This window comes from Eurosta solidaginis, chromosome 1, assembly GCF_040869045.1.
Source record: "Eurosta solidaginis isolate ZX-2024a chromosome 1, ASM4086904v1, whole genome shotgun sequence".
Taxonomy (NCBI): Eukaryota; Metazoa; Arthropoda; class Insecta; order Diptera; family Tephritidae; genus Eurosta; species Eurosta solidaginis.
The window spans coordinates 117,238,650-118,392,082 of NC_090319.1; the positions used below are offsets into that span (position 1 = coordinate 117,238,650).

At 37.9% G+C, this 1,153,433-nt stretch overlaps 3 protein-coding genes, 1 non-coding gene and 5 pseudogenes across 9 annotated transcripts; 5 read left to right on the top strand and 4 right to left on the bottom strand.

The window, feature by feature from the left end:
- Window positions 1-357,161: 357,161 nt before the first annotated feature.
- Window positions 357,162-376,927, top strand: LOC137237682 (uncharacterized; annotated as a pseudogene).
- Window positions 376,928-402,562: 25,635 nt separating this feature from the next.
- opa (odd paired) lies at window positions 402,563-559,554 on the bottom strand. The gene is made up of 3 exons (XM_067761597.1): window positions 557,671-559,554; window positions 407,693-407,862; window positions 402,563-404,446 (listed from the first exon to the last, which is right to left on the bottom strand). The coding sequence occupies exons 1-3, from the start codon at window positions 558,740-558,742 to the stop codon at window positions 403,763-403,765; spliced, it is 1,926 nt and encodes a 641-aa protein (XP_067617698.1). The 5' UTR covers window positions 558,743-559,554; the 3' UTR covers window positions 402,563-403,762.
- Window positions 559,555-567,870: 8,316 nt separating this feature from the next.
- Window positions 567,871-880,811, top strand: LOC137237670 (RRP12-like protein). 4 transcript variants are annotated; one of them, XM_067761634.1, is made up of 4 exons: window positions 567,871-568,046; window positions 735,679-735,722; window positions 880,260-880,522; window positions 880,584-880,811. In XM_067761634.1, exons 2-4 carry the CDS (start codon window positions 735,720-735,722, stop codon window positions 880,708-880,710), a joined length of 393 nt encoding a protein of 130 aa, XP_067617735.1. In that variant the 5' UTR covers window positions 567,871-568,046; window positions 735,679-735,719; the 3' UTR covers window positions 880,711-880,811. The 4 variants fall into 4 exon arrangements, with proteins under 4 accessions (XP_067617735.1, XP_067617757.1, XP_067617746.1 ...); XM_067761656.1 differs by lacking the exon at window positions 735,679-735,722 and having other exon boundaries at window positions 567,871-568,067; XM_067761645.1 differs by lacking the exon at window positions 735,679-735,722.
- LOC137237688 (putative nuclease HARBI1) lies at window positions 608,487-609,460 on the top strand (annotated as a pseudogene).
- LOC137237663 (uncharacterized) lies at window positions 629,257-634,055 on the bottom strand. 3 transcript variants are annotated; one of them, XR_010949005.1, is made up of 5 exons: window positions 633,994-634,055; window positions 631,656-631,753; window positions 630,817-630,882; window positions 629,923-630,073; window positions 629,257-629,860 (listed from the first exon to the last, which is right to left on the bottom strand). XR_010949005.1 is itself a non-coding variant. In XM_067761613.1 (3 exons), exons 1-3 carry the CDS (start codon window positions 630,510-630,512, stop codon window positions 629,730-629,732), a joined length of 366 nt encoding a protein of 121 aa, XP_067617714.1. In that variant the 5' UTR covers window positions 630,513-630,541; the 3' UTR covers window positions 629,261-629,729. The 3 variants fall into 3 exon arrangements, 1 of the variants encoding a protein (XP_067617714.1); XR_010949006.1 differs by lacking the exons at window positions 630,817-630,882; window positions 631,656-631,753; window positions 633,994-634,055 and adding an exon at window positions 630,399-630,477 and having other exon boundaries at window positions 629,261-629,860; XM_067761613.1 differs by lacking the exons at window positions 630,817-630,882; window positions 631,656-631,753; window positions 633,994-634,055 and adding an exon at window positions 630,429-630,541 and having other exon boundaries at window positions 629,261-629,860.
- On the top strand, window positions 651,483-651,590 carry LOC137238965 (U6 spliceosomal RNA). Its single transcript, XR_010949267.1, has one exon. It is a non-coding gene; the product is annotated as a U6 spliceosomal RNA (small nuclear RNA).
- Window positions 880,812-884,611: 3,800 nt separating the features above from the next.
- LOC137237692 (erythroid differentiation-related factor 1-like) lies at window positions 884,612-889,794 on the bottom strand (annotated as a pseudogene).
- Window positions 889,795-988,916: 99,122 nt separating this feature from the next.
- Window positions 988,917-989,899, top strand: LOC137237693 (protein RCC2 homolog pseudogene; annotated as a pseudogene).
- Window positions 989,900-994,150: 4,251 nt separating this feature from the next.
- LOC137237698 (protein RCC2 homolog pseudogene) lies at window positions 994,151-995,108 on the bottom strand (annotated as a pseudogene).
- Between the last annotated feature and the right edge of the window lie 158,325 nt (window positions 995,109-1,153,433).

A 1,153,433-nucleotide genomic window follows, 5' to 3' on the forward strand; every position in this document is an offset into this window, starting at 1 on the left:
CGCAAGCTTGCGAACTAAGACGGTAGCGATCGGAGGAAAATATAGGGTTGTATGAACAAATTCATCTCGCATTTGCGAAAATAATTTCGAGGCTCGAGGAGGTTAGATGTAAAAACTTAGAAAAATCTAACAAAAAAAAATAGCTCTGGAAGAGAGAAGATAATTAATGTGGAAAAGCATTAATCTTGGGCAATTGTACACAAATAAATGGCTAAAACCGTTTTGTGAACAGATATGTTTTCTTTTAAGCAAAATACGCTGTAATATTATGTAAGATAGACAACTGTCACTTATGGGTTAAATTTTATTGAAATAAGTATGATAGACTTTTGAAGTTCTCATATTCTTTTCGATGTAGTCACAGACAATGCAAAAACAAAAAAACATAACTGATAAAATGCTACATGTACATTAGACTGGGTTGGTCCCCAGACAAAAAAAAAAAAGTTGCTAATGTCCGCCCCTAAATTTGATGATTATGTTGAGAGGGTTTCGGAAATTTTTTTTGATCCTTCGAAATACAGCCAAAAAGGTATTTTTCGTTGTAACTTGGTTATTTGACGTCCAATTTTTAAAACTGGTATGTCATTATTTTGGCCTTGAGAAGCTTCACATTTTCGTTTAATGTCCTTTTAAGCTATGAAGTCGTTTCACATGATTAGGTCAGCTAACAAAATTTTACCCCCTACTTATGTTTTTTTCCTTACCAAACAAAAGTACTTGAAAATTGAAGAAAATATTGCTTAGAAACCATATTACTAAAATAATAAACAAAGAAGTTATAACACTTTCAATATTTATTGCAACTGTTATTTTACCTGATTCTTAATATACTTAGACCTGAAACTCATGATATTTTTGGAGGCAAAATTGCAGGGTTTGCATTGAAAAGTTAATATAGATATGACAAATATCATGAATAGGGGAAGTCAAAGTAAATAAGTGAGTCAAACCTGCTGTTTCGTATTTATAATAATAACACTATGTTACAAAATCAACTTTTTTTCTGGATATTGGACAAACCCACTTTTTTGTAGAGATTGAGGCTTAAGTAAACAAAGTACTATCTCCGTTTTTCGAACTTAGCCTCCAAAAAATATATATCGGCTTACGAAGTTTAAAGTTCGAAATTCTACATTTCGAAATTTTATTTTATTTTCTTGTTAACGCGTTCAGCAAATTGAACAAGTAAAAATGTGGGCGTGGTCCGCCCTTTTCCCTAATTAGAAGGGCTGGATTATTTTTTTGAGAAATTTAGTATAACAGCTATTATACGAGGTGAAAAGTCAGTAGTCAGAGTCTGACTGTACTTTGTTTACTTAAGCCTCAATCTCTACGAAAAAGTGGGTTTGTCCAACACCCAGAAAAAGAGTGATTTTGTCGCATATTGTTATTATTAAAAATACGAAACAACAGGTTTGACTCACTTATTTACTTTGACTTCCCCTATTCATGATATTTTGTATATCTATATTAACTTTTCAATGCAAACCCTGCAATTTTGCCTCCAAAAATATCATGAGTTTCAGGTCTAAGTATATTAAGAATCAGGTAAAATAACAGTTGCGATAAATATTGAAAGTGCTATAACTTCTTTGTTTATTATTTTAGTAATATGGTTTCAAAGGAACATTTTCTTGAATTTTCAAGTACTTTCGTTTGGTAAGGAAAAAACATACTTTAGGGGGGTGGGGTAAAATTTTGTTAGCTGACCTAATCATATGAAAACGACTTCATAGCTTAAAAGGACATTAAACGGAAATGTGAAGCTTCTCAAGGCCAAAATAATGGCATATCAATTTTAAAAATCGGACGTCAAATAACCAAGTTACAACGAAAAAACCTTTTCGGCTGTGTTTCGAAGGATCAAAAAAAAATTTGCATGTCTAATGTACATGCACCACATTAGGTTAATTCAGTTGTTTACATTTGTTTGACATAATGAGAGCTGCTCAGTCCCTATACACTTATAGTACTTTTGTTTTTTTTTTTTGCCCAGAAGAATAGACACAGATAAAAATTCACACTTTGAATAAAAAAAACTGTCATACCACTCCCATATGCCCTCACATATAAATTCGATTTATATGAAAGTGCCTGAATTTCATATGAAAGTGCAAAGAAAGAGCACTTCCGTATGAAGCCAAGGAACTACGGTATGATATTCAAATTTATCACATTTAAAATATTTTTTTTTTTCAATTAAAAAAAAATTTCTATGTACATATAATTTTGTATATGTATTGTGATTTGCACTTCAATATAAACATTTTTGAATAGCCCTGGACATAATAGTCTTTTACAAGAGAATCATATTCAACCGTCAATCACGCTTTGGTAAATTCACTTTGAGTGTATCTGTATTTGTGGGCGGCATGAGAGAGAAATATTCATTAAATCACAACAGGGATGTCCATTTTCAATTTCATCTAAACAATTTTCAAACACTTAGTTTTTTACGGAGGATTTCACTTAAACTGATTTTAAAATACAGAAAATACAATGCATGCAGCAGAGAAGGGATAAGTTCGAACACGACTTCGTTCGCTTGCATTTTGCAACATGATCAAACAACATAAATTAAACAAGAGAGCAAGAGAGGTTAGTTAAGATGTTTGAATCGAGCCAAAACTCTTCGGTGGTTTCTATTGTAGTTTTTTGTGCTTGTTCATAAAATCTCGGATTATTTTGTGCATTTCGTGTATTCTCATTTCCGACTGACGTCAAAGGGGATAAATTAAACAACAGAAATGGTCATTTCTAACTCTATTTGGTCCGCTTTTTTTCAATCTTGGTCCTTTTTAAGATATAACCAAGATTTTGGTACTTTGGTAATGTACAACACTGTCCACGAAATTTTCCACACTTTCATTAACCCTTATATAATTTTCAATTTACCTCAATGGATTTATTACGAAACAAGGAAGGAAGGCTAAGTTCGGGTGTAACCGAACATTACATACTCAACTGCCAAATTACAGCTTGCAAAACTTTTAAATTACGTTGTTTTGAAAGTGAGCGGTGCCACGCCCATTGTCCAAAATTTTACTAATTTTCTATTCTGCGTCATAAGGTCAACCCACCTACCAAGTTTCATCGCTTTATCCGTCTTTGGTAATGAATTATCGCACTTTTTCTGTTTTTCGAAATTTTGATTAAGGTACCTCAAAATTTACTCAAGTTATCGTGTTTACGAACAGACGGACGGTCGGACGGGATGGCTAAATGAATTTGTATTTTCGCATAACTGTAATCCGTAACGGCATAAACTAATAGAGATAGATATAGACTTCTATATATCAAAATGATCTGGGTGAAAAAAGAAATTCATTTAGCCATGTCCGTCCGTCTCTCTGCAAACACGATAACTTGAGTAAATTTTGAGGTATCCTGATGAAATTTGGTATGTAGGTTCCTGGGCGCTCATCTCAGATCGCTATTTGAAATGAACGAAATCGGACTACAACCACGCGCACTTTTTCGATATCGAAAGACAGATAAAGCGATGAAACTTGGTAGGTGCATTGACCTTATGACGCAAAATAGAAAATTAGAAAAATTTTGGACAATGGGCGCGGCACCGCCCACTTTTAAAGGAAGGTAATTTGAAAGTTTTGCAAGCTGTAATTTGGCAGTCGTTGAAGATATCTTGATGAAATTTGGTAGGCACGTTATTCCTATTACTATATGTGTGCTAAATAAAAATTAGTGCAATCGGATGACGAACAAGCCCACTTAAAAAAAATTTTTTTTTAAAGTCAAATTTTAACAAAAAAATTAATATCTTTACAGTATAAAAGTAAATTATGTGCAACAAAATACAAAGATAAAAGAAAATTCAAAATCGGCGTAACTCCGCCCTTTTTCATTTAATTCGTCTAGAATAATTTTAATGCCATAGGTCGAACTAAAACTAGCTCTAAAATGAAAATTTGTATATAGTTAGGAACTAGTGAAAAGGTAATGCAGCGGCGACAATTTCCACCGCCTAGGGCATCGCCATGTTAAATTCGCAAGTTAAAGCATTTAAAAGAGGAAGATGGCGAGCTATTAGTGGTTCAGAATGTAGTAAAAGGACACTAGTTTTGAACTAGAGATTCTCCTTACTTGGTAGTTTCTGAGATTTTGTATTTAAATTCGGTATATTATTTTTCATTGTTATGAGATATTTTTTTACTGAAAGTGGGTGGAACCGTTTAGCAACAATGCCTATCATTTACTTGTTAAATATTTTATTAACTTCAGGTGGTATTTTAGCACCTCAGTAATCTCTGTTGCTAATATACACAGGTAAATTGGAACACAAATTTAAAACAAACAGCGCGGAGCCCTCTAATTAAGCATATGCAGAGTTTTCAAACTCAATTTCCAATGCAACATTCGCGGAAATCTCCAAATTCACTTTTAATATGATTATTGATAACCAAATTCCGACGATTTATATAAAATAAGTTCTACAAAAACTGAGGGTATAGGTGAATGTAATTTTTCGCAACTTTCAGAATTAAATTTATTGTCTCATGTATGTTAATAATATACCTGTTTACGTAATATTTTAAACAAATATATGGTAACTTGAAACCAAATCTTCAACTTTTCCCAACCTCAAGCGGTAAACATTTTTTAAACTTTTTTTTTTTATAATAATAATATTTGATATAAAGGTTGGAGTGACTGCCCAGAAGAAGTAGTATGTTGAATTTCATTATAATGTATTTTTTCGAAGGAAAGTACATAATAGCAAAAAATCATTTGGGGATGACGGACGGATAGGCTGACGGACGGATAGGCTGACGCACGGACCGATAAATGGATAAGCAAAACCAATTTTTTTGGTTGATTTTAATCGGCTGTAGAAAAAAAAAATCACTAGTCGCTACCCGATCAAGTTCAAAGAGGCTACGGAAAAAATCAGATATTTTTTCTTGAAGTTCCCCTCTCCCCCCAAAACGTATCTCTGGATCCACCCCTGGTTCCCAACAACACATCTCTTGGATGGCGATGATGGCAGATTTTGTTTTCACGAGGACATAGGTCCAGCTTTAAATCATAAGCCTTTAAACGTTCGCACGGATCGTCATCAAAAAAGGGGTTTCTTATTATTCGGGGCTGTTTGTTCGTTTAGATCGTAGTGGCGGGTCCTAAGCCCAGCGCACAATCCGCTCAACAGGAGAAGAATGTATTATGATCCAAGTTTGTATAGCGATCCGATTGATCCAGCACAGACACCCTCTTGCAGCCGCTACATATGTCCAGACGCTGCTGATAAAGTTCCCGCAGCTAGACCTTTTAGCGTTTATGTCTGAGTGGCCTTGCGAGGTTATTGCCTTCCTATATTAGCCATCATTAAATGAATGTTCAGTTGCTTCACATAGGATACTTGCCGTGAGCGACCGGAAGTAGTGACCTGCTTGAACCTCATGCCCTGGCCATTCGCTGGCGTAAAGCGATTTTCACTTGCGTGGACTTCTACACACGAGTCCAGCCTCCTCTAAAACGAATTGATTAACACTTTAAAATCAACAAGTAACTACTAGGAAAATATTATTTTTTGTTCAAGTAGAGAAAAAATGTCAATGGATTATATCAAGGAATATACGATTTAGCATTCTATTGTTTAAAGTTCATGCATTCACATGATTATATATGTAAGCTTCTGTGAGCACCCCCCACCCACGTTAGCATGCGTAGAAGGAAAAAGTCAATTAAGATGGTTAAATAAATCATAAACTTGTCTTGCGGCCGAATGAAGTTGTGATTGCAGCGACGTGTGTGGCGGTCTAAGAACTACGGCAGAGACAAAGGAAGTTGCATACATTTGTTTACTTAGCAAAATAAGAAGAATTCAGAAGCGATTTTTTCGGAACAATATTGACCCTCTTCGAATCAGTTATTTATATTGCGCATTGCGGTTTGTCGCTTCGTTGATTTTATGAGACACAGGACTCTACAATATGAATTCTACCATACGATTTTCCTTTCATTTCATACACCGCCACTTGCTCACATTGTTCATCCCTCTTGACTTTTTATTCCACCGTACAATAAAAGCAACAATGAATTTGAAATTCGCATTGTGAATCCTTCCGCAGCATTGCGGATCTGCGTCCGCCTTTGGCAACTGTTGATGATGGGTTTAGCTTCCGCCGAAGTTTGGGAAAACTTCAGAACGTAAAGCAATAAATGCTTCTGGTAAACAATAATAATATTTCTGCAGCAACAACAACAAGCGGCAACAAAAGGCGTTTAAAGTGAAAGCAAATAATGTACTGTGGAAATCCGAGCGCAACACCACCAAGAAGCACACACACACAAACGCAACACTTGCTGCAAGCAATTTTGAACGGGGGCGTCGGAAACGGATGTGAAGAACTTTTCGACTTGGCTTTGCTACATTACTGCACTACAATAATAACTAACTGTAATAATAACTGTTTCTGTTACAGTTCCGTTATACCCGCTCGAAATTTATGAAGTGTGCACCGCGAGCCAAAGCGACATTGGAACACGTGCTTCAGTCGTTTTAGCGTCCGCCCAGGCATCATCATCTATCAGACGTTGAAACAACCACCAACCACACACACATGTACATATGTACATATGCATATATAAATTACAGTAGATAGTAAAATGCAAAAGTAAACGTGTTGACACACACCACGTAATTCCTAAGCGGAATTTGATCTGAATTCAACCTTGACAGACGGCAGTATTGAAAGTGAACAGGAGGTCCCTTGCTCTATAATACTGCCAAAGCCGCGTTCGATATAGAAAAAATATAATCAAATATATTAAAAATTTCCTTAAAACGAGTGATGTTATATAGTTAATTAAAAAAGCTAAGGAGATTTTAAGGATAGTTAGAATACCCTAGACCTAGCATCTTTTCCTTTGAACGGTGGCTACATTTGCATATCGATGACAAAAGGGGCCTCTGCATTCAGCAACGTCTTTTACCAAATATATGAATAACGTTGATTTTCAGATCTGCTGCTGTCCAAAACCTCCCTTATTCCTTGAAATTTTAGAACTTATGTTAATTCCGAATATACCAGTTAATTTCAGATTTATATATTGTCTGTCAAGCGTATAAATTGTGCACACTTTCTATGTTTACCGTCACTTGGCAGCTATTGCTGTAATTGTTGACGATGGAATTACAGTAGCATTACGTGTGTAAAGTTTTCTTATCTGGTAAGGAGGCGGTTGACGCTCACTGGCATAGGTCACTGGGGTCGTGGAACGTCGGCTGCCGAGATTTCAATTTCATTATTAAATTGTAGGCAAAGTGCTTAAATTTTGTAGGTTGAGTTGTGTGTTGCAAGTGCTGCAAGTGATTTGAGGCGTACGCACCGCAAATTTATCATTCGTAAATGAAATCAGTAATGAATGTAAATGAGCACTGATTTGTCCATTACCAAATAAACTTCATACACACATATATTTACATATCTACTAAAAAACACATGGATTTATATATTTATTCAGAATAAATCCTTGGGTTATTTAACATATTCTATTAGATAAAAAAATTTCTTCATTTATAATCACTAGCCTCAAAGTATACCCACAAAACATTTTTTAACATCAACTTGAGACGCATTTGATAACAAATCTGCAGCGCTATCCCCTTTCTAGGTAGGCTATTATGGTAGCTATCAACCTTTACATATATGCCTCTAAGGCCGGGTTTTTCAGTGCAAGTTCAAACTCCAGTTAAATTTGATTAGAGTTTAAGCTTGCCACTGTTCGATAACATAAAATTTTGCTGCTCATCTAAGCTTAAGCGGCCGAAGTGGCAGTGTTAAGCTCTAGTCAACTTTAACTGGAGTATATACTCGCACTGAAAAACCGGACCTAAACCAAACAATGTAGAAAACTGTTTAAAATAACTTAGGGGTCATTATGGCCATATTCGGTTAACGCTAACATACACCTTAAGTATTTGACAAAAATGGTTCGGAGATGGAAGCTACTTTAGAGCAAGTTATTTGTAAATTATAATTTATTCAGTTTCGTTTTATTTTTTTCCGCGTTTTATGTTTTTCAGTATAATATTTGGGAATCTTGTAATCCATTTTTGATTAAAGTCTTGAAACTTGGGAAAACATCAGAATATGAAGGGAAAAATTTGCTAGGTGGTCCAGGGAACGTGAAAATTCAAAAACTCGTTCGGACTTGGATATTTTGCTTTCGGTTTTGAAATTTTAAACTAAGCTTTGGGCTCTATTAGGTTGTAATATTTGGGATAAAAAATTTTCTAGGTGAGCAATAGCTACTGTTAAAATTTCAAAATCAAAATTTATGTCCGTATTTAAGGAACATTATATATATTAAGGAACATTTACCACGGCGTTTGAAACATTTATATTTTTTTTCTCGTTTGAACCCTAATTCGATAGATACGAGAGTACTTACTAACTTCAGGGAGTGACAGTAAACTTTGTGAAAATTTTGGTATTATATAGTAGTGAATAAGAATGTGAGGACTGTGACGCAAAGTGGCCCAAAGGTTTAATACTATAAACAGAGGAGTATTTGTTAAGAATCTGGAATAAAATCTGTGTAAAAAAGTCTACCGCTATAACAGATCCATTAAACTTCGTCTAAGGTATTATATTTTGACACCGTCTACCCCAAATTATGTACGGAAACTAACGAAGTCAACGTCCCATAAAATAAAAAAGACACAGTTAAGGATGGGACTGTCTGCACCTGTTCTGAAGACCTCATACACGGTTAGAAATCGGAGCCTTAATAATAAAAAAGTCGGTGGTTTAAGCTCTTTTTGAAACATTTTCCTAATAAATTGGGGACCACGTAATTTACTACTTTGTTTTCTTAAATTCATTCAGTTTCAACTCAAACCAAATTTGAACAATAAGTTTAAAACCTCAAAATCGGTTTTAAACGAAACAAAAATTTTTTGAAAATTTAAAAATAGAAACTTGTGTCACTTCTGGTTTTAAACTAAATTAAAATCGAAAAGATTATAATATCTAAAAATAGAAACTAGTTTACGCGTGTTGTTTTATACCAAAGCCCAAGAGCTAAAACGTGGTTTTGGAAATTAGAACAATAATTTCTATAGGCTATTAACTTCACGAAAAAAATCCGATTAGCCCCTACCGACTTAATCGGTGGTAGCGCCCAGCGATTTTTTTATATCCCACTCAAGGCAACCAAAAAAGTCGGTAGTCTCATCCGAAAAAATAGTTCATGTTAGCATTGCTCATCCATTTATCGGCCTATTCCCTCTTTGTCCGAGGGGTCATCACCACTAGTTTATTTTGCAATAACTTTCATTTAAAGGAATATATTGTAATGAAACTCATCCAACTTCTTCTGATCTCGACTTAGGAGTCAAATATTATTTCAAAATGGAATAGAATCTTGTGATAATTCAATACTTTGCGGGATATTTCCGTCATTTATAATGCTACACTCCTAAAATTTGATATGAACAACTTGATAAGGTTCATTTAAAAACTGTATAATAATATCTTGAAAAATCAAGCGCGCGACGACGTCTACTACGGATCCTTTGAAAATCTTTGCATCGAAGGGTTGAAGATATTGCGATATTTTTTATAACCATCAGTCCTTTTCAGAATTGAATTGCACTAGACAAGAATCAAAAAATCGGTTGATTACCACGCCCACTTTCTATGTAAAAATGAAAAATACACATATAGAACACACATACAAATTCGAGATGTGTAGCATCTACCGCTTTTTCCCATGTATTTGGCGATGAAAATATGTACACATATTATTCATAAAAATATATTTACACAGCAATTTCAGATATTAGGGGGACTCATGTAACCGTATAAATGCCTTATAAAGTGTGTAAACGTATAAATTTATCTAGTTTACGCACGAGCTGTCAAATTTTGTATGAAAAATCATTTACACAATTTGTATAAATTTACGCGCACATTTCATTGTGTAAACGCGGTAAACTCAAAGGAATGCAACCTTGCAGACATTACAGCAGGCATTTTCATCAAAAATCTCCAACATCAGCAAGAAAAGGCGTTTTAGTTTTGATTTTTCACTTAGTCTTGGCATTTTCTAATTTGTATAACAATCAAAAAATGTTGTTCTGCAATAATACAGCTGATAAACAATCAAGTTTATCAAGAGTATTACTAGGTGCGTTCATATAACAGCGTGTGTAAATGGATATAATTTTACACCTTATAAGTTTATATGCTATCATGAGTCCCCCTATTAATTGATGGAGTAACGACGATCGACTTCGTTGTTTCACGAAATGTTTTCATATCCAGCTCAAAGTTTAAACAGTAAAAGATCCATGAAGCTACATGGCTGTCATTCGATCGAAAAATACGGCACAGAGTATAGGAAAAATTAAAAAATGTAACTAAAAAAGATGGAAGGTTTTAAACCCGGGTCAAATTTCTGTCAGAACGAAAAGGGCGACCTGGTAACCGATGCTCAGGGAGTGATTCGATTCTAAAGGGAAATCTTCTGTGTGCTCTGAAACGAAGGCAGCGTTCAAGAGCCCAGCCAAGGTGATAATGTTCCACCCGCTGTTCACAATAATTGCTATTGAAGCATTCCACGCTTGGTACGAAACAAATCGTTTATATTATATTTTTAAACCTTGACGAAAGAAAAACTTTAACTTTTTCATTCAAGGTTTTTAGTGCATTGGTATTGTGTGGTACATGTCAAAATAAAAATAGAAACTTGCTCTTGAAATATTTCTCTATCGCCTGTTTTATTGTAAACAGATGTAACTCAAACCCAATTACCCCCCAGTGGATCCGCCACTGGTTTTATGGGATATATATTATATATATGACAGATCTTAATAATGTTGACCCACTGATCCGAAAAATCAGTTCTATGAGAGATATACATATGTACGCTCTAATGACCCGATGTGTCTGCCTGTTTGAATGCAAACTAGCCCATAGATTTTGAGATATCTCTGATGTTCGATTACACATTTGTCGAAGCCAACCGAATCGAACCACTATAGCGTACATATATCCCACACTCAGCCAATTTTTCAGATATGAGGGTTTTTTGCCATACCTTTTGTTAGCCAGAAGCTTAAAATTTCACCAGATGCTTACGTATACGGCACATGTCTGAAAAAATCATCAAGATCGGGAGCATATCGCTCGTTTAATTGTAAACAGAAATAATCCAGAATTTTTATTTTTGGGAAAAACGCAAATGAAGTGTCATTTTTTCATAGAGTTTATTGTAAAAATTCAATTCCAAGATAGCTATCGCTGTCAATTTTATAGCATTATATTTATATGATCATAGTCTTACTATACCCTAAAATAGATATCATAAAATCTCGAAATAGGAAATTTTTGATTTGCATTTGTTTACAATAAAACGTGCGATATACATATAGTATATGCTCCATACTAGAGTAATACTATCGACTCGTTCAGTCTATGTGAGGTCCTCACGGACCGACCATTTCCACCTAATATAACCCCACGGACCGGTCAGTTCAACCTAACTATACTAGAGTATTTGAATTTATTATTATTATTAGAAAGTTATATTAGAGCAATGGGGATGTCAACAAATACCACATAAATTACACATGTACTTACATAAAAAAATAATTTAAAAAGAAACAGAGATATACATATATAAAAAATATTGCCAGTATACAGTTTGAAACAATAACTTTACTTCAAATCTACCCAGTAAACTTAGTTCCGAATCCATTCCCCACTCTGATAAAATTAGCCTTTTGTGAAGAAATTGTAAGAGTTGAAATTTGTACTGATAAGTTTTGAGTAAACCGCTGTTAAATAGCGTAAGTCTTTAGTGAAAGAAATTAGAAGGTATGTCGTCCTGTTTCTTGTATGTCTAGTATTATTTTGAGAAACATTTTAGTATATGTACATCATTTTAATTCCTCCTTCATTCAGAGCCATCTTAATTTAAATCAAAAATGTCAGTACCACATTCATCAGTACCACGTCACAAAGGAACAATAATTTGAAAAAATATTTTTTTAATTGATACATTTTCAAAATAGAGTATTTTTGTGAAGTTATTATGCCAGAAAAACTGAAAAGAATTTAACATACCGGTTAACATTATACCTATTTTCATTCTGCAAAAGGTTTCATCAGCATATATCTCCCAATTTAACGGGTTGAAGCTTCAAATTTCACCTTATTCCTTCGTAGATAGTACATATAGTTGTTTGAAAACAACGAAGAAATCGGTCGTATATTGTGACGAATATGAGTGACACTAAGTGATACTCACATCCCTAGTCTGATGCTAAGTAGATGAAGTCACAACAACAATAAAGCAGACAGTCACTTGTATCTACATAAACGAATCAATCATTATGTCTACACATATGTACGTACACGCAGCTGAGAAGCAACGCACAAACACATGCAGATATCTTATCTGAAATGCTCCTAAAGGTATGCAATTATAATTGTGGAAGTGTCGCTCACACATACAAGCGCATGGGGTATGAGAGAATTTATAAAATTTGTACAAATGTAGTTGTAGCTGAGAAATTTATAACCAACTAGTATGTTCTGGAATTAGAAAAGCCTAGAAATATGCAACGAGGAAATCAGACAGTATAAAAAGGCGACAACAGTAGAGGGAGAGTTCAGTTTCATTTGAGCTATCAATCAGTTTTGATTAAGCACGCAATCTGTCGGGCAATAGTAGAGTTATTTATTGTGAAGTACTTTAATAAAGGCCATTTTGCATTATTAAATATTGGAGTTATTTATTCAACAGTTTAGTGATTCGAACTTAGCAGAAGATTGCAATTAAGAGGATTTGCAGTAAATTCGTTACAATTGGTGTCAGAAGAGGAATTGTTGAATAAATTCCGAAAATTGGGAATAAAACTTGGACATGGCAAAGTTGAGTGAATTGGCGATGCAGCAACCGAAGGAGGAGTTTGAATTCCGTGGATTGGCTACTTTTGGCGATAAAACCCAGCTACAAAAACGACTAAGTGTAGCTATGGTATTTGAAGGAATCATCAATGCTGAGGAGTATGTCTTTCATTATGATAGCGACAAAACAACAACAGAAATGGAAGAAAAAAACAAACACCGCAGACAGTGACGAACAAACATCGACATTGGCATCTCAGCTGGAGTCACAGGAGGCACGCATTTCAGAAATGGCGTCTCAAATGTCATCTCAATTGGAAGAACAGAAGACATATATGTCATCTCAACTGGAAGCGCAAGAGGCACGTATGTATATCTAGAATGTCGTCAAAAATTTCGGAACAGGTATAATCGCAGCTCTTTGCGAAACTGGAAGAGCAGGATGCAAAAATTTTACAACTCGAGGACAAAATTGATGCCGAGATAGAAGCGTTGCAAGGAGAGCGGGACAACTATGAAGCATTGATAGCCGCTGTCGAGAGACGTTATGGAAGCGAGCATAGAAAACAGATATATCAAATTGAGTTGCAAAACCGTTACCAAAAAGCAAATGAGACATTACAGGAGTTTGCTTCGGATGTTGAAAGATTGGCTCATTTGGCAAATGCGGACGCACCCGTGGAGTACACCGAGAGGGTAAAAATCCAGAGTTTCATAAATGGCATACGGGACGTAGAAACGAAGCGAGCGACATATGCAAACCCAAAACCCACATTTGCAGAAACGGTATCCCTTGCACTGACTCAGGAAACAGCGTCACTTTTGAGTAAGCCCGCATACAAAGCTCATCGCGTGGAAGTGGAAAGGCCAGATTGGGTAGACACAATTTTGGAAGCACTGAAGGGTTACAACAGAAAAATGCCGGAGTTATGAAGTGTTTCAAGTGCGGTAACCCAAGTCACATTGCACGTCATTGCAGCACCGGTCCTGCTACTTCCAACTTGGATGGTCGTAAACGCAAAACGGGAGGAGATGAGCAACAGCGTGCCAGATGTAAAAATCGAGAGCTAGCTCCAGCTTTTGAATGTCCTGTGATATCTGTCTTACAAATTGGAAGAAAATCGGGTAGTCTTAACGTCAGAGGAAATGTGGATGGCAAAGAACGTGTACTGACTGTCGATATGGGCGCATTTCATTCCTTGATCCGATCTGATTTGGTTAACAGGAGAGTAAAGCCATTACCTGGAGCAAGATTGCGTAGGATTACTGGCGAGTATAACCAAGTCCAGGGAGAAGTGGTATGTGAAGCCTTAATTGGGGAGGTCATGATTCTACACAAATTCGTTGTGGCAGAGATCGTTGATGAAGTCATATTGGGAGTGGATTTCTTAGTTGACTATGACATCAGGATCGATATGCAGAGAAGGATTATGCAGTATAAGAACCAGGATATGTCACTTAACTTCAGTTTGGAAAAAGGGTTCAGCAGTAAGCGAGTGCTGGTGGAGGAAATTCGACAGAGACCACGAAAGTCAAGGAAAGTATATCGAGCAAAGGTTGATAGAACAAATGGACCAAACAAATAAAAACCGAAGGTACCTGTGAGAGAAACACTGGCATTGAAAAGCCCTAACGGACGCACTAAAACGAAGGAAAGAATGCAAGGGTGGTTTCAAGCCAGCGCACACTACTGTTGTGAAGCGTCGGGACGATAGTGATGATCCAAAGTCAATCCTTCAAGATCAAGCTTTGCGAATTAGTTCTCCATTGATCAAACAACAGAGTGCGAGGGAACGATCCAGGATAATGAGAAGTAAGATGAAACGCAGGTGCGATGAGAACAATAATTCGGAAGGTTTCTTGGATAGAGATTTGGTATTGTTATACAACCCTCACCGGCGGAAAGGTGTTCCCTCCAAGATTCGGTGCAGTTGGGAAGGCCCGTACAAAGTTGTGAAGAAGATCAGTGATACCATCTACCGCATACAAATCACTGGGAAACCACGGAGTAGAAGAGTGGTACATTTGGAGATGCTAGCGGCGTTTAGATCGGGAGATTTGTCTGATCGGGATGACTTAGGTGGAGGGCAGTGTGACGATTATGAGTGACACTAAGTGATACTCACATCCCTAGTCTGATGCTAAGTAAATGAAGTCACAACAACAATAAAGCAGACAGTCACTTGTATCTACATAAACGAATCAATCATTATGTCTACACATATGTACGTGCACGCAGCTGAGAAGCAACGCACAAACACATGCAGATATCTTATCTGAAATGCTCCTAAAGGTATGCAATTATAACTGTGGAAGTGTCGCTCACATCTGTAGTTGTAGCTGAGAAATTTATAACTAACAAGAATTAGAAAAGCCTAGAAATATGCAACGAGGAAATCAGACAATATAAAAAGGCGACAACAGTAGAGGGAGAGTCCAGTTTCATTTGAGCTATCAATCAGTTTTGATTAAGCACGCAATCTGCCAGGCAATAGTAGAGTTATTTATTGTGAAGTAGTTTAATAAAGGCCATTTTGCATTATTAAATATTGGAGTTATTTATTCAACAGTTTAGTGATTCGAACTTACCAGAAGATTGCAAATAAGAGGATTTGCAGTATATTCGTTACAATATATATTTTCCTTCGTTTATTTGGGAACCAGCATCAACACTAGCAACAACATCAGCACTGAAATCCAGCGAAGAATCAATCTTGCCAATAAATGCTACTCTGGACTAGGTAGGCAATTGAAAAGTAAAGTCCTCTCTCGGCGAATGAAAATCATACTCTAGAAGTCACTTATCGTACCCGGCCTGCTATATGGGGCAGAAGCATGGACCATGACATCAGCAGATGAAGCGGCTTTGGGAGTGTTCGAGAGAAAAGTTCTTCGAAAGATTTATGGACCACTACGCATTAGCGATGGCGAGTACCGAAGAAGATTTAATGATGAGCTGTACGAGCTATACGCAGACATCAACATAGTCCAGCGAATTAAAACGCAGCGGCTGCGCTGGCTAGGCCATGTTATGCCAATGAAAGATGATGCTCCGACCAAGACAGTGTTCCTATCGGAACCCGCCTATGGAAGCAAAGGTAGAGGGCGGCCCCCACTCCGTTGGAAGGACCAGGTGGAAAACGATTTAAACTCCCTTGGTGTGACCAATTGGCGCCGGTTGGCGGAGCGAAGGAGCGACTGGCGCGCCTTGTTGGACGGCCATAACCTTTTAGACGGTTAAGCGCAAATTAAGTAAGTAAGTATATATTTTCCGCGTATGGCTGATTCTCCGGAGTGAGTGCAAAATTGAAAAAAATAAACGTGCGAGTTTTGAATATTTTTTGATATTTTAAAGTTCATTTATACTTGTGAAATGGACTGTCAAAGTACCAAGCTTAAAGTATAAACTTAAAGATTTGACAGGTAAATCTCTGAAATTCGTTTCCACGGTTATGACCGGATTGCCACGGTTGTGACATTAGTAACAATCGATATAAAAAAATACATTACAGGACATAGTTAACATTCTTCGCTTTTTTTTATATAAAAGTGTAATAATATTTAACCAAAATGAAGTAATTTTTCTATGTTATTTGGTGTATTTCGCGCCAGGAGAAATACGGGGTAAAATTGGCGTCACTTCATTCTCGAGCTTATATGAAAATTGGACATCGGAAAAGCATCAAGCTCTAAAAATTATTTAGAAACTTATAAATAAAATTATTTAATTCAATAAACTTATAAAATGAAACTTTTTCCGCCTTTTAATGCCGTTAGTAGAAATTATCAGTCATTGTTGCATTTTTGAGCACTGAAATAGACAAAAAAAAGTTTCAGTTAGTTATTTATTCACTGGCCTTAGATATAAATTACCTACCGCAAACTCTTCCTATGTGGCATGTTTTTCGAAATCGAAATGTCTTTATTATGAATTTTTGACACTTATGTTTTACTTTTTTTCGTAGAAGGCTGGTGGTTTCTCCTTTGCATCTTACTTGAGGAGTGTATAATATTATATTCATGTGCGGATTTTGTCTTCCGTGTAGTTATTTTTCTACTTTTCTGTTCGGCTGAGTTGAATAATAAATTTCCCATGAAATAGTGCTCGCACTCTGTGCCAATTGCGCACTCAGAACAGCTGAGAGAGTTGAAAAAAACGATTATGGGTTTTTGTTTCGACCAAGTATATTGGTGCACTTTCATGGTACCTACGAAAGTAGGTATTTCTTGAGGGAGTTTCGAAACGACAATTTCGATATCATCTTTTGTCTCGACGTCAAGGTATATATTTTTGACTCGAGAGGGGAGAGTTTGGACAAACGTTTGAAAATCGGGGATATCATGTCCATATTTAACTTGTTGATCAGCTTGTTTTTTCAATCCATCACTGATAAAATGTATAGTTTTCACCGTGTACATTTTTGGAAAATAAATATCCAAAATTTTACCCACGTGAGCTATGATGGCTCCTGGATCGTGTCTAAGCGACTCTGACAAAGTAGCAAATCCTTGGGAATGAGCAGATGTATAAAACATTCCTGTATGAAGTGTACACTGAGCTCTGCTTGCCCCAAAATGCACTGAATGAACTTCGGTTCCATATTTACCAGTATAATTTTCACTGAAGTCGATGAGTACGATTAATTCTTCACATGAAACATTCGCAATCAGTTTTTCCAGGTAAGATTTTTGATGTACACGTCGATATTCGTGACCCATGAACTTTTCCATTTCTTCCTTGAAAAATTTTAATTGCTCATTCTATAGTACAAGTAATATTCTTTTTAGCTGTTAACTTTACGGAAATAGGATTTTTGGTCTTCTCATTGACTCGAACTTCTGTGGACGTTTTCCACTGTTCATAGCTAATTTCCTGTTCATGCTGGCCGATCTCACAACTGAACTGAACTTCCCTTTTTTGGCATGAACAACAGGTTCTTCGTAGACAATCTTCAGACCTATTATCGCACCAATACTGCCTAACACTTTCTCCAGTGAATTTTCTCGCATGACATTTGCATTAAATAAAGCAACAATCAAAAGTGAAAAATTTTCATGAATCAAACAAGCACAAGTGTCACGATTTGAAACTTTAGGTGCAACGCAATATGCTGGTCGAAGTGTAGCGAGTGTTGAATAGCTCGAACGAAGAGAATTTTCCTTAGAAAATATATATAAAATATATTTCTGTCTTTATCATAAGAAATACTATAATTTCAATTGATATTAACACTGAGTTATACATCAAAACCTCACGAAATTGTGACACTTTCTTCAAAAGTAGACAACCTGCCACGGTTGTGACATTTGACGCGTGCCACGGTTGTGACATTTCAATGAATAACTGTACATTACAAAAATGCAATTCAAGCTAAAAGATTTTCCGACCGTTTCGAAGGTTGTGTTAGCGAACGTGTTGAAAAACACGTAAATTGCAGTACACACAATGTACCCTTTCCGAGTGGCAAGTGCCACGGTTGTGACGTGCATTTTCGAAACATACCGTTTTTGGTTTTCGATTATATATAAAAAAAAGACCGGTGTGATTAAGAACGCTATATTAACAAAAAAAAAAAAAAAACCTTCAGTGACGCCTGCTGATTGAAACTGACCCCTGCATGGTGCAGGAAAGCTCGCACTGTAGTAATACTCGCATAAACAATTGGACGACATTATTTTTTTCAAACCTAATCGACACTTTTCAAAGCAGAGTTAGGAATCGAGAAATGAATAACAGCAACTCAGAAATGTGAAATATTTATTAATGAATAACGTATTTAATATAAATAAAAACTATTATTCCCATTATTAGCGATTTCAGTCTGAACCAAATTAAATCATTCAAGAATTGAAGTTGGCGACATGCCACGGTTGTGACATTCGTATGGTATTGCCAATGAAAACTTGATAAAATTTTAATATGATGCAACAATTTATCCTAAACTATTTGAAGAAAGTCACTTTTCAACATTTAGCGTTCATTGATAATGCTTAATGAGTATTAGAAATCGCCAAGCGACACAAAACTGAGAGTTTGCGGAGAGTCGCCCATATAGCTTTTCGTTATTTTTGCCTCACTTTAACTGCTAGATTTATCTCACATTCCTAAAAAATTGGCCTTTGAAGCATTTTTTGTTCGATAAGTCCAGCTCATGATACAATAACCAGGTAAAAGCATCAGAGTTGTAGAGTTGTATTTTACATGTGTTTTCATTCGAAGCCAGTTATAAAATGTCAAACTTTGTTTATGTTTACATTTTTTGTTTATTTTCTTTTGATGTGAAAATTTATTACTACGCAGTGTTTTCTAAATGTTTTGCAAATTATTATAAAAAAATTTAATTTACTTATGTTTGTGTGTATTTAAAAATTGGAGTGTTGTTTGTGCAACGTTAGAAGGGAGAAAGCGGGTGTGCAGCTTTTCACAGTCCGGCAAGAGGTAATTCTTTACTTTAGCTCACAACTACTAAAACTCGTCCAAAAATATCGGGAGAGGTGTCAAAAGACGCACTTTGGACCCAGAACCACGAACCCCAAAACGGAAATTGAAAATGTTATTTCTTTCCAAATATATTTACAAACAAAATTGAAAATTGTTATGTGGTTGTTGTAATTTGTATGGTTTTGTGTACCCAAAAAAAAAACTGTACTTAAAAGTGTTTTGCGCTGATACAGATTTGGTCTCCCAGGGTTATTTTTTATAAGCGCGGCCGAAGGCCACCAATGCAGAAAGGTGTTCTGCGCAAAAATACTATGGATTCCACCCCCGGTTTCGGAGAGCTCCGGGGCCATTTTTCAGTTTTTTGGGAATATTTTTTGACAGAAATAAAATTTTTAATTTTCGCTTTCGGATTCGTCGCCCTGAGTCCAAAACGCATCGTTTGACACCTTCTGATATTTTTGGCCGAGTTTTTGCAGTTGTGAGCTAAAGTAAAGAATTACCCCGCAATATCAAAGAAGAAGAAAAATTGGGAAAAGCTTGTTGCGTTCAGCTTCCCCAAAATGGGTTAATTTGCTCGCTCCATTTTCAGGCCTGCGACCTTATTGTGGGAGCGCAGAGTAAATTGTATGCCCAACTCCACTCCATCGCTATATTTACCGTCTTTGATGTAAATATTCAGTTTCACGAATGTTGTAAGATAAACAATTAAATATAATTGTATGTATCACTTATCAGTGCTAATCAAGAGTTTGTAAAAAACGAAAGTTATCTACATGTTTGCTTTTTTTTGTTTAAGTGACACCGTTGGAGCGAAAGGCCAATACTTGGCACGGAACAGCTGCAGCACAGAAACGGATATGCATGATGTACCACGAATAAGCTGTGACACCCAGACGCAGTAAGTTCTCCTAGTTTCAGGACCACCATTAGTTTACAAAGAGCGAAAATATGCTATACAAGTAACGGTCCTAATCAGGACCACCACTAGTCAACAAAGAGAAAAAATTTGCTAAACAATTATACCTGCGAATAAATAGTAGTTTAAAAAAACTAAAAAAAAACACGCTTTTATAGCAAACCGAACTAAAAAATAGAAAATAATTTTCAATTAAAAAGACTTTATATAACAGTATTAGAAGGTCAAACAATCGTTTATAATTAATCACCTCAAAATAAAATTATAATAAAATTTAAGTTAACGGAATAATTTAATTCACAGTAAAAAGCGTGGGTGCATTTGAACATTTCATATCTTTCCTCTCAGATAGTTGTAAATAGAATGATTGTAACATTTAATATCAAGCACCCCACGCTTTTTACTGTGAATTAAATTATTCTGTTAATAACTTAAATTTTATTATAATTTTATTTTGAGGTGATTAACTATAAATGATTGTTTGACCTTCTACTACTGTTATATAAACTCTTTTTAATTGAAAATTATTTTTAATTTTTTAGTTCGGTTAGCTATAAAAGCGCGTTTTTTAGTTTTTTAAACTATTATTTATTTTTAATTTTTTAGTTCAAGTAATTTTAAAAGTTTTAGTCAAGAGTGATGAAACCTCGAAACGCCAGCGGTCCATGGATGAATCTAACCCCACGGCACCGAAAAGGGCGAAGACGCAGGAAGGCTGGACGCGGTCATTCGCCGAAATTGCCAAGGGCGGCAGATCATTGCATTATATACGAGAGCAGCGAAGATGGCATGATCCCGAAAAAACAGAGGAAGTGGATCGAGGCCGCGCTCGCTACGGTGGCCGTTAAGGTTAAGAAAGACAACCCTGGTCCACCGCCATCTTACACCGATGCAGGGTGGTTCCAGGGCAATGTCAAGCTAATTGCCTGTGACGACGCCAGGTCGGTAAACCACTATAGGGCCACCGTCACGCTGATAGGGGTGGTATATCCGGGCGCGCGCCTCAAGGAAGTGGAGGCGCGTGATAGCTCCTCACGACCAAGGGCTAGAGCCTGAGTTCCAGTGACGCCAACGGACCCAGCTGACATCCTGGAGCTGCTCCAGGAATACAACCCGCCACAGGTTTGGAAGTCAACCCGGCTAAAACCGAGCTTGTTCTCTTCACGAGGAGGTACAAAGTACCAAATCTTACACCGCCAAGATTTGGGGAAATTTTTTTCGCTACATTTCATTAACGTTTGTTCGTCTATCTGAGAGTCAGAGCGCTAATTATGAGTACAAATTTTCCCTCTTGATATTATAGTGAACTCTGCAAAATAATTTAAGAAGTCCGTTTCCTTAAAGTTTAAGGATAATTATTTCATTTGGCCGTTGGCTCAACTCGCCGTTCAGAGAAGTAATATTTTATCACTCAACTGACCGAGACATGTTTGCAACGTATCAACAAAAATAGCTTTCGCTGAAAACGCCCAATGCGAGTAACTGAAAAATTGTCAAAGTGTTAGTGGTTGAATTCCTTCGACGCAGCTCAACCTATTCTCATGAATTTTTGTGAGCATATTGAGTAGGTCTGAGAATCGGATCTTATCTATATTCCATACCCCAAAATGGTAAGGGTGGTCCATTCTTTATTTTTTTTTCCTAGACGCAAATTTTTGTTTGAAACAGCTTTTTGATACGCTTTTTGGCTGTGGCTACACTAGTTACAGTATTAAACTGAAATTTATTCTTAATGCTCTTACAAAATGAGTATTATAAAAACGAACATTGGACAATAAAGCAATGAAAACAAAGCGGAAAACCCAAAGTTTAAGTTAAGTGGATGAATGCAGTTGAATGGAGTGGATTCAAGAACAGCAGGAAGAAGAGAGCTACATTACACCAAGTAGCCTTCAATATTTGAATCAATTTGTGTACAAAATTTTCATTTGTCAGACAAAATAAAGAGAGGAAACAACCGAATGTCAAAAAGCTTTACGAAGCACAAATATACTCGTTTGTTTTACGAACTAGATTTTAGAGTTGGATTCGATTCGATTTTTTGAACAATTTTTTTTAGGATTTTCCATTTTGTACGCAGAAATTTCTTCAGTAAATTCTGCCTTCTCTGCAATGCTAGCTTAGAAATCAAACAGAGATAAACTCTTGTCATTAACGCTCTATAAATCTTTCATCGTACCTCTTCTAATGTATGCTGATGCCAACCGCCACGTCATGTTGTGGGAATGCACGAAGACGCAGATCACAGATAGTATACCTATCGGCACCCGTATTTGGAAGCAGACGAAGGGGGAGACCTCCAGTAAGAAGACTTGATCTCCCTTAGAGTCAGTTATGTTGAAACAGGGATGCTGGCGTGATTTGTTATTCAACGCCAAAACCGTCTAGGCGGTTGAGCGCTAATCGAAGTCACCATCACTATGGCGCATAGTCATGGTGTATGGTTCTAAATAAAGTCGAAACTATTTTATTTTGATTATGAATATGAGCCAGTGAAGTAAAATTTTATAAAAAATTACAATAAATATATTTTCTGCCAATTTTGATTAAACAACATTAAATTGTACCTACTATAACTGTAAGATTATCAAAACTTCGAAGGCTAAAAAAATCCCGAAAGTATGCAATGGTTGTGCAAGTGTCGCTCACACATACAAGCGCATGGGGTTTGAGAGAAGCTATAAAATCATGCATCTGTAGTTACAGCTGAGTAATTTTATAGCTGATAACTAACTAGTAAGTTCTGGAAATAGAAAAGCCTAGAAATATGCAACGAGGAAACCAGACAGTATAAAAGGCAGCAACAGTAGAGGCACGACAATCAGTTTGATTTAAGACGCTATCTGGCGAGCAATACTAGTGTTATTCTGAAGTACTTTAATAAAGACCATTTTGCATTATTGAATAGTGGAGTTATTTATTCAACAGTTTAGTGATTCGAACGTTAGCAGAAGGTTGAAAATAAGGGGAATTGCACTAAATTCGTTACAATTGGTGTCAGAAGAGTAATTGTTGAATAAATTCCGAAGACTGCGAAAATAACTTGGACATGGCAAAGTTGAGTGAATTGAGGATCCAGCAACTGAAGAAGGAGTTGGAGAGCCGTGGTTTGAATACAACCGGCAATAAGATCGAATACCAAGCACGGCTACGAGACGCTATGGAGTCGGAAAGAATTAATGTGGACGATATGCCTTTCATCCTGATGGGGAGAGACAACAACAAAAATTTAAGAGAAAAATGAAACATCGCAGACAGTTACGAGCACTGACTTGAACTTGATTTTGGCTGCAATATCTGCTCAAACATCGACAGTGTCATCTCAACTGGCAGAATAGAAGACACATATTGCAGAAATGTCTTCAGAAATAGTATCGAAGATTGAAGCACAAGAAGCTCGTATTTCAGAAATGTCGACACAGATTATATCCAAGATGGAAACCCAATTGAAAGAACAAGAGGCACGCATAACAGTACAATTCGAAGCGCAAGAGGCGCGTATATCATCAAAACCCGAAGCGCGTATGGACGAGAAAATAACGCAGTTTGAGGAAAAAATCGAAGTCGAGGACATAGAAGTTGCAATTAAATCACCCAGCTGTTTCAGCAAGCAATCCAAAGGTAAAAACACCATTCTTTGACGGTTCTGTTCCAGTTCTATAACTGCAGTTTGAGAAGACCGCAGCAGTGAACAACTGGAATGCTGAAGATAAAGTTGCAGCTCTATTCGTAGCATTGAAGGGCCAGCAGCCGAAATCCTACAGACGATTCCCGAAGGAGAGCGGAACAACTATGAAGCATTGCCGGCCGCTGTCTAGAGACGTTATGGAAGCGACCATAGAAAACAGATATATCAAATTGAGTTGCAAAACCGCCACCAAAGAGCGATTGAGACTTTGAAAGATTGGCTTATCTCGCAAATGCGGACGCGCCCGTGGAATACACCGAGAGGGTAAAAATCCAGAGTTTCATAAATGGCATACGGGACGTGGAAACGAAGCGAGCTACATACGCAAACCCAAAGCTGACATTTGCTGAAACGGTATCACATGCATTGACTCAGGAAACTGCCTCCCTATTGAGTAAATCAGCATATAAGGATCATCTTGTGGAAGTAGAAAGACCAGAGTGGGTAGACACAATTTTTGAAGCATTGAAGGGTACGCAGCAGAAGAATAATGATGCAGTCAAATGCTTTAATTGTGGAAAGCCAGGGCACATTGCGCGTTATTGCAACACCAACCCTAACAGTTCCAACAATGCGGGTGGTCGTAAACGCAGAGCTGAAGAAGATGAGCAGATCTCCAAGCCCAATCAATCGTTAAACTAAAGCGAGTCAGCCGCAAGAGGCGACAGCTGGCTCCCTCAATTTAATGCCCCATAATTCCTATCTCACAAATTGAAGAAGGTCAAACAATCTTACTGTCGGAGGACATGTGGATGGAAAGGAACGTTTACTGACTGTATATACGGGTGCATCTCATTCCATTATAAGAGCGGATTTAGTCAACAAGAAAATAAGACCATTGCATGGAGCAAGATTGCGTACAGCCATTGGAGAAGCACCACGGTACTAGGAGAAGTATCGTGTGAAGTCGCAATTCGGAACATCACGGTAGTACACAATTTTATAGTGGCAGAGATTGTTGATGAAATCATAATTGGAGTGGACTTCTTAATCGACCAAGGCATCAAGATCGAGATGCAAAGCAAGGCGATGCGATATGAGAACATGGATGTGCCACTTAATTTCGGCTACGACAGAGACTACAGCAGTAAGCGAGTGCTGGTGGAAGAGAGTCAGCAAATACCACCAAAATCAGAAGCAGTCATCTGGGCAAAGATTGATGGAGATTGTGGAACAAACAAATTGTGGGTTGTTGAGCAGCAAACCAAGCAATACCGAACGTACTTGTAGGAAAAACCCTGGCTATAACAAAACAAGATGGACGTATTCCGGTAAGAGTACTCAATGAGTTCAAGTCACCACTCAAACTGACCAGGGGAGCTATTTTGGGAAGATGCCAAGAGGCTGAAGTAATAATAAATTGTGAACAGCTCCAGGAAGAGGTTTCAACTAGCAACATTGCTCTTTCAGATGACATCATGGCATGAACGGAGGGACTAGAGGAAGACTATCAGAGTGAGGCAAAACAACTGCTGCTAAAGTACGCAAACATATTTGACCAGGATGGTTCCAAAACAGGCCGCACCAATGTTGTGAAACATCAAATTGACACTGGAGACGCGAGGCCGATACGTCAAGCTCCTCGTAATGTTCCATTGGCGAAGCGGGAAGTTGTGAGTCAAATCGTGCAAGAAATGAGCGACAGCGGCGTCATCGAACCATCAGGTAGTCCATGGAGCTCACCGGTAGTACTTGTAAAGAAGCAGGTTGGAAAAATTAGGTTTTGAGTGGACTACCGGAAGTTGAATGACATAAGGAAAAAGGATAGCTACCCATTGCCAAGAATTGACGACACTCTGGACTCGCTATCTAGTACGAAATGGATTTCCACACTGGACTTGAAAAGCCGCTACTGGTAAGTGGAGGTGAAGGAGGAAGGCAAAGAGAAACAGCCTTCATTGTCGGTGATGGTCTTTCGCAATTTACAGTGATGCCTTTTGGACTTTGTAATGCACCAGCTACTTTCGAGAGACTCATGGATCAGGTTTTGAAAGGACTACATTGGAAAACATGCTTGGTGTACCTGGACGACATCATCGTATTGGGCAAGAACTTTGATGAACATCTTTAAAACTTGGAGGAAGTTTTCCAGAGAAAAGCTGGCGCTGGTCTGAAACTAAGTCCTAAAAAGTGTGCGCTGTTTAAAAAGGAAGTAAATTATTTGGGTCACAAGGTAACGACAGAGGGCATCTGCACTGCGAACGAAAAGATAGAGGCTGTAAAGGATTGGCCAAGACCACACAACCTGCATGAACTGAGAAGTTTCCTTGGGCTGTGCACATATTACCGCCGATTTGTACCAAACTCTTCCAGCGTAGCCCATAGCCTCCGTGAGCTTACAAGAAAAAATAAAGCTTTTGAATGGAAGAAGGAGCAAGAAGTAGCTTTCCAAACATTGAAGGAGCGTTTGTGCACTGCCACAATGTTGGCATATCCGATTCCAGGAGCAACATTTATTCTAGATACAGATGCGAGTGGATATGCTATACGAGGCGTTTTATCACAACTGGTCGATGGACAGGAGAAGATAGTTACATATTACAGCCGTTCAAGTGGGAACCAGAGAGGAACTACTGCGTTACACGGAGAGAGCTGTTGGCATTGGTAGAGTGCGTTAAACATTTTCACAAATACCTCTATGGCCAGCGATTCCGCAACAAGACAGATCACGCAGCGTTGAAATGGCTTCTGCAGTTTCGTAATCCAGAAGGACAATTGGCACGGTGGATCGAGCAGCCTTTCCATTGAGCATTGGGAAGTTAGTACCCATGGGAATGCCGATGCAATGTCACGAAGACCATGTAGTTTGGAATGCAAGCACTGTTCAAAGGCCGAGGCTAAAGAAGACATTATAGATGTCCGGCTAATGGCTATAACGTGTACGGATGAATAGGACAAGGAACAACTAAGAAAGTGTCAGCTGGAGGATACAGATCTGTCACATGTTATGCAAGGGCTCCAACGAAACGAAAGACCAAACAGAGAAGAGATGTCAGCAGAGAGTCCCATTGCGAAGTCATATTGGGCACAGTGGAACAGTTTAGAATTGATATCTGGTTGTTTGCATCGAGTATGGGAGAGTGAGGATGGTCAATGCAAGAAGAAACTGATAGTTGTTCCCAGAAAGAGGATTCCTGACGTGCTCAGCGAGCTGCACAACGGTCCAAGCGGAATTCATCTTGGAATCACGAAGAAGCTCGAGAAGATTAAATAGAGATTCTACTGGGTTGTTTGCCGTAAGTCGGTCACTGAGTGGATTGCGAACTGCGAGGTTCGCAGCAGAGCGAAAGGGCCCAAAACCCAAAGTCACGGCCAGATGAAGCAATATAACTCAGGTGCGCCATTTGAAAGAATCGATATGGATGTCGCAGGGCCATTTCCTACTAGCAACTGCGGAAACAAATATGCACTGGTGGTTTTGGATTATTTCAGCAAATGGCCAGAGGTATACCCAATCCCAAATCAAGAAGCGGAAACGGTAGAAGAAGTGTTTATAAACAATTGGGTTGCAAGGTATGGCGTACCAATGGAGTTACATTCTGACCAAGGCAGGAGTTTCGAATCATCTGTGTTCCAGGAAATGTGTAAATCATTGGGCATTCGAAAAACACGGACAACTTCATTGCATCCTCAGTCCGATGGTATAGTGGAACGTTTCAATAGAACATTGGAGGAGCATTTAAGGAAAGTAGTAGACAAGTACCATAAGGACTGGGATACACACATATCATTATTCTTGATGGCTTACCGATCGGCAGTGCATGAGACAACGGGTCAAACTCCCGCAAAGGTAATTTTTGGCAATGATCTTCGACTGCCAGCTGATTTGAATTTTGGGTATATGCCGATGCGGAGAGAAACGTCAAGAAATCATCTGGTGTCTTGGAAGAAGAGCTGAGAGAGATACACGATCTGGTGAGGCAACGAGCAAAGATTATGAGTGACAAGATGAAAACCAGATACGATAAAGCAATTAATTCGGAAGGGTTTCAGGAAGGAGATTTGGTGCTGTTTATACGACCCAGAACGAAAAAAAGGTTTGTCCCCGAAATTGTAGTGTAATTGGGAACGCCCATACAAAGTTGTAAAACGGATCAACGATGTAGTTTACCGCATATAAACCATTGGCAAACCACGAACCAAAATGAAAGTGGTTCAACTGGAAACGCTGGCAGCGTTTAGATCGAGAGATTTGTCTGATCGGGACGACCAGACTTAGGTGGAGGGCAGTGTGACGAATACTAGCAACACTAAGGGGTAGTATCACCTCTAAGCCGATGCTAAGCAGTGACTTGTATGCACATCAATAATCAAATAATTATGTCTACACATATGTACGTACACGCAGCGGAGAAGCAACGCACAACCACATGCATATATCTGAGATACTCCCGAAAGTATGCAGTGGTTGTGGAAGTGTCGCTCACACATACAAGCGCATGGGGTTTGAGAGAAGCTATAAAATCATGCATCTGTAGTTACAGCTGAGTAATTTTATAGCTGATAACTAACTAGTAAGTTTTGGAAATAGAAAAGCCTTGAAATATGCAACGAGGAAACCAGACAGTATAAAAGGCAGCAACAGTAGAGGCACGACAATCAGTTTGATTTATGACGCTATCTGGCGAGCAATAGTAGTGTTATTCTGAAGTACTTTGATAAAGACCATTTGCATTATTGAATAGTGGAGTTATTTATTCAACAGTTTAATGATTCGAACGTTAGCAGAAGGTTGTATGTAAGGGGAATTGCACTAAATTCGTTACAATATGTAAAACTGAGGCCGAGCTTACAAAGCTTCTCATTCGCAACGAAATAGGAACTTTACAAAAATAAATCTGCCTAACACACAAATTAATAGAGACAGAATGTCTGAGTTGTGTTGTTAGTGTAGAAATGAGGTAAACTGAATTAAGCAAGGAAACAAATACAAGAAGGATAGCCTAGTGTTTAAGGCAACTGAAGTTCACCGTGTGATTCGCGGTTCGAATCTCGGTGAAACCTTTGATAACATTACGAAATTGTCTGATGATGATTACGTGGCGGTATTCGAAATGGTACCATCGCAATATGCCAGTAAATATTTCTTTCTTTCTTTTCAGTTTCTCTTAGAAAACATAGTAATTGAATATTCAATTATTATTAGCCGGTGTTAAGCTTATGAATTCTTAATAATAAGTATAAATTGAACACACCATTAAAACAAATACACTTAAATGGATTTGTTAATCTCTACATATAATAAAATTGTAACAGGGCAGTGACTGTATATTGAAGATATTAAAGAAAAATTGATGCAAGGGTCATACTTAGAGCAACTGAGTCCAAATCAACAATTTTTAAAATTTTTGTCTGTCTGTTTGTCTGTATATTTGACCGGGCATCACGCAAAAACCACTGCATAGAATTTAATGTGATTTCGCCATTGTGAAACCAGAGCTCTAACTTAAATATGAGGAGACCTTTTCAATCCGGTAGGTTGGTAGGGTCTAGACCCCAAAATATGGACCCGGGTAACCCTAGAATGTGTTTACACAATATAGATATCAAATTATAGCTCCGGACGAAGGCTTAAAAACAGAGTAGATCTGATTTCGATATCTCAACACCCTTCTGAGATATATACGAAAAAGTAGATCAGGGGTACCCCTGGACGTATTTTCATCAAATACGTATCAAAAAAGGTACTGACGGGGTTTTTTTAACCTTGATATCTTATATTTCAATATCTTTCTTTCTTCAAAAAATATTCACATGAGATCCCACATACATTGCAACCCGTGTGCAAGAATTTTCGGAAGTTCTGTTAAAAATCGGGCAAGGTTTAATTCTTAAAGCTGGCTGGTAACTCTTCCAGAAAATCGTTGGACGATTGTTTCATCGGTAGAAAAACTAATTTATTTTGTTTATGGAGACGTTACACAAATAACGCGTCAGGAAAAATTCTTGGCTTTGTGAGCGAGCCATATTTACACCAAAAAATGATCGAGCAGCCATCAGTCACAGTACATTGGAAAAAGCTCATGGAGAAGAGGTGGTATACCAGTCAATAAACATAGTTATGGATAGAAATGATGCTACCACTTATCCAGTAGAGTTTCCTAACTCTCTTTCTGCACCCGGATTTCCAACGCATATCATCGTTCTGAATGTGAGTATTCAGAAAATGCTGCTTCGAAACTTCACTCCTCCAAAGTTATGCAATGGAACTCGCCTTAAAGTGACCTCACTTTAAAATAATATTATAGAAGCAGAAATTCTTACGGGCTGTGGAGCGGGTGAAATAGTTTTCATACCCCGCATACCCATTATTCCAAACAATTTTCCTTTTCAATTCAAACGCGTGCAATTTACCGTGAGCGCGGGTTTATACCCAGTTGAGCAGAGCTCACAGAGTATATTAACTTTGATTAGATAACGGTTGGTTTTACAGGTATAAAGGAAACGAGATAGATATAGACTTCCATATATCAAAATCATCAGTATCGAAAAAAATTTGATTGAGCCATGTCCGCCCGTCCGTCCGTCCGCCCGTTAACACGATAACTTGAGTAAATTTTGAGGTATCTTGATAAAATGTTGTATGTAGGTTCCTGGGCCCTCACCTCAGATCGCTATTTAAAATGAACGATATCGGACTATAACCACGCCCACTTTTCGATATCGAAAATTTCGAAAACGGAAAAAGTACGATAATTCATGACCCAAGACAGATAAAGCGCTGAAACTTGGTAGGTGAGTTGAACTTATGACGCAGAATAGAAAACTAGTAAAATTTTGGACAATGGGCGTGGCCCACCCACTTTTAAAAGAAGGTAATTTAAAAGTTTTGCAAGCTGTAATTTGGCAGTCGTTGAAGATATCATGATGAAATTTGGCAGGAACGTTACTCCTATTACTATATGTATGCTTAATACAAATTAGCAAAATCGGAGAACGACCACGCCCACTTTAAAAAAATTTTTTTAAGTTAAATTTTAACAAAAAATTTAATATTTTTACAGTATATAAGTAAATTATGCCAACATTCAACTCCAGTAATGATATGGTGCAACAAAATACAAAAATTAAAGAAAATTTCAAAATGGCGTGGCTCCGCCCTTCTTCATTTAATTTGTCTAGGTTACTTTTAATGCTATAAGTCGAACAAAAATTTACCAATCCCTGTGAAATTTGGTAGGGGCTTAGGTTCTAGGACGATAGCTGTTTTCTGTGAAAAAAGGGCGAAATCGGTTGCGACAACTTGAGCAAAAGTCGATATATCTTTACTAAATTCAGTTCACCTACTTATCTCACTTTGTATTGATATAAAAAATGGCCGAAATCCAACTATGACCACGCCCACTTTTTCGATATCGAAAATTACGAAAAATTTAAAAAAAAAAATGCCATAATTTTATACCAAATACAAAAAAGGGGATGAAACATGGTAATTGGATTGGTTTATTGACGCAAAATATAACTTTAGAAAAAAACTTTGTAAAATGGGTGTGACACGTACCATATTAAGTAGAAGAAAATGAAAATTTTCTGCAGGGCGAAATCAACAGCCCTTGGAATCTTGGTAGGAATACTGTTCGTCGTATTACATATATAAATAAATTAGTGGTACCCGACAAATGGTGTTCTGGGTCACACTGGTCCACATTTTGGTCGATATCTCGAAAACGCCTTCAAATATACAAATACCACCACTCCCTTTTAAAACTCTCATTAATACCTTTTATTTAATACCCATATCGTACAAACACATTATAGAGTCACCTCTGGTCCACCTTTATGGCGATATCTCGAAAAGGTGTCCACCTATAGAACTAAAGCCCACTCCCTTTTAAAATACTCATCATCACCTTTTATTTGATACCCATATTGTACAAACGCATTCTAGAGTCAACCCTGGTCCATCTTTATAACGTTATCTCGAAAAGGCGTCCACCTGTAGAACTAAGGCCCACTCCCTTTTAAAATACTCATTAACACCTTTCGTTTGATACTCATATGGTACAAACGCATTCTAGAGTCAACCCTGGTCCATCTTTATTTCGAAAAGGCGTCCACCTATAGAACTAAGGCCCACTCCCTTTTAAAATACTCATTAACACCTTTCATTTGATGCCCATATCGTACAAACAAATTCTAGAGTCACCCCTGGTCCACTTTTATGGCGATATCTCGAAAAGGCGTCCACCTATAGAACTAAGGTCCACTCCATGGGATAACGTTTCTGCGAATGTGGGTTTGCATATGTCGCTCGCTTTGTTTCTACGTCCCGTACGCCATTTATAAAGCTCTGGATTTTTACCCTCTCGGTGTACTCCACGGGTACGTCCGCATTTGCCAAATGAGCCAACCTTTCAATATCCGAAGCAAACTCTTGCAAAGTCTCATTAGCTTTTTGGTAACGGGTTTGCAATTCTATTTGATATATCTGTTTCCTGTGTTCGCTTCCGTAACGTCGCTTGACAGCGGCCATCAATGCTTCATAACTGTTCCGTTCGTACTCTGGAATATTCTGTAAGATTTCCGCTGCAGGCCCTTTCAATGCCACGAACAGTGCAGCAATTTTATCTTCCGAATTCCAGTTGTTCTTCTCAAATACCTTAAATACCTGGAAAGGAACAGAGCCGTCAAAAGATGGTATTTTTACCTTTGGATTACTCGCTGAATCTGCTGGGCGATTTAGTTGTAACTGCTCGATACGTCCTCTCAAAGCATCCACCTCAGCCTTGATTTTTGCCTCAAACTGTAAAGTTTTTGTATCCTGGGCCTCCAGCTTCGATGATACCGTTATCTCCGTGCCTCCTGTGCTTTCAACTGCTCAGCCAACTGAGATGTCATATGTGTCTTCTGTTCTTCCAGTTGGGATGCCATATAAGTCTTCTGTTCTTCCAGTTGAGATGTTATATTTGTCTTTTGTTCTTCCAGTTGAGATGACACTGTCGACCTTTGAGCAGATATTGCAGCCAAAATCATGGTCAAGTCTGTGCTCGTAACTATCTGCGATGATTCGTTTTTTTTCTTAAATTTTTGTTGTCTCCTCGCCATCAAGATGAAAGACATACTCTTCCACGTTAATTCCTTCTAGTTCCTTTGCCTCTCGTAGTCGTTCCTGAAGTTCGAGTTTATTGCCGGTTGTATTCAATCCACGGCTCTCCAACTCCTTCTTCAGTTGCTGGATCTTCAATTCACTCAACTTTGCCATGTCCAAGTTGTATTCCCAGTCTTCGTAATTTATTCAACGATTCCTCTTCTGACACCAATTGTAACGAATTTAGTAAAATTCCGCTTATTTGCAACCTTATACTAATGTCCGTATCGCTAAACTGTTGAATAAATAACTCCAATATTCAATAATGCAAAATGGTCTTTAATAGACTACTTTGAAAATACTTCACAATAACACTTATACTTCGCAACTGATAGCGTGCTTAAATCAAACTGATTGATGCTTACTCAGCTTTCGCTCTTTTATTACTTTCTGCTGTCTCGTTCGCATACTTCTTGGAGTTTCTAGAATTTTCTACTTGGTTACCAGCTAATAAAATTACCAGCTATAAACTACAGATGCACGTTTATAGCCTGTCGCATAGCCATATGCGCGTGTATATGTGAGTAATACTTCCACCGATGATTGCATACTTTTGTGAGTATCTCAGATATATGCATGTGAATTTGTAGTTTATAGTCTCTCGCATAGCCATATGCGTGTGTATATGTGAGAACTACTTCGCGCCCAACGCTTTTTTTTAATTGTCTGATGAACGCCATATATTGATGAGGAGTGTGATGACTAATTATTTTCTAACTTTTAGTATTATTAGTACTTAATGTAAGTATTGTTTTCAATAAAACGGTTTAACTAAACTTTTTTGTAATTATATTATTTTCAAGTTTTTAGTCTTTATTTAATTGCCTATTATTTCTCATTCTATTGAGTTCATTTAGTGACTTATTATTACAAGGACTCTTTCCTGACAATCTATTTCAATCTAAGTCCTCAATACATAATCCTTCCAAAGGCCTTACTCGACTCTGCGCCACGTATGCTTGTCCCTTCTCGAACTCCAAAATATTTTGATGTCATTTCTACCGGACTGTATGTAATATTTGTTCCAAATCGGACATAATAGGTCGATTTCTATTCATGTAGGTATTATGTGTTCCAAATATGGACCAAATCGGACCACACATACGATTTTTTTGAATGTCTCGATCTTTGCGCCACCTACCGGCGATTTTTTGTCACAGGTCGCTTTCTATTCCTGTATGTATTATGTGTTCCAAATATGAGCCAAATCGGACTACAAATACGATTTTTGGGAATATCGCGATCCCTGCCCCACCTAGTGGCGTTTTTTTCATAGGTCTCTTTCTATTCTTGTATGTGTTATGTGTTCCAAATATGAGCCAAATCGGACCACAAATACAATTTTTTTGAATATTTCGATCCTTGCGCCACCTAGCGAAGATTTTTTTCTTAGGTCGCTTTCTATTCATGTGTGTATTATGTGTTCCAAATATGAACCAAATCGGACCACAAAAACGACTTTTTTGAAATATTTCGATTCATGCGCCACCTATCGGAGTTTTTTTCTTATTATTGCATTTTCATCGGGTTCTGAACTATATTCCAAGTTTCAAGCTTGTATCATATCGGGAAGTTACTTAAATTTCAATAACAAAATTCGTGCCAGCCAGTCAAGCCAAATAAAACCGTTTAATAAATAAATAAATGCACGGCGCCATAAACTCCGAAGAGACTTTAGGCCGAGCTTCTTTTCCAATTTGTGCCGTGCTCCTTTTTAATTTTTCCTAAAAATTGGCGGGGCGGCATATGACTTTTCACTGAGAAGCTTTTGACGACAGAAATACTTTCGTAGTGCTTGCCAAATCACTGCCGAGGGGAGACCCCGCTATGAAAAGCTTTCTTCTTATTGAAAAAACTTGTTTATAAATTTTTTATATTGCTTTTCCAGGTACGTAAACCCATGATCTTCGGTGTGGGAGGCGGAGCCCACTATCACCACACCACGGCGGCCGCCGTCTCTTTTAGGGTTATAAGGAATATTAGCAATGTCTACTCATTCCTAACAACAGTTTCTGCATACTTGTCACGGGTGGGACAAACTTGATTGTTAAATAATTTGTTAAAAACTGCTAGGAAATAAAGCTTGATTGTTGGATACATTTAAACTGAGTTTCAAACATTGTGTAACAAACATAAAAAAAGAATGACTTGAAAAATTTAGAACGAAAACTTTTGACTTTTTGTTACGGGTGGGACAAAGCTAACACTATTCGAAAGACCTAATAATAAAAATGTAGGACTTATATATATAATTTGGGACTTATATAATTTGGTACTTTAATCATCTCCATTAAATAATGATGAGTTAATGCAGTTATTTTTTTTATTAATCACGCGAGTGTTAAATCACAAACTTTTTTACGGCTTTTTCAAAACAAGTTTTATCTACCTAACTGAAATACTTCAATCAGCCCTTTACTTTAAAAGGAAAAAAGTTGAAAATGCATTTAAAGAATAAATTTAATATTTTTCGGTTGATTGAAGGTTTTTACAAAATTTGTATCCACACGGTCTCCAGTTTTGTAAGAAAAATTATCTCCGCACCAAGGTTCACTTTCTCATGGAACCTCCCATATGTTTTGAAAAATATTGGCAATTTTTCTTCGCTACATCCAATATTTTATATGCTATGATAACTAAATTTATGTATTGATCTCAAAAGAACACGTTCATAGCTTTCTTGAAGCATTGGCAAGCAAACTGTCAAGTTTTAAACTTACATACATTGATAAAACTACAGTCAAATTTGATTGACACGCATCGGCAAATTTCAATCAAAACTTTATTGGCCAACCAGAAGAGGAGTTGTCAATACTAAAGTTTGTAAAAACTAATAACATACATCTGTATGTATGTATATACTAAGGGTGCCAGATTTATTTTACTGGAGTACGGGACAAAAAAAATTTAACTATAATAACTCGCCGTGATATCACTCCGAAGAGATGGAGGCCGAGCTTCTCTTCCAATTTGTATCACTTTACTTAAATTTTCCAAAAAATGTATGTAGCCCACATAATTTATCCCGACTCATACATTTTGCAACATTAAATACAAACATTGAATGTTGACTCAACTACGTATGTTTGTACGTGCTAATCTTTTTTATACTGATCGTGCTAAATGCAAGCCCTTTTTTCAGTACCAAAAATTAAAAAAAAATTATTATTAATTTATTTGGAAGTGCACTTTTTGACGTAAAAACACTAGGCGGCAAAGGAAAATTGGCATTCTGCGCTTTGGTCGCTCGTATTTCGTTCCGTTCCGCAAAGTTGCCAAATGAATAAAACATTTATGTAAACGGAGGGCCTTAATGTTTGTTTAACGGCCACACATGCTTATTAGGGTGGTCAACATTTTAGCAAATGGGTTTAATTTAAGTGGGGCTTATTGCAAAACCAAAAGGCTTTAACTGATTTTAAAAAACTATATTTTCACAAGTAAAATTTATTTTTTCGAACTTCATAGAGAAAAACTAAACCGTTGCTTGTCAAAAAAAAAAAAAAAATTCATATAGGTTGCACTGGTCGTCCAATAAAGACCTCACATAGACTGAATGTGTCCATAGTGTTACAAGAATTTGTTTGATGACCAAACGAAAGAACCCCAATCAGGTACGACGACTTATGTTATAGAATAACTCCGTCCTCTTGGCAAATACTAGAAGTTTTCTAGGACCTATCTTAATTGCCGCCATGAGATATGACAACTCTGCTGCCCCTAATAACTGGAGCCCGTTTCTTCCTGCAGCTCGCACTTCCTACAACTGCTGGTACTAACGAGACCTAACTTATAAACATGTGACACCAGAAGACAGCGTTCAGTTAGTGTGTCCATCGGGACCCTTAAGTCTTCACTCTTCAGAGATATACATAAGCCACTTTGTGAGTCTAATATCGTAGGATTTGCACATGATCTAAGAAATTTTGCAGTCCCGCGCTTTAGTCCATGCCTTTCATGTTTGGTGGATTATATGCAGCTCCTGTCTTCTCTTAATTTCTCTCAAATGGATTGGAACGTCAACTCATCGACCTTTTCGTTACCTTCTATCCACTTATGCTAGAACTCAGTATAGATGTATGATCCGGCCCGAGCGAAGTTTTTTCACTGCTTCTTTGCTTTCCAGAACACTTGTTGATGAAGTACTGTGTGTCCCCCAGCGGGCTAGGGGGTCAGAATATACCCGCGGTAGATATGTCTGTCGTAAGAGGCGACTAAAATACCAGACAGGTTGCCAGCGCAATATATAGCTTCTCTAAACCCAATTGTCAACCTCGCTACCCATGGCGAATCCTGTTTCACTAACAGACACGGCTCTGGCAACCCCAAGCTCCTCATGGAACTTGGGGGTGGGGAGGGAGGGATCGCCTGAAGGTTTAATGTGCCCATATAAATCGTTCCCGAGATGGTCGGGCTAGCACCTTAATGGTGCTATATGTATCCGGCAAAGGACCATCACATCGATAACACTCCTCAAAGCCTTCGAGGAGTAACCTTATCGCTACAACAACAACAAGTACTGTGTGAGATTACTGCCTTAGTCGCCGCCTGACTTTCAATATATGTATATATTGACGCAACGGCAGCTTAAGCACACTTTTTGTCCATTAGGTCTGCAGGCGGGGTATGTAGAATGGCCTGCAATGCTGCTGTCGGAGTAGTTTTTAGGGCTCCCGTTATGATAATCATTGATACTCTGCATACTCCCTCAAGTTTTCTAGTATACGTACATTTTGTGTGGTTGTCCTACCAAGCAAGAACTCCATAGAAGAGGCAACAAAAATTAAAAATAAAAATTTTCTTAGGGACAGAAAACTTTGGAAAAATAGTTTTATTCATAATAATTATATTAAGTAGTAAATTAAAAGTTCTTTCATTCCAGCATATGTACATACATCTTAGATCATCCGTGCGGTAGCGTACATATATAGCAGAACTTGTTCGGAGATTGGGGTTGCGTCTATTTGTATAATATGGATATGAAGTATAATACAAAAAATGTGTTTATCAAATTTTATATTGGAAACAACTAAATTCTTAAAATTTAACATGAATACGAGCACTCGTGAATTTTTCATATATCTGCAGGGTTTAGACAGTGGAAGCTTAGATCGCAATCTACGTCCCGACAATAACGCCGAAAGTATGGTTTGAATTTCGTTATGGTTTACGGCACTGAAATCTTAGCGTATCCGAAATACATATGTGTAACAATCCATCTAAACTTACTTACTTAATTGGCGCTTAACCATCTAAACGGTTATGGCCGTCCAACAAGGCGCGCCAGTCGCTCCTTCGCTCCGCCAACCGGCGCCAATTGGTCATACCAAGGGAGTTTAAATCGTTTTCTACCTGGTCCTTCCAACGGAGTGGGGGCCGCCGTCTACCTCTGCTTAGGCGGGTTCCGATAGAAACACTTTCTTGGCCGGAGCATCATCTTTCATTCGCATAACATGGCCTAGCCAGCGCAGCCGCTGAGTTTTAATTCGCTGGACTATGTTGATGTCTGCGTATAGCTCGTACAGCTCATCATTAAATCTTCTTCGGTACTCGCCATCGCCAACGCGTAGAGGTCCATAAATCTTTCGAAGAACTTTTCTCTCGAACACTCCCAAAGTCGCTTCATCTGCTGTTGTTATGGTCCATGCTTCTGCCCCATATAGCAGGACGGGTACGATAAGTGACTTGTAGAGTATGATTTTCGTTCGCCGAGAGAGGACTTTACTTTTTAATTGCCTACCTAGTCCAAAGTAGCATTTATTGGCAAGATTGATTATTCGCTGGATTTCAGTGCTGATGTTGTTGCTAGTGTTGATGCTGGTTCCCAAATAAACGAAGTCTTTTACTATTTCGAAATTAGGGCTGCCAACAGTAGCGTGGTTGCCAAGGCGCATATGCGCTGACTCTTTGCTCGATGACAGCAGGTACTTCGTTTTGTCCTCATTCACCATCAAACCCATCTTTACCGCTTCTTTTTCCAGTTTGGAGTAAGCAGAACTAACAGCGCGGGTGTTTAGGCCGATGATATCAATGTCATCAACATATGCCAGTAATTGCACGCTTTTATAGTATATTGTTCCAGTGCGGTTAAGTTCTGTATCTAGTATAAGTTTCTCCAGCATAAAATTAAAGAAATCTCACGATAGGGGGTCACCCTATCTGAAACCTCGTTTAGTTTCGAACGGCTCGGAGAGGTCCTTCCCAATTCTGACTGAGCTGATGGTGTTGCTCAACGTCATTTTGCACAGCCGTATAAGTTTTGCGGGGAAACCAAATTCAGACATAGCGGCTTATAGGCAGCTCCTTTTCGTGCTGTCGAAGGCGGCTTTAAAGTCGACGAAGAGGTGATGTGTGTCGATTCTCTTTTCACGGGTTTTTTTCCAAGATTTGGCGCATTGTGAAAATCTGGTCGATGGTAGATTTACCAGGTCTGAAGCCACACTGATAAGGTCCAATCAGCCGGTTTACGGTGGGCTTCAATCTTTCGCACAATACACTTGAAAGGACCTTATATGCGATATTAAGAAGGCTGATTCCACGATAGTTTGTGCATTTTGCAGTATCCCCTTCTTGTGGACTGGGCAAAGAACACTTAGATTCCAACCGTCGGGCATGCTTTCGTCCGCCCATATTTTGCTAAGAAGCTGTTGCATGCGCCTTACCAACTCCTCGCCGCCGAACTTGAATAGCTCCGCAGGCAATCCATCAGCGCCCACGGCCTTGTTGTTTTTCAATCTGGTTATTGCTATTCTAACTTCGTCATAATCGTCATCTAAACTATATAATTATAATATACACAAGGCCGTTTTCTTAATGTCCTGTTAATGCTGACAGTTAGTATATTTGACAGAGCACGTCCAGACAGTGAGACAATTGCACTTAGTTCTACAGTATATGTATGTATCTTTATTGGAGCTATTTGAAAATGTAAGAATGTATATGCCCATAAAAATAAATATGAAGAAAGGTATGACAGCTGAGATAGTATGAGAGAAACCGGTAATACGATGGCAACTGGGTTTCAATAAATCAGGTTTTGACTATAAACCTTTTCGCTTTCAAAGTAAGAAAATATCTTGGGTTGCATTTGAAACCATAGTCTTTAAAACTCAAACCGATTCCTTAAGTGTCATTTTCATTAGTATTTTAAAAGTTTTGTTTTATATCAAATTTGGTTTGGCCATAAATCTATGTACTATGTACGAGTACAAAAAACTAATATATTTAGACTCAAACTTTTAACAGTGAATCAATGGATTGCTCATAATATCTAAAATTGAGACTGGGTGTCATGGTTGCCACATCATGTCTTCATTTGGGGCAAAAACTCATCAAAAAAAGCGACCAAATCTCAAAGAAGTGGAGCAAATTTTTGTTATCTTTAATTGGTTTACAATCAATTTGACAGTTCACAAATGTGTCGAATTTGTTGTAAAATCTTAAATTTTAGGTTGTTTCCATGATTTCCTAGAAAAACGAATAGAAGACTGTGTGAATTGCCTAAATATGTATATGTTAAAAATAAAAACAGGCTGCATAAACAAAAATAAAGTGTATTTAGGTATTACGGCTCTACATTTCTAGGATTAGTCTGCTTTGGTAAAGTACAATGTCACACACACTTGCGTGTTAGCAAAAAGCTTTAGAGAAAAACAAGTGTCGCAATCCACACTAGTTTAGTTCAGTTTAATTTACATAAAAATCGTACTTTTGAACTAAACTTTTCCAGAGTTCGGTTGAATCAATTTTATCATAAAATCAGTCTTAAAAGTGAAAACAAAAGTTTCCAATAGCTCGGTGTTCCAATTTTTTGCTTAACGATGCGCAAATTTCACTCTTTACTCCTTCGTTTACCAAAACACTCTCACGCTTCACTTTTTTCATATATGGCTTAGATTCAGTAAAAGCGAGTTTTGAAATGTACACATTGTTTCCATATAATTTGTTTTAGAGAAAAATGTAGATTTCAAAACTGGCATTTATTGAATCTAAGCACAGTCCTAAGATTAACCATTGAAAAGTCTTAAAAGTATCAATTGTGTAGTAATGGAATTTTAATCACATTTTTCCAGGTACGATAAATTAGTTAACAATGTTATTTTTAAAGTTTCTGAGGTTCTGCTCTCCAACGAGAATAATTTGACCATAAACGCTTTAGTTTTACGTTGAGCATTTGTAAAGTTATCGCTTTCAAAAAATATTTCCCTCTTACTCCCAATAAGAATATTTTTTGATTAAATATACTTTGTATTCTAATTTATGTACACAAAATATTCAATATTTTGATATAATCATTGTACCTAAAATAACTCAAAATGTGCTTCATATTGATGCTATAATATCTGTTTTCTTATTGAACTCTTTTGTGTAGGTCGGAATTATATAAACTTTTAGTTCCGTAACTGATATTGAATTTGACAGTTGTATAAAAGAAACACCATTAACTTCCAGACACAAATTTAGAAAATAAAGCTGCATTGGAGTGTGAGGCGTACCCAAAAAGGCACTTTCCAGAGTGATCAAACGAGTATTATCTTGCGTGGCTTAACGATACAATAGTCTTGGAATTCCTTAAACTCATTAATTTGCTTTGAGCTGTGTGAGAAAAATTTAAATATCGAAATCCCAATCGAAAATAACACTTTCAAAATCTTTACGTAGGATTTCTTTTTAAACATTTTTAAATTGTCACTTTTTGTTTGACATGCCAATTTATTGCTTCACAAACTCTCAATATCTATAGACATGCTTGCACGCATAACATGAACATACATTGATGGAACGGCAAGGGCACTTAATACACAATAAATTAAAATAAATAAAAATAAATGTAAGGCGCGAATGGATTTAAGCCCTAGCTTCTATTCCAGGTTGCGTTGTGCTCCTTATAATTTTTCCTACAAATTGGCTGGACGGGATCTACATTTTTTATGCCGACTCCGAACTACATCTGCAAAGCAGATGAGTTTTCACTGAGGCTTTTCATGGCACAAATACACTCGGAGTGCTTGCCAAACACTGCCGAGTGGCGACCCCACTTAGAAAAATTTTCTTTTAATTGGAAAAAGTTGTTTCCAAAATTTTGATGTTACTTTGCCCGGGTCGTGAACCCGGGATCTTCGGTATGGGAGGCGGAGCAGGCCACCGCTGCGGCCGATACAACAAATTAGGTGCATACTTTAATTTAGTTTCCAATTCAATAATGGCTTCAGCAGTGGTGCGCTCCGTCAAGTTTCTTTGAGGTGTCGTGCATTTGCAACAACATATTTTAAGCTCAAATAGTGACAAAAGTCTATCACGAAGAGTGCTTGATAACCCATCCAAATATCTAGCGACCAAAACAAGATTTTCTGATCAGCCGCTTGTTTTATCATCAATTAAGGAAAACTGAAAAATTGAAAATCGAGTCTTCAATAGTTGCCGCTAGATGGGTCCCCTAAACATCTAACTCTCCTTTGCGCGCCTAGCCTAGAGAGTTACAAACATACCAGTGAAGCTAATATATGTAAGCGTGTTAAAAAAGGTACCATCGGACCAAATGAGGTTCTAAAGGACCATTTTTGGCCCAAATGGGCCAAAGTGGCAACCGGCACAATCATATTGCATTTCTATTTATATAAAGTTCAAGGCAAATTCTTAAACATCTTTTTTGGAAGCACCGTTTGATCGATTTAGATTAAATATGTAACCAATTTCCTATATATACTTCAATATACAATCACAACTTTCGATATAAGTACAGGGGCGTTGCCTCTGATATAAAGACCAACATATGAAAAATCAAATAAAATAATAAGTAAGGAATTCTGAGGTAGGGTGGGACCGAATGTTATATTCTGAGATGTGAGCTTTCATTATACGAAGTTTTTCATACGAATCTTTGAGGGACAATATATAAAACATCTTAAAGCCGAATTAGAGTAACCTTCTATGCAATATACATTGATGATATTATATACATTATGCCCTCACTAGGATAGGCACCGTATCGATGGTGTTAGTGCTCAGCCCCATAGCGCCTGACTATATTGCTGAGCGGATTAGGGGCTTCCAACTACGCCGTTCCGCCCCATAGAAGCCTTTTCGGAAATTAGCGATTGCCTTACCACAGAAAGGACCGCTGCTTTGGCAGACAGTTTTCTTCTTCATATTTAGATTGCTAAGCCTGCCTTGTTAGGCTAAGATAAAAAGCTCAAGATATTTTGTTAAAAAGGAGAATGAGTGAGGGAGAACGGAGTTGCAAGCCCAAGAAGACAAAAGCGCTCTAGACGATGCGTCGGACTCAGGGAGCGAAAGTAGGAGAGGGTCAACGAGATCCGTGATGGAACGGCAGGTGAATACAAATCGAGAAGGGTACGGAGTAAAATAGCTCTCTCGCAGTACCGTGCAGCACTATTGATTGTCCAACGCTTAGGACCAGTGGTCAACCCAACATACCTGTAGAAAGAGTGACTGGAATGTGTCCGTGTACGAGTAGGTCGAAGGCTGCTAAAGAGCTTTGCTGCCAGAAACCCTCGGTACTGCAACGAGGAGCAAAAAGTTTCGAGCGGCAGTACGAAGAGACAACGTTCGGCTGAAGGCGACAAACCTGCTTACAAAAGGAAGAAAGGACCCAGTCCCAGTTCCGCATGACAGGTCAGCCGATAGCCAGGAAAAGTGGGCCTAAAGCTTAGGACAGATGGATAGCGAGAAAGTAACTACCTCGACAGTAGTAAGTCAGGGAGAGGACGTAAAAAGTGGGATTTACCTACCACCGGGCTTGAAGGAGGAGATAAGCGAAAGGGAAACCCAAATAAGCTTAACAATAAGATTCCGGCTGTTCACCCAGAGGTGTGATGTGGCAAAACAGACACTGACTGTGGCGCTAGTTTATCCTAGATATTCTTTCGACCAGATGCTTACTGAAAGGCGGAGATCTGTATAAAAGGGAGCTCATTGGCTTAATTCTCGAGAAGATGCGGGAACAACCAAGTAAGCCCTTGCCAACCTTTGATTCGTTGGGGGTACAGCGGTGTGAAGATTATACCGTGTTCTTAACTTAAATAATGCTCCAATTATTCTTAAGCCAGATAGTTATCAAGTTGATATCCAGCTTCATCCTCCAATCACTATCCATCCTTTGAGAAATTTTGTAAATTTTTAAGTTCTTGAGTTGATCTCCATCGTCATAATCACATTATTCTCCAACATATGAGAGATTTTGAGAAATTTATAGTTCTCAAATGGATATCCAATACATTTTTCCAGTTGATATCCTACATTGGATATCGAGTTGAGATGGAGTTGAAAAAAAATCTCCAAGGTGGTACCACAAAAACCAGCAGCTTTTTATTTTGAGAAATAAACACCTGGTTGATAGCAGTAATGAAGCGTAATTAATTAAAAATAAATTATACATATTTTATATTTTATTTTCGCGAAAATACTGTAGTATTGGAATCGTGCACTGGAGTCCAGTCAAAGAACCACAAGTTGGGAACTTGGGGAACATCTTTTCAACTTAAGTAATAGCATTCTCCGCTTTATGTAAAATTCTCTCTTTTGCTGATTCTCAAGTTGAACCACTGTTTCGTAACAACTCTTGAGGTTTTAGATGTATGCTAGTTATCAACATGAGCTATACATATATTCGACGCCATTTCGAACGAACGGAAATCACCGATAGCTTAATTAGAGTTTAACCCTGCCCGATCGGCCGCTCAGCTTAAACTTCAGTTATAGTAGACTGAAAAACTGCAGATTAAGTTAAAGCGTAGTTTTACTGACAAATTGAGTTGAACTTGTACTGAAAAACCGGGCCTTAATGTAAGTATTGTTTACAATAATACCGTTTAACAAAAAATTTTTTTTATTTTTTTTTTTTGTATGTTTTTGTTTTCTTATTATTCGGAACCATGTTGGCTCCTTGAATTTCACTTACAAAAAGGTGTTACTTCTACCGGGACTTGAGTTTTTATTTTAATTTCACTTCCAACATTGTAGCTTATGTGCCCCAAAGTATTTTGACGTCACTTCTACCGGGAAATGAATTTTTTACTGAAATTTCACTAACAAAATTTGAACTTATGTATTCGAAAGGATTTTCTTCTAACGGGACTTGAATTTTTTACTTAAATTTCGCTTACAAAATCTGAACTTATGTGCTCCAAAGTATTTTGACGTCACTTCTACCGGAACTTGAATTTTTACTTAAATTTCTCTTACAAAATTTTAACTTATGTGCTTCAAAGTATTTTGATGTCACTTCTACCAGCCTGTATTTAATATTTGTTCAATGAGCCAAATCGGACAGACAAGTACGAGTTTTCTGAATATCTCAATTCCTGCGGCACCTAGCATGAATTTTTTTTACTAAAGCGGTTTCTATTTCTGTAAGTCATATATGTTTTCCAAATATGAGCCATATCGGACCCCAAATAGAATGTATTACTATCTCGGTCCTTGCGCCATCTAGCGTCGCTTTTTTTCATAGGTCGCTTTCTATTCTTGTATGTATTATGTGTTCCAAATATGAGCCTAATCGGATCACAAATACGATTTTTTTAAATATTTCGATCCATTCTTCTTATTGCATTGTCATCGGGTTCTGAACTATATTCCAAGCTTCAAGCTTGTAGCTTATCGGGAAGTTACTTAAATTTCAATTACAAAATTCGTAACGCTCGCTACACAGAGTCAAGCTAAATAAAACCGTTGACAGAAGACAGAAGATGTACGCTATCTGAAACGGTCAGAAGAAGGTAACATTTTTAACCGCTTTAAAAAAATAAGAGTAGAAAAATAAATGCCTTTCTGCGAAAGCCATTACAAAAACTGTTTTTTTTTTAGTTTATCAGTGCAACCTACCGCCAATGAAAATGGGATGCACAGAACCAGTGCAAGTTTACATTAAGTAAAATTCAATTAATGCGGCCAAAGTAAACTGACCTTAACTTCAACTGCATCGGACGTAAAAGGGAGAGGTGTTATCCATTTTCTAAATATTTCATTCTGTACGCCACCTGGGGGGTTTTTGTGATCCTCCTGTTACTTTGTCTCATTGCTCTGAACCATGTTAGAGGTGTCAAGTACATAGCCAGTCTCCTAAAAAGGGATTATACAAAGATTATTCCGTTTAGTAATGGTTAAAAGTCGATGGCCAGATTCCAAATCTCGTAGAAATTTTCTAATTATGTCTCCTTTTTTTTGCACTCTCTCGGAGCCCTGAACCAATTATAAGATTGAAAGTTTCCAGCTCAATGTTCTGTATGGATTTTTTGTAAATCTTTGAATATATCAATCCCTCCCGCATCTTGTAGATGTTTTTATTCAATTTCTTTTCACAAGGCTCGAAGAATTTTTTATTTTTGTACACATATCGCCAAATAAGTCGCAGAGAAACTCCGATAGAAATAACAAGTAAGGAAGGCTAAGTTCGGGTGTAACCGAACATTACATACTCAGCTGAGAGCTTTGGAGATAAGGGAAAATAACCATTTAGGAAAATGAACCTAGGGTAACCCTAGAATGTGTTTGTATGGCATGGGCATCAAATGGAAGGTATTAAAGAGGAATTTAAAAGGGAGTGGGCCATAGTTCTATAGGTGGATGCCTCTTAAAGATATCGCCATAAAGGTAGACCGGGGGTGACTCTAGAATGTGTTTGTAAGATATGGGTATCAAATGAAAGGTGGTAATGAGTATCTTAAAAGGGAGTGGGCCTTAGCTCTGTAGGTGGACGCCTTTTCGAGATATCGCCATATAGGTAGACCAGGGGTGACTCTAGAATGTGTTTGTACGATATGGGTATCAAATGAAAGGTGTTAATGAGTATTTTAAAAGGGAGTAGGCCTTAGCTCTGTAGGTGGACGCCTTTTCGAGATATCGCCATAAAGGTGGACCGGGGGTATTAATGAGGGTTTCAAAAGGGAGTGGCCCTCAGTTGTATATGTGAAGGCTTTCGAGATATCGACCAAAATGTGGACCAGGGTGACCCAGAACATAATCTGTCGGGTATCGCTAATTTAATTATTATATGTAATACCACGAAAAGTATTCCTGCCATGATTCCAAGTGCTTTTGATTTCGCCCTGCAGAACTTTTTCATTTTCTTCTACTTAATATGGTAGGTGTCACACCCATTTTACAAAGTTTTTCCTAAAATTATATTTTGCATCAATAAACCAATCCAATTACAATGTTTGTTCCCTTTTTTCACATTTGGTATAGAATTATGGCATTTTTTTTCATTTTTCGTAATTTTCGATATGGAAAAAGTGGGCGTGGTCATAGTCGGATTTCAGCCATTTTTTTTATACCAAAATAAAGTGAGTTCAGATAAGTACGTGAACTAATTTTAGTAAAGATATATCGATTTTTGCTCAAGTTATCGTGTTAACGGCCGAGCGGAACGACTGGCGGTCGACTGTGTATAAAATCTGGGCGTGGCTTCAACCGATGTCGCCCATTTTCACAGAAAACAGTTATCGTCATAGAAGCTATACCCTTACCAAATTTCACAGGGAGTTGTAATTTTTTGTTCGACTTATGGCATTAAAAGTATTCTAGACAAATTAAAAGAAAAAGGGCGGAGTCACTCTCAGTTTGAAATTTAATTTTATTTTTGTATTTTGTTGCACCACATCATTACTGGCGTTGAATGTTGACATAATTTACTTATATATATACTGTAAAGATATTAAATTTTTGTTAAAATTTGACTTTAATAATTTTTTTTTAAAGAGTGGACGTGTTCGTCATCCGATTTTGCTAATTCTTATTTACAACAAATTTAGTAATAGGAGTAACGTTCCTGCCAAATTTCATCATGATATCTTCAACGATTGCCAAATTACAGCTTGCAAAACTTTTAAAAACCTTCTTTTAAAAGTGGGCGTTGCCATGCCCATTGTCCAAAATTTTGCCAATTTTCTATTCTGCGTCATAAGGTCAACCCACCTACCAAGTTTCATCGTTTTATCCGTCTTTGGTAATGAATTATCGCACTTTTTCGGTTTTTCCAAATTTACGATATCGAAAAAGTGGGCGTGGTTATAATCCGATTTCGTTCATTTTAAATATCGATCTGAGATGAGTGCCCAGGAACTTACATACCAAATTTCATCAAGATACCTCAAAATTTATTCAAGTTATCGTGTTTACGGACGGACGGACGGACATGGCTAAATGAATATATTTTTTCACCCAAATAATTTTGATATATAGGAGTTTATATCTATCTCGATTAGTTTATGCCTTTACAGGGTACCGTTATGCGAACAAAATTAATATACTCTGTGAGTTTCACATAGTAATGGACCTCAACAAGTGGTTGGTAAAAATTAAAAATGACATATTATTTCGGGAAGAGCTTATTCTTAAAAAGTGCTACCTACATTTCATACTTGTATAAATTGCATAACCAATTACTACAAATTGGTCGCCTTGGTTTGTAAAATATCGTCAAATATGCCACAAGCCGCTAGTATTGGCAACGCTGCCCTCAGCCAAACCCCTTAACATTACATTGTAGTTTTTCTTTCAGATTTTAAACGTCATCGCAAGTGATATATTGTAGAGTAGCAGTTTAGAAAACGTGATCAATTTTTAATTGCTACTTCACGGCCTTAAACGGGTGCCCTATTAAAAAATGATTCCAACAAAATACGCCAACACTGCGCTTTTGGTCTCTGTAACTGTCCATTGCATTTATTTTTTTATATGTATCTACTTTACTGGGTTGCTCTAATGTGACAGTTGAGACATTTGCCACTTTTTAGCGATGCCAACTGAGTGCGTCTGCCGCTTGTCACACGCCGTTGGGTTCTTTGTCTGTGTAGTTGCTGCCAATGCAGAAAGCACATGAAAGATTTATGTTCCTGCAGATAGGTTGAATCTCTTAATGAATGTGTTTTATGGCATTTTATTTGCTGAAAATAATGTCGCCCTGCATGAGTTTCTCAGCTCTCTTGTTCGTGTGCTCCTTTAACAATATATTTACCTCTGAATAAAAAAGAGGGCACCATTGCCTACGAATTCAGCCATTTTCAGAAAACTAGGCTACCTAATTCAAGAGCTACAATTTTAAAGAGCTACATGAACGCATGATTTTTCCAGAAAAGAAAACACCATTGGTCATTTCGTCATGCTGCACTTGATTCATGCCTACATATCTCGTTGGTTCGTGATATAATTGCAAGGCACTAATTAGCTAGTTAATTATCACTTTGTCACAGGAGTATGATGATGAAGTGTGCCAACATGGAGATCAAAGGCTTCGCCTTTACCGTGGAACTTGCTTTTTATTGTCTCGTTGTAGAGGAAACAGTGACCAAGCAAAAGGAAGAATTGAAAGCTTAATGAAAGTTATTTTGCCATTTTTAAAAGTTAAAGTTTGGCGTGAAAGCGCAGTTGCGGGCTTTTGGTCGCCATACTCAAATCTTTATCTTGTTTACGGCTTGGTTCGTAGTTCGGACTTTATTTAAATTGTCGTTGATCTACTGCGTTATTGACATGAAAAAAAGTCTTGTTTACCTACTGCACTCCCTTCAAGGTTAGGCTGAAGTTGTCTGTCAAAAAAGCGCATATTGATACCAGAATTTCAAGGGTTATCGCGAATGTAAAACTCCTCCCTTGTAAGCCAAAGTTAAAGTTGTTTTATTTGAAAATATGTTTTCTTCCTTATTATTATTCATTTTCTTTGCAAAATTTCACTGTAAGTTTCAGCGAGTTTTCCGTAGTTCAACTGTCGCTGAAACCTTTAGGAAAACATTGCGGAATTGCGCGACGAAGATGACGTGGCAGTTTTGAAAGGGTGCACCTAATAATGCCGATTTTCAGAGATACCGACAAGACGAAATTTCAGCAAGACCATATCCTGACAACATAATATTCCGACTAAGTTAAATCTCATTAACTCCAAATCCCGGCAACACACAACCCACACAAATTTACTAAAATTTCTTTATAACACAAGGATAAAAAGAAACACTGTGGATCGCCTAGCCGGTGTTGGATGGGCTAAGAGTAATTTTTCTTAACAGGCTGCCGTGGTATTGTGGTAGCGTGCTGTGCCTACCACACCAAAGATCATGGGTTCACGCCCCGCGCAAAGCAAAATCAAAATTTTAGAAACAAGTAAATGTTTCTTTTAACTTTTTCCCCAATAATCAAAAATATGATGGGAATAACAAATATTATTCATTCTTAAAAATTAAGAAAACGTTAGATAAAGAAATTGTAGAAATAGAATTGGGAGGGAGAGCATACGTATGTCCAAAATCCATGGCATATGAAAATGTATAATTTATATACAAAGTATGTACTTCAGTCAAAGAATCACAATACTAGGCGACAGACAAACTTCACTCAGGTCACCATCTTTATGTGATAAATACCCTATGGTCTGCGCAGTTTTCTCGCAGGCTCCTTGAAAGTGTTCCGAGAAGGTTAGCTTACTATCTAGCCACACCCAAGGTATCTCGTGGACCTGCGTGCTTGTTGTTTCCCCCAAACATCATATTGATTATGGTGGGAATTTGTCTCTTCGTGAGGATCACGATTTTAGATTTGTCTGTCGCATGCTGAAGTCCATGGTCACTCATCCATCTATTTATACTGCGCACTACTTGGTTTAATTTAAGCTGCGTCAGCTTCCAGTTCCGTGCTGTAATTACGACAGCTACGTCGTCTGCGAAAGCGATAAGAAAGGCGATTCCTGGCATGTGCAAGCGAATGAGACTGTCATGCGAAGCATTCTAGAGGTCGGGACCTAACACCGATACCTGGACTGATCAGCATGTTATCCTCACTTTTCTCTGACCTTGATTTGTTTCGTACGTGAGCCAGCGATTAGGTTGTCTAGTAGATAAGGAGGTACCTTGAAAGAGGGTTACAGCGCATCGAGCATGTCTTCCAATCTGACATAGTTGAAGGCATTTTTCACGTCCAGCGTGACCAGTAAGACAGCCGACCTAGCTTGGTGGCACGCCTTTTCGGCTTACCTTACCGCATTTGTAACCTCGGCTATGCTATCTATAGTGGAGTGACCTTTCCATGGCGCCGATGGGACAGACCTCCTCCATCTTCAATGGCTGCTATCAGCCGTTGTTTAAGGAAGCCTTTCATCATTTCCCTGCCATGTCGACTAATACATAATGGTCGAAAAGACCACGTCGAGTCCTAGTCTCCCTTGCCTTTCGGTATTAGCACGAGGTGCGGTGTTTTCCACCTTGTTGGAAAGATCTTGGCTTCAAGAAATTTGTTATGCATATGCAGCCGCTTTTCCGGGCGGCTTTTAGCTCACCTTCACTGAACGGCTGAACTCCGTGGTCTTCGTGGGCGACGTGGTCCCCTCTGTTTGTGCGAGTGAGGAACAGAGCATCTACTATACTTCGCATCTTGTCATCATCCATCGTTTGGTTCGGTGGGCGGAATTTCCCCATCACTATTTTATACCCTTGTCCCCAAGGATCACGATCAACTTCTTTGCAAAGCTTTTTCCAGCTTTTAAGTTTGCTTAGCTTTATTCTTTATTCTGTGGCATACCCAACGTAGTTTGGCAATTTCGCTACTCCACCAGTGCACTTGTTTTTTGCCTCTAATAGGTCCTTTTCGTGGCATTGAGGTGTTGCATGCGTGGTTCAGGCAGTGCATGGTTGCTTCTACCGTATCGTTCGCTGCTTCGGCACTGTCGGCTATCTGTTGTCCTCTCGATTGTACAACAGCGAAGACCTTTGTAGCGTCGACCTAAGAGGCGTCACATCTTGCTTCCAACTTTGCCTTGAGTCATTAAGATTGAAACTGATGTAGTTATGGTCACTACCTGTAAGATCCTCCATCACCCTCCATCCAGCCGCGTTTGACAGCAGGGTTTCCGATACTAATGTTATATCAGTGATTGAGTGTCCGAAGCTTGGTCACCGATATGTTGTGGTCGTGTCGGTGTTCAGAATGGCCAATCCAATTCGGGCAGTCATTTCTAGCACTAACCTTCCTCTGGAGTTAGTCTAGGGCATTCCCCACTCAACAGACCTTGCATTTAAATCTCCAGCGACGACCACGTTACCAGTTTCATCTAGCAGATCATCTTCAAGTAGTTCTAGCTTATCTTTAAACCCTTGAATTGGATCATTTGGGGACAGGTAGAGGCTCACTAGTGTGGTGTGCGCAAATGTTACGCGTATGCAGCCGTTTCCGGCAACACGGCTTCTTACGTGGGTGCCAGTGTCCACGATCCAGATCGCAGCAGCACTTGTTAAGTCTACGCGCCAGTCACTCCTGACCCTACAAGGTTCGCTGATAATCGCACGGCTGCTTCTGCTATCGAGGATCAGTTCTTACAGCAGTCTATCGGCTAACCCGATTCAGTTGCCTTGAATGAAGCTGGTCACTGTTTGGCCTTTGTGGCAGTGGGTGCCTCCCTGAAGGTGCTGCATGCTCCAGTTTCGGGAACGTGGTCGACCTTCTGTGACTGGCATAAGATGCACTTTGGGGTTTCCGTACAGGCTGAGGCCTGATGGTCATTCTGTCTGCACTTTCAGCAAGCACTGCTTCTCTCAGATCCTTTAAAGTCTGCTTTTCGTGCCCGTAGCCTAGACACCTGAAGCATCGCTGCATGTATATCCTCTGTCTAATCCTGCATTGTAGACAGCCGATACCGATCTTGCCTTTGGCTAATAAGAGGAAGCCAACAATTTCGTCCACTTCAATGGCTGCCATCTTCTGTCCGCGCTGGTTTTCCTAGAAAATAGACACACTGACCTGTCCCTTCATTTCCCCGCCAGCAGCTTCCCGAACAGCCTCGGAAACTTCCTCAGGGGTTACAGGCAGTCCCTGCCCAGCACATCTATCTGCATTCGCCGTGTAAGCTGCTTGGTTTCGCCCTCTTCTCCAACAGCGCTTCCTTTAGGTCAGTGCGTGGTTTGGCTTTCCGGCTCCGTACAGTCGTCCAGATCTCACCCGAGAGTGTCTGCGCAGAACCCTCATCGCACTTTCTCTTGGCCTCCGAAGCCCCCGATTGTGAGCCACAGTTCGTTCATGCTTTTTTGTTTCCACGAGCCGCTTTCGGTTCGGTGCACTCTGCGTTTCTACCCTCTAATAAAGAGCGCATTGTTTCATAGTGGTCTTTATGTCCATCGACACATTTTTCTGTTTGGCCGCAGCAGCCTGTATGCTGCGCAGCACCGTTCTTGCATACTCGAGGAGGTCAACTTGACTTGTCCTCCCAGGTGTTGCACCGCATACGGAGGTTTCCCGCCCGTCGTTGCCATCACCTTGCTGTCCAGGGGTAGATGGGGTAGCATTTTTCCTGTTGTTTTCTCTAACTTTCGTCTGGGTTGTCCCCCTTGCCTTCGCCGTGTAGTGTCCTTGGCCGTTGCTGACCCACCACCTTGGTCCGCTGCTGGTGCTATTGTCGCATTGCAGGGGCTTTTAACATCGGCGATCGGAGCACCTTGTTGCTCCTTTGAAAAGCGGTTTCGCCGCTATCCTTACCATCGTTGTATTTACGTATTTCATTAATTTGGATCATTTATATTCAGTTTGGTCTCCGCCCCAAGCCGCTATCTCGCCTGATGTGCAGTCGCAGTTTTAGATTTCCGTGGTTATCTTTGCATGTGTAGGGAGTCCACGCTAGGATTGACATAGGTTCTTAAGAGAGTCTATCTTCAGAGCCAGAGTCCGGCGTAATCAGGAGTCATCTCAACTGAGCCTGCACCGCCAACTTAATGGTAACGTGACTTCGAACGTACTTGGAGACCTGCCAAGGTTTTAACGAGACGGAGACGACGGTGGGCTAATACCAGCCGTTTCGACGAGTTGTCACCCTCGGCTACTAAGATGGGAGAATACTAATAATAATAATTATTATTATTATCATTATTATTATATGAAGGAAAATTCCGCTATCTTGACGAGGTTCGCAATAATGGATTGATTAATTGCTTCACTCAACACTTATTTAAAGAGCTATTCAGTGAATTAGAAACGTGAATGATCTTTTAACAAACAATACATCATCATTTTAATTCTCATACGTACATATTTATGCATGTTTAGAAACAGGAATTTTGTGCTAAATTTCGTACCTACACTCATACAAACATTTTCGTCTTAGCTTTTTACTAAGTACGTACTCCACCGGCTGACCGTCTCGCTTTTCATCATTTAGTTGCATTGCCTCACGTTTAACGTTGCCAAAGAATATTGATATCGTGCATATTGATCTTGTTCGCCGATAAGAAAATGGCATGAACCACTTCCATGGAAAGCGGCCAACTCGTCCGTGGATCAGCTGCAATGCTCATTGCGAATTTCATATTGACTTATCTACACACATTAATATAAAAATGGTGACGCAAAATGCTTTAGCTATTTGAATCAGCCTGGAAAACAATTTCAGGCTGTAAACTAAGGTCCACTTGCAGAATGGTATGTTATATTTTTTACTCAGAGTTACCAGGGCATGAGGGGCTAAAAATGTCTTGCTTAAAGTTAAAAAATAAATATTTAACCAATCATTTTTGGGGGGTTAAATCGGTAATTGCACGTTATTTTGACAATGTGAACTTGAAATTATTGTACATATATAAAATCATTTTTATTGCTCAATATTGAACTTAATTTGTTTGCGAATCGATATCGGATGCATTGTAAAGGTTTACAAGTAGGATATGTAGCAGCACGCACATACACAGCCACGCTCACCTAATCAAAATGCTTGTTCTTGTTCGTTTTTTTTTTTGTGGATGCTATTTGACACTGTTGTACTTCTTAGGTCAAACAAAAGTGTAGTAGCTGCTAACGAAAACTGCGTTAAAATTTAATTGTAAAATTACAAAGAAATACCCTTATTTACTTTCAAACAAGCACTTAGTTACATCTCTCTTTAAAATCCATATGTTTTGAACAATTTTAGTTATCAAATTGTGAGACTTTATTACCGGGGACGATTGCTAAGACACGACCAAAACCGCCAAGGGAGGCATTAATAGACGCGTTTTGGCCACAGTTTCCATAATCTGAACATGTTTTTGCCTTTGGATTATTGATATCAGGACAAAACGCGTCTTTTCATACCTCTTTCCACATTTTTGGACGGGTTATTGCAATCGACCACGGTTTCAAACTGTTTTTCGCGAAGAACTTTTGAACGGGTAGAAAAACTTAGCACCCGTGTTTGTATTTTTAATGCTGGCATAACTAAGCGTCCTCAGATACCCCAATCGAAGACTGTATTATTTTCTGTAGGACCCATATAGGTGCACTTTACATTTTGATACTAAATTCGTTCAAATAATTTTACTATCACAGCAACCCATTTCTAATATTTCGCCCCTTTTTTGTTTCCCTGCATCGCTTTTACGACAGCAACGCCTATAATTTTGACAATTCGTTCAGTGTCAAACTCATGTTCCACGCAGGTTCCACTGGGCTCCACGCTAGTTTGACACTGACCGAAGTGTCAAAAGGCAGTGTGTTAGAAAGAGAAAGGAATTATTTTCTTCTCACACATATCCTACTTGTAAACCTGTACAATGGTCAGATTTTGCAGTGGCCAGCCTTGAAAAATGCCCAAAGGATTTATGCATTCCACACCAAGCGATCGAATTTAGCAGTGGCTCATTAAATAAGGCGCTGACACAATGTGAATGGAAATTTGCATTAAAAAACAAACCTTGTAAAAGGTGGCCAGGGCTGATGTTCCGCAAGTATTTCAGATGAATTTCGAAACCCGTGCCTTCCTGACAAAGCGTACACAGCGTTCTAATATTAAATATGAAGAATAGCGGTTCATCAGAGGCTTGGTATATTAAATATGGCGAAGAACGATTCATCAGGGCAGTGCTCAGTGTCGCGAACAAGCCAAATGGATAGTTTTTGTTATGCAATCACTTCACACAATAGTTTTTATAAAAGATGGGGCGCTTTTATCAGGACTTCCTCAAACCTTGTTTGTTGAGAATTGATATTTTTACCAACATTTTTCATCAGAAAAGGTAACTTAAATAACTAAGATAATTAGTATATGTCAATAGCTATTTTTTATTACTTTTGGAAGTTTTTTATATACTTATGGCAACCCCATCTTATTTTTACCCATCGATGAGGTGCATTTTAATCCTAAGTTGAAACTATAGAAGAGAATAAAAAAACTCCACCATACTCCACCGCAATCTTTTGATATTTTGTCATAAGGTATGTTAACTCAAAATTAAGACCAGTAAATACTCGATGATGTGCGTTAATTATACGTTATGTATTTTATTGTGACATCATCTATTATGGTTTGAGCCATGGATCAATTATAAGGTTGGCTCATCTCATCAGCTGATTTTATTATTTTAAACATTTTTTTATTCCCTTGAATTTCAGCGCTTCATCTTGAGTGTTTTTGAATGTCGATCGATTTTCTTGCATCTGTGACAAAAATTTTAAATTCCTTTGAACTTGAGGGCATGTACAATTTTCTGTGTAATTTTAACGAAATCGATTTGGTTGTTGTTGGGAGCCAAAATAGCTATTGGACGAGCAAGGTTTGCAGCGCCTCTTGCTGTGATCATACCATTCCGAGGCGGCCCTGGAGCTACTTATATTATCATACAAACAGACGTGCTTGAGTTGATGATCATGAGCGAATCCCCATACTTGTATTTTCCACCAGTTGTTTCATGTTCCTGCGTCTGGCATAGATGTTTGTACCATGCGATGATTCAATTTGTGTACATAGCTTTCGATGTCCGAGATTGCTACACTGAAAGAAAAAGACTGGTAAAATCAACCGAAATACGGGTCAATTCAACCGAAATTTCTGTTAATTTGTATACATCGCAACAAGACGTTGAATCAACTACGCAATTGGGCTTACATCAAATATGCTTGCACACATTAAACATTATACACTTTATTATTTTGTTTTATTAAACGCACTTTCACCAAATTTTATATTTTATAATTTATTTAATTTATAGTTTTGAACTTCTTTTTGCAAATAGAAATGAAAATAGTAGTCACAAAACTGATTCTCAATTCTTTCAGTTGCAGCTCAGCTCATTGTCAATTTTTCTCTCGCATGTAGTTGCCACACTTGGTTGTTTCGAACAAAACTTGTATAAATGTTTGACATAACATTTTAAATAGAGAACTTTGTAAGTTATAGAAAAGTAAAGAACCAAATCGCTAGTAATTCACCCCTGGAGTAACTTTACATGCAAGTTTAATTTTCGTAACACTTTAAGATGAAACGATTCCAAAACAACTCAAACTTTTATGTTGTCGGAAACATCAACATTAAAAAAGGATGTTTTTTATTATCTTATTAAATTCGTTCGCGTGAGTGAAAATTCGTAAAAACTTGAACAAAATGGTACTAACTTTGGAAATTTCCTGTTCGTTCAAACAAAACTTTTGCAACAAGAGGGCGCAATTTTGCATTTCGCTTGGAGGAGAAGTTGCAAAATTGTACCCGATAAATTCAAAAAAGGGTTTTTCGTTTTGTATTGATAACTGAAAAACTAGTTTTTATTGTTTTCCCATTTTGTGTGTTTTTTCGATTTGGTGGTTTTCTTATTTTGGTATTTTTTTTAAACAAGTGGCACCATCGTCACAAGTACAAAGTAGAGAGCGCAGTGAGCGTAAAATTCTCTTTGAAATTTGACTTGATCGCTGTTGAAATGACCAGTGAAATCAGTTGTGTTAACAGAAAAATCAGTTAGATTGAGCAGGAATCTGTCAATTTTACAGAATTTTGTTAACCTAAGAGCGGTAATTTCTCTTCTGTTGAAATCACTAACCAAATTTTTTCGTTTGACAAAGAACTCGGTCGAATTAACAGTAATTCGATCAATTTCACCGAATCTCCGTTAAGTCAAGAACAACAGAACCTATTTGTTGATTTTACCAGCACCATTTCTTTCAGTGTAAGATCTAATTTCTCCTCGTCGAATCAAATTTCACAAATCACAAAATGGAGTTCCACGAACCAAAATTCTTCCCCCCCAGATGTCCTAACTTAATATTAATAGAGGCCAGTGTTTGAAGATGACAGCAGAACCCGAGGACATTAAATTTCCCTTCTCTTAAATACTTCAAAATTTTTCCAGTAGGATTTTCAAACTTTATATTGTCAATTAAAACTTTATTATTAAAAGTAACTACATATATTCCACCTATTGTGGGATTGGCTATATATGATATATACAGTATTGTATTTTCCGCTTATATGCACCCCGTTATAAGCATTTTCCGGTTATAAGCACTAGAAAAATTGTAAAAAAAGTTCCCCTATTTCAATGTACACAAAAAATAACGATATAAGTATCCCGCTTATAAGCATTTTCCGCTTAAAAGTACCGATTTGTGTCTAAAGTTTTGTAATTTTCCCGCAAGTTTTGTAATTTTCATACAAGAACTTATTTGGCTTCTAACTAAATTTACTGTGTTAACCATATTACTATTCATTTATCGATTCTATGCATCCTTGCCTGATACGGAGAAGCTACTGACGAACATATAATCGCAGAAGCCTTCCCAGGAGAAAATTCAATAATAGAAGAAACGTCTCATGATGAACCTCCTAATAGCGTTGCAAATAGTATTCCAACACTGAAAGAAATGTTGCTAGTAAAATCAACAAATCGGTTCTGTCGTTCTTGACTTAACGGAAGTTCGGTGAAATTAATCGAATTATGGTTAGTTCGCGGCCACCGTGGTGTGATGGTAGCGTGCTCCGCCTACCACACCGTATGCCCTGGATTCACACCACGGGCAAAGCAACATCAAAATTTTAGAAAAAAGGTTTTTCAATTAGAAGAAAAGTTTTCTAAGCGGGGCCGCCCCTCGGCAGTGCTTGGCAAGCGCTCCGAGTGTATTTCTGCCATGAAAAACTCTCAGTGAAAACTCATCTGTCTGCAGATGCCGTTCGGAGTCGGCATAAAACATGTAGGTCCCGTCCGGCCAATTTGTAGGGAAAAACAAGTGGAGCACGACGCAAATTGGAAGATAAGCTCGGCCTTAGATCTCTTCGGAGGTTATCGCGCCTTAAATTTTTTATTTTATGGTTAGTTCGACCGAGTTCTTTGTCAAGAGAACAAATTAGTTCAGTAATTTCAACAGAAGAGAAACTGTCGCTCTAAAGTTAACAAAATCCTCTAAAATTGACAGATTCATAATCAATCTAACTGATTTTTCTGTTAGAAAACTGATCTCACTGGTAATTTCAACAGCGATCAAGTCACATTTCAAAGAGAATTTTACGCTCACTGCGCTCTCTACTTTGTACTTATGACGATGGTGCCACTTGTTTAAAAAAATACCAAAATAAGAAAACCACCAAATCGAAAAAGCACGGAAATTGCGAAAAAAACAAAAAACTAGTTTGTCAGTTATCAGTACAAAACGAAAAACCCCTTTTTGGAATTTACTGTGCATAACACTGAAAAATTATGCGATACCGAGACCCCTATTTATCGAGTACAATTTTGCAACTTCCCCTCCAAGCGAAATGCAAAATTGCGTCCTCTTGTTGCAAAAGTTTTGTTTGAAGGAACAGGATTTCCCCAAAGTTAGTAATATTTTGTTCAAGTTTTTACGAATTTTCACTCACGCGAACGAATGTAATAACATAATAAAAAACATCCTTTTTAATTATGATGTTTCCGCATAAAAGTTTGAGTTGTTTTGGAAGCGTTTCAAAATAAAGTGTTACGAGAATTAAACTTGCCGAATTACATATAAAGTTACCCCAGTGGTGAATTACCTTCCCGCGATTTGATTCTTTACTTTTCTATAACTTACAAGTTCTCTATTTAAAATGTTATCTCAAATATTTATACTACAATTTTGTTCGAAACAATCAAGTGTGGTAACTCTACATGCGAGTGAAGAAGTTGAGAAAGAGCTGCAACAGAAAGAATTGAGAATCAGTTTCGTGACTACTACGAAGTTCAAAACTAAATTAAATAAATTATAAATAACAAAATTTGGTGAAAGTGCATTTAATAAAACAAAGTAGGTAATAAAGTGTATAATGTTTAATGTGTGCCAGCATATTTGATGACCGCCCAATTATTTGTCCAATTTTTGTTTTAAATTCAAAGAAAATTTAAATATTTTATATAAAATGTGCGTACATAAATATAAATATAATATAACAATATGGTGAACATTTTTTAAGAAAAAGTTGAAATAAAGTTCTTGAAACCGACGCTAATGTGGTTTAACAAAAGAGGATAAAACAATAAGAGCCGTCACTCGTTATTTTTTTGGCATTTACTCGATGTATACTGAGAGGTAGTCGCTACTTTTTTTTTGGGCGAGATGTTTATAAATGTCTTCTATACATTTTCGTGGGGTATTTGTGTTTATTTTTCGACTGTATTTAATTAATTAATTTAATTCTCTTTCCAAAAATCACAATTGCACAAGGGGCCTACACGGCATGGATAAATGCGAGACAATTAAAAATGTCCCTCTCAGAAAACATTCGGCATCAATTTTTTCAATTTCCAGCGAGATACTCGCCACAAAATAACGAGTGACGGCTCTTATTGTATTTATCCTCTTTGGTTTAAAGCTGGAGTCATTGGTGCCGTATGTCGTATCGCTGTATCCGTATCCCTAACGTAATCAGCTGTTTATCGTTACGACGGTAAACCAAAACCCAATTGGTTGGCTACGATACGGTTACGACTTTAGCGGCACCAATAATCGATTGCATTGATTCTCATAAGGTTGGTCGAATCAGCTGTTATAAGGTTATCGATACGGTTACCGATAAAGCACCAATGTCTCCAGCTTAACAAACTGTGCAGTGCTGTTATTTTTGCTCGAGCATGTACTAACGCGTGTGTGAATATTTATGCAGCAAATATATACATATGTATGCAGCAAGCATGCGTATTTATGACTTCACATATGTAGGTACATATATATATGGCAACATACTTTCGTACAAAGCTGTCGATGGTAATTCGGAAGAAGTTTTACTTATTTGTATTCAGATTTAAGTTGTTATTATTTTAATTAATATTACTAAATATAGCAATAAAATCAATAGGAATGAAATCTACTTATGTGTAATCTATACAAATAAAAAAAAAACTACGTAAGTTTAAATATATATTTATGTGGCTTTAATTTTTTCCACAGGTATTAATGTCATATGAACAGAAAGCTCTGTTGTATCTGTTATTTCAATAGATTTCACTGGTAGTGTAATTTCGACAATAAACTCTGTTAATTTAACGGTTTAAATCTCTGTAATTTCTACGGCGTTCGTGTTAGTATCATCTTAACATTAAATCTGTCAATTTAACAGTTTGCACTGGTAATTTCAAAAGAACAGAAATCCCTTTCATGTTAATATTTTTGATTGGTATTTTTAGAGCAAAAATACAAATTTTTAATTTAACAAAAATCTGGGTAAAGTATTATGAAACAACTTGTTTTGTTTATTTGACTACTAAAACGGTCAATTACGAATCAGCGATTTGTGCGCGGTTGATTCAACATCTTGATGCGATTGATAAAAATTGAGAGAAATTGCGGTTGATTTTAACAGTCTTTCTTTCAGTGAAGCCATAAGGAAGTCATTGATTTCATTGATACTATCCGTAGGGCACTTATGCCTTTAAATAAATGTATGCTCGAGATCGATAAAATTCAGCAATACTATTTCGAACTCGCTAAATTGAACATTCAGTCAAAAATTACAGACTTCTTTAAAAATAATTAAGGAATTCGTACATGCATCATATGCAGTACTTATATGTAAATACATATATAGAACCCAATGAATGATGCAAAATCTGTGTACACTTGAAATTATTTGTTTTAAATAAATGAATTCTCAGTTGTTCATTTTTAAATTGCTTGTGTTAGAGGCACTGGTAATTGGGGATTTCAATATAAGAACAGTCAGTGCTTACAAGCGGGATTTCTATATAAGCACTCCCCACTTATAAACAAGGATTTTAGTGCTGTTTCTACGGTGCTTATATTCGGAAAGTACTGTATATATATGTTTCATATTTTCATTATCCAAAATTATACTCTTGATACCAGGAAATATTTGTAGAATCTCAAGAATTTTCCATCCATATCTAATTTATTCTCTATATAATTGTGAATTTTGAGTACGCATCTATTCAAGTAATAAACTTTAATTTTTGCGCGAAAAATATATATTTAATTATTTTTTTTAGGAACCACCCAAACAGGTGAATATGGGCTTTTACTATGCCTTATTATATTTTTTTCTAGTAAATCCTTGATTTCCTCATTAACGAAACTATTTTCAGATATAGAGCATGGATACTGTTTTAGCCATACTGGCTTTTCATAGTCCGTTCTTATTTCTGCTTCAATATCAGTTCTGAAGGGTATCAGTTTTCTATTATTTTAATAACATCCTGTCTCAACAACTGAATATTGATTGCTTTTGCTTCTTTATATATATATATATATATCAGCAAATTCGTCACTGTTAATGTTTTTTTCAAATTCTAAATTATTTATTCCCAATACATTATCGGTAAAGACTTCAGGGATTTCCTTCTCCAAAAAACTCTTTTTAGCATTGTAGAACTTTTTTTTGCCGGAATTACCGGCGTTGTAGAACCTTATATTTTTTATTTGGGCTTCCCGGAATTACCGTCGGCTGGCGCCTTAAGATTATTTGTCCCAAGGGGTTCACTTTATATATTTCACCACAGTTAGTTTCTTCCATGTTCACAAAACATGTTCTCTTTATTATTATCTCCATATATAAATTCTGCTTTCCCCATATCTAATTTTACCTTAGTCTTCTTTAAAAAGTTGACTCCTTCTAGAAAGTTACTTTCTAAGCTATCTATTTTATGAAATCTTTCCTTGAATCCAAACAGGTGTACGTCATGGTACAAAGTAATGATGGTCGAACCATGAATTGCTAATTCCTTACCGTTGTTATATATACCTTTCCTGATGTAACGACTCATTGCACCGGTATCTATTAACATCCTCATTACTATTCAGCTATGTCTTATCTGTTCGGAAAATGTAGGGCAAGTGGAGGCATGGTCTAGAAAAGAATGATTTAGTCCCTTTATAAAGGTTCTTAGGAAGGGATCGCGATACTTAATTTATAGTTGCTTTCTAATTTCGGAATTTGTACCGCGTGTCATAATAGTTTTATTTATTAGTAGTGTTAATTTCTGATTAACTTCGTTATAATAATCGATCAAGGATTTCGATCCTTGCCTTAATATGCTCATTTCCTGATAAATTTTGTGGATTGGTCGTTTGTCTGCATTAGCAAAGTCTAGCCTAGCAAATATAGCTTCTAAATTTAATACTGTGGTATTATTAGTAAGAATATCATTGGTATTCCCTGCTATTTTATTTCGAAGTATGGTTATTGCTCCGAAACACTTCCTGCTTCCTTCGATATACAAACTCATCGAATTTTTTTCAGCTTCTCTTCATCTTCGTATGATCTACCTGAAAATTCTGGCAGTGACTTAATAATATCTAAACTTTCAGTCATTAGTAGTTTGTGTACGATGTTTCGTCATTTGTGTAGCGCTAGTTAATGTCTAGTTAATTTCGTCTCTAAGGTTAGTAGTTTGTGTCGCTACTATCCTAGCGAATCTTCGGCGGAAATACTGCTAACTGCTATTTTGGAAAACTGGTTAGTAAGTTCGTCCACTTTGCTTTTATTTGGTTTTAAATTTCCTTTTTTTCTATTACATTTGAGGTTGTCGTGTCTAATACTCTGACAATAGTCGCAATATCCCACGTTGGTAACGTTCCGGCGTGACGTGCAATACCGATATTTCATTTGGTTTTACGTTTACTTATATATATCAAATAGACTTCTTGCCATTTTATTCGCTCTGAAGCGGTCAAAGGGTTGTAAATCCTCCTTTGCCAATTTCTCTACTTTTTGTTTCCCTTAACATTCCACAAAATTTGCGAAGCGAGATATACCTATGCAGGTGCGGCCATGAGGGCCTGGAAAACTTGTCATATCCATATAAACAGCTTATCAAACAACTTTATGGAAATAAAACTGGTTAATGGTGCATACATACCATAGCCAACTAATAAGTTTTTGGGTTTCCGCCATATCCATAACCTATAAATATTTCACTTTGGTGAATGTAATAACTTTTCGCATATTTTATTTTATGTTTTGGATACGGTTTACTAAATGACTTGTTGTTTGTGCGGCTTGTTTTTAACTTTTTGCGTTTTCTACTTTCTTATGAAATTGTCAGATATTTTCAAGGCACCAATGTCAACTTTGCCAGGCCCTATAAATTGATATCATTTGTTTGGCAAAGCTTCACAACAAAAGGCGGTTTTACATATGTAAATGCCGTGGTTGCGTGCCTACGTTTTTACAGCGTTAAAGCCCTGGTAAAGTTGACATATCCATATCCGTATAAAACAGCTGATCCACCCAACCATATGGAAATCAATGTTCTTAGCCAATGGTGCCATACAATAACTCCCTAACCATAACCATACCATACCAATCAATTGGTTTTTGGTTTTCCGCCATATTCTTAACCTATAAATATTTCATTTGGTCAATGCATTCACGTCATGGATGTTTTATTTTTTGTTTTGGCTACGTTTTGACTAAGATACTTATTATTTGTGGAGTCACTATTTTTCCTTTCATAAAATTTGTAAAAATATTAAATTCAATTATGTACTCTTCACTTTTAAAACTAAAACGAGTAAAAGAAAGGATTTGCTAGCCACATCAACAACTGTAAGTTATATATATATGGGGAACGTTAGTGTTCAGAATATAATACTTAGTTCACAGAGCTGGCATAAATAGAAGTTGTCCTGGCAGACGTGTACAAGTTTATAGTAAAATACGGAATGTCCCCTCAAATAAAGGGAGGAAAATTTTCTTTAAACTATTCGCTGTTCATCGGCTTTTCTGGTTGAATTTTGGAGCACCTTGTATCGGTATGCATAAAATGTACACACGCAGATATGCAAAAGGTAGTCGCGTCTGTCGTTGAGTTGGAATTACTTTGAATTGAATTGGGCTTACGCTGCTTTGTTCGGTTTATTGTTTATAGTTTGTTATACATATTTTTTTTACAAAATTTTTTATCTCTCTTGCAGTTATCATCTGAACACAGGCTAACCCAAGTGCTCTTCATGTGTGCATGTACAAAGCTTTGTTTTTATTATATAAAATACTTTACTTTTATTGTTGTTTTCCAAACTTATTTTTATGTATTTGCTCTGTCTACCTATTGGCATATTATGGCCGCACTCTTGGCAAATATTATTTGACAAAGTGCATGTGAACGTGGCTCACCATATGGTGATAGGCGAACACACAACGCGATACTTATGTAAATGAACTAGGAATTCTAATCCTAAGATCCCGAGAATTTCGGGGTTTTAATTCAATCAAATACTTGTTAGGTTGGCCAACAAAAAAATTTTTCTTTTGGTATAGTGACATCCAAGAAGATAGTTATAAGAAAAGTGGATATAATTTGTGTCCGTTAAAAAGTTTGCATATTTTTGTTTCGGCAGCAACTCATTACGAAACAAGTAAAACTATAAAAATATTAAAATGTCATAAACTCATGGAGCATGGCGGAATCACCAGGTGAAGAAGAAAAGGACAAGATTTAATCAATCTGAACCGGTACGCGTGTATTTTCAGCGGTCAGAAAATTGTAAAACTTTTACCCGCTTTGAAAAAGTAGAAGTAGAAAAATAAATAGCTTTTACCCAAGCCATTGCAGAAACTGTATGTTTTCAGCATAACAGTACCGTCTAACCCCAGCGCAAAGGGGTATAGTAAAAACCAGTGCAAGTTAACATTACTGTTAACGTTAAATAAAAAATTAAGTTTGGCCATTTAAACTCTGATGAGCAGTAAAATTCAATGGATAGATGCAAATTGTTTCTAAATGTTTGATAATACTTTGCCCGGGAGTTGAACTCAGGAATTCATGATCTATGTTATCTATGTTACCAATTTATTACTTACCAAGATATGTATGTTAGAGGATAGGAGACAAGGCCCCTGCGGAAGTCGGCATAGTACCAGAAGATGCTGATCAAAAGCGAGTCGGATTCATATATTGCAAATGTCAATCCATAACTGTAACATTCCTCTAAATCTTATGGGGCTGATTGTTTAGGGCACAACACCAACAGTGAGTCACATTTTTTATACTCAGTTGAGCAGAGCTCACAGAGTATATTAACTTTGATTGCATAACGGTTGGTTGTACAGGTATAAAGGAATCGAGATAGATATAGACTTCCATATATCAAAATCATCAGTATCGAAAAAAAATTCGATTGAGCCATGTCCGTCCGTCCGTCTGTCCGTTAACACGATAACTTGAGTAAAATTAGAGGTATCTTGATGAAATTTGGTATGTAGGTTCCTGGGTACTCATCTCAGATCGCTATTTAAAATGAAAGATATCGGACAATAACCACGCCCTCTTTTTCGATATCGAAAATTTCGAAAAATCGAAAAAGTGCGATAATTCATTACCAAATACGCATTAAGCGATGAAACTTGGTAGGTGAGTTGAGCTTATGACGCAGAATAGAAAACTAGTAAAATTTTGGACAATGGGCGTGGCACCGCCCACTTTTAAATGAAGGTAATTTAGAAGTTTTGCAAGCTGTAATTTGGCAGTCGTTGAAGATATCATGATGAAATTTGGCAGGAACGTTACTCTTATTACTTTATGTCTGCTTAATAAAAATTAGCAAAATCGAATAACGACCACGCCCACTTTTAAAAAATTTTTTTTTTTAATTCAAATTTTAAAAGAAAAGTTAATATCTTTACAGCATATAAGTAAATTATGCCAACATTCAACTCCAGTAATGATATGGTGCAACAAAATACAAAAATAAAAGAAAATTTCAAAATGGGCGTGGCTGCGCCCTTTTTCATTTAATTTGTCTAGGATGCCTTTAATGCCATAAGTCGAACAAAAATTAACCAATCCTTGTGAAATTTGGTAGAGACCTAGCTCCGAGGACGATAACTGTTTTCTGTGAAAAAGGGCGAAATCGGTTGAAGCCACGCCCAGTTTTTATACACGATAGACCGTCTGTCCTTCCGCTCGGCCGTTAACACGATAACTTGAGCAAAAATCGATATATCTTTACTAAACTCAGTTCACGCACTTATCTGAACTCACTTTGTATTGGTGTAAAAAATGGCCGAAATCCCACCATTACCACGCCCACTTTTTCGATATCGAAAATTACGAAAAATGAAAAAAATGCCATAATTATATACCAAATACAAAAAAAGGAATGAAACATGCTAATTTTATTGGTCTATTGACGCAAAATATAACTTTAGAAAAAAACTTGGTAAAATGGGTATGACACCTACCATATTAAGTAGAAGAAAATGAAAAAGTTGTGCAGCGCGAAATCAAAAGCCCTTGGAATCTTGGAAGGAATACTGTACGTGGTATTACATATATAAATAAAATATCGGTAACCGAAAGATGATGTTCTGGATCACCCTGGTCCACATTTTGGTAGATATCTCTAAATCGCTTTCACATATACAACTAAGGGCCACTCCCTTTTAAAACCCTCATTAATACCTTTAATTTGATACCCATATCGTACAAACACATTCTAGAGTCACCCCTGGTCCACGTTTATGGCGATATCTCGAAAAGGCATCCACATATAGAACTAAGGCCCACTCCTTTTTAAAATACTCATTAACACCTTTCATTTGATACCCATATCGTATAAACAAATTCTAGAGTCACCCCTGGTCCACCTTAATGTCGATATCTCGAAAAGGCGTCCACCTATAGAACTAAGGCCCACGCCTTTTTAAAATACTCATTAACACCTTTCATTTGATACCCATATCGTACAAACAAATTCTAGAGTCACCCCTGGTCCACCTTAATGTCGATATCTCGAAAAGGCGTCCACCTATAGAACTAAGGCCCACGCCTTTTTAAAATACTCATTAACACCTTTCATTTGATACCCATATCGTATAAACAAATTCTAGAGTCACCCCTGGTCCACCTTTATGTCGATATCTCGAAAAGGCATCCACCTATAGAACTAAGGCCCACTCCCTTTTAAAATACTCATTAACACCTTTCATTTGATACCCATATCGTACAAACAAATTCTAGAGTCACCCCTGGTCCACCTTTATGTCGATATCTCGAAAAGGCGTCCACCTATTGAACTAAGACCCACGCCCTTTTAAAATACTCATTAACACCTTTCATTTGATACCCATATCGTACAAACAAATTCTAGAGTCACCCCTGATCCACCTTTATGGCGATATCTCGAAAAGGCGTCCACCTATAGAACTAAGGCCCACACCCTTTTAAAATACTCATTAACACCTTTCATTTGATACCCATATCGTACAAACAAATTCTAGAGTCACCCCTGGCCCACCTTTATGGCGATATCTCGAAAGGGCATCCACCTATAGATATAAGGCCCACTCCCGTTTAAAATACTCATTAACACCTTTCATTTGATACCCATATCGTACAAACAAATTCTAAAGTCACCCTGGTCTACCTTTATGGAGATATCTCGAAAAGGCGTCCACCTATAGAACTAAGACCCACGCCCTTTTAAAATACACATTAACACCTTTCATTTGATACGCATATCGTACAAACAAATTCTAGAGTAAGCCCTGGTCCACCTTTATGGCGATATCTCGAAAAGACGTCAACCTATAGAACTAAGGCCCACACCCTTTTAAAATACTCATTAGCACCTTTCATTTGATACACATGTCATACAAACACATTCCAGGGTTACCCTAGGTTCCTTTTACAACATGGTGATTTCCCTTACTTTGTCTCCACAGCTCTCAACTGAGTATGTAATGTTCGATTACACCCGAACTTAGCCTTCCTTACTTGTTTTATTTTAAAAATACTTTGCTTAAGCGGAGTTTTTACATAAATAAGGTATGATAACATAATTTTGGTGTTCTTCTTGTAGGAATGACAAAACCAATCCTCGGAAGTCTGGGATAGCGCGAACAGGGGAAAATCCTGTGTTGAATACTACGTGAGTACAAACGTTTTGTTTTTAAAAAGACCTGTTTCGATAATTTTGGGAACAAAATAAAGTTGTATAATGGAAACGTCACATATATGAATGTTTGGCAAGGCCTTACTAACACGAAGGTGCCTGATTGATGATTCTTTGTAGTTAAATCCAGTAAGGGCCCACAGATATTCACCTAATAGTTTATGTGTAAAAATGCAAAAAACAACAATAGTTCGGGGACAACATTTATAAAAATGTTTCAGATAGCCGAATAACAGAACAAATAAGAATTTAGAGCAATTCTTGACGGCTATTTCACCTGGTTATTCCACCATGGTCATGGAGAAGTTATAAAGATGATTATCTGTACCATAATAATTTTCTAATAGCTTTGGCAAAATAAATATTTTGTAATTTTTAAAAATATAAACAGAAAGTGAACAAACAAGGGTGCCCAAAGAACGTTATCACGAGTTATAAAGGAAATTTTCAAATATGGAATTTTTTATGTCGAGCAAAAAACTACAAAAAAAAATCAAAAAGTCGACTTCCGAAAAATTTTGATACATTTCAGAAAATTTCACTCAATTATGTAAATGTGTAATTTAAAAGCAGTTTACGTCGATAAATTTTCCCTGTCAATATGTGAAAGAATTTTTATACTCAGTTGAGCAGAGCTCACAGAGTATATTAACTTTGATTGGATAACGGTTGGTTGTACAGGTATAAAGGAATCGAGGTAGATATAGACTTCCATATATCAAAATCATCAGTATCGAAAAAAAATTTGATTGAGCCATGTCCGTCCGTCCGTCTGTCCGTTAACACGATAACTTGAGTAAATTTTGAGGTACTTTATGAAATTTGGTATGTAGGTTCCTGGGCACTCATCTCAGATCGCTATTTAAAATGAACGATATCGGACTATAACCACGCCCACTTTTTCGATGTAGAAAATTTCGAAAAACCGAAAAAGTGCGATAATTCATTACCAAAGACGGATAAAGCGATGAAACTTAGTTGAACTTATGACGCAGAATAGAAAAATTTTGGACAATGGGCGTGGCACCGCCCACTTTTAAAAGAAGGTAATTTAAAAGTTTTGCAAGCTGTAATTTGGCAGTCGTTGAAGATATCATGATGAAATTCGGCAGGAACGTTACTCCTATTACTATATATATGCTTAGTAAAAATTAGCAAAATCGGAGAAAAACCACGCCCACTTTAAAAAAAAAATTTTTTAAGTAAAATTTTAGCAAAAAATTCAATATCTTTACAGTATATAAGTAAATTATGTCAACATTCAACTCAAGTAATGATATGGTGCAACAAAATACAAAAATAAAAGAAAATTTCAAAATGGGCGTGGCTCCGCCCTTTTTCATTTAATTTGTCTAGGATACTTTTAATGCCATAAGTCGAACAAAAATTTACCAATCCTTGTGAAATTTGGTAGGGGCTTAGATTCTAGGACGATAACTATTTTCTGTGAAAAACGGGGAAATCGGTTGAAGCCACGCCCAGTTTTTATACACGGTCGACCGTCTGTCCTTCCGCTCGGCCGTTAACACGATAACTTGAGCAAAAATCGATATATCTTTACTAAACTCAGTTCACGCACTTATCTGAACTCACTTTGTATTGGTATAAAAAATGGTCGAAATCCGACTATGAAAATTACGAAAAATGAAAAAAATGCCATAATTCTATACCAAATACGAAAAAAGGGATCAAACATGGTAATTGGATTGGTTTATTGACGCAAATATAACTTTAGAAAAAAACTTTGTAAAATGGGCGTGACACCTACCATATTAAGAAGAAGAAAATGAAAAAGTTCTGCAGGGCGAAATCAAAAGCCCTTGGAATCTTGGCAGGAATACTGTTCGTGGTATTACATATGTATATAAATTAGCGGTACCCGACAGATGATGTTCTGGGTAACCCTGGTCCACATTTTGGCAAAATATCTCGAAAACGCCTTCACATATACAACTAAGGCCTACTCCATTTTAAAATCCTCATTAATACCTTTAATTTGATATCCATATCGTACAAACAAATTATAGAGTCACCCCTCGTCCACCTCTATGGCGATATCTAGAAAAGGCGTCCACCTATAGAACTAAGGCCCACTCCATTTTAAATAATCATTAACACCTTTAATTTGATACCCATATCGTACAAACGCATTCTAGAGTCACCCCTGGTCCACCTTTATGGTGATATCTCGAAAAGGCGTCCACCTATAGAACTCGGGCCCACTCCCTTTTAAATAATCATTAGCACCTTTCATTTGATACCCGTATCGTACAAACGCATTCTAGAGTCACCCCTGGTCGACCTTTATGGCGATATCTCGAAAAGGCGTCCACCCATAGAACTAAGGCCCACTCATTTTTAAAATACTCATTAACACCTTTCATTTGATACCCATATCGTACAAACAAATTCTAGAATCACCCATGGTCCACCTTTTTGGCGATATCTCGAAAAGGCTCCCACATATAGAACTAAGGCCCACTCCCTTTTAAAATACTCATTAACACCTTTCATTGATACCCATATCGTACAAACACATTGGAGAGTCACCCCTGGTCCACCTTTATGGCGATATCCCGAAATGACGTCCACCTATAGAACTAAGGATCACTCCCTTTTAAAATACTCTTTCAAGCCTTCCATTTGATACCCATGTCACACAAACACATTCCAGGGTTACCCTAGGTTCATTTTCCTACATGGTGATTTTGCCTTATTTTTTCTCCAAAGCTCTCAGCTGAGTATGTAATGTTTGGTTACACCCTAACTTAGCCTTCCTTACTTGTTTTTTATAAAATTAAATTTGATACGATTATTACACAATACCGTCTATCTTGTGCAAGAAACTTTTATAAAATTAATAAAATAAAAATCGATAAATGGAAACGGGTCTCAACTTCTTTATATAAATTCTTGTCGGGCAACAGAAATGTAAAACTGAACAATGTCAACATCCATTTAGAAACACTAAAATACCCAAGTCTCGGGACTAAGCCGGAGACTGCCATAATAAGTCCCGAAAATCCAGGAATCGAAGAAATCTTTAACATAAATGTATTATTATAAATATATCAATACAAATGTATATCCCTGCAAAAGCTGCGAACATTTTTGAACATATAAAGATGAAAACACGGAGTTTTTATCACCCTTCTTCGATTTCAATGGGTAACATATTGCGGCAAAGGTACCGAAAAAAATCACGTTTCGTCTGTAGATGTCATCTCGGTATCTGGGCGGACTCAGTTTTATTTAAAAGAGGCAAATAAAATAGATAAGATATCATTCGTGGGTCAATACCAAAGTCAATAAAATGCAAGTTTTTGTTATTGGTGGCAGCGCCAAAGCCTAGTCAGAGAAAATTGAGAAATCATTGAGAAAAACCCAAATTCGCTGTTTTTACAGGGTGCCCAATATTTTGTTTAGAAGTTAGTGATTGCTTAATGTTTATCAGCCACTGTAGACGGTAAAAGATTACTGCAAGTGCCAAATATGAATTAAAGAGCCAAATTCAAAAAACAATTTCTGTTACAGCCGATGTAATATATTTTAAAATAAAATTTTGCCGCTCGTAGACGTAGAGTGTCAACCGAAGTAGGAATGGTGGTGGTATGCCATGAAGCTTGAGTCCTAGTGGCTTTGCAGATATCATACAAAAAATTTTGCTAAAAATAGTATTTCTACTTTACCTTACTTATGTGCCTTTTTTAAGTTTTTTTAAAGAATTTCCGTTTGAGTCTCATTAAAAAATTGCTCTAATGTTGTTTCAAGTTTGGAAGGAATGGAAGTGTCCGGCTAAGGGTGACCACTATAGAAAGTGTAGCCTGTCATTTTGATATGGATATTTTCAATGTAAGAAAATTACAGGCGAACAAGTTTTTTTTCGCTTCTACTTCGGTTGGAAAAATTTTTATGAAATTTCAGCTTATATAAAATCACGAAGGTTTTGTAGTTACGCGCTCATAGAATTTAAGGCTACTGAGGCAAATGATGCCGAGTAATTGAAAACCGTTGACATTTTACCTCGACCAAATTAATACTGAGGCGAATGATGCCGAGTAATTGAAGATCGTTGACATCTTACCTTGACCAAAGTCTGAAACAGTTCAATCGGTTGCAATATAAGAATATGACAATAAAATCCGTAAATAGGGGCACTCCGCAGGGCGTGATGTTATCACATCTTTTGACGCTGGTCATAAATCAGCTGCTTAGGAGGTTCGAAGAGGCTTTCATCAAACTCAGTGGATGCCAAAAATCCGTTATGCGATGGACCAGCCGATTCTGGATAAACATGCAGTATATGTAAGTTAGGCCGAAGCTAAGGGGGTAAGCACATTACAAATTACCGATAAATATGTACTAGACATTTAACCTTTTGCTGAACTTCATGTGAAGAAAAGTGCGAGGAAAGCCACCCAAAATAATGCTGTCACGCAAGTATACCCCAACTGTCATTGGGTGATTTTCAAGCCCATCCTTTTTATTGTGGGCAGCCACACTATCAAGTACATATGTTAAACATTTGGAGTGGGTATGCTGACTGTCAACGACAAGTATAATGATCCTGTACATCCTCCCACTCCCCCAGACCTTGTGGCAAATAACAAGGCGTTAACAGCTGCAACAACATGAAAAACCCGGCACACCACTCTGATAGCGTAAATAGGTTTAAAGAACATGACACTAAAACTGTAAATAAAGTATGGTCCAAAGTAACAAAATTTGTTTCAAATAAAATCGGGACCGCTCGGTTTCGCGAAATATCTTGATGCAACCCCTTTGGTACTCGTTGAAAAGATAAACTTTAACAAAAAATCTTTTCAACAAAACTTTTTGATTTCATTGGTATTGTAACGAAATTAGGGAAATCCTGGTTATTATGCACCTTCTGCTAACGTTCGTATCGCTGAACTGTCGAATAAATAACTCCTATATTCAGTATTGCAATATGGTCTTTATTTAGTCTACTTTAGGAGTAGTGCAATTATACTTCAGTATCACGTACTTCAGAAAAGCGTGTTCAAATCGATCTGATTAGTCATTCCTCAGCTTGTGCTGCTTTCATACTCTCTGTTGCCTCGTCCGCATATTTCTCGTAAGGTCTAGACGTTTCACCTTGTAGAACTGGTGAATCTCCTGCTTGGTAATTTAGTTATATACGTGTGTTTGTTTGAGTAAGAACTTCGGCTGATGACTACATGTGTGTGTGTGAGATATCTCTTCGTTGCCTTGTACATAAGTGTCCTGCTTGCTGTGTTTTGTTGTTGCGATTATTTACTAACAGCATAGTGATTCTAATATTCGCCGCAGGATGTTATGTATGTATATACTGCTTCTATTGCTTACATATGTTTATTGCTTAGAACTAAGTATATTTAAAGAAAAATACAAAGCTATGGGGAGCGTGTCATTATTCTGTATTACAAAATTCTGGGTGACAAAATTCTGTAAATTGCAAAAAATTTCTGCTTGAACAAAATTCTGCTTTATAAAATTCTGCTTTCTAAAATTCTGCTTTTTCAAAATTCTGCATGTTTAATTCTGGAAGTCAAAATTCCGGAATCATGGCATGGCGTAGCCGGTGTTGGATCGGCTAAGGGTTATTTTTTAAAAGTGCGCCCGAAGGCAGCCTACACAGAAGGGTATACTACGCAGAAGTTATACGCCACGGTTATACAACACATCCGGACTTGGCATGGCGTAGCCCAGGGTTATTTTTTATAAGCGCGGCCGAAGGCCGCCTATGCAGAAAGGTGTTCTACGCAGAATTACTGTGCATGGCGGACTTTTTCAAAATAATTACATGACCTCTTTAACATTGTAAACATTATATTTTAATACAGAATTTTGTTATACAGAATTTTGTAATACAGAATCTTGAAAGCAGAAGTTTAGAAAGCAGAATTTTAAAAAAGCAGAATTTTAAAAAGCAAAATTTTGTTTTTAGAATTTTGTACATACAGAACTTCGACACCAACCCAAAGCTATGACCAAATTAAATTTGTTAGTTCATATTTCAGACCCTAAATACCCTACCAAAGGTTTTCCTATGAGTTTTTCACATTGAACACGATTCGGTGGTTAAAATAAGTCCATGATTATTCTGTTGTCAGAATTTGAGGTCAAAGACAACAAAATCAGTATAATTTGAAAATGCTTTCTGTGTTTAAGACATATGTATTTTTCAGCCCTTTTAAAGAGCAAGGTCAATTTGAATAAAAAATCCATTATTTCAATTGCAAAATTGCTTTAGTGGTTGCATGGGTGCAAGAAAAGCATTCAGTTTTATTGCGAATGCTTCGAGAGCATTCCCAATCAGTAGTGATTGCAAAATTCGTTGACTGCAATCATTTTACCATTGAGTAATATTAAAATTTATGTTTTGAGGTTTTCGGATACTTTCGTTCTTCCGATGGTTAGCATGTCCAGTGCACGGACTTTACCACTTTATTGGTAGATCTACCAACATTTTAGCACATTTGCATTTTCTACCACTTCTACCACCAAAGCCCAAAAATCTACCAACATTTTAATATATATTTGAATTGAAACCAAATACTGCGATCATCAGGTAAACGTATTTAATTGCCGAGCACACCCAAATAACATTAAGCGGTGACACTAACAAACTAACAAATTTTGAAAAATTTGTGCAAAAATTCAAACTAGAAATAACTTTGTTTATGAAACAAATGTAGTAAATGAGCATGATTTTCCTGCCCTGTTTTCATCAGTTTTTTGTGAATAATTTTGAACGAAAATAAAAAAGTTTTAAGTAAACGATAACATGCCGAAGTCGGTTAATTTGTGGCAATATTTTTAGTATATTGGAAAATTGTTGTTGTAGTTAGACGTTTCGGTAAATGTTCGTCAGTATTTCAAGCTCGAAATACAGGAAAAAAGCAAGTATCATATAGGCATAAGCTATGTATATAAAAATTTATATGTATTTTCTTGTTTTGTTTACTTGTTTTTTTTTACGTGTTATTTCCATGAAATGTGCTTTATTTGTGTTTACAATTGTTTTGTACAAATACAAACTGCAGCTATTGTTTTCTTGGAAAACATATCTACCAACTTCTACCACTATTTTAATTTTTCGTCTACCAACATTCTCTTTTTAAAAGTCCGTGCACCGAGCATGTCAGTGATTCATATGAAACGGTCAAAACAGTAATAAGGGTACGCTTACACAGCCACCTATAAACCGAAAAATTGCAATCAGCTGATGAAATCGGCCGGGCTGGTGTTAAAATTGCAACCGATTATCGGCCGGTAGTTTTTTTTTCTTACATTTTACTTTTTGGCAAAAATACGCTTGCGTTTATGCTTTTATGCGCTTATCCCATAAAGGGCGCCTGTTTCGCACACAATTAATTAATTTTTCACTCCATCGCACAAATAATTAATTTTTCACCGTAAATGCACGCAATTTATCGGACGATAAAATTGAACACGCGCGGATTTATCGGCAGTGAGAAACGACAATGGCCGACAACAATTCGGTGATCGGTTGAAATGTACACACGCTCATCTAAATACATGTATTTATTTTTATCGAACGATTACGACGACCATTGCGCGATCAAAATCGGTAGCTGTGTAACCGTACTCTAAGGCATCGGACTGCCAAATTTCATTTAAAAATTTGTTTGTGGTTCAAAAACTGTTTGTTCTGTGTTTGTTTGTTTTTAAATAGATGAAACTTAATTTTATAGTTTACTGTGATTCTGTTAGAATGAGTCAGAAATATAAATTTATTTGTTAATACCAAATTTTCACATGATATCTTCACCGGATTTTGGTTTACGGCTTGCAAAACTTTTAACGCTTCTTCTTCTAAATCTAGGCCAAATTTATAGTTTTTGTCGTAAAGTCAACCCACATATCAAGTTTCATTACTATATCACTCTTTGGCAAGGAATTATCGCATTTTTCCATTTTTTCGAGTTTTGGAAATGGATTTTTTTTTGGCGGGAGTAGTCGGTAACCGGTTTTGTTATTTTCCATCAAGTTTATGTCTTATCGCAAGGACAGCCCCCATACCAAATTTCAACAATATATCTTCAACGGCGGCGCCACGCCCATCTCCATAAATTCTCGAAAATTTCTATGTAATGTAATTTTCGAGCCTGCGAAAAAAATGGCGAAAGGGTCAATTTTTCGACCAAAACACTCCCAAAAACCCAAAAAATATTTGTTTTTTTTTTTTCAAAAAACTGTTATCGCAAACGTTTTTACAACAGTTTTTTGAAAAAAAAAAAAATAACTTTTGGGTTTTTGGGGAAGTGTTTTACCCTTTCGCAATTTTTTTTTCGCAGGCTCGAAAATTATTTGTTTGGGTATGCGTAGTGGAACTTTTTTTCTTGAGCCCAAATCCTATCGAAAAATCGATGGCACGATATCAGTTAAGTTTCGTCCATGCATACCTCAAAGGAGTCAAGTAAACAAAGTAGGTATATATCACCTTTGTCGTAATAAGATTTTTGGAATATACTACAGTTAAAATTTGTTCAGCCATTAATCACGCAAAAACTTTTGACATAGCGGGAAGAATACTGATTGAGCAAAGATCTCCAGGAGAACAGCCGAGCCTTTTTTTCGCAACAGGGCACACAGATGCTATTTTCCACGAATTAGAGAAAAATGTGGTAACACAGTGATTAATAATTGTGTAAGAGGACTAATGATGTAGGGCATAACCAATTTTATAAAGGGAAGCGTCAAAACCATAACTTCCAATGGCGTTCGACCTTACATTATTACCGTAGAGATTCCAAAGATACATCCGAACATTTAACTGAAGAATATGGAAAATTTATGGAACTATGAGTGGTACGACTCAACATCGGTTAAACTATCAAATTTTAACATGCATTCAATTTTATCCTTACAACTTGTTCTTATACTCCTAATATTTCGCCACAGGGCACCCGAGGGAAAGATATAGCCTGCTCTCAAAATACCGCTGCTTTTCCTTTTTTAATAAAGACAGTGAACCGGTTTCATGCGGCTCGAAGTAAAATACAGTTATATTCTGAACGGTATATGTATTAGTGGTTATAAACCTTCATACGAAGCCTTATTATTGCTTCCTTGACATTGAAGTTGATCCTTGGACACATATTTTTCTGCTGCGTATTGGGACGTGTGTATTTATTTATTTATTTAGTTAGTCTATGAACAAAAGATTCTTACAGACTAATAACAATTAACAATGAAAAATAAAAAATAAGACTAACAACCTAGAATATAGTATTTAGAACCTTAGAAAAATCACTTTTCGAAAATGAAAAATCAAATTGGATAGAACTCGAGATTAAATTAAATTCAATCAGGGCTCGCACAAGAGGAGAATTACGCGAATAATCAGTTCTACAATTAACGCCATAAAAAGGTAGAAAGCTACGAAGATTACGCTGAGGTATGTTAAAATTAATTTTCTCCAAAAAAAGAGCAGTCAATGTCGCTACTGATAATATTATGAACAAAAGAAAGCGAGAGAACCGTTCGTCTGGCTTCCAAAGTTTTCAAATTTATCAAAAGCAGACGAGATTCATAAGATGGAATTGGTTCATCAAAATTCAAAGAGTGTAAAGTATATTTGAGAAAAACTTTTTGGACCCGTTCAATCCTGTTAACGTAGTTTTTGTGACTTGGCCTCCATATAAAAGCAGCGTATTCCAATTTAGAACGAACAAACGCCGTGTACAACAACATGAGAGTATAAGGGTCACAAAAATTTTAACTGTTGCGCCTAACAAATCCAAATACCGAATAAGCTTTCGAAATAATGTGACTAATATGTCTATTGAAAGAGAAGTTACTAGAAACAATTGCACCAAGATCTTTAATTTCATCCAAATTTTGTAATAGTGAATGGGAAATGTGATAAGATGTCAGCAAGATATTAAGAGTTTTCGCATAAGTGACTTTAAAACACTTTTTGATATTTAAAGAAAGCCGAGAATTAAAGTACCATACCTCTAAGCTATCAATATCTTTCTGAAGCTAACAGCATCATCCGGTTTTGCAATTTTCGAAAATACCTCTAAATCATCGGCCTAGAGTAAGAACTCAGCAAAATTGAAGCAGCTGCTTATATCATTAATAAACAAAACAAACAGTAATGGGCCTAGTATACTTCCTTGAGGTACCCCAGAACAGGCGAAGAATGGTTCAGAAGAAATGCCGTCAACTGTTACCATACAATTTCTGTTACATAAATAATTTCAAAAAAACCGAATGAAATCCTAAACGAGAAAGCTTATAGATCAATAAGGAATGTGAAACTTTATCGAAAGCTTTTGAGAAATCAGTGTAAACGCAGTCCACTTGAAGTTCCGAAGAGAAAGATGCAATACAATACTCACTGAATACTGCAAGATTCGAAACCGTAGATCGGTTTGAGACAAAGCCATGCTGGTTTGGCGAAATCAGACTCTTACATACAAAGTACATTTTATCCTATTAAACGGTTAAGCGTCAATTAAATAAGTTAGGTAAGTATGTAATACCAACAGCTCTGCCAGTCAATACTGTCCAATTCTGAACACAGAGCGTTCATAAAAATGGAATGAAAGTATCGATAGGGGTGGAATCTGCTATATACTATGCTGATCGGAAATAAGGAAATCATACAGCCTTTTAGATCACGGTAATATCTGGAAATAGCAGCCGTTAAGAAAGCAGAAGAAATACCGGAGAAAGCGTGCAAGTTGCAGTAGCGTTAATAATATCCATGCGGTAAAAAGTCAAAGTAATCAGCAAGCGCTCTAATTCATTGACTAAAATTTTCTGGGGCTATTTAAACTAGTAAGTGTGTCAATATTTAATTGACCAGAATTTTGTGGGATTATTCATGCTGATTAGTTTTTAAATGGCTCATTGATTACAATTTTGTCTTGCGGACTCGACAAAATGTGCGAGCGCTTTCTAAGGGGATTCGAATGCATACGAGGCATAGGAAACCATTCAGCTTCCCTCATTACATTCAGGATGGCTTCCGTAAAATGCATATCACTACCACCGCTCTATAAGCCATTAACACTGAAATAAGTTATACTAGGAGAAAGCTTATCGTAGGACGGTCGTCGTGGCACTTGACTTGTTAGAGCTTTTAACACAGCCAGCCATGACACGCTACTCCAAGGCATATAAGGCTCTCCCCTTGTCTAAATAAATGGACCGTAAGCTATCTGAGTGGCCGGCAGGAGTAAGTACAATTTAGAAACGAAACTTCAAAATATAGGAGAATTTAACAGGGTGTGCCACCAGGAAGAGTTGCTATTATTTCTTATTCCGATGGCTGTACAGGAAAGTCAACAAGCCCTGTCCTCCCAAAAGATTAATTAATTTCCAAAATGAATGGTTATCTCCCCCGTCTTTGGTTTTTTTTCGCCCCGCACAATCTGTCAATATCACCGACCAGGAACAAAACCACTCTGTTCACAACATGAAATGGTCAGATGACGCAAATATTGGACGTTACCGTCGAAGGCTTTACATTGTGGATTGTGAGTCACCCAAGGATATTAAGTGTAATGTTCGACAGCAGTTCTACCTTGAAGGCGCGTGTCTTCCACATTGTATCTAAACTACAAATCCGCAACAAAATTGTCAGGTAGCTTGCCGGCAACATCTGGGGAAAGGATAAATAAACACTGCTAACAATTTACAAAGCAATTGGCGGGCTTCTCATGTGCTACAACAGCTTGGTCACCTTACTTAAAAAAACACACATTGGAAAAGGCTAAATGCATTCCAAAACACTGCACTCTGAACTGCTATGGCAGCCCAATATAAAGGAGAATAACGAAATGGTGAACAGACAGTTTCAGCTGAATTATCACAAGCTTCTTGATGAGATCCGGCACTTACCGACTCAGCCATTTGAACGATCCAGATAAGTACAAGGAGCCTAAAATGTACTGAGTGGCTATATTATCTTTTTCGGGTCGTGGCTCGTGAACCCGGCGCACTATGGAAAATCGTAGAACAACTGCTGATTAAAAATGGTTTTTTTAATGTCGCTACTGGCATGGTTTTTTATTTTAATCAATAGTATTTTGTAATTTTTCACTGATATTAGGACGTTTATCTTTTTTGCATTCACGTTGCGTGTGAAAATATTAATAAACAAGTTGACACCAGAGAACAGCGCTGAATGATTCTTCTTTCTCCTCAATAAAAATCCCAGTTTTATCGAGTGACCTTGAGGTTGAATACAGTAGTATCGGCTTTCATATTAGTATATAAGCAGAACAAAATATTGGTGAATTAACAGAAGTAATTGTTACGAATACAAATAACAAATAACTACGTGTTTTGTTGTCCCTTCAATATGTCTAACTTCAAGTGTTTTAAGCGTGAAATAATACTTTCGTATATCGAAGGAGGAAAATCATTGGAGGCATTATCAACAGTTTTAAAAGAAAGTTATCTTGTATCTGAAGACAACTTATGTTTCATCCTCGATGATTTCAAAAGACATATAAGTATATGAAAAACAGTAATTGGTTAGAATCAGAATATTCAATAAATGTTCCGAACTCTGAAGCCGTTACAGCCGACTCCACACCATCTACTTCTTCTGTAAAACGTGGGAGACCGTGCGTATCTTATCCAGATTTGTCAGAATCCAGTAAAAGAAGAAAAAATGCAAGTCTACTTAATGAATATCGATTTGAATACATCTATAATGCATATCTTCAATGGTTACGTTCGCTAGGAGAAGGAACAGAAGCTAAACTAGAATCAGAATATTCAATAACTGTACCGAACTCTGAAGCCGTTACAACCGACTCCAACCCATCTACTTCTTCTTTAAAACGTGGGAGACCGTGCGTATCTTATCCAGATTTGTCAGAATCCAGTAAAAGAAGAAAAAATGCAAGTGTACTTAATGAATATGGATTTGAAAACATCTATAATGCATATCTTCATGGGTTACGTTCGCTAGGAGAAGGAACAAAAGCTAAACTTGGTTTGCTGACAGTGAAAATAAGACATTATTCTCGATTCTCATAGAAGACGCAAGGCACACAAAAATGTTAACGGATGAAGAAGCATTGAGCGTATTTATTGACTTGGATTTAACGAAAGCACAATATTTGTACTTGAGAAATTTAGTGAACGAACGAAAATGTTTTGTGTTACTTGCTATCCACCATCTTCAGCTATAGAAATTGCAGACGCAAGTGCAAAAATAGTAAGACTTCAAGATTTATTAGATCACTGCTGCTAGAATATTGACAATAGATTCAGTGTATAGGAATGGATTGAAAAACTTACTTCTATACAGTAAATGGGGCTGTGATGGCTCATCCGGTCAAAGCCAGTACAAAGAAAAACTGCCAGAGGAGTCTGAATTAATTTCTGATGCAAAATTGTTTATCACTTCTTTAGTGCCTATTACGTTAATTAACGAGCTAACGGGTGCTGTTGTTTGGCAAAATCCGGTACCTTCATCTGTTCATTTCTGTCGGCCTATATTAATAGAATTTAGCAAAGAATCTCCCGAGAAAACTAAAGTTGTTGTGGATGAAATAAAAGGTCAAATAATTTCTTTGGGGCCATCATTAATTAGCGAAGAAGGTGAGGGAGTGCAAATGAAGCACGATCTCTTTCTTACAATGATAGATGGCAAAGTAGCTCAGGTATTAACAGATACGCCTTCGGGTTCCACATGTACAATATGTGGAGCTACTCCAATCACCATTTTTTATGTTTTTATTAATTAAATTAATTTGTGTGTTTGATGTACTATTTGATATTTGTTTTTGGTAGGCATTAAAATAATAGTATTCATTGTTAAAAAATAAATATTGGATATTTTTGATAATTTTGAATTTCTTCTATTTTTTAAGGTATGGTTTTATGGCGGCCACCGTGGTGTGATGGTAGCGTGCTCCGCCTACCCCACCGAACGCCCTGGGTTCAAACCTCAACATCAAAAATTTTAGAAATAAGGTTTTTCAATTAAAAGCAAATTTTTCTAAGCGTGGTCGCCCGTCGGAAGTGTTTGGCAAGCGCTCCGGGTGTATTTCTGCCATGAAAAGCTCTCAGTGAAAACTCATCCGCCTTGCAGATGCCGTTTGGAGTCGGCATAAAATCATGTAGGTCCCGTCCGGCCAATTTGTAGGGAAAATCAAGAGGAGCACGACGCAAATTGGAAGAGAAGCTCGGCCTTAGATCTCTTCGGAGGTTATCGTGCCTTACATTTTTTTATTTTTATTTATTTTTAAACTAAATCATAATACATTAAATTCAATTTCAAAGCATATACTCTATTCTATATTTGTTGAAAATTTTAGAACATAATATTCCGAAATAAAAAAGTTATTGATTTTTATTCAGAAACAGGCCTTTATTTTCCATAGTGCGGCGCAGAGGCTGATTACGACCTTCATGCATATTGTAACGAATTTAGTGAAATTCCGCTTATTTGAAACCTTCTGCTAACGTTCGAATCGCTAAACTGTTGAATAAATAACTCCAATATTCAATAACGCAAAATGGTCTTTATTAGACTACTTTGAAGGTACACACAATAACACTTATACTTCACAAGCAATAGCGTGCTTAAATTAAAACTGTTTACTGACTCCTCAGCTTGCTCTGCTTTTATGCTCTATGTTGCCTTGCCCGCATATTTCTCCAAATGTCTAGACGTTTCTCCTTCTAGAATCTTCTACTTGGTTACCAGCTATATGCGTGTGTATTTGTAGTTTATAGCCTCTCGCATAGCCATATGCGTGTGTATATGTGAGTACTACTTCGGCTGATGGTTACACGTGTTTATGAGTATCTCTCCGTTGACTTGTATGTGTGTGTGTGTATGATGATTGATTTGTTTACGTACATACGAGTGGCTGCTTAGTATCGGCTTAGTCATGTCAGCATCGCTTAGTTATACTATTATTCGTCACAATATAATGACTAGTTTGTCTAGTGGTACGATGCTGTTGCAGAGACTGGCAATTGATTTTGCGTAGGAAGGAGCAGTATTAAAAATACCAGTTCCTAATACACTGCTAGAAATTTGAACTTTAAACTTTTTTGTACTACACATATTACCAATGATTTAAAATCTAAGCTAAAGAATTTTCTGAATTTTAACCGCATGGGTTGAAAAGCTTATACTCCTTTTTGAAATAATAGTACAATATTGAAATCATATACTGTTGGGATCCAGTGCTTTATTTTTAATACATTTATATGTATAATTTAAACAATAGGAAGCACACTAACAAGAGAAGGGCAATACAATACAATTTAAAAACTTGTTTCTAAAGGTTTTGACGTTGCTCTTTCCAGACCTCGAGCCCAGGATTTTCCGTGTGGTAGACGTAGAACGTTATCATCTACCACGGTTAGAGGTAGAATGATTCGAGTACTGAGTGAGTTTCGATACTTTTCCAAAAAATACTCTGGTACTCGATGCCTTATACCAAGTACCGAGTATAGTATCGATATTTCACCGCGATACTTTTCCCCGATACTTTACCAAGTTCCAGTGGTCTACAGGTTCTTAAGCGCTTAATGATATATGCGAACTAGCGACAAATAGTACTTTTAAAATCCATAACGGGTTATAATTTTTATAAAAAGTTTGACAGTTGCTTAGTTATTTTTTAAGTAAAAATGGGTTTCGGTCACTGATCGTAAAAATTTATACGGGCCCAGAAATATAAGACTGACCATTTCGTGAACACTTCAAGAAAAGTTCAAGTAATGCCCAATAAATCATTACAGGCTTCAATTGATGCATACAGAACGCGTCTCGAAAGAAGTTTCATAAAGAAAATTAGTAATAAAAAGGAAAATAGATATTGTGAAATAAAAGAACTTCAAGTTTGCTTACAAGGATGAAATACAAAAAATTATTGAGCGTTTTCATACGATCTGAATACCGCGCTCCAATATCAACAAAGTACAATTCATTAACACCATAAACTGAGCAAATACTTGTATATATTCAGCAGTTCTGGTACGCGATCTTGTCTGAACTCAAGATATCGTCGACGATGTGGTAAAGGCTCCAATTTTCACTTAAAACGACTTTTAGATAGTGGTGGAATGGGAGACGATTTCTGCACATGGTAGCACACAAAAGTATGTGTTTATCATTCACAAACTCCAACAAAATTATGAAAAGCTGAAAACACTACAAAATTTGAATACATTTTAAATTGTAGAATGTTGAGTGAAGTTTTCATGCAGTTGAGTTTGTTCGTTCTACTGCGATACTTTCTTGGACGGAGTTGGCAGCTTTTACAGCATCGTCTATATTTGAAACCGAATTTCGTTTGGTCACACCGAACTGAAGGCAAATCTTCAACCAGAAGCTTTTCGTGGCAGAAATACACTCGGAGTGCTTGCAAATCACTAGCGAGGGGCGACCCCTCTTAGAAAAACTTTCTTCTAATTGAAAAAAAAAAAAACTTTTTTTAACGCCATAGGGCGATCAAAATCCGACCAATCTTGCTGATACTCAAGCTGATAATGTGCTGCAACAGCGAAGCGAAAAGTTTTATTTTATTATACTCAGCTGAGGAGAGCTCACAGAGTATATTAATTTTGTTCGCATAACGGTACCCCGGCTGGCGGCCACCGTGGTGTGATGGTAGCGTGCTCCGCCTACCACACTGTATGCCCTGGGTTCGAACCCCGGGCAAAGAAACATCAAAATTTTAGAAATAAGGTTTTTCAATTAGAAGAAAATTTTTCTAAGCGGGGTCGCCCCTCGGCAGTGTTTTGCAAGCGCTCCGAGTGTATTTGTGCCATGAAAAGCTCTCAGTGAAAACTCATCTGCCTTGCAGATGCCGTTCGGAGTCGGCATAAAACATGTAGGTCCCGTCCGGCCAATTTGTAGGGAAAATCAAGAGGTGCACGACGCAAATTGGAAGAGAAGCTCGGCCTTAGATCTCTTCGGAGGTTATCGCGCCTTACATTTATTTTTTTTAAGTGCAATAATTCATTACACAAGACGGATAAAGCGACGAAACTTGGTAGGTGGGTTGACCTTATGACGCAGAATAGAAAATTAGTAAAATTTTGGACAATGGGCGAGGCAACGCCCACTTTTAAAAGTAGCTAATTTAAAAGTTTTGGCGGCCACCGTGGTGGGATGGTAGCGTGCTCCGCCTACCACACCGTATTCCATGGGTTCAAACTCCGGGCAAAGCAAGATCAAAATTTTAGAAATAAGATTTTTCAATTAGAAGAAAATTTTCCTAAGCGGGGTCGTTCCCCGGCAGTGTTTGGCAAGCGCTCCGGGTGTATTTCTGCCATGAAAACCTCTCTGTGAAAACTCGTCTGCCTGGCAGATGCCGTTCGGAGTCGGCATAAAACATGTAGGTCCCGTCCGGCCAATTTGTAGGGAAAATCAAGAGGAGCACGACGCAAATTGGAAGAGAAGCTCTGCCTTAGATCTCTTCGGAGGTTATCGCGCCTTATATTTATTTTATTTTTAAACGGTTTTATTTAGCTTGAGTTGACAGGCTGCACGGCCGCATGCACGGCCGCACGGCCGTTGTGAACGAATCTTGTAATTGAAATTTAAGTAACTTCCCGATAAGCTACAAGCTTGTAACTTGGAATATAGTTCGAAACCCGATGACAATGCAATAATAAGAAAAAAATCGCCGCTAGGTGGCGCAAGGATCGAGATATTCGCAAAATTCGCATTTGTGGTCCGATTTGGCTCATATTTGGAACACATAATACATGCAAGAATAGAAATCGACCTGTGAAAAAAATCGCCGCTAGGTGGCGCATGGATCGAGATATTCGCAAAATTCGTATTTGTGGTCCGATTTGGCTCATATTTGGCACACATAATACATGCAAGAATAGAAATCGACCTGTGGAAAAAATCGCCGCTAGGTGGCACATGGATCGAGATATTCACAAAAATCGTATTTGTGGTCCGATTTGATTTGGTCCATATTTGGAACACATAATACATACAAGAATAGAAAGCGACCTATCACAAAAAATCGACGCTAGGTGGCGCAAGGATCGAGATATTCACAAAAATCGTATTTGTGGTCCGATTTGATTTGGTCCATATTTGGAACACATAACACACACATGAACAGAAAGCGACCTATGATGCCCGATTTGGCTCATATTTGGAACAAATATTGCATACAGTCCAGTAGAAGTGACATCAAAATATTTTGGAGTTGGAGGAGGGACAAGCATACGTGGCGCAGAGTCGAGTAAAGTCTTTGGAAGGATTATGTATTGAGGACTTAGGTTGTTACAAATTGTCAGGAAAGAGTCCTTGTAATAATGAGTCACTAAATAAACTAAATAGAATGAGAAATAATAGGCAATTAAATAAAGACAAAAACTTGAAAATAAAATAATTAAAAAAAAAATTTTAAGTTAAACGGTTTTATTGAAAACAATACTTACATGAAATAATAAAAATACGAAAAGCTAGAAAATAATTAGGTAGGTTCTAGGTACTAGTCATCACACTCTTTATCAATCTAGGGCGTTGATCAGACAATTAAATAAAAGCGTTGGACGCGTCATATTTCTATTGATAGTCATAAGTAAAACCAACTGAACCTTAATCAGGTTATGCTACGCCTCACCTTTTTAGAAATTTTAAGCGCCCAACGCTTTTATTTAATTGTCTGATCAACGCCCTAGATTGATAAGGAGTGTGACGACTAGTACCTACGACCTACCTAATTATTTTCTAGCTTTTCGTATTTTTATTATTTCATGTAAGTATTGTTTTCAATAAAACCGTTTAACTTAAACATTTTTTTTAAATTATTTTATTATTTATTTAATTTAAAAGTTTTGCAAGATGTAATTTGGCAGTGGTTGAAGATATCATAATGAAATTTGGATGGCACGTTACTCCTATTTCTGTATGTGCTTTAAATAAAAATTAGCGAAATGGGATGACGAACACGTCCACATAAAAAAAAATTTTTAAAGTCAACTTTTAACAAAAAATTGAATATCTTTACAGTATATAAGTAAATTGTGTCAGCAATCGACTCCAGTAATGATATGGTGCAACAAGATACAAAAACAAAAGAAATTTTCAAAATGGCGTGACTCCGCCCTTTTTCATTTAATTTGTCTAGAATACTTTTAATGCCATAAGTCGAACAAAAATTTACCAATCCTTGTGAAATTTGATAAGGGCATAGCTTCTATGACGATAACTGTTTTCTCTGCAAACGTGCGAAATCGGTTGAAGCCACGCCCAGTTTTTATACACAGTCGACCGTCTGTCCTTCCGCTCGGCCGTTAACACGATAACTTGAGCAAAAATCGATATATCTATACAAAACTTAGTTCATGTACTTATCCGAAATCACTTTATCTTGGTATTAAAAATGAGCGGAATCCGACTATGACCACGCCCACTTTTTCGATATCGAAAATTTCAAAAAATGAAAAAATGCCATAATTCTATACCAAATACGAAAAAAGGGATGATACATGGTGATTCGATTGGTTTTTTGACGCAAAATATAACTATAGAAAAGAATTTGTAAAATGGGTGTGATACCTACCATAATATTAGCATCACTAATTGATTCACACCACTAATCTGATACAAATAAAAAAAAAAAAAAAAATTCAGTGCTTTATCAATGGAATACGAGATGTTGAAACGAAGCTGGCGACATATAAAAAACCCAAAACTCACATTCGCAGAAACGGTATCACATGCCTTGACTCAGGAAACTGCCTCCTTATTGAGTAAATCAGCATACAAGGCTCATCGAGTGGAAGTAGAAAGACGAGAGTGGGTAGACACAATTTTGGAAGCATTGAAGGGTACGCAGCAGAAGAATAATAATGCAGTCAAATGCTTTAAGTGTGGAAAGCCAGGGCGCATTACTCGTTATTGCAACAGCAACCCTAATAGCTCCAACAATATGGTAAACGCAGAGCTGAAGGAGATGAGCAAATCTCCAAGACCACTCAATCGTTAAACTAAAGCGAGTCAGCCGCAAGGGGTGACAGCTGTTTCCCGCAATTGAATGCCCCATAATCTCTATCTCGCAGATTGGAAGAAGGTCGAGGAATATTACTGTCGGAGGACACGTGGATGGAAAAGAACGTTTACGGACTGTACATACATGTCATTCCATTATTCGATCGGTTTTAGTCGACAAAAATATAAGACCATTGCATGGAGCAAGATTGCGTACAGCCACTGGAGAGGACACCCAAGTAATTGGAGAATTAGCTTGTGAAGTCGTAATTGAGTACGTCACGGTACTACACAGTTTTATAGTGGCAGAGATTGTAGATGAAATCATAATTGGAGTGGACTTCTTAATCGACCAAAACATCAAGGTCGATATGGAAAGCAAGACGTTGCGATATAAGAACATGGATGTGCCACTTAATTTCGGCTACGAGAGAGGCTACAGCAGTAAACGAGTGCTGGTGGAAGAGAGTCAGCAAATACCACCATAATCAGAAGCAGTCATCTGGGCAAAGATTGATGGAGATTGTGGGACAAACAAATTGTGGGTTGTTGAAGCAGCAAACAAATCAACACCGAATGTACTTGTAGGATAAACCCTGGCTTTGACAAAACAATATGGACGTATTCCGTTAAGAGTACTCAATAAGTTCAAGTCACGACTCAAACTGACCAAAGGAGCTATATTGGGAAGATGCCAAGAAGCTGAAATATTTATTAACTGTGAACAACTCCAGGAAAACGTTTCAACTAGCAAGATTGATCTTTCAAATGACATAACGGCATGGACGGAGGGGCTAGATCAAGATTATCAGAGTAAGGCAAAGCAACTGTTCCTAAAGTACGCAAACATATTTGACCAGGATGGTTCCAAACCAGGCCGCACCAAGGTTGTGAAACATCAAATTGACACTGGAGACGCGAGGCCGAGTGTTCCACTGGCGGAGCGGGAAGTGATGAGTCAAATCATATCAGAAATGAGCGACAGCGGCGTAATCGAACCATCAGCTAGTCCATGGAGCTCACCGGTCGTACTTGTGTAGAAGAAGGATGGAAAAATGAGATTTTGCGTAGACTACCGGAAGTTGAATGACGTTACGAAAAAGGATAGCTACCCTTTGCCAAGAATTGACGACACTCTGGACTCGTTATCTGGTACAAAATGGTTTTCCACACTGGAAACAGCCTTCAGTGTCGAAGATGGTCTTTGGTAGTTTACAGTAATGCCCTTTGGACTATGTAATGCACCAGCTACTTTTGAGAGACTCGTGGATCAGGTACTGAAAGGACTATATTGGAAAACATGCTTAGTGTACCTAGACGGCATCGTCGTATTGGGGAAGAACTTCGAAGAACATCTGAAGAACTTGGAGGAGGTTTTCCAAAGAATAAGCTGGTGCTGGTCTGAAACTTAGTCCCAAAAAGTGTTCTCTATTCAAGAAGCAAGTTAGTTACTTGGGTCATAAAGTAAAAACGGAGGGCATCTACATCGCGAATGAAAAAATAAAAGCACTAAAGGATTGGCCAAGCCCACAGAATCTGCATGAGTTAAGAAGTTTCCTTGGGCTGTGAACCAAATTTTGCCAGCGTAGCCCATAGCCTCCACGAGCTTACAAAAAAAAATATACCTTTTGAATGGAAGAAGGAGCAAGAAGTGGCTTTCCAAATATTGAAAGAGCGTTTGTGTACCGCCCCAATGTTGGCATATCCGATTCCAGGAGCAACATTTATTCTAGATACCGATGCGAGTGGATATGCTATAGGAAGCGTTTTATCACAACTGGTCGATGGACAGGAGAAGGTAGTTGCATATTACAGCCGATCAATTGGAAAACCAGAGAGGAAATATCGCGTTACACGGAGGGAGCTGTTGGCATTGGTAGAGTGCTTTAAACATTTTCACAAGTACCTCTGCGGCCAGCGATTCCGCGTCAGGACAGATCACGCAGCGTTGAAATGGCTTCTGCAGTTCCGTAATCCAGAAGGACAATTGGCACGGTGGATCGAGCGACTACAAAGTTATGACTTTTCCATTGAGCATCGGAGAGGTGGTATCCATGGGAATGGCGATTCAATGTCACGAAGACCATGTAATTTGGAACGCAAACACTGTTCGAAAGCTGAGGCTAAGGAAGACATCATAGATGTCCGGCTTATGACTATAATGTGTTCGGATGAATGGGACATGGAACAACTAAGGAAGTGTCAGCTAGCAGATACAGATCTGTTACATGTTATACGAAGGCTCAAGCGAAACTAAAAACCAAATAAAGAAGAGATGTTAGCAGAGAGTCCTATTGCGAAGTCATATTGGGCACAGTGGAACAGTTTAGAATTGGTATCCGGTTGCCTGTATCGAGTATGGGAGAGTGAGGATGGTCAAAGTAAGAGGAAACTGATAGTAGTTCCAAGGAAAAACATTCCGAACCTTCTCAGTGAGCTACATAACGGTCCAGGTGGAGGTGATCTTAGAATTACGAAGATTGGGCTTCCGAAATACACGGACAACTGCATTGCATCCTCAGTCCGATGGTATGGTGGAACGATTCAATAGAACATTGGAGGAGCACTTAAGGAAAGTAGTGGACATGTTCCATAAAGAGTGGGATACACGCACATCATTATTCTTGATGGCTTACCGATCGGCAGTGCATGAGACAACGGGCCAAATCCCCGCAAAAGTAGTTTTTGGCAATGACCTTCGACTGCCAGTTGATTTGGAGTTTGGGATAGATGCCGATGTGGAGAGAAATGCCAAGGAATCCACTGTTGTCTTGGAAGAAGAGATGAGAGAAATACACGATGTTGTAATGCAACGAACAAAAAATATGAGTGACAAGATGAAAGCCAGGTACGATAAAGCAATTAATTCGGAAGGTTTTCAGGAAGCAGATTTTGTGCTGTTATACAATCCACAACGAAAAAAGGTTTGTCCCCGAAATTGCAGTGCAATTGGGAAGGCCCATACAAAGTTATAAAACGGATCAACGATGTAGTTTACCGCATACAAACCATTGGCAAACCACGAACCAAAATGAAAGTGGTTCATTTGGAAAGGCTGGCAGCGCTTAGATCAGGAAATTTGTCTGTTCGGGATGATCCGACTTAGGTGGAAGGCAGTGTGACGAATATTAGCATCACTAATTGATTCAAGTCACTAATCTGGTACTAAGTAAATAAAGGCACAACAACAATAAAGTAAGCTGTCACTTTTGTGTACATCAAGTCAATTATCATTTACTCACATACATATGTACATGTAATGTAGCAGAGAGATACTCACAAATGCATGTCATCATCAGCGAAGTAGTACTCACATATACACACGCATATGGATACAAACTACAAATATACATGTACATATATGGATGGTACCCAAGCATGAATTTCGAGAAGTTACTAGCCCTTAGGAGAAATGGTTGGACGAGACAACAGAGATTATAAAAGCAGCGAAAGCTGAGTAGTTCAGTAATCAGTTTGATTTAAGCACGCTATCAGTTGGGAAGTGAAGTTAAATTGCGAAGTATTTTCAAAGTAGTCTAATTAAAACCATTTTGTTATAAATAATATTGGAGTGTTTAATTCAACAGTTTAGCGATACGAACGTAAGCAGAAGGTTGCAAATAAGCGGAATTTCTCTAAATTCCTTACAATATCCCCTTTTGAAAGAAATCTTGAATTTGTGAAAAATATTCTCAGAAAATTTGTTGTCAACACGGCAGCGAAGATATGGTCATATTAAACTCATCCGTCGCTTTATGCTAAAAAGTCGAATAAAAGTGGTACATTTCAGGCATACCAAAGTACAAAGTCCAACAAAATCTTCAAGTCCCTTGCTGTCAGCTCTTGGGATAAATACAAAGAAACAATAGCACCGCATAAGACTACTCGTAGCTGAAAAGTACTATGATCATTCTTGCATAGTTCTTAAAAGATGTTTGGGTGTGATACAGGCTTGCAACTTTTTCCGAATGTGCACGGAACCACAAAGCCGACGTATAGCTTAGGACAGGCTGATCGTTGGTGTTTTGTAGTGGTAGGTAGGTAGGTTGAACTGGCCGGTCCATGGGGACCTCACATAGACTGAGTGAATCCGTAGTGTTACCAGAAGTTTGTTTTAACGACCAAACTGAAAAACCCTATCAAAAACCAGGACCTATGTTATAAAATAACTCCGTCCTCTTGGCAAATACTGGAAGCTTCCTAGGACTTAAGCCACTTGCTGCTTCTAGATCTGACAACTGTATCACTCCTAATAGCTGGAGTCTTAGCCTGGCAAGTGCAGGGCACGAGCAAAGAACGTGCTCGATCGTTTCTTCCTCCAACCCGCACTTCCTACATCTGCTATCACTGACCAAGCCTAATTTAAAGGCATGTGACGCCAGAAGGCATTGCCCAGTCAGAATACCCGTCATGAGTCTACAGTCCTCTCTTTTTAATGATAGAAGCAACTGTGTTAGTCTAAGGTTGTAAGACCTACACATAATCTACAACACTTTACAGCCCCGCGCTTGAACCCACTCCTTTCCCGCTTGGTCCCGCATTCGCTTAATCTCGCCCAATCTAATTGGGACATCTACGGAGCAAGCTTCAAGGGATGCGCCCTTTTTAGCTAGTTCGTCCGCTTTTTCATTCCCATCTATTCCCATATGCCCTGGGATCCAATATAGATGTATGCTTCTCCCTGTCCCGATTCTCTCCAGAGACGGTTTACACTCTATCACGCATTTAGATGCTGTGCTATGTGAGATTATTGCCTTAATTGCTGCTTGACTGTCAATATAAAAGTTAACACGGTTGCAGCTTAAGCTATTATCTTTCAGGGTTTCTACTGCTTTGGTTACGGCTAATATTTCCGCTTGGAAAACGCTACAGTAATCTGGCAGCCTGTAGGATCTGCTTATTTCCGGATCAGCGCAGTATACCGCAGACCCTAATCCTTCCACTACTTTGGAACCATCGGTGTACACATGTATCGCCTAGTCCGCCATTTGCGCACCCTTGCGCCAACCGTCTACCTCTATTGTGGCCTTAAGATCTCCCTCGAAGCGCAGATAGGGAATCATGTAGTCTGTTCATCTTGTGATTGATGACGCTATACTACTATGGCCATATGGTCGGCGCTCAAGCTGCCCCGAAGCACCTAGCCTGTTTGCGGTCGTTAACGCTTTGTTCTTTGGTACCAGGTCTACAGGTGGGATGTGCAGAATGGCATACAGTGCAGCCGTCGGGGTTGTTTTCAGGGCTCCCGTAATGCTAAGCATCGATAGTCTGCATACCCCCTCTAATTTTTTGAGGTATGTTGTTTTTTGTGTGGCTTTCCACCAAACAAGAACTCCATAGTATAGAATAGGGCTTACAATCGCTGTAAAAACCTAATGAGAAAGAGAGGACGATAGGCCCCACATACACCCCAGCATTCTTTTACATGCATAGAGTGCCGTTGAGGCCTTCTTGACCCTCTCCTCCACGTTGAGCTTCCATGACAGCTTACTGTCTAGGATGATTCCTAGATATTTTGTGCAAGGTTTCTCCTGTAAGGTCACCCCTCCTAACTTAGACTTGGTCCAATTTGGGACCTTGTACCTCTTTGTAAACAAGACCATATCCGTCTTCTCCGCATTGACTTTCAACCCGACATTAGATGCTCAGGTATGAATATCCCGAAGCGCCCGATCCATCAAAGAACTAATCGTTGGAAGGCACTTTCCACTTATGACAAGCAACGTCATCTGCGTAAGCCGTAAGTTTTACGGGCCCCTCATCGAATTGACTGAGCAGTTGGTTGATGACCTCCCTGCGCAGTGCCCCTGTCCACTGATTTTGTGGCCTCGTACAATCCCCATTGTGATGTAATCTTTCTGCAATTCAACATGCAGCCGATCCATCTGATTAAGGCAGGATGTAATTTAATGTAATTAAGACCATCCATAATCGCCCATTTTGCAACATTATTGAAAGCCCTGGTAATGTCCAAGAAGACTCCTAGAGCATACTCCTTATATTCCAAGGATTTCTCTATGCTTATTACCACCCTATGCAATGCGGTGTCTACCGACTTGCCTTTGGTGTACGCATGCTGTGTTGTGGAGAGCAGCTTTTCATCCACGTTGGACTTTATGTACACATCTATCAGCCTCTCAAAGGTTTTGAGCAGAAATGATGTTAAGCTTATGGGTCTATAGTCTTTGGGATACACCTGACCGATCTTCCCCGCCCTTGGTAGAAAAGCTATACGAGCAGTTCTCCAAGAGTGCGGTACATGATTCAGTCTTATGCACCCATCGAATATTATTTTAAGCCATTCCACGACCGCCCTACTTGAGACTTCTAGCATGGCCGGGAATATACCATCTGGGCCCGTCGATTTAAACTTAGCAAACGTCTTCGCTGCCCACTCGATCTTGGAATCGGTCACCAAGCCCGGCACTACTAGCTCCGTGATCGAAGTGTGAGTGATGTCTGCTGGCTCTTCTAAACCGTCTCCCGGTGGGAAATGTGTATCAAGAAGCACCTCAAAGGATTCCTCACTATTACGTGACCATTCCCCGTTCTTTTTCTTTATTAGTCCCTGGACTATATTTCCCTTTGCTAGGACTTCTTTCAACCGTGCTGTTTCGCTGGAGCACTCTATGTCCGTACAGAAACTTTTCCATGAGTTTCTCTTCGCCCTGGAATTTCACGCTTGTAGATCCTCAGTAGATCCCTGTACTCGTCCCGACACGCTTCGCTTTCCGTGGTCTTTGCGAGCTTAAACATTCCTTTTACCTGTCTTCTTAGAAGACTCAGCTCATTGCTTCACCATGGCGGCTTTGCTTTTCCTCTGAATCTTCTTAGAGGGCAAGCTTTGTTATACGCAGTCATAAGCGTCCTTGTTAGGAATTCATTCGACTCCTCCAGTTCCTCTACATTAGCAACCTCTTTGGGTTGTCCCAGTTTTGTTTCTACATGTTTCTGGAATTTAATCCAGTTCGTCGACCTAGGGTTTCTAAAGGTTCCTCCCTTCTCTACCCTCTTTAGGGGGCTGCTGAAGCTAATATACGCATGGGCGGAGAAGGATGGTCTATCAAGAACTATCCAATCATATCTTGATATATCACGCTCGGAGCTGAATATAATATCCAGAACATTGCTGGATGTTGGACCAATGTATGTAGGGACATTTCCCCTGTTGGCTATCTGCAAATTTGTTTGCAGGATGTAACAAAACAGAGATTCGCCTCTCTCGTTCGTATCTGCTCCTCCCCACGCATTGTGGTGCGCATTTGCATCTCCGCCTATAACCAACCGCCCTTTGCGCCCTTCCTCCTGTACTAGCCTTTGGCACTCCATCGGTGGAACCTCCGCAGCATGGGCCATGTAGCAGGACGCCAGAATAAATGCCTGCTTATTCTTTTGCTCAACGGCCACCGCTACGAGATCCTCAGTGGTGTAATTAGGCAGCATATATGAATGCAGCTGTTTCCTTGCCATTACTACAGCTCGCACCCGTCCTTCTGTTTGCGCGTAGTAAACGCCAAACCCGCGCGCGCTAAGTCCAGAAACCTTTTCTCCCGATGAGAGCCGCGGCTCCTGGATCAGCGCCACGTCAAACGAACTCTCCTCAAAGGTTAGGAGGAGTTCGCTCGACGCCAATTTACTGTGTTGGAGGTTTATCTGTAGGACTCGCAGCACCATTGGGCTGTTTGTCCCGCTCCAGCACCTTCGTCTTGACGTCATCGTCCTCCCCTTGCCCTTTTGGTTTAGAGTATTCGAGGCCCCCTTTTTGAGGTCCTTTTCGACTTCGCCCACCTCTAGCGTGTTAGGGTTTTTATCCTCGGGACTTCTCTTCCTGAGTCGCATGTAAATTTTCCCAGTGCCAAAGGACATTTTGCCAAGCTGCGTGTACAAAATATCCTTCGACTGCTTGTTTATTTGGAAGATGTAGAACTGACCATCCTCGGTAGGCCGAGATACAGTAATTACCTTCCAATCCTGTGTCGGTATGTTCGGATTCTGATTCTGCAGAAGTCGCAGTGTATACTCCGACTTCATCACGCATGGTATCCATACCTTAACTTTTGGTACCGTGGGGATTTGCGCTTTATCCACCACCTCAAGCCGCGCGTTCGTGCCTTGCCTTTGGAGGTTTGGAACCACTTCCTCCAGCCACTGCAAGCTCGCGATGTTGTCGCACGCTATCATCTTCACACCATTATACCATCCCCCCGAATCAAAGGTTGGAAGGGGCTTACTTGGTTGTTCCCGCATCATCTTAAGCATTAAGCTAATAAGCTCCCTTTCCACAGATCTCCACTTTTCAGTAGTCATTTGTCCGAAAGGACTGCTACGATCAACCAGCGCCACAGTCAGTGACAGCTTTGCCACATCACTCATCTTCTCGGGAAAAGCAGGAGTCTTATTGTTATCTCCCTTTGGCACCTCCGAGAAAGCCGGAGTCTTAGCGTTAACTCCATTTAGCGCCTCCGAGAAAGCCGGAGTCTTAGCGTTATCTCCCTTTGGCTTATCTCCTACTTCCGTAATTGGAGCTTCCCTCTGACTCGCAGCTTTCGGGGCAGTTGCTACCTCGCTATTGGAGCCCATCTGTCTTACAGCTTTGGGCCTACTTGTCTTGTCTATGCGACTGCCCTGCCTCGCAGCTCTAGAACTGGGTCCTTTCTGCCTCTTGGAAGCAGCCTTGTCGCCTTCCGCCGAACGTTGCCTCTTCATTCTGCCATTCGACGCTTCTTCTTCCTCATACCGGTTGCAGAACCGGGGGTTTCTCGCAGCAAACCTTTTGAACTGCCTTCGACCTGCTTCTACCGCTTCATGGGCCCATTCCAAGCGCTCGGTCTCCACTTCTGTTGGGTCGACCACTGCTCCCAAGCGTTTTACAATTTTTAGTGCTGCACGGTACTGCGAGCGAGCTCTTTTACTTCCTCCGCTACGTACACTTCTCCACTCTTCTACTCCGTTTTCATTTGTGTGCTTCTCCAACACGGAGTTCCTTGAATCAGCACTACTCTCGCTCTCCGAGTCCGACGCATCGCTTAATTCGTATTTGTCGTCCTTGGATTGCGACTCAGTCCTCCTCTTTACATTGTCCTTATTACAATCAGGTAATGCGTCGTACATCTTGGTCGTACGACCACCTGCCCGACAAGGCGGGTTCAGCGGTCCAGTATTATATACGGGGAAAGATTCGTCCGCCACAGCGGCGCCCCTTAAGGCCATTGATACTTCACGAGGTGGCCCGGTATTGGGAAGGCTCCGTTCGAATACAGCCGAATTTAACCCCTGGCTGCAAATCGTCCAATAGGCACGGTCCGCATAACACCCTGGATTAGGGGGTTGGCAGTTCTTGGTCACCGACATCCCGCCGCCCTCCTATGATGCGAAACGGCGTAGATGTCAGTCGTAAACAGCTCCGCCTCATAGTCGGGCGCTATGGAGTTCGACTAAGCCCTCACACCAACGACAAGGTGCCTACCCTAGTGAGGGACCTTTGTAGTGGTAACAGAAAGAGACTTAGCAATTTTGTTGCTACCCTCTGAATTGATGCCGATTGCAGTTACATTGGAGTTGATTGTGAGTGCAAGTGAGATATGTTAGTAAAAAGCAATTACGTTAATCAACATGAAGAAATCATTATGAACTAATGTTCTTATTTATATACTTTCTCTTTTGTTCATAAGCAATATAAAAGAAAGTAAACAAAGCTTTTAAATGAAAATTGTAAATGTCATTTTAAAAAGCTTTATAAAACTTTCATGTTTTTTATGAATAGGGAGGTTAGACTGTTCTTTTTGGATTAAGTCTAGTTTCAAACTTACTATTATAAATAGCAGGGCCGTAGAGAGAAAATCCGGGACCGGGACTAAACAATTTACGGGCCCCTATAAAGAATCTACTAATACATTTGATTAACTTGAATTAATGACGTCTCATTCATGAATCATTATTGATGGATTACATCAAAACAAATTTTGGCACATCAACTAAATGATTTTTGGACCAAGAGCTGACAATTAAATTAACACAGAATATTTACTATTTATACTATATTATTGTAACGTAGAAATATAATTCTCTTTTAACAGTCACATATTGTTTCAAATAATCTTTTCTAGTTATCTGGTAACATTTTAATACATTTCTGATAAATTTAATGATGATTATAAATTTTAATTATTCAATATAGAAGCTTCGGATATCAAAGAGTGGCTTTTCTTGCTTTTTTTTTTATAATAATATCAAAATTTAACTGTCTTGCCAAAACGGATTCAACACAAAGCGTGGCAAGTCCTGAAACTCGCTCTTGAGATGATAGGCGCGACCACAAAAGGTCGAGAAATTAAATTTTTCAAATACTTTACAGAACAAAAATGAAATATCCAAAGAAAAAAAATTTAAATGTTCAATACTTAAAGTATTTAAAAATTAAATTTTGTATGGAAAATCTTCAAGTCCAAGGTGTGGAAATGAAAATATCTAGCATAAATACTGCGGGCCATTTTTTTCTCAACGGAATATCATAGAGAGAAAAATTTTGCGTATGTGCTTTTCCTTGCGTGCGAAAATGTGCTCCAGAACAAATTTTTTTGCACGGTTTTTGCAACAATTTTAAAAATAGAAATTTATTTCACAGAAATAAAAAATGTGCTCTTAAAGAGTTTTTAATTACAAGCAAATTGGTGTTTGAGTTGTCGGTAAAAGTCTAGTCGACTGCTAATACGCTTCCGCCTTCGGATTACTAATACTGAGGTCAATACGCGTCGTTTGACACCTCTCTCGATATTTTTGGTAGCGTATTAATAATCGACCCCTCAACTAGACTTTTACCGAATTGTCAAAATCGGTGGAGCCTATCGGCTGCTATTCAACTTTAAAAGGATAAGGACAAAGAAAATTCAAATGGCGATAATTAAGGATAAAATATTTTTTGGATAAATCGAAGACGAGCATTTGTTTGTATTATCGATAGCTATCAAATAATAACTTTGTTGCTCAAAAATCACTTTCAGGAATTTTCACTCTGCGTCTTTAAACATAAAATTTATTTACATTGTTATTATTAAGTACATTGTTTTATTAAAATTATATAAGTATGAAATGTACACACCCAGTGATAATAAAAGTACCAAATAAAAAATACAAAAAGTATTCAGGGCAGCAGAGAGCTGAGACGGGCCCCTGGGACAGTTCGGGTTTACGGGCCCTCCTGAAAAATATACTCAATCCAGTAAAAAAAAATAACGTAACATACATAAATTTTTCAGTTCACATTGTCAGTTTTATTTCATATAAAATAAGATTTACTGGAGCACTTATATAAATAAAATGTTAGATTTCATTGTTTGATTTGCTTACATTAACTTTTTCGAAATATGTACATTTTAAGAGCTTGAATCAGCCAAGGAAAACCTTCCGTGCTTTTTGGTCTGCGAATATGAATATTACCGATTCAAAAATAATGCTGCGAGCACGGCTGGACTCCAACGCCATTGTTCCAAGGCTTGTCAAGCGATTTTGCCTCATAGTAGAACGTAAAAAATTTTTCACGCGAGACAATAGACTAAAAGAACGCTCCCCTTCAGCCACACTGACTGGAAGTGTGCAAAATATTCTTAATGCTATGCAGATGTTCGGAAATAATACTTCCATCCTCAAGTCATGAAATTTGTTCAGAAGTTGAAATGGTGGCAGCGAATCATATCCCAAATTTGCTAAGTGGATGGCTTTGAGATGAATGATTTCATCTATTAGATCCGTAGAAATATCGATACCATAAATCGTGCAGAATGCCGCTGCCTTTTCTCTGAGCTCTTCTTACGTCAGATCCTGATACTTCCACAAAAAACTAAATTTAATCGCAATGTCATTTACGGCTTCGAAACGTCTTGTCATGATACCAATCAAGCAGTCCAAAATAACGTATAAAACTTGCTGTTTGAATTGAGTTTCGGAATCACACTCAGGTGATTCGCCAGGTAATTCATCGAACTGGCGCTTTCTTATCTTCCTTCTTTTCTCTGCGAAGGTATTCAAAACTCCTATACTCCCTGCCAGAACCTTACTTTCTTGAAGTATGATCGACCATTGATCCCTGAATTTCTTCAGCTCATCAATCAGGCTACGTATATTTTCTGTGGCATTTCTAGGTTGCAGTACCAGATTTCGATGGTTGATTACCGTCAACACTTTGAGGCAATACCTTTCAAATCCGTTACTGTTTCTGAACTCAGATTCAAAAGCTTGATTTCATCAATAGTTTTCAATATTTGGGGAATGTGAGTTACGAAAGGTTTCATACTATCCACATGAGCAGACCATCGTGTTTGTGACATCCTGTGCAAGGAGCAATTAATTTTTTCCCTGAGAATTTCCCATCTCCGAGGGCTTGCGCTAAAGATATTATGCAATTTCTGCATAATACAGAAAAATGTGATGACCTCTGCACAACATTCAGCAGCTTGCACTCCACATAAATTTAAACTATGACAAGCACAAGCTCCAAATATTGCCAGGGAGTTATCTCTCAGGATATGACTGGGCTCCTTTGTAATGACCGCTCATATTACTGCCAATTTCATACCCTTGCTCACGGCAGTCATCCAGTGGAATATTGTGCTTTTTTAGAGTGCTGCGAATCAGCTCAGCGATAGCTTCTCCTGTTTTTGCGTTACAATCGACAAACTCTAAGAAGCGTTCTTGGATTTTCCATTTTCCGGAGTCCCTGTCTAATAAAATATAACGCAATATAAAAATAGTCTGCTCAATATGCGCCAAATCATAGGTTGCATCCACTATTACTGTGTAATACTTGACGGACTTTCTCTCGCATTCCATCTTTCTAATTACTTGACTTGCACAGATTTCTATGAACTCATTTTGTATTCCATCAGACAAATAATGTGCTTGGAGACGATTCTTTTTCGTTTGAGATTCCCTCACCTTCTCCAAATGTTCAAGCAATAGGGGGTCATAATTGATGATCAGATCCAAAATAACAAGAAAGTTTCCATTTTTTGGATTTCCGATCAATGAATTAAAAATTAAAATGCCAATCCTTTTTCTCCAAGAAATAAAACAACATCAAGAATTCTGCGAAGTATCTCTCTCCAGCGAGCTGCTTCATTTTTAAGGGTTCCCGCTAAGAGAAAATCCACTGAACTTGCATTTCGAATTCTCATTTCATATTGGCGCCACTCTATATAGCAAGTTTTATGATTTTGACTATTTTCATGTTCAGGAATTTTGTCGTGTGACCTCTTCCAACCTTTTTCTTTAGAATAACCTGAAGATTTTGTCAAAGCTGATCGGTATTTTCGGTAATTTTGCTGAAAAGCCGGCATGGAAAACAAAAAAGCGCTTGATTTGTTGCACTCCAAACGAGCCAATCACGCTTTACCTTTTCTCTGTTTTTTTTAGAGTAGTATGGAGTATGATTTGAAGGAAATGGCGACCACTTAAGTCGTTGGGAAGTCGAAATAAAATGTGATTTTAAGTTAGTTGAAGCATTTTTAACAAATAGCGCTTATAAAAATGTGTCAAAAACGTTTATCTAACTTAAAATCACATTTTATTTCGACAATGACTATGCCCCATAGTATTTGATCGGATGCTTATGATTTAAGTTAAGTGATTTTCAATTTTAAAACAATTTTTTGTAGCAAGAAAATATGTATGTATCTATGAAATCCTAGTTAGAGTACTGTCAATACTGCTTTGCCTTGCCGGGCCCCCAAAAACCTTCCGGGCCCCATGGCAATTACCTGAGCAAATTAGCAGGAAATTAGCAGTAGGCACAAAATTTTGGCATTTCACGATGCATGGCAATTTATACATGAATACCGCTTTTATAAAAATAAAGCAAAATTTATGAAACTTTTTTATACCATGCAAATTTTTGCTGCGCTCGCCCGAATCGTAGTTTCATCCATGTCTTCAAATTGCCACAAAAAGAAAACGTCTCGCTCAAATTTCTCATAGCTGCAAATCATTCAGTAATGCCAGTGATTACCGAATCAACGATCACCAGGAATGTATTGTTTTTCAAATCAGACCCTGAATCATCCGTAATCATCTCATTTAAATTATCTTTAGAACGTATTTTCGGTTTTCTCTTTCGAATGTCCGGAAACTTTGGCGAGATGTTCAATTGAATAGCAACTATTTTGCATTCGTTTAAAAATGTTTCCCATTGGTTCCTGATGAACTTCAAACCAGCTAATAGGGCATCTAGATGTCGGACCTCAACGTCTATAGTGGCGTCTATAGCTTGGATGACCACGTTTCTTTCATTAATGGTAGTCAGTATTTTGAACCAAATTTAGGACAGAAAGATACATTCGAACTTGTTGATGTACTTGAGAATGCCGGTAACATCTCCGTATGCTTGCGCAGTCAAATTTGGCTTTTGTCTGAAAGACTATGAAAAGAGTTCGGTACATTTTTTTGAGGATGTCCCATCGTTGTGGAGTGCTGCTGAGAATAGTAAAACATTTTTGTACAACTCCGAAGAAAGTAAAATGCAGCCCTAAAACATCAGCATGCACCATCAACACCACATCAATTGAGACTGTGGGTGGCACAAGGCGAGTAATCAGCATTCGAGTTTTTGTCGAGAATGTGACGTAGTGCTCTGTTGTAAGCTCCTTTCATATTGGCGCCATTATCGTACCCTTGTGCACGGCAATCTTTTAATGGGATTTCATGTTTACCTAGAGTATGGCAAATTAGATCAGCGATTTTCTGGCCAGTTTTTTGGTTACAATTCACGAAACCCAAAAACCGTTTTTGAATTGTAAAATTTGTTGCTTTCGAATTGAAATGGAGTTAGCGCAAAATGAACGTAGTCAACGTGTCTAGCATGAGGCATAGCATCAACGATAATAGCAAAATATTTGGCTTTCTTGCCTTGATCTAATATAGTTTCCCTCACGTGCTTTGCACAAATTTCTATAAACTCGTTCTGAATGTCCGGGGAAAGATAGTGAACTTGTAAATGTTTGTGCTGCTGTTGTGAAATCGTAACTTTCTCTAAATGATCTCTATGTATCGGATCACAATTGCTTATGAGATCTTAAATGCCCAAAAAATGTCCATTGTTTCGTTCACCAAGATATATACCTTCGCTTTTGAAAGCTAGGGCTCTTTCACCCAAAAATAAAATAGCGTTCAAAATTCTATATAAAATTTCTTTCCACTTTTGAGTTTCAGTGATTAGCTGTTCATTGATAAGTGTATCAATTGTAGCCTCCTTTTGAATGAGATTTTGTAGAGATCGCCATTGAATATAACATTTAATGTGATCTTGAGTATTTTCGTGTGATGGCAGTTTATCGTGTAGCTACTTCCATATTTGAAATTTCAAATATCCGCCAGGACAACAAATTTTAGGTCGATTTAAAGTATTGGTGCTTAACAGGCGACATGGTAGGCAACAAAAAGCATTGCTACTGGCACTCCACACTAACCATTCACGCTCCACTTTCTCTCCATTTGGCAAGATTCTGTTTAACAATGAGGTAGGAAATGCCTCGTCATGACAATCACGTGGAAAAATAAAAGGACACTTTTGATGACCTCGACGAATTATTTCGTTGACTTCTTCAGATCGCAAAAACTCATTATTCACGGTACCGATATCGAAGTCGTTTAAATAATCTGGACTTTGATACAGAGTTGGTGGTATTGTTGGAAGACTTTTTGAAGATGAACCTTCATCAGTGTCACCACGAAAACTAATAAACTAGAATGTTTAATAACTAGTTTAACTTTTGACTGCAGGGTATGTACATATGTCTTCTGCACCGCAAAACTTTATGACGTGTAATCCTAATTTGACAGCTGCATGACGCCAGCAAAAAGTGACAAAACGGTGCAAAAAATAAAATAACATGTAACAAGAACAATGCGGGTCATATATCAATAATCAACCAGATTGAATTCACTCTCAATTTCAAGAGCAGTCAGTTAGTCAACAATAATGCACATGTATGAATATACAAAAACTTTAAGGATCAACCAACCAATTATAAAAAATTCAAAAGACAATGGATGATACCGAGAAAATAAGAACCACTAATATAAAAGAAAAAAGTTGAACAAACAAAATATAAATTTCAAAAATAATTTATTAGCTTCAAAAAGGAGTTAAAGATCAAATGTATAAATAACAAGTAAGTGTATCTGCGTTCGGGTGTAACCGAACATTATATACTTAGCGTGAGTTTCAATTGCACAGTTCATTTCAGATATATTACTTTTCCAATCGTACTGAGACCCATTTTTGACAAAAAGTATTTCAAAAGTGTGTGTGGTTATTAACTAATGTTTTTCATTATAAGGGAGATATGTGTACCAAGTTATGTATATGTCAACTCTTCTTTGAGTTATGGCTCCAAAAACGTGAGAATTTGCTTGGACAAAAAAGGGGGCGTTGCCACGCTCATTAAATTTTTTTTTTTTAATTTCCTTTTTCTTGTCATAGTGACACTTTGAAAGTAAAATATCGCTGATATAAAACAAATTTTGGTATAAATCAAAAATTGCATATAACATTCATCTACGTACTTTTCCAAAATATATTAAATAAAAGTGGGCGTGGTCTTTAACCAATCTTGGCCATTTTTGCCAGAAATATTTTATTTTGTCATAAGCCTAACATGTGTATTGAATTTTGTTACGAGGGATTTACTTTTTTTAGGCTCTAAAATTGTTGTGTAATGCTTGATCGAATTAGGGGAGTGGCACCACCCATTTAAAAAAAATGTCTCCCGATTCCCTCTTACAATAAAACTTGGTAAGTGAAATATCATTGATACAAAACTATATCCGCTAAGATAAAGCTTATTATTCTAGCCTACGACCCTTTTAAATATCTTGTATACAAAAGTAGGTATGATCCTTAACCGATCCCTTCCATTTTTACTAGAAATATTTTCTGCTATAAGGAGAATCAGTGTACCCAATCTTATTATGATCTGTTGATTTTTCTTCGAGTAATGGCTCCGAAATATAGAAACTCGTTTAGTCATAGAAAAGGCAGTACCACGCCCATTATTTTATATAAAAGTGGGCGTGATCCTTAACCGATTTCGGAAATTCGAAGCATTTTTTATAGTAAAGGCAACCTTTCTGCCAAAGTTTGTTGTAATTGGTTAAACGGTTTTTGATTTATAATTAAAATTTTTTGTAAAACTGATTTTATCACAAGTTGGCGGTGCCACGCCCATTTTCAAATTTTTTTTTTTAATTTTTATCAATATCAGACCACACATCAAATGTCAACTTTCTAGGTCTATTATTTACTAAATGATCAGGTTTTTTGTGTTTTCCAAAATATTACATATATAAAAAGTGGGCGTGGCTATCATCCGATTTCGCTCATTTTAAACAACGATGAGAGATGAGCACCAAGGAAATCATGTACTAAATTTCAATAATAACAGACAGATGGACATGGCTAAACCAATTTCTTTTTTCATCCTGATATATGGAAATCTATATTTTTCTCGATTCGTTTATGCCGTTACGATCAACCTTTATGTTACCCAAGTTAAGTGTGTGCAAAGCACGCTGAGTATAAAATTCTGGGGACCAGCCTGCGATGAAAAACAAAACAAAACGATTAATATAGAAGTTGAATTTTCAAAACGTTCGTTCTATAGAAAGAAGAAAAAAGTAATAATACCCTTATGCAGATGGCTAAGGGTGATCACGGTAGCCGCAATGGTTTTGAACGAACGAGCTTATTCCATGTGTATAGTGAAGGTGGACGTATTTTGATGGACACCTTACAAATATACCAAGATCAGATGAACATTCAGACATAAATACAAGGAAACGTATATGAAATTGTTAGCATGTTTGCCTATAGACGTGTATACATATGTATATTCATACGATATCAATAAAAACAAGTAAGGAAGGCTAAGTTCGGGTGTAACCGAACATTACATACTCAGTTGAGAGCTGTGGAGACAAAGTAAGGGAAAATCACCATGTTGTAAAAAGAACCTAGGGTAACCCTGGAATGTGTTTGTATGACATGTGTATCAAATGGAAGGTATTAAAGAGTATTTTAAGAGGAAGTGGGCTATAGTTTTATAGATTGACACCATTTAGGGATATCGCCATAAAGTTGGACCAGGCCTGACTCTAGAATTTGTTTGTACGTTGTGGGTATCAAATGAAAGGTGTTAATGAGTATTTTAAAAGGGAGTGGGCCTTAGTTCTATAGGTGGACGCCTTTTCGAGATATCGCCATAAAGGTGGACCAGGGGTGACTCTAGAATTTATTTTGTACGATATGGGTATCAAACGAAAGGTATTAATGAGTATTTTAAAAGGGCGTGGGCCTAAGTTCTATAGATGGACGCCTTTTTGAGATATCGCCATAAAGATGGACCAGGGGTGACTCTAGAATTTATTTTGCACGATATGGGTATCAAAAGAAAGGTATTAATGAGCATTTTAAAAGGGCGTGGGCCTAAGTTCTATAGATGGACGCCTTTTCGAGATATCGCCATAAAGATGGACCAGGGGTGACCCTAGAATTTGTTTGTACGATATGAGTATCAAATGAAAGGTGTTAATGAGTATTTTAAGAGGGCGTGGGCCTTAGTTCTATATGTGGACGCCTTTTCGAGATATCGCCATAAAGGTGGACCAAGGGTGACTCTAGAATTTGTTTGTACGATATGAGTATCAAATGAAATGTGTTAATGATAATTTTAAAAGGGAGTGGGCCTAAGTTCTATAGGTGGACGCCTTTTCGAGATATCGCGTTAATGGTGGACCAGGGGTGACCCTAGAATTTATTTTGTACGATATGGGTATCAAATGAAAGGTATTAATGAGTATTTTAAAGGGCGTGGGCCCAAGTTCTATAGATGGACGCCTTTTCGAGATATCGCCATAAAGATGGACCAGGGGTGACTCTAGAATTTGTTTGTACGATATGAGTATCAAATGAAAGGTGTTAATGAGTATTTTAAGAAGGCGTTGGCCTTAGTTCTATATGTGGACGCCTTTTCGAGATATCGCCATAAAGGTGGACCAGGGTTGACTCTAGAATGCGTTTGTACTATATGGGTATCAAATGAAAGGTGTTAATGAGTATTTTAAAAGGGAGTGGGCCTTAGTTCTATAGGTGGACGCCTTTTCGGAATATCGTTATAAAAGTGGACCAGGGTTGAGTCTAGAATGCGTTTCTATAATATGGGTATCAAATGAAAGGTATTAATGAGCATTTTAAAAGGGCGTGGGCCTAAGTTCTATAGATGGACGCCTTTTCGAGATATCGCCATAAAGATGGACCAGAGGTGACCCTAGAATTTGTTTGTACGATATGAGTATCAAATGAAAGGTGTTAATGAGTATTTTAAGAGGGCGTGGGCCTTAGTTCTATATGTGGACGCCTTTTCGAGATATCGCCATAAAGGTGGACCAAGGGTGACTCTAGAATTTGTTTGTACGATATGAGTATCAAATGAAATGTGTTAATGATAATTTTAAAAGGGAGTGGGCCTAAGTTCTATAGGTGGACGCCTTTTCGAGATATCGCGTTAATGGTGGACCAGGGGTGACCCTAGAATTTATTTTGTACGATATGGGTATCAAATGAAAGGTATTAATGAGTATTTTAAAGGGCGTGGGCCCAAGTTCTATAGGTGGACGCCTTTTCGAGATATCGCCATAAAGGTGGACCAGGGGTGACTCTAGAATTTTTTTGTACGATATGGGTATCAAATAAAAGGTGTTAATGAGTATTTTAAAAGGGCGTGGGCCTTAGTTCTATAGGTGGACGCCTTTTCAAGATATCGCCATAAAGGTGGACCAGGGGTGACTCTAGAATTTGTTTGTACGATATGGGTATCAAATTAAAGGTGTTAATGAGTATTTTAAAAGGTAGTGGGCCTTAGTTCTATAGGTGGATGCCTTTTCGAGATATCGCCATAAAGGTGGGCCAGGGGTGACTCTAGAATTTTTTTGTACGATATGGGTATCAAATGAAAGGTGTTAATGAGTATTTTAAAAAGGAGTGGGCCTTAGTTCTATTTGTGGACGCCTTTTCGAGATATCGCCGTAAGCGTGGACCAGGGGTGACTCTAGAATGTGTTTGTACGATATGGGTATCAAATTAAAGGTATTAATGAGGTTTTTAAAAGGGAGTGGCCCTTAGTTGTATATGTGAAAGCGTTTTCGAGATATCGACCAAAATGTGGACCAGGGTGATCCGGAACATCATCTGTCGGTTACCGATAATTTATTTATATATGTAATACCACGAACAGTATTCCTTCCAAGATTCCAAGGGCTTTTGATTTCGCCCTGCAAAACTTTTTCATTTTCTTCTACTTAATATGGTAGGTGTAACACCCATTTTACCAAGTTTTTTTCTAAAGTTATATTTTGCGTCAATAGACCAATACAATTACCATGTTTCATGCCTTTTTTCGTATTTGGTATATAATAATGGCATTTTTTTCATTTTTCGTAATTTTCGATATCGAAAAAGTGGGCGTGGTCATAGTCGAATTTCGGCAATTTTTTACACCAATATAAAGTGAGTTCAGGTAAGTACGTGAACTGAGTTTAGTAAGGATATATCGGTTTTTGCTCAAGTTATCGAGTTAGCGGCCGAGCGGAAGGACAGACGGCCGACTGTGTATAAAAACTGGGCGTGGCTTCAACCGATTTCGCCCTTTTTCACAGAAAACAGTTACCGTCCTAGAATGTAAGCCTCTACCAAATTTCACAAGGATTGGTAAATGTTTGTTCGACTTATGGCATTAAAAGTATCCTAGACAAATTAAATGGAAAAGGGCGGAACCACGCCCATTTTGAAATTTTCTTTTATTTTTATATTTTGTTGCAACATACCATTACTGGAGTTGAATGTTGACATAATTTACTTATATACTGTAAAGATATTAACTTTTCTTTTAAAATTTGAATTAAAAAAAAATTTTTTTAATAAGTGGGCGTGGTCGTTCTCCGATTTTACTAATTTTTATTAAGCAGACATATAGTAATAAAAGTAACGTTCCTGCCAAATTTCATCATGATATCTTCAACGACTTCCAAATTACAGCGTGCAAAACTTCTAAATTACCTTCTTTTAAAAGTGGGCGGTGCCACGCCCATTGTCCAAAATTTTACTAGTTTTCTATTCAGCGTCATAAGTTCAACTCACCTACCAAGTTTCATCGCTTAATCCGTATTTGGTAATGAATTATCGCACTTTTTCGATTTTTCGAAATTTTCGATATCGAAAAAGTGGGCGCGGTTATTGTCCGATATCGTTCATTTTAAATAGCGATCTGAGATGAGTGCCCAGGAACCTACGTACCATATTTCATCAAGATACCTCAAAATTTACTCAAGTTATCGTGTTAACGGGCAGACGGACGGACGGACATGGCTCAATCGAATTTTTTTTCGATACTGATGATTTTGATATATGGAAGTCTATATCTATCTCGATTCCTTTATACTTGTACAACCAACCGTTATCCAATCAAAGTTAATATACTCTGTGAGCTCTGCTCAACTGAGTATAAGAATAGGCGACATACATATGAGAAACTCCAGACATATGTATGAGAGATGTTATGATCTTGTGGCTTTTATTTGTTTTTTATATTTTATAACCGAATAATATATTCTGTATAAATCAAAACTAAATCGTTGACGGCATTCGCACGTATGTATGTATTGTATGTACCACGAGTATCATCTTTTGTCAGTAATCAATAGGCAGCAGCAGCAGATGCACCAACAACTGAACACCAGCATTGAAGTTCCCACATGTTCAAAATTTTGTTCAATGCAAATATAAATGGTTTTGTTGCCTCATAAAATTGAAAACTGAACCTACGAGTATCTTGTGTCACTTCACATAACGAGCCAGACGTTTTGTTTGCCTCATTCCTTAGCGGCACACTTTCATTCATACAAATTTTCTTATAGTGTGGAAGTTAATTCGAATGATTTTGTTAACCTGCAACTGTGGTTATGAACTATTTTTTGCAGCTTTTTCGTTTTTATACCCAGCATGTACTTGTACACAAAGGCATTATAACTTTGATTGGATAACGGTTGTACGCAGTGGCGTAAAGGAATCAGCATAGAAAGATATTTTGATTTCCTTCCGTCCGTTAACACGATAAACTGAGTAAAAATCGAGATATCCTGACAAAATTGATAAAGGGGTTTATTTAGACCCAGAATAGATTGATATTGAAAATAGTCGAAATCGAACAACAACGAAGTCCACGTTTTCGATATGAAAAAAAAAAATAATAAATAAATGTAAGGCGTGATAACCTCCGAAGAGATCTACGGCCGAGCTTCTCTTCCAATTTGCGTCGTGCTCCTCTTGATTTTCCCTACAAATTGGCCGGACGGGACCTACATGTTTTGTGCCGACTCCGAACGGCATCTGCAAGGCAGATGACTTTTCACTGAGAGCTTTTCATGGCAGAAATACACCCGGAGCGCTTGCCAAACACTGCCGAGGGGCGACCCCGCTTAGAAAAAATTTTTTTTCTAATTGAAAAAACTTATTTCTAAAATTTTAATGTTGCTTTGCCCGGGGTGCGAACCCAGGGCATACGGTGTGGCAGGCGGAGCACGCTACCATCACACCACGGTGGCCGCCATTTCGATATGGTGATAAGATAATTTGATGAAACTTGCTAAGTCGGTTGACTCTACGACGTAAACTGGAAATTTGGTAAGAATTACCAAAATTCCAAAATGGGCGTGGTACTGCCTACGTTTAAAAAAGGAAATGTGACGTGCATTTGCAAACCGTAAATCAAAATCCTTTAAAATTATCGTGTTGAAATTTGGAACACACCAACGGTTGAAATTCTGCAATGGGATTTCCCTGCTACTTAGTATATAAACATACATATATACACAAGTTAAGTGAAAATTTAAATTCGGTTAGCGGTCACATCCAATTAAAACAGTTTTTTACACCTTTGAAGAAAATGAAATGGTATATTAATTTCGTCATAAATCCCTAAATTGTAAGTCCTTAAAGGAAAATAGATAGACCCACCATTAAGTATATCGAAATGATCAGGATGAAGAGCTGAGTTGATTTTGCCATGTCCGTCTGTTCGTCTGTCTGTTTGCATGCAAACTAGTCCCTCAATTTTTGAGATATCGTGATACAATTTTGTGAGTGGGTGTACTTAGGTGTCCGATTAGACATTTGTCGGAACCGGCCGAATCGGACCACTATAGCATATATCCTCCATACAACCGATTTTTCAGAAAAAGAGGATTTTTGTCATATCTTCCTCCATTTATCAGATTGAAGCTTCAAACTTCACCATATGCTTTCGTATGTTGCACATATTGTTGTCTGAAAAAATGGATGAGATCGGTCGTATATATAGCACATATCCCCCACAACCGATTGTTCAGATAATTCAAATTTCAACGAATGCTTACGTATATAGCATATACTGTTGTCTGAAAAAATTATAGAGATTGGTGGTATATATAATATATATATGGTGGTATATAGTATTTATATATAGTATATATATAGTATACATATTTTCGCAATTTCAGTCCCATTTTAACAACTAGAAGCTTCAAATTTCACCAAATGCTTACGTATATAGCGTGTATTGTTGTTTGAAAAAATCAAAGAGATCGGTGGTATATATAGCATATATCTCATACAACCGATTATTCAGATAAGAAACTTTTCGCAATTTCTGTCCCATTTTAACAGCTAGAAGCTTCAAATTTCACCAAATGCTTACGTATATAGCATATATTGTTTTATAAAAAAATCATAGAGATCGGTGGTATATATAGTATATATCTCATACAACCGGTTGTTCAGATTAGAAACTTTTCGCAATTTCTGCCCCATTTTAACAACTAGAAGCTTCAAATTTCACCAAATGCTTACGCATATAGCGTGTATTGTTTTATAAAAAAATCATAGAGATCGGTGGTACATATAGTATATATCTCATACAACCGATTGTTCAGATAAGAAACTTTTCGCAATTTCTGCCCCATTTTAACAACTAGAAGCTTCAAATTTCACCAGATGCTTACGTATATAGCGTGTATTGTTGTTTGAAAAAATCAAAGAGATCGGTGGTATATATAGCATATATCTCATACAACCGTTTATTCAGATAAGAAACTTTTCGCAATTTCTGCCCCATTTTAACAGCTAGAAGCTTCAAATTTCGCCAAATGCTTACGTATATAGCATATGTTGTTGTATATACCCCATATAAACTGTCATTTTTGCCCCTTTTTTACGGCTAGAAGCTTAAAATTTCATCACATTTCATCAAATACTTACGTTTACGTCATATATTGCTGAAACTCGTGATTCTTAGTTTTTAAATGCAGACCACAAAAAACGTGAAACTTTCTATCCTCACATAAAGTACCTACCTATTTTTTATTTTATATTTATCTTAAAAATCGTTTATATATGTACATCTGTTCACTATATATTTTTTATCTTATACAGCCGATTATTGGGAGGTTGCGAATGGGATAAGATTATTGTTCAGCGCCATTCATTCAAGACAGTCCCGTCCTTACTTGTTTAATTCTAATGTTAACAAAAAACTTCATATCAATACTATTAATGCCATAAATCGAACAAAAATCGGTCCATCTTAACGAAATTTGGCGAGATCATTTCTTTTATGACAATAGATATTCTTTGTAAAAAAGATATCGCCACAACATTTAGTACACGAACCGAACTCAAAGTGTATATGGTATTAAAAATTATCGAAATCTGCTTATAATAAATCCCACTTTTCCTATATCGAAAACTTCGAAGGGTTACACCCAGAGAAAAGCGCCGTTCTAAAATCCAGCACCATCGGACTCAATTCAAGCTTTTCATGTTCTTACTTTTTTTTCTTGAAAAACGAACGACCTGTTCTTGAAACAACAACCTTGTTCTTGAACTGACACCATTTTCTTGAAAAGACAACGGCTGGTCTTAAAATATGAACAAATGTTCCATTAATGAGAACGATGTTCTTAAATTAAGTCCAAGAAAAAATAACAACAACATTTGGCACACGCTATCAAGCAGTTGTAGTGGCCCAGCGGCTATGATTTGCGGTTGCGATCGTGTGGCACGAGTTCGATCACCGTCAAGCTCTGAAGTTTTTTAAAGCAATTTTTTATCTTCTATTTTTTTAGGTCTTATTTTTCGTTCATTTCCACTCACATATGCACAAGTAATTCTCAAACTTGTTATTAAATGTTTGAATTTCTCAATAAGAGATTTTTTTGGATTTTAATAATAGTTTTTTTGTTATAAATATTTTTTTATTAATGCCAAAAAATATATTATTAATAAATAAAAAACAAAAAAAAAAAATAAATGCTAATTGAAAAAATTACCTCCCCACTCCCACCAATGATAAAGTACGAACCGTTCTTGAATTGAGACCGAAAACTGTTAAATCAACCACAAACCGTTCCCGAAAGTAGTGCTTGAATGAGCACAGAAGGTTCTCACATCAATACAAAACTGGTCATAAAAACGGTAGGGCAGGTTACGAACATCAGAAACCAAAATTATAAATATGTGTGGCCCCGGTCATTTTTTTACTTAAACTCTCCACAGCACTTCTAATGGCAGAAGTCGAACAAAAATATACCAATTCTAACGAAACTTGGTGCCAACATAATTTTTAGGACAATAAGTGTTTCATAGCCACCGTGGTGTGATGGTGGCGTGCTCCGCCTACCACACCGAAGATCCTGGGTCCACGCCCCTGGCAAAGCCACATCAAACTTTTAGAAATAAGGTTTTTTAATTAGAAGAACATTTTTCTAAGCGGGGTGACGCGGAAGTGTATTTCTGCCATGAAAAGCTCTCAGTGAAAACTCATCTGCCTTGCAGATGCCGTTCGGAGTCGTCATAAAACAAATAGATCCCGTCCCGCCAATTTGAAGGTAAAATTAAAAAGAGCACGACGCAAATTGGAAAAGAAACTGGGCCTACAATCTTTTTGGAGGTTATGGCCCCTAACATAACTGTTGCACAGCCTTTTAACCTGGCTTTAATGAGGTGAATGAAACTTGCTTGAGTATGGTGTACATTTCTTGAAAAATAAAAAGTTTTTTTTGTTTATAAATTTCAAAGGTGTGTCAAAATTAAAATTATACTTATTTAGAGCAAATTAACTCCACTTTGATGTATCAATTATCAAAAAAGTTATGGCGACCCGAAATCGGCACATTTTTTGCATGTCATCATCGCGTGCTCGAGGCAACGTGGTTGACTGCAGACTGGACTGGGTTGGTACCCATACAAAAAAAAAAAATATAAAAAAAGTTGCTAATGTCCGCCTCCAAAGTGACAGATCGCAGAACCCAAATATTCCAAGAGCACTGCGAGCAGCCTCCTCCCAAGCGTCGTCGATATAGCGAGAAATGTTAGGAATGTCCCAGAAATAAAGATCGGAAAACTTTTTATGGATGCATGGTGTGCAGTACACTGGGTCAGAAAAAAAGTTGATAATGTTCGCCCCTAAATTTAAAGATTATGTTGAGAAGGTTTCGGAAAAATTTTTTTCATTTTGTTTATCCTTCGAAATACAGCTGAAAAGGTTTTTTCGTTGTAACTTAGTTATTTGACGTCCGATTTTTATAATTGATATGTCATTATTTCGGCCTTGAGAAGCTTTAAGGGCGGACATTAGCAACTTTTTTTCGGCCCAGTCTACTGCACACCATGCATCCAAAAAAAGTTTTCCGATCTTTATTTCTGGGACACTCCTAACATTTCCCGCTATATTGACGACGCTTGGGAGGAGGTGCTCTTGGAATTGAGTTCTGCGATCTGTCACTTCGGAACTCTGATAAGGGTTGCAAACTAAGCTCCTTTAAAAATATTGTCCTTATCAAATTCCTCTGCATGGTGTTGTGTTTGAAAATTACTTGATTAGCGCATTTTTTAAGATGCTTGGAAGAGAAGTAATGATTGTTTGCTGCTGCACCCAAATTCCAGCTTTCGCTACGCTAAAACTCCATCGCCAAAGTATTATTGCTGTTATTGCTTATGACCACAGGGTATTAAATGTTGCATGCTTTTTTGGGCACTTGATATTTTTTTAGAAATTTTTGGCGATGGAGTTTTAACGTAGCAAAAGTTGGAGCTTGGGAGCAGGTACACTTAAATGTATTGGTTTTGAGCGTCCATAGATTAAAGAGTCTGAGATTAAAGATCTTGGTATTATCTTTGATAATAAGTTCTCGTTTAACAATCACGTAAACTATATAACTGCTAAATCATATTCTATGCTTGTTTTCGTTAGGCGTAATACTATAAAGTTCTCAGATCCGTATACGATCAAGTTATTATTCACGGCCTTTTTTAGGTCGCGTTTGGAATATGCAGTTTTTATTTGGAGGCCAAGCCAGCAGACAGCTGTAAATAGAATAGAGCGTATACAGAAGATCTTTCTTAAATATGCTCTTCGACCTTTAAACTTCTCTGAACCTTTGCCTCCTTATTCTTCTCGTCTCTTGCTATTAAACCTTAAGACCTTGTTGGATCGTAGATCTATTATCTGCTTAAGTTTCGCTTATAACATTATTAATGGGTTTATTGACTGCCCGTACTTGCTGGAGCGGTTTCGATTGAATGTCCCTCAACGTTCTCTCCGAAATTTCTATCCCTTTTATGGTGATAATCTTAGAACTAATTATGCCTGTAATGCTCCTATTGCCCATGCTATACGTGAGTTTAACTCACTGAGCGTTACGGTTTCATTGGATTTTTCACTACCAAGGTTTAAATTTTTAATTATTTTAAACTCTGCATTTTAAGTTCTCCGGTCCATATATGTATATAAGTTTCATACTTTTAGCTCTACATTGAATTTAAGAACTATCTAATATATTTAGTCTGTACGGATTTATTCCATTGACTGCAAATAAATGAAATGAAATGAAATAATGATAATAATAATATTATAGACGGTTTTTCTTTAAAGGCTCTCGTAAATCCTACGTTATTATAAGAAAATTATTATTGTAAACAAAAAAATTCAATAAAAAAATTACGTAAAAGAGTTTGCTCAGTAGTGGGGTATTTGATACCCCAGCCACCTTTGAAAAGTTATTCCATGGAACAGGAGTACCTTTGGTAGATAGAATGTGGCAGATCCTCTGTTCTCTAATGTTAATGAAAGCTGCAGATTACTCGTTTTGATAATAAAATAAATATTTAAGAGAATACATATGCCCATCACACCAAAGGGGTCTAAGGAATACGATATTTGCATATGTGTGCATTTCAGCTTTCATATACATAGTAAATCAAATGCTCGTGAAATTTGTCATAAAATGTATTCTTAATATATATGTAAGGGCACACAGCTGGGTATATAACGTCGGTTTCGCTCGTACTCAGACCTTCTCACTCGTTTTTTTTTTAATTTGTGCATATTAAATTTTCGGGATATGGGTTCAGAGCTGTGATGAGGTATTTCTGCGTCACGCGCTCCATTAGTTTTTTTTTGTTGCAAAAAAATTGAATACTCACTTTGACAGTGAAGCATTTTAAGCCCAATATAGTATCAAACATGTTGTGCTATAAATTGAATGCCAATGTGGACGGAGTGGTTGGACCTTATCAGTGCGCCTCATCACTATTAATTGCGGTTAACTGCCTGGCGATTTTTGCCGCTGCGTAGCAAGTTAGTACATTCATGCTTGTTTCTCGATAATTGACTCCAATCGGAACCACCATACGATATCAAATCTTTCTCCACCTCCTTTTCTTCCAATAAGAGTGACAATAGGCTAGATATGGCCTATCGGGCGAAGCCTTTGACCTTTTTTCTCTATACCGAGTTCACATCTGCCTAACGCCCATCCTTAAACTTCCTATGATACACGCCCTTGGCATAAGAGCGTGATGACTTTACTTTTAAAATACCTGTTAAGTTTAATGTAGCAATTGTTTGCAAAAGTGGTATTCCGTTAAGTTTCTCGGCTGACATTGTTGCTACCGTTAACACTAGTTTTACAACAAACGACATCCTTCGCAGTTTCGTATTTAGATTTGTTAATTCTGACATGGCCGCCAAGGCTACTTCAGTGGGTATCAGATGCAAACAAAAATATTGGCAGAAATTAATATTACAAGCTTACAGTAGAGGTGAGATATTGGCAGATCAAATTGACGACAAGGTGTTCTGCACAATAAACGAGGACGCCCCACACGAATGGTAGGAAATTGTCATAGCTCGCAAGGCGCTTCCATCGTAAGCGTCAACTGTCAGGCGACGGTAGCATTGGCATCCGACTACCTGACGATACTCCTATCGCTTGAACGATCAGCCGAATTCATGAGATCTGAAAAGCGCACTTTCATCAACTTTAAAAAGGAAAGTGGAAAACATATAAAGAATACACGGATAATCGTATCATTTCCTTCCCAGTCTCGACTGATGTCTGTCACGGGGAACTTGTTTTCCGCAAGGTCACAGAGTCCGCATCGGCTCGTTTCATTCCTGTTAGAAAAATTTCGGAAATCTGTCCACATTATCCAACAGAGGCGCAACTTTAGCGAGAGAACGAGACCTTATAAGACAGCAAGCAACATAAACCACATCAGACGTCATGTAGACAGACAAAAGCGGGAGAAATGGAAGTAAAACCTAAATATTTGCAACCTCTCTGCCGGGGTAGGTAAACTTTGGTCCAACGTAAAGTCCCTCTCAAACCCGACTAAGCTAAGTGCTATCGGATGCGAAGAAACGCACTAGCGCTTTTTGCCTAATTATGAAATGCATTTCATGGTAGACAAATCTAGACCGCGGGGTAAGAGACGCGCACACAACACAGCACGTCCCATATTGCCATCACCTCCAAAGAGATTAAAGAAGCCATCGAACATCCTAAACCATCCAAAGCAGTACACCCGGACGGGATTACCATACCGATGCTTAAAAATCTTGGTCATTAAGGATTAAAATATCTAGCTCTCGTCTCTAATTTGTCTCTGTCCACTTGCGTCATCCCTGAAAAATGGCGAGGGTGGCACCACTACTAAAGCCTGGGAAACCAGCTGAAGCAGTTGAAGCCATCCTGTTTCTTTATTTCACCGTAAACTTGTATCTCGCCAATCATAAGCATGGCTTCCAAATATTACAAAGCACCACCACCGCGCTGAACGCCACCAACCCACAGATAAATTGTGGATTGAATCAAGAGACCCACCACAGAACATTACTCGTAGCGCTAAACTTATCAAACGCCTTTGATACAGTCAACCACGGTGCGTTACTCCAAGACTTGGAAAGATCGACCCTTCCTTCCTGTCTCAAAAGGTGGACTATAAATAATCTGTGTGGTCGGCAGGCATCGGTGCAATTCAGGAACGGAACATCAAAACCCAGAATAATTAAACAAGGGGTGCCTCAGGGTGGTGTCCTATTCTCACTTTTGGATAACGATTTTATCCTACGCCGATGAATGCACGATAATGGCAACAGTTCATAGCCAATCCATCGATGAACTATACTATAAGATTAACAACTATCTGCATAGTTTTCCAGTTTTTTCACCTCTGATATTGTCAACAGCCTTATTTTTGGCGACCTTATTTAAAACATACACAAAGAAAATGTTGACCTTATTGAACATCCGGCAGTCCGACCTCAGCTTTATGAAAAAAGTAGCATGATAAGGCTCTCAGAAAAATCCATAAAATGGCTCACAGTTAAAAAACGCAAACTCTCTAGAGAGTCGGCAGTCGCTTTGGCCTCTATTCAACTTTTTATTTTTATAAACAAATTACAAAATATTAGCTTCGTTACCATTTTGGAAAGGTGCTTTGCTAAAAAAAAATAATAAAATCATTCGTATTGTATGGGAATTTTCAGAATGAGCTGACACTCAATAGAATACCTGGCATTATTACATTGTGGGTATTCATATTTTGCGAACCTTTCGAAAAGTATTTACTCATTTCCAAGTCTGAAGTTTTTTTCAAATTTGTTCGTGTAATTTTCAATTAAAGAACACAGGCACACAGAAAGTAAGGTCTGTGAATGGGATTAAACCTTTTGACCCATATGTATTTTAGGGCGCTGATTCCGAATTTTTAGCCAAATTGCGAATACACTATCAAAACTCGAAATATTTGCAAAAAATTGGTAAGTACAATAATTGCTGTGATGAAAATAAAACTAAACATTTTGTTTATGTAAATATTTTGAATAGGTTATATACACAAACATAGACTGAATGTGTCTGTAATGTTAGCAGAAGTCTATTTAACGGCCTAGCTGAAAACCCCTTTTAAAAACTAGGACCTATGTTATACAATATTTCCGTCCTCTCGGCAAATACTAGAACCTATGCTACTTGGTGTTTCTAGATCTGACAGCTGCATCACTCCCAATAGTTGGAGTTTTAGCCTGGCAAGGGCAGGGGATGAGCACAAAACGTGCTCTATTGTTTCCTCCTCCAACCCGCATTTCCTACATCTGGTATCACTGACCAAGCCTAATTTAAAGATAAATGACGCCAGACTCTATATGATGAGTCTACAATCCTCTCATTTCAATGCTAGAGCCAACTTTGTTAGTCTAAGGTTGTAAGACCCACACATAATCTTCAACACTTTACAGCCCCGAGCTTGGACCCACGCTTTTTCCGCTTGGTCGCTCATGTGCACCTCCCGCCTTCTCTTAATCTCGCTCAATCTAATTGGCGCGTCTACGAAGCAAGCTTCAATGCGCCTTTTTAGCTAGTCCATCCGCTTTTTCTTTTTCATTCCCATATATGCCCAGGGACCCAATATGGATGTATGCTTTCCCCGTTCCGATTCTTTCCAGGGATTGCTTACACAATAACACACTATAAGATGCTGTGCTATGAGAATTCAATACAAAACAAACAATATTTCTTATTATTATTATTATTTATACTTATAAAGAAAACTTTACACAAGGAAGTCATATTTTTGGGCATAAACAGGTAGTTAGTTCAAATTATTTATGGCGCAAATTGTAAAAGCAGTCCTTTTGCTGAGAAAAGCATAGATTCAGATTACAATTTTGGCATTTAATTTGAGTTTCGGAGCTGCAGGCAGGAAATTTACAAGTTTTTTTACCCGTACGTGATAAAAACGATGGAAAATGTTCGACTCCGTCGTAGCGAACGTCTGCAGGAGGTAAGTAAGTTCTTTTCCTGTACACTTCTTTTGAACAGTTTGACGTGGACGCCCAGGAGCCCTTGGTATGAAAGACCTCTGCTGTGTGCAGAGTACGAATGCAACCTCTGCTCGGAAGTTTGGCAGTTGGTACTGCCTAGTATGAATGTCAATATTGTTGAATCTTCTGAACAAAATGTAGGCGTTTATCATGGTCATATCAAGCAAGTGTACAAAAACATGGTTTGTATACTTATTGCTCTTTACTGGAATCTTATAGCGACCAATAAGCCCATCCATTAGGTCGACACCACCAAAGTTACTTTTGTCTATGATCCATTTCTATTTCACCAAAACTTTAGGGTTTTTCAAACTTACCGAAAGGTTTAATTTGTTCCGAGTTATCCCAAGACAGCCTCTAGACGGGTTATCTTCAAATATGTACCAAAGCTGCGAAAAACCTACTTGTTTTAATTTTAAATAATTTTTGTATTCCGAATACCACCCGAAACACTAAAATAAATTTTATTGTCAGTTGAAACCACTTTTAATATTTTTATTTAATTTCGAAATATACACTTTTTGCGAAATAATTATTTTGTCCGAACTTCAAATGATGGTGACCGCTGATTAAAAAGCAAGAAGATGCTGCAAACACAATAGCATTATTTTTCGCACTTCCCCGAATCGTCCAGATCAGACAAATCTCTCGATCCAACCGCTGCTAGCCTCTCCAAATGAACAACCCTTCTATTTCGTGGTTCCCCAATTGTTTGTGTTAGTAGATGACATCGCTGATCCGCTTCACAACTTTTTACGGTCCTTCCCAGCTACATTGAAATTTTGATGGAACACCTTTCCACCGGTGAGGGTTAATGATTTTCTACCACAACTCTTGAATTTACATTTATTTAGGTTGAGACTGATATCATTAATATTGCACCACTTGACTAAACTATCGAAATCTTCTTGAAGGAGCAATCTGTCTTCCGGAGTGAGTATAGGTTTAAAAAGCTTTACGTCGTCAGCATACATCAAAATCTTGGAATCAGTTAACGCGCTTGGAAGATCATTAATAAATAGCAAAAATAGCAAAGGACCAAGGTGACTACCTTGTGGTACGCCAGAAGTAACTCTAATGAATTGAGATTCACTGTTTTTAAATAACACCTTTTGTTTCCTTCCTTTCAAGTAAGAGGAAATCCAACACAGAAGTTGAGGTGGAAACCTTAAACCATTAAGTTTATTGGTGAGAATAGTGTGGGAAACCTTATCAAAAGCTTTGCTGAAATCCGTGTAAATTACATCGGTATGCAGATTATTTCTAAAGTTTCTGGAGACATGAGTAGTAAATTCCAACAGGTTCGACTCAGTTGACTTGCCTTTGCAGAAGCCATGCTGAGCTGGGTTAATGATAGGAGAAACTGAATGAGCTAGTTGTTTAGTTATAATGGATTCGAAAAGTTTAGGTATTTCGCTAAGTTTTGCAATGCCTCTGTAGTTTGCAACACATGATTTACTGCCACTTTTGTACAGTGGTATAATAAAAGACTCTTTCCAGAAACAGTGAAATACACCTTGCTTTAGAGAAGCATTAAAAATATTCGTTAAGGGCCGATACAAATATTCCGCGCAACTTTTTAGAACAACAGAAGGAGTGCCGTCGGAACCACTAGGATAAGAAGTTTTTAGGTTTTCTAGGTGAAAAAACACGTCGTTACAGGATATCGAAGCGGCTCGTACACCGCAAAGCAGTGGCGAGCTGAAAAGAACATTCGGTTGGACGGGCACGCAATTTTCAGCGTAGTTTGATTTAAAGAAATTAGCAAACATATCGGCAACTGTGGCATCGTCACTTGAAACCAAGTCTTTAAATTTCATGACGGATGGGAATCCAGTAGTCTTGCATTTAGTGTTAACAAAATTGAAGAACGACTTGGACTTAGAGGAAAGTTACAGCTTGGTCTTATTAATGTAGTTTTTTTAACACTCTATGTTCAAAGAATTATATTTAAGACGTAGAATAGAATATCTGCTATAGTCATTTGGAAGTCCAGATTTTTTATATCTCTTAAACCAACGCGTTTTCTGATATTTCAAGCAGTTTAGTTCCTTGGTGCACCAACAAGTATTTACTGAAACTCTAACGCTATTAGTTGGGGGGATACAAGCACGGAATATGAGGTGTAAAATGATGAACGCTCTCGTCAACATCTCCACTATAATCGGGACATTTCTTAACTTCCTGAAGTCAGTTTTCCTAAATAAAAAACTAGCAGCAGACGAATTATTATGGGTGTTACGTTGTTTTGGAAGGCTAAAGGTTTCAACAATTAACTCCAATGTAGGGTGATATACATCTTCAGGCAGTACCAACGGGTCAGTTCGGACTAAAGAGAATCTAGAATTATCATTGACATATATTAGGTCCAAGCATTTACCAAACTTATTCAGAATGCCGTTAACCTGAAAAGGCCTACTATCTGCAAGGTTTTTTAAGAACTCGTTAAATATTTCTCGAGAAGAACAGGGAACCAAGCAACCATCAATCATATTCCACGTTACACACGGTAAAGCTGGCTTACACAGAGGCGATGCTGTTTCCCGAGTCAGTGCATGGGATACAGTTTCAGCAAATGTTGGCTTTGGGTTTGCGTATGTAGCTCGCTTCGTTTCCACGTCCCGTATGCCATTTATAAAGCTCTGAATTTTTACCCTCCCGGTGTATTCTACAGGTGCGCCCGCATTTGCTAGATGAGCCAATCTTTCAAACTCCAAGGCAAACTCCTGCAAAGTCTCGTTAGCTCTTTGGTAGCGGATTTGCAATTCTATTTGGTAGTGATAGATTGGCTTTTTATCGCCAACCACTTTGGTTAATTTATATTCTTAGTTTATATTCTTAATTTATATACTTAGCTCAGTTTTCTATACACGGTTTATTTAATTAATTTGCTTATATATATATATATATATATAACTGAACACCTTTAGTCTTACTTGAGTTATTTTAAACCTCTATTTATAGTTTAAGTTCTACACTGTTCTTAGTCTTTTAATTATTTTTTATGTTCACAACTTGTCTTTAGTTTTATTTAAACAATAAATAAAATTACTTTTGGGTTCAACTTTACTTTTGGTTTCAACTTTTAGCCACGACCGGTCACTTCAAATGTCCAAAACGAATTCGGTCGCGCTCGTTTTAAACCCACGCTGTGCGTAAAGGCTGGGTAACGCAGTGCGGTTATACCACCCTTTCTTAGAAAAAGAAGAATCTGAAAAGTTGATCAGATTTGTCATATTCTTCTTGTTCCTATGACTTAAATTGTTTTGATTGAAGGAATATATGATATTAGGGTGTTCCTCCTTTTTCTTCATTCGTTCAATCAGAACAATTTTTTTTACATATGAAACTTTGTTAATATTATAATATTAATTCAGTTTCTTACATGTAAATTGTTTTCCAATTTCTATTGATTTAAATTAATGTATTATACATTTATGACGAATAATGCATGCATATTAATATTTGGTTTTATTTGCATGCCAATTGTAATGTAACTTAAAATTCCTAACTGTAAGAATTTTTTTTTCGTATACTAATAAAGGTTTTAGTTTGAGATGAAATGAATGTAATGAAAATTTAAAATTAGTTAAAAGTTATTTTGTAAATTTGTATAAAAATTTTTGGTTTACCTTATTGACTCGGTTTTTGTGAACGGTTTTTTCCTTTTTATTCATTTCATGTAAAACCGTGACATTAACTCCATCAATTTTTGTGACTATATATGATCCTTGGTAAATATTTTCGTATATATTTCTAGGTTCGTTTTGTACTACAACTTTGTCGTTTATATTAATAGTTAACGGACGCGCCCTCTTATCATATATTACTTTTAATTTTATGTTTATTAATTAGATATTTTGCTATTTTATGTGTTTTTCGTAGTCTGTATTAAAAGGGAGTGGTGGTAGTTGTATAGGTGGTCGCCTTTTCGAGATATCGCCATAAAGGTGGACCAGGTGTGACCCTAGAATGCGTTTGTACAATATGGGTATCAAACGAAAGATGTTAATGAGTATTTTAAAAGGGAGTAATCCTTAGTTCCATAGGTGGACGCCGTTTCGAGATATCGCCATAAAGGTGGACCAGGGGTGACCCTAGAATTTGTTTGTACAATATGGGTATCAAAAGAAAGGTGTTAATGAGTATTTTAAAAGGGAGTGATGCTTAGTTCCACAGGTGGACGCCGTTTCGAGATATCGCCATAAAGGTGGACCAGGTGTGTCCCTAGAATTTGTTTATACGATATGGGTATCAAATTAAAGGTATTAATGAGGGTTTTAAAAGGGAGTGGTTGTAGTTGTATAGGTGGTCGCCTTTTCGAGATATCGCCATAAAGGTGGACCAGGGGTGACTCTAGGATGCGTTTGTACGATATGGGTATCAAATGAAAGGTGTTAATGAGTATTTTAAAAGGGAGTAATCCTTAGTACCATAGGTGGACGCCGTTTCGAGATATCGCCATAAAGGTGGACCAGGGGTGACCCTAGAATTTGTTTGTACAATATGGGTATCAAAAGAAAGGTGTTAATGAGTATTTTAAAAGGGAGTGATGCTTAATTCCACGTGTGGACGCCGTTTCGAAATATCGCCATAAAGGTGGACCAGGGGTGACTCTAGAATGTGTTTGTACGATATGGGTATCAAATTAAAGGTATTAATGAGAGTTTTAAAAGGGAGTGGTGGTAGTTGTGTATGTGAAGGCGTTTTCCAGATATCGACCAAAATGTAGACCAGGGTGACCCAGAACATCATCTGTTGGATACCGCTAATTTATTTATATATGTAATACCTGCCAAGATTTTAAGGGTTTTTTATTTCGCCCTGCAGAACTTTTTCATTTTCTTCTACTTAATATGGTAGGTCTCACAACCATTTTATAAAGTTTTTTCTAAAGTTATATTTCGCGTCAATAAACCAATCCAATTACCTCACCATGTTTCATCCCTTTTTTCGTATTTGGTATAGAATTATGGCATTTTTTTCATTTTTCGTAATTTTCGATATCGAAAAATTGGGCGTGGTCATTGTCGGACTTCGTTCATTTTTCATACCAAGATAAAGTTAGTTCAAGTAAGTACGTGAACAAAGTTCATTAAAGATATGTCGATTTTTGCTCAAGTTATCGTGTTAACGGCCATGCGGAAGGACAGACAAACGGCTGTGTATAAAAACTGGGCTGGCATCAACCGATTTCGCCCGTTTTCACAGAAAACAGTTATCATCATGAAATCTATGCCCCTACCAAATTTCAAGAGGATTGGTTAATTTTTGTTCGACTTATGGCGTTAAAAGTATCCTAGACAAATTAAATGAAAAAGGGCGGAGCCACGCCCATTTTGAAATTTTCTTTTATTTTTGTATTTTGTTGCACCATATCATTACTGGAGTTGAATGTTGACATAATTTACTTATATACTGTAAAGATATTAAATTTTTTGTTAAAATTTTAATTAAAAAAAAAATTTTTTTTAAAAGTGGGCGTGGTCCTTCTACGATTTCGCTAATTTTTATTAAGGGTACATATAGTAATAGGAGTAACGTTCCTGCCAAATTTCATCATGATATCTTCAACGACTGTCAAATTACAGCTTGCAAAATTTTAAATTACCTTCTTTTAAAAATGGGCGGTGTCACGCCCATTGTCCAAAATTTTACTAGTTTTCTATTCTGTGTCATAAGGTCAACCCATCTGCCAAGTTTCATCATTTTAGCTTTCTTTGGTAATGAATTATCGCACTTTACTGTTTTTCGAAATTTTCGATATCGAAAAAGTGGGCGTGGTTATGATCCGATTTCATTCATTTTAAATAGCGATCTGAGATGAGTGCTCAGGAACCTACATACCAAATTTCATCAATTTACCTCAAAATTTACTCAAGTTATCGTGTTAACGGACGGACGTACGGACATGGCTCAATCAAATTTTTTTTCGATCCTGATTATTTTGATATATGGAAGTCTATATCTATCTCGATTCCTTTATACCTGTACAACCAACCGTTATCCAATCAAACTTAATATACTCTGTGAGCTCTGCTCAACTGAGTATAAAAACCGTACTAGCAGTTGTATTAAGCAAAAATGTAAAATATTTCAAATAAACGCCCCATTCGGGGAAGTTATCGTTTAGAAAAGCTCGTAAATATTCATTAAACACCTGTTGATTTCTTTGAATTGTACCTAGGGTTTCATGATGGTAAGCTGTAGAAAAATTATGTTCGATTTTTACGAGTTTAGTTAATTCAGAGAAAATTTCATTTCTATATTCGGTTCCTAAATCGGTTTTAATTGATTTCATGATGCCATAAATGAGCATGAAGCCTTCAAAAATGGCAGTTGCAATTGTTTTTGCTGTCTTATCAGGGATTGATATTATAACTAGGTATTTGCTTAAAGGGCGAATTAATGGTGACTTATAACCATAAAGCCATAACCAGATAAATCAGCTGATCGAACCTACCTTATAGAAAAGAATGTAATCGATTAATGGTGCCATACCATAACGCTAACGCCATAGACAATCAATTGGTTTTTGGTTTCTCGCCATATCCATAACCTAAAAATATTTGAGTTGGTGAATTTAATAACTTTTTTTAGATTTTCTTCATTGTTTTGGATACGTTATGACTAAGATACTTATTTTTTGTGGAATATGTTTGTAATTTTTTGCGTTTTCATCATTTTTATGAAATTTTCACGATTTTTAGGTTAACGCACCATTAATCGATCACATTGAGATGGTTATGGATATGGGTATGGTTACGACTATGGCGTTAGGGTTAAGGAAGTTTAATTTGGCTTTAAGTCGCACATAATGGTAACCGCGAACCTATTCCCATTATTCGACTCAGGCAATGGTCCTATTGTATCTATGACTACGACATCGAAAGATTTGCAGGGTGTTGGTGTAAGCACCAGATTTTCTTTTGTTTTTGGCTTTGCTTATTTAATAAGCAATTTTCGCAATTTTTAAACAATTTTATGTCATGTTCTTCCAATAGTATTTTGTACGTATTTTTGCGTAGAACTTTTTATTTCCGCAGTGACCACCTGATATCGGGTCATTGTGGTAAATTTCCATTAGTTTAAGTTTTTTGTCGTTGTCCGCAACTGTTTCAACAGGCTCTATTAATAGTATTTGTAAATTTTCTAAAATAGAATTCCCTGCACTTTTAAAATTTGAAATAGAAAAATATTTAAATAACTGATCATCCTTTTGCTATTCTGCTTGCTTAATATTGTTACGAATATTAGCAACACTAAGGTGTACTCTCATGTCTAAGCGATACTAACCAGTGACTTGTATGCACATCAACAAATGAATCATTATGTCTACCCATATGTCCATACAAGCAGAGGAGAGAAAACGCACAAACACATGCATATATCTGAGATGCTCCCAAAAGTAGGTAATGGTTCGGGCAAGTATTACTCACAAATACACGCGCATATGAGAAGCTATAAACGTAGTAATTTTATAGCAGATAACTTACTAGTAAATTCTAGAATAGAAAAGCCTAGAACTATGCAACGAGGAAACCAGACAGTATAAAAGGCAGCACCAGTAGAGGCACGACAATCAGTTTCATTTAAGCAAGCTATTGGTTGTGAAGTATCAGCGTTATTGTGAAGTACTTTAATAAAGGCCGTTTTGCATTATTAAATATGGGAGTTATTTATTCAGCAGCTTAGTGATTCGAACGTTAGCAGAAGGTTGCAAATAAGAGGAATTGCAGTAAATTCGTTACAACTGGTGTCAGAAGAGGATATTTTGAAAAAATTCTGGATACCTCGAATACAACTTGGACATGGCAAAGTGGAGTGAAACACGCAGACAGTTACCAGCACAGACTTGAACATGATATTGGCTGCAATATCTGCACAAGCATCGACAGTATTATTATTATTAATTGGTCTGGAAGCACTGCGACCTTTGTGCAGATCTAATGTACAAGACCTTTCAGCCTAATTTTGTATCTGGAGGCTCTTTATGTATCTAAGTACCTCTTCAGGCTTTATACTCCATATCACATAGGGATTAAGAGTCCCACCACCTAGATTGGATAGTCTTTGCCTAGGTAGAGCGACGCATTCGCAGAGAATGTGAACAGGCGTTTCATCATCCAGCTCACAGAAACGACAAATTTGGGTATCAGAGAGATTTAATTTACTTAGGTGATATCGTAGACCGCAGTGTCCCGGGTAGTACCCAGTAAGAGTTCTTAGGTCCTCCCTGCTTAGGTTAATGAGTTTGGCTGATATTTTCGTTGCCGGAAGTATAAACAATTTGGCCTGCCTTTGCCCTGGGCAATCAATCCAGTGACGTCTGAATTGTTTAGTTTCCCAGTTATTTATAGTTTCCCTGGTGTGTGCATTTGTGAGTCCACAAAAGGGCTCTGGACCATAGAATGCTGATGTAGCACCCTGCTTTGCTAGGTAATCTGCATATTCATTACCTTCATGTCCCTGATGTCCGGGAACCCATCCCAACAAAACCTTGTTTTTGGCTCCCAGGGTATTAAGGATTTCAGTGCATTCATCCACCAGCTTAGATGTAACTATGTAGGATTGCAAGGCACGCAGTGCCGCCTGGCTGTCCGACATAATGTAGATGCTCTTCTATGTTGAGCCTCTCCGCAGGCATTCTCTACCACAGACTTCTATTGCATGAATTTCTGCCTGAAATATGGTGGGGTAACATCCCATTGGTATCGATTTTTTGAAGTTTGACCCATAGATGCCAGCTCCCGTTTTTCCGTCATCGAATTTCGATCCATGCGTTCACCAGACCTCTGAGCCAGGGTCGTTATAAGGATTCCCTATTTCCCAGTGGGTCCTGTCCACAATGGACACTTGAAAGTTCCGTGATATTCTGAGCTTAGGGGACATTACGTCACGCAGTTGTAATGAGGGATTTCCTATGATTTTCTTATTACTTTCATATGCCCTATTATATTTCCTTCCTTCAACTCAGAAATATTTGGAAGTCTTAGTGCACCTAGTGTTGCCTCTTTCTCTATCAGAATAGTGAAGCGAGGTATTCCCACTAAAGCACTAAGTGCGTCAGCAGGGGCGGTTCTCATCGCACCCGTTATGCCAACGCAAACTAATCGATGCAGTTTGCTTAGTTTAGCCGTTGCCTTTCTTTGCGTGGCCTTCTGCCACCAAACTAGATAAGCATAGGTGACTATTGGCCTTACGACAGTATTAAATGTCCAGTATACCATTTTTGGACAAATCCCCCATGTTTTGCCGTAGAGACGAGTACAGGCGAAGAAAGCTCTTGTTGCCTTGTTTAGGATAGCATCCAAATGAGCATTCCACGTGAGGGCTCTATCCAGTGTGACCCCTAGATATTTAGCCTCCATTGAGAATTGTATTTTTGTGCCATCCAGGGATGGTTCTGGGATAGATACTTTCCTTCTCCGAGTGAAAGGCACTATAACAGTTTTGTTAGGATTTATAGACAATCCTTTGGTATCGCACCACGTCTCTATGATGAAAGGGCTTGTTGCATGCGATCTGATATTGTATTTTCGTGCATCCCTGTGATGCAAATAACTATGTCATCTGCATATCCTTGTGTGTCAAATGCCTTGGTTTTCATTAACTGAAGGAGGTCATCAATGACCAGGGTCCACAGGAGAGGGGAGAGCACACCTCCTTGGGGGCAGCCTCTTGTGGCCGCAATTGATTCAGTTGTCCCTCCCAGTTCCAAATGGATTTTTCTACTCTTTAACATAGACAGCACCCATCGTATTATTATAGGGCTTATGTCCTTGTCAATCATAGCTTATTCGATAGCTTGATGTGTTGTGTTATCGAAAGCCCCTGATATATCAATAAAAGCGCAGAGGGCTATATTTTTTTGGCTCTAGAGCCTTTTCGACTTTTACCGTGAGACTATGAATAGCCGTCTCCGTGGATTTCCCCGACTGGTAGGGAGCTGATTCCTACACAGAGGGAGTTTATTTAGATTAACCTCCCTAATATGCTGATCTAAGATTTTCTCCATACCTTTTAGGAGAAACGAGCTCAGGCTTATTGGTCGATACGACGAGGGCAGTTGCTCGGGTTTCCCTGGCTTTGGTAAGAATACTACCTTAACCTCTGCCCATCTGCTCGGAATATGGCCGAGCAGTAGTGATGCCTTATACAAAGTGGAAAGGACTGGATCTATATGCTTTATCCCTTGCTGTAACAGACAAGGGTAGACCCCATCCGGTCCTGGTGACTTGAATGGGATGAAATTAGACAGAGCCCATTGCACTCATTTCACAGTGGTGAGCTTTGTTGCTAGGCTTTTTTCATTACCACTGATCGTTGGCAAATCTGCCATTATAGGTGGTGATTGATAGCCTGCTGCGCAGTCAGGAAAGTGTGTTTCGATTAATAGTTTGCTCGTCTCTTCCGGCCGCGTGGTGTAGCTCCCATCTGTTTTTTTCAACGTGCCAATTACAATTCTGTGATCTCTAGAAAGGGCTTTTTGTAATCGAACCACTGCTGGAAGATCATTAATCTTTTCACAGTGTTCTCTCCAGGTAGCCCTTTTAGATTTCCTAAGTTCTTTATTGTAAGATGTTAGAGCGACTTTGTATGAATCCCAGTCGCGACTTTGTATGAATCGCTCTCGCTTTATTGAACAGCTTCCCAGCCTGGCATCTTAGCTGCCCAAGCTTTTTGTTCCACCAAGGCACATCACGTTGTGGACGTATCTTTCCTTGGGGGCAACTCTCATTGAAAGCTGTTTTAATGTCTGAGTGGAGCTGTTCAGCTTCCTTCTCAAGCTCCTGCACGGTGGTTATAGGTCGCTGTAAGCTGTTACCAGCTTCCTCAATAATAAAACGGAAAAGCTCCCAGTTCGTTTTCCTGGGATTTCTAAAAGCTGGCATGTGTTCCGGAAAGTGACCGATGTCGAATACAATGTGTTTGTGGTCCGACATTGATTCCTCTCCTGAAACATGCCAGTTAGTGACGGTTCTGGCCATATTATGGCTGCACAGAGTAAGATCTAAAACTTCCCTTCTAATAGCATTTAGAAAGGTGGGTTCATTGCCCCGATTGATAATGCTTATATTATTACTACTGATAAACTCAAGGAGGTACTCACCCATGTTGTTGATGTTCGTACTACCCCATGTTGTATGATGGGAATTTGCGTCACAGCAGAGGATCCATGGCTTGCCCACTCTGCTGATAGTATTTGATGAGGGCTATTGTTTCGGTTGTTGGGGCCGTTTCTTCCTCCCCGGGAAAGTAGGCAGATGCCAAGATTGCCTCTTGTTCGCCACTTGTTCGCCTCTTGGGGTGGAATTTTAGCCCAAACTGCTACGAGATCAGCCGTCATAAACTGTAAAAGCGGAAGAAACATTAGTTTATTGCTTTAAAGCATCGCGGCTCTTGGGCGAGAGCTGGTGGCATAAATTAACTTACCATCAGTACTGTTCAGTCCTTTTACGGCACCGTGTTGAATCCAGAGCTCCTGGATGAAGGCTATTCCCAGACCTTCTTCTGCCTTGGCATGGTGAAGATTCACTTGAAGGTATTTCAGACGTCTTTGCTTTTGGGCTTTGATAGGGAGGCAGACACTATTTATGGTTCTTGCGGCTACACTTCCTTGCCCTATTGTTAAGCGACATTACGGCTTCTTCAGGCGTTCGTCCTCGTCCATTTTTGTTCCCTTTCCTGACATTGGGGTTCCCACGAGGTGGTTGCCTTGTTGCCGGGTTTTGGGGGACAGGCTGGCGGACTGTCGCTGCCTCATTTGGCCTCTGTGGGCCAACACTAGACCCAGAAGGCCTGGGCTCTTCTTGAGAAGGTTTATGGAGGGTGTCCGATTGACTCGGAAAATCCTGCTGTTCAGTAGGTAAATGCCTACTAGATACCTGCTGGTTCTTCGAACAGCACGGTTTGTCATCGTCAACCGTATCATCCCCCTCACCCTTATTGTCACTGCCGCTAGTATTTTTATTTACCAGGGGCAGGGATGGCTTGGTTTTGGGCCTTAACTTGACTCTGTCAAACCCACAGAACATCAAGTAGTTGCGTTGCTTTAATAGCTCCGCAGACAACGGATCGACGGCTATAGCAACTTCCGCCACCGTGGACTTTCGATTTCGGTTGAGGATTCTCCAGTTCCTGGTATTCCTCTTCCTTATAGTAACCCACGAGAATGATGCGACGTGGTATATCCGCATCAGATACCTCCTTCAGCTTGGCACCTTGCCATGGAGTGAGCTTTGGGGCGATAGTCCTTAGCCACTCCGCGGTGGTTGCATCCCTGCAGGTGATAGAAAGCCAGCCTGGGCGAGCTGTGCAACCGCTAAAGGTGGGCTTTATAGCACCATCTTTTTGGCTCATCACTTCTCCCAGGATGGCCTTCTGTATGGCCTTCAATTCCCCTGACGACCAGACCGTGGCTGGATAGTCGGGAGGTATAATGCCCACCTTTACCCCACTCAGGACATCCCTGAAAGTTGCCGACTGCTTGGCTGTTGTATCACGATGGGGAGGCATGGTTGCCTCGACATTTGATGCACAGCTTTCCACAGGTTTTGACAATGTTTTTGTATTGCCAGCTGTGGACAGCGACATCTTTTTGGGCTCTCTCTCTGGAGGAGTCGAGCTATCTGAGCGGCCTCTCTTGGCTGACCCCTCACCACGGACCGATCCCAAGGGTTCTTTGGCAACTCCCCTGGCTTCATTGTAGCTAATCCCCCTTGAGACATTTTCGAGCGGCACCATTTAGCCGATCTCGCTCTGCATTCCGGCCAGGCTGATCGCTTTTCGCGGGAGAGGCGAGGAGCCTCTCTTCATCCTCTGGCGAGACTTTGGATTGTGACTCTGCCCGATTTGCATCCTGCTGAGTAACCACATCTGGCATCTCCACGTCATGCAGGGGACTATTTGGCCCCGGCAGGTCTGTGGCGACAGTTGATCCGGCATGCACCGAAAGGTCGCAATCGACCTGATCTATTGTGAGCTGTTCAGCTCCATTTTGGTTGTTTTTTGTATTATTTTTATCAATTAAAATACCCACGAGTATGGGGGAAGGTAGGTCAGCTGGGACGTAGCCCCCAGTATCCCAGCAAGACTAATTACAACCAGAGGGCGTCAGGTATCTGGAGGCCACCGTTATAAGACACACCAACGTAGTGCCATTCATCCCATGAGCACGGTTCGGATGTCACTCGGAATTACGGGTTTTATCGAGTTGTCCCTTCTAGATCCGCCATATTTCTTAGCAAAGCTTGGGCACCTTATTCAGGATGTGACTCTTCGCCACGTATGGCCGGTCTTGAACTAAAAATAGCACCTGTTTATAGGAAAACTTGGCCCAGGGGAAACGGAGTGCGGCTGGGAGATGGGAGAAGAAGAGAAATCTGGTTGAAGGGAGGAGAAACGGGTCGCCGCTCGCATTCGCCGCCGAAGCGTTACCAGGTGTCACCGCGAGGAGGCTCCACCCCAATGTGGGGGGAGGGTGCAAGCACCTACGAGTCGACGTTTTGGGGTGACGCCGGTGTGTGCAAGGCGAGACATCCCCATCGACAGTAACATCAATGTCGTTGCAAATATCATCCCAACTGGAAGCACAGGAGGCACTCATTTCAGAAATGTCGTCGCAAATGTCATCCCAACTGGAATCGCAAAAGACAGATATAACATCTCGACTGGCATCTGAACTAGAATCAGAGGAGACACGCATAACAGCCAAGATTGAAGCACAGGAAACACAAATTTCATCACAGCTGGAAGAACAAAAGACATATATGGCAACTCGACTGAAAGAACAAGAAACACGCATAACAGTACAACCAGAAGCACAAGAGGGGCGTATATCATCAAAACTCGAAGCGCGCATGGACGAAAAAATAATGTTTGAAGGAAAATTCGAGGCAGAGGTGGACGCTTTGAGAGGTCGTATACAGGAATTGCAACTTAATCGCCCGGCTGCAAATGCGGACGCACCCGTGGAATACACTGAAAGGGTAAAAATCCAGAGCTTATTAATGGAATACGGGATATCGAATCGAAGCGAGCAACATACGCAAACCCAAAACCTACATTCACAGAAACGGTATCACATGCTCTGATTCAGGAAACAGCATCGCTTCTGTGTAAGCCAGCGTTCAAAGCACGCCGTCTGGAGGTGGAAAGGCCAGAATGGGTGAACACAATATTGGAGGCGCTGAAAGGATCGCAAAAGCGGAAAGAAAGAGTTATCAAATGCTTCAATTGCGGGATGCCCGGTCACATTGCACGTCATTGCGATCTTGATCCTAGTGGTTTCAACAGCATGGGTGGTCTTAATAACAAAGCTGGAGGGGATGAGCAAGAGCGAGTAAGATGTAGAGATCGAGAGCTAGCTCCAGCTATTGAATATCCTGTGATATCTGTGTCGCAAATTGGTAGACAATTGAGCAGTCTTACCGTCAGAGGGGATGTGGATAGCAAAGAACGTGTAGTGACTATAGATACGGGCGCATCTCATTCCTTAATCCGATCCGACTTGGTCAACAGGAGAGTAGAACCGTTACCTGGAGCAAGGTAACGTACGGTCACTGGCGAGTATAACCAAGTCCAGGGAGAAGTGACATGTGAAGTCTTAATTGGAAAGGTCACAGTTCTACACTAAGTCGTTGTGGCGGAGATCGTTGATGAAGTCATATTGGGAGTAGACTACTTAGTGGACCATGACATCAAGATCGATAGGCAGAGAAGGGTGCTGCGTTATGAGAACCAGGATATGCCACTTAACTTCAGTTTGGAGAAAGGGTTCAGTAATAACCGAGTAATGATGGAGAAGACTCGACAAAGACCACGAAAGTCAAAGGAAAAGGTTGATGGATCGAACGAGCCAAATAAAGCGAAATCAAAAGTACCTGCGAGAAAAACACCGACATTGACAAACCCTAATGGACGCACCAAAATGAAAGTGTGCAAGAATGCAAGGGTGGTTTCAAGCCAGCGCGCACTACTGTTGTGAAACATCAAGACGATACTGATGATGCAAAGTCAATCCGTCAAGCGCAAGCTCTGCGAAATAGTTCATTGGCCAAACAACAGAGTGGGAGGGAACAACAATTCGGAAGGCTTCTTGAAGGGAGATTTTGTACTGTTATACAACCCTCACCGGCGGAAAGGTGTTCCGGCCAAATTTCGGTGCAGTTGGGAAGGCCCGTACAAAGTTGTGAAGAAGATCAGTGATACCATCTACCGCATACATACCATTGGGAACCACGAAATAGAAGAGTGGTACATTTGGAGATGCTTGATTGGGGGAAATACCCGAAAAGTCAATAGACATCATCCTGGAAAATGAGTTTGGAGCAACATTTAGTCCGAATGGTAAAACTTTCCAACGAAAAGCACCACGATCGGTACTGAAGGAGGTGATGTGTCTAGATTTCTTGTGTAACGGAATTTGATGAAAGCCGGAATATAAATCTTATGTTGAGAAGTATTTTACTCTTCCGAGATTATCTAAAATGAGTCAACACGCGCTAGTGGAAATTTATCAGCTATTAATTTTTTATTTACAGCTCTAAAGTCAATGCACATTCTATATGATTATTGGCCAGTTGGGTTCTTTTTAGGAACCAGAATCAATGGACTATTGTAATTTGAGTAACTTTCTTCGATCAAATCATTTTTTAGCAAATTATCAACTTGTTTATTTATTTCAGTACGTTGTGAGTTGGTAGTCTGTAATTTTTAATGTATACCGGTGTCTTATCTGTCAATCTAAGTTTTTGTTCGTAAAAATTATTTAAAGTCATTACGTCCGTCTTTAGGGCAAATATATAGAAGTATTTTAAGCATAAATCAAGAAGTTCGTCCTTTGCGTACGTGGGCATTTGTTTTATTAAAATTGATTTATGTTCTTCTAAAAGTTCTGGATCACCTGAAGCTTTAACAATTTTGTATATATGAAAAAGGCTAATATCTTCTGTTTTAATATTTAAATCTTTTATGTATTTTACTTCGTCTGTTGTATTAATTACTTTTAAAATCGGATTTTTCGTGTCTACTATGCATTTGGCTGTGAAAACGCAATCGGAAATCTCATGAGAATCAACAAAAACTGGATTTTTGGAATTACCTAAGTTGAAAATACGGAAAAATTCGCAGCTAGGTGGAATTGTTAAACTATTGCTAGATGTGCTATGTAAAATTGAAGCTTTAACTCTTTCTGTCCCGTGAAAAATTTGTATTGTGTCGTTTGAGTAGTTGATTATGCATTTATTTGTTTTTAGAAAGTCCTTTCCGAGTATGCCGTTTGATGGTATATTGAAACTGTCATCAACCACATGAAGAGTATGTGGTATTAAAATGTTCGTTACTATTAAGTTCGTCTCTATTGCGCCTAATGTAGTAATTGTCTCGGATGTTACGCCTGTTATATTAATAATATTACTGTTACCTATTGCTGAATTTGTGGACGAACTGGAAATTTTAATTACAGAAATATCTGCCTACGAGTCTACTAGAAACGTACATGTTTTGTCGAAATCGGTAACTATTACTTCGACGAAGTCGGAATAATTTAAATTTAAACAGTACATTGATTGGAAATTACTTAGTTGCTTAGCTCCGGTTACCTCAGTGTTCGCGACTGAGGAGCTTCGGCGTTTAACCCCCTAACGTTGGCAGAATATCTAGTATTTGAGTTTTGATGGTTGGTATTTCTTCTATTTGCGGACTGACTATTATTATTAACAAAAAAAAAAATAAAATAAATGTAAGGCGCGATAACCTCCGAAGTGATCTAAGGCCGAGCTTCTCTTCCAATTTGCGTCGTGCTCCTCTTGATTTTCCCTAGAAATTGGCCGGACTGGACCCACATGATTTTATGCCGACTCCGAACGGCATCTGCAAGGCAGATGAGTTTTCACTGAGAGTTTTCATGGCAGAAATACACCCGGAGCGCTTGCCAAACACTGCCGAGGGGCGATCCCGCTAAGACAAATTTTCTTCTAATTGAAAAACCTTATTTCTAAAATTTTCGATGTTGCTTTGCCCGGGGTTTGAACCTAGGGCATACGGTGTGGTAGGCGGAGCACGCTACCATCACACCACGGTGGCCGACTATTATTATTATTGTTGTAATTATTTGGCCTATTGGTGCCTCTATTGCAATTGCTATTTCGAAAATTTGAAATATGCTACCTATTTGAGTTACCGTTAAATCTAAAATTATTTTTGTTTTGCCTGTAATTATTGTTATTTCTAAAATTCCCTCTAAAACTTGATCTAATAGGACGTGACCGGAAAGCTAACACTTGCCGCTACTTCACCTCCTGTTCGCGCTCTATTATTATCTTCGCTACAACGTCTTTTGAACCTTTGAATGTGGTTGACGCCAGGATTGATTTTACCATATCCGAACGGCTGTTGAGTCTGCAAACGCTTATGGTTTGTTCAACCGCCATCTCATGAGCCTTTGCCTGCGTCATACCCTCTATGATTAAGGAACGTTCCAGCGAATCCGAAAGCTCTTCTACTTGTTTTGAAAGTTCTGAAAAATTGTTGTTATTTACCCTCAAAGCTGCGATTTTACCAGCGACAACTTTCGAGTTGTCTGGTTTTATTTTACCGCGTAACGCTTCTATAACTTGGCTGACTGAATTTATTTCCGCTGGTAAGGCTTCACGAGCTTTGCCTTCGAGTTTGGATTTTTAAAATGCAATGAAAGTAGGAGTTAAAGTTGCGTCAGAAAATACTTCCATTAATTCAACTTTATTTATAAATGAGCCAAGTGCTAACGGGTCTCCACTGTAGTTTTCTCGCATAATCGAGGCACACGTACTAATAAACGATTTTTTCTCCTCGATTGTGGCCATGGTTGTAACGTTAAGAATCGGAGTTAGAATAGAAAATCTAGAATTTGGAGTTACGGGTTGATCAGCAAAACCTAAAAAGTCTGCACTCAGGGATAATTTATTATGTTCACTTGTTAAGTTGATGCACAGTTGACGATGCACTTGAAGCTGAATCAGAATCTGAATTATTGGAATCTAAATCTTGTTCTGCGTTTTTGAAATCTAAATCTTGCTCTGATTTTTTGGAATTTGAATCTGGATGTGAATTTTTAGAAACTACCTTCTCGTTTCTTAGGTCCATACGTATTGACACGAAAAAACGAAGTATTAAAGTTTTATTGGAGCAAGATATATGGAATTTGTTTATGAAGATTGCATAGCAATTGAGTTTAAATGAAATTGAATTTTAATGAGAGAATTATTCGAGAATGGATTTTGCTTGATTTGAAAAGTTATGCAGAATTGAAAGACAAGTGGGATTTGAGAGTAAAACTGAAAGAATTATCCGGTAATTTAATGAAAATCTGAATTTTGATTATAGAACTGATTTAAGTTGAGCTCAAAAGAAAATTATGAAAGTATTTTTGAAGGAATTTTATGAAAACATTTTTTTAAAAGAAATTTGTGAAAGTATATATTTTAAAAGGAAGCCAAAGTATTATCAAACTATGTTTTTTCACGGACGCACTTTTCAAACTTGTAATATAAATGTCCTCGGACGCACCGGGATAAAAAAAATTTATGTCATATTTATACACGGAGCACCACTTTAAAGTCAAAAAAATTTCATTGGTTTTTCACGGAACCACCGTTTACGCAAAAAAATCCCTTTGGTTATTTACGGAACCACCGCTTTAAAGAAAAATTGTAATCATGTTATTTTTTTAACGTGGAACGCACCGCTTACGAAAAGTAAAAAAAAAAATTTATTATATATTTGTTTGTATTTTTTTTGATGGAGCCCACTGTATGGCAGAGTGGGACTAAAACTAGAAAACTTTTAAACATTTATTTAATTTCACCAACTGTTATAAAAACCAAAAACCAATAAAGCAATTAATGATAATTAAAAAAAGTTTCTGTTTTTGTCCGATCCTGTCCCACAGTGCCAACCTTTACACATTTTGCACATATATCTATGTATGTATATTTCAAGAAATTGTATGTTTTGTATTCAAAATTTTTGTTTAATGTAATTGAATAAGTATGGTAATAAGTACGGTAATTTTTGAAAATTGGAGATATAATATATATGAAATGTATTATTATGTAGATGTCGAAAATTCAGAAAAAGGTTAATATGATATACATTTTTTTAATTTTTTTTTTATTTTATATATCAGAAAATATGATGAATATTCAATAGAAATTGACAAAAAGGTAAGTTTAATTGATTTTAATATAATGTATATAATGCAAAAATTATTTCATGCCAACTGCTGCTGCGCTTCGTTACCGCTTGATCGCTTGCTGTTATCAAATATTATCGAAAATGAAGATGTTGCAGGGACGAAAAATTGTGTGAAGCAAGCTTCACAAAATTCTAGTAGGTCACATTAACCACTTACCACAGCAGAATTTGTTAAACTACCACTGTCTGTATTTGTTATTTAATACTTATTTGTACACTTTTTATTCAGCTAATGTGTTGAGAATTCACATTTTTACTCTCTAAAACTCCAATCAATGTATTTCTGTGCTTAAATTATGTTAGAAATTGTGTTAAAGTTTTTGGTGTGGTGAAAGTGACCTACTAGAATTTTGTTACGCTCCGCTGCTATCCACCGAAGTTTGCTCCTGCAACATCTTTATTTTCGATAATATTTGCTGCTGCGGTTGCTGTATTGCTGCTGCTGCTGCGCTTGCTGTTCTGCTGCTGCTTTATGGTGTCATTCGTTTTCCGCTATTCGTTATGTTTTTGGTGTACGGTGGTTTGTCGTTACGATGGCGTGGCTAGTGCCGTTATAAGTGGCCTGGCTAGTGCCGTTTTTAGAAAAAAAAATTTTGGTTCAGTCTTCAAAAGTATTTTTTTGAATTTTTTGTGTTTTTGTTGTTTTTCCACAATTATATTATTTCTGCTGCCGTTTAGTTCGTTGTTTTATTTTATTCAGTTTACATGATCTTATTATTTCTGCATTCTATTAAGCCTTTTTATTATATTTTTCTGTTAAATGCTTTTATTTCTACTGATTTTCCTGCACTAGCCACTGGCACAAAACACCGCCGTGAACTGCTACCAAGTCGTATATTGGTATTTTAATTATTCAAAATGTTTCAAGTGCAGTTTTCAAATTTTAAAATTTTTGTAGATTTGTATTAATTTTGATATTTTTTTTTAGAGATTTTTAAATTTTTTTATTTTTTTGTGTAGTTTTTAGTTTTTTTTTTTTAAGATGTTTGCATTTTTATATTGTTTTTTGGATTTTTATTTGATTTTATGGTTTTTTTTTGTAGATTAAAAAAAAATTTTTTTTAGTAAATTAAATTTTAATTCTTCAGAAAAAATTTTTATTTGTTTAATTCATTTTTAACTAATTTTTTGATTTTAAATTTTTAAGATTTTAGGTTTTTCTTTTAATATTTTCAGTTTTTAAGAGGCCTGCCTCTTCGCCACTATGGCCGCCATTGCAAGGCCTGGTGTCACGGTCGCCATGAATGATTGGCTTTTTATCGCCAACCATTTTGGGTAATTTATACTCACGCTTGTGGGTATGCAGCCCACTTGCACACCTGCACACATAACTCTTTAATTTCCTTTTAGTTCAATTGAGTATACTTAATTCAGTTTTTTATACACGGTTTATTTAATTAATTTGCTTATATATACATATATATATAACTGAACACCTTTATCGTCCTAGAATCTAAGACCCTACCAAATTTCACAAGGATTGGTACATTTTTGTTCGACTTATGGCATTAAAAGTATCCTAGACAAATTAAATGAAAAAGGGCGGAGCCACGCCCATTTTGAAATTTTCTTTTATTTTTGTATTTTGTTGCACCATATCATTACTGGAGTTGAATTTTGATATAATTTACTTCAATACTGTAAAGATATTAAATTTTTTCTTAAAATTTGACTAAAAAAAAATTTTTTTTTAAAGTGGGCGTGGTCGTTCTCCGATTTTGTAAATTTTTATTAAGCATACATATAGTAATAGAAGTAACGTTCCTGCCAAATTTCATCATGATATCTTCAACGACTGCCAAATTACAGCTTGCAAAACTTTTAAATTACCTTCTTTTAAAAGTGGGTGGTGCCACTCCCATTGTCCAAAATTGTACTAGTTTTCTATTCTGCGTCATAAGTTCAACTCACGTACCAAGTTTCATCGCTTAATCCGTATTTGGTAATGAATTATCGCACTTTTTCGATTTTTCGAAATTTTCGATATCGAAAAAGTGGGCGTGGTTATGTTCCGATTTCGTTCATTTTAAATAGCGATCTGAAATGGGTGTCCAGGAACCTGCATAACAAATTTCATCAAGATACCTCAAAAGTTACTCAAGTTATTGTGTTAATGGACGGACGGATGGACGGACATGGCTCAATCAAATTTTTTTTCGATGCTGATGATTTTGATATATGGAAGTCTATATCTATCTCGATTCCTTTGTACCTGTACAACCAACCATTACCAATCAAAGTTAATATACTCTGTGAGCTCTGCTCAACTGAGTATAAAAATTGGAACCAAATGCCGAGCAAAGCTGAAAGCATTAATTGATGAAAAACGAACTTATCTCAAATTGAATCGTATGCATCAGCTGATTTCTGGTCGCTGAACTCGCTTTGTTTATTTCATTTTGGTGCAATGTTACCTTATTGTAGTTATTACTCAAATTTTTTTTATTAGGGTTGGCCTTCAAAAATAAATACGATATATAATTTTTTTTGCAAAATATGCTCATAAATAAGCATTTTTTGCAAAATATGCAAAAATATACACCTACTGCTAAATATGCAAAAATGTGCTCTTTGAAATATAGCTCAAACTTAATGTTTCGTCGAAAAATATAATATATTTGATTGGTTTGTTACTTACTTGCCTGATAAAAAAACATGCGTTTGGGTTGCCCTGATTATAATTATTGTTATTCATTGAATAATCTGCTGTCAAGCTGTGATTTGTTGATGACGCGCTAAGTAGTACATTTACAGAAGTGAAATAACGCGTGATTTAAAATTAAATACAACTTTTTGGTGAAAAAAAAGTTAAAATATTTTTTGGTTATTTAAAATCTACACGTAATTGTATTATTTCGCAAGTATTCAAAAGTTTTTGGTTGAGTATTTTTTACGAAATTATGAGTTTTTTAATGTGTATTATTTTTGTGCTTAAAATATATAAAACCGTGAAAAGAAAAGCCTGCCAAAAGTTTGAACTACGCTGTACTACAATAATTTTTGAATTTCTACAATAATTCAATATTATTGCATATAACCCAATGATCATTCATCCCCGTAGGTTCTCCTTTCCATATAATGACGATCACAAAGAGGAAGTTGTATGAGGTGTGGGTTGCAGAACGTGGACAAAAGCAAAAGGATAAAGTCGTTTTAGACCACGTGTGTACTGTTTTAGGAAGGGAGTAAATGGAGACGAGGGATTGTATGATGAATGCTGCAGTAAGGTTCGAATTTTTTTATCAAACTTTGTATGAGATGGATTCAAGTGAATTACACCAAAGTTAATTTTCTTGGAAAGTTAGCTTCATGGTTTGAAGAAGGTAAGAAATTTAAATATAGGTATGTTGAATTGTGAACAAAAGAACAAGATGAGGCTATAAGAAAGTTTTTGTTTGGGGTAAATTCTAAACTTTTGGAGGGGGTCCAAAATATGCATCTAACGCGCCCACATTACAACTCAGCTTCTTTACAAAATCTGACATATATCGTCTCATCAACGAAAGGAGGCACTCTAAACTGGCCATTGATTGGATTTCTTATAATCACCATTATGCTATAGTCAACTCAGCAAGGATCAAACCAGTATATCCTTCAACAATACCAGCTAACTTTCTCACTCCATACATACATCTCCGGATAGGACACACAATAGCTACGCATGCTCACCTCCTTGGTAGCATAAGAACCAATTACTTTCCATTTTGCAACGACACAGCAACTGTCCTCCACCTATTAGAATTTTGTCCTATGCTTAGAGATAAAAGATAAAAACCATATGTAATTTTCTAAAAGATTGCGATCTATTGAGAAGAATTTAACACAACGGACAGCTGATAGCCTCTGATGCTAGCGCTGCATGTTGTAGGTTGTACATATGTTAATTAACATTGTATGAGCTTTTATAAATAAATAAATAAAAAATCATCCATGCTTTGAAATTTTGACTTCTAGTTTCAAAGAGCTTCCCGGTAACCTAGAGACCTGAAATTTGGAACATGTTTAATATCTTCTTCACAGAAAAGTTTCTGATCTTGATGGACTTTAAGTTACTGTTCACCTACGTCCGGCGATTCCACGCATTTTCCGCTGTGTTTCTTACCATTTATATAAAGGAAGTATTTAAAAAATTAGCAACTTATTAATTTTAAGTAATTACTGTATTTCCGCGTTTGAAAATAGGCTTAAAAAAATAGATAAATTAAAGGCCCAACAGCTCCGAAGAGATTTTAGGCCCAGCTTCCCTCCCAATTTGCGTCATCACCATTTTTTAATTTTTCCTACAAATTGTCTGGGCGGGACCTACTTGTTTCATGCCGACTCCGAATGGCATCTGCAAGGCAGATGAGTTTTCACTGAAAAATTTTCATGGCAGTAATACACTTGAAGAGCTTGCCAAATACTGTCGGGGAGCGACCCCCGCTTAGAAAAATTGTCTTCTAATTGAAAAACTTGTTTCTAATGTCACTTTGCCCGGGGCGTGAAACACAGGATATTCGGTGTGGTAGGCGGAGCACGATACCATCACACCACGGCGGCCGCGAAAATAGGCTGTAAGTAGACACAATTTATACAGACTTCTCGACAAGGACCGAATAATTTTGCTGAAGCTAGTTGCTATGGAGTTTCACTCTACATACATATTTGGAGTGGATCAAATCTTATGTCTGTAGATTACTTCGTAACCGTTTGGTAATGTTATTGGACCACGTTTCTCGTTCGTGGAATATATATTTACTGTATGCTGATGATCTAAAAATGTTTGCTGTTATCAAGTACAGGTGAATCTGAACGGCTGCAATCAGACCTCAGAAAACTGGTCTATCGCTAAACATTAAAAAATGTTTTTATGTAACTTATTAAAAATCAAGAGCCAGATCGTAATCGAATGCCCGTTATTCAAATAACAATAGGTCCAAAATTTTAAATCGGATTAATATAACTAGGACAAACGGGTACTCACTATATCCATAATAAATTATTTTATTAAAATAGTTCAATAACATAATTTTTATCGCTTGAGTGAAAATAGTTTTCGATCCGTGATCGTATGTTACGATTCCATAGCAGTAAATATCCTCCTTAGTTCCTATAGTAGTACCAGCAGCATCTTGCAGCCTGTAGATAAAATTATGGATTTTGGGGTATTTTTTTGATTACGTTACCGTCGTAGAAAATCTCGGTACACTTTCTTTTATAATTACCAATATTTTTAATACAAACGGGCAAAATTGTTTAATAAGTACGCCCACTTTTGATAATGCTTAGTGCCAAAAAAACTAAATGAACTGTACGATAATAATTTTAACTGAGTATATGATATTCGGTTACACCCGAACTAAGGCACTCTTACCTGTTCAATTTGGTATACTGCTTTTTTTTTAACTAACAAACGTAGATAAGTAAAAAGGAGATTCGTACGCACGCTTGCGCGCTCTCCTCTTATCAAGATAAAAATGATCAGAATCTTAAGTATATCGCGGCCTAACAACATATCTCTGCCAAAATATGCCAGCTACTACTGCCACATTCGCGTTTTCTGTCTGTTCTGCCACGCACAGTCAGTGGCGTAGTGAACTTTTCCGAATATCTTTTTAACGCACCCAAACATAATTAAATTTTCAGTATTGTCAAAGAGTTTTTATTTATTAATGGCCGAGACACAATGAAGTTTTTCATATTCATCGTTCAACGAAATCTTGGGCATTTCAGTGACATCGCCACAATCAACCATGATTTTGTGTTTTAAATATAAAGGAACTTCAGACTTCTCAACTGAAGTTTATTTCAGGCATCGGCAAATTGGAAATGCAGATGTGTTAGTGAGAGCGCGATAATCGCGCACATCACTTCCTATATCGGTTTGCTTAATGCGCACAATGGGAAGCAAAAGCTTTGTACAATTAAATACATTGGCGCATAATCATAGTAAAAATAAAATAGGTTTTAAATTTAGTTGCAGCTTTTTGACATAATTTTCTATGAGCTATCTGTCAAGAAAGCTGAAACTAAATTTAAAACCTATTTTATTTCGACTATGAATATGCGCCATTGTATTTGCGCAAAAGGGTTGGTCAAGATTAAATATTTTTCGCTTGTGCGCATTGAAAAAATTAACAAACGATCTTTGCTTCCCTGCAAAAATCTTTGGATTATGTGGTCCACTGGAGCACTTACCGTTATACTCCACTGTAATGCAGCAATGGACCAACTCATGTTTCTACACGAACATATTGTAAGCCGTTCATTGCTCGTTTTTAACGATTGTAATCACTACCCTGCAAAAATTGTTGGATTACGTGTTCCATTTTCTTCACCACCATCACCCGATCATTGCTCGCTTTTTAACGACCGTGATCACAACACGATGACGATGGAACAGAGTTGCCAAAAGTAAAATATTGCATACAAATAACTGATAATAAAATTTTGCTTTGGCAACTCTGATAAAATGCAACCGCGCACTGGTTTTATGTATACATACTATAGTATAGAGAAATATAGTTTCTATATTCACGCAAATGCTAAATAACATAAGAATATTCGTAGTATAAAATATAAAAGTTGTATTGCCCCTCTTTATTTACTTTCATTTTAAATTAAATTCCCTCCGATAATTCTTTCCGACACAATTCCTCTTTAGTACTTTGGCATATGATCCTCTGTGGGTGCTCCATGGAGTACTACAGTGAAAGTACTTTGGAAAGTACTCTTACGTATGTACTCTATGGAATACTCACAAACAAGGCGAGAGTGGGATCAACTACTCCTCTCCTAGGACATCGCAATGTTAATTGGAGCACATTTTTTGTATGAATACAGATTAGTTTTGGAGCACTCCTATACTCCTAAAGGAGTATTCCTTAAACTATTTATGGAGTACTCGCGTTTTTTGAAGGGTACACGATGTTTATTGGACTGTGGGTACTCCATGGATTACTCTGATGTAATGCTGAGCTGGAGTATATGGTCAAGCCCTAGGATATCGCAATTTTAATTGGACCATATTTTTTGTATGAATTAAGGTTAATTTTGGAGAACTCGCTTGGTCCATAGCGAGTACTCCATACATGCATGCATGGAGTACTCGCGATTTTTGCAGGGTTGTTGCTTGCTAATAACATTTGTTAACATTGCGAGCGACGCACACAATCGATCCTTGCAAAAAACGCGAGTATTCCATGCATGCAGGTATGGAGTACTCGCTATGGACCATGCGAGTGCTCCAAAATTAACCACAATTCATACAAAAAATATGGTCCAATTAACATTGCAATGTCCTAGGACTGGACCATATACTGTTTTCACACAGACGGCTTATTGAATAATAAAGGCAGTTTTCTACATTTAGATGCTTATTGAGCTCAATCTTCCCTACAAAATTCGAATCGATAATTATTTCATTAGTAGCTAATCGAATGCCTAATGAAGTCAAAAGCACAATGCAACTCTGTTGGGAGCGTTCAGTTTCTTAGTTTTTGGTGTGTTCAGTGCTTAAAAATGTCATTTGTCAAAGTAAATGTCATTGGCTGCATGGCGGAACGATACAAGGTGGCCGCATCGAACAGCTGATTATAACCTTTTTTTATTTGATTTGATACATCAACTTCCGGCGCAGTACGATTTTGACATTAGTCCATCGAATTTACAAAAACAAAGTACATGGAATTCTTATTTATGTATGTAGGTATGTCACCATGCTGCCACCTTGTATCGTTTCGGCATGATTGTCTGTCATATAGCATTGTCATTTTATTCGCTTGACATTTCATCCTTCATACTAATCGAGTAGTTACTTCTGTGTGAAAGCAAAAAATTTACGATTTCATTAGAAGGTGAAATGAGATCATTAAGTTTCTGTGTGAAAACAGTAATATACTCAAGCTCCGCATTAAATCAGATTAATACATGGAGTACCCACAGTCCAATAAACATCGTGTAGTGATTGCAATCGTTAAAAACGAGCAATGATCGGCTTACAATATGTTCGTGTAGAAACAAGAGTTGGTCCGTTCCTGCATTACAGTGGAGTATAAAGGTAAGTACTCCAGTGGACCACATGATCCAACGATTTTTGCAGGGTATGCTATGCATGCGCGAAGTTTCGTAATCTTGCGCATAAATAAACAAAATTCTTCCATACGATGTTGCTTCGTTGCTTGCTAATAGGCGAATGAATCGTGCATTAAGTGATTCGTCCGATCATCGCGCTCTCTTTAATACAGCCAAAAGAAGCAAAAAGGATACAGAGGCTAACACCAATGACCTTGAGCTGGTAATAATGCAGTTTTCCTTCAGATATGGGGATTTCCCTACTGTTTATTTTAAAATAAAGATATAACAGAACAATAAACATAAACACACAAGTGCCATTGTATTAAAAAGCGTTATTATAAAAAAAAAGGGCAGGGTTATTAACGAAATTTTCCAACTTTTACTAGAAATATCTTATTACCTGCATCTACGCACTTTTACAAAATCTTTTACATAAAAGAAGGCGATTTAACCGATTTAGTCAATTTTTACTGAAAATATTTCCTGTTAAAGGGCATACATGTGCACCAAATTTTTCGCCGAGTTATGCCCCCAGAAACGTTGGGAAATGCATTGTAAGAAAGGGTCAGTGCCAGGCCCATTTTTCATGTTTTGAATTTTTTCCCATTTCTTGTTATAATGGCACAAAATACGATTGGTACAAAATTATTTTTCGCTAAGATTTAACTTGTTATTTTTGCCTAGTTTTTAAAGTGATTTATATAAAAGTGGGCGTGGTCTTTAACCGATGTCGTCCATTTTTTCTGGAAATATTTCCTGCTATAGGGAAAATTTGTGTACCAAATTTAATTACGATCCGTTAATTTTTCTTGGAGTTATGGCTCCCGAAACATAGAAAATTGCTTAATCATAAAGGGGCGGTGCCACGCCCATTTTTCAAAATTTGAAGTTTTTCCTATTGATTGTTATAATAAATCCACTTGGGAAATGAAATACTTGGGAATATGAAAGCTCTTTTTTGTAAATATATAGCTTATTTTATTCGTCCACGACCCTTTTAAAAATCTTTTGAATAAAAGTGGGCGTGGTCCTTAACCGATTTCGTTAATTTTTCTTCAAAGCATTCCTTATAGCAAAGGCAACCTCTGCCGAAGTTTGTTACGATAGGTTTAACGATTTTTGATTTATGATTAATAATATTTGTAAAATTGATTTTATCACAAGTGGGCGGTGCCACGCCCATTTTAAAAATTGTTTTTCAAGAGTCTCAATATCAATCCACTCGTCAAATTTCAATATTCTAGGTGTATTATTTACTAGGTTTTTGGTGTTTTCCAAAATGTTATACATATATATAAAAAATGGACGTGGGTCCAGATAAGGTCGTGTACCAAATTTGGTGAAGATATCTCAATATTTACTGAAGAGATCGTGTTAACGGACAGACGGATAGACGGACGGACATGGCTCAACAAATTTTTTTTTCTATACTGATGATTTTGATATATAGAAGTCTATATCTATCTCGATTCCTTTATACCTGTACAACCAACCGTTATCCAATCAAAGTTATAATAACCTGTGTACAAGTACAGCTGGGTATACAAAGAGGAATATATGACTGAACACAGAATTCACAAGTTATTTGAACAGTGTTTTTTTCGAAGATACTGAAATGTTAAGTTTGTTTTGTGGTGGCTGTGGGAGTCAAAACAAAAACCCGCATGTTTTTCACAGCTTAATGTTTTGGCTGGTTCAAGAAGCACCTTCGTCAGTAAATTCACTTGAAATATATTTCCGTGAGCACAGTTTTTTGCCAGGTGATCGCGTATTCGCAAGGATTGAAAAAGACTGAAGAAAAGGGGCTACTATTGTTAAAACAACGCAGTATTACGAAATAATTATTATTTATTCCAAACATGCAACTGTAAGAACATTAGGCGAAGATTGGCATCTGCACGACGTTAAATCTCCTATAAAGCGAGTACAAAATGTTAAGTACATACGTATATCTTAAATGAGCTATCAACAAGCGTAATCAACTGCGGGATATATCCAATTTATTGGAGAAATTGGGTAAACTTGAGTTTTTATCAAAAATTATTGGATGAAGTGAAATGTTTATTTCCTTGTGTCCCCCGTAATTTTCATGTGGAAATGAAAAGGACCTCAGACGTGCTGGACTACAATTATGTTCAGAAAAAATGGTCAGTGTTATGTCTCCTCTCTTAAATATATCATTTTTATAAAAAAAAAGTTGTAATTTTGTGTTATGTGCTGTGTTTTTTTATGACAAAAAATAATATTTATATCGATTTGAATAATCATCGTTTTAATATCAAAACGTAACATTTTTATAATGATTGCACCCAAAAGTAACATTTACATATTTGAATAGCCTCTAATGGTTACAGGGGCATATTAATTTAAAACACAAGTAACCCCTTTGTTGTATGCCTAATAATGTAAACTTAGTCAAGATGCACACGAGGCGTAGCTTCATAGGCGCGTTCAAGATATGAAATATCCTCTCCGCCTTAAGATCTGCACATGAAACTACTTTCAAATGTCGCTACAAAAAGCAAACAGTTATTGAAAAAATAATAAATTGAATTATTGAAGGCATATTCGTTCCCGAAACAAAAGGAAAATAGATATTAAAAGTTGTGTTCAACCTCGTATAGTTGTAAACTATGAAAATCAACGTTACACCACCGCGGATTAGAGTAAAACTGTTTTGTAATTAAACGCTTCAACAATGTCTAACCAAGCTTTTTTGGTGTTAAATGCTCTTTCTCACTTTGGCAAAATACACTTCACGCACTTTTATTAACTAAAATAGCATTTTTGTACTAATTACTCAAATTTGCATAAATAAATGCTAACAAACATCATTGCTGTACGCTTAGCTAAATGAAGCTTTCGTGCTTTGAAGCTTGCATGCAGCCGACGCCTCGTGTACAGGTCCCATTCAAGTACATGTGTTCGTCATCAATGCGTACAGATTTCGTATGCAGCGTCTACTACGCCTCTAAGATGCTACGCCTCGTGTGCATCTTCGCCCGTCACATAAGCAGTTGTTCATATAGATGTTCGCATTTTTAAGGAGAACGGCAGATTGAGCGACACTGGCGCCTTAGAAAAGCATAAGATAAGAAGAATTTTACATTTGCTTTGGTTACGGGTGCTTTCACAGTTTGCAAGGAAAATTATTTTTCCCACTCGTTAGTAACTTCTAACTTTTTCACAGTTAAAAACTGAAATTTAACAAAAGAATAGGACACAAAAGATGTTAGCAAGTATTTTTCTTGTATAGGGCGAATGTTCATAGCAGTGATTCGCAAAATTTTGTATGTGAATGAGCAAGGCGAAATAAACTTCAATTGCCAAGTCTGAATTTCCTTCATATTTACAAATGTAACATCTTGCGTGATTGTGGCGATGTTACTGGCATGCATAAGATTGCGTTGAACGCATCTATATGAAAAACTTCATAGTGTCTCGTCCATTACTCCATACATAAAAATATTGCTTTGAGTACAATCCTTCTTAAGATTTTATAACAGAAATAAACTAAAGATATCAATCTTCTTATTCCCTATCCTCACTAGGGTAGGCACATTCTGGATTGTCAGAGGGCTTAACCGAGCTCCATAGCACCCGACTATGCGGATGAGCGGTTTAGGGACTTGCCTCTACGCCGTTCCGCTGATAGGAAAGCGGCGGGAAGTCGGTGACCAACTCCCCATTATAAAGGGTGTTATGCAGCCCATGCCTATTGTCCGATTTGCGCCTAGTGGTTGTATTCTACCGGAGCCTTAACAAAGACGTGCCATTCCGGGAAGTAACGATGGTATACCAAATGGGCGCTGCTGCGGCGGACGGTGTTCTTTCTTTGTCGGTCAGGTGGTCGTATGACCAAGATGAATAACTGCAGAACTTATGTTAATCAGAATAATGAGGAAGAGAGAACGGAGTCGCTAGACAAGGCAACTCAGTGAGGGAACGGCATGTAAATCCAAATGGAGAAGTAGGATGGAGAAGGGTACGGTTTAGAAGGAGTAGGAAAGCTCTCTCGCCGTACATTTTAGCACTAAGAATTGTCCAACGCTTGAGACCAGTGTTCGACTTAACAGGTGGTAGAAGTAGGTCGAAATCAATTCAAGAGTATCAAAAGTCAAATTTCGCAGCGAATTCTGCCGAGTCAGAAGCCGACACAGAATTGGACGGTACTTTATGCATCTCAACCCAAGGAGAAGTGCCAGTACTCTTCCAAATAAATAAGGAGGAGGATGTTTTGTACATGCAGCTTGGGAAAATGGCCTGGGACAAGGGCATATTTATCTGTGACTCAGGAAAATAGTCCCAAGGTCAACAATCCTAACACTATAAGCAGACGAAGTTGAAAAAAGCCTCCAAAACTTGAAGATAAGGAGGAGGACGCGAATTCCGATGTTTTGGAGAAAACGGCAAATGGTGCTGAGAGTCTTACAAAGGAGCCTTAAAGAAGAGCATTCACAATCCTAGATTTCACAATCGTTGCAGGCAATAAGCGGGCGAGGTTGAAAGGGCCTCGAAAGCATTAACCAAAAGGGCAAGAGGAGGGCTTCGACGTAACGACGAAGTTGTTGGAAGGGGACAAACAGCCCAATAGTGCTGCGATCCCTACAGCTAAACCTTCCACATACTGAAGTGGCGTCGAGCGAAATCTTCCCTACCCTGGCGCTGGCCCAGGGGCCGTGACAGTCATCGGTAGGATCTGGGATCTGCTCGCGCGGATTGGACCTTTACCAGAGAAACCGGATTGAAGGGTGTGAGCTGTAATCACGGTAAGAAGAATATATGACTTATTACACCAATGAGGACTGCGCAGGTGTGCCCGTCAATTGAAAAAGTAAAAGACCAGGCATTTATCCCGGCATCCTTCTTTGTGGTCCGTAAGGCGCAGGCACCGTCAATGGAGTGAAAGATAAAGGGCAGTTGGTCATAGAAGCGGATGCAAGGTTGAACATCCCGCAATATTCTCGATATCACATTGAGGCCTGAACATAATATATCAAGGTATTATTGGAATATCCTTGATCTGCCGTAAAGAGGGTAGGAGCCTTAAGAGACCATACGCCACGATCTGCACCAAATTACAAAAACACTCCTATAGAGGAACTGGAGAAATCCAAAATATTCTTATCAGAGACGCCTGTGACAGTATATACCAGAGCTTGCCCACAAAGAAGATTCCGAGGAGAGGCAAAGCCGTCATGGTCGCGAAAAGCAAAAACTTCAAAAAAAAAGTCATGGCCGACCACAAGATAGAATGGTTATACATCGTTAGTATTTTTATCATGGAGCCAACTGCCAAATTAAGTAATTATCCTTTAATTGTAAGGAAAGGGACTTGTTAGATTAGTTCACCACAATATTAAAAGGAAAAATTGTATTCATAACCAACACTTTAAAATATCAAAGAACTGCTAGACTGCTGAATAAAGACGTTGGGCGAGTGCGCCGAAAAAAATGTATGCTGAGTAAAACTAAAAAAATACACAACGGCGCGTTCAGAAAGTTATCTCACAACGACTGTATTTGCTGAAAGCGCCCACAACATCTCAAAGAGTGTCAAAGTGTTAGCAATCTTTGAAAGGAATCGGTATAGGGAGAGGTATCTTAATTGGGTCCCTGTGCATATGGGAATAGGTGTTTATGAAATAGCGGATGAAGTGTCATCATTAAATATACTACTAAGTGGAATATCCTTCTATCTCGTCAGCCAGTTCAAAAACCCCTTACCTCAGAAAACTTAAAAAAACCTAACCTCAGGATTTAAAAAAAAAAAAACGCTCCAACTAAACATAAAATAAATCCATTTGAAAGTGAGATAAGGTGTTATTGACAAGCCGAACTTTGAGATAGGGCTTTTATGAAACAAATCCTGTGATACGGCATTTTTGAGATGGCAGTTGAGAGGGGGTTAGTCCACTCAGCAGTCGATTCATGATATTACACTGGTACAGAATTTGAAATATTTTCAGGAAATCAATTGTAATAAAAATTTAAATTATCCAACAATTTTTTGTTTTGTTGACCATTTTGCGCTTCCTCCACCCTCGCTACGGCACTGCGCACAATACTCCGCGCGCCTTGAGATATGTTATTTTAGTGCACAACCGTTTTACCTTGCGCACAAGAGGTTCGTGTTGTCATAATGAATGGCTCAGGTTAGGTCATTTAATTTTTGTCATAAGACTTTTTATGGTTCTGGTGGCGCCACGAAATATGAAATTACTATGCAATATGGTCTTCTGCCGCGAAAATATATGTAGGTATTTCCATATTTCTTATTATTCTTGTATATATTTTTGCTAATATGTTGCTCAATTGAACTATGAAATTATTAATTTGAGTCTGATGCGAACTGCAATTGCCACAGAATATAAAATTAGCACAAATGTCGGCCTACATGCGATATAAACTATGGAACGGTTATAAAGAATATGGTTTTATTTTATTTTTTATTTTACACTTTTGGTTTAAGTCTTTTACATATTCAAACCTAAATAACTGTAAAATGTATTGATAAGAATTATTGTACACATATTCTCATTGGTGGCTTCTTAAAAGATTTTCGCAAGTATGGACTCAAAGCATACAGTAGCAAAGCACCTCCGAATGAAAACTTATCACAGACATAAAATTAATATTATTAGCAAAATCTTCCTCATGACTTACGCCGCTTTTGATTAACAACACGTACACAACGTAAAGAGACAGACAATTCTGTATCAAATAAAAGCATTTCTAAAAGTAATATAAATATAGGTAAACAAAAAACTAAAAAACTTGCTTTTAAATATTTAGTTTTAGTAATTATAGTGTTTTTGGCGACCTTTTTTTTTAATTTATTTTGTTTTTCCGGCTTTAGGTCCCGGGTGAATATAACCACAAATTTTGTTTTTCAACCGATATATTTCGGTCACTCAACGATAACCGTCTTCAGGGCGAATTTTTAACACGTCTGCACCGTGTGACGTGGAGCTGTATGTATACAGCCGGAATAAACAAAAGCCGGAAAAACAAAATAAATATATTGTTTTTAGTATCTACAATTAACTTACATATTTTATGTTGATAGCACCGTAGCACAGAGTTTCGTGTATCCTTCTCCGCTATTAAGCACAACCAGTTTTGTAGCGAGTTTTCAATAATTGCCGCTAGATGGATCTAACTCTTCTTTGCGCGCTTAGCCTAGAGATTTACATACAAGTGAAGCTAATATAACCGTGTTAAAAATTCGGTGTTTTGGCACGCGACGGCCTTGCTAAGAAAATTTGTTCAAGTTTTTATTAGCACAGTTGACGATCACGCTAAATCACTTCCCATTCGATTTTGGTATCAGTCACCAAGCCCGGCACTACCCGCTCCGTTATCGAAATGTAAGGGCAGGCTCTCCTGTATCATCTTCCGATGGGTAATGTGTGTCGAGAAGCGCCTCAAGGGACTATTCACTTTCACGTGACCATTGTTCCTTCTGTTTCTTTATTAGTCCCCGGGGACTACATTTCCCTTACCTAGGGCTCTCTTCGACAGCGCTGTTTTTTGGAGAACTTTTGGAGAACAATTTACTTTGCGCGATCTCTTACACTTCTTCTAAGAAGACTCAGGTCCTTGTTTCACCGTAGCGGCTTTGCTTTTCCATTGAATCTTCTTAGAGGACAATCTCTGTTATATGCGGTAATAAGCGTTATCGATAAGAAGGTATTGGATACCTCCAGTTCCCCTAGAGTGGCAATCACTTTTGGTTGTTTCAGTTTTATTTCTGAATGTTTCTGGAATTTGGTCCAGTTTGTGAATTAGGCTTTCTCCCCTCTCTAACCACTTGAGGGGGATGCTGAAACAAATTTTCCGAGAGGGATGGCCCATCAAGCACCCTTCAATAATACCTTGATATCTCCAGAAACAATGTGATGTTGCTAGATGCAATGATAAGGCCGCTGTTGGCTATCTGCAAATTGCCTTGCAATATCTAATAAAAAAGAGACTCGCCTCATAGGACCAATCGTTTTTCGTTTTCCACTTCTTTGTCGGTGGCTCCACATAATGGAAAATTAAGAGGGATGCCAGTAGTAATGGCTATATATTTTATGCTCGACTACCATTGCGAAGTCCGCAGTAGTGTAATTAGAGAGCTCACATGAATATAGCTGTTTCCTTACCATGATAGCAGATTTTTTCCCCTCCAACACCTTCGCCGTGATGTTCAAGGCTTTCGAGGTGCCTGTAAACATCGCTGGTGCTTCTTTTCCTGAGCTGCAGATAACTTCTGCCTATGCCCCAGGACTTTTAATGAGATACATTAACTATCTTCGAATCCTGTCACTGTCCTGACTGCATCATTCATGGTATCCATATTTTGACTTACGGCTTACTTGGTTCTTCCCGCATCTTCTGGAGCATTAAGTTATTACGGTCCCTTTCTCTAGAGCTTCACCTCTCGTAAGAAATCAGTCCGAAAGGATTGCCACGAGTAGCCAGCGCCGCAGTCAGTATCTGTTTAGCCTCTTCGTTCATACTCTCGAGAACAGCCGAAGTCTTAATGTTGCCTCCTTTGGCCGCTCGTAGGAGGCCGAACTTACATTTGCGTACTTGAAAAACTACCACACATCGTCACATCTTTTCTCTGACTTGCAGCTTTCTAGGTAACTGCTAATTGGGCTATTTGTCCTACAGCTTTGTACCTACTTGTCTTGTCTAAGTTCTGACCTGCGCGGCGACTCTGTGACTGGGTACACTTTCTCCTGAGACCAGGCTTTTCGGCTTCAGTCAAACATTGAATGATAATTTGCGTGAGCTTCACTCAAATATAAACTTGTTGCTTCGAATTAAAGAACAAAGGCGCAAGCCCCTGAGAGTATGCCTTTTCACACCGGTATGTAGTAGCAGAGGAAAGGAAGAACTCCACTAACTTGAAAGGGACAGGACGAACAAGATTTGACCTCCTTTCCATTTCGCAAATGGCGCTAGTATCGCGAGCTGGCATAGTATTAGATGCTGACTAAATCATAAAAACTGTTAAAAACCTGAACTCGCTCAGAGTGGGAAAGTAAAACTTTACAGTGCGGGATTAATTTCCAGTAATTTCAATTGGCTAACACATTGTAACGATTTTGCTGCAAATCCTCTTATTTGCAACCCTCTGCTAAATTCGTATCGCTAAACTGTTGAATAAATAACTCCAATATGTAATAATGCAAAATGGCCTTTATTCAAGTACTTCACAATAACACTTGTACTTTGCAACGAATAGCTTACTTAATAACCAAACTGATTGACAGCTCAAATGAAACTCTAATATTCAAAATAATACTGCTATAGCTCGCTAGATAGCGCTTAATCCAAATCTCAAATCAAACTGAATTACTTCTTACTCGCTTGCGCCACTTTTATAGTTTCCGCTGCATACATCTAGGCTCTTCTATTTGCAGAAGTTACTAGTTAGTTTCGGCTACAAAATCGCCAGCCACAACTACGTGCACAAATTATTGCCCTCTCTTGTGATAACTCAGATAAGATATATGCATGTGTTTGTGCATTGCCGCTCCGATGCTCGTATACGTACATATGTGTAGACGCAATTATTTATTCGTTTATATAGATACATACTGATTGAATTATTGATGTGAATGTTTGTAGTTTACAGTCTCTCGAGTACACATAGGCGTATAAGTAAATGCATCTGTGTGTTACATCTCTTTCGGCTGCCTTATATATGTGTATACATAATTTGATTATTGACGTAAATACTGTTTGGCATGGCCTTAGCATCGCCTTAGTGATGGTATAGCTTAGTGATGCTAATATACGTGACACTGCCCTCCACCTAAGTCTGATCGTCCCGATCAGACAAATCTCCCGATCTAACTGCCGCTAGCATCTCTAAATGTACCACTCTTCTAATCCGTGGTTTCCCAGTGTTTTGTATGAGGTAGATGGTATCACTGATCTTCTTCACAACTTTGTACGGGCCTTCCCAACTGCACCGAAATTTGGCTGGAACACCTTTCCGCCGGTGAGGGTTGTTTAACAGTACCAAATCTCCCGCCAAGAAACCTTCCGAATTAAAGTTCTTGTCATGCCAGTGTTTCATCTTACTACTCATTACCCTGGGCCGTTCCTTCACACTCTGTTGTTTGGTCAATGAACCAATTCGTAGAGCTTGCGCTGGACGGATTTGCTTTGCATAATCGGTATCGTTCCCACATTTCACAATAGTAGTGCGCTCCGGCTTGAAACTACCCTCGCATTCTTTCTTGGAAATTCGTTGCTTCGTTTTCCTGCGTCTTTTCGGTTTTGTCAATGCCAGTGTTTCTCTCGCAGGTACTTTTGATTTTGATTTATTTGGCCCATTCGATCTATCAACCTTTGCCTTTGACTTTCGTGATCTTTGTCGAGTCTTTTCCACCAGTACCCGATTACTGCTGAACCCTTTTTCCAAACTAAAGTTAAGTGGTATGTCCTGGTTCTTATAGCGCATAATTTTTCCTCGCATATCGATCCTGACGTCATGGTCAACCAAGAAGTCCACTCCCAATATGACTCCATCAACGATCTCCGCCACAACGAATTTGTGTAGAACCATGACTTTTCCAATTAATACCTCACATACCACTTCGCCTTGGACTTGATTATATTCGCCTGTGACCGTACGCAACCTTGCTCCAGGTAATGACTTTACTCTCCTGTAGACCAAATCAGATCGAATCAAGGAATGAGATGCCCCCGTATCTACAGTCACTACACGCTCTTTACCATCGACATTCCCTCTGACGGTAAGACTGCTTGATTTCCTTCCAATTTGCGACACAGATATCACAGGACATTCAACAGCAGGGGCAAGTTTTCGTTCTTTACATTCGACACGCTCTTGCTCATTTCCGTCAGCTTTGCGTTTACGGCCACCCACATTGTTGGAACTATTAGGACCAAGATCGCAATGACGTGCAATGTGACCTGGGTTGCCGCACTTGAAACATTTAATAACTCCGGCATTCTTCTGTTGAGATCCCTTTAGTGCTTCCAAAATTGTGTCTACCCACTCTGGCTTTTCTACTTCCACACGGCGTGCTTTGAAAACTGGCTTACACAGAAGCGACGCTGTTTCCTGAATCAGAGCTTGTGACACCGTTTCTGCAAATGTTGGATTTGGGTTTGCGTATGTAGCTCGCTTTGTTTCGGCGTCCCGTATGCCATTTATAAAGCTCTGAATTTTTACCCTTTCAGTGTATTCCACGGGTGCGTCTGCATTTGCAAGATGAGCCAATCTTTCAATATCTGAAGCAAACTCCTGCAATGTCTCATTTGATTTTTGGTAGCGGTTTTGCAACTCAATTTGGAATATCTGTTTCCTATGCTCGCTTCCGTAACGTCTCTCTAAAGCGCTCATCAATGTTTCGTAGTGGTTCCGCTCATACTCTGGGATGGTCTGTAAGATTTCCGCGGCAGGCCCTTTCAGTGGCACGAACAGAGCTGCAACTTTATCTTCAGCATTCCATTGGTTCACTGCTGCGGTCTTCTCAAACTGTAGCTTAAAGACCTGAAAAGGAACAGAACCGTCAAAGGATGGTGTTTTTACTTTTGGATTACTCGTTGAAACTGCTGGGCGATTTAGTTGCAACTGCTCGATACGTCCTCTCAAAGCATCCACCTCGGCCTCGATTTTTTCTTCAAACTGTAAAATTTTTGTATCTTGCGCCTCCAACTTCGAGGAAATACGTCCTTCTTGCTCTTCCAGTTGAGCAGAGATCTGCGCTGATATTTGTGCCGACATTTCGGATATTCGTGCCTCTTGTGCTTCAATCTTCGATGTTATACGGTTCTCCTGCGATTCCAGTTGAGATGACATATACGTTTTCTGTTCTCCCAGTTGAGATGACATATACGTTTTCTGTTCTTCCAGTTGAGTTTCCATCTTGGATGCCATATATGTCTTCTGTTCTTCCAGTTGTGATGCCATATATGTCTTCTGCTCTTCCAGTTGTGTTGACATTTGTGACGACATTGATGCTACTGTCGATGTTTGTGCAGATATTGCAGCCAATATAATGTTCAAGCCTGTGCTGGTAACCGTCTGCGATGTTTCGTTTTTCTCTTCAATTTTTGTTGTCTCCTCGCCATCAAGATGAAAGACATACTCTTCCACATTAATTCCTTCTGCTTCCATTGCCTCTCTTAGCCGTGCCTGAAGTTCGTGTTTAACGCCGCTTGTATTCAATGCACGGTTCTCCAACTCCTTCTTTAGTTGCTGGATCTTCGTATCGCTAAACTGTTGAATAAATAACTCCAATATGTAATAATGCAAAATGGCCTTTATTCAAGTACTTCACAATAACACTTGTACTTTGCAACGAATAGCTTACTTAATAACCAAACTGATTGACAGCTCAAATGAAACTCTACTATTCAAAATAATACTGCTATAGCTCGCTATATAGCGCTTAATCCAAATCTCAAATCAAACTGAATTACGTCTTACTCGCTTGCGCCACTTTTATAGTTTCCGCTGCATACATCTAGGCTCTTCTATTTGCAGAAGTTAGTAGTTAGTTTCGGCTACAAAATCGCCAGCCATAACTACGTGCACAAATTATTGCCCTCTCTTGTGATAACTCAGATAAGATATATGCATGTGTTTGTGCATTGCCGCTCCGATGCTCGTATACGTACATATGTGTAGACGCAATTATTTATTCGTTTATGTAGATACATAATGATTGAATTATTGATGTGAATGTTTGTAGTTTACAGTCTCTCGAGTACACATAGGCGTATAAGTAAATACATCTGTGTGTGACATCTCTTTCGGCTGCCTTATATACATATGTGTATACATGATTTGATTATTGACGTAAATACTGTTTGGCATGGCCTTAGCATCGCCTTAGTGATGGTATAGCTTAGTGATGCTAATATCCGTGACAATATGCATGCATGAGATCATTCTATTTACACACATTTAAATATGCAAACTCACTTACTAACTCACATAATTATTTACCAGTAAACATTTATAAAGTATTTTATTGTTTCTAAATGTCTGAATTCGTCATTAAGTTTTGTCAAATGTATAAGAGCTGGCCCTTTGACAGTTTGCCAGAGCCTTCCATTGGAAAATTTGGCTAGTTCTGACTGACTTGAAAGCCTTATTGGATCTATTTTGGTCCTCTTAATAGTCAGATAACCGAGTACGGGATAGAATTCCTGTTGTTTCTGACTTTTGGGCAACGGACCTATTGTTGTTTTGCTCCATTCTCTTAATTTTTGTTGGGTATGCCTATAATAGTGCGTCAAATGCAGATAAAGTTTCGTATTTTCATTTTAATAAATTCATCGTCTACTGATAAAACTTAATCATAATCTAAATATTGCTTTCTGGTTTTGACAGGTGCGTATCGTCCAATCCAATACTTACAAAACAAAATACGACGACAATCATCATCGACCACTTTTGGGGGTAGTAACGGTGGTAGTAACGGTGGTGTGACAAAGTCAATACGAAGAAGAGGCTGAAAACGAAATTATAACATCAAACAGACGCTGGCATTTTGACATAGAAATTAGGGGTCTATAAGCCATCAACGAAGGGTGGGAACGCCCACACAGTTATCGGTTGCAGTTGCAATGGTTGAGTTTGAATCTGGTGCAAATTTCTATTACTATACATATACATACATACATTTGTACACACGTCAATTAGGGCGGGTCGATTTAAAAATCGCTCATTGCTCTGTGAAAATCGTATTCTAGGGATCAAAATAAGAAACTTTGCCGAAGGAACCATACCTCTAAAACGAATTCTGATGTCCCCCCCCCTTTGGGTCGAACTTTTGGGTAGGGGCAATTTCAATTCTACCTGCTGTGTCTTGTGGTGGCTTAAAAAAAACAACACAAGCAATTTTACGATCTGCAATTGTGTCACAGTGATACCTTCATTTTTTAAAACGGTTGAATAAAAAACCCACACAACTATGTTTACGACATGCGAATGCATCACAGTGATGCCTTGGTTTTAGAAGGGGTTGTAAAAACGCTAATTTCTAATAATTTTTTTAATTTCTTTTCTATTACTAAGTTAAATTCATTTTTTAATTTACATATGTATGTTCTGACTAAATAAATTTCTAAAGAGAAAAATAAACTCCAAAAAGAAAAAACATAGGCATTTCAAAGTGGGATTTTTCAAAATTTGCCCCTACGACCCAAAGAGGGGGACATCAGAATTCGTTTTAGAGGTATGGTTCCTTCGGCAAACCGCCCCACCAATCGACCCGGCCTAATGTACATATATACATACTTATATTTGTGTAAATTAGGGTGGTTACTTAAAAAGAAACTGTGCGGTGGCCGAATTGTGAAGGATACGTGCCCGCCTACCAAACCGAAGGTGCTGGATTCAAGTCCCCAACAACAAAATTCTTTTGAAAAACCTTTTTTAGACGGGTCGCTCTCAGTAGTGGTTTGAAAAACAATTCGTGTGTATTTCTACCATGAGAAGCTTGTTATTGAAAATTGGCAGATGCAGTTCGGACTCGGCATATAACATATGTGGATCCTAAACTTTAGAATTTGAGATATCGAAACTTGTGATCTTTTGTATTATTTTCTTAAGAATTGGTCCTTCCTGGACTCTAAAGCCTCTGTGTGCAAGTTGTAGGAAAATGGATAAAGTAGTTTAAGCTTAAAAGCCTTTCAAACGCACTCACGCATTCATACAATGAGTATCCATTCAACGGTTGGGATTTTACGTACAGTTACTGAGCATAATTTTTGTTCGCTAAATTTGCTCAAAGTGTTTATTCGGCTGTCTGCCAGTTTTTTGACATTTTGAAGTGATGGTTATGAATACAATTTTTCCTCTTAATATTAAAGTGAAGTGTTTTTCACACTCACATAGTATAAGAAGTCCTTTTCTTTAAAATTTAAGGATCATTACTTCATTTGGTTCAACTCGCCGGTCAGAGAACACACGTTCAACGGACACATTTTTGCAACATAACAAAAAAAAATTGTGTTCGCTGAAAGCGCCCAAGGAATCTTGAGGAATTTGTTCAAGTTCGAAACTGCCGTTAGACCTTCTTTTTTAGAATTATTTATACGTTGAGTGCGAGTTTGTTAGAAATGATCTTTTAAAATGTTTCTCTACCCTAGTAAAGAAGTAGATTTTGAGACAGACAACGGTGGGCTGATCAGTAAACTTGTTTGTAGAATAAATCTTTAAGAACGATGAGGGGTAGTGGTAAAGAGGGCGTGTTTGCCTCTTTTCAAACTGTTACACAAATTCACGCACGATAAATTTTTGTCGTCATTAAATCATTTGTATTATGAAGTAATAATAATTGCTAACATATTCGACATTGATAATGTCAGCTAAACTATATACATAAAAGCGGAAAGACGGTTTAAGAAGAAGATTGCTTTGACAGGAAGAGGAAGTACAAAGAAATGTGCATTGAAAAGCTAATACCTTTTAGCTGTCACAAAGGCTTCTTTATGGGTTTTGCCTTTGCCAAATAGAGTCAAAAGTAGGAAAACAAATTTTTTTGTAATATTTGTCCTCCTCATTTTTTCTTACACAAATCTTTAACTCTGGTAATTCTTATGAGTATTTGACTCATTCTCTGTTGATGACAAAAAGCTGCCATGACCGTTAAGGAAGCGGATGTGGTGGGTGAAAGTAAAAAATGTTATTAAAATGAAACTTTTATTTCCATACGCTCTTTTCGTTGCATTACAAAAGAAAAGAACTGAACTGTTTTTGACTTTTTTCCATTATACCGAGAGTTTTAACTTTTTACTGAATGCAGGCGATGAATGTGGTGAAAAAAAGTTTTACATTAAATGTTTTCTTCAGATATTTAGATTCCTAACGATAATAATATATTATACATACGTATCTTAATATGTACTTCTGTTCCATATAATTATACAAATACACAGTATATATGCATATATATGTACCACTGAAAAATTTGCATCTTAAATAAGTCTTATTTAATTTGGTCAGATAAGCTTATAACACAAAATCTTGGGAGGGTTTCCCTTATTCGATAACGATTTTCGTTGCAGGTACAGGGATAGTTCTTCTATAGCTCTGAGCAAGTGTGATTCGCTGCATAAGTGTGGCTAACAACTGTCCCGCTCCGCATCCGATTAGCAGCAGTACGGAGGTTGTTGATAAACATCTAGTTCGAAACTATCGCTTTGCGTGACTGTCTGCCAGATTTGCTGCAGGATAGTTTTCGAATTGCCTATCCGTAAGCTAAACATAATTGTGCTTATGTGATTATTTAAGGAATAACTTTTCTTTAATAAAGTTATTATGTTCACAATTGGAAATGTTTTGATAGCTCCAAATTCATCTCTGAAATTTTAAACCTAAATAGGTCATATCAAGAAACGAAAAAAAACCATCCTGTCGAGCAAAATCTCTTAAGTAGATCATATTTGTATTTAAAGTACATTAGCTTTACCATGATTTCTCTATACAAAATTTCTTCACAAATTTTATGTCTTACTTATATAAGGCTCGTTACACGGTTGAAATTTTTGGCTTAAGTCTTAAAATTTTTGATCCACGTATATGACTAGTTCTGTTTTGGTTTTAAATGCAGACCTTGCAAAATTTAAAAAAATGAGAAAATTTGAGTTTTTCAAACCACGTAACACTAATATGAAAACATCGGTATAGATTCATACCTTAACTTTTTAAATCTGAAACCAAAAAATACTAAAAAAACAGTTCTGTTTGCTTTTTGAAACCTTCAAAAAATAGAACGTAAACATTACAGTAAAAAATTTTGACCGGAAATGGTTCATATGGATCTGCAGTTAAAAACTTTTCGGTTTATGTTATTTGAAACATCAATATATTTACCAATGTCTTCTTGGTGAAAGTATTTTAATTTAAATTAGTAGTTATAACCTCGAGTTTAATTTTTCCATCCGCTAAATTTCAAAATAAAATTTGCAGTGCTTGCTTTTGGTAACTTCATTCTCAATTTCAAAAGCATATGCCACTAAAATGTAATGCATTCAAATGTTATTGGAAGTTTATTTATGAATAAAAAATTACTTTACTTACCAGTTTGTTCAATATCCTATTTTTGATTTAATTTGCCTGCCGCAAAACAAATAACCTGGGAATTTCCAGAATTTAGTTTCAACAAATAAAACGTCTTTTTGCGCTTCATTCTTCACGAAATTAATATGTATACTAGGCCAGGTCGATTTATGGGGAGGCAAAAAAATCGCCCATTGCTCTGTGAAAATCGTATTCTAGGGATCAAAATAAGAAACTTTGCCGAAGGAACCATACCTCTAAAACGAATTCTAATGCCAATGATGCAAAAATGGAAGTAGTTCCATTTAGTGTGACGTTAGCCACTTGACTTTTGCGGGGACAATGACAATTTCACCAAAAACAAGCTACCGTATTGAAAAATGTTACGAATTTTTCTAATTTTGATGGATTTCATATTAACGAATACGGCTAAATTACTTTCATAGTTATTTTAAATAAAAAAGAGAAAAAATGAGCCCCATGCCTTGGAAATATTTTAATATGAAATATTAGCCTAGAAAAGAAGGTTTTTGAAAGTTTTTCGAGCTCCCGAAAATTCTTTTGATGGTAGAAACATGGATTGAAGTATGCAAGCAAGGGAATATAGCCTTCTTTAGTGTCCGTACGCTTGCTCAGAATATTTTGACAAAACATACACGTTTGTCAATTGCTTGCTCAAAGGAGGTTCTTATAAACCGACACCGCAAGTCCTTGATAAATTGGCTACAAGTCCACATTTTTTATATTTTTATTTATTGTATAATTCAAGCGTTGGGCTTTAGGAGGGAATTGTTAAACCATTTTTTAGGGAGAACATTACCCTGTAGCTCTGCAGGTTAGCCACTAGTTATGAGAGTGTTTTTGCCCGTTGTACCAGCGGTCACCTGGTGCAGCCCCGCCTATACACATTCTGAGCCCTTTTAGCATTGACATAGATATGCAAACTTTGGAGGTACACTTTTTCTCAACATGCCTTGAGATATATCCACTACAGGGGCATGATAATAGGGCCATGCTAGAACAACAGGATTTTTCGTGTATTTTTTTCTGTCTAGGGGCCAAGCTGCCATAAAGATACGAGGCATTAACCAATGTATGAGTCATTATTCAATATTTTTCAATAAAATTGCATGGTTTACTGTATTCTAAATCGATATGTATGCACATAAATCGTGATAAAGCATATTATTGTCTCAGATTACCATTGCGTTTTTATCCTAAAGGTAATTTCCATCCCGAAAAACCACAATTTCGCCTTAAACAGAAACGGTATGGCAACGCTTCTGGTAAAACAACAAACATTATGAAGCTTCAAAAATCCCCAAATACGTCAAAAAATTTTGAGTGGAACTACCTTCTCTTTTGTAACATGGAAAAGCCTGCCTGAAAGTGGACTACTGACACATATTGTTTTTAATCGCAGCGATAAAGTACGTAGACTAGAAAACGTAAGTATATATCAATTTAACAAGTAGATATCGGGAAAAGTTAAAAATCGCTTATGAATTTTCGAAACAAAATTACGTACTGAATAATTTTGCGTATCTTCCTGTAAGAATATCCCGAAAACAAGAACCAAAATGATATATCTGATTCGATATTCGGACTAAGTGACCTTTCGAAAAGTACGAGGTCATTTTTTAGGGCAATTTCAATAGTTTATGGTAATTGCTGGCGGGAGTTGAGGAATGAAATGGACGTATTCTTGCCGATGTCATTGGCGCTACAGTGATTCAAAATCGGAAAAAAGGTTAAAAAAAAAAAAATAAATAAATGTAAGGCGCGATAACCTCCGAAGAGATCTAAGGCCGAGCTACTCTTCCAATTTGCGTCGTGCTCCTCTTGATTTTGCCTACAAATTGACCGGACGGGACCTACATGATTTTATGCCGACTCCGAACGGCATCTGCAAGGCAGATGAGTTTTCACTGAGAGCTTTTCATGGCAGAAATACACCCGGAGCGCTTGCTAAACACTGCCGAGGGGCGACCCCGCTTAGAAAAATTTTCTTCTGATTGAAAAACCTTATTTCTAAAATTTTTTTGATTTTGCTTTTGCCCGGGGTTTGAACCCAGGGCATCCGGTGTGGTAGGCGGAGCACGCTACCATCACACCACGGTGGCCGCCACGGTGGAAAAAAGGTTAGTTGTAAGAATTGTTTCCATTATTATTGATTATTAGCTTGACGGCCACCGTGGTCGTGAGTTTACGGCCCAGGAAAAGCAACATCAAAATCATTAGAAAAAACTTTCTCAATTGGAAAAAAAATTTGCTCAGCAGTGGTTTCGCAAATATTCCGACTGTATTTCTGCTATGAAAAGCTTCACTGCGAAAATTTTCTGCTCTCAGATGTCTTTTGGAATTTGCATAAAACACGTGTCCCTTCAATTTGTAAGAAAAATTAAAAATTAGCATAATGCAAATTGGAAGAGAAAAATTTAATCCAATTTCACTATTTGATATATGTATACATATTTAGTCTGCAGGGAAATGAAGAGGGAATGTGTATATATAGCTGATATTAGGTATTCCTTAATAATTTGAATTAAAGTTGGTTTATTTAGACTGCCATTGAGCGAAACACTTTTAGCAATATTCTATGATTTCTATGTTGCATATAATTAGGACCTTCAAGAGTATACAAAATATTGACTTATACTTCTACACAAGAAAGCGAACTAATTGGATTTTTGGGGCAGTTCAGAAAAAGATACATATTGCTAAAATCCAAACAGAATGTATCATTATTATACTTATATCTTATACTTTTTGCAAAAAGATGAACTGCGGGTAGCAGCAATTTTAAAAATTAAGTTTACACATTCTTCAACGAAACGATTGGGAAGGTTTTTTGGTACTCATATTAAAGACTTACTAAGATGGTACTTAATCGTTTAAACGGGTTTGTCCCTCCAACAAGTCGCGCTAGTCGCTTCTTCGCTGGGATAAATCGTTTTCCATCTGATCATTCCAGTGCAGTAGGGGTCGCCAGTCGAACTTTTCATTCGAACACTTCACAACCACTAATGAGATGTTGTCAGTGTCCATGCTTCTGCACCATGTATCAAATCGGGTACTATAAGTAACTTGTAGAGAATGATTTTCATTTGCCGAGATAGGCTTTATTTCCAATTGCATACTTAGCCCAAAGCAGCACTTATTGGTAAGAGTGATTCATCGCTGGATTTCAAGGCTGAAATTGTTGCTAGTTCCCAAAATGCGCTGATTCTGCTTGATGACAGCAGTTATTACGTTTTGCAATCGTTCACCATCAAACCCATCTCTTCCGTTTCTTTCTGCAGTTGGGAGTAGTCAGAACTTATTGCACGGGTCTTCAAGCCCGTGACACCATGTTATGGTCCGCTTGGGATAGTCACCTTGGGAATGCACCTAGTGGCTAGTGATGGCAAATAAAAGGTGCCATGGCAATGTTGATCGAAATGGACACTAGAGGTCGCCACGCATGCGTGAAGAATGATCTCTAGGAGGAAACACGCTGTTTCCGGAAAAACAGGAGGGATAAAAAGAAGGTTACGGGATAGTCAGGAGAGATTTCACGAGATGGTGGAGCATAATTTTATACGTGCTTGAAAAATCAAAAAATTACATAAAATATTTAATTAAGTTTCACCAAAAGTATCGCAAACAATCTAAGCAATAGTAAAGTGTGAAAATTTCATAAATTTATGGAAGTATAAGGGGATATAAGTAGTATAAATTGCGTCAAAAATTTGGAGTACCACCCAAGAATTGCTACATAATTTGTCTGTCGTGTGAAGGACGAGAAAAACCCGAGACAAAGCAACCATCTGCACACTTGAGGGGGAAAAAAAATTAAAATATTTTAAAGCACATTTCAACGTAATCGTATTTCCCAATATGTCCGGCAGTGAAGACGGACAATAGCAGAGTCCTGGATTTGACAATTATGGATTAAGCGAACAAAATTGGGAAATATCATAAAGCGAATTCTTGTATGTATGTAGGTGCACCACCACCAACTTTGCGCGCCCGAGACAGTGCACAACCGCAAACAGTGCCCACCAAAACCGTGCACCACCTCCAACTTTGCATGCCCAAGACAGTGCACAACCGCCAACAGTGCCCACCAAAACCGTGCACCACCACCAACTTTGCATGCCAACACCACCCGCACATACCTCCTAATACGACCACCACCATACCGGCAACAACCCTCTATACTGACAATGACAAATGCCCGGGTACATCCGACACCAGCTACAACAGCAGCAGCAGGGCCGCAACCATAGGCCTGCTACAATAACATCAACTTTATAACAACACCGGCAGGGCCGACAAGCATAGGCCTGCTGCAACAGTACCGGTTGTTGTTGTTGTTGTTGTAGCAATGCTCGCCCCACCTAATAGCCGCGACCGATCACAAATTGTCATCAATATCCTCTAACGAGAGTCCAAGGAAACTTGCCGTTTCAACAGGGGTGGACCATAAGGAAAGGGGTGTTAGAGGCGTTGGTTCCACATTACAATTAAAGAGATGGTTGGTGTCATGTGGGGACACATTGCAAGCGGGGCATACATTTTGTATGTCGGAGTTGATTCTGGATAGGTAAGAGTTTAACCTGTTACAGTATCCAGAACGAAGTTGAGCAAGAGTGACACGCGTTTCCCTGGGGAGTATGCGTTCCTCTTCCGCGAGTTCTGGATATTTTTCTTCAAGTACTGGATTCACCGGGCAATTCCGGACATAAAGGTCCGACGCCTGTCTATGGAGTTCACCAAGGACCTGATTGTGTTTTTTCGCTTCATACGGCTGGGTTCTCAGGTGCCGTATTTCCTCAAAATGCTTACGGAGATGACTCCTTAGGCCCCTAGGCGGTGCTGGTTCGTCAATCAGATTTCTGTTGGGATGCCCAGGTTTCTGGGTATTCAACAGAAACTGTTTGGTCAGCATCTCATTTCTCTCCCTGATGGGGAGTATTCTCGCCTCATTATGCAGATGGTGTTCTGGGGACATAAGAAGACAGCCCGTGGCGATTCTGAGAGCAGTATTTTGCAGGCCTGTAGTTTCTTCCAGTAGGTGATTTTTAGGCTTGGCGACCATATGGGTGACGCGTAGCACGTAATCGGCTGGCTAATTGCTTTGTATGTGGTCATGAGCGTTTCTTTATCTTTTCCCCAGGTACTGCCAGCAAGGGATTTGAGGATTTTATTACGGCTCTGAATTCTCGAAACAATTGCGGTTGCGTGCGCACCAAAATGTAGATCCTGATCAAACGTCACACCCAAGATTTTGGGGTGTAGGACAGTCGGTAGCGTAGTACCATCGACGTGGATGTTCAATATGGTCGACATTTGGCGCGTCCATGTTGTAAATAAGGTCGCGGAAGATTTAGTCGGTGACAATGCCAGGTTTCGCGAGGCGAAAAAACTGGAGAGATCAGGGAGATAGCCGTTTATTTTATTGCATAGCTCATCGATCTCTGGGCCTGGGCCTGTGGCCATTATTGTGCAGTCATCGGCGTAGGAAACGATTGTGACTCCTTCCGGTGGTGAAGGTAGCTTAGATATGTAGAAATTAAACAAAAGTGGGGATAGGACACCACCCTGTGGCACCCCCTGTTTAATTCTCCTTGGTTTTGATGTTTCGTTTCTGAATTGCACCGATGCCTGCCGACCACCCAGATAATTTGCGGTCCACCTTTTAAGACATGGGGGAAGGGTAGACCCTTCCAGGTCTTGCAGTAACGAGCCATGGTTGACCGTATCAAAGGCTTTTGATAGGTCTAGCGCTACGAGTACTGTTCTATGGTGGGGGTATTGATTCAAACCGCAATTTATCTGGGTGCTAATGACATTTAGCGCGGATGTAGTGCTATGGAGTTTTCTGAAGCCATGCTGATGAGGGGATAGCTGCAAATGTGCTTGGAAATAAGGGAGCAAAATGGCTTCAAGCGTCTTTGCCACTGGCGATAGGAGAGATATCGGACGATATGACTCACCTATGTTAGCTGGTTTCCCAGGCTTTAGTAGCGGGACCACCTTGGCCATTTTCCTTTTCACGGGTATGGCAAAGGTGGAAAAGACAGGTTGAAGACAAGCGCTAAATATTTGAAACCCTCTTTCCCTAGGTTTTTAAGCATCGGCATGGCTATGCCGTCTGGGCCCACTTATTTGGATGGTTTAGCGCGACCAATGGCGTGGTGATGGTGACTGTTGACGCGCTGAATTTGTGTTTATGTGCGTGTCTATTGGCTCTCCGTCTATCTTTTTCAACCGTAGGATGCATTATATATTGTCGGCAGAAAGCGCTCGCGCATTTTTTCGCATCCGACAGCACCTTATCGCCAAAGGCGATGGAAACTTTGTCTTTGTGCTTAGTCGGATTCGATAGGGACTTTACGGTGGACCAAAGTTTACCTACAGCGGTAGAGAGGTTACAACCTCTTAGGTGCTCTTCCCATTTCGCCCGCTTGTGTTCGTCCACAAGCAATCTGATGCGTTGGTTTATATCCCTTATTTGGGGGTCGCCTGGAACAGGACCGGCAACGACCGTTACTAGCAACGACAGCAAACACCAAATTTTGGAACAACCGGGTGAGTCCGTACATCCAGGCACATATACTTGCATCGAGTACATATATATATATATATATATATATATATGTATAAGCATTTAACTACCTAGAATTAACCGGTCATATACAAGGAAATAATTTTAAATAATGAGTTATAAATAAAATTGTAATTAAAATGGGAATGCTGAAGTGTCTATTTATTTAGAAGGCACTAGGTACGACAGGTAAGGGGCCACCGAAAAATTAGGTGCGTCGGTGGCCATGGATTTGAGGGTGGGATAAGCACCGGGCGACGCAACAACACCCGCGGCGCCCCCATGTATATTTGGCCTATTTTCCTTTTCTTTTTCAGCTTTTTTTTATTTTAATTTTCAGCTTTTTTTCATTTTGGTTTTCAGTAATAGTAACCGGTCATTTCCGGCTCGGCTAAGTTTTTTTGAATTTCTGTCTTATTTTTTTTCGAATTTTAAATTTTCTAATGTTTAACGGTCTGTCCGTGGCATCCGGTTCGATCGGATGTTGTTTTATCCTGAATTTCAAGCGTTTTGAGTCGTCTCTGTGCTTTTTTGTTAGTTTTTTTTAAAGGCATGATAGGATTTTTTTTTTGTTATGGCGCAGGAACAGTAAGGTTGGCAAGGACCCCGCCCAGCCGACATGACTAGCCACAGAGCACCCCCAGATCATGCCGGCTGCCTTCCTTACTGCTCCATAGTAGATGCGAAACCATAACAACCATTCGTCAGCTTACGGCAGTAATTGCATGCTTTTATAGCATTCCAGTACTTATAATTCTAGTATGATGAAGTAAAAGCCTTTTAGCTAAGCATGGGCATTGACATTGGCTTAACCATAGGGTGGCAGGGCTGGCAAAATGCCACGGGCCCCCGACTCAAGAGCTCAACAATATTTTTTTATATTGTGCCTGAGTTTTTTATTTTGCTTGAAAAGTATATTTTTATAAATAAAATAAATGTAAGGCGCGGTAACCTCCGAAGAGATCTAAGGCCGAGCTTCTCTTCCAATTTGCGTCGTGCTCCTCTTGATTTTCCCTACAAATTGGCCGGACGGGTCCTACATGTTTTATGCCGACTCCGAACGGCATATGCAAGGCAGATGAGTTTTCACTGAGAGCTTTTCATGGCAGAAATACACCCGGAGCGCTTGCCAAACACTGCCGAGGGGCGAACCCGCTTAGAAAAATTTTCTTCTAATTGAAAAACCTTATTTCTAAAATTTTGATGTTGCTTTGTCCGGGGTGTGAACCCAGGGCATACGGTGTGGTAGGCGGAGCACACTACCATCACACCACGGTGGCCGCCACTTATAAGCTCTGATTAAAATCCAAAGTGACACATACCATAATACAATTTCAAGTTAATCAAAGGCCTTAAAACGTTTGAAAATTTGTTTAGAAGAATTGGAAAGGTATCGACCATGGTGGAATAACCAGGTGAAGTAAGCCGTCAATTGTCTCGTTCTAAATTTTTCTTTGTTCTGTCATTCGGCTATCTGAAATTTCATCAATGTTGTCCCCGAAAAAATGCTGTTTTTTTTTGCATTTTTCAGGAGTAAAATAGGGTAGTTTTAGTACTTTTTTCATCTAAACCAATAGATGAATATCGGTGGACCTTAACTATTGCGTTCATATTATTGATGTTTCCATTTTATAAGTATTTTTAATTTGTTCCAAAAAAACTGAAATAGGTCTTTGTTAAAACAAACTATTTGAATTCGCATCATATCTAACAAGGGTTTTCGCCTGTGCAGCACTACTGAAGACTTTCGAGAAATATGCAAGAACACCAAAACTGTCGTATTACACCTTATTTATGTAAACACTTCGCTAAAAAAAATGGATTTCTAAATACAGTTACAAAAAATTGTTACTCACTATTGTTGTTTTGGCCTAAAAATTAGACCACTATGATAAGAGGAATGTTACAGTTATAAATTTTAATTTAGAATATATGAATCCGGCTCGATCGGATTAGCACCTTCTGGTTCTAGGCCGACTTCTATTATATACTCTGACATATTTTAGTAAATAATAACTTGGGAACATTCGTAACACATCATGAATTAACTGTTAAGAGCTTATGGGAGATCTTCTGATCAAGTTTGTATGATATATTAGAAGGTCATATGTTTTACTTCCGACTCTCAATGTCAAATCAATAGATCAGATGGAAAGAACAATGGATTTTTAGAGATCGAAACACATTTAAAAGTATTACAATCACTTCCAAGTGTAACTGTAAAACTTTTAATCAAACCCGAAACCCATTTAATTGCGCAAAGTTCCTACAGTTCAACTATATAATGGATAACACCTCTCCCACTTATGTCCGGTTTTTCGATAAAGGCTTCAACTGCAGTTGAAGTTGAGGTCAATTTACCTTAGACAGTCTGTAATGGCCTTCGTAGAAAGGCATTTATTTTTCTACTCCTACTTTTCCAAAGCGGGTAAACATTTTACCCTCTTCTGACCGTTGAAAATACATCCCTACCGTTTCAGATAGCGTACATCTTCTATCTCTTTTTATATACTTCACCTGGTGATTCCACCATGGGTATCGACATTAATTTGAAAATTTAAAAATGGAAGTAAAAAGTGCAGCAGAAAAATGATCCATCACCCCCCTAAAACTCGTCAGAGGAAGGTAAAACACCATTTTGATGAGCTTTGCGAAGATGAGCGTCTCCAAGATCTGGAAAGTTTGTTCAAAGTGAATATATTTTATCGAGTATTGTCCATCATTATAAACCAACTGTAATCGCATTTCATTGCAAGTAATGAAATTGTTTCAAATTTCAGTGTTTTGCAGCCTTCCAATTTAAAAATTTTAAATGACACTTATCTATTAAAAAAAAGCTCTAGAATTTGTTGAGATATGTAAAAAAGAAGGATCTGAATCGTCGTGTATTAGAGGTCTTTATTTATTAATGATAAAAAATCATTTTATGTTTTGCAGTTTTTCTGAAGTATGCACTGCATTAATGTTATTTCTTACAATTCCTGTGACTGCAGCTAATGCTGGACGATCATTTTCAAAGCTAAAATTTAAGAAACTCTATGAGACAAGACAGGTTATGTAACTTGGCTATTCTGTCTATTGAAAATTCTATAACCCGATCTTTAAACTTTGATGATGTTATAGACACTTTTGCGGAACAGAAATCTCGAAAAAAGATTTTTCTTAATAAATATTGTATTGAAGTTAAATTGCTATTTTTACTTCATTGTAAATGCATGCAGGTTTCCTCACGATGTTGTTTTTTGAACGAAAACTAGCAAATATATGATTAATGCATTGAGATATTATGTTCTATGGATGAATGTAAAGTCTTCAATACGCATTGGGCTAGCATGGACTAAAGACCAATTACTCTTGCCTAAGAGTGGAGGCCTATGGTCATTAGTGGGGCATATAATTGAATACGCTGAAAATCTCGAAGTTTATTGAAATTAAACTTAGTACAACGTGACGATTTTTATTGATAGGGTCCCATCAAAAAATTTGCCACGGGCCACAGATGGAAGTTACGCCACCGGGCATTGATTTGAACAGCAAAAATTTAAAATTTGTCCATGACGCGTTTATCTTGAATTAATCCGGTCAATCTAGACATTAGGTGATGCAAAAAGTTAAAACAAGCTAAAACTAGTAAAATTGTTTAACATATAATTATAAATAAAATTCAGAGACTCCTCACCATTTCATTGTGTGCAAAAATTTGTATGCAAGGTCCAATGTCAAAGAAATGAGTTTTTCGCGATTTTATATGTAAAAATTTAATAACATTTTTTCTACACGCTGTAATGGTGAGGAGCTTCTAAATTTCATTTATAATTATATTTTAAACAATTTTACTGATTTTCAGCTTGTTGTACCTTTCTGTACCACCTTTCTTATCTTTTCGGCTAATTTGACCGGGCTATATGCAAAAATAAATTTATCCATCCGAACTTTTCGGAAGATGTTTTTTCATTCGTGATGAGCGATTTCTAAATCACCCACATACTAAATTTCAATGATATGGGATAATCTTTTTAAATTTTGTACAAATATATTACAGTTTGGAGTAGAAGTTGATTTGTTACCGCCTGTCAGTGCAGATTAAAATTCCGCACCGTTTAATCAAATGGATAATTGCGATCTCATCATTAAACTAGTGAATTAATATAAGTACTCACTGTAATGCTCATATTGACTTGAAATTATCGATTATACTCGCAGTTTAAAATTTTTGATAAGTCATCCATGCTTATAAAAACTTGTCAAAATATTTATTAAAACAGTACTATTTTCCGTATGTTATTGCTAAACAAATTAAAACAATTTTCTTCTGATATTGAGCTGCAAACCTAGTTTTAAAAAGATCTAACTTAGAAAGCTCGATTGTGCAGAAGAAGAGTTTGACGGACTCGTATTTATGGTCTGAGTTAAAGTATTTTTCGATACGATATTCTTTCAATAAAAACTTGCTTCACGTACTCAGTCCCTCAAAAGCACCGATAACGAAATATAGATTTAATATCTCACAATAGCTAAAAGGGATTTTGCGGGGGGTATTTATACACTTGTGGTCACGAAAACAGCACCACCTTTTTTTAATTTTTTTCCCCACAAATTTACTTGGCCGAGAACATTTACAAGTTAATTTATACGAAGTGGTTATTAATAATAAAATAAATCATGTAAAAATTTTTATGTTTTATTACCAAGGTCAAAAATATCACATATGGGAGTTTCCACCAAAACAGACCTGTCTGTGCTAATAAACAAATTTAATCTTGCACTATCTAAAAACGTGTACGTGCCTTCATGTAAGGCTACTCCAATATAATTTAAAAATTTCGTAAGACGTAAGCTCAACTCAAACTTAATTGCAAGATATTTTGAAATTTGACACATTTTTCCCATAATTCGAAATAAGTCTTAAGGTCTTTGGAAGAATGTACGGCTCACAGTAAAATTTAAGAGAAATTGTGTCGGGACCGTAGCGGGAAAAGCGGTGAATATTTAGTAACATGAGAACTGGAATTTTTAGTTTTTTGCGTACATGTCAAACAACATCTAAATATTACAATACCAAAATTTCATTAGGAAAGGTTTAACCGTTTAATTTCTTAATAATTTTGTATACATGTCGCGATCGTAGTATTTGGTACATTTTCTTTGAGACTAAAGGCAGAAAATTTTTACTTTTTTTAATCAACAGGGAAATAGGACAGATTCAAGTATTCCAATTATACTGATTTAAGTGATACTAATAATTTTTTTTATGTAATATATCGATGTCGATTTGTTGACTAAAATTTGGTCCTGGATGACCTTAAAATATTTTACTTCAAAATGGGTACACGGCCAGAAATTCGAACTTAAGTTTTAAACCCATCCTTGGTTTAAGCAATTTTATAAAAAAAAATTTATAACATTTTAAAAACTTGGAATTACTTCAATGCTTTAACCGCTTTGAATTCGTATTGTTTAAACTTAACTGAAAAAATTATGAGAAAACAGTATTTAAGTTCAAACATGTTTTAATCTAAAACCAAAACCTGCTTATAAAAACTCTACGATTATCAAAAGAAGTTGTAAGCTCAAATAGTTTAACAAACAAGAGACAAAATTTCCAAATAAAGTCGAAGGAATATTATTATTTGAATTTTAGAATTTCAAGAACCAATGTAAATATAAAAAATAATTATTTTAAAGATATGTATGTATGAATCACTGTGGATAAGACAAGTGTGATATTTTCGACATAGACGTCAAATTTACAAATAGAATCGATCACCTGATATTTAAAGTGTTTATAGTGGTCTCATCCTGCATTTCTTTCTGTGACCCGCTGAAGATATCCGCCCGTATGCGCCGCTATATTGAACATCCTTTCAGGCAGGTGTCGCACTTGTTTTGTCCACAATGATATGTATTTTCTCAACCCCATGCCAACTTTCTTGAAGGGTTTGTTCTAGATGTGCCGCAAGAACGTTACCCTAGTCTGGAAAAAAGCGCTGGCTGAAAAATTTAATACCATGAGCTATCAAGTGGCTACATTAAATTCTTTTCACCTTGAATTGAAAGGAGGTAGTGGTGGAACTCGCCGACCGTTCGAATCAACTACTTACGATTTGAAACCATTTTTTCGGTTGACTAGATTTGGGGATCTCAAAGATCGTGGCTGCAAAGTGTCACAAGAAGAACTTGGAAAACTATTAGCTGCATTACCGAAAGACTAGTCAAGTGCTTCGGCTCAATATGATCCGTTTTTGGAAATGGCTGTTAGTGTGATTTGAATTTGTTGTTGTTTGCTCGATTTCGACTTGGTGCGTTTAGTGGAAAAATTTTACAGTGTACGGTATGGAAATGAGTTCCCCATAATTAATCCATTTTATAAAGGTGCGACCGAAGAGTTTATGGCTCTTTTTGGCCACTACTAAATAATTTTTTAAATTGTCATTTATCTCACTAAATTTCTAACTTCTTGAAGTCCTTTTTACACATACTAATTAAATCATTACTTTGGTAGTTTTATTTAAAATTATGAAAGTTTCTCGCCCGTAACAATGGAAACCCCCATATGTGTTGTTGAATGTGAACATAAAATCATGTACTCGAGCGCTCTGTATATCTGAACAGTTGAAAATTTCTAGAAAACTGTTGTGTTTAATAAGAAAAGAGAATGTTACTTCTGTCTGTGAAAAAGTTTTAATCATCTTATTTTTGCCAGTAACTCATTAGATAGAGGTAAAAGTACAAAATTACTAAATGTTGTAAAGACATGGTCATATTTAAATTTATTCAAAACTTTCACAAATTATTTATAGAAAAACATTTAAAAATGGGAGGAGAAAAAGCGCAAGTATACTAAGAATGAGCAAAATCGGCCGACACCATCACAAGCAATGAAGAAAAGTTAAACTTCTTAAATTCAAATTATAGCATCGGAGAAATTCGTATTTGAAAAAAAAGATCAACACAGTTTTTTTTTTATTTATGTGGGAATATGGAAACCCTACAATACTTTCAAATGTCTGGCAACATATTGACACTGTTGGAGAAGAAGAACAAGGAGACAAGCAGGCCCGATTGAGCAACAAAAGACGATTTCTTAAGTAACGACGACATTTTGAGATAAAACATTTTGATACTTAAATTAAAACATTTTGATACTTAAAATTTAACTTAAAATAACTTTATCCTTTAAAATCCTTTTATTATACTAAATAAAATCCACACTCTTTTTTAAATACTGTGTTGATGTGATTTAGTGGAAAAGTAATAGGAACCCTACATGTATTTATGCCAAATCAAAACAATGTAAAACCAAAAATCAAAATAAATGCCAGCCACGATTCAATCACAGCAGAGCTTTGACACTCCCAAAACAAAAATCTGGACGGGTTGCTTTTGCGAAGCTGGGAAAGGGAGGAATAATTCAATCCCCTTCAGCGAAAATTGTAGTAAAAGTTCCTTAGGTAGTATATTAATATTGATCGTAATTTTGTAAATGCCAACAGATTTTGGGGAAATTATTCATTTTTTACTAATTATTTCGTGAAGTGGACGATTCCGTAGTTTTCATAAAATGTCCTTTCTAGGGAAACATAGAAAATATTTCACATATTCTAGACCAAATCTACAACACTCGTAGAACGCACCACTTACACAAGAATATATACTTTCGATGTGATCTTGCATTTAACGCCAAATGTTGAATACAAATTGTATATTTTAAGTATTCAAAATTTTTACTGCCACGCATATAACATACATATTTCTCTTATTTTAATTGAAAATTCAGTTCCAACATTCTTGTCATATTTATATATTTTCTTTCCAAATATAAATACATAAGGGGTATTCGCTCTGTCACTGTCAAAGTATGCGGCTAGCAACAACCGGTATTTATTTCTTAAGCCATGCTTAATACTTGGGTTTAAAAATTTAAAAAACAATTTTTGTTGTTATATCGGCCTACTGATTTTAAGATCGCGGGTTCGAATCGAGCTCAAGGCCTAACAATAATTTTTTTTTTTTTATCATTATTATTGTTATGATAAATTTTTTCTTAATTGAAAAAATTTTTAAATTAGAATAGAAGAAAGAAAAAATTTTAGACAACTGCCAAAGCTCGTTGTATAGATCCATTTCGGGAACTGCTAAATTCCTTCATCGGCAACGTTTAGGCGCCGCTGCTATAACCATTCAGCCATCACAGCGGTTTTTTGTTTGTCTTCATTAATCCTACTTCTATTCTGGTTCATGCCAATTGATATTCACAACACTGCGACATCTGTTGCAGAATGGCTGTGAAAATTGGACTTGTTTGTTGGCAATGCTGCCATAGTGTCATATTTTATTGACACTTTTTCCCCGTGCTCTGGGATGTATTAACAATTTTTGTTGTTATATCGGCCTACTGATTTTAAGATCGCGGGTTCGAATCGAGCTCAAGGCCTAACAATAATTTTTTTTTTTTATCATTATTATTGTTATGATAAATTTTTTCTTAATTGAAAAAATTTTTAAATTAGAATAGAAGAAAGAAAAAATTTTAGACAACTGCCAAAGCTCGTTGTATAGATCCATTTCGGGAACTGCTAAATTCCTTCATCGGCAACGTTTAGGCGCCGCTGCTATAACCATTCAGCCATCACAGCGGTTTTTTGTTTGTCTTCATTAATCCTACTTCTATTCTGGTTCATGCCAATTGATATTCACAACACTGCGACATCTGTTGCAGAATGGCTGTGAAAATTGGACTTGTTTGTTGGCAATGCTGCCATAGTGTCATATTTTATTGACACTTTTTCCCCGTGCTCTGGGATGTATTAACAATTTTTGTTGTTATATCGGCCTACTGATTTTAAGATCGCGGGTTCGAATCGAGCTCAAGGCCTAACAATAATTTTTTTTTTTATCATTATTATTGTTATGATAAATTTTTTCTTAATTGAAAAAATTTTTAAATTAGAATAGAAGAAAGAAAAAATTTTAGACAACTGCCAAAGCTCGTTGTATAGATCCATTTCGGGAACTGCTAAATTCCTTCATCGGCAACGTTTAGGCGCCGCTGCTATAACCATTCAGCCATCACAGCGGTTTTTTGTTTGTCTTCATTAATCCTACTTCTATTCTGGTTCATGCCAATTGATATTCACAACACTGCGACATCTGTTGCAGAATGGCTGTGAAAATTGGACTTGTTTGTTGGCAATGCTGCCATAGTGTCATATTTTATTGACACTTTTTCCCCGTGCTCTGGGATGTATTAACAATTTTTGTTGTTATATCGGCCTACTGATTTTAAGATCGCGGGTTCGAATCGAGCTCAAGGCCTAACAATAATTTTTTTTTTTATCATTATTATTGTTATGATAAATTTTTTCTTAATTGAAAAAATTTTTAAATTAGAATAGAAGAAAGAAAAAATTTTAGACAACTGCCAAAGCTCGTTGTATAGATCCATTTCGGGAACTGCTAAATTCCTTCATCGGCAACGTTTAGGCGCCGCTGCTATAACCATTCAGCCATCACAGCGGTTTTTTGTTTGTCTTCATTAATCCTACTTCTATTCTGGTTCATGCCAATTGATATTCACAACACTGCGACATCTGTTGCAGAATGGCTGTGAAAATTGGACTTGTTTGTTGGCAATGCTGCCATAGTGTCATATTTTATTGACACTTTTTCCCCGTGCTCTGGGATGTATTAACAATTTTTGTTGTTATATCGGCCTACTGATTTTAAGATCGCGGGTTCGAATCGAGCTCAAGGCCTAACAATAATTTTTTTTTTTTTTATCATTATTATTGTTATGATAAATTTTTTCTTAATTGAAAAAATTTTTAAATTAGAATAGAAGAAAGAAAAAATTTTAGACAACTGCCAAAGCTCGTTGTATAGATCCATTTCGGGAACTGCTAAATTCCTTCATCGGCAACGTTTAGGCGCCGCTGCTATAACCATTCAGCCATCACAGCGGTTTTTTGTTTGTCTTCATTAATCCTACTTCTATTCTGGTTCATGCCAATTGATATTCACAACACTGCGACATCTGTTGCAGAATGGCTGTGAAAATTGGACTTGTTTGTTGGCAATGCTGCCATAGTGTCATATTTTATTGACACTTTTTCCCCGTGCTCTGGGATGTATTAACAATTTTTGTTGTTATATCGGCCTACTGATTTTAAGATCGCGGGTTCGAATCGAGCTCAAGGCCTAACAATAATTTTTTTTTTTTATCATTATTATTGTTATGATAAATTTTTTCTTAATTGAAAAAATTTTTAAATTAGAATAGAAGAAAGAAAAAATTTTAGACAACTGCCAAAGCTCGTTGTATAGATCCATTTCGGGAACTGCTAAATTCCTTCATCGGCAACGTTTAGGCGCCGCTGCTATAACCATTCAGCCATCACAGCGGTTTTTTGTTTGTCTTCATTAATCCTACTTCTATTCTGGTTCATGCCAATTGATATTCACAACACTGCGACATCTGTTGCAGAATGGCTGTGAAAATTGGACTTGTTTGTTGGCAATGCTGCCATAGTGTCATATTTTATTGACACTTTTTCCCCGTGCTCTGGGATGTATTAACAATTTTTGTTGTTATATCGGCCTACTGATTTTAAGATCGCGGGTTCGAAACAAGTCCAATTTTCACAGCCATTCTGCAACAGATGTCGCAGTGTTGTGAATATCAATTGGCATGAACCAGAATAGAAGTAGGATTAATGAAGACAAACAAAAAACCGCTGTGATGGCTGAATGGTTATAGCAGCGGCGCCTAAACGTTGCCGATGAAGGAATTTAGCAGTTCCCGAAATGGATCTATACAACGAGCTTTGGCAGTTGTCTAAAATTTTTTCTTTCTTCTATTCTAATTTAAAAATTTTTTCAATTAAGAAAAAATTTATCATAACAATAATAATGATAAAAAAAAAAAATTATTGTTAGGCCTTGAGCTCGATTCGAACCCGCGATCTTAAAATCAGTAGGCCGATATAACAACAAAAATTGTTAATACATCCCAGAGCACGGGGAAAAAGTGTCAATAAAATATGACACTATGGCAGCATTGCCAACAAACAAGTCCAATTTTCACAGCCATTCTGCAACAGATGTCGCAGTGTTGTGAATATCAATTGGCATGAACCAGAATAGAAGTAGGATTAATGAAGACAAACAAAAAACCGCTGTGATGGCTGAATGGTTATAGCAGCGGCGCCTAAACGTTGCCGATGAAGGAATTTAGCAGTTCCCGAAATGGATCTATACAACGAGCTTTGGCAGTTGTCTAAAATTTTTTCTTTCTTCTATTCTAATTTAAAAATTTTTTCAATTAAGAAAAAATTTATCATAACAATAATAATGATAAAAAAAAAATTATTGTTAGGCCTTGAGCTCGATTCGAACCCGCGATCTTAAAATCAGTAGGCCGATATAACAACAAAAATTGTTAATACATCCCAGAGCACGGGGAAAAAGTGTCAATAAAATATGACACTATGGCAGCATTGCCAACAAACAAGTCCAATTTTCACAGCCATTCTGCAACAGATGTCGCAGTGTTGTGAATATCAATTGGCATGAACCAGAATAGAAGTAGGATTAATGAAGACAAACAAAAAACCGCTGTGATGGCTGAATGGTTATAGCAGCGGCGCCTAAACGTTGCCGATGAAGGAATTTAGCAGTTCCCGAAATGGATCTATACAACGAGCTTTGGCAGTTGTCTAAAATTTTTTCTTTCTTCTATTCTAATTTAAAAATTTTTTCAATTAAGAAAAAATTTATCATAACAATAATAATGATAAAAAAAAAAAATTATTGTTAGGCCTTGAGCTCGATTCGAACCCGCGATCTTAAAATCAGTAGGCCGATATAACAACAAAAATTGTTAATACATCCCAGAGCACGGGGAAAAAGTGTCAATAAAATATGACACTATGGCAGCATTGCCAACAAACAAGTCCAATTTTCACAGCCATTCTGCAACAGATGTCGCAGTGTTGTGAATATCAATTGGCATGAACCAGAATAGAAGTAGGATTAATGAAGACAAACAAAAAACCGCTGTGATGGCTGAATGGTTATAGCAGCGGCGCCTAAACGTTGCCGATGAAGGAATTTAGCAGTTCCCGAAATGGATCTATACAACGAGCTTTGGCAGTTGTCTAAAATTTTTTCTTTCTTCTATTCTAATTTAAAAATTTTTTCAATTAAGAAAAAATTTATCATAACAATAATAATGATAAAAAAAAAAAATTATTGTTAGGCCTTGAGCTCGATTCGAACCCGCGATCTTAAAATCAGTAGGCCGATATAACAACAAAAATTGTTAATACATCCCAGAGCACGGGGAAAAAGTGTCAATAAAATATGACACTATGGCAGCATTGCCAACAAACAAGTCCAATTTTCACAGCCATTCTGCAACAGATGTCGCAGTGTTGTGAATATCAATTGGCATGAACCAGAATAGAAGTAGGATTAATGAAGACAAACAAAAAACCGCTGTGATGGCTGAATGGTTATAGCAGCGGCGCCTAAACGTTGCCGATGAAGGAATTTAGCAGTTCCCGAAATGGATCTATACAACGAGCTTTGGCAGTTGTCTAAAATTTTTTCTTTCTTCTATTCTAATTTAAAAATTTTTTCAATTAAGAAAAAATTTATCATAACAATAATAATGATAAAAAAAAAAATTATTGTTAGGCCTTGAGCTCGATTCGAACCCGCGATCTTAAATTTAAAAAACTTTAAGCCGCTGTTTACGCTCAAATACTTTTGTTGCTAGAAATTGTTACTTGATAAAGAGTGGGTGACAAGGAAAGCAGACGGGCACCGAGTAGCTTGTGCTCGGCAATTCGCTTTGCGTTGTCTTTCTTCTTTCCACACATTCTTTTCTGTTTCTTTAAAACTTATGGATTTCAATAGTTTTTATTCGATTTTTGTGTGAAATAATGAATATTTGGTTCTTCATTTTGAATTTTTGAAAAAATTGGAGGGAAATAACAAAAAAAGTTTTATGAAGGGAGTTGCCGTGTGCGAATGGAATGACTAACACCAAAAGAAAAATTGCCAATAATAATCAACACAAATATTCGTTTGTAAAGTCGGTCTGATATACTCAAATGAGAAAACTAGGTACCTTGAAACAAGAAATATTTTTATTTCAAGTAAGGCTGAAATATTTCTTAAAAGATATAACTTTCCAAATGTACAACGAATTGCCATAAACGAAATTTAGATTTCTTCATTCAACTTTTGGATCAAATGCAAAATATGAACATTCGATTTCGGAAGAGTTAATACTTATTTATATATATATATATATGCATTGGACTTGCAAAATATATCCATATGGGATAAAATTTACTTCACACAGTTAGAAAATAGAGCCTAAATTTTAAAGCATTCATCAGTTTAAGCCATGTTTGAGACTGTTTTGTACTAAATTGGAAACCTCTTAATTTACTACTATATTTATAATTATATTCATATTCAATTTAAAAATTATTTAAACAATAAGTTTAAAATCTTAAAATTTTTTTAAAACTAAGAGAAGAATGTTTCAAAAATCTAAAAATAGAAACTTGTTGTCACTTCTGGGTTTAAAACAAAACCTAAAAGTTTCAAAATTCTAAAAATAGAAACTTGTATACAAGTCTGTTTTTAAAAAAACCCCAAGAGCTTAAACTTGGTGCTGAAAATTCAAAAAATGGAAAAGTGCTGCAAGTCATAATGCTTTGCAATAGGTAGAGCAAGCTCCTAAAATCTGTGGCACATCGGTTCGAAACCAGGCCACCGCCCACAACATATTTCTTTTTTTTTTTATAACTGCAAGTGTAGACCTTTTCAGTTTCAAGTTCAAACCCAATATTTATATTTGAAACAAAATTTGGTTAAAGGTGCTTGGAACGTAACGGATCGATATCCGGCAAGGGGCCCAAAACCTTGGAGGAGTGTATTTATCGCAAAGAGAAATAATTGGAGAAAACATTTTTTAATTTTTTTGCAAATTCGGTATGCTTTTTCGTTGAATTTGGTCCCAAAACCTGGTTTGGCAATAGTGGATTCAATAACCATTTACTTTTTTAATTTTGTTTGGCATCAGCAAAAGTAATAGCATTCTTAGGTGGTGGTGAGAGAAATAACCAAGTGATAGGAGAGAAGGGCATTTTCAAAGATTGTCCTTAAAACAGCGTTAACTCAACACAAAGCACACACAACAGCACATGCCCACTATTTTACGGACAAAAATCATCATAGCAAAAGATTTTCCCGAAAATAGTCAAAAAAGATGATCTAATAAATGCTCATACCGAAAAACTTAAGTAAATTTTCATGTCATGAAAATATACAAGAATGAATCGTTTTTATAAAATATCAATGTATTATTTACATCTTTTACTTATACATATGTTCTAACTTTCCAAAAAGATTGACTAAAAAATTTGCGGCGATTGAAAGAAAACATCAAAAAGCGGAATTGCTGACTGACGTGTCTACAAGTTTATATGAATACTAAAGAGGGAAAGGATGTTAAAATTTCAGATATGAATAAATTAAAATCTGGTGATGACACTTTATTTTCTTTAAGTCATCTTACGGATACAATAAATGAGAAAAAATAATAAAAATATATGTACATGCATATATTTAGGGCATTGATATATATAGGCCTCTTATAGGAACGAACTTTGGAAAAAGTCAGTTAGATAAAAACAGAAACATGACACAAGTAAATTGCAAAGAAGTGCATATCGTCGACGTGGCGGTAAAAACTGCTAACTCCGATCAACCAAATTTAGAGTAGAGCGAAACAATTAATACGAAAACCTCACTTATAACTTCACTTATAATTTAATTACAAAATTTAGGGATCAAACATTTATGAAGTTAGCAGCATTTCATAACTTTGTAAGTTAGTTTTCTTTTCATTAATTTTTAGGGATCCTCCCATTACATACTCAGTTGAGAGCTTTGGAGACAAAATAAGGGAAAATCACCATGTAGGAAAATGTACCTACCTAATGTAACCCCGGAATGTGTTTGTATGACATGTGTATCAAATGGAAGGTATTAAAGAGTATTAAAGAGTATTTTAAAAGGGACTGGGCCATAGTTCTATAGGTGGGCATCTATTAGAGATATCGCCATAAAAGTGAACCAGGGGTGACTCTAGAATGTGTTTGTACGATATGGGTATCAAATGAAAGGTGTTATAAGTATTTTAAAAGGGAGTGGGCCCTAGTTCTATAGGTGGACGGGGTGACTATAATGCGTTTGTACGATATGGGTAACAAATTAAAGATATTAATGAGGGTTTTAAAAGGGAGTGGCCCTTAGTTGTATATGTGCAGGCGCTTTCGAGATGTCGACCAAAATGTGGACCAGGATGACGCAGAACATTATCTGTCGGGTACCGATACTTTATTTATAAATATAATACCACGAACAGTATTCCTGCCATGATTCCAAGGGCTTTTGATTTTTCACTGCAGAACTTTTTCATTTTCTTCTACTTATAGTCCAGGAGCACGTGTTGTATTCAAATAGGACCAGTATAACTCATTTACTGGTATTTGGGGCAACTTCAAACCGTGGACTTGCCAGATAGCTTGGCAGGATCGTGGTAATTCGTCGATGAAAAGTAAATTTTCAGCGAAAATATGTTGCATAGTGTATTCAAAAAAAAAATGTTCAAATTATGAGAGTTGGCAACGCCCCGACCCCAAGAGTACCGACTTGTCCGACCTATCCTGGAAGAACGTGGCAAGTCGGTTCAAAGGTGGTGCACTATATGTTACATCTTTTGCCGATCTGAAATTTTGCATGGAGGGTAATCTTATTTTCTCATACACGTGGCAGGAAGAAAAATTTGCAGGTTTTAAGTTCACAGTTGTTTGCACTATTTCTAAAAGACTTAATACTAAGGATTAAATTCCCATACGGTTTAGAGATTATTTATAAATGCATATTTCAAACATGATGAAATAACCAACATGGCTGTATTCATAAATTAAAGAAAAAATGTTTACATAAGTCTGCGCCTTTGTTGTATAGTTATATGCATATGAAAACAAGTAAGGAAGGCTAAGTTCGGGTGTAACCGAACATTACATACTCAGTTGAGAGCTGTGGAGACAAAGTAAGGGAAAATCACCATGTTGTAAAAAGAACCTAGGGTAACCCTGGAATGTGTTTGTATGACATGTGTATCAAATGGAAGGTATTGAAGAGTATTTTAAGAGGAAGTGGGCCATAGTTCTATAGATGGACGCCATTTAGGGATATCGCCATAAAGGTGGACCAGGCCTGACTCTAGAATTTGTTTGTATGATATGAAATGAAATGTGTTAATGATAATTTTAAAAGGGAGTGGGCCTAAGTTCTATAGGTGAACGCCTTTTCGAGATATCGCCATAAAGGTGGACCAGGGGTGACTCTAGAATTTATTTTGTACGATATGGGTATCAAATGAAAGGTATTAATGGGTATTTTAAAAGGTCGTGGGCCTAAGTTCTATAGAAGGACGCTTTTTCGAGATATCGCCATAAGGATGGACCAGGAGTGACTCTAGAATTTGTTTGTACGATATGAGTATCAAACGAAAGGTGTTAATGAGTATTTTAAGAGGGCGTAGGCCTTAGTTCTATATGTGGACGCCTTTTCGAGATATCGCCATAAAGGTGGACCAGGGGTGACTCTAGAATTTATTTTGTACGATATGTGTATCAAATGAAAGGTATTAATGAGTATTTTAAAAGGTCGTGGGCCTAAGTTCTATAGGTGGACGCCTTTTCGAGATATCGCCATAAAGGTGGGCCAAGGATGACTCTAGAATGTGTTTGTACGATATGGGTATCAAATTAAAGGTATTAATGAGGGTTTTAAAAGCGAGTGGCCCTTAGATGTATATGTGCAGGCGTTTTCGTGATATCGACCAAAATGTGGACCAGGGTGATCCAGAAAATCATCTGTCGGGTACTGCTAATTTATTTATATATGCAATACCACCAACAGTATTCCTGCCAAGATTCCAAGGGCTGTTGATTTCGCCCTGTAGAACTTTTTAATTTTCTTCTACTTAATATGGTAGGCGTCACACCCATTTTACAAAGTTTTTTCTAAAGTTATATTTTGCGTCAATAAACCAATCAAATTACCATGTTTCATCCCTTTTTTCGTATTTGGAATAGAATTATGGCATTTTTTTCATTTTTCGTAATTTTCGATATCGAAAAAGTGGGCGTGGTTATAGTCGGATTTCGGCCATTTTTTATACCAAGATAAAGTGAGTTCAGATAAGTACGTGGACTAAGTTTAGTAAAGATATGTCGGTTTTTGCTCAAGTTATCGTGTTAACGGCCGAGCGGAAGGACAGACGGTGGACTGTGTATAAAAACTGGGCGTGGCTTCAACCGATTTCGCTCATTTTCACAGAAAACAGTTACCATCATAGAATCTATGCTCCTACCAAATTTAAGAAGGATTGGTAAATTTTTGTTCGACTTATGGCATTAAAAGTATTCTAGACAAACTAAATGAAAATGGGCGGAGCTACGCCCATTTTGAAATTTTCTTTTATTTTTGTATTTTGTTGCATCATATCATTACTGGAGTTGAATGTTGACTTAATTTACTTATGTACAGTAAAAATATTAAATTTTTTGTTAAAATTTGACTTTTAAAAATTTTTTTTTTAAAAAGTGGGCGTGTTCTTAATCCGATTTTCCTAATTTTTGTTAGGTTTACATGTAGTAATAAGGGTAATGTTCCTGCCAAATTTCATCATGATATCTTCAACGACTGCCAAATTACAGCTTGCAAAACTTTTAAATTACCTTCTTTTAAAATTGGGCGGTGCCACGCCCATTGTCCAAAATCTTACTAATTTTCTATTCTGCGTCATAAGTTCAACCCATCTACCAAGTTTGATAGCTTTATCCGTCTTTGGAAATGAATTATCGCATTTTTTCGGTTTTTCGAAGTTTTCGATATCGAAAAAGTGGGCGTGGTTATAGTCCGATATCGTTCATTTTAAATAGCGATCTGAGATGAGTGCCCAGGAATCTACATACCAAACTTCATCAAGATACCTCAAAATTTACTCAATTTATCGTGTTAACGGACAGACGGACGGAAGGACGGACGGACGGACATGGCTCAATCAAATTTTTTTTCGATACTGATGATTTTGATATATGGAAGTCTATATCTATCTCGATTCCTTTATACCTGTACAACCAACCGTTATCCAATCAAAGTTAATATACTCTGTGAACTCTGCTCAACTGAGTATAAAAAGAAACCGTCGATTATATCCACATTAACAGAAGGAGGACACACTGGATTGGGGCGAGATGTCAAAAGTTTTGCCAACGCTGATTTTTCGGTACGATTCATTTCTCCCGAACACTGAAATAATGCTGGAGGTACTGGAGCTAGTGGAAAAGGAGACAAAATTCAATATTTTATTTTTTTTCGCAGCTATACCCAAAAGCCTTCCAAAAACATCTCTTTCCATCTTAAGCAAAGCCGTTTTGCTTCCATCTTTACTGCAAATTTTCTTTTTTTTCACACTGAGAGGAAAAATTTAAAATTATATTCTGCTTATTCGGGTTCTCAAACCTACCAGGTGCTGCAGAAACATTTTCCATAAAAGCTACCTTCTGTTTTTCCCCAGTAATACGACGTTTAGAAGGAAGTCTGCAACTTCAGACGAAGCTGCTCTACCAGTGGATATATCGAAGAGAACGGCCCTTGTGATTATTTGAAGGAAATGGATTTATTGACTTTTTCACAACCGAAATCATGCTTTCGAGATTATTTCGGTCTTTTTAGATTCGACTCTTTTGCAATGCATATGAATAGCACCACTGTTTGTAAGTACGGACTGTTGGAATACGTGAGATAATACTTTAGTTCGCATACTGTGACTAAGAGCCCATCGTTTCCTGGCTGAAATCGAATTTGTGAAGTGGGTTATCCCTGTTCAAGTGTTTGCTGCATTAGCATCGATGGTTTATTCAAGGGTAAGGTCCACCGGTGATTTAGGTAATTTATTGTTTGTGCACTTTACGCTCCACGTTTGAATTCTTGAATAAGAGTTGAAATTTCTATTTTTAAAGCAGCCTAGCGTAATTGGGCTGATTCAGTTCAAAGAATAAGTTGCACATTTCATCGATGCTAATTATGTACAAGTCATATATATGACATTTTACAAATTAACAGTTTGTACACTGTTGTTGTGTTTGTAGAATATTATATGAGTCAACCTATGAAAAATGAGTTTTTGATCACTAACTCCAAAATTTGAGGGTCTATTAGAAACCCTAAGTATGCAAATTTTATGTGCTCGACTAGACCAACGAATTGAGGCATATCTCGGCAAGAGAATATTTTCAATGCCAAACAGTGTAATTCATATTACATATGATGCACTAAAATGCAATTTTCTCAAAAAGCGCTCGGGAAATTTTCGTTACTTTTATTGCTGAGCTAAATTTAACTCACAAAGAAGGAATCCGCAAAAAAACCGAGATAGTATGACTTCGGAATAAAACATAGTTCAAGCATACCGTGTCCTTTGAACCGACTTGCCAAGGGCTTCTTCCAGGATAGGAGGTGGCAATTCGGTACTTTTGGGGTCGGGGCGTTGCCAACTCTCATAATTTGAACACTTTATTTGAATACACTATGCAACATATTTTCACCGAAAATTTACTTTTCATCGACGAATTACCACGATCCTGCCTAGCTAGGATCTGGCAAGTCCACGGTTTGAGGTTGCCCCAGATACCAGTAAATGAGTTACACTGGTCCCATTTGAATACAACATGCAACATGTTTTTGCAGTCGGCTCCCCTACTATTACACCCATTTTACAAAGTTTTTTCTAAAGCTATATTTTGCGTCAATAAACCAATCCAATTACCATGTTTCATTACTTTTTTCACATTTGGTATAGAATTATAGCATTTTTTTCATTTTTCGTAATTTTCGATGTCCAAAAAGTGGTCATAATCGGATTTCGGCCATTTTTATACCAATATAAAGTGAGTTCAGATAAGTACGTGAACTAAGTTTAGTAAAGATATATCGACTTTTGCTCGTTATCGTGTTAATGGCCGAGCGGAACATTGGTACATTTTTGTTCGACTTATGGCATTAAAATTATGCTAGACAAATTAAATGAAAAAAGGCGGAGCCACGCCCATTTTGAAATATTCTTTTATTTTTGTATTTTGTTGCACCATGTCAATACTGGAGTTGAATGTTGACATAATTTACTTATATACTGTAAAGATAAACAATTTTTTTTCAAAGTGGGCGTGTTCGTCATCCCATTTTGCTAATTTTTATTTAGCACACATATAGGAATAGGAGTAACGTTCCCGCCAAATTTCATCATGATATCTTCAACGACTGCCAAATTACAGCTTGCAAAAATTTTAAATTACCTTCTTTTAGAAGTGGCCGGTGCCACGCCCATTGTCCAAAATGTAACTAATTTTTTATTCTGCGTCATAATGTCAACTCACCTACCAAGTTTCATCGCTTTATCCGTCTTTGGTAAGGAATTCTCACACCTCGTTTTTCGAAATTTTCAATATCGAAAAAGTGGGCGTGGTTATAGTCCAATTTCGTTCACTTTAAACAGCAATCTGAGATGAGTGCCCAGGAACCTACATGCCAAATTTCATCAAGATACCTCAAAATTTACTCAAGTTATCGTGTTTACGGACGGACGGATGGAAGGACATGACTAAATAAATTTATGTTTTCGCCCAGATCATTTTGATATATAGAAGTCTATATCTATTTCGATTAGTTTATGCCGTTACGGATTTCCGTTATGCGAACAAAGTTAATATACTCTGTGGGCTCTGCTCAGCTGAGTATAATGAAATATAATTCTGTGATAATTCAATACTTAACGGGATATTTCCGTCATTTATAAAGCTACAATGCTAACATTTTATATGACCAACTTCGTAAAGTTGACTTAAAAACTGTATTTAAAATAAAACAAAATGTAAGGCGCGATAACCTATGAAGAGATATAAGGCCGAGCTTTTCTTCCTCTTGATTTTCCCTACAAATTGGCCGGACGGGACCTACATGTTTTATGCCGGCTCCGAACGGCATCTGTAAGGCAGATGAGTTTTCACTGAGAGGTTTTCATGGCAGAAATACACTCGGAGTACTTGCCAAACACTGCCGAGGGGCGACCCCGCTTAGAAAAATGTTCTTCTAATTGAAAAACCTTATTTGTAAAATTTTGATGTTGCTTTGTCCGGGGTGCGAACCCAGGGCATACGGTGTGTTAGGCGGAGCACGCTACCATCACACCACGGTGGCCGCCGTACTGTGATGTATTTAGCTATCTTTAAAAAGCGTGAGGCGGTCGCCGAGGTGTGAGGGTAGCGTGCTACGCCTACCACAGCGAAGATCCTGGGTTCACACGCCGGGCAAAGAAACATGTATATTTTAGAAACAAGTTTTTCAATTAGAAGAAAATTTGTCTAAGCGGGGTCGCCCCTCGGCGGTTTTTCGCAAGTATTAGGTCCTGTCCCGCCAATTTTTTTGAAAAATTAAAAGGAGCACGATGCAAATTGAAAGAGAAGCTCGGCCTAAAATCTCTTCGGAGGTTATCGCGCCTTACATTTATTTATTTTTATAATATTTGTATGTATACGTTATTACATGGTTTTTTGGACTATTACTAAGAAGTAAAACATATAGTTCGCCTAATCAAATTTTTTTATTTCCGACCCGGTGAACTGTACCTACCACACGATTCAGAGCCAAAAAATGTAGGTTATGTTAGGTTACGTGGTAGCTGCCCTGATAAAGGAAGCTCATTTGGACAACATGAAGGTCCGTTTTGATACCACATACAATAAAATAACGGTGAACTGTACCTAAAACACGATTCAAAGAACCAAAAAATTTAGGTTAGGTTAGGTGGTAGCTGCCCTGATAAGGGAAGCTTACTTGGACAACATAAGGTCCGTTGTGATACCACCATACAATAAAATAACGGTGACGTAGGGGGACGGGAGATCCAAGTGAGTTGCGACCGAAGTACTTTCGCCTAGTTCTGGTAAAAGCTTGGCACTCAAGCAAAAAGTTATGTGGTGATTCCATCCCACCATCCTCCATACAGCTGCAGCAGGATGGAGTTTCCAGTATATTGAGACGTACCGCATGGATACCCATAGGACAGTGCCCTGTTAAACCCCAATGACTATTGATAGGTGAGCCTTAGGGAACCCAATTATTTCGGCAGGCCTCCTGCCATCCACTTTCGGCCAGAAAGATCTTGCTACCCTACAGGAGGTGGTGTCCGCCCAACGTTTTGTGAGCTGACTTGAGGCCCAGCTATGGAGTAGCTAACCACAAGTAACCAGCGGAATCCCAAAATCCCTACAGCCAACTTCATACGGTTCAGTTGCACCGATGTGGGCTAAGGGATCCGCTTGACAGTTACCCGGGATATCACTATTGCCCGGGACCCAGATAATCTTAATTGTAAAATAATTCGCGGCAATCGCAAGCGAGGTCAGGCACTCCCAGACCACCCTCCATCGGACTGTAGTTGAGCTCAAGGCCTTGATAGCCGCTTGGCTTTTAGAGTAGATGTCAAATTTCCTAACCGTAGTAGCACTGGATAGCATTTCATCCACCGCGTCCTTAATCGCAGCAACTTCCGCTTAGAAAACACTGTAGTGATCAGCCAACTTAAACTTGCGGCTTACATTTAGCTCTTGACAAAAGTGAGAGTTCTTTCGATATCCCCCGGTAAGACAATGTTAAAAGCCTCCTCGATGTCGAAGAAGGCACCCAGAGAAAACTCCTTGTGTTCTAGGAACCCCTCTACTTGCTTTACAATTGGAGAGCCGTTTCCGTCGATCTGCCTTTACAATAGGCATGCTGCGAAGCCGACAGTAACCCCCGAGGAATCCTTTCCCGAAGGTACAGATCAATCAACAGCTCAAACGTCTTAAGAAGAAACGACGAGATTCTGATTGGCCTGAAATCCTTAGGTGATACATAAGAACTGCCGGCCTTCGGAATAAAGATAACCGTGTGCCAAGACTTCGGGATAAAGGCCAAAAAATTTATTTGATGAACCAATTCAAAAAAGCGAAAAACGGTTCGAGTCGCTGAACCGATCCGATCACATTTTTCATCCCATGGACACCTCTCTTCTAAATTTACCACATCAATTTACCAATAGGAATGAAGTAATACTACTAAGTACAAGTAGGTATCGATACTTTTGTTCCGATACCAAAAAGATTTTTAAGCAATACTTTTGAGCCGAATTTCCAAAATTACTGCCGAGAGGCGACCCTGCTTATAAAAACTTTTTGACAATAGCTATATTTTACTACTTTATTTTGTCTTGGATTCCAAGCTAGAAATGCTGAAGAAACTTTATTGAGGCATAAAACACCAAAACAATTCCCAATGAGACAAAGCGAGACCAATATTCCCGCAAAATAAATCTTGCTGTAACAACAAGAGGGCGACCTATTATTTTAAAATGCCAATAAAGCAAAAACCGCTGAGAAATGTTCTTTCTTTGATCGCAGTATTAATAGATGTAATTAAAAAAATTTATATATTGTAAGGAGGCTTTATTGAGTGTAGCGGGATAATTTTACAATGTATGGTTCTCAAATGAGCTCCCCAGAATTTATCAATTTTATAATATCGCGGCCATAACGTTCTTTTTCAACCTTTCCTGGGCTCTTTTAATTAATTTTTTTATTTGTGACTGTACTTCTTGCAGCATTTTTTTGCGTATACTGATCAAATCATATCTCTGACAGTTTTCTTTAAAATTATAAAAGTTTTGCACAAAAGTGTTGGGATCGTTACAATGGAAACTCCCATATATGTAGCTATAATTGAAAACCTTTTTTCTAAATGTTTGATGTTACTTTGCCCGGGACTTGAACTCCGAACTTTCAATGTGGTAGGCGGAGCAATCTCTTCAAAACCTTTTATACTGGGAGTGGGATTTGAACCCACACTCCTCCGTTGATCGATTTGCTGACAAACACTCTTGACCAAAGCCACGTCATACCGAAATGCATCTTCATACCAATTGCCCTCTTTTGGTATACGGCGGCAGCCGTGGTGTGATGATAGCGTGCTCCGCTTACCACACCGAAGATCCTGGGTTCACGCCGCGGAGAAAGAAATATCAAAATTTTATAAACAAGGTTTTTCAATTAGAAGACCATTTTTCTACGCGGGGTCGCCCCTCCTCAGTGTTTGGCAAGCACTCCGGATGTATTTCTGTCATGAAAAGCTCTCATTGAAAACTTATCTACCTTGTAGATGCCTTTCGGAGCCGGCATCAAACAAGTAGGTCCTGTCCCGCCAATTTGTAGGAAAAATTAAAACGAGTACGACGCAAATTGGCTTGGAGAAGCTCAGCCTAAAATCTCTTCTGAGGTTATCGGTCCTTATATTTATTTATTTTATTGTTTTATAAACATACTTTGTATATTTGTATTTAGCAAAAATTGTGCTTTTTTATGGCTTTTTGTACTTTGTGAACCTAGCCCATTTTACGTTTTACGATCCATAATAGAAACTCATTTTTTAAATAACTCTTTAACTTTTTAAATAACTCTGAAATAGTGGATCGGATTAATATGAACTAGCGATAAGTTTTTCCCATTAGATCCATAACTTATTAGGGGGAGTCATTAAAGCATATAAATTTATAAGGTGTAAGATTATATCCATTTACACACGCTGTTATATGAACGCACCTAGTAATATTGTTGATAAACTTAATTGTCGGTCAGCTGTATTATTGCCAAAAAAAAGTTTTTGATTGTTATACAAATTAAAAAAAGGCAAGATTAAGTCAAAAATCAAAACTAAAATGTCTTTACTAAGATATCCTTGTAAATGACTTGCTGATGTAGGACATTTCTGATGAAAATGATGGCTGTTATGCTTGCAAGGTGGCATTCCTTTGAGTTTATCGCGTTTACACCATGAAATGTGTGCGTAAATTTATATAAATTGTGTAAATGTTTTTCATACAAAATTTGACAGTTCGTTTACGCACTAGATACATTTATACGTTTACGCACTTTATAAGGCATTTATAAGGTTTTTCGTGTACGTGTGGTTTCCCATCCTTATCACACTTATTCAAAAGCAACATATGGGAAAACGTATAGCTTCAGTCCTCTAATAATAAAATTGCATACTCTCAGGGGAGTGACAGCAAGGCAGGCTGCCACCCGAAAGAATAATATATTCAAAACACATTATCAATAAACCGAAATAATTTTAGTACCTTTTTTTAAATTTTTATTTTTAATCAAATATTTCAAAATACAACAAATAAAACATTTGAAAAACTTTACATATATCTGTCAATATATATCTAGACAAAGGAAATTATAATTAAAAATAAATTTATTATAATAATAAATCCATGGCAAATACAAAAAGTAATCAATTTATTTTATTAAAAATAAAATAGTTACGGTATAAGGAAATTGAACAAATGAAAATCAAAATAAAATAAAATAAAATAATGTAAATTGAAATAAAATAAAATTAAATTAAATTAAAAGTAAAATAAAATAAAATACATAAAAATAAAATTTAAAAAATTAGCAAAATTAAAATAAATGAAAATAAAATAAAATAAAATAAAATACAAAATCACATAAAATGAAATAAGTAAATTAAAATATAATAAAAAAAAATAAAATAATGCAAATTAAAATAAAATAAAAGTAAAATATGGGAATTGAAATAAAATAAAATTAAATCAAATAACTCAACATAAAATAAAATAAATTAAAATAAAACAAAACATAAAATATAATAAAATAAATTTATTTAATAATTTGGGAAAAATTTAAACAACGTGACATCAGGACGGAAAAGGCGATAGCTGTTTGACTATACCTTGTAAATCTCTTCAAAACCTTTTCTCCCGGGAGTGGGATTTGAACCCGCACTGCTACGATGGTTGAAGTGTTACAAACGCATTCAGCCACGTCATGCCTTAGTTGTTGTAAACCTTATCCCAATTGCCTTCTTTGCATATTTTCTTTATTCACAGTGCATACTTCGTATGGCATCATGTCCTTGTCCGCCCTGATTTCACGTTGTTTAAATTTTTCCCAAATTATTAAATAAATTATAAATTAAAAATTACTCACTTACTTACTTACTTAATTGGCGCTTAACCGTCTAAACGGTTATGTCCGTCCAACAAGGCGCGCCAGTAGCTCCTTCGCTCCGCCAACCGGCGCCAATTGGTCACACAAAGGGAGTTTAAATCGTTTTCCACCTGGTCCTTCCAACGGAGTGGGGGCCGCCCTCTACCTCTGCTTCCATGGGCGGGTTCCGATAGAAACACTTTCTTGGCCGGAGCATCATCTTTCATTCGCATAACATGGCCTAACCAGCTCAACCGCTGCGTTTTAATTCGCTAGACTATGTTGATGTCTGCGTATAGCTCGTACAGCTCATCCACCTTGTCTGAAATCTCGTTTAGTTTCGAACGGCTCGGAGAGGTCCTTCCCAATTCTGACTGAGTTGATGGTGTTGCTCAACGTCATTTTGCACAGCCGTATAAGTTTTGCGGGGAAACCAAATTCAGACATAGCGGCATATAGGCAGCTCCTTTTCGTGCTGTCGAAGGCGGCTTTAAAGTCGACGAAGAGGGGATGTGTGTCGATTCTCTTTTCATGGGTTTTTTCCAAGATTTGGCGCATTGTGAAATTCTGGTCGATGGTAGATTTACCAGGTCTGAAGCCGCAATGATAAGGTCCAATCAGCCGGTTTACGGTGCGCTTCAATCTTTCGCACAATACACTTGAAAGGACTTTATATGCGATATTAAGAAGTCCGATTCCACGATAGTTGGTGCATTTTGCAGTATCCCCCTTCTTGTGGACTGGGCAAAGAACACTTAGATTCCAACCGTCGGGCATGCACTCGTCCGCCCATATTTTGCTAAGAAGCTGCTGCTGCATGCGCCTTACTACCTCCTCGCCGCCGTACTTGAATAGCTCCGCAGGCAATCCATCAGCGCCCACGGCCTTGTTGTTTTTCAATCTGGTTGTTGCTATTCTAATTTCGTCATAATCGGACGGGGGGACATATATTCCATCATCATCGATTGCGGGATCGGTTTCTTCATCTCTGCGCGGTGAATTGCTGCCTCTATTTAGGAGAGCAGATAAGTAGTCCCTCCATAATCTAAGCACTCTCTGGACATCAGTTACAAGGTCGCCGTTTTCGTACCTACAGGAGTTTGCACCGGTCTTAAAACCTTCCGTCTGTCGCCGTATTTTTTGGTAGAATTTTCGGGCGTTATTCCTGGTGGCTAGCAGCTCAAGCTCCTCGCACTCACGCCTTTCTGCTTCTGCTTTTTTCTTCCTGAAAAGGCGTCTCGCTTCCCTTTTCAACTCACGATAGCGTTCACACACTCCTCTTGTCGCGCTCGCTTTTAACGTAGCCCTGTAGGCAGCGTCTTTTCTTTCGGTTGCAACGCGGCATTCTTCATCGTACCAGTTGTTTTTTCGTGGCCGCCGGTAACCAATTTTTTCTTCGGCGGCAGTACGAAGTGCTTTGGAGATATGCTCCCACTGCTTCTGTATTCATTCAGGATGAGTTGTGCTCTCAGAGAGCAAGTGTGAGAGGCGAGTTGCGAAATCATTGGCAGTCTGTTGTAATTGAAGCTTTTTGACGTCTAGCTTTCCTTGTGTTTTTTGTTCCTTGGTTTTAGCCGCGTTGAGGCTGGTGCGTATTTTGGCTGCAACGAGATAATGGTCCGAGTCGATGTTAGGCCCTTGGATCGTGCGCACATCTAAAACACTGGAGGCATGCCGTCCGTCTATCACAACGTGATCGATCTGATTGCGAGTATTTCGATCAGCAGACAGACATGTAGCTTGATGTATCTTTATATGCATGAACCTCGTGCTGGATATGACCATGTTGCGAGCACAGGCAAAGCAATCAGCCCCAGCCGTTAGGAGAAGTTTCATTGTGTAGGCTGAACTTTCCGACTGTAGGGCCAAAAACACCTTCTTTGCCCACCCTGGCGTTAAAGTCGCCAAGCACCACTTTTATATCATGACGGGGGCCGCGCTCGTATGTGCGTTCTAATTGTTCATAAAAAGTGTCTTTCACATCATCGTCTTTCACCTCTGCCGACGCATGGGCGCAGATGAATGATATATTAAAAAATTTTGCTTTTATTCGGATAGCGGCGAGACGCTCGTCCACAGGCGTGAACGCCAGCACTTGGCGACAAAGTCTCTCTCCCACCACGAATCCGACGCCGAAACCGCGCTTATTGGTATGGCCACTGCAATAGATGTCACAATTTTTGATCTTCTTTCTTCCTTGCTTCGTCCAACGCATTTCTTGGATGGCGGTGATGTCAGATTTTGCTTTGACGAGGACATCAACCAGCCGGGCATGTGCACCAATCCTATTCAGGGATCGGACGTTCCAGGTGCATGTCCTCAATTCATTGTCCTTCAAACGTTTGCCGTGGTCGTCATCAACAGAGAGCGTATATATCCGAGGCTTGTTGTTATATTTCACTGGAGTATGGTTTTACGTTGCGGGTCCCAAGCCCACAGCACAACCCGCTCAACGGGGGTGAAAATATTACTTGCACGTTTATATAGCGAGCCGCTTGCTCCAAGACAGACGCCCGCTTGCAGCCGCACCTAGAGTTGTACAGATGCTGCCGATGAGATCTCCCCCGGCTAGCCCTTAAACCGATTATGTCAGAGTGGCCCAGCCAGGTTGTAGCTCTTCTCACTTTGGCCGCAAGCGACCGGCAGTAGTGAGCTGCTTGAACCGCATGCAAAAGAATCGCTCTGGCCATTCCCAGGTGAATGGCGGTCAGAAGCTTTCCCCACTTTCGTGGACTTCTACACGCGGCTCCACCCTCCTAAATTAAAATTGCTTCAAATAAATGTTTTCATACATTTAAGGCAATAAGTGTAATCCCCGCTTAAAAACTCTTACAAATAGACAACATTGGATAATTCGTTGCAGTTCTATAAATAGGACAAAAGCAACAACACCAAGTTTCTTTGAAACCGCCTTACCAACGCATAACTTTAACACATGATGCCATACGAAGTATGGACTGTGAATAAAGAAAGTATGCAAAGAAGGCTGTAAAATAAACGAAATCAGTTCCCAAAAAACCTAATACAAGCTAGCAGAGAACTTCAGCGTGCCGATTTTACTATTAAAATTAACTACCAAGCACCAATAACGATTTATAATACTCGCCAGTATTGGATGAAATTAATCTAATGGATAAAATGCATCTAATGGGTAGAGTTCCAATTCGTCGTTAATCTAATGGAAAAAGTGCATCTAATGGGTAGAGTTCGAATTCGTCAGCACCATTGGGACACGGCTTTGTTTTTACACGTTCTGGCTATGCAGCTCACTTCACTCATCAGCTTATTTTCATCGGATACATACCGGCAAATTTTCACCAATTACATCCTAAAACCTTTGACAATCAAATTGTGTCAGATTCAACTTAAAACAACAAGTTAATTGTAAAATTAATTTATTCAATATTAATTAAATTATCACAAGACCAAAGCTAAGTCTCCTCTGAGTTTTCTTTAGAGGAAGAAAAATGCATGACATTCTGTCGATTTTGAACTACGCCATATTGCTTCGGTGAGTTAACTTACTTAAAATTTAATTACAACCACAAAGGTAGAAGTGCCCCTACCCTTCCACTTGCTGCATACTACCATATCTCCCACAAAAGGGACCCCAGTTACAATGGTATTTCCACAATACCACACACTGGCAAATCAGACAACATATTTACTTTAATATAGTTACAAGACAATATATAAAATCACCCTTTATAAAATTATGAAAGTATAGCTTTAATTGTTAAGATTTATTAAATCTCATATTTTACCTTAAAATATTTTCCTATCAAAAAATTACATTAATTACCAGAATTAATTACATTTAATACCAGAAATATTGTAATGATTGAGCAAATGATTGAAGATTTAATGAAAATTTAACTTAAATCTTCTGCGTTTCGAGATTTTATTTTGTATGATAAAACGTTCAAGATTTAGCACTAAATCCTTTCAGATGCCTAAATCTCGAATAAAGCTCTAAGTGTAGATATGCTATAAGGCCTATTCCTTTGCACATTTTTGAACGATATCTGTTAAATTCACTATGACCCAAGCTTCATAGTATACCAATAACACTACTCAACAAATTTTGATCAACTTTAGTCTCCAAGAATAAAATAGGCCTTTCCTAAAGTGAAATTTTCTCCTGATTTCGAATATGACTTCCCTTTTCCAGTGGCAGATCTAGTTTCCGAGATATCGGCGAAAATATGAAAATTCCCATTTTTGCAGAACACTACTTCATATAGGTAAGGCAAAAATTTGTATTTTTAATTTTTTCGTTTTAAACTGTTGAATTATATATTATACTAATTCCCATAAAAATTTCTTGCCTTCACCTCCCTTAAGTATCTTCAGTAGTTTAGCCACTATGCTAAAAACGTTCAACAAATTTTGAAAAAAAAAACGAAATTTTTTACAAAATTTCAGATTTAACCACTTTCAAATCGGAAAAATTCTATTGACGAATAAAAGTTAGCCATCTTATGTTGTAGGTAATTTAATTACAAAAATTTTAAGCATACCATAACAACAATCAGACGTGCCGTTGATACTATAGCCCCGTTAATTTGCAAGCGTCTATCCTACAATTTTTTATAGAGACAATTTTTATTCAAACTACGTTTTTATTTTTTTATAACGTTTTATTGTAGACATATGTTTGCACGTTAATTTGCGGACCAACAAATATACCTTCTTTTAATTTGGCTTGAGTTATTTTAGGGAAAAAATTCGTTAGGTACTGGAAGGATGGCGTGTCCTTATTTAAAGCCTTTACAAAATTTTTCATTAATCCTAATTTGATGTGAAGTGCTGGCAAAATAACTCGTTCGGGATTTACTAAAGGTGGGTTTGCGATATTGAAGGTTCTGGTTCATACTCAGCTCTTGGTGGCCAGTTTTCCTGAATATAATGGGTTTCCTAGCACGGCTGTCCCAAAGACAGAGAAAATAGCAATATTTAGTGAAACCTCCTTGACGTCCGAGAATTATAGCTACAACCTGGGATGTATTTCATATTGTTACGAATATTAGCAAAACTAAGGGGTGCTGCTATCTCTAAGCCGATGCTAAGCAGTGACGTAAATTCACATCAATAATTCAATCATTATGTATCTACATAAACGAAACAATAATTGCGTCTACACATATGTACCATGTACGTATACGAGCAGCGGAGAATCAATGCACAAACACATGCATACATCTGAGATACTCCTGAAAGTATGCAATGAGAGAAGCTATAAAATCGTGCAATTGTAGTTACAGCTGAGAAGTTTGAGAGCTGATGGCAACTAGTAGATTCTGGAAGCGCCTAGAAGATCCGAACGTTGAAATCAGAGAGCAAGCAGCAAATTTAGAGGCGCTGGAATTCAGTTTGATTTGAGCTATCAAGCAGTTTCGATTCAGACGCTATCTAGCGAGCCATAGCAGTATTATTTTGAAAGTCAGTTTCATTTGAGCTATCAATCAGTTTGGTTGTTAAGCAAGCTAGTTGCAAAGTATAAGTGTTATTGTGAAGTACTTTAATAAAGGCCATTTTTTTCAGTATTCAATATTGGAGTTATTTATTCAACAGTTTAGTGATCAAACTTAGCAAAAGGGCAAATAAGATGATTTGCAAGTAAATTCGATACAATTGGTGTCAGAAGAGGAATTATTGAATAAATTCCAAAGAACAACAAGGACATGGCAAAGTTCAGTGAATTGAAGATCCAGCAACTGAAGAAGGCGTTGGAGAGCCGTGGATTGAATACAAGCGGCGTTAAACTCGAACTTCAGGCACGGCTGCGAGAAGCAATGGAAGCAGAAGGAATTAACGTGGAAGAGTATGTTGAAGAGAAAAACGAAACATCACAGACAGTTACCAGCACAGACTTGAACACGATTTTGGCTGCAATATCTGCTCAAACATCGACAGTGCCATCCCAACTGGAATCGCAAAAGACAGATATAACATCTCAACTGGCAGAACAGAAGACATATATGGCATCACAATTGGAAGTACAAGAGGCACGCATTTCAGAAATGTCGTCACAAATGTCATCCCAACTGGAATCGCAGGAGACACGCATCACATCGAAGATTGAAGCACAATTGGATGAACAGAAAACATACATGGCGTCACAAATTACAGAACAATTAAAAGAGCAAGAGGCACGCATAACATTACAACTCGAAGCACAGGAAGAGCGTATCTCAACGAAGCTGGAGGCACAGGAAACAAAAGTATCATCGCAGCTGGAGGCTTTTAGTGAACGACAAGATAAAATGGAGGACGAGATGGATGCTTTGAAAGATCGTATACAGGAGTTACAACCAAATCGCCCAGCTGTTTCAGCAAGCAATCCAAAGGTAAAAACACCATCCTTTGACGGTTCTGTTCCTTTCCAGGTCTTTAAGCTACAGTTTGAGAAGACCGCGGCAGTGAACAACTGGAAATCTGAAGATAAAGTTGCTGCACTCTTCGTAGCATTGAAAGGATCTGCTGCTGAAATCCTACAGACTATTCCCGAGGTAGAGCGGAAAAACTATGAAACATTGATGAGCGCTCTAGAGAGGCGATACGGAAGCGAAGACAGGAAGCAGATACACCAAATAGAGTTGCAAAACCGCTACCAAAAAGCTAAAGAGACCTTGCAGGAGTTTGCGTCAGATGTCGAAAGGCTTGCACATTTGCCGAATGCCGACGCACCCGTGGAATACACCGAAAGAGTAAAAATTCAGAGCTTTATAAATGGCATACGGGACGTCGAAACGAAGCGAGCCACATACGCAAACCCAAAGCCAACATTTTCAGAGACGGTATCACATGCATTGACTCAGAAAACTGCCTCACTATTGAGTAAACCAGCATATAATGGAAGTGGAAAGACCAGATTGGGTAGACACAATTTTGGAAGAACTGAAGGGATCACAACAGAAAAATGCCGGAGTTATTAAATGCTTTAAGCGTGGAAAACCGGGCACATTGCGCGTTTTTGCAACACCAACCCTAACAGTTCCAACAATGTGGGTAGCCGTAAACGCAAAGCTGGAGGAAATGAGCAAGAGCGTATCGGATGTAAAGAACGAAAACTTGCCCCGGCTATTGAATGTTCTGTGATATCTGTGTTGCAAATTGGTAGAAAATCGAGCAGTCTTACCCTCAGAGGGAATGTGGATGGTAAAGAACGTGTACTGACTGTAGATACGGGCGCATCTCATTCCCTGATCCGATCTGACTTGGTCAACAGGAGAATAAAACCGTTACCTGGAGCAAGGTTGCGTACTGTCACTGGCGAGTATAACCAAGTCCAGGGAGAAGTGATATGTGAAGTCTTGATTGGAAAGGTCACGGTTCTACACAAATTCGTTGTGGCGAAGATCGTTGAAGAAGTCATATTGGGAGTGGACTTCTTGGTTGACCATGACATCAGAATCGATATGCAGAGAAGGGTGATGCGTTATGAGAAATAGGATATACCACTTAACTTCAAGTTGGAGAAAGGGTTCAGTAGTAATCCAGTAATGGTGGAGAAGACTTGACAAAGGCCACGAAAGTCAAAAGAAAAGGTTGATGGATCAAATGGGCTAAATAAAGCGAAATTAAAAGTACCTGCAAGAAAAAGACCGGCATCGACAAACACTAATGGAAGCACTAAAACGACTGAAAGAATTTTTCAGGAAGAATGCAAGGGTGGTTTCAAGCCAGCGCGCACTACTGTTGTCAAATGTCCAGACGATGATGATGATGCAAAGTCAATCCGTCAAGTGCAAGCTCTGCGAAGAAATTCATTGGCCAAACAACAGAGTGCGAGGGAACGATCAAGAATAATGAGTAGTAAGATGAAACGCAGGTACGATGAGAACAAAAATTCGGAAGGTTTCTTGGAGGGAGATTTGGTACTGTTAAACAACCCTCACCCGCGGAAAGATGTTCCAGCTAAATTTCGGTGCAGTTAGGAAGGCCCGTACAGAGTTGTGAAGACGATCAGTGATGTTATCTACCGCATACAAGCAATTGGGAAATCACGAAATATTAGAGTGGTACATTTGGCGATGCTAGCGGCGTTTAGATCGGGCAATCCCGATCAGACTTAGGTGGAGGGAAGTGTTACGAATTTTAGCAAAACTAAGGGGTGCTGCTATCTCTAAGCCGATGCTAAGCAGTGACGCAAATTCACATCAATAATTCAATCATTATGTATCTACATAAACGAAACAATAATTGCGTCTACACATATGTACCATGTACGTATATGAGCAGCGCAGAATCAATGCACAAACACATGCATACATCTGAGATCCTCCTGAAAGTATGCAATGAGAGCTATAAAATCGTGAAATTGTAGTTACAGCTGCGAAGTTTGAGAGCTGATGGCAACTAGTAGATTCTGGAAGTGCCTAGAAGATGCGAACGTTGAAATCAGAGAGTATAAAAGGCAGCAAATGTAGAGGCGCTGGAATTCAGTTTGATTTGAGCTATCAAGCAGTTTCGATTAAGACGCTATCTAGCGAGCCATAGCAGTATTATTTTGAAAGTCAGTTTCATTTGAGCTATCAATCAGTTTGGTTGTTAAGCAAGCTAGTTGCAAAGTATAAGTGTTATTGTGAAGTACTTTAATAAAGGCCATTTTTTATTATTCAATATTGGAGTTATGTATTCAACAGTTTAGTGATCGAACTTAGCAAAAGGGCAAATGAGATGATTTGCAAGTAAATTCGTTACAATATATTATTTATTTTAAATTGTACTACCGAAACTGCTTACCTTTAAGTCCGCACAAATTTTCCAATTAAATTGTTTATATTGAATGAGTTCAAGTAAATTGGATATGCTTAAATAAGTTTCTTTAGTATTCTCAGAATGTGCCACTGGTATTGACGGAATTTCCTTTATAGAGTAATGCTGCTTTTAAACTATGCTTTGAACTGTCTATAAACGAGCGCCAATCATCCACTTTATTTTCTAATTTTAGTGCTTCAAATAAACCTTGAACATCATTGCAGTAGCAAATATTTTCACTTTTAGTAAAAAAGGAAGAGAAAGTCTTGTGTCTATTTCGAAATTTGGAAGTACTTGTCGAAGGGCCCAGGCTGCCCATTGCTGCAAACGAGGTCATAGAACTTCGCTATCAAATTTCGATAATTTCAAATCTCTGGCCAAGTCATTAAGTTCGGCTTGTGGGACTCGATATGGGACCTGTCCTTCTTGTTCACTGTCTGAATTATCTGCTTCGGAGTCACTTTCGCTTGAGGCTTCAAAACTTATAGGCGGCCTAGATATGGGTAAGGTATGGTCATGTAGTTTTGGTTTTTTAGCTGATGCCGCATTTGGATAACTTATTAATTTCCTCTTTTTCTCGTTTTACCTTTAAGGTCTATAACGCAAAAATAGCACTGGTCGTGGTTAAAGGGTTCAGTCCACATCATTGGAAATCCAAACTTCATGTTATAACCTTTACCCGATACCCACCTCATTAAAGTTAATCTACAGGAGGCACAAATAAAATGAGGTGTCAAAGGTTTATCGAGATTTTTTACACGGAAACCGAAATAATGAAAGTATGCATCTTTGACAGAATTAGTTATTTTCCGAGCTGAGTTTCCGAAAATATAATGTCCACAAATAAAGCAAAAATCATTCGGATTATTTTTACATTTAAAATCTCTTTTGCAACAAGACATTTCGTAAACACATCTACCGATATAGTATGTATAAATTTGCATTACAATTTGCAAAACAAAATTTACAACAAACAGTAGTGACAAGTAAATACTTGATGTCTTTTTAAATTTATTACACCCTAAGGTAGAGTGACCAAATGAAATGTCTCACCAATTTTATCAAAGTAATACTAAAATTTTAGGATAGACGCTTGCAAATTAACGGGGCTATAGTCTCACGGCACGTCCGATTGTTGTACTGGTCCGCTTAAAATATTCGTAGTTAAATTACCTACAACATAGGAGGGCTAACTTTTTTCCGTCCATAGAATTTTTCCGATTTTAAAGGGGTTAAATCTGAAATTTTGTAAAAAAATTCTTTTTTTTCTCAAAATTGTTTCGCCTCATAGAAGGGCGGCGGGGTGTCCGTGACCAAGAACTGCCAACCCCCTAATCCACGGTGTAATGTTGACCGTGCCTATTGGACGATTTGTAGCCAGGGGATAAATTCGGCTGTATTCGAACGGAACCTTCCCGATACCGGGCCACCTCGGGAAGTACTTATGGCCTTACCACAGTAAGGGGCGCTGCTGTGGCGGACGGTCCTTTCCCCGTATATAATACTGGACCGCTGAGCCCGCCTTGTCGGCAAGGTGGTTGTACGACCAAGATGAACGACTCATTACCTGATTGTAATAAGGACGATGTAAAGATGAGGACTGAGTCGCAATCCAAGGACGACAAATACGAATTAGGCGATGCGTCGGACTCGGGGAGCGAGAATAGTGCTGATTCAATGAACTCCGTGTTGGAGAAGCACAGAAATGAAAACGGAGTAGAAGAGTGGAGAATGGTACGTAGCAGAGGAAGTAAAAGAGCTCTCTCGCAGTACCGTGCAGCACTAAGAATTGTACAACGCTTGGGAGCAGTGGTCGACCCAACAGAATTGGAGATTTGGCGTTTGGAATGGGCCCATGAAGCGGTAGAAGTAGGTCGAAGGCAGTTCAAAAGGTTTTCTGCGAGAAACCCTTGGTTCTGCAACCGGTACGAGGAGGAAGAAGCGTCTAATGGCAGAATGAATAGGCAACGTTCGGCGAAAGGCGACAAGCCTGCCTTCAAGAGGCAGAAAGGACCCAGTCCAAGAGCCTCGAGGCAGAGCAGTCGCATAGACAAAAGAAGTAGGCCCAAAGCTGCAAGACAGAGGGGCTGTAATAGCGAGGTAACAACTACCTCAAAAGCTGCGAGTCAAAGGGAAGTTCCAACTACGGAAGTAGGAGATAAGCCAAAGGGAGATAACGCTAAGACTGCGGCTTTCTCGGAGGTGCTAAAGGGAGTTAACGCTAAGACTCCGGATTTCTCGGAGGTGATAAAGGGAGGTAACACTAAGACTCCGGCTTTTCCTGAGAAGATGAGTGATGTGGCAAAGCAGTCACTGACTGTGGCGCTGGTTGATCGTACCAGTCCTTTCGGACAAATATCTACTGAAAGGTGGAGATCTGTGGAAAGGGAGCTTATTAGCTTAATGCTTAAGATGATGCGGGAACAACCAAGTAAGCCCCTTCCAACTTTTGATTCGGTGGAATGGTATAATGGTGTGAAGATGATAGTGTGCGACAACATCGCGAGCTTGCGGTGGCTGGAGGAAGTGGTTCCAAACCTCTAAAGGCAAGGCACGAACACGCGGTTTGAGGTGGTGGATAAAGCACAAATCCCCACGGTACCAAAATTTAAGGTATGGATACCATGCGTAATGAAGTCGGAGGACACACTGCGCCTTCTGCAGAATCAGAATCCGAACATACCGACACAGGATTGGAAGGTACTTACTGTATCTCGGCCTACCGAGGATGGTCAGTTCTACATCTTCCAAATAAACAAGCAGGCGGAGGATATCTTGTACACGCAGCTTGGCAAAATGTCCTTTGGCACTGGCAAAATTTACATGCGACTCAGGAAAAGAAGTCACGAGGATAAAGCCCCTAACACGCTAGAGGTGGGCGAAGTCGAAAAGGACCTCAAAAGCCTGAGGGAAAAAAGACATATGGCGTCACCACGAAGGTGTTAGAAGAGGACCAACCGCCAAAGGGTGCTGTGACTGGCGCAGGGGAACACCCGGCACAACAGTCACGAGAGGCCGAAGGGGGCGTCGAATACTCTAAATCAAAAGGGCAAGGGAGGACGTCGACGCCAAGACGAAGGTGCTGCAGGGGGAAAAACAGCCCAATGGTGCTGCGAGTCCTATAGATAAATCTCCAACACAGTAAAGTGGCGTCGCGCGAACTCCTCCTAACCCTTGAGGAGGGTTCGTTTGACGTGGCGCTGATCCAGGAGCCGTGGATTTCATAGGGAGAAAAGGTTTCTGGACTTAGCACGCGCGGGTTTGGTGTTTACTACGCGCCGGAAGGACGGGCGCGAGCTGTAGTAATGGTAAGGAAACAGCTGCATTCATATATGCTACCTAATTACACCACTGAGGACCTCGTAGCGGTGGCCGTTGAGCAAAAGAATATGCAGGCATTATCCTGGCGTCCTGCTACATGGCCCATGCTGCGGAGGTTCCACCGATGGAGTGCAAAAGGCTAGTACAGAAGGAAAGGCGCAAAGGGCGGTTGGTCATAGGCGCAGATGCAAATGCGCACCAGAATACTTGGGGAGGAGCAGATACGAACGAGAGAGGCGAGTTTCTATTTTGTTACATCCTGCAAACCAATTTGCAGACAGCCAACAGGGGAAATGTCCCTACATACATTGGTACAACATCCAGCAATGTTCTGGATATTACATTGAGCTCCGAGCGTGATATATCAAGGTATGATTGGATGGTTCTTGATAGACCATCCTTCTCCGACCATGCGTATATCAGCTTCAGCATCCCCCTAAAGAGGGTAGAGAAGGGAGGAACCTTTAGAAACCCTAGGTCAACGAACTGGACTAAATTCCATAAATATGTATAAGCAAAACTGGGACAACCCAAAGAGGTTGCCAATGTAGAGGAACTAGAGGAGTCGAATGAATTCCTAACAAGGACGCTTATGACTGCGTATAACAAAGCTTGCCCTCTAAGAAGATTCAGAGGAAAAGCAAAGCCGCCATGGTGGAGCAATGAGCTGAGTCTTCTAAGAAGATAGGTAAAAGAAATGTTTAAGCTCGCAAAGACCGCGGAAATCGAAGCGTGTCGGGACGAGTACAGGGATCTACTGAGGATCTACAAGCGTGAAATTACCAGGGCGAAGAGAAACTCATGGAAAAGCTTTTGTACGGACATAGAGTGCTCCAGCGAAACAGCATGGTTGAAAAAAGTCCTAACAAAGGGAAACATTGTCCAGGGACTAATAAAGAAAGAGAACGGGGAATGGCCACGTAATAGTGAGGAATCCCTTGAGGTGCTTCGACACACATTTCCCATCGGGAGATGGTTTAGAAGAGCTAGCCGACATCACTCACACTTCGATCACGGAGCTAGTAGTGCCGGGCTTGGTGACCGATACCAAGATAGAAAGGGCAGTGAAAACGTTTTCTTAGTTTAAATCGCCGGGCCCAGGCGGTATATTCCCGGCCTTGCTACAAGTTTCAAGTATGGCGGTCGCGGAATGGCTTAAAATAATATTCGATGGGTGCATAAGGCTGAATCATGTACCCCACTCTTGGAGAACTGCTCGTGTAGCTTTCCTACTAAAGGCGGGGAAGATCGGTCACGTGTATCCCAAAGACTATAGACCCATTAGCTTAACATCATTTCTGCTCAAAACCTTTGAGAGGCTGATAGATGTGTAGATAAAGTCCAACATGGATGAAAAGCTGCTCTCCACAACACAGCATGCGTACACCAAAGGCAAGTCGGTAGACACCGCATTGCATAGGGTGGTAATAAGCATAGAGAAATCCCTAGAATATAAGGAGTATGCTCTAGGAGTATTCTTGGACATTGCCGGGGCTTTCAATAATGTTGCAAAATGGGCGATTATGGATGGTCTTAATTACATAAAAGTACATCCTGCATTAATCAGATGGATCGGCTGCATGTTAAATTGCAGAAAGATTACATCACAATGGGGATTGTGCGAGGCTCCGAAATCAGTGGAGAGGGGAACGCCGCAGGGAGGGGTGCTATCACCTCTGCTGTGGACGCTGGTCATCAACCAACTGCTTAGGCGAGTGACTCGTAAATCTTACGGCTTCCGCAGATAACGTTGCAATTGTCATAAGTGGAAAGTGCCTTCCAACGATTAGCTCTTTGATGGATCGGGCGCTTCGGGATATTCATACCTGGGCATCTAATATCGAGTTGAAAGTCAATGCGGAGAAGACGGATATGGTCTTGTTTACAAATAGGTACAAGGTCCCAAATTGGACCAGGCCTAATTTAGGAGGGGTGACCTTACAGGAGAAACCTTGCACAAAATATCTAGGAATCATCCTAGACAGTAAGCTGTCATGGAAGCTCAACGTGGAGGAGAGGGTCAAGAAGGCATCAAAGGCACTCCATGCATGTAAAATAATGCTGGGGTGTACGTGGGGCTTATCGCCCTCTCCTTCTCATTGGGTTTTTACGGCGATTGTAAGCCCTATTCTGTACTATGGAGTTCTTGTTTGGTGGAAAGCCACACAAAAAACAACATACCTCAAAAAATTAGAGGTGGTATGCAGACTATCGATGCTTAGCATTACGGGAGCCCTGAAAACAACCCCGACGGCTGCACTGTATGCCATTCTGCACATTCCACCTGTAGATCTGGTAGCAAAGATCAAAGCATTAACAATCGCAACCAGGCTCGGTGCCTCAGGGCAGCTTGAGCGCCGACCATATGGCCATAGTAGTATAGCGTCATCAATCACAAGACGAACAGACTACCTGATTTTCTATCTGCGCTTCGAGGGAGATCTAAGGCCACAAGAGAGGTGGACGGTTGGCGCAAGGGTGTGCAAATGGCGGACGAGGCGATACATGTGTACACAGATGGTTCCAAAGTAGTGGAAGGAGTAGGGTCTGCGTTATACTGTGCTGGTCCGGAAATAAGCAGATCCTACAGGCTGCCGGATTACTGTAGCGTTTTCCAAGCGGAAATATTAGCCGTAACCAAAGCAGTAGAAACACTGGAAGAGAATAGCTTAAGCTGCAACCGTGTTAACTTTTATATTGACAGTCAAGCAGCAATTAAGGTAATAATTTCGCATAGCATCTAAATGCGTGTTAGAGTGTAAGCAGTCTCTGGAGAGAATCGGGACAGGGAGAAGCATAAATCTATATTGGGTCCCACGGCATATGGGAATAGATAGGAATGAAAAAGCGGATGAACTGGCTAAAAAGGGCGCATCCCTTGAAGTTTGCTCCGTAGACGTCCAAATTAGACTGGGCGAGATTAAGCGAAGGCGAGAGGTGCACATGATCGACCAAGTGGGAAAGGCGTGGGTTCAAGCGCGGGGCTGTAAAGTGTCGAAGATTATGTGTAGGTCTTACAACCTTAGACTAACAAAGTTGCTTCTATCATTGAAAAGGGAGGACTGTAGACTCATGACGGGTATTCTGACTGGACACTGTCTTCTGGCGTCACATGCCTTTAAATTAGGCTTGGTCAGTGATAGCAGATGTAGGAAGTGCGGATTGGAGGAGGAAACGATCGAGCATGTTCTGTGCTCGTGCCCTGTACTTGCCAGGCTAAGACTCCAGCTATTAGGAGTGATACAGCTTTCAGATCTAGAAGCAGCAAGTGGTTTAAGTCCTAGGAAGCTTCTAGTATTTACCAAGAGGACGCAGTTATTTTATAACATAGGTCCTGGTTTTTGATAGGGGTTTTCAGTTTGGTCGTTAAAACAAACTTCTGGTAACACTACGGACTCAATCAGTCTATGTGAGGTCCTCATGGACCGGCCAGTTCAACCTAACCTAGTATATTTTATAATTCAACAGTTTAAAACTAAAAAATTAAAACTACAAATTTTTGCCTTACCTATATGAAATAGTGTTCTGCAAAAATTGGAATTTTCATATTTTCGCCGACATCTCGGAAACTGGATCTGCCACAGCAAAATGGAAGTCATATTCGGAATCAGGAGAAAATTTTACTTTAGGAAAGGCCTATTTTATTTTTGAAGATTTTTTTTGTCGAGTAGTGTAATCCTAATTTAGTCAAAGGTACGCGCTGACAAAATGACAAAGGTCTGGCAGATAAATTGAAAATCATGGTTACGCAGAAGGAAATAATATGTAAAAATTATAGCGCGCTCGAATGAGTTACATAATATGACCCCAGACCTAGACCATTTTAGTAAGACACGAGTTGAAGGAAAAATATGGAAAAATAGAGGAATAAGCACATTGTTTTATTAAAAACAAACTAATAACCAATCCTCTCTATACCATTCTCGTCTACTTCGTCCTAAATTTTTATACCCAGCGTGTTATAACTATAATTGGATAAAGAGAGTTAGTAATTGCATAAAGAAATCCTTATATTAAACTTATTAGGATCGAAAAAGATTTTAATTGAGCCATGTTTATCTGTCCGTCCGTAAACAGGATAAGTTGAGCATAAGTCGAGATATCTTTACGAAATGATGGCTTATCTGAACTACTGAAAATAGACGAAATCGAACAGTAACCACGCCGCTTTATTCGATTTATTACCAAAGACCCATAAAGTAGCCAAACTTGGTAGACGGTTTAACCTTATGACCTAAACTAGAAATTTTGTTAAATTTTAGAAAATGCGCATGGCCCCGGCTACATTTAAAAAAAAATTTCAAAGGTTTTCAAGCCGTAAATCAAAAAGCTTTCAAGATATACATATGTTGAAATTGTGACCACGCCCACTTTAAAAAAGGGTCTTGAAATTTCGAAAAATGGGAAAAATTTGATAATTCTTTTCCAAAGATAGATAACTTAATGAAACATGATAAGTGGGTTGATTTTATGATGAAAAATGGGAGATGGGAGTGGCATCGCCTACATTTAAGACAAGATTTAACTGTTTTGCAAGCCGTAATTCAAAAGGCCTTCAATATATTATGTGGTGGTTTTCCTTGGTTTTAAATATTAATATATGAAAATTAACAAAATCGGTTGACAACCACGCCTACTTATGGTAAGAAAAAATACCCTTGCTGTATATAACTAATATACTGATATTTCGCCTCAGTTGTGGTATACTATAGCAAAGTACGGCAATTTAAAAATTTCTGAAAAGGGGCGTGGACACGCTCCCACTCCCACTCTCTCCCCTTCCCTCTCCCACTCCAACTCTCGCTCCCACAACTTTTTTCAGATAATTGCGGAGGGGAAGCGATTACAATTTTTTCTTAATAGGAGGCAAGGCACCGTCCGCTTTTTCAAACAAATTTTTTCTAAGCCATCCTTGAAGCATAACGAACGGAACAAAAAAGGTATCGAAATAGGTCAAGGAGTTTTTGAGTTTCCGCGAGACTAAGACACAGGAATTCCTTTTTGTATATGTATATATGTATGTATACGGATAGACAATTCAGATTACATAAACACAAATAAAATACAGACTATTTTATCTTTTATAATTACATATTTATTGTAAAGCAATTCACAATTTATGTAAAACTTATTTTACAAATTTCACAAATTTTAAAGTACGACTTTCTTGTTTGAGAATTTGTTCTACAACCACAAACTTTGACTAAACATCAAATAAAAAAAATTATCTTTTTCCCATTTCCAAAAATCAACTACAAATAATTCAGCTGTTCGTCAATGCTCATACAGGAATCAGAATTATTTGCTTGATATTTTGTTTTGTTAATTTTATCCATTGTGAACTCATACAAGTGAAAAATCTTTCTATTCCTCCATTGCCATACCTACCTGTCAAATAAAAGCTGGCAGGGAGAATGGCTGTCGTGAATGGCTAGAGAATGGAAGATAGGTTTGTTTCTTGCTCGCGGTTATTAAATTGAACTGCCATGAATTGCCCATTTGTGTATCAAATCAGCTTCTCTTTTAAATGTGTATACTGAAAATCAGACTACATATTTCTATTCATTTCTAAAATCTAGTTAACAGATAAAATCTGAGCAGCCAGTTAAGCAAACATTCTAAAATATGTATAAGCCAGTTGTCTACAAAATTTATTTAAAAATACTATTGAGCAAAAAATTTAAGTAATCGAACAGCGATTGAACAGGTGGTCGAGGCTGTTTACTTTTGTGAACGTTTTTGTCAAATATTCGTCACTTGTATGAATTTACAATGGTTTTATCTATGCAGATTGTTTGTATAGGTTCTCAAGGATCTTTTGCACAGTAGGATCTGTATGCCCCAGTTAAATACATATTTATGTTTTATAATTATTTACTGTAATACAATTCACAATTTATAAAAAACTTATTTTAAAAATTTCACAAATGTTTTTGTTTTTATCGGCCTATTAAATGATTCAAGGTTCGACTCGAGCTCAAGGCCAGAACAATAATTTTTTTCTAATGATAATTATTGTCATTTTTTAATTTTTCTAAATTTGAAAATTTGTATTTTGTTTTTGGAATAGTAAGTAGAAAATTTTTCAGACAACCAGCCATAGCTGCGCAGATAGATCCATTTCGAAGGGTGCTAACAACAACATCAGCACTGAAATCCAGCGAAGATCAATCTTGCCAATAAATGCTACTTTGGACTAGGTAGGCAATTGAAAAGTAAAGTCCTCTCTCGGCGAACGAAAATCATACTCTACAAGTCACTTTTCGTACCCGTCCTGCTATATAGGGCAGAAGCATGGACCATAACAACAGCAGATGAAGCGGCTTTGGGAGTGTTCGAGAGAAAAGTTCTTCGAAAGATTTATGGACCTCTACGCGTTGGCGATTGCGAGTACCGAAGAAGATTTAATGATGAGCTGTACGAGCTATAGGCAGACATCAACATATTTCAGCGAATTAAAACGCAGCGGCTGCGCTGGCTAGGCCATGTTATGCGAATGAAAGATGATGCTCCGGCCAAGAAAGTGTTTCTATCGGAACCCGCCTATGGAAGCAGAGGTAGAGGGCGGCCCCCACTCCGTTGGAAGGACCAGGTGGAAAACGATTTAAACTACCTTGGTGTGACCAATTGGCGCCGGTTGGAGGACCGAAGGAGCTACTTGCGCGCCTTGTTGGACGGCCATAACCGTTTAGACGGTTAAGCGCCAATTAAGTAAGTAAGTAAGTTTTGTTTTTATCGGCCTATTGATAAATGACTCAAGGTTCGATTCGAGCTCAAGGCCAGAACAATAAATATAGTTGGTAAAAAAGGAATAGCAGCAGCAAATTTGCCAATCAAACAAACCACCGCTGTATAGCTAAATGGTTAGCGCAGCATGCCTAAAGCGTACTGATGATGAAGGCTTAGCACCCTTCGAAATGGATCTATATGCGCAGCTATGGCAGGTTGTCTGAAAAATTTTCTACTTGCTATTCCAAAAACAAAATACAATTTTTCAAATTTAGAAAAATTAAAAAATAACAATAATTATCATTAAAAAAAACTTATTGCTCTGGCCTTGAGCTCGAAGCGAACCTTGAATCATTTATCAATTGGGCGATAAAAACAAAAACAATTGTTAATACACCATGAGCGCTTGGGAATGTCAAACAAAGTAATTGACAATAAACAAAAAATCCAGCATTATCAGTGATTTGCACCAGATGGCGCAACACTGAATAAATATAGTTGGTAAAAAAAGGAATAGAAGTAGCAAATTTGCCAGTCAAACAATCCACCGCTGTATGAAGGCTTAGCTCCCTTCGAAATGGATCTATCTGGGCAGCTATGGCAGGTTGTCTGAAAAATTGTCTACTTACTATTCCAAAAACAAAATACAATTTTTCAAATTTAGAAAAATTAAAAAATAACAATAAATATCATTAGAAAAAATTATTGCTCTGGCCTTGAGCTCGAATCGAACCTTGAATCAAATTTCACAAATTTTAAAATACTACTTTCTTGTTTGAGAACTTTTTCAGGAATAAATTGCAGACAAAATGAAATTTAAAACTTGCTGAAAAAAACGAAAGCCATTCTGATCGTAAAACAAATTTAATTAACAAACAAAGTAGAAATACGAGACAAGATATTACTTACATACAAAGATACAAGTGAAGCGTATCAAAAAAATATAATCCGAAATTTTAGTATAAGTAGTCCGAAGGCTCCACAGCAAAAGTGTGCAAAATACAACAAGACCATAACAACTTGCAACAGTTTATCAAAAATATTTCTTGACAGAAGTGAATATTTTTTGACAAAATTCGGTTCACGTCTTCTCTTATAACAAAAACTGTTTCTGATAAAAATTGACAAAATGGGTTAAGGACCACGCCCACTTTAATATAAACTCTTTTTAAAAGGATCATAGGCGAATATTATAGACCATATACATTTTTGCGGCCACCGTGGTGTGATGGTAGCGTGCTCCGCCTATCACACCGTATGCCCTGGGTTCAACTCCCGGGCAGAGCAACATCAAAATTTTAGAAATAAGATTTTTCAATTAGAAGAAAATTTTTCTAAGCGGGGTCGCCCCTCGGCAGTGTTTGGCAAGCACTCCGGGTGTATTTCTGCCATGAAAAGCTCTCAGTGAAAACTCATCTGCTTTGCAGATGCCGTTCGGAGTCGGCATAAAACATGTAGGTCCCGTCCGGCCAATTTGTAGGGAAAATCAAGAGGAGCACGACGCAAATTGGAAGAGAAGCTCGGCCTTAGATCTCTTCGGAGGTTATCGCGCCTTTCATTTATTTTTTTTTTTATTTTTATACATTTTTGCGAAATATAACTGTATAATAATATTATTTTACTTCCAAAATAACATTTTAACCAGAAATGGAAAAAGCTAAAAATATTGGAAAATAGACGTGGCTTCGTGGAAGAATAAATAACCTAACATAAAGAAACTCGGTATACACCCTTGTTTATTCGTTTTATATTATTTGAATAAAATATTTGTAAAACGGTATATGCATAAACTGAGAATATAATCTGTTACATAATCAAATATAATTTTAAGAATTGAGCTGTATTTAAATTTATTTTACATAAATGCCGTTTACGCGGTTTTTCACTTTCACCGACGTTATGAGAAGGCCGTTGCTTATACCTTTCGTTTAAGCCTATTTGTATTATAAAAACACATTCTATGTCTTATCCACATTTTGGTCAGTACCTCCTAAAGAAAATAAGGTACAATTAAATAAGCACAACGCTCGATGTACGAACTTTTATTCAAATTTCCGACGTTCTATTTTTTAATTTTTATTGCAAATTGCCGTGACGGAATACTAGCATAATTATGCTGACTCCGTATGGCATTTTAGCTGAGCAGCTTTTCATGGCAGAAGTAGATTCGGAGCGTTACTCAAACCACTACCGTTAAGCAACCCCGCTTTTTTTAATTGAAAAACCTTTGTCAAAGGGGTTTAGATGTTGCTTTCCCTGGCCTTTTATTAAGGATCTTTGGTGTGGTAGGCGAACTCGCTAAGATATCGAAGAGTTCAACGCATATATAGAGATCAAAACTGGCATTAGCCGCATACTCCTTTGCGACTCATCGCGGATTCATCCTATACTAATCGCATTTTTTTCAATCTATTTATTAAAAATTGTGTTGCTTCTCAAACAGTAACTGAAATAAAATGTTGGAAAACTCCTTTCAATGCAACTTCTTGAAACTTTCAACAGGAGCCTATATGTCTGGCATTTTCCCGTACAGATCATAAATCACAATGAGTGGCCTAAATGTGGCGTTGAACGCTATGCTTGCGACCGATAGTACTCTACGCTACCACAACTATACCAATTTAGTGGGGCACACATTGCTGCAGCTCGGATCTTCGTGCACATAAACATAAATTGTTATGCACACGAACATATGTACAAGTTGTTTGTTGACTTTGCTGCTGATGCATTTGCTAATGGTGTTGTTTTTATTTTTTTCTGGTACTATGCCACTTTACATTGTCTGTATGAAAGCGGGAACAGAGTTATCTTCACACCTACTAAATATGCCACATGTTTACAAACAAATTCGACAACAATAATTAAGTGGCTGAGCTAAAAAAGTACTCACTCGGTGAGTAGGCATGTACAAATATACTTCTTACTTCAATATTATACCTATATAGCTAGAATTCATAGCAATGCAATGGCTCAATACTCAAAATCTCACTGTGGACAGAGTTCCCTGAAGAACAGTACATTGATTCACGAATTAAATTGGAGCTGGGATCTGTGGGCCAAACTTTAAAAAAGTATTGATGAAGTCGATATATTGTAATCGGTTTTTATTTTTATTCATTACCGATTTCACACATAGAGTTAATGAAGTGATATATGAAATTTTCTACTTTAAACCGTATTGAAATCAATTTCTCATACACAAAATAAAAAAAATTTAAGTATTTAGTTATTGCTTTTAGTTAGAAACTTGAGTTAACAATCTAAAAACTAATTTTTGTATTCTAAAAGAGGCATTCAAAGTGATAATAAATCGCTCATGAGGGTCCTAAGACATTCGAAGTTAAAGGTCGCAAAATTAATAAAAAAAAATACCTCGTTTCATATAGCTTACTACCGTTTTGCAATCAGTATGAAGTTAAACATCAAGAAATTCTTCACATGTTTAACCTGAAGTATATTTGCGTCGGGGTCCGAGTAACAGCGCGAAAATCGCAACCAGTCGCTGAAATTTGGAATCGTTCTAGATTTGCGATAAATAAGGAGATTTCGCTCAAGTTTGGTATTTGGACTAACACTTGGGTCGCCAACAAAAAAGGCTAAAAATTATTTAAAAGTGGCGTATCTCCGCCTTTTTGTGGACTCAATCTTTCACCACAATCTGGAAGCTGCAACTCCGGTAGTAATTAACAAATCGGAATAAAAATTTTGTCGAAATATCTTTAACACAATAATACCTACGTCTCATAATAATCCCCACCATCTTTTTCTGAAATAAAAAGGGCAATTATCATTTGTTTTACCTGCTATGGCCATAGTATAAAGAAGCGCGCAAAATGAAAAATAAAATTTTGGTTCACTGGTCCATAATTTTTGGCAGGCATCATTATTGTTGCATGCTGATTATCTCCAATAAATGTTTTTGTGATGCGCTAATTATTGCTGGAGTTACATGCTCCCAATCGTAAAGAAATTCCGAACTTATAACGGGACGCTGACATGGCTATTTTTCCAAATTTTCAATCCCTCTTTTTGTTGACTCCAATATTAGTTCAAATACAAAATTGAGCCAATGCCACCCACCCGATGTTGACCAACTCAAAAATACTTCAAGCTTGACTTGAGGAGAATGTCATAATGTTCAACTTTGTACTGTGCACAAAATACGGGCAAGCCAAACGATGCGAGACATTTGCGAAAAACTAAGTGTTTTTATTGCCACCTTTAGGTGGCGCACGGATCGAAATAATTAGATGAGAACTTAAAGGTAGGTAATTCTCGATGAGCTAGAGATTTGTAATTTCAAACTTGATTCAGAGGCCGATGATGAGATATTTAGAAAAATCGTTAGGAGCGGATAGAATTTTGCGATCGATTTTTAAGTAACCTCTCATTGAGCTACAAACGTGAAACCTCACAGATAGGTTTAGACACCGAAAAAAAGGAACAAAAGGGAAAAAATTCCGTTAGGTGGCGCACGGATCGAAATAATTGGATAAGAGTTTGCAATTTGTGAAATTTGAGTTCGATTTTTCAGTAACTTCTCATTGGGCTACAAACGTGAAACTACACATATAGGTTAAGACACCGTAAGAAAGGAACAAAAGGGAAAATAATTCCGACAGGTGGCGCACGGGTAGAAATAATTAGATGATGATTTTGAAATTTCAAACCGGCTTTTAAGTAACTTCTACAAACGTTAAACTTCACATATAGGTTAAGACACCGAGACAATGCAAAAAAAAGAGGGGAGGGGATCCGTTAGGTGCCGCACGGATCGACTACCGACCGGCTTTGAAGTAACTTCTCGATGAGCTAGAGACTTGAAATTTCAAACTTAATTCAGAGGCCGATGAGAGTATATAACATAATACAAAAAGTTTCGATAGGTCGCACACGAATTGGGATATTAAGAAAAATCCTACGGAACGGGGGGATCGTTCGATCAATTTTCAAGAGAGTTCCCATTAAGCTACAATCTTGGAACTTCATCCCCATACTCACTTGTAGCAATTCAAGCTTGGCATATATGAACAATTTTGAAGTAGCTTAAAAACTAATGTAGCTTGACGTATTTTTCTGATATGTACTATATTGTATACATACAAATATGTATGCGTTATGAATTAACAAAAGTAAGTTTTACACCTTGTAATAAATAAGGCACTATTCTTTTCCACCAAGTAGGTAAAAAGTAAAAAATAAAAAGAATTTAAAAAAAATTTTAAGCATTTCCCTTATATAAATGGACAAAATCTGCGAAAAATTTATCCTTATATAAAGATATGTTTTTGCTGAACTTTGATTTAAAATTGGGGCATAGAAATTGTAAAAATATTTATGAGAAATAAAACTATAAAGGAGCAATTAATTGACTATATATTGATAAGTTGACTTCTTCTCTGCCAACTTTCCAATCCAAGTAATCTGCGCTTCACTTTAATATTTTTATTTCTCATAAATATTTTGACAATTTCTGAGCCAAAATTTTAAAATCAAAGTTAAGGAGTTATACCGTTTTCACACAGAAACTTAATCGAATTACAATTCTATTTAATGAAATAATTAAGTTTCCCTTTTCATACAGGGCCTTTTGCTTCATTAAGCGAACATCTGTCAGCAGCTCCAAAAAAATATTCCGATTTTACAAAAAATAGTTAAAATGGAAAACAGCCGTTTCCTTCTTAACTATCAATACAATCAAAATAAAATAAATGCGCAACTACCCATAGATAGACCAAATATGTGCGGATTTTCGAAAAAGCCATATTATCTTTTGCAGCAAATGCAGTGAAAATTTAATTTTGATTTTCTTCGTGTTTTTCTATTTTTCGTAAATTATTGAAAATAATTTATTTTTGATTGTCATTTGTTACATTGACAATAAAATTCGAAGCACCAAGCAAAACCGACTGGATTTTTCACTCGATTAGGCATTCAATAAAGCAATAATGAGATAATTAAGAATTTGTATTTTGTATGTAAGATTGAGGTCAATTAGGGCTTTAATGTAGAAAACTCGACTAATTATTTCATTAAGCCTCCGGATAAGGATACATTTTTCGCTGATTTTGTCCATTTATATACAAATAGTAAATGTATAGAATTTTTTATTTTCTTTTTATTAACTTTTTAGTTCGATATTAATTAAAAGCTTGGTTTTTTGTTTTTTTATTAAACAGTTTTATTTAGCTTGAGTTGACAACCCGGCCGTTGTGAACGAATTTTGTAATTGAAATTCAAGTAACTTCCCGATAAGCTACAAGCTTGAAACTTGGAATATAGTTCAGAACCCGATGACAATGCAATAATAAGAAAAAAATCGCCGCTAGGTGGCGCATGGATCGAGATATTCGCAAAATTCGCATTTGTGATCCGATTTGGCTCATATTTGGAACACATAATACATGCAAGAATAGAAATCGACCTGTGAAAAAAATCGCCGCTAGGTGGCGCATGGATCGAGATATTCACAAAAATCGCATTTGTGGTCCGATTTGGCTCATATTTGGAACACATAATACACGCAAGAATAGAAATCGACCTGTGAAAAAAATCGCCGCTAGGTGGCGCATGGATGCAGATATTCACAAAAATCATATTTGTGGTCCGATTTGGCTCATATTTGGAACACATAATACATGCAAGAATAGAAATCGACCTGTGAAAAAAATCGCCGCTAGGTGGCGCATGGATCGAGATATTCACAAAAATCGTATTTGTGGTCCGATTTGATTTGGCCAATATTTGGAACACATAATACATACATGAATAGAAAGCGACCCAGTCCAGTAGAAGTGACATCAAAATATTTTGGTGTTGGAGGAGGGACAAGCATACGTGGCGCAGTCGAGTAAAGTCTTTGGAAGGATTATGTATTGAGGACTTTGGTTGTAACAAAATGTCAGGAAAGAGTCCTTGTAATAATGAGTCACTAAATGAACTAAATAGAATGAGAAATAACAGGCAATTAAATAAAGACTAAAAACTTGAAAATAAAATAATTAAAAAAAAATTGTTAAGTTAAACGGTTTTATTGAAAACAATACTTACATGAAATAATAATAATACGAAAAGCTAGAAAATAATTAGGTAGGTCCTAGGTACTAGTCATCACACTCCTTATCAATTTAGGTCGTTGATCAGAGAATTAAATAAAAGCGTTAGGCGCGTGAAATTTCTAAAAATGTGAGGCGTAGCATAACCTGATTAAGGTTCAGTTGGTTTTACTTATGACTATCAATAGAAGTATGACGCGTCCAACGCTTTTATTTAATTGTCTGATCAACGCCCTAGATTGATAAGGAGTGTGATGACTAGTACCTAGGAACTACCTAATTATTTTCTAGCTTTTCGTATTATTATTATTTCATGTAAGTATTATTTTCAATAAAACCGTTTGACTTAAAATTTTTTTTTTAATTATTTTATTTTTAACTGTTTATTTGTTTGTAACTCCCCTTTGCGCGCATAGCCTAGAGAGTTACAAACAAACATGTATACATACATACAAGTGAACCTATTTTTAAACGTTCTTCTCATAGCACTCGCGGGTCTGTCTGTCTCGCGGTAATTTTTTGATTAAAAAAATAACATAAATATAGTTTGAAACAAGTAAGAACGGGACTGTCTTCGGCTATGCCGAAGACTTCATACCTTTCATGAATGGGGCTGAACAATAATCTTATCCCGTTCGTAATCTCCGAATAAACGGATGTATAAGATAAGAAATATCTAGTGAACAGATCTACATACCTAAACGATTTTTAAGATAAATATAAAATAAACAAGTAAGAACGGGACTGTCTTCGGCTATGCCGAAGACTTCATACCTTTCATAAATGGGGCTGAACAATAATCTTATCCCGTTCGTAATCTCCGAATAATCGGATGTATAAGATAAGAAATATCTAGTGAACAGATCTACATACCTAAACGATTTTTAAGATAAATATAAAATAAAAAATAGGTAGGTACTTTGTGTGAGGATGCAAAGCTTCAGGTTTTTTGTGGTCTGCATGTAAAAACTACGACTACGAATAACGTATTTCAAAAATATATGAAGTAAACGTAACTATTTTATGAAACTTAATGAATTTTGAAGCTTCTATCCGTAAAAAAGGGGCAAAAATGACAGTTTGTATGAAGTATATAATATATATACCACCGATCTCTATGATTTTTTCAGATACCAATATATGCTATATACGTAAGCATTTGGTGAAATTTGAAGCTTATAGCTGTTAAAACGTGGCAGAAATTGCGCAAAGTTTCTTATCTGAGCAATCGGTTGTATGAGATATATACTATATATACCACCGATCTCAATGATTTTTTCAGACAACAATATATACTATACACGTAAGCATTTGGTGAAATTTGAAGCTTCTAGCTGTTAAAATGGGGAAGAAATTGCGCAAAGTTTCTTATCTGAACAATCGGTTGTATGAGATATATACTATATATTCCACCGATTTCAATGATTTTTTCAGACAACAATATATACTATACACGTAAGCACTTGGTGAAATTTGAAGCTTCTATCTGTAAAAATGGGGCAAAAATGACAGTTTGTATGAAGTATATAATATATATACCACCGATCTCTAAGATTTTTTCAGACAACAATATGTGCTATACACGTAAGCATTCGTTGAAATTTGAAGCCTCTAGCTCTTAAAAAAGGGCAGTAATTACGAAAAGTTTCGTATCTGAACAATCGGTTGTGGGGGATATATACTATATATACGACCGATCTCATAAATTTTTTCAGGCAACAATATGTGCAATATACGAAAGTATATGGTGAAGTTTGAAGCTTCAATCTGTTAAATTCAGTAAGATATTAGAAAAATCCTCTTTTTTCTGAAAAATCGGTTGTATGGAGGATATATGCTATAGTGGTCCGATCCGGCCGGTTCCGACAAATGTCTAATCGGACACCCAAATACACCTGCTCACCAAATTTTATCAAGATATCTCAAAAATTGAGGGACTAGTTTGCATACAAACAGACAGACGGACAGACAGACAGACGGACATGTCTAAATCAACTCAGCTCTTCATTCTAATTATTTCGGTATACTTAATGGTGGGTCTATCTATTTTCCTTTAAGGACTTACAATTTTAGGTTTCGTGATGAAATTAATATACCATTTCATTTTCATGAAAGGTATAAAAATAGGTAGGTACTTTGTGTGAGGATGCAAAGCTTCACGTTTTTTGTGGTCTGCATGTAAAAACTACGACTACGAATCACGTATTTCAAAAATATATGAAGTAAACGTAACTATTTTATGAAACTTGATGAATTTTGAAGCTTCTATCTGTAAAAAAGGGGCAAAAATGACAGTTTGTATGAAGTATATAATATATATACCACCGATCTCTATGATTTTTTGACACAACATTATATACTATATACGTAAGCAATCGGTGAAATTTGAAGCTTATAGCTGTTAAAATGGGGTAGAAATTGCGAAAAGTTTCTTATCTGAACAATCGGTTGTATGAGATATATACTATATATACAACCGATCTCTATGATTTTTTCAGACAACAGTATATGCCATATACGTAAGCGTTCGGTGAAATTTGAAGCTTCTAGCTGTTAAAATGGGGCTAAAATTGCGAAAATATATATATATACTATATATATATACTATATATACCACCATATGTATACTATATATACCACCGATCTGTATGATTTTTTCAGACAACAATACATGCTATATACGTAAGCATTCGTTGAAATTTGAAGCCTCTAGCTCTTAAAATAGGGCAGTAATTACGAAAAGTTTCTTATCTGAACAATCGGTTGTGGGGGATATATACTATATATACGACCGATCTCATCAATTTTTTCAGGCAACAATATGTGCAATATACGAAAGTATATGGTGAATTTTGAAGCTTCAATCTGTTAAATTGAGTAAGATATTGGAAAAATCCTCTTTTTTCTGAAAAATCGGTTGTATGGAGGATATATGCTATAGTGGTCCGATCCGGCCGGTTCCGACAAATGTCTAATCGGACACCCAAATACACCTGCTCACCAAATTTTATCAAGATATCTCAAAAATTGAGGGACTAGTTTGCATACAAACAGACAGACGGACAGACGGACAGACAGACAGACGGACATGGCTAAATCAACTCAGCTCTTCATTCTGATTATTTCGGTATACTTAATGGTGGGTCTATCTATTTTCCTTTAAGGACTTACAATTTTCGGTTTCGTGACGAAATTAATATACCATTTCATATTCATGAAAGGTATAAAAATAGGTAGGTACTTTGTGTGAGGATGCAAAGCTTCACGTTTTTTGTGGTCTGCATGTAAAAACTACGACTACGAATCACGTATTTCAAAAATATATGAAGTAAGCGTAACTATTTTATGAAACTTGATGAATTTTGAAGCTTCTATCTGTAAAAAAGGGGCAAAAATGACAGTTTGTATGAAGTATATAATATATATACCACCGATCTCTATGATTTTTTCAGACAACAATATATGCTATACACGTAAGCATTTGGTGAAATTAGAAGCTTCTAGCTGTTAAAATGGGGCCGAAATCGTACAAAAAAATATATATATACTATATATACCATCATATATATATTATATATATCACCGATCTCTATGATTTTTTGACACAACAATATATACTATATACGTAAGCAATCGGTGAAATTTGAAGCTTATAGCTGTTAAAATGGGGTAGAAATTGCGAAAAGTTTCTTATCTGAACAATCGGTTGTATGAGATATATACTATATATACAATCGCCGCTAGGTGGCGCATGGATCGAGATATTCACAAAAATCGTATTTGTGGTCCGATTTGGCTCATATTTGGAACACATAATACACGCAAGAATAGAAATCGACCTGTGAAAAAAAATCGCCGCTAGGTGGCGCATGGATCGAGATATTCACAAAAATCGCATTTGTGGTCCGATTTGGCTCATATTTGGAACACATAATATATGCAAGAATAGAAATCGACCTGTGAAAAAAAATAGCCGCTAGGTGGTGCATGGATTCAGATATTCACAAAAATCGCATTTGTGGTCCGATTTGGCTCATATTTGGAACACATAATATATGCAAGAATAGAAATCGACCTGTGAAAAAAAATCGCCGCTAGGTGGCGCATGGATCGAGATATTCACAAAAATCGTATTTGTGGTCCGATTTGATTTGGCCAATATTTGGAACACATAATACATACATGAATAGAAAGCGACCCAGTCCAGTAGAAGTTACATCAAAATATTTTGGAGTTGGAGGAGGGAGAAGCATACGTGTCGCAGTCGAGTAAAGTCTTTGGAAGGATTATGTATTGAGGACTTTGGTTGTAACAAAATGTCAGGAAAGAGTCCTTGTAATAATGAGTCACTAAATGAACTAAATAGAATGAGAAATAACAGGCAATTAAATAAAGACTAAAAACTTGAAAATAAAATAATTAAAAAAAAATTGTTAAGTTAAACGGTTTTATTGAAAACAATACTTACATGAAATAATAATAATACGAAAAGCTAGAAAATAATTAGGTAGGTCCTAGATACTAGTCATCACACTCCTTATCAATTTAGGTCGTTGATCAGAGAATTAAATAAAAGCGTTAGGCGCGTGAAATTTCTAAAAATGTGAGGCGTAACATAACCTGATTAAGGTTCAGTTGGTTTTACATATGACTATCAATAGAAGTATGACGCGTCCAACGCTTTTATTTAATTGTCTGATCAGCGCCCTAGATTGATAAGGAGTGTGATGACTAGTACCTAGGACCTACCTAATTATTTTCTAGCTTTTCGTATTATTATTATTTCATGTAAGTATTATTTTCAATAAAACCGTTTAACTTAAAATTTTTTTTTTTATTATTTTATTTTTAACTATATTTATTTGTTTGTAACTTCCCTTTGGCCGGCATAGCCTAGAGAGTTACAAACAAACATGTATACATACATACAAGTGAAGCTATTTTTAAACGTTCTTCTCATAGCACTCGCGGGTCTGTCTGTCTCGCGGTCATTTTTTGATTAAAAAAATAACATAAATATAGTTTGAAACAAGTAAGAACGGGACTGTCTTCGGCTATGCCGAAGACTTCATACCTTTCTTGAATGGGGCTGAACAATAATCTTATCCCGTTCGTAATCTCCGAATAATCGGATGTATAAGATAAGAAATATCTAGTGAACAGATCTACATACCTAAACGATTTTTAAGATAAATATAAAATAAAAAATAGGTAGGTACTTTGTGTGAGGATGCAAAGCTTCACGTTTTTTGTGGTCTGCATGTAAAAACTACGACTACGAATAACGTATTTCAAAAATATATGAAGTAAACGTAACTATTTTATGAAACTTGATGAATTTTGAAGCTTCTATCCGTAAAAAAGGGGCAAAAATGAAAGTTTGTATGAAGTATATAATATATATACCACCGATCTCTATGATCTTTTCAGATAACAATATATGCTATATACGTAAGCATTTGGTGAAATTTGAAGCTTCTAGCTGTTAAAACGGGGCAGAAATTGCGCAAAGTTTCTTATCTGAACAATCGGTTGTATGAGATATATACTATATATACCACCGATCTCAATGATTTTTTCAGACAACAATATATACTATACACGTAAGCATTTGATGAAATTTGAAGCTTCTAGCTGTTAAAATGGGGAAGAAATTGCGCAAAGTTTCTTATCTGAACAATCGGTTGTATGAGATATATACTATATATACCACCGATCTCAATGATTTTTTCAGACAACAATATATACTATACACGTAAGCATTTGGTGAAATTTGAAGCTTCTAGCTGTTAAAATGGGGAAGAAATTGCACAAAGTTTCTTATCTGAACAATCGGTTGTATGAGATTATATATACCACCGGTCTCTATGATTTTTTCAGACAACAATATATGCTATACACGTAAGCATTTGGTGAAATTTGAACTTATATAAACGATTTTTAAGATAAATATAAAATAAAAAATAGGTAGGTACTTTGTGTGAGGATACAAAGCTTCACGTTTTTTGTGGTCTGCATGTAAAAACTACGACTAAGAATCACGTATTTCAAAAATGTATGAAGTAAACGTAACTAGTTTATGAAACTTGATGAATTTTGAAGCTTCTATCTGTAAAAAAGGAGCAAAAATTACAGTTTGTATGAAGTATATAATATATATACCACCGATCTCTATGATTTTTTCAGACAACAATATATGCTATACACGTAAGCGTTTGGTGAAATTTGAAGCTTCTAGCTGTTAAAATGGGGCAGAAATCGCAAAAAAAAATATATATATACTATATATATACTATATATACCATCATATATATATTATATATATCACCGATCTCTATGATTTTTTGACACAAAAATATATACTATATACGTAAGCAATCGGTGAAATTTGAAGCTTATAGCTGTTAAAATGGGGTAGAAATTGCGAAAAGTTTCTTATCTGAACAATCGGTTGTATGAGATATATACTATATATACAACCGATCTCTATGATTTTTTCAGACAACAGTATATGCCATATACGTAAGCGTTCGGTGAAATTTGAAGCTTCTAGCTGTTAAAATGGGGCTAAAATTGCGAAAATATATATATATACTATATATATATACTATATATACCACCATATGTATACTCTATATACCACCGATCTGTATGATTTTTTCAGACAACAATACATGCTATATACGTAAGCATTCGTTGAAATTTGAAGCCTCTAGCTCTTAAAATAGGGCAGTAACTACGAAAAGTTTCTTATCTGAACAATCGGTTGTGGGGGATATATACTATATATACGACCGATCTCATAAATTTTTTCAGGCAACAATTTGTGCAATATAAGAAAGTATATGGTGAAGTTTGAAGCTTCAATCTGTTAAATTGAGTAAGATATTAGAAAAATCCTCTTTTTTCTGAAAAATCGGTTGTATGGAGGATATATGCTATAGTGGTCCGATCCGGCTGGTTCCGAAAAATGTCTAATCGGACACCCAAATACACCTGCTCACCAAATTTTATCAAGATATCTCAAAAATTGAGGGACTAGTTTGCATACAAACAGACAGACGGACAGACGGACAGACGGACAGACAGACAGAGAGACATGGCTAAATCAACTCAGCTCTTCATTCTGATTATTTCGGTATACTTAATTGTGGGTCTATCTATTTTCCTTTAAGGACTTACAATTTTGGGTTTCGTGATGAAATTAATATACCATTTCATTTTCATGAAAGGTATAAAAATAGGTGGGTACTTTGTGTCAGGATGCAAAGCTTCACGTTTTTTGTGGTCTCCATGTAAAAACTACGACTACGAATCACGTATTTCAAAAATATATGAAGTAAACGTAACTATTTTATGAAACTTGATGAATTTTGAAGCTTCTATCCGTAAAAAAGGGGCAAAAATGACAGTTTGTATGAAGTATATAATATATATACCACCGATCTCTATGATTTTTTCAGACAACTTATATGCTATACACGTAAGCATTTGGTGAAATTTGAAGCTTCTAGCTATTAAAATGGGGCGAAATCGCAAAAAAAAAAATATATATACTATATATATACTATATATACCATCATATATATATTATACATATCACCGATCTCTATGATTTTTTGACACAACAATATATACTTTATACGTAAGCAATCGGTGAAATTTGAAGCTTATAGCTGTTAAAATGGGGTAGAAATTGCGAAAAGTTTCTTATTTGAACAATCGGTTGTATGAGATATATACTACATATGCAACCGATCTCTATGATTTTTTTAGACAACAATATATGCCATATTCGTAAGCGTTCGGTGAAATTTGAAGCTTCTAGCTGTTAAAATGGGGCTAAAATTGCGAAAATATATATATATGCTATATATATATACTATATATACCACCATATATATACTATATATACCACCGATCTGTATGATTTTTTCAGACAACAATATATGCTATATACGTAAGCATTCGTTGAAATTTGAAGCCTCTAACTCTTAAAATAGGGCAGTAATTACGAAAAGTTTCTTATCTGAACAATCGGTTGTGGGGGATATATACTATATATACGACCGATCTCATCAATTTTTTCAGGCAACAATATGTGCAATATACGAAAGTATATGGTGAATGTTGAAGCTTCAATCTGTTAAATTGAGTAAGATATTAGAAAAATCCTCTTTTTTATGAAAAATCGGTTGTATAGAGGATATATGTATGCTATAGTGGTCCGATCCGGCCGGTTCCGACAAATGTCTAATCGGACACCCAAGTACACCTGCTCACCAAATTGTATCAAGATATCTCAAAATTGAGGGACTAGTTTGCATACAAACAGACAGACGGACAGACGGACAGACAGACAGACGGACATGGCTAAATCAACTCAGCTCTTCATTCTGATTATTTCGGTATGCTTAATGGTGGGTCTATCTATTTTCCTTTAAGGACTTACAATTTTCGGTTTCGTGACGAAATTAATATACCATTTCATTTTCATGAAAGTTATAAAAATAGGTAGGTACTTTGTGTGAGGATGCAAAGCTTCACGTTTTTTGTGGTCTGCATGTAAAAACTACGACTACGAATCACGTATTTCAAAAATATATGAAGTAAACGTAACTATTTTATGAAACTTGATGAATTTTGAAGCTTCTATCCGTAAAAAAGGGGCAAAAATGACAGTTTGTATGAAGTATATAATATATATACCACCGATCTCTATGATCTTTTCAGATAACAATATATGCTATATACGTAAGCATTTGGTGAAATTTGAAGCTTCTAGCTGTTAAAACGGGGCAGAAATTGCGCAAAGTTTCTTATCTGAACAATCGGTTGTATGAGATATATACTATATATACCACCGATCTCAATGATTTTTTCAGACAACAATATATACTATACACGTAAGCATTTGATGAAATTTGAAGCTTCTAGCTGTTAAAATGGGGAAGAAATTGCGCAAAGTTTCTTATCTGAACAATCGGTTGTATGAGATATATACTATATATACCACCGATCTCAATGATTTTTTCAGACAACAATATATACTATACACGTAAGCATTTGGTGAAATTTGAAGCTTCTAGCTGTTAAAATGGGGAAGAAATTGCACAAAGTTTCTTATCTGAACAATCGGTTGTATGAGATTATATATACCACCGGTCTCTATGATTTTTTCAGACAACAATATATGCTATACACGTAAGCATTTGGTGAAATTTGAACTTATATAAACGATTTTTAAGATAAATATAAAATAAAAAATAGGTAGGTACTTTGTGTGAGGATACAAAGCTTCACGTTTTTTGTGGTCTGCATGTAAAAACTACGACTAAGAATCACGTATTTCAAAAATGTATGAAGTAAACGTAACTATTTTATGAAACTTGATGAATTTTGAAGCTTCTATCCGTAAAAAAGGGGCAAAAATGACAGTTTGTATGAAGTATATAATATATATACCACCGATCTCTATGATCTTTTCAGATAACAATATATGCTATATACGTAAGCATTTGGTGAAATTTGAAGCTTCTAGCTGTTAAAACGGGGCCGAAATCGCACAAAAAAATATATATATACTATATATATACTATATATACCATCATATATATATTATATATATCACCGATCTCTATGATTTTTTGACAAAACAATATATACTATATACGTAAGCAATCGGTGAAAGTTGAAACTTATAGCTGTTAAAATGGGGTAGAAATTGCGAACAGTTTCTTATCTGAACAATCGGTTGTATGAGATATATACTATATATACAACCGATCTCTATGATTTTTTCAGACAACAGTATATGCCATATACGTAAGCGTTTGGTGAAATTTGAAGCGTCTAGCTCTTAAAATAGGGCAGTAATTACGAAAAGTTTCTTATCTGAACAATCGGTTGTGGGGGATATATACTATATATACGACCGATCTCATCAATTTTTTCAGGCAACAATATGTGCAATATACGAAAGTATATGGTGAAGTTTGAAGCTTCAATCTGTAAATTGAGTAAGATATTAGAAAAATCCTCTTTTTTCTGAAAAATCGGTTGTATGGAGGATATATGCTATAGTGGTCTGATCCGGCCGGTTCCGACAAATGTCTAATCGGACACCCAAATACACTTGCTCACCAAATTTTATCAAGATATCTCAAAAATTGAGGGACTAGTTTGCATACAAACAGACAGACGGACAGACAGACAAACGGACATGGCTAAATCAACTCAGCTCTTCATTCTGATTATTTCGGTATACTTAATGGTGGGTCTATCTATTTTCCTTTAAGGACTTACAATTTTGGGTTTCGTGACGAAATTAATATACCATTTCATTTTCATGAAAGGTATAAAAATAGGTAGGTACTTTGTGTGAGGATGCAAAGCTTCACGTTTTTTGTGGTCTGCATATAAAAACTACGACTACGAATCACGTATTTCAAAAATATATGAAGTAAACGTAACTATTTTATGAAACTTGATGAATTTTGAAGCTTCTATCTGTAAAAAAAGGGGCAAAAATGACAGTTTGTATGAAGTATATAATATATACACCACCGATCTCTATGATTTTTTCAGACAACAATATAAGCTATACACGTAAGCATTTGGTGAAATTTGAAGCTTCTAGCTGTTAAAATGGGGCCGAGATCGCAAAAAAAAATATATATATACTATATATATACTATGTATACCATCATATATATATTATATATATCACCGATCTCTATGATTTTTTGACACAACAATATATATTATATACGTAAGCAATCGGTGAATTTTGAAGCTTATAGCTGTTAAAATGGGGTAGAAATTGCGAAAAGTTTCTTATCTGAACAATCGGTTGTATGAGATATATACTATATATACAACCGATCTCTATGATTTTTTCAGACAACAATGTATGCCACATACGTAAGCGTTCGGCGAAATTTGAAGCCTCTAGCTCTTAACATGGGGCAGTAATTACGAAAAGTTTCTTATCTGAACAATCGGTTGTGGGGGATATATACTATATATACGACCGATTTCATCATTATTTTCAGGCAACAATATGTGCAATATACGAAAGTATATGGTGAAGTTTGAAGCTTCAATCTGTTAAATTGAGTAAGATATTAGAAAAATCCTCTTTTTTCTGAAAAATCGGTTGTATGGAGGATATATGCTATAGTGGTCCGATCCGGCCGGTTCCGACAAATATCTTATCGGACACCCAAATGCACCTGCTCACCAAATTTTATCAAGATATCTCAAAAATTGAGGGACTAGTTTGCATACAAACAGACAGACGGACAGACAGACAGACGGACATGGCTAAATCAACTCAGCTCTTCATTCTGATTATTTCGGTATACTTAATGGTGGGTCTATCTATTTTCCTTTAAGGACTTACAATTTTGGGTTTCGTGACGAAATTAATATACCATTTCATTTTCATGAAAGGTATACAAATAGGTACGTACTTTGTGTGAGGATGCAAAACTTCACGCTTTTTGTGGTCTGCATGTAAAAACTACGACTACGAATCACGTATTTCAAAAATACATGAAGTAAACGTAACTATTTTATGAAACTTGATGAATTTTGAAGCTTCTTTCCGTAAAAAAGGGGCAAAAATGACAGTTTGTATGAAGTATATAATATATATACCACCGATCTCTATGATTTTTTCAGACAACAATATATGCTGTATACGTAAGCATTTGGTGAAATTTAAAGCTTCTAGCTGTTAAAACGGGGCAGAAATTGCGCAAAGTTTCTTATCTGAACAATCGGTTGTATGAGATATATACTATATATACCACCGATCTCAATGATTTTTTCAGACAACAATATATACTATACACGTAAGCATTTGGTGAAATTTGAAGCTTCTAGCTGTTAAAATGGGGAAGAAATTGCACAAAGTTTCTTATCTGAACAATCGGTTGTATGAGATTATATATACCACCGGTCTCTATGATTTTTTCAGACAACAATATATGCTATACACGTAAGCATTTGGTGAAATCTGAACATATATAAACGATTTTTAAGATAAATATAAAATAAAAAATAGGTAGGTACTTTGTGTGAGGATGCAAAGCTTCACGTTTTTTGTGGTCTGAATGTAAAAACTACGACTACGAATCACGTATTTCAAAAATATATGAAGTAAACGTAACTATTTTATGAAACTTGATGAATTTTGAAGCTTATGTCTGTAAAAAAGGGGCAAAATGACAGCTTGTATGAAGTATATAATATATATACCACCGATCTCTATGATTTTTTCAGACAACAATATATGCTATACACGTAAGCATTTGGTGAAATTTGAAGCTTCTAGCTGTTAAAATGGGGCCGAAATCGCAAAAAAAAATATATATATACTATATATACCATCATATATATATTATATATATCACCGCTCTCTATGATTTTTTGACACAACAATATATACTACATACGTAAGCAATCGGTGAAATTTGAAACTTATAGCTGTTAAAATGGGGTAGAAATTGCGAAAAGTTTCTTATCTGAACAATCGGTTATATGAGATATATACTATATATATACAACCGATCTCTATGATTTTTTCAGACAACAATATATGCCATATACGTAAGAGTTCGGTGAAATTTGAAGCTTCTAGCTGTTAAAATGGGGCTAAAATTGCGAAAATATATATATATACTATATATATACTATATATACCACCATATATATACTATATATACCACCGATCTGTATGATTTATTCAGACAACAATATATGCTATATACGTAAGCATTCGTTGAAATTTCAAGCCTCTAGCTCGTAAAATAGGGCAGTAATTACGAAAGTTTCTTATCTGAACAATTGGTTGTGGGGGATATATACTATATATATGACCGATCTCATCAATTTTTTCAGGCAACAATATGTGCAATATACGAAAGTATATGGTGAAGTTTGAAGCTTCAATCAGTTAAATTGAGTAAGATATTAGAAAAATCCTCTTTTTTCTGAAAAATCGATTGTATGGAGGATATACATATGCTATAGTGGTCCGATCCGGCCGGTTCCGACAAATGTCTAATCGGACACCCAAGTACACCTGCTCACCAAATTTTATCAAGATATCTCAAAAATTGAGGGACTAGTTTGCATACAAACAGACAGACGGACAGACGGACAGACAGACAGACGGACATGGCTAAATCAACTCAGCTCTTCATTCTGATTATTTCGGTATACTTAATGGTGGGTCTATCTATTTTCCTTTAAGGACTTACAATTTTGGGTTTCGTGACGAAATTAATATACCATTTCATTTTCATGAAAGGTATAAAAACTAAACAACAAGTAGTGTCTCCGCTATTAAGCACAACTTGTTTTGTAGCGATTTATTTAACCACTGCCTTCTTCAATAATTGCCACTTTGCGCGCCTAACCTAGAGAGTTAGAAACATACAAGTGAAGCTATTATAAGCGTGCTAAAAAACAGGGCTTTGGAAACGAATTTTTTCGATGAGAATTATATTTGTGATTCATTTGAAAATACGTGTCAGTGTCCAAGGCTATCCCAGCCAGATTCCTTACTTTGCACATGTTGTTTTTAGAAAGCTTCAGCTAGGAGCACACGGTTTCATTTAACTCACATAATTATTATCTACAGAATATCCGAATATATCTATTTATAATATTATTAACAACCTAAGGTATTATCGAACACCTTATAAAGAAAAGACCACATTGAGTTTGAGTGTTCGTTTTCGTCATCCACAAGACGAAAATGTTAGTTTTCGTCAGCAATTAAACAAAATTGCTACTTTTCGTCATCAAGAAGTGAAATTTCTAGTTTTCTTCAGCCACAAAGTAAAACTTCTTCTTTTCTTCAGCCACAGAACGAAATTGCTACTTTTCGCCAGACATAAATTGAAATAGCTTTATTTGGTCGGACACTAAAATTCCAGTGCTAGTTTTCGTATGGCATGTCGATATAAATTTTACCAGATGCTTTCGTATATGCCACGTATTGTTATCTGAAAAAAAAAAAAACAAAAAAAAACAAGTAAAAACGGGACTGTCTTCGGCTGTGCCGAAGACTTCATACCTTTCATGAATGGGGCTGAACAATAATCTTATCCCGCTCGTAATCTCCGAATAATCGGATGTATAAGATAAGAAATATATAGTGAACAGATCTACATACCTTAGCGATTTTTAAGATAAATATAAAATAAAAAACAGGTAGGTACTTTGTGTGAGGATGCAAAGTTTCAGGTTTTTTGTGGTCTGCGTGTAAAAACTATGACTACGAATCACGTATTTCAACAATATATGACGTAAACGTAACTATTTGATGAAATTTGATGAATTTTGAAGCTTCTAGCCGTAAAAAGGGGGCAAAAATAAGAGTTTATATGGGGTATATAATATATATACCACCGATCTCTATGATTTTTTCAGACAACAATATATGCTATATACGTAAGCATATGGTGAAATTTGAAGCGTCTAGCTGTTAAAAAGGGGCAGAAATTGCGCACAGTTTCTTATCTGAACAATCGGTTGTATGAGATATATACTATATATACCACCGGTATCTGTGATTTTCTCAGACAACAATATATGCTATACACGTACGCATTTGGTGAAATTTGAACATATCTAAACGATTTTTAAGATAAATATAAAATAAAAAATAGGTAGGTAATCTGTGTGAGGATGCAAAGCTTCGCATTTTTTGTGGTCTGCATGTAAAAACTATGACTACGAATCACGTCTTTCAAAAATATATGACGTAAACGTAACTATTTGATGAAATTTGATGAATTTTGAAGCTTCTAGCCGTAAAAAAGGGGCAAAAATGACAGTTTATATGAAGTATATAATATATATGCCACCGATCTCTATGATTTTTTCAGACAACAATATATGCTATATACGTAAGCATTTTGTGAAATTTGAAGCTTCTAGCTGTTAAAACGGGGCAGAAATTGCGCAAAGTTTCTTATCTGAACAATCGGTTGTATGAGATATATACTATGTATACCACCGATCTCAGTGATTTTTTCAGACATCAATATATGCTATACACGTAAGCATTTGGTGAAATTTGAAGCTTATAGCTGTTAAAATGAGGCCGAAATCGCAAAAAAAAAATATATATACTATATATATACTATATATACCATAATATATATATTATATATATCACCGATCTCTATGATTTTTTGACACAACAATATATGCTATATACGTAAGCATTCGGTGAAATTTGAAGCTTATAGCTGTTAAAATGGGGTAGAAATTGCGAAAAGTTTCTTATCTGAACAATCGGTTGTATGAGATATATACTATATACTATGATTTTTTCAGACAACAATATATGCTATATACGTAAGCATTCGTTGAAATTTGAAGCCTCTAGCTCTTAAAATAGGGCAGTAATTACGAAAAGTTCCTTATCTGAGCAATCGGTTGTGGGGGATATATACTATATATACGACCGATCTCATCAATTTTTTCAGGCAACAATACGTGCAATATACGAAAGTATATGGTGAAGTTTGAAGCTTCAATCTGTAAAATTGGGTAAGATATTACAAAAATCCTCTTTTTTGAAAAATCGGTTGTATGGACGATATATGCTATAGTGGTCCAATCCGGTCGGTTCCGACAAATGTCTAATCGGACACCCAAATACACCCGCTCACCAAATTTTATCAAGATATCTCAAAAATTGAGGGACTAGTTTGCATACAAATAGACAGACGGACAGACGGACATGGCTAAATCAACTCAGCTCTTCAACCTGATTATTTCGGTATACTTAATGGTGGGTCGATCTATTTTCCTTTAAGGACTTACAATTTTCGGTTTCGTGACGAAATTAATATACCATTTCATTTTCATGAAAGGTATAACAAGTAAGGAAGGCTAAGTTCGGGTGTAACCGAACATTACATACTCAGTTGAGAGCTATGGAGACAAAATAAGGGAAAATCACCATGTACGAAAATGAACCTCGGGTAACCCTGGAATGTGTTTGTATGACATGCGTATCAAATGAAAGGTATTAAAGAGTATTTTAAGAGGGAGTGGGCCATAGTTTTATAGGTGGACACCTTTTCGAGATATCGCCATAAAGGTGGACCAGGGCTGATTCTAGAATTTGTTTGTACGATATCGGTATCAAATGAAAGGTGTTAATGAGTATTTTAAAAGGGAGTGGGGCTTAGTTCTATAGGTGGACGCCTTTTCGAAATATCGCCATAAGGTGGACCAGGGGTGACTCTGGAATTTATTTGTACAATATGGGTATCAAACGAAAGATATTAATGAGTATTTTAAAAGGGAGTGGGCCTTAGTTCTATAGGTGAACGCCTTTTCGGGATATCGTTATAAAGGTGGACCAGGGGTGACTCTAGAATTAGTTTGTACGATATGGGTAGCAAATAAAAGGTGTTAATGAGTATTTTAAAAGGGAGTGGGCCTTAGTTCTATGGGTGGGCGCCTTTTCGAGATATTGCCATAAAGGTGGACCAGGGGTGACTCTAGAATTAATTTGTACGATATGGGTATCAAATGAAAGGTGTTAATGAGTATTTTAAAAGGGAGTGGGCCTTAGTTCTATAGGTGAACGCCTTTTCGGGATATCGTTATAAAGGTGGACCAGGGATGACTCTAGAATGCGCTTGTACAATATGGGTATCAAAAGAAAGATGTTAATGAGTATTTTAAAAGGGAGTGGGCCTTAGTTCTATGGGTGGACGCCTTTTCGAGATATTGCCATAAAGGTGGATCAGGGGTGACTCTAGAATTTGTTTGTACGATATGGGTATCAAATGAAAGGTGTTAATGAGTATTTTAAAAGGGAGTGGGCCTTAGTTCTATAGGTGAACGCCTTTTCGGGATATCGTTATAAAGGTGGACCAGGGGTGACTCTAGAATTAGTTTGTACGATATGGGTATCAAATGAAAGGTGTTAATGAGTATTTTAAAAGGGAGTGGGCCTTAGTTCTATAGGTGAACGCCTTTTCGGGATATCGTTATAAAGGTGGACCAGGGGTGACTCTAGAATTAGTTTGTACGATATGGGTACTAAATAAAAGGTGTTAATGAGTATTTTAAAAGTGGGTGCGCCTTAGTTCTATGGGTGGACGCCATTTCGAGATATCGCCATAAAGGTGGACCAGGGATGACTCTAGAATGCGTTTGTACAATATGGGTATCAAACGAAAGATATTAATGAGTATTTTAAAATGGAGTGGCCCTTAGTTCTATGGGTGGACGCCTTTTCGAGATATTGCCATAAAGGTGGACCAGAGGTGACTCTAGAATTAATTTGTACGATATGGGTATCAAATGAAAGGTGTTAATGATTATTTTAAAAGGGAGTGGGCCTTAGTTCTATAGGTGAACGCCTTTTCGGGATATCGTTATAAAGGTGGACCTGGGATGACTCTAGAATGCGTTTGTTCAATATGGGTATCAAACGAAAGATGTTAATGAGTATTTTAAAAGGGAGTGGGCCTTAGTTATATGGGTGGACGCCTTTTCGAGATATTGCCATAAAGGTGGACCAGGGATGAATCTAGAATTTGTTTGTACGATATGGGTATCAAATGAAATGTGTTAATGAGTATTTTAAAAGTGGGTGGGCCTTAGTTCTATGGGTGGACGCCTTTTCGAGATATCGCCATAAAGGTGGACCAGGGATGACTCTAGAATTTGTTTGTACGATATGGGTATCAAATGAAAGGTTTTAATTAGTATTTTAAAAGGGGTGGACCTTAGTTCTATAGGTGGACGCCTTTTCGAGATATCGCCATAAAGGCGGACCAGGGGTGACTCTAGCATTAATTTGTACGATATGGGTATCAAATGAAAGGTGTTAATGAGTATTTTAAAAGTGGGTGGGCCTTAGTTCTATGGGTGGACGCCTTTTCGAGATATCGCCATAAAGGTGGACCAGGGGTGACTTTAGAATTTTTTTACGATATGGGTATCAAATGAAAGGTGTTAACGAGTATTTTAAAAGGGAGTGGGCCTTAGTTCTATGGGTGGACGCCTTTTCGAGATTTTGCCATAAAGGTGGACCAGGGGTAACTCTAGAATTAATTTGTACATAATGGGTATCAAACGAAAGGTGATAATAAGTATTTTAAAAGGGAGGGGGCCTTAGTTCTATAGGTGGACGCCTTTTCGATATATCCCCATAAAGGTGGACCAGGGGTGGCGCTATAATGTGTTTGTACAATATGGGTGTAAAATTAAAGGTATTAATAAGAATTTTAAAAGGGAGTGGTGGTAGTTGTATATGTGAAGGCGTTTTCGAGATATCGACCAAAATGTGGACCAGGATGACCCAGAACATCATCTGTCGGGTACCGCTAATTTATTTATATATGTAATACCACGAACAGTATTCCTGCCATGATTCCAAGGGCTTTTATTTCGCCCTGCAGAACTTTTCAATTTTCTTTTACTTAATATGTTAGGTGTCACACCTATTTTACAAAGTTTTTTTCTAAAGTTATATTTTGCGCCAACAAACCAATCCAGTTACCATGTTTCAACCCTTTTTTCGTATTTGGTATAGAATTATGGCACTTTTTCCATTTTTCGTAATTTTCGATATCGAAAAAGTGGGCGTGGTCATAGTCAGATTTCGGCCATTTTTTATGCCAATAGAAAGTGAGTTCAGATAATTATGTGAACTGATTTTACTAAAGATATATCGATTTTTGCTCAAGTTATCGTGTTAATGGCCGAGCGGAAGGACAGACGGTCGACTGTGTATAAAAACTGGGCGTGGCTTCAACCGATTTCGTCCTTTTTCACAGAAAACAGTTATCGTTCTAGAATCTAAGCCGCTACCAAATTTTACAAGGATTGGTAAATTTTTGTTCGACTTATGGCATTAAATGTATCCTAGACAAATCAAATTAAAAAGGGCGGAGCCACGCCCATTTTGAAATTTTCTTTTATTTTTGTATTTTGTTGCACCATATCATTACTGGAGTTGAATGTTGACATAATTTACTTATATACTGTAAAGATATTAAATTTTTTGTAAAAATTTCACTTTAAACAAAAATTTTTTTAAAATTGGGCGTGGTCGTTCTCCGATTTTGCTAATTTTTGTTAAGCATACATATAGTAATAGGAGTAACGTTCCTGCGAAATATCATCATGATATCTTCAACGACTGCCAAATTACAGCTTGCAAAACTTCTAAATTACTTTCTTTTAAAAGTGGGCGGTGCCACGCCCATTGTCCAAAATTTTACTTATTTTCTATTCTGCGTCATAAGTTCAACGCACCTACCAAGTTTCATCGCTTTATCCCTCTTTAGTAATGAATTATCGCAATTTTTCGATTTTTCGAAATTTTCGATATCGAAAAAGTGAGCGTGGATATACTGCGATATCGTTCATTTTAAACAGCGATCTGAGATGAGCGCGCAGGAATCTACATACCAAATTTCGTCAAGATATCTCAAAATTTACTCAAGTTATCGTGTTAACGGACAGACGGACGGACGGACGGACATGGCTTAATCAAATTTTTTTTCGATACTGATGATTTTGATATATGGAAGTCTATATCTATCTCGATTCCTTTATACCTGTACAACCAACCGTTATCCAATCAAACCAAACAAGTAAGGAAGGTTAAGTTCGTGTGTAACCGAACATTACATACTCAGTTGAGAGCTATGGTGACAACATAAGGGAAAATAACCATGTAGGAAAATGAACCGAGGGAAACCCTGGAATGTGTATCAAATGAAAGGCATTAAAGAGTATTTTATGAGGGAGTAAGCCATAGTTCTATAGGTGGACGCCATTTAGGGATATAGCCATAAAGGTGGATCAGGGTTGACTCTAGAATGCGTTTGTACGATATGGGTATCAAATGAAAGGTGTTAACGAGTATTTTAAAAGGGAGTAATCCTTAGTTCCATAGGTGGACGCCGTTTCAAGATATCGCCACAAAGGTGGACCAGGGGTGACCCTAAAATTTGTTTGTACAATATGGGCATCAAACGAATGGTGTTAATGAGTATTTTAAAAGGGAGTGGGCCTTAGTTCTATAGGTGGATGCCGTTTCGAAATATCGCCATAAAGGTGGACCAGGGGTGACTCTAGAATGTGTTTGTACGATATGGGTATCAAATTAAAGGTATTAATGAGGGTTTTAAAAGGGAGTGGTGGTTGTTGTATAGGTCGCCTTTTCGAGATATCGCCATAAAGGTGGACCAGGGGTGGCTCTAGAATGCGTTTGTACAATATGGGTATCAAATGAAATGTGTTAATGAGTATTTAAAAGGGAGTAATCCTTAGTTCCATAAGTGGACGCCGTTTCGAGATAGCGCCATAAAGGTGGACCAGGGGTGACCCTAGAATTTGTTTGTACAATATGGGTATCAAAAGAAAGGTGTTAATGAGTATTTTAAAATGGAGTAATCCTTAGTTCCATAGGTGGACGCCGTTTCGAGATATCGCCATAAAGGTGGACCAGGGGTGACCCTAGAATTGGTTTGTACAATATGGGCATCAAACGAAAGGTGTTAATGCGTATTTTAAAAGGGAGTGGGCCTTAGTTCTATAGGTGGACGCCGTTTCGAAATATCGCCATAAAGGTGGACCAAGGGTGACTCTAGAAAATGTTTGTACGATATGGGTATCAAATTAAAGGTGTTAATGAGGGTTTTAAAAGGGAGTGGTGGTTGTTGTATAGGTGGTCGCATTTTCGAGATATCGCCATAAAGGTGGACCAGGGGTGACCCTAAAATTTGTTTGTACAATATGGGTATCAAAAGAAACGTGTAAATGAGTATTTTAAAAGGGAGTAATCCTTAGTTCCATAGGTGGTCGCCATAAAGGTGGACCAGGGGTGACACTTGAATTTGTTTGTACAATATGGGTATCAAAAGAAAGGTGTTAATGAGTGTTCTAAAAGGGAGTAATCCTTAGTTCCATAGGTGGACGCCGTTTCGAGATATCGCCATAAAGGTTGAGCAGGGGTAACCCTAGAATTTGTTTGCACGATATGGGTATCAAAAGAAAGGGATTAATGAGCATTTTAAAAGGGAGTGGGGCTTAGTTCTATAGGTGGACTTTCGAGATATCGCCATAAAGGTGGACCAAGGGTGACTCTAGAATGAGTTTGTACGATATGGGTATCAAATTAAAGGTATTAATGAGAGTTTTAAAGTTAATTAAAGATATGTCGATTTTTGCTCAAGTTATCTGTGTATAAAAACTGGGCGTGGCATCAACCGATTTCGCCCATTTTCACAGAAAACAGTTAGTGTCATAAAATCTATGCCCCTACCAAATTTCAAAAGGATTGGTTAATTTTTGTTCGACTTATGGCGATAAAAGTATCCTAGACAAATTAAATGAAAAAGGGCGGAGCCACGCCCATTTTGAAATTTTCTTTTATTTTTGTATTTTGTTGCACCATATTATTGCTGGAGTTGAATTTTGACATAATTTACTTATATACTGTAAAGATATTAAATTTTTTGTTAAAATTTTACTTTAAAAAAATTTTTTTTAAAGTGGGCCTGGTCCTTCTCCGATTTTGCTAATTTTTATTAGGCGTACATAAAGTAATAGGAGTAACGTTCCTGCCAAATTTCATCATGATATCTTCAACGACTGCCAAATTACAGCTTGCAAAATTTTAAATTACCTTCTTTTAAAAGTGGGCGGTGCCACGCCCATTGTCCAAAATTTTACTAATTTTCTATTCAGCGTCATAAGTTCAACTCACCTACCAAGTTTCGTCGCTTTAGCTGTCTTTTGTAATGAATTATCGCACTTTTTCGGTTTTTCGAAATTTTCGATATCGAAAAGGTGGGCGTGGTTATAGTCCGATATCGTTCATTTTAAATAGCGATCTGAGATGAGTGCTCAGGAACCTACATACCAAATTTCATCAAGATACCTCAAAATTTACTCAAGTTATCGTGTTAACGGACGGACGGACGGACGGGCATGGCTCAATCAAATTTTTTTTCGATCCTGATTATTTTGATATATGGAAGTCTATATCTATCTCGATTCCTTTATATATGTACAACCAACCGTTATCCAATCAAACTAATATACTCTGTGAGCTCTGCTCAACTGAGTATAAAAACAGTACAGATCGGTAGTGTGTATACCCACTTAGCATTTAGATGATAATATTTTGAATTTCCCTACATATAAATACAATCTGATTACTCTTTCTGACTAAATAATGAGGTATCATACAATTGAACAAAAGAGATCATCAAATTTGAATACTTTTGATCATCAAAAACTGGAAAGCATTTTTCGATCACTTTTTTGAATCTTTTTTGAAGTCCTTTGATGATTAAATTTTAATATTTCATAAAAACCAACAAAGAGAACCTTTGATGATCAAAAACTGAATATAGTTTTTCAATCACATTTTGGAATCATATTTGAATCAAATGTGTTTACTTTATACCTATATGACACTACTTTATTTTCGTGTATTTTTTCTTGTATTTTATCTTAAATTTTTTGTCGCACTCCGTCCTAATGCGGCTTCAGTACTGGTGTAAGTGTGTAAACTATATTCCAAAAAACTAACGAAATACAAGAAAAATACAACCTAGTTCATTAAAAACAAACTATCCAGTTTGTTTTTCGGTAGGTTTTTTTGACATTCGACCGTTTTTTCTTTATTTTTTCTGACAAACGAAAATTTTGTTTTTAGTTTGAAAATTTTGTGCATAAAAACACAACTAAAATCAACTTTCTTGTGAAAAAAGTGAAGCATTAGAGACCGAAATAATTTTCGCGTGTTATTTACATTTTTTATTGCTAAAAACGTTAATGTAAAAATAAAATGTAAAACATGAACAAAAACATGCCAAACTCACTAATTATGGGGGAATAGTGGGCTCGCTTTTTCATGATAGAAATTGTTTTTGTGTTTTAAAGTTTCGATAAAGTTTCGTCATTTTTTTAGCTAGGAATCCAAGCAAAAATGAAGTAGTGTCATATATGCTTTAGGTGATCAAAAATTTATAATAATTTTTAATTCAGCTTTCTGAATCTTTTCTGACTATATTTGTTGACTAAATAATGAATTTTATTCTTGTTAAAATTTTACTTTTCATTGAAAATCTTATTTTTTCACATACACACATTTTTTCAATCGTGAAGTTCAGAAAAAATATGTATATAAAATGTTTATTATTAAGACATCCTTCAAGACAAAGTAATGCAAATGCTGCTCATGCCAGAATATTTCCCCAACCATTTCTCCACCTTCGGCTTCCCAGAAAATACATAATAGTGGGACAATACAAAATTTGTGAGCTATTTGACCAGGTAAGTGAAACTCTCTTGACATATGTACCTGGGTATGTCTTCAACATCCCGTACCGTGTCGTATTTTAAGATATTGACGATCATAGCTGATGTTGGATGTTGTAGTCGCAGGTGTATATCGGTCAAGTTTTTTTGCGAGTGACCTGTGGTTCAAATAGCTCAATACCGCATGCTTTCTTCCACTGATGAAATAAGATTCTTATGTAGTATCTTATATTTAATTAGATATGAAGAATAAATGCATCATAATCGCATTGAAAAATGATTAAAAAATCTCAACCAAAACGATTCAAATATGTTCACGAATATGATCAGAAAATGACTGTGAAAAGCAGTCAAATATTACTCTAAAACAATTAAAGTTCATTTTACAATGATATCAGTTATGAATAAAAAGCGTTTCCAAACATGAGTCAAAAATGATTATTCAAGATAATCACATTTATGGTACATTTTTCTCCCGACGATACATTAATTTTCGAACAGAAAATGCTTTTAAATTTGAACGTTTTTAATCATCTTGGGGTATGATATTTAAATATTTGTTGATCAAAATTTTCAAAAAATCTGGCTGGGTAGTATATACCCTATACAACCGATTGTTCAGATCAGAAGCTTTTCGTGATTTATACCCCATTTTAACAGCTATACGCTTTCAAATGTCACCAAATGATTAATGGTACAGCAATTATGTATAATGGTGAATGGAAAAATCATAGAGGTCGGTCAACAAGAAACGTGATAGTTTCTGTGACGATTATCGGTCCATTATTTATTTGATATACATATTGTGACGAATACTAGCAACACTAAGGGGTACTATCATATTTAAGCCGATACTAAGCAATGACTCGTATGCACATCAACAAATCAATCATTATGTCTTCCCATATGTCCATACGAGTAGCGGAGAAGAGACGCACAAACACATGCATATATCTTATCTGAGACGCTCAAAAAAGAAGACAATAATTTATGCAAGTATCACTCACATATACACGCGCATATGAAAATCTATAAACGTAGTTATAGTGGTAATTTTATAGCTGATAACTAACTAGTAAATTCTAGAATAGAAAAGCCTAGAAATATGCAACGAGGAAACCAGACAGTATAAAAGGCAGCTACAGTAGAGGCTGTCGATCAATAGAAGTGTTATTTTGAAAGTAGTCTAATAAAGACCATTTTGCATTATCGAATATTGGAGTTATTTATTCAACAGTTTAGTGATTCGAACGTTGGCAGAAGGTTGCAAAAAAGCGGAATTGCACTAAATTCGTTACATTATGTATATCGAAAACGTCGCTTATGTACATCTATTCTCGATATATGTATTACCTATCTTCATGAAAGGTATAAAGTCTTCGGCATAGCTGTCCTTAATGGTTTTATTTTGAACCAAATCATACCTGCCAATGTCGATTAAAATTATCTACCTCTTTAACAAAATTAAGTGCTTTTGTTGCAATTATTTGTATTTAAAACTCTTCAAAACCAACTTGTCGTAATGGTCCGGCTTCTTTATGGGAGATGAAATACGACTCCGGAATTCCTTTCTTATTCCATAGTGTTTTACCCATAAACCCCGAATAATATTCAATATGACTTCGATCGCATAGACAGTATTGAAGTCAATCTGCCCAGCCTCACCTCTTTTCGTGGTTATCGTTAAATATTGATATTCAAACAATTAAATTCTGTTGGATGTAGACAGAATACTAAAATAATTGTACGTTCTTAAAAGTACTTATCCTTGCCCAGTGGGCACATCCACTAATCAAATTCTAAGGAAACCAGCAGATTCAACAAGTTGGAAACGCAAACAGGTTGCTGTTATAGGCATTAGATCTATTGATAAGGTATGCGTCATATGGTGGAAGTTTACCCAGACTGATACTAATTTTTCTAGGTAGTATGCGTTCTCTGGACATAACTTGACAAAAGACGTTACCGATTCTATACGGATGAATGATGCAGATCCATTCTTGTGATCAAACGGCTGAGTGTTGCGGTCACATAACATCATAGTGCTTCAAAAAATTTCTTCTTTCGAGCATTCGTTTTAGGAGCGGTTCTGTATCAAACAGTTGACTGCTATCAGTGCTATCAATATAATGCGCATCATATGTGTATGAGGAAATTTCATATAAAAATTCGTTTCGGTGTAGACCTTTGCATATTACCACATTTGAATTACACTTAGATATGTATAAATATAATACAACTTAAAGTTTGGGTTAACTTAGGTTCTTCTTCGAATCTTGGTATACGTCATTCAGTTTTTCCTACTGTGGAGGGACGCCTCGAGCCTTACTTTCATGTTTCATATTTTTCCTTTCGATATGGTTGCGAAAGGGCTTTATGTTTGAGTTCTCTCAGTTCAATTGGAATGGGATCAGCTCCTGGATACAACCGAGCACGTTTGCAAACACTCAGGACAGACGGACTGCTGATAAAATCAGTTTCCTTTAAATTATTTTCGGAAAGGCAAGATTAATTTGATACCACAACCCCATAGCTTTCTTCCCATCGCTTCCGTCGTCGATCGCATTTTGAAAAAAGGAAGTCCTGTTACAAATATGAATCTATCATACCAAAAATAATTACCAGTCGAGGTTCTGGTGACCCCAAAATCCTCATCGAACTAGAGGTGGGAGGTGGTTCCGGATTGTCGAGGTTGCACCTCAATGATGCTTATTACCGGAACGCACTGGACCTATGCCCATAAAGACCATAAAAATCAATAACACTCCCGACTACAACTACAACTACAAGCTGCGAAATGTTATAAGTGTACATTAGGGCGGGTTGATTTAAAATCACTCATTGCTCTGTGAAAATCGTATTCTAGGGATCAAAATAAGAAACTTTGCCGAAGGAACCATACGTCTAAAACGAATTCTGATGTCCCCCAATTTGGGTCGAACTTTTGGGTGGGGGCAAATTTTGAAAAATCCCACTTTGACCCATTTAGAGTGCTCCAATCGAGTCCAAATGTATGACCGAACCCCACTAACTTTAGAGGCCCGACCCACCGATGCCAGTGGCACACACACTGGAACCCCCTGGGGGTTCACCATACAAACATTTCAAAAAATCGCCGGTTTTGCACTTTACATGAAAAAATCAGCTAAATGGCTATGTTTTTTCTTTATTTTTATATATTTATTTATAATAATATTTATAATTTATTTATAATAATATCTATTTTTTCTCTTAAGAAATTTATTTAGTCAGAACATATGTAAATGAAAAAATTAATTTAAGTGATTTATAGAAAAGAAACTAAAAAAAATTATTGTTTGAAGTCTTTTTTACTTTCAAGTCTGGGCAATTTCGCACGGCTCTCTAATGTCGTCGCCATAACAGCCTCTACATTTTCCGGTATAACCCGTGTGGAAACGCTAGCTAGCAATTGAACATGTCGTTCCATTCCTTGTATGTGTGATGGAATTTTTGGATCATTAAACGGTGGATCATCTTGATTTAAATATTCTTTCAATGTATCGTACGGAATGCTTCGCGTGAATGGTGGTTCAAATACGATATTTATATCATTCAAATTGATCATTTCCGTATAACTTGTGCAATTAAAGTTTATATCTGGTTTTTTATAAACTCTAAGTTCCATTGGCTCGTCAACATTGGTTCGATAGCGTAGAATTTTCTTGATGGCACAGTCGCGCTTTTCTTTGCTATCATCAAACAATATTGATAACAAGAGATTTTCCGAATGCGCATAATATGAATTATCTTTAATTACTTGATTGACAATTTTGCGAAAACGAGGCTCCAGAAATCGTGACCAACCAACGAACTTGAAAAATAATGCACTGCCGTACACGACAGAGCTGCAGTACTTGATATTGAAGTACATTGGCACATAACATTTAATTATAAATTCAACCAGAATTCTTAAAGTTGCATCTCGATTTTCCGTTGTCACATATAATCGCAATAATTTAGCGGCCTTGGTGAGCCACCGAGAATGTACAATTTTCCCTGGTTTGATGTTAGTCAGATCCACCGGAACCACGCCGCTAGAAATTGCATGGGCCATGTGTATAAGTACTTCGAATCGGTGGAAAATTCAATTTTTTCTGGAGCAGGGGGCACATTTTGCAACTCAATTTTCTGGAAGCCGTCCACCGCCTGAAAATATATAAGAGATTTTACATACTCTGTAAATTGTTGGGTGTTGTTTCTTCTCTTGATTTGCTCTTGATACTTATCAAGCAATTTATTCAATTTATTAAATACACTTTTTTTCAGCATTATTTCCATACCAAGTTTTTCCCAAATTCCAATCAACTTATCTTGTACTTGAATAGTGAATGATTTATGGCAAAACTTTTTTTGTTCTGTTTTAGCACGTTCGCTTAAGTAAAAATAATATCTCAAGATATCCAGATGGGTTGGTAAATTAAGATCAGTTAAATCAGTAGACACACCAAAAACAGTAACATCATGCTTGGGTATATGACTCATTGAGTTTTCGATAGTTGTTGATGTAGTTGCTTCATCTTGCGGTGTAGAGGATGGTGGATTCATTGTAAACTTTTTGATTTGGAATGGTCACTTCACTTATTATTTTTTTTGAAATATTTTTTTATCTGAAATTAGCACTTCACACTTTGAGTTCTTCACAACGACTTAATGCATTCACAAAAACTATGGCGTTATATATGGTCTACGAGACGAGGTAATAAGAATGAAATGGTAATTTCAATTCTACCTGCTGTGTCTTGTGGTGGCTTAAAAAAAACAACACAAGCAATTTTAAGATCTGCAATTGTGTCACAGTGATACCTTCATTTTTTAAAACGGTTGAATAAAAAACCCACAAAACTATGTTTACGATATGCAAATGCATCACAGTGATGCCTTGGTTTTAAAAGGGTTGTAAAAACGCTAATTTCTAATAATTTTTTTTAATTTCTTTTCTATTACTAAGTTAAATTCATTTTTTCATTTATATATGAGGCAAGTTCATATATGAGCCGTTTATTTTGAAAGTAGTATACATCATTTCCAACTCATGTAGTAGTATAAATCACTCAACTTCCCACGCATCGCAGCCTTACTCATTGTGTGTGTACATCAGCTGCTCGAAATCACGTCCATTCTGACAGCACTAATAATCAATAGTTACGTTGGGCGGGTGGTTTGGAATCACGTCCTTTCCAACCTCCCGCACATCGCTGCCCTACGCATTGTGTGTTAAATGTACATCGGCTGCTAGAAATCGCGTCCATTCCAACAGCACTAATAATCAATAGTTACGTTGGGCGGGTTGCTTGGAATCACGTCCTTTCCAACCTCCCACACATCGCAGTCCTACACATTGTGTGTTAAATATACATCAGCTGCTCGAAATCACGTCCATTCCGACAGCACTAATAATCAATTCCGTTGCTCGGCATCACAGTCCATCCCGACAACTGATTTAATAATGTTATACATATTTGCTCACTATGTATGCTTCTGTAATTTATTCTGTAATCCGTTATTATATTTAGTCTGATTAATTGTAAAATTTGTAGACTAATAAATAAATAAAAAATAATAATAAATAAATGGTCTTAAATGCATTGTCATTTGTGAAAGAACGCACATATAGATCGTTCTACTATTATAAACTAATAATAACAATTGCATCTTTTGACTATTGAACTCTAACAAACAGGAAGCGAGCAGAGAATCAATTACCCCTGAACTTAAACGACATGAAATGAATTATGCCACTTTCAAAATAAACGGCTCGTATGACTGTGACATCATATCTAAGGTCAAAATAACACGAGATTTCTAATAAAGGACAAAGCAATGCTATCGTAGTATATAAAAATGGTATCATACCCTGATGGTGTGCTGATAGAAGTATTATATTTCCGCTTAACATTCCATGAGATCCCATTTGTTGCATAGCATGTAGTTGTCTTCTTTTGCCTTGAAATAATAATGCAAAGGTTAAAATATGTGTATGTATATAATTGAAACTGATCAAAGACTTACCCTTCCATAAATTCAATATACTCATCTAAATATTCTTCCTGTTCGAAAACTTCGCCACAGTCTTGACTGGAAAAGAATGTACACATTATTTAGCACTTAAGATTTCAAACCATAAAGGAATGTTTTCCTTACCATTCATTTCGCGGTTCTGCACTTTTTGAAAGAACAATTTTACTCCCACTATTATTTATGTCCGTTGGAGCAAAATGTTCGGAGCAAAATGTTCGGAGCAAACGTAAGGACATTTGGGAAGGGTTTCTTCCCTTACTTCTCATGCTTCGAGCCATTGTTGTTTTATAAACAGAATTTTTTGGAACTTGAAAAACGAAATACCTTTTTTTTTGCATTGGTATTTTGCATTTGCTCATATCTTTCGCGTTTATTTAAAAACAAGTAAGGAAGGTTAAGTTCGGGTGTAACCGAACATTACATACTCAGTTGAGAGCTATGGTGACAACATAAGGGAAAATAACCATGTAGGAAAATGAACCGAGGGAAACCCTGGAATGTGTTTGTATGACATGTGTATCAAATGAAAGGCATTAAAGAGTATTTTATGAGGGAGTGGGCCATAGTTCTATAGGTGGACGCCATTTAGGGATATAGCCATAAAGGTGGATCAGGTTGACTCTAGAATGCGTTTGTACGATATGGGTATCAAATGAAAGGTGTTAATGAGTATTTTAAAAGGGAGTAATCCTTAGTTCCATAGGTGGACGCCGTTTCGAGATACCGCCATAAAGGTGGACCAGGGGTGACCCTAGAATTTGTTTGTACAATATAGGTATCAAAAGAAAGGTGTTAATGAGTGTTTTAAAAGGGAGTGATGCTTAGTTCCACAGGTGGACGCCGTTTCGAGATATCGCCATAAAGGTGGACCAGGTGTGACCCTAGAATGCGTTTGTAAAATATGGGTATCAAACGAAAGATGTTAATGAGTATTTTAAAAGGGAGTAATCCTTAGTTCCATAGGTGGACGCCGTTTCGAGATATCGCCATAAAGGTGGACCAGGGGTGACCCTAGAATTTGTTTGTACAATATGGGTATCAAAAGAAAGGTGTTAATGAGTATTTTAAAAGGGAGTAATCCTTAGTTCCATAGGTGGACGCCGTTTCGAGATACCGCCATAAAGGTGGACCAGGGGTGACCCTAGAATTTGTTTGTACAATATAGGTATCAAAAGAAAGGTGTTAATGAGTGTTTTAAAAGGGAGTGATGCTTAGTTCCACAGGTGGACGCCGTTTCGAGATATCGCCATAAAGGTGGACCAGGTGTGACCCTAGAATGCGTTTGTAAAATATGGGTATCAAACGAAAGATGTTAATGAGTATTTTAAAAGGGAGTAATCCTTAGTTCCATAGGTGGACGCCGTTTCGAGATATCGCCATAAAGGTGGACCAGGGGTGACCCTAGAATTTGTTTGTACAATATGGGTATCAAAAGAAAGGTGTTAATGAGTATTTGAAAAGGGAGTGATGCTTAGTTCCAGAGGTGGACACCGTTTCGAGATATCGCCATAAAGGTGGACCAGGTGTGACCCTAGAATTTGTTTGTACGATATGGGTATCAAACTAAAGGTATTAATGAGGGTTTTAAAAGGGAGAGGTGGTAGTTGTATAGGTGGTCGCCTTTTCGAGATATCGCCATAAAGGTGGACCAGGGGTGACTCTAGAATGCGTTTGTACGATATGGGTATCAAATGAAAGGTGTTAATGAGTATTTTAAAAGGGAGTTATCCTTAGTTCCATAGGTGGACGCAGTTTCGAGATATCGCCATAAAGGTGGACCAGGGGTGACCCTAGAATTTGTTTGTACAATATGGGTATCAAAAGAAAGGTGTTAATGAGTATTTTAAAAGGGAGTAATCCTTAGTTCCATAGGTGGATGCCGTTTCGAGATATCGCCACAAAGGTGGACCAGGGGTGACCCTAGAATTTGTTTGTACAATATGGGCATCAAACGAATGGTGTTAATGAGTATTTTAAAAGGGAGTGGGCCTCTTAGTTCTATAGGTGGACGCCGTTTCGAAATATCACCATAAATGTGGACCATGGGTGACTCTAGAGTGTGTTTGTACGATATGGGTATCAAATTAAAGGTATTAATGAGGGTTTTAAAAGGGAGTGGTGGTTGTTGTATAGGTAGTCGCCTTTTCGAGATATCGCCATAAAGGTGGACCAGGGTGACTCTAGAATGCGTTTGTACGATATGGGTATCAAATGAAAGGTGTTAAAGAGTATTTTATGAGGGAGTGGGCCATAGTTCTATAGGTGGACGCCATTTAGGGATATAGCCATAAAGGTGGATCAGGGTTGACTCTAGAATGCGTTTGTACGATATGGGTATCAAATGAAAGGTGTTAATGAGTATTTTAAAAGGGAGTAATCCTTAGTTCCATAGGTGGACGCCGTTTCGAGATACCGCCATAAAGGTGGACCAGGGGTGACCCTAGAATTTGTTTGTACAATATGGGTATCAAAAGAAAGGTGTTAATGAGTATTTTAAAAGGGAGTAATCCTTAGTTCCATAGGTGGACGCCGTTTCGAGATATCGCCATAAAGGTGGACCAGGGGTGACCCTAGAATTTGTTTGTACAATATGGGTATCAAAAGAAAGGTGTTAATGAGTATTTTAAAAGGGAGTGGGCCTTAGTTCTATAGGTGGACGCCGTTTCGAAATATCGCCATAAAGGTGGACCAGGGTGACTCTAGAATGTGTTTGTACGATATGGGTATCAAATTAAAGGTATTAATGAGAGTTTTAAAAGGGAGTGGTGGTAGTTGTATATGTGAAGGCGTTTTCCAGATCGCGACCAAAATGTGGACCAGGGTGACACAGAACATCATCTGTTGGATACCGCTAATTTATTTATATATGTAATACCTGCCAAGATTTTAAGGGTTTTTTATTTCGCCCTGCGGAACTTTTTCATTTTCTTCTACTTAATATGGTAGGTGTCACAACCATTTTATAAATTTTTTCTAAAGTTATATTTCGTGTCAATAAACCAATCCAATTTTTTTTTTAAATTATCTTCTTTTAAAAGTGGGCGGTGCCACGCCCATTGTCCAAAATTTTACTAATTTTCTATTCTGCGTCATAAATTCAACTCATCTACCAAGTTTCGTCGCTTTATCTGTCTTTGGTAATGAATTATCGCACTTTTTCGGTTTTACGAAATTTTCGATATCGAAAAAGTGGGCGTGGTTATAGTCCGATATTGTTCATTTTAAATAGTGATCTGAGATGAGTACTCAGGAACCTACATACCAAATTTCATCAAGTTACCTCAAAATTTACTCAAGTTATCGTGTTAACGGCCATGCGGAAGGACAGACGGACGACTGTGTATACAAACTGGGCGTGAAATCAACCGATTTCGCCCGTTTTCACAGAAAACAGTTAACATCATAAAATCTATGCCCCTACCAAATTTCAAAAGGATTGGTTAATTTTTGTTCGACTTATGGCGTTAAAAGTATCCTAGACAAATTAAATGAAAAAGGGCGGAGCCACGCCCATTTTGAAATTTTCTTTTATTTTTGTATTTTGTTGCACCATGTCATTACTGGAGTTGAATGTTGACATAATTTACTTATATACTGTAAAGATATTAAATTTTTTGTTAAAATTTTACTTTAAAAAAAATTTTTTTTTAAAAGTGGGCGTGGTCCTTCTCCGATTTTGCTAATTTTTATTAGGCGTACATATAGTAATAGGAGTAACGTCCCTGCCTAATTTCATCATGATATCTTCAACGACTGACAAATTACAGCTTGCAAAATTTATAAATTACCTTCTTTTAAAAGTGGGCGGTGCCACGCCCATTGTCTAAAATTTTACTAATTTTCTATTCTGCGTCATAAATTCAACTCATCTACCAAGTTTCGTCGCTTTATCTGTCTTTGGTAATGAATTATCGCACTTTTTCGGTTTTACGAAATTTTCGATATCGAAAAAGTGGGCGTGGTTATAGTCCGATATCGTTCATTTTAAATAGCGATCTGAGATGAGTGCTCAGGAACCTACGTACCAAATTTCATCAAGTTACCTCAAAATTTACTCAAGTTATCGTGTTAACGGACGGACGGACGGACGGACGGACGGACATGGCTCAATCAAATTTTTTTTCGATCCTGATTATTTTGATATATGGAAGTCTATATCTATCTCGATTCCTTTATATATGTACAACCAACCGTTATCCAATCAAATTTAATATACTCTGTGAGCTCTGCTCAACTGAGTATAAAAAAAAAAAAACAATTAAAATATTTGACTAGGATATGTTGATTTCAAATCCATCAAAAGCACAAAAAATTATAAAATTTCTCAATCTGGTAACTAGACTTTTATGAAATTGTCATACTCCCCGCAAAAGAAACCAATGTCACACGAAACGGAACTACCTCCATTTTTTGCATCATTGGCTTTTCGTTATTCGGTTTATTGCATAGCGGATGGAGTAACCGACGGAATTCCTTTTAACTCAAATGGTTTGTATTATTAATTTTATATAGTTCTATTTCGAAAAAGAGTGGTTTGCTGAACCCGCCCACATGCAACTATTAAGTAACTACACTATCAAAAAATTTAATTTATTTCTTCAACCTACCATAGTTTACTGCTGATGTTTTTTTATACTACTTTTCAAACCATTTAATAGTTTTAAGCCATTTCTAAGATATCTTCATTTCAATTTTAGTCCAGACACTTAAAAAAACCATCTTTGATGAAAAGTTTAAGACTAAACTACAGAAATTCACTTGTAAACTTTTTTGGTCTATATTTTAAACTATTAGAAGATAAATCCAATTTTTAATATTTTTTGGGTTTAGATCCGAAATTTTAAAAATATTATTTCCAAAGACTGGTTCTAGATTAAAACCTTACAGTCCTACATTTTATACTAGCAAAAGATTAATTCTTAAAATTTTTGTGTTTAAACCTAAGTGATTTAAAATTAAAACCAGAACCATTCATAATCCCGTTATTGCCTTAACTCTTTTATATATGTATACATACTAATTTCGTGAAGAATGAGGCGCAAAAAAGACGTTTCATTTGTTAAAACTAAATTCTGGAAATTTCCAGGTTATTTCTTTTGCGGCAGGCAAAATAAATAAAGAATAGTAGATTCAACAAACTGGTAAGTAAAGTAATTTTGTATTCATAAATAAACTTTCAATAACATTTTTTGTATCATGGTCGTATGTATACTTTACGTTGAATTTAATGGCACCACCTTATTTTATTAATTTTTGTTTTTCAAACAAACATATTAATTCAAAAGTTTTAAAAGAAATATTCATTATTAAGATCTGCTTAAAAATAGTTGAAATCAACATCACTCCTTTACAGAGAAAGAGTATGAACACGGCAGCATTATTTGCCCGTCAACACAGCATAAATGCCACACACAGCCCAAAGGAAAGAAGCCAATGGCCATTTATATCATTATCACCTCATTAAGTTGCATCATGTTTCTTTTTTTAATTTCAGGTGCACCGGAGTTCCGCTCTTAAATGTAGTGAAAAACAAGTAAGGAAGGCTAAGTTCGGGTGTAACCGAACATAACATACTCAGTTGAGAGCTATGGAGACAAAATAAGGAAAATCAATCTGGGGTAACCCTGGAATGTGGTTGTATAACATGTGTATCAAATGAAAGGTATTAAAGAGTATTTTAAGAGAAAGTAGGCCATAGTTCTATGGATGAACGCCATTTAGGGATATCGCCATAAAGGTAGACCAAGGCTGACTCTAGAATTTGTTTGTACGATATGGGTATCAAATGAAAGGTGTTACTGAGCATTTTAAGAGGGAGTGGGCCTTAGGTCTATCGGTGGACGCCTTTTCGAGATGTCCCCATTAAGGTGGACCAGGGGTGACTCTAGAATGTGTTTGTATGATATGGGTATCAAATGAAAGATGGTAATGAGTATTTTGAAAAGGAGTGATCCTTAGTTCCATAGGTGGACGCCGTTTCGAGATATCGCCATAAAGGTGGACCAGGGGTGTCTCTAGAATGTGTTTGTACGATATGGGAATCAAATGAAAGGTGTTACTGAGCATTTTAAGAGGGAGTGGGCATTAGGTCTATAGGTGGACGCCTTTTCGAGATATCGCCATTAGGGTGGGCCAGGGGTGACTCTAGAATGTTTGTACGGTATGGGTATCAAACGAAAGGTGTTACTGAGCATTTTAAGAGGGAGTGGGCATGAGGTCTATAGGTGGACGCCTTTTCGAGATATCGCCATAAAGGTGGACCAAGGGTGACTCTAGAATGTTTGTACGATATGGGTATCAAACGAAAGGTGTTACTGAGCATTTTAAGAGGGAGTGGGCATTAGGTCTATAGGTGGACGCCTTTTCGAGATATCGCCATTAGGGTGGGCCAGGGTGACTCTAGAATGTGTTTGTACGATATGGGTATCAAATGAAAGGTGGTAAAGAGTATTTTAAAAGGGAGTAATCCTTAGTTCTATAGGTGGACGCCTTTTCGAGATATCGCCATTAGGGTGGGCCAGGTGTGACTCTAGAATGTTTGTACGATATGGGTATCAAACGAAAGGTGTTACTGAGCATTTTAAGAGGGAGTGGGCATTAGGTCTATAGGTGGACGCCTTTTCGAGATATCGCCATTAGGGTGGGCCAGGGTGACTCTAGAATGTGTTTGTACGATATGGGTATCAAATGAAAGGTGGTAATGAGTATTTTAAAAGGGAGTAATCCTTAGTTCTATAGGTGGACGCCTTTTCGAGATATCGCCATTAGGGTGGGCCAGGGGTGACTCTAGAATGTTTGTACGATATGGGTATCAAACGAAAGGTGTTACTGAGCATTTTAAGAGGGAGTGGACATTAGGTCTTTTCGAGATATCGCCATTAGGGTGGGCCAGGGGTGACTCTAGAATGTTTGTACGATATGGGTATCAAACGAAAGGTGTTACTGAGCATTTTAAGAGGGAGTGGACATTAGGTCTTTTCGAGATATCGCCATTAGGGTGGGCCAGGGGTGACTCTAGAATGTTTGTACGATATGGGTATCAAACGAAAGGTGTTCCTGAGCATTTTAAGAGGGAGTGGACACTAGGTCTATAGGTGGACGCCTTTTCGAGATATCGCCATTAGGGTGGGCCAGGGGTGACTCTAGAATGTTTGTACGATATGGGTATCAAACGAAAGGTGTTACTGAGCATTTTAAGAGGGAGGGGGCATTAGGTCTATAGGTGGACGCCTTTTCGAGATATCGCCATTAGGGTGGGACAGGGGTGACTCTGGTATGTTTTTGTACGATATGGATATCAAATTAAAGGTATTAATGAGGGTTTTAAAAGCGAGTGGCCCTTAGATGTATATGTGAAGGCGTTCTCGCGATATCGACCAAAATGTGGACCAGGTGATCCAGAAAATCATCTGTCGGGTACTGCTAATTTATTTATACATGCAATACCACTAACAGTATTCCTGCCAAGATTCCAAGGGCTGTTGATTTCGCCTTGTAGAACTTTTTCATATTCTTCTACTTAATATGGTAGGTGTCACACCCATTTTACAAAGTTTTTTCCAAAGTTATATTTTGCGTCAATAAATCAATCCAGTTACCATGTTTCATCACTTTTTTCGTATTTGGTATAGAATTATGGCATTTTTTTCATTTTTCGTAATTTTCGATATCGATAAAGTGGGCGTGGTTATGGTCAGATTTCGCCCATTTTTTATACCAAGAAAAAGTGAGCTCAGGTAAGTACGTGGGCTAAGTTTAGTAAAGATATATCGGATTTTGCTCAAGTTATTGTGTTAATGGTCGAGCGGAAGGACAGACGGTGGACTGTCTATAAAAACTGGGCGTGGCTTCCACCGATTTCGCCCATTTTCACAGAGAACAGTTACCGTCATAGAATCTATGCTCCTACCGAATTTGAGAAGGATTGGTAAATTTTTGTTCGACTTATGGCAATAAAAGTATTCTAGACAAACTAAATGAAAATGGGCGGAGCCACTCCCATTTTGAAATTTTCTTTTATTGTTGTATTTTGTTGCATCATATCATTACTGGAGTTGAATTTTGACTTAATTTACTTATATACAGTAAAGATATTAAATTTTTTGTTAAAATTTGAATTTAAAAAATTTTTTTTTTAAAAAGTGGGCGTGTTCTTTATCCAATTTTGCTAATTTTTATTTAGCACATATAGAGTAATAGTAGTAACGTTCCTGCCAAATTTCATCATGATATCTTCAACGACTGCCAAATTACAGCTTGCAAAACTTTTAAATTACCTTCTTGTAAAAGTGGGCGGTGCCACGCCCATTGTCCAAACTCTTAGTAATTTTCTATTCTGCGTCATAACGTCAACCCATCTACCAAGTTTCGTCGCTTTATCTGTCTTTTGTAATGAGTTATCGCACTTTTTCGGTTTTTCGAAATTTTCGATATCGAAAAAGTGGGCGTGGTTATAGTCCGATATCGTTCATTTTAAATAGCGATCTGAGATGAGTGCTCAGGAACCTACATACCAAATTTCATCAAGATACCTCAAAATTTACTCAAGTTATCGTGTTAACGGACGGACGGACGGACATGGCTCAATCAAATTTTTTTTCGATCCTGATTATTTTGATATATGGAAGTCTATATCTATCTCGATTCCTTTATATAAGTACAACCAACCGTTATCCAATCAAACTTAATATACTCTGTGAGCTCTGCTCAACTGAGTATAAAAAAATATTTGGAGCATTCCGACATATAAATATTTGTATGTACGCACCTCAATATCTGCAGTACATATATACGTACATAGGTAAGGATGCCAGCACTGAAATGGTAGTACTGCTCAGGGATGATAAATGGATATTTTCATTTTGTACCAAACGAGGAAAAAAAATGTACCAAATTATCCAAAAATGTACTAAAAGTCTTCGGATGCGAATTTGAACCAAACTAGAGCTACATATATTCTGCTTTTTTGTCCAAAAACTGTTTTTAGTCAGGAAACTTTCTAACACAAATTAAAGGCAGTATAACAGGGCAGACCTGTTAAATAATGATTAAAAATTTTAATGATTTTAATGAGTTTTCCTCAGCCAATCGTTTAATGATTAAGTGTCAGTAGGTATGCCCTTTTAATGATTATTAATTAATTATTTTCATTAAAAATTGTAACTAATTAATTAATTATATTTAATTGCATAATTAAAACAAACAATGTTGATTATTTTTAATTATTTTTTCGTTTGTCTTATGGAATAATAAACATAATTATTTGATTATTTTAATTAATTTTGATTATTTTTAATTAAATAATTAATATAATTATTTGATTAATGTCAATTAATTTTGATTATATAAATTACATAATTAATACAATTAAATGATTATTTTTAATTAATTTTAATTATTTCTGTGTTTTTCCAGCATCATAATATAAAAAAAAATATATATATACAGATATATACTTACGTCTGTGGTGTAATAAGCCAAAATTTACGCTCTCCAATTTGTTTTTTAAAGGTTTTCACAAAAAGCAGCGACACTTGACAATATCAGTAAGAATAAATATGTATCTTATATTTCTTGAGTTAGCACAAGTATGTAATTGAAATTAGTCAAATAATTAAATTTAATTATAAATTGTTTGATTAATTTTAATTTTTTGATTAATTTTAATTGTTTGAATATTTTTAATTACTTAATTGTTCTTAATCATAGGATTGTCTTTAATTTAAAACAATGGGTACATTTTTTAATTATTTTTGATTATTTTTTTTTTGGCCGGTAATCATGATTATTTTTAATTATTTTTTTTAATTAATTAATTATTAATTGCTAGGTGCTGTGCAAAAAATTAATTAATCATTAAAATTAAAAAGGGAAACGAAATTAATGATTATTAATGTTAATGGAAATTTAACAGGTCTGTAACAGGGAAATATGATTTATGAAGAAATACTTTTCCAGTAAAAATAATAAAAGAAGTTTATCGATTGAAGCGTACATTTATGTACATATATAAAAACATTTCTTTATTGAGTACCAGTAAGGGACATAAAATTAATATTTAAAAAATTAACAGCTGCATTCACTACATTAACAGTTCTTTTTCTTTGAGTTCAAAAAAAATAAAAATTTTTTTAAGTCAAATTTTAACAAAAAATTTAATATCTTTACAGTATATAAGTAAATTATGTCAACATTCAACTCCAGAAATGATATGGTGCAATAAAATACAAAAATAAAAGAAAATTTCAAAATGGGCGTGGCTCCGCCATTTTTCATTTAATTAATCTAGGATACTTTTAATGCCATAAGTCGAACAAAAATTTACCAATCCTTGTGAAATTTGGTAGGGGCTTAGATTCTAGGACGGTAACTGTTTTCTGTGAAAAAGGGCGAAATCGGTTGAAGCCACGCCCAGTTTCTATACACAGTCGACCGTCTGAACTTCCGCTCCGCCGTTAACACGATAACTTGAGCAAAAATCGATATATCTATATTAAACTCAGTTCACGTACTTACCTGAACTCGCTTTGTATTGGTATAAAAAATGCCCGAAATCCGACTATGACCACGCCCACCTTTTCGATATCGAAAATTACGAAAAATGAAAAAAATGCCATAATTCTATACCACATACGAAAATAGGGATGAAACATGGTAATTGGATTGGTTTATTGACGCAAAATATAACTTTAGAAAAAACTTTGTAAAATGGGTGTGACACCTACCATATTAATTAGAAGAAAATGAAAAAGGTCTGCAGGGCGAAATAAAAGGCCCTTGGAATCATGGCAGGAATACTGTTCGTGGTATTACATATATAAATAAATTACCGGTACCTGACAGATGATGTTTTGGGTCACCCTGGTCCACATTTTGGTCGATATCTCGAAAACGCCTTCACATATACAACTACCACCACTCCCTCTTAAAACCCTCATTAACACCTTTAACCCATATCGTACAAACACATTATAGAGTCACCTCTGGTCCACCTTTACGGCGATATCTCTAAATGACGTCCACCTATGGAACTATGGCCCACTCCCTCTTAAAATACTCTTTAATACCTTCCATTTCATACACATTAGAGATATACGCCGCCGATAAACGCCGCCGCCGCCGCCGATTTGAGTCGTTTTCGCACGCCGCCGCCGAATGTCAAAAATATCGGCGCGGCGGCGGCGGCGTCCGGCGCGTTACTATATTTTCTACTCGTTTAAGACTGTTTAGGCCATTTATTGTTCATGTCGGAAATTTGTCGGATATGGTCGAAATGGTATCAAGGGATGCGCATCACTGCCAGTTATAAGAAACTAATTGCGAAATTTAACTCTTTCTAACTGCTCAAAAGTTATTTAAAAACAAGTAAGGAAGGCTAAGTTCGGGTGTAACCGAACATTACATACTCATCTGAGAGCTTTGGAGACAAAATAAGGGAAAATCACCATGTAGGAAAATGAACCTTGGGTAACCCTGGAATGTGTTTGTATGACATGGGTATCAAATGGAAGGTATTAAAGAGAATTTTAAAAGCGAGTTGACCATAGTTCTCAATGTGTTTGTACGATATGGGTATGAAATGAATGGTGTTAATGAGTATTTTAAAAGGGAGTGGGCCTTAGTTCTATATGTGGATGCTTTTTCCAGATATCGCCATATAGGTGGACCAGGGGTGACTCCATAATGTGTTTGTACCATATGGGTATCAAATTAAAGGTATTACTGAGGGTTTTAAAAGGAAGTGGCCCTTTGTTGTATATGTGAAGGCGTTTTCGAGATATCGACCAAAATGTGGACCAGGGTGACCCAGAACATCATCTGTCGGGCACCGCTAATTTATTTATATGTGTAATACCACGAACAGTATTCCTGCCAAGATTCCAAGGGCTTTTGATTGCGCCCTGTAGAACTTTTCCATTTTTTTCCACTTAATATGGTAGGTGTCACACCCATTTTACAAAGTTTTTTCTAAAGTTATTTTTTGCATCAATAAACCAATCAAATTTCCATGTTTCATCCCTTTTTTTCATATTTGGTATAGAATTATGGCATTTTTCTGATTTTTCGATTTCGAAAAAGTGGGCGCGGTTATAGTCGGATTTCGGCCATTTTTTGTACCAAGATAAAGTGAGTTCAGATAAGTACGCGAACTGAGTTTAGTAAAGATATATCGGTTTTTGCTCAAGTTATCGGTTTTACGGCCGAGCGGAAGGACAGGCGGTCGACTGTGTATAAAAACTGGGCGTGGCTTCCACCGATTTCGCCCATTTTCGCAGAAAACAGTTACCGTCATAGAGTTATGCCTCTACCAAATTTCAGAAGGATTGGTAAATTTTTGTTCGACTTATGGCATTAAAAGTATTCTAGACAAACTAAATGAAAAAGGGCGGAACCACGCCCCTTTTGAAATTTTCTTTTATTTTTGTATTTTATTGCACCATATCATTACTGGAGTTGAATGTTGACATAATTTACTTGTATACAGTAAAGATATTCAATTTTTTGTTAAAATTTGACTTTAAAAAAAAATTTTTTTTAAAGTGGGCGTGTTCTTCATCCGATTTTTCTAATTTTTATTTAGCATATATATAGTAGTATATAGTAGTAACGTTCCTGCCAAATTGCATTATGATATCTTCAATGACTGCCAATTACAGCTTGCAAAACTTTTGAAATTACCTTCTTTTAAAAGTGGGCGGTGCCACGCCCGTTGTCCAAAATTATACTAATTTTGTATTCTGGGTCATAACGTCAACCCACCTACCGAGTTTCATCGCTTTATCCATCTTTCGCAATGAATTATCCCATTTTCTCATCGAAAAAGTGGGCGTGGTTATAGTCCGATATCGTTCTTTTAAATAGCGATCTGAGATGAGTGCCCAGGAACCTACATACCAAATTTCATCAAGATACCTCAAAATTTACTCAAGTTATCGTGTTAGCGGACAGACGGACGGACATGGCTTAATCAAATTTTTTTCGATACTGATGATTTTGATATATGGAAGTCTATATCTATCTCGATTCCTTTATACCTGTACAACCAACCGTTTTCCAATCAAAGTTAATATACTCTGTGAGCTCTGCTCAACTGAGTATAAAAAAAACAAGCGCTTTCGATGTCAGCTTAACACCGCCTTTGCATCACCCTATTCACCAAGTTATTAAAACAAAACACCATAAGAAAAGTTACATAATAAATTTATATGCTCAGTTTGCATATTTTTTTTTTCAAAAAATTAATAATGAATAATGAATTCAAATAAAATTACGTAAGGCGAACATGTGTGCAAATTGTTCTCAGGTTGTTAAAAAAAGCAAATTACCCAAAAAAGGTGCCGATTTTTTAAAGAATTTTATATTGCGATTGGCTGAAAGAATAAGCTAAATCAGTGAGGCAAAATCCCTATCCAAAACTAGTCCCTTGGAGTGAATCACATTGATTATGGCCTATCAACCAAGTTTAAATAATACCTACACGTTACGGCTGCTTTTACAAATGTTAATACGTAGGCACATACATATATTTACCAGGTGAGGCTTTGTTCTTCGCAAGAAAACTCAAAGGGGTGAAAAAAAGCTTTCCCAAGACAGTCGAACAAATGACCGTGTGTGCTACTAACCTAACGTAGTGGACAGCCGGAAAACAGCAGTTAACATCTTTCAACTTAAAATCGGTCGACTTTCATTCTAAAATATCGTTTTCATTTAACGAAGACTATTGAAATCAATGTTGTAAACAGAAACGTCTGCAAACTTTGGTCTACATTTTAAAAATTTTATCCAGGGCCTTGTAAAATTTTAATTATGTAGATGCGCCGAGATTATTCGATTTTCACCCATGAGTTACGCAATGACATCCACTTAGACTATTTATGATTTCGAGGGCGGCATCCATGGCCGAATAGTCACTCCTTAACGTTTCAAGGTGTTTCTCTGTTGTAGCTAGGCAGCATAGCGGGACTAAAACATCCGTTATAAAGCCTTCGGAGCTACACCTAGAGCTTCTAGGAAAGTGACGTCGACGAAGGTGTGAGTTCGAAGTCGCAGTCCTATAGCTTCTATGCTGGCATATGGTGTGAGGGCAGGAGGCGTGGTAGCGACTAGTGGTCGGGAATGCTATTGTTCGCACATCGGCAATTGTAGCTCTTAAACACAGCCAAAAAAACTGGAGGCGCCATTTGTCACGAGAGTCCTGAGTATTAGACCATTAATAGCAACCGTAAGTCACCTTTGTGCGTGACCGCCAAGGAGCCACAAATGATTTAAAGGAATTGTGTTTGCGACGATTATTAGGAGTTAACCCCAGGTGAAACTACGCTTTGCACCAGATATACAGACAAACGTGTGACCATTTTATGTATCTCCATTTCTCTTCAGCAGACGCAGCAGTACCAATTCCAAAGACCGGGGTTAGGTTCGAAGCCTCTCTGGAGTAAGTGAACGAAGGAAAACCCCTCCGCAAAGAGCTACTCCTGAAAATTTTTGAACGATCTGCGAGATTTTGGCGCAAAAACCTAGGATCTTTTCGAAATGGCCAAAACGTTAATTTCCTTAAATACATACCAACAAAACCTTTCCTAAGTATTTTTGTTTTAATAGAAGAATCAAGAAAAGTAAGAACACCGGCGTACGTCGGCGTAAACCTCTGATACACATGTCATACAAACACATTCCACATTACCCTAGGTTCATTTTCCTACATGGTGATTTTCCCTTATTTTGTCTCCATAGCTCTCAGCTGAGTATGTAATGTTCGGTTACACCCGAACTTAGCCTTCCTTACTTGTTTCAAGTGGTATTGAATGATCTTTCAAAGATATAATAATGGCATTAAAAATACCATCCGTGCTACTATCGGTCAAAGGTATCAAATCTAAAAATCTATCAATGCACTTTTTATCAAAAATTCGAATCGAAACTGCCAAATTTGTTGATATACATACATATATCAGTCGTTTCATCTATTATTAGAGAGTAATATTCTTCTGACCAAATGCAATTATGGATTTATAATTTTCTGGCCCTGTTATTTGAGTTATTATTTTCTGTGCTTTAACTATATTGATGCAAAATTTGTTCACAATCTTAGAATCAGTTATGCTCTATTTTTCATAAGCATATTTAAATTATCCATAATTGCAAATGGCAAATTGTGCTCGGCAACAAAACAACTTAACTATATATTTTCTTCGAAAAATTTAAAATTTTTTTGTACATTCAGAGCTGCTTTGCAAATGACTTGAAGTGTAGTGCTGTATTTTACAAAAATTTACCAAATATGTCAATGTAGTACCAACGTACTTTCGGGAAGCGAAATGTACAAAAAAAAGTACAAATGTACCATGATTATCATCATTGGTACTGCTCCTACGGCAAACAATTTTTGAAATTACTAGAAAACCAAAATACCAAAATAATAATTGCACTCATTTTATTGCAAAACTAAAGGATAATTTCAAACTGAATATTGGATATGTTTTCATGCAAATTACCGCGAGCAGCAAAATAGTAGTATGTAACAAAAATTCTTAAATATGTATTAAATCGTTAACATCAATACTCAAATTAGCATAGGTATTTAATATTTTGTAGCATGACTGTTATTTTTAACCACTGCTGCATATCGGTTTCTCATAGTATCTATGAGGCGTTGACATCTTTTCTTTTGTATTGACTGTCATTCGCGGAGCACTACACCCCATATATTTCGGTTGCTTTTTTTGATTTTGCATCCCCTGCAGCTTTTTTAAGGTCTGTCCAAAGACTGTCCGTGGGATTGAGGTCTGCATGTTGAGCTGGCGTGACATCAATTCCATTGTCCCGAAACCACATCTTTTTCAACTTGCTGTAGTGCGCACTCTAGTGGCATTTTTCCAGCGAATGGCAGCATAACGCCCTTCAGTGTTTGAACATACTAGTTTTGGTGTATAATGGTTTTTATACAAATTATTGGCCCAGCGCTATATAAAAAACATCCGCATAGCATAATACTGGATCCGGATGATAAGTTAATGCTTCGAAGTCTTTACAGTGTATCTCAAATGCTATTTCATATTTGATAGGCGTCTAACAAACTGCAGTGAGCCTTTAGCACCATGCAAAACAACCTTTGGCTCATTCGTTCATAAAATGTTCCTCCACTTTGAAATTTGCCAATCCAGGTTATTTGGCAAAATCTAGTATACGTATCTCATATTTTGTCTCTTAAAGCCGGACCTTAAGTGGATTTCTAGCATAGAGGTTATGCTCTCGAGGCCGTCAACTCACGGTATGCACACCACATGGTAACTTTAGGTCGTCTAAAATTTCGACAGCTGACTATAGGTATGGGATGAGTCTCCGAATATTTAATAATTTGGCGTACGGTAGTCATTCATAAGTTATGCTTGCCACCCCTTTTTCTGGTTTATAAGTTTTGATAAGTTATCGCGTTTCGTATCATGGCGCCCTAGCAATCAATAGCTTTATCAACTTCTTTATATTTTGCCGCGTTTTTAATAAGGGCTATAATAATTCCGCGTTTTGGTTAGTACAGTGCACACCTCGTCTCACTGAAAGTTATAATAAAATTTCTATGTCTATTCCGGCTAAATATATATTAAATAAATAGTTCAAACTTATTACTAAAAAATTTAAATATTTGTATTATAACTTAAATTTTGTAACACTATTTGTTCTGCGCGACTATTTCACAAGGGTTAATAATTTAAAAAAAATCGATATTAATATCACGAAATATCCAGTATTATTGGAACTATGCATTTCGCATGCCCGCACTACTATTTCAGTGATCGCAGCTGTATATGCACTTGCAGTTATCTGAGGCAAAGAGTATATATTTGTCAAGAGGCGTCACTCGATACTTTTGTTGTTGCCAAAGCAAATTACTCGATGTTTTCTCAAGGTAGTCGTTGGTTTTTTTTATCAGATGTATTTATAAAAACGCCTTCTATATATTTTCGTGGGGTATTTGTGTTTATTTTATTGATTGTATTAAATTAATTAATTAATTCTCTTTCCAAAAATCGTAATTATGCAAAGTCCCTTTACCGCATAACTATATAGGATTCAATTAAAAAAAACTAAACAAAACTTCCTTGAGAATCACATTCGACATGACAGGGTTGCTTTGGCAACAACAAAGTATCGAGTGACGCCTCTTAACAAATATATACTCTTTGTCTGAGGCACAAACGATAACAGGCAAGATCGATATTGAAAATGAGTTATTACTGGTTTTGTCTTCTTTGCACCTATGTAGAACTAGGGTCACAAAAACTTTAAGTTAACTCATGCCTTCTACTTGCCTCAATATCTAAAAAGAACCTTAATCAATGGTTGTTTAGGAAACTAGCTAAAGATACTTAAAATATATTTATTTTGTTTTATAAGCATATTAATTTAAATTTAAAAGAAAAGTACAACACGTTCACCTCCAATCTCTAATTTCATGCGATGATGATTTGAACTTTATCCTAAAACCTCTCAAAAATTACTTAGGCTGTTATTTCCCGTTACCACAGATATATCTGCATACATACATGCATACATACATACATATGTACATATAAAACATAAGCAGGCATGCTTAACCAACGAACCGATATCATTTCGTTACGATAATTAACGTTAATAAACGAAACAAAGTCATTTCGTTTCGTTTATTAACGTTAAAAACGTCAAATTAACGAAATGATTTCGTTTCGTTTTCTGCCATATCAAAACGGAATCAAATCGTTTATGTTCATTATTAATTTCAAACTATGCTGGCAAAGCTGATTGATGGCGGAGTCATTAAAGGTGAAAGCAATAGCCAAGCTGATTGCAACTTTTCTCATGAATTTTGACAGTACGAACATTTCTCAGAGTGTTTTTGACATTACCACCAACGAATTACACAAACAAATTATATGGAGTTTGTGTGTGTATGTGCGCTCGTTGTTACCACCTTACGGCTTCACCATGGCTATAGCATTGCCAGCACAATTCAAACATAAAGTATCACGTTTTTGTTAACGTTTTTAACGTTAACGAAAGCTTTTCGTTTCGGTTAAAAACGAGATACAATTTATCTTGATAATTTCTTTATCGATAATATTTCGAAGTGTTTCAACGGAAACGGTGGAAATTTTTTGATAAACGATTAGCTTAACGTTAAGGTGCATCCCTGAACATAAGTATGCTTAAAATTTCATTCTAGTAGCCAGCTTGGCTGCGTTTACTACTCGTTATCGGCAGCCAAGACGTCTCTTCCGGTGAGCCCGCTAGTTTGTTTGGCGCGAGTGAGGGGCGTTACCGTGGGCAATTACTGCACATCAACTAACTAATTCACAAGTGGCGCATGAAGTGCCTTTAGGGCTGTATCAGCATGTCTTTACATTTTCATCAGATGAATTATGCACATCAACAATGGCACAACAGGCAGTGCACCTATCAACACCACCAGAATCGGTGTTTGGGAACGAGAAATAAAATACCGCACTGATCATACCTACATAAATATATACAAATATATGTACACTAGGATGGTCCTTATAAATCAAAGAAAAAATGTCCCCAGTCTCACCCTTTCAGGCGGTGGCACCTAAGTCAAAAATAGCATACCTAATTTAATTTTGGACCCGATTGGAGACTGTCGTGGATACTCAAAAAATTAGAATTAAATTTTTGGATTTTTAATTTTTGGTATAAAAAAAAAAAAAATAGTGATATTATATATAGCGAAACCACATAGAATTGTTGGTCTAAGTAAGAACCGGTTAAGGGGTATAGCATGGCATTTAAATTTTAGTTTTTAATACATATATGGAGTTACTATAAAAAATGTGTAATATTTTGATTTACACCCGAAAAGTAGGTAGTTTTACGCAAGAACTGTGCAAAAGTATAGATGCTTTGTAATTTCACACAACAATGTGTAAATTTCGGTCACTTATTAAGGCATTTTGCTTCAGGTAACTATAAATTTTCGTGTGTCGCCTCGTGCTGGAAGAAAAAGTGAATAAGCTTTAAAATATAATTATAAATAGATGAATAAGCTTTAAAATATATGTAAATATAAATAAGTGAATAAGCTTTACAAATATATTGGAAATGTTTGTGTGTGAAGTGTGTGCAAAGCAGTTCTGCAAATTAAGGAGTTATGATTTGCTTTTATATGCGCATAGGGAATTGGATTCCAATTTGTTTGAATGTTTGTTTCCAAATTGCAATAAAAAGTTTTCAAACTACAATGTCTATGCAGTCCATTTTTCAAAAAATTATTCTCCCAAAGACGCCGTGGTACAAGGTGTAACCACTGTGTACCAAAAATTCAATTGTGCGATGGCTGTATAGGTATAAATATAAGTTTAGGTATAAATATAAGCAGCTGGTGCGTACAATTTTAGGCACAGTATTACAAATTGTTTGCGTAAAATTCAACAAGAGATTTATAAAAATTAAGATCTGTAATATTACACATTTATAGTGTTTAAAGTGTTGCCTACCATTTTGGTAATAAATTAACGATTTTCGATTTAGAGTGTGATCTTAAATCCATGTACAACACACCTAAGCCGTTTCCAAACGGGACCAAAATTTAAACGTGGTATCGCCATATATACATGTAATATTCCTTTATTGCAATAAAACTATGGTCAGAATAAGCTTTTAATTCACAATCAAAGGTGATGAGCTACAAAGCTTGTAGCAGCATAAGAGTGACAAGAAAAATATAAAATATTGTTACATTCCTTAATCGAAAGCAAGAACAAAAACATTTTAACAGTATTATATCGGCACTTTGATATTTGCGACAGTACCCTGTCTGTACTTGCAATGTAAAAGTATTATGGGTTAGGGAACATAATCAGCTAACTGAATATATGTAATAACGTATGGATACCTTAAACATTTAAGTACTTACATATATGTGACCATATATCATGCGGTTTGGACGCCGCGAAAAATATAAATAATTGTTTAATGCTTGTGAAATGAGAAACGGAATGTGGAAGAAGACCCTATTCTAGTAGATTTACGAAATCTGAAATATCTTTTTAAAACGTTCAATATAAGCTAAGGTACGGGAACGGAAGCGACATTAGGTTATGCTGAACTGGCCGGTCCGTGAGGGCCTCACATAGACGGTAATGAGTCCGAAGTTATACCAGAAGTTTGTTTAATGACCAAACTGAAACCCCCTATCAAAAAACAGGACCTATTGTACAAAATAACTCGACCATCTTGGCAAATACTAGAAGCTTTCTAGGACCTATGCTACTTGCTGCTCCTAGATCTAATATCTGTATCACTCCTCTTAGCCTGGAAAGCGCAGGGCATAATAGGAGTAACTTTGTTAATCTAAGGTTGTAAGACTTAGACATGATCTTCGATAATTTACAGCCTCGCTTCAAGCGATGTGCTGCGACTAGCTAGGTAATCGGCCTTTTCATTCGCATCTATTCAAATATGCCCTGGGAGATGTATACTTCTCCCTATACCGATTCTTTAAAGGGACTGATTTCACTGTAATACTTTTTGATGCTGTGCTATGCGAGATTATTGCGTTAATTGCTGCTTGGCTGTCAATATAAAAGGTGACGCGGTTGTAATTTAAGCTATATGCTTCCACTCTTTCTACTGTTTGTGTTATTATTTATTTAATATGGTAATCTTTGAAATACAATGTTTCTTACAGACTACATAACGAATTAGATAAATTTACATTACAGAATAGTGTACAGAAGATTTAAGAAAGCCTGTTTTGTCATTGTAAAATCAATGACAGTAGTTTCTGACAAAATATTAAATTCTCTCAAAGAGCGCACCAAAGGTGCATTTCCACCAAATATCGTTTTTACTTTGGGTAGATAAAATGGATAAGATACACGAAGGTTACGTCTAGGGACATTGAAACTTATTTTACGCAAGAGATATGGGCAATCAACGATGCCTTGAATCAAGTTAAACGTAAACGTTAAGGATAAGACATTTCTACGGCTTTCCAGAGATTGAAAGTTTATCAGTTGAAGACGGGCTGTGTAGGCCGGAACCGGGTTTTCAAAATTCAGAAACCGTAAGGAAAATTTAAGGACAACCTTTTTTACACGCTCAATCCTCTTAATCTGGAGTTGATTATAGGGCCTCCACTCGAAGACAGCATACTCAAGATGCCAGCGCACAAACTTGTAAATAAAAGTTTCAAGGTATATGGGTCTGAGAAGTGAGTGCTGTTACGACGTGCAAACCCCAGAACTGAGTATGCTTTCGCGATAATGAAATTAATGTGGCTGTTGAAAGAGATTTTTGTGTCAAATATAACTCCTAAGTCTTTAACTTCATTAACATTTAGCAAAGTAACATTTGAAATGCTGTAAGACTTACTACGTACATTCAAAATTTTCGCAAAGGTCATTTTGGAATACTTCTTGATATTTAAAGATAAATGTGACTTAGATAAAGAGCATTAACATTCTGCTGCCTTGCTTCATAGAGAGAATCTTTGACTACAGCAAATAACTTAAGATCGTCTGCATAAAGCAAACACTTGGCGAATGAAAAACAACTTCCAATGTCATTAATAAATAAGACAAATAGTAAAGGTCCAAGAACGCATCCTTGCGGTACGCTTGAAGTGGCCACGAAAGATTCGGAACACATGCCGTCAATAGTAACAACACAGCGTCTATTCGATAAATAGGATTTGATCCATTCCAAGAAGTAGGAATGAAAACCTACACAAGCCAGTTTTTTAAATAGAATTTTATGCGAAACTTTATGGAAAGCTTTTGAAAAGTCTGCGTATATGCAATCTACTTGATGACCATCAGAAAACGCTGTTATGCAGTAGTCTCTAAGAACCGCTAAGCTCGAAACTGTAGACCTTCCGGGAACAAAGCCATGTTTGTTATGGCATATAATGGACTTTGTAGCAAAATAAAATATGGTAACTATTTCCGCCTGAAAAACGCTACAGTCATCTGGCAGCTTGTAGGATCTGTCTATTACCGGATCAGCACAGTTTACCGCAGACCCTACTTTCGAACCATCGGTGTACACGTGTATAGACTCTTCCGCCATTCGCGCACACACTTGCGCCACCCATCCGCTTCTATTGTGGCTCTAAGAAACGGAGATACGGGATCAGGTAATCTGTTCGTCCTGTAATTGATGACGCTACACTACTATTGCCGTATCGTCTGCGCTCAAGCTGTCCCGAGGCATTGAACCTCATTGTAATTGTTGACGCTATGTTCTTTGCCACCAGGTCTACAGATGGAATGTGCAGAATGGCATACAGTACAGCCGTCGGGGCTATTCTGAAAGCTCCCGTAATGCTTGGCATTGATTGCTTGCCTTCCCCTCTAATTTCTTGAGGAACGTTATTTTTCGTGTGGCTGTCGACCAAACAAGGCCTCCATAGTAAAGGATAGGTTTTACAATCGCTGTAACTACTCAATAGAGGGAAAGTGTGATAAACCCAACCAACATTCGTTTAAATGCATAAAGTGCCGTCGAGGCTATCCTCACTCAATTCTCCACTGTCTAGAATGATTCCTAGATATTTTTGTAGAAGGCTTCTCCTGGAGGGTCGCCCATCCAAGCTTAGCCCTGGTCCAAGTTGGACCTGGTACCTCTTAGTTAACAATACCATATCCTTCTGCTTCACGTTGGCGGTCAACCCGACATTAGATGCCCAGGTATGTATATCCCGAAGCGCCCGATCCATCAAAGAGCTAATTGTTGGAAGGCGCTTTACACTTGTGACAATTGCAACGTCATTGCCGTACGCGTAAGCTTGACGAGTACCTCATCACACTGCATGAGCAGTTTGTTGATGGCCAGCGTCCACATCAGAGGTGTAAACACCACGCCCTGTGCATTCCTCTGTCCACTGATTGTGTGGCCTCATACAACCCCCATTGTGAAGTAATCTTCCTGTAATTTAACAAGTGGTTATGGACACGACATTATGGCTCCGACAAATTTTTTCTCAATGAATAGCACTATATTGAAAAAATGTATAGAGTTCAAGTTCTAGTCTAGTATATCGTGGCCTTTGTCGACTTTTCTCCACCAGTACTTGATTACTGCTGAAACCTTTTTCCAAACTGAAGTTAATTGGCACATCCTGGTTCTTATAATGCATCACCCTTTTCTGCATATCGATCTTGATGTCATGGTCAACCAAGAAGTCCACTCCCAATATGACATCAACGATCTCCGCCACAACGAATTTGTGTAAAACCATGACCTTCCCAATCAGTACTTCACATATCACTTCTCCCTGGACTTGGTTATACTCGCCTGTGACCGTACGCAACCTTGCTCCAGGTAACGGTTTTAATCTTCTGTTGACTAATTCAGATCGAATCAAGGAATGAGATGCGCCCGTATCTACAGTCAGTACACGCTCCTTGCCATCGACATTCCCTCTGACGGTAAGACTGCTCGATTTTCTACCAATTTGCAACACAGATATCACAGGGCATTCAATAGCTGGATCTAGCTCTCGATCTCTACCTCTTACTCGCTCTTGCTCATCTCCTCCAGCTTTGCGTTTACGCCCACCCACATTGTTGGAACTATTAAGGCCAAGATCGCAATGACGTGCAATGTGACCGGACTTCCCGCATTTGATAACTTTTTCTCTCCGCTTTTGCGATCCTTTCAGCGCCTCCAATATTGCGCCTACCCACTCTGGCCTTTCTACTTCCACACGGCGTGCTTTGAAAACTGGCTTACACAGAAGCGACGCTGTTTCCTGAATCAGAGCTTGTGACACCGTTTCTGCGAATGTTGGTTTTGGGTTTGCGTATGTAGCCCGCTTCGTTTCCACATCTCGTATGCCATTTATGAAGCTCTGGATTTTTACCCTTTCAGTGTATTCCACGGGTGCCTCCGCATTCGCTAAATGTGCTAGCCTTTCAATATCCGACGCAAACTCTTGCAATGTTTCACCAGGCCTCTGGAAGCGGGTCAGCAACTCCATTTGGTATATCTGTCTCCTATGCTCAGTTCCGTATCGTCTCTCTAGAGCGCCCATCAATGATTCGTAGTGGTTCCGCTCGTACTCTGGGATGGTCTGTAAGATTTCCGCGGCAGGCCCTTTCAGTGCCACGAACAGAGCTGCAACTTTATCTTCAGCATTCCATTGGTTCACTGCTGCGGTCTTCTCAAACTGTAGCTTAAAGACCTGAAAAGGAACAGAACCATCAAAGGATGGTGTCTTTACCTTTGGATTACTTGCTGAAACAGCTGGGCGATTTAGTTGTAACTGCTCCATACGACCTTTTAAATCATCTACTTCTGTCTGAAATTGAGCCATTTTTGCATCCTGCGCTTCCAGTTTTGATGATACCTGTTCCAAAATTTCTGCCGACATTTCAGATATACGTGCCTCTTGCGCTTCCAATTGAGATGCCATATATGTCTTTTGGTCTTCCAGTTGAGATGACACTTGCGACGTCATATCTGAAATACGTGCCTCCTGTGATTCCAGTTGGGATGCCATATATGTCTTCTGCTCTTCCAGTTGGGATGCCATATATGTCTTCTGTTCTTCGAGCTGTGTTTCCATCTTGGATGTTATCTGTGTCGACATTTCTGAAATACGCATCTCTTGTGCTTCCATCTTGGATGTTACTGTCGATGTTTGAGCAGATATTGCAGCCAATATCACGTTCAAGTCTGTGCTCGTAACTGTCTGCGATGTTTCGTTTTTCTCTTCAATTTTTGTTGTCTCGTCGACATCAAGATGAAAGACATACTCTTCCACGTTAATTCCTTCTGCTTCCATTGCCTCTCTTAGCCGTGCCTGAAGTTCGTGTTTAACGCCGCTTGTATTCAATGCACGGTTCTCCAACTCCTTCTTTAGTTGCTGGATCTTTAATTCACTGAACTTTGCCATGTCCTTGTTGTCCTCTGGAATTTATTCAACAATTCCTCTTCTGACACCAATTGTAACAAATTTTCTTGCAATTCCTCTTATTTGCAACCCTCTGCTAAGTTCGTATCGCTAAACTGTTGAATAAATAACTCCAATATGTAATAATGCAAAATGGCCTTTATTCAAGTACTTCACAGTAACACTTGTACTTTGCAACGAATAGCTTACTTAATAACCAAACTGATTGACAGCTCAAATGAAACTCTACTATTCAAAATAATACTGCTATAACTCGCTAGATAGCGCTTAATCCAAATCTCAAATCAAACTGAATTACTTCTTACTCGCCTGCTCCGCTTTTATAGTTTACGCTGCATACTTCTAGGCTCTTCGATTTCCAGAAGTTACTAGTTAGTTCGGCTACAAAATCGCCAGCCACAACTACGTGCACAAATTATTGCTCTCTCTTGTGACAACTCAGATAAGATATATGCATGGGTTTGTGCATTGCCGCTCCGCTGCTCGTATACGTACATATGTGTAGACGCAATTATTTATTCGTTTATGTAGATACCTAATGATTGAATTATTTATGTGAATGGTTGTAGTTTACAGTCTCTCGCGCATACATAGTAAATGCATATGTGTGTGACATCTTTCGGCTGCCTTATATATGTGTATATATGATTTGATTATTGACGTAAATACTGCTTGTCGTGGCCTTGGCATCGCCTTAGTGATGGTATAACTTAGTGCTGTTAATATCCGTGACATTATTTTATATGTGCAATACGCCGTATAATGTTCCCTATTGTACTCAATGTATTATCATATTATAACGCCTAATGTAAGGCTAATTATATTTGTCTTAAAAGCATTATATTATATTATAAGTTTTATCTAAATATAAATATAAAAGCCTTAAAAAAGGTTGTTATATTCCGTCTAGGTCTTACAGTAATTCCTTATGTAAGTCTTATTTTATATGTGCTATAAGCCTTATACATGGCGGCCGCCGTGATGTGGTGATAGCGTGCTCCTCCTACCACACCGAAGGTCCTGGGTTCAAGTCACGGGCAAAGCGACATCGAAAATTTAGGATGCCGTTCAGAGTGGTTATAAACATGTAGTTCCCATCCCACCAATTTGTAGAAAAAATTAAAAGGAGCACGGCGCAAATTGGAAGAGGATTGAGGAGCTTGATTTGCAAGCTTTACACGTAACGTTATCTTTCAGATAAACCATATGCTCAATGATGTAAGTCAAGGAAAATAAGGAGTATTATAAGGATTGTTCGATGTTTTGAACGCCGTGTTAATGTTGTATTTTTTAAAAATGTTTGCCAATTTATATGTTGATTTTCCAGTATATGTCATAGTCGTCCAGGTGCTATTATTTTCCTTTGCATTATTTCTTTTTGGTTCTCCATGCGTCCTCCTTAGCTTATCTACTAGTGCTTTTTTATATCCGTTGTTTGCAGCAATGTCATATATTATTTCAAGCTCTCTCTTAGATGCTTCTTGTGTAAGAGGTGTTCTTTCAAGTCTATGTATCAAATGCCTTAATGCTGCATTTTTATGCTGTTGAGGTTGATTTGAGGTATTATGTATTATTGTGTCGGTGCCCGTTGGCTTTCTATATATGTTGTAGTTAAATCTTTTGGCAACTTTAGCAAGATTTATCTTGAAGTCTAGATAGTCGATTCCTCCCTCTTTTTCGGTTTCAATTGTGTATTTTATATTCTCGTGCTGCTTGTTGAGGTACTCCAGTACAAGCTCTTCGTTATTAGTAGTTAAAACGCATCCACGTATCTAGCGTAAAATGACACGTCTAATTTGGACTTCAGCTCTTGTATGTACTTTTCTTCCAGATTTTGCATGAACACTTCCATAAGAATGGCTGATGTGGGGCTTCCCCTTCCAAGACCATTTTACTCAGAAGAAGGGTAACACGCGGATATCCGGCTTAGGAAAGAGGGGAACACGTCTTAGCGCCTACGGCGGGACAAACTCCCCCACTACACTGAACGAATACCCTAGCCAATATACTGTAGTTAGTTCAACTTAGTTAGTAGACTCTCACTAATCGACACTTCGCCTTAGGTACAACCATCATCGCCATCCCGATCCTTGGACATCCCATCCCGGATTCTACCCACCCCCGTCATCATAGCTCTTTGGTGAGAACCACCGTCATTCAATACTCTCTCTTCGGGCGTGATCATCACTACCGCCGTTATCACCCCTTGGCGAGAGCCACCGTCATTTAATACTCTCTCTTCGGGCGTGATCATCACTACCGCCGTTAACACACCTTGGCGAGAGCCAATGTTATTCACCGCCGTCATCACCATCTGAGCCACCGTCAGCTAGTATTCTATCTCTCTCTGCGGAGAACCGCCGTCCTTGGATCGCAATATTCTCAGCGATACTACCTAGGAAACATATCTCTACCTCTCTCTCTCTACTAGATGCAAGCTTGTGGATATTCTAGCCTGAGAGCCGCGTTTGTGTATGTGTTCGAAATCAAAACATCAATTTACTGTGTATTTATTTAGGCGGGGGAAGTGCGACCTCCACCCGACTCTTGATTGACTGAGCATACCTCAGCCTTTGACAAAACCCACCTTATAAAAGGCGCCGAGCAGGCACCTGTCTCCTCAGGCGACTGTGCCAAAACATCCGAGAGCACCAACACTGCAGGAACGGGTTCACCGAACACACAACCAACAATTGACACCAAGATAAGCGAAACCACCACCACCACGCTCAACATCGACTCCCTAGGCTGGATTTACCTGCTGAAGAAGGAGAGGCTAATCGAAGAATCAAATGCTACTGGATCGACACCGAAGGACATAGCGTCGCCGAATTGTGCAGCACACTCAGCGCATGCGTCCGTACCAACGCAAGCGTAAGTCAACAGAACATCTTTTGAGAGAGGTAGAGATGGAGATCGCCGCCGAAGAGGCCCGGCCAGTCACATCTACGCACGACACTATGCCGGCCGTTACAATCAAAGGAACGTCCCATCAGCGCGAGCAGAGCGGCATAAGTAATACGGAGGTCAGGAACACAGTCCGCCGCTGGGATGTACATTACGCTGGAGGCGAGGCATTATACGACTTCCTGGAAAGGAATGAAGAACTGGCAGAATGATATCTGATTCAGCCAGATCAACTCCTCCCAACCCTTCCAGAGATACTGCGTGGCAAAGCCCTTCAATGGTTCCGCATGCGAAGACAACAACTACACACATGAGCTGATTTCCGCTCCGAAGCCGGAAAATTCTTTTTGCCGAAGCGACACATTAGCTAGCTAGAAGACGCTATCCGCCAACGAAAACAGACGAGCAGAGAAAAGGCCAAGGACTATATCCTCTCCCTGCAGACGATGATCCGCCAACACGCGACCCTGTGCAAGGAAGACTATCTGGGACGCATATACGACGGTCTACGGGTGGTATATCGATTCTTTGTGACGGGGCGAGTTCTAAACGAGAGAGCCGCTTATGGAGCTCACCGACGATTACGAACTGCTGCGAAGCGAATAAGCTAAACAGAGCCGACTGTTAGCACATATCTTAAGCACAGTAGTAATCGAGGAGCGGGAGGAGCAGAATGATCAAATAACGCACTCCCTGCCCACACTCACTAAAGCGCCAAATACACGACACGAACATTTCCGCGAACATTGCCGTTATGTCATGTTTCTGCGACCTTTTCTGTCGTGTATGGTGGTGTTTGCCAGTTCGCGCAAATGTTCGCCAAAAATCAAAATATTTTAATTTTTGGCGAACATTTGCGCGAACTGTTCGTGCGTGTATGGCGAAATAGCTCATAATCGTAGTAATTTCTGAACAGACGTGCGCGGAAAAGTAAAATGGACAATAAAAAATTTCTGAGTGAATTTATTGAAATGTATAAATCTTTGCCATCATTGTGGCAAGTAAAAAGCAAAGTTTATTGTAATAGAATTAAAAAGAATAATGATTATGCGACTTTAATCGAAAAATTAAAAGAAGTAGATCCTGATGCCACAAAGGATACAGTTATAAAAAAAATAAGTAGTTTGCGGGCGCAATACCGGCGTGCTTATACGAACGTAATTTTTAAAATAATTTTGTGACGTGAATTCCAGTTCTTTAATAAGCTCACTTTGTCCAAGAACTACTCGTTTTTTAAACCATTCTTTGCACCAAATTCTTTTTTTTGCGATCTTCTCTCTTTTTTTTACGCTTAATTGCCACAGCGAGCAATATTGCTGCAGCACAATTGTTGTCCGTATTCATCGCTGTCTGAAAGAGAACTAATGTTCAGCCAAAAGTTCATATGGTGTATGGCAAAAGCTGCGAACAAGATTGCGGAATGTTCGCGGAAATGTTCGTGTCGTGTATTTGGCGCTTAACCGTTACGATGAAAGAAACACCTGCTGGCGATGCAAGAAACGCGGCCACCGCCGCTTCCAATGCACCGACAAAAGACGACTTTTGCGCAAAATTTAATGTTTTTTTGCTGTCTGATTACTTTCTGAATTTTGACTTCTGAAATTTGACTTCTGTAATTTGACTTCTGAATTTTGACTTCTGAATTTTGGCTTTCTGCGAAAAGGGGTCTGACTAATGTTTTCTGAAAAAAATGTGTTTCTGAATTTTTGTTTTCTGAATTTATGGGGGAACCCATTTTTCCGCTTGGAAAAGGCTACAGTAATCTGGCAGCTTGTTGTTGTTGTTGTAGCGACAAGGTTGCTTCCCGAAGGCTTTGGGGAGTGTTATCGATGTGATGGTCCTTTGCCGATACAGATCCGGTACGCTCCTGTACCACAGCACCATTAAGGTGCTAGCCCGAACATCTCGGGAACGATTTATGTGGCCACATTAAACCTTCAATAAACCATTCCCTCCCTCCCCACCCCCAAGTTCCATGAGGAGCTTGGGATCGCCAGAGCCTCGTCTGTTAGTGAAACAGGAATCGCCGCGGATAGGTGAGGTTGACAATTGGGTTAGGAGAAGCTATATATTACGCTGGCAACCTGAAGGGTTGCGCTACACAGCCCCTTGAATGTGGTATTTTAGTCGCCTCTTACGACAGGCATACCTACTACGGGTATATTCTGATCCCCTAACCCGCTGGGGGTCTGTCAGCTTGTAGGATCAGTTTATTCCTGGATCAGCACAGTATACCGCAGAAGGAGTCGTCCACTACTTTCGAACCATCTGTGTACCCATGTATCGCCTCGTCCACCATTTGAGCACCCTTGCGCCAACCGTCCACCTCTATTGTGGCCTTAAGATCTCCCTCGAAGCGTAGATAGGGAATCAGGTAGTCTGTTCGTCTTGTTAATGATGATGCTATACTACTATGGCCGTATGGTCGGCGCTCAAGCTGTCCGAGGCACCGAGCCTGGTTGCAGTTGTTAGCGCTATGTTCTTTGGTACCAGGTCTACAGGTGGAATGTACAGAATTGCATACGGTGCAGCCATCAGTGCTCCAGTAAACTAAGCATTGATAGTCTGCATATCCCCTATATTATTTGAGGTAGGTTGTTTTTGGTGGTTTTCCACCAAAGAAGAACCCAAATATAGGATAGGGTTTACAAACCCCCCCCCCCCCCCCCCCCCCAGAATTCTTTTACATGCATGAAGTGCCGTCAAGGCCTTCTTCACCATCTCCTCAACGTTGAGCTTCCACGACAGCTTACTGTCTAGGATGATTCCTAAATATTTTGTGCAAGGTTTCTCCTGTCACCCCCTTAATTAGGTCTGGTCCAATTTGGGACCTTGCACCTCTTAGTAAACAAGACCATATCCGTCTTCTCTGCGTTGGCTGTCAACCTGACATTAGATACCCAGGTATGACTATTCCGAAGCGCCCAATCCGGCAAAGAGCTTATTGTTGGAAGACACTTTACACTTGTGACAATTGCAACGTCATCTGCGTCAGCTGTAAGTTTGGGTCAGATACATATCATACTTTCAAGTGATGTAGGAATGTTGGTGTAATATGCTTCAGTCAAGGTGGCTTTAGCAGACATTTTGCAAAAAATGTGAAGAAGCCACAGACACTTTCCATCGTGACTTTGTCCAGCCAGACACTTTTTATAACGCTTAGCTGCTCTTGTTCATAATATAAAAGCTGCATTTTTTTACGGCAAACAAAATTTCTAAATATTTGTTCAAGTTTTGTATTCGAATTTCATTATAAAATTGCTTCTACGTTCTTTCAAGTCTAGAAGGATTAAAAGTGTCTGGCTGGACAAAGTCCCCATGGACAATATATCAAAATCAGCCTTCACAAATTACGAAATTAGGGTCTATTTCTTTGCACATTTTTTGCACGATATCTGCTAAATGACGAAGGTCTGGCAGTCATTGGATTGTGGTTGTTGTAGCAGTGCTTCGATCCATGCAACAGGTACGACCACTCAAAAATTGTCATCAATATCCTCCAACGGGAGTCCTAGGGAACTTGCAGTTTCAGCAGGGTGGGCCAGAGTAAGAGGGGTGTTAGATGCTTTGCTTCCACATTGCAATTAAAGAGATGGTTGGTGTCATGTGGGGACACGTACATTATGTATGTCGGGGTTGATTCTGGATAAGTGAGAGTTTAACCTGTTACGGTATTCAGGTTTAAGTTGAGCTAGAGTGACACGCGTCTCCTTTCTGATTTCCTACTCTGCGAGTTCGGGGTATTTAACTTAAAAAACGGGGTTCGCAGGGCAATTTCTGGCATAGAGGTCCGACGCCTTTTTGTGGATATCACTGGGGACCTGTTTGTGGCGAAAGGAGTTTCGATATGTAGAAGTTAAACAAAAGCGGGGGAAGGAAACCACCCCGGTGTCCCTTCTTTAATTCTTCTGAGTTTAGATGTTATGTTCCTATATTGCACCGATGCCTGTCGACCAGACAGATCCTCCTTTTGGGACTAAGAGGAAGAGGAGAGCCTTTCGAGTATTGTAGTAATGTGCCGTGGTTGACTGTATCCAAAGTTTTTGATAAGTCTAGCGCCACGAGTACTGACTCTTGCTCTAGAGCAGCGATCGCCAGAAACTTCTTATGGATGCGTGACACCCACCTACATTAAAAACAAATTGATGGCAAACAATAAAAAAGATGGCGACGGACCTAGTAAAAAGTATACTGTAAATAAAATTTAAACGTATATTTTATTTTTTAGAATTATTCAAAGTTTATTTTATTACTTCAAAACTCAAAAAAATCGGTTTGCGCATGTACGTCACAGGATTTGGCCAACAGAGGGATGAAATAGACGTTCTGCGCATTAACGTACTAATAAAAAATACGATAAAGAAATCAACGCATAAGCAAGTTTTATTATTATATTATTTATTATATTCTATTAAATGTTTGTCCGTCCATGTCTATTCTTCATTTTGATTTCTCAAAAAAATAACGTCAACCAATCAACGAGCAGAAATCCAGTCGGACTTGGCAGCTTTCAAAATTAACGTATCGCATTGTTTTCTTGAATGAATTTAAAAATATTTCTACATGCCTTCTGCCACAAAACGACGATTCTATAGAGCCAAAAACAAGGGCGTATCAGCCTTTAACAAAGGGTGGCCAATTTTTTTTTTTTAATTTCGGATTCATATATAGCGTATTTATAAGTATAAAGTGTAATGACTTCTATGTAAAAGCGAAGCCTGCTTTATAGACCTAGCTGTGGACTCTAGCAGTCCGTTAAAATTTTTATTTATTTATCAAAAGCTTCCTAAAATATCTACCATGTCAGGATTTGCTAATTCAACAAAATTTTGTTGAATTAGATAGATTAATTTAATAGTCAGTACAAGGTGTAATTACTTTAGAAATGTGATCCCCCAAGTGAGTTTCAGATTCAACAAGATGTATTTTTCCACATACTTTATTTAGTTACAGATATGTATTTTAAATTGCATTACTCATTCTCTGAGTATTAGAAAACTTGCTAAGTAAGAATAATTCTTCGAGGATTTATTGTAAATTCATCTAAAATTAGATCTTATAACTCCGTATCATTTTCCGCTACCAATTTTCTGTGAGCACTCAGCATACATAAACCTTTGAAAACAAAAAAAAAAAAAAAAATACAATAGATATATTAAAAAAAAATTGATTTCCTTAATGGCAATTCTACCATTGTTGTTCTCAACCACGTCTTTAACCTCCTTAGAGTACTGAAGGAGCGTTCCACAGTTGCGGTTTTTCAGGGCATTGCAAGCAGAATTTCAAGTGCTTCTCGAAGGCACATACAAGATCTGTTGGTCACTGATTTTGGCAAGCCCTGTACCACAATTCCAGTTCATTATCAATACCATATAAATTATAAAAAACCTACGCATCGGCAAGCTTGCTTTCAATGTCTTTAAGACTCATCTTCATCTTATTCAAAGTTATTTATCATTTTAATTACTTTATTAGTAAGAATAGGTAAGTATTATGTATGTGTATGTAGTTATTAATAAATTTATGTAAATAAATATTATTAAGCTCATAATTTGAAAAAAAAGGTGAGATACTAAAAACCTTTTATGTTGTTGATGTCTAACTTTCAGTTTTGCCTTCTTAGTTCGCGAACTTATTCCTCAACGAAAATAAATGAAACACGTATTAATATCAGCATTAATCATGTTTCTTACTGCTTAAATGTTCTTAAATATTATAAATGTGTTAAAAGTAGCAGGACTAAAATAATATTGACAAATCTGATATGTCAAACTAATTTTATATAATAAAAATGATTTCATAAATTGCATGCATTTTATATATATGCATTATATTTAAAATTTTCTTTAACTATTCGTTTTGTGCTGTCTAAATTATGATTATGCATAACTTTCTTTGGCTATATAAGCTAACAATTCCAGCGGCCGTTTTCACCATCTTCGGTGAACGCTAACAAACACTTTATTTGAAAGAAATCGTTCAGTGATTCGTCAAATAAGGGTTAGTTTAAAATAACGGACGTTAAAAGTTCCCCTGTCACATGAGGAAAAATGAAATACAACATGAAGGTAGATAGAAAATTTGTTGGGGATTGCACTGTGACCGTTGATCTATTGTGCCCTCATCAGATTGGGTCGTGTTCCAGGAGGATATGTTCCACCGTCTCTCCTGATCGATGACGAAATCGACATGAATACAAAATTATGTTTTTTATTTAGTTGAACGGCGATAGAAAATCGGTTTTTTTTCTAAAATGTAAGAAACTTCAAGAAGAACGTAAGTTTTTAATTATTTGTGTGTTGCTTTGACGTTGGCGTTGCGTTGCTTATTGGATTGAAGCAATTAAAGCACGTGTGTTCAAAGTCAGATGTAGACGCAACGCAAGTGCCTAAACGACGCAAAAGTCACCTTGGGCGTATTTGCTTTAGGTGTTATTTATCAATATTAATTAAAAATGTTAGATCTCCTAAAAAGTTGAACTCAGGCAAAATACACAAGAGGCGTAGCTTCGTACACGCCTGCAAAATATGAGATGCAGCTAAGATCTCTCTACACCTAAAGATTGCTTATGCTGTGCCTAATACGCGTCTGTGAAGCTATGCCTCGTGTCCATCTTCTCTTAGATTATATTTCAAAGACATTTTTTTTAGATTTAAACTTTGTTCATAACATGCATGTACATGTCTACTATTATAGCAGTCGCTTGCATACTACTATTTCATTATTTAAAAAAAATTTAAGTTCGGAAAAATGCAACCTTATCACGTGCATTCTCAAACACGGTTGCTACACCATGTTGTCATTTGGGACTAAAATTTAACGAAAAAAGGAGCAGACCTCAAAAAGGGGACCAAATTTTAGTTTTATTTTGTTGGTATACAAACAATTCGGCAAGTTACTAGAGTATCGTATTTGTTGTAAAAAGCAAAAATTGTAGGAATTTTCAGGGGTGTCCTATATAAAATTTTAATAAAGGAGACACTTGGCTTAAGTTTAAACTGCACAAACCAAAATAAAGTGTACCTTTAGGTATCACATTTCAAATTTTTAGGATAAGACTATGTCTTTCACCAATCTAACGTTGTGATTTGTGTTTATTGCAATGAAATAAAATGTATAGCGCAGTTAGGTTTTAGTAAGGAACGGTTAAAAAATTTGCGTTGTGGCAAACTTAATAAATCGTAAATGAAACTAAGCAATTGCGTTAATGCTAATTTTATAGATGCTTTCATTTTCACTCACAGTTTAAACTTCATACCAGAGCCTACATTCAGTAAGTGCGAGTTTTGAACTCAGACTAAAAATGAAGCGTCTTAAAAGTTTCAACTGTAAAATAATTGATTACCGATCGAAAAATCTAAACACTAAAACAAGTCTTTTTCTGATAAGTGCGTTGTTTCATCAAAAATTAATGACAATGTGTTTGTCCGAACATTCAACACTTCATTTCTAATGCCTCGCCTAAATTATCTCCCAAGTGAAATGTCATTGTTCTGCTACATTTTATTGATAGAGCAATTTTATATAAGAATTCCATTGGAGTAAATTGAAAATTATATGTGGGTAATAGATTTGCGGCAATTTTTTTAGCAGTATTTTGAATTTTTGTTTCAGTGAAAAAGAAATAAAAGTGCCAAAACCGTGCCGAAAAAGACCCAACATTGAGAAAAAGGGACCAGTGGACCATATAGGGGTGGAAGGGAATGGACTGAAGTGGCAACCGTGTTCTCAAATGCAAGCTTCCACATCAAATACATATACATATAAGTACTTCGACATTACGAAATACATTGTCGCGTTGTGAGGCTATGTATTTTTGCATAAAAGCTTTTTGACCACCACAATACCACAGATTAAGTATAAAGTTTCACAAAAATAATACATTTTTTCGAAAAACCACACAGAATATCCGCAGTCATTGTTTACGAATTTAGAAACAATGAGAATGGCAAATACGAAAGTATATGAAATGTATTGTCAAAACGTATATGCACACGGTTGTATTTATATGCACGAAAATGCTTTAAAAACGCATGAAGTTGTTAAAATAAAGTTCAAATATAAATGATAAAAACTTTAATATAAATAAAAAGATTTTTTTAATAACAACAAAAACGCCTTATATATTCTATGTATATATATCAATTGGTAAGGATTATCTCACTTTAAAATTTAAGCTAAATAATCTAAAGTTTTTTTTTTTAAACTGAGTCGAGAACTGTGCGTGCGAATGTGCGAATTTCACCGATCTGCTGTTAGTTGCGCTACTTGGTAAAATTTACTATGACAATCACCTACTGTCTAAGCTTTGGCCAATTGAGGGCGAGCAGTTTAATAAGAGCAGGTTAATAAGAGTAATTTTATGTGCTGGTAAGCGTATGAGTCGTGGCACAGTGGCTGACGTACCCGACCAAACGCCCGGGGTTGCGGGTTCAACTCCCACCAAGCATTCCTTTTTTTTATTTATAAATTATTATTATTAATGGACTTTATTGAGTTTATGGGGTATTTTGATTTAATGTATTCCATTTATTGAGTTGGGTAGTTTTAGTGTTATTGGTGTATTTAAGTCATGGGAGGATGCATAGCATCAGTACACCTTTATTTATTTATTTGTGTTTATTTTAAGGGATTCAGTTTATTAAGTTGGGTAGTTTTAGTGTTATTGGTGTGTTTAAGTCATGGGAGGATGCATAGCATCAGTACACCTTTTATTTATTTAATTTGGGGCGAGCACTGGGGGCTCTGAGGCTTCGCTCTACTGAGACACCTCATCCTCTATTTGAAGAACCCTTTAAAATGTGATATGGAGGCGAGCACGGGACGGCTCTGAGGTATTGGCACCCCATTTTCTACAAGAAAAACCTCTATTTATTTAATTTGGGGCGAGCGTTGGGCACTCTGAGGTTTCGCTCTAATGAGCCACCCCATCTTCTATTTGAAGAACCCCTTCAAAGTGTGATATGGAGGCGAGCACTGGGCTCTGATGTATTAGCACACCATCCGAAGAACCTCGCTTTTAATTAAAAAACTCAAACTATGTCTTTAGAATATTTCACTAACCAGTTGAGAATTACAAGCACACTCAATGGCTACTGAAACAAACGAACGAAAAATGTTCATAGTTTAAGTCGCTTAAACATACTCCTCCCTTAGACGGCTTAGTCGTCTAATGAAATTTCCATACGAGCCAGTGATCCGGCTCGAAGGACCATGTCTAAGCTTTGGGCAATGGAGGGCGAGCAGTTTAATAAGAGTTATAAATGAGTAATTTTATGTGCTTGTAAGCGTATGAGTCGTGGCACAGTGGCTGACGTACCCGACCAAACGCCCGGGGTTGCGGGTTCAACTCCCACCAAGCATTCCTTTTTTTTATTTATAAATTATTATTATTAATGGACTGTATTGAGTTTATGGGGTTTTTTGATTTAATGTATTCCATTTATTGAGTTGGGTAGTTTTAGTGTTATTGGTGTATTTAAGTCATGGGAGGATGCATAGCATCAGTACACCTTTATTTATTTATTTGTGTTTATTTTAAGGGATTCAGTTTATTAAGTTGGGTAGTTTTAGTGTTATTGGTGTGTTTAAGTCATGGGAGGATGTATAGCATCAGTACACCTTTTATTTATTTAATTTGGGGGCGAGCACTGGGGGCTCTGAGGCTTCGCTCTACTGAGCCACCTCATCCTCTATTTGAAGAACCCTTTAAAATGTGATATGGAGGCGAGCACGGGACGGCTCTGAGGTATTGGCACCCCATTTTCTACAAGAAAAATCTCTATTTATTTAATTTGGGGCGAGCTTTGGGCACTCTGAGGTTTCGCTCTAATGAGCCACCTCATCTTATATTTGAAGAACCCCTTCAAAGTGTGATATGGAGGCGAGCACTGGGCTCTGATGTATTAGCACACCATCCGAAGAACGTCGCTTTTAATTAAAAAACTCAAACTATGTCTTTAGAATATTTCACTAACCAGTTGAGAATTACAAGCACACTCAATGGCTACTGAAACAAACGAACGAAAAATGTTCATAGTTTAAGTCGCTTAAACACCTACCGTCACGGATAGTCACCGAAGTGAGTGAATGCTCTTATATAATACGAATTTGGTTTCACTCTTCTCGTCGTCGTTGCGTTATACATAATAACGCCGTAAGATATACAAAAAAATCGCTAGGCGCCACCAGTGACCAAGTCGATAGTGGCTACCGAAAAAATGGAAAATTTTTGCGTTTAGTTTCGGACGCGTATAGCGACGATAGTGTGCAGTCAGTGCGAACTAACGGGAACAACGAGATATGGAGCTTAAGAGAATCCTCTCAAAATATCGGGCTGCATTAAGAATTATGCAGCGCTTGGGTTCAGTGGTTGGCCCAACCAAGGATGAGAGCAATGGCTTGGCATGGGCCCGTGAGATAGTAGATGAATGTCGAAGACAGTTAACTGACGAAAATTTTGCTGCGACTAAATTTTGCACCCCTTCCAATTTTGCAAACATCCCAGTCCCAGAACAGACCGGAAGCAAAGCTGCCAAGTGGATCGTAAAGGGAAATATAATTACTGGAAAGCCATGTACCTCAAAAGCTCTAACATAGGAAGGGGAAGGCAATAATGACTTGAGAAACAACAAGTAGGGAAGGCTAAGTTCGGGTGTAACCGAACATTACATACTCAGCTGAGAGCTTTGGAGACAAAATAAGGGAAAATAATCATTTAGCAAAACTACGGTAACCCTGAAATATGTTTGTATGACACGTGTATCAAATAAAAGGTGTTAATAAATATATATGTAACAACAAGTATACAAACAAGAAAGGTGTTAATGATTATTTAAAACGTAGTGGGCCTTAGTTCTATAGGTGGACGCCTTTTCGAGATACCGGACCAGGGTGACCCAGAACATCATCTGTCTGGCACCGCTAATTTATTTATATATGTAATACCACGAACAGTATTCCTGTCATGATTCCAAGGGCTTTGGATTTCGCCCCGCAGAACTTTTTCTTTTTCATCTACTTAAAATATGGTAGATGTCACACCCATTTAACAAAGTTTTTTCTAAAGTTATATTTTGCGTCAAAAAACCAATCCAATCACCATATTCATCCCTTGTTTCGTATTGTTATAGAATTATGGCATTTTTTTAATTTTTCGAAATTTTCTATATCGAAAAAGTGGTCGTGGTCATAGTCGGAGTTCGCCCATTTTTAATAAAGATAAAGTGCGTTCAGATAAGTACGTGAACTAAACTTAGTAAAGATATATCGATTTTTGGTCAAGTTATCGTGTTAACGGTCGAGCTGAAGGACAATTTTCACAGTTATCGTCATAGAAACTATTCCCTTACCAAATTTCAAAATGATTGGTAAATTTTCGTTCGACTTATGGCATTAAATGTATTCTAGAAAAATGAAATGAAAAAGGGCGGAGCCACGCCCACTTTGAAATTTTTTTTATTTCTGTATTTTGTTGCATCATACCATTACTGGAGTCGAATGTTGACATAATTTACTTATATACTGTAAAGATATTAAATTTTTTGTTAAAATTTGACTTTTAAAATTATTTTTTTTTTAAAGTGGGCGTGTTCGTTATCTGATTATAGTAATAGGGGTAACGTTCCTGCCAAATTTCATCATGATATCTTCAACGGCTGCAAAATTACAGCTTGCAAAACTTTTAAATTACCTTCTTTTAAAAGTGGGCGGAGCCACGCCCGTTGTCCCTAATTTCTGCGTCATAACTATCACACTTTTTCTGTTTTTCGAAATTTTCGATATCGAAAAAGTGGGCGAGGTTGTAGTCCGATTTCGTTCATTTTAAACAGCGATCTGAGATGAGCGCCCATGAACCTACATACCAAATTTCTTAAAGATACCTCAAAATTTACTCAAGTTATCGTATTTACAGACGGACGGACATGGCTAAATGAATTTCTTTTTTCACCCAGATCATTTTGATTTATAGAAGTCTATATCTATCGCGATTAGTTTATGCCGTTACGGATTACCATTATGCGAACAGAGTTAAATAATCTGTGAGCTCGCTCAGCTGAGTATAAAAATAAAAATGTTAATAAGCTAAAGAGAAATAAGGATCAGACTCCCGTTTACTCGATGATACTAAAGGGAGCTAACGCTGACACTCCGGTTTTCGCCGAGAAGAAGATGAACGAAGTTGCGAAGCAATCCCAGATTGCAAGAATCCGTAGAAGGGGAGCTGATTAGTATCATGATTAAAATGATGCATGATGAACCAACCAGAAATAGATGGATGGCACAATTGAGTGAAACCGAGTGGTGAAGGCGGAAGACACGTTTAGCTGCAATGAGAGAACCCTAATACTAATTTCACACAGACGGCTTATTCAATAATAAAGGCAATTTTCTACATTAAGACGCTTATTGAGCTCAATCTTCCCTACAAAATTCGAATCTATTATTATTTCATTAGTAGCTAATCGAATGCTAATGAAGTCAAAAGCACAATGCAACTCTGTTGGCAGCGTTACGCTTCCGTTTCCGTTTCTTAGTTTTCAAAGCAAATGTCATTGTCTGCATGGCGGAACGATACAAGGTGGCCGCATCGAACAGCTGATTATAACCTTTTTTATTTGATTTGATACATCAACTACCGGCGCAGTACGATTTTGACATTTGTCTATCGAATTTACAAGTACATGGAATTTTTTTTGTTTGTAGGTATGTCAACATGCTCCCACCTTGTATAGTTCCGCCATGATTGTCTGCCTCATCCTTCATACTAATCGAGCAGTTACTTCTGTGTGAAAGCAAAAAATTTACGATTTCATTAGCAGGTGAAATGAGATCATTAAGTTTCTGTGTGAAAACAGTATAATATAACAACACGGTATTAGAAGGACTCGGAAGATCTTTTGGTCACACAGCTTGTTGAAACAGCTTGGAAAAATGTTCAGGGCGCAGGTAGTATTTTTTTATGTGCCTTAAAAAGAGGAATCATCATGACAATAACCCCAATACGCTTAAATCAGGGGAGGTGGAAAAAGACTTCGAGAACCTGAAAGTAGTGGCAAATGACGGGGACAAATGGCAGAGGTGCACGAGCAAATAAATGATCCTGAGAACCTTAAGAAAAACTACAATACACACTAAGAACCATTTTACTTCAAAACTATTTTCAATTCAACAATAAAATATATAGAGGAACAAACGTTCCTGGAATGGGAAGCTCCACATCAGTCATTCTTATGGAAGTGTTCATCCAAATTCTGGAAGAAAAGTACGAAGAGCTATAACTAGAGTCTCAACAAGCAGCACGGGAACATAAAGTTTACAGCGAAAACCGAAAGAGACGGAGGGGTTATCTATCTAGACCTGGCGATAAATATTGATAGAGTTGGCAAAATATTTAACTACGGCATATGTATATAGAAAGCCAACGGACACCGAAACAATAATAGATACTACCTGAAATCACCCCCAACGGCATAAAAACGCAGCATTAAAGCATTTGGTACATAGGTTTGAAAGAACTCCTCTAACACAAGAAGCATATAGGAGAGAGCTTAAAGTCATATATAACATTGTTGGAAACAACGTATATAAAAAAGCACTAGTAGATGAGCTAAGAGGGATGCATAGAGCACCAAAAAGGAATAATGAAAAGGTAAATAATAACAATTCGATGACTGTGACATATACAGGAAAAGCAACACATAAATTGCCAAACTTAAAAAAAAAAGTACAACATTAACATAGAGTTCGAGACATCGAAAAATATAGGGCGAAAACTCAGAACTAACACTAACTCAGAGGATCCGTTTAGCAGCCACGGCGTATACAAGCTTACCTGCGGATTCGAACACAGTTACATAGGACAAACAGGACAGCAAATAAGAATGAGGTTCAGAGAACAAATTGGGGATTATAACAAAAAACACGGAATCCAAACGTCATACCAGAGTCCAAATTTGCGAATCACATGGTAGAAAATGAATGGTCCCCAGCAAAGATCAATAAAACAGGCAGGGTCCTTCGCATACAAGCAAAAGGCCGACGTCTCAACGTACTCGAAAACATGGAAATTTACAAACAGAAAACATTCACCGTTAGAATAATAAACGAACAGATAAACACAATTTCTGATACAATACTTGAGCTTTTAAAACTTGTTTACAAGAAAAAAAGTAATCACACAGGTACAAGAGACAAACACACAACAACAAATAAACACAAAATAATAAACGCACCAGAGCAACAAAAACACAAAGAAGGTCAAACGACTAGAATTACTGACTTTTACCTGCCTCAGTCAGCCGCACAAATCGAAGAGTAAAACCACCATCGGTTCTGAATGAACATACACATACATATACATATATAAAACAAACGGCAACAACAGATCAGAGCGAAAATCGACACTGATGATGGAACAACGCCAAAATCCGTTAGTCTCGAAACCAAATTTGACAAGGGATGACGAAAAATCGTTTCAATATAGATACATACATCAATTATCCACCCTGTCGGAAAATCAACAAAACGAAATGAGTCAATTAAATGGGGTTACATTGAAATGACAGATTTGGTCGGGAAAAAAAATCCCGAGTAGCTCCGGTACATAGAACTGGCTGCCGTGAGAAGACGTCATAACTTTCATGTATAGAGCTGAGCAATAATCATATCCCATTCGTCATATCCTAATATTCTACAATTTTTTTCAGATAACAATATGTGCCATATACATAAGCATTTGGTGAAATTTGAAGATTTTAGCTATTAAAATGGAGCAGAAATTACGAACAATCGGTTTGCATGGGATTTTTGCTATATAAACAACCGATCTGTAAGATTTTTCCTTACAAAAATAAATACTATATATGTAATAATTCGGTAAAATTTGAATCTTCTATCTAAATGGGGCAGACATTACGATAACCTTCCGATCTGAACAACCGGTTGTATAGAGTTTATGCTATATATATTGAAGTTTATATCTCATAAATTGAGAAAGATATTACTAATGGCTATGACTTTTATGAAAAATCGGTTGTATATATGCTATAGAGTTCCGATCCGGCCGGTTCCGAAAAATGTCTAAATCAAACCGAATTGTCAAACTGATCAATTGGGTATACTTAACGGTGGGTCTCGGTATACTTATTGGTGGGTCTATTGAGATTCGTGAAAAACTTAATGTACCATTTAATTTTCATGAAAGGTATAAAAAACGTTTAATATTCAATTTATCACATACTATCCAAAAAATAGTTGGCGAAATTCCGCAAAAGTTTCATGTTTTAAAGAAATATTAAAGCTAAAAATATGTGTGAAAAGAAGAAAGTCAGCACAAAGCAAGTCGTGGAGCACAAGCCACTCGGTGCTCTTTCGCTGACTGACGGGAGCCAACTCAATAGAATCTCTACTTAATTTTCTCCAGCGTCTTCGTTATTCCAGATGTCCTCCACTTGGACCGTTGTAGTTCACTGAGAACGTCAGGAATTATTTTCCTTGGAACAACTATCAGCTTCCTCTTACATTGACCATCCTCACTCTCCCATATTTGATGGAAACAACCGGATATCAATTTCAAACAGTTGCATTGTGTCAAATATGACTTCGCAATAGGACTCTCTGCTGACATCTCCATTCTATTTGGCCTTTCGTTCCGTTCGTGCCGTTGCATAACACGTGACAGATCTGTATCTTCTAGCTGTGGCTTCTTTAACATTTATGATGTGTGCCTTAGCCTCAGCTTTTGAACAGTGTTTGCATTTCAAGTTACATGGTCTTCGTGACTTTGCAGCAGCATTGCCATTGAGTATTACCTTTTCGATGCTCAATGGAAAAGTCATAGATTTATAGTCGCCCGATCCACCGTACCAATTGACCTTCTGGATAACGGAACTGCAGGAGCCATTTCAACGCTGCGTGATTTGTCCTGACGCGGAATCGCTGCCCGTAGAGGTACTTGTGAAAATGTAACGTGTAACGCAATAGTTTCTCTCTGGTTTTCCAATTGATCAGCTGTAATAGGCAACTAATTTCTCTTATCCATCAACCAGTAGTAACAAAACGCCTCCTACAGCATAGCCACTCGCATCTGTATCTAGAATAAACGTTGCTCCTGGAATCGGATATGCCAACATAGGGGCAGTGCACAAGCGCTCTATCAATATTTGGAAAGCCAATTCTTACTTCTTCTTCCATTTAAAGGAGTTATTTTTTCTTGTAAGCTCGTGGAGGCTATGGGCTACGCTGGAAAAGCTTGGTACAAATCGGCGGTAATATGTGCGCAGCCCAGTAGTCTTGGCCAATCGTTTACAGCTTTTATCTTTTCATTCGCAGTGCAGATGCCATCCATCTTTCCATCTTTACCTTCTGACCAATTCTCTGGAAAACTTTCTCCAAGTTCTTAAAATGTTCATAAAAGTTCTTTTCCAATACGATGATGTCGTCTAGGTACACTAAGCATGTTTTCCAATGCAGTCCTTTCAATACTTGATCCATGAGCCTCTCAAAAGTAGCTGGTGCATTACAAAGTCCAAATGGCATCACCGTAAATTGCAAAAGACCATATCCGACACTGAAGTCTGTTTTCTCTTTGTCTTCCTCCTTCACCTCAAACTTCAGAAGCCACTTTTCAAGTCCAGTGTGGAAAACCAGTTTTTACCAGGTAGCGAGTCTAGAGTGTCGTCAATTCCTGGATAGCTATGCTTTAGTCCACGCAAAACCTCATTTTCTTATCCTTCTTTTTCACAAGTACTACCGGTGATCTCCATGGACTAGCTGATGGTTCGATTACGCCGCTGTCGCTAATTTCTTATACGATTTGAGTCACAACTTCCCGCTTGGCAATGGAGCACTACGAGGAGCTTGGCGGATCGGTCTCGCATCTGCAATGCCAATTTGATGCTTCACAACGTTGGTGCGGCCTGGGTGGGAACCACCCTAGTGAAATAAGTTTGCGTACTTTAGAAGCAGTTTCTTTGCCTTACTCTGATAGTCTTCCTCTATCCCCTCCATCCAGGCCGTGATGTCGTTGAAAGATCAATCTTGGTAGTTGAAACGTTTTCCTGGTTATAACTACTTCAGCCTCTTGGCATCTTTCCAATATACATAGCTCCTTTGGTATGTTTGAGTGGAGACTTGAACTCATTGAGTGCTCTTACGGGAACACGTCCATCTTGTTTAGCCATAGCCAGGGTTTTTCCTACAAGTACATTCGGTGTTGATTTGTTTGCTGCCTCGACAACCCACAATCTCCATCAACCCTTGCCCAGATTACTGCCTCCGATTTTGGTGGTATTTGCTGATTCCCCTTTACCAGCACTCGTTTACTGCTGTAGCCTTTCTTGTAGCCGAAATTAAGTGGCGCATCCATGTTCTTGTATCGTATCGTCTTGCTTTGTATGTAGATCCTGACGTCTTGTTGTTCTTCCGTTGTCCTTCGGGAATCGTCTGTAAGATTTCAGCAGCTGGTCCTTTCAATGCTACGAATAGTGCTGCTACTTTATCATAAGCATTTCAGATGTTCACTGTTGTGGTTTTCTCAAACTATAGCTTAAAGACCTGGAAAGGAACAGAACCATTAAAAGATGGAGTTTTTGTCTTCGTATTGCTTACTGAATCAGCCGGGCGATTAAGTTGCATTTCCTGGATACGTCCTTTCAAAGCATCCACCTCGATCTCGATTTTTTCCTCAAACTGCATTATTTTCTCGTCAATACGCGCTTGGAGTTTTGATGATATACGCGCCTCATATGCTTCGAGTTGTACTGCTATGCGCGTTTCTTGCTATTTCTGTTGTGTTTCCATCTTGGTTGTTATACGAGTCTCAAACGATTCTAATTGCGGTGCAAAATAGGTATGTCTTTTGTTCTTCCAGTTGAGATTACATTTGCGACGACATTTCTGAAATACGTGCCTCCTGGGATCCTAGTTGTGAGGCTACATTTGTGATGAAATCTGGGACATTTGTGCCAATATTGCAGCCAAAATCCTGTTCAAGTCTGTGTTCGCTATTGTCTGCGGTGTTTCGTTTTTCTCTTCCGTTTTTGTTCTTGTCTCTTCCCCATCAGATTGAAATACATACTCCTCCACATTAATTCCTTCCGACTCCATAAACTCTCGTAATCGTGCTTGAAGTTCAGATTTATTGTCGGTTGTATTCAATCCACGGTTCTCCAACTCCTTCTTCATTTGCTGAATCTTCAATTCACTCAACTTAGCCATGCCATTGTTGTGCTCTGCAACTCTAGAATTTATTCAACAATTCCTCTTCTGACACCAATTGTTAATCTACCCGTCGAGATCACTTTAGATCTGCATTTTTACAAGATCACGATCTAAAATAAATTTCTTAGGATGGACATAGATCTCCTCAAGATCTAGATAGATTTTCCCAAGATCAATGTAGATCTAATTCTGAAATTTTTTTGGATCCTTTGGTCATATGTAGAACTACATATGTACATCAATTCGAAATCTAAGTATATTTTTGGAGATCTACGTAGATCTACTCGAGATCTTTATAGATCTTTGTTTTACCTGGGTTACTTAATGGTGTTCGGTCTTTGAGTGGTAACGTGTCATTTACTCGCTTATTATTATAATTAGGATTTTTTGGGGTATGATTGAGCTCGAGCGATGAGTGGCGCGACTATTGTGAGTAAGTCAGGTTTGAATGCCCCCTACCCAATCACAATCTAAATCAGGCCATCTGCCACGCGTGTTACATTTCGCCGATTCGAAACTGCTTAGGAACAGTAAAAAAAGGTCGTGAATTTTTTTCGTAAATCAAACAGGGCTGGAAATCTGCTTAGAGAATACATTCTTGCTTCAAAACCTGACGCTAAACAGACCCTACTATTGAAATTTTGTGAAACACGTTGAGTTGAACACGTAACATCACTCGGCTTGTTCCATGATAGTTTGACATTTATCGATTCAGCGCTTGAAGAAATGGACATGCTTAACGTCAGATCAGATGATTTACAGCCGAATGAATTGCTTGCTACCGTCCAAACACCGCAATTCATTATTTCGTTGACAGTGCTGAAGCCAATCTTCTGCTTGACGAATAGTTAAAGCGTTAATTTGCAAAAAAAAGAGTGTGATCTGAATGATATTTATGAAGAAATCAAGATCACGCGTTCGAAAGCTGATGAAGTTTTCGGAGAAATGTTCAAATCAGTCACTCCTATCGCAAATTTAATCGGTACTGCGTTTACTGTTCCCCGTAGAGCGGTTCGTCAGACAAATCGTGATAATTATGACGGAAATCATGAGGAGTACTATCGGCGTTCTATTTTTATCCCATTCCTGGATAAGTACTCAGCAGAGCTTTTGTCAAGATTTTTGGAGCACCGAGAACTGCTTTCCAAAATACAGAACATTATTCCAGCAAGGTGTGCAGGAATGAATGATGAGGAATTGGATAAGACCATTCAGATCTTCGAAAAGAGTGGCCGAATGAAGTCACTGAGTCGACTCAAGAGTTTAATTCAGAGTTGAAGATGTGGAAAAGGTAATATTCATTAATACATTCGAAAATGAAAAATTGTGACTAGTTATTTATTATAGGTTCTGTTCGAACATACCTGCAGAGAACCGGCCGAAAACCTTTATTGAAGCTCTAGACGTTTGTGATAAGCAGTTTTACAGACAAATGCACAGGTTTCTCAGTATAGGTGCAACACTGCTCTATACTTTACGAAGAGTAAAAATTTATTTGCGTAGTAAAACAGGAGAAGAACGTTTGAAAGGATTGGCATTGTCGAATATTCACAGAGATATCGAAGTTACTCATGATCAGATACTGGATATTCTAGCAAATATATAATAAAGAGCCGAACCCTTGCGCATCTTGCGCAATCAATAAAAAAGTATCTTATCAAATATCAACAGAAATCAGCTGTGCTATCAATCAATTAAAACTTACAGCTTACGCTGTCATCTGGCGTATGGTAGCAGCTGCCGGTAATGCAGTGCAAATATTCACAATGGTGCCATAGTACAAATCGATTTCTTTGTGTGCTCACAATCGTTTATTTTTAACAAATTATTTTAATAAAATATAGCTAATATTGCCCAAAGCTCGCCAATAGTCCGAATCTCATCATCTTTACAACGAAAACTTTATTTATAGATTTAGATTTCAAATAAGAGCGAAAAAGGGACTCGTGCATAAAAACAACAATTAGAAATAATATATATGATTGTACTGCCTACTGTGTATGTATACATATATGAGTGAGTTTCTTTTATTCATACCTCCGATTATTATCTTTCCATTTTACTTTTGATAATTTAGTATAACTGGTTGAACCGCTTAAGCTGAACCTGTTCGGCGGTTCAGGGCACTCACGAACCGGTAAAAGTTTTGCCAACCCGAACCGTTCAATTTTTGATACGGTTTGCGTCCCTAATTCTTTCAGTACTTCCTTATATTTTGACGATGGCTTAGGGAAAAAATGTACATATGTACATATACATATGTATATCCCTATATCACGTTCCTATTTGCCTATATGTAATAATCAATAACTGCTTACGAATACAAGTGTACACCTACAAACTAGTTGTATAGGGTTTTATATTTATATTCAACTCTGACTACGGCACTGCTCTAGTAACAATAAAAATAGCATTAGTACTTTCTTAAATTTCGCTTTAAGTACCTACGCCAACAGACATGTTTTATAAATTCTCAGTTATTTTTCCCTTAATTACATTGACGTAGAACAACAATTGGCCGAGTAAACTCATCTGTATGTACAAGGATATAAAAACTATCTCACACAAGATTTTGTCTGCATTCTCGGTTTAAAATCGTTTAACATTTTGTAGATAATTTGTTAGACTTGTTCCAACAAAACAACTTTTCTCATCCATAACTCTACAAACGCTCTGAAGCGACAACGATTAGCTTGGATTTTCACATTTGTAAGCCACAAATCCTCATTCGACTGGCATTTTATAACAATAGTAAAAAATTTAAATAAAATGAAATATGAAGAAGAACAAACTCGAAAGAAAAAAGCAACCTGACACAGCGTCTTTAGTACGAATGGAACTCACATCCAAACTGTAATCAAAATTGCATATAATATTTAAATAAACATACATATATGTATGTACTAGAGATATACGCCGCCGCCGCCGATTTCTGTCGTTTTTCGCACGCCGCCGCCGAATGTCAAAAATATCGACGCGGCGGCGGCGGCGTCCGACGCGTTAATATATTTTCTACCCGTATAAAACTGTTTAGGCCATTTCTTGTTCATGTCGAAAATTTTTCGGATATGGTCGAAAATGGTATCAACGAATGCGCATCACTGCCAGTTTTAAGAAACTAATTGCGAAATTTAACTCTTTCTCACTGTTCAAAAGTTATTTAAAAAAAACTGGCGCTTTCGATGGTAGCTTAACACGGACTTTGCATCACCCAATTCACCAAGTTATTAAAACAAAACACTAAAATAAAAGTTATATAATAAAAGAATAGGCGAAATCAGTGATGCAAACCCCTTTAGTGGGTTCTAGGGGCATAAACACTCCTCTGAAATGATTCTTACCCCATACTTAAGTTGAGGATTTATGTACGTATGAGAAAGGTTTGAAAAATCACTTCGGCTTACATTCAAACATCTATTGTTTATTTGCCAAACTATACAATAGCGTCTGCAATGTAAATTTGATTTTCACACTTCAATCTTCAACACCCAAGTTTCACGGTTTGACATTTCCTAAAGTTGGCGGACCTATGCGAAACTAGTCCTACCAACCAAGTTTAAATATCACCAACACGTTACGGATCCTTTTACAAATATGAATACGTAGGCACATATATTAACCAGGTCAGGCTTTGTCCTTCGCAAGAACACTCATAGTGGTGAATCAAAAGCTTTCCCAAGACAGTCGAACTAATAATGACTGTGTGTGCTACTACCCTAACGTAGTGGTCAGTCGAACTAATCTGAAAACTGAAGCTACGCGGTCATCTATAATGAGCTCTTATATCATAAGGCCGAAAAACAGCAGTTAACATCGTTCAACTTAAAATCGGTCGACTCCGGTAGCTTGGCGGCATAGCGCGTAAAAACATCCATTAGAAAGTCTTCGGAGCTACACCTAGAGCCTCCAGGAAAGTGACGTCAACTAAGGTATGAGTTCGAAGTCGCAGTCCTATAGCTTCTGTGCTGGCACATGGTGTGAGGGTCAGGAGACGTAGTAGCGACTGGTGGTCAGGATTGCTACTGTTCGCATATCGGCAATTGTAGCTCTTAAACACAGCCGAAAAAACTGGAGGCGCCATGTGCCACGAGAGTCCTGAGTATTAGACCATTAATAGCAACCGTAAATCGCCTTTGTGCGTAACCGCCAAGGAGCCAAAACTGATTTAAAGAAATTGTGTTCGCGACGATTATTAGGAGTTAACCACAGGTAAAACTAAGCCTTGCACGAGATATACAGACAAAAGTGTGACCATTTTATGTATTTCTATTTCTTTTCAGCAGACGCAGCAGTACCAATTCCAAAGACCGGGGTTAGGTTCGAATCCTCTCTGGAGTAAGTGAATGAGGGACAATCCCTCCGCAAGGAGCTACTCCTGACAATTTTTGAACGATCTGCAAGGTTTTGAGGCAAAAACCCCGGATCTTTCCGAAATGGCCAAACGTTGATTTCCTTAAATACATACAATCAAAACCTTTCCTAAGTATTATTTTTTTAAATATAAAAATCAAGCTTTTTAAAGTAAGAACATCGGCCGATGAAGTGATCGGCGTAATCCTCTAGTATGTACATACACCGTGCATACGGATGGATAAGCTTGTGAGTTTAATGTTTGTACATTTATTCCCAATAAGCACAAGGGAATTTATTCTCCAAGGGTTTAATAAATCCTTAATTCTCAGGCTTAGTTTCAGCATTGCTTACCATTTCAGAATGTCATTTATCGCCTTGTTTATTTCTCAATTCATCTCTCTTACATATATGTATATGTACAAATGTACTTATGAACATAGCGACAACACTTTGATCTGACACCAAAATATTTAATCTTAATTATTTCTATCAAATTTACATGAATAATAGTCGTGTTATTACATTCAGCTGAGCAGAGCTCGCAGAGTATATTCAGTTTGTTCTCATAACGGTACCCCGTAACAGCATAAACTAATCGGGATAGATATAGACTTCTATATATCAAAATGATCTGTGCGAAAAAAAAAATTCATATTTAGCCATGTACGTCCGTCCGTAAACATGATAACTTGAGTAAATATTGAGGTATCTTAATGAAATTTGGTATGTAAGTTTCTGGGCCCTCAGCTAAGATCGCTATTTAAAATGAACGAAATCGGACCATAACTACACCCACTTTTTCGATATCGAAAATTTCGAAACACCGAAAAAGTGCGATAATTCATTACCAAAGGCGGATAAAGCGATGAAACTTGGTAGGTAGGTTGACCTTATGATGCAGAATAGAAAACTAGTAAAAGTTTGGAAAATGGGCGTGGCACCGCCCACTTTTAAAAGAAGGTAATTTACAAGTTTTTCAAGCTGTAATTTGGCAGATCATGACATTAGCATCATGGCCTTCGGCCGATGCTGTCGATCGGATTTTGCTTCCTCTGCCGGCGTTGTCTCCGCCTCTGCCAGCGTTATTGTCGTTTTGTAACAGTGACAGTGAAAATAATGTGTGCAGTTATTATTATTCACCTGAAAATAATGTTAAAGAAACAAGTGAAGATGAATCGGGAACCGGTGGTGATCGACGATGTGTCGCCCATAATAAACATGGCATTTTTCTTTGGAATATTTTTATCTATAACATTATATAAATCTTGTAAAAATTTTATAATTTTATATTCATCATTATAAAATTGAAATTTTAACAAATCTTCTAAAATTTCTATTGATTCATTTACAATATAATAATAATCATATAGATTTCCAATAGGAGCATTAAATATTAAATTTTGATGTTCTATACATTTTAAATATAAATATAATTATTTAAAATTTAAAGTATTTATATCACAATTTACAATTTTTAAACAATTTTTAATTAATGTGGATTCAGTGTTCCAAAAATTAAATTCGGATGATAACCAAACAGATGTATTTAAAATATGATGTATTGGAGCTGTAGGATGCTTTTTTAAAAACTCTATCACTTTGTCTCCCTTTCCTATCTTTTTGTTCCCGGAATTTGATTAATCTGATTGGTCGCAGATAGCAATAACTTCATGACCAATTGATGGTTCGGATCCAGTGGAGAATTTATTAAAAATGTCGAACGATAATTGACTTCTTTCCACCATTCCGTCTTCGGCCTTTTTGAGATCTTCGAAAAATCGTAAACATCTAGTTTCACCACTTGGTAGCCGGCGATGTTATAGTATAAGTACTCCTGGAATCCATCTGGAGATAGATTGACAAATTGACCCAATGCTGGAATGAGAATTGCCAGCTTGGAACGACTCTTCTAGCATATCTTCTATTGATTTGTTTACGCAATTGATTTGTAAAGGAACATCTACATGAGTTGTTTGAGTAGGAACAATCATGGACGATGTGGATGTGGTTGCCGTGATGCGCGATGATGAGCACGGCCCCTGAAAATTTTCTGCATAATTGTTCGTTATCCAATTTGATGTTTCCATGCTCATCGTTTGTTCCATATATGTCGTGGGCCACTCGCTGTTTAGCAGGATGCTTACCAAACTCCTCATTGAACACTTCCCTAATTATAAAAAGAAAATTATAGATATTAATATAACTACAATATTTAATTCTTACCTAATTCTTTCTTCTGGGCTAACAATGTTTTCTGCACAAATGCTAATGACTCCATTAGGGTATGAAGGTACCTCTTCGCCTCGTATTGCTTCTCCATCAAGTAGAGTGAGATCAAAATCTCCAAAGTCATAGTTATATCCAGTAAAAATTCTTTGGTCCAAATTACCAACAGAACCGATAGAAGCGAAATATTCATCGAATCCTCCTTCAATGTTGATGCTCTTCGTATTTCCTCCTCTATGTCTATTTTCTTCTTCTTGTTCGTCGTTTCCTGATTGGCTTCTATGTTCCTTTTCCGTTTTTTCTCTTTCGTTACTGCTATCTCCCCTAATTGAGTATTCGGAAATTAATTCTTCTGAGTAGTTGGAAAAGATTGAACTTGATGTTCGTCTTTTTTTTTTAACATCTCTTCTAATATCACTTCACTTCACTTGTTTCTTTAACATTATTTTCGGGTGAATAACAATAACTGCACACACTATTTTCACTGTCACTGTTACAAAACATTTAACATTAAATTAAAAATTTCAGCTCTTATATACGATTTTCATGTCTAAAAATATATGTTATACACCCGCACTATGCGTGGTAAAAATAATAAAACATTATAACGACGACGACGACGACAAGAACGCTGGCAGAGGCGGAGACAACACCAGCAGAGGAAGCAATTTTCCGATCGACAGTATCGGCCGTAGGCCATGATGCTAATGTCATGATCTGCAGGAACTTTACTCCTATTACTATATGTGTTCTAAATAAAAATTAGCAAAATCGGATGACGACACGGCCACTTTAACAAAAAAAAAAATTTAGGCCACATTTAACAAAAAATTGAATATCTTTACAGTATATAAGTAAATTATGTCAACATTCAACTCCAGTAATGATATGGTGCAACAAAACACAAAAATAAAAGAAAATTTCAAAATGGGCGTGGTACCGCCCTTTTTCATTTAATTTGTCTAGAATAGTTTTAATGCCATAAGTCGAACAAAAATTCACAGATCTTTGTGAAATTTGGTAAGGTAATAGGTTCTATGACGATAACTGTTTTCTGTGAAAATGGGCGAAATCGGTTGAAGCCACGCCCAGTTTTTATACACAGTCGACCGTTTGTCCTTCCGTTCAGCCGGTAACACGATAACTTGAGCAAGAATCGATATATCTTTACTAAACTCAATTCACGTACTTATCTGAACTCACTTTATCTTGGTATTGAAAATGGGCGAAATCCGACTATGACACGCCCACTTTTTCAATATCGAAAAATGAAGAAAAATTCCATAATTATATACCAAATACGAAAAAAGGGATTAGTTATTGGATTGGTTTTTTGATGCAAAATAAAACTTTAGAAAAAACTTTGTAAAATGGGTGTGGCATCTACCATATTAAGTAGAAGAAAATGAAAAAGTTCTGCAGGGCGAAATCAAAAGCCCTTGGAATCATGGCAGGAATACTCTTCGTGGTATTACATATATAAATAAATTAGCGATACGCGACAGATGATGTTCTGGGTCACCCTGGTCCACATTTTGGTCGATATCTCGAAAACGCCTTCACATATAAAAGTAAGGATCAGTCCCTTTTTTAAACCCTCATTAATACCTTTAATTTGATACTCATATCGTACAAACACATTATAGAGTCACCCCTAGTCCACCTTTATGGCGATATATCGAAAAGGCGTCCACCTATAGAACTAAGGGCCTCTCCCTTTTGAAAAGCTTTTTAATAACTTGATATCAAATGTCATACAAACACATTCCAGGGTTAGGTTAGGTTAGGTTAGAGTGGCCACCGGTGCGAGCACCAGTGCACTTAGGCCCATAAAGGTCCCCTATTCAAACCAACAGGTCGGTTTAGCAAACGTCAGGAATTTCTTAGGTTCCAACTTAACCACATCACAAAGATCGTCAAAGAAATGAGATCCCAGAGATTTCTTCCTCTTGTGCTAAAGCGCCGGACAATCGCACATAAAATGCTTGACTGTTTCTATCTCCTCTTCGTCTTTGCAGCTCCTGCAGTAATCATTATAAGGAGCACCCAGCCGTTGTGCATGCCTCCCGATTGCTATGTGGCCGGTTATAAGTCCAACCACCAGAGATATGCCCCCTCTTCCAAGAAGAAGGAGAAGTATCGTGCGTCTCGCGCTTAATGTGGTAGCAGGATTCAAGATTTATCCATCTCGCACCCGCTTCCTTCAGGAAAATCCCTTTCAAAATGAGCTTACCAGCAGCGAGCGGCATGCTCAATCCCTTCCAAGACGACGAACGCTGAGAAGAAGAACCAAGACCACCGTTGGGCCTGCGAGGTCGGCATGAACCTTTCTTCGCAGCAGTAACTGCTGAACGAGTTTCACTAGCCGCGAATCGGCCCAAGCCAATTAGTGCATCAGTTATTGCAGAGGGCGTAACGTTGTTGAAAGCTCCCTCAACGTCGAGAAAAGCTATGAGTGTGAAGTCCTTGTGCGCCAAGGATTTTTCGATCTGGGAGACGACTGCATGCAAGGCCGTTTCCGTGGACTTCCCTTTCATGTAAGCATGCTGGGATGTCGAAAACTTTCCCTCCAAGGACTCCTATAGTGTAGAGTCCATTAACATCTCGAGAGTCTTCAGCTGGACGGATGTCAGGCAAATCGGTCTGAAGTCTTTAGGGCTCACGTGACAATTTCTTCCAGCTTTTGGTATAAAGGTGGCCCTTGAATCGTTCCTTGGATAAGAGAACAAACTCCTTTGAAAATGTTATAAAACCACAAAGAACTTAGCTCGATTGTTTGCTGGAGTTGTACCGGGGCCAACCCATCCGGCCCTGGTGCTTTGAAGTGCTTGAACGATATTATGGCCCATTTAATTTTCCCATAGTAATGAACTTCCCCTCATACGGTTCACCAGTATGTGTCTCTCTCCAGTTCATTACTTCATCACTAGCGCCCGGAAAGTGCGGTCTCAGGAGCAGACAAAGGGTGCTCTCCGCCGAATCTGTCCATGTCCCATCAGATCCTTGCAGGCATCTCGGGACACTTTTTGGAGCACCTTTCTGAGCCTAGATCCCTCAAACACTGTCTCCATTTCGCTACAAAACTTCCACCAAGATGTCCTCTTCGACGACCTTAGAAGTTTCTTATAATCCCCGAGAATGATTTTGTATGAGTCCCATTTTTCAGCCTCCCTGGAGGTTTTAGCAAGATTGAATGCTTTCCGACAAGCCTTGCGTAGATTTTCTAGGTCCGCGTTCCACCATGGTGGTTTGGTCTTACCCCTAGACTTCTTTCTTAGACAGGCCTAATCAAGAGCCTCCCTGCATGTGTTCGTATACGAGTGAACCATATTATCCAGCTCTGAAGAGTTCTGGGGAATATGAACAATAAATCCTGAGAGCCTCTTTTGAAGTTCCTCACTGTAGATACGCCAGTTGACGTAAACGCCGATTCCCTATTACCAATCTTAAAGTTATGATAAATAACAAAATCAAAGAGTGACTCACCACTTTCGCCCGTGTCTCCACTGCCCCACGCTTCGTGGTGCGCATTGGCATCACCCGATAGTAGTAGTGGCCCCTTGGCATCCAGAGCTATATTGCTGACTAGCTCAGTCGGACCCGACTCCTCGTGAAGAAAGTAAAAGGACGTCAGTGTAACCTCAGTACCACGTCAGAGTTGTAGCATCCTCGTCGCTAAACTGGGGTAGAAAAAGAAAATTCAGTATCAGATCTTACCGAGATGCAAGCTCTCGGTTTCCCTTGTGTGCCGCCACTCACCAACGTCAGTCCCGCTGCTTTCAGCTCGCATATCTTATGCCCTACTACACAAGGCTCTTGGATAAGAGCTATATCAGCCGAACTTGAAAACTGGAGCAGCAGCGCAGCAGATGCTGCTTTACAATGGTGGAGGTTGATTATAAAAACCCGCACTAGGCTGAACGCCGACCGCCTCCACCACTGTCAAGTCGCCATCTTCATCAGACAATGGCTTCTCTCCAGTATAACCACTAAGCCTGTCCGGTGTCAGCGAGGAGATCGAAGACGCGTCCCAGCCCAACGTGTCATCCGTCGGACTGACCGTGTTTGGTTCTGTGTCCTTCTCCTCCTCGCTCTCCGCTTTTTCTGGCTCTATTTCCAGCGCCGGATTAAAGGCCGCCTTCAGGTCGTTCGAGTAAACCTTAATTTTCACCGTGTCGAATCCGAATTTAATTGCGCCATCCGCGCGCTGCAAAAAAGGCAGTGACTCCTTGTTGAGTAGGAGTATCGTCTGACGCGTCTCCCTGGTGCTATTCTCCAGCTTCTGGACTCTCCAACTAGAGCAAGGTAGCTCTGGGTTGAAGGTCTTTATGACCTCAAGGACTCCCTCCAGATAATCCGGCTTGGATGGAATGCAGACCCTAGCTCCCGGCATAGATGGGATGTCCATGAAATCGGCAGCCCTGATCATCGCACCAGGGTAGAACTCACCAACCTGGCAACAGCCTTTTTGTACAAGTCGGCTGACCTCTGGTCATCGCAGGCCACCAATTTGACTTGCTCCTGGTACCAACCCACCTCTTTGCATGCAGGTGGAGATCCAGGGTTCTCCCTTACTAAGGCGACTGAAAAGCTGGCCATTTCGGTCCTTATCCAGTCCCATTTCTCTTTGAAGATCTGCTCCTTCTCAGGATTAGATTCTAAGACCCCACAAGGATGCTACTTTTAGCAACCTCTGCGAAGGAGGGGCCTTTGACTCTAAGCATCTTAGGAGCATTCTGCGCAACCTCCATCGATCGGTTACGCTTACCGGAAGCCTGTTCCTTCACCGGAGCAGACTTCTTAAAATCATGACGGTGATTTTGGCCCACTCAATTTCTGCCCGTAACTCCTCCCCGTCCCCAGGCAACGCCATGGAGAACAGGTTGGGGGCGTTTTCCAACCTTTTCTTGATGCGTATAGCCGCCTGCCTATGCCTACTGCGCATCTGTGAGGGAGGTGGCCTATCCTTCTTTTGGGTGTCGCCGTCGGCGTAGCCGGAGGCAAGCAGGCGGGCTGCTCCCCCATGCTATCAGCTCCCACGGTAGCAAGCTGCCTACCGAGAGGGTTACTAGCAAAGGCAGCAGGTCCAGTCGTTGCCCCCAAAGCTCCCCTAGAAGAAGTAATGGGCGATGAGCAAAGCTCCGGCGCCGTCTGAAGACTTTGCGCACCACCCGCAATAGCCGCGCCGCGGCTGCTAGAGGAGCCCTGCATCGCACGAGCTCACAGATTGATGGGTGTTACCCCTTCAGGCTTTTTGCGAGTTCCGGCCTCGTTGGGGTAAGGCCAAAATTACAACTGGGTGTGGCCTGGTTCCCAGAGGGCTCCGTTAGCAACTGGGCTATTTCAGAGGGCCCCCAGCCAGGCTGGCCACGGCAAGGCAACGCATAACACCACTGGTCCGGCCCCCACCTTGAGACCACGTTCAAGAGCCACTTACATATGCCAGAGCTATTAAGGAGCTAAGGCACTAATGGCACTGACTCCTGAACTTAGCTAGCACTCCCCTAACGGGGTTTCTGTATTGACTATTACCAGCCGGCACAAAGATTTTCGCCAGCCACACACATTCCAGGGTTACCCTAGGTTCATTTTCTAACATGGTGATTTTCCCTTATTTGACAAAGGATAAAGAAAAATCGCTCCAAAAAACGTAACCCTTGGTCTACAATTTCGGACTCTTATCGGACTCATAATTAAGAGCGCTTCGAAAATATTTCAGGGGTGATTTAAAAAAAAATGATAAAGAAATGCGTTCAAATTTAACCAAATTTTCATATTTAAAAAAGAACATTCAAATAAAACGAATTGATAGCTGAAGAAAATTAGCAAAGGCAAGTTGCTCCACTCTTTAGTATTACAATTTGTATGTATACATGAAAAAGACAATTTTGCTCCAAAGCTCTCAGCTGAATATGTAATGTTCGCCTACACCCGAACTTAGCCTTCCTTACTTGTTCCGACTGTATTTAATTAATTAATTAATTAATTCTCTTTCCAAAAATCACATTTGCATAAGGTGCCTACACCGCATGGATAATTGGGAGACAATTCAAAAATGTCCCTCATAAAAAACATTAGGCATACATTTTTTGATTTCCAGCGAGTTACTCGCCACTCGTAGCAGACTGGTGGCTCTTATTATATTTACCCTCTTTGGCCATACAACGAATTAGCCAATCTGTTTAATTAATGGAAAATATATTTGCAAGTGGGTTGCCTGAAAATATCCTGGCAAAGATATTTTTTATACTTAGTTGAGCAGAGCTCACAGAGTATAATAACTTTGATTGGATAACGGTTGGTTGTACAGGTATAAAGGAATCGAGATAGATATAGGCTTCCATATATCAAAATCATCAGTATCGAAAAAAATTTTGATTGAGCCATGTCCGTCCGTCCGTCCGCCCGTTAACACGATAACTTGAGTATCTTGATGAAATTTGGTATGTAGGTTTCTGGGCACTCATCTCAGATCGCCATTTAAAATGAACGAAATCGGACTATAACCACGCCCACTTTTTCGATATCGAAAAACACAAAAAGTGCGATAATTCATTAACAAAGACAGATAAAACGATGAAACTTGGTAGGTGAGTTGAGCTTATGACGCAGAATAGAAAATTAGTAAAATTGTGGACAATGGTCGTGGCACCTCCCACTTTTAAAAGAAGGTAATTTAAAAGTTTTGCAAGCTGTAATTTGGCAGTCGTTGAAGATATCATGATGAAATTCGGCAGGAACGTTACTACTATTACTATATGTATGCCTAATAAAAATTAGTAAAATCGGAGGACGACTACACCCACTTTAAAAAAAAAATTTTTTAAGTCAAATTTTAACAAAAAATTTAACATCTTTACAATATACTAGCAGACCCGGCAGACGTTGTTCTGCCCTAAATTTTACCTTTCTGCATATATTTTAATAAGCTTTTTCCGTCTTACTCTGCCCTACCCCTATACACTTTTTCCTAATCTTTTATTCACTCCTCCCTCCGTCTTTTTCGCTTTATCTCCATCTTCGTCTCATTCTATATCTTTCTCAGTCTCCTTCTCTCTTTTCTATTCTCTCAAGTTTTTCTCCTTCTTCTTCATCTCTTATTGCCAGTCCCAGAGGGTGGTATGTATTTTGTTCCAGTCCCATTCCGAGTCTCAGTCCCAGTCCAAATCCCAGTCCCAGTCCGTCTCTGGTATTCTTCCGGGAAAAAAGCATCGTAAATACCAATATAGGCAAATTTATATACGAAATTTCAGGCAAATATAATAGGACGTATGTAAATATGTATGTGGGTATTATTAATTCTTGTCTTTATTTCGGCTTCGCATGCATATTTATCACTTTTGCCAGGTTGATGCGACGAAATCGAATATCACAATGAACTTTAGAGCTGTCAGCAACAGCTTTCATTTGATATCCATATTGTATAAACACGTTCTAGGGGTACCCGCGTCCACGTTTTGGGCTATATCTCGAGACCCTAGCCTCCCAGTTGTATGAAAATTATCCTGTACTATAGCACTCATCAACAGCTTTCATTTGATATCCATATTATATAAACACATTCTAGGCTACCCGAGTTCACGTTTTGGGCTATATCTCGAGACCTAGCCTCCCAGTTGTATGAAAATTATCCTGTACTATAGCACTCATCAACGGCTTTCATTTGACATCCATATTGTATAAACACATTCTAGGGGTATCCGGGTCCACGTTTTGGCCTATATCTCGAGACCCTAGTCACCCAGGGGTATAAAAATTATCCTGTACTCTAGCACTCATCAACAGCTTTCATTTGATATCGATGTTGTATAAACACATTCTAGGGGTACCCGGGTCCACGTTTTGATCTCAAGACCCTGGACACGTAGCGAAAAAAAGGTAGACGGTGGCCGATTCTCAGACCTACCCAATATGCTCACAAAATTTCATGAGAATCGGTTAAGCCGTTTCGGAGGAGTTCAGCCTCTAAAACCGTGACAGAAGAATTTTATATATTGGATAAGTAAATTATGTTAAAATTCAACTCCAGTAATGATATGGTGCAACAAAATACAAAAATAAAAGAAAATTTCAAAATGGGCGTGGCTCCGCCCTTTTTCATTTAATTTGTCTAGGATACTTTTAATTCCATAAGTCGAACAAAAATTTACCAATCCTTGTGAAATCTGGAAGGGGCTTAGATTCTAGGACGATAACTGTTTTCTGTGAAAAAGGGCGGAATCGGTTGAAGCCACGCCCAGTTTTTATACACAGTCGGCCGTCTGTCCTTCCGCTCGGCCGTTAACATGATAGCTTGAGCAAAAATGGATATATCTTTACTAAACTCAGTTCACGTACTTATCTGAACTCACTTTGTATTGGTGTAGAAAATGGCCGAGATCCGACTATGACCACGCCCACTTTTTCGATTTCGAAAATTGCGAAAAATTAAAAAAATGCCATAATTCTATACCAAATACGAAAAAAGGGATGAAACATGGTAATTGGATTGGTTTTTTGACGCAAAATATAACTTTAGAAAAAAACTTTGTAAAATGGGTGTGACACCTACCATATTAATTAGAAGAAAATGAAAAAGTTTTGCAGGGCGAAATCAAAAGCCCTTGGAATCTTGGCAGGAATACTGTTCGTGGTATTACATGTATAAATAAATCAGCGGTACCCGACAGATGATGTTTTGGGTCACCCTGGTCCACATTTTGGTCGATATCTCGAAAACGTCTTCACATATACAACTACCACCCTTTTAAAACCCTCATTAATACCTTTACTTTGATACCCATATCGTACAAACACATTATAGAGTGACACCTGATCCACCTTTATGGCGATATGTGGAAAAGGCGTCCACATATAGAACTAAGGCCCACTCCCTTTTAAAATACTCATTCTCACCTTTCTTTTGATACCCATATTGTACAAACGCATTCTAGAGTCAACCCTGGTTCACCTTTATAACGATATCTGGAAAAGGCGTCCACCTATAGAACTAAGGCCCACTCCCTTTTAAAATACTCATTAACACCTTTCATTTGATACCCATATCGTACAAACAAATTCTAGAGTCACCCCGGTCCACCTTTATGGCGATATCTCGAAAAGGCGTCCACCTACCTATAGAACTAAGACCCACTCTCTTTTAAAATACTTATTAACACCTTTCATTTGATACCCATATCGTACAAACAAATTCTAGAGTCACCCCTGGTCCACCTTTATGGCTATATCTCGAAAAGGCGTCCACCCAGAGAACTAGGGCCCATTCCCTTTTAAAATACACATTAACACCTTTCGTTTGATACCAATATTGTACAAACGCATTCTAGAGTCACCCCTGGCCCACCTTTTTGGCGATATCTCGAAAAGGCGTCCACCTATAGAACTAAGGCCCACTCCTTTTAAAATACTCATTAACACCTTTCATTTGATACCCATATCGTACAAACAAAGTCTAGAGTCAGCCCTGGTCCACCTTTATGGCGATATCCCTAAATGGCGTCCACCTATAGAACTATGGCCCACTCCCTCTAAAATACTCATTACCACCTTTCATTTGATACACATGTCATACAAACACATTCCAGGGTTACCCTAGGTTCATTTTCCTACATTGTGATTTTCCCTTATTTTGTCTCCATAGCTCTCAGCTGAGTATGTAATGTTCGGTTACACCCGAACTTAGCGTTCCTTACTTGTTTATTAATGTTTTTTTTTATTTAAAAGTGAGTTTTTTTTTAAATTTTGCCACAAAATGTTTAATGAACAAATTATACGCCAATCGAAAATCGTTGGAATCCGAAAACCTAGTTAAAAGGTTTGCGACTCGGCATTTTTCCCGACCAAGGGCTGTCATTTCAGTGTGACCCCATTTAATTTGTTGCGTCCCTCCCACAAATTGTCATCCTCCCAGCAGATCCTTGCAGCGGGACTGCACCGTATTCTCCTGCTCCTAACCCCGGTCCAGAGAAATGGTTTTGCTGCGTATGCCGGAAAATAATCTTTTTAGGACGATCACACTCTTGTCAGTGTGTCAAGTGCAAGGGATGGTTGCATCGGACAGGATGTTCTGGGCTAGAACTCAAAACCCGACGTCCTTGTAATTTTTATAAATCTTTTGTGGCTTCTTGCTGTTCACACCCCCTGAAATCTTGGCTGTGACGTTCGATCAGGATCTGCATTTTGGGAACATGCAGCCGCCATTTCACCGAAAATCCAGAAACGTAATAAAATTCTCAAATCTCTTTCCGGCAGTACTTGGGGTAAAGATAAAGAAACGCTCATAAACACTTACAAAGCAATTAGCCGGCGGATTGTATGCTACGCGTCCCCGATATGGTCGCCAAGCCTAAAGGTTACTCACTGGAAGAAAATACAGGCTTGCCAAAATACTGCCCTCAGAACCGCTACGGGCTGTCTTTTTATGTCCCCAGAACACCATCTACACAATGAGGCGAGATTACTCCCCATTAGGGAGAGAAATTACATGCTGAACAAACGGTTTCACTTGAATACCCAGAAACCGGGGCATCCCAACATTTCATTGACGAGGCTACACCGCCCCAGGGGCTTAAGCATTGTGAGGATATACGGCACCTGAGAACACAGCCGTATGAAGCAAAAAAGCACAAGCAAGTCTTCAGTGATATCCACAAACAGGCGTCGGACCTCTATGCCAAGAATTGCCTGGCGAATCCAGTACTCAAAGAAAAATATCCAGAACTAGCAGAGGAGGAATGCACTCTCCCTAGGGAAACGCGTCACTCTAGCTCAACTTCGATCTGGATACTGTAACAAGTTAAACTCTTACCTATCCAGCATCAACCCCGACATACAAAATGTATGTCCTTCTTACAATGTGTCCCCACATGACACCAACCATCTCTTCAATTGTAATGTGGAACCGACGCCTCTAACAGCCCTCTCATTATGGTTCACCCCTGTTGAAACAGCAAGTTTCCTGGACTCCCGTTAGAGGATATTTATGACAATTTATGATTGGTCGCACCTACTGGATGGGGCGAAGCACTGCTACAACAACAACGACCATCCCACCAGGGCGGCCGCTTTTGATACTGTTGAGAATTATTGTTTTAAATTTGAGAAAAGATTTTGACATCAAATTCGTTTAAAGTTGTTATCAAACCAAATTGTTTGTTGGGTTGTACATATACTAATATACATACTTCATGTTACAATGTATCTTCCATGTTCGCACCGGTGCGTTGTATAGTTTAAAATAAGAAGTATAAAAAATGCATAAAAGGGACTATCAGTACAACTGAAAAATATGCGCGAAGGTGAAGCAAAAGCTAAACGTTCTTGGCTTATTTAAGATACCTAGGATACCAGAGACGTATGCCGTGCACTTTCATATGTCTCATCTAAATGCAAATATGCACTGAGTGACGCTACATTGAATGCGAATATAATCGCACATCTGTCTGCACTTGTGGATAATTTCGGTCGCGCTAACAATAAGTCACACGCTCCTCACGCTCGAACTGCGTTATTTGTATTTCATGTATTTCACTCCGTTATAAGTACATTCCATTATTTTAAATATTAGTACTTTTTTGTTTGTTTGTTGTTCATTGCCTTAATTCAGCTATATGATTTTGACTGACAAAAGCTGTTAGTTTTCAGCGGAGAAGTGCTTTTTTTTTGCGTATTATATACGTATGTCTTTTACATCAAGTCACAGATGTGTAGTCGACTTCGAAGATGGAGATCCCCATGCCTAGCACACTTTTCTTGTTTGTCTTCTTTAAGAGTCAACTGTTTTGCATGTTTTTGGTGCTCGTGTTTTTTTTTTTTTTTGTGATTTTTTTTTTCGAAATTTGATGAGGTGGGTGATTTGGCTAATAAAGTTTATTGGAGTGTGCAGTATCATCGTTTACCTATGGGCTTAAAGTTAGTTTTTCCTGAACTGGTCAGTCCACAGAGACTTCATATATATGTAGTATTTAAATCACCCCTCCGCTGAAATTTGTTTGATAAAAAAAATGTGCTAAGAACGTGACAAATTTGTAGTGCCTAGAACAAACGACAACGTTCCTTTCATCTGTATACTTGCACTAGTAGTTCGATTAGCACTGTCTTTATCACATACGATTTTTCAAGCAATAACATACATATGTATGAAACCCACCTTTTTTCACTGAAATCAAAAAGAATATTTCTATATCTAAATTACATGTAAACAAAAATCATATGGATAATGATAGTATATATTGCGGCGCTGAAGTAGATCTATTCATTTGTAAAAATTTATGGGAAAAACAAGATATTCAAAATTTTAAACTAAACGTCAAACTATTTTATATGAGTTAACCGGGGATTGCCCGTATCGCTTTAAATGTATGAAAACATTTATTTCAAGCAATTTTTAATTTTATAATTTATTTAATAATTTGGGAAAAATTTAAACAACGTGACATCAGGACGGACAAGGCGACAGCTGTTTCGATTATACCTTGTAAATCACTTCAAAGCCTTTTCTCCCGGGAGTGGGAGTCAAACCCGCACTCCTACGATAGTTGAAATGGTTACAAACGCATTCAGCCACGTCATGCCTTAGTCTTTGTAAACTTTATCCCTATTGCCTTCTTTCGCATATATTATCTTCTACACATCACATAATACGTATGTAGTTATGCGTTGAAGTTATGCATGTTTGTAAGGCGGTTTTCAGAGAAACTTGGTATTTGTTGTTGTTTTTGTTCTATTTATAGAACTACAACGAATTAACCAAATGTTGTCTACTATTTGACACGGAGTTTTGTATAAACCTACAGACGAAAATTGACTTTGTTAATGAAATTTTGAATTGGGTGACAAAGCTTGCTCCTGAAACTATTTTATCAGAAGTAACTAGCATTGTTCCACTGGTTGCTAAATTATATCCTACATGTGAAATTGATAAAATCGAGGAAATTAATTCGGAATATCGAGCCCTGTCAGAACACGAAGAATTGCGTGCTCTTAAAAATCATTCCATTTCTGAATTTTGGGCAAAGGTGCGATTATTGACAAATGAACTGAACGAGCCGTTTTTTGCAAATATATACAGAATTGCACAGGGGGTTTTATCAATTTCACATTCTTCAGCGAATGTTTAAAGAATATTTTCGATACAGAATATAATTAAAACCAGGTGTAGAAATCGTTTACTTGTTGAATGAGTTTCTTCTTTGATAAAAACAAAGGATTTTATTAAGAACAGGGGGCATTATTGTTATAATATTCAAATTGATAAGGGAGTTAGTTGTGAACAAAGTTTAATCGTTGACGAGGATGAAAAGTTTTCTGATTAACAAACATACATACATATATGCAAATATTTAAAATATACCTATGTAATAATAGTATGTTTTATGTATGAGAAAAGAATATTTATGTTTTTCAAAAACTCTTATTGAACTAAAAAAATGTTTCCTTCTAAATAAAAAGAAAAATTAATTTCAAATGAATACATACATTAACCGTCCTGTTCATAGATGGCTACCCAGGTACCTCTTGCATATTCGAAAACCATATTTACATAATCGACAAATAGAAACGAGTCAAAATTTTGTGGCATCCTATAGGAATAAGTTGTCTACAAAAAGGAGACACAATTTTTTCAAATATACTTTCATAAAGATGGTTTTTTAATAAATTAGTTTTTTATTACTAAAATTAGTTTTATTACTAAAATTAGTTTTTCATTACTAGTTGTCATTGCTGAGATACCCAGGTACCACTAGTAGTTCTCACGTATGAACTGCCTTGTGGTACCCGTGTACCCAGCCATGCGAACTAAGAAGAAAAATTATTCATGAACAGGACGGTTAAGCACGTATTTTTATTTTGGTACTAAAAAGAAAAAAAAAGTGAATGAGTAATAGTGCAATATATGTAAATCCACAAGCAAAAAAATTCAGGTTAATTTGAACGAAAAAATTACGTTTTTTGAGTGGATTTAGTACAATTCATGAAATGTTATTTCCCAACCCTGTGTTAAATACGACGTTTCGTTCTGAGTGGTCGCGACAGACTGCTCTTCTCACTCATTTCTTCGATTTTATTTCTGTTGTCAAAATGCGTTAAGTGGTTAGAGTTGCCATGTAGGCTGACAATTGTCAATTGCTTATTAAAGCGAATAGTTTGCTTTTTCCTAACTCGACTTAATCAATTTCGATATTTTGTCAGGGATCGAGTTGGGTTACTTTAAAATAATATCACAGAAATATTTTGCTTTCAACTTTATAAACTTTAAAGATAATTTTAGCTTAACTTTTTATATTCAACAAATTCATATGAAGACACAGAATAAAACTTGCTTTTGTCTTTTGCATTTTATCAGCTTTTGAGGTCATTCGTTGCTGTACAATTATTTGTCGCCTATAATTGGTAAATTGTTCGTGAGCTCAAAATGAAAAATTTTGATATAAACTAAAGTTTTTGGTTTTTTTTTTACAATTTCTCATATATGTACATATTTTCATCTGTAAATAAGCATTTCCACATCTTTAGCAGCTAAAATTGTTTTCTTTTTAATAAGCAACATATAACTATAGTAATATCTTAGTATTTTTCTCTGCTAATTCAAATGGGATTTTGGCCCCCAAGTCCATATTTTCAGGGTGTATTCGAAAGTAAAAGTACGCAGTTTTTGTATAAATACTCAATTAGGCGATTGGCGGCCGTGGTGTGATGGTAGCGTGCTCCGCCTACCACACCGTATGCCCCAGGTTCACACCCCGGGGAAAGCAACATCATAATTTTAGAAATAAGGTTTTTAAATTAGAAGAAAATTTTTCTAAGCGTGGTCGCTCCTCGGCAGTGTTTGGCAAGCGCTCCGGGTGTATTTCTGCCATGAAAAGCTCTCAGTGAAAACCCATCTGCCTTGCAGATGCCGTTCGGAGTCGGCATAAAACATGTAGGTCCCGTCCGGCCAATTGTAGGGAAAATCAAGAGGAGCACGATGCAAATTGGAAGAGAAGCTCGGCCTTAGATCTCTTCGGAGGTTATCGCGTCTTACATTTATTTATTTATAAAATTCAGACGAAATTTATGTATGTTAATACTTCTTTCTTTACTAAATCTGATCTCAAAAGTGTATTTAGCCTCAATAGTTTTAACAAAATTCGTTTCCCTTTTGTTTAAGTGACTTAAACTATGAACATTTTTCGTTCGTTTGTTTCATTAGCCATTGAGTGTGCTTGTAATTATCAACTGGTTAGTGAAACATTCTAAAGACATAGTTTAAATTTTTTATCCCAAAGGGGGTTTTTCAAAGCAAACTATGGTGGCTCAACCCGCAGCCAATACCTTAGAGCCCCCAGTGCTCGCCCCAATGAAAGCATACAAAAATCTCCAAAAATTAAATTATTATACAGTCCACTAAAAATAACAAAATAATATAATAACGAAAAACTATTCGCCCGTTGAATCACCAAAGCTTAGACACCTTTAAATTTATTAAAAAAATGTTTGATTACCTATACTTATGGCTCTAACTGTTGATTTTGATAAATAAAATTTTGATTGCCAGTAACAGACTACCTCAAAACTACTGCCTGAATTTGAATACTTAATAAAAAAACGCTGCTAAAGTTGATTAGACGATCCGGGGAAACGAAAACAGAGGATACTTGGCCGCAAGCGACCGGAGGTAGTGAGCTGCCTGCACCGCATGCAAAAGAATCGCTGTGGCCATTCCCAGGTGAATGGCGGTCAGAAGCTTCCCCCACTTGCTGGACTTCTACATACGACTCCCCCCTCATGAACGCAATAGAGCTGCGGAAAAGGTGAAGTTTCGTTGTTTAAATGTCCATTGTTACTATTATTATACTCATCTGAGCAGAGCTCACAGAGTATATTAACTTTGTTCGCATAACGGTAATCCGTAACGGCATAAACTAATCGAGATAGATATAGACTTCTATATATCAAAATTATCTGGGCGAAAAAAGAAATTCATTTACCCATGTCCGTACGTCCGTCCGTCCGCAAACACGATAGCTTGAGTAAATTTTGAGGTATCTTGATGAAATTTGGTATGTAGGTTCCTGGGCGCTCATCTCAGATCGCTATTTAAAATGAACGAAATCGGACTACAACCACGCCCACTTTTTCGATATCGAAAATTTGGAAAAACTGCGATAATTCATTACCAAAGACGGATAAAGCGATGAAACTCGGTATGCGCGTTGTTATAAGGCAAAATAGAAAACTAGTAAAATTTTGGAAAATGGGTGTGGCACCGCCCACTTTTAAAAGAAGGTAATTTGAAAGTTTTGCAAGCTGTAATTTGGCAGTCGTTGAAGATATCGTGATGGAATTTGGCAAGCACGTTACTCCTATTACTGTATGTGCACTAAATAAAAATTAGCAAAATCGGATGACGAACACGCCCACTTTTAAAAAAAAATTTTTTTAAGTCAAATTTTAACAAAAAATTTAATATCTTTACAGTATATAAGTAAATTATGTCAACATTCAACTCCAGTAATGATATAGTGCAACAAAATACAAAAATAAAAGAAAATTTCAAAATGGACGTGGATCCGCCCTTTTTCATTTATTAAGTCTAGAATACTTTTAATGCCATAAGTCGAACAACAATTTACCAATCTTTGTGAAATTTGGTAGGGGCATAGATTCTATGACGATAACTGTTTTCTGTGAAAATGGGCGAAATCGGTTGAAGCCAAGCCCAGTTTTTATACACAGTCGACCTTCTGTCCTTCCGCTCGGCCGTTAACACGATAACTTGAGCAAAAATCGATATATCTTCATTAAACTTAGTTCACGTACATATCTGAACTCACTTTATCTATAAAAAATGGCTGAAATCGGACTATAACCACGCCCACTTTTCCTATATCGAAAAGTACGAAAAATTAAAAAAATTGCATAATTCTATACCAAATATGAAAAAAAGAGATGAAACATGGAATGCAGGAATACTGTTCGTGGTATTACATATATAAATAAATTAGCGGTACCCGACAGATGATGTTCAGGGTCACCCTGGTCCACATTTTCATCGATATCTCGAAAACGCTTTCACATATATAACTAAGGGCCACTCCCTTTTAAAATACCCATTAACACCTTTCATTTGATACCCATATCGTACAAACACATTCTAGAGTCACCCCTGGTCCACCCTTATTTCGATATCTCGAAAAGGCGTCCACCTATAAAACTATGGCCCACCCCCTTTTAAAATACTCTTTAATAACTTCCATTTGAAACCCATGTCATACAAACACATTCCAGGGTTACCCTAGGTTCATTTTGCTAAATGGTGATTTTCCATTATTTTGTCTCAAAGTAAGTAAGTAAATTCTCCAAAGCTCTCAGCTGAGTATGTAATGTACGGTTACATGCGAAAACTAATAAGAGTTTTAAAAAAGTTTTTTTAGTGTATAAATGAGATAATCGAAAAAAAAAACAACTACAAGCAGGATAGCCCAGTGGCTAAGGCAACAGCAGTTTCTTCGATAACATTACGAGATCGCCTGACGATGATTACGTAATAAAAAATCATACAATAAATTGAGGAAAACATTTGTTGTTGTTGTTGTTGTTATAGCAGTGCTTCGCCCCAACCAATAGGTGCGACCGATCACAAATTGTCATCAATGTCCTCTAACGGGAGTCCAAGGGGTGCCCAAGGAAACGTGCTGTTTCAACAGCGGGCGAAATGGGAGGAGCACTAAATCGTTGTAACCTCTCTGCTGGTGTGGGTAAGCTTCGGTGCACCGTAAAGTTCCTATCGAATCCGTCCAAACATAACGACAAAATTTCCATCGCCTTTGGCGATAAAGTGCTGTCGGATGCGAAAACATGCGCTATCGCTTTTTGCGACATATATAATGCATTCTACGGTTGACAAAGTTAGACGGAGGGCCAACAGACACGCACACACACATAAATTCAGCGCGTCCCCAATTACCATCACCGCCAAAGAGGTTGAGGATGCCATCGGTCAAGCTAAACCATCTAAAGCAGTGGGCCCAGACGGCATAGCCATGCCGATGTTTAAAAGCCTTGGAAAAGAGGGTTTCAAATATTTAGCACATGTCTTCGACCTGTCTCTGTCCACCTTTGTCATCCCCGAAAAGCGGAAAATGGTCAAGGTGGTCCCGATACTAAAGCCTGGGAAACCAGCTAACATAGGAGAGTCATATCTCCCGATATCTCCCCTATTGCGAGTAGCCAAGACGCTTGAAGTCATTTCGCTCCCCTATTTCAAAGTAAATTTGTAACTAGCCTGTCATCAGCATGGCTTTAGAAAACTTCATAGCACAACCATTGCGCTAAATTCCATTAGCACCCAGATAAATTGCGGTTTAAATCAAAACCCCCACCATAGAGCAGTACTCGTTGCGCTAGACCTATCAAAAGCTTTTGATGCGGTCAACCATGGCACGTTACTGCAAGACCTGGAAGAGTCTACCCTTCCCCCATGTCTTAAAATGTGGACCGCAAATTATCTGGGTGGCCGGCAGGCATGGGCGCAATTTAGAAACACAACATCAAAACCAAGAAGAAGAGTCCTGATGTCACGTTATTTAAATTTTTCCCAAATTATTAAATAAATTATAAGAAATTAAAAAATTGCTTCAAATAAATGTTTTCATACATTTAAAAGAAGCAATACGGTCAATCCCAAATTGAATCATACAAACAGACAAAATTGGTTAATTCGTTGTAGTTCTATAAATAGAACAAGTAAGGAAGTTTAAGTTCGGGTGTAACCGAACATTACATACTCAGTTGAGAGCTATGGCGACAACATAAGGGAAAATAACCATGTAGGAAAATGAACCGAGGGAAACCCTGGAATGTGTTTGTATGACATGTGTATCAAATGAAAGGCATTGAAGAGTATTTTATGAGGGAGTGGGCCATAGTTTTATAGGTGGACGCCGTTTAGGGATATAGCCATAAAGGTGGATCAGGGTTGACTCTAGAAAGCGTTTGTACGATATGGGTTTCAAATGAAAGGTATTAATGAGTATTTTAAAAGGGCGTGGACCTAAGTTCTATAGATGGACGCCTTTTCGAGATATCGCCGTAAAGATGGACCAGGGGTGACTCTAGAATGCGTTTGTACGATATGGGTATCAAATGAAAGGTGTTAATGAGCATTTTAAAAGGGAGTAATCCTTAGTTCCATAGGTGGACGCCGTTTCGAGATATCGCCATAAAGGTGGACCAGGGGTGACCCTAGAATTTGTTTGCACAATATGGGCATCAAACGAAAGGTGTTAATGAGTATTTTAAAAGGGAGTGGGCCTTAGTTCTATAGGTGGACGCCGTTTCGAGATATCGCCATAAAGGTGGGCCAGGGGTGACTCTAGAATTCGTTTGCGCAATATGTGTATCAAACGAAAGGAGTTAATGAGTATTTTAAGAGGGAGTGGGCCTTAGTTCTATAGGTGGACGCATTTTCGAGGTATCGCAATAAAGGTGGACCAGGGGTGACTCTAGAATTTTTTTGTACGATATGGATATCAAATGAAAGGTGTTAATGATTATTTTAAAAGGGCGTGGGGCTTAGTTCTATAGGTGGACCCCTTTTCGAGATATCGCCATAAAGGTGGACCAGGGGTGACTCTAGAATTCTTTTGTGCAATATGGGTATCAAACGAAAGGAGTTAATGAGTATTTTAAGAGGGAGTGGGCCTTAGTTCTATAGGTGGACGCCTTTTCGAGATATCGCCATAAAGATGGACCAGGTGTGACTCTAGAATGCGTTTGTACGATATGGGTATCAAATGAAAGGTGATAATGAGTATTTTAAAAGGGAGTAAATCTTAGTTCCATAGGTGGACGCCGTTTCGAGATATCGCCATAAAGGTGGGCCAGAGGTGACTTTAGAATTCGTTTGTGCAATATGGGTATCAAACGAAAGGAGTTAATGAGTATTTTAAGAGGGAGTGGGCCATTCTGGACCAGGGGTGACTCTAGACTTTGTTTGTACGATATGGGTATCAAATGAAAGGTGTTAATGAGTATTTTTAAAAGGGAGTGGGCCTTCGTTCTATAGGTGTTCGCCTTTTCGAAATATCGCCATAAAGGTAGACCAGGGGTGACTCTAGAATGAGTTTGTACGATATGGGTATCAAATTAAAGGTATTAATGAGAGTTTTAAAAGGGAGTGGTGGTAGTTGTATATGTGAAGGCGTTTTCCAGATATCGACCAAAATGTGGACCAGGGTGACCCAGAACATCATCTGTTGGATACCGCTAATTTATTTATATATGTAATACCTGCCAAGATTTTAAGGGTTTTTTATTTCGCCCTGCAGAACTTTTTCATTTTCTTCTACTGAATATGGTAGGTGTCACAACCATTTTATAAAGTTTTTTTTAAAGTTATATTTCGCGTCAATAAAACAATCCTTACCTTACCATGTTTCATCCCTTTTTTCGTATATGGTATAGAATTATGGCATTTTTTTCATTTTTCGCAATTTTCGATATCGAAAAATTGGGCGTGGTTATAGTCGGATTTCGTTCATTTTTCATACCAAGATAAAGTGGGTTCAGATAAGTACGTGAACTGAGTTTAGTAAAGATATATCGATTTTTGCTCAAGTTATCGTGTTAACGGCCATGCGGAAGGACAGACGGACGACTGTGTATAAAAACTGGGCGTGGCATCAACCGATTTCGCCCATTTTCACAGAAAACAGTTAAAGCCATAAAATCTATGCTCCTACCAAATTTCAAAAGGATTGGTTAATTTTTGTTCGACTTATGGCGTTAAAAGTATCCTAGACAAATTAAATGAAAAAGGGCGGAGCCACGCCCATTTTTAAATTTTCTTTTATTTTTGTATTTTGTTGCACCATATCATTACTGGAGTTGAATCTTGACATAATTTACTTATATACTGTAAAGATATTAAATTTTTTGTAAAAATTTTACTCAAAAAAATTTTTTTTTTAAAAGTGGGCGTGGTCCTTCTCCGATTTTGCTAATTTTTATTAAGCGTACATATAGTAATAAGAGTAACGTTTCTGCCAAATTTCATCATGATATCTTCAACGACTGCCAAATTACAGCTTGCAAAAGTTTTAAATTACCTTCTTTTAAAAGTGGGCGGTGCCACGCCCATTGTCCAAAATTTTACTAATTTTCTATTTTGCGTCATAAGTTCAACTCACCTACCAAGTTTCGTCGCTTTATCGGTCTTTTGTAATGAATAATGGCACTTTTTCGGTTTTTCGAAATTTTCGATATCGAAAAAGTGGGCGTGGTTATAGTCCGATATCGTTCATTTTAAATAGCGATCTGAGATGAGTGCTCAGGAACCTACATACCAAATTTCATCAAGATACCTCAAAATTTACTCAAGTTATCGTGTTAACGGACGGACGGACGGACGGACGGACATGGCTCAATCGAATTTTTTTTCGATCCTGATTATTTTGATATATGGAAGTCTATATCTATCTCGATTCCTTTATATATGTACAACCAACCGTTATCCAATCAAACTTAATATACTCTGTGAGCTCTGCTCAACTGAGTATAAAAATACAATACCAAAGTTTCTTTGAAAACCGCCGTACCAAGCATAGCTTTAACACATAATTGCATACGAAGTATGCAATGTGTAAAAGATTAAAATATGCAAAAAAAAGAAAGAAATTGGGAAAAACTTTACAACAACTGAGGCATGACGTAGTTGAATGCGTTTGTAACCATTTCAACTATCGTAGGAGTGCGGGTTCGACTCCCACTCCCGGGAGAAAATGCTTTGAAGAGATTTACAAGGTATAATCGAAACAGCTGTCGCCTTGTCCGTCCTGATGTCACGTTGTTTAAATTTTTCCCAAATTATTAAATAAACCAAGAAGAATTAAATAAGGGGTGCCACATGGTGGTGTCCTATCCCCACTTTTGTTTAACTTCTACATATCAAAGCCTACTTCTACTAGCCTATGCCGATGACTGCACAAAAATGACCACAGGGCCAGGCCCACAGATCTATGAGCTTTGCAATAAAATAAACGGCTATCTCCCTGATGTCTCCACCTCGCGAAACCAGACATTATCACCGACTAAATCATCGGCGACCTTATTTACGACATGGACGTCCCAAATGACGATCATTTTGAACATCCACGTCAATGGCACTGCGCTACCGACTGTCTTACACCCCAAAACCTTGGGTGTGACGTTCGATCAGGATCTACATTTTGGTGCATGCAGCAGCAATTGTACCGAAAATCCAGAGCCGTAATAAAATCCTCAAATCTTTTGCTGGCAATATTTGGAGAAAAGATAAAGAAACGCTCATTACCACTTACAAATCAGTTGGCCAGCCGATTGCATGCTACGCGTCCCCGATATGGTCGCCGAGCCCGAAAACTACTCCCTGGAAGAAGCTACAGGCCTGCCAAAATACTGCCCCAGAACCGCCACGGGTTGTCTTCTTATGTCCCCAGAACACCATCTACATAATGAGGCGAGAATACTCCCCATCAGGGAGAGAAATGAAATGCTAATCAAACAGTTCCTGTTGAATACCCAGAAACTTGGGCATCCCAACAGACATCTGATTGATGAGGCAACACTGCCCAGGGGCTTAAGTAGTCATCTTCGTAAGCATTATGGGGAAATACGGCACCTGATAACACAGCCGTATGAAGCCAAAAAACACAAGCAGGTCCTCAGTGATCTCCACAAACAGGCGTCGGACTTCTATGTCGGGAATTGCCCGGTGAATCCTGTACTCAAAGAACAATACCCTAAACTTGCAGAAGAGGAACGCAAAATCAGTAGGGAAACGCAAGTCACTCTAGCTCAACTTCGATCTGGGTGCTGTAACAGGTTTAACTCTTACCTATACAGAATCAACCTGGACATACAAAATGTATGCCCTGCTTGCAATGTGTCCCCACATGGCACCAACCATCTCTTCAATTGTAATGTGGAACCAACGCTTCTAACACCCCTCTCATTATGGTCCAACCCTGTTGAAAGAGCAAGTTTCCTTGGACTCCCGTTAGAGGATATTGATGACAATTTGTGATCGGTGACATCTATTTGATAGGGCGAAGCACTGCTACATCAAGAACAACAGTATTTTGGCAGACCTGTATTTTCTTACAGTGAGTAACCTTTAGGCTTGGCGATCATATCGGAGAAAGAGAGAATTTATGTCGAGCTTCTCTTCCAATTTGCGTCGTGTATCATTAAATTTTTCCTAGAAATTGGGGGACTGATTCACATATTTTACGGCAACTCCGAAAGACATTTGCTAAGGGTGATGAATTTTCACTGCGAAACTTTCCATGGCAGAAATACACTCGAAATCACTACCAAAGGGCGATCTTGCTTTGAAAAACTTTTCTAATTGATAAAACTTGTTTTCATGGTTCAATTATATGGTTGGCTCATCTGTACAGCAATAAATTATGTCTGTTCAAATTGTCAAAATCTGTATATTGGGATTAGGCGAATGGAATGAAATGAAAACATAAAATTTAGCGGTTTTTGTATGTGTAAGAAAATGTTGTCAATGTGTTGGTTTCATTTTGAGTTTTCCATCTCCTTTTGACAATCTCATCGACCATGCAATGATAAAAATAAAATCAGCTGATGAGATGAGCCATGCTTGTTTCTAAATTTTTGATGTTGCTTTGCCCGGGACTTTAAGCCTGGAATTTCGGTATACAACGGAAAATTTAAATTTGGAAACTGAAACTCAGACGTGTGCCGCAAAAACAATTCATTTTTAAACAAAATTTTGTTTTCGTATACACTTATTTCAGTTTTTTTGTTATTTTGACAAACCCTGATACAAGTCCTACCACCGGTAGTTTTTTTAATATTAATAGTTTCGCTGAACCTTCACCTAACTTTTTGCGATTTTTCACATACATATACAAATATTTCAAGAGCAGGTTTCTATTTTTATTTAGATATTTACCACACAATAGTAAGTAAAAAGTTATAGTTTTTCTTTAGTTAAAGTCTAAAAATGAAAAAAATTGGCCCGTACTAACCGTGGAATGCTCCAGTAGCAACTTCTGTGAAGAGCGGTGGAACATTATCACATTCGCTGGGTGCGTTTAAGCTGTCTCAGTTTAAGATGACGTTAACGGCTTCCCTCAATAATTGCTCCAAGTGCTGATTTAATGCATTGTGTACACTCAAAAAAAGGGTTTCCTAAAAATTAGGAAGCCCCATATAAATTTAAGGACAAGAAGGGAACAAAATTGCACTAAAGCATTATCGTTCTCGAATAAAGGATATCATTTACTTAAGCTGAATAAGCACAGGCCAAGGAAATATTTTTTAACTTTATTAACAATTGTACTTTAAACAAAGAAATATTTTTCCTCAATTCAAGTATAAGTGATACTTAAAATTTTTGCAATTTTAAAGATATGTTGGCCTCAATACACGTAGATAAAGCAACTTAATTTTAGTACTAATATGAGTCTATATCATACTTACTTTTATGATATTTTTTCCTTTATAGAAGTAAATATTTTACTCAGTAAACAAATTTTTCATATATTTATGTACATTTATTTAAATTGTTATTAATAAAGATTTTTACAAAATGTTTAGAAATAATATTTAAGTTTCACATACATATTCTTATTTAATATATGTGCCTTTATTGGTGGGTACGACATTTTTTTTTAATGAACGACTTTAAAATTGTATATTTCTGCTGCTAGCATATACGATAATAAATGTTTTTCATATTTTATTAAAGAAATATGCTGTAAAAGCGTATACACCTCATTCTTCACCTGATGGACAAAACGAATCGGATGTGCAAGGATCCAATTCGTTAGCACCAATGGAACACAGCCTTCCAACGTTTTGGCTATGCAGCTGACTTCACGTTCGCAAATTCTTCTTACACACATCTCTACATTTTTTGCTGGATACAGAAATACAATTTTCAACCTACTTAAGCTTTGTAACTTAAATTATAAAACTAAAATTACAGTTATTTATTAAATAATAATTGATAGCCAACAAAGCTGAGTTTTCTTACATTACGTGAACTTGTCAAAAAAGGAAATTTGTTTTATCACTTACGTGGATGGCAGGAACAAAGTCCGATTGAGGTTATTCGGCAAATACTGGCGCACGCTACCTTCTGGTGGCAATTACAGTGGATTGTATATAAATTCGCAGGCGCGATATGGTACGGTCGCTGAAACGTGATTACCTTCTTTTATCTTCACGCAATGTAAGAAAACTCAGCTTTGTTGGTTTTCAATTATTATTTAATAAATAACTTTAATTTTAGTTTTATAATTTAAGTTACAAAGCTTAAGTAAGTTGAAAATTGTATTTCTGTATCCAGCGAAAAATCTAGAGATGTGTGTAAAAAGAATTTGCGAACGTGAAGTCACCTGCATAGCCAAAACGTTGCAAGGCTGTGTTCCGTTGGGGCTAACGAATTGGATCCTTGCCCATCCGATTCGTTTTACCCATCAGATCATTTTTACTTAATACTGGCAAGTGGTATAAATCGGTTTTTTTTCTTTTGTTTTGTTTTTCTTTTGTTGGGTGGGTGTCTAGAATAATCAGCTTTGCTAAGTTAGAATTTCGTGGTAAAATATATGGATTTTTTGCGTCATATGGTAATGCGGAGTTTTCGAGGCGTCCCCCAACTCAAAGAAAGCCGTTAGAGTCTACAAATGGATTGAGGTTGCGAATGGAACTATAAGTTTTTGCAACCGTGGTTTTGGTTTTAGCTAGAAGCTTTATTTCTTCCTTGAAAGTAATATGCTGGACGAATTTTATCCAAAATTGTAAAGAATCCTGCATTTCGCTAATCGGAAATACCATGAGGTCACGTGTAATAATTTGGTTAAGTCCGAATAGTAGTCGAGTAATACTGATTCGGAATAATCTGTTTTGGTGTGAAATGTGGATTTGTCTTTCTTTTTCCTTGCTTCTGTTTCTGCTTGTTGGGATTGAGTGAACTTATTCGTCGGCCAAACCGAGCTATCCAACTTAAGCCACTAGGGACCGGGTCACCAGAGTTCGCGTGAATGTAATTGACGAGGCGTCACACCACGTGATGCACAATCTGCGGGGTTTTCCTTACCCGGAACAAACCTCCAACTTGCCGTTGGTAGCCTTTCTTGAACGAAGCTCACTCGATTTGCTACAAAGTCCTTCCATTTTGAAGGATGGTTCGTGAGCCAAGTGAGGGTGATTGATGAATCAGTCCAAAGGCAGACAGAGCCCGATGAAAAATTGAACGCATCAATAACGTTATGCGTTAGTCGAGTGAGCAGGACTGCTGCGGTGAGCTCAAGACGAGGAATTGACATTCTAGAAATAGGAGTTAGTTTGGGCTTTTCTTGAACCAAACTCACCGTAATGTTTTCCTCATGTAAAACTTTAAGATAGACGACTGCGCTCATGGCTGCTAATGATGCGTCAGAAAAGCCATGAATTTCGACTAAAGCAGATTTAGCAAGACCTAGATGCCGAGGAATTGTGAGAATGTGGAAGTCTTGGAGACTTGACTCAAAATCCTTCCAAGAGTTTTGTAACGAATCAGGGAGTTGTTGATTCCATTCAAGCTTGTGAAGCTAGAGATTTTGCATGAAAATTTTTGGAGCGACGACTATCGGAGAAATAAATCCTAGAGGATCAAATATTTGCGCAATCTTAGATAAAACGTTACGTTTTGTAATGGTCTTAATAGGAATAAAGTTGTTATAAAAATGAAGGCTGTCAGACTCGGGATTCCAACTTAAGCTGAGGTTTCGAATAATTTTTGTTGAATCAAACTTGATGTTGGTTTCAGTAGCCAAAAGATTGGGCTCCAGATGTGTGAGGATCATCGGTTGATTGGTACTCCATTTCTGAAGGTGAAATTGACCAGCGTTGCAAAGTTGTATAACTTGGTTGATTAATTCAGTATAGTGTCATCTCCACCGAATTCGTCGTCTACGTATCGACCGAGTGATAGCATTGGAGTCGCTAGTAGAAATCGATGTCCTTCGTTAATAACAAGCTGCTTAAATGCTCTTAGGGCTAAGAAGGGTGCACATGCTTGACCATAAGTTACGGTGCGGAGATAATATTCGCCTAACTTCCCATTTGACAACCATAGTATTCTCTGTAAATCCCAATCATCCTGATGAACCAAGACGCGACGATACATTTGTTTAACATCAGCCGAGACCACGTATTTGTAACGACGATAATGTAAAATATCAGTAAGATTTTTCCCCTGTGTAAACTATGTCGTTGAGTGACTTGCCGCTCATTGTTCGAGCTGAACCATTAAAAACAACTCGTAGTTTTGTAGTCGTACTAGATGGTCGGAGCACGCCATGATGAGGCAAATAATAAGTGATTGATTTAGGTACGTAGCCATCAGGGACTTTGGACATGTGAAGATTGGTTTCGTAATCGTTCAAAAATTCGGTATACATTCGGGCGTATTCCGGGTTCGCGGTCAATCGTCGATTTAAGGAAAATAGGATACGAACTGCGTTTGATCGTGAATCCCCTAGTGCTGAAAAGGATTGTTGCAGAGGCAATCGGACTACGTACTGTCCAGTTTCGGTGCGTGTGTGCGTTCGTTGAAAATGCGTCTCGCACGCCTCCTCTTCTAGAGTCAACTTAGATGTTAGGGTGGTAACCTCCTCCTGTTGCCAAAACCTTCGAATGAGATTACTTATTTCGTCATCATGCGAGCAATAATGAATACGAACTGAAGGCATTGCTGGATTTTCTGCGATCGATCCAGACAGAATCCAGCCAAAGACTGTAGCCTGTGCGAGCGGAGTATGGATTGGACCTTTCCGAATACCGTTTTGTAAGATTTCGGAGTAGACGTCAGCCCAAAAATCATATCGATTTTACCAGAAGTGTTAAACGTTGGGTCAGCAAGTTGTAACCCTTTAAGGTGAGCCCATTCTGTGGATTTAGATTCTATCGACGGTAAAAATGCGGTAAGTTTAGGTAAAATGAATGCGGTAATTGTACATGCGTATCGTTTTGTCGCTAATGAATTTAAGTTGACAGATACTACTCCGCGAGTGGTGGAAACATGGAAAGCTCCTTCGCCAAGAAGGCTAATTGCAGCCGCTGAACGCTTCAATGGAAGATGTTGAACCATTCTTTCACTGATAAATGACAGTTCGGAACCTGGATCAATCAATGCGCGCGCTATGTGACGCATGTGCTCAACTTTAATTTCTACGAGTGCAGTTGCTAACAAGACATTGGAGCTTTTACAAGCTCCTGCAGTGGCATGGTTGATGACAGCAGCTTCCTCACTACTGTTTGACTGCAAATCACTCTATTGAACGGTTGATGATTGTAAGTCATCAGAATCTGCTGTCACGTGGTTGACAGTCGATTTGGTAGGTTTTGGTGAAACGATGTGTAACAACGTATTGTGGCGTTGTTTACACTTACGGCAGTTCCTTCTGACGAGCAATCCTTTAACACGTGAGGGCCTAAGCAATTAAAACATAGTTGATTCGATTTAACGAAATCTCTCCGTTCAGTAGGAGATTTTCGTTCAAAGGTTGGGCATTGAATTAACTTATGATTCTCGGAGCACAAACAACATTGCGATGATGAAGCTGACGAGGTTGTGGCATGACTTTTCGCCTTGTTACTATTTTGCGACTTAACGGAATCATGACGATCGATGGTTTCAAGTGCAGCAGTACGAGCTTCGGTGAACTTGGTGAGAGCTGAAAGGTCAGTTGGGGTTGCGGATGCACCTTGGTCAAGCGCCCATGCCTGACGTGTAGTTGAGTCGAGGCACCAAGTCACAAGGTGGACAATCATGATGTCCCAAGAGTCGACAGGTGTTCCAAGAGCTTTCAGAGCGGACAGGGTTTCGGAGACAGTTGAGAGCAACCCTTATAATCCCTTTGCAGACGGCTGCGTGAGCTTTTTAATCATAAATAAGGCTTCAAGTTGAGTTTCAATAAGAACGCGTTTGTTCTCATAGCGTGCAACTAATTTATTCCATGCGGGAACGAAGTTATCAGAAGTGATTGCGAAGGTGGCTAGCAGACGCGCTGCTTCCCCGGATAAACCTCGCTTAAGATACTGTAACTTGGTGACACTGTCGAGAATCGTACTCCGCCCGACAAGCGACATACCTCTGAAAGATCTCCAATTTCTGAAGTTTCCATGGAACGTGGGAAGAACTAATTCAGGTAATCTTGCTCGGGTGGATAAGGCAGGGGCTACTAAAGAAGTTTCGGCGAGGAAAGATCCGTCGTGTGGATTTGCTGCCTTGAAGTCAGCAATCTTTTCTAATAAAAAAACTTTTTGTTGATCGTAAACTTCGTACATACTAGCAAACACATTGTTGGTTATGTAATCGCTATCTTTTATAACCTCAAATTTCAATGCATATATTAATTCGTGTTCACGTTCAATTCTTTCCCAAGTCTGTTCCAGGTGGTCAGGGCGCGATTGAAATTTAATTTTGGTTAACTCCGCTACAGAGGCCTTTAATATAGGCTCAGCGGCGATTTTTAATAATTCAAAACGATGTTGTTGTAACTGGACTTTGGACTCGAGGGACCGAGGGAGAGGCCGAAGTCAGCCATGTTGGGGGAACTTGTTTATCGACAGGAACCGTTGCTTCTATTAGATTAGCCAGATCAAGAAATCCGGCTCGAAGGCCCAGCTTGTACAATGCAATGTGGGCTTTCAATTATTATTTAATAAATAACTTTAATTTTAGTTTTATAATTTAAGTTACAAAGCTTAAGTAGGTTGAAAATTGTATTTCTGTATCCAGCGAAAAATGTAGATATGTGTGTAAAAAGAATTTGCGAACGTGAAGTCAGCTGCATAGCCAAAACGTTGGAAGGCTGTGTTTCATTGGTGCTAACGAATTAGATCCTTGCCCATTCGATTCGTTTTACCCATCAGATCAATTTTACTCAATATTGGCAAGTGTTATAAATCGGTTTTTTTTTTTCTTTTGTTGATGATTTGATAATGTGTCAAACACTGAAAATATATATTTCGTCTTCAAAGTTGGAAATATAATTTGAAAAATTTAAAGATAATTTAAAACGTAATGATAATATAATATTTTTACGAGAACATGTATTTTTTTCATAAGCTTTTAGCTGCCTATGCTTGGCTTCAAATAAAAAAGTCCACAAGTTTTTCAAAGGTCCCGATTCTTCTATAACTCTGCAATAGTGTAAGAGTAAATGGTGTTTTGACTATGACAATAACTCTAACAAATTAAGCATAAAAGGCCACACTTTGTCATTTTCAGGTACTTTATCTCCAATTAGAAGCGGAAAAAAGTGTACAAATGTCAACATTTCCCTGCCTGTCATTTTTCAAATTTTGCAAGGAAATAGGTGGCGACGAATTGCCCATTTCAGATTTGTCGTATTCAAAATTATGTTTTTTCATGTTTAAAAAATGTAAATAGAAGACACGGATTGCATTTCCGCGGTTTATTTATTATGCCTTTAAATTCGGTTGTTTAGTTTGACAATTCTACCACATATAGATGGTATCAGCGATATGTTTTTATAATAGAAAATTTAACATATATGTATATGTATGTAAGTCCATTTTTGTTTATTGTTTTTTGTTTGGTTTTAATTTTTGGACATTGTTGAAATTTTAAACAACTATTTTTATAATTTCATGTAAAATTACGTTAGTAAATTGAAAAAAATATTTAAATAAATGCAGTTTCGCCTCTGAGGAAGCTAAGGTGCTTAGCGAAACGTTGGGACGTAATAGTGGAGTTTTACTTGCACTAAAAGCAACATTATGGTCAAGAAAAGCAAAGAAGTATTTTGCTTTGAAAAAGTACAAAAGTATGTGACTAAGGTCGTATTTCAGTATTCCTTCAAATATATCATGAAGGATATCTACTGAATAATTATTAATTACATGAAAACCATTGATATTATTGAAAACAGATTTCTCATTTATTCATGTTTTTTAACATCTCATAAGAGAGTGTCCTCATCATAATTATTCTTCGTGCGCATTAACAAAGTATTTGCTTCAAATTGGGGTTTTGTTTCATTTTTGCTTGCTTTACAAAACCTGCAAAAGTAATTTGCGGAAAACGAACGAGAAAACCCTAAAATATTGTTCAAAACTAAGTTGTCTCCTAGCACTAGTCCCAAGGAAAAGTAAACTTTTCTATTAGTATTATTTACATTTAATTCTAAACGTTTTGTCCCCAAATCATTGCAAATTCCAATTAACTTATAGAAACATTTACTATTACCGTATGTTTTTACGTCTTCAGATTTGAAAAGTGCAGCAGGAAAAGAAGAAACAGGAGCTGTTGGAAATGAATAATAAACTGTCAATATTGGTGATGTGTGAGTACCTAGAGCATTGTTTAACTCAATATCATCAAAGTATAAAAAAGGTATGTAATACTTTTCACAATGTCGTTGCCTGTTTTTCCAAAGTTTTCCATTAACAAAGTTTTTCAACGAGCTTGATCGAGATAATTTGAACATTTCTTCATCAAATTTTTCTAAAACGTTGGCAACTCAAAAACTTTCTTCATTTGAAATTGTATAGGAAATAAGACGCCTTTCGATGCTGACTCATTTAAGCACTTATAACTTTTAGACAAATTATATGTAATACATTTGTCAATTTCGAAAACGTTCGGTGTTTCAAATAGTTCGAGAGAAGTAATTTTTTTTACAAACTTATATTCGGAAGTTCTTTGGTCAAAAGGATTTTCGTAAAACTGTTTGATTTTCTCAAAATATTGCTTTAGTGAACTTTCCGCGGCATCTAGTTGTGAGCAAATAATTTCTAAGTGTTCATAAATTGGTTTAGTTATCATTGTACGGATATCCTGCTGTAGATTACATACTTCGTTTCGGGGATAAAAGTTGGTAGCATATTTTTTAATTGTAAATTTAAGAGAATTTTCGTATAATGGTTGCAAATCAAAATCCTGAGAATTTTTTTTCTCTTTTGTTTCATGATTTTTACATGAAGAAAAGCAGGTATCAACTTTCGATAATTTTATGTATTTAAAGAACAATTTTGTTTTAATGTTTCGTTATGCTCAAATTTGTGGTTAGTGTGTTATGTCGGCGAAACGACTTAAAGTCCGTAAAAATTTGATGGCAACTAATCAATCCACATTCAAAAATATCAGTTAGTTTTTTCTGATGGTAATATTTCAAACGAACAAACAAATCTTGGCAAGTTAAAATTTTTTTTTTTTTACATACAAAGAAAATCATTGTAAATCATTAATTATTGTAGATATAAAACTGTTTTTAGTATTAGAAATTTTAAAAAAGAATTGGTCTAGAAAATTCCATATTTCTTCACAATTTTGTGGATATTTCAAATCCAACACACAAAATATTTTGAAACATATATAAATGCTTTTGACAATGTTACTTGATTTATAATATATACCTGCGAAATAAACGAAAAACTCTTTTCAATCGATGATGTCATCACCAATCGCACACAAAAACGGCTGCAGTTTTATATTCTGTCCATAAACTTCATCTGTGATTGCATTGATTTTTTGCTGTAACTCCAGTCGGCTTGTTGCGTAACATAAAAATGAGTCCCTTGAGTTAGATATTGTTGTTTTCTTTTTACAGTTTCTATTTTTCGGCTTTAGAAGAGCTGGTAGACTAAGGCAAATGATAATATCACGGATATCTAAAAAAAAGAATATAAACATTTATAACTACACATATTCAATAAGCTTTAAATCAATCTTTAATTTTTTCTAAATTTTCTGAGTCTATTTTATGAAGAAAAGCCAAGGTGAAAGAATCTTTGATTGTACGTGTTGATATGGGAGCCACTTTCTCAACAAATGAGTCCCAATTTTCTAATAAAAGATTTTGCTTCTGCTCATAAATATTCGCAAAATCGCTAACAAAAATTATTATAAAAATAAATTTTAATATAATTTAATATAAATAAAATAAATTGAGAACATTTACCAAGCAGTAGACAAAGCTTTGTTTCAAGATCGGCCACTCAGCCAAAATATCAGATATAGATGCAGCAGATTTAAAAAATTGGATTCTGTTGATAAATAAATGTTGCCATCTTTGTACAACCTCGTCGTAGGGGGCAATATTGTATAGAAGCCAGAGTTCGTTTTCTTCACATTCAACAGTAGTTGGGATGACTGTTTGTGAATTTATTTTGGGTTGTTCATTCTCCTTAAACTGTCTTTGCGCAACCGATATAATTCGTTGTGATATTTAGCATATAGGGAGCCTCCTGGGTTTCTCCCCTTTTTACGTTAAAAATAAGTATCCTGAAACAAATGGTTTTTTTTAATTAAGATTTTTGTTTTGATTAATTAATTGGCTATTATATTTTATAATAATTTTTTTTTTGTATTATTTAGGGTACTCACAATGTATCCTATTCGTCATATGTGCTATGTTATCAAATTTTATATTGGAAACTATAGCAACAGACAGAAACTAAAGACTTTACAATGAATACGACAGCCTAATTATTGTTTTGTAATTAAAACTCTACCTTTGTTTCTGTAGGAAAAATTACAACAAGACTTTTAGAAATATTTTCGAATAATTTCGGCCTTGCTGCTATCTTATTATCGAGAATGTATGCGCAAATGGATGAAGTTATAATTTTTCTCTGTGGTTCTGAAAGTTTTTTGTATATTTCGTACGACCTCAATAGTGCTGCTCCACCAGAACTGGATTTTAAGACGTCTAAAATTGGAATCTATTAAAATTAATGATAGTTTCCTGGCTGTTTTTCCAACAATTACCACAGTTACGTCATCAATGGCATCACAAAAACTACTGCTGATAGATTGTGTTGATCCATTGTGGCACTCGCTGTCGTAGCCTTGTAATATTTGCAAAGACTATTGGCACTATCTCACTTAAATGGCTGCCTTTCATATAGCTCAAAGCCTCTAACGTTATGTTGTGCTCTAGAGAAAATAGTAATAACAAATAATAACATTTGTAAATATTAACAAAAAGTTTTCGATGTCCGATTTAAGATGAACTGTGCAAAAATAATTCAAAAGGAATTAAAATATTCCCCTACATTTATCAATTTATTACACTTTTACACTCTTAACTCACCTTTAAATAACTCAAAAAACATTTCACCTTTCAATGAAAATAACAAGTCTAAAAAATCAGTTTCACTCATGCTGCATTACACCGACACTCACAACTTCCAACTTTAAACTGACCAAATCTTTTATTTTGACAAAAATAATGATATCTAACGGAACTTTGTGAAAAACTCCAGCCTGTTGCAAGCCGATGGTATGTATGTACATACATATGGGGTATTCCATCCCATTTCGACCAATTTTGAGCCCGGCCCCTTTAGGATTGGCTGAAAGTTTTTCTTCTTTTTCTAGCTTACGAAAGAAGTTTTTCAGAATTTTTCAAATTTTTTCATTCAACTCAAAAAAAGTTATGAATTTAAAAAAAACACCGTTTTTGTTTTCCAAATGCTATAACTTTTTCAAAAATTGACCGTTTAGGATCTTTTTTTTTTTAAATTTGTTTTTAAATGTACTTTTCGGAAAAATACAAAAAAATTTTTAAAGTTTGTTCTTGTAATTTTTCAGTTTTTCGAGATTTTTCGAATTTCGCCATTTTTTATTTTTTTTTTTTTTCATAAAAAAGTTCAATCAATTCTGCAATCATCCCCACTAATCCCGGAGTGGGCCGATATTTTTTTTTATTTTTATTTTATTTATTTAATTAAAAAAAAAAAAAACGGTGTTTTTTTCAAAATGCTATAACTTGTTCAACATTTGAACGTTTGGGATTTTTTTTTTTAATTTGTTTTTAAATGTACTTTTCGGAAAAAATACAAAACAATTTCAAAAGTTTTTTTTTCAAGTACATAAAAAAAAATGTCTCCGGGATTAGTGGGGATGATTGCAGAATTGATTGAAGTTTTTTATGAGAAAAAAAAAGATGGCGAAATTCGAAAAATCTCGAAAAACTGAAAAATTACAAAAAAAAAACTTTAAAATTTTATTTGTATTTTTTCCGAAAAGTATATTTAAAAAAAAATTTAAAAAAAAGATCCCAAGCGGTTAATTTTTGAAAAAGTTATAGCATTTTGAAAATAAAAATGGTGTTTTTTTTAAATTCATAACTTTTTTTGAGTTGGATGAAAAAATTTTAAAAAATTCTGAAAAACGTCTTTCGTAAGCTAGAAAAAGAAGAAAAACTTTCAGCCAATTCTAAAGGGGTCGGGTTCAAAATTGGTCGAAATGGGATGGAATACCCCATATATATCCACATTTATGTGGATTTACATACATATTACATGTATTCGTATTGCTAGCCCTGCTATGAGATTTTGTTCTTATTTCCTTATTTTGAGGAACGTGTCTTAAACCTAAGTAAAATGTGTACTTATTTCTGGTTTTAAGCAATTTGTTACTTGGTATCGTCGAAATTTACTAAAAATTTATAAAATTTCATTAAATATCAGATCAAGGAAATTAATTACTTGTTTTAAGTGCGATTTTTCTTACATTTTAAGAACGAATTTCGTTGAAACCATAAGTTTTTCCTAAAAAATAGGAAAATTTCCTAACTTTTGTGCAAAGTAGCATGTCTCCTTAACTTTAAGACAAAAAATTTTTTGAGTGTATGTATGCTGATTTTTACAAAAAGCCTGAAAGATTTATATTTATCGTTTGAGTGAAAATAGTTTTCTATACGTGATCGTATAACACGATACGAGCCCAGATTTTTTTTGTGAAGTTTTTTTGTGAGTGACAGTAAAACACACAAATTTTTAAACCATTTAAAACATAGACAAGTTATTTAGTAATTTAAAATCTATACTTAATGTTAATACACTTGCGTTAACTGAAATTCTATTCATTTTAGTTCTTCCGTCATACTGTATGGGGCACAACCGCAGGCAAACGAATTTTAATTGCCTTCAATTAAGTTAAATACAAAAATCAAATTTCAACAAAATAATTACACACTAGGAACTATTATAACACTGGTAACATATTCATTAAAAAATTAACAACCGCACACCGCAAATGGGTGATATTAGTGCATACATGAAGCAAATTGATTTAGTGTGTAGTTACATATGTTAGTGCTTGCAACAGGTTGCAGCTAGTGATAGAACGATACGAGTACTGAGTGAGTAGTATCGATACTTTTCCAAAAAATACTTGAGTATTTCGTACTCTATGCTTTTTCCCAAGTACTGAGTAAAGTATCGATACTTTACCTCGATACTTTTCCGCGATACTTTACCAAGTGCTGATCGTCTACATGTTTAAGATCAACAAAGTTCAGTCCATTAACATCACAACTTGAGCATAAATTGCGATCGTGGACAATGCGGTAAAAGCTCCCCATTTAATTTAAATCAACTTTTTGATATTGCTAGAGTGGGAGACGATTTCTGCATATGGTGTAAAAGAAAAGTATGTGTTTATTTTCCAGGATCACTTACTCCAAAAAATTATGAAAAGTTGCTAACTCCATGAAATTTGAATACATTTTAAATTGCCTTGACATATAGCTTTCTCGTTCTACTGTGAAATTTTGTTGGATGGTGTTAGCAGCTTTTGCAGTATCGTCGACGATATATTGGTATTGAAAATGGTGGAAGTCAGACTATATCAACGCCTACTTTCAAAAATGGAAAAAAATGAACAATGGTTCAACAAATACTGATGAAGTGGTGAAACTTGACGAGTGGAAAAAAAGTTACGATGCACAATAAAAATTTACTAAAAAAACAAAATAAATGCTAAAAAACCCAAATAAATAAATGCAAGTCGCGATAACCTCCGAAACCCCCATCGGGTTAGGGGGTTAGAATATACCCGCGGTAGGTATGCCTGTCGTAAGAGGCGACTAAAATACCAGAATCATGGGGTTGTGTAGCGCAACCTTTTCAGGTTGCCAGCGCAATATATAGCTCCTCCAAATCCAATTGTCAACCTCACCTTCCAGCGGTGAATCCTGTTTCACTAACAGACGAGGCTCTGGCGACCTCAAGCCCCTCATGGAACTTGGGGGTGGGGGAAGGGGATGGCCTGAAAGTTTAATGTGGTCATATAAATCGTTCCCGAGATGGTCGGGCTAGCACCTTAATGGAGCTGTGTTACCGGAGCGTACCGGATCTGTATTCGGCAAAGGACCATCACATCGATAACACTCCCCAAACCTACGGGGAGTAACCTTATCGCTACAATAACAGCAACATAACCTCCGAAGAGATTTTAGGCTGAGCTTCTCTTCTAATTTTCTCCAATTATTTTTTTCTACAAATTGGCGGGACGGGACCTATATGTTTTACGCCGACTCCGAAAGGTATCTACAAGACAGATGCCGGCGGGCGACCCCGCTCGAAATTTTTCAAATTGAATAAACTTGTTGCTAAATTTTCGGTGTTGCTTTGTCTGGGACTTGAACCCAGATTCTATAGAATGGTAGGCGGAGCACGCACTACGGTGGCCGCCAATATAAATTTATTACAATGGCACGTTACTGCAAGACTTGTAAGGGTCCCCTCTTCTTCCTGTCTCAAAAGGTGGACCGCAAATTATGAAATTCACGAACATAATATCTAAACCCAGAAGAGTTAAACAAGGTGGTGTTCTATACCCAATTTTGTTTAACTTCTGCATATCGAAGCTCCCTTCGCCACCAGAAGAGGTTACCATTGTTTCCTACGTCGATGACTGCACGATAATGGCTACAGCTCCCGGCTCACCCAACAATGAGCTATGTAATAAAATGAACAACTATCTACCACCGTGGTGTGATAGTAGCGTGCTCCGCCTACCACACCGAATGGGTTCACACCCCGGGCAAAGCAACATCAAAATTTTAGAAATAAGGTTTTTCAATTAGAAAATAATTTTTCTAAGCGGGGTCGCCCCTCGGCAGTGTTTGGCAAGCACTCCGAGTGTATTTCTGCCATGAAAAGCTCTCAGTGAAAACTCATCTGCCTCGCAGATGCCGTTCGGAGTCGGAATAAAACAAGTAGGTCCCATCCCGCCAATTTGTACGAAAAATTAAAAAGGAGCACGACGCAAATTGGAAGAGAAGCTCGGCCTAAAATTTCTTCGGAGGTTATCGCGCCTTACATTTATTTTTTATTTTATTTTTGTCTACATAATATTTCCCGCTGTTTCCCCTCGCGAAGGACAATGTCACCCCGACCAAATCGTAAACATCCTTATTTACAACATACACAAAACAAATGTTAGGTGACGTTCGATCATGATCTAAATTTTGGCGAACATGCATCCGAAATTGTACCTACAATCCAAAGTCGTCAAATTTCTTGCCGGCAGCACTTGGGGTAGAGATAAAGAGACGCTCATTACCACTTACGTGTCCCCGATATGGTCGCCAAACTTAAAAGTTACTCACTGAAAGAAAATACAGGCCTGTCAAAACACCGAGACGAGAGTACTCCCCATTACAAACAGTTTCTGTTGAATACACAGAAGCCTGGGCATCCCAACAGGCATCTTTTCATTAAAGAGCTCTACCAGCCAGGATCTCAGCCGTATGTAGTAGAAGAATACAAAAAGTTCTTCAGTGATATCCAAAAAGGCGGCCGACCTCTATGCCCGTAATTGCCCGGCGAACCGCGTTCTTAGAGTTAAATACCATGAGGGAGACAATCTTCCTAGAGATACGCACGCCACTCTAGCTCAACTTCGGTCTGGATACTGTAACAGGTTAAACTCTTACCTATCCAGGATCAACACCGACACACATAATGTATATCCTGCTTACGAAGTGTCCCTACATGACAAAAACCATCTTTTCAATTGTTGTGTGAAACCAACGCCTCAAACACTTCTTTCTCTGTGGTACATCGCCTGTTGAAACTGCAGGTTTCCTTGGACTCCCGTTAGAGGATGCTGATGATATTTTGGGAGTGGACACACCTATTGGATGGGGCGAAGCACTGTTATAACAACAACAAACAGTAGAGATGTGACAGTACAAAGTACATAAGTTTTATTTAGTTAATCTCTCCATAAAACGCTTAATGCCATAAAAAAATAATTGACGCGATTTACCTCCGAGGAGGTTTAGACTCAACTTCTCTTCCAATTTGCGTCGTGCTACATATTTAATTGTGATTCCAAACGGCATCTGCAAGGCAGATGAATTTTCACTGGGAAGCTTTTCATGGGAGAAATACATTCGGGGTGTTTGCCAAATCACTGCAGAGGGACGACCCCGTTTAGAAAACCTTTTTTTGTAACTGAACAACTTTTCTCTTTAATGTATCCTTAAAATATATGTAAGAGCACACAAAAACATATATAATGTTCGATTTCGTCGAAACCTTACTTGGTTTCTAATAAATTCAAACCATACGATCTCATTGTAAAAAAAGTTTCCTCACTTTTGGTAAAAATTCCAAACTTGTATCGAGTATACTCGATACCTTTTACTAAGTATGAGTACCAGCATCGATACTCTGATCCGAGTATTTTATATGAGTACCGGTATCGATACTTTCTCTAAAAGTTCTATCACTAGTTTCAGCTTTATTTGGGGGCTCACGCCACCAAACTGGTAAAAAAAATACTAGCTAGCAAATATAGTTTTCTGACTAATATCCACCTGGTCGAAAATTACCAAAGTTGTTTCAATTAAAACTCAGAAATAAAGGCGAGATTCTTCAACATCTCATTCATCTACGTCCATGCATGGAGTAGAAGGACGATGAGATAAAATACTAATTCCAAGAGCGTCTGGAACGCACATACGAGCACATCCTAGCCGCGAAATAAAAGTCGTGCTTGGCGACTTCAACGCAAGGCTAGGAAAATAAGGTGTTTTTTGACCCACAGTCAGAAAGTTTAGGCTTTACGAGGTAACCTCACCTAATAGAATGAGGCTGATCGACTTCGCCGGTGCTCGTATTGAAAGACGCAGTTACTATGTAAGTAATGGTCGGACGAGTGCATGCATGGCGATCAGACTTTCAGTGTTCTTTGTACAGTCCACTAGAGAGATGATCCTGCAACCTTCTAAATTAAAAAAAAAAAAACCCAAAATTGCGTTGCAAAATGACACTCAGCATTAGCATCAACTCAGTCAGAATGGGAAAGGACCTCCCCGACAAGTTCGAAACTAAAGCAGGTTTCAGGTATGGTGACCCCTTTCGTGTCATTTCTTTACTTTGATGCTGCAGAAAATTTTACGAACTGCAAAACCTAACCGCTCTGGAACAATAATTTTTAAAAGTATATTTATTTATTGGCGTTTGCTGATGACATTGCCATCGTCGGTCTAAACACCCGCGCCGCACTATGGGGTAAATAGCAAGAAGTTTTCTCAAATTCAAAACTCTGAGCAACTGTTGAATCTAGATCAATCAAAGAACAAGTGCGTGAAAGGCCAACTATGTATTAAACAAATATTGGTAATGTTGAATTGGCGGGTCAATAAAAACCTCACATAGACTGAATGTGCCCATAGTGTTACCAGAATATGTAAGACGACCAAACGGAAGAACCCCAATCAGGTGCCAGGGCTTATGTTGGAGTAACTCCGTCATCATGGCTACTACTAGAAGTTTTCTAGGAACTAGCTTAATTGCTGCATCGAGATCTGGCAATTCAGCCGCTCATAACAGACTTGGCGAGCAGGGGGAATGAACACAGAACGTCTTCAACAGTTTCTTTCTGCCGCTCACCCTTCCTACACCTGCTGTTACCGACGTGATCTAACTTATAAGCAAGTGGCGCCAGAAGGCAATGTCCACTTAGTATGCCCATCGTGAGCCCTAGGTCAAAGATGTTAGAATACAAAGATTTTGCACGCGCGAACTTCAGTGTGAAGCAGCGGAGCGTAACAAAATAGTAGTTGGACACTTTCCCCTCACCACAAACTTTAACACAATTAGTAACATAATTTAAGCACACAAACTGCAATTATTGGAGTTTTAGAGAGATTGAGTAAAAATTAGTGGTCTGAAAAGATTAACTGAATAAAAAATGTACAAATAATTGTTAAATAATAAATACATGAAGTGGTAGTTTAACACATTCTGCTGTGGTCAGTGATACAAGTATCCTACTAGAGTTTTGCGAAGGTTGTCTCACATTATTTTTCGCACATGCAACATCTTTATAGTTTAACGTCTTTGCTTAAGTCTTCTCTCTTCAGAGATATGAGCCACTTTGGTAGTCTAATATCGTAGGCATTGCACATCATCTTAGAAATTTTGCAGTCCCGCCCTTCTATCCACGCTTTTCCTGCTTGATGGATCATATGCAACCCCTGTATCCTTTTCATTTCTCCCAAACGGTTTGGGATGTCCATCGATTCAGCGAGTGTTGGACTCTCCTTTGCCAACTCATCGGCCTTTTCGTTACCTTTTATCCCCTTATTACCCTGAACCCAGTATAGATGTATAGCCGGGACCGAACAAAATTCTTCCAATGCTTCTTTGCATTCTAGAACACTTTCCAACGAAGTACTGTGTGAGATTATTGCCTTAGTCGCCGCCTGACTACCTATATATCTATTGACGTAACTGCAGCTTAAGCACGTTTCCTCCAGAATTTCTGCTGCTTTATTTACGCCTATAATATCCTCCTGAAAGACTTTGTTTTTGGGGGTTCCCGTTATGCTAATCATTTATAATCTGTATATTTGTATCACCTCTATCATTAATATCATCACAAGCCTCCACCTGCATCCTTCTTGATCCTTCTTGAATTTGAACTCCTCTGGCTTCCACGCTATGGGCCATGTAGTAGGATGCCAGGATAAGGGAAAGTTCTTTCTCCCTCTCTATTGCGACCACCGCTAGGTCTTCGGCGCTCCGCTCTGAAAAAATATTCTATAAAAGCTTGCAATTACCGGCATATGGGCGATTCTCCGTGAGCTCTCAGTTTTACCAAACCAAAATTTTTGAAAACAAAAATATTCGATTTTCAAATATTTTTAATCATTTTCTATGAGTTTTTATAGCTAAAATTGATTCTCAAAGTGGACGAGCTACAGCTATTAATTTCTGTTTTTGATACTGAAATCTGCCACGGTTGTGAAATTTTGACAATAAATTGCACATTAAAAAAACTAGTATGACTTGCAAGATTTTCCGTAAAATTTTAAGGTTATGTCAGCAAACTTTAAAGAAAAATGGTACAATAGACGGTACTTAACTTAAAACTACAAAAATACAAGTGCCACGGTTGTGATATGATTTTTCGATACGTACCGTTTTTCCAGTTCTTCAGTTTTTAAAAATAGATATCAGTTATTTTAAGACTGCAAACATTAACATGGAAATATGCGGGCACACTTGCTGATCAAAATTCACACTCACACAAAATTCACACGCCACAAACCAGTGTGCAATAAAGCAATACCAACCTAACAATTTGAATGAAATTATGTAAATAAAATAAATGTAAGACGCGATAATCTCCGAAGAGATCTAAGGCCGAGCTTCTCTTCCAATTTGCGTAGTGCTCCTCTTGATTTTCCCTACAAATTGGCCGGACGGGACCTACATGTTTTATGCCGACTCCGAACGGCATCTGCAAGGCAGATAAGTTTTCACTGAGAGCTTTTCATGGCAGAAATACACTCGGAGCGTTTGCCAGACACTGCCGAGGAGCGACCCCGCTTAGAAAAATTGTCTTCTAATTGAAAAACCTTATTTCTAAAATTTTGATGTTGCTTTGCCCGGGGTGTGAACCCAGGGCATATGGTGTGATAGCCGGAACACGCTACCATCACACCACGGTGGCCGCCATTGCAGATTAGGTGAAGTATTTAATATAATTACGACTTATTACTCGTGTAATTAAAGATTAAAAAATGTACCACCTAAAATGTTATGAAAAATGTGGTTGTGGACATGCCACGGTTGTGACATTTGTAGGGTATTATGAACTATAACTTCATAAAACTGATGACCAGTCAATAAAATTCAACATGAAACTTTAAAATAAACATAATTTTAACTCAATTACATAATTTAATTCATAGAAAATGCTTTAATATATTTCAAATTTCGAAAAGTCACAAAACTCTAAGCACGCGGAGAATCACCCATATGCTGATGACATTGATATCATCGGCCTAAACACCCGCTCCGTTAGTGAAAAAACAAGCGGTAAAATGGGTTTGATGGTGAAGGAGGACAAAACGAAGTACCTGGTGTCATCGAGCGAAGAGTAAGCGCATATGCGCCTTGGCAACCACGTTACTGTTGGCAGCCATAATTTTGAAATAGTAAATGACTTTGTTTATTTCGTAACCAGCATCAACACTAGCGACAACTTCACCTCTGAAATCCAGCGAAGAATCACTCTTGCCAATAAATGCTACTTTGGACAAGGTAGGCAATTGAAAAGTAAAGTCCTCTCTCAGCAAACGAAAATCATACTCTACAAGTCACTTATTGTACCCGTCCTGCTATATGGCGCAAAAGCATGGACCATGACAACTTCACATGAAGCGGCTCTGGGAGTGCTCGAGATAAAAGTTCTTCGAAAGATTTATGGACCTCTACTCGTTGGCGATGGCGAGTACCAGAAATACGAGAAGATTTAATGATGAGCTGTACGAGCTCTACGCAGACATAAGCATAGTCCAGCGAATTAAAACGCAGCGGCTGCGCTGGCCAGAGCATGTTATGCGAATGAAATATGATGCTCCGACCAAGAAAGTGTTTCTATCGGAACCCGCCTATGGAAGCATAGGTAGAGGGCGGCCCCCACTCCTCTTGAAAGACCAGGTGGAAATCGATTTAAACTCCCTTGGTGTGACCAATTGGCGCCGGTGAGCAGAGAGAAGAATCGACTGGCGCGCCTTGTTGGACGGCCATAACCGTTTAAACGGTTAAGCGCCAATTAAATAAGTAAGTGAACTATCTGCTACTGCCTTCACGCAATGGATTTTTCCGCTGTTTGCAGATTCTTGAGGTCTGTTTCCCCCTCCCCTACCAGCGTCTTTGTTAGATTGGCAACATCATTGAGCTGTCTGTCCACTTCCAGCAGCACCGCCACTACTCTTATGCTCTTGTCTTTTTCTGCTACTTCCAGGACCACTAGGTGCTTTTCTACTTTAGCATAGAATGAATGTGTCCATTATGTTACCAGAATTTGTTTGACGACCAAACGGAAGAACTTCAATCAGGTGCCAGGACTTATGTTATAGAATCACTCCTTCCTCTTGGCAAATACGAGAAGTTTTCTAGAACGTAGTTTAAGTTGTGCCTCGAGATCTGGCAACTCTGCCGTCCTTACTTGCTGGAGCCTTGTTCTGGCAAGCGCAGGACACGAACACAGGACGTGCTCAATCGTTTCTTCCTGCAGCTCGCACTTTCTACACCTGTTCACCAAGGAATAACTTATAAGCAGGAGACGCCAGAAGGCAGTGTCTAGTTAGTATGCCCATCGTGAGTCTTAAGTCTTCTCTCATCAGAGACATTGGCCAAACAGCAACAGCTGATTGTTGTTAGGCATCTGCCGCTTATGATGACTAAATCTTCATCTGCATATGCCGAAAATTTGACCGGTCCTCCGTCGAACCCCCTAAGCAATTGGTTGATAACCAGCCTACACAGCATTGGTGATAGAACCCCACCCTGCAGCGTGCCTCTATTTACAGGTTTTGTGGCCTCGCATAGACCCCGTTGCGACGTAATCATTCTGCAGCTTAACATGGTGCCCATTGAATCTGTTAAGGCCGGAATTACTTCGATCGAGTTGAGACGGTGGATGATTGCTTGTCTCGAGACGTTGTTGAAAGCTCCGGCAGTATCGACAAAAACACCCAGGGCATATACTTGGCATTCCAGAGCCTTCTCTATAGAATACAACTTTTCTGTTGGAGCTTTGACGTTTTGGGCTATTTACCAGGATGTTATTGCGGCCACCGCTAGGTCTTCGGAGCTCAAGCTAGTTAGCATACACTAGTATAGGTGTTTCCCCACCATGACTGATGAACCGCGGTTTAATTTTTTGCATAATAAACGCAGCGCCATTGAGCTGTTTGTTTCTCCCCATAATCCCCGTCACTCACTCACCAAATAGTTTTTTTCCACTGATTTCAGCCTCTTGAGGTCGTGGCGTCTTATGGTTATTTTTAAGACTCGCAACATCGTTGAGCCGTTTGTCCACTACCACCACCTTCACCTCTACAGCTATACCATAGTCATTTCACGCTACTTCCAGGTTCTCGAGCTCCCTCTCGACCTCCTCTGCTTTCAGCCTATTTTGAAGACTGATATCACTATTGTGCCGATTGTCCGCGTCCAACACTTCCACCACTGCGCCCATGTTCCCGTCATATTCCGCTAAATTCAGGTTCTCGAAGTCCTTTCATACCTCCCCTGATTTTGTCGTATTGTGGCTATTGTCCTTAGTGCTCGCCTTTGTAAGGGGAAAACAAATACTGCCAGCGGCCGAGGTCTGTACTTTCCTATGAGTTATCTACCACAAAAGCTGCATTTGGTCCGCTTATCGCATTTCATATAATGTTTGTCATATTCGCCTTTAAACAATTGGGGTCTTTTCCGAGGTTTTGAATATGACTGCAAAACTGCGGCTGCTTACGGGGTACAACCCCACCGCAATATAACTTTTGGCGTATATGCGATTTTTTTTGTTTATTTTTTTAGTATTTTTTCTAGGTACATATATATTTAAATTGTGTTGTATCTATGCTCATCTAATCGTTTCAATCGGTTCCTATTCAATAAATTAAGTTCAATTCGTTTTGCTGTCACTGATATTCAGCCAGGCAATGTAATATGTACATATGTATATTAGGGTGTCAATTTTTTGCTTGCAATATCTAACTACACTCGGTTGCATTCAAACCATGTAAAGTTGTATCCAAAAACAAGTTAAGTTTACTGCATTTTCTGTTTGTTTTATCTGTTCTGGGGCTAGGTAGATGCAGTAAGTTTGAGTTTTATAATTTAAACTTTTATTCCGTAGGAACTAAAAAAATACTGAATCTAAATCTTTCTAAAATTTTTATTTAAATTATTAAGAAATGGGATTTGCAAAAGTAACAGTTGCGACACTGTATTATTATTATTAATATAAATAGAATTACTTATGAACAATTATGGATTTGTTAATATTTCGAAATATTACTTGTAATTAAACAATTGAAGTACAAATACGATACCTGTATATAGTTCTGAAGTTCTTTGTAAGCACAAGTGGTTTTTTCGTTAGTCCGAAAAAGTATTTTGAATTACCTGTATGTAACTATTCGATAAGTATATTTAATTGCACTTTTAAAATCTCAAGAATGGAAAACATACAGGCCTTTTGAGGTTTCCACAAAAACTCGATTATATTTTGAAAAAAAAAAAACCAATAAATAAATAGAAATATAAATAGAAATATAAAAGTGGGGCGCACATTACTCGGATTGGAAAGTTGACAGGAAAGGGGTCAACTTATCAATATATATATAGTCAATTAATTGCGCCCCACCTTTATATTTCTATCTCTCCTAAATATTTTTACAATTTTGAAATCAAATATCAGCAAGAATATGTCTTTTGTGTCATGGCTCCACTATATAGTTGGCCCATCTCATCAGCTGATTTTATTTTAATTTTTTTTCATTTCACTGGAGTAGGGATTGTCAAAAGGAGATGGCAAACTAAAATTAAACCATTAAAATGAAACAATGTAAGAAAATTTTGTCAAATGTTATTTTCTTACAACACACAAAATCTGCAGAGTTTTATGATTTCATTCCATTACATTCGCCTAACACCAACACGCCCCTCACTAGGGTAGGCACCTTGTCGTTGGTGTGAGGGCTTAGTCGAACTCCATAGCGCCCGACTATGAGGCGGAGCTGTTTAGGACTGGCATCTAAGCCGTTTCGCCTCATAGGAGAGTGACGGGATGTCGGTGACCAAGAACTGCCAACCCCCTAATCCAGGGTGTTATGCGGACCGTGCCTATTGGATGATTTGCAGCCAGGGGATAAATTCGGCTGTATTCGAACGGAGCCTTCCCGATACCAGGCCACCTCGGGAAGTATTGATGGCCACAGTAAGGGGCGTTGATGTGGTTGACGGTTCTTTCCCCGTATATAATACTGGACCGCTGAGCCCGCCTTGTCTGGCAGGTGGTCGTACGACAAAGATGAACGACTCATTAACAAATTGTAATAAGGAAGATGATAAGAGAAGGATTGAGTCGCAAGCCAAGGACGACGAATACGCATTAAGCGATGCGTCGGACCCGGGGAGCGAGAGTAGTGCTGATTCAATGAACTCCGTGCTGTTGGAAAAGCACACAAATTAAAACGGAGTAGAAGAGTGGAGAAGGGTACGGAGCAGAGGAAGTAAAAGAGCTCTCTCGCAGTACCGTGCAGCACTAAGAATTGTCCAACGCCTGGGAGAAGTGGAGATCGAGCGCTTGGAATGGGCCCATGAGGCGGTAGAAGTAGGTCGAAGGCAGTTCAAAAGGTTTGCTACGAGGAACTCTCGGTTCTGCAACCGGTACGAGTAGGAAGAAGTTTCGAATGGCAGAATGGAGGGGCAACGTTCGGCGGAAGGCGACAAGCTTGCTTTTAAGAGGCAGAGAAGACCCAGTCCCACAGCCGCGAGGCAGGGCAGTCAAATAGACAAGACAAGTAGGCCTAAAGTTGTAGGACAGATGGGCCCCAAAAGCCCATCCAACCTTTGAATTTGTGTGGGGGGGGGGGGGGGGGGGCGTGGTATAATGGTGTGAAGATGATAGCGTGCGACAATATCGCGAGCGTGCGGTGGCTGGAGGAAGTGGTTCCAAATCTCAAAAGGCTAGACACGAACGCGCGGTGTGAGGTGGTGGACAAAGCGCAAATCCAAACTGTACCAAAAGTCAAGGTACGGATACCATCCGTGATGAAGTCGGAGGATACACTGCGATTTCTGCAGAATCAGAATCCGAACATATCGACACAGGATTGGAAGGTACTTACTGTATCCCGGCCTACGGAGTAAGGTCAGTTCTATATTTTCCAAATAGACAAGCAGGCGGAGGATATATTGTACACGCAGCTCGGCAAAATGGCCTGGGGTGCAGGCAAAATTTACATGCGACTCAGGAAAAGAAGTGCCGAAGATAAAAATCCTAACACGTTAGAAGAGGGCGAAGTCGAAAAGGAAAACAGCCTTAGAGAAAAAGGGCAGGTGGAGGTAGCCGACGTCACCACGAAGGTGTTAGAAGGGGACCAACAGCCAAATGGTGCTGCAAGTCGCACAGAGGAACACCCGGCACAGCATTTAAGAGCGGCTGAACGGGACCTCGAATACTCTAAACCAAAAAGGCAATGGTAGGGCGACAACAGCCCAATGGTGCTGCCAGTCCTACAGATAAACCTCCAACACAGTAAAGTGGCGTCGAGCGAACTACTTCAAACCCTTGAGGAGGGTTTGTTTGACGTGGCGGTGATCCAGGAGCCGTGGCTCTCATCGGGAGGAAAGGGTTCTGGCCTTAGCGCCATTGGATTTGGCGTTTACTACGCGCAAACAGAAGGACGGGCGCGAGCAGTAGTAATGGTAAGGAAACAGTTGCATTCATATATGCTGCCTAATTACACTACTGAGGATCTCGTAGTAGTGGCCGTTAAGCAAAAGAATAGCAGGCATTCATCCTGGCATTCTGCTACATGGCCCATTTGGTTACATCCTGCAAACCAATTTGCAGATAGCCAACCGGGGAAATGTCTCTACATATACTGGTCCAATATCCAGCAATGTTTTTGATATTACATTGAGCTCCGAACGTGATATATCAAGGTATGATTGGATGGTTCCTGATAGACCATCCTTCTCCGACCATGCGTATATCAGCTTCAGCATCCAACTAAAGAGAGTAGAGAAGGGAAGAACCTTTAGAAACCATGGGTGAACGTACTGGACTAAATTCCAGAAACAGGTAGAAACAAAACTGGGACAACCCAAAGAGGTTGCCAATGTGGAGGAACTGGAGGAGTATAATGAATTCCTAACAAGGACGCTTATGACTGCATAAAAAAAGGCTTGCCATCTAAGAAGATTCAGAGGAAAAGCAAAGCCGTCATGGTGGAGCAATGAGCTGAGTCTGCTAAGAAGACAGGTAAAAGAAATGTTTAAGCTAGCAAAGACCGCGGAGAGCGAAGCGTGCCGGGACGCGTACAGGGATCTACTGAGGATCTGCAAGAGTGAAGGACGAAGAGAATCTTATGGAAAAGTATCTGCAGGGACATAGAGTGCTTCAGGGAAACAGCACGGCTCAAAAAAGTCCTAGCAAGGTGAAACATTGTCCAGGGACTAATAAAGAGAACGAGAAAGGCCACGTAATAGTGAGGACTCCCTTGAGGTGCTTTCGATATACATTTCCTATCGGGAGATGATTTAGAAGAGCCAAAAGACAGCACTCACTCTTCGATCTCGGAGCGGGTCGTGCCGGGCTTGGCGACCTATACCAAAATTGAATGAGCGGTGAAGACGTCTTCTAAGTTTAATCGCCGGGCCCAGATGGTATATTCTCGGCCATGCTACAAGTTTCAAGTACAGCGGTCGTGGAATGACTTACAATAATATTCGATGGATGCATAAGACTGAATAATGTACCGCACTCTTGGAGAACTGCTCGTGTAGCTTTCCTACCAAAGGCGGTGAAGATCGGTCAAGTGTATCCCAAAGACTATAGAACCATTAGCTTAACGTCATTCTGCTCAAACATCATTTCTGTTCAAAACCTGCGTACACCAAAGGCAAGTCGATAGACACCGCATTGCACAGGGTGGTAATAAACATAGAGAAAGCCCTGGTATTTAAGGAAAATGCTCTAGGAGTCTTCTTAGACATTGCCGGGGCTTTCAATAATGTTTCTAAATGGGCGATTATGGATGGCCTTAATTACATTAAAGTACATCCAGCCTTAACCAGATGGATCGGCTGCATTCAAATTGCAGGAAGATTACATCACAATGGGGATTGTACGAGGCCACGAAATCAGTGGACAGGGCACGTCGCTGGGAGGGGTGCTATCTCTTCTGCTGTGGACGCTGGTCATCAACCATCTGCTCAGAATATTCGATGAGGGACCTGTAAAACTTACGGCTTACGCAGATGACGTTGCAACTGTCATAAGTTGAAAGTGCCTTCCAACGATTAGCTCTTTGATGGATCGGGCACTTCGGGATATTCATACCTGGGCATATAATGTCGGGTTGACAGCCAACGCGGAGAAGACGGCAGTCCACAACGATGGGACATCCTCAAAAACATGTACCGAGCTCTCTTCCCAGTCTTTCAGACACTAGGTGGTTGGCTATAATTGGGGCACAAGCACTAAACGCATTACTTAAGCTATATTTTACTGCACAAGCATACGGGGATATTACCGGCATAAGCAGAATTTCACTAAATTCGTTACAATTGGTGCCAGAAGAGGAATTGTTGAATAAACTCCGAAGATTTTGGGTACAACAAGGACATGGCAAAGTGGAGTGAATAGAAGATCCCGCAACTGAAGAAGGAGTTGGAGAGCCGTGGATTGAACACAACCGGCAATAAACTCGAACTTCAGGCACGACTACGAGAGGCAATGGAATTAGAAGCAATTAACGTGGAAGAGTATGTCTTTCATCTTGATGGCGAGGAGACAACAAAATTGGAGGAGAAAAATGAAACACCGCAGACAGTGGCGAACACAGACCTGAACATGATATTGGCTGCAATATCGGCACAAATGTCAGAAATGTCATCACAAATATCCACAAATATGTCAGCACAGCTCGAAGTACAAAAGACAAATATAACATCGCAACAGGAATCACAGGAGACACGTATAACATCCAAGATGGAAACACAACTGGAATCGCAGGAGATACGCATTAAATCGAAGATTGAAGCACAAGAAACGTGTATTTCAGAAATGTCGACACAGATTATATCAAAGATGGAAACACAACTGAAAGAACAAGAGACACGCATAACAATACAACTTGAAGCGCAAGAGGCGCGTATATCAACAAAACTCGAAGCGCGTATGGACGAGAAAATAACGCAGTTTGAGGAAAAAATGAGGCCGAGGTGGATGCTTTGAGAGGTCGTATACAGGAGTTGCTACTAAATCGCCCAGCTGTTTCAGCAAGCAATACGAAGGTAAAAACTCCATCCGTTGATTTAGCTTACCAGACGGAAGCAGTGAACTACTGGAGTGCTGAAGATAAAGTTGCTACACTGTTCGTGGCATTGAAAGGGCCTGCAGCTGAAATCTTACAGACAATTCCAGAGTACGAACGGAACAGCTATGAAACATTGATGAGCGCTCTAGAGAGGCGATACGGACGCGAACACAGATATACCAAATATAGTTGCAAAACCGCTACCAAAAAGCTAATTAGACTTTGCAAGAGTTTGCTTCGGATGTTGAAGGGTTGGCTCATTTGGCAAATGCGGAAGCACCCGTGGAATACACCGAGAGGGTAAAAATCTAGAGTTTTATAAATGGCATACGGGTCGTGGAAAGGAAGCGAGCTGCATACGCAAACCCAGAACATTTGCTGAAACGGTATCCCATGCACTGACTCAGGAAACCGTGTCACTTATGAGTAAGCCCGCATAAAAAGTTCATCGCGTGGAAGTGGAAAGGCCAGACTGGGTAGCTGAAACGGTATCCCATGCACTGACTCAGGAAACCGTGTCACTTATGAGTAAGCCCGCATAAAAAGTTCATCGCGTGGAAGTGGAAAGGCCAGACTGGGTAGCTGAAACGGTATCCCATGCACTGACTCAGGAAACCGTGTCACTTATGAGTAAGCCCGCATAAAAAGCTCATCGCGTGGAAGTGGAAAGGCCAGACTGGGTAGACAAAATTTTAGAAGCAATAAAAGGAACGCAGCAGAAAAACGATGGTGCCGTCAAATGCTTTAAGTGTGGAAAGCCAGGCCACATTGCATGTTATTTAAGTACTAACCCTATAAAGCAAGACGATGCGATATAAGAATATGGATGTGCCACTTAATTTCGGCTACGAGAGAGGCTACTACAGTAAACGAGTGCTGTTGGAAGAGAGTCAGCAAATACCACCAAAATCAGAAGCAGTCATCTAGGCAAAGGTTGATGGAGATTGTGGGACAAACAAATTGTGGGTTGTCGAAGCAGCAAACAAGTCAACATCGAACGTACTTCTAGGAAAAACCCTGGCTATGGCAAAACAAGATGGACGTATTCCGGTAAGGGTACTCAATGGGTTCAAGTTATCACTCAAACTGACGAAAGGAGCTATTTTGGGAAGATGCCAATAGGCTGAGTTGTTATTAACTGTGAACAGCTCCAGGAACACGTTTCAACTAGTAATACTGATCTTTAAAAATGATGTTGCGGCATGGACGGAGGGGCTAGAGGAAGCCTATCAGAGTAAGGCAAAACAACTGCTCCTAAAGTACGCGAACATATTTTACTAAGATGGCTCCAAACTAGGCCGCACCAACGTAGTGAAACACCAAATTGACACTGGAGATTCGAGGCCGATCCTTAAAGCTCCTCGTGATGTTCCACTGGCGAAACGGGAAGGTGTGAGTAAAATCGTACAAGAAATGAGCGACAGCGGCCTCATCGAGCCATCAGCAAGTCCATGGAGCTCACCGATGTTACTTGTGAAGAAGAAGGATGGAAAAGCGAGGTTTTGCGTGGACTACCGCAAGTTGAAAGACGTTACGAAAAAGGATAGCTACCCATTGCCAACAATTGACGATACTCTGGACTCGCTATCTAGTACGAAATGGATTTCCACACTGGACTTGAAAAGCCGCTACTGGCAAAGAGAAACAGCCTTCATTGTCGGTGATGGTCTTTCGCAATTTACAGTGATGCCTTTTGGACTTTGTAATGCACCAGCTACTTTCGGGAGACTCATGGATCAGGTATTGAAAAGACTAAATTGGAAAACATGCTTGGTGTACCTGGACGACATCATCGTATTGGGCAAGAACTTTGGTGAAGATCTTAAGAACTTGGAGGAAGTTTTCCTGAGAATAGCTGGCGTTGGTCTGAAACTAAGTCCAAAAGAGTGTTCGCTGTTTGAAAAGGAAGTAAATTATTTGGGTCATGAGGTAACGACAGAGGGCATCTGCACTGCGAATGAAAAGATGGAAGCTGTAACGGATTGGCCAAGACCACAGATCTGGCATGAATTAAGAAGTTTCCTTGGGCTGTGCACATATTACCGCTGGTTTGTACCAAACTTTGCCAGCGTAGCATATAGCCTCTACGAGCTTACAAGAAAAAATAAAGCTTTTGAATGGAAGAAGAAGCAAGAAGTGGCTTTCCAAACATAGAAAGAGCGTTTGTGCACTGCCCCAATGTTGTCATATTCGATTCCAGGAGCAACGTTTATTCTAGATACAGATGCGAGCGGATATGCTATAGGAGGCGTTTTATCACAACTGGTCGATGGACAGGAGAAGGTGTTGCATATTACAGCCGTTCAGTTGGAAAACCAGAGAGGAACTATTGCGTTACACGGAGAGAGCATTGGTAGAGTGCATTAAACATTTTCACAAGTACCTCTACGGGCTGCGATTCCGTTTCAGGACAGATCACGCAGCATTAAAATGGCTCTTGCAGTTCCGTAATCCAGAAGGACAATTGGCACGGTGGATCGAGCGACAGCAAAGCTCTTTTCCATTGAGCATCGGGGTACTACCATGGAAATGCTGATGCCATGTCACGAAAACCATGTAGTTTGGAATGCAAGCACTGTTCAAAGGTGGCGGCTAAAGAAGACATTATAGATGTCCGGCTAATTGCTATAACATGTACAGATGAAAGAGACAAGGAACAACTAAGGAAGTGTCAGCTAGAAGATACAGATCTGTCACATGTTATGCAAGGGATCGAACGAAACGAAAGAGCAAATAGAGAGTAGATGTCAGCAGAGAGTCCCATTGCGAAGTCATATTGGGCACAGTGGAACAGTTTAGAGTTGATATCCGGTTGCTTGCATCGAGTATGGGAGTGTAAAGATGGTCAATGTAAGAGGATCCTGATAGTTGTTCCCAGGAAAATGATTCCCGAACTTCTCAACGAGCTACATAATGGTCCAAGTGGAGGTCATCTGGGAATCACGTCGACGCTCGAGAAGATTAAGCAGAGATACTATTGGGTTGGTTGCCGTCAGTCGGTCAATGAGTGGATTGCCAACTGCGAGGTTTGCAGCAGAGCGAAGGGGCCCAAAACCCGAATTCATGGTCAGATGAAGCAATATAACTCAGGTGCGCGATTTGAAAGGATCGCTGTGGATGTCGCAGGCCCATTTCCTACTAGCAACTGCGCAAAACAAATATGTACTGGTGGTTATGGATTATTTCAGCATATGGCCAGAGGTATACCCAATTCCAAATCATGAAGCGAACACAGTAGCAGAAATGTTCATATACAATTGGGTTGCAAGGTATGGTGTACCAATGGAGTTACATTCTGACCAAGGCAGGAATTTCGAATCAGCTGTGTTCAAAGAAATATGTAAAACATTGGGCATTCGAAAAACACGGACAACTGCATTCCATCCTCAGTCCGATGGTAATGTTCGAACGATTCAATAGAACATTGGAGGAGCACTTAAGGAAAGTAGTGGGCAAGTTCCATAAAGAGTGGGATACACCCATACCATTATTCTTGATGGCTTACTGATCGGCAGTGCATGAGACAACGGGCCAAACTCCCGCAAAAGTAATTTTTGGCAATGACCTTCGACTGCCAGCTGATTTGGAGTTTGGGACAAATGCCGATGCGGAGAGAAATGCCAAGAAATCCACTGGTGTCTTGGAGGAAGAGCTGAGGGAAACACATGATCTTATAAGACAACGAACTAAGATTATGAGTGACAAGATGAAAGCCAGATACGATAAAGCAGTTAATTCGGAAGGTTTTCTGGAAGGAGATTTGGTGCTGTTATACAACCCACAACGAAAATAACGGATCAACGATGTAGTTTACCGCATACAAACCATTGGCAAACCACGAAACAAAATGAAAGTTGAAAGGCTGGCAGCGTCAAAGATGACTTGATATGGAAATTCCTAATTTTTGCGCTTTCTCGAGGGATTTATCTCAAATTTGAGCTGGCAACAATCACAGATAAATCCCTCGCGCCAGCTGAAGCGGGTGCCAGAACAAAAAAACTGCCAGCTAAAACGAAAAACGGGCCAAAAATTTCGGTAAACTTTAGTTTGACCTACAACTGTAGAACAGCGTTCAAAAATTATGGGAAAAAGGATAAAAATACTTGTTTTAGTGTAGATATTCGCAAACGTCAAGCTGTATAGTTGATTTGTATCTGTGCTCTTGTCTTTTTTGATAAATAAATTATCTAATGTTGTTAAAGATAGTTTTATTGTTGGCATAAGTAGTGAAGTGAATTCATTGAGTGTGCTAATTAAAGAAATTAAATTAATCTCAGTTGTTTTAGTTAAATATTTAATATCAAAACTAATTTTTCATTAATTTGCATATACACACACTTATTCACTTACAGTTGAATTGCCGAATGTTTTTGCATTGTGTTGTTGCTGTTGTTAGGCATCAGTTTTAATTTTTATACTCAGTTGAGCAGAGCTCACAGAGTATATTAAGTTTGATTGGATAACGGTTGGTTGTACATATATAAAGGAATCGAGATAGATATAGACTTCCATATATCAAAATAATCAGGATCGAAAAAAAATTTGATTGAGCCATGTCCGTCCGTCCGTCCGTCCGTCCGTCCGTCCGTCCGTCCGTCCGTCCGTCCGTCCGTCCGTCCGTCCGTTAACACGATAACTTGAGTAAATTTTGAGGTATCTTGATGAAATTTGGTATGTAGGTTCCTGAGCACTCATCTCAGATCGCTATTTAAAATGAACGATATCGGACTATAACCACGCCCACTTTTTCGATATCGAAAATTTCGAAAAACCGAAAAAGTGCGATAACTCATTACAAAAGACAGATAAAGTGACGAAACTTGGTAGATGGGTTGACGTTATGAAGCAGAATAGAAAGTTAGTAAGATTTTGGACAATGGGCGTGGCACCGCCCACTTTTACAAGAAGGTAATTTAAAAGTTTTGCAAGCTGTAATTTGGCAGTCGTTGAAGATATCATGATGAAATTTGGCAGGAACGTTACTACTATTACTCTATATGTGCCAAATAAAAATTAGCAAAATTGGATGAAGAACACGCCCACTTTTTAAAAAAAAAATTTTTTAAATTCATATTTTAACAAAAAATTTAATATCTTTACTGCATATAAGTAAATTAAGTCAAAATTCAACTCCAGTAATGATATGATGCAACAAAATACAAAAATAAAAGAAAATTTCAAAATGGGCGTGGCTCCGCCCATTTTCATTTAGTTTGTCTAGAATACTTTTATTGCCATAAGTCGAACAAAAATTTACCAATCCTTCTCAAATTTGGTAGGTGCATAGATTCTATGACGGTAACTGTTCTCTGTGAAAATGGGCGAAATCGGTGGAAGCCACGCCCAGTTTTTATACACAGTCCACCGTCTGTCCTTCCGCTCGGCCATTAACACAATAACTTGAGCAAAATCCGATATATCTTTACTAGACTTAGCCCACGTACTTACCTGAGCTCACTTTTTCTTGGTATAAAAAATGGGCGAAATCTGACCATAACCACGCCCACTTTATCGATATCGAAAATTACGAAAAATGAAAAAAATGCCATAATTCTATACCAAATACGAAAAAAGTGATGAAACATGGTAACTGGATTGGTTTATTGACGCAAAATATAACTTTGGAAAAAACTTTGTAAAATGGGTGTGACACCTACCATATTAAGTAGAAGAAAATGAAAAAGTTCTACAAGGTGAAATCAACAGCCCTTGGAATCTTGGCAGGAATACTGTTAGTGGTATTGCATATATAAATAAATTAGCAGTACCCGACAGATGATTTTCTGGATCACCTGGTCCACATTTTGGTCGATATCGCGAGAACGCCTTCACATATACATCTAAGGGCCACTCGCTTTTAAAACCCTCATTAATACCTTTAATTTGATATCCATATCGTACAAAAACATACCAGAGTCACCCCTGTCCCACCCTAATGGCGATATCTCGAAAAGGCATCCACCTATAGACCTAATGCCCCCTCCCTCTTAAAATGCTCAGTAACACCTTTCGTTTGATACCCATATCGTACAAATATTCTAGAGTCACCCCTGTCCCACCCTAATGGCGATATCTCGAAAAGGCGTCCACCTATAGACCTAATGCCCACTCCCTCTTAAAATGCTCAGTAACACCTTTCGTTTGATACCCATATCGTACAAACATTCTAGAGTCACACCTGGCCCACCCTAATGGCGATATCTCGAAAAGGCGTCCACCTATAGACCTAATGCCCACTCCCTCTTAAAATGCTCAGTAACACCTTTCGTTTGATACCCATATCGTACAAACATTCTAGAGTCACACCTGGCCCACCCTAATGGCGATATCTCGAAAAGGCGTCCACCTATAGAACTAAGGATTACTCCCTTTTAAAATACTCATTACCACCTTTCATTTGATACCCATATCGTACAAACACATTCTAGAGTCACCCTGGCCCACCCTAATGGCGATATCTCGAAAAGGCGTCCACCTATAGACCTAATGCCCACTCCCTCTGAAAATGCTCAGTAACACCTTTCGTTTGATACCCATACCGTACAAACATTCTAGAGTCACCCTTGGTCCAGCTTTATGGCGATATCTCGAAAAGGCGTCCACCTATAGAACTAAGGATTACTCCCTTTTAAAATACTCATTACCACCTTTCATTTGATACCCATGTCGTACAAACACATTCTAGAGTCTCCCTGGCCCACCCTAATGGCGATATCTCCAAAAGGCGTCCACCTATAGACCTAATGCCCACTCCCTCTTAAAATGCTCAGTAACACCTTTCGTTTGATACCCATATCGTACAAACATTCTAGAGTCACCCTTGGTCCACCTTTATGGCGATATCTCGAAAAGGCGTCCACCTATAGAACTAAGGATTACTCCCTTTTAAAATACTCCTTACCACCTTTCATTTGATACCCATATCGTACAAACACATTCTAGAGTCACCCCTGGCCCACCCTAATGGCGATATCTTGAAAATGCGTCCACCTATAGACCTAATGCCCACTCCCTCTTAAAATGCTCAGTAACACCTTTCGTTTGATACCCATATCGTACAAACAAATTCTAGAGTCAGCCCTGGTCTACCTTTATGGCGATATCCCTAAATGGCGTTCATCCATAGAACTATGGCCTACTCTCTCTTAAAATAATCTTTAATACCTTTCATTTGATACACATGTTATACAACCACATTCCAGGGTTACCCCAGATTGATTTTCCTTATTTTGTCTCCATAGCTCTCAACTGAGTATGTTATGTTCGGTTACACCCGAACTTAGCCTTCCTTACTTGTTGTATTTGTTATACTCAGCTGAGCAGAGCTCACAGAGTATATTAACTTTGTTCGCATAACGTTAATCCGTAACGGCATAAACTAATCGAGATAGATATAGACTTCTATATATCAAAATGATCTGGGTGAAAAAAGAAATTCATTTAGCCATGTCCGTCCGTCCGTCTGTCCGTCTGTATACGCGATAACTTGAGTAAATTTTGAGGTATCTTGATGAAATTTGGTATGTAGGTTCCTGGGCGCTCATCTCAGATTGCTATTTAAAATGAACGAAATTGGACAACAACCACGCCCACTTTTTCGATATCGAAAATTTCGAAAAACCGAAAAAGCGCGATAATTCATTACCAACGACGGATAAAGTGATAAAACTTGGTAGGTGCGTTGACCTTATGACGCAAAATAGAAAATTAGTAAACTTTTGGACAATGGGCGTGGCACCGCTCACTTTTAAAAGAAGGTAATTTAAAAGTTTTGCAAGCTGTAATTTCGCAGTCGTTGACGATATAATGATGAAGTTTGGCAGGCACGTTACTCCTATTACTATATGTATGCTAAATAAAAATTAGCAAAAGCGTGTTCGTCCCACTTTTAAAAAAAATTTTTTTTAAAGCCAAATTTTAACAAAAAATTTAAAATCTTTACAGTGTATAAGTAAATTATGTCAAAATTCAACTCCAGTAATGATATGGTGCAAAAAATACAAAAATAAAACAAAATTTCAAAATGGGCGTGGCTCCGCACTTTTTCAGTTAATTCGTCTAGAATACTTTTAAGGCCATAAGTCGAACAAAAATTTACCAATACTTGTGAAATTTGGTAGATGCATAGATTCTATGACGATAACTGTTTTCTGTGAAAATGGACGAAATCGGTTGAAGCCACGCCCAGTTTTTATACACAGTCGACCATCTAAACTTAGTTCACGTACTTATCTGAAGTCACTTTATCTTGATATAAAATATAGCCGAAATCCGACTATCACCACGCCCACTTTTCCGATACCGAAAATTACGAAAAATGAAAAAATTCCATAATTCTGTACCAAATATGAAAAAAGAGATGAAACATGGTATTTGGATTTGTTTATTGACGCAAAATATAACTTTAGAAAAAACTTTGTAAAATGGGTGTGACACCTACCATATTAAGTAGAAGAAAATGAAAAAGTTCTGCAGGGCGGAATCAAATGCTTCCAAGGGCTTGGCAGGAATACTGTTCGTGGTATGACATATATAAATAAATTAGCGGTGCGCGACAGCAGATGTTCTGGGCCACTGTCCAAGAAATTCATCCAGTATGAAAACTTTTTTAAGTCTTTCAAATATCTGAATGACTTAACTAACGTAAACATTCCACATAGAAATTGTAATGCTTCCTCTAGTGTTCCGACACTCAATGCCGTTGCTGAAGCTCCTCCACCCGTAGTTACATCACACCCAACTATCGAATTAATAAATCTGGCATCCCCAAGTCCCTTAGCAGCTCAGCCATCTTCATCCAAGGTTTCTTTAACAAAACCTAAAAAATATTCTACAAAAAATAATCAGGATCCACAAAACCCTTCTATGGAATCCGAACCGCCGTCTAACAATCTTATTGTTGTCCCTATTAAAATATCTGTTTTTGTGTCAAGATTTGATAAAGACACCACAGAAGAGGACCTAAAGTCGTAAATCATCGCTAAGCTTAAATTTGAAAACGTGACAGTTCGAAAATTCAATTTCCTAGAGATATTTCGTCTTTTAGGATTGGTGTATCCGCACAACATTTTGATACTATATTAAATAATTCTTTGTGGCCGCCCGGTTCTACAGAATTCAAATGCATTAGAATCATGCTCTGAATGGGTTGTGTTTATATCGCCGTTTGCTATATCCCACCATCTTCTGATCCTTCGGTGTATATGGATCATATTTCCCTGCTCAAAATTGCTAATTCAATGCTGAAGCCCATTGATTCGATGATAGTCCTGGGTGACTTTAATCTCCTGCATATATTATGGACCATATCTGTTGAAAGAAATTCTCCGAGTAGCATTGCTACTAAATACGACTCTAGTTTCAGATTTGAAATTGCGAAGGCTAATTTTAGTAAACTTAATCAAACTTTATCTACAGTGGCTAGGCCCAAATATGGTGTAGATATTGACAAGAATGTTTCTGACTTTTATACCACCATTTACGGTATTTTGGAAAAACACGTACCTAAGCGAAAACGTGTGTCTACCGAACCAGTCCAAATATGGTTCACTAAAGAGCTGAGGTATTTAAAAAACAGAAAATCGCGCTTCTTCAAATTATTCAAAAGGTCGGGCTCTCACTCCGACACTCTATTTTGCGTCATAAATATTTTGAATTAAACAAAATGTGCTATAATGCGTACATCTGTAAGATGAAAAGGAAAATAACTTGCAACCCGAAAGCCTTCTATGATTTCGTGAACTCTAAACGTAGGGTAAAGGGGTTTCCCTCTGCTTTAAAATACCAGGGTGATTTGTCTAGCGACGATCAAGATATTGCTAACTTCTTTGCACAATTTTTCAAGTCCAACTATTCCACTGAATTTAATACTTTTTCAAATGAATATCCATTTCAACTTAACTCACTTAACACAATTAATATTCCAGAAATATCTCCAGATGAAGTTTTTTCATATTTACCGTCTTTGCAAGAATCTTACAAGTACGGTCCTGATTTAATTCCCACTTGTTTTCTTAAAAAATGCGCTGAACACATTTATCAGCCTCTAACTGATTTATTCAATATGTCCCTAAAACGTGGAGTCTTTCCTTCTGTTTGGAAGGAATCTTTTCTTATACCCCTTCACAAAAGTGGTAGTATGTCGTGTGTAGAGAACTATCGAGGCTCAGCAAAGTTGTCGGCCATCCCAAAGTTGTTTGAAGCTATCGTTACCAATCAGCTAACATTTTCCATTTCTACTTTGATTGCAGAACCGCAACACGGATTCTGTAAAGGCAAATCTACCATTACTAATCTACTTGAATTCACAACTCATGTTTCTAAGGGATTTAGAGACAATCTTCACACAGATGTTATTTATACTGATTTCAGTAAAGCATTTGACAAAATATCTCACTCCCTACTTATCTACAAGCTGGATCGGCTTGGCTCTCAACCTGTTCTCACCCAGTGGATCTCGTCGTATCTCTGCGGTCGAACGCAAAAACTTATTTTTAAAAATACTTTTTCAAATGTCATCGATGTTCCCTCTGGCGTCCCACAAGGCAGCCACCTTGGTCCGATTCTGTTCTTGCTATTTATTGATGATATCTGTACTATTATAAAATATTCCAAAATCTTAATATATGCTGATGATGTAAAACTTTTTAGCGTCTATCGAAGAACGTCCCTTGCTTCAAGCGTATTTAAACTGCCTAGTTACTTGGTGCAACGTAAATTCAATGCCGCTGAACCTCAATAAATGAAAATTCGTGTACCTATCTCGAAGATCTTTGCCAGCAGCCTCTTACGTAATTAATAATTTTTTCATCTATCAGTAAACTAATTTGAGGACTTGGGAGTCACGATAGATGCTAAATTTAGTTTCAACCTTCATATTAATGCTACTGTCAATAAGGCTAGAGGTGTTCTTTCATTCGTGAAACGGTGGTCCAAAGAATTTAGTGACCCTTATATAACTAAAGCTCTTTTCATCACTTTAGTTAGACCGATACTAGAATACGGATCAATAATCTGGAATCCACAATATCGAGTTCATGCAGATAGACTTGAATCAATACAAAAGCAATTTTTACTTTTCTCTTTAAGGAATTTTCAGTGGGACTCTGCGTATAATCTTCCACCTTATACTAGTCGGTTGAAGCTTATCAATCTTCCAACTCTTGCAAGTCGTAGAGAAATACTAGGCGCTATATTTATGGCTAAACTCCTGAATGGACTGATTTCTAGTCCAATTCTTTTGAACGAAGTAAACTTTAACGTCCCATAACGGGTATCAAGATTTTACAAACCTCTTCTTTTGAGGCAGTGTAGAACTAATTTCGAATTAAATGAACCTTTTCGGTGTTTGTGTCATGATTTTAACACTCATTCTAATTCATTTGATATAACGGATTCACTTTTACCATAAAGAAAACTGTCTTATCCTATCTTAACTCTTAATAAAAAGAGGGGGCGGGGCTTTGGAGGGCATTAATCCGTTGGGTATTATTATTATTGTTATTAGATCGAAGGCGGAGGGTAAATAATATTTCCCATTCAGTAGTTATCACTAAAAATAGGTTTTGTAAATATGAAGTCGAAATGCAACCATTTTGATCACAGAACCTGGAAAGTCAGACATGTAGGATATGCCCTATCCATTAAATGATGTTAACTATTATATCATAGGTCCGATTTACTAAAAATTTCAAAAGAATATATGGTTTTCACTGTGAGTTAAATGCGCTACAATATTTGACTAATTAATTTAATCAAAATGTAAATTTTACTTAGATTTGTTTATATTTAACTCTAACTAGTCGTATTATTGTAAAATAAGTTTAAATAGATGGACATTTTACGACTATCATTTTATTAAATGACTTAAAACTATAATCGCCGAAATGTATGTCAAAAATCCCCATATTCAGATCTATTCAATTTTGTTTGGAGTGGCATCATTGACAAAAATGTGCATTTTGACAGCGTTCTCTCGAAACAAAGAGTTGCAAATCCATTCATCTATGGCAGCGTGTAGACTGGAAAATTTGTCTGATCGGGACGATCAAGTAGAAAATTCTAGAAGAAGAAACGTCTAAATAATTGGGCAGAGAGTATAAAAGCAGCACAAGCTGAGTAGTCGGTAGGCAGTTTGATTTTAGGACGCTATTGGTTGTGAAGTTAAGTGTTATTGTGAAGTACTTTCAAAGTAGTCTAATAAAGACCATTTTTGCATTATTGAATATTGGAGTTATTTATTCAACAGTTTAGCGACTCGAGCGTTAGCAGAAGATTTGAAATAAGCGGAATTTCACGCAATTCGTCACAATATTATTATAAACAAGTAAGGAAGGCTAAGTTCGGGTGTAACCAAACACTGCATACTCAACTGAGAGCTTTGGAGACAAAATAAGAGAAAATTACCATGTAGAAAAATGAACTTAGGGTAACCCTGGAATGTGTTTGTATGACATTGGTATCAAATGGAAGGAAATAAAGAGTATTTTAAAAGAGAGTGGACCATAGTTCTACAGGTGGACGCCTTTTCGAAAAATCGCCATAAAGGTGTACCAAGGGTGACTCTAGAATAAGTTTATACGATATAGGTATCAAATGAAAGGTGTTAATGAGTATTTTAAAAGGAAGTGGGCCTTAGTTCTATAGGTGGAACCCTTTTCGAGATATCGCCATAAAGGTGGACAAAGGGTGACTCTAGAATGTGTTTGTACGATATGGGTATCAAATGAAAGGTGTTAGTGAGTATTTTAAAAGGGAGTGGGCCTTAGTTCTATAGGTGTACGCATTGACTCTATAATGCGTTTATTCGATATGGGTATCAAATTAAAGGTGTTAATGAGGGTTTTAAAAGGGAGTGAACCTTAGTTGTATATGTGAAGGCGTTTTCGAGATATCGGACCAGGGTGACCCAGAATATCATCTGTCGGGTACCGCTAATTTATTTATATATGTAATACCACGAACTGTATTCCTGTCATGATTCCAAGGGCTTTGGCTTTCTCCCTGCAGAACTTTTTCATTTTCTTCTACTGAATATGGTAGGTGTCACACCCATTTTACACATTTTTTTTCTAAAGTTATATTTTGCATCAAAAAAACCAATCCAATCACCATGTTTCATCCCTTTTTTCGTATTTGGTATGTAATTAAGGCTTTTTTCACTTTTCGAAATTTACGATATCGAAAAAGTGGGCGTGGTTATAGTCCGATTTCGTTCATTTTAAATAGCGATCTGAGATGAGTGCCCAGGAACGTACATACCAAATTTCATTAAGATACCTCAAAATTTACTCAAGTTATCGTGTTTACGGACGGACGGACATGGCTAAATGAATTTCTTTTTTCGCCTAGATCATTTTGATATACATAGGTCTATATCTATCTCGATTAGTTTATGCCGTTAGAGGGTACCGTTATGCGAACAAGATTAATATACTCTGTGAGCTCTGCTCAGCTGAGTATAAACATTTTGCAGCGAAAAAGGCAAGAAAAGCCACTCTTTGGCATCCGAACCTTCTATACTGAATAATTAAAATTTATAATCATCATTATATTTATCAGAAATGTTCTAAAATGTTACCAAATACATAACTAGAAAAGACTATTTGAAACAATATGTGGCTGTTAAATGAGAATTTTATTTCTGCGTTATACTAGGTTCAAACACACACCAAATTGGCAATTTATACTATTTGGGCAATTTATTACGCAATTTGTCATATAATAAATTGTAATAATAAATTGCCAATTTAAAAAAAAATTGCGTAATAAATTGTTTCAAACTGCAAATGCAACATTGTAAAGTGTGTTTATTGAGTATATTTAAACGTCAGTTACGCATGGCTGAACTATATGGTTGGCTCATCTCATCAGCTGATTTTATGTCTTTCATTTCACTGGAGTAGGGATTGTCAAAAGAAGATGGCAAAATCAAAATGAAACCAAAACATTGAACACATTTTCTTACAACACACAAAAATTTCAAAGTTTTATGTTTTCATTCCATTTCATTCGCCTAATAATGTGCGTGTTCATTTTAACACTCTGAACAAAGGTATGTTCTTGCTGTAGAGATGAGCCAACTAGCTATCAAATTACTATTGTGTAAGCTAAATCGAGTTGTATGAACAGCACTCAATTCAAATCGAAATTTCCTCAATTTATTTTTCTGTTTGAACATAGTATTACAATAAAACAGTATAAATAGTAAATATTCTGTGTTAATTTATATTTTCAGCTCTTAGTCCAAAAATCATTTAGTTGATGTGGCAAACATTTTTTTTGATGTAATGCAAAAATAATGAATGAATGAGACGTCATTAATTATAATTAATCAAATGTATTAGTAGTTTTTTTATAGGGGACACGTAAATTGTTTAGTCCTGGGCCCGGATTTTCTCTCTACGGTCCTGGGTTCCAAAGTAGTGGAAGGAGTACGTTCTGCGGTATACTGTGCTGATGTAGGAATAAACAGATCCTACAAGCTGCCAGATTACTATAGCGTTTTCCAAGCGGAAATATTAGCCGATACCAAAGCAGTAGAAACACTGGAATAGAATAGTTTAAACTGCAACAGTGTTAACTTTTATATTGACAGTCAAGCAGCATTTAAGGCATTAATCTCGCTTAGCATAACATCTAAATGCGTGTTAGAGTATAAGCAATCTCTGGGGAGAATCGGGTCAGGGAAAGGAATACATCTATATTGGGTCCCAGAGCATATGGGAATAGATGGGAATGAAAAAGAATATGAACTATCTAAGAAAGGGCGCATCATTTGAAGCTTGCTCAGTAGATGTCCCAATTAGATTGGACGAGATTAGGAGAAGGCGAGAGGTGCACATGATAGACCAAACGGGAAAGGTATGGGTTCAAGCGCGGGGCTGCAAAGTGTCGAAGATAATGTGTAGGTCTTACAACCTTAGACTAACAAATTTAAAAAGAGAGGACTGTAGAGTTGTGACGGGTATTCTGACTGGACAATTTTCAACAACCCGGGCATCACCATCACATTAAGGGAACGGACATTCCCGGTACATGTCATCAAATCATAAGAAATTCAACGTTTACCAGGGTCGTCATCGAAAAGGGTTTTTGCATTACCCGAGGTCTGTTGTTATTTTTCATTGGGGTGGGATTTGACGTAGCAAGTCCTAGCCAGTGCGCAACCCGCTCCCTACGGGAACTAAATAAATAAATAAATCTAAGGCGTGATAACCTCCGAAGAAATTTTAGGCCGAACTTCTCTTCCAATTTGCGTCGTGCTCCTCTTGGTTTTCTCCCTACAAATTGGTCGGACGGGACCTACATGTTTTATGCCGACTCCGAACGGCATCTGCAAGGCAGATGAGTTTTCACTGAGAGCTTTTCATGGCAGAAATACACCCGGAGCGCTTGCCAAACACTGCCGAGGGGCGACCCCGCTTAGAAAATTTTTCTTCTAATTGAAAAACCTTATTTCTAAAATTTGTTGATGCTGGTTTCCCCGGGGTGTGAACCCAGAACATACGGTGTGGTAGGCGGAGCACGCTACCATCACACCACGGTGGCCGCCCTACGGGAACTAATTTTTTAAATAAAAAATAATATATGGCCCAATTTTCTATAGGCTCATTGGATGAAAATTTCGCTGGAAAAAAAGAGGCTGCTGAAGGTAATTTAATTCATCTCCGGTGAGCTAACAAGCACTATTTTTTCCACAATTTGTGCATTCTCTGGTACGGGGGTATTCCTAATTGCTTTGTTCATTTCACAAGGGCCCTAACCAAATAAATTAAAATTTTACAGAAGGAGCAAAAAACATTTTTACCACAGTTTTTCTAAGCGAGATCGCCCGAGTGCATATCTGCTATGAAAAGCTTCTCAGTGAAATTTCATCTGCCGTGCAGAGGGCGTTCGGAGTCGACATAAAACATGTAGGGGACCTCCCGCCAACGACGCAAATTGGAAGAGAAGCTGTCTTCGAAAGTAAATCACGCCAAGCATTTACATATTTTATAATAGAGGTATTTTCTCTATTCAGAATCCATAAAAAACCTAGAAAGTTTTTCATTTCACGCAACAATAAAATACATCTGTGAAAAACTTTTACGGTTTTTACGTTGCTTACTCAAATCCATATATATCAAATGTATAAAATTCTTGTGTCACGGTGTTAGAGGCATAACTCCTCCGAAACGGCTGACCCAACTCTGATGAAATTTTGTGAGCATATTGGGTAGGTCTGAGAATCGGCCAACGTCTCCCTTTTTTCGCTAGGTTCCTAGGGTCTTAAGATCAAAACGTGGACCCGGGTACCTCTAGAATGTGTTTATACAATATGGATAACAAATGAAAGCTGTTGATGAGTGCTTTAGTAAAGGGTAATTTTCATACCCCTGGGTGATTAGGGTCGCGAGATATAGGCCAAAACGTGGTGCCTGGTACCCCTAGAACTTGTTTATACAATATGGATAACAAATGAAAGCTGGTGATGAGTCCTGTAGCAGAGGGTAATTTTCATACCCCTGGGTGACTAGGGTCTCGAGATATAGACCAAAACGTGGACCAGGGTAACCCTTGCATGTGTTTCTAAAATATGGGTATCAAATGGAAGCTGTCGATGTTAGCTTAAGGGCCGTGTTCTCATCTAGCCTTTAATTTTAGCGCTCACTTTATCCTGCCTATGAATGAATTTTCGTTTGCTCAAGTTCTTTTTAAATTACGTGGCGGAAAAATTTATCTGCAGCTCATCTGCCCTTTAAAATGTATTTTTAGCTTTCAACGTAAATAAAAAAAAAAAGAACGTGTGGCACTCGGGGACTGCCACGGTAAAGCTATTGTATATTATCAACTTATGCAATTATAATATTTATGCAACATTTTGTTTTCTTTGATATTAATTCAAGTTTTGTCTTTGATATTAATTCAAGTTAACCCTTTTAAGCGTGGTGACCTATAAGAAAACAAATTGTTTACTTTTATTGAATAAATGAGAAGTTAATATGTAACTTTCACTTTAACTTTAACTTTAATTTTATTTTTAACTTTAACTTTCACTTTAACCTTAACATTCACTTTAACTTTAACTCTAACTTTATTTTTAACTTTAACTTTAGCTTTAACTTTAACATTCACTTTAACTTTAACTTTAACCTTAACTTTAACTTTAACTTTAACTTCAACTATAAATTTAACTTTAACTTTAACTTTAACTTAACTTTAACCTTAACTTTAACTTTAACTTTCACTTTAACTTTATTTTTAACTTTAACTTTCGCTTTAACTTTAACTTTATGATCCGGGGTGGGCGTGAGCTTAGCACCTGCTAACAAGCCAACCTAATATAAACGCACGCAAGTCATTTTCTGTCAAAAATGTCTCATGCACATACATCTTGTATGAGAGCAACTCAAATTGACTTTGCTGGGTGAAAACCTATCTCGATTTCCAATTTTTGTTCTGCGTGACATTTAGATTTGACGTTTGCACACTTGCTTTACATTATCGCAACGCATGCTTATTTGGGTTAGGGCAAAAAACGCCGGTTGTTTGCGTGCGCTAAAAAAACGCAGTGCAGTTTTATTAGGTTGGCTTGTAAGCGACCATATATGTATACGATAAGCGATAGCACAATGGCTACTTCGTGAAAATCAACGACAGCTCTTTTAGTTTGATTTCGATGGTCGTACGGTGAGGAAGTGTCGCACGCGCGCTTAAAACAGAGTACCAAAGAGTGCCTGTGACACGTATTCACCGTTCAAGCATTGAAATCAAACTACATTGTGAATGATGTCTAAGTGTGATATCTTCTGCATAAACGTCAAAATTCCAAAGTGATTGGATCTCCTGATTTGTAAATGACTATCGCTGTCTCATTCTGTATCTCTTTCTATCACCCGCTGAAGATAGACGCCGCCATATTGAACAGCCTGTCAAAACGCTGAAAAGTAGCCAAATTGAACAGCCTGTCAGGCAGTTGACAGATAAGATAACACACTTTGTCATCATTCACAATGTCAAACTAAATAAATAATTGATTTTGCTTTCGTGCTCGCTACGCGTTCGTGTTTACTAACCCATTCTCAATTTGGTAACCGTGTAAATGTAGTGGTGCCCACCGCTGTTTATGATAGAGATCCAATTTTATGTATTTGGCCTGTTGCTAACACCGAACCTTTACGAACCTTTTCGAGCCTTTTCGGATCTTTTTTGACAAATATCCGTTACGGTTTTTTTGATTTAGTCGCCAAGCCCGCGATAAAATCTAAAATGTAATAAAATAAAGGTGCCAGTGAGATTCGAACCGCCGCACTTTGCGTTTTTCATAGCAGTAAAAAGTAGCGGCGACTTATCAGGTTCAGCCGCAACAACATATTATTTAAATAGGTTTAAATTGAAGCATATCATGTCAAGCTTAAAAGTATGCAGCAAATAAAAGTAGTACACTTTCAATGTGACACTGCCGAATCTTAATCAAATACAAGCTTCAGTTTACAGAGCAAATGGGAAAACGAAAATCGTTAAAGTTGACTTTAAAGTGAGGAATTGTTTACCTGTCCGGTAAGTTAATTGCACTTTATTGGGAGGATGGCCCTACAGTCGGAAAGTTCAGCCTACACAATGAATCTTCTCCTAATGGACTGAGGCTGATTGACTTTGCCGGTGCTCGAAACATGGTCATATCCAGCACGAGGTTCATGCATAAAAAGATACATCAAGCTACATGGCTGTCCCCCGATCGAAATACTGGCAATCAGATCGATCACGTTGTGATAAACGGACGACATGCCTCCAGTGTTTTAGATGTGCGCATGATCCGAGAACCTAAAATCGACACGGACCATAATCTCGTCACAGCCAAAATACGCACCCGTCTCTGCGCGGCTAAAACCAAGGAGCAAAAAACACAAGGAAAGCTATACGTCGAAAGGCTGCAATCGCAACGGACTGCCAATGATTTCGCTACTCGACTCTCATAGCTGCTCTCTAAGAGCACAACTCAGCCTGAAGGCATGCAGGAGCAGTGGGAGGATATCTCCAAAGCACTTCGTACAGCCGCCGAGAAAAAAGTTGATTATCGGTGGCCACGGAAAAACAACTGGTACGATGAAGAATGCCGCGTTGCAACCGAAAGAAAAGACGCTGCCTACAGGGCTACGTTAAAAGCGAGCGTAACAAAAGGGGTGTGTGAACGCTATCACGATTTAAAAAGGCCACCAGGAAAAACGCCCGAACATTTTACCATAAAATTCGGCGACGGACGGAAGGTTTTAAGACCGGGGCAAACTCCTGTAAGAACAAATACTGCGACATTGTAACTGGTGTCCAGGGAATACTTAGATTATATAGGGAACACTTCTCTGCTCTCCTAAATGGAGAAAGCGATTTACCGCACAGGGATGACGAACCCCATTCCTCAATCGATGATGATGGAATAAATGTCCCCCCATCCGATTAGACGAAGTCAGAATAGAAATAATCAGATCGAAAAAAGACAAGGCCGCGGGCGCTGATGGATTGCCTGCGAAGCTATTCAAATATGGCGGTGAGGTGTTGGTAAGGCGCATGCATCAGCTTCTTCGCAAAATATGGGCGAACGAGTGCATGCCCGATGATTGGAATCTAAGTGTTCTTTGCCCAGTTCACAAGAAGGGGGATACTGCAAACTGGCATATAAGGTCCTGTTAAATGTATTGTGCGAAAGATTGAAGCCCACCGCGAATCAGCTGATTGGACCTTATCAGTGCGGCTTCAGACCTGATAAATCTACCATCGACCAGATTTTCACAGTGCGCGAAAAAAGAATCGACACACATCACCTCTTCTTCGAATTTAAAGCCGCTTTCGACAGCACGAAAAGGAGCTGCCTATATGCCGCTATGTCTAAATTTGGTTTCCCCGCAAAATTTATACGGCTGTGCAAAATGACGTTGAGCAACACCATCAGCTCAGTCAGAATTGCGAAGGACCTCTCCGAGCCGTTGGAAACTAAACGAGGTTTCAGACAGGGTGACCCCCTATCGTGCGATTTCTTTAATTTGATGCTGGAGAAAATTATACTAGCTGCAGAACTTAACCGCACTGGAACAATATACTATAAAGCGTGCACTTACTCGCATATGCTGATGACATTGATATCATCGGCCTAAACACCCGCGCTGTTAGTCTCATTACTGCAAACTGGAAAAAGAAGCGGTAAAGATGGGTTTGATGGTGAATGAGGACAAAACGAAGTACCTGCTGTCATCGAGCAAATAGTCAGCGCATACGTGACTTGGCAACCACGCTACTGTTTGCAGCCATAGTTTCGAAATAGTAAAATACTTCGTTTATTTGGGAACCGCCATCAACACTAGCAACAAATTCCGCCCTGAAATCCAGCGAAGAATCATTCTTGTCAATAAATGCTACTTTGGACTAGGTAGGCAATTGAAAAGTAAAGTCTTCTCTCGGCAAACGAAAATCATCCTCTACAACTCACTTATCGTTCCCGTCCTGCTATATCGTGCAGAAGCATGGACCATGACAACAGCAGATAAAGCGGCTCTTGGTGAGACCAATTGACGCCGGTTGGCAGAGAGAAGGAGCGACTGAGGCGCCTTGTTGGACGGCCATAACAGTTTAACCGGTTAAGCGCGAATTAAGTAAGTAGTTTTTATTGTGACATCTCAAACCGTTTCAGGGATAGAGACCTAAATATTGACAAGGGCTTCCAGTGGATAGGTATCAAATGAATGGGGTTTCATATCGGGTAGATCTGATAATTGGTCAACATATATGTGGGTATGGCCACATAAATGTTAAGGGTAGTCCACCACTTATTTGTTTATTTTTTTGGCAACATTTTTTTTATTTTTTTATCATAGAGCATTCAAAACTACATACAACCATTCCCATTCCGGGAAGTGGACCAGAACCTACCTATTTCAATAAATTTATTATAAGGAAATTATTGCAAGGAGGAGGAAGAGATAGAGGAAAAGGAAGAAGAGGAAAAAGAAGATGATGAGGAAGATAAAGAGAATAAGGAAGAGGCAGAAGAAAAGGAAGAGGTCATAACTATTGGTGACTAGGGTCTTGGGTTCAGGCCAAAGCGTGGGCCCGGGTACCCCTAACACATGTTTATACAATACTGACATCAAATGAAAGCTGTTGATAAGTACTTTATTACAGGGTAATTTTCTTAGCTATTGGTTACTAGGGTCTCGAGATATATGCTAAAACGTGGATCAGGGTATCAAATTGAAGCTGTTGATGTGTGCTTTAGTACAGGGTACCGCAGTTGTAGGATACAACAGTTGTACCGCTCGGTGTCTAGGGTCTCGAGATATAGACCAAAACGTGGACCCGAGTAACCCTTGGGTGCGTTTGTAAAATATGGAAGCTGTGGATGTTAGCTTAAGGGCCGTTGTCCCCTCGAGCCTTTAATTTTAGCGCTCACTTTATCCTGATTATAAGTGAATTGTCGTAACTGCTCAGACAGATCCATTCCGAAGGTTGGTAATACTTCATCATCAATACACTGCGCTAACCATTTAGTACACAGCGCTGGTTTGTTCGACTGATAAATTGCTTCTTGTATTCCTCTTTAGCAACTGTATTTTATCAGCGCTGCGACATCCTTTACAAATCCCTGATAATGTTTTTATTTAATTTTTAATAATTAAAATTTTTTTTTTTAATGTCAATTACTTTTTGACATTTCCATGTGCTTTTGGCTTATTAACAAATATTTTTGTTTATATCGGCCTATTGATAGAGAAATCCTGGTTCGAAATTATTGTTATGGCCCTTGAGCTAAAAAAATAAATAAAATATATTAAGATACAGAACATATAGAGAAAATCCCAATTTCCCACTGCATTCACAGGGCGACGAAGAATTAGTTTTTATACATACATAACTTTTTTCTCCTATTACACTGCGTTACAAAAACGAGTTTTAACTCTGTCCTATGAACCAAATATACATTTTCGGAAGGGGGAAAAATAAAAATACACGTGTATCGGCGATTTTCATGTACACGTCAGAATTTTGTTTTTATGTATAAAGTATAAAGCTCGTAGTGTCCGTCTGTCCGACTGTGTGAAAGACTTTGGATCGATTTTTAACCCTTTTTCCGTGATCCAATCGAGCTGAATTTTTGCAGGCAGACTCGTGGAAATGTCTGCATCACGTCACCGATGCATCGATGAAAAGTCGGCACTCCTCTGAAATATGAGGGTAACCAATTTTTGCAAACATCGAATCAATATCATAACAATAAGCCAGGTTTTTTCCCGATATTCGTACAATTTAAAAATTCGTCATATGGAATATTGCTACGTCGACCACGAGCGGCTGTTATTTTAAAATCGGCCGCCACTATATTCCACTGCTTAAAGCGTGATGCAAAGAGTACGGCTATTTTCTTTGACAAATTTCCGTCTCGTACAAAGTCATTGAAGTAGGCTTGCTTTACTAAATGCGGCAATGCAGACCCAAGTTCACTGGGTGTTGGTACAACTTCCGATACTTCTGGATTCTCGCATCTCGCATTCGATGCAAGAAATGTTGATAGCATTGTTGGTACTACTGTTGGTTCTCCATTGCTTAATTTGGAAACATAATCTAAAATCTCCATTGAAGCCACTATAGGTTCTTCTGATGAGTACGGAACCGCCGAAATACATATATGGGTCGAAAAACAATCTTTTTTCGGAACGCTTTAGTAGTTTAAAAATTTAGAGTCCCTTCAAGTTATGCCGAAAAAAGTGAAAACAAATTCAGGAAAATCTGAGAATTGATAAAAGTCTATTTTTTTTAAAATTTGACGCGATACAGACATTTCCACGAGTCTGCCTGCAAAAATTCAGCTCGATTGGATCACGGGAAAAGGGTTAAAAATCGGGCCAAAATCTTTCACACAAGCAGACAGATTGACACTACGAGATTTATACTTTATACATAAAAAAAATACTGACATGTACATGAAAATCGCCGATACACGTGTATTTTTATTTTTTCTCCACTTTCCGAAAAAGCATCTTTGGTATATATATTTGCTTCCGAGAGTAACACTTGATGGCATTTTACACATCATGATCGCATAGAATTGAAGCATTTGTGAAAAATGGCACGTATATGTGCATGCATAAGCTTAACTGGCCCTGCCATTGGATATCCCTAATGCATAAACTTCCAATACAAGTTATCACAGCAACAATAGCCATGATAAAAACAACGAACACAACAGCAGTACAAGCATATATACGTAACAAATTGGAAGGTTAATTAAAAAAATATAAATCATATGAATTTCGATATCTGGCAACCGTGCCTATCCACAAACATGGCACAAGCCTCACCACTATGCATTTATTGAAGAAAATTCACCAGCAATGCATGTATGCACATCTGGGTGTTGCTTATTTTCCTAAGTGTTCCGATTGTCGATTTTTTGTTCTTCTAGAATCACCAGGTGAAGTAAATAAAAAAGACAGAATATGTACGCTATCTGAAAGGGTAGGGAAGTATTTTCAACGGCCAGAAGAGGTTAAAATTTATACGCGCTTTAAAAAAATAGGAGCATATATACCTTGCTACGGAAGCCATTACAGAAACAATTTTTTCAACATCAGTGCCACCTACCGCCAAAGCAATAGGGGATACACAGTACGAGTGCGAGATTACATTACCTTTAGCATCGAAAAACAATAAAAAAATCAATTTAGCCACTTAAACTGTGATAAGCAGTAAACTTTGAAATCCTGGAAACAAAAGGGAGAGGTGTTATTTAAGTTGAACTTTACTGCCTTTTGCTCAACTGAAATGGGTTTCGGGTTCGGCATACTTGCAAGTGATCGTAATACTTTTTAATATGTTTCCATCCCTCAAACCCAATGTTATTTCCATCTGCTATGTTGATTTTTCGTTTAGAGTCGGAAGTAAAACATATGACTGTCTAATATATTATACAAACTTTATCAGAAGATCCCCCAAAAACTTTTGACAGTCGAACTCATGATGTATTGCCAATGATACGAAGTTATTATTTATTAAAATATGTCAGGGTTATTAGTGGTCTGACTTTTAGGGCAAAGCAACAACAGTGATTTAAAATTTTTTGTAACTATTTTTAAAATACCATTGTTTTAGCAAAGTTTTTACATAAATACGGTATACTAACAAAATCTTGGTGTTATTCTTGTAGTAATGACAAAAACATTCCTCGAAAGTTTTTAGTAGCGCTGCAAAAGGGAAAACTCTTACAAAATGGATATGTCGTGAATACAAATAGTTTGTTTTAACAAAGACCTGTTTCAATTTTTTTGGGAACAAATAAAATATACATACATATGTATATAATGGAAACATCAACAATATGGACGTAATAGGTAAGCACGGCCTTCCTTATGGAAGCCAACACCAATGATATCCAAACGATGAATCTCTGTAATTAAATCCAGTAAAGATCCATCGATATTCACCTTATATTTTATGTTGAAAAAGTTGAAAAAAGGGCATATTTTACTCCTGAAAAATGCAAAAAAAACAACACTTTTTCGGGGACAACATTGGTGATAGCCGAATGACAGAAGAAAGAAAGCCTAGCCCATTGTACAGGTTTACAAGTATGATATGTATGAGAGGGAAACAATTTCTTTCCCTTTCTAACACACGGCAGTTTGACACTTCGGTCAGTGTCAAACTAGCGTGGAACCCAGTGGAACCTGCGTGGAACATGAGTTTTGACACTGAACGAAGTGTCAAAATTACCGGGGTTGCTTCGTCGAAAGCGACACAGGGAAGCAAAAAAGGGATCGGAATATCAGATATGGGTTGCTGTGATGGTAAATTTTTTTGAACGAATTTAGTAGGACATTTTAAGTGCACCCATATGGGTCCTTCAGAAAATTATAAAAAAGTCTTCAATTGGGGTATCTGAGGACGCGTAGTTATTTCAGTATTAAGAATACAAACACGTGAGTTAAGTTTTTCTACCCGTTCAAAAGTTCTCCGCGAAAAACAGTTTGAAACCGAGGTCGACTGCAATAACCCGTCCAAAAAACCGGAAAGAAAAATGAATAGACGCATTTTGTCCTGTTGTCAATAGTCCGAAGAGAAAAAGTATTCGAATTATTGGAAGCGAGGCCAAAACGCGTCTATTAATACCTCCCCCGACGGTTTTGGTCGTGTTTTAGCAATCGTCCCTGGTAATAAAGTATCACAATTTGTTAATTAAAATTGTCCAAAATATATGGTTATTAAAGAGAGATGTAATTAAGTGCTCGTTTGAAAGTAAATAAGTATATTTCTTTGTAGTATAAGAAAAAAAAATTTTAAGCAGTTTTCGATAGCAGCTACTAAACTTTTTTTTGTCCTAAGAAGTACAACAGTGCCAAATAGCATCCACAAAAAAAACGAACAAGAACAAGCATTTTATCAGGTGAGCGTGGCTGTGTATGTGCGTGCTGCTACATATCCTACTTGTAGACCTGTACAATGGCCTAGCCTGCTAAGTATTTGTATGATACACTCATTTTTGTAACAGGATTCCCCTCGGGTAGGTGAGGTTGACAATGGGTTGCGGAAGCTATAAGGCTGTAAAGTTTTGTATTGCTTTTCAACCCCTTTAAAAGTCCATTTGGATCATAGAAGTATTAAAAGGAGTAGAACGTATGAAAATTGCGGTGTATGTGACAACAAAGAATACAGCAAAATAGTCCGTTTTTTTCAAATGCGAGCTTGGTAGCTAAGACGGGAGCGATGGGAGAAAGCTTGAGCGTTATTTTAACGAATTCAACTCGCATTTGCGAAAATAATTTAAAGCAAACTAATTTTATCAGCCGCCCGTCAGAGTCTTTTCAAACGTTCTCGGTTGTATCCAGCAACTGTTCCTCCCATGCCAATCGAACCTAGTCCACAATGTAAAAAAATATAAGTGTTTGACATAATAGTTCCTTACAAGAGAATCATATTCAACTGTAATCACACTTTGTGAAATTCACTTTGCTTTTCAATATGTACAAAAGAGGATTAACTAAGAAGCGTAAATAAAACTAACGAATATAAGAAATTCATTGAAATTTGGCTGAGATACTTATTCAACTTTGACCACTTCTAGTCGATAAATATTTGTACAGCTTATAAAATGCAACAATTAAAGCAACGTAGTTTGTGCGTTTTTTTCCGTGTCTTAATATGAAATTGTAGAATACAAAAACTAAACTTAAAGTAATCTTTAAAGTTCATACCTCGATGAAAGCAGGGAAAGAGTGGTTACCGATGTGACAAATTTTAGACAGCAATCAAATATGTTACTAGAATGCTCCGGAAAAAGATGTTTATTTTTTTTGTAAGTACACATAGCTATTTAAAATCTGAAAGCTTTTTGGCTTTCAAGTGGACTTTTGCTTTTTAGAAAAATTTTTGTAGTTTGGGTATGATCAATTTGCAAAAAATATATTATCAAAAATGTCTTATACTTTTCTCAATGTTAAAAAAAGCCTAGAAAAACAAATAACAGCAGTATATAGTTTGGTAGCTCATTATACTTTTCATGAGAATGAAATGGTATATTAAGTTTGGTTCGAATTTCACAATTGTAAGTCTTGGAAGGAGAAGAGATAGAACCACCAATAAGTATACCGAAATGATCACGTGACCTATCTAAGTTGATTTAGCCATGGCCGTCTGTCGGTTTGCACGCAAAATAGTTCCCCAATCTTTAAGATATTTTTTCGTTAGACTTGTTGAGCGGGTTCGGAGAATCCCCAATAAAACCAATTTTCAGAATAAAGATCATATCTTCTTCAATTTATCAAATAGAAGCTTCATATTTCACCAGATGCTTTCTTATACGGGACATATTGTTGTCAGAAAAATGTAGGGATCGGTCATAAATATAGAGCAAATATCTCATACACCCGGTTGTTCAGATGAGAAGTTTAACAGCTATAAGCTTCAAACTTCACCAAATGACTATGTATTTGGCACATATTTTTTCTGAAAAAAAAAAAACATAGAGATCGGTGATGTATATAGTATATATCCCATAAATCTTATTGTCCAGATAAGAGGCATATATTGTTATCTGAAAAAATTCTGGAGATCGGTCGCAGATATAGTATATATCCCATATACAACCGATTGCTCAGATAAGAAGCTTTTCGTAACTTCTGCCCCATTTTAACAGTCATAAGCTTCAAATTTCACCAAAAGTTTACGTATTTGGTATAAATTGCTGTCAGACGAAATTGTAGAGATCGGCCGCATATTTGTATATATCCCGTAATTTCTGCCCCATTTTAGGCCTTCGGCGCAGGCGAAGACATTCCCGGCGCTGCTATTGCTCATTTTCTTCCATACAATGAATGAACAAAACCTGTTTTTAGATACATTACATTTTGGTCTGTTACACTGTTAGTAATGGAGGGATTTCTTAGATTGTATACATTTTAGAAAAGCAAGGAAGTAAAGATATATTTAAATTGTACTCGAAATTAGTAAAAGCTTCTAGAATGAACGAATGTGGTTACTTGAATTGTTAAAATTTGACTTTTCAGGATTTCACACTCTTTGAACAACCTAAAATCTAAATCCAAATCTCTTTTAACTGGTATAATTCGGATATTTTCGATATTGGACAATTTGCGAGGGCGAGAGTCCAAACACATTTTTTTCACCATACAATTAAGGGCCACCTTAATGTACATTGCATGTGAAGCAATTCAATTCAAGCGTGATGCTTTATGTTATTTGTAATTCGTACATATGTTTGAGTAATTGTACTCATGTGAAATACGAATTCGTATTCGGAGCATTCCACGATTCCACGGTTTGTACATGAAATATCGTAAGCATTTTTACAGCTTTCCACCTTAACTAAAGAAAAACTTTTTCAGACAAACTCTTAAGTGCAATAATGTACAGTAACGAAGTGAATGTGACGACTGGAACGATTTTGAAAAGAGAGAGGCTTTCGAATTGCCTGAAGTTAGGTGAGGTTGAACGTCTGTACCGTAAAGACCTCAAATAAACTGAATGTGTGTGTCCATTTTGTTACCAGAAGTTTATTCGACGGCCAAACTGAAAAACCCCTTCAAGAATATGATAGGATATGAATATATATAAAAATGAATTGCAGTGCATTAGTTTCGCGAGGAGTAAGACTAAAAAACGGCTTGACCGATTTCGATAATTTTTTGTTTGGCTCGTTTTTTTCGGGCAGGTACGTCCGTGGTATGAGAGAAACGAATGAAAGGACTTATTTTCTCTTTAGTAATGAGATGTTTGTTGTGAAAAACCACTATAAAGGGTACTATTTTATTTTTTAGTTAAGTTGATCTTGTAAAAAGCGATATATTTCGATTGCTCCTTTTAGACTATATTCCAAACAATGTAGGCCATCACTAAGGTTTGTACATTGGCTGTATGTTGTCAAACTGATTATCTTCTATAGAGTTCTGCCCTTGTGTACAGCACTATACACTTCTTCCTGAAAAGGATAGAAGCAGTGCTGCGATTGGCTCTAGTTAAAGTAAACGTCGCCATCGTACAATACCTCCATAGGCACTACATACAATGCTGAGATTGTACCCAGTCTCCGCTGTTAAGGATGCGGTAGATTATATATATGCCTCTTTGACTGTTAGGAAGTTTAATAGTTTCTCAGATAGCCAAGCGGCTGTCAAAGTACTAAGTTCTGCCAACGTGAGGTGGAGGTGGAGGTATCATATCATAATTAATTGACGTCAATCGCAGTGACTTTCAAAATAATTTATTTGGTTGGCAAGGCATTTGTATATTCTTGGCAACTGTCACTCTTATCTCTTGGCCAGAGCATGTACTCGTTCTCTGCTTCTGGACAAGGGGTCCTCGAGTCACCTGAGCAAGCGCTGGGTTGACACTAACTCATGTAAGGTGAAGAGGCACTTCTAGCCCGTTGTTGATTTGATGTCGGCCAGCGTGGTGTGGTGGTAGCGAGCTCCGCCTACCACACCGAATATCCTGGGTTCACGCCCCGGACAAAGCAATATCAAAATTCAAGAAATATGTTTTTTCAATTCAATTTGGCAAGCACTCCGAGTATATTTCTGCCATGAAAAGCTTCTAATTGAAAATTCATCTGCCTTGCAGAATTAAAAGGTGCGCGCAGAAACTTGGAAGAGAAGCTCGGCCTAAAGTCTCTTCGGAGGTTATCACGCCCTGCCTTCTCGGTATTAGAAAAAGTAGCAAAAAAAAAATGGGTCTTACGGTAAATGATGACAAGACGAAGTACTTGCTGTCACCAAAGAAAGAATCGTCGCTCTCTCGCCATGGCAGCCACGTCATCGTTGACGGATATAAATTCGATGCTGTGAAGAATTTTGTCTATTTGAGAACCCGCATTAAGGGCAAAAACAATGTCAGCACAGAAATCAAACGAACAAAAATCTAACTCTGCAATTCGCTCATCATACCTGTTTTGAAGTATGGCTTGCAATCATGGACGCTGTCGAGAGATGAGATGACTTTTGGAGTGTTCGAAAGAAAAGTTCTCCGGAAGATTTATGGTCTTGTACGTCTTGCCGATGGCGAGTATCGAAGATATGACGATATTGCAGCGAACAAAAACCCAAAGGAATTGCGGGCTAGGTCATGTCAGGCAAAGAAAGTATTTCAGTCGACACCGCACTTTGGAAGCAGAGGGAGGGGGGATCTACATTGAGTTGGAAAAGGCATGTTTAGGAAGACTTGACCGCCCATGGTGCTCCCAATCGGTGTCAGTTATCGCGAAACAGGGATAGCTGGAGTGACTTGTTACGAAACGGCCAAAATCGCTTATGCGGTTAAGTGCCAATTAATAATGATGATTTCTTTGTAAGAAATTTCATTGCCAATGGTTTTATTACTTCAGAGGTTTAATATCTGCCTCAAAACCGTAGTAGAGGATCAGGAAAAAACTTTTTTTTTACAGTTAAACAGCGAGCAAACTTAAGCCGAAATTCTTGGAAGTAGATGGTGCTAATTTTAATTAATCCTTAAGACCGAGTGACAATGAAGTTTTTCATATAGATACGTTCAACGCAATATTATAGATACCAGTAACATCGCCATTAATCACGCAAGATGTCGGGTTTGTAAATATCAAGAACTCAGACTTAGCAATTGAAGTTCGTTTCGCCTTGCCCATTCCTATAGGAAATTTCGCGAAGCACTGTTATAAACATTCTCACTATTCAAGAAAAATACTTGCTAACATATTTTGTGTACTATCCATTTCTTAAATTGCAGTTTTTAACTGTGAAAAATTTTAGAAAGGTACCAACGAGTAGGAAAGATAATTTCATTTGCAAAGTGTGGGAGCACACATACCCATAGCAAATGTCGAATTCTTCTTCTTATACTTTGCTTGCACCAAAAGTTGGGAGTTGGCTACATTTTCATGTCAGATGGCGCCAGTGCCGTTATCCATAAAAATACGTTCAATCTACTCATTTTGCATAAGATTGTGTTAAATGCATCTATATGAAAAACTGCTTATGTGACTGGGCTTTTATACCGGAGCGTCCAAGCTGAGTCTCTCTTTATTTCTACCTTGGTCCATACCGCATTTAATTTAACCAGTACCTGGAAGGCAGAATCTCGGTTTATTTTACTTTGCCCCAAAAGATGTAATGGATAGTGAAAGCCGTTCCTGGGAAGTGGAGAATTTGTTGAATCGACGACTCACTGATTTTGGATATTTAATTATGAAATCTGGTAGAGTTTACAATTTCAAAAACCATGATTTTGACTTTGGGAGCGCGTTATAATAATCCAGTCTTTTGTGAGAAGTGAAAACAAGATCTATTTGTGATGCATTTGGAATCAATAATTTATTTATTCAATGAATTGCAAGGTTTCAAATATATTTTATAACTTAACATGTGTATTTATTTATTTAGTAACTTGTAGCAATTTATTTTTAAATCTTAAATTCTTTAATATATTTATTTTCCAAATTAAATACACTTCGTTCGCTCACCATATATGTATGTATGAATTTTTTTATATATCTATGTTTTCGTAACGTTTATGTGAATCTGAGTATAATATGTATGTTTTTAGAGTGCTTTCAGATGAATTGTGTGTAAATTTAAATATTTTACTTAACTTCTCCAACTAACTATAAATAAATGTAGGCAAGTATAAATATTTTTTTTTTTTAATTTGCTATTTATTAATGTTTTTGTATTAGGTGTGTTTGTATACGAGCATGGGCATGAGCGAAGAGTGAGAGTGGTTAATACAAATATTAGAAAGGTTTTTGTTAAAACACTTATAGTAAAGAAATACAGAATGAAATTTAAATTAGTTTCATATTTTAGGCAGCCAAGTTAAATTTGTTTCCTTAAATTATTGTAGAATCAAATGTATTAAGCAATGCACCATTATAAAGAGAATTCGTTCACATCATTTTTATTTCTATTATATATTGAAATATAGTTTCTTGTGCATAACTATGTACATATGTGCTAATGAGTATTTCTCCACACATATCAATACATTTATACAACATTATTTACAACATTTATTAATTTATTACATAGTTATCTGTTAATCATACATGAACAGTTTCCATTACCCTTGAAAATCCATTCGGAAAATCGTAATGGAATGTCAAATACCATTAAATTGCATGCAATTCTGCATCCAAAAGTTTTATGAATACACCTTAAAACTCGATGCAGTAAAAGTTGGTTAAACTCAAATTTTCGAGCTTGTACGTATGACGGCCTTAGTTACGAATTACAACTAATACGAATCCTAAAAGATTTTCATTTTCATATAAGTACTTTTTATATGAGAATGGCCTACAAGATATCAATTGTCACGTTTTGGACAGTCCCAAACTATTTGAAATTTGGCCCCAAAAAACCCAGTTAAATTACGTACATGGGAGTGGTCATGGGTCTGAGCCCTGGTGCCTGAAACGGCAAACATAAAATATAAATATCTAGAGGGATTTTTCTCACCATTGCTGTTCCGAATTCCCCTAATGGCATCCGACTCCTGCTCGCACGTAACAACTCGGCTAAAAGATCCGCGGCTATTTTCAGTGATGCCGCTAAGACCTAATATCATTATAATTTTATCGGAACCTACTTCATGTAGAAGTGTAGAAGTGAGCCCACAGTGCTTGACAATGGCCCAGAGGCAGCAGAAAAAGTTGACCGAAGCTTTCACAGCATTGTACTCTATATAAGCTTTCATGACAATTTCCTGTCCGATTGTATTATCGCCGTAGGCTAGTGTTGAAATGTCTTTTTCTTCCCTAGGGCAAAGACAAACTTAAACATACAATGCTTGAGGATAGACTCGTATTTTTATGGTAAATTATTGGAAAGATATTCCAAAATAGGAAAAAACTCGATTCAAATTACATATATGAAACACATTGCTCTGTTTCGTATTAGTAAGACCGGTAAAGTTTTTTCCGCCGACTACTACTAACGTTATTTTTTATTAGCGCTGTAGGTGGTTCTGAACAAACTGGTTCGAACTCCTAACCGGGAACCACTAAAAAATGCTTTGTTTCGGCTTATATTTTTACAGCGGCTTGCCAACCTGTATTATATTTTTTAAATTCAAAAAAACGGCTTTAAGACCGATACTTTTCTGTTTTTAAGTTTGTCTCTTTCCTCCGTGGTGTGGTGGTAGCGTGCTCCGCTTATCATACCGAAGATCGTGGGTTCAATTCCCGGGCAAGGCAACATCAAAAATTCAGAAACAATTGTTTCAATTAGAAGAAAATTTTTCTAAGCGGGGTTGCCCCTCGTCAGTGATTTGACAAACATTCCGAGTGAATTTCTGCCATGAAAAACTTCCCAGTGAAAAGTCATATGCCTTGCAGATGTCATTCAGAGTTAGCGTAAAATATATAGGTCCCGTCCCGCCCATTTGTAGGACAAATTATAAAAAGGAGCAGGAAGAAAATTGAAAGAGAAGCTCGGCCTTAAATCTTTTCGGAGATCATCACGCCTAACATCTTTTTGTATATAAAATATGTAATAAAACGTTTACTGTTAAGTTACATTTTTTTTAATTTGGACGAATTTTTTGTGATGACAAGGAATGCAGTAAAAAGTGCTAAAGTAAATATAATCTGTCCCATGCAAAATGCATAAAAAAATTGAAAGAGGCTGCTTTAAATTTCAAAGCTGTTAGTTAATGAGTGGAAATAAAGTTTAAAAAATACCTAATTTCATGCGGGTAATGAGTAAAAGTCTGACGACCTTGTAACTGATATCCAGAGAGAACTTAGATTATGGTAGGGAACACTTCTCTGCTCTCCTAAATGGAGACAGCGATGTACCGCCCAGGGATGACGAATCCGATTATGACGAAGTCTGAATAGCAATAACCAGATTAAAAAAACAACAAGGCCGCGGCCGCTGATGGATTTCCTGCGGAGCTATTCAAAGCGAGGAGTTGGTAAGGCGCATGATCAGCTTCTTTGCAAAATATGGTCGGACGAGTGCATGTCCGACGATTGGAATCGAAGCGTTCTTTGTCCAGTACACAAGAAAAGGGATACTGAAAAATGTGCCAACTATCGCAGAATCAGCCTTCTTAACATGGCATATAAGGTCCTCTCAAGTATATAGTGCGAAAGATTGAAACCACGTGAATTGGTTTATTGGACCTTATCAATGCGGCTTCAGACCTAGTAAATCTTCCATCGACCAGATTTTCACAATGCGCCAAGTCTTGGAAAAAATCCGTGAAAAAAGAATCGACACACATCACCTCTTCGTCGATTTTAAGCCGCCTTCGACAGCACGAAAATTAGCTTATATGCCGCTGTGGCTGGATTTGCTTTCCTCGGAAAACGTATGCGGCTGTGCAAAATGACGTTGAGTAACACCATCAGCTCAGTTAGAATTGCGGACGGCCTCTCCGAGGAGTTCGAAACTAAACGGGGTTTCAGACAGGGTGACCCCCTATCGTGCGATTTCTTTAATTTGATGCTGGAGAAAAGTATACTAGCTGCAGAACTTAACCGCTCTGGAACAATATTCTATAAAAGTGTGCAATTACTGACATATTCTGATGACATTGATATCATCGGCCTAAACACCCACGCCCTTAGTTCTGCTTACTCTAAACTGGAAAAAGAAGCGGTAAAGATAGGTTTGATGGTGAATGAGAACAAAACGAAGTACGTGCTGTCATCGAGCAAAGAGTCAGCGCATATGCGTCTTGGCAACCACGCTACTGTTGGCAGCCATAATTTCGAAATAGTAAAAAACTTCCTTTATTTGGGAACAAGCATTAACACTAACAACCGCATCAGCTCTGAAATCCAGTAAAGTATCACCAACAAATGCTACTTTGGTTTAGGTAGGCAGTTGAAAAGTAAAGTCCTCTCCCGCAAACGAAAATCATGCTCTACAAGTTACTTGTCGTACCCGTCCTGCTATATGGTGCAGAAGCATTGACCATGACAACGTCGGATGAAGCGGCTCTGTTAGTTTTCAAGAGAAAAGTTCTTCGAAAGATTAATGGATTTAATGGTCAGCTGTACGAGTTTTACGCAGACATCAACATAGTCTAGCGAATTAAAACAGCAGCTACGCTGGCTAGGTCATGTTATGCGAATGAAAGATGACGATCCGGGCAGGAAACTATATTTATCGGAACCCGCCTATTGAAGCAGAGGAACAGGGCGGCCCCACTCCGCTGAAAGGAGGATTTAAACTCCCATGGTGTGCCAATTGGTGCCAGTTGGCAGAGCGAAGAAGCGACTGGCGCGCCTTGTTGGACGGCCATAACCGTTTAAACGGTTAAGCGGCAATTAAGTAAGTAAGATCATACTACTTGTATCGTATACTTCAATATGATATACGTGAACGAGTGAACGTAATCGCTGAAGTAGTATGATCACGTTAGTTATAATCCGAAAGTCATGTTTTTACGTGACGATCAAGGACGTTACGATTTGGCCCCAAGTTCATATCTCGAATTTTGTTTTTTTTTTTTTTGAAAATTTTTAAATACATACATACATCATATATATATGCGGAAATACAAAGTTTCTCAGATAAAGTTATGTAGTAATTAAAACTTTTTTATAGTCATTTTTTTTGGGGCAGTCCTTTTTATAAGTCCCAAAACAAGTGTTTATTTTGTTGTTTAGGACTAACCATTCCATCGAGTTGTTGAATGCATTCAAATGAATTTTCGAATGAGTTTTAAGTGGTGATGAAAACTGCCAATATGTGGTGTTTAGCTAAGCCGATATTCATTTGTACAATGAGTCCTAAACTAATTACTAACTCGAAGAATCGCCTGCTAGACATGCAAAATATTAGTTGAATAAGGTGACACCTTCTATGGTAGACTGCATTCAAAAAAGGCGTATGTACTTTTTCTTAGAGTGCGTGGCGATATTTATAGCTTAGCTTGAGAAGTCAAATTGGAAGCAGCAAAATTGAGTTTGCTTTATTTGTACTTTATGTACTATGTTTTTAGTAGTTATGCTTAAGAACAAAAATAAATAAAAATACATCGAAATTTTTAATTCTGAGCAGCAGGCACTATTTGGTTTCGTGTTATAGTTATTTCAGTTTTTTACAGTTTTTATTCCAGTGAAAATATATATACATATATTCGAATTCCTTACTCTCTATATTAAAAATCAACCCTTTAATCAACATATTAGTAGAACTAGTAATATTTTAAAATTCCGCCAAGATATTTAGTATAATTTTAACTCTCAGGGATCTGAACCAATTAGGGAAGAATCGAATAAAATATCGATACCTGTACATGCAGGTATCGGACCGAAAGTATTGATACTTATATCACAACTTTTTTGGTAATAATTTACAGCAGGTGTTAACTGCTAAAATACGTTCAAAAATGTCGTCTTGACCTCTGTGTCAATAATCCGAAGGTTGAAATCAAAATACCATGGGCGTTAAATGATTACCTACGGTCTATTAAAATACGGCGGCGAGGGGTTGGAAAAGTATGGAAATAATGGTCGGATGAGTGCTTGCCTGGCTATTATAGCGTTTTCTTTTCTGACAAAAGTGTTACACTTTTTGTACGCTGTGCAAAAGTTGTAAATATTATTTGTTCTATTCTAAAACCCAGGCAACGCCTTTACGGAGTATTTTGTTTCTGAAAATTGTTACCTGGTCGCAACGTAAAAGCGTTACACTTTTACTCAGCACAGAATTACGGTGTGGCAGTGTAAATCTACCAAACCAGCAAGTTTTTAGCGAAGAAAATTGAAATGAAGGCAATAATTGCTAAGGAATTTTTATTATTATTGATAACGCGCTTATGAGAATCAGTTGATACACGGGGTAGCCCGTTTATGTTCTTTTCATGCACTAGAAAAGTTGACACTTTTCAAGGGTAGGAGTAACCCTATTAAGGTTTCACCATTTATTTACGCAAAAATTTTTTTCAGAAAAGAACACGCTATAAGTATTTTTTGCTCAGTCCTGCAAGTTGTGGTATTGTATATACGATCCTTTCAAGCGTATTGTGCGTAAGATTGAAGCCGATCGTAAATCGACTGATTTGACCTTATCAGTGTGGCTTCAGACCTGGTAAATCTATCACCATCTAGACTTTCACTACGCACCAAATCTAGGAAAAACAAGTAAGGAAGGTTAAGTTCGGGTGTAACCGAACATTACATACTCAGTTGAGAGCTATGGTGGCAACATAAGGGAAAATAACCATGTAGGAAAATGAACCGAGGGAAACCCTGGAATGTGTTTGTATGACATTTGTATAAAATGGAAGGTATTAAAGAGTATTTTATGAGGGAGTGGGCCATAGTTCTATAGGTGGACGCCATTTAGGGATATAGCCATAAAGGTGGATCAGGGTTGACTCTAGAATGCGTTTGTACGATATGGGTATCAAATGAAAGGTATTAATGAGTATTTTAGAAGGGCGTGGACCTAAGTACTATAGATGGACGCCTTTTCGAGATATCGCCGTAAAGATGGACCAGGAGTGACTCTAGAATGCGTTTGTACGATATGGGTATCAAATGAAAGGTGTTAATGAGCATTTTAAAAGGGAGTAATCCTTAGTTCCATAGGTGGACGCCGTTTCGAGATATCGCCATAAAGGTGGACCAGGGGTGACCCTAGAATTTGTTTGCACAATATGGGCATCAAACGAAAGGTGTTAAAGAGTATTTTAAAAGGGAGTGGGCCTTAGTTCTATAGGTGGACGCCGTTTCGAGATAAAGGTGGGCCAGGGGTGACTCTAGAATTCGTTTGTGCAATATGGGTATCAAACGAAAGGAGTTAATGAGTATTTTAAGAGGGAGTGGGCCTTAGTTCTATAGGTGGACGCATTTTCGAGGTATCGCAATAAAGGTGGACCAGGGGTGACTCTAGACTTTGTTTGTACGATATGGGTATCAAATTAAAGGTATTAATGAGAGTTTTAAAAGGGAGTGGTGGTAGTTGTATATGTGAAGGCGTTTTCCAGATATCGACAAAATGTGGACCAGGGTGACCCAGAACATCATCTGTTGGATACCGCTAATTTATTTATATATGTAATACCTGCCAAGATTTTAAGGGTTTTTTATTTCGCCCTGCAGAACTTTTTCATTTTCTTCTATTTAATATGGTAGGTGTCACAACCATTTTATAAAGTTTTTTCTAAAGTTATATTTCGCGTCAATAAAACAATCCAATTACCTTACCATATTTCATCCGTTTTTTCGTATTTGGTATAGAATTATGGCATTTTTTTCATTTTTCGTAATTTTCGATATGGAAAAAGTGGGCGTGGTCATAGTCGGATTTCGTTCATTTTTCATACCAAGATAAAGTGAGTTCAGATAAGTACGTGAACTGAGTTTAGTAAAGATATATCGATTTTTGCTCAAGTTATCGTGTTAACGGCCATGCGGAAGGACAGACGGACGACTGTGTATAAAAACTGGGCGTGGCATCAACCGATTTCGCCCATTTTCACAGAAAACAGTTAACGCCATAAAATCTATGCCCCTACCAAATTTCAAAAGGATTGGTTAATTTTTGTTCGACTTATGGCGTTAAAAGTATCCTAGACAAATTAAATGAAAAAGGGCGGAGCCACGCCCATTTTTAAATTTTCTTTTATTTTTGCATTTTGTTGCACCATATCATTACTGGAATTGAATCTTGACATAATTTACTTATATACTGTAAAGATATTAAATTTTTTGTTAAAATTTTACTTTTAAAAAAATTTTTTTTTAAAAGTGGGCGTGGTCCTTCTCCGATTTTGCTAATTTTTATTAAGCGTACATATAGTAATAAGAGTAACGTTCCTGCCAAATTTCATCATGATATCTTCAACGACTGCCAAATTACAGCTTGCAAAACTTTTAAATTACATTCTTTTAAAAGTGGGCGGTGCCAAGCCCATTGTCCAAAATTTTACTAATTTTCTATTTTGCGTCATAAGTTCAACTCATCTACCAAGTTTCGTCGCTTTATCGGTCTTTTGTAATGAATTATCGCACTTTTTCGGTTTTTCGAAATTTTCGATATCGAAAAAGTGGGCGTGGTTATAGTCCGATATCGTTCATTTTAAATAGCGATCTGAGATGAGTGCTCAGGAACCTACATACCAAATTTCATCAAGATACCTCAAAATTTACTCAAGTTATCGTGTTAACGGACGGACGGACGGACGGACGGACATGGCTCAATCAAATTTTTTTTCGATCCTGATTATTTTGATATATGGAAGTCTATATCTATCTCGATTCCTTTATATATGTACAACCAACCGTTATCCAATCAAACTTAATATACTCTGTGAGCTCTGCTCAACTGAGTATAAAAACCGCGACAAAAGAATAGACGCACATCGCCTCTTCGTCGATATTAAAGTCGCATTCGATAGCACAAAAAGAAGCTTCATATTGGTTTCCGCGAAAATTTATATGCCTGCTCAAAATAACGTTGTCGTTGACCATCAGCTCAGTCAGGATTCAGAAGGACCTCTCCGAGCCGTTCGAAACTTGACGAGGTTTCAGACAGGGTGACCCCTATCGTGCGTATTCTTTAATTTGATGCTGTATAAAATAACACAAACTGCAGAACTTAGCCGCTCTTAATTAATGCTACTTTGGACTATGGCGGAATCATATAAAGCATATATACAAACATAAATAAAAATTCCATGTACTTAGTTTTTGTAATTCGACGGACTAATTACAAAATCATACTGGGCCGGAAGTGGAAGTGTCAAATCATATTAAAAAAGTACCAATCACTTGATTTCCGCCTGTTGACTGTTTGGTTCTGCCATGCTTTGGACTTAGTTGACAATTTAAAAGTAAAGTCCTCTACGGACCAGATGGAAAATGATCCAAATTTCCCTTGTTGTTACCAATTGGCTTCAGTTTTAGCACATCGAAGAAACGACTGTCACAAGTTATTGGACGGTCATAAATGGTTAAAAGCCAATTAAGTAAGGAAATAAATTACTTTTGTCAAATATATATTTTGTTAAAAATGGTTGCAAGGTGGTTGGCTTTTTTCATGCATTACTTAGTTGTACATGCATACACACATATATGTGCAGAAAACTACTATATGCGGAAACCCCGTTGATCGCGTAGTCGGTGCAGGACCCATCCAAAGTCATTTTTTAAAGCGCGACCACAATGTAGAAAGTATCCTACTCACAGTTTTAGAGGGGTTATTTCCAATTTCGGATTTTTGATTGACATCAGTATCAGTTGATAGCACCATCTACAATTTCGGATAAAATGAGGCAGTGCGCAGTGAATTATCACCAGATATTCACAGGCAGTATCTGTTCCAGAGTGTTTTTACCAGATTTGAGAAACTATTCTAATAAGGCCGTTTCCTTATAACTATACTGCCGTCCATAGCAAAAAAGCAGTAATATGCACTAACTGCGTTTTAGGAATTTTAATGCCAATAAATTACTGCGATTACAATTTACTCACTAACTAAATAAAGGGTCACTTAAAATTCATAGTGGAAGATCAAACCAAGTCTTAGATTTTAAGTTTACTTGAAAAATCTTAAATTTGCCACGCAAAAATTCAATTTTCTCCGATTTCGCTTTTTACACTTTACTGCCTTTTTGATATGGACTAATATTATTTTTAGATATTTTTCCTGTAATTTTTAATACTAATGAAAAATACGATCTAGTGTGCTAAAAAAACGAGCCAGTTTGTATTTTGTCATGTTTTTTTTTACATTTGGCTGTTTTTTCTCCATTTTTTTCTTTGAAATGGAAGTTTTGTTTTTTCTTTAAAAACGCTGTGCCCGAATACACAACTTAAATCAACTTTATTCGTGAAATAATAATTTTATTTATATTAGGGGTATTCTCTTTGTCTTGAATCCATAGAAAACGTAGAAAGCTTTTCATTTTACTGCAAAAGTTTACTGCATACAAGTATTTGAATAGAAAATTTATAACGGAATTTTCAGCTAGAAAATATAACAAACTCTGTGCGCGGCAGTTTTGTAAACTTTTTGCATGCATAAAATATACATTTTGCAATTAAATTTTGGCGCTAAATGCAGGTTCAGATAGAAGAATTTGCATTAATTTTCAATGAAAATGGGTTGACAAGTTGCTACAAGAATCGCGAATAAAGGAAGCTAGAAATTATGTCCTTTCAGCTGAAAGTTTTAGAGATTGAAAAAATATCTTATAACTCATAAAGAGGTTTTTAAAAAAATTGGGGGGTTATATCGTATACCATGCTGGTTAATGTGGTATAGATATACCACACCCAGCCCTAAATAATAATGTGATTTTAGATTGAAAACTAAAATTTTAATTAAAAACTGCAAAATAAGGAAAGAAATGTTTTAAAACTTACAAAAATTATAATAGCCAATTTCAGACAAAGGTGTAAGTAAAAATTAATTAGTTAAGTTTTCTACATTAAAACCATTTTGTTTCAATAATTTACAAAAAATAGAAAATTATCAGAAAAATTTAATTTTTTATTATTGCAGCAAAAGATAATAAGGCTTTTTTAAAAATAGGCACATATTTGGTTAGGTGCAACGTCTATGAATAGTTACACATGCATTTTATTTTCACTGTCTTTAAAGTTAAATAGAAAGGGTTTGTTATCCGTTTTAATTATTTTTTGTAAAAAGCATAATTATTTTTTGAGGCTGCTGATAGATGTTCGTTAATAAAGCAAAAAATGCCCTGGTTGAAAAGGAAAATTTAATGTTTTCGTTAAACCTAATTGTGATTCCATTAAGTTTCTGTGTGAAATCGGTATTAGACTTTGAAAAATTCAAATAATTAAGGACAGTTTTCTCAAGGAAACTTTAAACTTTACCTGTCCGATAAAGACATTATTTTTGAACAAATTTTCTGGTTATAGGGCAGATTAATTTTAAAGTTCATATGAGAAAACGGCCGTAAGTCTGTAAGATAGTTCCTCACAAGAAACGCAAAAAAAAAATTCACCTCGTTTCAAAAACTGGCAAATTGTAATTAAACTGGGTGGACTATTTCAAAAATCATAGACTTATTTTCACGAAATACAAAGATTACAATTGGAAATAAACTTTTAATATGCCCAAATTTCCTCGCATTTTAGACAGGACACCCATGGTTTTATAAAAGCATCATCCCCAAAGAGTTTTCCGCAATAGTAACATAAAGTTTCTTTTGTTGATGAAATGTCTGAAAACTTGACTAACTCTTGACTACCACTTAAACTGGAATCATCAAATGAATTAGTAGGAATGATAATTTTATTAGCCGTGCAAGATAAATAGCTTCTATATTCCTTGCGTGACTATACTATCCGCACAATATAAGCAGCACAGGTACATATTCAGATGGTTTCGTGAAAATGGGAGCTTGAACCCATCCTGACAAATGACACACAGAAGCTGGCCCAGGTGGAACGTCCTTTATGAGAAGAGAATTGAGGGTTTTATGCGGGAATATAAAAAAATGTGGTACGAATCTACCTATCTCTGGCGGTATTGCAAGTTATGATCCTTAATGAGAACCTTACTCAGCAGAAGTGAGAATTTATTGGGAATATTTTTTGTTTCGCAATTTCATAGACTAAAGATGGGATATCTGCATATGTTAGCCCCCAATGTCTCGAATCGTTTCTAAGTAATATTTCAATGAGCCTCCCTTAATGGCTGCTGTTAAAATTGGAGGTTGTCTTAGTTTAGTTCCCAACAGTTCTTTCGGCTTCTCACTCCTTGACGTTCGCTGCAGAGTAGTATGAGGAACGACCACTTACCCGTATTTACCTATACCACAATAGCCGCCATCGAGTTTTATCACATAATTTTAAAATAATTATTTATACACAAATCAATACAAAACATTGCATATCCATTCACACACATAAAACTATCTGATTACTTACGATTAACGAATGTGGTTTTAAATTCTCGATTTGACCACCACGAAGTTTCAATAAAACTAACTCACAACATAACGTGCAAAACAAAAGTCAAATGATGCATCGTTATTATTTTGAGAACGCCAAGCTATGTATCTAGATAGATCCCGGATCTTTCACATTTATAGTTATCGAGAAAAGCTGTTGTGCCTTATTACCCGCCTGTACCACAACACCCGCAATTACTCTACTTGTTCAAACAAAATTTGCTGAATATAATTAGTGTTGGGTAATGAAAAACCTAAACAAGTACAAAGAAAAATGCCAAATAAACAAATATTTTTGCGTCATTTCTGTCAAATCAATTTTTGTGAATATAAAAGCTGATTTTGGATTAATGTAATCAATATTAAGTGAGCTTAAAAACTTTGCTGATTATTTGACATAACTCGCTGCATGAAGCTGCCAGGTAAATGTAGCTGAACATGTGTCTTCAAAACATTCAAGCAGCAGCAGAACTATCAGCACTGCAGCAAAACTTCTCCACATGAGTTTTTGTGGTAAGTTAGAGATTTTATTGTTTTCCGAAATCTGGGAGTGCCGCTCGAAGCTTGTATCGTAGATGTTCAAATCATAATGGGCGAGATGGAAAGAAGGCGGGAACTGAACATGATCGGCCAAGTGGGAAAGGCGTGGAACCAAGCGCGGAGCTGCAAAGTGTCGAAGACCATGTGCAGAAACCTTCGACTAAAAAAGTTACTCTTATCATTGAAAAAAGGAGACTATACGTAGTATTCTGACTGGACACTGCTTTCTAGCGTCACATGCTTTTAAATTATCAGCGATAACAGATGTAGGAAATGCGGGTTGGAGCAGGGGACGACCGAGCACATTTTGTGCTCGTGCCCTATGCTCGCACGGCTATCAGATCTAGAAACAACAAGTAGCATAGGTTCTAGAAAGTTTATAGTATTGGCCAAGAGTACGGAGCTATTTTATAACACAGGTCCTGGTTTCTGATAGGTTTTTTGAGTTTAGCTGTTGAGCAAACATCTGTTAACACTATGGACTCATTCAGTCTAGGTGAGGTTCTCACGGATCAGCTAATTTAACCTAACATTGCCTATCTAAAATCTGCAACTTCATTGTTCGGTAGTAAAATTTGATCAAGAGCGGGGTAAAATATAATTCACAAAAAATGAAGGTAAGTGCACTGTGGTGCCATATCAATTCATTTAAACGTATTTTAGTTCATTAATGCCAACTATGCACAATGATAAACTGAGCGCAGAAGAAATGTGCCGTGATAAATTTTTCGGTAAAACATGCGTGTTTCGATACCACCGTACTCGGTACAAAAGTATTGATTACAAATATTCTTGGTACCGGACTAAAAATATTGATACCTACTTGTATTTACTAGTATCGTTTCATCCCTAGAACCAACTTGAAAATACTCCCCCAAATTTGACTTTTTTATAAGTACAAGTAGTATGTAGAAGTGCTCTCTAAAAAATCAACTAGGATGATAAGAGAGTTGAATCGTAAATGGGTTGCAAGTTTACAATGTGTATAAATAATCTGACTGAAACTACACTTAAATTGGTTCCAAATACCGTTTACGTTGGCCGCATTGGAATTTCGTTCAACCTTCCAGGACTGGACTCCCTTCCTAAAAAGTGCACCAGTGTAAAAGAAGTTAAATGAGAAGATAAAAACGATCACATACGCAAATCAGTTTTCGTAGAACTAGATTTGAAAAATTCATGGAAGCTGTTATTTACAACGTTGGTATTTCTGCATTGGCATTTTTTCACCTAAAATCGTGTTTTTGCATATTATGAAAATTCGTTTTTGGAAACTATATTTTTACAAACAAGATTTATTTGAATTTTTATTTTCAAAACGATCCTCTTTATAAACATACATACATATGTAGATCTTAATATTTTTCTGTAGTATTTTTAGGTCAAAACTATAAAAAATATAATTCTGTAATGGATTGTAGTTTCTTACTGTTACTTAAAAATAGTTGGGATCTTTTCAACTCTTCTATCTCTGAAATGCTTCAACCTGCAGCTCTTTTATTTATATTTTCGAATCCTAATTAAACTTGCACAGATATAGTTTTGAAGCCGAAAATTACCCCAAAGATTGACTTACCATTTTTTTACTTCTGCGCCAAAAAAGTCTCAGTGGTGGAACGCCAAGTTTACGCATAAAATGTTAAGTAATTTACAATAATATAACCTTGGACTTCAAAGTTGTCAATCATCTATATTTTGTACAAGTTGATGAAATACTCTTGGTATCTAATTATGTAAATATAAAAATGAACTCAAACGGACTGGTCTATAACTCTTTCGAAGTTCACTGTAGAAAACTAACATGGTTCACTCGTTGCAGATAAAAATAGCAAACCTTATCAGTATAAATGGAGAGGTTTAGTAAGTCCGGTCGGCAGCCATTGTCGATACTTATAAATGTGTAGGCCACTTCGAATATTTGAACGAAGACTAGTTTAGCTTGAACCTTTTTTTAACCCTTTATTTTATGAAACCATTTTTTGGAAACAACTACATATTTCTTTAACTTGCAACAAATCTTTATTTTAGCTTTGTTAAGATTTAAAATGCTCAAGAAAGATTCCGTTTATAAAATTATTTCTTGAAATTATCCAGTCAATAAAGAAATTTATCACGTATGCATCAAAGGAAATTACAATTTTTGGCCGATTTACTGCTTTCCTGTTAACTTCTGTAGTTATAAAATCTGTGGTTAAAAGTATCACACATCATGGTGTATTACAAGTTTCAGTTTTGATAATATGATAAGTAAATGTTCTTATAAATTATTATTGATTTCAGATATCTTTTATTAGGGCATTTCTTATTAAAACAATAATCAGGTCCTAATAAATCAATACCTAATTCTAATCCTGAGATGTAACAAAAAGCCTAGTCTAGAGTACAGTTGCGCGCGAAATCATGTCGCGTCTGCTCACGTGCAGAAAACTGAAGTGTGTTTTTTTAATTCCACAGAAAAAATATCACTGTAAGCAGCAATTTTCTAATTTTCATAATGTATGCTGAGAAAACTGTCAAGTCTATCTCGTTTGTTTCACACGAGAAATAGTAAACTAGTGTACCAAGCTTTTACATTATTTTAAGCAATTTTTAATCTGTAACTTTGGCTGTTATGTGTCCATAATTCAATTCTCATCTGCCATATTTTGGCTTTTGATTACGCATGAATCATGGCACTGTGTATTGCTTCGTTACATTGGTTATTTTTATGTTTTCCCTTTAAAAATAATTTAAAACAGCACTTCCTGTAATGAATTTCATAAAGATGAAAATCTTATAGCATATATATGTACATATATAGTCGGCTTAGAGTGCAAACCTGCTAAGCGGCATACAAATTTGTACAAGGAAGGCAGAAAACTATTTGAAATTTTTCATTCAAAGTATAGGTAATGGACCCATCATAAAGTAGATTAACTTTGTGTTTGGCCAATATTTAATGTTACTGTTATACCAGATCAATGAATTAGCTCCTGCTCTATCAAACTGCATCAAAATGTAATTTTTTGGAAAAATGGTATTTAGCACGTTTGCACCTGCCGGTGGTATGTTTTATGGCAAAAAAATGTTTTTAACGCACTAAGCTAAGGCCTGCCCTTTTCACAAAGCTTATATCAAATAAATGTTCAGGTAGATATTTATTTTATTTAATAGCTTATATCTGTAACAGAAAATGCATCTAAGAGAATTTTACATGCGCTGCTGTTTTTTTTTGTTTACTGATTGTTCACTCATTTCTAACTTTCATTCAGTACCCTCCAATAACTAGCAGACTAGTGATCAAATATTATTAGCTTTATGTTATCCTCTAGTTGCCCCTCTCTTTATCATCTCACCAATTTCAATAAGCAGTAGCCGCCCCCGGGTGCATTAAATGATGGTGATGATGATGATGGCCGAAATGATTCAGCGGATTCATTGCATCAGCGGCTGCCGGCGGAGTAGCTGTATGATACCAATCGCTGGGTGGATGATGCTGTGCCGCTGGATGATAGAGCAGATGATGATTATGATGACCGCTCACTAGCATTGAAGTTGCTGCTGCATTGCTGCCGCTCGGCGAACTTGATTGCTGATGATGATGATGTGAGCTCGCCGCTGTTAGTGATGGAGGTGGTCCTAGAGGTGGTGCCAGGTATGCCGCTGCTGATGTAGCCATCAGTTGAAGAGCCGGTGATTTGGTTGATTGATTATTGTTACTGTTTCCCGTCCCACCACTACCATTGATTCCTATATTAGCTCCGTGATGTGCATGTGAATGATGTAGATGTGAACTGCCTGTAGAGTTGCTGCCCCCGCTAGTTGTCCCTAAATATATGACACCATGCATTTCACTGTGGTTACTTGGCTCTGACTTAATAGAGTGTGGGGAGGATTTGTTACCGATACCATTGTTGTTGTCTGCTGTTAGGCGGTTGGTCGGTGGAGTTTGAGCACCGCCGGTAACGATACTAGACGAAGACGACTCGTCGCCATCGCTATCATAGCCGTGCGAAGGAGATTTCTCATCAATGTTGCCATGCACCTGAAATTTAAAGTAAATTTTGTATATTAGACATTTTAATGGGGTATACGAAGATATTTTCATTTATTATTATGTTAATATATTTTGGTAAATGCGCAAAGCACTCACAAGAGTATATATGTACATAGGTTCATTAAATGTGTATTGTAATATCAGTAGGAAATGAACATCCTAACAGACCAAACTAATAAATAGGCATTGCGGCAGTTATCTATCAAAAACGTGTGATGCACATACAAATTGTTTGAGAGCAACCGAAATTGAATTTACTTCGTAACAAGTATAGGTGTCTTAGTTCGGGTGTAACCGAACATTATATACTCAGCGTGAGCTTCAATTGTACATTTCATTTCATATAAATTACTTTTCTACATAACACGTGGCACCGCCCGTTTGCAAGAAAAATGTCTCCCCATTTCCTCTTAAAATAAAACTTGATAAGTGAAATATCATTGATTCAGAACTATTTTTTGCTAAGTTATAGCTTATTATTCTAGTCTACGACCCTTTTAAACTTGTTTTGTATCTAAGTTGCCGTGGTCTTTAACGGATCCCGTCCATTTTTACTAGAAATATTTTCTGCTATAAGAAAATATGTGTACACAATTTCATTACGATATGTTAATTTTTCTTCAAGTTATGGCCCCCGAAACCTAGAAAATTACTTAGTCATAAAAGGGGCGGGGCCACAACCATTTTCAAAAATTTTAGTGTTTTCCAATTTAGTGTTACAATTCAATTTAGAAAGTAAAATTCTATTGATTCAAAGCCCTTTTTCGCTAAGGCATAGCTTATTATTTTCGTCTACGTCCCCTTTAACAATCTTTTATATAAAAGTAGGCGTGGTCTTCAACCGATCTCGTCCGTTTTTACTAGAAATATTTCCTGCAATAGGGAAAATTTGTGTACCGAATTTTATTACGATCCGTTAATTTTTCTTCGAGTTATGGCTCCCGAAACATAGAAAATTGCTTAGTCATAAAAGGGGCGGTGCCATGCCCATTTTTTAAAATTTGAACTTTTTCCTATTATTGGTATGAATCCACTTGGGAAATGAAATACCATTGATATAAAGCTCTTTTTTTTATTTTATTCGTCCACGACCCTTTTAAAAATCTTTTATATAAAAGTGGGCGTGGACCTTAAACGATTTCGTTAATTTTCCTTCAAAGCATTCCTTATAGTAAAAGCAACCTCTCTGTCGAATTTTGTTACGATAGGTTTAACGATTTTTGATTTATGATTAATAATATATGTAAAATTTACTTTATTACAAGTGGGCGGTGCCACGCCCATTAAACAATTTTTTTTTTTAATTTTTATCAAGAGTCTCAATATCAGTCCACACGTCAAATTTCAACATTCTAGGTGTATTATTTACTAAAAAATCAGGTCTTTTGTGTTTTCCAAAATCTTATATATATAAAAATGAACCAATACCAATCTATTCTGGGTCCAGGTAAGCTCGTGTAACAAATTTGGTGAAGATATCTCAATATTTACTCAAGCTATCGTGTTAACGGACAGACGGACGGACATGGCTCAATCAAATTTTTTTTCGATACTGATGATTTTGATATATGGAAGTCTATATCTATCTCGATTCCTTTATACCTGTACAACCAACCGTTATCCAATCAAAGTTAATATACTCTGTGTGCAAAGCACGCTGAGTATAAAAAAGCTTCCGAAAATTCATTTGCTTGTAGCACGAGGCTAATTGGAAGAGAAGTTCGAACCATATTTGCTCGAAGGTATATCGCACCTTATTCATTTAATTCATTATGATAACTTTGGCCAGAAAGAAATTTGCGGTGATAAATTGTTCGATAAATCGTGTTTTGATACAACTATTTTTTGCAGATAACAAGTCAGTACATACTCGCTAAAAAGTAATCGATTACAAATATTCTTGGTATCTAACCAAAGGCATCTATCGATGCTATCTACTTGTATTTACTAGTATCGCTTCATCCTTAATATTAATCCGCCTTAAGGTCCCTACTAAGCTCTTAAGTAAACGCTAAAAAGTATTTGGATTTATTTTTGCATGGAAATAGGAGCAGCCAAGAAATGTTGACCTTTGATGATGCACACAATGCACAATCAACCTTTTCTTAGCAAAACTAAAGTTTCCGCGTGAATTTGTTCCTAAATTTTTTTTAGAAAATAGTAGTAGACATTTCTTTTGAACTGCGTAAGATAATTTATAAGCCGGAATTTTTCTTAAGCGTTCTTGAGTGTCATTTTATATGAATTTATTGGTTTTCTTAAGAACTGCATAGGGCTCTTTAGGCGCGAGTGTTAAGAAACTTGCAATAATTTTATGTCAATTAATTACATTTTTTGAGGAAAATTTAGCATCGGTTGCGCTGAAAATGCCACACCCAACTGAATAGGGGGCTCAGAATATACCCACGGCAGGTATGCCTGTCATGAGAGGCGACTAAAATACCCAAATTATTCTAGGGGTTGTGTATCACAACCCTTTCAAGGGGGTGCCAGCGAAATATTAAGCTTCTCCAACCCAATTGTCAACCTCACCGAACAGTGGCAAATCCTGTTACTTTAGCAGACGAGGCTCCAGCGAAAGCAAGTTCATCATGGAAGTAGGGGGTGGAGGGCGGGATGGCCTAAAAGGTTCAATATGGTCATATTAAATTGTTCTCGAGATGGTGGGGCTTGCACTTTAATGGCGCTTGTTACTGGAACGTGCCGGATCTATATCCGGCAAAGGACCATTAACATCGATAATACTCCCAAAAATCTTCGAGCAGTGGTGTTATAGCTACAACAACAACAACAACAAGGCGAAAATAGCAATGTTTTGGTTCAAAATAATAAAGCGGGTTTAAATGACAGGCTGCACAAACGTGAATGCGAAGAGTTGGCTAAAAGCATGCATCGACTCAAAACATTTTCGAACGTGTGCTATTGCGTAGGCAGTTCAGAAGTTAATTCTTCTTCATATCTCTCCTGGTGTATGGGTAGGAATCTTAGATGGTGTCGAAGGAAGATGGGACGCCCTTTGGAGTATTCGATTGAAAAGTTCTTTACCCTTCAACTGATGCAGACGGTGCGTATCGAAGAAAATTTAATGACGACCTGTATAAAGTTTATGCAGATATGAGCTTAGAGCAGGGAATCAAAGAAACTCCTGGCAACCGACTTTGGTACCAGAAATGTAGAAGTATGAAATTTTATAATGAATTCGAAAAGTAAATGTTTTGTTTAAAATAAGCTTACCTTCATATGTTTACGCAGTGAAGAGGGATGAGTATAAGATTTATCACAGCCGTTGATGCGACAATTGTACGGTTTGTCCGATGTGTGCACATGTGAGTGTTTCTTCCGATCCGAGGAGTTAGCAAATCGCCGATCACAACCTTCGTGTTCACATTTGAAGGGTTTCTCGCCTGTAATAAAATAATAAATAAAAAGGAGTTAAGTAAACAAAGTTATAACTGAATTCAAAACTAGGTGTAAGTACAATAAACGCATATGTATGTATGCATGTACGCATGCTCAAAAAAAAAATTAAATATTTTTTTCCTAATAAGTTCAATAATGGGAAAATTCAGCTTCGCCAGATTCTAGAACTTTAGAATATAATATTATTAGTTGCCATTCCTAATTTTTATGTTAAAAACTGTGAGAATAAAAAGACCGCTAATGGAGCTAAGTTGATCGTGAATATTGCAAGAAGTTATGTAGCAAATCTCTAGAAAATTAAATTGAAAATCTTAAATTTTCAAATAGACTATGGGCGTTACCATTCTTAACATATGTGAAGTTTCTTCAGTTGGCATGAAAAAGGTCACGATAGGCCAATAAAATTTTATATAAGCCACTAAGGGCACACAATGATTAACTTCGTTTCCAAAAGGAGCATGAACCCACTTTTTGAAATTTTTGTATTGGTAAATTTGGTATACACATCTATATCAATTACGAAAATTACCACTAAAAATTTGTTTTCTAAAAGACCCTTTTTAAATGTAATTATCCACCAAGTTGGCGAAAACGTTTTCATTGTAGGGTATGATAAAAGGTAAACAAGATTTTTAAAAGGGCCGTAGACTAGAATAGTAAGCTATATATTACCGAAAAATAATTGTATATCAATGGTACTTCACTTACCAAGTTTTATTGTAAGAGGAAATTGGGTGGCATTTTTGTTTTTTTAAATGGGCGGTGCCACGCCCTTATTTCAATCTGGCATTACACCAAATTTCTAGAGCTTCAAAAAAAACTCTTGTAACAAAACTAGATACACATACTCGGCTTATAACAAGAAATATTTCTGGTAAAAAATTTTAAATTTTTATACAGCTTGTTTTTTTAATATTTTGCAATGCGAACCTATTTTGATTTGTTTAGTGTTTGTTATAATAAAGAGTAAGTAAGTATTTACTCTCCTTCAGAAAATGTTAACTTTGGTAACATAACGGCTGATCGTAACGGCATAAACGAATCGAAATAAATATAGACTTCCATATATCAAAATGCTCTAGATGAAAAAAGGAATTTATTTAGCCATGTCTGTCTGTCCGTCTGTTCACACGATAACTTGAGTAAATATTGAGATATTTTATTGAAATTTGGCACTTATGTCCCATCGATATTTAAAATTAGCGTTAGGTATATAACATTTTGGAAAACACAAAAGACCTGATTATTTATTAGATAAATAATACACCTAGAATGTTGAAATTTTATCTAGGCTATATTAATTTGGACCAATTTTTAGTTAAGTTTGTGGTTATTGGAGCTTTTCGGCCGATAATTTCAAGACAAAACACAAGTTTAACTTTTTTTCCTACGCGTTTCGATGGGTATTTTCCATCTTCCTCAGGGAGGCTGTATATTTTAACATAAAAATATAAACATAAAACAAAACAAACATTAACATATTTAACAGTGAAAACTTTACACAACTCTTTAACAGACTTTCCACTTACATTCAATGTTAAATAACTTTATTAAAACATATAGACATTACTAAACATAAATAAACAACACTTAACATTAATTCATTCATCTGCACGGAATCGTCCACTAGCTGATAATGCCGTCATGTAAGCACTGTTGATGTTATTGACGTCTTCTTTATAATTCATAGCACTGTTGATTTTTTGTTGTATTCTCAATGCTTCCAGCGTCATTAGTGTTCTTTCTTTCCCCTCAATATCTAATATTCTCGTGTTTTTGAAGTCGGCTGTGAGTCCTGTGATGGTTAAATGTTCGCATAGTGCTATTGTTGTTTTCTTTTTTTTCGCGTAAAGTCTGTGTTCATTTATTCGGACGCCTAGCGATCGCTTTGTTGTTCCAATGTATATTTGTTTGCAATTTTCGGCTGCACTCCCATTACATTGGATTTGGTATACTACATTGTGTTGTTGTTCTTTGTCGATTTTGTCTTTTGTTTGTGTAAATATTGTACTTAAAGTTTGATTTGGTTTATGTACCAATTTTATTTTGTTATTGCGTGCGATGCTACCTATTGTTTTGAAGTCCGTTATTTAACATTGAATGTAAGTGGAAAGTCTGTTAAAGAGTTGTGTGAAGTTTTAACTGTTAAATATGTTAATGTTTGTTTTGTTTTATGTTTATATTTTTATGTTAAAATATACAGCCTCCCCGAGGGAGATAGAAAATACCCATCGAAACGCGTAGGTGAAAAAGAAAAACTTGTGTTCTGTCTTGAAATTATCGGCCGGAAAGCTCCAATAACAACAAACTTAACTTAAAATTGGCCCAAATTAATATAGCCTAGATAAAATTTCAACATTCTAGGTGTATTATTTATCTACTAAATAATCAGGTCTTTTGTGTTTTCCAAAATGTTATATACCTAACGCTTATTTTAATTATCGATGGGACATAAGTGCCAAATTTCAATAAAATATCTCAATATTTACTCAATTTATCGTGTGCACAGACGGACGGACGGACATGGCTAAATAAATTCCTTTTTTCATCCAGAGCATTTTGATATATGGAAGTCTATATTTATTTCGATTCGTTTATGCCGTTACGATCAGCCGTTATGTTACCAAAATTAACATTTTCTGTAGGAGAGTAAATACTTACTCTTTATTATAACAAACACTAAACAAATCAAAATTGGTTCGCATTGCAAAATATTAAAAAAAACAAGCTGTACAAAAATTTTAGATTCAATTTTTTTTTGCAATACTAGTCGGTTAGATTTTTTTATTTTTGCTCTGTATAGAGCTTATGTATTTTATGTTGTGTTGACGTAAAATCAATAAAAAATATATTTAATTTATTCCCTTATAAAAGTGCGTGCACACTAAGCGGCGCGACACGTAGCGACAAAATATTCTTTGCATGTATTCTTGTGAAACCATGCGCACATAGCGGCAGTCGGACGACACGACACGACCAAGTTGACCAATTAGGCAAAAATGCCGCGAATATTTTGTGGAACGTGTCGCTACGTGTCGTGTCGCTTAGTGTGCACACACTTTAAAAGTTTGATAATTTAAAAAACCATAAAATTTTACATTTCCCTACAAAATGACCTACGTATTTTTAATAAAAATTAAGCAGGCTCCATTTTGCAAAAAATATATATGTATATAGTGATAACGTAAAAAAGCAAGAAAATTTAAAAATTAGTAAAAATCCGTTTTGTGATAAGTAACTACTATGTAGATTAGTATTATATATTTCATTACAGTCATTACAAAATACAGTCGGACGGCCACTGAAAGCTAGGGTAAGTTTATCATGAGGATAGCTCTTCTGAATACATTTACAACTACTCCAGAAATTGCAATATAGATAAAACATGAATATTATGAAAATTACGACAGCTTAGTGAAAAGTAATATTTTGGTCCATAGCTATAAAAAGAACACCACAAAAAATTCCTCCCCCGGCTAAGCTGGTACGGCGAAAAAGAAATTGCTGAGAGAACGGCTGGGGACGAGTCATATTTCTATGGTGATGATTAATTTAGTGATGATTCATTGCCATATATGTAATACTCCTACATTACTAATATAAAATGTTCAAAACAAGACAGCCTATAAAATTTTTGTGATTGAAGCAGCATAAGTGTGACAAGAAAAAATTTAAATTTAGTTACATTCGATTATTGAATACAAAAAAAAACGTGTAAACAGCAATATATCGGCACTCTGATGTCTGGGAGTGAACCTAGAATTTTATAGCAATATATGTAGGAGTATTACATATATGTTCATTGCAATATACGCCGCCTACGCTATCCTTACATTTGCTACTTGTTTACAATTATGTCGCTGTTTTACTTAAGGATTGACTATTCCTCTTATATGAAATATAGTTGCTTTTACTGATAGTAAGGGGCTTACTAACTTTATCGTCTCCCAATAAGCCAAGTAGTTATAAATCTTCCCCAGAACTAAAAAGTTTAATTACGTAGCTGTAGTGATCGTAACAAGAAAACAATTCCCAACATCTTTTTTTTTACCGTAACTGTGTGTCCATGCACAATTGATTCAAGACTATACCAAATAATTATTCTATAAGTTTAAAATTTATTTTATCGTTTTTATACTAAACAGCCATATTTGGATTGATGAGTGCCATAAAACACGCGACCTTCACCGGAGCTGATATTTTAATAAAACAAAAAAAACCGTTTGCATAAATTTTTTATTGTCACTATCTATTATATATGACATTCAAAATAGTCACGCTTTTGGCCAATAACGCTGTTGGTGGCAACATCGTTAAACTAAGGAGAAAATCAAACACCACAAAATAATTTTATTTGTTTTGATCAATACATTTTTACATTTCTCATGTTTGCATTTACCGTGAGGCTCAAACAACAAAATACATCAAGTTTTATACTTATGAACATCGAATGTATATTTTTGGTTGCGGCTCGCTTGTGCGGATTTTTGGGGTTTCTATACATTTCGAATTGGTTTTATTTGCAGAGTTGTCTTTCTGATTGCGGCTGCATATTTTAGGAATTCCTGGTATTGAGATTTATTTTAAAAATTATGATGCTGTTCTTGAATACCACTAGGTGGTGATAAATAATTTTACTTTTGGCGTGTCGCTGCCGGGCAAACCGAAATTTATTACTATTCAAATTCCTTAAGCAAAAAGTACGCAAAAATAGTAACCTTCATTCACTCTTACTTTGAGGGTATAGCTAAGTATATAAATATGAACCATTCATCGGTTTTGATTTTTTTAAAGAGTTTTGCGGGCGGTGTGGTCTAAAAAGGGCCAATGTCAAGCCTCAGCTAAATGAGGCACGTGTATTGCTGTTTTTTTTATAGTTTATATGGGTACAGTGAAATAACTCCCAAAAAAAAGTTAAATAACTCCCAGATATATTCCATACAAAAAAACGTGTTGCATTTTGAAATAACTGGGACTTATTTCGAATTTTTTTGTTGGGAAATATTTCATGACCCCCAAATGAAATACCCGCCAACGTAATTTTACTATGTTACTTCATATTTTTTTTATAATTGAAAGTTATTTTATTTTTTGTTGGAACTTATCCCAACATAATTTTTTTGCGTTAATTCATATTTTGTGTAAAATTGGAAGTTATTTTATGTTATGTTGGGACTTATCTCATTTTTTCTAAAATTAGGCTGTCGACAGGCCAGAAGCGTTGCAATAATATAAATATAGAAAGCTTTGAAAATTATTTCTTATGGAAAATTCCAAAAGATGTCAGAGTGCTAGAAACGGTTGAAGCTTGTAAAATATGTATATGTATAAAAATGAAAATAGCTTCTCGCCTAGCAGAGCTTATAGCGAGCACTCTGTCGCCAGCCTCACTCGAAAGTAAATGTTACAGCAATGATCAAATCAATTCATTTTGAAGAAATTTTTTTTTTAGAAAATGTTTTCTTACTTTTAGGTAAGTGCTTTTTCTGAGTGTGCCCTAAGATAGCACCCCGATAATATCTATTGTAAATCCAGGGCTGCCCATAGCTAGAGAGTGGGCAGCGTCCTGTCCCGCCAATTTGTAGCAAAAATTAAAAAAAGGAGCACGACGCCAATCGGAAGAGAAGCTCGGCCTAAAATCTCTTCGGAGTTTATCGCGCCTTCCATTAATTTTTTTATATAAAATTATAAACTAGTTCGAGAACCCGAACTTTTAAAAAGGCTTAACGGCCTATGGTATCTAAAATTGTTCAAATCAAGATTGTAATACCTTAGGAATTTGCTTCAAGAAAATAAATTTCCAAATGAAATTTTTATTACACATGGCTTATCTTGTTATTCAATCGTCCCGTGAAATCATCTTTAGAATGGTTTTAATAAATATGTATATGTACTAAGCCGATGAAATTTCAACCTAAAGTAATTCACCCCACAAAAATTTCACAATACATATTTTAAAATGGAAATGCAAAATTTAGGCAGAAAATATGTAATATTTTAACACTAACTTGAAAAATATTGCTGCGGCCTAGAGTAGTTAAGGAATGCAATCACCCCAGAATACAATCCATGCATTTCCATTCCTGGACTAACGTTTCTAGATTGCAGCCTTTATTCCATTTTAAGACGCTTATATTAGCTTCACTTGTATGTATGCTTGTTTGTCACTCTCTAGGCTAAGCGCGCAAAGGAGAGTTGGACCCATCTAATATAATTTTATGCACTTAAACGATTTAGAAAAAATAATTAGGAAGCTACTAAGAACTTCCGACCCTGGTTTTTTCGAACTTCTTATTATTTATTGTATTATCTTATTATAACACGTAATAAAAGCCTAATGCATGTAAGTAAGCCTTATTTTCTTTGCCCCATAAGCCTTAGTAATAAACAGTTATATTCTACCTTATGGCTTATAATAATTCCATCTTCTTAATCAATATTGGCTATAAGCCTTACAGATAACGGTATCTTTCAAATAAATCCTATGCTTGTTGGCATAAGTACAGAAAACTCAGGAGTTATCCTATTCGTGAGAATGAAATTTACAACGGGTCCATATATGCATATATGTATCATTGCATAGCTGTTTTGTCTACATGCGGACTTAGAAAACTAATTAACTGTTTCTGAAATCGGAAACTCAGTTTCGCTCGGAAGCAGTTTCGAAGCAGATGAAACAGCCAATGGAATCGAGTGGCAAACGCACGGAACGAAAACGATATTAAGTTGATGTTACTTTAAAAAAGTTACTAAGCCTCGATTTCTGCCTACCATATTGCTAGCATTATCTGTACTTTAGCACCTCAAATTCCCAAAATCTAGCCTGAATTCATTCAATGTTCTTTAAATTAAATCTACACCAAACGGTTCTATATATTTTCTAAAATTTTGAAAAAAAAAAAACTAAAACATTTATGAAAAAAGCTGAAAAAAGCTTAAAGCTAAATCACAATTTTTTAAGCTAAACGGAGAAAAAAAGCTAAATATAGCTTAAAAAAACTAGAATGAAAAAACAAAATTCAAAATCATTCCTCAAGTGGATAATGGTATTATAATCATATATTTTTATATAAAGTGCCCATAATTCGAGCTTTACAACCAAAGGAGCAAACTATTGAATTATAAGGACTAGTCTTTGAGCGCGAATTTAAACTACAGTAAAAATAAAAGTTAGCTTTACTCTGCCAGCTTAGCCGTTTCAACTAATATGAATTGTTAAGATCTCTCAAACCACATTCGACTGTACTGCCGTCCATAGCAAAAAGGCAGTAAGGTATAATAAGTGAAATTAGAAATATATGGTACTAGTTTCACGTTTTTTAAACTAATTAAATAGTTTCATCAGCTACACAACAAAAACTGATGAACAATAAACTATGAAATAACTTCAAGGAAAGCCATGACGTGATTCTGGTCCATAAATCTTTTCAGAGCCTGAAATAAGACGCGAAATACCTTTATGTATTGTAAATCTAAAAGCAGTAAAATGAGATATCTGTTTCTCGTATAATAGTTTAAATTACGGTTGCTTTTTTGCTTTGAAATCTTTCTTATAGTAAAATTTTATTGTAATGTTATTTTAATGTTAAAATATAACATTTCGATGTATAACCAAATTTCGGAGAACTAAAGCAGTAATATTTATTTTATACTTTTTACTTGCCTTGGAAAATTAATTTACTTCTTTTTTGTTTGGGAAATTTAAAATACTCAAATTAAAAAAAAATAAATCTTGTTTTATTTTTAAAATTGAATTTTAAATGGTCAATTTTTAATTTATGAGTAAATTGAAGTTGCAGAAACGTATTTGCATCGAAATTCCTAAGAGACAGTAAATGTAGTTGTTAGTACTAAGTATAGAATTTTCGTCATCTCAGAAATTCAATAGATTTACTGCAATTGCAGTAAAGTTCGAGCTTTGTGTTCAGCCTTATATGGTAGAATTTTAACCTGCGCCAAGTTACAAGTTACTTTGAAGTCTATTTGATGTTGCAGGCACATAATTTTCAATTACTTCTCATTATATTATAACGACCTCTTATAAGTAGTTAAGATATTTAAAAAAACTATACTTTAATATATCTTTTACTACAAACAAACATATATGAATGAAATTTAATCGTTTGTAAATAGCCAGCTCGAAGTCGAAAAATTATTAATCGAGCACCGAGCGCAACTCACAGGGGGCGCCAAATGGTGCGCAAAGAAGAACTTCCTGGATAATTTGTATATTTTTATAACTGATTTCTGGAAAACATTGATTTGTGGAAAAAAATTTTCTATACTAAGAAATGCATGCATATATCCGGAACACTTGCGACAGGTTGTGGAATAATTGAAAGCATATATCTTTCTTTCTCACGTTCAACGTTATTATGGAAATAAATATTTTTCCCGGGCGCAAGAAAACCTCACTACGCCACTGGCTCCAAAGGTGTCAGTTTTGGTTATTCGCTTTTAACGCTAGAGCTCTCACGTAAAAAAAAAACAAATATCCAAATAGAATAATAGAACAGAGGATATTATATATGGTTCACTATAAAGCAGGCACAATGCACACATTGAATATGGGGCAGGACCAAAAACAGCAACAAAACAAAAAAGTAAACGAACAAGAGCGCGGCAAAGGTGAATTTTATTTCGATGTAACAAAACCTATATCACCGCTTTGGAAGAAAAAAAGTAGAGGTAATCTTGTCAATGTATTGGGGATTAAACAGTTTAATAGACAGTTTGTAATACATATGGTTGCCATTGTTTTCACGCAATGGGCAAACTTTATTACATCCAATAAATTATGTAAAACAAAAAAAAAAAAAACCAAAACACCAAATCGGCCAGGTCACCTGCTTCATGAACTCAACTAACGAGGGAATCGAGAACACATTAACCTCGTTCTGGCATTAAATTATTGAAGATGTTTTAATAAATAATAAAACGGAGACCCTCAACCAAAAGGCTTACATTCAATAACAACGCAAATAGGAATAAAAAATGAGAGACACTTGTTAGAAATTAACTACCTAAATAAGTACATACAAACTAGTATTAGACGACAACTTTCTTACCTTTATACAATTGCAGATATGTACGTACCTTCAAACACCTTTGACGAAATTAATAAGTGAGAACCAATTTTTATTTTAGGAAGTCAACAAAATACTTAAAGGCTATAGGACAAATATAATGTGTTTGTTTTTTGTTTTTTTTTTTTTTTTGATTATCGGATTGTAGAGATAGCCATGGCTGTTACAATAGATATTACCAATCTTAGAACCAAAACTTTCTCACTTATTTTTATACTCAGTTGAGCAGAGCTCACAGAGTATATTAAGTTTGATTGGATAACGGTTGGTTGTACATATATAAAGGAATCGAGATAGATATAGACTTCCATATATCAAAATAATCAGGATCGAAAAAAAATTTGATTGAGCCATGTCCGTCCTTCCGTCCGTCCGTCCGTCCGTCCGTTAACACGATAACTTGAGTAAATTTTGAGCTATCTTGATGAAATTTGGTATGTAGATTCCTGGGCACTCATCTCAGATCGCTATTTAAAATGAACGATATCGGACTATAACCACGCCCACTTTTTCGATATCGAAAATTTCGAAAAACCGAAAAAATGCGATAATTCATTGCCAAAGGCAATTAAAGCGATGAAACTTGGCAGATGGGTTGACGTTATGACGCAGAATAGAAAATTAGTAAGATTTTGGACAACGGGCGTGGCACCGCCCACTTTTACAAGAAGGTAATTTAAAAGTTTAGCAAGCTGTAATTTGGTAGTCGTTGAAGATATCATGATGAAATTTGGCAGGAACGCTGCTACTATTACTATATATGTGCTAAATAAAAATTAGCAAAATTGGATGAAGAACACGCCCACTTTTTAAAAAAAAAAATTTTTTAATTCAAATTTTAACAAAAAATTTAATATCTTTACTGTATATAAGTAAATTAAGTCAAAATTCAACTCCTGTAATGATATGATGCAACAAAATACAAAAATAAAAGAAAATTTCAAAATGGGCGTGGCTCCGCCTATTTTCATTTAGTTTGTCTAGAATACTTTTAATGCCATAAGTCGAACAAAAATTTACCAATCCTTCTCAAATTTGGTAGGTACATAGATTCTATGACGGTAACTGTTCTCTGTGAAAATGGCCGAAATCGGTGGAAGCCACGCCCAGTTTTTATACACAGTCCACCGTCTGTCCTTCCGCTCGGCTGTTAACACAATAACTTGAGCAAAAACCGATATATCTTTACTAAACTTAGCCCACCTACTTATCTGAACTCACTTTATCTCGGTATAAAAAATAGCCGAAATCCGACCATAACCACGCCCACTTTATCGATATCGAAAATTACGAAAAATGAAAAAAATGCCATAATTCTATACCAAATACGAAAAAAGGGATGAAACATGGTAACTGGATTGGTTTATTGACGCTAAATATAACTTTGGAAAAAATTTTGTAAAATGGGTGTGACACCTACCATATTAAGTAGAAGAAAATGAAAAAGTTCTACAAGGCAAAATCAACAGCCCTTGGAATCTTGGCAGGAATACTGTTAGTGGTATTGCATATATAAATAAATTAGCAGTACCCGACAGATGATTTTCTGGATCACCTGGTCCACATTTTGGTCGATATCGCGAGAACACCTTCACATATACATCTAAGGGCCACTCGCTTTTAAAACCCTTATTAATACCTTTAATTTGATATCCATATCGTACAAACACATTCTAGAGTCACCCCTGGCCCACCCTAATGGCGATATCTCGAAAAGGCGTCCACCTATAGACCTAATGCTCTAATTGAGGGCACAATAGACCAATAGGTCGCAGTGCTTAACCTCACAACATCTATCTATCTAGTTCTATGGGTGGACGCCTTTTCGAGATATCGCCATAAAGGTGGACCAGGGATGACTCTAGAATGCGTTTGTACGATATGGGTATCAAACGAAAGGTGTTAATGAGTATTTTAAAAGGGAGTGGGCCTTAGTTCTATGGGTGGACGCCTTTTCGAGATATCGATATAAAGGTGGACCAGGGGTGACTCTAGAATTTGTTTGTACGATATGGGTAGCAAATGAAAGGTATTAATGAGGGTTTCAAAAGGGAGTGGCCCTTAGTTGTATATGTGAAGGCGTTTTCGAGATATCGACCAAAATGTGGACCAGGGTGACCCAGAACATCATCTGTCGGGTACCGCTAATTTATTTATATATGTAATACCACGAACAGTAATCCTGCCGTGATTCCAAGGGCTTTTGATTTCGCCCTGCAGAACTTTTTCATTTTCTTCTACTTAATATGGTAGGTGTCACACCTATTTTACAAAGTTTTTTTCTAAAGGTTCATTTTGCGTCAATAAACCAATCCAATTACCATGTTTCAACCCTTTTTTCGTATTTGGTATAGAATTATGGCACTTTTTCATTTTTCGTAATTTTCGATATCGAAAAAATGGGCGTGGTCATAGTCAGATTTCGGCCATTTTTTATACCAATAGAAAGTGAGTTCAGATAATTATGTGAACTGAGTTTAGTAAAGATATATCGATTTTTGTTCAAGTTATCGTGTTAATGGCCGAGCGGAAGGACACACGGTCGACTGTGTATAAAACCTGGGCGTGGCTTCAACCGATTTCGCCCTTTTTCACAGAAAACAGTTATCGTCCTAGAATCTAAACCGCTACCAAATTTCACAAGGATTGGTAAATTTTTGTTCGACTTATGTACCTCTTAAAATGCTCAGTAACACCTTTCGTTTGATACCCATATCGTACAAACATTCTAGAGTCACCTCTGGCCCACCCTAATGGCGATATCTCGAAAAGGCGTCCACCTATAGACCTAATGTCCACTCCCTCTTAAAATGCTCAGTAACACCTTTCGTTTGATACCCATATCGTACAAACATTCTAGAGTCACCCCTGGCCCACCCTATTGGCGATGTCTCGAAAAGGCCACCTATAGACCTAATGCCCACTCCCTCTTAAAATGCTCAGTAACACATTTCGTTTGATACCCATATCGTACAAACATTCTAGAGTCCCCCTGGCCCACCCTAATGGCGATATCTCGAAAAGGCGTCCACCTATAGACCTAATGCCCACTCCCTCTTAAAATGCTCAGTCACACCTTTCGTTTGATACCCATATCGTACAAACATTCTAGAGTCACCCTTGGTCCACCTTTATGGCGATATCTCGAAAAGGCGTCCACCTATAGACCTAATGCCCACTCCCTCTTAAAATGCTCAGTAACACCTTTCGTTTGATACCCATATCGTACAAACATTCTAGAGTCACCCTTGGTCCACCTTTATGGCGATATCTCGAAAAGGCGTCCACATATAGAACTAAGGATTACTCCCTTTTAAAATACTCATTACCACCTTTCATTTGATACCCATATCGTACAAACACATTCTAGAGTCACCCCTGGCCCACCCTAATGGCGATATCTCGAAAAGGCGTCCACCTATAGACCTAATTCCCACTCCCTCTTAAAATGCTCAGTAACACCTTTCGTTTGATACCCATATCGCACAAACATTATAGAGTCACCCCTGGCCCACACTAATGGCGATATCTCGAAAAGACGTCCACCTATAGACCTAATGCCCACTCCCTCTTAAAATGCTCAGTAACACCTTTCGTTTGATACCCATATCGTACAAACACATTCTAGAGTCACCCCTGGCCCACCCTAATGACGATATCTCGAAAAGGCGTCCACTTATAGACCTAATGCCCACTCCCTCTTAAAATGCTCAGTAACACCTTTCGTTTGATACCCATATCGTACAAACATTCTAGAGTCACCCTTGGTCCACCTTTATGGCGATATATCGAAAAGGCGTCCACCTATAGAACTAAGGATTACACCCTTTTAAGATACTCATTACCATCTTTCATTTGATACCCATATCATACAAACACATTCTAGAGTCACCCCTGGCCCACCCTAATGGCGACATTTCGAAAAGGCGTCCACCTATAGACCTATTGCCCACTCCCTCTTAAAATGCTCAGTAACACTTTTCGTTTTATACCCATATCGTACAAACATTCTAGAGTCACCCCTGGCCCACCCTAATGGCAATATCTCGAAAAGGCGTCCACCTATAGACCTAATGCCCACTCCCTCTTAAAATGCTCAGTAACACCTTTCATTTGATTCCCATATCGTACAAACACATTCTAGAGACACCCCTGGTCCACCTTTATGGCGATATCTCGAAACGGCGGCCACCTATGGACTAAGGATCACTCCTTTTCAAAATACTCATTAACAGCTTTCCTTTGATACCCATATCGTACAAACATATTCTAGAGTCACCCCTGGTCCACCTTTATGGCGATTTCTCGAAAAGGCGTTCACCTATAGAACTAAAGCCCATTCCCTTTTAAAATACTCATTACCACCTTTCATTTGATACCCATATCGTACAAACACATTCTAGAGTCACCCCTGGTCCACCTTAATGGCGATATCTCGAAAGGGCGTCCACCGATAGACCTAAGGCCCACTCCCTCGTAAAATGCTCAGTAACACCTTTCATTTGATACCCATATCGTACAAACAAATTCTAGAGCCAGCCCTGGTCCACCTTTATGGCGATATTCCTAAATGGCGTCCATCCATAGAACTATGGCCTACTCTCTCTTAAAATACTCTTTAATACCTTCCATTTGATACACATGTCATACAACCACATTCCAAGGTTACCCTAGGTTCATTTTCCTACATGGTGATTTTCCTTATTTTGTCTCCTTAGCTCTCAACTGAGTATGTAATGTTCGGTTACACCCGAACTTAGCCTTCCTTACTTGTTTCTCTTTCTTCTCAGAGATTAGCCGTAATTTTTTATTTAATAATTATTGAGATTTATGTTAACCGCCTTCGTAATTATTTAGAAGGTTTCACAACACTTTTGATGTATGTATATGAATTAGTGCATTTATAAGCAGGCCGGGGTATTTTATTTCGCCCTGCAGAACTTTTTCATTCTGTTCTACTTAATATGGTAGGTGTCACAACCATTTTACCAAGTTTTTTCTAAAGTTATATTTCGCGTCAATAAACTCATCCAATTACCATGTTTAATCCCTTTTTTCGTATTTGGTATAGAATTATGGCATTTTTTTAATTTTTCGTAATTTTCGATATCGAAAAAGTGGGCGTGGTCATAGTCGGATTTCGTTCATTTTTTATACCAAGATAAAGTGAGTTCAGGTAAGTACGTGAACTAAGTTCAGTAAAGATATGTCGATTTTTGCTCAAGTTATCGTGTTAACGGCCATTTTTTGTTAAAATTTTACTTTAAAAAAAATTTTGTTTTTAAAGTGGGCGTGGTCCTTATCCGATTTTTCTACTTTTTATTAAGCGTACATATATTAATAGGAGTAACGTTCCTGCCAAATTTCATCATGATATCTTCAACGACTGCCAAATTACAGCTTGCAAAACTTTTAAATTACCTTCTTTTAAAAGTGGGCGGCGCCACGCCCATTGTCCAAAATTTTACTAATTTTCTATTCTGCGCCATAATTTCAACTCACCTACCAAATTTCATCGCTTTATCTGACTTTGGTAATGAATTATTGCACTTTTTCAGTTTTTCGAAATTTTCGATATCGAAAAAGTGGGCGTGGATATCGTTCATTTTAAATAGCGATCTGAGATGAGTGCTCAGGAACCTGCATACCAAATTTCATCAAGATACCTCAAAATTTACTCAAGTTATCGTGTCCGTCCGTCCGTTCATTTAAAATGAAAGAAATCGGACTATAACCACGCCCACTTTTTCGATATCGAAAATTTCGAAAAACCCAAAATGTGCGTTAATTCATTACCAAAGACGGATAAAGCGATGAAACTTGGTAAGTGGGTTGACCTTATGACGTAGAATAGAAAATTAGTCAAATGTTGAACAACGGACGTGGCACCGCCCACTTTAGAAAGAATGCAATTTGAAAGTTTTGCAAGTCGAAATTTGGCACTCGCGAAATCGATTGAAGCCACACCCAGTTTTTATACACAGTCGACCGTCTGTCCTTCCGCTCGGCCCTTAACACGATAACTTGAACAAAAATCGATATATCTTTACTAAAATTAGTTTACGTACTTATCTGAACTCACTTTATCTTGGTATAAAAAATGGCCGACATCTGACTATGACCACATACTTATCTGAACTCACTTTATCTTGGTATAAAAAATAGCCGACATCCGACTATGACCACGCCCACTTCTTCGATATCGGAAATTACGAAAAATGAAAAAAATGCTATAATTCTATACCAAATATGATGTAATTGGATTGGTTTATTGATGCAAAATATAACTTTAGAAAAAACTTTGTAAAATGGTTGTGACACCTACCATATTAAGTAGAAGAAAATGAAAAAGTTCTGCAGGGCGAAATCAAAAGCCCTTGGAATCTTGGCAGGAATACTGCTCGTTGTATTACATATATAAATAAATTAGCGGTACCTGACAGATAATGTTCTGCGCCACCCTGGTCCACATTTTGGTCGATATCTCGAAAAAGCCTTCACATATACAACTACGGGCCACTCCCTTTTAAAACCCTCATTATACCTTTAATTTGATACCCATATCGTACAAAGGCATTATAGAGTCACCCCTGGTCCACCTTTATGGCGATATCTCGAAAAGGCGTCCACCTATAGAACTAAGGCCCACTCCCATTTAAAATACTCATTAACACCTTTCATTTAATTCCCATATCGTACAAACACATTCTACAGTCACCTCTGGTCCACCTTTATGGCGATATCTCGAAAAGGCGTCGACTATAGAACTAAGGCCCGCTACCTTTTAAAATACTCATTAACGCCTTTCATTTGATTCCCATATCGCACAAGCACATTCTAGAGTCACCCCTGGTCCACCTTTATGGCGATATCCTGAAATGGCGTCAACCTAGAGAACTATGGCCACTCCCTTTTAAAATACTCTATAATACCTTCCATTTGATACCCATGTCATACAAACACATTCCAGGGCTACCCTAGGTTCATTTTCCTATATGGTGATTTTCCCTTATTTTGTCTCCAAAGCTCTCAACTGAGTATGTAATATTCGGTTACACCCGAACTTAGCTTTTCTTACTTGATTTTTAAAAAAATTAATAATGAACAATGAATTCAAATAAACTGACCCAAGGCGAACATGTTTTCAAATTGTACTCAAGCTGTTAAAAAAAGCAATTTACCCAAAAAGGTGCCGATTTTTAAAGAATTTTATGTTGCGATTGGCTGAAAAAATAAGCGAATTCAGTGATACAAAATCCTTTAGTAGGTTCTAGGGGCATAAACACTATTTTGAAATGATAATGAGCCCTTATACCATAAGGCCGGAAAACAGCAGTTAACATCTTTCAACTTAAAATCGGTCGACTTTCATTCTAAAATATCGTTTTGATTTAACGCAGACTATTGAAATCAATGTTGTAAACAGAAACGTCTGCAAACTTTGGTCTACATTTTAAAAATTTTATCCAGGGCCTTGTAAAATTTTAATTATGTAGATGCGCCGAGATTATTCGATTTTCACCCATGAGTTACGCAATGACATTCACTTAGACTGATTATGATTTCGAGGGCGGCATCCTTGCCGAATAGTCACTCCCTAACGTTTCAAGGTGCTTCTCTGGTGTAGCTCGGCAGCATAGCGCGACAAAAACTTCCGTTAGAAAGTCTTCGGAGCTACACCTAGAGCTTCTAGGAAAGTGACGTCGATGAAGGTACATATGAGTTCGAAGTCGCAGTCCTATAACTTCTATGCTGGCATATGGTGTGAGGCTCAGGAGGCGTGGTAGCGACTGGTGGCCGGGGTTGCTGCTGTTCGCACATCGGGAATTGTAGCTCTTAATCATCGGGAATTGTAGCTCAGAAAAACTGGATGCGTCCTATGCCACGAGAGTCATGAGTATTAATAGACCATTAACAGCAACCGTGAGTCGCCTTTCTGCGAGACTGCCAAGGCGCCACAACTGATTTAAAGAAATTGTGTTCGCGACGATTATTAGGAGTTAACCCCAGGTGAAACTATGATTTGCACGAGATATACATACAAAAGTGTGACCATTTTATGTATCTCTATTTCTTTTCAGCAGACGCACTAGTACCAATTCCAAAGACCGGGGTTAGGTTCGAAGCCTCTCTGGAGTAAGTGAACGAGAGACAATACCTCCGCAAGGAGCTACTCCTGAAAATTTTTGAACGATGTGCGAGATTTTGAAGTAAAACCTCCGGATCTTTCCGAAATGGCCAAAACGTTGATTTCCTTAAATACATGTAAACAAAACCTTTCCCAAATATTATTTTTTTAAATAGAAAATCAAGCTTTTTAAAGTAAGAACACCGGTGTACGCCGGCGCGTTGCCCACGCCGCCGCCGCCGGTATATATAATAGAGCCTACGCCGCCGCCGTCGATAAAGTGATCGGGGTAAAACTCTACTGTGGGTTAGCATGACGAAGCCCATATATTTTTCAACATCTTTTTTGAAGTGTACACCTGAACCCTACCTCCACTCACCCTCTGAACGACTTTTTTTCGTTAAACGCACTTTGTTAATCAATAACGTTTGACGACAATAATCGAAAAGTATCACACTTTCAGCTTAACGAAATAAAAATGACAAAGCACACAATAGTTTGTTGGAGTTTCCCGCCTGTTTGTACAAATATATATTATGTACCTTGTATTTTTGTTGTCACTGAATGTTTTTATGCATGCCTCACTTTTTCTTCGTACACTTTGTCCACTGCTGTCACTTTTATTTTGATTTTTCTGCCTAACAATATGCTACTGGTGAGTTTACTACATACATATGTATATATATATGTATGATATAAATGTTTGTATTTTGTCGGACTATAGACCAAAAGCGCCAGCTGCGGCTTAGCGGGGGGAGTTAAACGCCTTTTACTGGATTTGTTTGTTATTGCTTCGTTCAACGCATGCGGCTTATACTTTTGTCAACATTTTGTTACTTGTCGTTTTACGGCGACTGCCACTGGTGTTTGTTATGTTTTTGTTGTTCGACTTCGGCATGTAATTTAATACTAATTTATGTCTTCTTAAGAATATTTAAGCGGATGAAAAGTTTACGATGAAAACTCAATATTGACTGCGGCGGGAAATATTACGAAAACTTTGAACCGAATGCGGCTGGAAGTATTATGAATGGTGGCAAGACAGATAACTGAGTTGTTACAACAACCCAGTTGCAATATTTGTTCAAAAAATTTTACTTTAATTGATGCACTAACTTTAACAATTCACACATCCCCAAGAAGTGCTAAAAAAACTATTCTAAACATAGAATTTAGAATATAATAAAAAAAATGTGAATGTTGCTTCGGCCGGGACTTGAAACCAGGACGTTGGGTGTGAAAGCGGATCTACATAGCTACCATACCACCACATCACTGCGGCTTGCTGTTCACTCAATACAACGAGCAACAACGTTGACTTAAAAGTTAGTTTTGATATCACTCCGAAAAGTGCAATACTGTACAATTATACTAAAATTTTTCACATTGCACTATTTTGGTACTAAATTTCAAAGTACACCAAAATTTGTGTTGATATACTTTCCAGTATAACTAGTTTTTTGAGTTAGCTCCCATTCCATGTTTTATTATTTTGGCCCAATGCAACAATTACTTGTCGAAAATTATTTAATAAACTTTCAATATCGTATAAATTTTAGTTTTTATTTAAAATTCGCTGCGTAACTTTTTTAGTGAGTCAATTATAAATCGGTATTTATGTTCACCTCTTTCAGTTTTAAGCAGTTAGTTTGTTTTAAGTCTCTTCAGTCGAACTAATCGAATGGAATCCCCGCAAATTTGTTAAATGTTCATACCTAATTTAACATTTTGTAACAATTTTACGGCCATTCAACGATTACCCTCTTTGGCGGTCCTCTCGGTTCTGTACCCTGATGTTTTGCATGCATCGTTGTCACATCAAATTAACCGCTTGACAGACATATTCACATGTACTCCCTCGCTCATTCCAGCATCACTTGTAAACTTGCGACAAATGACTTGTACTACATTTAAAGCGCGTGACAAATTCGTTTATTATGGCATTTAAGTGTAACCAAAACAACACATTGACAAGAACGAATTTGCTGCTCTTATTTTTTTGTTTCAGATATTTGACCCAAATTTAATAGCATTTTGTAATATGAGGGGTGGCTTGCCTTTTAGGAGTGTATGTAACCAGCAAAATATTGTGTAAGGTTTTTAAAAAAAGGGAGCCTTATAAAAGATGAATAAAGTGATATGTGTTACAATGACGCCTTATTTATTGTGCATTGTATGTAATCTGTTTACAAAAATTGTATATGAAAAACCGCAAAAAAGCACACATGACAGGTTTAAAATCATAGCACATTCGTTGGACATTCCTTGTGAATTGCCTAACTGTAAGTTTGAATAACGGAATTTGGCCAGGTCATATATATAAGTTATACACAAAAGTCTAAAGTTTAGGTTCAATCTTCTAACAGTGAATGCGTAAAAAGGATCAAACGTTTTCAAAAATCCTTCTCTTTCTTGTGTATATGGTAAACTTAAGTAGGAGATGAGAACTATTTTGGAGGAATATTTAAATTTTATTGAAATCCGGTGAGCGTTTTCACATAAAAAACCGATTTTCTAAAAAGGTGTAGTTACGAGCCTAACGAATAAATGTGGCGATTTTGAATATGTAGGTATCCTTTGGTGTAAGACCCTGAGTTGTTGCTTGTGTCTCAGTTAAAAATAAAAAAGGATTTATGTAATAGGCCACGGTTTATATCGTCGCCCCTTTGCTTCAACCATGAATGTGCATTTTTTCGATTTTGAGTTGAAGTTCACTAAGTTAACTTTCAAATGTTCTAAATTAAATTAAAAATTCAAGTACCAATCATTAATAGAAGCCATTTACAGCCCAAATTAGCTGAATGTGAAAATTCTTGCGATTGTATAGATTTTTCCAAAACTTAACTTTAAAACTTCATTCCCCAGCATTTTGTTTTTATACATTATTTTTTGTGGAAAGAGGGCAATTATATCTTCAATTATATCATCCATTTATTTCAATAAAAGCCAAAGTTAAACTTTATAGTAGATATAAACTTTGGCGTGTATTCATAGTCGGGATTCTTAGCCCAAACTAATAAATTTGAAGCTTAAATTGAGGGACTATCTTAGAAGCTACTTTTATTCAAAGTCGTATATTAGACTTCCATAAAGTAGTTTAACTGCAAGGAGATTAGCGCCAAACTTCTCTTCCAATTTACCTAGTGCTCCCTTTAATTTTCCCTACAAACTGGCTGAACGGAACTTATATGTTTTATGCCGACTCCAGAAGCCATCTGCACGGCAGATGAATTTTCCATGGGAAGCTGCTCGTGGCAGGAATACATTAGGAGTGTTTGCAAAATCACTTCGGAGGGGCAACCCCGCACAGAAAAACTTTTTTTCCAAAATTTCGAAGTGGGTTTTCCCGGTAATTAGACCCAGAACCTTGTGTGATGTGGTGAGGTTGTAGATGTGTGAAACGGGGGATAAATCGATAATTCGATAAATCAAAAAGCAATACTTTTATAAAATAAAATCAATTTTTTAAGTGAAGTAGTGTCAAATACGAATTACAACTTAATTATCACTTAAATTGCATGTTTATCTATGTATATGAGAATGTTGAATAGACTTACACATTTCTAAAGGAACTAACAAAGTAAAGAAATTGTTCAGGATGAGTGCAGCAGTTTTGAATGGATCACTTCGCATTCCGGAAGTTTTTCTTTTTCAGCTCGGAAAGTAATATGTTTCATTGGGTTCGACTTAATTTGTACCGCAGCCGAAACTGAATTTTATGTTTGAACTAAGCATGAAAAGTCAAATCTAAACCGATTATGAAATATTTTAGAGCAACTTAAAAGTTTCAACTTAAGTTTGAACCAAATACAGCCATGAATATGCCTCATTACGTTTTAAGCGTAATATAAAGAATGCTGCTTACAACTAATACTCCTTACAGATTTGAAGCCCTATGTTATACGCTTCTTGACCAAATGAAATTGGCCTTAAATAAGGTGCAGCGTTTTTTGGTAGGTAAACCTAATGTCAAATGTCAGTGTAGGTAAATAATTTCAAAAGATTTTTGGTGCGGCATGCCCCATATGGACTATGTTGATATATACTTATATACATATGTATGTACATACATACACATTTGCATTCATATACATACATACAAGTATGTATCTGCGTATACAAATATTATAGCAGAACTAATTGATATGCATCGGTTAAAAAGGGTATAACAACTAAATGCTATTTTACTCCTTTGGTGGCAAAGTTCAAATTCATGGTATGTACGGCGTTAAGAATAGTGCATGAACTCTTATATGATTATGATTACCGCATTTATGGGCAAGTTTTTAATAAATCGAACCGCGCAAAAGTGCTAAGTCAGCTGTTGTCAAAAAGAGCGCGCTAAGTCAAATCGCACGGCTTTTGTTGTAGTGTACATAAATTGCACTAGATTAATAGTTTGAGTTATTGTTTGATTTGAAAAAGGTAAGAAATATTATTACTTAATGCAAGAAAGAACTTTCTACGAAAAATATTATTTAATAGAAGAATGCGATGAATACTGACGACAATAATGACAATAACTATGCAGCAGGTATCTGCCTTCAGTGCACCGATGATAACAATTATGGAATTTAATCTGTTGATGGAGTAGTTGGACTCAGGGCCTGCTCAAGAGAATTTGGGGCCCTAGGCGAGTTATTATTTGCGGCCCTCTTCTCCCGTATTTATAGAAAGAAATTGGAGATCAGAAAATTAGAGATCAGAAATATTAAATTCAAACTTAGTGTCAATAAAACAAAAAAATATTTCTTTTGCATATTAAATATATTTTTTCTTTTTCATTAAAAGGACGAAAATATAACACACAAAAGTTTTTTTAATTATCTTAGAGTTTACTAAAACTTCATTTTCCGCGCCTTCAACTCAGAGAAAGTTGATATGATTTTATTTAAATCTAATTTTTGCGCAATTTCTTACTCTATTGATAGCAATGCTAAACCGACAAGCCTTTCTTGAGTCATGGCCGAACGCAAGTACGTTTTGATTAATTTCAGTTTCGAAAAGCTACGCTCGCCACTCGCAACCGACATTGGTATTGTCAACAAAATACTAAATTGGATATGAGACCAGACAAGTTGTGTTTTAAAATATAACTAAGGTGAAAATAAAATCTTTTTATTGAAAGTAAATATAGGGCCCCTACAAAATTTTTTTTTTTTTTTTTGCAAAAAGGATCTTTAGTACAAAAGGTTGGACTGGTGCCGTATGGATTCAATAGTTATTCTGGCGATTCTTTCAAAATACCGATCAGGTCTAAAAAGCGACAGAAAAGAAAGCAAGAGGAAAACAGCGCCTTCGGCCGCGCTTATAAAAAATAACCCTGGGCTACGCCATACCAAGTCCGGGTGTGTTGTATAACCGTGGCTACCGCTGACCTTCTGCGTAGGCGGCCTTCGGCCGCACTTTAAAAAATTAACCCTTAGCCGATCCAACACCGGCTACGCCATGCCATGATTCCGGAATTTTGACTTCCAGAATTAAACATGCAGAATTTTAGAAAGCAGAATTTTAAAAAAGCACAATTTTGTTCAAGCAGAATTTTTTTTGCAATTTACAGAATTTTGTCACCCAGAATTTTGTAATACAGAATAATGACACGCTCCCAATGCAAACAAAGAAGTGGAAATGCTGCAAGCGTTACTGATGCTCAAAGGCAGGTAATATTCAAAGATTTCTGGGAAATGAACTGGAAGCAAAAAAAATATATGTGAGTATGTTGGTACATTCTGTAAAACCTTCTCATCCACGCAATCTTACCGATCCTGATGTGTCCAGAAGAGTTCGCAGTTTGAACTACCATTTCAAAGTCAATAATGAAAATGTGCACGTGTGCAGAAGTTTTTTTTTTGAAAACCTTAAATATTGGTCGACGTGTTGTTTTCAACTGGTTCAAGAAGCCTTTGAGCGGTTACAGCAATGTGCCAAAAAAAAACAACTACAAAACAAATCGGAAGAAAAAAGCATTGAAATTATTTTTTGACAACCTTCCCTCAATGGAATCTCATTACTGCCATTCTGGAACGCGAAAAAAATATCTCTTGCCAGAGTGGAACTAAAAAAAAAAACATATTTATGATTTTTATACAAAGGATTGGTGTAAAGCTTACAACATCCGGCCACTTTCGCTTACACAGTTTCATTCTGAATTTGAACGCAGAAATCTGTTTGTTTACACCAAAGAAGGATCAATGCGAAATATGTGCACGTTACTCCGTCGGAAGTATTCGACACACAGATTACACTATTCACCTAGAAAAGAAAGAAGAGGCAAGAATAGAAAACCAAATGTTTTCACAGTGGATCTTCAAGCAGTGCTGATGGCACCAAAATCTAACGTTAGTAGCTTATATCATAAAACTAAACTGCAGATACACAATCTGGTATTTTATAATATTATTAACAAAAAAGGATATTGTTTCTTATGGAATGAATCTGAAGGAGGAGTTAACGCCGAAGACTTTGCAAGCATTTGGGTTTGGTTTATTGAAAACAAGGTACTTCCTAGCCTTGATAATGAAAAGCCTATTGAAATAATTTTCTATAGCGATGGGTGTGGTTTCAAAATCGCCATACTTTACTCAGTAATGCGCCATAAAAACAATATTGTTATCGAAGAAAAAATATTGGAAACTGGACATTCGCAAATGGAGGCCGACAGCCTTCATGCTACTATAGAGCGTATGATGAAAAAAAAGAAATATTCATGTTCCTGCTGAATACATAGAAATATGCAAGACAGCTCTCAAAAAGCCGTTTCCATACGAAGTGAATTACTTAACTTACGATTTTTTCAAAAATTTCAATAAAATCGAATTTTATAAGAGCATTCGTCCTCGACGTGGCAAAGGAGATGCAAAAGTAACAGACATACGCGCACTCCAATATAATACAAATGGTAATAGTTCTTTTAAGTTAAGGTTCAATGATTCGTGGAAAACTTTGCCACAACGAATTAATAAAAATGTAATTGCAACGAAATGCTGCCATTTGGAGCAACTTTACCAAAATAGAAGACCAATAACGCATAAAAAATACAATGACTTGCAATGCTTGAAACTAACATTGCCAAAAGATCATCATAAATATTATGATGATTTACCGTATGAATGAATTTTTATTTTATTATTTTACAATTATTTTCTTTTATTATTTTATTTATTTTTTATAACTGATAAGCGGCAATGATAAAGACTGCAAAATTATAATTTGCGATTCAATTATCTACTCCTTTACTTAATTTAATTTAAAAAATTTTAGTTTTACAGCAACAAAAAGGACTGTGTATATGTAAACTTAAATTGTTTAACAATAAAGAAGTTCCTATTTATGTTTAAAACGTAAAGTATTATTTTTATTTTTAGTGCTAAATACAATTTTTTGTCTTTTTGTTGTAGTAGAAAACGTGTTAAGTCAATTAATAGCTAAATGGAAGCCATTATACATTATTTTATTATTTTTTCTAATAAACATCATTTCACTGTCCCCTAGCTCAAAAATGTGCATTTAATGTTCTAGAAGAAAATATTTCTTTCAAAAGTTATTGAGTTTTATTTGTCTCCTGTAAAATTTGAATTAAGTGACTTAGCACCTTTTCTTATGAAGCTAGCGATATGTACATGCTTATGTATGTCTGTAAATATGTATGAATAATTGATCGAAATCCAAAGTAAAGTTTATTCTGCCAAAACTCATCATCATTATGTCTCTAACCGTCAAGAAAATTTTAACCGTTACGTATAGAAACGCTTAGCAAAATAGATTTCTTTTCGGTTGAAAACACATTGAGAATTTTAAACCTTAATGGTTTTCATATTTCACAAATGAAAAAAACAAGTATAGCATTATGAAATAACGAGAGTACAAATGCAGCGGAAAAATAACAGTATGATTCCAGTTGAAGGAACGTTTTCAAACATGAGTTTGATTACAAGCAAACACAGGAACAAAATGAATTTAGTTATGTCGAATTCGCTTCTGACAATAAGAAGTGGTCTTAAACGGTTAAATAAATGCTGTCATGGTTTTAAAATAAACATCGATCTCTTAAAATTAATGAACACAAAAAATATTTATGAGTGTAGCAATAATACTAATTCATCTTCTGAGGACGAAATCATAAATTTTTAAATCTAAAGCCCTTCATATATATCTCGTCCCAACATAAGCTTGAATATCGCACACGTGTATTTTCATGGTGATTCGTACAACCACAGGACGTTATAAATTGAATAAAAAAATCTGAAAAAATTTAAATTAATTTCCATCGGCCAACATTTTGGCAAGTCGTATTTTTGGCGAACCTATAGCCGTGCCGTCATCGTAGCAGTGTGAAAAATACTTCTGACTTTTTAACGATACCTTACCGCCAAATGGCAAAACAAAAGTTAAAAAAACACTTTTCTGTTATTTAAAAATATAAAATGAACTATAAAAACAGTATTAGGGGGACTCATGAAACCTTATAAATGCCTTATAAAGTGTGTAAACGTATAAATTTATCTAGTGTGTAAACGAGCTGTCAAATTTTGTATGAAAAATCGTTTACACAATTTGTATAAATTTACGCGCACATTTCATTGTGTAAACGCGGTAAACTCAAAGGAATGTAACCTTGCAGACATTACAGCAGACATTTTCATGGAAATCTCCAACATCAGCAAGTCATTTACAAGTATATCTTAGTAAAGACGTTTTAGTTTTCATTTTGCACTTAATCTTGGCATTTTTTAATTTGTATAACCATCAAAGATTTTTTTTTGGCAATAATACAGCTCATAAACAAGTAAGTTTATCAACAATATTACTAGGTACGTTCATATAACAGCGTGTGTAAATGGATATAATTTTACACCTTATAAGTTTATATGCTTTCATGAGTCCCCCTATTATTTATGTACTCTCTTGTACGATATTTTTTTTTTTTTGAGTATTTGAAAAATGTACATATACTTTTAGCCTTTTTGCAACGGGTTTTGGATTTTCTTGAAAAAATTTAGCTCTTTCTAGCTTTTTTTTTTCTAGATTCTAACCCCAAAGACATTTTTTTTTTGGCAACACTGCTAGAGTATCTTCATAATATCCCTGCAGAACAAAATGTTTCTACTGCTAAACAAATTTAACTAATAATTTACTATTTTACGAAAGTAACTGATTTGTTTAAAAAAAAATCATCTTTTAACTGGCTATGAAGTCGTGTAGCGTTGCTATGGTAGCCACTGAGAAATTTAAAAAAATCGAATCGCAATATTTCTAAGTCAGAAAATTATTTGTCACTGGCCAACCTAATAATCTGTCAAAGATGTCTCATGCCCATATAAATTATATGAGAGCTACCGAAATTGAGTTTACTGCGTAAAAAACTAACTCGATTTCCAATTTTTGTTCTGTGTGACATTTCGGTTTGACGTTTGCATACATGTTCTACATTAGGAGGACTCATTAAAGCATATAAATTTATAAGGTGTAAAATTCTATCCATTTACACACGCTGTTATATGAACGTACCTAGTAATATTCTTGATAAACTTAATTGTCAATCAGCTGTATTATTGCCAAAAAAAAATTGTGATTTGTTATACAAATTAAAAATACCAAGATTAAGTGCAAAATCAAAACTAAAACGTCTTTACGAAGATATTCTTGGAGATTTCTGATGAAAATGATGGTTGTTATCATTGAAACACAACATAATTAGGACCTTTCGATCCATTTTGTTTATCCGTCTTTTTGGAGAAATATCAAGGTTGCATTCTTTTGAGTTTACCTCGTTTACACCATGAAATGTGCGTGTAAATTTATACAAATTGTGTAAATGATTTTTCACTCAAAATTTGACAGTTCTTTTACGCACTAGATAAATTTATACGTTTACACACTTTATACGGCATTTGTAAGGTTAAATGAGTCCCCCTATTGTCGCAACGTATACTTATTTCGGTTGGGGCAAAAAAAGTCGTATATGTATGTATAATCGTTCGTTACGAAAGCACAATGCGTTTTTATGTATAAGGTTGGCCTGACAAAAAAGCTGGTAAAAGGCTAACATATGCATATTTCGCAAAAATCACTTGACTACTGGTTAGCTGACTTGTAGTGCAAAAAATTCAGATCTGACTTTTTCTCGGTCATTACCATAGAAAAGTAGTTTGCTTTTTTCAAAGAAAATAAACAGATAATAGTACATACACGTTAGTTTATTGGGAACCAAGTTACAGTTAGCTTGTCGTAAGCCTCTTATTCATAAAAAATAAAATTCCTTCATAAAGCTCTCATAATTGAAAAGTTTTATTTAATTTTAAAAAACTGTATAAAGCATTCGTCTTTTTTTTTTTTAATAAAGGCAGAACAGAAAAAGAAGCTAACGACAAGTTAAGTGTAAGTTAATTTCTAATGAACTACTTGCTTTATTGTCTGTTTATTTTCATTTAAAAAAGCTTACTAATTTTGTACGACAATGGCTAAAACAGTTAGGCATAGCTATGTTTGCACTACTGTCAACTAATTATAATCAAAAAATATATTAACCTTACTATCGACTGTAATATTTAACTTTAATAATAAATTATTCCCTACTTTTGAGGTATTCAAATCCAACTAAAAATTAACAGTTAAACGTTTCTGCACTGCAAATGTCTGCGCTACTGTATTCTAGATCTAATTTTAAATCTCGGTTTTCCAGCTTCGGTTAAAGTTAACCGCGCTTAAAAATGTTGAGCCTTATCGTAGATTATTTCTCAATAATGACGAACAAGAACGCTGTTTCCAACTGTAAGTAACCTAGATGTATGAAGTTTAAACTCGCCCTGATATACTGGGCCTACATGTAAAAGAAATAATTTTGTTGTAATTTTTTCCATTTATAAAATGTCAATTTCAGGCACATAATCTTGCTCGCCTTTGTTGTTTGCATTGCTATATAGAGTTTTGTACACATACACCTAAATATATGCATTAGGGCGGTCCTTAAAAATATAATTTTTTAGGACTTTTTTCAATCTCACCCCTTTAAACGATACTTCTACATTGAAAGATGAAAATAGATTTTGTATCTATAATGTAGAACGGATTAAAAGCAGACGAAGATACCACATATGAATCTTGATCCCGACAGAGTACCTAGGCTAATCTAAACTTTTAACCAGTTGATATCTCCCGCTTGCTTATGCTGTATTTTGGATAGTAAATAAAAACATTTGTCTGTAAGTAGTTTAAGCCTTCTCGATTCAATAGGCTTAGGTACAAGTAAAACTCGTATATTCGAACTTATGGCCCGACGTTTCGTCAATTTTCCTTGGCTTTTTCAAAGGCAGTTTTGTATCCGTATTTTTTGAAAAACTATAAGAACCAAGCCGTAAACTTGTATCGCATAATCACAAAAAACAGCAAACATGTTCCACTTACATTCAAATAGGAAAATTCCGTCATTATTTACAAAAATAATAAATTTATACCATCTTATGTGATAAACTTGTCATACCAAAAGGAGAGTGGATCATAGACGTATGCGATATTTTTATGTCCTGTTGTTGTTGTTGTAGCACTGCTTCGCCCCATCCAATAGGTGCAACCAATCACAAATTGTCATCAATGTCCTCTAACGGGAGTCCAAGGAAACTTGCAGTTTCAACACGGGTGGACCGTAATGAGAGGGGTGTTAGAGGCGTTGGTTCCACATTACAATTAAATAGATGGTTGGTGTCATATTGGGACATATTGCAAGCGGGGCACACATTTTGTATGTCGGGGTTGATTCTGAATAGGTAAGAGTTTAACCTGTTACAGTCTCCAGATCGAAGTTTAGCTAGAGTGACTCGCGTTTCCCTGGGAAGTATGCGTTCCTCTTCCGCAAGTTTTGGGTACTGTTCTTTGAGTACTGGATTCACCGGGCAATTCCTGCCATAAAGGTCCGATGCCTGTTTGTGGAGTTCGCTGAGGACCTGCTTGTGTTTTTTGGCTTTGTACGGCTGAGTTCTCAGGTGCCGTATTTCCTCATAATGCTTAAAGACATTACTCCTTAAGCCCCTGGACGGTGTTGGCTCATCAATCAGATGTCTGTTGGGATGCCCAGGTTTCTGGGTATTCAACAGGAACTGTTTAGTTAGCATCTCATTTCTCTCTCTGATAGGGAGTATTCTCGCGCCATTCTGTAGATAGTGTTCTGGGGACATTAGAAAACAACCCGTGGCGGTTCTGAGGGTAGTATTTTGGCAGGCCTGTAGCTTCTTCCAGTGAGTGGTCTTTAGGCTTGGCGACCATATCGGGGACGCGTAGCATGCAGTCGGCTGGCCAATTGCTTTGTAAGTGGTAATGATCATTTCTTTATCTTTTCCCCAAGTACTGCCAGCAAGAGATTTGAGTATTTTATTACGGCTCTGGATTTTCGGTACAATTGCGGCTGCATGCTCACCAAAGTGTAGATCCTGATCAGACGTCACACCCAAGATCTTGGGGTTTAGGACAGTCGGTAGTGTAGTGCCATCGACGTGTTGCAAAGCTCATCGATCTGTAGGCCTGGGCCTGTGGCCATTATTGTGCAGTCATCGGCGTAGGAAACGATAGTAACTTCTTCTGTTGGCAAAGGTAGCTATGATATGCAGAAGTTAACCAAAAATGGGGATAGGACACCACCCTGTAGCACCCCTTGTTTAATTCTTCTTGGTTTAGATGATTCGTTTCTAAATTGCACCGATGCCTGCCGACCACCTAGATAATTTGCGGTCCACCTTTTAAGACATGGGGAAGGGTAGACCCTTCCAGTTCTTGCAGTAACGTGCCATGGTTGACCGTATCAAAAGCTTTTTATATGTCTAGCGCTACTAGTACTGTTCTATGGTGGGGGTTTTGAGACCGCAATTTATCTGGGTGCTGGTGGCATTTAGCGCGGTTGTGGTGCTATGGAGATTTCTAAAGCCATGCTGATGACAGGCTAGCTGCAAATTTGCTTGGAGCAAAATAGATTCAAGCGTCTTGGATACTGGCGATAGGAGAGATATCGGGCAATATGACTCTCCTATGTTAGCTGGTTTCCTAGGCTTTAGTAGCAGGACCACCTTGGCCATTTTCCATTTTTCGGGAATGACAAAGGTGGAAAGAGACAGGTTGAAGACATGTGGTAAATATTTGAAACCCTTTTTCCTTAGCCTTTTAAGCATCGGCATGACTTTGCCGTCTGGGCCCACTGCTTTGGATGGTTTAGCATGACCGATGGCGTCCTCAACCTATTTGGCGGTGATGGTAATTGGAGACGCGCTGGATTTATGTTTATGTGCGCGTCTGTTGGCTCTCCGTCTATTCTATTATAATGCATCATATATTGTCGGCAGAAAGCACTCGCGCATTTTTTCGCATCCGACAGCACTTTATCGCCAAAGGCGATGGAAATTTTGTCGTTGTGCTTAGACGGATTCGATAGGGAGTTTACGGTGGACCACAGTTTACCTACACCGGCAGAGAGGTGTTCCTCCCATTTCTCCCGCTTTTGTTCATCCACAAGCATTCTGATGCATTGGTTTAAATCCCTTATTTGGGGGTCGCCAGGATCGAGCAGTCGTATAAGGTCACGTTCTCTTGCTAAGTTTGCGACCTCCGCCGGAAAATGTGGCCGAATTTTGGGAATTCTACCGGCGGGAATGAAGCGAGCCGAGGCGTATTCAATGACCTTGCGGAAAGCACGGTCCCTTTGGCGGGCATCAGTCGGGATAGGGAGGGCAGCAAAGCGGTTGTCTGTAAAGGATTTGTATTCGTGTCACTTTCCTTTTTTACAGTTTATGAAAGTGCGTTTTTCTGTGACGATGAAGTCGGCGGTACGCTCGAGAGAAATAAGTATAGGCAGGTGGTCGGATGCCAATGTTACCATCGGCTCCCAGTTGACGCAGTTTACGAGTCCTGCGCTCACGATTGATATATCCGGCGAACTGTGACAACTTCCTACCATACATGTGGGGGAGTCTCCGTTTATTGTGCAGAACGTCATGTCTTCTATTTGATCCGCCAACATCTCACCCCTACTGTCTGCCTGCAAGTTTGAATGACATAGATCGTGATGGGCACTGAAATCGCCCAAGATAATGCGATTGTTGCCAGTGAGTAAGGCGCTGATATTAGGGCGGTATCCACTGGGGCAAAAGCTGGCAGGAAGGATGTAGATGTTGATGATTTCTCGGTTTGCATCGCCTGACCGGACAGATAAGCCTTGACGTTCTAAGACACTGTCCCTGCGGCCGATGTCGGGTTCAAATATATGATATTGCACACTGTGGTGTATGATAAACGCGAGGCCGCCTCTATTTCCGCTCTCGCGATCTTTTCTGTGGACATTATACCAAGAACAGGTCTGCAGAGCAGATCTTGCTGTGAGTTTATCCTCTTGAATCGCAGCAATGCGGATGTTGTGCCGCTTCATGAAATCGACTATCTCCGTGATCTTCCCAGTTAATCCATTACAGTTTAACTGCAGAATTCTGAAGTGCAACGGGGGAGACGTCGTCACTCTGGGAGTAAGTGACGGGTGACTACGCCTGGGTTGTGAAAGGCTAGGACGCAACTGCTGTTGTGGCCTTGGGACTGGACGTCCTTGGGTAAGCATGGGGGTATCCGGTGTATTTGGGTATTCGCCCTGGATATATGGCGCAATGAAACCCGTCGGGGGTTGCCGTCGCGGAGACCAGACCATCTAGAAAAGCAGGAGCTGCATTGGGCGGATGTCGCAAACATATATATTCTGTGCTGGCAAACGGTGCAAAAGGTGGTAGGGACTAAGAGTCTGTTTCCCTGACCTACAAGATTGCTGCCGGAAAAGAAGGGAACAGAAGACGGGGGCAGAGGCTGCTGCTAGGCATTGCTTCCAGCTCTACTACGGAGATTGTAGGTGTGAATGGGAGCAGCCGTATGAGTAGGTGGCGACGTGGGGTACGAGCAGCAGCGGGTACTTGTTGTGGCTTGCTGAGCAGCGGGACTTCTAGAAGGTAGTGGGGGCGCACTATGGCATAGACTACGGGACGCCCTTGGGCGTGAAGAGCAAGGAGCCACAAAAGATGTATAGAAGTTACGTGGACGTCTGGGACGTATTGGGATCTAGCCCAGAACAACCTGTCCTATGCAACCATCCCTTACACGAGACACACTGACAAGAGTATGACCGTCCTAAAAAGATTATTCTCCGGCAGAAGCAGCAAAACCATTTCTCAGGACCGGGGTCAGGAGACGGACCCGGATTGGATTCGATACCTTCCCGGAGCAAAAGAATATGGAACAGTCCCGCTGCAAGCAGCTGCTGGGAAGATGAAAATTTGGGGGAGTGATGCAACAAATTAAATGGGGTTACACTGAAATGACAGTCCTTGGTCGGGAAAAATCCCGAGTCGCTCCGGTACATAGAACCGACTGCTTTGGGAAGCGATTTTTGTTTGATTTTTATGTCCTCTTGTTTGTTTATGGTGTTGTGCCTGTTCTGCACAATTCGTAAGCTTCCTATCTGTACTTTGTTTATGTTTGCTACTGTCAACTGCGTGTTAAGGCTGTCGGATGCTTGGTTGCGCATATATTTATATATTTTGTTGCATTTCTGGTTGCTTTTCCCTTTGGACTGTATTATGTATACCATATACATTTAAATTTTTGGAGTCCCGATTCCTAAATCTGATCTTTGTACCTTGTGCGACATGCCTTCAACGTTTCCAACCGGACCCAAATATGTTACCAAATGTCCCGTGTTTGCCGAAACACCCCGAATTTTTCACCATATTCAAAATGACCCGCGCTCCCGCGGGAAATGATTTATCACGGTATTTCTACAACGCTGGAACCGAATAGGAGACTTTGGAAAACGATTCTTAAATATTTTGAGGAGGCTGCGTAGGTTATAGATATACGCATACAGCATCACTGCTTCTAATGTTCAACAAAGATTTTATCTACATTGAATTTAATAATCATATTAAAACAAATATTACACTCTCCTAAAAATAATGATTTACCTGAAATTATTATTTTTGTCATTATGTATACATATCGCACGCTTTATTTTAAACAGACGTAACGTCGAGTTTTAGGTAAACCTAAAACAAATTGTGACAGCCCTAGTGGGTATGATATATTTTTCTCCGTGTTACCTTCTACCGTTTGAAACGGATGATGAATAAAAACGTTCTTTTAATTTTTTAAGACTACCCTAATGGGCATACATATGTATGTACATACATACCTACTAGAGATATACGCCGCCGATAAACGCCGCCGACGCCGCCGATTTAGGTCGTTTTTCGCACGCCGCCGCCGAAATTCAAAAATATCGGCACGGCGGCGGCGCCGCGGAGTCCGGCGCCTTACTATATTTTCTACTCGTTTAAGACTGTATAGGCCATTTATTGTTCATGTCGAAAATTGGCCGGATATGGTCGAAAGTGGTATCAACGGATGCGCATCACTGCCAGTTATAAGAAACTAATTGCGAAATTTAACTCTTTCTAACTGCTCAAAAGTTATTTAAAAAAACAGGTGTTTTCTCGATGTCAGCTTAACACGGACTTTGCATCACCTAATTCACCAAGTTATTAAAACAAAACTCTAAAAGAAAAGTTATGTAATAAATTTATATGCTCACTCTGCATATTTTTCCAAAAAATTAATAATGAACAATGAATTCAAATAAAATGCCCCAAAATGTTGAACATGTTTTCAAATTGTCCTCAAGTTGTTAAAAAAGGCAAAATACCCAAAGAAGGTGCAGATTTTTTAAAGAATTTTATATTGCGATTGGCTGAAAGAATAAGCGAATTGAGTGATGGAAAATCCTTTAGTAAGTTCTAGGGGCATATACACTCCTTTGAAATGTTTCTTACCTCATACTTAAGTTGAAGATATATGTATGTACGTATGAGAAGGGTTTGAAAAATCACTTGGGCTTACACTCAAACATCTGTTGTTTATTTGCGAAACTATACAATAGCGCCTGAAATATTAATTTTGATTTTCACAATTGATCCTTCAACACCCAATTCTCCCGGTTTGACATTTCCTAAAGTTGGCGGCCTCATCCAAAACTAGTCCCTTGGAGTGAATCACATTGATTATAGTTTATCAACCATGTTTAAATATCACCTACACGTTACGGCTCCTTTTACAAATGTGAATACGCAGGCACATATATTTACTAGGTAAGGCTTTGTCCTTCGCAAGAACACTCAAAGTGGAGAAGCAAACGCTTTCCCAAGACAGTCGAACTAAGGACCGTTGGTTCTACTACCCTAACGTAGTGGACAGTCGAACTAGTCTGAAAACTGATGCTACGCGGTCATCCATAATGAGCTCTTATATCATAAGGTCGGAAAACAGCAGTTAACATCTTTCAACTTAAAATCGGTCGACTTTCATTCTAAAATATCGTTTTGGTTTAGCGAAGACTATTGAAATCAAAGTTTCGAACACAAACGTCTGCAAATTTTGGTCTACATTTAAGAAAAAGGTATCCAGGGTCCTTGTAAAATTTAAATTATGTAGGATTATACTATTTTCACCCATGAGTTACACAAGAATATCCACTTGGACTGCTTATGATTTCGAGGGCGGCATCCTTGGCCGAATAGTTACTCCCTAACGTTTCAAGGTGTTTCTCTGGTGTAGCTCGGAAGCACAGCGCGACAAAAGCATCCGTTGGAAAGTCTTCGGAGCTACACCTATAGCTTTTAGGAAAGTAACGTCGACGAAGGTATGAGTTCGAAGTCACAGGCCTATAGTTTCTGCGCTGGTATATGGTGTGAGGGTCAGGAGGCGTGGTAGCACTGGTGGTCGGGATTGCTACTGTTCGCACATCGGGAATTGTAGCTCTTAAAAACAGCCTAAAAACTGGAGGCGCCCTGTGCCACGAGAGTCATGAGTCTTAATAGACCATTAATAGCAACCGTAAGTCGCCTTTGTGCGTGACCGCCAAGGAGCCACAAATGATTTAAGGAAATTGTGTTCGCGACGATTATTAGGAGTTATCCCTAGGCGAAACTACGCTTTGCACCAGATATACAGACAAAAGTGTGACTATTGCATGTATCTCTATTTATTTTCAGCAGACGCAGCAGTACCAATTCCAAAGAATGGGGTTAGGTTCGAAGCCTCTCTGGAGTAAGCGAACAAGGAATAATCCCTCCGCAAGGAGCAAAAACCCCGGATCTTTCCGAAACGGCCAACACGTTGATTTCCTTAAATACATACAAGCAAAACCTTTTCTAAATATTATTTTTTTAAATAGAAAAATCAAGCTTTTTAAAACAAGAACACCGTCGTACGACGGCGCGCCGGCTACGCCGCCGCCGCCGGTATATAATAGAGCCTACGCCGCGGCCGCCGATAAAGTGACCGGCGTAAATCTCTAATACCTACATACATGCATATCAAATATATTTTTTTAATATAGTAAATACATATGTACATACTGTAAGCGTAAAAGTATATGAAAAGCAAGTTTTTTTGCACTTAAAGCTTATCGGCATTTCCATAATATTTTTTAAATACTTTTATGCTTTCTTGGCAATTTTCGTTTCCTAAAAAGCCAAATACGTATGTATGTACTGCGTGTAAAAAAATCCCTTCTAAAAAGAGACAGGAAGAAAAAAAGAATGATGTTTTAACACTTGAATCTCATTTTGGCCTGCAAATCGACAATCTTATTTGAATATTTCAATAAAATAAATCCCATCACTGAAAAGTAGTGATGGTGAGAGGAGCAAATTAAGCCAAAACGTGGCAAATGAAAATGTGAGTTGTGTGGCATATTCAACTTTTTGTTGGCATCTTGCCCCAAACGTTCGCATAAGCATACATATGTATGTATAACTAAATTCATACACAAAAAAATGAGTTTATGTATGTACTTAGTTGTGCGCATACCAATATATAGCCTCACATGTACATATATACAGAGGTTTACGCCACCGAAAATTTATCTTTTTTACCATTCAAAAGTTATTTAAAAAAGGGACTTTCCATGCCAAATCAACCTTGCAATGGATTTTGCATCACTGACTTCACCAAGTTAATAAAACAAGACGCTAAAAAAAGTTATATAATATTATTAATATTATTAAAATTGAGTACTTGCCAAGTTCAAGTAAAATGACAAAAGTCGAACACTTTTTCACCAAGTTATTAGAAACAATTATTTGTAGGAAAAATTTAAAAAAAAGCAGCACGACGCAAATTGGAAGGGAAGCTCGGCCTAAAATCTCTTCGGAGGTTATCGCGCCTTACATTTATTTATTTTTTATTAGAAAAAAAAACAAGTTATCCAAAAAAGGGTCGAATTTTTTTCAAAAATTCATAGGTATTTCCCGATTAGCTGAACGGATAAGATTGAAAAAATTACAGGAAGCCCAAATCGGTTATACAAAATCCATTAGTAGGTTGAGTTTACCTGGGAAGACCAATATCATCCATTTTTTTCGTAAAAAACGTATCTGCAATTGAAACATTTTCGGGAAAACGAAGAATTGCATACATAAATGTAGATGCATGGTAAATGAAGAAGCCTAAAACCATAAAGATAATTCAATTTGACAAACTGACGGGATGATACATAAAATAAAAAGAGCTTGTTTGAAAGTAAAGTTACATGTTGCGTATATACTCCGAAAAAGGGTTAACTATTTTCGTGTAAAATTGATCTAAAGTCATTTTGAACTAATCCCTTGGGGTGTATTCAAATGATTATGATTATAGCCTATTAATATTTAGTCACATACGTATTGTAACGAATTTAGGGAAACTCCACTTATTTTACACCTTCTACTAACGTTCGTATCGCTAAATTGTTAAATAAATAACTCCAATATTCAATAATGCAAAATGGTCTTTATTAGACTACTTTGAAAGTACTTCACAATAACACTTATACTTCGCAACCAATAGCGTGCTTAAATCAAACTGATTCCTGACTACTCAGCTTGTGATGCTTTTATACTATCTGCCCAAATGTCTAGACGTTTCTTCTTCTAGAATTCTCTACCTGTCACCAGCCATACGCGCGTCTATTTGTAGCGTGTAACCATATGCGGGTGTATATGTGAGTACTGCTTCGGCTGATACTGACATGCGTTTGTGAGTATCTCTCTGTTGCTTATATGTACATATGTTTGTACATGATGATTAATTATACCTTTATGTAGCTTGCTTTAAGGTTTTTTTTTTTTTGTTGTTGTGCATTTATTTAGTGATGTGAATATTCGTCACAGTATATTAACTAGATGGGGCTCTGGCTATATTTCAAACTGAAATTTAACAAAAGCTTTTGAAAACTATGGCTTTATGCATAAAAACCGAGCTTTTGCTTGAGTCGAAACTGTCCAAATGTATCTCATGTACTGAGTCCAAGCAAATAGATCGAGCCCGTGTTCGCTTTGGTATGGGTGGGACAGTTGTACGCAATATTTCATCTTTGTTGCATTTTGAAAAAACAGCTGGAGATTTGTAGTTCTAATAGTCAGGTTGCGACACTTAACATTCAACCACAACTGTTATGTAAAAAAAATCACAATATTTTTGTATATATGCAAATTATAATAAATTTTATAACTGTCACGGGTGGGACAAAAAATAGACGCAATCCATTAGTGAAGTTATATTATAAAATCTCTCCGAATATATGAATTTAACTTGTTTTGTTTAGGTACCTTTAGATAAACGAACATTTGGTGACGGTACAGCATTTGTCAAGGGTGGAACATGTTCCAATAAAAATCATTTAATGAACTTCTTAGTAGAAAATTAAGTTTTCCAAAAGATCAAAATATGGTTTATGTCATGGAATCAGTTCATGGGCTAGATAATTTTGAGTTACGTAAAATTCTAAAAAATTTTACTTTCTAAGGCTCTGACTCAGATTCAAGCGCCATGAAAAAACCAACTCCATGGATGTCATGTTTTGATTAAAATCTCTGCTGGACCTTATTAGTTGATATCTCTATGAAGATTGTATGGCATAGGTGGGACATATTTCATTGTTAAATAATTCCAAAACAACTTCAAAGAAATCAAAACTGAATTCTTGGATATATTTGAAACGAGCTTTAAACATTGTATAACAAATATGAAATAAAACGACTTGCAAAATTGAGGATAACAACTTTCGACTTTTTTCTCACGGGTGGGACGCAGTTAATACTGTTTGATACCTATATCTAATAATTAAAATATAGGGCTTCCATACATTGGTACTTAAATCAGCTTCATTAAATAAGGATGAGTTACGTTAGATATTTTTGTTACTAATCACTCGAGTGGTAAATCACAAATTGTTTGATAGCTTTTGCAAAACAAGCTATTTAGACCTTATTGAAATTTTTAAGTCAGCACTTCACTTTAAGAGTAAAACAAAGGTATTGTAAATTAATTTTAAGATTAAATTTGATATTTTAAGGTTGATTGAAAGTTTTTCAACATTTGTATCTACAATATGGCCAGTTTTATAAGAAACGTTATTATGCACCCAGGTTCAGTTTTTCATGGAACCCCCCTAGTAAAAAATAAAATAATTTTAAGGCGCGATAACCTCCGAAGATATTTTAGGACGAGCTTCTCTCCTCCCTAGTACTATTCTAAAAATGACATCGGACTCTCGATGTATGAAAAAATGGCACAAAGCGCCCACGCTGTTTTTACAACAATAGTCACCAAAAGCAAGCGAGTTCAAGACTTTTTATATGGAACCCATCTTTTGCTCGGAAAGCCCAGTCTGAGCAAGTGCTCGAAACCCAGTGCTTCGAAATTTGCAATTTTACGACGGAAAATAAAGTAGAAGTTTGAAAAAATTTTGGAAAATGGGCGTGACTTTTAGAAGAAGAGATTTTAAAAGCTTTTCAAGCCGTTTAAGATATCATGTGACGTAAAGTTTTGGAAAATGTGGGGGGGGGGGGGGGGGGAGCCGCCTACATTTAGAAGAAGAAAGTTTAAAAGTTTTGCAAGCCTTAAATCAAAAGTCGTTGAAGATATCATGTTAAAGTTTGGCAAGGAGTTTGTCCTCCCAATTATATGTACACTGTGTAAAATTAACAAAGTCGGTTGCGATCATGCCCACTTTAAAAAATTGTTCAAAGTCTAATGATAGCAAATATTTCAGTATTTTCGCAGTATATAACTGAAATATACCGATATTTCACCTCAATATGCTTAGCAAAATATAATTCAATAGGCGTTGCCAACCCCTCACATCGATTAAAAGTCGACAAATCATCGATAACCTTTGTTATCCATAGCAAGGCTATAGCTGTAGTCATTGGTGCCGTTTGTCGTATCGCTGTAGTCGTATCCCTAACGTAATCAGCTGTTTATCGTTACGACGGTAAACCAAAAACCAATTGGTTGGCTATGATACGGTTACGACCTTAGCGGCACCAATAATCGATTGCATTGATTCTCATAAGGTTGGTCCAATCAGCTGTTATAAGGTTACCGATGCGGTTACCGATAAAGCACCAATGTCTGCCACACCTCCTCGATGACATCTGACAGCAAGCTGATAACTCGTCGATAACAAGTGGATAACACGCTCATATCACGTCGATAACTTATCGATAAAAAGCCTTTAACACTGCTATAGAAAGTTGATAACACGGCGTACAGTTTCGGTTTCGGTTTTTGCTTTCCTCTCCGCTCATTTTCATTTTTCCTATCATTTCTTACATTTCCTTTCCCTGATTTTTCCTGCTTTGTCATCGCAACATGAGTATAACCATAAACATCGTTGTTTTCATCCACGTCATTATCGACATTATTCTTCTATGTCATCTTATTTACAATTATATTCACTATCTCTTTTTATATCATCGATTTGTTTTTATTTTCTTTCGTTAATTTCCACGAACCGATTAGCTGTCTGGCTTCGGTCATATCAACTCTACCACGTGCTTTGTTCCGAAATTACGCTACTGTGTAGTTACTACGCTTACATTCTGTATACCCCCATTCAGCATACCAATTTACACACTACGCCTACACTTGGTTTCTTTTCTCCCCCATATAGCATACCACTTCCAAACACTATGATACGCTTACACTTATCTGATGATTACATTCTGGACTCCCCTATACCATGAGCAACGTAAAATTAACAGTATTTTCGTACCTCACAACTTTAACCCTCATCTTCAATATTACTTATTAATTGATGGCTGGGCGATCCTTACCATCAGGTAAAAGAACTTTCACCAATTGCATACACCAAGAAAGGCCATTCAACCTTTCATCAGGGTTTCCGGCCTCTGTGTCGAATTATCATTCCTCGCTTTCTAAGAGTTAACCCACAACACGATTAGCGTCCTTCTAGATTTGGCAGTACACGTATGTGGGATAAACGAAGCGAAGTGTGGACTTCTAGCTGTATATTTCTTTCACTTTTGTCACACGCGCAAATTGTTATTTTATGTATGTGAGCATCACTATTATAATTGTATACGCAGCCTACGAAATTGTTGTGAAGAAAATCAACGCATAAATGCCATATAGGCAAATATGAAATAAAAACAATTACGAAGGTACGTTATACATATAAGCGACCGAAGTATGTGTTAGAGTTTGGTGACTGGTTGGCTGAGTTCGTTCGTCTTTTCTTGGGTGGTGTTTAAAACTTTCGGGGGTTTCAATAAATATTGTTTTGTTGTTTGTGATGCTTTGGGAATGAGTTGGTGTGCAGGGCGTATACCAAACAACTTTCAGCACACATGAACGATTTCGTACAACAATGCCTATATGATTCTCTTATTCCACAGTAAACATTGACGATAGTAAGCCTGTCACTGCCAGATTTTGTTATGTTCCTATGTACAATACATACATCAGAATGTACATTGTACATAGTAAACCTTTTCTAGACAGTGAACAATTTCAGTCAGATTTCGTACTTTAGAGCAATTGATGTAGATAAACTGCAGTATTGAGAAGGGAAAACAATATTCATTTATCACACTCTGAAAAAATTCCAATATTGGAGAAAAGTGGAAAAAAATTATTCCCCATTTAAATTATTTCCACAAAGGTGCAAATATTTTTTTAATTAACTATTTCTTTATTGGTTCTGAGAAAATTTTCAAATTTTTCCGTCGGCTAGTTTCTAGCCGGTGTCATTAGCATTGCAGTCGGGTAGCAACCCTGCGGCGAATCGCACTACTTCCGAAATAGCACATTACTAGCCGTGTTTTTTAACACGCGTATATCCGTTTACGCTTAAACTTTATATGGACAGCAAAGCGATAAACTTTAAATACACCTCTGAAATTGCTGCGCATAAATTTTGTCCTACTAAATTTCAATACGATACTCAGATGTAACTGAAATATCTGTCTTTGTTTCACCCTCTACACTAATTCTATGTATTCTATGTGTATCCACAATTCATCACAACTGATTCAGCTATATGTTATACCCTATGGCCATCAGAGCGTTGTGTCTCCGCTTTTCGGTACACCCTGTTGTTGTAGCTAGTTGTTTAACCACAGCCGCTAGATGGGTCTCCTAAGCATTATCTAAGCGAGGATAGGCGTTTTTTTTCACGCGCAAACGAAACGTATACGCGCGTAATAAAAAACACGGCTACTATCACTTTAACAGGTTGGCTCTAGATCCAATGCTGTCCCTCACAGTGCTTTCAACTGAGACTTTTAGCATTAGCAATTGTACCTTTGCAGATCTTTTGAACGAGGTTTTAGCTGGTTCAGTCGATTCAGTTAAGTTCATATAGCTCAAAATTAAAGCTTTTGCTACAAATATGGCTACCATCTATCCCGCTCGACCGCAGTTGGGGGGTAGTCATTAAACCTGTAGTGCGAAACTGGTACACCGCGTGATTGTTTCTACATATAAAAGAATATTTTCTATGGTATTGAATCACTTAAAAAGGGCCAGTAGAAAAAAATCAACTATCAATTGTTAAAAAGCTAAGCACGTAATAAGTAGTACAAAATACAGTTGTTAACTGGTTGTAAAGTCTCTCAGCATTTCCGCCATAGCAACCGATGTAACTGGACGGTTCTGAATGGGCGAGGATTTAGGTAGTTTTCATTGGCAGTAAATTTTGAACACCCGAATATTATAGATATATGTATATTGTTGAGAACGCTATGATTCTCAAAGCCCACCACTGTTGAGAAACAACGTTTTAGATTTGATAAATATGTTTGTTCTGAACAAGAGTTCTAATGTGACTCACGTTTAAATGTTTATTGGAATTAGTGATGGCCGATACAGCGATTTTGAAATATCAGTGAAAATAGCGATGGCAATTTTTGAATCGCCGCTATTTTTTATAGCTATAGCGATCGCTTCAATTTATTTTTAATAAGCGAATGTGCAATTTGTATACTTGGATATAAAAAAGGAATGTTTAAGTTTGTTTACCGGAGTAGATTGAATTTTATATAATAATTTAGTTTAGTATACAGAATATATGAACCAAAATTCGAATAAGAAGAGAAAAAATATGTACCTTTTATTGTAAACTGATGTAATGTGAAATTTTAATTTTCTGAGGTATTATGATACAATATTATTAACTGGCTGACGACATTATGTTCAGTCTCGTATTACACACAATGAGATGAAACTAGCGGAAATAGATGTCTGTCTGTGCATCTTTGTTTTATAAATTTTGCTAATTGAAAATGCTTTGATTTTTAAATGTAAGATGAATCATTTCCAAATAAATCTGTATATGTAACACCATAAAAATATAATTTATTTACTATTATTTTCATACTACACCGATGCATTCAGAAATACTCCATATGAATTTATTCTGAAAGTTGTATTTGGCTGCATGAAGTTTTTATAGTAAAGTGAATTAATTTTAAATGAAAAATGCAGAGCAAAAATATAGCAAATTCTTCAAACTATTTTAAAAATATTTTTTAACAGAAAATTAGCCACCCACTTCAGTGCCCTAGAAATTAGCCACGGCTACTGCCTAGAAGTATTAACTTAGGAATTACACAGGCAACCAATCTTAGACCAAGTCTAAAGACCCAGGTCTATTTGGCGTCATTTGTAATTAAAAACAAAAAAATCAGTAATTTAATCTCCTTTATACACTTCACGAAATATTTACTATATGAACGAGGACTTTTACAATTATCACCGGACTTTGCATGCGTTTCATTTATGGGCTCAAAAAATTGGCACATTTCACTTCTTTTTTTACTATAATTTGCTGTCATCTTTCACTAGGTATTAAAACGGATTTTTAATAAATTAATACAACCAAATTTTCGCAGCCAACCAGATCAAAACGCCGCGTCGTTTATAAAAATATCAATTCAAAATAACGTCCTGAAAGAGCAAACTAGCTAAAAGTAAACAAAATCGAGTGAAGAAATATCGCTTCATGAAGAAATATCGCTATTGGCGAAATGCTGCCAGAGGTGATTTTCATTCTTCATGAAGAAATTTAGCTATTGGCGAAATGTTGCCAGAGGTGATTTTCATTCAAAATAATCGAATGAAGGAAAATCGCCAATCACTGATATTTGGATATTTGGATAGCAATAGCTATCACTATTAGCGATTTTTGATTCGCGGCGATGAAATCACCGACAGTGAAATATCGTTCCATCACTAATTGGAATAACTCTGCTCCAAAATTTAAGTTTATTCCGCTGCCCAGTATAAAAAACTGTTGGCATTGCAGATTACTTTCAAGTTCCAGGCCTTTCACTTGGTTCCTTATAATTTCACTTCGTATGCCTGTTCCTCATGTGGTGTTTGTGATAACTACCCTCTACATCAACAATCGCATGCTCGTTCTTCTTATGAAATGTCCGTCCATAATATTGTGCTATATGCCTTTTTCGAAAATTTGCTGTATTCGCGTCGTACTGTCAAAGTAACATAGGTACCTACCAAGAATTGGAAAGAAAGATCGGCCCTAATTTCCTAGAAGGTATATCGTGGCTAACTATATTTATACCCAGCATGTACCTATATACATGGAAATTATAACATTGATTGCATTGCCGTTATACGTAATGGTATAAAAAATCGTGATAGATAGATAGATAGATGTATATCAAATCAAATTTTCAGTATTGTAAATATTTTATTGTGGCCATGTCTTTCCGTCCGTAAAAAGATAACTTGAGTAAAAACTGAAATATCTTAAAAAAGATTTTGTATACTGGTTTTGTTTGGATTGGTATTGGAAATAGGCGTATTCGACCGATAACCACGCCTATTTTCTCGATATCCAAAATATCGAAAAATGCAAATATAATGAAAAATGGTATGCGGGTTGACTTTATGACAAAAAATAAAATTTCGGTAAAACTTTGGAAAACAGGAAGAAAGTTTAGAAGTATTGCAAGTCGTAAATCAACAGCTATTGATGATGTCATGATGCAGTTTGGCTTGGACGTTGCTATTTCGTATTCGTTTTGTGAAAATTAACAAAATCTGTTGGTGACTTCTTTCACTTTATGTAAAAAAATGGATATCGATATTTAAAAAAGGAAAAATTTAGTTAAAAATAAAATAAAATAGTGAAGTTTTGGAAAATGGTCCTTGCACTGCCAAATTTATATAACCAGAATTTGCGAAGGTTTTGCAAGCTGTAAATTATTGTGTTGAAGTTTGGCAGACAGGTTCGCATAACTTCTATATATAACTACTAAAATCATATGACGACCTTGACAACTTACAATTTTTTTGTTTAAGGTAATGATAACAAAAAGTAATACAACTTACCGATTTATTACCAAATTAAACTGATATTTTTTCCCAGAAGTGATATGGTAGAGCAAAGTACGAGGATTAAAAAAAATTGAAAATGCGTTAATATCTCTACAGTACTATTAGGGCTATAAATCGAACAAACATCTACCAATCCTAATGGAATTTGGTAAGGGCATTGGTTTATAACGGTAACGGTTTCCTGTAAAATGCGAGATTGGTTGGAAAGCACGCTAACTTTTTATACCTAGCTCTCTCTCTGCCCCTCCGTCCATCACTTAACACTATAACTTGAGCAAAAGTTGAGATATCTTCACCAAACTTAGTAAATGAGTTTTATATACATTTATATATTGGCATTAAAGATTGTGGAAATGTGATTATTACCACACCCACATTTTTGGTATAGAAAGTAGCAATGTTGTGAAACTTAGCTAGTGTGTTAATTTTATGATGCAAAATTGTGTTAATTTTATGATGCAAAATAGAAATATAGCAAAATTTGGGAAAATGGAAGTGGCACAGCCCACACTTGCTAGAAGAAACTTTCAAAGTTTTGAAAATCGTTGGAATTATTTTCCAGCTTAGCAAAAGTATAGTTCCTGTTATTATGTTTAGATCTGAACAAACCTAGTTGACGACCATGCCCATTTAAAAAAAAGTTGTCTAAGGGTTTAATCTTAACAAAATATCCCATATATTTATTGTACGCAACTACTTTACTAGCATGTTAAAAATTTTAATGCCATAAGTCGAATCGTATAATTCTAAAGATATTTTGTAATAACAATGTTTGTAGGACAGTAATTATTTTATAGGCTCTTAGAGAAGTCGATATTTGCATGTGAATGTATAACTGGTATATGTATATGTATCAGCTCAGCTCGTGAAATTTCTCTTTGAATGTAATATATGCACACAGCTGGGTATATAATGTTCGGTTTCGCCAGAACTAAGACTTGTTATTATTTTTATTTATTATTTAGATACCTAGATATACATTAATAAGTGAAAATAACTATCAGTCGCTTCATTTATGTCAACTTTATGTCGATTTTATTTTCTTCTCTGGAAATTATCCATTTGGGGTCTGTGATGGTATTGCAAGTGTGAGCAAACGTCTGTTTGCGTATTTAAACGAATACAAATAATCATCACATAAATGAGAACTGCATACATATAATGCTCATTAACTGCTTTTTCAAATTTCATTTGTTTTTTTTTTCTTAAATCATAATTCCCTGCATCATATATTCATGCAACTTTACCGCTGTCAAAAACAAACTCACACACACTCTCTAAAACACACATTGAATCCTTCTGCTACTATCATTTTTCAACATTCTCATCCTTATTGTCATCAGCTTCATAATCACCATTCATCCGTAACGCTACCCAACATTCAGTTGCATAGGGATGAATTTTATTATTTGTTACAACACTTTAAATATATATTTACTGACTCCCCGCCAATAAACAAACACACATACATACATATAAATATGTATATAGCTCTCATTATTTGTTTGTTGTCGTTAGAAAACCGTTGAGGGCAGAAAAAAGATTTATGAATTTTTATTTTTGGTGTTAAAACTTTTTGCCGGTTTGTTGTTTATCATATGTTTACACATAGCAGATTTACCTTCCTTCGTAAATATGAATCCTCCCCATTTTGGCATTGACATTTGCTATTCTGTTTGCACACGAATTGTCAAGTGATACGTTAATAATTGACACTAGGGTCAGTCTCTATCGCGCTGTATAATAGGGGGATATACGTAACATACAAACAAACAAGCCCTCAATAATGCTTTTCTGTAAGTCTACTCATTCATTATATAAAGATCTTCATTCGGTCATAATTTTCTGTGCGGTTTTCCGCCTGTTTTCAACTCAATGAATTGATATTTTTCAAACGCAATTGTTGTGGAACTAAAGGTAAAGCACATTTATATGTGTTTTTATATATATGTAAATATTTGGCCTACGGTGTACTGTTTATAATTTGGGTTGGGTATTGGTTTTGGGTTGGCTTAATTTTGAAGGCGATTTGGCTGACATTTAAGTATAAACAAAATAGACATGTACCTACTCCTAAATTCTGTGTATTGGTGTTTTTAGCAGGGACTCAAATACTACTCCCTATTTGTGTATTGAAACCGGGTTTTATTTTTTAAGCCGGGCTTTAATTTTTTTAAGCCAGAATAAAGGTCCGACCCCATTAAAAAGGAGCGCGAAATCCAAATTTAACAAATATTATACAAATATACATCCACATGTATATCCCTGTTGATATGAAGAATGGAACTTCTCGAAAAAAATACAATTTTTTCGGTAGCCACTATCGACTTAGTCGGTGGTAGCGCCTAGCGATTTGTTTTATATCCTACTTTAGTCAATCGCAAAAATCTCATAGTCTCATCAGAAAAAAAGTTTATATAGCATTGCTCATCCATTCATCGGTCTATTCATCATCCTATTTGTCCATGGGGTCATCATCATACGTGTGTTTTTTTTTTTTTTGCAATAACTGTAATTTAAAGAAATGTAATGCAATTCAACACACTACTTCTTCTGACCGCGACTAATACTCCTCTAGAAAATAAATATTGCTTCAAAAAGAAATAAAATTCTGTGATATTTCAATACTTTACGAGATATTTCCGTCGGTTATAAGGCTATACTGCTAAATTTGATATGATTAACGTCGTAAGGTACTAAGCCCGCTCGAATCTTTTGAAAATCTATGAATCGACTTCAAAAACGGTTGAAGATGTTTTGATATTATTTATAACCATCTTTTCTTTTACAAATATTTTCATATCCACCTCAAAATTTAAACATTTAAAGATCCATAAAGCTACATGGCTGACACTCGGTCGAAAAATACGGCACAGATTATAGGAAAAATTCCAAACACGGAAGGTTTCAAACACCGGTCGAAATTCTGCCAGAACGAAAAGGGCGATCTGGTAACCAATGTTCAGGGAGTGCTCAGTTTCTGGAGGGAATTCGTCTACGTCTTATTTAACGGAGGCAGCGTTGAAGCACCCAGCGATGTTGATAATGTTCCACCCGCTCTTCATAATAATTAATACTGGAGCATTTCACGGTTGGTACGGGACATATCGTTCACTTATTTTTATTATTTGGCCTTAAGTAAAGAAAAACTATAACTTTTTCAGCCAAAGATTTAGTGCATTAGGATTGTATGGTATATGTGTAAATAAAAATAGAAACCTGATTTTGAAATATTTGTATATGAGTATGAAAATTTGCAAAAAAAGTATCCGTTTGTTCGGGACATTAGCCAGTCAGGAGAGCAGTTCGAAATCGGTTAAAATTAACGATTTTCCATGGAATGCGCGTACTATAGACTTTGTCATTATACTTCTAAGCCAGATTTTTATTCGTCACTTACTTAGTTGGCGCTTACCCGTTTAAACGGTTATGACCGTCCAACAAAGCGCGGCAGTCACTTTTTCGCTCTGCCAGTTGGCACCATTTGGTCACACCAATGGAATTTAAATCCCTTTTCACCTGGTCCTTCCAGCGGAGTGGGGGCCGCCCTCTTTCTCTGCTTCCATAAGCGGGTTCCGATAAAAATATTTTCTTAGCCGGAGCGTCATCTTTCACTCGCATAACATGGCCTAGCCAGCGTAGCCGCTGTGTTTTAATTTGCTGAACTATGTTGATGTCTGTGTAAAGCTCGTACAGGTCATTATTAAATCTTCTTCGGCACCCGCCATCGCTAACGCGTAGAGGTCCATAAAACTTATTCGCCACACGTAGGCGAAATACGTTTAAGCGCTAGCGGTTGTGGCCACCAATGTGCCAAATTTGAAATAAACACTCAAAAAAATGTTGTCAGAAGATAAACATCGGAGGGATTTTTTGCAGTAGGCAAAGGAATTTTTCCTCAAATTATTATATGAATTTTTATAATAATGAAGAAAATTTCCATGCATATTAAAAAGGGGTTCCTTATATTTTTAGAAAAATGTTATTGTTTTTGAGAAGATATTTCTATTTCATATTCCCAGTTTGAGTGTAGAATTCACAGGTTTACTGAGCTTCAATGGCTTTTGGGGGGAACTCTCCCCAGTCACCAACCCCGTGGATCCGTCACTGAGCATAGTGCGCTTACAGATGTAGATTGCATGGAGAGCGCATCACCAGCGCCATCTGACATGAAAAAGTAGCCAACTTCCAGCTTTAGTTGCAAGCAAAGCACAAGAAGATGAATTGACATGAAATTGTGCAAGTGTAATTATTTTCCCACTCTTTGGCACTTTTCTAATATTTTCAACAATAAAAACTGTATTTTAACAAATGAATAGCAGAAAAAATATGTTAGCAATTATTTTTCTTGTATAATGAGAATGATTATAACAGTTCTTCGCAATTTTTTTATGTGAATGGGCAAGCCGAAAGAGGTTTCAACTGCTAAGTCTGAACTTCTCTTATGTTTACAAACGCAACATATTGCGCGATTGTGACGATGTTCGCTTTTGGATAAAAATTAATGAACATGAGAAATTTTATAGGGATCTGGATCACTGGCCATTAGAATGCGTCGATGATGTATTCAAATAATGGATCACATTGTTGTTGCATTTGCATTATACATTTTATCGGGATATGGTGGATCACTGGCCATTGGAATGCGAGGAATGTATTAAATATCATGAACTTACTAAATTGGCGCTTAACCGCTCAAACGGTTATGGCCGCCCAACAAGGCGCGCAGTCGCTTCGCCGCTGTGCTATCTGGCGCCAATTGTTAACGTCAAGGGATTTTAAATCGACTTCTAACTGGTCCTTCCAGGGGAGTGGGGGCCGCCCTCTTCCTCTGATTTCGTAGGCTTGTTCCCATAAAAATACTTTCTTAGCTCCCAGAGCCGCCTCATCTGATGTTTTCTTGGTCAATGCTTCTGCACCATATATCATTAAAGTAACAATCCATAATTCAAGTTAAGCTTCATTTACCTTTTTCTTCTGAAATCGGTTCTTAAGGTCTTAAGCTCGAATTCGAACCCAAAATCCTAGTGAAGCTTTATGCACCTCTTGCTGGTGGTATATGAAAAGTTTGAAAATGGGAGAAATCCCCACTTGTTTTATATTAAAAATTCCATTAAACATAGTCCGCGATATTTAAGTACCTAAAGCATCCCGCTTATATATCGTGTGTTGGCTGTGATTGGACGTATATATTGTATTTGGTGGGCATACGAACCCTTCTTTGACACCCATTGAGCTTTCAAGAGCGGTAACACTTTTTGTTATTCGAAGTTATGATATCTTACCTGGTTAGAACATGTCACCAACAAAAATTTAAAACCATTCAATTCAGATAAAAATTAGATAGTTACCCCCATTTTCGTACCTCTATTGTTAAAGGAAGACTTAAGAAAAAAGCGTTCTAAAACAAAATGAAACCTAATTATCAAATCGAAAAATATTAAAGTACTCCAATCAAACCCTAATCCATTTCTATAACGGAAATCTAATCTGTGTTGAATTTGCACTAGTTACATATCTTATCATTTTCGATTCGATTACTAAGTAGTCAGTTTTGTAACAAATTTCTCGAGTCGAGATTAGATGGGTACCTAACGTTACTACAAAAAATTCACTAGACTGTGTTTGTTGGATAAGTACTGAAAATACAAACTTATGATGCATAATACGCAGTATCCCTCTTACTTCACAATAGAGTTACAAAAAAATATTACCCAAGTAAAGCAGGAATGGTGCTTACTTACACGGTTGAATGTTTGAGTCTAAGTCTGAAACTACGACAAAAATCACCAAACCGGTTTAAAATATAAATTATACCAGTCTTCGTTAAAATGAGTGCTTAGGACTGGGTTTAAATTTTTAACTGGAGAAGTCCACACTTATAATTATAAAAAAGAAAAATCTAGTTGGGGATCGCCTGGTTTTGAACTGACGTGCCCGGAATGTTGTAACTGTGCAAGAAAACATATCATAATATTATATGTATGTATATGTATAATAAAATGTTCCGAAGGAGAATTTGAGACTTGCAGCACTTTTCACAATTAAAATTTTTAATTTTTTAAACTCTTGGGTTTTGCTAGTAAACCAGAAATGTATATTTACAAGTTTGATTTTGTTTGAAAACCAGAACTGTTTACAAGTTTCCATTATTAGATTTTAAAAATTTGTTGGGTTTGTTTTAAAAACAATTTAGGAATTTAAAACATATTTTTCAATTAAATTAAAAAATTAATACCAATAAAATTAGAAAACAAACAGTGATAAATTCAGAGGTGAAAAAAGTTTTGAAAAATTGCTTAAGCCGATGAATGGTTTAAAATTTAAGCTCAAATTTCTAACCGTGTAGAAATAAGCAAAGCTGTTGCACAAGTCTGCCATATTCATCATCAATAATAAATACTAAATTAATAAAATTGATGCAACTACATAATTCCGACACAAGAGGCAAGACCAAGCAATTTAGAGTGCATTTGGAGTATGTAAGTGGTCTTGTAAGGACCTGGTGAACAAGTTGCATGAAAATTGTGAAGAAACCAACAAAGATGGAGTGAGTTCAAAAAATACGAGCAAGTATACTGTGCAACATTGGTATAGTCGCGCCATTTAAAAAGCATGGAGAGTATATGGCAATAAAGTTCTGCGACTAGCGACCAGTATGATGACTATGGTGGTGCTAAAACGTTGATAGACAATTGATGCAACATTTAACTGAAAAAGAAATCTTTAAAGCTTACACACATGCTCATTTCTTGGGCTCCTCGCATGCAAATTGTATTGTAACAATAACAAGAATGAAGTGGCACTGCATGTTCGCAGTTGAATAAGACTAGATATATACAACGTTAAACTGGAGTAACCACCTGCAATGGATTTTATACATACGGCCAAACACCAATAAATGAAACTTGAAGAGGGAGGATAGGCACCTAAGTATAAGAACGAAACGTGAGACAGAGAGACGTGTGTGCCAGTAGTTTCAGATGGTGGATGATAGTTCTGCTCGAATATCCCACCAGATAACGGAAGATTTCAATACTTAGGGATGAAGCGACACCATGAAAGTATCGATATCTGTACTTTCAAGTAGCATCAAAAAAGGCATGGACATGTACTTTGCATCGGTTCTTTTATCGGTTTTTTTATGGTAATAATTTAAAACGGGGGTTGACTGCTAAAACATGTCGGGAAAAGTACTAAAATACGCGTTTTGATCTCGCTATCAATAGTCCCAGGAGGAGGAGTTAAAAAACTGTACTTACATATGTCAAAATATATTTCTAAAAAACGTTTTGCTTCATAGGAGAGCTGCGGGAGTTCGGTGACCAAGAACTGTCAACCCCCTAATCCAGGGCATTATGCGGACCGTGGCTATTGTATGAATTGCAAACAGGGGGTATTTTCGGCTGTATTTGAACGGAACTTTCCTGATACTGGGCCAGCTCGGGGGTAATGATCACCTAGGGTGAACAAATTGTTCGGACGCCCCCTTGTTCATGTTTCATGTGGTCAAACTAAATCGTTCCCAGCTGGTACCTTAATGGTACTTGATACCGGAACGTACTGGATTTGCATCCGGAAAAAGACCATCAATATCTATCACACTCTCCCCAGGGCCTTCGGGTAGTGTCCTTATCGCTACAACAAGAATGTTAAAATAATGCATGTAACCCAAGTAAACCGCTACCATCCTTCGAAACAGTTAGATGGCATAATGGGGTTAAACCGATGGTCTGCACCAATAACGCGAATTTAGAATGGATGCAGAGAGTAGATCGATACGTTCAAAAACAAGAAGTCGAAAGGTTGAAGGTATTGGATAGAGCGCTGATCCACACGATACCAAAGGCCAAGGTTTGGATACCCCTAGTTGAGAAGGCGGAGGACGCGTATAACATGCTGCAGCGTCAAAACCCGAATATACCAACGCTGGATTGGAAGGTTTTTCATGTATCTCGACCCGTGACGGAGGGTCATTGCTACATCCTTCAAATTGATATGGAATCGGAGGATCAGTTGCAACCACAACCTAGAGCGCAGGTAATATTTATACATGCCTTAAAATGAGGAGGCCTCAGGACAATAAACCCAATACGCTAAAAGCAGGGGATTAGAAAAAAACCTCGAGAACCTGCAAGTAGCAGGAAAAGACAAACGTTAAACGTTAAATGATGCAGCGAGTCTAACAAAGACGTTCCGAGAAGGGGAGGGAGAAACGTTCCTCCAAACCCTAGAAACAGTGTAAAAAATCCATTTCGAGCGCGCAATGAGGGAAAATTTGGGGAGAGACAAACAGATCAATGACGCTGCGAGTGTAAAGGAGGCTTAAATCTCCAACAGAGTAAAATGGTGTCGAGCGAGCCCCTCCTCACTCTTGAGGAAGGTTCGTTTGATGTAGCGGTGATACAGGAGTCATGGCTGTCATCTGGATTTATGATTTCTGGACTCAGCGCTCCCGGAGTTAGCGTTTATAACGGAAAGCAGGGTTAAAGCTGCAGTCATGGTAAGAAAATACCTATAGTCGTCTATGCTATCTAACTTCAGCACCGAAGCGATGGTCGCAATAGAGGAAAAAAAGAACCGTATCTGGCATCCTGCTACATGGCCCATAACTTGGAAGTCACATCAGAAGAGTTCAAACGGTGGCTGGATCAAGAAGGGTGCATAGCACGGCTTATCGTTGGCGCGGATGCGAATGCGCATCACAGCGTATGGAGGAAAATACTATCCAAGGGATATGCGCGCCAGGGTTTGATAAAAAAGGACATTGGGAAATGGTCACACAGAAGTGAAAAGTCCCTTGAGGCACTACTTAACACACACTTCCCATCAGGAGATGATGCGCAGAGTTATGTAACAACGTCTACACTCCTAATACGGAACGAGATGTACCAGGATTGGTGACAAATACCAAAATTGAATGGGCAATAAAAACTTCTGCCAAATTAAAATCGCCGGGTCCAGATGGAATATTTCCTGTAATGTTGCAGATGGCAGGGAGAAAGGTTCTAGAGTGGCTAAGAATAATCTTTGAGGGTTGCATAGAACTAAACCACGTCTCGCAATCTTGGAAAGCGGCTCGAGTAATCTTCATACCGAAAGCGGGAAAAACCAGTCATCTGCATCCGAAACACTAGAGGCTCAGTAGTTTTACATCTTCTTTAATAGATGTGTATATAAAATCAAATATGAACGAGGCAAGTCAGTCGATACTGCATTGCATAGGGTCGTCATGAGAATAGTGAAAGCCCTGGAACACCAGGAATATTCCTAGGTGTTTTTCTGGACATTGCCGAAGCCTTCAACAATGTCTCGAATAGAGCAATTATGGACAGTCTCAACTCGATTGAAGTTCTTTAACAATGTGAACGGCTCCATGTTAAGCTGCAAAAGATCACGTTGCATTAGGGTCTATGCGAGGTGAAAAAATCTGTAAACAGAGGAACGCCGCAGGGTGGGGTTTTATCACCAATGCTGTGGACGCTGGTTATCAACCAATTGCTTTGGCGGTTCGACGGAGGACCAATCAAACTAACGACATATGCAGATGAAGAATCAGTCATCATAAGCGGCACATGCCTAACAATAATTATTACAATACTGATTATAATCAGCTCTCTGATGGATCAGCCATCTCGGGATGCACATGCATGGGCATATGGAGTTGGGTTAACCGCTAGCGCAAAAAAAGTCGATGTAGTGTTGTTTACTAAGAAATATGAGGTCCCTATTTGGACAAAACTTAAGCTTGGAGGGGTAACCCTACAAAAAAATGTAGCACAAAATATCTAGGAGCCATCTTAAATAGTAAGCTGTCGTGGAAACTCCATGTGGAAGCGAGAGTGAGGAAATTGGGTATTTGCGGCAATTGTCAAACCCATACTTCACTATGGGGTCCTTATTTGGTGAACAGCCACACAAAAAAACTACTCCGACAGCAGCATTGCATGCTACTCTATATATCCCGCCTGCAGACGTAATGGCCAAATATATAGCGTTAACCAAAATTAAGTGCAGGCCGTCTGGCCATGGCAGTATGGCGCAATCTAATATCAAGCAAAGGGAATATATGGTCCTATGCCTAAGGTTCGAAAGACTTCTGGGCCCACAATTGAGCCGGAGATTTGGTGCCAGGGTGCGGAAATGACAGAACATACTATACACGTGTATACTGATGGCTCCAAATAACTGGAAGGGGTCGGGTCTGCTGTTTACTATGTCGATACAGAAATAAGAAGATACTTCATGCTGCAAGTGTGCTACAGCGTCCCTCAGGCGAAAGTTAAAGCCGTGAAGAAAGCAGCAGAAATTCTGGATTCCGTCGCGTCAATATATAAATATATAATCAGGCGGCGATTAAGGCAATAATTTCACACAGTACTTCATAAAGAATTGTCCTGAAATGTAAAGAAGCATTGGAAAAACTTCGCTCAGGCCGAGCCATACATTTGTACTGGGTTTCCTATCATAAAGGGATAGAAGGTAACGAAAAGGCCGAAGAGTTTGGAAAGGATTGTGCAGCACTCGCTAAATCGAGCGTAAACGCCCTTACCCGTTTGGGAGAAATCAAAAGGAGACACGATATACAATATGATCCACCAAGCATGAAAAGCGTGGACAAAAGCGCGGGACTGCAAAATTCCTAAGATCCTGTGCAAATCCTACGACATTAAAACCACAAAGTGGCGCATGATGAGCATACTAACTGGGCACTGCCTTCTGACGTCACATGCTTATACGTAAGGCCTCTTCAGTAACAGCAGATGTGCAAGCTGCAGGTAGAAACGGCGGAGCACATTCTGTGTTCGTGCCTGCACTCGTCTGGTCAAGGTTCCAGCTACTGATAGATAGGGATAACATGACGAGCCCGATAGCGATATCTCTGAAAACATAATATTGGTTCCACTACCCTACTATAACGAAGTGTGCGCGGCAATATTCCGCCTACAAAATAATAAGGCGCTGGTAAAGGACGTACTAACCACCGAGCTGTTCAAGCACAAGAGCAAAGAGTACATAAAGAGCACAATCAATCAACTTGCCCAATATCGCACATAACGAGGTAGCCATCGCAAAATTCTGAAGGCGACCGTGAACAATCTAATCTGGCCTTATGTGTGCGGCTTTCTACTATCGATCACAATAAAAGAATAAACACGCACTATCTCTTTGTCGAATTCAAAGGAGATTTGACAGCGCTAAAAGTACTTTCCTGTATGTCAGCTAATCTGCATTTAAGGTTACTTCAAATTGTATATCGACCTATCCTAATAGAAAGGTCGTAGGTTAAAAGTTTTTCTTTAAAAAGGACGTATCTCAACGACGTCGTTAATAAAGACGTTTCTCAGAAGTCCGTTTAAAAAGGTTGTAATTGAAATACAAAATTTTTTGACCATCGGCCATCAGCTCCGTCGGATTTGGGAAGGTCCTCTCCGAGCCTTTCCAAACCCAACGAATTTCCAGGCAAGGCAACTGCTATCGTGCTAAAGGAGGAGAGTTTTTGAGTGTTTATTTCATGTTTGGCACATTGATGGCCACAACAGCTAGTGTTTAAACGTATTTTGCTTACGTGCGGCGAATAAGATTTATGGACCTCAACGCGTTGGCGATGGCGAGTACCGAAGAAGATTTAATAATGAGCTGTGCGAGCTTTACGCAGACATCCACATAGTCCAACGAATTAAAACGCAGCTTTGCTATGCGAATGAAAGACGACTCTCCCGCTAAGAAAGTATTTTTATCAGAACCCATCCATGGAAGCAGAGGAAGAGGGCGGACCCACTCCGCTGGAAGGATCAGGTGCAAAACGATTTAAACTGCCTTGGTATGACCATCGAAGGTGATAATATTCCACCCGCTCTTCCACGGTTGTTATACTCAGAGAAAAACGCCATTCTAAAATCCAGCACCACTGGAGTCAATTCAAGCTTTTCATGTTCTTACTTTTTGGTTCTTGAAAAACGAACCACCAGTTCTTAAAACAACAACCTTGTGCTTGAACCGACACCATTTTCTTGAAAGGGAACGTCTGGTCTTAAAATATGAACAAGTGTTTTATTAATGAGAACAATGTTCTTAAATTAAGTTAAAGAAAAGAAGAAGCGGCACAATTCGTGTGCAATACAATGTTAAATACAATACTTGGCACAAGTTATCAAGGCACTTGTAGTTGCGGTTGCGATCGCGTGGTGCGAGTTCAATCATCGTCAAGCTCTAAAATTTTTTAAAACAATTTCTTTAACTTTTATTTTTCGTCCAATTACATTTTCCATTCAATTATGCACAGATAATTCCCAAACTTGTTATGAAATGTTTTAAGTATATATGCAGATTACGTCTTTAAATAGGAATAATTTCTCAATAAGAGAAATATATGAAAAAATGCTTGTTATAAATTTTTTTTATTTATGCCAAAAAATTATTATTAATAAAAAACAAGTAAGGAAGTCTAAGTTCGGTTGCAACCGAACATTACGTACCCAGCATTACACTTGAAATGCTGTTGTTTTTTGTTTTGGGTCCTTAATTGTGTTACAAGGCTGCGCAATAATACATATACATATGGTTCTATTCTGAACTAATTTTCGTTTAAAACAAGCAAAAAGGATACAGAGGCTCACACCAATGACCTTGAGCGGGTAATAATGCAGTTTTCCTTCAGATATGGAGATTTCCCTACTGTTATTTTAAAATAAAGATATAACAGAACAATAAACATAAACAAACAAGTGCCATTGCACTAAAAAACGTTATTAGAAAACAAGTAAGGACGGCTAAGCTCGGGTGTAACCGAACATTACATACTCAGCTGAGAGCATTGGAGACAAAATAAGAAAAAATGACCATGTAGGAAAATGATCCTAGGGTAACCCTGGAATATGTTTGTATGACATGGGTATCAAATGGAAGGCATTAAAGAGTATTTTAAAAGGGAGTGGGCCTTAGTTCTATAGGTGGACGACTTTTCGAGATATCGACATAAAGGTGGACCAGGGGTGACTCTATAAATTGTTTGTACGATATGGGTATCAAAATAAAGGTATTAATGAGGGGTTTAAAAGGGAGTCGCCCTTGGTTTTATATGTTAAGGTGTTTCCGATATATCGACCAAAATGTGAACCAGGGTGACCCAGAACATCATCTGTCGAGTACCGCTAATTTATTTTTATACAAATGTAATACCACGAACAGTATTCCAAGGGCTTTTGAGGTGGCCCTGCAAAACTTTTTCATTTTCTTCTACTTAATATGGTGGGAGTCACACCCGTTTTACAAAGTTTTTTCTAAAGTTATATTTTACGTCAATAAACCAATCCAATTACCATGTTTCATCCCTTTTTTCATATTTGGTATAGAATTATGGAATTTTTCATTTTTCGTAATTTTCGATATCGAAAAAGTGGGCGTGGTCATAGTCGGATTTCGGCCATTTTTTATACCAAGATAAAGTGAGTGCAGATAAGTACGTGAACTAAGTTTACTAAAGATATATCGATTTTTGCTCAAGTTGTCGTGTTAACGGCCGAGCGGAAGGACAGACGGTCGACTGTGTATAAAAACTGGGCGTGGTTTCAACCGATTTCGCCAATTTTCTCAGAAAAGAGGTATCGTCATAGAATCTATGACCCTGCGAAATTTCACAAGGATTGGTAAATTTTTGTTCGACTTATGGCATTGAAAGTATCCCAGACAAATTAAATGAAAAAGGACGGAACCACGCCCATTTTGAAATTTTCTTTTATTTTTGTATTTTGTTGCACCATATCATTACTCGAGTTGAATTTTGACATAGTTTACTTATGTACTGTAAAGATATTCAATTTTTTGTTAAAATTTTACTTTAAATTTTTTTTTTTAAGTGGACGTGTTCGTCCTCCGATTTTGATAATTTTTATTTAGCACATATATAGTAATAGGGGTAACGATCCTGCCAAATTTCATCATGTTATCTTTAACGACTGCCAAATTACAGCTTGCAAAACTTGTAAATTACCTCCTATTAAAAGGGGGCGTTGCCACGCCCATTATCCAAAGTTTTACCAATTTTCTATTCTGCGTCATAAGGTCAACCCAACTGCCAAGTTTCATCGCTTTATCCGTCTTTGGTAATTAATTATCGCACTTTTTCGATTTTTCGAAATTTTTGATATCGAAAAAGTGGGCGTGGTTATAGTCCAATTTCATTCATTTTAAATAGCGATCTGAGATGAGTGCCCGGGAACTTACATACCAAATTTCATTAGGTACCTCAAAATTTACTCAAGTTATCGTGTTCACGGACAGACAGACGGACGGACGGACATGGCTAAATGAATTTCTTTTCTCGCCCAGATAATTTTAATATATAGAAGTCTATATCTATCTCGATTAGTTTATGTCGTTACGGGGTACCGTTATGCGAACAAAATTAATATACTCTGTGAGCTCTGCTCAGCTGAGTATAAAAAAGGGCAGGGTTATTAACGAAATTTTCCAATTTTTAGTAGAAATAGCTTATTAGCTGCATCTACGCACTTTTACAAAATCTTTTATACAAAAGAAGGCTATTTAACGAATTTAATCAATTTTTATTGAAAATATTTCCTGGTAAACACCAAATTTTTCATCGAATTATGGCTCCAGAAATGTTGGGAAATCCATTGTAAGAAAGGGGCAGTGCCACGCCCACTTTTCAAGATTTGAATTTTTTCCCTTCTCTTGTTATAATGGCACAAAATACGATTGGTACAAAACTAAGTATTTTTCGCTAAGATTTAACTTGTTATTTTTGCCTACGACCCTTTTTAAAGTCAATTATATAAAAGTGGGCGTGGTCCTTAACCAATCTTATCCATTTTTACTAGAAATATTTCCTGCTATAAGAAAAATATGTGTACCCAATTTTGTTACGATATTTAAATTTTTCTTCTAGTTATGGCTCCGGAAACATTAAAAATGGCGGTGCCACACCCATTTTCAAAAATTTTAGTGTTTTCCAATTTAATGTTATAATTCAATTTAGAAAGTAAAATTCTATTGATACAAAGCTCTTTTCGCTAAGATATAGCTTATTATTCTCGTCCACGACCCTTTTAAAAATCTTTTATATAAAAGTGGGCGTGGTCCTTAACCGATTTCGTTAATTTTTCTTCAAAGCATTCCTTATTCTAAAGGCAAGCTCTCTGCCGAATTTTGTTACGATAGGTTTAACGATTTTTGATTTATGATTAATAATATTTGTAAAATTGATTTTAGCAGAAGTGGGCGATGCCACGCCCGTTTTAAACATTTTTTCAAATTTTTATCAATAGTCTCAATATCAGTTCACATGTCAAATTCCACATTCTAGGTGTATTATTTACTAAATAATCATGTTTTTTGTGTTTTCCAACATGTTATATTTATAAAAAGTGGGCGTGGTTATCATCCGATTTCGCTCATTTTCAGTACCGATCTATTCTGGTTCCAGATACAAAATTTGGTGAAGATATCTCAATATTTACTCAAGTTATCGTGTTAACGGACGGACGGACGGATATGGCGCAAGCAACTTTTTTTCGATACTTATGATTTTGATATATGGAAGCCTATATCTATCTCGATTCCTCTATACCTGTACAACCAACCGTTATCCAATCAAAGTTATAATACCCTGTGTAGAAGTACAGCTGGGTATAGTAAAAGAGTACCTATTGAAAAATACTTTCCTTTAAAAATACTGCTTGAAATGCGCACAGAAGATTCACACATCAATACCAAACTGGTGATAAAATACGACCGGTGTGCTTGGAAAAACTGTTCTTAAGACAAGCCCATCGGTTACGAGTTAAGAAAAAACGTACTTAACAGACTTTTGTCAACGAACGTTCTTAATTTTAAACTTGTTTCGTTCGTTTTAGAACGTTTTTTCTCTGAATATACGGGACAAAGCAGCTTAACAAATGTAGAAACAAGTTTTCTCAATTAGAAAACTTTTTCTTAGCAGAGTCGCTCATCAGCAGTGATTTCGAAAGTATATCTGCCATCGAAAGTTTCTCAGTGAAAATTCATCTGCCGAATGTTGTTCGAAGTAGGCGTAAAATATTAAGCAACAGTCCTCCCATTTTATAGGAAAAATTAAAAGGAGCACGACACAAATTGGAAGAGAAACTCGGCCTGAATTCTCTTCGGAAGTATATCGCGCCTTATATTTTATGTAGAAAAATTGATGCAGTGGTTATCTAAAGCAATGTTTATACATACATCGAAATTTACTCTAGTTTACTAATATTCGCATACATATGTATTCCAGGTAGAGGTTTAGTCTATTTTCAGAAATGAACATTCGGTATTTTTTCAGGTAATTAATATAAAGGAATAAAAAATTGTTGCTAGGGAATTTTCGACAATTATATGATTTTTAATTTCTTTTGGTTTTTTTTTTAACCCATTTTTTTTTTTAATTTTCCCCCAAGCTGATTCATTTATTCATTTTAATTCTTCCTCCTTGGTACGTTGGGGTGTGACGAACCATGTTACGTCGATGTATGTATGTATATGCAAAACCAGCTATCGACCAACTGCAAAATCGTTTATCTAACGACATTTGAATTTTACATTGGTAAAGCTTATTTTTGTTTAAAAATGTTTTTGGAACTTTATATACTAAATGAAAGTTCATAAAAGCAATTTTGGATTCCAAACTCAATATAACCGTTATTTTACAAAATTGGTATTCAAATATGTTTGCCCTATGGTGGTATTTGGGTGGTTAGGCAAATTTCCTGCAAGCGCTGCAGAAAAAAATTTAGATTTTTGGTTTCATTATTTTTTGTAATTTATTGAAAATAATCTCTTTTTGATTCTATAGTAACTTGACAGTATACTACCTTTACTCCACAGCGACCGCATTGTTTCCTTTATAAAGTTACGGCGGCATAAACCAAAACCACCGCGAGAATGAAGCCTTGAATGCGCCGCTACGAGGGTGCCCAATTAGTATATAAAAAGGACCATGTACATTATAATTGAGGGTAATATGCAAATAAATCAATATTACAAACTACCACATCTATTAAGCAATTAAATTACATATTATGTATATAGATTAGCATACATAGATACCTATGTATATACAAATTGACATAAATTATAAAACAGGCAAATAGTTTTCTTGGAGAAAAATTACAATAAAATTTCTCAAAGATGAGACGTTGCAAAAGTGATCTTCTTTAATTAAATATGAGGTCGTAAATAATAATGGGATGGTTTTATTGTTTGTAGTTGAAGCGAAGAGTGTAGAAAGAATGCATAAAGTGTGCGATGATGGTTGCAAAAAAATTAATAATAAACTATTGAAACAGTTTTTTTTCCAAAGTGCATTGTTTTTGATTAAAACCCAAATAATTTGCAACGAAGGGATGAGAGTTATACTTTAGGACTCCAAAAAGGGTGCGCCTTATAAGAATATATTTTCAGTGAAGTGCAAAACCTCACATCAACACTTTGATTAACCACTTAACCAAAATTAAAAAAAAAAAATTATTTTTGGCATAAAGATCTATTTTTAAAGAGTTGAACTTGTTAGGGAGAGTGAATAAATGAAAAATAACAAAATACTTGGCGCGATTTGCTTTGGTGGAAATTTAGGCCGAGCTTCTTTTCCAATTTTATAAACATATTGATTGATTTTACATTATGTTTACTCATATTTATAAATATATTTATTAGATGCTTTCTGTAGCATTTTTCTATACGTTTCAATGAACTTTAATGATGCGAACAAAAAAAATTGTTTTCTAATATTTGTTATGGATTAAGTTAAATTAAATTAAATTAAATTCCTCTTATAACCATTAAGCTATCACAGCGGCTGTTTGTATGTCTTCATTGATTCAATAATGTTCACATTTATTGACACTGTTTACCTGTGCTCTGAGATGTTTTTGTTGTTTTATGGGCCTATTGATTTTTAAGATCGCGGGTTGTATAGATCCATTTCGGGAACATGATGAAATAAATTAATTGACATGAATATACGAAAAATTATTTAATAGTACTGCCAACTAGTTACAAGAAAATTAAAAAAAAAAATTGAACGACAACTTGCGTTATTAAATATACTTTTTCTTAAATATTTGTCCACTTAATAACAAATAATGCACAAATCTACAATAAATCAACAAATTTTGATCTACACGGTTATATATATCCCATCCCTAGGAACTAGATTACTAAATATCAAATCTGCCAGTTGGCAACCTTACGCTTTTCTTGAAGTTTCTCTTTTATTTCGTCTTCGCATTTAGAGATGAAACCCGACAACTTAGAGATGGTCTAAGAAAAGGGTTGACATCTCTTGAATTTGTCTATACACAAAAGTGTTGGTGTCAAAACCGCACTTTCTGGTGTTGTTCTATATAGAAACCAAAATAGTGTTAATTTTATCCCCGGGAAATGCTGAAAAAAAAATATTCTAACAAGTAAGGTAGGCTAAGTTCGGGTGCAACCGAACTTTACATACTCAGCTGAGAGCTTTGGAGAAAAAATAAGGGAAAATCGCCATGTAGGAAAATGAACCTAGGGTACCCTGGAATGTGTTTGTACGACATGGGTATCAAGTGGAAGGTCTTAAAGAGTATTTAAAAAGGGAGTGGGCCATAGTTCTATAGGTGGACGCCTTTTCGAAATATCGCCATAAAGGTGGACCAGTGGTGACTCTAGAATGTGTTTGTATGATATGGGTGTCAAATGAAAGGTGTTATTGAGTATTTTAAAAGGGAGTGGGCCTTAGTTGTATAGGTGGATGCCTTTTAGAGATATCGCCATATAGGTGGACCAGGGGTGACTCCAGAATGTGTTTGCACGAAATGGATGTCAAATGAAAGGTTTTAATGAGTATTTTAATGGGAGGTAGGCCTTAGTTCTATAGGTGGACGCCTTTTCGAGATATAGCCATAAAGGTGGACTAGGGGTGACTCTATATTGCGTTTGTATGATATGGGTATCAAATTAAAGGTATTATTAAGGGTTTTAAAAAGGAGGGGCCCTTAGTTGTATATACATGTGAAAGCGTTTTCGAGATATCGACCAAAATGTGGACCAGGGTGACCCAGAACACCATCTGTAGGGTACCGATAATTTATTTATATATGTAATACCATTTACAGTATTCCTGCCCTGACTCCAAGGGCTTTTAATTTCCCCCTGCAGAACTTTTTCATTTTCTTCTACTTACCATTTTACAAAGTTTTTTCTAAAGTTAGATTTTGCGTCAAAAACTAATCCAATCGCAATGTTCCCTTTTTCGTATTTGGTATAGAATTATGGCATTTTTTCATTTTTTGAAATTTTCGATATCGAAAAAGTGGGCGTGGTCATGGTCGGATTACGCCCATTTTTTATACCAAGATAAAGTGTGATCAGATAAATACGTGAACTAAGTTTAGTAAAGATATATCGATTTTTGCTCAAGTTATTATGTTAACGGCCGGGCGAAAAGATAGACGGTCGACTGTGTATAAAAACTGGGCTTGGCTTCAACCGATTTCACCCATTTTCACAGAAAACAGTTACCGTCATAGAAGCTATTACCAAATTTCACAAGGATTGGTGAATTTTTGTTCGACTTATGACATTAAAAGTATTCTAGACAAATTAAATTAAAAGGACGGAGCCACGCCCATCTTAAAATTTTCTTTTATTTTTGTTTTTTGTTTTTGCAACATATCATTACTGGAGTTGAATGTTGACATAATTTACTTATATACTGTAAAGATATTAAATTTTTTGTGAAAATTTGCCTTTTAAAATTTTTTTTTTAAAGTGGGTGTGTTCGTCATCCGATTTTGCTAATTTTTATTTAGCACACAAAATTTTACTAATTTTCTATTCTGCGTCAACCCAACTGCCAAGTTTCATTGCTTTATCCGTCTTTGGTAATGAATTATCGCACTTTTTCGGGTTTTTCGAAATTTTCGATATCGAAAAAGTGGGCGTGGTTATAGTCCGATTTCGTTCATTTTAAATAGCGATCTGAGATGAGTGCCCGGAGACCTACATAACAAATTTCATTGAGATACCTCAAAATTTACTCAAGTTATCGTGTTCACGGACAGACAGACGGACGGACGGACATGACTGAATGAATTTCTTTTTTCGCCCAGATAATTTTGATATATAGAAGTCTATATCTATCTCGATTAGTTTATGCCGTTACGGGGTACCGTTAAGCGAACAAAATTAATATACGATGTATATTGGAACGATTTTCCGTCATCCCTTGTCAAATTTGGTTTTGAGACAAACCGGTTTCCGCGTTGTGCCATCATCAATGTCGATTTTCGTTGACAAGGGATGACGGCAAATCGTTCCAATATACATCATTTATCCACCCTGTCGGAAAATCAACAAAACAAAATAAATTAATATAATCTGTAAGCTCTGCTCAGCTGAGTATAGAAATGGAATTTTAATTATAATAAAAAAAATATAAACTCGTTAAATGTAAACTTGGTCTAACCTCCTTATTCATAAAAATACAAAAAAACCTTGAGGGAAATGCCTTGACTGTTGCCTGGACGTATTTCATGCAATATGCTATTGGTATGAAATTGTTATCAAAACTTATTTGTATTCTATAAAGAGTCTGTTCACATATCATCAACCTCGTTTTGAGAACGCATTTTTTATATAACACAGATGTCTACATACATATGTATATGGTATCAATAGTAGTTCAAGAATTTTTAATTGATATCGCCTTAATTATATAAGAAATACAGCTATAGGTGTAATAACAATTTACAAATACATATGTAGATAAAAAAGTTGAATTCTCATATGATTGGAATTTTTCCAAAACATCTAAAGCACACAATAAGCTTTAGATTAGTAGTAGAGGGCTGGGCTTGCAATACAAACGGATCAGATTTCATACCCCACGTGTACCCATGAAAGCTTCAGTTGGTTTCTTTGAGAACGACTTATTCATCTATAGCAAATATATTTTTTATGAAAATTTTTTGTATAAATACGTCTTCAAGATATTATTATAACTAGAAGAGGAATAGCACACCACTATTTATATGTGGGAGAGGATTATACATTTTTATCTATTCATAGTTATGGATGATCTAGTCATAGATTTCCTTTCGTATATCTAAAACTTTTTGAAATTCCTATTCTGTATAAACTCACAGTCATAAGAGCTTTGTAAACAATAAACATTAAGATACCCTCCACATCAAGGAACCAAAGTACGCCTCTTAGAGCTATTTGAATTTGTTTTGTAAATTTACTGGCGGGTTGGGTAATTTTTGTGTATTGGAACTACTTTCCCTTGTCAAATATGCTCGGTAGACATACCGTTACCAGACAGCCAAAGAAAATCAAATTAAAGATTTCTACACACTCAAGTAAAATATGCTGTGCAGAAAAATTCAAATAAAGCAGACAACGAAGGTAATTTTTGGTGACCTTTCGAGGGTCTTAAAAAAAGTGAAAGAAAAGAACGCAAACATTTTCAGAAAGACAAAGCATTTGCTGTGTTCCAGTAAATTTTTAAAGTATCAGAGGATTCTATTCAGATGATCTCCTAAAAACCTAAAAACCACAGCAAACAGGATCATATGCGCAAGGGAAACAGATTTCTGTGTATACATGTATACCTAAATATGTATGGATGTTTAACATACATAGACACAAGATGAGTAGGCTTAACATGTTAAGTAGTCAATGCTTCCGACAAGAAAGCAAAAATTCACAAATATCTTTAGAGATTAGTTGAAAAAAATGTTAAATGATAAAATAAAAAGCAGGGTAACCCACTTCATTCACAACTGAGTCAAACTGCCAAATATTGTCTCTGATTCTGCGAACTATCTACCTACATATTTATACATCATAAAAAGCAAAAAATGCCAAATATTTAGAAATATATTTTTTAACCACTTTTCTTTACGCTGGATCTTCTCTTTAGCAGCATTGAAAATGGCTTAATGTCACAACGCATTTGCGGAAGTTCTCAAATGTAACATATAACACATAAGTAAGAGTCTGAACAATGCAAGCAACCCCGCCTTCTCTATTATCTGAAAAATTCAATGTTCTACTACGATGGGTTCACTGTTACCATTCACCAAATCTACATATTCACATACTCGATAATAAGAGAGCGATCAGTTTCATTTGGGATTCTTGCTACTTATCAGCCAAAGGTGTTGACTCAACAACACTCGTGGTCACACTAGTGCAAGCAAAAAAAATTAGCTCATCCATAATGAAAAGAAGCCAAATGGCTTTGAAAACCTACATACATATGTACATAACTGAAGCTGCCGACAATGCCGGACCTTTAAGATCTTAATCTCTAGCAATGTCGAAGCAGCAAATGTATATTTAGACGTGCAAGTACTTTGAGAGTTGTGCTCAGTTTCATCAAGTAGAAAATTTAAAAAATTAAAATGTCATCAAGATTGTCATCAGCTACAGCTAAAAAAATGCAGACAAAGCGACGGTAAGACATTTGTAGGATAAACAAAGATTTGCTTGTGGCTTCCTAGCTTTAGTTGGTAATGAATATTTTTATTTCTTGTTAGCTGTGTTTATAAATGTCAACTTTAACAAGATTTCTTTGCTGATAAGCTTCATTATATGTTGATCGTAGCCTAATTGTCGATTTTGATAACTCGTCTGATAGCGTAATAAGAGTATAGTAAACATAGAATGCTGTAGAAATATGAATGAATCGCTGTTTAGAAGAAAAATATTTTTTAGTATTAAGATAGGGTCATTCCAACCAAATTCCACCACAGATAAAAAATCGAAATACATACATCATATTTCAGTTCGTGAATATAGCAGTATACGCATTAAATTAGTACTAAAAAGTGCGTGTCCCCACTATTCTCCACTTTCAATTTTGGCATGCGTTATACACTATGACCTAAAAGATTTGTGTATCCACTATTTTTCCATACACTACTACTATGTGGATTTGTCGATGAGCGTTTTTTTTTTTTCGCAAATGTAGATGTATATACATGTTACAAAAAACACTGCTATTATGTATTTAGAATGTGTCTTGTCTCACGCGCAAGGTAAAATGAACATATATTTTTCTGTTGTAAAATATTGTAACGAATTTACTGCAAATCCTCTTATTTGAAACCTTCTGCTAAGTTCGAATCACTAAACTGTTGAATAAATAACACCACTATTTAGTAATGCAAAATGGTCTTTATTAAAGTACTTCACAATAAATAACTCTACTATTGCTCGACAGATAGCGTGCTTAATCAAAACTGATTGTAGCGCCTCTATTGTTGAGGCCTTTAATACTCCTTGATTTCCTCGTTGCATCTTCTAGGCGCTTCTGTTGTAGAATCTACTAGTTGGTTATCTGTTATAATTATAACTACATATGTACGTGTATAGTTCTCATATGCGCGTGTGTTTGTGAGCGACACTTCCACAATTATAATTGCATATCTCAGATAAGATATCTGCATGTGTTTGTGCGTTGCTTCTCCGCTGCGTGTACGTACATATGTGTAGACGTAATGCTTGAATTATTGATGTGCATTCACGTCACTGCTTAGCATCGGCTTAGAGATGACAGTACCCCTTAGTGTTGCTAATATGCGTTACAATATATTAGTAAAGTGAAAATACTAATTGGATTTTAGTGTCTCATTAAAACATGTGTACATACATATGTATATCGTAACAAGATGTAAATCAAAATTATATATATATGTACATATATTGGCCTCCAAAACAGGCGGCTGGTAAAAATAAATTCACATACATTGAATACTTCTAAAATTACCAGCATTGTGGATGAAGCTTCATTACAAAACTGAAATATCGTTTGCATTTTCTCTACAAAGTTAAATTTTGGACTAAAATAATAAAATTTAAAAAAATGTTTAAGTTAAACGGTTTTATTGAAAACAATATTTACATTAAGTAGTAATAATACTAAAAGAAATAATTAGGTAAGTCCTAGGTACTAGTCATCACACTCCTCATCAATCTAGGGCGTTGATCAGACAATTAAATAAAAGCGTTGGACGCGTCAAATTTCTATTGATAGTCATAAGTAAGATCAACTGAACCTTAATCAGGTTATGCTACGCCTCACATTTTCAGAAATTTCATGCGCCCAACGCTTTTTTAATTGTCTGATCAACGCCCTAGATTGATGAGGAGTGTGGTGACTAGTACATAGGACCTACCTAATTATTTTCTCTCTTTTAGTATTATTACTACTTAATGTAAGTATTGTTTTCAATAAACCCGTTTAATTTAAACATTTTTTTTTAGTTATTTTATTTTCTATCTTTTAGTATTATTACTACTTAATGTTAGTATTGTTTTCAATAAAACCGTTCAACTTAAAAATTTTTTTTATTTATTTTATTATACTGAAATTTCACTAGCAAAATTTGAATTTATGTGCTCCAAAGTATTCTGACGTCACTTCTACCGAGAAATGAATTTTTGTAATGAAATTTCACTAACAAAATTTGAACTTGTGTGCTCCAAAGTATTTTGACGTCTCCTCTAACGGGACTAGAATTTTTATACAGAAATTTCACTAGCAAAATTTGAACTTGTGTGCTCCAAAGTATTTTGATGTCACTTCTACCGGACTGTATATAATATTTTTTGAAGGAGCCAAATCGGACAGACAAGTTCGAGTTTTTTGAATATCTCAATTTTTGCGACACCTAGCGTGAATTTTTTCTAAAGCGGTTTCTAGTTCTGTATGTCAAATATGATTTCCAAATATGAGCCAAATCGGATCACAAATACGATTTTTGTGAATATCTCGGTCCTTGCGCCACCTAGCGGCGATTTTTTCATAGGTCGCTTTCTATTCTTTTATATATTACGTGTTCTAAATATGAGCGAAATCGGACCACAAATACGATTTTTGTGAATATCTCGATCCTTGCGCCACTTTGCGGCGATTTTTTTTCATAGGTCGCTTTCTATTCTTATATGTATTATGTGTTCCAAATATGAGCGAAATCGGACTACAAATACGATTTTTGTGAATATATAGATCCTTGCGCCACCTAGCGGCGATTTTTTCATAGTTCGCTTTCTATTCTTGTATGTATTATGTGCTCCAAATATGAGCGAAATCGGACCACAAATACGATTTTTGTGAATATCTCGATCCTTGCGCCACCTAGCGGCGATTTTTTTTTCTTATTATTGCACTGTCATCGGGTTCTGAACTATATTCCAAGTTTCAAGCTTGTAGCTTATCGGGAAGTTACTTAAATTTTAATTACAAAATTCGCGCTGGCCGGCCGGCAGTGCAGCCTGTCAAGTCAACCTAAATAAAACCGTTTCAAAAGGGTATCAACTTAACACCTCCGCGCAGAAATAGGAAGTAATGGAGCTGCAGGGCTGCAGGAACTTGGCCAGAGAACTGATTCCCGAGTTGAAGCCATGGTTGGAGCGGTAACATGAAGAGGTTGACTTCTACCTGACGCAGTTTCGACTTATATATGTATATGCAGAATAAGCACGGTTGAATATCCGCACTGCCTTTATTTTGGGCTCATAGACGACGCATGTCACACCTTCTTCAGGTCCATTATGTAACCCTTAACAATAATAAATGCAGATAGCTGCATTTAGCTTAACCGCTAAAAAGAAACAATTGTAGACATTCGGCAAGTTCAAGTAGTGCCAAAAATGTTACAGAATGACCCACCAATCAAAAAGCTGCTAAACATAGAAAACAATATGAAATGTGTTTTAAATTAGTTAAAAAATCTACTTACTAATGTGAATAAAACGTAACTACATTTATCACTGTATTTTGTTTATATGTATGTATAACTATTCAGATTCTTGTGTATATAATGCAATCCCACGGGCTAATTTTTTGTGTAGATACATATGTACGTTCCTCTGCAGAAGCCATCTGAGCAGCTGAAATTCAATACGGCTGAGACAAAACCGCAAACACTTTGAGTAGAAGCGATTGAACGCAACGTGGCAGGCAGAACGCCTACGAATTGGCTACTGTTATTTTGGTGTTTATTTGTTTAATAGTTATGCCACACACTTGCAAATAAATACGATATCTCAATATTTACACAAATTTTCGTGTTTATAAAATGATTTCTCTGATGACATGCTCTTGTATACCTATGTATGTATGTACATATGTATGTGTAAGTCAGGGTTCCCAAAATTCAAACTGTGGCTGTGTGAGTAAAACTGAAATTCCCTGCAAAAATTGTTGGATTACGTGTTCCATTTTCTTCATGTTGGAGTACTCTAACAATACTCCTTTACAATGCGTTTGCGAACCACCATCAGCCGACCATTGCTCGTTTTTTAACGACCGTGATCACAACACGAGGACGATCGAGCAGAGTTGCCAAAAGTAAAATATTGCATACAAATAACTGACAATAAAATTTTACTATGGCAACTCTGATAAAATGCAACCGCGCACTGGTTTTATGTATACATACTATAGTATAGTGAAATATTAGTTTATTCACGCAAATGCTAAATAACATAAGAATATTCGTAGTATAAAATATAAAAGTTGTATTGCCCCTCTTCATTTACTTTCATTTTAAATTAAATTCACTCCGATAATTCTTTCCGACACAATTCCTCTTTAGTACTTCGGCATATGATCCTCTGTGGGTCCTCCATGGAGTACTACAGTGAAAGTACTTTGGAAAGTACTCTCACGTATGTACTCTATGCAATACTTACAAACAAAGCGAGAGTGGGATGACCTACTCCTCTCCTAGGACATCGCAATGTTAATTGGAGCACATTTTTTGTATGAATACAGATTAGTTTTGGAAAACTCCTATACTCCTAAAGGAGTATTCCTTACACTATTTAAGGAGTACTCGCGTTTTTTGAAGGGTTATCTTATTATTAGTGATGGACGATACAGCGATTTTGAGCTATCAGTTAAAATAGATATGGCGATTTTTGAATCGGGGCTATTTTTTACAGCTATAGCGATCGCTTTCATTTATTTTTAATAAGCGAATCTGCAATTTGTATACTTGGATATAAAAAATGAATGTTTAAGTTTGTTTACCGGAGTAGATTGAATGTTATACATTAATTTAATTTAGTATACAGAATATATAAACCAAAATTGGAATAAAAAGAAAAAAACTAGTACCTTTTATTGTAAACTGATGTAGTGTGAAATTCTAATTTTCTGAGATATGATATATATTATTAACTGGCTGACGACATTAGGTTCAGTCTCGTATTACACTCAATGAGATGAAACTAGCTGAAATAGATGTCTATGCATCTTTGTTGTATAAGTTTTGCTAATTGAAAATACTTTGATTTTTAAATGTAAGATGAATCAACCCGAAATAAATGCGTATATGTAACACCATAAAAACATGATTTATTACAATGTATTCAGAAATACTCCCTATGAATTTATTCTGAAGTTTGTATTTGGCTGCATAATGTTTTTATAGTAAAGTGAAAATGAAATGAAAAATGCAGAGTAAAAATATAACAAATTCTTCAAACTATTATAAAAATATTCTTTGACAGAAAATTAGCCACCCACTTCAGTGCCTTAGGAACTAGCCGGCGAATTCAGCCATATAATATGACAAAACTTGATTTGCATTCTCCCAAAAAACCTAAAGTTTGAGTTAATCTGTTCACAATAAGATGAGTGATATAATAAAAAAAAAAAATGTAAGGCGCGATAACCTCCGAAGAGATCTAAGACCAAGCTTCTCTTCCAATTTGCGTCGTGCTCCTCTTGATTTTCCCTACAAATTGGCCGGACGGGACCTACATGTGTTATGCCGACTCCGAACGGCATCTGCAAGGCAGATGAGTTTTCACTGAGAGCTTTTCATGGCAGAAATACACCCGGAGCGCTTGCCAAACACTGCCGAGGGGCGACCCCGCTTAGAAAAATTTTCTTCTAATTAAAAAACCTTATTTCTAAAATTTTGATGTTGCTTTGCCCGGGGTGCGAACCCAGGGAATACGGTGTGGTAGGCGGAGCACGCTACCATCACACCACGGTGGCCGTAAGATGAGTGATATATATTTCTATAATTCTTTTATTTTTCCATCAAAAACACAAATTTTATAAAACTGCTAACGCCTACTGCCTAGAAGTATTAACTTATGAGTTACACAGGCAACCAATTTTAGACCAAGTCTAAAGACCCAGGTCTGTTTGGCGTCATTTGTAATTAAAAACAAAAAAATTCAGTAATTTAATCTCTTTTATACACTTCACGAAATATTTACTATATGAACGGGGACTTTTGCAATTATCACCGGGCTCTGCATGCGTTTCATTTATGGACTCATAAAATTGTCACATTTCACTGCTTTTTTTACTATAATTTGCTCTCATCTTTCACTCGGTATTAAAACAGATTTTTAATAAATTAATACAACCAAATTTTCGCAGCCAACCAGATCAAAACATCGTTTATAAAAATATCAGTTCAAAATAACGTCGCCTGAAAGAGCAAACTAGCTAAAAGTAAACACAACCGAGTGAAGAAATATAGCTTCATGAAGAAATATCGCTATTGGCGAAATGCTGCCAAAATGCCAATTACTGATATACATATTTGGATAGCTAGTAGCGATGATCGAGTAATTCGTAAATATGCCATATAAATACTACACTATTCCTTGCGTCTAAGGAAAAATTTAAACAGAATAAATTGTTAACATGAAACCATTAAAACATTCTGCGCATGAGCGTTTGTTTGCAAAATATCTTTTAGCAAATGCGCAAATAATCATCCAATGTTTCTACTTTGCGATAACTAAATACGAATAAAGATGAAAGAGAATAATAATACGTGTGAAGTGGGGCCAATAATTATTCCAATAAATGGGGACTGCTGCACTATGGAAAATCGTAGAACAACTGGCTAAAAATGGTTTTTTCGATGTCGCTACTGGCATACTTTTTTATTTCACTCAATAGTTTAAGGACCAAACTAGACTATAACATCGAAAAATTATTTCACTCAATAGTTTAGGGACCAAACTAGACTATAACGTCGAAAAATTATACATATTATGTGAAATGATTTTTTACAATATCACAAACTTTAAGTTTTGACGGACGTCCATGTTAAGCCCATTCCTTTCATCACTTTCAAATTAATTTTAATGTTATACGTTACAGGAAAAGTATGATGTATTATATATTTCTGGAAACCTAGTTTGAAGAATATGAAACAGCTAATATGTTTTTAATATTATGTTTATGTTTACCTTAAAATAATTGCAAAATAAAATATGGTGAAAAAAAGTTTTTTTAGACTTTTGACAGTTGCCCACGTTTAGCCATGCTTTACATTTTATGTTGGTTTATAGCCTAGTTATCCACAAACATAATCAAATAAAAAAAAGCTGCGGAAATTTGCGATTTTCGGAGTAACTATTAAAAATATGATAACTAGCTATCTATTGGGGTTTTAAATGTTGCTGTGTACATCAATAATTTGCGGTAAGTTTTGTAATTTTTCATTGATATTAGGAAGTTTATCTCTTGTGCACTCATGTTGCATGTGAAAATATCGTAACGAATTTACTGCAATTCCCCTTATTTGCAATTTTCTCCAACGTTCGTATCGCTAAACTGTTGAATAAAATAACTCCAATATTGAATAATGGAAAAATGGCCTTTATTAAAGTACTTCACAATAACACTTATACTTTGTAACGAATAGCTGCTTAATAACCAAACTGATTGATAGCTCAAATGAAAACTGACTTTCAAAATAATACTGTTATGGCTCGCTAGATAGCGTCTTAATGGAAACTGCTTGATAGCTCAAATCAAACTGAATTCCAGCGCCTCTACAATTGCTGCCTTTTATACTCTCTGATTTCAACGTTCGCATCTTCTAGGCGCTTCCATTTCCAGAATCTTCTAGATGCCATCAGCTCTCAAACTTCTCAGCTGTAACTACAATTGCACCATTTTATAGCTTCTCTCATTGCATACTTTCAGGAGTATCTCAGATATATGCATGTGTTTGTGCATTGATTCTCCGCTGCTCGTATACGTACATGGTACACATGTTTAGACGCAATTATTGTTTTGTTTATGGAGATACATAATGATTGATCTATGGATGTGCATGATATCACTGTTTAGCATCGGCTTAGAGATAGCAGCACCCCTTAGTTTTGCTACTATTCCTCCTCAAAATGCTTACGGAGATGACTCCTTAAGCCCCTAGGCGGTGTCGGCTTATCAATCAGATGTCTTTTGGGATGCCCAGTTTTCTGGGTATTCAACAGGAACTCTTTGGTTAGCATCTTATTTCTCTCCTTGATGGCGAGTATTCTCGCCTCATTATGTAGACGGTGTTCTGGGGACATAAGGAGACAGCCTGTGGCGATTCTGAGAGCAGTATTTTGGCAGGCCTGTACCTTCTTCCAGTGGGTAGTTTTTAGGCTTGGCGACACGCGTAGCACGCAAACGGCTGGCCAATTGCTTTGTATGTGGTAATGAGCGTTTCTTTGTCTTTTCCCCAAGTACTGCCAGCAAGGGATTTGAGGATTTTATTACGGCCCTGGATTTTCGGAACAATTGCGGCTGCGTGCTCACCAAAATGTAGATCCTGATCAAACGTCACACCCAGGATTTTGGGGTGTAGGACAGTCGGTAGCGTAGTGCCATCGACGTGGATGTTCAAAATGGTCAACATTTGAGATGTCCATGTTGTAAATAAGGTCGCGGAGGATTTATTCGGTTATAATTCCAGGTTTAGCGAGGCGAAAAAACTGGAGAGATCAGGGAGGTAGCCGTTTATTCTGTTGCAAAGCTCATCGATCTGTGGGCCTGGGCCTGTGGCCATTATTGTGCAGTCATCGGCGTAGGAAACTATAGTAACTCCTTCTGGTGGCGAAGGTAGCTTAGATATGTAGAAATTAAACAAAGGTGGGGATAGGACACCACCCTGTGGCACCCCTTGTTTAATTCTTCTTGGTTTTGATGTTTCATTTCTAAATTGCATCGATGCCTGCCGACCACGCAGATAATTTGCGGTCCACCTTTTAAGACATGGTGGAAGGGTAGACTCTTCCAAGTCTTGCAGTAACGTGCCATGGTTGACCGTATCAAAAGCTTTTGATAGGTCTAGCGCAACGAATACTGTTCTATGGTAGGGGTTTTGATTTAAACCGCAATTTATCTGGGCCATGCTGATGACAAGCTAGCTGCAAATTTGCTTTGAAGTAGGGGAGCAAAATGGCTTCAAGCGTCTTGGCTAAAGGCGATAGGAGAGATATCGAGCGATATGACTCTCCTATGTTAGCTGGTTTCCCAGGCTTTAATAGCGGGACCACCTTGGCCATTTTCCATTTTTCGGGAATGACAAAGGTGGAAAGAGACATGTTGAAGACATGTGCTAAATATTTGAAACCCTCTTTCCTAGGCTTTTAAGCATCGGCATGGCTATGCCGTCTTGGCCCACTGCTTTGGATGGTTTACATGACCGATGGCATCCTCAACTTCTTTGGCGGTGATGGTATTTGGTGACGCGCTGAACTTATGTTTAGGTGCGTGTCTGTTGGCCCTCCGTCTATCTTTGTGCACCGTAGAAAGCGCTCGCGCATTTTTTCTCATCCGACAGCACTTTATCGCCAAAGGCGATGGAAACTTTGTCATTGTGTCTAGACGGATTCGATAGGGACTTTACGGTGGACCAAAGTTTACCTACACCGGCAGAGAGGTTACAACCGCTTAGGTGCTTCTCCCATTTCTCCCGCTTGTGTTCATCCACAAGCAATCTGATGCGTTGGTGTATATCCCTTATTTGGGGGTCGCTGGGATCGAGCTGTCTTATAAGGTCACGTTCTCTCGCTAAATTTGCGGCCTCCGCCGGGAAGTGGGGCCAAATTTCGGGAATTCTACCGGCGGGAATGAAACGTGCCGAGGCGGATTCAATGACCTTGTAGAAAGCACGCTCCCCTTGGCGGGCATCAGTCGGGATAGGGAAGGCAGCAAAGTGGTTGTCTGTAAAGGATTTGTATTCGTCCCACTTTCCCTTTTTAAAGTTTATGAACGTGCGTTTTTCTGTGACGATGAAGTCGGCGGTACGCTCGAGCGAAATAAGTGTAGGCAGGTGGTCGGATGCCAATGTTACCATTGGCTGCCAGTTGACGCAGTTTACGAGTTCTGCTCTCACTATTGAAATATCCGGCGAACTGTGATAGCTGCCTACTATACGTGTGGGGGCGTCTCCGTTTATTGTGCAGAACGTCGTTTCTTCTATTTGATCCGCCAATATCTCACCCCTACTGTCCGCCCGCAAGTTTGAATGCCATAGATTGTGATGGGCATTGAAATCGCCTAAGATAATGCGATTGTTGCCAGTAAGGCGCTGATATTAGGGCGGTATCCACTGGGGCAATAGGTGGCAGGAGGGATGTAGATGTTGATGATTACTAGGTTTGCATCGCCTGACCGGACAGATAAGCCTTGACGTTCTAAGACACTGTCCCTGCGGTCGATGCCGGGATCAAATATATGATATTGCACAGAGTGGTGTATGATAAACGCGAGGCCGCCTCCATTTCTGCTCTCGCGATCTTCTCTGTGGACATTGTACCCAGAACAGGTCTGCAGTGCAGATCTTGCTGTGAGTTTAGTCTCTTGAATCGCAGCAATGCGGATGTTGTGCCGCTTCATGAAATCGACTATCTCCGTGATGTTCCCAGTTAATCCATTACAGTTTAACTGCAGAATTTTGAAGTACATAGAGGGAGACTTCGCCACTCTGGGAGTAAGTGACGGGTGACTACGCCTGGGTTGTGGAAGGCTAGGACGCAACTGCTGTTGTGGCCCTGGGACTGGACGTCCTTGGGTAAGAATTGGGGTACCCGGTGTATTTGGGTGTGCGGCCTGGCAACATGGCGCAATGAAACCCGTAGAGCGGTTGCCGTCGCGGAGACCAGAACATCTAGGAAAGTGGCACCGTCCATAGCAGGAGCTGCATTGGGCGGATGTCGCAAACCTATATATTCTGTGCTGGCAAACGGTGCAAACGGAGGTACTATTCGTAACAAGTTGCACACCAGAGAACAGCGCTGAATGATTCTTCTTTCTTCTCAATAAAAGTCCCAGTTTTCTCGAGTGACCGTGAGGGTTAAATACAGCTTTAAACAATAAAAAAAGTAAAGCATTATCTTTTCAAACATCATAGCAAAAACGCTAAATACAGTTTTACCTAAGTTATTCAATTTCAGTGGGCGGAATTATATTATTACTATATAAAATACCTATTTTTTATCAATAAAAATTCCAGTTCTCCCGTGTGACATTGAGCGTTGAATCCCATTTTAAACAATAAAAAAGTAAAGCATTAAGTGCAGTTTTGCATAATATACCTACAACCGAAACTTTGTTGACGGATTACTTATGAATGTACACCTTAGGTAGGAAACTAACGAGGTTAAAAGCGATTATAACGGAATTTCCAAAATACCCTTTCTTTTAGCGCACTACCCTCATATTTCATATTAGTGTATAAACAGAAAAAATATTAGTGAATTAACAGAAGTGTAATTGTTACGAATACAAATAACTACGTGTTTTGTTGTCCCTTAAAAATCTCTACTTTCAAGTGTTTTAAACGTGAAATAATACTTTCGTATATCGAAGGAGGAAAATCATTGGAGGCATTATCAACAGTTTTAAAAGAAAATTATCATGTATCTGAAGACAACTTATATTTCATCCTCAGTGATTTTCAAAGACATATTTTTCATACTTTTAATAAACGATGGGCAGAAGCCTCACGGAAAAAGGATACATTTTTAATGAAAAACAGTAATTGGTTAGGATCAGAATATTCAGTATTTTTACCGAAAACTGAAGACGTTACAACCGACTCCACGCCATCTATTTCTTCTGGAAAACGTGGGAGACCGTGCGTATCTTATCCAGATTTGTCAGAATCCAGTAAAAGAAGAAAAAATACAATGCTACTTAATTAATATGGATTTGAACACGTCTAAAATGCATATATTCAAGGGTTACTTTAGATAGGAGAAGGAACAGAAGCTAAACTTGTGGAATTAGGTTTGCTGACAGTGAAAATAAGACCGTATTCTCAAGTCTCATAGAAGACGCAAGGCAGACAAAAATGTTTACGGATGAAGAAGCATTGAGCGTATTTATTGACTTGGACTTAACGAAAGCACAATATTTGTACTACGGGAAAAATGAACGATATGATTAATATTATTTTGGATTCGTTGTATGGAAATCATTTTACATATTTCCTATAATCTGTCTTTCCAAACATGGTGAGCCACAAGCGAAGAAAATAAACGACTAAAGCAAGAGAAGAAAACCTGGTACAAAGGCGTTTCCGTGAAGAGCTAGGATTGATCATCGACAAACCAAGGCAAGTAAGTGGTAATACTAATGACGGTAATACTTCCAGAAGAATTTTTCACAATGCATGCTGCTCTGCTGAAATTACAGGAGTGGATATAAATTTGATTAAACGACTTTACATAATTCTGCAAGCTCTTTCAATGATAAATGCTGGAAAATTTAGCAGTTATGCTATGGAGACTGCCAGGATCTATGTGAGCAATTATGAATAACACTACATGCCATCCTCAGATCACAAAATTTTGATTCATGGAGAAAGTGTCATAAAGCACTTTGCAGTACTTCCTATTGGTCAACTTTCGGAAGATGCAAAAGAATCCCGTTTTAAGGATTATAAAAAATGTCGTTTACATCATGCTAGAAAATCATCAAAATTCGCTACAAAAGGGGACGTATTTCATACTCTTCTTTATACTTCAGATCCTTACATAACCGGCATTAGAAAACTGTATACTAAAAACGTGAAGGAACTTGATGAAGACACCTTAGATCTTTTGAAAGTGAACGAATGAATTTGAGGTCCCGAAGTTCATCAGGTATAAATAACATAATAAATATATATATATATGTTAGGCCGGGTCGATTTGTGGGGAGGCAAAAAAATCGCCCATTGCTCTGTGAAAATCATATTCTAGGGATCAAAATAAGAAACTTTTCCGAAGGAACCATACCTCTAAAACGAATTCTGATGTCCCCCCTTTGGGTCGTAGGGGCAAATTTTGAAAAATCCCACTTTGAAATGCCTATGTTTTTTCTTTTTGGAGTTTGTTTTTCTCTTTAGAAATTTATTTAGTCAGAACATACATATGTAAATTAAAAAATGAATTTAACTTAGTAATAGGAAAGAAATTAAAAAAAATTATTAGAAATTAGCGTTTTTACAACCCCTTCTAAAACCAAGGCATCACTGTGATGCATTCGCATGTCGTAAACATAGTTGTGTGGGTTTTTTATTCAACCGTTTTAAAAAATGAAGGTATCACTGTGACACAATTGCAGATCGTAAAATTGCTTGTGTTGTTTTTTTTAAGCCACCACAAGACACAGCAGGTAGAATTGAAATTGTACCCACCCAAAAGTTCGACCCAAAGGGGGGACATCAGAATTCGTTTTAGAGGTTCATTCGGCAAAGTTTCTTTTTTGATCCCTAGACTACGATTTTCACAGAGCAATGAGCGATTTTTAAATCGTCCCGCCCTAGTATATGTACAATAACAATAGTAAACATTACAATTAATTAATCTGTGTTCAATTTCAATCACCGTTTGTTTATGTTTTTATTATTTAAATTGACTTGTATTTTGATGTATTATTTGGTTTTTGTAGGCATAAAATAATAGAATTCATTGTTAAAAAATAAATATTTGATATTTTTAATAATTTTGAATTTATTTTATCTTTTAAGGTATGGTTTTAAATTAAGGCATAATAAATTACCTTCCATTTGAAGCCATATACCCTATTATATATATGTGCTATATTTTAGAACATAATATTGAGAAATACAAAAGTTATTGATTTTAATCCTGTTCTATATATGTGCAAAATTTTAGAACATAATATTGAGCAATACAAAAGTTATTGATTTTTAATCAGAAACAGGCTTTTATTTTCCATAGTGCGCTGGTGTAAGTACAACCATATATGATTACGCTACATATGCACCAGAGGTCTGCTTTGAGTACTAATAAAATTAGTGCACTTAGTCATGAGCCAAAAAATTGTGTCTAAATGTGTACTTAGTCAAGTACAGACAAATACTATGAGTGACTAGCACATAAAATAGAAAATACATACGAGTGCCCCTCAACACATATGTCCCATACATATATGACATTGTTGAGTATAAACTGAAATCATAGTCGCTTTAACTCAGTAGCATGTTAGTTTCGTGTGTAATACACTGTATACTTCGTTTATTATCGGTTTTTCTTTAGCACTGTATTCAGTTTAGTTTCGTGTACATCGTTGTGTTGCTAGCGTCAGAAGACTGATATGACTATATTCATCTTATTGTACTGTTAGTCATACTGATTCAAATTAGTGTTTTCGTATAACACAGTTGACTTTCTTGCTCAATAAGGCAATTGAGTACTGAACTGCTTCGTGGCTTATGAACGGTTATTCATTTTACGAAGCATAACTATGTAAATGTGTTTTAGTGGATATACGTGTTTGATATTCTTTGTTTGTTTACGCGTAATACTAATTTTTTGGTTAGTCCACTAATAACCTTAAAACATGAATAATTGCAGCTCACTGATATGCACATACCAGTCGTAGGAAAGAATATTAGATATGACAGAGATGTTCGTTGACGCTATGTATTTTCATATATTTTAAATGTGCTATTCAAACAGTAATATCAGTGCTCCCTGAAACCTTCGAAGATTGTTTTCCTGTTAAAACAACAAAAAACTCACAATCCACCTGGTGCCATCTTTTTAAACACCACATTTTCAGGAATTGTAAAAAATATTGGTGTAAAAGGCGCACTTTAAATTAAATTTAAATAATAATAAAAAACACAAGTGTTTGCTGGTGGTTCAGACGGGGCTATAACCCAGGTCCATCGATGTGCTGATTGGAACCAATTTAGGGGTATCAGACAGTGGTTAAAATTCATCTTTTAATAAATTAGGCCTTCATAGCGTAATCTGAAATTGAACAATTATGAAACATGCCGTAACCATAATTGATTTGTGTATGATACTGTCAAATTTAATATTATCGACTTTTGGTATTAGAAAAGAAAATTTAAAGAAAAGAAGAAATTTCTTGGAGTCGCCATAGAAGGTTCACGCCTGTTGGACACCCCAAACAGCCTTCAATCCGACCAAAAATTTATGTGATATTCTTGGCATTATCTTTTGAAAATGCCAACTCATTTGGGGTTTCATCTGATAAAAATCAGTTTGGTTTTGAGCCTTATCTGCTCCTGTTTTTGAGAAAATTGCATTTTTTAAATTTGCATGCATATATTACAAATATAGGTGCGCAGTTTCATAGCAAGATTTCATGTAAGAGGTGTAGGGTTCCTTTTAATACATTATAAATTTTACTTCAACTTTATATACTTTGCAAATTCATTAGTTTATTCAATAATTTTGTTTTCATTTTTTGATATGTTATATTTCAAAAATTTTTATTTTAAAAATTTATTAACAAGATTGTTTTTGAAAGTTGGTGAAATAAAATTATTGTCACATAAAGCAAATGTAATAACTTTATGTACGTTTCTATATGTCACAATTTTATTAACTTATCCTTTTATATTAAGGTATGTATACAATATTTTATTAAATTATGCTCTGCGCCTAAAAATATGCGTATTTTATTTGACAAAATTTTAAATCGAATGAAAATTTCTAATAAAAAAATCAAATGAAAGAAAAATTACACAGGCCTGCAAGGTTTTTTTGCTTCGGATCGGGAAGTCATTTCTGACGTATTTCTGCGTGCTGAATCCGTGGTCAAGCACGTCAGGTTTTTGAGATATCCTAGCCTAAATATGCGAAAAACGCTGTTTTTAGCATTTTTTGAGTTTATATTTTAATAATAGGACATTTTTTGTGCAAATCTGCTTACATTATCTTTGAGAACAACTCTCCCCACAAAATCCATTTTCGAACGTCTCGATTCGATTTTTTCCCCCCAGATATGGTCAATTCAAGTTAGGGTCTGTTGTTGAAGTCACATATCATGAGGTGGCCGCTAACACTTTGGGTCACGTATTTTTCTTGCAATCGGTTTTTCACGACACTTGTATGTAGAGATTTTCGATTTTTCTGATTACAAATTCGCTATAAAACTATCAAATTTAAAAATGGCGGAGCCAATATGGCGAACGAAAATTTTGAAAAATTTCCAACTTTCTTCAAAAAAGGCATGTGACTTACCTTACTATATTGTAACGAATTTACTGAAATTCCCTTTATTTGCAACCTTCTGCAAACGTTCGAATCACTAGATTCTTGAATAAATAACTCCACTATTCAATAATGTAAAATGGCCTTTATTAAAGTACTTCAGACTAACACTACTATTGCTCGCCAGATAGCGTCTTAAATCAAACTGATTGTCGCGCCTCTACTGTTGCTGCCTTTTATACTCTGTGATTTCTCGTTCGCATACTTCTAGGCGCTTCCAGAATTTACTTAGTTACTGCTAGAAAATTATAACTACAGATGCACGTGTATAGCTTCTCATATGCGCGTGTATTTGTGAGTGACACTTCCACAATTATAATTGCCTACTTTTGGGAGCATCTCAGATAAGATATCAGCATGTGTTTGTGCGTCTCTTCTCCGCTGCGTGTACGTACATAATGATTGATTTATTAATGTGCATACAAGTCACTGCTTAGCATCGGCTTAGAGATAATAGTATCCCTTAGTGTTGCTAATGTTCGTCACAATATGTCATCCAGCATGCTGAAACCGAATCCGGAGCTCACATAACCTCATCGCGTCAGGTTTTTCCTAACCTCAAAAAATAGGGTCAAAATCATAAAATTCAATAGAAATCCAAACAAAACCCCATAATCATACATATATCCAATCAATGCTTAACCCCATAAACATAAACCCCATAACCCTAAACCCTAAATTAATAAATCCAAAACCCATAAGCTCAAAACTCAAAACCCATAAACCCGAAACCTATAAACCCATACCCATATATGCTTCGAATTTTTCTATTTTAACATTTTTTTGTATATTTTAAGATTTTTTGGTGTATTTTGTTTACATTATTTTTTTTTTCATATTTTGTGGGGGAAGAGTTGTTCTCAAAGATACTGTAAGCAGATTTGCACAGAAAAATTTCCCGTTATTACAAAATAAACTCTAATAATGCTAAAAACAGCGTTTTGCGCACTTTTAGGTTAGGATATCTCAACATCCTGACGTGCTGGGCCAAATATGAGGACGGCTTCAGATTCAGCGCGCAAAAATACGTCGGAAATGACTTCCTGATCCAAAAAAACCTATTTTTGCAGGCCTGTGTTATTGAATAAACTAATTAAATTACAAAGTACATAAAGTTAAAGTCAAATTTTTAATATATTAAAAGGAACCCTACAAGAGGAGCATAAATATTCATGTTTTCCTACACATAATATACCTACACTTTTATTGTTATTTATTCACATTTATATAAATTTGTATTTATACCCTAACATATGTATATAAAATCCTCAGTATGAAACTTTTAAGGTCTTCTCCGAAATACATACACCATATGTAAGTCAGTGTTAATAGTTTTGGTCTTCATAAATATTTTTGCAGTGATTATGTTAAAATTCGAAAACCAAAGTTTAACATTTTTCGTTTTTTTTTTTGGTCCATTTTTATAAATGAAGTACTTAAAAATGTGTTATTTTTATTTGCGGATGCTATGGTATCAACATCTCGCTTGACTTCAAACAATATACCCCCGTACCATATCTTCCCAATACCAGTGTTGTCAGAAGAAAAAATTCCTTTGGGGCTAGGATCTAGAAAAAAAGGGCTAGAAATAGCTAAACTTCAAGAAAATCCAAAACCCGTGCAAAAAGAGCTAAAAGAATATGTATATTTTTCAATGTAAGTACAGTAAACTGAAAAAAAAAAAATGCACAAGAGAGGTACATAAATAATACTCCTTTCATAGTTCATTTTATATTTTTTAATAACAAAAATATGTTTTTTTTTTTAAGTTTTGTTTTGCCATTTAGCGGTAAGGTATCAATAAAAAGTAAGCAGTATTTTTCACACTGCTATGATTACGGCCACCTATGATTCGCCAAAAATACGAAAATTAATTTAAATTTTTTCCATTTTTTTTAGTCAATTTTTAACGACCTACGGGTGTACGAATGACCATTAAAATACACGTGTGTGATATTCAAGTTTATGTTGGGACGAGATATATATGAAGGGCCTTAGACTTAAAAATGTATGATTTCGTCCTGAGAATATGAGTTATTATAATTGCTACATTCATAAATATTTTTTGTGTTCATTAATTTTAACAGATCGTTGTTTACAGTATTTCCCGCTTATATGCACCCCGGTTAGAAGCATTTTCCTGTTATACGCACTACAAAAATTACAAAAATGTCCCCTATTTCAAAAAATAACGATATAAGCACCCCGCTTATTAGCATTTCCCGCTTAAAATCACCGATTTTTTTCTAAAGTTTTGTAATTTTCCAAGCTTATAAGCACTGAATAAAAAAATTCTATTTTAAATCTTCTCATACACGAATTTATTTGGCTTCTAACTAAATTTACTGTATTAACCATATTACTGTTCATCTATCGATTCTATGCATTCTTGCCTGCTACGGAGAATTTACTGACGAACATATAATCCCAGAAGCCTTCCCAGGAGAAAATTCAATAATAGAAGAATCGTCCGATGATGAACCTCCTAATTGTGTTGCAGATAGTATTCCAAGCTTGACTTCCTTAGTCATTCATTCCATTGATACTATCCGTAGGGCACTTATACCTTTTTGTTTTAAATTAATGAATTCTCAGTTGTTCCTTTTTAAATTTTTTGTGTTAGAGGCACCGGTAGTTGGGGATTTCAATATAAGCACAGTTAGTGCTTATAAGCGGGACTTGGATATAAGCACAGTCAGTGCTTATAAGCGGGCTTTCTATATAAGCACTTCGCGCTTATAAGCATGGATTTTCGTGCATTTTCTACCGTGCTTATATTCGGAAAATACTGTATTTTAAAGTCATGACAGGGATGGTACTTGAAAGAGTTTATCGATTAAAGTTTTTGTTATCAGTTGATTACCAAGTTGCCACATCATACATAACGAGACAAATAAAATAAAATTTCGACGCAAGTAAAACACGTTTTCACAATACGAGTTGCCGAAATAGATTTAGAGCCAAAAAGGGGCAAACATTTTAAAGAGGGCCAAAAAAGAGCTAGGGGCTAAACCGGAATTTATGGAGCTAAGCGCAAAAAAAGGGCTAGATCTGGCTCCAAAAGCACCAAAATAGCAACACTGCGCAATACCGCTTAACGTATAGGCCATAAAACTACATTTTTCAGCATGTATTTGAAAGAAACTCTTACTTTTCAGACAGGTGTTTTTATATATATTTGGGTACATGTAAGTACTGTGTTGTATTATTACTACTAGGTCTGGAAGCACTGCGACCTTTGTGCAGATCTATTGTGCCAAACTGTGTTGTATATACAATATTTTATATAAATGTGAATAAATGGCTTTATATATGTAGGCACATTATGTGTACGAGAATGTAAATAAAATGCATCGAAACTTGAGTTGAAAATACACATCCCAGTAGTTTTAGATGCAGTTTCAGTTTTAGATGCAATTTTTAAAGAACGATCGATCCTTTATGTGCAAAAGTATTGTTTTAAAACAAAACAAGACTTTACTCCAAACTTGCCGACAGACCGCGCAGTTTTTTTATGTTCAGCGGAGCAAAACTAACAAAGTAATTGGGTTTGTTGACATAACGGTAGTTTATAACGGCATAAACTAAGCGAGATAAATATGGGCTTGAATATTTCAAATGATCAAGTTAAAAAAAATTCATTAAGCTATGTTTGTCCATCCGCCCGTCCGTCTGTGAACACGGTAACTTGAGAAAATTTTAAGGTTTTATGTTTAAATTTAGTGTGTTGACTCCTTGGCACCCATTCTTCATCGCCATTTAATATGAGCGAAATCGGACGATATACCACGCCCACTTTTTATATACATACATATGTGAGATTTTAGAAAACATTAAAAACGTGATTATTCAGTAAATAAAATAGCTAAAATAACCAAATTGCATGCGTGGCTTGATATACTAACTTTAATATTTAATATTTTTTTTCGAAAAGTTCAGGTTATTTTCAGTGGCGTAGTGAGGTTTTCTTGCGCCCGGGGCGAAATATATTTTTGGTATTTGAATGGCCCACTTAAAAGTAAGTGATTCTAACAGAGTTTTAGATTCAGTTTCTTTTCTACTGCGAAGTAATATTTTGCAGTCGCATATTTCGATAAAAAATTATGTTCCTTCGAAATCTGTATTATAAATTTCACCCAAGTTTTACAATTTCTTTCTATGTCTATATTATTATCGTTGTTTAACAAATCTCCAACATCTAGGAGAAATCCAAATCTAAAGTTAAGGTCATTTAGTCATGTAAATCTTGTACTTATTTCTTGTTGGAGACGATCGAGAACACTTTTCATTCTGCGGAAAGGCTCTAGTCGATTCTCCGGGCATTTTGCGGCGCCTTCTTACACGTTTTACTAGATCAATATCCCATTTTTCACAAAAAGACTTCGCTTTTTCTATTGCTTCTTCACATAGAGTGTTTCGAATTTTGGAGAGTTCAGTCGCTAGTGATTTAAAATCATGATACGCTTCTCTAAAATTCATCCCCGGATTTTGTAATCTGAGCTGCACACGATCAATCCTCCTTACCAGAAATGAACTAATGTTAATGTTCATACCAGAAATGAACTAATGTTATGAAACGAAAATTTAGTATATTTTACAACAGAATTGATCTTCGCTTCTGTTGTTAGTGTCCATTGATAGTTGTTCTAAGTTTTCTACTACATTCTCTAGCCAATCGACGATAACGCTAACCGCTTGTATTTTGGCACTCCATCGTGGTTCAGATTCACGTTTGACAGTGATTTATGCTTTTAATTATTCCACAACTTGTCGCAAATGTTGTGGATATATGCATGCATTTTTTAGTATAGAACATTTTTTCCAGAAATCAATATTTTCCAGAAAGCAGTTATAATAATAATACAAATTATCTAGCGCCCGGTTCAAGATGCCCACCTTGACCTCCTGCCCTGGGTCTTGTCCACTTCTGACAAAATAACATTTTCAAATATTATTAGTCATAAATCAAAAAGGTTTGAGTTGTCATCACAAAACTTGGTAAGCTGGTTAACCTTGCCATAAGGAATAAGGCCGAAAAAAATTAACGAAATCAGTAAAAGGCCACCCCCAATTTTATATTAAAGAGATTTAAAAGGACTTTAGACGAATATAATGGACAATCTCTTCGCAAAAATAACTTTATATCAATGCTATTTTAATTCTACATTCTATTTATAGCGAGTAAATGGGTATAAGAAATATTTTTTTAAATAGGTTTAGCACCGTCCCTATTTTGGCCAAGCATTTTCTCACATTTCGGGTGCCATAAATCGAAGACCAGTTTGTCTTTCTTGATAAAATTAGGTAAACATATTTGCTCTAAAGCTCCAAATATTTCTGCAAAAAAAAGATGAAATCAGATATGGACACCGTCCACTTTTATATAAAAGAGGTTTAAATAGGGAATATCTTTGTAAAAAATAATTTGACATCAATGCGATTTTAATTGTTATCGGTAATCGATGGCCGCCGTGGTGTGATGGTAGCGTGCTCCGCCTGCCACGGGCAAAGCAAAATCAGAATTTTTAAAAATCTTTTCCATTAGAAGAAAATTTTTCTAAGTGGGGTCGCTCCTCGGCAGTGTTTGTAAGCACCCCGAGAGTAGATCTGACATGAAAAGCTCTCAGTGAAAACTTACCTGCCTTGCAGATGCCGTTCGGAGTCGGCATAAAACAAGTAGGTCCCGTCCAGCCTATTTGTAGGAAAAATTAAAGGGAGCGAGCTCGCAAATATCTTCGGAGGTTATCGCGCCTTACATATATTTTTTTTTATTTCTAACAAGAAAATTAGTAAATAGTTCACTTGTCAAGTCTGAAGTTCCTTCATATTTACAAACACAACATCTTGCGTGATTGTGGCGATCTTAACAGAATGCATAAGATTGCGTTGAACGCATCTATATGAAAAACTTGATTGTGTCTCGGCCATGAGTTGAAGTTTGCATTAACGCATGTTCAGTCTTTTGATGGGGCCTTAATTTTAGTGAATGACAAACATGCTATCTGCATCCGGATCAGAAATGTTTATACAGTTAATGGCGAAAAATTAATACAAAATAAAGCAATTAGTACAAATGTTGCTTTGACACTATGTATTTTGCCTGTTTATACGTCCTACATTTTTGTTGTACTAATAAATACCCGCAAATACGACCAAGATGCAGAAAACTTAAAACAGACACAAAATATTTAAAGAAAACACATAGTGTTTTCTAAACAAATAAAACGAAATATTTTTGTTTCGCGTTAAACTTTTTTCTGCAGTTGACTTGTTATGAAAATTGGGTAAAAGTCCAGAACAGCTGTCGACTACTTATACGCGTCAAAAAATATGGAGAGAGGAGTCAAAAGACGCGTTTGACCTCAGTATCGAAATTTTTCGTATATTAAAAGGTATTCACGAGAACCCGAAAAATTAGTTTTTGCCCAGAACATCTTTCTGCATTGGCGAACCTTCGGCCGCGCTTATAAAAAATTTCCGTGGCTAGGTCCAACACAGTCTTGTAGATCAATTTTAAATCTGCGCAAAACACCTTTCTACACACCTTTTTCCCAATGTACAACGAAAATCAAATTTTCAACTTTTCTTGCAAATATCTTTTGAGAAAATTTACGTTCTTATTTTCTCGAATTATTGTTGCCAAGGTCAAGACGCGTTTGATGCTATTTTTAGACGCGTGTTACCCCTGTTTTTGAGTTTTTTCGTAAATTGGAAAATTACATGCACATCTACCTTCATAATATACATACAAAAGTCGAGACGTTCTATCATATAATGGACCATCATTTTGTTTGTTATAATTGGTAATAATATATAATTTTATCATATCCTCTCATGACTTATCATGTGTACATATATTCATATCATGCAGGTATTTCCAAATTATCATTTTATAAATAACTTTTACCATAAAGTCATTCATAGATGTCAAATAAAATGAATTACATATATTTTCTCTTTTTCGGTGTCCCTTTTTATTATCCACATAAAATTTCTTAAACAAAACTCTGAGCTTTGAAAACCTCGTTTGCTTGTGTTCAGCGTAGCCACTCTATCGCAACGGTGGTAATTCTACCAAATCGTTCGCAAATCTACCAGTTCTACCTGAATTTAAAAATCTGTCACTACTATAATTGCTAAAATGGTTTAAAACATTTTAGGACGATTTATTTTAATACTTAGCTGGGTAAAGCTTACATAGAATGTTAATTTTGTCCGCATAACGGTAGCTCGTAACAGCATAAGCTAATCGATATAAATATAGACTTCCATATCATCCACCCTGAGATAAAAGCTGCTCCATCAAACAAAATTTTACAGTAGCACGGAGAAACTTAATTGAGTGAAATCTCATATTGTATGCATTGAAAGTACATTCATATGTATATGGACTTAGAAGCCTTTTATAATTTTAAGAGAAATGTCGGAAGTTGTAAAGAGTTACTCAAAATGAAAAATAGCAACAAAAAAACAAAAATGAACAAAAAAATTTAAATAATGCCATTGAGCATTGCAGAGGACTCATCACATACCATTTCAAAAAATAAATAAAGTGTTACCAAGGGCGGATCCAGAGAGATATTTTGGGAGGGGCGCCTATACGAAAAAAAACCATATTTTCGGTAGCCTCTATCAACTTGGTCAGTTTAAGTCAACCGAGGAATTGCCATTGCTAATCCACTCATAACCTTCTGTTAACCTATCGGTCCGAGGAGTCATCCTCAAATGTTTTTTGCTATAACGCATGGAGGTTAAGAGATATTTCCTTATTTCTAAAATTACAAAACTAAAACTTGATAGGAACAACTTTGTAAGGATAATTTCTTTAAAACATAGGCGTGGCAGCGCCTTCCAAAAAAAAATCTTTGCATCGACCTCAAGGACGCTGAAGATATAGTGATGAAATTTTTTATCCATTTTTCCTTTTCGCTCTATATAAGAATCAAAAATTCGGTTGATTACCACACCCACTTTCTATATATGTGACTCGGCCTATGAAAAGGTGGCTTATGACTCAATAAAGAAATTGCGTGAAACAGCTGTTAACAGCTGTTTTTTTTTTTTGCGAGAAACATCTATTAACAGCTGTTTTTTTTTTTGAGTCTTAAGCCACCTTTTCATAGGCCGGATCACATATGAAAAATACGCATATGAAACACATACATATTCCCGATCTGTAGGTCTTCCCATATATCTGGCGATGAAAAAACTTGTATTGTTCATTAAAACACAATTCAATATACTAATAGATGGATTGAGGTCGTTGAACTCGTCCGAAATATTGTCATATCCGGCTCAAGTTTAAGCATTAATAGATCCACAAAGCTACATAGCTGTCACCCAAGTTACTAGATTGACCTTATTCCTACAGAGCATTGGCAATATTTGGGAAGCCTAAATTTCGTCGAAAGGCGCAAGGTTTCAAACCCTGGTCAAATTTCAGTCAGAACGAAAAGCGCGACCTCTAACGCGATTCACTAACTTTTGCCGATTCTTAAAATCGAGATTTTTACCTTAGTCAATAATTGGCTGCATAGTATATTGAGTGATTCACTAACTTTGTTTTAACAGCACTTTGTTAAGTATCCATTCATTTTGAGAAAATGTGATATTTTTGGTAATGAAATGTCAAAATTTATAAAAAGATCAAATTTGAATTGAGAAAAAATAAATAATCAATTTTTCGAGCCTCAAAGTTTGTGCAAAATTAAATATTTTTTATACTATTTGAACATTTACTGGCATTTTTTATATTTTTTCAGAATGGCGTTCACCAGCAAGGCCGACCACTCTTATATTATGTGCAGATGCGTTCCTCGATGATAATTGCCAGTTGTCCAAATCAACAGCGATAACAAATGGGTTTATTTTGTCGAGTTCTGGGGTCGGCAAAAGTTAGTGAGTAGCAGAATTGTGAAAGTTGTGGTTAAGCTAACGTACCGCTGTCGAATATTGTAAAAAACTTAGTGAATAGCTACACTGGTAACTATCGTTCAGAGAGTGCTGTCCTCTTAAACGGATGCAGCGATGAAGCACCCAGTGAAGATGATACTCTGACAAGACTGGCTGCCTGAATAAAAACGTTGAGTGACGTAGCGGAAAAAATGTTTGCTCAGTAATTTGGTTTTAATTCAAAGCGTTGAGTGGATCAATAACACACAAGTCAATAGTTGTGTTCGCAGAAAACACCCAATATCTCCATGGTCACGAAAGTTTTAAAACTTCCACTTTTTGTAAATCCTATCTAACCTTAACCTGTAAATACAAATTAAACACAACGCATCAACTCAGTGCCCGTATTACGTTTTACGATCAGTGACTGAAAACCATTTCACTCAAATTATGCAACTATCAAACTATTATTAAAAATTATAATAAGTTATTGATCTAACAAGTGCTATTTGTCGTTAGTTCAGTGTGGCAACACTGTTTGGACTGCATATATCAGTAATTTTGAAAGCTAGTTCTTATAATAGGGGGACTCATGATAGCATATAAACTTATAAGGTGTAAAATTATATCCATTTACACACGCGGTTATATGAACGCACCTAGTAATACTCTTGATAAACTTGATGGTTTTTCAGCTGTATTATTGCCAAAAAAAAATTTTTGATTGTTATACAAATTAAAAAATACCAAGATTAAGTGAAAAATCAAAACTAAAACGCCTTTACTTGCTGATGTTCGAGATTTCTGATGAAAATGCCGGCTGTATTGTCTGCAAGGTTGCATTCCTTTGAGTTTACCGCGTTTACACAATGAAATGTGCGCGTAAATTTATACAAATTGTGTAAATGATTTTTCATACAAAATTTGACAGCTCGTGCGTAAACTAGATAAATTTATACGTTTACACACTTTATAATGCATTTATACGGTTACATGAGTCCCCCTATTATGTATGAATATACAAATATTTTACCCGATAAAAGTTGAAGTAAGCGATTACACGTAACAATTTTTATGTTGATCGATAAACTTTACGGCGAGTTAAGGAGCCTAATCGGGCCTTTCGTCAAGATTGCAAAATATTGTACAGTTTAATGCAAAACACAAAGATTGTTCAGAGCCATTTTACAATCGTCCCACCTGCCATATTTGCCAACGCAGGGAATATCCCGGCGATTTAAACTTGGTAAAAGTTTTTAACGCCCATTCATTTCATTTGACATCATACCATACTTATTAGTAATGCTGATATATTTTCCATAGAAAATGTGTGTCGAAAATCGTCGCGAGGAACTCCCTATTACTAAGTGACAGTTCCTCGTTATCTTTCTCTATTAGTTCTTGAACTATATCTACCCCAGATGGGACTTCTCCTTAATTGGAGCTTAAGCACGTCAGTAATTCCTTCCTGTACTTGATTCTCAAAACTCTAGTCTCTCCTTTCTCTGCTTCCGAATTGGGGTGTCGATAGGAATAAGTTCGTCGATGCTGGATTTATTTTTCGCACAGTATAGTACCTATGAAAAATACTGATTTCGTGGTAAGTGCCACGGTTTGTGGGGTCGCCAAATGATGGCATAAGTGTAGCAAAAGATGGTGTAGTATATAATCCCCCACATCACCCCAGCGGCTTAGGGGGCTTAAAATATATCCGCAGCAGGTATACCTGTCGTAAGAGTCGAATAAAATAACAAAATTATTTAAGGAGTTGTGTAGCGTAATCCATTCAAGTGATTGCCAGCGCAATTTATAGCTTCTCCAACCCAATTGTCAAGCTCACCTAGCCGTGGCGAATCCTGCTTCTTTAGCAGCCGAGGCTCTGGCGACCCCAAGTGCCTCACGGAAGTAGGGGTGGGGGCGGGATCGCCTAGAAGGTTCAATTTACGTACCTCTAACACCGACAAAGGACCATCAACATCTATAACACCCCTCAAAACCTTCGGGCAATGTTTTTATCACTACACTAACAACGTGGTGTAGAACATACTTAAAAGTTGTGGCATACCTAAATCTGAATACCTCACAGATCACGGGTATCGTATTATTCGCAATTTGATCAAATTAAATAAGAGTTGTATAAGGAGCATTTTTTTGTTTGGTAGTTATTTTCAGTTTCTGCGTGTAAGAGATTTAGAGGATTAGTCAGAGTATAATGTTGTGTTATGAAAAGAATTATAAAAATTCTCAAATATGTATCAACGTAATTCGATGACTTAAGTTGGTGTATTTTTGTTTGTTTTAGATGTTTTAATAGCTTTTTTTTCGTTTAAGGTGTTATGTTCATATTTCTTTATGGTATCGGTCGTATTGTTGTTGTGCCAAACAAAATTCAAGATGACAGTTTAATTTTATGGTTGTGCTGCAGATCAGTTTATGAGAAATTTTCGATTATGATTCTACAAAAGCGAAATACATATAAAATTAAATTCAACAGATTAATAACCAATATTTGAAAACAAATTTGCAACAAAAATATAAAGCAACAATATTTGAGCGAAATTGCAACCCTGCAGTCAAACTAGTCAACAATTATTGTAGTAGACTGGTTACTGTGGGATTAGTTCATTACCTAGAGTTTTGTGGGGTCATTCATACTTGTTTGGCGTATACTGACGACGTTGACATCAACGACCAGAGCACCACCTTTGCCGTAAGTTCTGCTTACTCAAAACTTGAAAATTAAGCAGATCAGTTTGGTGGTGATCGAGGACGAAACGAAGTACTTGCTGCCATCAAGCTAAGGGTCACCGTATTATGCGAATTAAAGATAAAGCTCCGGCGGTTCCACTCCGCTGGAAGAACGAGGTGGAAAACGATTCCCTTTGTGTTTCCAGTTGCCGCCAGTTAGCGCAATTTGATCAAAGCAAATCTCCAAGCGAATTGATTAAAGAAAACCTGTTGGCATAACAGAACGCTAACGGTGTGCCGGTTCTAAGCTATACCTCGGCTATATGGTTTCGGCGCAAAGCCGAAAAAAATATCAAGCGCGCCAGAACATGGCGCTCCAAACTGCTACGTTATGATTCCTTATGACACCCAAATACTAAAAAAAAGAGCTGCCATGATGAATTGAAGATTTTGTTACGAGTTTGTACTTTGACCTGCCTGAAATGTTCAAATGGTATGGCGCTGTTGCATTAACTAATAAGATGTCGACTGATTATTTACTTTTAATAACTAGTATGCCAACGGTATAATTCCGGCGCAGAGGCTGACTAGTCTGTTAATTGGTATGTCCCTTATGTACATATATACTGAATAGTATGTCACCTGGTATGATTTTGGTGTATTTATATAATGAGTAGTATATCAACTGGTACCATGCTGATGCAGAGACTGCCAATTGATATTCCTTAGGATGGCGCTGTTTTACAAATACCAGATGCTAATATGGAAAAAATACAGAAATTGAAATAGTTAAAAAAAGAATGGTAAGGAGCGATAATCTCCGAAGAGATTTTAGACCGAGATTCTCTTCGAATTTGCGCCGTGCTTCTTTTAATTTTACTACAAATTGGCGGGACAGGACCTACTTCTTTTATATCACTCCGAACGGCATCTGCAAGGCAGATAAGTTTTCACTGAGAGCTTTTAATGGCAGAAATACACTCGGAGTGCTTGCCAAATACTTCCGATGGGCGATCCTGCTTACAAAAGTTTTTTTGTAATTGAAAAAACTTGTTTCTAAAATTTTGATGTTACTTTGCCGGATGCGTGAACCCAGGATCTTCGGTAGATAGGCGAGGCACGCTACCATCACACCACGGCGGCCGCCAAATAATAATTGAAATATTTCGGATTGCTGGAAAACTAGTATTCATCTAAGAAGTTTGATAGCAGGGAATACATTTGTGTTTTTTGTTCCTTGAAATTTGCACAACCTTTTGGCAAAATGTTGAGATATTTTCGTTCATATTCAATGTTTCCCATAAGTGTGTATCTGTGAATCAGTGAGTAAATTTATGTATAAATTTATGTACGAGTGGCCACACTTTATTCGCAGAACTAAAATGTTGTTGCATGCAACCGATACAAATATACATACATATGTGTTCGAAACAAGCAAGTTTCGTTTTGGTTTATTATTACTATTACATTTGCTTGTCTGACATTAATTCTTAGATGTCGTTAATGATTTTAATATTAAGGCGTCTCCTTTTCTAAAATAATGTTGGTTGTTGGTTTTCTCAAAACTCCCGCAGGTTAAAGTTAAAAAAATTGCTTGGAGAACAAAACCATAAAATCCAAAAAATTAAAAATTTTAACAAAACGTATGTTCCGGACAAATTAGGTAAACAATTTTGGAATAAAATTGCGAAAACTTCATTTTAGTTACCTTTGGTCTGGAAAAAATTTCTACTCTATGTTCTGGAATGATGAGGAGTTTTTAAATGTTGTTTTGAACAATCTTACTCACTTTTAGCTTGATGGGAATTAATGTAACTAACTATTTTAACCGGACTAATAGACCACTTCCAAATGTGTGGAAAATAAGAATAATATTTAGGGCGTTCCAATGAGCTATCCAGCTCTGAATCACATCTCATTGGAACGAGCGGGATCAGTACTATGAGAGTTGGTAGCACTCAACTAATGTGTACACATAACAGAGCGCCTGTTGTTTTCACACTTTTTCCCGAATCGCTCCATACAATTTTACTCGAAAAGTTAAAACAAATTATGAAACTAATTATAGTATTATATATTAGTATTATTAGTTCTTTAAACGCCACAAATGTCACATATTTTCCATATAAAATTCTATGGGATTTTTCACTTAAAAAAGGTAGAGTACCAATGCTTAACAAAAGAGTCAGCAGTTAAAGCACGTCCAAAAATGTCGGGAGAGGTACGATAAGAAGTGTTTTGGCCTAAATAACTATAGTTCCAAGGCTGATATTAAAAGTTTTACTTCTGTCAGGAGCTTTGTGCAATCGCACATTATGTTGTGGCTCTTGTATTTCTCAAATAAAAATGTATAGTTTTTCTATCATGATTTCAAAGTAATATAATGTAATTTTTGTATGGCCTTATAAATTTGTTCTCACACTTAAAGTAAAAATTAATGGGTTGCCGAGTGGAAAAAATTTGTTAAACATCGGATGCCCTAGTGCATATGTCCGTAAGTGCTACCATGTACAGAGGGTATGCTTTCAAAAATTACCCATAAAAAACAAAATCAACAGAGCCACCGTGTTTATTCGGCATTGATCCAAATAGATATCAGCATTTGTGTGTTACATTTTAATCGGTATCTGGTCCCATTTCATTGGAACGCAAACTACCTATTGTTTGCCGAGCTCCACAAACTCAAAAAAGCATTTATTGACATCATTAATTAACTGTCTCACCTGGAATAATCATTATACCTTCCTCGTCACACGCCGCTGGCGTCACTGAAAAATACCTAAATGTTGGGAGGAGTTTTTCTTAAGAATACTTCAAGGGCCATCTTGTAGAATCTTCTTTCGGCAATGTTCATGCGTTTTGAATTTTACTATAAAAATCGAACACAATTGCTATTTTTTATTCGATCGAAAATTACAAGTTATTTTTAGAGGTTTTATTTCGCTCGCAAATGTTAATGTGCCCATGGAATTACTTAAGGCGGGGCTGGGCATACTCGCTCTTACGCGTATACATACCTACTCCCGGGAGACGAACAAAAAGTGGTGACTACGTCAAAGAGGATAAATTATGATAAGAGACGTCATTCGTTACTCGTAGCCATTTATTTGCTCGATGTTTTCTAAGAGGTAGTCGCTGGTTTTTTTTTTGGGAGAGATGTGCGTAAAATGTCTTCTATATATTTTCGTGGGGTATTTGTGTTTATTTTTATTTATTTATTTATTTATTTATTACGACTCTTAGAACCTAGATCAACACTTAGAAACATTATTGCATTAATTAACAATATGTACTATGTATGAAATTGAACTTAAATTAGTATTTGAATTTGAAACATGAATTTGAATTTTTCGACTGTATTTAATTATTTAACTAATTCTCTTTTCAAAGATCACATTTGCATAAGGTGCCCACACCGCATGGATAAATGGGCGACAATTCAAAAATGTCCCTCTTAGAAAATATTCGGCATTAATTTTCTGATTTCCAGCGAGTTACTCGCCATTCTTAGAAAACTGGTGGCTCTTATCATAATTTATCCTCTTTGACTACGTTACAATATGCGCGACTTATTCGCAATTCCTCTCAAACTATGAAAATACTCTGACGAAGCAGCTCAGCCCTGACTTAGAGTTTTAGAAAACTCACAACTTTAATAGTGGCGCAGCATAGTTAGTTCAAATCTTTCATAAAGTGGGGATTATTTTTCATGGACTTACAAACGTACATTCTTTGTACATATGTATATGAAAACATTTAGTGATTTTTGGTAATGCCTTGAAGTATATTAAAGCAGATACTTATTCATCAAAAAATCCATTTGAAATAAAAACAAATGGATGAAATAAAAAGAATACACCGTACACAATTTAGGCTGAGCTTCTCTTCAAATTTGCGTTGTGTATTTTTTTATTCTTTCTACAAATTGACGACATGAGTTTTCGCTGAGAAGCTTTTTATCGCCGAAATTCACTCTAAGCTTTTGCCAAAAAAACTTGCATCTAGCAGAAAATTTTCCTCTAAAATATTTTGATTAAAAAAGAAGGCTACATGAAAACATTGCTCTCTCTCAACATACCACGGTAGAAATTGTGGCATCATATTATGGATGTAGTCAGCAAAAATTACACATGAGAGCCAATTTTCACAGGTAGTGTTGGAATCAATCACTGCACTGTGTTTTTCTATTTTATTTAAAATTCACAGAAGATGGCGCTGACGGCGATTATTGAGTTCCCTCAAAACTTGTGTATTTTCTAAATCTCTCTTCTGTTTATCGAGTATTTACTTTTGGCTTTACGTAGAAATAGAAATCCGAATAGCAAATTTCTTAAAGGTGCCTCCAGCAGTGTAGAAGTGGTGGCAGTTGTTTGATTTTTCACTATATTCATTACATCGGAGAACGGTAGCAACTTTTTACAACAGCTCATACGGGGGGGGGGGGGGGGGGGGCATGTTACACTGTGTGACGAAAATTGTTTCCTTACAAATTTAGATGAGGTGATAGCCAAGCACCTTAATCGGCTCATTCATGCACCATTGCGCTAAAAAAAAAATAAGTATAACAACCGTATCGCAAAAACAACAAATATATCTATTTTCAACCCTATCGGAGCAATGAATATAGTTTCACGTAAAAAATGAGGATTAAGAAAAATACAAAATGGCTACTTACTCTACCAACAACCCTTTATTCAAAATTGTTCAGTGAGTCCACCGACTGTCACATGTGCTCAGCTAATAGCCGCATTATTAATAAATAACAACAGCATGAATACATAATAGTAAAACAAAAGAAAAAATGACAACATAAAGCAATTGTTTTGACATTTCAAAGTACATATGTATGTAGTTTTTTAGTACGCTTTACTGCTAGCGTAAGAGCGTAGCAAATATGCTGCGGAAAATTTTCTGAGGGGCGTAAAGAATACATATTTGTATAAACAACAATATACCCGTATAACAAGGTAAATATATACACAGACAACCCGAGGTAACAAGGGGGTACACGTTGGCAGCCTCGAACTGTCAACGAGAGTAACTCAGTGTTAGAGTAATTTTATATACATATGTACGTATGTATATGCATAGAATTGTATGTATGCATACTGCGGTGAAAGAACTAGTTGTAAACAGTTTCACAAGCAGTTTGAGTCCCAAGCCCAACTAGTTAGCTAACCGTGGTTTTTTTTTTTTTTCAAATAAAAATAAAAACTATTAGTATGTTTGGGTTAGTAATAATAGGATTCTTATTAATAAAATAAATATAGTTTAAAAAAGCAAAAAACATGCAAATGTGGTGGGTGCCCTTTTAGTATCTACAATACACCTAGATATTTGATGTTGATAGCACCGTAGCGCAGAGGTTCGTGTCTCCGCTATTAAGCACAACTCGTTTTGTAGCGAGTTATTTAACCACTGCCGCGAGTTATCAATAATTGCCGCTAGATTGGTCCAACTCTCCTTTGCGCGCCTAGCCTAGAGAGTTACAAACAAGCGTACATACATACAAGTTAAGCTAATATAAACGTGTTAAAAATAACTTGGTTATGGAAAAGTTTCAGTTTTTCTAACTTTACTAGGATATGCAATTTAAAAATTGTTTTGAATTTGTTACCTGACTCAACTCCACATCAGGCCGTGTTGAACTCATTGTGAAAATTCGAGTACGCTTGCCTACCGCATAAGATAGCTCGTCGGTGTTTGGTAGGGTCTGTTTTATTCACGGTTATACACGTACAATCAGAACATTTAATCGTACCCTGCTCCACGAGACGCCGACTGATCCGTCCCGCATCCTTGTTTCCTCAATGTGAATAGCAACTGATCATCGCCCCTTGGTTTGTCCCAATCGCGAGAGACCGGCCATTCCATCCCTCCACACCTTTGCTACTCATGGCCTATAAGATTAGCCCCTGTAATAACCCTCGCCCCAATCCGTTTACTGAAAGCCCCGAAAATCACTCATCACACACCCTGTTTCTTCTTAACAATTCATGTTTATTAACCTCAGCTTATCTTACATTATTATTTATGCGCTCATGAAAATATGTACATTTTAATGTGAGACAGGTTATTTTCTCATCACGGTAGTTATTAGGCGTATGGAGTAGAGAAAGCAGCGGGATATTCCCAATATGCAATCTGAACCTGGCACCTAAATAAATGAGCGGGCCATTTGAGCCCATGTGACTGAACAAAATTTTCTACTCACTCCCTCTCCCTCGCATTACACCACAGAATATACGGACTTCAAAATAATTTGTTCAATGTTTCTAATCTATATTTTTATAAAGATTCCGACATATTAACATTGATGAAAAGGATAACTAACTTATGCTAGGTATATATCTAGTATATCGCCTTCATTGGCACTTGACCTTAAAATTCATTTAAATTTCAGCAAAATGTGTAGATCATCTGTATTGTTCATTACCCCAACGGCTGTGTAATTATCAAATATGTATTTTATCTAGAGGTATTTGTGCAGTAAATACGGAACCCGCAGACATCATCGATGAATGTTTCGCTTACGGTGTATGGGGGATCCCAATCCCCTCCTGACCACTGATTAATTTTCATTGTGTTCAGACGAGGAGTAGGAATGTTTTATATTTCGTTACCAAAACACGAATATGGCACTTTACTGTATCCAATAAAACTTTTGTATAAAATTATTGTTTTTACTCTTGAATCAAAATAGATCAAAGTTATAACATGTGCTGTCTGACTGACGTATCAACGAAAAAAAGACCGAGAGAACATAGGAAGGAAACATCAAACCTTATCGTCATCACAGTCGTGCTGTCAAACCCGTTTTCCAAGAGTTCTCATAATATTCAACTTTTGATCGCTAACCAACGCATTCGCATGAACTGCATTACCGGTTAACGCTTACGGGAAACGTTATTATACCTATCGTAACAAATTATTCCAGTACTTATTATAACTGTATTTTGGAAGTAAATAACATTGATATAAAGTTATTTTTCGCAAAGATATTGCCTATTCTATTTGTCTACGATGCCTTTTAAAAGTCAATAACATAAAAATGGGCGTTTTCCTTAACCGTTTTCTTAAATTTTTATTGGAAACATTTGGGGTTATAATGGAAATATGTACATATATGTATGTACAGAACTTTTTAACGAAGTGGTAATTCTTCTTTGAGTTTTGGTTCCCGAAACGTTAGAAAATCTTTGGTAAAAATGGGCGTTGCCACTCCCATTTTCAAATATTGTTAATTATTCGTCTAGGTTAGGTTAGGTTGAACTGTCCGGTCCATGAGGACCTCACATAGACTGATTGAGTCCATGGTGTTACCAGAAGTTTGTTTTAACGACCAAACTGAAAAACCCTATCAAAAACCAGGACCTATGTTATAAAATAACTCCGTCCTCTTGGCAAAAACTAGAAGCTTCCTAGGACTTAAGCCACTTGCTGCTTCTAGATCTGACAGCTGTGCAACTCCTAATAGCTGGAGTCTTAGCCTGGCAAGTGCAGGGCACGAGCACAGAACGTGCTCGATCGTTTCCTCCTCCAACCCGCACTTCCTACATCTGCTATTACTGACCAAGCCTAATTTAAAGGCATATGACGCCAGAAGGAAGTGTCCAGTCAGAATAACCGTCGGGACGTCTACGGAGCAAGCTTCAAGGCATGCGCCCGTTCGTCTAGGTTCCCTTTAAAAATATTTTATATAAAAGAGTGGGTCTTTACCGATTACGTTAATTTTATGGAAACTATTTTCGAGTATAAGAAAGATATATGTACTCAATTTTGTCGCGATACTTCGATTCCCATTCGAGTTATGGTTCCTGAAACATTCGAAAATGGTTTTGCCTAATTGTTTGTTTAAATCTTTCTTTCGAATCGTTTTCATGTTTAAGGTTACTTGCCAATGATGTGATTTTTTGGTAAGCAAGCCCATTACTACCATACCACGACGCCGTACGTATGTATGTATCTATAAGTTCAATTTGAATGTCCCCAAATTGCATTTGCATATTTGAAGCTATTACCTCACCCTTACATATGTATATGTAGCTCTAAGAGACTTGTACCTGTGTGAGAATAGCTAATGTTCTATCTAAATTGTTTTTTAAAACCCCCAAATCTAATAAAAACAAAAAATAGCAATATGTTAAGCAATAAAATGAAAGTATTTAAATTCTGGTGTTTCGGCCATTTATATAGCCGAGTCCATCCCTTATGCTATGTTTGCTATAAGCAAACTCAAAGGAGCTTAACGTAAACATTTCAAATAGCCATATGTCCGCCATCTTTTCACAAGAAAATATACAATCATAGATAAGCATGTGAGGGGTGCACGCACACATATATCAATGTCGAACTTTACATTTGACACGCAAACACTTTTGCTGTCATTTAAGCCAGTTTTGGCCATTAATTTAAATTCATGAGCCCATGACGTCACACAGAGATTCACACAAGCACAGAAGCTTTTGCATGCAAGAACTTTATACAATATTAAACACATTGCCACCCGCTACACTATATATACAAACAAAAACCAACAAGATATATACACTTTTCACACTTAGTACTTCCGATAAAAATTCACCGTGCCGCGAAGTGAGCATTTTTTCTCCAGAAATTATTCTTTATTCTGTATAGATATCGTTGGCTTCCTGAACCAAAGAGCTAAGTTCACTTTTCAAACAACCAGGCCCGACGAGTGGGGGGGGGGGGGGGGGGGAGAGTCTTTGGTTGTTCCATGTGCAAATTTTAAGCCGAATTTCAAAAGCAACGAATATTGATAATAATTTTTTGCCTGGGCCTGAGGAGACAATAAAAACATCAAACAAAAATGTATGTTTACATGAATCCGAAATCGTAAAATTTTCGTGGTGACACTGATGAAGGTGCATCTTCAAAAAGTCTTCCAACAATACCACCAACTCTGTATCAAAGTCCAGATTATTTAAACAACTTTGACATCGGTACCGTGAATAATGAGTTTTTGCGATCTGAAGAAGTCAACGAAATAATTCGTCGAGGTCATCAAAAGTGTCCTGTTATTTTTCCACGTGATTGTCATGACGAGGCATTTCCTACCTCGTTGCTAAACAGAATCTTGCCAAATGGAGAGAAAGGGAGCCTGACTAGTTAGTGTGGAGTGCCAGTATCAATGCTTTTTATTGCCTACCATGTCTGTTAAGCACCAATACTTTAAATCGACCTAAAATTTGTTGTGGGGATACTCGAAATTCCAGGTATGGAAGAAGCTATACGATAAACTGCTATCACACGAAAATACTCAACATCACATTAAATCTTATATTCAATGGCGATCTTTACAAAATCTAATTCAAATTGAGGCTACAATTGATATACTTACCAATGAACAGCTAATCACTGAAACTCAAAAGTGGAAACAAATTTTATATAGAATTTTGGACACTATTTTCGTTTTGGGTGAAAGAGGTCTAGCTTTCAAAGGCGAAGGTATATATCTTGGTGAATGAAACGATGGACATTTTTTGATCATCTAACATCTCATAAGCCATTATGATCCGATACTTAGAGATCAGCAGTAGCGTGCTCCGCCTATCACACCGTATGCCCTGGGTTCGCACCCCGGGCAAAGCAACATCAACATTTTAGAAATAAGGTTTTTCAATTAGAAGAAGACCATATTTCCTTTTCGGCGGCCACCGTGGTGTGATGGTAGCGTGCTCCGCCTACCACACCGTACGCCCTGGGTTCACACCCCGGACAAAGCAGCACCAAAATTTTAGAAATAAGGTTTTTCAATTAGAAGACAATTTTTCTAAGCGGTGTCGCGCCTCGGCAGTTTTGGCAAGCGCTCCGGGTGTATTTCTGTCATGAAAAGCTCTCAGTGAAAACTCATCTGCCTTGCATATGCCGTTCGGAGTCGGCATAAAACATGTAGGTCCCGTCCGGCCAATTTGTAGGGAAAATCAAGAGGAGCACGACGCAAATTGGAAGAGAAGCTCGGCCTTAGATCTCTTCGGAGGTTATCGCGCCTTACATTTATTTTTATTTATTTTTTATAATTAAAATTTATTATCATCATTAAATTTATCAGAAATGTATTAAAATGTTACCAAATAACTAGAAAAGATTATTTGAAACAATATGTGACTGTTAAAAGAGAATTATATTTCTACGTTACAATAATATAGTATAAATAGTAAATATTCTGTGTTAATTTCATTGTCAGCTCTTAGTCCAAAAATCATTTAGTTGATGTGGCAAAAGTTTTTTTTTGATGTAATCGATCAATAATGATTCATGAATGAGACGTCATTAATTCAAGTTAATCAAATGTATTAGTGGATTTTTTTTGGGGGCCCGCAAATTTTTTAGTCCCAGGCCCGGATTTTCTCTCTACGGCCCTGCATACAACTGACGTTAAGTATTTTATTTTCGAAATCTTCTCTTTAAAGCTTTATCTCTGAAACTATTTTTAAAATAAATTTGGTTATTTTTGTTCAGAGATACTTTTGGTAAAAGGAGCATTGAGGGTGCTAATTAGCTTAGCTGGTAAATAAAACCAAATAAAGCGTTGCTAGTTAGAGTTACACAGTGGCGGATCTACGGGGGAGAGCCTTTTTGCTTTTTATTTTTTTTTTTTTTATTATTTTTCAACGCCTATATCTTTTAAATATATCACACCTCAACGTACCTAGGGGGAAGAATTTAAAACTAGTACCAGCTTGAGAAAAAGTTAAAAAAAATGTTTGAAAAAAAAAAATCCGAAATAAAGTTAAAAATCGAATAATTCTCGAAAATCCCTTAGCAACCATCTTTTTATTCCCTGAGTTCATTTATGAAAGTAGACTAAGCCTGTAGCTGGAATATGTATGTGAATATAGTAAGTAAACTGGAGTAAATTTCCAGGTATAAATATTGCATTTTTCTGTACAAAATTGAAGGCGCGACATACCTCCAAAGAGAGTTTAGGCCGAGCTTTTCTTCCAATTTGCGTCATGTTCCTTTTAATTATTCTCACAAATTGGAGGGGCATCATTACGTCGACTCCGATCAACAGTTGGCCAAAGGATTTTCACTCAGAAACTCTACATGGCAGATATAAACTCGAAATCACTGCCGAGGATCGACCCCGCAGAAAAAGTTTAGAGAAAACTTGATTCAAAATTGTTTAAGTTACTTTGTCCCGTACCAACCGTGGAAGAGCGGGTAGAATATTATCACCTTCGCTGGGTGCTTCAAAGCTGCCTCCGTTTAAGATGACGTAGATGACTTTCCTCTAGAATCTGAGCACTCTCTGATTTTTGAGCCGGGCTTGAAGCCTAGCGTCTTTCGCCGAATTTTCGGTAAAATTTTAAACTTTTCCTATGCTCTGCACCGTACTTTTCAATAGGGTGACAGCCATGTAGCTTTATCGATCTTTTAATATTTAAACTTTTATAGGATATGAAAACATTTCGAGAAACAGCGCAGCCGATCGTCCTCACTCCATTGATTAATATCTGAAATTGCTCCGTAAATGTATTTCTATGAACAATATATGTATGTATGTACATTTTTCGTCGCCAAATACATTGGAAGAGGCAGTAGAAGCTACACATCTCGAATTTGTATGTGTAATCGATGTGTTTTTTTTTTTATTTTTATAGAAATTCTAAGGCAATTCTATTTTGAAAAGGAAATATAAATAAATAAAATGCAGGGCGCGATAACCTCCGAAGAGATTTTGGCCGAGCTTCTCTTCTTGCGTCGTGCTCCTCTTTATTTTCCCTACAAATTGGCCGTACGGGACCTACATGTTTTATGCCGACTCCGAACGGAGTCCGAAATATACTCGGAGCGCTTGCCAAACACTGCCGAGGGGCGACCCCGCTTAGAAAAATTGTCTTCTAATTGAAAAACCTTATTTCTAAAATTTTGATGCTGCTTTGTCCGGGGTGTGAACCCAGGGCGTACGGTGTGGTAGGCGGAGCACGCTACCATCACACCACGGTGGCCGCCGAAAAGGAAATATGGTTATAAATAATATCGCAACATCACCAACATCAATGCAATGATTTTCAAAAGATTCGAACAGCCTTAGTAGGCGTTGCCATGCGCTTTTTTTGAAGATAGTTAAATAAAGTTTTTAAGTCTACCTCTCGAGGTTGGTCATGTAAAATTTTAGCATTACAGCTTTGTAAGTACCGGGAAATAGTATTGAATTATATTTCGTGTTGAAATTATATTTATCTTTTACAGGAATATAAGTCGCGGCCTTGAAAAGTAGTGTGTTGAATTTTTTTCCTTTATTGACAACTTTGATATGCAATCATATATGTAATACTCCGACATTGCTAATAGAAAATCCTCGCAGGGACGGATCCTGGGGGGAGAATCGGGGTACCTAGCCCCGCACCCCAAAATTTTACACCAAAATCTGTACTCTGTTACGTGCACACACTATATAAAAAAATGAAAGAAGAGGTTTGAAAATTTTATATTTGCAGGTCTCTTAAACTTTTCAGATGATATGGGCAACCGGAGCTCAAAGTTGAAAAATTGGATCTTTCACATTTTTGCGGTCACATGCACAGAAAATTTTGGAATTTTTCCCTTAATAGGGTAAAGAGGAAATCCATACCTTTCTAACTCGCCACATACGACGAAAAATACGACCACAGCATCATATCGAATAGCTGCTTTAAAGGTCAAGACGCTTCGGTCCAAGAAATTTTGAGCCCCGATTTCCCGAAAAAATTACACTAGAGGGAAACAATTTTATCTAACACTTTTTGTTCTTGTCGACGTCAGGAATACGTATGCCAGAGTTCCCCCTGTATATAGACCACAGCTTTAGACGAAAAAACGAAGTTTAGACGAACAAGTAAAGGTGTCTAAGTTCGGGTGTAACCGAACATTATATACTCAGTGTGAGCTTCAATTGCACATTTCATTTCAGATAAATTACTTTTCTGTATAATACGTGGCACTGCCCGTTTAAAAAATGTCTCCCCATTTCCTCTTACAATAAAACTTGATAAGTGAAATATCATTGATTCAAAACTATTTTTTGCTAAGTTATAGCTTATTATTTTAGTCTACGACCCTTTTAAAAATCTTTTATATAAAAGTGGGCGTGGTCCTTAACCGATTTCGTTATATTTCTTCAAAGCATTCCTTATAGTAAAGGCCGAATTTTGTTACGATAGGTTCAACGGTTTTTGATTTATGATTAATAATATTTTTAAAATTGATTTTATCACAAGTGGGCGGTGCCACGCCCTTTTTAAAAAATAATTTTTTTTTTTCAAATTTTTATCAAGAGTCTCAATATCAGTCCACACGTCAAATTTCAACGTTCTAGGTGTATTATTTTTTGTGTTTTCCAAAATATATATATAAAATGTGGGCGTGGTTATCATCCGATTTCGCTCATTTTCAACACAAATCTATTCTGTGTTCAGATAAGCTCGTGTACCAAATTTGGTGAAGATATCTCAATATTTCCTCAAGTTATCGTGACGGACGGACGGACATGGCTCAATCAAATTTTTTTTCGACTCTGATGATTTTGATATATGGAAGTCTATATCTATCTCGATTCTTATACCTTTATACAAAACACTTCACTTAAATACCTTTTCTTTACACCTACGCTTGCATAACCGAAGCAAAATCGTAAGCTCAACGAACCTGAACAGTTTTCTAATTAGATCAACAACTAGAATTAAAAAAAGTTAAGATAAAGTGTAAATAAAGTGCAAAAAATAATACTAATTTGTGTCCGTACTGTTACATATTGTATACGTATTGACGAATTCCGTGTGTGAGTTTTTTAATAGTAGTGTGAGTCTTCTTAGTAGTCGCGAAATTTCAGTAAGTGGAAAAATGCCTCCAGCGAAAATAACTTCATTTTTCAAGCCCAAAAGCATTGATAAGGAACCGGAGAGTTTGGAGCAGCCTGTTGAACAATCCGATGAAGCAACGCCAGCAAAACAATCAATGAGACAGAGAAATTCGAATTCAATATAGGTATTGCGATAGAACTTTTGGAAAAAGTATCGGTATTGAGTCCTCCTTAAAAGTACTCATTAAAAAAGTATCGATACGGGTACTCATTAAAAGTATAGATACTTATACTCGTACTTAGTAAAAAGTATAGAGTATTCTCTATACTGAAATTAACTTAGAACCAAAATAAAATCTTTTTTATTTTAATTTTTTATGAGATCGTTTATTTTATATATATATTTAATATGCTTTAGAAATACAATGTACTTATTTAGATTAAATAGCTGAAAAAGGCTTTCAAAAGTTAACGATTTCGACATTATTCCTTCATGTATGAAGTAGGTAGGTGAAATATGTTACGAATAATTTTGTTTTTTGCAGGTTATGAGGGTCTCGAGCTATGAGTGGTGAGCTTAAGGGATGTGCAGCCATAGTCCAAAATTCAGGTTTGGATGCACCTTATCTCCATTGCGCAAACCACAATTTAAAGCTGGCTATTTGTCACGCATGTTACATTGCACCGATTCGCAACTGCTTAGGGACGGTCAAAAAAGTGGTCAGTTTCTTTCGAAATTGCAACAAAGCTGGCATCATATTAAAGCAACACATAGTTGAAACAAAAACTGGTGCCAAGCAGACTCGTCTTTTGAAATTTCGCGAAACGTGTTGGATCGAACACCTTGCATCACCCAACCTGTTTTACGATAGCATAGAATTTATCGCATCCGCTCTAGAAGAAATGGACGAGCTGAAAGTAAAGTCTGATGGCGTGCAGCCAAATGAGCTACTTGCTGCAATTCAAACACCGCAGTTCATAATTTCGTTGACAGTGCTCAAACCAATGTTCGGATTGACTAAAGGCTTGAGTCGCAATTTACAGAAAGAAGACTGTGACTTGAGTGATTGCATTGAATATGCTAATGGTGTCCATGACGAAATAAAGGACATGCGTACCAAAGCAGATTAAACATTCCGAGATATTTTCGAATCAGCGACACACATTGCTCGATCGATTGGCACCATACTGACTGTTCCTCGACGAGCAGGCGTCAGAAAAATCGAGACTTTTATGGTGGAGATGCTGAAGAGTACTATAGGTAATCAATCTACATCGCATTCTTGGACAAGTACTCTGAGGAGCTGGAATCGAGATTTTTAAAGCAGTAAGAAGTAGTTCTAGAATCTATGCAACTTCCATTTGGTAGTTCAAAATTATACAATTATGTGTGCATTGATACAGATTTTGTATCAAAATTCCTCTCAGGGAGCGACCAAAAACATTTTTAGAAGCTCTCGATGTGTGTGATGTGCAGTTCTGCAAACAAATTTACCGGCTCCTTCAAATTAGCAAGAGTAGCTTCAATGAAGGGTCATTTTCAACTTTACGCAGATTGAAGACGTATTTGCGTAACAAGACTGGAGAGGAACGACTCAATGGGCTGGCGTTACTTAATATTCATCGCGATATTCCAGTGACTAGTGACCAAGTACTAGATATTCTTGCGAAAAAAGGCGACTAGACATTACTTTGTGAATGCTCCACTCTTGCTTTTTTGGTGCTTTTTTAAAAGAACGTATTTTTGTTATTAAAAAATATAAAATCAACTGCAAAATCAGTATTATTTACATATATACTTATCTTGTACCTTATTTTTTGTTGAGTTAACTGTACTTCCATAACTATGTTGAAGTTTGATTTGAAATAAATAAGAAAACTTACATTAAACCTTATACCTTTATATTTACCGTGAACTGATACTTGTGCGCAGGTATGCAATATGGAATTTTAAAACGGACTGAGGGTATAATTTGAAATATTTTGATCGTGTGATGATGACGCCGCGGACAAATAGGCTGACGTATAAACCGATGAATGGATGAGCAATGCTAACATAAACTTTTTTTTCGATTGCAACTACCGATTTTCTGGGTTGACTTAAGTAGGATATCGAAAAAAATCGCCAGGCGCTACCACCGATTAAGTCGATAGTGGCTAAGGAAAAAATTGAATTTTTTTCGTAAAGTTCCCCCAAAATGCTTCTCTCATCTCTAACCGTTTTATTGCTGTTCAAAAGGCAGAGGCCTAAAAAATCATATGATATTCAGAGTTCGACGTAATGTACACACATAAATATGTACGTACATAAATATCTTTGCGATCTTCTTTATCTTTCACACGTAATGTGGAAATTTATAAGAAAGATTATTTTCTGTGGATTACTGTTTTCCGCATCCCTAGTACTTGGATATTGCTTACAGGTAAACTGTAAAAGTTATCTTTTCAGCACGTAAATTGACTTGATGTTAAGTTAATCGCAATATATGTACAAAAATACATACGTATCTGACTAAATGCCTTCAAGTAAAAGAACTATTCAATGAAAATGGAGGTCACAGAGCAAATCGTAGGAAATATTGATAGTCATTGCCTAAAATCTGTATTACCGTTTTAATTATAATACAATACGTACCGCCTACAGAGAATACAAATGCAACTTTTAATCAAGCGTAACAAATTGAAAGTAAAATTACACCTTCGTATGCTCACATGCCAAAATATGCAGTTATTGGACACAGATTCGAAATGGCTAATTTAATTTTCCAAAGAAGTGACGACAATAAGAAAAACAAACAAGCGAAACAATCTAATTGAGTAAAGCATAGCAAAATTCCATACAACACCGACGGGATATCGCACAGCATGTCATAGAGATATGTAAATTGTATATCTATTTTCAGAAAAAGAAAGGTCATTTGAGAGCAAATCGTAAACAGAGAGTGAAAGAAAACAAAAAGGATTGAGAACTAGTAAACAGAGGGAAGACAGACATATGTTTGTATGTACATGGGTAGTTAGCGGAACCGAAAATTTCGTCATAGGTATCATGTCGACAAGCGGCGTAACTAATTATTTTCCAGTTCTGACAACTGACAACTACAGAAATAACAACAGCACAATTGCAAGCAATTTGAATTACAAACAACAAGAAATCAAGAAACATATTTTGACTTAAAAAAAAATGACAGCCTGAATTTTTAGTGTCTGCCAAATGTACACTCGACTCTGCTCTGCTCCGCCCTGACCTTAGATGCTTTGGTCAAATACCTGTCACTATAGGCACATTAGGTTGCCATTGTTTGTTTTATATTTAAAAAAAATTGACAATACCTGCAGTATAAAAGCATTAGGTTATTTTACGTTTTCCTAAAACAAATTCTGAGAAGGCTCACTAACGCTGCGTCTGACAAACTCACTCTTTGACTCTTGTCTGTTAGCTGTTTGGCACACATTTTCGAGGCAGAAAAATTGTGCATTGTCAGAATTCGCTGACCTGAAAATTGTCTGTTTTACTCACTGACAAACATTTGTTGATTTTTTGTATGGTTGGCCAGGGAAGGGTGCAATAAAGTCATCAATCATTGACATTTGCAGGATTTTTGAAGATAAAAAACATTTATTAATAATGTGCAGTAGAAGTCTTTCGAATATTTTAATAATAATGGTTGATATGCATACACATAATACAAACCGTTCTCTCTTCTGGTTTGGCAGCGATTTTTTTTTTTTTTTTTTGAAGTTTTTGCGCAATGAGGTATTAAAAAATTTATCTTAGAACAAAAATAAATCAAAAAATATATAAAGTAAAAGTTTCTTCGACATTTCTAAAGATAAAATACCAATTTGTACACCATTTAAAGCGGAAAAATCCCCTCTCCGATGACAAATAGGTTGTGTTCGTAGACTTAAGAGAAACAAAGTTCTGCGAACGTGCGACTTTTGCTTTATATCCAATGCCGGAGTTGAAAATAAAACCAATACTCTGAACAGTCTTATTTTGTTTTGTTGATTTTCCGACAGGGTGGATAATTGATGTATGTATATTGGAACGATTTTCCGTCCTCCCTTGCCAAATTTGGTTTCGAGACAAATCGGTTACGGCGTTGTGCCATCATCAGTGTCGATTTTATTCGAAAACGTCGAAACCAGTTTTGTCTCGAAACCAAATTTGACAGGGGATGACGGAAAATCGTTCCAATATACATCGCTCTGAACAGTATTCTCACCGAAGTCATGCAAGCATTGACGTATGTGAAGAGGACCCCGAAATACAGCTGGAAAATAAGTGGTATGACATGGTAATTGCAGAATGGATACATTCTCTAGCCGACAAAAAAAGTTGTGGTGGAAAGGCCTTGGAATGGCTCCGAAGTTATTCGAGTGCTAGAAAGCAAAGGACGATAATAGTAAAAACAGTTTTATCAGCTGCGGATGTCAATATTGGTTTGCCACATGGTAAAATCCCCTCTCCGATGACAAATAGGTTGTGTTCGTAGACTTAAGAGAAACAAAGTTCTGCGAACGTGCGACTTTTGCTTTATATCCAATGCCGGAGTTGAAAATGAAACCAATACTCTGAACAGTCTTATTTTGTTTTGTTGATTTTCCGACAGGGTGGATAATTGATGTATGTATATTGGAACGATTTTCCGTCCTCCCTTGCCAAATTTGGTTTCGAGACAAATCGGTTACGGCGTTGTGCCATCATCAGTGTCGATTTTATTCGAAAACGCCGAAACCAGTTTTGTCTCGAAACCAAATTTGACAGGGGATGACGGAAAATCGTTCCAATATACATCGCTCTGAACAGTATTCTCACCGAAGCCATGCAAGCATTGACCTATGTGAAGAGGACCCCGAAATACAGCTGGAAAATAAGTGGTATGACATGGTAATTGCAGAATGGATACATTCTCTAGCCGACAAAAAAAGTTGTGGTGGAAAGGCCTTGGAATGGCTCCGAAGTTATTCGAGTGCTAGAAAGCAAAGGACGATAATAGTAAAAACAGTTTTATCAGCTGCGGATGTCAATGTTGGTTTGCCACATGGTTCAGTACTTGCGCCAATATTTTTTACGTTATACATAAATCTATATTATCTATATTAAAAGATGTTTGAAATATTGCAAAATTCATAGGTCTGTTTGCGGATGATGCATTGCTCATCATCAGTGAAAAATAAGATATGCTATGCAACAAGTGCAAGACATTGACCCTCTATAAAAACGGTTGTGCCTTAAAAAAAAAGTTAAATATTGATAGGGCTAAATTCATGATGTAAGGCGCGATAGTATCCGACGAGATTTTAGGGTGAACTTCTCTTGCAAATTTAAAAAAAAAATAAGAAAAATAGGCAATACGATTTATTTTAAAACGTCCTCTAAGAACATCAAAAATTATTATGCTGAATAGGCTAAATTCGCTTATTTAAAATGATCAGTGAATTATTTTACATTGAAACTTATACATCACGTAAGATAAGGTGTGCTACAGAGTTACCTCAATAATTAAATACATAATAATCATGAGATCAATAATTATCGAACTACAAATAGGAAGAATAATAGACTGTCTCGAGTAAGAACTGAGTTTGCAAAAAAGACTCTATAATACATATGGAAAAAAATTGTTACAAAATGTATAATGAATTATCTCCTGTCTTAAAGACCGTTATAAATAAAAATCAAAAATAAACCCATATGTTGTTTTCCGGCAGCTAGTGGTTGCATACTTGTACCTAGAAGTGATGATTAAACATCGATAATAAGCTTGCAAAGTTAATTGTAATCTAAAGGAAATAAAAGTTTCCCGCCTTACAGACCACTTTGCTGTCTAGAGTCTATGCAATCCACGTGGACGTGTTTGGTACACATAATATTTCATATTATTACACTTCTCTAATGATAAACTCTTCTCAGTTGCTTGCATTAATTTATTCTATGTAATGCCGATAGTGCCAACAGCTCTGCATCTTTGCACTTTATTTTCTGTTGATGTCCTTTCTTTTATTTATTTGTATATATATCTTGTTTTATTTTTTCAAACTGAGTCTAGATTAAATATCATTAAAAGAAGTGTCAGGACTTCGAAAGCAAATGCAAAAAAGAATGTACTGAAAAAGAGCATCGGGGCACTTGCAACAGGAAATTGGCTTTGTCGGATATACATTTTGTTACACTTCCGTTTTGTTGACGCCAATTGGACAAAAGTCATTTAAAAGCACTCGTGGCAAAAATTTGATGTAGTCCAAAGAAAGGTAAGAGCATCACTTCCGCCAGGCTAAAGGCTGCTTTACATAGAACTTTTCTCAGATTCTTTGACACTTGAAATCTGAAATGGACCTTTAAAATGTACGCTTTGATAATTACACATTGTTGCATACTTCGTAGATTTAACTTAAAAACCTAAGAGAATTAAAATATGCAAAAGTAATACCACTTTCCATTTGTATTTAAATTATTTTGTGCTTGAAAACGCAATGCAAGTGCATAAAAATGGAACGCAGAAGGTAAACATAAAGTTAAAAGTTGCCAAACACTTAATTCACTTAAGGTTTAAAAACTTCTGTACCAAGATCATACCTAAAGCTCGCACGGTCTGAGGTAAAGTAAGAAAAAAGTTGGATGTAAAGCAGCCTCAACAGCTGCTGTGCTAGCCGTACAATGAATGACCAAAATGACGCTGCATTTGAATCGTCGGACAAACAAATCTGTATGTAAGCAGCGACTCCATGAGCCCAATATATACACACATACACCCACTAGTTGTACTATGAAAATGTATGTAAGAATAATAAAACTATAGTAGTGGAAAATCACTAAAACGTGGAAGCAGAAAACAAATAAACGCTTTGCATAAAGTGGCGTAATAACAGCTTAATGAGACCAGAAAGTTGTTAAATATGTGGGTGCTAGCTGAGAATTAAACAAGTACAACAACAAACTTAGAAAACTGTTATTAGTTGGGAACAGCTTCTTTGGGTAAAAGAAGGAGCCACAGCTGGAGCTCTCTAGGTTATATTGTATAAGTATATTTATTGTGATGTTGTAAAGTAAATAAAATAGAGATTTCGCAATTTGTGGATATAAAATTAAAGCAACAAGGAAAAACTAATGAAATTGTAGCGTATCGCCAAAATGAAAAACTCTTTTTGTTAGACGATGTGATGGAGAGTACTCAAGAAAGTTTGTAGGTGCATATCGCTAGCTACATCTAAAGAGAGTTAACTCAAAATTCCAAAGTTTTGAGTCATAGGCTATAAAACAAGAAAAAAATAGTATCTACGTGCAACCTATAAATTTAACTTTAACCTTTATTTTAGTGATATATATTTTTATTTTATATACATATATGTACCTAAAAATGACTTTTGTGTAGAGTGGTTTGTTTTTGTAACCTTAGTAAAAATGAAACGAGATAATCAGATTGTCTGTCGGGCATTCTTTTTACCTACTTCATTGGCGCACATGGCGAAAACTTTTTTTTTGGCGAAAACTACAACACAACAAATCCAAAATGTTGACAACGAGAACAATGAAAAAAAAAAAACATGCAAAAACAAAATACATATGTACACCTTTTTCAGCAACAATAGACCGGGTTCAAAATAAAGTTGACAATTACACCCCCTGGGATGATAAAAATGTTCGTTGTGAGCGAGTCCAGACTGCAAGAAACAGCCAAAATCTCCAATTTTTGTCCATAATTCTTTGTATAGTCCAGTTGCAAAAATTCATATAACTTTCGAAAGACAGTTTTAAGTACTACTAGTCGGGTTTGATCGCATAAATGGATTTCTTCCCGCCTATATAAGCCTTTTATTTTCACAATAATAAACTTCTCAGTAAGAAGATACAAATCCCGCCTTTGAAGCAAAAAATATTAACACACATAAAAGTTTCGTCGAATTGATGTTCAATTACTAATATTCATATAACTTAAATAAATAAAAAATAAAAAATTATGAAGAAAAATTGATTTTGACTGTTTTTAGGACTACCGCTGAAGAAAATTTTTTATCGCCTTAAACTTCTCGCAGTGTAAGCCTTCATCCTAGGGAGGTAATTTGTCAATATTTGTGTATGGGACCGCCACAGTCTAATGTACATTAGGCCGGGTCGCAAGAAAAGTTGTAAAAGTTCGCCCCTAAGTTTGAAGCTTATGTTGAGAGGGTTTCGGAGTTGTTTTTTTTTTTAATTTTTTTTTTGATCCTTCGAAACACAGGCAACATTGTTTTTTATTGTAACTTGATTATTTGATATCCGATTGTGGATATTGATACATCGTTATTTTGGTCTTGCAACTCTGCATATTTGCCTTTAATGTCCTTTCCAGCTATTAAGTCGTTTTCACTTGATTAGGTCACTTAATTGAGTTTTATCCCCCATAAAGTATCTTTAGAAGAACATGCAGGTTTGCAAGACTAAAATTATGACATATCAACTAAAAAAATCGAAAGTAAAATAAACAAATTACAATAAAAAAACAATTTCGACTGTATTTCGAAGGAATTTAAATAGATTTTTCCAAAACCCTCTCAACATTAGCTTCAAATTTAGGGGCGGACTTTCACAACTTTGTTTGTGTATGGGGATCGACCCGTTCTAATGTACATATGTAAATACTTAAGAGATCACCTGGAAAGCAGTGATCAGCTAGTTAGTAACTGCAATTGAAATAATGTTAGTACTTGTCGAAAAACACCGAAGCAAGAGAATCAACACTGAAAAGCATACCCACAGACACATGTACATCAACACAACTCGGCAAAAAATTACACCTCATATAAGACTTATTTCCTTTTATCAAAAGACTTACAATATGAGTCCTGGCATTGGTAATATAATGTAAATTCAGTTATATGCAACATTCTTTAAACCACACTTTAGTTTTCTGTACTCTTTTTTAAACTATTAGAAGATCGCGATAAACAAGTGCTATATTGAGGTTTTGAGGTATATACATATGTCATATCTAGAGAGATTCTGTAGACAAATGCTAAGGCCTAAGTATCAAACAATACCCCGATAATTTTAAATAGCTCCATGTATCTTTCAAATATTACCTATACAGCCTTAAGTTTGCTTGAGAAACCACTTTCTAACTATTGCTTTTCTGTGGCAAAAAAGGTAAAAGTTTAAATGCATACCGGGAGTGCGTAATTTAAATTCAGCTCAGAAACTGACGATTTCAGATGAATCTGCCGAGCATTAAATAAATAAATGTAAGGCGTGATAACCTCCGAAGAGATTTTAGGCTGAGCTTCTCTCCCAATTTGCGTCGTGCTCCTTTTTAATTTTTCCTACAAATTGGCGGGACGGGGCCTACTTGTTTTATGCCGACTCCGAACGGTGATGAGTTTTCACTGAGAGCTTTTCATGGCAGAAATACACTCGTATTGCTTGCCAAACACTACCGAGAGGCGACCCCGCTTAGAAAAATTTTCTTCTAATTAAAAGCTTTGTTTCTAAAATTTTGATGTTGCTTTGCCCGTTGCGTGAACGCAGGATCATCGGTGTGGTAGGCGAAGCATCCTACCATTATACCACGGCGGCCGCCGTGCATTACCACACAAAAATTTATTTGTCCAGAAATATTAACACAGTTCCAGCACTAAGGGCGGTTTTCTCAAATAACCGTCGAGGTTCATCTGTCCGATAAAGAAATTTTTTTTGAACAAAATTTTAGTTAATGGGCAGATAAATTTTAGAATTCATAAAGGACAACGACCCCGGGAAGCCGCCGCCTGGTGTCGTGGTAGCGGTCTCCGCCTACCACGCCTACCAATGCAACATCAAAATTTAGAATAAAGTTGTTCCGTTTAAAAAAGGGTTTTCTAAGTGGGGTCGGGCCTGGATAACGGTTTGGCTAACACTTCCAGCGTATTTCTGCCATGAAAAGCTTCTCAGTGATTATGCACCTACTTTGCAGTTGTAGGTCCCGTGCCGTCAATGAAAATCGAAAGAAGCAAGTAATTCTCCCCAATTATTTATTTTTTTTATTTATTTAAAAAAAACAATGATCCTTAATGACGTTTTGCGACTTGAGATGTGCAAAATTAAAACTTTGGAAAATTCAGCCAATTTATTCTATCTCCGGTAGTAAGTCCAGTAACTTCAGATCAAAATGATAAGAAGCCGCTTAAAAAATCGTAAAGCAGGAAACTTTGACGCAAGAGCTTACTTATATTTAACAAATCCATAGTGTATCTAATGACGTTTTCTTTTATAGAAAAAATGTTACCTTCATGTTGCTTCATTAGATCCTAACTTTTGAATTAGGTCAGTTGGCACTCTGCGAAAAGGTTGAATTTATGGGTAATGGTACTCTTTTACTTAATAAGTGGGAAATATTTTATGAAAAGAACACACAAACTTACGAGAGAGCTGAGAGAAACCAATAGGGCAACATTATTTTCAGCAAATAAAATGCCATTAGTCATGCACCCAAACATCACATTACGCTGTTTTGTATGTTAGTCTTTAAGGATATTTGAATATATGCGCACACTCAGGGAAAAACATTGTAAAATCAATGAGAACCAAAAACGTATTTAAAAGTGATGTGAATATGCAAATTTTTATTTTAAAAATGTACATTATAACATCGTAAAATCAAGTAAAAACATATTTGATTTAAAAATTTTCCATTGTTATTTTAAACACTGTACATTTTTGATTCAAAAGCTTTCATTTTTGATTTAACAATTTTAATTTTTAATTCAAGCATACTTTTTTTAATTGAAATAACAAACGTGTTTGAAATAAAAATTTTCATATTTAATTCAAACATGATTGATATGAAATTAAATACGTACATTGTTGAAATAAGAATGCGTTTTTTGTTTTAATAATAAAACATTTTATTTTTTTTATTCACCACTATTCATATATTCACCTTTTTTAGGCTGTATAAACATTGTTAGGGCTTTTGTTATAATATAAGCTATAGCATAAAAATTAACTCAATTATGAATAAAGTTAAACTTAGAAATAATAAACCTTTTAACACATATGGGATAGCATATGACATATATATTATTATTTTGATGCAAAAATGAATTAATTTTAAGCAACTCAAGATTATTAGCAGAACATAGACAATAATTGATTTTATAATAAGTTCCTTTATAATGTATTTCGGTTAAAAGTATTACATATTCTGTATAAATTCCTTAAAAAAAGTGTTACAAAAAACCCAAGAATTTTCGCGTTCCTGGTGATATTTAAGAAAAAGAGTTTGAAACATTTTGAAGCAGATATCAAAGCACTCAAAAAAGGATTAAAATTTATACAATGTTTTATCAAAGTATATAAAAAATCTACCTATATTACCCTCATCTATTCCCTCGACAATTATGAAAGGTTGTATTGTCATTCCTACAGAGTAGTACATACTTATCAACTCATTAATTTTTCTTTCGCAATCGTTGATTGAAGTTAATCTCAAAACAAAACTTTCTTGCGAGTCTGCTATTGTAGGTTTTTTCCTTAGCTTTCCGCAGGAACTTTGAAACCTTGACGAAGGACGAAGAACTCCACTTAGCAGCAATGTCAGGATGTGGTCTTGGGTATCTTTAAGATTTAATGAAAATAGATTGATTTAGTAGTTATCTGTTATTGTTTGTTAGCCTTCATTTTTATTTACCTTTTTTCGTTGAAGCTTTGACAATAGAAAATAGCTGTTTGAATCGTTGTGGAGATTAGTTTCATAAAATCGTTGAATTTCATTAGTAAACATTTCCCGTTTCGAATACAAACAATCTTCCTTGTCAGGGTACATGATCTTAAAATCAAGTTTTATTTGTAATGTGTAAATGTATTTTTAGAATCTGTGCACCAAATATGTAATGCCATTGTTACCAATTCAGGAGCCTGCGAATCAGAATTCTTGGGCCACGCTTGGAGAAAATCAATTTTGGTCATTTCCTTTATGTAAATTCTGTCGCAAGTTGAATGATTTTTGCCATTTTTCTTTGATTTTATTTATCTTTGACAAAGTATTAAATATTATTATTAGAATTCTCAGCAGACAATAATAATGAACTCAACCAACTGCTTCTTCTTGCACATGTTAACTATGAGCATGTTTAAAATAAAAATGTTTATGTTTGAAGCAAAGTTTTCATTATTGATTTATGTAAGTATGGAACGTTGTAAGCTCAAGGCATTTTTAAAATAAATACGAGCATATGGAAATTGAAAATGCAGCATTTTTAAATCAAATATAAAACATTTTAAAATGCAAAATACATTTTTATTTTAAAAATTACATTTTTAATTTAAAGATGTTTTGCTTTGTTTTGAAAATTTTCATTTTTAAAACGAGAATGGCCCCGTTTAAAACTTGCATGGCAAGAATAAAAATTTTTTTTTGATTTTAAAATGCGATTTTTCTCTGAGTGCACAAATGTGTGAAATGCATAATTCCTCCTTTATGGATATTTATGTATGTACATATGTATATTTACTACGGCTCATAGCAGGTAAAAAATATATATTCAGTACAGCGTTTATAAATAAGTGAGTGTGGTCATAAAGACTAATGTTTTTGATATATACCAGTAGGTAATCGAGTTACAGCTCACAGAGGATTTGATATTTTCTTGTTCGTGATTACAAAATTTGAGCAATCGCCTCTTATCACAAACTCCAATGTTCGCCAGAATTGCTATTTCGGAACGGCCAAAGCCTCCTAAATTTCTTGTGCATGGATTATTTACTCAAGCTTCCATTCAATATATGTATATGTAGTTACTACATACAATGTATGTCATACATATACTTATTTAATACTTATATATTGGAAGTAGGCTTTATTCTAAATGTAAAATTCCGACATCAATACAACAACAATTCAGTGCAAGCTAGTAACGTTTTATGCATGTTTTGTGTACAAGTGGAAAGATTTCAAAATTTTGCAAGAAAAAAATATATTTTTTGTAATGTTTTCGTCGATGCTGGCCTCTTAAGCTCCCGTTACTCATACATCGCCTGCACTTGACTAGACTTGAGAACTGTCACTTACGGTTCTGTTTAGTGAGCTTTGTAACTGGAAATACTTGCCTTGTACATGTATGTATGTAGGTTCTAAGTAGCGTCTGTATTTTCAGGAGCCATTTTGCTTTTACACTTTATTTCGACATTTCTCTGAACACTACACTATGTAGGAGTAATGGAAGATTAACTGCCAGTTTGGGGTGTCAGTGCGTATGAGTAATATAAACATTAACATTTTACAGTTAAGAGCGTACTAGCAGTAAAACAGGGCATTCGAATTACCATATAAATATGTAATACTCCTATATTGCTAGTACAATATCCCCGCAATGAATTTTGAATTGGAAATCAAAAAAAGGCATCCTTCACAATTTTTGGTAATTGTAGCAATGTAAGCGTGACAAGAAAAAATTAAAATTTAGATACATTCCCTTATACCTATATGACACTACCTTATTTTTTTGTATCTTTCCTGAAATTTTTTTACTTTATTTTCTTGTCGTCTTTCCTCCTAATACGGTCTAAGTACTGGTGCAAGTGAGTAAACTATGTATAACCCAAAACATTAACGAAATACAAGAAAAATACAATCTAGTTTGTTAAAAACAAAAAAGCCAACTATGGAATCGTAACATACGATCACGGATCGAAAACTATTGTCACTTAAGCGAGAAAAATTAGGATAGTTGGATACTATTTAAAAAAATAATAATAATATATTATGGATCTAGTGAGTACGCGTTGTCCCTAGTTCATTTATTTCAATAATTCCATACACCATTTCGGAGCTATTGTGATAAAAAAAACCTCATTCGATCACAGAAAAATTACACTGATGATGGCGCAACGCCGCACCCGGTTTGTCTCCAAACCAAATTTGACAAGGGATGACGGAAAATCGTTCCAGTATATGTCAATTATCCATCCTGTCGATAAATCAACATAACAAAACGAATTCGAAATTTTGGGCACCCATACAAACAGTGACGTAGTGAGGGGGGCATAGTTGAGGTTGTGGAATAATTGAAGGCAGATATCCTTTTTTCTCACGTTCAACGTTACAATGGGAATTATTAAAAAATGCTTTAACAAAAACTGTCAAACGTGAATCTGAAACACTATGGAGCGCCAGAATACAAGCGGTTAGCGTTATCGTCGATGGGTTAGAGAATGTAGTAGAATAAAAAATAAAAAAAAAAATCATATTATTATTAAATATGTCTTTGAGTCTACTTATAGATAATATCTTCAGCCCATGATAAAAATATAGGAAGGTAAAACCTTTCTCTCTTCTCGGTGGCTATAATTTTTAGAAAAATTTTAAAATCCTTCTCAAAAACTTTGCGGAAATGCCAAACCAAAGGATACGCACAAAATTATTAGCATATTTGGCTTTTACAACTGCCCGATAAAAAATAAAAATAAAATACTTGGATCGAAAATTTGTTATGATTTTTTTTAGTTCGGTTTTATAGTTTGTTTTATTTTTTAAATTTGTACCATGCATGTTCATAATTTGCTCATACCAGCATCCAGCTTACTTCCATCATTAGAGATGTTGCAGGTCTTAGCAGCTGGACTATTCAATTTTTCCGACACCTTTTCCCTCACTTTGACGTTAAGTGGGACATCCAGATTTTGTTTTGATGACATGCAGAGAGCAGCGCACATATACATTTTCCTGTAAATCATCTACAGAACAAGGCGTCGTAGTCTTTTTCCCGTCCGTCCTTGTATGGTTCTTATTTTTGTTGTACATATCCCTCACCTGGGTTAACACACTCAAGAAACTTTAAATAAAATCCTCTAGCGGATGTCCAAGGAATCGAGCAGTTTCAATATGGTTTTACCCAAAAAAAGTTGTTATTACAGATTTTTGTTCCACATTACAGATGAATACATGATTTGTGCTATACACCAGGCTAGGGTCATACATAGAGATCGAAGTTGGGGCAGAGTAACGCGCATATCCTTTGGAAGTGTGAATTCTTCTTCGGCGATGTCTGCAAAGGCGGGAGTCTGACTTTGAAGAAAATCACAGACTCTGCGTTCGTGTTGCTCTGGATCATACTACACCAGATCTCGTCATAGGGCTTATGCAGATGTCTGCTTATCTACCTTGCAGGCACAACTACAACAATTAATTGTCTTTTGGGATGCCTCGGCACAACTTCATCAATCAATTGTCTTTTGGGATGCATCGGTGCTCAGACGTCTTAGGAAGATATTCCGTGGTAGTTCTAAGTGAGAAATTTGGCAGCCCTGCAACTTTCTCCGTTGCAGCGATTTGAGGATTTTGATGCATCTTTGTACATTGTAGGCAATTTCGGATGCAAAAAAAATATTTTCTCCGGGCGCAAGAAAACCTCAAAAAAAAAACTACTTATATTTAAAAATTTTGTAAAACAAGTGAACCAAGAGAGTGCGAAATAATTTTTACATGTTATTTGCATTGTTTTATTTATGAAAAAAATTTATGTTTAGAATAATACATCTTTTTGATATACCTACTATGAATTTCTTTGGTGAAATGTTATACCTTCTTCAATTTTTGAACATAGATTTTGGGAAGATCGTGCTGTATCCCGGCGGCAATATTTAAATCAAAATGCTTACTTAAGAGTCTTTTGTATAAATTTTTCCTATTGTATAGAATTGTAATATCCGCGAAATTTTTTGCATTTTAAATATTTTACATACCAAAAATAAGTGCATATCATTATATGTACCTACACACTTTAAACGTTTTCATGTAAAAGCTTCCCTTTATCTATCTATTCTATCGTTTACACACTCAATCAACTTTTCCATCTCACATTCTTGTTTCATTGCATCAAACACAATGGCGCCTATTTAAATTTTCAATTAAAGCTCACTTCATAGAGGCGTGGATCAGCCGCATGTTTTATGCGTTTGTATGTATTTGCATTGTAAGAAGTTATGAAATTTTCCAAACATAATGGCAACTCTACGCAACAACAAATAATGTATTTCAGGCGATGCCTTCCCAACTAAAAGTTACAGCCTATAACTGGAAACATTTTAACTTTGTTGTGGTTGCTGATGTGTTACCCAACAAGCATTTTTGAAAAAAAATTTAAAACGAAGTATGTACTTATGTACATATCTACGAGAAATACGAAGTATTATTTTTTTAAATTCTTAAATAATTTGTAAATGCTGATGGTGGATATTTCTTTCAGTGTAGGCCAAATTAATCATAACTTTCTTGTCGTTTAGGAACAAAAATGATGATATACATCTGATGACTATGTTCTCCGAGAGTATTTGTTCATTATATAGGACGTATCAGAACTAGCTCTATTTTATAAATACTTTGCTAAATTGTTATTAAAAAAGTATTATGCTCCGTCGACTAATAACCCAAATCTAATTTTATTTCATACGCCATTACCAAGTGAAAAAAATAAAAATTAAGCTTTGAAAAACGGTCATTGAGATCCCAAGTGTCCACATGACCTACACATGAAGAATCATGCATCTTTTTTTATTTTTCTGATTTTTTTCAAAAAAGGACAATATTACTTTGTGAATTCTGACTTTTATTTTTCTAGTCTGATAATATCAGTTAAATTACTCGAAATAGTTTTCTATTTACGTTAAACCGGTAAAAAGTAAATTTTATACCAGTCGACTGGTATTTTTATCAACGAAGCTTTTTACTTACTTCGAGTTTATAATACTTGTTGGGTAAGTTACGTATATACATACATATCTAGATGTACCTAGATGTACATTTGTATGTAGGTATATTTACAGTATGGTACGTGCGTACTTTGTCCATGCCTTTGTTTTATTAACGCCATTTTGTGGACGTCATTATGCTCTCAAGCCATGTTTAATAAACACTACACTTTAACATCACATCACAAAAAAAAAGATAAAAACATACACCACACACAATGGTGACAAAATCTATGCTCGTAGCCAGCCGTATTAGATGGTTTGGGGCAAAACTCGCAATGAAAAACAAAACAAAAACACAATTGATCTTTTCCCGTCACCATGCTTATTAGTTTATCTGTTCAAAAATGATTTCTGCTCAGAGTATTTTGTTTTTATAATAAAGTAAAAATTACAAGCAAATAACGTGAAAAACATAGCCGATATGTTTTGAGGCCTTATTTTCCTAATATAGTAAATTCTGTGATTTCTTTATAAACAGATCATTCTTTATAAAACGACAAGAAGTAAAGTATAAAAAAAATTGTATACATCTTCTAAATAACAATTTGCAAATTTTAAGTTAGGGAAAAAATACCAAAATAATACTTGAGCACTTTCATAGTTAATTGAAGGAAAATATTCAAGAAAACGCTAAAATTCACAAAGTTAGTACTTCACATATCAGTATATTATACTGAAGGCTGTGAACATTTTTACATCTATATGAATTACGCGAAATCAGAGACACACTCAGTGAAAAGGGATAGAGAAGGCGGAGCCTTTGTGCAAAATGCGATATTTATTCAGTAAGAAGACGCCGCAAAATGACCGGATAATCAGCTAGAGATGCTAGACTTTTCGCATACAGTGAAACTTCTCACGCTATGAAAAGCGCTTGTATACGATTTATACGACTAAATGACCTTGATTTCAAGTTTGGATTTCTTCCAGATATTAAAAACTTATTGAAGAAAGATCATTTGAAAAGGACCTCGAGAAAAAATTTAAAAATTTAGGAACAGAACTCTTTATCAAAAAATATGACTGCAAAATTTTACTCCGCAGTTGAAAAGAAATCGAACTTAAAACTCAAAAAAGCAAAACAAAAGAAAAAAAATTAATAATCAGAAGGTCTATTCACGGATATTATTCCTGTTATAGAAATTTCGACCGCAGTCACCAAGGAGCAATGAAAGCATATTGATTTAGTTAATAAATAAATTCAAAATAATTTATACAGTTGAATGGAAAGGTATTTATTTACGGTGCAGTGAAATAACTCCCGAATGCAATAACTCCCAACAAAAAAATGAAATAGCTCCCAAATATTTTCCATACAAATTGGACTTATTTCATTATGAAATAGCTCCCAATTCATTGGGACTTATTCCATAATTTTTGCTTGTAATTATTTCACAATGAAATAACTCCCAAATGAAATAATCCCCAATAAAATTTCTTTAGGAGTTATTTCATAATTTTTTGAGATTGGGAGTTATTTCATTTTTATTGGGACTTACTTCATTGTTTGTAATTCAGGCATTGGGAGTTATTTCATTTTCTTAAAAATACAATTCTATCAAACTTTGACGTTCTTCTAAGAGTTTCTATGGGTCGGCTATACATTAAGGGACCAATTGGTTTTATTCGTAAACCAAAGGGGTTTGAACTTTTTGCACATATGTTCTCAGGGAACTCCCCAACGAGAACCAGTAAGTAATTTTTAATTGTTATTAACAATTTACTAGTAATTAGTACTTAAAATTACTATCACTTTTTATCTACATAGGAACACTTTCACAAGAATTTTATACATAAGTACACTTTATAATATTTATAAAACCACAATCAACTATTTTCATTTGTTTAAATTTGCGTATTATTGTAAAATTTAATGATTTATTTGTTTACTTTCCGCGAACACAAGCATACAGCCATTTTATTTAATTCACTGCTTGCTTGGTGGTACCAGATGCTTTAAATTGTTCCAACGAATGAAACATTTTTAAATAGTACCAACGAGGAAAATGGACCTTTTTCATTCAAATCTATTTATTTATTTTACAAAAAAATAGAAAAGTTGGAATAAAAAATCGCGCGATGCACAGTAATTACACCCGGACTTGGCATGGCGTAGCCCAGGGTTAATTTTTATAAGCGCGGCCGAAGGCCGCCTATGCAGAAAGGTGTTCTACGCAGACGTGTTCCTTTTATTTTTCACTTTTAATAAATTATGTTAATTTCATAAAAAAAAAATGCGATTTTTTAAAATAAATTACGTTTACTTCGACGACACTATTCAAGTTTTCTTGTAATTGTAATTTTTGCATATGTACATAATAGTTTGCTGTATTTTTCAAATCTCATTGTAACTGATTATATAGTATAAAGATACCATTTCAAATTTTGATTTGGGATTTATTTCATTTTTTTGGGACTTATTTCATTTGGGAGTTATTTTATTTTTTTTTTTGGGACTTTTGGTTTCATTATGAAATAACTGGCAAATATTGGGAGTTATTTCATTTCCTTCTTTGGGAGTTATTTCATTTATTAAAGTTGGGAGTTATTTCATTTTTATTGGGACGTATTTCATTGGGAGTTATTTCATGGGAGTTATTTCATTTGGGAGTTATTTCACTGCACCTTTATTTACGTATTAATTTTATAATAATATAATATTATATGGTTTTCGAAAATATATGGTGCTCCTGGTGCCAGATTAGTTCACAACGCAAATAGAGTGAGAATAAAAGTAGATTATACCACAACAGAGCTAGCTCTTAACTATCTTGGGATCGTTCCCATATGCCAACCAGCTATCAAAATCATCATGATCCAATTCTCGTGCAGTGAAAAAGTCTCTGGAATGAAATAGAAACTTTTCACGATGTCACTGCATTGTTCTTACATGGTTTGTAATAGTGAAAACGACAGCCGAAATGGTTTGATTTTAATAGCTAGCTTTATAATTTTTCACTGTCGTGATGGAAATATATTTAGCATTACTTTGCATATAAGATCTATATACTTGCAATTATTCCAATATATTTATCTTGGTAAACAATAAAATTAGATTTTAAAAAGCACGGCTCGATTTTATAATGGTCATGTTTTTTACTTTTGTGACATTATACAAAATTTTATACTAGCTCTTAAAGAATAAAGCCTGTAGTTTTCGAACCCAAGTTCGAAAAATGTTTAATTGTACAGCTATTTGGTGAAACCGGCCACCGTGGTGTGATGGTAGCGTGCTCCGCCTACCACACCGGATGCCCTGGGTTCAAACCCCGGACAAAGCAACATCAAAAAAAATTTTAGAAAAAGGTTTTTCAATTAGAAGAAAATTTTTCTAAGCGGGGTCGCCCCTCGGCAGTGTTTGGCAAGCGCTCCGGGTGTATTTCTGCCATGAAAAGCTCTCAGTGAAAACTCATCTGCCTTGCAGATGCCGTTCGGAGTCGGCATAAAATTATGTAGGTCCCGTCCGGCCAATTTGTAGGGAAAATCAAGAGGAGCACGACGCAAATTGGAAGAGAAGCTCGGCCTTAGATCTCTTCGGAGGTTACCGCGCCTTACATTTATTTTTTATTTTATTTGGTGAAACCCCTTACAGGCCGTAATACTCTAGGTACAAATTTAATACGGCCAGTTCATAACAGGCTAAGAGTCTTAATTTTTTTCCAAGGCTGTGTTTGCTATGGCAAGGATTTAAATTGTTTATTTTGGCATTAAATATTTTTTATATTAAATATTTTTTATATATAGAGGGGTCTGATTTGGTGGAAAATCCCGTGTACAGCGGAGCGATAAAAACTGTTACTAAAGATTGATTGAAATAATGAAACATCGTTTTTGATATGTATACCAGATGTCCTTACTTATTGTCAAACCATTTATTTATTTTTAAATTTGAAGTGAATTTGCATAAAAAATGCAAAATAACTACGAAGAAATTGTAGTTATTAATTAAAAGACTAGTGATTTCATAAATTTAGACCTGTTAATGTTTTTCACTGATGATCTTTCTTAGGGATGTATTCAAATACGACATACAACTCAATGTATTATACAAGAGAATATTATTTAAAAAAATAACGCATACGACTTTGGGAGGCCTTGCGAATTTCCAAAATTTGATTTATTGTTTGACGCTCTTATTTTTGTTTATAACTCTATACTTTATTCATCTGCATTCATTCGAGGAAACAAAACAATAAATTTGGTTTTTGAATAATTTTTGTAAAATTTTGTAGGCGGAATACAAATCCGCATTTTGCCCAATAACTTTTTTTTTTCAAGTAATTTGAGTTGGTTTTTACACCGTTTTCAATAAACGAGAAACGAAGTTAGCCTTTATAGAATTTTCTGGCATATTTTTTTGATTCAAAGTACAAAAGGAAATATATACTGAAATTAAAAGGACATGACATACAAAAAATAATGTAACTTTAAATACAATTATTCGTCGCAATGCTGCAAGTTCAAAAAGTAAGATTTTTGTTTAAAGGAGATACGAAGATATAGTGGAACAGTTGGTTATTAGCTGTAAACAACCAACATTAGAAATGCAAGTTTTAATACCATTCCAACAATCTTTTAGGCTAACTTCGTAAAAAACTGCACCATCCCAGATAGAAACTCATGAAAATGCTTTCGATAATCTTAACATCAATATATGATCATAAATATATACTATATACATATATAAATAACTCTTCCACATTTTTTAACTTTTGCGTTAGGGCCCTTTGTGGTGAGTGATTTATGTATAAAATTGCATATCATTGGAAAGTAATTAAAATGTTTTAAAGCGTGATCTCTTATATCTTTCAAATGCTGCACTTTACGTACACACAAATGCTCACCTTTTACATCAACATGTGCACATATGTATGTATGTACTTACATATTTTACAGTCTTTTCTCGCCTTTGGTTAACCGAAGTTTTTTTTTTTAATTTTTTCTTATTGCCTGTTTATTTTTAGCTAGCAATTTCAGACATAATGATAGATTAATAAAATTTGTTTCTCACTACATTCACATATGCGTTGATAAACGTATGCATGTATGTGTGGGCATTGCACAATGGCCTAAACCGAGTAAATCGGCATACATTCTAAAAACATAGTTATTGCCCTTAGAATCCGCTTATGTACATAATTAAAATGTCAGTGAAAATAAAATCTAAAACTTACGGCGTCCGTGCACCCAAAGCTATACCAACCGCCAACGGCCCCGGTCGCATTTAAACGATTATGGTGTGTGTGTTCTTTATAGGCATGCGGAGCTCTCAACCGGGTGGAACCCCGCCCCTACTACTAGCACTCGTGCTTCATGTGAAAATTATCAAATATTTATGAGCAAACATTATTAGTAGAATATGAAAATATTTGAAGAAATTTAAAGTAATAGTGTGTTTCAACTCGTGTCAACTTGTTAGTGCTACTCCACGAAACACAAAAATTTAGTTAGGTTTTTCATTTAGGTATTCACAATAAAAATAAGGTTTAAAAACATTGCACATATAAAAGGAAACACACGATTTATATATCAATAAATTCTTATAAAGCTCACCACAGTTTTGTTTTCCATATCTCGTTTATGTAGATATATAAACACTATTTTTTTGAGCTTGTAAAAATTCACTACTAATTTTATTATTAAATTAGTTTTCTGCAAAACAAAAGTTTACCATTGCATGACTTCCTAAGCCTCTAAGCTTACTGCCTCAATACCGCTACAGCTTTAAATCTGTAGCTTTGAATTCCTCCTAGTTAATATACATATGCACACTTAAAATATTTAACGATATCAAGGAATAGTTGTAAAAAAATTGTTGAATTTCACCAGAAAAACTAGATTTCGGCTAAGGTGCACTGAAGATCATTAAGCATTAGCTTTGTATTTGTTGTTGTTGGGGGCAAAGAAAACCATACTCAAGCATTGATTGGTAATCGTTACGTGGCTGTTTCAATTTCGTTTTTTTAGTGCTATTGAGTTATTATTACTTTTACATTTTTCTTTTTGGCTTACAATTTTGTTCTGCGCTTTTATTCGTTCTTATGTAGATAACAATAGCAAACAATTTGTTTATTTTTGTGTTAAGCAGTTATATTTCTTGCCTATCTTGGTATTTTCTTTTTCGTAAAAATTTAATTACTTTTCGGTTTTGCTTATTATTGAATTGAGAAGTGAATACAAATTGGTTTTAAATATACTCACATGTTGATTTGCAATTGTATTGTAATTTTTTTACGGCCCCTTTTTCATTATGAATTTTCTATTATATTTGTACCAAGACTACAATGCTTTATATCTAATTATTAACGTGTTTTGCAATACTCTGTTTAATTTTAGATGCCTATACTGGGTAAAAAGAATCTACGTCAACTTTGTGTCGTTTTGAAAAAATATCTCGTAATATATGTAGGTTCAAATCGCTATTAAACGAGCGAAACCACCTATTCAAGATTTATAATACCGCGTAAAGCACATCATCCCTTACGAAGTTTTGTGTCTAAAAATTGTTTAATATCAAACTAATTAGTTATGTTATGAAAACATTTCTCAACAAGTTCTATTTTTGCAATACTCTTTTCCTCAAACTGTAGTTTTTATGAGAATAAATAAATAGATGTTGTCAGAAGTGGTCTCAAACTTGTTGTTAGAGATAGTTTCAGTTTCATCGGTGATATTTGCGTTGGAAAAAAAATTTCATTTAAAGTACGAGTGTGGAAATTCATGAGAAATTTTTCAATAAAATAAGTACTTACTCAATAAGCGCTTAATCATTTAAACGACCGTTATGGCTGTCAACGGCCTAAATCTTTGCTTGTCCTCATTCACTACTAAACCCATCTTTTCCGCTTCTTTTTCCAGTTTGGAATAGCCAGAACTAACGGCGCAGGCGTCAGACCGGTGATATCAATATAGTCAGCTTGAGCCAGTAAGCATGTTTTTATAGAATATTGTTCCAGAGCGGTTAAAATTCGCAGCAGTATATCCAAAATCAAATTAAAGAAATCTCACGCTATGGGGTCAAACTGTCTGAAACCTCGTTTTGTTTCGTACGGCTCATAGAGGTCCTTCGCAATTCTAACTGTCCTGATGGTATTGGCCATCGTCATCTTGCATAACCATATACGGTTTGCGAAGAAACCAAATTTTGGCGCATAATGACGGTAGATCGCACTGATAAGGTTCAATAGCTCGTTTCACGGTATGCTTCTATCTTTTGCTCAATACGCTTGACAGGGCCGTATACGCGGAACTAAGATGGCTTCTTCCGCGATAGTTGAAATTAAGTAATTTTCAGTCACAGTGATTACGACGCACACATCGTAGTGGAACTTTTGTTTAAGTCGTTTTGTACTTTCACCGACTGTATTTTCAAACATAAATAGTTGGTAGGACAACTTGGTTTGGTTGTACACACGGTTATAAATTTTAGTCGAGATATTAAACCCTCCATTGGTTTAAGCTATTTCTATGGTTTTGAATAAATTTTATACACAATTTAAATCGAACTGAGAACTAAATTCAAAGATGTTTAAAAAATAATCCAAAAAGATTGAAATTATCTTTTGAAACTCAGGAACATATGTGGCTGAAACTCCTTCGTCAGGAATTGATATTTGCTGACCTTATAATATCTACACTTGTGAAAGTAATTTAGATGTAGTGTATAGATAGTTTAATTCACAAAGGCCCTATAAAACAAATTTTTGAAACTGCGTTTTCACAGATTTAGGTAGGATTACATATTAAAGGTTTACGCCGATCACTTTATCGGCGGCGGCGGCATAGGATCCATTGTACTTACTTTAAAAAACTTGATTTTTCTATTTAAAAAAATAATATTTAGGAAGCGTTTTGTTTAAATGTATTTAACAAACCGACGTTTTGCCCATTTTGGAAAGATCCGTGGTTTTTATTATTATTATTTATATTGTTATCCATAACTAAAATTATAAAATAACATGTATGCACAAGCTACCAAGGCTATCGGCTTAGTCATATCCTAGAATACTTATGTTTATGTGTAAATATTTAAATTAAGTGAAAACCCGTTTATGCCTTTTAAGAATTTTCCAATTGGCTTTACAACTGTTTCTGAAGGATTCGGGAGAATAAGTTGGAGTGAATTTTGTCCTTGAAATGATTGAATGCGATGAGCGTGCAGAGCTGGGCAATCTTCCAGAATATGTTGAATAGTTAGGTTGTAGTTGTTGCAATAATGGCATATGGGCTGAGATGTTGAATGAAGAAGGATATAATTTTTTAAGTATCGCCCAAAATTTGTAGACGTTTGTGTCCGAAACATTGATTTCAATAGTCTTCGTTAAACCAAAACAATATTTTAAAGTGAAAGTCGGCCGATTTTAAGTTGAAAGATGTTAAGGTTATTTGTTCAATCCAATCTTTTGTTTTCTGGCCTTATGATATAAGATTTCATGATGTATGACCGCGTAGCTTCAATTTTCGGGCTAGTTCGACTGTCTACCGCTTTCGCTTTTGCACTTTGAGTTTTCTAGGGAAGGACAAAGCCTCACTTGGTAAATATTGGTGCCTACATATACAACATTTGTAACAGGAGCCGTAACTATATCACCTTGTTTGATAGGTTATAACCCATGTGATTCACTTCAAGGGACTCGTTGGGGATAGGGCCGCCCAGGCCCTATGAGAGAGGGGGGGTGAGGGGATTCCCTCTGGCCCGGGCTTTCTCAGGGGGCCCGCGATTTAGAGGTACTAAGACATTTGTTTAATTCTCTAGTTGTTCCATGTTCAAATTTTAAGCCGGATTTCAAAAGCAACGAATATTGATAATTTTTCCTGGCCTGAGAAGACAGTAAAAACATCAAACAAAAATGTGTTTCTCGGGGGGCCCGCGATTTAGGGGTACTAAGACATTTTTTTGAATTCTTTAGTTGTTCCATGTTCAAATTTTAAGCCGGATTTCAAAAGCAACGAATACTGATAATGATTTTTTTGCCTGTGCCTGAGCAGACAAGAAAAACATCAAAAAAAAATTTATGTTTACACGAATCCGAAATCGTAATGCTTCGTGGTGACACTGATGAAGGTTCATCTTCAAAAGGTCTTCCAACAATACCACCAACTGTGTATCAAAGTCCAGATTATTTAAACGAATCCGATATCGGTATTGTGAATAATAGGTTTTTGCAGTCGTCAATGAAATAATTCGTCCAGTCAAAAGTGTCCTGTTATTTTTCCACGTGTCGTCATGACGAGGTATTTACTACCTCGTTGTTAAACAGAATCTTGTAAAATGGAGCGAAAGGGAGCGTGACAGGTTAGTGTGGAGTGCCAGTAGCAATGCTTTTTATTGCCTACCAAGTCGTCTGTTAAGCACCAATACTTTAAATCGACCTAAAATTTGTTGTCCTGGCGGATATTCGAAATTCCAGGTATGGAAGAAGCTATAGGATAAACTGCCATCACACGAAAATACTCAAGATCATATTAAATGTTATATTCAATGGCGATCCTTACAAAATCTAATTCAAAAGGAGGCTACAATTCATACACTTATCAATGAACAGCTAATCACTGAAACTCAAAAGTGGAAAGAAATTTTATATAGAATTTTGGACACTATTTTATTTTTGGGTGAAAGAGATCTAGGCGAAGAGATTCAAGGCGAAGGTATATATCTTGGTGAACGAAACGATGGACATTTTTTAATCATCTAACATCTCATAAGCCATTATGATCCGATACTTAGAGATCATTTACAGGAAGTGAGGATTTCATAACAGCAGCAGAAACACACATTCAGAACGATTTTATAGAAATTTGTGCAAAGCACGTGAGGGAAACTATATTAGATCAAGGCAAGAAAGCCAAGTATTTTACTACTATCGTTGATGCTATGCATGATGCTAGTCACGTTGACTACGTTCATTTTGCGCTAACTCCATTTCAATTTGAAAGCAACTAATTTTACAATTCAAGAACGGTTTTTGGCTATCGTGAATTGTAACCAAAAAACTGGTCAGAAAATCGCTGATCTAATTTGCCATACTTGATTGAAGATTGTCGTGCACAAGGGTACGATAACGGCGCCAATATGAAAGGATCTTACAACGGAGCACTACGTCACATTCTCTACAAAAACTCGAATGCTGATTACTCGCCTTGTGCAACCAACAGCCTCAATTTATGTGGTGTTGATGCTGCAGAATGTTGTACGGATGCAATTACAAAAATGTTTTACTATTTTCAGCAGCATTCCACAACGATGGGACATCCTCAAAAAAAAAGTACCGAGCTCTCTCCATAGTCTTTCAGCCAAAAGCCAAATTTGACTGCGCAAGCATACGGCGATGTTGCCGGCAATCTCAAGTACATCAACAAGTTCGAATGTATCTTGCTGTCCTCAATTTGGTTCAAAATACTGACTACCATTAATGAAAGAAACGTGGTCCGATATCTAGATGCCTTATTAGCTGATTTGAAGTTGATCAGGAACCAATGGGAAACAAAGTTTCCGGGCATTTCGAAAGAGAAAAGACGTTCTGAAGATAATTTAGATGAGATGAGATTGCGGATGATTCAGAGTGTGATTTTAAAACCAATACATTCCTGGTGATCGTTGATTCGGTAATCACTGGCATTACTGAACGATTTGCAGCTATGAGTAATTTGAGAGAGACGTTTTCCTTTGTGTGGCAATTTTAAGACATGGATGGAACTACGGTTCGGGCGACCGCAGCAAAATTTGTCGAAAAATACAAGTCGGACATTTCTCAAAGCTTATAATACGAAATAATTCACTTGAAACACATTTACAAAGCAAATTTTGATAAAGGTCTGTCACCATTGGAATTGCGAAATGCCATCTACATATGTTCAAAATCTGTATACGATTTTCCCCAACATTTGTGTTGCTTTACGTATCTTTTGCACTATACCTGTCACTGTAGCTAGTGCACGACGTTCCTTCAGCGTCCTTTTAAGAATCAACAACTTTCATAGATCGTGTTCATCTCAAGAGCGAGTTTCCGGATTTGCCACGCTTTGTGTTTAATCTGTTTTGGCAAGACAGTTAAATTTTGATATTATTATAAAAATTTTGCAGCGAAAAAAGCAAGTACAGCCACTCTTTGATATCCGAACTTTCTATATTAAATAACTAAATTTATAATCATCATTCAATTTATCAGAAATGTATTAAAATGTTACCAAATAACTAGAAAAGATTATTTGAAACAATTTGTGGCTGTTAAAAAAGAATTTTATTTCTACGTCAGCTCTTAGTCCAAAAATCATTTAGTTGATGTAAAATTTTTTGATGTAATCCATCAATAATGTTTCATGAATGAGACGTCATTAATTCAAGTTAATCAAATGTATTAGTGGATTTTTTATAGGGGCCCCGTAAATTGTTTAGTCCCGGGCCCGGATTTTCTCTCTACGGTCCAGGGGCCGCCAACCTTAAGAAATGGCAAACCGGGAGACTTGGGTGTTGAATGATGAAGTGTGAAAATCCAAATTAACATTTCAGACGCTATTTTATAGTTTCGCAAATAAACAACAGAGGTTTGAATACTAGTGATTTTTCAAACTCTTCCCATACGTACATACATATATATTCAGCCTAAGTATGAGGAGAGAATCATTTCAAGGGAGTATTTAAACCCCTGGAACCTACTAAAGAATTTTGCACCACCGATTTCGCTTACTCTTCGCCAACCGGGATACACAATTTTTGAAAAAATCTGCATCTTTTTTGAATAACTTGCTTTTTTAACAACCCGAGGACCATTTGATACATGTTCAATTTGGTTATATTTATTGAACTCATTGTTCTTTATTAATTTTCTGAAAAAATTATGCAATGTGAGCATTTAAATTTATTACATAACGTTTTTTTAACTGGTTTGTTTAGCAGATGTAGTGCTGGCATTTAAAGCGCCTGTTTTTTTAAATAATTTTTTAACGGTTAGAAAGAGTTAAATTTCGCAATTGGGTTCATATGTCTGCCAATGATGCGCATACGTTGACGCCAAAGCGGACCAATTTTTGACATGAACAATAAATGGCCTACAAAGTCTTAAATCAGTAGAAAATATAGTAACGACCCGATATTTTTGACTTTCGGCGGCGGCGTGGCGTTTATTGGCGGCGTATACCTCTAATACATATGTATTAAAATGCACCCGTAGTAAAAAAAGTGTAAGAACCAATAACTACGGAGTTATTTAAGTCTCTTGGAAAATCCCATATCTGCTTGCAATTAATGTTAAAACTAATTGTTTTTTGCTTATCCTGTAAAATTTTAAATTTGTTGGTTAGGGCTTTTGTGAATTAAGCTAACGGTATTAACGTAATGGCAGAAAACTCAAATACAGTCTATGTATGTATGTATAAATGTAAGATTGCTTATAAAAATACGCAGTTTAAATGGAAAACCTGGTTTAATTTGTATTGTTAGGCGTTATTTTATGCCAGTGGGAGCTAGATTAAAATACATACAGGCTTACATTGGGAACTACTTTATTTTAAAGTTTATAGCACTGCAGGTTTAGCTCATAACCCTGGCATTTTAAATTAAAACAAAACTCTGAGCTGCATAGTTATTATTATTTGAAAAGCTTAAATTTTAAATCAAAATTGGTAAGGTCCTGTGTATGTATTCCATAAATGTCTAAAATTTAGGCTAAAATTTTTAACCGTACATAAGTATTTGGTTTGCTCTTAAATGAGGACTTGAAATAGGCAACCCTTATCAACGTAAATTTGAAGAAATCAGATACATCTATGTCACGATTTCGCTGGTCTTCATACTTTGTTTCTGGTTCAGTCGGGCATTTGCAGGTCTACAAATTACTAATTTAGTTTCCAGCTATTTTTTTTTTCGAAGTGTTATGACTCAGTGATTTCTCAACACCACATATGAAGTGCTAATTATTCACTTGAACGATTAAGGAGCAATTTATACATACGTATGTAAGTATGTGTATGCATATATAAGTGAAATAACAATTTTCACCGCACATTGACCTCCCAAAACACCTTTGAATTGTTTTTTTTTTGTTTGTAAGCACATTCATATTTCACATTATTTTCTTCAGCTGAACCAAATGAACTACATATTCACAAAGCACACGCGTTCCTCGCCACTTGAGAAGCCACTCGAGGTATTACCACTGGAGCAGCAAACACCAGCAGCGCTGTGGATTCAATGCAGTAAACGCCTGTCAGACTTGCGGTTTAGCAAAACACGCCTCATTAAACACTTTAACAATTGAGAAAATAAATCAGAATTCAATCACTGATTTTTATTGTGTAAAAAATATCCAAGAGAGAGAAGATATGGAGAGTAAAATCAGGGTAAACTTCCAATTGTTTGCCATCGCTTAGAGTGCAGATTGTTTACTTGGTAATAAACAACATGTGTGCAAACATATTTATTAACATACATAGTCAATGCAAGCATACAAATGAAATGAACAAAAAAAAATCATTTGAAGGATAAACAGGCGTTAAGACGTTGCTCGTGTTGACACGTGACAAAACTTCCGCTATAATCATAAAGTGTCAAAGGAAATACGCATTCTAAAGTACATATATACATACACACATACAGCGGCGGATCCACGGGGAAGGGGGCGGGGGAGAGGAGGAGAACTGTGGGGGAGAGTCCCACGCTAAAAGCCATCGGAGCTCTGTAAAACTGTGATACAGATGTCAATTCTATACTCAAACAAACTTTCTTCCAAAACCGTAATGATTTTTCGCCATAGGAATTTGTTATGAAAATAATATTTTTCTAAAAACAAAAGAAAAACCTTTCTAATATGCATTGAAATTTTCAGCACTATTATAAAAACTCATATAATAAGTTGTGGAAAAATTTCTTTGCCCCTCAATGTTTATTTTCTGAGAAAGTTTTTTTTGGTAGCCACAACCGCTAATACTTAAACGCATTGTGGCGAATAAAAATCTGTCTTAGAAGTACAACGACAAAGTCTACAGTACGAGCATTCCATGTAAAATCGTTAATTTTCGCCGATTTTCCAACTGCTCTCTTTAGAAATGTTCAATGCTAATATATTTTAAATATATCACACCTCAACATACCAAGGAGGAAGAATTTGAAATTAGTACCTATCACCTTGAGAAAAAACAAGTTAAAAAAAAATGGTATAGAAAAATTAAATTGAAAAATCAAATAATTCTCGAAAATTCCTTAGCAACCATTTTTTTATTCTTTAATATTAATCATGGCGCAATGATACAAGGTGGCAAAATGGGACAGCTGATTATAAACTTTTTTTAATTGATTTGATATATCAACTTCCGGCGCAGTACGATTTTAACATTTGTCCATCGAATTTACAAAAACAAAGTACATGAAATTTTTATTTATGTTTGTAGGTATGTCACGATGCTGCCACCTTGTATAATTCCGCTATGATATTAATTAGTTGAAAAAATACAGAATGTTAATTTCTGTACGTAGATTAAGCCTGTAGGTACCTGTAATATGTATGTAATGGACTATAACGGATGCATTCTGTATTGCGAACGACAGCTCGGACGAACGATTCTCCTCCAAACGATAACGTCTAGCAATGGTATTCTGTATCATTTTCGCTCGGCCTTTACGTTTCTTACTCTAGGTCAAACTGGAAGGCGAAAGCAATTGATATGTTCCCATCGTTTAACATAGTGCAAATACATTAGCGATTCGTGTCAGAGGCGAAACGAATGCCCTAAGTAAACTGGAGTAAATTTCCAAAAGAGAATTTAAGCCTAGCTTCTCTTCCAATTTACGTCGTCCTCCTTTTCATTTTTCCTACAAATTGGTGGGACTGTTCCTATATGTTTTACGCCGACTCCTAACAACATTTGTTAGACAGAGGATTTATTCACTGATAAAATTTCCATGGCAGAAATACACTCGAAATCACTGCAAAGGGGCGACTACTCTCGGAAAAAGTTTTCTAATTGAGAAAACTTGTTTCCAAATTTTTGAAGTTGCTTTGCCCGAGGCTTGACTCCCGGATTTTTGGAGGAGGTGAAGCACGCTACGATATATAGTATAGGGGAAATCGAAATTTGAAAAGTGAAGAGCGGGTTTAACATTATCAACATAGCTGGGTGCTTCAACGCTGGATCGGCAATGCTAACATAAACATTTTTCCGTTAACACTACCTATTTTTCCGGTTGACTTAAGTAGGATAGAAAACAACGCATTGTTAAAATCTGGTCGATGGTAGATTTACCTGAAGCCGCACTGATACGGTCCAATCAGCCGATTTACGGTGGGCTTCAATCTTTCGCACTAAACATTTCACTGATGGTGCAGTTTGGAGTATCCCCTCTCATGTGGACTGGGCAAAGAACTCTTAGATTCCAATCGTCGGGCAAACACTCGTCCGACCATATTTTGCAGAGAAGCTGATGCATGCGCCTTTCCAACTCCTCGCCACCGTATTTGAATACCTTCGCAGGCAATCCATTAGCGGCCGCGGCCTTATTGCTTTTTAATCTGGTTATTGCTTTTCTGACTTCGCAGTAACCGGGAGGGGAGACATAATTTCCATCATCATCGATTGCGGGAGTACTCTCTGGACATCAGTTACAAGTCTGCCGTTTTTCGTGGTAGCTAGCAGTTCAAGCTCCTCGCACTCACGCCTTCCTGCCTCTGATATTTTCTTCCTGAAAAGGCGTCTCGCTTCCCTTTTCAACTCGCGGTAGCGTTCAAACAGTACTTTTGTTGCGCTCGCTTTTAACGTAGCCCTGTAGGCAGTGCCTTTTCGTTCGGTTGCAACGCGGCATTCTTCATCATGGTAGCTGATTTTCCGTGGTCACCGGTTACCAATTTTTTCTTCAGCGGCAATCCGAAGAACTTTAGAGATATGCTCCCAATCCTTCTGAATTCTATTGGGCTGACTTGTACTCTCAACGAGCAGGTGTAAGAGTCGGATTGTGAAATCATTAACAGTCTGTTGCGATTGCAGTCTTTCGACGTCTAGCTTTCCTCGTGTTTTTTAAACGGTTTTATTTAGCTTGCCTTGACAGGCCGGGCGGCCTCCCGGCCGGCACGAATTTTGCAATTAAAATTTAAGTAACTTCCCGATAAGCTACAAGCTTCAAACTTGGAATATAGTCCATAACTCGATGACAATGCAATAATAAGAAAAAACTCCGATAGGTGACGCATGAATCGAAATATTTCAAAAAATCGTATTCTTGCTCCGATTAGGCTCATATTTGGAACACACATTACATACATGAATAGAAAGCGTCACATGAAAAAAAAATTGCCGCCAGGTGGCGGAAGGATCGAGATATTAAAAATACTCGTATCTGTGGTCCGTTTTGGCTCATATTTTGTCCGGTAGAAGTGACATCAAAATACTTTTGAGTTCGAGGACTTAGATTGTAACAAACTGTCAGGAACGAGTCCTTGTAATAATGAGTCACTAAATGAACTAAATAGATTGAGAAATAATAGGCAATTAAGACTAAAAGCTTGAAAATAAAAAATTGTGAGGCGTAGCAAGGTTCAGTTGGTCTTACATATGACTATCAATAGAAATTTGACGCGTCCTACGCCTTTATTTAATTGTCTGATCAACGCCCTAGATTGATGAGGAGTGTGATGACTAATACCTAGGTCCTCCTTAATTATTTTCTAGCTTCTAGTATTATTATTACTTAAGGTAAGTATTGTTTTCAATAAAAATTAATTAACTTAATTAACTTAAATTTTTTTTTTTATTTTTCCTTAGTTTTAGACGCGCGGTCGGTCTTATTGCATGTATTTCTATCGGATATGACCATGTTTCCACCGGCAAAGTCAATCAGCCGCAGTTCCTTAGGAGAAGTTTCATTGGGTAAGCTGAACTTTCGCATTGTGGATCCAAAAACACCTGGCGTTGAAGTCAGCAAACACTAGTTTTATATCATGGCGGGGCAGCGCTCGTATGCTCGTTCCAAACATTCATAGAAGGTGTCTTTCGCCTCATCGTCGTTCTACTCTGTCGGTGCATGGACGCAGATGCATGATATGTATATTGAAAAATTTTGCTTTTATTCGGATAGCGGTAAGACGTTCGTCCACAGGCGTGAACACCAGTACTTGGCGACGTAGTCTCTCTCCAACCACGAATCCGACACCGGAACTCCGCTTATTTGTATGGACCCTCCAGTAGATGTCAGTCGTCCAGCGCATTTCTTGGTGATGTCGGATTTTGCTTTGACGAGGACATCCACCATCCGGCCATCTGTACTAATCCCATTTAAGGAATGGACATTCTAGGTGCATGCCCTCAAATCATTGTACTTTAAACCTTTGCCGTGGTCTTCATCCGTTAAGGGTTGTATTCTTATCCGTGGCTTTATTGAGTTCTTCATTGGAATGTGGTTTGATGTGGCGGGTCCCAAGCCCAAGCAAAAGAATCGCTCTGGCCATTCCCAGGTGAATGGCGATCAGAAGCTTACGTGAACTTCTACACACGGCTCCACCCTTTTAAGTTTAGTTTAACAAACTAAGGAAAAACAATGAAATTATTTTTTTACAAGTGTATATTCGGGTTTTGGTTCTGTTTTCGTCTACTAAACTGTTTTTTATGTGTGATATTTTTTGCTAAAGATATTTGAAATTTGAAGAGAAAACTCCTACAAAAAGCCTGAATCACACTGAAGCATAAATATTTTGGTTTGTAAAATATTTTAATACTAGTACATATAACCCAAAAGTTGTTAACAACCTCATGTTTTTCCTTTCTTTCCTACTTTAATAATTGTAAACTTAATACCAGAAACGTATATACAGCAGCGGTCAAGATCATAGTAGGGAGCATAATTAAAAAATAATGGACTAAAAAAGTACCTGTAAGCGGTTCTATAAAAAAATTTTATGTTTCCCTCTTATACACAAACAAGTATTTAGAAAAACTGCAGCGAATTTTGCTTAGAAGTGTAACAAATTGTAAGTAAAATTTTGGCATAACTTTTATATAATAATGTTTTTTTTTTCATTAAGTGTTGCCTAATATTTCAATTAGTATTTAGTTCCGTGACCCTTATTCTTTAGAACCGCAGCACAGCGACGTTGCATTGAGTTAACAAGTTTTTGGCACTTTCAACTGAAATCGACACCCACGAGCTTTTCAAAACTTACCATACTTGCGTGATCGATGTCGGCTTGCGTTGGGTTACTGCCTCCTTTACATCAACCCACAAATTTTCAATGGGGTCTGTGTCTGGTGACTGTGGCGATCACGATTTTCTGAAAAAATCTTTTTGCTAATTTGCTCATATATTTCGGGTCGTTGTCTTGCTGGAACATCCAAACAAATGGCAGTCTTCGACTCGTTCCACCATACATCAGTACATGTGTTTTAGTCAACAACGGTACTTTAATTGTACTGTGGGCACCCAGGTAATGTTTATGCAAACGTCGACGAACAGTCTCAATTCTCGAAGACACTTTTAAGACATCTTTAATGTTAGTATTAGCCACAAATGGAAACTGCTTTGAGATACCGACGACGGACTTAACTTCTCTTACCGACGTTGCTGGCTTTCTTCCACGCTTTTTGTCCTTTGGTTGGTGCTCGATGGCATTACGTCCCATTGTTGGTGAGCAACCAAAGATATTTTGCACTTTCACATACTTTTTTATACACTATTTCACCCACTACTAAGATTTTGACTGACTAAAAAGCCGTTGAAAATAAATTTCATAGAAATTTAACGAAACCAACAGGTTAATCCTAACAAGTGATTGCATGTTTTCAAGAAAGCTTTTTAGTCTAATGGATTTTGAAGCACATACCGAAAAACTAAGCACTACTAAGATTTTGACCGCAACTGTCGCAGTTGCGTGTGTTTGTTTGTTACTTTTAGGACCGTTTTCTCATCAAGCCTTTAATATTAGCGCTCACTTTATCCTGCCTATAAGTGAATTTTCGTTTGCTCAAGCTCCTTTTAAATTACCGGGCGCGAAAAATTTACCGTCATCTCATTTTCCCTTTAAAATTTATTCTTATGTTTAAATTAAAGCATAAATCATGTCAAGCTTAAAAGTATACAACAAAAAAAGTAGTACACATTTAATTTGAACGTATTACAGTTTTCATGAAAAGTAGTGGATGAGAAAACGGCCCTAAGTGTAGCAAAACATAGTGCACCTAGTTTAGTTTAACAAAAATAATAAGATACTGCAATCAGTTCATCAGTGTTGGTTAAAGTAAACCTCAGAAAGCAGGGACTGGATATTACCAAAAAGTGCTCATCTATTTCGACGGGCACTTTCCAAATGTTTCATATAAAATTTATTTCTACAACATTTTGAACGGCTTTCTGCACCCATTTAAGGATATCAAAACAAGTTTGACCAATCCAAAAACAACATCGTAGTTAGGACGTTTTCCGACCAATGACTAAATGCGGACAAAATTGACGACATGTTTAAAATTGGGAAAACAACATATGCCACAAAAAGTTCATGCGAAACTTAGGTTATCTGTTTACGTTTAGCTGCTTCTAAAGTTGCCCTCTGTGCGAATGTAGTCTTTCCAATGGAGAGGACCATAGTTAAAAATGTAGAACTTGTTTTAAGGACACTACAAACTTCCTTATGCAGTATTAAAAGAAACGAGCCGGACCCGTGCGCATCTTGTGCAACCAATGTCTCTTATCAAATATCAACAGAAATCAGCTGTTCTATCAATCAATTAAAATTTACAGCTTGCGCTGCCATTTGGCGTATGATAGCAACTGCCGGTAATGCAGTGCAAATATTCACAATAGTGCCATAATACAAATAGATTCTTTGTGTGCTCACAATTGTTTCTTTTTAACAGATTATTTTAATAAAATATACCTAAACAAAAGCACTACGACCAAAATTGCCCAAAGCTCGCTAATAGCCCGAATCTTAATCTTTACAACCAAAACTTTATTTATAGATTTGGATTCAAAATAAAACGAAAAAAGGACCCGTACATAAAAACAGCAATTAGAGATAATATATATGATATTCAAAGTGCTAGCGCTGTTGGAAACCACAGAATTGAATTTACAGGGAATTTTATGAGGAAGCGTATCACAAGGAGAATCTGCACCAGAAACTGTTGGGATTCAAGGTGTTGATAAGCGAAATTCCCAACTTTCGCAAGTTTATTGTCAACCACACATAGGCGAGGCGAATCCTTCTACAAATATGAATGTATCATACACATATTTCGCAGGCGAGGCTCTGTCGACTCCAGTTTCACATGTTTGCATTTTTCAGCGTTTTTTATTGTAAAAGAAAAATCCCATCTTCGTTTTTCTCAAAAATCAAACCTTTTATGGATTTGAATATGCTCAACTCGAATATGTAAACAAGCGTTAGCTATTGGTTTGCGCCACAAATCACGTAACCGAGTTTTTAAACGATTTTATTTAGCTTGAATTGACAGGCTGGCCGGCACGAATCTTGTATTTGAAATTTAACTAACTTCCCGATAAGCTACAAGTTTGAAACTTGGAACATAGTTCAGAACCCAATGACAATGCAATAAATAGAAAAAAACTCCGATAGGTGGCGCATGGATCGAAATATTTAAAATATTTGGAACACATAATAAATACATACATAAATAGCAAGCGACCTCTGAAAAAAAATCGCCGCTAGGTGGCGCAAGGATCGAGATATTAAAAAATCTTAACTGTGGTCCGATTTGGCTCATATTTGGAACAAATATTATATACATTGAATGTATTACATTCCGGTAGAACTACCATCAAAATATTTCGGAGTCCGAGGAGGGACAAGCATACGTGGCGCAGAGTCGAGTAAAGTCTTTGGAAGGATTATGTATTGAGGACATAGATTGTAACAAATTGGCAGGAAAGAGTCCTTGTGATAATGAGTCACTAAATGAACTAAATGGAATGAGAAATAAAAGGCAATTAAATAATGACTAAAAACTAGAAAATAAAATAATAAAAAAAAAAATGTTAAGCGTTGGACGCGTCAAATTTCTATTGACGGTCATATATAAGACCAACTGAGCCTTAATAAGGTTATGCTACGCTTCACATTTGTAGAAATTTCACACGCCCAACGCTTTCATTTAATTGTCTCATCAAAGCCTTAGATTGATGAGGAGTGTAATGACTAATATCTAGGACTTACCTAATTATTTTCTAGCCTTTAATATTATTATTACTTCATTTAAGTTTTGTTTTCAATAAAACCGTTTAACTGAAACATTTTTTTTATTATTTTATTATATCGTTAAAATAGAACTATTTATTCTACAGAATTTTTAAATACTGTCTAAAAGTTCACATTCTAATATGAAAAAAGGCGAATGCTATTGAAAGTTTCATCGATTAGTAGTAAAAAACGCGTTTGAAATTTAATTTTCTAATTTTTTTAGCTATTTTCAATTGTGGGGATAAATTTGGTAGATTCCAAATGATATTTTTTTTATAGATTTTGAGATGCTGGGTTTGAATATGTTTGAAAACATACGTGTTCAAATAATAAAATTTGCGAAACGTACTAATAAACTGTATGCCGTCGTTTTAGTGCAATTTATATGAGCGAGAGTTCGTCAGAGTTTCTAATTAATTTTTAACGAGTTACATATATGGGCGTTTCCAACGTTACGGACGTTCCGTCCTGGCACACTTTTTTAGGTATAAAACCATAGAAGGCATTGGATTATCAAATTTGCAAATATTTTCCGAAAGCGATACATAGCTGCTTTATAGCAATCTAAAGTTGCTCTTCGGACGTTCCGAAAAAGTAGTTCTTAGAATTTAGAGAAATGATTTACATATGAAAATGTTGTAGGAATGGTAAATAAACGAATATACAAGGATTATAGCTGCATAACTTTTATCTCTACAGCGATGATTTTTGTTGGTCAAAAATCGAATTGAAGCTCTTAGGACGTTCCACTTTTATGAGATATGAGAAAATCTATTTCAAATAAATCAAACAAAGAAATAAGAGAGCATTTTCTATAAGCGTTCGGACGTTCCAGTTTTAGACATCATTACAACCTTGACAGCTAATGCTTATCGAAAAACAAATTACGGGAATATAAGGATACTTAAAAATGCCGTTTAGTGCTAAAATTTTGACGCCTAAAACAATCGCTACAACTTATTTTTTAAAACTTAAAATATAAAATGAGTCCGAACGCTGGCAAAAACACATATTTTGAAAACATTTCAAGCTTCAACCCGTATACTTTATTGCTAGTTTTTTTTTTTTTATTATTTTGGCGGGAAATAGTGTGCTCTAAGCAAATATATGGATAATCTTTTAATTTAAATATGTTCATATCTATATTTTGGAGGATTTGCCGAAGTTTATCAAAAAATAAAAAATAATAACTCAGTATATTTGATTAATTTTCAATATCCTCTATATTAGGCAAATAACTTGATAAATATTTTTGATCGTAGAGGACAAGATGTGTGGCGTTCAATTGAAATCTATAAAATTTCCTAGGCACACGTTTACTGTTTTTTTCTCTTGGCTTAAACTTCTACGGACACACCAATATGTATTTTGGCGTCCTAAATAGTGAATATTTCTGTTGTAGTGCATACTTTTTTTACATAGCAACTCAAAATTTATAGTAGGATTTGTTTTTAAGAAAAAACCCAGTTTTTATTTTATTTTTAGCAATTAAAAGATGGCAATTTTTACAAAATTCCAATTTTTTTAATATCGGAAAAATGCCCTTTCAAGCGTTCTTTGTTTGATAACTCTAGCCTCAACCGTTGCTGCGAAATTTTATTAGAAACCATCTACTACGAACTAATGCGATGAAAAATAGTTTTTCAAATCGCTTTGAAAATACCAGACGGCAGAACTCGGCCTCGTTTTCAAATCGGTCATTCATTTCTCCAACGGTTAAAACGATTTTATAAACACATTTGGGATTTAATTCAAATAAAAAATGAGCTGTTCGGTACAATCTTGCTGTTGTACTATAAAATACTATGTCTTATTGTACTAATGTTTAATTAGTAAATAAATACAAATACAAATCTCTTGATTGGTCCAGTAATCGGTGCAGTTCAAACCAAATGGGTTTTGAGTTTTAAAATTAAAAATAATATGTAGATCAGTAGTACTTTTTTAATTGTTTAAGGACGGTTGCTCAGACAGCGATATAAACGCTTCAATAAAATATGTGGTGAACCAGATCTCTTTTGTATAAAACGGTTATTGTAGTTGTAATAACAAGATAAATAATTAATCAATCCAGTTCACAGTGTAATTACTATAAATAAGTAAACCCTCAAAGAAGGAGGCAAACATTTCGGGTGTTTATGTTGGCGAAGGGTGGTCGCCGCTGTGTTGAGTAACTAACGAAAGGTCCCTGATTTAATTATGGGAGAACTTACATCGAAATACTTTCAAAAGGTGTCATGCAGGCCTGCCAGTTTGCGTGAAAAATCAAAAGCATCCCACCACACATTGGAGCTTCTCGCTCGTCGACCTCAATCTTTTCGGAGGTATATCACAGCATGGATGCAAGGTCAGATAGAAAAATATTTTAATTCATATCAATAACATAATATCGTGCGATAAAGCAACAAAAAGATTTCTAAAGGGTAAACGTTTCATGGTGGTTGCACTATACGAGTTTTTCCAAAATATAATATTTTGAACAACATTTTATGAAGTTTTAATTGTTTGATATTCTTGTCCCACTCTGGGTGGATAGGCAGGTCAATATGAAAAAATTATTATGATTATTAAAATAATTATAGTCTACACCAACATGAATTTTTAAAATCTGACTTTAGATTCGTACTCAGTGGCCCCAAAAATTAAATACAACTCTTAGCGCGGCGATGGCGGTAAGGTAAGCCACCATCTGTAAGAATCCGATACTCTAGCCAAATTCCAAAATAGGAAATTAAACTTTGCTGTACACGTAGTTTTGTTGGATATGCATATATCTTATTAAGCTACCTGGTTGAACAGGCCGGTCCATGAGGACCTCACATAGACTGAATAAGTCCGTAGTGTTATTAAGCTACCTGTGTACCTACACATTATATGTACCTTATTGACTTTCGAATGGAATAATGTTCAAATGCGACTTAACACCGTAGAAAACAGCATTTTCCCGAAAGGATTAAATTTTTGCCTGCCGACAAAAATCGGTAAGAACGCCTACAACGGTGCCGCCCCAAATTTAGTTAAACCGATTAAGAAGCAAACAGCAAACAAACAAGTTAAAACAAAATCAAACAGAGCAATGCATTGCTTTACGTATAGCTACTAGCTGAAAATAGTATGTAGATATGTACATATGTACATACATATTGATGTAGGTATGCTTGTACGTTCGGATCTAGTTGAGCTAACGTTTTCACACTGCCTATTACTGTAACTAATTTCAGCATACATAAAAGATTTTGTATTTATTTTTCTTTTTTGTTGAGCGACTTACCGGTATGTGTCCGCTTATGTATCTTCAGATTTTCGCTGCGAGCAAATACTTTGCCACAACCGGGATGTGGACAGGCAAACGGTTTTTCGCCAGTGTGTACACGTATATGATTGACCAGTTTGTATTTGGCTTTGAAGGGGCGACCATTTCGAGAGCATCCAATCCAATAGCAGGCATGCGTAGTACACTCTGGTCCTCCAACATGCTCCACCGTTAGATGTGTGACAATGTCATGCATTGTATGAAATATCTTATTACAAGTTTTTCGTCCATTCGGGCCTCCCGGCTGATCGGGATCTACCCAAAGGCATTGCATCTCCTGTTTAATGGCCGATGCCGCCGACGGCTGGTGACGCATATAACGCAGGAAAGCTCCCGCGCCCGCCGGATGCATGGACATAGCAGGATGTTGATGGTGATGTACGGATGGAAAATTTGCATGATGTTGCGCATGATGTGTATACGGATGCGCATAATCGGCCATTCCCATGCGCATCTGATGTTGGTGATGATGAGCAGCAGCCGCGTGATGATGCGCTGCTGCATGAAAGGGATGATTACCAAAGGATGTGGTTAGATCGGGATGTTGAGCATGGGCCGCGGGAAAGGAGGGGAACAACATGGAATCGGCAGCGGTAGCAGCCGTCGTGGCGGCACTTTGACCGACTAATTGTGATGTGGCTGCGCCCGACATATAATCATTGTCTGTCCGACGTCCTAGAAGAAAATCTCGTGGCGATGAATACGCCGAACTGAGCTGTGTATTGAAGTGACTGTAACCGCTATTCTGATAAGCAGCTGCGCTCACAGGTGAAGACATGTCAGTAACGCTGGTTCCCAACGACATTGCAGATGACATTAGACCACTAGTCTCCAATTGTTGGGACTGTTGTTGTTGGTGCTGCGTTTGTTGTTGTTGGCCCTGGTTTTGTTGTTGTTGTGTGTGGTGCTGCTGTACACTACTGCTCAGCAAATCCGCCTGATTGGTTGGCGTAGTCGGTGACATACGCAGGCCATACGAAGCAAGATGGTGCTGTGAAGGAGTAGGATCGATGAAAGCGTTCATCATCATTTTTAAGGCTTTGGTAGGGGTAAATCTGTGTAAGGAAGGAATTACAGTATATTAACAGTATTTCAGTGCGTCGTGCGGGCACAATAGCTAGAATCGAGAAAATTACTGCAAAAGATACCGCTTTTCAAACTATTGACAGTTCAAGCGGTAAATTTTTCTAGTTTGAGACAATTCTCCCTTTAAGAGCTTTTAGGTAATGCATACAAATTTGCATACACAACAACACATTTTGAAAACACACATTCACGAGCAATTTAGCTTTATTTTAGTATTGCGGAGAATATGGTTTGATTGCGTCAATTTATTTACAAATTTTAACACTTTAAATCACCGCGTTCGTTCTCCGTCGCGTAACAGGTTTTATTTTTCAAAATATTTGCTATTTTCACTATCACTATTTTTTAGTTGTTGTTAAAGTAATTTCACTTAAATCGAATATCGCGGCCTCGGCGCCCTTCTACAAAATTCACGTTATAAATAGAAAACCGTCTATTAGTTAAACGTACTTAATAATTCTAATAGGGTTTTCATATGTTTCCGTTAAAGATCTGTACAATTTGGAATTGCTTATACCAATGTATACCATAAATAACAAGTTTGCGACCGACCGTACCGTACCGATTGATTTCGTATCGTGTGTGTTATCGTTATGGTCGACGCTGTGCGAATGCGGGGTGCACAGTGGTTGGTTTGACTCATTCGGCGTACTTGCATACATAAACCGTTGCACAGTTGAAAAAGAACTAAAACACAACGGCAACAACGAACATTGCCACATAGCATATACATACATAGCTTTAGGAAGTCTATTTACAATCGCCCACAGACCATTCAGACTGGCTGATTGCTGATGCCCATTGAAGGCATTCGACTTAGGTGGTAGTATTTACACTGCAACTATGAGGCACGGAGCACAGCATATGTGCAACAGCAAGAGATCGCATGCCACGTTCCATGGCCTTTGTTGCGCCCGCACACATTTTGTCGACATATGAGGTGAATAAAGTTATTATAAGAAAGTGGTAGTTATAGCATTTGCAAAAGAGCAAAGGGTATAGCTAGCTAATAAGCAAAATAAATATAGTGTGGTGAAAAAGCAAGCATGTATGGTGAATTTAAAAACCGGTTTTACTGCTACTGGGCTTTTTGCATAAGCGAAAGCGAGAAAGCTATAAGCGCAAAATGGCCGTTATGATGCACCAAAAGCGTGCTCAGAAAAGAGGAAACACTCAAAACAGAGAAGAAGCCAATAGAAAAAGCGGGTAAGAACGAAATGCCAATAGTGTTTACTAACAATGCCCGAGCAAATAACACATTTTTGCTGTACTTAGGTAAGAGTAACGGTGTTTGCAATATTGTATGCTATTGCATTCATTCACATCAAGTCTAAAACAATGGTGGTTTATAAAGACGTATCTAATAGTTGGTAGGTATGCATGAATGTGTGTAAGTGGATATTTATGCATGCACATATGTATTTCCAATTTGTATAACACGGTTATAACCTGACTAAGCAAGAAAAACATAAATATGTTCATATATACATAGATAAATGGAAAAAAACATCCGATTGGGTGGGCGTGTTCACTCTGTTTATGTTTATTTGTTTTTGTAAAGTTTTCTCATCATATTAGCGTAGTTCTGAATTCCACTTGTATTTTGTTCATTTAGTGGTTGTGTACGTGGGCGTGTCAACGCATGACTTTTAAGCCATCCCAATCGAAGCAAATAAAAATGCAAGCTTTCAACCTGACGAACCCTGCAACTGAGGTTATAGACAATGCTGCGATTGGTTGGACCCGTAGGACATAAATAGACATTGAATATTTAAGTACATATCAATATGTAGGCGCCTAAATATATATGTTAGCATAATGTTCTTAGTTGGTTATGTTGGTATATCGAAAAAACTAGAAAAGTCAACATGTTGAGTTGAATCAGTTTACAATAAAACGTGAAATTTAAAAAAAAGCATCGTAAACTGGGCAAAAGAGTCCTTGTCATACCTACCTAAATAGTGTTTTATATCCATATAAACGTACCCTACAGTAACTAACTACTAGTTAGCTGACATATTATGCAGAACGTACAACCTCTGAATATATTTCGGATTTTACCCTCAAAAGTCGATATCTAGTCTGCGTTTTTTCAAAGAAAACTAACATGTAACATTGGTTTATTGGAAACCAACCTACATATTAGAGGTTCACGCCGATCACTTTATCGGCGGCGGCGGCGTAGGCTCTATTATATACCGGCGACTGCGACGTCGGCGGCGCGCCGGCCTACGCCGGTGTTCCTATTTTAAAAAGCTTAATTTTTCTATTTAAAAAAATAATACTTAGGAAAGGTATTCTTTGTATGTATTTAAGGAATTCACCGTGTTGGCCATTTCGGAAAGATCCGGGGTTTGTGCCTCAAGATCTAGCAGACCGTTAAAAAATTTTCAGTAGTAGCTTCTTGCTGAGGGATTGTCCCTCGTTCGCTTACTCCAGAGAGGCTTCGAACCTAACCCCGGTCTTTGGAATTGGTACTGCTGCGTCTGCTGAAAATAAATAGAGATACATTAAATAGTCAAACTTTTGTCTGTATATCTCGTGCAAAGCGTAGTTTCACCTAGGGTTAACTCCTAATAATCGTCGCGAACACAATTCCTTTAAATCAGTTGTGGCTCCTTGGCAGTCTCGCAGCAAGGCGACTCACGGTTGCTGTTAATGGTCTATTAATACTCTTGACTCTCGTGGCATAGGACGCATCCAGTTTTTCTGAGCTACAATTCCCGATGATTAAGAGCTACAATTCCCGATGTGCGAACAGTAGCAATCCCGGCCACCAGTCGCTACCACGCCTCCTGAGCCTCACACCATATGCCAGCATAGAAGCTATAGGACTGCAACTTCGAACTCATATGTACCTTCGTCGACGTCACTTTCCTAGAAGCTATAGGTGTAGCTCCGAAGACTTTCTAACGGAAGTTTTTGTCGCGCTATGCTGCCGAGCTACACCAGAGAAGCACCTTGAAACGTTAGGAGTGACTATTCGGCCAAGGATGCCGCCCTCGAAATCATAATCAGTCTAAGTGGATGTCATTGCGTAACTCATGGGTGAAAATCGAATAATCTCGGCGCATCTACATAATTAAAATTTTACAAGGACCCTGGATAAAATTTTTAAAATTTAGACCAAAGTTTGCAGATGTTTGTGTTCACAACATTGATTTCAATAGTCTGCGTTAAATCAAAACGATATTTTAGAATGAAATTCGAAAAATGTTAACTTCTGTTTCCGGCCTTATGATATAAGAGCTCATTATGGATGACCGCGTAGCTTCAGTTTTCAGACTAGTTCGACTGTCCACTACGTTAGGGTAGTAGAACACACGGTCCTTGGTTTGACTGTCTTGGGAAAGCTTTTCCTAACTTTAGGAAATCTCAAACCGGGAGACTTGGGTATTGAAGGATTAAGTGTGAAAATCAAAATTAACATTTCAGACCCTATTGTATAGTTTCGCAAATAGACAACAGATGTTTGAATGTAAGCCCAAGTGATTTTTGAAACCCTTATACGTACATATATCCTCAACTTAAGTATGAGGTAAGAATCATTTCAAAGGAGTGTTTATGCCCCTAGAACCTACTAAAGGATTTTGCGTCACTGATTTCGCTTATTCTTTCAGCCAATCGCAATATAAATTTTTTTTAAATCGGCGCCTTTTTTGGTTAATTTGCTTTTTTTCTTAACAACTTGAGGACAATTTGAAAACATGTTGGACTTGGGTCATTTTATTTGAATTCATTGTTCATTATTAATTTTTTGAAAAAAAATTGCAAAGTGAGCATATAAATTTATTAGATATATAACTTTTTTATTTGTGTTTTGTTTTAATAACTTGGTGAATTGGGTGATGCAAAGTCCGTGTTAAGCTGACATCGAAAGCGCCTGTTTTTATACTCAGTTGAGCAGAGCTCACAGAGTATATTAACTTTGATTGGATAACGGTTGGTTGTAAAGCTATAAAGGAATCGAGATAGATATAGACTTCCGTATATCAAAAACATCAGTATCGAAAAAAAATTTGATTGAGACATGTCCGTCCGTCCGTCCGTTAACACGATAACTTGAGTAAATTTTGAGGTATCTTGATGAAATTTGGTATGTAGCTTCCTGGGCACTCATCTCAGATCGTTGTTTAAAATGAATGATATCGGACTATAAACACGCCCACTTTTTCGATATCGAAAATTTCGAAAAATAGAAAAAGTGCGATAATTCATTACCAAAGACGGATAAAGCGATGAAACTTGGTAGGTGAGTTGGACTTATGACGCAGAATAGAAAATTAGTAAAATTTTGGACAATGGGCGTGGCACCGTCCACTTTTAAAAGAAGGTAATTTAGAAGTTTTGAAAGCTGTAATTTGGCAGTCGTTGAAGATATCATGATGAAATTTGGCAGAAACGTTACTCCTATAACTATATGTAAGTTTAATAAAAATTAGCAAAATCGGAGAACGATCACGCCCACTTTAAAAAAAAATTTTTTAAGTCAAATTTAAAAAAAAAAAGTTAATATCTTTACAGTATATAAGTAAATTATGTCAACATTCAACTCCAGTAATGATATGGTGCAACCAAATGCAAAAATAAAAGAAAATTTCAAAATGGGCGTGGCTCCGCCCTTTTTCATTTAATTTGTCTAGGATACTTTTAATGCCATAAGTCGAACAAAAATTCACCAATCCTTGTGAAATTTGGTAGGGGCTTAGACTCTAGGACGATAACTGTTTTCTGTGAAAAAGGGCGAAATCGGTTAAAGCCACGCCCAGTTTTTGTACACAGTCGACCGTCTGTCCTTCCGCTCGGCCGTTAACACGACAACTTCAGCAAAAATCGATATATCTTTACTAAACTTAGTTCACGTGATTATCTGAACTCACTTTGTATTGGTGTAAAAAATTGTCGAAATCCGACTATGACCACTCCCACTTTTTCGATATCGAAAATTACGAAAAATGAAAAAAATGCCATAATTCTATTCCAAATACGAAAAAAGGGATGAAACATGGTAATTGGATTGGTTTATTGACGCAAAATATAACTTAAAAAAAAAAACTTTGTAAAATGGGTGTGACACCTACCATATTAAGTAGAAGCAAATGAAAAAGTTCTGCAGGGCGAAATCAAAAGCCCTTGGAATCTTGGCAGGAATACTGTTCGTGGTATTACATATATAAATAAATTAGCGGTACCCGACAGATGATGGTCTGGGTCACCCTGGTCTACCCTTACGGCGATATCTTGAAATGGCGTCCACCTATAGAACTATGGCCCACTCCCTCTTAAAATACTCTTTAATACCTTCCATTTGATACACATGTCATACAAACACATTCCAGGGTTACCCTAGGTTCATTTTCCTACATGTTGGTTTTCCCTTATTTTATCTGCATAGCTCTTAACTTAGTATGTAATGTTCGGTTACACCCGAACTTAGCCTTCTTTACTTGTCTTAAATAACTTTTGAACAGTTAGAAAGAGTTAAATTTCGCAATTAGTTTCTGCGGATGCGCATCCGTTGACACCACTTTCGACCATAACCGACCAATTTTCGACATGAACAATAAATGGCCTAAACAGTCTTAAACGAGACATTCGACGGTGGCGTGCGAAAAACGACCCTAATCGGCGGCGGCGGCGGCGTTTATCGGCGGCGTATATCTCTAATACAAACCATGCATTCCATCAAAATTGGAAATATTTTTTTAATTCAATGAGTATTAGTTTTCCTAAATATGTTAAGAACTGACAAAGGTTAGGTTGGACTGGCCGGTCATTAAAGACCTCACATAGACTCATTGTGTCCATAGTGTTACCAGAATTTGTTTGACAACAAAACGGAAGAACCCCAATCAGGTACCAGGACTTATGTTATAGAATAACTCCGTCTTCTTGGCAAATACTAGAAGTTTTCTAGGATCTATCTTAAATGCTGCCTCGAGATCTGGCAACTCTGTCTCTCCTAATAACATGTTTAATCGTTTCTTCCTACAGTTCGCACTTCCTACACCTGCTGTTAATCCCGACGTTAGAAGGCAGTGCCCAGTTAGTATGCCCATAGTGAGCCTTAAGTCTTCTATCTTCGGAGATATGAGCCACTTTGTGAGTCTTATATCGTAGGCTTTGCACATGATCTTAAAAATTTTGCAGCCCCACGCATTTGTCCACGCCTTTCCTGCTTGATGGATCATATGCGAGTCCTGTATCCTTTTGATTTCTCCCAAACGGGTTGGGACATCCATCGTAGATTCAGGAAGTATTGCACCCTGCCAGTATTGGCGTATGTTCCGGCCAGAACGACGGTTTTCCAATGCCTCTTCGCATTCCAGAACACTTCTTGATGAAGTACTGTGTGAGATTATTGCCTTAAACGCCAGCACGCTTCCTCTGGAATTTCTGCTGCTTTCTTCGCGGCTATAATTTCCGCCTGAAAGACGCTGCACTAATATGGCAGCCTGTAGGATCTAATTATTACTGGATCGACATAGTAAACAGCAGATCCGACCCTTTCCATTAATTAGGAACCATCCGTATACATCTGTATAGTAGTAGTAGCTCTGTAGTTTATGCCCTCTGGCACCAGTGGTGTAGTGGGGTTTTCTTGCGCCCGGGGAAAATATTTTTTATTTGCATATTGGTTTAAAGTTATCACTATAGAAAAGATAAAAATTCCGGAGGAATTGAACGTTGAAATGAATCTTTTCCAACAAATATGGACAGCCAATGAACCTATTAATAATGTTATACGTGAAGGATAAGCAAAGTATGGATCTACGACTTTCAAGAGACTTCAAACTTAAGAGCATAAGACGAGCAGAATAAGAAGGTATAGGTTCCGAGAAGTTTAACTGCCGAAGGGTGTATTTAAGAAACAATTTTTTCTCAATTCTGTTTATAGCTGTAAGATTATTTGGTCTCCAAATAAAAGCAGCATATTCTAAATGAGACGTGATAAAAGAGGTATGGAGCAGTTTGATGGTATAGGGGTCAGTAAATTTCGAGCTATTGCGTCTAACAAAACCAAGCATGGAGTATGACTAAGAAGTTATTAAATTCATATTGTTGTTAAAAGATAATTTAATATCAAAGATTATGCCAAGGTCCTTAATCTCACTAACGGATTGAAGATCACAATTAGATATACTATATTTTGTATTCAAAATGTTAACGGATTTAGAAAAGGTCATTTGAAAACATTTAGACGTGTTCAAAGAGAGACGAGATTTCTCGCACCACAGATGTAGCTTATTGATATCCTTTTGCAACTTCACGGCATCCTCTGGTGCCTAATTTATTGAAAATAACTTAAAATCATCAGCAACAGTAAACACTCAGCAAATGAAAAATAACTAACAATATCATTAATATATGAAATGAATAGTAGGGTACCTAAATAACTTCCCTGTGGAACATCAGATGTCGCTCTGAACGGACTGGAGGATACGCCGTCAATAGTAATACAATGCCTGTTGCACTAGTAGGAACTTATCCATAGCAGAAATGTAGAATGAAAGCCGATATAGCGCAATTTGTTAATTAAAACACTATGAGACGCTCTATTGGAAGCTTTTGTAAAATCTGTGTAAATGAAATCCACCTGGGAACCAGCTAAAAAGGAGTCAATGCAGTATTCACTAAATACTGCTAGATTAGAAACTGTTGACCTATCAGCGATGAATCCGTGCTGATAGGGAGAAATGAGAGACTTAAAAGCAAAGCTCAACTTTGCATTTACAACATGTTTAAAAAGTTTCAAAATCGTGGATAGCTTCTATCGAAATCTGTATTATAAAATTCACCGAAGCCCTTCCAATTTCCTCCTAAGTCGTTATTATCCTTCTTTAAAAAACTTCCAACGTCTAAGGGAAATTCAAATTTAAAACAAGTAAGAAAGTCTAAATTCGGGTGAAACCGAACATTACATACCCAGCTGTACACTTGAAATGCTGTTGTTTTTTGTTTTGTGTGCTTAACAGTGTTAAAGGCTGCGTAATAATACATATACATATGGTTCTATTCTGAACTAATTTTTCTTCTGGGCTCCCGAAACATAGAAAATTGCTTAGTCATAAAAGGGGTGGCGCCACGACCATTTTTTTAAATTTGAAGTTTTTCCTATTTATTGTTATAAATCCACTTGGGAAATGAAATACCATTGATATAAAGCTCTTTTTTGCAAAGATATAGCTTATTTCATTCATCCACAATCCTTTTAAAAATCTTTTATATACAAGTGGGCGTGGTCCTTAACCGATTTCGTAAATTTTTCTTCAAAGCGTTCCTTGCAATAAAGACAACCTTTCTGTCGAATTTTGCTACGATAGGTTAACGACATCACTTCTGGCGTCGTTGGAGAGACGAGTATCTTTTGAGTTTGCAACACCGCACCAAATTGTTTCGTCCGTCAAGTAATTTCAAAGAAGGAGATGTTGTGGCTGTATTCAACGAAGATACCCCTCCCACAAAGTGGACACTAGCGAGAGTAGTTCGATGTCATCCGGGAGCTGGCTGTCGCATACGGGTCGTCACAGTCAAAACGCCCAATGGCGAATACAAGCGGCCAATAGCAAAAATATGCCTTTTACCTATGAAAGGAGATTTACCTTGCGAGAACGAAGACTCGTAAATAGACATTTTTCAATCATGCTAAGATTACTTACTTTTAAGAATTTTTGCAAACAGTCGAATCTGTAACCTAATAATTTACTTATGTTAAGATTTTTTTCATATTCATTAACGTAATGATTTAACTCTGTTAATTTTCTTTGCTATTTGATAAACAAAGAAATCAATTGTTAAATTTTCTTTTCTAATATTTTTCATGTTTTCAAACAAACAACAAAAAATCAAATATAATTTAAAGTTGAACGTATCATACGTAATAAGATAGTTCAAGAGCGGCGGTATGTTTAGTTCGAATTTGCATACATTAAACTTATTGTGAAATCTAGTATTACAAGGGTTAATACACAAGCATGTCAAGCCTGTATATTCTGACATTTGCATTATCTCTATTCCGTTTTGTTATTACTATTCTTATATACATTCACTGCAGTCCATTTATACCGCTCGCTAATAAGTAATTGCTTACTAATACTTGCCTTTTATTTCGAGAATATTAATTTGTAATAATAAAGTTATTTATTAATAAGAATCAAAGTATTCTCGCGTGTATTTATTTCTATTGGGAACCACCGCATCACGGTAGCAGGAGCATTTCTTGCCGTCCACACAAACCGCCGCAAAAGGTAAAACTCCATCACGAAGAGGTAACAATCCGCACCATCTTTTATGAGTGAAATGAAATGAAATTGTGGGTGCTTATGTGTACTTATCCAGCGTCTCGGACGAGGATTCTCGTATATGGTGAACATCGTGGCAACCATTTTAAACACCATGGCGCATAGTCAAAGTCAAAATAAAATAGGTTTCAAATTTAGTTTCAGCTTTTTTGAGAGATAGCTCATAGAAATTATGTCAAAAAGCTGCAACTAAATTTAAAACCTATTTTATTTTGACTATGACTATGCGCCTATGATTTTGAGTACAGAATCTTAAAACTCATGTCACATGATGAAATTCATGAATTCCATTGTTCTGCTTTGAGTCGAGCATTGCAGTTGAAAAATCAAAACCTGGAAGAAGCTACAAAATTGGCAAATGATTGTTCCGAAAGTGATTTCGATTCTGAAGGCAAAATATGTCCACATTTTGCGACCAAAGCGTTTAAAATGAGCTGGATGCGCTGTCAGTAGATTTTCTTAAAATCTCCAGGACCCTGTAATTTTCGCCTTTTTCCAGGTAATATATGTGAACGCATGAAAAATTGTGAATACATATTGCGAGTTTTGCCAGTATTGCCAGTTACTACAGAAACTCCAGAATGTTATTTTTTAACGTTGAAAAGAATTAAGAATTATTTGAGAAATACGATGAGACAAGAGAGTCTCAAGGGTGTAGCTTCTTGAAATATCCATATCCGGATTAATTTGACTGAAGATGACTTCCTGAAAGATTTTTTTCCAAAATCCTCAAATATTTAAAAACGATTAAGTATGGCACGAATGGTTTTTGGAACACAATTGAAATTGATATTAAATTCATACACACGATTTGCAAACATTAAATAAAATAACCGATATAATTTTCTTTCCAATCACACAACTTTTTTTAATTCTCGAGCAGAATTTTACTTGCCTACAAACATACATAGTTGGGTATATATTATTGATTTGAAGTTTGTTAACGGGTTTTAAAGAGAAGAGGTATATGGCGTTCCAATCTTGATAGATACAATCTCGCGTACGTCAATAGGTGTCAGTTATGGTGAAGCAGGATGTTTTGCGTAGTTTGCTATAGGATAACCAAAATCGCTTATGCGGCTTAGCGCCAATTAATGATGATGACGACATGCCTACATGTACATATGCATTTGTTTACAGTAGATTCTCTGACAATTCCCAGATTCCAGTTAGCTTAAAGCGAGTTATATTTCTGAATTCCATACCAAGCAGTGAGATATATTTTTTGTGGGTTATTGTATTGAAACTAAACGTACGAGTGCTTTGTTTTCTATCGGGTTCACCTTCTGTCACCCGCACTGCCACCTTCTTCTTCATTGATCTTGATTAATTATATCTACACATTTTCAGTTTTAGCATTTTGTGGTAATTTTTCATTCTAATTTTTACACTCGCTTCATTCGCTTGTAATTATTTGTTCATGCTGTTAGTACAATTTTACATATTTACAACTACATACATCCATTATGAGCTTTTTATACATTTGTAACAGTGGCGGAACAAACAAATATTTTTCTTTTCTTGAACCCAAAACCAATTTTCCCCTTTGGTTTTGGGTTCAGGTAAAATATTTGTTAAAAATCAAATTTAAATGAAGCACCCCTCTATTGATTTGAGTACGAATGACCCCGCAGACAAATTTGAGAGGCGCTGCCATATTTTTACTTCCTTTATATTAGGTCGGTTGAATGTTTGTCCGCTTTTCATACAAATGTTGCAACCGATTTTTAAGTAACTTCTCATTGAGCTACAAACGTGAAACAAAGGAAAAAAAATCCGTTAGGTGGCGCACGGATCGGAATAATTAGATAAAAACTTGAAAATTTTCAAACGAGCTTTTTAGTAACTTCTCGATGAGCTAGAGACTTGAAATTTCAAACTTAATTCAGAGGTCGTTGACAGCCGATGACACGATACAAAAAGATTCGCTAGGGGGCGCACAGGATGAGATATTTAGAAAAATCGTACGAAACGGAGGGAATTTTGGGATTGATTTTTATGTACGTTCTCAATGAGCTACAACTGTAAAACTTCACAGATAGGATAAGACGCTGGGAAACTTTAAGAAAAGGAGAAAAAATTCCGTTAGGTGGCGCACGGATCGAAATATTTAGATAAGAATTTGGAAATCTGGTGTTTTGAGATCGATTTTAAAGTAACAATCTCATGGAGCTAAAAACATGAAACCTCAGAGACAGGTTAAGTAAGACACGTGACAAAGGAACAAAAGGAGAAAAAAATTCCGTTAGGTGGCGCACTGATCGAAAAAATCAGATAATAATTTGGAAATTTGAAGCCGAGTTTTACATAACTTCTCGATGAGCTAGAGGCTAAAAATTTAGAGCTTAATTCAGAGGTTGATGACAGCCGATGACACAATACAAAAAGTTTCGCTCGGGGGCGCACGGACTAAGATATTTAGAAAAATCAAACGGAACGGAGGAATTTTGGGATTTATTTTTATATAATTTCTCTTTGAGCTACAAGCGTAAAATTTAACAGATAGGTTAAGACACCGAGAAAATGTAAGAAAAGGAGAAAATAAAAATAAAAACTTTGATTTTTAAATTTTGACATAGAAATTGCAAAAATATATATGGAAATAAAAATATAATAAAGGTGGAGCGCAATTGATTGACTAATAATATCTCCTTTCCTACCAATCCAAATAATGTGCGCTCCACGTTTATATTTTTACTTCTCATAAATATTTTTGCAATTTCTTTGTCAAAATTTAAAAATCAAAGTTTAGCAAGAATATGTCTTTATATAAGGAGACATTTTTGTCTGATTTTTGTCCATTTATATAAAGGCAGTGCTTAACATTTTTTACTTTATTTTTATTTAATAGAAAATTGTAAAAGTAGTCATAGTGCCAGCAATGTTTGAAGCATGTAAAAATATGAAAACAAATATTGCTTCACATTTTACATAGCTTATAGCAAGCATTGACCCTAAATGTTTTACGACTTAACCAAATGTACAATTCAGTATTGGTTTAGAGCAAAACGGCTCTTTTGGAGTTAGTGCCCAAAAGCCCTTTTTCATAGGTTATAGCATTTATTGGTACGCAGTTGAAAACTGGTGTTTAAATGTAAAACCATGTGTCGCACCACACAAATATTGGAGCTATTTTCTGGAATAACTTAAATCTGTCAAAGTACTTCACACTTTTTGAATACATTGAAAATTTATTTGTATTAAATTAAAAAAATAATATATCAATAGCTACACAAATATTGGACCTATTTTCTGGAATAACTAAAACCTTTCACAGTACTTCACACTTTTAGAATACATTGAAATTTAATTGGTTTCCAATCAAAATAAAAAAGTTTCAAATAAAAACCAAAAATCTTCAAATTGAAACCAATAACTTTCAGGGTGTAAAAATAAAAATAAAAACAATTTAAACAAAAATATGATTTAGGTTGAAATCAAAATAGTTTTGAAATAGAAATTGTAAAATTTAAAATAAAGGATTATAATCCTTTTTTGAAATTTTAAAAAGTATTTTTAAATTTGACTTGTTTTATTTTAAAAGTAACCAGCTTTGTAAAAGTAAAAAATAATGTAGTTTCAATTTGAAATAGCAAATTATGCAGTCCAAATCGAGTTTTGAGCCGTCATTCTCATAGGTGCCACATAAATTCAATTTTTAAAACAAACTTGGTTAAGTCACGTGTAACTTTAATACAATTTGGAAATCATTGGAAAATCGGAGATTTCAATGGCACAAAATATTCCGAAAACTTGAATCTCTATTAAAATTCTTAAATTTTGAGTAACCACTTTCTTGATTATATATGAGTCCTGAAGACTTGCTCGTTTTAGGGAGTTTTATCGTTAGTGATGGCCAGCTTCCGGATATTGATTAGGTACATTACGAAAAATACCAATTTGCGATACCAATTTGATATAAGCACGTTGAACTTTCTAGGTTATCCAACCCTCTCCTTCCATTGGAAACTTGGGGTCGCCAGAGCCTCGCCTGCTAAACAAACGGGAGGTTGATGAAGATGACTTTGACAGAAGCTATATTGCTCTGGCAACCCCTTGAAAAGGTTGCGCTATACAACTCCTTGAGCTCCCAATATTTGAAACCGTTCGTTGCAGTAAAAATATTAGACGGTCATATAAGGTAAAAATTAAATATCTCTGCCGAATTTTTATGAATTTGCCCCGACCGTAGACCATTGTCGACATAATTAACTACAGTTCCTTGGTTAATATTTCTTTGTATATAGTAAATAATCAAGTAAAGCGTTATTAAAAATGAAAAAATTATGCAAACATTTTTATTTCGTAAATTTTACTTACATATTTTAAAATAAATTAACCATTTTCATACCGTTGAGCGGCAAAATGGACACTTTCGTATAAACTATAAGTTTTGTTCCCAAACTAAACTGAAAAAGGAGTTTTTGGCTCCTTACCACAGATTTTGATACTCTACTCCACTAGACTTTTGACTTGGTATGCATATATACGCGATAAAAAAGAATATTTCATAAGGGTTTTCAACCCGAAACTCCCACAAATCTGCCATACTCCATCGTGCACATACCTATATATATCTGCTTTTATATTTTTGTGTAAAGTATAAGTGGTAAATTGTTTAGTTTGTTGTTGTCGCTATTATTGTTGCAAACAAGATTAATTAAGTGCCAAATATTTGTACAAACCTTTAGATACGCTAATTTAAGATAAATTTTGCGTGAATACCTACCATACCCCGAGCGCTACTCACAAAGGGGCGCCATACGTCCGTAAACAAAAAATTGCTGGAAAATTAGCATTTTTTTTATAATTGATTTCCTCAATATGTATGTACGTACATATGTCAAATTTAGGCCCAGTGCAATATAACTAATCGAGTGCTAAGTGGAATTACACCCTTTCTCGGCTGCCAGTTCAAAAACGCCCCATCTCAGGATTTGTTTCAAAACGCCCTATGGAGGGTGGGGCCGTGTGTAAAGTTCACGTAAGTGGGAAAATCGCCATTGATAAAGGCTCAGCAACCTTCGAAACTTATCTATCTTCCTTCGCAGCTATGGCAAGTGTCTGAAATACTGTCTATCTTCTATTCTAAATTAAAAAATAATTTTACAATTATACAAAACTTAAAAAATTATAATTATCATAAAAATTATTGTTCTGGCCTTGAGCTCGAACCTGAAATTTTCTTTTGTTTTTATTTTACAATTAAAAACATCTAAAAAAAATGATAAAATTAACCATTCAGCCAAGTTTTTCAATACCAATTTTTGAAACTTTTAATTGCATTTGCCTTTTTTCATGTTGGAATCTATGTGCAATTTAAGACAGTATTTGAAAATTCTTCAGATATAATAGGTTATTTGTAAGAGTATAAAACTTCGGTCATATACAGTGTTGTGCAAAACAAAAAAACAGGCAACAAATTCAATGAAAATATATAAGGGGCTGAATTTTGCACGGTAATAAATTTAAAGCACTGTTTTTTTTAAGTATGTCATTGACGGGTCAACTGTATATAAAACATTCACTAACTTAAAGCAGTTACAAGTGAGGACAACAACAAAAATGTGTAGTTATCCTAGCATGGAGCTGTACAAAACTAAAGCAACAAACCAATATTTTGGAAACGAACCTTTCTTTCTTACTAGGCTAGTATAGTTCCAACCCAAAGGGGTGATTGGGCTCCGAGTAGTGATCTCAGCTGTTAATCCCTTTTGATCTTTCATAGCAGGTAGTAGCGGCTTCGTGCAAAAATATGCTTTAGCAGGGAATATTCCTGCTTTGCGCACAGGTATATTAACTTTGGTAACATAATGGTTGGTTGTACAGGTATAAAAGAATCGAGATAGATATAGACCTCCATATATCAGACTCGTCAGTATCGAAAAACAATTTGATTAAGCAATGTCCGTCCATTAACACCATAACTTGACCAAATTCGTTATACGGGCTTATCTGGACCCAGAATAGATAGGTATTGAAAATGAACGAAATCGGGCGATAACCATGCCCACTTTTTTGATATCAAACATTTTGAAAAATGGAAATAATGAGATAATTCAAAAGATAATACCGTTAAGCTAATGAAATTTGGTAGGTGGATTGGTTTTATGACGCAAAATATAAATTCTCAAAAATTTTGGCATCGCCCACTTGTAATAAAATCAATTTTACAAATATTATTAATCAAAAACAGATAAACCTATCATAACTTAATTCGGCAGAGAGCTTGCCTTTACTGTACGGAATGTTTCGAAGAAAAATTAAAGAAATCGATTAGGGACCACACCCACTTTTATATTAAACATTTTAAAAGAAGTCGTGGACGAATAAAATAAGTTATACATTTGCAAAAACGAGCTTTATATCAATGAAATTTCTTTTCCCAAGTTGAAGTATAGCAAGAAATAGGACAAAATTCAAGTCTTTGAAAATGGGCGTGGTACCGCCCGTTTTATGACTAAGCAATTTTCTATTTTTCGGGAGCCATAACTTGAAGAAAAATTTACATATCTTGATAAAATTGGATAAAAATATTTTCGGTTGAAGCCACGCCCAGTTTTTATACACGGTCCACCGTCTGTCCTTCCGCTCGGCCGTTAATACGATAACTTGAGCAAAAATCGATATATCTTTACTAAACTCAGTTCTCTCGGATTTCGGCCATTTTTTACACCAATACAAAGTGAGTTCAAGCACTTTGTATTGGTGTAAAAAATGGCCGAAATCCGACTATGACCACGCACACTTTTTCTATATCGAAAGTTACGAAAAATTAAAAAAATGCCATAATTCTATACCAAATACGAAAGAGGGATGAAACATGGTAATTGGATTGGTTTATTGACGCAAAATATAACTTTAGAAAAAAACTAGGCAAAATGGGTGTGACACCTACCATATTAAGTAGAAGTAAATGAAAAAGTTCTGCCAGGCGAAATCAAAAGCCCTTGGAATCTTGGCAGGAATACTGTTCGTGGTATTACATATATAAATAAATTAGCGGTACCCGACAGATGATGTTCTGGGTCACCCTGATCCACATTTTGATCAATATCTCGAAAACGCCTTCACATATACAACTACCACCACTCCCTCTTAAAATACTCATTAGCACCTTTCATTTGATACCCATATCGTACAAACAAATTCTAGAGTCACCCCTTTACGGCGGTATCTCGAAAAGGCGTCCACCTATAGAACTAAGGCCCACGCCCTTTTAAAATACTCATTAACACTTTTCGTTTGATACCCATATTGTTCAAACAAATTCTAGAGTGACCCCTGGTCCACCTTTATGGCGATATCTCGTAAAGCCTTCCACCTATAGAACTAAGGCCCACGCCTTTTAAAATACTCATTAACGCCTTTCATTTGATACCCATATCGTACAAACAAATTCTAGAGTCGCCCCTGGTCCACCTTTTTGGCGATATCTCGAAAAGGCGTCCACCTATAGAACTAAGGCCCACGCCCTTTTAAAATACTCATTGACACCTTTCATTTGATACCCATATCGTACAAACAAATTCTAGAGTCGCCCCTGGTCCACCTTTATGGCGATATCTCGGAAAGGCGTCCACCTATAGAACTAAGGCCCACTCCCTTTTAAAATACTCATTGACACCTTTCATTTGATACCCATATCGTACAAACAAATTCTAGAGTCGCCCCTGGTCCACCTTTTTGGCGATATCTCGAAAAGGCGTCCACCTATAGAACTAAGGCCCACGCCCTTTTAAAATACTCATTAACACCTTTCATTTGATACCCATATCGTACAAACAAATTCTAGATTCCGCCCCGGTCCACCTTTATGGCGATATCCTTAAATGGTGTCCACCTATAGAACTATGCCCACTCATCTTAAAATACTCTTTAATACCTTCCATTTGATACACATGTCATACAAACGCATTCTAGAGTGAACCCTGATCCACCTTTATGGCTATAACCCTATATGGCGTCCACCCATAGAACTATGGCCCACTCCCTCATAAAATACTCTTTAATGCCTTTCATTTGATACACATTCCAGGGTTTCCCTCGGTTCATTTTCCTACATGGTTATTTCCCTTATGTTGTCACCATAGCTCTCAGCTGAGTATGTAATGTTCGGTTACACCCCAACTTAGCCTTCCTTACTTGTTTTAAACTATATTTATGTTATTTATTTTAAATAATGCGTTGGTGTTTTTTTCTCCGGGGGTAACCAAATTTCGATATGTTCTAGTTCTTCTGCACTCTAAATCGAAAATCGTAAATTTACTACCAAAATGGTAGGCAAAATGTGTAATACTTTAGACACAATATGCCTAAAATTGTACTCACCAGTTGCTTATAATTACACCCTAAAAGCGCGATTTTAAACACTAAGGCCAAATTTTTTGTAAATAAAAGGCCAGGTCTTTTTTAATTTTATTTTTAACTTAAATATTTATTTATTCACATTTGTTTATTCATTAAGTTATTAAGATATTTTTTACATAGAAGAAAACTAAAATTACAAAATAGTATTAAGTTTTTAATTCATTAATTTCATAAATATTTATTTATTAAATAATAATTAATTAATATTTTATAATTTCATCAAAATCTGATGGAGTTGGTTTCAATGCATATCGGTTTAGATATGAAATTCAGCATAGAACAAAACTACAATAAACAAGTAAGGAAGGTTAAGTTCGGGTGTAACCGAACATTACATACTCAGTTGAGAGCTATGGTGACAACATAAGGGAAATAACCATGTAGGAAAATGAACCGAGGGAAACCCTGGAATGTGTATCAAATGAAAGGCATTAAAGAGTATTTTATGAGGGAGTGGGCCATAGTTCTATGGGTGGACGCCATTTAGGGTTATAGCCATAAAGGTGGATCAGGGTTCACTCTAGAATGCGTTTGTACGATATGGGTATCAAATGAAAGGTGTTAATGAGTATTTTAAAAGGGAGTATTCCTTAGTTCCATAGGTGGACGCCGTTTCGAGATATCGCCACCAGGGGTGACCCTAGAATTTATTTGTACAATATGGGTATCAAACGAAAGGAGTTAATGAGTATTTTAAAAGGGAGTAATCCTTAGTTCCATAGGTTGACGCCGTTTCGAGATATCACCATAAAGGTGGAGCAGGGGTGATCCTAGAATTTGTTTGTACAATATGGGTATCAAAAGAAAGGTGTTAATGAGTATTTTAAAAGGGCGTGGGGCTTAGTTTTATAGGTGGACGCCTTTTCGAGATATCGCCATTAAGGTGGACCAGGAGTGACTCTAGAATGAGTTTGTACGAAATGGGTATCAAATTAAAGGTATTAATGAGAGTTTTAAAAGGGAGTGGTGTGAAGGCGTTTTCCAGATATCGACCAAAATGTGGACCAGGGTGACCCACAACATCATCTGTTGGATACCGCTAATTTATTTATATATGTAATACCTGGCAAGATTTTAAGGGTTTTTTATTTCGCCCTGCAGAACTTTTTTATTTTCTTCTACTTAATATGGTAGGTGTCACAACCATTTTATAAAGTTTTTTCTATAGTTATATTTCGCGTCAATAAAACAATCCAATTACCTTACCATGTTTCATCCCTTTTTTCGTATTTGGTATAGAATTATGGCATTTTTCATTTTTCGTAATTTTCGATATCGAAAAAGTGGGCGTGGTCATAGTCGGATTTCGTTCATTTTTCATACCAAGATAAAGTGAGTTCAAGTAAGCACGTGAACTAAGTTCATTAAAGATATGTCGATTTTTGCTCAAGTTATCGTGCTAACGGCCATGCGGAAGGACAGAAGGACGACTGTGAATAAAAACTGGGCGTGGCATCAACCGATTTCGCCCATTTTCACAGAAAACAGTTAGCGTCATAAAATCTATGCCCCTACCAAATTTCAAAAGGATTGGTTAATTTTTGTTCGACTTATGGCGTTAAAAGTATCCTAGACAAATTAAATGAAAAAGGGCGGAGCCACGCCCATTTTGAAATTTTCTTTTATTTTTGTATTTTGTTGCACCATATCATTACTGGAGTTGAATGTTGACATAATTTACTTATATACTGTAAAAATATTAAATTTTTTGTTAAAATTTTACTTTAAAAAAATTTTTTTTTTAAAGTGGGCGTGGTCCTTCTCCGATTTTGCTAATTTTTATTAAGCGTACATATAGTTATAGGAGTCACGTTCCTGCCAAATTTTATCATGATATCTTCAACGACTGCCAAATTACAGTTTGCAAAAAATTTTAAATTACCTTCTTTTAAAAGTGGGCGGTGCCACGCCCACTGTCCAAAAGTTTACTAATTTTCTATTCTGCGTCATAAGTTCAACTCATCTACCAAGTTTCGTCGCTTTAGCTGTCTTTTGTAATGAATTATCGCACTTTTTCGGTTTTTCGAAATTTTCGATATCGAAAAAGTGGGCGTGGTTATAGTCCGATATCGTTCATTTTAAATAGCGATCTGAGATGAGTGCTCAGGAACCTACATACCAAATTTCATCAAGATACCTCAAAATTTACTCAAGTTATCGTGTTAACGGACGGACGGACGGACATGGCTCAATCAAATTTTTTTTCGATCCTGATTATTTTGATATATGGAAGTCTATATCTATCTCGATTCCTTTATATATGCACAACCAACCGTTATCCAATCAAACTTAATATACTCTGTGAGCTCTGCTCAACTGAGTATAAAAAACTTTAATATGTTAATTAATGCATTAATTTCAGAAAATTTGTTTAATACTATATAAATATTTCTTGAGTTATTAAGATATTTTTTTAAATTTAATTTACAGTTGCATCCATTTTTTTCATAAGTGTATTTATTTTGTATGTATGTATGTATTTATTTGAAAATTTGTTCCTAGCACAACAATTTTGACAAATTATTTTACAGTGCTAGTCATGAATAGCATGAGCTATAAAATTTGAACATTTATAATAATAATAATTAAGATTAATCAAATTAAATTAAATATAACGGATAATAGTGAAATATTTATGTATGTAAATGTAAATCTTAAAACTAAAGAAAAGTAATTAATAAATATTAAAAGACAGCAGTAGTGATGATAACCTTTGGCTGGTTATAGATCGAATAGTATTTAACAAATAAAGGAAGAAGACACACAGAAAGGAAAAAGGACTTAGAAATGAACATTTTTAACAACAAAAATTTGAGATCCAGTTTAAGAGTCGTTAAAAAATGATGTTAGCTCTTTTTTGAAGTGCAGAGCATTACTTAAGAGTCGAAGACTTGTAGGTAGGGAGTTCCAAAGACGTATTGCAGTAACAAAGAATTGGCGCTCAGAGGTTAGCGTGCGGTATCTAATGTGCTTAAGAAGAAGCACCGATCTTGATGATTGCAGAAAAATCAGCTTACGATATAGTCAGGTTCCTTCGTGTGTATCAATTTATGGAGGAAGGACAGTGTTTTGACTTTTAAAAGATTTTCGAAAGAAATGTTTAGCAACCTTTCAGCATGTTGTGATACGTGGTCAAGTCTTTTCAACCCATAAACATATCTAGCAATGTTGTTGTAAACAACATTTAGTTTGTTCTTGCACAGATAGTCACAGTTTGAGTAAATCACACAACCATGGAGTAGCGTAGGTATTAAGTACGCTTTAGTCAGAAGTAGTCTTATGTGCAAAGGCGTGAAATACTGTGTTAACCATAGTGTACGAAGCATTCCATACACTTTTCCTTTTTTTTGCTATATTATTAATGTGTTTTATTTTTCCACGTATTTGGGACGGATAAAATTTAAAAAAATAATGCATCAAAAATTCACACGTTTGCGAAATATTTTTGGGATATTCTAAATTGAATATATAATAATAGCAAAGTAGCTGCAAAACCAAGTCAAGTAAATCTCCGTTTTTTTAAAGGTAACCTTCCTTTCAAAAAAATATATGATATATTTTGAGGTACGTCTTCTGGATATGTATCTAGAAAATAATGAAATGAATAAAAAATTAGACAAAAATTAAAATTAAATTAATAAGATTATTAATACAAAATTATAAAATTGTTATTTTATATTTTCTTAAATAAATAACTTAAATGAACGAAACATTATACAATTTTTAATAAATTTTTGAGGATTTCTGGTAGTGCCCTGGAAAGGGTTAAAATACGTTCTTTGGCTCTTTTATTCCTTTTTCAACTTTTTCTATTGTCGTCCCAAACTGAAATAATGTATAAAATAATTAGAAAGTTACTAAAGAGTTGAAAAAGTGAAAGTGTGTATAAATATTAAAAAAATATGTATATACTTATGTATGTATGTACCTTATATGTAAAATTTAAAAAGAAGCTCGTCCTTCTCCTTGAAATATTTAGCAATAGCCGTGAAAATAAATTGAGTAACCGTGTTAACAGGTTTTTAAAGCTATTAACGCGGGTAGAACTAGGACTATTTGGCAAATCCTGGAACCTAATCGTATTTAACGATAGTTCCTCATTATTTTCGCCCACATCTTTTTCCGCCGAATAGTCACTCTTTTGGTTATGTTTCCGGAAAAAATGTGATAGAAATGAGGACGCATTACTAAATGGTTTCAAGCAAGAAATTACTGGTCAGTTGACGTTTCTGCTATAAGCAAAATGTTTTAAAATATGTGAATATACTTCATATATGCTTGTAGCGAAAAAGTCGCAAGAAGCCATCGAACAATTGAATTTGTGGTGATACCTTCAATCACGGCATCTTTAGCACAATGCTTTTTTGAAAAGTGGACTGCATAGACATTGTAGCTTGAATACTTTTTATTGCATTTTGGAAACAAACATTCATTTTTCCTACATGGTGATTTTCCCTTATTTTTTATCCATAGCTCTCAGCTGAGTATGTAATGTTCGGTTACACCCGAACTTGGCCTTCCCTACTTGTTATACCTTTCACGAAACCCAAAATTGTAAGTCCTTAAAGGAAAATAGATAGACCCACCATTAAGTATACCGAAATAATCAGGATGAAGAGCTGAGTTGATTTAGCCATGTCCGTCTGTCCATATGTCCGTTTGTCCGTCTGTCTGTTTGTATGCAAACTAGTCCCTCAATTTATGAGATATCTTGATAAAATTTTATGAACGGGTGTATTTGGGTGTCCGATTAGACATTTGTCGGAACCTTCCGGATTGGACCACTATAGCACATATCCTCCATACAACCGATTTTTCAGAAAAAGAGGATTTTTGTCATATCTTACTCAATTTAACAGATTGAAGCTTCAAACTTCACCGTATAATTCCGTATATTGCACATATTGTTGCCTGAAAAAATTGATGAGATCGGTCGTATATATAGTATATATCCCCCACAACCGATTGTTCAGATAAGAAACTTTTCGTAATTACTGCCCTATTTTAAGAGCTAGAGGCTTCAAATTTCAACAAATGCTTACGCATATAGTATATATTGTTGTCTGAAAAAATCATGAAGATTGGTGGTATATATAGTATATATATAGTATATGTATATCTATAGTATACATATATAGTATATATATATATTTTCGCAATTTTAGCCCCATTTTAACAGCTAGAAGCTTCAAATTTCACCAAATGCTAACGTATATAGCATATATTGTTGTCTGAAAAAATCATAGAGATCGGTGGTTTATATATTATATACTTCATATATACTGTCATTTTTGCCCCTTTTTTACGGCTGGAAGCTTCAAAATTAATCAAATTTCATCAAATTGTTACGTTTACGTCATATATTGTTGAAATACGTGATTCGTAGTCATAGTTTTTACACACAGACCACAAAAAACCTGAAACTTTGCATCCACACAAAGTACCTACCTATTTTTTATTTTATATTTATCTTAAAAATCGTTTAGGTATGTAGATCTGTTCACTATATATTTCTTATCTTATACATCCGATTATTCGGAGATTACGAACGGGATAAGATTATTGTTCAGCCCCATTCTTACTTGTTTTATTTACGTTTAAACCTAACGTTAAATTTTAAAGGGCAGATGAGCTGCCGGTAAATTTTCCGCCCGGTAATTTAAAAAGAACTTGAGCAAACGACAATTCACTTATAGACAGAATATAGTGAGTGCTAAAATTAAAGGCTAGATGAGAAAACGGCCCTTAAGTTAATATCAGCTTCCATTTGATACCCATATTTTACAAACACATCCAAGGGTTACCCGGGTCCACGTTTTGGTCTATATCTCGATACCCTACTCATCCAGCGGTATAAACTCTGTACTAAAGCACACATCAACAGCTTCAATTGAATACACATAATGTAAAAACACATCCTAGTGTTACCCTGATCCACGTTTTGGCCTATATCTCGAGACCCTAGTCAGCAATAGGTATGAAAACTACCCTTTACTAAAGCACTCATCAACAGCTTTCATTTGATATCCATATGTATAAACACTGTCTAGGGGTACACGGGCCCACGTTTTTACCTATATCTCCAGACCCTAGTCGCCCAGGAGTACGAAAAGTACCCCATATCAAAGAACTCATAAACAGCTTCCATTTGATACTCATATTGTACAAACACATGCCAGGATTACCCGGTCCACGTTTTGATCTCAAGACCCTAGCCATATAGCGAAAAAAGGTAGACGTTGGCCGATTACGAGTTGTAACGAAGCTTTTCCGTAGTCCGGTTGCTTCTTTAATAATTGCTGGGGTATACTCGCCGTCTCCTGGGTTCGTTTACAATAAATTTGTATTTGGGGCACCTTGGAAATCGTTTCACTGTAATTCCACACTTTACTGATTGAATGCTGAAATACTATCATATGAAAATGTGTTTGTATTCTTCACTTGCAAATTCACTTAAGTTATCTTGCGGTATCCTCGGCTGTAGTGGCGGACCTTGACGGTCCGGCCGTATTCAGTTAGACGCATCCCGTTAGTATGTGGTGTCTGTGCCCTGTAGCGCCTCTCTCTGTTGCTGTGCTCTGTCGCGCCTTGCGTCGGCACCTGCCTGTATTGCGAGGGCAATGCTCTGCCACGCCTTATGTCGGCGTCTACCTGTGTTGATGAAGTGATGCTCTGCCACGCCTTATGTCGGCGCCTCTCTCTACTGCGGTGCTCTGTCGCGCCTTGCGTCGGCGTCTCTTTCTGTTGCGGTACTCCGTCGCGCATTCGTCGGCGTCTGCCTGTATTGCGGAGGCGGTGCTCTGCCACGCCTTATCTCGGTGTCTACCTGTATTGCTGAGGCGATGGTCTGTCACGCCTTATGTGGGCGCCTCTCTTTACTGCTATGCTGATGTGTCGCTCCTTTTATGGCTGTTGTGTTTCGTGTTGCTAGCTCAAATGGCTGTGTTGCCATGGTCACCGTGTTGCTGTTAAATGTTGCGACCGCTCGTTGTGTTGCTGAGACTTGTTGGTTGGTCGTGTTGCTAGGGCTCTTTGTGACCGCCTGTTGTGTTAAAGGTTGTGATCCATATTGTGTGGGACTTCAGAGAGTCAGACCTCGGTACCCAGTATTTGTATGTGTGCCTTGCTTTTTACTATGGTGACCTTGTACTTCGCTGTGTGGAACCGTACTCGGGTGCGGGCTTTGCCTTCGGCGAGGCGTCGGAATATGTTTCGTACTTCCCTTGCTATCTCCGGGAATAGGTCCAGCATCGGTCCATCTGCTTCTTGGACCTTGATCTTGACTACTTCTTGGCCCTCTGTTGTCGGTTGTGGCTTCTTTCTGTTTCCGGTGGTAGGGCCTGTGTGGATTGAGTGTTGGCATAAGTTGCGGTTGCGGCTGATTTAGTGTGCGCGGTGGTGGCGTCCGCGCCTGCCGTGTTTGCTGGTGCGCTAGTGCGTGCGACGTCAGCGTACGTGGCTGCGCGTGTAGTTGCGTGCATGTTGTTGACGTCGGCCCAGTAGCTCCTTCCAGCAGTACAACCCTAGGACGCTTTGCGTCCTCCTCCACGTAGCGCTGGCCCATACGCTTGACACTGTTGTTCAGTTTAGCCTTATCGCTCTCCATGGTAAATTGTTGATTTATAAAAGAAAATTCGTAGCAAAAGAAAACGTTGTTGTCACCTCTGTGGTTTGCGATAAAATGACCAGTGCTTGCTTATCCTCCCATCCTTGATATGAATAATTTTTTTTGTCTTGGAATTTATTTTAATTTCTTGCGGCGGTCTTTGCTGCATGATATGCCTTTAGTTCCGCAATGTTGACCGTTTTCTTCTTCCCGCCGTTGGTTTTTCGTACTTTAAGTATCACTGGTGATACATACCCTAGGATTTAGTAGAGTCCGTCATATTTGGGGGCCAACTTTGCTGCGAAATTTTCCGCGGCTTTGGAGAGATGGTGTTCCTTTGCGAGCACTAGTTCGCCGACTACGGGGGCGCCGTGAATTGTTGTCGTATCCCTATTTCCTTGAGGTAACGCTGCCACATATGTGCTGGTGAACTGGAGGCCGTTGTCCTATATGAGTATCTTAGGAGCACCAAATCTTGCGAAGATGCGTTCTCTGAATACGCCGCGAAGGCCCTCTGCTGTAGCATGCCTCATGGGGATCAGTTCCACCCATTTGCTAAAGCGGTCGAAAAATACTAATAGCATCGTGTTCCCGTGTGTGGATCGTGGGAGTGGGCCGCCGAAATCGACGCATACCGTGGCGAATGGTTATTGGACCACCTGTGTGAGCATCTTTCCAGCCGGCTTTTGCTGTGCTTCCTTGTATTTCTGGTAAGAATCGCACTCTCGTACGTATCGACTGATGTGCCGAAACATGCCGGGCCAGTAGTACCGGTTGGCAATCCGCGCTACCGTCCGGAGGATGCCCATGTGTCCAACGCTTGGGATATCGTTGTTTTCTTCTAATACTCGTTGTCGCAGTTATGTGGGCACACAAAATTTCCAAGGGACCGCTTCTTCATCGTGTGACTGGCAGAGAATATGGCGGTACAGTTTTCCATCTCGTATTATGTAGTCAGCATATTTCTCTGGGTTAGTGCGCACTTCGTTCACGCGCTTGTGCCACCACTTGCATGGTCGGTCTGTTGTCGTTGCCAGTCGTAGGGTCTCCAGTGGACGTCGTGATAGTGCGTCCACTACCAGGTTCAGCTTTCCTTTCCTGTACTAGATGTCGAAGGTGCTGCTGAAGTTCCAAGGCCCATCGTGCTATACGGTAGGAGGGACTTTGGATGGAGTTTAGCCACTTTAGGGACATATGGTCCGTGATTACCTTGAATTGGTACTCTTCCAAATATGGCGACGTCCACAGACGATCGCGAGGCATTCCTTCTCGGTGGGCGAGTAGTTGGTTCCTGCCTTGTTGAGTTTCCTGCTGGCGTAGGCGATTACGCGTTCTCCGCCTGCCAAGTCCTGTGTGAATTCGGCGCCCAGCCCCAAATTGATTCCGTCCGTTTGTAAGGTGAAGGTCTTGGTGAAGTCCGGTCAGGCAAGTATCGGTGCTTCCTTCAGTTTTTGCTTTAAGACCTCGAAGGCTTCCTGTTGTTCGGTCCACCACTTCCAGTGTTTGTCCTTTTTCAGCTGGGTTTTGGCTGATCGTGGCGAAGTCGGGCACGAACCGTCGGTACTATGATATTGACCCACCTCTCTCACGTTCGTTGCTGGTTTCAGGTCTTTGATGGCTGCAACTTTCTCGGGGTCGCTGTGAATTCCCCTTTCGCTTACTACGTGTCCTGGGTATCGGATTTCCTTCTTGAAAAGTTCGCATTTCTCCGGATTTATTCTGAGGTTGGCGCGTCAATAAGCGTAGCATTACTTATTTCAAGTTGCGAATGTGCTTCTCTAAGGTGGATCCTATGATGATTATGTCATCGAGGTATGCGAAAGCGCAGGGTTCCATCTCCGGTGCAATAACCTGATCTAGCGCTCTTTGAAATGTTATAGGTGTGGAGTGTAGGCCGAACGGTATAACGCGCCACTGGAATAACCCGCGTCCCGGTACTGTGAAAGCTGTGTAGGGATGGCTCTGGAGCTCCAGTGGTATTTGCCAGTAGCCATTTTTCAAATCCAAGCTGCTGATGAACTTCGCTCGTCATAGCAGCTTGTCCAGTATATGTTGTATTCTGGGTAAGGGGTACGCGTCGGGTACAGATCGGGCGTTGAGCTGCCGATAATCCATGCATAAGCTCCACTTCCCGCACTGTGTGGGCTACAGGATGGCTCGATGCATCCTCTATGTAGTAATTCGTTAATTTCGTTGTTGATGATGGTCTGCATAGCAGGGTTGCGTGGGAAGTAACGTTGCTTGATAGGGCGGTCGTTCGTCAGGATAATCTTGTGCTCGGCTATTGTCGTCACCCCACTCATGCTGTCGAATTTTTGGAGTTCTTTTGCCAGAAAACCGCATACTCGTTCCACCTTGTCCTCATCGTAGGCACCGTTGATCCTATTCATCCTCTCATCTATGTTAGTGTCGTATATATAGTATATATCCCCCACAACCGATTGTTCAGATAAGAAACTTTTCGTAATTACTGCCCTATTTTAAGAGCTAGAGGCTTCAAATTTCAACAAATGCTTACGCATATAGTATATATTGTTGTCTGAAAAAATCATGAAGATTGGTGGTATATATAGTATATATATAGTATATGTATATCTATAGTATATATATATAGTATATATATATATTTTCGCAATTTTAGCCCCATTTTAACAGCTAGAAGCTTCAAATTTCACCAAATGCTAACGTATATAGCATATATTGTTGTCTGAAAAAATCATAGAGATCGGTGGTTTATATATTATATACTTCATATATACTGTCATTTTTGCCCCTTTTTTACGGCTGGAAGCTTCAAAATTAATCAAATTTCATCAAATTGTTACGTTTACGTCATATATTGTTGAAATACGTGATTCGTAGTCATAGTTTTTACACACAGACCACAAAAAACCTGAAACTTTGCATCCACACAAAGTACCTACCTATTTTTTATTTTATATTTATCTTAAAAATCGTTTAGGTATGTAGATCTGTTCACTATATATTTCTTATCTTATACATCCGATTATTCGGAGATTACGAACGGGATAAGATTATTGTTCAGCCCCATTCTTACTTGTTTTATTTACGTTTAAACCTAACGTTAAATTTTAAAGGGCAGATGAGCTGCCGGTAAATTTTCCGCCCGGTAATTTAAAAAGAACTTGAGCAAACGACAATTCACTTATAGACAGAATATAGTGAGTGCTAAAATTAAAGGCTAGATGAGAAAACGGCCCTTAAGTTAATATCAGCTTCCATTTGATACCCATATTTTACAAACACATCCAAGGGTTACCCGGGTCCACGTTTTGGTCTATATCTCGATACCCTACTCATCCAGCGGTATAAACTCTGTACTAAAGCACACATCAACAGCTTCAATTGAATACACATAATGTAAAAACACATCCTAGTGTTACCCTGATCCACGTTTTGGCCTATATCTCGAGACCCTAGTCAGCAATAGGTATGAAAACTACCCTTTACTAAAGCACTCATCAACAGCTTTCATTTGATATCCATATGTATAAACACTGTCTAGGGGTACACGGGCCCACGTTTTTACCTATATCTCCAGACCCTAGTCGCCCAGGAGTACGAAAAGTACCCCATATCAAAGAACTCATAAACAGCTTCCATTTGATACTCATATTGTACAAACACATGCCAGGATTACCCGGTCCACGTTTTGATCTCAAGACCCTAGCCATATAGCGAAAAAAGGTAGACGTTGGCCGATTACGAGTTGTAACGAAGCTTTTCCGTAGTCCGGTTGCTTCTTTAATAATTGCTGGGGTATACTCGCCGTGTCCTGGGTTCGTTTACAATAAATTTGTATTTGGGGCACCTTGGAAATCGTTTCACTGTAATTCCACACTTTACTGATTGAATGCTGAAATACTATCATATAAAAATGTGTTTGTATTCTTCACTTGCAAATTCACTTAAGTTATCTTGCGGTATCCTCGGCTGTAGTGGCGGACCTTGACGGTCCGGCCGTATTCAGTTAGACGCATCCCGTTAGTATGTGGTGTCTGTGCCCTGTAGCGCCTCTCTCTGTTGCTGTGCTCTGTCGCGCCTTGCGTCGGCACCTGCCTGTATTGCGGGGGCAATGCTCTGCCACGCCTTATGTCGGCGTCTACCTGTGTTGATGAAGTGATGCTCTGCCACGCCTTATGTCGGCGCCTCTCTCTACTGCGGTGCTCTGTCGCGCCTTGCGTCGGCGTCTCTTTCTGTTGCGGTACTCCGTCGCGCATTCGTCGGCGTCTGCCTGTATTGCGGAGGCGGTGCTCTGCCACGCCTTATCTCGGTGTCTACCTGTATTGCTGAGGCGATGGTCTGTCACGCCTTATGTGGGCGCCTCTCTTTACTGCTATGCTGATGTGTCGCTCCTTTTATGGCTGTTGTGTTTCGTGTTGCTAGCTCAAATGGCTGTGTTGCCATGGTCACCGTGTTGCTGTTAAATGTTGCGACCGCTCGTTGTGTTGCTGAGACTTGTTGGTTGGTCGTGTTGCTAGGGCTCTTTGTGACCGCCTGTTGTGTTAAAGGTTGTGATCCATATTGTGTGGGACTTCAGAGAGTCAGACCTCGGTACCCAGTATTTGTATGTGTGCCTTGCTTTTTACTATGGTGACCTTGTACTTCGCTGTGTGGAACCGTACTCGGGTGCGGGCTTTGCCTTCGGCGAGGCGTCGGAATATGTTTCGTACTTCCCTTGCTATCTCCGGGAATAGGTCCAGCATCGGTCCATCTGCTTCTTGGACCTTGATCTTGACTACTTCTTGGCCCTCTGTTGTCGGTTGTGGCTTCGTTTCTGTTTCCGGTGGTAGGGCCTGTGTGGATTGAGTGTTGGCATAAGTTGCGGTTGCGGCTGATTTAGTGTGCGCGGTGGTGGCGTCCGCGCCTGCCGTGTTTGCTGGTGCGCTAGTGCGTGCGACGTCAGCGTACGTGGCTGCGCGTGTAGTTGTGTGCATGTTGTTGACGTCGGCCCAGTAGCTCCTTCCAGCAGTACAACCCTAGGACGCTTTGCGTCCTCCTCCACGTAGCGCTGGCCCATACGCTTGACACTGTTGTTCAGTTTAGCCTTATCGCTCTCCATGGTAAATTGTTGATTTATAAAAGAAAATTCGTAGCAAAAGAAAACGTTGTTGTCACCTCTGTGGTTTGCGATAAAATGACCGGTGCTTGCTTATCCTCCCATCCTTGATATGAATAATTTTTTTTTGTCTTGGAATTTATTTTAATTTCTTGCGGCGGTCTTTGCTGCATGATATGCCTTTAGTTCCGCAATGTTGACCGTTTTCTTCTTCCCGCCGTTGGTTTTTCGTACTTTAAGTATCACTGGTGATACATACCCTAGGATTTAGTAGAGTCCGTCATATTTGGGGGCCAACTTTGCTGCGAAATTTTCCGCGGCTTTGGAGAGATGGTGTTCCTTTGCGAGCACTAGTTCGCCGACTACGGGGGCGCCGTGAATTGTTGTCGTATCCCTATTTCCTTGAGGTAACGCTGCCACATATGTGCTGGTGAACTGGAGGCCGTTGTCCTATATGAGTATCTTAGGAGCACCAAATCTTGCGAAGATGCGTTCTCTGAATACGCCGCGAAGGCCCTCTGCTGTAGCATGCCTCATGGGGATCAGTTCCACCCATTTGCTAAAGCGGTCGAAAAATACTAATAGCATCGTGTTCCCGTGTGTGGATCGTGGGAGTGGGCCGCCGAAATCGACGCATACCGTGGCGAATGGTTATTGGACCACCTGTGTGAGCATCTTTCCAGCCGGCTTTTGCTGTGCTTCCTTGTATTTCTGGTAAGAATCGCACTCTCGTACGTATCGACTGATGTGCCGAAACATGCCGGGCCAGTAGTACCGGTTGGCAATCCGCGCTACCGTCCGGAGGATGCCCATGTGTCCAACGCTTGGGATATCGTTGTTTTCTTCTAATACTCATTGTCGCAGTTATGTGGGCACACAAAATTTCCAAGGGACCGCTTCTTCATCGTGTGACTGGCAGAGAATATGGCGGTACAGTTTTCCATCTCGTATTATGTAGTCAGCATATTTCTCTGGGTTAGTGCGCACTTCGTTCACGCGCTTGTGCCACCACTTGCATGGTCGGTCTGTTGTCGTTGCCAGTCGTAGGGTCTCCAGTGGACGTCGTGATAGTGCGTCCACTACCAGGTTCAGCTTTCCTTTCCTGTACTAGATGTCGAAGGTGCTGCTGAAGTTCCAAGGCCCATCGTGCTATACGGTAGGAGGGACTTTGGATGGAGTTTAGCCACTTTAGGGACATATGGTCCGTGATTACCTTGAATTGGTACTCTTCCAAATATGGCGACGTCCACAGACGATCGCGAGGCATTCCTTCTCGGTGGGCGAGTAGTTGGTTCCTGCCTTGTTGAGTTTCCTGCTGGCGTAGGCGATTACGCGTTCTCCGCCTGCCATGTCCTGTGTGAATTCGGCGCCCAGCCCCAAATTGATTCCGTCCGTTTGTAAGGTGAAGGTCTTGGTGAAGTCCGGTCAGGCAAGTATCGGTGCTTCCTTCAGTTTTTGCTTTAAGACCTCGAAGGCTTCCTGTTGTTCGGTCCACCACTTCCAGTGTTTGCCCTTTTTCAGCTGGGTTTTGGCTGATCGTGGCGAAGTCGGGCACGAACCGTCGGTACTATGATATTGACCCACCTCTCTCACGTTCGTTGCTGGTTTCAGGTCTTTGATGGCTGCAACTTTCTCGGGGTCGCTGTGAATTCCCCTTTCGCTTACTACGTGTCCTGGGTATCGGATTTCCTTCTTGAAAAGTTCGCATTTCTCCGGATTTATTCTGAGGTTGGCGCGTCAATAAGCGTAGCATTACTTATTTCAAGTTGCGAATGTGCTTCTCTAAGGTGGATCCTATGATGATTATGTCATCGAGGTATGCGAAAGCGCAGGGTTCCATCTCCGGTGCAATAACCTGATCTAGCGCTCTTTGAAATGTTATAGGTGTGGAGTGTAGGCCGAACGGTATAACGCGCCACTGGAATAACCCGCGTCCCGGTACTGTGAAAGCTGTGTAGGGATGGCTCTGGAGCTCCAGTGGTATTTGCCAGTAGCCATTTTTCAAATCCAAGCTGCTGATGAACTTCGCTCGTCATAGCAGTTTGTCCAGTATATGTTGTATTCTGGGTAAGGGGTACGCGTCGGGTACAGATCGGGCGTTGAGCTGCCGATAATCCATGCATAAGCTCCACTTCCCGCACTGTGTGGGCTACAGGATGGCTCGATGCATCCTCTATGTAGTAATTCGTTAATTTCGTTGTTGATGATGGTCTGCATAGCAGGGTTGCGTGGGAAGTAACGTTGCTTGATAGGGCGGTCGTTCGTCAGGATAATCTTGTGCTCGGCTATTGTCGTCACCCCACTCATGCTGTCGAATTTTTGGAGTTCTTTTGCCAGAAAACCGCATACTCGTTCCACCTTGTCCTCATCGTAGGCACCGTTGATCCTATTCATCCTCTCATCTATGTTAGTGTTGTCCTCGCCTGGTGGCGTTACCTCCCCCGTGATCTGTGTTGGCTCGGCTGGTGGAAATGTATGCTGTGTGACTGGCTTGGATAGCGCGAGGTGACCTCCTCCGTAGGATATGGTGGCTCCCATGCTCCCTAGCGTATCTAGGCCCAGTATGATATCGTCGATTGCTCCGAGCATGACGTGTAAAACTGTGTGGTGTGACGCTTCTCCGAGGTGTACCTCAGTCCTTATGGCGCCGAAGATTGTGGTGCTAGTCGCGTTTGCCATCGTTTTTTGATGGACACCCTCACCGTTTCTTCGCTCTCAGAGTTTACCACACGTTCTGCAAGGCTGCTCGAAACGAAACTTCTCAATGCCTCTGTATCGATGACCGCCTCGGCTGATTCCGCGCCGAGCCTGGCTACGGCATAAAGGCGGCCATACTCTTGGTACATTGTTACTGCCCATTCGGCGCTGGGTTCCTTGGGCTCACCGCGCCTTGTTCTTCGTGAAGCCCTCTGTCGTTTCCCCGACGTCGACGGCAGCATTCGATTGTGTGTATATCACTGCGGCCACACTCCCAGCAAACATTTTTTTGTGGGTTTCGGTATCTATTGGCGTAGTGTCCTTGTTCACCGCAGCTCCTACATACGTTGTTGGGGTCGAATCTCTGATTGCCTGGAGGCGAGTGGTATGGTATGTTCGGTGGTTGTGGCGGTGGTGGGGGTGTGAGTTGCGGTGGTGGAACCAAAGTCCTCTCATCTATGACTTGTGGCGTAACTTCGCGGCGATGTCCGTCTGATGGTCTTCGATAGCCCTCGTGTATGCTCTCTTATTCCTCGGCAAGGGTTAAGAGTTCTACGAGATTGGTGAAATCCCTCCGACGGATATAAAGTAGGTAATCGGGGTGGATATTTCTGACTGGTAGGAAGAAACATAAAAAATTCTGTTTGAAGCTTGTCCACCGTCCCCAGTGCACATTGTTGTGCGATACCATTGTAGCGCAATGCCTCAGTAGCTCGGGCATGGTTTTTGGTAGGAGATCCACGTTTAGGGCGTACACTTTGGCTAACTCCTCTAGCCGTTCGATGAATGCTAACGGGTCCCGTCCACCGTCGTGCTTTACTGACCACTTCTGCACTTTGTCGATGATGGGTGCGACGGGTTGCGTATTCCGTGGAGGAAATTCCAGTGGGTCCTGCTATGGTTGATCCCCGGTCGTGGTTCCGTCTGCGGCCGGAGGGATTGGTGTCTTCGGCTCACCTCCTCCCTCATCTGCTTTTTCCGTGTCCTTGTATCTCACATCCACTGATAGGAATTTATTATATACTATTTCGAAGTCGTTTGGTGCCTTAGCAGCCAATGCCCCGATGCGTTTGTGGATATCCCGCGTTGTGCATGTGTGCTCGATACCCAGTCCCTGTGCGATGGGCTGTTATGTAGCTGGCTTTCAGTGGTAAGACAGAGGTGGCGTGTGGCATGGTGGCAAGCCCCTGCTAGCTCGTCCGACGGGGTGGGGTTTTGCGCACCAGCCTTACCAACAACTACACTAACAAAAAAGTAGAGTTCATGCCAAGTGCTAAAAAGAAAAGGGGAAAGCTTTAAAAGATACAATAGACGTAAGGGGAACAGAGAGAGAAAGGAGGGGAAAGCAAAGAAAGAGGGGAAAAAGGTGGAGGCCTGTCTAGTCAGGTGGAGTCTACCCACCCTCTTCGCGTATCTTACACGAAGCCATGGGCGCCGTGCTGACTCCTGTAATTTCACGGCGCCCCCAAGCCTGACTCAAGTCTGTCTGTCTCCAAGTCTATTAGGCCATCACCCCTACGTCCCCTCTTAAGCCCAGAGCAACCCCCACACCAAAGATCTTAAAATCAGCCCTCCATTACAGTGATCAACAAAAACCTCAACTCGTAAAATTCCAAATCGTTATAAGCATATCTTTATTTATAAAATTTAAAGTTAAACCTATCTCCTACTAAGTGTGATTCCTCAGATATTCTTACAAAAAAAGGAAATATATAAAAAGCTTACATTCTAACCATTCCTTAATATAAAAATTCCAAAAATATGAAATATACAAAAAAAAAAAACAAAGGAAATAAAAGAAAAATAAAAAAATTTGAAAATTAGTTGAGTAAAACAATATGCTAATCAAAAATTCAACGTTAGCTATCGCTTTAACCACCGATATACAAGCAAAAACCCGTATATTATTTTAACTTAGTATCTGATGCCAAAAAGACAAGAAAAATATATTTGCTCAAAAAGAGGATAACGAGAAAAATAATCTGATGTACGCGAAAAGGCACACCCTAATGGTTGCCGTATCTATCTATGTCTTTTAATATCTTTAAAATTCCAAAAAAAAAAAAGAAAAACAAATTTATGTATGTGGCAAAAATTCAAACGCTAAGCAAAAATTAAAAGTAAATCCCTGACCGAGGCTAAGGCATTAGGTATATCGGTCATTGACATATATGTAAAGAAATGGAACACCAATAATATTGTCATTTTTCTCACTCACCTGATCTCAGCACATCAGCATTGTAGGCGCCTTCAAGCTGCGGGGACCTGTGAGGAAGGGAAATTTACATACATATGTCTTTGCCTACTCATAAAAAAAAATACCTTTTACTGCCTGGGCAAAGGTTCAATGAAGTTTTTAAATGTCACCGCGATCACTCACTCGCGATAGCGGGCGGCGAGTGGGTAAACACGCAAACTGAACAAAATTAAAAACGAAGAGGAAAACGCGAAAACTGTAAGTGACAAAAAAAATATAGAAAAAAAGGAAACCAAAAACAAAAAAAATTTGAAAGTTTAAAACGAAAAAAAAAAGGAATTACAAAAAAGAATCGAGTGCTAGTGTTTCTTGAATATAACCCTAATTAGGAGAACCTACGGAAAATTACTACGAACTAAATGTAATACGAAATGCTGCAGTGAACAAAGTAAGTGAAGATATGATATGAAAAAAACACTATTGACGAAAATTAATAAAAAATTACAAGAAAATTCCAAAGTTAATATTACTAATAATAATCCAAAAAAGGTAAGGTGTGGCAAAATAGTGCAAAAATCCATTAAAAAAGGAAATTCCAATAAAAACAAACATGTGTCAAATGCCCTTTTATGCCCTCCTTGGGCGTTCAATGTTGATGGTGACGTCGCTGTGTTGCTGCTGCCGTTGTCGCTTCTTGACGCTGCGTGGGTGCTGGCGGCGTCGCTGTCGTCGCTGCTGCTGTCTACCGGCCACTTTCGGTCACTTTGGCCGATCCTCTCTCTTGCGCTCTCTCTCTCCCTTCTCCGAGCTCTACTGATCGGCGGTCCCAATATTCCGCCGTTCTTGCGGTCGCTCTGGGTAATGTATGCGGGTAAGTATTCTGGCCCGTTTCCTTCGTCCCGCCAGAGTATTCTGCAAACGAAAAAAAAACCAAAATGAAAAAAATCAAAATTTACAGCTGGTGTCTTTGTACATATGTATATACCTCACATAGCCATATTTTCCCAAGTTCGGTTGAGTATCTTCGATACCGAACTTTGGCTTATATGTCTATATGTCGGTATGTACACATGTATATCAAATGCAAAAAAAAAAATGTTAACTTTCATATTGGCTAAACCTTCTTCCTTTTAATTTTAACTGAGTATTCTTTAATGTGTAATTTAGAAATATAAGTTTATTTAGGCTCAATTTTTAGTTTTATTTTAAATTAATTTAATTTAGTTTAATTCCAATTTCATTTCAAAAAAAGCTTTTATTCATTTCAATTTCAAATTTAATAATCGGTGTTGTGTAATTTACTTTTGATTTCACTTCTAGCAAGTTTACTTTAAATTAATATTGGTTTTATTTTAATTCAATTTAATTTTTGATTTTACTTTAAATAAATTTAATCTAATTAATTTTGGATCTTATTTTAAGAAACTTTATTTCCATTTACTTTTCGTTTTTAATTTAGATACTTTTTATTCGGTTTAATTTTTCTTTTATTTTCAATAAATTTATTTTAATTTAATTTTGGAATTTTATTTCACATAACGGACTTTAGGTTACCACTGCTTTTATTTCCAACTAATTTAATTTAAGCTACTTTTTGATTTAATTTTCAACACATTAGGTTTATTTAAATTTAGATTTTATTTTAGGCAAATTTAATTTTTTTTTGCGTTAATTTTAAATAACTTTAATTTAATTTAATTTTGATTTTACTTTAACTAAATTTAACTTCATATAAATATTATTTTTCTTTTTATATTAATTTTATTTTTAGTTTAATTTGCATTTTTTTTTCCAAATAAATTTTATTTTTGGTTTAATTTTGAGTTTTTTCTTTTCTTATTTTTAATGCTATTTTTAGTTTTTTTTTTATTTTTATTTATTTTATTTTTATTTTAAACACTTCTATTTTATTTATCATTTAATTTTATTTTTATCTTACGTAGGTTTTATTTGCTTTTATATATTATTTTAATTAAATCGTAATTTTTCATCAAAAATTTATTTTATTTGCAATTAAAATTCATTAAATTTCCATTTGATCACAACTTTTTTTTTTTTATTAATTTTGATTCACCATTTACAACACCCTTTGGTTCACCCCCATGCATTATTTTATGCACAAAAATCCGCTTTATTAAAAAAAGGGAATTTACAGATGAAGAAAAAGGTTTATATAAAAGTGAGTTTAATTTTCGTGCAAATTTAATTTATTGTCAAACTATTTAAAAATCAAGACACTAAAAAGGAAATTTACGATTTATTTTTATACTTGATTGAAATTTATGCAAGGAAGGGGCAAAAATTAATTTAACACTTTTAAATAAAAAGAATTTTTAAAATGGTATCACACTTACCTGTGGCAGGATGTTGAAGGGTTTTTTTTTTCTTCCCTGGGTTTGCGGTTTCTTTAATAACGTGTTTAAAAAAACCGCTAAAACGGTACGACCGTATCGGTATTTTTTTTTTCACATAAAAAAAACATATATATAAAAAAAATTTTTTTTTTTTTTGACTTGACTTGGCACACACCCACGCATGCGCTTTCGTTGCATAACTTGAACACGCCCCCGCATGCGCATAGCAGCATCCTTCCACTAATGCTGCGCAACACGTCTAGCTACCGGGATTAAGATACTTTTGCACAGAATGCATATGGTTTGGTTGCTGGTGATGTCTTGCCCTTAAGGCTGGCGTAACAGGCTCGCATCCGCCGATGGGGCCTGCTCCATGGAGCGTGTGCGTAAAAAAGTATCATACGCCACCTTTCCGTTTTGTCTTCTCTAACAGCTCAATGTGTGGCCTCGACCCACGCCTTAATGCCGGGCAAGTAAAAACGTTTAAATAATGTAAGTAATGTACGTGTCTACCTTCTACTCTATCACAGATCCACTTTTGGTCCTAAGCATCTAATTAATAAAATATCACAGTGTTAAAAAAAATATAAGTGGTCAAGGTTTGTTAGGGTAAATATCACAGATAGGGTTAAGGTCAGAGAAAGAAATAAAAATATCACAGTTGGCTACGTATAAATACGTACATAATCCAAAAACTAAAACTAGATAATAGGGAGTAAATAATTGCAACAATAATTCAAAGCGGGTATAATAATCACTACATGGTCAGGTAGGTGTATCCATATAAAATAAAATCACTGAGCTCTAAAAAAAAAAATATAAATACTAAATTAATAAGGAACATTTTTGTCAGGTACGTCAATAAATAATTGCATCGTCCGGCATGCTAATAAATAGGTATAAATAAACAAATGTTAGTCAAAAGTTATTCAGACACAACGACATTTAACATATAACATTTAGCATATCTCTACTACTCTACTTCGCAAAAATGTCTTTAGCATGGTATACCCCGATATTTTTCCCAATTGAATCACCCAGCTCATACATCGAATTTCCAATTGCCCTTAGTACTATACATTTGACTTGCTTGGGGACAAGCTTGGAATTATAATGATCAATCTGAGAAATCTGCTTAAAATTTCGGCGGTATACCACTTGTCCAATTTGAAACCTAACATCTCTACCTCTTGTATCATATACCTTTCTACTACGCTCGTGTGCTAACTTCAGCTCTTTCTTAATTTTTTCTCTAATCAATTGCAACCTATCGCCGTTTATCTCCACTTCGGAGTCAACATCATTCAGTGAGCCCAACTTCCGGCATAGCTCATATGATGCTGCATGCAGCATCATTGACATACCGAACGTGGCCTGATAGGGTGACATGTTGATTGCGGAGTGGACGGCACTTCGCAGAGCAAATGCCGCATCGCTAATGTGTCGGTCCCAGTTCTTTTGGTTTTCATCGATAAATGATCTTACGATCTGCAGTACTGACCGATTCACTCTTTCTGCGGCGTTTTCCTGCGGTGAATAAAACGCTGTCTTGATATGTGTGGTACCATATTTTTCTAGGAGTGTGGCGAAAATTCCTGAAACGAATTGTCTTCCATTGTCCGAATGGATGTATTCGGGTACCCCGAATATATGGAAGACTTCTCGTTCCAGAAATTTCACCACCTCGGCTGAAGTAGCTTTCCGCAAGGGTTTCAAAAACACAAATTTTGTAAAATGATCTAAACATACAAACACGAAGACATTACCATCAGACGTACGAGGATAAGGACCCATAAAATCTACAAACAAACGTTGAAAAGGCCGTTCGGTTACATGTTGCTTTCCCATTAGCGGTCTGTAAAAAGCATTTTGCATTTTACTTTCTGCGCAAACTTCACATTCCTTTACATATCTACATACTTCTGTGACCATTCCTGGCCAGTAATATCTTTCCCGTAACCGCGACAAAGTTTTATGTATACCCCCATGTCCTGCTGAAGGAGAGCTGTGAGCTGACTCTACCAACCCCTGTCGTAGTTCCGACGGAACCCAAAGCTTCCAGGCATGGTCCGCTTGAAGAGCGTCTCCCCGGTCAAACTGAGTCCGTTTATATACGTATCCGTCAGATACGCATAAGTCTGGCAACTTTTCCTTGTTATCTGCCACTGTTTTTCGCAATTCGCAGTATTCGTCGGAGTCAAAATATGGCGAGTCTAGACGTACGTCCATTACTCTATCACTGGGTATTATTTCTTCCATATCCATTCGGGAAAGGGTATCCGGTACAACGTTCTGCGAGCCTTTTCGATGCTCTATATCAAAGTCGAAGCTTTGGAGTTTTAAACTCCATCTAGCGAGTCGTCCTGCAAGATCCTTTTGATTCACAAGCCATTTTAAACTTGCATGGTCTGTTATTATGGTGAAGGGCAAGCCCTCCAGGTAAGGTCGAAATCTTTTTACGCTTAGAACCGCTGCGTAACACTCCAGCTTGGTGACGCTATAATTTCTCTGATCCTTGTTTAGTTTTGCTGACATGTAGGCGATTGGTCTCTCGTTATTGTCTTCGTCTAGTTGGAAAAGAACCCCGCCCACCCCATCGGTCGATGCATCACATTGAATATAAAACCGTCTGTTAAAGTCTGGATGAGTAAGCACTGGCGCCGATATCAAACTTTGTTTGAGTTTTTCAAATGAAATTTTGGCGTCGTCAGTCATTGTAAATTTCTTAATCTTTTCCTTAGTGAGGTAGTCGTGCAGCGGAGCTGCAATAGTCGCGTAATCTTGTATGAAGCGTCGGTACCATCCTGACATGCCCAAGAACCGTCGCAACTGCTTCTGGGTTTTTGAATCAGGAAAGTCCCTCACAGCTGCTACCTTGTTGGCATCCGTACGGATACAGCCATCCCCTACAACATATCCGAGGTATCGGACCTCTTTATAGCAGAATTTACTTTTTTCGACATTTATCGTTAAGTTTGCCTCGCGCAGACACCGAGCGACCTTTTCTAACAAACATATATGGGACGAAAAATCTTCAGAACAAACTAACAAGTCATCAAGATATACAAATACACATTCACGTAACACAGCGGGTATAACCTTGTCCATTAATCGACACATTCTTTGTGCCGCGTTGCACAGTCCAAAGGGCATTACTGTAAACTGATAGAGGGGTCTCCCTGGCACAGTGAACGCTGTGTTCTCCCTGGACCTTTTTTCCAACGGAATCTGCCAGAAGGCGTCCTTCAGGTCTATGGCTGATATATACCTCGTATTTTGCAGCCGGCTAAGAATTCCGTCGATATGAGGGAGTGGATAGGCGTCCTTGATTGTACGCTCATTAACCTTACGCGCATCAAGACAAAGACGATTTTTGGTTCCTTTTATAACGAGGGATACTGGAGAATTCCAGCTACTATTTGATTCTTCTATTACACCCATGCTAAGCATTCGGTCTAGTTCTGCGTAAACTAGTTTTTGTATCGCTGGTGAGATGGGGTAATGGCGTTGTTTGACAGGAAGGTTCTCATCGCGTACTTCTATTACATGCTTTTCTAATCCGGTTCGACCTAATCCTAAGACAGCGAACGACGGGAATTGTGTCTTTACCCTCTCTAGGGCTACTGTTTGGTCGGGGGTCAATACATGTTGTACTGCATCAAAAGACAAATCCCCCTCGGCGGGTACGAGTTCTGCTACGGTCATGTTGGTTGGTCGAGCTACAGGGCCTCTGCCTACTAAATTTAACTGAAACACCCTCCAAAAATCGATTCCGAGGTAAACCTCTTGTTGAAGTCCTGGCACTATCAAGAACTCTAGGTCCCTACACATCTCATTCCAAGTCACTGGTAACGTGATAACTTCTTCCACTGGAGTCTCTCCTCCGTTAGCTGTTTTAATCGATTAGTTGGTGATGGGAAGAATCCTCTCCTCATTACCCTCTAAAAATTGTGTGCTATCCTTACCCAGACAACAAGCTCCCGCCCCTGAATCAAGTAAAGCTAGCGTCTCTTTATCCCCTATCTTAACCTGCGCAAAAAATCTATTGTCACCTTTGACTGTAACGATCGTCGATATTATTTTATGCTGTATTCTCCTAAACATTTTCCGCTTCTCCCTCATTTTCTGTATTTTGTTAAAGTTTTTCGTCTTTCTTTTCTTTATTATTTCTTCGCAAAATATCCTCCTACGTGCTTCCTCGTACTCCATCTTCCTGATGTGTAGGCTCTTCAAATCCCGTTGCTTTCTCTGATCTACACTACTCTCAGCTTTTATACTTCCTTCCCTTTTTTAAAATTTTTACTGGTTGTTGTCCGGGCGATCCTTCTCCTGACTGAGTGCCCCGGTCATCTCCGCCAGATTGCCGTTTCCCTTAGGTGGCTTATAAATGCAAAAAGAGCTGCCCCCCCCCCCCCCCCCCCCCCTTTCTCTCTCTGTTCCCCTTACGTCTATTGTATCTCTTACAGCTTTCCCCTTTTCTTTTTAGCACTTGGCATGAACTCTACTTTTTTGTTAGTGTAGTTGTTGGTAAGGCTGGTGCGCAAAACCCCACCCCGTCCGACGAGCTAGCAGGGGCTTGCCACCATGCCACACGCCACCTCTGTCTTACCACTGAAAGCCAGCTACATAACAATGGCGCCCAACGACATAGCCCGATAATCTTTCCAATTTACCATAATTTCTTCTAACTTACCACTTTGCTTTTTCCTGACTTTTACTACTTTTTCGTCTTAAGCTTTCCATGTTTTTCTATCTTGTTATCTCGGTAATCTCGACCCTAATTTCCTCCTACCGACTTGGACAGGGACCGTCATGATGGCATCGTCGATTAGGTTCGCCTGGTCGACAAGTGTCATCATGAGATGAGGTCAGGAGATTAGCTAGGTGACCATATCAGGGTTCCTTTCTCGGATTTGGTACGATTTGATTAGGTGGTACCTGATATGGCACTTAGCTAGAAGACGGACTTTATTAGAGGATCGTGGCGAAATGCCCATGCTACGTCATCGGAGATCCAGCATTTCCGATAACTGAAGTTTGAGACGTCACCACGATAGAGAGGAGTAGGGAAGTGTGGCATCCACACTCTGGGATCAGTCCACGAGCGTGTCGGGCCACACTTCCACGGACTTCATGAAGACTGACTAGACGCTAGAGATATACGGACGTACAAATCACTCCCACAATGACCTCGTCAAGAGCAACACCCATTACACACCAAAGCAAATAAATATATTTTTTTCAAGAAATTAGAAATAAATTTTTTTTTTTTTCATTTCTTTTTTTGGAGAGATGGAAAATAGTAGTTAAAAATTCGCTTTTGAAGCCACAAAGAAACATATTTCCATCATATTACTATTCATCATATAAGTTTGTTGTACGTATCTGTAGTTAAACATATACATATATCCATATCCATTTTTGAACACACGTATATTTACATATAAACACATTTTTCATATAAATACATGCATATATATAAAAACTGAAATCTACAAATATTTTGAGTTAAGTGGAAAATTTTTTTAGGCTGTGGTCAAGGGACTTCTAAATCGATTTAGAAATTTAGTAGTCAACGACTTCCAGCAGAGCCTTGGTTGGAATTTTCCCTTGGTTTTTGCGAAATTTTTTTTTTGGAATTTAAAATTAATTTCTCGCAGTAACTAACATTTTTATAAATTTTTGTGAAAGTTGAATTTTAAATTTCACTTCAAGTTTTTCATTCGTATTTCAGAATTTATCGTAATTTAAAAAATTGTTAGGTTCTCGTATTACTTTGATTTCCAAACTATTGTAGAGAACGTTACGTTTAATTTAAAATTAAGGCTATCTATTTGTTTTTGAAATCCAAAGTTCAATTTCGTGAATTGTTTTAGTATTTTTTTTTTATTTGAATTCAACCATAGTTTTAATTTTGCTGTCTTCAAGTATTAATTAAATTTTGAAGATTTAATTTTCATTTTTCGTTCTATATAGCTAACTTTTTTCTATTTGGAATTTAAAGTTAATCCCAATATATTTTGTTTCGTCGAAGCTGCGGCCTTCGAGACCTAATAATTGAATTCTAACCCTGAATTGATGTTTAAGTTCTAATTTTAACCTTTTTTTTTTTCTTCCTTTGAATTTTTTTTTTGTCTAAAAATTTTGAGGTTACCTTTACCCTAGAATTTTAATTTAAGTCTTAGTTTGTAATTCTAAGCATTAATCTAACTTTAAAAATTATTTTGGTTACTCCTAATACTTTTTCCAATTATTCGGTTGAAAGTTCCTACTTTGAATTTTAAGTTAAGTCATTACAATCGTGTTGTTTTTTTTATATATTGGTGGAGGTTTTTCTTTAACTTAGAGTTAAGGTTCTATTTTTATCCTTTTTTTTAGTTTGTTTGAAGTTTAAGTTAATTCCAAAAATTTATTATCCTTCTCTATACATCTAGGTTAAAAATTTTATTTTTGAATTTTTATGTTATTTTGAAAGATTTTTTACATCCTCCCCAAGTATTTGGTTCCATTTGCCTTTGAATTTTAATTTAATTTTTAATATATATTCCTGAATTTTTAATTTAATCCTTTTTTTGTTATTTTTTTTATTTAAATTAAAGTTTTGTATTTCATTTAGAATTCTACATTATCTTTATTTTTTTTGTTATCTTTTTTTATAATTCAGTGGAATCTGTCTACTTTGAATTAAAATTGTGTCTTAATTTTTAACCCTTTTTGTTTTTGCCTTTTTTGAATTTTAATTTGAATTCAAAAATCTTTTTCTATTCATTTTTATCATTTGTAATCTTTTTTTGTTTTAATAATTGGGTCGAATCGGGTTACTTTGAATTCAAATCTTAGTTTTAATTGGTAATCTTTTTTTTGTTTTTTTTTTTGCTTTTTTTGAACTTTTAATTTAGATTCAAAAATCTTTTTCTATTCATCTTATCGTTTCTAATTTTTTTTTATTATTTGGTTGGATTTTTTTTCATTTAATCTAAATCCAAGTTTTAATCTTTGTTTGGAATTTTAATTTAATTTCGAAAGTTTCGTTTGCTTTTGTTTGCGGTTCCAATTATTGGGTTGAATTTTTTTATTTTAAATTGAGTTCGGAATTCCCCGGTTTTGTTTGACTGACTGTGTGTGTGTGACATAGAGTGAGTTTGTTGCGTGAGTCTGAGTTCATGACTGACGAGGAAACAGGGAGGAAAGAGTGCTAGGTGGTTTGGGACTGTTTGCTAGAGACAGGCCGTTTACACGTGCTTTTACGCGTGCCCTTGAAAATCAGTTGGTTGGCTCACTGTTCAACCAAATAGACACAGGGGTTGAACACAGGGTAGATTTCCTTCCCACGGACTATTTCAACCGGTGTATAACCAGGCTCTTTAGCTCGCTAGAAGAGAAGGCCGGGCGCGAAGTTAGTGTGTCCAGGGTTAGCCGGGTAATAGCGGATCAAGCCGAAGCCAGTCTGAGTTCCTCTCACAAGCTCGACGAAATCCTCGCCGAGATGTCCGCCAACGAACAGCGTGGATCACAGGGGGGCGTTGATCCTTTGGAGCAGCAGGCACCGGGAGCCATGGCAGCTGAGGTTGCGACGGCAGCAGGGGGGCACAAATACCATTGGGACTGACACCGAGCAACTGACACGTCTTATGGCAATGATAGAACAGCAAGGGGAGTTAATGGCCCAGTGGAATAACGAGCTAGGAACTATAAAAACTTGTGTAGTCAACCTCAGCGGCCGTGTCACCGACATGGAAACCTCTGCAGCTCAAGGGTTGGATCATCGCTCCAATCAAGCGTCCACTCCGAACAATAGGGGGCCAGGTAGAGATGGAGCAGCGATGCAGGCCAACGGAGGAGATCCACGAAACGACGGAGGATCCCAAAGCGTACAACAGCCACTACGTTGGAAGAAAATGGACTTAGAGAAATGGCATATAAAGTTTGACGGCACGGACATGGGGATTTCGGCCGAGAGCTTCCTCTTTAGGATAGAGAAGATGAGGGAACAGCATCAAATCTCTCATCATCAACTGTTTACCGATTTCCATTGCCTCGTGTCAGGAGCGGCTTTGAAATGGTACTGGCAGGTGTTGGAGGATCATGCCGAAGATCCGACCATCGGGTATCTTGATCTGAAGGCAGAACTGCTAGCCCATTTCAAAATCGCAGAGACCGACTACGAGGTGATTCGGCAAATCATGGAGCGTAAACAGTTGGCGAATGAGGGATTTGATGAATTTTATGGGGACGTGCACAATTTGACGTTTAGGCTGAGGAGAAGGAACTGGTTGGGATAATTAAGGGAAACCTCAAGCCATACCTGGCTAACCTGACCTTCTCGTCAAAAATGGACACACTAGCGGAGCTGAAAGCTGAATGTAGGCGAGCTGAAAGGGTCATTAAAGAAAATAAGAGTAGGTTCAAAGGGGGTGTAAGTGAGTTGATTTACCCCGACGTTACGTTCCCAGAGGAAGGGGGTAGTGCCAAGCCGCTGGAAGCAATAGGGGCACAGTTTAAAAATAGGTCGAACAGTGGCCAACTTCCTGACAACAGGACACAAAATGTGGCATCACGTAATGCACCTGTCACAGCGCCTGCAGCCGGCTCCAAGCCAACCATCAACTCTTTCTGCCCCTCACCCTTCCACTTGATGTTGTGCTTCTCGTGTGGAATGCCGGTTGACCATTTTGCAAAGAATCCAGCGGAAGTTAGTAAGGACACGCGATGCAAGTCCAGCTTTCATAATATGGTCTGCTTTTCGTGTGGGGGCGCCGTGAAATTACAGGAGTCAGCACGGCGCCCATGGCTTCGTGTAAGATACGCGAAGAGGGTGGGTAGACTCCACCTGACTAGACAGGCCTCCACCTTTTTTCCCTTTTTCTTTGCTTTCCCCTCCTTTCTCTCTCTGTTCCCCTTAGGTCTATTGTATCTCTTACAGCTTTCCCCTTTTCTTTTTAGCACTTGGCATGAACTCTACTTTTTTGTTAGTGTAGTTGTTGGTAAGGCTGGTGCGCAAAACCCCACCCCGTCCGACGAGCTAGCAGGGGCTTGCCACCATGCCACACGCCACCTCTGTCTTACCACTGAAAGCCAGCTACATAACAGGGCACCAGCTGTTCCTTCGCGATGTTGCCTAACCACGTGGTGTCAACCTGGTCGGCCATCTTGTGGCTATATCTTTAGTCAGGAATTTTCCTTCTGACGTTGTGCGATTTGCAAGGGCCCTGCTCGGGCGCCAATTTTAACGAAGCTTTTCCGTAACCCTGTTGCTTCTTTAATAATTGCTGGGTTATACTCGCCGGGTCCGGGGTTCGTTTACAATAAATTTGTATTTGGGGCACCTTGCAAATCGTTTTACTGCATTTTCTGGGTTCATTTCCGGGGCTCGTGAGGTCAAGACTTCAGGTACTAGGGGCGGCAGAGTTGCCAGATCTCGGGGCAACAATTAAGCTAGGTCTTAGAAAAATTCCAGTATTTGCCAAGACGACGAAGTTAGTAAGTCCTGGTACCTATGTAACTGGGTTTTTCCGTTTGGTCGTCAAGCAAATTCTGCTATAACTGTGGGCAATGCAGATTAAATGATGTTTTTCTTAACCGGCCAGTTCAACCTAAACCAAGTTTGTGGATTGCAGGTACGAAATATAAGAGTATTAAAATGTATTAATTTTTTAGAGCTGGAAAATGCGAAATACTGAATTTAAGTGAAAAAGCTGGCAACCCTAAAAAAAATAAATATATTAATAGAATTAAAACAAAATATTATAGACTAGACTTAACTCGCGGCTCCGCTCTGGAAAATTTCCATCACAAAAACATACCTATGTTACTTCCAGGAACGCCTAGAATCACTATACAAAATTAAATGGCATTCCATGTTGTGGTTTAAAAGTTATAAGTGCCCAAACAAACAAACATTGAATTTTATAGATATAGATAGATAAGGGTGAAGCTCCATGGCAGGCACGTAGCAAGTTAGCTATGTCAAAGGATGGCGTATATCTTAAAGCAATATGGTCTAGATTTATATTTACGCGTTCGAAATTTCGACCAACCCAATCTGTTAGATAAAGTATACCAAAATGAAAGCTGGTTTAGAGACTTTAACAGATGAATGTACAAATCTCTCTTTATTTGAGATGGGCCGCAAACCCTTTCCCACGAATTCTAATCATCTCTAAAATTCAAATCTCTGTTCACAGGCGAATCTGTTTTTAGCGATGAAATATTTTTGAAATCGGCGGATAACTTATTATTATAATAGACTAAGCCATGTGAATGGCCTAAACCCAAATGAAGTTGAAATATCTTTGCGACTACGTATTAATATATGTGATAATATAATTTAATAAGTTCACACTCCCTTTTGCAAGACTTCCCACATTAGCAATATCCATCGAGTACCAGTAATATAGATTTCGAGGTTACAAATATATACATATAAAATTTTAATTTATATGGGAGGGTGCCATTGCACTTTTTCCTATATACCCCAATTTTGGTTAAACTTTGATGCTAAAAATATTGGCAGTTATGCCAAGTTTCATTAGCGGTTCAGGAGAAATGTCATATGAAGAGAAAAATTTGTACGGGATGTACCCCACCCTCTTCTCCAAATCTTTCCACTTTTCTTATATCGATGTTTTGCCTCTACCTGCACAGTGTCATAAAAAAAATAAATAAATGTAAGGTGCGATAACCTCCGAAGAGATTTTATGCCGAGCTTCTCTTCCAATTTGCGCCGTGCTCCTATTTTTTTTAATTTTTCCTATAAATTGGCGGAACGTAACCTACTTGTTTTATGCCGACTCCGAACGGCATCTGCAAGGCAGATGAGTTTTCACTGAGAGCTTTTCATGGCAGAAACATACTCGGAGTGCTTGCCAAACACTACGACCCCGATTAGAAAAATTTTCTTCTAATTAAAAAACCTTACTTCTAAAATTTTTATGTTGCTTTGCCCGGGATGTGAACCCAGGATCTTCGCTGTGGTAGGCGGAGCACGCTACCATCACACCAAGGTGGCCGCCAGAGTCATTTCATTTATCATTTGCTGGTCTACATAGATGCCACGCCCACTATAATATATTTCATTCATGTCGGCCAAACAGTCCGCCAAGAAATAGATTTAAAACTTATTTGCTTTCGAATTAACAAAATGGTTCAACTTGAATTTCAAACCCAAAAATTTAAGCTTCAGACCCAGTTAAAAACTACTAGTTTGATCCTTATTTGAAAAGCTTGAATTTGAATCTATAAATTGGATTGGTCATATGTGCAGCCTCAAAAATTTTAAATTAAGGCTCACATTTTTTAAAGTGTCTCAAAACCGAAACCGGGAGGCGAGCAATGGGACAGTACTTTTAAAAATACCAAGTCTCGTACGAAAGTACCCGTAAACGTACAAAGTAGTGTTGGACTGCCCACATTATCCGTTCATGCATAAAGAAGTACAATAAATCCCTTCATATAACATGCTCATGAAAAAGGGGTCAATTGAACCCAGTATTGCTATAGTCCCATCCTTCTTTGAAAATTATATCGGATTAATCCTAGACTAACAGCATTTTTCGTAGGCTTGGCATTAACCTCCGAACTGGTGCTAATCGCACTCTACCAACAGCGATGAAGTCTGGGCTACATAAATGTATTTAAATTAGTTAATCAAAGGCTGCGACTATTTCAAAACCATCTTCGACTGAACCAGAAAAGAATGCGCTTAAAAGACTGGCAAAGGGTGGCAGTTTCCCTTTCGTAGAACCTCACAATAGAGGTTTTTTTATTACGCGAGCTCGAAAAAAACGCTCCAACTAGCTAAACAATTTTATTATGTTGCTTCACAGCACTGGTGTCAGGTGTCAAAATAAATGTTGTGTTTGTGAAAATTTTAAAAGAAAAACGAAAAAAATGAGTAATCCTGTTGATTCATTGGTAAATATTTGGATTTAATTGTAAATATTAAATAAAGAGTGTTTGTTTATTGTCTAGTTTGTTTCCCTGCCCGTTGGCCAGCAAAATGATGTATGCGAAGTGGTGAAACGAAATATTGGAGGCCGTATATGCTAGCTCCAGTTCATCCTCTGAAGATTCGGAAAGCAAAAATGAACAGCGTGAGAGGTGTAACAACTTCGAAGGCACGCTTGATGCGATGAGCGGGATGGACTTCAAAGCGCACATGAGACTCAAGCGTGAAACAGTGGTGTATCTTACCAGTAATAACAAAAGCTTTTTTAATTAGTAAATACATTTATAAACTAAAAAAATATTTGATTTCTCTAGCGAGGTATTCCACATCTTCTTTTGTTGCTGACCAGTCTGGTGTTGGAAGATCACGTATCACACCCAAGAAATCCATTTACATGTATATATGGTATATTAGCCACAGCGTGACATTTCGCCAACTAGGGAATTTGTTTGGTGTAGCCACATCAAGCGCATGGTCCGTTGTCCGACGCGTTTCTCACTATTTGGTATCTATTTGTGATGAATATATCAAGTGGCCAGAAGGCATTCAGCTACAAAAAACGACTGAAAAGTTTTACCAAAAACAACGTATCCCTGGTGTTATTGGAGCTATAGACTGTACGCATATTGGTAGTAAAGGCCCGAAGGATCAAAAAGAATTGTGCTTCAATCGTAAAAAAACCTATAGTATAGTGCTGCAAGCTGTAGTGGATGCCGATAAAAAGTTTATTGATGTAAACTGTGGCGAGCCTGGGTCACTTCATGACTACAGTGTTTTGAGAAGATCCAAACTCTTTAACGATGCCGACAGACTACACGAACAAATGTTTGCAGGTTCATATTTTATAATTTGGGGACTCGGCTTATCCGACGACGAATTGGTTGGTGTCTCCATATAAAGACTACGGAAATTTGACTCAAAGTCAGCGAAAATTCAACGAAATCCATTCTTCAACGCGAGTGGTTGTTGAAAATACGTTTGGACTTTTTAAAGGACGTTTCCGAAGACTTATGAAGTTTACGGATCAAACAGATTTGCAGACGATTACCAACATCGTTGTCAGTGCGTGTGTTTTGCATAATATTTGCATCACCCATGACGATTTGTGACGCTGAAGAAAATTAAATGGACGATGCAGTTTCCTTTGAGATTGAAGAGGAAAAAGAGTGGAGTCGATTTCCAATTCCAACTTAGATAGAAGGGAAAATATGTTTAATTATTTAAGGCAAAACAATTTAATTTAAAATAACCTTTAGACTTGGAAGAATAAATTATTATAAAAATCTGAAGATAACACGTTCATTTTCCTTCGACCAATGCTTGTAAGTATAATGGGATGCCAGAAAATTTCCCTCATTACCAAGGTGGTTTATGTGATTCGATGAGGGACTCGTAAAACTAACGGCAAACGCAGATGGCGTTGGAATTGTCATAAGTGGAAAGTGCCTTTAAACGATTAGCTCTTTGATGGATGGGGCGCTTCGGGATATTCATACTTGGGTATCTAATTTCTGGTTGAAAGCCAACGAGAAAAGACGGATATGGTCTTGTTTACAAAGAGGTACAAGGTCCCAAATTGGACCAGGCCTAAGTTAGGAGGGGTGACCCTACAATAGAAACCTTGCACAAAATATCTAGGAATCATCCTAGACAGTAAGCTGTCATGGAAGCTCAACGTGGAGGAGAGCGTGAGAAGGCCTCAACGGCTTTTTATGCATGTAAAAGAATGCTGGTGTGTAGGTCTTACAACCTTAGACTAACTGAGTTGAAATCTTCAATCATTCGATTTTCAGTATATATCGCACCCTAAATTAAAAAGAGTCAGAACTCTAAAACATTTTATATATACTTATTAAAGTTAATTAATTCAAGTTAATATTCCTTAACTATTAATTAGTCCCATCTGACCTATTGAAAATCGATTTTTTCAGTAAAGTTCAATGCTAATAAATAATGTTTGATTTGAAAATTGTTTACCGATATGAGACAAATCGAATACAGGTGAAAATTGCAAAACCAAGCATTGAAAAACGTTTTCAAAAAATTGTAAAAATTAAATTTAAGAGTTTTTTTTTAAAACGGATGACTTTTGCGTTTTTCACCTAATTTTACTTTTTTATAAAAACATGTACAAACACATACGTTATAAAATGGATATACACGAAAGCTCATGGATGTTACGCAAAATTCGAATTCTAAACACGAATCCTCAGTTAAATTTAAAATTTGTTACTAAGAATTTTTATAATTCTTCTGAGTTTGCAGTTTTGTATTTATTTATTGAATTTAAGTATGACAAATTGTTAGTCCTAATGCAAAAAAAGTCTATATAAAGAGAATAAGTTGAAAAGAATATACTTAACTCAGCTGAAAAAACTGTATAATCAGAAATAATCTAAAAATTCTTAATGACTTATTTTTAAATTTTACTGAAGATGCGTATTTCAAATACAAATTCTGCGTAAGGTCGTGAGCTTAAGTTTATATCGACTTTATTACGTATTTGTACATGTTATTACGATAACCGATTTTGATTCGGAACAAAGTCGTGTCAAACCTATCACACAAATATCTTTATAAATTCGAATACAAATCGAAAGAAATGAAATAAACGAAATTAGAAATAATGGTAAAAATTTACAAAGCGGGTGGATTACAGAAAATGACCTAGAAGGTTCAATGTAGACATATTATATCGTTTTCGAGATAGTCTCACTACTTATTCACCCATTTTTCCATTAATTCTAATTTCCTCTGCTCCATCTGCGTATCCTTTTCAAATTTTTTCCTCACCAACTCTTTGAAGTACTGCAGGGATTCGTCTCGCGATTTCACTTTTTCTTCTGCCATTTTTTCTTCAGCTCAAATTTTTTCCATAGTACAGCTCCCGTGCGGAACGCTTTTTGCGTGATGATGTATTAGCTGACGCAGATGGCACTGGCGATGGCGATGCAATTGGTGGAGGTGTTTGCGTTGATGATGGCATGATCGGTGAAGGTGTTTGCGTTGGTGATGGCATTATTGGTGAAGCTGTTTGTTTTGGTGATAGTATTGCTGATGGAGAAGGTGATGGCGATGGCACCAACACTGTCAGTACTGCTGGCGTTGATGAGGAGGCGATGGTGAAACTACCGACGACTGACACGTTGATGATAGTGGTAGTTGCAGTTTTTCAACCGGCCTGCAGCCAACGTGGACGGTGAGGGTATTAGAAATTATTGGGCTTTTCCCAAATATCTCGTCCATAATTTCCATATATGGAGTAAAGCATGGAGTAGCGCCAGTTCTGCGGTTGTTGTCTTTTGCTGCTTTGTATGCGTTAAGCAACGTACGCATTTTCGCTTCCAAGCATAATGGTGTCATATCCACATCCTAAAACGAATGTTTATTAATTTGATATGCCATGTAATTTATATGATGGTTAAATATATTTTCTAACATACCCCAATACCAATGGACACCATATCTTCCAATACATTTAGAAGACCTCTTTTTTTTTGGATGCAAGAACTCTTCCTTCCGTGCAATGTAGCATCTCAAGAATCCTGCGGTTTGTTCCCGGCTCCACTTTCTCCGTTTTTTTTCCTGAAATCTATAAAACAATTGCTAATTTAATATTTTTTTTATAAAAAACTCTAGCGCATATTTACTTACGTTTTCTCCATTTTGTTTCACTTTATTTTGTTATTGACGTTTATCTGCACATTCGTATGTTCATTTCATTCGCTCGTTCACAATAGTGCCCTATTTTTGAATATGCAACACTATACAACACTATCAATCAGGTTGACAATTACCTAAGCGGTTTCAACTGAAAGAGCTTAGCCAACTCAACTCGATTACTTTTTATTGTTGCTTTCCATGCAATTCGGTAAGCTAGCTAGTGTTTTAATTGTACTAGTTAGCAACGAAATACAGCTAATGTTGAAAACATTACGAGGGGACAGAATTAGACTTGTTCCGTCTCTTAACTATAGTTCTGAAGAAATAGTGCGATTCGCTGCCAGGGCACACATACATACAAAGTGTCTTTGTGAAACTTGCACATTGTGCATTTAAGCGTTGGGGTGCAGGCAGGAGCTTTCAAACTTCTGACTTCATATTCTGTATTACTGAAACCTGCCAATAACATATTTGTTCGTGTACGTACTATTTCAATTTTTATTGCCATATAGATTGTGCTGCCATATTGTTTTCTTCAAGTGCCGCTGTCAATGTGTTGTTGCAAACTAAAAAAGAGTATACATATATCATTTACCATGGTGGCGTACTGTTTTTGCTGCCATTCCATTAAAATAATGATTGTCGAGTGATTTGTTTTTTGCAACTGTAATGGCAGCGGCTGTCAACAGAATTGAAGAAACCGATATAATACATTTTTATGACTCAATTTTAAAATTCTAGCAAATGAGGTTTAATTGCAAAGCTTTTGAAAGTATTGGCCTGTGATACCAAAAGCCGTTATTTTGCAAAGCGCTTATATTCTTCTATATCCAAACAGTAGCTTTCAAAGCTGTAATACTGCAGTAATAAATTTAATATAATTATTTCACGAGTAGCAACAAATCAGACAGATAGGGCACATTAACTGTTTGGGTTTTTGATACTCTTGAAATAATAAAAATGCGAACGATTATTTAAATCTGTGTTTGATAGTAATAACTTAAAAATTTTATGGAAATTTCAAGTGATGGCCTTATGTTGATATAATCAAACAACCTGAATGAATATGAATACTTTATATCTTTGATTGTGGTTAACACTAGAATTTACCTTGTGCACTTAAATAAAATATAGGAAGAATAAGACAGTAAAAAAACAATAGAGTATTACAGGCTTTGATGGCCTAGGATGATTAAACGTTATCGTAAGCCGCCATTCAAAAATTAATGACGAAGAAATGTAAGTTCAAGTCACAGCCCAAGAAAAAACGCAGAAAGTTATAACAGAAGTTATAACAGCCAAACTCAGAAGTTTTGAATATAGCGTTTAAACTCGTTTCTTCAATGTGAGTTTTGAGTACAGTTGAAGTAGAGTTTAACCCCGCCACTTTGGCCGCTTAAGCTGAGATGAGAACAAAGTGGCAAGGTAAAATTTTAGACAACTTTAACTGGAGCTTAAAATCGAGCATTAAAGTGCTAAAATCGGTAGCCTAAATCAGGAAAATTGAGATGAACCTGAAATTATACCGCTTAATGTTAGCAAAATAAGAGGATTAAGGACGTAAGGAAGGGTTACACCATCCTCGATGTAAATCCGAGTGTTCTCTGTACCGTTTTGTGACGCTCTGGTAGGGTGGAGACGTGTGTAGAAGTCCACGAAAGTGTGGAAGGCTTTTGACCGCCATTCACCTGGGAATGGCCAAAGCGATTCTGTTGCATGCGGTTCAAGCAGATCACTACTTCCGGTCGCTTGCGATCAAGTATTCTGGGTAGCCACTGAACATCCGTTTAGTGGTGAGCTAATGTGGGAAGGGCTAGCCATCCAAGAAATGCGTTGGACGAAGCAAGGCAGAAGAAGATAAAAAATTGTCACATCTATTGGAGTGACCATAAATATAAGCGCAGTTTCGGCGTCGGATTCGTAGTGAGAGACTTTGTCGCCACGTACTGGCGTTCACGCCTGTGGACGAACGTCCCGTTGCTATCCGAATAAAAGCAAAACTTTTTAATATATCATTCATCTGCGCCCATGCACCGACAGAGGAGAAAAACGATGTGATAAAAGACGCTTTTTATGAACGATTACAACGCACATTCGAGCGCTGCCCCCACCATGATATAAAAGCCTTACTTGGAGACTTTAACGCCAGGGTGGGCAAAGAAGGTGTTTTTGGCCCCACAGTCGGAAAGTTCAGCCTACACTATGAAACTCTTCCTAATGGACTGATGCTGATTGACTTTGCGGGTGCTCGAAAAATGGTCATATCCAGCACGAGGTTCATGCATAAAAAGATACATCAAGCTATATGGCAGTCGAAAGGCTTCAATCGCAACGTTAAAAGCAAGCGCAACAAACAGAGTGTTTGAACGCTACCGCGACTTGAAAAGGGAAGCGAGACGGATTTTCAGGAAGAAAAAAGCAGAGACAGAAAGGCGTGGATTCGAGGAGCTTGAGCTGATAGCCACCCGGAATAACGCCCAAAAATTTTACCAAGAAATTCGGCGACGGACGGAAGGTTTTAAGTCCGGGGCAAACTCTTGTAAAAACGAAAACGGCGACCTTGTAACTGATGTACATAGATGTAGGGTATTTGTAATAACTTTAAATAATATCAACTTATGTTATTTTAAATATTATTTTTTATTGAAAAATGAATTTAATTTACAGCAGAACAATAACAAGAATGAAAATTTTTGAAAGCAAAAAATTCAAGATTGAAAATTAGAACAAATACATAAAAAATTTAAAATAACAAAAGTTGATATTATTTAAAGTTATTACAAATACCCTACATTACTCCCCCTTCCAGAGATAAATTGTTATATAAATTAAACGTTACTTTCTTTTTTGTTTTTGTTTTAGTAAAGTGTGCAAAATCCACCATAGCAGGTTTCAAACGATCAATAGGAAAAATTTTAATTTCATTATTTATTTCTATTTTAAAATTTTTAATTCCTTTTTCAATTACTCTATAAGGTCCCTCGTAAGGATGTTGTAAAGAATGTTTGTTTACAACCCGTACGAAAACAAATTGACAATCTTCTAAATTTTTAGGAACATAAATTCCAGAAGAATTTTTATGATGTTCAAGATTTGATTTAAAATTTCTAAAATGTTCACGTAAACTGCTCAAAACATCTGTCGAATTTGTTTTCTCAGAAGTTGAGACAACGAGTTCACCAGGTAACCTTAAATTTTGACCAAAAACCATTTCAGCTGGTGTAGCTGAAATATCTTCTTTAAAAGTTGATCGCAAACCCAAAAGTATTATTGGTAATTCTTCGTACCAATCTCTAATCCCATTCCTAGCCATTATTGAAGATTTTAACTGTCTATGAAAACGTTCCACCATTCCGTTAGCTTGAGGATGGTAGGGAGACGTTGTTATGTGGTGACTTCCAAGAAATTTTGTCAATTCCGAAAACAAATTTGATGTAAACTGAGAGCCTTGATCCGTAGTTATATTACATGGAACTCCAAAACGCGAAATATATTCACTGAACATTTTTCTTGCAATATTTGCCGAAGAAATGTCTCTTAGTGCATATGCCTCAGGCCAACGAGAAAACCTGTCAACTATAGTAAAAATATAACGATGTCCTCTGGAAATGGGTAAAGGTCCTACAATATCCAAATGAATATGCTCGAATCTACCTTTTGGTACTGGAATTTTGCTAATAGGTGATTTCGTATGACGAATAACTTTTGATTTCTGACAATTTAGACATTCCTTGGACCATAAATTTATTTGTTTATTCATACTTGGCCAAAAATACCTTTTAACTATTAGTTTTCGGGTAGCCTTCGTACCAGGATGAGCAATTCCATGTAAAATATCAAAAATTGTTTTACGCAAGCTGTTTGGAACAAATGGTCTAGGACATTCTCCTGAAACTTCGCACCAGATGGTAAAATTTAGCAAAGGAATTTTGATTAATTTAAGATTTTGAAAAGTTTGGCCAGATATTAATTCATTAAGTTCAGTGTCTTGTTGTTGCATCTTTTGTAAGATTTTAAAATTTAGATCGAAATTTTGAAAAGCATCTACCTCAAAAACTCGTGACAATGTGCCAGCTACCACATTATCTTTTCCTTTAACATATTGTATATCGCTAGTGAATTGCGCAATGAATTCTAGATGCCGCGTTTTTCTAGGACTACGTTCAGTTTTTGAATTTAAGGCGAAAACCAAAGGTTTATGATCAGTAAAAACTGTAAACTGTCTTCCTTCTAAAAGATATCGAAAGTGTTTTATATTTAAATATATTGCTAACAACTCTCGATCAAATGCACTATACTTTATCTCTGATGGAGAAAGCTTTTTGGAATAGAATCCTATTGGCTCAGATTTGCCATTAAAATGTTGTTCTATTACACCACCAATAGCTGTATTTGATGCATTTACATTTAAAGAAAGCTTTGCATCTTTATTAAAATGATTTAATAATACTTTATTTGCAAATTTTTCTTTAATACATTCAAAACTTTTTGTTGATGTGTCATCCCATATTAATTTTTTATCACGTTTTTTGTTTGTTCTATTAATTAAATCATATATTATATTCGTGTACTCAGCAAGATTTTGAATATACCTATGGTAATAGTTTACCATTCCTATAAATTTTTGTGCTTGTTTAATATTTTTCGGACGCTCAAAATTACGTATGGCTGCTGTTTTCTCATCGGAAGGACTAATTCCAGAACTAGAAATATTGTGCCCTAAAAAATCAATACTGCCAACACCAAAAATACATTTGCTCGGTTTAATATTTAGACCGTATTCCGACAACTTCTCAAAAAGAATACTCAAATCTTTTAAATGTTCCTGTTCGTTTTCACTCGCTATAAGCAAATCATCTATATAGGCAAACACAAAATCCAGTCCACTTATAACCTCCTTAATAAACCTTTGAAATGTTTGAGTTGAGTTCCTTAACCCAAAGGGCATACGTAAAAATTCAAACATACCAAAGGGTGTCGTTATTGCCGTTTTATATACGTCTTCTTTAGCCATTGGTATCTGATGGTACGCTTTAACTAAATCAATTTTTGAAAATATAGTTTTGTTTCGAAGATTCATATTGAAGTCATGGATATGGGGCAAGGGATAACGATCAGGAACTGTTACTACGTTTAGTCTTCTGAAATCGCCACAAGGACGCCAGTCATTAGCATCTTTTTTGGGTACTAAATGAAGAGGAGATGCCACGGATGAATTTGAAGATCTACAAATTCCAGTTTTTAATAAAAAATCGAATTCGGCCTTGGCCACTTTAAATTTAATAGGATCTAAACGCCTGGGCTTAGAAAATGGTAGGTTACCTTCTGTAACTAGTCTGTGAACCGTAGCATGTTTAACTGGCTTCGAGTAATCAGGTTCCGTAATTAAAGATGGAAAAGTTTTTAATAATTTCGTATATTGATTGTCTACTGAGAAAATTTTGGGAAGAGGGACATTGCAAAAACATGAAATAGTATTGACTGAAAGACTTGTCAACGGGTCAACTAAACATTTATTTTTACTATCGATAAGTAGCCATATTTGCTTAAAAAATCAGCTCCGATTATTGGCTTACCTATATCAGCTATTAAAAAAGTAAATGGAAATTCGCGCCTCAATCCTAAATTTATATTTAAAATTTTTTTACCATAAGTCGAAATCGTAGTACCATTAGCTGCTGTCAAAATAATATTGTTAGATTTATTTTTACACAAGAATTTAGTCACTGGAAGTACCGAAATCTCTGCCCCACTATCAATAAGAAAATTTAACTTGTTTTCCCTATCAAATATAAATAAGCGACGAGTTGATACCTCAAAATTTCCGTCGTTCGTCGCTGCAACAACGGAAAACTTTAGTTTGTTGAATTATTTTTAGAAAAGGCGCATGGTTGTTCACATTTAATAGCTTTGTTACCAAATTTATAATGATATCTGCAGAGCCAGTTCGGATTCTCACGCGAATTGGACCTATATCTAGACTGACTTCTAAAACGATTCCTACTTATCGAACGGGATCTAGAATAATTTTGATTAATTTCTTTTTTCATTTCTGATAATTCTAAAGATAATTTTTCAAAGTTTTTACATATTAGATTAGTGGTTTGAACCAAATTGGAAATTATTGCATTCTCGCTTTTAGAATTTTGCAAATTATTGACTAAAGCTATTTCGTTTTTGCTAACAACTTCCCAAACATTATCAGCCAATTTTAAAAGTTCATTTATGTATATCATTAGAGTTCGAACTCGTTAAAATAACGTTTAAATTTTTAGGAAGTTTTCTCATCCAAATCTTTTTAAGGACTTCAGAGCTGAAATTGGAGCCAGAAAGTAAGACCAGAGACCGATAAATCTCTGAATCAGTCAAAATCTTATCCAATTTGGCATTTTCACTTAAAGAATGCCTTTCTATTAAAATCTGTTTTAAGGCTGAGAATTTATTATCATCAGGAGGATTTTGAATAAAATCCAAAATTGTCATAATGACATCCTGAGGAAGGGCAGTGATGACATATTCATATTTTGTCGTCTCCTGCGTAATATTTTTCCTATTGAATTGCATTTCTGCATGAATGAACCATGCTTCAGGACAATTTGTCCAAAATTGGGGAAGTTTCACTGAAGTGGCAAATATTTCAATATTTTGATTGGCGTATGGATTTACAAGATCGTTCTGAAAAACATCACCTTGTAAATCAATAAGCGAGTCATTTGTACGATGTGTTGGTGTAGACGTGTGTGTGTCACGTGGTGGCGTACGATACATTTTTAATAAACAAAAATTAAAGATCTCTGAAAAAGAAGTTTACAATTTAAAATCTAAAAATGAATGAAGTATTATAGATAAATTACAAAGTATATACATATATATTATTTATATAAGTAATTTACAAATATAAATCGTAAAAATATTCGATACAGCTCACCCAAATCATATAATTGTTATTTATATGGATCTTCTTTTAAAATATATTTTCTTGCTGTATTTATTGTTGTTGTATTGTTGATTATTGTTGTTGTATATATTTTTTACTGATTTTGAACTGACTCTGCTGTATTTATTGTTGTTGTATTGTTGATTGTTGTTGTTGTAATTCTTATATTTTTTACTGATTTTGAACTGACTGATAAATTCCTCACGATATCTGCTGCTCCTTTAGTTTCACATTTGTTCAAATTGTTGTTATTTTACCTTCGTTATTATGTTGTTATATGTAGTAAACCCTTTAAATGTAGTTCTAAGTTCTCTATACTATTTTATTATTTATCACATAAATATGTCCTTATTTGTTTCTATTATTTCTCTTTATTTCTGTTGTCCAGTACAAATTAAGCTCGTTAAGTAGTTGTTGTAATTATTGTAGATGTTGCATCAAAATCTCTATTGATGTTGCAATCACAGAAAATTAACGCTCCTGGCAGGATCGCCAGATGTAGGATAAATATTTTAGATATTTTTAAATATTATTTTTTATTGAAAAATGATTTTAATTCCCAGCAGAACAATATCAAGAATGAAAATTTTTTAAAGCAAAAAATTCAAGATTGAAAATTAGAACAAATACATAAAATATTTAAAATAACAAAAGTTGATATTATTTGAAGTTATTACAAATACTCTACAATAGATTATGGAGGGAACACTTCTCTGCTCTCCTAAATGGAGTGAGCGATTTACCACAAAGGGATGACGAACCCGATCCCGCAATTGATGATGATGGAATAAATGTCCCCCCACCTGATTATAACAAAGTCAGAATAGCAATACACATATTGAAAATTAACAAGGTGCGGGCGCTGCGGAGCTATTCAAATACGGCGGTGATGAGTTGATAAGGCGCATGCATCAGCTTGTTTGCAAAATATGATCTCGACTAATACGGGATCAGTAGGGGACCCTTTGGGTATCATTTCTGGATGATGTTGGGGATCCCGTCAATGTCATTTCGGGACTAATAGGGGATTATTTGGTGCACCTTCCGGCATCATTTCTAGATGGTTTTCGGGATCCGTCCGGGATTCCGTCGGGGTCATTTCGGGACTTTTTCGGGATCATTTGGGGACCCTTTCGGCATCATTACTGGATGGTTTTCGGGATCCGTCCGGTATTCCCTCGGGGTAATTTCGCGACTTTTTTGGGATCATTTGAAGTCCCTTCCGGCCACATTTCTGTGTAGTTTTCGGGATCCGTCCGGGATCCCGTTGGGATCATTTCATTCAGGATATTTTCGGGATCATTTTGGGTCCCTTCCGGCATCATTTCTGGAAGGTTTTCGGCATCCGACCGGGGTCCCGTCAGGGTCATTTCTGGAATTTTTCTCGACTAATGCGGGATCAGTGGGGGACCATTTCGGTATCATTTCTGGATGATTTTGGGGATCCGTCCGGGATCCCGTCAATGTCATTTCGGGACTATTAGGGGATTATTTGGTGCACCTTCCGTCCGGGATCCTGACGGGGAAATTTCGGGATCGTTTGTTATATTTTCCGGCATCATTTCTAGATGGTTTTCGGCATCCGTCCGGGATCCCGTCGTGGTCATTTGGGGACTTTTTATCGACTAATACGGGATCACTTGGGGATCCTTTCGGCACCATTTCTGGATGGTTTTCGGGATCCGTTAGGTATCCCATCAGGGTCATTTCGGGGCTATCAGGGGATCATTTGGGGACCTTTCCGGCATCATTTGTGCAAAGTTTTCGGGATCCGTCCAGGATCCCGTAGGGTCCATTTCGGGACTTTTTCTCGACTAATACGGGATCATTTGGGGACCCTTTCGGTATCATTTCTGGATGGTTTTCGGGATCCGTCCGGGATCCCATCACAGTCATTCCGGGATTATGAGGGGATTATTTGGGGAACTTTTTGGCATCATTTCTGGATAGATTTAGGGATCCGTCCGGGGTCATTTCGGGACTATTTTGGGTTCATTTGGGGTACCTTCCGGCATCATTTCTAGATGGACTTCGGGATCCGTCCGGGATTCCGTCCGGGTAATTTCGGGACTTTTTTTCGACTGATATGGTATCGTTTGGGGACCCTTTGTGCATCATTTCTGCATTGTTTTCGAGATCCGTCCGGGATCCCGTCAGGGTCATTTCGGGATCATTTTGGGACATTTCCGGAATCATTTCTGTATGGTGTTGGCGATCCGTCTTGGAATCCCTCGGGGTCATTTCGAAACTTTTTTGGACTATGTCGGGATAATTTAGGAACCCTTCCTAGGTATTTTCTGGATGGTTTTTGAGGTCCGTCCGGGAGCCCGTCAGGGCCATTTCGGAACTCTTCCGGGTCTATTTCGGGATCATTTTGGTACCCTTCAGGGATCATTTCGGGTTTTTGGGACTATTCCGGGAACTTTTGAAGAACCTTCCGGGCAATTCTGGATAGTTTTCGGGATCCGTCCGCGATATCATCGGGATCATTTCGTGGATTTTTCTGGATAATTTCAGGATCATTTGGGGATCCTATCGGGTTATCAGCTCATTTAGATCTTTTTTTTACTCAATTACAAAAATAAAATGCATTAGACAGAAAAAAAATTTTAAACATATAACTTGATAAGCAGGCTAACGTGAATATCCCATATATTTCATTTTCCCCTTGCGGACGGGGCCGCGGGTAAAGGCTAGTATCTAATATATATATTATAAATGGGAAAGTTTGGATGTTTGTCCAGACGTTTGTCTTTGTGACTCAATCATGCAAGAACGGCTGGACGGATTTGGATGTAATTTGGCACAGATATAGCCAATAGTCTAGAAGGATTTACTAGCTATATTTTTTTTGAAAAGGGGGGAGGTCCCTGCCCACTAGGAACAGTTATAATTTAATTATTGTATTTTTTCGTCTTTGTGACTGAATCACGCCAGAATGGTTACACGGATTTTGATGAAATTTGGGACAGAGAAAATAGTCTACTGGCGGAATTTTTCGAACATGGAAAGGGGGAGGAGGTCCCACGACCCCTTCGAATAATTACTTTTTAATAATTTTTACACATTATAATTTTACGTATACTGACCATCACTAATATTAAAACTCAATGGGTCAAATAAGTCAAGGGCTTACACAGTGAGCAGTGACACCCTCCGCCCCCCCTCCCCTTTCTCTACCCTCTGGTGTAAAATCTATAAGCTTTATAAATCAATATAAATTTTCTCCTAAATCAATAGTTTTTGGTATCTGGCACATACAGATCGAGATCTAAACAATTTTGGAAAAACGATCGGTGGTACTCTCGGTCTCCTCCCGCCATTCGCCCTCCTTCAATTGTTTTTATTAGCACGCTTTTATTAGCTTTACCTGTATGTTTCTTTGTAGTTTTCGGGATCCGTCCGGGATTCCGTCGGGGTTACTTTGGAACATTTTCGGGACTATTTCGGGATCATTTTGGTACCCTTCAGGGATCATTTCTGTGTGGTTCTCTGGATAAGTCTAGAATCGTGTCGTTGTCATTTCGGGTTTTTTAGGACTATCCCGGGAACTTTTGGAGACCCTTCCGGGGCATTTCTGGATGGTTTTCGGAAACCATCCGCGATAGCGTCGGGGTCATTTCGTGGCTTATTCTGGATAACTTCGGGATCATTTGGGGATCCTATCAGATTATCAGCTCATTTAGTTCTTTTTTTACTCAATTACAAAAATAAAATGCATTAGAGAGAAAATTTTTTTTAAACAGCTAACTTGATAAGCAGGCTAACGTGAATAGCCCATATATTTCATTTTCTCCTTGCGGACAGGGCCGCGGGTAAAGGCTAGTATAATATAAAAATAAGTCCGGTTTTCCTTCCTGACGCTATAACTCCAGAACGCACGAACCGATTTCCACATTTTGCATTCGTTGGAAAGGTCTCGGGCTCCGTAAGGTTTATAGCAAAGAAAATTCAGGATCGACGTACAGGGTCTCGAGATATAGGCCAAAACGTATCCCCGGGTACCCCTAGAATGTGTTTATAGAATATGGATATCAAATGAAAGCTGTTGATGAGTGCTTTAGTAGATGGTAATTTTCATACCCCTGGGTGACTAGGGTCTCGAGATATAGGCCAAAACGTGGGCTCGTGAACGCCCAGATAGTGTTTTTACATTATGGGTATCAAATTGCACCTGTTGATGAGTGCTTTAGTACAGGATAGTTTTCATACCTATTGGTGACTAGGGTCTCGAGATATAGGCCAAAACGTGGAACCGGATACCCCCAGAATGTGTGAGTATTATGGATATCTAATGAAAGCTGTTGCTGAGAGCTTTCAAGTAACGTTCATTGTGATATTCGATTTAGTCGCATCAACCGAAATAAAGACATGAATTAATAATACCCACATACCTACTTACGTACGTCCTATTCGATTTGCCTGAAATTAGGTATATAAATTTGCTTATATTAGTATTTACGACGCTTTTTTCCGGGAAGTAGACCAGAGACGTACTGGGACTGGGATTAGGACTAGGACTGGGACTGAGGCTGAGACTCGGAACGGGAATGAGACTGAGACTCGGAATGGGACTGGAAAAAATACAAACCACCTTCTGGGGCTGGTAATAAGATATAAAAAAGAAAGAATGAGACTGAGAAAGACATAGAATGAGACGAAGATGGAGATAGATGAAAATTTTTTAAAATGTATGCAGATAGACCAAATTTAGCGCAGAACAACGTCTGCCGGGTCTGCTAGTATATTATAAATAGGAAAGTTTGAATGTTTGGATGTTTGGATGTCCATACGTTTGTCTTTGTGCCTCAATCACGCAAGAACGGCTGGACAGATTTTGATCAAATTTGGCACACTTATAGCCAATAGTCTAAAAGAAGCTACTAGCAACATATTTTTCAAAAGGGGGGAGGTCCTTTTTAATAATTTTTACACACTATAACTTCACCTTTACTGACCTTCACCAATATTACAAACTCAATAGGTCAAATAAGTCGAGCGCTTACAAAATGAGCACTGACACCATCCTCCCCCTTTCTCTCCCTCTCTCATTTCTGGATACTTTTCGGGATCCGTACGGGATCCAGACGGGTTCATTTCGGGACAATTTCGGGATCATTTGGGGTACCTACCGACTTCATTTCTGGATGGTTTTCGGTATCCGTCCGGGATCCCGTCGGGGTCATTTCGGGATAATTTGCGGTCCCTTTCGGCATCATTTCTGGATGGTTTTCGGGATCCGTCCGGGATCCCGTCGAAGTAATTTCGGGACTTTTTCGGGATCCATTTCGGGATAATTTGGGGACCCTTCCGAGGTCATTTCTGGATCCGTCCGTACCGTAGGAGTTATTTCGAGATTTTTTTGTTAATTTTTCGGGATAGTGTTGGAACCCTTCCGGGATCATTTCTGGATCGGTGCGGGATCCTAATCGGGTTCATTTCCGGACTATTTCGGGATCATTTTGGGACCCTTCCGGAATCATTTCTGTATGGATTTCGCGATCCGTCGTGTATACGCTCGGGGTCATTTCGGAATTTTTTCTGGACTATGTCGGGATAGGAAGGGTTCCTGTCGTGGATATTTTCTGGATGGTTTTTGAGATCCTTCCGGGAGCCCCTCAGGGTCATTTCGGAACTTTTTCGGGACTATTTCGGGATCATTTTGGTACCTTTCAGGGATCATTTCTGTGTGGTTCTCTGGATAAGTCTAGAATCATGTCGCTGTCATTTCGGGTTTTTTTGGGACTATTCCGGGAACTTTTGGAGATCCTTCCGGGGCATTTCTGGATGGTTTTCGGGATCCGTCCGCGATATCGTCGGGATTATTTCGTGCCTTTTTCTGGATAATTTCGGGATCATTTGAGGATCTTATCAGGTTATCAGCTCATTTAGATCTCTTTTTTACTCAGTTACAAAAATAAAATGCATTAGACAGGAAAACATTTTTAAACAGATAACTTGATAAGCAGGCTAACGTGAATAGCCCATATATTTCATTTCCTCCTTGCGGACGGGGCCGCTTGTAAAGGCTAGTATTACAGAAATAGAAATTACCTCATGAAAAAAAAAAAATTCCGCTAGGTGTGGCAAGGATCGAGGTATTGAAAATACTCGTATATGTGGTCAGATTTGGCTCACATTTGGAACAAATATTCATACAGTCCGCTAGTAGTGACACCAAAACATTTGGAGTTCGAGGAGGGACAAGCATACGTGGCACCGAGTAGAGTAGAGTCTTTGGAAGGATTATGTGACCTATATTGTAACAAATTGTCAGGAAAGAATCCTTGTAACAATGAGTCACTAAATGAACTAAATAGAATGAAGAATATTAGACAATTAAGTAAAGACGAAAAACTTGAAAATACAATAATTAAAAAAAATTTTAATTAAACGGTTTTATTGAAAACAATACTTACATTAAGTAATAATAATACTAAAAGCTAGAAAATAATTAGGTATGTCCAAGATACTAGTCATCACGCTCCTCATCAGTCTAGGGCGTTGATCAGACAATTAAATAAAAGCGTTGTGCGCGTGAAATTTCTAAAAATGTGAGGTGTAGTATAACCTGATTAAGGTTCAGTTTTTCTTACTTATGACTATCAATAGAAATTTTACGCGTCCAACGCTTTTATTTAATTGTCTGATCAACGCCCTAGATTGATGAGGAGTGTGATGACTAGTACCTAGGACCCAACTAATTATTTTCTAGCTTTTAGTATTATTACTACTTAATGTAAGTATTGTTTTCAATAAAACCGTTTAACTAAAATTTTTTTTTATAATTTTTTTTTCCCATAAGAAGACATACCATTGAAATAAATGTGGACACGTTGTGCTATTAAATTAAGGAGGATAGGGGAGGGGAGGGTGGCGCGTGCATATCAACTAATATGAGCCAAGTGCCACCTTTGTCCATGCTGATAAGTCCAGCTTTGCTGCTCTTTTTACTTTTTAGCGCACTTTTACGGATATTTTTATAAATTTCGCTTTTATTCACTCTCAAAATAATACAGGGCTGGACAGAATATGGAGCTCCGACTTCCACCTCTGGTCTACTTCTGTTCAGATGAGTTTCGAGTCGACTAAGCACATGCTGGGCGGATACTTCCTCTTCCATTTGGTCGGAATTAGGCGAAAATATTTCGGTCTCAGTTCACTTGGATCTCCAGAGGATTTATCCAAGGTTGGCATTGGCCTTATACGAAGTGGTGCTATGCACCGATTCCATAGAAAACTAGAGATTATGGCAGCGTTATCTGGCGTGGTTTCACAAAGGACTCAACATAACCTGTATGTAGGAAGACATATAGAAGAAAGAAAGTGCATTTGGGGCCCTTGTTTGGTGGACAACTACACAAAAAGAACCTACTTCAAGAAATAAGTGGAGGTGCGCATGACGAGATTCCTGAAAACTACCTCGACGGCCAAATTTCTATACCAATATATACCAAGAACATAGCGTTGAAATACAACTAGACTCAATACTTCGAGGCAACTTTGGCGCAGACCGTAAGAGCATAGTAGATGAGCATCTACCGAATCTTGACTAACAGTCTACCTGATCCCGTACCTACGCATTGATGGGTCAAAACGGAAAATTTGACGGAAAGTGTAGGATCTGCGGCATACTGAGCAGATCCGGAAAGAAACTGTTCCCACAGTTTATCACAACAAGTTTAATGACTTCCTCCGAACTGGTGCTAGTGGGATGCACAGCGGTACAGTTGGCAGCCACACTTGTACCAACAAGTCTGAGCTATATGTCTTAAATTAATCAATCATCGACATCGACTGTCTCAGAACCACCTGCGACTGAAACAAGTAGGTAGGCCTACAAAGGCCATTCGAAGGACATCAAAATGTTTAAAGTGCCAGTTGAAAGCCATTGCTATGGGAGAGAATGATAAATAGAGAGGTGCCGATCATGTGCCGGTTCAACGACATTAGGATAACAATGTTATTCTTAAAAGAGGATACTGTAGGCTCATGATGGGCATTCTTACTGGACACTGCCTACTGGCCCCATATGCTTTTGCATCTCATCTTACTTACTTACTTAATTGGCGCTTAACTGTCTAAACGGTTATGGCCGTCCAACAAGGCGCGCCAGTCGCTCCTTCGCTCCGCCAACCGGCGCCAATTGGTCACACCAAGGGAGTTTAAATCGTTTTCCACCTGGTCCTTCCAACGGAGTGGGGGCCGCCCTCTACCTCTGCTTCCATAGGCGGGTTCCGATAGGAACACTTTCTTGGCCGGAGCATCATCTTTCATTCGCATAACATGGCCTAGCCAGCGCAGCCGCTGCGTTTTAATTCGCTGGACTATGTTGATGTCTTCGTATAGCTCGTACAGCTCATCATTAAATCTTCTTCGGTACTCGCCATCGCCAACGCGTAGAGGTCTATAAATCTTTCGAAGAACTTTTCTCTCGAACACTCCCAAAGCCGCTTCATCTGCTGTTGTCATGGTCCATGCTTCTGCCCCATATAGCAGGACGGGTACGATAAGTGACTTCTAGAGTATGATTTTCGTTCGCCGAGAGAGGACTTTACTTTTCAATTGCCTACCTAGTCCAAAGTAGCATTTATTGGCAAGATTGATTCTTCGCTCTTTGCATCTCATCAGTGATAGCAAATGTACAAAGTGCGGGTTTTAGGAGCAAACGATTAAGCATCTTCTATGTTCATGTTCTAAGACCGCCAAATTAAGGTTCCATTAAGGTCCTTACGGAACGACCAGTTCAACTTAATCTAACCCTGCAGGAGAAGTATTTAACGTAAAAGTAACTTTAAGTTGCTTACCAATCAACTAGAGCTGTATATTTACTGTAAATTTTCATATACGCGGACTAACTATTTTTGTTCGACGATGGCCGGAATCCGGACAGTTATGGTTACCTCTGCATGAGATGCCAACCACCTACTAACTAACTACTTTTCAACCAAAAAATAGCCAATGGCTACTTTTTGACTACATTTAAACCAGCTGGTAGTTAGTTTGTTTGAAAATATATATAAGCTTATCAGAAAGATGGTAGCTTCTTAGTATCTACTAAACATCAGATTTAAACCCACACCTTTAAACCAGCTAGTACCTAGTGTGTTAGATACTACATATAAGCTATTTAGAAAGATGGTAGTTTATTAATAGGTGCTAAAAACCAGATGTAAACCCGTTATTAAAAAAGTAATTTTTTTATAAAAATTTACATTTTATTTATTAAATTCATTTTCATTGATATTTATAAAAACTAAACATGTATATGTATTAACGTAAAAATAAAAATTCAATATATTTACTTACAAAAATAAATAAATAAATTTTTTTAATGTATTAAGGTTTTGTTTAACCGTAATAATAATTGAAAATAGATATATATATATTTTTGTAACGTAAAAATAAAAAGCCAATCTATTTACTTACTAACATTAAATAATAAATTTGTTGTGTATTTATTTTTTGACAAACAGTAGTAATAATTGAAAATGGATAGGGCTCATTCCATTTCAAGACACCCGGTCCGCGCAGGACATGATTTTTGATTTCGATGAAATTTTAATATGCTGTTCTTTGGTCAAAATAATGAAACACGGGCTTTTTTATTGCCTTAAAAAAATTTCTTTTCGGATTTATCAGCAATTGAATTCCATAAAATGCAATGGGTATATTATTCATCCATTTTTCCAACTGTCAATAACTTTGTCAAAAATTAACCGATTCTCATGATTTTTTCTTTCAAATGTTCGTTATTACTTTTAATTTTGTATAAATTTATAGCAATTGTATATAGTTAAAAAAATTATTTTTTTAGTATTTAGTAAAAATTTATGACTTTTTTTTCAAAAATTAATATTTCAAAAAAACGGTTACTGTTTTTTGTTTAAGCTTTTTCTATATCGAGTGAGCAGTTTATATTTTAACTTGGCTAAATGTCCTTTAGCCAAAGCTTGTTGTTTTCGAAATATGAATTTTTTAATATTAAAATATTTCGCTAAGCCTCCAATACCGTCACAAGAGCCTTTGCCATGCCCTGTTACAAAATCACTGTAATTCTAAAAAATAATAACTGTGATAATAAATGTGATATTTTAATTAATTTTCAGCATTTGGCATTGGTCGCCTTGTATGCTGATTTGTATTGCATCAATATATGGCGAAAAAAAGTTTAATATTAAAAAATTCATATTTCGAAAACAACAAGCTTTGGCTAAAGGATATTTAGCCAAGTTAAAATATGAACTGTTCACTCAATATAGAAAAAGTTTAATCAAAAAAGATAACGTTTTTTGAGAACTTAATTTTTGAAAAAAGTCATAAATTTTTACTAAATACTAAACAAAAATTTGTTTTAAAACTATATGCTATTGTTTATAAAGTTATATAAAAGTAACTATAATTACGAACATTTCAAAGAAAAAATCAAGAGAATCGGTTAATTTTTGACAAAGTTATTGACAGTTGAAAAAATGGATGAATAATATACCCATTGCATTTTATGGAATTCAATTGCTGATAAATCCGAAAAGAAATTTTTTTAAGGCAATCAAAAAAAAGCCCGTGTTTCATTATTTTGACCAAAGAACAACATATTAAAATTTCATCGAAATCAAAAATCATGTCCTGCGCGGAATGGAATGAGCCATAGGAATGTATTTTAAATTAAATTTGAAATTAGAATTAAATTTGAAAGCAATAAAATATGTGTTAGGTCCTTTCTATATTAGGGTAACGATATGTATGATAATAACTAAAATTAGAATAAAAGAAAGTGTTTACGAAGTTAATTCGGTGTTACGCTTTTTCTCCGCAGCTTTTCGTATAGATACTTTGTGAAAGTATCTTTTTTTTGTTACAGCAAACGCACGCCGGAGTTCAGTAGTTGGATCCGGACTATCAATTGCAGCTGTATGAAAAAAACATTATTGTTAATTAATAAGGCTAATATGTAAATAAAAATTACGTTACCTAATAAAGTATCGAAGAACTGCCGATATTCCTTTAGTCCTTGCTTTCCGTGGATTCCATCTATGTTAATGGCGATGATGACTTCGGTGCTGAATACGTTATCTATTTTTTTTGTCAATTTCCCCTTCAGTAGCGTTTTTAGCGCTTTGATCTGCCAAAGACATGAGACAAATTTATTATGTAAACAAAAGGGTGGGACTATTAAAAAAATTTTTTTTTTATTCGACAGTTATAAAAAATTCGAACAATATAACAATAGTAAGTAGAACGCGTACTGATGATGACGGCTTAGCACCCTTCGAAAATACAATTTTTCAAATTTAGAAAAATTAAAAAATAACAATAATTATCATTAGAAAAAAGTTATTGTTCTGGCCTTGAGCTCGAATCGAACCTTGAATTATTCGAATAGTTGACAACAATACTACTGCTCTGCATACATTTGTACAGGCAAAGTTACATACATATGTACATACAATGGTTATGCAGATACATGTATAACTTACATAAACTGCTTTGTTATCTTGGCATATTTTTTCATCTATTTCCTTCAACTCGTCTAATGACTTCAAAGGAAAAGATTTCAACATATCGTCCGAAATTGAATCTTGGTATATAATTTGCTTTAGTAATATGATGTGTTCTGCCAACGTCTGCAAAATAATTTTGTTTTGAGTTTCTACAACGCCTAAATGAATACAAATTTTCATAGTTTAGAATATTTAGACACATATATACCTATGTGATTATTATGCCTATTTTTTTTTTTTTATGCATTTCCATGCAAAATTAAATTTGTGCGCTTATCTTTTCATACAAAATTTAAGCGAAAACGTATATGCGTGTGAAAAAGAGGCATAATAATATAATGTTAAATGATCGTTATCAAATTACCTCTAAGTTCTTGTATTTCCTCGCGAAGCATTTTGGAATCTATACAGTTTTCGCATTTATTATTTTCTGAAAAAGAAATAAGATGTTTATTCTTATAGATGTATGCATATAGATATAAAAAATGTAATGCCCTAAGTGAATAACTGAATAATGTCAGTTAACTGGGCACTGTAAAAATGGGTCTAAGTCTATTTTTAAAAACATGGTTGGAAAAAGTCAGGGATGCACTTTAACGTTAAGCTAATCGTTTATCCAAAAATTTCCACCGTTTCCGTTGAAACACTTCGAAATATTATCGATAAAGAAATTATCAAGATAAATTGTATCTCGATTTTAGCCGAAACAAAAAGCTTTCGTTATCGTTAAAAACTTTAACAAAAACGTGATACTTTATGTTTGAATTGTGCTGGCAATGCTATAGCCATCGTGAAGCCGTAAGGTGGTAACAGCGAGCGGACATACACACACAAACTCCATGTAATTTGTTTGTGTAATTCATTGGTGGTAATGTCAAAAATACTCTGAGAAATGTTCGTACTGTCAAAATTCATGAGAAAAGTTGCAATCAGCTTGCCTGATGCTTTCACCTTTAATGACTCCGCCATCAATCAGCTTTGCCAGCATAGTTTGAAATTAATAATCAACATAAACGATTTGATTTCGTTTTGATATGGCAGAAAACGAAACAAAATCATTTCGTTAATTTGACGTTCTTAACGTTAATAAACGAAACGAAATGACTTTGTTTCGTTTATTAACGTTAATTATCGTAACGAAATGATATCGGTTCGTTGGTTAAGCATGCCTGGAAAAAGTGAAAGTAATATGTATGTATGTACCTTTAAATGGGATGTTTTGATCCACTGCAGGCTTCTTCTTCTGAATAAAGTTGACTTTTCGACTCATTGTGAATATGTTGATGTATGCAACAATGGTACTAAAAGAAATTGATTTATATAAGGGAGACACATGAGTTTATAATCAATTTGTTGAATGCTGTATTTATATATAGGTTGCGAAGTGTCATAATCAGCGATACATATACCTAGGGAAGAGAAAGAATCAACAGGCTCTGTAAAGAAGCTCCTAACGTTTACTAATTTCCTTGCTAGAATTACCAAACCTGAGTCCATCTCGAACCCCACTATTTTTGCTGGTATATTATGCATAAGACAGCAAAAGCTATTTGACATTTGCGTGCTTAAATGGAATTCATAATCAAAACCTATTATTTGTCCATTTACTTCTTTTAATTTGTGCGTTTTAGTAGGCTGCAAAATGGGTTCGCGTTGTACTTTTTTAAATATTTGCTGTAAAATTTTAGAGGGTTTCTTAACGTAACTTTTAAGTTTTTGCAAATAATTTTCGAAATCATACCCCGAAAAATTGTATAAGGGCCCAAAATGCTTAACGTTTTCACTTAAATGAAGCAACCCATGCACATTATACGATACGCTGTCTTCGCCAAAAATTATTTGAAAATTTTGAACGAAAAGTTGCAAAATGTTGTGAGCTACAGAAATATTTTTTTCCCAAGTCCTTGGGCAAGAAAGCATTCTACAGGCAATGTGTAGTAAAAGAAACTGGTGATAAAAATCATCGCTAACATTTTCTTTTAAAACTAAAATACCAGAGTACAGAAGGAATTGCCTGAACTCTGTGGCTTTCCAGTATACAAGTTCATCGAAAGGTCGTGGTTTCCGAACGAATTCTTTGGGAATATATGCACCAAGCGATTTTAAATGTGCAGAAATATTTAATTTATTAGAGTTACTAATTCTTGCACAAATTTTATTGTCTACTAATCGCAGCAGCATCTTTCTCATCACCCCAAGATCCACGAGATGCATTGGATCCAAAGGGATCTGATCAATCATATCTATATGCAAAGTTTCGAAAGGAGTTTTGCTGTTTAAGAAAATTTTTTTGTGATGGTTAGGATATCTCCTAGAGTAAAAGTCGGCTCCACTTATGAGCTCGCCGCTCTGAAGAGAATACGTAAGCACGTTATTTATTTTTTTGGCAACTTGGACACATCTCGAACATTCATGAGATGAAGTGTGGCCAGGAATTCCACAAACGAAGGCCTTAGCGGGCGCATCACAAACGATGGCTCTGATTCTAATTTTAATCGATTTATATTGAATAACAAACCCATTTTCTAACAAATCTTTATGTTCACTAACCACGTCCGCAAGAAAACTTTGAATACAGTCTGGTTTGGCTTTACCCAGATACACACCAATAGGGAAAACTGCGATATTTGGTATGTTCACCAGTTTCACCAAAACCGGCCACAACTGTGCTTTGGAACTGCGGTACAATGGAAGTCCGTCAATATTCATATCGAACAAGATCTCTTCGTATGTCTTCCGAAGCTTTTGCAATCTGCTTCTCCAAACCAAAATGAATATAAAAACCAGGGGAAACTGATTTTATATCCACGGGAGATGCATTCTCCTCGATAGAAAAAGTGCTTAGAGGAACATCTAAATTTTCCTCATTTAAGATTTGCAAAAGCTCTTTGCACGGCCACCGTGGTGTGATGGGTAGCGTGCTCCGCCTATAACACCGTATGCCCTGGGTTCAACTCCCGGGCAAAGCAACATCAAAATTTTAGAAATAAGATTTTTCAATTAGAAGAAAATTTTTCTAAGCGGGGTCGCCCCTCGGCAGTGTTTGGCAAGCACTCCGGGTGTATTTCTGCCATGAAAAGCTCTCAGTGAAAACTCATCTGCTTTGCAGATGCCGTTCGGAGTCGGCATAAAACATGTAGGTCCCGTCCGGCCAATTTGTAGGGAAAATCAAGAGGAGCACGACGCAAATGGAAGAGAAGCTCGGCCTTAGATCTCTTCGGAGGTTATCGCGCCTTACATTTATTTTATTTAAAAGCTCTTCGAAGAACTTTCGCGAGGGATTATATTTAAAATATAAGGCTTGTAGCTTATCTTTTAAAGATTTTTGTGGCTCAGTGTTTTGAAGTTCACAGTGAAAATCATGACCGGAAAAATGAGGCACCGAATCATCAAATGCCGATGCAGCTGGCGCTGTTACTGCATTTGTTGCATCACTCACTGTTAGCCTATTTAAGTAAATTTCTTTTTGTTTTTTTACTAACCTACGCTGATTTCTAACACTTGCACCTTTTTTCAACATATTTTACCTTTTAATACTCACTTTTTTATAATTGATTTAAAATTTTCACAAATGCGCGTCACTTTTGCAAATTTTAATTTTCTTTTGCTTGCATAAAACAGATGATAGTTGTCATGGCCACCCGTGTTGCCACATTGACATTTTAAATAACTTTACCAATTTTGGATTCCTCTGCATGACTTAGGGTGTAGTTAGACGTTAGTTATTCGGCGGGGTGCTTAAAGTGCTCTATTTCCTACAATTGCTATAAAATAACTATTTATAAGCTAGTTGTTTTTTTGCAATTGACTTTTTTTTACTGCAGGGAACCTGAAGGGCCCATTACTGATACTTAGCATAGACTTGACTTGACTTGGCAACTTAGCCACGATTATACTCCACTTAGCGCATACAATCTGGCATCATAATCAATAAAGGTCAATTTGTATGACAAAATGTCAAAATGAAATGGAAACAAACAAATGGCATCTCAAAATGTAAACGTCACTTAGAACTTACATAGAAAATCAAAATTCAACAGACTTCCAAGTCAAGTTAAGTGTTGCTAAGTTTTGAGTAATCAGTAACATGCAATGTTCATTTAACAGAACTGTAAGTGACAGTTCTCAAGTCAAGTCAAGTCTATGCTAAGTATCAGTAATGGGTCCTTAAGAAAACCCTTATCCCTACTTTGCTACGCCTATGTATAGAACAACCTTATTCACAGATTTTTATAGCAACATACGCTTATCGCTCATTAATGTTTTCAACATACTTTTACATATGTAGGTACATCTGTTTCCCTATTGCTATGATTTTATGATGGTAATTCTGCATATTATTTAACTGCTAAGTACTGCTTTAACTGTATGTAGTCGGGGGAAAGCTTTTGATATGGCAGTGAGTTGATGAATGATAAATGTGCCGATAAAGGTTGATGGAAAGTGTGTTTCCTCGTTTGTGATAATTGTGCTCAGATGAATTGGTGTTTAAACATAAATAATATAGAAATTAATGGCTGTAGTAACCGCAACAATCTGCTAGCATAAAATGCCTTTGAAAGGTTAGGAGCTTAGTGATAAACTTACTTACTATAGCAATAATACATACATAATGTTTTATTTTGCTTGATAATGTAAATGTGAAAGCCTATGGGCCAATCAATAAAATGGATGAATCGGTAATATTTTCCCCGAAAAATATTTTACTCCCGACATTACCCTTTCGCCTTCAGCCATTTTTGATATATAAACATCTTTGCTCACGATATGGAGGCGCTCTGATTGTATGCATAAGGTGTAAAGTGTAAGCGTAAACGAAGTCTTTGTGGTATTCTATACGGGAGATCGTATATGTAGAATGTAAATGCACTTGTATTGGAATACTGTATAAGAGGTTCACTTACTATGAATAACTTGACTTTTTATTTAAAAAAGTAATATTTAGGAAAGGTTTTGTTTGTATCTTCTTAGGGAAATCGATGTGTTGGCCGGGGGTTTTTCCAGGACCAATGGCTGATATTTTAATATAACGTGGTTAAATTTCTCGGAAATCGTTAAAAAAATTGCATCCAAAGAGTAACTCCTTGCGGAAGGACTGTCCTTCATTCACTTACTCCAGGGAGGATCCGAACATTACCCGCTACTAATGGTCTATTAATAGTCAGGATTCTTTTGGTACAGTATTAACTATTAGCACTAATGCTGGCCCATTGTTGATTGCGTACAAGGGCGCTTCCAGTTTTTTTTGGCTATTTTAAGAGCTACAATTTCCAAAGTTCGAACATTCGCTAACGCGCCTCCTGGCTCTCACACCGTATGCCAGCACACAACTTATAGGACTGCCACATCGAATTCATACCTTCGTCGACGTCACTTTGCTTAAAGCTCTAGGTGTTGCTGCCGAGCAACATAGCACACAAGAAACTATTCTAATCACCAGAGAAACACCTTGAAACGTTAAGGAGTAACTAACTATTCGGCTATCAGCATGCTATCGAAATGTTATCGCTTTGCCATCGAAAATTTCCGATTTGATATTAAAAGTTTGCTGGTTTGTCACCGCATCGAATTATTTTCGAAAGCTTAAGGTTTGGTTTTCTCGAAAGCGGTGCCGCTATTTAGCTGCCGTTACATAGCGGTAGAGTATGTTGTCAAAATTGTTGCAGTGTAAAAGTACAAAATTATGTGTAAACTAAGAAGACGGTGAAACTCACCGTAACGCAATATAGCGGCAGGGCATAAAATATTACGGGCGTCATGACGGTAGAAACTCATTCATCACCTTTTTTGCCACCGCTATTGTCAAAGCGGTGAACATTTTGTCAATAATTTCTAAAATAAACAATATTTTTGAATTTAAATTTTTTTGAACATCTTTTATTTTTGCAGTTAAAAAAACATGAGGAAAAACTAAAAAAAAAAGGAAAAATGTCAAACAAAATTTTGTGGATCATCTGCCGTAAGTGTTCATAGTTTCCAACAAAGCGGTGCCGCTGAAAACGCTGAGTATACCGGGCGTTCTTTAGCGGGCGTAATAAAGCGGCATCGCTTTCCGAGGAAACCAAGCCTTTAGCGACTTGTTATAGGAATTAGTGTTGCCAGATTTTTATTCCGGGTTCCCGGGAAAAACTCAAATTTGAGCCAAATTCCTGGGATTTTTAAAAATTTCCCGGGACATTTGAAAAATAAGAAACACCTACACTTGTAAGGGCTGCTTATTTCGGCGAAATAATTTTTAAATAACTATCTTAATTAAATAAACAAATTTTTAGATAGAATTGAATTTTTTAAACTCATTTATTTATAACAAATATTTTTATGAAAGGGGCTAACTATTAATATGTTTACTGTGGTTAATGCGAATTCAATATTCTATGGATTCATTTTGCAAACGTTATTTTAAAAGACAACACTTCTCCATGCAAAATGAATATTTAGGTTTGCTAAATTTCAAACATTGACAATATTGTGACGAATATTAGTGACACTAAGTGATACTCACATCCCTAGTCTGATGTTAAGTAAATGAAGTCACAACAACAATAAAGCAAACAGTTACTTGTATCTACATAAACGAATCAATCATTATGTCTACACATATGTACGTAAACGCAGCGGAGAAGCAATGCACAACCACATGCATATATCTGAGATACTCCCGAAAGTATGCAATGAGAAAAGCTATAAAATCGTGCATCTGTAGTTACAGCTGAGAAATTTGATAGCTGATGGCCAACTAGTAGATTCTGGAAATGGAAGCGCCTAGAAGATGCGAACGAGGAAATCAGAGAGTATAGAAGGCAGCAACAGTAGAGGCGAAATAAATCAGTTTCGATTAAGGACGCTATCTGTCGAGCAATAGAAGTGTTATTTTGAAAGTACTTGAATAAAGGCCATTTTGCATTATTAAATATTGGAGTTATTCATTCAACAGTTTAGTGATTCGAACTTAGCAGAAGGTTGCAAATAAGAGGATTTGCAGTAAATTCGTTACAATTGGTGGCAGAAGAGGAATTGTTGAATAAATTCCAGAGTTGCAGAGCACAACAAGGACATGGCGAAGTTAAGTGAATTAAGGATCCTGCAACTGAAAAAGGAGTTGGAGAACCGTGGATTGAATACAACCGGAAATAAGATCGAATTTCAAGCACAGCTACGAGAGGTATTAGAGTTGGAGGGAATTAATGTATACGAGTATGTCTTTTATCCTGATGTGGAAGAGCCAGCGACTAAAATGGAAGAGAAGATAGAGACTCCGAATCCATTGGCAAGTGTTGACACTAACGCGATACTAGCAGTGTTGAACCAAATGTCGTCACAAATGTCATCACAATTGGAATCCCAGGAGAACCGTATAACGTCCAAGATTGCAGCACAAGAAACACGTATTTCAGAAATGTCGACACAGATAAGATCCAAGATGGAAACTCAACTGGAATCACAGGAGACACGCATATCATCCAAGATGGAAACTCAACTGGAAGAACAGAAGACATATATAGCCTCCCAACTGGAATCACAGGAGGCACGTATTTCAGAAATGACGTCGCAAGTGTCATCTCAACTGGAAGACCAAAAGACATATATGGTATCTCAATGGAAGCGCAAGAGGCACGTATGTATATCTTAAATGTCGGCAGAAATTTTGGAACAGATATCATCAAAACTGGAAGCGCAGGATGCAAAAATAGCTCAATTTCAGGCAGAAGTCAATGATTTAAAAGGCCGTATGGTGCAATTACACTAAATCGGCCGACTGTTTCAGCAAGCAATCCGAAGGTAAAAACTCCATCTTTTGACGGATCTGTTCCTTTCCAGGACTTCAAGCTTCAATTTGAGAAGACATCAGCAGTGAACAACTGGAATACTGAAGATAAAGTTGCTGCACTGTACGTGGCATTGAAAGGGCCTGCAGCTGAAATCTTACAGACTATTCCAGAGTACGAAAGGATCAGTTATGAAGCATTGATGGCCGCTGTCGAGAGACGTTACGGAAGCGAGCATAGGAAACATATATATCAAATTGAGTTAAAAATCGCTACCAAAAAATGAATGAGACTTTGCAGGAGTTTGCGTCGGATGTCGAAAGACTGGCCCATCTAGCAAATGCGGACGCACCCGTGGAATACACCGAGAGGCCAAAAATCCAGAGCTTCATAAATGGCATACGAGATGTGGAAACGAAACGAGCTACATATGCGAATCCAAAACTAACATTTGCTGAAACGGTATCACATGTACTGACTCAAGAAACAGCCTCACTTTTGAGTAAGCCAGCGTACAAAGCTCATCGCGTGGAAGTGGCAAGGCCAGACTGGGTAGACACAATTTTGGAAGCACTGAAAGGGCCACAACAGAAAAATGCTGGAGTTACGAAATGTTTCAAGTGCGGCAACCCAGGTCACATTGCACGTCATTGCAGCACCGGTTCTAATAGTTCCAAGAATGTGGATGGCCGTAAACGCAAAGCTGAAGGAGATGAGGAAATCTCCAAATCTACTCAATTGTTAAACTAAAGCTAGTCAGCCGCAAGGGGCAACAGCTGGCATCCTCAATTGAATGCCCCGTAATCTCTATCTCACAAATTGGAAGAAGGTCATGCAATCTTACTCCCGGAGGACATGTGGATGGAAAGCAACGTTTACTGACTGTAGATACGGGTGCATCTCATTCCATCATTAGAGCGGATTTAATCCACAAGGAAATAAGACCATTGCATGGAGCAAGATTGCGTACAGCCACTGGAGAAGACACCACGGTTCTAGTGAAGTAGCATGTGAAGTCACAATGGGGAACGTCACGGTAGTACACAATTTTATAGTGGCCGAAATTGTTGATGAAATCATAATTGGAGTGGACTTCTTAATCGACCAAGGCATCAAGATCGATATGCAAAGCAAGACGATGCGATATAAGAACATGGATGTGCCACTTAATTTCGGCTACGAGAGAGGCTACAGCAGAAACCAGTGCTGGTGGAAGAGAGTCAGCAAATACCACCAAAATCAGAAGCAGTCATCTGGGCAAAGGTTGATGGAGATTGTGGGAAAAACAAATTGTGGGTTGTCGAAGCAGCAAACAAATCAGCACCGAACATACTTGTAGGAAAAACCCTGGCTATGACAAAACAAGATGGACGTATTCCGGTAAGAGTACTCAATGAGTTCAAGTCCCCACTCAAACTGACCAAAGGGGCAATTTTGGGAAGATGCCAAGAGGCTGAAGTAGCTATTAACTGTGAATAGCTCCAGGAACACGTTTCATCTAGTAATACTGATCTTTCAAATGACATCACGGCATGGACGGAGGGGCTAGAGGAATATTATCAGTGTAAGGCAAAGCAACTGCTCCTAAAGTACGCAAACATATTTGACCAGGATGGTTCTAAACCAGGCCGCACCAATGTTGTGTCAAATTATCACTGGAGACGCGAGGCCGATACGTCAAGCTCTTCGTAGTGTTCCACTGGCGAAACGGGAAGTTGTGAGTCAAATCGTACAAGAAATGAGCGACAGCGGCGTCATAGAACCATTAGCTAGTCCATGGAGCTCACCTGTGGTACTTGTGAAGAAGAAGGATGGGAAAATCTTGCGTGGACTACCGCAAGTTGAACGACGTCACGAAAAAGGATAGCTACCCATTGCCAAGAATTGACGACACTCTGGACTCGCTCTCTGGTACGAAATGGTTTTCCACACTGGACTTGAAAAGTGGATACTGGCAAGTGGAAGTGAAGGAGGAAGACAAAGAAAAAACAGCCTTCAGCGTCGGAGATGGTCTTTGGCAATTTACAGTAATGCCTTTTGGAATTTGTAATGCACCAGCTACTTTTGAGAGACTCATGGATCAGGTATTGAAAGGACTGCATTGGAAAACATGTTTGGTATACCTGGACGACATCATCATATTGGGCAAGAACTTCGATGAACATCTTAAAAACTTGGAGGAAGTTTTCCAGAGAATAGCTGGCGCTGGTCTGAAACTAAGTCCCAAAAAGTGTGCGCTGTTTAAAAAGGAAGTAAATTATTTGGGTCACAAGGTAACGACAGAAGGTATTCGTACAGCGAATGAAAAGATATAGTCAGTAAAGGATTGGCCAAGACCACAGAACTTGCATGAATTAAGAAGTTTCTTTGGGATGTGCACATATTACCGGCGATTTGTGCCAAACTTTTCAGGGTAGCCCGTAGCCTCCATGAGCCTACAAGAAAAAATAAAGCTTTTGAATGGAAGAAGGGGCAAGAAGCGGCTTTCCAAACATTGAAAGAGCGTTTGTGCACTACCCCAATGTTGGCATATCCGATTCCAGGAGCAACCTTTATTCTAGATACAGATGCGAGTGGATATGCTATAGAAGGCATTTTATCACAACTGGTCGATGGACAGGAGAAGGTAGTTGTAGGGTTATATTTATATTCAACTTTAAATGTACCTACTTTAAATAAATTGAATTTTTGGTTCTTGTTAATTTTTTATATTTCAATTTTGAAATGATTGTTTCAAAAATTTTCATTCTGATATAAATTTTTAAAACGAATTGTTAGCATACATTTAGGAGTGATTATAATAAAGGTATTTAATAAAAATAAAACAGTGTGCGTATAATTTAATAGTGGTATATTTATCGGCTACCACATTGGCGATCCAGCCAGTCACAACAGTCGTGAATCGTGGAAATAACTTAATTTATTCGAAGAAAATGCGTGATTGAAAAATTATATAATCTACTAATTATTTAAATAATTAGATAATAGTTAAATAAAACAAGAAACGTTTTTGGTGTGTGTGTGCTAAATTATCATATGGAGTAGCACTGCAGTTGAGCAACAAATCACAAGATAATAAGATACCATCAGTATCCATTGATTCACCAGCTGGATTAGATAGTTTACTTAACATTCTAAAGCCGTATAAGCAACCGATCGAATGTGATTTGAATCAACTACTACATTGAGAATTTGGAGCGTCAAAATTCGTTCCATCCAGTATTTTTGAATTATTTCAAAACAACATTATATCATCGTACCTTTAGTTCGATCCAAGAAAAACGACTATTAAACTAAAACGTGACATCAACAAATTCCACTGCGGGATTATCAACAACCAACACAATAAAAAGTACTCAAGTGGCGCCAACACGTTATAATCGCACCAACTTCAAACAATTGCTACCGTACATCATCATCGTTCAGAGGCAGAGATTTCAAACGTTAAAATACAAAAAAAGCAATATCGAATAACTTAAAGGAGCAGCAGCAGCATCTACAACAACTACAATAGAAAGCCGGAACACACAACAACAACAACAACAAATGTAATAGAAACAACAGCTCGCCCGTGAGTACAGAGAACGTGTGGGAAGGCTCAGGAAATTTGTTACGAAGTTTTGGGTCTTAAATTGCAGGAAGATTACATCACAATGGGGATTGTACGAGGCCACGAAATCAGTGGACAGGGGCACGCTGCAGGGGGGTGCTATCACCTCTGCTGTGGACACTGGTCATCAACCAACTGCTCAGGCAATTCGATGAGGGACCCGTAAAACTTACGGCTTACGCAGATGACGTTGCAATTGTCATAAGTGGAAAATGCCTTCCAACGATTAGTTCTTTGATGGATCGGGAGCTTCGGGATATTCATACCTGGGCATCTAATGTCGGGCTGAAAGTCAATGCGGAGAAGACGGATATGGTCTTGTTTACAAAGAGGTACAAGGTCCCAAATTGGACCAGGCCTAAGTTAGGAGCGGTGACCTTACAGGAGAAACCTTGCACAAAATATCTAGGAATCATCCTAGACCTGCACTTTGAGGGAGATCTTAAGGCCACAATAGAGGTGGACGGTTGGCGCAAGGGTGCGCAAATGGCGGACGAGGCGATACATGTGTACACCGATGGTTCCAAAATAGTGGAAGGAGTAGGGTCTGCGGTATACTGCGCTGATCCGGAATAAAGCAGATCCTACAGGCTGCCGGATTACTGTAGCGTTTTCCAAGCGGAAATATTAGCCGTAACCAAAGCAGTAGAAACCCTGGAAGAGAATAGCTTAAGCTGCAACCGTGTTAACTTTTATATTGACAGTCAAGCAGCAATTAAGGCAATAATCTCGCATAGCACAGCATCTAAATGCGTGTTAGAGTGTAAGCAGTCTCTGGAGAGAATCGGGACAGGGAGAAGCATACATCTATATTGGGTCCCAGGGCATATGGGAATAGATGGGAATGAAAAAGCGGACGAATTAGCTAAAAAGGGCGCATCCCTTGAAGCTTGTTCCGTAGACGTCCCAATTAGATTGGGCGAGATTAAGCGAAGGCGAGAGGTGCACATGATCGACCAAGCAGAAAAGGCGTGGGTTCAAGCGCGGGGCTGTAAAGTGTCGAAGATTATGTGTAGGTCTTACAACCTTAGACTAACACAGTTGCTTCTATCATTAAAAAGAGAGGACTGTAGACTCATGACGGGTATTCTGACTGGACACTGCCTTCTGGCGTCACATGCCTTTAAATTAGGCTTGGTCAGTGATAGCAGGTGTAGGAAGTGCGGGTTGGAGGAGGAAACGATCGAGCACGTTCTGTGCTCGTGCCCTGCACTTGCCAGGCTAAGACTCCAGCTATTAGGAGTGATACAGCTGTCAGATCTAGAAGCAGCAAGTGGCTTAAGTCCTAGGAAGCTTCTAGTATTTGCCAAGAGGACGGAGTTATTTTATAACATAGGTCCTGGTTTTTGATAGGGTTTTTTCAGTTTGGTCGTTAAAACAAACTTCTGGTAACACTACGGACTCAATCAGTCTATGTGAGGTCCTCATGGACCGGCCAGTTCAACCTACCTACCTTTGGGTCTTCTGGACAAACACCTTATTTCGAAATCAGTAAAAAATATATAATTGCGACAACTATGAACAACAAATAAAGGGATTTGGTGAGCTGTATCTAAAAATTAGTTCATTTAAATTTATATTATTTATATGTATATGTATATGTATCAAAATAGATTAAACATTTTTGTTTTGTAAACGCTCCTTTCCGGACATTTTTTTTTTTTTATTTCTTCCTATAATATAATTTTTGTAATTATTTTTATTAACAATGTTTCATTCACCATCAAATAATACACGTACATCTACACCACGAAATCAAGTAAACGATTCGCTTATTGATTTGGATAATGAAAATTATCAAAATGATTTACCAAATCCATATGCGAATCAAAATAACGAAATTTTTGCTACATCGGTAAAACTTCCCCAATTTTGGACTAATTGCCCTGAAGCATGGTTCATCCATGCTGAAATGCAATTAAGTCGAAAGAACATTACTCAGGAAGGGACAAAATATGAATATGTCATAACTGCACTTCCGCAGGAGGTAATTATGACAATTCTTGATTTTATTCAAAATCTCCCTGCAGATGACAAATTTTCTGCATTAAAGAAAATTTTAATTGAACGGCATTCATTAAGTGAGAATGCCAAGTTAGATCGAGTGTTATCCGATTCATGGGAGATCGTAAACCTTCTGAATTTTATCGGTATCTATTGCTACTCTCTGGAAACAATTTTAGCAAGGAAATTCTTAAAAAGCTTTGGATAAGGAAGTTGCCAAAAAATTTAAGTATTATCCTTGCTTGTTCGAATTCGACTGAAATAAGTGAATTAGTTAAATTAGCCGATACTATTTGGGAAGCTTTTAATAAAAATGAAATAGCTTCAGTTAGTAATTTTCCAAATTCTAAAAGCGAAAATACAATTATTTCAAATTTAGTTCAAACAACTAACATTATTTGCAAAAATTTTGAAAAATTATCATTAGAGATCAGTGAAATTAAAAATCAGGTGAGTCAAAATGATTCAAGGTCCCGATCTTTTAGTGGGAATCGCTTTAGAAGTCCCTCTAGATATAGATCACAGTCTCGTGACAACCCAAATTGGCTCTGTAGGTATCATTATAAGTTTGGTAATCAGGCTTTGAAGTGCAAACAACCATGCGCTTTTAAAAATAACAATAGTTCGTCAAACTAAAGTCATCCGTTGTTGCGGCGACAAACAACGGAGATTTAGACACCTTTACACGTCGCTTATTTAGTTTTGATAAAACAAACAAATTGAATTTTTTAATAGATAGTGGAGCAGAAATTTCAGTGCTTCCGGTTTCAAAATCTTCATGTTCAAAAAAGTCATCAGATATTATTCTAACGGCAGCTAATGGTTCAACGATTTCGACATACGGTAAAAAACTTTTAACTATAAATTTGGGACTGCGTCGCGAATTTCCGTTCACGTTTTTAATATCAGATATAGCTAAACCAATTATCGGTGCTGACTTTCTGTGTAAATATGGTCTCTTAATTGATGTTAAACGCAAATGCTTAGTAGATCCGGTAACAAGTCTTTCAGTTAACACAATTTCATGTGTTTGTCATGTTTCGCTACCAAAAGTTTTTGCTGTTGATAACAAATTTACAAAGTTATTGAAAGAATTTCCTTTTTTATTTTCTGAACCAGATTATTCACAACCAGTTAGACATACAACAGTTCACAGACTAGTCACTGAAGGAAATTTACCATTTTCTAAACCAAGGCGTTTAGATCCTATTAAATACAAAGTAGCTAAAACTGAATTCGATTTTTTAGTAAAGACAGGGATATGTAGGCCTTATAATTCAGCGGTAGCATCTCCTTTGCATCTTGTACCCCAGAAGGAGTTAAATGACTGGCGTCCTTGTGGAGATTTTAGAAGATTAAACGTTGTAACAGTCCCTGATCGTTATCCTTTGCCCCATGTTCATGACTTCAACATGAATCTCAGAAATAAGAAAGTATTTTCGAAGCTAGATTTGGTAAGAGCTTACCACCAAATTCCAATGGCAGAAGAGGATATCTATAAAACTGCAATTACTACGCCTTTTGGCATGTTTGAATTTGTACGAATGCCTTTCGGGCTTAGAAACTCCGCACAAACTTTTCAACGGTTTATTAATGAAGTAGCTAATGATTTAGACTTTGTTTTTACATATATTGATGATCTCTTAGTGGCAAGCGAAAATGAGGAACAACATTTCAAAGATCTTCGCGTACTATTTCAGCGCCTCACGGAGTACGGTTTAAATATAAAACCAAGTAAATGTACTTTTGGCGTAACAAATGTTGACTTTTTAGGACATAATATTTCTGAAACGGGAATTAGGCCCTCGGAAGAAAAAGTTTTAGCCATTCGAAATTTTGATCGTCCAAAATCTATTAAGCAGGCACAAAAATGTATTGGTATGGTTAATTATTACCATCGATATATACCAAAATTAGCAGAGTTTACGACAGTTATCTATGATTTAATTAATAGAACAAATAAGAGACGAGACAAGCTTTTAATTTGGGACGATACATCTAATAAAGCTTTCGAATGCATTAAAGAAAAGTTTGCATCTGCGATATTGTTAAATCATTTTAACAAAGATGCAAAACTTTCTTTAAATGTAGATGCATCCAATACGGCAATAGGTGGTGTCATACATCAAACGTTTGATAATAAATCAGAGCCACTTGCATTCTTTTCATAGAAATTGTCTTCATCCGAAATTAAATATAGCGCATTTGATAGGGAACTGTTAGCTATTTATTTGAACATTAAACATTTTCGTTACCTTCTAGAAGGACGTTAATTTACAGTTTTCACAGATCACAAGCCTATAGTATTTGCTTTAAATTCAAAAACAGAACGCAGTCCAAGACAAACTAGACATATGGAATTCATTGCACAGTTTACGAATGATATTAGGTATATTAAAGGACAGGAAAATGTTGTAGCTGATACATTATCTCGTGCGTTTGAAGTAGAAGCGATTAATAATTCGGACATTAATTTAAAAATTATACAAAGTGAACAAAAACAAGATAGTGAATTAGGCAAACTTACCTCAGAGCAAACATTTTTAAATTTGAAACTAATAAAAATTCCTGTTCTTAACTTTAATATATGGTGCGAAGTGTCAGGAGAAAATACTAGACCATTCATTCCAAACAATTTAAGAAAAATAATATTTGATATGTTACATGGGATTTCACATCCTGGTAGTAGAGCTACACGTCGTTTGATAGTTAAGAAATATTTTTGGCCAAAAATGAATAAAGACATCAATACCTGGTCCAAAGAATGCATAAGGTGTCAAAAATCGAAAGTACATCGTCATACAAAATCTCCAGTTGTGAAAATTCCAATTCCAAAAGCTAGATTTGAACACATTCACTTAGATATTGTCGGACCCTTGCCTGTTTCAAAGGGATATCGTTACATATTAACTATAATTGATAGATTTACACGTTGGCCAGAGGCATTCGCGCTAAGAGATATTTCTGCAGTTACGGTTGTAAATAAATTTTTTAAGGAGTATATTTCACGTTTTGGGGTTCCATTGGAAATAACAACGGATCAGGGATTTCAGTTTACCTCAAACTTGTTTTTAGAATTAACGAAACTTCTTGGAAGTCATCAAATAACGACTTCTTCCTATCATCCCCAAGCTAATGGAATGATAGAACGTTTCCATAGACAGCTTAAATCTTCAATAATGGCTAGGAATGGGTCCAGGGATTGGTATGAAGAGTTACCAATAGTGCTTATGGGTTTGCGATCGATTTTTAAGGAAGATATTTCGGCAACACCAACTGAAATGGTTTATGGCCAAAATTTAAGATTACCTAGTGAATTATTTGTTTCAACTACAGAGAATGTAACTTCAGCGAATGTTTTAAGTAGTTTGCGTGAACATTTTAAAAATTTTAAATCAAATTTGGAACATCATAAAAATTCTAGCGGTATTTTTGTTCCAAAAGAATTAAAAGATTGTCATTTTGTTTTTGTACGTGTAATAAACAAACATTCCTTGCAGCATCCGTATGGGGGTCCTTATAGAGTTATTGAAAAAGATGTTAAAAACTTTAAAATTGAGATAAATAATGAAATTAAATCTATTCCTATTGATCGTTTAAAACCAGCAATGATTGATAAAATACAGATACCTAACACAAAAACAAAAAAGAAAGTTACTTTTAATTTATTTAACGTTAAATCTCCGGAAGGGGGAGTATTGTAGGGTTATATTTATATTCAACTCTAAATGTACCTACTTTAAATAAATTGAATTTTTGGTTCTTGTTAATTTTTTATATTTCAATTTTGAAATGATTGTTTCAAAAATTTTCATTTTTATATAAATTTTTAAAAGGAATTGTTAGCATACATTTAGGAGTGATTATAATAAAGGTATTTTATAAAAATAAAACAGTGTGCGTATAATTTAATAGTGGTATATTTATCGGCTACCACAGTAGTTGCATACTACAGCCGTTCAATTGGAAAACCAGAGAGGAACTATTGCGTTACACGGAGAGAGCTGTTGGCATTGGTAGAGTGCATTAAACATTTTCGCAAATACCTCTACGGCCAGCGATTCCGCGTCAGGACAGATCACGCAGCGTTGAAATGGCTTCTGCAGTTCCGTAATCCAGAAGGACAATTGGCACGGTGGATCGAACGGCTACAAAGCTATGACTTTTCCATTGAACATCGGAAAGGTAGTACCCATGGGAATGTCGATGCAATATCACGAATACCATGTAGTTTGGAATGCAAGCACTGTTCAAAGGCCGAGGCTAAAGAAGACATTATAGATGTCCGGCTAATGGCTATAACGTGTACGGATGAATGGGACAAGGAACAACTAAGAAAGTGTCAGCTAGAAGATACAGATCTGTCACATGTTATGCAAGGGCTCGAACGAAACGAAAGACCAAACAGAGAAGAGATGTCAGCAGAGAGCCCCATTGCGAAGTCATATTGGGCACAGTGGAACAGTTTAGAATTGATATCCGGTTGCTTGCATCGAGTATGGGAGAGTGAGCATGGTCTGTGCAAGAATAAACTGATAGTTGTTCCTAGAAAGAGGATTCCTGACGTGCTCAGCGAGCTGCATAATGGTCCAAGCGGAGGTCATCTAGGAATCACAAATACGCTCGAGAAGATTAAACAGAGATTCTATTGGGTTGGTTGCCGTTAGTCGGCCACTGAGTGGATTGAGAACTGCGAGGTTTACAGCAGAGCGAAAGGGCCCAAAACCCGAAGTCATGGCCAAATGAAGGAATATAACTCAGGTGCGCCATTTGAAAGGATGGCTATGGATGTCGCAGGTCCATTTCCTACTAGCAGCTGCGGAAACAAATATGTAATGGTGGTTATGGATTATTTCAGCAAATGGCCAGAGGTATACCCAATCCCAAATCAAGAAGCGGAAGCAGTAGCAGAAGTGTTTATAAAGTCATATATAAAGACATGGATTGCAAGGTATAGGGTACCAATGGAGTTACATTCTGACCAAGGCAGGAATTTCGAATCAGCTGTGTTCCAGGAAATGTGTAAATCATTGAGCATTCGAAAAACGCAGACAACTGCATTGCATCCTCAGTCCGATGGTATGGTGGAACGTTTCAATAGAACCTTGGAGGAGCATTTAAGGAAAGTAGTAGACAAGTACCATAAGGAGTGGGATACCCGCATACCATTATTCTTGATGGGTTACCGATCAGCAGTGCATGAGACAACGGGCCAAACCCCTGCAAAAGAAATTTTTGGCAATGACCTTCGGCTGCCAGCTGATTTGAAGTTTGGGATAGATGCCGATGCGGAGAGAAATGTCAAGAAATACACTGGTGTCTTGGAAGAAGAGCTGAGAGAGATACACGATCTTGTAAAGCAACGAGCAAAGATTATGAGTGACAAGATTAAAGCCAGATACGATAAAGCAATTAATTCGAAAGGTTCTCAGGAAGGAGATTCGGTGCTGTTATACAACCCACAACGAAAAAAAAGGTTTGTCCCCGAAATTGCAGTGTAATTGGGAAGGCCCATACAAAGTTGTAAAATGGATCAACGATATAGTGTACCGCATACAAACCATTGGCAAACCACGAACCAAAACGAAAGTGGTTCATTTGGAAAGGATGGGAGCGTTTAGATCGACAGATTTGCCTGATCGGGATGATCAGACTTAGGTGGAGGGCAGTGTGACGAATATTAGTGACACTAAGTGATACTCACATCCCTAGTCTGATGCTAAGTAAATGAAGTCACAACAACAATAAAGCAAACAGTCACTTGTATCTACATAAACGAATCAATCATCACATCACATCTACACATATGTACGTACACGCAGCGGAGAAGCAACGCACAACCACATTCATATATATGAGATACTCCCGAAAGTATGCAATGAGAGAAGCTATAAAATCGTGCATCTGTAGTTACAGCTGAGAAATTTGATAGCTGATGGCCAACTAGTAGATTCTGGAAATGGAAGCGCCTAGAAGATGCGAACGAGGAAATCACAGAGTATAAAAAGCAGCAACAGTAGAGGCGAAATAAATCAGTTTCGATAAAGCACGCTATCTGTCGAGTAATAGAAGTGTTATTTTGAAAGTACTTGAATAAAGGCCATTTGGCATTATTAAATATTGGAGTTATTTACTCAGCAGTTTAGTGATTCGAACTTAGCAGAAGGTTGCAAATAAGAGGATTTGCAGTAAATTCGTTACAATATTAAGAACCACAGTAGGCATGAATTTTTCTTCTTTACAGAGTTGCATGCAATATGCTAATGACATGAATACAATCGAAGCCGCAAATATAGCGATGTTTCGTAGCAGATTATAATTATATTAATTTTGATATTGTGAAAATGCCGGGACATAACATTTCCCGGCGGAACTCTTTAAAGTGTGTGAAATATACGGGATGTCCCGGCCAATACAGCTGGCATGGCTAGATGGAGTGCCACCAATTTCTCATTGAAATTTTATCGATTTATTATCAAAAAGTATTACCAATTACTATTCGGAAAGTTATCTACTTTTATCAATTTGTCATTGAAAATTCCCTCACTATAGCAGGCACCTTGTCGATGGTTTGAACGCTCAGCATCTACGCCGCTTCATAGGAGAGCAGCGGGATGCCGGTGACGTCGGAAGCCGGTGAAGAAGAAATCGCTATAAGCGATGATTCGGACGCGGATAGCGATGATAGTATGCGGACAAAGAACTAACGTTAGAACGGGACCAACGAGAAAAGGAGTTTTAGAGAACCCTCTCAAAGCATTAGAAATTATGCAGCGTTTGGGTCCTGTGGTTAACCCAACCAACGACGAGAGCGATCGCCTGGAATAGGGAAAGGGGAGGTCAAAAGCCCGGTCTCAGAACCAGGAAAAAGTTTGCCGGAATGACAGGAACCAGACCTCAAAACCTGCAAAAGCAGAGAGAAGATAGAATAGCTGTAATACAGGAACAGAAAATAAGAAATGAAGACGTATACAACTGCTAGTAAGCTAAAGGGCGGTAACGATCAGACTCCAGCTTACTTGGTGTAGCGTACACAGATAACAATTTCAATGCCAAATATTTAAATCAGTTAATATGCTACCCTGTAACAAAAAAGAGTCTAAATTTTCATCAACACAAAAAAAGGCATCTGATAATTGTTGCTGGCATAGCCATTCACACGATTTAATACAGGTGTGTATACAACGAACAACCAAACCAAATTCGCATTCCGGCGAATTTGCGGACGTTGCATTTCCCACAGAAGTCACAACTCAACACAGGTGTGTAGGTACATATTTTGTGTCGAGTTGTATGTAGGTATGTATGCTTAAAGTAAAAATGTGTGTAAGAATATGTTTAGAATAATTTAGTATAAATAAGCTGACAATATTTGAATAAAGAAGCATTCGCTCATTGATGTGGAAACCTCTCAAATCTTTTATATGGCGATTCTGCCTATGATTCTGGTGGCTGATTTTTCAGCCTAATTTCATAGCTGGCAAGGATACGCCTTTTATATGGCGATCCTGCCTTGATTATACTGGCTAATTACTCAACCTAATTCATAGGTAAGGGTTTTACTGGCTGATTACAGCTTAAGCCTTGTAAAAGAAAGAAAAAAAAAAAGAAGATGAATTAAATTCGGGCACCAACAAAAAAATTGCGGCAATTGAAAAACTTCGACAGAACATACACTAAAATTGGAACGATACAGAGAAGATTAGCATGGCTCCTGCGCAAAGATGACACCGAAATCGTGAAGCGTTCCAAATTTTTCATGGTGATATGGATACCGCTAATTAATTTATATATATAATACCACGAACAGTATTCCTGCCAAAATTTCAAAGGTTTTTTATTTCGCCCTGCAGAACTTTTTCATTTAATTCTACTTAATATGGTAGGTGTCACACCCATTTTACAAAGTTTTTTTCTAAAGTTATATTTTGCGTCAATAAACTATTCCAAATACCATGTTTCATCCCTTTTTTCGTATTTGGTACAGACTTATGGCATTTTTCTCGTTTTTCGTAATTTCCATATCGAAAAAGTGGGCGTGGTCATAGTCCGATTTCGGCCAGTTTTTATACCAATACAAAGTGAGTTCAGGTACGTACGTGAACTGAGTTTAATAAAGATATATCGATTTTTGCTCAAGTTATCTTGTTAATGGCCGAGCGGAAGGACAGACGGTCGACTGTGTATAAAAACTGGGCGTGGCTTCAACCGATTTCGCCCTTTTTCACAGAAATAAGTTACCGTCCCAGAATCTAAGCCACTACCAAATTTGACAAGGATTGGTAAATTTTTGTTCGACTTATGGCATTAAAAGTGTCCTAGACAAATTAAATGAAAAAGGGCGGAGCCACGCCCATTTTGAAATTTTCTTTTATTTTTACATTTTGTTGCACCATATCATTACTGGAGTTGAATGCTGACATAATTTACTTACATACTGTAAAGATATTACATTTTTTGTTAAAATTTGACTTTAAAAAACATTTTTTTTAAAGTGGGCGTGGTCGTTCTCCGATATTTTTCATTTTAAATAGCAATCTGAGATGAGTGCTCAGGAACCTACGTACCAAATTTCATCAAGATATCTCAAAATTTACTCAAGTTATCGTGTTAACGGACGGACGGACATGGCTCAATCAAATTTTTTTCGATCCAGATGATTTTGATATATGGAAGTCTATATCTATCTCGATTCCTTTATACATGTACAACCAACCGTTATCCAATCAAAGTTAATATACTCTGTGAGCTATGCTCAGCTGAGTATAAAAATAGGTAGGTAAGATAAGATATATATAGTGAACAGATGTACATACCTAAACGATTTTTAAGATAAATAAAAGTAAGGAAGGCTAAGTTCGGGTGTAACCGAACATTACATACTCAGTTGAGAGCTAAGGAGACAAAATAAGGGAAAATCACTTCGTAGTAAAATGAACCTAGGGTAACCCTTGAATATGTTTGTATGACATGTGTATCAAATGGAAGGTATTAAAGAGTATTTTAAGAGGGAGTGGGCCATAGTTCTATAGATGGACGCCATTTAGGGATATGGCCATAACGGTGGACCAGCGCTGACTCTAGAATTTGTTTGTACGATATGGGTATCAAATGAAAGGTGTTAATGAGTATTTTAAAGTGGGCCTAAGTTTTATAGGTGGACGCCTTTTCGAGATATCGCCATAAAGGTGGACCAAGGGTGACTCTATAATGTGTTTGTACGATATGGGTATCAAATTAAAGGTATTAATGAGGGTTTTAGTATTCCTTAGTTGTATATGTGAAGGCGTTTTCGAAATATCGACCAAAATGTGGACCAGAACATCATCTGTCGGGTACCGCTAATTTATTTATATATATAATACCACGAACAGTTATCCTTCCAAGATTCCAAGGGCTTTCGATTTCGCCCTGCAGAACTTTTTCTTTTTCTTCTACTTAATATGGTAGGTGTCACACCCATTTTACCGTTTATACTGTAAAGATATTAAATTTTCTTTTAAAATTTGACTTTAAAAAAATTTTTTTTTAAAAAGTGGGCGTGGTCGTTCTCCCATTTTGCTAATTTTTATTAAGCATACATATAGTAATAGGAGTAACGTTCCTGCCAAATTTCATCATGATATCTTCAACGACTGCCAAATTACAGCTTGCAAAACTTTTAAATTACCTTCTTTTAAAAGTGGGCGGTGCCACTTCCATTGTTCAGAATTTTACTAGTTTTCTATTCTGCGTCATAAGTTCAACTCACCTACCAAGTTTCATCGCTTTATCCGTATTTGGTAATGAATTATCGCACTTTTTCGATTTTTCGAAATTTTCGATATCGAAAAAGTGTGTGTGGTTGTATTCCGATATCATTCATTTTAAACAGCGATCTGAGATGAGCACCCAGGAACCTACATACCAAATTTCATTACGATACCTCAAAATTTACTGAAGTTATCGTGTTAACGGACGGACGGACATGGCTCAATCGAATTTTTTTTTCGATACTGATGATTTTGATATATGGAAGTCTATATCTATCTCGATTTCTTTATACCTGTACAACCAACCGTTATCCAATCAAAGTTAATATACTCTGTGAGCTCTGCTCAACTGAGTATATGTAATAAAATAAAAAATAGGTAGGTACTGTGTGTAAGGATGCAAAGTTTCAGTTTTTTTGTGGTCTGCGTGTAAAAACTATAGCTACGAATCACGTATTTCAACAATATATGACGTAAACGTAACTAAATGATGAAATTTGATGAATTTTGAAGCTTCTAGCCGTAAAATAGGGGCAAAAATGACAGTATATATGGGGTATATACTATATATACCACCGATCTCTATGACTTTTTCAGACAACAATATATGCTATATACGTAAGCATTTGGTGAAATTTGAAGCTTCTAGCTGTTGAAATGGGGCAGAAATTGCGCAAAGTTTCTTATCTGAACAATCGATTGTATGAGATATATACTATGTATACCACCGATATCTATGATTTTTTCAGACAACGATATATGCTATATTCGTAAGCATTCGGTGAAATTTGAAGCTTCTAGCTGTTAAAATGGGGCTGAAATTGTGAAAATATATATATATATATACTATATATATATACTATATATACAACCATATATATACTATATATACCACCGATCTTTATGATTTTTTCAGACAACAATTTATGCTATATACGCAAGCATTCGTTAAAATTTGAAGCCTCTAGTTCTTAAATTAGGGCAGTAATTACGAACAGTTTCTTATCTGAACAATCGGTTGTGGGGGATATATACTATATATACGACCGATCTCATCAATTTTTTTTTTATTTATTTATTTATTTATTTATTATTTAAAGTCGACGACAAACTATGGTCGACTGCATAATATAAAAGATATATAAATATACAACTCAAAAGATAAAATTTAAGATATATCGAGCTTTCAACAATGTTATATTACAAACAAAGAAATATTAATGAACATTACTATTTAATTTCAGAATATAAAATAATAAGAAATATGAGCAGAAATAAGATCTTATGCCGAAATCTTATACTGGCGGAATGCATCAGATTCCGCTCAGCATGATTTCGGAATGCAGTGGATTCCAATCTCCCTGTTGGAATGCAACAAGATTCCAATCAGCATGTCATGGGAATCCGGCAGTGCTAAGAGTAGTGTAATGAGGATACGCCATCACAAGGCATAAAAAAGTAACATGACCTGTGTTGTTGGAATGCACCGGATTCCAATCAGCTCGATGCCTGACCCATAAGATTATACTGCCGGAATGCATACGATTCCGGTCAGTGGCTCATGAAAAAGCATGTTTTTTACGTTGTTGGAATGCACCAGATTCCAATCAACACAGTACTGTCTTGTTCCTTCTTAATGATACATGTTGATAAATGTTCCTCCATCCTTAAGCGAGATAGTTCCTGTTTTTTATCGAAGGAATAAAATGCCGACAAATTAAATTAGCTTGTATCTCTTACATTAGATAGGCAAGTATTGCATTACGTATAGTGGCAAAAGTACATTCAAGACTGATGCAGCTATACAAGTCATTGTAGTGCGCGCACCAGATAAGAAGATGATTATTTTTAGCAAAGTTTCGTCGACAAAGGGGTAAATAGAAAGGAACGTAGTGTCTGGATACTCTAGGGGGAACCGCAAAAAACAAGCGGCTGAGGAGGTCCGCGGAATCAATTTCTCCAATAATGAGCTTATGGATGAACAATACCCCCAGTAATATTCTCCGATTTTCCAGAGTGGGTAAGTTAATAAGAAGAAGTCTACTTCTGTATGGAGGAAGGTGGAGACTTGAGTCCCAATTAAGGCCGCGCAATGCAAATATCAAAAACTGCTTTTGAACTGACTCAAGACGCTTTATATGCTTTTGAGAAACAGGGGACCAAACGCATGAGCAATACTCGAGTATTGGACGAACCAGCGATGTGTAAAGAACCTTAGTGAGGTACGGATCATCGAACTCTTTAGCCCATCTTTTAACAAATCCAAGTAAACCCAACGCTTTGTTGGCTATAGATGAAATATGCATGCTAAAATTCAATTTCGGATCAAAAAGGACACCTAGATCATTTGCAATAGATATACGCTCCAAAGGCGTACCATCTATTACATAAGATTTCAATGCTGGCTTCACTCGGTGAAATGTCATATGCTTACATTTAGAGCAATTTAAAGCTAGTAAATTTGTTGTGCACCAACATTGGAACGAGTCCAAGTCGGCCTGAAGAAGATCCAAGGAACTCAAATCGGTAGGACAGTAAGTGTAGCAAAGTTTTACATCATCCGCATACATTATAGTATGGGAATATAATATTGTCTGTGGCAAGTCATTAATGAAAAGGGCAAAGAGCAAAGGGCCTAGATGACTTCCCTGTGGTACGCCGGAGGAAACTCCGAACGATTCCGACAGATTGCACTTGAACAGGACTTTTTGGGTCCGGTTAGAAAGATAGCTTTTCAGCCACATTAATAGGTGAAACGGAAAGCCCAGTAAATCAAGCTTATGAATAAGCAACTCGTGGTTGACGGTATCAAATGCTTTGCTGAAGTCCGTGTAGATGACATCCGTTTGCTTGTTCGCTAAAAATCCTTCCATAACTATAGAGGTGAATACAAGCAAATTTGTAGTGGTAGACCTTTGACGAATAAAACCGTGTTGACATGGAGATAAAAGACTAGAACACTGATATTGCAGTTGATTGGTGACAATCTGTTCAAAGCCTTTAGGAATGACTGAAAGTTTAGCAATACCCCTGTAGTTTTCAACTTTTGACCTACTACCTTTTTTATGCAGGGGTATAATAAAAGACTGTTTCCAAAGTGCCGGGAATGACGCAGATCCCAGAGATAGCTCAAATAATTTTAAAATAGGCTCATACATGTTTTCGGCGCAGTACCTAAGCACGCAACTAGGAACACCGTCCGGTCCCGGAGAAAAGGTGGGCTTCAAAGATTGAAGACTCTGAAGAACAATATTACCATCAATAGCAGGATTCCTAATGTAATTCGAGCTATCTAAGCGATAGGGATATTGACCAGAATGAAAACCACTGGATGAATACGTGGACTTAAAGAACGCAGAAAATAGTTCAGCAACGTCGTCATCAGTGCAAGCTTTTTTACCTCCAAAGGTTAATGAGGAAGGATACCCAGAAGTTTTCCGCTTTGAATTTACGAAACTGTAAAACTTTTTTGGATTTCTAAAAAATTGGGCTTTACAACAACTCAAGTAATTTTTATAACAAAGCTGATTAAGACGGTGAAATTTAGAACGAGCTATTAGATATTTAGAGAGGTCTGCAGATGCTCCAGATTTCTTGAACTTCTTATAAAGCCTAGATTTGATGTTATTAAGTCTGATAAGTTGCCTTGAAAACCAAGGGGGCTTATTCGAACATAGGGTATAGCGAGTAGGAATGCAGGTATCAAAGAAGCTATCAAGCGTACTGTAAAATATAGAGATAGCCGAATCGACATCAGTGCAAGCATAGAGATCCGACCAATCATGGGAAGCCAACAGATCATTGAGCATAATGAAATTCGCTTTGTAGAAGCATCTAGATCGGGGACGAGACTGTACTTGAATCCTACGGGGTAGGCTGATATCAAGTGATATCTCTATCGTAGGGTGAAGAGGGTCTTCTGGAAGGGATAAAGGTGGTATTTGCGTAAGGGCAGTACCCACCGAGCCATCCACAAATACTAAATCCAGCATTTTAATTCCACTAATTGGAACATTGTTAATCTGTAAAAGAGATGAGTCTAACAAGCAATTGAGAAACTCATGTTGAGCAGTGGGAGTTAAAAAGTTTGAATCACTTATATTAACCCAACTAACTGTTGGCAAGTTAAAGTCACCAACAACAACAAGTCGATCGTTATCTCCCAACTGCGAATGCAAATCACAGATGGCCGAGCTATGACTAGCATAAACATCCATATCCGAACGAGGTGGTATATACGAACAGCAAACAATTGCGCTATAGCTACCGAATGAAAGCCTAACTGCTATGAATTCGATATGAGAGATATTGTCCAGCGAAATCAACTCAGACGATAGGTTAGATTCAACAGCAATAAGGACACCTCCCGCTCTAGAGATGCGATCACGCCGATAAACAGCATATTTATTTGAAAAAACCTCAGAATTGTAATTATCAGGCTTTAGCCAGGTCTCCGTAAAAGCTACAACTTGTGCAGAAAAGTTGAAAGAATTAAGGAAGAATGGAACAAGTTTTGATCGTAAACCACGAACATATTGATAATTAATGAGAAGACGGGACAGATCAGCAATTACCTTTGTGTTGTTATTACTGTGTTCATCATACCGTTTTTTGGCTGTAATAAAACAGGTTCGGCCCTCGCCTTTCTCGTGAACAAGTGAACCACAGTATGCTTGGGCCAAAAAGAGGAATCAAGTACCTTATCGAAATATTCATCTGAAAGGGATATTTTAAATGAGGAGATGTCTCTCTCATATTTAAAGTTAAATTTATACACATTGATGTTACTAGTGGGTGCAACACCAAGTTTAGAGCAAACGTAATGAGCAATGTCATTTTCGGTAAGCGAGGCGTGTAATCGGGACACAAATACAGCCCTACGAGGTGGCACGGCAGTCACCTGCAAAGGAGTAGCGGATAGCGCACCAGAGAGCTTGGAAGGTGCGGCCGTTATAGCGTTGGTTATCGAGCCCGTACTATTTTTTTCAGGTACACTTGTATCGCTAGCAACAACCCCAGTATCGGTAACTGTTATTGTTGGAGCTAAAGATACCGGTGGAGGTGAAGGATGAATTGGGGAGTCCAGCGAAATCAACATTGGTGACGTAGAACAAACAGCCGCAAAAGTACCACTATTAGTTCGTGCATCGTTTAATTTGCCATAGATCGTCTCACTGGAAGTCTCGACACAACCTTGTGTAGATTCTTGTGGAGATTCCTGAGCTGCATTGTTCATAACGTCTTTGGTTATCCTGTTCGTATTAGTCAACGCGGTTGAAGGGTCATTCGTAGGAGGACAGCTTTGCCCCTGACTCGAAGACAAGTTGGAGTCATTGTTGGGCATACATTTCTTTCGTTTTGGGGATTCAGATATCACTTTCAATTTTTTAAAGTGAGCCTCCATCGTTTTGAATCTTTCGTTAAGGTCACGAAACCCAATAAAAATGTTGTTGAACTCTTTCTGAGTTTGCCTCATAAAAGCTCGCATGTCATTTTCTACGGAACGACAATCATGACATGTCCAATTCAGTCCAATTTTGCTGGATATTAGGTCAACCACCCGACCACCTATGTGAGAGAAACCGGCACAGATAACATGAGCCATATTATCACAGAGCCAACAACAAACATAAGTATCACCACGGGAAATTTTCTTTTGATTGGTGCACTTCTTGACACAGCAATCCAACATAATTGCAAAGTTAAACAAACCCAAAAGAAAAATAGGCAAAAGAAACCAGGCATGCTTAACGAACGAAACGATATCATTTCGTTACGATAATCAACGTTAATAAACGAAACGAAGTCATTTCGTTTCGTTTATTAACGTTAAGAACGACAAATTAACGTTAATTTGACGATCTTAACGTTAATAAACGAAACGAAGTGACTTCGTTTCGTTTATTAGCGTTGATTATCGTAACGAAATGATATCGTTTCGTTCGTTAAGCATGCCTGAAAGAAACTATAAGTATAAGATAAATTGAACAGCTGTTCAAAAATTATGGGCAAGAGTTATTTTGGAGCACTGGATGCAAATCGCAAGACAGCGTATAGCTAGCAGCGAACACAACACAAAGCAAAAAGGGCACACAATGATTTGCTAATAGCAGCTACCAACAAAAAGGTATGCAGTTATCACAAATTTTCGTGAAAATCTATAATATATGAACACACAGACTGAATGTTTAAATTGCACAAAAAGCCACTATGTATATTTCACTGTGTAAAGATTTAATACGAAATTAAACTTATAAACTGTTTTCTATTATATGAATAAATATTTATAAAAGACAAAACTTGTTTACAAAGTAAAAAGAATAACAATTCGAAGAGCGATCAAAAACACGTCCGCGCACGGCAAGGTTACCAGATTTTAGACAACAATATGTGCAATATATGAAAGTATATGGTGAAGCTTGAAGCTTCAATCTGTTAAATTGAAGAAGATATGACAAAAACCTTTTTTTTTTTGAAAAATCGGTTGTATGGAGGATATATACTATAATGGTCCGATCCGGCCGCTTCCGACAAGTGTCTTATAGAACATCCAAATACACCCGCTCACCAAATTTTATCAAAATATCTCAAAAATTGAGGGACTAGTTTGCATTCAAACAGACAGAAGGACAGACGGACAGACGGACATGGCTAAATCACCTCAGCTCTTCATCCTGATTATTTCGGTATACTTAATGGCGGGTCTATCTATTTTCCTTTAAGGACTTACAATTTTGGGTTTCGTGACAAAATTAATATACCATTTCATTTTCATGGAAGTTATAAAAAGACAAAAGTAAAGACAGAAACAGTAGTAAAGCATCTTAAAATAATAGTTGAAGCATTTAACAAAATAGGAAAAACAAATCAACAGTTAAATGGTAAGTAAGTAGACGGCAATCGAAAAGACCAAGCATATCAAATTTATTGTCAGCGTTAGAGACAAATTGGTGTCCTCACTGACAAGATATGATATAGAATTTATAGTACCAACGAGTTTCAAGAAGGAAATAGAAATAGACTTTAGCACATTCCTGCTGGAGTCAGCCTCCGATTTAGAAGAGAAACCAGAAGTAGAGCAAAAAGAAGAAGAAAAACAGGAACAATAGGAAATTTTAATAGAGACACCAAACTCCCAAACAAGAAAAGACAAAATGGCGCAAACCCGAGTAGAATTCTTAAAAACGGCTTCGTCAATTCTACCTGAGTTTGACGGTAAACACGAGAACTTACATAGCTTCTTAGACGCACTAGATATCCTAGAACAAATTAAGGATACTCACGAGACCATAGCAGTTTCCATGATAAAAACTAAGCTTAAGGGACCTTTGAGCCCTGAAAATTCAATACTAGCAATAACGCAAAAGTTGAGTTCAGCAATTAAAGGTGAATCTGTAGAAGTTTTGACGGCAAAACTCTTAAACGGCCAACAGCGCCGTCAAACAGCTAACCAGTACACTGCCGAAATTGAAAAATTAACAAAATCGTTGGAGGGTGCTTACATATCTGACGGTCTTGCACCTGATGTGGCAACCAAATATGCCACACAATCAGCTGTAAAGGTCATGTGTAAGAACTCGGCTAACGAAAGAGTTAAACTGATAATGCAAGCAGGAACGTTCACATCTATGAACGAGGCTATTTCAAAATTCACGAAAAGCTGTATTGAAGTCACTGGTAACCCAAACACAGTGTTACGCCTGACGCGCTCACAAGGTAATTACCGAGGTAACTTCCGAAGAAGCTACCAAAATAATAATTATCGAGGTAACCAAAACCGAAGATATTACGGTAATACTAACAGATATAATAATAATAATAATAATAGACAAAATAATAATTTCCCGAGACGCAATTTTGGAGGTCAGTCAAGATCATCCAATCAGAGTAACACGAGCAATCTCCGTAGTATAAACCAACAGGAAAACCAGCAAACTCCACTCCAACAGTAAATTCTAACGGTAATAAAATATGTACATTCAACTTGAATCTAAACAGCTACATATCTTCCAATACTACTCTAAATAAGTCAACTTCAACGTTCCTGATAGATACAGGAGCGGACATCTCAATAATAAAGAAGGGTCAAATTGACAGTAATGTCACATAAATAACTCACAGATCACAGATTTAAAAGATATTGGCCGAGGCATTACAAGCACACTTGGAACCGTAAAAGCAGGTCTAACAGATGATAGTCTTTTAATAGGACACAAATTTCACATAGTAGAAGACAATTTCCCAATCCCATGTGGTGGAATTTTGGGACTCGACTTCGTTAAAAAATATAACTGTATTTGAGATTATAATAAAAATGGGGACAGCCTAATAGTACGACCATACGATTACCCAGAAGATATTGTAATACAAATGACAAATAGACCAACAATCAATAGCATTAAAATACCCGCAAGGGCCGAAGTAATTAGACAGGTTCATATCAATAGTTACAATAAGGAACTATTAGTACCTCATCAATAATTGACTGATGGTATTTTTGTAGCCAACACTATAGTAAACTCAAATCAAGCTTTATTAAGAATAATAAATTACAACAGATAAACATGCCATCATTCAAGATTATGACATCAAAACAGAAAGTTTAGAGGATTTTGTAATAATTGAAAATACACCTCACTGTATAGCTAATAATAAAGAAAAGTTAGAAAGATTGAATACAAATTTTCCGCCACTCTCTAGTAAATCACTCAACACATTATGCTCAGAATTCGTTGATATGTTCTCATTAGAAACAGAAACAATCATGACCAACAACTTTTACAAACAAAAGTTTCATCTGAAGGATAACACTCCTGTGTATATTAAAAATTATAGACTACCCCAAGCACATAAGAATGAAATAAATAAACAAGTAAATAAACTAATTCAAGATGATATTGTTGAACCATCAACCTCAGAGTACAACAGCCCTATTTTATTGGTACCTAAAAAATCTCTTCCAGGCAAAGAAGAAAAAAGGTGGAGATTAGTTGTTGATTTCAGACAAATAAATAAAAAATTGACAGCTGATAAATTCCCTTTACCTAGAATAGATGATATTCTAGATCAATTAGGAAGAACGAAATATTTCTCATGCCTAGATTTAATGTCAGGATTTCACCAAATAGAACTCAGCCCAGAGTCAAGGGATGTCACATCCTTTACGGCAGATAACGGTACTTATCGTTTCAAAAGATTATCATATGGCGTCAAAGTAGCTCCAAACTCATTCCAGAGGATGATTACATTGGCATTCGCAGGCCTAAACCACTACAAGCATTCTTATACATGGACGATTTAGTCCTATTAGGATGCTCCGAAAAACATATGATTAAAAATTTGCGGGATGTATTCTCCACATGCAGAAAATATAATTTAAAATTACATCCGGACAAATATCTATTTTTCAGTCAAGAAGTTACTTATCTTGGACATAAATGCACAAGTACTGGAATTTTACCAGACAAAAATAAATTTAAAATTGTTCAAAATTACCCAACTCCTAAAAATGCCGATGAAGCAAAAATATTTGTCGCATTTTGTAATTATTATAGAAGATTCATACCAAATTTCGCGGATCACGCCAGGATTCTAACAAGACTTAGTAAGAAAAATGTAATTTACAATTAGACAGACGACTGCGAGAAATCTTTTAACTACCTAAGAAATGCATTAATTAGTCCAAATATCCTACAAAATGCCAATTTTGATAGAGAGTTCTTTATTAAAACTGACGCAAGTGGTTATGCTTGCGGTGCTGTGCTAAGCCAAGAATATGAAGGAAAACAATTACCTATTGCCTATGCCTCATGATCATTTACAAAAGGCGAAATAAATAAAGCCACGATCGAAAAAGAATTGGCGGCCATATATCGGACAATTATATATTTTAGACCATATGTTTATGGCAGAAAATTCACAGTGAAAACGGATTATCGACCTTTAACGTATTTATTCTCAATGAAAACCCCTTCATCTAAATTAACTAGAATCAGGTTAGATTTGGAAGAGTATGACTTTGGGGTGGAGTACATAGCCGGAAAAAAAATTACGTGGCAGACGCTCTGTCACGAATAGATATCAATGATTTGAAAGAAATGTCAATACAGGCATGTAAAATAATGAAAGTCACGACAAGATCGCAAACTAAAAAGAATTCCAGTAATAACAGTAATAGAAATGAAGAGAAGAAAAGTCACAAAGATAACCCTATAATATGCGAAGTGCTTAATAAATGTGAAGTAAAAAGACTAGTCCAGCTCTTTTTCGATCCTCCGAAATTATATTTCAAAAAAGGAAAGAAAATTTGTAGTGAAATAAATATAGAGAATCAAATTGTTGAGGCGAAGATTGCCTTAGGCCAATTCTTTACCAGGCTTATGGAAAAAGCCGGCAATTTGGGAATTAAGAAAATACAGTTGTCCTTAGGAGCCAAATTGTTTAATTATACTCGAGTAGACACATTTAAGGAGATAGGTACCAAAGTTCTCAAAAATTTAATTATTGCATTAACTCCGGAGGTTGTGCATGTGACGGAAAATGATAAAATTAAAAAGATTCTTCAAAAACATCACGATGACCCTGTTAATGGTGGCCACCCAGGAATCAATAGTACAACTAATAAAATAAGACAAAAATATTACTAGAAAAATATGAAAAATGATGTAAGGAAATATATAAAGAAATGCGTAAATTGTAATAAAAATAAAATTAACAAAAATTTAAAAGAACCAATGATTTTGACTGAAACACCACCGAAGGCGTTCGAAATAGTAAAAATATATACAATTGGACTTTTACCAAGATCATTAAATGGAAATGAATACGCTGTCACTCTGATATGTGATTTGACTAAATACTTAGTTGCAATTCCTATACAGAGCAAACATGCAAAAACAGTAGCGAGAGCCATATTCGAAAATTTCATCTTAATTTATGGATGGATGAAAACAATAATAAGGGATATGGGATCTGAATATAAAAATAGCTTGTTTGAAGAACAATGTAAGCTTCTCAATATTAAGCACAAAACATGTACGCCTTATCACCACCAAACTTTAGGCACTGTTGAACGTACCCCTAGAAACTTTCAATGCATATGTGCGTTCATACATATCCATTGACAAAGATGATTGGGATGAGTATCTTAAATATTTTGCATATTGTTACAATACTACCCCATCTACAGTCCATAGTTTTCCAACCTACAAACATAAAATACAAAATATAGGACTAATTTATATTTAACTAAATAAAAATAGAATGCTCATGCATTCTCAAAATGCATAAGCATTCTGAAAAAAAGGAAATGTATTCTACACAGCCAACAATTTCAATGCCAAGTATTCAAATCAGTTAATATGCTACTCTGTAACAAAAAGAGTCTAAATTTTCATCAACACAAAAAAGGCATCTGATAATTGTTGCTGATATAGCCATTCACACGATTTAATACAGGTGTGTGTACAAAGCACAACCAAAGCAAATTTGCATTCCGGCAAATTTGCGGACGTTGCATTTCCCACAGAAGTCACAACTCAACACAGGTGTGTAGGTACATATTTTGTATCAAGTTGTATGTAGGTATGTAAGTATGTATGCGTAAGGTAAATATGTATGCTTAAAGTAAATATGTATGTAAGGATGTGTTTAGAATAATTTAGTATAAATAAGCTGACAATATTTGAATAAAGGAGCATTCGCTCATTGATGTTGAAACCTGTCAAAACCTATTATTTCATTTTTAATCTTTTATACTAAAAGGAGCTAACGCTGATACTCCGGCTTTCACCGAGAAGATACTAACAGAAAGGTGGGCATCCCTAGAGAGGGAGGTGATTAATATCATGATCAAAATTATGCATAATGATCCAAGTAAACTACCATCCTTCGAAACAGCTGGATTGCATAACGGCGTTAAGCTGCTGACGTGCTGAATGGCCGCAGAGAGCTGCTCCAAACCTTCAAATGACCTCGAGGTCCTGGAAGAAGCCAAAAGACATACGTATAGGGGAGGGAGAAACGGACTGCCAGACCCTGGAAACAGCGGAAAAAATGCATTGCGTGAGCGCAGTGTCGGGGAATTTGGAGAGAGACGAACAGCTCAATGGCGCTGCGAATCTTGCGGATAAATCTCTAGCACACTAAAGTGTTGGCGAGCGAGGTACCCCTGACTCTGGAGGAGGGTTAGTTTGATGTTGTTCTGATACAAAAGCCATTGATCTCATCGTTAGGAAAGGCTTCTGGACTCAACGCTCGTGGATTCAGCGTTTATTATGCAAAGAAGGGAAGCAGGATCGTGTATGCAATCTAACTTCAGCGCCGAAGACCTAGCGGTAGTCCCAATAGAGGGCGAAAAAGTCCGGTCCGATATCTTGGCATCTTGCTACATGGCCGAGTAAAGTGGATTCCCACCAGAAGAGTTCAAAGTGGATCAAGAAGGGTGTAGAGGACAGCTGCAGCATTCCCTAATGAGGGTAGAGAAGACGAAACCTTTGGAAGCCCTATTGCATCTATTTCATAGATGTGTATCAGGAAGATTAGAGCAGCCTAAAGTGGTTACTAGATATATACGCCGCAGATAAACGCCCCCGCCGCCGATTTTGGTCGTTTTTCGCACGCCGCCGCCGAATGTCAAAAATATCGGCGAGGCGGCGGCGGCGTCAACGGATGCGCATCACTGCCAGTTATAAGAAACTAATTGCGAAATTTAACACTTTCTAAATGTTCAAAAGTTATTTCAAAAAACAGGCGTTTTCGATGTGGGCTTAACGCGGACTTTACATCACCCAATTCACCAAATTATTAAAACAAAAATTTAAAAGATAAGTTATATAATCTTATATATAAATAGAGAAGATGAAAAAATGTGGAACCGTTTTCTGCTAAACTGTAATTCTAAGGTATACAAATTATATATGTATGTATTGATAAGAAATTTTGAGCTGCACTGTTATCCATAAATAAAAAAATCATTTTAATATAAAAAATTTAACATAAAAGTCACACCACTACACATGCACTTATTCATACTGTAGACACGCTGCGTGTGTACTTGCTTTTTGTGTACTTAAAAATTAAACAAAAATACATAGCTGATCATGCATCAAGTCTATTTCTTTTCTTTCCTTTGCTTTCCTTTCTTTTCCATTCCATTCTTTTATTTTCCTTTCCTTTGTTTTCTCTTCTTTGCTTTGCTTTGCTTTCCTTTCCTTTCCTTTCGTTTCCTTTCCTTTAATTTCCTTTCCTTTCCTTTTCTTTCCTTACTTTTTTTCCTTTCCTCTCTTTTAATTTTCTTCTTATTTCCTTTCTTTTACTTTCATTTCCCTTCCATTCATATTCCTTCCTTTCCTTTCCTTTAATTTCCTTTCCTTTCCATTCCTTTCCTTTCCCTTCCTTTCCATTCCTCTACTTTTCTTTTCTTTCATTTCTTTTATTTTCATTTCCCTTCCACTGATTTTCCTTCCTTTCCTTTCCTTTCTTTTCCTTTCCTTACCTTTCCTTTTCCTACCTTTTGTTTATAAAATTTTCCTATATTGAGCTTACTTATTCATTATATTACCCATCGAATGTTCCTATTATCTTATCTAATTCTAATCTAATCTAATATTATCTAATCTAATCTAATATCTAATATCTAATATATATTATAAATGGGAAAGTTTGGATGTTAAGATGTTTGGATGTTTGGATATTTGGATGTTTGTCCAGACGTTTGTCTTTGTGACTCAATAACGCAAGAACGGCTGGACCGATTTGGATGAAATTTTGCACACATATAGCCAATAGTCTAGAAGGATCTACTAGCTATATATTTTTCAAAAGGGGCGTGGTCCCCGCCCTCAAGGAACAGTTATAATTTAATTATTATATTTTTTCGTCTTTGCGACTGAATCACGCCAGAATGGCTACACGGATTTTGATGAAATTTGGGACACAGACAGTAGTATACTAGCGAAATTTTTTTCGAACATGGAAAGAGGGGTGGGGGTCCCATGACCCCTTCGAGAAATTATTTTTCATAATTTTTACACATTATAACTTTACGTATACTGGCCTTCACCAATATCACAGACTCAAGGGGTCAAATAAGTCGAGGGCTTACAAAGTAAGCAGTAACACCCTCCGCCCGCCCCCTTTATCACCCCCCTCTGGTGTAAAATTGTTATAACTCAATCTAAATTTTCTCCTAAATCAATAGTTTTTGGTATCTGGTACATACAGAACGAGATCTAGACAATTTTGGAGGAACGATCAGTGGTCCTCTCCTCTACTCCCGCCATCCGCCCTCCATCAATTGTTTTTATTAGCACGCTTTTATTAGCTTTACCTGTATGTTTCTATCTAACTTTTTATTCGCTCCAATGCGCCTGCTGCCTTATTAACATGGTTTTATAATTAGCTTCACCTTATTTGCAATCCCGTAAGGGTCATATCGAGACCCTTCCGGGTTCATTTCTGGATGGTTTTCGGGATCGGTCCGGGATTACGCCGGGGTAATTTCGGGACTTTTTCGGGACTATTTCGGGATCATTTTGGGACCCTTCCGGGATCATTTCTGTATAGTTTACGGGATCCGTCCGGGATCCCGTCGGGGTTATTTTGGAACATTTTCGGGACTACTCCGGAATCATTTCGGGACTATTTCGCGATCATTTGGGGACCCTTCCGGCATCATTTCTGGATGGTTTTCGGGATCCGTGCGGGATCTCGTCGGGGTCATATGGGGACTTTTTCGGGATCATTTGGGGCTCTTCCGGCATCATTTCTTGATGGTTTTCGGGATCCGTCCGGGATATCGTCGGGGTCATTTGGGGACTTTTTCGGGATCATTTGGGGGCTCTTCCGGCATCATTTCTGGATGGTTTTCGGGATCCGTCCGGGATCTCGTCGGGGTCATTTGGGGACTTTTCGGGATCATTTTGGGGCTCATCCGGCATCTTTTCTGGATGGTTTTCGGGATCCGTCCGGGATCCCGTCGGGGTCATTTCGGGACTTTTTCGCGACTAATACGGGATCATTTGGGAACCCTTTCGGCATCATTTCTGGATGGTTTTCGGAATCCGTCCGGGATCCCGTCGGGGTCATTTCGGGACTTTTTCGCGACTAATACGGGATCATTTGGGAACCCTTTCGGCATCATTTCTGGATGGTTTTCGGGATCCGTCCGGGATCCCATTAGGGTAATTTCGGGACTATTAGGGGATCATTTGGGAACCTTTCCGGCATCATTTCTGGATAATTTTCGGGATCCGTCCGGGATGCCGACGAGGTCATTTCGGGACTATTTCGGGATCATTTGGGATACCTACCGGCATCATTTCTGGATGGTTTTTGGGATTCGTCCGGGATCCCGTCGTGGTCCTTTCGGGACTTTTTTTCGACTAATACGGGATCATTTGCGGACCCTTTCGGCATCATTTCTGGATAGTTGTCGGGATCCCGTCACAGTCATTTCGGGACTATTAGGGGATCATTTGAGGACCTTTCCGGCATCATTTCTGTATTGTTTTCGGAATCCTTTAGGGATCCCGTCAGGGTCATTTTGGGACTTTTTCGGGGCTAATACGGGATCATTTGGGGATCCTCCAGGGGTCGTTTCGTGACTTTTTCTGTTTTATTTCGGGATCATTTGGGGACCCTTCCGGCATAATTTCTTGATGGTTTGCCGGATCCATCAGGTTCATTTCGGGACCATTTTGGGATCATTTGGGGACCCTTCCGAGATCATTTCTGGATCCGTCCGGGATGCCGTAGGAGCCATTTCGGGATTTTTTGTTACTTTTCCGGGATAGTTTTTGGACCCTTCCGGGATCATTTCTGGATCTGTGCGGGATCCCATCTGGGTCAATTCCGGACTATTTCGGGATCATTTTGGGATCCTTCCGGAATCATTTCTGTATGGTTTTCGCGATCCGTCGTTGATTCCCTCGGAGCCATTTCGGAACCTTTTCTGGAGTATGTCGGGGTCATTTGGGGACTTTTTCGGGATCATTTGGGGCTCTTCCGGCATCATTTCTGGATGGTTTTCGGGATCCGTGCGGGATCTCGTCGGGGTCATTTCGGGACTTTTTCGGGATCATTTGCGGGCTCTTCCGGCATCATTTCTGGATGGTTTTCGGGATCCGTCCGGGATATCGTCGGGGTCATTTGGGGACTTTTTCGGGATCATTTGGGGGCTCTTCCGGCATCATTTCTGGATGGTTTTCGGGATCCGTCCGGGATCCCATCAGGGTAATTTCGGGACTATTAGGGGATCATTTGTGGACCTTTCCGGCATCATTTCTGGATAATTTTCGGTATCCGTCCGGGATGCCGACGAGGTCATTTCGGGATTATTTCGGGATCATTTGGGATACCTACCGGCATCATTTGTGGATGTTTTTTGGGATTCGTCCGGGATCCCGTCGGGGTCATTTCGGGACTTTTTCTCGACTAATACGGGATCATTTGCGGACCCTTTCGGCATAATTTCTGGATAGTTGTCGGGATCCGTTCGGGATCCCGTCACGGTCATTTCGGAACTACTAGGGGATCATTTGAGGACCTTTCCGGCATCATTTGTGGATAGTTTTTGGAAACCTTTCGGGATCCCGTCAGGGTCATTTCGGGGCTTTTTCGGGATCATTCAAGGATGGCTTTCAGGATTCGTCCGGGAACCCGTCAGGGTAATTTCTGGACTTTTCCGAGACTATTTCGGGATCATTTTGGGACCTTCCCAAGATCATTTCTGGATGGATTTCGGGATTTGTCCGGGATGCCCTCAGGGTCATTTTGGGACCATTAGGTGAGCATTTGAGGACCGTTCCGGCATCACTTCTGGATGGTTTTCGGTATCCGTTGAGATTCCCGTCGGAATAATTGCGGGACTTTTTCGGGATCATTGGGGTCCCTTCCGACATCATTTCTGGATGGTTTTTGGGATTCGTCCGGCATCCCGTCGGGGTCATTTCGGGACTTTTTCTCGACTAATACGGGATCATTTGCGGGCCCTTTCGGTATCATTTCTGGATAGTTGTCGGGATTCGTTCAGGATCCCATTACGGTCTTTTCGGAACTATTGGGAGATCATTTGAGGACCTTTCCGGCATCATTTCTGGTTAGTTTTCGGGATCCCTTCCGGGTCCCATCAGGGTCATTTCGGGACTTTTTCGGCATCATTTAAGATTGGTTTTCAGGATTCGTCCGGGTTCCGTCAGGGTAATTTCTGGACTTTTCCCAGACTATTTCGGGATAATTTTGGGACCCTCCCAAGATCATTTCTGGATGGATTTCGGGATCTGTTCGGGATGCCGTCAGGGTCATTTTGGGACTATTAGGTGATCATTTGTGGACCTTTTCGGCATCACTTCTGGATGGCTTTCGGTATCCGCTCAGGATCCCGTCGGAATTATTGCGGGACTTTTTCGGGATCATTTGGTGTCCCTTCCGGCATCATTTCTGGATGGTTTTCGGGATTCGTCCGGCATCCCGTCGGGTTCATTTCGGGACTTTTTCTCGACTGATACGGGATCATTTGCGGGCCCTTTCGGCATCATTTCTAGATAGTTGTCGGGATCCGTTCGGGATCCCGTCAGGGTCTTTTCGGAACTATTAGGTGATCATTTGAGGACATTTCCGGCATCATTTCTGGATAGTTTTCGGGATCCTTTCGGGGTCCAGTCAGGGTCATTTCGGGACTTTTTCGGGATCATTTAGAGATGGCTTTCAGGATTCGTCCGGGAACCCGTCAGGGTAATTTCTGAACTTTTCCGAGACTATTTCGGGATAATTTTGGGACCTTCCCAAGATCATTTCTGGATGGATTTTGGGATCAGTCCGGGATGCCGTCAGGGTCATTTTGCTATTAGGTGATCATTTGAGGACCCTTCCGGCATCACTTCTGGATGGTTTTCTGTATCCGATCAGGATCCCCTCGGAATCATTGCGGGACTTTTTCGGGATCATTTGGGGTCCCTCCCAAGATCATTTCTGGATGGTTTTCGGGATTTGTCCGGGATCCCGTCGGGGTTATTTCGGAACCTTTTCGGGGCTAATACGGGATCTTTTGGGGATCATCTAGGGGTCGTTTCGTGACTTTTTCTGTATTATTTCGGGATCATTTTGGGACCCTTTCGGCATAATTTCTTGATGGTTTGCCGGATCCTTCAGGGTCATTTCGGGACCATTTTGGGATCATTTGGGGACCCTTCCGAGATCATTTCTGGATCCGTCCGGGATGCCGTAGGAGCCATTTCGGGATTTTTTGTTACTTTTCCGGGATAGTTTTTGCACCCTTCCGGGATCATTTCTGGATCTGTGCGGGATCCCATCTGGGTCAATTCCGGACTATTTCGGGATCATTTTGGAATCCTTCCGGAATCATTTCTGTATGGTTTTCGCGATCCATCGTGGATCCCCTCGGAGCCATTTCGGAACTTTTTCTGGAGTTAGTCGGGATAATTTAGGGACCCTTCCTGGATATTTTCTGGATGGTTTTTGAGATCCGCCCGTGAGCCCGTCAGGGTCATTTCGGAACCTTTTCGGGATCATTTTGGAACACCTTCAGGGATCATTTCTGTGTGGTTCTCTGGATACGTCTAGAATCGTGTCGCTGTCATTTCGGGTTTTTTGGGACTATTCGGGGAACTTTTGGAGACCCTTTCGTGGCATTTCTGGATGGTTTTCGGGATCCGTCCGCGATAGCGTGGGGGTAATTTCATAGCTTTTTCTGGATAATTTCGGGATCATTTGGGATCCTATCAGGTTATCAGCTCATTTAGTCCTTTTTTTTACTCAATTACAAAAATAAAATGCATTAGACAGAAAACAAAATTTTAAACAGATAATAAGCAGGCTAACGCGAATAGCCCATATATTTAAAATTTTCCTTGCGGACGGGGCCGCGGGTAAAGGCTAGTATATTATAAATGGGAAAGTTTGGATGTTAAGATGTTTGGATGTTTGTCCAGACGTTTGTCTTTGTGACTCAATAACGCAAGAACGGCTGGACCGATTTGTATGAAATTTTGCACACATATAGCCAATAGTCTAGAAGGATCTACTAGCTATATATTTTTCAAAAGGGGCGTGGTCCCCGCCCCCTAGAAACAGTTATAATTTAATAATTATATTTTATCGTCTTTGCGACTGAATCACGCCAGAATGGCTACACGGATTTTGATGAAATTTGGGACACAGACAGTAGTCTACTAGCGAAATTTTTTTCGAACATGGAAAGAGGGGTGGGGGTCCCACGACCCCTTCGAGAAATTATTTTTCATAATTTTTACACATTATAACTTTACGTATACTGGCCTTCACCAATATCACAGACTCAAGGGGTCAAATAAGTCGAGGGCTTACAAAGTAAGCAGTGACACCCTCCGCCCGCCCCTTTATCTCCCCCTCTGGTGTAAAATCCATAAATTGTTATAACTCAATCTAAATTTTCTCCTAAATCAATAGTTTTTGGTATCTGGTACATACAGAAAGAGATCTAGACAATTTTGGAGGAACGATCAGTGGTCCTCTCCTCTACTCCCGCCATCCGCCCTCCATCTATTGTTTTTATTAGCACGCTTTTATTAGCTTTACCTGTATGTTTCTATCTAACTTTTTATTCGCTCCAATGCGCCTGCTGCCTTATTAACATGGTTTTATAATTAGCTTCACCTTATTTGTAATCCCGTAAGGGTCATATCGAGACCCTTCCGGGATCATTTCTGGATGGTTTTCGGGATCGGTCCGGGATTACGCCGGGATAATTTCGGGACTTTTTCGGGACTATTTCGGGATCATTTTGGGACCCTTCCGGGATCATTTCTGTATAGTTTACGGGATCCGTCCGGGATCCCGTCGGGGTTATTTTGGAACATTTTCGGGACTATTCCGGAGTCATTTCGGGACTATTTCGCGATCATTTGGTAACCCTTCCGGCATCATTTCTGGATGGTTTTCGGGATCCGTGCGGGATCTCGTCGGGGTCATATGGGGACTTTTTCGGGATCATTTGGGGGCTCTTCCGGCATCATTTCTGGATGATTTTCGGGATCCGTCCGGGATATCGTCGGGGTCATTTGGGGACTTTTTCGGGATCATTTGGGGGCTCTTCCGGCATCATTTCTGGATGGTTTTCGGGATCCGTCCGGGATATCGTCGGGGTCATTTGGGGACTTTTTCGGAAGCATTTTGGGGCTCATCCGGCATCATTTCTGGATGGTTTTCGGGATCCATCCGGGATCCCGTCGGGGTCATTTCGGGACTTTTTCGCAACTAATACGGGATCATTTGGGAACCCTTTCGGCATCATTTCTGGATGGTTTTCGGGATCCGTCCGGGATCCCGTCGGGGTCATTTCGGGACTTTTTCGCGACTAATACGGGATCATTTGGGAACCCTTTCGGCATCATTTCTGGATGGTTTTCGGGATCCGTCCGGGATCCCATTAGGGTAATTTCGGGACTATTAGGGGATCATTTGGGAACCTTTCCGGCATCATTTCTGGATAATTTTCGGGATCCGTCCGGGATGCCGACGAGGTAATTTCGGGACTATTTCGGGATCATTTGGGATACCTACCGGCATCATTTCTGGATGGTTTTTGGGATTCGTCCGGGATCCCGTCGTGGTCCTTTCGGGACTTTTTTTCGACTAATACGGGATCATTTGCGGACCCTTTCGGCATCATTTCTGGATAGTTGTCGGGATCCCGTCACGGTCATTTCGGGAGTATTAGGGGATCATTTGAGGACCTTTCCGGCATCATTCCTGTATTGTTTTCGGGATCCCGTCAGGGTCATTTTGGGACCATTTTGGGATCATTTGGGGACCCTTCCGAGATCATTTCTGGATCCGTCCGGGATGCCGTAGGAGCCATTTCGGGATTTTTTGTTACTTTTCCGGGATAGTTTTTGGACCCTTCCGGGATCATTTCTGGATCTGTGCGGGATCCCATCTGGGTCATTTCCGGACTATTTCGGGATCATTTTGGGATCCTTCCGGAATCATTTCTGTATGGTTTTCGCGATCCGTCGTTGATTCCCTCGGAGCCATTTCGGAACCTTTTCTGGAGTATGTCGGGGTCATTTGGGGACTTTTTCGGGATCATTTGGGGCTCTTCCGGCATCATTTCTGGATGGTTTTCGGGATCCGTCCGGGATATTGTCGGGGTCATTTGGGGACTTTTTCGGGATCATTTGAGGGCTCTTCCGGCGTCATTTCTGGATGGTTTTCGGTATCCGTCCGGGATGCCGACGAGGTCATTTCGGGATTATTTCGGGATCATTTGGGATACCTACCGGCATCATTTCTGGATGGTTTTTGGGATTCGTCCGGGATCCCGTCGGGGTCATTTCGGGACTTTTTCTCGACTAATACGGGATCATTTGCGGACCCTTTCGGCATAATTTCTGGATAGTTGTCGGGATCAGTTCGGGATCTCGTCACGGTCATTTCGGAACTATTAGGGGATCATTTGAGGACCTTTCCGGCATCATTTCTGGATAGTTTTTGGAATCCTTTCGGGATCCCGTCAGGGTCATTTCGGGGCTTTTTCGGGATCATTTAAGGATGGCTTTCAGGATTCGTTCGGGAACGCGTCAGGGTAATTTCTGGACTTTTCCGAGACTATTTCGGGATCATTTTGGGACCTTCCCAAGATCATTTCTGGATGGATTTCGGGATTTGTCCGGGATCCCCTCAGGGTCATTTTGAGACTATTAGGTGAGCATTTGAGGACCGTTCCGTCATCACTTCTGGATGGTTTTCGGTATCCGTTCAGATTCCCGTCGGAATAATTGCGGGACTTTTTCGGGATCATTGGGGTCCCTTCCGACATCATTTCTGGATGGTTTTTGGGATTCGTCCGGCATCCCGTCGGGGTCATTTCGGGACTTTTTCTCGACTAATACGGGATCATTTGCGGGCCCTTTCGGTATCATTTCTGGATAGTTGTCGGGATCCGTTCGGGATCCCGTCAGGGTCTTTTCGGAACTATTGGGAGATCATTTGAGGACCTTTCCGGCATCATTTCTGGTTAGTTTTCGGGATCCTTTCCGGGTCCCATCAGGGTCATTTCGGGACTTTTTCGGCATCATTTAAGATTGGTTTTCAGGATTCGTCCGGGATCCGTCAGGGTAATTTCTGGACTTTTCCCAGACTATTTCGGGATAATTTTGGGACCCTCCCAAGATCATTTCTGGATGGATTTCGGGATCTGTCCGGGATGCCGTCAGGGTCATTTTGGGACTATTAGGTGATCATTTGAGGACCTTTTCGGCATCACTTCTGGATGGTTTTCGGTATCCGCTCAGGATCCCGTCGGAATTATTGCGGGACTTTTTCGGGATCATTTGGTGTCCCTTCCGGCATCATTTCTGGATGATTTTTGGGATTCGTCCGGCATCCCGTCGGGTTCATTTCGGGACTTTTTCTCGACTAATACGGGATCATTTGCGGGCCCTTTCGGCATCATTTCTAGATAGTTGTCGGGATCCGTTCGGGATCCCGTCAGGGTCTTTTCGGAACTATTAGGGGATCATTTGAGGACCTTTCCGGCATCATTCCTGTATTGTTTTCGGGATCCCGTCAGGGTCATTTTGGGACCATTTTGGGATCATTTGGGGACCCTTCCGAGATCATTTCTGGATCCGTCCGGGATGCCGTAGGAGCCATTTCGGGATTTTTTGTTACTTTTCCGGGATAGTTTTTGGACCCTTCCGGGATCATTTCTGGATCTGTGCGGGATCCCATCTGGGTCATTTCCGGACTATTTCGGGATCATTTTGGGATCCTTCCGGAATCATTTCTGTATGGTTTTCGCGATCCGTCGTTGATTCCCTCGGAGCCATTTCGGAACCTTTTCTGGAGTATGTCGGGGTCATTTGGGGACTTTTTCGGGATCATTTGGGGCTCTTCCGGCATCATTTCTGGATGGTTTTCGGGATCCGTCCGGGATATCGTCGGGGTCATTTGGGGACTTTTTCGGGATCATTTGGGGGCTCTTCCGGCGTCATTTCTGGATGGTTTTCGGTATCCGTCCGGGATGCCGACGAGGTCATTTCGGGATTATTTCGGGATCATTTGGGATACCTACCGGCATCATTTCTGGATGGTTTTTGGGATTCGTCCGGGATCCCGTCGGGGTCATTTCGGGACTTTTTCTCGACTAATACGGGATCATTTGCGGACCCTTTCGGCATAATTTCTGGATAGTTGTCGGGATCAGTTCGGGATCTCGTCACGGTCATTTCGGAACTATTAGGGGATCATTTGAGGACCTTTCCGGCATCATTTCTGGATAGTTTTTGGAATCCTTTCGGGATCCCGTCAGGGTCATTTCGGGGCTTTTTCGGGATCATTTAAGGATGGCTTTCAGGATTCGTTCGGGAACGCGTCAGGGTAATTTCTGGACTTTTCCGAGACTATTTCGGGATCATTTTGGGACCTTCCCAAGATCATTTCTGGATGGATTTCGGGATTTGTCCGGGATGCCCTCAGGGTCATTTTGAGACTATTAGGTGAGCATTTGAGGACCGTTCCGTCATCACTTCTGGATGGTTTTCGGTATCCGTTCAGATTCCCGTCGGAATAATTGCGGGACTTTTTCGGGATCATTGGGGTCCCTTCCGACATCATTTCTGGATGGTTTTTGGGATTCGTCCGGCATCCCGTCGGGGTCATTTCGGGACTTTTTCTCGACTAATACGGGATCATTTGCGGGCCCTTTCGGTATCATTTCTGGATAGTTGTCGGGATCCGTTCGGGATCCCGTCAGGGTCTTTTCGGAACTATTGGGAGATCATTTGAGGACCTTTCCGGCATCATTTCTGGTTAGTTTTCGGGATCCTTTCCGGGTCCCATCAGGGTCATTTCGGGACTTTTTCGGCATCATTTAAGATTGGTTTTCAGGATTCGTCCGGGATCCGTCAGGGTAATTTCTGGACTTTTCCCAGACTATTTCGGGATAATTTTGGGACCCTCCCAAGATCATTTCTGGATGGATTTCGGGATCTGTCCGGGATGCCGTCAGGGTCATTTTGGGACTATTAGGTGATCATTTGAGGACCTTTTCGGCATCACTTCTGGATGGTTTTCGGTATCCGCTCAGGATCCCGTCGGAATTATTGCGGGACTTTTTCGGGATCATTTGGTGTCCCTTCCGGCATCATTTCTGGATGATTTTTGGGATTCGTCCGGCATCCCGTCGGGTTCATTTCGGGACTTTTTCTCGACTAATACGGGATCATTTGCGGGCCCTTTCGGCATCATTTCTAGATAGTTGTCGGGATCCGTTCGGGATCCCGTCAGGGTCTTTTCGGAACTATTAGGTGATCATTTGAGGACATTTCCGGCATCATTTCTGGATAGTTTTCGGGATCCTTTCGGGGTCCAGTCAGGGTCATTTCGGGACTTTTTCGGGATCATTTAGAGATGGCTTTCAGGATTCGTCAGGGTAATTTCTGAACTTTTCCGAGACTATTTCGGGATAATTTTGGGACCTTCCCAAGATCATTTCTGGATGGATTTTGGGATCAGTCCGGGATGCCGTCAGGGTCATTTTGGTATTAGGTGATCATTTGAGGACCTTTCCGGCATCACTTCTGGATGGTTTTCGGCATCCGATCAGGATCCCGTCGGAATCATTGCGGGACTTTTTCGGGATCATTTGGGGTCCCTTCCAAGATCATTTCTGGATGGATTTCGGGATCTTTCCTGGATCCCGTCAGGGTCATTTAGGGGTGCGTTCGAGATCCCGTCAGGGTCATTTCGGGACTTCTTCGGGACTATATCGGGATCATTTCTGGATGGTTTATGGGATCCGTCCATGGCCCCTTAAGGGTCATTTCGGGACTATTAGGTGATCATTTGAGGAAAGGTCCGGCATCACTTCTGGATGATTTTCGGTATCCGTTCGGGATCCCGTCGGAATCAATGCGGGACTTTTACGGAATCATTTGGGATTCCTTCCGGCATCATTTCTGGATGGTTTTCGGGATTTGTCCGGGATCCCGTCGGGGTTATTTCGGGACCTTTTCGGGCTAATACGGGATCATTTGGGGATCCTCTAGGGGTCGTTTCGTGACTTTTTCTGTATTATTTCGGGATCATTTTGGGACCCTTTCGGCATAATTTCTTGATGGTTTGCCGGATCCATCAGGGTAATTTCGGGACCATTTTGGGATCATTTGGGGACCCTTCCGAGATCATTTCTGGATCCGTCCGGGATGCCGTAGGAGCCATTTCGGGATTTTTTGTTACTTTTCCGGGATAGTTTTTGCACCCTTCCGGGATCATTTCTGGATCTGTGCGGGATCCCATCTGGGTCAATTCCGGACTATTTTGGGATCATTTTGGAATCCTTCCGGAATCATTTCTGTATGGTTTTCGCGATCCATCGTGGATCCCCTCGGAGCCATTTCGGAACTTTTTCTGGAGTTAGTCGGGATAATTTAGGGACCCTTCCTGGATATTTTCTGGATGGTTTTTGAGATCCGCCCGGGAGCCCGTCAGGGTCATTTCGGAACCTTTTCGGGATCATTTTGGAACACCTTCAGGGATCATTTCTGTGTGGTTCTCTACATACGTCTAGAATCGTGTCGCTCTCATTTCGGGTTTTTTTGGGACTATTCGGGGAACTTTTGGAGAGCCTTTCGGGGCATTTCTGGATGGTTTTCGGGATCCGTCCGCGATAGCGTTGGGGTCATTTCGTAGCTTTTTCTGGATAATTTCGGGATCATTTGGGATCCTATCAGGTTATCAGCTCATTTAGTTCTTTTTTTTTACTCAATTACAAAAATAAAATGCATTAGACAGAAAACAAAATTGTAAACAGATAATAAGCAGGCTAACGCGAATAGCCCATATATTTAAAATTTTCCTTGCGGACGGGGCCGCGGGTAAAGGCTAGTATATATTATAAATGGGAAAGTTTGGATGTTAAGATGTTTGGATGTTTGGATGTTTGTCCAGACGTTTGTCTTTGTGACTCAATAACGCAAGAACGGCTGGACCGATTTGTATGAAATTTTGCACACATATAGCCAATAGTCTAGAAGGATCTACTAGCTATATATTTTTCAAAAGGGGCGTGGTCCCCACCCCCTAGGAACAGTTATAATTTAATAATTATATTTTTTCGTCTTTGCGACTGAATCACGCCAGAATGGCTACACGGATTTTGATGAAATTTGGGACACAGACAGTAGTCTACTAGCGAAATTTTTTTCGAACATGGAAAGAGGGGTGGGGGTCCCACGACCCCTTCGAGAAATTATTTTTCATAATTTTTACACATTATAACTTTACGTATACTGGCCTTCACCAATATCACATACTCAAGGGGTCAAATAAGTCGAGGGCTTACAAAGTAAGCAGTGACACCCTCCGCCCGCCCCTTTATCTCCCCCTCTGGTGTAAAATCCATAAATTGTTATAACTCAATCTAAATTTTCTCCTAAATCAATAGTTTTTGGTATCTGGTACATACAGAACGAGATCTACTCCCGCCATCCGCCCTCCATCTATTGTTTTTATTAGCACGCTTTTATTAGCTTTACCTGTATGTTTCTATCTAACTTTTTATTCGCTCCAATGCGCCTGCTGCCTTATTAACATGGTTTTATAATTAGCTTCACCTTATTTGTAATCCCGTAAGGGTCATATCGAGACCCTTCCGGGATCATTTCTGGATGGTTTTCGGGATCGGTCCGGGATTACGCCGGGATAATTTCGGGACTTTTTCGGGACTATTTCGGGATCATTTTGGGACCCTTCCGGGATCATTTCTGTATAGTTTACGGGATCCGTCCGGGATCCCGTCGGGGTTATTTTGGAACATTTTCGGGACTATTCCGGAGTCATTTCGGGACTATTTCGCGATCATTTGGTGACCTTTCCGGCATCATTTCTGGATGGTTTTCGGGATCCGTGCGGGATCTCGTCGGGGTCATATGGGGACTTTTTCGGGATCATTTGGGGGCTCTTCCGGCATCATTTCTGGATGATTTTCGGGATCCGTCCGGGATATCGTCGGGGTCATTTGGGGACTTTTTCGGGATCATTTGGGGGCTCTTCCGGCATCATTTCTGGATGGTTTTCGGGATCCGTCCGGGATATCGTCGGGGTCATTTGGGGACTTTTTCGGAATCATTTTGGGGCTCATCCGGCATCATTTCTGGATGGTTTTCGGGATCCGTCCGGGATCCCGTCGGGGTCATTTCGGGACTTTTTCGCGACTAATACGGGATCATTTGGGAACCCTTTCGGCATCATTTCTGGATGGTTTTCGGGATCCGTCCGGGATCCCGTCGGGGTCATTTCGGGACTTTTTCGCGACTAATAGGGGATCATTTGGGAACCCTTTCGGCATCATTTCTGGATGGTTTTCGGGATCCGTCCGGGATCCCATTAGGGTAATTTCGGGACTATTAGGGGATCATTTGGGAACCTTTCCGGCATCATTTCTGGATAATTTTCGGGATCCGTCCGGGATGCCGACGAGGTCATTTCGGGACTATTTCGGGATCATTTGGGATACCTACCGGCATCATTTCTGGATGGTTTTTGGGATTCGTCCGGGATCCCGTCGTGGTCCTTTCGGGACTTTTTTTCGACTAATACGGGATCATTTGCGGACCCTTTCGGCATCATTTCTGGATAGTTGTCGGGATCCCGTCACGGTCATTTCGGGAGTATTAGGGGATCATTTGAGGACCTTTCCGGCATCATTCCTGTATTGTTTTCGGGATCCCGTCAGGGTCATTTTGGGACCATTTTGGGATCATTTGGGGACCATTCCGAGATCATTTCTGGATCCGTCCGGGATGCCGTAGGAGCCATTTCGGGATTTTTTGTTACTTTTCCGGGATAGTTTTTGGACCCTTCCGGGATCATTTCTGGATCTGTGCGGGATCCCATCTGGGTCATTTCCGGACTATTTCGGGATCATTTTGGGATCCTTCCGGAATCATTTCTGTATGGTTTTCGCGATCCGTCGTTGATTCCCTCGGAGCCATTTCGGAACCTTTTCTGGAGTATGTCGGGGTCATTTGGGGACTTTTTCGGGATCATTTGGGGCTCTTCCGGCATCATTTCTGGATGGTTTTCGGGATCCGTCCGGGATATCGTCGGGGTCATTTGGGGACTTTTTCGGGATCATTTGGGGGCTCTTCCGGCATCATTTCTGGATGGTTTTCGGGATCCGTCCGGGATCCCATCAGGGTAATTTCGGGACTATTAGGGGATCATTTGTGGACCTTTCCGGCATCATTTCTGGATAATTTTCGGTATCCGTCCGGGATGCCGACGAGGTCATTTCGGGATTATTTCGGGATCATTTGGGATACCTACCGGCATCATTTCTGGATGGTTTTTGGGATTCGTCCGGGATCCCGTCGGGGTCATTTCGGGACTTTTTCTCGACTAATACGGGATCATTTGCGGACGCTTTCGGCATAATTTCTGGATAGTTGTCGGGATCAGTTCGGGATCTCGTCACGGTCATTTCGGAACTATTAGGGGATCATTTGAGGACCTTTCCGGCATCATTTCTGGATAGTTTTTGGAATCCTTTCGGGATCCCGTCAGGGTCATTTCGGGGCTTTTTCGGGATCATTTAAGGATGGCTTTCAGGATAACGCGTCAGGGTAATTTCTGGACTTTTCCGAGACTATTTCGGGATCATTTTGGGACCTTCCCAAGATCATTTCTGGATGGATTTCGGGATCTGTCCGGGATGCCGTCAGGGTCATTTTGGGACTATTAGGTGATCATTTGAGGACCTTTTCGGCATCACTTCTGGATGGTTTTCGGTATCCGCTCAGGATCCCGTCGGAATTATTGCGGGACTTTTTCGGGATCATTTGGTGTCCCTTCCGGCATCATTTCTGGATGATTTTTGGGATTCGTCCGGCATCCCGTCGGGTTCATTTCAGGACTTTTTCTCGACTAATACGGGATCATTTGCGGGCCCTTTCGGCATCATTTCTAGATAGTTGTCGGGATCCGTTCGGGATCCCGTCAGGGTCTTTTCGGAACTATTAGGTGATCATTTGAGGACATTTCCGGCATCATTTCTGGATAGTTTTCGGGATCCTTTCGGGGTCCAGTCAGGGTCATTTCGGGACTTTTTCGGGATCATTTAGAGATGGCTTTCAGGATTCGTCAGGGTAATTTCTGAACTTTTCCGAGACTATTTCGGGATAATTTTGGACCTTCCCAAGATCATTTCTGGATGGATTTTGGGATCAGTCCGGGATGCCGTCAGGGTCATTTTGGTATTAGGTGATCATTTGAGGACCTTTCCGGCATCACTTCTGGATGGTTTTCGGTATCCGATCAGGATCCCCTCGGAATCATTGCGGGACTTTTTCGGGATCATTTGGGGTCCCTCCCAAGATCATTTCTGGATGGATTTCGGGATCTTTCCTGGATCCCGTCAGGGTCATTTAGGGGTGCGTTCGAGATCCCGTCAGGGTCATTTCGGGACTTCTTCGGGACTATATCGGGATCATTTCTGGATGGTTTATGGGATCCGTCCATGGCCCCTTAAGGGTCATTTCGGGACTATTAGGTGATCATTTGAGGAAAGGTCCGGCATCACTTCTGGATGATTTTCGGTATCCGTTCGGGATCCCGTCGGAATCAATGCGGGACTTTTAGGGAATCATTTGGGATTCCTTCCGGCATCATTTCTGGATGGTTTTCGGGATTTGTCCGGGATCCCGTCGGGGTTATTTCGGGACCTTTTCGGGCTAATACGGGATCATTTGGGGATCCTCTAGGGGTCGTTTCGTGACTTTTTCTGTATTATTTCGGGATCATTTTGGGACCCTTTCGGCATAATTTCTTGATGGTTTGCCGGATCCATCAGGGTCATTTCGGGACCATTTTGGGATCATTTGGGGACCCTTCCGAGATCATTTCTGGATCCGTCCGGGATGCCGTAGGAGCCATTTCGGGATTTTTTGTTACTTTTCCGGGATAGTTTTTGCACCCTTCCGGGATCATTGTTGGATCTGTGCGGGATCCCATCTGGGTCAATTCCGGACTATTTTGGGATCATTTTGGAATCCTTCCGGAATCATTTCTGTATGGTTTTCGCGATCCATCGTGGATCCCCTCGGAGCCATTTCGGAACTTTTTCTGGAGTTAGTCGGGATAATTTAGGGACCCTTCCTGGATATTTTCTGGATGGTTTTTGAGATCCGCCCGGGAGCCCGTCAGGGTCATTTCGGAACCTTTTCGGGATCATTTTGGAACACCTTCAGGGATCATTTCTGTGTGGTTCTCTACATACGTCTAGAATCGTGTCGCTCTCATTTCGGTTTTTTTTGGGACTATTCGGGGAACTTTTGGAGACCCTTTCGGGGCATTTCTGGATGGTTTTCGGGATCCGTCCGCGATAGCGTTGGGGTCATTTCGTAGCTTTTTCTGGATAATTTCGGGATCATTTGGGATCCTATCAGGTTATCAGCTCATTTAGTTCTTTTTTTTTACTCAATTACAAAAATAAAATGCATTAGACAGAAAACAAAATTGTAAACAGATAATAAGCAGGCTAACGCGAATAGCCCATATATTTAAAATTTTCCTTGCGGACGGGGCCGCGGGTAAAGGCTAGTATATTATAAGTGGCAAAGTTTGGATGTTTGGATGTTTGTCCAGACGTTTGTCTTTGTGACTCAATCACGCAAGAACGGCTGGACGGATTTGTATGAAATTTGGCATGCATATAGCCAATAGTCTAGAAGGATCTACCAGCTATATATTTTCCAAAAGGGGCGTGGTCTCCGCCCCCTAGGAACAGTTATAATTTAATTATTATATTTTTTGTCTTTGCGACTGAATCACGCCAGAACGGCTTAACGGATTTTGATGAAATTTGGGACAGAGATAATAGGCTACTGGCGAAATTTTTTTCGAACATGGAAAGGGGGAAGGGGGTCCCACGACCCCTTCGACCCCTTCGAATAATTACTTCTTAATAATTTTTACACATTATAACTTTACGTATACTAACCTTCACCAATATTACAAACTCAATGGGTGAAATAAGTCGAAGGCTTACAAAGTGAGCAGTGATACACCCCCCTCCACTCCTTTCCCTCTCGTGCAAAATCTATAAATTATTATAACTCAATGTAAATTTTGTCCTAAAATCAATAATTTTTGGTATCTGGCTCATACAGATCGATATCTAAACAATTTTGGAAAAACGATCAGTGGTACTCTCCTCCTACCGCCATCCGCCCTCCTTCAATTGTTTTTATTAGCACGCTTTTATTAGCTTTACTTGTATGTTTCTTTGTAACTCTTCATTCGCTCCAACGCGCCTGTTGCCTTATTAACATGGTTTTATAATCCCGTTGGGGTCATATCGAGACCCTTCCGGGATCATTTCTGGATGGTTTTCGGGATCCGTCCGCGATCCCGCCGGGGTCATTTCTGGACTTTTTCGGGACTATTCCGGGATTATTTTGGGACCCTTCCGGGATCATTTGTGTATAGTTTTCGGGATCCGTCCGGGATTCCGTCGGGATTATTTTGGGACATTTTCGGGACTATTCCGGGATCATTTCGGGACTATTTCGCGATCATTTGGGGACCCTTCCGGCATCATTTCTGGACGGTTTTCGGGATCGGTCCGGGATCCCGTCGGGGTCATTTCGGAACTTTTCCTCGACTAAGAAGGGATCATTTGGAGACCCTTTCGGCATCATTTCTGGACGGTTTTCCGGATCCGTCCGGGTCCCGTCGGGGTCATTACTGGACTTTTTCTCGACTGATACGGGATCATTTGAGGACCCTTTCGGCGTCATTTCTGGATGGTTTTCGGGTTCCGTCCGGATCCCGTCGGGGTCATTTTTTTATTTATTTATTTATTATTTAAAGTCGACGACAAACTATGGTCGACTGCATAATATAAAAGATATATAAATATACAACTCAAAAGATAAAATTTAAGATATATCGAGATTTCAACAATGTTATATTACAAACAAAGAAATATTAATGAACATTACTATTTAATTTTTTTTTTTTTTTTTTTAATAATAATAAGAAATATGAGTAGAAATAAGATCTTATGCCGAAATCTTATACTGGCGGAATGCATCAGATTCCGCTCAGCATGACATCGGAATGCAGTGGATTCCAATCTCCCTGTTGGAATGCAACAAGATTCCAATCAGCATGTCATGGGAATCCGGCAGTGCTAAGAGTAGTGTAATGAGGATACGCCATCACAAGGCATAAAAAAGTAACATGACCTGTTTTGTTGGAATGCACCGGATTCCAATCAGCTCGATGCCTGACCCATAAGATTATACTGCCGGAATGCATACGATTCCGGTCAGTGACTCATGAAAAAGCATGTTTTTTACGTTGTTGGAATGCACCAGATTCCAATCAACACAGTACTGTCTTGTTCCTTCTTAATTATACATGTTGATAAATGTTCCTCCATCCTTAAGCGAGATAGTTCCTGTTTTTTATCGAAGGAATAAAATGCCGACAAATTAAATTAGCTTGTATCTCTTACATTAGATAGGCAAGTATTGCATTACGTATAGTGGCAAAAGTACATTCAAGACTGATGCAGCTATACAAGTCATTGTAGTGCGCGTACCAGATAAGAAGAGGATTATTTTTAGCAAAGTTTCGTCGACAAAGGGGTAAATAGAAAGGAACGTAGTGTCTGGATACTCTAGGGGGAACCGCAAAAAACAAGCGGCTGAGGAGGTCCGCGGAATCAATTTCTCCAATAATGAGCTTATGGATGAACAATACCCCCAGTAATATTCTCCGATTTTCCAGAGTGGGTAAGTTAATAACAAGAAGTCTACTTCTGTATGGAGGAAGGTGGAGACTTGAGTCCCAATTAAGGCCGCGCAATGCAAATATCAAAAATTGCTTTTGAACTGACTCAAGACGCTTTATATGCTTTTGAGAAACAGGGGACCAAACGCATGAGCAATACTCGAGTATTGGACGAACCAGCGATGTGTAAAGAACCATAGTGAGGTACGGATCATCGAACTCTTTAGCCCATCTTTTAACAAATCCAAGTAAACCAAAGCTTTGTTGGCTATAGATGAAATATGCATGTTAAAATTAAATTTCGGATCAAAAAGGACACCTAGATCATTTGCAATAGATATACGCTCCAAAGGCGTACCATCTATTATATAAGATTTCAATGCTGGCTTCACTCGGTGAAATGTCATATGCTTACATTTAGAGCAATTTAAAGCTAGTAAATTTGTTGTGCACCAACATTGGAATGAGTCCAAGTCTGCCTGAAGAAGATCCAAGGAACTCAAATCGGTAGGACAGTAAGTGTAGCAAAGTTTTACATCATCCGCATACATTATAGTATGGGAATATAATATTGTCTGTGGCAAGTCATTAATAAAAAGGGCAAAGAGCAAAGGGCCTAGATGACTTCCCTGGGGTACGTCGGAGGAAACTCCGAACGATTCCGACAGATTGCACTTGAACAGGACTTTTTGGGTCCGGTTAGAAAGATAGCTTTTCAGCCACATTAATAGGTGAAACGGAAAGCCCAGTAAATCAAGCTTATGAATAAGCAACTCATGGTTGACGGTATCAAATGCTTTGCTGAAGTCCGTGTAGATGACATCCGTTTGCTTTTTCGCTAAAAATCCTTCCATAACTATAGAGGTGAATACAAGCAAATTTGTAGTGGTTGACCTTTGACGAATAAAACCGTGTTGGCATGCAGATAAAAGACTGGAACACTGATATTGCAGTTTACTGGTGACAATCTGTTCAAAGACTTTAGGAATGACTGAAAGTTTAGCAATACCCCTGTAGTTTTCAACTTTTGACCTACTACCTTTTTTATGCAGGGGTATAATAAAAGACTGTTTCCAAAGTGCCGGGAATGACGCAGATCCCAGAGATAGCTCAAATAATTTTAAAATAGGCTCATACATGTTTTCGGCGCAGTACCTAAGCACGCAACTAGGAACACCGTCCGGTCCCGGAGAAAAGGTGGGCTTCAAAGATTGAAGACTCTGAAGAACAATATTACCATCAATAGCAGGATTCCTAATGTAATTTGAGCTATCTAAGTGATAGGGATATTGACCAGAATGAAAACCACTGGATGAATACGTGGACTTAAAGAACTCAGAAAATAGTTCAGCAACGTCGTCATCAGTGCAAGCTTTTTTACCTCCAAAGGTTAATGAGGAAGGATACCCAGAAGTTTTCCGCTTTGAATTTACGAAACTGTAAAACTTTTTTGGATTTCTAAAAAATTGGGCTTTACAACAACTCAAGTAATTTTTATAACAAAGCTGATTAAGACGGTGAAATTTAGAACGAGCTATTAGATATTTAGAGAGGTCTGCAGATGCTCCAGATTTCTTGAACCTCTTATAAAGCCTAGATTTAATGTTACTAAGTCTGATAAGTTGCCTTGAAAACCAAGGGGGCTTATTCGAACATAGGGTATAGCGAGTAGGAATGCAGGTATCAAAGAAGCCATCAAGCGTACTGTAAAATATAGAGATAGCCGAATCGACATCAGTGCAAGCATAGAGATCCGACCAATCATGGGAAGCCAACAGATCATTGAGCATAATGAAATTCGCTTTGTAGAAGCATCTATATCGGGGACGAGACTGTACTTGAATCCTACGGGGTAGGCTGATATCAAGTGATATCTCTAGCGTAGGGTGAAGAGGGTCTTCTGGAAGGGATAAAGGTGGTATTCGCGTAAGGGCAGTACCCACCGAGCCATCCACAAATACTAAATCCAGCATTTTATTTCCACTATTTGGAACATTGTTAATCTGTAAAAGAGATGAGTCTAACAAGCAATTGAGAAACTCATGTTGAGCAGTGGGAGTTAAAAAGTTTCAATCACTTATATTAACCCAACTAACTGTTGGCAAGTTAAAGTCACCAACAACAACAAGTCGATCGTTATCTCCCAACTGCGAATGCAAATCACAGATGGCCGAGCTATGACTAGCATAAACATCCATATCCGAACGAGGTGGTATATACGAACAGCAAACAATTACGCTATAGCTACCGAATGAAAGCCTAACTGCTATGAATTCGATATGAGAGATATTGTCCAGCGAAATCAACTCAGACGATAGGTTAGATTCAACAGCAATAAGGACACCTCCCGCTCTACAGATGCGATCACGCCGATAAACAGCATATTTATTTGAAAAAACCTCAGAATTGTAATTATCAGGCTTTAGCCAGGTCTCCGTAAAAGCTACATTTTGTGCAGAAAAGTTTAAAGAATTAAGGAAGAATGGAACAAGTTTTGATCGTAAACCACGAACATTTTGGTAATTAATGAGAAGACGGGACAGATCAGCAATTACCTTTGTGTTGTTATTACTGTGTTCGTCATACCGTTTTTTGGCTGTAATAAAACAGGTTCGGCCCTCGCCTTTCTCGTGAACAAGTGAACCACAGTATGCTTGGGCCAAAAAGAGGAATCAAGTACCTTATCGAAATATTCATCTGAAAGGGATATTTTAAATGAGGAGATGTCTCTCTCATATTTAAAGTTAAATTTATACACATTGATGTTACTAGTGGGTGCAACACCAAGTTTAGAGCAAACGTAATGAGCAATGTCATTTTCGGTAAGCGAGGCGTGTAATCGGGACACAAATACAGCCTTACGAGGTGGCACGGCAGTCACCTGCAAAGGAGTAGCGGATAGCGCACCAGAGAGCTGGGAAGGTGCGGCCGTTATAGCGTTGGTTATCGAGCCCGTAATATTTTCGGGGCCCTTTCTCGACTAATACGGGATCATCTGGGGTAACTTCCGGCATCATTTCTCGATGGTTTTCGGGATCCGTCCGGGATCCCGTCAGTGTCATTTCGGGACTATTTCGGGATCATTTCTGCATAGTTTGCGGGGTTCGTCCGAGATACCGTCGGGGTAATTTCGGGACTTTTTCTCGACTAATACGGGATCATTTGGGAACCCTTTCGGCAAAATTTCTGGATGGATTTCGGTATCTGTCCGGGATCCCGTTAGGGTAATTTCGGGACAATTAGGGGATTATTTGAAGACCTTTCCGGCATAATTTCTGCATAGTTTCCTGGATCCGTCGGGGGTCTCGACGGGGTCATTTCGGGACTATTTCGGGATCATTTCTGCATAGTTTCCGGGGTTCGTCCGAGATACCGTCGGGGTCATTTCGGGACTTTTTCTGGACTAATTAATACGGGATCATTTTGGGCCTATTTCGGGATCATTTTGGGGTACCTACCGGCATCATTTCTAGATGGTTTTCGGTATCCGTCCAGGTTCCCGTCGGGGTCATTTCGGAACTTTTTCGGGATTTTTTGGGGTCTCTTCCGGCATCATTTCTGGATGGCTTTCGGGATTCGTCCGGGATCCCATCGGGATCATTTCGGGACTTTTTCTCGACTAATACGGGATCATTAGGGGACCCTTTCGGTATCATTTCTGGATTGTTTTAGGGATTCGTCCGGGATTCCGTCGGGGTCATTTCGGGACTTTTTCTCGACTAATACGGGATAATTTGGGGACCCTTTCGGCATCATTTCTGGATTGTTTTCGGGATCCGTCCGGGATTCCGTCAGGGTGATTTCGAGACTATTAGGGGATCATTTGAAGACCTTTCCGGCATCATTCCTGGATAGTTTTGGGGATCCGTTCGGAATCCCGACGGGGTCATTTTGGGACTATTTCGGGATTTTTTGGGGTCCCTTCCGGCATCATTTCTAGGTGGTTTTGGGGATATCGTCGGGGTAATTTCAGGACTTCTTCGGGATCATTTGGTGCACCTTCCGGCATCATTTATACATGGTTTTCGGGATCCGTCCGTTATCCCGTCGGAGTAATTTCGGGACTTTTTCTCGAATAATACGGGATAATTTAGGAACCATTTCGTCATCATTTCTGGATGATTTTCGGATTCCGTCAGGGGTCCCGTCAAGGTCATTTCGGGACTATTAGGGGATCATTTGAGGACTTTCCGGCATCCTATCTGGATGGTTTTCGGTATCCGTCCGGGATCCCGTCGGGGTCATTTCGCGACTTTGTCATTTTAGGACCATCAGGGGATAATTTGGGGACCTTTTCGGCATCATTTCTGGATAGTTTTAGGGACCCGCTCGGGATCCCAACGGGGTCATTTCGGGATCATTTGGGGTACCTACCGGCATCATTTCTGGTTGGTTTTCGGGATCCATCCGGGATCCCGTCGGGGTCATTTCGGGACTATTTCGGGATCATTTGGGGTACCTTCCGGCTTCATTTCTAGATGGTTTTCGGGATCCGTCCGGGATCCCGTCAGGGTCATTTCGGGACTATTTCGGGATCATTTGGGGTACCTTCCGGCTTCATTTCTAGATAGTTTTCTGGATCCGTCCGGGATCCCGTCGTGGTAATTTCGGGTAGCTTTTTGTCATCATTGCTAGATGGTTTTCGCGATCCGTCCGGCATCCCGTCAGGGTCATTTCGGGATCATTTGGGGTACCTTCCGGCTTCATTTCTAGATGGTTTTCGGGATCCGTCCGGGATCCCGACAGGGTCATTTCGGGAATATTTCGGGATCATTTAGGGTACCTTCCGGCTTCATTTCTAGATGGTTTTCTGGATCCGTCCGGGATCCCGTCGTGGTAATTTCGGGACTTTTTCTCGACTAATACAGGATCATTTAGGGTAGCTTCGGTCATCATTGCTAGATGGTTTTCGCGATCCGTCCGGAATCCCGTCATGGTCATTTCGGGACTTTTCGTGACTACTTCGGGATTATTTTGGGACCCTTCCGGCATCATTTCTGGATAGGTTTCTGGATTTGTCCGGGATCCCGTCGGCATCATTTCGTGACTATTTTGGTGTCATTTAGGGACTCTTCCGGGATCATTTTAGGTCTCTTCGAAACCGGTAATTCAGCACACATGGCCGTGGATTTACTGCAAATTATTCGTAATTAAAATTCGGTATGTTTTATCTTTAATATCTAACTTAGCTTTTTCGTTCTATTTTTAAATGAATCCTGTAACGAACTGTTACAACTATAATTACAATTTTTGTAATATTTTAACCAACTAAACACATGAAAAGCAACTCTACTTTCATTTAAAAAATTCTTTTTGGTTTTAGGTAATTGTAGTATCACTCCTTTGTTCTATGAGTAGTAATTCGTTCACCCCTGTCATATCAATTAATTTAACTTAAAAACAAAATGTATTTTTTTAATTCGAAAAAAAAGTATTGTACTATTCATGTAAGCGTGCCTATCAGCTCATTTAACTCTTTTTTTTAATGTATTAAAAAATAAAATACATTGACAGAAACAATTTTTAAACAGACAACTTGATATGCAGGCTAACGTGAATAGCCCTTATATTTTATTTTCTCCTTGCGGACGGGGCCGCAGGTAAAGGCTAGTATATATTATAAATGGGAAAGTTTGGATGTTTGCCCAGACGTTTGTCTTTGTGACTCAATCACGCAAGAACGGCTGGACCGATTTGGATGAAATTTGGCACGCATATAACCAATAGACTAGAAGGATCTACTAGCTATATTTTTTTTGAAAAGGGGGGAGGTCCCCGCCCCCTAGGAACAGTTATAATTTAATTATTGTATTTTTTCGTCTTTGTGACTGAATCACGCCATAACGGCTACACGGATTTTGGTGAAATTTGGGACACAGACAATAGTCTACTAGCGAAATTTTTTTCGAACATGGAAAGGGGGTGGGGTTTCCACGACCCCTTCCAACAATTACTTTTTAATAATTTTTACACATTATAACTTTACGTATACTGGCCTTCACCAATATTACAGACTCAATGGGTCAAATAAGTCGAGGGCTTACAAAATGTGCAGTGACACCCTCCGCCCCCCTCTCTGTCTACTCACACCCTCTGGTGTAAAATCTATGAATTGTTATAACTCAATATACATTTTCTCCTAAATCAATAGTTTTTGGTATCTGGTACATACAGATCGAGATCTAAACAATTTTGGAAAAACGATCAATGGTCCTCTCCTTCTCCTCCCGCAATCCGCCCTCCTTCAATTGTTTTTATTAGCACGATTTTATTAGCTTTACCTGTATGTTTATATATAACTCTTCATTCGCTCCAACGTGCCTGCTGCCTTATTAACATGGTTTTATAATTAGCTTTACCTTATTTGTAATCCCGTTAGGGTCATATCGAGACCCTTCCGGGATCATTTCTGGATGGTTTTTGGGATCCGTCCGGGATCCCGTCGGGGTTATTTTGGAACATTTTCGGGACTATTTCGGGATAATTTCGGAACTATTTCGCGATCATTTGGGGACCCTTTCGGCATCATTTGTGGATGGGTTTCGGGATCCGTCCGGCATCCCGTCGGGGTATTTTCGGGATAATTTGCGTACCTTTGAGAGATAAATTCTTTACGGTTTCCGGGATCACTACAGGAATTTTTCAGTCATTTTGGGTCCCTTCCGTAATCATTCCTGGATGGTTTTAGGGATCCGTCCGGGATCCCGTCGGGGCCATTTCGGGGCTATTTCGGGATAGTTAGGGGATCCTCCGGCATCATTTCTGGATGGTTTTCGAGATCCGTCCGGGATCCCGTCGGAGTCATTTTGGGACTTTTTCTCGACTAATACGGGATCATTTGGAGACCCTTTCGGCATCATTTCTGGATGGTTTTCGGGATCCGTCCGCGATCCCGTCAGGGTCATTTCGGGAATATTTCGGGATAATTTGGGGTACCTACCGGCATCATTTCGGGATGGTTTTCGGTATCCATCCGGGATCCCGTCGTGGTCATTTCGGGACCATTTGGGGTCCCTTCCGGCATCATTTCTGGATGGTTTTCGGGATCCGTCCGGGATCCTGTCGGGGTCATTTTGGACTTTTGCGGGATCATTTGGGGTCTCTTCCGGCATCATTTCTGGATGGTTTTCGGGATCCGTCCGGGATCCCGTCGATGTCATTTCGGGACTATTTCGGCATAATTTGGGGTACCTTTCGGCATCATTTCAAGATGGTTTTCGGGATCCGTCCGGGATCCTGTCGGGGTCATTTTGGGACCTTTGCGGGATAATTTGAGTTCTTTTCCGGCATCATTTATGGATGGTTTTCGGGATCCGTCCGGGATCCTGTCGGGGTCATTTTGGGACTTTTGCGGGATCATTTGGGGTCTCTTCCGGCATCATTTCTGGATGGTTTACGGGATCCGTCCGGGATCCTGTCGGGGTCATTTTGGGACTTTTGCGGGATCATTTGGGGTCTCTTCCGGCATCATTTCTGGATGGTTTTCGGGATCCGTCCGGGATCCTGTCGGGGTCATTTTGGGACTTTTGCGGGATCATTTGGGGTCTCTTCCGGCATCATTTCTGGATGGTTTACGGGATCCGTCCGGGATCCTGTCGGGGTCATTTTGGGACTTTTGCGGGATCATTTGGGGTCTCTTCCGGCATCATTTCTGGATGGTTTTCGGGATCCGTCCGGGATCCTGTCGGGGTCATTTTGGGACTTTTGCGGGATCATTTGGGGTCCCTTCCGGCATCATTTCTGGATGGTTTTCGGGATCCGTCCGGGATCCTGTCGGGGTCATTTTGGACTTTTGCGGGATCATTTGGGGTCTCTTCCGGCATCATTTCTGGATGGTTTACGGGATCCTGTCGGGGTCATTTTGGGATTTTTGCGGGATCATTTGGGGTCTCTTCCGGCATCATTTCTGGATGGTTTTCGGGATCCGTCCGGGATCCTGTCGGGGTCATTTTGGGACTTTTGCGGGATCATTTGGGGTCTCTTCCGGCATCATTTCTGGATGGTTTACGGGATCCGTCCGGGATCCTGTCGGGGTCATTTTGGGACTTTTGCGGGATCATTTGGGGTCTCTTCCGGCATCATTTCTGGATTGTTTTAGGGATTCGTCCGGGATTCCGTCGGGGTCATTTCGGGACTTTTTCTCGACTAATACGGGATAATTTGGGGACCCTTTCGGCATCATTTCTGGATTGTTTTCGGGATCCGTCCGGGATTCCGTCAGGGTGATTTCGAGACTATTAGGGGATCATTTGAAGACCTTTCCGGCATCATTCCTGGATAGTTTTGGGGATCCGTTCGGAATCCCGACGGGGTCATTTTGGGACTATTTCGGGATTTTTGGGGTCCCTTCCGGCATCATTTCTAGGTGGTTTTGGGGATATCGTCGGGGTAATTTCAGGACTTCTTCGGGATCATTTGGTGCACCTTCCGGCATCATTTATACATGGTTTTCGGGATCCGTCCGTTATCCCGTCGGAGTAATTTCGGGACTTTTTCTCGAATAATACGGGATAATTTAGGAACCATTTCGTCATCATTTCTGAATGATTTTCGGATTCCGTCAGGGGTCCCGTCAAGGTCATTTCGGGACTATTAGGGGATCATTTGAGGACTTTCCGGCATCCTATCTGGATGGTTTTCGGTATCCGTCCGGGATCCCGTCGGGGTCATTTCGCGACTTTGTCATTTTAGGACCATCAGGGGATAATTTGGGGACCTTTTCGGCATCATTTCTGGATAGTTTTAGGGACCCGCTCGGGATTCCAACGGGGTAATTTCGGGATCATTTGGGGTACCTACCGGCATCATTTCTGGTTGGTTTTCGGGATCCATCCGGGATCCCGTCGGGGTCATTTCGGGACTATTTCGGGATCATTTGGGGTACCTTCCGGCTTCATTTCTAGATGGTTTTCGGGATCCGTCCGGGATCCCGTCAGGGTCATTTCGGGACTATTTCGGGATCATTTGGGGTACCTTCCGGCTTCATTTCTAGATGGTTTTCTGGATCCGTCCGGGATCCCGTCGTGGTAATTTCGGGACTTTTTCTCGACTAATACAGGATCATTTAGGGTAGCTTCGGTCATCATTGCTAGATGGTTTTCGCGATCCGTCCGGCATCCCGTCAGGGTCATTTCGGGATCATTTGGGGTACCTTCCGGCTTCATTTCTAGATGGTTTTCGGGATCCGTCCGGGATCCCGTCAGGGTCATTTCGGGACTATTTCGGGATCATTTAGGGTACCTTCCGGCTTCATTTCTAGATGGTTTTCTGGATCCGCCCGGGATCCCGTCGTGGTAATTTCGGGACTTTTTCTCGACTAATACAGGATCATTTAGGGTAGCTTCGGTCATCATTGCTAGATGGTTTTCGCGATCCGTCCGGAATCCCGTCATGGTCATTTCGGGACTTTTCGTGACTACTTCGGGATTATTTTGGGACCCTTCCGGCATCATTTCTGGATAGGTTTCTGGATTTGTCCGGGATCCCGTCGGCATCATTTCGTGACTATTTTGGTGTCATTTAGGGACTCTTCCGGGATCATTTTAGGTCTCTTCGAAACCGGTAATTCAGCACACATGGCCGTGGATTTACTGCAAATTATTCGTAATTAAAATTCGGTATGTTTTATCTTTAATATCTAACTTAGCTTTTTCGTTCTATTTTTAAATGAATCCTGTAACGAACTGTTACAACTATAATTACAATTTTTGTAATATTTTAACCAACTAAACACACGAAAAGCAACTCTACTTTCATTTAAAAAATTCTTTTTGGTTTTAGGTAATTGTAGTATCACTCCTTTGTTCTATGAGTAGTAATTCGTTCACCCCGGTCATATCAATTAATTTAACTTAAAAACAAAATGTATTTTTTTAATTCGAAAAAAAAGTATTGTACTATTCATGTAAGCGTGCCTATCAGCTCATTTAACTCTTTTTTTTAATGTATTAAAAAATAAAATACATTGACAGAAACAATTTTTAAACAGACAACTTGATATGCAGGCTAACGTGAATAGCCCTTATATTTTATTTTCTCCTTGCGGACGGGGCCGCAGGTAAAGGCTAGTATATATTATAAATGGGAAAGTTTGGATGTTTGTCCAGACGTTTGTCTTTGTGACTCAATCACGCAAGAACGGCTGGACCGATTTGGATGAAATTTGGCACGCATATAACCAATAGACTAGAAGGATCTACTAGCTATATTTTTTTTGAAAAGGGGGGAGGTCCCCGCCCCCTGGGAACAGTTATAATTTAATTATTGTATTTTTTCGTCTTTGTGACTGAATCACGCCATAACGGCTACACGGATTTTGGTGAAATTTGGGACACAGACAATAGTCTACTAGCGAAATTTTTTTCGAACATGGAAAGGGGGTGGGGTTTCCACGACCCCTTCCAACAATTACTTTTTAATAATTTTTACACATTATAACTTTACGTATACTGGCCTTCACCAATATTACAGACTCAATGGGTCAAATAAGTCGAGGGCTTACAAAATGTGCAGTGACACCCTCCGCCCCCCTCTCTGTCTACTCACACCCTCTGGTGAAAAATCTATGAATTGTTATAACTCAATATACATTTTCTCCTAAATCAATAGTTTTTGGTATCTGGTACATACAGATCGAGATCTAAACAATTTTGGAAAAACGATCAGTGGTCCTCTCCTTCTCCTCCCGCAATCCGCCCTCCTTCAATTGTTTTTATTAGCACGCTTTTATTAGCTTTACCTGTATGTTTATATATAACTCTTCATTCGCTCCAACGTGCCTGCTGCCTTATTAACATGGTTTTATAATTAGCTTTACCTTATTTGTAATCCCGTTAGGGTCATATCGAGACCCTTCCGGGATCATTTCTGGATGGTTTTTGGGATCCGTCCGGGATCCCGTCGGGGTTATTTTGGAACATTTTCGGGACTATTTCGGGATAATTTCGGAACTATTTCGCGATCATTTGGGGACCCTTTCGGCATCATTTGTGGATGGGTTTCGGGATCCGTCCGGCATCCCGTCGGGGTATTTTCGGGATAATTTGCGTACCTTTGAGAGATAAATTCTTTACGGTTTCCGGGATCACTACAAGAATTTTTCGGTCATTTTGGGTCCCTTCCGTAATCATTCCTGGATGGTTTTAGGGATCCGTCCGGGATCCCGTCGGGGCCATTTCGGGGCTATTTCGGGATAGTTAGGGGATCCTCCGGCATCATTTCTGGATGGTTTTCGAGATCCGTCCGGGATCCCGTCGGAGTCATTTTGGGACTTTTTCTCGACTAATACGGGATCATTTGGGGACCCTTTCGGCATCATTTCTGGATGGTTTTCGGGATCCGTCCGCGATCCCGTCAGGGTCATTTCGGGAATATTTCGGGATAATTTGGGGTACCTACCGGCATCATTTCGGGATGGTTTTCGGTATCCGTCCGGGATCCCGTCGTGGTCATTTCGGGACCATTTGGGGTCCCTTCCGGCATCATTTCTAGATGGTTTTCGGGATCCGTCCGGGATCCTGTCGGGGTCATTTTGGACTTTTGCGGGATCATTTGGGGTCTCTTCCGGCATCATTTCTGGATGGTTTTCGGGATCCGTCCGGGATCCCGTCGATGTAATTTCGGGACTATTTCGGCATAATTTGGGGTACCTTTCGGCATCATTTCTAGATGGTTTTCGGGATCCGTCCGGGATCCTGTCGGGGTCATTTTGGGACCTTTGCGGGATAATTTGAGTTCTTTTCCGGCATCATTTATGGATGGGTTTCGGGATCCGTTCGGGATCCTGTCGGGGTCATTTTGGGACTTTTGCGGGATCATTTGGGGTCTCTTCCGGCATCATTTCTGGATGGTTTACGGGATTCGTCCGGGATCCTGTCGGGGTCATTTCGGGACTTTTGCGGGATCATTTGGGGTCTCTTCCGGCATCATTTCTGGATGGTTTTCGGGATCCGTCCGGGATCCTGTCGGGGTCATTTTGGGACTTTTGCGGGATCATTTGGGGTCTCTTCCGGAATCATTTCTGGATGGTGTTCGTGATCCGTCCGGGTTCCTGTCGGGGTCATTTTGGGACTTTTGCGGGATCATTTGGGGTCTATTCCGGCATCATTTCTGGATGGTTTTCGGGATCCGTCCGGGATCCCGTCGATGTCATTTCGGGACTATTTCGGCATAATTTGGGGTACCTTTCGGCATCATTTCTAGATAGTTTTCGTGATCCGTCCGTGATCCTGTCGGGGTCATTTTGGGACCTTTGCGGGATCATTTGGGTTCTCTTCCGGCATCATTTATGGATGGTTTTCGGGATCCGTCCGGGATCCTGTCGGGGTCATTTTGGGACTTTTGCGGGATCATTTGGGGTCTCTACCGGCATCATTTCTGGATGGTTTACGGTATCCGTCCGGGATCCTGTCGGGGTCATTTTGGGACTTTTGCGGGAGCATTTGGGGTCTCTTCCGGCATCGTTTCTGGATGGTTTTCGGGATCCGTCCGGGATCCTGTCGGGGTCATTTTGGACTTTTGTGGGATCATTTGGGGTCTCTTCCGGCATCATTTCTGGATGGTGTTCGTGATCCGTCCGGGATCCTGTCGGGGTCATTTTGGGACTTTTGCGGGATCATTTGGGGTCTCTTCCGGCATCATTTCTGGATGGTTTACGGGATCCGTCCGGGATCACGTCGATGTCATTTCGGAAGTTTTTCTCGACTAATACAGGATCATTCGGGGAACCTTTCGGCATCATTTCTGGATGGTTTTCGGGATCCGTCCGGGATCTCGTCAGGGTCATTTCGGGATTATTTTGGGATCATTTCGGGACAATTTCGGGATAATTTTGGGGTATCCACCGGCATCATTCCTAGATGGTTTTGGGTATCCGTCCGGGATCCCTTCGTGGTCATTTCCGAACATTTTCGCGACTAATGCGGGGTCATTTGGGGACCCTTTCGGCATAATTTCTGGATGGTTTTCGGGATCCGTCCGGGATGTCGTGGTAATTTGGGGACTTTTTCGAGATCATTTGGGGGCTCTTCCGGCATCATTTCTGGATGGTTTTCGGGATCCGTCCGGGATCTCGTCGGGTAATTTGGGGACTTTTTCGGGATCATTTGGGGACCTTTCCGGCATCATTTCTGGATAATTTTCGGGATCCGTCCGGGATGCCGACGAGGTCATTTCGGGATTATTTCGGGATCATTTGGGATACCTACCGACATAATTTCTGGATGGTTTTTGGGATTCGTCCGGGATCCCGTCGGGGTCTTTTCGGGACTTTTTCTCGACTAATACGGGATCAGTTGCGGACGCTTTCGGCATCATTTCTGGATATTTCTCGGGATCCGTTCGGGATCCCGTCACGGTCATTTCGGGACTATTTGGGATCATTGAAGGACCTTTCCGGCATCATTTCTGGATACTTTTCGGAATCTTTTCGGGATCCCGTCAGGGTCATTTCGGGATCATTTAAGGATGGCTTTCAGGGTTCATCCGGGAACCCGTCATGGTAATTTCTGGACTTTTCCGAGACTATTTAAGGATCATTTTGGGACCTTCCCAAGATCATTTCTGGATGAATTTCGGGATCAGTCCGGGATGCCGTCAGGGTCATTTTCGGACTATTAGGTGATCATTTGAGGACCTTTCCGGCATTACTTCTGGATGGTTTTCGGTATCCGTTCAGGCTCCCGTCGGAATCATTGCGGGACTTTTTCGGGGTCATTTGGGGTCCCTCCCAAGATCATTTCTGGATGGATTTCGGGATCTATCCGGGATACCGTCAGGGTCATTTAAGGATGCTTTCGAGATCCCGTCAGGGTCATTTCGGGACTTCTTCGGGACTATATATGGATCATTTGTGGATGGTTTCCGGGATCCGCCCAGGATCCCTTAAGGGACTATTAGGTGATCATTTGAGGATCTTTCCTGCATCACTTCTGGATGATTTTCGGTGTCCGTTCGGGATCCCGTCGGAATCATTGCGGGACTTTTTCGGGATCCCGTCGGGGTCATTTCGGGACTATTTCGGGATCATTTGGGGTACCTTCCGGCATCATTTCTAGATGGTTTTCGGGATCCGTCCGGGATCCCGTCGGGGTCATTTCGTTACTATTTCGCGATCATTTGAGGTACCTTCCGGCACCATTTCTAGATAGTTTTCGGGATCCCGGCGGGGTAATTTCAGGACTTTTCTCGACTAATACGGGATCATTTGGGAACCCTTTCGGCATTATTTCTGGATGCTTTTCGGGATCCGTCAGGAATCCCTTCGGGGTCATTTCGAGACTTTTTCTCGACTAATACGGGATCATTTGGGGACCCTTTCGGCATTATTTCTGGATGCTTTTCGGGATCCGTCAGGAATCCCGTCGGGGTCATTTCGGGACTTTTTCGGGATTATTTGGGGTACCTTCCAGCATCATTTCTATATGGTTTTGAGGATCCGTCCGGGATCCCGTCGGGGTTATTTCGGGACTTTTTATCGACTGGTATCGAATCATTTGGGGACCCTTTCGGCATAATTTCTGGATGGTTTTCGGGATCCGTCCGGGATCCCGACGGAGTTATTTCAGGAATTTTTTTCGACTAATACGGGATCATTTGGGGACCCTTTCGGCATTATTTCTGTATGCTTTTCGGGATCCGTCAGGAATCCCGTCGGGGTCATTTCGGGACTTTTTCGGGACTAATACGGGATAATTAGGGGAGCCTTTCGGCATCATTTCTGGATGGTTTTCGGGATCCGTACGGGATCCTGCCAGGGTAATTTCGGGATCATTTGTGGTACCTTCCGGCATGATTTCTATATGGTTTTGAGGATCCGTCCGGGATCCCGTCGGGGTTATTTCAGGACTTTTTATCGACTGGTATCGGATCATTTGGGACCCTTTCGGCATAATTTCTGGATGGTTTTCGGGATCCGTCCGGGATCCCTTCGGGGTCATTTCGGAACTTTTTCGGGATCATTTGGGGTATTTTCCGGCATCATTTCCGTATGGTATTCGGGATCATTTGGGGTCCCTTCCGGCATAAATTCTGGATGGTTTTCGGTCATTTCGGGACTATTAGGGTATAATTTCCGGATAGTTTTTGGGATCCGTGCGGGATCTCGTCGGGCTAATTTCTGGACTTTTCCGAGATTATTTCGGGATTATTTTGGGGCCCTTCCAAGATCATTTCTGGATGGATTTCGATATCTGTCCGGGATCCCGTCAGGGTCATTTAGGAGTCCGTTCGAGATACCGTCAGGGTCATTTCGGGACTATTACGGGATCATTTGAGGACCTTTCCGGCATCATTTCTGGATAGTTTTCGGAATCCGTCTGGGATCCCGTCGTGGTCATTTCAGGACTTTTTCTGGACTAATACGGGATCATTTTGGGACACTTCCGGAATCATTTCTCTATGGTTTTCGCGATCCGTCGTGGATCCCCTAAGGACACTTCCTGCATATTTTCTGGATGGTTCTCGAGAACCGTCCGGGATCCCGTCAGGGTCATTTCGGAACTTTTTCGGGACTATTTCGGGATCATTTTAGTACCCTTCACGCATCATTTCTTTGTGGTTCTCTGGATAGGTCTAGAATCGTATCGTTGTCATTTCGGGTTTTCTGGGACTGTTCCGGGAATTTTTGGAGACCCTTCCGTGGCATTTCTAGATGGTTTTCGGGATCTGTCCGCGATAGCGTCGGGGTCATTTCGTGGATTTTTCTGGATAATTTCGGGATAATTTGGGGATCCTATCAGGTTATCAGCTCATTTAGTCCTTTTTTACTCAATTAGAAAAATAAAATGCATTAGACACAAACATTTTTTTAAACAGATAACTTGATAAGCAGGCTAACGTAAATAGCCCATATATTTGATTTTCTCCTTGCGGACGGGGCCGCGGGTAAAGGCTAGTCCTATATATAAATAGACAAGATGAAAAAATGTGGAACCGTTTTCTGCTAAACTATAATTCTAAGGTATACAAATTATATATGTATTGATAGGCAATTTTGAGCTGCACTGTTATCCATAAATAAAAAAAATTTGAAAAATCATTTTAATATAAAAAAATTAACATAAAGGTCACACCACTACACATGCACTTATTCATACTATAGACACGCTGTGTGTGTGTACTTGCTTTTTGTGTACTATGTAAGAAAAATGTAATTTACAATTAGACAGACGACTGCGAGAAAACTTTTAACTACCTAAAAATGCATTAATTAGTCCAAATATCCTACAATATCCCAATTTTGATAGAGAGTTCTTTATTAAAACCGACGCAAGTGATTATGCTTGAGGTGCTGTGCTAAGCCAAGAATATGAAGGAAAACAATTACCCATTGCCTATGCCTCATAATCATTTACAAAAGGCGAAATAAATAAAGCCACGGTCGAAAAAGAATTGGCGGCCATATATTGGGCAATTATATATTTTAGACGGCCACCGTGGTGTGATGGTAGCGTGCTCCGCCTATCACACCGTATGCCCTGGGTTCTACTCCCGGGCAAAGCAACATCAAAATTTTAGAAATAAGATTTTTCAATTAGAAGAAAATTTTTCTAAGCGGGGTCGCCCCTCGGCAGTGTCTGGCAAGCGCTCCGATTGTATTTCTGCCATGAAAAGCTCTCAGTGAAAACTCATCTGCCTTGCAGATGCCGTTCGGAGTCGGCATAAAACATGTAGGACCCGTCCGGCCAATTTGTAGGGAAGAATCAAGAGGAGCACGACGCAAATTGGAAGAGAAGCTCGGCCTTAGATCTCTTCGGAGGTTATCGCGCCTTACATTTATTTTTTTTAATATATTTTAGACCATATTTTTATGGCAGAAAATTCACAGTGAAAACGGATCATCGGAATTTAACGTATTTATTCTCAATGAAAAACCCTTCATCTAAATTAACTAGAATCAGGTTAGATTTGGAAGAGTATGACTTTGGAGTGGAGTACATAGCCGGAAAAAAAATTACGTGGCAGACGCTCAGTCACGAATAGATATCAACGATTTGAAAGAAATGTCAATACAGGCATGTAAAATAATGAAAGTCACGACAAGATCGCAAACTAAAAAGAATTCCAGTAATAACAGTAATAGAAATGAAGAAAAGAAAAGTCACAAAGATAACCCTATAATATGCGAAGCGCTTAACAAATGTGAAGTAAAAAGACTAGTCCAGCTCTTTTTCGATCCTCCGAAATTATATTTCAAAAAAGGAAAGAAAATTTGTAGTGAAATAAATATAGAAAATCAAATTGTTGAGGCGAAGATTGACTTAGGCCAATTCTTTACAAGGCTTATGGAAAAATCCGGCAATTTGGGAATTATGAAAATACAGTTGTCCTTAGGAGACAAATTGTTTAATTATACTCGAGTAGACACATTTAAGGAGATAGGTACCAAAGTTCTCAAAAATTTAACTATTGCGTTAACTCCGGAGGTTGTGCATGTGACGGAAAATGATAAAATTAAAAAGATTCTTCAAAAATATCACGATGGCCCTGTTAATAGTGGCCACCCAGGAATCAATAGTACAACTAATAAAATAAGACAAAAATATTGCTGGAAAAATATGAAAAATGATATAAGAAAATATATAAAGAAATGCGCAAATTGTAATAAAAATAAAATTAATAAAAATTTAAAAGAACCAATGATTTTGACTGAAACTTCGGCCTCGTTCGAAATAGTAAAAATATATACAATTGCACTTTTACCAAGATCATTAAATGGAAATGAATACGCTGTCACTATGATTTGTGATTTGACTAAATACTTAGTTGCAATTCCTATACAGAGCAAACATGCAAAAACAGTAGCGAGAATCATATTCGAAAATTTGATCTTAATTTATGGATGGATGAAAACAATAATAAGGGGTATGGGATCTGAATATAAAAATAGCTTGTTTGAAGAACTATGTAAGCTTCTCAATATTAAGCACAAAACATATACGCCGTATCACCACCAAACTTTAGGCACTGTTGAACGTAGCCATAGAATTTTCAATGAATATGTGCGTTCATACATATCCATTGACAAAGATAATTGGGATGGTATCTTAAATATTTTGCATATTGTTACAATACTACCTCATCTACAGTCCATAGTTTTTGTACATTCGAATTGATCTTTGGCCAAAAAACCCAGACTTACGAATTCTTACAAGAAAATACGGTAAGCCCATTATCCACTATGAGGCTTACGATAAAGAAATTAAATATAGGTTACAAATAGCACAGGATAGAGCCTTTAAATTAGTAGAAGAGGCTAAAGAAAAACAAAAGATTATTTATGATAAAAGTATTCACTATAAGGAAATAAATATAGGAGATGTAGTGTTAGTAAAAAATGAAGCAGGGCATAAGTTAGATAGTAGATATAAATGGCCCTATAAGGTAGAAAAAATCGATGAAAATAATAATTTTACTCTAATACCCTATAAAGTAGAAAATATTGATAATAAAAATAATGACACTTTAATCCCATCTAGAATAGGAAATGAGGATAAGCAAAAATTTCCCAGTAACATAGAGAATAGCAATACCATAAATAAAAAGAATATAATAATACACAAAAATAGACTTAAATTAATAGAATAAGTAAATTTTCAACCTACAAACATAAAATACAAAATATAGAACTAATTTATACTTAACTAAATAAAAATAGAATGCTCATGCATTCTCAAAATGCATAAGCATTCTGGAAAAAAGGAGATGTAGTGTACACAACCAACAATTTCAATGCCAAATATTCAAATCAGTTAATATGCTGTAACAAAAAGAGTATAAATTTTCATCAACACAAAATAGGCATCTGATAATTGTTGCTGATATAGCCATTCACACGATTTAATACAGGTGTGTGTACATAGCACAACCAAACCAAATTTGCATTCCGGCAAATTTGCGGACGTTGCATTTCCCACAGAAGTCACAACTCAACACAGGTGTGTAGGTACATATTTTGTATCGAGTTGTATGTAGGTATGTAAGCATGTACGCTTAAGGTAAATATGTATGCTTAAAGTAAATATGTATGCAAGAATATGTTAAGAATAATTTAGTATAAATAAGCTGACAATATTTGAATAAAGGAGCATTCGCTCATTGATGTTGAAACCTCTCAAAACCGATTATTTCATTTTTAATCTTTTATACTAAAAGGAGCTAACGCTGATACTCCGGCTTTCACCGAGAAGATACTAACCGAAAGGTGGGCATCCCTAGAGAGGGAGGTGATTAATATCATGATCAAAATTATGCATAATGATCCAAGTAAACTACCATCCTTCGAAACAGCTGGATTGCATAACGGCGTTAAGCTGCTGACCTGCTGAATGGCTGCAGAGAGTTGCTCCAAACCTTTAAATGACCTCGAGGTCCTGGAAGAAGCCAAAATACATACATATAGGGGAGGGAGAAACGGACTGCCAGACTCTGGAAACAGCGAGCGCAGGGAAAATTGGTGAGGGACGAACAGCTCAATAGCGCTGCGAATCTTGCGGATAAATCTCTAGCACACTAAAGTGTTGGCGAGCGAGCTCCTCCTGACTCTGGAGGAGGGTTAGTTTGATGTTGTTCTGATACAAAAGCCATTGATCTCATCGTTAGGAAAGGCTTCTGCACTCAGCGCTCGTGGATTCAGCGTTTATTATGCAAAGAAGGGAAGCAGGATCGTGTATGCAATCTAACTTCAGCGCGGAAGACATAGCGGCAGTCCCAATAGAGGGCGAAAAAGTCCGGTCCGTTATCTTGGCACCTTGCTACATGGCCTAGTAAAGTGGATTCCCACCAGAAGAGTTCAAAGTGGATCAAGAAGGGTGCAGAGGACAGCTGCAGCATTTCCTAATGAGGGTAGAGAAGACGAAACCTACGGACTGGTACAAATTTAATAGATGTGTATCAGGAAGATTTGGGCAGCCTAAAGTGGTTACTAGAGATATACGCCGCAGATAAACGCCGCCGCCGAATGTCAAAAATATCGGCGAGGCGGCGGCGGCGTCAACGGATGCGCATCACTGCCAGTTATAAGAAACTAATTGCGAAATTTAACTCTTTCTAAATGTTCAAAAGTTATTTCAAAAACAGGCGTTTTCGATGTCGGCTTAATACGGAATTTACTAACCCAATTCACCAAGTTATTAAAACAAAAATTTAAAAGATAAGTTATATAATCTTATATATAAATAGACAAGATGAAAAAATGTGGAACCGTTTTCTGCTAAACTATAATTCTAAGGTATACAAATTATATATGTATTGATAGGAAAGTTTGAGCTGCACTGTTATCTATAAATAAAAAAAATTTGAAATATCATTGTAATATAAAAAATTTAACATAGAGGTCACACCACTACACATGCACTTATTCATACTATAGACACGCTGTATGTGTGTACTTGCTTTTTGTGTACTATGCTGAATCGTGAGCATGGCCGAGGAGTTGCTTTGTACACAATAAAAATTAATCAAAAATACATAGCTGATCATGCATCAAGTCTATTTCTTTTCTTTCCTTTCTTTTCCATTCTATTGTTTTATTTTCCTTTCCTTTGTTTTCTTTACTTTCCCTTCCTTTTATTTCCTTTCCATTCCTTTCATTTCGTTTCCTTTCCTTTCGTTTCGTTTCCTTTCCTTTTCTTTCCTTGCCTTTACTTTCCTTACCTTTCCTTCCCTTACCTTTTCTTTATTTTCCTTTCCTTTCTTTTAATTTTCTTTTTATTTCCTTTCTTTTACTTTCATTTCTCTTCCATTCATATTCCTTCCTTTCCTTTCCTTCCTTTGTTTTCCTTTCCTTTCCTTTGCTTTCCTTTCCATTCCTTTCTTTTCCATTCCTCTACTTTTCTTTTATTTCATTTCTTTTATTTTCATTTCCCTTCCATTGATTTTCTTTCCTTTCTTATCCTTTCCTTACCTTTCCTTTTACTACCTTTTGTTTACGAGAAGCAGATTGATTAAATCATACCCTTCCTGCCAGAGCAATATAAAATTTGAGCTTACTTATTCATTATATTACCCATCAAATGTTCCTATTATCTTATCTTATATATAAATAGACAAGACGAAAAAATATGGAACCGTTTTCTGCTACACTATAATTTTAAGGTATAAAAATTATATATGTATTGATAGGAAATTTTGAGGTGCACTGTTATCCATAAATAAAAAAAATTTGAAAAATCATTGTAATATAAAAAATTTAGCATAAAGGCCACACCACTACACATGCACTTATTCATACTGTAGACACGCTGTATGTGTGTACTTGCTTTTTGTGTACTATGCTGAATCGTGAGCATGGTCTAAGCTTTGTACACAATAAAAATTAAACAAAATAAAATTAAAGAAAAAAAAACTTTTTTAAAAATAAGCTTTTATTATTGGTTAATAAAATTAACTAAAAAGTAAACAATAAATTGACTCTAAAGAAATATAACACTTTATAAGTTTATTGTAAGCTTTAACGATAATTAGGCGTTTTCGTCTGCGACAAAAGAATTCTATATTGTACATAATTATATATTTTTAACATTAAAACTTTACACCTAAATTATTAAACCGTACAGTTTATATCACAGTTCTAATTGTTCTAATAAAAAACGTGTTGAATTTTGATGGTATAATTAAGAACATTTAGGATCTCCTTTTCTTGCTATCGCAATGTAACACGCTTTTATTAGAACAATTAGGACTGTGATATAAACTGTAAGGTTTAATAATTTAGGTGTAAAGTTTTAATGTTAAAAATATATAATTATGTACAATATAGAATTCTTTTGTCGCAGACGAAAAAGCCTAATTATCGTTAAAGCTTACAATGAACTTATAAAGTGTTATATTTCTTTAGAGTCAATTTATTGTTTACTTTTTAGTTAATTTTATTAACCAATAATAAAAGCTTATTTTTAAAAAAGTGTTTTTTTCTTTAATTTTATTTTTTACTTTTTAGTTCGCTTTATTAACACGTAATAGAAGCTTGTTCTTAGAAAAGCCTTTTTCTTAAATTTAATTAAATATGCATTTTTTTTTAATTTTTAGTAGGGTAAAATTTTGTTTAAATTAGTTATGTAACCTTTACTTAGTTATTTGTAAAGTTTCTCATTCTATCCATTTGGTTTAATGCATCAACTTACTTTTTAGTTAATTTTATTAACCAATAATAAAAGCTTATTTTTACAAAAGTTTTTTTTCTTTAATTTTATTTCTTTCTTTAATTTTATTATATCATAATCCGAATATATTGGGGCATATTCATAATCGAAATAAAATGTGACTAAGTTAGTTGAAGCATTTTTGACAGAGAGCACATATAAAATTGTGTCAAACAGTGTTAAATAACTTAACTTTGCCTATGCCGCGTTCTGTTTACAACTACTTATTGCAGATCTCTCATCTGTGGGTTAAATCTGTTTTAAAATAAAATTCCTACTTTCGCTTAGCTAAAATTCCATCGCCAAAAATCTGTAAAACAAAATCAAGTGCGCAGAAAAGTATGCAACACTTACCGATAACAGCATAACGGCGTTAGCGTTCGTTGTATCACAGAATTTTTACACTTTGAAAATGACGGCTGTTGTTTGCAAGGTTGCATTCCTTTGAGTCTTCGTTTTCACCATCTGGATTAACAAAGTCATGAGCCTGGACATTCGTGCAATTTTAGTGATGTAAATTGCATGGCGCCAGCGCCAATGCGGTGCCAGCTCAATGGTAGCTCATTGAAGAAATTACTCCAATCGAATTTTTGACGCTACTTAGTAGTGAGTGCGTAGTACATTTCACTTGCACTATTGAGTGAAACGAATTTTGTTTGTCAGGCACGAGTTTGGTGTTATTGGCGCTACTGACAATGATGACACTGAGCTGATGGCGGTAGCGCTGGTAGTTCAGCTTTTGAATCAGAGAAAGAATTGATGACCCGTGCAAATTATTATGGCTTTGGCCGTGTAAATTATTATGTTGTATTTGCACCAAATAAATGCTGCGGACATAACAACCGGAGTCATTTTTGAGTTGTGTATTTTAAATTTAATGTAAATTAATATGGGTGTGTTTGAGCGGCCAAATAATAACAGTAGTATTGCTAAAGTGTTGCTAAGTTTATGGAATGTCGCTAATTTCCTAGCGATGATCAATAGATTTTCAATATTTCGTTCAACGGACACGCGAAATTGCCACATCTGCCCAAATTTTCCAAGTTTTTCCATTCTTGATTTAACTTAAGCTGTTATGCCAATATTTTTCAGCCAGCTTTTTTCAAATAGGTAATTTTTCCAAAAGCAAAATAAATTACAGAAAAGATTACAGAGTTAAACAGCCTTAAAATTTCAGCTATGTTGGTTATACACAGAAATACAACAGAGGGTTGTGTCTCCGCTTTTCACAAGCGTTGAGACTCACCACGCGTGATTCACCACGTCCAAATATCACAATCCACGGATAGGTACCGGCGGGTTTGTATGGGACTTCGGCTGTTATGCAAAAGTAAATACAAATCTTTACCGATAACTGTGTTATCGATTAATTTATCGAATTCTAACAAAGTAATATTGCATTGTCATCGGAGTTATACATGTGTGCAAAATTTCAGCTCAATCGGATACCGGGAAGTGTATCAAATTTAACTTGCAAGATTCCATTACAGACAACAAAAGTGAAACTAAATAAAAGCTTATAAATACGTAGCTGATCATGCATCGAGTCTATTTCTTTTCTTTCCTTTGCTTTCATTTCTTTTGCATTCTATTATTTAATTTTCCTTTTCTTTGTTTTCTTTTCTTTGCTTTCTTTCCTTTCCGTTCCTTTCCTTTCCTTACCTTTTTATTTCCTTTCTTTTACTTTCATTTCTCTTCCATTCATATTCCTTCCTATCTTTTCCTTTCCTTTCCTTTCCTTTCCTTTCCTTTCCTTTCCTTTCTTTCCTGTCCTTTCCATTCCTTTCCTTTCTTTCCTTTCCATTCGTCTACTTTTCTTTGTACACAATACTATTTTTACAAAAATACATATCTGATCATGCATCAAGTCTATTTCTTTTCTTTCCTTTGCTTTTCTTTCTTTTCCATTCTATTCTTTTATTTTCCTTTCCTTTCCTTTGTTTTCTTTTCTTTGCTTTGCTTTCCTTTCCGTTCTTTTCCTTTCCTTTCCTTACCTTTTTATTTCATTTCTTTTAATTTTCTTTTTATTTCCTTTCTTTTACTTTCATTCCTCTTTCATTCATATTCCTTCCTTTCCTTTCCTTCCCTTTCCTTCTTTTTCTTTCCATTCCTTTCCATTCCTCTACTTTTATTTTCTTTCATTTCTTTTATTTTCGTTTCCCTTCCATTGATTTTCCTTCCTTTCCTTTCCTTACCTTTCCTTTTCCTACCTTTTGTTTACGAGAAGCAGATTGATTAAATCATACCCTTCCTGCCAGAGCAATATAAAATTTCCCTATTTTTAGCTTACTTGTTCATTATATTACCCGTCGTATGTTCCTATTATCTTATGTATAAATAGACAAGATCAAAAAATGTGGTACCGTTTTCTGCTAAACTATAATTCTAAGGTATACAAATTATATATGTATTGATAGGAAATTTTGAGCTGGTATACAATTATATATGAATTGATAGGAAATTTTGAGCTGCACTGTTATCCATAAATAAAAAAAATTTGAAAAATCATTTTAATATAAAAAATTCAACATAAAAGTCAGACCACTACACATGCACTTATTCATACTTAGACACGCTGTGTTTGTGTACTTGCTTTTTGTGTACTATGCTTAATCGTGAGCATGGCCGAGGAGTTGCTTTGTACACAATAAAAATTTAACAAAAATACATAGCTGATCATGCATTAAGTCTATTTTTTTTTCTTTCCTTTGCTTTCTTTCTTCTCCAATCTATTCTTTTATTTTCCTTTTCTTTGTTTCTGTTCTTTGCTTTCCTTTGCTTTCCTTTCTTTTCCTTTCCTTCCGTTTCCTTTCCTTTCCTTTATTTTACTTTTCCTTCCTTTCCTTTCCTTTCCTTACCTTTTCTTTATTTTCCTTTCCTTTCTTTTAATTTTCTTTTTATTTCCTTTCTTTTACTTTCATTTCTCTTCCATTCATATTCCTTCCTTTCCTTTCCTTCCTTTCCTTTCCTTTCTTTTCTTTCCTTACCTTTCCTTTTCTTAGCTTTTGGTTACGGGAAGCAGATTGATTAAATCATACCCTTCCTGTCAGAGCAATATAAAATTTCCCTTTTTTGAACTTACTTATTCATTATATTACCCATCGAATGTTCCTATTATTATATTAAAATGACGTATTATATTTCTTTTATTTTCATTTCCCTTCCAATGATTTTCCTTCATTTCCTTTCCTTTCCTTTCCTTTCCTTTCCTTTCCTTGCCTTTCCTTTCCTGTCCTTTCCTTTCTTGTGGTTGAATTTCAACCACTGGGCGAACTCTAGTAAATTTAAATTCTCACTTTGCATATTTTTTTCTAAAAATTAATAAGGAACAATGAATTCAAATAAAATTACCCAAGTCCAACATGTTTCCAAATTGTCCTCAAGTTGTTAAAAAAAAAGCAAATTACCCAAAAAGGTGCCGATTTTTAAAAAAATTGTATATTGCGATTGGCTGAAAGAATAAGCGAAATCAGTGATGCAAACTCCTTTAGTAGGTTCTAGGGGCATAAACACTCCTTTGAAATGATTCCTACCTCATTCTTAAGTTGAGCATATATGTACGTATGTGGTGGGTTTGAAAAATCACTTGGGCTTACATTCAAACATCTGTTGTTTATTTGCGAACCTATACAATAGCGTCTGAAATGTTAACTTTGATTTTCACACTTCATCCTTCAACACCTAAAATGAAATCAATGTTGTGAACACAAACGTCTGCAAACTTTGGTCTACATTTTAAAAAATTTATCCAGGGTCCTTGTAAAATTTTAATTGTGTAGATGCGCCGAGGATTATACGTTTTTCACCCGTTACGCAATGACATCCACTTAGACTACTTATGATTTCGAGGACGGCATCCTTGGCTGAATAGTCACTCCGTTTTCAAAGTGTTTCTCTGGTGTAGCTCGGCAGCATAGCGCGACAAAAGCATCCGTTGGAAAGTCTTCGCAGCTACACCTAAAGCTTCCAGGAAAGTGACGTCGACGAAGGTATGAGTTCGAAGTCGCAGTCCTATAGCTTCTGTGCTGGCATATGGTGCGAGGGTCAGGAGGCGTGGCAGCGACTGGTGGTAGGGATTGCTAATGTTCGCACATCGGGAGTTGTAGCTCTTAAAAACAGCCGAAAAAACTGGAGGCGCCCTGTGCCACGAGAGTCATGCCTATTAATAGACCATTAATAGCAACCGTAAGTCGCCTTTGTGCGTGACCAGCAAGGGGCCACAAATGATTTAAAGAATCGTGTCGACAAGTATTAGGAGTTAGCCTAGAACAACTCCTTCGGTGAAACTACGTTTTGTGCGAGATATACAGACAAAAGTGTGACTATTTTATGTATCTCTATTTCTTTTTAACAGAGGCAGCAGTACCAATTCTTCCGCAAGGAGCTACTCCTGAAAATGTTTGAACAGTCTGCGAGAGGTTGAGGCAAAAACCCCGGATCTTTCCGAAATGGCCAAAACGTTGATTTCCATAAAAACATACCAACAAATAAATATTATTTTTTTAAATAGAAAAATCAAGCTTTTTAAAGTAAGAACACCGGCGTACGCCGGCGCGCCACTCACGCCGCCGCCGCCGGTATATAATATAGCCTACGCCACCGCCGCCGATAAAGTGATCGGCGTAAACCTTTAGTGGTTACCACCGTGAAGGAGTGCAGCAACTTCTTATCAAAGGCGCTGACAACTGTGTACAACAGAGCTTGCCCTCTGAGAAGATTCAAGGGTAAAGCAAAGCCACTATGGAGAGAGGGGAGTTGAGTCTGCTTAGAGGGTGAAAGTGATTTTAAAGTTGGCAAAGTTGCGGAAAGCGGGGAGTGCTGGGAAAAATATTGAGATCTGTTGAGGATGCTGGGATAAATATAGAGATATGTTGAGGATCTATAAACGAAAATCAACTGGTCGAAGAGGGTATCATCGGAGAATTTCTGAGCGGGCGTAGAATGCTCCAGCGAAACGGCGATACTGAGGAAAGCCCTATCCATGGAAGAATCAGTCCAGGGCCTGATAAAAAGGATAACGGGGAATGGTCACACAGATGATGAGGAGAACTTATGTAACAACATCTAAACTGCCAATAAACTGCGAGCAGTATCAGGATTGGTGACAAATACTGAAATCGGGCGATAACAACTTTTGTCAAGTTCAAATCATTGGGTGCTGATGGGATATTCCCTGCTATGTTGCAGATGGCGGGTGGAACGATCGTAGAATGGTTAAAGATAATCCATAAGGGTTGTATAAAACTAAACTACGTCCCGCAATCTTTAAGAAAGGCTCGAGCAGTTTATTAGTTTGACATCTTTTGTGCTCAAACCCTTTTTTTGCGGGAGGGCTGAAAAATACCTAAAGCACCATAATTGCTGCCTTCACAGCAACCATGTGTCCGTAGACTAAAAAACATCCACAGTTTTGGAACCGTCGTCCACCCCGGTACCACCTTCGCATTACTTCAGGGTGGCGTTCCATATTTCTCATTTTTTAAGGGCCTACTGTTGTCCTTTCGTCCAGGTTCCCGCTATTTGCTCTGAGTTTCGATTTAATCGCCACTGCTTCGCCTGCGCATTTCGCTGCGCTCCTTCTTAGCATCCATCAGGCTATAAATGCCATTGTGCTTACTTCAATCCAGCATTCCTTCCTGTTGCACATTTGTGATACTAAATTTCTCGTTGTAGGTTCCTCCCCAAAAATTCTATGCAAGGTGAGTCTTTCCTCGTGAAAAAGGGGGCAGTAGAACATGACGTGTTCTGCGTTTTCTAACTCTAAGGTACACCTTGGGCAAAGAGGATCTTCCTCTGTCCTACACTTCCATAAATACTCTATGAAACCGCCATGTCCACTCAGTATCTGCGTGAGACAGTTGTTCAATTCGCTGTGCTTCCCCTCATTCCATTGAGCTACATCCCAAACTAACGTGAAGATCCAACGCTCTTTACTCGAGGCCTCCCACCGTTCTTGCCACTTAGCTATGTTTTGCGTCCTTGCATTTTTCTTAACATCTTCAGATGGTCGCTCGATATTAGTGTAATACTGATCGGCCATTTAGCTTGCCAGTAAGTCCACTGGAATTTTTGGAGTTAGGACCAGGATCGCGTCGTCGGACACCGTACGATAAGCACTTGCTATTCTTATAGCTGCAAGTCGGTATGCTGCTAATATATATTTTTGATGGGTCCGTTTAGATCCGCACCACACTGGTGCTGCATATAGTATTATCGAGCTGGTTACTGTCGACATTATCCAGCTCCTTTTTATGGCATTGGTAAGTGCCTTTCTCTGTGCAACAGAGGTGCTATGTAGCTCCGCATATCTTGGTGATGAGCGTGCCCTCTGCCCTATTTTTCGTGCTCAAACCCCTAGAGAGATTAATAAATATGTATGTCCCATTGGGTAATTACGGCAATTGTCAAACCCATACTTTACTATGGAGTTCTTGTTTGGTGGACAGCCCCACAAAAAAGTACTTATACCAAAAAACTTAAGGGGGTATGCAGAATTTCGCTAAGACCGGACCATATATCTACACTGGGTCCCCAGTCGTAAAGGCATAGAAGGTAACAAAAAGGCGGATGAGTTGGCTATGGACGATGCAGCACTGGCTTAATCGATGTTGGACGTCCCAATCCATTTGAGAGAAATCAAAAGGAGACAGGAGTTGCATATGACTCATAAAGCAAGAAAACCGTGGACAGAAGTGCGGGGTTGCAAAATTTCTAAGATTATGTGCAAAGTCTACGACATTAGACTCACAAAGTTGCTCATATCTTAAAAAAACAGAAAACTCACGATGGGCTTACCACCTGGGCAATGCCTTTTGGCCTCACATGCTTACAAGTTAGGCCTCGTAAGTAACAGCAGTTTTAGAAAGTGCGCGCTGCAGGAAGAAACGGCTGAGCAAGTTCTGGGATCGTGTCCTACGCTCGCCAGGACAAGGATCCAGCTATAAAGGGCAGAGTTTTCAGAACTCGGCACAGCATATATGCTTGGTATTCTAGTATTTGCCAAGTGGACGGAGTTATTCTATAACATAAGTCCTGATACCTGATTGGGGTTCTTCCGTTTGGCCGTCAAACAAATTCTGGTAATACTATGTACACACTGAGTATATGTGAGGTTTTTTTTGATGGGCCAGTTCAAGCTATCCTAATCTACTATGTATATAACTTTAGGACAAAGACGGATTCGAATTCCAGAAATGTGTAGCAGGAAGACTGGGGCAACCAAAAGAGGTTACCGCCGTAGGAGAAGTGCAACAACTTCTTATCACAGGCGCTGACAACTACATATGGCAATACTTGTTATCTGAGAAGGTTCAAGGGAAAAGCAAAGCTCTGCTTGCTGTGGTGGCTAGTAAAGGAGATTTTTACGGTGGCAAAAGTTACGGAGGGCGCGATGTGCAGGGATGAATATAGAGATCTGTTGACGATCTATAAACGTGAAATCAAATGGTCGAAGACGGCTTCGTGGAAAATTTTCTGTGCGGAAAAAAAAACTTCAGTAACTGAAAAGACGTTGGGGGATGTGAAGTAAATAAGAGACCCTGCAGACTTTACTTAATACACACTTTCCATCGGGAGATGATGCGGAAGAATTGTGTAACAACGTCTGCACTCCGAATACGGAGCGAGCAGTGCGAGGATTGGTGACAAATACCAAAATTGAATTGGCGAAAAAACTTCTTCTAAGTTCAAATAACCGATTCCAAATAGGATATTTCGTGCTACGTCGCAGATGGAAGATGGATGGATCTTTGAGTTGAGTTAGGTTGCATACAACTGAAGCGTGTCTCGCCCTCTTGGAGATATACTCGAGTAGTTTTCAAACCGAAATCGGGAAGAACCCGTGATTTGCACCCCAAAGTCTACAGGCCTATTAGTTTGATAGAGAAAGATTAATATATGAGCAATATTTATAAAGTCAATTTGGGAATTTGTCAATTTTTCAAAAATAATATAAATTAATATAAACATCCTACAATAACTTTTTATATTAAAAATAACTCTCTGAACCTTGTTCTTTATGCTACCTGGGAACCAATGTGTAGATTTGCACTCTAAGATCAGGCGGTACGTTTAAATATACCAATTTTAGGATATAGCACGGACAATTTTTGGCCAGAGATTCGTGCTCAGCGTAAAATATCCCTAATAAAACATTTGTTGCAAAGATTTTTTGGCGCATAGAGTCACCAGGAAATGCAATTATGGGAAAATATTAATTTGAAAAGAGCCCACTCTTCGATTTTATGAGTTATGGGAAGTATTCCCCAATCATGTTCAAAAAGAAAACTGGAGGTGCAAGCTCGCCACGGTTAAAGTTTGTAGGATTATCTACTTATAATAAATATACCTTGTTAAATTTAAAAGTTTATTATTTTAAGATTGTTTATGGCTAATTATCAAAAATTTAAAATATTTTGAGTCATCAAGAATATCTTTTAAAAAATAAAGTTTAAATAAATTATTCAAAATTATATAGAAAACAAGTAAGGAAGGCTAAGTTCGGGTGTAACCGAACATTACATACTCAGTTGAGAGCTGTGGAGACAAAGTAAGGGAAAATCACCATGTTGTAAAAAGAACCTAGGGTAACCCTGGAATGTGTTTGTATGACATGTGTATCAAATGGAAGGTATTAAAGAGTATTTTAAGAGGAAGTGGGCCATATTTCTATAGATGGAAGCCATTTAGGGATATCGCCATAAAGGTGAACCAGGCCTGACTCTAAAATTTGTTTGTACGACACGGGTATCAAATGAAATGTGTTAATGATAATTTTAAAAGGGAGTGGGCCTAAGTTCTATAGGTGGACGCCTTTTCGAGATATCGCCATAAAGTTGGATCAGGGGTGACTCTAGAATTTATTTTGTATGATATGGGTATCAAACGAAAGGTATTAATGAGTATTTTAAAACGGTGTGGGTTTAAGTTCTATAGATGGACGCCGTTTCGAGATATCGCCATAAAGATGGAGCAGGGGTGACTCTAGAATTAGTTTGTACGATATGAGTATCAAATGAAAGGTGTTAATGAGTATTTTAAGAGGGCGTGGGCCTTAGTTCTATATGTTGACGCCTTTTCGAGATATCGCCATAGAGGTGGACCAGGGGTAATTCTAGAATTTATTTTGTATGATATGGGTATCAAACGAAAGGTATTAATGAGTATTTTAAAACGGTGTGGGTTTAAGTTCTATAGATGGACGCCGTTTCGAGATATCGCCATAAAGATGGAGCAGGGGTGACTCTAGAATTAGTTTGTACGATATGAGTATCAAATGAAAGGTGTTAATGAGTATTTTAAGAGGGCGTGGGCCTTAGTTCTATATGTTGACGCCTTTTCGAGATATCGCCATAAAGGTGGATCAGGGGTGACTCTAGAATTTATTTTGTATGATATGGGTATCAAACGAAAGGTATTAATGAGTATTTTAAAACGGTGTGGGTTTAAGTTCTATAGATGGACGCCGTTTCGAGATATCGCCATAAAGATGGAGCAGGGGTGACTCTAGAATTAGTTTGTGCGATATGAGTATCAAATGAAAGGTGTTAATGAGTATTTTGAAAGGGAGTGGGCCTTAGTTCTATAGGTGGACGCCTTTTCGGAATATCGTTATAAAAGTGGACCAGGGTTGACTCTAGAATGCGTTTTTACAATATGGGTATCAAACGAAAGGTGTTAATAAGTGTTTTAAAAGGGAGTGGGCCTTATTTCTATAGGTGGACGCCTTTTCGGAATATCGTTATAAAAGTGGACCAGGGGTGACTCTAGAATTTGTTTGTGCTATATGGGTATCAAATGAAAGGTGTTAATGAGTATTTTAAAAGGGCGTGGGCCTTAGTTCTATAGGTGGATGCCTTTTCGAGATATCGCCATAAACGTGGACCAGGTGTGACTCTAGAATTTGTTTGTACGATATGGGTATCAAATGAAAGGTGTTAATGAGTATTTTAAAAGGGCGTGGGCCTTAGTTCTATATGTTGACGCCTTTTCGAGATATCGCCATAAAGATGGACCAGGGGTGACTCTAGAATTAGTTTGTACGATATGAGTATCAAATGAAAGGTGTTAAGGAGTATTTTAAAAGGGCGTGGGCCTTAGTTCTATAGGTGGACGCCTTTTCGAAATATCGCCATAAAGGTGGACCAGGGGTGACTCTGCAATTTATATGTGGACGCCTTTTCGAGCTATCGCCATAAACGTGGACCAGGGGTGACTCTAGAATTTGTTTGTGCTATATGGGTATCAAATGAAAGGTGTTAATGAGTATTTTAAAAGGGAGCGGGCCTTAGTTATATAGGTGGATGCCTTTTCGAGATATCGCCATAAACGTGGACCAGGTGTGACTCTAGAATTTGTTTGTACGATATGGGTATCAAATGAAAGGTGTTAAAGAGTATTTTAAAAGGGCGTGGACCTAAGTTCTATAGGTGGACGCCTTTCCGAAATATCGCCATAAAGGTGGACCAGGGGCGACTCTAGAATATGTTTGTACGATATGGGTATCAAATGAGAGGTGTTAATGAGTATTTTAAAAAGGAGTAGGCCTTAGTTCTATGTGTGGACGCCTTTTCGAGATATCGCCATAAACGTGGACCAGGGGTGACTCTAGAATTTGTTTGTACTATATGGGTATCAAATGAAAGGTGTTAATGAGTATTTTAAAAGGGAGTGGGCCTTAGTTCTATTGGTGGACGCCTTTTCGGAATATCGTTATAAAAGTGGACCAGGGTTGACTCTATAATGCGATTGTACAATATGGGTATCAAACGAAATGTGTTAATAAGTGTTTTAAAAGGGAGTGGGCCTTAGTTCTATAGGTGGACGCCTTTTCGGAATATCGTTATAAAAGTGGACCAGGGGTGACTCTAGAATGCGTTTGTACAATATGGGTATAAAATGAAAGGTGTTAATGAGTATTTTCAAAGGGCGTGGGCCTTAGTTCTATAGGTGGACGTCTTTTCGAAATATCGCCATAAAGGTGGACCAGGGGCGACTCTAGAATTTGTTTGTACGATATGGGTATCAAATGAAAGGTGTTAATGAGTATTTTAAAAAGGAGTGGGCCTTAGTTCTATGTGTGGACGCCTTTTCGAGATATCACCATAAACGTGGACCAGGGGTGACTCTAGAATTTGTTTGTACAATATGGGTATCAAATGAAAGGTGTTAATGAGTATTTTAAAAGGGCGTGGGCCTTAGTTCTATAGGTGGACGCCTTTTAGAAATATCGCCATAAAGGTGGACCAGGGGTGACTCTAGAATTTGTTTGTACAATATGGGTATCAAATGAAAGGTGTTAATGAGTATTTTAAAAGGGCGTGGGCCTTAGTTCTATAGGTGGACGCCTTTTAGAGATATCGCCATAAACGTGGCCAGGGGTGACTCTAGAATTTGTTTGTACAATATGGGTATCAAATGAAAGGTGTTAATGAGTATTTTAAAAGGGCGTGGGCCTTAGTTCTATAGGTGGACGCCTTTTAGAAATATCGCCATAAAGGTGGACCAGGGGTGACTCTAGAATTTGTTTGTACAATATGGGTATCAAATGAAAGGTGTTAATGAGTATTTTAAAAGGGCGTGGGCCTTAGTTCTATAGGTGGACGCCTTTTAGAAATATCGCCATAAAGGTGGACCAGGGGTGACTCTAGAATTTGTTTGTACAATATGGGTATCAAATGAAAGGTGTTAATGAGTATTTTAAAAGGGCGTGGGCCTTAGTTCTATAGGTGGACGCCTTTTCAAATATCGCCATAAAGGTGGGCCAGGGGTGACTTTAGAATTTGTTTGTACAATATGGGTATCAAATGAAAGGTGTTAATGAGTATTTTAAAAGGGCGAGGGCCTTAGTTCTATAGGTGGACGCCTTTTAGAAATATCGCCATAAAGGTGGACCAGGGGTGACTCTAGAATTTGTTTGTACAATATGGGTATCAAATGAAAGGTGTTAATGAGTATTTTAAAAGGGCGTGGGCCTTAGTTCTATAGGTGGACGTCTTTTCGAAATATCGCCATAGAGGTGGGCCAGGGGTGACTATAGAATTTGTTTGTACAATATGGGTATCAAATGAAAGGTGTTAATGAGTATTTTAAAAGGGCGTGGGCATTAGTTCTATAGGTGGACGCCTTTTAGAAATATCGCCATAAACGTGGCCAGGGGTGACTCTAGAATTTGTTTGTACAATATGGGTATCAAATGAAAGGTGTTAATGAGTATTTTAAAAGGGCGTGGGCCTTAGTTCTATAGGTGGACGCCTTTTCAAATATCGCCATAAAGGTGGGCCAGGGGTGACTCTAGAATTTGTTTGTACAATATGGGTATCAAATGAAAGGTGTTAATGAGTATTTTAAAAGCGCTTGGGCCTTAGTTCTATAGGTGGACGCCTTTTAGAAATATCGCCATAAATGTGGACCAGGGGTGACTCTAGAATTTGTTTGTACTATATGGGTATCAAATGAAAGGTGTTAATGAGTATTTTAAAAGGGAGCGGGCCTTAGTTCTATAGGTGGATGCCTTTTCGAGATATCGCCATAAACGTGGCCAGGGGTGACTCTAGAATTTGTTTGTACAATATGGGTATCAAATGAAAGGTGTTAATGAGTATTTTAAAAGGGCGTGGGCCTTAGTTCTATAGGTGGACGCCTTTTCAAATATCGCCATAAAGGTGGGCCAGGGGTGACTCTAGAATTTGTTTGTACTATATGGGTATCAAATGAAAGGTGTTAATGAGTATTTTAAAAGGGCGTGGGCCTTAGTTCTATAGGTGGACGCCTTTTCAAATATCGCCATAAAGGTGGGCCAGGGGTGACTCTAGAATTTGTTTGTACAATATGGGTATCAAATGAAAGGTGTTAATGAGTATTTTAAAAGGGCGTGGGCCTTAGTTCTATAGGTGGACGCCTTTTAGAAATATCGCCATAAAGGTGGACCAGGGGTGACTCTAGAATTTGTTTGTACAATATGGGTATCAAATGAAAGGTGTTAATGAGTATTTTAAAAGGGCGTGGGCCTTAGTGCTATAGCTGGACGCCTTTTCGAGATATCGCCATAAACGTGGCCAGGGGTGACTCTAGAATTTGTTTGTACAATATGGGTATCAAATGAAAGGTGTTAATGAGTATTTTAAAAGGGCGTGGGCCTTAGATCTATAGGTGGACGCCTTTTAGAAATATCGCCATAAAGGTGGACCAGGGATGACTCTAGAATTTGTTTGTACAATATGGGTATCATATGAAAGGTGTTAATAAGTATTTTAAAAGGGCGTGGGCCTTAGTTCTATAGGTGGACGCCTTTTAGAAATATCGCCATAAAGGTGGACCAGGGGTGACTCTAGAATTTGTTTGTACAATATGGGTATCAAATGAAAGGTGTTAATGAGTATTTTAAAAGGGCGTGGGCCTTAGTTCTATAGGTGGACGCCTTTTCGAAATATCGCCATAAAGGTGGGCCAGGGGTGACTCAAGAATTTTTTTGTACGATATGGGTATCAAATGAAAGGTGTTAATGAGTATTTACAAAAGGAGTGGGCCTTAGTTCTATATGTGGACGTCTTTTCGAGATATCGCCATAAACGTGGACCAGGGGTGACCCTAGAATGTGTTTGTACGATATGGGTATCAAATTAAAGGTATTAATGAGGGTTTTAAAAGGGAGTTGCCCTTAGTTGTATATGTGAAGGCGTTTTCGAGATATTGACCAAAATGTGGACCAGGGTGATCCAGAACATCATCTGTCGGGTACCGCTAATTTATTTTTATATGTAATGCCACGAACAGTATTCCTTCCAAGATTCCAAGGGCTTTTGATTTCGCCCTGCAAAACTTTTTCATTTTCTTCTACTTAATATGGTACGTGTCACACCCATTTTACCAAGTTTTTTTCTAAAGTTATATTTTGCGTCAATAGACCAATACAATTACCATGTTTCATCCCATTTTTCGTATTTGGTATATAATTATGGCATTTTTTTCATTTTTCGTAATTTTCGATATCGAAAAAGTGGGCGTGGTCATAGTCGGATTTCGGCCATTTTTTACATCAATACAAAGTGAGTTCAGATAAGTACTGAGTTACTGAGTTTAGTAAAGATATATCGATTTTTGATCAAGTTATCGTGTTAACGGCCGAGCGGAAGGACAGACAGTCGACTGTGTATAAAAACTGGGCGTGGCTTCAACCGATTTCGCCCTTTTTCACAGGAAACAGTTACCGTCCTAGAATCTAAGCCTCTACCAAATTTCACAAGGATTGGTAAGTTTTTGTTCGTCTTATGGCATTAAAAGTATCCTAGACAAATTAACTGAAAAAGGGCGGAGCCACGCCCATTTGGAAATTTTCTTTTATTTTTGTATTTTGTTGCACCATATCATTACTGGAGTTGAATGCTGACATAATTTACTTATATACTGTAAAGATATTAAATTTTCTTTTAAAATTTGAATTAAAAAAAAATTTTTTTTAAAAAGTGGGCGTGGTCGTTCTTCGATTTTGCTAATTTTTATTAAGCAGACATATAGTAATAAGAGTAACGTTCCTGGCAAATTTCATCATGATATCTTCAACGTCTGCCAAATTACAGCTTGCAAAACTTCTAAATTACCTTTTTTTAAAAGTGGGCGGTGCCACGCCCATTGTCTAAAATTTTACTAGTTTTCTATTCTGCGTCATATGTTCAACTCACCTACCAAGTTTCATCGCTTAATCCATATTTGGTAATGAATTATCGCACTTTTTCGATTTTTCGAAATTTTCGGTATCGAAAAAGTGGGCGTGGTTATTGTCCGATATCGTTCATTTCAAATAGCGATCTGAGATGAGTGCCCAGGAACCTAATTACCAAATTTCATCAAGATACCTCAAAATTTACTCAAGTTATCGTGTTAACGGACAGACGGACGGACGGACGGACATGGCTCAATCGAATTTTTTTTCGATACTGACGATTTTGATATATGGAAAACTATATCTATTTCGATTCCTTTTACCTGTACAACCAACCGTTATCCAATCAAAGTTAATATACTCTGTGAGCTCTGCGTATAATTATCTGAGTATAATTATCATTTTCTATATCTGGCGATCCTACCAACGATCTTTCTGACCTTCTAACCTATTCTCGATTTACGCGATAACAAAATTACGAAAATCCCGGATGAAATTTCGCTGTTAAATAATCTAATAAAACTTGATTTTACAAATAATTCAATAACTAATCTATCATTGTTATTAACCTCCTTGGCAAATTTAATTAACTTACAAATGGACGGCAATCCGATTAAATCCATACTACGCATATTCTATGGACATTACCTGAACGTGCGTGTGCCTCTATCGAAAAACAACAACATCTTTATCAAAGTGATACAAATTCTTTTTAATCGACATCATCGGCAATTTCATTTATACCAAATAGTTCATATAACATGATGGCAGATAGTTTGAATAGCCCACGTCGTCCAACTGACGACTGTAATGAGAATGCAATATTTCCCGATAAATACAAAATGAGAAATAAAATAAAAAAAATAAATGTAAGGCGCGATAACCTCCGAAGAGATCTAAGGCCGAGCTTCTCTTCCAATTTGCGTCGTACTCCTCTTGCTTTTCCCTACAAATTGGCCGGACGGGACCTACATGTTTTATGCCGACTCCGAACGGCATCTGAAAGGCAGATGAGTTTTCACTGAGAGCTTTTTATGGCAGAAATACACCCGGAGCGCTTGCCAAACACTGCCAAGGGGCGACCCCGCTTAGAAAATTTTTCTTCTAATTGAAAAACTTTATTTCTAAAATTATGATGTTGCTTTGCCCGGGGTGTGAACCCAGGGCATACGGTGTGGTAGGCGGAGCACGCTACCATCACACCACGGTGGCCGCCACGAAACACACACACATTTAATGTGACAATGCAATATCTTTCAACGCCATCAGAGGAGCATATTAGCTACATACATTACTTTATCTAAAAATCTTCTCGAAACATTGACTGAACCGCTTCAATTTCTCAAAAACTATATGTAACAGCTGCCTTATGATCTCACCCTGTTTCCCACTTGGTGCAACCCTGTTGTCTATTGTGAATGGACAACAGGTGTTGAAACAAGTTGGAAACGGGAGGTCGGCTCGAGAAGAAAGGCGGCCATCATTAATTGGAATGTTGAACGAAAGAAAAGGCTCGTGAACTAAGTGCGCAGACAAAAACTTGTAGTTTAACTTAATTGTGCGAACATAAAAGACAGTACTAACTTAATAAAACTAAGTCTAGTGCTAAAGAACTAAAAACTATTTAATATATACTAAACTAACTTAAATAAACACAAAGTGAAACGAAAACTACATAAATCCGTGTTTTTGGTGTTTGAGTGGAGCGTGCGTGCATTAGAGTGCGCACAAGAACAATTTTTTGAAGGAGTTCCGAAATGGAAGTTCGCATGGCGACCGTGAGGCAGCGTGCCAAATCGGATACAAGATGGGCACCAGGCCACCTGCAAAAGGCCACTAATTGGGCATGTCACCAATAGGTGGACAAATTTCAATTTTTACTAAAACAAAACAAAAATCTACAAAAATATAAAATACAAAAACCTACAAACAAGAACATATGTATAAAACATAATATTCTACAAAAAAAATTGTTCAACACTACAAATATTTCATATAACATCAAAAAGAAATTGTACAACGTCATAACGGGATGAGGCAAATAACGCCACCCCGAAACACAAACGAAGGCACCATAATTAGCAGAAACGATATAATATAGAGACATTGCATAGACGAAAAATCGTGTGAGGCAAGCTTCACAAAATTCTAGTAGGTCACATTCACCACTTACCACAGCAGAATTTGTTAAACTACCACTGTCTGTATTTACTATTTAACCATTATTTGTGCAATTTTTATTCAGGTAATGTGTTCAGAATTTTAACTGTTACTCTCTAAAACTCCAATCAGTGTATTTCTGTGCTTAAATTATGTTAAAAATTGTGTTAAAATTTTTGGTGTAGTGAAAGTGACCTACTAGAATTTTGTTACGCTCCGCTGCTTTCCACCGAAGTTCGCGCATGCAATATCTTTATATTCAAAAATTTTTGTAATTAGCGGCACATCGGGAAAAAATAGCAGCAGTACAAGGAAGCTGAACGGGAAAAATTAGCAGCAGCGAAGGGACGACGCGTCGCGACGGCAGCAGCAGAACGCCAGCAGAGGCGACAGCGTATGGTGAGGTTTTCAGTATGTATGTATGTATATATAAAATGTTATATGTAGTTGCTTTCGAAATGTGTACATATAATTTTTTTTCATAAATATTTTTCGCTAAAATACTTAAAATTCCCTTAAAATCGTTCAATATCAAATCAAATCGCAATATCTGTTGTTTCTTCAACTTTGCCAATTTTTATAATATTTTCATACAAAATAACTTTACATTTTCATAAGTAAAGCAATTTAGATTTGCAACAACAATGTGCATAGCTTGAAATATAATCAGTCTAAATCAAACTTGTATATGTATAACTCGCAAATTTGCTTTTAAACCAATGTAATTACTAACATCCTGGCAAATACATACTTTTAATATTGTTCAAACTTGAAGCGAAATGAAGATTCTCAAATTTATTTGTTAATTAAAGTAGTCTCTGATATTCTCACATACATTTTGAATATTTTTTGCATCAATTTAAATTATTTACTATTTTCAAAATTTTTTTGATACAAAGTGAAATTGGTGATACATATAACCCCAACATTTTTTTTCTTCAAAAACAATTGCATTAATGCACAACAAATCTAATGTAATATACAAAGTCTATATTTGAAACAATATAAATTTTAATAGAGTGTGTATGTATATGCATAATACATAAATTGTGGCTAAAAGCGAAGCATTTATAAAAGAAAGACGTATGCATATACATAGTACATTGTGTGAAAATTTAAGTAATTTTGATTACATCCAATACTTTTGAAATACTTTAACAAACTTTAAAAATTCAATACATTGAAAACGTTATTACCCAATAATACACAACAAAAAATAACAATTGTAAAAAAAAAAAAAAAAAACATTTTTGATGAAACGGTGCTGCCGACACGTTAAATAATGATGAAAATTTAATAAATGTTTACAATTATATACTCAACATTTTGCTGTGTAGCGGTGCGGCCGACACGTTAAATATTAAAATTAACATTTTTTGAGCAACTGTGCGGCCGTCACGTTAAACAATTGTAATAAATATTAAATTGCAATAAATATATTCCGGTTAACATCAATATTGATGGTTCACGAGGAATATTCTTAACTCAATTTCAAACAATTCCAACAAATTTATGCCAAAATTCAATGCACAGTACAAGTAAAGCGGTTCCAATTTAAATTATAAAATCATTTAAAATTTTTTTTTCTCCATTAGAATTTTTTCGCATTCATAACACAAACTTTCCACTTTCTCTAATTTAACTTATGTGATAAAACCATTTCAAATTCCCTTTCAATACAAATTTGTTCAAATTCATAACTCAAATCTGCAGCAACAACTCAATTTAGGTTAATACAATTTAGGTTACAAAACCATTTGAAATCTCTTTTCCATTCAAATTTGTTCATATTTATAACTCAAACAATTTAGGTTATAAAACCATTCCAAATTTCTTTTTCCTTCAATTCGTTCATATTCATACCTGAAACTTGCAACTTTTCACAATTCGATTTGATTATAAATCATTTCAGCTTCTTTTTCATTCATTTGTTAATATGCAAGCATACAAAGCTGCAAGTGTAACAGTTTTCTTCTGCTAATGTCAAATTTCGAAACAAAATTCAAAGAGTTGGGAGAAATTTCTTTAAAATTAAAAACGCGTTTGTATACAGGTCGTTCGTTACCGACAAGGCAAGAGAAGTTAGGTGAATATAAAAATTCTTTAATTGAGGCATATAATAACATTTTAGTAGAGGTAAAAAATCGAATCTGAGGAAGAAGAAGAATTCTCTAACTCATCAAAGCCGGAAACACTCGACAATCGTATCGGTGAACAAATATCCGCCAAATATAATCATCTATTCAAGAAATTAAAGATGCGCTTAAAAGTCGAATAAAAGCCAGACAATTCAAAAGTCGTTGCAGGGAAAATAGCTTCACTAAAAGTTACGAACAATAATTTAACCGAGTTTGCTAAACGCGTAGAGGAATTATGCTTGCTTGCTTGCTTTAATGCTTTGATGCTTTAGAGAGGTCTCTAATTATCGAGGGCATATCAAAAGCCAAAGCGCACGAGATGACAGTCGAACAGTCAGTAAACGTTTGTAGACTAAATACGCGCTCAGACTTAGTCAAATCAATTCTCGCATCAACCTCTTTTAGTGACGCAAAAGACGTCGTAGCAAAAATGATAGTCGAACAAAACTATCAGGCTACAGAAAGACAGGTATTAGCTTTTCGACCAAGGTTTAACAATCAAACCAACTTTCTCAATAACAATAGAGGCAATAACTACTACAACAACAATAATAAATACAACAACAATAGTAATTTCAACAGGTTCATTAACAATAATAATTTCAATAGGTACAACAACAATAATAACGGTAGATACAATAATAACAATCAAAATAGGCAAAACAACAACTATAGGCAAAACAACGACAATCGAAACAATAGTAACTCGCGTAACACTAGCAACAGTCAAAATAGGCTAGAAACAGAAACATTGGTATACTGGGTAAAGATTTTCTTCATTATAAGAAATGTGTAATAAATTACTCAAATAGTAGCATCTCATTCTGGCAAATAAAGAAAAAGTCATTATGCCAATCCTACAGGGAACAGAAAGAGATATGTGTATTATACCACCAAGATGCGAAGTTTTTCAAATTTTCGACTTAGGTCACTCAACAACTCCACTTTTCGTTGAATCACAAGAAATACAAAAAGGCGCATTTACCGCAAGATGCATAACAAATTCCAATAATCCAGTCATAAAATTAATCAATACCACAAGTGATGTACAATTCGTACACAAAATTCTATTAAAGCAGAAAACTTATCTAATTATCACGTCTATGTCGTATGTAAAACTAAGTCGAAGCGAATTAACGAAATAACTTCGATTTTAAAAGATCAAATTCCAAAAGATGCACCATCTGAACTTTTAGATCAATGCATACAATATGCTGACTTATTCGCCCTTGACAACGATAAGATGACGTTAAATAATTTCTATGAGCAGAAATTGCGGTTAACTGACAACGAAGCAGTATATATAAAGAACTATCGTCTACCCTATTCGCAGCGGGAAGAAATTAACAGGCAATTTACAAAATTACTAGAAAATGATTTAATAGAAGAAAGCTATTCTAACTACAACAGTCCTATTATCCTAGTTCCTAAAAAGAAAATAAATGGCAAAAAAGCATACCGAATGTGTGTTGACTTTCGCGCAGTTAACAAGAAGCTTATAGCAGACAAATTTCCATTAGCACGAATCGATGATATTTTAGACAATCTTGGCAGGGCCAAATTTTTCTCAACCTTAGAACTTTTTTCTGGATTTCACCAAAAACCATTACACGTAGATTCACGCGATATAACCTCATTTTCTACTGATCGCGGAGCGTATTGATGGAAGGTATTGCCATTTGGTTTGAACATTGCACCAAATTCGTTTTCTAGGATGATGACCATTGCATTTTCAGGAATACCACCTAATGTAGCTTTCTTTATGTAGATGACATTATAGTCATCGGCTGTAGCGAATCCCATCACATTAAAAATTTGTTTAAAGTATTCAATACTTGTAGATCATTCAACCTTAAACTCAATCCAAACAAATGTAATTTCTAAGACCAGAAGTAACATTCCTAGGACACAAATGCGCAGCTGAAGGTCTGTCACCAGACGAATCTAAAATAAATGCAATTCGTAACTATACTAAGCCAACAGACAAAGACGCTGTAAGACGGTTTGTAGCTTTTGCCAACTACTACAGACGCTTTATTCCAAACTTTGCATCTCTGGCAGCACCTCTGAATAGACTGAATAGAAAACGAGTAGAATTTAACTGGGACGAATCATGCGATAAAGCTTTTGATGCACTAAGATCATCCCTAATGTCACCAAAGATATTACAATACCCGCATTTTTCCAAACAGTTTACCATTACAGTAGACGCTTCTAAGACGGGATGTGGAGCAATACTCAGCCAAGAACATCAAGGCAGCGATTTACCTATATGTTATGCGTCAAAATCATTTAATGACGCAGAACAAAAGAAAGCCATCATTGAGTTGGAATTATTAGCCATTTATTTTGCCATTAAACAGTTCAGACCATATGTTTATGGAAATCACCTTATTGTAAAATCAGATCACAGGCCTTTAGGCTATTTATTCACTATGAAAGACCTTGAGTTGGCGGAATACAATTTCACAAAGAGTACATAAAGGGAAAGCAAATGTAGGAGCTGATGCACTTTCTCTTATAACCATTGGCAAAATAAGAGAATCAACCAAAAATATATTTGCAGTTCAGACTAGAGCTATGAGTAAGAAAAATGATAAATGTAGTTCTAACGAAAATCTAGACTTATGTGAAAATATACAAAAATTAAACGTTTATGATAAATTCACTCATAACTTTTCAAAAAAATTCCTCGTATTAGATCAGAAATATTTCATGATAAAAACAATAAACAATTTTTAAGAATATGCGCGCATATAAAGCATAAAAGAGCAATTTTACTTGATTTTGAATTTTCTAACGAAATAAAGAATTTCGATACTTTACTTTCGAGGCTAGAAAAAGAAGCCGGAAAACTTAATATTAAGGAAATAGAATGGCCAAAAAACGATTTAATTTTCAAATACATTACATATAAAAATTTTAAAGAAAGAGGAAATAAGCTTTTACAACTTTTAAAAATGATTTTAATGTATCCAATTAAAACAATCACTGATCAGGTACAAAAATCACAATTATTAGCAATTTATCACAATGATCCCATCACTGGTGGTCACTGTGGAACGAAAAAAGTATACGCCAAATTACGAAACAAATTTTACTGGAAAAACATGACAAAAGACATAGCTAGTTATGTTAGGAAATGCGAAAAATTTCTTTTGAACAAAGTCAAAAGAGGAAATAAAGAAGAACGCGTTCTAACTCCTACTCCTAATAAACCTTTCGACATTGTCGTAATTGATACCAGAGGCCCATTGCCAGAATCGAGATATGGTAATAAGTTCGCGCTTACCATAATCTGCGATCTGACAAAATACTTAGTTACAATATCAATACCTGATAAAAGTGCAAAACCCATTGCGTCAGCACTATTCGAAGGCTTCATTTTAATATACGTTGCTATGAAATCCATTAAATCAGATTTAGGCACTGAATTCAAAAATGAAATTTTTGCAAATTTATTAAATATTCATCACAACTTTTCTACACCATATTATCATGAAACCGTAGGAACTGTCGAAAGAAACCATAGAGTTTTTAACGAGTACCTACGTGCGTTCTTAGATGATTCCTTTAATGATTGGGATACATATTTGAGATATTTTACGTTTTGGCATAGCACAACGCCAAATACGGTATTCGATAATAAACTTACTCCTTTTGAATTAGTTTTTGGTAAAAAGGCCATTGTGCCATCTGAACTGAAAAACGAAACAATCGAACCGATTTATAATATCGAAAATTATTCAAAAGAAGTAAAGTACCGAATGCAAAAATGCCACGCCATGGCTAAAGAGTTAGTAGAAAACTCAAAATAAGAACTAAAGATGCATACGACAAAAATGCACAACCAATATTAGTAAATATAAACGATATGGTTTTAGTTCAAAAAGAACCACGGGAAAAACATAAAAACATATATGAAAGTCCATATTTAGTAACAAATATAGACGGTGTAAATGTAATCATTTTTGATAATGAAAACAAAAAATACAAAACGGTACATAAAAACCGCACAAGGGGAGCACCCAGATAAATAAAATCGGATGTACCCTATTTCATTTTGAGATAGTCAAAATAAATTTTTTTAATCATTTTATTTCACCAACTTTAAGCAAATGGAAAAAAATGTAGCATACTTTAAAACAATACTTAATTTAGGTAAAACAAACAAAAAGAAAACGTACGTATAAGTTAATACACAAAAAGAAACCCACAAAAATGAAATTTTGAATTACAGAAAAAAAAAGAAATAAAAAAACAACACGAAAAATACAATTTAACTACTAATATTAATATATGTACATATGTAGGCTTCAGGTACAAATAAGTAACTAAATTAACTAAGATAACTTACAAAAAAAACCCAAACAAAAATATATAAACTACTAATATTCAGATAAGTAAATATGTAGGTTTAAAAACAAATAAACGTAATTAGTTAAATTAGGCAAGTTAGCCTAGGTATATCTGCCGCAAAAGTTTAAAATTTTTCTCATTTTTCTTCCATTCGGGATGAAAGTAAAATAAACCCACAAAAAAGTTGAAGCCGACAAACCTGATCAACTTGTCGACTTCAACCTTTTTTTCGAAAAGGGGGATGGTGTAACAGCAGCCTTATGATCTCACCCTGTTTCCCACTTGGTGCAACCCTGTTGTCTATTGTGAATGGAAAACAGGTGTTGAAACAAGTTGGAAACGGGGAGGTCGGCTCAAGAAGAAAGGCGGCCATCATTAATTGGAATGTTAAACGAAAGAAAAGACTCGTGAACTAAGTGCGCAGACAAAAACTTATAATTTAACTTCATTGTGCGAACATAAAAGACAGTACTAACTAAACAAAACTAAGTCTAGTGCTAAAGAACTAAAAACTATTTAGTATATACTAAACTAACTTAAATAAACACAAAGTGAAACGAAAACTACAAAAATACGTGTTTTTGGTGTTTGAGTGGAGCGTGCGTGCATAAGAGTGCGCACAAGAACAATTTTTTGAAGAAGTTCCGAAATGGAACTCAAATGGTATTACGGGAGTTGAACATATGCAATAATCGTTTTGATCACATACAAAGCTGTCTTTATAAAACAAAAAGTTTGGAAATCCTATTAACCACTGATAATCGTATCAATCATATAGATACTTAAATCAAAAACTAATTATATATATATATACATATTAGGGCGGGCCGATTTAAAAATCGCTCATTGCTCTGTGAAAATCGTATTCTAGGGATCAAAATAAGAAACTTTGCCGAAGGAACCATACCTCTAAAACGATTTCTGATGTCCCCCTTTGGGTCGAACTTTTGGGTAGGGGCAATTTCAAATATACCTGCTGTGTCTTGTGGTGGCTTAAAAAAAAACAACACAAGCAATTTTACGATCTGCAATTGTGTCAGAGTGATACCTTCATTTTTTAAAACGGTTGAATAAAAAACCCACACAACTATGTTTACGACATGCAAATGCATCACAGTGATGCCTTGGTTTTAAAACGGGGTTGTAAAAACGCTATTTTCTAATAATTTTTTTTAATTTCTTTTCTATTACTAAGTTAAATTCATTTTTTCTTTTACGTATGTTCTGACTAAATAAATTTATAAAGAGAAAAATAAACTCCAAAAAGAAAAGACATAGGCATTTCAAAATGGGATTTTTCAAAATTTGCCTCTACGACCCAAAGGGGGGACATCAGAATTCGTTTTAGAGGTATGGTTCCTTGGGCAAAGTTTCTTATTTTGATCCCTAGAATATGATTTTCATAGAGCAATGGGCGATTTTTTTGCCTCCCCACAAACCGACCCTAATACATATATATGTTTAACATTACGAATTTTGGTATACGACCACATTTATTTTATAATTGGCACTAATAATCTACTTAACTAGTCATATAACGTACAACAATTTATTTTTGAAAATTCAACTTTTTTAAAATTTAAAAATATTAAAATAAATGTAACACATAAATTAGTAGTACCGGTGATCTTACCATTTAGTGAGCTGTATTATTCAAAATTTTTGCATTTTTCGACAACTAATACTCATATTTTATTTTAAAAAGTTTATTTCTTCAATCAAATTTAATCTAAACAAAATAATTTAACTTAGAATGCTAATGTTACATTATTTAAAAATTTATATTAATTGATTTAAAATAATAGTCAATTTATTATTTATATTAATTATACGCACTTCTTCTCCAGTTTTTATTCAAGAATATATATCACATATCCATATAAACTATTTTACAACAACAGACATACAAACACCGCAATGAAAATTAATTCATATTCAAATAGAAAATAACACAATCCACTACAAAAAAAAAAGAAATAACTTTGATTTTTAAAAATCAGACAAATTTCTACAATCTTAAAAAATCTCTTAAAGATTTTTTTCCTAAATATCAATATTTCACATTGAAATGTAAATCATATTTAAAACTCAATTTATACTCATTAACATAACATGAATCAATGAAAATTTCACCCCCAAACAATTAAAGGAATCAACTTTTCATTCCTGATCAACAACTTGGACATACATTACAAGTTTTTAATTTTTTAATGATTATGCACACAAAGTTGCAATCTATTATCATTCAACCTCATCCTAGGTTCTTCAATCGCATTATTATAAATTACAATATATATATATATATATATATATATATATATATATATATATATATATTATATTATAAATAACTAATATTAATTCACATAAAACTACTACAATAAATAAACACTAACAACAATAACAACTTATAGTAATCAATATACACTGTAAATTAACATTTAAAAAATGAATTTTTCGTTTCACTGGAGGGAGAGTATATGTAGGGTTATCTACTTATAATAAATATACCTTGTTAAATTTAAAAGTTTATTATTTTAAGATTGTTTATGGTTAATTATCAAAAATTTAAAATATTTTGAGTCATCAAAAATATCTTTTAAAAAATAAAGTTTAAATAAATTATTCAAAATTATATAGAAAATTATTATTTTCTATAAAGTTGATCGAGGACCACCCCCACAGTGGCTTTAGATTTATTCCGTAATTTATTTTGGAGTTAATGGCACTAAGCGCGTTTGGAGGTGCTACGCAGTTTTCGGAAGCCAGTTTGGTAGCCTTAAAGCCGTAGATATTCGGTAAAAAAGGGAAGAGGACGGCTTTTAGTACCTTTGCTACTAGCGACAGGGAAGAAATCGGATGCAATGAATTGGCTTTATTTGCCATAGATGTGCAAAATAAAATCATTTTTTATTTTCATTGGCTTTCTATCTGCCTCCGAAAAAAGACAAAGAACTGTATACAACTATGTATGTACATATTTATATATATGTATATGTATGTACCTACATAAAGATGGTTCCTCAACAGCCTTGACTTTCCGACCACTCACCGCTGGTTTGGGCATAATTTGCAAAGTTAATTTGTTTGCGAGTAACAGTATAAGGAATGTATATTGCAATTTCTGTTGCAACATATTTTTTTTGCAATAAAGATAAGCAAAAGAGGACGAGTCCTGTAGCAATGACACTGACTTGCACATCCATACGTACATACTTATGTATGTATTTGTAGATGTATATATACAAACATAGTCATGCTTGTTAGTGGTAAGGTACTACTAGCATTTGACAAGGTCATGTTAATAGAATTACTGAGCAAATTGGAAAGTCCAAGGCCAAACTGTGTTCTTCGCGATTTCGTTGATTCTGTGCCTAAATCTCTATGGCAGGAGCATTTTTGCATAAAGTCCTAGAGCGTAGAAGGCATTAACGGGTACAAGGGCTGCCACTTTACCCAATTTTAACCAGAAATGGCCCTTTCATGGTCTCTTCATTTCTGTTTCGTTCCTTTCCATGCAAGTGTTTGAGGTTATGATAAAAAAGTAAGAGAGTCAAAGTTTATGTGTAACTTAACATTATGTACTCAGCTATAATCTTCTTTCATAATTCATTTGGTGTCAGTTTTTGACACTATGCATTATCTAAAATGGACATGATTCGCAAAACGGTGGAAAATGCTAGGTACAATAAGTTGGATCAAGCCCGACTTCAAATAACTTAATTGTTTCGTATTTCTTTTAATAATTGGTATGAGACAATTTTCAGCATTTATATTGACTAATATGTGTATATGTCTATGATCCTTTTAAAAATATTTCATATAAAATATTTTTCTCAGGTGCATTCCCTATGACATAGGTAGTCCGTTTACCAAATTTTATGGTGAGTAGACTTTGTCGCACATATTTTGAAAAAATTATGCATCAACATATTTTTGAAAATTATCGCCCTCTTTTTGCCTCCTTCATGTTGATTTTTGTTTCGAATCAAAGTGTAGTCTGGCAACCGTGCGAGACACGTAAGATAGATGTGCCTACTATGTGTAGTTATGTATGTTTGCAGTAATAAAGTATTACCTGCGCTTTAAAGTCAAACCGTCGGCGAATATGCACAACTATACATGCATATGTACATACATTGTACATTGTACATACGTATCTACATTGTGCATACTAGGGTGATCCTTAAAAACCAAATTAATGTTTTTTCCAGTGTCATGCTTGAAACGGTTAAATATACACACACATACATTTTTGTCCCGACGTGTTGCAAAGGGCCCAAATTGCAGATTTCCATATCGAAATAAGCTTTTTATCTCGATTCAAATGCTCATATTAACTATGATCCCATTTTGGGAGGGTTAGAGCGTGCCGAACTGCTGTTGAAGTCTAGAATACCCTATGGAATAAAAACAAAATTCGTTTCTAATATGCAAAGTTTATAATAACATAGTCGAAGACGCCACATTTAAATTTTTCGATTAGGTCTTCCTAGAGTAATTTTTGACCCCCATGCAACACCCTATCTTGAAATCTGGAAGCTGACACCTATGGAACCAAATTGATGTTTTGTATCTTTGACCTTGATAGAGACAAACAAAAATTGTTGATTTAGTTTTTAGGGGTCACACTAATGTTTATACATATCTGTGTAAATGATCAAGAATATAACTTTGTTTTGTTACGGTACAGCCTACGAAGAACTACAATGTAATTTTCATTTGCTACGCTAATTTTGCTTTTGGAATATGATTTATGACCAGCTGATTTGTGAATTTCTACGAAAAGTTTACTTGCTTGCCTGCGGGTGTGATGTTCGTAAAGTCAATTTTTGGCTCTTCCTGTTTTGCCAAATACAGTAGATAGAAAAATTGGTCTAGCTGTTTGTGAATCACGCGTTGCCTATGTGCATAGAATATCAAATTCAGGGCGGTTAAAGCAGCCTATTTGGAGTAAGTAGGTCTCGGTTAAAATCAAATTGTCCTATCTTATATTGTAGCTGCCGAAAACAACTTATCCTCCGTAATTGCCTCATAAGTTTCGTTTTTTCTAGGTGATAACTGATTTCAATTTGAAACACCAAGAAAATTAAAGATGTGGAGGCTATATGTATAAAAAAAAGGTAATCATGCATGTTGTGTTCAAACCGCCAGAACACTCCCCGCATAAACAAACCCATACATACAGATTTTTCATACCACGCTGTAATACCAACGCTAAAAAATTTAACCTGGTCGCCCTCTTCCTCTAATTCTATAGGGTTCCGATAAAAACAATTTCTAAGCCCGATCACCTTTTTCATTCGAATAACATCACTTTGCCATTGTAGCCAATTTGTTTTTATTCGCTGCTCATACAGCTCGTCAATCTGATTCGGTACACGCCGTCGCGAATGCGTGCAAGACCAGGGGCGGATCCAGCACGATTTGGGAGGCGGGCGATTAGGACGATCTTATAGATTATACATACATAAAAGCTTAAAATTTTAAAATTTTATATGTAACTAGCAGACCCGACAGACGTTGTTCTGCCCTAAATTTGGTCTACCTGCATACATTTTAATAAGCTTTTTCCGTCTAACTCTGCCCTCGCCCCTCTACACTTTTTCCTAATCTTTGTATTTTTATCAGTTTTGCTAGGTTGATGCGACTAAATCGAATACCACAATGAAAATGACTTTAAAGCTCTCAGCAACAGCTTTCATTTGATATCTCGATACCCTAGTCACCCAGCGGTGTAAAACTTACTCCGTATTAAAGCATACAGCAACATTTTAAATTTGATACCCATAATGTAAAAACACATTCTAGGTGTATCCGGGTCCACGTTTTGGCCTATATCTCCAGATCCTAGTCAACCAGCGGCACAAAACTTACTCTGTACTAAAGCACACATCAACAGCTTCAATTTGATATTCATAATGTAAAAACAAATCCTAGTGTTACCTTGATCCACATTTTGACCTATATCTCGAGATCCTAGTCACCCAAAGGTATGAAAATTACCCTCTACTAAAGCACTCATCAACAGCTTTCATTTGTTATCCATATTCTATAAGCACATTCTAGAGGTTCCCAGGTCCACGTTTTGGCATATATGTCGAGACCCTAGTCACCCAGGGGTATGAAAATTACCCTCTACTAAAGCACTGAACAACAGCTTTCATTTGATATCCATATCCTTTAAACACATTCTAGGGGTACCCGGATCCACGTTTTGGCCTATATCTCGAGACCCTAATTACCCAGGGATATGAAAATTACCCTCTACTAAAGCACTGATCAACAGTTTTCATTTGTTGTCCATATTCAATAAACACATTCCAGGGGTACCCGGGTCCACGTTTTGGCCTATATCTCGAGTCCCTAGTCACCCAGGAGTATGAAAATTACCCTCTACTAAAGCACTCATCAACAGATTTCATTTGATATCTATATTCTATAAACACATTCTAGGGGTACCCGGGTCCACGTTTTGTCCTATATCTCGAGACCCTGGCAGGCGATCGCCCATAATCGACCATAAATATTTCATGGAAATGTTCTCTCGAATATTCCTAGAGTCATCTCTAGTATTTTCGGCGTACACGCTCCTGCACCATACCTCCGATAAGTGATTTGTAAAATTTTCAAAGAAAACCTATATTTTCAAGCAATAAGCAAAAATTATGTTATACTAAAACGAATTCGTAAAAAAAAAAACTGTCTGAATGAAAGTTGTTGGAAATATTCTGAACTTATTTTAGCTGTAAAGAAAAAAATGTTCCATAAGAAATTTGTAAAAATGATAATGTAGTAGTTTAAAGTTCATTTTGGGCTAATTTCTCATAATTTAAGCCTGATATATCTACTAAATTTCAAAAACACTATAGATATTAATACAGATTCTGAAATGTACGTAAAATACCTTTAAAGTGAGCCCAATATGATATTTTTCCTATAATTCTATCCGAAGCTATGAAGATTTTTTGGCCAAACCCTACATTCAAATGCAAAATATCTATTTTGTAAAAGTGGGGACCTCGAAATCGGACTTAGAGTTGTGGTGTCTTCACCAATTTTTCTTAGAATCATCTGTAGATTACGTTTTTGCTATACTCCTCATGGGGAAAAATCCATCCATACAATTCGACTCGCTCTAATATACATATATGAAAGAAGATAGATATATACGCTGGATCAGAATACTTACAAAGGCCATGTTTAAGGTTCGACTTGCACACATCAGTACAAATAATACTTAGGTCCGGTTTTTCAATGCCAATTGAAACTACTGTTAAACTTGACTAGAATACAAACTTGCCATGCTTGATGCTTAGGCCTAATTTTTCAGTGCGAGCACAAGCTGTTGCTAGCCTCACTATGGTAGGCACCTTGTCGGTGGTGTGAGGGCTTAATCGAACTCCATAGCGCCCGACTATGAGTCGGAGCGGTTTGAAACTGGCATCTACGCCGTTATAAGGGTTTAAAGATGATAGCTTGCGAAAACATCGCGAACTTGCGGTGGCTGGAGAAAGTGGTTCCAAACCTCCAAAGGCAAGGCACGAACGCGCGGTTTATGGTGGTGGACAAAGCGCAAATCCCCACGGTACCAAAAGTTAAAGTATGGATACCATACCGACACAGGATTTATCTTCCAAATAAACAAGCAGGCGGAGGATATATTGTACACGCAGCTTGGCAAAATGTCATGGGGCACAGGCAAAATTTATATGCGACTCCGGAAAAGAAGTCCCGAGTATAACAATTTGAACACGCTGGGAGTGGGCGAAGTCGAAAAGGACCTAAAAAGCCTTGGAGAAAAGGGACAGTTGGAGGACCCTGACGTCACCGACGGCGTTAGAAGAGAACCAACGCCAAATGGTGCTGAGAGTCACACAGAGGAACACCCAGCACAGCATTTACAACCCGGGAGAAGAAGTCCCGAGGATAACAATCATAATTTGCAAGAAGTGGGAGAGGCTGTAGGGGCCTTGAAAGTCTTAAACCAAAAGGGCAAGAGGAGGATGAAGACGTCACAACGAAGGTGCTGGATGGGGCAAACAGCTCAACAGTGCTGCGAGTCTTACAGATAAACCTCCAACACAGTAAAGTGGCGTAGAGCGAACTTCTTCTACCCCTTGAGGAGGGTTTGTTTGACGTGGCGCTGATCCAGGGGCGCTAATTTGGTTTTACTTCGCGCAAACGGAAGGAATGGTGCGAGATGCAGTCATGGTAATGAAACAGCTGCATTCATATATGCTAATTATACCACTGAGGACCTCGCAGTGGTGGCCGTTAAGCAGACATTGGTCGAACATCCAGCAATGAGCTCTGAACGTGATATATCAAGGTATGATTGGATGGTTCTTACTAGACCATCCTTCTCCGAACATGCGTATATCAGCTTCAGCATCCACCTAAAGAAGGTAGAGAAGGGAGGAACCTTTAGAACACTAGGCCAACGAACTGGAAGAAATTCCAGAAACATGGAAACTGGAACTGGGACAACCCAAAGAGGTTGCCAATGTGGAGAAACTGGAGGAATCCAAGGATTTCCTAACAAAGACGCTTATGACTGCGCATAACAGAGCTCTAAGAAGATTCAGAGGAAAAGCAAAGCAGCCATGGTGGAACAATAAGCTGATTCTCCTAAGAAGACAGGTAAATGAAATGCTTAAGCTAGCAAAGACCGCGGAAAGTAAAGCGTGTCGGGACGAGTACAGGGATCTATTGGGGATCTACAAGCGTGAAATTTCCAGGGCGAAGAGAATTTCATGGAAGAATTTCTGTGCGGACGTAGAGTGCTCCAGCGAAACAGCAGTTGAAAAAAGTCCCAGCAAGCGAAAACATAGTCCAGGGACTAGTAAAGAAAGAGAACGGGGAATGGTCACGTAATAGTGAAGAATCCATTGAAGAGCTTTTCGATACATATTTCCATCGGGAGATGATTTAGAAGAGTCAGCAGACAGCACTCACACTTTGATCACGGAGCGGGTAGTGCCGGGCTTGGTGACCGATACCAATATCGAATGGGTGGTGAAGACGTTCTCTAAGTATAATTCGCCGGGCCCAGATGGTATATTCCCGACCATGCTACAAGCTTCAAGTAGAGCGGTAGTGGAATGGGTTAAAATAATATACGATGGGTGCATAAGACTGAATCAGGCGGGGAAGATCGGTCACGTGTATCCCAAAGACTTCAGGCCCATTAGCTTAACATCATTTCTGCTCATAAAATTTGAGAGGCTGCCCTCCACAACACAACATGCGCCCACCAAAGAAAAGTCGGTAGAAACTGCACTGCATAGGGTGGTAATAAGATCAGAGAAATCCCTGGAGTCTTCAAAGACATAGCCGGGGCTTTCAACAATGTTTCCAAATGGGCGATCATGGATGCTCTTAATTACATTAAAGTACATCCAGCCATTGCAGGAAGATTACATGAGACCACGAAATTAGTGGACAGGGGCACGCCGGAGGGTGCGGTGCTCTCACCTCTCCTGTGGCGCTGGGCATAAACTAACTACTCAGGCGGGGTCTGCGGTATACTGTGCTGATCCGGAAATAAACAGATCCTTCAAGCCGCCAGATCACTGTAGCGTTTTCCAAGCGGAAGTATTAGCCGTAACCATAGCAGTAGAAACACTGGAAAAGAATAGATTGAGCTGCAGTCATGTTAACTTTTATATTGACAGCCAAACAGCAATTAAGGCAATAATCTCACATAGAACAGCATCTAAAAGTGTTTTAGAGTGTAAGAAATACCTGGAAAGAATCGGGACGGGAACAAACATACATCTATATATGGGAATCCCTTGAAGCTTGGACGTCCCAATTAGATTGTGCGAGATTAAAAGAAGGCGAGAGGTGCACATGATCGACCAAGCGGGAAAGGAGTGATGTGTAGGTCTTACAACCACCACCACTAACAAAGTTGCTTCTCTCATTAAAAAGAGAGGACTGTATACTCATGATGAGTATTCTGACTAGACACTGCCTTCTGTAGTCGCATGCCTTTAAATTAGGCTTAGACAGTGATAGCAGATGTAGGAAGTGCGGATTGGAGGGGGAAACGGTCGAGCACGTTTTGTGCTCCTGCCCTGCTAGGCTTGTCATTCATTCAAGTTTGGGTCTCAAGATTGAATTCTTCTCCCAATACTTAAGAATTTAAAATAATCACACCTGATAAATAATGTTATCTAATCGCAATCATTACCGGCTTAGCTATTTCAATATGGATTCTTTTAAGAATAAAAAACATTTAATGATGAAAAGTTATTGCTAGTGATCATAATCAAATTTTTCTTGTATATTCACAATAATAATTTTTATGAGTTAACTGTGGGACACACGTATACCAATAGTAACCATAAACGTTAACTATACAATTAAGGACTCGGTGATATCTCTATTTATTTTAATTTATGGAAATAATGGAGTCCTTTTTTAGTTCTAAAAGAAAAAAATCAGTGGAACCTTTATGTGTCGATTTTCTTGGAAAGCAGTTCAAGAATTATACACTCAAGCCACAACAACTATTTTTCCACTAAGGCCGGGTTTTTCAGTGTGAGTTTAAACTCCAGTTAAAGTTGACTAGAGCTTAAACCTGGCACTTCGGCCGCTTAAGCTGAGATGAGCAGCAAAGTTTTATGTTATCGAACAAAGTGGCAAGGTTAAACTCTAGTCAACTTTATGTAGAGTTTAAGTTCGCACTGAAAAACCAGGCATTAGTGACTTAGCACGTGCCAGGATCTAACTGCTACTGCAAAGCATGTGTATACATAAATATTAAAATACAGCGGGTAGTATAGAGCATACCTAGCCTGCTTTGTGATTTTATCGAAAGCGCCAATTTATCGTATTTTACGATATTTTTAGTTACATCCTCCCAAAAACTCAAGGAGTTGCCTTATGTACAGTTTCTGGAAAAAAGGAAAATACATTTTATCGTTTCCTTTGTTTACACTATTGCGGGATGGCAATTTTATCGTAACCGCCAGGATCAGTACAGAAAATAATATAGAAGGTCGGAATTCTCCCCAATAATTGCAAAGATTAAATGAATTCGTTTTAGAAGGAATCGAAAAGGAAAAGATTTCAAGATACTAAAATGAAATAATGATGAAGTAAGTATGAAGTATAAAAATCTCCGATTGTTTTTTGTTTTTCTCTAAGTTTGGAGACATGGGTCAAAACGTAAATGACCTTCACATAAAATTTTACAACTTTGATCATTCTAGCTTTGTATATACATATTTAAAATTGTGTTTAAAATAACAATGAGTAAAATGCTAGTAGCATTTTACTAAGAAGATTTCGACCACATACTAATAAAATCCAAGTCCACAATAAAGCAGCATACCATTTACTCAAAACGTATTCTATTCAAATAATATCTTGAAAAACTGTGTAACCAACGCTAAATTGTTTCTCAAAATGATTGCAAAAGTTTCGTAAGTGTCGTTATCGCCTTAAAAATTGAGAAATTCTGCAAAATTTTAGTGTTGTTATAAAAACGTTGTCCATTTAAATTCAGTTAAGATGTTAAACTGCTTAGGCGAGAAAAATTTGCTTTTTGGCGCTTACAATAAAATCAAAAAACTGGCTCGATATTTGATTTGATTACTCGGAAAAAACTGATGGGAAGGAAATACTGAGCGATGTAAAGAAACATTGGACATTTAGTAAAATCAAAGCACTCAATCGAGCGTATGTATGTTTCCCGTTAGTATTGAATTGAATGGTTCAATTATCCCCAGAGGATTAGGGAGCTTAGAATATAAATACCGCGGCAGGAATATCCGTCGTAAGAGGCGACAAAAATATCCCGGGATTCAAGGGTAGTGTAGCGCAACCGTTTTAATGGGTTGCCAGCTCAATTTATAGCTTCTCCAACGCAATGGTCACTTCACCTACCCGTAGCGAATCCTGTTTGTATACAAGGCGAGGTTCTGGCGACCCCAGTTCCTCATGGAACAAGAGGTGGGCGGGATGGGCTAGAAGGTTCAATGTGGTCACATTAAATCGTATCCGGCATATTCTGGCTTTTACCTTAATGATGCTTGTTACCGGAATATACCGTATCCATATCCGGCAAAGCATCATCAACATCGATAACACTCCCCAAAACCTTCGGGGAGAGTCTTTATCGCTTCAACCAAAAAATGTCAATGATTATATACCAGTGTTAAGCTCATTAATTAATAAATATTAAGTAAATATTTAACTCACCATTAGCCATACAAATATACATACATTTTCAAATTCATGTACCCAACCTTTGAAGAACTGCTCATGTCGTTATCCTACCTATCATCAATTCTGCTCAAAACCTATGAGAGGCTGATAGATGTCTTTATAAAGACCAACATGTATCTAAAACTGTTCTTAAAAACACAACATGCATACACCAAAGGTAAGTCCGAAGACACGGCACTTCAAACATTTGTTTGATTGGATTGCTGATTGTCGATTTTCAAAAACGGGAACAAAAATTATGTTTAAAACTAATGGCCTATTGCTTAACTTGCTATTTGTTCGAAACTTTTTGAAAAAATTATAAAAGAGAAACTATATTTCATGTTCAAGTGAATAGTTGAACTGAATCAACGTTGTTTTGTTGCCAGATGCTCTATTGTCATAAAACTGGCATCTTTCTCTGATTTTTATATTCTGTACTCAAGAATGGATTCCTTTTACGCTACCCGAAGAAAAACTCCTGTGTGTCAAAATCGACAGTCTTAGGTACCGCCCATTTGTCGTGACATCTGGAGTACGACAGGGAAGTATTCTTCCTCCCCTCCTGTTTGTGCTTTTCATAAACGATATCGCTTCCTGCTTCTGAAACTCCAGGTTTATGCTCACGATCTCAAACTTTTCCGTAAAGCCCCATCAGACCCTTCCTTCTGCAAAACGACCTTAATAATCTGATTGACTGGTGTCGCTCCTATATTTTTTTCGTAAATATCAAAAAATGTTTTACTAAATCTTTCTGGAAATTCACTAGCTCCTTTTCCTCATCCTATGCTATTTAAGGCGGCCAGTTGGCGTCAGTTAACGAATATGTTGATCTAGGCGAAATTCTAGGTGAAATTCTGCTTCCCTTCGCAGATATACAAGATACTTTAAAAATCCGTATACCAGGAAGGCTCTCTATATATCTTTAGTGCGCTCTAAACTAGAATATGCTTCAAATATTTGAAACCCATCTACAGCAGTCACTCGCCAGGAATAGGAAGAGTTCAAAGAAAGTTTGTCTGTTGTAAATTGATAAATCTGCAACCAATGGAAACGAGGAGAATGGTTCGGTTGGTAATGTTGGCTCTTTGGTCTGTCCAACTCTTTTTGCGAAGATATCGTTTAATGTGCCGCAAAGAAACCTGTGCTCATTCCTACATTTTTATTTTTTTGCTAGTAGGGCCAATTACTATTATGTCAGCCAAATCTTCTGCCCCCTCACTGAATTAAATAAGCTCTAAATAACATAATAGCCCTCATTCCGTTGTAAAGATCCTGAGCCAGATCAATAATTTTGTATGTAAATGCAACAATAACGATTTGAGGGATACATCCAGATAGAAATATGGTTCAATTTGTGTGGCAGATAATTTGTTAATTTCTTGTGTTTACTTTGGCAATGCTTCCACTACTTTTTCAAAAAGAGATGTCGCTGCTTGGCTTTAGCAGCATCACAACTCAGGCCTCTGCATCTCAAGTCTGTCATTGATCCAAAACATTGAGCATCATACGGAGCTAAACACTCACTGGATGATGGCTAATGTTGAACCTACTGTTTATGTTTACTGTTTTTTTTTTATTTTTAATATTTTATCGTGTCTACTAGGTCTGTAAAATTTTTGATCATATAGCGAATAGACTAAACTGAAGATAGAGAGAGCCTTGGAATATAAGGAGTTCGCCTTATAGTGTTCTTAGACATTGCCGGGGCTTTCCACAATGTCCTTAAACAGGCGAAATCGTTGGAAAGCCCTTATTCTGTGCTTATATGATCCCGAGGGAAACTGAAAATCGCCTTAAAGACAACAAAATTATAGGCTCACAATGGTTCAAAGGGATTTTAAACCCGGTTTTTTGCCAGTAGCTCCCGATTTTGAGGGTGCACGGAGAAATCTTCTATGCAGTCATTCTTAGATCTTCAAGATATACGAAAAAAAGTTTATGAGTTACCGGGCATTTTTTAGTGTCACAGTGCAATTCATATATGTAATAATCCTATATTGCTATATATAGAAAATGCTCGCAATGAGTTTTGAATTCGAAATCAAAACAAGACAGATTACAAAATTTTTGTGATTGTAGCAGCATAAGTGTGACAAAAAAAAATTTTAATTTAGGTACATTCGATTATTGAATACAAAAACAAAAATAGTTAAACAGCAATATATCATATATCGGTAGTCTGATGTTTGTGGTGCAATTGCTCTTTTCTGAAAAAATTTTAAATGTTCATTACCACTTAGAAAAGTATTCAATTAATTGATTAGCAATTGTAATTCAAATCTAAGAAGCATCGTTTGAACTAACCCTATATTAGTTCAATACTACACGATATATTGACCTTTTTGTGTGGCTGTACACCCTAGAGCTACTTTCTAATCGAGTTTTAAATATAATTAATTTCTAATAACCGCAATGTCAACAAGTAAGGAAGGTTAAGTTCGGGTGTAACCGAACATTACATACTCAGTTGAGAGCTATGGTGACAACATAAGGGGAAATAACCATGTAGGAAAATGAACCGAGGGAAACCCTGGAATGTGTTTGTATGACATGTGTATCAAATGAAATGCATTAAAGAGTTTTTTATGAGGGAGTGGGCCATAGTTATATAGTTGGACGCCATTTAGGGATATCGCCATAAAGGTGGATCAGGGTTGACTCTAGAATTTGTTTGTACGATATGGGTATCAAATGAAAGGTGTTAATGAGTATTTTAAAAGGGAGTGATCCTTAGTTCCATAGGTGGTCGCCTTTTCGAGATATCGCCATAAAGGTGGACCAGGGGTGACTCTAGAATACGTTTGTACAATATGGGTATCAAACGAAAGGTGTTAATGAGTATTTTAAAAGGGAATGGGCCTTAGTTCTATAGGTGGACGCCTTTTCGAGGTATCGCAATAAAGGTGGACCAGGGGTGACTCTAGACTTTGTTTGTACGATATGGGTATCAAATGAAAGGTGTTAATGAGTATTTTTAAAAGGGAGTGGGCCTTCGTTCTATAGGTGGTCGCCTTTTCGAGATATCGCCAGAAAGGTGGACCAGGGGTGACTCTAGAATATGTTTGTACGATATGGGTATCAAATGAAAGGTGTTAATGAGTATTTTAAAAGGGCGTGGGGCTTAGTTCTATAGGTGGACGCCTTTTCGAGATATCGCCATAAAGGTGGACCAGGGGTGACTCTAGAATGTGTTTGTACGATATTGGTATCAAATTAAAGGTATTAATGACAGTTTTAAAAGGGAGTGGTTGTAGTTGTATATGTGAAGGCGTTTTCCAAATATCGACCAAAATGTGGACCAAGGTGGTCCACACATCATCTTTTGGATACCGCTAATTTATTTATATATGTAATACCTGCCAAAATTTCAAGGGTTTTTTATTTCGCCCTGCAGAACTTTTTCATTTTCTTCTACTTAATATGGTAGGTGTCACAATCATTTTACAAAGTTTTTTCTAAAGTTATATTTCGCGTCAATAAACCAATCCAATTACCATGTTTAATCCCTTTTTTCGTATTTGGTATAGAATTATTACATTTTTTTTATTTTTCGTAATTTTCGGATTTCGTTCATTTTTTATACCAAGATAAAGTGCGTTCAGATAAGTACGTGAACTAAGTTCAGTAAAGATATATCGATTTTTGCTCTAGTTATCGTGTTAACGGCCATGCGGAAGGACAGACGGACGACTGTGTATAAAAACGGGGCGTGATATCAACCGATTTCGCCCATTTTCACAGAAAACAGTTAGCGTCATAAAATCTATACCCCTACAAAATTTCAAAGGATTGGTTAATTTTTGTTCGACTTATGGCGTTAAAAGTATCCTAGACAAATTAAATAAAAAAGGGCGGAGCCACGCCCATTTTGAAATTTTCTTTTATTTTTGTATTTTGTTGCACCATATCATTACTGGAGTTGAATTTTGACATAATTTACTTATATACTGTAAAGATATTAAATTTTTTGTTAAAATTTTACTTTAAAAAAATTTTTTTTTTAAAGTGGGCGTGGTCCTTCTGCGATTTTGCTAATTTTTATTAAACGTACATATAGTAATAGGAGTAACGTTCCTGCCAAATTTCATCATGATATCTTCAACGACTGCCAAATTACAGCTTGCAAAATTTTTAAATTACCTTCTTTTAAAAGTGGGCGGTGCCACGCCCATTGTCCAAAATTTTAATAATTTTATATTCTGCGTCATAAGTTCAACTCACTTACCAACGCTCGCTTTCATCGCTTTATCTGTCTTTGGTAATGAATTATTGTACTTTTTCGGTTTTTCGAAATTTTCGACATCGAAAAAGTGGGCGTGATTATAGTCCGATATCGTTCATTTAGAATAGCGATCTGAGATGAGTGCTCAGGAACACACATACCAAATTTCATCAAGATACCTCAAAATTTACTCAAGTTATCGTGTTAGCGGACGTACGGACATGGCTCAATCAAATTTTTTTTCGATCCAGATGATTTTGATATATGGAAGTCTATATCTATCTCGATTCCTTTATACCTGTACAACCAACCGTAATCCAATCAAACTTAATATACTCTGTGAGCTCTGCTCAACTGAGTATAAAAAAGTGGTCTATACAAATCGACCCGGCTTAATGTATGTAATTCAAAGCATTTCGCGGGCAACGTCATCTACATTACAAACTGCTAGCCGTAAATTCGTACCTACTAATTTTTTTACATTTGCGATTTTTTTATATGAATCAATGTACGTATATTTTCATTTTCGGATTTTTATTTTTATTTTTTTATTCCTTACTCTATTTATTTGTTTAAATGCCGTGCCTATGTATGCTTTGTTTTTCTAGTTCTTCTAACACATAGAAACAGTCAACAAACAATTTGACTTAATGCTTGACTTTCTCGGAAGGGTTAAGAATTATACATCAAATGTGCCATTCTCTCACCAAGGTGATTTTGAGTTACACGTTCGCCATCGAATGTGTCACAAACTGGGATCGTAAAATGCTCACTGAGTAAATGTTTTGAAGGACACAAACAAAAAACATATTTACTTACATTGATATATATCGCAAACAGTTATATGTACATATGTTTTTATGTACCTGTGCAATTGATTAAAAATATATATTTATTTTCAAAGCATTTATAGTAGTTTGAGCAGCAACCGTTAATAATTTCTTAACCAGAAGAGATATCCAAAATGGCAAACAAGGATATTTAGGTAGAAAAAAATATTGATATAAATGCAAGCGATAGGTAAACCCACAATACAACAAGTACAATTTTTCAATTATTTTCAACCATTATCAGGCAATACAGTTAGTAGTGCACGTACAGTTTGTTGTGTAATACAGTAGTAAATACATATCTGTATTTAGAAAATGGGCATTTTAAGGGTATCACTTACGGAGGAGTTTGTAAGAGAAAGGAAAGTCCAATCAAGCCATTTCGAGTACTTTTTCTCAAATATGCTTCTTTTCTAGTTGCTATCCCTTCACTTTTTGCATCACAATGTTAAAAGAGTAAATTTTGTGGTTTCTCGTATGTAGAGTGTAAGCAGTGTCTGGAGAGAATCGGGACAGCGAGAAGCATACATTTATATTGGGTCCCAGGGCATATGGGAATAGATGGGAATGAAAAAACAGATGAACTAGCTAAAAAGGGTGTATCCCTTGAAGTCTGCTCCGTAGATGTCCCAATTAGACTGGGCGAGATTAAGAAAAGGCGAGAGGTACACATGATCGACCAAGCGGGAAAGGCGTGGGTCCAAGCCCGGGCTTCTATCATTTAAAAGAGAGAACTGTAGACTTATGACGGGTATTCTAACTGGACATTTCCTTCTGGCGTCACATGCGTTTAAATTAGGCTTGGGCAGCGATAGCAGATGTAAGAAGGGGTTGGAGGATGAAACGATCGAGAACGTTATGTGCTCGTGCCCTGCGCTTGCCAGGCTAAGAGTCCAGCTATTAGGAGTGATACATATATCAGATCTAGAGGCAGCAAGTGGCTCAAGTCCTAGAAAGCTTCTAGTATTTGCCAAGAGGACGGAACTATTTTATAACATAGGTCCTGGTTTTAATAGGGTTTTTCAGTTTAGTCGTTAAAACAAACTTCTGGTAACACTACGGACTCATTCTGTCTATGTGAGATCCTCAGGGACCGGCCAGTTCAACCTAACCTAACCTTTGTCGTATGTGGAGCTTCCTATCTTGCCTTCAGTTTATGCAAATAATGCAGAAAGTAGCTTTAAAGAGTTGGTAGAAAAATAGATATCAATTAAAATTGATTTTTTATAATTAATGCAGTGAATTATTGACATTTATATCCTTATTTTTTTCTGTATTGTACCATTCACTCACACAAAATGCTATCGTCGCAGATTACATTTATTATTGTGACAATTAATTGATATGTATTTTTTCTTTCAATTAGTGAGTATTTTTATGGAAAAGGGACTTTTCTAAAATGGGCTATAAAAAGGCAGACTTTCAGATAAAGGCCGATTTATTTAATAATAAAAAGAACAAAACATAATTTTATAAAATTGTTGAAAAAAATTTTTTTTTTGAGTTAGCAATTATTTAAATTTTCCGCAACCTTTTATCAATTTAATTAATGCCATATCTAAGCCAGGCAGCTTAATTGTCCTTACCAGTGGCGGATCAACGGGGGGAGCTGAGGGAGACAAATGAAAAACCTATCTAATATGCATTGCAATTTTCTTCATTTTTATAAAAATGCATGTTATATATTGACCAAAAAATTTCTTTGCCTATTGCAAAAAGTCCCTCGAATGTTTACCTTCTCACTAAGTTTTTCCTAGTCTTTATTTCATATTTGGCACATTGGTAGCCACGACCACTAGTGCATAGACGTATTTTGCTTACATGTGGCGAATAAAAATCTGTTTCAGAAGTACAATGTCAAAGTCCATAGTACGAGCATTCCATGGAAAATCGTTAAAGTGCGCCGATTTTCGAATCGCTCCTTATTAATTTTCAATGCCAATATATTTTAAATATATATATATTAATACGCTAACAAAATTTCCATACAATCAATTGACAGGCTGTTTCGCATAGTTAGCGTACGTAAAATCATATAAAAGTTATATGAATCGATTCATATGGAGCAGCCGCAGTGCATAGGCCTATTTTTGTTAACAAATATTACTCTATTTGTTTATAATTAATAGAAACAGTATTTTGTAAATTCGAAAAATCACTCCAAATATCGAAATTTACTTTCGTTCACAAAAGCGCGCCATCTGTAGGACCAAGTCTGTAAGTGCTCTAAAACACAAACCAACATATCATGTAACCACACCGAATTCGAAAAGCGACTACGTTAACTTACTTAATTGGCGCTTAACCGTCTAAACGGTTATTGCCGCCAAACAAGGCGCGCCAGTCGCTCCTTCGCTCCGCCAACCGGCGCCAATTGGTCACACCAAGGGAGTTTAAATCGTTTTCAACCTGGTCCTTCCAACGGAGTGGGGGCCGCCCTCTACCTCTGCTTCCATAGGCGGGTTCCAATAGAAACACTTTCTTGGCCGGAGCATCATCTTTCATTCGCATAATATGGCCTAGCCCGCGCAGCCACTGCGTTTTAATTCGCTGGACTATGTTGATGTCTGCGTATAGCTCGTACAGCTCATCATTAAATCTTCTTCGGTCGTCGCCATCGCCAACGCGTAGAGGTCCATAAATCTTTCGAAGAACTTTTCTCTCGAACACTCCCAAAGCCGCTTCATCTGCTGTTGTCATGGTCCATGCTTCTGCCCCATATAGCAGGACGGGTACGATAAGTGACTTGTAGAGTATGATTTTCGTTCGCCGAGAGAGGACTTTACTTTTCAACTACGCGGTGTTGCTCAGATTTTGCACCTACATACATATGCGTACGTGCCAGACGTAAACCATGGTTTCCCATTGTTGCCACTTACCTATAGTGGCCTCTTCTACCAAAATCCTAAAAAATTGTTCCAAAATAATTTGTAGCGTACAAAAAAATCTTAAATAGATCTAATTTTTGACCGGCGCTTTTTTGTGGTAAATTTCACTTACACGTAAATACATAGGTCTTTATTTAACAGATTCTTTGTTTTTTATTCTAGTTGCTTTCAAAAAACATGAAATCACAAATACTGAGTTAACTTTTGTAGAAACTCACTGTATTTATTTATTTATAACAATTAATGGCAAATTTGCCCGAAAATGTTTTTGCATTTGCAGATTTAATTCTCATTTTAGATAAAGTACGTCTTATACTGAATAAAAAAAAAAATAAATTTGCTACAAAAACATAGCATTAAATTTTTTATATTGTCTTTTATACTAATTTATTTATGTATTCTTTTATTTAAACTTAGTTTATTATTTAAATGCAATTTGACTGATTCGGAAAATTTCACGTTGTACATTAAACGAAAAAAACGTCCCAAAAACGTTTTTGATTTTAGGTCAAAACGGCAACCGGCATCATAGAGGCGGGTGGTATGGAAAAAGCTATTTTTCAATTCAATTTCAAATAATTTCACCATAATTCTATGTAAATTTCATTTGTATTCTGTGCAGATAGTGTATCTGTGTTAGGATTGTGTTGGCCTCGTTCGGGTTGAACGAGAGCTGGGTTAGGGGATGTTGGCCTCGTTCGGGGTGAACGAGAGCTGGGTTCTGCCTTTCCCCCGACAGTTTCCCGGCAGGTACTCCTTTCATCTCCGTCACCCAAGAGCGCGAGGTTTAGAGAATAGTGTAGATTCCCGTGGTGAGCCCGAGGATTCCTGTGTGGCAAACAATGATTAGGGAGGTAGGAATCCTCAAGAGAAGCCTCACACGGCGAATACTAGTGAAGTTAGTTTAGATTGCTAGGTGTCCGGTCACGTGACTAGCCCTAGGATTCCGAGGTTGGCACTGAGTGCCGGGGGTGGTTTGGAATCCTCAGTGGTAGCTTCGCACGTGGTGTCAGGACTTTTGTGTAGTTTGAAAATTGATTTAAAAAATTAGTTTGGAATGGGTCTGCTCACGTGGCGAGCCCGAGGATTGCGGTGTGGCACACAGTGCTTAGAGAAGTTTTAGGATCCTCAGTGGGAGCCTCCCACGTGGAGTCGGAATTTTTGGTTATTCCTAGGTTGCGCTCTTAGGGTGATGAGATGCGTTGGTGGGAGCTCTGCCGGGAAGTCTGAGAGAGGGGGTGTTGTTATAACGGTTGGAAGTTACGAGTCTCCCTCACCCTAACTGGAGGCTGGTAGTAGGACCAATTTCGTGATTGGTCTGGTGGTTTGTCCCCATTGCCGTATACAGTTCGACGACTCGAGCTCGGTGATCGGGCCATAGTGAAGGTTAGCAATCCGACCCAGTCTTCATTCGTTAGGGGCCAGATTATCCTCCTTAATGGCGACTAGGTCCCCCTGTTTGAGGTTTGATTGTGGATGCTTCCACTTAACGCGCTTCTGCAATTCGGTGAGATACTCAGTTTTCCACCGTTTGCAGAAGGTTTGATGCAGCGCCTTAAGTTTCTCCCATCGATTGACGAGTGAAGTGCGATTCTCGCTAACGTCGAAGTCCGGTGGAACTAATAGGTGCCCTGAAGTAAGTGGCTCCAAGTTAGACGGCTCGTTGGAGGAGGGGCTTAACGGTCGAGAATTGAGACAGGACTCGATTCGACAAAGTAGGGTGCTGAACTCTTGAAGGGTAAATTTGTGATCCAAGGCGATCTTCTTGAAGTGGTTCTTGAAGCTTTTTACCCCTGCCTCCCATAGCCCGCCCATGTGAGGAGCTCCTGCTGGTATGAAATGCCATGTCAGGTTTTGGTGACAGTACTTGGATAGAGTTTGGTTGCGAGCGTCCGCCAGGAAGGCTTTGAGTTCTGAGCGGAGAGCTCTGGAGGCTCCGACAAAGTTGGTTCCGTTGTCGGAGTAGATGTTCTTTGGACATCCCCTCCGAGCAACAAACCTATCGAAAGCTGCCAGGAATGCGGCAGTACTGAGGTCACTAGTAGCTTGCAAGTGAATAGCCTTGGTTGCAAAGCAGAAAAAGATGCAGACATAACCCTTTGACATGCGGCATCCTCTTCCGCTGTAATATTTGATGTCAAACGGTCCGGCAAAATCCACGCCGGTGTTGGTAAATGCCCGAGAAAAGGTAGTGCGTTCCGCAAGGAGAATTCCCATGAGTTGCGTCGGCGAACGTTTGCCGAATAGCGTACAGGCCTTGCAGTTGTGAATGATGGATCGGATCATGTTTTTGACCCAAGGTATCCAATACTGCGTGCGTAGGAGCCGCGGCATTAGTTGGTTTCCGCCATGTATGGAAATGGTGCGGACAAACTGGACTAGGAGACGGGTGAGTTGGCAGGCGTAAGGGAGGATTATCGGGTGACGCTCGTCGACGGGAACGTCCCTGGATGCGTTGAGATGACCCCCCACCCGAAGGACATTGTTTTCGTCGATAAAGGTGTCTAGAGAGAGGATCTCGCTTTTGGCCGCGATGGGTTTCCTAGTTCTCAGAGCGTTCATTTCCTCTGCATAATAGTTAGTTTCGGATATCCTTATGAGACGGCTAGTCGTAGCTTTGATTTCATCGGACGATATTTGGTGAGACTATGCTTTAGTTTTTGGATGAGTTCTATTCGAGAATCTTATAATGTAGGAGATTGCCCGCAACGCCCTTGATAGATCGGAAAACCGATCGGGAATATCCTCGCTATTGTTGATGTTTGTTGCTGCATGCACTTGTACCAGTTTTTCTTCGATGTTTGTGTGGTACTCTTGTTCGCCTTGAGATGGCCATTTCGCTTTGCCTTCTTGCAGCCAAGAAGGTCCTTGCCACTACAAAGAGTTGTCGACTAGGTCTGTGGCTGGAAGTCCTCTGCTGGCTAAGACCGCTGGATTTGATGCGGACTCGACATGATGCCAAGCTTTAGTTCCTACCTTCTCCACGATATTTTTCACCCTGTGAGCTACAAATGTTGACCAGGAACAAAGGGGTTTTCGAATCCATGCTAGGACGATGGTCGAGTCTGTCCATAGGTGAATGTTAAATGTGCCTAAGTTCAGGTTCTCCATCACAGTTTCCAAAGTTTTAGCCAGCAAGACGCCACCGCATAACTCCAATCTTGGTAATGAAATTTGTTTTACTGGTGCTACCCTCGTTTTTGCCATGAGTAGACTAACGTAGAACCTATCGTTGATCTTAGCTCGCACGTAATCCGTAGCCGCATAGGCTTTGTCGGACGCGTCACAGAAGCCGTGAATTCTATATCGTTGGTTGGCGTAAAATACACCCAACGTGGGATACGAATTTCGTTAATGGAGGGGTATTCCTGCATAAAATTATGGTTCCTGCCGACACTGTCCCTTATAGCCAAATGTTTTGCATAATGATTTTAGCAACAATGATGACTGGGGCGAGCCAACCTAGAGGATCGAAAAGTTTAGCGATTGTAGAAAGTATTGCCGTTTTCGTTAACATATCCCGATTTTCAACTGGTTTTGCGGTGAATTAAAAATAATCCGCAAGCGCGTTCCATAGAATGCCTAGGGTCTTGATCGTACTCGTGTCATCGAATTCCAAAAAGTCTTCGTTGAGCAGATGAGGTTTGGGTATTCCTTTCAGTATTCTTGCGCAATTTGACGTCCATTTGCGAAGGGAAATACCTGCGGACTGTAAAGAATCTGTGATTTCATCGCGAGCTTTGAGTGTGGAATCGATGCTATGCCCCCCGGCAAAAATGTCATCGACGTACATACCTGTCCGTAAAATATCTGCAGCAATTGGTGATGAAGTTTCAGCGTCGACTGCTAGTTTGTGCATTGTCCTTATCGCTAGATAAGGAGCACAAATGACTCCAAAGGTGACTGTCTTTAATTCGTAGACGCTGATAGGGTGACTTGGATTGTTGCGAAAAACTATTCTTTGGAATTGTGTTTGGTTTGGCTTTACCCATATCTGCCAGTACACCTTTTCGATGTCGCTATTAAAAACATATTTAAAGAATCTTCATCGAAGGAGTAGAATCGTTAAGTCGGCCTGATGTACTGGGCCTGTATAAAGTACGTCGTTTAGGCTTGCGCCGTTGGCTGTGGGACACGAAGCGTTGAATACCACACGAACTTTTGTCGTGGTGCTTTCTTCTTTTATAACCGCATGATGGGGTAAGAAGTAGCAATCGGTCACGTGGGGTGGTATGATTTTTGGAACTTTTGATATATGTCCCAATGTCTCATATTCCGCTATTCCCTATTTTACTCTGTCTGCAGAGCCGGTGTCTTGGCTAGGCGCATCTCATTTTGGTAGAATTGGGAGCAGACGCCGTTTAGGGAAGGCCCTAAGGAGATGTTGTTAGGAAAATCCTGTTTAAATGGAAGAGCGATAATATATTTGCCATCGGAGTTTCTTTCTGTTGTAGCGGTTAGTTGCTTGTCTAGGCTATTTCGTTAAAAAAGGATACCCGTGTATTAGTTGGGTGAGGTTCTTCTGCACGACCGGTGAAAATCCAACCGAAGACGGGCGAGAAGCGTATTTAGAACCTTCTTCCGTATACCGTTTAGTATTATCTGGCGATAAATGTCGCCTCCAAGTATGAGATCGACTGGTTCATTAATGAAGAACATCTTATCCGCCAGAATCAGATCAGGGAACGCTTGCCGAGTCGTTGCGCTAACTTGGCAAGTCGGAAGGTCCCCTGTTAATTGAGGCAGAACTAGGACCACTGTATCGATGCTTACTAAGGGGTCTGTAAGCGAACCTTAGTTAATCGAACACGATTATTTTACCTGCGCCGATAGCGTATTGTTTATTCCCGACACTTGCACATGCAAACGTTTGGATGGCAGGTTCATTATCTTCTTGAGTCTCTCTGTTATGAAGGAGCACTCGGACCCAGAGTCTATCAGCGCTCTGGCGGAAAATTTCACTCCGTTGTAGTGTATATTAACCCGCGATGTTCCTAATAACACCCCTTTAGTTGTGTTAGTATGACACGAAGTGACGTTGTTAGCATTATCTTGCTTTTTTTCAGACTCCATCTTTGCCCTCGCCTGCTGTGAGGTTGAAGGTGTGTTGTCGGTGGCGTTTTGAGTCCACCTTTGAGGAGTTGTCTTTGGTTGTGCTGTCGGAAGATGGGGCAAGGTGTTGTGCCTTGCATGGCAAGTGCTGCAATTGAGTTGGCTAGTGCATCGTGTCACGGTGTGTCCACCCGACAGATAATTCAGACAGTAACTATTGTTTTTTACAAATTCGATTTTTCCTGACGTGGAAAACCTACGGAATTTTTGCAATTTCGTAATTTGTGCTCCGTACTGTTGCACATCTTACATGCCGATTTTGGTACGCTGGCTTGGTAAACCCCAAGTTTTGCTGAAATCAGTATGTGAATTTAGTGCGATAAGCAAAAATAAGATAATTATGTAAACCACAGATAGAAATCCTGACGAGGGAGGATTTAGTGTGTATAAAGTGTTATAAAATACAGATTGAAATCCTGAGGAGGATTTATTATGTATGTAGTGATATGCAGCACAGATAGAAATCCTGAAGAGGTTCTAGTGTGTACAAAGTGATATTAAACACAGATAGAAATCCTGACGAGGATTTAAGGTGTATACAAAAAGTGTGATGTGAACGCTGATGAGTATCCTCGAGTAGTCAACCAGGCTATCTTTCCCGGCAAAAAAAATAAATTTTGTATATCCAACTCGACGCGGAAAACGTACGATTTAAAATCTTTATTAAGAAACAAGTAAGGAAGGTTAAGTTCGGGTGTAACCGAACATTACATACTCAGTTGAGAGCTATGGTGACAACATAAGGGAAAATAACCATGTAGGAAAATGAACCGAGGGAAACCCTGGAATGTGTATCAAATGAAAGGCATTAAAGAGTATTTTATGAGGGAGTGGGCCATAGTTCTATGGGTGGACGCCATTTAGGGTTATAGCCATAAAGGTGGATCAGGGTTCAATCTAGCATGCGTTTGTACGATATGGGTATCAAATGAAAGGTGTTAATGAGTATTTTAAAAGGGAGTAATCCTTAGTTCCATAGGTGGACGCCGTTTCGAGATATCGCCACCAGGGGTGACCCTGGAATTTATTTGTACAATATGGGCATCAAACGAATGGTGTTAATGAGTATTTTAAAAGGGAGTGGGCCTTAGTTCTATAGGTGGACGCCTTTTCGAGGTATCGCAATAAAGGTGGACCAGGGGTGACTCTAGACTTTGTTTGTACGATATGGGTATCAAAAGAAAGGTGTTAATGAGTATTTTAAAAGGGATTGGGCCTTAGTTCTATAGGTGGACGCCTTTTCGAGATATCGCCATAAAGGTGGAGCAGGGGCGACCCTAGAATTTGTTTGTACAATATGGGTATCAAAAGAAAGGTGTTAATGAGTATTTTAAAAGGGAGTAATCCTTAGTTCCATAGGTGGACGCCGTTTCGAGATATCGCCACCAGGGGTGACCCTGGAATTTATTTGTACAATATGGGCATCAAACGAAAGGAGTTAATGAGTATTTTAAAAGGGATTGGGCCTTAGTTCTATAGGTGGACGCCTTTTCGAGGTATCGCAATAAAGGTGGACCATGGGTGACTTTAGAATATGTTTGTACGATATGGGTATCAAATGAAAGGTGCTAATGAGTATTTTAAAAGAGCGTGGGGCTTAGTTCTATAGGTGGACGCCTTTTCGAGATATCGCCATAAAGGTGGACCAGGGGTGACTCTAGAATTTGTTTGTACAATATGGGTATCAAAAGAAAGGTGTTAATGAGTATTTTAAAAGGGAGTAATCCTTAGTTCCATAGGTGGACGCCGTTTCGAGATATCGCCATAAAGGTGGAGCAGGGGCGACCCTAGAATTTGTTTGTACAATATGGGTATCAAAAGAAAGGTGTTAATGAGTATTTTAAAAGGGAGTAATCCTTAGTTCCATAGGTGGACGCCGTTTCGAGATATCGCCATAAAGGTGGAGCAGGGGCGACCCTAGAATTTGTTTGTACAATATGGGTATCAAAAGAAAGGTGTTAATGAGTATTTTAAAAGGGAGTAATCCTTAGTTCCATAGGTGGACGCCGTTTCGAGATATCGCCATAAAGGTGGAGCAGGGGCGACCCTAGAATTTGTTTGTACAATATGGGTATCAAAAGAAAGGTGTTAATGAGTATTTTAAAAGGGAGTAATCCTTAGTTCCATAGGTGGACGCCGTTTCGAGATATCGCCATAAAGGTGGAGCAGGGGCGACCCTAGAATTTGTTTGTACAATATGGGTATCAAAAGAAAGGTGTTAATGAGTATTTTAAAAGGGAGTAATCCTTAGTTCCATAGGTGGACGCCGTTTCGAGATATCGCCTTAAAGGTGGGCCAGGGGTGACTCTAGAATTCGTTTGTGCAATATGGGTATCAAACGAAAGGAGTTAATGAGTATTTTAAAAGGGATTGGGCCTTAGTTCTATAGGTGGACGCCTTTTCGAGGTATCGCAATAAAGGTGGACCAGGGGTGACTCTAGACTTTGTTTGTACGATATGGGTATCAAATGAAAGGTGTTAATGAGTATTTTTAAAAGGGAGTGGGCCTTCGTTCTATAGGTGTTCGCCTTTTCGAGATATCGCCATAAAGGTGGACCATGGGTGACTTTAGAATATGTTTGTACGATATGGGTATCAAATGAAAGGTGCTAATGAGTATTTTAAAAGAGCGTGGGGCTTAGTTCTATAGGTGGACGCCTTTTCGAGATATCGCCATAAAGGTGGACCAGGGGTGACTCTAGAATGAGTTTGTACGATATGGGTATCAAATTAAAGGTGTTAATGAGAGTTTTAAAAGGGAGTGGTGTGAAGGCGTTTTCCAGATATCGACCAAAATGTGGACCAAGGTGACCCAGAACATCATCTGTTGGATACCGCTAATTTATTTATATATGTAATACCTGCCAAGATTTTAGGGGTTTTTTATTTCGCCCTGCATAACTTTTTCATTTTCTTCTACTTAGTATGGTAGGTGTCACAACCATTTTATAAAGTTTTTTCTAAAGTTATATTTCGCGTCAATAAAAAAATCCAATTACCTTACCATGTTTCATCCCTTTTTTCGTATTTGGTATAGAATTATGGCATTTTTTTAATTTTTCGTAATTTTCGATATCGAAAAAGTGGGCGTGGTCATAGTCGGATTTCGTGTATTTTTCATACCAAGATAAAGTGAGTTCAAGTAAGCACGTGAACTAAGTTCATTAAAGATATGTCGATTTTTGCTCAAGTTATCGTGTTAACGGCCATGCGGAAGGACAGACGGACGACTGTGTATAAAAACTGGGCGTGGCATAAACCGATTTCGCCCATTTTCACAGAGAGCAGTTAGCGTCATAAAATCTATGCCCCTACCAAATTTCAAAAGGATTGGTTAATTTTTGTTCGACTTATGGCGTTAAAAGTATCCTAGACAAATTAAATGAAAAAGGGCGGAGCCACGCCCATTTTGAAATTTTCTTTTATTTTTGTATTTTGTTGCACCATATCATTACTGGAGTTGAATGTTGACATAATTTACTTATATACTGTAAAGATATTAAATTTTTTGTTAAAATTTTACTTTAAAAACATTTTTTTTAAAAGTGGGCGTGATTCTTCTCCGATTTTGCTAATTTTTATTGAGCGTACATATAGTAATAGGAGTAACGTTCCTGCCAAATTTCATCATGATATCTTCAACGACTGCCAAATTACAGCTTGCAAAACTTTTAAATTACCTTCTTTTAAAAGTGGGCGGTGCCACGCCCATTGTCCAAAATTTTACTAATTTTCTATTCTGCGTCATAATTTAAACTCTTCTACCAAGTTTCGTCGCTTTAGCTGTCTTCTGTAATGAATTATCGCACTTTTTCGGTTTTTCGAAATTTTCGATATCGAAAAAGTGGGCGTGGTTATAGTCCGATATCGTTCATTTTAAATAGCGATCTGAGATGAGTGCTCAGGAACCTACGTACCAAATTTCATCAAGATACCTCAAAATTTACTCAAGTTATCGTGTTAACGGACGGACGGACGGACATGGCTCAATCGAATTTTTTTTCGATCCTGATTATTTTGATATATGGAAGTCTATATCTATCTCGATTCCTTTATATTTGTACAACCAACCGTTATCCAATCAAACTTAATATACTCTGTGAGCTCTGCTCAACTGAGTATAAACAAGTAAGGAAGGCTAAGTTCGGGTGTAACCGAACATTACATACTCAGTTGAGAGCTGTGGAGACAAAGTAAGGGAAATCACCATGTTGTAAAAGGAACCTATGACATATGTATCAAATGGAAGGTATTAAAGAGTATTTTAAGAGGAAGTTGGCCATAGATCTATAGATGGACGCCATTTAGGGATATCGCCATAAAGGTGGACCAGGCCTGACTCGAGAATTTGTTTGTACGATATGGGTATCAATTGAAATGTGTTAATGATAATTTTAAAAGGGAGTCTAAGTTCTATAGGTGGACGTCTTTTCGAGATATCGCCATAAAGGTGGACCAGGGGTGACTCCAGAATTTATTTTGTACGATATGGGTATTAAATGAAAGGTGTTAATGAGTATTTTAAAAGGGCGTGGGTCTTAGTTCTATAGGTGGACGCCTTTTCGAGATATCGCCATAAAGGTGGACCAGGGTGACACTAGAATTTGTACGATATGGGTATCAAATGAAAGGTGTTAATGGGTATTTTAAAAGGGTGTGGGCCTTAGTTCTATAGGTGGACGCCTTTTCCAGATATCGCCATAAAGGTGGAGCAGGGGTGACTCTAGAATTTGTTTGTACGATATGGGTATCAAATGAAAGGTGTTAATGAGTATTTTAAAAGGGCGTGGGCCTTAGTTCTATAGGTGGACTCCTTTTCGAGATATCGACATAAAGGTGGACCAGGGGTGACTCTAGAAATTGTTTATACGATATGGGTATCAAATGAAAGGTGTTAATGAGTATTTTAAAAGGGAGTGGGCCTTAGTACTGTAGGTGAATGCCTTTTCGAGATATCGCCATAAAGGTGGGCCAGGGGTGACTCTATAATTTTTTTGTACGATATGGGTATCAAATGAAAGGTGTTAATGAGTATTTTAAAAAGGCGTGGGCCTTAGTTCTATAGGTGGACGCCTTTTCGAGATATCGACATAAAGGTGGACCAGGGGTGACTCTAGAAATTGTTTATACGATATGGGTATCAAATGAAAGGTGTTAATAAGTATTTTAACAAGTAAGAACGGGACTGTCTTCGGCTGTGCCGAAGACTTCATACCTTTCATGAATGGGGCTGAACAATAATCTTATCCCGCTCGTAATCTCCGAATAATCGGATGTATAAGATAGGAAATATATAGTGAACAGATCTACATACCTTAACGATTTTTAAGATAAATATAAAATAAAAAATAGGTAGGTACTTTGTGTGAAGATCCAAAGTTTCAGGTTTTTTGTGGTCTGCGTGTAAAAACTATGACTACGAATCACGTATTTCAACAATATATGACGTAAGCGTAACTATTTGATGAAATTTGATGAATTTTGAAGCTTCTAGCCGTAAAAAGGGGGCAAAAATTAGAGTTTATATGGGGTATATAATATATATACCACCGATCTCTATGATTTTTTCAGACAACAATATATGCTATATACGTAAGCATTTTGTGAAATTTGAAGCTTGCAGCTGTTAAAACGGGGCAGAAATTGCGCAAAGTTTCTTATCTGAACAATCGGTTGTATGAGATATATACTATATATACGACCGATCTCTATGATTTTTGCAAACAACAATATATGCTATATACGTAAGCAATCGGCGAAATTTGAAGCTTATAGCTGTTAAAATGGGATAGAAATTGCGTAAAGTTTCTTATCTGAACAATCGGTTGTATGAGATATATACTATATATACAACCGAACTCTATGATTTTTTCAGACAACAATATATGCTATATACGTAAGCAATCGGTGAAATTTGAAGCTTATAGCTTTTAAAATGGGGTAGAAATTGCGAAAAGTTTCTTATCTGAACAATCGGTTGTATGAGATATATACTATATATACAACCGATCTCTATGATTTTTGCAGACAACAATATATGCTATATACGTAAGCATTCGGTGAAATTTGAAGCCTCTAGCTCTTAAAATAGGGCAGTAATTACGAAAAGTTCCTTATCTGAACAATCGGTTGTGGGGGATATATACTATATATACGACCGATCTCATCAATTTTTTCAGGCAACAATACGTGCAATATACGAAAGTATATGGTGAAGTTTGAAGCTTCAATCTGTTAAATTGGGTAAGATATTACAAAAATCCTCTTTTTCTGAAAAATCGGTTGTATGAAGGATATATGCTATAGTGGTCCGATCCGGTCGGTTCCGACAAATGTCTAATCGGACACCCAAATACACCCGCTCGCCAAATTTTATCAAGATATCTCAAAAATTGAGGGACTAGTTTGCATACAAACATACAGACGGACAGACGGACATGGCTAAATCAACTCAGCTCTTCAACCTGATTATTTCGGTATACTTAATGGTGGGTCTATCTATTTTCCTTTAAGGACTTACAATTTTCGGTTTCGTGACGAAATTAATATACCATTTCATTTTCATGAAAGGTATAAAAAGGCGTGGGCCTTAGTTCTATAGGTGGACGCCTTTTCGAGATATCGACATGAAGGTGGACCAGGGGTGACTCTAGAATTTGTTTGTACGATATGGGTATCAAATGAAAGGTGTTAAGGAGTATTTTAAAAAAGGAGTGGGCCTTAGTTATATATGTGAACGCCTTTTCGAGATATCGCCATAAACGTGGACCAGGGGTGACTCTAGAATGTGTTTGTACGATATGGGTATCAAATTAAAGGTATTAATGAGGGTTTTAAAAGGGAATGGCCCTTAGTTGTATATGTGAAGGCGTTTTCGAGATATCTACCAAAATGTGGACCAGGGTGATCCAGAACATCATCTGTCGGGTACCGCTAATTTATTTATATATGTAATACCACGTACAGTATTCCTTCCAAGATTCCAAGGGCTTTTGATTTCGCCCTGCAAAACTTTTTCATTTTCTTCTACTTAATATAGTAGGTCTCACACCCATTTTACCAAGTTTTTTTCTAAAGTTATATTTTGCGTCAATAGACCAATACAATTACCATGTTTCATTCCTTTTTTCGTATTTGGTATATAATTATGGCATTTTTTTCATTTTTCGTAATTTTCGATATCGAAAAAGTGGGCGTGGTCATAGTCGGATTTCGGCCATTTTTTACACCAATACAAAGTGAGTTCAGATAAGTACGTGAACTGAGTTTAGTAAAGATATATCAATTTTTGCTCAAGTTATCGTGTTAACGGCCGAGCGGAAGGACAGACGGTCGACTGTGTATAAAAACTGGGCGTGGCTTCAACCGATTTCGCCCTTTTTCACAGAAAACAGTTATCGTCCTAGGAGCTAAGCCTCTACCAAATTTCACAAGGATTGGTTAATTTTTGTTCGACTTATGGCATTAAAAGCATCCTAGACAAATTAAATGAAAAAGGGGGGAGCCACGCCCATTTTGAAATTTTCTTTTATTTTTGTATTTTGTTGCACCATATCATTACTGGAGTTGAATGTTGGCATAATTTACTTATATGCTGTAAAGATATTAACTTTTCTTTTAAAATTTGAATTAAAAAAAAAATTTTTTTTCCTAATTTTTATTAAGCAGACATAAAGTAATAAGAGTAACGTTCCTGCCAAATTTCATCATGATATCTTCAACGACTGCCAAATTACAGCTTGCAAAACTTCTAAATTACCTTCATTTAAAAGTGGGCGGTGCCACGCCCACTGTCCAAAATTTTACTAGTTTTCTATTCTGCGTCACAGCTTAATGCGTATTTGGTAATGAATTATCGCACTTTTTCGATTTTTCGAAATTTTCGATATCGAAAAACTGGGCGTGGTTATTGTCCGATATTGTTCATTTTAAATAGCGATCTGAGATGAGTGCCCAGGAACATACATACCAAATTTCATCAAGATACCTCAAAATTTACTCAAGCTATCGTGTTAAGGGACAGACGGACGGACATGGCTCAATCGAATTTTTTTTCGATACTGATGATTTTGATATATGGAAGTCTATATCTATCTCGATTCCTTTATACCTGTACAACCAACCGTTATGCAATCAAAGTTAATATACTCTGTGAGCTCTGCTCAACTGAGTATAAAAAGATAAGTTATCATGGAAGAAAATCGATGAAAAATTACGTAAGCTATAAGCGATGAAATAAAAATACCCGGGTTGCGCAATTTCAACGTATACCTCAAAACGTATGTATGGTATAAAGAAGAGTGAAATATTTAGCTATGCTCTGTTTGTATTTAGTTAAAAGTTCAATTTATGAATGAAATTACCCATATTTTTAACTTTTTTTTAAATTTATTTATGTTTATACTATATTCTAACAATCTTTATCTTAATTTGATTTTACTATGTAGTCGAAATAATTATGTGTTCTACTTTGACGCTTATTCAGTTTAGGACCGGTTTCTCTTATGAGAAACCAGCAGTAATCACCCATCATTGCAACGTCACAGAATCCTTGATATCGATTCTCAATTAGTTTCATTTGCTGAAATGTTCGTCACTTTCGTCGCTAAGATTTGCCGGAAAAAAGCTCAAATTTGAGAGCAGAAAGTGAATTTTTCAGGACATATTTACGCCTGGAAAGAAAATATTAGTTAGGTAAACAAGTTATGGAATTTTAGGAAATTAATTTTAATAAGCCTTTAATATTTACCCATTTTCGCATAATTATTGATTAAGTCGTTCACTATATGCTCGTAGTTAGGGATTTTGTGTCTACGGAGAAAAGAAACAACGTCCTTTTCAAAGGATTCCCACGCTGTTGCCTCAACTGATGAGAGTAGTCCTTTGAATTGATTATTGTTGATCAACTTTTTTATCCGGAAAAATTGTTTTCAAATAGTCGAATGCTTCGCCTTCTTTGTCCAAAGCCTTAACAAAGTTTTTAATGACACCGAGCTTGATGTGTAAGGGTGGAAGTATGATTTTCTCTTTCGTGACAAGAGGGGTGTATTTGATGTTATCCACACCAGCGGTAAACTCGACTCTTTCCGGCCAATCTTTTCTGACGTAGTGGTCCTTACGAGATCGGCTATCCCACTTGCAGAGGAAGCAACAGTGCTTGGTGTAGCCACTTTTTAGACCGCATAGCATTGCAACGTCTTTGAGATCAGAACATATTTTCCAATCATACTCTTCATATTTGATAAATTTTAGTATTTTTTGCATTTCCTCGTAGGTTTCCTTTGTATTTACTGCATGTGCGATCGGGATAGAAAGCTTTTTGTTACCAATATGCAATAATACAGCTTTCAAATAAATGTTTTCATGCATTTAAAAGCAATGAGAACAACCCCCGCTTAATTTATACAATTACTAGTTTTGTTGACCATTTTGCGCCCCTTTGTGAGCTGCGCCCGGGTCATGAAAGTCTCCCTCACCACGCCACTGATATGCACATAGCACTACATATGTACATCATTTGAACGTGGAATAAATACATACATATATCACACAACTAGATCAAAACAGCGATCAACTCAAACGCAAGAAACTGTCTGTCTCTGCCAATATAATTCTTCTTTTTACAAATCCTTTTCTCGCTGATTAATGGAAGTATTAATAAATCGAGTGTACAGTTTTGTAGTTGTTGAATTGGAATGTCCAGTGGATCTTATGACTTCAAAATTCCAGATTTTCGAGTTAGCTCCCTTTTGATATAGGTGTGCGATATATGTATATTCTAAATAATAACATTGCCTTTCCAATTATGAGAGCAGAGGAGGGAATCCAACTGGCTTTAACGGGCATTTATTATCAATAAAATGAAAAAGATGATACAATAAAGAATGTATAGGTTGATAAATGTTATGATCAATTAATAACTGTTAGCGATAAAAATCTGAAGAAATATTTACGAAAAATTTAAAATAAACAAGTTTATGTGTAATAACCAAATGAAAGGTGAATCTTGTAGAAAAGGTGCAACAAAGCCGTGATAAAAGAAAATGCATAGGGCGCATACCAAATGAGTAAGGAAAAATGTAAGCAACTTACGAGATGGCAACTAATATTTCATACATAAAAAAACTAAAACAATGATTGGCCGTAGGAATACTAAAAAACGGAGGAGTTATCGTTGTTGTTGTTGTATAATGTGATACGAAGGCTATAGGTGCTAACTAGACAAAGAGATACAAAAGTCAACTGAAGGATCCCTCGCATGTAATTTTTTTTGTAAATGGTGTGTGAGCGATAGATACCAAAAACTATCTAATAAGTAATAAGTTTGTTAGATTTTTTAGGATATCTATTTTGATCTGATCGCAATTGTAATTTTTAATCAATACAATGTTTCGGAAGAACAAAAGAGTTAGTCGAGTGGCAAAAGATATATGTATGGAATGAGATAATGTAATGTCATGTAATTTTCGATGGCAGCTTTGCGATAGCGGTATACATGTTTTTATTGAGGGTTTCGTAAAAATATTAAATATGTATATTGGTGGCACCAGCAGCGGGGCACTGTATTCGTAGACAGAGTGAATGGGAGGGGTGCTAGTATTTTGCCTTTATAACATTAACCAATATAAAACATGTGAAATATAAATGTATTCAAAACATATCCTAAATTTCCTATGATAGCTTCTGCAAAAACCTCTATCAGTAATATTTTTTACAAAAATAATTTTTATTCGAATAGCAAAAATCAGTATCTGACCCTTTAACTAAAGTAGGCTGAGTTTAGAACAAAAAACCAATATGAATACGGAACTTTTCATCACCCACTGGTGTACGTCATATTATAAGCAAACTACAATATAGCTGCCAAAGTGGTTTTTTGCACTCCTGAAAAACTGACAGAGGGTATATGGGGTCTAAAGCCGACGTGGGCAGGTGCAACAGGCTCTAGTAGCACTTTTACTCATAGCAACAGCATTGGCCTGAAACCCCATTTTTTATCCAGAAGAGATTTTTTCACTACTCGCATCATCTCATGTAATGTTGTCTCAGTGGATTTCTGCTCAGGCGAAGTTGTTAAGGAATGAATTCCATTTGAAATAATTATTCCTGTGATTGCAGCGTCAGAGGATTGCAATACTTTTTCGTTACTCCGGAATTGTTCCTTCACTATACCAGCCACCTTGCCGTTGTGTTGTGTGCCGCCCGACTGTGCAGCTATTCGGTTTGAAACCTGCATCTACGATGTTTCGCTTCATAGGAAGGCGGCGGGAAGTCGGTGACCATGCCTATTGGATGATTTGCAGTCAGGGGGTATTTTTGTATTTCAACGGAGCCTCCCGACATCGGTCAGCCTCGGAAAGTAATCTCGGCCTTACCACAGCAAGGGGCACTATTGTAGCGGACGGCTTTCTTCCCATTTTTTTAATATTATACCGATGTGCCCGCTTTTCGGGCAGGTGGTCGTACGACGAAGAGGAAATCTCTATCAGCTACAAACGTTAGAACGGGAACAACGAGATATGGAGCTTAAGAGAACCCACTCAAAATTTAAGAATAATTCAGCGCTTGGGTCCAGTAATTGACCCAACCAACGGTGAGAGATATCGCACAGCACAGGCCCGTGAGACAGTGAAAGAATGTCGTAGACAGTTCTTTGACGAAAAATTTTCTGCGAGCAATCCTCAATTTTGCAACCGCTTCAAAGAGGGAGAAGCTCCGAGAAGCAAGAGCACTGATCGACTGGGTCTGACAAATCTGCTTTTGTATGCAGAAGTCCTCAGACATAGAACTAGCCGGAATCACAGGAACAAAACCTCAAAATCTGCAAAGCGTACGGAAGGGGGAAATATAAGTACAGGAAAGCCAGGAGGAGGAAGGCAATAACGTCTTGAAGACAAATGTTAACAAACTAAAGGGGTATAATGATCAGACTTAAGCTTACTCGACGTTACTAAACGCAGCTAACGCTGAGACTCCGTTTTCACAGAGAAAAAGATTACCGAAGTAGCGAAGCTTTTCCTTACTGTAGGACTACTAGATTGCAGCAACTCCAATTGGCAGATGTCAACCGAAAGGTGGACATCCGTAGAAGGGGAGCTGATTATTATCATATTTTGAAATAGCTAGATGCACAATGGGTTAACTTAAATATGGTTGAACTGGCCGGTCCATGAGGACCTCACATAGCTTGAATGAGTTCGTAGCGTTACCAGAAGTTTGTTTAAGGACCAAACTGAAAGTCCCTTTCAAAAACCAGGACCGTGATTATGAAATAACTCCGTCCTCTTGGCTAATACTAGAAGCTTTCTAGGACATATACTATTTGCACCTTCTATATCTGACAGCCCGTTCCCTACCAATAGCTGGTGTCTTAGCCTGGCAAGTGCAGGGCGCGAGCACAAAACGTGATCGGTCGTTTCCTTCTCCAACCGGCACTTCCAATATCTGCTATCACCGACCAAGCCTAATTTAAAGGCATGTGACCCCAGAAGTGTCCAGTCATAATACTCGTCACGAGTAAATTTGTTAGTCTAAGGTTTATGATTCACAGGATTTTCGGCACTTTGTACCCCCGCGCTTCAGTTCTTTCCCGCTTGATCGGTCATGTGCATTTCTTGCCTTCTCTTAATCTCGTCCAAACTTATTGCGACGGAGCGAGCTTCGAAGGATGCGCCAATTTTAGCTAGTTCATCCGCTTTTTCATTCCCATATACCCAATATAGATGTATGAGTTTCCCTGTCCCGATTCTAACACAATTTTAGATGCTGTGCTATGCGAGATTATTGCCTTAATTGTTGCTTTGCTGCCAATATAAGAGTTGACCCTGCCGCAGTTTAATCTATTTGCTTCCAGTGTTTCTACTGCTTTGATTATGGCTAGTATTTTCGCCTGGAAATTTGGAAGCTTGTAGGATCTGCTTATTTCTGGATCAACACAGTATACAAAAGACGCCACTCCTTCCACTACTTTGGAACTATTGAAGTACACGTGTATCGCCTTGCCGCTATTTTGGCACCCTTGTGCCAACCATCCACCTCTATTGTGGCACTAGGAGACCCTTCGAAGTGCAGATACGGAATCAGGTAGTCTGTTCGCCCTGTAATTGATGCCGCTATACTACTTTGGCCGTATGGTCTGCGCTCAAGCTGGCCCGAGGCACTGAGCCTCGTTGCAGTTGTTAACGCTATGTTCGGGAGTGCCACAAAATCCCCGAAAAAAAAATCCCAAACACAAAATCCCCAAGGAAAAAAAATCCCCAAATAAGTAATCCCCAAAATCAAAATCCCCAAAGAAAAAATTCCCAAAATCAAATACCCAAACAAAATTTCCATTTTTTGAATAAACAATATTACCGTGTAAAAAATAGCAAAAACATTGTTCGATGTGAGCTAAAATTCGTATTTATGTATGTATAGCCATATTTTAATTTTATGATTTACATATTTTTACCTATGCATATGTGGAACTATTCATTGCAATAATTCAATCATATTAAATTGCAAGCCTCACCTATACTAAAATAAATTGGTGTACTACGCAGAAGGAAATCACCGTGGCGGTAGCCACGGTTATGACACACGTCCGGACTTGGATGGCGTAGCCCAGGGTTATCTTTTATAAGCGCAGCCGAAGGCCGCCTATTCAGAAAGTTGGTATGGATTATTAGCCTTTTTTGTTCGCGGCGATTTTAAACCTAATTTGAATTTATTTCAAACATAAAATGGGGATTTTGATTTTGGGGATTTTGATTTGGGGTTTTATTTTGGGATTTTGATTTTGGGAATAACGTGGTAGACCCCTTTCGGGCTCACGGGATTTGAGGTCCTCTGCAGCCCCTTCCGATTCATGCAAATTATAATCGGAAACTTAAAAATAATTATTACAAAAATTCATTAATTTCATGGTTTGTTTCATACATTCAATAGTTACTAAAATCTTAAAACTTTCTGTTCATTATTTAAGACGAATGGTTTAATAGGAAATGAAAAAAATGCAATGCTTTTAAAATAATAGCATTCGCAAATATCGGAAATTATATATGACTGAAACTTTTCTGAAAATCTTGCATTCATTTCTTGCCCAATCAAATAAATTTCGTCAACAGATTGGTAAAAAATTTTAAGGATTATTATTATTATGTTATTTAATTTCACGTAAAAATTTTTCTTATACAAAATACCTCTGTAAAATAAACTCGCAACTTCATATCCTATTTCCAAAAATGGACATAGACTTTGATAATAAGGAAGTTTTGTCAGATCAACATTATTATTTAGTTTCGAAAAATCTTTTACAAAAAATCTCTTTTCGATCAAATTATTAGAAAACTGAAGACAATATTTTGTAGCCAAGCTATAAGGAATGTTTATACACGAGGTAACTAAATGAGCATATTTTTTAAAGATCTGATGTTTATTTTCAAATCTAAAGCTCCAAATATGTTTCAATGGTCCTAACTGCCTTATAATGGTAGGATAATGCACCATAAAATGATGGTTTGGGTTTAATTTCTCCTTTAAGCATTCCACAAAAAACGTATGGTGTTCTGAAATTAAAGAAGTTAGTTTTTCTAATAATGGTTCGTCAAATTCATCTAACATTAGCAGATCGACAATTTTTACAAAAGTTATCATAAATGTATACACTGTATCACTGCTTTGAACTAAGTCCCCAACTAAAAGCAAAATTGTGTGCAGAAATAGTTTCATTTCAACAGCATTCATTTTTATATTACCTTGCTTTATTTGCTTCGTATTAATTGGAGGACTTACATTTCCTATATGCTCAGGTCCATAATTAAACAGTTGCTTTCTGTAGTTGAATGCCTCTATAGTAAAATATTTTGTTTAATATATAAAATGATTCAAAATTTTTGGCAAATTATACCTCGCAACACCGAGAAAAATATCATGGATTATATCGACGGCTTTGTTGTCTACAATATGAAAATGCGATAAGTTATTCCAGATTGAACATTCCTTTATACATGATATTTCGTCACTGTTATCTCGAAGCGAGTCCAGCCCTGTTAAGTATATACTTAGAGTCCGAATATTTTCAATTTTCTCTACATACTCAACCTTGCAATCTTCTTTTATACCTGTACAAATTCTGCAATAATACTTGCTGTTGAAACTAGTACGAAAACCCAGAGTTTCATTCAATACTAAGTTATACCCCAATATTTGTCCTAGATAAAAACGAATTGTTATAACTCTTTCGTTATACTTAATATTAACTCCATTCTGAGCAAGATCTTCGAGAACTTCAACTAGTTCTTTGAACGTAGCATCGTTACCAAAATGTTTTAAATCTTTCGAATTTACGAAACCTGCAACGAAAATATTACTAAGATGTGTTAGCTGGGGAATTACTGGAATTGAATAATATATGCCACAAACTGAAGTCTGGTGAGATCCGAGAGGGTCGTTGATTTGAAATGCATCTAAGTAAAGAAATATTGGAAAACGATTTTATTGTCAAGTCCGTGTGTTCTACGCTTCCAAAGCTCACCCATAATAAAATGATTTAAACGATTTAAAGATTTGATTTTATCTATGTTTTCAAAGGTGCTTTGCATAATATTTGGTGATTCGAAATACATTTTTAATTGAAATTTGATATCGCAAAGGCTGCCTACAATCACATTTTCTTTCAACGTCGCGTTTCCTCGTACAAACACCTCATCCAACTCATTGCTAATTGTAAATATTTTGGCACGTTTGAAAACTTGCAGCTGCTCCATTTGCTTAAACCGTTTGTATTCGGAGCATATATTTTTGAAGGGGTCTCTGGCTAAAGATGTTAGGTCTTCAAATATACTTCTTTGTTTGGTATCGGTGTATGGTAGAAAACTCTTATAAGCTTAAAATATTGGAGAAAACATATCCCTAATATCATTTTTAAGCACGCTAACATTTTTTCTCGCTATATTAGTTTTTGCATGAAGTCTTAACGCAAATTTAATTGCAAGTTTATCTATTGAGTTCTTAATATTAGATATATCAGTATTTTCAGTTGCGTTTGATGCCACTAAGTAAGTTGGGGGTTCGATAACTGAAACCGTGGCCATTTCATTAACTGTGACTAGTTTGGATACTTTATTTTAGATAGACACAGTTCCTCAAAAGAGTTTTCAATATCATCATGCTTTTTAATGTGATTCTTAAATTTATACAAATTTTGGAAGTATTTGTTACATTTGTTATATTTACATAAGTACTGGTAAGTTATTGGAGTTTTATGTTCCTCATTAAGATGAAAAATTAACTTTTTTGACAACGTGAAAGAATTATAACAAATGGGGCATCCATGAGCGTTGGTGGATTTTTATTAAGAACTTATAACTGGACATTATTTAGTTTGGAAAAAATATTTATATTTGCAATTTCGGAATTTTCTCTTTAGAAGGGATTTCAAATATAAATTCTTGTAAAAAAATCCACACATATTTGCTCTTTGCTGAATATTCTAAATTAAACATGAAACATATTTTTATTACCAGGTCCAGAGCGCGAAGTAAGGTTGGTACCTTGTAGCGTAATCCGTTCAAATAGACATAGAACTCTGACAGGTTTTCGACTGAATCACCAATTACAAAAATTTTTGGCTGTATTTTTAACTTTTCTTGGAACGTACAGTCTTTCATTTCGTCTTCATTTTGTTTGAAATTATTTAAATTTACTAAATATATTATCATATCGTTTTGAGCATCAGATATTGATGGTTTGGATATCTTACTAATTCGCGGAGGTAGTATTATTGAGTGTAGTAAATTGAACAAATAAAAGTGCTTTGAATCTAGAAAATGATATGGTGTAAAATTTGTGAGGACATGTAATATAAAGAACACTTACTTATATTGATATCTTTTGACTGCATTTTTTGATAATACATTAAATTCCATTTATCTTTTATGGAGAATGGGAAAAACACTGCAGTTAATTTTTGTTCGATTTCTTCGACTTTTTCAAACATCAAATTGGTTTTTCCAGGATGAAGTGTCTCAAAATCAATATCAATTAATTTATATCCATCTGGGTCTTTGTACCTAGGCCAAGCCTCTAGAGTTTCTTCAAGTGAGTTTTTGTTTTCTTGCATTCGTAAAAATGAGGTCTACCTCCACGGTGTTATTTTGTCGCTAGGTATGTTGTGCGCTAGCCATTTTTTTGTTGCAACAAATTCAGAATTATTTTGAGAAACATCGACAATAGGGCTAATATGTTTCTCGCAAGGCTTAATTTTTTTTGATGAAGGGGCGGAATTTTTAAATCCCTTTCGTTTGCAAAGTGTATTGAAATACCGATCCTATATTTTTCCGGAAGGATTTCGTTTACTGCTTCCCGGTATATAGTATGTTGATGCACTCTCCGTTGGAAATAGCTCAACTATTGCTTCAGACACTTATGCCATAACTTTAGGATCCATTTTTATTTCATTAAACGAAAAGTGATCCATGACGATTCGCACTAAAGCCGTCTGATCGGATTCATCCAATATGTTCCTCAGCTTATACTTCGAGATAATTTCTTTTCCAGCTACCGTTTTCGAAAGAATTGCTCCGATATTTAAATTCTCTTGTCCTGTTCTTTGCTGCAACGAAGACGAAGATGACGATAACGAATCCGTTACAGTGTTTGACAATGTTCTGTCACTTCCACAGCACGATAAAAGTTCATACTAAAAAATGTGTACTCATGTTAATTTGTGATACATTAAAAATTATGGAATATAACCTCCAAGAACACATTTCACATGAACATTTTGGGCACAATTCTCAAACAAAAATTTAGAGGGTTTTGTCCATGGAGGTTACGTTATACCGGTTATTGAAAATAGGAAAATGATATGTACTTACGTTATTTTTCTGGCGCCACTTTTTAAGCATGTATCTAAATTTAATTTTTTCGGCGATGACGGCTCTGCTGTTCAAAATGTCATCAATATCATGAGTGTGCATAATTTTTAATATTTCCATGGATTTGATTGAACACTCAAGTATAAATTTCTTGATTTTCACATAAATTTTCACAAACTTTATTACACGCTTTTATAACATTAGATTCCATAATTGTAAACTTTAAGGAGCGTCTGTTTCATAAAACAATTGCTAAAGAAATGATGCGTCTTTATTTTAATCAACAATTTCTGCAGTAACTTCAATTACTAATGCAGTTGTCTTAACAATTTTACTTTCAGAAGTACCATTACTTCTGGTTAATTACGTTGTTGGCACAAAGATTTACTTTTAAATCAACAGCGTGGCCTTTGAAACTAAAATTCAACAGTTAAAATGTTTCATCCAAAAACTTTACATTTGTTGGCAACAGTTTTACTTTTGTTTATTTTTGATTGCGTATCAACTGTTATGCGAAGATCGAAGCTGTTAGCTCAATAACGAAAAAGTCGTTGAAATAAAGGCGATATTCTTGCTTTAAATATTTTATTTTTGTGGCAAAAACTTTTCCCTCAAAATTTTACAAGAGCTGGAAGTATTTGGTTTAAATGCGTTTTTTCTCTCGGTGTAACACTTCCCAAGGCCTTCGGGGAGTGTCCTTATCGCTACAACAATAACAACAAAAACTTCATCAAGCAAGGTATTCGTACCTTAACTTTTGGTACCGTGGGGATTTGCGCTTTATCCACCACCTCAAACCGCGCGTTCGTGCTTTGCCTTTGGAGGTTTGGTACCACTCCCTTCAGCCCACGCAAGCTCGCGATGTTGTCGCACGTTATCATCTTCACACCATTAAACCACCCACCCGAATCAAAGGTTGGAAGTGGGTCACTTGGTTGTTCCCGCATCATCTTCAATATAAAGCTAATAAGCTCCCTTTCTGCAGATCTCGACCCTTCAGTATTCATCTGTCCGAAAAAATTGCTATGATCAACCAGCGCCACAGTCAGTGACTGCTTTGCCACATGACTCATCTTCTCGGGAACAGCCGTAGTCGTAGTGTTATCGCCCTTTGGAACCTCCGAGAAAGACGGGGTCTTAACGTTATCTCGCCTTTGGCTTGTTTCCTATTTCCGTGGTTGGCACGTCACCACGTTTTGCGTCCTCTCTTTGATATTCAGCTTTCGAGTTTGTTGTTTTCGAGGTAGTTTCTACCTCTCTATTGGGCCTCAGTTGTCTTACAGATTTGGGCCTACTTGTCTTGTCCGGCACGTTCCGGTATCAAGCACCACTAATCCACCACCATCTGGGGGACAATTTGGTATGACCACATGACCATTGATATGACCATTCCTGCATTCGACGCTTTTTGTCTTTTTGTTTTCCTTGGCATGCGACTCAGTCCTCAATTTTACATCCTCTTTATTGAAGTAAGATATTGAATCGTTCGTGTTCTTCGTACGACCACCTGCCCGACAAGGCGGACTCAGTGTTCCAGTATTAATTTTGGAGAAAGAATCGTCCGCCATAGCAGCTCCCCTTACTGTGGTAAGGCCAACAATACTTCCCGAGGTGCACCGGTATTGGGAAAGCTCCGTAGAAGAGGAGCTGATTAGTATCATGATTAAAAATATGTATGATGAATCAAACAAACCGCTACCATTCTTCCAAACAGCTGGATGGTGCAATGGGGCTAAGCTGATGACCTGCACCAACACGCGACCTTAGAATGGTTGCAGAGTGTTATTCAAGACGTTCAAAAATAAGAAGGCGCGAGGTTGAAGGTGGTGGATAGAGCACTAGACCCCACGATACTAAAGGCTAAGGTTTGGACACCCCGAGTAGTGAAGATAGAGGACATACCAACACGGTATTGAAAGGTCCTTTATGTATCCCGACACGTGGAGGAGGCCGTCGAAATCAATAAGCAATTGGAGGATCTGTTGCACTCATATCTTGGGAAAATGGCCTGGGGCGCAGGTAGTATTTTTATGGGACGGATTAAGGTGGGATCTATGGGGCGTGACTAGTAACCATTGACAATTTTAGTAAATAGTCTTTGGCATTCCCCCATGTTTTCATCTCCCGTCAAAATAAGGGGAGCTAGATACCACGATTGGCCAGAGAATGGAAGAAACGTGGCTAAAAGGTTTTTTTGCTCGCCGTAGATGAATTGAAATGCTTAGAATTACCCCCTTTGTATTTCCAACAAATTTAAATGAGACCCCCTTTATACTAAGATTCATTAAAAAAAAATAGTAAATAGTGTCAAAATTAGCGTTCAGGTAATCAAAGATATTAAAATATATAAATAATGTAATATACATATACTTAGAAAAATGTTTGAATAAACATATCGACGCCAATAATTGAAGTCATTGAACAATGATTTAAAAGTGATCTTAGCTGTTTACTATTGTGAATGGTTTTTTCAAGCGATATAAATGATTTCGCTACATTTGCTCAACGAGTTTATTCGGCTATTTGAAAGGTCTTTGATCTTTTAAAGTGTTGCTTATGATAATTAAAATTTTTCCCTATTGATGTGTGAAAAATAATTTAAGAAGTGCTTTTCTTTAATTTTTAAGGATAATTATTTCATTTGGCAGTTGGCTCAATTCGCCATTCAGAAAACAAATTTATTGTCACTGAACTGACGAGACATGTTTGCACCGTATGTATCACCAAAAATAGAGTTCGCTGAAAGCGCCCAATGACAGTGACTGAAAAAATGTCACACTGTTAGTGGTTTAACTCCTTCGAAACGGCTCAACCGATTCTCATACAATTTTGTGGGAATAAGGGGTGGGGAAGAATAAAAAGAACTAAGTTAGACGAAGATAGAAGATAGGGATAGATGAAGCGGGTGAGGAGGAGGGAGCTAGAGAGAAAAGAAGGGATGGAAAAGGCGGAGAGTTAGGAAGAGGCGAAGAGAGAAGAGTGAATAAAAGGATAAAGAAAAGGGGGCGATATAAAATGATTTCTGGATACGGCCTTCCTTAAAAAAGGAGTTCTCAGGACAATAACCCCAATACACTAAAAGGAGGGCAGGTGGAAAAGGACCTCCGAGAACCTCAGAGTAGCTGGAAATTACGGGGGCAAAGGCGTAGTGGCAAAGGTGCTGAAGCAAACCAATGGGGCAGGGAACCTTGAGAGAGGTTGAAAAGCAGAAGAAGTAGCAGAAGAGGACCAGTGTATAGGCATATAGGCGAAAATGTTGGAAGTGGACAAAAGCTCAATGATGCTGCGAGTCTAACAAAAACGCTCCGAGCAGGGGAGAGAGAAACGAGCCTCCAGACCCTGAAAGGTAGGTAGGTTGAACTGGCCGGTCCATGAGGACCTCACATAGACTGATTGAGTCCGTAGTGTTACCAGAAGTTTGTTTAACGACCAAACTGAAAAACCCTATCAAAAACCAGGACCTATGTTATAAAATAACTCCGTCCTCTTGGCAAATACTAGAAGCTTCCTAGGATTTAAGCCACTTGCTGCTTCTAGATCTGACAGCTGTATCACTCCTAATAGCTGGAGTCTTAGCCTGGCAAGTGCAGGGCACGAGCACAGAACGTGCTCGATCGTTTCCTCCTCCAACCCGCACTTCCTACACCTGCTATCACTGACCAAGCCTAATTTAAAGGCATGTGACGCCAGAAGGCAGTGTCCAGTCAGAATACCCGTCATGAGTCTACAGTCCTCTCTTTTTAATGATAGAAGCAACTGTGTTAGTCTAAGGTTGTAAGACCTACACATAATCTTCGACACTTTACAGCCCCGCGCTTGAACCCACGCCTTTTCTGCTTGGTCGATCATGTGCACCTCTCGCCTTCGCTTAATCTCGCCCAATCTAATTGGGACGTCTACGGAGCAAGCTTCAAGGGATGCGCCCTTTTTAGCTAATTCGTCCGCTTTTTCATTCCCATCTATTCACATATGCCCTGGGACCCAATATAGATGTATGCTTCTCCCTGTCCCGATTCTCTCCAGAGACTGCTTACACTCTAACACGCATTTAGATGCTGTGCTATGCGAGATTATTGCCTTAATTGCTGCTTGACTGTCAATATAAAAGTTAACACGGTTGCAGCTTAAGCTATTCTCTTCCAGGGTTTCTACTGCTTTGGTTACGGCTAATATTTCCGCTTGGAAAACGCTACAGTAATCCGGCAGCCTGTAGGATCTGCTTAATTCCGGATCAGCGCAGTATACCGCAGACCCTACTCCTTCCACTATTTTGGAACCATCGGTGTACACATGTATCGCCTCGTCCGCCATTTGCGCACCCTTGCGCCAACCGTCCACCTCTATTGTGGCCTTAAGATCTCCCTCAAGGTGCAGGTAGGGAATCAAGTAGTCTGTTCGTCTTGTGACTGAGGACGCTATACTACTATGGCCATATGGTCGGCGCTCAAGCTGCCCCGAAGCACCGAGCCTGGTTGCGGTCGTTAATGCTTTGTTCTTTGCAACCAGGTCTATAGGTGGAATGTGCAGAATGGCATACAGTGCAGCCGTCGGGGTTGTTTTCAGGGCTCCCGTAATGCAAAGCATCGATAGTCTGCATACCCCCTCTAATTTTTTGAGGTATGTTGTTTTTTGTGTGGCTTTCCACCAAACAAGAACTCCGTAGTATAGAATAGGGCTTACAATCGCTGTAAAAACCCAATGAGAAAGAGAGGGCGATAGGCCCCACGTACACCCCAGCATTCTTTTACATGCATAGAGTGCCGTTGAGGCCTTCTTGACCCTCTCCTCCACGTTGAGCTTCCATGACAGCTTACTGTCTAGGATGATTCCTAGATATTTTGTGCAAGGTTTCTCCTGTAAGGTCACCGCTCCTAACTTAGGCCTGGTCCAATTTGGGACCTTTAACCTCTTTGTAAACAAGACCATATCCGTCTTCTCCGCATTGACTTTCAGCCCGACATTAGATGCCCAGGTATGAATATCCCGAAGCGCCCGATCCATCAAAGAACTAATCGTTGGAAGGCATTTTCCACTTATGACAATTGCAACGTCATCTGCGTAAGCCGTAAGTTTTACGGGTCCCTCATCGAATTGCCTGAGCAGTTGGTTGATGACCAGTGTCCACAGCAGAGGTGATAGCACCCCTCCCTGCGGCGTGCCCCTGTCCTCTGATTCCGTGGCCTCGTACAATCCCCATTGTGATGTAATCTTTCTGCAATTTAACATGCAGCCGATCCATCTGATTAAGGCAGGATGTACTTTAATGTAATTAAGACCATCCATAATCGCCCATTTTGCAACATTATTGAAAGCCCCGGCAATGTCCAAGAAGACTCCTAGAGCATACTCCTTATATTCCAGGGATTTCTCTATGCTTAATACCACCCTATGCAATGCGGTGTCTACCGACTTGCCTTTGGTGTACGCATGCTGTGTTGTGGAGAGCAGCTTTCCATCCACGTTGGACTTTATGTACACATCAGACCCTGAAAAGAGCGCACAAAATTTAGTGACGAAGAATGTGGAGATAGAAAAACAACTCAATGACGCAGCGAGCCTACCAGATAAACGTCCAACACAGTAGAGTGGCATTGGGCCAGCTCCTTCCGACTCTTGAGGAGGATTCGTCTGATTTGGCGCTGATACAGGAGCCATGGCTCCCATCTGTAGGAAAAGTTTCTGAACTCAGCGCTCGCAGATTTACAGTTTATTACGCAAAGACGGAAAGCAGAGTTAGAACTGCAGTCATCATTAGAAAATACCTATACCCGTATATGCTATCTAGCTTCAGCACCGAAGACCCAGCGGTGGTCGCAATAGAGGGAAGGAAAGAACCTTGCCTTATCCTGGCATCCTGCTATATGGCCCATAAAGTGGAAGCACCAACAGGGAAGTTCAGAAGGCTGTGTATCAAGAAGAATGCAGAGGGTGGCTTGTTATAGCCGCGGATACGAATGCGTTTCACAGCGTAAGTAACTTCCCAATAAGCTACGAGCTTGAAGCTTGGAATATAGTTTAGAACCCTATGGCAATGCAATAAAAAAAAATAAATGTAAGGCGCGATAACCTCCGAAGAGATCTAAGGCCGAGCTTCTCTCTCGATTTGCGTAGTGCTCCTCCTGATTTTCCCTACAAATTGGCCGGACGGGACCTAAATATTTTATGCCGACTCCGAACGGCATCTGCAAGGCAGATGCGTTTTCACTGAGAGCTTTTTATGGCAGAAATACACTCGGAGCGCTTGCCAAACACTGCCAGGGGCGACCCCGGTCAAACAAATTTTCTTCTAATTGAAAAACCTTATTTCTAAAATTTGGATGCATACGGTGTGGGAGGCGGAGCACGCTACCATCACACCACGGTGGCCGCAATGACAATGCAATAATAAGAAGAAAAAAATCCGATAGGTGGCACATGGATGGAAATATATCAAAAAATCGTATTTGTGGTCCGATTTGGTTCATATTTGGAACACATATACATACATGAATAGTAAGCGACGTATGAAAAAAAATGTCGCTAGGTGGCGCAAGTATCGAGATATTCAAAAAAATCGTATTTGTGGTCCGATTTGGAACACATAATACATACATGAATAAAAAACGGCCTATGAAAAAAATCTCCGCTAGGCGGTGCAAGGATCGTATTTGTGGTCCGATTTGGACCATATTTGGAACACATAATACATACATGAATAGAAAGCGACCTATGATGTCCTATTTGGCTCCTATTTGAAACAAATATTACATACAGTCCAGTAGAAGTAACATCAAAATAATTTGGAGTTCGAAGAGGGACAAGCATACGTGGCGCAGAGTCGAGTAAAGTCTTTGGAAGAATTATGTATTGAGGACTTAGATTGTAACAAATTGTCAGGAAGGAGTCCTTGTAATAATGAGTCACTAAATGAACTAAATAAAATGAGAAATAATAGGCAATTAAATAAAGACTAAAACTTGCAAATAAAATAATTAAAAACAATTTTTTAAGTTAAGCGGTTTTATTGAAAACAATACTTACATGAAGTAATAATAATAATAAAAGCTAGAAAATAATTAGGTAGGTCCTAGGTATTAGTCATCACACATTCCTCATCAATCTAGGGTGTTGATCAGACAATTAAATAAAAGCATTGGACGCGTCAAATTTCTATTGATAGTAATATATAAGACCAAGTGAACCTTAATAAGATTATGCTACGCCTCACATTTAGAGAAATTTCACGCGCCTAACGCTTTTATTTAATTGTCTGATCAACGCCCTAGATTGGTGAAGAGTCTGATGACTAGTACCTAGGACCTACCTTATTATTTTATAGCTTTTAGTATTATTATTACCTCATTTAAGTATATATTTCAATAAAACAGTTTAACTTAAATTTTTTTTTTATTATTTTATTTGTTATATACCGAGTAGTCTACAGGTGGCCAACAGGGGTAGCGTGTCTATATATGATATAGCGTGGACGCTGACTCTTTGCTTGATGGAAGCAGGTGCTTCGGTTTTTCCTCATTCACCATCAAACTCATCTTTACCGAATATAGGCAGCTCCTTTTCGTGCTGTCGAATGCGGCTTTAGAATCAACGAAGAGGTCATGTGTGTCGATTCTTCTTTCGCGGATTTTTTCCAAGATTTGTAGCATTGTGAATATCTGGTCGATAGCAGATTTACCAGATCTGAAGCCGCACTGATAAGGCCCAATCAGCCGATTTCGCACAATACACTTGACCGGACCTTATAAGCGATATTAAGAAGGCTGATTCCGCGATAGTTGGCGCAGTTTGCAGCATCCTCTTTCTTGTGGACTGGATAAAGAACATTATATTCTAATCGTAGGGCATGTACTCGTCCGACCATATTTTGCAAAGAAGCTGGTGCATGATGTTTTTTTTTTTGTAATCTCTAATGTGTTCTCTGAGCTTCAGTCTTATCTGCCGTCCAACAAGCAGCACGGGAACACAAAGAGCACAACGAAAACCGAAAAAGACGGAGGAATCAACTATCTAGATAAATATTGATAAAGTTGCCAAAAGATTTAACTACGACATATATAGAAAGCCAACGGCAACCGACGCAATATACATATACATTATACCTCAAACCATCCCAACAGTATAAAAATGCAACATTAAGGCATTTGGTACATAGGCTTGAAAGAACACCTCTTACACAAGAATTATATAAGGGAGAGCTTGAAGTAATATATAACATTGCTGCAAACAGCGGATATAAAAAAGCACTACTAGAAAATAATAACACCTGGACGACTATGACATATACTGCAAAAGCAACATATAAATTGGCAAACTTTTTTAAAAAATACAACAAAAACTAAGAAATAACACTAACTCAGAAGATCCGTTTAGCAGGTACGGCATACACAAGCTTACCTGCGGATGCAAACACAGTTACATAGGAAAAACAGGGCGGCAAATAAGAACGAGGTTCAGACCAGAGACCGTGGTCGAAAACGAATGCTCCCCAGTAAACATCAATAAAACAGTCAGGAACCTTCACATACAAGTAAAATGCCGACGTTTGAACGTACTCGAAAACATGGAAATTTAAAAACAGAAAGCATTCGACGTGAGAATAATAAAGGAACAGATATATATAATTTCTGATACAATACTTGAGCCTTTAAAACTTATAAACGTAAAACTAAACGCACCAAAGCAGGAAACCCATAAAGAAGGTCAAACGAGTACAATAACTGACTTCTACCTGCCTCATCAGCCACACAAATCGATCAGTAAAAACTACCCTTGGTGCTGAATGAACACATACATATAGACAAACATCCATTTTGACTATACCTGCTCATTTACCTACGACCTATAAATACAAGACAAACGAGATCAACAGATCACAACGAAAATCGACACTGATGATGGCAGAACGCCAAAACCGGCTTGTTTCGAAACCAAATTTGACAAGGGATGACGGAAAATCGATGCAATATACATACATCATAACGCTAAATTCCTAGATACTTACTTGTTTTTAGTATATTTGATCATATTCTCGAGAATGCCATCTAATCAGCATTATTTTCTTTGTCGCCTGAATTTTAGATCATAAACAATATGTAACGTAACAGACATATAAATAAATAAATAAAGTAAATTTTATCTTGGTTTTTGCTTAATGTGTCCGGTATTCAGCAACACATTAAAGAAATTTAGCTAAATTCATCCTAAGAAAATGGCGCCTTTGCGTTTACGCCCTTTTTGCTTTCCAAAAAAAGACATTATTACTTGAAAGTGTCGGTTAAGCCAAAACTAAAATATTAAAAAATACACATTTGAAAACAATAACAACAGTGGTTGGTGATGCAGATCAATGTTTTTATTCAGATTTCATGACGAAATGCATATTTAAAGATGCAGACTGATAAACAAATATTTTAAATTTACAACTAAACTAAGTTTTTCTAAATAAAAACTATATAACTCAACTACAATCTATTCATTTCACATTGCCGTCTTATACATCAGTAACTGGTAATGTATCTGTGATAAAAGAGTTGTTTTTTAAGTTGAGGTACTCTCTGTGGAAATTTTGGGAATTATATTTTTTCACAAAGTGATTTCAAATCTTAATAATTTGACGATGAAATACTCTGTAAGCTCCTGTATAAACTAAAATAGAAGGTCCCTACATTTGTAGAAGTCTTTTGAGTAGTGGTTTCGGGATCTTCCTACCTCGTTTCCCAACACAAGTATCTTCTTTAACTATTTCCTCTGAAGAATCGCGGTCGCTGTATGGAACTAGTGCAACTTTATTTGAAATCTACAACAATAGTTTGGCTATATTTATTATAATCCTTATTAAGAAAAATCTTAATCTAAAAAATAATCAACTGTGTTTGCAAGATGTAAATATTTAAATTAAAAACACGAACAAACGAAACATGCACGCACACCAAAATGTAAAAACTTTGTATTAAATGACAAAATTTTCTGGGAAGAAAAGGCTTAACTTATACATTGCGAGCACAAAAAAATATAAACAAAGTGTTTTGTGCACTTGAGCCAAAATTGGCTTATCTATAACTCGGTGTTTCGTAGGGCTTTGATTTTTTTGTTGCTGGTGCATATGGTAATGGCCTTTCGGTTTCCATCAAAAACAAAAATCAAAAATAATGTCGGTTAAGCCCTTTGTGCGGTTATTTCTCGATATATTGATAACTTATAATAAATATATAACAAAAAATAAATTGAAAGCGTAGTGGCATGGATATGATTTCAAATTGTCCGAATATAAATTCCTAATTTCGGGAACGCGAGAAAAATATGTCAATATTTTTCGGCTGAAGGCCCAGATTCCACTAGAAAGCCTTTTTAGAAAGTATTTTGACAGATGAATCAGTCATCATATTGAAATTGTAATAAATATTATAGTAAAGGAAAATAAAATCAGCTTAAGTGCCATAATTGGATTATGTATAAAATTACTGCCTCATTTCGGGAAAGCTTATTTCGAAGACATAGAGTTTGAATTCATAAATCCTTCTTAGTTCACAGGGTATTAGTGGCATATAAACCTAATTTAAAAAAAAAAAATTGGTTGATATCATACCGAGAACAAAATTTGCATAAAGATGGCAAAATCGTCATATCGGATACGAGAGATGTTGCCAATATAGCAAAGCTCCACATGTGCAAGTCACGCGTTTCAAGCAGAAAATGCTATTATTCTATGAGACCAATTTAGCAAGCCCAAATTTTTGTGTGAAAATGTACCTTGCAGTCTTTAGAGGAGATTTGTGATTCGGAAAAGCCATCAAAATAGAAAAGTTTGGCAGAAAGTTTCTGTTTTGGTAAGCTTTTTGTGGATGCGGGCATAAATCAACGCGGTTCTTTCTGACGGGAACCATGACATGAAAAAGTTTGTTTAAAAGCATCTTTTGCAATTCCTACGTCGTCATAATGGTCCGACTATATTTTGGCAGGACTTGGCTTCAGCACAGCACACACGTGTCACCCAAAAGTGGTTCGAAGATAACAATGTAAATTATGTTAGGAAAAACTTGAATCCAACCAATGTGCCTGAGTTTCGGCGATTGAGCGATTTTGGGCTCTGATGAAAGCAAAACTTTTGGAAATAGGGAAACCAACAAAAAACCGTTAAAGAAACATAAAAACTGTGGCGAATGGTGTCGATAAAGGTGAATAAAAGCGTTGTACAAAACTTGATGTTGGGTCTCTGCAGAGAAATTCGGTCAACAACGAATAAATTGATAAAACTCCTTTACCTGTAATAGATATAAATATGTATTTCCATGCTTTTAAAAACAAAAGTAAAAAAGGGTAACTGTTAATACTATGTAAGCATTTTTTAATTTGCAGAACTTTTTGTACCAGTCCTTATCCAAAATAACACAATTTATTTTATTCCAGAGCTCGATTTCACTTCCAAATCGTACATGTCACATAACAGTCCTAACGTTTATGCGTTTGATATTTTATGAATTACTTCTTACATCCTAAAGCTTGCAGAAAATATAGTTGACTTTGTCATTAACTTGCTAATAGACAGAGATTTTCGCTGACGTGAAGCAGCTATAAAATTTAGTTACTTCCAAATTCATGTAACGTAACAGTCATTGTTCAAATTTAAGTAACTTTTGAAAAGCGAACCCTACAATATTTTTGTGAGAATAAAATATGTCAACTAAAGTACTCACTTTCGTATTCATTTATTGGAACTAATCGATATATTATACTCTAGGCCAATGCTGCTCAAAATAGTTATATGGACTTCCATCAGCAAATCAAACCCGTGTACAAAAATGTATGAACAATGACATTTTTTTTTTTGTTTAAAAAAAAAAAAACATATCAAAATTTTAAATCCTTGTGATCGCCATATATTAAAGATTTGATTTCAAGTTACAGAATGTTTGCTTAAAATAATAAAATCATCACAACAGACAAAAAATAACAGTTTATAGCGGAACATAATTTATATAAAAAAAATATTAACCCAGATATGCCGACGGACCTCCTCGTGAAGCAATTTCCAAAATTTTTTTTAATACCGTTCTTTTAAAATAAAATATTGCAGAAATTAAGATAAATTAAAAAAAAATATTTTTAAACGATTTTGTAGGGTGTACTACATGTAGTAAGCTAGGCACATACACAAGGAAAAAGTTGTAATTTTTGGTTATATAGGAAAAATCGTTTTTATTCTTCTAGAGTTCTTATTATTTTATTTAAAATTAAAACTGAAACAAAAAATTTGTTGTTTTTTTTAATTTTTTTTTTGTACTCTAGTGCCGAGCATGCTACTTGTAGTACGCCAGCAAATAAATCAACAAAAATCACATATAATTGGGTTTTACATTTCGACTACTGGTGAACCTCAATTTCTACAACTATTTTTAATAAAAATATACAAAAAACAGAACAAAACAAAATAGGGTTAAATATTTTTTTCTTACCGATTACGCGACATCTTCACACTTTTGACAATTTCACAAAACTCGCATTTTTGATATTAAACAAGTAAGGAAGGCTAAGTTCGGGTGTAACCGAACATTACATACTCAGTTGCGAGCTATGGAGACAAAATAAGGAAAATGAACCTGGGGTAACCCTGGAATGTGGTTGTATGACATGTGTATCAAATGAAAGGTATTAAAGAGTATTTTAAGAGAGAGTAGGCCATAGTTCTATGGATGGACGCCATTTAGGGATATCGCCATAAAGGTGGACCAGGGCTGACTCTAGAATTTGTTTGTACGATATGGGTATCAAACGAAAGGTGTTACTGAGCATTTTAAGAGGGAGTGGGCCTTAGGTCTATCGGTGGACGCCTTTTCGAGATGTCCCCATTAAGGTGGACCAGGGGTGACTCTAGAATGTGTTTGTATGATATGGGTATCAAATGAAAGATGGTAATGAGTATTTTAAAAGGGAGTAATCCTTAGTTCTATAGGTGGACGCCTTTTCGAGATATCGCCATAAAGGTGGACCAAGGGTGACTCTAGAATGTTTGTACGATATGGGTATCAAACGAAAGGTGTTACTGAGCATTTTAAGAGGGAGTGGGCATGAGGTCTATAGGTGGACGCCTTTTCGAGATATCGTCATTAGGGTGGGCCAGGGGTGACTCTAGAATGTGTTTGTGCGATATGGGCATCAAACGAAAGGTGTTACTGAGCATTTTAAGAGGGAGTGGGCATTAGGTCTATAGGTGGACGCCCTTTCGAGATATCGCCATTAGGGTGGGCCAGGGGTGACTCTAGAATGTTTGTACGATATGGGTATCAAACGAAAGGTGTTACTGAGCATTTTAAGAGGGAGTGGGCATTAGGTCTATAGGTGGACGCCTTTTCGAGATATCGCCATTAGGGTGAGCCAGGGGTGACTCTAGAATGTGTTTGTACGATATGGGTATCAAATGAAAGGTGGTAATGAGCATTTTAAACGGGAGTAATCCTTAGTTCTATAGGTGGACGCCTTTTCGAGATATCGCCATAAAGGTGGACCAAGGGTGACTCTAGAATGTTTGTACGATATGGGTATCAAACGAAAGGTTTTACTGAGCATTTTAAGAGGGAGTGGGCATTAGGTCTATAGGTGTACGCCTTTTCGAGATATCGCCATTAGGGTGGCCCAGGTGTGACTCTAGAATGTTTGTACGATATGGGTATCAAACGAAAGGTGTTACTGAGCATTTTAAGAGGGAGTGGGAATTAGGTCTATAGGTGGACGCCTTTTCGAGATATCGCCATTAGGGTGGGCCAGGGGTGACTCTAGAATGTTTGTACGATATGGGTATCAAACGAAAGGTGTTACTGAGCATTTTAAGAGGGAGTGGACATTAGGTCTATAGGTGGACGCCTTTTCGAGATATCGCCATTAGGGTGGGCCAGGGGTGACTCTAGAATGTTTGTACGATATGGGTGTCAAACGAAAGGTGTTACTGAGCATTTTAAGAGGGAGTGGGCATTAGGTCTATAGGTGGACGCCTTTTCGAGATATCGCCATTAGGGTGGGACAGGGGTGACTCTAGTATGTGTTTTCTACGATATGGATATCAAATTAAAGGTATTAATGAGGGTTTTAAAAGCAAGTGGCCCTTAGATGTATATGTGAAGGCGTTCTCGCGATGTCGGCCAAAATGTGGACCAGGTGATCCAGAAAATCATCTGTCGGGTACTGCTAATTTATTTATATATGCAATACCACTAAAAGTATTCCTGCCAAGATTCCAAGGGCTCTTGATTTCGCCTTGTAGAACTTTTTCATTTTCTTCTACTTAAATAGGTGTCACACCCATTTTACAAAGTTTTTTCCAAAGTTATATTTTGCGTCAATAAACCAATCCAGTTACCATGTTTCATCCCTTTTTTCGTATTTGGTATAGAATTATGGCATTTTTTTCATTTTTCGTAATTTTCGATATCGATAAGGTGGGCGTGGTTATGGTCGGATTTCGGCCATTTTTTATACCAAGATAAAGTGAGTTCAGATAAGTACGTGGGCTAAGTTTAGTAAAGATATATCGGATTTTGCTCAAGTTATTGTGTTAACGGCCGAGCGGAAGGACAGACCGTGGACTGTGTATAAAAACTGGGCGTGGCTTCGACCGATTTCGCCCATTTTCACAGAGAACAGTTACCGTCAGAGAATCTATGCTCCTACCAAATTTGAGAAGGATTGGTAAATTTTTGTTCGACTTATGGAAATAAAAGTATTCTAGACAAACTAAATGAAAATGGGCGGAGCCACGCCCATTTTGAAATTTTCTTTTATTTTTGTATTTTGTTGCATCATATCATTACTGGAGTTGAATTTTGACTTAATTTACTTATATACAGTAAAGATATTAAATTTTTTGCTAAAATTTGAATTAAAAAAAATTTTTTTTTAAAAAGTGGGCGTGTTCTTCATCCAATTTTGCTAATTTTTATTTAGCACATATATAGTAATAGTAGTAACGTTCTTGCCAAATTTCATCATGATATCTTCAACGACTGTCAAATTACAGCTTGCAAAACTTTTAAATTACCTTCTTGTAAAAGTGGGCGGTGCCACGCCCATTGTCCAAAATCTTACTAATTTTCTATTGTGCGTCATAACTTCAACCCATCTACCAAGTTTCGTTGCTTTATCTGTCTTTTGTAATGAATTATCGCACTTTTTCGGTTTTTCGAAATTTTCGATATCGAAAAAGTGGGCGTGGTTATAGTCCGATATCGTTCATTTTAAATAGCGATCTGAGATGAGTGCTCAGGAACCAACATACCAAATTTCATCAAGATACCTCAAAATTTACTCAAGTTATCGTGTTAACGGACGGACGGACGGACGGACGGACATGGCTCAATCACATTTTGTTTCGATCCTGATTATTTTGATATATGGAAGTCTATATCTATCTCGTTTCCTTTATATATGTACAACCAACCGTTATCCAATCAAACTTAATATACTCTGTGAGCTCTGCTCAACTGAGTATAAAAAGGCAATCAAGGAATTGCAACAGAAACTTTTTTTAAAGCCAACTATGATGCCTGTTTTGTACAGTAGCACAGCGACAGGTTGGTTACTTAGTTTAAATTACTGTTTACGAAATATTTTGAAAATAACAGGTGTTCTACATGTAGTACGCTCGGCATATCTGGGTTAAAATCATGTTCTGTTTATTCAGTCTATGAGTTACATCTTACAGACTAGATATAGAAATTATAAAAAAAGTAAAAAATTATAATATGCATTGATAATAGCTAAAGAAAGTATATGCATAATATTAGAAAAAAGGTAAACTATATATCTAGATGTAAATGTAAAAGTATTTGGGACTTGAAAACATCCCTCGACTGAGAGAAATCAATATTTAGCCATCTCGAAAGTTTATTGAATTCTGCTAGAGAGCGAAGAATATGGTTCTACCTTAAGATAATCACAGATACAGATACTAAGCCATATTTAATCCAATTCGACATGTTCACTCAGTAACGGTTGATATTTCAAATTGTTATGAAGAAGTGAAAGTTGGCAAACTTACAAAATATATAGGAGTTCACTATCCTAATTAACATTATGTATAAACTTGTTTAAAAATTGACCAAGTGATGTTAAAAACTGCCATACTGAAACTCTTGGCAGCAGGTTATAAACTTTAAGACAAGGTCAAATTTTTCTCAAAAATATAGTTTATGTATGTGCCTATATTCCCGTATCATCGGAATGTAGTTTTTATTAATCATACTAAAAGAGGATGTGGGAATTTCCCGGAAGGTTGCATTGGAAATTGAGTTAAAAAATTTCGAAAAGAGCATTTAAAAATTAGAGGGTTCCGCACCCATTCGTCTTAAATTTTTATTCAGATTTCCATATATAAACAAAAGAGCTCACTAAGATAAGGAGCCCTATTAACTATCTGTGAGTTTTAAAGTGTACACAAGAAATTGTGTAAACTTTGAAATTCGGATTCTGTAAAGCAAAACTGTGAACAAGAAAACTCACTCATAAAAACTTCGTGTGTTTCCTTGACAGCCAGTGTACACTTTTATGACATTCAAAACTCATACGCAGTTTGATATTTCAATAAGTTCAATAAGTTTAAATTTTTCAGTTTTTCACAGTTAGGGAAATGACCCTCAGCACCTCAATTGAAAATATTGTTCAAGAAGTAAATGACAGGCATGAAAGCCTAATGGTTGCCCCCAATATTCAATCAAAAAGTTTCTCATAACCGGAAAAAATAACTACCGAATTTAAATACAATATCAGCTGCCAACTAACTAACAGTTGTCATATGCAGTTAGAAGTTGTTCCCTTCTTTGGGTACAGTTGTGTCTATATTCTTTGGTTATATGTCAGATATATTTCGATCTTGCAGTAAAGTACATTTCTATTTTATTTTTATTTATAAATCAATTTTAATAAAAAATTTTTTCCAGTTTCATAGTATTTTTGAATAATTTTCAGTAATCAAATTGTTAGTGCATATTTTTTTATCATACACAAGTGTAAGTAAATTTGTATCTGTGCCTATGATTCAGGGCAAAACAAAAACAAAAGTGCTACAAGTATATAGGGGTTGAGCAGCTCTGCTCTAGGCTTTATGGGGCCTTTTATGTCAAAATGCAATTACGAATGTAACTCAACAGCCGGCGGTTTTTACCATATAAAAAATTAAAATAAATGCTTGTCGCTATTTACACCGAAGAGATTTCGGCCGAGCTCCTCTTCCAATTTTTTGTACAAATGGGCGACCCGGCACGTTTTATGCTGACTTCGAACGGCAGCTTCTCCACCCTAAGAAAGACCATTAGGTTATCGGAGGCAATTTTTGCATATTCCAAGTAGATCTGCGCCACCCGAATTGTTGCACCGGAGATGCTCTTGATCTCTGCCAGGAATTACGAGGTCTCACGGTCTCTATTCTTTGTTAAGTTGAGCTCGTCCAAGAGTCTGTTGGAGTTGTCAATCTCATCAAGGTTGTTGTCTGCTTCTGGGAAAATTTTCAGTGCCTCCAAGGCACGTTGCAGATTAGCAACAGCACTGGTTGGTTGTTCCGCTGCTGCTCCTCCAATTTGTACTTACTGTATCTCGGCCTACGGAGAAAGGTCAGTTATACATGTTCCAAATAAACATGCAGGCGGAGGATATATTGTGCATGCAGCTTGAAAAAATGTCCTTTGGTACAGGTAAAATTTATATGCGACTCCCGAGGATAAAAATCCTAACACGCTAGAAGTGGGCGAGGTCGAAAAGGACCTCAAAAGCATAAGAGAAAAAAGACAGGTGGAGGTAACCGACATCACCACGAAGGTGTTAGAAGACGACCAACAGCCAAATGATGCTGCGAGTAGTACAGAGGTACACCCGGCACAACAGTTACGAGAGGCTGAAGGCGGCCTCGAATACTCTAAACCAAAGGGGCAAGAGGAGGACGACGTCACGACGAAGGTGCTGGAGGGGGAAAAAGAGCCCAATGGTGCTGCGAGTCCTACAGATAAACTTCCAACACAGTAAAGTGGCGTCGAGGGAATTCCTCCTAACGCTTGAGGAGGGTTCGTTTGACGTGGCGCTCATCCAGGAGCCGTGGCTCTCATCGGGAGGAACGGTTTCTAGACTTAGCGCGTGCGGATTTGACGTTTACTACGCGCAAACGGAAGGACGGGTGTGAGCTTTAGTACTGGTAAGGAAACAGCTGCATTCATATATGCTGCTTATTTACACTACTAAGGACTTCGTAGTGGTGGCCGTTGAGCAAAGGAGTAAGCAGGCATTTATCCTGGCATCCTGCTACATGGCCCATGCTGCGCAGGTTTCACCGATGGAGTGCAAGAGGCTAGTACAAGACGAAGGGCGCAAAGGGCGGTTGGTCATAGGCGCGGATGCAAATGCGCACCACAGTGCGTGGGGGGAGCAATTTTCTCCTATTTCTTACTTATCTTGTAATTGATCAAGTTTCTTCTTATCATCGTCACTTATCTTTACTTCAATTGTATTGTTGTCGTTATCACTAGAACGTAGATGAATACTAATCTTTCCTACTTCAGTAGGTATACATCTATATTGGGTCACTGGGCATATGGGAATAGATGGGAATAAAAAAGCGGATGAACTAGCTAAAAAGGGTGCATCCCTTGAAGCTTACTCCGTAGACGTCCCAATTAGACTGGGCAAGATTAAGCGAAGGCGAGAGGTGCACTTAATCAACCAAGCAGGAAAGGCGTGGGTACAAGCGCGGGGCTGTAAAGTGTCGAAGATTATGTGTAGGTCTTACAACCTTAGACTAACAAAGTTGCTTCTATCATTAAAAAGAGAGGAATGTAAACTCATGACAGGTATTCTGACTGGACACTGCCTTCTGGCGCCACATGCATTTAAATTAGGCTTGGTCAGTGATAGCAGATGTAGGAAGTGTGGGCTGGAGGAGGAAACGATCGAGCACGTTCTGTGCTCGTGCTCTGCGCTTGCCAGGCTAAGACTCCAGCTATTAGCAGTGATATAGCTGTCAGATCTAGAAGAAGCGAGTGGCTTAAGTCCTGGGAAGCTTCTAGTATTTGCCAAGAGGACGGAGTTATTTAAAATAGGTCCTGGTTTTTGATAAGGTTTTTCAGTTTGGTCGTTAAAACAAACTTCTGGTGACACAACGGACTCATTCAGTCTATAAGAGGTCCTTATGACCGGCCAGTTCAACCTAACCTAACCTTACCTCCACTTTGAGAACTGTCCAGTTCATCTGGATATTCGCATTATACAGCCGCATACTTTGCGGGCATCTTGGCCCCTCAGTTTTTATTTTGGACAACCAAATGTGCGCTCACGATCCCCTGGGAATCTACGAAGCCGGCATGATCTTCAACAAACGAAAGCAACGCATTGCTTCGCAAGCACATTTGATGACCCTGCAGCCTCGGTAGATTTCATCACAGTTGTAGAATTAGAGTTTCTCTCCATCCCAGATGGTCGTCCATTAATAGAGCTCCACTCATCCAGAACCTGCCTAAAATTAGAGCTTCCAGCGTCGAAAATAGCAGCCTGAATGTGACCTGTGCCTTGCCAATGTTGAATCCTGCCGAACCTGCGTTTTTTTTTTTTTAATCGCGCTCGTTCGCCTCTTACCAATGCTGCTGCCGCGGGCTTACAGGCGGAGGGGGCTCATACTCCTTCATCATCGCTTCGCACCATAACCTATATTCGGCATCCCGCTCGGGGCCACGCCACTGGTGTTATTATTGGCGATGGTCTCTAGTATGAATAAAGTCCTCAGATATTAAGCCTTTAGCAGAGTTCTTAATGACTTCTTTGACTTTCGGGGAGCCACTGTGGCTGCTGTGTTTTCTCCATTAGTAGTTATCAATTGACTTGGAGCGACATGGTATCTGTGAACATTACCAATACCCTGAAATGACTAAACGACGTTCTCCTGACTTCTTTTAGGAAATCGGCCTCCGAAAGCGTCCCAAGACGCTCCCATTACCATTTCCTCCTTTTTACTTCATTTATACTAGCTCGTGTTATGTTTTTCCGTAAATTTCCGCACGAAATTGGGGAACCTTGCAATAGCTGTTTTATCAACCACCAGTGGAGCTAGATTCTTAGAACATACTTAAGGGGGAACACATTTTCCGAGCAAGTTTCAAGTAACTTCCCTGTGTCCTAGACACTTGAAACTAAAGAAAGGACTGTCTTCGACTGTGTCGAAGACCTCATGCTTTCATAAATGGAGCTGAACAAAAAATTTATTTCAAAAATTCGTACAATCTAAACCATCAGTTGTATGGTATATATATTATATTGTAACGAACTTAGGGAAATTGCGCTTATTTGAAACCTTCTGCTTACGTTCGAATCGCTAAACTGTTGAATAAATCACTCCAATATTCAGTATTGCAAACTGCTCTTTATTTAGATTACTTTGGGAGTAGTACAATTATACTTCACTTCGCAACTGATGGCGTGTTTAAATCAAACTGATTCGTTATTACTCAGCTTGCGCTGCTTTTATACTCTCCGTGTCTCGTCCGCATATTTCTCCAAAGGTCTAGACGTTTCACCTTCTAGACGTTTCACCTTCTAGAACTCTTGAAGCTCATGCTTGGTTACGAGCTATATACATGTATATTTTTAGTTTATAGCCATATGCGTGAGTAACTACTTCGGCTGATGACTACATGTGTGTGTGTGAGAGATATCTCTTCGTGCCTTCTACATAAGTGTTGCTAGCTTTAATGTGGACATGTATATAAGAGTGGCTGCTTCATGTTTTTGTTGTTGCGTGATTATTTACTAACAGCCTAGTGATGTCAATTTTCGCCACAATATAAACGATCTGTGTTGACGAATTTTTCAGTCAACAATAGGGGCTCTTTTTTGCAAGCGAGATTGAAAAACACGCTACAACTTGAGTTTTATCTTCGGGGAACCTTACAGGTGGCAAAGAAAATCAGCTAATTGTACATTTTGTAGCTACATTTTTTGGTCGACTTGTCCTTAAGCGGTTTCATCTCAAACCGGTTAGCCAACTCTACTAACTTACTTTGTGTTGTTGCTTTGTATGCAATTCCTTAATCTACCTAGCATTTTATTTCCACTAGCTTGCAAAAATGGCGGCTAATGTATGTCTAATTTCAAGTTTCTGGCTGTTAAGATGATCCGATCTAACCAATTTTTGCAGTCAAGTCCTGTGAAATTTTAAACTTCTAGCTAATAAAATGGGGAAGAAATGACGCAAACCCTCTTTTCCGAAAAATCCGTTGTATAGGAGATATATGTTGTACACACAGAAATTTCTGAGTAAGGAAAAAAGTTCTTTTCATACAATTTTTAAACTTTACCCTTGTGTGTATATCTATGATTCAATTACTAGAGGTTTGTTCTCCAACATGGTGGAATAACCAGGTGAAGTAAGCCATGAATTGTCTTGCTCTAAATTCTTCTTTGTTCTGTCATTCGGAAAGCTGAAAATTTTTCACCAATGTTGTCCTCGAAAAAGTGTTGCTTTTGAATTTTTCACGAGTAAAATATGTCACTTTTAGTACGTTTTTCACATAAACTATTAGGTAAATATCGATGGACCTTTACTGGATTTAATTACAGAGATTCATCATTTGGGTATCTTTGGTGTGGGTTTCCATAAGTAAGGCCGTGCTAAACTAATACGTCCATATTTTTGATGGTTTCATTATACATATGTGACCCAGCTTATGAAGGTGGCTTATGATAAAGGTGGCTTAAATAAAGATAAACAATGCATTTCTTCAGTTTCTTAGTAGTAGTAGTTTTTTCGAGTCATAAGCCACCTTTTCATAGGCCGGGTCACATATATGTTTAATTTGTTCCCATTAAAATTGAAACAGGTCTTTGTTAAAACAAACTATTTGCATTCACGTCATATTAAACCAAGGATCTTCCCCTGTACAGTGCTGCTGAAGACTTTCAAAGAATATTTTTCTCATTCCTACAAGAACACCAAAATTGTCGTATTATACCTTATTTTGAAAATACTTCGCTAAAACAATGGTATTTTAAATATTTAAGAATTCATGAGTTTAACACCGGCTTGTAAAAATTGTATATTCAATTATTATGTATTATAGGAGAAACTGAAAAGAAAGAAACATTTGCTGTCGTATTGCGATGGTACTATTTCGAAAACCCCACGTAATTATCATCATGTTATCAAAGATTTCACCGAGATTCGAAACGCGAATCCCAAGGTGAAACTGCTTGTATTTGTTTACTTGCCTATTTCAGTTTATGTCATTTCTATGATCACAACACAATTGAGACATTCTGTCTCTATATTAATTTGTGTGTTATGCATATTTGGTTTCGTAAAGTTCCTTTTCGTTCTGATTTTCTGATTATGTTTTTTTATTATATTGTAACGATTTTACTGCAAATCCTCTTATTTGCAACCTTCTGCTAAGTTCGAATCACTAAATTGTTGAATAAATAACTCCAATATTTAATAATGCAAAATGGCCTTTATTCAAGTACTTCACAATAAATAACTCTACTATTGCCCGACAGATAGCGTGCTTAATCGAAACTGATTCTAGCGCCTCTACTTTTGGTGCTTTTATACTCTGTGATTTCCTCGTTGCATCTTCTAGGCGCTTCCAGAATTTACTTAGTTAATGCCATATAATTATAACTACAGATGCACGTGTATAGCTTCTCATATGCGCGCGTATTTGTGAGCGACACTTCCACAATTACAATAGCATTCTTTCGGGAGCATCTCAGATAAGATATCTGCATGTGTTTGTGCATCTCTTCTCCGCTGCGTGTACGTACATATGTGTAGACATAATGATTGCTTCTTTTATGTAGATACATAATGATTGATTTACGGATGTGCATACAAGGCGCTGCTTAGCATCGGCTTAGAGATGCTAATATTCGTAACAATATATTAGAAGAGCATATGTTTTACTCCCGACTCTGAAAGACAAATCAACAAAGCAGATGAACATGTCAATGAATTTTAGGGGATGGAAACACATTTAAGCGTATCACGATCACTCCCAAATGTGACTGTAAAACTTTTCATCGAACCCAAACCCATTTAAGTTCCCCAAAAGGCCTAAAAGTTCTACTAAATAAATGGCGTGCATATGTACTACATATGAATAATACATGTTTCTTTTATGTCCGGGTTTTGAATAAAAGTGTCAACTGCAGTTGAAGTTGAGGTCAGTTTACTTTGGCCGCATACATCGAATTTTACTGCTCATCACAATTTAAGTGGCCAAATTGAATTCTTTATTGTTTCGATCCTAAAAGCAATGTAAACACCCACTGGTCCTTTGTATTCAATTTTGCATTTGCGTTAGGTGGCAATGATATGTTGAAAAAAAGCAGTTTCTGTAATGGCTTTCGCAGCTTTCTACTCCTATTTTTTCAAAGAAGGTAAAAATTTTACCCACTCCTGACCGTCGAAAATACATCCTTACCGTTTCAAATAGCGGACATCTTCTGTCTTTTTTTATTTACTTCACCTGGTGATTCCACCATGGTTCTCCAATGATGACAGAGCTTTGGCATTCCCAAATTGAAAAATCTGGACGGGTTGTTTTTACGAAGTAAGGAAAACATGGAATAATTCAATCCCCTTCAGCGAAAATTGTAGTAGAAAAGTATCTTTAGTAGTGATAATAAATTTAAAAATGCCAACAGGTTTTGGAGGAAATAATTAATTTTCTACTAAATATTTCGTGAATTGATAAAGGGTCATTTTGGTTTGGTCATTCTTTCAGAATTTGTTTGAAGAATGCCGTACGTTAGAGTTTATTCAAAAATACAGTATCTCAAAATTTGTTTCAAAAACTCTCTATATGAGCATAAGTTCAATTCATTTTGACATGAGAGGGAGTTAATGAAAAGCATTCTGGGATAAGGCACTCCTCAATCTAATTCTAATATAGGGCGTTTTTGCGACAAATCCTGAAATGGGAAGTTTTTGAAAAATATTTTGAGATAGGACGATTTTGAACAGGCAGCCGACATGGGGTGATACTCTACTTAGCAGTCGCAATGTACAGACAAAAAAATAAAATTAAAAGAAAGGGGCTTCTTGTGTTAGAACTTTATATTTCGGCATTGACTTCGACAGAAGAGTTAAGCTTTTTTGCGGTCCGGCTACACAGGGAGTATTCACCTTTTTATTCTGAAGTTCCCGAAAGCTGTTTTCCGTTAAGTATTCATGGAAGTGTTCCAGATAAACCGTTAATTTAGAATATTCGGAACATGTTCGTAGTATCAAACGAGGTACCAATATATCAAATAAATATATATATAATATTCCAAATATAAACCGATTTCCCAACTCTTAAATGAAGACGAATGTTCCGAACATACGGAGTGAATAAGTTAACATGTCCAATGATCAAATTTCGTTATGGAATCTCCATTATTTAGTAAAGACATTTTTACGTGAATCGATTTACTAGTCGAGTTTTTGAATTTGAACGATGAATTTTTAATTGTTTTAGGTTTCGTATGTTCATAGGTTTACGAAAGCGCACGATTCCTTGGTGTCTGTACTTTTCATAAAACCTTTGTTCAGCCACAGTAATTGATCATTGCATAGGTAATAAAGGAGTGAATAAGTTAACATGTCCAATGAGTACATTTCGTTATGGCATCTCCATTATTTACTAAAGACATTTTTACGTGAATCGATTTACTAGTCGAGTTTTTGAAGCTGAACGATGAATTTTTAATTGGTTAGGTTTCGTATGTTCATAGGTTTACGAAAGTGCACGATTCCTTGGTGTCTGTACTTTTCATAAAACCTATGTTCAGCCACACTAACAGACCATGACATAGGTAATCAATTCATCATAAAATTTAAAAAAATGTTGTAGGGAATTATGCAGTTCAGTACTTATCGGGTATTTGTAAACTGATTTGCTATTTCTACTACTAATATGTCAATTCGACATATGTTTAATACTCCTATATTGCTAATAGAAAATGCTCGCAATATGTTTTGAATACAAACACAAAAACGTTTAAACAGCAATATATCGGCACTTTGATGTTTGGGAATGTACCTAGCCTTTTGTAGCAATATAGGAGTATTACATATATGCAATTCGATTTAGGAGAAATATGGCTGCAATTATCAAACAATTTGTCAGTCGAGCAAACCTCTTTTGATTGAATCATGGTGTATATTTTTCTCCAGAAACAAAGTTATAAAGCTGGAAATATGGAGGGAAGTGCAGAATTGTATATGTCTTAGAGTGACGTTGGTGCTGTGATCCCCATAGACACGCCTCCCATGGATTTAGGGAATCCTAGTGCGTCTCACATTGGGATCTCCACAGAAAGCTTAGTGTAATACTTAAACCACTTTGCCGCGGTAAGGCGACCAACAATGAAAAAGACTTAGGAGTGTAATTTGCACAAAGAATTACTGATTTCTAAAATTGACGGCTGGGACTTCAAAATCACTCGCCGAGGTATCTTTTTAGCTGTGTTGACAGAAAAATGAGTTTATTTCCGGAATCACACAGAGTACACTCAGAGAAAAACGCAATTATAAAATCCAGCACCACCGGACTCAAATCAAGCTTTTCATGTTCTTAGTTTTTTGTTCTTGAAAAGCGATCGACCTGTTCTCAAAACAACAACATTGTTCTTGAACTGACAACCATTTTCTTGAAAAGAGAACGGCTGGTCTTAAAATACGAAAAAATGTTCTGTTAATGAGAACAATGTTCTTAAATTAATTTCAAGAAAAAAGAAATGATATAATTCGTGTGTATTACAATGTTAAATATATTTGGCACAAGCTATGAAGCAGTTATGACGTTGCGATTGCGATCGTGTGGCGCGAGTTCGACCACCGTCAAACTCTGAAGTTTTTTAAAATAATTTTTTTTATTTCTATTTTTCTAGCTCTAATTTTTCGTTCAGCTCCATTCACATATGCACAGGTAATTCTCAATCTTGTTATGCAATGTTTTAAATATATATTCAGATTGCATGATCAAATAAGAAGAATTTCTCAATAAGAGAAATATATGAAAAAATACATATTATGCGTTTTTTTCAAATCTTTTGGAATTTTAATAATCATTTTTTTGTTATTAATATTTTTTATTAATGACAAAAAAATTATTTATTAATAAAAAAAATAAATAAATGGTACCTTCCCACTCCCACCAATGATCAAGCACAAAACGTTTTTGAATTGAGACCAAAAAATGTTAAATCGACCACAAATCGTTCTCGAAGCGTGAGAACGAAACATCTTAAATCAAGCCGAAGCAGTGCTAGAAATAAGAACAAAAGGTTCACGCACAATACTAAAGTGGTCATAAAATAAGAACGGTGTGCTTCGAAAAACTGTTCTTAAAACAAGCCCATCGGTCACGAGTTAAGAAAAAACGTACTTAACAGACTTTTGTCAACGAATGTTCTTAATTTTGAACTTGTTTCGTTCGTTTTAGAACGATTTTTTCTCTGAGTGTAGTCAATTATTATTATTTTCTGCTGGGTAATTACTTTAATATAATAAGCATTGTTTCCGAAGTTACTGATCTTGGAGTGGTGTTTGATTCCAATTTCTTATTCCAAAGATATATCTTAATATATAAAAAACACGTGTCACACAATAGAGGCCAATGGACTCCTAAACTACTGAACCGATTTTGAATTTGGTTTGCACCCCGTGCGTAGTTTTATTTAACTTGAAATATGGGATAGGTGACTGGATGACTAGGGTCTCGAGATATGGGCCAAAACGTGGACCCGGGTAACCGTAGAATGTGTTTAGAGAATATGGATATCAAATGAAAGCTGTTGATGAGTGCTTTAGTAGAGGGTAATTTTCATACTCCTAGGCGACTAAGGTCTCGAGCTATGGGCCAAAACGTGGACCCGGGTACCCCTAGAATGTGTTTATAGAATATTGATATCAAATGAAAGCTGTTGATGAGTGCTTTAGTGGAGGGTTATTTTCATACCCCTAGGTGACTAAGGTCTCGATATATGGGCCAAAACGTGGACCCGGGTACCCCTAGAATGTGTTTATAGAATATGGATAAAACGAGGATAAAAATCTTAACACGCTGGAAGTGGGCGAAGTCGAAAAGGACCTCAAAAGCCTAAGGGAAAAAATACAGGTGGAGGTAGCCAACGTCATCACAAAGGTATTAGAAGAGGACCAACAGCCAGATGGTTCTTTAAGTCGCATAGAGGAACACCCGGTACAACAGTTACAAGAATCTGAAGGGGGCTTCGAACAATCTAAACCAAAAGGACAAGGGGAGGACGACGACGTCACGATGAAGGTGCTGGAGGGGGCAAACAGCCCAATGGTGCTGCGAGTCCTACACATAAACCTCCAACACAGTAAAGTGGCGTCGAGCGAACTCCTCCTAACCCTTGAGGAGGGTTCGTTTGACGTGGCGCTGATCCAGGAGCCGTGGCTCTCATCGGGAGGAAAGATTTGTGGACTTAGCGCGCGCGGATTTGGTGTTTACTATGCGCAAACCGAAGGATGGGTGCGAGCTGTAGTAATGGTAAGGAAACAGCTGCATTCATATATGCTGCCTAATTACACTACTGAGGAGCTCGTAGTGGTGGCCGTTAAGCAAAGGAATAAGCAGGCACTTATCCTGTCATCCTGCTAAATGGCCCATGCTACGGAGGTTCCACCTATGGAGTGCAAGAGGCTAGTACAGGTCGAAGGGCGCAAAGGGCGGTTGGTCATAGGCGCGGATACAAATGCGGACCACAATGCGTGGAGAGGAACAGAAACGAACGAGAGAGGCGAATCTCTATTTTGTTACATCCTGCAAACCAATTTGCAGATAGCCAACAGGGGAAATTTCCCTACATACATTGGTCCAACATCCAGCAATGTTCTGGATATTACATTGAGCCCCGAACGTGATATATCAAGGTATGATTGGAGGGTTCTTGATAAACCATCCTTCTCCGACCATGCGTGTATCAGCTTCAGCATCCCCCTAAAGAGGGTAGAGAGGAACCTTTAGAAACCCTAGGTCAACAAACTGAACTAAATTCCAGAAACAGGTAGAAAGGAAACTGGGACAACCCAAAGAGGTTGCCAATGTGGAAGAACTGGAGGAGTCTAATAAATTACTAACTAGGACGCTTATGACTGCGTATAACAAAGCTTGCCCTCTAAGAAGATTCAGAGGAAAAGCAAAGCGTGCCGGGACGAGTACAGGGATCTACTGAGGATCTACAAGCGTGAAATTTCCAGGGCGAAGAGAATCTCATGGAAAAGTTTCTGTTGAGAAAAGTCCTAGCAAAGGTAAATATAGTCCAGGGACTAAAAATAAATGGACGGGGAATGGTCACGTAATAGTGAGGAATCCCTTGAAGTGCTTCTCGATACACATTTCGCATCGGGAGATGGTTTAGAAGAGCCAGCAGACAGCATTCACACTTCGATCACGGAGCGGGTAGTGCCGGGCTTGGTGACCGATACCAAGATCGAGTGGGCAGTGGAGACGTTTTCTGAGTTTAAATCGCCTGGCAGAGATGGTATATTCCCGGCCATGCTACAAGTCTCAAGTAGGGCGGTCGTGGAATGGCTTAAAATAATATTCGATTGGTGCATAAGACTGAATCATGTACCGCACTCTTGGAGAACTGCTCGTGTAGCTTTCCTAGGCGGGAAAGATCGGTCACGTGTATGCCAAAGATTATAGACCCATTAGCTTAACATCATTTCTGCTCAAAATCTTTGAGAGGCTGATAGATGTGTACATAAAGTCCAACGTGGATGAAAAGCTGCTCTCCACAAGTCAACATGCGTACACAAAAGGCAAGTCGGTAGACACCGCATTACATAGGTTGGTAATAAGCGTAGACAAAGCCCTGAAATATAAGGAATATGCTCTAGGAGTCTTCTTAGACATTGTCGGGGCTTTCAATAATGTCTCTAAATGAGCGATTATGGATGATCTTAATTACATTAAAGTACATCCAGCCTTAACCTGATGGATATGATATGATCTTGTTTACAAAGAGTTACAGGGTCCCAGATTGGATCAGGCCTAAGTTAGGAAGGGTGACCCTACAGGAGAGACCTTGCACAAAGTATCTAGGAATCATCCTAGGCAGTAAGCTGTCATGGAAGGTCAACGTGGAGGAGAGGGTGAAGAAGGCTTCAACGGCACTTTATGCACGTAAAAGAATGCTGGGGTGTACGTGGGGCTTATCGCCCTCTCTTTCTCATTGGGTTTTTACAGCGATTGTAAGCCCTATCCTATACTATGGAGTTCTTGTTTGGTGGAAAGCCACACAAAAAGCAACCTAGCTCAAAAAATTAGAGGGGGTATGCACACTATTAATGCCAAGCATTACGGGAGCCCTTAAAAAAACCCCGACAGCTGCACTGTATACCATTCTGCACCTTCCATCTGTAGACCTGGTAGCAAAGAAGATAGTGTTAACAACTGCAACCAGGCTCGGTGCCTCGGGGCAGCTCGAGCGCCGATCATACGTCCATAGTAGTATAGCGTCATCAATCACAAAACGAACAACCTACCTGATTCCCTATCTGCGCTTCGAGGTTGATCTTAAGGCCACAATAGAGGTGGACGGTTGGCGCAAGGGTGCTCAAATGGCGGATGAGGCGATACATGTGTACACAGATGGTTCCAAAGTAGTAGAAGGAGTAGGGTCTGTGGTATACTGTGCTGGTCCGGAAATAAACAGACCCTACAGGCTGCCAGATTACTGTAGCGTATTCCAAGCGGAAATAGTAGCCGTAACCCAAGCAGTAGAAACCCTGAAAGAAAATAGCACAAGCTGCAATCGTATTAACTTTTATATTGGCAGTCAAGCAGCAATCAAGGCAATAATCTCGCATAACACAGCACCTAAATGCGTGTTAGAGTGTAAACAGTCCCTGGAGACAATCGGGACAGGGAGAAGCATACATATATATTGGGTCCCAGGGTATATGGGAATATATGGGAATGGAAAAGCAGATGAATTAGCTAAAAAGGGCGCATCCTTTGAAGCTAGCTCCGTAGACGTCCCAATTAGACTGGGCGAAATTAAGCGAAAGCGAGAAGTGCGCATGATCGACCAAGCAGGAAAGGCGTGGGTTCAAGCGCGGGGCTGTAAAGTGTCGTAGATTATGTGCAGGTCTTACAACCTCAGACTAACAAAGTTGTTTCTATCTTTAAAAGAGAGGACTGTAGACTTATGACGGGTTTCTGACTGGACACTGCCTTCTGGTGTCACATGCCTTTAAAGTAGGCTTGGTCAGTGATAGCAGATGTATGAAGTGCGGCCTGGAGGAGCAAACGATAGAGTAAGTTATGTGCTCTTGCCCTATGCTTGCCAGGCTAAGACTCCAGCTATTAGGAGTGATAGAGCTGTCAGATCTAGAAGCAGCAAGTGGCTTAAATTCTAGGAAGCTTCTAGTATTTGCCAAGAGGACGGATTTATTTTATAACATAGGTCCTGGTTTTTGATAGGGTTTTTCAGTTTGGTCATTAAAATAAACTTCTGGTAACACTACGGACCCAATCAGTCCATGTGAGGTCCTCATGGACCGGCCAGTTCATCCTAACCTAATCTAACTACTCTAGTTATAGTTTGGAGCACTTACAAAGTTTAAATTGCTTACAAATTCTTCAGTTTTGGATTTCTCCTCTATTAAAAAAAGTTTGAGTTGTTGCTTAAAGAACTTTAAAAATGGTATGTATTTAAAATAAATAAATGTCAGGTCGATAACCTCCGAAGAGATTTTAGGCTCAGCTTCTGTTCCAATTTGCGTCGTCCTCTTTTTTTTAATGTTTCCTACAAATTGGCGGGGCAGGACCTACTTGTTTTATGCCGACTCGGAACTGCACCTGCAAGGCAGATGAGTTTTCACTGACAGCTTTTCATGGCAGAAATTCACTCGGAGTGCTTGACAAACACTACCGAGGGGCGACACCGCTTCGAAAATTTTTCCTAGAATTGAAAAAAAAACTTGTTTCTAAGGTTTTGATGTTGCTTTTCCTGGGGAGTGAACCCAGGATCGTCGGTGTGGTAGACGGAGAACGCTGCCATCACACCAAGGCGGTCGCCATGTGTGTATGTATGTACTTCTCTATATTTGCCTTTAGTCTGTAAGAAATGGAACAATTTTAAGACTTAAGTAAATAAACAAATATATTTTTAAGTTAATGTCGCTTTGCCCGTTTTCGATATTGAATTAATTTTATTGTTTTTTTTAATACATTTTTTAAGCGCCATCATTTATTAATCCGACGCAGTTTGTGTCATGTGGTTCTAAATCTTTATTTTTCTGCGCCACCGTTGCACTAGCCCACTACTATGCCTACATTGTTCCGGCTTTGCTGGTATGCGTTGCGCGTGCGCCGTATTTATTCTTGAATTTATGTGATTTTTATGCGTAGACATAATTATGATCGCTCTTAAAAACGATTTTAACGTATCGACGAATACGACGACGATGACGACAAAAGCAGTAACAATGACTACTACATTGGTCAAATCCCCTCGACTTGTTAACTAGGCCCGCTATAACTTGTTGTCAGGCTTAAAGACGCACTGGCGCTGATGATGGCGATGGCGCTGTGTTAGCCAATGACTACTTCCAAAGTGAATTCGTCGCCATGAAGCTGTGGCACATTCGCTGTCATAAATTATAAATTTTTATGCGTAAATTAATGACATCGTTTGGTTTAGGGTGTTTGTCTTGTAGTTATTGCTCTTTGGTGCCGGTTGTAAGTTTGTGTACATGTAGATCAGTCCTACCCAATAAACAAAACGGACTACGAACGCGCTTTCTCTCATTATGTTATCGATGAAACCGAATTCCCAAAAAAATTGTTTAAATTAACATGGACAAAAACAATTAATAAACACGCAACTCTCGTCAAAAAACTGTCAGAAAACTGAAACTGAATGAGCGGTTTGTGAGCGAGCACTATATGTATATGTATATATGTATATCATACCGTCTTTGCTTAATGACAAACAAATCGCGAAAACTACATGACCACTGCCGGTAATCTGAGAAGTAAATGCAGTCCCTGTCGTTGACCGCTAATAGCTGAATGCTCTCATACTTACATAACAAATTTCTACAAATTATATAAAAGGATTTGGTATATGAGACTGAAAAGCACCTGACCAGTTTGGATTGCTTTCACAGGCCGTAGTAGCTTTTTTTTTTTTGATCGGTCCATGCAATCAACAGGAAGCAAAAGAACTCATTTGTGGTAAAATATAGTATGCTCCCACCGTTTGACTTTACATATCCTTAATCTTTCTTGAATTTTATTGTTTGTCACCGGTAAAAGTTTGTGTCGCATGCCATCATTTGTTTGCTGTCGCATGCATAACTCTGATTATCGAGATTGGTGTGATCATGTAGTTTTATCAATTTGGTTTAGAACAATCACGGCAGAATAGTATTTGCTCGCACACCTCACTCTAGGGCAGACGTGTGAAGAAACACCGAAAAGTGTGGGAGACGATTAATTAACTGTGTTGACTCAGTTCTTTCGACCGATTATCCAGAAAATAACAAACTAAGATCAAAAGAAAAACGCCCATAAGACGCTGTTTACATACAAAAAGTTGTGTGCTGGAACTCGTTAATAGACGAGTAGGGGATGACGAGGAAGGTAGACGAGTACGAGGTCGCTTGTGCTTGGCAACTCTCTTTGCGCTGTCTTTCTTTTTACAAATACTTGTAGTTTTAATGCTTTTATGAAATATAGCTCTCTTTTCTATTTTAAATAATTATATGGGTACTCTCTCCTGTCTAGATATCGTAGGAATATTTTCATTTTACTGGTAGAAGTTTTCTACCTGCAACAACAAAATATATTTGTGAAAAATTGTCTACGGTTTTTACATTTTTCATACTCCGACCAATGATGCAATAAACTAGACAGGCGAAGTCATTACTACTCGCCGTCATAAATTTAAGTGTCGCTTTTTGAATTATCTGCAGCATTGATTTCTTCAGTATCATAAAAAAATACTAAATTAATGCCTTTCTGAAATATGAAGTAACGTGCAGGAAAACAACGCCTGTGGTCGGTATTTTATTTTGTGGGAGAATGATATTGCCTTTTCCTTAGTGGAAATAGAATGGCCCTGGGAACGTTTAGACAAACATGAAATAGTCGTATGATCAAACCCGACATACATGGTTCCGAATTTCTCTACCTATTCACCTGCCTCTCCTCTAGCTAACCCTTTTCATCCTATCTAACTTCCCCTCCCCTCTGTATTTTCTAGTTTACTTTAATCGGCCAATTCAACTTCCCCATCCCCTTCGTTCTTCCGTAAATATTCCCGTTTTTCCTCTTACTCTTTCTGCTGTAGCTCTTATTTAAGTCTAACTATCACCATTACTCTTAATTTTCTCCTTATATTATTCTTACTATTACTTTAAAGCTCTTTTTATTTCTTTCTCTCAAACCATTACCCTTATTTTTACTTTTACTCTCACTTTTCTCCTTGTTCCTCGTTACTTTTGCCACTTCCCTCCAACTTCGTCTACTTTTTCTTCCTATTTCCTCTGTTTTCACATCTATTTTCTTTCATATTTTCGTTTCCAATATGTGAGACATATCAGGTTGATTTTTTTCGCACATTATATTGCTAAGGTACTAAAAGAGTAGCCAAATAGTACCAAAAATTTGTTCCTTCCTACTACTTTAAAATTCATGACCGGATTATGAGGGTCGCCAAATTTTTGTTGTTGTATTACTGAGATCACCTGTCTGGTTTTATTGCGTAATGGTCCGATCCATGTACATAAAAAAAAAAAATCAAGTTTAAAAAAGTGACAAAATGTTGAAACTGATTTTTTAATTAAATAAAATAATTTAAAAAAAATTTTAATTTAAACGGTTTTATTGAAAACAATACTTACATGAAGTAATAATAATACTAAAAGCTAGAAAATAATAAGGTAGGTCCTAGGTACTAGTCATCACACACTCCTCATCAATCTAGGGCGTTGATCAGACAATTAAATAAAAGCTTTGAGCGCGTGAAATTTCTAAAAATGTGAGGCGTAGCGTAACCTGGGGGGTGGAACCGTGTGTATAAGTCCACGAAAGTGGGGAAACCTTCTGACCGCCATTCACCTGGGAATGGCCAGAGCGATTCTTTTGCATGCGGTTCAAGTAGCTCACTACTGCCGGTCGCTTGCGGCCAAGTATCCTCTGGGTAGCCGCTAAACATCCGTTTAGCGGTGAGCTAGTGTGAGAAGGCGACAACCTGGCTAGGCCAATCTGACATAATCGGTTTAAGGGCTAGCCGGGGGAGATCTCATCGGCAGCGTCTGTACACCTCTAGGTGCGGCTGCAAGCGGGCGTCTGTCTTGGAGCAAGCGGTTCGCTATATAAACGTGCAAGTAATATTTACACCCCCGCTGAGCGGGTTGTGCGCTGGGCTTGGGACCCGCTACGTAAAACCATACTCCAATGAAATATAACAACAAGCCTCGGATAAATACACTCTCTATTGATGACGACCATGGCAAACGTTTGAAAGACAATGAATTGACGGCATGCACCTGGAACGTCCGCTCCCTGAATGGGATTGGTGCAGATGCCCGGCTGGTTGATGTCCTCGTTAAAGCAAAATCTGACATCACCGCCATCCAAGAAATGCGTTGGACGAAGCAAGGAAGAAAAAAGATCAAAAATTGTGACATCTATTGGAGTGGCCATACGAATAAGCGCAGTTTCGGCGTCGGAGTCGTGGTGGGAGAGAGACTTTGTCGCCAAGTGCTGGCGTTCACGCCTGTGAACGAGCGTCTCGCCGCTATCCGAATAAAAGCAAAATTTTTTAATATATCATTCATCTGCGCCCATGCGCCGACAGAGGAGAAAGACGATGAGGTGAAAGACACTTTTTATGAACAATTAGAACGCACATACGAGCGCTGCCCCCGTCATGATATAAAAGTCGAGCTTGGCGACTTTAACGCCAGGGTGGGCAAAGAAGGTGTTTTTGGCCCTACAGTCGGAAAGTTCAGCCTACACAATGAAACTTCTCCTAATGGACTGAGGCTGATTGACTTTGCCGGTGCTCGAAACATGGTCATATCCAGCACGAGGTTCATGCATAAAAAGATACATGAAGCTAAATGGCTGTCTCCTGATCGAAATACTCGCAATCAGATCGATCACGTTGTGATAGATGGACGGCATGCCTCCAGTGTTTTAGATGTGCGCACGATCCGAGGACCTAACATCGACTCGGACCATTATCTCGTTGCAGCCAAAATACGCACCCGCCTCAACGCGGCTAAAACCAAGGAACAAACTGCCGCCGAGGAAAAAATTGGTTACCGGCGGCCACGAAAAAACAACTGGTACGATGAAGAATGCCGCGTTGCAACCGAAAGAAAAGACGCTGCCTACAGGGCTACGTTAAAAGCGAGCGCGACAAGAGAAGTGTGTGAACGCTATCGTGAGTTGAAAAGGGAAGCGAGACGCCTTTTCAGGAAGAAAAAATCAGAAGCAGAAAGGCGTGAGTGCGAGGAGCTTGAGCTGCTAGCCACCAGGAATAACGCCCGAAAATTCTATCAAAAATACGGCGACAGACGGAAGGTATTAAGACCGGGGCAAACTCCTGCAGGAATGAAAACGGCGACCTTCTAACTGATGTCCAGAGAGTGCTTAGATTATGGAGGGAATACTTCTCTGCTCTCCTAAATGGAGGCAGCAATTCACCGCGCAGAGATGATGAACCCGATCCCGCATTCGATGATGATGGAATATATGTCCCCCCGCCCGATTATGACGAAGTTAGAATAGCAATAACCAGATTGAAAAACAACAAGGCCGTGGGAGCTGATGGATTGCCTGCGGAGCAATTCAAGTACGGCGGCGAGGAGTTGGTAAGGCGCATGCAGCAGCTTCTTAGCAAAATATGGGCGGACGAGTGCATGCCCGACGGTTGGAATCTAAGTGTTCTTTGCCCAGTCCACAAGAAGGGGGATACTGCAAAATGCACCAACTAAAGGTTCAGTTCGTCTTATATACATATGAATTTCAATAGAAATTTGACGCGTCCAACGCTTTTATTTAATTGTCTGATCAACGGCCTAGATTGATGAGGAATGTGATGACTAGTACCTAGAACCTACCTAATTATTTTTCTTTTATTACTTCATGTAAGTATTGTTTTCAATAAAACCGTTTAACTTAAAAATTTTTTATTAATTATTTTATTTTCAAGTTTTTAGTCTTTATTTAATTGCCTATTATTTCTCATTTAGTTCATTTAGTGACTCATTATTACAAGGACTCTTTCCTGACAATTTGTTACAATCTAAGTCCTCAACACATTATCCTTCCAAAGACTTTACTCGACTCTGCGCCACGTATGCTAATCCCTCCTCCAACTCCAAAATATTTTGATGTCACTTCTACCGGACTGTATGCAATATTTGTTCCAAATATGAGCCAAATCGGGCATCATAGGTCGCTTTCTATTCATGTATGTATTATGTGTTCCAAATATGGACCAAATCGGACCAAAAATACGATTTTTTTGAATATCTCGATCCTTGCGCAACCTATCGGCGATTTTTTTCTTATTATTGCATTGTCATCGGGTTCTGAACTATATTCCAAGTTTGAAGCGTGTAGCTTATCGGGAAGTTACTTAGATTTCAATTACAAAATTCGTGCCGGCCGTCCACCCAGTCAAGTCAAGCGCTTAGTGCCGGACCAAATCGATAGAATATTACTTGTGTAGGTGTTAATCTAGAAAACGAATGTTTACATTTTATTTGAAATACATATTGAATATTTATAGATAAGTTTTGAAATTTTTTTAGAAAATAATTTAAACGAAAAATCGTGGCGGAACGATACAAGGTGGCAGCATCGGACAGCTGATTATTAACTTTTTTATATGATTTGATACATCAACTTCCGGCGCAGTGCGATTTTGACATTTGTCCATCGAATTTACAAAAACAAAGTACATGAAATTTTTATTTATGTTTTTAGGTATGTCACCATGCTGCCACCTTGTATCGTTCCGCCATGCGAAAAATCAAACAGGTGCATGAATAAAGTTGCCGCGTGTAAACAGAGTCGGACACTCCAAATGAGAAATTTCCGATAATGAGCAGCAAAACTATTTGTGTGTAAACAGCGTCTAACGACTCAACATCCACCTCGTAAAACACAAATTCTAAGTAAATATACGCATAAAAACTGCCTCGTGCATGATAAATACGAATTAGAAAAATGACACCTTCACTTTTTGTGTCAATTAATAAACTATCGGACCCATGGTATAAGTATACGAGGTAAATTCAATCTTTGAGGTAGGCAGCCATCTTAACCGTTTGACTTTAGTTGGCACGATGACATTTCATGCTACCAGAGTGAATGTGAATACATTAATTTTGGGTCGTAAGCTGACACTCGTGTCAGAAAATAAAGTTTTAAAATTAATTAATTAATTAAAAAAACAGGAAATTAAAGAAAACTTGCAGATTCAAGAGGGTTGAACCAAAGAAAGGATATTAGGGGCTTTGGTTACAACTTTAAAAGATGGTTGGAGAACCATTACATGCGGGACATATGTACATTGCGTATGTCGGGGTTGTTTGTATTACAGTATCTAAATCAAAATTGTGCCAAAGTGACACTCGTCTCCCTAGAAGGCTACTTTCCTCAATTGCGAGTAACAACTGAATTCTTGTGGTCCGGATTTCTTCATAGTACTACCGGAGATGACCCCTTATGCTCCCATGAGGCGTGCCTTTCAATCAGATGTAGGAAGGATGCCCTAGTTTCTGAGTATTTAGCAGGAACTGTTTTTTTTAGTAAATTAGTTTCTCTCCTTTTGCGGAGTATTTCCTCATCACTGCGTAGATAATGTTCCGGCGACATAAGAAGGTATCCCGTGTTCCTTTTAGGCTCGGCAACAGTAGCTATGAGCGGTTTTTTCTCTTTGCCTCAAGTGCTTTTGAGATTTTGTTGCGGCTCTGAACTATAGGTGCAATTGCGGTTACGTGCTCGGCAAAATGTAGGTCAATATCGAGCCCACACCCATTAATTTTGGTTGCCGGACAATTGGTACCACAGTGCTATCGACGTAAATGCCCAATATTGCCGACAGTAAGGTCTCCGAAGAGTTGCTCGGTGGTAGCATCAAGTACAGAAGACCAAAAAATGGAAGTACTAAGAAGATAGTGGGTAATTTACAGGAGCTTTGAGATATAAAAACTAAACAAAAGGGGGTATAGGACACCATCATGTGTTACCCCTTGTTAAATTTTTCTTGGCTTGGATGTTGCATTCCTAAACTGGACTGATACCTGCGACCACACAGGTAGCTTTTCGTTCCCATTTTTAGACTGGGTGGAAGGTCTAGCGCCATGTATACTGTTCTATGGTTGGATTCTTGGTTCAATCCTTAATTTATTTGAGTATTAATTGCGGTTGCGATGTGGCGGTGCTTTATAATTTTCGAAAGTCGTGCTGATGCTTGGCAACCTACACGTTTGCAATGATATAAGGGAGTAGAACAACTTTCCTGTTTTTTGAATCTTGAAGAAGTAAAACTCCCATAAAAATCGCAGTAAAAGAAAGTAGTCGAGTGGAGTGGTATGAAGAACAGTAGGAAGAGCAGAGTTGCATTGCATCAATATACCTTCAATCTTTGTATCAATATTAAAGATAAATGTAGATAAAATAACTAAAAACTTGAATATAAGCAAGCATTTTCTCTTAATTACTGCAAATAAGGTGTCCTAAATGCTATATATTCTAAATTTATCACAGTGTGGTCTGTTTAAAAATTTAACATGAATTTTCTTAAAGATTTTCGTAATATGGACGTTAGTTATATTTGTGTGTGTGTGTTAAATTTGAGCGATCAGCTGTTAGTTGCGCTAGTTGGTTCCAAAGCGAATTTAATCCAATTCGCCGAGCAGAAAAGTGTCAAGTCAAAAGAAAATTTGCATTGATTTCAATTAACTGACATTGTTGTACCATGGCATTATCAAGAAGTAGCAATTAGCTGATGGGATAACAAGACTTAGTACTGAATTCTTGAAAGAAAATTAAGTAAAATTGACAATTGCTTCAATGCGTACGTAATGTTGGAACGGAATCTATCGCATTTGCTTCCAAATTTGCCTTAAATACGATGAAGTGCATAGCCTTTTAAATGCGAATTTCAGATTTTAGGGCCAAATGACGCATTTGATTCAGTGTAAATGTGGTATTATTTCGAAGAAATTCCTTTTCTCGGGTTTGCTTCGGCAAGAGTCCGGATATTACATTCGACAAACCTCCATTCTTATTCCGCGAGTTCGTATCGAATTCGTCACGATATCCACCTTCGTTTTATGTTGATTGGGTATGATTGGTCATACATATGTATGTAGATATGTACACATATAGATATATGTATATGTATATATGTTCGTCCTTATTATTGTAGTTGTTATATTGTATTGTTATTATTGTTGTTTTAGCATCTCTTTTAATAGCTCTCCTCCAATAATTGCTATTATTATTAATGTTGTGGTAAAATGGATTAGCACAAAATTGTAATGTTTTGGCTCCGAACGAATTGAAATATAAATTGCTTCGAAGAAAAATGTAACACAATATTAAAATCTTGGCCAAACTATGGGAATTTTCAGTAAGACTTTCATCCTAAATGGAGCAAAGCTATGGCATTATGTACATGTATGAGAAGCATCATTAATTAGTATGATATATGTACATACAAATGTAGATAAGTCTACCTGTCGTGCCTTCGGCAGCAGCGGAAACACTGACGCATGTAACAAAGGTTTAAAACCAGAACTACGTGTATACTTTGGTCTAAGTCCAAAACCCAAACAAGCAACAGATACGTGTTTCAAAAAAATGATTCGAACATGTAGTATTCTAGCGTGTTGAAATTTTTGAAATTTCTCCATATAACGAATGAGCAACATTTATGACAGGACAAGAAGATTGAAAATCGTTACGAAATTGATCTAAAAAGCGCATACCCTTAGGTATCTGTTCTTACACAGGCAGAAAACCACATTATTCCAGCCCTATCACACTGGAAATCGCTGTGAAAAAATAACATTTTTTTTTTACAAATTTCAAACCACAAACGTTTGATGGTTGTAGTAAATTTTTTTTTTTTTTTTTTTTTTTTTTTTTTTTATTAGCTGGAAATAATAATTTATTATTCCTAAAGGAACAAATATACGTTACATAAAGTGTTAATCGCTTGTAGTTTACTGTAGGAGCAACAAATTGTTTCTTCAATTAAAAAACCGAAACCACTTTTTCGACAACTACAATGATATTTTTGATAACAATAATTTTTTTTTGTTAGCCAGAACACTTAAAATGTGTATTCTCTGCATAGAAAACGTTGAAAGATTTTCATTTTATTGTCAAAACTTTTCTGCACGTAACAAAAAAATACATTTGTGGAGACGTTGTTGGTCAACGTGTTCCATACCCAAGCAAATGTATATTTGAACAACAAATTTTTAAATGCTACTAGTATGTTTAAACTGTATTTTGAATTAAAAACAACACATTCTTGTGATCGGTAGTTTTGTAAACTTTTTGAATACATAAAATATGCATTTATATTTAGCTTTTAGCCGTTAGTGCAGGGTCTTATCGAAAAGATATTAACATTCCATGGTTTCCAATAAAAAATTGAATTTGAGCACACCACATACGGCGAGTAGAAGACCTTGTGGATTGCCTAAATGTATTATACTTAAAGCACTAAATTAAAATAAATGCTTGGCGCGATTTCATACCTCCGTGGCGATTTTATGCCGAGCGACTTCGTTAAGAAAAACTTTTTTCTAATTGAAACAATTTCTTTTTGGGACTTGGAGTCAGGGCCTTCGGTGTGGTAAGCGGAGCTTTCTTAATCGTTTCTTCTTTCCTGTAGGAACGAAAAAAAAAATGTTTCTTTGATTCATTTAAAAAAAAAAAAAGAAAATGACTATAAAAACGTGATTTTGAATATAAAAAATACATTTTCGGCAACTACAGATGATGTAATTGATTGTAATAAATTGTTTGTTTTTGTATTTTTGTTTTGTTATCCATAAAGCATAATGAATTATGTTTAATGCTAGTGCTACTTTGGACTGAGTAAGTAATTGAAAAGAAAAGTCCTCCCACGTCCTCTGCAAGTCGCCATCATACATGTCCTGGTGTAGGACTCGAAATGGTGGATGATGTCAAGAGAAGATGAGATGGCTATTCGATTGTTCGAGTGAAAAGTTTTCAGCTAGATTTACGTGTCCGTGATGCCGACGAATAAAAACCAAATTACTAAGCTGGCTAGATCATGTTACGCGAATAGTCGAAGACGCTCCGGCCAAGAAAGTATTTCAGTCGAGATCGCCATTTGGAAGCAGAGGAAGAGGAAGACCTCCACTGAGTTGGGAGGGTCAGGTGTAGGAAGATTTGGCCGCCCTTAATGCTCCCAATTGGTGTCAGTTATCGCGATACAGGTATAGATGGCGTGAATTGTTACGAAACGGCCATACCCGCTTAAGCGGTTGAGCGCAGTTTAATGATGATGATTATGTTTGATGTAGCAAACTTAAGTTAAAATGCGTTAAGTTCTTTTTGAATATGTTCTTAATCGTTTACTGTATATAAAAAAAATTGTTTATTCATTTTATTAAAAAAAAGTATCACAAAAGGCTATAGAAACAAGAGTTTTGCTCCCAAAAACTTTTCGGACACTTACAAACGTTGTAGGTGGTTATGAAGATTTTTTCTCCAATTTATTTTAAAAAAATCGCAAAAGACTATAAAAACGAGTATTTTGAACACTCTCTCGACAATTATAATCGATTGTAGGGAATTTGTATTAAGTCATTTAAAGAAAAAATGCTTTTCCTACAGTACAATACAAACGCTTAAGAAAGCATTACATGGTTTACGTTGTTTTGTACGGTTTCCCATATAGTACTTGATGCAAACATATCACATACAAACGAAGAATTTGAACTGCCTAGTTATGTTTTCTGGCTAACCAAAAAAAATACACAAAGAAAGAAATTTACTACATTCAATGACATCGTTTGTAGTTGTTGAAAAAGTTGCTTTAATGTTAAAAACAAACGATAAAGAACGCATTTCTAAACGATGTAACGCATTATAACTTATATTCGATGTATTCGTGCCGATGAGCAAAATACAATAAATTATACTACATCCAGTTATATTATGGATTCTGAAAAAATGTTTTTTTTATGTTATAAAACTTCCGGTTTTTATGATCGTTTGAGGTTTTTTTTTTAATAAACGGAAGGAACAACATTTTTGTTCCTTTAATCAACGACAAATGGCTAAGACTTAAACGCTTTATAATTTATATTTGTGTCTTCTCCCTACATCTTAAAGCCTTTCGCTGACGTAAACCCATAGCATTCATCATAATAAAAATACATTAATTTAATAAAAGAAACTATTGCGAATATGGCTCAAACTCATAAAATTTACGAATGTAATTAATGAATAGTAGATTAAATCAAAGATCACTTAAATTTAATTTTTTTATTTTAATATGTTTTATTTTGCTTTATTTTTTTTAATTGTTTTGTTTTATTTTATTTTATATTATTTTAGTATATTTTATTATAATCTGTATTTATTTAGAGAGACAATATGAGCATATAGAGATAGTAACATAGAGAGATAGTAACCATCGCCGTTTGTAAACTTTGTAATTTTTCCCTAATATCAATAACAAAAATAATTGTATAAAGCAATTTGAGCATGTATCGCTAATTAAATACAGATAATTTCTTTACTTTACTTTATTTTATTTTATTTTATTTTATTCTATTTTATTTTATTTCATTTTATTTTATTTTATTTTATTTTACTTTATTTTGTGTTTATATGTTCAATGAAACTGAAAAGAAAAAAATATTGAGGGAAGATGCACACGAATAGACACATGAATAAACAGTTTTTCAAATCACTTTAAAGATACGAAGCGGCACGACTCGGCTTCGCTTTCAAATCGGTGTTTGATTTTTCTAGACTGTTAGAGCGATCGTAAACTTTTTTCTGAGTCAAAGCGAATATTGAATAGCAATAAGCGAATTTGAATAACAAAAAATAGGTATGTTTTGGGTTTTATCTAATATTTAGGCTTGGTGAGAGTTCCCTTAAATTTTAGTCACCTAAACTAATATTGCACTATAACTGCGATCAACAGTAAGTATCCCTACATAGCAGTACAAGAAAGTGCAGCGGCTCCGGCTTATAATGCTCAGATGTCGTGGAGCACATGCTAATGGGCGTTTTGCACTATATCAAGTTGTATACAGGGATGTAACTACCTAGGCATGGCGCCAATAACTTGTTTTGGTCCAATGGTCCACACGGCTGCCAAATATATGCAGACTGTGATTCATACTTGGTAATTAGGATCCAGCCGCATTAGCGCGAAGCCTTTAGAGACGACCACCACGTCATATTAAACAAGCGGTCGGACATTAACCGCAGCATGGCTCACCGCCCACTGATCTATATGGTACTTGTAATAGTCCATGCAATCGCATTTTATTTGCATACACAAATTTTATTTTGATAATTTTTGTTTAATTAATCTGGCCTAAAGCTCAATTAAAATTTTATTGGTAAATTTAATAGCCTTGTTTAATATAATTTGATAAATATTAAACAAGGCTATTAAATTTACCAATAAAATATACAAATTTTAAGAATAATATGATTGAAACACAATGCCGAGCGACGACGATATACTCCGCATCGGGCGATGACATTTTTCACATTACGCCCAAACATTTCGTCTACTTAAAACACAATGCCCGGCGATATTGACGCGTTTATTCAGAGTGTCCATTATTTAGAAATAAAGATGAAAACAAAACGTTTTTAATTCTTTGCTTTAGCACTTGACTGCTAAAACACGCCCAAAATGTTAAGAGTTGTGTTAATCCGGAGGGCAAACATTAATATTATAACCCTTTAATTTAAAAAATACAGTTTACATATTTACGGCGCACGTTACTTACGTTTCTATAACATTACATGAGTTTAAAATTTTGACAGGGCACGTACCAGGTTAGTTGAAAACATTGATTGAAAAAACGAAAATTTACCAAATGTCTGTGCTATTTACTCTTTAGTTTTTAATAATATTAATCAAGAGTTGGCGTTTTATTAATAATGATACCAAAACATGTCTTTCGATATCCCTCCCAATTTTATTTAACGTGTTTTGGCAGTAAAATTAAGAATTATATGTAAAAAAAACAAAAAAATTGTTTTTGGATATTATGTTTTCTTTTTCTATACTTAAAAAAATTGAACGGCAGCAACCCTTGGGATGTTTTTCGTCATCGCGCGGCGGCGACGATAGAAATAAATTTATCGTCGCAAAATGACATCGCGTAAATTTCGCTCTTCGCTTTCAATGTGTTCACCTTCATGTAATTACGGGGATTCTATTCTTGGCTAGGCGAAGTTCGTTGCCTTTATTTCGCGGCGTCGGGGCATTGTGTTTCAAGCAATACCCTGAAAACAAGTAAGGAAGGCTAAGTTCGGGTGTAACCGAACATTAAATACTCAGCTGAAAGCTTTGAAGACAAAATAAGGGAATATAATCATTTAGGAAAATGAACCTAGGGTAACCCTGGAATGTGTTTGCATGACATGTGTATCAAATAGAAGGTATTAAAAAGTATTTGAAAAGGGAGTAGGACGTAGTTCTATAGGTGGACGCTTTTTCGAGAAATCGCCATAAAGGTGACCAGGGGTGACTCTAGAATGTGTTTGCACGATATGGGAATCAAATGAAAGGTGTTAATGAGTATTTTAAAAGAGAGTAGACCTAAGCTGTATATGTGAAGCCGTTTTCGAGATATCGACCAAAATGTGGACCAGGGTGACCCAGAACATCATCTGTCAGGTACCGCTAATTTATTTACGAACATTATTCCTCCCATGATTCCAAGGGCTTTTGATTTCGCGCTGCAGAACTTTTTCATTTTCTTCTACTTAATATGGTAGGTGTCACACCCATTTTACAAAATTTTTTCTAAAGTTATATTTTGCGTCAAAAAACCAATCCAATCACCATGTTTCATCCTTTTTTCATATTTGGTATAGAATCATGGAATTTTTTAAATTTTTCGAAATTTTCGACATCGAAAAAGTGGGCGTGGTCATATTCGGATTTTGCCCATTTCTATTACCAAGATAGAGTGAGTTCAGATAAGTACGTGAAATAATTTTAGTAAAGATATATCGATTTTTGCTCAAGTTATCGTGTTAACGGCCGAACGGAAGGAGAGACGGTCGACTGTGTATAAACACTGTGCGTTGCTTCAACCGACTTCGCCCATTTTCACAGTAAGCAGTTATCGTCATAGAAGCTATGCCGTTACCAAATTTCACAAGGATTGGTAAGTTTTTGTTCGACTTATGGCATTCAAAGTACATACTCTAGACAAATTGAATGAAAAATGGCGTAGCCACGCCCATTTTGAAATTTTCCTTTATTTTTGTATTTTGTTGCACCATATAATTACTGGAGATGAATGTTGACATAACTCACATATATACTGTAAAGATATTAAATTTTTTGTTAAAAGTTGACTTAAAAATTTTTTTTTAAAGTGGGCATGTTCGTCATCCGATTTTGCAAATTTTTTTTTAGCACACATATAGTAACAGAGTAACGTTCCTGCCAAATTGCATCATGATACCCTCAACGACTGCCAAATTACAGCTTGCAAAACTTTTAAATTACCTTCTTTTAAAAGTGGGCGGTGCGACGCCCATTGCCCAAAATTTTACTAATTTTCCATTCTGCGTTCTATTGGCGACCACCGTGGTGTGATGGTAGCGGCGTGCTCCGCCTACCACACCTTATGCCCTGGGTTCACACCCCGGGCAAGGCAACATCAAAATTTTAGAAATAAGGTTTTTCAATTAAAAGCAAATTTTTATAAGCGGGGTCGCCCCTCGGCAGTGTTTGCAAGCGCTCCGGGTGTATTTCTGCCATGAAAAGCTCTCAGTGAAAACTCATCTGCCTTTTTGCAGATGCCGTTCGGAGTCGGCATTAAGCACGTAGGTCCCGTCCGGCCAATTTGTAGGAAAAATCAAGAGGAGCACGACGCAAATTGGAAGAGAAGCTCGGCCTTAGATCTCTTCGGAGGTTATCGCGCCTTACATTTATTTATTTTTCATTCTATTCTGCGTCATAAGGTAAACCCACCTACCTAGTTGCATCGCTTTATCAGTCTTTGGTAATGAATTAGCGCACTTTTTCGGTTTTTCGAAATTTTCGATATAGAAAAGTGGGCGTGGTTATAGTCCGATTTCGTTCATTTTAAGTAGCGGGAACCAGGAACCTACATACCAAATTTGATTAATATACCTCAAAATTTACTCAAGTTATCGTGTTCAAGGACAGATAGACGGACGGACGGACGGACGGACATGGCTAAATAAATTTCTTTTTTCGTCCAGATTATTTTGATATATAGAAGTCTATATCTATCTCGATTAGTTTATGCCGTTACGGGGTACCGTTATGCGAACAAAGTTAATATACTCTGTGAGCTCTGCTCAGCTGAGTATAAAAACAATTTTTTTTTGTTTCTGAAATATGACATTTTAATTTAGGTTGAAAAGTATCATGGTATAAAAAAAGAAGGTAGTTCCACTCAAAATTTTTTGACGTATTTGGGAATTTTTGAAGTTTCATAATGTTTGTTGTTTTGCTAGAAGCGTTGTCATACCGTTACTGTTTAAGGCGAAATTGTGGTTTTTCGGGATGGAAATTTCCTTCAGGATGAAAACGCAATGGTCATCTGATAATAATATGCTTTAGCACGATTTATGTGCATACATATCTATTGACAATCAGTAAAACATGCAATTTTATTGAAAAATAGTGGATAATGACTCATACATTGGTTAATGACTCATACCTTTATGTCAGCTTGACCCCTAGACAGAAAAAATATACGAATTATTACATGCCTCTACAGTGGATATTTCTCAAGGCATGTTGAAAAAAAGTATACCTCCAAACTCTGGAGTGAGTGGTATGTGTTTAATTTGTTACGTTTGTGGGACGCTGCATTCATGTCAATGCGAAAAGAGCACAGAACGTGTATAGGCGGGGCTTGCCCCAAGAAGACCCCTGGTATAACGGGCAAAAGAACTTTCATAACTAGTGGTAACTTGCAGCGCTACAGGGCATGTGGACTTGTAGCCAATTTAACCCCATTCAATTTCATAAAAATTGGGTTTAATTATGCTAAACTCTTTAGAAATTCCGGTTTCGATTTATAAGGGCCTCCTTTGAGCAATCAATTGACAAACGTGTATGTTTTGTCAACACGAACATTTAAGAAGGCTATACTCCCTTGCTTTGTATACTTCGATCAATGTTTCTTCCACCAAAGAAATTTTCGGGAGCTCGAAAAACTTATTAAAAACCTTCTTTTCTAGGATGATAGTTCGTATCAAAATATTTCCAACGCATCCATCAAAATTAGAAAAATTCGTAACATTTTTCAATCTGGTAGCTTGTTTTTTGTGAAATTGTCATTATCCCAGCAAAAGTCAAGTGGCTAACGTAAAACTAAAAGGACCTACCTTCATTTTTTGTATTATGAAAAGTATGTTCATCATATTCTAAATTTTTATTTTGCATTGCCATGCAGACATTTTCAGTGATTAAGTTTTTTTGTCTATTTAGGTAGCAATTTAGGCGAACTCGCATCAGACTTAATTTGGCTTGGAAAATAAAAGGCGGAATAAATATTTTTTCGGATATTTTTTCATTCAATCAGTTTAATTAAAAATAATTTTGGAGTTATTTCAAGACAGTTGCTTTGATACCAATAAAGCAATGAGCGTATAAACGCTTCTGGCAAATATGTGATGAACCAAATCGGTTTTACAAAATTATTTTGTTATTTTTTATGAATCGAATGCCTACAGGTGTTTTCACATGAGGCTCAACAACTACAAGTGGCATCCTAAATATTTAAGAAACATAACAAATGTTCGAGGCCACATGTGATATGAATGTATGCTCTATTGCAGACAAAATCATTTAGAAAATTTCATCAATAGAATTTATGTACTTGCAAAACGATCAAACAAATTAAAGAATCAAACAAATAGAATAATAAATAGTATTAGCCAATTTGTATTGAAAAAACTAAAGGATAGGAGTCATTTGTTCAAAATTAATTAATCAAGCGACATACCTACGTATGTACATATGATTTTGACCCACCATGGATTAAAATACAAATAAATACACATGCATGTACACTAGACTGTGTCGAATTGAAACTTTTTGATGTGTAAACATCTTGGCGCACGGTATGGAAAAATCCTGAGTGCAAGCGTAAGGTGTAAGCGTAAACGTGGTCTGTTTGATGGGTATTCTATAAGGGGAATGTATGCAGAATGTAAATGCAGGCGTAGTGTGGGGTATTGGTATGCTGTATGGAGTATTACAGAATGTGTAACCGTAGGCGTATTGTGTGGTAGTGAATTATGATTTGATGTGATTGTATTCAACTTACAATCCAAAACTTTTCAAACTCTTCAGTTTCAGAAAACACTTAAATACGTACAGAGATAAATTTATTTAAAAAAGTTCTATTGTACATTTGGGGAATTCTGACAATCTAGAATGTGTAGATCATATTCCACTTTTTCTTACCGAAACTTAACACACTCAAACAACGCACCACTTATATAAATAACTTTCCTTCGATTATACTCTCCAAATAACGCAGACAATGAAATGCAAAATGTACATTTTACTTACTTACTTAGTTACCGCTTAACCGTTTAAGCCGGTTTGGGGATCCAACAAGCCGGGTCAGTGGCTTCTTCGCTATGCTAACTGGTAACCCCAACGGAGCCACTTTCTTCCTCTGTTTCAATGGGAGGGTGGCGAGCATCACTTTTCATTCGCATAATACGGCTTCGCCATGATATCTGCGAAGAGATTGAACAGCTCATTAATAAATCTTCTTCGGTACTCGCCATCGCTATTGCGTAAATACCACTAAATATTTCGGGGAATTTTTCTCTCTCACACTCCCAGAGGCACTTCATCTGATGCTGTTAGCGTCCATGATTTTCCTCCATATAGCAGGACGGCTACGATAAGTGACTATTAAAGCCTGATTAACCTTTGTGTGGGGTAGTCCAAAGTAGCGTTTATTGGCAAGAGTGATTTTTCTGTGTTAATGTTTTTACTTACCCGACTATGACGAAGTCAAAATAGCAATGAACAGATTAAAAAAAAACATGGCCCAAGGCCGAGGGCGCTGATGGATTGCCTTAGGATCTATTCAAATACAGAAGCGGGGGGATGGTAAGGTAGATGCATAAACTTCTATGCACAATATGATCCGACGAGTTTATGCCTAACGATTACAATCTTATTGTGCATAGTCCATTCCACAAGAGGGGAATCCTGCAAACTGCTCCAACCATCGCTGAATCAGCATTTCTCCTACCCAAAGTATTTAGGCTCTGATAAAGAACATGTGTTAAGAAGCGATTAAAAATGTGTGATTGTATTAGTAATGTACAAAACCTACGTCAAATCAAAACCAAATAATCAAAAACCTACGATCTGAATTTTTTAAATGATTTTTTTAGCTTGACTTGACAGGCTGCTTGTTTGGCTGGCTGGTTGGCTGGCTGGCAGGAATTTTGTAATTGAAATTTAAGTAACTTCCCGATAATCTACAAGCTTGAAACTTGGAATATAGTTCAGAACCCGATGACAATGCAATAATAAGAAAAAAAAATCGCCGCTGTGTGGCACAAGGATCGAGATATTCACAAAAATCGTATTTGTGGTCCGATTTGGCTCATGTTTGGATCACATAATACATACAAGAATAGAAAGCGACCTATGATGTCCGATTTGGCTCAGATTTGGAACGCATAATACATATAAGAATAGAAAGCGACCTATGAAAAAAATCACCGCTAGGTGGCGCAAGGATCGAGATATTCACAAAAATTGTATTTGTGGTCCGATTTGGCTCATATTTGGATCACATAATACATACAAGAATAGAAAGCTACCTATAAAAAAAAAATTCGAGATATTCACAAAAATCGTATTTGTGGTCCGATTTGGCTCATATTTGGAACAAATATTACATACAGTCCAGTAGAAGTGACATCAAAATAACTTGCAGTTCGAGGAGGGACAAACATACGTGGCGCAGAGTGCAGTAAAGTCTTTGGAAGGATTATGTATTGAGCACTTAGATTGTAAGAAAGTGTCAGGAAAGAGTCCTTGTAATAATGAAACACTAAATGAACTAAATAGAATGAGAAATAACAGGCATTTAAATAAAGACTAACAACTTGAACATAAAATAATTAAAAAAAAATTTTAAGTTAAACGATTTTATTGAAAACAATACTTACATAAAGTAATAAGAATATTAATAGCTAGAAAATAATTAGGTAGGTCCTAGGTACTAGTCAACGCACTCCTTATCAATCTAGGGCATTGATCAGACAATTAAATAAAAGTGTTGGACGCGTCACATTTCTATTGATAGTCATATACAAGACCAACTGAACCTCAATCAGGTTATGCTACGCATAACATTTTTAGAAATTTCACGCGCCCAACGCTTTTATTTAATTGTCTGATCAACGCCCTAGATTGATGAGGAGTGTGTTGACTAGTACCTAGGACCTACCTAATTATTTTCTAGCTTTTAATATTATTATTACTTTATGTAAGTATTGTTTTCAATAAAACCGTTTAACTTAAAATTTTTTTTAAATTATTTTATTTTTTGTATTTTGTTGACATGACATGGAGAGAGCTGATTGGCGGTATCTTAAAAAGGAAAGCTGCGAGTTGCTAAGAGTAGTTGGTAGTGTATACATGGCACGTAATATCTTCTTATAAGGTGTTAATTTTTGTTGAAGCAATAAAATACTGCTGAAGGTTCAAGATAGCAATATCGATGAGGGTAATTCTTTACTAAAGACGAATTTGGTCGCTCCTATATAAACACCTTTCGATACTAACCCGTCTGCTCTTGCTGTTGTTGTTATGATAAGGCTACTCCTCGAAGGCACGGTACGGATGCAGATCCGATACTTTCCAATAAGAACCACCATTAAACAAGGTACTAGCCCGACCATCTAGGGAACGATTTGGTATGACCACATGAAACCTTCTAGGCCATCCCGCCCTCCTACCGTCTAGATCCAAGATGTACTTGGGGGCGCCAGAGCCTCGGCTGTTAGAGAAATTGGTTTCGCCACGGGTAGGTGAGGTTGACCGTTAGGTTGGGAAGCTATATTTGCGCAGGCAATCCCTTGAAGGGTTACGCTAATCAACCCCTTGAATCAATTTGGTATTTTAGTCGCCTAATACGACAGGCATAACTACCGCGGCACAGTGGTCGGTTTTATATGGAGTTGGTGGCCAAAAATACTTCCAGCAGAGATATCAACGTGAAACTTTGGTCACGGCTTTACAAATATATCAGAATTATTTTTTCATAAAATTGGTGTGGGTGATACCTTCATACCGACCCACAACCACCCACTTTCACCGCATGCATACAAAAAGTGAGTAGATGTGGGGGAAAAGTGGTAAGATGTGTCTATCGCAAATGCAATGTTTAATAGGATTAAATAAAGAAATTAAAGTTATTAAAAGATCTTGCATACATAACAATAACAAAACAACAAACACACACAACTGTTTACATTTGCATATCGTCGACTGGATAAAATAATGTCGTATGTTATATGTGAGCACTAATAAAGGCACTGGTGAAATTTTAAATAACAAAAAAAAAAAAAAAACAAGAATCCAAATACACTAAAATTATTTCAAAATGAAGTAAATACCTTTCACTTCAATATTAATTTTTTTACTTATTTCGATATGATGATATTTAATGTATTTTTAACTTTTTTTTAACTTGCTCACACTGCAAAACCCAACTAATACCATAACCTCAGTTTTGAAGCTATTCTTAAAGAGTACAGTTCGAATACAAAAAAAACAAATATACCTTTTAAAAGGCTGTTATAATAAGAGATACTAATGACACATTTGGTGAAAAACTTTTCACTTAAATTTTTTTATTTTTGGCCTATGGAACCGACCACTGTGCGCGGGTATATTCTAAGCCACCTAACCCGCTGGGGGTAGCGCGTCTCCTAAGGGGGGTTATTTTGGCCCCTTTAACACTTCCTTTCAACGTACATCACCCTTTAAGTTGCGCGTAACTACCTTTCTTACCTTATTATCGTATCCGTCTCAAATGGAGAGGCAGAGATATTAAGATTTATTAAATTCATTAAATTTAAAGGCGCCCATTCTTTTGTGGGTAACCATACTTATTTCTTTTATTTGTTTCAGCAGTTTGGTTGAGCTCAAGTAAAGTGGCGTAAATTGAATTCATAAGAACTGAAACATGTGAGAGGCAAAAGGTGCATATGAAACGAACAAATTGTGGCGCGTAGGTATATAGGGTAACGCCTATTTGGACAAGTCTTTGAGTCTGCTAACTTCAGTGGTTTTGTGCCTAATTAAATGATTGATGCCGCCCTCGACTTAGTATATGGGGAACGTAAAGTTGTTGTTTATATGATGATGTATTTTTAAGAACAGCGTTCAATACATAGACATATGTACTAACACATATTTGTATGTATGTAAATATTGATCATGCCTTTGGAATGTTGGTTATTAGTGGATATCAATAAGTAGTTCAGACACTTATTCTGCCTAAGCCAAATGGGATTCAGATTGAGTTACTTTCGATACGAGTTGGCGTAACCTCATATTTCGAGTGTAAAAGGGAGGCGGACAGGTAAAATTGCTGGCTTTCGTCGTTGGCTAATTGGCTGCTTTCGATTTGCTCAGTTTTCTGTCATAATAAGCCATGGTATACCAATTTGCGGAACACTTGAAAGGGCGATCAAACTACATACTTATTAGTAATGGCCCGTGAGCAATTTTAACACATTACGCCCTTTAGTAGGAAGTGTACGGCGCTTATAATCATTAGCCAATTTATAAATGCAACACTTATTTGTAAATATAGGTTGATTCTGATTAATTTATTCAAAGGGCAAGGATATAATTTATCGAATATATATGTATTAAAATCTACAATAGATTCTTTCCATAAAAACAGTGCTCAGTTGACTGACTTAATGTCGGGTACATGTTTATTTTTGATCTGGATAAAAGTACGTACAATTGATGTTTATTGGAACGGGGTTCCGCCATTCCTTGTCAAATTTGGTTTCGAGACAAACTGGTTTCGGCATTGTGACGATTTTCATTCTGATATGTTATTGTCGTTTGTCTTGTATTTGTAGTTCGTAGGTACATGAGCAGGTATTGTCAAAATTGATGCTTGTGTATATTTATGTGTATATGCTGCGTGTTCATTCAGAACTGAGTTTTTACTGATCGATTTGTGTGGCTGACTGAGGCAAGTAAAAGTCAGTAATTCTAGTCGTTTGACGTTCTTTGTTGGTTTTTCGCTTTGATGCGTTTATTGTTTTGTGTTTATTTGTTGTTGTGTGTTTGTCTGTTGTACCTGTGTGACTACTTTGTTTCTTGTAAACAAGTTTTAAAGGCTTAAATATTGTGTCAGAAATTGTGATTGATAAAGTTGCCAAAAAAGCCAACGGCCACCGACAAAATAATACATAATCACCCCCAACAACATAAAAAGTCTGAGGCATCGCAAAATTCAATCGGCTGAAAAGCTCAGCGGAGTAAATTTCTCCAATAATGAGCTTATGGATGAACAATACCTCCAATAATATTATCCGATTTTCAAGAGTGGGTAAGCTAGTAAGAATAAAGTTACTTTTGTATGGAGGAAGATAAAAACTGGAGTCCCAATTAAGGCAACGGGATGCAAATATCAAAAACTGCTAACTCATTACATTTTATATGGTTTTGAGATACAGGGCACCAATCATGGATCCCTTTTCTAAAAAAATCCACAAATAAAAGTAAAATCCGCTTCGCCTACCACACCGAAGGTCCTGGGTTCACGCCACGGGGAAACCAACATCAAAGTTTTAAAGACAATATTTTTCAATTAGAGAAAATTGTTCTAAGCGGGGTCGCCCCTCGGCAGTGTTTGGCAAGTACTCCGAGTGTATTTCTGCCATGAAGTGCTCTCAGTGAAAAGTCATTTGCTTTGCAGATGCCGTTCGGAGTCGGCATAAAACGAGTAGGTCCCGTCCCGCCAATTTGTAGGAAAAATTAAAAAGGAGCACGACGCAAATTGGAAGAGAAGCTCGGCCTAAAATCTCTTCGGAGTTTATCGCGCCTTACATTTATTTTATTTTTATGTTAGTAATACCAGAAATGTTTCATAGAAAAACTAAAACGAAATCTCATAGTAATATACTTGTACTTCTCCATAGTAAACTTGCAACGATTTTTTTGCCATAAAGTTTGCTTCAATGGAGATATTACCTTGAAATTTCTGTTAAAAGAAGGATTCCGTATGAAAAAAAAAAAAATCATCTCATTCGGATGAGCCGTTCCATAGTTATAGGGCCGGACTTTTGTTCTGTTCTTAAAAAATTAATGTCCGGATTTAAATTTTATTTTCGGACTTATTGAATAAAAGTCTGGATCTAATAATTTTTTTGGACTAAAAAATTAAAAACAATTGTTCTGAGGGACCCTTATTAAAAAATGAATAACAGGTTGGGTCCCTGTTTGCAAAAGATATACGCACCAGTTTCAAAACTGGCTTCAGTTGGTGAAATATTATATGCCTACATTAAGAATAATTTAAAGCTAGTCTCCGAGTTATGCCTGCCGGATCGTTGGAAATCTTATATATAACAAGTAAAAATACTCAGCGTGAGCTTCAATTGTACATTTCATTTCAGATAAATTATTTTCTACATAACACGTGGCACCGCCCGTTTAAAAAACAACGTCTCCCCATTTCCTCCTGCAATAAAATTTTATAAGTGAAATATCATTGATTCAAAACAATTTTTTGCTAAGTTATAGCAGCGGCTGCGCTGGCTAGGCCATGTTATGCGAATGAAAGATGATACTCCGGCCAAGAAAGTGTTTCTATCGGAACCCGCCTATGGAAGCAGAGGTAGAGGGCGGCCCCCACTCCGTTGGAAGGACCAGGTGGAAAACGATTTAAACTCCCTTTGTGTGACCAATTGGCGCCGGTTGGTGGAGCGAAGAAGCGACTGGCGCGCCTTGTTGGACGGCCATAACCGTTTAGACGGTTAAGCGTCTAAGTAAGTAATAGCTTATTATCCTAGTCTACGACCCTCTTAAACTTGTTTTATATCTACGTTGCCGTGGTCTTTAACAGATCCCGTCCATTTTTACTAGAAATTTTTTCTGCTATAAGGAAAATATGTGTACACAAAATACCATTGATATAAAGCTCTTTTTTGCAAAGATATAACTTTTTTTATTCGCCACAACCCTTTAAAAATCTTTTATATAAAAGTGGGCGTGGTCACTAACCGATTTCGTTAATTTTTCTTCAAAGCATTCCTTATAGTAATGGCAACCTCTCTGCCGAATTTTGTTACGATAGGTTTAACGGTTTTTGATTTATGATTAATAATATTTGTAAAATTGATTTTATCACAAGTGGGCGGTGCAACGCCCATTTCAAATTTTTTTCCAAATTTTTATCAAGAGTGTCAGTATCAGTCCACATGTCAAATTGCAACACTCCTGGTGTATTACTTACTCAATAATCAGGTTTTTGTGTTTTCCAAAATGTTATATATATAAAAAGTGGGCGTGGTTATCATCCGATTTCGCTCATTTTCAATACCAATCTATTCTGGGTCCAGGTAAGCGCGTGTACCAAATTTGGTGAAGATATCTCAATATTTAATCAAGTTATCGTGTTAACGGGCGGACGGACGGACATGGCTCAATCAATTTTTTTTTCGAAACTGATGATTTTGATATATGGAATTCTATATCTATCTCGATTCCTTTATACTTGTACAACCAACCGTTATCCAATCAAAGTTAATATACTCTGTGTGCAAAGCATGCTGAATATACCTAGTAAATTTGTTGTGCACAAACATTGGAACGATACCGCGCTACCTCGGGAATTATTGATGGCCTTACCACAGTAAGGGGCGCTGCTGTGGCGGACGGTTCTTTCCCCGTGTATAATACGTCATAAGGACAATGATAACAGGACTAAGTCGCAAGCCAAGGACGACAATTACGCATTGAGCGATGCGTCGGACTCGGGGAGCGAGAGTAGTGCTGATTCAATGAACTCCGTGTTGTAAAAGCATACAAATGAAAACGGAGTAGGAGAGTGGAGAAGGGTACGGAACAGAGAAAGTAAGAGAGCTCTCTCGCAGTTCCGTGAAGCATTAGGGATTGTCCAACGCCTGGGAGCAGTGGTCGACCCAACAGAAGTGGAGATCGAGCGCTTGGAATGGGCTCAGGAGCCGGTAGAAGTAGGTCGAAGGCAGTTCCAAACGTTTGCTGCGAGAAACCCTCGGTTCTGCAACCAGTACAAAGAGGAAGAAGCATCGAATGGCAGAATGAAGAAGCAACGTTCGGCAGAAGGCGACAAACCTGCTTTCAAGAGGCAGAGGGGACCCAGTCCCAGAGCAGCGAGGCAGGGCAGTCGCATAGACAAGACAAGTATGCCCAAAGCTGTGAGACAGATGGGCCCCAATAGCGAGGTAGCAACTACCTCGAAAGCTGCGAGTCTGAGGGGAGTAGGAGAAAAGCCAAAGGGAGATAACGCTAAGACTCCGGCTATCTCGGAGGTGCTAAAGGGAGTTAACGCTAAGACTCCGGCTGTCTCGGAGGTGCCAAAAGGAATAAGACTAAGACTCCGGTTTTCCCGAGAAGAGGAGTGATGTGGCAAAGCAGTCACTGACTGTGGCACTGGTTAATCGTAGCAGTCTTTTCGGACTGATGACTACTGAAAGGTGGAGATCTGTAGAAAAGGAGCTTATTAGCTTAATGCTTAAGATGATGCGGGAGCAACCAAGTAAGCCGCGCGTGCGACAACATCGCGAGCTTGCGGGGGCTGAAGGGAATGGTTAAAACTTTCAAAGGCAAGGCACGAACGCGCGGTTTGAGGTGGTGGATAAAGCGCAAATCCCCACGGTACAAAAAGTTAAGGTATGGATGCCATTCGTGATGAAGTCGGAGGATACACTACGACTTCTGCAGAATCAGAATCCGAACATACCGACACAGGATTGGAAGGTACTTACTGTATCTCGGCCTATGGAGGAAGGTCAGTTTTATAACTTCCAAATAAACAAGCAGGCGGAGGATATATTGTACACGCAGCTTGGCAAAATGTCTTTTAGTAAAGGCAAACTTTACATGCGACTCAGGAAAAGAACTCCCGAGGATAAAAATCCTAACACGCTAGAAGTGGGCGTAGTAGAAAAGGACCTCAAAGGCCTAAGAGAAAAAGGACAGGTGGAGGTAGGTGACGTCACCACAAAGGTGTTAGAAGATGACGAACAGCTTAACATCATTCCTGCTCAAAACCTTTGAGAGGCTGATAGATGTGTACATAAAGTCCAACGTGGACGAAAAGCTGCTCTTCACAACAGAGCATGTGTACACCAAAGTCAAGTCGGTAGACACCGCATTGCATAGGGTGGTAACAAGCATTGAAAAATCCCTGGAATGGAAGGATTATGCTCTAGGATTCTTCTTAGACATTGCCGGGGCTTTCAGTAATGTTTCTAAATGGGCGATTATGCATGGTCTTAATTACATTAAAGTCCATCCAGCCTTAACCAGATGGATCGGCTGCATGTTAAATTGCAGGAAGATTACATAACAATGGGGATTTTTCGAGGCCATGAAATCAGTGGACTAGGGCACGCCGCAGCGAGGGGTGCTACCACATCTACTGTGGACACTGGTCATGAACCAACTGCTCAGGCGATTCAATGAGGGACCCGTAAGACTTACGCTTACGCAGATGACGTTGCAATTTTCATAAGTGGAAAGTGCCTTCCAACGATTAGCTCTTTGATGGATCGGGCTCCGGTATATTCATACCTGGGCATCTAATGTCGGGTTGAAATTCAACGCGGAGAAAACGGATATGGTCTTGTTTACAAAGAGGTACAAGGTCCCAAATTGGACCGTGCGGCTTATCGCCCTCTCTTTCTCATTGGGTTTTTACTGCGATTGTGAGCCCTATTCTATACTATGGAGTTCTTGTTTTGTGGAAAGCCACACAAAAAACAACCTACCTCAAAAAATTAGAGTGAGTATGCAGACTATCAATCATTAGCATGTATGCCATTCTGCACATTCAACCTGTAGACCTGGTAGCAAAGAGATAGAAACGGAACATGGAGAAGCATACATCTATATTGGCTCCCAGGGCATATCGGAATAGATGGGAATTAAAAAGCGGATGAACTGGCTAAAAAGGGGGCATCCCTTGAAGCTTTCTCCGTAGACGTTCCAATTAGACTGCGAGATTAAGCGAAGGCGAGAGGTGTATATGATCGACCAAGCGGGAAAGGCGATTGAACCCACGCGGGACTGTAAAGTGTCGAAGATTATGTGTAGGTCTTACAACCTTAGACTAACAAAGTTGCTTTTATCATTAAGGAAAGAGGACTGTAGACTCATGACGGGTATTCTGACTGGACACTGCCTTCTGGCGTCACATGCCTTTAAATTAGGCCTGTTCAGTGATAACAGATGTAGGCAGTTCGGGTTGGAGGAGGAAACGATCGACCACGTTTTGTGCTCATGCCCTGCGCTTGCCAGGCTAAGACTCCAGCTATTTGGAGTGATACAGCTGTCAGGTCTAGAAGCAGCAAGTGGCTTAAATCCTAGGAAGCTTCTAGAGGACGGAGTTATTTTATAACATAGGTCCTGGTTTTTGATAAGGTTTTTCAGTTTGATCGTTAAAACAAACTTCTGGTAACACTACGAACTCATTCAGTCTATATGAGGATATCATGGACCGGCCAGTTCAACCTAACTTAGCTAACATTGGAAGGTGTCTAAATCGTTTAAGAACAGGGTAACTAGTAAAGTGCCTAAATGACTTAGCTGAGGTACACCCGAAGAAACTCCGAAAGCTTCCGAGAGATTGCACTTGAGCAAGACTCTTTGGGTCCAGTCAAACAGATATGTAGCTTTTCAGTCAAATTAAAACGTGAAACGGAAAGCGCAGTTAATCAAGCATATGAACAGTAGCAAACAACCGCTATGGTAGCTGAATGGTTATAACAGTGGCGCCTTAACGTGGAAGATGAAGGAATTCAGCAGTTCCCGAAATGTTCAAATTTTTTTCTTTCTCTTATTCTAATTAAACATTTTTTTCAGTTTAGAAAAATATATCATAACAATAACAATGACAAAAAAATGCGCGGGGCTGTAAAGTGTCGAAGATTATGTGTGAGTCTTACAACCTTAGACTAACAAAGTTGCTTCTATCACTAAAAAGAGAGGACTGTAGACTCATGACGGGTATTCTGACTGGACACTGCCTTCTGGCGTCACATGCCTTTAAATTAGGCTTGGTCAGTGATAGCAGATGTAGGAAGTGCGTGCTGGAGGAGGAAACGATCGAGCACGTTCTGTGCTCTTGCCCTGCGCTTGCCAGGCTAAGAGTCCAGCTATTAGGAGTGATACAGCTGTCACATCTAGAAGCAGCAAGTGGCTTAAATCCTAGGAAGCTTCTAGTATTTTCCAAGAGAACGGAATTATTTTATAACATAGGTCCTGGTTTTTGATAGGGGTTTTCAGTTTGGTCGTTAAAACAAACTTCTGGTAACACTACGGACTTATTCAGTCTATGTGAGGTCCTCATGGACCGGCCAGTTCAACTTAACCTAACTTAACCTAATTATTGTTTTATTGAAAGCCTAGTGGAGTCGAAAATCTAGTACGTTTTGCTTGATGGGTCCAATTTTATTGTCAGTGTAACAAATGACAATCAAAAATAAATTATTTTCAATAATTTACAAAAAATAGAAAAACACAAACAAAATTACAAATTTTATTTTCTATTCATTCGCAGCAATATGTATGTATGTAGATAATATAACTTTTTGAAAAATAGGCACATACATATGTACATATGTAACATTTATGAGTAATTGCGTTTGCATTTCATTTTATTTGCCTTATTAATTAAGAAGGAAACGGCTGCTATCCTTTTTAACTATTTTTTCTAAAAGCGTAATATTTTATTGGGGCTGCTGACAGGAGTTCGCTTAATGAAGCAAGTGGCCATGTGTGAAAAGGAAGACTTGGTTATTTCATTAAACAAAATTTTGATTGGATCAATTTTCTGTGTGAAATTGATATAACTCCATTTATACAAACAAATTGTCATTCTCCCAGCGGATACTTACAGCGGGACTGCTCCATATTCACCTGCTCTGGGAAGGTATTGAACCCGATCCGAGGTCATAACCTGATCCCAGTCCAGGGAAATGGTTTCGCCCTTGCCAATGTCACGTACAAAGGATGGTTGCAGCGCACGGGGAGTTCTGGGCTAGATCCCGACATCCGTTGACCATGTCACTTTTACAAATCTTTTGCGGCACGTTGCTGTTCACGCTCAAGAGCGTCACGAGTAGGCCAGGGAAACAGACTCTTATTCCCTATCATCGTGTGAAACGTTTGCCAGCACAGTTCCTGCCTTGGACGGTACCACTTTCCTAGACGCACACCCAACTACACCGAGTACTCCGATTCATCAACATTTTTATCCCTCCTGTCACCTGCTACCTCAGTGGATGCTGCCCTGATATCAGTGCATCACTGGTGAAAATCGCATTATTCTAAGTCATTTCAATGCCTATTATGATTTATGGAATTCTGATATACAGGCGGAGAGCAGGGTTGAGATGCTGGCGGACCAAATAGAAGAAATGGCGTTTTTCACGATAAACGAGGACAGCCCCACACGTATGGTAGGAAGCTGTCATAGTTCGCCAGTTAACTACGTTATTACTCGGTCTTATGCCATGCTAGCGTTCATTCGTAGAAATTGTTCAGCTTTCACTAACCCTCACACCCTCAAGTCTCTTTATTGCTCTTTTGTCAGATCGAGACTGAAGTATGCTGCTATAATTTGGAGACCATACCATACTAGTCCCTCTAATCGTATATAGAGAGTTCAAAAAGTTTTTTTACGTTTTGCTCTCCGTTCTTTGAATTTTTCTGATCCTTTGCCGTCATATGAATCGAGATGTCTTTTAATTGAACTGAGTACGCTTGTAAATAGACGAACCATCTTATCGTGCTCGTTTATCATTGGCTTAATTTCTGGAGCTGTTGATTGTCCATCGCTCCTGGAAAAAATTCAGTTCAATGTTCCCTGCAGAAACTTGCGACAATTTGAGACCTTTAAAATTAGTTTTGCAAGGACCAACTATGCGGTAAACACGCCTTTTGCGAGGGCTTGTGCGGATCTCAATTTGTTTTTCAGTTCTTCACGTGTTGACTGCACTTCTTCGTATGTAACCCTAATTAGTCATTTAAGATCTTTCTACTCTTAATATTATGCTAGTCTGTAAAAATTTGTAAATTTAAAGACTCAAATAAATAAATATATAAATATAAATATAAATATAAATATAAATATAAATATAAATATCCATCGTGAGCGCAGGACTTGTTAGCTGTGTCAACTGGCTGGCGGGGACAACATTGACCCTATCAAACTAAGCAAAACAAGACATCCATCGCATTATAACGATAAAGTGCTGTCGGATGCGAAAAATCGCGGGAGGGCCCTCTGCCGACAATACATAAATCACACAGTGCGTCCCCTATTACCATCGCTGCCAAACAGGTTGAAGATGCCATCGATCACGATAAATCATCCAAAGCAGAATGCCCATACGGTATAGCCATGCCGAAAAGCCAATATGCTTCCCTATTTAACCGCAAACTTGCGTCTTGCCATCAGCATGTCTTTCGAGAACTATATATCACTACCATCGCGCTAGACGCCATCAGCAGACAGATAAATTGCGGATTGAATCAAAAATCCCACCACAGAACAGTACTTGTAACGCTAGACATATTAAACCATCAACCACGGCACGTTGCTGCAACCCTTGGAACGGCCCCCTCTTCCTCCTAGTCTCAAAAGTGGACCGCAAATTATCTGTCGGTCGGCAGGCATCGGTGCAATTCAGGAACGCAGAATCTAAACCCAGAATAATTAAACAAGGGGTGCCACAGGGTGCTGTCCCATCCCGCTTTTCTTTAACTTCTACATATCGAAGCTCCCTTCGCCACCAGATGGAGTCACCATTTTATCCTACGCCGATGGCTACACAATAATGACTACAGGTCCCGGCACACCCACCGATGAACTATGTAATAAAATAAACAACTTTCTCCCTGATCTCTCCAGTTTTTTAGTCTTGGAAAACCGGGTATTGTCACAGACCAAATCATCGGCGACTTGTTTACAACATACACACAACAAATGTCGACCATATTGGACACCCACATCGATGACATTACGCTACCGACCGTCTTACACCCAACAATGCTGGATGTGACGTTCGATCAGGATCTACATTTTGGCGAGCATGCTTCCGCAATCGTACCTTAATTCCAGAGCCGCAATAAAATCCTCAAACCTTTTCCCGTCAGCAGTGGGGTAAAGATACAGAGAAGCTCATTACCACTTACAAATCAATTAGCCACGCGTAGCATGCAAGCGGCTGACCCCGATATGGTCGCCGAGCCTAAAGATTACTCACTGGAAGAAAATACAGGCCGCTCTCAGAACTGCTACGGGCTGTCTCCTTATGTCCCCAGAACACCATGTAGTGAAGCGAGAGTACTCTCCATTAGGTAGAGAAATGAAATGCTGAACAAAACTTCCATGTATCAAGCAGATACCTTTTGAAGTCCTTCATAAATACAAGAAGTAGAGCACACGAATATAAGCAAAACTAATTTATTTGCTTATAATCACTTCAATTAGTGTTTTCGTTATTTTACATGCATAGGTCCACTTGCTGAACGGCACATTATCTTTTTAACTCAGAGTAAGCTTTTCGTGAGGGGTTAAACTCATATATTTTTGAGAAATTTTCAAATTAACTCTGTGTCAAAAAGATAACTTGTCGTTGTGAAAGTGTGCGTTAATGTGAATGAGTGTAATTAAAATTTTATGACATAAAACAATTGCAGTCTGAACAAAAAACATCAATTTGAATATAAGATTACCGTATGTACGTTATCCGTTGCACATCCGACAAATTAGACAAATTACGTACACAAAACGATAAAATCATGTAATATCCGACAAAGAGTATAATACTGGATATTTTAAAATGGATCCGAAGTCAATGCAGAATAAACCCGAATAATCCCAAGAGAGTACCCAAACTGTCCCGAAATAATAACGAAAACAGTGTCAAGTGCGAGTTAGTTAGTCAGTCGTGTTATTTCGTAGCGAAAGGACGTGCAAGCCATACCGGCGAGTTTATACCGCATTAATTAAATCATAATTTTTATACTCAGCTGAGCAGAGCTCACAGAGTATATTAATTTTGTTCGCATAACGGTACCCTGTAACGGCATAAACTAATCGAGATAGATATAGACTTCTATATATCAAAATAATCTGGGCGAAAAAAGAAATTCATTTAACCATGTCCCTCCCTACATAAACACCATAACTTGAGTACATTTTGAGGTATCTTTATGAAATTTGGTATGTATGTTCCTGGGCACTCATCTCAGATCGCTATTTAAAATGAACGAAATCGGACAATAACCACGCCCACTTTTTCGATATCGAAAATTACGAAAAACCGAAAAACTGCGATAATAAGTTACCAAGGACGGATAAAGCGATGAAACTTGGTAGGTGGGTTGACCTTAAGACGCAGACCAGAAAATTAGTAAAATTTTGGACAACGGGCGTGGTACCGCCCACTTTTAAAAGAAGGTAATTTAAAAGTTTTGCAAGCTGTAATTTGGCAGTCGTTGAAGGTATCATGATGAAATTTTGCAGGAACGTTACTCCTATTACCATATATGTGCTAAATAAAAATTAGCAAAATCGGATAGCGAACACGCCCACTTTTTAAAAAAAATAGTTTAAAGGTAAAATTTTAACAAAAAATTGAATACCTTTATAGTATATAAGTAAATTATGTCAGCATTCAACTCCAGTAATGATATGATGCAACAAAATACAAAAATAAAAGAAAATTTCAAAATGGGCAGGGCTCCGCCCTTTTTCATTTAATTTGTCTAGAATACTTTTAATGCCCTAAGTTGAACAAAAATTTACCAATCCTTTTGAAATTTGGTAAAGGCATAGCTTCTATGACGGTAGCGAAATCGGTTGAAGCCACGCTCAGTTTTTATACACAGTCGACCGTCTGTCTTTCCGCTCGATCGTTAACACGACAACTTGACCAAAAATCGATATATCTTTACTAAACTTAGGTCACGTACTTATCTGAACTCAATTTATCTTGGTATTAAAAATGGGCGAAATCCGACTATAACCACGCTCACTTTTTCGATATCGAAAATTTCGAAAAATGAAAAAATGCCATAATTCTATACCAAATATGAAAAAAAGGATGAAACAAGGTGATTGGATTGGTTTTTTGACGCAAAATATAGCTTTAGAAAAAACTTTGAGAAATGGGTGTGACAACGACCATATTAAGTAGCAGAAAATGAAAAAGTTCTGCAGGGCGAAATCCAAAGCTCTTGGAATCATGGCAGGAATACTGTTCGTAAATAAATTAGCGGTACCCGACAGATGATGTTCTGGGTCACCCTAGTCCGATATCTCGAAAACGCCTTCACATATACAACTAAGGTTCACTCCCTTTTAAAACCCTCATTAATACCTTTAATTTGATACCCATATCGTACAAACACATTATAGAATCACCCCTGGTCCACCTTTATGGCGATATCTGGAAAATGCGTTCACCTATAGAACTACGCCCACTCCCTTTTAAAATACTCATTAACACCTTTCATTTGATACCCATATCGTACAAACGCATTCTATAGTCACCCCTGGTCCACCTTTATGGCGATATCTCGAAAAGAAATCCACGTATAGAACTAAGGTACAAACACATTCTAGAGTCACCTCTGGTCCACCTTTATGGCGATTTCTCGAAAAAGGCGTCCACGTATAGAATTATGGCCCACTCCCTTTTAAAATACTCCTTATTACCTTCCATTTGATACCAATGTCATAAAAACACATTCTAGGGTTACCCTAGGTTCATTTTCCTACGTGGTGATTTTCTTTTATTTTTTCTCCAAAGCTCTCAGCTGAGTAAGAAATGTTCGGTTACACCCGAACTTAACCTTCCTTACTTGTTATATTTATTCATGTCCTATTTTTTAATTACTTTTATAATTTATATTCAATAAATACATATTCATATATATGAATTGTGACGAATATTAGCAACACTAAGGGATACTATCATCTCTAAGCCAACACTAAGCAGTGACTAGTATGCACATCAATAAATCAATCATTATGGCTATACATATGTCCATACAAGCAGCGGAGAGTGACGCACAAACACAGGCATATATCTGAGATATTCCAAAAAGTATGCAATCATTTGTGCAAGAATCACTCACATATACACTCGCATAGGCTGTGAGAGAAGCTATAAAATCGTGCATCTGTAGTTAAAGCTGAGAAATTTATAGCTGCTAACTAACTAGTAAATTCTAGAAATAGAAGCGCCTAGAAATATGTCAACGAGGAAATCAAGCAGTATAAAAACAGCAACGATTGAGGCACGCCAAGTAAGTTTGATTTAAGGAAGCTATCGGTTGCGAAGTATAAGTGTTATTTTGAAGTAGTCTAATAAGTATCATTTTGCATTTTCGAAAATTGGAGTTATTTATTCAACAGTTTAGGATTCTAACGTTAGCAGAAGGCTGCAAATAAGTGGAGTTTCAGTAGATTCGTTACAATTGGTGTCAGAAGAGGAATTGTGGAATAAATTCCGAAAATTTTGAATACAACTTGGGCATGGCAAAGTTGAGTGAGTTAAAGACTCAGCAACTGAAAAAGGAGTTGGAGAACCGTGGATTGAATACAACCGGCAATAAGACCGAACATCAAGCACGGCTATAAGAGGTAATGGAGTCGCAAGGAATTGATGTGGACGAGTATGTCTTTTATCCTGATGGGGACGAGACAACAACAAAAATTGAAGGGAAAAACGAAACATCGCAGACAGTTACGAGCACAGACTTGAACAGGATTTTGGCTGCAATATCTGCTCAAACATCGACAATGGCATCCCAACTGGAATCCCAAGAGACACGTATAACATCCAAGATGGAATCACAGGAAACTCGTATAACATCCAAGATGGAAATACAACTAGAATCCCACGAGAACCGTATAATCCGTTGAAGCCCAAAAAAGACAAATGTCATTTCAACTGGAAGAACAGAAGACATGTATGGCATCTCAACTGGAAGAACAGAAGACATATAAGACATTTCACTTGGCTGAGCAGTTGAAAGTACAGGAGGCCCGCATATTCTCGCAGCTGGAGGCACAGGAGATAAGGGTATCGTCGAAGCTGGAGGCCCAGGGTACAACAATTTTACAGTTTGAGGAAAAAATCGAGGTCGAGGTGGATGCTTTGAGAGGACATATCGAGCAGTTGCAACTAAATCTCCCAGCAGTTTCAACCAGTAATCCAAAGGTAAAAACACAATCCTTTGACGGTTCTGTTCCTTTCCAGGCTTTTAAGCTACAATTTGAGAAGACCGCAACAGTGAACAACTGGAATGCTGAAGATAAAGTTGCTGCAATCTTCGTATCATTGAAAGGACCAGCTGCCGGAATCTTACAGACTATTCCAGAGTACGAACGGAACAGTTATGACGCATTGATGGCTGCTGTAGAACGAAGGTACGGAAGCGAACACAGGAAACAGATATATCAAATAGAATTGCAAAACCGTAACCAAAAAGCTAATGAGTCTTTGCAAGAGTTTGCTTCGTATGTTGAAAGGTTGGCTCATCTGGAAAATGCGGACGCACCCGTGGAGTACACCGAGAGGGTAAAAATCCAGAGTTTTATAAATGGCATACGGGACGTAGAAACGAAGCGAGCGACATATGCAAACCCAAAACCCACATTCGCAGAAACGACATCCCATGCACTGACTCAGGAATCAGCGTCACTTTTGAGTAAGCCCACATGAAAAGCTCATCGCGTGGTAGTGGAAAGGCCAGATTGGGTAGATACAATTTTGGAAGCATTAAAAGGAACGCAGCAAAAAAACCATGGCGCCGTCAAATGCTTTAAATGTGGAAAGCCAGGGTACATTGCACGTTATTGCAGTACCAATCTTAACAGTTCCAGCAATGTGGGAGGCCGTAAACGCAGAGCTGAAGGAGATGAGCAAATCTCCAAATCCACTCAATCTTTAAACTAAAGCGAGTCAGCCGCAAGGCGCGACAGCTGGCTCCCTCAATTAAATGCTCCATAATCTCTATCTTGCAAATTGGAAGAAGGTCAAGCAATCTTACTGTCGGAGGACATGTGGATCGAAAGGAACGTTTACTGACTGTAGATACGGGTGCATCCCATTCCATCATTCGATCAGATTTTTTCAACAAGAAGATAAGACCATTGCTTGGAGCAAGATTACGTACAGCCACGGGAGAGGACACCCAGTTAGTTGGAGAAATAGCATGTGAAGTAGCAATTAGGAACGTCACTTTACTACACAATTTTATAGTGGCAGAGATTGTTGATGGAATCATAATTCGAGTGGACTTCTTAATCGACCAAGGCATCAAGATCGATATGCAAAGCAAGACGATGCGATATAAGAACATGGATGTGCCACTTAATTTCGGCAGCGAGAGAGGCTACAGCAGTAAACCAGTGCTGGTGGAAGAGAGTCAGCAAATATCACCAAAATCCGAAGCAGTCATCTGGGCAAAGGTTGATGGAGAGTGTGGGACAAACAAATTGAGGGTTGTCGAGGCATTAAACAAATCAACACCGAACATTCTTTTAGGCAAAACCCTGGCTATGACAAAACACGATGGACGTATTCCGGTAAGAGTACTCAATGAGTTCAAGTCACCACTCAAACTGACAAAAGGAGCTATATTGGGAAAATGCCAAGAGGCTGGAATAGTTATTAACTGTGAACAGCTCCAGGAACACGTTTCAATTAGCAAGACTGATCTTTCCAATGACATTACAGCATGGACGGAGGGACTAGATCAAGATTATCAGAGTTAGGCAAAGCAACTGCTTCTAAAGTACGCAAACATATTTGACCAGGATGGTTCGAAACCAGGCCGCACCAATGTTGTGAAACATCAAATTGACACTGAAGACGCGAGGCCGATACGTCAGGTTTTGCGTGGACTACCGCAAGTTGAACGACGTCACGAGAAAGGATAGCTACCCATTGCCAAAAATTTACGATAATCTGGACTCGCTATCTGGTACGAAATGTTTTCCACATTGAACTTGAAAAGCGGCTACTGGCAAGTTGAGGTGAAGGAGGAAGTTAAAGAGAAACCAGCCTTCAGTGTCGGTGATGGTCTTTGGCAATTTATAGTGATGCCTTTTGGACTTTGTAATGCACCAGCTACTTTTGAGAGACTCATAAACCAGGTACTGAAAGGACTACATTGGAAAACAATTTTGGTGTAAATGGACGACATCATTGTATTGGGCAAGAGCTTTGATGAACATCTTAAGAACTTGGAGGAAGTTTTCCAGAGAATAGCTGGCGCTGGTATGAAACTAAGTCCCAAAAAGTGTTCCCTGTTTACAAAGGAAGTTAATTATTTGGGTCACAAGGTAACGACAGAAGGCATCTGTGCAGCCAATGACAAGATAGAGGTAGTAAAGGATTGGCCAAGACCACAGAACTTGCATGAATTAAGAAGTTTCCTTGGGCTGTGCACATATGTATATATATATTTGTACCAAACTTTGCCAGCGTAGCACATAGCCTCCACGAGCTTACAGGAAAAAATTAAGCTTTTGAATGGAAGAAGGAGCAAGAAGTGGCATTCCAAACATTGAAAGAGCGTTTTTGCACTGCCCCAATGTTTCCATATCCGATTCCAGGAGCAACGTTTATTCTAGATACAGATGCGAGCGGATATGCTAAAGGAGCCGTTTTAGCACAACTGGTCTATGGACAGGAGAAGGTAGTTGCCTATTACAGCTGATCAATTGGAAAACCAGAAAGGAACTATTGCGTTACACGGAGAGAGCTGTTGGCATTGGTAGAGCGCATTAAACATTTTCACAATTACCTCTATGGGCAGCGATTCCGCGTCAGGACAGATCACGCAGCGTTAACATGGCTCTTACAGTTCCGTAATCCAGAAGGATAATTGGCACGGTGGATCGAGGACTACAAAGCTATGACTTTTCCATAGAGATTCGAAAAGGTAGTACCCATGGAAATGCTGATCCAATGTCACGAAGACCATGTAGTTTGGAATGCAAGCACTGTTCAAAGGCCGACGCTAAAGAAGACATTATAGATGTCCGGCTAATGTATATAACGTATTCGGATGAAAGGGACAAGGAACAACTAAGAAAGTGTCAGCTAGAAGATACATATCAGTCACATGTTATGCAAGGGCTCGAACGAAACGAAAGACCAAACAGAGAGATGTCAGCGGAGAGTCCCATTGCGAAGTCATTTTGGGCACACTGGAACAGTTTAGAATTGATATCCGGTTGCTTGCATCGAGTATGGGAGATTGAGGATGGTCAGTGCAAAGAGAAACTGATAGTTGTTCCCAGAAAAAGGATTCATGACGTGCTCAGCGAGCTGCATAATGGCCCAAGTGGAGGTCATCTTAGAATCACTTAGACGCTCGAGAAAATTAAGCAGAGATTCTATTGGGTTGGTTGCCGACAGTCGGTCACCGAGTGGATTGCCAACTTCGAGGTTTGCAACAGAGTGAAAGGGCCCAAAAAACGAAGTCATGGCCAGATGAAGCAGTATATTTCAGCTGCACCGTTTGAAAGGATCGCCATGGATGTCTCAGGTCCATTTCCTACTAGCAACCGCGGAAACAATTAAGTACTGGTGGTTATGGATTATTTCAACAAATGTCCAGAGGTATACACAATCACAAACCAAGAAGCGGAAACAGTAGCAGAATTGGTTACAAATGATTGGGTTGCAAGGTACCAATGGTGTACCAATGGAGTTACATTCTGACCAAGGCAGAAATTTTGAATCAGCTGTGTTCCAAGAAATGTGTAAGAAGTTGGGCATTCGAAAAACATGGACAACTGCATTGCATCCTAATGGTATATTGGAACGTTTCAATAGGACATTGGAGGAGCATTTAAGGAAAGTATCAGACAAATACCACAAGGAGTTGGATACACATATATCATTATTGTTGATGGCTTACCGCTCGGCAGTGCATGAGACGACGGGCCAAACTCCCGCAAAGGTAATTTTTGTCACTGACCTTCGACTGCCAGCTGATTTGAAGTTTGGGATAGATGCCGATACGGAAAGAAATGTCAAGAAATCCACTGGTGTCTTGGAAGAAGAGCTGAGAGAGATACACGATCTGGTAAGGCAACGAGCAAAGATTATGAGTGACAAGATGAAAGCCAAATACGATGAAGCAATTAATTTGGAAGGGTTTCAGGAAGGAGATTTGGAGCTGTTATACAACCCACAACGAAAAAAAGATTTGTCCCCGAAATTGCAGTGTCATTGGGAAGGCCCATACAAAGTTGTAAAACGAATCAACGATGTAGTGTATCGCATACAAACCATTGGCAAACCACGAACCAAAATGAAGTGGTTGATTTGGAAAGGCTGGCAGCGCTTAGATAGAGAGATTTGACTGATCGGGACGATCAGACTTAGGTGGAGGGCAGTGTGACGAATATTAGCAACACTAAGGGATACTATCATCTCTAAGCCAACATTATGCAGAGACTTGTACGCACATCAATAAATCAATTATTATGGCTATACATATGTCCATACAAGCAGCGGAGAGTAACGCACAAACACAGGCCTATATCTCAGATACTCCCAAAAGTATGAAATCATTTGTGCAAGAATCACCCACATATACACGCGCATGCTATAAAATCGTGCATGTGTAGTTATAGATGAGAAATTTATAGCTGCTAACTAACTAGTAAATTCTAGAAATAGAAGCGCCTAGAAATATGCCAACGAGTAAATCAAGCAGTATAAAAGCAGCAACAGTTGAGGCACGACATCTCAGTTTGATTTAAGCAAGCTATCAGTTGCGAAATACAAGTGTTATTTTGAAGTAGTCTAATGAGTATCATTTTGCATTATCGAATATTGGAATTATTTATTCAACAGTTTAGTGATTCGAACGTTAGCAGAAGGCTGCAAATAAGAGACATTTCAATAGATTCGTTACAGTATTGTAACGAATTAAGGGAAATTCCAATTATATGCGACCTTCTACTAACGTTCGTATCGCTAAACTGTTGAATAAATAATTCCAATATTCAATAATGCAAAATTGCCTTTAATAGAGTACTTCACAATAACACTTATTCTTCGCAACCAATAGCTTGCTTAAATCAAAATGATTCTGCTTACTCAGCTTTTGCTCCTTTTATACTCCGTGATGTGCCTTAAATTCGTTACAATATTAACTTATTTATTCATAACACGTTTAAATATACTTACATAAAGAATTGCTGTATACACATCCCGACCTATACTTGCTGACTATTTTCGTGGGTGTGAGCAGCAGTGAACAAATTTGCTAGAAAAAAAAGTAACTGATGAACAAAAAGAACAACATGTTCCTTCATCAGAAAAAGAACGAAAGAACCGAATCTCTGAAATGAACGAAAAAGCACAACTCTAATCGGCATTTATCCCAAACTTCAAATCAGCTGGCAGTCGAAGCTCATTGCCAAAAATTACCTTTGCGGGAGTTTGGCCTGTTGTCTCATGCACTGCCGATCGGTAAGCCATCAAGAATAATAATATGTGTGTATCCCACTCCTTATGGTACTTGTCTGCTACTTTCCTTAAATGCTCCGCCAAGGTTCTATTGAAACGTTCCACCATACCATCGGACTGAGGATGCAATGCAGTTGTCCTTGTTTTTCGAATTTCCAACTTCTTAAACATTTCTTGGAACATAGCTGATTCAAAATTCCTGCCTTGGTCAGAATGTAACTCCATTGGTACACCATACCTTGAAACCCAATCGTTTATAACCACTTATGCTACTGTTTCCGCTTCTTGGTTGGGGATTGGGTATACCTCTGGCCATTTACCGAAATAATCCATAACCACCAGTACGTATTTGTTTCCGCGGTTGCTAGTAGAAAATGGACCTGAGACATCCATGGCGATCCTGTCAAATGGTGCACCTGAAATATACTGCTTCATCTGGCTACGACTTCGTGTTTTGGGCCCTTTCGCTCTCTTGCAAACCTCACAGTTGGCAATCCACTCGGTGACCGACTGACGGCAACCAATCCAATAGAATCTCTGCTTAATTTTCTCGAGCGTCTTCGTGATTCCAAGACGACCTCCACTTGGACCGTTATGTAGTTCACTGAGAACATCGGAAATCATTTTCCTTGGAACAACTATCAGTTTCCTCTTGCATTGACCATCCTCACTCTCCCATACTAGATGCAAGCAACCGGATATCAACTCTAAACTGTTCTACTGTGCCCAGTATGACTTCGCAATGGGACTCTCTGCTAACATCTCCTCTCTATTTGGTCTTTCCTTTCCTTCGAGTCGTTGCATAACATGTGATAGATATGTATCTTCTAGCTGACACTGTAGTGTAAACAGCCAACAATTTAATACCAAATATTTAAATCAGTCTAATATGCATTTGATAATTATTGCTGACATTGCCATTCACACGATTTAATACAGGTGTGTGTACAACACACAACCAAACAAATTTGAATTCTAGCAAATTTGCAAACATTGCATTTCCCATAGAAGTCACAGCTCAACACGGATGTGTAGGTACATATTTTGTATCGAGTTGTGTATAGGTATGTAAGTATGTATGTTTAAGGCAGATTGCATGTAAGTATGTATGCTTAAATGTAAATAGGTATGTAAGAATATGTTTAGAACAGGCATGCTTAACGAACGAAACGATATCATTTCGTTACGATAATCAACGCTAATAAACGAAACGAAGTCACTTCGTTTCGTTTATTAACATTAAGATCGTCAAATTAACGTTAATTTGACGTTCTTAACGTTAATAAACGAAACGAAATGACTTCGTTTCGTTTATTAGCGTTGATTATCGTAACGAAATGATATCGTTTCGTTCGTTAAGCATGCCTGGTTTAGAATAATTTAATAAAATAAGCTGAAATATTTGAATGGAGATTCATTCAGAATTCACTCATTAAGGTCACAACTCTTTTTATTGCATTTTAATCTTTTACATGGCGATCCTGCCTATGATTCTACTGGCTGAATTTTCAGCCTAATTTCATAGCTGGCAAAGACTTTTACTGGCTGATTACAGCCTAAGCCTTGTAAAAGAAGCAAATGGTGTGTAGCAATTTTTATGATAATTTACGGGCTTTATAATCGAACTGATGCAGGAGCAGTAGATATGACCAATTTGAAGCACTCAAAAAATGACGCCATTTAGGCATTTTTATGATAATTAACGGGCTTTATAATCGAAATGATGCAGGAGCAGTGGATATGACCAGTAAAAATATTGATATTACCTTGGAAGGAACAAAACGGTGATAAGGTGGTATAACAACAGGACTGGCAGCATAAGTATAATCAGCTTAATTTTGAAATAGTTTTAACAATTTAGACATTATTTTTAAGCAAAGAAAATATTCGGGCAACCTAACGGCTGCCTATTTACAAGCAAAAATTTAAATTTCTGCTTTAAAAACTTTTTACTAATTATTGAACTGAGGAAAAATAATTATAAAAATAAAAAACCGAATCCAGCAATGTAAACAGTATAGTGTTGAAAAAAAAAGATAAAATACAATTTTGTAAAACTATTGACTTTAAAATTATGGAAAGATCAAGAAAAACGAAAACTTATGTAAAAGGCCCACTTGAGGACCTTACAAATGAAATTAAAATTGTAGATGAGGAAAAAACTCTAATTTGGTTGAAAAGTCATTGGAAACTTATCGAGATGCCTGGGGAACCAACAATATGGAATGTTAGGAACCAACACGCAACAGCAGCTGAAGAGATGTATAGATGGGAAGCAAAATTTATGGGAAGAACAGATTAAAATATTGACAAAAAAATTTTTAATAAAAGAAAAAAAAAAACCAACAAAAAATTTTTTTTTGTCTTCATATGTTTTTTTACGATGGGAGGCCAAGAACCAAAAATAGAAAAACCAACGGCAAACGTTGTAAACTAAGTTCAAGTAGTAGACCATACTGAGGCACTAGATACTATTAAGATCATACTTCTAATCATCTGCGTAGTCAGTTGCATCAGTTTGTTTCTGAAACTATACTCAACCTATAATAAATCCCTTAAAAAGCGATATGCTAGCCGCGCAGACGGTTTAGATAAGGTTTAACTAAATTTTAACTGCCACCCCCAATGGGCAAATAGGAAGATATCGTTAAACTACTCATAGAAGGAAAAACGATAGGAGAAAAATCTTACAAATGTATTAATAAAAATACAAAAGTTAAGGCAGAAACAGTAGTAAAGCATCTTAAAATAATAGTTGAAGCATTTAACAAAATAGGAAAAATAATTCAGCAGTTAAATGGTAAACTCGACGGCAACCAAAAAGACCAAGCATATCAATTTTTTTCCAGCATTAGAGACAAAATGGTGTCCTCACTGGCAAGATATGATATAGAATTCATAGTACCAACGAGTTTCAAGAAGGAAATGGAAATATACTATAGCACATTCCTTATGGAGTCAGCATCCGATTTAGAAGAGGAACCAAAAGTAGAAAAAAAAGAAGAAGAAAAGCAGGAACAAAAGGAAACTTTAACAGAGACGCCAAACTACCAAACAAGAAATGACAAAATGGCTCAAACCACAGTAGAATTCTTAAAAACGGCTTCCTCAATTCTACCTGAGTTTGATGGTAAACACGAGAACTTACATAGCTTCTTATACGCACTAGATATCCTAGAACAAATTAAGGATACTCACGACCCCATAGCAGTCTCCATGATAAAAACTAAGCTCAAGGGAACAGCTAGAAACCTTTTGAGCACTGAAAATTCAATACTAGCAATAAGGCAAAAGTTGAGTTCAGCAACTAAAGGTGAATCTGTAGAAGTTTTGGCGGCAAAACTCCTAAACGTCCAACAGCGCACTAAAACAGCTAACCAGTACACTGCCGAAATCGAAAAATTAACAAAATCATTGGAAGGTGCTTACATATCAGACGATCTTGCACCTGATTTGGCAACCAAATATGCCACACAATCAGCTGTAAAGGCCATGTGTAAAAACTCGGCTAACGAAAGAGTTAAACTGATACTGCAAGCAGGAACGTTCACATCTATCAACGAGGCTATTTCAAAATTCACGAATAGCTGTACTGAAGTCACGGGTAATCCAAATACAGTGTTATGCCTGACGCGCTCACAAGGTAATTACCGAGGTAACTTCCGAAGAAGCTAACAAAATAATAATTATCGAAGCAACCAAAACCGAAGATATTACGGTAACACTAACAGATATAATAACAACAATAGTAATAGACAAAGTAATAATATCCAAAGACGTAATTTTGGAGGTCAGTCAAGATCATCCAATCAGAGTAACACAAGCAATCTCCGTAATATAAACCAACAGGGAAACCAGCAAACACCACTCCAACAGTAAATTCTAACGTTAATAAAATATGCACATTCAACTTGCATCTAAACAGCTACATATCTTCCAATACTACCCTAAATAAGTCAACTTCGACGTTCCTGATAGATACAGGAGCGGATATCTCAATAATAAAGAAGGGTCAAATTGACAGTAATGTCACAATAAATAACTCACAGATCACAGATTTAAAAGGTATTGGCCGAGGCATAACAAGCACACTTGGAACAGTAAAAGCAGATCTAACAGGTGATAGTCTTTTAATACGACATAAATTTCACATAGTAGAGGACAATTTCCCAATCCCATGTGATGGAATTTTGGGACTCGACTTCATTAAAAAATATAATTGCATTTTAGATTATAATAAAAATGGGGACAGCTTAATACTACGACCATATGACTACCCAGAAGATATAGTTATACAAGTGACAAATAAACCAACAATTAATAGCATTACAATACCTGCAAGAGCCGAAGTAATTAGACAGGTTCATGGGGGCTAAGATACTTGGATTGGATATCATAAGTGGTTTCAGGCTCTGGATCAGGGACTGATATCAGTCTTAGACCGGCCATAGTGACGAATGTCACGCGTGATTAGTTATCACGTCCTGCACGAGGGCCCCTGCTTCTACTGATAATGGCGGATCTAGAGAGGACAACTCGATAAAACCCGCACCCCTCTTTAAGAGTCAAGATCGGTACACAACGGTGACGAACTGGACTGTTTAGGGTTTTGATTTGACATTACATTTTGACTTGATGACTTTGGGCTGGTAGGTGCGGTATTCTGCCACTTTAGTAGGTCGGGGTGAAACCCTACCGAAATGGCTGGTATGCTAATGCTGCACCTGCCCACGTCCCGTTAAAACCGTGGCGGGCCTCAAGGTACGTTCCGGCTCCGTCGCTGTAAAGTTGGTGGTGTAAGTGCGGTTGAAGATTTTCACGCTTCGCGTCCGGTCTGGCTCTGAACGCATTACTCATAAGGTAATGCGTCAACCCTCGCGTGGCCTCCCTGCGTAGCATAGATAACCACGAGACCGTTAAAGAGGACTACACAATCGGCTCCGGATAGCGGCCTTGAGGGGGGACTTTTTTAGAATGGACAAGACTAATACGAATCCGCCAAGGATGGGGTGCGGAAGAAGAGCGCTTTTGATGGAAATCCGTCAAATCAATCTTCAGCACTCCAATGTGGCTTCCGCAAATTTGTTACTCTGCCTTGAAAAAGGCGGAGTGGATATAGTCCTTGTCCAGGAGCCGTGGCTGAGTAGTAATGGCAGTAAGATTTCTGGATTAAGGATTGGAAAATTCAACACCTTGGTGCATGGGGAGGCAAGTAGGCCTAGATCCTGTGTGCTTGTTAAAAAAGAGATTAAAGCTTTTATTCTCTCTAATTTCAGCAATGCTGACGTAACCACGGTCTGCCTCGAGCGAGGAAGTAATGAAATGTGGGTGGTCTCAGCGTACATGCCCCACGGGGACGTAGCGGGACCACCACCTGTGATACTGTGTGAAATCACCGCTGAAGCAAGACGGAGGGGTGTTGGCGTGATCATCGGTGCCGATGCTAATGCCCATCATAGCATTTGGGGAAGCTCGGATACCAACACTAGAGGTGAGTCTTTATTTACTTGTATTGTAGATGAGGGACTTTGTATATCAATCAATCAATTGTTTTATTAAGTAGACAAAAATCTTACATCTATAATTTTTAGCAAAACTTACAGAATATGGTAACTAAACCTTAATTCTACAACATGTTTTTTGTTATCACATATTTTTTCGGGACTTTTATAGGTAGCTATTTCGGAGGAAAAAACTACTATGAAAAAACCTCCGCTATAAATCTTAGAAGCTAGTTTGATTATCTTTACATAAAATACTCTACCTTAATAATAAAGATTTGAGATTAAAGTATTGTCAGACATACTACAGCGTATTTTAAACCGTTCAGTAATTTTTTGAATTTGTTCATTTATCATATTTACATTCGACTCCCTATGAAGTCTTCTAGTGGAAAAATCCCAAGGTAGCCCTAGCATCATTTTGAGAACTTTGTTTTGGCATATTTGCAATTTTTTAATATGCGAGTTTGCAGTTATGCCCCATGCTGGGCAAGCATATAGTATTATAGATAGGAAAATGGAATTGTAGATTACTAATTTATTTTCCTTGCTCAAATTGGAGGACTTTGTATATGTAATAGGGGGAATGACCCGACTTTTATTACTGCGGTAAGGGAGGAGGTTCTGGACCTCACCCTGGTTAGTAGAGAACTGGAAGGTCGGATATCTGGATGGAGGCTTCTCAACGAGCACTCCTTCTCTGATCACGGATATATTCAGTTCTCAGTGAACGAAGTACGTCCCGGTAAAATATCTTTTAGGAACCCTAAAAGTACTAACTGGGACTTGTATTTTATGAAGCTGGGAGAGCTACTGCCTGCGGTGCCTATCATTAGTTCGGGCCTGTTTGAATCTGAGATAGACGTTCTGGTGGAGCAATAGCGCCTTTCAGCTGTCCTGCCCATTGAAAACTTACAGGGGGAAGGGCAAACCGCCCTGGTGGTCGGATTATCTTGACGACCTAAGAGCGTCCAGTCGGCGGCTCTTCAACAGAGCCAGGAGGAGTAAATTACCCTCGGACTGGGAGCTCTATAAGGTGAGTCTGGGGATTTATAAATATGAAATAAGGATAGCCAAGCGAGATGCATGGCGAAGCTTCTGCGAAAACGTAGAAGGCTGCAATGAATCCGCGAGGTTTAGAAAAATACTCTCTAGGAACCCCGCTCCTCTGGGAGAGATGATGGTGGGGACTGGTCGATGAGTAGCGAGGAGTCCCTAAGGCTTTTACTGGAGAATCATTTTCCCGATGTCCCAGTTGCGCAGGGATCTTCGCCTGCATGGTCGACGGTCGTTGGCCATGCAGAAGTGCCTGCCATTCCAATACGGGAAAGTCAAATAACCTGGGCTATAGGGTCGTTCAAGCCCTATAAGTCTCCGGGCCCGGATGGAATCATTCCTGCGCAGCTTCAAAGGTCTTTGGGGATTTCCTGTTGCTGGTTGGCCATCATATATACTTAAATACTAACTGCCTCAGGCTTAACTATATCCCGAAGTCTTGGCACACGGTTAGGGTTATTTTCATTCCGAAGAACGGCAGAAGCTCTCATGTATCACCTAAGGGTTTCAGGCCAATCAGTCTCTCGTCGTTTCTCGATACTTCGGGGGTTACTGTCGGCTTCAGAGCATGCGTACTGCAAGGGCAGATCGACGGAAACGGCTCTCCATTCGATTGTAAAGCAAATAGAGGGGTCCCTAGAACATAAAGAGTATGCTCTGGGTGCCTTTCTAGACATCGAGGGAGCTTTTAACAATGTCTTACCGGGGGCAATCGAAAGAGCTCTGGTGGGTTTAGGAGTCGAGGCGGCTCTGGTTGAATTTATTAGCAAACTTATATGCGGCAGAATTGTCGCAGCGGAGTGGGGAGGGGCCATAATTAAGAGGAAGGTGTGCAGGGGCACGCCACAGGGGGGTGTCCTATCTCCTCTCCTCTGGGTTGTGGTAGTCAACGAGCTTCTTGTGGAGCTGGAAGCCAATGGTTGTCGGGTGGTTGCCTATGCAGATGACCTCGCTATCCTAGTCAGAGGCAAATTTCTGGGCACCCTGCGCGATGTTCTGCAGGGCTACCTGGATACTGTGGATAGGTGGGCTGAATCATGTGGATTGGCGGTCAACCCGAGAAAAACGGAATTGGTCCTTTTCACAAGGAGATATAAGATGCCCGATTTCAGAACTCCCTCGATTGGAGGGGTACCGTTGGTACTTTCTGATAGGGTTAAATATTTGGGGATTGTTTTGGACAAGAAACTGTCCTGGTGACCCAATGTGGAAGATTGGGCCAGGAAGGCCGCCATTGCCTTGTACTGCTGCAGAGGAGCTATCGGAAAGAGATGGGAACTCTCGCCAAGAATAGTATACTGACTTTATGAGATGGTGGTCAAACCGATTCTGCTTTATGGGGTGCTGGTCTGGTGGAAAGCACTGGACACGGCGAGCACCTCCAAAATGTTAGTGTCAGTGCAACGGACGGCGCTGATCGGTATCAGTGGCGCTCTCAGAACAACACCTACCTTGGCACTGAACGTCATGCTGAACATATACCCAGTAGATATTGCGGGAAAGGCGGCCGCGGCAAGGTTTGGTCAGGCTTCGTGATATGGGATATAGACTTCCTGACCGCGGACACTTTAGCCTTCTTACCAGTTTCGACTTTGTCCCGGACAGAACGGGCTACTGTATGCCTATACAACCTTAACCCCAGTTATTCCAGAGAGAGAATTGGGGAAGAGGAATTATCTGGGGCATGGGACCGGTTAACTTGTTCACGGATGGGTCAAAGCTGGATGGAAAGGTTGGTGGGGGGTCTTTTGTCAAGAGCTAAATTTAAGCCGCAAGTTTAAGTTGGCTGATCACTGCAGTGTATTCCAAGCGGAAATTGCTCCGATTAAGGATGCGGTGGATGGAATGCTATCCAGAGCTACCACGGTTAGGGAATTTAACATCTACTCTGATAGCCAAGCGGCTATCAAGGCCTTGAGCTCAACTACACTGCGATCGAGGTAGGTCTGGGAGTGCCTGACCTCGCTTGCGATTGCATCGAATTATTTTACAATTAAGATTATCTGGGTCCCGGGCCATAGTGATATCCCGGGTAACTGTCAAGCGGATCTCTTAGCCCGCATCGGTACAACTGAACCGGATGAAGATGGCTGTAGGGATTTCGGAATCCTGCTGGCCACCTGTGGATTGCTCCTCCATAGCTGGGCCTCCAATCAGCTCAGCAAACGTTGGGCGGATACCACGTCTTGCAGGGTAGCAAGATCTTTCTGGCCCAAAGTGGATGGCAGGAGGTCTACTGAAATAATTGGGTTCACTAAGGCTCACCTATCAATGGTCATTGGGGTTTTGACAGAGCACTGTCCCATGGGTATCCATGCGGTACGTCTCAATATACTGGAAACTCCATCCTGCTGCAGCTGTATGGAGGATGATGAGGTGGAATCACCAAATCACTTAAGCTTGATTGTCCAGCTTTTGCCAGAACTAGGCGAAAGTACTTCGGTCGCGACTCACTTGGATCTCCCGAGGGTATATCCAAAGTTGAGATCGGTATCATTCGGAGCTTTATCGTTGCTACCCAACGATTCTCTAAGTAGCTAGATCTAAGTCACCGTTATTTTTGGTGTATGTGGTATCACAACGGACCTTCGTGTTGTCCAAGTGAGCTATCCTTATCAGGGCAGCTACCACCTAACGTATCCTATCCTAGACAGGTTCATATCAATAGTCACAATAAGGAACTATTAGTACCTCATCAAGAATTGACTAATGGCATTTTTGTAGCCAACACGATAGTAAACTCAAATCAAGCTTTAATAAGAATAATAAATACAACAGATAAACATGCAATCATTCAAGATTATGACATCAAAACAGAAAGTTTAGAGGATTATGTAATATTTGAAAATACACCTCACTGTAAAGCTAATAATTAAGAAAAGTTAGAAAGATTGAATAAAAATTTCCCACCATTCGCTAATAAATCACTCAACACATTATGCTCAGAATTCGTTGATATATTCTCATTAGAAACAGAACCAATTACGACCAACAACTTTTACAAACAAAAGTTGCATCTGAAGGATAACACTCCTGTGTATATTAAAAATTATAGACTACCCCAAGCACATAAGAATGAAATAAATAAACAAGTAAATAAACTAATTCAAGATGATATTGTTGAACCATCAACCTCAGAGTACAACAGCCCTATTTTATTGGTACCTAAAAAATCCCTTCCAGGCGAAGAAGAAAAAAGGTGGAGATTAGTTGTTGATTTCAGACAAATAAAAAAAAATTGACAGCTGATAAATTCCCCTTGCCTAGAATAGATGATATTCTAGATCAATTAGGAAGAACGAAATATTTCTCATGCTTAGATTTAATGTCAGGATTTTACCAAATAGAACTCAGCCCAGAGTCAAGGGAGTCACATCTTTTACGGCAGATAACGGTACTTATCGTTTCAAAAGATTACCTTATGGCCTCAAAGTAGCTCCAAACTCATTCCAGAGGATGATGACATTGGCATTCGCAGGTCTAAAACCATCACAAGCATTCTTATACATGGACGATTTAGTCGTATTAGGATGCTCTGAAAAACATATGATTAAAAATTTACGGGATGTATTCTCCACATGCAGAAAATATAATTTAAAATTACATCCGGACAAATGTCTATTTTTCAGCAAAGAAGTCACTTATCTTGGACATAAATGCACAGTACTGGAATTTTACTAGACCCAAGCAAATTTAAAATCGTTCAAAATTACCCAACTCCCAAAAATGCCGATGAAGCAAAACGATTTGTCGCATTTTTTAATTATAATAGAAGATTCATACCAAATTTCGCGGAATACGCCAGGATTCTAACAAGACTTAGTAAGAAAAATGTAATTTTCAATTGGACAGACGACTGCGAGAAATCTTTTAATTACCTAAAAAATGCATTAGTTAGTCCAAATATCCTACAATATCCCAATTTTGAAAAAGAGTTCTTTATTACAACCGACGCAAGTGGTTATGCTTGGGGTGCTGTGCTAAGCCAAGAATATGAAGGAAAAAATTACCCATTGCCTATGACTCAAGATCATTTACAAAAGGCGAAATAAACAAAGCCACGATCGAAAAAGAACTAGCGGCCATACATTGGGCAATTATATATTTTAGACCATATGTTTATGGCAGAAAATTCACAGTGAAAACGGATCATCGACCTTTAACGTATTTATTCTCAATGAAAAACCCTACATCTAAATTAACTAGAATCAGATTAGATTTGGAAGAGTATGACTTTGGGGTGGAGTACGTAGCAGGAAAAGAAAATTACGTGGCAGATGCTCTGTCACGAATAGATATCAATGATTTGAAAGAAATGTCAGTACAGGCATGTAAAATAATGAAAGTCACAACAAGATCGCAAACTAAAAAGAATTCCAGTAATAACAGTAATAGAAATGAAGAGAAGAAAAGTCACAAAGAGAACCCTATAATATACGAAGCGCTTAATAAATGTGAAGTAAAAAGAATAGTCCAGCTCGTTTTCGATCCTCCGAAATTATATTTTAAAAAAGGAAAGAAAATTTGTAGTGAAATAAATATAGCAAATCCAATTGTTGAGGCGAAGATTGACTTAGGCCAATTCTTTACCAGGCTTATGGAAAAAGCCGGCAATTTGGGAATTAAGAAAAAACAGTTGTCCTTTGGAGACAAATTGTTTAATTATACTTGAGTAGACACATTTAAGGAAATAGGTACCAAAGTTCTCAAAAATTTTACTATTGCATTAACTCCGGAGGTTGTACATGTGACGGAAAATGATAAAATCAAAAAATTTTTCAAAAATATCCCGATGATCCTGTTAATGGTGGCCACCCTGGAATCAATCGTACAACTAATAAAATAAGACAAAAATATTACTGGAAAAATATGAAAAATTATATAAGAAAATATATAAAGAAATGCGTAAATTGTAATAAAAATAAAATTAATAAAAATTTAAAAGAACAAATGATTTTGACTGAAACACCACCAAAGGCGTTCGAAACAGTACAAATAGATACAATTGGATCTTTACCAAGATCATTAAATGGAAACGAATACGCTGTCACTCTAATATGTGATTTGACTAAATACTTAGTTGCAATTCCTATACAGAGCAAACATGCAAAAACAGTAGCCAGAGCCATATTCGAGAATTTCACATTAATTTATAGAAGTATGAAAACAATAATAACGGATATGGGATCTGAATATAAAAATAGCTTGTTTGAAGAACTATGTAAACTTCTCAATATTGAGCACAAAACATCTACGCCGTATCACCACCAAACTTTAGGCACTGCTGAACGTAGCCATAGAACTTTCAATGAATATGTGCGTTCATACATATCCATTAACAGAGATGACTGGGACGAATATCTTAAATATTTTGCATATTGTTACACTACTACCCTATCTACAGTCCATAACTATTGTCCATTCGAATTGATCTTTGGCAAAAACCCCAGACTTACGAATTTTTACAAGAAAATACGGTAAGCCCAATATACAATTATGAGGCTTACGATAAAGAAATTAAATATAGGTTACAAATAGCACAGGATAGAGCCTTTAAATTAGTAGAACAGGTTAAAGAAAAGCAAAATATTAGTTATGATAAAAATATTCACTATAAGGAAATAAATATAGGAGATGTAGTATTAGTAAAAAACCAAACAGGTCATAAGTTAGATAGTAGATACAAAGGGCCCTATAAGGTAGAAGAAATCGATGAAAATAATAATTTTACTCTAATACCCTCTAAAGAAGAAAATACTGATAATAAAAATAATGACACTTTAATCCCATTTAGAATAGGAAATGAGGATAACATAGAGAATAGCAATATCTTAAATAATAAGAAAATAAAAATACACAAAAATAGACTTAAATTAGTAGAATAAGAAAATGTTCAACCTACAAACATAAAATACAAAAGTAGAATTAATTTATAAAAATAGAATGCTCATGCATTCTCCAAATGCATAAGCATTCTGAAAAAAAGGGAGATGTAGTGTAAACAGCCAACAATTTAATGCCAAATATTTAAATCAGTCTAATATGCTACCCTGATACAAAAATAGTCTAAATGTTCATCAACACATAAATATGCATTTGATAATCATTGCTGACATAGCCATTCACACGATTTAATAGAGGAGTGTGTACAACACACAACCAAACAGATTTGAATTCTAACAAATTTGCAAACATTGCATTTCCCATAGAAGTCACAGCTCAACACAGATGTGTAGGTACATATTTTGTATCGAGTTGTATGCAGGTATGTAAGTATGTATGCTTAAGGTAGATATGCATGCAAGTATGTATGCTTAAATATAAATATGTATGTAAGAATATGTTTAGAATAATTTAATATAAATAAGCTGAAATATTTGAATAGAGATTCATTCAGAATTCACTCATTAAAGTCACAACTCTTTTTATTGCATTTTAATCTTTTACAACACCTTCTTAATTGTTCCTTGCCCCATTCATCTGTACATGTTATAGTCAATAGCCGGACATCTATAATGTCTTCTTTAGCCTCGGCCTTTGTACAGTGCTTGCATTCCAAGCTACATGGTCTTCATGACATTGCAACAGCATTTTCATGGGTACTACCTTTTCGATGCTCAATGGAAAAGTTATAGCTTTGTAGTCGCTCGATCCACCGTTCCAATTGTCCTTCCGGATTACGGAACTGCAGAAGCCATTTCAACGCTGCGTGATCTGTCCTGACGCTGAATCGCTGCCCGTAGAGGTACTTGTGAAAATGTTTAATTCACTCTACCAATGCCAACAGCTCTCTCCGTGTAACGCAAAAGTTCCTCCCTGGTTTTCCAATCGATCGGTTGTAATATGCAACTACCTCCTCCTGTCCATATACCAGATGTGATGCCATATGTGTCTTCTGTTCTGCCCGTTGAGATGACACTGTCGATGTTTGAGCAGATATTGCAGCCAAAATCGTGTTCAAGTCTGTGCTCGTTACTGTCTGCGACGTTTCGTTTTTCTCTTCAATCTTTGTTGTTGTCTCGTCCCCATCAGGATGAAGGACATCATAGGACATTAATTCCTTCCGACTCCATAGCGTCTTGTATTCGTGCCTGAAGTTCGAGTTTATTGCCGGTTGTATTCAATCCACGGCGCTCCAACTCCTTCTTCAGTTGCTGGATCCTCGATTCACTCAACTTAGCCATGTCCAAGTTGTATTCGCAATCTTCGAAATTTATTCAACAATTCCTCTTCTGACACCAATGTTAACGAACTTAGGGAAATTCCTCTTATTTGCAATCTTCTACTAACGTTCTTATCGCTAAACTGTTGAATAAATAATTCCAATATTCAATAATGCAAAATGGCCTTTATTAGAGTACTTCACAATAACACTTATACTTCGCAACCAATAGCTTGCTTAAATCAAACTGATTCTGCTTACTCAGCTTTTGCTCGTTTTATACTCTGTGCTGTGTCGTTCGCATACTTCTAGTCGTTTCATACTTTTGTTAGTTCTCTCCGCTGCTGTATGCACATATGTGTAGACATAATGATTGATTTGTTTATGTAGATACTGTCTTAGTATCGGCTTAGAGATGATAGTGTTGCTAATATTCGTCACAGTATGTCATAAAAAACATCAAATCGGTATCGAGTCATCCTTGACAACAGTACCTAAGAGCCATAGCCAATAATCTCCGAAGAATCGCGAAAAAAGTTTCAAAAATTTTTCCTGCAGCAAATCCCTGTTAGTCCTGAGAAAGGCCCAATACTTCTCAATGACCTCTACACAATCCGTTAATATTCACTTAGTGTAGCCCGAATTAGACCAGAAATGAATCCACAGATCCGACATCTTTGCCAATCCCAACTTCACTAGAGAATGTTACCAACGTTATTTCATTAAAATCCTAAGCTAGACGGAGGGCTTATTTAATTATTTAAGGCGCGCCAGTCGCTTTTTCTTTGAGTTAGCAGGCGCCAATTGCTCACATCAAGGGAATTTAAATCGTTTTCCACCTGGTGTTTCCAACTTCCATAGGCGGCGTCCGATAAAAATATTTTTTTAGCCAGCACATCAGCTTACATTCGCATAACAAGACCTAGCCAGCGTAGCCGCTCCATAATCATGGTCCATAGAGGTCCGTAAATCATTCGAAGAACTTTTCTTTCGAACACTTCCAGAGCCGCTTCATCTGATGTTCTCATGGTCCATGCTTCTGAACCATATAACAGGACGGTTCTCTTATTTTTCAATTGCCTTCCTATTCCAAAGTAGGATTTATTTGCAAGAGTGATTCTTCGCTGAATTTCAGAGCTGAAGTTGTTCGTGTTAATGCTGGTTCCCAAATAAACGAAGTCTTTTACTTTTTCTTTATTATGGTTGCGAACAGTGGCGTGGTTGCCAAAGCGCAAATGCGTTGACTCTTCGCTCGATGACAGCGGGTACATAGTTTTCTCCTGTTTCACCACCAAACCCAACTTTTCCGCTTCTTTTTCCAGAAGTTGAAGTTGCGTTTCTGTAAACTCAACAAGCAACCAAACAAGACAAAAAAAACTAAATAAATAAACGAAATAAGCAATCAAACTATAGTTAAAAAGTGAAATTATGGAAGATTTGAACGCAGCAACAATCGCGTGTGATGAATGTAAGCAACCCTTACCGATCGATGGAGACTACGCCACCTGCACCACTTCTAAAAACGCATATAATTTCTCTAGTTGCACTACAATATCTAGCAACATACATGCCGGGACAAACGCTGGGCGCCGTCGCGCCTGGAGATGCCACAGGTGCAGGCAATCTACCAAGTCAGAAACGAAGCAAGTGCCTCAAATAAGTAAGGGAGCAACATCATCATCACTACCGCCTGCTCCTAGTCATAAGAAGGATAAGGCCGGACCAGGTGCAGGCAGCGACGTCGGCGTCCATACTGATACTTTGCAGTCTGATGTTAGCGAACTCAAAGCCGACAGCAAGGAAACAATGCGTCTTATATAAGGTCTATCTGCTAAATTTGAAAAATTGCAGGAAGACTTAAGAAAAGAATTTGCAAAAACTATACTCCAGTTTAAAAAAACAAAACAGTTGAAGAGAAAGTTCGCTGACCTTCGTGACAAGTGCGATAAACAAACTTTAATAATATTGTAACGAATTTAGTGAAATTCCGCCTATTTGCAACCTTCTGCTTACGTTCGTATCGCTAAACTGTTGAATAAAACACTCCAATATTCTGTATTACAAAATGGTCTTTATTAGTCTACTTTGAAAGTACTTCGCAATTACACTTCACTTCGCTTCGCTGAATACAGATTACTCAGCTTTCGCTGCTTTTATACTCTGTGCCCAAATGTCTAGACGTTTCCTCTGCTAGAATTTTCTAATTGGTTACCAGCTATACGCTACCAGCTACAAACTACAGATACACGTTTACAGCCTCTCGCATAGCCACATGCGCGTGTATATGTGAGTACTACTTCCACCGATGACTACATCTGTATGTGAGTTACCTCTTCGTTGCCTTGTTTGTATGTGGGTAAATGATGATTAATGTGTTTACTTAGCTTGCTTAATGTTTCTGTTGTTGTTCCTTTATTTAGTAACCTTAGAGATGGTAATATTCGTCACACTGCCCTCCACCTAAGTCTGATCGGCTCGATCAGACAAATTTCCCGGTCTACACGTTGCCAGCCTTTCTAAATGAACCACTTCCATTTGGGTTCGTGGTTTCCCAATTGTTTATATGCGGTAAACTACATCATTAATCAGTTTCACAACTTTGTATGGGCCTTCCCAATTACACTGCAATTTCGGCGACAAACCCTTTTTTGTTGTGGGTTGTATAGCAGCAACAAATCTGCCTCCCAAAAACCTTCCGCATTCATTGTTTTATCATATCTGGCTTTCATCTTGTCACACATAATCTTTGTTCGTTGCATTACAAGATCATGTATTTCTCTCATCTCTTCTTCCAAGACACCAGTGGATTTCTTGGCATGTCTCTCCGCATCGGCATCTATCCCAAACTTCAAATCAGCTGGCGGTCGAAGGTCATTACCAAAAATTAACTTTGCGGGAGTTTGGCCCGTTGTCTCCTGCACTGCCGATCGGTAAGCCATCAAGAATAATGATATGTGTGTATCCCACTCTTTATGGTACTTGTCGACTACTTTCCTTAAGTATTCCTCCAAGGTTCTTTTGAAACGTTCCACCATACCATCGGACTGAGGATGCAATGCAGTCCCGTGTTTTTCGAATGCCCAATTTCTTACACATTTCTTGAAACACCACTGATTCGAAATTCCTGCCTTGGCCAGAATGCAACTCCATTGGTACACCATACCTTGCAACCCAATTGCTTGTAACCACTTCTGCTACTGTTTTCGCTTCTTGATTTGGGATTGGGTATACCTCTGGCCATTTACTGAAATAATCCATAACCACCAGTACGTTTTGTTTCAGCGGTTGCTAGCAGGAAATGGACCTGCGACATCCATGGCGATCCTTTCAAATGGTGCTCCTGCAAATATACTGTTTATCTGGCCTTGACTCCGGGTTTTGGGTTTTTTCGCCCTGCTGCAAACCTCGTAGTTGGCAATCCACTCAGTGACCGCCTGACGGCAACCAACCCAATGGAATATCTGCTTAATCTTCTCGAGCGTTTTCGTAATTCCAAGATGACCTCCACTTGGACCGTTATGTAGCTCACTGAGAACGTCGGAAATCCTTTTCCTTGGAACAACTATCAGTTTCCCGTTACTTCGACCATGGGAGAGTGAGCCCATACTTGATGAAGGCAACTGGATATCAATTCTAAACTGTTCCACTGTGCCCAATACGACTTCGCAATGGGACTCTCTGCGGACATCTCTCTGTTTGGTCTTTTGTTTCGTTCGAGCCCTTGTATAACATGTGATAGATCTGTACCTTCTAGCTGACACTTCCTTAGTTGTTCCATGTCCCTTTCATCCGAACACGTTATAGACATTAGCCGGACATCAATAATGTCTTCTTTAGCGTCGGCCTTTTAACAGTGCTTGCATTCCAAACTACATGGTCTTCGTGACATTGGATCAGCATTTCCATGGGTACTACCTTTTCGAAGCTCTATGGAAAAGTCATAGCTTTGTAGTCCTCGATCCATCGTGCCAATTGTCCTTCTGGATTACGGAACTGCAAGAGCCATTTTAACGCTGCGTGATCTGTCCTGACGCGGAATCGCTGCCCATAGAGGTAATTGTGAAAATGTGATTTCGGAATCCTGCTGGCCACCTGTGGATTGCTCCTCCATAGCTGGGCCTCGAATCAGCTCAGCAAACTTTGGGCGGATACCACGTCTTGCAGGGTAGCAAGATCTTTCTGGCCCAAAGTGGATGGCAGGAGGTCTACTGAAATAATTGGGTTCACTAAGGCTCACCTATCAATGGTCATTGGGGTTTTGACAGAGCACTGTCCCATGGGTATCCATGCGGTACGTCTCAATATACTGGAAACTCCATCCTGCTGCAGCTGTATGGAGGATGATGAGGTGGAATCACCAAATGACTTAAGCTTGATTGTCCAGCTTTTGCCAGAACTAGGCGAAAGTACTTCGGTCGCGACTCACTTGGATCTCCCGAGGGTATATCCAAAGTTGAGATCGGTATCATTCGGAGCTTTATCGTTGCTACCCAACGATTCTCTAAGTAGCTAGATCTAAGTCACCGTTATTTTTGGTGTATGTGGTATCACAACGGACCTTCGTGTTGTCCAAGTGAGCTATCCTTATCAGGGCAGCTACCACCTAACGTATCCTATCCTAGACAGGTTCATATCAATAGTCACAATAAGGAACTATTAGTACCTCATCAAGAATTGACTAATGGCATTTTTGGAGCCAACACGATAGTAAACTCAAATCAAGCTTTAATAAGAATAATAAATACAACAGATAAACATGCAATCATTCAAGATTATGACATCAAAACAGAAAGTTTAGAGGATTATGTAATATTTGAAAATACACCTCACTGTAAAGCTAATAATAAAGAAAAGTTAGAAAGATTGAATAAAAATTTCCCACCATTCGCTAATAAATCACTCAGCACATTATGCTCAGAATTCGTTGATATATTCTCATTAGAAACAGAACCAATTACGACCAACAACTTTTACAAACAAAAGTTGCATCTGAAGGATAACACTCCTGTGTATATTAAAAATTATAGACTACCCCAAGCACATAAGAATGAAATAAATAAACAAGTAAATAAACTAATTCAAGATGATATTGTTGAACCATCAACCTCAGAGTACAACAGCCCTATTTTATTGGTACCTAAAAAATCCCTTCCAGGCGAAGAAGAAAAAAGGTGGAGATTAGTTGTTGATTTCAGACAAATAAAAAAAAATTGACAGCTGATAAATTCCCTTTGCCTAGAATAGATGATATTCTAGATCAATTAGGAAGAACGAAATATTTTTCATGCTTAGATTTAATGTCAGGATTTTACCAAATAGAACTCAGCCCAGAGTCAAGGGAGTCACATCTTTTACGGCAGATAACGGTACTTATCGTTTCAAAAGATTACCTTATGGCCTCAAAGTAGCTCCAAACTCATTCCAGAGGATGATGACATTGGCATTCGCAGGTCTAAAACCATCACAAGCATTCTTATACATGGACGATTTAGTCGTATTAGGATGCTCTGAAAAACATATGATTAAAAATTTACGGGATGTATTCTCCACATGCAGAAAATATAATTTAAAATTACATCCGGACAAATGTCTATTTTTCAGCAAAGAAGTCACTTATCTTGGACATAAATGCACAGTACTGGAATTTTACTAGACCCAAGCAAATTTAAAATCGTTCAAAATTACCTAACTCCCAAAAATGCCGATTAAGCAAAACGATTTGTCGCATTTTTTAATTATAATAGAAGATTCATACCAAATTTCGCGGAATACGCCAGGATTCTAACAAGACTTAGTAAGAAAAATGTAATTTTCAATTGGACAGACGACTGCGAGAAATCTTTTAATTACCTAGAAAATGCATTAGTTAGTCCAAATATCCTACAATATCCCAATTTTGAAAAAGAGTTCTTTATTACAACCGACGCAAGTGGTTATGCTTGGGGTGCTGTGCTAAGCCAAGAATATGAAGGAAAAAATTACCCATTGCCTATGACTCAAGATCATTTACAAAAGGCGAAATAAACAAAGCCACGATCGAAAAAGAACTAGCGGCCATACATTGGGCAATTATATATTTTAGACCATATGTTTATGGCAGAAAATTCACAGTGAAAACGGATCATCGACCTTTAACGTATTTATTCTCAATGAAAAACCCTACATCTAAATTAACTAGAATCAGATTAGATTTGGAAGAGTATGACTTTGGGGTGGAGTACGTAGCAGGAAAAGAAAATTACGTGGCAGATGCTCTGTCACGAATAGATATCAATGATTTGAAAGAAATGTCAGTACAGGCATGTAAATAATGAAAGTCACAACAAGATCGCAAACTAAAAAGAATTCCAGTAATAACAGTAATAGAAATGAAGAGAAGAACAGTCACAAAGAGAACCCTATAATATACGAAGCGCTTAATAAATGTGAAGTAAAAAGAATAGTCCAGCTCGTTTTCGATCCTCCGAAATTATATTTTAAAAAAGGAAAGAAAATTTGTAGTGAAATAAATATAGCAAATCCAATTGTTGAGGCGAAGATTGACTTAGGCCAATTCTTTACCAGGCTTATGGAAAAAGCCGGCAATTTGGGAATTAAGAAAAAACAGTTGTCCTTTGGAGGCAAATTGTTTAATTATACTCGAGTAGACACATTTAAGGAAATAGGTACCAAAGTTCTCAAAAATTTAACTATTGCATTAACTCCGGAGGTTGTACATGTGACGGAAAATGATAAAATCAAAAAGATTTTTCAAAAATATCCCGATGATCCTGTTAATGGTGGCCACCCTGGAATCAATCGTACAACTAATAAAATAAGACAAAAATATTACTGGAAAAATATGAAAAATTATATAAGAAAATATATAAAGAAATGCGTAAATTGTAATAAAAATAAAATTAATAAAAATTTAAAAGAACAAATGATTTTGACTGAAACACCACCAAAGGCGTTCGAAACAGTACAAATAGATACAATTGGATCTTTACCAAGATCATTAAATGGAAACGAATACGCTGTCACTCTAATATGTGATTTGACTAAATACTTAGTTGCAATTCCTATACAGAGCAAACATGCAAAAACAGTAGCCAGAGCCATATTCGAGAATTTCACATTAATTTATAGAAGTATGAAAACAATAATAACGGATATGGGACCTGAATATAAAAATAGCTTGTTTGAAGAACTATGTAAACTTCTCAATATTGAGCACAAAACATCTACGCCGTATCACCACCAAACTTTAGGCACTGCTGAACGTAGCCATAGAACTTTCAATGAATATGTGCGTTCATACATATCCATTAACAGAGATGACTGGGACGAATATCTTAAATATTTTGCATATTGTTACACTACTACCCTATCTACAGTCCATAACTATTGTCCATTCGAATTGATCTTTGGCAAAAACCCCAGACTTACGAATTTTTACAAGAAAATACGGTAAGCCCAATATACAATTATGAGGCTTACGATAAAGAAATTAAATATAGTTTACAAATAGCACAGGATAGAGCCTTTAAATTAGTAGAACAGGTTAAAGAAAAGCAAAATATTAGTTATGATAAAAATATTCACTATAAGGAAATAAATATAGGAGATGTAGTATTAGTAAAAAACCAAACAGGTCATAAGTTAGATAGTAGATACAAAGGGCCCTATAAGGTAGAAGAAATCGATGAAAATAATAATTTTACTCTAATACCCTCTAAAGAAGAAAATACTGATAATAAAAATAATGACACTTTAATCCCATTTAGAATAGGAAATGAGGATAACATAGAGAATAGCAATATCATAAATAATAAGAAAATAAAAATACACAAAAATAGACTTAAATTAGTAGAATAAGAAAATGTTCAACCTACAAACATAAAATACAAAAGTAGAATTAATTTATAAAAATAGAATGCTCATGCATTCTCCAAATGCATAAGCATTCTGAAAAAAAGGGAGATGTAGTGTAAACAGCCAACAATTTAATGCCAAATATTTAAATCAGTCTAATATGCTACCCTGATACAAAAATAGTCTAAATGTTCATCAACACATAAATATGCATTTGATAATCATTGCTGACATAGCCATTCACACGATTTAATAGAGGAGTGTGTACAACACACAACCAAACAAATTTGAATTCTAACAAATTTGCAAACATTGCATTTCCCATAGAAGTCACAGCTCAACACAGATGTGTAGGTACATATTTTGTATCGAGTTGTATGTAGGTATGTAAGTATGTATGCTTAAGGTAGATATGCATGCAAGTATGTATGCTTAAATGTAAATATGTATGTAAGAATATGTTTAGAATAATTTAATATAAATAAGCTGAAATATTTGAATAGAGATTCATTCAGAATTCACTCATTAAAGTCACAACTCTTTTTATTGCATTTTAATCTTTTACAACACCTTCTTAATTGTTCCTTGCCCCATTCATCTGTACATGTTATAGTCAATAGCCGGACATCTATAATGTCTTCTTTAGCCTCGGCCTTTGTACAGTGCTTGCATTCCAAGCTACATGGTCTTCATGACATTGCAACAGCATTTTCATGGGTACTACCTTTTCGATGCTCAATGGAAAAGTTATAGCTTTGTAGTCGCTCGATCCACCGTTCCAATTGTCCTTCCGGATTACGGAACTGCAGAAGCCATTTCAACGCTGCGTGATCTGTCCTGACGCGGAATCGCTGCCCGTAGAGGTACTTGTGAAAATGTTTAATTCACTCTACCAATGCCAACAGCTCTCTCCGTGTAACGCAAAAGTTCCTCCCTGGTTTTCCAATCGATCGGTTGTAATATGCAACTACCTCCTCCTGTCCATATACCAGATGTGATGCCATATGTGTCTTCTGTTCTGCCCGTTGAGATGACACTGTCGATGTTTGAGCAGATATTGCAGCCAAAATCGTGTTCAAGTCTGTGCTCGTTACTGTCTGCGACGTTTCGTTTTTCGCTTCAATCTTTGTTGTTGTCTCGTCCCCATCAGGATAAAGGACATCATAGGACATTAATTCCTTCCGACTCCATAGCGTCTTGTAGTCGTGCCTGAAGTTCGAGTTTATTGCCGGTTGTATTCAATCCACGGCGCTCCAACTCCTTCTTCAGTTGCTGGATCCTCGATTCACTCAACTTAGCCATGTCCAAGTTGTATTCGCAATCTTCGAAATTTATTCAACAATTCCTCTTCTGACACCAATGTTAACGAACTTAGGGAAATTCCTCTTATTTGCAACCTTCTACTAACGTTCTTATCGCTAAACTGTTGAATAAATAATTCCAATATTCAATAATGCAAAATGGCCTTTATTAGAGTACTTCACAATAACACTTATACTTCGCAACCAATAGCTTGCTTAAATCAAACTGATTCTGCTTACTCAGTTTTTGCTCGTTTTATACTCTGTGCTGTGTCGTTCGCATACTTCTAGTCGTTTCATACTTTTGTTAGTTCTCTCCGCTGCTGTATGCACATATGTGTAGACATAATGATTGATTTGTTTATGTAGATACAAGTGACTGCTTGGTATCGGCTTAGAGATGATAGTGTTGCTAATATTCGTCACAGTATGTCATAACAAACATCAAATCGGTATCGAGTCATCCTTGACAACAGTACCTAAGAGCCATAGCCAATAATCTCCGAAGAATCGCGGAAAAAGTTTCAAAAATTTTTCCTGCAGCAAATCCCTGTTAGTCCTGAGAAAGGCCCAATACTTCTCAATGACCTCTACACAATCCGTTAATATTCACTTAGTGTATCCCGAATTAGACCAGAAATGAATCCACAGATCCGACATCTTTGCCAATCCCAACTTCACTAGAGAATGTTACCAACGTTATTTCATTAAAATCCTAAGCTAGACGGAGGGCTTATTTAATTATTTAAGGCGCGCCAGTCGCTTTTTCTTTGAGTTAGCAGGCGCCAATTGCTCACATCAAGGGAATTTAAATCGTTTTCCACCTGGTGTTTCCAACTTCCATAGGCGGCGTCCGATAAAAATATTTTTTTAGCCAGCACATCAGCTTACATTCGCATAACAAGACCTAGCCAGCGTAGCCGCTCCATAATCATGGTCCATAGAGGTCCGTAAATCATTCGAAGAACTTTTCTTTCGAACACTTCCAGAGCCGCTTCATCTGATGTTCTCATGGTCCATGCTTCTGAACCATATAACAGGACGGTTCTCTTATTTTTCAATTGCCTTCCTATTCCAAAGTAGGATTTATTTGCAAGAGTGATTCTTCGCTGAATTTCAGAGCTGAAGTTGTTCGTGTTAATGCTGGTTCCCAAATAAACGAAGTCTTTTACTTTTTACTTTATTATGGTTGCGAACAGTGGCGTGGTTGCCAAAGCGCAAATGCGTTGACTCTTCGCTCGATGACAGCGGGTACATAGTTTTCTCCTCTTTCACCACCAAACCCATCTTTTCCGCTTCTTTTTCCGGAAGTTGAAGTTGCGTTTCTGTAAACTCAACAAGCAACCAAACAAGACAAAAAAAACTAAATAAATAAACGAAATAAGCAATCAAACAATAGTTAAAAAGTGAAATTATGGAAGATTTGAACGCAGCAACAATCGCGTGTGATGAATGTAAGCAACCCTTACCGATCGATGGAGACTACGCCACCTGCACCACTTCTAAAAACGCATATAATTTCTCTAGTTGCACTACAATATCTAGCAACATACATGCCGGGATAAACGCTGGGCGCCGTCGCGCCTGGAGATGCCACAGGTGCAGGCAATCTACCAAGTCAGAAACGAAGCAAGTGCCTCAAATAGGTAAGGGAGCAACATCATCATCACTACCGCCTACTCCTAGTCATAAGAAGGATAAGGCCGGACCAGGTGCAGGCAGCGACGTCGGCGTCCATACTGATACTTTGCAGTCTGATGTTAGCGAACTCAAAGCTGACAGCAAGGAAACAATGCGTCTTATATAAGGTCTATCTGCTAAATTTGAAAAATTGCAGGAAGACTTAAGAAAAGAATTTGCAAAAACTATACTCCAGTTTAAAAAAACAATAACAGTTGAAGAGAAAGTTCGCTGACCTTCGTGACAAGTGCGATGAACAAACTTTAATAATATTGTAACGAATTTAGTGAAATTCCGCCTATTTGCAACCTTCTGCTTACGTTCGTATCGCTAAACTGTTGAATAAAACACTCCAATATTCTGTATTACAAAATGGTCTTTATTAGTCTACTTTGAAAGTACTTCGCAATTAAACTTCACTTCGCTTCGCTGAATACAGATTACTCAGCTTTCGCTGCTTTTATACTCTGTGCCCAAATGTCTAGACGTTTCCTCTGCTAGAATTTTCTAATTGGTTACCAGCTATACGCTACCAGCTACAAACTACAGATACACGTTTACAGCCTCTCGCATAGCCACATGCGCGTGTATATGTGAGTACTACTTCCACCGATGACTACATCTGTATGTGAGTTACCTCTTCGTTGCCTTGTTTGTATGTGGGTAAATGATGATTAATGTGTTTACTTAGCTTGCTTAATGTTTCTGTTGTTGTTCCTTTATTTAATAACCTTAGAGATGGTAATATTCGTCACACTGCCCTCCACCTAAGTCTGATCGGCTCGATCAGACAAATTTCCCGGTCTACACGTTGCCAGCCTTTCTAAATGAACCACTTCCATTTGGGTTCGTGGTTTCCCAATTGTTTATATGCGGTAAACTACATCATTAATCAGTTTCACAAATTTGTATGGGCCTTCCCAATTACACTGCAATTTCGGCGACAAACCCTTTTTTGTTGTGGGTTGTATAGCAGCAACAAATCTCCCTCCCAAAAACCTTCCGCATTCATTGTTTTATCATATCTGGCTTTCATCTTGTCACACATAATCTTTGTTCGTTGCATTACAAGATCATGTATTTCTCTCATCTCTTCTTCCAAGACACCAGTGGATTTCTTGGCATGTCTCTCCGCATCGGCATCTATCCCAAACTTCAAATCAGCTGGCGGTCGAAGGTCATTACCAAAAATTAACTTTGCGGGAGTTTGGCCCGTTGTCTCCTGCACTGCCGATCGGTAAGCCATCAAGAATAATGATATGTGTGTATCCCACTCTTTATGGTACTTGTCGACTACTTTCCTTAAGTATTCCTCCAAGGTTCTTTTGAAACGTTCCACCATACCATCGGACTGAGGATGCAATGCAGTCCCGTGTTTTTCGAATGCCCAATTTCTTACACATTTCTTGAAACACCACTGATTCGAAATTCCTGCCTTGACCAGAATGCAACTCCATTGGTACACCATACCTTGCAACCCAATCGCTTGTAACCACTTCTGCTACTGTTTTCGCTTCTTGATTTGGGATTGGGTATACCTCTGGCCATTTACTGAAATAATCCATAACCACCAGTACGTTTTGTTTCTGCGGTTGCTAGCAGGAAATGGACCTGCGACATCCATGGCGATCCTTTCAAATGGTGCTCCTGCAAATATACTGTTTATCTGGCCTTGACTCCGGGTTTTGGGTTTTTTCGCCCTGCTGCAAACCTCGTAGTTGGCAATCCACTCAGTGACCGCCTGACGGCAACCAACCCAATGGAATATCTGCTTAATCTTCTCGAGCGTTTTCGTAATTCCAAGATGACCTCCACTTGGACCGTTATGTAGCTCACTGAGAACGTCGGAAATCCTTTTCCTTGGAACAACTATCAGTTTCCTGTAACTTCGACCATGGGAGAGTGAGCCCATACTTGATGAAGGCAACTGGATATCAATTCTAAACTGTTCCACTGTGCCCAATATGACTTCGCAATGGGACTCTCTGCGGACATCTCTCTGTTTGGTCTTTTGTTTCGTTCGAGCCCTTGCATAACATGTGATAGATCTGTACCTTCTAGCTGACACTTCCTTAGTTGTTCCATGTCCCTTTCATCCGAACACGTTATAGACATTAGCCGGACATCAATAGTGTCTTCTTTAGCGTCGGCCTTTTAACAGTGCTTGCATTCCAAACTACATGGTCCTCGTGACATTGGATCAGCATTTCCATGGGTACTACCTTTTCGAAGCTCTATGGAAAAGTCATAGCTTTGTAGTCCTCGATCCATCGTGCCAATTGTCCTTCTGGATTACGGAACTGCAAGAGCCATTTTAACGCTGCGTGTTCTGTCCTGACGCGGAATCGCTGCCCATAGAGATAATTGTGAAAATGTTTAATGCGCTCTACCAATGCCAACAGCTCTCTCCGTGTAACGCAATAGTTCCTTTCTGGTTTTATAATTGATCGGCTGTAATAGGCAACTACCTTCTCCTGTCCATAGACCAGTTGTGATAAAACGCCTCCTTTAGCATATCCGTTCGCATCTGTATCTATAATAAACGGTGCTCCTGGAATCGGATATGAAAACATTGGGGCAGTGCAAAAACGCTCTTTCAATGTTTGGAATGCCACCTCTTGCTCCTTCTTCCATTCAAAAGCTTAATTTTTTCTTGTAAGCTCGTGGAGGCTATGTGCTACGCTGGCAAAGTTTGGTACAAACCGGCGGTATATGTGCACAGCCCAAGGAAACTTCTTAATTCATGCAAGTTCTGTGGTCTTGGCCAATCCTTTACAGCTTCTATATTTTCATTCGCAGTGCAGATGCCCTCTGTCGTTATCTTGTGACCCAAATAATTTACTTCCTTTGTATACAGGGAACACTTTTTGGGACTTAGTTTCATACCAGCGCCAGATATTCTCTGGAAAATTTCCTCCAAGTTCTTAAGATGTTCATCAAATTTATTGACCAATACGATGATGTCGTCCAGGTACACCAAGCATGTTTACCAATGTAGTCCTTTCAGTACCTGGTCCATGAGTCTCTCAAGAGTAGTTGGAGCATTACAAAGTCCAAAAGGTATCACTGTAAATTGCCAAAATACCATCACTGACACTGAAGGCTGTTTTCTCTTCGTCTTCCTCCTTCACCTCCACTTGCCAGTAGCCGCTTTTCAAATCCAGTGTGGAAAACCATTTCGTACCAGATAGCGAGTCCAGAGTATTGTCAATTCTTGGCAATGGGTAGCTATCCTTTTTTGTAGCGTCGTTCAACTTGCGGTAGTCCACGCAAAACCTCATTTTTCCATTCTTCTTATTCTCAAGTAACACCGGTGAGCTCCATGGACTAGCTGATGGTTCGATGACGCCGCTGTCGCTCATTTCATATACGATATGACTCACAACTTCCCGCTTCGCCAGTGGAACACTACGAGGAGCTTGACGGATCGGCCTCGCAACTCCAGTGTAAATTTGATGTTTCACAACGTTGGTGCGGCATGGTTTGGAGCCATGTTCGCGTACTTTAGGAGCAGTTGTTTTGCCTTACACTGATAGGCTTCCTCTAGCTCCTCCGTCAATTCCGAGACGTCATTTGAAAGATCAGTATTACTAGATGAAACGTTTTCCTGGAGCTGCTTACAGTTAATAACTACTTCAGCCTCAAACTCCTGCAATGTCTCATTCGCTTTCTGGTAACGGTTTTGCAACTCAATTTGGTATATCTCTTTTCTGTGCTCGCTTCCATAACGTCTCTCGACAGCGGCCATCAATTCTTCATAACTGTTCCGTTCGTACTCTGGAATAGTATGTAATATTTCCGCTGCAGGCTTTTCAATGCCACGAACAGTGCAGCAACTTTATTTTCCGCATTCCAGTTGTTCACTGCTGACGTCTTCTCAAAATGAAGCTTGAATACCTGGAAAGGAACAGAACCGTCAAAAGATGGAGCTTTTACCTTCGGATTAGACGTTGAAGTTATTGGGCGGTTCAATTGTAATTACTGGATCCTATCTTTCAAATCGTCCGTCTCTGCCTCTATTTTATTGGGTTAGGTTTTCTTCCATATGCGCTTCCATTTTAGATGATATACGGACTTCCTGCTCTTCTAGTTGCGTGGAGATCTGAGATGATACTTACTTACTTACTTAATTGGCGCTTAACCGTCTAAACGGTTATGGCCGTCCAACAAGGCGCGCCAGTCGCTCCTTCGCTCCGCCAACCGGCGCCAATTGGTCACACCAAGGGAGTTTAAATCGTTTTCCACCTGGTCCTTCCAACGGAGTGGGGGCCGCCCTCTACCTCTGCTTCCATAGGCGGGTTCCGATAGAAACACTTTCTTGGCCGGAGCATCATCTTTCATTCGCATAACATGGCCTAGCCAGCGCAGCCGCTGCGTTTTAATTCGCTGGACTATGTTGATGTCTGCGTATAGCTCGTACAGCTCATCATTAAATCTTCTTCGGTACTCGCCATCGCCAACGCGTAGAGGTCCATAAATCTTTCGAAGAACTTTTCTCTCGAACACTCCCAAAGCCGCTTCATCTGCTGTTGTCATGGTCCATGCTTCTGCCCCATATAGCAGGACGGGTACGATAAGTGACTTGTAGAGTATGATTTTCGTTCGCCGAGAGAGGACTTTACTTTTCAATTGCCTACCTAGTCCAAAGTAGCATTTATTGGCAAGATTGATTCTTCGCTGGATTTCAGTGCTGATGTTGTTGCTAGTGTTGATGCTGGTTCCCAAATAAACGAAGTCTTTTACTATTTCGAAATTATGGCTGCCAACAGTAGCGTGGTTGCCAAGGCGCATATGCGCTGACTCTTTGCTCGATGACAGCAGGTACTTCGTTTTGTCCTCATTCACCATCAAACCCATCTTTACCGCTTCTTTTTCCAGCCTGGAGTAAGCAGAACTAAAGCGCGGGTGTTTAGACCGATGATATCAATGTCATCAGCATATGCCAGTAATTGCACGCTTTTATAGTATATTGTTCCAGTGCGGTTAAGTTCTGCAGCTAGTATAATTTTCTCCAGCATCAAATTAAAGAAATCGCACGATAGGGGGTCACCCTGTCTGAAACCTCGTTTAGTTTCGAACGGCTCGGAGAGGTCCTTCCCAATTCTGACTGAGCTGATGGTGTTGCTCAACGTCATTTTGCACAGCCGTATAAGTTTTGCGGGGAAACCAAATTTAGACATAGCGGCATATAGGCAGCTCCTTTTCGTGCTGTCGAAGGCGGCTTTAAAGTCGACGAAGAGGTGATGTGTGTCGATTCTCTTTTCACGGGTTTTTTCCAAGATTTGGCGCATTGTGAAAATCTGGTCGATGGTAGATTTACCAGGTCTGAAGCCGCACTGATAAGGTCCAATCAGCCGGTTCACGGTGGGCTTCAATCTTTCGCACAATACACTTGAAAGGACCTTATATGCGATATTAAGAAGGCTGATTCCACGATAGTTGGTGCATTTTGCAGTATCCCCCTTCTTGTGGACTGGGCAAAGAACACTTAGATTCCAACCGTCGGGCATGCTTTCGTCCGCCCATATTTTGCTAAGAAGCTGCTGCATGCGCCTTACCAACTCCTCGCCGCCGAACTTGAATAGCTCCGCAGGCAATCCATCAGCGCCCACGGCCTTGTTGTTTTTCAATCTGGTTATTGCTATTCTAACTTCGTCATAATCGGGCGGGGGGACATATATTCCATCATCATCGATTGCGGGATCGGGTTCTTCATCTCTGCGCGGTGAATTGCTGCCTCCATTTAGGAGAGCAGAGAAGTGTTCCCTCCATAATCTAAGCACTCTCTGGACATCAGTTACAAGGTCGCCGTTTTCATTCCTACAGGAGTCTGAGATGATATCTGTGCTGAAATTTGTGCCGATATTTCGGAAATATGTGTCTCCTGTGCTTCAATCTTAGATGTTATTCGTGTCTCTTGGGATTCCATCTGTGATGACATATACGTTTTCTGTTCTTCCGGTTGATATGACATTTGTGACGACATTTCTGCAATACGTGTCTTCTGTTCTTCCATCTTGTATGTTATATGGTTCTCCTGCGATTCCAGTTGAAATGATATTTCGGTTGATATTTGTGACGACATTTGCTTCAACACTGCTAGTATCGCGTTAGTGTCAACACTTGCAAATGGATTGGGAGTCTCTATCTTCTCCTCCATTTTAGTCGCTGGCTCTTCCACATCAGGATAAAAGACATATTCGTCTACATTAATTCCTTCCAACTCCAATACCTCTCGTAGCCGTGCTTGAAGTTCGATCTTATTGCCGGTTGTATTCAATCCACGGCTCTCCAACTCCTTCTTCAGTTGCTGGATCCTTAATTCACTTAACTTTGCCATGTCCAAGTTGTATTCCAAATCTTCAGAATTTATTCTGCAATCCCACTTCTGACACCAATTGTAACAAACTTAGTGAAATTCCACCTACCTTCCGCAACCTTCTGCTTACGTTCGTATCGCTAAAATGTTGAATAAAACACTCCAATATTCTGTATTACAAAATGGTCTTTATTAGTCTACTTTGAAAGTACTTCGCAATTAAACTTCACTTCGCAACTGATAGCGTGCTTAAATCAAAGTGATTACAGATTACTCAGCTGTCGCTGCTTTTATACTCTGTGCCCAAATGTCTAGACGTTTCTTCTGCTAGAAAATTTTACTTGGTTACCAGCTATAAACTACAGATACACGTTTATAGCCCCTCGCATAGCCATATGCGCGTGTATGTGTAGGTACTACTTCCACCGATGACTACATCTGTATGTGAGTTATCTCTTCGTTGCCTTGTATGTATGTGGGTAAACGATGATTAATGTGTTTATGTAGCTTGCTTAATGTTTCTGTTGTTGTGCCTTTATTTAGTAACCTTAGAGATAGTAATATTCGTCATAATATCAAAATTAGAGCATAATGCGAGTGCAAAGCAGCTGAAATCACTTATACGTAACGTCATTATAAGAAATATTGATAAAAGAGACGACGAAAATTTGAGCACAATTGTAGAGCGGATAGCAGCGATTGCCGATGTAAGCATTGCGGAGGGTGATATAGACGACGTCTACAGGGAAAAGAGGAAGGAGGGTTATATAGTTGTTAAGTTTTGCCGTAGAACAAAGAAAAGGGGATTCATAAAGAAAACGAAGGGTAAAAAGCTGAGTGCAGGTGATGTACTAGGCAATGGAAATGGATCTGATAAATATGTGCATGTGAATGATCAACTCACCGCATAAAATCGTTACCTATTGTGGGCCGCCAAAAATAAGGCAAAGGCGCGCGGCTGGAAATTCGTTTGTGTTAAAGAGGGCAAGGTGCTAGCAAAAAGGGGGAAAACAATGATTTTATATATGTTTTTTCCTAATAAGACATCGATCTAATAAATTAATATTAAGTACTTACACTTAACATTCAAGTTTTTCACTTCTTGGTATATATCGAAACTTTTTACTTTCCGTACTTTTCTTTAGGGACAATAATGCGATAAATATAAAAAACGTTACCATAAACTGCGTCTTCCTAAATACACGTTTGCTAAAAACAAATTTTAACAGCTTTATAACAGAAATAGATCCAATCATAAATAATATTGTTATTATAATCTTAGTTGAAACCAATATAGTAGAAGGAGAACAAAATTTATTTTCTATCGCTGGCTTTGTCGCAGAGTTCGTCAACAGAGAACGAAGTGAAGGGGGTGGTGTAGTATTTATTAGAGATCGCCTGTCCTATAAATATACCCCTTCGAAAACTATTTCTTGCGAAACCATAGTAATTGATATCATACCTAACAACAACGCTAAATTCAAATGCAAACTATACGCCATATACCACCCCGCCCATGAATTTTTAGAGAGCTAGAGAGCACACTGAAGAATGCGGATGATGAGGAATGCGCAATAGTTATTGGTGGCATTTGATACCAAGAATAGTCAAGCTATGCTTTACCTAGACATGCTATCTTCGTATGGATTTGAAAATATTAGCCGCGTTCTATTCTAAGCGAGCACGACAAGAACGCCAAACTCGGTTAAAATTTCCCTGCATGTATTTAACAACACTGGAAACATTTCTGCTGTCAAAATCATCTGTTGTATATTATTGACGTTTTCTTTGTTTGTTTAAGCGCGAAAATTAAAACATTTTTGTAAATTATCAATATATGTTGTGTTTTGAGCACCTATCTTGGCGCTTTTTCGTTGTAAATCTCGTGATATTTGCAATAAAACATTTTTGAAAACTTACTGCCAATAAATAAGAACAAAATACTGATAAAAACAATGCAAAATGAGTGATTCGGAAAACTATTTGGTAAATTACTAATTAATTAAAGAAATAAGGTGTAGTAATCTTTCAGATTGGATCTCTCCTCTTGGATGACCAGAGTGAATTGCGTGATACTCAAAGCCCAATGCGCATACAAATTGGGCACTCTATAATTGTAGCAATACAATCAACGGGGCCGGAAAATTTTTTGCGCATAATACCACTAACAAATAGCAAGGGTGAAGTGCTGTTGGAACGTTCCTGGTTGCTACCGTTGTTGCGTGAAGGCGCCAGGGTTGCTACATTCAAATTATTTGTTATGGAGCAGATTTTAGTATTTTTGGTACAAAATGTGCGGGGACAAGCCGAAGCAGCTGTAGCGTTTTTAAGTATCTTACAGGATTGCTTACCTTGTTTGATTACAATTTAAGATTAAATCAATGTCAGCTATGGCCAAAGACACCAGACGCTTTTGTCGAATACAAATTGGTTATTTGTTGAAAAAAGTTTGCAAACGATTCACTGCTGAAGAATTAATTAAATTTGTACCAGGCGATGTTGAAGTAACGCACCGACGTCTCAAGAAAATACGAAAGCAAATGCGACGTGAAAATAGAAAACGGTTGAATGAGAAGGATAAGAACGATGATGAAGATTCTGAATTTGTTGCGGGGCTGGAAAAGAAGAGCGTAACGTAAGTTTATTTTGGTAAGGCTTGAGTTAAACGCATACTAAAGAAAATTATCTCCTTGCAGCTTCGATGACATACTAGCAGATTCAGATTCTGATTTACCCGAAGATATGGATATCGAAGATGGCGCGCATGATAGGGCTGATAAAAAGAAACAAAAACGCAAAAGCAGTATGTACTTCCATACGTGAAGATCCTGGGGATATCGTCGATTTAGCTGATATTAATTCAATTGGAAACGTGTTAAGTGTGTATTAAAATCATGCAAATGTAATGATATCGGTATATTTAAAATAATAGTTGATAATATGATCTCAAAACAACTTTTTTTCAATATGAGTTTGTCTCCATTTGCCTTCCGGACCGAGCCCAGTCATTGTTTCTTCATAAAAATATAGTTTATTGTGTTCATCTATCAGTATTACAGTGTGTGTGTACGACTACCATAGGCAGCTTGTGGCATGCACACGTTTAATGCACTCAATTCCTCACCCCAATTGGATGCACGTCTTTGTAGTTCTGTATCAGGCTAATACTTTTTTTTGCGTTTTATTAAATTTTTGGAATTCATTACTAATTCCATTTGTAGGCTTTTATTGCTAATATATTCTTTATTTGTTGTTAACTTGGTGGAATTTTTTATTTGGGGCTCTTAGAATTTTTTTTAAGTATGCAGTTTTGTAGCTCAATCAATTTTAGTAAAGCATAAAAACAGCTAAATAAAATGTGTTTTAACTAAAAAAAAAGCTAAAAGTTTAAGACAAATTTCCAGTCGTTTTATTCACTTTCTTTCATAACAATATAATATAACAGTATAAACATTTCATACATTTAGTAATTTTTTAAATTAATTCGTTCTTCAATTTCATAAAATATAAGGCAATTTACAGATTCCATCTGTTTTAAATTTTTTTAAAGCCACCAATTTCATAAAAAACAACTGTTTAAACATATCATTCTAGTAGAAATTAAAATTAATTTGTACTTCAATTTCCTAACATATAAAGCAATTTAAAATAAAAGGTATTGTTTAAGATTAATAAACATCAAACATTTTAATAATGAACTTACACCTGCGAGCAGAAAAATGGCAGTGTCAATTTTTAAAAAAATTCGTCAATTAAATACTGTTTTATACCTTTCATGAACATGAAATGGTATATTAACTTTGGTCCGATGTTTGTAACGTTGAGAAATATAGAAGATAGACTCACCATTAAGTATACCGAATTGATCAGGGCGACGAACTGAGTTGATATGGCCATGTCCGTCTGCCCGTCCGTCTGTCTGTTTGAACGCAAACTAGTCCCTCAAATTTTGAGATATCTCAATGAAGTTTGGCACAAGGAAGTATTTTTGTATTATATTAGACATTTGCCGGATCCGGTAGGATCGGACCACTATAGCATATATCTCCCATACAACCGATCGTTCAGATAGACGATTTTGGTCATTCCTGTCGCAATTTAGCAAGAATATACGTGAAACTCGGTGATATATATTCTAATATATCATAGAAGATATCCTGAAAAAATCATTTTGATCGGAGCTATATATAGTTATATCCCATACAACCGATTGTTCAGATAGAAAGATTTTTGGCAATTTCTCCTTTAATTTCCAATATAAAAACGTTAAACTTGGTAATATTTATTCTAATATATCATAGAAGATTTCCTGAAAAAATCACTTTGATCGGAGCTATATGTATATAGTATATACCTATCCCATACAACCGTATTCTAATATATCATAGAAGGTTTCATGAAAAAGTCATTTCGATCGAAGCTATATATAATATATATCCCATACAACCGATCGTTCAGATAGAAAGATTTTTGGCAATTTCTCCCTTAATTTCCAATATAAAAACGTTAAACTTGGCGATATTTATTCTAATATATCATAGATTTCCTGAAAAAATCACTTTGATCGGAGCTATATGTATATAGTATATACCTATCACATACAACCGTATTCTAATATATCATAGAAGATTTCTTGTAAAAATCATTTGGATAGGAGCTATATAATATATATCCCATGCAACCGATGGTTCAGATAAGGGGGTTTTTTGCAATTTTTTATTTCATATTTATCTTAAAAATCGTTTAGGTATGTACATCTGTTCACTATATATTTCTTATCTTATACATCCGATTATTTGGAGATTACGAACGGGATAAGATTATTGTTCAGCCCTATTCATGAAAGGTATGAAGTCTTCGGCACAGCCGAAGACAGTCCCATCCTTACTTTCTTTTATTTCCGATACTTCACGAAAAAACTTCCATGATTTTTTTTAACTGAAGCTATGAAAAACAATATCGAAAGCGTTTTAGAAAAACCCAAAAATTTACCGAAATTTTGAACTTCTTATTTATGGTTCTATGCATTTTTAAGTATACAATTTTGTAGCAAAATCAATTTAAGTATAACAAAAGACATGCTATAGGTCTCTCAAAATTCTTGTTGAGTTTTGAGGTTTTTTAAATGGTGTTTGAGATTTTCTTTTATACAAATTGTGAAATATTTTTTTTATAAAAGAAAATCTGTAAGACTTTTCGGTAAAAAAATACTCAAAAATCAATGCGAAATAAAAATAAAACTTGTACTTTGTTATACTAAAATTGATTGGGCTACAAAGCTGCATACTCAAAAAAGTTCTAAGAACCCCAAATAAAAAGTGCAAATTTAGGTAAAATTTTCTCAAATTTTTGGAAACGTTTTTGAGATGGGTTTGTGAAGTTCTTAGAAGCTTTTTCTTGAAGTATCGGATATAAAAAAGAAATACAAAATTTGATGAAAATTGGCACTGCTATTTTTCTCTTCATAGGTTTATGTTTATCGCAAGTATTAAAAATTCGATTCAACTTTTTGGAAAGTAAAACTAAGATTAAGAAAAAGGTATTCGGTCCAATAAAGTCCAAAAAACTTAATCGATATTACTCTAATAATTAAACGTAAGTTTGGCTCGCAAGTAAAATATACAGGTATGTAAGTTAAAGTAATCGAAATTGGACTGTACCACACTGTTGAAGTAGTGGAAGTAATGAAAATATTTACATGACCACGTAAGGCGCTCTACCTGATTTCGAATAGTTTATAAACTCATTAGTACACAAATGTTCAAACCATCTCGAAATGTTTTCTGTATTGGTTCAAACTCAAAACGTGTTCTAATTCGTCGATCGCTATTGTCGTGTAAACATAAATTGTTTGAACTACTATTACTTATAAATTTTATTCAAAAACGCCATATCTCAGAATTTGTTTCTTATGAAAATGTATTGCATTCGCGCTCAGATAAGGTTTTTCGAAACAAATTCTGAGCGTTTCTAAAATCAAATTCTCAGATATAGTGAATTAAATTTATAAGTAGTAATAGTTCAAACAATTTATGAAATAAGACGTTATTTTTTTGTAATTTTCTGATACCATGTTTACTAGGGCGGGTCGATTTAAAAAATCGCTCATTGTTCTGTGAAAATCGTATTCCAGGTATCAAAATAAGAAACTTTGCCGAAGGAACCATACCTCTAAACGAATTCTGATGCCCCCCCCCCCCCCCCCTCACCACTTTGGGTCGAACTTTTGGGTAGGGGCAATTTCAATTCTACCTGCTGTGTATTGTGGTGGCTTAAAAAAAACAACACAAGCAATTTTACGATCTGCAATTGATACCTTCATTTTTTAAAACGGTTGAATAAAAAACCCACACAGCTATGTTTACTAGATGCAAATGCATCACAGTGATGCCTTGGTTTTAAAAGGTGGTTGTAAAAACGCTAATTTCTAATAATTTTTTTTAATTTCTTTTCTATTACTAAGTTAAATTCATTTTTTTATTTACATATGTTCTGACTAAATAAATTTCTAAAGAGAAAAATAAACTCCAAAAAGAAAAAACATAGACATTTCAAAGTGGGATTTTTCAAAATTTGCAAGTTCGACCCAAAGGGGGGGACATCAGAACTTATTTTAGAGGTATGGTTCCTTCGGCAAAGTTTCTTATTTTGATCCCTAGAATATGATTTTCACAGAGCAATGGGCAATTTTTTTGCCTCCCCACAAATCGACCCGGCCTAATGTTTACACTAATTTTTTCGGATCCTTGCCATAGAGCAATAATTTTATCAAAGTTTTTAAAGTATTTTGTAAACGACTTTCAAATAGCACCATATGCTTTCAGAGCTCGTTATTTGGTGTATTACTTTCTGTGGCATTATTTAAATTTAAGGCATATTCGAAAATTACTTTTGATTTTAGTAACAAAGTTAAGGCGGTTTACAATTGCTTGATTTTTTGCATAGTTGTTGATGAAACTGAAATTAGTATTTAGTATTTAGGAAAGTTAACAATTTCGGAAGCTTATATGTAGGTACATACTTTCGGTTAAGAATTCTTGTAATAAAATACTTTCCAGCTGAACCACCAAATAATCGCTGGCTTCGTGTAAGCTATCTAAAATATCAGCGGCACGTTCATAATGATGTTTGCGTAATTGTAAGGTCGCTTTCGGTATTATGGAGCTATCAGTGCAGCTATTACGTAGCTGACTGTAGTGAAATGATGCGATGCTGGACAAAATATATATTTGGTTTTGTTGCAATAATTTAGAAAACTCACCGTTTGTGTATGAGTCCAGAGAGATAAGTGTAGAAAATCTGTCTAGAGCCAGGATGCTCTAAATCACAGAGTTTCAATGATTGTTGCAACAAATCTAGCACTTATTTTTATACTCAGTTGAGCAGAGCTCACAGAGTTTATTAACTTTGATTGGATAACGGTTGATTGTACAGGTATAAAGGAATCGATATAGATATAGACTCCCATATATCAAAATCATCAGTATCGAAAAAAAATTTGATTGAGCCATGTCCGTCCGTCCGTCCGTCCGTCTGTCCGTTAACACGATAACTTGAGTAAATTTTGAGGTATCTTAATGAAATTTGGTATGGCACTCATCTCAGATCGCTATTTAAAATGAACGATATCGGACCATAACCACGCCCATTTTTTCGATATCGAAAATTTCGAAAAACCGAAAAAAATGCGATAATTCATTGCCAAAGGCGGATAAAGCGATGAAACTTGGTAGATGGGTTGACGTTATGACGCAGAATAGAAAATTAGTAAGATTTTGGACAATGGGCGTGGCACCGCCCACTTTTACAAGAAGGTAATTTAAACGTTTTGCAAGCTGTAATTTGGCAGTCGTTGAAGATATCATAATGAAATTTGGCAGGAACGTTACTACTATTACTATATATGTGCTAAATAAAAATTAGCAAAATTGGATGAAGAACACGCCCACTTTTTAAAAAAATTTTTTTTAATTCAAATTTTAACAAAAAATTTAATATCTCTACTGTATATAAGTAAATTAAGTCAAAATTCAACTCCAGTAATGATATGATGCAACAAAATACAAAAATAAAAGAAAATTTCAAAATGGTCGTGGCTCCGCCCATTTTCATTTAGTTTGTCTAGAATATTTTTAATGCCATAAGTCGAACAAAAACTTACCACTCCTTCTTAAATTTGGTAGGGGCATAGATTCTATTACGGTAACTGTTTTCTGTGAAAATGGGCGAAATCGGTGGAAGCCAACCCAGTTTTTATACACAGTCCACCGTCTGGCATTCCGCTCGGCCGTTAAAACAATAACTTGAGCAAAAACCGATATATCTTTACTAAACTTAGTCCACGTACTTATCTGAACTCACTTTATCTTGGTATAAAAAATGGCCGAAATCCGACCATAACCACGCCCACTTTATCGATATCGAAAATTACGAAAAATGAAAAAAAAAGCCATAATTCTATACCAAATACGAAAAAAGGGAAGAAACATGGTAATTGGATTGGTTTATTGACGCAAAATATAACTTTGGAAAAAACTTTGTAAAATGGGTGTGACACCTACCATATTAAGTAGAAGAAAACGAAAAAGTTCTACAAGGCGAAATCAACAGCGTTTGGAATCTTGGCAGGAATAATGTTAGTGGTATTGCATATATAAATAAATTAGCAGTACCCGACAGAAGATTTTCTGGATCACCTGGTCCACATTTTGGTCGATATCGCGAAAACGCCTTCACATATACATCTAAGGGCCACTCGATTTTAAAACCCTCATTAATACCTTTAATTTGATATCCATATCGTACAAACACAATCTAGAGTCACCCCTGGCCCACCCTAATGGTGATATCTCGAAAAGGCGTTCACCTGTAGACCTAATGCCCACTCCCTCTTAAAATGCTCAGTAACACCTTTCGTTATTTACCCATATCGTACAAACATTCTAGAGTCACCCCTGGCCCACCCTAATGGCGATATCTCAAAAAGGCGTCCACCTATAGACCTAATGCCCACTCCCTCTTAAAATGCTCAGTAACACCTTTCGTTTGATACCCATACCGTACAAACATTCTAGAGTCACTCCTGGCCCACCCTAATGGCGATATCTCGAAAAGGCGTCCACCTATAGACCTAATGCCCACTCCCTCATAAAATGCTCAGTAACACCTTTCGTTTGATACCCATATCGTACAAATATTCTAGAGTCACCCCTGGCCCACCCTAATGGCGATATCTCGAAAAGGTGTCCACCTATAGACCTAATGCCTACTCTCTCTTAAAATGCTCAGTAGCACCTTTCGTTTGATACCCATATCGTACAAACATTCTAGAGTCACCCTTGGTCCACCTTTATGGCGATATCTCGAAAAGGCGTCCACCTATAGAACTAAGGATTACTCTTTTTAAAATACTCATTACCACCTTTCATTTGATACCCATATCGTACAAACACATTCTAGAGTCAGTCTGGCCCACCCTAATGGCGATATCTCGAAAAGGCGTCCACCTATAGACCTAATGCCCATTCCCTCTTAAAATGCTCAGTAACACCTTTCGTTTGACACCCATATCGTTCAAACACATTCTAGAGTAACCCCTGGCCCACCCTAATGGCGAAATCTCGAAAAGGCGTCCACCTATAGACCTCATGCCCGCTACCTCTTAAAATGCTCAGTAACACCTTTCGTTTGATACCCATATCGTACAAACATTCGTTTGATACCCATATCGTACAAACACATTCTGGAGTCACCCCTGGCCCACCCTAATGGCGATATCTCGAAAGGCGTCCACCTATAGACCTAATGCCCCCTCCCTCTTAAAATGCTCATTAACACCTTTCATTTGATACCCATATCGTACAAACATATTCTAGAGTCACCCCTGGTCCACCTTTATGGCGATTTCTCGAAAAGGCGTTCACCTATAGAACTAAAGCCCATTCCCTTTTAAAATACTCATTAGCACCTTTCATTTGATACCCATATCGTACAAACACATTCTGGAGTCACTCCTGGCCCACCTTTATGGCGATATCCCTAAATGGCGTCCATCCATAGAACTATGGCCTACTCTCTCTTAAAATACTCTTTAATACCTTCCATTTGATACACATGTCATACAACCGCATTCCAGGGTTACCCTAGGTTCATTTTCCTACATGGTGATTTTCCTTATTTTGTCTCCATGGCTCTCAACTGAGTATGTAATGTTCGGTTACACCCGAACTTAGCCTTCCTTACTTGTTCTAATTCAATTCTTGTAGCCTAAAAAACGAAATTCATAAAATGATTGCAAATGAAATTACATTTAGAAAAAATCTGAAAAAATCTAGATTGTGTTACCTCATTGGCAGTACTAAAATCAGGCAATTGTTTTGCCAATGTAAATGTGGCAGTTGAGACTTCCCAATTAACCAAGTCCCATAGTTCTGTGCTACTTTTTCTTGAACCCAACACATCTTTCGCTTTTTCGTAATTTGCAATCGCCTCATTATAAAACAGTTTTTGTTTGCGCACAAAGTCGATGGTTTAATAGCAAGATAAGCTGTTAGAATTGCATAATAACTTTTTAAATAATTGTGTTTTGACTTTTCTTGAGGCAAATATAAGTGCGCTCGAAAACGCATGAAGCGGCCCATGTTGCAATATAAAAATGCTATATTAACATTATCCTGCATTTCGATGAAGGCCGAAATTCCGCGTATGAAGCAGTCGTAAGATTTCATTGCCAATTTCATATAAATCGGCTCTTCTGGCTTTTCCACTTGCTTTCTGTTTCCTTTTTCGGTTTCAATTTCTTTTTTACCTTGCGCCCAGTACATGTACTTCAGGCCTAACTCATTGCGCACGTTTTCCAAACGGCGTAGCAGCTCACTTTTTGCATCTTCATCTGTCGCAATCTCAAAATTCATAATACATTCAATCACGTTTTCATAACTTTCAACATTAGCCAATGGTGTAATCAATTCAATGAGATCATCTACGGAAGAACGAAACAAAGTAAAACCAGCGAACAATCAAAGCAATTTCCAAATAATTTTACATCCGTTCAAGTCTTTTACTAACTCATTATTTTAATATTTTACGCAATTTTAGACTCTTCATTAAATTGTTCGATATAACTATCGATGTTATCCCAATTTTTGGCCATTTGAAAGAAGCAATCACCTGTACGCCCCAACAGGCAACTCTTTTGTGATACTATACCAGACATATAATTCATCACAACCTGCTGACAACGGCAACCCATGTAAATCGCTTTTAAGCAACTTCCATACTTCTACTCCACATAATAATGTTCCGCGTATGAGGCACATGTAAGACATGCCTAAAGCAGGAGCAACTTTAAATGAACATTCCACGAGCCAAAAAGCTGCATATTAAATTTCGTTGCTATACGCAATATTCTTTGCTTTTCATCCTTAGCACGCATTTCACTCTCTTTGATAAACTTTTCCTCATTTGGATTGAAAATTTTTAAACAAGGAATACCCGCACTAATGTGCTCCAGGGACACACGGCACCGATCTTTTGTACCGGCTTGTAATGAGGTGGTGTACGCGGTTGACGTATGCCGTTCTTTACATCCAAATTTAACTGCTTCAGTGTATCGCAAATCTGTTTGACTGCTACATTGCTACTATGTTCAACACTTTTACTCAACTCATGTTGTACATCGTTCCAATTGAAGTTATTATCACTGCCCAGATCTTCATCCTCTTCATATACTGACTGCGTATCGGAATCAAAATCAGATTTATCAAATTTAGGAGCTTTTGGATCTATACCAGCAGGCACATGCAAATCAGATAATATATAATGAGATGAAGTAACAATCTGTGGATATTTTTCCTTAGGAAGCAGCTTGATGCAGTTGTCTAGTAAAGCCTTAATGTTACCCGCCATAAAATAAGACGTTTTTTTTAATTTTCTGATACCATGTTTACACGACAATAGTGACCGACGTATTAGAACACGTTTTGTTTTTGAACCAATACAGAAAAAAATGTTTCTCCACCAAAGAAATGCTTGGCTTGCGGTGTATTTTAATGTAAAATTAAATATTTCCACAATTTCTGGTTTCTTTTGTTTTGCGCTTTTTGAGTGAAGTTGGTTGCGATAGTTCTATTTGTAAAAAAAATTCCCTGGTGTGTTTTAGGACTTCATTCACTATAGAGCCGTTTTTTCTACTTTTAACACTACATTTCAAGTCGTTTATTGATTAGCCCACTTCACGAGGAGTATATAAAATAAGCGAGTTGATGTTTTTGCTTTGAATGTATGTAATTCGATGAATAGGCGAGTGTTCTTTTCAGACTTGCTTAGAATAGAATGTGCCTATTGTTAAAGATTAATCGAGAGTAGTGTGAAGAGAAAAAGAGATAGCGCCACATGCATTGACCACATTTTTTGCAAAAGCAAAGATGCAAAATTACACTCCGCAATAATAGAGAACAATATTTCTGACCATTACTCACTTTTACTTGGTATCTCTTTTGACTGACAAAAAAAGTCGCTGATCAACTGCGTGAGGTTAATTGGAACGAAGTTTACTAGAATGTACAAACGTTAGCACTATGTATGAAAAGATACTTTCTACCTTTGGATGTATCTACGAGAATGCTTTGGTCAAACGTACAAAGAAACCCCAAAAAACAAATGATAGACTAACGAGCGAAATCCTACGTCTGTGTAAGAAGCGGGACAGTCTGTACAAAAAATGGAAGGCTAGCCCACATGATAGGAACATAGAAATGCAATACAAACAAGTAAGGAAGGCTAAGTTCGGGTGTAACCGAACATTACATACTCAGCTGAGAGCTTTGGAGACAAAATAAGGGAAGATCACCATTTAGCAAAATGAACCAAGGGTAACCCTGGAATGTGTTTGTATGACATTTGTATCAAATGAAAGATGTTAATGATTATTTAAAACGTAGTGGGCCTTAGTTCTATAGGTGGACGCCTTTTCGAGATATCGCAATAAGGGTAGACCAGGGGTGACTCTAGAATGTGTTTGTACGATATGGGTATCAAATTAAAAGTATTAATGAGGGTTTTAAAAGGGAGTAGCCCTTAGTTGTATATGTGAAGGTGTTTTCGAAATATCGACCAAAATGTGGCCCAGGATGACCCAGAACATCTTCTGTCGGGTACCGCTAACTTATTTATATATGTCATACCACGAACAGTATTCCAGCCAAGATTCCAAGGGCTTTTGATTTCGCCCTGCAGAACTTTTTCATTTTCTTTTACTTAATATGGTAGGTGTCACACCCATTTTACAAAGTTTTATCTAAAATTATATTTTGCGTCAATAAGCCAATCCAATTACCATGTTTCATCTCCTTTTTCATATTTGGTACAGAATTATGGCATTTTTTCATTTTTCAAAATTTTCGATATCTGAAAAGTGGGCGTGGTCATAATCGGATTTCGGCCATATTTTATACCAAGATAAAGTGACTTCAGGTAAGTACGTGAACTAAGTTTAGTTAAGATATATCGTTTTTTGCGCAAGTTATCGTGTTAACGTCCGAGCGGAAGGAGAGACGGTCGACTGTGTATAAAAACTGGGCGTGGCTTCAACCGATTTCGCCCATTTTCACAGAAAACAGTTATCATCATAGAGTCTATGTCCCTACCAAATTTCAATAGGATTGGTACATTTTTGTGCGACTTATGGCATTAAAAGTATTCTAGACGAATTAAATGAGAAAGGGCGGAGTTACGCCCATTTTGAAATTTTCTTTTATCTTTGTATTTTGTTGCACCATATCATTACTGGTGTCGAATGTTGACATAATTTACTTTTATACTGTAAAGATATTACATTTTTTGTTAAAATTTGACTTAAAAAAAATTTGTTTATAAAAGTGGGCGTGTTCGTCATCCGATTTCATCATGATATCCTCAACGACTGCCAAATTACAGCTTGCTAAACTTTTAAATTACCTTCTTTTAAAAGTGGGCGGTGCCACGCCCATTGTCCAAAATTTTTTTAATTTTCTGTTTTGCGTCATGCCTACCAAGTTTCATCGCTTTATCCGTCTTTGGTAATGAATTATCGCACTTTTTCGGTTTTTCGAAATTTTCGATATCAAAAAGTGGGCGTGGTTGTATTCCGATTTCGTTCATTTTAAATAGCGATCTGAGATGAGTGCCCAGAAACCTACATACCAAATTTCATCAAGATACCTCAAAATTTACTCAAGTTATCGTGTTTATAGACGGACGGACATGGCTAAATGAATTTCTTTTTTCACCCAAATCATTTTGATATATAGAAGTCTATATCTATCTCGATTACTTTATGCCGTTACGGATTACCGTTATGTGAACATAGTTAATATACTCTGTGAGCTCTGCTGCTCTGAAATCACGTAAATAAAACAATTAATAAAAGAAACAAGTAAGGAAGGCTAAGTTCGGGTGTAACCGAAAATTACATACTCAGTTGAGAGCTGTGGAGACAAATTAAGGGAAAATCACCATGTTGTAAAAAGAACCTAGGGTAAACCTGGAATGTGTTTGTATGACATGTGTATCAAATGGAAGGTATTAAAGAGTATTTTAAGAGGAAGTGGGCAATAGTTCTATAGATGAACGCCATTTAGGGATATCGCCATAAAGGTGGACCAGGCCTGACTCTAGAACTTGTTTGTACGATATGGGTATCAAATGAAAGGTGTTAATGAGTATTTTAAAAGGGCGTGGGCCTAAGTTCTATAGATGGACGCCCTTTCGAGATATCGCCATAAAGATGGACCAGGGGTGACTCTAGAATTTGTTTGTACGGTATGAGTAGCAAATGAAAGGTGTTAATGAGTATTTCAAGAGGGCGTGGGCCTTAGTTCTATATGTGGACGCATTTTCGAGATATCGCCATAAAGGTGGACCACGGGTGACTCTAGAATTTGTTTGTACCCTATGGGTGTCAAATGAAAGGTGTTAATGAGTATTTTAAAAGGGCGTGGGCCTTAGTTCTATAGGTGGATGCTTTTTCGAGATATCGCCATAAAGGTGGGTCAGGGGTGACTCTAGAATTTTTTTGTACGATATGGGTATCAAATGAAAGGTGTTAATGGGTATTTTAAAAGGAGTGGGCCTTAGTTCTATAGGTGGATGCCTTTTCGAGATATCGCCATGAAGGTGGGTCAGGGGTGACTCTAGAATTTTTTTTGTACGATATGGGTACCAAATGAAAGGTGTTAATGAGTATTTTAAAAAGGAGTGGGCGTTAGTTCTATATGTGGACGCCTTTTCTAGATATCGCCATAAACGTGGACCAGGGGTGACTCTAGAATGTGGTTGTACGATATGGGTATCAAATGAAAGGTGCTATTGGGTATTTTAAAAGGGAGTGGCCCTTAGTTGTATATGTGAAGGCGTTTTCGAGATATCGAACAAAATGTGGACCAGGGTGATCCAGAACATCATCTGTCGGGTACCGCTAATTTATTTATATATATAATACCACGAACAGTATTCCTTCCAAGATTCCAAGGGCTTTTGATTCCGCCCTGCAAAACTTTTTCATTTTCTTCTACTTAATATGGTAGGTGTCACACCCATTTTACTAAGTTTCTTTCTAAAGTTATATTTTGCGTCAATAGACCAATGCAATTACCATGTTTCATCCCTTTTTTCGTATTTGGTATATAATTATGGCTTTTTTTAATTTTTTGTAATTTTCGATATCGAAAAAGTGGGCGTGAACATAGTCGGATTTCGGCAATTTTTTACACCAATACAAAGTGAGTTCAGGTAAGTACGTGAACTGAGTTTAGATATATCGATTTTTGCTCAAGTTATCGTGTTAACGGCCGAGCGGAAGGACAGACGGTCGACTGTGTATAAAAACTGGGCGTGGCTTCAACCGATTTCGCCCTTTTTCACAGAAAACAGTTACCGTCCTAGAATCTAAGCCTCTACCAAATTTCACAAGGATTGGTGAATTTTTGTTCGACTTATGGCATTAAAAGTATCCTAGGCAAATTAAATGAAAAAGGGCGGAGACACGCCCATTTTGAAATTTTCTTTTATTTTTGTATTTTGTTGGAACATATCATTACTGGAGTTGAATGTTGACATAATTTACTTATATACTGTAAAGATATTAACATTTCTTTTAAAATTTGAATTAAAAATTTTTTTTTTTAAAGGTGGGCATGGTCGTTCTCCGATTTTTCTAATTTTTATTAGTCAGACATATAGTAACAAGAGTAAGGTTCCTGCCAAATTTCATTTTGATATCTTCAACGAGTGCCAAATTACAGCTTGCAAAACTTCTAAATTACCTTCTTTTAAAATTGGGCGGTGCCACGCCCATTGCCCAAAATTTTACTAGTTTTCTATTCTGCGTCATAAGTTCAACTCACCTACGAAGTTTCATCGCTTAATCCGTATTTGGTAATGAATTATCGCACTTTTTCGATTTTTCGAAATTTTCGATATCGAAAAAGTGGGCGTGGTTGTATTCCGATATCGATCATTTTAAATAGAAATCTGACATGAGTGCCCAGGAACCTTCATACCAAATTTCATCAAGATACCTCAAAATTTACTCAAGTTATCGTGTTAACGGACAGACGGACGGACATGGCTCAATCGAATTTTTTTCCGATACTGATGATTTTGATATATGGAAGTCTATATCTATCTCGATTCCTTTATACCTGTACAACCAACCGTTATCCAATCAAAGTTAATATACTCTGTGAACTCTGCTCAACTGAGTATAAAAACGAATACTATCGAGAAAAATTCGCAGCATGTAGATATGATATCAGTAAAACATGGCAGGTGATTAATGAATTAATAGGAAGAAAACCAATTAGTACTGACGAAATGTTGTCTAGGAATTTTATGGGTGGGGATTTCAAAAGTATCTGTGATACCTTATTACAACTTTTGATAACGGCATTAAACAAGCAGTTCATGATTGTGACATAAAGATTTTAATTGCACCAGCATGCAGTATATCGGATTCAATTTATTTAGACGAAGTAAGCGAGGACGAAGTCCTAGATATCATACAAAAATTAGATGGCAAAAACGGTCCCGGTATAGAGTGTATAAGACCAAGCGACGTTAAAAGCAACGCAATTTTAATGAATCAAATCTTAGCTAAATTTGTAAACTCCAGTCTAAGTCAATGTGAAATCCCTGACGCATTAAAAGTTTCAGTCATTAAGCCTATACGGCTGGTATAAAAACCGACCCTGTAAATTATAGGCCAATATCAATACTGCCCGTCATTGAGAAAATAATGGGGGAAGTATTGGTACGAAGATTGAGAAATTTTATTGATAAATATAATATATTAAGCAAAAACCAATACGGATTCCAGAAAGCGAAAAATATTAATCAGATGTTAGGACATTTTTCTAATAAGGTGAATGAAAGTCTAGGTAGAAACCATCATTGCCTAGCACTGTTTAGAGATTTTAGCAAAGCGTTTGACATCTTATCGCACTCGAATCTTCTCAATGCATTGTATAATTCCGGGGTGCGAAGGGAAACCCTTAGATAGTTTGAAAATTATCTTTCAATAAGGAAATACACAGTAAAAATAACACTTTTAGCGAGAGACTAACAATTGAACGCGGAGTTCCCCAACGTTCAAAGCTAGGCCCGCTTTTATACATTCTATACACTAACAGCATGATGCTTCAACTGCCGAAGAACTGTGAAGTGTTTGCCTATGCTGATGATACAGCTGTATTAGTTCCCCACATTACCTTAACCAAGCAATAAAAATCATGCAGAGAAAGCTTAACATATAAGTGGTCCCATGACAACGGTTTGAGAATAAACGCATCTAAAACTAAAATTATGCATATGAGACCTCCGCATACTCCATCCTCAGAGATAAATATCCTGTTCCATAGCTTCAACTGCATACATAATAACGCCGCAGCGTGAAACTGTACCGAGGTTCTTGAAAAAGTGAACACATACAAATATCTGGGTGTGCATTTGGACGACCACTTCAAATGGAATACGCATACCAACCATCTTCAAAAAAAGCTTGGTCGACATCATACTTTCTGAAACATCTTAGTTTTTGCAGCTCGTATGATGTATTAAAACAAGCATATTTGGCACTGTCAGAGTCAGACTTGAGACATGGAATTACAGCGTGAGGTTCATCCACATATTGCAACTATTTACAAGATAGTCAGAACCAGATCCTTAAAATCCTAGGCAAAAAGAAAAATATACCTGATTCTTTAATATCCCTCAATAAAGAGCTCGGTATACTAAATGTCAAATCTATATATACAGTTACAGCTCGAAATGAATTTTACGATGAAGGTAGGTGGAGAATTAGAACGCACATACGAGCGCTGCCCCCGTCATGATATAAAAGTCGTGCTTGGCGACTTTAACGCCAGGGTGGACAAAGAAGGTGTTTTTGGCCCTACAGTCGGAAAGTTCAGCCTACACAAAGAAACTTCTCCTAACGGACTGAGGCTGATTGACTTTGCCGATGCTCGAAACATGGTCATATCCAGCACGAGGTTCATGCATAAAAAGATACATCAAGCTACATGGCTGTCTCCTGATCGAAATACTCGCAATCAGATCGATCACGTTGTGATAGACGGACGGCATGCCTCCAGTGTTTTAGATGTGCGCACGATCCGAGGACCTAACATCGATTCGGACCATTATCTCGTTGCAGCCAAAATACGCACCCGCCTCAATGCGGCTAAAAACAAGGAACAAAAAACACAAGGACAGCTAGACGTCGAAAATCTTCACTCACAACAGACTGCCAATGATTTCGCAACTCGACTCTCACACCTGCTCTCTGAGGGCACAACTCATCCTGAAGGAATACAGGAGCAGTGGGAGCATATCTCCAAAGCACTTCGTACTGCCGCCGAGGAAAAAATTTGTTACCGGCGGCCACGAAAAAACAACTGGTATGATGAAGAATGCCGCGTTGCAGCCGAAAGAAAAGACGCTGTCTACAGGGCTACGTTAAAAGCGAGCGCGACAAGAGGAGTGTGTGAACGCTATCGTGAGTTGAAAAGGGAAGAAAAAAGCAGAAGCAGAAAGGCGTGAGTGCGAGGAGCTTGAGCTGCTAGCCATAAGGCATAACGCCCGAAAATTCTACCAAAAAATATGGCGACAGACGGAAGGTTTTAAGACCGGGGCAAACTCCTGTAGGAATGAAAACGGCGACCTTGTAACTGATGTCCAGAGAGTGCTTAGATTATGGAGGGAACACTTCTCTGCTCTCCTAAATGGAGGCAGCAATTCACCGCGCAGAGATGAAGAACCCGATCCCGCAATCGATGATTATGGAATATATGTCCCCCCGCCCGATTATGACGAAGTTAGAATAGCAATAACCAGATTGAAAAACAACAAGGCTGTGGGCGCTGATGGATTGCCTGCGGAGCTATTCAAGTTCGGCTGCGAGGAGTTGGTAAGGCGCATGCAGCAGCTTCTTAGCAAAATATGGGCGGATGAAAGCATGCCCAGTCCACAAGAAGGGGGATACTGCAAAATGCACCAACTATCGTGGAATCAGCCTTCTTAATATCGCATATAAGGTCCTTTCAAGTGTATTGTGCGAAAGATTGAAGCCCACCGTGAACCGGCTGATTGAACCTTATCAGTGCGGCTTCAGACCTGGTAAATCTACCATCGACCAGATTTTCACAATGCGCCAAATCTTGGAAAAACCCGTGAAAAGAGAATCGACACACATCACCTCTTCGTCGACTTTAAAGCCGCCTTCGACAGCACGAAAAGGAGCTGCCTATATGCCGCTATGTCTGAATTTGGTTTCCCCGCAAAACTTATACGGCTGTGCAAAATGACGTTGAGCAACACCATCAGCTCAGTCAGAATTGGGAAGGACCTCTACGAGCCGTTCGAAACTAAACGAGGTTTCAGACAGGGTGACCCCCTATCGTGCGATTTCTTTAATTTGATGCTGGAGAAAATTATACTAGCTGCAGAACTTAACCGCACTGGAACAATATACTATAAAAGCGTGCAATTACTGGCATATGCTGACGACATTGATATCATCGGCCTAAACACCCGCGCTGTTAGTTCTGCTTACTTCAAACTGGAAAAAGAAGCGGTAAATATGGGTTTGATGGTGAATGAGGAGAAAACGAAGTACCTGCTGTCATCGAGCAAAGAGTCAGCGCATATGCGCCTTGGCAACCACGCTACTGTTGGCAGCCATAATTTCGAAATAGTAAAAGACTTCGTTTATTTGGGAACCAGCATCAACACTAGCAACAACATCAGCACTGAAATCCAGCGAAGAATCAATCTTGCCAATAAATGCTACTTTGGACTAGGTAGGCAATTGAAAAGTAAAGCCCTCTCTTGGCGAACGAAAATCATACTCTACAAGTCACTTATCGTACCCGTCCTGCTATATGGGGCAGAAGCATGGAACATGACAACAGCAGATGAAGCGGCTTTGGGAGTGTTCGAGAGACAAGTTCTTCGAAAGATTTATGGACCTCTACGCGTTGGCGATGGCGAGTACCGAAGAAGATTTAATGATGAGCTGTACGAGCTATACGCTGACATCAACATAGTCCAGCGAATTAAAACGCTGCGGCTGCGCTGGCTAGGCCATGTTATGCGAATGAAAGATGATGCTCCGGCCAAGAAAGTGTTTCTATCGGAACCCGCCTATGGAAGCAGAGGTAGAGGGCGGCCCCCACTCCGTTGGAAGGACCAGGTGGAAAACGATTTAAACTCCCTTGGTGTGACCAATTGGCGCCGGTTGGCGGAGCGAAGGAGCGACTGGCGCGCCTTGTTGGACGGCCATAACCGTTTAGACGGTTAAGCGCCAATTAAGTAAGTAAGTAAGCAGGTGGAGAATACCAATTGATCATCACATTGGTACCCGTAGGCGTAACGAAAACAGGTTGGGAGTCCCAAAATTCTCTAACAACTCAAAAAGAACTTTTACCGTACAATTCCCCACAATTGTAAATAACCTTCCGGTCAAGCTCACTAACTTACCTAATACTCCTGCCAGGAAGTCAGTTTTGGTAAAGTTTATTAAGAGCATAACATAATGATTATCCATGCACGTACATAAATTCTGTATCTTTCTTCCCACTCTTTCCCTTCTTCCTATACTACCACCCCTTATCTATTCTTCCTTTAACTAATGTCTAGACATATCTGTAGAATTTGTGAATTTAGTATTAAGACTCAATGTATTAATTTTAAAAAAATTGCGGGATAGGGGGCCACCCTGTCTTAAACCACATTTAGTTTTGAATGACTCGGAGAGGTCCTTTATAATGATGTTGCTCAACGTCATTTTGTACACCTGTATAAGCTATGCGGGAAAACCAAATTCGCGGAATACAGCTTAAAAATCGACGAAGAGACCATGTGTGTCAATTCTTTTTCGTTGGTTTTTTTTAAGATTTGTGCGCATTGTGAAAATCTGGTCTATGGTAGATTTACCATGTTTGAAGCCGCACTGATAAGATCCCATCAGCCGGTTCACTTTGGGCTTCAATCTTTCGCATAATACATTTGACAGGACCTTATATGCGATATTAAGAAGACTGATTCCGCGATAGTTGCCACAGTTTGCAGGCTAAGCTTTCTTGTAGACAGCGGGCAAAGAACACTTAAATTCCAATCGTCAGACATGCAGGGGGAAAAGAACACTTAAATTCCAATCATAAGACATGCACTCGTCCAATTTGTCCTCGTCCTATTGGAACTGCTCTGCGGGCTTGTGTTTTTAACCTGCTTATTGCTATTCTGAATTCGTCATAATCGGGTGGGGAGACATTAATTCCATCATCATCGATTGTGGAATCATGTTCATCATCCTTGTGCCGTACATCGCTGCCTCCATTTAGGAGAGCAGGGAAGTGATCCCTCTATAATCCTAGTACTCTTTGGACATCGGTTACAAGGTCTCCTATTTCGTTCTTACAGGAGTTTGCCCGAGACTTAAAACCTTCGGTCTGCCGCCAAATTTTTAAAAGAAGTTTGCGAGCGTTATGGGATAGCAGCTCAAGCTCATCGCACTCATGCCTTTCTGCATCTGCTTTTTTCTTCCTGTAAAGGCGTCTTGCTTCTTTTTTCAACTCGCGGTAGCATTCACCAACTCTTCTTGTTGTGCTCGCTTTTATTATAGCGCTGTAAGCAGCTTTTAGCAACGCGTCATTCTTCTTCGTACCAGTTGTTTTTTATTTTTCAGTCCGAAAGCAGTGTGATCTCGCTACATTCGAAATTTTGTCAAAACTGAGGTAATTTTCTTGCCCTAATTGGGAAAAAATAAACCGCAAAGCAAGAAGGCAGAATTATAGAAAGAGGAAGAGGGGACCTTTCTTGGTGGTGATTTTAAGCTTTTCAAGTAAACCTAAAATCCACAAGGAGTATAATCTGTCCAACAGCTACTTATACTATCTATATCAGAATAACTTTTGCCGGGTCACAAAGTTGAACTATATATTACAAAAGTTTCTTGTTATTTTCTTCACTGTAAACACCTGGAGCGTGCTCCGCCTACCACACCGAAGATCGTAGGTTCAAGCCCGGAGCAAAGCAACATTAAAAATTTAGAAACAGTTTTTTTTTTTAACCGGGTCGTTCCTCTGCAGTGATTTGGCAAGCACTCTGAGTGTATTTCTGCCATGAAAAGCTTTTCAGTGAAACCTCATCTGCCTTGCAGACGCCGTTCGGTGTCGTCGCAAGACATGTAAGTCCCATCAAATTAAATGGAGCACGACGCAAAATTAGGAAGAAAAGCTCGATTGAAAGTCTTTTCGGGGCTATCGCGCATTTTATTTTTTTTTGTTAAATAAGTGGACATGAGGAACTTGAATTTCGTCACATTTTTACCCGTTCACTGAAATCTTACTGACTGGGTATGTAATGTTTATGTACTTTTTATTATATAATTACACTACGTCGTAATGCATTACGCTGCAAATCTAATTTATTATACCGCCGACTGAGATTTAAAACCGTAACAAATTCATTTAATTAAATAAATTGCTCATATTCAAAGTAGCAAATTGGTCCACCACGTTAATGTGTTATATGAGGACGAAACTGAAAACAAAACTAAATATGATATTCGTACACTCTTTAATTTGAAATTCGTTGTTCCGATTAAGAACTGCGTAGGAGAACGCAGAGGAAACGAGACTCCGACCAATTGAATGAAGGAACAACACACAGGGGGTTCGTTGTGTGAACAACATACAATGATATACTAACTTGCCGAGTATATATATATTGTGACGAATATTAGTAAAACTAAGTGATACTCACATCACTAATCTGATACTAAATAAATAAAGCCACAACAACAATAAAGCAAGCTGCCACACTTGTGTGTACGTAAACAAATTAATCATCATGTACACACATACATACAAGCAGCAGAGAGATACTCACAAACGTATGCCATCATCAGCTCCTACTTCGCTCACGTATACACACGCATATGCTTACACACTACAAATACAAGTCGCATGTCTGGTGACCAGGTAGAGGATTCTAGAAGAAGAAACTTCTAGAAATTTGGGCAGAGAGTATAAAAGCAGCAGAAGCTGAGTAGTCCGTTAACAGTTTGATTTAAGCACGCTATCAATTGCGAAGTATAAGTGTTATTGTGAAGTACATTCAAAGTAGTCTAAAATAAAGACCATTTTGCGTTATTAAATATTGGAGTTATTTATACGACAATTTAGCGATACGAACGTTAGTAGTAGGTTGCAAATAAGCGGAATTTCCTTAAATTCGTTACAATATATATATTAGGGTGGAGTGAATTTATTTTTTTTCGAAATCGCTTTTGGCTGACGTCCAGAAAGTTGCCTTTCTAGACCAGAAATAAAGCTGAAAATTTTTATTTCACTCATCGTATGTTTAGAGGTGCCCCAACGCAACTAAACTTTGAAAAACACGGTAGGTACAAATTTTTTTTGTTTTGTTTTTTTTTTTTTTTGTCATTGATTTACTTTCGCTTGTTGTTATTGTGCTCATTGATTTCAAAGCCCACTTATTTTCATGGCCTAGTATGTCCCAGTAAAACTTTTACTTATACTCTTGATTAGAAACATACTATTATCAACAAAAAACTGTAAAACGCCATTTAAAATTTCTCGGTTTTAGTTATAATATGTAATTTTAATAAAGTTATGTATATTAAAAAAGAAACAAAATAAATATTTAAATAACGAGCTTAATAAAATCGCGATTATTTTGCTCAACTTCTTGGGGCTGGGGCACCTCAAAACGCCATCCTACGAAAATAATATTTGATGGTTTTGGCTAACTCTTATAAAGACAACTTTTCATTGCTAGGCCATTACAAAAAAAAAAAAAAAAATCCATAGGGTGTCACTCCACCCTAATATATATGCCGAATATATCCTTCATTCAATAGGCACGGTTCGCATAACACCCTGGATTAGTCGTACGATATGGAGTTCTGCTAAGCTCTCACACCATCGACAAGGAGCCTACTCTGGTGACGAGTCTAACGATATAATAGCACCTAATTGGCCCAATCAATTGGCGGTGGTAAAGAATAAAAACAGAAAATAAGTTATAAGTAGAAACTTTCCAATTGCATTGATGGCTTTATGCGATAAAAAACGTGAAATCTTCAACGTGTGGATCGCTGATGATAAACTGTTATAGGTTTAGAAATAGGCGGTTATCCGATTTATAAACTTTGTTTTTGTCACTACCGGTGGGCGACCCTGCTTAGAAAAAATGTTTCTAATTAAAAAATCTCGTTTCAAAATTATTGATATTGCTTTGCACGGGACTTGAACCCAGGATCATCGGAGTGGTGGGCGTAGCACGCTTGAATTTGATTTGACACCGAAATGTTTGATGGTGTTCGAATTTCAAGTGGGTAGTCATGGTTGGCATTAACCATTTTCACAAGTACCTCTACGGGCAGCGATTCCGCGTCAGGACAGATCAGGCAGCGTTAAAATGGCTCTTGCAGTTCCGTAATCCAGAAGGACAATTGGCACAGCGGATCGAGCGACTACAAAGCTATGACTTTTCCATTGAGCATCGAAAAGGTAGTACCCATGGAAATGCTGATGCTATGTCACGAAGACCATGTAGTTTGGAGTGCAAGCACTGTTCAAAGGCCGAGGCTAAAGAAGACATTATAGATGTCCGGCTAATGACTATAATATGTACGGATGAATGGGACAAGGAACAAATAAGGATGTGTCGGCTAGAAGATACAGATCTGTCACATGTTATGCAAGGGCTCGAACGAAACGAAAGACCAAATAGAGTGGAGATGTCAGCAGAGAGTCCCATTGCGAAGTCATATTGGGCACAGTGGAACAGTTTAGAATTGATATCCGGTTGCCTTCATCGAGTGTAGGAGAGTGAGGATGGTCAAAGTAAGAGGAAACTGATAGTTGTTCCAAGGAAAAGGATTTCCGACGTTCTCAGTGAGCTACATAACGGTCCAAGTGGAGGTCATCTTGGAATTACGAAGACGTTCGAGAAGATTAAGCAGAGATTCTATTGGGTTGGTTGCCGTCAGTCGGTCATTGCGTGCATTACCAACTGCGAGGTTTGCAGCAGAGCGAGAGAGCCCAAAACCCGAAGTCATGGGCAGATAGGAGTATATTTCAGGTGCACCATTTGAAAGGATCGCCATGGATGTCGCAGGTCCATTTCCTACTAGCAACCTTACTTGCTTACTTACTTAATTGGCGCTTAACCGTCTAAACGGTACTAGCAACCGCGGAAAGAAATACGTACTGGTGGTTATGAATTATTTCAATAAATGGCCAGAGGTATACCCAATCCCAAATCAAGAAGCGGAAACAGTAGCAGAAGTGGTTAAAAACGATTGGGTTGCAAGGTATCGTGTACCAATGGAGGTACATTCTGACCAAGGCAGGAATTTCGAATCAGCGGCGTTTCAAGAAATGTGTAAGAAATTGGGCATTCGAAAAACACGGACAACTGCATTGCATCCTCAGTCCGATGGTATGGTGGAACGATTCAAGGGAACCTTGGAGTAGCACTTAAGGAAAGTAGTCGACAAGTACCATAGAGAGTGGGATACACACATATCATTATTCTTGATGGCTTAACGATCGGCAGTACATGAAACAGCGTGCGAAACTCCCGCAAAAGTAGTTATTGGCAATGACCTTCGACGGCCACCTGATTTGTAGTTTGGGATAGATGCCAATGCGGAGAGAAATACCAAGAAATCCATTGGTGTCTTGAAGGAAGAGATGGAAGAAATACACGATCTTGTAAGGCAACGAACGAAGATTATGAGTGAAAGGATGAAAGCCAGATACAATAAAGCAATTAATTCGGAAGGTTTTCGGGAATGAGATTTGGTGCTGTTATACAACCCACAACGGAAAAAAGGTTTATCCCGAAATTGCAGTGTAATTGGGAAGGCCCATACAAAGTTGTAAAACGGATCAATGATGTAGTTTACCGCATACAAACCATTGGCAAACCACGAACCAAAAGGAAAGTGGTTCATTTGAAAAGGCTGGCGGCGTTTAAATCAGGAAATTTGTGTGATCGGGACGATCCGACTTAGGTGGAGGGCAGTGTGGCGAATTTTAACATCACTATGTTGTTAGTAAATAAAGGCACAACAACAATAAAGCAAGCTGTCACTGTTGTGTACATGAACAAGTCAATCATCATTAACACACATACAACGAAGAGATATCTCACAAACACATGTAATCATCAGCCGAAGTAATTACTCAACTTCACACGCATGTGGATACAAACTACAAATATACAGGTATATAGCTAATTACAAGTAGGAGATATGTACAGCAGTTCTAGCAGGCGAGACGTCTAGACTTTAGTAGAAATATGCGAATAAAGCAGCAGAGAGATAAAAGAGTGCAAGCTAAGCAATCATTAATCAGTTTGATTTAAGCACGCTATCAGTTGCGAAGTGAAGTTTAATTGCGAAGTACTTTCAAAATAGTCTAATAAAGACCATTGTGTAATACAGAATATTGGAGTGTTTTATTCAACACTTTAGCGATACGAACGTAAGCAGAAAGTTGGAAATAAATTCTTTACAGTATATTTCGTCAGAAGGGGAAATACATACATAAGTGTACTTTCAGTAGTACATACCCTGCTAATTGGTTTTTGGAAATGTTAGAGAAACCTTACCAAATATATCGATAATTTAAATTGCTACATCTTTTTTTCATTTTGTATAACGACTTTCTTGCCTTTTTTGTTTACGTATAAATACAAAGGATCACTTGACGAAAATCTAAGAACAATCCTGATTCCAGCAAGATATGAATTTTAAAGATTAATAAAGGGTTTCATTGGTGTATGTAACGAATTCATAACGCACTTGAATTTAATCTGCTTTTGAAATCGTTAGTTGCAGTAGAAATATTTGTCGACTGAAATGATCTAATTGGAATATCTTAGCCAAATTTTAATGATTTTATTATATTTGTGAGTTTTCGAACGCAAAATTATTTATAGCCTCTTAGTTATGTACATAGTGAAAGGCAAAAAGTAAACAAAACCGTTACTCAAAATGCAAAAAATTAAGTTTTTGGTTTGTGCTATGTCCTAGATATTTCTGTCAATAAAACTATAATTTGTACATCGTTAGAAGCACGAAAATGTACTCTATTAAATGACCTTTTTTGGTTTTGGCCCCTTATCTCGCATTTCTGTGCGTATTCGAAATTCCAGGTATGCAAATTTGGTTAACTCGACTAGACCAAAAACTTGTGTATGTCTCGCAAATAATATATTTTCAATATTATATAGTGTCACTGTGAAAAAACTGTCGCGTCCGTAACCGTACTTTAGATTATATTCAATGTGTCAACAAGATATTTCAGATTTCGTAAATCTACGAGGATAAGATCTTCTTTCGGCTTCAGTTTTAGTTTGTATACTGTCACAAGCATTTAAAAAATGACTTCTATTTCTTGTCGCATACGAGCCGCATTATTTATGGTAGTATATGCAGGATTTAGTTATATTTAATGATAGTAATTGTATTTTGACAAAGTTTAGTAATTAAGTATAAAGTGAATTTTAATAGATTTAAGTATTGTACGTCTATAAGGCTTGCTTGTCGGTCTTCAAACTCACATCTCACCTTCGCTTTAACTATCTACGTCGTCAACTTAGATATTTACCCGTGGTAGGTGAAAAGCAGATCCTCTACCTGAATGATGTATGCTGGCTTACCAAAAGTCGTACTTTGATTGCTAAGCTGTTGTATTACTTCATTCGATTCGTTGAATATAAACAGCAAAAATTTAGAAAGAATCAAGTACTGACAAGATGTGCTTATAGTTTTTGTGCGTCGACTCTAATGGGCCTTAAAAGTCGATATGATATGTATACAAAGGCCCGTCTTCTTTTTGAAACGGATGTGAAAACAAGCGGGGTTTTCCCCGCTTACGATTATCATTTTACATGGGATGCAGCAAGCTATATGCTCTTATAATTTTCATCTAAATATGGTATTTAGAACGTCTTGGATGTTAGCTCTTTAGTTTTCCTCGCTGCAAAATTACCTCTGTCATGTGCGTTTCCTTTGTCTTTGCTTGCATTTTGGAATTACCAACAACTCAACGTCTTTGACTAACTTATAAAGAATGTCACTTTTAAGAAAATAATCTTCATCAGAATTTATGTGGGATTAGGTATTAATTAAGTAACCTGTTCAGGAATTGTATATTGAAAAATCAATTGTGAAAAAATTAAACTATAAAAGTAGGAATGACTTATTTTTATACTCAGTTGAGCAGAGCTCACAGAGTATATTAAGTTTGATTGGATAACGGTTGGTTGTACATATATAAAGGAATCGAGATAGATATAGACTTCCATATATCAAAATAATCAGGATCGAAAAAAAATTTGATTGAGCCATGTCCGTCCGTCCGTCCGTCCGTCCGTCCGTTAACACGATAACTTGAGTAAATTTTGAGGTATCTTGATGAAATTTGGTATGTAGGTTCCTGAGCACTCATCTCAGATCGCTATTTAAAATGACGATATCGGACTATAACCACACCCACTTTTTCGATATCGAAAATTTCGAAAAACCGAAAAAGTGCGATAATTCATTACAAAAGACCGATAAAGCGACGAAACTTGGTAGATGAGTTGAACTTATGACGCAGAATAGAAAATTAGTAAAATTTTGGACAATGGGCGTGGCACCGCCCACTTTTAAAAGAAGGTATTTTAAAATTTTTGCAAGCTGTAATTTGGCAGTCGTTGAAGATATCATGATGAAATTTGGCAGGAACGTCACTCTTATTACTATATGTACGCTTAATAAAAATTAGCAAAATCGGAGAAGGACCACGCCCACTTTTAAAAAATTTTTTTTTTGAAGTAAAATTTTAACAAAAAATTTAATATCTTTGCAGTATATAAGTAAATTGTGTCAAGATTCAACTCCAGTAATGATATGGTGCAACAAAATACAAAAATAAAAGAATATTTAAAAATGCGAGTGGCTCCGCCCTTTTTCATTTAATTTGTCTAGGATGCTTTTAACGGCATAAGTCGAACAAAAATTAACCAATCCTTTTGAAATTTGGTAGGAGCATAGATTTTATGACGTTAACTGTTTTCTGTGAAAATGGGCGAAATCGGTTGATGCCACGCCCAGTTTTTATACACAGTCGTCCGTCTGTCCTTCTGCATGGCCGTTAACACGATAACCTGAGCAAAAATCGGCATATCTTTAATGAACTTAGTTCACGTGCTTACTTGAACTCACTTTATCTTGGTATGAAAAATGAACGAAATCCGACTATGACCACGCCCACTTTTTCGATATCGAAAATTACGAAAAATGAAAAAAATGCCATAATTCTATACCAAATACGAAAAAAGGGATGAAACATGGTAAGGTAATTGGATTGTTTTATTGACGCGAAATATAACTTTAGAAAAAACTTTATAAAATGGTTGTGACACCTACCATATTAAGTAGAAGAAAATGAAAAAGTTCTGCAGGGCGAAATAAAAAACCCTTAAAATCTTGGCAGGTATTACATATATAAATAAATTAGCGGTATGCAACAGATGATGTTCTGGGTCACCCTGGTCCACATTTTGGTCGATATCTGGAAAACGCCTTCACATATACAACTACCACCACTCCCTTTTAAAACTCTCCTTAATACCTTTAATTTGATACCCATATCGTACAAACTCATTCTAGAGTCACCCCTGGTCCACCTTTATGGCGATATTTCGAAAAGGCGAACACCTGTAGAACGAAGGCCCACTCCCTTTTAAAAATACTCATTAACACCTTTCATTTGATACCCATATCGTACAAACAAAGTCTAGAGTCACCCTTGGTCCAGAAAGGCCCACTCCCTCTTAAAATACTCATTAACTCCTTTCGTTTGATACCCATATTGCACAAACGAATTCTAAAGTCACCCCTGGCCCACCTTTATGGCGATATCTCGAAACGGCGTCCAACTATGGAACTAAGGATTACTCCCTTTTAAAATACTCATTAACACCTTTCATTTGATACCCATATCGTACAAACGCATTCTAGAGTCACACCTGGTCCATCTTTGTGGCGATATCTCGAAAAGGCGTCCACCTATAGAACTAAGGCCCACTCCCTCTTAAAATACCCATTAACACCTTCCATTTGATATCCATATCGTACAAACGCTTTCTAGAGTCACACCTGGTCCACCTTTATGGCGATATCTCGAAAAGGGGTCCACCTATAGAACTAAGGCCCACTCCCTCTTAAAATACTCATTAACTCCTTTCGTTTGATACCCATATTGCACAAACGAATTCTAGAGTCACCCCTGGCCCACCTTTATGGCGATATCTCGAAACGGCGTCCACCTATAGAACTAAGGCCCACTCCCTTTTAAAATGTTCATTAACACCTTTCATTTGATACCCATATCGTACAAACGCATTCTAGAGTCACCCCTGGTCCATCTTTACGGCGATATCTCGAAAAGGCGTCCACCTATAGAACTAAGGCCCACTCACTCTTAAAATACTCATTAACACCTTTCATTTGATACCCATATCGTACAAACGCATTCTAGAGTCAACCCTGATCCACCTTTATGGCTATATCCCTAAATGGCGTCCACCTATAGAACTATGGCCCACTCCCTCATAAAATACTCTTTAATGCCTTTCATTTGATACACATGTCATACAAACACATTCCAGGGTTTCCCTCGGTTCATTTTCCTACATGGTTATTTTCCCTTATGTTGTCACCATAGCTCTCAACTGAGTATGTAATGTTCGGTTACACCCGAACTTAACCTTCCTTACTTGTTCAGTTTAGTTTTATTAGAAAAATTGTTGAACAAATATATAATTTCAAATCGTTAATTTTGTTAAATAAAAACTATTTAAATATTTTAAAAAAATGTAACAAACTTTCTATAAATTAAATAAAACTACAAAATCAACCGGGATAATTTTACAAAACCAAAATGTTAAAGAAACCCCTCAATTTTATTTTTAGCCAATTATATGCAATTTCCCACAAAAAGAAAAAGAAATTTTTGAAAGGCTTGAATTCGAGGAAAGCAGTTATTGGTCAAGATTTTGTTGAAAATTTCAAATTTTGAAAGAACGGTTATATTACACAAAGGGAAAAAACGAAGTCTAGAAAAATTGGAAGCTGATAAAACGGACAAAGAAAGCGGGAATAGAAGAAACGGCAAAAACTGAAACAAGAATGGAAGATTTGAGAATATGATTCAAAAGTGGCAGAACTGAAAAATACAAAGAAGGAAGTATTAAATAATATTACTTTTAATTTTATATAATTACCTACTTTAAGTAGTTTAGAACAATTTAAATTTGCATATTTTATTGTATACGGGATCGTAAAGTTTAGTTTGTTTTCAAAATCATAAAACGGACACGCAAACTATTAAATCGTTGACCGTAGTTATTTTAAAGGAGAAGTTGAGGGAACTAGGATTGACAACGGATGTAAATAAATCAGACTTACAAATGCGATTGATTCAACATTTCGGTTGAGCTGATAATGTGGTTAGCGACAATGAATCGAATATTATTCTCTATGAAGATATGGGAGTGGTGGCTTCTTCTTTCAATACTAATCCTTCACATCTTACGTTAAAATATATTGAAGATAGTGTGCCGTCGTTTTGTGGCACAGACTCGCTTGACGTTAATCAGTGGGTAGTTGAATTTGCGGACTATGCGGCTACTATTGGGTGGAATAGAGTACAGTTGTTTATATATGCTGAACAAATGTTGAAAGGTGCAGCTATACTATATACCTATAAGGGGTGGTAGTGGTATTAGAGATTGGCAATCTTAAATAGGGCTCTTATTGAAGAATTTGGTTCGCAATTTTCTTCATCAGAAATACACAATATTTTGAGGAATCGTTGTATGAAAGTATCTGAGTCACTTCTTGAATTTTTATACTCTCAATTCAAATTGGTAAACCAATAAATATTAATGGTACAAGTATAATTGATTATTTTGCAAATGGTATATCAAATACTAAATTAAATAAAGCAGTTCAGTATAGAAATATTAGTGAGCATAAAATTCTAACCCAGCGGGTCAGGGGGTTAGAATATACCCGCGGTAGGTATGCCTGTCGTAAGAGGCGACTAAAATACCGGATTGGCCTGAAGGTTTAATGTGGCCATATAAATCGTTCCCGAGATGGTCGGGCCAGCACCTTAATGATGCTGTGTTACCGGAGCGTACCGGATCTGTAAACGGCAAAGGACCATCACATCGATCACTCCCTAAACCTTCGGGGAGCAACCGTATCGCTACAACAACAACAACAACAGCATAAAATTCAGATTAAAATTTAAGAGTTCAAGAATAACGAAATAGCACTTGATTTAGACATCTAAGTAGAGAAAATACAAGTTTGGTGTCATCAATAGTGAATACATATAAGTCAGAAAAGGAAAGAAAAAGACCTGTTGTTATGAAAATTGTACTTAAAGATGATATACCAGTCTACCTCCTAGAAGAACGTTTCATGTTGATCAGATTTAAATTGAAAAGCAAATAAACGAATGGTTAGAAAATGGAATAATTCAGTCAAGTAAATCTGAGTGTGCTTCACCAATAGTTTTGGTGCCTAAAAAAGATGGTAACAAAAAAATGTGATGTGATAAGTGAAAGTTATATTTGCGTCAAAAAACAATCCAATCACCATGTTTCATCCTTTTTATCGTATAGAATTATGGCATTTTTTTCATTTTTCGAAATTTTCGATATGGAAAAAGTGGGCGTGGTAATAGTCGGATTTCGCCCATTTTTAATACCAAGATAAAGTGAGTTCAGATAAGTACGTGAACTAAGTTTATTAAAAATATATCGATTTTTGGTGAAGTTATCATGTTAACGGCCGAGCGGAAGGACAGACGGTCGACTGTGTATAAAAACTGAGCGTGGCTTCAACCGATTTCGCAACCGTCATAGAAGCTATGCCCTTACCAAATTTCACAAGTATTGGTAAATTTTTGTTCGACTTATGGCATTAAAAGTATTCTAGACAAATTAAATGAAAAAGGGCGGAGCCCCGCCCATTTTGAAATTTTCTTTTATTTTTGTATTTTGTTGCACCATATCATTACTGGAGTTGAATGTTGACATAATTTACTTATACACTGTAAAGATATTAAATTTTTTGTTAAAATTTGACTTTTAAATTATTTTTTTTAAAAAGTAGGCGTGTTCGGTATCCGATTTTGCTAATTTTTAGTTAGCACAGAAATAGTAATAGGGGTAACGTTCCTGCCAAATTTCATCATGATATTGGAACCAATATTAGCAGCACTAAGGGATACTCTCATCTCTAAGCCGATGCTAAGCAGTGACTTGTATATACATCAATAATTCAATCATTATGTCTATACACAACCACATGCATAAATCTGAGGTATTCCCGAAAGTATGCAATGGTTGTACATGTGTCGCTCATACACACAAACGCATGAGGTGTGAGAGAAGCTATAAAAATTGTGCATCTGTAGTTACAGCTGAGAAATTTATAGCAGATAACCAACTAGTAGATTCTGGAAATGAAAGCGCCTAGAAGATGCGAGCCAGAAATCGAAGAGTATAAAAGGCAGCAACAGTAGAGGCGCGACAATCAGTTGGATTTTAGACGCTATCTAGCGAGCAATAGCAGTATTATTTTGAAAATCAGTTTCATTTAAGCAAGCTATTGGTTGTGAAGTATCAGTGTTATTGTGACGTACTTTAATAAAGGCCATTTTTCATTATTAAATATTGGAGTTATTTATTCAACTGTTTAGCGATACGAACGTTAGTAGAAGGTTGCGAATAAGAGGATTTTCAGTAAATTCGTTACAATTGGTGTCAGAAGAGGAAATGTTGAATAAATTCCGAAGATTTTGAATACAACTTGGACGTGGCAAAGTTCAGTGAATTGAAGATCCAGCAACTGAAGAAGGAGTTGGAGAGCCGTGGATTGAATACAAGCTGCATTAAACTCGAACTTCAGGCACAACTACGAGAGGCAATGGAAGCAGAAAGAATTAACGTGGAAGAGTATATCTTTCCTCTTGATGGTGAGAAGACAACAAAAATATAAATAATAATGAAAATAAAAATGAAACATCGCAGACAGTTACGAGCACAGACTTGAACATTATATTGGCTGCAATATCTGCACAAACATCGACAGACAGTAACTTCACTGTCGTCGCAAATATCATCTCAACTGGAAGAACAGAAGACATATATGGCATCTCAACTAGAATCTCAGGAGAACCGTATAACATCCAAGATGGAAGAACAGAAGACATATATGGCATCTCAACTGCAATCGCAGGAGACACGCAGAACATCAAAGATTGAAGCACAAGAAACGCGTATTTCAGAAATGCAGACACAGATAACAACCAAGATGGAAACGCAGTTAGAAGAACAGAAGACATATATGGCTGAGCAGTTGGAAGTACAAGAAACCCGCATATCCTCGCAGCTGGAGGCACAGGAAGCAAGGATATCATCAAAACTTGAATCGCAGGATGCAAAAATCGCACAATTTCAAGCAGAAGTCGATGAGTTAAGAGGTCGTATGGAGCAATTACAACTAAATCGCCAGGCTGTTTCAGCAAACAATCCAAAGGTAAAGACACAATTCTTTGACGTTTCTGTTCCTTTTCAGGTCTTTAAGCTACAGTTTGAGAAGACCGCAGCAGTGAACAACTAGAATGCTGAAGATAAAGTTGCTGCACTGTTCATGGCCTTGAAAGGGCCTGAAGCTGAGATTTTACAAACCATTCCAGAGGGCAAAAGAAACTGTTATGAAGCATTGATGTGTGCTCTAGAGAGACGATACGGAACTAAGCATCGGAGACAGATATACCAAATGGATTTACTGAACCGCTTCCAGAGGCCTGGTGAAACATTGCAAGAGTTTGCGTCGGATGTTGAAAGGCTGGCACATTTAGCGAATGCGGACGCACCCGTGGAATACACTGAAAGGGTAAAGATTCAGACCTTTATAAATGGCATACGGGACGTCGAAACAAAGCGAGCTACATACGCAACCCAAAGCCAACATTCGTAGAAACGGTTTCACAAGCTCTGATTCAGGAAACAGCGTCGCTCCTGTGTAAGCCAGTTTTCAAAGCACGCCGTGTGGAAGTAGAAACGCCAGAGTGGGCAGACGAAATATTGGAGGCGCTGACAGGATCGCAAACGCGGAATGAAAGAGTTATCAAATGCTTCAAATGCGGGAAGCCCGGTCACATTGCACGTCATTGCGATCTTGATCCTAGTGGTTTCAACAGCATGGGTGGTCTTAATAACAAAGCTGGAGGGGATGAGCAAGAGCGAGTAAAATGTAGAGATCGAGAGCTAGATCCAGCTATTGATTGCCCTGTGATATCTGCGTCGCAAATTGGTAGAAAATCGCGCAGTCTTACCGTCAGAGGGAATGTGTAACGACAGCCTTTCACCACACTGGCTTAAAGAAACTACAACATGTTCCTAGGTTAAGTGTATGCCGCAATGTTGCAGCGGAAGTAAAATGTTGCGCATTGGCATCGGGCTGTTATCTACAAGCCATCATGTTGCAAACAGCCTAGCTACATGGCGGCCTGTACACAAATGTTATACACGTATATGTTTGCATCAGTGTGAGCGGTCAGGGCACGAATGTTGTGTATCTATGTGTTTGTGTTGTGTTGTTAAGTATGTAAGTGTTAGTTCGTACAAGCGTTTAGGTATGAATGCATAAGTGTGAAAGTATAAGGATGATAATACGGGAAAGCCGAAAGAAAGTTTTATACATATAGGCAATGAAGTTTCCCTTTCTGGGTGACGTTCGCTGCCACGGCGGCAGCTATAAAAGGGCGTAACGTTAGACAACGGGCCAAAGTTCTATTTCAGTGCTTGGTGTGAAGTGCGAAGTAAAGTGTCAAGTGTTAAATAAATACTTTTCTTAATTAAAAAGAAAAAAAAAATGAAAAGAAGTATTTAGTGCGCGATTTTGAACATGCCAGAAAAGTTTCCGCGGAATAGTTGATAGCGCGCACGGAGTCCTGAAAGTCTTGGGGAACTAAACTCCCTATGTTTCTATTTTTGGATTGCAGCTAAGCTTGGAGACTGAGCTAAGTGACACCAACATTTTTACTGTCTATCTGGCGTGCCCATTGGGAAGTTGGCTTCCATATAACCAATTTTTGTCAGGCAAGCCAAAAGCAAACTTGCAGGCGTATATTCCCACCTCCATACAGACATATGTATGCGAATATATTAACCATGCAAACAACTAATTAATATACGTATGCACATAAATGAATCCGGTGTACCCATTACCATGAACGTTTTTTTTTAATAAATAATCTTTTTTACTAATATTTTTTTTAGAACACCCCCAGTTCGGTTGGAGAGGATTCACTGGGCACTGACCTTGGCAGCTCTAAACCCGATTTGGCGGCGTAAACCTCAATACAGCAATGTTTTTATGCAACGGCCATTAGACCTAACACTTTTTGGTACTAAGCCATGACCACAACTACAACAATAATTTGTGATAGTACCTCCACACAACATAGTTCGATGATAACCGGGAACAAGGCTTACATCAACAAACCGCACCACTAACATTGGCAACATACACACATGCACAAAGTTCTGTAGTAACAGCAACTACCATAACTCAAGCATTTATACTCGTATTCACCGGCCTATAGTTCCAACAAATTTTGGTAACGACAACAAAAACATCAGTCACTATTACTTATACACCGGCGAGATTCTGCCCAAAAGTCATAGTTGACAATTAACCACGAAACAAGAAGCAAATGTATCGAAAGGCAACAACCACCAGCCTTGTTATATAAAACCAGCAATATTTGGAGACGGCGACAACAACAACAACACCATGTGGAGAAGAAGCAGTCACGACGTCCGAGAGGGCACGGATTACGGAGTCATTTTTGATTTTTTTTTAGATTGTTGTAGATTTAGATTATTGTAGACTATTAGTAGAGTAATTACCTACTATCATAATTTTTGTGAATTTTGGGGGGAAAAGTTTTTTTTGCCACATAATTTATTTTATCATAAATTATCTCGTTTGCTTTAGTGTTCTTACATAAAAATTTCATAGCTTTCCTTTTTCTTTTTTTTTAGTGTATATTCACTCGTGTTCCTTTTTTTACAAATTCATTTAGTTTCCTTTTTGTTCAAAAATTCCTTTTTTTTATTTTTCCTTTATCATAAATTCACTTCAGCTCTGTTTTTGTATAAAAAAAAAAAATTCCCTTTGCCCTTTTTTCCTACCATTTAGTTGGTTTCATTTTTGCTTCCAATTTTCATTTTTTTTCTTTTGCGCATTGTTCACTTCATTTTTTTCTTTTACTTTTAATTTAATCCTGCTTTATTTCTGACATTATTTTTTTTGGTCACGTACTCTATTTTCGGTATACTCGCGTTTCCTAGTTTGTCACGGCGGCTAACTCAAAATTACGAAGTTTTGATATTTTGGTAATTCTTACCTAAACATTTGTTTGTGCAACATTAAAAGTTGCAAATAGATTATTCGCAAATTTACGCTCCCTTTTTGCGCACATTTGTATTTTTATACTCAGTTGAGCAGAGCTCACAGAGTATATTAACTTTGATTGGACGGTTGGTTGTACAGGTATAAAGGAATCGAGATAGATATAGACTTCCATATATCAAAATCATCAGTATCGAAAAAAAATTTGATTAAGCCAAGTCCGTCCGTCCGTCCGTCTGTCCGTTAACACGATAACTTGAGTAAATTTTGAGATATCTTGACGAAATTTGGTATGTAGATTCCTGGGCGCTCATCTCAGATCGCTATTTAAAATGAACGATATCGGACTATATCCACGCCCTCTTTTTCGATATCGAAAATTTCGAAAAATCGAAAAATTGCGATAATTCATTACAAAAGAGGGATAGAGCGATGAAACTTGGTAGGTGCATTGAACTTATGACGCAGAATAGAAAATAAGTAAAATTTTGGACAATGGGCGTGGCGCCGCCCACTTTTAAAAGAAGGTAATTTAGAAGTTTTGCAAGCTGTAATTTGGCAGTCGTTGAAGATATCATGATGAAATTTGGCAGGAAAGTTACTCCTATTACTATATGTATGCTTAAAAAAAATTAGCAAAATCGGAAAACGACCACGCCCACTTTTAAAAACAATTTTTTTTAAAGTGAAATTTTTACAAAAAATGTAATATCTTTCCAGTATATAAGTAAATTATGTCAACATTCAACTCCAGTAATGACATGGTGCAACAAAATACAAAAATAAAAGAAAATTTCAAAATGGGCGTGGCTCCGCCCTTTTTCATTTGATTTGTCTAGGATACATTTAATGCCATAAGTCGAACAAAAATTTACCAATCCTTGTGAAATTTGGTAGCGGCTTAGATTCTAGGACGATAACTGTTTTCTGTGAAAAAGGGCGAAATCGGTTGAAGCCACGCCCAGTTTTTATACACAGTCGGCCGTCTGTCCTTCCGCTCGGCCGTTAACACGATAACTTGAGCAAAAATCGATATATCTTTACTAAACTCAGTTCACATAATTACCTGAACTCACTTTCTATTGGTATAAAAAATGGCCGAAATCTGACTATGACCACGCCCACTTTTTCGATATCGAAAATTACGAAAAATGAAAAAAGTGCCATAATTCTATACCAAATACGAAAAAAGGGTTGAAACATGGTAATTGGATTGGTTTATTGACGAAAAATATAACTTTAGAAAAAAACTTTGTAAAATAGGTGTGACACCTACCATATTAAGTAAAAGAAAATGAAAAGTTCTGCAGGGCGAAATCAAAAGCCCTTGGAATCATGGCAGGATTACTGTTCGTGGTATTACATATATAAATAAATTAGCGGTACCCGACAGATGATGTTCTGGGTCACCCTGGTCCACATTTTGGTCGATATCTCGAAAACGCCTTCACATATACAATTACCACCACTCCCTTTTAAAATTCTTATTAATACCTTTAATTTGACACCCATATTGTACAAACACATTATAGAGTCACCCCTGGTCCACCTTTATGGCGATATATCGAAAAAGCGTTCACCTATAGAACTAAGGCCCACTCCCTTTTAAAATACTCATTATCACCTTTCGTTTGATATTCATAATGTATAAACGCATTCTAGAGTCAACCCTGGTCCACCTTTATAACGATATCCCGAAAAGGCGTCCACCTATAGAATTAAGGCCCACTCCCTTTTAAAATACTCGTTAACACCTTTCATTTGATACCCATATCGTAAAAAAATTCTAAAGTCACCCCTGGTCCACCTTTATGGCGATATCTCGAAAAGGCGTACACCTATAGAACTAAGGCCCACTCCCTTTTAAAATACTCATTAACACCTTTCATTTGATACCCATATCGTACAAACAAATTCTAGAGTCATCCCTGGTCCACCTTTATGGCGATATCTCGAAAAGGCGTCCACCCATAGAACTAAGGCCCACCCAGTTTTAAAATACTCATTAATACCTTTCATTTGATAACCATATCGTACAAATTAATTCTAGAGTCACCCCTGGTCCACTATAGTGTTAACTACTTTGTACTCTTTACTTTAATGTTTAAAATAATTTTAATTGAGTTTTCGTGTTAACTTAAAATTTTGAATAACTTCAAAAAAAGAAAATTCTAATTAGTTGGAAAATATCTAAACTCAAAAATAAACAAAAATAAATTTTTATACTTAAAATCAAAATAAAAGATTTTTTTAAAATATCAACTTGAATGTTGATATATTGGCGATCCTACCAACGATCCTTCTGACCTACTCTCGATTTACGCGATAACAAAATTACGAAAATTCCGGATGAAATTTCGCTGTTAAAAAATCTAATAAAACTTGATTTTACGAATAATTCAACAACTAATCTACCATTGTCATTGACCTCCTTGGCACATTTAATTAACTTACAAATCGACGGCAATTCGATTAAATCCATACTACGCGTATTCTATGAACATTATGTGAACGTGCGTGTGCCTCTATCGAAAAACAACAACATCTTTATCAAAGTGATACATCATCGACATCATCGACAATTTCATTTATACCAAATAGTTCATATAACATGAGTGTAGATAGTTTGAATAGCCCACGTCGTCCAACTGACGACTGTAATGACAATGCAATATCTTTCAACAATTCTTGATGAGGTATTCCAAACGAAATCAGAGAGCATATTAGCTACATACGTTAATTTATCTAAAAATCTTCTCGAAACATTGCCTGAATCGCTTCAATTTCTCAAAAGCTATACTAAACTTAGTGAAGCAATACAACAACATTCTGTGCAAATTTCATATAACAGTCGCTGTAAATTATATATACGAAACATTAAAACATAGAATAAATGTTGAAAATCAAATTAAAAACATAAAAAACTCTAAAAACGTGTGTGTAAACAAAATTAAAACATTTACAACCTAATACTCTTAAAAGCAACGATTGAGTTATCCAAGCCACAACAACAATTTTGCACGCAATACACACAAGAACAGATTTAAAATGAAGACATCACGATGAAAATTAAGAGATTTACAAAGAAAACAACAAAGCCATTGCATATTTTAAAAGCATTACGATATCAAACAATCCAGATATTAATTTCAAGATATTTTTAAACAATCATCAATCAACTACTTATTAATTTTAATATTTGTTTATTAAATTTAATTTTATGTAAGTATAATTTTTATTTTAATATTAAATTTAAATTTTTCAATTATAATTTAAATTAAAATTTTAAACCTTTTAACTTTCAAATTTATTTTAAGATTATTTTTATATTTTAACAATTATTTAAATTTACTTATTTTTTATATAAAATTAAATATTTTATTTAAATTGTTAACTCCCTTTCCAAAAAAAATCTTAAATATTTCCTAATTTTCAAATTTTTCATTTTATTTTATTTTATTTTTTTTTTTTTTTTCATATGCTTCTACGTTCACCAATACGAACTCGTAAATTTACAAATGCAGAAAATCAAAATATCAACCATACAAATAACATCATGACTCACAATACAACTCAAAATTCTAACATTAATACAACACAAAACAACATCTCTAATACAACACAAAATACTTCAAGACAAGATAACTTTACAAATTTTTCTTCTACTAAATCTATTAAATTACCACAATTTTGGCAAGATTCTCCTGATGCCTGGTTTTTACTTGTTGAAGGACAATTTGAAATTAATAATATCAATGATGATAATTTAAAATTTCAAAATATTCTAATTACTCTTCAACGAGATACTATATCTAAAATTTTAGATGTTATTAACCCACCTCCTCTTTTTAATAAATATGATACAATCAAAAAAGTTCTATGTGAAAGATTTTCTCTTAGCGAAGAAAAACGATTAGAACAATTATTTTCAAAAACTGAACTTGATGATCGTTCACCATCTGAATTATTCAGATTTATGAAATCACTTATAGGTTCTGCCTCCATAGTTAGCCAAGAATTACTCTTTAAATTGTGGATTCGTAAATTACCACAAGAAATACAAATTCATTTGACTTCCAATAATAATCAAAACAGAGATGAAATTATTATTTTAGCTGACAAACTTTTTGATTTAATCAATAAACCTCATTCTTCCAAATCTCCTGTAGTCTCAAGTATAAATAATAATATTTTAGAACAATGCGTTAAAAATTTAACTGAATTAACTACGGCTATTTATCAAAATTTAAATAAAATTTCGAATGATATTAATCAATTACAAATCCGTTCAAGATCTAAAGATAGAAATAGATCTAAATCTCGAAATTTCTCAGGATCAAGAAATTTTTCAAACAATCGTAATTTTAATTCACAAACAACTATTTGTTGGTATCACACAAAATTTAAGAATAACGCTCTCAAATGTATACCCCCATGCAATTTTAATCAAAATCATAATTCAAATTACGAACAAAATTTAAACTGAAACGATCCATTATGACGGTGACGGATAATGGAACTATTATTAAACCTACTCGTCGCCTCTTCATATTTGATAAATTCAATAAACTTAATTTTCTTATCGATACCGGTGCAGTTGTATCAGTTATTCCTTTTTCTAAATTTAAAATTTATAAAAGAAATTCGGATCTTACTTTGACTGCAGCAAACGGTTCTTCAATTGAAACTTTCGGTACAAAACTACTTAAAATTGATTTAGGTTTAAGAAGAGATTTTGAATTTCCATTCATTATTGCGAATATTGATACACCAATTTTAGGAGCAAACTTTTTAGAAAAATTCGGAATTATTGTCAATATTAAAAATAAAGAAATAATTGATTCTACTACAAAAATTAAAGTTGCTGGATCTTCTGGATTTTCTGATATTTTCTCACTCAAAATTCCTATTGTCGAAAATAAGTTTTCAAAATTACTTAATGAATTTCCATCTATTACCTGCGAACCAGATTATACTAAAAAAGTTAAACACCATACGGTTCACAGGATAGAAACAAAAGGTATTTTACCATTTTCGAAACCCAGACGTCTTGATCCAATGAAACTTAAAATTGCTAAAGCTGAATTTGAATTTTTAGTTAAAACGGGTATATGCAGACCCTCAAATTCTCCTATTGCATCTCCACTTCATCTCGTTCCTAAAAAAGAACCAAATGATTGGAGACCTTGCGGAGACTATCGAAGACTTAATTTTATTACTACACCAGATCGGTATCCTTTACCACATATTCACAATTTAACAATTGATTTAAAAAACAAACAATTTTTTTCCAAAATTGATCTTGTGCGTGCTTACCACCAAATTCCAATGGCAGAAGAAGACATTCATAAAACTGCAATAACTACCCCTTTTGGAATGTTTGAATTCGTAAGAATGCCTTTCGGTTTACGAAACAGTGCTCAAACTTTCCAACGCTTTATTAATGAAGTATTTTCTGATTTCGATTTTGTATTTACATACATTGATGACATTCTTATTGCCAGTGATAATGAAGATCAACATATAAATCATTTAAAATCAGTTTTCAAAAGACTTGAAGAATATAATTTAAATATCAAACCTTCAAAATGTACTCTCGGTATAAATAAATTAAATTTTTTAAGTTACGAAATTTCAGGCGAAGGTATTAAACCATCTTTAGATAGAATTGAAATCATAACAAATTTTGAAAAACCAATTTCTATAAATAAATTACAAAAATTTTTAGGTATGATAAATTACTATCACAGATATATTAAAATGTTATGTCTTCATGACATGTTAACACATGCAATTAAAAACAAACTCAAACAATTAAATTGGACAAATGAAACCACAACAGCTTTCGAAAATGTTAAAAAACTTTTTGCCAAAAATACTTTACTTACACATTTCGACATAAATGGTATTTTATCATTAGCAGTAGATGCATCAAATGTTGCTATTGGAGCAGTTCTTCAACAAACTAGCAATAATATACTAGAACCCTTAGCTTATTTTTCAAGAAAATTAACTACAACAGAAACTAAATATTCAACATTTGATCGTGAACTTTTGGCTATTTATAATTCAATTAAACATTTTAAACATTTTCTTGAAGGTAGAACTTTTACAATTTATACTGATCATAAACCTTTAATTCATGTTCTAAATTCTAAAGTAGATAGATCTCCTCGTCAACTACGTCATCTTGAATATATTGCTCAATTTACAAATGATATTCAATATATACGTGGAAAAGACAACATAGTTGCCGACACACTTTCCCGTATTCCAGAAATAAATGCAATTTCAACTCAAGATATAAATTTAGAAACTTTATATAAAGAACAACAAACTGATACATTTTTACAAAAAACCATTTCTGATCAAAATTCTAAAAATAATTTAAAGGAAATTCATATTCCAATTATTAATTTAAATATATGGTGTGATGTTTCTCTACAACCTTTTCGACCTTATGTTCCACATTCTATGAGAAGAATTATATTTGACAAAATTCACTCATTATCTCATCCAAGTATAAGAACAACTAGAAAATTAATTCAAAATAAATATTATTGGCCTAACATGCGTAAAGAGATTAACGATTGGACTTCATCTTGCATCAATTGTCAAAAATCCAAAATTTCAAGACATACTAAATCTCCTATCCAAAAAATTCAAATACCATCAGGCCGTTTTGAACATATTCATATGGATATTGTTGGACCTCTTCCAGTTTCAAATGGAAATTATTATATTTTAACAATTATTGACAGATTTTCACGTTGGCCTGAAGCTTATCCGCTTAAAGATATTTCAACAAATACTATAGTAAAAACTTTTATTCAAAATTATATACCACGATTTGGTATACCATTAAATATTACAGTAGATCAAGGTTCACAATTCACCTCAAAATTTTTTACAGAATTAACTAAACTTTTAGGTTCTCATAAAATTCATACATCTCCTTACCATCCCCAAGCAAATGGCATGATAGAGAGATTTCATCGAACTTTAAAAGCAGCAATTATAGCATCAAACGACTCGGTTCATTGGTCTGACATTTTACCATTCATTCTACTTGGTTTACGAACTTCTATTAAAGAAGATTTAAAATGTTCATCTGCTGAACTTGTTTATGGCCAAACACTTAGAATACCTGGTGAATTAATTATTTCAAATAGTAATAAAGAACATGATTTTTCTTATGACGCTCTTCATAAAATAAGAGAATATTTTTCACTTGTTCGTTCTAAAGTTTTTCATCATAACAAAGAAAATGTTTTCGTTCCTAAACAATTAGAAAATTGTGAGTATGTTTTTGTTAAAGTTCTTCGTAAATCTAATTTAGAATCACCTTATGAAGGACCTTTTAAAGTTATATCTAAGAAACATAAAACATTTACAATTCAATACAATAATACTATTAAAAATATTTCAATTGATTTACTTAAACCAGCAAACATACTTATTAACACTAATTTAAATACAAATACATTAAACAACAAAAAACAAAAAAAGGTTACATTTAATATTAATTAATAATTTGTTTGTTTCAAATTTTCTTGGAGGGGGAGTAAATATAGTGTTAACTACTTTGTACTCTTTACTTTAATGTTTAAAATAATTTTAATTGAGTTTTCGTGTTAACTTAAAATTTTGAATAACTTCAAAAAAAGAAAATTCTAATTAGTTGGAAAATATCTAAACTCAAAAATAAACAAAAATAAATTTTTATACTTAAAATCAAAATAAAAGATTTTTTTAAAATATCAACTTGAATGTTGATATATCCACCTTTATGGCGATATCTCGAAAAGGCGTCCACCTATAGAAGTAAGGCCCACTCCCTTTTAAAATACTCATTAACACCTTTGGTTTTATACCCATATTGTACAAACGCATTCTAGAATCATCCCTGGTCCACCTTTATGGCGATATGTCGAAAAGGCGTCCACCCATAGAACTAAGGCCCACCCACTTTTAAAATACTCATTAACACCTTTCATTTGATACCCATATCGTACAAACTAATTCTAGAGTCACCCCTGGTTCACCTTTATAACGATATCCCGAAAACGCGTCCACTTATAGAACTAAGGCCTACTCCCTTTTAAAATACTCATTAACACCTTTCGTTTGATACCCTTATTGTACAAACGCATTCTAGAGTCACCCCTGGTCCACCTTTATGGCAATATCTCGAAAAGGCGTCAACCCATAGAACTAAGGCCCACTACCTTTTAAAACACTCATTAACACCTTTCGTTTGATACCCTTATTGTACAAACGCATTCTAGAGTCACCCCTGGTCCACCTTTATAACGATATACCGAAAAGGCGTCCACCTATAGAACTAAGGCCCACTCCGTTATAAAATACTAATTAACACCTTTCATTTGATACCCATATCGTACAAACATATTCTAGAGTCAGCCCTGGTCCACCTTTATGGCGATATCTCGAAAAGGTGTCCACCTATAGATCTATGGCCCACTCCCTCTTAAATTACTCTTTAATACCTGCCATTTGATACGCATGTCATACAAACACATTCCAGGGTTACCCGAGGTTTATTTTCCTACATGGTGATTTTCCCTTATTTTGTCTCCATAGCTCTCAACTGAGAATGTAATGTTCGGTTACAACCGAACTTAGCCTTCCTTACTTGTTTATACTCAGTTGAGCAGAGCTCACAGAGTATATTAAGTTTGATTGGATAACGGTTGGTTATACAGGTATAAAGGAATCGAGATAGATATAGACTTCCATATATCAAACTCATCAGGATCAAAAAAAATTTGATTGACCCATGTCGGTCCGTCCGTCCGTCCGCCGTTAACACGATAACTTGAGTAAATTTTGACGTATCTTGATGAAATTTGGTATGTAGGTTCCTGAGCACTCATCTCAGATCGCTATTTAAAATGAACGATATCGGACTATAACCACGCCCACTTTTTCGATATCGGTATGCTTAATAAAAATTAGCAAAATCGGAGAAAGACCACGCACACTTAAAAAAAAAAATTTCTTTTAAGTAAAATTTTAACAAAAAATTGTATATCTTTAGAGTATATAAGTAAATTATGTCAACATTCAACTCCAGTAATGATATGGTGCAACAAAATACAAAAATAAAAGAAATTTTCAAAATGGGCGTGGTTCCGCCCTTTTTAATTTAATTTAACTAGGATACTTTTAATGCCATAAGTCGAACAAAAGTTTACCAATTCTTTTGAAATTTGGTAGGGGCATAGATGACGCTACCTGTTTTCTGTGAAAATGGGCGAAATCGGTTGAAGCCACGCCCAGTTTTTATACACAGTCGTCCGTCTGTCCTTCCGCATGGCCCTTAACACGATAACTTGAGCAAAAATCGACATATCTTTACTGAACTTAGTTCACGTACTTACCTGAACTTTAGAAAAAAACTTGGTAAAATGGGTGTGACACCTACCATATTAAGTAGAAGAAAATGAAAAAGTTTTGCAGGGCGAAATCAAAAGCCCTTGGAATCGTGGAAGGATAACTGTTCGTGGTATTATATATATAAATAAATTAGCGGTACCCGACAGAAGATGTTCTGGGTCACCCTGTTCCACATTTTGGTCGATATCTCGAAAACGCCTTCACATATATAACTAAGGAATACTCCCTTTTAAAACCCTCATTAATACCTTTAATTTGATACATATATCGTACAAACACATTATAGAGTCATCCCTGGTCCACCTTTATGGCGATATCTCGAGAAGGCGTCCACCTATAGAACTAAGGCCCACTCTCTTTTAAAATACTCATTAACACTTTTCGTTTGATACCCATATTGTACAAACGCATTCTAGACTCACCCATGGTCCACCTTTATGGAGATATCTCGAAAAGGCGACCACCTATACAACTACCACCACTCCCTTTAAAAACCCTCATTTATACCTTTAATTTGATACCCATATCGTACAAGCACATTCTAGAGTCACCCCTGGTCCACCTTTATGGCGATATTTCGAAACGGCTTCCACCTATAGAACTAAGGCCCACTCCCTTTTAAAATAATCATTAAAACCTTTCGTTTGATACCCATATTGTACAAACGTATTTTAGAGTCACCCCTGGTCCACCTTTATGGCGATATCTCGAAAAGGCGTCCATATATAGAACTAAGGCCCACTCTCTTTTAAACTACTCATTAACACCTTTCGTTTGATACCCATATTGTACAAACGCAATCTACACTCACCCATGGTCCACCTTAATGGAGATATCTCGAAAAGGCGACCACCTATACAACTACCACCACAACCTTTAAAACCCCTCATTAATACCTTTAATTTGATACCCATATCGAAAAAACACATTCTAGAGTCACCCCTGATCCATCTTTATGGCGATATTTCCAAACGGCTTCCACCTATAGAACTAAGGCCCACTCCCTTTTAAAATACTCATTAACACCTTTCGTTTGATACCCAAATTCTACAAACACATTCTAGAGTCACCCCTGGTCCACTTTTATGGCGATATTTCGAAACGGCTTCCACCTATAGAACTAAGGCCCACTCCCTTTTAAAATACTCATTAACACCTTTCGTTTGATACCCATATTGTACAAACGCATTCTAGACTCACCCATGGTCCACCTTTATGGAGATTACTCGAAAAGGCGACCACCTATACAACTACCACCACTCCCTTTAAAAGCCCTCATTAATACCTTTAATTTGATACCCATATCGTACAAACGCATTCTAGAGTCACCCCTGGTCCACCTTTATGGCGATATTTCGAAACGGCTTCCACCTATAGAACTAAGGCCCACTCCCTTTTAAAATACTCATTAACACCTTTCGTTTGATACCCATATTGTACAAACACATTCTAGAGTCACCCCTGGTCCACTTTTATGGCGATATTTCGAAACGGCTTCCACCTATAGAACTAAGGCCCACTCCCTTTTAAAATACTCATTAACACCTTTCGTTTGATACCCATATTGTACAAACGCATTCTAGACTCACCCATGGTCCACCTTTATGGAGATTACTCGAAAAGGCGACCACCTATACAACTACCACCACTCCCTTTAAAAGCCCTCATTAATACCTTTAATTTGATACCCATATCGTACAAACACATTCTAGAGTCACCCCTGGTCCACCTTTATGGCGATATTTCGAAACGGCTTCCACCTATAGAACTAAGGCCCACTCCCTTTTAAAATACTCATTAACACCTTTCGTTTGATACCCATATTGTACAAACGCATTCTAGACTCACCCATGGTCCACTTTTATGGCGATATTTCGAAACGGCTTCCACTTATTGAACTAAGGCCCACTCCCTTTTAAAATACTCATTAACACCTTTCGTTTGATACCCATATTGTACAAACGCATTCTAGACTCACCCATGGTCCACCTTTATGGAGATTACTCGAAAAGGCGACCACCTATACAACTACCACCACTCCCTTTAAAACCCCTCATTAATACCTTTAATTTGATACCCATATCGAAAAAACACATTCTAGAGTCACCCCTGATCCATCTTTATGGCGATATTTCCAAACGGCTTCCACCTATAGAACTAAGGCCCACTCCCTTTTAAAATACTCATTAACACCTTTCGTTTGATACCCAAATTGTACAAAAACATTCTAGAGTCACCCCTGGTCCACTTTTATGGCGATATTTCGAAACGGCTTCCACCTATAGAACTAAGGCCCACTCCCTTTTAAAATACTCATTAACACCTTTCGTTTGATACCCATATTGTACAAACGCATTCTAGACTCACCCATGGTCCACCTTTATGGAGATATCTCGAAGAGGCGACCACCTATACAACTACCACCACTCCCTTTAAAACCCCTCATTAATACCTTTAATTTGATACCCATATCGAAAAAACACATTCTAGAGTCACCCCTGATCCATCTTTATGGCGATATTTCCAAACGGCTTCCACCTATAGAACTAAGGCCCACTCCCTTTTAAAATACTCATTAACACCTTTCGTTTGATACCCAAATTGTACAAACACATTCTAGAGTCACCCCTGGTCCACTTTTATGGCGATATTTCGAAACGGCTTCCACCTATAGAACTAAGGCCCACTCCCTTTTAAAATACTCATTAACACCTTTCGTTTGATACCCATATTGTACAAACGCATTCTAGGCTCACCCATGGTTCACCTTTATGGAGATTACTCGAAAAGGCGACCACCTATACAACTACCACCACTCCCTTTAAAAGCCCTCATTAATACCTTTAATTTGATACCCATATCGTACAAACACATTCTAGAGTCACCCCTGGTCCACCTTTATGGCGATATTTCGAAACGGCTTCCACCTATAGAACTAAGGCCCACTCCCTTTTAAAATATTCATTAACACCTTTCGTTTGATACCCATATTGTACAAACGCATTCTAGAGTCACCCCTGGTCCACCTTTATGGAGATATCTCGAAAAGGCGACCACCTATACTACTACCACCATTTCGTTATAAAACCCTCATTAATACTTTTCTTTTGATACCCATATTGTACTAACAAATTCTAGGGCCCCCCTGGTCCACCTTTATGGCGATATCTCGAAACGGCGTCCACCTATCGAACTAAGGATTACTCCCTTTTAAAATACTCATTAACACCTTTCATTTGATACCCATATCATGCAAACAAATTCTAGAGTCAACCCTGATCCACCTTTATGGCGATATCCCTAAATGGCGTCCACCTATAGAGCTTTGCCTTTCATTTGATACATATGTCATACAAACACATTGCAGGGTTTCCCTAGGTTCTTTTTCCTACCTGGTTATTTTCCCCTATGTTGTCACCATAGCTCTCAGTTGAGTATGTAATGTTCGGTTACACCCGAACTTAACCTTCCTTACTTGTTTTATACTCAGTTGAGCAGAGTTCACAGAGTATATTAACTTTGATTGGATAACGGTTGGTTGTACAGGTATAAAGGAATCGAGATAGATATAGACTTCCATATATCAAAATCATCAGTATCAAAAAAAATTCGATTGAGCCATGTCCGTCCGTCCGTCCGTCCGTTAACACGATAAGTTCAGTAAATTTTAGCTATCTTGATGAAATATGGTATGTAGGTTCCTGGGAACTCATTTCAGATCGTTATTTAAAATGAACGATATCGGACTATAACCACGCCCAATTTTTCGATATCGAAAATTTCGAAAAATCGAAAAGTGCGATAATTCATTACCAAATTCGGATAAAGCGATGAAACTTGGTAGGTGAGTTGAACTTATGACGCGAATTAGAAAACTATTAAAATTTTGGACAACGGGCCCGGCACCGCCCACTTTTAAAAGAAGGTAATTTCAAAGTTTTGCAAGCTGTAATTTGCAAGTCGTTGAAGATAACATGACGAAATTTAACAGGAACGTTATTCCTATTTTTATATGTATGCTTAATAAAAATTAGCAAAATCGGAGAACGATCACGCCCACTTTTTAAAAAAAAAATTTTTTTTAAGTCAAATTTTAAAAGAAAAGTTAATATCTTTACAGTATATAAGTAAATTATGTCAACATTCAACTCCAGTAATGATATGGTGCAACAAAATACAAAAATAAAAGGAATTTTCAAAATGGGCGTGGCTGCGCCCTTTTTCATTTAATTTGTCTAGGATACTTTTAATGCCATATGTCGAACAAAACATTACCAATCCTTGTGAAATTTGGTAGAGGCTTAGATTCTAGGACGATAACTGTTTTCTGTGAAAAAGAGCGAAATCGGTTGAAGCCACGTCCAGGTTTTATACACAGTCGGCCGTCTGTCCTTCCGCTAGGCCGTTAACACGATAACTTGAGCGAAAATCTATATACTTTACTAAACTCAGTTCACGTACTTATCTGAACACACTTTATATTGGTGTAAAAAAATGGCCGAAATCCGACTATGACTACGCCCACTTTTTCGATATCGAAAATTACTAAAAATGAAAAAAATGCCATAATAATATACCAAATACGAAAAAAGGGATGAAACATGCTATTTGGATTGGTCTATTGACGCAAAATATAACTTTAGAAAAAAACTTGGTAAAATGGGTGTGACACCTACTATATTAAGTAGAAGAAAATGAAAAAGTTTTGCAGGGCGAAATCAAAAGCCCTTGGAATCGTGGAAGGATAACTGTTCGTGGTATTATATATATAAATAAATTAGCGGTACCCGACAGAAGATGTTCTGGGTCACCCTGTTCCACATTTTGGTCGATATCTCGAAAACGCCTTCACATATATAACTAAGGAATACTCCCTTTTAAAACCCTCATTAATACCTTTAATTTGATACATATATCGTACAAACACATTATAGAGTCATCCCTGGTCCACCTTTATGGCGATATCTCGAGAAGGCGTCCACCTATAGAACTAATACCCACTCCCTTTTAAAATACTTATTAACACCTTTCATTTGATACCCATATCGTACAAACAAATTCTAGACTCAGCCCTGGTCCACCTTTATGGCGATATCTCGAAAAGGCGTCCACCCATAGAACTAAGGTCCACTCCCTTTTAAAATACTCATTAACACTTTTCATTTGATATCCATATTGTACAAAAGCATTCTAGAGTCACCCCTGGTCCACCTTTATCGCAATATCTCGAAAAGGGGTCCACCTATAGAACTAAGGCCCACACCCTTTAAAAATACTCATTAACACCTTTCATTTGTTACCTATATTGTACAAACGCATTCTAGAGTCACCCTTGGTCCACGTTTATGGAGATATCTCGAAAAGGCGTCCACCCATAGAACTAAGGCCCACTCCGTTTTAAAATACTCATCAACACCTTTCGTTTGATACCCATATTGTACAAACGCATTCTAGAGTCACCCCTGTTCCTCGTTTATGGCGATATCTCGAAAAGGCGTCCACTTATAGATTTGAGGCCCACTCCTTTTTATACTCAGTTGAGCAGAGCTCACAGAGTATATTAACTTTGATTGGATAACAGTTGGTTGTACAGGTATAAAGGAATCTATATATCAAAATCATCAGTATCGAAAAAAAAATTCGATTGAGCCATGTCCGTCCGTCCGTCCGTCCGTCTGCCCGTTAACACGATAACTTGAGTAAATTTTGAGTTAGCTTGATGAAATTTGGTATGTAGGTTCCTGGGCACTCATCTCATATCGCTATTTAAAATGAACGATATCGGACAATAACCACGCCTACTTTTTCGATATCGAATTTCGAAAAATAGAAAAAGTGCGATAATTCGTTACCAAATACGGATTAAGCGATGAAACTTGGTAGGTGAGTTGAACTTATGACGCAGAATAGAAAATTCGTAAAATTTTGGACAATGGGCGTGGCACCGCCCACTTTTAAAAGAAGGTAATTTAGAAGTTTTGCAAGCTGTAATTTCGCAGTCGTTGAAGATATCATGATGAAATTTGGCAGGAACGTTACTCTTATTACTATATGTCTGCTCAATAAAAATTAGCAAAATCGGAGAACGACCGCGCCCACTTTTTAAAAAAATTTTTTTTAAATTCAAATTTTAAAAGAAAAGTTAATATCTTTACAGTATATAAGTAAATTATGTCAACATTCAACTCCAGTAATGATATGTTGCAACAAAATACAAAAATAAAAAAAAATTTCAAAATGGACGTGGCTCCGCCCTTTTTCATTTAATTTGTCTATGATACTTTTAATGCCATAAGTCGAACAAAAATTTACCAATCCTTGTGAAATTTGGTAGAGGCTTAGCTTCTAGGACAATAACTGTTTTCTGTGAAAAAGGGCGAAATCGGTTGAAGCCACGCCCAGTTTTTATACACAGTCCACCGTCTATCCTTCCGCTCGGCCGTTAAGACGATAACTTGAGCAAAAATCGATATATCTTTACTAAACTCAGTTCACGTACTTATCTGAACTCACTTTGTATTGGTGTAAAAAATGGCCGAAATCCGACTATGACCACGCCCACTTTTTCGATATCGAAAATTATGAAAAATGAAAAAAATGCCATATTTATATACCAAATACGAAAAAAGGGATGAAATATGGTAATTGTATTGGCCTATTGACGCAAAATATAACTTTAGAAAAAAACTTGGTAAAATGGGTGTGACACCTACCATATTAAGTAGAAGAAAATGAAAAAGTTTTGCAGGGCGAAATCAAAAGCCCTTGGAATCTTGGAAGGAATACTGTTCGTGGTATTACATATATACATAAATTAGCGGTACCCGACACATGATGTTCTGGATCACCCTGGTCCACATTTTGGTCAATATCTCGAAAACGCCTTCACATATACAACTAAGGGCCACTCTCTTTTAAAACCCTCGTACCATATCGTACAAACACATTCTAGAGTCACCCCTGGTCCACGTTTATGGCGATATCTCGAAAAGGCGTCCACATATAGAACTAAGGCCCACTTTTTTTTCCAAATACTTATTAACACTTTTCATTTGATACCCATATCGTACAAAAAAATTCTAGAGTCACCCCTGGCCCACCTTTATGGCGATATCTCGAAAAGACATCCACCTATAGAACTAAGGCCCACTCCCTTTTAAAATACTCATTAACAGCTTTCATTTGATACCCATATCGTACAAACGAATTCTAGAGTCATCCCTGGTCTACCTTTTTGGCGATATCTTGAAAAGGCGTCCTCCTATAGAACTAAGGCACACGCCCTTTTAAAATACTCATTAACACATTTTATTTGATACCCATATTGTACAAACAAATTCTAGAGTCACCCCTGGTCCACCTTTATGGCGATATCTCGAAAAGGCATCCACCTATAGAACTAAGGCCCACGCCCTTTTAAAATACCCATTAACACCTTTAATTTTATACCCATATTGTACAAACGCATTCTAGAGTCACCCCTGGTCCACGTTTATGGCGATATCCCGAAAAGGCGTCCACCCATAGAACTAAAGCCCACTCCCTTTTAAAACACTTATTAACACCTTTCGTTTGATACCCAAATTGTATAAACGCATTCCAGAGTCAAACCTGGTCCACTTTTATAACGATATACCGAAAAGGCGTCCACCTATAGAACTAAGGCCCACTCCCTTTTAAAATACTCATTAACACCTTTCATTTGATACCCATATAGTACAAACAAATTCTAGAGTCACCCCTGGTCCACCTTTATGGCGATATCTCGAAAAGGCGTCCACATATAGAACTAAGGCCAATGCCCTCTTAAAATACTCATTAAAACCTTTCAATTGATACTCATATCGTACAAACAAATTCTAGAGTCACCCATGGTCCATCTTTATAGCGATATCTCGAAAAGGCGTCCATCTATAGAACTTAGGCCCACGCCCGTTTAAAATACTCATTAATACCTTTCATTTGATACCCATATCGTACAAAATAAATTCTAGAGTCACCCCTGGTCCACCTTTATGGTGATATCTCGAAAAGGATTCCACCTGTAGAACTTAGGCCCACTCCCTTTCAAAATTGTCGTTAACACATTTCATTTGATACCCATATCGTACAAACAAATTCTATAGTCAGGCCTGGTCCACCTTTATGGCGATATCCCTAAATGGCGTCCATCTATAGAACTATGGCCCACTTCCTCTTAAAATACTCTTTAATACCTTCCATTTGATACACATGTCATACAAACACATTCTAGGGTTACCCTAGGTTCTTTTTACAACATGGTGATTTTCCCTTACTTTGTTTCCACAGCTCTCAACTGAGTATGTGATGTTCGGTTACACCCGAACTTAGCCTTCCTTACTTGTTAAAATACTCATTAGCACCTTTCATTTGATACCCATATCGTACAAACAAATTCTAGAGTCACCCCTGGTCCACCTTTATGGCGATATCTCGAAAAGGCGTCCACCCATAGAACTAAGGCCCACTCCCTTTTAATATACTCATTAACACCTTTAGTTTGATACCCATATTGTACAAACGCATTCTAGAGTCACCCCTGGTCCACCTTTATGGCGATATCTCGAAAAGGCGTCCACCTATAGAACTATGGCCCACTCCCTCTTAAAATACTCTTTAGTACCTTCCATTTGATACACATGTCATACAAACACATTCCAGGGTTACCCTAGGTTCATTTTTCTACGAGGTGATTTTCCATTATTTTGTCTCCATAGCTCTCAACTGAGTATGTAATGTTCGGTTACACCCGAACTTAGCCTTCCTTACTTGTTATTTTCCCAATTTTTTTTTTTTTTCTTTCATCTTGCACACAAATTTCAAGTAAGACTACCACCACGTTGGTAGAATCGATACTACCAATTCACTCATTACCCATAAGCAACAGCGAGTTATCAATAAATCAACAGCTGAATGGGTGTTGAGTATTGAGCGTACATATATGCTTTGAGTGTTTTCCTCTCTTTCCAACTAAGCTACTCAACCACGTGAAGGCGCCCTCAACGAATTGAGTGATTTGGTAAGTGAGTAAAACAACTAAAATTTGCACTATTATTTGAGTATGTATTCATGCAAAATTTCGTGGAAATTTATGTTTGCATACACCTATTTTGATACGTACATATTTCTATAATTTCGATTTCTTTTTGCCATTCTTTTTATATGCAAAACTATTAATTCTTCCCGTTGTATACATTCCCTTCTTGTTACATTTATATGTTGAGTTAGGTCAGGGAATAGGGCTTTGTTTGATTTGTCGTTTTTTTTGTTACTAGCGTAAGGAATATTGTCATTGATTTTTTTTTTTTGAAATTGTATCTATAAGATTCCATACGAAAAGCAGCATATTAGGGTGGGTCAGAAACCCACACGAAATGCTTTGAATTAGCCTTGTAGCCATTTATATAATTTTGCTTTGCTTTTATATTTACGGTTTTTCTTTGTGAATTGGAAGTTAAATATTTTGTAATTAGACATCAGCTTAGCTTAAGTTTTTTATATATTATTGGTAATCGCTTTTGCTTATTTTGAAATTATTTGGCAATTGAAATAGTAGTCGTAGTGTTAGGGTGAGATAAGGCCAATTAAGATTGGATTTATTAAAGGTTTTTTGTTTGAAATCGTAGGCTAGTTTTTTTTTATTTCCTTTCTCTTTTAGATCAATCATAACTTATTGTTACGTAGAGGTTAAGGAATATTTGAATTGTTAATAAATCTTAAATAATGTATGGTTGAATATATAGGTTTCCCTTTTTTTGTCATGCAGGGCTAAATTTAAATATTTGGTGTAGGTGCTGCGCTTGTGCGCGATAAGGATAAGTGAAGGTGAACATAGGGAAGGTGAACATAGGGAAATAACTTGTTTACGGACGGGCGGACTTATGTCAAGATTGGGAGCGCTGTAAGGAAATAGGAGTCAGCACAGCGACCATGGTTCAGCGCAAGTTGTGCTGAAGAGGGAGGGTAGACTCCACCTGACAGGACAGGCTTTCATCTGTTCCCCCTCTTAACTTTGCCCCTCACGCAGGTTTCCATCTTTTTCAGCTTTCCCTTATTTTACAACACATGCAGGTATGAACCCCTTTGTACATGTGGTTGTGGGTGAGGTCGCTGGTGCAATACCCCGCCCAAGACAACGAGCTAGCCTGGGCCCGCAAGCATACCTGCTTGCCGCCGCTCCTCACCGCCCAACCATTCAGCCACGTAACAATGGCGCCCAACGGCAATAGCCCGATCAAATTTTAATTTCATTCAGTTAGTTAATTTTTACGTATTTTAAATTTCAAGTTTCCATTTTTCCTTTGATTACTTAATTCTTGTTTGTTACTTTTAAATTTCTTAATCTTTTTTTTTACCTTTCCCTACTTAGATTTTTTTTTAAATCCTTCTTATCCTTCCGATCCCAATCCCTATTTCCGTCTTTTGACTGGACAGGGATGGCTACGCCGATTGGGTTCACCTGATCGACAAGTGTCATCATGAACAGAGGATAGGGATTAGCCGAGCGTCCATGCCAGGGTTCCTTTGTAGAACTTCAACAGTTCGACAAAGTGGTAACTGGTATGACACTTAGCTAGCGACGGACTTAGGTAGGAGATCGTGGCGAGTTGTTCAAGCTACCTTACTGGGAGTCCAGCACTCCCGGTAAGTGAGTTTTACAGTCGTCGCTACGATATTTAGGAGTAGGAGGTGTGGCATCCACGCTTAGGAATAAGTTCTTGAACGTGAAGTGCCACAATTACACGGACGGCACGGATTGACCAGACTTCAAATAAATAGAGACGGACTAACCACCTTCGCTGAACCTTCGCCAAGGCAGCACCACGGACACCAAAACAAATACATTAAATTTCATTTGTTAACTTTTTATTTCAAATTCAAAGCTTAATATTTTTGAAGTTTCGAGGTTATAAACAATTGTTATTTTTTTTATTTTACTGATTATTTTCCTATTAGGATTGTTTCCAAACATTTTTTTTTGAAACTGTGTTTTAAAATTTTTGGGCTTGGGTACTCCACTACAAATACAACCACTAACAAAGTGCCTGATTACTATCAAACTTTGTTATTATACTCAGTTGAGCAGAGCTCACAGAGTATATTAACTTTGATTGGATAACGGTTGGTTGTACAGATATAAAGGAATCGAGATAGATATAGACTTCCATATATCAAAATCATCAGTATCGAAAAAAAATTCGATTGAGCCATGTCCGTCCGTCTGTCCGTTAACACGATAGCTTCAGTAAATTTTGAGGTATCTTGATGAAATTTGGTATGTAGGTTCCTGGGCACTCTTCTCAGATCGCTATTTAAAATGAACAATATCGGACAATAACCACGCCCACTTTTTCGATATCGAAAATTCCGAAAAATCGAAAAAGTGCGATAATTCATTACCAAATACGCATTAAGCGATGAAACTTAGTAGGTGAGTTGAGCTTATGACGCAGAATAGAAAACTAGTAAAATTTTGGACAGTGGGCGTGGCACCGCCCACTTTTAAATGAAGGTAATTTAGAAGTTTTGCAAGCTGTAATTTGGCAGTCGTTGAAGATATCATGATGAAATTTGGCAGGAACGTTACTCTTATTACTTTATGTCTGCTTAATAAAAATTAGGAAAATCGGAGAACGACCACGCCCACTTTTTAAAAAAAATTTTTTTTAATTCAAATTTTAAAAGAAAAGTTAATATCTTTACAGCATATAAGTAAATTATGCCAACATTCAACTCCACTAATGATATGGTGCAACAAAATACAAAAATAAAATTTCAAAATGGGCGTGGCTCCGCCCTTTTTCATTTAATTTGTCTAGGATGCTTTTAATGCCATAAGTCGAACAAAAATTAGCCAATCCTTGTGAAATTTGGTAGAGGCTTAGCTCCTAGGACGATAACTGTTTTCTGTGAAAAAGGGCGAAATCGGTTGAAGCCACGCCCAGTTTTTATACACAGTCGACCGTCTGTCCTTCCGCTCGGCCGTTAACACAATAACTTGGGCAAAAATCGATATATATTTACTAAACTCAGTTCACGTACTTATCTGAACTCACTTTGTATTGGTGTAAAAAATGGTCGAAATCCGACTATGACCACGCCCACTTTTTCGATGTCGAAAATTACGAAAAATGAAAAAAATGCCATAATTATATACCAAATACGAAAAAAGGAATGAAACATGGTAATTGTATTGGTTTATTGGCGCAAAATATAACTTTAGAAAAAAACTTGGTAAAATGGGTGTGAGACCTACTATATTAAGTAGAAGAAAATGAAAAAGTTTTGCAGGGCGAAATCAAAAGCCCTTGGAATCTTGGAAGGAATACTGTACGTGGTATTACATATATAAATAAATTAGCGGTACCCGACAGATGATGTTCTGGATCACCCTGGTCCACATTTTGGTAGATATCTCGAAAACGCCTTCACATATACAACTAAGGACCACTCCCTTTAAAAACCCTCATTAATACCTTTAATTTGATACCCATATCGTACAAACACATTCTAGAGTCACCCCTGGTCCAGGTTTATGGCGATATCTCGAAAAGGCGTCCACATATATAACTAAAACCCACTCCTTTTTTAAAATACTCATTAACACCTTTCATTTGATACCCATATCGTACAAACAAATTCTAGAGTCACCCCTGGTCCACCTTCATGTCGATATCTCGAAAAGGCTTCCACCTATAGAACTAAGGCCCACGCCTTTTTATACCTTTCATGAAAATGAAATGGTATATTAATTTCGTCACGAAACCGAAAATTGTAAGTCCTTAAAGGAAAATAGATAGACCCACCATTAAGTATACCGAAATAATCAGGTTGAAGAGCTGAGTTGATTTAGCCATGTCTGTCTGTCCGTCTGTCTGTTTGTATGCAAACTAGTCCCTCAATTTTTGAGATATCTTGATAAAATTTGTGAGCGGGTGTATTTGGGTGTCCGATTAGACATTTGTCGGAACCGACCGGATCGGACCACTATAGCATATATCCTCCATACAACCGATTTTTCAGAAAAAGAGGATTTTTGTAATATCTTACCCAATTTAACAGATTGAAGCTTCAAACTTCACCATATACTTTCGTATATTGCACATATTGTTGCCTGAAAAAATTGATGAGATCGGTCGTATATATAGTATATATCCCCCACAACCGATTGTTCAGATAAGGAACTTTTCGTAATTACTGCCCTATTTTAAGAGCTAGAGGCTTCAAATTTCAACGAATGCTTACGTATATAGCATATATTGTTGTCTGAAAAAATCATAAAGATCGGTGGTATTTATAGTATATATACGTTGGTATATATAGTATATATGTATTTATAGTATATATATATATATTTTCGCAAATTTTAGCCCCATATTTTTTTTTTGCGATTTCGGCCCCATTTTAACAGCTAGAAGCTTCAAATTTCACCAAATGCTTACGTGTATAGCATATATTGATGTCTGAAAAAATCATTGAGATCGGTGGTATACATAGTATATATCTCATACAACCGATTGTTCAGATAAGAAACTTTGCGCAATTTCTGCCCCGTTTTAACAGCTAGAAGCTTCAAATTTCACAAAATGCTTACGTATATAGCATATATTGTTGTCTGAAAAAATCATAGAGATCGGTGGTATATATATTATATACTTCATATAAACTGTCATTTTTGCCCCTTTTTTACGGCTAGAAGCTTCAAAATTCATCAAATTTCATCAAATAGTTACGTTTACGTCATATATTGTTGAAATACGTGATTCGTAGTCATAGTTTTTACACGCAGACCACAAAAAACCTGAAACTTTGGATCCTCACACAAAGTACCTACCTAGTTTTTATTTTATATTTATCTTAAAAATCGTTAAGGTATGTAGATCTGTTCACTATATATTTCTTATCTTATACATCCGATTATTCGGAGATTACGAACGGGATAAGATTATTGTTCAGCCCCATTCATGAAAGGTATGAAGTCTTCGGCACAGCCGAAGACAGTCCCGTTCTTACTTGTTTTTTATTGGTTTGGGGTCAATCTTTATAAGTCAGCTTGCTAGCCATTTAAGGCGTAAAATTTAATCCTTTTTTTTTGTTGCATATACACCATTAAGACACACACAAACATATTACTTAATAATTGAATTGAATTTTATAAACATTTATTGTAACTTTTATATCAATTATTTAATATCCTTTATTTATACATTTTTTTTTTGGGTTTTGGGTGAATTTAGACCTATTATTGATCTTATATTTACTTTTTTTATTATTTGGATCTGCAAATACAAACAGATTGTTTTTATCGGAATATTTTCTTTGCATCTCATTTTTTTCTGTTTCGCATAATTTTTTTTTTTTAACTTTTGGGTTGCGGTCGGGATATCGTGTCCTTGGAGTTATTAGGGTGTCCGGCACAAAATCTCTAGTTCGCTCTCTTTATTTTTCGATTGTTCTTGCGTTTTTTGGATTTTTGGTTAAAAGTTTTTGCCGCTGCAGACAGTGAATGTCTGACCAAGGCCAAGACAAACACACCGAGGAAAGACCTTTTGGGGGATTGGGGATACTACATTCTAACCAACGCGTAACTAGGAGCCGTGCGCGAGCCCTAGAAAACCAAATTTTAGGTTCTCTTTTTAACCAAATTGACACGGATATACCAAGGCCCGTTGCGCTAGGTGGGCGTCGCGGATTTTTGGATCGTTTGGCCCTGAACGTCTGCTTAGGGTCTCTTTCGCGAACGGAGTGTCGTTTAACGAGACAGGGGACAGTTTGAACTTCTCGCAGAAAATCGATTTGGTGTGCCAGATGTCCGATAGCGAGAACGTGGGTGCACAGGGGAGCGATGTTCTATCGCGCAACGTACCAGCAATGGTTCACGGCGGCCTAAATGCTCCTCGCACCGACGCCAGTGAGCATGCAACCAATGTTGAACAGCTGAGCCGCATGATGGCGATGATGGCGCAAAAACAAGATTTGGTGATGCAAATGGCGGGTAAAGTGCGGAGCATCAAGACCAACGTCGATCATCTTGGTGGTCGTGTGGCAGAGATGGAGGCATCCAGACACGCGGTGGGACATCGGTTCGCTGTGGCATCCACGTCCCAGCCTCAGAACCGTAGGGGGGAGCCTCCTACCCGCAACGGTATTCCGAGTGGCAGTCGGATTACTGAGCGAGATGGTAGTGACCCTCCAAGGTGGAAAAAGTTAGACTTAGAAAAGTGGCACATCAAATTCGATGGGAGCTGTAAAGGTATAAGCGTTGAAAGCTTCATTTTCCGGGTGGAAGATGCGCGAGCATCATAATATTTCCTTCTTCCAGCTCTTCAGGGACTTTCATAATCTGGTTTCCGGCGGTTCCTTGAAGTGGTATTGGCAGGTCCTTGAGGATCATGCGGACGAGCCCGACTTCGGCTATCATGAGCTGAAGGCCGAGATGCTAAGCCACTGCAAATCCACCGAGTCCGACTATGAAATAATAAGTGAACTAATGGAGAGGAAACAGCTGCCCGCGGAAGCTTTCGACGACTTTTATGCCGAAGTCCATAACATGACATTCCGTTTGCGGAAGAGGATCCCTGAGAGGGAGTTGGTTGGCATAATCAGGGGCAACCTCAAACCGTACCTGGCCAACTTGACCTTCGCCATAAAAATGGACTCGTTAGCGGAGCTCAAGTCGGAATGCAAGAGAGCCGAAAAGCTTATTAAAGAAAATAAAAGTAGGTCGAGGGTCGTTCATGAAGTTGATTTTGAGCAGCCAAGGGTAGAAGAGGCAACAAAAGTCGAAGCTTTCTTTGGGAAACCCCAATACCAACCACAACCTCAACCCCTACACCAAACCCCATCTAATCCCAATAGTGTTCGTCCTTCTGTTAGTCCTGTGTCTAAGTCCACCGTCAATTCCTTTTGTGCTTCTCCCTTCCACTTGATGTTGTGTTTTTCGTGCGGTATGCCGGTGGATCACTATGTGAAAAACCCGGCAGAAGCACAAAAACTAAGTAAATGTTCGTCCTCGTTCCACAATATGGTATGTTTTGCATGTGGAAGTGATTCGTCCCTTGTGTATTCAAATCCAAATCAGGAAACCCGAGACTGGCGGAGTTGACCAGGGACTCCAGCCAGGAGACACGCAACCCGGCAACCCATCAGTAACGATTTTGAAGAAGGAAAAGAAGGAGAATGTAATTAGAGTAGAGGGAAGAATGACCGAAAGGCAGGAAATGAATGGATTACACCAACGAAAATTAGAATATGAGGAAGCTAGGCGAAGAATATTTTGTGAGTCGATGAACAAGGATAGGAAGAAGAAGAGAAATTGCAAGAAAATAGAAAAGATGAGGGATAAAAGGAAATTTTTTAAAAGACTTAAGAATAAAATTGTTTCAACCATAGTCACCGTGAAAGGTGATAACAGGTTTTTTGCTAAAACTAATATAGGAGGTCACGAGGTTCTGGCTCTCTTGGACTCAGGGGCTAGTGCCAGCTGCTTAGGCAAAGATTCAGCTACACTCCTTCGGGGAAATGAAGTCTTGATTGTGCCAATCAAGGGCCAGAATATTCGAACCGCGAACGGGGAGGAAACCGCCGTGATAGGGGTCATAAAGTTACCAGTCGAGTGGGATAATACGACCAGAGAATTAGAATTTTTGATAGTTCCTGATCTGCAACAGGAAGTATATTTTGGGATAGATTTTTGGCAAGCTTTCGGTATGAGTGTTGTGAGTAAGGGTGTGAGTGGTAGTGTGATTGGTGCCAGTGTGGCGTAGCTCGTGCCCGCCGAGGATGACTTGTCTTTCGACGCTGTGCAGCACGTTTTAACGCCGGAGCAAAATGAGAGGTTGGAGCCTGTAAAATCCCAATTCCCGTCCTACGCGGTATTAGGGTTAGGCCAAACAGATAAGGAGGAACACGTCATCGAGGTGGTTGACGAGAATCTGCCAGTAAAGCAGCGCCATTACCCGATTTCACCAGCTATTCAAAAACTCATATACGCAGAGTTAGAGGGAATGTTGGACATGGGAGTCATCGAGGAGTCCAACAGTAGTTGGAATTCCCCCGTATCACTGGTTATTAAAGGAACGAAGAATCGGCTTCGCCTAGACGCTCGCAAAGTGAATGAAAGAACAATAAAGGACGCATACCCCTTACCACATATTGATGGAATTTTGAGCCGCCTACAAAACACGAGATATATTTCCACAATCGACTTGAAAGATGCTTTCTGGCAGATTGCCCTTGAGAGGAAATCACGTGAAAAGACTTCCTTCACTGTCCCTGGCCTACCCCTTTACCAATTTACTCTCATGCCTTTTGGGTTGTGCAATGCAGCACAACGAATGTGTCGTCTAATGGACAAGGTCATTCCGGCCGCTTTACGTGAATGTGTTATTGTTTATTTGGATGATTTGTTAGCGTGTTCTGAAGATTTTATATCCCATATGTGTCTGTTGGAAAAGGTCGCTCGGTGTCTTCGTGAGGCTAAGTTAACTATAAATGTATAAAAGAGCAAGTTCTGTTTTAAACAAGTTCGATATCTAGGGTACGTAATAGGGGATGGTTGCATTAGAATGACAGAGCCATAGACGTGTGTCTCGAGTTACCGTGCTTCGAGTCGGAGGAGTATATGGATTTAAAAAAGACGGTGACCGAGAACAAGGACAAACTACCCGACTTGTGTGTATCGGACGGTTACGTATATAAACGGACGCAATTCGACCGGGGGCATGATATTCTAGCGGACCAGACCTGGAAGCTCTGGGTTTCGACGAAATTGCGACCGGGCTGATAGAGTCGTCTCACAGTTCACCGTCCGCTGGCATGGTGGTATCCACAAATCGCTATCCCGACTACGTCAAAAATATTACTGGGCAGGCATGACAAGCGATGTATGTGTATTCGTTAAAGACTGCGAAACTTGCAAAGCAAATAAGACACAAAACGTTTTGAAACAACCATTAATGGGGAAACAAAAAGTCACAGAACGACCTTTCCAACGTTTATTCATAGATTTTATGGGTCCGTATCCGCGTACTGTAGATGGTAACGTATATGTCTTTGTTTTTCTTGACCATTTCTCAAAATTTGTATTTTTAAAACCAATGAGAAGGGCCACTTCAGCTGAAGTCATAAAATATTTAGAGAGGGATGTTTTCCACATATTCGGCGTGCCCGAATATGTCCATTCGGACAACGGAAAACAGTTTGTGCATTTGCACTCCGCAGCGTTACACATGCTGCAATCAACATGTCGCCATATTTTGTCACTCTCGGTATGCCTATGATTCAGCATGCTGCATCATATGAGCTATACCGAAAGCTGGCGGCGGTAAAGGATGTTGATTGTGAGGTAGAGGCAACAAGCGATAGAATGCAAATGGTTAGGAACCAGGTTATGACTGAGCTGAAATTGGCCCATGAAAGAAGTAAAAACGTATATGACACGAGGAGTAGGGATGTTACGTTTAAAATCGGACAAGTGGTATATCGCCGAAACTTTAAGCAGAGTTCCCTAGGCGATAAATACAACGCCAAGCTAGCTCCCAAACAGATAAAATGTATAGTCCTAAAAGCTATGGGGAATTTGATGTACGAGCTTGGCGATAGCAATGGGCAAAAGATCGGCGTATACCACGCCAAAGATATTTTTAAAAAATAGTTTAATGTTTTTTTTTTAGTGCTAGTACTCTTGTTCTATGTTGTTTATTTATTTATTGACGTATTGTATTTATTAATTTATTGACGTATGTGATTATTTTATTAAATTATTTTTATTTTTCTTGACTTATTTATTTGATTATTTTTGCATTTATTTAGATTTTTTTATTTTTTTTTTTTTTTTTACTTGAATATATAATCTGTGATATTTTATTTTATTTAATCCTTTTATTTCATCTTTTTTTATTACCAGTGACATTTTATTTTATAATTTTTATTAAGTTTTATTATTTGTGATATTTTATTTTTTTGATTATTCTAGATTTTATATTCCATCTGTGATATTTTATTCTTAATTTTATTTTATTTTTAACATTTTTATTGGTGACATTTAAAGTTGAATTTTATTTTATTTTTTACACTTTATTTGTGAGATAGTTGTAGTATGGTATAAGTAGTAGAAATAGCCCAGTGCTTAGTCAGTAGGTAAATGAAATACAGGCATTACAGTAGAGTTAGGCCCGGCATTGAGTCGTGGGTCAAGGCCACACGTTGGGCGGGAAGATGTTGCAGGCTGCGTTGAAAGTTTTTTTTTTACGCAAACGCTCCATAGTGCAGCGGAAGTAAAATGTTGCGCATTGGCATCAGGCTGTTATCTACAAGCCACCATGTTGCAAACAGCCTAGCTACATGCGGTCTGTACACAAATGTTATACACGTATATGTTTGCATCAGTGTGAGCGGACAGGGCACGAATGTTGTGTTGTTAAGTATGTAAGGGTTAGTTCGTACAAGCGTTTAGGTATGAATGCATGAGTGTGAAAGTATAACGATGATAATACGGGAAAGCCGAAAGAAAGTTCTATACGTATAGGTAAAGAAGTTTCCCGTTCTAGGTAACGTTCGCTGCCACGGCGGCAGCTATAAAAGGGCATAACGATAGGCAACGGGCCAAAGTTCTATTTCAGTGCTTGGTGTGAAGTGCGAAGTGAAGTGTCAAGTGTTAAATAAATACTTTTCTTAATTAAAAAGAAAAAAAGGAAAAGAAGTTTTTAGTGCGCGATTTTAGGTTAGGTTAGGTTAGGTTGGGTGGTAGCTTCCCTGATAGGGGAAGCTCACTTGGACAACATGACGGTCCGTTGTGATACCACATATAATAAACTAAACTAACGGTGACGTAGAGAATCGTTGGGTAGCAACGATAAAGTTCCGAATGATCCCGATCTCAACCCTGGATAGCTCCTCGGGAGATCCAAGTGAGTCACGACCGAAATACTTTCGCCTAGTTCTGGCAAAAGCTGGGCAGTCAAGCATAAAGTGATTTGGTGATTCCACCTCATCATCCTCCATACAGCTGCAGCAGGTTGGAGTTTCCAATATATTGAGACGTACCGCATGGATACCAATGGGACAGTGCCCTGTCAAAACCCCAATGACCATTGATAGGTGAGCCTTAGTGAACCCAATTATTTCAGCAGACCTCCTGCCATCCACTTTCGGCCAGAAAGATCTTGATATCCTGCAAGACGTAGTGTCCGCCCAACGTTTGCTGAGCTGACTCGAGGCCCAGCTATGGAAGAGCAATCCACAGGTGGCTAGCGGAATCCCGAAATCTCTAAAGCCATCTTCATCCGGTTCAGTTGTACCGATTCGGGCTAAGAGATCCTGGAATATCACTATGGTCCGGGACCCAGATAATCTTAATTGTAAAATAATTCGATGCAATCGCAAGTGAGGTCAGGCACTCCCAGACCACCCTCGATCGCACTGTAGTTGAGCTCAAGGCCTTTATAGCCGCTTGGCTATCAGAGTAGATGTTAAATTCCCTAACCGAAGTAGAGCTGGATAGCATTTCATCCACCGCATCCTTAATCGCAGCAACTTCCGCTTGGAATACACTGCAGTGATCAGCCAACTTAAACTTGCGGCTTACATTTAGCTCTTGACAAAATACCCCCCCGCCAACCTTTCCGTCCAACTTCGACCCATCCGTGAAAAAGTTAACCGGTCCCTTGCCCCAGATAATTCCTCTTCTCCACTCCTCCCTCAGGGGAATGACATATAACCCATATCACGAAGCCTGACCAACGACCGGCCCGCGGCTGCATTTCCCGCAATATCTACTGGATGTATATTCAGCATGACATTCAAAGGTAGGTGTTGTTCTCATAGCGCCACTAATCCCAATAAGCGCCGTCCGTTGCACTGACACTAACATTTTGGAGGTGCTCGCCGTGTCCAGGTGCTTTCCACCAGACATGCACCCCATAGAGCAGAATCGGTTTGACCACCATCTCATGAAGCCAGTGTACTACTCCTGGCGAGAGCCCCCATCTCTTTCCGATAGCCCCCCTGCAGCAGTACAAGGCAACCGCGGCCTTCCTGGCCCTATCTTCCACATTGGGCCTCCAGGACAGCTTCTTGTCCAAACAATTCCCAAATATTTAACCCTGTCAGTAAGTACCAACGGTACCCCTCCAATCGAAGGGGTTCTGAAGTCGGGTATCTTATATCTCCTTGTAAAAAGAACCAATTCTGTTTTTCCCGGTTGACCGCCAATCCACATGATTCGGCCCTCCTAGCCACAGTATCCAGGTCCACCATCATTTCTCAGATACCCCCGAGGGGCGGGATTCCTAGAGAGTATTTTTCTAAGCCTCGCGGATTCATTGCAGCTCTCTACGTTTTCGCAGAAGCTTAGCCATGAATCTCGCTTGGCTATCCTTATTTCATATTTATAAATCCCCAGACTCACCTTATAGAGCTCCCAGTCCGAGTGTAGTTTACTCCTCCTGGCTCTGTTAAAGAGCCGCCTACTGGATGCTCTTAGTTCGTCAAGGGAATCAGACCACCAGGGCGGCTTGCCCTTCCCCCTGTAAGTTTTCAGTGGGCAGGACTGTTGAAAGGCGCTATTGCTTGCCAAGGTGAAGATTTCCACCAGACCGTCTATTTCAGATTCGGACAGGTCCGAACCAACGATAGGCGCCTCAGGCAATAGCTCTCCCAACTTCCTACAATACAAGTCCCAGTTGGTACTTTTAGGGTTCCTAAAAGATATTTTACCGGGACGTTCTTCATTCACCGAGAACTGAATATATCGGTGATCAGAGAAAGAGTGCTCGTTGAGAACACTCCAGCCAGATATCCGATCTTCCAGTTCTCTGCTAACCAGGGTAAGGTCCAGGACCTCCTCCCTTACCGCAGTAATAAAAGTCGGGTCATTCCCCCTATTACATATACAAAGTCCCTCATCTACAATAAAAGTAAATAAAGACTCACCTCTGGTGTTTGTATCCGAGTTCCCCCATATGCTATAGTGCGCATTAGCATCGGCACCTATGATTACGCCAACACCTTCCGCCTTGCTTCAGCGGTGATTTCGCCCAGTATCACAGGCGGTGGTCCCGTTACGTCCCCATGGGGCATATACGCTGAGACCACCCACAATTCGTTACTGCCTCACTCGAGGCAGACCGTGGTTACGTCAGCATTGCTGAAATTAGAGAGAAAAAAAGCTTTAAATTCCTTTTTAATAAGCACACAGGATCTAGGCCTACCTGCCTCCCCATGCACCAAGGTGTTGAATTTTCCCGTCCTTAATCCAGAAATTTTTCCGGCGTTACTACTCAGCCACGGCTCCTGGACAAGGACTATATCCACTCCGCCTTTCCCAAGACAGAGCAACAAGTTTGCGGAAGCCGCCTTAGAATGCTGAAGATTGATTTGACGGATTTCCATCAACACCACCCTTCTTCTTCTGCACCCCATCCTTGGCGGCTTTGCCCTTGGAGACTAGGAGATCCTCCTACCCCCCCCCCCCCCCCCCCCCCCCCCCAAACAGACGACTTACACTGATGACGGATCCCGCCATCGATGATTCGCCCTCGGAGGCTAGGAGCTCCTCCTCTGCCCTATCAGCCAGACGACTAGCACTAATGGCAGATCCCGCTATTTACGGGACGTCAACAGTGTTTTCGCTGTCCCAAATTAGCGGGGTCAGCATCCACAACCATGGGTACTGGTTCCCCTGCGGACGCCTCCACCTCCCGAACAGTCTCTGGGGGAGAGGAACCATCTCCCCTGGAATCGGCGTGGTAGATTTTGAGAACCACACGCTCGAGGCCATAGGAGATAACCCCCCTCGTGTCAGAGAGAGGACCGGTGGACTCTGCGTTTAGCAGAATCAGCACTTGCCGACGTGGCCCAACAGCCTCCTCTACACTGAGGACCCTCCAGTTATGCGTCGGAAGGTTCGGGTTGCAGTAACGCATTAATTCAACTATTTTCTCCGTCTGAGAGGGCCCGGCAGTTAACCACACTCAAGCCCTCGGTCGAAGGGGGAGATCCCTCCGTTCCACGGCCTCGAGTATGGCTCTCCTCCAGACCTCCCCAACCAAATAAATTATTTTCTTAAAGATACAGGCCGACCGCTCGTCAGCACAAGTAATCAGTCTAAATCCATGATACCACCCGAGTATTCGAAGCATGGCCGCGTACCTGGGCTCTCCATAACAGCGGTCATATAGGCCGCTGATATGGCGCTGGCGACCCACGGCCACTCCTCTCGGGAGATGGCACCATCCTCCCTACTCCTATCCAGGACCCCGAGGGTGATGGAGCCCGCTCGTTTAGCGATTTCGCTAAACGAAATTGCGTCCCCACCTCCTCGGGCCCTTTTTGTCGTTGAGGCATTCCTCTCATCCCACCTTTGCCGCTTCATAGCCCCCAAACCCTTCTGCTCACCCGCATCGTTCGACACCGGTGTGTGGTCGTCGCAAGCTACGACGCTCCTGGCCCACTCCAGCGTCCAAGAATGCTTCTCAGAAATCTGAGCTGCATCCCTTCCGCCGTAGCGCTCCAAGATCTTCCCAGCTAGGCGCCGATCACCCAGAGCTTTCCTACGTGGCGTCGATCGCCTACCTTTCCCGGCAGGCTTCGACCCCAGGGCTCCCGTTGGGAAAGCTCCTCGCGACAGGGCTTCCTTACTAGTACTGGGCTGGTCCGTCGCATTCGCCGGACCTCTGCCTTCCCCTGTCACAGCCCCATATGGGCCTGCATTGGGTGTCGGTTTCGACACCCCTCCACTACCCGAACTACCCGTACCTACGGGGTTTGAAACCAAACCCCTGCGCTGATCCGTCTGATCAACCCTTTTGACCCGCCGGGAGCTTTCCCGGCTGGCAGCGACCTGCTTCGGAGCACTCTCCGTACCTGTCGCGTCCCTCGCACCATGACGACCTTCGCCGTCACTCCTACCCTCCTTTTTGTTCGTTTTCGTATCCATTCTAAGAAGTCCCCCCCTCAAGGCCGCTATCCGGAGCCGATTGTGTACCCTTTAACGGTCCCCGTGGTTATCTATGCTGCGCAGGGAGGCCACGCGAGGGTTGACGCATTACCTTATGGGTAATCCGGAAAGCCTTGGGGAACTAAACTCCCTATATTTCTATTTTTGGGTTCAGCTAAGCTTGGAGACTGAGGTAAGTGACACCAACATTTTTACTGTCTATCTGGCGTGCCCATTGGGAAGTTGGCTTCCATATAACCAATTTTTTTCATGCAAGCCAAAAGCAAACTTGCAGGCGTGTATTCCCACCTCAATACAGACATATGTATGTTGGCGAATATATTAACCATGCAAAAAAATAAATAATATACGTATGCACATAAATGAATCCGGTGTCCCCATTACCATGAACGTTTTTTTTAATGTAAAATCTTTTTTACTAACATTTTTTTAGAACACCCCCAGTTCGGTTGGAGAGAATTCACTAGGCACTGACCTTGGCAGCTCTACACCCGATTTGGCGGCGTAAACCTCAATATAGCAATGTTTTTATGCAACGGCCATTAGACCTGACACTTTTTGGTACTAAGCCATGACCACAACTACAACAATAATTTGTGATAGTACCTCCACACAACATAGTTCGATGATAACCGGGAAAAAGGCTTACATCCACAAACCGCACCACTAACATTGGCAACATACACACATGCACAAAGTTCTGCAGTAACAGCAACTACCATAACTCAAGCATTTATACTCGTATTCACCGGCCCATAAAAAAAATAAATAAATGTAAGGCGCGATAACCTCCGAAGAGATCTAAGGCCGAGCTTCTCTTCCAATTTGCGTCGTGCTCCTCTTGCTTTTCCCTACAAATTGGCCGGACGGGACCTACATGTTTTATGCCGACCCCGAACGGCATATGCAAGGCAGATGAGTTTTCACTGAGAGCTTTTCATGGCAGAAATACATCCGGAGCGCTTGCCAAACACTGCCGAGGGGCGACCCCGCTTAGAAAAGTTGTCTTCTAATTGAAAAACCTTATTTCTAAAATTTTGATGTTGCTTTGCCCGGGGTGTGAACCCAGGGCATACGGTGTGGTAGGCGGAGCACGCTACCATCACACCACGGTGGCCGCCAAATTTTGGTAACGACAACAAAAACACCAGTTACTATTACTTATACACCGGCGAGATTCTGCCCAAAAGTCATGGTTGACAATTAACCACGAAACAAGAAGCAAAGGTATCGAAAGGCAACAACCACCAACCTTATTATATAAAACCAGCAACATTTGGAGACGGCGACAACAACAACAACACCAGGTGGAGAAGAAGCAGTCACGACGTCCGAGAGGGCACGGATCACGGAGTAATTTTTGATTTTTTTTTTAGATTTTTGTAGATTTAGATTATTGTAGACTATTAGTAGAGTAATTACCTACTTTCATAATTTTTGTGAATTTTGGGGGGAAAGTTTTTTTTTGCCACATAATTTTCTTTTATCGTTTGCTTTAGTGTTCTTACATAAAAATTTCAGAGCTTTCCTTTTTCTTTTTTTTTTCCTTTAATGTGCATTCACTCGTGTTCCTTTTTTTATAAATTCATTTAGTTTCCTTTTTGTTCAAAAATTCCATTTTTTTTATTTTTTCCTTTATCATAAATTCACTTCAGCTCTGCTTTTTATAAAAAAAAAAATTCCCTTTGCCCTTTTTTCCTACCATTTAGTTGGTTTCATTTTTGCTTCCAAATTTCATTTTTTTTCTTTTGCGCATTGTTCCCTTCACATTTTTCTTTTACCTTTTATTTAATCCTGCTTTATTTCTGACATTATTTTTTTTGGTCACGTACTCTATTTTCGGTATACTCTCGCGTTTCCTAGTTTGTAACGACGGCTAACTCAAAATTTCGAAGTTTTGATATTTTGGTAATTCTTAGCTAAACATTTGTTTGTGCAACATTAAAAGTTTTTTTTATTTATCAATTTTTTTTTTTTTTTTCTTTCATCTTGCACACAAATTTCAAGTAAGATGACCACCACGTTGGTAGAATCGATACTACCAATTCACTCATTACCCATAAGCAACAGCAAGTTATCAATAAATCAACAGCTGAATGGGTGTTGAGTATTGAGCGTATATGCTTTGAGTGTTTTCCTCTCTTTCCAGCTTAGCTACTCAACCACGTGAAGGCGCCCTCAACGAATTGAATGATTTGGTAAGTGAGTAAAACAACTAAAATTTGCACTATTATTTGAGTATGTATGCATGCAAAATTTCGTGGAAATTTATGTTTGCATATACCTATTTTGATACGTACATATTTCTATAATTTCGGTTTCTTTTTGTCATTCTTTTTATATGCAAAACTATTAATTCTTCCCGTTGTATACATTCCCTTCTTGTTACATTTATATGTTGAGTTAGGTCAGGGAATAGGGCTTTGTTTGATTTGTCGTTTTTTTTTTTGTTACTATCGCAAGGAATATTGTCATTGAAATTGTATCTATAAGATTCCATACGGAAAGCAGCATATTAGGGTGGGTCAGAAACCCATACGAAATGCTTTGAATTAGCCTTGTAGCCATTTATATAATTTTGTTTTGCTTTTATATTTACGGTTTTTCTTTGTGAATTGGAAGTTAAATATTTTGTAATTAGACATCAACGTAGCTTAAGTTTTTTTATATATTATTGGTAACAGCTTTTGCTTATTTTGAAATTATTTGGCAATTGAAATAGTAGTCGTAGTATTAGGGTGAGATAAGGCCAATTAAGATTAGATTTATTAAGGGTTTTTTGTTTGAAATCGTAGGCTAGTTTTTTTTTATTTCCTTTCTCTTTTAGGTCAATCACAACTTATTGTTACGTAGAGGTTAAGGAACATTTGAATTGTTAATAAATCTTAAATAATGTATGGTTGAATATATAGGTTTCCCTTTTTTTGTCATGCAGGGCGAAATTTAAATATTTGGTGTAGGTGCTGCGCTTGCGCGCGATAAGGGTAAGTGAAGGTGAACATAGGGAAATGACTTGTTGACGGACGGGCGGACTTATGTCAGGTTTGGGAGCGCTGTAAGGAAATAGGAGTCAGCACAGCGCCCATGGTTCAGCGCAAGTTGTGCTGAAGAGGAAGGGTAGACTCCACCTGACAGGACAGGCCTTCATCTTTTCCCCGCTCTTAACTTTGCCCCTCACGTACATTTCCATGTTTTTCAGCTTTTCCTCCTTTTACAACGCATGTAGGTATGAATCCTTTTGTTCATGTGGCTGTGGGTGAGGTCGGTGGCGCAATACCCCGCCCAAGACGACGAGCTAGCCTGGGCCCGCAAGCATACCTGCTAGCCGCCGGTCCTCACCACCCAACCAGTCAGCCACGTAACAAATGTCCGATCTGACTTGGTCAACAGGAGAATAAAAGCGTTACCTGGAGCAAGGTTGCGTACGGTCACAGGCGAGTATACCCAAGTCCAGGGAGAAGTGATATGTGAAGTCTTAATTGGGAAGGTCATGGTTCTACACAAATTCATTGTGGCAGAGGTTGTTGAGGAAGTCTTATTGGGAGTGGACTTCTTGGTTGACCATGACATCAAAATCGATATGCACAGAAGTGTGATGCGTTATGGGAACAAGGATGTGCCACTTAACTTCAGTTTGGAAAAAGGTTCAGTAGTAAGCGAGTGCTGGTGGAGGAGATTCGACAGAGACCACGAAAGTCAAGGAAAGTAGATCGAGCAAAGGTTGATAGAGCAAATGGGCCAAACAAATCAAAACCGAAGGTACCTGTGAGAGAAACACTGGCATTGAAAAGCCCTAACGGACGCACTAAAACGAAGGAAAGAATTTCGCAGAAAGAATGCAAGGGTGGATTGAAGCCAGGGCACACTACTGTTGTGAAGCGTCGGAACGATACTGATTATGCAAAGCAAATCCTTCAAGCGCAAGCTCTACGAAGTAGTTCATTCGCCAAACAACAGAGTGTGAGGGAACCAACCAGGGTAATGAGTAGTACGATAAAACACAGGTACGATGAGGACAAGAATTCGGAAGGTTTCTTGAAGGGATATTTGGTACTGCTATACAACCCTCACCGGCGGAAAAGGGGTTCCATCCAAATTTCAGTGCACTTACAATACAAACCATTGGGAAACCACGAAGTAGAAGAGTGGTACATTTGGAGTTGCTAGCGGCGTTTAGATCGAGAAATTTTTCTGATCGGGACGATCAGACTTAGGTGGAGGGCAGTGTAACGAATATTAGCAGCACTAAGGGATACTATCATCTCTAAGCCGATGCTAAGCAGTGACTTGTATGGACATCAATAATTCAATCATTATGTCTACACATATGTACGTACACGCAGCGGAGAAGCAACGCACAACCACATGCATAAATCTGAGGTACTCCCGAAAGTATGCAATGGTTGTGCAAGTGTCGCTTACACACACAAACGCATGGGGTGTGAAGCTATACAAATTTGCATCTGTAGTTATAGCTGAGAAATTTATAGCAGACAAGAAGACCCGGCAGACGTTGTCCTGCCCTAAATTTGGCCTATCTGCATACATTTTAATAAGCTTTTTCCGTCTGACTCTGCTCTCCTCCCTGTTTACTTTTCCCAATACTTTTACTCACTCCTCCCTCCGTCTTTTTCGCTTCATCTATCTCCATCTTCGTCTCATTCTATTTCTTTCTCAATCCCCTTCTTCTTCTCTCTTTTCTCTTCTCTCAATTCCTTCTCATTCTTCTGCATCGCTTATTACCTGTCTCAGAGGGTGGTATGTATTTTATTCCAGCCCTAGTCCCAGTCCCATTCCGAGTCTCAGTTCCAGTCCCACTCCGAGTCTCAGTCTCAGTCCTAGCCCTAATCCCAGTCCCAGTCCATCTCTGGATAATATATTGCTCTGTACTAAAGCACTCATCAACAGCTTTGATTTGTTATCAATATTCTATAAACACTTTCTAGGGGTACTCGGGTCCACGTTTCAGCCTATATCTCGAGCCCTGTACGTCGATCGCAACCAAGCCCATCTAGTAACCACCGCCTGAGGCTTACGCAACTTGTGTGAAAGTTTGAACAAAATCGACCGACACATCTCTTCAAACACCGACGACCAACTAACACACATTTTAGCCCTTCTTTTTATATATGGGATATTCCATCCCATTTCGACCAATTTTGAACCCGACCCCTTTAGAATTGGCTGAAAGTTTTCCTTCTTTTTCTAGCTTACGAAAGACGTTTTCCAGAATTTTTTCAAATTTTTTCATCCAACTCAAAAAAAGTTATGAATTTTAAAAAAAACACCGTTTTCGTTTTCAAAATGCTATAACTTTTTCAAAAAATGACCGTTTGGGATCTGTTTTTTTTTTAAATTTGTTTTCAAATGTACTTTTCGGAAAAAATACAAAAAATTTGTAAAGTTTTTTTTTTGTAATTTTTCAGTTTTTCGAGATTTTTCGAATTTTGCCATTTTTTTTTTTCTCATAAAAAACTTCAATCAGTTATGCAGTCATCCCCACTAATTCCGGAGTGGGCCGATTTTTATTTTTTTTTTTATTTAATTGAAAAAAAACTTTAAAAATTTTTAAAAAAGTTATTTTGAAAAAAACACGGTTTTTTTTTAAATTCATAACTTATTTTGAGTTGGACACCGTTTTTGTTTTCAAAATGCTATAACTTTTTCAAAAATTGACCGTTTGGGATCTTTTTTTTAAATTTGTTTTTAAATGTACTTTTCGGAAAAAATACAAAAAAATGTTTAAAGTTTTTTTTTCAATTAAAAAAAAAACAAAAAAAAAAAAATCGGCCCACTCCGGGATTAGTGGGGATGATCGCAGAATTGATTGAAGTTTTTTATGAGAAAAAAAAAAATGGCGAAATTCGAAAAATCTCGAAAAACTGAAAAATAAAAAAAAAAACTTTAAATATTTTTTTGTATTTTTTCCGAAAAGTACATTTGAAAACAAATTTAAAAAAAAAAAGATCCCAAACGGTCAATTTTTGAAAAAGTTATAGCGTTTTGAAAACAAAAACGGTGTTTTTTTTTTAAATTCATAACTTTTTTTGAGTTGGATGAAAAATTGGAAACAAATTCTGAAAAACGTCTTTCGTAAGCTAGAAAAAGAAGAAAAACTTTCAGCCAATTCTAAAGGGGTCGGGTTCAAAATTGGTCGAAATGGGATGGAATACCCCATATATAGATTTTTATTTTTCACACTTTAATGTAATATTAAAATGAAATGCAGATTTTCGTTGCTTTTGAAATTCGGCTTAAAAATTGCACATGGAACAACTAAAGACTCTCCTGAATTAAATATGTCATAGTACCTCTAAATCGCGGGCCCCCTCAGAAAATCAGTTTCATTTAAGCAAGCTACTGGTTGTGAAGTATCAGTGTTATTGTGACGTACTTTAATAAAGGCCATTTTGCATTATTAAATATTGGAGTTATTTAATCAACAGTTTAGCGATACGAACGGTTTTAGAAGGTTGCGAATAAGAGGATTTGCAGTAAATTCGTTACAATATCTTCAACGACTGCCAAATAACAGCTTGCAAAACTTTTGAATTACCTTCTTTTAAAAGTGGGCGGTGCCAGGCCCGTTGTCCAAATTTTACTAATTTCCTATTCTGCGTCATAAGGTCAACCCACCTACCAAGTTTCATCGCTTTATCCGTCCTTGGTAATGAATTATCGCAGTTTTACGGTTTTTCGAAATTTTCGATATCGAAAAGTGGGCGTGGTGATAGTCCGATTTCGTTCATTTTAAATAGCTATATGAGATGAGTGCCCAGAAACGTAAATACCAAATTTCATCAAGATATCTCAAAATTTACTCAAGTTATCGTGTCTACGGACGGACGGTCGGACATGGCTAAATGAATTTCTTTTTTCGCCCAGATCATTTTCATATATAGAAGTCTGTATCTATCTCAATTAGTTTATAGGGTACCGTTATGCGAACAAAATTAATATACTCTGTGAGCTCTGCTCAACTGAGTATAAAAATATTTACTTAAGAGTTGCGTATAGCCCTTAATAACCGTTCATTCTATTTTGCAATGGCCCAATTAGAAGAATTAAATTGATAACTGAGATAAATAGAGATAGAGCTTTGCTTCCAGGACGCTGAACCACTTTTAAAGAAACAGTGCTATGGTCGAGAAAGAGCTCTCGGCGATTGTTTGGTTTGTCCATTATTTCAGACCATACCATACCGATTTTGTTTTGCATACCGATCACCAACCACTTAAGTGATTGTCAGCAAAGATCGATGGGTCAAATATTACTCCAAAGATTCCTCATACAACTGGGGGAATATGAGGCCTACATTTTTTATATCCAGAAGAAGGGTAATAAAACTGCAGTTTTTCTAAGCAGATAAACTTACTATGCTAGCCAAATCAACGCGCTAGAAAATCAAGATTGTTGTATGTCAACGTTGGTCACGATTCATTCGCGGCAAGGATTCAATAATCATTTTCCAATATAAGATACGGTCGTGAGTCGGTTTAGGTTTCAAATATTTATAGTAGAGGTAAAGTCAAAAGAAAACAAATGTACTAGGAAATCAGAGAATCTATATTGAATCGAATGACATAGTCGATATAGTAAGGAAAAACATTAAATCTGGTAGAACGCAATTTACTCTGAATTGAGTAAATCAGTCTATAATACCGCTCAAAACTGGTTAGTAAAACTTTTTAAAAATAGTAAAAATATAAAATTTATTAAATGTGCCCGTTTGGCCAAGGACTTGCAAAGCGAAAAGGAAGCCATTAAACAAAATTCACTGTTTCACACAAGGGAATCTGGCCATTCGGGCATTACTTATAACGAACTACCAACATCTTGCACACAATTTCTCACCCAACCTTAAACAAATAAATAATAAAGTAGTTCATATCCACTATTCTACACCAAACCGCCATACTGGGAACTCCGACGTAGAGAAGCTAAATAATACTAAAGAATAACAGCTTTAAATATAAAAAAAATTACTTATGAGGCACCAAGTAAGTAAGACTATAGAGTTGTTTAATAAGTCGTACCATTAAGCTATTAGAAAATAATCCAAGCAACGCTCATAATAATATAGTGGTTCAGAAAAATTATTAAACATAGAATTGAATTAAGAAATTTAAAAGCATAACCATTGTGGATTAGTACAAGTGTGTTGACTTGTTTCTGGCAGGCACTCGGTTAAGTAATCATAACGGGAAAATCTGGGTCACCATTGTTGTTTCGATTGAAAACGGCCAATTATGTCTCTGTGCAGATTGAAACAGGGTTTATGTAGTCACAAAAGTGTTGCTGTGTTACACAACATTTTAATTTTATGTCATGGCGAAAATTTTTCAGCTCGCGAGTTAGTGATTCAAAATTTTATTACATGAGGCTACTTCTCTAAGTCAAAAAAGATAGAAAATGTATAGATTTTCAGAAAAACCGTATTTCATAATCAAACTTTTTTCACATTCATATTTTTGTCTGCTCTTTTGGTTAATTTTCACACTCATACCAAGGTTTTATTTCTCGAATTCTTCTTCTTACGCTTTACATGTAGCGAAGATTGCCAACATTTTGTTTGTCAGAAGACTAGAGTCATACGATTTGCCGTTCTCCATTAAAAACGTGCAATGTACTCATCGTGCACAAGATTGCGTTGAAGACATCTACATATATAAAAAAGATCTTTGTAGCTCGGCTAGACTTTCACTTTGGTCGCTTTACTTCGATCTGACGCTTTGGCAGGATGATAATATACCCCTTGCCATTTCCTCCTTTGACAATTTCTTAAGTTTTTTCTTCCCTTAATATTCGACAATCTTTACCTAGCAAGATACAGTTGCGGCCACGCTTTGGTCGGGTGCCTACGCTTTCACAGCCCTATACGAAAAACAATGAAACACCTTGCCGTTATCTTTTCTTTAAAGCAACCAAAGCGTTTATGCCTCCATAAGAACGTAGAAAAATTGCTCAGTAAAACAGTCCTAGAAGTGAAATTTTTCATGAGGAAAACAAGTATATTTTTTTTTAAGTTTCTCCTAGTTTTTTGACTATAATTTAAATCAATCCGTATGGCTTGGCGTTGTTGCAAATCGCAAATCCTATATTATTTATATTTCCGCGCAAATATATTCAACTATTTTTAAAGACTACTAAGTTTTTTAAACTATCAAATGCAACTCAGCGTAAAGTAGTCTTACGTAACAAAAATCCAACTCTAGACCTGAGATTTGCATCAAGTGAGCGAGGCAGTTTGCAATTTTGACGTTTATCGCTTAGTTGGCACACTTAGTATGGTACACAGTGAGTATTACAAAGGCAAACGCAAATAGAGAAGACTACGTCGAAAATAATAATAATAATTTCCAAAGGTTTACCAACCGGCGGCCACCGTGGTGTGATGGTAGCGTGCTCCGCCTATCACACCGTATGCCCTGGGTTCAACTCCCGGGCAAAGCAACATCAAAATTTTAGAAATAAGATTTTTCAATTAGAAGAAAATTTTTCTAAGCGGGGTCGCCCCTCGGCAGTGTCTGGCAAGCGCTCCGATTGTATTTCTGCCATGAAAAGCTCTCAGTGAAAACTCATCTGCCTTGCAGATGCCGTTCGGAGTCGGCATAAAACATGTAGGTCCCGTCCGGCCAATTTGTAGGGAAAAATCAAGAGGAGCACGACGCAAATTGGAAGAGAAGCTCGGCCTTAGATCTCTTCGGAGGTTATCGCGCCTTACATTTATTTTTTTATTTATTTTTACCAACCAAAACTATCCCAATCGGCGCGAAGGATGCAAACCGCATGAGGAAAACTCATCACATATTTTTTTTATTTTTTACTTACAATGTTATATTACATGCTACGTATAAAGAATTTGTTAAAAGATAGAACAGGTTGTAAGTAGGGTAAATGAGTTACTAGTTATTGAGAGAAGAAAAGAACGAATAGATTGTTTTATGCGAAAAAATCCGAAATATCAAATGTGCTGGAGTGACAGTTATAATGTTGACATAAGCAACGGAAAGGCTCGTTTAGTTCCAAATTAGCTCTACAATGTTTCAGAATGAGAGGTCTAAAGTTTCTAGATGGCTAAAAGGCAATATTGAAGTTCACTTCGCTCAGAAAAAATGGGCTGGAAACCACACCGTTTTGCAATTTAATCATAACAAGTATAGAAGGCTAAGTTCGGGTGTAACCGAACATTTCATCCTCCGCTGAGAGCTTTGGAGACAAAATAAGAGAAAATCACTATGTAGGAAAATGAACCTAGGGTAACCCTGGAATGTGTTTGTATGACATTGGTATCAAATGGAAGGTAATAAAAAGTATTTTAAAAGGGAGTGGGCCTTAGTTCTATAGGTGGACGCCTTTTCGAGAAAACGCCATAAAGGTGGACAAGAATGTGTTTGTACGATATGGGTATCAAATGAAAGGTGTTAATGAGTACTTTTAAAGGGAGTGGGCCTTAGTTCTATAGGTGGACCCCTTTTCGAGATATAGCCATAAAGGTGGACCAGGGGTGACTCTAGAATGTGTTTGCAAGATATGAGTTTCAAATGAAAAGTGTTAATGAGTATTTTAAAAGGGAGTGGGCCTTAGCTCTATAGGTGGACGCCTTTTCCAGATATAGCCATAAAAGTGGATCAAGGGTGACTCTATAATGTGTTTGTACGATATGGGTATCAAATGACAGGTGTTAATTAGTATTTTAAAAGAGAGTTGGCCTTAGTTCTATAGGTGGACGCATTTTCAAGATATCGCCATAAAGGTGAACCAGGGGTGACTCTATAATGTGTTTGTACGATATGGGTATCAAATTAACGGTATTAATGGGGATTTGAAAAGGAAGTGAACCTTAGTTGTATATGTGAAGGCGTTAATGAGATATCGGACCAGGGTGACCCAGAACATCACCTGTCGGGTACCGCTAATTTATTTATATATGTAATACCATGAACAGTATTCCTGTCATGATTCCAAAGGCTTTGGATTTCGCCCTGCAGAACTTTTTCATTTTCTTCTACTTAATATGGCAGATGTCACACCCATTTTACAAAGTTTTTTCTAAGGTTATATTTTGCGTCAAAAAACCAATTCATTCGCAATGTTTCATTCCCTTTTTCGTATTTGGTATAGAATTATTTTTCTAAATTTTCGATATCGAAAAAGTGGGCGTGGTCATAGTCGGATTTCGTAAATTTTTAATACCAAGATAAAATGAGTTCAGATAAGTACGCGAACTAAGTTTAGTAAAGATATATCCATTGTTGGTCAAGTTATCGTATTAAGGGCCGAGCGGAAGGACAGACGGTAGACTGTGTATAAAAACTGGGCGTGGCTTCAACCGATTTCGCCAATTTTCACAGAAAACATTTACCGTCATAGAAGCTATGCCCTTACCAAATTTCAAAAGGATTGGTAAATTTTTGTTCGACTTATGGCATTAAAAGTATTCTAGACAAATTAAATGAAAATTGAAATTTTCTCTTATTTTTGTATTTTGTTGCACTATATCATTATTGGATTTGAATGTTGACATAATTTATAAATTTATATAAATTATATAAATTTGACTTTTAAATTATTTTTTTTTTTATGTGGGCGTGTTCGCTATTCGATTTTGCTAATTTTTATTTAGCACACATATAGTAATAGGAGAAACGTTCCTGCCAAATTTCATCATGATATCTTCTACGACTACCAAATTACAGCTTGCAAACCTTTTAAATTACCGTCTTTTAAAAGTGCGCGGTGCCACGCCCATTGTCCAAAATTTTACTAATTTTCTATCCTGCGTCATAAGGTCGACCCACCTACCAAGTTTCATCGCTTTATCCGTTCTTGGTACTGAATTATCGCAGTTTTTCGGTTTTTCGAAATTTTTGATATCGAAAAAGTGGGCGTGGTAATAGTCCGATTTCGTTCATTTTAAATAGCGATCTGAGATGAGAGCCCAGGGCAAAAAAAAACATTTATTTAGCCTGTACCGTAAATTTTGAGGTATCTTGATGAAATTTGGTGTGTGGATTCCTGGGCACTCATTTGGTCGCTATTTAAAATGGACGATATCGGACTATTACCACGCCCACTTTTTCGATATCGAAAATTTCGAAAAACCGAAAAAGTGCGATAATTCATTACCAAAGACGGATAAAGCGATGAAACTTGGTAGGTGAGTTGAACTTATGACGCAGATTAGAAAATTGGTAAAGGTTTGGACAATCGGCGTGGCACCGCCCACTTTCAAAAGAAGGTAATTTAAAAGTTTTGCAAGGTGTAATTTGGCAGTCGTTGCAGATATCATGATGAAATTTGGCAGGAGCATTACTCCCGTTACAGTATGTATGCTTAAAAAAATTAGCAAAATCGGAGAACGACCACGCCCACTTTAAAAAAAAAAAATTTTAAGTCAAATTTTAACAAAAAATTTAATATTTTTACAGTATATAAGTAAAGTATGTCAACATTCGAATCCAGTAATGATATGGTGCAACAAAATACAAAAGTAAAACAAAATTTCAAAATAGGAGTGGCTCCGCCCTTTTTCATTTAATTTGTCTAGAATACTTTTAAGGCCATAATTCGAACAAAAATTTAGCAATCCTTGTGAAATTTGGTAGGAGCTTAGATTCTAGGACGATAACTTATTTCTGTGAAATTGGTTGAAGCCACGCCCAGTTTTTATACACAGTCGACCGTCTGTCCTTCCGCTCGGCCGTTAACGCGATAACTTGAGCAAAAATCGATATATTTTCATTAAACTCAGGTCACGCATTTATCTGAGCCCACTACCCGGACTACGACCACGCCCACTTTTTCGATATCGAAAATTACGAAAAATTAAAAAAATGCCATAATTCTATACCAACTACGAAAAAAGGGATGAAACATGGTAATTGGATTAAGTTATTGACGCAAAATATAACTTTAGAAAAAAACTTTGTAAAATTGGTGTGAACCCTACCATATTGAGAAGAAGAAAATGAAAAAGGCGAAGTCAAAAGCCCTTGGAATTTTGGCAGGAATACTGCTCGTGGTATTATATATATAACTAAATAAGCGGTATCCGACAGATGATGTTCTGGGTCACCCTGGTCCACATTTTGGTCGATATCTCGAAAACGCCTTCACATATACAACTAATGGCCACTCCCCTTTAAAACCCTCATTAATACCTTTGATTTGATATCCATATCGTACAATCAAATTCTAGAGTAACCTCTGGTTCACCTTTTTGGCGATATCTCGAAAAGGCCTATAGAACTAAGGCCCTCCCTTTTAAAATACTCATTAACACCTTTCATTCGATACCCATATCGTACAAACAAATTCTAGAGTAACCCCTGGTCCACCTTTATGGCGATATCTCGAAAAGGCGTCCACCCATAGAACTAAGGCCCACTCCCTTTTAAAATACTCATTAACACCTTTCGTTTGATACCCATATTGTACAAACTCATTCTAGAGTCACCCCTGGTCTAGAGATATACGCCGCCGATAAACGCCGCCGCCGCCGAATTTCAAAAATTCTACTCGTTTAAGACTGTTTAGGCCATTTATTGCTCATGTCGAAAATTGTTCGGATATGGTCGAAAGTTGTGCCAACGGATGCGCATCACTGCCAGTTATATGAAACTAATTGAAGTTTAACTCTTTCTAACTGTTCAAAAGTTCTTTAAAAAAAACAGGCGCTTTCGATGTCAGCTTAACACGGACTTTGCATCACCCAATTCACTACGTTATTAAAACAAAACACTAAAAGAAAAGTTATATATCTAATAAATTTATGTGCTCACTTTGCATATTTTTTAAAAAAAATTAATAATGAACAATGAATTCTAATAAAATGACCCAAGGCGAACATGTTTTAAAATTGTCCTCAAGTTGTTAAAAAAAGCAAATTAACCAAAAAAGGTGCCGATTAAAAAAAATATATATATTGTGATTGGCTGAAAGAATAAGCGAAATCAGTGACGCAAAATCCTTTAGTAAGTTCTAGGGGCATACAAACTCCTTTGAAATTATTCTTACCTCATACTTAAGTTGAGGATATATGTACGTATAAAGGTTTGGCAAATCACTTGGGCTTACATTCAAACATCTGTTGTCTATTTGCGAAAATAAACAATAGGGTCTGAAATGTAAATTTTGATTTTCACACTTAATCCTTCAACACCCAAGTCTCCCGGTTTGAGATTTTCTAAAGTTAGCGGCCCTATCCAAAACTAGTCCCTTGGAGTGAATCACATTGATTATAGCTTATCAACCAAGTTTAAATATCACCTACACGTTACGGCTCCTTTTACAAATGTGAATATGAAGGCACATATATTTACCAGGTGAGGCTTTGTCCTTCGCAAGAACACTCAAAGTGGTGAAGGAAAAGCTTTCCCAAGACAGTCGAACTAAGGACCGTGTGTTCTACTACCCTAACGTAGTGGACAGTCGAACTAGTCTGAAAACTGAAGCTACGCGGTCATCTATAATGAGCTCTTATATCATAAGAAGTTAACATCTTTCAACTTAAAATCGGTCGACTTTCATTCTAAAATATCGTTTTGATTTAACGAAGACTATTGAAATCAATGTTGTGAACACAAACGTCTGCAAACTTTGGTCTACATTTTAAAATTTTTATTCAGAGTCCTTGTAAAATTTTAATTATGTAGATGCGCCGAAGATTATGCGATTTTCACCCATTACGCAATGACATCCACTTATACTGCTTATGATTTCGAGGGCGGCATCTTTGGCTGAATAGTCACTCCCTAACGTTTCACGGTGTTTCTCTGGTGTAGCTCGGCAGCATAGCGCGACAAAAGCATCCGTTGGAAAGTCTTTGGAGCTACACCTAAAGCTTCTAGGAAAGTTACGTCAACGAAGGTATGAGTTCGAGGTCGCAGTCCTATAGCTTCTGTGCTGGTATATGGTGTGAGGGTCAGGAGGCGTGGTAGACTGGTGGTCGGGATTACTACTGCTCGCACATCGGGAATAGCTCTTAAAACAGCCGAAACAACTGGAGGCGCCCTGTACCACGAGATTCATAAGTATTAAAAGACCATTAATAGAAACCGTAAGTCGCCTTTGTGTGTGGTCGCCAAGGAGCCACAAAATTTTAAAGGAATTGTGTTCGCAACGATTATTAGGAGTTAACCTTGGGTGAAACCTGGCTTTGAACGAGATATACAGACAAAAGTGTGACTATTTTATGTATCTCTATTTCTTTTCAGCAGACGCAGCAGTACCAATTCCAAAGACCGGTGTTAGGTTCGAAGCCTCTCTGGAGTAAGCGAACGAGGGACAGACCCTCAGCAAGGAGCTACTCCTGAAAATGTTTGAACGGTCTGCGAGATCTTGCGGCAGAAACCCCGGATCTTTCCGAATTGGCCAACATGTTTATTTCCTTAAATACATACAAACAAAACTTTTCCTAAATATTATTTTTTTAAATAGAAAAATCAAGCTTTTTAAAGTAAGAATACCGGCGTAGGCCAGCGCGCTGCCCACGCCGCCGCCGCCGGTATATAATACAGCCTAAGCCACCGCCGCCGATAAAGTGATCGGCGCAAACCTCTACCCTGGTCCACCTTTATGGCGATATCTCGAAATGGCGTCCACCTATAGAGCTAAGGCCCACTCCCTTTTAAAATACTCATTAACACATTTCATTTGATACCCATATCGTACAAACAAATTCTAGAGTCACCCCTGGTCCACCTTTATGGCGATATCCCTAAATGGCGTCCACCGATAGAACTATGGCCCACTCCCTCTTAAACTACTCTTTAATACCTTCCATTTGATGCGCATGTCATACAAACACATTCCAGGGTTACCCTAGGTTCATTTTCCTACCTGGTGATTTTCCCTTATTTTGTCTCCATAGCTCTCAGCTGAGTATGTAATGTTCGGTTACACCCAAACTTAGCCTTCCTTACTTGTTTATTTTAAATATTAATAGTTTTGCTGAAGTTTCACCTGACTGACTGGCGTCCCGTACAATTAAATGCTTTTTTGCGATTTTTCACACACATACCTACATATACAAATATTTCAAGAACAGGCAAAAATTTTTATTTGGATATGTACCACATAATATTAATGCACTAAATACTTTGACAAAAACAGTTATAATTTTTTATTTAGTAAAGGCAAGTACATAAAAAAGCGGTAAATTCTACAGGGCGCTACCACCGATCTAGTCAACAGTAGCTACAGAAAAAGTCGGATTTTTTGCTAAGAAGCGTTTCATGGGAGAAACACAATCGAAGGATTTTCCACGTCTCAAAACAAGTTTTGATGTTAGTTGTGCCCCCGAACACTGGTAGCAAAATATGAGAGAACTGTAAAAATTCAAAAAAATTCGATCATAAATACAACAATGTCGGGAGGCGTGATCTGTCTCGTTTGTCTATGGCTGCATACGGCTCCCTAACTTAACACTGACTTTTCAAATGCCGATTCATTCATACATGTTTGGATCATTCTTGTTTACTATCTTATCTTTTTTTAAAGAACAAATCATGGATTAGATGGTTTTTGCGTAATTGCTTATAAATTTTCGGTAATATCCCGTCATTCATTAGAAAGACCTTGCTTGCTTATCCGTTGTAGGTAATTTCATTCTTGTTTACTATCTTATCTTTTTTTAAAGAACAAATCATGGATTAGATGGTTTTTGCGTAATTGCTTATAAATTTTCGGTAATATCCCGTCATTCATTAGAAAGACCTTGCTTGCTTATCCGTTGTAGGTAATTTCAAAATTTGAAATACAGAAACTTTAATTAGATTTGGTCTCACTTCTTCGGAATATGACACCTAAATATTCGGTTTCTATAGCCAAAAAACTGCAATTTGTATTTTATTTTATTCCAAGTTAGTTTAATGATCTTTTTAAGAAGTTTTAAACACTAGTAGGCCGTCTAGGTATACGACAAATATTCTGTAATGTACTTTTGAAGCCACATTATTCATGAGCCTTTGGAAAGTAGATAGTGCATTCTTTAACCCGAACGGCAATCTGACACAGTCAAAGTACCCATGTCGGGTTGAAAATGCGGTTTTCCTACGGTACTCTGGCTCCACCACAACCTGATGGAAACCTTTTGCAAGGTCCAGTGTGGTGAAGTACAGGGCTCTGCCAAAATTTTTTCTATACCCCATCGATATTGGGAATCGGGAATTTAAGCAAAATAATTTATTCCTCACTCAAATTTTCTTTGAATAAAAAAGGTATCTGTAATCGCAGTAATGCTCGCAATGAGTTTTGAATTCAAAATCAAAACAAGACAGCCTACAATATTTTTGTGATTGTAGCACAATAAGTGTGACAGAAAACAATTTTAATTTAGGTACATTCGATTATTGAATACAACAAGTAAGGAAGGTTAAGTTCGGGTGTAACCGAACATTACATACTCAGTTGAGAGCTATGTTGACAAAATAAGGGAAAATAACCATGTAGGAAAATGAACCGAGGGAAACCCTGGAATGTGTTTGTATGACATGTGTATCAAATGAAAGGCATTAAAGAGTATTTTATGAAGGAGTGGGCCAAAGTTCTATAGGTGGACGCCATTTAGGGATATCGCCATAAAGGTGGATCAGGTTTGGCTCTAGAATTTGTTTGTACGATATTGGTATCAAAAGAAAGATGTTAATGAGTATTTTAAAAGGGAGTGATCCTTAGTTCCATAGGTGGACGCCGTTTCGAGATATCGCCATAAAGGTGGACCAGGGGTGACCCTAGAATTTGTTTGTACGATATGGGTATCAAATTAAAGGTATTAATGAGGGTTTTAAAAGGAAGTGGTGGTAGTTCTATAGGTGGACGCCTTTTCGAGATATCGCCATAAAGGTGGACCAGGGGTGACTCTAGAATGTGTTTGTACGATATTGGTATCAAATTAAATATATTAATGAGAGTTTTAAAAGGGAGTGGTGGTAGATGTATATGTGAAGGCGTTTTCCAGATATCGACCAAAATGTGGACCAGGGTGACCCAGAGCATCATCTGTTGGATACCGCTAATTTATTTATATATGTAATACCTGCCAAGATTTCAAGGGTTTTTTATTTCGCCCTGCAGAACTTTTTCATTTTCTTCTACTTAATATGGAAGGTGTCACAACCATTTTACAAAGTTTTTTCTAAAGTTATATTTCGCGTCAATAAACCAATCCAACTACCATGTTTCATCCCTTTTTTCGTATTTGGTATAGAATTATGGCATTTTTTTCATTTTTCGTAATTCTTGATATCGAAAAAGTGGGCGTGGTCATAGTCGGATTTCATTCATTTTTTATACCAAGATAAAGTGAGTTCAGGTAAGTACGTGAACTAAGTTCAGTAAAGATATGTCGATTTTTGCCCAAGTTATCGTGTTAACGGCCATCCGGAAGGACAGACGGACCACTGTGTATAAAAACTGGGCGTGGCTTCAACCGATTTCGCCCATTTTCACAGAAAACAGCTAACGTCATAAAATCTATACCCTACCAAATTTCAAAAGGATTGGTAAATTTTTGTTCGACTTATGGCATTAAAAGTATCCTAGACAAATTAAATGAAAAAGGGCGGAGCCACACCCATTTTGAAATTTTCTTTTATTTTTGTATTTTTTTGCATCATATCCTGGAGTTGAATTTTGACATAATTTACTTATATCCTGTAAAGATATTAAATTTTTTGTTAAAATTTTACTTAAAAAAAAAATTTTTTTTTTTTAAGTGGACGTGGCCCTTCTCCGATTTTGCTAATTTTTATTAAGCGTACATATAGTAATAGGCGTAACGTTCCTGCCAAATTTCATCATGATATCTTCAACGTCTGCCAAATTACAGCTTGCAAAATTTTAAATTACCTTCTTTTAAAAGTGGGCGGTGCTACGCCCATTGTCCAAAAATTTACTAATTTTCTATTCTGCGTCATAAGTTCAACTCACCTACTAAGTTTCATCACTTTATCTTTCTTTGGTAGTTAATTATTGAACTTTTTCTGTTTTTCGAAATTTTCGATATCGAAAAAGTGGGCGTGGTTATAGTCCGATATCGTTCATTTTAAATAGCGATCTGAGATGAGTGCTCAGGAACCTACGTACCAAATTTCATCAAGATACCTCAAAATTTACTCATGTTATCGTGTTAACGGATGGACGGACGGACATGGCTCAATCAAATTTTTTTTCGATCCTGATGATTTTGATATATGGCAGTCTACATCTATCTCGATTCCTTTATACCTGTACAACCAACCGTTATCCAATCAAACTTAATATACTCTGTGAGCTCTGCTCAACTGAGTTTAAAAACAAAAAATTTAAACAGCAATATATCGGCACTCTGTTGCTTGTGAGTGTACCTAGCCTGTAGCAGCAATATAGGAGTATTACATATGTAAATGGTAATCGTAAATAACCGAGATAAATATTTCTCTTTTATTCGAATAAATTTAGTACAACCCTGGTTTGCTTCTATGAAATAGGAAATTAATCATACAAATTAGTTCTAACCTGGTAATTTTTATTCAGTTAGTAAATACAGAAAAAGTTATGCAGCGTGAAAAATTTCCACCGCTATGACGTTGCCATAGTAAATTCGGAAGTTGAAAGCATGCATAATAGAAAGAGGGCGAACTAATACTTCTTTGTTCCGAATGCACTAGAAGCGCACCAGTTACATATGTACAAGCGATTTTCATCACATGAATATTCTAAATGGTATCATCATTTGGTTGACGAATAACACCAAAACGAGAATATTTCACAGAATATGAGTTTGGGTGAATAATTCCGATGTTTGGATCCGTCTATCGTTGAATATAATCCCAGTCTCGAGTTCACCGCTTGTACACATGTGTAATTATAAGCGTCATTTGAAACCAAGTATTTACTCGTATAATCTTATGTTGTATGTTAATTGAATTCGCAGACTACTTGAATAGCACTTAATTCAATAAGGATAAGTGATAAAGTTCTGTTCATTACACGTACGTTTGTAATAGTGCAGTCACCCCGAAACTTTTTTATAATCCTAGATTTCGGGATAGAAATAACAATTGAGAGAAAAAAATGTAAGGCGCGATAACCTCCGAAGAGATCAAAGGCCGAACTTCTCTTCCAATTCGCGTCGTGCTCCTCTTGATTTTCCCTACAAATTGGCCTGGTGGGACCCACATGTTTTATGCCGACTCCGAACGGCATCTGCAAGGCAGATGAGTTTTCACTGAGAGCTTTTCATGGCAGAAATACACTCGGAGCGCTTGCCAAACACTGCCGAGGGGCGACCCCGCTTAGAAAATTTTCTTCTAATTGAAAAACCTTATTTGTAAAATTTTTGATGTTTCTTTGCCCGAGGTGTGAACCCAGGGCATACGGTGTGGTAGGCGGAGCACGCTACCATCACACCACGGTGGCCGGTAGTCTTTCAACAAATTTATATATACCTACGCAAAAGGTCACTCAAATTGAACAACTTCAGCAGTGTGGAAGCTTTAGGGCTCCCACATCAAATTTTGGCCAAACCCAAAATATCCTTCCAAATTCGATATAAGTGCAATTACTCAAGTATTTGATTACCAATATGTTGGATTGCTTAGAGCATTGTTTACTAAATAGTTTGGCAGCTTTAATTGAGGTTATGATGCGAATAGAGTGAAGTAAAAGAAGGCAGTCGAATGGAGTGGAAAGAAGAACAGGAGCACAGTTGCATTGCATCAAAATCCTTCAATATTTGTATCAATATTAAAGATGAATCTAAACAAGTAAGGAAGGTTAAGTTCGGGTGTAACCGAAAATTACATACTCACTTGAGAGCTATGGTTACAACATAAGGGAAAATAACCATGTAGGAAAATGAACCGAGGGTACCCTGGAATGTGTTTGTATGACTTGATTATCAATTATCGCACTTTTTCTGTTTTTCGAAACTTTCGATATCGAAAAAGTGGGCGTGGTAATAGTCCGATATCGTCCATTTTAAATAGCGATCTGAGATGAGTGTCCAGGAACCCACATACCAAATTTCATCAAGATACCTCAAAATTTACTCAAGTTTTCGTGTTAGCGGGCGGACGGACGGACGGAACGACATGGCTCAATCAAATTTTTTTCGATCCTGATGATTTTGATATATGGAAGTCTATATCTATCTAGATTCCTTTATACCTATACAACCAACCTTTATCCAATCAAAGTTAATATACTCTGTGAACTCTGCTCAACTGAGTATAAAACAAGTAAGGAGAGTTAAGTTCGGGTGTAACCGAACATTACATACTCAGTTGAGAGCTATGGTGTCAACATATGGGAAAATAACCATGTAGGAAAATGAACCGAGGGTACCCTGGAATGTGTTTGTATGACATGTGTATCAAATGAAAGGTACTAAATAGTATTTTATGAGGGAGTGGGCCACAGTTCTATAGGTGGACGCCATTTAGGGATATCGCCATAAAGGTGGACCAGGGCTGACTCTAGAATTTGTTTGTACGATATGTGTATCAAATGAAAGGGGTTAATGAGTATTTTAAAAGGGAGTGGGGCTTAGTTCTATAGGTGGACGCCTTTTCGAGATATCGCCATAAAGGTGGACCAGGGGTGACTCTAGAATGTGTTTGTACGATACGGGTAATAAATTAAAGGTATTAATGAAGGTTTTAAAAGGTGTGGTGGTAGTTGTATAGGTAGTCGCCGTTTCGAGATATCGCCATAAAGGTGGAGCAGAGGTGACTCTAGAATGCGTTTGTACAATATGGGTATCAAACGAGAGGTGTTAATGAGTATTTTAAAAGGGAGTGGGCCTTAGTTCTATAGGTGGACGTCTTTTCGAGATATCGCCATAAAGGTGGACCAGGGGTGACTCTAGACTTTGTTTGTACGATATGGGTATCAAATGAAAGGTGTTAATGAGTATTTTTAAAAGGGAGTGGGCCTTGGTTCTATAAGTGGTCGCCTTTTTGAGATATCGCCTTAAGGGTGGACCAGGGGTGACTCTAGAATGTGTTTGTACGATATGGGTATCAAACTAAAGGTATTAATGAGGGTTTTAGAAGGGAGTGGTGGTAGTTGTATATGTGAAGGCGTTTTCCAGGTATCGATCAAAATGTGGACCAGGGTGACCCAGAACATCATCTGTTGGATACCGCTAATTTATTTATATATGTAATACCACGAACAGTATTCCTGCGAAGATTTCAAGGGTTTCTTATTACGCCCTGTAGATCTTATTTATTTTCTTCTACTTAATATGGTAGGTGTCACACCCATTTTACAAAGTTTTTTTTTAAAGTTATATTTTGCGTCAATAAACCAATCCAATTACCATGTTTCATCCCTTTTTTCATATTTGGTATAGAATTATGGCATTTTTTTTCATTTTTCGTAACATTCGATATCGAAAAAGTGGGCGTGGTCATAGTCGGACTTCGGCCATTTTTTATACCAATACAAAGTGAGTTCAGATAAGTACGTGAACTAAGTTTAGTAAAGATAAATCGATTTTTGCTCAATTTATCGTGTTAGCGGCCATGCGAAAGGAAAGACGGTCGACTGTGTATAAAAACTGGGCGTGGCTTCAACCGATTTCGCCCTTTTTCACAGAAATAAGTTATCGTCCTAGAATATAAGCCCCTACCAAATTTCAGTGCTTAATTTTTGTTCGACTTACGACATTAAAAGTATCCTAGACAAATTAAATGAAAAGGGCGGAGCCACGCAAATTTTGAAATTTTCTTTTATTTTTGTATTTTGTTGCACCATATCATTACTGGAGTTTAATGTTGATATAATTTACTTATACACTGTAAAGATATTAAATTTTTTATTAAAATTTGACTTAAACATTTTTTTTTAAGTGGGCGTGGTCGTTCTCCTATCTTTCTAATTTTCATTAAGCATACATATAATAATAGGAGTAACGTTCCTGCCAAATTTCATCATGATATCTTCAACGACTGCAGAATTACAGCTTGCAAAATTTTAAATTACCTTCTTTTAAAAGTGGGCGGTGCCACGCCCGTTGTCCAAAATTTTACTAATTTTCTATTCTACGTCATAAGTTCAACTCACCTACCAAGTTTCATCGCTTAATCCGTCTTTGGTTATGAATTATCGCACTTTTTCTGTTTTTCGAAACTTTCGATATCGAAAAAGTGGACGTGGTAATAGTCCGATATCGTTCATTTTAAATAGCGATCTGAGATGAGTGCTCAGGAACCTACATACCAAATTTCATCAAGACGGACGGACGGAGGGACGGACATGGCTCAATCAAAATTTTTTTCGATCCTGATGATTTTGATATATGGAAGTCTATATCTATCTAGATTCCTTTATACCTGTACAACCAACCGTTATCCAATCAAAGTTAATATACTCTGTGAGCTCTGCTCAACTGAGTATAAAAATAAGTAAATACTCAAATATAAGCAAAACACTTTTTCTTAATTACTGCAAATAAGGTGTCCTTAATATTATATATTCCAAAATTAACCCAGTTTATGTCTGTTTAAAAATTTAACTTGAATTTTTTTAGAGATTTTCGTAACATGGACGTTAGTAATGTTTGTGTGTGTGCTCTAGTTTTTAGCGATCAGCTGGATTGGTCATTATTCCACAACATTTTTATTTAGATAACTATTGTAATGCAAATGTATCTCAAAATGAATATTAAAATTTAAAATATTCATGGATAAACTAAACCTCAATAAATTTTTGATAGATATTTAAATTTTGAGTAATATTCCGATTGATGTATTTTTAACTCATAGTCTACCCATTTAAATATGAAACCAAAGAAATTATTTTGTATGTTGGATAAAAGAGAACAAGTGCTTCTCTTCGTATTTCTTTTTTATTGGAACAACAAACAAAACAATTTATTTGTCAAATAAATGTTCTTTTAATAAACAAAGTTATCTGTATTCGTAAATAACCGACAAAAAAATATTTATCTTTTATTTGAATAAATTTTGCCCAATTCCGGTTTGTTTCTATGAAATGAAAATTAATTAAACACAACTTACTCGGTAAAAAACGCAAACGACTTGCCAATGGATGGGTTCCCGCGGGAGACCTACTGTCGTAAGAGGCAAGTAAAATACACAGACCTAGAAGGTTCGAAGTGTTCGTATCAAATTGTTCCCGAGATGGTCGGGTAGTACCATAGTCGTGCTTAAGTATTTCCGGAACGTACCGGTTCAATATCCAGGAAAATATCATCTATATTAATAACACTCTCCAAAATCTACGGGAGGTGTCTTTATCGCTTTGAGTATAATGAAAATCAACATTTGTGCTCCTGAAAAAAAGGTATGCAGTTGAAATCTACGGGATCGTGCAGATGAGTTACGATTTATGTACGTATGATTGTATCTGTAAGCATTATTCCCCTTATTTAATTCTCCCGCTTTTAGAGATAATAGTATAACAAGGGCCACCATAAATATGAATCGAAACGAAAGTATACAATTCATATTAAAATACATTAGGGTGGAAACATAAAAAAATTTAAAGCCCCATTAAAAGCTTATTATCGGCCACTTATGCTATAGAAATAACAAGAGATTTTTCAATGTCACCTAGAACAATTTCGTATATACTTCGTAAGGTTATTTTTTATTTAAAAAAAATTTATTTCAACAAGTAAGGAAGGTTAAGTTCGGGTGTAACCGAACATTACATACTCAGTTGAGAGCTATGGTGACAACCATGGTATAAATATTACAAGGTAAAACCGGTGAGAGCCGAAATGACGTTTAAAAAAATTTTAAAATTCTCACTGCTCTCACATTTTTATTTTTTTATTTTGGTTTTGTTTTCAAAACAAAAATATAACGAACTGTAATATATTTGGTAATTCTATACGAATGCATGACACTCTTAATACACGTCCAAAAATATCAAGAGGGGTATCAAAAGACGCGTTTTGCATCCGGGATCGCGAGGTAGACAATTTTGGGTCTTTTAAGAAATATTTGCAAAGGAAATTTTGAAAATTTTCATGTGGTTGTTGTAATTTTGATGATTTTGTTGTACCCACAAAAAAAAATTGTGAACATAAGTGTTTTGCGCGGATATAGTTTTGGTCTCCAAACCGGTGTTGGACCCACCCAAGGTAATTTTTTATAAGCGGGGCCAAAGGCCGCCAATGCAGAAGGTGTTCTGTGCAAAAATACTATGGATCCCACTCTCGGTTTCGGAGAACTCCGGGGTAATTTTTTCGATTTTTCGTTAATGTCTTTTGAACCATCTAAAGTTTTTATCTTCCGCCTTCGGATTATTTTTGTCGAGGTCAATACGAGTCCTTTGACACCTCTCTCGGAATTTTTGGATGCGTATTACCAGTGGCATGCATTTGTATAGAATTACCACATATTTTTGCGTTCTAACATTAATGTTACGATATTTTATCCAAAACCGATTTTTTATTGGTGGAAATAACGTTTTTTTGGTGGGAAAGAAATCTCAACGGTTAACTGCATTCCAGAATTTTCAATTCAAGAATTGTTTTGTGGTTTCACGCAAAAAGAAGCATCAGGCCATGATCCTCTTCTGAGGCATTTTCCTCAACAAATTGTTTAGAAATTTATCAACGTCTGCGCGACGAGAAGAAAAACCCGACTTACCGCCAAGTTGTACGCAAGAGATACATTTCTACTAATAACAACAATTTGGTGTGATGTATATCTGAGGAGATTAAGGTTTAGTTTTACATCCAATTCGAAGGCTACGTATCGTGTATTCGTTTTTCTACGAGCTGGCTCACCTAAATACATGTTTTGTGTCGACCCAAAACTTTATCTGCTAAGGCGGACGAACTTTTGGTACCAAGGTAATGCCGAGGGACAATCAATACCATTTATAAAAATTTTCTTAAATATTTTTGATGGATAGGCCAACACACTAGCTCTACACCACGGCGGCAGACTTTAGCCGTTCAGCCGGTCAATTCGGCCTCCACGAACTATCATACTTCAACTGGACGATTATGTTTAGCTGAGCTGCGAAGAGCTACAGCGTTTTTGCTGGCGTTGGCAAGTTATGGAAAGATCTCCACTGGGTTCGGTGAAGCAGGTGGGGGAAAGACTTTGATCTCTCTTGATGCCCCATGTTGGCGTCAGTTATCGTGGAACAGGGATAGCTGGAGTGACTTCTTACGCAACGACCAGCATCACCTAAATGGTTAAGCGCCAATTAAAAAATGTATCTTCAAACCGCGAGGAAAAGGACCAAAACGAACCAAAGAATAACTCTAAGATCATTTTTTTTCCGCAGTAGCGAGGACACTTGAGACTGCTGATCTCTTATAAAGTGAAGTTTCCGCATATTTAAGGGTTAAAGACGTATCAACCAAGTGAAGAAGGATGAATGAAAAACTAGTAAGGAAGGCTAAGTTCGGGTGTAACCGAACATTACATACTCAGTTGAGAGCTATGGAGACAAAATAAGGGAAAATCACCTCGTAGTAAAATGAACCTAGGGTAACCCTGGAATGTGTTTGTATGACATGTGTATCAAATGGAAGGTATTGAAGAGTATTTTAAGAGGGAGTGGGCCATAGTCTTATAGATCGACGCCATTTAGGGATATCGCCATAACGGTGCACCAGGGCTGACTCTAGAATTTGTTTGTACGATATGGGTATCAAATGAAAGGTGTTAATGAGTATTTTAAAAGGGAGTGGGCCTAAGTTCTATAGGTGGACGCCTTTTCGAGATATCGCCATAAAGGTGGACCAGGGGTGTTTCTAGAATTTGTTTGTACGATATGGGTATCAAATAAAAGGTGTTAATGAGTATTTCAAAAGGGAGTGGGCCTTAGTTCTATGGGTGGACGCCTTTTCGAGATATAGCCATAAACGTGGACCAGGGGTGACTCTAGAATGCCTTTGTACAATATGGGTATCAAACGAAAGGTGTTAATAAGTATTTCAAAAGGGAATGGGCCTTAGTTCTATTAGTGGACGCCTTTTCGGGATATCAATATAAACGTGGGCCAGGGGTGACTCCAGAATGCGTTTGTACAATATGGATATCAAAGAAAAGTGTTAATGAGTATTTTAAAAGGGAGTGGGCCTTAGTTCTATGGGTGGACGCCTTCTCGAGATATCGCCATAAAGGTGGACCAGTGCTAACTCTAGAATTTGTTTGTACGATATGGGTATCAAATGAAAGGTGTTAATAAGTATTTTAAAAGGGAGTGGGCCTTAGTTCTATAGGTGGACGCCTTTTCGAGATATCGCCATAAAGGTGGACCAGGGGTGACTCTATAAAGTGTTTGTACGATATGGGTATCAAATTAAAGGTATTAATGAGGGTTTTAAAAGGGAGAAGTCCTTAGTTGTATATGTGAAGGCGTTTTCGAGATATCGAACAAAATGTGGACCAGGGTGACCCAGAACATCATCTGTCGGGTAACGCTAATTTATTTATATATATAATACCACGAATAGTTATCCTTCCAAGATTCCAAGGGCTTTTGATTTCGCCCTGCAAAACTTTTTCATTTTCTTCTACTTAATATGGTAGGTGTCACACCCATTTTACAAAGTTTTTTTCTAAAGTTATATTTTTCGTCAATAAACCAATCCAATTACCATGTTTCATCCCTTTTTTCGTATTTGGTATATTATTATGGCATTTTTTTCATTTTTAGTAATTTTCAATATCGAAAAAGTGGGCGTTGTCATAGTCGGATTACGGCCATTTTTTACTCCAATATAAAGTGAGTTCAGATAAGTACGGGAACTAAGTTTAGTAAAGATATATCGATTTTTGCTCAAGTTATCGTGTCAACGGCCCAGCGGAAGGACAGACGGTCTACTGTGTATAAAAACTGGGCGTGGCTTCCACCGATTTAGCCCTTTTTCACAGAAACCAGTTATCGTCCTAGAATCTAAGCCTCTACCAAATTTCAGAAGGATTGGAAGTGTTTTGTTCGACATATGGCATTAAAAGTATCCTAGACAAATTAAATGAAAAAGGGCGGAGCCACGCTCATTTTGAAAATTTCTTTTATTTTTGTATTTTGTTGCACCATATCATTACTGGAGTTGAATGTTGACATAATTTACTTATATACTGTAAAGATATTAACTTTTATTTTAAAATTTGACTTTAAAAAAATTTTTGTTTAAAAAGTGGGCGTGGTCGTTCTCCGATTTGGCTAATTTTTATTAAGCATATAAATAGTAATAAGAGTAACGTTTCTGCCAAATTTCATCATGATATCTTCAACGACTGCCAAATTACAGCTTGCAAAACTTTCAAATTACCTTCTTTTAAAAGTGGGCGGTGCCACGCCCATTGTCCAACATTTAACTAGTTTTCTATTCCGCGTCATAAGTTCAACTCACCTACCAAGTTTCATAGCTTTATCCATATTTGGTAATGAATTATCGCACTTTTTCGATTTTTCGAAATTTTCGATATCGAAAAAGTGGGCGTGTTATAGTCCGATATCGTTCATTTTAAATAGTGATCTGAGATGAGTGCCCAGCAACCTACGTACCAAATTTCATGAAGATACCTCAAAATTTACTGAAGTTATCGTGTTAACGGACGGACGGGCGGACATGGCTCAATCGATTTTTTTTCGATACTGATGATTTTGATATATGGAAGTCTATATCTATTTCGATTCCTTTATACCTGTAAAACCAACCGTTATCCAATCAAAGTTAATATACTCTGTGAGCTCTGCCCAACTGAGTATAATAAATAAGGGTGGTCTCCAAATTCGCTTCTTAATTAGAAGAGGTTAAGAAGTAAGGCCTTTTCTTTTGTCCCTTTGCAAAAATAGGACGTGTTGAGGAATCCATTATATTGGATTTTTTGCCATATACATAAAAACCGATTTCACACTTTTCGAAATATTTTTTCACTTATATCATAAGCATTTTATTTTTTTGGCATTAAAAAAAGTGAAAAATGTCATACCAACTATTTTGTTTGTGTTTTCTTTGGTTTGCCATTTCCACAAAGTTTAAGAGAGTGATTTTAAAATTTTTTTAAAAAACAGAAAACCATTATGGCCGCCAAGAAGAGTAAATGGTTTTACCTGGTAATATTTATACCACGGTGACAACATAAGGGAAAATAACCATTTAGGAAAATGAACTGAGGGTATCCTGGAATGTGTCTGTATGACATGTGTATCAAATGAAAGGTATTAAATAGTATTTTATGAGGGAGTGGGCGATAGTTCTATAGGTGGACGCCATTTAGGGATATCGCCATAAAGGTGGATCAGGGTTGACTCTAGAATTTGTTTGTACGATATGAGTATGAAATGAAAAGTGTTAATGAGTATATTAAAAGGAAGTGATCCCTAGTTCCATAGATGGACGCCGTTTCGAGATATCGCCATAAGGGTGGACCGGGGTGACCCTAGAATTTGTTTGTACGATAAGGGTATCAAATGAAAGGGGTTAATGAGTATTTTAAAAGGGAGTGGGCCTTAGTGCTATAGGTGGACGCCTTTTCGAGATATCGCCATAAAGGTGGACCCGGGGTGACTATAGAATACGTTTGTACGATGTGGGTATCAAATGAAAGGTATTAATGAGTATTTTAAAAGGGAGTGATCCTTAGTTCCATAGATGGACGCCGTTTCGAGATATCGCCATAAAGGTGGACCAGCGGTGACCCTAGAATACGTTTGTACAATATGGGTATCAAATGAAAGGTGTTAATGAGTATTTTAAAAGGGCGTAGGGCTTAGTTCTAGAGGTGGATGCCTTTTCGAGATATCGCCATAAAGGTGGACCAGGGGTGACTCTAGAATGTGTTTGTAAGATATGGGTATTAAATTAAAGGTATTAACGAGGGTTTTAAAAGGGAGTGGTGGTAGTTGTCGCCTTTTCGAGATATCGCCATAAAGGTGGACCAGAGGTGACTCTAGAATGCGTTTGTACAATATGGGTATTAAACGAAAGGTGCTGATGAGTATTTTAAAAGCGAGTTGGCCTTAGTTCTATAGGTGGACGCCTTTTCGAGATATCGCCATAAAGGGGGACTTATGGCATTAAAAGTATCATAGACAAATTAAATGAAAAAGGGCGGAGCCACACCCATTTTGAAATTTTCTTTTATTTTTGTATTTTGTTGCACCATATCATTACTGGAGTGGAATATTGGCATAATTTACTTATATACTGTAAAGATATTAAATTTTTTGTTAAAATTTGACTTAAAAAAATTTTTTTTAAAGTGGGCGTGGTCGTTCTCCGATTTTGCTAATTTTTATTTAGCACACATATGGTAATAGGAGTAACGTTCCTGCCAAATTTCATCATGATATCTTCAACGACTGCCAAATTACAGCTTGCAAAATTTTAAATTTCCTTCTTTAAAAGTGGGCGGTGCCACGCCCATTGTCCAAAATTTTACTAGTTTTCTATTCTGCGTCATAGGTTCAACTCCCCTACCAAGTTTCATCGCTTCATGCGTCTTTGGTAATGAATTATCGCACTTTTTCGGTTTTTCGAAATTTACGATATCGAAAAAGTGGGCGTGGTTATATCCCGATATCGTTCATTTTAAATAGCGATCTGAGATAAGTACTCAGGAACCTACGTACCAAATTTCATCAAGATACCTCAAAATTTACTAAAATTATCGTGTTAACGAAAGGACGGACGGACTCAATCGAATTTTTTTCGATCCTGATGTTTTTGATATATGGAAGTCTATATCTATCTCGATTCCTTTATACCTCTACAACCTACAGTTATCCAATCAAAGTTAATGTACTCTGTGAGCTCTGCTCAACTGAGTATAAAAAGAGATTTTTGCTTAAAATGAGCAATATATGGAAAAGCAATATAGGGAAAACCGTAAAAACAAGGTAGGGGTGGCCACCAATAAAAACTTCGTCCCTATATCAAATTACAGATAATTTTGAAGTACACAAAAAAAACTATTTGCGTAATTTAGGGAAAAAAAAAATCGCCGCTAGGTGGCGCAAGGATCGATATATTCACAAAAATCGTATCGAAAATGTTGAATATCTGGATCTTTGCGCCACCTAGCGGCAATTTTTTTCGCAGGCCGTTTTCTATTCTTGTATGTATTATGTGTTCCAAATATGAGCCAAATCGGACCACATATCAAAAAAGATCAAAAAAGTTAGTACTGATTTTTGCTATTTTCAAAATTTAAATTGAATTTTCTCAAAAACAGCTCGGTAGAAAAAGCTTAAATTTTGGATTCTGACTTAATTTGGTCCATAAAATAAAAATCCACGAGAAAATCGGTTGTGCTTTGACCCTTCAATTAAACTTGCTTCAGGCACACCGTGAGAGATGACGAACCCGATCCCGCAATCGATGATGATGGAATAAATGTCCCCCCACCTGATTATGACGAAGTCAGAATAGCAATAACCAGATTAAAAAACAACAAGGCCGCGGGCGCTGATGGATTGCCTGCGGAGCTTTTCAAATACGGCGGCGAGGAGTTGGTAAGGCGCATGCATCAGCTTCTTCGCGCATATGGGCGGACGAGTGCATGCCCGACGATAGGAATCTAATTGTTCTTTTCTCAGTCCACAAGAAGGGGGATACTGTAATCTGCACCAACTATCGCGGAATCAGCCTTCTTAATATCATAGGGACATATAAGGTCCTGTGTGTTTTGCGAGTGAATCAACTAATTGGATCTTATCAGTGCGGATTCAGACTTGGTAAATCTAATATCGATCAGATTTACACAATGCGCCAAATCTTGGAAAAAACCCCCGAAAAAAGAATCGACACACAACACCTCTTCGTCGATTCTAAAGCCACCTTCGACAGCACGGAGCTGCCTATATGCCGCTATGTCTGAATTTGGTTTCCCCGCAAAACTTATACGGCTGTGAAAATTGACGTTGAGCAACGCCATCAGCTCAGTCAGAATTGGGAAGGACCTCTCCGAACCGTTCGAAACTAAACGAGGTTTCAGACAGGGTGACCCCGTATCGTGCCATTTCCTTAATTTGATGCTGGAGAAAAGTATATTAGCTGCAGAACTTAACCACTCTGGAATAATATTCTATAAAAGCGTGGAATTATTGGCGTATGCTGATGACATTGATATCACTGCGCCGTTAGTTCTGCTTACTCCAAACTGCAAAAAGAAGCGGTAAAGATGGGTTTGATGGTGAATGAGGACAAAACGAAGTACCTGCTGTCATGCGCGGTTCCAGGGGGAGGAACTGGTTGAAATTCCCCCCCCCCCCTCCCCCCCTAGACTTTGTAACACGTATTTTCATTATTTTCGACTGTGAAAAATTATGAGAGATATTTCGAATTAAAAAATATTTTAATTTGTCTTAAAAATCTTAAAATATTAATTTATCCAAAAGTGTGCAGAATTTCATTGTAGTTTGAAATTGAGGCTGTGAGACTAGAAGCTAAATAAATAAAGTTTTCCGAAAATAGGACCACATCGTCTTGTTTTATGATTTTATTTTTTTCAACAATTGCATCATGTACAGAGTAAATACTGACTGTAATGAAATATATAATACTAATATACATAGTAGTTTCTTATCACAAAACGGATTTTTACTAATTTTTCTTGCTTGGTCTACTATTTTACGTTATCACTATATATATTTAAAAAAAAAAAAAATGTTTCTGAATTTCACTTCTTCATCAGCTAGCTTTTCGGGAGCTGAGCGTTGAACTCAATTACAAAAACCATTGTATAAAGCAATATGAGCAAAGCTCGATAATTAAATGCATATGATAATCCTTAAATTTAGGGGCGGACATTAGCAACTTTTTTTTTTTTTTTGTGTGGGGACCAACCCAGTGTAATGTCCCCCCACCTGATTATGACGAAGTCAGAATAGCAATAACCAGACTGAAAAACAACATCACCTCTTCGTCGATTTTAAAGCCGCCTTCTACAGCACGAAAAGGAGCTTCCTATATGCCGCTATGTCTGAATTTGGTTTCTCCGCAAAACTTATACGGCTGTGCAAAATGACGTTTAGCAACAATGAGCTCAGTCAGAATTGGGAAGGGCCTCTCCGAGCCGTTCGAAACTAAACGAGGTTTCAGACAGGGTGACCCCCTATCGTGCGATTTGTTTAATTTGATGCTGGAGAAAAGTATACTAGCAGCAGAACTTAACCGCTCCGGAATAATATTCTGTAAAAGCGTGGAATTACTGGCCTATTCTGATGACATTGATATCATCGGCCTACACACCCTCACCGTTAGTTCTGCTTACTCCAACCTGGAAAAAGAAGCAGTAAAGATAGGTTTGATGGTGAATGAGGACAAAACGAAGTACCTGTTGTCATCGAGCAAAGAGTCAGCGCATATGCGCCTTGGAAATCACGCTACTGTTGGCAGCCATAATTTCGAAAAATACTTCGTTTATTTAGGAACCAGCATCAACACTAGCAACAACATCAGCTCTGAAATATAGCGAAGAATCACTCTTGCCAATAAATCTACTTGGGACTAGGTAGGCAATTGAAAAGTAAAGTCCTCTCTCGGCGAACGAAAGTCATACTCTACAAGTCACTTATCGTACCTGTCCTGCTATATGGGGCAGAAGCATGGACCATGACAACAGCAGATGAAGCGGCTCTGGGATTGTTCGAGAGAAAAATTCTTCGAAAGATTTATGGACCTCTACGCGTTGGCGATGGCGAGTACCAAAGAAGATTTAACGATGAGCTGTACGAGCTATACGCAGACATGAACATAATCCAGCGAATTAAAACGCAGCGGCTGCGCTGGCTAGGCCATGTTATGTGAATGAAAGATGACGCTCCGGCCAAGAAAGTGTTTCTATCGGAACCCGCCTATGGAAGCAGAGGTAGAGGGCGACCCCCACTCCCTTGGAAGGACCAGGTGGAAAACGATTAAACTCCCTTAGAGTGACTAATTAGCGCCGGTTGGTAGAGAGAAGGAGCGACTGGCGCGCCTTGTTGGACGGTCATAACCGTTTAACGGTTAAGCGCCAATTTAGTAAATAAGTAAGATCAAAACAGCGATTATCTGAAAAAAACGAGATGTTCAAAGAACACCTGTCCCATATACGATATGAAGAAGCCATTCAAAATTATACAGCAACCATCTAGTTATTCGAATAATGTACAAAAAGCACTGTGTGGAGGAAAACTTTTTATACCTTTCATCTAAATGAAATGGTAGATTGAGTTTGTCACGAATTTCAAAATTGTAAGTCCAAGAAGAAATAGACCATCCAATATGTATACCGACAAGCTGACAATCTGATTTGATTAGCCATGCCCGTCTGTCGGTGTGTCTGTTTGAACGGAAACTAGTCCCCCAAGTTTTGAGATATCGTTATAAAATTTGGTGAGTTGGAATATTTTGGTGTACGATTATACATTGGTCGGAACCGGCCGGATCGGACCACAATAGCATATATAGGGGATATATGCTATTGTGGTCCGATCCGGCCGGTTCCGACAAATGTATAATCGTACACCTACATATTCAAACTCACCAAATTTTATGACGATATCTCACAACTTGGGGGACTAGTTTCCGTTCAAACAGACACACCGACAGACGGGCATGGCAAACGATTTTTCAGAAAATAGGTTTTTCTGCCATATCTTCCCTCAAATTTCACCAAATTGCTTATGTGGCATATATTTTTGTACAAAAAACATATACATGTAAACAGCGAAACGAAGAGATTATATCACATACACAACTGTAGCCAGTACCTAGCAGCGAAGAGAATATTTCACACAATGTTATAAGGCAATAAAGTGCTCATATAGTCAATATTGTAATTGTGAAGTACTACTACCAAAGTAGTGTAAATAAAGACTATTTTGCTATACTGCATACTTGAGTTATTTATCCGACAGTTCAAAGATACGAACGTTAACCGAAGCTGCAAAACAATCAAGAATTTCCCGAAATTCGCAACAATTGGTGTCAGGAGAGGAATTGTTGGATAAATTCCGAAGATTTCGAAGACAACTAGAACATGGCAATGTTAAGTGAATTAAAGATCCAACAGCTCAAAAAAAAGTTCGAAGCCCGAGGATTTAGTACTACTGGCAATAAATCCGGGCTACAGTTCCGACGAAGCTACGGAATAGGAAGGAATCGACGTTGATACACACATTTTTCATCCTAAGTTGAAAGAGTCAGCGACTAAAATGGAGGAGAATAGATACTCCGAATCCATTGCCAAATGTGAACACTAACGCAATGCTAGCACTGCTGAAGCAAATGTCGTCACAAATATCAACCAATATGTCATGACGGCTTGATGAATAGAAGACATATGTTTAGGCCACCAGCCTAAATATTTTTAATATAACTTTTAGTTCACCCTAATACGGCCCGTATACTTAACTATTACCGGTAACTGTCCTTGCACAGCCGAGAACTAATTGAGTAGGGGAAAACTCGACGAAAGTTAGCAATCGGCGGGTGCCATGGACTCTTTCTTTTTCTTTCACTTCACTTTTCTTTTGAACATCAGCAAGTGAGCTCCAGCAACCAAACCGAAGGTAAGCATTCATTGTTTCAAGTGCAAATTCCATACCATTAAGTGAAAGTGATTTCCGAAATACTTTAAAATTTAATTTTTCCCCTTACTTTTGAATTATTGAATAAAGAAAGTTTGTTGTTAATTAGATTAGTGAATAGTGTTGTTTTTCAATAAGTCACTAACTAGTTCCTTCTCTTTTACATTTCTTTTTTGGTGTTACGTGCGAGCGAATCCCCATCGTCCCGAATTACACGTAATCATTGGTCCTATCGCGCCAGGAAAATCGAAGTGAACACAATATTCAGCCAGCGCATTAAAATTTAAAGTGAAAAATTTTTCAACAAATTATTTAGAATCGACGGTGAAAATTTGCAATAAAATAAGTGGGAATTAAAAGAAATACCAGCGATCAGCCATTAAGTAGCGACGAGTGGTAATAGCGAGCATTCTATATACACAGTCATCACATCATAAAGTCCGCACATCACATTATCATCACATCATACAGTCCGCATATCATATAGTCATCGCATCATACAGTCAACACTTCATACATTCCGCACATCATACATTCAACACTTCATACAGTCCGCACATCTACCCACATATCATAAAACACATCATCACTTAACCGACACAAGGTACGTTGGTTTTATTAGTTCATGCACCACCATTTTTTTTTTTTGCAATACGTGAACGTATAGAAGTGAACTTGTTATAGGTTTATAATCCGAAGTAGGCGGAAATTTCGTGTTTTTTAAACACACCAATCGCCTTTTGACTATCGGTTGACTCCCCCACCAGTGGTAAGAGTCTCCTCACCTCCACTGCACTGTGCAACATAAGACTTAGGGATAGTCTCCTTTCATTCGAAATTTCGATAAGAAGTACACAACACCTTTATTTCCACCTGGTTGTTGCTTTTTATAAACTTGTCACAGATTCACTTCAGTTTATACACTTGTACACAATATCCAAGCCACTGCGACTTATAATATACACCATTGGATGGCTAGTGGCTGGTAGCAGACACTATTTACTTACAGTCCATATAAAGTTATTTTCAAAATTGTGTATCAAACAAGAAAACAAATCAAAATAAATAAGTTTATTACGCTTTTCACGGTCGAAGAAGTACACAATTGCAGTCAATTCCTTTTTTCTTGGAATACTAATTTGGTTTGGCACAATTAGCCCACTTCGTTTTTTCATCAAATAACAATTTTGACACATTAAATTTGCATCCAAATTTCTATCTGTGTCACTCTTAGAAATTTCAACAACAATACACAAATAATTAGGCACATTAAATCTTGAAACAGATTTCTATCTGTGTCAATTCTTATAGTTTCGCTTTCGTTGCAAGCACAATACTCTAGAGTCATTACTTCCGCTCTCGTTCCTTAAAAGAGACAAGATATTTAAAATAATAAAAAAAATGGAGACCTACATAAGAATGACAGACTCCATAGTGGAGTTTGAGCAGGAGTTCAATGCGAAGCCAATCGCTGAACAAAACAAACACACCCTTGCAATACAGCAAGAGGAGCTGAAATCACTATGGAAGAAGACAAAGTCACTTTATGAAGGTCTCCTCAACTCTACAGATATAACGAAAGAGGACCTGCAATCCATTAAGCAGAAAAATAAAAGCTGTTTCGCATGCTATATGAAATGCATGGCTACAATCGCTGCTGAAGTGGAAAAATTAGCACCACCTGCAAATGCCCCTGCCACAAAAGTGGAAACCAATCCGAATCATGGACATAAAATCCGGCTGCCCCCTTGTGATACCGATGTGTTTAAAGGTGATTACCTTTCTTGGCCGGCTTTTAGAGATATGTTCACGGCCTTATATATTCTCAACAAGGATCTGCAAGATGTTGAAAAAATTTACTACCTAAGGCAGAAAACTCAAGGGGAAGCAAAAGAAATAGTAGAAGGTGCTCCTTGACGAATGAAGGGTTTGAAACAGCCTGGAAAAACTTAAAAGACAGGTATGAGAATAAGCGTGTCCTAGTGAACACGCAATTGAAGCTTTTGTTTAATCTTACGGCAGTCGAATACGAATGCGGAACAGCAATAAAAAAATTACAACGCGAAATAAATAATTGCATATCGGCTCTTCAATGTCACAAAATCGACATTACAAACTGGGATGCAATTATAACATACTTATGTTCCACAAAGCTCCCGGAGTCCACCTTGGCGCTATGGGAACAAACCGTAGAGAAGAAAACGGACATCCCAAAATGGGAGGATATGGGCAAATTCCTGTCCAGCCGCTTTCAGACTCTAGAAACTGTGTCTGACATAAAGGGTAGCAAACCATCCAAGCCGCCCAAAACTCATACGAATAGTTCAAAGGAAATGCCTACAAAACTTGGAGTTTACCAAGCCAGCGTTCCAAAAACGGCATGTAAGATGTGCAACAGTAAGGAGCACAAATTACGAAACTGCCAAAAATTCCGTAAGCTGTCCACGGCAGACAAAATAGCTTATGTGAAAAGTAACAACTGTTGTCTGAACTGCTTGTCGGCTGGGCACACAGTGACAAGATGCACGAGTCCATTCAACTGCAACTCATGTCACTCAAGGCACAACACCTTGCTCCACCTTCCGACAGCTAATCCAAAAACAACATCAACAACGACCCAAAGGGGCAACCAACATAACAATGATAACGTACCCTCCACTTCACAACAGCCAAGGGCAAGGATGGACTCTGAAAAGAGAAAAGAGAATATTAATAGCGTCTCTTCCTGTCATGCACATACAACAAAGGGGGTATTACTATGCACAGCACGAGTGAAAATAAACTATAATGGAGTGGATTTCTCCGCGAGAGCACTTATAGACTCTGGGTCTGAATGTTCGTTTATAACAGAAAGACTCAAAAACAGAATACATCTGCCATCGAAACGATTGCACGTCTAAGTTTCAGGCATTAATAATACACCATCTGCGCAGGTAAAAGAATCCTGCTTCATAAGACTGGGTTCCCTCATAGACCCCTTAGTATGCATTGATACAGTCGTTCTGGTCCTACCTCAGTTAACAGGGGATCTTCCAACATGTCAAGTTGACGCGATGACTCGACAAGAGTTCCCTGATCTTGTTCTGGCGGATAAAAGGTTCTTCGTTAACGAACCAGTTGACCTAATCCTAGGAGGCGACATTTATCCTCAAGTTATTCTAGACGGCATACGGAAGAACGTCTTAAATACGCTTCTCGCCCAAGAAACCGTCTTCGGTTGGATATTAACCGGTCGCACAGAAGCAACTCAGCCAGTTAATAACCGAGTATCTTTTTTTACTGAAATCAGCATCGAGAAACAATTGACTGCCTTTTGGGAGCTAGAAGATATCCCTAAGAAAAGGTCCCTCACTGAGGATAATGTCTATTGCGAGGCACTTTACAAAGCTCTAGGGGGGGTTCCCCAGTTCCTCCCCCGGAACCCCGCATGACACACATCTGTATTAAATCGTGTGAATTGCGCTTTCAGCAACAATTATTAAATGGCCCGTTTTGTGTTGATTAAAATTTAGACTGTTTTTGTTACAGAGTAGCACATTAATTGGCATTGAAATTGTTGGCTGTTTACACTACAGTACTGACATAGCAATATCTAACAGCTCTGGTTCTAATGGCCGGTTTTACAATGCATTTTTAAGTCGAACTTAAGTTTAGTTTAAGATTTTGCATTTCGCCAACAGTTTCGTTAGCTGAAGTTGAACTTAAGTCTCCAACTTTGACAACTTAAGTTGTTCTTATCTTTATGAACAGCTGATTATATGTTGCAAAATACAATTTGGAGGATCTAATTGAGACAATTTAAACAAATTTATTAAAATAGGGATTTGATTGGAGTAGCGATGAAAACAGTACCTCGGAATATGAGGAAGTAATAAATATTGTTGTGTTAAGGAGAATAAAAATAATTCGTGAGCGTCCACAATATTTCCAACCATACGATGAAAAAGATTTCCGTTCCGCCTAAAATCGGGAATAAAGTGCCGCAAGACAAACCACCGAGTCGAAAATTTCCGTCAAATGCAACCGACAACAATTACATCGATTTAAATTTCGATGGCTACTTTTTTCCTTTGTTTGGAACGCGTCAACGTTGTCCAAGTTGCATGTGGTCGGCACCATTCCCTCCTTTTGACTGAGACAGGTACTGTTTATGCCTGCGGAGAGAATAAGTCAGGCCAATGTGGTATAGGTAACACCCAGCCGGTGGTAAGTATCCCAACCCCAATAAACTACCGTAGTCCGCCAATTATTCGTATATGTTGTGGAGCCGAGTTTGACATTAGAGGTAATTTGCATACATTTGGGTTACCCGAATACGGTCAATTGGGACATAACACAGATGCAAAGTATTTCGTCCATGCGAACAAATTATCTTGTCACTTTGAAACGTCTCCAAAATAAAGGAAAAATCGTACTTTATATTGCGAAAGGCAAGAAGGACATGTAATACCTATAGAGAATGTTCAAATTGTCGACTTCGCCTGCGGTAATAATCATACGGTCGCCACTGATTCTAAGAATCGTGTGTATAGTTGGGGATGTGGCAGCTTTGGGCGCCTTGGTCATGCAGAGCCTACGGACGAGATGGTACCTCGTTTAATAAAATTTTTGACATGCAAGGACGTGATGAACGTAATGTATATTGTGGCGCAACCTTTAGTCTTGTCCTCAACGAGCTTGGCGTACTCTTTCTATTTGGGCAAAATAAGAAGACGGGAGAAGCAAATATGTACCCAAAACCTGTTCAGGACTTATCTGGGTGGAACATTACTGACATCGGATGCCGAAACACTTCTATTATCCTATCAGCTGATGATACCTTACTAGCCTGGGGCGCTTCTCCCACCTATGGGGAATTGGGTATTGGCGAGTTCCCAAGGTCGTCCACTGTTCCTAAGGAAGTCCTCAAAATGGATAATATGAAAATACCTCAGGTCGCTATGGGTTATTCTCATGCTATATTACTAGTAGATACTGCTCACGAGTCAACTAAGCAAAAATATGATAAGTTACTAGAATATACTATCGGTGACTGAGTAATGCAGTTGCAAAAACGTATTTATTTAAAGCTTATCCAGCATTTATTAAACATATTCAGGGTGGCGTAGAAAAATAAATAGACAGTGACGGCGAAAGGTCTACGTAACGTCTGGATTGAAAGGCTAATAATTTCTCCTAAAACTTGCTAGTGATTGGATCTTCACTTGCAATAGTTTCCATTGATCATTGGTTATACCAACCGTACAGGTTTCCTTTTGCCCCTGGGGAATTTTGTCCTTTTGAAATAAGGTTAAAATAAAAAAAAATGATTCGAAACTTTTTGTGCTCCACGCACGTGCGAAAGAACTTTTGTGGACTAAGCTATCAGCTTTTAAATTTTGGGGAAAAACTTTTTTTGTCAGCCATGAAAGTCTTAGAGGAGCATGTTGAAGATATGCCATTATCATGAGTAAAATTTTGGGAACGTGTTAGTTTGGCCCCCATTTTACAAAGCGACAACAAAAAGGAATACCGATGGGAAATACATCGTAGCCCTACCATTCAATCAGGGGTTTCCAAACAGCATCACATTAGGGCCCTCTCTGAAAAGCGCTTGCTCTCAGTTTTACCGAAACGAGACGCGTCTATCGAAAACGCCAGCCCTACAAACTGAATACAACAGAGTATTAGCGGAACACGAAACACTAGGGCATATGACAAAAGTTCCCACAATTACCCCTCCCCATGCAAAAAATTGCTATTTTTTGCCTCATCATGCGGTAATAAAAGAGGAGAGCACGACTACAAAAGTAAGAGTAGTTTTTAACGCATCGTGTCCCACTGCCAATGGCACTAGTTTGAATGACGTGTTATACACCGGCCCCGTACTGCAGGCCGACCTAACAATTCTGCTCCTTCGTTGGCGATTCTTCAAATATGTCTTTAATGGCGACATAGAGAAGATGTATCGCCAAATATGGGTAATGCCCAACCAAACCCAGTTTCAAAGAATAGTTTTTCGCAATAATCCAGGGGATCCTATCAACATCTATGAATTAAAGACAGTAACGTTTGGAGTTAACTGTGCTCCGTATTTGGCAATAAGGACACTGCACCAACTAGCAGATGATGTAGAGACGTCATCACCCATAGCAGCCAGCATTCTGCGTACAAGCATGTACGTCGATGACGTGCTAGCAGGAGGCCACAGCATCGAGTCTACAATTAAAGCTCGGGAGGAAGTCACCCACGTACTACGGTCAGCAGGTTTTTCTTTGCGAAAGTGGACTTCGAACTGCAGCCGAATACTGAAAGGAATCCCAAAATCCCACTTGCTAAACGAAGATTTTCGGGAATTCGAGGATGCGAGTACAGTCAAAACATTAGGCATCAGATGGAACGCGAATTCTGATTATTTCTATTTTACCGCAAAACCTATCGAAAATCGTGAGGCCCTGACAAAAAGGGCAATACTTTCAGCGATCGCCAAACTCTTCGATCCTTTGGGATGGCTCGCGCCAGTCATCATAGTAGCGAAGATCATAATGCAAAACATCTGGCTGGAAGGAACTGACTGGGACGGGACAGTGTCCACGCGTACCCTAGATAAATGGCAAACCTTTATGGAGGACTACCCGGATATTAACAATATTCAGATACCAAGATGGGTAAATTTTACACTAAATGCGGACGTTGAATTACATGGATTCTGCGACGCATCCGAAAAAGCCTATGCAGCTACAATATTTCTTAGGGCAAGGATTAATGAGGAGGTCCACGTCAGCCTACTAATTGCGAAAACAAGAGTAGCTCCCGTAAAAACAATTTCGCTACCCAGATTAGAACTGTGTGGAGCAGTCTTGTTAGCCGAAACTTTAGAATCAGTGCGCGAAAACCTGAACGTGGGCAAATTCCATACACATCTATGGACTGACTCAACGATCGTTTTAGCGTGGATTAAAAAACCTCCCTGCTCTTGGTCAACATTTGTTGCTCATCGAGTAACCAAAATCGTAGAAAAGGTAGGGAACAGTGCCTGGCACCACATAGAGTCTGCATCAAACCCAGCAGATTTGGCCAGCAGAGGGATGTCAGCAAAAGACCTAACCGCAAGCTCCTTGTGGTGGCAGGGACCTTCTTGGTTACAAGAAGACAATTCAAAGTGGCCAAATCAAGAAAAGGAGTATCAGACAAATATTGAGCAAAAGCGCGTAAAAGCCTTTACCACATCAAAAATAAGTGGAAATGAGGATATCCTAGAAAGGTTTTCAGAACTTTCAAGAGCCTTGCGGGTCATATCATATATTATAAGGTTTTCGCAAAGAACCAATACTAAAACAAAATCTTCCTTTAAAGCGGAATCGTACTTCATTTCACCCAATGAAATTCAGGCCACGACAAATCGTTTAATAGATCTCTACCAACGGAAGCATTATTCGGAGGAACTTTCGAGTTTAAAATCCGGGAAACTCATCGGATCAAAGAGTGAGATCCTGCCTCTTACCCCCCTTGTCGATGAAAGGGGCATATTGAGGGTGGGTGGTCGTCTTTCAGGGGCCAAGGATCTTCCCTACAGTGAACGGCACCCGATCATTCTGCCGTATGACTGCCGGCTCACACGACTTCTTGTCCAGTTCATCCACAAAGATACCCTGCATGGTGAGAACCAACTGATGTTTCGTCGCCTACGCACAGAATATTGGATACCTAGGGTAAAAAATATGATCCGATCGGTCATACATAATTGCAAAACCTGCACCATATTCCGCAAACGAACCCAAACCCAACTGATGGGAGATCTACCTCCAGAGCGAACCACCTTTTCCCGGGCTTTCACCAATACGGGGGTAGATTTTGCCGGACCGTTTGACATCAAATCTTATAGCGGAAGAGGATGCCGCATATCAAAGGGTTACGTCTGCCTCTTTGTCTGCTTTGCCACCAAGGCGATTCATTTAGAAGTCGCGAGTGACCTCAGTACCGCCGCCTTTTTAGCAGCTTTCAATCGGTTTGTCGCCAGGCGAGGATGTCCGAAGAACATATACTCCGACAACGGAACAAACTTCGTCGAACGAATGGAGATTAGGACGAATAACCAAACTCCATTATGGAGCCGACAATCGAGTTCGAGTCGTCGAGCTTGATACCGCGAGAGGGCACACGACGAGACCAATCACAAAGTTGGTCTTGCTTCCTCCTTGCGAAGAGAGGGTCGGAGATCTTTAATACCCCACTTCTCATTCTCCCTAATTCCAATTCTTTTCTAGTCAGGGTGTGACACCGAATTAGGGATCTAAAGCTTGTCTACAATTTTTTATTATCCTATTACAAATTATCCAAGACCAACAAACCCTTCATGCAACACTCCTTAGGAACCAATTTCAAACCAACGATGCGGTTGGCGAATTGCGTTGCTCTTTAAAATAGATCTAGGTTTAAAAGCTTTTCCTATCAGCCATGAAATTATTACACAACAGGAGAATTTCCTGTCTGCAAACCTATATTTTATCTAAACAGTAGTACACCTTTGCAGATGGCATTGGGTTAAGATTGCCTAATGTTTAGATAAAGGTGAATACGAGCTCAAATGGGAACGCGTGGGTTAGGCCATATCTATATATACAACTTAACTAATTCACCTCGGCGCAAGACTTGTTTTCATGCGCCCATGGCCTTGCTTTGGGCATGAGTGAAATGTACGCTCCTACGTTTAGCGGAGCAATTCACACACCTCCTATTTGGCGGAGTCACATTCATACAACTGCCTATGTTTGGCATGAGTGCACTATACGCTCCTATGTTTAGCGGAGCCATTCACACACCTCCTATTTGGCGGAGTCACATTCATACAAACAAATAAAATGGGGGCCAAACTAACACGTTCCCAAAATTTTACTCATGATAATGGCATATCTTCAACATGCTCCTCTAAGACTTTCATGGCTGACAAAAAAAGTTTTTCCCCAAAATTTAAAAGCTGATAGCTTAGTCCACAAAAGTTCTTTCGCACGTGCGTGGAGCACAAAAAGTTTCGAATCATTTTTTTTTATTTTAACCTTATTTCAAAAGGACAAAATTCCCCAGGGGCAAAAGGAAACCTGTACGGTTGGTATAACCAATGATCAATGGAAACTATTGCAAGTGAAGATCCAATCACTAGCAAGTTTTAGGAGAAATTATTAGCCTTTAATCCAGACGTTACGTAGACCTTTCGCCGTCACTGTCTATTTATTTTTCTACGCCACCCTGAATATGTTTAATAAATGCTGGATAAGCTTTAAATAAATACGTTTTTGCAACTGCATTACTCAGTCACCGATAGTATTTTCTAGTAACTTATCATATTTTTGCTTAGTTGACTCGTGAGCAGTATCTACTAGTAATATGGCATGAGAATAACCCATAGCGACCTGAGGTATTTTCATATTATCCATTTTGAGGACTTCCTTAGGAACAGTGGACGACCTTGGGAACTCGCCAATACCCAATTCCCCATAGGTGGGAGAAGCGCCCCAGGCTAGTAAGGTATCATCAGCTGATAGGATAATAGAAGTGTTTCCGCATCCGATATCAGTAATGTTCCACCCAGATAAGTCCTGAACAGGTTTTGGGTACATATTTGCTTCTCCCGTCTTCTTATTTTGCCCAAATAGAAAGAGTACGCCAAGCTCGTTGAGGACAAGACTAAAGGTTGCGCCACAATATACATTACGTTCATCACGTCCTTGCATGTCGAAAAATTTTATTAAACGAGGTACCATCTCGTCCGTAGGCTCTGCATGACCAAGGCGCCCAAAGCTGCCACATCCCCAACTATACACACGATTCTTAGAATCAGTGGCGACCGTATGATTATTACCGCAGGCGAAGTCGACAATTTGAACATTCTCTATAGGTATTACATGTCCTTCTTGCCTTTCGCAATATAAAGTACGATTTTTCCTTTATTTTGGAGACGTTTCAAAGTGACAAGATAATTTGTTCGCATGGACGAAATACTTTGCATCTGTGTAACCCAAATGTATGCAAATTACCTCTAATGTCAAACTCGGCTCCACAACATATACGAATAATTGGCGGACCACGGTAGTTTATTGGGGTTGGGATACTTACCACCGGCTGGGTGTTACCTATACCACATTGGCCTGACTTATTCTCTCCGCAGGCATAAACAGTACCTGTCTCCGTCAAAAGGAGGGAATGGTGCCGACCACATGCAACTTGGACAACGTTGACGCGTTCCAAACAAAGGAAAAAAGTAGCCATCGAAATTTAAATCAAATGAAAACACGATTGTCAAAAGCTTGAGATAAAAAGCGCTCACATTCTAAAGTTATCAAAGGCATAAAGTATATACACAGAGCGTCTCAAAAGCCAACGCAGTCATAATAAAAAAAAAACTCCAAATAAACGACGTCGTCGTAAACGAAAAACCACAACTTCATCAACTATTGTTTCCTGAAAACAATAATATTATTGATATGAAATCGCAAATATCACCTACAGCAACAATACCAATGAGCAGTAGTTTACGTGCTCAAATAAATGAATTGAAGCATCTACAAAAACCTTTGGGTAGCGATTTACTTTCAAATAATGAGCAGCAAGTTTGTAAAGATTTCATTCAACATACCACCTACAACATATTTATCACTAAAGACGCTTCTTTTAAGCGGTGCGCCACTTGTTAATAATCTGTCGCCTGCCTTAAGATTCGCGCGTATGGACGAGAAAGTAATGCGGTTTGGGAAAGATCGATGCCGAGGTGGATGCTTTGAGAGGTCGTATCCAGCAGTTGCAACTTAATCGCCAGGCTGCTTCAGCGAATAATACGTAGGTAAAAGCTCCATCCTTTGATTTCCTTTCCAGGTCTTTAAGCTACAGTTTGAGAAGACCGCAACAGTGAACAACTGTAATGCTGAAGATGAACTTGCTGGGCGTGTAAGAACCTGGTGCTAAAATAATACAGACGATTCCCGAGGGAGAACGGAACAACTGCGAAACATTGATTGGCGCTCTAGGGAGGCGATTCAGAAACAAGTATAGGAAGCAGATATACCAAATGGAACAGCAGAACCGTTCTGAAAGCGATGAAACATTACAAGAGGTCACGGCCACCAATAAAAACTTCGTCCCTATATCAAATTACAGATAATTTTGTGTACTTCAAAAAACTATTTGCGTAATTTTGTTGGCAAATAATGTGGCTTTGACCAGTGTATAAAAATATATAAAAAATAACCAATTTCATTAGGAACAAAATTATATATTGATGAAAAAAGGTAATATTTTTATTTTCATAACTTTGCAAAACATATAAGCACGACCCTGCAAATGTGGTCTTACTTTCGTCAGCAGTCCTTTGCAGATTTTGGGTCAAACCAAATCTGTGTATATCAATGCAAAGTAAAACTGCCTTCCGACAGGCCTCTATTATCGCATATATTTCCAGGTAGAAATTTTTTCCCGAATAACTTTTGAACGAGTCAACTTATCAAAAAAACATGTCGGACCAGTTTGCTACAAAGATATTTATTGCTTGAAAATTAGGTAGTATGCGTAAGGGCTCGGGTCCTCTTCTAATAAAAATCTAAAATCCCCATACAGTTTGTATGGGAAAACGACAATTACATTCAAATGAAAGCTGAATTTTTTTAAGGCTTACTTTTTCGATGTCAGCATTTTCAATATACCAAAAGCACAAATATGATGGACCTGGTTTAACCTTCAAATTTTGCTCCTTTATCTAATTGCTTCCTTTATTAATTTTCACTGCCAATATACATAAAAAATTTATCACACCTCAATGACAGAGAAAGAATTTAATATTAATTTACAATTAAAACAAGTAAGGGTGTCTAAGTTCGATGTAACCGAACATTATACACTCAGAGTGAGCTTTTGTACATTTCCTTTCAGATAAATTACTTTTCTACATAACACGTGGAACCGCCCGTGTTTTCCAATTTAATGTTATAATTCAATTTAAAAAGTAAAATTCTATTGACACAAAGCTCTTTTTCGCTAAGATATAGCTTGTTATTTTCGCCTACGACCCTTTTAAAAATCTTTTATATGAAAGTGAGCGTGGTCTTTAACCGATCTCGTCCTGCTATAGGGAAAATCTGTGTACCCAATTTTATTAAGATCCATTAATTTTTCTTCGAGTTATGGCTTCCGAAACATAGAAAAGTGCTTAGTCATAAAAGGGGAGGTGCCACGCCCATTTTTTAAAATTTAAAGTTCTTCCTATTTTATGTTATAAATCCACTTGGGAAATGAAATACGATTGATATAAAGCTCTTTTTTGCAAAGATATAGCTTATTTTATTTGTCCACGACCCTTTTAAAAATCTTTTATATAAAAGTGGGCGTAGTCCTTAACCGGTTTCGTAAATTTTTCTAAAAAGCATTCCTTATAGTAAAGGCAACCTCTCAGCCGAATTTTGTTACTATAGATTTAACGATTTTTGATTTATGATAAATAATATTTATAAAATTGATCACAAGTGGGCGGTGCCACGTCCATTTAAAAAAATTTTTCCAAATTTTTATAAAGAGTCTCAATATCAGTCCACATGTCAAATTTCATCATTCTAGGTGAATTATTTACTAAATTATCAGGTTTTGTGTGTTTTCCAAAATTTTATATATATAAAAAGTGGGCGTGGTTATCATCCGATTTCGCTAATTTTCAATACCAATCTATTCTGGGTCCAGATAAGCTAGTTTACCAAATTTGGTGAAGATATCTCAATATTTACTCATGTTATCGTGCTAACGGACGGACGGACATGGCTCAATCAAATTTTTTTTCGATACTGATGATTTTGATATATGCATGTCTATATCTATCTCGATTCCTTTATACCTGTACAACCAACCGTTATCCAATCAAAGTTAATATACTCTATGTGCAAAACACGCTGAGTATAAAAAAAAAAACTGGAAAACCCTTCAACACCTTTGTTAATTTAACAACAATTTCTATATATATCGGAGTATTAGATTGCTGAAAACATGAAGGACATTCGTTCCTGAGAGCCGACTTAGCTTGAAGATTATGTGCATTAACAATTATTTAGATAACCACTGCATCAATTTGTCTGTAAAAATAATGCTAATATCGCTCACCTAGATCAAAACAGCTCCTCCTCCTGTAAGAACGAAAACGGCGATCTTGTAACTGATGTCCAGAGAGTACTTAGATTATGGAGGGAGCAGTTTTCTGCTCTCCTAAATGGAGACAACGATTTACCGCACAGAGCACGGTGTGCCTGAAGCAAGTTTAATTAAAGGGTCAAAGCGCAACCGATTTTCTCGTGGATTCTCATTTTATGGACCAAATTAAATCATAATCCAAAATTTAAGCTTTTTCTACCGTCGTTTTTGAGAAAATTCGATTTAAATTTTGAAAATAGCAAAAAATCAGTACTAACTTTTTTGATCTTTTTTGATGATTTGGCTCATATTTGGAACACATAATACATGCAAGAATAAAAAGCGACTCATGAAAAAAAAAATCGCCGCTAGGTGGCGCAAGGATCGATATATTCACAAAAATCGTATCGAAAATGTTGAATATCTGGATCTTTGCGCCACCTAGCGGCAATTTTTTCGCAGGCCGTTTTCTATTCTTGTATGTATTATGTGTTCCAAATATGAGCCAAATCGGACCACATATCAAAAAAGATCAAAAAAGTTAGTACTGATTTTTGCTATTTTCAAAATTTAAATCGAATTTTCTCAAAAACGGCTCGGTAGAAAAGGCTTAAATTTTGGATTCTGACTTAATTTGGTCCATAAAATAAAAATCCACGATAAAATCGGTTGTGCTTTGACCCTTCAATTAAACTTGCTTCAGGCACACCGTGAGAGATGACGAACCCGATCCCGCAATCGATGATGATGGAATAAATGTCCCCCACCTGATTATGACGAAGTCAGAATAGCAATAATCAGATTAAAAAACAACAAGGCCGCGGGCGCTGATGGATTGCCTGCGGAGCTATTCAAATACGGCGGCGAGGAGTTGGTAAAGCGCATGCATCAGCTTCTTCGCGCATATGGGCGGACGAGTGCATGCCCGACGATAGGAATCTAATTTTTCTTTTCTCAGTCCACAAGAAGGAGGATACTGTAATCTGCACCAACTATCGCGGAATCAGCCTTCTTAATATCGCATATAAGGTCCTGTGTATTGTGCGAGTGAATCAACTAATTGGATCTTATCAGTGCGGATTCAGACTTGGTAAATCTAATATCGATCAGATTTTCACAATGCGCCAAATATTGGAAAAAACCCCCGAAAAAAGAATCGACATACAACACCTCTTCGTCGATTCTAAAGCCACCTTCGACAGCACGGAGCTGCCTGTATGCCGCTATGTCTGAATTTGGTTTCCCCGCAAAACTTATACGGCTGTGAAAATTGACGTTGAGCAACACCATCAGCTCAGTCAGAATTGGGAAGGACCTCTCCGAACCGTTCGAAACTAAACGAGGTTTAGACAGGGTGACCCCGTATCGTGGCATTTCCTTAATTTGATGCTGGAGAAAAGTATACTAGCTGCAGAACTTAACCGCTCCGGAATAATATTCTGTAAAAGCGTGGAATTACTGGCCTATTCTGATGACATTGATATCATCGGCCTACACACCCTCGCCGTTAGTTCTGCTTACTCCAACCTGGAAAAAGAAGCAGTAAAGATAGGTTTGATGGTGAATGAGGACAAAACGAAGTACCTGCTGTCATCGAGCAAAGAGTCAGCGCATATGCGCCTTGGAAATCACGCTACTGTTGGCAGCCATAATTTCGAAAAATACTTCGTTTATTTAGGAACCAGCATCAACACTAGCAACAACATCAGCTCTGAAATACAGCGAAGAATCACTCTTGCCAATAAATCTACTTGGGACTAGGTAGGCAATTGAAAAGTAAAGTCCTCTCTCGGCGAACGAAAATCATACTCTACAAGTCACTTATCGTACCTGTCCTGCTATATGGGGCAGAAGCATGGACCATGACAACAGCAGATGAAGCGGCTCTGGGATTGTTCGAGAGAAAAATTCTTCGAAAGATTTATGGACCTCTACGCGTTGGCGATGGCGAGTACCAAAGAAAATTTAACGATGAGCTGTACGAGCTATACGCAGACATGAACATAATCCAGCGAATTAAAACGCAGCGGCTGCGCTGGCTAGGCCATGTTATGTGAATGAAAGATGACGCTCCGGCCAAGAAAGTGTTTCTATCGGAACCCGCCTATGGAAGCAGAGGTAAAGGGCGACCCCCACTCCCTTGGAAGGACCAGGTGGAAAACGATTAAACTCCCTTAGAGTGACTAATTGGCGCCGGTTGGTAGAGAGAAGGAGCGACTGGCGCGCCTTGTTGGACGGTCATAACCGTTTAACGGTTAAGCGCCAATTTAGTAAGTAGGTAAGATCAAAACAGCGATTATCTGAAAAAGTCGAGATGTTCAAAGAACACCTGTCCCATATACGCCATGAAGAAGCCATTAAAAATTATACAGCAAGCATCTAGTTATTCGAATAAAGTACAAAAAGCACTGTGTGGAGGAAAACTTTTTATACCTTTCATCTAAATGAAATGGTAGATTGAGTTTGTCACGAATTTCAAAATTGTAAGTCCTAGAAGAAATGGACCATCCAATATGTATACCGACAAGCTGACAATCTGATTTGATTAGCCATGCCCGTCTGTCGGTGTGTCTGTTTGAACGGAAACTAGTCCCCCAAGTTTTGAGATATCGTGATAAAATTTGGTGAGTTGGAATATTTTGGTGTACGATTATACATTGGTCGGAACCGGCCGGATCGGACCACAATAGCATATGGGGATATATGCTATTGTGGTCCGATCCGGCCGGTTCCGACAAATGTATAATCGTACACCTAAATATTCCAACTCACCAAATTTTATGACGATATCTCACATCTTGGGGGACTAGTTTCCGTTCAAACAGACACACCAACAGACGGGCATGGCAAACGATTTTTCAGAAAATAGGTTTTTCTGCCATATCTTCCCTCAAATTTCACCAAATTGCTTATGTGGCATATATTTTTGTACAAAAAACATATACATGTAAACAGCGAAACGAAGAGATTATATCACATACACACATGTAGCCAGCACCTAGCAGCGAAGAGAATATTTCACACAAAGTTATAAGGCAATAAAGTGCTCATATAGTCAATATTGTAATTGTGAAGTACTACTACCAAAGTAGTGTAAATAAAGACTATTTTGCTATACTGCATACTCGAGTTATTTATCCGACAGTTCAAAGATACGAACGTTAACCGAAGCTGCAAAACAATCAAGAATTTCCCGAAATTCGCAACAATTGGTGTCAGGAGAGGAATTGTTGAATAAATTCCGAAGATTTCGAAGACAACTAGAACATGGCAATGTTAAGTGAATTAAAGATCCAACAGCTCAAAAAAAAGTTCGAAGCCCGAGGATTTAGTACTACTGGCAATAAATCCGGGCTACAGTTCCGACTAAGCTACGGAATAGGAAGGAATCGACGTTGATGTACACATTTTTCATCCTAAGTTGAAAGAGTCAGCGACTAAAATGGAGGAGAATAGATACTCCGAATCCATTGCCAAATGTGAACACTAACGCAATGCTAGCACTGCTGAAGCAAATGTCGTCACAAATATCAACCGATATGTCATGACGGCTTGATGAATAGAAGACATACATGACACCCCAACTAGAATCCCAAGAGACACTCATAACATCCAAGATAGGGTCCCAACATACACGCATAACATCCAAGATTGACGCAAAATTGGAAGAACACAAGACATATATGGCATCTCAACTGGAAGCGCAAGAGGCGCGTTTGCCATCCATACTCGAAGCGCGTATGGACGAGAAAGTAATGCGGTTTGGGAAAGATCGATGCCGAGGTGGATGCTTTGAGAGGTCGTATCTAGCAGTTGCAACTTAATCGCCAGGCTGCTTCAGCAAATAATACGTAGGTAAAAGCTCCATCCTTTGATTTCCTTTCCAGGTCTTTAAGCTACAGTTTGAGAAGACCGCAACAGTGAACAACTGTAATGCTGAAGATGAACTTGCTGGGCGTGTAAGAACCTGGTGCTAAAATAATACAGACGATTCCCGAGGGAGAACGGAACAACTGCGAAACATTGATGGGCGCTCTAGGGAGGCGATTCAGAAGCAAGTATAGGAAGCAGATATACCAAATGGAACAGCAGAACCGTTCTGAAAGCGATGAAACATTACAAGAGGTCACGGCGAATCTTGAAAGATTAGTCCACCTTAAAAATGCAGACGCTTCTATGGGATACATTTGTAGAGTTAAAATTAAAATCTTCACAAATGGAGTTCGTGATAGCGAAACAAAACTAGCTGCATATGCAAAGCCAAAACCTACTTTCGCAGAAACGGTATCACAAGCACTGAGTCAGGAAACAGTCCCTCTTTTGTTTAAGCCAGAGTACAGAGTAATCAGATACTTCAAGTGCGGGAAACTAGATCACATTGCACGTCACTGCGGCCTCGACCCTAGTGGTTCGAACAACATTGGTGGTCTTAAGCACAAAGCTGAAGGGGATGAGCTAGAGCAAGCTAGATGCAAGGAACGAGAACACGCTTTAGTTATCGAATGTCCCATTATACCTGTATCACAAATCCGAAGAAAATGGAGCATTCTTACCTAGTAGGATATGTGGATGGCAAGTTGCATTGACTGACTGTAGATACGGGCGCATCTCATTCCATAATCCGATCTGATCAGGTTAACAGGAGAGTAAGGCCATTACACGGAGCATGATTGGGTACCCTCACTGGCGAGTATAACCATGCCCGGGGAGAAGTGATATCTGAAGTACTAATTGGAGTACTCATGGTTCTAGACAAATTCATTGTGGCAGAGATTGTTGGTGAAGTAATATTGGGAGTGGAGTTCTTAGTTGACCATGGCATCACGATCGACCTGCAAAGAAGGATTACGCGCTATCATAAAAGGGATGTGCCACTTAACTTCAGCTTTGATAAGGGGCTCAGGAATAAGCGAGTGCTCGTTGAGTGGAGATAACAAAGACCACAAAAGACAATGGTAGTCGCACGAACAAAGATTGTTGGAACGAATGGGACAAACAAATCAAAACCGAATGTACCTGCGGGAAAACACTGGTATAGACAAACCCAAACGGACGCATTCAAAAGAAGGAAAGAACTTTCCAAAAAGAATGCAAGGGTAGTTTCAAATCAGGGTACATTATTGTTGTGAACCATCAAATCGATACTGATCATGCAAAAGCTCTTCGAAGTAGTCCATTGTCCAAACAACAGAGTGTGAGGCAACGAACAAGGCTAAGAGCGAAGAGATTATTTCACATACACACAAGTAGCCAGCAAATAACAGCAGAAAGAATATTTCGCAGACACGAACACGGCAATATAGTATATAGGCAAAGCCAATAAGAGATACATAAACAAAAATAAATAAGCAACTATTCGAGACGTACGCGAAAAGTCTAGACCGTGGGGGAAAGTGTGAAAGAGGCGAACTGAAAGAATAAAAGCATCGCAGTCTAGACGATGTGTGAATCAGTTTGATTTTAACATGCTGTTAGTGAAGTACGCGAGAATTGTAATTGTGAAGTAGTACTACTAAAGTAGTGCTAATAAAGAGAACTTGGCTTGGTTTATTTATTCGACAGTTCAGAGTTTCGACCGTTAAAGATGCTGTAAAGTCATCAAGAATTTCCTAAACTTCGCAACAACAGCTTTAAAAATCGTAGAGGTCGGTCGTATATATAGCATATATCCCATGCAACTGATTGTTCAAATAAGAAGCTTTTCTCATTTATGAACAGCTAGAAGAATCGAATTAAACTGTTAAACTGACATATTTTCAATCAATCTAGCTTTTTTTTCTGGTGAAATAGAAAACGCTATAATATTAACAGGCACTGTTATATTTTAACAGTTTTTATTGGTCTATTTAGGGTGATATTAATAATTGTTAGTTAACATCAGGAAGAACGACGGAGAATAGTCACACTGTAGTGAACAGTTCCTTGACGTGCTACTTAACACACCTTTCCCATCAGGAGATGATCCGGAAGAGTTATGTAACCACTTTTACTTACAATTTCGCACCTATTATATCCCATAGCTTACATATAATTACAAATATTATAACCAGACAAGGATCAGTGCCAAATAAACAAATATGTATCCACGTCTACAAGCCTAATACGGAGCGAGAGGTACCAGGAATGGTGACAAAAACACAAATTCTTTGGGCAATAAAAACCTTTGCCAAGTTCAAATCTCAGGGTCCAAATGGGATATACCCTGATATGCTGCAGATGGCCGGTGAAAGATTATAGAAAGGCTAAGAATAATCCTTGAGAGTTGCATATGAACATAGTCGGAGCTTTCAGCAATGTCTCGAAAAAAGCAATCATAGACAGCATCAACTCGATTCAACCTTATCCAACTTTAACAAACAGGATCGGCTTCTGTTAGGCTGCAGAATGATTACATAGCAATGGGGTATATGCGAGGCAACAAAATCTGTAAAGAGAGGAACGTCGCAGGGTGGGGTTTTGTCACCAAGGCTTGGACGCTGGTTATAAACCAATTGCTTAGGTGGTTCAACAGAGGACCTGTCAAACTACTACTTATATGCAGATGACGTTTAAGTCATCATAAGCGGCGAATGCCTAACAACGATCAGCTCTGTGATGGATCAGGCACTACGGTATGTACATGCCTGGACATCTGGGTTCGGATTAACCGCCAATGTGAAAAAACCCGATTTACTATTATTTACTATTAATGGGACTAAGCCTAAGCTCGGAGGGGGTAACCTTTCAAGAAAAACATAGCACAAAGTATTTGGGAGTTATACTAGACTAGCAGACCTCGCAGACGTTGTTCTGCCCTAAATTTGGTCTATCTGCATACATTTTAATAAGATTTTTCCATCTAACTCTGCCCACTTTTTCCTAATCTTTTTATTCACTCCTCCCTCAGTCTTTTTCGCTTCATATATATCCATCTTCGTCTCATTCTATCTCTTTCTCAGTGTCCTTCTCTCTTTTCTCTTCTCTCAACTTTTTCTCATTCTTCTTCATCCCTTATTGCCAGTCCCAGAGGGTGGTATGTATTTTGTGCCAGTCTCATTCCGAGTCTCAGTCTCAGTCCCAGTCCTAGTCCTAATCCCAGTCTCAGCCCGTATCTGGTGTACTTCCCGGAAAAAAGCATTGTTAATACTAATATAAGTAAATTTATATACCAAATTTCAGGCAAATCGAATAGGACGTCTGTAAGTAGGTATGTGGGTATTATTACTAATTCATGTCTTTATTTCGGCTTCGCATGCATATTTATCAGTTTTGCCACGTTTTGACGCGACTAAATCGAATATCAAAATGAAAATTACTTTAAAGTTCCCAGCAACAGCTTTTATTTGATATCTATAATACATACACATTCTAGGGGTATCTGGGTCGATGTTTTGGCCTACATCTCGAAAACCTAGTCACCCAGTGGTGTAAAACTTACTCTGTACTAAAGCACACATCAACTGCTTCAATTTGATACCCATAATATAAAAACACATTCTAGGTGTAGCCGGGTCCACGTTTTGGCCTATATCTCGAGACCATAGTCACCCAGCGGCATAAAACTTACTCTGTACTAAAGCACACATCAACAGCTTTCATTTGATATCCATATTCTATAAACACATTTCAGGGGAACTCGGGGCCATTTTTTGGCCTATATCTCGAGACCCTAGTCACCGATTTGAGATTTCAAAATCAACTAACCATCATCTCTCCTTCCTGTATCTTTCCTAATTTCATGGCAATCTTTCTATCCGTTCTCGAGTTATGGAGTGACAATCAAAATGTACACTTCTTTTTATATATATAGATATTAAGTTGTCGTTGAAACTCCATGTGAAAGAGAGCAACGAAAGCCTCCACTGAACTGTATGCATGCACGATGCTAGGATGTACCTGGGGCCTATCTACCAAACTTTATCGTTGGGTATTTACGGCAATTGTGAATTCAATATTTTAGTATGGAGCTCTTGTTTGGTAGATAGCCGTACAAAAAAGTACTTATACCAGAAAACTTGAGGGGTATGCATAGTATCAATGATTAGCGTAACGGGAGCCCTAAAAAATACCACGACAGCAGCATTGCACGCCATTCTACACATCCCGCCTGCAGACCTAATAGCCAAAAACATCGCGTTGACAACTGCAAGAAGTCGTAAGGCCTCAAGGCAGATTGAGTACTATAGCAGTAGTGTGCCATCTAATATCGGGCAAACGGAATATATGGTCCCATTCCGGAGCTTCAAAAGAGATCTTGGGACCACAATTGAGCCGGAGGGTTGGTGCCAGTGTGCAGAAATGGCAGAAGATCTATACATGTGTATACGGATGGTTCCAAATTAATGGAGAGGGTTGGGTCTGCTGTTTACTGCGTCGATCCAGAAATAAGTACATCCTGCAGGCTGCCAGGAAGCGTGCATAATGTGCAGCAGCGTCAATACATATATATATATATTGATAGTCAGGCGGCGATTAAGGCATTAATCTCACACAGTCCTACATCAAGATGTGTTCTGGAATTCAAAGGAGCATTGGGAAAATTTCGCTAAGGCCAGACCATAGATCAATATTGGTTTCCCGGGCATAATGGGATAGAAGGTAACGAAAAGGCCGATGAGTTGGCAAAGGAGGCTACAACACTCACTGCAACGACAATAGACGTCCCAATCCGTTTGGGAGTTGCCAACTCTCGAGGAAGCAATTAAGCAAGGTCCTAGAAAATTTCTAGTATTTGCCAAGTGGACGGAGTTATTCTATAACATAAGTCCTGGTACTTAATTGGGGTTCTTCTGGAAGGTTAGGTTAGGTTAGAGCGGCCATCGGTGCGATCACCAGTGCACTTAGGACCAAAAGGTCCCATTGTAATACCATGTGGTCCTCTCCCCTACTCAAACCAACAGGTCGATTCAGCAAATGTCAGGAATTTCTTAGGTTCTAACTTAGCCAGTTCACAAAGATCTGCAAAGAAGGGGGATTCCAGAGATTTCTTCCTCTTGCGCCAAAGCGCAGGACAGTCGCATAGAAAATGCTTGACGGGTTCTATCTCCTCTTAATCTTTCCAGCTCCTGCAGTAATCATTATAAGGAGGACCCAGCCGTTGTGCATGCTCCCCGATTGCTATGTGGCTGATTATAAGTCCAACCACCAGCGATATGTCTCCCCTTCCAAGGAGAAGGAGACTTCTTGTACGTCTCGCATCCCATTCAGGCAACACGAGCTTAGTGTGGTAGTAGGATTCAAGATTATTCCATCTCACACCCGCTTCCCTAAGGAAAATTCTTTTCAAAGTGAGCTTACATCCAAGCGCTTTTAGTGCAGCCTGGCTGTCAGAGTAAATACAGATTTTATTATAGCCGTGAACAGCATTCCTCAGGTTATCAACGGCCTCATTTATAGCAGCCACCTCAGCCTGAGATACGCTGCAATGATCAGGTAGGCTAAAATATAGATTCCCCCCCTAGTTGAGGTGCAAAGACCCCGCTGCCCACCTTTTTATCCAGTTTGGAGCCTTCAGTATATATCTGCAGCCAATCTTTCAGGTCTGGCGGCTCCTTCGACCAATAATCCCTATCAGGGATAAAAACCTCGTATTCATATCGAAAAATAGAGTCGGATCGCAATAGTCCGACGAAGGCGAATCCAGATTCTTAAGGATGGCTGCATGGACAACCACATTGTCTCCCCAGCCGGATAACTCTCGTAGCCGTAGAGTAGAAAAGGCCGCATATTGCTTGGACATTAAACCTATTGGCAACACATTAAAAAGAGTATCCAGCGCCTCCGCCGGAGCAGAGCGCCCGCCACGCAGACAAGAGCACTTCTTTGTACCTTCTGGTATACTCAGGTTCGATTTTGTATCTAAGCTCGTCCACCAGATCATAGCCCCGTATAGAAGGATTGATCTAACCACAGCAGTGTAGATCAATAGGGTAATATCCGGTGATAGTCCCCATCTTCGTGCAACAGCCCCCCTACAGCTGTACAGTGCCAACGTTGCTTTCACACGCTCCTGAGCGTTTTCCCTCCAAGGCAATTTCGTATCCAAAATTACTCCTAGGTATTTGGCAGAGTTCCTCAGAGTCAGGGTCATCAGGTTCCGCCTGATCGTCAAACAAATTCTGGTAACAGTATGGGCACATTCAGTCGTAGTGGCGTTCTACGCGTGCCACCCGAAAGTCCTGGTATTAAAGCCACCTCGAAATCTTTTTACGTTTGTATTTATATTTTTTAACAGAGCTTTGGCATACATTCGATCAACTTTTTTTTTTGTTACTGTTAAAACGCTTAATTCAGAATCAACAATCAGTGCGAATTTTATTTCCCAGCTATTTGCGATGGATAAAAATTTACAGAAATATCGATTAATTAACCCGTAATGTGGTTGATTTTACCAGATTTTTTTCTTTGCAGTGTAAATAAAAATTCAGTTTCAACATTCTTGTTACATTTATACATTTTTTTTAAATATAATGGATTTTCGCATTTTGAATTCATACAAGTGAAAAATCTTTCTATTCCTCCATTGCCATACATACCAGCCAAATAATAGCTGACAGGGAAAACGACTGTCGCGAATGGCCGGAGAATGGAAGAAAGGTTTGTTTTTTGCTCGCGGTTAATAAATTGAAGTGCCGCGAATTGCCCATTTGTGTTTCAAACCAACTTTTCTGTCTACAGAAAATCATACTAAATACGCCTATTCATTTTTGAAATCTAGTTAGTAGCGATGATATGAGCACCCAGTTAAGCAAACATTTTAATACATGTGAATATTGCAACGAACCAGTCGTCTACAAAAAAGTTTGAAAGCACTATTGAGCAAATGATTTAAGTAATCGAACAGCGATTTAACAGATGACCCAGTCTATTTACTATTGTGAACGTTTTTTCCAAACATTCGTCATTTGTATGAATTCACAATGGTTTGAGCAGAGAAAATGTAGAAACTGTAGAAAATGTTTCACAAATTCATTTTGTTGATGCGTACAGAAAACTTTTGACAGTGAAATTGAAAACTTAACCCGTTTTCTATGGTTTCTAGACAGACAGAATAAATACCCTATTGATAAGAAAAAAAAACTAGAAATTCAAGAAAGTTTTTCACAAATGCATTTTATTGTTGTGTGTAGAAAACCTTTGACAGTAAAATGGAAACATTTCTACGTTTTCTATGGTGTCTAGGCAGAGAGAATGCCTTTATTATTATAAATAAATTATACGTACAAATATATCCGTAGAAACAAGCAGGGTCGGAATAGTTATCATATCAGCCGGTGTGTGTAATTCATTTCTGTCTTTCTATAATAATAAAATATAATAACTTAATAAAGAAAAAAAAAGAATATTATAATGCAGTTTAAGCATTCAATAAAATTTTACTAACATATAAAACAAAAATTGTGTTTTATAAAAGAGAAGAAATTAGAGTTACGTGTCTGGAAATATGTGAAATACGCTACAATTGTGCAGTTTATATAAGAAAATTGAATTTAAAGAGAAAAGAGAATGGCTGCTTTTGTGCATTTTTAAAACATTACAGAACACATGTTGATTCCGAAGAAACAACTTATATAAACGTTAGCTCATGAATACGCTTAACCGGGTACTTTCGAACTAGAGTTGGATTCGATTCGATTTTTTTCAGAATCGATTTTTTCGATTCGATTCTAGAAAAAAATCGATTTAATCGATTAAATCGAACCAAACAAAGTTTATTTAAATTTTGCTTATTCTTTGTAACAGTGTACTTGCTTACGTACTTAACCATTTACACGATTTTTCCTGACAAATAAAGCTAGACAGTTTCTCTCTCCTTTCGTTGCCTGCCGACGAAATTGGAAGCATCAAGGAATGCCACATGGGTCTTCACTTGATCCTTTCATCGGAATGAGATAATTGGTAAAGTCTTTACCGATATGTCATACTTTTTGCGCTCTTTTGAATCTTTTATTTCAAAATGTAGGGAAACCAACCTTGGGAACATTAACCAATACACTTTCTTCTTTAATACTTATTATTACAATATGTATAATGTTCTCGCTTCGTTTACGGCATTAGAATCGACCTATGTTCGCGTCATATAAAAAGGAAGTATTTATTACATACGTAAGGTAACATCCCTGCAAAAATTGTTGGATTACGTGTTCCATTTTCTTAATGTTGGAGTACTCTAACAATACTCCTTTGCAAAGCGTTTACGGACCACCATCAGCCGATCATTGCTCGTTTTTTAACGACCGTGATCACGACACGATGACGATCGAACAGAGTTGCCAAAAGTAAAATATTGCATACAAAACGCGAGTACTCCATAAATAATGTAAGGAATACTCCTTTGGGAGTATAGGAGTATTCCAAAACTAATCTGTATTCATACAAAAAATGTGCTCCAATTAACATTGCGATGTCCCAGGAGAGGAGTAGGTGATCCCACTCTTGCTTTGTTTGTGAGTATTCCACAGAGTACATACGTGAGAGTACTTCCCAAAGTACTTTCACTGTAGTACTCCATGGAGCACCCACAGAGCATCATATGCCAAAGTACTAAAGAGGAATTGTGCCGAAAAGAATTATCGGAGTGAATTTAATTTAAAACAAGTAAGGAAGGTTAAGTTCGGATGTAACCGAACATTACGTACTCAGTTGAGAGCTATGGTGACAACATAAGGGAAAATAACCATGCAAGAAAATGAACCGAGGGAAATTCTGTAATGTGTTTGTATGACATGTGTATCTAACGAAAGGCATTAAAGGGTATTTTATGAGGGAGTGGGCCATAGTTCTATAGGTGGACGCCATTTAGGGATATCGCCATAAAGGTGGATCAAGGTTGACTCTAGAATTTTTTTGTACGATATGGGTATCAAATTAAAGGTATTAATAAGGGTTTTAAAAGGGAGTGGTGGTAGTTGTATAGGTGGACGCCTTTTCGGGATATCGCCATAAAGGTGGACCAGGGGTGACTCTAGAAATTGTTTGTACGATATGTGTATCAAATGAAAGGTGTTAATGAGTATTTTAAAAGGGAGTAATCCTTAGTTCCATAGGTGGACGCCGTTTCGAGATATCCCCATAAGGGTGGACCAGGGGTGACAATAGAATTAGCTTGTAGAATTGGGTATAAAAAAAAGGTGCTAATGAGTATTTTAAAAGGGAGTGATCCTTAGTCCATAGGTGGACGCCTTTTCGAGATATCGCCATAAAGGTGGACCAGGAGTGAGCCTAGAATTTGTTTGTACGATATGGGTATCAAACGAAAGGTGTTAATGAGTATTTTAAAAGGGAGTGATCCTTAGTCCATAGGTGGACGCCTTTTCGAGATATTGCCATAAAGGTGGACCAGGAGTGAGCCTAGAATTTGTTTGTACGATATGGGTATCAAACGAAAGGTGTTAATGAGTATTTTAAAAGGGAGTGGGCCTTAGTTCTATAGGTGGACGCCGTTTCGAAATATCGCCATAAAGGTGGACCAGGCGTGAATCTAGAATACGTTTGTACAATATGGGTATCAAACTAAAGGTGTTAATGAGTATTTTAAAAGGGCGTGGGGCTTAGATCTATAGGTGGTGGCCTTTTCGAGATATCGCCATAAAGGTGGACCAGGGGTGACTCTAGACTTTGTTTGTACGATATGGGTATCAAATGAAAGGTGTTAATGAGTATTTTTAAAAGGGAGTGGGCCTTCGTTCTATAGGTGGAAGGCTTTTCGAGATATCGCCATAAAGGTGGACCAGGGGTGACTCTAGACTTTGTTTGTACGATATGGGTATCAAATGAAAGGTGTTAATGAGTATTTTTAAAAGGGAGTGGGCCTTCGTTCTATAGGTGGAAGGCTTTTCGAGATATCGCCATAAAGGTGGACCAGGGGTGACTCTAGAATGTGTTTGTACGATATGGGTATCAAATGAAAGGCGTTAATGAGTATTTTAAAAAGGCGTGGGCCTTAGTTCTATAGGTGCAAGACTTTTCGAGATATCGCCATAAAGGTGGACCAGGGGTGACTCTAGAATGTGTTTGTACGATATGGGTATCAAACGAAAGGTGTTAATGAGTATTTTAAGAGGGCGTGGGGCTTAGATCTATATGACGCCTTTTCGAGATATCGCCATAAACGTGGACCAGGGGTGACTCTAGAATGTGTTTGTACGATATTTAAATGGGAGTGGCCCTTAGTTGTATATGTGAAGGCGTTTTCGAGATATCGACAAAAATGTGGACCAGGGTGACCCAGAAAATCAGCTGTTGGATACCGCTAATTTATTTATATATGTAATACCTGCAAAGATTTCAAGGGTTTTTTATTTCACCCTGCAGAACTTTTTCATTTTCTTCTACTTAATATGGTAGGTGTCACAACCATTTTACAAAGTTTTTTCCAAAGTTATATTTCGCGTCAATAAACCAATCCAATTACCATGTTTAATCCCTTTTTTCGTATTTGGTATAGAATTATGGCATTTTTTTCATTTTTCGTAATTTTCGATATCGAAAAAGTGGGCGTGGTCAAAGTCGGATTTCGTTAATTTTTTATACCAAGATTAAGTGCGTTCAGATAAGTACGTGAACTAAGTTCAGTAAAGGTATGTCGATTTTTGCTGTAGTTGTCGTGTTAACGGCCATGCGGAAGGACAGACCGACGACCGTGTATAAAAACTGAGCGTGGCTTCAACCGATTTCGCCCGTTTTCCCAGAAAACAGTTAACGTCATAAAATCTATGCCCCTACCAAATTTCAAAAGGATTGGTAAATTTTTGTTCGACTTATGGCATTAAAAGTATCCTAGAAAAATTAAATGAAAAAGGGCGGAGCCACGCCCATTTTGAAATTTTCTTTTATTTTTGTATTTTGTTGCACCATATCATTACTGGAGTTGAATGTTGACATAATTTACTTATATACTGTAAAGATATTAAATTTTTTGTTAAAATTTTACTTTAAAAAAAATTTTTTTTTTAAAGTGGGCGTGGTCCTTCTCCGATTTTGCTATTTTTTTTAAGCGTATATATAGTAATAGGAGTAACGTTCCTGCCAAATTTCATCATGATATCTTCAACGACTGCCAAATTACAGCTTGCAAATATTTTAAATTACCTTCTTTTAAAAGTGGGCGGTCCACGCCCATTGTCCAAAATTTTACTAGCTTTCAATTCTGCGTCATAAGTTCAACTCACCTACCAAATTTCATCGCTTTATCTGTCTTTGGTAATGAATTATTGCACTTTTTCGGTTTTTCGAAATTTTCGATATCGAAAAAGTGGGCGTGGTTATAGTCCGATATCGTTCATTTTAAATAGCGATCTGAGATGAGTGCTCAGGAACCCACACACGAAATTTCATCAAGATACCTCAAAATTTACTCAAGTTATCGTGTTAACGGACGGACGGACGGACGGACGGACATGGCTCAATCAAATTTTTTTTCGATCCTGATGATTTTGATATATGGAAGTCTATATCTATCTCGATTCCTTTATACCTGTACAACCAACCGTTATGCAATCAAACTTAATATACTCTGTGAGCTCTGCTCAACTGAGTATAATGAAAGTAAATGAAGAGGGGCAATACAACTTTTATATATTTTACTACGAATATTCTTGTTATTTAGCATTTGCGTGAATAAAGAAACTTATATTTCTCTATACTAGAGTATGTATACATAAAACCAGTGCGCGGTTGCATTTTATCAGAGTTGCCATAGTAAAATTTTATTATCAGTTATTTGTATGCAATATTTTAATTTTGGCAACCCTGCTCGATCGTCATCGTGTCGTGATCACGGTCGTTAAAAACGATCAATTATCGGCTGATGGTGGTCCGCAAACGCTTTGCAAAGGAGTATTGTTAGAGAATGTTAGAAAATGGAACACGTAATCCAACAATTTTGCAGGCGGCCACCGTGGTGTGCTGGGTAGCGTGCTCCGCCTATCACACCGTATGCCCTGGGTTCAACTCCCGGGCAAAGCAACATCAAAATTTTAGAAATAAGATTTTTCAATTAGAAGAAAATTTTTCTAAGCGGGGTCGCCCCTCGGTAGTGTTTGGCAAGCACTCCGGGTGTATTTCTGCCATGAAAAGCTCTCAGTGAAAACTCATCTGCTTTGCAGATGCCGTTCGGAGTCGGCATAAAACATGTAGGTCCCGTCCGGCCAATTTGTAGGGAAAATCAAGAGGAGCACGACGCAAATTGGAAGAGAAGCTCGGCCTTAGATCTCTTCGGAGGTTATCGCGCCTTACATTTATTTATTTTATTTTGTATTGCCCCTCTTCATTTACTTTCATTATACTCAGTTGAGCAGAGCTCACAGAATATAGTAAGTTTGATTGCATAACGGTTAGTTGTACAGGTATAAAGGAATCGAGATAGATATAGACTTCCATATATCAAAATCATCAGGATCGAAAAAAAATTTTATTGAGCCATGTCCGTCCGTCCGTCCGTCCGTTAACACGATACCTTGAGTAAATTTTGAGGTATCTTGATGAAATTTGGTATGTGGGTTCCTGAGTACTCATCTCAAATTTTTTTTTAAGTAAAATTTTAACAAAAAATTTAATATCTTTACAGTATATAAGTAAATTATGTCAACATTCAACTCCAGTAATGATATGGTGCAAAAAAATACAAAAATAAAAGAAAATTTTAAAATGGGTGTGGCTCCGCCCTTTTTGATTTAATTTGTCTAGGATACTTTTAACGCCATAAGTCGAACAAAAATTTACGAATCCTTTTGAAATTTGGTAGGGGCATAGATTTTATAACGTTAACTGTTTTCTGTGAAAACGGGCGAAATCGGTTGAAGCCACGCCCAGTTTTTATACACGGTCGTCGGTCTGTCCTTCCGCATGGCCGTTAACACGACAACTACAGCAAAACTCGACATACCTTTACTGAACTTAGTTCACGTACTTATCTGAACGCACTTTATCTATCGAAAATTACGAAAAATGAAAAAAATGCCATAATTCTATACCAAATACGAAAAAAGGGATTAAACATGGTAATTGGATTGGTTTATTGACGCGAAATATAACTTTGGAAAAAACTTTGTAAAATGGTTGTGACACTTACCATATTAAGTAGAAGAAAATGAAAAAGTTCTGCAGGGCGAAATAAAAAACCCTTGAAAACTTTGCAGGTATTACATATATAAATAAATTAGCGGTATCCAACAGCTGATTTTCTGGGCCACCCTGGTCCACATTTTTGTCGATATCTGGAAAACGCCTTCACATATACAACTACCACCACTCCCTTTTAAAAGTCTCATTAATACCTTTAATTTGATACCAATATCGTACAAACACATTCTAGAGTCACCCCTGTTCCACCTTTATGGCGATATCTCGAAAAGGCGTCCTATAGATCTAAGCCCCACGTCCTCTTAAAATACTCATTAACACCTTTGGTTTGATACCCATATCGTACAAACACATTCTAGAGTCACCCCTGGTCCACCTTTATGGCGATATCTCGAAAAGTCTTCCACCTATAGAACTAAGACCCACGCCTTTTTAAAATACTCATTAACGCCTTTCATTTGATACCCATATCGTACAAACACATTCTAGAGTCACCCCTGGTCCACCTGTATGGCGATATCTCGAAAAGCCTTCCACCTATAGAACGAAGGCCCACTCCCTTTTAAAAATACTCATTAACACCTTTCATTTGATACCCATATCGTACAAACAAAGTCTAGAGTCACCCCTGGTCCACCTTTATGGCGATATCTCGAAAAGCCTTCCACCCATAGAACGAAGGCCCACTCCCTTTTAAAAATACTCATTAACGCCTTTCATTTGATACCCATATCGTACAAACACATTCTAGAGTCACCCCTGGTCCACCTGTATGGCGATATCTCGAAAAGCCTTCCACCTATAGAACGAAGGCCCACTCCCTTTTAAAAATACTCATTAACACCTTTCATTTGATACCCATATCGTACAAACAAAGTCTAGAGTCACCCCTGGTCCACCTTTATGGCGATATATGGAAAAGCCTTCCACCCATAGAACGAAGGCCCACTCCCTTTTAAAAATACTCATTAACACCTTTCATTTGATACCCATATCGTACACACAAAGTCTAGAGTCACCCCTGGTCCACCTTTATGGCGATATCTCGAAAAGCCTTCCACCCATAGAACGAAGGCCCACTCCCTTTTAAAAATACTCATTAACACCTTTCATTTGATACCCATATCGTACAAACAAAGTCTAGAGTCACCCCTGGTCCACCTTTATGGCGATATCTCGAAAAGGCGACCACCTATAGATCTAAGCCCCACGCCCTTTTAAAATACTCATTAACACCTTTCGTTTGATACCCATATTGTACAAACGTATTCTAGAGTCACCCCTGGTCCACCTTTATGGCGATATCTCAAAAAGGCGACCACCTATACAACTACCACCACTCCTTTTTAAAACCCTCATTAATACCTTTAATTTGATACCCATATCGTACAAGCACATTCTAGAGTCACCCCTGGTCCACCTTTATGGCGATGTTTCGAAACGGCGTCCACCTATAGAACTAAGGCCCACTCCCTTTTAAAATACTCATTAACACCTTTCGCTTGATACCCATATTGTACAAACGCATTCTAGAGTCGCCCCTGGTCCACCTTTATGGCGATATCTCGAAAAAGCGACCACCTATACAACTACCACCACTCCCTTTTAGAACCCTCATTAATACCTTTAATTTGATACCCATATCGTACAAACAAATTCTAGGGTCACTCCTGGTCCGCCTTTATGGCGATATCTCGAAAAGGCGTCCACCTATGGAACTAAGGACCACTCCCTTTTAACATACTCATTAGCACCTTTTTTTTTGATACCCATATTGTACAAGCTAATTCTAGGGTCACCCCTGGTGCACCTTTATGGGGATATCTCGAAACGGCGTCCACCTATGGAACTAAGGCCCACTTCCTTTTAAAATACTCATTAACACCTTTCGTTTGATACCCATATTGTACAAACGCATTCTAGACTCACCCATGGTCCACCTTTATGGAGATATCTCGAAGAGGCGACCACCTATACAACTACCACCACTCCCTTTTAAAACCCTTATTAATACCTTTATTTTGATACCCATATCGTACAAACAAATTCTAGAGTCAACCCTGATCCACCTTTATGGCGATATCCCTAAATGGCGTCCACCTATAGAACTATGGCCCACTCCCTCATAAAATACTCTTTAATGGCTTTCGTTAGATACACATATCATACAAACACATTCCAGGATTACCCTCGGTTCATTTTCCTACATGGTTATTTTCCTTTATGTTGTCACCATAGCTCTCAGCTGAGTATGTAATGTTCGGTTACACCCGAACTTAACCTTCCTTACTTGTTTTAAATTAAATTCACTCCGATAATTCTTTCCGGCACAATTCCTCTTTAGTACTTTGGCATATGATCCTCTGTGGGTGCTCCATGGAGTACTACAGTGAAAGTACTTTGGGAAGTACTCTCACGTATGTACTCTATGGAATACTCACAAACAAAGCGAGAGTGGGATCACCTACTCCTCTCCTAGGACATCGCAATGTTAATTGGAGCACATTTTTTGTATGAATACAGATTAGTTTTGGAATACTCCTATACTCCCCAAGAAGTATTCCTTACATTATTTATGGAGTACTCGCGTTTTTTGAAGGGATGTTCTCAGTATAAGTTTGCAGCTTTTTAACCAATGAGGTATACGGAACTTTCAATTGACAACATACGGCAATTTGTGTCATGGTTTGTGTAGTTTCAGTTAAAAACTTTATGGAAGTATTTTCTTAGCTTATTGAAAATAAAAAGGAATAAGGAATTTAATTGAAGAAATTTCATAAAAATTGCTACTTCTTTTTTCGTGTTTGCTGCTGTCTATGTCATAAAAAGTATTGATTTTATATATTTGTTAAAAGTGTGTTTCTTCATGTTACGGCAAAACGTACCGAGGATCCCAGCATTGTGTAAAAGATCTGAATCCGTTATCTTGGACAATCCTAAAGGGTTTGCATATCTGTGGCAATCATTCTAATCAAAGCACAATGCAGTTGATTTTTCGCTCATCTACAGACTGAGACTTCCTTATGTTGTTATTAGGTTGAAAAAAGGATTCTATAAGAGCTGTTGAAGAAGAAATTTCCATCAACGTTGGATGTGACCGCTTCAAGTGATTTAACAAATTGGTTGTATTTCCACCTTTTTTGCATTTATTTCCCTACGATTTGCATTTCGCAGAATCGCCCTGCACTTGACTAAACTGTTCCCAGACAACAGATCTGCAAATCTTTGGATTATTTATAAGATTGAATTCCCCTTAGTGATGGCCGATACATTGATTTTGAAGTATCAGTGAAATAGTGATGGATATTTTTGAATCTCGGCTATTTTTTATAGCTATAGCGATCGCTTCAATTTATTTTTAATAAGCGAATGTGCAATTTGTATACTTGGATATGAAAAAGGAATGTTTAGGTTTGGTTACCGTAGTAGATTGAATGCTGTACATTAATTTAGTTTAGTATACAGAATATATGAACCAAAATTGGAATAAAAAGAAAAAAATATGTACCTTTTATTGTAAACTGATGTAATGTGAAAATCTAATTTTGTGAGATATTATGATACAATATTATTAAATGGGTGACGATATTATGTTTAGTCTCGTATTACATTCAATGAGATGAAAATAGCGGAAATAGATGTCTATGCATCTTTGTTTCATAAATTTTTCTAATTGAAAATGTTTTGATTTTTAAATGTAAGATGAAACAACCCGAAATAAATGCGTATATGTAACACCATAAAACATGATTTATTACTATTATTTTTATAATACACCGATATATTCAGAAATATGCCGTACGAATTTATTCTGAAATTTGTGTTTGACTGCATAATGTTTTTATACTAATGTAAATTAATTTTTAATGAAAAATGTAGAGGAAAATATAACAAATTCTTCGAACTATTATAAAAGTATTATTTGACAGAAAATTAGCCACCTACTTCAGTGCCCTAGATATTAGCCGGAAAATTCGAGCATATAATATGGCAAAAAATGAATTGCATTCTCCCAAAAATCTTAAATTTTGAGTTACATCTGTTTACAATAAGACGAGTGATATATATTTCTATAATTCTTTTATTTTTCCATCAAAAACACAAATTTTTTAAAACTGCTAACGGATACTGCCTAGAAGTATTAACTTAGGAATTACACAGGCAACCAATCTTAGACCAAGTCTAAAGACCCAGGTTTATTTGGCGTCATTTGTAATTAAAAACAAAAAATTCAGGCATTTAATCTCTTTTATACACTTCATGAAATATGTATATGAACGGGGACTTTTATAATTAGCACCGGGCTTTGCATGCGTTTCGTTTATGGGCTCATAAAATTGCCACATTTCACTTCTTTTTTTACTATAATTTGCTCTCATGTTTCACTCGGTATTAAAACGGATTTTTAGTAAATTAATACAAACAAATTTTCGCAGCCAACCAGATCAAAACGTCGTTTATAAAAAGATAAATTCAAAATAACGTCGCCTGAAAGAGCAAACTAGCTAAAAGTAATATCGCTTCATGAAGAAATATCGCCATATATATTTGGATAGCTAGTACCGATGAAAGATATTTCACTATCGTGATTGCATCGCCGCTATCACTATTAGTATTAGAATTTCATGCTGAAGGAAAATCGCCCATCACTGAAATTTGGATATCTATCACTATAGGCTCATTCCAATTCAAGACACCCGGTCCGCGCAGGACATGATTTTTGATTTCGATGAAATTTTAATATGTTGTTCTTTGGTAAAGATAATTAAACATGTGTATTTTTTTTTTTTTTGCCCCAAAACAATTTTTTTTCGGATTTATCGGCAATTGAATTCTATAAAATACAGTCGGTATTTTATTCACCTATTTTTTCAACTGACAATATCTTTGTCGAAAATTAACCGATTCACATGTTTTCTCTTTGGAACTGCATTGTATAGAATTCAATTTTATGGAATTCAATTGCCGGTAAATCCGAAAACAATTTTTTTGAGGCAAAAAAATACACGTGTTTCATTATTTTGACCAAAGAACAACATATCAAAATTTCATTGAAATCAAAAATCATGACCTGCGCGGACCGGGTGTCTTGCAATGGAATGAGCCTATAGATATTTTTCATTCGCTGCGATTCAATCACCGATAGTGAAATATCGTTCCATCATCAATTACCCTTCAGTCAATTTCAATTGGCTTACTAGAATCTAAAATTGTGGTATTAATTTCGTACTGAACACAATATCATACCACAAAATAGATAAACACATGTTTAATATATTGCTTACCAGAAGTGCGAAAATATTTCTTCATCTTTCTCGTTTCTCTCGAAGCCACCAACACAATAAAGCTAAGTTTATAAAAACAAAAATTACAGAATATTTATTTCCTCAAGCATCCTTTATCATTTTTAAATTTCTATGAAAATATTTTTTATTATTGAATTGATATTGAAGAAAAAAATAAATAAAAATAGTATTTAGTTTTGGTATATAACTAATTTCTTAAAAATATTTGTTGTAGGTATCTCCTCCATGTCTAAGTAATTGAACATTTTCTTTGAACATTTTACCAAACGATTTGGCTGATTCTCTAAAAAATTTTATTCATGTCTTTCCTATCTTTCATTGCTCAATTGTGGTAAAATATAAATGTTATCCACAGTATCAGAAGAGAGGGTATATATTGCGCTCGCAAACATTCGCCATATAATTTCCGATAACAAAAACTAGTCAAAATGTCAATACCACGTCATGTCCTTTTCGTAGTTCGACCCGGCCTAATGCCCACACAAGGAGATGAAATTGCATTCAATCATGTTTTATTATTAAATTTGCGTAATTTTAATCAACGACAATTGTTTCCGATGCTCATTTCAAGTATGCAACTGATATAGATGTGAACATACATACATACTGATATGCATTAATACATGATTCAGTAATTTTATCAAAACCATACAAACGGTCGCCACGGTGTGTTGTTGTACAGAAGAATTTTCACTGGGAAGATTTTCGTGGCAGAAAAAACTCGAAGCAGCTCCGAAGGGTGACCCCGTTTATTTTATTATACTCAGTTGAGCAGAGCTCACAGAGTATATTAACTTTGATTAGATAACGGTTGGTTGTACAGGTATAAAGGAATCGAGATAGATATAGACTTCCATATATCAAAATCATCAGTATCGAAAAAAAAATTCGATTGAGCCATGTCCGTCCGTCCGTTAACACGATAACTTCAGTAAATTTTGAGGTATCTTGATGAAATTTGGTATGTAGGTGGGCACTCATCTCAGATCGCTATTTAAAATGTACGATATCGGACTATAACCACGCCCAATTTTTCGATATCGAAAATTTCGAAAAATCGAAAAAGCGCGATAATTCATTACCAAATACGGATAAAGCGATGAAACTAGGTATGTGAGTTGAACTTATGACGCAGAATAGAAAACTAGTAAAATTTGGACAACGGGCGTGGCACCGCCCACTTTTAAAAGAAGGTAATTTGAAAGTTTTGCAAGCTGTAATTTGGCAGTCGTTGAAGATATCACGATGAAATTTGGCAGGAACGTTACTCTTATTACTATATGTACGCTTCATAAAAATTAGCAAAATCGGAGAACGACCACGCCCACTTTTTAAAAAAAAATTGTTTTAAGGTCAAATTTTAAAAGAAAAGTTAATATCTTTAAAGTATATAAGTAAATTATGTCAACGTTCAACTCCAGGTATGGTGCAACAAAATACAAAAATAAAAGACATTTTAAAAATGGGCGTGGGTCCGCCCTTTTTCATTTAATTTGTCTAGGATACTTTTAATGCCATATGTCGAACAAAACATTACCAATCCTTGTGAAATTTGGTAGAGGCTTAGGTTCTATGACGATAACTGTTTTCTGTGAAAAAGGGCGAAGGCACGCCCAGTTTTTATACACAGTCGACCGTCTGTCCTTCCGCTCGGCCGTTAACACGATAACTTGAGCGAAAATCGATATATCTTTACTAAACTCAGTTCACGTACTTATCTGAACTCACTTTATATTGGTGTAAAAAGTGGCCGAAATCCGACTATGACCACGCCCACTTTTTCGATTTCGAAAATTACTAAAAATGAAAAAAATGCCATAATAATATACCAAATACGAAAAAAGGGATGAAACATGGTAATTGGATTGATCTATTGACGCAAAATATAACTTTAGAAAAAAACTTTGTAAAATGGGTTTGACAACTACCATATTAAGTAGAAGAAAATGAAAAAGTTTTGCAGGGCGAAATCAAAAGCCCTTGATATCTTGGAAGGATAACTGTTCCTGGTATTATATATATAAATAAATTAGCGGTATCCGACAAATGATGTTCTGGGTCACCCTGGTCCACATTTTGGTCGATATCTCGAAAACGCCTTCACATATACAACTAAGGAATACTCCCTTTTAAAACCCTCATTAATACCTTTAATTTGATACCCATATCTTACAAACACATTATAGAGTCACCCTTGGTCCACGTTTATGGCGATATCCCGAAAAGGCGTCCACCCATAGAACTAAGGCCCACTCCGTTTTAAAATACTCATCAACACCTTTCGTTTCATACCCATATTGTACGAACGCATTCTAGAGTCACCCCTGGTCAACGTTTATGGCGATATCTCGAAAAGGCGTCCACTTATAGGTTTAAGGCTCATTAACACCTTTCATTTGATACCCATATCGTACAAAAAAGTTCTAGAGTCACCCCTGGTCTACCTTTATGGCGATATCTCGAAAAGGCGTCCACCTATAGAACTAAGGCCCACGCCCTTTTAAAATACTCATTAACACCTTTCATTTGATACCCATATCGTACAAACAAATTCTAGTCACCCCTGGTCCACCTTTATGGCGATGTCTCGAAAAGGCGTACACCTATAGAACTAAGACCCACTCCCTTTTTAAATACTCATTAGCACCTTTCGTTTGATACCAATATTGTACAAACGCATTCTAGAGTCACCCCTGGTCCACGTTTATGGCGATATCTCGAAAAGGCGTCCACCCATAGAACTAAGGCCCACTCCCTTTTAAAATACTCATTAGCACCTTTTATTTGATACCCATATCGTACAAACAAATTCTAGGGTCACCCCTGGTCCAACTTTATGGCGATATCTCGAAAAGGCGTCCACCTATAGAACTTAGGCCCACTTCCTTTTAAAATACTCATTATCATCTTTCATTTGATAGCCATATCGTACAAACAAATTCTAGAGTCAGCCCTGGTCCACCGTTATGGCGATATCCCTAAATGGCGTCCATCTATAGAACTATGGCCCACTCCCTCTTAAAATACTCTTTAATACCTTCCATTTGATACACATGTCATACAAACACATTCCAGGGTTACCCTAGGTTCATTTTACTACGAGGTGATTTTCCCTTATTTTGTCTCCATAGCTCTCAACTGAGTATGTAATGTTCGGTTACACCCGAAATTTGCCTTCCTTACTTGTTATTTTTGATGTTGCTTTTTCCAGGCTTTAAACGCAGGATTTTCGTGTGGGCGTAGCACGCTACCATCCCATCAATGGCTGCCTAGCTCTGCTCTGTTCAATAATAATTAGTAATGTCACCCTAAGAACACCAATTAAAATAGTTAAAATAACAGATTACGGTCAACATGTACTGTAGATATGACAGAGATTTTTGTGGGACGGTTGTCATAAGAACAAAGTAGTGAGCGCCGTGAACGTAGGGTTTTCTTTAAAATTAGCTGATGCATTTGCACAATATTGACAGCCGTTCTCTGTTAAAATGACCAATGAAATCAATTCCTTCAACAGAAAAAGCAGCAGCTAGATTTATTGGAAATCTGTTGACTTGAGACTGACAGTTATTTTCATAGAACTAACTAAATAAATTTGTTCTCTTGACAAAAACACTGTCGAATTAATTATAATGCGATCAGTTTTACTGAATGTCTGTTTATTCAAGAATAACAAACCTTATTTGTTGATTTTAGCAGCTTCATTTCTTTTGGTCGGTGTGGGCAAATGCCCTCTTCAGACCTTTTGAACGCGTTCATAACTTGGTAAATCGTAGGTGGTACTGAAATAATCCCGACCTTTGATTAATTTATTTAAATAAATATACCTCAGCATCAGTTTGGAGGGTTTCATTAAACCTTTAGTGCGAAACTGTCGCTTTGCGTGAATGTTTCTCATATTTGCTAAAGGAAACCGTTTGTATTTTTTATGAATATAGGGGTTACAGTCCACCTAAAACCTTATTATTTGAACTTCTAATAGTTGAATACAAAGAGTTACAATAATTGTTCCTTAGTCTAGTTATATGATGAGTGCTCGTGGCGCTGCCCACTTACGATAAAATACATATATATAATATCACATTTCACGTGTGCGAAAATTTCACGACATCTGCTTCTCAGGTCTCTCAATGATCCAGAGCATTGCCGTGAGAATTGAGCATGAGCCGGAGCTGTAAATCTCACTGGATGACGGCAAATATCTGTCAAGCTCTATATACGCATGTGTAATGTATTATGTTTTGATAAAATCAAATGTGCATGCATTGGAATGAATATATATACATATACTAGCAGAGCCGGCAGACGTTGTTCTGCCCTAAATTTGGCCTATCTGCATACATTTTAATAAGCTTTTTCTGTCTAACTCTGCCCTACCCCTCTACACTTTTTCCTAATCTTTTTATTCACTCCTCCCTCCGTCTTTTTCGCTTCATCTCCATCTTCGTCTCATTCTATCTCTTTCTCAGTCTCTTTCTCTCTTTTCTCTTCTCTCAAGTTTTTCTCCTTCTATTTCATGTGGGCATTGGTTAGGGGGGCTGGCAATATAAGTTTACCTTCCTTTAGGTGCATGCGGCTGCTGCGGTGATGGCGATGATGTGGCAGTGTGGATGTTGATGGTATGCTTACGGTGACACAAGACCGTCTCTTTGTGGAACTTGGTATCGGTTTGTGGCGTTAGGTTGAGTGGTTCCAGCAATGTGGGGTTTCTCAAGCTACACTTTGCACACGCAAAGTGCGAGAGTGCGAGAGCACTGCTCAAGCGCACAAAAACACACTTTTAAATTTATAAAGAACACTTCTTTTCTTTAATTTGTGAGGGTTTCATACAGTTTACAAATGGGGGTTTTATAACTTGAAGTTACAGAATTTTGTTACGATTTTATAAATTTTGGTGTAACACACGAATTGAGAAAAATTTCGCATTATAAGTAAAAGAAATGTCAACAAACATATATATATATATATATATATGTACATATGTACGTACATGTCAACTGTCAACTCATCGTTGGGGTTGCCAGAGGGGCGAAACGTGAACTCTTATACTCTAATAGATATAACTATAGATATAATTCATGGATTTAACGTAATTCATGAGTCGTAAAGATAATAACTATACATCAAATAGTAATGTATAAAAAGGTTCAATGTACATATTTATATATATGTAACTTAGTTACGGTAATTATAAATAAGGTACATGTTCAAATTCAATATAAAAAATTCAGGTAAAATTCAAGTTCTTTTAATTGGTTATAAAAATACGATGTTGATGGAGTTGGCTGTTGGAAACACCGTCACTGGCTAATCTCCATGTCTAAACTCACACTTGGTCTTTCCAACCACACAACAAATTTATCAGGCAACGCTGTATGTATGAACGCAATTAGGTAACCCTTTTCTAAATTGCTTAGTCGTTCTATTTCCTTTTCGTATATTCTTTGATTTCTTTGGTTACGGCGTGAAAACGTGCAGTTGGGAAAACCAAATGTGAGTATACTAATACAAAATATTAACCTGTTTAATTAATTCTAATTGTAATATCTTTCTGCAATAAAGTTTTTAAAGTCGTTTACGAACTCATAAATTGGTTGAACCAACAATTCTTTAAAAAATTTGCTGTACTATCTGCCATTACAACATTGAGGTTAGAAAATCTGTTTGCCGAAAAATTATTTAATATGAGACGAACAATAACGGAGACAAGTGCGCCAGTTAAATGTGCTGTATGTCATGAGCCGGAGAATGAAGAAATGGTGCAGTGCGATGTATGCGACGAGTGGACGCATTATATCTGCGCAGGAGTCTCGCACGATATTGCTGACAAAGAATGGAGCTGCAAAAAGTGTGCAACGTTACCAAAGGCAAATACATCAAAGCCATGTACAACAACCGAACATGTAGAAAAACAAACGGAAAAGGTAGGTGAAAAGGGTAACAGGGCAAACAAGCAGGGCTCCGTGAAATCGAAGCGCAATATGGAAATAGAATTGGCTCGTTTAGAAGAGAGAAAAAAGGCAGAACTGTCATATTTAGAGCAAAAATACGAAATTATGCGGAGATATGAAAATTCCGAAGAATCGGATGATGACAGCAGTCTGGATGCGCTGAAGGTGCATCGAACAACTTAATGGGCAAATGGCAAGGGTCAGGGTGATATATGTAGTAATAGAGAAAGGCAGCTTGGAACAGGTGCTGGGCACGATGGGGTAGTAAGAGGCAGGGGGCATAACGAGGCTCACATGCAGGCACGCAATACGTCGGAAGCAAATGCTGTAAGCTTGAATGCACAGCAAATTAGTTCGAGACACGTGGTGCACAAGGACCTACCAGTGTTCAGTGGTAAGGCTGAGGAGTGGCCTCTGTTCGTCAGCAGCTTTCAGAACTCCACGCGCCTGTGTGGATTTAGCCACGATGAAAACTTGCTTCCATTGCAACGTGCCTTGAAGGGTAAGGCACTTGAGTATGTCAGTAGCAAACTAATGATTCCGGCACTTGTACTCGAAATAATGTCCACGCTACGGATGGTTTTTGGCAAGCCAGAACAAATATTGAATAGTCTCTTGGGAAAGCTACGTTCGTCACCGCCTGTCAATGTTAACAAGCTTGACACTCTCATAATTTTCGCACTTGAAGTAAAAAATTTAGCCGCCACTATGGAGGCGTCAGGGCTACAAGCGCATATGACGAATCCTTTATTGATGCAAGAACTAGTTGAAAAGTTGCCAGCTCAAATACGTTTACAATGGGCAATGTTTTCTAGACCCTCTTCAGACGCTACTCTGAAGGTGTTTAGCGATTGGCTTTTCGATTTGGCAGACGCAGCCAGTAACGTCACACCGGTAATTTCTGCCGGCAATACAGAGTCGGAGAAGCGCAAAGTTCAGCGCGTGAGTCTCCATGCTGAGGGAAAGGACCAGGGAAAAGAATCTGTAGAGCGGGTTAAACCAAAACTAGCGTGCTATTTGTGCAACGAAGCGCATGTAATATTGAGATGCGACAAATTTAAAAATTTACCATACGACGAAAAATGGAATGCAGTGCACAGGTTGCAGCTTTGTAGGGTATGTCTAAGAAAGCATGATTCTAGAAGCTGCCGTGAGAGAAAGGCGTGCGGCGTGAACGGTTGCACATACAAGCACTCTCCGGTTGTACACAAACCCGTCGATGTTTCACCCGCAGTTGTGGCTCATCATGAGGAGGTATCCAACACACTTCATCGTGTTGTGCCGATAACGATTTACGGCAAAGGCACTTCGTGCGACATTTATGCCCTTTTAGACGATGGATCCGGTCCAACTTTAATTGAGAAAGATGTGTTGCAACGATTGCAACTACAAGGGGGTAAAGCAGATCTATGCCTAAAGTGGACAGACGGAACTGTACGTGTACAGCGTGACTCTGATAGCATTGATTTAGGTATTTCGCCGCGTGGGAAAAATAAAAGACTCACGCTATATAACGTACGCTCTGTGGACACCCTTGATCTCCCAATCCAGACAATGAATATAACTGAGCTCGCCAAAATGCATAAGCATCTGAGAGGAATTCCAGTAGACTCATACCGCAATGTAGTGCCACAAGTGATAATTGGATTAAACAATAAAAATGTCATGATGCCACTAAAGTTTCGAGAAGGCAATGCACATGAACCAGCTGCAACCAAAACTCGTCTTGGGTGGACCGTTTATGGGGTCATTAATAACGGAGAGAAAAATAAAGTTGATAACATGCAAATGCACATTTGCGAATGCGATGACGATGCAGCCTTGCAAAAGCTGGTCACAGAATACATGTCCCTGGAAAATTATGGGGAGGACAGCAAAAACAAACAGTTTCACGGAACATATCTAAAGGATATGCAGGACAAAGTGGTACGTAAGGGTGAACATTTCGTAACAAAATTGCTATGGAAAACGGAGAGCATTGTTATGCCAGACAACTACCCGATGGCCTTGCGCAGGCTGCCTCGAAAGAAAGCTGGAGTCGTCTCCCGACCGTCGCTTATAAACAATCACATTCGTTCAATGGAGGAAATGGGTACATTCGCAAATTATGCACTAGTGAGATTTCCGCCTATCATCCTCGAAAGTGGTATTTGCCGATATTTGCGGTACAAAACCCAAATAAACCACAGAAGGTCAGGGTAGTATGGGATGCTGCTGCAGAATATAAAGGCCTCTCTTTGAATTCCTGCTTGGACAAGGGTCCAGATCTACTGACTTCTCTTTTTGACGTTTTATTGAACTTCCGGAAAGGGAAAATAGGGTTGTCTGGGGATATCAGGGAAATGTTTCACAGAATATATGTGGATGCAGAAGATCAGCAATCCCAGCGTTTTCTGTGGAGAAACTGCGAGGAAGCCCGCTCACCAGATGTCTATATGTTATTAGTAATGAGCTTCGGCGCAAGCTGTTCGCCATCCTTAGCTCAAATTGTAAAAAATCGCATCGCTATCGAGTTCGCCGAAACGCATCCACGAGCAACTAAAAGTATCTTGGAACAGCATTACGTCGATGATATGCTTGATAGCGTGGACACAATTCAAGAAGCGATTCAATTGGCGAAGAATGTTTGCTTCATACATAAACAAGCGAATTTCCATATTCGAGGATGGCTATCCAACTCTAAAGAGGTTGTTGAAGCCTTAGGAGAAGCAGGAGAAACAGGCGAATTCTGTAGTGCTGCTAAACGAGTGGATCAAGTGTGTGAAACTAGTAAGGTGTTAGGTATGTGGTGGCAGACGTCCGATGACACACTAACATATAATTTAAAGTTCACTAAAGCAAACGAGGAGATCCTCCAGGGAGCTAAGCTACCAACAAAGAGAGAACTACTACGACTGCTAATGTCTATATTCGACCCATTGGGACTATTAACGTTTTTCTTAATCGACGCAAAGATCCTGCTACAGAAAGTATGGCGAAGCGGTATTGGATGGGACGACACCATTCCAGAGCAGTTGTCAGGGGATTGGATGAGATGGCTATCCTACCTCCCGCAAGTCCAGAGTATGAAGGTGCCCAGGTGCTATTTCAGTAGAGTAAGAAGTCAGGTGGACAATATTGAACTACATGTATTCGTAGATGCAGGTGAAAACGCTTACGCCGCGGTAGCATACCTAAGGATAAAGACAGGTGATGACATCGAAGTATCGTTGGTGTGCTCCAAATCTAAGGTTGCACCGCTACGCCCTGTATCTATCCCTCGAATGGAGCTGCTCGCTGCGGTGATGGGAGCGAGACTTGGTAACACGGTGATGAAAGCCCTTGACTGCAAAGTCGATGGAGTACGCTATTGGACAGATTCAAAAACTGTTCTTTCCTGGTTACGGTCCGATCCTAGGGGATACAAGCAGTTCGTTATGTTCCGTGTTGGAGAAGTGCAGGAGACTACCGATATCTCGCAATGGGGCTATGTGCCATCGAAATTAAACGTCGCAGACCTAGGAACAAAGCAGACTTCCGTACCAGATTTTTCAAGGGGTGGTCAATGGATCTCCGGACCTAATTTTTTGCATCAGCCGGCTGAGAACTGGACAAACGTCGATCTCAAGCAAGAAGATGTCGTTCTGCAGGAGCATGAGGAACTACTTTCACAACTAGTTGCCGTCAATACAGTAGAAGACTTACCCCTGATAGATTTTAGCCGTTTTTTAAAATGGGAACGGTTACTCCGGAGTACGGCATATGTCAAACGACTTGTAGGTAAGTTACGTGGTCTCCCCAATGAAGGTGGCCTTAGTACCGACGAGCTGGTCTGGAGCGAAACCTATTTATATCGCCTTGCCCAAGCCCAAGCCTTTCACAAAGAAATAAAAATGTTGCATCAGAATCCAAGATGCTGCCTGCCAAAAACAAGCCCTATTCGTAAGCTATCGCCGTTTCTAGACCAGCAAATGATAGTTAGAATGCGTAGCCGGTTAGAAAGAGCCGAATTTATAAATAATGATACAAAAAACCCAATTTTACTACCAAAAGAACATGCTGTTACAAGATTAATAGTAGATTGGTACCACAGAAAATGGAAGCATTGGAACCATGAGACAGTAATCAACGAGTTATTCCAGAGGTTCTACATACCAGGATTAAGGACTTTATTACGGTCCGTACGAAAGTGTTGTCAATTCTGCAAGATAAACGCCGCTCGTCCGCACGCACCTGAGATGGCTGACCTACCTGAAGCGCGGTTATCGCCCTATACACGACCATTTACTTATGTGGGTTTGGACTTTTTCGGACCATTCCTGACTACCATCGGAAGACGTACTGAAAAGCGATATGGAGTGGTGTTCACATGTATGACGTGCCGTGCGGTGCACATCGAAATGGCATACAGTCTGACTACTAGCTCATGCTGCATTGTTCTGCGTAATTTCATCGCCCGCAGAGGAAATCCGAGGCAATTCTTTAGCGTCAACGGAACGAATTTGAAAGCGACAGAAAAAGAACTGCGTGAATCATTATCGCAAGTTGACTTTGGGGGCCTAGAAGTCGAGTTTACCAGCTCTTACACCAAATGGACATTCATTCCACCCGCATCGCCCCATATGGGAGGGGCATGGGAACGCATGGTGCGCTCAATAAAGACAGTTATGTACCAAATTGTTACGCCGACCACAAGACTAAATGACGAAAAGCTGTGCAACTTGTTGGTCGAAGTGGAGCATATAGTAAACAGTCGACCTCTAACGTATTTGCCGCTCGAAAACGCCGACCAAGAGGCGCTAACACCCAATCATTTTCTGCTGGGCTCGTCGTCAGGACTCAAACCAGTAGGCGACTTCAAAAATGCAGATCAATTTGCTCGTGCCTCCTGGCGGCACTCTCAATACCTTGCTGAAATGTTCTGGAAGAGATGGGTGGCGGAAGTTTTACCTATGCTCACACGGAGGACTAATTGGTTTGACAAAGCCAAGCCGATTGAAGTCGGAGACATGGTCGTCATTGTCGACCCAAACTCACCACGTTATTCCTGGCCGAGGGGTATCATCATATCCACAATACCAGGAAGAGACGGCCAGGTCAGAAGTGCGATTGTTCGAACTACGCAAGGACAGTATCATCGCCCAGCGACGAAGTTAGCCGTATTGGAGGTATCCCGAGCCGGTGTTTAATTTGCCCGGGTGTTCCCTCATGAGGGAAATACCGGGGGGGGGGGGGGGGGGGGGGGGGGGGGAATGTTGTAAACACCGTCACTGGCTAATCTCCATGTCTAAACTCACACTTGGTCTTTCCAACCACACAACAAATTTATCAGGCAACGCTGTATGTATGAACGCAATTAGGTAACCCTTTTCTAAATTGCTTAGTCGTTCTACTTCCTTTTCGTATACTCTTTGATCTCTTTGGTTACGGCGTGAAAACGTGCAGTTGGGAAAACCAAATGTGAGTATACTAATACAAAATATTAACCTGTTTAATTAATTCTAATTGTAATATCTTTCTGCAATAAAGTTTTTAAAGTCGTTTACGAACTCATAAATTGGTTGAACCAACATTGGCTGTTGATGACTGCAATCGTCGCTCAACCATCATCCCCGCCCTAGGCGAGTTCAGCGGCTAGAGCCTCTTGCGGCTCTTGAAGAGTCCGTAGCGCATCTCGTACGAGAAGGACAGACACCTTTCCCCTGAAAGTGGCAGTTTGCAGCCCTTGAGCGGTGCACCGAACGGTGCGTCGAGCGGCAGTAGATGCTGGCGGTTGTGCTTCGGTAGCTGGGCGAGACCGAGAGATAGCTGGGCGAGAACGGGATCGCACGGTGGGGGTAGAGGGTACCTGAGGTGGTACTACTTGGCGACCAGGCCGGGGTGCCTGGGTATGACGTGGGATGCTCGGGGTTGCATCCCGCCGATGCAGCAGAGAGTGGTGCCTTAATACGCAAGTTCGACAGCGATCATACGAACTGCATTCATCTGTTGCATGCGATAGCGCCAAACAATTCAAACAGAATTTATGCGCCCTCGCGAGTATCCATCGTTGTGGCGGCGTCATTTTCTTAAATATAGCACAATTTCGGAGGGCGTGCTGACGTGTGCAAATCCGGCATCGTCTATAGTCCACTAGCAGTGGCGAGGTTCGGGACTCGCCGGCGTGGTTCAGAACGATGATCTCCGATCTCAATGACCTCTGGAAGTACAGTTATAAATGCATTTTAGGTGAGAGAAATGTTAATGCGGGGAATTTCAGTTGGCACTGTGCCTGCAAGTTGTGATACTGTTGCTACGAGAATGCGGTAGGAGTGGAAGAGGTCGTTCAGTGGTAGCTTGGTGAGCTTGCCGTGCTTGCCCTATCTGTGTTTCGCTTTAAGGGAGGAAACATAATCTTACGAGTGGGCGTTTGAGGGTGCCGGTTTGAGTGCGAACGTCGACAACGCGTATATGACCATCTGGCCCGGGATATATTTTCTCAATGCATCCTAGACGCCACTCTGCCGGGGGGAGTAAGTCGTCGTGAATACAAACACACTCACCGACCTTGGGTTCGGGTTTTGGTTTTTCCCCTTCTGCCTCTTCTGGAGATCCTTTAGGTAGTCTTCCTTCCACCGTTTGCTGAATTGATGATGTAAACTTTTTACCCTGTCCCATCGGTTTATAAGAGATAACTCCGCGTGATCCACTTCAGGGATAGCGAGGAGGGGCCACCTCTGAGAAAGTGGCCGGGGGTCAGCGCGGTAAACTCGGTGGGATCTTGGGACAAAGGTGAGATAGGACGAGAGTTTAATACGGCTTCAATTCTTACCAAGAGGGTGGTAAATTCTTTAAATGTGAACTTGTGGGCTCCTGCAGTCTTCTTGAAGTGCAGTTTGAAACTCTTCACTGCAGACTCCCACAAGCCGCCCATATGGGGAGCTCCGGGCGGAATGAATTTCCAATTGATGCCCTGGGGAGAGTATTTAGCGATTACTTCTTGACAGGCAGTTTTCATGAAGTCAACGAACTCCTTTTTGGTCGGTCTTTTAGCTCCAATAAACGTTTTGCCGTTGTCACTCATCATTGTGGCAGGATATCCACGACGTCCGACGAAGCGAGCGAATGCTGCGAGAAAGGCATTTGTTGTTAGGTCCGAGCACAGCTCAAGGTGGACAGCTTTTGTCACGAAACAGACAAAAAGGGCCACGTAGCCTTTCAGTAAGGTGTGAGACCTTAGCAAGGAGGCTTTTATTTGAAAAGGCCCCGCAAAGTCGACACCGGTAGTGGTGAAAGGCGGAGCGTATGTGCATCGTTCCGGGGGCAAAGCCGCCATGATTTGCGATCGCATTTGCTGCTTGTGGAGGGTTCAAGTTTTGCACTGATGTATGCATCTCTTTATGAGGGGTTTGAGTCGTGGAATATAGAGATCCTGTCTGAGGCATTGCTGCATGAGACGTATTTCGGCATGGAGAAGAAGTTCATGGAGGTACTGTATATACAGGACAGCGAATCTTGATTTTTCTGGGATAATAACGGGATGTTTTTCACTGTAAGTCAACGTCGAATGAGCTAGTCTACCATGAACCCTGAGGAGCCCGTTTTCATCGAGGTATGGGTTGAAGGTTAGTAGAGAGCTTCTTTTATCAATGGGTTTTGCATTTTCCAAGCATGCTCTTTCGCGAGCAAAATATCGGGTTTGCGTTAACGTCACAAGTTTATTTTTCGTTTTGCGGAGATCTTCATGGGACAGAGAGGGAGTGTACGCGGGTTTAATGCCTCGAATTCGGTCCTTGAGATTATTAATGAACCTAAAGGCATATGCCTGAGGGCGCGAGGAAAAGAGGAAAATCGATCCTATACATCGGGGTCATCTTCAGCTGAGTATAGTGCTTCGACTCGGCGCATTTCAGGCGGGTTGATGCTGCGGGTAGATGGGTTTGGCCAGCTTCGGGGGGCTGGGTCAGGAACGCAGGGCCATTCCACCACAGCGAAGAATTTGCCAAGTCCATGGGTTTGCCTCCTCTTGTGCCCATATCTGCTGGATTGTCGCGGCTGGCTACATGCTTCCAGGAGGCGCTTCCGACGAGATCCATAATTTCAGCTGTTCGATTGGATACGAAATTTTTCCAAGCGTGGGGAGGCTTTTCGAGCCATGCTAACACAATTTCCGAGTCAGACCACATGTAAAGATTTTTAAGAGATAGCTCGAGATGGGATTGTACGACGGCGATTAGTCGGGCAAGGAGTAGAGCTGCACATAGTTCTAGTCTTGGAAGACTGGTAGTGCGAAGAGGGGCAACCTTGCCTTTAGCGACCAGAAGGTGGGACGACGTGGTGGCACCGTGGGTTTTTCGCAGATATATAGTGGCGCAATATGCCTTTTCTGACGCATCGCAGAAGCCATGCAGTTCAACCTGCTGGTTCGGGATGTAGTCAACCCATCGAGGTATCTTTATATTTGAGATGTTGGGTAAATTTTTTGCGAACTGCGTCCATTTAATGAAGCGGATGGGCTTCACTGGTTCGTCCCAGCCAGTTCCGTCTATCCATAGCTCTTGGAGTAAAGTCTTGGCCTGAATCATAATCGGCGTAAGCCACCCTGCGGGGTCAAAAAGTATTGCGACCGAGGAGAGAATTTGTCGTTTTGTACTAGCGGACGAGAGCGGTATTGAGTCCACGATGTACGAAAACGTGTCGGTCAGGGCGTTCCACTGTATGCCGAGAGTTTTGGTGTTGCTTGCTTTCTCGAATTCCAAAAGATTGGTGTCTAGCAAGTCCTCTTCTTTGATGTTTTTTATAATACTGGGGTGATTGGCCGTTATTTTCCGTAATGGAAATCCTGCTGACGCTAACACTTGGATGACTTGGGAGAGAGATATTTCAGCAGAGAGAATTTCATGGCTGCCAGAGAGAATGTCATCTACATATGTTTCTTTCGTCAAAACAGGGACGGCTTTGGTGAAAGTTTCTTCTACATCTTTGGCCAGTTGGTGAAGAGTACGTATGGCGAGGTAGGGGGCACAGTTCACACCAAATGTGACTGTCTTCAGACGATAGTCTTTTATGGGGTCGCTCGGAGATGAGCGAAAGACGATCCTCTGATAGTCTCTGTCGTCTTCATGCATTATGATTTGACGATACATTTTTTCTACGTCTCCGTTAAAAACAAATTGGTAGGTACGCCACTTGGGAATCAGAAGCATCAGATCGGGCTGGAGGGTAGGGCCGGTATAAAGAACGTCGTTAAGCGCATGTCCAGATGCCGACTTTTTTGAGGCCTTAAACACGACTCGTACCTTTGATGTCTTTTTCTCGGGTTTGATGAGGAAGATAAAATGAGAGGAATTTTCCTCCGTCAAATTTTTCATAGGAGCCGGTTTCCTCCATATGATCGAGGGTGAGGTATTCTTCTAGGACACTATCATATTTGTGGGGATAAAATCCCCCAAATTAACTTTTTAATAATCATCTGGCAACATCTCAACATTGTTACTCACAATGATATTTAGTTGTGAATATTACAAATAGAAATAACCAAGTACACAATAATATGTCATGAGCATTGAAATATAGCATGTAAGAGAGAATGCGATATATGTGGGGTAAAACATGAAAATGACGCCAAGAGTGACATCGGCATTTTCATGATTCACCGCCATCAATATAATTTTGCCAACCAAATACTGCAGACGTTTGTGAGTGAGAATTAATTTTTAAATAAAGTAAATATTGAAAGCAGTGTTTAATTAAAGTATTTTTATTGGATCTGGCGAGGAAGACCGCCGAGAAAAAAATCAGTTCTAACCATCTAAAAAGGAGGCGGCGCCCTCAGCGCTAACCTAAGGAGTAGAAGGTAACCCCACTTATTTTTCCATCACATTTGTGTGTGCATGGCCGGGTACGGCATGAATCTCCACCTAATTCTTGGGTAGCAGAAGATAACCGTAGTTATCTTATATGGCGACCGTGAGGCTGGAGCCTCATTCATTTTTCATCTTGCCATCGTAACGAATCGGTCATTTTTTCGTTTTGGACAGCAGCGGTGGGTAGAGTGGAGTGAAAATTTGCAAAGTGGTGGTGCAGTGAAAAAAAAACAAATTTAAATAAAATTTTTCTAAAAAATATCTAAACATTTTTAATAAAAACGGAAATAATAAAATTTTTCTAACAAATATCTAAACACTTTTAATAAAAACGGAAATAATTTAATTTTTCTAACAAATATACGCAAATCTATAACGAAAAACAGAGTTAATACAAATTCCTAACTAAAGTCCATAAATTCATAATTAATTTAACTAAATTTCACAATTAAAATTTATAAAAAGCAGCAGAAATAAAATATTTTTTTCCCTCAATTAAATCTACGACTACAACAAATATAAAAAGAAGCAGAGATAATACAACAAAAAAAAAAAAGGATTATAAATTCGAAAAACTAATTCGCCTACGTAAGGGCAAACTGTACCACCAACCATCGGAATTTCTAACGGCATTCCTCCACCTGCTCACATAACGGAACGCGAAAAACCACTCCACCAATACAACGCCATTTTTACCCCAAGCAGTAGCAGCAACAACACAAGCGATTCAGGTTGGCCAGCGCAGCAGCAGCAGTGACGGAAACTAGCAGCAGCGAAATTAAGTATATATATGTATGTATTTAAAATTTTTTCTTTTGCTTACGGTTTTTTCTTCAAGCATATATACGTATATAAGACATTTTAATTACCATTAAATGCAATGCATTGGCTTATCATATAATTAACTTGGATTGTTTCAATAGCATATAAATTTTGGATTTTGATATGAGGGTGGTGTTCGATAAAACCAATTAATTTTTTTTTTTGATACATACGGTGGTTTTCAAAAAACCCAATTAATTTTTTTGATACATACGGTGGGTTCCGTAAAAACCAAGTAACTTTTTTGACAATATGCGGTGGTTCCGTTAAAAACCAATTAAGATTTTTTTATTACATGCGGTGGTGCCGTGAAAAACCAAATTGAGATTTTTTTTGAATAAAGCGGTGCGTCCGTGAGTATATTTTAAGACTTTTACCAATTAATACTTACATACTTTTGAGCCATTTTGAATTCAATTACTTTTTACAAATTTTTCATAAAAATTTACTGCAGTTTCAATTAATTCTTCAAATAAATTGTTAAATATTTCTTTAATTCTTCCTTCGCTCTTTTTCCTCAACAATTTGACTCCAAATATAAATTCAACATTCAAACAAATGCTTTAGTAATTTCATAGGTACAACCTTGGAAGTGGTAGACAAGTGCAAAAAACTTCAGATTCAGAATCCGATTCAGATAAATCAGGCTCAAGCTACGAAAATTTAGCTTCATCTTCGACCGAAAAAGTCACAAACCAGGAAAATAGATTTTCTTTATCAACAGATTTTCCAGGCTTCGAAAATTCTTCCATTAAAAATTCAACTTCTAATTTAGTTTCAAATCTCAACGATTCAAATAGTGAAATTTTAACTTCTACTCTAAAATCAGATCCTAACGATCCAAATAGTACAAACGTGGCCTCATCTTCTTCTAATTCAGCTCCAGATCTTAACGATCAAATCATGGCAACACTTGAGGAAAAGAAAATTTTTATTAACACATGTGCTAACTCTATTAGAGAAAACTACAGTGGTGATCCACTAGCACTTGATTCTTTCATAGACAAAATTGCATTACTCGAACAATTCGCTACTGCAGATTTAACCGATACTTTTATAGCGTTCTTAAAATCAAAATTAGATGGTAAAGCTCGTGAAGCAATACCAACACAAGTAACTAGAGTCAATGAAATTAAAACAGCTCTACGTAATTGGATAAAACCAGACAACTCGAAAGTTGTTGCAGGGAGAATTGCAGCGTTGCATGTTAACGGTAACAATTATACAGATTTTGCCAAAAAAGTTGAAGATTTAGCTGACTCACTTGAGCGGTCTCTTATTATTGAAGGGATCACTCAAGCGAAGGCTCATGAAATGGCAGTCGAACAAACTGTTAACGTGTGTCGTCTAAATGCAAAATCAAATTTAGTAAAAACCATTCTAGCCTCAACAGCATTCACTGATCCGAAAGACGTGGTAGCAAAATTAATTGTAGAACAAAACAATGAAGTAACTGAGCGTCAGGTTTTAGCTTTTCGATCACGTGGTAACAGTACATTTAGGAATGCAAGTGGTAGTTATCGAGGTTTTTACATAAACCGCGGCTATACTGGTTATAGAAATAATAACAGTTCATTTTCATACAATAGTAACTATAACGGTAATAATAATCAAAGATATAGGAATTATAACGGAAATAGATATCAGAATAATCACAATAGTAATACGCGTCCAAATACCAATCCTAATCCAAACAATAGAAACAACAATTCAAGATCCTCAAACAGTAGAGGTTGAAACGCAAACGTTTGCGCTTTAAACGCCAGCGCCCCTCAGGAGCGAACACTGAGGGAGGACGAACTAAGCCAGTAAGCGAACTTCCCTCACCAATAGGCATCTATTGTTTAAATTTAAATTACTCTGATTTTATAGAATTACAACTAAACGAGTCACAAAAATTTTGTTCTTTCCTAGTAGACACTCAAGCCGACATTTCCTTAATAAAAATATCATGTCTAGACAGAAATATTTCCTTAAATACGAACGACATTATTAACATTACCGGTGTCACTTCTAATTCAGTTTCCACTTTAGGTAAAATTACAGCAAATTTAAATTTTTCAAACTTTTCTATTAAACATACTTTACATGTAGTAAATGAAGATTTTAATATTCCATCCGATGGCATACTGGGTAAAGATTTTCTGAAAATTAACAAATGCATTATTAATTATGAAAGAAATAGTATTTCCTTTTGGGTAGGTAATGAAAAAGTCGGGATACCAATCCTACACGGAACAGAAAGCTACAGTTGTATCATTCATCCAAGATGCGAAATATTCAGACTTTTTGATTTAGGAAATTCACCCACTTTTCGTGGACTCGCAGGAAATCGAAAAAGGTGTTTTCACAGCTAGGTGCATTGTTAATTCCAGTAACCCAATAATTAAAATCATAAATACCACAGATGATATAAATTATGTGAAAAGAAAAAGTATTCGGACAGAAAAACTTTCAAACTACAATGTTTATACAATTAACAAGACAGAAACAGAAGACAAACGTACGAAAAAACTAACTTCGATTTTAAAAAATCAAATACCTCAACATGCTCATACTAAATTAATTGACCTTTGCATAGATTATGCCCACATTTTCGCTCTTGACACGGACAAAATGACTTTAAATAACTTTTACGAGCAAAAACTAAGATTGACAGACAACGATCCGGTATATGTTAAAATCTATAGATTGCCATACTCTCAACGCGAAGAAATAAATCGACAAGTAAATAAATTGTTGGACAATGATTTGATTGAACCTAGTTATTCGAATTACAATAGTCCTTTGATTGTAGTCCCAAAGAAAGATACCAATGGTCAAAAAGCATATCGTATGTGCGTAGATTTTCGCGCGGTAAACAAAAAACTCATTGCTGATAAATTTCCACTAGCATCCTGACTCTCGTGACATTACGTCTTTCAGCACTGACCGTGGCGCATTTAGATGGAAAGTGCTTCCATTCGGCCTAAATATAGCACCTAATTCATTCTCGCGAATGATGACCATAGCTTTTTCGGGTATAGCACCCAATGTCGCATTTTTGTACGTCGACGATATTATCGTCATAGGGTGTAGCGAAGCACACCACATTAAAAATCTTTCAAAAGTCTTCGATACTTGTAGATCTTTTAATCTCAAACTTAACCCAAATAAATGCAACTTTTTACGACCAGAAGTTACATTTTTAGGTCATAAATGATCAGCCAAAGGTTTGTTGCCAGACGACTCTAAGATAAACGCAATTAAAAAATATACAAAACCGACTGACAAAGACGCGGTACGACGATTCGTCGCGTTTGCAAACTATTACAGACGGTTTATACCTAATTTTGCGTCTCTGGCAGCGCCTCTAAATCGATTAAGCAGAAAAAGAGTTGAATTTGTATGGGATGTTGAGTGCGAAAGAGCATTTTTATCTTTGAAAGCAGCGTTACTTTCACCAAAATTACTTCAATATCCAGATTTTACTAAACAATTCATTATCACTGTTGATGCTTCCACAACTGGATGTGGCGCTATTTTGAGTCAAGAACAACAAGGTAGTGATTTACCAATTTGTTTCGCTTCTAAAGCATTTAATAAAGCAGAACAGAAAAAACCTATTATAAGATTAGAGCTTTTAGCTATTTACTTTGCAATCAAGCAATTTCGACCATATGTGTATGGTACCCATTTCATTGTAAAATCAGACCATAGACCTCTAGTATACTTATTCAACATGAAAGACCCATCTTCAAAACTTTCAAGAATAAGACTGGAACTATCTGAATATAACTTTACTATTGTATATATAAAAGGTAAATCAAACGTTTGTGCCGATGCACTATCGCGTATTACAATCGATGAGATTAAAGAATCGAACAAACAAATTTTGGCAGTACAGACAAGAGCCATGATAAAAAAGGCAAGCGACAAAAATTTACATAGAAAAACAGACAAAACCGACGAAAAACAACTTACTTTACATGTCTATGACAAATTTTCATTTAATTTTTCGAAAAAAGTCCCACGAATAAGATCTGCAATTACGTACGATAAAAATAATAAAACAACAAATTTAAGAATCTTTGCGCATATTAAACATAAGAAACTCGAGTTACTTAGTTTTGAGCTTGTTAACGAAATAATGACTTTAGAGAAATTACTTTCGAGGCTTGAATCAGAAGCCGGCAAACGCAAAATTAAGCAGATTGAATGGCCTAAAAGCGATATTATGTTCGAACATTATACTATTACGAATTTCAAAAATATTGGAAATCAAATTTTAAAATCTTTAGAAATTATACTAACAGATCCAGTGGAGACAGTAACAGACGAAGATACAAAATTAAAACTTATGAAAATTTACCATAATGATCTTATTTCTGGTGGACATTGCGGAATGAAAAGACTTTACGCAAAATTGCGAACAAAATTTTATTGGAAGAACATGACCGTGATATATCGAAATATATCAAAAATTGTAAGGATTGTCTCTTAAACAAGATTAAACCTAAAACAAAAGAAAAACTTGTTTTAACACCAACTCCTTGTAAACAATTTGATATACTAGTAATTGAAACAATAGGACCCCTACCTGAGTCCAAATATGGTAACAAGTTCGCACTTACCATGATTTGCGACATGACTAAATATCTGGTAACAGTCGCTGTACCAGACAAGTCGGCAAAAACAATCGCTTCAGCTTTTTTTGAAGGATTCATTTTAACTTACGGCACAATGAATGCCATAAAATCAGATTTAGGTACCGCATTTAAAAATGAATTATTCGAAGAATTAACTAAACTTTTAAATATCCAACATAATTTTTCAACTGCATACCATCATGAAACTGTTGGCGCGATTGAACGTAATCATAGAGTTTTTAATGAATACTTGCGTGCATATTTAAAAGAAAATTTTTCTGATTGGGATGTTTATTTAAAATATTTTACCTTCCTACACAACACTACGAGTAGCACAGTTTTCGACAATCAAATTTCGCCTTACGAATTAGTCTTTGGGAAAAAGGCAACTTTGCCTAATGAATTGACAAAAGAAACAATTGACCCAATTTATAATGTCGAAAACTACGCCAAAGAAGTTAAGTTTAGGATGCAAAAAACGCACTAAAAGACACAAAACTTAATTAATAAAAATAAATTACAAAGTAAAAATCTTTACGATAAAACGGCACGACCTTTAATTGTAAAAATCGGAGATAGAGTACTTTTACAAAAAGAACCACATCATAAACATGAAAATATTTATCAAGGTCCGTTTATAATAACTAAAATTAACGAACCTAATGTAACTATTTTCGATGAAGTTAAAACAAAAAAAAAGTGGTACATAAAACCGCCTAAATAAAGTAAACTAACATTACTTCAATATTTTTACTTTAAATTTGAAAAAAAAAAAAACAAATCCAAAATTTACTTACTAGCATGTAAGCAGCCACGAAGGCTTAAAAACTGTTAAAACAACAAAAAAAAAAAAGAGAAAAAAAAAACAAATTTTGTATATTCAAATAAACTTTTTATATACTGGTCCGTAACAAAAAAAATACGTAAAACTTTAAATTGTATCTGTAAAACACAAATATTTACAAAAAAATCATTCAGCATATTTTGACGTAAATTAAAATATTAATATTTATACCTTTCGTTTAAGTTACAATGAACTATAAAAATGTAGCTACAGTTTAATTATTCGATGTATAAAATCTTTTTTTCAATTATTAATAAAAATGGTTCCGAACCAACGAATTAAAAAGGGGAGGAACACCCTAATATAAATATATATTCGTTTGTTCGCAACAATTTTTATAAGTTATGGTCAAAGAAGAATGTGACAAAATTGATCACTTTGTCAATTCTTCTTTTCCCCAAAAAGGGTGATGTGAGGATAAAATCCCCCAAATTAACTTTTTAATAATCATCTGGCAACATCTCAACATTGTTACTCACAATGATATTTAATTGTGAATATTACAAATAGAAAGAACCAAATACACAATAATATGTCATGAGCATTGAAATATAGCATGTAAGAGAGAATACGATATATGTGGGGTAAAACATGAAAATGACCAGTGCCAAGAGTGACATCGGCATTTTCATGTTTCACCGCCATCAATATAATTTTGCCAACCAAATACTGCAGACGTCTGTGAGTGAGAATTAATTTTTAAATAAAGTAAATATTGAAAGCAGTGTTTAATTAAAGTATTTTTATTGAAATGTGGATCTGGCGAGGAAGACCGCCGAGAAAAAATCAGTTCTAACTATCTAAAAAGGAGGTGGCGCCCTCAGCGCTAACCTAAAGAGTAGAAGGTAACCCCACTTATTTTTCCATCACATTTGTGTGTGCATGGCCGGGTACGGCATGAATCTCCACCTAATTCTTGGGTAGCAGAAGATAACCGTAGTTATCTTATATATTGAGTCTTTAAATCCCCTTTCTTGTGGAAACTTCTCTCCATTCCAAGAAACTGGCTTAGAGCTAAAGACCGAGAGTTGGATAATGAGATTGACTCTGGGAAGCTGGGTTTAAACGGCAGCCTTACGATATAACGACCGTTATCATCGCGTGAGGTTGTGGCTGCGTAGAAATTCTCGCAAAACTCGTCTTCTGGGGTTATTTGGGGTTTGGTGGGAACTTCCTCCAATTCCCAGAATTTTCGCAATAGAGAGTTAAGATCTTCGTTCGTCACTTCTGACACTTGCATGCAGAAAGAGTTGACCATCACAGGGGCTTTACCGCTCAGAATCCATCCAAAAATGGTTTTCTGCGCTAGAAGATGGGGGAAAGTCTCTCAGCGCCATTTTGGATGATTTGCGGTATTACAGTCTGCGAGGTTGAGGTGTGCCCATTTTGCTTGAAGCTTGCTAGTGATCTTAAGCGAGGGGAGCATTTTTGTTAGCCGGGGTAATACTATTGCCTCTGCACTTATTCTGGTTTTAAAATCGGGGGATACCAAAGTCAGAGAGAACAATTTGTTTGAGGTCTGAACTACCTTGCCGCCCATCCCTGATATTTCAAATCTAGAGGGTTTGAATGGGAGCTTGAGTCTATCTTGGGCTCTGGTAGAGATAAAGGTTCGTTCAGATCCCTGATCCACAAGAGCACTGAGTTTGAAAATTTCTCCTTTATGCTCTATGGGTACGATAGCCGTGGGTAAAATTATTTCACAATCGTTTTCGGAATAAAACGATTGCACTTGGCTTTTCTGCGAGCATGAAGGGCTTTCATCCAGAACATTGGCTTGATCGGGAGTATTACCGGGTGAGACTGTAGAATTCGTGGTCGTGGCTTGTGAGGCTGTCTTTTGCAATCGTGAGGGTTGTCTTTTCGGCACTTGAGATGTGTCTTCGTGAAGAACTGAGTTGTGCCGATCTTGACATTGATTGCAAGTTTGAGTACTGGAACAGTCTTTCAATATGTGTGACTGAGAGAGGCAATTGAAACACATATTGTTTTCTCTCACAAACCTTCTGCGATCAGAGGTCGACAGCTTCTTAAATTTGAAGCAACGTATAAGGGGGTGAGATGAGGTTTTACACATAGCGCACTTGTACATTGTCCGCTGCTCTGTCATATGAGACTGGGTGTGGGAGGTCCATTTATTTTGAAACGCATGTGACTGTTGGGGTTTAAATGGCGGCCTAGCTTGTGGGGTGGCTTTAAATTTATTTGGTCGCCATTGATCGACTCGCTCTACGACTTCATATCGAGTTGTGAGGAACTTCTTGAAGTCAGAGACTGCTCCCATAACGTGACTGTATTTTCTGGGAGTTTAGAGGTAACCAGATAAATAAGTATGGGGTCCCAGTTATCTGTGGAGACTTGTTGCGTGGCGAGAATTTGAAGGCAATTATTTACCGACGATTGCAACCTTTGAATGTCTTCACTGTTTTCTGTAGTGATAGTTTTTAAGTTCATCAGGACCCGTATTTGGTTATCTACGAGAACTCGTCTGTTCTCGTATCGGGACTTTAGGGCTTCCCACGCTAATGCAAAGTTGTCATCAGTCAAGGGAAATTGGTTGACTATTTGAGCTGCTTTTCCTTGGGTTTTGTATCTGAGGTGATACAATTTTTGCGCTTGGGAGAGTTTCGGGTGGTTAATATAAACGGCTGTGAACATGTCAGGAAATGAGGGCCATTTTTCATAACCACCATAAAATATTTCGGTATCGCAGGGAGGGATTTTTAGCGAAATATCGGAGTTGTCGGATGGACCTTGTGTGACGGTAGGGGGAGCGGGGGCATTTGCTTGTTTAAGCAACTGAAGCTGGTCTTCGATCTGGGCTTTCGTGTCTTCGTACGCTATGAGACAGGACCTGTATTTGCTATTAGCAGATGTTGGAAAATCTTCGGGCAGGTCCTGATCTGGGGTTTCGACAATTTTATCGAAGACGTGTTGGACTCGATTCCAGAATATTCGAGTTTTTTATGTTGAGAGAAGACTCAGTGTTGTTTTGGAGGGACATCGACCTAAACCGAGCACAATATTCTATGAAATTGTCTGTTTCGGAAATACATTTTTTGGGGGCAGACGAGAATTTAAATTTTTTAACTTCTTGAGTTTTGGAGCCACTTTGTCTCGTTTCATCGTCACTCATTTTGAACTTAGTTTTATGACGCTTAGAGTCGAGAATTAATAAAATTTAACTAAGAGAAAGAAAAAACTTCTTTTTTTTTTTGAATAGAGAGTATTTGCTTTTAACTATGTGAGGGAGTTACGTTTAAATATTCACGTTAAATAGCAAGAGAGAATAATTTCCAAAACTAAAAAAAATTTTTAAATTAAATTTTATTGAGGGGGTGACCAATCGAGTTTGACCACTGTGCCGCGTTTGCACTGTATTTAATGCGTATATATGGGGGAGAATTAAATATACGTGGAAAAAATACAAATATATATATATATGTAAATATGAGTAATTATCTTAATTTCTCTATCGATATTCTTGTGGACTGTATAAATGGGGATACAGAGTGAAATACTAAATTACTCGGGAAAATTTTAGCTTTACACAAGAGAGCTATATTTTTTAAACGCTAGTGTACGCACTGAACCACTCTTGTACCACTGTATGAGATTTTGTATTGCCGCTTATTTGTGTAATTAATTTTGTGTATGCGTTTGTATAGATGTGTGAACGCTAGTAAGGCAAAATATTTGTTCAATATTTATTCAAGTGGGGGAAAATGAGAAATTTGCAGAGGTTTTGCAGTATATTTAATTAGCAACGAGAGGTATTTTAATTTAAAATGAGAAAATTTTAAATTATTAAGAGGTTTGTCGTATTAAAATATAAGGGGTGCTTTTAGCAAATGTGCCCACTGTAGCGAACTACTGAGTTTTTCTTATTTTGCTTTGCACATATACCGTACTGAGTTTTGCAATATGGGGTTATTGCATATATATATATATGTATACGAAGTGGTATGTGCAAGGTTTGGCGGGAAATGAGGATTTTTGGGGGGAAATTCTCTTCCTCGAAAATGAAAATTGCCTTACTTTTTCCAATTTTATATATTTTTCCACTGTTTAGGGGTGTATTAAAATCTCATTTAATACTTACAGTTTCCAAATGATAATCTTTTGTGTCGCTGGTTCCGGTAGTGGCGTCGAAGGACCACTGCTTAGGGGGGCTGGCAATATAAATTTACCTTCCTTTAGGTGTATGCGGCTACTGCGGTGATGGCGATAATGTGGCAGTGTGGATGTTGATGGTATGCTTACGGTGACACAAGACCGTCTCCTTGTGGAATTTGGTATCGGTTTGTGGCGTTAGGTTGAGTGGTTCCAGCAATGTGGGGTTTCTGAAGCTACACTTTGCACACGCTTAAAATGGAGAGCACTGCTCAAGCGCACAAAAACACACTTTTAAATTTATAAAGAACACTTCTTTTCTTTAATTTGTGAGGGTTTCATACAGTTTACAAATGGGGGTTTTATAACTTGAAGTTACAGAATTTTGTTACGATTTTATAAATTTTGGTGTCACACACGAATGGAGAAAAATTTCGACTTATAAGTAAAAGAAATGTCAACAAACATATATATATATATATATATATATATATATATATATGTACGTACATGTCAACTATCAACTCATCGTTGGGGTTGCCAGAGGGGCGAAACGTGAACTCTTATACTCTAATAGATACAACTATAGATATAATTCATGGATTTACCGTTATTCATGAGTCGTAAAGATAATAACTATACATCAAATAGTAATGTATAAAAAGGTTCAATGTACATATTTATATATATGTAACTTAGTTACGGTAATTATAAATAAGATACATGTTCAAATTCAATATAAAAAATTCAGGTAAAATTCAAGTTCTATTAATTGGTTATAAAAATATGATGTTGATAGAGTTGGCTGTTGATGACTGCAATAGTCGCTCAACCAGGCATTATTAATTCAAGTCTTTTTTCGGCTTCGCATGCATATTTATCAGTTTTGCCAGGTTGATGCGACTAAATCGAACATCACAATGAACTTCAGAGCTCTCAGCAACAGCTTTCATTTGAAATCCATATTACACACACATTCTAGGTGCACTGAACCAAAAAAATACTAAAAACCACGCAAAGTTAACATTTTTTGTTTACAATTCTCAACTGAAATGAAAAAATTTTAATTTTATCATTTCGACTCTATCATTTTTACGTGAAATTTATGTGTATGAAACACGTACAATTAACATGGCGATCATGTATTATTGATATCATACTCATGTATAATTAACATGATATTTATATATATGTACATGAAACACGTACAATTAACATGACGATCATGTATTATTGATATGATACTCATGCATAATTAACATGATATTTATGTAATATTCACGTAGAGCAACGTTGAAACAACATTTTAAAAATGTTAATTGGAAATTATACTTACGTGAAAGTAACGTTAAATATATATTAAAAACTGTTGATTTGAAATGAAGATCACATCAAATTAAAATTATTTTTAGTATATTTATTATTATTTTTCAATTCAATAAAATTAATTTTTTTATAATAAATAGGCACTTGTTTACATATTTTTTTAATGAATAAACAGGAACTAAAAATTCTTATTTCTAATGACAGGAGCTCCTTCGTTAATGTAGTACAAATGAATAGGTGGACTTGTAAAAAATTCAACATTTTTTAATTCAATAACATTCTTTTTACAACCAACTTTGTACGATTGATAGTGCTCTAAGAATCCAATAATTTCATGTTTATAGACCAGAAAGTAAGCCTCATTATTGACACTAATAACAATTTCTTTTATTTCATATAGTTCAATGACTTCTTCAGTAGTTTTTGTTAAAAAATAGCCCTTTTTATACGTCGTCCCCTTAAAGTTGACTAATTTGGCTTTAATATTATTCGTGAACATTGATTCAAATTTTGAAAGTTCACGATATTTTTATAATAACTGCAATCTTTAATTCGAAAATGCTCAGTTTTATCATATTGCGTTTGGCTTGGAAACCCTTTGTTATGGGCCCTAATAAATGCTGTAAACTTTAAAGATGCCTTCATGCTTAGACTGTATGTTATATTTTTTCTGGAAGTAATACTTTTTGCATACATTTTTGCTTCCTTGTGCTTAGATTCGAATCGAAAAGTCCATAAGTACTTAAGAGGACCTAATTGTTTAATGACACGCACATAATGTGTTAAAAAGTGAAATTTAGGTTTAAGGGATTTGTGAAACAATTTCAAATACATTTCATTATGCGATTTTATTAAAGACTCTAACTTAATTAACGAATTTGTATCAAAAGAACTGCTATGTATCATGTCAATAATTTTGAGGAGTGTTAAAAAAAATAACCAACATTCGTCGTCGTCTGGAATACGATTTCCTATTATTAGAGGAAGAAAATGTACAAACGTCATCATTTCTCTAGCGGACATTTTGAGGTTACCACTAGAGAGGTGAGTTAATTCAACAGGAGGGGACAAATTTCCATTTTCCGTTTCACCGTAGTTAAACATTTGCTTTCTGTAGTTAAATGCTTCAAGGGAAAATAATTTCTTTTGAATTATGAAGTATTTTAGAATTTCACAAAGTTCGCACAGTTGGCTCCGCACATCTATCCAATTATTTATTAGATGAAACGTTTCTTCTGGGTATATTTTTTGAAAATCGAAATCGAGCTACATATGTATGTACATAAATTAAATGAAAAATATGCTTGTGTTAGTGTAAGAACGTTAATGTGTTTTGGAAACTTTTAGCACGTACAAATTTTGGTCCTGTAGCTTGCTTGTAGAATGGCCACTCTTCCAGGATAGATTTCAAGTCTTTTAAGTGTCGTATATCATTAACACGGTATTTATATGTCTCGCACCATAAATTGATTGCATCGCCTTCGTCACCACTCATATACTTCATTTTGTTCTTAAGTGAAATGTAATTAGTGGAGCAGAGTGTTTCCTTATCAGATGCATTCTCTTCTTCTGACGTGGTGCTTTCAAGTTTTAAGCGCTTGCGATTTAAGTTATTGAAGCGATTGTATAAAATACCCGATGCATTGGTTCTCCGCCCGGCCTTGCGAGATATGTAATATATTTCCTTATTTTCTGTCGGAAAAATTTCTACAATTTCTTCAGCCAATTTATTCATCTGATACGGACGCGGTATTATGTACTTTCGTGAATTACAATCGAAGAAGTTTTCCACAATAATGTTAAGCAATCTTTTTCTATCATGCATATCCAACTTTTTCTTTATTAGATACAAGCTTAGTAGAGATTGGCCGCTTTTTGAGTTTTTCACCATGTCAGTTACATTCTGCAAGAAAATGAAGTTTAAAGAGTATCCACAGCTTCCAATCAACCCTTACCGTAACTTTCACCGAATTGGAATTGCTAGCTGGTGAGTGGAGAGGCTGATTTTCAAGCCAATTTTGTACATTTGAGTTCATACTAAGAGTCGAAAGAGATTCTTCTGGAAACTAAAACAGAAAATTGTTAATATTAAAACACAATATACTATTTAAAACTTTATAGAAAAATATATTACGTTCTTGTGTTTCCAAAGCCCAATTTTTTCCCTAAGTTCTGCTCTATAACCTATATTTTCGTTGCCTGGGAATGCCAACGCCAAGTCGTCACATTTTATGTACTTTAACCGGTCATATGTGATTCCATAAGCTTTATTTGGGTCAGTTTAAACATGATTAGTTACAAAAGATTTTTAATATAAATAAGATAAACCATTACCATAAAACTTGTCGTAAGCGGCTTCTACATTCATCTCTTTCAATAAGTTTTTTAAACGCTGGTCCTCTCCTGATTGAGTTTGGACAGCCTAGGCAGAAAATATCATGGTATGCATTTAGATCAGTCAATGTCATTACAGCTTTAAGGTACTCCAGAGCAGCAGTACCAACGAAAAATATGCCCTGCTACTGCTCCGGCTCTGAACATGAACAGAGTTAGGAGCAGAGCCGTAGCACAAAAAAGGGATAGAAATTTTTAGGCTCTACATTTTTTCTGCTGTTTGCTCCGCTCTAAAACGCGACGTAGTTCATAGCCTAAGGAATTCTATCACTGTATTAGGCTACGGCTCTGCTCTATGCTCCATACATTGCATAGCATTTTCAATGGATGGTCTTCAAATTAACCATTAAAAAAGAAGTTGTTTATAAAAATCACTTCTTACCAGTTGTAAATTTCCACACGGAGCACCTTGCGTCACAATCTCTGTATTTTCAGAAATTTGTAGAAGTCTTTCTTCTAGAAAGAATTCCTGCCCAGCGTTATTCATTGCCAGCGAAACGTTTTCGCCAAGTAGCAAGCAATTATCACTCATATTCACTTTTATTTAATGTCTTCGCCTTGTTCTTTAATTAATACTCACTTATATATATTTATACTTATACACAACGTACAAAACGATGTAATTCGATTTTCTATAGAACGTTTTTTAATAAATATTCTGTGAAATTTTTATTAACGTGATTATTAACATGAAAGACATATCAATTTGACGTGAAAGCTGTTACTTTGATAATTTTCAATGTTAGATGGTGAAATGTTTTATTAACATGAAAGACTGATTTAACAGTTTTCATATCAATTTGACGTGAAAGCTGTTACTTTGATAATTTTCAATGTTAGATGGTGAAATGTTTTATTAACATGAAAGATTGATTTAACAGTTTTCATATCAATTTGCCGTGAAAGCTGTTACTTTGATAATTTTCAATGTTAGATGGTGAAATGTTTTATTAACATGAAAGACTGATTTAACAGTTTTCATATCAATTTGACGTGAAACCTGTTACTTTGATAATTTTCAATGTTAAATGGTAAAATGTATTATTAACATGAGAAATTGATATGACAATGTAATACATGACAATGTTGATTTAATAGTTATCATATCAATTTAACGTGAAACCTGCTGATTCTATCATTTTCAACGTTAAGATAACATTTTTCGCCGAAACGTGGAATTGATAATGCAGAAATGTTAATTTTACATGAGACTTTTCTTTCGGTGTGAATCCGGGTCCATGTTTTGGCTTATATCTCGAGACCGTAGTCACCCTGCGGTATAATATATTACTCTGTACTAAAGCACTCATCAACAGCTTTCATTTGATATACATATTATATAAACACATTCTAGGTGTATCCGGGTCCACGTTTTGGGCTATATCTCGAGACGCTAGCCTCCCAGTTGTATGTAAATTATCCTGTACTATAGCATACATCAACAGCTTCAATTTGATACCCATAATGTAAAAACACATTCTAAGTGTATCCGGGTCCACGTTTTGGGCTCTATCTCGAGACCCTATCCTCCTAGTTGTATGAAAATTATTCTGTACTATAGCACTCATCAACAGCTTTCATTTAATATCCATATTGTATAAGCACATTCTAGGTGTAACCGGGTCCACGTTTTGGGCTATATCTCGAGACCCTATCCTCCCAGTTGTATGAAAATTATCCTGTACTATAGCACTCATCAACAGCTTTAATTTGATATCCATATTGTATAAACACATTCTAGGGGTACCCGGGTCCACGTTGTGTGCTATATCTCGAGACCCTAGCCTCCCAGTTGTATGTAAATTATCCTGTACTATAGCACTCATCAACAGCTTTCATTTGATATCCATATTGTATAAACACATTCTAGGGGTACCCTGGTCCACGTTTTGACCTTAAGACCCTAGACACGTAGCGAAAAAAAAGGAAGACGTTGGCCGATTTTCAGACCTACCCAATATGCTCACAAAATTTCATGAGAATCGGTTGAGCCGTTTCGGAGGAGTTCAGCCTCTAAACCCGTGACAGAAGAATTTTATATATTAGATATATAGAGGGTGCCACAATAACAGTACACCTAAAAATTCTTCATAAAAGTTTAAATACTTTTGATAAATTCCAAATCCATATGTTTGAAAGATGTTCAATATAAATATGTACATAATTTAAAAGTAGTGAATTCAATTTTTGGTAGTAATCACTTGAAAATTATATTGAAATTTCAAGTGACTCATTTGAGAAAAGCTTTCACTGGTTTTATGCATACGGTTCAATAGACTGGGTTGGTCCCCATACAAAAAAAAGTTGCAAATGTCCGCCCTTAAATTTAAAGATTATGTTGAGAGGGTTTCGGAAAAAAATTTTTTTTTGTGATACTTCGAAATACAGCCGAAAAGGTTTTTTCGTTGTAACTTCTAGCGTCCTTTTAAGCTATGAAGTCGTTTTCACATGATTAGGTCAGCCCCGGTTGTCCAATACCCAGAAAAAAGTTGATTTTGTCGCATAGCGTTATTACTATAAATACGAAACAACAGGTTTAACTCACTTATTTACTTTGACTCCCTCTATTCGTGATATTTGGCATATCTTTATTAACTTTTCAATGCAAACCCAGCAATTTTTCTCCAAAAATATCATGAGTTTCAGGTCTAAGTATAATAAGAATCAGATAAAATAACAGTTGCAATAAATATTGAAAGTGATATAACTTCCTTGTTTATTATTTTAGTAATAGGGTTTGAAAGCAACATTTTCTTGAATTTTTAAATACTTTCGTTTGGTAAGGAAAAAAGGATACTTTAGGGGGGGGGGGGTAAAATTTTGTTAGCTGACATAATCATGTGAAAACGACTTCATAGCTTAAAGAAAAGAAAAGTGAACATTCTCAAGGCCAAAATAATGACATATCAATTTTAAAAATCGGACGTCAAATAACCAATTTACAACGAAAAAACATTTTCGGCTGTATTTCGAAGGATAAAAAAAAACAAAAAAAAATTTTTCCGAAACCCTCTCAACATAATCTTTAAATTGAGAGGCGGATATTAGCAATTTTTTTTTCGACACAGTCTACGGTTCAATATAACCAATGAATTTTGAAAAAGGGGCGTTCCCAGAACCGGATTAGAAAAGTGAATGCTCGGATAAGCTTTTTTAAGGAAATGATCATAAAAACTAAAATTCTTTCATCAGATGCCGTTCATGCAGATGCCGTTCGGAGTCGGCATAAAACATGTAGGTCCCGTCCCGTCAATTTGAAGGAAATATTAAAAGGAGGACGACGCAAATTGGAAGAGAAGCTCGGCGATGAATCTCTTCGGAGGTTATCGTGCCTTACATTTATTTATTTATAATGTGTCATAAAAAACATATTCTCAATTTTTTTTGAAATCCTAACTAAAAAATTGAAGTTTTCATGAAGTTTTTAACTTTAATTGAACCGGCCAGCCTAAAAATTTATCCATTTGAAATTTTTTGTGTCTTTGTATCTACTCACGAAAACGAATCCAAATGGATACAATTGTATCCAAACGACAGCATCGTATATGATATCATCAATAACAGGAAGAAAAACTTCCGTGCGGGATTTGCTCCACCTGAAAGTTGGACTGCCAATTAGAGTGATAATAGAGTTCGCAGGAATTTGGAAGTTTCAGTGGTTAAAACTAAATCTTTGAAGAGTGCCAAAAGGAAAAGTATAAAGCTGTTTCGAGAGAGCAAAGTTTTTCTTTGCCAGATCCTGTGCTTGATTTCTAACCACATTTGGTTGTTGTTGTGGCAGTGCTTCGGTTCACCCGCTTCCCACGGCCACCGGTTTCATCTACCAGAGCGACTCGGAATTTTTTCCGGTTAAGGGCTGTCATTTCAGTGTAACCCCATTAAATTTGTTGCCTCCCTCCCACAAATTGTCATCCCTTTTGTGACACCTTGCTGCTTACGCCTAAGGGTGTCCCGTAGTCTGCGTCTTAGCGTTCCCCCACTATTTTCTATCAGCTCCGCTGCTCAGGAAGCCACGAGAGCTCCCCGCCGCTGCTCGCGCCATGCGGAACCTCCAGCTCTGCAGTCCACAAATACACCTTGTCTGTGTACAACGTCCATAGAAAAGATCATACGTGAGGAAATGAAAGCTGACTCGCATTTGGTAGGAAGCTCTCATACCTCGAGACATCTCCTTTATAAGCGCAGGACTTGCAAACTGTGTAAACTGGCAGCCGATGGGAACATTGGGATCCGACCACTTGCCCATACTCCTTTCGCTTGAACGGTCAAGCAAATTGATTACATCAGAGAAACGCACATTCATTAATTGCAAAAAAAAAAACTTGCTGCAGTCCCAATCCTGACTGATGTTCGGCAAGGGGAGCGTGCTTTCCGCAAGGTCATTGAATCGGCATCGACTCGTTTTATTCCCGCTGGAGGAAATCTACCCATACTTTGCAATGGAGGCCGCACCCTTAGCGAGAGAGCGTGGCATTTTAAGACAACATGACGCTGGCGATCCCCAAATAAGGGAAATTAACCAACGCATTAGACAGTTTGTAGACAAGCACAAGCGGACGAAATGGGAGGAACATCTAAAGCAGTGGTCGCCAACTTTTAAACTGTGGCTGTTTTAGTAAGACTAAAATTATAGTAGTAGTAGTGGTTTAGTGGTTGATAAAAAAGCATTGAGTTTGTACGTATGTTTGTTAACACTCAAAAATATTTCGTAAATATCCCATACGTTATTGCTTGAGTCTAACGAAAAATTTAAACAAAACAATTTGTTAATATTAAACCCATAAATATTCTGCGCATGAACAATTGATTGTTTGCAAAATATATTTTTGGAAATGCGGAAATAAACAATAGCCTTCTCCGATATTGCTACTCTGCTTGTTCAGCATAGATTAGATTGATACGAATCTTTTGTTTACGCTCTCATATTTTCGCTCTCACGAGGGATTTATCTGTGATTGTTGCCAGCAACAACTTGAAGGTAAATCCCTCTGAACAGCTGAAATGCAAAAAAGCGGGAACCAGAGCAAAAAACGCACCAAAATAATTGTCAGAACTATTGGATTTTGTGATACTAATGGAATTGATGATCCTGCTAAGTTTTTTCAATATAATTAATTAAATACCGAATTATATCAGGTAATTATAGTAATTTTGCGTTAAATAAAGTATAGCGTACTGTTATTACATGCAAGTTTTGTGTCTCTGTGCTAAATAGGAAAATGCCGAACAAACGAAAATGCGTCGTTGGATGTGGGGACGGGCAGCATTTCTTTAAGTTTCCCAATTGGGAGAAGGATTAAGAGAGGTAAGTTGGAGTTAAAATTTATTTTAAAAGTAGAAGTTGGGAATTTCCGTCATAACAATCAGTTAAAGCAGTTTTAATAATATATAACATTTAATATTACTTTGTTGCATGCATGGTGTTGCTAGATCTAAAGTAGACAGAGTACCGAGTATATTATTATTGGATTTTGTATACAAACTAATTCCAAATTGGTACTTTAAATAATTTGTGCATTTATTTCTTTGCGTCGAGTATATTAGTCAATTGAATATACTAAAATTGCAATTAATGTATATATATTATATGAAGATATTCGGGGCCTAAGTATTTTTATGAAACATCTCGTACCTACTAAGTAGACATTTTGTATTTTTAGTCCTCATCTTCTTTTTCTCAATTGAGTGTAGGAAATATTAGAAATTTCAAAAAGATGAATCTAACTTTGGTGTTTTGAAACCCGGTACATGAGTGGCTTCATATTGTATTTTGCATGAAGATAAGGTTAAAGTAAGTAGTATTCAGTATTACTGCATATCTATTTCATACCATTGGTTGAAAGTCAGTGCATTAGCAAATCGAAAAATAAGATTCGACATAATAAAAATAAATAATGCCTTCTAACAATGCGACAATAAAATTTATTAAAAAAAATAAATAAATAATAATAATAATACCGTTAGGTTTGCTAACAATAAATAACTATTAGGTTATTCTCTCTCTAAAAACCATAGAAAACCTAGAAAATCTTTCATTTCACTTTACTTTAAAAAGTTGTCTACACATAACAACAAAATTGTCTACGGTTTCTGCATTTCCCATACCCAAGCCCATATAGTCTAGAAAATTTGGAAAATATTGTACGCTTTCTTCGAATTCTATAGTGAGATTATTGCCCTTATATTTAATAGAGGAAATTGTTTAGGGCTTCGGTTTTCGCCTTCATAATCCCTGTAGATATTTGCTTTGGATGAATCGCTTGGGTGTGGAACATACCAAAACAAAGAATCTCTTTGTATGTGGTCGGCACTTCTCCAAAAAAATGAGATGGACCGGAAACTACTTCCAGAAGCTGTTCCGGACCAAAATCTGCCAACAAATGTGCCTGATCCCAGTGCTTTGTCTGAAAATATAGATCCTAATTCTATTGTCGAGTTAGGATCTGAGGATTTTGATCAAATTTTCGATAGTTCACAATTATTTAATGAAGCAAGCAACTTATATTTACTTGCTGCCGTGGCAGAAGAAATCCAGAAGGAAATAGATTTATTGGACACCGAGGTACAGCTTGATAATGATTATTTAGCAACAGAGCCAATGGTTTTACAGAGGGGAAGTCAAACAAATTTAAGCTTAACCTCTGGAGCAGACAGAGAAAAGAGACTCGAAGAACAGAATTTAAAATTAAAGGCCGCCCTTGAAGAAAAGGATAGGAATATCATATATTTAAAATACCAATTAGCAGAGATGGCCACCAAAGTAAACGGATTTGGAGGAGGGTTTCGATTCCGTCCGTAACTTGTGTAGCAATCTTCCTCCGGCTATAAGTTCGGTGGTACAAAATTCCTTTAAGAATGACAGCCGCAACCCAAAAGGTCGTAAATACGACAGTTATTTCGAAACATATTCTTTAGGTGTATTCTTTATTTCCCCATTAGCTTATAGGCACCTTAAGCCTCTCCCCAGGTTTCCATCAGAAAGAACTTTGGAAGAGTTCGTTTCGGAATGGCCACGGGATCCAGGCTGTAGTAATAGTACCCTTAAATGTTTAGAATTAAGAGTCCGTGGCTTTACTCAGAACCAAAATTTCGTGTCAATTTTGTGCGATTAAATGGCACTAAAGAGCCACATGCAATATCTTCCCAAATTTGATAAAATTGTAGGTTTAGAGAACTATGGCGATGAGAATCGCACTGGTCGAATAGGTAATAGCGCATTTGCTCTTATGGTCCAAGGCATAGTGGGAGAGCGTGGTCTCATTCTTCAGCTTATTTTATTGTTCATAACTCTTGCGACGGGGATGTTGCCAAGAAATATATTTTTGAGGCCATTACCCAACTGCAAAATATCGGTTTAATACCTTGCCATTTTGTTAGTGATCAGGGATACAATTTTAAATATTTAGCTAATGCCTTAGGTGTCCATGAAGAATGACCCTATTTTCAAGTAAATGGCAAGGATATACATTTCTTCAGCGACTGGCCCCACTTATTAAAAAATACGCAGAACTGTCTACACAATTCCAAAAATCGGATAAGTTTTAAGTCTCGCCCTATAAGTTGGTCCGATATTGTTCACTTTTATAGTAAAGACTCCCAGAACCCTATTCGTTGTGCCCCAAAACTCACAGATGCACACATTAATCCCAACAATTTTCAAAAGATGAGCGTTAAGCTAGCTGGCCAGGTTTTCAGCGACACAGTGGCTTCTCGCATGTTTTCCGTATATAGCTCCGGTAGTTTGGCTCCCCCCTCTAAAAGCTATTTCAACACCGCGGAATATCTTTTATTTATAAATAAATTATTTGATATTTTCAACAGTAGAAATTGTGATGCTATTTTGCCTTGGAAAAAGGTTTTCTCGGCCAACCGCGAACAAATTGAATTTTTGCGTGAAGCTGTAGGTCTCCTAAAAACCATTAAAGTGTTAGATGAAAATGGGACGGACATAAACAATAAGTTTAGGTATATCAAGGGTTGGATAATAAATATTAGTAGCTTGCTCCGACTGTGGCGATTTTTATCACAATCTGGTTTCATTTATCTACAGACTAGACGTATTTGTCAAGACATCTAAAAACTATTTTGGCCTAATAAGAAGAGGAGGTGGCAGAAGTGTTCGGATAACACCTTTCATGTTTTGCAATTTATATAAAAAGTCTTGGGGTTTGCTATACACAAATGTAGTCATTCGTGGTAACTGTGAACCAGTTTCTCAACATGAAACTTTTTCTCTTGAACAGCTCAATAATATAATGCAAAGTGTGTGCAATGACAATCATGCACTATTGTCATGGCAGGAATTTCAAGGTCTTCCCCGACCAGAGTATGAATTTCACAGGTTAAGAGCTCAAGGGCAATCTGATATAAACGATTTGGAAGTAGAATGCCTTAGATCAAATGCCCTTGCCTACTTCTGCGGCTATCTCTATTTGAAAATTTTCAAAACGCATACGTGCTCCCAACCCTTACAGTTTTTAGATGAAAATGACGCTTCGTATGATTAATTTTTCATTCAGCAAAGGCAAATCGATAGATGTAATTTAGTTAAGCCACCGGAAGAATGGCTACATGCACTACATTAAAGAGCTAGAAAGTATGTTTCTTAGGGAATTTGATTCGGTTTGCCACAGATTTGGTGTAGGCCAACTTTTATTTGATAAAATGAAACATCTCCGACCCTATCTCTGCTGTGTAAATTGTAAAAGCGACGTTGTTCTCAGTTTATTTGTTCGGATTAGAATTTTCTTCCATCTAAAATTTTTTAATAGAGATCTAAGCAACCCAGATTTTAAAAATAAAAGATTGTGTGCTTCAAACTTGTAGATTTTTTTTCGGCAAAGAGGATCAAAATTGTTTTTCAAAGATTCGATTTAAAAATCCTGAGAACTATTATCCTTTTAGCTTTCAGTAGTTTACAGTTTTTGCTAAAGCACTGGGTTCAGCCACTGGAAGAAGTTACAACCCTGCCAAAATACTGCTCTCAAAATCGCCACGGGCTGTCTTCTTATGTCTCCATAACACAATCTACATAAAGAGGCGAGAATACTTCCCATCAGGGAGAGAAATGAGATGCTAACCAAACAGTTCCTGTTGAATACCCAGAAACCTGGGCATCCAAACAGACATCTGATTGATGAGCCAACACCGCCTAGGGGCTTAAGAAGTCATCTCCGTAAGCATTTTGAGGAAATACGGCACCTGAGAACCCAGCCGTATATGAAGCAAAAAAACACAAGCAGGTCCTTGGTGAACTCCGCAAACAGGCGTCGGACCTTTATGCCGGGAATTGCCCGGTGAATCCAGTACTCAAAGAAAAGTACCCAAAACTTGTGGAAGAGGAACGCATACTCCCCAGGGAAACGCGTGTAACTCTTGCTCAACTTCGTTCTGGATACTGTAACAGGTTAAACTCTTACCTATCCAGAATCAACCCCGGACATACAAAATGTATGCGCCGCTTGCAATATGTCCCCACATGACACCAACCATCTCTTTAATTGTAATGTGGAACCAACGCCTCTAACACCCCTTTCATTATGGTCCACCCCTGTTGAAACAGCAAGTTTCCTTGGACTCCCCTTAGAGGATATTGATGACAATTTGTGATCGGTCGCGGCTCTTAGGTGGGGCGAAGCACTGCTACAACAACAACAACAGTGGCCGGTTAAATAAACTTTTGAAATAGGTTATGATAAATATGAATACCTACAGGAATTTTAAGTCAGATGGTGTTTTACGATAAGCAATTTTATATGGTATACTAATCCTTATTAAAGCGCTTATATAAGTCATATTATTTTTATTTAGTGTACTGTCTTATTATAACTTGTTAGGTTAGATTAGGTTAAAAGGGCCGGGCCAAGAAGACTGCTTCCCAGCCCAACACTTAGGCCACCAATGGCCCCATTGTGATGCCCAAGAAACGGTTTAATCAACCCTTGCTCTAACAGCTACTGCGGATTAAAACCACTTTGTGGAATCAATAAATTTAACTAACGCCCTAATATGGAGCCTGGAGACCTCCCCGAGATCAGTTAAAATTGGTTGACCTAAAGCGTCCAACCTCCTTTTGCTCAGTGCCGGACAGTGGCACAGCAGGTGCTGCACGCTTTCATTTTCCTCAATACATCTGCAGCTGCGGCAATAATCGTGCGATACGACGCCTATCCTAGCGGCGTGAGTACGTATCAAGCAGTGACCAGTAAGAACCTTTATCAGGGTCGAATGTGCTGATTTATTCAGGGTCAAGAGAGTGTTAATGCACCCTTTGTCATAGGATGGCAACACCAAATTTTGTGTCTCGCACGTAGGAAGCGCTGCTGACTAGAGCATATTCGGCCTACCTATAGTGTTCGTGCTCGAGCAGTCCATTCGTATCCCTACCGAGTCATTTTCAGGAAGGATGTGGGTGGTCGTACCTTTCCTGGCCAGCTCGTCAGCTTCACAGTTGCCTTCAATACCCCTGTGACCAGGTACCCATACAAGGCTAATCCTGAATTGCTGTGCCATCTCATTAAGAGATCTGCGGCATTCAGTGATCAACTTTGTGTTGTCGACACATGAGTTCAAGGCCTTTAGCGCCTGACTGTCCGAGAATATTATCACGTTTCTCCCGTCTTTAGGCACAAGTGCCAACTGATTTACAGACGCTACAATGGTCAGGAAGCTGGAAGGAGATATCCAATCCCAGGTCCGTTGAAAAGATACCACCCCCACCTTCCCGTCGAGCTTGGAGCCATCAGTAAATATATTGATGGCACCACGATCAACATGCTGCATCCTCGTCCATTCTTGCCGTGTGGGAATGCACACTGGGTAATACTTAGTGCAAATGTTGCAGGGTAATAGTCAGTGAGTACTGGTATTGAAACTGGGGCTTCAGTGTTCACCAGTGGCCACCACCCCCATTCCTCCAGCCACCAGTTTCTCTAATCCGTAAGGCCGCGATAACAGCTGATTCTTTAGCCACCAAATCAAATGATGAAAGGTGCAGAATAGTGTTGAGTGCATCCGTGGGAGTAGAAACAAGAGCGCCGCTAATACAGAGCTCCGAACTTCTATGGACTTTTTGTAAGCGTTTGAAGTTCGTGGTCTTTGTGAGCGCCGGCCACAAGACCAGAACTCCATACAATTATAACGTGATATACAAGCCCGATTTTGGGTGTTTTATAAGCCTTATATATAAGGTCATAAAACTAAAAGTATCATCTTTTAATAAGGCCTATTGTATGTAAGTAAGCCTTATTTTCTTTGCTCCATAAGCCTCATAATGAATTTGTTATATTCTGCCTTTTGGCTTCTTCTTAGGTAATATTGGCTATAAGCCCTACACATTAGAGATATACGCCGCCGATAAACACCGCCGCCGCCGGCGACTTGCGCCGTTTTTCGCACGCCGCCGCCGAATGTTAAAGAAATCGGCGCGGCGGCGGCGTTCGGCGCGTTACAATATGTTCTAATCTTTTAAGACTGTCTAGGCCATTTATTTTTCATCTCGAAAATAGATCGGATATGGTCGAAAGGGGTATAAAGGGATGCGCATCACTGCTAGTTATGAAAATCCTTTCCATGAATAAGCGTAATCAGTGATGCAAAATCCTTTAGTTGGTTTAAATTTCCTTTGAAATGATTCTCAGCTCACGATTAAGTTGTATATATCTTCAACACGTATGAGAAGGGTTTGAGAAATCAATTTATATGCTTAGCTATAAAATACCGTCTTGATTTTCAGACTTCATCATTCAACACCCAAGTATCCCGGTTTGATATTTCCTTAAGTTGGTGGCCCTATTCCCAACTAGTCCTTGGAGTGAATCACATTGGATTTAGCCTATCAACCATGTTGAAATATGACCAGCACGTAACGGCTCCTGTTACAAATGTGAATACGTAGGCACATTTTTTAACCAGGCGAGGCTTTGTCCTTCCCAAGAACACTCAAAGTGGTGAAGCAAAAGCTTTCTCAAGACAGTCGAACAAATAAACGGGTGTTCTACTATCCTAACGTAGAGGATAGTTGAAGTAGTTTGAGAACTGAAAGTGATTATCCATAAAGAGTGCGAATTTTGGTCTACGTTTTAAAACTTTTATCCACGGTCCTTGTAAAGTTTAAATTATGTAGATGCGCCAAGGATTATATGATTTGCACCCACTTGTTAGCCAATTATGTCGACTTAGACTGCTTATGATTTCGAGGGCGGCATCCTTCGCCGAATAAATACTCCCTAACATTTACAAAGTGTTTTTTTGGTGTAGCTCGGAAGCATAGCGCGACAAAAACATCCGTCAGAAAGTCTTCGGAGCTACACCTAGACCTTCGAGGAAAGTGACGTCCTACAGCTTCTGTGCTGGCATACGGTATAAGGGCCAGGATGCGTGGTAGCGACTGGTGGTCTGGATTGCTACTGTTCGCACGTCGGGAATTGTAGCTCCTAGAAATAGCCGAAAAAACTGAAGGCGACCTTTGGCGCGATCAGCAATAAGCCAGCATTGAGGCTAATCGTTAAAACTGTGCCATGAGAGTCATGACTTTAGTAGATAATTAATAGCAACCGTAAGTCGTCTTTGTGAGTGACCAGCATGTAGCCACAAATGATTTAAAGAAATCGTGCCGACGAGGGGTATTAGAGTTAGCCCAGAACATCTCCTTCGGTAGAACTACGCTACAAAAGTGTGACCATTTTAAGTATTTCTCCCTTTCTCTGCAAGGAGCTACTCTCGAAATTGTTTGAACGATCAGCGAGATTTTGAGGCAAAAACCGCGGATCTTTCCGAAATGGCCGAAACGTCGATTTCCTTATATACTTATAAACAAACCTTTACAAATATTTTTTTTTTTTATTTTCGCTTTACAAGCCTCCCAGATACTCATCCGCAAATTAAGGATATTGTTCCAGATCGTCAAACATACTCGTACTATTGACGTCAACAGTATATTTCCATATTCATTAGTTGTGGACATACTCTGAAGTCTAGCCATTCAATTAGAGGTTTACGCCGATCACTTTGTCGGCACTCTGGTCACGCCGCCGCCGCCGATTAAGTGACCGGCGGAAACCTCTCAAATAAATCGTATGCCTGTTGATATAAATACAGAAAAATGAGGAGTTATCCTATTTGTGTGAATGCAATTTGCAACGGGTCGAGTCCGCTTATTAGGGCAGCATATGTTATCATTGTATTTCGCTCGGAAGCAGTTTCGAAGCAGATAAACAGCCAATCGAATCGAGTGGCAAATATACGGAACGATAACGATATTAGGTTGATGTTACTTTAATAAATTTACTAAGCCTTACTTGTTTTTTCCCGAAATGGTTACTCGGTCAAACGAAAATTTCCCAAATGGTCACTACACCAAATTTTTAAGGGACCGATTAAAATGGCCATAAGGTGAATTAGCTTTGTTACCCTTTTGAAGTGGTCATAAGCTTAACTGACCGTATGTCCGCAGACCTTATGTTAACCCCCCATTAAATTATGGCATTGTCAGCGATCCTTCATATGTGCGCAAGGTTAGGTTAGGTTGAACTGGCCGGTCCATGAGGACCTCACATAGACTGAATAAGTCCGTAGTGTTACCATAAGTTTGATTTAACGACCAAACTGAGAAACCCTATCAACAAACAGGACCTATGTTATAAAATAACTCCGTCCTCTTGGCAAATACTAGAAGCGCCCTAGGATTTAAGTCACTTGCTGCTTCTAGATCTGACAGCTGTATCACTTCTAATAGCTGGGGTCTTAGCCTGGCAAGCGCAGGGCAATAGCACAGAACGTGCTCGATCGTTTCCTCCTCCAGCCCGAACTTCCTACATCTGCTATCACTGGCCAAGCCTAATTTAAAGGCATGTGACGCCAGAAGGCAGTGTCCAGTTAGAATACAATTCATGAGTCTACAGTCCTCTCTTTTTAATGATAGAAGCAGCTGTGTTAGTCTAAGGTTGTAAGACCTGCACATAATCTTCGACACTTTACAGCCCCTTGCTTGAACCCACGCCTTTCCTGCTTGGTACTTTATAACATATAACAAAATTTGTAATTTAAGAACAGGGTGTTATTCCTCTACTTTCTACGATGAAAAAAAAAGAAGTGTACTTAACATAATTTAAAAATATAAATAAATAAATGTAAGGCGCGATAACCTCCGAAGGGATCTAAGGCCGAGCTTCTCTTCCAATTTACGTCGTGCTCCTCTTGATTTACCCTACAAATTGGCCGGACGGGACCTACATGCTTAATGCCGACTCCGAACAGCATCTGCAAGGCAGATGAGTTTTCACTGAGAGCTTTTGATGGCAGAAATACACCCGGAGCGCTTGCCAAACACTGCCGAGTGGCGACCCCGCTTAGAAAAATTTTCTTCTAATTGAAAAACCTTATTTCTAAAATTTTGATGTTGCTTTGCCGGGGTGTGAACCCAGCGCATACGGTGTCGTAGGCGGAGCACGCTACCATCACACCACGGTGGCCGCCATTAACATAATTTTGAATCCAGAATTTTGACTCTTTAGCTATGTGATCCTACAGAGTTTTGAAAAAGAGAATTTTGCTTTTAATAGTTAAGTTTAACAGAATTTTCACAAATTTTTTCAAAAATTTGCACTTCAAAAAAAACCTGTCTTTGTCCACTTTCGTCAACCCCGAATAATCGAAAATAGCGCCTGGTAAGCCAGCTAATGTAGAAGAATTACATTGTCCGATATCGGTCCTATCGACAGTATCCTAGACACTCGAATCCATTCTGATCGCCTATTTCACCGCAAACATGCGACCAGCCATTCATCATGATTTTCGAAAACTATATAGGATCTTTAACCCATTGACGAGCTATGCAATAAAAGACGCAACTATCTCCTTTGTCTTTGCATTTTCTTCGCCTCGTGAAGCCTGACATTGTCACCGACCAAGTCCTCGGCGAACTTATTTGCAACGTGGACAAGACAAATGTCGACCATATTGGACATTGACGTCGATGGCATTATTCTACCGACTGTATTACATCCAAAAATACTGGGTGTGACATTCGATCAGGATTTACATTTTGTCATCAAATCTCTTGCCGGCAGCACTTTACCACTTACATAGCAATTGGCCTGCAGCTTACATTCTACGCGTCCCCAATATGGTCGCCGAGCATAAGAGATGTCAAAACACCGCTACATAGTGAGGCGAGAGGAGTCCCTATAAAGGAGAGAAATGAAATGCTGAACAAACCGTTCCTGTTGAATACCCAAAAACATGGGCATCCCAAAAGAGGCCCCGCCGCCTATGGTCTTAAGAAGTAATCTCCGTAAGCATTATTAGGAAATATGGCACATCAGAATCCAGCCGTATGATGAGTAAAAGCATAGAAGGGCGTCGGATCTCTATGTCAGGAATAGCCCGGTGAACCCCGTTCTTAAAGTCAAATACCCTGAACTCGCCGTAGTAGAAAGCAACGGGCGTCATTTTGCGCTACTTCGATTTGGATACTGTATAAGACCGAACGTTTACTTATCCAGAATCAAAACCGACATGCATAATGTATGTCCTCCTTGTAACGGGTCACCAAATGACGCAAACCATCTCTTCAATTACAATGTGGAACCAATGCCTCTAATACCCCTTTCTCTCTGGTCCACCATTTTTTTAAACTGCAAGTTGCCTCAGACTCCCGTTAGAGATATTGATGACAATTTGTGAGTGGCCGCACCTATTGTATGAGGCGAAGCACTGCTACAACAACATTATTTCCAACCACATCATCTGTTCAGAATCAACGCGAATCATAGTCCTTCCTTTATAAAAACGCGATTTAGTGGCCTACTCACCAAAACTCTGTGTACAGATATTATTTCGCCGTGAAAACGAGGGCAATGAAACTATACGTGTTCTGCGTCTTCCAATTCGACCAATTCCAGTGCCATACAGATCGGCCATTTCACTTGGCAGTAGATCTACTGAGATTTTCCGAGATAAAAGAAGGGTCGCATCGTCATCTAATGTCTGACAAGCACATGCTATTCTTATAGCAGTAATACCGTAGGCTGGTAGTATATATGTTTGGTGGGTAATTATAGATCCGTGCCATGCTGGTGTTACATATAATATTTTCGAGCTAGTTACGTTGGATAAAATCTGACGGTTAGCTTCGCCTTGGCCGTCGAGGTTGAGCATTATTCGCGTTAGCGCTCTACTAACTCTAGAAACTTTCTCTCCCATCGCCCTGAAGTGGTTCTCAAAAGTTAGTCTTAAGGCAATGTTTACTTCTAATATTTCAAGAAAGGCTTTGAATTTGTTTGATAATCTCTTATGGTTAGGAATAACTAATCCACAGTCCACTTCAAGCTCACCAAAACCATTATTTTTCAATTTCTTTATCTCCGGAGTCGATTCGATATATGCAGGCCAAGCGCTTAATTTCTGAGTGCACATAATTACGCCCTTAAAAGAATGGAATCAGATCATCTGTAGATTTCCCTAATTAGGTAGTCTTATTTTCACTAGCCACTGGACGTTTATTTCTTTAGTTATAACGCCTTTGGATTTTGAAGATTTGCCGCTGCCTTCTTAATTAGTTCACTTATCGTAGGTGTGCCTGGTTGAACCATGCTGTCACAGTTCTCCTTCTTGTTTTTGGAGTAGTTAACTTTTGCCCTCTTTTCTCTTAATTCGTGGATGTGTATGCCGCGCCGCGTAGTTTCCTCCCTCTCTTGGGTAGGTATTCCTCAATACCAGTTTTGGATGCTTAAATTAAGGGCGGCATCTACTCGCGCCGTTACTGGGGGTTCACAGGGTGCATGAGGCCTTTTAAGCCAAACCCTCCTTGCCAGCAGCTCTTGGTAGATAGATAGATAGATAATTAATTGAGGATCGCACTGCGACCATTGGTCTATTGTGCCCTCAACTGCTTCACAGCACCTCATCCAAGCCGACTTCTCTGATGAATCCTATCAGTTCACCTGGCTTGAGGATTTGATGTGAGAATGCTCTGGCCATGGTGAGCACATAAACTTAGCCCTTGAGATTGTGTCACATTCCAGGAGTACATGTGCCTTAGTCTCCGGTGATCGATCACAAAATCGGCATGTGTTGTTCGATAGTATGCCCAGCTTCTGCATGTGGCTGTTCAGTTTACAATGTCCTATAAGAATAGCTGTTAGGATCCTTAGGTTATCTTTCGAGAGGCCTATTAATGCCCTATATCGAGTTGTGTTGTAGCCCCCTAACAGTAACTTAGATTGTCTCAGGCCTGGCATATTGCGCCAGTGTTCTTCCCCTTTTCCCTTTCTTCTACTAGTAGATGCTTTGACAACTGGCGCCCTTGGTCACACCAAGGGAGTTAAATTTTAGATTTCCAATTTAATTTTCTAATTTTACCAAAACTGAAACAAAGAATAATTATAAACCTCACTTGCAGAACGGCAAGTTTACTTTTTACTTCAGATTTGTATATTGTGGAAGAATGGTATTCAAAGTGGAAATACTCTCGACATTTCCAGCAATACTTTGTCTTTCTTTGGTACGTTTTTAGAATAACTCCGTGCGATAGAACGACCTTTTTATAAAAGTCGGCAACGTTTTGTAAATTCGATAATGTTTTCCGTTTTGATCGTGACTATTGTAAATTAATAATTTTTTTAGCATGCGAGTTAAAATAGCGCGTATGACTAGGATAACACTGGCGTTACGATTAGTCCGTGCCTTATGGTTGGAATAAGTAATCTATCTATTCAGAATATGTTAACTTTTCGTCAAGGGATTTGCTATCCCTATGATAATAGGTTCCTTTCTGGCCAAGATTGATGTATTTACCTTTAAAAATTAATTTGACGTTAAAATAGTGAAATAGACCAACAATGGAGGTGTTCGTTTTTTCAAATAACCGATTCAATTGGATTAGTATAAATATGGTCACCATAGGTATATACATAAATAAACGCAAAAGACACCCTTCGTTTTTCAATTCCGAAACTGAAATTGAAACTCCCCAAAATTTAACGCTGCATTATTGTATAAAAGGTTACCGTGGGGAAAGAACCAATAATCACACAAGATGAACACTCAACGATTACTGTGATGATATCCTGAAAACCCTTATTGAGTTTTTATGTTCATACGTTTGTACTCGTATGAATGAATTAATTTTTTGCGCACTTCCAATTGTGGCGACATGTTATGGCTGTCCAAATATTTATGTATGGATGTGCACGTGTTGGCGGAGATGGATTAAATCGAAACACGTCCTGGGCACCGGTGGCCATGCGTACTATATTTTACAGGACAGTCCTCTGCGTCAATACTCTGTCTTTAAAATATTTTTTGCAATAAACCCCTAAATCCTTGAAATAAACTTCAAAAACTCAAATTCAAGTTTTGTTTTAAAATCTGAAAAATATTATAATGGAAAAATATTACTTTAAATGTTAGGCTACGGCGTATTTTGAAATATGAGAATGTGGATAGTAAGAGTCGGTAGCATCCGTGGGCTAAACAAATTCAGTCAACTAGAATAATTAAAATCGTGGAATGTAACGCTGCACCTACACAGAAATCAAGGCGACTTTATAGAGAAAATAGCGAATTTGGACCCAAGGCGAATTCAGTACAGGTGATGTTATCCCAACAGCTGATTGCTTCTTCTTGATTATTTCCCATACAACGCCTTGTAATACAACTTGTCAGTTAATCGAAATCAATGAAAATTTTCTTTTGGCTTGACATTCTTCTGCACGGCGAATCAGTTGAATTCGCTTTGCCACCACCTGGTACGGATCCGCCTTGATTTGGACCCAATGCAATGTACAACATAATGTCAAATCAAAAGAATGCGGTCTTTCGACAGATTTGCCTAGGAAATTAGCAAGAACAAGTAATCAGCACAGCTATGAGAGAAATCTTTAGATGAGACAAGAGCAATGCTCAAAGAGTTGGTCAACTGCTGCGGGTTTGATGGAACTCAATTTAATTCACTTTATTATGTCTATGATTACATTGGTCTTACAGACTAGCAATTTTAACTCTAGTTCTGAGCACAGATATATTTCAATATACCTAGATAAATATAAAACTATTTGAGTTAGGAGCCAAAACATGATCTCGACAATGCGAAGTCCACATAAAGAGTGGAAAAAATCGCGTTTAATTTTGCAATAGCCCAGGAATGGAGTCAAAGTTATAATAGTGATATGTTCACTATGACATAGAAAGCAGATTGCGCACGAAGAGAACTAAAACCAATTTTCCCAGAAGTTCCGGACAGTCAATTAAACCACAAATTGGATCGCAGACAAACGTGAGGGATTGGCTAGAACGCCTAGTGGCAAGCGACTTCGTGCTCATGGTGGTTTGGTATCAGAAAAATAATATAGAGACTGTCACCAAAAAGGGTGTAGGTGGACGCAACAGTATAAAGTTAAGTTATTTTTAAAAGAAATACATCTGACATGCTCGCAATAGTTTTGAAATCATTAATAACGCTGGTCAACAGTGAAAAATTTCCAGACTTTTTTTAGTCGTTTTAAGTAAATTTAAGGGTGCTGATTACGAAAAAATTATTTGTTTCTTTTTCTCTAGATCCAGTTTTTAATTTTCAAAAATGAGAATTTTTACATACTTAGTTTTAATGATTTTCCAGGTATCAGCACAAAATTGCCTTTATAAGACTTTTTTGCCTGTGGGTCTTGTTCAAGATCCCGACAAAGACTCCAGCAGTAATCGGTCATCATATGCGTGTTTTTCGAAATTTATCGAATTTCGCCATTTTTTTTTCTCATAAAAAACTTCAATCAATTCTGCAATCATCCCCACTAATCCCGGAGTGGGACGATTTTTTTTATATTTTTTTTGTTTAATTGAAAAAAAAAAAATCAAAAATAAACATTTTTTTTTTTATCAATTTTATTTATATAACAAAAAAATGTAAGAAAATATTTTTAAGTATTGTTTTCTTTATATAATAGGGTAATCTACGATTAAAATAACCAGGATTAATCACTGACACAGTAAACATGTAAGTTTAAGAATACTTAAAAATCATTTTCTTACATTTTTTTGTTATATAAATAAAATTGATAAAAAAAATTTTATTTTTGAAAATTTTTTTTTTCAATTAAATAAAAAAAAATATAAAAAAAATCGGCCCACTCCGGGATTAGTGGGGATGATTGCAGAAATAATTGAAGTTTTTTATGAAAAAAAAAAAAACAAAAAATGGCGAAATACGATAAATCTCGAAAAACTGAAAATTAAAGAAAAAAACTTTAAAAATGTTTTTGTATTTTTTCCAAAAAGTACATATAAAAACAAATTTAAAAAAAAAATCCCAAACAGTCAATTTTTGAAAAAGTTATAGCATTTTGAAAACAAAAACGGTGTTTTTTTTAAATTCATAACTTTTTTTGAGTTGGATGAAAAAAATTGAAAAAATTCTGAAAAACGTCTTTCGTAAGCTAGAAAAAGAAGAAAAACTTTCAGCCAATTCTAAAGGGGTCGGGTTCAAAATTGGTCGAAATGGGATGGAATACCCCATATACTGTAATATGACCTGGAAATTAGAAAGCAAATTTGCAGCTAGCCTGTCATCAGCATGGCTTAAGAAAACTCCATAGCACCACCACCGCGCTAAATGCCACCAGCACCCAGATAAATTGCGGTCTCAAAACCCCCACCATAGAACAGTACTAGTAGCGCTAGACATATAAAAAGCTTTTGATACGGTCAACCATGGCACGTTACTGCAAGACCTGGAAGGGTCTACCCTTCCCCCATGTCTTAAAAGGTGGACCGCAAATTATCTGGGTGGTCGGCAGGAATCGGTGCAATTTAGAAACGAAACATCAAAACCAAGAAGAATTAAACAAGGGGTGCCACCGGGTGGTGTCCTATCCCCACTTTTGTTTAATTTCTTAATATCTAAGCTACCTTCACCACCAGAAGGAGTCACTATCGTTTCATACGCCGATGACTGCACAATAATGGCAACAGGCCCAGGCTCACAAATCGATGAGCTCTGCAACAGAATAAACTGCTACCTCCCTGATCACTTCAGTTTTTTGGCCTCGCGAAATCACCGACTAAATCTTCCGCGATCTTATTCACAACATGGACGTCCCAAATGTCGACCATTTTGAACATCCACGTCGATGGAACTACGCTACTGACTGTCCTACACCCCAAAACCTTGGATGTGACGTTTGATTAGGATCTACATTTTGGTGAGCACGCAGCCGCAATTGTTCCGAAAATCCAGAGCCGTAATAAAATCCTCAAATCCCTTGCTGGCATTACCTGGGGAAAAGATAAAGAAACGCTCATTACTACATACAAACCAATTGGCCAACCGTTTACGTGCTACGCGTCACCCATATGGTCGCCAAGCCTAAAAATTACCCACTGGAAGAAGCTACAGGCCTGCCAAAATACTGCTCTCAGAATCGCCACGGGCTGTCTTCTTATGTCCCCAGAACACCATCTACATTTTGAGGCGAGAATACTCCCTGTCAGGGAGAGAAATGAGATACTAACCAAACAGTTCCTGTTGAATACCCAGAAACCTGGGCATCCAAACAGACATCATCATCTCCGTAAGCATTTTGAGGAAATACGGCACCTGAGAACCCAGCCGTATGAAGCAAAAAACACAGGCTGGTCCTTGGTGAACTCCGCAAACAGGCGTCGGACCTTTATGCCTGGAATTGCCCGGTGAATCCAGTACTCAAAGAAAAGTACCCAAAACTTGTGGAAGAGGGCATACTCCCCAGGGAAACGCGTGTCACTCTTGCTCAACTTCGTTATGGATACTGTAACAGGTTAAACTCTTACCTATCCAGAATCAACCCCGGACATACAAAATGTATGCGCCGCTTGCAATGTGTCCCCACATGACACCAACCATCTCTTTAATTGTAACGTGGAACCAACGCCTCTTTCATAATGGTCCACCCCTGTTGAAACAGCAAGTTTCCTTGGACTCCCGTTAGAGGATATTGATGACAATTTGTGATCGGTCGCGGCTGTTAGGTGGGGCGAAGCACTGCTACAACAACAACTACAACAACCTGGAAATTATAATAGGGACAAATATAAAAACACATGGTTTCTTAGTTACTTTTGATTTTCATACTTTTCGCAGGTTCTTGTTAATATTTAGTTGAAGTGCCATTATCTCTTATCAATTCTTTACATCTTATCCAAAAAATTTACCCAACTCCAGAGATCGAAAAACAGTCCCATATCATTGTGGAACCACCACCGTGCTTAAGTGTTCCGGGTATATTTGGGATGGTATTCCTTCTTCTGCGGGCTTCGAACAAATATTCTGCGATTAAAGCCGAATGAATTCACCTTGGTTTCATCAGACCGAAGGCTATTTTTCCAGCTTTCCCTGCAACATGCCTCTGCACAAACTGCACCTGTTGGCCCATTTTCTTTTTGTCAAAAGTGGAACTTTTCTTTTACATCTTCCACTTAAACCAGCTGTATAAAGCAATATGAGCAAAGCTCGCTAATTAAATACATATGATCATATTGATATAATAGTAACAGCGGAAGTATTAAAAAAACAAATACTGTAAAAATCCGAACAAATGTTACTAAGCTTTCAAAAGCACGCCTAAAAATCATATCCACACCATTAGGAATAAACTACATACAGAGTGTATGTGCCTACATGGTGATCAAAAGGAATATAAACAAAAAAGGCAACTCTTAGAGACCAATTGTACAGCGAACAACGGAACATTCATATGGCGTAGCAGCTAAAAAAGGCTTGCACTGATATGAATGTTGGAGACTCGAGTTCAACGCTCAGCTCCCGAAAAGCTAGCTGATGAAGAAGTGAAATTCAGAAACATGTCCTAGTAACCATCGCCGTTTGTAAACTTACAATTTTTCTCTAATATCAATTACAAAAACCAGCTTCACGGGGGTCTATTCTTCATTGTCCTGCTTGGTATAGGAGCGTTTAGACCCTACTTGATGTCGTTTCAGAAAATAAATTTGTGAATGTGAAGAATCTCTAAGAAAAAAATTTGGTTATAGTATGACCTGTATACAACTAACAGTTTCTGCCTGTTCTGTGTCTGTTATGAATAAATAATTTTATTTAATTAGTCACACCTAGCTCATTATTTCGTTAGCCCATAGTTGGCAGCATTTTATGTATACTTTTTTTAAATAAAATTATCGAATTTCAATTAGTTTTCAAATAAGGTTTTACAGTGACTATAAAATTGTATAAAGTTGTTGTGCCAGCATAAGTTTTGAAGTTGTTTTTGTTTTTTTTTTGTTTGGTAAGCCATTATAAAATACAAAGCCATGCTACGATTTTCGAATTCGATAAAATTACGATTTGGAAAGATGAAAAACATGGTCATCGTAGCAATATATACGCTGTGCGCAATACCAAAATCAACCAACTTACATTTATGTATGTATGCATATGTGTATATCTCCTGAAACATCCATACATATGTATATATGAATAAGATCAGGGCTGCCGCTAATTTAAAATTTTAGTAACCACAATTTTCCCAAAAAGTAACCAAAAGTGGAAAATGGTAACCAAACCGAAAAAGTTTGCGTTTTTGTTGGCAGCATTGATATTTATTTTATTTTAGCGTATATGTAACGTAAAAACAGTTTGAAAAAAATTAAGATTACATTTTTTTTACATAAAATTTGATAAAACAAAAACATAAAATCATGTTATTACACATGCTGTGTGGATGAGTATGAAAAAATATTTGTTTAACATTAGAAGTAATTACATACCTAAATGTGTAATGAAATTAAAAGTAAATGCAATTACAAATAATAATAAATAAATCCGATTAAAAATAATTTTTAGCCGACCATACGTAATTCTTTTCATTTCGTTTTGGATACAACTCTTTTGATGGCATTATGCTGTTTATAGTTTTAAAACCTAGATTGTTTCTTAGCTTCGTTTTAATTAAAGCTAAGTCAGAAAGCTTTCTTTCTGCCACCGCTGAACTATGTGGCAATGACAATAACTTCATCACAAATAGCGTAAGATTAAACAGGTCTCTCCCAATCCCATTCCTTTAACATGCAAATTTTTCCCAAACAAACCGATAATAACCAGCATGACAAGAATTTGGCAAAAGTCGTCCCTTCAAAAAACGCGAGTACTCTATAAATAATGTAAGGAATACTCCTTTGGGAGTATAGGACTGCTCCAAATCTAATCTGTATTCATACAAAAAATGTGCTCTAATTAACATTGCGATGTCCTAGGAGAGGAGTAGGTGATCCCACTCTCGCTTTGTTTGTGAGTATTCCATAGAGTACATACGTGAGAGTACTTTCCATGGAGCAACCGCAGAGGATCATATGCCAAAGTACTAAAGAAGAATTGTGTCGGAAAGAATTATAGAAGTGAATTTAATTTAAAATGAAAGTAAATGAAGAGGTGCAATACAACTTTTATATTTTATACTACGAATATTCTTCTGTTATTTAGCATTTGCGTGAATAAAGAAACTAATATAATGAGCCCGATTCTAAACGAAAATTCCGTGCGAGTTTTTTCCCTTCTCCCATTCCTCGTATTCTAAATAAAAATTCCTTGTGAGTTTTTTCACTTCTCCCTTTCCTCCTATTCTGAACAATGTTCGAAAAAGAGGAAACCGGTTATGAGAGAAAAGTAGGTATTATGAATGTGAGGGAGAGGGAGATTTCTTTGCCGTTTCATAGGAGTTTTTTCACTAGTTAAATTAAAGGGAATGCATCAAAATAGTTAAAGGAAATTGGTTCTTTTAAGAAAGAACACTTATTTGCACAAATTTGCGCTAAAATATGTATTTACATTCTACCACAATATTCTCACTGTTAATACAACAACAACATCCAAAATATTCTTTATTTTAAGTCGAAAAGTATATCTATAAGCAACGGAAGAGCTCTTCGCATATTTGATGCAGCCATTCAGAAATTGGGCAAGGATTTTTTAAGAAGGCTTAAATAGATTTTGGCATATGGCGAAAAGCGAACTGAACTCGACTTGGCCGCCAGAAAATTGCTTTGCAGAATGAATGCATGCAACTCCGGGGGATTTGTGTTATCCCGCCGTCTTCTTCTTCTTATGCTCCTCTGTTGATGTTGCTGGGGCACCAATTCATTACTTATTCCAGTGAATACGACATGAAATGCAATACTGCGCATTGTTTATACCTTATTTATTAATTTCAAACAAATTCGCAACAATAATTAAACCTCAATTTTTTAAACAAAATAAGAAATGCGCAACGAAATTTCAAGTGGCAAAACAGCTGACTTCGAAAATTCGAAATTCTTATTCCCCAATTATTCTTCTCCCTAGGAGAAAAGAATTGGAGGAATTTTTCAGCGGGAATAAAAAAATCCACGAGAACAAAATTCCGCGAGAATATTTAGAATTGGTCTGAATATGTATACATAACACCAGTGCGCTGTTGCATTTTATCAGAATTGCCAAAGTAACATTTTATTATTATTAATTTGCATGCCATATGAGCCGTTTATTTTGAAAGTGGCATAAGTCATTTCATGTCGTTTAGGTTCAGTGATAATTTGTTTGTATCTCTCCTCGCCTCCAGCTTGTTAGAGTCCAATATCCAAAAGATGCAATTCTTATTATTATTTTATAATTGTAGAACCATCTATATATGCATTCGTTCAAAAATAACAATGCATTTAAGACCACGAGTTGGAAATGACTTATGCCACTTTCAAAATAAACGGCTCATATTTTACTTTTGGCAACTCTGTTCGATCGTCATCGTGTCGTGATCACTGTCGTTAAAAAACGAGCAATGATCGGCTGATGGTGGTCCGCAAACGCATTGCAAAGGAGTATTGTTAGAGTACTCCAACATGAAGAAAATGGAACACGTAATCCAAAAATTTTTGCAGGGGTTATTTAGATTTGCGATAAGGAATATCTATAGATGGCAGTGTCGCGCTTTACATAGAGGCTACACCATTGAATTTTAAATCAAATTTCCCTTAGTATACCAAAATCACTCTATATGTTACTTGTTGCAAAATAAAGCTCGAAAATATAATTTATAAGTATCAAAGTGGACAGTTCAAACGGTAACCACGTAACCAAACGAAATTTCGTTAACCAAATTTGGTTACAAGTAACCGAAAACCGCAACACTAAAGACCGTGACACAATGACATTATCATATAGATGCGTTTAACACAAGCTTATGCATTCCAATAACATCGCCAAAATCAACCAAGATGTTGCGTTTGTAAATATGAAGGAACATCAGACTTGGCAATTGAAGTTTATTACGCCTTGCCCATTCACATACAAAATTTCGCGAAGCACTGTTGTAAACATTCTTCCTATAGGTACAACAAAAATACTTGCTAACATATTTTGTTTCGTATTCGATTCTTATATTGCAGTTTTCAATTGCGAAAAATATTAGAAATTTTACCAACCAGTGGAAAAAATAATTTCACTTGCAAAGTGTGCTAACACCCTTAGCCAAAGCAAATGTCAAATTCTTCTTCTTATGCTTTGCTTGGAACAAAATTTGGGAGATGGCTACTTTTCAATATCAGATGGCGCCAGTGTCGCTCATTCTGCCGTTCTCCATAAAAATACGTGCAATCTACTCATAATGCATAAGTTTGTGTTAAACTCATCTATATGAAAAGCTGCTTACGTGTCGGAGCTATAAATAAGATGTGATATTGACAGAATAGAGTACAAACACGTATCACACTTATACACTTCAAAGGAGCAGCAGTGACTCCATAATATTGTTGCTGCCGTTTTTTCTTGTTGCTATTGCTGTTTGCTGTTATTGTTAATGTTGCGATGGCACCCTGTGTCGTCGAGGCAACGGGAGACGCACATGCAATGGCCCTTCATGTAATTTTAGTGCCGCCACGGTGGCGACGTGCCATCATCGTCGTCAGTAGCAACAACAGTAACAGCAATAATACCATCAGGAGTAACAATAACGCCAAAAGCCTGACAACATCGCCAACAACGATGGCTTTTATTAACTGACAACAAGTTTTTGGCTTAATTCAATCAAATCGAAATTGTAGCATACATATATGTATATATACAAACATAAGCATGTATGTTTGAAAGACTATCACCCACAACTCCCATTACTTCTATCAATACAGGGGTTACACACTTACAAAGCCAATGAATGAAATTTAATTATCTACGCTCAGTTTGGTGGCAAGTACGATGAAGCATGATCTGATGAAAATACGTACATATGTACATGCTTATATGTACATCCATACCATATGTTACAAATAAAAGTGGGCAGGGGTAATGTGTCTATATTAATACGATTAAAGGTCCTTGTTCATATTAGATCCAATAAAATGTCAAAGTAAAGTGGCAAGATTCTAAATGACATGAATCTCCGTATGTTTTCAATTTAGAAACTAAACTGCGTACTGTTCGTTTCATTAACCTTGAACAATAATTATTATGTATGAATGCATGTATGGATATGTATATGTAAAGTTTGAAATAGTGGATGAATGGTTGTGGTTTATTGAATATTTTTTATGTTTTTAACCAAATTCGTTTTCCGTAACTTCGTGTAAAAGTCATAGGTGTTACTGCAACGCAAGTCATGAAAAGCCAAGATCGAATTTTTCTGTTACCATCAAAATTCGAGTATAAATTTTGTAAATTCTCACGGCAGCCGGTTCTATGTACCGGAGCGACTCGAGATTTTTTTCCCGACCAAGGGCTGTCATTTCAGTGTAACCCCATTTAATTTGTTGCGTCCCTCCCACAAATTTTCATCCACGGAGCAGCTCCTTGCAGCTGGACTGCTCCATACCCTCCTGCTCTGCGAATGTATTGAACCTAGCCCCGGTCCTAGGCTGTGGTTCTGCTTCATATATCGGAAAAGGATTTATCTCAGATGGTCATACTCTTGCCAGTATGTCACGTGTAAAAGATGGTTACACTGTTCTGGCTGTTCTGGGTTAGAACCCAACGTTCGTCGCTCCCGAAAGTTCTACTAAGCCTTTGTGGCTCCCTGCTGTTCACGTTCAAGTACGTCCCTCTCTCAAGCGTACCTCCGCCACCTTCTAGCAGCGACGCTGTTGATCGCGCCAAACGGCGCCTCCACCTAACGCAGCCGCTGCAACTCATCACTAAAATCTACGTAGCATGGACAGTAGCAATGTCGATCACAAGCTTTTACCCCCGTCCCTCACTTCCTTTTCCTTTCCTGCTACTGCAAAACTTTATGTGACTCGAAGAAATGCGCGAGTTCCTTTTGCCGACAATTTATAATGCATTATTCTGTGGACAAAGCCACACGTCGTGCAAACAGACGGACACACAAACACGGCGTGCCACCCATTACCATCACCCCCACAGAGGTTTAAACAGCCATTCACAAGGCCAAGCCCTCCAAATCAATAGGCCCAGACGGAATAGCCATGCCAATGCTAAAACACCTTGACGCTGAGGGTATGAACTACCTAACGCACGTTTTCAACCCGTCGCTGAAGTCTTTTGTCATTCATGAACAATGTAAAATGGCAAGGATAATTCCACTACTAAAGCTTGGCAAACCAGCTAACGAAAGCGAGCCATATCGACCGATATCACTCCTTTCAATTCAATTCAAGACATTGGAAACCGTTTTGTTCCCTCATTTCACTTCAAATCTCGGAAAACCCCCATCATGGGACGGTGCTCGTGGCACTTGACCTGTCAAAAGCTTTGACACAGTCAACCACGGCACGCTACTCCAAGACATAGAAGTCTCACACCTTCCTAGTTATCTAAAAAGATGGGCCGCAAATTATCTGAATGGTCGGCAAGCTTCGGTTCAATTTAGGAACGAAATATCACAACCGAGGAAAATTAAACAGGCGGTACCACAGGTTTGTGTCCTATCCCCCCTTTTGTTTAATTTTTACATATCAAAACTCACTCCCCCTCCAGAAGGAGTTACAATCATTTCCTATACCGACGACAGCACGATTATGGCAACAGGACCTGGCCCTTCAATTGATGAATTAGTTTCTAAAATAAACAGCTATCTCCCCGATCTTTCTGGTTTCTTCACCTCACGCAAACTGGCATTATCACCGACAAAATCCACGGCCACTCTGTTTACGTCGTGGAAGGAACAGATGTCGCAAATATCGGACGTTCACGTCGATGGTGCCACACTACCGAATGTCAGTCATCCAAAGATCTTAGGGGTAACGTTCGATAATACTCTGACCTTCAAGGAGCACGCCACCGAAATTGTATCTAAAGCAGGGATGGGCGTTATCAACAAATTTGAATAACGATTGACGAAAAAATAAAAAATAAAAAATTATTCATCATTTAAAATTTTTTGATTGATGAATAAAAAGTTATTCGTTATTCAAAATATCCTGATTGATGATAATCGGTCATTTTTATTTTTGTAAATTTTGAGTAAAGAGTTGAGTTATTATTCCTTATTTAAAAAATTTGGAATAACAATAAAATTTCAATTTTTATTTAGTTATTCAAAAATAAAACAATAAACCCTCAAGATGCCCTGAAAATATAGCCATATGCGTAACAAGTTTGCTTGTAGTTCTGATGCTGGGGTAATTTCGGGACTCCATAGGGGTCATTTGTGGGTCATTCAGGGATCTTTTTGTGGACTCACTCGGGGTCATTTGGGGGTCGTTCTGGGATGGTTTTGGGGACTCCCTCGGGGTCATTTTGGGGTCATTCCGGGATGGTTTTGGGGACTCCCTCAGGGTCATTTGGAGGTCTTTCTGGGATGGTTTTGGGGACTCCCTCGGGGTCATTTGGTGTCATTCCGGGATGGTTTTGGGGACCCCTCGGGGTCATTTGTGGGTCATTCCGTGATCTTTTTATGAACTCCCCGGGGGTTATTTGGTATCATTCCGGGATGATTTTGGGGTCTTCCTCGGGGTCATTCCGGGATGGTTTTGGGGTCTCCCTTGGGTCATTCCGGGATAGTTTTGCGGACTCCTCCGGGGTCATTTGGGGGTCGTTCCGGGATGGTTTTGGAGACTTACTCGGGGTCATTGGGGGTCATTCCAGGATGGTGTTGGGGACTCCCTCGGGGTCATCCCGGATGGTTTTGGGGAATGACCCCAAATGACACCCGTGGAGTCCTTAAAAAGATCCCAGAACGACCCCCAAATAACCCCGAGGGAGTCCCAAAATGACCCGAGCAACAGAAGTACAAGCAAACTTGTTACGCATATGGGTATATTTTCAGGGCATCTCAGCCGTTTAAGAGTGTTCAGCATTGATGAAATACTTGTGTCATACCGCGCGTTGTGTAGATATATGTCTCATTGCTCTATTTTGCATTTTTTGTAACTTGTTTAATTGTTAGTCCGATTAGATAAACAAAACACTGCCACAATATATAAAATGTGGTTCAATGATGGATTTATATACTAGTATTTTATATTTCCTTATTAAATATTTGCATGCTCTTATCTTTATTTGAGATTTTACGCACGACATAGTCAACATTATCACAGAATTTTTTATATTTAAAGTATGTGGTTCTAAATTTAGTTTATTTGATGTGGATATAACCATGTAATTTGTTTTTTTCCACATTTACCATTAACTTATTTTTACACAACCAAATGTAGAGGAAATTCAAGTCCTCCTGCATTTTTTCAAAGGCCACACCTACATTTCCTTCACTTATTGTCAACAGAGCATCATCTGCAAACAGTTTTATTTTACAGCTCTTAATTGACGAGGTAATATCATTTATGTATACGTTGAACAGGATTGGCGTTAAGAATGAGCCCTGCGGAAGTCCTATGTTAATCGGCACGCTTTCTGAAATTGCTTCATCAATCACTGTATATTGCTTTCTATTCGAACCAATTCAACTCAACACCTTCAATACCGATTCCTTTCAATTTCTTTACCATCAGGTTCCGATCAATAGTTTCAAACGCTCTCTTTAAGTCAATGAATACTACTAATATAGTCTTTTTTCTTCGCACATCTTCTTTCCACTGCGAAATAACCCATGTAAGAGCTGTTTCACAAGAGTTTGTCACCAAAACCTAATTGCTCTTTAATTGGTTTTTTACCACTTTTTCTAAAATTTGTTTAGTATTTGGCAAGGTATTTATTGGTCTAAGTTCTTCAGGTTTAACGCTGTTCTTTACTTTTTCCCAGGTACTACTGTTGCTATTTTCCATTCTTCCGTCACTTCTCTTATTTTTAAACCTTGTTGACGACTAGAAATAACCTAAGTAAGGCATAGTGTCTTTAATAACTCCCTCCGTTAACAGTTTTTTGCCTCCAATCTTGTGGCTAAAGCTTTTCACAATTCCCTCTATATTTTCTGTATATTACTTCAGCAAATTTAAAAGAAGTGTTAGTGTTATTGTGATTACGATCGTGGTTCTCCATTATCTCAATGCTTTCATTTATTTGCATCATACTTTCCACAAAAAATGTCTTTAACACCTCAGCTATACGATCTTTATCATCAATACGCTGACCTTCGTGCTGTATCACCGTTACATTATCTTTCATATCTTGATAGCATATAGTTTGCTTCAAGTACTTCCACATTAACTTACTGTCAACACTGTTTGTTATAATTTTATGCTGCATATATTTAACTTTTTTTATTTTTATACTCAGTTGAGCAGAGCTCACAGAGTATATTAACTTTGATTGCATAACGGTTGGTTGGACAGGTATAAAGGAATCGAGATAAATATAGACTTCCATATATCAAAATCATCAGTATCGAAAAAAAATTCGATTGAGCCATGTCCGCCCGTCCGTCCGTCTGTCCGTTAACACGATAACTTGAGTAAATTTTGAGGTATCTTGATGAAATTTGGTACGTAGGTTCCTGGGCACTCATCTCAGATCGCTATTTAAAATGAACGATATCGGACAATAACCACGCCCACTTTTTCGATATCGAAAATTTTGAAAAATCGAAAAAGTGCGATAATTCATTACCAAATACGCATTAAGCGATGAAACTTGGTAGGTGAGTTGAGCTTATGACGCAGAATAGAAAACTTGTAAAATTTTGGACAATGGGCGTGGCACCGCCCACTTTTAAATGAAGGTAATTTAGAAGTTTTGCAAGCTGTAATTTGGCACTCGTTGAAGATATCATGATGAAATTTGGCAGGAACGTTACTCTTATTACTTTATGTCTGCTTAATAAAAATTAGCAAAAGAGAACGACCACGCCCACTTTTTAAAATTTTTTTTTTTTTTAATTCAAATTTTAAAAGAAAAGGTTATATCTTTACAGCATATAAGTAAATTATGCCAACATGCAACTCCAGTAATAATATGGTGCAAAAAAATACAAAAATAAAAGAAAATTTCAAAATGGGCGTGGCTTCGCCCTTTTTCATTTAATTTGTCTAGGATGCTTGTAATGCCATAAGTCGAACAAAAATTAACCAATCCTTGTGAAATTTGGTAGAGGCTTAGACGATAACTGTTTTCTGTGAAAAAGGGCGAAATCGGTTGAAGCCACGCCCAGTTTTTATACACAGTCGACGGTCTGTCCTTCCGCTCGGCCGTTAACACGATAACTTGAGCAAAAATCGATATATCTTTACTAAACTCAGTTCACGTACTTATCTGAACTCACTTTGTATTGGTATAGAAAATGGCCGAAATCCGACTATAACCACGCCCACTTTTTCGATATCGAAAAATACGAAAAATGAAAAAAATGCCATAATTATATACCAAATACGAAAAAATGGATGAAACATGGTAATTGTATTGGTCTATTGACGCAAAATATAACTTTAGAAAAAAACTTGGTAAAATGGGTGTGACACCTACCATATTAAGTAGAAGAAAATGAAAAAGTTTTGCAGGGCGAAATCAAAAGCCCTTGGAATCTTGGAAGGAATACTGTACGTGGTATTACATATATAAATAAACTAGCGGTACCCGACAGATGATGTTCTGGATCACCCTGGTCCACATTTTGGTAGATATCTCGAAAACGCCTTCACATATACAACTAAGGGCCACTCCCATTTAAAACCCTCATTAATACCTTTAATTTGATACCCATATCGTACAAACACATTCTAGAGTCACCCCTGGTCCACGTTTATGGCGATATCTCGAAAAGGCGTTCACATGTAGAACTAAGGCCCACTCCTTTTTAAAATACTCATTAACACCTTTCATTTGATACCCATATCGTACAAACAAATTCTAGAGTCACCCCTGATCCACCTTTATGTCGATATCTCGAAAAGGAATCCACCTATAGAACTAAGGCCCACTCCCTTTTAAAATACTCATTAACACCTTTCATTTGATACCCATATCGTATAAACAAATTCTAGAGTCACCCCTGGTCCACCTTTATGTCGATATCTCGAAAAGGCATCCACCTATAGAACTAAGACCCACGCCCTTTTAAAATACTCATTAACACCTTTTATTTGATACCCATATCGTACAAACAAATTCTAGAGTCACCCCTGGTCCACCTTTATGGCGATATCTCGAAAAGGCGTCCACCTATAGAACTAAGGCCCACACCCTTTTAAAATACTCATTAACACCTTTCATTTGATACCCATATCGTACACAAAAGTTCTAGAGTCACCCCTGGCCCACCTTTATGGCGATATCTCGAAAAGGCATCCACCTATAGAACTAAGGCCCACTCCCTTTTAAAATACTCATTAACACCTTTCATTTGATACCGATATCGTACAAACAAATTCTAGAGTCACCCCTGGTCCACCTTTATGGCGATATCTCGAAAAGGCGTCCACCTATAGAACTAAGACCCACGCCCTTTTAAAATAGTCATTAACACCTTTCATTTGATACCGATATCGTACAAACAAATTCTAGAGTCACCCCTGGTCCACCTTTATGGCGATATCTCGAAAAGGCGTCCACCTATAGAACTAAGGCCCACACCCTTTTAAAATACTCATTAGCACCTTTCATTTGATACCCATATTGTACAAACGCATTATAGTGTCACCCCTGGTCCACGTTTATGGCGATATCCCGAAAAGGCGTCCACCCATAGAACAAAGGCCCACTCCCTTTTAAAAAACTTATTACACTTTTCGTTTGACACCCATATTGTACAAACGCATTCTAGAGTCAACCCAGATCCACTTTTATAACGATATTCCGAAAAGGCGTCCACCTATAGAACCAAGGCCCACTCCCTTTTAAAATACTCATTAACACCTTTCATTTGATACCCATATAGTACAAACAAATTCTAGAGTCACCCCTGGTCCACGTTTATGGCGATTTATCGAAAAGGCGTCCACATATAGAACTAGGGCCACGCCCTCTTAAAATACTCATTAACACCTTTCATTTGATACTCATATCGTACAAACAAATTCTAGAGTCACTCCTGGTCCATCTTTATGGCGATATCTCGAAAAGGCGTCCATCTATAGAACTTAGGCCCACGCTCTTTTAAAATACTCATTAATACCTTTTATTTGATACCCATATCGTACAAAATAAATTCTAGAGTCACCCCTGGTCCACCTTTATGGCGATATCTCGAAAAGACGTCCACCTATAGAACTTAGGCCCACTCCCTTTTAAAATTATCATTAACACATTTCTTTTGATACCCATATCGTACAAACAAATTCTCGAGTCAGGCCTGGTCCACCTTTATGGCGATATCCCTAAATGGCGTCCATCTATAGATCTATGGCCCACTTCCTCTTAAAATACTCTTTAATACCTTCCATTTGATACACATGTCATACAAACACATTCCAGGGTTACCCTAGGTTCCTTTTATAACATGGTGATTTCCCTTACTTTGTCTCCACAGCTCTCAACCGAGTATGTAATGTTCGGTTACACCCGAACTTAGCCTTCCTTACTTGTTGTATGTATTTTTGTTTATGCTTGTGTATTCAGACCAATCTCCGTTAATTATTGCAGCATTGTAAGCCAACAATTTCCTTTTTTTAAATTTATCAGTTCATAATCGAACCACTTGTTTTTTATTTTAAGATTTATTTCTTTAACGCAGGTTAACTGTTGCATACAATTTAATAAGCAAACGTCTATGTACGTGCCCATGTCATTCAGATTTTGATTTAGTATTCCTGAAAAATTAACGTTAGTGCTAATATGTTCTCACTACTATATTTTTCCCATGATGTTATTCTGGACAGCGTTCTATTTGGGATCTCAGTTTTGATATTAATACTGAACATAATTGTCTCGTGGTCTGATATTTTATAAGTATCAAGCCCTTTACATATCGTAGGTTCCTCGTTTGAGTATAGTAAATCGATTTTGGTTTCAGAGCCTTCTGCTATACGCGTGTTATAGTTAATTTTTTGATGCATGGAGAATTTGTTAAATAGCTCATTTAGCCTCAGACACTAGTACTTGACGAGTGGTATAGTATTCCTATTTGCCACTTTACTTCCACGTTTTTTAACTGGACAATGATACACCATATATTACCATCAATCGCTTTATTATATACTATTCTAAATTTTACTGAGTTAATAATGTACATCGCTACGCCTCCTGTGTGTCTGCAGTGAGAATCACAAATTATTGTTGCAAACGATATCAAGCTTATTTTTGCATCACTTATTTCATCTGCTACACTCGTTTCGGAGCAGAGTACAATTTTTGGGTCAAGTTCTTCCACCATTCTTTCAATTTCAAGTTTATTGTGCACCAAACTGTTTACGTTTAAATAAATCACTTTTAGGTTTTTATTATTCCTTCCGTTCTGTATCATTTGATTGCTAGTAACCTACACGCTGCTTTTCTATCGCGAGTTTTCTTTGGTAGACCGGACATTCTTTACTAAATATGCTATGCCCAGTGTCTAGCTTAAAACCGAGATCTCTATTAGCGTCCACACAATTGCCACAGACAGGGTTAGTTATTTCTTTATTGCATTCCTCATATCTATGTTCACCCAAGCATCGTCGCACCTTTGTTTTTGTTCATGTGCTGGCATTGTGGTTAAACCCTAAACATTTGTAGCATCTCTTAACATTTTGTGCATCGTATACTCCACATTGGTCCCATCCAATGTTAAGCTTGGCATGATTCATCACTTCTAAATATTTCTCATGATTAATTTCAATAATTGCGGTATAAAAAATTCTCGAGCTATTATTTTTCTTCGCTTGATAGACTTTTACACATTTAAGATTTGCGTTTTTAATGAAATCATTCCGCGCTTTTATTTTGGCAACTATTTCAACATCGCTGTATTTCTCACTCATGTTGGTGATCCTAATTTTGGGATTAACCACTTTTGACTTCATATACTTCAGAATCAAACTTGTTTTCTAAAACACTTTCGATTTTGTCTTTTTCTGAACTGTCACTTGGCTTAATAACCACCGATCCATTGTTTTTGTGTACAACCTTATTGATCTTCATATCTTTGGCGTCGAATCTTATTTAAATCTTTCTTTGTTAATTCTGCCGTTGTTTAGCTTTTGGTATTACGAGAATTGGGGGGACACTCCTTAAAACAGTAGAATAGGTCATCTTATTATTAGCCATATTTACATTTTGGTCACCCACTTTACGCACTTCTTGTATTATTTCTTCTTTTTGTTTTGCTATATTATCTGCATACTTTTTGTTTATCTCACATAAATTTTCTACTCTTTTCATCAACTCATCCTTTCCTTTATCTACTTTGTTATTATTGTTTTGTTCGCCAGCTTTCCGTACTCCTTTTATTAGATCTTCTTTTTGTTTTGTTAACTCTTCCAAATTATCTTTACTTAAAATGCAAAAGTTTTCTAAACGTTTTATTAACTCATCCTTTTCTTTATTTGCTTTTTGGTATTTTCCATCACTGTTTTTATTTCCTTTTCATTATTATTAATTAGTGCCCTAATTTCCTTAAATAAAAAAATAAATATATTGTGGTTTTTTATCAATTTTTCAAGCTCTGTTTTCTGCTCAAATATATTTACTTTATTTTTCTCTGCTATCGACATCATCTCTTTCAACACATAATCCACATTAGAGATGCATTGCATACAATCATCGCACATAAAGCGCATAAATGGGCAATTGACCAAGCCTTGCAGAACTACTCACCAACTCCTGCACACGGCATACTTTTCTGGTCCCTGCCCTCTCCTCTTCACTTCTTCTTAATCATTTTATTCACTCCTCCCTTCGTCTTTTCGCTTTATCTATCTCTATTTTCGTGTCACTATATCTCTTTCTCAGTCTCCTTATCCTTCCCTCTTTTTTTCTCTCAAGTTTTTCCCATTCTTCTTCATCCCTTATTGCCAGTCCAAGAGGGTGGTATGTATTTTGTTCCAGTCCCATTCCGAGTTCCAGTCCCACTCCGAGTCTCAGTCCCAATCCTAGTCCTAGTCGCATTCCCAGCCCGTCTCGGGTCTACTTCCCCGAAAAAAGGATCGTAAATACTAATATAGGCAAATTTATATACCAAATTTCAAACAAATCGAATAGGAGGTATGTAAATAGGTATGTGGGTATTATCAATTCATGCTTTTTTCGGCTTCGCAGGCATATTTATCAGTTTTGCCAGGTTGATGCGACTAAATCGAATATCACAATGAAAATTAATTTAAAGCTCTGAGCAACAGCTTTCATTTGATATCCATATTACACGCATATTCTAGGGGTATCAGGGTCTACGTTTTGGCCTATATCTCGAGACCCTAGTCACCCAGCGGTATAAATTACTCTGTACTAAAGCACACATCAACAGCTTCAATTTGATGCCCATAATGTAAAAACACATCCTAGTGTTACCCTGGTCCACGTTTTGGCCTATATATCGAGACCCTAGTCACCTATAGGTATGAAAACTACCCTGCACTAAAGCACTCATCAACAGCTTCAATTTGATACCCATAATGTAAAAACACATCCTAGTGTTACCCTGGTCCACGTTTTGGCCTATATCTCAAGACCCTAGTCACAAACAGATATGAAAATTACCCTGTACTAAAGCATGTGGACCCGGGTCCCCTAGAATGTGTTTATAGAATATGGATAACAAATGAAAGCTGTTGATGAGCTTTCATTTGTTATCCATATTCTATAAAAACATTCTAGGGGACCCGGGTCCACATTTTGGCCTATATCTCGAGACCCTAGTCACCCACGGTGACCCATTTGATGCCCACATTTTACAAACATATCCCAGATTTACCTAGGTCCACGTTGTGATCTCAAGACCCTATCCAGAACGGGATAAAAAGTATCCTATGTCTGTCTCCTGGTTCTAAGCTACCCCTCCACCAATTTTCAGCCAAATCTGATACATGCAAAAATAAAACTTTTTTGAAGAATTTTAAGGAAATGTTTAATATTTTTAACGAAAGATTATTTTTCAATAGATGTATGCATTTATTTTAACCATTTATGTTGCATTAACAATTAACCATTTATGTTACATATATATGTATGTACATACCTATATCAAGATACGATATGAAAATACATACATATGTACATTCATACATGCCTATAAACCTACGCCCGAAGTTAGATAACGCAGCGAATGCTATAGATATATGTACGTATGTATGTGTCGCATCATACCTAACTCAAAAGCAATTAGCGCGAACAGTTGACACCGAACAATCACACACACGAATTTTTTTGGTAAAAATGCTACTTTTGTTTAAACAATTTGGCTGATATAAGAAAGGAATCAAGTATTTTTTTTGATGCAGATCGAAGGTAAATATTTCAAAGTTTTACTTAAAAGTAGAATTTTTTAAATCCATCCATCCGTTTATGAGTTATAGCTGTGTAAACAAAAATTTTATGATTTTTTACTACATTTTGGCAATTTGCCACTCCCCTATAATATATATCTTCAAATTATATTAACTGTACCATCTCACGTAGCTAAGCTTTCAAATGCAAAAAACCGTTTTAAAATCGGAGCATTCTGTGTGAAGTTATGTGCATACATGGCATTTAGCGACTTTATTTTATAAGATTTATAGAAGACTAGCCTTTACCCGCGGCCCCGTCCGCAAGGAGAAAATAAAATATACATATGTATGTGCTATTCACGTTAGCCTGCTTATCAAGTTGTCTGTTTAAAAATTGCTTCTGTCAATGTATTTTATTTTTTAATACATTACAAAAAAAGAGTTAAATGAGCTGATAGGCACGCTTACATGAATAGTACAATACTTTTTTTTTCGAATTAAAAAAATACATTTTGTTTTTAAGTTAAATTAATTGATATGACAGGGGTGAAAGAATTACTACTCATAGAACAAAGGAGTGATACTACAATTAGCTAAAACCAAAAAGAATTTTTTAAATGAAAGTAGTGTTGCTTTTTCGTGTGTTTAGTTGGTTAAAATATTACAAAAATTGTAATTATAGTTGTAACAGTTCGTTACAGGATTCCTTTAAAAATAGAACGAAAAAGCTGTGTTAGATATTAAAGATAAAACATACCGAATTTTAATTACGAATAATTTGCAGTAAATCCACGGCGATATGTGCTGAATTACCGGTTTCGAAGAGACCTAAAATGACCCCGGAAGAGTCCCTGAATGACACCAAAATAGTCACGAAATGATGCCGACGGGATCCCGGACAAATCCCGAAAACTATCCAGAAAGGATGCCGGAAGGGTCCCAAAATAATCCCGAAGTAGTCACGAAAAGTCCCGAAATGACCCTGACGGGATCCCGGACGGATCGCGAAAACCATCCAGAATTGATTACCGAACGGTCCGCAAATGATCCCGAAATAGTCCGGAAAAAGTCCCGAAAAAACTCCAATGGGATCCCGAACAAATCCCGAAAATCACCCAGAAATTATCCCGGAGGGGTCCCAAAATGATTCCGAAATAGTCACGAAAAAGGCCCGAAATGACCCTGACGAGATCCCGAAAACCATCCAAAAATGACTGGAGGGATCCCCAAATGATCCCGGAAAAGTCCCCAAACCACCCAGAATTGACCTCTGAAGGTTCCGCAAATGATCCCGAAATAGTCCGGAAAAAGTCACAAAAAAACTCCGACGGGATCCCGGACAGATCCCGAAATCACCCAGAAATTATCCCGGAGGGGTCCCAAAATGATTCCGAAATAGTCCCGAAAAAAGACCGAAATGATCCTGACGGGATCCCGAAAACCATCCAGAATTGACCTCTGAAGGGTTAGCAAATGATCCGGAAATATCCCGGAAAAAGTCACGAAAAAACTCAGACAGATCCCGAAAATCGTGAAGAAATTATCCGGGAAGGGTCCCAAAATTACCCCGAAATAACTCCGACGGGATCCCGGACAGATACCGAAAATCATCTAGAAATGTTGCCGGAAGATACCCCAAATGATCCCGAAAAGTCCTGAAATGATCCAGACGGGATCCCGGAATAATCCCGCAAACCATCTAGAAATGTTGCCGGAAGATACCCCAAATGATCCCGAAAAAGTCCTCAAATGATCCAGACGGCATCCCGGACGAATCCCGAAAACCATCTAGAAATGTTGTCGGCAGATACCCCAAATGATCCCGAAAAAGTCCTGAAATGATCCAGACGGGATCCCGGACGAATCCCGAAAACCATACATCTAGGTACCCCAAATGATCCCGAAAAAGTCTTGAAATGACCCCGACGGGATCCCGGACGAATACCGAAAACCATCCAGAAATGATGCCGGTGGGTACCCCAAAATGATCCCGAAATAGTCCCGAAATTACCCTAAAGGGATCCCGGAAACTATCCAGAAATGATGCCCGAAAGGTTTCCAAATGATCCCCAAATAGTCCCGAAGTGACCCCGACGGGATCCCGGACGAACACCGAAAACCATACAGAAATGATGCTAGTGGGTACCCCAAAATGATCCCGAAATGACCCTGAAGGGATCCCCGAGGGATCCCATAAACTATCCAGAAATGATGCCCGAAAGGTGCCCAAATTATCCCCATATAGTTCCGAAATTACCCTGACAAGGTCCCGGATGGATCCCGAAAACCTTCCAGAATGATGGCGAAAGGGTCCACAAACGATCCCGTATTATTCGCGAATAGTCCGCGAAATGATCTCGGAAGGGGGCCCCATAATCCCGAAAAAGTAACAAAAAAAATCCCGAAAGGACCCCGACGGGATCCCGGACGGATCCCGAAAACCATCCAAAAATAATCCCAAAAAAGTCCCGAAGAAGTCCCGAAATGACCCTGACGGGATCTCGGAACGGATCCCTACATGATCCTAACGGGATCACGGACAGATCCCGAAAACTATCCAGAAATGATGCCGGAAGGGTCCCAAAATAATCCCGAAGTAGTCACGAAAAGTCCCGACATGACCCTGACGGGATCCCGGACGGATCGCGAAAACCATCCAGAATTGATTACCGAATGGTCCGCAAATAATCCCGAAATAGTCCGGAAGAAGTCCCGAAAAAACTCCAACGGGATCCCGAACAAATCCCGAAAATCACCCAGAAATTATCCCGGAGGGGTCCCAAAATGATTCCGAAATAGTTCCGAAAAAAGCCCGAAATGACCCTGACGGGATCCCGAAAACCATCCAGAATTGACCTCTGAAGGGTTAGCAAATGATCGGGAAATAGCCCGGAAAAAGTTACGAAAAAACTCTGACAGATCCCGAAAATCGTGAAGAAATTATCCGAGAAGGGTCCCAAAATTACTCCGAAATAACTCCGACGGGATCCCGAACAGATCCCGAAATCACCCAGAAATTATCCCGGAGGGGTCCCAAAATGATCCCGAAATAGTCCCGAAATGACCCTGAAGGGATCCCCGAAACTATCCAGAAATGATGCCCGAAAGGTGCCCAAATGATCCCCATATAGTCCCGAAATTACCCTGACAAGGTCCCGGATGGATCCCGAAAACCTTCCAGAATGATGGCGAAAGGGTCCCCAAATGATCCCGTATTATTCGCGAATAGTCCGCGAAATGATCCCGGAAGGGGGCCCCATAATAATCCCGAAAAAGTAACAAAAAAAAATCCCAAAATGAAATCCCGAAAGGACCCCGACGGGATCCCGGACGGATCCCGAAAACCATCCAAAAATAATCCCAAAATAGTCAAGAAGTCCCGAAATGACCCTGACGGGATCTCGAACGGATCCCTAAATGATCCTAACGGGATCACGGACAGATCCCGAAATCCATCCAGGAATGATCTTGGAAGGGTCCCAAAATGATCCTGAAATAGTCTCGGAAAAGACCAGAAATTACCCTGACGTGATCTCGGACGGATCCTGAAAACCATGCTTAAATGATCCCGAAAAAGACCCGAAATGAACCTGACGGGATCCCGTTCGGATCCCGAAAACCATCCAGAAATGATGCCGGTAGGTACCCAAATGATCCCGAAATAGTCCCGAACTGACCCGACGGGATACCGGACGGATCCCGAAAACCAAACAGAAATAATGCCGGTAGGTACCCCAAATGATCCCGAAATGACCCCGTCGGGATCCCGAGCGGATCCCTAAAACTATCCAGAAACGATGCCGAAAAGGGCCCCAAATTATCCCCTAATGGTCCTAAAATGACCCCGACGGCTCCCGGATGCCGAAATGGTTTCTAAATTATCCCGTATTATTCGAGAAAAAGTCCCGAAATTACTCCGACGGGATAACGGACGGATCCCGAAAACCATGTATAAATGATGCCGGAAGGTGCACCAAATGATTCCGAAATAGTCCCAAAATTAACCCAACGGGATACCGGAGGGTTCTTAAAACCATCCAGAAATGATGCCGGAAGGGACCCCAGATGATCTCGAAGAAATCCTGAAATTACTCCGACGGTATCCCCAAAATCACCCAGAAATGATGCCGGAAGGGACCCCAAAAAATCCCGAAAAAGTATCGAAATGACCCCGACGGGATCCCGGACGGATACCGAAAACCATCCAGAAATGATGCCGGTAGGTACCCCAAAGTGATCCCGAAATAGTCCCAAAATGACCCCGTCGGGATTCCGAACGGATCCCCAAAACTATCCAGAAATGATGCCGGAAAGGTCTTCAAATGATCCCCTAATTCTCGAAATCACCCTGAGGGAATCCCGGACGGATCCCGAAAACCATCCAGAAATGATGCCGAAAGGGTCCTCAAGTGATCCCGTATTAGTCGAGTAAAAGTCCCGAAATGACCCCGACGGGATCCTGGACGGATCCCGAAAACCATCCAGAAATTATGCCGGAAGAGCCCCAAATGATCCCGAAAAAGTCGCGAAATGACCCCGACGGGATCCCGGACGGATCCCGAAAATCATCCAGAAATGATGGCGGAAGGGACCCAAAATGACCCCGAAAAAGTCCCGTAGTGATCCCGGAAACAGTAAAGAATTTATCTCTCAAAGGTACGCAAATTATCCCGAAAATACCCCGACGGGATGCCGGACGGATCCCGAAAGCCATCCAGAAATGATGCCGGAAAGGTCCCCAAATGATCGCGAAATAGTTCCGAAATTATCCCGGAATAGTCCCGAAAATGTCCCAAAGTAACCCCGACGGGATCCCGGACGGATCCCGAAAACTATACAGAAATTATCCCGGAAGGGTCCCAAAATGATCCCGAAATAGTCCCGAAAAAGTCCCGAAATGACCCCGGAGGGATCCCGGACGGATCCCGAAAACCATCCAGAAATTACACCGGAAGGGTCTCGATATGACCCTAGCGGGATTACAAATAAGGTGAAGCTAATTATAAAACCGTGTTAATAAGGCAGCAGGCGCGTTGGAGCGAATGAAGAGTTACATAGAAACATACAGGTAAAGCTAATAAAAGCGTGCTAATAAAAGCAATTGGTGGAGGGCGGATATCAGGAGGAGAAGGAGAGGATCACTGATCGTTTTCCAAAATTGTCTAGATCTCGATCTGTATGTGCCAGATATACCAAAAACTACTGATTTAGGAGAAAATGTATATTAAGTTATAACAATTTATAGATTTTACACCAGAGGGGGTGATAAAGGGGGGGGGGGGGACGGAGGGTGTCACTGCTCACTTTGTAAGCCCTCGACTTATTTGACCCCTTGAGTCTGTGATATTGGTGAAGGCCAGTATACGTAAAGTTATAATGTGTAAAAATTACTAAAAAGTAATTGCTCGAAGGGGTCGTGGGACCCCCACCCCTCTTTCCATGTTCGAAAAAAATTTCGCTAGTAGACTACTGTCTGTGTCCCAAATTTCATCAAAATCCGTGTAGCCATTCCGGCGTGTTTCAGTCGCAAAGACGAAAAAATATAATAATTAAATTATAACTGTTCCTAGGGGGCAGGGACCACGCCCCTTTTGAAAAATATATAGCTAGTAGATCCTTCTAGATTATTGGCTATATGTGTGCAAAATTTCATCCAAATCGGTCCAGCCGTTCTTGCGTGATTGAGTCACAAAGACAAACGTCTGGACAAACATCCAAACATTCAAACATCCAAACATTCAAACATCCAAACATCCGAACTTTCCCATTTATAATATAACTAGCCTTTACCCGCGGCCCCGTCTGCAAGGAGAAAATTAAATATATGGGATATTCACGTTAGCCTGATTATCAAGTTATCTGTTTAAAAAGATGTTTCTGTCTAATACATTTTATTTTTGTAATTGAGTAAAAAAAGGACTAAATGAGCTGATAACCTGATAGGATCCCCAAATGATCCCGAAATTATCGAGAAAAATCCACGAAATGACCCCGACGCTATCGCGGACAGATTCCGAAAACCATCTAGAGATGCCACGGAAGGGTCTCCAAAAATTCCCGGAATAGTCCCAAAAAACCCGAAATGACAACGATACGATTCTAGACTTATCCAGAGAACCACAAAGAAATGATGCCTGAAGGGTACCAAAATGATCCCGAAATAGTCCCGAAAAAGTTCCGAAATGACCCTGACGGGCTCCCGGACGGTCCTCAAAAACCATCCAGAAAATATCCAGGAAGGGTCCCTAGGGGATCCACGACGGATCGCGAAAACCATACAGAAATGATTCCGGAAGGGTCCCAAAATTATCCCGTATTAGTCCCGAAAAAGTCCTTGTAATAACTGCACACGTCTTTTCGTTAAAGTAATATTTATTGAATATTGAATTAATAATTTATATGCGCAAACTTAAGACTAATGGATATTAGCGCGATGCTCAACAACCAGAGAAAAAGGTACGAACGAATGAATGTAAGAGAGTCGAACATCTGTTAGAGCAGGCACCATAAACATAGTAGTAAAGGTGTAAGTTGGTTATCGATATTGGTTTACATTGACACACCACAATACCCCCTCTTTAATTGTTAAACCTCACGCTTTACATTGATGTACCATATTAAGGCTTATTTCTAGCCCTTAAACTATACCCGTGACGGCTAACCACCGTTTCGTCACCGCTTCCGCTGCGGCCACCTGTATCGTTTATATTATGTGCAACATTCGTATTTACTAGATTGGCGTTTTGGGCGGTATCTCCAGTAGGCAACAAATTATCAACCGGCAATATTTGCGTGCGATCCAGCAAGGTACTCGGAACATCATCAGTTTCTTTTGGCTCATTACATTTTATAATTTGATTCGAATGACGCTTCCAAATCTTACCCGAATTAGCAATTTTCACAATATAAGTTTGTCGTCCTAACTTCCGTGTTACTACGCTGCGCGCCCATGACACTTTGCCTGGGGTAGAATAATCTTTAACCATTACGTTATCATTAACCTCAAATTCATGTGAGCTCTTGCCTTTGTAATACTCTTGCTGTTTGATTTGTTTACCCTTTACATGTCTGCGTACCGTTTCTAAGTCTACTATGGCGACTTGGCGTTTTGAATTTAATAAATCGCATCTTGTTTTCAATTGCCGGTTGAACATTAGCTGCGCTGGGGACACACCCGTGCTTACATGTACTGTGTTTCTATAGTCTAGTAGAAAACTGCATAATACCATTTCCAATTTCGAACTTTCCGCTTGATACAAGTTTTTTTTAAAGCATTTTTAATAGTTTTCACACTATTCTCCGCCTGACCATTGGTAGCAGGGTTTCCTACTGGTGTGGTCAAGTGTTCAATATCATTATCCTTTAAAAACTGTCGAAACTCAAGCGATACAAATGCTGTTCCATTATCTGACATTATCACTTGTGGCAGTCCAAAACGCGCAAAAAGTTCCCTCAATGACCTGGTAGTGGCACCACTGGTGGTGTTCCTACCCATATCAACGCACTCCACCCATTTACTAAAACTGTCTACGACGACTAGGAACATCCGGTTATATACCGGACCAAAAAAATCAATGTGGACCCGTGACCAGGGCTTTTCCGGCCATTCCCATGAAATAAGCTTTTGTTTAGGTGGTTTATCTCTAACTGCTAGACAAGCGTCACACCCCTTGACTACGTTCTCTAAATCGCGTGACTGTCCCGGCCACCAACAGCATTCTCTAGCCATCGACTTCATCTTATTAATGCCCATGTGCGAAGCATGCAGAAACTCACACACCTTTTGCTGCAATCCGCCAGGAATTGTGATTCGATGACCCCAAAAAAGGCAATCATTTTCAACTGATAACTCTAATTTTCGCACAAAATAAGGCTTTAGGTCCGGATCGAGACACTTATTTGGTCATTTTGTTCTGATAAAGTTCACCACCTTGGAAATGACGGTATCCTCCTTTAATTTTTTTCTTATGAGGTCCTCATTAACCGGTAGAGCACTTATTTCCCGAAAATAATTTAAACCTATATTTTCCGGTAAAATTTCCATTTCTTCCCCACTCGGATGACGAGAAAAAAAGTCCGCCACGTTCTCTTCTGAGTTGATATGTGTGACATCAAAATCATATCCCGATAAAACAATGGCAATTCTTTGCAATCTATTGGCTGCCAGCACCGGAATGCCCTTCTTAGGACCAAAAATATGCTGCAGAGGCTTGTTGTCTGTTACAAGGGTGAAATGTCTACCAAATATATAGTGATGAAATCTTCTGACACCAAACAAAATGGCTAAAGCTTCCCTGTCTAGCTGTGAATATCTTTTCTCCACCTCGGACAACTTCCTAGAAGCGCTATTGATAGTTAATTCTTGGCCCTCTTTGACTTGAGTCAGCACCGCTGATACCCCAACAGGGCTTGCATCAACCGTCAGCCTAGTTTCCAACTTAGGATCATAGTGCGCTCGGCAAACATTTTCTTTTAATTTATTTTTAAGCAGATCTACTGCCGCAGAATGCTTCTTAGTCCAGATAAAATCTGCATTCCCCTTTAGTAAATTGTATAAGGGAGCTGACAACTCCGTAATATCTGCGACAAAATTTCTAAAAAAATTTATGACTCCCAGGAATGATCTCAATTCCTTTTTAGTGGTAGGATACGGCATATTGGCTATTTCGCGCGTCTTCTCGGGATCTGGATGCAGCCCATTTGCGTCAATCACATGCCCTAAATATTTGATTTTTTTAACAAAAAATTCGCACTTTTCAGGCGCCAATTTGAGACCTGAGTCTTCTAAAGTTCGTAGAACTTTAACTAAAGTTTTCGTATGCAACTCTCGAGTTGGCGCGGTTACTAAAATGTCATCTAAGAAGACGACTACTCCCTCAATTCCCGAAAAAAGTTTATCCATAGCCCTTTGGAATATTGATGGTGCAGACGCAAGGTCATAAATCAGTCTTGTATACTGGAACAAACCCCTGGATGTTGATATCGTAGTTAGCCTTTGCGACCCCTGATCCAACTCAAATTGTTGGTAAGCCATGGACAGATCGAGCTTAGTAAATTCTACACCACCGTGTAGCTTTGAAAATATATCTTCTATTCGGGGCAAGGGATATTGGTCTACAACCAATTGTGGGTTCAAGGTGATTTTAAAATCACCACAGATCCTTATGTCCCCATTTTTCTTCAAAACGGGTACAATGGGTGTACCCCACTCACAGTAATCGACTGGTTTCAAAACACCCATATTAACCAACTTCTGAATCTCATGATCCACCTCTTTCTGCAGCGCTAATGCTATTGGACGTGGCTTAAAAAATTTCGCAACTGCGTCTTCCTTTAACCTTAAAGTCACTTTTTCCTTTTTGAAGCATCCTAAGCTTCCATCGAAAAGTCGAGAAAACTCCTTCAAAATGGCATTTTCCTTAGTGTCACTTATATAATTCAGGGACGTTAAGTTGATGTCAAATGTGCGCATAAAATTTCTACCTAAAAGCGGGGGACCCCCATTTTGGACTACCAATATTGGCACCGCCTTTGTTTGACCCTTGAATTCTACTTCTATATTGAACACACCGACTGGGCTAATCACTGACCCATTGTACGTTTTCAAAACTACGTTTGACTGCTTGAGCGCATATTCACCGAAATACCGCCTAAATGTATCAAGCGAAATTACATTATTTTGAGACCCAGAATCTAACTGCCACTTAAGTGGGCTTTTCTTAATACAAATGCTTACGTAAATTGGCGTATCCTCTACTGCATTTAAGCATTTTAAGTTGAACAAACTTTCTTCTTGATTTCGCACATAAAACATTTCTTTTTCTTCTTTAGTCGTACATACTTTAGCTAAATGCCCTTTTTTTTTGCATTTGTTACATTTGTATTCTTTATATTTGCACTTACTCGCTTCGTGGTTCTTGTATCCACATACCGTACACGCCTGTCGTTGCTGATTCTGCCCGTCGCGCTGGCGCTGCTTTCTTGGTTGTTGTTGCTGTTGTGTGGTGTTTTTCTTCTTCTTGCCCCTTATGTACAAAAGATGATCTTGCTGTTTTTGCTCTGGTCGTGCGTATTGTTGTTGTATGTATTCCGTTCCTTTTGCGATATCGACTGTTTTCTGGAATGTACAGTTAGCCACATCTTCTAGAAAAATCTTATCGCGACCTGGACCTTTCTCCAAGCCCATTACAAACTTATCTCGCAGAGCAATCTCCAAAAAACTTCCGAACTGGCATGAAATTGCTAATGAGCGTACTCGAACAGCCCATTCACTTATACTTTCAGTTGTGGCTTTAGTTGCACTATAAAACTTGCACCTTTCTGCAAATCCAGAAGAAGGTGGCTTAAAGTACTGCTCAAGCGCCTCCACGCAGTTTTCATAAGTTGTCGATGCATCCTCCGCCTTCTTTGGATTCAATAGATTCTGCAATAATATGTACGACTTCTCCGTAAGTGCTGTCAGTAATACTGCTTTTTTCTTCTTATTGTCGTCAACTTCGTTTGCAATAAAAAACTGCTTCAGTTGCACGTGAAAAATGTGCCATTTGCTTATTGCGTGATCAAATCGGGGAGATGTGCCGACCAGTGGAGCACCGACTAACAAACTCGCATTTCCATCATTGGCCATAGCAATTCGCTATCTTTTTTTTTCCTTTCGTCGCCAGAAATATAATAACTGCACACGTCTTTTCGATAAAGTAATATTTATTGAATATTGAATTAATAATTAATATGCGCAAACTTAAGACTAATGGATATTAGCGCGATGCTCAACAACCAGAGAAAAAGGTACGAACGAATGAATGTAAGAGAGTCGAACATCTGTTAGAGCAGGCACCATAAACATAGTAGTAAAGGTGTAAGTTGGTTATCGATATTGGTTTACATTGACACACCACAGTCCTGAAATGACCCCGACGGGATCCCAGACGGATTCCGAAAACTATCCAGAAATGATGCCGGAAAGGTCCTCAAATGATCACCTAATAGTCCCAAAATGACCCTGACGGGATCTCGAACGGACTCCTAAATGACCCTGACGGGATCCTGGACAGATCTCGACATCCATCCAGAGATGATCTTGGAAGGGCCCAAAATAATCCCGAAACAATCCCTGAAAAGTCCAGAAATTACCCCGACGGGATCCCGCACGGATTCCAAAAACTATCCAGAAATGATGCCGGAAGGTCCTCAAATGATCCCCTAATAGTCCCGAAATGACCGAAAACCATCGAGAAATTATGCCGGAAGGGACCCCAAATGATCCCGAATACCATACAGAAATGATGCCGGAAAATACCCCAAATGATCCCGAGATAGTCCCGAAAAAGTTCTGAAATGAACCCGAAGGGATCACGGACGGATCCCGGAAACCATCCAGAAATTATGCCGAAAGGGTCCCCAAATGATCCGATACCAGTCGATAAAAAGTCCCGAAATAACCCCGACGGGATCCCGGACGGATACTCAAAAACATATATAAATGATGCCGGAAGGTACCCCAAATGATCCCGAAATAGTCCCGAAATGACCCTGGCAGGATCCCGTACGGATCCCGAAAACTATCCAGAAATGATGCCGAAAGGCTCCCCTAATTATCCCGCATTAGTCCCGTAAAAGTCCCGAAATGACCCCAACGGGATTCCTGACGGATCCCGAAAATCATCCAGAAATTATGCCGTCCGACCCAGTCGGGATCCCGGATGGATCCCGAAACAATCCAGAAATGATGCCGGAAGGTACCCCAAATGATCCCGAAATAGTCCCGAAATGACCCTGACGGGATCCCGGACGGATCCCGAAAACCATCTAGCAATGATGCCGGAAACTACCCCAAATGATCCCGTATTAGTCGAGAAAAAGTCCCGAAATTACCCAGACGGGATCCCGGACGGATCCCGAAAACCATCTAGAAATGAAGCCGGAAGGTACCTCAAATGATACCGAAATAGTCCCGAAATGATCCCGAAGCTGCACACTGAAGTAGATAATAATTCGGGGGCGTTGACCTTATGGCTGGTTTAATGAGGCGATACCATATAAGAGCCATGACACGTGACGCATCATTATCACTTCATTGATATAGCTGCAACAAACTCTGACATTCTATATCGCCGAAACACGGGGAAGTTGAATAACTCCAGTAATTTGTTTTCTGAAGAAGGGAAACTATTACAGTTACCTCAATTCCGAGAAAAGATGGCTGGTGTTCTTGTCAATCAGAATCCCATCTACATCGCTACCTTCAACATCTTCCGTCAACTCGCTTCTCTAAGTGTAGGAAGAAAAGCTGTTCATCCCGTTGATGACGTACGTTTCAAGTTGAGAATACATGTATTTGCGAAATATGCAACTTACACTTTAACCATCGTAGGAGTGCGGGTTCAAATCCCACTCCCGGGAGAAAAGGGTTGAAGAGATTTACAAGGTATAATCGAAACAGCTGTCGCTTCGTCCGTCCTGATGTCACGTTGTTAAAATTTTTTCCAAATTATTAAATAAATTACCGTTACTAAGGTAGGCAACTTGTCGTTGGTGTGAAGGCTTAGCTGAACTCCATAGCGCCCGACTATTAGGCGGAGCTGTTTAGGACTGTCATCTACGCCGTTTCGCCTCATAGTAGGGCGGCGGGATGTCGGTGACCAAGAACTGCCAACCCCCTAATCCAAAGTGTAATGCGGCCCGTGCCTATTGGACGATTTGCAGCCAGGGATTAAATTCGGCTGAATTCGAATGGAGCCTTCCCGATACCGGGCCACCTCGGGAAGTATTGATGGCCTTACCACAGTAAGGGGCGCTGCTGTGGTGGACGGTTCTTTCCCCGTATCTAATACTGCACCACTGAGCCCGCCTTGTCGGGCAGGTGGTCGTACGACCAAGACGAACGACTCATTACCTAATTGTAATAAGGACGATGATAAGAGGACTGAGTCGCAAGCCAAGGACGTCAAATATGCTTAAGCGATGCGTCGGACTCAGGGAGCCAGAGTAGTGCTGATTCAATGAACTCCGTGTTGGAAAAGCATACAAATGAAAACGGAGTAGTAGAGTGGAGAAGGGTACGGAGCAGGGCAAGTAAGAGAGCTCTCTCGCAGTACCGTGCAGCATTAAGAATTGTCCAACGCCTGGGAGCAGTGATCGACCCAACATAAGTGGAGATCGAGCACATGGAATGGGCTCAGGCGGCGGTAGAAGTAGGTCGAAGGCAGTTCAAAAGTTTGCTGCGAGAAATCCTCGGTTCTGTAACCGGTACGAGGAGGAAGAAGCGTCGAATGGCAGGGCGAAGAAGCAGCGTTTGGAAGTAGGAGATAAGCCAAAGGGAGATAACGCTAAGACTCCGGCTTTCTCGAAGGTGCCAAAGGGAGAAAACACCAAGACTCCGGCTTTTCCCTAGAAGGTGAGTGATGTGGCAAAGCAGTCACTGACTGTGGTGCTGGTTGTTCGTAGCAATCCTTTCGGACAGATGACTACTGAAAGGCGGAGATCTATGGAAAGGGAGCTTATTAGCTTAATGCTTAAGATGATGCGGGAACAACCAAGTAAGCCCCTTCCAATCTTTGCCTCGGGAGTGGTATAATGGTGTGAAGATGATAGCGTGCGACAACATCGCGAGCTTACGGTGGTTGGAGGAAGTGGTTCCAAACCTGCAAAGGCTAGGCACGTACGCGCTGTATGAGGTGGTGGATAAAGCACAAATTCCCACGGCACCAAGAGTTAAGGTATGGATACCATACGGAGGAAGGTCAGTTCTACATTTTCCAAATAAACAAGCAGACGGAGGATATATTGTACACGCAGCTTGGCACAATGTCCTTTGGCACAGGCAAAATTTACATGCGACTTAGGAAAAGAAGTCCCGAGGATAAAAATCCTAACACGCTAGAAGTGGGCGAAGTCGAAAAGGACCTCAAAAGCCTAAGAGAAAAGGACAGGTGCAGGTAGCCGATGTCACCACGAAGGTGTAAGAAGAGGACCAACAGCCAAATTGTGCTGCGGGTCGCACAGAGGAACAGCCGGCACAGCATTTACGAGAGGCTGATGGGGGCCTAGAATAAGCTAAACCAAGGGCAAGTCACGAAGGGCAAGTTACGACGAAGGTGATGGAGGGGGACAAACAGCGTAATGGTGCTGCGAGGCCTACAGATAAAACTCCAACACGGTAAAGTGGCGTCCCTTGAGGAGGGTTCGTTTGATGTGGCTCTGATCCAGGAGCCGTGGCTCTCATCGGGAGGAAAGGTTTCTGGACTTAGTGCGCGCGGATTTGGTATTTATTACGCGTAAACGAAAGGACGGGTGCGAGCTGTAGTAATGGTAAGGAAACAGCTGCATTCATATATGCTGCCTAATTAAACTACTGAAGACGGCCACTACTACCGTTGGGTAAAAGAATAAGCAGGCACTTTTCCTGGCATCCTGGCATGCTGCGGAAGTTCACCGATGGACGAAGGGCGCAAAGGGCGGTTTGTCACAGGCGCGGATGAAAATGCGCACCATAATGTGTGGGGAGGAGTAGAAACAAACGAGAGAGGCGAATCTCTATTTTATTACATCCTGCAAACCAATCTGCAGAAAGCCAACAGGGGAAGTGTCCCTACATACATTGGTCCAAAATCCACCAATGCTCTTGATATTACATTGAGTTCTGAACGTGATATGTCAAGGTATGATTGGATGGTTCTTGATAGACCAACCTTCTCCGACCATGCGTATATCAGCTTCAGCATCCCCCTAAATAGGGTAGAGAAGGGAAGAACCTTGAAACCGTAGGTCAACGAACTGGACTAAATTCCAGAAACAGGTAAAAAACAAAACTAGGACAACCCAAAGAGGTTGCCACTGCGGAGGAACTGAAGGAGTCTAATGAATCCCTAACAAGGACGCTTATGACTGCGTATAACAAAGCTTGCCCTCTAAGAGGTGCTTCTCGATACACATTTCCCATCGGGAGACGGTTTAGAAGAGCCAGCAGACATCACTCACACTTCGAATACGGAACTAGTAGTGCCGTGCTTGGTGACCGATACCACGATCGAGTGGGCAATGAAGACGTTTTCTAAGTTTAAATCGCCGGGCCCAGATGGTATATTCCCGGCCATGCTACAAGTTTCAAGTAGAGCGGTCGTGGAATGGCTTAAAATAATATTCGATGGGTGCATAAGACTGAATCATATACCGCACTCTTGGAGAACTGCTCGTGTAGCTTTTCTACCAAAGGCGGGGAAGATCGGTGACGTGTATCCCAAAGGCTATAGGCCCATTAGCTTAACATAATTTCTGCTCAAAACCTTTGAGAGGCTGATAGATGTGTACATAAAGTCCAACGTGTATGAAAAGCTGCTCTCCTCAACACAACATGCGTACGCCAAAGGCAAGTCGGTAGATACCGAATTGCAAAGGGTGGTAGTAAACATAGAGAAATCCCTGGTATATAAGTATACTCTAGGAGTCTTCTTAGACATTGCCGGGGCTTTCAACAATGTTTCTAAATGGGCGATTATGGATGGTCTTAATTACATTAAAGTACATTCAGCCTTAACCAGATGGATCGGCTGCTTGTTAAATTGCAGGAAGATTACATAACAATGGGGATTGAACAAGGCCACGTAATCACTGGACAGGGGCACGCCGCAGGGAGGGGTGCTGTCACATCTGCAAAAACTGCCAAAACTAAAACAGCAGTTATTTCTGTTAATAAAGTAGTTGTCTCACTTCATTGTTATGAAAGGAAATATTTGAAAGTAAATTCACGGTGTTCCGCGCAGAATTACTATGGATCGGGCCCCCAGTTTCGGATGGACCCGGGGTAATTTTTTGGCATTACATGAGATATGTACCTTTTGCCAATAGGGGTACCAGTCTCTTACAAAATTTATCACCACTCCACAAATCGCGGGTATGCGCAGCCGTTTTTATACTCAGCGTGCTTTGCACACAGAGTATATTAACTTTGATTGGATAACGGTTGATTGTACAGGTATAAAGGAATCGAGATAGATATAGACTTCCATATATCAAAATCATCAGTATCGAAAAAAAATTTGATTGAGCCATGTCCGTCCGTCCGTCCATTCATCTACCCGTTAACACGATAACTTGAGTAAATTTTGAGGTATCTTGATGCAATTTGGTATGTAGGTTCCTGGGCACTCATCTCAGAGCGCTATTTAAAATGAACGATATCGGACTATAACCACGCCCTCCTTTCGATATCGAAAATTTCGAAAAACCGAAAAAATGCGATAATTAATTACCAAAGACGTATAAAGCGATGAAACTTGGTAGGTGGGTTGACCTTATGACGCAGAATAGAAAATTAGTAAAATGGCACCGCCCACTTTTAAAAGAAGGTAATTTAAAAGTTTTGCAAGCTGTAATTTGTCAGTCGTTGAAGATTTCATGATGAAATCTGGCAGGAACGTTACTACTATTACTATATATGTGCTAAATAAAAATTAGCAAAATCGGATGAAGAACACGCCCACTTTACAAAAAAAAAGAATTTTAAAAGTCAAATTTTAACAAAAAATTTAATATCTTTACAGTATATAAGTAAATTATGTCAAAATTTAACTCCAGTAATGATATGGTGCAACAAAATACAAAAGTAAAAGAAAATTTCAAAATGGGCGTGGCTCCGCCCTTTTTCATTTAATTTGTCTAGGATACTTTTAATGCCATAAGTCGAACAAAAATTAACCAATCCTTGTGAAATTTGGTAGGGGCTTAGTTTCTAGGACGATAACTGTTTTCTGTGAAAATGGGCGAAATCGGTTGAAGCCGCGCTCAGTTTTTATACACAGTCAACGGTCTGTCCTTCCGCTCGGCCGTTAACACGATAACTTGAGCAAAAATCGATATATCTTTACTAAACTTAGTTCCCATACTTATATGAACTCACTTTATCTTGGTAAAAAAAATGGCCGAAATCCTACTATGACTACGCTCACGTTTTCGATATCGAAAATTACGAAAAATGAAAAAATGCCACAATTCTATACCAAATACAAAAAAAATTTATGAAACATGGTAATTGGATTGGTTTATTGACGCAAAATATAACTTTAGAAAAAACTTTGTAAAATGGGTGTGACACCTACCATATTAAGTAGAAGGACATGAAAAAGTTATGTAGGGCGAAATCAAAAAGCCTTGGCATCTTGGCCGGAATACTGTTCGTGGTATTGCATATATAAATAAATTAGCGGTACCCGACAGATGATGTTCTGGGTCACCCTGTTTCACATTTTGGTCGATATCCCGAAAACGCCTTCACATATACAACTAAGGGCCACTCCCTTTTAAAACCCTCTTACTTACTTACTTAATTGGCGCTTAACCGTCTAAACGGTTATGGCCGTCCAACAAGGCGCGCCAGTCGCTCCTTCGCTCCGCCAACCGGCGCCAATTGGTCACACCAAGGGAGTTTAAATCGTTTTCCACCTGGTCCTTCCAACGGAGTGGGGGCCGCCCTCTACCTCTGCTTCCATAGGCGGGTTCCGATAGAAACACTTTCTTGGCCGGAGCATCATCTTTCATTCGCATAACATGGCCTAGCCAGCGCAGCCGCTGCGTTTTAATTCGCTGGCCTATGTTGATGTCTGCGTATAGCTCGTACAGCTCATCATTAAATCTTCTTCGGTACTCGCCATCGCCAACGCGTAGAGGTCCATAAATCTTTCGAAGAACTTTTCTCTCGAACACTCCCAAAGCCGCTTCATCTGCTGTTGTCATGGTCCATGCTTCTGCCCCATATAGCAGGACGGGTACGATAAGTGACTTGTAGAGTATGATTTTCGTTCGCCGAGAGAGGACTTTACTTTTCAATTGCCTACCTAGTCCAAAGTAGCATTTATTGGCAAGATTGATTCTTCGCTGGATTTCAGTGCTGATGTTGTTGCTAATGTTGATGCTGGTTCCCAAATAAACGAAGTCTTTTACTATTTCGAAATTATGGCTGCCAACAGTAGCGTGGTTGCCAAGGCGCATATGCGCTGACTCTTTGCTCGATGACAGCAGGTACTTCGTTTTGTCCTCATTCACCATCAAACCCATCTTTACCGCTTCTTTTTCCAGCTTGGAGTAAGCAGAACTAACAGAACTAACTTTAATTTGATACCCATATCGTACAAACACATTCTAGAGTCACCCCTGGTTCACCTTTATGGCGACATCTCGAAAAGGCGTCCACCTATAGAACTAAGACCCACTCCCTTTTAAAATACTCGTTAACACCTTTCATTTGATACCCATATCGTACAAACACATTCTAGAGTCAACCCTGGTCCACCTTTATGGCGATATCTCGAAAAGGCGTCCACCTATAGAACTAAGGCCCACTCCCTTTTAAAATGCTCATTAACCCCTTTCATTTGATACCCTTATCGTACAAACAAATTCTAGGGTCACCCCCGGTCCGCCTTTATGGCGATATCTCGAAAGGGCGTCCACCTATAGAACTAAGGCCCACTCCCTTTTAAAATACTCATTAACAACTTTCATTTGATTCCCATATCATACAAACACATTCTAGAGTCACCCCTGTTCCACCTTTATGGCGATATCTCGAAAAGGTGTCCACCTATAGAACTAAGGCCCACTCCCTTTTAAGATACTCATTAACACCATTCATTTCATACGCATTCTAGAATCATCCCTGGTCCACCTTTATGGCGATATCTCGAAAGGGCTTCTACTTATAGAACTAAGGATCACTCCCTTTTAAAATACTCATTGCCACATTTCATTTGATACTCATATCGTACAAACACATTCCAGGGTTACCCTAGGTTCATTTTCCTACATGGTGATTTTCCCTTATTTTGTCTCCAAAGCTCTCAGCTGAGTATGTAATGTTCGGTTACACCCGAACTTAGCTGTCCTTACTTGTTGTTATTAAACTTTGAAATAAACACAAGCTTATGTATTGCCAAAAAATTACTGACAAAAAAGATATATATATTTTTGTTTGCATGGTTTTTAAAAAATTTAACATTGAAAAGTGGTAGTATTACAAGTAGCATAACACAGTTAAAACATGCGGTATACAAAATTTAACATATGAATTGAAAACACATTTACCTGTCCTAAAATAAAATGTAACTAGATTTGATTAAGGCTAAACAACTGAACAAGTATTGGAGGGGTATATTGCTTTTTAATCCAAAACATCGAACTGCACACAATTTTTATACAACTTTAGATGTGCGCTGTTAGCTCCGTTGACGTTGCAGATGGGTTTTGGGGTATGTATACTATTCAGTGGACATCTAGGAACGCTACGGAGTATATTTTACAAAAAAAAATGGAATATTTTGAAAATCTACTTTTGGCCAGCTAGATTGATCAAATACCGCACCCGTAAGAAATTTCTGATTTTCAGCAACTAAAAGTTTTATTAAAAAGAAGTGATTTTGGTCTCATATTTTTTTTTGTTAAATTAAATTCATAAACTTCGTGTTTATATATCAAGAGTGGAATAAAATAGTTGGATTTTATGTTTTATAGTGAAAAAAACTGAATATGCTTAGGGTCACTTATGTCGGTTGGCGCGAAGTTTGTTTTATCGCAATTTATTTGTGGTCCCTATTTCCCGGTTTTGCGAATTCGTTCTTTCAAATTGTTAGCTCGATTTCCAAATATTAGCTTAAAAGCAATAACGTCGCATAATATCGCCTGTGAAATTGTCTAGGCTATCAGACGAAAAAGTCCCTGAATTCGCGGAGTATGTGGAGACGAGTGGAGAAGAAGATTTTAGCAACGAAAATTACTCTAAAAACTACGACTCTAAGGAAATTAGACTAGAGGGCAAACGTTTTATATTCCTATGCCTTCGGGATATGGAATAGAGTGACATATTTATCAGCGAAGCAGCCACTTCACTTCCAAGGAAGAGAACCCGTTCGCCATTACCAATTGTGGAAGCCACTGGTCCAGCAGTTGAGCAAACCAATGGTGGTCCCACTGGAAATAAGGCTAGTCTTGACACAATTCGAATGAATCTAATACCAAATTGCAAACTCCCACTTAATAGTGGGATAGAAAAGAAAGACCGTGGTTTTTCAAAAGAGACTGTGGGGTCAGTATATGGCTTGGATGTTAGTACTGTTCTGTGGAAGGACAATGAGGCGGTCAGGCTGGTTGCGACTTATGTAGTTGTAGAGAAAGAAGAAGCTGCACACTGAAGTAGATAATAATTCGGGGGCGTTGACCTTATGGCTGGTTTAATGAGGCGATACCATATAAGAGCCATGACACGTGACGCATCATTATCACTTCATTGATATAGCTGCAACAAACTCTGACATTCTATATCGCCGAAACACGGGGAAGTTGAATAACTCCAGTAATTTGTTTTCTGAAGAAGGGAAACTATTACAGTTACCTCAATTCCGAGAAAAGATGGCTGGTGGTCTTGTCAATCAGAATCCCATCTACATCGCTACCTTCAACATCTTCCGTCAACTCGCTTCTCTAAGTGTAGGAAGAAAAGCTGTTCATCCCGTTGATGACGTACGTTTCAAGTTGAGAATACATGTATTTGCGAAATATGCAACTTACACTTTAACCATCGTAGGAGTGCGGGTTCAAATCCCACTCCCGGGAGAAAAGGGTTGAAGAGATTTACAAGGTATAATCGAAACAGCTGTAGTTTCGTCCGTCCTGATGTCACGTTGTTAAAATTTTTTCCAAATTATTAAATAAATTACCGTTACTAAGGTAGGCAACTTGTCGTTGGTGTGAAGCTTTAGCTGAACTCCATAGCGCCCGACTATTAGGCGGAGCTGTTTAGGACTGTCATCTACGCCGTTTCGCCTCATAGTAGGGCGGCGGGATGTCGGTGACCAAGAACTGCCAGCCCCCTAATCCAAAGTGTAATGCGGACCGTGCTTATTGGACTATTTGCAGCCAGGGATTAAATTCGGCTGAATTCGAATGGAGCCTTCCCGATACCGGGCCACCTCGGGAAGTATTGATGGCCTTACCACAGTAAGGGGCGCTGCTGTGGCGGACGGTTCTTTCCCCGTATCTAATACTGCACCACTGAGCCCGCCTTGTCGGGCAGGTGGTCGTACGACCAAGACGAACGACTCATTACCTAATTGTAATAAGGACGATGATAAGAGGACTGAGTCGCAAGCCAAGGACGTCAAATATGCTTAAGCGATGCGTCGGACTCGGGGAGCCAGAGTAGTGCTGATTCAATGAACTCCGTGTTGGAAAAGCATACAAATGAAAACGGAGTAGTAGAGTGGAGAAGGGTACGGAGCAGGGCAAGTAAGAGAGCTCTCTCGCAGTACCGTGCAGCATTAAGAATTGTCCAACGCCTGGGAGCAGTGGTCGACCCAACATAAGTGGAGATCAAGCACATGGAATGGGCTCAGGCGGCGGTAGAAGTAGGTCGAAGGCAGTTCAAAAGTTTGCTGCGAGAAATCCTCGGTTCTGTAACCGGTACGAGGAGGAAGCAGCGTCGAATGGCAGGGCGAAGAAGCAGCGTTTGGAAGTAGGAGATAAGCCAAAGGGAGATAACGCTAAGGCTCCGGCTTTCTCGAAGGTGCCAAAGGGAGAAAACACCAAGACTCGGCTTTTCCCTAGAAGGTGAGTGATGTGGCAAAGCAGTCACTGACTGTGGTGCTGGTTGATCGTAGCAATCCTTTCGGACAGATGACTACTTAAAGGCGGAGATCTGTGGAAACGGAGCTTATTAGCTTAATGCTTAAGATGATGCGGGAACAACCAAGTAAGCCCCTTCCAACCTTTGCCTCGGGAGTGGTATAATGGTGTGAAGATGATAGCGTGCGACAACATCGCGAGCTTACGGTGGTTGGAGGAAGTGGTTCCAAACCTGCAAAGGCTAGGCACGTACGCGCGGTATGAGGTGGTGGATAAAGCACAAATTCCCACGGCACCAAGAGTTAAGGTATGGATACCATACGGAGGAAGGTCAGTTCTACATCTTCCAAATAAACAAGCAGACGGAGGATATATTGTACACGCAGCTTGGCACAATGTCCTTTGGCACAGGCAAAATTTACATGCGACTTAGGAAAAGAAGTCCCGAGGATAAAAATCCTAACACGCTAGAAGTGGGCGAAGTCGAAAAGGGCCTCAAAAGCCTAAGAGAAAAGGACAGGTGCAGGTAGCCGATGTCACCACGAAGGTGTAAGAAGAGGACCAACAGCCAAATTGTGCTGCGAGTCGCACAGAGGAACAGCCGGCACAGCATTTACGAGAGGCTGATGGGGGCCTAGAATAATCTAAACCAAGGGCAAGTCACGAAGGGCAAGTTAAGACGAAGATGATGGAGGGGGACAAACAGCGTAATGGTGCTGCGAGGCCTACAGATAAAACTCCAACACGGTAAAGTGGCGTCCCTTGAGGAGGGTTCGTTTGATGTGGCTCTGATCCAGGAGCCGTGGCTCTCATCGGGAGGAAAGGTTTCTGGACTTAGTGCGCGCGGATTTGGTATTTATTACGCGTAAACGAAAGGACGGGTGCGCGCTGTAGTAATGGTAAGGAAACAGCTGCATTCATATATGCTGCCTAATTAAACTACTGAAGACGGCCACTACTACCGTTGGGCAAAAGAATAAGCAGGCACTTTTCCTGGCATCCTGGCATGCTGCGGAGGTTCACCGATGGACGAAGGGCGCAAAGGGCGGTTTGTCATAGGCGCGGATGAAAATGCGCACCATAATGTGTGGGGAGGAGTAGAAACGAACGAGAGAGGCGAATCTCTATTTTATTACATCCTGCAAACCAATCTGCAGAAAGCCAACAGGGGAAGTGTCCCTACATACATTGGTCCAAAATCCACCAATGCTCTTGATATTACATTGAGTTCGGAACGTGATATGTCAAGGTATGATTGGATGGTTCTTGATAGACCAACCTTCTCCGACCATGCGTATATCAGCTTCAGCATCCCCCTAAATAGGGTAGAGAAGGGAGGAACCTTGAAACCGTATGTCATCGAACTGGACAAAATTCCAGAAACAGGTAAAAAACAAAACTAGGACAACCCAAAGAGGTTGCCAATGCGGAGGAACTGAAGGAGTCTAATGAATCCCTAACAAGGACGCTTATGACTGCGTATAACAAAGCTTGCCCTCTAAGAGGATTCAGAGGAAAATCAAAGCCGCCATTTTGGAGTAATGAGCTGAGTATTCTAAAAAGACAAATAAAAGAAATGTTTAAGCTAGCAAAGACCGCGGAAAGCGAAGCGCGTCCCGACACAGGGATCTACTGAGGATCTACAAGCGTGAAATTTCCAGGGCGAAGAGAATCTCATGGACAAGTTTCTGTACGGACATAGAGTGCTCCAGCGAAACAGCACGTTGAAAAAAGTCCTAGCAACGGGAAACATATTCCAGGGACTAATAAAGAAAGAGAACGGGGAATAGTCACGTAATAGTGAGGAATCTCTTGAGGTGCTTCTCGATACACATTTGCCATCGGGAGACGGTTTAGAAGAGCCAGCAGACATCACTCACACTTCGAATACGGAACTAGTAGTGCCGTGCTTGGTGACCGATACCACGATCGAGTGGGCAATGAAGACGTTTTCTAAGTTTAAATCGCCGGGCCCAGATGGTATATTCCCGGTCATGCTACAAGTTTCAAGTAGAGCGGTCGTGGAATGGCTTAAAATAATATTCGATGGGTGCATAAGACTGAATCATGTACCGCACTCTTGGAGAACTGCTCGTGTAGCTTTTCTACCAAAGGCGGGGAAGATCGGTCACGTGTATCCCAAAGACTATAGGCCCATTAGCTTAACATAATTTTTGCTCAAAACCTTTGAGAGGCTGATAGATGTGTACATAAAGTCCAACGTGTATGAAAAGCTGCTGTAATAAACATAGAGAAATCCCTGGTATATAAGTATGCTCTAGGAGTCTTCTTAGACATTGCCGGGGCTTTCAACAGTGTATCTAAATGGGCGATTATGGATGGTCTTAATTACATTAAAGTACATTCAGCCTTAACCAGATGGATCGGCTGCTTGTTAAATTGCAGGAAGATTACATAACAATGGGGATTGAACAAGGCCACGTAATCACTGGACAGGGGCACGCCGCAGGGAGGGTGCTGTCACATCTGCAGTGGATGCTGGTCGTCAACCAACTGCTCAGGCGATTCGATGAGGCTCACGCAGATCACGTTGCAATTGTCATAAGTGGAAAGTGCATTCCCACGATTAGCTATTTGATGGATCGGGCGCTTCGGGATATTCATAATTGAGCGTCTAATGTCGGGTTGAAAGCCAAAGTGGAGAAGACGGATATGGTCTTGTTTACAAAGAGGTACAAGGTTCCAAATTGGACTAGGCCTAAGTTAGGAGGGGTGACCCTACAGGAGAAACCTTTCGCAAAATATCTAGGAATCATCCTCGACAGTAAGCTGTCATGGAAGCTCAACGTGGAGGAGAGGGTGAAGAAGGTCTCAACGGCAATTTATGCATGTAAAAGAATGCTGGGGTGTACGTGGGGCTTATCGCCCTCTCTTTCTCATTGGGTTTTTACAGCGATTGTAAGCCCTATTCTATACTACGGAGTTCTTGTTTGATGGAAAGCCACACAAAAAACAACCTACATCAAAAATTTAGAGGGGGTATGCCGAATATCATTGCTTAGCAATTCGGGACGGCTGTACTGAATGCCATTCTGCACATTCCACCTGTAGACCTGGTAGCAAAGAACATAATGTTAACGACTGCAACCAGGCTCGGTGCCTCAGGGCAGCTTGAGCGCCGACCATACGGCCATAGTGGTATAGCGTCATCAATCACAAGACGAAACGACTACCTGATTCCCTATCTGCGCTTCGAGGGAGATCTTAAGGCCACAATAGGGGTGGACGGTTGGCGCAAGAGTGCTCAAATGTTGGACGAGGCGATACATGTGTATACAGATGGTTCCAAAGTAGTAAAAGGAGTAGGGTCTGCGGTATACTGTGCTAGTCCGGAAATAAACAGATCCTACAAGCTGCCGGATTACTGTAGTGTTTTCCAAGCGGAAATATTAGCCGTAACCAAAGCAGTAGAAACACTGGAAGAGAATAGCTTAAGCTGCAACAGTGTTAACTTTAATATTGGCAGTCGAGAAGCAATTAAGGCAATTATCTCGCATAGCACAGCATCTAAATGCATGTTAGGATGTGAGCAGTAGCTGGAGAGAATCGAGACAGGGAGAAGCATACATCTATATTGGGTCCCAGGGAATATGGGAATAGATGGAAATGAAAAAGCAGATGAACTAGCTAAAAAGGGTGCATCCCTTGCAGCTTGCTCCGTAGACGTCCCAATTAGACTGGGCGAGATGAAGAGAAGGCGAAAGGTGCACAGGATCGACCAAGCAGGAAAGGCGTGGGTTCAAGCGCGAGGCTGTAAAGAGTCGTAGATTATGTGTAGGTCTTACAACGCTAGACTAACAAAATTGCTTCTATCATTAAAAAGAGAGGTCTGCAGACTCATGACGGGTATTCTGATTTGACACCGCCTTCTGGCGTCACATGCCTTTAAATTAGGCTTGGTCAGTAATAGCAGATATAGCAAGTGCGGGTTGGAAGAGGAAACGATCGAGGACGTTCTGTGCTCGTGCCCTGCGCTTGCCAGGCTAAGACTATAGCTATTAGGAGCGATACAGCTGTCAGGTCTAGAAGAGCAAGTGGCTTAAGTTCTTGGAAGCTTCTAGTATTTGCCAAGAGAACGGAGCTATTTTGTAACATATTTAAAACTTCTGGTAACACTACGGTCTCATTCAGTCTATTTGAGGTCCTCATGAACCGGCCAGTTCAACCTAACCTAACCTTAAATAAATTAAATTATAAAATTTCTCCAACGTTTTCATACATTTGAAAGCAATTAGGGCAATATCCGCTTAATATATACAAATATACTACATTGGTAAATACTTTGTAGTTCTATAAATAGAACAAAAACGTGATGTCACGTTGTTTAAATTTTCCCCAAATTATTAAATACCTATTTACATTTTTGTTGTATTTAATTGTCTATAAATTGTAAAATGTATGTTGTGTATAAATTGTAAGATGTAAGATTTTCTAAAATAATTATCTTCCCACTTCAAGAACTACTTTTTGTTATTATTTTTAAGTATTGTGACGAATATTAGCATCACTAAGCTGCTTCTAAATAAATGCACAACAACAATAAAGCAGCCACTCTTATGTAGCAGGCGACGAAGAGATATCTCACACATACATATATGTAGTCACCAGCCGAAGTAGTTACTCACACATATATACGCATATGGCTACAAACTACAAATATACATGTATATAGCTGGTAACCAAGCACCAAGTTCGCGAAATTATTAGACCTTAAGAGAAATGGGTGAACGAGGAAAGCGAGAGTATAAAAGCAGTGCAAGATGAATAGTATCTAATCATTTTAATTTAAACACGCTATCAGTTGCGAAGTGAAGTATAATTGTGAAGTATAATTGCACTACTCCCAAAGTAGTCTAATAAAGACAATTTTGCAATACAGATATTGGAGTGATTTATTCAACTGTTTAGGATTCGAACGTTTGCAGAAAGTTTCAAATAAGGGGAATTTCTCTAAATTCGTTACAATTGGTGTCAGAAGAGGAATTATTAAATAAGTTCCAGAGTTGCAGAGCACAACAAGGACATGGCTAAGTTGAGTGAATTGAAAATCCAGCAACTGAAGAAGGAGTTGGAGAACCGTGGGTTGAATACAACCGGAAATAAGACCAACGTTCAAGCACGGCTACGAGAGGTTATGAAGTCGGAAGGAATTAATGTGGACGATTTCATCTTGATGGCGATGAGACAACAAAATTGGAGGGGAAAAATGAAACATCGCAGACAGTTACGAGCTACGATGCTCAAACATCGACAGTGGCATCTTAGCTGGAATTCCAGAAGACATATATGTCATCTCAACTGGAAGAACAAAAGACAAATATAACATCTCAACTGGCAGAACAGAAGACATATATGGTATCCCAACTGGAATCGCAGGAGACACTCATAACATCAAAGATGGAAACAACTGAAAGAACAAGAGACACGCATAACAATACAACTCGAAGCACAAGAGGCGCGTATATCATCGAAACTCGAAGCGCGTATGGACGAGAAAATAATGCAGTTTGACGAAAAAATCGAGGCCGAGGTGGATGCTTTAAGAGGACGTATCCAGGAGTTGCAATTTAATCGGCCGGCTACTTCAGCGAGTAATATGAAGGTAAAAACTCTATCTTTTGACGGCTCTATTCCTTTCCTCGTATCCAAGCTTCAATTTGCGAAGGCGGCAGCAGTGAACAACTGGAATGCTGAAGATAAAGTTGCTGCACTGTTCGTGAAATTGAAAGGGCCTGCAGCTGAAATCTTACAGACTATTCCAGAGTACGAACGGAACAGTTATGAAGCATTGATAGGCGCTGTCGGGAGGCGTTATGGAAGCGAGCATCGAAAACAGATATACCAAATTTAGTTACAAAACCGTTACCTAAAAGCGAATGAGACTTTGCAAGAGTTTGCGTCGGATGTTGCAAGATTGGCTCATCTCGCAAATGCAGACGCACCCGTAGCATACACCGAGAGGGTTAAAATTCAGAGCTTTATAAACGGCATAAGGGACATGAAAACGAAGCTAGCTACATACGCAAGCCAAAAGCCAACATTTGCTGAAACGGTATCACATGCTCTGATACAAGAAACAGCATCGCTTCTGTGTAAGCCAGCTTTCAAAGCTCGCCGTGTGCAAGTAGAAAGGCCAGACTGGGCGAACACAATATTGGAGGCACTTAAAGGATCGCAAAAGCGGAGTGAAAGAGTTATCAAATGCTTCAAATGCGGGAAGTCAGGTCACATTGCACGTCATTGAGGTCTTGACCCTAGTGATTCCAACAGCATGGGTCGTCTTAAGTACAAAGCTGGAGGAGATCAGCAAGAGCGAGCCAGATGTAAAGATCGAGAACTTGCTCCAGCTATTGAATGTCCTGTGATATCTGTATCACAAATCGGAAGAAAATCGAGCAGTCTTACCGTCAGAGGAAATGTGGATGGCAAGGAGCGCGTACTGACTATAGATACGCGCGCATCTCATCCCTTATCCGATATCACTTGGTCAACAGGAGAGTAAAGCCATTACCTGGAGCAAGATTGCGTACGGTCACTTGCGAGTATAACCAAGTCCAGGGAAAAGTGGTATGTGAGGTCTTAATTGGGAAGGTCATGGTTCTACACAAATTGATTGTGGCAGAGATTGTTGATGAAGTCTTATTGGAATTGGACTTCTTAGCTGACCATGGCATCAGGATCGACATGCAAAGAAGGATTATGCGCTATAAGAACAAGGGTGTGCCACTTAACTCCAGTTTGGAGAAAGAGTTTAGCAGTAAGCGAGTGCTGGTGGAGCAGATTCGACAAACATCACAAAAGTCAAAGACAGTAGATCGGTCCGATCAATTCAAAACCGAAAGTACATGCGAGAAAAACACTGGCATTAAAAAACCCAAATGGATGTGCTAAAACGAAGAAAGGAATTTCCCAGAAAGAATGCAGGGGTGGTTTCAAGCCAGGGCGCACTGCTGTTGTGAAACGTCAAAGCGATACTGATTTTGCAAAGCCAATCCGTCAAGATCGAACCCTACGAAGTAGTCCAGTGGCTAAACAACAGAATTTGAGGCAACCAACTAAGATAATGAGTAATAAGATGAAACACAGCTATGCCGAGAACAACAATTCGGAAGGTTTCTTGGAGAAAGATTTGGTACTGTTATGCAACCCTCACCGGCGGAAAGGTGTTCCATCAAAATTTCAATGTAGCTGGGACGGCCCGCACAAAGTTGTGAAGTGGATCAATGACGTCATACACCGCATACGAACAACTGGGAAACCACGAAATAGAAGGATGATTAATTTGGGGAGGCTAGTGGCGTTTAGATCGAGAGATTTCTCTGATCGGGACGATCAGATTTAGGTGGAGGGCAGTGTGGCGAATATTAGCATCACTAAGCTGCTACTAAATAAATGCACAACAACAATAACGCAGCAACTCTTATGTAGCAGGCGACGAAGAGATATGTCACACATACAAATATGTAGTCATCAGCTAAAGTAGTTACTCACACATACACACGCATATGGCTACAAACTAGAAATATACATTTATATAGCTGGTAACCAAGCATGAAGTTCGCGAAATTACTAGACCTTAGGAGAAATGGGTGAACGAGGAAACCGAGACTATAAAAGCAGCGCAAGCCAATCAGTTTAATTTAATTGTACTACGCCCAAAGTAGTCTAATAAAGACCATTTTGCAATACAGAATATTGAAGTGATTTATTCAACAGTCTAGCGATTCAAAAGGTTTCAAATAACTGGAATTTCTCTAAATTCGTTGCAGTATTTACACCTAACCTTCTCGAGCCTTTCTTCCATGTTTCCAATGTTCTCCTTCTGAAATTTGGTTTCGAAAGGGCGTTCTTTTTGAGTTTCCGAATCGGAAATAGTTTTGCTAAGTTGTGGGACAGTTGAAGGACTCGGTTCAATTGGCATGGGAATAGCTCCTAGATACAACCGAGCACTTTTAAAAAGACATATATCTGACGAACAGCCGATAAAATCATTTTCCTTAAAATTATTATCGAAAGCTCCAGATGAATTTATTCAACAATACTATTGATTTCTTCCCATCCCTTCCGTCTTAGTTTCCAAGCGGACGTTTTGAAAAAAACTGAGTGTGTTGCTATCTTCGCTGTTGTTACACGCACAGCAATTTTTGAACGTTCTGCTCAATTCATACTTCTACATTCTATGATCTCCATGAGGGTTCCAGAAGGATCAATGTGATCAAATTAAATAATGGTGGTTGTTACCGGAACAACTTCGGGAAGAATCTTTATGGCCACAATAACTACAAAAACATGGGCTTTTAAGCTGCGGAAAGTGTATATGTACTAACTGTTCTTGGCGTGTTGCTATCGCAAATAATGGTGTTTTATTTATTACTTAATACAAAGTATCTTTCACAAATTTAAAATTTAAAAATGTTTAATAACTGCCTCAAATGGGCTAAGATTTGTTTCCTCTTGATATTATAGTCCGATTCTATATGACAGAACTGTGAAATCCAATAACACTTTGTTTAGTACACTTTGATCGTAATATGAAAAGAAAATTTGGAACAAAAATCGACCAATTTTTAATTCCACATTTTCTTTTAATGTTATGATACGATATTAAGATATTTTTTTATTAAGATATTTTTTTTTACATCCCGTGAGTTGTTATTCCAAAATTACGCCTGTGGCGTGTTTATTTTATTTTATTAATTAATACTTTTAAAATCGTATCGTAACAGACGACGTATTTGGAATTAAAATTTGTGCGGCTTTTTAATGCGACGTTCCTCGATGGTGTTCATAAGCAGTTCTGACATTAATTCGCTTTTGGAAAGAGAATGAATATCAATAACCTTGATTTCAACATGATTTTGACATTAAATATCCTGTGGATTTGGAATTATTAACATTGACCACTCTTAGGGTGGTCCGTCAGTCTGATCGTCCCAAGAGTTATTCTCACGTGTATTTTTGTAATAAAAAGGGAAGTAATCGGAATATAAGTTGATAGTTTGCCTTATTAATCATTCTCAAGTAGGTACCAATTAACTAATGATATTAAATTCGTTGCAGCTAATTATAGTTAAGGAGGTAAGTATCTGACAGATATTGTTTAATAAAATAAATTATTCGCTTTTTAGTAACTCGGCTGTATCAACATCGATATTTTTTTATAGGTCGAGTTAGGATACTTTAAAAAATGCTACAGATGTGATTTTTCGATATTTCAATTGCGAGTAGAGGTCTTCTCTTCAAATTTGGACCACTTAAAACACGTACTCAAAAAATTTTAAAATGGGCGTTGCGACGCTTTAAAAAAGGTTTCCCGCGTATTTCAGTAACGATATAACGAGACCAGTTGAACCAATAGTGATTAAATTTGGAATACATCTTTCCTCTTGAAAGGGGCAAGACTTTTAAACATATCAGCAACCTAAAGTTTGTAGCTAAAGATTTTTGCAACTAACTTTGTAGAGCATTCAAGATCCTACTAATATTGGTGAAAAAATTAGCTAACCGTGTGAGGTTTTAGTGAAAATGGAAAACTGTGTTGAACATATCCTTCTGATTAATATATGTATAACAATTATTACTTGGGGAGTGCATTCTTGATATTCTGTGGTCGCCCGCGTTATAGTATTGGATAAATAGTACTGACCATTTTGGCCTGGGGCCCGTGGCATTTTGGCAGCCCTGCCACCCTATTTTAACGCCACTGGGAATCGGCAGAAAACATGTAGGTCCCATCCCCCCAATTTGTAGGAAAAATTAAAAGGAGTACGACGCAAATTGGCTCGGCATACGACTCCTTAACTAAAAAAATGTTAAGCCATAAACAATTCCACCATTGAAAAGTTTTGATACACTTCAGAAAATTGTATCTGGTCTTAATTGTCGATACTTATCGGTGTTCCTACCAGACCTGAGTAAAGCCGTTTGTAATCATTTAGTAACGAATTTTTTAAGTGCCTTATTGAAAAATCATATTCCCCTTGATTATATATATGTATGTACATGCAGTATTGTAGTTCAGTTCATTCAAGTAAATGAACGAAAAGAACAAAAAGTCTTTAGAAAATACTTTGCAAGGGAACGTGTATACAATTGTTTTTACTAAAATATACATATATTGTATGGTTAGGAGACCAATAAGGGTTGCGCATATTAAGAAAATGTATGAAGGAATGCCTGAGAACAAAGCAGTAGTGATGGAAAAATGTTCCTCATCCTCTCAATGAGCAATTATAAAACAACAAGCATTGTGAATGCAAAACAAATGAAATCAAAATAAAAAGATTTTGAAGAAATGCCGAATGACTATTTTACCACACCATTTAATTGTAATCGTACTATGTCGCTTTTACCTTCTTGGCACGGCAAATCTGAACTATGAAATCGTCTAGTAGTATGTTGTGAGCAAATTAAAAGTCACCAATGTCAAAAGCGTTGATTACTTACGTTGACATGGCGTCATGACATTTGGTGACTTTATAACAGCGTCAACGGTACAAACAACGAAATTCGATACGTCGCACCGGATGTGAAGAGAACAATTGTAGTGCTCCTTTCACATTTCCTAAGGTCCAAATTCAGTTTATTAAGTTACCCCAACATGCGTAAGCAGCATTGATAAGCAAAAATATTTTTAGCTGGTATCAGCGCTTTTAAAATCTACACATAATATGCGTCAACTGTAGCCACACCCCCAAAAAAAATGTTTTTTCTAAAAGTTTACTATTTCTTACGACAAAACTCAAAACTGCTATTAGCGCAGTCGTAAAAGAGCTAATGCTCCTTTTGATTCAATGAGTTTGAGCACTTCAATGGAGTCATATTGGAAGAAACCCTATTATTACAATGCAACTTTATAACCATCATGTAATTATGTTCAGAGTTGATTTTTCTTTTTGCATCAACGACTCGCTCCTGCTTGTTGGAACTTGATTCATGCAAGCCTGACATAAGGGTAGTGCTTTGAAATTCCGTTGTATGTGCCACCACTTATTTTTTAAATTCTGCTGTCCTTCAAAGGTGTAAGCAATTGGCGCGAGACATTTCACTGTTTGTTGTTCTTTCAAAATTCAATACCTTTTGTTTATTTTTGTTCAGTATGGTTTTATATGATATAATTTTTGCTGCAAAGCCTTTAGTCTGTATAAACATTTTGGTTGAGCTGCGAAAAAATTCTCACACTTTTTGCATTTCAGTCAATTAGTTAGTTGTTCTGATTTTTCATTTATTTTTTCGTTTTTATCGTATTTAATAACTGATTATATTTTTGTTCATTTCCGTTTCTTTACAAACAGAAAAATGCGCGGTTATTCGTTGCATTGCTTTGTAATGGGTTAAACACGTTTCCATCATAAATGATTTGCTTGTAGTACGTACATATTTAAATCGGTTGAAAAACGCGCAATAGGACTTTCGGTTATATTCAGAAGTGTTCAGCTGGAAATCTTCAGGCTTTTTCCATTCAATTTATTTTATTCTTTAAAAAAAAACAACAATGAGATGCAGCTTTGCAATAAATGGCAAACATTTTACTGAGCCACTTGACGACAAAAGTCACTTTGGTATGCTTTAACAACATACACTAAAAAAAAAAAAAAAATTCCAAAAATTCTTGAAAACAAATACAAAATGGGATTGATTTTGCACCATGGAAACGCTTCCCTTGTTCTAGACAAGTAATTTTCTGAAAAACGAAGATATTTTTTTCCATGGTTGTAGGAATTATTTTCTTAAAAATGAAGAAAATTGCTACAGTGCTTATATAGCCAAGTGCCAAACGAATTTTCTAGACGTCCACGATCCCTGAAAGAACTTGAGGGCATTCTTACTTAACACAGGAATTTTTTGATTGAAAGATATTTTGGACCCAGTTCGATAGAGTCATTTTCACCTTTTTGCTCTAAGCATTAGAATACTGGGGGCTAAGATACTTGGCTTGGATATCATAAGTGGTTTCAGGCTCTGGATCAGGGACTGATATCAGTCTTAGACCGGCCATAGTGACGAATGTCACGCGTGATTAGTTATCACGTCCTGCACGAGGTGCCCCTGCTTCTACTGATAATGGCGGATCTAGAGAGGACAACTCGATAAAACCCGCACCCCCTGAGTCATTGTGCCGAGCTCAGGGGAGGGAGGACTCTTTAAGAGTCAAGATCTGTACACAACGGTGACGAACTGGACTGTTTTAGGACTTTGATTTGACATTACATTTTGACTTGATGACTTTGGGCTGGTAGGTGCGGTATTCTTCCACTTTAGTAGGTCAGGGTGAAACCCTACCGAAATGGCTGGTAGGCTAATGCTGCACCTGCCCACGTCCCGTTAAAACCGTGGCGGGCCTCAAAGTACGTTCCGGCTCCGTCGCCGTTAAGTTGGTGGTGAAGGTGCGGTTGAAGATTTTCCCGCTTCGCGTCCGGTCTGGCTCTGAACGCATTACTCATAAGGTAATGCGTCAACCCTCGCGTGGCCTCCCTGCGTAGCATAGATAACCACGAGACCGTTAAAGGGCGACTACACAATCGGCTCCGGATAGCGGCCTTGAGGGGGGAGTTTTTTAGAATGGACAAGACTAATATGAATCCGCCAAGGATGGGGTGCGGAAGAAGAGCGCTTTTGATGGAAATACGTCAAATCAATCTTCAGCACTCTAAGGCGGCTTCCGCAAATTTGTTGCTCTGCCTTGAAAAAGGCGGAGTGGATATAGTCCTTGTCCAGGAGCCGTGGCTGAGTAGTAACGGCAGTAAGATTTCTGGATTAAGGACTGGAAAATTCAACACCTTGGTGCATGGGGAGGCAAGTAGGCCTAGATCCTGTGTGCTTGGTAAAAAAAGAGATTAAAGCTTTTATTCTCTCTAATTTCAGCAATGCTGACGTAACCACGGTCTGCCTCGAGCGAGGAAGTAATGAAATATGGGTGGTCTCAGCGTACATGCCCCACGGGGACGTAGTGGGACCACCACCTGCGATACTGGGTGAAATCCCCGCTGAAGCAAGGCGGAGAGGTGTTGGCGTGATCATCGGTGCCGATGCTAATGCCCATCATAGCATTTGGGGAAGCTCGGATACCAACACTAGAGGTGAGTCTTTATTTACTTTTATTGTAGATGAGGGACTTTGTATATGTAATAGGGGGAATGACCCGACTTTTATTACTGCGGTAAGGGAGGAGGTCCTGGACCTCACCCTGGTTAGTAGAGAACTGGAAGGTCGGATATCTGGATGGAGGGTTCTCAACGAGCACTCCTTCTCTGATCACCGATATATTCAGTTCTCAGTGAACGAAGAACGTCCCGGTAAAATATCTTTTAGGAACCCTAAAAGTACTAACTGGGACTTGTATTGTAGGAAGCTGGGAGAGCTACTGCCTGCGGTGCCTATCATTAGTTCGGGCCTGTCCGAATCTGAGATAGACGTTCTGGTGGAAAACTTCAACTCGGCAAGCAATAGCGCCTTTCAGCTGTCCTGCCCATTGAAAACTTACAGGGGGAAGGGCAAGCCGCCCTGGTGGTCGGACTCTCTTGACGACCTAAGAGCGTCCAGTAGGGGGCTCTTCAACAGAGCCAGGAGGAGTAAATTACCCTCGGACTGGGAGCTCTATAAGGTGAGTCTGGGGATTTATAAATATGAAATAAGGATAGCCAAGCGAGATGCATGGCGAAGCTTCTGCGAAAACGTAGAAGGCTGCAATGAATCCGCGAGATTTAGAAAAATACTCTCTAGGAACCCCGCTTCTCTGGGGTATCTGAGAGATGATGGTGGGGACTGGTCGATGAGTAGCGAGGAGTCCCTAAGGCTTTTACTGGACAATCATTTTCCCGATGTCCCAGTTGCGCAGGGATATTCGCCTGCATGGTCGGCGGTCGTTGGCCATGCAGAAGTGCCTGCCAGTCCAATACGGGAAAGTCAAATAACCTGGGCTATAGGGTTGTTCAAGCCCTATAAGTCTCCGGGCCCGGATGGAATCATTCCTGCGCAGCTTCAAAGGTCTTTGTGATTTCCTTCCGCTGGTTGGCCATCATATATACTAACTGCCTCAGGCTTAACTATATCCCGAAGTCTTGGCACACGGTTAGGGTTATTTTCATTCCGAAGGCGGCAGAAGCTCTCATGTATCACCTAAGGATTTCAGGCCAATCAGTCTCTCGTCGTTTCTTCTTAAGACGTTTGAGCGGTTGATTGACCTGTACCTACGGGAAAGGATATCTCGGGGGTTACTGTCGGCTTTACAGCATGCGTACTGCAAGGGCAGATCGACGGAAACGGCTCTCCATTCGATTGTAAAACAAATAGAGGGGTCCCTAGAACACAAAGAGTATGCTCTGGGTGCCTTTCTAGACATCGAGGGAGCTTTTAACAATGTCTTACTGGGGGCAATCGAAAGAGCTCTGGTGGGTTTAGGAGTCGAGGCGGCTCTGGTTGAATTTATTAGCAAACTTCTATGCGGCAGAATTGTCGCAGCGGAGTGGGAGGGGCCATAATTAAGAGGAAGGTGTGCAGGGGCACGCCACAGGGGGTGTCCTATCTCCTCTCCTCTGGGTTGTGGTAGTCAACGAGCTTCTTGTGGAGCTGGAAGCCAATGGTTGTCGGGTGGTTGCCTATGCAGATGACCTCGCTATCCTAGTCAGAGGCAAATTTCTGGGCGTCCTGCGCGATGTTCTTCAGGGCTACCTGAATACTGTGGCTAGGTGGGCTGAATCATGTGGATTGGCGGTCAACCCGGGAAAAACGGAATTGGTCCTTTTGACAAGAAGATATAAGATGCCCGATTTCAGAACTCCCTCGATTGGAGGGGTACCGTTGGTACTTTCTGATAGGGTTAAATATTTGGGGATTGTTTTGGACAAGAAACTGTCCTGGAGACCCAATGTGGAAGATCGAGCCAGGAAGGCCGCCATTGCCTTGTACTGCTGCAGAGGAGCTATCGGAAAGAGATGGGGACTCTCGCCAAGAATAGTGCACTGGCTTTATGAGATGGTGGTCAAACCGATTCTGCTATATGGGGTGCTGGTCTGGTGGAAAGCACTGGACACGGCGAGCACCTCCAAAATGTTAGTGTCAGTGCAACGGACGGCGCTGATCGGTATCAGTGGCGCTCTCAGAACAACACCTAACTTGACACTGAACGTCATGCTGAACATATACCCAGTAGATATTGCGGGAAAGGCGGCCGCGGCAAGGTCGTTGGTCAGGCTTCGTGATATGGGATATGGACTTTCTGACCGCGGACACTCTAGCCTTCTTACCAGTTTCGACTTCATCCCGGACAGAACGGACTACTGTATGCCGATAACTGCTCCCTATACAACCTTCACCCCAGTTATTCCAGAGAGAGAGGATTGGGGAAGAGGAATTATCTGGGGGCATGGGACCGGTTAACTTGTTCACGGATGGGTCAAAGCTGGATGGAAAGGTTGGTGGGGGGGTCTTTTGTCAAGAGCTAAATTTAAGCCGCAAGTTTAAGTTGGCTGATCACTGCAGTGTATTCTAAGCGGAAATTGCTGCGATTAAGGATGCGGTGGATGGAATGCTATCCAGTGCTACCACGGTTAGGGAATTTAACATCTACTCTGATAGCCGAGCGGCTATCAAGGCCTTGAGCTCAACTACAGTGCGATCGAGGGTGGTCTGGGAGTGCCTGACCTCGCTTGCGATTGCATCAAATTATTTTACAATTAAGATTATCTGGGTCCCGGGCCATAGTGATATTCCGGGTAACTGTCAAGTGGATCTCTTAGCCCGCATCGGACTGAACCGGATGAAGATGGCTGTAGGGATTTCGGGATCCCAGCTTTTGCCAGAATTAGGCGAAAGTACTTCGGTCGCGACTCACTTGGATCTCCCGTGGATATATCCAAAGTTGAGATCGGTATCATTCGGAGCTTTATCGTTGCTACCCAACGATTCTCTAAGTAGCTAGATCTAAGTCACCGTTATTTTTGGTGTATGTGGTATCACAACGGACTTTCGTGTTGTCCAAGTGAGCTATCCTTATCAGGGCAGCTACCACCTAACCTATCCTATCCTATTAGAATACTATTAAATAAAGATCACTGTATTAAATACAATGAATGCGCTAGCCAGATGTTGGATAAATGTATAGAACTTTTACCCGAGTGTTATGATAATGATTTTCCAACCTTCAATTTCCATTGCTCAATCCATTTGGCAAGTGAGACTTTGCAGTTTGAACCTCTGGAAACTTTTAGTGCCTTTAAGTTCGAAAATTATTTATCAAAATTGAAACGAAAACTTCGGAAGCATAACAATGTCGCTGCACAGGTATATAATCGTATAGTAGAAGAAAGCATGTGCTCAAAAAATAAAACAAGCCCAGCAATAAAGCTGAAAAAGGGGAGTTTTATAAATGGCTCACTCTCATATGTAAAATCCCCATCATTTTACTTTTCTCGTAAGGAACCTGACAATTTTTACATTGTTTCTGACAAGTTTTGTGCAATAGAGGCTATTGACCAAAACGTCATCCTTTTAGGCAAGGAAGTATTAAATTTAGAAATTTTGAGACCCCTATACGATCTGGAAGTCTAAATATAAAATCAACATAACTTAAAAGAAGTTTCAGCAAAAGCAATAAAGTTTAATTTTTATAACAGCGACCTCCATTTTTTTGCACCTTTCCTTCATTAATTGACACATATGTATAAACGTTTAGTTTCAAATTCTTTAAATTAAAGCTTACTGATTCAAAGGAACGTATATTTTTCAAACAGACAGACGAAGACAGACAATGGATTTCAGCAGATTTTTTGAGAGCGCCAGAGATAACAGCCCCATTACAAAAAATTATAAACATTTTTAAATCAATAAAGTGTTCGAGTAATATACGATTTTGAAATTTTTTTGTTTAAACAGATCTAGAAGAGTTCGGGAAAAAAATATTGCACCATATAAAAGCATCGGAGCAAAAAATATTCAAAGGTAAAACAGGACCTACAGTTGTTTAATATCTCAGTAACTGATATGCCTTTATTTTACAGAAATGCATCAAATGAAAAATCTGTAAATCTGTAAAGAGGACCATAGCCAAAAGCGTCGGAGCGATCTTTTGTTAAAAACTCCTTTGGATGATTTGGAAAAGTATAACTTTGAAAAGGAAGTGGAGGACCATGGCAGCAAATATGAAAACCGGGTAATATATTAATAATTAATGGCGTACATATATGAATAGTTTATTTTCAATATTGCTTTGTAAAAATAAGCGTAATATTTGAATATTATGTAAATATGTTTTTATATACATACATTATAAGTTTTCCAAAAATGTATATTTTCAGAAAGATGAATTATCCACCGTAATGGCTCACACTGCCGAAAAGTTCGTTAGAAATGGAAAATATTGACAGACGGTGTTGCTCAGAAGCTATGTTGGAAAGGGACAAATGAAAAGAGGCTGTAAGAACACTCAGTGTGACGTCCGCCTTAAAAAATATAATGCTACCAATTGTGAAACACCTTTAGAACTAATTATTTGTTTTTGTATTTAGGTACATTATCGTCCAAGTTCCCGCAAAGACAGATGCAGATTTCGAGTGAACATCGATAGCGTTCGTTCAGCACGCCAAGGCACGCTTCACCAGCAAAAACATAGGACTAGAAGGACCAATTAAAAATCTGAAACCATTAAAGTTTAAGTTTTAAGCAGGATTTTGAATTATTTTTATTTTATTTTTTATTATGAAATGTGCAAATGTAACTTTAATCTTTAAATACTGAAATTAACTGTTTTGTATGTGTGCAACGAATACATTTAAATTTTAAGTACGGGTTTAATTTATAATAATGAAATATGTTCATTCTTAACACATAAGCTTGTAACCAAATAAAAGTATTTGATATAATAAAACAATGAAATTTTAACTTAATTCCGCTTCACTTCGAAATTCTCATTAGAAACCCGTTAGGAATTGACGTTAGAATTCTAACCCTTTTCTCGATATCGAGAACGAAATCCCCTTTTTGTCGTGAATGCTATAATTCGGGAGAGTTTCGCAAATCGTCCTCTAATCTTCTACCTTAGAAGAATACATTAGAATTTGATTCGTCTTCTAATCGTTTTCTAACCTAAATGTTTGTTGAAAAGATGGTGACGAAATTAAGCTGGAGTTTAAATAATGATTTCAAAAAAAATATTCGAAACTCATATTCATTTTACTATAAATAATAAAATAATTGAATAAAATTTTGCAATTAAAAAGCCAAGCTAAATATGTTTCTGTGGAAGAAATTCTGTGTTAGAAATTTTGTACAGAGGTACCTTTTTATTTAGGCTTAAATTTGAGAAACTTTTCTTTCCGGGAAGGGAAGCAGGTGTTGACCTAATATAAAAAAATTTCATTTATAGTGTAATTTAAAGTATCGATACCTTACCTCGATACCTTTTCCGGATACTTTACCAAGTGCCGATGGTCTACATGTTTAAGGTGAACAAAGTTCAGTCCATTAACACTATAATACTATGTACAAACACACACCAAATTGGCAATTTATACCATTTGGGAAATTTACTACGCAATTTATCATATAATAAATTGTTATAATAAATTGCCAATTTAAAAAAAAATTGCGTTATAAATTGTTTCCAACTGCAAATGCAACCTTCTAAAGTGTGTTTATTGAGTAGATTTAAACGTCAGTTACGCATGGCTCAACTATATGGTTGGCTCATCTCATCAGGGAATGTCAAAAGAAGTTGACAAACACAAAATGAACTCAAAACATTGCACACATTTCCCTAAACCAAACAAAAATTTCAAAGTTTTATGTTTTCTTCCATTCCATTCTCCTAATACCAACACGCACATTTTGACAGTCTGAACAAAGGTATGTTTTTGCTTTAGAGATGAGCCAACCAGCTATCAAATTACTATTGCTTAAGCTAAATTGAGTTGTATGGACACCACTCAATTTAGGTCGAAAATGTCTCAATTTATTTTTCTATTTTAACATAGTATAACTTGAGCAAAAATTTAGATCGTCGACGATGTAGTATTGGTTCCGCATTTAACTTAAACGGACTTTTTGACAATGGTGGAATGGGAGAGGATTTCTGCATATGGCGATAAAAGAAAAGTATGTGTTTATTGTCCAAAATTACTAACTCCAACAGAATTATGAAAAGTTGGCAACTCCATAAAATTTTAATACATTTTAACATGTCTTGCAGTAAACCTTTTTCGTTCTAAGGTGAAATTTGGGTGGATGGAGTCAGCAGCTTTTACAGCATTGCCGACGATATATATATATATATATATATATATATATTTTTTTTTTTTATGATTATTTTTCTTTTTACTAAACTAGTCAAATACCTTTTTGAGCATTCATACAAACATACTTACATACATAGAATAATTGATAGTGTTTTGATTTAATTGGGCGATTAGTTTTCATAATCTAATTATTTAATATAATGTATATTAAAAATAAATTTAGAAATTAAAAATATTGTATTGTTGGTAAATATCCGAATGTTGATGTACTTTAAGAGACAATAGTTTCACTTGTACAAATTTTTTAATAAACTAAACTAAACTATATGGTCGAAATCAGATTATATCCACGCCTACTGCTTTAGGCTCATTCCATTTCAAGCCAACCGGTCCGCGCAGGACATGATTTTTGATTTCGATGAAATTTTTTTTTCTCGGACGTTGTGGCAGCGCACTGCCCTCAAGTGGCCCGATGAAACCAGGCTAATCCTGTTATTATTATTATTATTTTTGTTTGTTTTTAATTCATACAAAGTTTATTTTGTTTTTTTTTTTTTTTTTTTGTATCATAATTCTTATTTATGTTTTATTTATATTTTATACTTTTTTTGTTACCGGGTCTTTGAGAGGCAGTGGCTTCTTAAGCGCCGAGATCTAAAACCGCTCAGCTACAGGGAAACTCATCATCTGAGAAATATAGATTCACAAAATACTGTCACGGATATTAACATCACTAAGTTATACCATAACTAAGGCGATGCCAAGGCCACGATAAGCAGTATTTACGTCAATAATCAAATCATGTATACACATATATAAGCCGAAACTAACTAGTAACTTCTGGAAATCGAAGAGCCTAGAAGTATGCAGCGTAAACTATAAAAGCGGGGCAGGCGAGTAAGAAGTAATTCAGTTTGAGTTGAGCTATCAATCAGTTTGATTAAGCACGCGAGTAGCAAAGTATAAGTGTTATTGTGAAGTACTTTAATAAAGGCCATTTTTCCATTGTTCAATATTGGAGTTATTTATTCAAAAGTTTAGTGATTCGAACTTAGCAGAGGATTGCAAATAAGAGGATTTGCAGTAAATTCGTAACAATTGGTGTCAGAAGTGGGATTGTTGAATAAATTCCGAAGATTGGGAATACAACTTGGACATGGCAAAGTTCAGTGAATTGAAGATCCAGCAACTGAAAAAGGAGTTGGAAAACCATGGATTAAATACAACTGGCAATAAGATCGAACTTCAAGCACGGCTACGAGAGGTAATGGAGTCGCAAGGAATTGATGTGGACGAGTTTGTCTTTTATCCTGATGGGGACGAAACAACAACAAAAATTGAAAAGAAAAACGAAACATCGCAGACAGTTACGAGCACAGACTTGAACATGATATTGGCTGCAATAACTGCTCAAACATCGACAGTGGCATCTCAGCTGGAATCGCAGGAGACACGTTTAACATCCAAAATGGAAGAACAGAAAACGTATATGTCATCTCAACTAGAAGAACAGAAAACGTATATGTCATCTCAACTAGAAGAACAGAAAACGTATATGTCATCACAGATGGAATCCCAAGAGACACGTATAACATCAAAGATTGAAGCACAAGAAACGCGTATTTCGGAAATGTCAGCACAAATTTCAGCACAGATATCATCTCAGATCTCCACACAACTAGAAGAGCAGGAAGCCCGTATATCATCTAAACTGGAAGCGCATATGGAAGAAAAACTAACCCAGTTTCATAAAGGCTTCAGTAGTCGACAGGATGAAATCGAGGCCGAGGTGGATGCTTTGAGAGGACGTATCGAGCAGTTACAACTAAATCGTCCAGCAGTTTCAGCGAGTAATCCAAAGGTAAAAACACCATCCTTTGACGGTTCTGTTCCTTTCCAGGTCTTTAAGCTACAGTTTGAGAAGACCGCAGCAGTGAACAACTGGAATGTGGTAGATAAAGTTGCTGCATTGTTCATGGCGTTGAAAGGGCCTGCAGCTGAGATTTTACAAACCATTCCAGAGAGTGAACAGAACTGTTATGAAGCATTGATGGGCGCTCTAGAGAGGCGATACGGAACTGAGTATAGGAGACATATATACCAAATGGAGTTGCTGAACCGCTTCCAGAGGCCTGGTGAAACATTGCAAGAGTTTGCGTCGGATATTGAAAGACTAGCACATTTAGCGAATGCAGACGCACCCGTGGAATACACTGAACGGGTAAAAATCCAGAGCTTCATAAATGGCATACGAGATGTGGAAACGAAGCGGGCTACATACGCAAACCCAAAGCCAACATTCGCAGAAACGGTGTCACAAGCCCTGATTCAGGAAACAGCGTCGCTTCTGTGTAAGCCAGTTTTCAAAGCACGCCGTGTGGAAGTAGAAAGGCCAGAGTGGGTAGACGCAATATTGGAGGCGCTGAAAGGATCGCAAAAGCGGAGTGAAAAAGTTATCAAATGCTTCAAATGCGGGAAGTCCGGTCACATTGCACGTCATTGCGATCTTGGCCTTAATAGTTCCAACAATGTGGGTGGGCGTAAACGCAAAGCTGGAGGAGATGAGCAAGAGCGAGTAAGAGGTAGAGAGCTAGATCCAGCTATTGAATGCCCTGTGATATCTGTGTCGCAAATTGGTAGAAAATCGAGCAGTCTTACCGTCAGAGGGAATGTAGATGGCAACGAACGAATACTCACTGTAGATACGGGCGCATCTCATTCCTTGATCCGATCTGACTTGGTCAACAGGAGAGTAAAACCGTTACCTGGAGCAAAGTTGCGTACGGTCACTGGCGAGTATAACCAAGTTCAGGGAGAAGTGATATGTGAAGTATTGATTGGGAAGGTCATGGTTCTACACAAATTTGTTGTGGCGGAGATTGTTGATGAAGTTATATTGGGAGTGGATTTCTTGGTTGACCATGACATCAAGATCGATATGCAGAGAAGGGTGATGCGTTATGAGAACCAACATGTGCCACTTAACTTTAGTTTGGAAAAAGGGTTCAGCAGTAATCGGGTACTGGTGGAGAAGACTCGACGAAGGCCACGAAATTCAAAGGTAAAAGTTGATGGAACAAATGGGCCAAACAAATCAAAACCGAAGGTACCTGTGAGAGAAACACTGGCATTGAAAAGCCCTAACGGACGTACTAAAACGAAGAAAGAATGCAAGGGTGGTTTCAGGCCAAGGCACACTACTGTTGTGAAGCGTCGGAACGATACTGATAATGCAAAGCAAATCCGTCCAGCGCAAGCTCTGCGAAATACATAGTTCTTCATTGGCCGAGCAACAGAGTGCGAGGGAACGATCGAGGATAATGAGTAGTAAGATGAAACACAGGTACGACAAGGAAAATAATTCGGAAGGTTTCCGGGAGGGAAATTTGGTACTGTTATACAACCCTCACCGGCGGAAAGGTGTTCCATCCAAATTTCGGTGTAGTTGGGAAGGCCCGTACAAGGTTGTGAAGAAGATCAGTGATATCATCTACCGCATACAAAGCATTGAGAAACCACGGAGTAGAAGAGTGGTACATATGGCGATGCTAGCAGCGTTTAGATCGAGAGATTTGTCTGATCGGGACGATCAGACTTAGGTGGAGGGCAGTGTCACGGATATTAACATCACTAAGTTATACCATAACTAAGGCGATGCCAAGGCCACGATAAGCAGTATTTACGTCAATAATCAAATCATGTATACACATATATAAGGCAGCCGAAAGATGTCACACACAGATGCATTTACTTATACGCCTATGTATGCGCGAGAGACTGTAAACTACAAACATTCACATCAATAATTCAATCATTATGTATCTACATAAACGAATAAATAATTGCGTCTACACATATGTACGTATACGAGCAGCGGAGCGGCAATGCACAAACACATGCATATATCTTATCTGAGTTGTCACAAGAGAGAGCAATAATTTATGCACGTAGTTGTGGCTGGCGATTTTGTAGCCGAAACTAACTAGTAACTTCTGGAAATCGAAGAGCCTAGAAGTATGCAGCGTAAACTATAAAAGCGGGGCAGGCGAGTAAGAAGTAATTCAGTTTGAGTTGAGCTATCAATCAGTTTGATTAAGCACGCGAGTAGCAAAGTATAAGTGTTATTGTGAAGTACTTTAATAAAGGCCTTTTTTCCATTGTTCAATATTGGAGTTATGTATTCAACAGTTTAGTGATTCGAACTTAGCAGAGGATTGCAAATAAGAGGATTTGCAGTAAATTCGTAACAATACAATAGAATAGAAGTATAAATATAATTTTTTAATTATTAAGAGAAGATAGAACCGTTTTTTTTATGGCAAAGAGCGAGTCCGAAACATCAATTATTTTCGAGTAAGAGTTATTATCTTCATACAAACATAGAAAAGGTTCGTTTAGTTGGAAATTGCTTCTGCATTGTTTAAGAATTATAGGTTTATAATGCCTTGAAACTCGGTATGGAATATTCAAGTTTACTTCGTTTAAAAGAAATGGGCTTGAAATCGATCCATTTAAAAGTCGAACCATAAATAGTACACCTAGCATTTCTCTACAACTTGCAAGGGTAGGAAGATTTATTAGTTTTAACCGATTAGTGTAAGGAGGAAGATTATACGGAGAGTTCCATTGAAGATTTCTCAAGGCGAAAAGTAAAAACTGTTTTTGAATTGATTCCAGTTCATCCACATGAGCTTGATAACGCGGATTCTAAATTATCGATCCATATTCTAATATCGGCCTCACCAATGATGTAAAAAGGGTTTTTGTAACGTAAGGATCACTAAACTCTTTTGCCCATCTTTTCACAAATGCTAAAACTCCTCTTGCTTTATTGACTTTGGCATTAATATGAGGGTTGAAACTAAGTTTGCAATTCATTGTAACTCCCAAGTCGACAAAAACATCAACGCTTTCCAGAGTTCGGCCATTAATTGTGTAAGAAGCTGGCTGTACGTTCCCACACACATGAATTTACATTTTTCTATGTTGAGCGGCATAAATTTCACATTACACAAAGCAACTAAACAATTTAAATCCGCCTGGAGTACAGAACGTTCTTCAACCGACTTGTATGACTTAGAAAGTTTTACGTCGTCGGCATACATTAAAATTTTAGAATATTTTATAGTTGTGGATATATCGTTTATAAAGAGCAAAAAGAGAATAGGACCGAGATGGCTGCCCTGAGGCATACCGGAGGGAACATCGATGACATTCGAACAAATGTTTTTCGAATGCTTTGCTGAAATCAGTGTATATAACGTCGGTATGATGATTGTTTCTAAACCCATTAAATACGTGAGTTGTAAATTCAAGCAAATTGGTTGTGGTTGATTTGGCTCTACAAAAGCCATGCTGAGAACTATCTATCATTGATAGTATCAATGTAGAAATCGAAAATGTAAGGTGATTAGTAACGATTGCATCGAAAAGCTTAGGGATAGCGGAGAGCTTCGCTATTCCACGATAGTTTTCAATAGCCGAATTGCTTCCTTTTTTATGGAGTGGGATAAGAAAAGATTCCTTCCAAGCCGTCGGGAAAATGCAATTTTTTAAAGAGAGGTTAAACAGATCAGTAAGGGGCTGGTAAATGTATTCCGCACATTTTTTAAGAAAACATGTTGGGATCAAATCGGGACCGTATTTGAAGGATTCTCTTCGGGTCTTAGATGTAATAGAACATTTTCAGGCAACAAATGCGGAGCGCATATTGAGTTACAAGAATGGAGGTCATATGGATAACTTGTAGGTGATGAGTCAACCACAGCAGAGTAATTAGAGTGAAAGAATTGAGCGAAGAAATTTGCAATCTCTTGATTGTCGCTAGAAATGATATTTCTAAACTTCATGGCAGAAGAAACCCCGTTAGTTCTGGGTTTAGAATTTACGAAATGATAAAAAGACTTGTGCTTGCAAATAATGTTTGTTTTGATTTTACATATGAAAGCTTTATAGCACCATTTATTAAGTTCAAAATACCTATGACGGAATATAGCGTACTGTGCATAATCAGAATGTAAACCGGTTCTCTCATATTATTTGAATAAACGTGATATCTTATTTTTTAAAGCTTTTAGCTCTTTAGTAAACCAGGCTTGCACTCGTTCAATGTACAAGCATGTGCGTTTGGGCACATGTTTTTCAAATAAAGTATAAATGGTTTTATTAAAATGTAAAACGTTTTGCTGTACATCCTCTTTATATCGAGGCCACGTTATGTCAGAAAGGTCTTTATTTAAATTGTTAAAATTAATTTTGGAAAAATCAAAGCACCTGGTAGAGACACGTGTTTTGTTAGTGCAGCCGACTTCGTTGGTTATGATTTCGTAAGTTATCTCAAGAGAAGGACGGTAAACGTCTTCTGGCAAAACAAGTGGTTCACACCGATTTATAGAGAATTTAGGTATGTCATCAACAAATGCTAAGTCTAAGAATTTTCCATAGTTATTTGGAAAGAAGTTGATCTGATTAAGGATCAGTAATTCCATCCAAAAAGTCATTGTTATGCATTTTGCATGAAACGGGGACAATATTGTGATCAACGGTATTCCAAGAAATATGTGGCAGGTTAAAGTCGCCTAATACAATCATTGAGTCCATGGGCTTTATCATCGAATTGACTGTTTGTAACAGTGAAATATGGTGCATATACACTGATAGATCAGAAGACGGTGGAATATAGCAAACGGCTAAGTAAATATAACCCCGGCATAGTAAGATTCGGATGCATTTAAACTCGATGGAATTAATTTCGGGTAAATTAACATCTTCAGATGGAATTGAAGAATGTACAGCTAGCAAGACACCACCTCCTCTCCTATTTAAGCGGTCCTTTCTATAGGTGTGGTACTCAGCGCAAAAAATTTCGGCATTTAAAACATTGAGTTTCAGCCATGTTTCGGTAAAAACAATAATATTATAGTTACAGCAGTGAATGGTTTTCAAATATAAGTCAGTTAATTTAGTATTTAAGCCTCTAACGTTTTGATAGTAAATGCTTAAGCAAGATGTTAAATTAAGTTTTTTGTATCGGAACTTTGAGGAGGAATTTTTGCTACATTTTGAGTAATCTCAATAGTCTTATGCACAAATTCGCGAACAAAAGCCCCTGGCGTCCAAAATGCGTTGTCCAAATGTTTATCAAAATCTTTTGAGTAGACATAAATTCTAAATGAAGAAATGTTTCTTTCGTAATTAAAATTAAATTTTCTTAAAGTCATGCCGTCAGCCTTAATTTTCGAAGTGACATAATACTTGATATCCTCGACGGAAGTGTCTTTGTCAAAGCGAGATACAAAAATCGATTTTTTGAGCGGGACTACAACCAGCTTCTTGGTCGGCGCTTCTGAATAAGAAGTCACAGATTGAGAAGTTACAGTTTGAGAATCTAAGGTTTTTTCCGCGGCCTTAGAAGTGGATGGAACCACAGCTTGCGGATTAAGGGAAGCCAATTCTGTGAGCTCCACTTGCGGGAGATTAATGTTCTGAGCAGTATTAAGATTCAAAGAATTTTAGAACCAAAGCAATAATAAGCGCATTCTTTTCAATTATTTCTCTACACATTGATCTTAATCTGACCATTTTGTTTTTTTTTTTTCTGTTTTACTCAATTCTTTCCTAAGTCGTCTACTTTAAGTATAGTTTTAATTAACTGTCTTCAATATGTCTACTATATCTATATATATATATTAGGGCGTGTCGATTTAAAAACCGCTCATTGCTCTGTGAAAATCGTATTCTAGGGATCAAAATAAGAAACTTTGCCGAAGGAACCATACCTCTAAAACGAATTCTGAATTTTATTCAATCTTGTTAAATACATATCTATGACACTGTTTGTTGTACTATAAAAGATATATTATTTTACTGTACTAATGTAATTTCTAATAAATGAAAATGAAATGAAATGAAAAGCGTTAGGTGAATCTTCAGAGCGTTTTTGTTTATTATCGCAGTTGTCTTTATTTCTATTTAAACAATGCGGTAACTCGTCCAAACACTTGAAAGACTTGAACAAGCTATCGTATTAATTGAACTTTTCTGTGATTATGGAAAACTCTTTAGCAATCTCAGAAAACGCATTTCGAGTTTTTCTAAACAGTTTAAATGGGTCAATTTCAGTTGATCTGCATTTAATGCATGACCAACGTACTCCCTTCTCCCAATCATTGACAGTGTCAACAACTCTAGCCGTCAGTCACGCGCACTTGCCATGGGCGAGCCCATTGCAAAGCCAGCAAGAGACAAAACGTTCGGATTCGCTTTTTACCTGACAGTTTTTGAAAATGCAAGTCATTTTTTATAGAAAGATAATGAAAATAGACTAGTACAAGAATATAGAAATGGTAAAGATATGTTTGTAAATTACAAAGAAAAAAGAGTTGCTATTGCACTGAGAATGAGAAAGGTTATATATAACAAATAAGGAAGGCTAAGTTCGGATGTAACCGAACATTACATACTCAGCTGAGAGTTTTGGAGACAAAATAAGGGAAAATCAACATGCAGGAAAATTGACCCAGGGTAACCCTGGAATATGTTTTTATGATATGTGTATCAAATGGAAGGTATTAAATAGTATTTTAAAAGGGAGTGGGCCTTAGTTCTATAGGTGGACGCAATTTCGGGACATCGCCATAAATGTGGATCAGGGGTGACTCTTGAATGTGTTTGTACGATATGGGTATCAAATAAAAGGTGTTAATGAGTATTTTAGAAGGGAGTGGACCTTAGTTCTGTAGGTGGACGCCATTTCGGGATATCGCATAAAGGTGGACCAGGGGTGACTAGAAAGTGTTTGTACGATATGGGTATAAAATGAATGGTGTTAATGTGTATTTCAAACGGAGTGGGCCTTAGTTCTACAGGTGGAGGCCATTTCGAGATAACGCTATAAAGGTGGACCAGGGGTTACTCTAGAATGCGCTTGTACGATATGGGTATCAAATTAAAGGTATTAATGAGAGTTTTAAAAGGGAGTGGCCCTTAGTTGTATATGTGAAGGCGACCGGGGGGTATGGACCAGGATGACGCAAAACATATCTGTCTGCAAAACTTTTTCATTTTCTTCTACTGAATATGGTAGGTGCCACACCCATTTTACAAAGTTTTTTCTAAAGTTATATTTTGCGTCAATAAACCAATCCAATTACCAAGTTTCATCACTTTTTTCATATTTGGTATAGAATTATGGAATTTATTTTTCATTTTTCGTAATTTTCGATATCGAAAAAGTGGGCGTAGTCATAATCGGATTTCGGCCATTTTTTGTACCAAAATAAAGTGAGTTCAGATAAGTGCGTGAACTAAGTTTAGTAAAGATATGTCGATTTTTGCTCAAGTTATCGTGTTAACGGCCGAACGGAAGGAGAGCCGGTCGACTGTGTATAAAAACTTGGCGTAGCTTCAACCGATTTCACCCATTTTCACAAAAAAAAAAATATCGTCATGTATTCTATGCCCCTACCAAATTTCACAAGGATTGGTAAGTTTTTGTTCGACTTATGGCATTAAAAGTATTCTAGACAAATTAAATGAAAAAGGGCGGAGCCACGCCCATTTTGAAATATTCTTTTATGTTTGTATTTGGTTGCACCAGATCATTACTGGAGTTGAATGTTGACATAATGTACTTATATACTGTAAAGATATTAAATTTTTTGTTAAAATTTGACTTTAAAAAATTTTTTTTTTTAAAAGGGGGCGTGTTCGTCATCCGATTTTGCTAATTTTTATTTAGCTCGCATATAGTAATAGGAGTAATGTTCCTGCCAAATTTCATCATGATATCTTCAACGACTGCCAAATTGCAGCTTGCAAAACTTTTAAATTACCTTCTTTCAAAAGTGGGCGGTGCTTCGCCCACTGTCCAAAATTTTACTAATATTCTATTTTGCGTCATAATATGAACCCACCTACCAAGTTCCATCGCTTTACCCGTCTTTAGTAGTGAATTATCACACTTTTTACGTTTTTTCGAAATTTTCGATATCGAAAAAGTGGGCGTGGTTGTAGTCCGATTTCGTTCATTTTAAATAGCGATCTGAGATGAGTTCCCAGGAAACTACATTCCAAATTTCATCAAGATACCTCAAAATTTACTCAAGTTATCTTGTTAACGGACAGACGGACGGACGGACGGACATGGCTCAATCAAATTTTTTTTCGATACTGATGATTTTGATATATGGGAGACTATATCTATCTCGATTCATTTATACCTGTACAACCAACCGTTATCCAATCAAAGTTAATATGCTCTGTGAGCTCTGCTCAACTGAGTATAAAAAGTAACTTTGAAATTTTTGACACTTAAGAAGCGGCGCAATCAGCTGCGAAGACAATAAATGGTTACCATTTCTATATTTCTGGGAGAAAAACAGAGTGCGCACAAAAACAAATGCAAGGTGGAAAGATGCCAATCAAAATTGCAACAAAACACAAATGCACAATGACTGGGCAAACACAAAATGAATAAAAAATTGATTAAAAACCTCAAAATTTACAAAATCTGAACTTTTCAAAGCAAACCAATTGTATTAAAATTAACTCTAGGTTTTCGCAGTTATTTTTGTCGCAAACTAGTATTACAATTTAGGTATTATAATTTAAAACTCGCCAAATAAACACAGCAAAATAAAATGCAACTTCACAGCTAAAATCACGTTTGCGTCTTCTTTTAATATGTTTTTCTTTGGTCAAAGTAATGAAACACGGGTTTGTTTTTTGCACGCAATTGAATTCGATAAAATGCAATCGATATTTTATTCACATATTTTTTCAACTGTCAATAACTTTGTCAAACATTAACCGATTCTCATAGTTTTTCTTTGAATTATTTGTTATTACATTTACTTGTATATAAATTTATAAACAATAGCATATAGTTAAAAAAAAATTTTTTTCTAATATTTAGTCAAAATGTATGTTTTTTTAAAAAATAATATCTCAAAAAAAATTTTTTTTTTTTTTTGTTAACTTTTTCTATATTGAGCGAACAGTTTATATTCCAACTTGGCTAAATAAATGCCTATTAGCTAAAATTCGTTGTTTTCGAGATATGAATTTTTGAATATTAAACATTTTTTCCCCCTATATATTGATGCAATGAATATTAGCATACAACTGTTTTCTCAAAAATTAACCGATTCTCATTATTTTTTCTTTGAAATGTTCGTCATTACTTTTAATTTTATATAAATTTATAAACAATAGCATATAGTTAAAAAAAAGTTGTTTAGTATTTATTAAAAATTCATGACTTTTCTTCAAAAATTAATATTTCAAAAAAAGGTTATTTTTTTTTTTGCCTAAACTTTTCCCATATTGAGTGAACAGCATATGTTTCAACTTGGCTAACAGCCCATTAGCCAAAATTCGTTGTTTTCGAAATATGAATTTTTGAATATTAAACTTTTTTCGCCATATATTGATACAATACATATCAGCATACAAGGCGATCAATGCCAAATGCTTAAAATTAATAAAATCATAGCGGAATGATACAAGGTGGCAGCATGGTGACATACCTACAAACATAGTACAGTAGTCAACACCGTACGTCTTTGGAACTCTATCCCAGCTGCAATTAGGAATAATGTAAACCAAAGCAACTACAAACATATTATTTTCAGTTATTTTTCTAGTCAACAAACTTAAACTGGGCATTTATTTTATTTTTATCTTATCTTAATCTAATTTAACCAAAATTTAAAATTTAAAAAATTAAAAATTTAAAGTTTTGTAGTATTGTTTTGATATGCTTGGTTTCTAGCATCTTTTATTTATTTATTTAAATGAATTATATGAATTATGTTTGTTGTACTACAAAAGACAATTTGTCTTATTGTACTAATGTATTTTTTCCGAATAAATGAAATGAAAATGAAATGAAATAAGTAAAAATTCCATGTACTTTGTTTTTGTAAATTCGATGGACAAATGTCAAAATCGTACTGCGGCGGAAGTTGATGTATCAAATCAAATAAAAAAAGTTTATAATCAGCTGTTCCATGCTGCCACCTTGTATCGTTGCGCCATGAATAAAAATATCACATTTATTATTGAAAACATTCATTTTATTTTTTATTTTTCAGAATTCTTTATGCCTTTCTTCATTCTACACTACTCCTACGATGCCACCGATTTACTACAAAATCACTGTAATTAATTCTGGGGCAGGGGACCGGTCCGAATTAAAAAGAAGTTGGAGAAGTGTGGATTGAATACAACGGGCAATAAATCCGTAGAGGAGTACGTATTTCATCCTGATGCAGAAGATGCAAATATATACTTTGAAATGAATAAAGAATCGATGTCAAACCACAGGAATTATTTCCAAATAAACAAGAAGAATTGAAGAAAAAACGAGACACCGCAGACAGTAACGAACACAGACTTGAACATGATATTGGCTGCAATATCTGCACTCAACTGGAGTCCCAGAAGACTTATATGACATTTCAATTGGGAGAACAGAAGACACATATGGCATCTCAATTGGAATCGCAGGAGACATGCATTTCAGTAACAACATTACAAACTTCAACGGACATGTCATCTCAACTAGAATCCCAGAAGGCTCGTATAACAACCAAGATGGAAACACAACTAAGAGAACAGAGCCGAGCAATTGAAAGAACAAGAGGAAACAAGAGTTTCATCAAAACTGGAAGTGCAGGTCGATGATTTAAAAGGTCGTATATAGCAGATTCAACTTAACTGCCCAGCTGTTCCAGCGGCAATCCGAAGGTAAAACCGCCATCTTTTGACGGCCCTGTTCTTTTCCAGGTATTTTGACATTAGTTCGAGAAGACGTCCGCAGTTAATAACTGGAATACTAAAGATAAGGTTGCTGCACTTTTCGTCGCATTGACATGACCTGCAGGTGAAATCTTACAGACCATTCCAGAGGTAGAACGGAACAGTTATGAAGCATTAATGGCCGCTATCGAGAGACGCTACGGAAGCGAGCATAGGAAGTAGATATACCAAATTGAATCACAGAGCCGCTTCTAGAAGGCTAATGAAAATTTGCAGCAGTTCGCGTTGGACATTAAAAGATTGGCTCATCTTGCAAATGCGGACGCACCCGTGGAATACACCGAGAAAGTAAAAAATCAGAGCTTCATAAACGGAATATGTGACGTCGAAACGGGGGAGCAACATACGCAAAACAAAAGCCAAGATTTACTGAAACGGTATCACATGCACTAACTCAGGAAACAGACTCAGTTTTGAGGCTCAATGCGTGGAATTGAAAAGGCAGACTGGGTAGACACCATTCTGAAAGCATTAAAAGGAACGCAGCAGAAAAACGATGGTGCCGTCAAATGCTTGTAAAGCCACATTGCACGTTATTACAGTACCCTAATAATTCCAACAATGTGGGTGATCGTAAAAGCAGAGGTGAAGGTGATGACCAAATCTCCGAGTCCACTCAATCATTAAACCAAAGCGAATCAGCCGCAAGGGGCGACAGCTGGTTCACGCAAATCGGATGAAGGTCGAGCAATCTTCCTGTCGGAGGACATGTGAATAGAAACGAACGTTTACTGATCCGATTTGGTCGACAAGAAGATAAAGCCATTGCATGGAGCAAGACTACGTGCAGATAATGGAGAGGACAACCAGGTCCTGGGAGAAGTAGCATGTGAAGTACGTCATGGTACTACACAATTTTATAGTGGCAGAGATTGTTGATGAAATCATAACTGAAGTGGACTTCTTTATCGACCAAGACATCAATATTGGCATGCAAAACATGGATGTGCCACTTAATTACGGCTACTAGAAAGGCTATAGCAGTAAACGATTGCTGGTGGAGGAAAGTCAGCAAATGTCACCATAATCGGAGGCAGTAATCTTGGCGTAGATTTAGAGAGATTGTAGGACAAAAAATTGTGCCTTGTAATGCCAGCGAATAAATCAACACCAAATATACTTGCAGGAAGATCCCTGGTTATGACAAAGCAAGACGGAGGTATTCCGGTAAGAATACTTAGTGAGTTCAAATGACCACTCAAACTTACCAAAGGAGCTATATTAGGAAGATGTCACGAGGCTGAAGCAGTTATTAACTGTGAACAGCTACAGGAAAATGTTTCAAGTAGCAAGATTGATCTATCAAATAACTTTACGGCATGGACGGAGGTGCTTGAGGAAGACTAAGAAAGTAATGCAAAGCAACTTCTCCTAAAGTATGAAAACATTTTTGACCAGGCCGCACTAACGTTGTGAAAAATCAAATTGACACTGGAGATGCGAGGCCGATCCGTCAAGATCCTCGTAATGTTCCACTGGCCAAGCGGGAAGTTGTGGGTCAAATCATACAAGAAATGAACGACAGCGGCGTAATCGAACCATCACCTAGTCCATGGAGTTCACTGATAGTACTTGTGAAAAAGAAGGATGGAAAAATGAGGTTTTGCGTGGACTACCGGAAACTGAACGACGTCACGGAGAAGGATAGCTACCCATTTCCGAGAATTGACGACACTCTGGACTCACTATCTGGTATGAAATAGTTTTCCACACTGGACTTGAAAAGTGGCTACTGGCAAGTGTAAATGAATAAGGAAGACAAAGAGAAACCAGCCTTCAGAGTCGGAGATGGTCTTTAGAAACTTACTCTGATGATGCTCTTTGCACTTTGTAATGCTGCAGCTTTTTTTGAGAGACTCATGGATCAGGTATTGAAAGGACTACATTGGAAAACATGATTGGACGGCATCATCATATTGGGTAAGAACTTTGGGGAACATCTTAAGGGCTTGGAGGAAGTTTTCCAGAGAAAAGCTCGTGGCGGTCTGAAACTAAGTCCCAAAGAGTGCTCACTGTTTAAAAAGGAAGTAAATTATTGGGGTGCAGAGAGTGCTTAGATTATGGAGGGAATACTTCTCTGTCTCCTAAATGGAGGAAGCAATTCACCGCGCAGAGATGAAGAACTCGATCCCGCAATCGATGATGATGGAATATATTTCCGCCCGCCCGATTATGACGAAGTTAGAATAGCAATAACCAGATTGAAAAACAACAAGGCCATGGGCGCTGATGGATTGCCTGCGGAGCTATTCAAGTACGGCGGCGAGGAGTTGGTAAGGCGCATGCAGCAGCTTCTTAGCAAAATATGCGCGAACGAGTGCATGCCCGCCGGTTGGAATCTAAGTGTTCTTTGCGCAGTCCACAAGAAGGGGGATACTGCAAAATGTACCAGCTATCGTGGAATCAGCCTTCTCAATATCGCATATAAGGTCCTTTCAAGTGTGTTGTGCGAAAGATCGAAGCCCACCGTGAACCGGCTGATTGGACCTTATCAGTTCGGCTTCAGACCTGGTAAATCTACCATCGACCAGATTTTCACAATGCGCCAAATCTTGGAAAAAACTCGTGAAAAGAGTATCGACACACATCATCTCTTCGTCAACTTTAAAGCCGCCTTCGACAGGACGAAAAGGAGCTGCCTTGATGCCGTTATGTCTGAATTTGGTTTCCCCGCAAAACTTATACGGCTGAGGCACCAACAGCGAGACAGTTGGATTTTGACACTGTCACAGATAATTTCGCAGCTATTAAGGCCAGGAAAGCCTTTTAATATACCAAATTACTACCAGAAAATATTTGTATTGTAATTTAAAGAAATTTATTTCATACAATTAATGCAATATTTAAATAAAACTCTATAAGTAATAAACTCTACTTATTTTTTCATTAGTTTTCACACCTCTATTCACCGAATTTTAAAGTGTAATATTTCTCGCAATCTATGTAATAATTTATTTTCTACAAATATATTAATACTTTATGAAGAATGTGTATATTTCTATGTAAACATATTTACTCGTGTTGATCTGTATGAATGTGTAGATAAATTAAAGTTCGTAACTATATATTCTTTGAATATAATATACATGTATGCATGTATACGCTTAAATATACATATATATACAAATGCATATAAATATGTAAAAGATGGTAATTTTGATTTTGAGAATTTGTTCATTTTAGTATGGGGGCCCTTATTTTTTTGACACCGGGCCCGGATTTTCTCTCGGCGGCCCTGATTTGGAAGGGCTGGCAGCGTTTAGATCCGGAAATTTCTCTGATCGGGACGGTATTTGATAAATGGTAGAAAAATTACTAAATAAATTGAATAGATGTGACCTGGAATCGTGAAAGACACCTATTGTGCGAAAACAAGTTTTCGTGAAAAATGCGTTTAAAGTTTTTGTTTAGCTTGACTTTGTGCGGCCGGCCGTTGTGAACGAATTTTGTAATTAAAATATATGTAACTTCCCGATAAGCTACAAGCTTGGATCTTGGAATATAGTTCAGAACCCGATGACAATGCAATAATAAGAAAAAATTTCTGATAGGTGGCGCATGGATCGAAATATATCAAAAAAGCGTTAAATTTCCTACAAGAATCACTCAAAAAGTGATTATTATTATTTTCAACAAAAATTTACTTTTATTTATTTAATTTTTCAATGAAGTAAACAAATATACTATTGTGGTTTATCTTAACATAGTAATTGTCCCTTGAAAATATATCTAACAAAGCAACCAGATCTGGGCTATACGCGTATGTAAGATCTTTTTGTGATCTTACGTACCTCATGGATGATTTGAATGCATCAGAACAGATGGCTAACATGCTGAAAAGGTTTTGGTTTTGTCTAACTCGCGATATTTTGCAAAGGTTCATACATCCATATCTTTTCTAGTCTTTGTTTTTAGGTTCTTAAGCTTCTTCAGACAACTCTCCTAATGGTAAGCAATGGTATTCAATTAATTTTTTCCATGTTCCAAAATTATATGCACCGTTGGTGTAAGCTTCTTCGGAGGATATTTTTGAAGCAACAGCCTTGCAGTTTTAGAATCATAATCGCCAAATTTGGGTCCATTAAAGTTTCCACGGCAATTTAAAATATTCAAAATTATTCCAAATTTTCTCACAATATCTCTATCAACTCCAAATATGCGAGCTGTCACTTCATCATTTTCAAAAAATCTTCTTGAGGAGTTTCCATCATTAGTATTTCCGTTTACATACTTCGGCCAGTCAATTCTCAATTCAAGCTCTTTATAGACTGCATCCTGAATTATTTTTTTCGAATGTTTTTTCTCTATTGTTGCATTGTCGTCAAAAATGGCTCCTAGTTGCTGAAGTGTATAAGAAAGTTTCAAAAGAAATTCCATGCACCTTATCCTCGCATGCAAAGGAGATATTCCAAACGCATAATTTAGTTCCTGACTTATTGAATCATCAAGATGGTCAAAGTCTTTTTGACTTCTTTTGCATATTTGATATTTCAATGTAGATGACGTATCTGTTTATAGTTAGTCACTCACTGTAGCTTTACATGCCAAATTGACATTGCCAACCTAATAAAAGCCATTGCGTTTGCGTAGCGCACGCACAATAACGACTTTTTTTTACCCTAACTGCAATAAGCATGCTTTGCTATAATTTAAAACATGCATGCAAACTTCAAACCGAATTATATTAACACTTCGCCACTCATTGATTTTTGCGCTTTCCAAAAAAAAAACTCACGAACAAAAAAATATGTCACATATGTCATGAATTTTGCGAAGTACTTGTGTCACATATGAGAATCACTGAGTAGTTTAATTTCTATCAATATAACATAAATATAAATAAAAATAAATGTAAGGCGCTATAACCTTCGAAGAGATCGAAGGCCGAGCTTCTATTCCAATTTGCGTCGTGCTCATCTTGATTTTTCCTAGAAATTGGCCGGACGGGACCTACCTGTTTTATGCCGACTCCGAACGGCATCTGCAAGGCAGATGAGTTTTCACTGAGAGCTTTTCATGGCAGAAATACTCTCGGAGCGCTTGCCAAACACTGCCGAGCGGCGACCCCGCTTAGACTTCTTCTAATTCAAAAACCTTATTTCTAAAATTTTGATGTTGCTTTGCCCGGGGTGTGAACCCAGGGATACCATGTGGTAGGCGGAGCCCGCTACCATCACACCACGGCGGCCGCCGTATAAATAATTATAAATTAATCATTTATATTATTTTCTACATACATATGTATACTTTATTGGATATGCCAGTCTCTAAAGCATGGATATGGGTTATAATCTAGGTGGTAAATTTATCGATATTCTCTTTACCCCCAATGTTTTGGGTTTCGGGCTCTAAATCCATCCACTCATTTTCATTTGTCACGTTTTCACCAAGATCGTTTTCTTATATGTAATTCCCATCTCCTGAGCAATTTTCTGCGACGAAGCTGCTTCCAGAATTTTCAAGGTGCGGGTCGCTTTCGCTGGAATTCAAAATAGCCTTAAGAATTTCCTCCTAGATACTTGTTTTCTTCTACGACCGCCCCCCCCCCCCCCCCCATTCCAAACAATCAACGAAAACTGTACACATATATATAAATACATATATGTTTTCTATGTTAGTACATAAATAGATTCATAAGAACCTTCTTCTAAGGCTATTGTGACACGAATGAACTGATAAAAGCACATTTCAAACTTATTTGCACATTAATTAGCCCATTGCAAAACTTCGGGGAATACCCCTTAAAAAAACAAAATTTTAAAATAGCTGCTTGGCGCATACACAAACCGCAGCTTTCGTATATATCTTACATCTTGCCAGATACTAAAACATGCAAGAAAATTACTTCCTACAAACTTTCATGAAATAACAGCTCAATACATTTTAGTAATTTTACGACACATATATGTGACATGAGTTTTTTGAAACATTCCACGTCACATATATGTGACGCTAAGTGGCGAACGTGTTAATATGGTATATCTTTCATCGTTCATCTGAGATCATAAACAGTGCCATGGACTCTTCAGGGGTGTATTTCATCGGTAGGGCATTTGGTGATGTAGGAATGTAGTTTTTGTTCCTCATCAGTCGCACTGGACTTGCCAACGCAACTACTACAGTTACATGAGACTTGACGTTTTCTTCGTCTTTTTATATATAATAGCCTCGGAAAGATGAGCGTGGCGATAGCTTAAGTTGTATTTGACAGCCTCCTTTTTCTTGTGAAGATCGAACTTTCCTTTATAGGTTTTGGTGGTCTCCTTATAGTGCAATTGGTTGACGTGCAATCCATTTATAGCTAGCTAGATTTGATGCTCACTTATAGAACTTGCAGTTGAACGACTGAATGTTTGCCATTATCTAAAGTGAAGTAAGACTCGTAGAATCAACGAAATACCCTTTTGTCTGTGTAGCTTTGAACATCTCAAATAGTTTTGAATTTTCTAGTGACATACTACAATTTGCCATAGAGTTTATCCTTAATCATACATTTTGGGCTATATATAAAAAATACTATTCAATTTATTTAAATAAACAGAATACTCTAATGATTAATCTCCAAAAAACGACTGATGTTGAGTATTGTATTATATACTCAAATTATGGAAATGAATTTCAGGTATATTAGGCAGCTAGCAACCAAAGAATATGGGCTTAGTAACAAATTCGAACAACTAAAAACGACTTTACGACCGTACAGGTCCACCTTCTTATCTATACCTGCCCAAGCGCGCATTTACACCAAAGCTTGGTTCAGTTTATTTGGCGAAAAAAGTGAAATCGCAGCTAGACGCAGGTAGACTTAATTTTTCTCTGAGTGTACTGCTTTTTCTGACTACGAATGTGGTTGTAATCGCTATTTAAACACGCTCCCTTTTCATGTGTCAAATAAGCTACTAGCAAAAATTAAGGGATCAAAAAAACAAAATTCAGAATTTTTGAGCAGCTCCTAACAGTCCGTAACATTGGAGAAATGGTTGTATAGAAAACCCAAAAACATAACATTATAGGTCCAAATGTGGTTTTTGTGTAATTTCCTGCATTATCTTCCGCCGAGATACATATATATCGTTCTTCAAATGGAAAATGATCCATTTGTCTTTGATTACACTGGCTTACAGCCAAAATCCACCAGAGACGCTATTATGAAATTCCTATGTAAAATCACCCCCTTATTCCGAAAATCAAGGTTATTTCTATTTAATTCTATGGTAACATTTTTGAGATATTTACGAATAACCGTTTTTCCAAAAAAAATAAAAAAAATTTTGTATATATGATCTCAAGAACGAATTGAGCAATTCCAAAACGGTTTGAAGCTTTTAAAAGGTAATAAAATTTGCTATAAACTGTGCATACAACACTAGGCCTGCCAATGGTAGGCCCTGCAGATTCAAAGATAACGAACAATCATTACGGATTTCTTAAATTTTTTTTGTAAAAATATAAAAAAAAATGTACTTTGCGAGGAAGGATCTCGAAAACTTTTTATTTTTTTGAAGATTTTTTTTCTCTCTAAGCTCTGTTTTGTTACAAAAAAAAATAAGCTTTCATTCAACAAAATCTATGCGCTAATACAAAAGTTATAAGTATTCAAATAAATATATCCATATAGTAAAACTTAAGGACCCTACAAATAATAGCATATGTACATATGATTCTGTCCTAACTCTATGATCTTATTTAATAATTGAACAAGTAAGAAGGTTAAGTTCGGGTGTAACCGAACATTACATACTCAGTTGAGAGCTATGGTGACAACATAAGGGAAAATAACCATTTAGGAAAATGAACCTAGGGTACCCTGGAATGTGTTTGTATGACATATGTATCAAATGAAAGGTATTAAAGAGTATTTTATGAGGAAGTGGGCCATAGTTCTATAGGTGGATGCCATTTAGGGATATCGCCATAAAGGTGGACCAGGGCTGACTCTAGAATTCGTTTGTACGATATGGGTTTCAAATGAAAGGTGTTAATGAGTATTTTAAAAGGGAGTGATCCTTAGTTTCATAGCTGGACGCCGTTTCGAGATATCGCCATAAAGGTGGACCAGGGGTGACCCTAGAATTTGTTTTTGACGATATGGGTATCAAATTAAAGGTGTTAATGAGTATTTTAAAAGGGAATGATCCTTAGTTCCATAGCTAGACGCCGTTTCGAGATATCGCCATAAAGGTGGACCAGGGGTGATCCTAGAATTTGTTTGTACGATATGGGTATCAAATGAAAGGGGTTAATGAGTATTTTAAAAGGGAGTGGGGCTTAGTTCTATAGGTGGACGCCTTTTCGGGATATTGCCATAAAGGTGGACCTGGGGTGACTCTAGAATACGTTTGTGCATATGGGTATCAAACGAAGGGTGTTAATGAGTATTTTAAAAGGGCGTGGGGCTTAGTTCTATAGGTGGACGCCTTTTCAAGATATCGCCATAAAGGTGGACCAGGGGTGACTGTAGAATGTCTTTGTACGATATGGGAATTAAATTAAAGGTATAAATGAGGGTTTTAAAAGGGAGTGGTGGTACTTGTATAGGTGGTCGCCTTTTCGAGATATCGCCATAAAGGTGGACCAGAGGTGACTCTAGAATGCCTTTGTACAATATGGGTATCAAATGAAAGGTGTTAATGAGTATTTTAAAAGGGAGTGATTCTTAGTTCCATAGCTATACGCCGTTTCGAGATATCACCATAAAGGTGGACCAGGGGTGACCCTAGAATTTGTTTGTACGATATGGGTATCAAATGAAAGGGGTTAATGAGTATTTTAAAAGGGAGTGGGGCTTAGTTCTATAGTTGGACGCCTTTTCGAGATATCGCCATAAAGGTGGACCAGAGGTGACTCTAGAATGCCTTTGTACAATATGGGTATCAAATGAAAGGTGTTAATGAGTATTTTAAAAGGGAGTGATTCTTAGTTCCATAGCTATACGCCGTTTCGAGATATCACCATAAAGGTGGACCAGGGGTGACCCTAGAATTTGTTTGTACGATATGGGTATCAAATGAAAGGGGTTAATGAGTATTTTAAAAGGGAGTGGGGCTTAGTTCTATAGGTGGACGCCTTTTCGGGATATTGCCATAAATGTGGACCTGGGGTGACTCTAGAATACGTTTGTGCATATGGGTATCAAACGAAGGGTGTTAATGAGTATTTTAAAAGGGCGTGGGGCTTAGTTCTATAGGTGGACGCCTTTTCAAGATATCGCCATAAAGGTTGACCAGGGGTGACCCTAGAATTTGTTTGTACGATATGGGTATCAAATGAAAGGGGTTAATGAGTATTTTAAAAGGGAGTTGGCCTTGGTTCTATAAGTGGTCGTCTTTTCGAGATATTGCCATAAAGGTGGACCAGGGATGACTCTAGAATATGTTTGTACGATATGGGTATCAAATGAAAGGTGTTAATGAGTATTTTAAAAGGGTGTGGGGCTTAGTTCTATAGGTGGACGCCTTTTCGAGATATCGCCATAAAGGTGGACCAGGGGTGACTCTAGAATGTGTTTTTACGATACGGGTATCAAATTAAAGGTATTAATGAGGGTTTTAAAAAGGAGGTTGTAGTTGTATATGTGAAGCGTTTTCCAGATATCGACCAAAATGTGGACCAGGGTGACGCAGAACATCATCTGTTGGATGCCGCTAATTTATTTATATAGGTAATACCACGAACAGTATTCCTGCGAAAATTTCAAGGGTTTTTAATTTCGCCCTGCAGAGCTTTTTCATTTTCTTTTACTTAATATGGTAGGTGTCACACCCATTTTACAAAGTTTTTTCTAAAGTTATATTTTGCGTCAATAAACCAATCCAATTACCATGTTTCATCCCTTTTTTCGTATTTGGTATAGAATTATGGCATTTTTTTCATTTTTCGTAATTTTCGATATCGAAAAAGTGGGCGGGGTCATAGTCGGACTTCGGCCATTTTTTATACCACTACAAAGTGAGTTCAGATAAGTACGTGAACTAAGTTTAGTAAAGATATATCGATTTTTGCTCAAGTTATCGTGTTTACGGCCCAGCGGAAGGACAGACGGTCGACTGTGTATAAAAACTAGGCGTGGCTTCAACCGATTTCGCCCTTTTTCACAGAAATAAATTATCGTCCTAGAATCTAAGCCCCTACCAAATTTCACAAGGATTCGTTAATTTAAATGAATAAGGGCGGAACCACGCCCATTTTAAAATTTTCTTTTATTTTTGTATCTTGTTGCACCATATCATTACTGGAATTGAATGTTGACATAATTTACTTAAATACTGTAAAGATATTAAATTTTTTGTTAAAATTTTACTTAAACAAATTTTTTTTTAAGTGGGCGTGGTCGTTCTCCGATTTTGCTAATTTTTATTAAGCATACATATAGTAATAGGAGTAACGTTCCTGCCAAATTTCATCATGATATCTTCAAAGAATGCCAAATTACAGCTAGCAAAACTTTTAAATTACCTTATTTTAAAAGTGGGCAGTGCCGCGCCCATTGTCCAAAATTTTACTAATTTTCTATTCTGCGTCATAAGTTCAACTAACCTACCAAGTTTCATCGCTTTATCCCTCTTTGGTAATGAATTATCGCACTTTTTTGGTTTTTCGAAATTTTCTTATCAGTATCCGGCGAGCCTTGCAGATATTATGAAGGAACTATTATTTATACTTAAATCAAGTAAAAATTCAAGCCTACTTAGACAAAAAGGTTCCCTAGTTCTACAAAGAAAACACTGCCTGCCTTAAAAATTTGCTCTTGCTTGAAATGTACCTGGGTTTGAGAAAACAACACTAA

Excerpts from the sequence above, each read along its gene's own strand:
- opa (XM_067761597.1), bottom strand. The coding sequence starts at position 558,742 with ATGATGATGAACGCTTTCATCGATCCTACTCCTTCACAGCACCATCTT. Across the intron at positions 407,863-557,670 it reads ACATAAGCGGACACATACCG|GCGAGAAACCCTTCAAATGT; the intron begins GTAAGTCGCTCA and ends ATTTTATTACAG. Across the intron at positions 404,447-407,692 it reads CACTGCGTAAACATATGAAG|GTGCATGGCAACATTGATGA; the intron begins GTAAGCTTATTT and ends TTTAAATTTCAG.
- LOC137237663 (XM_067761613.1), bottom strand. The coding sequence starts at position 630,512 with ATGTTGAAATCTTTTCCTTTGAAGTCATTAGACGAGTTGAAGGAAATA. Across the intron at positions 630,074-630,428 it reads AAGATAACAAAGCAGTTTAT|ATCAAAGCGCTAAAAACGCT; the intron begins GTAAGTTATACA and ends TGTCTTTGGCAG. Across the intron at positions 629,861-629,922 it reads GTTCTTCGATACTTTATTAG|CTGCAATTGATAGTCCGGAT; the intron begins GTAACGTAATTT and ends TTTTTCATACAG.
- LOC137237670 (XM_067761634.1), top strand. Across the intron at positions 880,523-880,583 it reads CTGGAAAAGAAGAGCGTAAC|CTTCGATGACATACTAGCAG; the intron begins GTAAGTTTATTT and ends ATCTCCTTGCAG.